The sequence below is a fragment of the Pezoporus flaviventris genome, unplaced genomic scaffold (genome assembly GCF_033815535.1).
Source record: "Pezoporus flaviventris isolate CSIRO_AGI_PZ_B2104156 unplaced genomic scaffold, CSIRO_AGI_Pfla_v1 ptg000002l, whole genome shotgun sequence".
Classification (NCBI taxonomy): Eukaryota; Metazoa; Chordata; class Aves; order Psittaciformes; family Psittacidae; genus Pezoporus; species Pezoporus flaviventris.
This window is the reverse complement of record NW_026892550.1, coordinates 81,979,334-83,011,135: the sequence shown is the minus strand read 5'-3', so window position 1 is coordinate 83,011,135 and position 1,031,802 is coordinate 81,979,334. Positions and strand designations below refer to the sequence as shown.

The following is a 1,031,802-nucleotide window of genomic DNA, read 5'->3' as shown; positions in this document are numbered from 1 at the left end:
ACTTTGTGACATACGATGAGCTGTGCCCCTTGCAACACTGGAGGAAACGGCTCTACCCAGCATGCAGTCTCCAGCCGCAGTTTGCGGACATGGGAAATTGCCTGTGTACTGTCACTATAAAAATCTCTTTTTTTCTGGTGATTTTGACTGTTCTGAAGAGAATAGCATTGCAACACTGGGTCTCACTGGTAGAACAATGTCCGTGTTAAACACACTCCACCAGATTCTCCGCAGCTATCCTGAAGCCCTGGCAGAGCAGACCTCCCCAAATTGGGAAATTTTCTAACCACTTTATGCCTCAAAGGCTCTCCGTTTCTTTCTCCTTTTGTCTTATCTGTGCAGCCAGTTTTTCTCTGGGCTTTTTTGCTGGCCTTGTCCCTTCTGCTTTCTGTAGATTTATCATTTCAAGAGCCTTCTAAGATCTCATTTCGCTGTTTCTGTACAAGTAACTTCATGTGTGACAGGAATGGGCATCCTGATCTTGGTGCGTGGACATTCCCCTCCCACTAATTTCAAATTTCAATCACTTGGGTTTTAATCAGGCATGTAAAGCAGTGTGTGGAAAAAGGATACATGGGGATTAAGGGTCTCGGGAGCTTTGAAAGGAAGAGTCCATCAGCCTTTTGGTTCCCTGTCTGTTTTATGTTTGCCTGAGTGTCTTTGGCTGAGAAGGGGATTTGTGATTCCCATCAGGCCAGGGTGTGCCTGGCTTTTGCAGCGGAGTCCAGATCAGCTGAATGAAACCACATGCCACATAAATTTAACCTACTCCTGTACAATGGGGTATCGATTGGTCTGAGTGGTACAAATGCCAGTTCTGAACAGCTTGTCCTTTTGAAAGAGGAGGATGAGCGAAAGGCGAGAGTCACAGCCATCACCAGCAGGAGAGCACATCTGCAGGGAGACCAGCACATCTGCAGGCAGAGCCAAGCTGAGCCATCGCAGCCCACACCGCTTCTGACTGCTTGGTGTGTTGCACTGCCATATCCTTGCAGGCTGACTCATATTTTGGATGGCCCGTAACAATAACACTGAGCTGCAAAGGGAAGATGCCAAATCCCTTTTGTGCATTATCAGGTTACATTTTATGCATTATGTGCAGTAAAACACAACAACGCATCTGAACAAAATTGTCTGTGTTGACTGTTGCTACTGTGACACAGAACAGGCAAGGCAGCAGTAGAGATGGCGAATGGTCAACCGCAGGATCAAACACACGAATTTAAAACCTTTTTCCTTTGCATATATTGCAAAGATAGGTTCATAGGGGTGTGCAAAGCTCATGTGTTACACAGACTCCTGATTAAACATAGGCCTTCTGCAGTATTCTAGCCAGAATGACTTTGTAAAACCTGCTTTTCTAAACTACACCGATCAGGGAAACTGATGAAACCACATCTGCGATCCACTGGGAAGAACAACGTACTTAGGATCTTCTGTTCCCAACAGGATCGGCTACACTTGTACTGCACAGAGCCTTCTGCTTCTGTGGATTGACGCTATAGGGATGCATCAGTTATACCATGTAGGATTACCCAAAACAGTAATTGCAAACTAATTGCCTGCACTGCTTAAATGACCTGCATATGACTAGTGACCTTTAGACTGGGACTTTGTGATACCAAATACCCACTATTCTCACTGGGCTTCAGGATGTTTAGATTTTGGGCAAATGGACCAAGTCCTCTTTTTTTTACTGTCTTTACAAACCCCCAAACTCAAAAAGGGATGTATGCCCTGGGAAACTAAATGTAGCCATATAAAACGAAATGCAAACAATTTTTTTGCTTATCAAGGAAACAGTCATGCACCTTGTGCTGGTAGGCATTATTTGTGAATATACTGAATGCCTATTATAAAACGTAAGTGGAACTGCTGGGAACAGCTTGGGTGTAGCCATGCAGTTATAGCAAGTGATTCTCCGAGTGTGGGTTTTGAATTTTACTGACTTTAAGTACGTGATCAGTAGCTTTTCCCAATGGTTGGAAACATTAAAACTGTTCTAGATGAATGCCTAAGAAGTTAGGCCCAGGTGTCACTTCCTTCAGCAGGAATTCAGCTCCAAGAATGCTTATGGATGCAAACTTTGTGACAAGGCAAGTTAAAAACCATTTGGTTTCTTTCTGTATCGGGAAAAAAAGGATTCTTTATGCATTTCTTTATGTATTGCTGCGGCTCAAAACCCCTCCTAGAAGGCTTTTTGTTCAGTTTGAGTAAACCCTTCATTTTCTGTAAGGGTTTTGCAGAACCACAAGTCTTGGAATGTATATGAATGCTCTTAAACTCTCTGCATTATATAGAATCATGATTCTATGATTCTATGTAGCACATACAAACTGTTTTTAAACAGTATATCATCTTGTAGCCCAATGTACTGAAATGCACGTGTGCATGTATCTTTGTGCATCTGTGCCCATCTGTGTGATAATATAAATATATACAGCTGCACACTGAAAACCACGCTTCAAGAATACAAAGCCTGCAATGCCAAAGGTCTGGAAGTTAAAAATTCTGTATGACTTCATGCCTAATAGGTCCATGATGCAATTTTCAGTGATGTATTTATGTAACTATTTTTTTGCTGGACCTTTCCTTCTTTGAGTGTGCAGGATGAACTGCTTTCTTCAAATCAGTAATTGCATAAACCCTAGCATTGCTGTTACCCTAGCATTGCTGTCACCCATGTATCTTCCAAAACCACCAGTTCTCTGTTGCAAGCCTCTCATTACTTTGATTCTGCAAATTGTCCTTCACATTAGTGACCATTTAGACATCAAGAGGGCTGCTCCCATAAAGAAGGAATTGCCTCAAAGTCTTTCCATATTTTTCAAGAGACACAAGTTTGTATCTGCTGTAATGTGACTTTAAAGTGAACCAGATCCTGACATTTGGGAAGACCCAGACTTCAAATTCCACAGCCCACAAGTGCCTGGAGCAGAGGATTTAGTCTAGCACAGCTTACATACACATCATCCACATGCAGAGCTAAATTTCATTCACACCCACACCAAACACAGACTGGCACCACAGTGACAGCTTGTGCTGTTGCTCTCTGGGCATGCTGCCACTTACTTCTAATGGGTTTGGTAATTGAAATTTTCATCTAGCAAAGAAGACTCGTGGTTCTTCAGACACACAGCTGGACGTTAACTCTGATCAGACGCTATATGCAGCAAGGACTACCTGAGGCTTGTTAGGGAGTCAATGACTTAGAGGGAGATACGGTTTGACATTAAAATGGAGGTAGTGATGTTCTTCCTCTTCCTTATTGTCTACAAAACACATTGACTTTGCCAGCCGGGTCATTTCTGCCAGCAGCGCAAGTCTCCCATAAAGAGAGACTGTATAAAATACTTGGTCCTGTATAAAATATTTGGGACTACCTGACCATCAGAGCAATGACATACCACAGAAGGGACACATGTTTGCAGACGGTTGTCAGCTGCAGTTGCTAAGAACTGCAAGATGCTATGTCAGATACTTAATAACTTGGAGGACATGTGCAATACATGCACATGGGATTTAAAGACTGAGTGCAAAGTGCAGAAGGAGGTTAAGTTTGATTACAGCATCTCATCTCTTTTTTTTTATCTCCATGTGACTTCAATCAGCAGTTCATGCCACTCTCCTACAAATTAATTGATAGATTTAGGATTAGTACTAATTAATACTCTGAGTATTTTGGTGGTGGTAAACATTAAAGTTTGAGAAAGCAAAGGGTATTTTAAACTACTGCCACTTCACTGCTGTAAAGTATCCTGTTTTGGCTTCAGGTGTGCCTTCCCAATCCAAGTGGTAACTGTGTAAGGCTGTTTTCAGAGGGAGCCAGGTCTCAGCAGCAGCCAAGGCAGAAACAGCTGGGGAACTCTGTAGGCTCACGGCACCCACCAAAGCCAAGGAGCCTCAGCTGTATGTAAGGAAGGCACTTCGTACATTACTTGCGGTGGGTAAGATCAAGCATTCAAGTACAAGAAAATCATCACTTCACCTGGTCCAGGGAGCTGGCAACCTGAGCTTGATAGTAAATGTTAAACTCTTTTGTAGACATTTTCAACCAAAAGAAAAAACACCACGATTTTTACCAGACTGAAAGATGCCCTTATTTCTCCTCCTAGGAGATGTGTCTTTGTGTTATATTACTGTGGGTGGGGATCTACACAAAGGTCTGCCCAAAGACTGCAGTTGGTGGCTGCCTTTGCCTGTGCTCTACCGAGCATACCCAGTGCAGGCTGGGCTTACTAAAGGGAGATGTTCAGTAGAAGACTGGAGTTAGATTGATTGGTTCTCCCTCTGCAGTACCAGGAATAGGTGTCTTCATTGCTGCTTTCTCACCTGCTCTGATGCAGAAGGAGAAAAAAACAAACCCAACAGTACTGTGTGGCTTTTTCCATATAATTTTGACTGTGCTGATGAGTTTATTTGGGGGATAAATCCCTTAATCATAAATCCAGCAGAGTGATGCTTGTACAGGATATCCTCTTTTCTCTTTTTGTTACAGTATTTTTTAGCAGAATTCAGCTGAAGTGGTAACAAAGATACTAATGGGTTCATGCAGAGCTTGGCTCAGATCCCAAGGTGTCCTCTTTACAGTGCCTGACGCAACTGGTGAATACTTCACTTACATTTTTACAGACTCTCAGGGCTCCAAAGATGTAAAATGAACCAGGATAAGTGGGAATTCATGCTGGTATCTTGATTGTCTGTGTAAGAGGAGGCCCTACAACAGGGGATTGTATGGAAAACTGAGTCTCCACTGAGGATGATATATGACCATGGCAAGGTCTTTCTACTGCTCAGCAAGGAAGAAGAGGACAATGGTAGCTGACAGCTACTGTTTCAGCTGACGTACTTGATTTTGCTTTGCATCACGCTAGGAACATGCATACTGCCAATTGCTACAGCTCAGCTAACTTGCAGTGATTTGTTAAGCTGTAGTAACTCCATCGCTTGCATTGTCTCTTCGGATGACAAACTAACACAAAGCTTTAAGGCAGTGGCGCCCAGTTTTTCAGAGCTGTCAGATTTCTGTGTGTCTCAGCAGCACCTTTTTTGTTATCGTTGTCAAGATTTCAAGGTATTTTAATTCAAAACTTTTAAACATAAGGGGTTTTCTGGTTACTTTGGACAGCCTGTAAAGTTACCCAATGGGCATGACAGATGGAGGAACCACAGCCCCAGAGCACATCGTGCTGCTGGTCCTTCAGATGGAGACAGTAGGAACCAAGTTGCTCAATCCACTGCCTTCTGCAAACTCCTTTGTGACCACTTCTAATACAATACTGTAAAGTTCCTTCTTTTACCTACCCCATTTGTGAAACACTGTCCTAGGAACACAGATAAAAGAAACTCTTTCCCCTGTGTGCTTTTAGGCCACTATTTAAAATCCTCCATCACTGCAATGGCATTGCACATCATGAATTGTGCTTCCCACCAGTGCCCTCAGAAGGATGCTCTCCTGTTAGCTTGAGAGCAACAGGACACCTTGAATCCAGAACAGATCCTGTGCTAGACCCAGGACAGGAGAGGTACAACATCTGGAGGAACCCCGAGGAAATTATGGGATTTATCAGCAAAATATAATGCAAGTTCATTGCTTCCATCAGAAGTCTGTTTCTCCACCCATCCCTGGGGTGGCAGGGGTGGATTAATGTCTTCAAACACCTACTGTCTGTAACCCATGGTCACTCATGGACCTAAGGAGGGGTTTGGCCACTCACACAGCCTATAAGCCCAGTGTGCTGGGAAGTGGTAGCAACTGCTGGCTTCACTGCAAGAACCAAGCTGCAGGAGCAAGCACTTTCCCAAACAGTGGATGCTGGAGGCGTAGTGCACCTAATGCAACATCTGTCCTTTCAATCTCCTCCCAGTAGCCCAAATTAGGCACAGTGACTCCAAGGTGACAGTGAAAGGCTGCTCCTCACCTTACGGTTGGAGGCTTTAATTTGATTCCTTTGTAAATGAAGTGATGACTCTTTTAAACACGAGTGGTAACACAATTATTTATGCTCATCTGTCAGAAGAATAGATCAAAGGTATCTATAGAGCTGCAGACAAATATCACCACGGATGACCCAGAGGCTTCCTTTGTGTGAAGAGACAGACTGGAGCATGAGTTCATTGGGAAACCAGTCTTAAATCCATACAGCAAAGTCACCCAGCCTAACGCTGACCCAGAGCTTTCCTCTGCGTTTGGTTAGAGCTGAGTAGTGACAGGAGTTAGAGACAATGACGCCAACTTTCCCTGTTTTTGTTTTTCTGCTAAGAGACCTTATTCAGCACAATGGTATCGCTTATGTTCATCATTATATGTGCAATCTTAAGATGATATCTCGGCAAGTTCAGACGCGACACAGGCCTTTGGGTTGTGTCTCTGTGGGGTGTGTTTCAGCCTGGCGCTGTGCAGCGAGGGTGTTGTGGATCATTTGGGAACCTCTGTGTGGATGTGTGAGGAGGCAGTGGCATAGCAATCACTTCATCCCCAGCTCAGAGCCAAACCTGACCAGATACATGCCATCTGGGTGTCTCAAAGAGCATCCTCACTGTAGTGCTGGCACCATGAACTACTAACGTCTTCTCAACGAGGAAGAGCCAAGGAAATGTAAGACAAGATAGCGAGTAAATCAACCAAAGACAATGTTGAAGGCCAGCTCCCCCCTTGCCTTCAGCAGAGCTCTGTCAGCACATACCAGCTGCAGTTCAGGCCTCTAAAAGGAGTACTGATGCCTAAAGGTTTAGCTGTCGTGCTTGGGAAGGTTCCCATAATTCACTGACAATATGGTCACCACTAAAGCCCAATTTTATAAACTCGCTAAGGATCAAGAGAGGCAGATCCCTCTGAACCACATAAAAGCTGGTTTGTTCTCCATAGATCTCTGTGCACATTATTCATGCTACTATAAAAGGGATTCCATACAAGCCATATCTTGATGGGTGTTGAACATGACATTACAATCTTCCATAATGTTTGGTTCTTTAAACACAGCCCTGAAACCCTGTGATGGAAAGAGGGTCCCCATGTGCGTTTATCTAAATAAATAAGTAAAAGAATTCCAGCTCCCATTGCTGAAGGGAAATGAAGAAAAATGTAACTTCAGTGAACATGAAAGGCTTGCAAACAGGAACCAAATCCTCCAAAAACAGCACCTTCATGTGAAAACTAAGATCTTATGCATGTGAACAAGTATGGTTTGGGACATGAATCCTGGTGTCTGCAGTTTTTGTGGAGTTTTGCTTTGGGTTTTTTTGCAGGTGTGTATAATTACAGACCCAGGATGTGCTGAAGCATTTAGGGATTTGGCTTAACTTCAGCTGCCACAAGTGGTGTTAGCAGGTAGGTGCTCTGTGTATCCTGGAAAATCAGTGTCTCAAGCTGAAAATTCAGAGTTGTGACTTAAGGATGTCAACCACAGAAAATACAGAACACATACACAACTACACTTAAATTATATGGGGGAACTCTGTCTTTAAGTTTACCTTTGTGAGAGCACATGACAGCAATCTGAACTAGAATTCACTGGTTTATACATCTTCAGTTTCTCGCATGTGTAAATACATACAGACACACACTCTTTTTTGTGAACAAGCCCTTGAAATGTGCCAAGGGCTGCTTGTGCTGTGGGAGCATCAATATCCATGTGCATCCCTTTGTCTGGTGGCCGAGCACTGAGACCATATGAAACACAACATCCAAGTGCCTTAGAAGAAAACGTCTATTGCCATGTGGTTTCATCCCTCTTCATATCTTGTGACTGCACTGGTGCTTCAGTTATTATAGTTTCCTTCCCTGCCTATACTGAGCTTCAATGCTGCTCTTTGTGTAAGCCCATATATTACCCGTGCTATATATGTATGTTTAGAAGCCACAGTGTCTAAGGATTGTATTTATGTTCTCTTCAGCTTGCACTGTGAAGGTGAGACTATTAAGCAAAGGCACTTGTCATCAAAGGACACTTGGGAGCCTATGAAACATGGTGGTTTTCATGCAGAGGCTTTATTGTCTTACTGCATTGGTTTGCAGAAGGACTTGAGCGGCACAGCCAGGAGCTGCAGAGCCCATCCTAAGCCTCACTGACTCCAGTTTGTCCCTGGGCTTTGTGGCACCCACAAATAAAGGCAGGAAATGCGCTGTGGTTTCACTAGCTGTAAATAGCGACCTTCCCCAGGCTGTGTGAGAATCCATCCCTGGGCAGTGTCTGCCTCCGGGCAGCAGCACCAGCAATCACATGCCTGTCAGACATACATTATATTGTATATATTATCCCTCTCTGCACTCTAAGCCTTCCTTTGCAGCCCTGCAGTCCTGGCGGCTCTGTCCCACTCTCTGCTCGGTGATGTTCCCAGCCCCATCCAGCCTCTGCCCACTGTCCTCGCTACCCGATGGACTGGGAGTCCATTTACTGGCAGCACTGGTGGCAGGGCAGCACCGGTGGCAAGGAGGCACTGCTGGCAGGGAGGCACTGGTCACACCCTCCTGGCTTGGTGTCTCAGCACATTTCATTCCCTTCCCTTGCCGCCTGCCAGCCTGCGGAGCGTGTGCCCCCCGCCCCAGAAGCCATCTGTGTCACCTGTGTGCGGCATTGGGCTGGCCCTGCAGCCAGGAGTGACACAGAGAGAGGCACCAGGCAAGCCCAGGGAGTGGCTCTCACCATGGATTTGGGGGATTCTGCCCCCATGCCCACCTACAGTGGTGCCAGGCAGGGGAGAGGGGGCTCAACCCTGTCAGTATACCCTCTGCCTCTCGCCACCTGTCTGCACAGTCTGGGGGAGAGCTGGATGTAACACAGGAACTGGGTTTGTTTCCTCCTTCAGGTGAAGTTGTTTTGTGGTATTAATCCCAGGAGAACCATCCCCTTTCACCTCATCAGTGACAGGTACAGCCAGAGGCCTGTCTTGCTTCCGAAGAACGAAATTACAGAAGAACGTTTGAGCAAGCGAAGAAAGTAATTACAAAGGGAGATGACCAGAAAGGGGGAGGACAAAGAGGAAGGAAGAGGAAGGAGAAAAGAAAAAGTCAAAAAGAAAGAAAGAGATTACATGGAGAAATTATGGAACATGTCGTGGAATAAGGTAAACCCTTAGCACCAACTGGGATTCCCCTGGTGCCATCCCGGGGAAGGGGCTCTGCTGCAGCACGCATTCCCTCCCATCCCACCTGCGGCCCCTGAGCAGCTGAGGACCACAGGAGAGGAGGATGTTGGGTCTTGTCCCTGACAGATCACAACCAGAGCCTTGCAGGCACTTTCCCCAGAACCACCCGCGGATCCTCATCTGTTTGGGGACATCTTGCCAGATTGCAAGATTGGGGCTTCAGCAGCATTCCCCTAAGCCAGAGGCTGGCAGAGCAATCACTCCCTTCTGACTGTGCAGGGCAGGAATTTGGGGTTTGTGGCTCTCTGACAGTCAGGCATTGGGTCACAGCATCCAGGGTGAGCAGCCCCAGCACAGTGGCCTCAGTGCTCCTGTGCCCCAGCCTGGCTGCACCCTGGGATTGATTCTGTCCTCGAAAGGAGATGCTTGCCCTGCCTGCAAGCAGTGTCACCCCCCGTGCACCCCTGCCTGCACACACATGTGTGCAGAGACAAACACATGCACACCCACGTGCTGCTGCTGCTGGTGAAGCCCATTGCATGGTTGCTATCACAGACCATGTTTAATTACGCTGTGGAGCTCATTACCACAGGAAGCAGCAGGAGCCAAGAATTAAGTAAGACTTTAGAAGGGGATCGGCCATTTGAGCAGACAATAAGAATATCCAGAGTTGTCATAATTCATGCCGATAAAAATTCTGGAAAGGATGTACAACTCTTCGCCTTGGGGTTTAAGCCAAGTAGAAGAGACCAGGAGACTTGGTCTGAGAGGAGGGGCGTTGGGGGACAGATTACCTCACTGTCTGGCTATGGCTGTGGCCCTGCACCTCCCTGAAGGGAGCCCTGGTCTTTATCAGTACCAGGGCACAGGGCTTGGTGCCCCGGGCTGGCCCCAGGGGCATCTCCTGGCCCCCTGCACCCAGCAGTGCCATGGGGACAGGTGATCTTATCTGCTTATGGGAGGGAGGGACGGAGGGAAGAAGCAAAGGGGAATCACCCCCCAACAACATGGGGCACATCCTAACAGGGTCCTGGTCCACCCCCATGGCCATCATGGGGATGCAGGGCAGGTACTCCCACGTCAGCCCGTGGTCAGGGCCAAGCCTGCATCCCTGCCTGAGCCAGCAGTGAGAGCTGGTGGGACTCGGGTGGGAGGCTGGTCTTGCCCTGGTCACGCAAACAGAGCTCCTCACTGGGGGCCACCGAGGAAGGCAGTTACAGTTTAACTCGCTCAGCCCACAGAGCCTGCTGTCGGGAGCGCCTAATGATTAAAGGAGGAGGCATGAACTCTGCCTGCTCTCCCCAGCCTTGCTACCGAGTTACATGGAGCCAGGCAAGTCAGGACTTCACCCCATCGCATCCACCAGGTCTGTCTCGTTGCTGCTACATCCTTCAAATCCTTGTGTCTTCACAAAGGTTTCTCATTATTTGCCTTCTTGGTATTCAAAACCTAATGAACGGCTCAGTTCACTCCTTTGTTGGGGACTTCAGAGGAAGAGGAAAGAGGAGAGAGGAGGAGGTCTGCAGCCATGTATCACAGCAGGAGAGCTGTACCCTGATCCACCCTCCATCCTGAGGAGCTCAAGATCCAGATATCCCCTGTGGGCACCTGACAGGCTTCCCAGGGCTGCACTTTGGAGGACCACGAGGGTAGGGGCAAACTGGACAGAGGATAACGTGTAACCATTGAATGTGAAGTGGTAGCCTGCCATGTAGCTCCATTTGACCTCTGGAGCAGCCCCCCCCCCCCCCCCCCCCCAAGCCAGTAGCACCATCCAGATGGGGGGCATCACTCACAGGAACCCTTTCAATGCATCATTGAGGTGAGGAAAGGCAAATGCACAACATAGAGTTGCTGCATTGCCCTTTGTGCCCCATGCCGACAGAGGGGAAAAGCATGTTTGCAGATGTCCATCTCCAAAGGCGACAGTTTCTGCCCATTCCATGGACCCCCTGTCTGGCTCCTGTCTCTTCTCAGCACGATGTCCCTGGGTCCAGGATGGATTTTACTTGGTGATGTCAGGCGTGATGAATCCTGGTTTAATTGACCGTGGGCGAAATCGTGCTTCGATGGTTAATGTTATACTCGGGGCTGGGAAAACTACTGCAAGATCATAGCAATTAGAGCTGGAAATGATTCAAGTCATCTAATTTATTTCCTCTCTCCCCCCTCCTTGTCTCTCCTGGGGAGGGGGGCAGTAAGGTTCCCAACAATACATCTCCCTGTGCGTTGTCCAGTCCTGTCTCCCTGACTCAAGGAGCAGAGCACCCACGTGTCCCTGGGGAGACGATTCCACCGCTTGAAAGACGTCAACATTAGGAAATGTTTCAGAAGTTTAGCCTATATTTCCTTTTGCGGAGTGCCACAAATTCCCAGGTCATGAGCTTTATGCCTCAAGGAAACTGGCTGCTTCCCACGAGGGCAGCGGCTGGGAAGAAGGTGGTGGTTTCCTTCAGTGTTTGCAGGGGCAGGTAGAGAACATGGGGATGGGTCAATGAAGGTTTTCACACCTGCAAGGCAGGTCAGATCAGGTAACGTGTCTGGAACGAGCTCTCCTTTGGCAGGAGCCCAAGATGGGGTTTGTTTTCCATTTCCAGCTTTTTATTCCGTGAATTCCACCTTGACTCATAAAAATCTCACTGCTGGAAACGTGTCCAGTTCCTCACAACAGATTCACTCCCTTTGACTTGCTCCTACTACTGCGACTAATCCTACCACAGGAGTGTGGGGTGAGTGGTAATGAAAGGACAAAAAAAAGGTCCATCTCAGTGAAAGAAGCATGGAAAGTATTCCTTGGAATATGTGGCAGAACAGGCACCATCTCAGCCTCGGCTCTGCCCTGCATGCAGGGAAGACACAGGACCATCTCACTAGGGGGAAGTTTATTGTGCAGGTGCAACAGGGAGGGCAGAAACTTCTCAAGAGATCAGAGTTTATGAGAACCACAGAAATGCTAGACTGGGCCTACATCTATGTTAAGAAAAGTTGGAGCCACATGAATGACTTTCTAGTGGTAAGGTTCTGAATATATTCTGCAGGGTCATGCCATTAACTAAGAGGGACGTACGTTCACTGTATCTTTTAAATCACTCTGCTCCTCCTCCACGTGAGCTGAGTATTTCCATATATCAGGCAATCTGAGCTTTTCCCCACCTTTTTCCTGCTCACCAGCAGCAGAGACTGTCCAGATGAGAGATACAGCTTCCATCACTGTAGTAGAAGACAAAGAGGAGTGTAAGGGCCACTGTAGCCATAGGAATGTTTCAGTGAGACGAAGAGAAGTAAAACAGCATGTGGCATCCAGGTGGCTGCATGGGCTTAAGCTACTTTTTACAACTCATCAGATACAGCATCTTCCGTGGTGTGCTGTGACTGTGTTTCCCACTAATATTAGTCACATCCAAGCCTCTGGTCATGGAGTAAAGTCCACATCCTGCCCAGTTCTAGCTGTGGACACTGCTTACTATTAGATCAGTAAGGCTTAATTATACTGGAGTATCTCCTAAAGAACATCTGGATGACATCTTCAGCAGCTGAGACTAGACAGGAGCCCCTCCTACTGGCAGCTGATACCCCCAATACCTAGTGAGGATCACCCCTGTCATGGCACAAGTGCCCTTTCCTCATCCATCATCTTCTGTAGATGAAGGAATAGCTTCAGTGGACAAAAATTATGATATGATATTCGTGGGGAGCTGTTTTGGTGGAGGATAAAGCAAACTTGCAGGGGAAACAAGGAGAAAAGAAGGCAGCCAACTTTTTTCCTTCCACTAGAAAAGCAATAAAGACATTTCAGCAAAGAGGACAAAGTGAGGTAGAGCAGTAAGTGGTCTCCTGTCCTCACCCACCCATGCAAGCACCATGATCAACTCATTCTGTGTTTTTTGACCTCAGTGCTGGCAAGGGTGCCAAGTCTTCCCCCTTGTGTGACCTGCACCCTCCCAGATGGGCCATGCACCTCATTACTGCTGGCTGAGGACCTCTTGCCTCTTCTCCAGCCCTTCAAGCGGCCAGCCAGGGGCCCGCTCCCAGCCAGCCTTTGAGATGTGCACCCCCAGCTGTCTGTCCTGCTCTTCCTGCCCTTCCAGCACCACCACAGGACTGACACACACCTAACGTGCCTCTTGACAGCTCTTCTTGTCCCACCAAAGCAGGAACGGAAACAGCCAGAAATGATTAAAGCTGCAGGAAGTCTCATCTTCTCCATGGACTATGCTAAGCCAGTGTGGTCTTTCGATAAACTGGTAACTTTTCTGAATAACCCATATATTTCATGGCTGGAGGTTTTAAGGAGCATGTGTGTCCACTCCTGCCCATCCATCTCTGCTGTTGGTCTACACTGGCTCTGCCCTCCCCTTCTGCCACCTCTAACCCTGATGTAAGGCACTACCTCTTGGGGTGAAGTCATGTCAGCCCCAGCAGGACTCCTGTGAGGACCCCTGGCCTGCTGACCCGCTATGGCCAGCTGTCCCTTGTAGCATCAGAAGTGGGTAAGTATGTTACTCAACAGGCCAAGCAATTTGTTACCGAGCCTCAGCCCTGGGATGCTCCCCTTCACACCTCCAGGTCTCCAGGAGGGGACCCTGCTGTTTGCTAGGTCCCCAAAGGACCTCCCTGGCCCTGCGCAATGTGCCTTAATGTGCAAGTTAGAAGTCTGCCAGACAAGCAGGGAACAACAGCCCATATGGTAAACCGGCTTTACCTCAGAGAGAAAAAGCTGGCACCTAAAATTTCCTGCAGCCAGCTGCAATTTCAAGACTGCCTTTGCCCTCTAATTAGCTGGTATTTGCTGTACCAACTATTATCTTTCTAGTTACATAGTGCTGAGGACAATGGTTCCTTATTTCCTACCACAAACACTGGGTTACTATTTACCTCCAGCTGTACCTCCTCTATCCCCTATTCCCATTAAAAGAAAGCATCATTAATGACTACACTGATGGGAAACACTGGAACAGTTGGTCATAAATTAAGACTCCCAGAGCCTTCAATTATTTGTACCATGTAGCCTGTATTCAAACATTTACCTGCACCTCTAAAAATGCTCACACGAGCATTTCCACTCTGAACCTGAGCAGATGCTCAGGGCTGTTTGAAACGAGCTGTTCATGCAGGGGTGTCATGGTTCAAGCTGAATCCAGGACATGGGGTGCATGCCTGTAGCTGCACTAAGTCCCAACCTGGTACAAATTTGAGTAATTCCAGGGGGACAAACGCCTCCCTGATGTAAGTCCCTTTAAATCTTCATATGCCTGAGGCTGTTCATGTGTAGGAGCAGCAAGGCACTCACTGCACTGTGTGTGAGGCTCTGCACTCCCGCCACATGGAGATTTTTGGATGCCTGATGCTGTGAGGCCCGGAGATGGGGATCCCGACACAACAAGTGTAAATTCTGGCTTCGCTGGCTACTGCAGAGCTGCCACCGGGCTCGAAGGCCAGCCATGTAAATCCCGCCTCCTCGTGCGCCGAGATGCCCAACGATCCCAAGGGCTAGGCACTGCTCTCAGTTACAGCACCATAAATTTGCAGTGATCCTGCTAATGCCTGTGCAGCTACTCCCTGCTTCTGCCAGGAAAAGTGAGAACAGGATCTGGCCGTGAATCTGTGAAGTTTTATGGGAAGAGAGGTGGGGGAGAGCCCCCGGTGTGATTCCTGGTGTTGTAGGCAAGGGATGGATGTGCCTGTTGCGAGCCAGCCCCATCAAGAGCTTCGCACAAGCTGTGTGCTGCCTTCGCTGCCAAGCTTTGCCAGCCTTTTTTAACAGCATCCCAGAACCAGGCTTTGCCTCATTCGCACCTTCCCTGCAACCCCCCCCCCCCCCCCCCAACACACACACTGCCTGCCCTGGGAGACAGACGCCAAAATTCCCCGGATGAAGCAGGGGGTCACCAGGTCGAAACCCCTGCTCTGGGAGCCCATGCCGGAGCGACTTTGGCTTCCAGCACGCTGCCCCGCAGGCCGGGTCCCACATGAGCAGGGTGCCCGTGAGCACACACAGCGAGAAGCTTACGCCAAAGTGCTGGAGGCTGCCCGGGGCGGTGGGCACTTACAGACGGAAGGGCCCAGCAACCAGGGCGAGAGCACCACGGAGTGCTGGAGCGACCCACGGGTGACTGAGGGTCCCTGCGGGCGCCGTGCTGCCGGGCACGGCGAAGACAGGGGGAAGGCAGGCACCGGGCGGCTGCCGGGACCGGAGGCAGGGAGCCAGCCCACTCCCCTCTACCTCATGGAGCAGCTGCTTTTCCCCCCTCTCGCCCTCCCGACCAGCCGGGACGGGTGCCCCCGACGGCAGAGGGCCCGCACCTCTCCCCGGGCCAGCCCTTGCCCGCCCCATCCCCGGGGCTGACCCGGTGGGGGAGGCCGCCGTGTCCCCTCCAGTGAGCCCCATCCCGGCGGCAGCGGAGGTGCCCGCGGCGGGGCGGGCGCAGGGCGCGGGGGGCGGGAGCGGGGCGGGGGGAGGCGTGGCGGAGGCGGCCGGAGCCCCCGGGATCCGCCGGCACCTCCCGGGCCCGGCACTCGCTGCCGCCGCCAACTTCGGCCGGGAGTCACCTCGGTGCCGCCCTTCCCGCAGCGCAGCCGCGGCGACGGGCAGGGCAGCGCGGGCAGCCACCCCCTCGTCCCCTCTCGCTGCCGGAGAGGGGCTCGGCCCGGCACGGCGACGGGGCCGCGGCCCCAGGGGCAGGTGCGTCCCCTCGCGGTCTCCGGCCGCCGCGACGCCGCGGAGAGGGGCGCGGAGCCCCGTGCCCGCCGCGGGAGCCCGCTCACCTGCCGCCGCCGGCCGGGGACGCGGCGCCCGGGAGATGCAGGTAGGAGGCGGCCCCCGCCCGCGGCGGCGGGAGAAGGCCTGGGGGCGGGAGGTGTTTTGCCGTGCCGGGTGGCACGGCTTTCCGGACTCGTCCCGTCCTGGGGCCGGACGCCTCCCCGGGCGGCCCCCGAAGGGGCGGGAGGCTGCGCGGGCAGTGCCGGGGGCTGCTGCTTTCTCCCAGCGCAGGAGGCGCGACCGCTTTCAGCCGCCGACCCCCGGCAGCGCGGCCCGGGGGCGCCTCCCGCCCGTTGCAGCCGCCGGTCGGGGCCGCGGGGATGGGGCGGTCCCGGCTGCAAGAAGCGCCCGCGGCTGGCGGCCCCGGCCAGGGAGCGGAGACGTCGGGGGCTGAGCCGCCGCCGCCGGGCCGAAGTCCCGGGTGAGCCCCTAGCGACACAGAGCAGCAGAGGGGCGATCGGAGGACGGGGCTGGGGTTGGTTGCGAGTTGGCCCCAAGGTGGCCTTGGCTGTGCTACTGCGGTAGGAGAGACTGACTGTGGCAGAAGAGATGATGCTAGGGTGCGAGGGATGTGCCTCTGGGGTGGCAGACCTTGTGCTGGTAACACAGATGTTCCCCGGACATGACAGACATGATTTTGGCAAAACAGATGTTACTTCTGTAAGATGGACGTGACTCCGAGCGGGGGATGTTACTCTCAGAGAGCCCTTTCCCTGTGTGTGTGAGAGAACCCAGGCCTTCAGCCTGTGTGCTCAAGGTGTGACAGCATATGCCATTACGGGCCGTGGCACGTAGCGTGGGAGAAAGTGCTTGTGCATGCAGAAACACAGACGAGTAGCAATGGAGTACTGGGTCTCATGGTACCAGGGCATGAGCATCCCAGTTATGTCTGTAACAAATGCGCTGTTTTATGAAACTTGGTTGTTGGGTTGTTTTTTTTTCCTGGGAATTAATGGTGCAATAATTCCCTTAGTGGTATGGGCAAGATAACTTCCCCAAACATGTTTTTGTGTGCTGTGACCACTTTGTTGCCCCGTGTTTTTCATGTATTTCGCTTGCCACCAGATGAGCATCCCTGTCACGCTCTCTATCCAACTTTTACCTGCCTCTTTCCTGCCTGCACTCCAGTGTGTGATCATCATCACCTTTGCTCTGCCACCTGCACACATGTCGTCATCCTGTTCATCTTTGGGGTTGTTTTGTTTTGTGACAAAGCTGTGTCTCACACGTGTACCAGCATTTTCGTTCTCTCTTCATTTTCTTCATGGCCAAACCTTTGGGTACATGCGTGTCACGTTCCTTGTGTTCACCTGCACATTTCTGATATAATCTGCTCTATCACACATCACCTGCATACACGGACTATGTTTTGCACTGATGCCTTCTCATCTGCCTCTACATGGAAGGCTCTTTCCTGTTGCCCTTTATTTGGGCTTTTGTGTCTGTACAGCCTTAGGCACACGCATTGGGCACACAAGGTATCTCCTTCCTTTGCAGTCATCTTTGTCTGTCCTTTCAGAGCCTGTCTGGTACATGTGTATTTCTAAGGTCTCCCCACCTTCCCCTGCAGGTGGGAGGTCTGCAGGGGGGCACCAGCACTCAGGCATGAGCCTGTTGTTGCCCTTCCTTCCCACATTTGCCACTGGGCATCGACACACAAGCTGAAGCAACCACTTTTTCTGCTGGTGGCCAATTTCACCTGTGAGTGCCTGTCTTCTGTCACATGCACAGATGCTGCTGTAAAGGCTGAACCAAGTTGGGTACATGTTCTTCCCAAAAGAGAAAGAAGTGGGCTTTCTTGAAACTGGCAGAAGAGACAGACTCCTCTTAAACCTGTGTCCTATGCATAGATACTTGGGCTTATCCAAGGTGAAGGTTGAACACTGCAGGAATTCAGGTGGAATTTTTTTGACCCAAGCATCCAGCATATGGGGTAAGTTGCCACACATGTCAATGAAGGTAGCCCAAGGACTTGGAGTTGGGTTTTTTCCCTCCATCTTTAAACAAATTAGCCAAGTATATCAAGAGAAAAGCATGAAATTGAACTTCCAGTATGGGGTAGGAAGCAGAGCTGGGGAGGTGAGCTGGCCCCATTCCAGCCATGAGTTTCCTCTGCTCCCAGGCTTTGTTGCTCACTCGTGTTTTTGTGCCCAGGAGTGTCTGTAAGAGATTCTTCCCTTTTGGAAATGAGTCCTCCCTAGCTCCTTCTGTGCCTTCAGTATGAGCACACCCCTCCTCTGGGTAGCTGTATGCAGCCACTTAGGGACTGTCCCCCAGGGACAGTCCTTTTCCCTATCTTTAGTGCATGTGCAATGAAAATGTCCTTCCATGTGTGACTAACCTCCGCTTAGGGAAAGCTGAAATTGTGGCTGCAGGCTCCCTGAGATGTCTTCTCTCTCGGCCCCTTCCTTCCCAATCTGCTGGAATTCCTTACGTCAGTTGGAAAACAAAAATGGAAGTTTTGAAAGAGCTGGGTCTAAAAAGTTGGGGGTTCTTTTTCAAGGTAATAAGGTATGTCCCAATTTTATTTTCTAGACTTATTTTGCAAAGACAAAACCACCCCTTTTTAAAGAAAAACTGAAATTCTTGTATAGCGAAGTCTGCAGGAGCTTCGACTTCTAGGAAGAGATCAAATATTGTGAAATTAAAGAAAAAGAATAAATCAGTAGAGTCACCTTTGATGCTGTTTGTTCCTTTCTCCAGCCCAGTAGGCCTCCCTGTTTCTGGACTGCTTCAGATCTCAAGTCTTTTGTCCTGAAGTTGTTGGGTTTGGGTTTCAAGGCGTGCAGGCAAACCAGCTCTTTTCTGAAACCTACATGATTGCTCATTTAAATGAATATAAATTGTTTCTGTTCATAAGATCTTTTTTTCCTAATGGCTGATCAAAGCTCGAGTGAAAACCATTTCATCATTTCCAAATTAATTGGACACACACACAATGAGTATTTCAGAGAGACTTTTAAACTCAGTCCTTTTAAAAGAAGCAGGATGCGGATAGCCACGGCATGTTGTCATGTAAGACAGGGCAGTTCGTGATTTGCTTTCATTTTTCACATAGAAAGGGACCTTCGCTTGCTGGAAAAAGGCACACAGACTTCATTAAAGCTGAAGGCAGTGCAGGGAAGAGTCATGGGAATTTCTCCCGGGCTGGAAAAAATCCTTTTCTAATGGGAGATTTAAGGAATGTGGACCTAAGTCATGTTTCAGAAGGAAAATCAAGAGGTAGCACGGGGTGATACCTGAGTACTTTCAGTGGCACTGGGAGTAGCTGGCATTGGAGGGCTTTCTAATTCAAGAGGAGAACTTAAAGCATGTGGCTGGGTGTTAAGCTCTACGCATTCACATTAGAAACAGGCAAGGTTTTTAACAGCAGGGTGATTAACCATTGGAACAAACAACCAAAGGCAACATTAGCTTCTCCAGCTCTTAAAATCTTCAAATAAAGACTGAATGTCTTTTTGGAAAAAACACTTTACTGGAGCATGAGTTCTCGGGCTCACTGCAGAGATATAACTGGCTGAGACCATATGGACAGAATTACCGACAAGAACAGACCCTGTGATCTACCATCCCCTTCCAAGCTTTGGCTTAGGCCTTGATAAAGCTTACGCAAGCCTTCCCCAGCTCTGTGTGAGGTGGAGCAACAGGGTCACTGCAAGCAGATTGTTGCTTTTCAACACAGCAGCTTCCACAAAGTAGGGATGCTCTCATGTATCTTGTAATTGCGGGGCCACTCTCCATAGAAGCCCACTGTAGATGGCAGGCTGTCCATATGTGGGGATCCCCCACTTGTCCTTGGGAGCTGTGAAATGGGCAATGATGTTTGATAGGTTGCATCAGGGCTGCAGGCACTGTGGGCAAACGAGTGCTGTGTGTCCCCTCCAGTCCTCAGGGTTTGGATGACTCAAGCTGGAGTTTGGCTGAGTTTGCAAGACTTTAACTCCTTGTTCTTGCATTAGGTGTTACGAGCAATCATCAAGCCTCTTTTTTTACCTCTTTTCCCTCAAAAAGGGAGCTCAGCAGGGCTCTGGCACCCAAATGGCATCACTGAGGTTGTGACCCACATATTTCTGGTTGGGTTTCACTGGTACCTTTCCTTTGCACGGTCCCTGTGCACCATGGGTACCCAGCACTGCAGGCTGTGTGTATCCAGGCTGCAGTGTCCTGGATGATTTGCTCAACAGCATTCCCACTTCCTGGGAACACAGCCTGGCAGGGAAGTCCTTGAAGCAAATGGTAGGGATGAAACATCCAGGCAGTTGGGCACTCCCTCACCTCCTCGCTCCTGATGGCTCTATTCTGGAGTGCCACAGCCACAGCCCCCAGCAGCTTTTTGAGGGGGTCCTCCCCAGGGCCTGGCAGCGGCAGATGGTGAGGGCTGTGTGAACCCCATCTCTTCCCTTTGCTATGTTTACCTGTCTAAATTTAACTCCCCAGCCGGCTTCATCCATCCTAAGCTGACCTGTTCTCTTGTGGCTGAGCTGTGGGTCTGGCTCCTGCTGCAGCGTTTCCTGGCTGCCTTGGGCTGGTGGTTTGCTGCTTGCTCCCTCTCTCCGGCAGACACTGGCTCTTCCGAGGTCCTGGGCAAGCCAGTTCTCCCCGCTTGTAGGTCTTATTTTTAAACATGGTTGTGCAGCCCTCAGGACTGGAGGGTCCCTTGTTCTCTCATCCCTGGTTTCTCTCAGTATTTACTCCACAGTGGGCTTCAGGAAGTCTCCCCTTATCCCACTGCAGCCCGCAGATGTTTTCCTTCTGGCTGTGGTTGCTCTCAAACAGAGACCAGGCATACTGAGGAGCTCTCTAGACATCTCTAAAGGGATGGTGCTTCTTTCTGTCCCTCTTGGGACCCCAGTGGTGGGGTCTGTAGGTGCTTCCCAATAGAGGCATCTTCCTCATTTCAGTTTGTTCAGAGCTGGGCTTCCCCAAGCTGGCTTTCATCCCAGTTTGGGAACAGAGTGATGTGCCCCTTGGCTTCAGAGTAGCTGGAGAAAGGAAGAAGCAGAGGAGATGGAGTGCTCCTGTTTCTGTCAGGCTGGACAGAATTCACGTTCTTTAGTTTCAAAGTTTGGGACAATAAATGTGGCCCAACCTGACAGCCCTCTTCATCTAAATAAAACCATCCGGATCAAACCAGTCGTGCCCTGCATAACCCTGCAAGAGACCCCTAATTGATCTCTGCTTTTCCAGGCATGCCTGCTTGTCGTGTAACTAATGCTGTGGTCTACCACATGAGAGAGATGGTTTGAATCCTGGCCTCCTCTGTCACTCTTTGAGCTAACCCGGTGGCCTTATGTTTAATACTCTCATATTCAGAGGAAAGGTAATGAAGGCCAGGGTTTTGAGCAATGACTAGTGATTTGGGGTATCCGGCTTGAAACACTGTCAAAGGTCCCAGTTTTTTGCTGAGGTTCAGCTATTTTTGACACTTGGGCAGGCTTAAGTAGTCTGGACTTGATTACTCCAAATGACTGCTCTGTTTTGCAGACCTTCACCTCGGGATCTGGAGCAGAATTAGACAAGACAAAATGAGATCAAATAATGCATGATGTAGGTCTCTAGCAGGGATACTCAAAGGGAGTGAGTCTTCCTAGAGTGGGAATCGGTTCATGGTCAGAGAGCTCATGGTACCGATGTGTGCAAGGATGTGCAAAAGAGTTCTTGGTTTAGTTTAATTTGTGGGTTTTGATAGCTCATGGGAAAGGTTCAAAGGGTTTGATAGTTTTTCTCTTAGGGAAAAGAAAAGGAAAACAACATTGTATCTTCGCATGTAGAGGTACAGAATTATATACACATTTGAAGTTCCATTCTTAGTTTATTTGAGGGATTTGTGGAAATTATGTTTTCTGTGAACTCTTCCATCTCAGTTGGAGATGAAGGAGACTGAAGTGGTTGGGTGAGGCACATGTTTTGGGTTGGTTTTTTTCATCATTAAGGGCAGGGGGTTAACAACAGTTATACCAATAGTAGTATTTCAGTGATCTCCCTAAATTTATCTTCCTTTTCCAGTTGTTCTCTGTTCGGCTTTTTGGCTGGTTTGGTATCATTGTTTCACTGAGCCCTGAAGCATTGTAGCACCTCTGTTATGGACAAGCTGGAGTTCTAAAGCAAATTAAATGAGAATCTCCCTTGTTTAGGTGTGAAAACATTCCCAAGTTTTGTTATGCATCGAAGAATGCTGAGAGAAACACATGAGCCCAAATATGTCTTCATTAATGCAACATTTTTCAGAAGAAATAATTTTGTGACTGTCAGGTTCATGACTCTCTGAGGTGTTTCTAAGTACTCCACAGTACTTACACATTCGATATTGTACAAAAGAAAATGAAATTCCTTTTTTTCTGCCTCTTTTTACAGGCAGAAATTCTAGAGGTTTCCTTCATTATATTCTGTGGCCCAGATTCGTTAATAATTGCTGTCAGTATTGGTCCTGGCAGAATGTCAGGGTTTTGTTTAGTAAATATTTTGCCATTATCATTTCTCTGTCACAACTGGGACGGTTTGAAGTAACCCGTGGCCATTCATCCCTGTCAATTCTGCTTGGCTTTGCATCTTTGAAAACTAACCGGAGCTTTACAGTCTTGTATGGTGATGATGCAGGTATTCAGGGGGTAGCCCCATTACTCTGCACCCAGTAGCAGAAGATTCTGATTTTCTTGCTGCAGTGCATGGTGTATACAAAGCAGATTTCTCACCAACATCTGCAGCCTCGCGGGTGGCTGCAGCTGTAATTCCACCTGCAGAGATTGTGCAGCCTGCCATGTAGGTAGAGTGGAGTGAGTGCTCCTGTGAATTACGACCAGTTACCTGTCCCAGTTTCTTCTCTGTTTTTATAGAAAAAGTTTCCACCTATTCTTAACAACCTGTTTGGGAGTTCTGCCAAAGTACAAAATGAACTTCCATTAATTTTTTATTAATGGCAAGAAGGTTTTCAGCTGGGTAAGCTTGGTAAGTGCAGCACTGCTTATGTTCAGTTTTTACTGTAGCTGCACATGCTCTTTCAGCATCTCTGCCATTTTCCAAGGAGTTTGCACAATCCTGAAAGGCTTGGGAGATGCTTGTCTTCTCCATAGCATGCTGAGAGGATCCAAGTGTGGGTCTGTATTTCTGCGCGATGACTGTTGCACTCCAGTGGCATGGAACCCCATTGCACCTAACAAAACTTTTTGTCCACAAGGCATGTAAAACTTCTGTATCATCTAAGAAAATGGTGCCATTTAGATCAGACTCACACACCAGGAACAATCTACTCCAATCAATCTGTCTGAATTTGACTGATTGTGTTAGGTTGTGACTATGGTAGAGCAGTGCCGGCACAGCTCAGTAGCGCCAGGCTTTTCTTCTTGCGTATCTGTGACACCTTTCCAAAGACCATGAATGAAGGCAGTAGCAGCAATGCCTGTGGATACAGAAACGGCTACATGGGCATCTATGTCATCACAACAGTGTTCACTGGGGTGTTGGGGAGGGTGTGTTTTTATTACGTTCTTTTCGATCCATGAGCTAACAAAGTTTTATGGGGTAAACTTCACAGTCTGGACCAGGCCCTACTTGAAGACATCAGGTAACGCTTCCAAGTCAAGCAGGAACCAAGCTACAAACAATATGAAAAGTAGTTACATTTAGACAGAGTTAGTCTGTGTTAATTAAGCTTACCTTTAGCTTATGGACAAGCTGAACTGGAAAATGTGTTTTAAATACATCAGAGAGAAGGCTCTATCAGTTTGCTGTCACGTTTGGTAATCCTGTGTGAGATCTGAATCGGTGAACCTCATGCTTCGTGAAATCGATCCCAAGCTGAGCAGGGGAGGATACGGACCTGTGGAAACTGTGGCTCATTCACAGGCATCAGAGGCTGCTCTGGGGTGGGCATAGCTTTCCAAAATCACCCTGGGATTGAAAGAGCTCAAAAACAACACCCATTCCCAAGTTATGGGCTGTCACCCAGAAGGTCTGTCAATCTAGCAGGTGCTGGTCTGATGTTGTACGTCACTGAGCTGCTTGAATACGATTCATGGGTCTCAGGCAGATGTTGCTGCTCTCCTCAGTCACAGCTGTGACTCCACCTAAATACATTTTACTTTTGCCTTCAGCTCCTCTGCCAGAATGGGCAGGAGCCTTTAATAGCAATGTCATCACATCAAATTAATCACTTGATTCTGTCACTCTTTCCTTCGTAGGGCTTGCTCTCAGCATACTTCAGTATCCTGCTGAGTGGATCTTCCAGACCATCTTGATGACTTGTAATCTGAGGTCCTGCATCTGTGACTGGTCACCATAAATTGACTTGCTGTGCTGTCTTGTGCTGCGCAGACTTGCATGTTCATAGCTGTTGTCCCGTGTGTCCAAACCAGCAGACGTTAGTGGTGTAGTTACCTTTTCAGTCAAAGTTTACATCCCTGCGTTTGGGACATATTGCTGCTTCCTTTCATTGTCCTCTCTGCCACAGAGAGGTTATTTCTGCACAGGACAGAGGTTGCTGGTAGTCATGCATCTGCCTAAAGATGTCTTCAGAAATCTTGTGGATTCTCGGAGTTGGAGTTAGGCTTTTGTTTGTGTTTTTCTGCAAAGAATTAATATTAAATAAGTAGCAAGAGATTAGAGGTAATTTTATGTTTCCACAGGCCCATTTGCCTTTTGCTTTCCAAGGTTTTTCAAGATTACAGACCTTTGGACAGAGGTCTGTAATCACATATGCTGCGAAAGAGATGCTGCTTTGGAGGGTATCTATATCTGGGAGTACTTCAGACCCCACTCTTCATCTCTGTGCAAAGTGGTGTTCTGTTTGTCCACTCCTGTTAAAATCTCTAATTGCTCTGTAATATTTCAGGTTTCTAAACAGGTCTGGGTGCAGATGTACCGAATTCTTGGACTTCTATAAGGAATCTCCAGTGTGTCCCCAGGCATCCCATTGCAGACGTCTATATGGCTGGAGCAAATACCCAATCCTTAAGCAGCAAAACAAGCAACTGTGGAGCTGGTAAATAAAAAGGCTTTCACAAGAAAACATGTTTTGGTCCAAATTGAAATTTTCAGAAGAAAAACATGTTTCTCCATAGTGATGTTTCAAAACCTAATGATTTCTGTTTCCAATTGACATTCAGACTTAAATGTCATTTTAAGTTTAAACCTGAAGCAAGAGTTCAAATTTGAGGTCAACATCCCAAATCTTTTGTTTTGGATCAAGATTTCATTTTTAGAGAATCATTGAATACCAGGTTGGAAGGACCCTCAAGGATAATCTGGTCCAGGCAGTCATCTGGTGCAAGACCTTACACTTGTCCTTGTAGAACTTCATGAGGTTCTTGTTAGCCCACTCTTCCAGCCTATCCACGTCTTTCTGCAGGGTAACCTCACCCTGCAGAGGTAGTATCCACTTCCCCACTCAGTTTGGTATCATCAGAGACCTTGGTCAGGGTGCACTTGATCCCATCTTCCAGATCACTCGTGAAGATCTTAAACAGTGCTGGGTCCAATATCGATCGCTGGGGGACCTCACTAGTTTGAAAAGTAGCTGTTCACCACCACCTTCTGGGTGCAGCCGGTCAGCCAGTTCCCAACCACTGCACAGACCTCTTGTCTGGGCCATAATGCGTGTTTTGCTAGGAGGAGGCTGTGGGAAACCATACGGAAAGCCTTGGAGAAATCCAGATAGATAGACAATGTCCTCTGCTTGCCCCACATCAGCTGTGCAACTGACTTTGTCATAGAAAGCAATCAGGTTTGTCAAGCACAGTTTGCCCTTGGTGAATCTGTGCTGGCTTTTCCCAGTCACATGCTTCATTTGACTTGTGATAGCCCCCAGGAAGAGTCATTCCATAACTCTCCTGGGGACTGAAGTAAAACTGATGGGCCTGTAATTTCCCGGATCCTCCTTTAAGCCCTGCTTGCAGATAGCAGTGATGTAGCCTTCTTCTAGTCATCTGGGACATCCCCTGTTCTCCACGACTTCTCAGAGATTATAGAGAGTGGTCTCACAAGGACGTCAGCCAGCTCTCCTAACACCCTCAGGTAGATAACGCCTTTGGATCTGGGACAAGCTCCTGTTACAGTTCACGTACCAACTTTTCCTTCACTGATGGTGGGTCTGTGTCTGCATCAACGTGGATGTTTTTTCCCCAAGGCCTGGGGCCCAACAGTGCTGGAAAAGACAGAGGAAATGCTGGTAAAACATTTTGAATGTTTTGTGTCTATCAGTAATATCTTGGGATTTTTTCCCTCTGCATTTTCAAATGAAAAGGACTTGGAATTGTTCATGGCATGAAATAGTGTTATATTTTGACCTTTTATCCTTATTTGAGATGCAGGCAAATGTTGAAATCCCAGCCCTTCTTGGGGAACAGAGATTCCATTCTCTGACCAGATCTACAAAAGTGTATTTCCACTGGTTTTCCTGGCTGGCTGCTTCAATACTTTGTGTGTGATGACTTGTAATTCACTGCAGATTGAATTCGTGGCGTGTCCACACTGCTGGTTTGGAGAGGCTGAGGGCAGTTAATCTTTCTTGCTCTGTGTTGTGCTTTCAAATTCATATCCAGATTTCTTTCCCAAGATAAATTTTCCTTTTGAACCAGTGTTTGGTAGTGCACCACGCAGTTGCCTGATACATATTCCATGCACAGATGAGGACTGTGGTGCTCTTTCAGTCCAGCTACGAGCTCTTGTATGAAATCAGGATGTCTTAAAATTTGAGACAGCTCCTTGGTCATCTATTGTTTGCAATTTCACTGCCATATATCTTTCTGCTCAGAAGTTACTTTTTCCCCTTCCCACCATTGTGGGGAACTTTTTCCTGCCAGGCTCTGTGCAGCGTGTCTCTGAAGCAGTTTTATGGCGTTCCCAGAAACATGCTTTTGTCAAGCTGTCTCAAAGCATAATCCAGAGGTCTCTGAAGCAAGAAACGTCCTTTTCTGTTTGGCTTTGAGGTGTTATCTCCCTCTTCCAAAATGCAATTGGCTCCATCTACGTCCCTAAGCTGTTTTGTTTGGAGCGAAGAGAGCTCAGAAAATCAAGGGAGGCCACACACAAAAACAACTGTGTGTGAAATCAATTAATCTAAACGAGCGGGAGACATATTCTTGAAGGAGAAAAGGCTGGTTCTCACAGAAACCTCCCTTGTGTGCAGCATTGGCGGGACTGTTGCAAACATTACATCACTGGGACAGTGATGAGCTAGGTGAATATTTTAAACCTTTCAGCTAATATTGGCCAATATTTAGTGGATGAGTGGTGTTTGATTGCGTTTGAAGAGCCTTCCCCACTCTTTGTGAGTACTTCAGCGCATGATTTTCACAATGGAAATGCTCACAGGTACAGCGTTAGCATGCTGAAGCAAATGCTGTCAAAGGGACCCTAATTTTGACATTAACTTCAAATATTTGCATCATAAATTTTGTTCCAGGAACTGCAGTCACCCAGTCACGAATAAGAAGCTATGCTTGTCATTCTTGTTTCTTCAGGTCACAGATATTGTCAGCAATACATACACAAGCAACCTATGGGACAGGAATTACTTGCAGGACTTTTGATGAACCATTTTTTATCTCATGTTAGAGAAAACTCTTATATTGCTTTTTTAAAAAATCTGATAAGAAAGGGGAGGTTTCCTCAAGCTGTATGTTATAGACTATTATTTGTCTCTGTGGTTGCAGGACTGAAACAGGACACCGATGTGCAGGGATTTCTAAACCTGGTTAGCTCTTGGATTGTGGTCACACATAACAGCAGTGCCCAACTTTCCCACAGGAGGAGGGTTATTCATGTCTCAGCACATTATGATCGTGTGCTTTTGGGTTCCCAAGGGTCAGTGATTATGATCACATCCCAGCTCCTCTCTGCACCTCTTTAAATGATAGTCTTCTCTCTTAGCTGGCTGGCCTGGGGCAGAGATAACGTGTGAAGGAGCAAAAAGCAGTGCTTGGCCTTTCTTGGCTGAGGGAAGGACAAGGAAAGGAGGCCTCGAGAGAGCGCTCTTTAGGGGAAAGGAGTGAAAGACTGGGAAATCTAGGAGACAGCTACTCCACTCAACCTCCTAAACTGTCACAGGAGAGGATGAAGCAGTGCAACTCTGGGAAATCAAGTGTCTTTGTGCTTACAGTGTTACTCAGACATTAAAGTCTTTTTACAGCCATGAACCTTCCTTGGCCCTACCCAACTTCCCATTTGGGGATGAGGAAAATAATAAGAGAAATTGCTTTGTTTTGCAGTGAGGTCTTCCTAATGAATCGTACTCTGCTTAGCCCAGCTCTGAACTGAAAGTTCATATGATGGAGCAAAAGATTCCCAAAGGCTTGAACTAAAACCAGACGTGGTAAGGAAAACTGCAGGCTAGTGGTCTTGATAGGATATTCCTGTTCACACAACCTCATCATTAGTTTTTTTCCTGGATTTCTGTTTCATTTCTACTATATAATGGATTATTTTCCTGATTTGAGAAGAAAAGAAAGCCCTTTACGACTAAGGCTCGGGTGTATAATTTCTTTAGGCCAGGAGATTATCCAGCATGGAAGCCAAGAAGATGCTCTGTGTTCCTGTGCTGCAGCTGGGAGCCCTTCCAGAGAAGGCAGAGAGCCCTCCTTGTAGCTTTGTGGGTGGAAGAGCATCATCACCACATACAACCTGCTAGTGCCAAAACACAACAGGTTGGCGGATGCTTCTGAGCAACCACTGCCTTTTATTGTTCTGATCACCATAATTTGTTTTATTTGATATCTGATCTGGTGGAGGCTGAGAAGGAGATCACTTCCCAAGGCCCTCAGGGCAAAACCTGGGCTTCCTAGTGCTAAGCTCTCCTTCTGACCCTCCAACAGCCCTGGGATGACCTCCAGAGGCATCTCTCCTTTGAGGTGTCTGCTGAAATACACCAAGTTGTTTACAAGCTAGCTGGCTATACACCACTGAAATTCATCTCCCTCAGGCACTTTTCTGGATCCCAAAAAAAGCAACCAGCGTGCTTCTTCAGGCATCTGAATATTGCTATTGAAGTGTCTTATTGTCCCGTATTTTCACATCCGTGAAAGGGGAGTCCCATCACGTTCATATACCTGTGATGCTTGTGTGGTGCTTACACCATTTTCTCTCACAACAAGCCTGAGGCAGAAGGGTAGATGCCATTCTCATCCCTACATTCTTGTCTGGCACTGGGGTGGAAATACAGCAAACATCCAACAACACAAATTAAACAGCTAATTTCCAGGACCTAATTACAGGTCTGACCCTTGTGAAGTTTCCTTGTTTTGGGTTGGGGTTTTTTTGTTTGTTTTGTTTTAAACAAAGCAAGTAAACACGAACCATGCTTAGTGAACTGGAGAGGATGGTTTGCCCAGCTCATTTTCCTATATTCCTCCCTAGGTTCTACTCGGCCAGTTGTGCCCCGCGCTGCACTTTGGGAGGGGTGAACCAGGCTAAATATATCTGCACTGCCTGTGAAATGCAGTATGGGGTGCTGTGTCATTTGGAGGAGTTTACTTGGAAACTAAGGTGGGAAGCCAGCTTTTATTTTCAGCCGTGGGTCAGATGCATTGGTCAGTCATCTCACCCAGAATTTTACTCTCTATCGGGGGCTTGTAAGACAGACATAAAACCTACTCTCTCTATAAAAAGCCAAGCTAACTGCAGCGACAACGTTGGGGCAACTATATTTTCCTTGTTCAGCACCCACATTTACAATCTGAGAGCTTTTTCAGATAGATCACCTTAAAAAGAGCAAAAAACATTGTAGCTCAGATATCACTCTTTAATGGGTAGAGGAGTTGGTGTGATGCTGTATGCTCTAAATATATCAGAAAGACCTCCAGTGCTGGCAGCACGCTGACAACTGGAATCCTTGGGCTTTTGCTTATGTTGGGACAGAAATGTATACCTCTGAGAAATGTGTGGGGAACAGATGCAACTTGGTGACTAAAGAGGGCTTAGATTTTGCCCTCTTTTGTCCTGTTTTTTCGCTTGTCTTTTCCTGCTGTTTCTGCTGGTGCAGTGGGAGTGATTTTGCGGAAAGGGAAGGTATTCCCATAGTGCATTCCCAAGGGGCAGATGCAGTGCAAGGAGGCCCGCCTGAGCTCCCTTTAATGTCTGCTGCACACGAGTAACAGCAGCAAGGCAAGCGTAGGTGCACTGGTGACACAAACCTGCCGGGGACTTTCAGGGACTTAAGCAAATGGGTGGTGGAAACCCTTCGTCTTTCTCCATGGGCTCACCAGGATCTCCTGTCTGAGCATCTAATGTACTGCGGTTGCACATCTGGCTGCTGAATACATTTTTCTCTGCTCTTCCTTATGTCACTGTAAATGAGAGGAGTGCCAATGTCGCTATATGGCTGTCTGACTGAAAAAGATGAGAAAACTCTTCAATATAAGGTTTTATATTTATCTAGGGGGATAACGATAATGCAAAGTCATTTATATCTTGTGTTTTATAGTGCCTAGCACACTGGGGATTCTTACTGTGGTGCAAGCCGCACATTGCAGATTAAAGCTGTACAGCTTTGCCAGCAGAGAGCTCCTGGTACACTGGGGTCCTGATTTGCACCAAGGGATCCCAGAGGTCTGGGATGTGCACTTCATGCTGATGGTAATTAAAATCTTCCATATTTTTCTCCAAGGATGCAGTTGTGAGGGTGAGGGCTGGGCACTGGGGTTTCTGGGGCTAACTCAAGCTCTGTGACTTCTGGTAAGCCTAAGTGCTTCCTTTCCTTCATGAACTTCACCTGGGAACTGATGGCTGTGAGGCATTTGAACCTGCCCAGGTGTAGTTTATCCTCTCTATAACACAGGAGTGTTGAGAGGGCAGGCGGGAATTGTTTTTCTTTAGCTTCCCTTGTGGGCTCTGCATCTAGTCCTGCTCTTTTGATTGTCCAGCCCTTCCTAAGAAGGTGGTAGGTAACTGGACAATCTTAGAAGATATTGTGGAAGAAGTCTGGTAGCTTTGTATCTCCTTTGCTTTCCTGTACTTTGTTCCTTGGTGCTTTTCATCTGCAAAGTGATCTGTTGCCTCCCTCTTCCCCTCCATCAGTACTTTTGCCTCAGCCCTGATGAGTTGGTACAGCTTCTGTAGCTGGGATTGCCTGGTTTCGTTGATGGGATGGCAGGGCTCAGGAAAGGTGTTTTTTTTTTTGGTGGGGATAGGTAGAATTTACAAACAGCTGTCCCACAGCTGTGTGCTCCAGCTGCTCTACCATATGCTGCTATGTAGACTTAATATTCATATTCAATCTCTTTTTCAACTGCTATGTAAAAAGTAAAGGCTGTTGGCACAATATGTGAGAAAAGATACTTCTATTAGGTGAGGATGGACTGAATGGAAGCATGTGTCTCTCTCTCTAGTCCACCTCAGATTATTAACTAAACCATAATAGCATATAATTAACCATTCAGAAATAAACGTTGCTCCTGTGGGAAGTTTGCTCCCTTCCTTCTTTCCCCTTAAGCTCTTCTCCCTATGCCTGTTATCATTATGGATCACCTCCTGGCCAGGCATTTAGCAATCTCCTATCGGTGGGTGAGTTGCAGCATTTTGAAGAGCATCTCCAGCCCTGCCTTGAATCCAGATGCAGGAGGTGAAATTGACTCAATCAGTCACTGTGTCTGCACAGAGGGCAGGTCGTGTGAAACTATGGAGTGATATACACTGCATTCATGAGGCCAGCAAGTGGTTTTGCCTTTCGGTAACACTGCTGATGTTCCAGCTGGAGTCTTGAGAATGTCTCAGGGCGTGCTGAGGGGGTTTGGTCTGTGTTTCAGTATGCTGATGTCCCCAGTTCCCATATCCTGGGACTCCAGGGCAAGAAACTACCTGCAAAGGGCAGTTGATCTTGAGATATTGAGTTCCTGAATTTGCAGGTTCCCAGTCCCCTCCACAGAGGGACGTGGGATAAGGCCAGAGGATGTAGTGGGCAGAAAAAATGCACTCCTATCCACCAGTTCTGCTCCCTATTGCAAGTGTGAACGTAAAGCAGTGGATAGATCCTGGCAGCCCCTACTCTTTGTTCTGCTTCTGCATGGGCGTCTCATTTTGGTGCCTTTGAGACAACAGCTGATGAGTTCAGGGCTGCAGTTTTGGGGAGCAGCCTGGCCTTACAGCAACAATTCATTCAGCTGGAGTGACCATGAGCTTCCCTGCCACTGATGGGCATTGACTGCCAGGGGATGAGGCGGGGGGGTAAGCAGGGAAAAGCAGCCTCAGGACTGGAAAAAGCAGGGACAGGAAAGGAAATGAAGGAGGAGAGAGCGTGTGGTAACCCAGCTGTGATACATAGGAGAAGGAGGGTACAGATTTGGCCATCCACCTCCAGAATTGACATTGCACTGGTGTGCTACGCTGATGACCCCAGCGCAAATGTAAGTGATGGGTAGTGGTGTGTGGGGAAGGAGGGCACATGGTAGCACAGAAGATTAACCCCACTGCTGTGAGCATTTCTGTGCTGGCATCAGTCTCTTGTTGTGTATTTTCTCACCCTTGCTTACATGAGGACTGTCATCTCCCCGGTAAAACCTGTATGTTGCTCATATTCTGTGTAGGGAATTCACAGAAAAAACCCATAGCTGCAGAAAGCAAAACAGGAGATAACTTTATTCTCAGTCATTGCTGAGTTTATGTTCTGGGAAAAAAAAAAGAAAGAAATAGGAGTCGTGTCATGGGAGAAACCGTCTTTCTCATGAGATAGAAAGCTTTGTGTCTGACCAGTGAACATCTCCTGGCACTGATGTTAATCCTGCCCGGGTTTTACTGTGCAGCATGTAATGTAAAACACGTGATAATGCTTTCTGAAGCTGCAGTAGAAATGTTTCATTTCCTAAATAAGCGTGCTGTGTTCCTTTGCCCTCTTAAGCTGCTGCTGTGTGCCGCTCCAGTAGCCCTACCTTAACAGCCCGGCTGGTTTGCTGGGTGGTTTGGAGCCTTTTGATGGAAGGCGCTATTTAATTATCAGCGGTGTTATGTTGCCGGGGCTCGCTACATGAAAGCAAAATACCGGCAGTCTGTAATTAATCTAAGCTAATCTTCCACTGTTTACACTCCATCTCCCAAACCAGACAGATGTAAGAAGACACCCAGCCTTCAATCTGGGATCCTCCCAGGTTATTTCTGAGCCGTCTTTGGAGAACTGCAGCGAGCGTATCTACCCACCCCACAAGTCCTTCAGAAATGCGTACCTTTAGCTTTTCTAAGGAATGAGTGGGAGACTTTGTTTCCTAGCAGGGAGCAGGGTTAATGCCTTTTCGTTTGCATTACCACAGCCGTTGGCTGGGATGGTACGGGAGCACATAACTCCTCCTGCAGTCAGGAATTCTGCAGTGTGAAAGAGGCCGATGTAATAAGCCCTGCTTCCTCCATTGCTCCCCTCCCTTTGGCTGCTGGCAATGGGGATGTGCTGGATTGCTTTGGTGGAAAGATGAGTGATTCTCTGGGACTTGAAAATAAAATATCATACCTTCATTTATGATCTCTCTGCTACAAATATTTAGCAGAAGAAGGTGATGAAAATGCTTAGAGGTGTGGAGAGACTAAAAAGATTACGCATCCTTAGTTAGAGTGAAGAGTAATAAAAAGCAACATGACAGAAGTATATAAACTTAGAAGTACAGAGAAGTAAACCAGGCATTCCTGTGTATACTTTTACGTAATACAAGGTTTTCAATGAAATTGAAATAAAACATCTGACATAGGTGAAACTTTTTTCTTACAGCACATAAATAATTGAGACCAAGAACATAGCAGAATGCAGAAAGGATTAGATGTTTATATGGATAAAAATCTTACACACAGTTTATGAATTTAGTTCTCGCTGGTTTAGAAGGTATCAGGCCTCCTGCTTGTGGATAGTTTTCCAGCTGCAGCTGGTTAAATGCTCTTCCTGGCCCCATAAACCTCTAATAGCTTCCTCTGAAACATCTGACAGTAGACCCTAGCTTAGAGGAGTCATAGCCTGAGCCTTGCATTCCCAAACATCTGCACTGAATAATTACTATAAGCCTGGCTGGGATCAGAGGTGACCACAACTTTCTAATCACCTGAAGGCTGAGATGTAGAATACAAGGATGTTGCCGTCCTCCTGAGCTATAGATTCAAGATGACAGTTATCCATCTTGTCAAACCACCAACTCAGATGTCTCAATCACCTCTTTGCTAGTCATCCACCCCAGTGTTGTGGTGGATAGATGACCTCTGCAGATCGGAGCTACAGTAGGAAATGTTACAACATCAGAGCCTGCATGACTGGCATTCAGCTTGGGGAGGGATGCATTTTAGGTGTTACCTCAGCATCTTTTTTCAGCAGTATGTTTTGTTCAGTCTGATGTTGAGTTGTAAGCAGCTTAGTCATTAGGAAAGGCTTTTGTTGGGTTAGATTTTTCCTTGTTATGAGTATGTCTTTGGTTTCTGGTTGTTTTTAATGAACACTGATTTATCCTGCTGTGGATGTGCAGAGTAGTCCCCTACCATGCCTTAGGCACATTGTACAGTGAGGCATCCTGGGGGTACCCAGGACAGGCTCCCTGCTTCCACACCCCAGGTTTTTTGCTGTTTTTTCAGAGGTAGCCTGCTAGCATCGCTGATCTGGAGGGAAGACAGAATGGCAGTATCCAGCAGAGGGTGCTCATAAACAGGTATCACAAGTAATCGGGTACTGCTGGTACCTCTGCACTCCAGTTACCAGGCATGTGAGCCCGTTTTTGGTGGCCATGGGATGTGTTAGCAGGCAGAGTGGCCCAGGAGGAGCGGGGCTGGAGGGTGAAACTGTTGGTGCTGAAGATCTGCCACCTGTGCAGTAGCACTTACGGGTGTGGGGTGTGTTATTTTGGACTAGTTCTCATCTGGCCCCACTGATGTGGAGGAGGTGAGTGAGTTATCCTCCTCAAGCATGGTCTCCTGTCAGTTTCATCCAGAGGGAATCCAGTTTGCGAGCTCTAAGGCTGCTCCAAGTTGCAAATCACTGCATGGGTAGTGGGATTGACAGAGGATTTGCTTCAGAAGTGAATCCTTTTTGAACTACAATGCAGCATTCTCATGGAGCTCTCGGTGTTGGTCGTGGTCAGGGCTGCTATCACATTCCTGTCACATGTGTTGAGCTCATCCTTTTTGCTGTGCAGGTGAGTGTAGATACTCCAGCCACTCTCCATTCAAGGCAGTTTCCAGCCTCTGAGTTCTGAACTGAGTTTCTGCCTAAAGTGAGCTCCAACTCTCCAAGTGTATCTTGATCAAAGCTTCCAAGTTTGATGATCTTTTTTTGGTTTTTCTTATCCAAGCCACAGGGTACAATGAAAAACTGTAACTTGGTCCCAGCTGTGCTTGGAAGGGTCACAAACCTTTCGGTGAACCTGGGCCGCGTTTGTGCCAAATCCCAGAACCAGGTGTATTTTTCATGTGTTTTTCCGAGTGTGTGTTGTAAATGTCACATGGCTCTGAAATGGAGTCCCCAGAGCAAATGTAGCATGTGATCAGAGCGCTGGGATTAGGGAAGAAGGGGAGGAATTTTTCTTCAGATAATTATAGGCAGCTGAGTTGCCTGTGGAAAAAAAAAATAATCCTGCTAATGCTCAGTGCCTTTAGAGCATTTACGGTAGAGTAGGCATCACTGAACTCCTCTGCATCAAAGGGGGAAGTACTTGTCTGGCCTGTAATCCAAGGCACTCTTGGATTAAAGAAAGATAGAAAGTCATGATTATATCAAATGCAGAAGGCTTCACTGATGTCTCTACGAATCTATTTTATTTTCCCTAATGCCTTTTCTACTGAAAAAATCCCAGAATGTTTAATCAGCATACCTGATTATTCGTCTTTTACAATCAATTACATCTTTTACACAATTCATCTTTTTAGTGCTCTGTTACGTGGGGTTTTCCACCGGTAGCTCTCACTGCATTTTGCAGAGGAGTTTCTTCTCATGATCCCCCTTTGGCACATGGGGAGAGAGGAAGGTAGAAGTGATATGCTTAAGTTATGTGGCCAACCAAAGGTGGGGTCAGCAATAAAATTCCAGGTTCTTGGTTTTGGGTTCTGCTGGAGCTGTTCCTCCAACCATCGAAGTGCATTTAGGGCCGGATGAAACAAAGCAGCATTGAAACAATTCAGGACAGAAAGTGGAGGAAGGCAGAAATGCGATTACGCACATAGGGAGCGGTCACGTAACCAAATGCCAGTGTTTGTGTAAAGCGACATGTTGTCTTTAATAACCTCAAGTGTGGTCAGGCACTCATTTATTTCCTCTGAAAGACAACGTGCTGCGCAGGTCAGCGCCCTCCGGCATGGTGCTGAAACACTGGGACAGTGTTGACTCAGAGGAAGAGGCTCCACTGCCTGAGTCACCCACATTGCTTCCTGAGGGACCCTGGTTTCCCCAGGAGCATCGGCGAGACATGGTGCTGCCATCCTGCTGAGATCAGATGAAATCATGACCTGAAGTGGTCTGGCTGCAGTTAAATATAAAGGGATACTGAAAAAAACACATCTTGCTCTAAGGACTAGAAGGGTGGTGGTTTTTTGTTTGTTTTTTTAATGATTTTTGTCCTGAATTACCGATTTCCCCCAAAAAGAGGGGGAGGAAAAAAAAAAAGAGAAGAAAAAAGCCTTCTTTAACTAACTTGGTAATAATAGTATGGTTTTAAAAGTACTTGTTTAGCCAATGCTGACTATATGCTTACACAGCTACCTCTGGCCTGGGAAAGATCGAAACCACAATGGCTAAGTATAGAGGCCTCTAAAATATCTTCATATATACAGTGCCTGAATACACAAACAGAACTGGTCTCTCTTCTGTCTACAGGAGCAATATTTTCCATAGGATTTGTATTGACAGAGGTTTTCCCCCTGGAGTTATGCATATTTATTAACATAAAAACCCTCCAGAAGTGCATCCATGTGCTGAACTCCATTCCATAACCGCCTTCAACATACGAAATACAATCTCTTCCTGAAGAAAAGTAAACACTTTTCACTCTGCGACATAGCAGGCTCCTGACTAGGGACTGGGGTTTTGGGTTGTTTTTTTTTGTTGTTGTTGTTTTTTTCTTGGGTTTTTTTGTTTGTTTGTTTTGTTTTTAGAACTATTGCCAGGATTTCAGCTTTAGGTCTTGAGAGCTGCTAGTGAATGAAGATGCATCACTGACATGTGGTAGGATCCAGGGGTTAAGCAACCAGATCCACACTAGGTGCTGGGTGTACTAAGGTGCATTTGCCTATGTAAAGAAAGCACATCTGTACACAGTATGAAGCTTGCTGCTGGGATGAAGTCCTCTTTGCATTTATTGCTTCGTAGCTGTTTTCTGGAGTGTGAATCTGTGTCTTTTCTGGAGCCTGACCTTTGGCTTTTCTGTGTGCCTCCCTTCGAGTCTGGCTTAAACTGCTGCAGTTGCTTTTGGGCAGTTGTGGGCAAAGCAGTTTTTCTGTTCCCTCTCTGTGAGTGTGATACCTCAGATATGTTCCTGCCAATTCCCAGCTGTGGCCTAGTTTTGTACTGACACAACATATTCTTGGGCAAATGACAGATTTCTGTGAACTGGGGTTGGCGCTACTCACTTTGCACGTAGCTGTAGGCAGTGCGTGACATTGTTCTGGTGGGAGCCAGGCGGTGGTAGGAGTGGCACACTGAATGCATGTCAAATTATGTGCTCCAGGGAGCAACACCTGGTTTATGAGACGTGCAGATGTTGCGTAGGTGGTCCTCAGGCGCTTGTAGATTTTCCTATCGTTTCTGCTGTGATTATCTCTCCTGGCTCTGGATTGTTTGCTGGCACACCAGAAACCCTGGAATCTCCCCAGCTTTCATAATAATAATAACTTGTCCTTCCTTTTTGGATAGAGCAGCTTCTTTAAATGTTTTAGCAATATGCAGCTGAGTATATAGACAGTTCTTTCAACACTTAGGCCCTGTCTGACACAATGTGTCTGCGCTCAAGCTGTATTTTGAAACCCTTCTGTCTACAAGGCCCATTCTTCAGGGCAGTGGTTTGGAGGGGGAAGAAGTGAACATGCACTGGGACCTTCTCAAGCACTGTTGGGAGGCTCTGACAAATTTCCTATATGGTACCCTGGGTACAGGAATGTCAGTGATCATGTCTGAGACTTCTGCAATGAATTCCATGCAGAGGTCTTGAGTATGGTTTTGAGCTTCCAAAGTAAGGTTTTCTGTTCTCGCAGGTATGTACTACTCTCAGTTTAAGCACAAAGCAGCTGAGGTGCAGAGGGGTGGCGGGACTTGTCTGCAGTTGTGTGGTGAGCCTGGAACAAAATCCACTCCATTGTTTTTCCTGAAAGGTACAAGTCACCAGAAGCTCCTGGGGTGCTTGGAGACATCTGAGTGCCTACGGTTTCACAAAATCAAGCCATAAGCCTCTTTGCTTGCCTCCAATCACCACGGATGCACATTATGTTGCATAGCTGCACATGATGGCAATACACTGTATAAGACACAGAGTTATTTTCTGGTATAGTAATGTTAATTCTGTACTGCATGTTGCTGGGCACTTCTGTTCTGCTGTGATATGCCTGGAGCTGAAATTGTGCATGAAAGTAGTAGTGATAGTGCAAGCAGGAAACAAGTGCCTACCTGTGCACCCTATGTTTCCTGAGTACAGTGACAGCACAGCTGCTCTGCTGGAAAAGGATTTTTTTTCACTCTGTTTATGATTGTTGGACATCCTAGACTGGTGACAGAATTTGTGAGAGCCCATGAAGTTCAAAGGTCTGTAGTGCTCATGCTAGGATAATTTTGGTGCAGTGCCAGCCTTGAACAGGAGTGGATCCAGTTGTCCTGGCTTGTCAGTCCCCTCTTTTCACTTGCATCGTAAAGCTATGCTAGAAAAATAAATAAGATCCTTTTACTTTGTGCAGCTGCATGTGAAACACTGGTTATCTTCATTCTAACTGAACTGAGCACATCCCTCATGTCTCCATCAGTCCCCCTCGGCAAGGGATTGTCTCTGTTGACTTCTGAGGGGGACACTGCTGTTGGATCAAGGGGTATGACAGAACATGCGTAAGGAGGATGAAGGAGCAGGGCAGGCAGATACCTATAAAATAAAGTAGTGGGAGTGCTGGGACAGAGGGCAGGTTGTATCTTTATAATATCTTTATGGTATGTATTATAATAATATTGTAAAATATAAGATCTTTATGACATCCTGGTGAGCAAATCACTTTACATTGTTGGGATTCTGGTTTCAGCTCTTGCAGGCCACAGACGTTTGTGAGGATCGTAATAGTTTGCAGACATGTTTATCATACATCTAGAAATCCACCTGTATAATGCAACATGATAATTGGGCTCTTCACAAGGCAGACCTTGCACAGAGGTGGAGTCGAAGCATGTTGCATCTAAGGTGGATCTGCAGGGAGCTGAGTGCAAGGACTAAGAGAATGGAGCTGTGGTTCAGTCCATAAGAAGTGGCCCTGTAAAGGAAAGTCCTCAACTCTTTTCTGTTGCTAGTTGTGGAGAACATTAAAAACATAGCTTAATCTGGAGGAAAAAATAGAATATTTAAGGTGGATAGGAAGCAAAACTATTAGAAGTAAACTGGAAGTGGTTGGGAAAGGGGGGTTGTAGGCTATGTCTTTAGGGAGTTATAGGAATGGGTAAGATAAACTCTTGTCAGGAATGATCCAAGTATACTTGATCCTGTCTCTGTGCAGAATTTGGATGGTGATCCCTGGAAGTCCCTGGTGTTCCAGTGATACTGTAAGTAGGGCTTTTCAAGGTTATCCGTGAACATCAGGCTGTGTATAAATGGAAAGACTCAGGACTCCAAGAGCAAGGCTCACTGACAGCACTTAGGAGCAGCAGAATGGCGGAAAGAGCTGCTTCATTTGAAGTAGTAAGGGATGGCTCTCCTGTAGTGATATGCCTGCACTCAATTTATCAGAAGATGGAGCTGGAGCTGACTCTTCACCTGACCTTACAGTTCTAGTGCTGCTAGTGAATAGCACAGGTCATATCCTACACTACTAGTTACTGGCAATTCTGCATCCCTTGTCTTTGGATGCTGAAGCTCTCAAGCTATTTTGGAGAGCACACTCATCTGTCTTCTAGAAGTTAGACATGTACAGAGAATCCTAAAGCAGATCAGCCTCAACGAGCAATTTTGAGCAAGCTAGGCCTACTCAAACATGACCCAGAATAGGTCTTTTTATCTTACTGTCTTAAAACGCTGCAAAAACAGTGTCCATGTGGATGGAGAGAATGAGGTAGAGAGGGGGCAAAAGACCTTATCCAAGCAAAAAAAGCCAACCCAAAACAAAGGACATATAGGCAGTATTCAAAATTGCAAAAATAAAAATCCCCAGTTTAGGCACCACCGAGCTCCTGGAGGCAACTTAATTCCATGAATGCCTCGTTTGCCTTTTGATCTGTGTTTGTCTGTTTTTTTAAATTATCCTTATTTTGAGACACCTCGGGTGCTGAGTGTTGTGCTTACATGCCTGCCCAAAACTGTTTGGGTCTGACCATGATCCAGAAAGCAAGCACGCTGGCCCTTTGGCCTCTCCAGGCAGTTTCAGAGCACACCTAGCACACACGGACATGGTAAGATTGAAAACCCAGTGGCAGCTGCCACTTTCTGTTGAAACACCTTATATAGCAGTCGAATGGTTGGAAGGCTCAGGAATCAAAACCTGATTCTCCATTTTATCCAACAGCTGCTTTATGCCACATGCTGAGAGCTTTCTGAAGGAGAGACTGACCCCAAGAGTAAACACTCTTGGTCTATAGCCATTTCTTCCTTTATGTACTCTGTTTCTTGGATCGAGTCTGGAATAATCACTCACACTGTAGTATGGCTTATATGGGAATAGTGAAGAGTGGTCCTTTCTCTTGGCCCTTGCCTGAGGGCGAGTAGCTGGTGTCTTCTCTGGAGGGGTAGGTTTGAAGTGCCACAAAGAGAGGTAGGAATTAAAGCAGGTGTCCCACTTCCTTAGGCTACTGTTTAAAAGCAGGGCATGCCACTGTTTGCTATGGGTATGGCTCACCTGCTTGTATGCAAGCAGGACAGTGGCAATTTGATGGTGGAGCATAGGGAGCTCCTGGTAGCCCTGAGCAAGGAATGGAGCTCCTCAGGCAGGAGAGCCAGCGGTGTTTCTCCTCTGGCTGGCCCATGCTAAGCGTGCTGACTGCAAGTGGCTCCATGCCCAGCAAGAAGCTGGTTTGGAACCTTGGTGATGTCTGACTCTTCTCAGGGGCCACAAAAGCACCAAGCACCCTAACCCTGCGATCCACCCTTGGCATAAGGCCCTTAAAAGCTGGGTGTTGCAGCGTGTGCATCTTTGATGCCAAGTCGTTTTGGAGCTTGCTGCAAGTAACTTGTGCAAGACTTCCTGCATAATGGCTTTGCAGAGCCAAAGCCCAGCCTGTCCATGGACCACGTCCCATAGGACAGAGAGGTGTGCTGCCCAGCTGAGCCCTGGTTTCGCTGGATCCAGCTGCGGTGGTTTAGGTTTCTGCCTGTCTGAAAGCGGCACAGTGCAACACACAAAGAGAGGGAGGGTCGTAAGTACCCCCATTTTCTCTTGATAATCCCTTAAAAAATAATTGCAGGCCTAAACCTCTGGCCTCCAGCAAATTTTCCACTCGATTAGAGGCTTTTGTGAAGCTGGGGAAAGGGACACACAGACTTGCACATTGTGCCGCTGCCTGAAACTTCCAGCTGGGATTTTTTCCATCAAAAGGGGATTTTAGTAAAACCATTATAAGGGGCTTAGTCACAGAAAAGCAGTTGAGCTGAGACAGGGGTAGATTAGCTTTAACATGCTTGTTTTTGGCACCAGGGACAGAGTGGAAGATACACCCAGCCGCTCACATGCAGCCGCCCCCTGACTCGCTGACTCCCTGGCAGGTGTGTGCAGGAGATGATATCCCCCCGTGTTGTCCCCATACTGATGTCCCCCCTTGAATTCACATCCCAAACCAATGGAGGTGAGGAGAAAAGAGAGGGCAGCCCAGGCACGAGTCCTCGTGCCACGTGGTCTGTGTCTGCAACCAAGTGACAGTGACTTCTGGTTTCATCTTTGGTGTGGTCCGAATTTTTGCTAATGGACAGGTGCCTCTCAGGAGGGAAAACCATGAGGGGCAATAGCATTTGCAGCTGTAAGAGCCATGTACTGCCCATGCCTTTGATCCACATGGGTGGTCTGGGAGCATTGCTGCAGGGACAGTCCTGGTGACAATTTAGATAGAGCAGCTGGGAGAGCTGCAACCCGAGCTGTACCTGTTGTTGTGACAGACATTGGCCTTCAGGGCTGCCAGGGCGCCGCTTTTTGTCAGCTCTTCATTTGTTTTGTGAGGCTCGCTCTTGCTTGAAATAAAAACTGTGAGAGCTGAAGAGTCAGAACAGATAGGGATGGCTTGTGGGAGCGGTTCCTGCTGCCAGGAGCTCGTCCACAGCCAGCACTCATCCACCAGCGCTTCTGGGACTCTGGGTGGCAGAGCCTGGTGTGGGAAGTGTAGGAAGATGTCCTCTGCGCTTAGTGTTTCTCTGTCCCGACCCTTCCTCTCCAGGGCTACCGTAGGCTGGAATACTCATTTCAGTTTTTGCTGCTCTGAGTGGCAGAAGCCAGCAAGACTGGAGATGGGAGAGGTGGACACCAGGTGCTGTTTGGCCACTCAGGGATTTGGGACATAACCTCAGTCAAGTTGCTTCCACCTCTTTTTCCCCATTAGAGATGGTAGTTCACTTTCTGATGTCTGTGTGTGTAATGAGCCATGCAGAAGCTAATTATTAATTCTAGTAAATTATCAGGTATAGCTGCTTCTGAAAAAGACACCATCGCTGTAACTGTGGCAGCAGTGTGACAAGTGGATAAAAAAAGCCCTGTTCAAATTTAGGCGCTAAAAAAGACCTGCATGTACAGTGCCAGGTAGCTTAATCTCTCCAGTGGTATCCCATGGATAACTGTGCCAACAACATAGCAAAGCACTGTATAACAAAACTGAAATAAAATAATCCAAGCACTGATTAAGTTTGATCCTCCTCCATTGCTATTCTCGCATTTGCATGCTTTAACAAAGCCGAAACAAAACTATTTCTTCGTGTCAAGCTATAGATGTCTAGAGATGTAGGCTTCAGGTAGTACTAAGTTTAAGATGAATGTTTTCCAGAAGGCAGCCAGTTCAGGATGGGGTGTGCTGGTCTTGCACAGTGATGGGGTGTGTTGACCACAAATGCAGCTATGCCAACTGTGGCTTCCTGTTTTGGTTTATGGTCCCTCAGGCCCCTTCACCACCATCTTGCACTAATGGTGGTGATGATGAGCAGCAACAGAGTTCATCATCTCTTTGTAACCTCGACCTAAGACATCCTGCACTAGCTCATGCCCACACAGCCGTCCAGGGTTGCTGATGAGGCCCTCTCTCCCATCCAGTTTCTCACTCAAAGCAACATACGTACCCTGCTGTGGACTTCCTGCAGGATAGCAACCCCCGTGAGACTTACTTTTAATTTATTAACGCGTGAAGTTTTAATTACTTAACGTGTGAGGCGTTGTGAGATGTCTTGGCCCGGGATGAGCCAACCCGTTGACCTTCCCCGGGGAACAGGGCTCCCGGAGGTCTCCCCGGGGAGGCGGCGGGTTGACCTGGTAGCCGGCGGGCGGCGGCACTCTGTGGGCAATGCTGCCGCCTAGCGGAGAGGTGCTGTACCTGCATGCGGAGCGCGGCCCGGGAGCGGCGGCGGCGGATGGGGTGAAGGGAGGGAAGAAAGGAAGGAGAGCGGGCAGGCAGGCAGGCAGGCGGGGCGGGAGCCAGCGGGTCCCCGAAGGTGCTGCGAGGTGGGGAGAGAAATCAGGGGCTGCCGGTGGCTGTGCGGCTCCGGATGGAGGATGCAGATGAAGATGCTTCAGCCAACCCGTGCCAATGCAGAAACCCTACCAGTATCACAGCCAGTGTTCACTTTTCTGCCTTACTGTGTTGTCGTCCGTTTTTACTGGGCTAGCAGCCTGAAGGATCTCGTTGTCTCCATCACCTTTGGACAACTTGCATAGGGGTTGGTGGTACATAAGGTACAACTTGCATAGGGGTTGGTTGGTTGCTTTGGCCAAGCAGCTGGATATTTGCCAGAGCAGAGGTGGGTGTTGTATCCCAAGCAGTTCCAGAAGCCTGGGATACAGAGGAAACCAGTTCACCTGCAGCACGAGCAGTCTTATGGGACTTCTCTCAGTCGTGCATCAAGTGGAGTTTATAGCGCTGTAGGATGCACCTGATTCAGGCTGAAGCTGGGGTACCGGGTGTGCAATTGGGGCTGTCACAAAAGCAGATGATGGCAGGGTTTTATTGCTGCTGGGAGCTTGGCATTTTAGCTCACTGAAAAAGGAGAGGGGCTGCTGGCTGCAAAGCTGGGATTGGTGTGCCCATGTGATGCTGTCTGTACAGCTTTGGTGTCAACCTATCAAGCCTGTTAAGCTGCTCAGGGGTTGTAAAGGTGGGACATTTTGGGAGAGAAAGACGGGAAGGAGAGGGAGGAGGAGGATGAACCTCAGATAAAATTTGTTGTGTTTTTTTTTTAAAGCTGGGAGGGGAAATTGCTTCATCTTGAAATCACTAAACTGTTGTGCTCTAGGACACAAGGCTCAAAGGAAGGAAAATAACTAGGAGGAACTGCCCATTTCCCAAGTTAGTTTCTGTAGCAGAATAGTTTGGTTTATGTCTCAGTAACCCTCTCATGGGGAAATACTCAGGGCATGTGTCCAGGCCCTGGTATTAAACTTTTGACACCCTTTCCAAAACACACCTCAGATTTTAGGAAATATTTTAGGAAAATCCCATTTCCGTTCATCTTTCTGTTGCAAGGACAGATGGGATTTGGATCTTCCAAAATCTCCATGGTGCTATTTCAGTTTGGGCTGCTATTGAGCTAATGCATTTGGTAAATTTAATTAAAGAAGGGGGAGAAGCACTAGCATTCCAGCCAAATGTGGCTGGAGTCTCAGTTCTGGCATAGGAGCCCGATGAACCCTCTCCAGCTCTTTCTTTCGTGCAGCTTGGGGCTGGGGAATTGAGCAGGACAGCCTTGCTGGCTGGCTGAGGTAGGGAGTGTCATGCAGCCCAGCCAGCAGCTCTGGCATAGGGCCTCGCCACTGTCCTGAGGGGTCCTCACATCCACCCCGCACCACCCAGCTGAGTTTATCCATTATCTTTTTCCTCCACAGAAGGCACTGTTAAAGAGCTGCTGGCTAAAAGAGTGGGATTTAAGGTAGAGGAGGGCGAGAGAGAGAGAGAGAAAACAAAAAGGGGTCAACTTTGCTAGAAGCATCCTGCGTATATACGTACGTGGTGAGGCTGCAGGATGTGAGGGACACCTACCCTTGAGCTGTTAATGGCAGCCTGTGCTAACCTCTAGCTTTGGTTCTAAAAACTTTTGGTGTCTTGGCCACCCAGGTCTCGTTTTAACTCTTCCCTGACTTCCAAAGGGCAGGTTCAGTAGTGAGCTCTGTAGTATCTAGCACAGAGATCACTTCTTGTCCTAGCACAGGCCCCAGGCGGTTTGCATGACAGCTGCCCCGTGACCCTGTTATTTATTATCGGGGAAACAAAGGACCCCAGAATCACCATGACAAACTGATTCAGTCAGACCCGCAGCATGGGGCGGCAAGGTATAAAATGTATAAATCTGCCATGCAGGGACCTCCTGTATGCTAGTCCCAGGGCGGTAGGACGCAGCTGGAGCCTTCTTTTCCTTCCCATTGCCCAGGGAGAGGAGCCAGACATCGGTTCTGGCCAGGGGAGCAGCTGCTGCAGCAGATCAGGGACCCGCACACACACAGAGGACTTTGCTGCAGCTTGTGAGCTGGTGTCCCCTGCCACTGCCCCTTGGTCTCCAGCCACCTCCTGTCCTGCCCAAGTCCCTTCATCCCCCCCTTTTGAATTGCTCCTGCTCTGCTCTGCTTTCTGCTGCCACCTCTTGAGCATGGCCCCTTTGCTCCCTAGAGCCACCCCTCTATAAAGCAGGTCCCTGGTTCATCCTCTGTGTCCTGGCTCATGTAGCTGTAGGCAGAGGACCGTACTGTCCCACCTGGCATGGCTGGAAATGCTGTTGCTGGGTGCAGCAGTGAAGGCTGGCGCCAATGCCACTGCTGGGGCACCACGGGCTTGTTGACACAGATGGGAGACTTCCAGCTCACTTCCAAATAGTAGTGGGTTTTGTTATGGTTTTCTACCCCAGTTGCCAACTGAGTCGTGTTCAAAAATTCAAGAGCGGCTGAAGAGTGAAAATGGAGTTTCCTTGTTACCCTGAGGAGTCACGTGGTAATTGGTCTATGGCTGTTGGCAATGGATTATTTAAAAAACCCTTCTCTTTACTAGTAGACATGTGTTTGCCCAGCCCTGGGCTTGCTGGACAGGGAGGCCTGTGTCTGTGCCGGAGGAGGTGCTGTCATGCTGGGGCATGAGAGGGAGGCATGAGGAGCACTTGCTCCGTCTGTGGGACCAGTCCAGGGTGTCTTAACACTGAGATTCTGAGAGGCCTTGGTTTCAGCAGCTTCCTTTGGCTTGGATTCCCCTTAAAGAGTATGCTGGGCCATGTGGGCAATGCTTTTGGCTTGTTTTTAAATGGAGAGTAATTTGGGCAATTTTTTAACAGGGAGTGGGGAGGAATCCTGTCCTATTTCTGATTACAGAACTTACGAGCACACACATTATATTTAGACATAGGTGTCCCACCATTATCCATGTGAACATGAGGCTTAATAAGAGATGCCATTATTGTTCAAATCCAGCAGAAACGAACCTACCTTATGAGAGGTTCATCATTCCCAAGCCCTGGCTGTAACTGTGGCCTACCCCAGGAACATTTACATTTTCAGCGGTAATGAGAACCTGATCTGGAATTCCTGTTGTTTATAACATTCATATATACATCCTCTTTTTAGGTCAAGAAGTTACTTTTTTCTTGACACGGTAAAGACAGACCCCACACCTCCCTCCAAGCAATGGAAGATGGATATAGCGTCAGGCTCAATTAGATCCAATTGCGGTGGCTTTCCCTATAGCAAACAATGCAGCTTTTGTGATGGACTCCCAGCAGAAAGCCTGGAAGTCTTGGAAAAAAGGGGAGGGGGAACCAACACACGCCCCGAAGTCCAAACCTTGAGATAGTCCAGGTCCTTGGGCTGTGAACGAGATAGCATTTCTTTTTAAGAGGGATGGAGTTGGGCACTGTTTTCCCCTTTCCAAATGCGGCACTGACATAGAAGGGGTGAGGTAGTTAGAGCTGGCAGCAAAGAAGTATGCCCAGTCCAGCCTCAACCCAAAATACCTGTGGAAGCAGAGGCTAAGCCCCCGGGACACAGAGGGGACCAGACCTCCGTTAGTAGGGCATCCGACCCACCTGGAGCAGCACCGCAGCGAGTGCTGCTGGAGCAAGGTAGCGCGGGGGGAACAGTCGCCTGCTCAGCGCTGGAAGTGCTTAAAATGCAAATATAGAGGAACTTCAGACCATCCCCCTCCCTCCTCCTCGGCGTGGAGGAAAGCAGCTTAAATACAGCCAGGCCTGGAGAGGAATGTTAAAAAGAGGGGAAGAATCGCCCTCCTCCTTTCCATAGGGACCCGGCCCGGCCAGATTGAGTATGCATGACTGAGCAAGCAAGCAAGGACAGCTCCTCTTTTAACTTTCCTGAACAATGGCTCCGGCTTCTTCCACCATTTCGCATTCCGCCTCCTTGGAGGCAGGAAGGGGGCAGCGGGCTGAAGGAGCCCTGCCGCCGGGCTGGGGGAGACAGGCTTTGTCGCTGCCCTATAAACACTGCTTAAGCTCCATCTCCAACAATAAGAACCCCACATCGTGCAAGGCTAAAAAGGAGCCCACTGGGTTAAAAGTCATACACTGAGGAGAAAGATTATGGTATAGGACAAAGGGCACCTTAATGATTCAAACTTTTTTTTTTTTTTTAAAAGATGTTCCCACTTCACTTCCTCTTTAATCTGTGCCTGGGCAGTGGAAACCGAAAACATTTCGGATTTCCCAGGTCCTCATGTGCTGGCAAGGGCAGAGTATTTGGTGGCTGTCACTCCTGGGAAATGTTTTTATTTGATGGGTCTTCCACCCAGGGTGGGCCTCAATTTAAATCTCAAAAAAACCCTTTGCTACCTACCTGGGGCTTTAAAAATACTGAGATACACAGCCTGTCTCCCCCTTCCCCAGCGTCTCCCTCTGCCACAGAGTACTTGATTCGGTTGCTAGCGAGCTTCAGGACTTGTGGTTTGTCTGACCTCAGACTGAGCTGATGCTTCACACCAATGGGCAGCTGAACTCTGCTTCTCCCCACAGATGCTCCGAGTGCCCTTGCAGACAAGTCTGGTCCTACCAAACCCCTTCCTTACAAACTCTTTGTGATGATGTTTCTCAGCATCTTGCACAGGAGGCACCAGGCTCTCTCCCTTCCTTTTCCTCCTCCATCACTCACTGGAAAGAGAGCAAGCAGCACCAAAGCCCAGGCTGCACAGCATACTTACCAGACCCAACAGATAGAGAGATAATAGGTACATGTCTTTAAAAAGCACAGACAACACAGATAAAGCTTTTTTTTTTTTTTCAAAAACATACTTCATATTTCCTCTTTTATTATATAAATATGTTTAACCTTTTACTGTAAGAATATAAAATGTTTTAAGAGGATCTTTGTTATTTCTTTATACAAATTCACAAACAGTACAATTAATCCATAGGGGTCTCTGGGTTTGCGTTAACTCCATGGTCTGGCCTATTACTGTGGAGGATTTGAGATTTTGAACACATGAGGGGAAAAAAAAAAAGCCGATAGTTTTCTTTAAAAAAAAAACAAAAACCAGAAAAACTGCACTTACTCTTCTGCTTTAAAATAATAATGGAAAAAAAAAAACAAACCCAGCTCCATTTTATTGACAGAACAGAGATAAGACAGATGAACTTCAGTCTCCTCCCCTTCACACTGCAGCCTCAGGGCCTGTAGGCCAGCTCTGTTCCTCTCCACCTACAGACAGGAAGCCTGGCATGGCGACCTTTTGTAGGTGATTTGGGAGGGGAAAGCATTTGCATATATTTCTATATATAATTATTAAAAAAAACCCCAAACAAACAAACTTGCATCTTACACATTTCTGTTAACAGAAGCCCAATCCTCAGCATGGGTTCTCACACGTTGTATGTCTGTCTAGAAGAGTAAAAATGCAGAAGCAGAGTTTGGGTCCCCAGTCCCCAGTGAAGAGGGAAGGAGAGGCACAACCAGAATGTGAAGGTAGGACAAAGTAAGGTGATCTTAAAACAAGAATTAAAAAGATAAAAAAAGGGGGGGCGGGGGTAAAATAGAAGAACAAACCCAAGGGGCATTATTCCAGTCTAGGCACAAAAATGTTTCAGTCTTAAAATCTCATTCCTGTAAGAATTCCAGGGCTTTTGAAGAGGGGGGGGGGGGAAAGTAACAAATTAAAACGAGGTAGCCAGACATCATATATATATTTATATATATAGAATATATTCAGCAGAAAAAAAAAGTACTTAAAAATCCACAAGAACAGCAACTTCATATGTCTTTAAAAATAAAACCATGTAAGAAAATGAATACTGTAAAGAGGAGAATGAGTGAGGAAAACTGGGATCAGTTACAGGACATAAGCAAGGGACAGATGGGAGAGTAAGAGGCTGTTTTTGTATCTGTAATTTTTTTTATGCATTTCAAAATAAAAACAGATCACAGTATCTCAAATGAAGCAGAAATGAAGCTGGAGATTCTTCCTAATGTCCCCTGGGTAGAGGGGGAGCTAGCCACCCCTTCTACCCACTCACCCCAACCCAAAGAGGAATGGATATGTAGTTGGATATGTCTATCCCTGTTGCCAAGAAAAAGGAGGGGAGAAAAAGAGAGGATGATGAAAGGTAAAATGAGCCTGGTGACTCTGTGTCTCCCAGTGCATGGGAAGGCTTAAGAAACTGGAGTCCATGTCCAGTCCCCACAGAGACAGGAGAAGGAGGATATGGTATCTTCATCTCCAGGAGAGATACGGGGAGAGAGAATGCAGTGCCTAGGCTTTTCCATTAACCATAGTGCAGGGTGACACAGAAACATACAGACAAAAGGAGAGGCTATAGCTATGCCTAATCTCAGTGCAGTGGAGAACTGGAATTGTGGAAGGTTGTATCCACCCACAGCAGAGAATAACATGGAACTGGAGATTGAAAACAGATTTTTGAAAAACAAAAAATAATAATCATTAAAAAAAAAAATTTCAATGTACCTAGGGAGCAGTATTTCTGTTACAATTCCCAGCTGACAGGGGAGGGGCAAGCGCAGAGGTGGAATGGTTATTTTACCAAAAGCTGTGTCTGTGCCCAGTGCAGGATGACTGGGTGGCTGAGTACATAAGTGTAGCTAGGAAGCCTTTCCTGCTGTTGTTGTTCCCATCTCCATTCCCACTCTCCTTTATATAAACCAAAAATAATCTATTCTGAATACACGGCAGAAAAAGGATCTTTCTTTATCCATCCTTAGTGCACGAGGGGATGGAATCAGGGAGTGGGGATAAAGAGGGGTGTCTCTAGCCCCAGTGCATTCTACCTCTTCTGCAGGGAAGGATGCTGTGGGGGAGGGGGGGAGCTCTGTCTCCCCAGTGTAGAGCTGGAGGCATGACCTGGAAAAAGGATAGGTGCTTTCTCTCTCTCCTCCTGCCCCCCCCCCCCCCCCCTTCCTCCTCCAGAGCAAGGGTAGGTAGGCAGCACAGAAGGGCTGAGGATATACTCTCTTTCTCTACGTTCCTCTGGTGCCAGGGTGCGTGGGTAGCATGGCTCTGTGCGTGCCCCTCTCTCTCTTTCTCTCCTCCATTGCAGCAGTCAGTCACTCAGTCAGTGAGTCCCTCCAGAAGAGATGGAGGTCTCGGGGCACCCCCCTGCTCTCACCTGACCTTCTCGCTCTCAGTCATTTCCCAAAGTCCCAGGTTGAGCACCTTGAGGCAGGGCAGCTGGGTGATGCGCTCCAAGCCCCGCTTGGTAATGCGGGTGCAGCCATAGAGATCAATGCCCGTGAGCTGGCTGAGGTGTTCGGCGATGAGCTCCAGGCCCTTGTCAGTGATGCGGACGCACTGGCCGATGTTGAGGGTGCGGAGCCCGTGCATCTGTCGCACCATGCGGTTGATGCCCTCATCGCTAATGTGGCAGGAGCAGAGGGAGAGAGAGCGCAGCCCATCCAGGCCCTGTGCGATGTAGGCTAGGCTCTGGTCCCCCACCTTGTCGCAGAAGGAGACGTCAAGGCCGGACAGCCGCAGGCTGCCCATGGCCAGATGCATGATGCCCGTGTCACTGATGTTGTCACAAGAGCGCAGGTTGAGGCTGCGCAGGCTGCTCATGTGCGACAGGTGCAGCAGCCCCGCGTCCGAGATGCCCCCACAGAAGCTGAGGTTGAGCTGGCGGAGGCGGCCCAGCCCGCGGGCCAGGTGCTTTAGCGAGAGGTCGCTGAGCTTTTGGCAGTCCTGCAGCGTGAGCTGCTCCAGGCCCAGACAGCCCTCTGCCGCGCTGCGCGTCATGCCCGCCAGGTGCCCGATGCCCACGTCGGAGAGGTGCCGGCAGGAGCGCAGGTTGAGGCTCTTGAGGCGCTGCAGGCCCCAGGCAATGAGGAGGAGCCCGGTGTTGGTGATGTTGCTGCAGCCCCCCAGCTCGAGCACCTCGAGGCCCTTGAGGTACTGGGCGATGCGTCCCAGGCTGCTGTCCGTGATCTGCTTGCAGAGGCTCAGGTTGAGCGAGCGCAGGGAGCTGATCTCCGCCACGAAGGCGTGGCCCAGCCCGTTGTCGGTGAGGTTGTAGCAGCCGCTGAGGTTGAGGCTCTCGATGTCCGCCATGCCCTGGATCACGTAGCTCAGGCTGCGCCGCAGCGACAGGATCTGCACCCGCCGGATGCCCCGCGCCGCCAGGCTGGGGAAGAGCGAGGGGTTGGCGCGGCGCAGGTGCAGCTTGGCCTCCACGCCCCGCCACACCGAGCGGTGGTAGGCGGCGTCCCGCCAGGCCGTGCACACCTGCGCCGCGCGGCCCTTGTCCCGCACCTCCAGGTACCCGAAGATCATGGCCAGCAGCTCGGGGAACAGGCACGAGATGTGCGTTTCCATCGCACGCCCGCGCCCGGCCGCCCCCGCCGGCGCCGCGCTCCTCCTCGCCGCCGGGCCCGGCCCGCTTCCGTTCGGGGCCCGCCCGCCTTCCGCTCTGCTCCGCGCCGTACCGCGCTCCTCCTCGCCGCCGCCGCCCCTCACATCGCCGGCGCGGTCCGGGCGGCGCGGCCCGGCCCGGCCCGCGGGAGACGCTGCTGCGCGACCGCCGGCCCGGCCCCAAGCCCTGCGGCCGCCGCTGCTTCTACCGCCGCGCCAGGCGGGCCGCCCCGCTGTTGCCGCCGCGCTGCTGCCGCCGCGCCGCCCCGTGCCGCATCGTGCCGCCTCCCGGCAGGCGGGCGGGTGCGCCCCGGCGGCGGTGGCGGTCCCTGCTCTCCGTCCCTGGTGCCGGCCGCCGAGCCCCACCGCCTCCCTTTGTCTCCGCGCTGCCGCTGCTCACAGCCCGCGGCCCCGGGCCGCCCACATCCCGCTGCGGCGAGAAGCCAGCGAGGGCAGGGAGTCGCGCCGGCCCGGCCCGGCCCGGCCCGCCCCGCCGCCGGTACCGACTCCTCCGCTCCAGGCCCGGCCGCCGCCGGCCGCCTGCTCCGCTCCGCCGCGCGCCGCTCGCTGCTGGGCCCCGGCGCCGCGCTCCGGCCGGGCGGGAGGGGGAGGAGGCGCGGCGAGGCGGGGGGGGAAGGAGGAGGGAGGGAGGGAGGGAGGGGGAGAGAGAGACGAGGCGGCGCGGGGCCGGGCCTGGCGGCGGCAGCGCCACTTCCCCCGTCGTTCCCCCTTGTCACCCCCCCCGCGCCGCTTGCGCAATGGTACGATCCGGAACACTCCGAGCCGTCGCCCTGGAAACAGCGCGGCCTATTCGCTGCGCTCCGCCGTTAACCGTTGCTGCGCCGCGGCGGCACGCCGCTGCCCGCCGGGGCTGCCTGCAGAGAGCAGGCCTCCGCCCAAGGCACCCACCGAGCGCCGCCGGAGCACGTAGCTAGCGCCCTTCCCGCCCTGTCGGTGTAGAGAAGCCGTGGTTGGGCGCCGCCTTGTCACCCTCGGACGCCTCGTCCCCTCCTGGGCGAGGGATGCCCCGCGTCAGCCAGCCCCGCACCACGGTCCAGCCGGGGCACCCCGCTTCACGCTTCCTGCCTCACCCACTCCCCAAGAACCCATGGTGGTGTTGGGGTTTGCGAAGGGCCGGCTGGTGAACAAACCCCGCAGCAGTCTGGGGAGCCCGGCGAGGAGGAACACTGGCTCATGATGCTGCACAGTAGGAGAGGCGGAAAGCAGGCTGTGGCCTTGCTTGTGCCCTTCAGAGTGCAGGCTGTTGTGATCTGTGGCTTGGCCTTTAGACCATGCGATGGCCCTGAGGACCAGTATTTGGGAACATCCTGTCTAGGCATCCCTGCCGGAGAGATAGAAGCATGGCTGTAGATAGCTTGCATATGTGGGTAACCATCAAGGTTGCTAGACCTCCGGGCGGACCATTTTAGGGACTCTGCAATGGAAAATGGAAAAAAATCTGAAAATGGCTTTCAGCTAATGGGCTCATTTAACTAGCTCTGAAAACAGCTGAAATACTCATGTAAACCAGGCAATTTCCATTGATTTCCAGCAATTTCAAGACAGAATGTTTGAGATTCCCATTTTCTATGTGTCTGTAGCCTTGTGTAATGGTAACTGTGCATGTTTCAACACTGGGAAGTGTTGCAGCAGTGTTAAAAATGGATTAAGTTCTACCAGAGATCAGGTAAGGCTTTTCTAAACAGTTTCAAAGAGCAGGACTGCCTTTCTGTGCCAAAATAATGTTCACATTTGTTCAACACAACAGTGTGCATTTTTAATACAGTTTGGATTACTAAAATTCTATCAAAATCATCGTCGTTACTGATGTGTTTTCTGTAGTGAGGTTTTCATTAACCTGAAGGAATAGGCTCTATTTTAATCATAATCTAAATTTATCTGCTACAGAAACATCCGTGGCGCCATCTTCATGTACAGATTCTGCATTTGTAGACTCTTGACTACTTAGAGGTTAAATGCTTAGATTTCGCTCTGCTTTTTTATTTCCCTTCTAACTGTAAGTGGGAGGCAAGGCAAGTTGAAGGGCTCTGAGGCCCTGGTCCTGCAATGAGATCCCTGTGCATATAAGCATCACTCTTGACATCAGGCTGTGGTTTGGCACCACAGGAAAGCAAGCAGTACAGTTCCTATTATTGGCTCAAAAATGGGGTGGCCGCGTGATGTGAAGCGCTGACCTGGTGGTATTCATTCACTCTGCCTGCTTGAGTTAATTCAAGGAGTTTTTGACAGGTTAACTTTTTACTAGCAGACTTTATGCTGGATCAGGTGTCACTGTACACAACTCCAGCCAGATCAGGTATCGTCTGCACCCTTGTGCCTGGCATACAGCCAGTGTAAGATTGGCGTTGGCTCCATATTGCGCGCTCTGGCTCATTCAGCAGAAGCATGATCATGTGCCTTGGCCTGATCCCGATCAAATCTGTACTCCTGGGTGATACAGCAATGTGTAGACCTGGTTTTAATGATTGTGGAGCTGTATCCACACAGATGCTGTATTGGGGTGCCACCCAGTATGAATTATCTTTATTTAGTTTTGTGCTGTCAGGGGGAGATGGTTAACCATTGGGTTCATAAGAAAAAGATTAGAGACAAAAGATTTTGCTAAGCAGCCACGCTGCAGATCTGCTATGCTCAGAGCAGTCATAGAGCATCACAACTGAAAAGGAGAATTTCCATGAAGTGAGGAGTGGGTGAAAGGTGTGACATCTCACAGGCTGCATTGACTTGCCTCGTGCTTTGCTGAAGACAGCAGGATTGCTTACAAGAAGCCCAAGTCCGGTAGACATCAGGCAGCGTGTGAAAGGAATGTGGTACAAAGGTGGTGTTGGTGTATCTCAGTGATTACTCATAACTGGCAAAGCTACAAGCAAGTTATACAAGTCATTCTGAGAGAGTGCTAATGAAGTCTTTTACCATATTATCCCAAATTCGACTTCAGAATCTTAGCCATGGAAATAATGTGGTATTTCCTCTCTCTAAGCCTTTCACCTTCAAACCATGCTTGAGGGGGAATGAGGAGAGGCGTGCTCTTTAAGGCATAAAAGCTTACCTGAAATACTTTATGTCTTAGCACGTTGTGTCTGTAATGCCTGTTATGTGTAATATGCAAAGGTTAGGAGCAGATGAAGCATTTTCTGGAGACCCTGAAGTCCGCTTTCTTATGTATTACATACTTTGCGTGTCTGTGCTGCCTTGTGAACAAGGAAGATATGCAGGTTAAATGGAACAGCCCTGGAATTTGGACTCAGAATTCTAATCTACCATGGGGCTGGTTTTTTTTGGTTTTTTTTTGGGGGGGGGGCACGTAAATTATTTTTTAGCAGATTTTTATCACTCGCTTTTTGTAAGTGACAGATGTTTGGAAATAGAGGTTTAGAAAGACAAAGTAGAAGCACATGAAAAGAGCCAATTTATCACATAGTTGCTCTGTTGACTTTGTGTTTCCAGCAGTAAGGAAACATGTGCCATGTTTTTCATGATCTCATATGGTATAAATAGGAGGTGGTAATCACCATGCGATAAACTGCATTTTATTAAAAATCCCCGCCTGCCTTCTATATGCTCTGATGGCTGCTCTGTCCCCTCTGGAACCATCTCCAGCCCCTTGAGCAGCTCCCAACAGCCCTTTTCCCTTTTTGAAAGCACTTGCCAGATAAATGTTTTGTTCTGTTTTTTTCCCCGCAATTACACTGGTGCTCAGCAGAGGCTGGGCAGTTTTGCTTGGCAGGGGTTCAGGAGGAGCCACGTAACTCATTTGTTTGTGGCTTCTGTGATTGGAAATAATTTGTGCTGATAAAGCTGCACCATCATCTGTCCTTTATCTTTCATTGCACAGCTAGGCACAACATCCATCCACCAGGTCTCCTCTCAGTCTGTCCCTATTTTTCTTCTCAAATTGCAGGGTAACTTTTGGCTCAAATTAATCATTTAAGAGATTACAAATACAGAGTCGTCCTCTAGTCAACCTTGTCTTCTGCCACTCTTCTCCTTGTGCTTTCTGCATTTTCACGCCTTCAGCCATGGAATGGAAATTTGCCCACAGGAATCTTCTTGGCCTTTGGCTTCTTCTTACCTTGCCTTCTCTTGTGCCCAGAATGGACAACCCCTCCCACTGCCTTACCTGGCTGCGCTGTCGCACGTCGCAGAGCCTGGGAGCAGACAAGCAGCTCAGGTTTATGTGCTCCACTCATGGTTAAGATGATCAAAGGGATACAGGGGAGGTAGGAGCCCAACGGGGTCCTCATACATGCAGGCAGCTTTGGAGATCTGAGCTTTCATTTTAAATGGTGGTGTTTTACTTCCCACCTTTGAAAAAAAGCAAAAGGCATAGGTGGCCTCAGCCTCCCTCATCTGTTGCAGCAGCTGCAGGCTGGTGCCTTTTGGGGTGCAACCTAACACAATCCGTTAGCTAATTTCCTGTGACTGGCTGATGTTGGGTTTCAGTCCCTTTGTCCAGCCCACCACTACATTACTTCTGAGTTTAAAGCATTTCCCCACAGTCAACGCTGTAGTGAGGAAATTTCTCCTCTCCAAAGAAATGGATCTGGTTTAATGAGTAGTTCAGCTTACACCGTTTTGGGACTGGTTCAAGTTCTGTCGGCCACACTCAAGGGGGCTTGAATTGGTCTTCACAAATTGGCTTCCAGACCCTCTTCATCAGATTGGAAGCATGTCCACAAAAAATCGGCTAACTCCAGTATAAACCATGGTCTTAAATGGGGTTTAAAGGTGGTTTAGTGGGACTTCTTTTAAAGTCAATTTGGGGAACATTTTTTGTGATGAATGAGACCCAAATGGTCCTTTTGTATTGCTGACACCTAAGCCACCATATATCTGACATGGCTCAGCAAAATAAGGATGCCAGCTTGTCATGGAGACAGTGCGGTGCTCACCAGTGTTTCATTTCACAGTGAGTTGACTTCTGACTCCTACTGTAGACCTTTTCTTAGCAAGGTGTCAGAGAACCTGTGCTGGGGTGTGTTAGAGGTTCCTTTCCTTTCTTGACTGTAAAGCAAAGAAGATCCCCTAGAACCCTTCTGTGAATTCAACAGCTAATTACATGACAAAGATCTCTGTTTAGATTTGTACAGAACAGATTTGTAGTATGCATATTTTAGATACATAAGCATATATACATATCTATGTACATGCATACACACATACATAAATCAGGATAGGGCTGTTAAGTGAATGGGTTCCCTTTGCAATTCATGTTGGTCATGATCTGTTTTTTTTTGATCAGAGATGATAAAATCTAACTAGTCAGCAGGTTATGTCAGTGTCTCACCACCCTAAGAATTCTTCACTATGAGGTAGTGAGGCATGGGAACAGGTTGCTCAGAGAAGCTGTGACTGCCCCATCCCTGGAAGTGTTCCAAGGCCAGGTTGGATGGGGCTTTGAGCAACCTGGTCTAGTGGAAGGTGTGATTGTAACATCAGGATCCTCTCTCGTGCAGAGCTTTGTTGTGGAGATTAGGTCCCTATGAAGCTTTCCTTAAAAATAAAAAAAACTTGTACTTTGCAGGTGTCATATCTCCAGTAGGTGCTACACAAGACTCCATTTTAGGATTACGTGGTTTATCCTGCACAAAGTAATTCTGATTTGCTATGTGTTTCCTGCTGTCAGGATTTCTTATTCAAATGCAGTGTTCTGTGAACATGTGGTTAGGCGCTGGTGCAAAATGCAGAGCTGATGTTGCAATGCAGACTCCAGCTCTATATTTAAGCCTTTGGGATTTGGACATTTTCTTCAGGTTTTGATTGTCAGTCTGTAGCTGAACAAGGATATAACTATGCTGATATGAGGTGGAATGGTTGGAGTATGGAAGGTCTGGATTATATTCCCAGTTTTGCCATTAAAGTGGTCAGTAACTTGCTGCTGTTACAGATTGAAGCAAGCATAAATAAAAGGATTGCTTGAAGAACCAAAATAATACATTATGGTCCAGGCAACTGCACTTGAATGCCATGTACCTATGATGTATGTCTCGTCTGCTCTTATGGGACAGGACTGTCTGGTGGTTAGAGCCACAACCTGGGCCCCTGGCTGCAGGCAATTCTCTGACTGACATGCATGTCACGCCCCTTGTAGCTTACATGAAGCTCAGTCCTCAATGGTTAAAAATCATCAAAGGGAAAGTGCTCTGAAAGGGCAGCATGTAAAATCTCAAACCTCAGCGCTTGCAGTTCATTGTATTGGGTGCTATTTTAAGTGTTGAGCTTTGTTATTTCTTTATTAGCAGCACCAAGGAAGATCAAGATGGCAGAAAATATCTGATGTAATCGTTATTATTAAAAGCAGTAGCACAGAAACAAAGGGACCTTTCAGGTAGTAATCGCTTTCATAAGCCATTCCTCGGGATTGAACTCTGAGACCTCTACAACTCAATCTAAAAGGGGCAGCCCCTGCAGTCCCAGCAGAAACGTGTGTCTGACACGCTGTGTGGTACCTGTTTTACAGCAGCAGGTTTGTGAAATCTTCCCCTGTAGCAGCTGTTTAGTCCAAAACCCAGCAGAGATGGCCAGACACTTGTGTATTGCTCTGTTGACAGCCAGCACATTCCGTCTGGAATGGAGGAGATGTTCTGGCCCTTGGCTGAGGTTGGAGAAGCATGGGTGCAGCCTCCCTTATGCCACAGGGTTCCATGCAGTCAGAGCAGATGTAGCAGTACTGGCCAGCTTGCAAGTAAGGGTTATTTGGCTATCAGGGAAGCTTCTTGCTTGTACCTCTCTATCAGAAGCTCCAAGGAAGAAAAGGCATGGATACCTGAGTTTGTCCCTCTCCAGTCAAGCTTTGCATGGGGCCACAGGAGCAAGCTCCAGGAGCAGGTAATTCATATATTCTTGTGAGAGGTAACCTCACAAGAAGGTAACTGCATTGTGGGCAGAGTACAAATGCAGCTGTGTGGTTCTTAAAACACACATTTTTGTACCCATGGATTACTGTGGCATTACTTTTAACTAGTAATTACTGCCTTTCTGGACTGTGGCCACCAGCACATTTTCAGGTAGTAAATAGCATTCTAAAATTGGCAGTTCACAAGAACTGGACAAAGTTATGTCACCTGCTCTGCGAGCATCAGCTTCAAAGTAAGTTCTTAGAGGAAAATGGAAAAATAGGGCAGTAATGTTTTGGAAACATGCTGTGAAATTCAGAGTCACAGTTAGAGCCCTTCACAAACTGTGGGTGAGAGTTACAAAATACAGTATTACATGAAAGGTGGGATAAAGATATGAAATACAATTCTATGCCTGATGGAGGATTTCCATTAGTTCTGGCCAAGGAAGGTTACTTTAACAATTTGTTCCTAAAAGTGTGCAGAAACTATTGGTGTTAAATTTCTGTGATTTTCTGAGAGGTATCTGCTGCAATTTCAGTGGATGCACAGAGAAGTGGGAGCGAAAGGATGTATCTCTCAGAAACTGCTTTGATTCTTGCTTCTGTTCTTGGGTATGTGTGGACACTCTAAAACCTCATTCAAACTGCGAAATTCACCAACACGTTATCTCCCTGTGCCTGACAAAAAGCTTGAAAAGCCTCTCTGAAAATGGGGGGGTAAAATTAAGGGCAGACACAGACAGGGTGGGAAGAAGGCCCAGAGTTCACGGTGTTGGAGGTGGAAGTATAAATAGGTAAAACAAGATCTGCGTTTTATGCTAATTCTTTCAACTTGTTTCTATACCATTCAGAAAAAACACAATAATCATTTACCTACGGTATAAGGTAAATGAAGCTCCTGTGTGACTAGGCCCTGTCATGTACAATGAGAACACAGCTTTCTGTAATCCAGATGGTTCCCACTTTTATAAGAAATGTGTGTGCACAGGGAAATGTAAGCTAGAAATACTGCTTTTCCTCCTTCCCCCCCCCCCCCAGCATACACGCTGATTAAATTATGTGGAAAAGCCGCTTTCTTTCCACTATTTCACTCCTGAGATCGAGTATTTTCCTAGCCTTGTCAGTGTTGTTGTTCCACACTTTTTGCCAGCAATCCTGGTCTGTATTCTTATGTTCTGTTTGGAACAGTGAATCCTTTTGTAAGATTATTCCTTGATGCCCTGGAGCAGGAAACAAACCCCAAAATCCTAAGATGTACTGAAACCTGTGAAACTATTTATAGAACAGGAATGGTTGCCAGGATGTGAGAAACAACAGGTAACTGAATAATACTCCTTTGCATATATGTAGCACCTCTCCTTTGGCAAAATGAGAGCTCTGTGTAATCATGTAATACTTGCAGCTTCTCAGCACTTTGGGTTGCTTTAGCCTTGTTGCATGTGTGGTGAAACCGAGCCCCAAAAGGTACCTTCTGTATGGATGGGAAGTTAGTACCCGTGGCTCAACTGTTTTTGAAACCCTGGCTGTTTGAGCTCGGGCGGTCTCACGCTAGGTGCCCAGAAGTATAGGCATGAAATCAGTTTTTGGAAACTTAGGGCTGAATGACTTTCCAGTGTCATATGCTGGGTTTGTTGCAGGGCCAGGAATACAGCCCAGACCTCCTGGCTCCCTACCCACTGCCGGAAAGGCAAGGCCAGTCCTCAGCTCCGTTTCAGGGGATCCTAGAAAACACTGGCATTTTAGCAAGTCAGCTGGCAACTTCACTATGTTTTGTTTAGAATGGTTCACATTCTTCCATCTAATTCCCACACTGAAAATTTTCAGCTTCCTATTTTCCCTGAGCTGTTCCAGCAAGACATACTGAATATGCAGATGTGATGGCACACATTCACACACGTGCTTTTCCTGAAGCAACCCCTTAAAGTTTGTTCTGGATGTTTGTTTTATTCTAGTTCTTCTAATCCCCAAAGTGACATTAAACAGATTTTTTTGTTCAACCTTTGCATGAAACAGTCTCTCTCCCTTTATTTGTAAGGATATGTGGGTTTAGTTACATTTTGTTTTATTCCTTTGTGCATGGAGGAGATACTGTGTAAATGAAAACATATTGTAATTATTACACACCACGCACATATGTCTTCTCAGACATCTCCTGTACATACATTCTCTGCAATGTATTTTTGAACATGCACATCACTATGTTTTCAAACCCATTTGTATAATAACTGCTTTCACTCTATGAGTGTTCAAACATAGGGGCTGTTCACTCAGAGTCTTGGAAATACATCTCAAAGGCAACTGAAATTGTGACCGAGAGCAGGAATAGGAGCTGGGAGGCTTGGTACCCATTTCCTAGTGATGAATCTGTCAGTACAACACAGGCACTGGGCTTGACCGATGAACTACACACTGTCAGCATGAGTGAAGTAAAGACAATGAAAAAGCTGGCTTCTGCTTCAAGTGAGGAAGTTGTTTTGCTGGAACAGCATAAATCCTTAATAGGATTTCTTGCTTTCCTTGCAATACAGAAAATTGAGTAATTCCTTCGTTTCCCCCTACACCTTGCCCACGGCAGGGACAGATGCATATATCCTCACACAGCACCTTTCTGTGGTGCTCACCTGCAAGCCAGCATGCAAGACAACACTCACATAACCATTCTGTGCAACGCAGCATGCTTCACTCACCTGCAACACAAGCAGTTGTTACCTTCTCTACAAATACACTATGTTTGCAGGACAAACATTTTTCACTGCAAGAACTTTGTCCAAAAAAGCCAAGATTGCATTCCTGATATACAGTTATTCCACCCTTATGTACAGCTGTTCCACCTACAGGAACTCCCTAGTTCTGTCTGGTCAACTGTATTGCCAGTTCTGTCAGTGCTGTATTGCCAGAAAGAGTAAGTATGATCCATGTAATGGGGGAAAATGTCTCTGGTGCTGTAGATGTCCTTTTGGATGGTACATAGAATAGATAATTTTAATTTTCTGTGTTTGAGTGGCAGTTAGAAGAACTCACTTTCTCCCATTGGGTACATGTTTTCCCTTTACTTCAAGGGAAGAATGAAAACATTTCTTTTCTTTGAAATAAAGCTGTCTCCTATAGACTGTTCTCTTGTGTTTGGTAAGTTCTGCCTGAGGTATTACTGTGAACATGGACTTAATAGCTGTATATGCATGTTTCCACTGAAGGATCTTTAAATGCATAGAGCCTGTAACGTATCACAGCATCTACAGGCAAGATCATAATATGGTCATGAAATATTTTAGCTCCCCTGGCAGATGAAGAAACTGAATTTCAAGGTCTCAGTTAAAACCCAAACGAGATGGCTAAGTAAGTCGGCAGTGCTGGGAAGACAAGGTCCTGACCTAAGCCCTTGCTGTAATCATCAGACACAGCACCCTGCCTAGATCAGCAGGGCTCCAGACGAAGTCACCGCAGCAGGGACTGTTTGCGCCAAATCGTCAGCTTTGTACGTGATCCTTGCTGGAAATGCCAGTGCTGTGCAATTTAACTGCCACATGTTACATGGCCAAAAAGTACCATTAGCATAAAGGTGTGATGCAGCCTCAGTGACTGGGGAGGGGAGGCAGGCTGTGCCTGAAGGGTGTCTGACCTAATGTCCACCCTGTGGTAAAGTGTGGCCACAGAAGAGGATTTTAGCTTCTGTCTTACAAGGTCTGGTTGTTCCTGAGGAGAATGCCCTTCCCTCTGACATGCTAGCTCATGATCTTATACATACCTGAATTTCCACCAGGAATGAGAATCATAGAATCACAAAATGGTTTGGATTGGAAGGGACCTTAAAGCTCATCCAGTACCAAACCCCCTACCATAGGCACAGACATCTTCCACTAGACCAGGTTGCTTCAATCCCCATCCAGCCTGGCCTTGACAGCTTCCAGGGATGGGGCAGCCACAATTTCTCTGGGCAACCTCTTCCACTGTCTCACCACCCTCATAGTGAAGAACTTCCTAATACCTAATCTGAGCCTCCTCTCTGTCAGTTTAAAGAGATTCCCCCTTGTCCTGTCATTACATGCCCTTGTAAAAATCCCCCCTCTAGCTTTCTTGTAGGCCCCCTTCAGGTATTGGAAGGCTGCTCTACAAAGGCTCTCCTCAGAGCCTTCTCCTATTCAGGCTGAACAAGCCCAGCTCTCTCTGCCTGTCTTCATAGGAGAGGTGCTTCAGCCCTCTGATCATCTTCATGGCGTCCTCTGGACTTGTTCCAACAGAAATCACTTGATAGTTACTTGTTTCCTTCTTCAAGTGTGATTCTGAGACCTGATGACAATCTGATGCTGTAGGTGTATGACCATTCAAAGATGACATCAACCCACATTGCATCAAAAGCAGCAGTTCTGCCCTCTCTCAGCTCTTGATAGCAAACTGGATTGAAAAACTGGTTGGCATGAGGAGTCAAAATATCCAGGTGCCTTTCTGAAGTTTGCAGGATCATAATGATCTGAATCGGGTACCCTTATCCAGCCCAGCTCCACCTGCTGCAGGAATGATGACTTCTAAATCCCTATTTGAAGGGCTGCAAAATGTGGCTACTACCAACTTTGATCTCAGGACAGCGTAGGGACAAATTCTCCAGTGTCCATCATTCATGGGCTTGTACAATACTCTCTGAGTAGATGAGGTGTTAGACAAGCACCTACATTTTTCAGATAATATAACCCCTTGGAGCTTTGCTTCTGGTGGCTACATTTTTCATGTCAAAAAGCAGGAAAGAAAATGTGAAGATTTCCTTGGGCACTTCTGAAATCTGATTCCTTGTTTGGAGGCCTAGGTGTGGGCTGAGCTCTTTGGAGGATAGTCCTCATTGGTGGAGTGCAGGATGTGCTCAGAAAGCCTCATGATGGGTGGAAAGCTGGTCTGGTTACAAATTGCAGTGGCTGTGTTGAGGGAAAGCAAGTTTTGACTTTCATTAGCCCCACTGGGCTAACAAAGAAGAGGAGAAGATGGATGCTATTCTAGTGTCTGTACCACCACCAAAATGTCACATTGCAGTTCATGTAGAGGAGAGAAGAAGGAAAAAAACATAGTTGGGGTTTGTTGGTTTTTTTTTAAGCTTTTGGATAGCTTTGGCAGTTCAAATAGCTGTATAATACTGTTTGAAAACAGGGACAAATTCAAAGTCACTGAAAAGGAATAAATTTAAGTAAAATGCACTGTAATTGTAGTTACTTTTCCAGTTGTTTTTTTCTTTCTGTTCAGGGAGGAATTTACAAAGCAGCAAATACCAGTTGCTACATTGGAAACCTCATCTGTTCCAAAGCAGGAAGTTTTACACAGAGGCACCTTTCAAATTAATGCTTGGTTACTATTTTTTTAACACTTATATTTAAATTGCTATTTTTCTTTTACTACCATGTTCTCGCACTTCAGGCCTTGTCCTGATAATGCAGGAGCCTTGGCAGAAATACAGGTTTAATAGCTGCTGTCCAAGAAGCTGATGTTCACCCTCTCCGCAGTTGCGTCCTCAGCGTGTGGCAGTGAGCTGTGAAATCAGGGAACAGATCCACAATCAAAAAAACAACCAGAAATACGACTTTTTTTGGAAGTGCCAGTGTGGCTCCATTCGAATTTAACTTAGGTAAAGGTGGTACTGCTGGGGCTCAGCCCCCTCCAGCCACATGTTCCTGCCCTGCTCCTTTGGGCTTCTGATTCCTACACGAACGAGTCTGGGCAGTTAAATAAATAAAACCTGGTCTTTTCTCTTTGCAAGTTTAATTTTGAATCTGTTTAACTCCTTATATTGTCATTTTAACTGCTTGTATCATTAAAGGGCTGCACCTCGAAAGAGCAGTGTCTTACAGTACTGGGGTGGGACAGAGGTCTTTATTACCCTGGTAATGCTGCTAGCAGAACCATATTGGCAGGCTCCAGCCTCAGTTTTGGAATCCTGAACTGTAAGGGCCAAGCTGGCATACAAACAAATGGGTGTGAGCTGACCATGAATAAATTTAGTCTGGAAATTAGCAAAAGTATTGCAGCTTTTTGCATGGTGAGATGCTCACTGAGTTTATAGATGGGATCATATGATGTGTCACTAAGAGGCACAACCCCCTGTTCCTAATATTAGGCCTTATCTACTTAAAAGGAAAAAGAAAAAAGCAGTGATTGAACTGAATAATCTATTTAAATCAGTACAGGTCTTAATTTTGAAGGCTTTACTTTTGGTTTAAAGGGTAACTAACCTACACAACACTGATACAGTGATATAACTCTTCTAGATTAGGTTTGCATGGGTGCACATTTTGCTGAAAATTTGTATTAGGAAACTCTTTATTTGAGCAGGTAGTAATGTTATAGTAGTATTTTACAAACAAGATCTAAAATAGGCTACTTTATTTTCTGCAGTTTGAATTGCACAGATGTGATTGGTGTTAGAATAAAGGTGAGAGATAAAATGATCTTTTTGGTACAAATGTAAATGCAGTCTATTCCCCAGACAGTTTGAACAGGTTTAGTTTAAATCTGTTGCATCCAGAATTAACAGGAGATTCCTTTACTGAAGTGTGACAGTATAGAAGATAAGTTCTGAAACTGGTTAAGTCAGTGTAATCTTCTGATATAGACAGGGCTATATTTATAGTGATTCAGCCTTTTATATATATTTATATTAATATTAAAATGTAATAAGCATACTTGGAAAATGGTTTTTCTCTGGTTTGGAAACTGCAGTAACTATGTAGATGATACAATTGATACACTGGAGCATTATTCATAATACTTTATTAGTTGCACTTCGAATGCACTGTATTTGATCAGGAAGAACATTTAATTGATGACAAAAGTTTTTGGTGGTTGAAAGAATGGAAAAACGAGTAGATTTTAATTTTAATTTTGATCCTGATTCAGCAAAGATGAGGAGGCATATGCTTACTTTCAAGCGCCTGGTTTAGTGCTTCGCTGAATGAAGGTAAATCTGCAGCACAGATTTACTGGTTTGAACCTGTTACTCAGCCCTTCCTGTGCCTCTTTCCCTTTCTGTAAGGTAAAAGAGTGGCTGTCAGAGTTGTTGGGTCTAATGAATGGGGTGTACGTGCTTGCTTTGCAATTCCAGAGTGAAGGAAGAGCTGATCATTAATACTATTTTCATTAGACTGGACTTCATAAGAACATCTTTGAAGACTCTAACAGGAAGGAGAGAAACTAAATTTAATTTCAGTTTATTCCACGGATTACCATTTCCTTCGGAAATGTATGTATCAGGCTTTACTGGCAATGATTTAACTGACAGGAGACTGTTGATCTGAGTCAGTCTGACAGTGGTCCCTGTGACTTACACTGAGGTGTTGAATGTCCAAGACAGAGCAGTAACCATGCATCTCCCTGTTTCCTATGGCCATTCCCTCTTGGAGAGCTAAGAACCACTACAACAGTGGAACTTAGGTTCTTCAAGTGCAAGCTTAACTTAACTTTAAATACTTGACTTTCTTTGCCAGTTGATGTAATTATTACAGAGTATGGAACAAACTAGAAGGAATATATACTCAGAGCAAGAATGAGGTCCAGGCCTGTGAGATGCAGAAATATAAATCTTGGCTTGGGATGGCTCCAGTGGGACTGGGGGAGCTAGACACCCTTTTAGGGAGGGCAAAGGGTGCTCCATGATTTGCAAGATCAGAGTAAGAAAGAAAACACTTAAAGCCATCCAGCTGTTTGCGTCCCCTGGCCTGTTCTGAAATCTCTGCAGAGAAGTTGCATTGACTTGGATTGCCTTTCGCTGCCTCCTTGCTCATGCTATTGGAGAACTTTGTCTTCAAGGAGGCCTGCCCTCCTCTCACTGCTTGAGGGGTACATGCTGCTGTCAGCTACGGCAGGTAACAAGCCAGCTCCCAGGGTTGGTCCCTGGAAAACAAATAAAGGAGGGATGTACTTCCTTCTTCTCTCTTTCCTCATGTCTTATTCTCCTCCTAGGATAGTTAATTCTCCATGTAAACTTAGCACTTGGGAAAGTTGTTGGCTAGAAGGAATTAAGGGTTAGAGTCTTTCATTCCTAGAAACCTACAGCGTTGGGGAGCAGCAGCGTGGGCTCTCAAACCCTGCCTGGTCTTGTGTTTCAACCTGACCTCCTGTGGCTTCTTTGAGGGGGTCTGGGGAACCATTCTGGAAGAAGAAGTTGTTAGTGCAAATTAAGGAGATGGGGTGCCTCTTTGACAAGTAAGCTGTGACACCATGGGCAAGTTTAGTAAGCCACTGAATGGTCAGCACGGTGATAATGCTTGGTGCTTTTTTCACACATAGTGGAGCTGATCTAACTTCTTATAGAGCCATTTCTTATAAAGCCATCTTGCCCGTATAAACAAAGGGTGCTAAGAAGGTTTCAGTTTGTGATTATGGCTCATCTGCTGCAGCCCCCAAAACCGTGGGTCTAGTTATGGGTCAGAAACCCTTGTTCTAGTCATGGGAACAAGAAGTGCAAAGTTTAGGCCAGACATGTCCCAGTTTGGGTTTCTGGCTCTTGACTGAGGTCACCAACATGCAAATAGAGCCCTATGGAAAAGGGAAACAGATGGCCTGGATCTGTCCCTGGGAATATTGTAAGCGTAGACAGTTTCCAGGCAGCTATCTACCTGCAGGGATGGGTCTATGTTGCTTCCTACTCGATATAGAAAAACTTAAATAGATTTTTCCATTTCAGAGGAGGGTCATGTCCTGGTTTATCCATGGAGTTTGCTCCTTTTTTTTTTGTGGTGGGTGAGATGGTCTTGCTCTAGTTGAGCTCATTGCCTGTCATGTGAAATATTGTGACAGAAATGACTGTTCATAAAACTTGACATATATCCTGTATCTTTCACTAATGAGAAGCTGGTTTATTCATAGAATCCCTATCCTTTATACCTGTTCTGGTTTTAAATGGTAAAATATTTAGTATCTGGCCTTTTTTGTTGTGTAATACATCTGCTTTTACTTGCAACCTTCCTCCATTCTTGTTCTCCTTGGTGAATCACTTCAGGGAGAGCTGTCAGTAGGTCTGCTGAGACTGGCAGGTATATCTTGGCATTTGCTGTACTACATGCACTGGTGACAGTGAGACTGGATGTCATTGGGCAGGGGAGTCATGGAAAAATAAAAGAGCAAGGTAGTGGTGAAAGGAAATCTGGATCTGTCAGCGGGGTGACAGGTGATGAGATGCAGAAAAAGGTAGCACATGAGCACATCAGGAGATAAAACGGAGTCTGTAAGTACCGAAAGGAACAAGCAGGACACAAGCAGGAGTAATCTGCCCTTTCAGCAGACACACGGTACATAACAATTCAACGAGGCGAGGCAATGTCAAGACAAAAGAGGAGGATACAAAGGGATAAATTCCTTACTGTGAGGGTGGTGAGACACTGGCACAGGTTGCCTAGACAAGTTGTGGCTGCCCCATCCCTGGAAGTGTTCAAGGCCAGGCTGGATGGGGCTTTGAGCTTTGAGCAACCTGGTCTAGTGGAAGGTGTCCCTACCCATGGCAGGGGGGGTGGAACTAGGTGATCTTTAAGGTCCCTTCCAACCCAAACCATTCTCTGATTCTATGACTAATGTGCTGGGATACTTTGAGAAGGTGTTATTACACAGTCTGTAACACCACAGCTGGATCTGAACCTGTAGCGGTGGTGTTGTTAAAGTAATAATCACAATACAAATAAAATAACACATTTGGATCTGGGAAGATTGACAGCAGTACAGCAACATGGTGGTACGGTGCTGTGCTGAGAAAGGGACAGGTTGGTATCAGGGGAGCAGCACAGGACCAAAAGAGTGGGGTCTGGTGGGATAACAGATGATTTAGGTTTCTGTGTGAGGGCTGCAGTTTAGCTTCAAGGTACCTTTTTTATTTTTATTATTTTAATCTACACTCCCTCTAAAACTGGTTCAGCTGAATGGGCAAGTATGTGACATTAATGAGATTCCTGAAATCTTAGTAAGAACTGTGGTTAAAACCGAGCCTGGCTGCCAGAAGCAGTTGTATAGCAGGACATTACGGTGTGTGTCTTGGTGCTATCAACCAGCAGGTCATGGTTATGAACTAGAGGGGTTCCCTTTCAAGCAACACATGTAAATTCTCCTTCCCAGGCAATGCATCTCTACTGGGCTCCATAGGTAGAGGAGACCTTATTTCAGTGAATATTTTTCCCATCTTGAGTAATTGTCTTATGTCAGAGAGAGAGCAATAAATGTTTCTGGATGCACTGGACATTAAAAACAAACATTGAACCACAGTCAAGATGCAAGAATAAACAGAAACTTGAAAGAAGCTCTTGATCATTATAAGCAAAATGTATGTCTAGTTCTCCTCAGCCTGGGAGGAACCAGACAAGTTGCAGAAATGAGGATTGTTGGAGTTAGGTGGAGAGAGACCTGCTTTTTCTGTCAACATTTCTTACAGCACTTGATAAAGATCTGTGCTGTACTTGAGGACATCCCAAAAGTTTGAAAAACAGTAAGGGTAGGACAAGGAGTTTGCATGAGTAACTCTCCTTCTCTCACTTATCAGGGCTGCCTTCCAGCCAGGGTTCAACGTTTTTCATGGTCTGCCAAATCTTTGCAAATGATCTCATGGACATGACCTCTCCTTCTTGGAGTCTTGCACTTCCCTCCAGCAAGCACTGCAGGGACGGCATTGGGAAGGCAGCGATAACTCTCTGGCTGCTCTGCCAGGGCTTTGGAAACTCAGTGTGTAAAGTTGTGCTTAGTGCACAGTTGTCCCTTCTGAAAAGCAAACAAAGGCAAACACAGGTAGTAATGTTAGGCAGCCAGCCAACACAGTAGACAGTTGCCTAGGGCAGCAGACTGTTGAATGCAGCAGAATGCCAAGGCTTTACAAAGATGCAGGCTTGCTGCTAAGAAGCCAGCGTTAGACCTTTCATCTGAGGGTTGAGATTAATGTCCCATTTTCAGATTACAGCTCCCTCTTTGTCCCAGGTGATCCTCAGCAATCTGGGTACAAGCATCAGACCTGCAGTGCTCGAGCCACAGAGTGGCTCTCTGAGTGAGCCAGGCCTGTTGAAAGGGGTGGAATGGGGCCTTCTTCAGCAGAAGCAAGGCAGACCCTGGTTTTGGAGTTCTTTCTATTGCCCCTTCTTCCCCTGCTCTATCAGGAGTGCTCTGATTTGGTGTGAGTGGGCTGCTGCAGGGGAGGGTTGGTTTGGGATGAAAGTGGGAGTCACTTGGGTGATGGTGAGTGAACAGGGATGATGTCCAAGAGAAGTGATCTGCCAGGCATGAGGTTGGGCTCTCCTGGATCTGAGACAGGGGTTACCAGGGGACAGAAAGGCAAGTGAGACCAGCTTTATCCAATGCCTTCTCAATACCTGTTAGTGTAGTGATCCTTTTCATGTCACTTGTGTGGAGCCATCCCAAAATCCTGCTCACTTCTAGCCTCCTTCCCCTGAAACCCTAAGCCCTCATGACCCTTCCAGCATCTCAGTCGTTCATCTGGGATTACCCACCAGCAGCTCCTTACCCCCCTCTCTTAAGTGATGCTTCACTGACTCCATTCATCCCAGCCCACCAGCAGCCCCGCTTCACCTCACCTCTCATCTGGACTTCTCCCACCCAGCCCAGCTTTGGCAAACAGCCTCACCAGAGCTGCTTGAACCAGCTCTGCAGTTGGGCTTAAAAAATAACCCAAGCTTTTTATTTACAACATGGAAAGCTCGCTTTCAAGATTTAGGTGGCAAGTAGAAACAGGCACAAGGAACAGTGATAGGCACTATTCTTCAGACCGCCAGCCAAGTGTTGTGCAGCTTTTGGTCTGGAAGTTGCTGGCTGAGCTAAATCCCTCCAACAGCACCTCACCTGCTATTACCACTTTATCTGAAGTCATAAACACAGGCAGTGAAGAAATTATTTCCAGCTCCTTAAAAAGGACTCACTTCCATGATTTGCATCTAACTCAATGGCAGTCACTCTCGCCAGCAGCAGAATTTAGGCCGAATTCAGAGCCTCAGACCTTTCCTGCCAAAGCATCTCCTTTCATTGTTGCCTGTGACAGGATATTAGGTTGGCTGGATAAGCGATCTTATCCCATAAGGCAATTTTTATGTCTCATGTTTCATACTAAGATCATTGCCTTGGTTGTGCCTGTTGGAAAGATTTTTGTTTCAGTCACATCCCAGTGCTGACATGGACCACCAGTCCACCAGTGGCATGTCCTCCTCACCCTGTGGAGTTGTGCACATGCGCTCTGAGAAGCTCACACGAACACGGACATTGACATCACCTGTATTTGTGGAAGTGTCTCATAGGCTGGTGCTGTCTCACATTCCTGGCTGGGAGAGGCACCAAGGGCGGCTCACCACACTTTACTCCCTTCTCAGAATCCATGAGGAGGCTCAGCGAGGGTGAAGCTTGGAGATACATCTCTCCCATCGTGTCATCTATTAAAATGACGCATGTGTGTGTGAGACAGTGAGAGCTTTTCTTTCCACCACCCTAGTTCTTCCTTCTGGCTGAGATGGAAAGGTAGGATGCTCTCATCTCTGCCAGTGAGAAGGTTTTCTGTATCTGGGGCTGGCTTGGAAATTCTTTAGGTGACATCACACCATGTCTGTGCAGACTCATTGTTTGTCATGGAAAAGCCATTCATCCATACACAACTTCCTTCCTCCCCAGACTCTGGGAGATAAACTTTCCATTCTGTCTATTCCCTACAGAAACAGACACAAAACATGTATGCGTGGCTACACACACACACACACCTCGCTGTCCCTCCATCACGCTCAGGGCTGTGGAAGGAGGAGAAGGGAGGATATAGATGTGAATAAAGTCACCCTATTTTCTTCAGACGTGGATCCTGCTGTGCCCAAGCAGTAAAACCCCCCTCCCACCGAGGTTCTGGGTCACACAAGGCTTTTTTGTCCTGAGGCTAATTCTGGCACTTGCAGCCCCACATCTGCCTGCCAGGTGAGATGGGCCACCAGCTGCAGGTACAGCACATCTGGATGGGGGTGGAAGCAAAGCGTGCTGCAAACAAACACAGCAAGTCCACCGTGGCGGGTGCGAGGAATTCCATAAAAAATATACTATACTTCAGTGGTTAGAGGTGCTGAGCCTGGTGATTCATGCCTTGGGTGCTCTTTGCTCCTGAGGCAGAGTGAAAGACTGGGTACTTGCGAGTCTTGGACCACATACACCGTGGCCACAACCTGGGGGGGACCCGCACATTCAGCCTGTGTTTGGGGAGCTGCCGCCACCACAGAGGCAGGGTTGGGGGGATGCCAGGCCCGGCGGGGAGGCTGTGTGGGAGAGAAGGTGTTGTCTGTGGTGAAGAGGTGGGGACTGTGGTGTGCAGAGGACAGAACAATGGAAAGCTGTGTTAGAGATGCAGGCAGCAGCAGTGGAGTCAAAGGTGCGATGAGGTGGCTATGAAGGAGGCAGGCTGCGAGGAGTGTTTGGTACAAGTACCCGCACAGGTCCGGGATGCCTGCGTTTGCCTTCTGCCGGTGTCTGGGGTGGGGGGGAAAGGACTGAGGAACTGCCAGATTGCCCCCGCCTTTGAGGATCCCGGTGGGTCGAGCGGGGAAAGGAGAGAGGGGTGTTTGGACAAGAGGAGCCTTCGAAGCTTTTACTCCTGTCCGCCTCCCCTGCCCATAAAACTATTAGTCTCTGGTGCCAGGCTATCTGCGCTCGCCGCCTGCAGCCCAGCCGCGCCTCGCAGACCCCCTGCCCGGGCCGCGGGGCCGGAACCATGCCGTGGGGCCCCTCTGGAGGCCGTTTTGGGGAGGGGGCAGCCCATTTCCGAGCCGGTCCTGCATTACAAAGGCGGGCAGCGGGGCCAGCGCGCCGCTTTGATGTGCCCTGCCGGCTCCCCGCACACCTGCGGCCGCGGGGCTCACGGCACGGTCCGGTTCGTGGGGACACCGGCGGACTGCGGGCGCGCTGCGCCTCCCCTGGCCCCGAAGCTCCCGGTGCCCCTGTCTCACACGGCTGTCTGCCCCGGGACGGGACGGGAAGGCTCCGTCAGTGGCGGCGCAGTCCCGGCAGCGAGGCCCCTACCCCGTGGCCGAGGGCGGGCGGGAGGCAGGGCCGGGGCCGGAGCCCCCGGGAGGCGGTGGCCGGGGGAGAGAGGGAGGGTCCTGCGGGGGGCGGGAGGGGGCGGCCGCCGGGCTGTGCTCGCCGCGTCCCGCCGCACGCAGGCCCCGCTCCAGGGCTTCTCTTCGGCGCTTCTCCACAGGGCGCCCCGTCCCGGCGGCCGGCTCTGCGGGGGCTGCCCACCATGACCGGGCCGAGGCTGGCCCTCGCCGCCGCGCTCCTCTGCAGCTGCACCTCGCCGGTGGCCGACGCCAACTCCTGGTGGTAAGTGAGGGCGCGGGGCAGACCTCAGCGCGTTTGTCCGCCGCTGCGGAACGAGGACTGCCCGGGGCCGGGCGGCGGAACGGGAGCGGGAGTTGCCGTGCGCTCCCCGCGGGAACTAGCTTCCCTGCCCGCAGGGCTTCTTTCGCAGCAGCTCACTTCTATCCAGGTTCCCCCCTCCCACTGTCCCTGCCCAGTTCCTGGGGACGCAGCCCTTCTCTTCCAGGCACTTCTGGGCTCCTTTTGTACGGGTTCGCTGAGATCCCGTCCGGGCTTCAGGATGTGGGGAATGCGTAAGGAGAGGGTGGGTAAGATTTCCTACCCGCTGCCAAAAGCCCCGGGAGCAGCCGCGGAGCCCCCTTCTGAAGAGCGGAAAATAGCCTAGCTGAAAGGCAGGCATCGCTGGCTGGCGGTCTGTGAAAAAGCAGCAGCTCACTTTCTTCTCCTGCAGAGAAAGTGCTGAGCTTTCTCTCTGCCCCCCTCCCCATCCCGGGTGTCCTCTGTGTTTAAACTCAGGTTACAAACGAGCTGTGTTTCTCCCGCTGGAGCTCTGGAAAAGCCTCGCATCTGGCAGAGCTGTAGCGGGAGGCAGCTGACATGAGAAATGCGCCGGGGCTTTGGGAGCGGAGCGGGGCTTGGCTGGCGGGGAAAGGTGCCGGGCGTTCCGCGGAGGGGGCCTCTCCCTCCAGACAGAGTCCCTTGGATGTTTTTCTCATCGCAGGTCTTTGGCCATGAACCCTATTCAGAGACCTGAGATGTACATCATCGGTGCGCAGCCGGTGTGCAGCCAGCTGCCGGGGCTCTCTCCTGGGCAGCGCAAGCTCTGCCAGCTCTACCAGGAGCACATGGTGTTCATCGGGGAGGGGGCCCGCAGCGCCATCAAAGAGTGCCAGTACCAGTTTCGGCAGCGGCGGTGGAACTGCAGCACGGTGGACAACACCTCCGTCTTCGGACGGGTCATGAAAATAGGTAGGAGCACCCGGTACGGGGCGCAGGACGGTTTGTCCCTCTATAGCGTTCTGCCTTTTTTCAAATACACATGCAGGAGTGATGAGCCCCGTTAACACCGCTCCTAAAGCTGCCTTTAAGGAGGTTCTACATTCCCTGGTGTGCTGGTGCTGCCTGCGCCTGGGCAGGTGGCAGCAGTGCACCTGAGCCCAGCAGGAGCTAGCTGGAGAAGCAGGGGACACACACACTTTCTTTGGGGGGGGGGGGGGGGGGGCATGGGGAGGTCAGGAAGAGGGAGGCTGCTTTTGTGTTGTGTGCTCGTTTAAAGGTAGGGAGGGAAGAAGCTGGAGCCAGGAACAATGGACCCATGTTATCATTTCCCAGCATCTGGAGTGCCCTCAGACAGGGAATGCAGCCCTGAGATGTGGGAAATACGGGCTCCTCTGGCGTGGGGTCTCCCCCCCTCTCCCCTGTCCTGCCACTGTCTGTGTAAACCCCAGAGATTTTTTATAATTCCTGCCCTGCTGGCCGAAAGAGGCGCATTGACAGGCCATTGCTGCACTTGAATTGAGGTGTGACCTAGCTGCATTGTCCCAGCTCCTTTTGAAATGCAATCATCTGATGGCAAGAAACTGAGAAATCCGGGCTTGGTTTGATGTGTCCGACAGGCAGGACAATAAAGAAAAGGTGTTAAAACAGCCACTCACACAAGCACACACACACACAAGCTTGCTCTCTCTTCAGGTCCTATGTGAAGAGTTTTTGTTTCCCACACGCAAAGCCAGTCATTTACACTGAAGAACAGGCACTATTTCTTGGTTGTGAGGTCGGGGAAAACACTTAGCAGCTCCTGCACCCTCAGCTGCCCCCAGCATTACTTGCACCTTTTTGGTTTCACTCTCAAAAAAACCCCAGGAGGTAACAGCTTTAATACCTCTGGGGCATCAAGGTGATAGGACACCAAGGTAACCACGTCCCATGATCCTTTCCATTTGATCCTGAAATTCCTATGTGTGATCCTAGAGTACTGTAAGGGATATTTCTGCATGTGTTACTTAACCTTTCAGAATTCCTAATTCAGCCCACTAGAGCCATTCTGATTCCTCCCTTTCTGTCCAGCCCATACCCCAACAAATCCCTGCTTCTCTGGGATACTCCCCTGGGAAATGCTGTTTCCTGACACATACGTTCAGCTCCTGATACAGATCCAAGGCAGCTGTGCATCCTTGATCCCTTTGTGATAGCAGGGGTGGTGGCCAGATGAGGCTGCTTGCAATCCCATACTGTTAAAACTTGTGCTTTGGGGTATGAAAATTACAATTTCGGCCACCTCCACCTTTTGCTTCTGGCATCCCTCTCTCACATGTAAGTTATGCCAAAGAATGGGATAAATTTCAGGTCTCCACAATGATCCTAGTGACTCCAGAATGAAATAGAAATATCCCGTTCTCCAGCAAACTTCATCCTCTTCTTCACAACCTTCCTGCAGCTCCAGGTTGGTCCGCGCCTGGACAAAAGAAATAAGCGTGAACTAAGAGAAAGCAAAGACCAGAGCTGAAGAATGAAAAGCCATCAGGAAGCATCAGAGGGTGTATGGGAAGAAGGATTAGAGTGAATAGTGGAAGAAGGAAGATTCTTCCTCTCTGAAGTTAATTTGATCCTGTTAGTTTAGATTGAGAGTTTAGATTTGGGTTTTGATGAGGAAGGAGCTGTTATGGGTACGTGATGGTACATCCAGCAGTCCTGCTGCTGCTGTTTTGTTTGTTCATGCATGCATTTTGTTCATTAGGAATAATAATACTGTTGTATCTCTGGTAGGAATCTGCTGATGGAAGTGTCTGTGAGGTGACTGCCTGTGGTTGCCTGCTGTTGAAAACATACTCTGACAAAGAGTTCTGAACCCATCTCCTTTAGATTCTCTGGTCAGTTAGAGCATGTTCAGATGCTGATACTCCAGTACAAGACAGAACAGAAGTAAGAAAAATATAACCAAACGTGGCCTAGGGTATTACGGGGACTATGATGATTCACCGCTGTTGTCCCCATCAGTGATAAGCTCTTGTGGAGGGGCATGCTGCCTCTTTCCTCTTTGTTCCACCTTCCGTTATTACTTTTTCCTACTTTGTAATGAGGCGTTGCTCATCATTTCAGGAGATTTCTTTTCCATGCTGGTAAAAGGACAAAGCCTTCCAGTCTCTCAGGTTGTGTCAGCTATAAAGTCATTCTTCCCTGGGTTCATACTGTGTGCCCGTCTCCTGTTTTCAACTTCTGAGCTCCAGTTCTGGACCACAGCCCTTTTTCTGTACTCTGTGCCAATGGCACGAGGAAGGTCTGGAGACCAGAATATCTACAAGAGTGCAGAGGCATGCCAGAGTGTTGTGGAGAGTGGGGGGGGAAAAGAGATAAGAAGGACCCAGAAGGTGTATAGTGTGCCAACAACCTTCGGCTGCCCACCCACCGAAGCAGGCATGGCATATATTACATGATTTCTTGAGCTGCTTTAGATTGTGAGAGGGAGGAGAACCTGTCCTGGCCAAGTCCAGAGCCTGGGAGATGCTCACAAGAGTGTGCACTCGGAAACCCTTTCCCCTTTGTAGAACTTAGCTCAGCTCGGAAAAATGGGAGGCCTATGGTCGGTCTGTGTTTAATCATTACACCTTCATTTTGTGCATTTCATAGAGGTGAGGCAGTCCAGTGACACAAAGCTTGTGCAGAGGCATCAGCAGCACTGAAGTAGGCTGCTTTTTAGCATTGGTCTTTCCTAGTGTTTGTGTGGTCATGAGAATTGCTCTTACCTTTTCAATGTGGTTTATTCACTGATGATATCTGGCAATGTACAAAAATTACCCTTCTGAAGTTGCTTCTTGTTCTGTCAATACAGATTTTAGACTGCATGTGTGTGTATATGTGTATCTGTGCATTATAAACAGACATATTCCTTACTGCTACATTTATGAGGGAGAGGATGGAGCACCCAAAAAGGTCGTGTTAGAATTTCCTCAGGGGAGGAGAAAATATACCTCCTTCAGCGCAACCCTAAATGCAAGGCTGGGGTTTCCAGGTTAGTCCAGTCATTTCTGCAGCCAGAGATTTTATCTCTTCTGCCTTTTCAAATGCAAAAAGGAAAAAAAAAAAGATGGAGTCATAAAAGAACAAAGAGGAATATTTGAATATTTTTTCTTTTTTATTTGAGATAGGCAAACCTTGGGGAATGATTTTTCTTTTTTTTTAAAAAAAAAAGAAATCAGTTGAAACTAAAAGTTTTTCATAAAAAAAAGTGACACATTTTTATCATCTTTGTGTCAGTCTCCCAGCTGGGGTCTGTTCTCGCATTTCCTTCTCAAGCAGCTCCAGAAAAGCAAGCTGCGGGGACCAGCATCTCGCCTGGGTATTGCTCACACTGGTACCCGCAATGGTGTCCCCCGAAGCTGCCACAGCCCCGCGCTCCCCCCTTGTGCTGCGGGCAGTGCTGGTGGCCGGCAGGCTGAGGAGGGCAGCAGAGCTCCGTGGAGCTCCACACCAGCAGGCAGAGCTGAGCCTCCCGCGGCCCCCAGCTTCGGGGTCACCCCAGCCTTTGGCTTGGGAGAGGTGTGGGAGAGGGCAGAAAGGGGGTTGTCCTTTGAGTTGACAGCGCAGAGGTGTGGAACTGGAGTGAACTTTGAGATGATGAGTGAAAACCCAAATACTTTTACAAAGCTGGCAGAAGAGCAGAGAAAACTGGGATGTGCAAGCCCACAGCTGCTAGCTACAAATTTGCTTTGTATTAAGCACAAGGTTTCATGCACGGTCGATCCTGCCCCCCAAACCAAGCTGCAGTTTTCCAAACCTACATCTGATGAGCGCTGTGGTTTGTTCTGCTTTGTGGGCAACAAGGGGAAAAAAAAAAAAAAAAAACAACAAAAAAACAACACTGAAACTTCTTTCAGCCTCTCCTATCACCATCCTCAGCAACTTAAAGAACTCGTGCAGATCCAGGGGCTGCATATTGAGTTGTTGTTTTGCTAAATCTGAAACGTGGAGATGGTTAAAACATGGACAGTAAAAGCGTAAACCAGTCTGTGCTTGCAGGGGTCTCAATTAAGCCGTAAGGATCCTAAGCACCTGGAGTCATGCAGGCTCTGTTGCACCAGCTGTAACACCGGGAGGTCCCCTCATTGGATGTATTTTAACCTGTACAGATGCAGAGAGTGCTGTGCTTAACAGGATGATTGGTGTGTCCATGGGGCTCTCACCATACAGCCACAGACTGGTAGGGGCAAAACCTGCCCATTGGACTGTTACCTTAAAATACCTATAGCATGCAGAACAAAACAGATGAGTAAAAGCTTTATTCTGGTTGCTGAAAAAAAGACCTTAACTCCCTTATGGGCCAGTCTCAGCTGAATTACCTTAACTAGGAGTCACTCTTTTTTACCTCCCGGACTAAGGAGGTTTGGAGGGCACACTCCTCTCCTAATGACCTACTAGTAAGGCCTTCCCTTCTGTATTATGTATAAAATCCTGTAGCATTTTATCAGCTTTGTGCTGTGCTCCATAGCAGAAGCCCTTCATTGAAGGGGGGGGGGGGGGGGAATCACAAGTTGTTCTGCAACGTGGATGCCATTCACAGCCTTGCCTTTGTCTTGGGTCATTACCACTAAGCTGGTGATAAGCTGCTATTAATTACAGATTGTCAGCACATGCAAATTGGAACAAGAGCATACCAAAAGCATCAGCTTAGTCCTGCTGAGGGAGCTGGCACTGAGAGACTCGTGGGCTGGTGACAAACTGTTCTTGGAGAATCTGCCCTCTGAAGTCATTCAGATTTGCTTGAGAGCATCTTACTAGGGCTTGTAAGTAGCTCTTCACAATCAGATTTGCTTATTCCAGTGAAGCTTTGTCGCCTGAAAGTTTGGTGATGCACGCAATGACTCTGAAGCTGTCAGTTTAGCTATCTGTTACACTGTGTGGTGATAATGCAGGTGTGGATTGCCTCCTTCTCCTCCTCACCCCCCTCTACTCACCCCATTCAGACCCACTGCACTCGCTGGTGCAGCACGCTTGGCCTCATGCAGTGCTGGCTGTGTTGGTGCCCCGGTCAAACTGGGGCTGAATCATGGCCAGGAATACATAGCTAGAGACCTGATCCAGCTGCTTGGCTTGCACTCTGAGCTGTATAGAGCATATGCTCCAAGCAGGGCAGTCTCTAGTAAACGTGCTAATGGAAAGTCTTTTCATTTATTATTGTCTACATGGGAAATTTTACTTGTTCCAGCACTGCAGCTCTGTAGGCGTTGGAAGAGCCTCTGCCTCAAAGCTTTAGTGTAAAAACGGGTTTCCTTCAGTTTGTCTTAAAACAGTTCTCAGCTGACCTCATGTAAACTAAAATAAGGTCGATGAGCTGAGCAGCCCATAAAGAGTGCTTGTTGCAGTTAAATGAAGATCATTCCCGAGTGATATCTGGCTTGACCAGAATGCTTATTTGCACAGACCCAACCTCATCAGTTGTTTGCAGTGGCTTAGGTAGCAGCTATATTTTCAGCAAGTGAATAACCCTCTTGCTTGAGAGTTTCCTCTACGTTAAAACGAGAAGATACTGAAGGGAAAAGAGACTGCACAGTTCCTGCCTATGGTGTTGGTGTTTCTGGAGTTTCCAGGGCTTTTAAACAGGCAAACATAGGTGTAATAAAAACAGCCCTTGAGGAATAGGACCTAAAAATTCATGAAGAACATGCTCTTCCCAAGAGCATTCCTCCAGGCAACAGGAGGACTCTCAGACCCTTCCCTGGTGTGTGTCAGAGAATCAGATTTGGGTTTGACTGTGGTTACATAGAAACTGCCAGTTCTGGGCAGTCAGTTGACTGGAACTGTTACTATGAAATGAAAACAAAAATGGGATGCAAGCATGTCTTAGGACCGTTCCCCCTCTGCCAGAACAGGGTGCTTGCTCCTTGCTGTGTATTGTTTGTTAAATGAGATCTGTCTCTTCTTAATTTGCTTCTCGTGTCTCTCTTGCAGGTAGCCGAGAGACTGCTTTCACGTATGCCGTCAGTGCTGCCGGTGTGGTGAACGCCATCAGCCGGGCTTGCCGTGAAGGAGAGCTCTCCAGCTGTGGCTGCAGCCGGACGGCCCGGCCCAAGGACTTGCCCCGAGACTGGCTGTGGGGTGGCTGCGGGGATAACGTGGAGTATGGATATCGTTTTGCCAAGGAGTTTGTGGATGCCAAGGAGAGGGAGAAGAACTACGTGAGAGGTTCAGAGGAACAGGCTCGCATGCTGATGAACTTGCAGAACAACGAAGCTGGTCGCAGGGTAAGACCAGTGCTGACACTTTCCTCTTCTCAGCGGCAGATTCAGAAGGCTTCAGATAGCTTGAAATTACTTTCAGGGTTGATGAAGATTGTCCAGTGATACCCCAGTAATGGTGTATGGTCACATTTGTTGCATTTCCGTGAATATTACAGGCAATATTGACGATACTAGATTCCCATTTTAGTGGCAGGCTTCTGTTGCCAGCTAAAGCCAAATGAGATGGTGTATGGCATGCAAATGCAGACATGTAAGCTGTTTCCAAATAAACTAGGTGCTGTCATGGCCCACTTTCAAGGTTTACATTTCAGAAACTGGCTTTCCAGACCTTCCAAAAGAACAGGCTGGTGTTGAAAAGGAGAATCTGTTGGCATGTGGAGTTCTCTTCTACTGCTATCATTCAGAGTTTTGGAATATAAGACCAGAAGCAAACATCGAATCAGACTGCCTGGTATAAGTATCTCTGAAACTTAACACCTTGCTCATTTACCTTGGTACTGGGCAAAATAAGTAATCTGATTCTAGGTGATATTTTCTGAGAAGATAACATAGTTTTGATCTGGAGACCCCTAGGAATGGAGAATCCATCACTTCCTTTGTAGTATGCTACCATCATTAATCACCCTGTTTCGACACTACCTCATTATCATTTGAATTTATCTGGCATCAGCTTCCAATCAGCTCTTTTTCTGACTTTCACAGCTAGATCCAAAAGCCTCTTAGTAATCAGAATGTCCTCTACATAGAAGTATTTATCTACTGTAATTTATTCACCACTTTTCTTGACAAACTAGATTGAGCACTGAAGACTCTCTCACTTTCAGAGATTCTCATCAGCCATCAAATCATTTTCACAATACTTTAGCATACCCTTACCAGTTTTCCCATATCCTTTAAGAAACTGGATACCAAAATGACATGCAGGGTTCTGGTATTCTACACTGATACTGTAAACTTAGGTGAAGTTGCCCCCTTTGTTTGTGTCCAGTGTATGCACATTTGTTTACATAATTACTCTGTTTGTGATTAATAGCCTAGAAGGTATAGCATCATTTGTCTGCGTTACAAGTATGTAGTCCTGCCTCTTTCCAAATGTAGAACAGGAATACTTACTTGAACAGTTGTGTCTTTTCACAGCGTGTTTAAGATTTTTATCAGTCTTCCCTGGTAGTGAGCTTCTCTGAGGTTAATTTCATTTCTAGTGCATGTTAAAAAATCTTATTAAGTGTACCTAGACTCACTCTTTTGCACATTCTTAACTAATATCCTCAGTTTCCTGAGGGTACTTCCCTTTCTTACTTCTAATTGTTACTGTCTTTCCCATGTGTGTCTGTGTTTTACACATGTAATTTTGGCTTCATTTTGCCACCAAGGAAGATTTGCTCTATTTTTTTGATTGTGGAATCAATGTGTCAGGTTGAAGCATTACAAATACTCTACGCTTCTTTTGTAAAATCAAGTGCAGTAAATTTGCAGTAGGTGGAAAACAGCGCAACTGAAAGCTGTAGAACTCAGTGGGTTTTGGTTTGAGGGTTTATTTATTTATTTTTTTTTTTGTCTTGGAAGGGCAGAGAGTCTGCATTTCCTTAGAAATGGGGGGACATTCCTCCATGGAGTAGTAGCCTGAAAGTGACATTCTTCTCTGCATTACATGCTTTGAACGTCTTATATGTCTGGAGTCCTGAACTTGGATTACTACAAATAAATACCCTGTCTAAAATAGGGAGTGAATATGTTATGGGATGTTTTACAGGCAGTCCTATTGCCTTGAGGGATCCAGAGACAGAATATGGCCAATAGTTCGAGGCGCCAGTTGAACTGTAGTAACATCTGTATTAAAAGATCAAGTCTGAAGATACTTGCTCCACAGCTTGGGTGAAACACTACCCTGTCTTGTTATTCTTGTTATGTGGGCAAGAATAAGAATATCACTAAGCCGTGATTTCGGATGATGACGCTGGTTTAGATGGAAGAAAGCTTTGCTCTGTTTAAGGTCAGAGCTAAACCCAGCTGTGTCCTGCCTTTACTACAGTGCAGGAAGTTGTTTAAATTGTGCTTGGAAGGGTACAGAGCCTGTGCTGCTTTGGACTCCATAGACAAGCTCTCAAGGCGATTTCTGTTTCCAGTGAATGCACAAACTGGACCTGGACAAAGGCTTTCCAAAGGCGCCAGCAAAAGACAATGTTATTTCAAGTTTGGTTTTCGTAGACTCTGTAGAACAGATGGCTGTAGAAAATAACCTTAGATTAAATGAACACAAGTCATTTTAGATTAAATTAAATGGAAGTATAAACCAGTGTGTAATTAAGCTTATGGATTTCAAAGAACAAACTCCGATAAACTAAGGGAGCTGGTTAGTAAACTCAGATGGGGAAATTGATGTGGAGGAAGTCTGGAACATTTTCAAGTCAAAGATGCTAAAGCCATTACAATTCTTCATGCCAAGCAAGAGGAAAAACCTTGTAGGAAGAATATCCAGACCTCACTGTGTGAATAACTACCACAGAGAAGCTGTTAGGAACAGACTGAAAGCCTACTAAAAATGGAAAAAAAAAAAGAAAAAGAACTGATAGCAAATAAATAATGAAAAAGCTTTTAGAGGTCAAGAAGTATAAAGATGAAGTGAGAACAGTAAAAAAATCACGCTGAGTCAGACCTTGCAAAAGGTAGTAAAATAAACAGGGAAAGTTTTTAAACTTTGCAAATTGGAAATTGGAAGAAGGGAGACTGCTAGTGAATGAGGATGGGGCAGACTCCAAGGACAAAGTAGTTTTGAGCCCCAAAATAAGTAAGTGCTTTACCTGCGGCTTCAAGTTGGAATAGGGGGCTTTGCTCGTGGGGAGGGGTACCATATGTCTGCTACACAATGGGGATGTCTTTTCTGTCCTCAGTACTTTTGCCTGGGTGAATAAGTGCTTGTAAGTGTAGATTTTTAAGTCCTCCACAGATTTCTTCTGGGGCAAGCCAGGCACGGTCTATCACAGGAGACAGTAGTAGTTAATGGTGCTGGCACCCTGTGGGAGTGAGGAAGGTAAGAGGAGGTAGCTGTCATGTTCAGACAGGTAGAGGAAGAGGAGCTGAGCAGCAAGTACAGAAGGTTGGGGCCTGCAGACCTGAGGTGGGTCAGATGGTGCAGGGGGCTGATGATGGAGGGGAGTTTGTGGTCGGGTCAAATGATTCAATTGGGAATCAGGTGGCAGCAAAGGGTTGGAAGAACAGAGCTCTGGAGTAAACGAGGCTGGGCTTTAGGGTGGACTGAGTGGATGAGGATTTGGGGGTAGTGAGGAATGGAGATGCTGGGAAAGGAGATGAACATGTAAGGATCTGGATAGGAGAATCCTGATGGCTCTGAGATGGCGTTGTTATGGGTTCCAGGGTTGTCTGGTCAGGATGGCATTTAGACAGTACAGGGTAGTCTTTCCTCTTGGCTCTTAGAAATGGAAATATAAATTATCACCACCTAGCTGGAAGCAAAACTCAGGTTGCATAAAGCTCTGAAGTGGGCACAGGGAGTGCCAGCTTTCTTGCATGTCACTCTGAAAGAGCTGGCACCTGGCAGCACAGGCAGAGTGACCTCAGCAGAACTTACAGGAGGACCTCGGGGAAAAGATATCTTGGAGGAAGAGGCAAAATGTGAAGTAATTTGTGAAGGATTCCTCAAAGATTGATCACACAATCACTTGCAACATAACTGATCTCCTAAAAACCAAACTAGATCTATTAGATCTCATTTATAAGCACTTCTGTGAGACATTTAATGTATTTCCATGTGGGAAACGCTTGGTTACATTGGGAAAGATAAGGAAAGATACAGCAGCTATGAGACAGACAAGAAACTGGTTCAAGGAAAGATGTCAGAAAGTTGTGTGAAAAGACGTACCTTGATTCTTAACAGAGCTTAATTAGCAAGTCTTCAAGGACTTACCTCAAGATCAACACTTGGTATTTTTATTTCACAGCCTCAACACAAGAATTGGAATGGGCTGAGGAAATTTCCTGATGATGCAAAAGTGCCAGATATTACAAATACAGAGAAAAATGCAAATTTTGTACAGCAGCTAATGACATCCAATAAAACAACATGAAGACCATCATTTGAGGTCTTGTATGTAAAACGTTTTTAGTCATTAGGAAATGAATTGAAAAGAATGGGTCGCAGCAGTCCACTGCAGATGACTGCAGATGTAATGTGGCTCAGAAGGTGGTAAATACCCTGTAATGTACTAGGGAAAGTATTTTTAGGAAACAATGGGGGAATACTAATGCCATTGTATTCAGCTCTTGTGAGGCCCCAAAATATTGTATGTTCTCATATTCCCGAGCAAAATGACCTCAGACTAGAAAAGGCTTATTATGATGGACTCAGGGGATACGAATCTTTTCTTAAGAAAGTGGGTTGGAATAGCTTGCCATGTTTAGCCTAGCAAAGTGAAAGTTGAGAGAGGATATGACTGATGTCTGTGTTGCGGGAGAAATAATAGGGAAGGAAAAGTACTTTTTAAGCAAAAGGCCAATTTGGCACAATAGCAAACGGGCATAAAGTGAATACGTTTAGGCTGGGAATTAGAAAAAGATACTTTATCATTGGAATAGTGATCAGAATGATGGTGGCTGAAAACCTAATTGCTTTTAAAAGGGCACTCCGTACATTTAAGGAAAATATTATTTGAAGCAGTGCCTACAACAGCAAGAGATCATACTTAAAAACCAAGGAAGTCCCGTCTGGTCCTGCATTCCTAAACTTCTGAGATTCTGGTTTTGGAAGTAGGAAGGTGCACTTGTAACTCCATACTCCCGCAAGTCAGTGCTGAAAGAAGGGAGTGCTGGAGACATGGCAGTGAGCACTGCTACATGACCACCAGGTGCCAACCCATGTACAGCCTTCCCTCACTTTCCCAGCTAGTGTTTCAGTTGATGTCTTCTGATTTTTAGGAAGACTTTTGGTGTGTCCCCTCACTCAGTTTCCTGTGGGTGAGAAAGTCCTCCTTGAACCCTGAGGAGCTCTGATGGCAAGAGAGAAGATTGTTCCTTCTCTCCATGGTTCTCAGAAGGAGCTGAGAGAGGAGCAGGAGGGGATCAGAGGTCTTTTATCTTTCAGGCAGTTCTGACCCCATCACCTCTTCACTCCGCGACGGAATCCTTGTTGTGGTGCCTCCTGGCTTTATTGCCTGTGTTTGTTTGTCTTTGGCTGTTATCTCAGTGCATCCTTTCCTTCCATCTGTCTTTTTCTTCCAATTGGTCTCCATTACACTCTCTTATTTCCCCCCATTCCTTATCTGTCACCCTGTCTGGCAGACTGTGGCGGTCAGTCGTTGTACGCTGTTTACCCAGTCAGCATATGGCAGGCCTCAGTCATCAGTCACTCAAGCCAGTGCCAGAAGAGCCTGGAAGGGGGTCTGGCTAATTGACCACATAGGAATTCCCCATTAATTCTCTTCCCATTCCCATTATTGAAAGAAAAGAATTGGAAAAGAACTTGGGCTTATGGGAAGGGCCTTTAAGCCTTTCCATTAGAGGCATTTTCAACCTGTTTAAGTGGCATGGCTATTGATCAGACCCTGCCCTCAGAATTGCATGTGAGGTCTGTTATTCTTTACCTTGACCTGCGCCCGGTCAGAGAGGAATTCTCCAGTCTCCTCTGCTTTCTCCCCATTTGGGCAGCAAAGGGGGAGAGTGGGAGAGCCATTTAGCAGCTGAAGCTATGGTTACCTCCACGGGACATTGATGGTGGGAGCTGCAGGGGGCTGAGTGGCGCCATGCTCACCTGCAATGACTGGTAGCGTTTGCATTCCCCAGCACTGCTACTACCCACATGGGCCAGATGTTTTGAGCATCAGTTGCTTAAAGCCAAGTCAGAGTGAACTCAGTCCCATGACATTAACTGAGGGGGATCAAGTTGCAGTGTTTTTCTAAAGGAACAAAGCCCAGGATTAGGAAGAATTGTAATACTTTATGAAAACACATGCAAGGGCAAGGGAGGCACGAGTGGCCTGGGATTTGACAGAACCGTAACCAAAAAGTGCTAACACAAACTTAAAACAAGCAGGCTGGCAGTGCAGTGAGGATATAGTAAGTGTCTGGGGCTTGGGAAATTCAGCTGTAGCTCTGTCTGGTTACAGTACAGCAGGAATCCTTAAGTAACAGTGTGGTTGGTCCTCTGCAGTTGTAGTTTGATCCAAGACAAGTGCTTAACTCCCAGCCTGTAGCTGTTACATTGCACTGTGAGGGATTGCCTCAGTAAATTGAGCTCCAAGGAGCAGAACTAAAGCTTCTCTGTTTTAAGGATTCACTCCATTGACTTTCTCAGGAGCTGGATTGGCCTCCATGTGATTTAGTCATTAAGCCAAATTGAATCTTCACTAGCTGTCAAAACCACTAGATGTTCATTAGGCACAGGAGTAACCAGTTGTTGTAGGAGAACTCTGACCTCTCGCTGCTGGTCCAGAACGTAGTCATAGGTAGAAGATTTCACTTGCAGTATGCTCAATTGCATTAATCACCTACTCCTTCGCACGTGAATGCAGAGAGCTGAGAAGCTTTCTTCTGAGTTGGTGCATGGGGAAGAAAAGAACCCTCAGTGTCTGGTTGCTTTCTTCAGCAGAAAACCTGGCTGGAGGGAATATCGCTGTCTCCCTCAGAGCATCCCAGTCTTCTCTCACGTTCCTTGATGTCACCCACCAGAAACAGCTGGCGGAAATTCCTCAGCTGATGCCAGATACCTCTGCTTGGCACATGGAGTCTGGCAGAGGCACTGCCCTGTGGATGTGCATGATAGTCAGGGGAGAGCGGAGGTGAGCCTGATGGCAAGGCTGGCACTTAAGCTGCTGTAGCTGTGATTGTGCAGGGACATCAACTCTTCACTTTGCAAACTCTTGTCAGCGTCCGTGGGTGCTGACAGTTTTTTTACCTGTCTCTGGAATGAATGGAAAGAGCAAACCGAGCCTCCATTTCGGTTTCTTTTCCTAGGGTCTGAGATTTGTAATTCTAGAATATATTTCAATATTTCTCTCTCCTCCCAGCTAGTGTGAGGAGGAGAGTAACCACCGTTTTCCTTTACATCGTGTGCTCGCTCTGCTGAGGGCTTAATGCTCGCTGCCAGCATTTCACGCCTATTTGCTGATTCGGATGCCGGATTTTCAGGGATATGATGCATCCACAGCCGCCTCAGACGCCCACAAACATAGCTGAAAGTACGTGGGGAAAGACCGCACCGAAATCTTGGCGTTTGCTGTTTGAGATGTCGGCCCTTGTGCGTGGCGGTAGTGCTGCTGGTGCAGGGAAGCCTGTGGACACAAGATGGCGCAGGTTCGCAACGTGTGCCTGCCCGCCAAGGTGGACGCCGTGAGCACCCCCTGGAGCTGAGGTGTGCGGCCTCTGCTCCAGGACAGAGGTGTTCGTCTTCCGCACCACCGCCCCTGCTTGCCGCTCTCGGCAAAGCAGCCTCTGGGACACTGCCCCAGAACGGGGTCCTCTCAGCAGAGATGAAGGGAAAGGGTGTGGGGACGTGCATTTATCATGGAAAGATGCAGATGTATCCCTTGGAGTATAGTGTTGGTTCCTGGTGCCGGTGGTTGGAAATGGGCTGCTTCCCAGGTGTTCCCCTTTCCCAGCTCTGAAGGGAAACCCCCAAATAAATGCCACAATAAACACCACTCTTACTCTATGAGAGTGGGAGAATTTCCAGAGTCCACGTGGAGATAAAGCTTTCTCTTCTTTTCTTCTCCTGACCCTGCTGTTAAGTCGGGGGAAAAAAGGTGCAGGAGTCATGTTGGGAAGCAGCGTGACCAGAAATAGGAATATTTAGGGAATAGGAGCGCAGCAGTTGCAGCAGGGGGAAGAGGAGACTTTTGTCTCCTCTGAAGGGCGAAACAACAGAAATTGGGGGATAATGACAGCAGCTATGGAAACGTGATGACTTCATTGTAATTCAGCCAGCTGCCAGTGCAGCAGGAATAGGCACAGCTTTGCCTGACTGCATTTCTTTTCCCACAGGCCGTGTACAAGCTGGCAGACGTGGCCTGCAAGTGCCATGGTGTATCAGGCTCCTGCAGCCTCAAGACCTGCTGGCTGCAGCTGGCTGACTTCCGCAAGGTGGGCGACTTGCTGAAGGAGAAGTACGACAGCGCCGCGGCCATGAGGATCAGCCGCAAGGGCAAGCTGGAGCTGGTGAACAACCGCTTCAACATGCCGACGCAAGAGGACCTGGTCTACGTTGACCCCAGCCCGGACTATTGCCTGCGCAATGAGACCACTGGTTCTCTGGGCACCCAGGGCCGACTGTGCAACAAGACCTCGGAGGGCATGGATGGGTGTGAGCTGATGTGCTGCGGACGGGGTTATGACCAGTTCAAGAGCGTCCAGGTGGAGCGTTGCCACTGCAAGTTCCATTGGTGCTGTTACGTCAAGTGTAAAAAGTGCACAGAGATCGTCGACCAGTATGTCTGTAAATGAAAGGAGCCACCAAAGCAACAAATCTATATTATATAAATCTATATAAATATATTTTATATTTGTATAAATAAACAGATGATGATAATAATTAAAGAAGCTTATTTAAGAGACATTTTGGTTTTGAAATTTCCCCCATCAGGCCAGCTGGTATGCCATTCCTTCAGTTCTGCTGGGGAGTTTGTCTGCAGGTGCATCTCCTCGTGGATGTTTCAGTCAGGGTGAAGAGGCTGAGGAGGTGCTGAGAAAATGAACTCCCCCCTACGCACAAGCGCACACACACTGCTTCATTGCAGAAACAAAGCCAGGAAGAAGGAGAAAGGTGGGTTCTTTCTGCTCCGATCAGTAAGTCTTAGCATTTTGCATAGTTACTGCACATCTGAAATTACTGCCAGATGTGGGTGAGTCCTAGTTACCTGAGTTTCAAACCCTGCCACTTCATTAAACCCACTGGAGAATTCAGAACCAGTTTTTGATCCCTCTGAGGGCTTTGTCACATGAGAGGGAAGGTTAGGCAAGGCCCCTTTCAAGACATAGAATACAGCTTAAAATCCTGTAAACCATTCTTGGATGCTTCACAGACCACACTGTGGTGGAGGAAGGTTTGCAACCTGCTGTTGTTAGGAGGGAAGGTGTGACCTGTGGCTGACCAGTATGAACCCAACATCTAGGTCTTCTGTACCGCCTGGGCCAAGGGCAAGCCAGTCCAGCTCAGACTACATGGCTATGTGCATGAGGGAGATTTTTAATTATTTTCCTTTTAATCCCATGTTGAAACTGAATTTGTCAATGTAGGGGAGAAGCTGCCAGTGCCCAGGAATGTTTGCAAAGGCAATATACTTTGTATTTTGTCAGCAGAAAGAGGCATTGAATGCACACACATGCACATGACTCCTCACATCACTGCCAGTTTTTTCACTCTTTGAAGTGGATGCAGGTGGTCACCTTGTTCAGCTCTATTAAATCCTCCTCGCCACCATCCCAGATGTATAGTTTCTCTTTAACATTAAACACCCCTCATTGACATTTCTTTCCCTCTGTTGCTTGTGTATATGTGTGCTTTTATTTCATTCTTTTGGTGAGGTGTCTTACTTTGCTGCTCTGTATTTCAGAGTCCAGGGGCCATGCTCTTCCCTGGCATAAGGTAACCACAGATAACGTTTGCTCCCAGAATGTGGGCGTATGTTCACCAATGGAAGTATTTTCTGTGTTTTTCCTTGGTAATAAAAGAGCATAATAAAATTGTACTAGGGCAGAAGGCATTACCAAAGTCTGCTAATCAGTCTTACCACGTTGGAATTTTAGTAGAATCTAATTCATAAAGCAGGGAACAAATGCTTTTTCTAGCACAAGACATTTCCTGTGCCTCTCAGCATCTGCAGAGTTCATTTGCAGTCAGAACAATCAAGAGAAGCCAGTTCCCAAAATATAAGGGTTTGCTAATATACATCCCCTTTGTTTCTGACATTCCAAGGGTGTTAGGGTTTTTTCTGTAGATTTTAAAATGCACAAAATATGCCAATAAGCAAAGAGCCAGTTGTGAAGATTATAATTTTTATATTAAACCTCTGTTTCTTATAAAGCATTGCAGTTCTACAGATTCCACCATTTCAACCACCAGAGAAGAATTTATATGTACCTTTCATACTTCAAATATTTGAGGACTCCAGAAAAGCACAAGGAAGAAAAATTATGTTTAATAATTAGGAGCTGTTGTTTTTTTAAACCAATGTGTCCAGTTTTTATTTTATTTTTTTAAATCCAACAGGCAATATATTTGCTGGCATCCCAGAATGCAGTTTCTTGGAATATAAACAGTGGCCTAGATTTATTTTATTATATAAAATCCAAAGCCAGTGGTATTGTAATTCAAAGTAACGGAAATAGTTTTCCATGCATGGAAAAAATGTGAGTGCAATGGCCTGATCCAACTCCCATTAAACTTCAGTGGGAGCTGGACTGAGCCCAAGATCGGATCAAATGTGTGAGCTGTTCACTCCTGGGATACTATATGTTTCTAGCCCAATAATAAAACTTGCTCTACCTTGGATACATCTAAAAAAGACCTTTCCTCCCAACCACCCTCACTTCATGTTCTTGTCCATCCTTATTGCGTCAGTGTTTAGAGGTGTCAGCTATTTGTATATGACACCCTTAGGCATTGTTAACGTGTCTAGTAATTCAAAATGATTTCATTTGGCCTTTCTGATAAAGACCACACATTTAAGGGAGTCACAACTCTCCCCACAGTTTGGCTCCATGATTAATTTTGTGGGTGTAAACAACTTTGGGAGCGGAAAAGTTGGCATTGTTAAGGCTACTACTCATCTGGGTGTCCCTGGATATGTTCTTCTTTTTCCACCTAAAATGTTGTCTAGATGGAAAAAAGATGATTTTTGGCCTTTTGTCCCAGCACTCCAGACCTCTGGCAGCCTGGTTGGAGCTAGCAGTTCCTATTGGACTGGGACCATACAGTGATAGGGAGAAGTGACCATTGGATTTCTCCTCCTCCCTCCTCTCCCTTCTTTTTTGTTTTTTTCTTTACAAGGCCTAGGTTTTAGTCTTCTTAACTTTCTGGGAGTTCTGTATCCTAACATTTGATCCCACTAAACTCTAGCTTAAAACTTAATTTCTGTGGCGCCCACACATAAAAGAACCTACTTAGGGTGGTAGTAAGTATAAAATAAGAACACAGCCAGATTGGTTTGATGCAAAGCCAAAGAAAGTTAAACAGAAAGCTGTAGCAGAACTACCTCTTTACTATGAAAGCTAAAATGTGGTGGATTTTGTGTTGTGCCTTGTTAGATGCACAAGTCATATAGGGACGTGGGGGTGGGGATCTAAGCTTGATTCTGAGCTCTGCTGTTTATCTGCTTTGTAATTTCAACAAGTTACTTAATTTCTCTGAATTTTAGCCTCCAGCCTCCTCCTGTATAAAATGAGGAGCAGAATACCTCCTTTTTATTGTGAAGCTAGCTCTTTGAGAAATATGTCTGAGGAAAACGTAATTGAAGGCCTACTCTCTACGCTCATTAACTCCGGCAGGCAGACAGCTGTATCCCCATTGTGCAGGGACACGCTTGATTCAGGACAAAGAGGCTCAGCGGCACCTCGGAGGGTCAGATGCTCAGAGGTGGTTGCTCAGGGGGCTCAGCAGGAGCCTCGGGGGGGCTGTTGTGGTGAAGCTGTACTCCAGGACAATGCTGGAGGCAAGACTGCTGTACAAAAGAGAGGTGAAGTCAGGGCTTGTTTATTTATAGGTACTGAATATCTTGCAGCAAGAGTAAGGTTTAGGGAGGTTGGCCTGGTTTCTGAATGAAATACCTGCCTGCTCAAATTCTGTTTGCAGTTTCATATGGATAAGATATTCACACAACACTCTATTATATAGTGTGCGCTGGTAACTGGCTGCCACATTCCAACCCTGAAGTCACTGCACTTCAAGGCTGATAGAAATGACCACCCATAAGTCATGTAAAACTAAAATATTTTGGAGTTAAAGGCACTATGCAAATACACGGTTATTGCAAGTCAGTGAACATCAGCTCCTAAACGGAGCAGAACAGGATGCAAATCTGTCATCATTTTCCAACTGGCTAGTACTACATAAGTTATAACGTGAATGAATGAGGCCTTAGTATGTTCTGCTGCAAGGTAAGCTGAGCAACAGCGATCACAGAACAAACAGAAACTTTCATTTGATATTAATTATGTTAAAAAGAGACTGGCAGGGTTGTGAGAAAATTTAAATGAACCTTTTAACACCACCAGACTGTAGGCCACTTTGCATTGTTTGCAGGCTCCTATTGTTTGTCCCAAAAAAAGATTGTGCCTACCCAGAGCTCAATGTAACAGAGACTGCTGCCTTTAGCAATTCAGGAAACAGCGAAGTTGAACCCAAACAAGCACTGTGAGTGTAACTTATACTTGCTACATGGACCCAAGTTTTGTAGCCTTGACAAAGCACAAACAAAGCAGATCTTGTTCCATCATGTAAAGTCAAACGTGCAAGGCTCTCCCTCTGCTCACTTGACCCCATCCAGGGAGAATCCTGGGAGGTTTAAATTACTCTGTGGGTGCAATTCTTCATCACCTGTGGCTACAGTATTTTCATGAGCTGACACATACACAGGACATCCCAAGGCGACCTTGGGAAATGCCTTCCAGCGACTAAAAGGCATTTTTCAAGTGTCTGTCACAAGGCTTTCCAGAACCAGCTGCCCATAAGGTCATTCATTTTCATTAAGTTTTTGCTTTACTACATTTAAGGTTACACAGTTTCTAGAAGATACTCTATGAAATCAAGTTCACTGAAGGGCACACTCTGAAGGAACTGTCATATGACAGCAGACATGAACATAATATTGGATCCCCTTCTCAAAGGCCAACTCTGGCTATGTCTAATCCATGAGACCCAGAGATGCATCCCATCTCCTTACAGAATCATAGAATAGTTAGGGTTGGAAAGGACCTTAAGATCATCTAGTTCCAACCCCCCTGCCATGGGCAGGGACACCTCACACTAAACCATATCACCCAAGGCCTCATCCAACCTGGTCTTGAACACTGCCAGGGATGGAGCATTCACAACCTCCCTGGGCAACCTATTCCAGTGCCTCACCACCCTAACAGGAAAGAATTTCCTCCTTATATCCAATCTAAACTTCTCCTGTTTAAGTTTTAACCCGTTACTCCTTGTCCTATCACTACAGTCCCTAATGAAGAGTCCCTCCCCAGCATCCCTATAGGCCCCCTTCAGATACTGGAAGGCTGCTATGAGGTCTCCATGCATCCTTGGCCCAGATGTGTATCCTGGCCATATCCTGACTCCCTTCCTGCCAGGGCAGTGTGGGCACCAATACCCTGTGTGCAAAGGCTGATGGATGCAGAGGTCATCAAGTGGGTAGCCTGCCCCAGCATCAGCTCTGGTGTAGACAGCTGGTACATTTGGGACTGGGCCACATTGTGAGCATACCAGCACCAAAGTCTAAATATAACCAGCCTCAAAGATAAGCAAAAACAGACTTCCATGGCCAACAGGACAGATATCAGAAAGGACAAAAAGAATCATGATCAGCTGTTGTAAATCCCCAAATAACAGTAATACACACCCCCCCCCCCCCACCCCCCCCAGTATAATACAATGATCACAGCATGCGCATGCCTGCCATCCATCAATCTTTTCCTGCAGGGCCTGAAGCTGTCACTTGTTTGTTAGCTCTGTTTAAATGACAGTTGAAGTATTTTTTTGCATTAGGATTCAAAAAGGGATGACCCACTCATAACACTTCCTCACAGAGTAAAAGGGGGAACAACAAACATTAGGGTTAGGAGCTCTCCTTGTAAGCAGGGATAAAATGCAGCAGCTGTAACACGGAGTACTAAATGTTGCCCTGTGACACCCAAGTTGTCTACCTGCCCTAAGTGTCACAGTTAGCTCTCCATCCTGCCCGCCCAGTGCAACCCTGGTCTGATGGCCTGTGGCACTGGCAACAGCTCTGTCTGTTTGGAGCATGGTGGCTGCAGCAAACACCAGCCTTTGGCAGTGTGATGGAGCAAGCCATGAGGGTCAGGCCCTCTGTGATTTAGGAGGGGAAGAAGGGTATGATAAGGAATACCAAGAAATGAGCAAGCACAGCTTCACTGGGAGGCAGGGAGATGATAATACCTCCCCCAGGCCCTTTTGCCATTAGCGCTGCCCCATGATGCTGTCACATGGTGGCAGGCATCCTAGGAAATTCAGAAGGGAGATCCTCAAGTATGTTTGTCAGTAGAGATGAGGCAGGTTAAAGGCTTGCAGCAATAAGGCATATCCTGGAAAAAAAAGAAAAAGGTCCAGGCTCTTCTCTGCCCTAGGGCAGCTTTATTCTGAATCATGATTTGTCTTTTGGCTCTTCCTAGAGTGCCATATAGCTGCGTCAGCCGTTTGAATGACTGCAGGAGCATGGTGATCACGTGGGATGGGCAGGATGAGGCATTGCTGCATAAGGACGTGTTACAATCCTGCCTTTTGGGGGGGGGGGGGAGTGGGGGAGAATTCAAAACACACTGGGATAGACCCAGTGTCACTTAATGACTGTCACAGTCATTGTGCTGGAGCTAATTGTAGCCCTGCCTTCTTCACAGCCCCAAGGAGGTGCACACGTCCTTAGCCATTACCTTTCTTGGGCTGAGAAAACATCTAGACCGGGTTTTTAGAGTGGCAGCCCTCTGCAATTCACTGTGATGATTCTAGCCAGTCTCAATTTCATTTACCACAGGCAAATTCGTTTTCTCTTGCTCAGGAGCAACAACAGAGTTAATGAATAACCTGCCAAATTTCACAAAGCATAGGGCTATGTATGTAGGACAAAAACATTCAGAGGTGGAATTAAGGCAATGCACATTTTGTATCAATCCTACTGTTTCTAGGAATTATCTACAAATGCCCAGACAGTACATAAGTAATTTTTAAAAACTGTCTTTCTGAATGAATGCTTTACCCCATATGGCAGAGGACAGCTTTCCTTTTTGATTTCCAGGCTCTTGAACCAGAATAAAACACCCTAACTCCTTTCATTTAATATTTAATGAAACAGCATTCCTATCTCAATTTCCCTCTTAATTGGCTGAGTACATTTTAAGTTACAGTGTCAGGAAATGACAGATGAAAATGACATGCAGTTTTCATATATATTTTTCATCAACGGAGCTCAAAATACTTTAAAATCATTAGCGCCATTCTGCAGATGAAATACTGGAAGACAGGGGCAGGAAATACTTCATCCGACAGGCACGGGGTGGAGCTGGAGCAGGCGCTGCAGCTGCTACTCTCCGTGCTGTTGCCCGATGGCTGTCAAAATACATTTTGATTGATGAGAGAAACTATAAATACATGTAACGGTCCAACTATGATGTTCAGTAACTACCCAGCTCCATTTGTAATAATAAAGACTTTAATGAATGCGTGAGGTGGGACACATCTTAAAGGAGACAGTAAGGAAACACAGTTTTATAAACATTTTAAGAAATGGGCAGGATATATTTAGTGTTGATGGGTACTAGGGATTGAAACATTTCATATATTAAATTATAAGGATAATTGTGCTTCTATTACTTATCTTGTTTGCAGCTACCAGTTTGGGCTAAAATTTCTCTGTGTGGGTACAAGTGTATGGATCAGAGCGTGGCTCAGCAAAGCACTGAAGTGCATAGAGCAACAAAAATTACAGACAGACAGATCCTCCTGGATCATCCAATTGTTCTCCTTGGCAGTTGTTAAGATTGCCTTCCAATAGGACACTGTTCTCTCAGTGTTTTGACTTGTCTCAATGTACAACTTGCAGGCACAGGGTTTCCACCATTTCCCCCCAGGATGCGATCTTGGAGGCTGGAATCTCCACCTCCCATGGTTTTTAATGCTACTCTGCTGACACTTCCATTACTCAAGAGAGTACTTTCTTGTTCTCCTTGGTGTTCCCTAGCCGTGCCTCTATACCAGACAGAGGTGTTTGGGCCCTGTCACACATAGCAGGCTTCCCAGATGCCTCCACCACCACCAGGACTGATGTCGTTTTCATTATCGTTGTGGTGTTGCGCTGGCTGTGGCTTCCCTACCTACCCCGTGCCATGCCGAGGAGCACACCGACAGGTCCCAAGCGTTAAACCTTCATCTAGGGGAGCCTCTTCCCGCCTTAGCAGGACCCACGGCTGCTGCGGTGCCCGCGGGGGACGCTTTTTCCCCTTCCCCAGTGAGTTTCACAGTGTCTCTCTCAGCCTGGACTACTCTGAACCGTCACCAGGGGTGCCCCTTTCCGTCACGGAAGGGCTGTGTGGACTGGGGTCTCCTGTGACACGACTGTTCTGTAGGAGCGGGTGACACTGCCGTCCACGGGAGCGCCCCCGCCGCCCGGAACCTGCCGCTGGGGGCAGGCGGCTCCGCCGTTCCCCGACTCCGCACCGCTTCCCCGTGGAGCAGAACGGACGCGAACACAATCCCTACCCTTCCGGAGGGGCCACCCGTGGCCCTGCCACCAATCACCCCTACGACGGCCCTCGCAAACGTCGTTCGCGCCCTCAACCAATCAGAGCCAGCTTCCGCCGCTCCCCGCCTCTCCGCAGCCAGTGCGGAGGCCTCCTCCTGCCCGTCTGACTACATTCCCCGGGATGCAGCCGCGCTCGCTGCGCCCCGTTCCGTTCCGGTCCGCTCCGCCGCGCCGTACGCATGTGCGGCAGGGCGGCTCGCATTGGCGGCGGCGGCCTCGTGCGATTATGACGCTGTAGAGCAAGGAGGAGGCGACCGGGCCGGGGTGGCGGCGGCAGCGGTGGCCGCAGGAGGGGGGCGGCGCGGGGCGGCTGGCAGCACCTCGCGGGCGCCGGGGCGGGCGCCGGCCGTTGCCAGGTGAGTGCCCGTGGGCGGTCCGTGCGCGGTCCGTGCGCCCTTGCTCCTCACCGGAGGGGCTGCGCGGCCTGATCGCTGCCTGCGGGGACGGGGGTCTCGGGCCAGGGCCGGGCGTCCGACCACTTGGCGGGGCGGCGAGGAGGAGCCTCCGTGGCGGGATGGAGGCGGCGGGCAGCCTCGTTCTCTTCCGCCGCTCCCCGGGAACGGCGGGGATCGGGGCCGCGGCCGAATTTGCTGGCACGGCGGGAAGCTGGCGCTGCGGGCGGTTGGCCGGGGGCAGGAGGGAGCCAGGCTTGCGGTCAGGGTGTTTGCTTAGGGGCACGAAGTAGCGCTTGGAAGTGCTCTGCTGGAGGAGGCTTTGGGCGGGCGAAGCACCCTAAGTGGGTCAAGAGCGCTGTAAGTGGGCCTTGTTCGTAGCCTTCTGTACACTTATTGCTTGTTAGAACAGGGAAGGCTGCTGCTACTCCTAAAAATCTCGTTACACAGATGCCATAAAAATAAGAACTTCTCTTGCCCAGTAAAGGAGCTTTACATTGCCCCTGCAGAGTGCTCCCTGTGCGTTTAGTGTTTATGGATACATACACAAACAGACAGTGTTATCAACAATGGGTAATATAAATATTCAGCACCAGTGTAACCATAAACTCGGATATTCCCAAGTGACAGTTAAATAAACTTTTAAAGAAGTTTATTTTTGTGTGTGTTGTTTTTAGTGGTGTTTTATTTGTTTGTTTTTTTTTTTTTTTTCACTGAGAGAGTCGGGTGTTAATCTCTCCTTTGCTTAGGATGAGCAACAAGGGTGTTGAAACATATGGTAATCGAGTAGAAGACAAAGAAGATATGACAGCTGTTCTTGCTGAGCTTTTCAGGCGGTGTTGGCTTCTTTTTGTCGTAGCCATACAAGTCAGTTGATTAAGTGGCTTTAGTAGATATGTGTGTGACATTTGTTTAAGAAAACCATTAATATTAAATTACAACTTTTTTGAAATACAGGCTTTGTCACTTTGTGTACATAAACTAGCGTGTGCACCTGTTACATAGCAGAAAAGCTTTTTGCTATTACTCCTTATTTAACGGTACATTTTGTTCTTAGTGCAGCACTGAAGTTCTTCAGTTGAATTGTCTGGTGTATCACAACTGTGTTGCGTATTTTTTTTAAATGGGCCAGGTCTTATAAAATTGGCCAGGTCCTCTGGGCAAACCCTTCTGGGCATAACCTGGTTTTCAAGAGTTGAGGTCTTCATGTGTAATATAAACTCTTGTTTTCGCTCCCTTATGTCAGGGAGTATTAAATTCCTGGTTCGTTCCCAGCTCTGGCCTTCATGGATCTATTGTGGAAGCCAGGGAAGAGCTGACAGTCCTCTCTCTCAGTATTCAGTCTCTTGGCTTTCAGAGGCCTTTCTGTAGTATTTCAGCTGCGAAGTGCTTGCTTTCTACAGAACTTTGACACTACTTCAGATTTGATGATTAGCTGCTGTAACAGCAGGAAATATCGTTATGATTGACACAAGTAGATGTTGTGTCATGGAATTATGGGCACAGCATGGTCATAAGACACAGCCTGTTTCCCTTGTTATCTTCAGCTATGAGCTAATATTGTTTATACAGAAAAGGAAGTGCTTGTGTTCTGGGTTTGTTTTCCTGTAGGGGTATTAGCTAGTTCCAGCTATGAAGATTTTATGCTGTGGCTCTTATGCAATAGGGATAACTTATTATGTGTAAGCTTCATCTGTACTGTGACACTTAATCCTAACACACACTCACAGTCTTCATATAGTAGGAAACCTGAAAGAAGTTCATTTGTTATGTTGGAAGTGTAAGATTAGTTGGTCAAATGTGGAAATGATTTGCTTGCCTAAACTGACAACTGAATATGGCTGAGCAGGCCTGTGGATAAGGTTGTTGGCAGCTTTGTGGTAAAAACCATGGAGAATAGTTGCTCATGTGAAGAACTGAATTGGAATTGGTGATGGTGGAGTTAAAAGCTGCATCCCAGTTCAATCCAGGTTTTCAAAATTATGCTTTCTGAGTATAAATCAGATACAAAAAACTAATCTGGTGTGAAGGACAGGAGTGCATTTCTGGCATACTTTAACAAAGCTTTTCATGGTGAAAATTCCTTCAACAGATTCTTATCTATTAGATGTATCTTCTCAAACATAAAAATGAAATGTGATGAATATAGGAGCTTAAATTGTATGAGGATTTCAGGAGAGCCAGACATAAACAAAGGGCTCTCCCTTACCTCTCTCCCACCCCAGTCTCTGCACAGATGGGATTGTATCAGTGCTGTTGAACTGGTGGCATTACTACTGGTTTGCTCAAGTAACTAGTGAGCGGTGGTTTGTCAGTGTGGGTGAGATTCGGACTTGAAGCCCAATTCCCAGATACAGGATTAAAAACCTGGAGTTTGCAAAGCTCTAGGTGAGAGTTTTCTGTTGATTTGTCATGAATGAGAATTAATGGGAATTGGCAGGGCATGTAATGCCAGTGACTTTAATGCTTGGGTCTCTGCTGTTATCTTATGTCTTCAGTTGCATGTTCAAGGAGCTGTGTCAAGCATTCATGTACAAAACATGCTCAAATATTAGGCTCTCAACATTTTGCAAGTGTTACGGGTTTCTGTTTGTGTAACCGTGCTGTCCAACACACTGTGCAAAGAAACAAGGCTTGCTTTCGTCAGTGGAGATGCTGTCTGTGCATGAGGAAAATCTTGATGAGGAAAATCTTGATAAGGAAGCTTCAGGAGGTCGTTGGATTATTATGCCATCAGCAATTCAAATGCTTAAGTGGAAGTAGTTCTGAAATGGAAATAGCAGTTTAGAGTATTTATGATTTGAAAGTGTCTATGTCTGAGTCATTCTGTGAATTTTCTGGCAGACGGTATTAGTGCATTTGAAAAGATGTTGCACAAGATTGAATATGAAAAAGTATTTGGGACAGTGTTTAAGGAGAAGACTAAATTTATCATTTTTTGACAAAACTTATTTGAAATGCCTTATCTTTTTTACAAGACACTGTATTTCAGTTGATTGTGCTTAACATGGTGACTGTCTGCCTCTGCTTTTTAAAGCAATTTCTTTGTCAAGACAAGTTCAATATCAAAAATTAAGAATATGGAGGCAAACAAGGTACTAATTAGGCTTCTTCAGATGACAGATTTTTGAAAACTTTTTTAACTTGTTTATTTGAATATGCTGCTACTACCGGAACATTTTATTTCTGAAATAGGGTGCTGCATATCAGTATGTAAACTAAGAAAAAGCACGAGGTGAATTGTTTTTACATAGCTCCTGTTGCAGTGCATTGAAAAGAATGTCCTGGTGCCTTCTTTTTGGCAGAGTGAGAGAGTCAGACTTTTATTATCAGGTAACTGTAAAACTGAGCTGGAGTTTAATTTGCCCAGTGATTACAAATGTTTTCTGGAAAGTCTGTCTCAATAGTTTGACATAAAAATAAAATCTTTGTCCAATGTGAAGATGAACCTCAAGGTTTCCTTTCAGGACACAGTAGCAATTTTTTATATACAGAAGACTGTTCACCATGTTACAATGTGGCAGCTGGTGTGGTGATAAGGAGCCAGCCTCTCTCAGGAAAGGAGGTGCTGCAGTTTATGCTGCGGCTTGATTTGAGAAGTAGCAAAGAACTTGAAGCAAGGAGGTGTCTGTAAAATTAAGGTGTTCAGAATTTTGAAGAGGAAACGTTGTATGCCTAATTCCAGTTTGCCTTCTGATTTAGCATAATTTTCAATTATAATTTCTTTGGAATTTTCAGAACCTCATGGAAATATCTTTATCCTTCACTGGTTTTTGTTAAGTGGCATCTGTTTGAATTATGATATGGCCAAGGTAGGAAGAAAATTACTGTTCAGGTTTCATTTGGGTTTTTTATTTGTAGGTTAATGGTCTCCTGAGCAGATGAAATATGTTGTAGGGCTGATGGGTATAAAATAAGATGGCAGTTGTATTTGTTGTTGTATGTAGCCATGATTACTCTTGTATTCTAGAGTTGCATATCTCTCTGCTGCTTTGTTAGTGGAGGAGAGAGACTTTTTTCTGGCCACGCAGCAACGTTCTTTAGCCTTCTATGTCTATGTGTCAGTGAATGTTCTGGGACTTCTCAGGCCTGCCCTGTGGTTAAATTGCTTGCAGAAAGGTGTCTTCAAAAGTATAGGTAAATAAAACGTTTACAGAACGTGTAATTGTCCGTGTAGAAAAATTTGCAGTGTGGTTCAGATGGATTTCAGTAGCTGTGAAAATGCAGTGGAGTCTGCTGGGATGTGCCAGCTGCTGCAGCTCTCTGTGAACAGGACTAATTAAGCCCTTGTGAGAACAGAAAATAGTCAGGCACTATTTACAGGAAGAAAGTGTTGGAACAGGCAGAGCTGTAATCATTGGCTCTAAGGTACCTTTAGACAGCAGTAAGCAGGAGAGTATGCCATTTACTTGCAGAAGGGGCTGAAAGTCAAGTCCGAATACTTAAAATGGGTATTGCAGTGTTCTGCCAGCAGATCAAAGTACATTGCACTCTTATGTTAAGACCTGCTGCAGGAAAGGCTTTTTCCATTTTTTTTTTTTTTTTTTATTTTTCCCCATTCTCTTATTCTCCTCTTTCTGGCTGTATTTTCTCTCAAAATGGTTAGCATTCATGTTTCTTCATCTAATGCTGAAAACCAAGCTTATACTAAATGTAGAAATCCTGTCATTAGAACATTGCTTACATTTGAATACATCATGTAAATGTATAGCTGTCTTTGCCAACATGAATTGTTGTTTTTCTAAATATAGCTATGGTTGTTTGCATACATTCAAGATAAGGTGTGGCTAAGGCTGACTTTGATAAGTGTGCTAAAGCCATTTTTCATATCCATTCAATTTTCCTTCTTCTCCTCTTAAGCAAATTAAATGCTCTTTTCCCCAACCTGTTTGGTTGCATCTTCTTAGAGGATTGCAGAGATTGACATTCCTTGCTTGAAGCCAAAGTCAGTTGTACTGATGTGTTTAGGCCTAGAGGATGACAATTTACATGCTACAGTTTTCATTAGGAGGTCACTGGGTGTGTTAAGCAGTTCTACACCTTTTAGGTAAGGGTCATTTTGTTGATAGGAACTCCTAGTGGGTTTTTATGTTTTAATGACAGCTGTCTGGTGAGGTTCCTGTTTTAACTCCTTACTGATGGATGTTTATTGCTTGACTGGTAAGATTTTCTCAAAATGTTGTCATAAATTTGTTTTTGTAAATAAGGTTTTTATGGATATCTGAACAAACAGGCACGTTTTCTTCATGTAATTCTGCACACTTTAATAAAGGCACTTGTGTTCTTTTCATTCCTTGTGCAAAATACTTGGTGGGTGATACTAGGTTTTGGAACCTGTTACCCTGAGGGGGACTTCAAGCCCACAAGCATCTGCATGTTTCTGAGTTTTTGTAAAATGCAGAACTTCTGATGAAAATGGGATAATTGAATTGAGCAGCAAAAGGTGCCTTCTGAGAGCAAATACTGCCTCTGGTTCCCTTAGCTAGTCTTTAACTCCTGCTTGTTCTAGATATATCTGTGTCTCCCAGTCTTGCAGTGGGAGCTGTTTTAAAAAGCCATGCAGTGCTGCAAAGGTAAGTATAGCTGAGACTATCTATATGGTCAGTTCTGAGAGTACTGGTAAGCCTTTACCTGCAGGGAAAGGGAGTTTAGCATTTGAAACAAGGAAGTGGATGGCTAGTAGGACTTGAGATGAAGAGCCGCTGAACATGCATTTCAGCTTCTCTCAGCTGACAGTTTAGGTATGCTTCTGTTATGGGGAATGCCGCACAGCATGTCCTAGCGGACTGCTTCTGAGATTTAGTGCTTGTCATTCCCTGGTGTAGACTGAAGGGTGTACTTTTTCTGTTTTCCTTCCTAATCTTTTATGTCTTGATCTCTATGGCTGGTGGAATTTGTGGGCTTGTATTACTTAGACAAATACTAGTGCTGTAGAGACAAGTTAGTGGTGGTGAAAACTGTTAGTCTAGCATTATGGGAGGATACAATCAATTTGCTTGTGAAGAACAGTGTGCTTAGCAAATTGCTTTAGTTCAAGCAGTTATTTGTGTCTCTGTATTCCCTAGAACAGCATATAGCATTACAAGGCTGATAACAGAAATGTTGTGCTGTTCTCAGTGTTAATCTTTTGGGCCAATAATATTTTGTTTTAACAGAACATGACTGTAGAAAGAAAAGGAAGAGCCTATTCATAATTTATTAAAGTAGTTACGTGACAAAGTGCCAACTGTTGGCTTTCTGCCTTCTATACCTTCAGTAGGGAACAAAATGGATTATTTTCTGAGGTGGGTGTCCTTAGAGTTGATAAAAGCAGGACAAAGTCAACAGAAGCTTTACTTACTGTTTTTCTGACCTTTGTATAGTCCAGACTAAGAGGGGGATACTGAAAAAAAGGCTTGTGTCCTGGTGATCATAACATGCATAGTTAAGTGTGACTGCTCTTTGACTTCCTATTTTGTGACTTTTTAATGAGTTTGGCAGCTATATGAATTCTGCAGCATTACAGAAATAGTTCAATAATGGATGTATTACAAAAATCCTTTTTACAAGCTTCATTAATGCAGTGAAGGAAGTTGCTAGGTAGCTGAGACTTGATTTTTAAGATATTTCTTAAGGGGCAATTTTCAAATGCGTTTTTGATATAGAAGAGGAGAAAAAAAATTCTGACCACCTGATAATTATGAATTATTAATTTCACATCTGTGAATGATATAAAGGAGTAGTTTTTGGTGGGCTTGTTTTCCTCCTTCTGGCTTTTTAGATCACCTTCCAGAAACACACTGTAATTTGTCAAAGCTTCCTGTTCTTCGTATTAGGATTTGTTCTGGTATTCTTATCTCAGCTAAGACTGTAGAGAAGGAAGATCAGTAATAAAACATTAAAACCTTCTGGATTACAAAAACCCAATGCTGGATTTAATAGGAGCTGACTTGATGCTAAAATAATTGAGAAGATGTATATTGGTTTTAGCTACTGTATCTGTAAAACACTTATAATTTGTCCTTGATCCTCTGAAGGCTAAAAGTAGGTTATTTCCTGTTTTCTTCTGTGAAGGCAATTTCAGAATTTCAGGTTAAGCTGGTCCTTGATAAGAGAGCGAGAGAAGCTGACCAAGTTTCACAGCACTTGCATAAATGTTTCTATCCAAAACGTCTAATTAGCACATGATGCTGTTGAAAATGCCAGTTATGTCAACTGATTCGGAAGGACTCCAGTGTATGGGTCAGTGTAGGGAAAGGGAGATACTGAAAAATCTCAAATACTCCAACAAGAAATCTGGAGAGGCACTTTTTACAAGGGCAGGTAGTAATAGCACAAGGTGGAATGACTTTAAACTGACAGAGGGCAAATTTAGATTAGACATTAGGAAAAAATTCTTCACTGTGAGGGTAGTGAGGCACTGGCACAGATTTCCCAGAGAAGCTGTGGCTGCCTCATTGCTGGCAGTGTTCAAGGCCAGGTTAGACGGGGCTTTGAGCAACCTGGTCTAGTGGAAGGTGTCCCTGCGCATGGCAGTGATTTGGATCTAAGGTTTTTAAGGTCTCTTCCAACTGAAACCATTCTATGACATAGCATTTCAGCTCTGCATGACTGCCAGTAACCTAGGTCCGCTTTGGGTTTTGAGCAGCAGAGCCTTAAAATGCTATTGAAAAAGTGATACTAGATCTTCTCAGAAGGACATTAGTTTTTAATTTTTCCATGTAAGCCCTTTCCAGCTGACTCTTTCTGTATCAGTCAGCCAGTTCAAATACCCCCTTGGTACACATCACAATAAAGTCATTGTGAAAAACAAAGCATGATCACAGAACCCATGACTGTTTTCCTCTGAAAACTCATGTTTTGGCTCTGTTTCAGGAGTTCATTATTTATGTTAGTGCCTGAGGGCTTATCTGCCTGCAAGACTTACGTGATTGTTTTGTGCAGTCTAAGGTCATCCTTGCAAAGGTATTGTTCCACATTTCTGTCGTTTTAGCTGTGTAATATATACAATAGTTCTTGTAGTACCACCTGAAATCTTACTACCTTTTGAGAGGCTTTGGAGCTTACAACTCCCTTAAAACTCGGTGCTCCCTTCCTGGAGATCCTGTTGTGAGGGAGCAGAATATTTGAACACTTTCTCGTTTCAAGCCAAAGGGACTCCTGAATTGGGTGATATTCTAAGTAATGTCTTTGTAATCAATGAACAGTCTGTAAGGATGTTGTTTGTTACAGCATTCAAAGTCACAGGTAACAGTGGTGGTATTTGGGGTTAACCAAAGCATAGCTGCATAATTCCTATTGTAGAGTGACATTTAGTCATGCTAATGATGGAGTATATGAGAATTACTGGCACTTAAAATTAATCACTAGGCAGACATAAAAAGGAAAGGTGTAGAATGTATGCATTACTGCTGCTTGCATTGGAGACTGCTGCTTCAGGGGATGTGACAGGTAATAGACCTGTATCAGCATATTGTGTTCAACGTGATCCAGTTGCTAACAAACTTGCAAGATGTATATGCCAAACTTGCTTCTCTTCAGTGATTGTCCAACTGTCCTTATTCATCTTTGAACTTCTGATTCTATTGTGCTGAAAATCTTGGGTCATTTGGTAAGTTGTCTAAAGAATTGGTTATATTAGGAGGCATGTGGTCTGTTTGTGAAAACCAGTTCTGCTTTCTGTTGAAAATACTGATTAAGAAAGATGTACAATTGGGAGGCTTTAAACTGTTTGGTATATGACTTTGTATAGAAATGTTACCAGCACTTATTGTATATAATCTAATACTTGTAATGTTGGAGCCTGTTTTTCAGTCTTGTGTACTACTTGCAGTATGGGTGAAGTCGGTTGTATAACTTTGCCAACCTTTCGCTCTCTGCAGGAGTACAGTGAATGTCAGTTTGAAGCTGGCATGTGAGTGCTCTATGCTTCACAACTCCAGTGACACAAGATACCAAGATAAACTCTGCCTTCATGTAGTGAAACTTTTAGGCTTTAACAACATGCCATGAAGTGAAGCAGAGAAAATGGAAATGGATTACAGGAAAAGGCTTCTGCATTCCTTGCTGTTTTCATGCTGTAATATTTATGTTGTAGAGGATCTCTCCCAGGCTCTGATTTCAAACTCCCAGGAGGACCAAAAGCAACATTGTATATGGTTTGACAAAAGTCCTTTCTGACTAACTTTAAGTGACCTGAGGCAGATTAACATGTGGATTAATGTATTTGGCAGTAATAAATCAGTTTTAAGAAGTACAGAAGCAGAGATTTGTTTGGCAGAGAGTTTGAATAAAATATGGTACCTGGAGTTACATTGAATATTTTATGGAGAATTATGTCGCTGAGATGGTTAAAAATTTCCCTGTTTTCCTTGGTTTTGTGCTGATGCATCTTTATACAACTTAGCTGTAACTATGTGGAGTTTTAGTTAAATTGTAGTTATCTTGGTGAGTGAGCCTAAAAAAAATCAAAGGATTCTAATTTAAATGGAATGCATGCATTTTGTCATCCACTTTAAATGTTTAATAGCTGCTGTATAGTACTCCAAGGATTCCTAACTCCCCACCCCTATCTGCATAAATTTATTACCTAGTTTTAAACTAACCTGGATGTTGATTTCACATCCTTGTATGAATGTTGGACTTCAACCTTCCCGTGCTTGAATACAAATATCAAAAGTCCATGACAAGCTTGATGTGGGAGATCTGTGCTTCCTCGTAGGTGGCACAGCTGTTTGTCAGAGAGCAGTAACGAATTGGAGACTAGCAATACTGGGTGTTTTGGGGAAATGTATTTTAGTGGTGAAGGTAAGTGCTGTGTGTTACTCCACAGGGAACATGCTAGATCTGTTTGGTTTGTTGTTTTAAGTTGTATTTCTCAGGACTGAGGCTAACAAGAAACTTGTATGTTTCTGAAATGAGGTGACAATGAAACAGGCTTGGTTTCCAGATTGGAATTGATAGTTCAGGTGAGTACAAACCTGCATGAGAGTACAAACCAGTCAGAGGCAGGACTTGAATTACTCTTTTCCGCTTCAGGAGGGAAACTGTGATAGTGTGTCTGGTAGGTTTGTTGTGTTTGTTTGGGAGGGGTGGCGTACGTTTTCTTTTTTTCTTAAGCCTTTTCTCTTGGTGTTCTGACTTTGGCTGTGGAAATCAATGACATCAGATTGCTGTGTGACAGTTTATTCGTGGAACAAAGCAAAATCGTGGTTAACAGATCTTACCTGATCTGTATGTAAGAATCAAAACTGGGACACACTGGGTGTTTTGATTTTTCTTGAGTCTCTGGAAACAGGCGAGTCATTCCATTGAAATTTGGAATTCCAGAATAGCTGTAACATAAACCAGGCTGGGTCAAACTAGAAATCTCTGGCTCAGGATCCTATATTTGTTGTGGAGCTGCTGCTTAAGCTTCTTCCCCGTGAGACTCTCTGACCACCCTCTTGCATGCAGTCCAAGTATGCTGAATAATATCCACCCAGAATGCCTCCAAGCTATGAAACATCTTTATGTTGTTGTGCTCCATTTGCTTAGTTTTCTTGCCCTTTGTTTCTCACCCATTTGCAAAGTGACAAGACCTCCTGCCTGAAGCAGAGGGACCAGGAAGCTCTGAGCTAGCTAGCGCTCAACAGGTTTTGTGTTTCACTGGGGATAAGTTGATGGGTAGTGTGAGAGTTGTGCTGCAACCTGGCACATTTGGCAGATACACATCAGGATCTCTATCATGTGGCTAATCATGCATGAAGTGAACTGCAACCCAAACCCATAGCACATCTTACTGAGGCTTTGAGTGTGCTTTGTCCCTAACTTTTCTATTTATACCCTTTGAGCCTGAAGCCTGGCCAAGTTGCAGGACCACCCACCGGTCCTAGCCAAGCTGGCTGTTCAGGGGAGAAGGAAGAAACCTGGCAAATGAGATTCTGGAAGTTGCAGAGTTTTTCTGTTCCTTTGTCGTTTTATGTGGATCGCTGGCCAGAGCATCTCTGAATAGTGTCTGCTGGCTTCTTGACTGCCTTTGGGGAGTTATTTGGGTTGTTAGAGTGCTTTGCCTGGTGTCTCTGGGAACTTTTATATTTCAGCCCTCATCCTTTCTTCTGTGGGGTTTTTAATTTTGTCTCATAGTCATTTGACTTCTTTCCTGTTTTGTTTTCATTCATTAGGCTTCTTGGTGTCCTTCCTCAGAGAGGACTAAGATTTTGGTAAGGATGCCCATCCCCTAAGGAAGAAGATAGCTTCTAAGCATAAGTATGCAAGCAATATATGACAGACATGCATTGGTATTTAGGAGCTTATAGAGCTAGAGGTGGCTTCGTGTTCTTAACACCCCTTGTTGGATTTATCCTGTGCATTTGTCCAGTTTCCGTGTGAATCCTCATCCTGTGGCAAGAAGTTCCAAGCTTTACCAGTTTCCTGTGTCACAACTTATTTTTGTGTTTGTATTTTGTGTTGCTATCTGCTGATTCCGTGGCCTTACCTTGGTTGACAGGCAGTGCTTGGTATTTTCACTTTTCCTGTTGTTTTGTATGGTGCTGCAGACGCAAAGATTGGGAAACCCTGTGCTCTGTTGAAATCTTATTGCAATCTTGAGTGGTCAGCTCTGGTTATAAATAAAACTTGTTTGTGCTATTGCAAAGCAAATAATTTCTCAATTTAGCAAATATGTATAATGTGATGTAAAACTTGTGAACTATTAACTAGCTGGTACTACTAACATGGTAAAAATAGATACCAGACTTTGTATTTCATAAATGCAAGGCATTTGTCACTTTGTACTCTTGTTTCTTCAGCTACAGCTGCTTGCTTGCCTACATAGGTCAGGGCTTGCCTGGTTATCTGGACAGGTCAGTTGTCCTTCAGGACTTCTCCTCTCCTTCACTTTTTTCTAACATAATAAATTTGCTACACTGATTATTAATTTGTTAGGACTTCCAAATCTGTCAGTGTCTGCTTTTTTCATGCATGTCACAACTGTGCTGCCAGTACTGGAAGAACCTTTCATAATAGTATACCTGGGGATATTACAAGTGGATAAGGCACTGTTTATGCTCTGTTTCTATCTGACCCTTGTATAGAGTTATCAGCTAGGTTTCCAAGTACATCTTTGGCATACAGATTAGTGGTTGAGCTCCTATATGTAGCACTCAGTCTCAACCAAGAAGCTTGGCCTGTGTTTTTTCAGTACTGATGATAGCTGTCAGACTGTGCACATGAGATGAATCTGAAGAGATGTTGCCTCTCAAGTCACAGTGACGGACATCCTAGTTAGTCTGTGCATCAAAATTACGCTAGCATATTTTTCTTACAGAGAAAAGACACAAGAAGGAGATCCCTTATTTGCTAACTCCATTGACAGTAGGTGTTGTTTCAGCATAAGGTATCTTTTCTTTTTTACAAAATAATTTATCTGAATAGTAAAAACTTGTATTCACAGCCCTTACAGATGCAGCTGGGCTAGGGTAAGGGTATTTGAGAACTAGAACAAATAGTTTGCTGACCCAGTTTTTGCTCTCAGCTAATGTTCCTCTGTCTGGGCCCTTGTTCAGGAAATCAAACCAAATTCCTACCCCCTACCCTTCTTATTCTTTAGAGTGTGGATACTTATCAACTTGCCCATATTTCCTTCCTGTTCTTAGGGTTCCTTAAAGAAATTGAGTGTCTTCTGTAATGTCTACAACTCCTTCCTGCAAACAGAACGTGCAGTGACTGCTTAGCTCACTGTTTCTCTGTGTTTACTTATTCATACATACACGTATGAAAGACCCTTTGATACGAAACATCATTGTCCAGGTCACCCTGGCATGAAGAATTCCCTCTGGAGAAGGAATGTGTTACAAGTTCAGACTGCCCACTTAGTTGCTTTCCCTGGAACTGTTTAAGATATTGCTATTATACTGTAATTTTCCTGTAATGTTTTAAAGACTAACATGACTAAATACAAAATGGGAGAAGGACTGAAGGACTCCATCCAAGTTGTCGCATTTTTGTTTATGGGCAAAGAGGAAGCTTCCCTTGCATGTTTCTGGGTGTTGCAAACCTCCTTATGATTCCAGGTTCCTGAGCAGAGCTGTGTAAAGGATCCTGGAGGCGTCCTCTCTTTTCTGCCATCTTGTGCCTTGTGGTGACCTGTATAGGTCTGAAGATAGCCAGCAGTGCTTTGTTGTCATATGTAGCCATTGTACTTAGTGCAAGTGCTTCACACAATAGTCTTGTGTTTTCTTTTATGAATTTTATAATTATGGTAAATACTGTATTCTGTCTATGATAAAGGTGACCTGGATGTCTAACTCCAACTTTTTCTGCTTTATGTGAGATTATGGTTTTATTCCTGTATTGTAAGTTCAGGTTAGATATAAGGAAGAAGTTCTTTACTGTGAGGGTGGTGAGGCACTGGAATGGGTTGCCCAAGGAAGTGGTAAATGCTCCATCTCTGGCAGTATTCAAGGCCAGGCTGGACAGAGCCTTGGGCAACATCGTCTAGTGTGAGGTGACCCTGCTCGTGGCAGGGGGGTTGGAACTGGATGGTCTTAAGGTCCTTTCCAACCCTAAGTGTTATTCTATGATTTTTATAAATATTGTAAATATTGTCTGTTTCCTTTGAAGACTTTTTTGCTTAGTCTGCTGTTGTCAATATCTCTTATGTTGTGAGTTATCCAAATAGTTTGACATAACAAAATAATCTTTGTTTTCCTTTAATGGTGTTGTTATTCATCCAGTGTTACAGCCAGTACCTCATCTAACCAAACAAGCAGTGTAGCTCTGGGTGGATTGGAATTACATGCTTCAAAGCAAGGACAGTATATTTTTCACTGAAAGTATGTAGATGTGAAGGACTTGTTATTGCCACAGCTTATTTACAGCATTTTTTTAGGGTTTGGGGTTGGAAGAGACAAAGATTCTTCCCTCCCTCACAGTGGCCATCTGAATAAGTCAATAAGTGATATTAAGTCATGGAAAATACCAAATATGTATATTCCCAAAATGCTTCCTGGTTACATGAAAATTAACTTGTAGCATGTTTATGGTCTTAAACTGTTTCAAACTTAAAATTTACACTAGCATAGCTACTGATTAGACTGCAGGCTGCAGCTATACTAGCAAAAACCTCCGCAGGGAACACAGTTATACTAGCAAAAAGTGTTATGCCAAGATGTTCAAACAAAAACCAGCAAAATATCTTTGCACATGTCTTGGTTTAGGTCCTGTATGTAGCTAATAAAGCCCTACTTAAAGGGCTTGCATGTAGATGGGTAATAAGTTTGGCTCTTCAGTAACATTAGAGTATCACAAGTAGGCCATGAGTGTTTTCCCATACCTCATTAGTTACAGTACAGTAGATGTAAAAGATAAACTCTGCATCAGTGATGTATTCTGATATGAGTGTTCTTGGTCTTTTCTCAGAATTTGAGATTATTTCAAACAATATTACCAGGAAAGAAATCTTTATCTGAAAGAGTAGCATTAAATGGTAGAGGAGACTAAAAGTTCACTTCAGCTTATTTCTTAACTGTCAATGATTATGCCTTGGAAAACAAATTATTCTCTGGCTATTGCGTTAAGGAAGTGAAGATATGTAGTTAATACGTAGCTTCACCTGGTCTTATCTAGAGCTTCAGCCATTTGACTAAATCTCTTTCTGGCTGACATAGGTTGGGTGCAGTCTAGTTACAGTAGATCTGCCTCTCCTGCTTAAGTTTTGGTTAAGAAAGAATCTGAAAAAGATGTTGCACTGCTTTTTGGATCTTAGACTGACATGATGCTGTGGGTGTCAATGTTATTCCTACAATGTTCTTATAATACTTTTGCTACAGAAAAATAGCAGATTTTTAGAGCTGTCTGACTTGCGGCAAAACAACATTATGGTTTGTGAGGAGAGGAATATATGCTGTTTTCAACTGAAGAAATGCTGTTGTTGAGCATAAGGAGTAAGTTTTCTTTGTCCTTATTTTTTACATATACAGGAATGCAAACATTTTATAGACCAAACCTTTCAGCCACAAAATAAAACACTGATGAGCAAGCTCACAGCCTCGTGAGTAAAGCTTATCAGCAAAACTAAAGAGCAGATACTTCCAAAAACTGGAAAGAGTGTGATGGTCAGCTTTCTGCAGTCAAGCTTCTGAGATCCCAACCGCTGTATTAAAATCGGTAATCTTGGTGAGGTTTTTGGTTTGCTATGCTAGGTAATAATCAGCCAGTCAACATGTCATAATAAAGGCCATGGTATGTGACAATTAAAGGCTTGAGCCAAGAAATAACTGTCAGTCCTTAATAGGTTAGGAAAATACTGCCCATAAAATACAGAGAGAATCAAAATTTTTAGGTGTGTGGTCATGCCCTTTCTGTCACGTTGTCTCTGATAGTGAATTGAGCCATGAGAAGTGGGACTGTTTGAAGCCCACCCAGGGACAAGTGGGGCTGCCCTGTCTTGGTGCCAACCAGCCCTTGAATCTGCGCAGTGATGGCGCCTAAATGAAGAGATGTCCAAGCAAGCCAATAAGAAGCACTGAAGGCAATTGTCTTAGTGCTTTCCTGCTTTAAGTTTGCAGCCTGAAATGTGCGTATTCCTCTTTGATTTTAAAAGCAGGGTGGTAGCATTGTTTTGTACTGCTGCTCCGGTCCTTGAAGCATTTTCTTGAGTTGTGAAAGATCTCAGTTCAGTTTCTAGGAAGGTTCAAACTTATGCTTCCTCAGAAGAGAGTGTTGCACCTGCCAGGGCAGAGGAATGTTTGCTTTCTTCATTGCTGCTGTTGATTTTGGTGCCATTTACGTTCTCATGCAATAATATCCTCTGTGTAGAGGAGTTAAATGGATACAACTTCAGTTTAGTAGTCTAGCTCTGGATTTTAGTGCCTGCTCCAGAGACTTTGGTTTCCTCATCTTTACCCAGCAGTTCTGTGAAGTGGATGTCCTTGAGGCAGTAGTTAAAAGGAGGTGTAAGTTTTCACTGAAGGGGAAAGTAACGTCTCACTTCAGTCTTTCAGTTTTAGACAGTCTGTGATCCGAAGTGTTACTAACAAAAAACAAGTGCATCTTTTTGTTGTTGGCAACCATGAAGTAAGTTGGTATGAGTTAGTAACATGCCATAGAAATAAAATCATAAATGGGCACAACGATGGAACGTTTCTCATTTGGAGAAACTAAGCCATTTAATGAAAATGAATCAAAAGCAAGCTTTCCAGGTCTGGGCTGTGGATTCTTATGGAATGTGGTGTGAAAAGAACTTGAACTTCTGTTCCTCTTTTTACTGCTTTTGAGACAATTCTCTTGGTTTTGTTTATTGAAGTGTAACACTGTTTTACAGCAGTCATCCAGTCTGTAACAACTGGGCGTTGTGTGCTGGGGGTGGGCCAACCTCTGATGTAAAACTTAACCCAGTTACAAAACTGGGGTCCAATTTGCAGTACAAATTGGACAAATGTTGTAACAATGCAATGGGATCCTCTGAAATGGAAGCATTACGTTAATGTAGGCAGGCTGCTGTCTTGTTCCCTTTCTTTGGATCCTGATGTATCAGAACGTGCTTGATTGTTTGACTCTGCAGCCTGCTGTGATATAGCTTAGGCTGAAGTGTTCAGTGACAGTTTACAAGTTGCAAAGACAGCTTTTTGGCCACTGACCCTCTGCGGGAGCCTAATCTTTGTTTTGTAGATGTCTCTTTATCTAGGGAAATTACATCTAAGAGAAGAGGCGCTGGATTGCTTCCTCATTGTTCCTCATTGTTAAAGATGACCTCCAAAGAATTTTTACAGCCCAATTCATACTTTTCCTTTAGGGTACTTTGAGAAAGCAAGGTTTTTAGTGATTTCCCCCCCCCCCCTTCATACATGCCCTTGTTTGCTTTGTTTTTGACACTGGTTTTGGAGAGTATTTGGAATATTGCTGTGGGTGTTTAACTCTTTAATTGAAAAAGACAGCTCAATTACTGAAGGACTCAGTGTGTGTGAGTATAAAAATTCCTTATTTAAAGTTACACTATCAGATCTTTCAATACTACTGTTAACTTTTTAGCTCTAGCTTTCTAATGTAGGGACAACTCTCACGCCTACTTAAATATAAAACCTACTTAAAATGTATGGATTTTTTATCTCTTCTGCTTTGCTCTATGCATAATGAAAAAAGCAGCCAAGCAGTGGGTACCCCATGTAGTTAATAAGTGACCCAGCTAGGCTACCTGTATGGGTTACATGCAACAGCAGTCTTAACTCATGTGACATAGTGTTTGCTGTCTGACTTCTTCCTCTTTTCCTTACCCAAACTGTATATGCCTGCCTTGAAACAGTGCCGGTGCTTGCCTGATTTCCTTGGTAAATGGACCAGCTGTCACATAGGCAGAAAGTCAAAGATGACTGCTCCCCCAAGCCCCAAAGCATGAAACCCAACACCTTGCCAACAGCTCACTGATGATGAACAAAATTGAGCAGCAGTACTGATGCTAGGGAGTAAGGGAACCAGATGGGTGATAGGATGATGCCAGTGTCACCTGAGAATAATTTAAGGTTTTGTGTGATGTTACTGAATACTGTTGGTGGGGGGGGACTATCTTTGACCCAACCTCCATACCAGGAGACAGAACTAGAAACACAATGTGCCAAGAAAGCTATGTTTTTGTTTAGCATACCTTATTTCAGATGAGATAGCCAGAATTAAGTATTTTATAGGCAAGAAGTTCTCTTCCGTCACCCCATGTAAGGTGTGTTCTTACCACAGTCTGGTCATGGGTAGCTCATGTTGCGCTTTGCCACTTGCACCTGTGCTAGCAGTTCTTGAAATGGAGTTTTGCCTGGTTTGTTACTAATGCCTAGTCTAAACAACTTTGGATTTGGTAAAGTTACTCAGCATAAGTAGTTTACTGCTCAGTTAGCTTTGATGTTCTGCTGGCATGGATATAGCTAACTAGCTAGTGATGCGGTTGTAGCTGTGATGATATATGGACACAAGGCAAGTTTATAGATTGAGATAGTATCTCTTACAATAATTTTCAAACAGTCAAACCCTTTGTTAAATATTAATGAATGTTCTGAGAAATGATGTAGCCTGAAATTGTCATGATGACTTTTTGTTCTTTTGATAACTAAGCTTTCTTAGGAGAATGAGCTATCTTATGAAAATTTGTCCAATGTATAGACATGGCTTGTGCTAGTTTAATGGGTGCTTTAAAGAGGATTAGAAAGGAAGGAGCATACAGTGGATGCCATTGCCTTAGTGACCAGGAAAGTTTCTATCAAAAAGGCTGTTGAGTAAGTGAGAGGGGAATGGAAGGGGATACAGTTTTCATTCTTCTTCCAAATACCAGCTACAGATAGAATACAGTACCTCTGAAGGGATCTTTCTTGTGCTGCTTAAAGGAGGAATATTCTGAGAAGAGTTGAATGCTGGAGAGATTGCTTTCCTTAAGGGTAGTGGGAGGTAGTTTGACTGTCCAGGACGCTGTTTTATCCTAAAAAGGGAACAAAAGATTTCTTAAATTTAACTGCAAACACCACCATTAGTGTGGTTTCTTTCTTTTGCTGCTGTGTGGCTTAGATGGAAAACTAGCCCTTGTGTCAGGTAAATTCTGGGAGGTTAGAAGGGTTGTATCACTTATCCTGGGGAATAACCAGGAAGATCATACAAGGAATAGTAGCATCATCTTGTGGTGCTTAACTTTGTGTGACTACTCTTTCCTTGTCATCTTGAGGAGTGAAGCAGTGTCCTAAATATGCTGTACTTGTAGATGCTGACTCTTCTGATGTTGCACAATTGCGGTGAAGTGCTGAAGTAGTACTGCCTTCTGATTCTCTTTTCAGAAAGGTTACAAGTGACTGTCTACAGCCTGAAACTGGTACTCACTCTCCTCACTGTGGGGTTGACTTCTGAACTGGGATGGAGTGAGCACCTGGGGGTGATAACTGCTTAGGCTGTTACAGGTTCTGTGGTGGCAACAGCCTATTAAGTCAACTAATGGAGTGCTACATTTTGTATTTATAGGCTATGTTTAGAACTATGATAGCATTAAATTGGCAACTCCTTTCTAAAAGCTGACTTAGCCTTTAGATGGTTTTTGTATTTAAAAAACAAACAAACCGAACTCTGTAGAAGCTTTTCCCAGCTGATTTAAAACATGGCAGGAACTTGCTGATTGATCTAGATGCTGATATTATGCTTAGTATATATGCAATCAGTAAGTAGATTTTCAGTTGTACATGCCAGCTTCCTCTTTAAATGAAATCTAGTCTTAATGAAAGCTTTTAGTGTGTTGCATGCTACAAAAAAAGTTAAATGACTTATATGTGACATTTATAATCTCAGCGAAACACAAAACAATGTCTTCCAAGACCTCAAGTGTCTGTAGCTTTCCATTTTCTAGTTTTTGTTTTCATAAGCTGCCTAGTCTTAGAGACAGAACACCTGTTTGCTGCATTTCAACCATTGTGGCTCCCTATTCTCTTAGGAAAAGGTCATCCTATAGCAGTTTTCTATTGGCAACTCCATGTTGCAGTCAGGCATGTGTCTTTGGCTTTTGTGGTACATTTTTACCTTTTTTTAAAAGGACTAAAATCCAGTAGTGAGGCTTCTGGACTATGTTTTGGCTTGCTTACCTTTACGTGCTCAGTAAGGGCAAGCATATTTAGGCCTAAAAGGATCCTTCATGAAGGACAACGTGAAAACATCTTAGTTCATTGAGCAATTCCACTATGATTTCAAGAAATGACAACTTCTATTTCTTCAGAGCTGTAGAGTTCAGCTACTGCTGAATGCACATCTATCTCACTCACTGGAGGTGAAATGCATCTTTTATGTTTAACCTTAGTGATTGCTTGGCAGTGAGTATGGTGAAATGAATCTTCAAGGCCTGATTTTAGTGCCTGTCTCTTGGCACTCTTGTATTAGAAGAGCTTTTCACAAGTATCTTGGCTAAATGTGGTTAAGCCTGTTGTGTTGGTTGTTACATTGGCTCCTGCTGTGTCATAGAGGTAATGTAAGGACATTCTGTTAGGCAATATAGCAGATAATGCAGCACACAATGGCAATTCTATTGCTTAAAGCTGGTAGAAAGAAAAACTAGTAAAACTTGCTGGTTAAATGTCTAATGCAAAATGAGCAATCTGTGAAACTAACTATTGCTGTTTCAACTAACTACCTGTTTGAAACGTTGTGTGGAATAGCAGATAGGGGTGTGTAACTTGTTTACAAACAGCTACTCTGATTACGTGCATCTTTTTATTTCAGCCATAGCTTCAGATTGGTACAATGTAGTGTATTGAAATTAGACTCTTAGAAGTTGCCTTTTAAATTAAACATTCAGCTCCATTTCAAACTGCAGTTCTTATTGCATAGTTTTCTTTCCTCCCTAGATCAGTTTTGCCAAATGGCACTGAGATGATGTCTTCGTGCTTCTCACATAAAAATAGAATTGGCTGCTTGAAATATGGCAAAAACAGTCAAGATTTCAGTTGTTCTATGGCTTTCTAAATATTTGTTCTTGGTCCTAAAATCTACTTGCTCAACTTCTTCATTTGGCTTCCTGTGTAATGTTGTTAAACCTTGGCTTGATTCTCATGGGGTGGTAGTCCTGTGGCACTTGTGTTTATCAAGTAAACAGCTGTGGCCATTTTAGATGTTACTTCCCAGATGGAGGTTACTGACCCTGTAGTGAAGTTAGCAGGAAGGTGTGCATACCATCTGTTTGGCTGTCATATTGTAAACTTACCTTCTTGGGTGATTAAAGCAGTGTGCCATACTGAACTCGGACAGCTGAGGCATCATTTGTTCTGCAAAGTCTGTTACCTGCTCATTAGCAGCTCTCTCCTATGGGGATTGCCAGGCAGTTGAGGGGATATAATCTTACAAACTGCTGCAGCAAAATTAAGTTTAGCACATTTGTCAGAGCTGAGAATCATCTCACAGTTATATGTAAATGAGATTAGTCCCTGAAAGGAACGTTATTTGTTGGCTTTTTTGAGGTGACATTTTATTACTAGACTGCCAATCTCAATCCCCCATCTTATATTTTTTTAATTTGCTTTCCTACATTATGACAAGGTTCAACATCTTTCATTGGGCACTAAAATTCCAATCTAATCATGCTCCCTGGCAAGTTAAAACTTGTTAGATGAGTTATCTTAATGTTACGTGTTAGTCACATCCAACTGCTTAGATGCTACAGTAATAAGACATGAAGTGATCAGGACAAAGTGAATAGGTTCTCATTCAGAGTGATTCCGAAGCCTCAGCTGAATGCTAATTCATTCTAATAGTTTCTGGCACTCTGACTGCAGAGTGCTCTGCCTGTTGTGCCTCCCAAGGCTACCAGTGTCAAACAGGTATCTCTCAGCTGATTAGCAAGGTGACCGCCCCATAGTGGTCTACAAAATGAGTAGGTAACCAATAATATTGTTGGATGAGGGCTCAGGTTAACAGGTAATAAGGTAATTTTCTGCAAATTTAATTAAACTTTAGAATCTTGAGTTAAATTTACCCCACATCCTTAATGTCATAAGCATAAAATAGTTTTCTGAGTAGAAAGCATAGGCTATGGTTTTTTATCATTTTCTGATTGCTGTGATGAAATGAATGGTGTTTAAATCTGTCTGGTCTAATTCCTTATCCAAGTAAGTGTAGACCCATTTCTACCAGCAATTTTGAACGTGTTCATTTAAGCAACAGAAACATAATCACTGTGTGTACTATTACTCTCATTGCAGTCTGTCTGAAGTTGGTTGTTGCTTGAGCTCTGCTTGCTTGCTATTATCTGAGCAGCTGTACTAGTACTTAGTGTTCTAGTTTTGTTGAAACTTAACCCACATGGTTGAGCTTGTATATGAGCTTCATACCCACAGGAAGTTTATAGTTATAACATGCCTGTTATAAGTAGTTAATTTTTACATGGTATCAGCAGCCAAGTGTTCACAAGCTTGTAAAAATAAAAATAATTTACAAAAACACTGTGCTTTTGTGATTTTATTTTTTTTTTTTACTGTTTTGTGGAGCTCACTTTCTGTTATCTAAGTTGTGTTTAACTTGTGTTAGCTTATGAAAGTATTATTGATCACAAGATAGGAATGTACTGTCCAGCAGTTTAGAAGTATGTATCACTGATTCCGTGCAAGTTTGTGCACATACAAAAGCAGATATCCTAGGTGTTCGGGAGTTTTTAAAAGCTTGCTTTTCTTTCAGCCAATTCTTACACTCTTCTTTTAAACTTCAGTTCAGTTATACAGACTGTTTGTCTTTCAGAGCCAGTACATAAACAGTCAAACTGAACCAAGAGGAAAGAGAATATTTGAGAAGGCTCCCAGCATCTCATGAATGAACTAACGGAACTCGATAATGCTGGTTCTCCAGAGCCAGGTCTACGGCTCAGAAAAGGACACATGTCTGGCACTGCAGCAGCAGAAGCAGCCTTTGAAGAGGACAGGTCCGAGCAGAGGCTGCTTTTAGAGGAGCCGCCACTGCCTTCTGACGAGGAAAATGTAAGTTATATGATTATCTGTTAGGCTTGCTAGGAAACATGAGTTTTGACATAAGTGCTTCAATGCTTGAAATAAGTTCCAGAAATGTCAACTGTGAGCCTACAAACTCTTTATGCCTGCTAAATAATTGTATTAAAACCAGGAAGATGCCAAAAATACTCGGTTAGATGTGTATGAACTTGGGTGAAAAGACTGGGCATAAATGCGAGTTTACGCTTTATATTAACCAGCTTTGTTTTTTTTTTTTATTCCTTCCTCAAAGGAAAGGGACTCACACTGGTTTGTTCTCTGCCGAGACATTGCTCGTATCAAGACATTTTTGTTCTGTAACCTTCAATTAATAAGAAGCGAAAGGAGAATGTAATCTGAACCTTGGCTATCATTTTGAAGATTAGGACAGAAACATCTGTTAGCAAGCATTCTTGTTGGAAGAATGGCCATTCTGGATTAGACCAAACAAACATCCAAAGTACATGATATCTTATCTCGGACAGTAGCCAGTAACGCTCATAAGGATGAGTACAGGGATGGGGAAGTATGTTGTGTTACTTCCCAAGGACACTCTCCCAGCCTGTAGTAACTGGTGGCTCACAGATATTCTGAGCTGGTGGCAGTGCGTTTGGATTTTTGGTGCATGAGCCTTTGTAAATTCTAACAGCCACAGCAACGCCCATGGTAAGGCGTTCCACAGTTTAATTAGGTGTTACACAAGGGTAGTGGCCAGGAATTGGACAAAAGTACCTTCTGGTTAGAGAGTTTCAGAACCGTGATTAATGCTTCTCCCAGGTTATATACAGGTGGTTATCAGCACAGTAAAGTGGAAGAGGCATTCATCCTAAACTCACTATTAAAATTTACCATGACTTAATGATTTTAGTGTATCAGCTTAGTTACAGAAACTGTATGGTTTTATCCAGCAGCAAAAACATGCTGATGCTTCTTAACGTAGCCTTCTATGCAAAAGAATTGGGTTGTTGCTTTAACTGCATTTGCCAGAGATTCTGGGCTTGTGCATGGACCACTGTCGTGGTTCAGCTGACACAACCTTTATTAGACTGTCTTAACTTGATGAGTTTGAGCCCTATGGAATTCACTTTCAAGTGTCCTTTTAATGGAATCAGAACAGGTATTTGTGGCTAATAAGCCAAGCCAGCGCACTCTGTATGCTGCTGTAACTTCTGTAGGACATTTCTCAATATCATGATAACAGGAAATACCCAGTATTCCTATTTGCACTGTGTGAAAGGTTGTAAAATATGTATATAAAGTGCGAAGTCTTAGCACACAGCAGAATTTGCTAAGGTTGGAAAGAAGAAAAGTTGAGTTTTACTAGCAGATATTTTGAACATATATGTTTATCTGACAATGTGTTTGGGATCATCTTTTTTGAAGGTTACTTTCATTCTTGTCTCTGACTTTCCTGATTGAATAATGAGAGTTACCTGTTGCCTGCAAGTGGAATAACCCAAAGTAAAAGCCCATAATGACTGATCTGTAAATTTCTCTATGCATTTGCTTAGCTAGATAGAAATTATGTGGATGAATCAGTGTGTTTAATTTTAGAAATGTGGAACTAAAATGGTTAAAGTACTCTCATTCTGTCTTCTTTTCAGGCATTCTTGGGATTTGTTAGCCTATTGGGGTTTCTTTGCTTTCATCCTTTCAACAAAAGTCTGCTTCTTTCGTTTTGGCTCACTACAAATATTTAGCTTTCCTGTACTTGTCTTCTCTCTTTCCCAGTTTGCTGTATGTTGCCACAGAATTTTATTTTTTTTTTTTTGCCATTTGGGCCTTGCTGTTCTGCCTTATATGGCCTTCTGCTTTTTTTACTTTCAGCATAAACTCCTATTCCTTCCTCTGTGGTTTCTTATTTTTAACGCTGTCATATCTTTAAATTTTTGTTTTCTTCTTAAGAGTTCGTTCCAAAACACTCTGCTGTTGAAAGTACCAAGATTAGCTTGCCAAATGGCCATTATTAGGTGAAATACTGCAGCATTCTAAATAATCTGTAAGAAACACTGCGCAATGTATCATCCTTTGTTTTGTATAAGCCTCAGTGCAGCTGTTACTCCAGTGCCAGCTAGAATTTACTTTTTTCTCTACTGTACATTCCGGCCAAGTGCAACTGCCTGAGTACACATAACTTATTATTAAAAAGCATGGTTTTCCTTTGGTTTTAAAGAGGCTCTTGTTTAGATCACAGTAATACAAAGTCATTGTTCTTCTGTGGATGGCAATAGTACTTGGGCATACAAGGACTTGAGTGGTGCCCATTGCATTAGTATTCCAGTGGCTAAATATAACCACTTTGAAGCTGATGATAGCAGTTGGGGGATTTCCATGCTGGAGAAGGAAAGGGGATGAGAGCTATATAGTGTCTTGGTGATAGAACAACCACGGTCATTTAATATGCTTTCAAATGCTTCTACTTAGGACAAGCTAAACATACTGACTTTCTTGAATATCATAATATAGATGTATTCTAATAGTTATTATACTTCCCCAAAATTTACTGGGCCTAATGCTGAGGTATTAGTGTGAAAATGTGTATATCCTGTGGTAATACAACATTGTTTACTTTTCCTTCTGCTTTCCTATTTATATCATTGCAGCTCCTTTATATAAAATCTGCTCCAAACTCTCCTATATAAGATTCCTTTCATTCTGCCTACTTGTATGTGCACTTTTTCGTTCACTCATAGGAGGAAGCAGTCTGAGCAATTAAGGGGTACTAGCTGCTTTTGATGAATTAATAGTCTTTTCTAAGGAGTTGTGTGCAAGCATGTCATTGTATTCAGAATAATTTTCCATCTTCCAACAGCTTGCACTGTATATTGTCCGTTTCTGATTTTGATGGGCCAAAATATTGGTCCTCTGTAGAAATAAAACATCTTAATGGAAAAAAAAAAGAGGTGGTATTAAGAAATCAAAATTAGTCCTAGAAGTGTGGTTTTGTTTAGATTTTGTTTTTCTGAGGGTTTAGTCTCTGGCACCAGTAAACTATTTGGGTGGTTGCATAGCTGTGATCTAAAAATTACATGAAAGATCCTACTCTCTGTAAATTGTGTTATTCACTAAATACATGTGGCAAAGGTTTATTAGCTGTATGGAGCATGGTTATCCATAATAATAATAAAATAGCTGCATCCTTCTGCCAGTGCTCTTGATCTGTCAGTTATATAATGATGCTTATGAGAAGATATGGATCATTTAAAATCAATACCCTTTTACCCCTGAACCTTAGTCTATATTTTGACCCATAACTGTGTTCTCTCCTGGAGTGTATGTTCATAGATTATCCCCTCTTCCAAGTATCTGTTCTAAAGCATAGACACACATCTTGCTATCTTGTTTGAACATGCAGTTAGCGTAGCAGCAAATGAGTGGTGTACTTCTGTGCGTTTGAGAATTAGTGGCCATTTATCTGAATGTTTCAGATTTGGTGGTGAGAAAAGAATCGGGCAAGCTGCGTAATTCATCTTGTTCTTCAGCAATTTAAACTGTTTTTTCTTGCTCTAGTTTACTTGTGCTGTGCATATGCTGATAAAGCATTTTTTCAGCAGGTGCTTCCCTTCTGTAGCATGCTGGATTGCATTGGTTTGCTTTGAGACAGCATCCTTTCTCCTGTCCTAGATTTTGTGTTTTAACTGCCTTTAATTCCAGCAGTGATGGTTCCTAGAGAAATCTCTGTTACTGTGGCTTTATTAAGCTTACACAATCAAATGCTTGTTACTTCTTATAACCTGGTGAATGGGCTCTTTATGCAGCCCTAAAATTTGTGCTTGACTTTTTCCTTTTATATTTTAACCTGTCAGTGACAGGAGGTAAACCAAAGAACCATTTTATTTGCCTTTACTCCAATCATCAGGGTTTTGTGTTCCTGAATGATGAGTTCTTTCATGCAGTCGAGCTGCCTTGTGTAGTTGTCCTGTGTAGCACCAAAATGTGCCATGAAGTGGAGACCTGTTGCTGTAAAGAGTTTGATAATCTACAGGAAGTGTTTGGGGAGGAGGTGTGCCTAGCTCTCAAGCTATCTGAGTAGGCAGAAGAAAATTGGGCACATATTAATCTGGATTGCTTCTCAGGAAGCATGGGTTTTGACTTCAAGTGGAATTTACTTGACCTCTGACAAATTTCATGATATACCTGCATGTAGCTACAAGAGCATAAATACTGAAGTCACTTGAAGGAGGGAGGTGGAAGGATGTTAACATTTTCAGTCCAAAAGAAAAGTTCTAGATTAATTGAAGGTGACCAAATAACTCTAGGCTTTTAGCTTGGCTCTTACTGAGAGCCTTTTCTGTCGCAGAAATGTGTATGTATTATCTAGAGAAAGAGGGTTTGGTACTGACAGAAAGGGTGCATGTAGAGTCTTAGCTATTCAAGAGGGGGAAGTGTTGGTACTCTGCTGAGTTTGCTGCCTGCCAGCTGGTTTTGTAACCGTTGCTTGCTGTGCTGCTTGTTGAAAACTAGGAGGGGGAGGGAGTGGTTTTGTTTATAATTCACTGGCACAACAGTTTCCCTGGACAAGGGTTAGATTCCACAATTTTTGCTTTTGTTCTCCTGGAGAATCGTATCTGTCTGATGTGGGCAGCAGTGGGGGACATGACGCCTTTCACAGTGATAGAAAATAGTGCTGTACTTGTGGGTTAACTTGCATCTTTCTCCAACTGTTTTATTTTATACCGATTGACTCTGTTCTTGTTAACTTCAGCAGCACACTTTCAGCCTCTCTCTGGTTAAGTTTTTAACAGAGCTTCTTTTTTTTTTTTAATACAAGCCCAGTGTGCTTGTTTTCTTTTACTGCTGTCAGGATCCAACAATGACAGAGGAGCATAAAATGGCACATGAGAATCTTCTGTAGTAGAAGCCATTTCTGCAGGGTTTCCCTTAAAGTGTACTGAGGAGCACATGTGAGCATTTGAGGTCTTTGGTCCTTGTCAAGTACCGGGCATTGACAGAAAATCGGTAGTTGCTACTGCTTAGAGATTCAACAAACCCTTTTCATCTGAAGCTATTTAATGAGGCAGCTAGTTCTAATAAGGATGTATTAGCAAGGTTGCTGAGGCCAAAAAATGACTTTGTCCCAGGACTATTTGCTAAACGAGTGTTAAATGTTAGTGCTTGTTTTTAATGAGTGCCAGCAAGCAATCACCCATGACCAGTTGTATAAAGCTGTTTCCAAGTGCTATATTAAATTGAGTGTAGCTTTTATAAGAAGGTGACCTACAAAGGAAAAATACCAAACTACAGGAACCCTCAAGTACTTAAGATTTTGGCCAATAAGCTGAAAGGGTCTTTGGCACAGTGCTAATGAAAGACTCTTTTTGGTACCGTGACAGCAAAAACAGCTTTGCACACCCTGCTTAGAGGGTGAATATAGTTAGCCTGTTGGAAACTGGTGAGTGTGTGTCTGTGTTTACAAGTCTGTCAGATTAAGAGAGAATGTAAACTCTAAATGACAAAGCTGTTATTTTAGAATAACTTGGTGTGTGCAGAGGTTGGGGGATGTCACGGGAAGTTTTCAGGTGCTGTGCTTTTCCAGTTTATTACTTACAATCCAAAGAACATAAGCTGATGAAATACCAAAAAATGTGCAATGGGATTTTAGGAGGAATGGCGTGGCAAGGCATTGCCTATTGCTGCTTTCCTGTTACGAAAGACCAGTTGATAAAAGGTCAATTGACAGAATGGGCACAAAGGAGTTGCTGAAAAAAAGCAATATGTCTAGCTGGAAGGGATGTTACAGGACTGCGCTAAGAAAAAAATAGCATTTTATAACATACTGTTGAACATAATCTTGTCCATTATGCTGAGTACTTTTCGAGTTACTGAATCTGGCATGCTCCCTCGAGAAACATTAAATGACTTGAATGCTGTGTTAAACACTATTAATCATTCATCTGATGAGGTCAAGGTAAACAACAGCAAAACCTCCAAAGTTAAGACTTTGTGACGTAAGTTACAAAGGGGGTTAGCAGTGGTATTGTAAATGCAGCAACATGTGTTTTATGACTTGTATTTTAAGAGAATTGTATATAAGTAGTAAGTCGTATAATATGCCATGACTCAGTGTTAATCAAGACATTTCCTTTTTCTGAACTATCCTGCCTGTGTTACAGTGATGTGTTCTTACCAAGGCAGAGTTCTATCAGGACACAGATCAAGAAGAGAGTGGGCGAACATCTATCAGCAGATGAAGGAAGCAGCAGGAACATTAGAACAGATTCAGACTGCATCGCGCTTTGGAAATCGCTGTGATGGTAGCTTAGGGACACCGGTGACGTCTTGATGGTGAATCGGCATCACAAACAGTTGAGCTTTGAGACATGGGACTTTAAGTCAGAATTTAATACTACATAGGTATGTGCATCGTCAGTTTAGCCCTCAAGTAACAGAGTGATGACTCTGTCCAAAAAGGAGCCCTAACACAGATGAGTTCTACTCTTTCTGGGGTTGAGCAGACTTGTATTGCAGCTACTAGTGTTACTGGTTAACATGCACTTCTGGTTCTGCATCAAATACCAGTTTCACTGCAACCAGTGAAACTTGTCAAATTTCTGGAGGTGTCATGCTGAAAGCTGCCGAAAGTTTTGAGAATGCAGCAGCCTATTGAAGCAATCACTAGTTTAACTTTTCTTAGTGCATGCCTAGCTCCATTCCTAGGTTCCTTTCTCAGGAACACTACAAAAACAAGGACTGGAGGTCATTTGGCATCCAACTGATATGTGTCGAAAAGAAACTTGGTCTTGCACATGATCTGCAGACAGTATTTTGTAGTGAGTATCAATAAAATGAGATCTGATGCTCCCTTTTCCCTGTTGCACTAGCCTGAGCTCCTTAAGTCCCTTATCTTAACCAACTTTATTATGTGTTGGAAAGGTTACCTAGCAAAAATGTGGGCAATTAGTGTCAGATTAGTATTGGATCAGCTAATCAACCTAAGGATCAGAGGGGTGCCAGAAGCAGTGCAAAGCAAGACGGGGTGAGGAAGAAAAGGACCACTTTTAACAGAGAAAGCTTCTTGGATGGCTTCATTCAAATCTGATTTATGCTTCAGTTTGCATACTCTAATGAGTACAGATTTTATAGCAAAATCGCAGTCTCAAGTGTTGAACGGAAGCTTGCAATGTCACATGTGCAAGTAGTAGGCATGTGCCTGCTCTCAAACTTTCTACAGACCTTAAGAAGTTACACTTCTACCACTTGAAGTCCAGAGAACACAACTCTCTAGAAACCCTTTTACCACTTTTGAGGATCTTTCTTCCACCATTATGACTTGACTTCTCACAGGCATTAATAAATGATGTGTCTGTCAACAGGTTTGAGAGTGATAGTATAAAAACTGTTAATCTATGTGAGAAGGATAAGCTGTAGACAGGAGAAGTATAAGAAGATAAGAAGACAAGAGACAAGATAACAGAACAAGATAAGAGAAGTACCACATTTACTAGAGCAGGTTTTACTGCAGCTTTCTCTAACAGTCTTTGGCGATGTGATCTGACTTTTTTTTGGACCACATTCAGGCAACAAATTCTTGTACTAAATGTAAACTTTTTTTTTTAAAACTTCTGTGACATTAAAAGGTGAGATTTTAATTTTAAAATAAACTTAATAATGTGCACTGTGCAGCTGAGCTCTCGTGTTTCTTGCTCTTGTTCACTTTGGTGCTCTAAGTCTTGGTTTTAGAATTAAACCTTTTCTGTCCCTACCAAAACACACTCTGAAATTCTTGTTTAGAAGATGATCTGTCCCTGGAAGCGTGTTGCCTGGAACTCTGTACAAAGTGGCATAATTAAGTCTGATTTCTACCTCTTTACCTTCTTGTCTGTTACTGTTATCACAAAATAATCTGGAAAGCTCCCAAAATAAAGTGAATATGGATAAAGCAGTAAGACTGTTTTTCTTTCAGCCATTGTAATTTGTCCTTCAGGTTTAGTTTACTTTGTGGTATCATTATTCAACTCGGGTTGCATTTATATCTCTGTTGTATAATGTCCATCTCACTAGGTATGTGGACTATGTTGGTAGCTTTAAAGTTCTATGAATTTGCACAGGATAGGATTAAAATTGGAAAGACTGTTTTGCATTTCCATAGAATTAAGTGTCCAGAACCTCTGGAATGTAAGTATACAGGAGGCCTGATTTCGGATTTGTATGAAAGACTGATTCTGTGCATTGTGGCATATGTGCAGCAGAGGAATGACAATTTATGATTGCAACAAGTTTGCTTATTGCAAGTGAATGGGGGCTTTTATTGAAAGATAATCCAAAAATGCTGAAGAATTCACAGAATTATTTAGTCAAAATTTAAAAGAGGTTGAGTAAATTAGATGATGTAAAAGAACATCTGAAACATTAGCAGAGTGAAAATCCTTTTGGCCGGTGATCTAGAAAGTACAATGGCAAAATTATTCTGGAAGCTCTGCATTCAGGATATACCATACCTCATTAAAAGTGGGAGTATCAGAGTTTTGTTCTGGGCTCTCATTTCTTGTACAGTCTTAGGCAAGTAAGATTATTTACCCAATGTGTTCTCCATTTTAAAATGTGTTTCTGTGGGCAGAACTTCAAAATAGTTGAAAACGGGCCTAAAGCATACATTTGCTTATGTTATGTTCTATAATTACTCTTGAATTTCTGATAAGATCAGCCAAAGAAGAGTGAAATGGGACTCCTAAAATACAAAGGAGCTTGTCACAGTGGAAATTTTACAACAGTGTGCCTCCTGAACAGGAAAGTGGTATTTTTCCCTTTAGTCAGTTTGAAGAATCGAAGGTCAGTAGACTCCTTCAGATTTCCACATGAAAACCAGCATTGGTGTTGCGTTTAGCTCCAGCTATAGATTTCCAGCTTTTAAAAAGCACAGTTTAGTGTTGTTCCTAAAGGGATGTTTCAGGAAGGAGTCGAGAGAGGACAGACATTCCAGAACCTCATTTTGCCTCCTTAGCAAGAAAAGGACTAAGAAGCTGAGCTTCAGGTTTTTTTTCCTTGAATGCTAATTTTGCAGCTTAATGGCAGGAAGGAGATAGTAAAATAAATGCCATTTTCTGGCAGTAATCTGGACTCAGTGTGTGATACAAATTCTTTTTATCACTAAAAGAAGCTTGGTAATGATTTGTTTGTAGGCACATTGCCAAAATGCAAAGACTTTCGGGCTAGTTCATAAATAGCTGTGCTCTTCGAGCTTTGCAGTCTGTTCAAATTTAAACCTTCCCATCATTCTAGAAATGGGAGTATGTGGAGAGGGGGAAATGAACATTTTTCTGGCTTTGAGTCACTGGGCAGACTGCAGTGAATACTGGCTTTGATTCTGTAAGGGACTTTTTTCCTTCAGTCCACCCAGTTTCATAAAGTGAGGATTACTAACTTGTTCACCACATTCCAGCTGGTCAGTGTGTGGTGCTGAGAGAAGGAATTCTCGGATAGCTAGAAGACATAGCAGTGCTTTTTGTTTTAGGTACATTGGAACTTAAACACTGACCTTGCTTTTCTGTAAGGTGAGTTCCTGGAACTTAGGATTTCTTTGGTTTGCAAGATTGCAGACTATCATGAGCATCTTATCCAGACCCCTATGGCAGGAGGCTTGGGCTATGTGATCTTTCAAGGTCCCTTCCAACCCAAACTGTTATATATTTCTGTGGCCTTTATTTAATTATTTATAATTTACTATTGAAAATGGAGACTCTTAACCAGGCAGATCCATTAGTACAAAAAAAAAAAAAACAAACAGTAAAATTGACAATGTGGAAAAATAATGGCAGTGAATGTTTTTTTTTGAGTCAGAGTGAAACCAAATTTGTTATTAATATGCTTTCTGGTCCAGCAGGACATTTGCCTATTTTAGAAGGATATTAAACCTATTTACATCTCAGTGTTGTCTGATGCTTTTTTTTTTGATGGAATTGATGGGATAATCTAGGCAATAAGAGTGCATTTAATACTTACATTGCTGTAAGATCTGGCTAGCACTGATCAATATTTGTATCAGTTGTCTGATATAAAATATGAAATCCTTTCCCAGACTTGCTCAGGGTGGGTGTTGATTGTAATAATAAATGGAGGCAAGTAGACAGATTGCCTGTCCCTCCCCTATGAGGTACAGATTATGTACAAAGATTCATTTAGTCAATCAGGTTGTCCTAGGGTGGACAAATGTGAGGTCATGACGTGTGAAGGATGTTTACTGTATACTAAATAGCAAAGATCTGCATTCTGGGTAAGCAGAGGGGTCCTCTTCAAAAGATGATGCTTTCAGTGGCTACTGCACAACTTGGGTACAAAAGCAAGTATTAGCATGTTGTTTGTCTCTCTCAAAACCCCAAACTATTGAAGCATCTAGATAGCTTACTGTAGGCTGGAAGAAGTTTTATTTATCAAAAAATTAAAGCTTTAAGCAGCTTGTTGAGTTAAATTGCTGATGAAAACAGATAATAAGGCCTTACTCTAAAGAGAGAGCTGTAACATTGGACAAATGCGCAGCCACATCTGGTCTCTGACTCAAAGTTCAGGGTACTTACCTGAACATTACTGATAGTATTTAATAGATGAAGTATGTGAGGTTATATACTGAATTCTCTGGCACCTGTGTTGGAGCAATCCCAGGCACAGCTACAGGTTGGGCAGAGAAAAGATTCAGAGCAGCCCTGCAGAGAAGGACTTGGGGGTGTTGGTTGATGAGAAAATGAGCATGAGCCGGCTTCAGTGTGCGCTTGCAGCCCAGAAAGCCAACCGTATCCTGGGCTGCATCAAAAGGAGTGTGACCAGCAGGTCGAAGGAGGTGATCCTGCCCCTCTACTCTGCTCTTGTGAGACCTCACCTGGAGTATTGTGTGCAGTTCTGGTGTCCTCAACATAAAAAGGACATGGAACTGTTGGAACAAGTCCAGAGGAGGGCCATGAGGATGATCAGGGGACTGGAGCACCTCCCATGTGAAGATAGGCTGAGGAAGTTGGGGCTGTTCAGCCTGGAGAAGAGAAGGCTGCGTGGAGACCTCATAGCAGCCTTCCAGTATCTGAAGGGGCCCCTACAGGGATGCTGGGGAGGGACTCTTCATTAGGGATTGTAGTGACAGGACAAGGGGTAACGAGTTAAAACAGAGGAAGTTTAGACTGGATATAAGGAGGAAATTCTTTCCTGTTAGGGTGGTGAGGCACTGGAATGGGTTGCCCAGGGAAGCTGTGAATGCTCCATCCCTGGCAGTGTTCAAGGCCAGGTTGGACATGGTTTAATATGAGGTGTCCCTGCCCATGGCAGGGGGGTTGGAACTAGATGATCCTTTCCAACCCTAATTATTCTATGATTCTCTGGTACTTCAGATGGCATTACTGGTAAATAATCTTGATTTTTAAAGTTGTAAACCTTTATGTGGGACTTGGAGGGTGAAAAATTGTGACATATAATATGGAGGAGCACAGTCTCTGACAGCATGCAGGGCTTTCTTGGCTTGGTCACAAGGTGCTGTGTGTAGCAGCTTTCTGCCTCAATCCCAGAGAGTACAAAAGGCTCATTCTCTCTTTTCTAGCTTTCTCAAACTTGTTTACCTTGGAAGCTGAAGGAGTCTCTGGTGGACCATAAGCATTGTAGTAAGCAAACATTTGTGTCTTGTCACACACACCAATATTTTTGATATTAATATGTAGATAATGTGGTAACTCAGCATAGGGTAGAAAACTACCAAACCTCATTCCTATAAAGTTATTAGTGATGTATACCAGCTGAATATTCAGGTTCAGCGGTGTTTTTTGTTTTCGTTTTCGTAATTCTTTTGGTACACCTTGGGGGTATGGATATTTCTCTTTATTTGAATTTTGTTTAAAACTGTGTAACTGCTTTTCTTTGATAACTTGCCTTTGTGTAACTGACCAAAGTTTCATACTAGATTCTGAAATAACTTAAGGTGAATAAATGTCTGAAGTGTCAGTTAAACACAATAGAGACCTTCAGATGTGAACTAGAAACCGAAATGAAGCATTTATAACTAAGTAAATAGATTCCTTTGCTTGGCCTTTATTGTTCTAAAATTCTGTGCATGTTATAGAGGCATTAAGGCAGACATAGTGACATTGAAACGGAAAATAGGAAGTAATTCTTCCCGAGAGGTAGGTAGGCTGCAAGCCTCAGACTCCATATCTGGGCTTTAATGAGGCATAACTTACAGAAGAACACTGCTTTCTTCCAAACATGGTGAAAACGTGTGTGAAATGGATTAGACATGTGAGTTGTTCTCAGATACCTAAGAATGTAATAATTTTTTTTTTGCTGGTTCTCTTGAATTCCTGCCTCAGTGCTGAACAGGGGAAAAAAAGGCTATTTGCCAAGACCTCAAATCATAGTTTTCTATGGAGAACGTCACCTTCCTCCATTCATCTTTCTGAAAGCTGTTTTCTCTATTTTTTTCTTTCCCCCAGTGTTCTGAAGATCACAAACACAACGATGAGTCACCTCAAGAAGATGAAGGGTTTATGGGTATGTCACCTCTTCTACAAGCCCACCATGCTATGGAGAGAATGGAAGAATTTGTGTGTAAGGTAAGGGCATGAGGAAACTGCTGAAGTAATTTCCGTTTTTAGGAAGCTCCAGTGGGCAACAGACTACACCTGCAGCAACTGGGCTAATAATGAGGGAGAGAGGGTACACACCACCCCGACTGGGCATCTCTTGCTATAAGTAGTAACACTAGAGCTTCTTGGGATCTCAGTCTGTCATAAATGAATAAACTGTAAGGCAGTAGGGATACAAATGAGACTCTAAAGCTGATTGTGCAGCTGAGGAGCTTCTTGAAACACCTGTGAGTGCAAAGCAGAATAAAACCCTTCTGGTTCAAGGCACTTTCATTCACAAGGTCGTTTCTTTTTTTTCCAGGTTTCTTCAAACTTGCAAATATTTTGCTTTTCCAGCACTATTTGCATCCATTGCAGAATAAGCTCTGTCTCTTACAAGCTATATTAAAACTATATCTAAGCAAATCCATTATAGATTTTGTAATTGCTGATCTTGGCTCAACTTTTTGCTACTTTTTAGATTCATAGGACTGTGTCTGGCCCTTCTTGCTTGGTGAAAGTAGTGCTGCCCCTTTATACACTGCTGGTTTTATGAACTATTCTTTGATGTGTGTACATGCATCTTTTCCCTTTCTAGATGTTGTGTAGGGTGGATTGTGTAAAATCAATTCCCTCCTGCTGTTCCTACTGCAATTCAAATTTTTGGTTCCTGAAGTAAACCAGTTATTTTCTTGTTTAATATATTGAATAACCTTGTCTTTAACTAGGTTGGTTATTCTGATTTGGTTTTGTTTTGCTTCCATGAAGGAGTGTAGAGAATTGATTTAAAAACTCTGTGCTCTGTTTGTTGAAACTGAAATAAGAATGTAGCTTTTTAAACTTAGTGTTTCAGGACTCATCAGGCTCACTCCTGTGTTACTAACCAGCCGACAAATCCAAGGAACACTGCAGAAACAACCCCGGTACATAAAGTAATTCCCTGATACCCCTCTGCTTGGCAGTGCTGCTTCTGAGACCAAACTGAAGACTGCATATATCTCATGTTATTGAAGCAGCTCTAAGAACACCCGTGCACACTTTTTTCATTTGGAACCAGCTGCAAGAATAACGTGTGCACTTATGTTCTCTCTCCCTTTAAAGAAGAAATCTGATGGAAATGGATCTGTTGCCTTAACTGATCTGTCACTGTTTGTTTTGGAAGTTTGGGAGTTTTTTTTTCTTTCCAGCCTGGATAAGGGATTGGATACGTCTCACTGGACTCTTGCTACTTCATGCTTTCTGGCCCATATTAGTGCTGATGGGCAGCCTTTTTGCTAGACTGCACCAAATGCTAACAGATACACAGATTAGCTTGTGGTTGGAAAAACAGGCTCTTACTTATTTCTTGGAGGGAACTAGGCATAAACTTCATATTAAATGGAAAGGATGATATATGAAAATAACAGAGTATGGAAATGAATTAAATGTTTTCCCTTCATTAGCAGTGAAAAAAGCCCAATAGCTTTCCTGCTCAATGAAATGCCGAAGTACTTCTTTCTCTAACTGGTGCAGATCAACTTCATAATGATACTGTTTAAATAGGGAGCTGTGACTTAAGCATTGTATTTATTTCAGGTGTAAAGCCTTTTCCCCAGAAATGTCCCATTCACTCTTTTCTGTTTAATGTATTCATGGACTAACACTTCTACTAATACAGGTTTTCTGACTTTTGCCATACATCAGTAGAACTCAGCTCCCTGCATTTAACTAAAATTCTCTAACTTCTAGGTATGGGAGGGCCGATGGAGAGTCATTCCCCATGATGTTCTGCCTGACTGGCTAAAGGACAACGACTACCTGTTGCATGGACACAGACCGCCCATGCCTTCCTTCCGGGCTTGTTTCAAGAGTATCTTCAGAATACATACAGAAACTGGTAACATCTGGACGCATCTTCTAGGTATTTTCAGATTGTTCTAATGCTAATTGGCTTCATTGCTCTCTTCCTTTGAAAGCAAGATAGAAAGGGTATTGGGGTAGTCAGCATTATCATTCCACTAGTAACCTGATAAATTAATAGGTTGATATGCCTCTCAATTTTGTCCCACCAGGGTTGGATGGGACTTCCTTAATTATGCATTCAGTATAAAAAAATTTCCTTATAGTTGATAAAATACTGGTAGATACTCTTTTCTCCCAAGTGCGTAAGCGTTAATTGAGATCACATTTCTTGCCACAGGAACACACTTAAGCTGCGGTTTGTGAGAGTGGTTTTCAACTTGCAAGGAGCCTTGAAGGAAAAGGGTTTCTTTGAACCATGCTCTCCTCATTTTAAGTTTTGCAACAGGTTATTTCATTGTTCTACAATATCCAACTAGTTGTCAGACACAAGTGAAAATACAGAGTCCATGCAAGTCTGTATTGCATCAGTCTGAGACAGAAATGTGGTTGGAATGCATAGGGCTGTACTCTGTTCTGCATGTGTGCCGCTGGTTGTCATCCAGCTCCTCTGTGTAGTGCTTCTGTACATTAAAGCCGTGCTTCTAGAAAGAAAAAGCTTTCAGTATGCATGAACTTGATGCCTTTCTGCCTCACTGTTTTTCAGGATGTGTGTTCTTCCTTTGTTTGGGAATTTTTTACATGTTCCGGCCAAACATGTCCTTTGTAGCACCCGTGCAGGAGAAGGTGGTTGTTGGATTGTTCTTTTTGGGAGCCATACTCTGCCTCTCCTTCTCATGGCTCTTCCACACAGTTTATTGCCACTCAGAAGGTGTTTCCCGGCTCTTCTCCAAGTAAGTGCCTAGAGGACAGGGTAGGCCAAATAAGAAACAGGTGGGAAAACAGGGTTGGGATTTATGCCTAGAGCCCCAGTGTAGGAGTTGTTCATTGCATGACTGCATGTACTTTGGAACGGAGTTGAGCAGAGATTCAGTGCAGCTTCTTCTAATTATTGTTTGTTTCAGCATGAGTTTTTGTGCTGTCATTTTAGTCTCAAAACTCCTTCATTTTCTGCTGTTTGGCAGGCGTGTGCACACATCTTGCTGCTGTAAGTAATATAGCTAGAACTTAGTTACAGGGCTTTGAATTTTAATACAACTTCGCTTCTTGTCATTTCACCTAGTCTGAGTAACTTTGAATCTTAAACTTATGTAAGACAGCTCCACAATGTGTAGCGAAATGTCTTGGTCTTTTGGTTTTATTACATCTTGGTTTTTTTGTCTGGCTGCTAAATAGCTCATATTTCCTAAGATTACTTAACCTAGGATTGTATAGTCTGCAAGACTACCCCTAAAGTAGCCCAGCAATTAAAATCTCCTGATGAAAAATTAACTCCATCTTCTGTAGGAGCATTTTGTCAGGTTGTGGTAAAAAGCAATAGCTGTAGGTACTCCTTTTCTTCACTGGCATATAGAAAAGCAATGTGGTTGAAAAACGGTGACATTTTTCCCCAGTGGTCACTTAAGCTGATGCTTGACTCGCTCATGCTTGTCAGGTACTGAAATGTTTGTGTTGGCTGTGCTCTCACAACATACTGTATGCCCTTTTTTGTATTTAGAGGACTCTTGTGCTGCTTTTTTCCTCATTTGAAGCTTAAATCTGAGTTTTCTTCAAACAGCTTTGGTCTGAAGGCTGCTGTAGGTATTGATGACCAAAAGTGGCCTTATTAGCTGTCTGTCAAAATAATCCATTACTGTAGGAGGGCATTGGTGGAAGAGTTGCCATCATGAAATAAGTTGCAATAGTGAGAATAACTTCATTTTGCAGTCAGAAGTAAGACAATAGGTTTACTAAAGAAGAGAGTGTTGGTATGAAGGCTTCCGAAGATTCACATCTCTTACAAAACTGATTTATGTTTCTTTCTAGGCTGGATTATTCTGGCATTGCACTTCTCATAATGGGCAGCTTTGTACCATGGCTGTACTACTCCTTCTATTGCAACCCTCAGCCTTGCTTCATCTACTTGATTGTGATTTGTGTCCTGGGCATCGCAGCCATAATTGTCTCACAATGGGACATGTTTGCAACCCCTGAATACCGGGGTGTAAGGGCAGGTAAGACTTAAAGTTAACCGTTTTGCTTCTTGACTGCCTTTCTTCCTTCCTACTTGGAAAAAAAATGTCTTGTGAAGACTGAAGAGCTTAATTTTATAGATATTCTTGGATTGGGAGCTTGATGGGTTTTCTTTCAGCATTTATTATAGCCATCTGGATGCACAGATAAGGGCTGGTGCAAGTCCTGGAAGTGCATTCCTGAAATGGACAGTAACACATGCAGTAGGACAGGTAATGCAAAGTATTTCTAGATACATCTAGCAACTTTGCTCTCTCCAAAAATGGCTGACTGCTTGGTGTGTGTATGTGTACTTCTACTATTTGTCTTGGTTTTGAAATACTAGGCAAATTGTTCTTTGAAATACAAGCAAATCACTGAATGGTTGAATTAATCTCAATGATTTGCCTAGATAAAGTAGGTATTTAAGAGAAAGAACCTACACATGATCAGAAGAACAAAATCAGATTTGGTTCCACTTTCTGAGGCAGGAAGAAAGAGAAAGCTTTAGGGGGCAGCTCTAGAATGTGCACACAGCTGTGTTGAATAGTATTATTTGTTACTTAACCTGCACATGATGCCTACAGTAAATCTAGATTTCCTGGACAAGCTGCGGGTATACTTCAGAGAGTTCAGCACTCCAAACTTAAAATCTGTGGATGGGACATGATTACTCCCATCTCCCCCCCCCCCCCGCCTTTCACTAGAATTCTGTATGTGCTGCTGAAATCTAAATGAATAAACCATGTTCTCATATTTGGCAGATCACATGAGCTGCAGATGCTGCTTTTCTGTTTCCTAGGACTAGTTGTACAGTATATGATAAATAATCTCTTTGTTGTGTCTCCTTGTTTTGCTCTTGAGAGATTATGGTAAAGTGAAACATAGTTCATGTAGTCTCGGTGCCCTCTACAGTCCAAGATCGGTAACTGGCTCAGTGTACCTCAAGCTGACAGATGCAATCAGTAAATGAAATGTTGCAGTAAGTGCTGGAACATACAAGTAGGTTCTGGTATATGGAGGAATTCTGTGCATTCTTTAAATTCCTTTCCAATAAAGTGCTTCTGGGGACCTCCAGCTTCAAGAGTTGTCACTTTGCTGCTGCTTTGGCAAATACTGAGTTTTCCTTCCATAGCTTTTGTGTTTGCATTGTCTCCCTTTACCTCCACTGTGTTCAAACCTGACTCTCCCACATTTTCTTTACCTCCCAGGAGTATTTCTAGGTCTGGGTCTTAGTGGGGTTATTCCCACCCTGCACTTTGTCATCTCTGAGGGGCTCCTGAAAGCAGCCACAATGGGGCAGATAGGCTGGCTGGCACTCATGGCATGCCTGTACATCACTGGTGCTGCACTATATGCTGCCCGCATCCCGGAGAGATTCTTCCCTGGCAAGTGTGACATCTGGGTGAGTCTACAGAATGACTGGATAAGGAGACCAACATGAAAGCTAGTTCCCCTTGAGGCTGGAGGATGTTGTGTCAGTGTTTTCTTATTGCAAGTATCAAACTGCTGCACCAGAAGCATTTGTCTTAACAGGCCATACTGTGGGCTTTCTAAGCCTGGTTTACCTCGTCCCTCTCTTGCTGACTTATCACAAACTGGCTGGTCTGAAGTAACTGCTGGTGTGCAAATTCACCCCTGCACATTTACTAGATAGCTTTAATAGATGGGTAAGCAACTTGTACACCTTTTTGTGTGTGTGTTGAGGATTCTGCAAGTACGCATCTTATCTTGCTTCTGTTTAGAATAGTGCCTGGTTATTTCTCTGTTGTTCAGTGTTTTGTCTGGGATCTTCATCATATTTGGCTCCCCATCTTGTGCAGCCAGTGAAAACACTGGATAGAGATGATAGACTTTGGAGGGATCTCTGGCCCAGGAGAAGGGGAAGTGGTGTGAGCAAGTGGGTGTGTGAAAGAAACTTGGTATGAGGGAAAGGATCATGAAGACTCTGGAGGGGAAATATGTGGGAAAGATGTAAAGAAAGAAATCGGGTGGAGCAGGAGTAGAGATGAGAGGGAGGTGGACCCTTGAAAGGCAACTGTACTTCCACTAGGACAGTTTAAGGCCCCTAAAGAAGATCAAAAGTGAGAATGAGGCCTGGGTTGTTTGAGTAGCTTTTGCAGAGCACCAGTTTGCTAGGTTTGTTTAAATAGCCAGATCAAGCCTTGTTATGATAATGAGCTAGGCTCCAAAAGCACTATTTTCCAAGCTTTCAGTGCAGCCTGCAAATACACATTTATAGATTGATTTATTTATTTCCCCCACAAGAGTATTATCCATATTGGTACGGCTTCCCTCAAACAAGGATGTGCTTTGTCATGTAGTTCCCTCATGGTTTTTATTCTGCTGTACTATAATCAATAGCATCCTGGGCATTCATTCAGAACATCTGGTTGTTCCTAGGTTTTAATATAATACCTCTTTTTTTCCTGTTCCATTTCTCTATGGCAGAGAAATAAAATAACATTCAAAATCCATGTGGTAAAACTTATGGCTGTGACCAGAGCAGAGTTTTACCTGTTAGCTGTATGAGAGAACCTTTTTTATCAATAAACCATATTGTGGAGGAACTAATTTTAAGTGTCTTGCTGAAGCCTTTTGCACAAAGCTCAGAAATTGTCTTTTCACAAAGATGCACTATAGCATTTATGTAGCATATTTGAGTGACGAGCTGCTTAAGATGCCTGTGAAGGAAAGGGGTGTGTATGTGTGTGTGTGGAGAATTTGATTAGTTTGCTGATGGTAGGAGTGGGATGGGCTTTTAATACACAACTTGGAGAACTTTGCAGCTTGTGGATCAAGGTACTGCTACGTGTTACTGTGTACTTCAGCCGAATGTGTGGCTTTTTTGGAGACAGGGTAGCAGTAGAGCCCAAAGTACCCCAGCTGAACAGAAGTGTTTTCTTTTCCGCAGTTCCACTCCCATCAACTGTTTCACGTCTTTGTAGTGGCTGGTGCTTTCGTGCACTTCCATGGGGTTTCCAATCTCCAGGAGTTCCGATTCACAGTCGGAGGAGGCTGCACAGAGGAAGATGGGATGCAGTAAAGCCAGCCTTCAGCCCAAGACCGTAACCAAAACAGTACCGCGAGCGCGGTTGAAGCATACAGGCTAGCAAAATGAATACCTAAGAAGAATCCAAGTTTCAGCTGATGGGGCATGGAGCTTCATGGGGATTCTGACTAACCAAGATAAATTCTATACCTCAAGCAATGGAATAAATCAATTTGAAGACCAGGAAATTCTGAAACCCTAATTTATTCTTGGGATCTACAGATTGAGCTACAGAGGACCCTTTCCAAATCGGCTTCTGTCAATGCCATATTTATTTGTAGAACTGGGGAGGGATAGCTTAGCAGTTTCCTTTTTCTTTTTTTTTTTTTTCCCTTCTTTTTTTCCCTTTTTTTTCTTTTTTTTTTTTTTTTAAGAAAAAAAACAAGGTTAAATTTATATCCTATTGGAGGGTTTGGGAGTTGATTTTAGATGCTCTTTGGGGAGAAAAACAAATTGTAAATAAGATTTCTAACTTTCTGTTTAAATAAAATTTATATAAATGTTTTAAACAATGGGTGGGGGGAAAAGGGTTTTTGTAAAGAATGCAACATGCAAGTACCACACACTGTTTCAATTTTGCACAAAACAAATGATTGCAGGAGGACCAGGTAAAATTCCCAGGAGTGAAGCATGCCCTGGGCCAGATGGGGTCCCGGCCAGCACATGGAGTAAGGTTCAGTATATGTACACAAGGGTTGTGAAAGTCACAGTGTTAGCAAGTTTATTTACTCAAGTAACTCAAGATACATCTGTGCCCTGCCTGAGCATGTGAGACATCTGCCTTCCAAGCTTGTGTGGCCTGTATAGTTTTGGATAGCGGATCTTAAAGTTGGTTGTTTTGGTTCTCATCATATGAATTGGAGCATGATGGGATAACTGCACGTGAAATAGCAAACAGTCTGACTCTATCAGTGCCTGCCTATACCCAAGGGCCCACATTAAGTAGGTGGTTGCCATTTGAGGGTGTGCTTTGCTTTGTCTGAACAAATAATGGTAATACACTTTTCAAAAGGTTGTTGAGCATGTGAGGGGAACCAGGGGTGGGGTTAAGATGGACTGGAAAGAGGAAACCGTGTGCTCCAGGACTTGGAGTTAACAGTTACTGCAGACTCAAGCACATTACCTTCTCATGTATCAGGCTCCATATGCCAAGGGAGTTTGCAGGTTTTTCTTTTTAAGGGGAAAAATCCACCATCAGCCTAATGCAGTTCTATATATACTTTTTTTTTCTTCCTTAGGTCTGCTTCCCATCTGTGCTTAAGCAATGGGACTGCTGGTATTTCTTAACCTAAAACTTAAGAGTTCAGTTGGATTGCTGTGGAGCTGACGCGCCTCCTATATAAGGGGAGGCATAGACCCTTCTCTTGTGTAATTGATGTAGCTTGATCTTTGGAGCCCAGTCAGAAGCCAGGCTGAAGGAGAATCTTTGGAGTCGCAAGATGAAACTTGAACGTTTTGTTTGTTATGGCACAGGTATTGCTTGGAGTGTTTAATTGGAAATTCAGAGCAATTACCTCTCACAGATGAGTTAAACAGCTCATAAAATGCTGTATTTCACAAGGAAGGTAAAGGGTGTTTTGGTTTTTTTTGTTGTGTGTTGGGTAGGGTTTTGTGTTTTTTGTTTTGTTTTTTTATCTTTTTAAGACTCCTGCAAGCTCGAATTTTCATCCTTCAAGAGAAAAATGTGGATTGCAAAGATCTTCCTATGCCTTGGATGGTGCAGAGAGTGTTTTGGGGAGTTTCTTTGCCTAATGGAGTCGCATAGAAGTAGAATGCCTTCCTAAAGTTGATGAGTGGTATTAAGGCTTCACCCCTTGAATATGAGCCTCTGAGAGCAAGGTCAGCTGCAGAAAGAGGTGCTGCAGCAGAGTCTGCGAGCTTAGAAAGACATGTTCTCAGTGGGATCACTACACTGGATGCCCGTAGGGCCAGAAGAAGTTTATCACAGGTCTGTGTGGTAGTAAAGTGAAGAGCAGTATTAACTTGGATGTAAGGGCTAATAGCAGTGGCATTCCGTACAAAGATGTAGAGTTGCCTGGAGGGAAGTATATTGGTGTCTGAGAAGAGCATGGTACATATCAGAATCAGAGTTGTCTGTAAGGCGCTTTAGGATACCTCTGTAACAGTACCAGCAGAAGTGGCAGTCTCCATCCTGGATCGTCCCACGTTCACTCCTTGAAGGGTGATTGTAACCTGGTCCTACACAGCACAGAACTATTACAGAAACACAGTACTCCACCTGCTATTCTTAACCCAGTCAGTCTCTCCATTCAAGAAGTTTGTGTGTTCCAATAAAAACAACCTAGCTGTGCACTTTTCTGTAGCTTTTGCTGAGAACTCTTCCCAGGTTGGCACCTGAATGCCTTACTCTCAGCAGTCAGAGGCTTGCTTGCTCTGTGTGCAGGTTATTGCCATAGAATAGTTAGGACCTACAGCTTCTTTCCTTCCCCATTAAATAGTGGCCTTGTTCAGTATATTTCTTTTTAAAAATTGCTTACTGTTGGAAGCAATGAAGCACATTCTGGGGTTTTGATGGTGGGGGACTCTGGTGATGGTTCCATGTACGATGGGATCTTATTACTTGCTGTATTCTTAACTTCTGCTAATAAAAGAACCAAATGGATTATTGTCTGCTTTGAGTCTTTCTGTGCTGTGTGTGAAGCTTGAAAGAGTCGCTCCCACTTCCTTCCTTCCCAGTGCTTACAGGCAGTGCCTTGTAGGTAGAGGAGTTTTGCTGATGCAGAAACCAAACTGATGCTTAAATTCTTGTTTATGTGTGACTGAACTGATGCTTGCTGTGTGCCTCCCCAAGCAAAAGCCAGTGGGGTGGGAGACAGACATCAGTACTACTGTGTGGCATCCTTTTGATGTCTGTAATTCACATCGAGTATGTGCCTGGTCTTGCTGTAAGATTTCAGTAGTGTCTAATGCATTTAAATATCACAGCAAAGGTGTCAGTGGGCTGTGCTGCCTCTTACACTGCTAATCTCCAAGGGAAATTTGTTTTTCCAACATTTAGACTTCGATACCCAACAGGGTTGCCAGTTGTAGTATGGGGCTGGCGGTGGTGTTAGGTTTGTCTGCTGCCAGTACTTCATGAAGTAGTGGGAACATGGTTTAGTGTGAGGTGTCCCTAGCCATGGCAGGGGGGTTGGAACTTTATGATCTTAAGGTCCTTTCCAACCCTAACTATTCTATGATTCTAAGCTGCCCATCATAGGAAGTTCCCTGACATACAGTTATTCTGAACTTGCAGAGAATGAAAGTCCTGGAACTACATACATCTTGTCCTATCTCAGCTTGGTTTTGACCTCTTGTCATACTTAAAAGCAACTTGAGAACAAATTGGGATAGGTGTTACTGTTAAATCTTGCCTTTTGTTTTGAGAAGCTTAGCTGAACCCATGTGGTGGAGTTGAGGGGTGGTCATGGGGCTGGGCAGCCTTTGTCAGGTTTCTCACCATCCCCCAGGCCTCCATCTGAACCTACTATTTCAGAGGTTATCTATTTCTGCATGTTTAGAGACACTAATTTTCAGTGGCTTGGTTTCCCGGTTCCTGGTCTTGCAGATTGTGGAGCAGACTGCATGTGTGCTGTCCCCTTCCTCTCTTCCTAGGCTGCCTCCTACTGCTGCAGGCTGGGTGCCAGGGGGTAATAGGCAGGCAGGGAAAAGGAGCAAACAGGCCAAGGAGTCAAACGGCGTGGAGCGTGGTGGAAGGAGCAGGTTTATGGACAGTGTTGGAAAGCCAAAGGTGAAGCATTGGTGGGTGAGAGCTTGCATGGAAAAAAGCAGGCAGGAGGGGCCAAGGGTGTGAAGAGCAAGAGCTGGGGGAGGAAGAGAGTGTGTGCTGAGACCTGCGTTGTTGTGGGTAAATTTTTTGGTGGGTTGAGACTGAGAAGAGATAGCCAGGAGGCCTGGACTTAAATTCCTGGTGTAGAGGAAGTGCCTCACAGCCTGTACCCCTGTAAGGGACTGATCTCCTCCTGGTATGCAGGCTTAAGGCTGGCAGGGGTGAGGAGGAGGAGTGGGCTTTGACAGGGCAGTGACTGGGGCTGGTGCTGACCAGAACAGCCGTGTGCCTGGAGTGGGGCCTTCTGCTCCTGCATCGCTGTTCCTTGACTGCCAGCAAGCACATGTGGACTACCTGGGCAGGATATGCCTAATCATCCTCTTGTGTTGGCTCACGCTGAGTCTGGGCATCTACAGCTGGGCTGTTTATCAGCTGCTTAACTCAAGACACGTGTTTTGCAGTGCCTCATACGAGATCCAGCTTCAGTAAATGACCTGTGACAGCTCGAGGTTCTAGTATGGAATCTTTTATTTAATGCAAAGCAAGTTCAAGGAGCATGGAGAAAGTCGTTGTCAGATTACGTGCGAATTACACTAAAAGAAGCTGCCATGTTTGAGCATGAATTGGGTTTATTCTGTTTTCAGAAAGCAAAGTGATGCTTAAAAGTTGTCTGTGAGGCTACACTTGCATGGCCTACCTCTGCATGTAGCTGTGGCCGTGCTTTGCCCTCTCCCAGGAATCACTTCTTCCATTCATTGCAAAGGGTGAACTTACCCTGAGTATGGACTGAAGCAAGTGTATGATTAGGATGGAGGAGCTGAGTTTGGTTTAGTTGAAGCTATTAGAGGCTTTCTGCAAATCTGAGTTCTTTTTTTCCTTTTTATTTATTTATTTTTGCCTTGTGTGGCATCATGCACTTTATCTGAACCAAGCTCTCCTGCTGGTCTCAGAGCTGCTGTATTTGTCTGGAATGCCCAAGCTGAAATTGTCTAGGCTGTCTTCCAGGAGTACTGAGCACTGATGCGCTTTAAATGGAGTTCCCTAAAAAGACCAGCTCCTTGGAGAGGATGTGCGTTATTTCCTAGGTCTGTATGTCCTTTATGAAAAAGGAATAGCAGCCTCAGGCTCATGGCAACATGGAACACGTCATACCTGATCATCTTCAGCTATGTTAACTATGAGCAACATAGGGGAAGCACAGGAGGAATCCTCTGCCCAGCATCACCTAGGCAGTGATGCAGTTCAGCTGTTGAGAAGAGGACCAGCTGTAACTGGTCCCTTGTTCACCACCCTGCTCACCATCAGGAAGGTAGGCTCTTTGGGGAGGGATGGCAGGATGTGAGCCTAACACTCCCGTGTGTGTGCAAGGGGGTGATTTGCCAGCTCGGTCGTATTTCAAGCATTCGCAGGAGCTTCTCCTTTGCTCTTCTCTCCTCTAGTATAGTTCATGTTTGAACAGCAGAGCTGTTGCTGTTTCTGAGCTGTGAGATGTTTGCACTGGAGATTCGCAGTGATTTCACTTATTAGCAGCTTCATGTCTACAGTGGTACAGCTGGGCACAGAGGCTCTTCACAGTTGGCAGAAAAAACAAACCAGTCTAGCTGTAAATGAGATGGGAAAATCATAGGCCTGGCTGGGCTCCCAGACCAGCGGCGTGCTTCCCTTTTGGAGGCAAATGGCACCCAAACCAGCTCCAGCAGCTAGCTTTTGTTCTCCTCTCCAGCCATGCCAAACCTGTGCATATGGTGTGAGGTTTGTGCTGGCTGGAGCTGAGTTCCCCTGGACTCAGGAAGTTGTTCAGTGCAGCCAATGCCAGGCTGCAAGGCCGGAGCAGGGACAGGCTGGGGTGGCTCCCCAGTGTTGGCAGCAGTGGGATGGGATGGGATGGGATTGGAAGCCATTCCTCCTGGGAGGGAGCAGCTGCTGCCACTACCTCCTGCCTGCTCCTGGCTCAACCCTGGCTCTGGCGCAGCTCCCCAGTTGTATTGCCTGCAGCAGCAGCCAGGCTGGCTGTGCTGCCTTTGCCAGGGAGCATCCTGCCAGTATGGAAAGCAATACTGTGTCCCTCAGAGCCGGGCGGGAGCAGGGTGACGGCAGGCTCCAGCTCCTGCTGTGCCAGGCAGCTGGCTGCACAGTGCTGAAGAAAGCCGTTGCTTTGGCTAGTGTGTGACTTCCAGCATCGCTGTGCTCCCTCCCTCTCGTTGCAAGGGCTTCCCCAGCAGCTCTCTGTCCCCTTCCCTGCCATTTGTGAGAGGCCAGCCCCTAGTGTGACAGTGGCCTCCAGAAAGGCTGGCAGTCTCCCACCATCCCCGCAGCCTTTCCTCAGGGAAGTCCAAGGAAGCGCCCATGCACATCCTCATAACCCTGGCTGGAAGAGCGGCGGTGGCTGCCTGACACAGGAGGAGCCAAATGGAGATGTAAAGACAAGGCTCAGTGCCCAGCCCTCTCCTGTTGCCAGCAGCGGGGTGCCAGGGCTCTCAGCATTTGAGCCGGCAGCAGGCAAAGCAGGAAGAGCTGATGAAATTGCCCACGAGGTATTTACTGAAGAAATGTGCTTGGTGGTGTTTAAGCGAGGCCATCACAGGTTGCGTCAGGTGCTGGTGACGGGCTGCATTGCTGTGGTTGATGTCATAGGAGGTAATGCTGGCTGAGTGAGTGACAGGCAGTGCCCAGGCTCCTCTCAGGTGCATGCAGAGGTGGTGTGAGGGAACCTGAAGCAGAGGCTTTGGTGAAGAGCCTGCACAAAGGGATGGAGGAGCTCCCCTGGTCCAGGGGGAACGGGAGCAGCAATCCCCTCCAGGGAGGGTCCAACTGGTGATGGAGCCATTCAGCACATGGGAGCTTGATGCTCTTTCTCCACTTGCTTTTGAAAAGCTGCTTCATGTATGCTGCATTTGGCTGCCCTCAGCCTCTCTCCCCTGCAAGCAGAGGTATGCAAGAGCCCAGGGTTTCTGCAATGAAAGTGCCATTGGACTTTATCAGCAGAAGCAGCATCTGGAAAATATTCTCAGGAGCTTGAGTCTGAGATGTGCACATGAAACCAAGCCAGACTGTGGTACTGGTCTTTTGCTGGGGTAGAGAAGGGCACCGTCCCCTCTTAACCCACTTGGAGCGTGTGGCTCCTCACTGTGACTGCTGCCACACCAGCGTGGGATGTGCCAGGCTCTTGCTAAGGATAAACCCACTCAGGTCAGTCTCCTGCCTTTGTGCCCACTCCCAACTGCGAATGGCTGCTGTACATCCAGGGCTGATTTTCCTACTGTTTTGTAGGGTGAAGACATCCCTGTCTGGCATACTGGAAGGTTTAGCCATCCACCTGCTCTGACCCAAGGCATGAGGCAAGGAAGGGTATGTGTATGTGCAAGATGCGTGTCCCTGCCCACAGCTCAAACATCCTCAATGCCCACCGCAGCATCCAGGGTTACCTCAGCCTGCAGTGGGGTGTTTCCAAAGCCTGTAAGGGGTGTAACAGAGATTTTGGGTCCCTTTCCACCTGGCTGGGAGGAAATGAGCTGCAGGTTTAGGGCTTGGGAAGCCCCTGATGTGTGTGGTAGCCAGATGTGGCTGGGTAGGGCTGATGGACATCCCTCACTGCAGAGCAACACCTGGACCCTTCTCCCATTGAGCCTTGCCTTATTGGAATAACCCCTGACGCCTACAGTGTGTGTGTTTGTGGGGGTGAGTGGGATCTTGCAGGAGGTACAGCTGTGATTTACAGTGCTGTATCAGGATGGCGGTGGGATGCTGCTCATCTGGAAGTGAGAGGTGGTTCCTCTCACAGCTGCTCCTCCGCTGGTCAGATGCTCTGGCCTCAGATCTGTTCGCGTTTGCTGACCTATTTTAATGTGCTATGCCCAGCACATGACTCAGGAAGTTGGGAGCAGCTGCTCTTCCTAGGGACTTTTCTCTTGCTGTAGGGCCATGAGCTGCTATCTCTGCCAGGCAAACAGAGCATGCAGTGGGATTTGCTTAACCCCATGCTGGAGACCAGGAATGGGTAGGTGTGCCTAGGGTCTGCTTTGATGGCAAAAAACGTAAGAAAGCCATTTGCCTTCTAAGGCTAAAACCATGCCTAAGTGCAGCTATCCCACTGTGGATCAGCAGCACTTGGGAAGAAAAGGGCTGTGTTTGCCTCCTAATAAATGGTGAAGACAAACCGCGTGTACAGAAGCAGGAGCTTCTGTAGCAGAAATGGTTGCTGAGGTGCGCATGTGCTTCCTCCCCTGGGGAGCAAGCACACCAGGCTTTTGAGTGCAGTGGGCCCAGTGCAGCTCCCTTCTTCCTCAATCTCTCCATCAAACCTTTACCCTTATTTTTTGGTTAAAAAAGTAATCCAGTTCTCACACCTATCCTATTCCCTTCAGTTACATCTGAGGCACAAACTTGCTATGTCAACTAAGCCAGGTATAGCTCATGTCTTTACTCTCTCAGTGCAGGTCTCTTTACAGGACCATGTTCATCGTGGGTTTAATGCACCTGAAATCAAACATGATTCATAGGCAGGAGGTCACCGTGTATTTCTGTATCTCTTTTTAGCCGAGTGGAGATGGGACTGCTAATCCTTTCTGACAGGGAGGTCACCCTTGAGAGTGCTGCCCTAGGAGGGCAGCACCAAGGGCATGTGCATGGAGCTGCGGGAGCTGTGCCAGCCAGTTGGGCATGCCCTGAGCCGGTGGCTCCTCCGTCTGCGAGCAGCTCTTGACTCCTCAGACTTGACAGCAGCCCCTTTTCCTTCCACGCTGTCTTCATCTTCTTTGGCTGCTTCTGGCTCTGATAAGGTCACTGCATCTGAAGCCTGGAAACCGTGTCCAGAATAGCTTCCAGTACTGCAGTTGCTCCTCTCTTCCTTGCCGTAACACTGCCTTCAGTGAAGCAAAACCCGCCACAGCGGGAGCTGTAACATCCTGGAAGGTTCCCACCAGGACCTGGTTGTGACTGGTCCCCTGAGTGTCGGGTGGCACTTGCCCCGAGGAGGCAGCAGCTCAGTTAGATGAGCTACACACCTCTCAGGAGGCCCAGAGGGGCGCAGGTGGTTTCCAAAGTGGCAGACCTGGCAGAGGAGGCCAAGGCAAGGCTCTGCTTTGCTGGCCTGATAGCCTGCTCCCTTTGAGCAAACACAGTGTGTACTCATTGGTGCTGGAGTGACTACAGATGGGGATGATGCAGAGCTCAGGGTGAGACCCTGTTTCCATCTGTAGCCATTGGCTGTGGCATCCCTACCACTGATGGTGGTGGTCCTCGATCATGTACATCCACATCACCCTGCCAGCACCAGGACTCCTACCCTGCCCCAGAGGTGACAGAGCTGTGGTCTGTGGGGTGCAGTTGACTAGTTCACAGTGTGCGCTCCATGGTCAGAGGTCCCAAAGTTCCAGTAAAAACAGTGGCACAGCAACCAGGAGCATTTCTTGGTATCCCCATGAGTTGCTGGCACATCCCTCCTAGCCAGGCCACCATTTCTGCAGTGTTTGCGTCCCTCCACCTGTACAATGTCCCCATGAGTTTGGTGAAGGGATATGGTGTAGGGCTGTGATTAGCACCAAACATGACACGCTGAAGCCTAAGTATCTATTTAGAATATGCCATATATTTGTTTTTAGTAAGATGGTATGGAGCAGTTCATACAAAAAGAGAAAAAATGGGTGCTCCCCATGTGTCTGTAAAGCTCTGTGACAGCACCAGCTGGGCAGGGGCTGCTTCTATGAGCAGGGCAGTGCTGCTGCAAGGGGAAAAGTGCCCATTTCTTAGCCGCTTCTGCAGTGAACTAACAGGCAGTGGTAAACATACCTCCACTTTTGGTGGGTCATCCATAACCCCTTCCCAGAGGTTAAGTCCACATCTGGGCAAGACTCTGGATGCTGTGCCAGCAGTGTCAGGAGGGATCTCCTCAGCAGAGCTGGCGTAGCTGAAGCTAACTAGCCAAGCTGTGCTACTTTCCTTCACCTAGTTACATGTTAAGTACTGCAGTTCAGGTTAGGTGCTATGTCCTCCCCTGTGGTCCTGGCTGAAGGCCACACCAAGCCCAGGAGATGCTGCCTCCCTCCTAGGACCACCAAAGGCCTTGTTCTGGGAGGGCTATGCCTGGGCTGCTCCAGACCAGGATGCTCCAAATCCTGGTGGTGCCCACTGTGGGACAGGCAGACAGTGTCCCCTGCCCCTCTTGCTCCTCTATGGCCAGATCTGCTCCACAGAGCCCTCTATACCCCAAAGTGGTTCTGTGGGAGGCAGGGTGATGGTGGCATGCCAGCCATGCTGACAACCCTGGCCATCCTGGCTGTGAGCTGGTGTCTGGGAGGAGCAGCTCAGGAGGTGGAGTGCTGGGAGCTGAGCCTGCTGGTCCTCACTCAGGACTGTTACCATGGGCTTTTGAGGATGCAGCAGCTTCCACCGCTGGCACCATGCTGGACCATGTGGTGAAGAACACAGGATGTGCTGCACTGCACTGTTAACACTTCAAGTCCCCAGTTTGTTGCAACGGGTATCACAGAACAGCCTGAGCCCCCATGTCCTCCCTTCCTGCCATTCCGGCCAGTGGCAGCCCCCTTTCCCCGGATCTCTGCTGTGTAAGGTGTGTGCAGGCAGCGTCACCGCAGGAGCAGCACCAGGGGCAGGAAGAGCAGCGTTGGTGAGACGGAGATCTCAGCAGTGCCACCGCAGTCTTGGGCGTTTTCCTGGGAGACAGGAGAGAAGGTGTCAGTGTGCTTACAGCCAGGGTGGCTGCTGGCAGAGGAAAGGGAGCATGCAGCTTGTCTTTGGAAGGGGAAGCAGTGCCTATATCTGAAAGGAAGGATCACTACGGGCAAAGGAAGGGACTGGTTTGATTCCTGTGGGCTAGGAAGACATTTGCTTCCTTGGCTTTCACCATGCTCTGCCCCACACCCTGAAACCCATCCTTCAGCCTCGGAGGCTGCAGCAGTATGTGCTCCCACATGTACGTCCCCCCTGCAGCTCCTTCCAGAGTCCCCTTCCTGCAAGCAGCTCCTTGTGCCTGCTCCTGGCTCCTGGCACTGTGCGAAGGTGCCTGGACCAAACTGCTGCCAGCCAGCAGGGAGGAGAGCTGCCTGCCTGCACCAAGCCCAGGCTGCAAGGGCTGGTTCCAGGAATCAGCGCTCTTCCAACAGGTGAAACCCCCAAAGAAACCCAGTAACCCTGTGGTGTCTGAGCTCGGGGCCTTCCCAGGTACCATTAGCCTGACTCAGGGGCTTGGAACCCCTTGAGGAGTCACAGGGCCGTGTCTGTGTCCAGTCAACAGGTGGGCACATGATACACACAGCGCAGGGGTGCAAGAGCAGACCACCATGCCCATGGTGAAGCCCAGCCAGGGCGTGCTGTCCCTCCCACGCTGCCCTGCAGTACCTCAGGATGGAATGCGTGGCACGTGTCCGGCCGCCGCCGCAGCTTCTGGGACCGCATCCGTTCACACTTCACTGAAGCGTTATGTGCGAGGCTGTTAAGGACACGCAGCGGCAGGCAGGGGAAGGGCGATGAGCACCGCACAGAGCCATGGGGCCCTGATGTAAGTCATCTCGGTCTAACTGCACAGTGGCCTGGGAGACAGAGCGCGGAGGACACGGGAAGGGCAGGTTGCCTCGCATGGGCTGGAGACATCGCCAAGCTCGAGAAGGTGGCAAGGAAGGACCCACAGCTGAAAGTGGTAACAAGCTGCACAGTGTCACTGCCCTTATGAAGAGCAAGGGATGAGGACCGGACAGGGATGAGTTATGGGAGCAGTGCTGGGGAGCTAGCCCAGCTGCACCCATCCCACCGTTGATCCTTTCCTCTGGCTTTTCCAACCCTCATCCTCACACAGTGTATCCGACAGCCTGGCCAGTGGAAGCTGGCTTCCCTTTGAGGGTATGGAAGGCAGAACCGATACCTCCTCTCCACTACACTGCAACCCTACCTGCTCCATATCTCTCCCCAGCTGCCCCACACCCGTGGTGACTGCCCTGGGAGCACATTTTCCACCCTACCAAACATGGAGATGAAGGGACCTGTGGAGCTCAGTGCCCCAGCTGCACACACATTGAAGGATATATTTGACCTCTTTCACATCCAGCAGGACGGGTGGGAAGATACTGCAGTCGCAAACAGCATCTGTGACAAGGAGCAGCAGGTTACTGCTGATGATCTGCTGCGCCACAAACATCCTGCAAGGAAAGAGCAGGTTGGAGAAGGTACATCCCTCCCACTGCAGTGCCAGAGCGGCATCACCTGGCCCACAGCAAAGAAACACAAAGAAAACAGGAAACGGGATGTCAGTAGAAAGTGGGAAAGACACAGCAAGCAGCTGTATACAGTAGTGTTAGTACACCTTTTTTTTTTGCCTCAGGAAGCTCCAAATTGTCTCAGATTTGCAGCTCCGTGCTAGGTACAAAAGCCAAAATTAAACCCAAACCCCAATCAAAAATACGAGGCAAAACCCAACACAAACCCTCCCCAAATGGGTCAACATTTAGCATTTAAATGATTCCTCATTAGCATTTAACTGCAGATAACACCAGAGAAGGCCTGGTTTCATCTGGAGATGTGCCAGTGTCCATTCAATGTATGTTTATGCATATACTTTTACAATGCAAAGATCTATGTACTAAGTGTTCCTGCAAGGAACAGAGTTTTGCTAAATTTCCTGTTACTGGGGTGAGAAATGGAGGATCCCAGTAGCATCACGTTATGTCTGTGTGATGGGACTGGTGCTTGTTCTTGCCTACTGTCACGAAAAGCATACATCTTCACTTTGCAGCCACGATTTCTCCTGCCTGTCAGACAAGCAGGCTATGGAACAGGGCTGGTGACAAGCACAGGCATGTGCCGGTGGGGATGTCTCTAGATCCCAGTGTTTTCCCAAGGATGTGCACGTGAGGGCTTGTGGCAGTGCTGCTGCCCTGCTCCTGCAGGCGTTGGAGGGCTCGTGTGGGCTGAGCAGGATGAGGTCAGGCACGTGTTCCAGCCGTGTGCTGACAGGGTTCTGTGCACGAGTGTGTGTGCACAGCTCAGCTGTGTCCCTGTGCTCACGTGGCTGCGTGTGACTGTGAGCTTGCACACGGGCACATGCACCTCTGCGTCACCCTGGGTGAGCACATGGAGTGGCAGAGGGGGTGCGTGTCCAAGCGTGCGCACGCGGGTGTCACCGCAAGGTGCTGTACGTGTCTGGGCAGCTCACCCACCACCTGGTGCCCTGCAGGCATTGCCTGCCCTCTGCCAGCACAAAGCCAGGCTCAGCTGCCCATGCTGTCATCCTCCACTGCGGGCCAGCAGGCTGTGCTGCCACTGGGCACAGGGAAGGCCAAGTGCATCAGGCTCGGTGTGCTTGTGCTGGTGGCACGGGTGATGCTGCAGCCAGAATGGGGCTCTGTGTGCTCACCGCCTCTCAGCCAAGAGGGAGGGCTTCTGGATGAGAAATACAGGTTTGTGAGGCTGTGCCTGCTGCACCAACAAACCTGGCTGTGCTGCAGATGGCCCTGCCTGCCTGGTCAGTCACCACTTAGCCTTGCTGCCCTCTAGCCTCCAGGGATTTCCTTACTCACATTTAGAGGTGTTGAATGTGACATGCTTCAACTATTTCATTAGTATTCCTGGCTGAAGACAGCCTTCACCCACACACACATTCAGTAACCAGGCTACAAGTGCCCCATGCACCAAGCTGATGTTTACCCAAGGTGGAGCACCCAGCTCCCCTGGGAACCACCTGGGATTGCCAAATATGAACAGGAAAACCTTCATGACCAAGCAGGCCACTGGTTAATGCTCCTCAGAACCTGTGTCAGGGTTTGTGTTGCTCCCAAACACCTGCACAAGAGATGTACCCAGCATCCAGATGCTGCAACTTTGCCTATAACTACAGAGGAGCCAAGCAGGACTCTGCTGCTGCTGCTGGCACAGTTGAGGTGCTGCCTCTAGCAAGTAGAGATCAGCCCCAGCCTGTGTTGGTGTTGCAGATCAGTGCAGCAGAAGCATAACACACAAACAGGTCAGTTTGGAGCACCCGGCTCCTCTGGATCTGCCCACAGCTTTTTGCACCTACTCGGTACCTTGTGGTCACCTCTTCTACAACAATGTTTGGCAAGGCCTGGTTTTCCATGGCTGTTTTCCTAACCTTTAAGTCTTTCCTGCAGTTAATCCAAGGCTGAAGTCAGACTAGGTGAGACTGTTGGCTTTTTTGTTAAGAGGGATTCCAGTCAGCTCTGTTTGGACATCTCATGTTAGGAAAAGCTGGACCAGTGGAAATTCATCCTTCTGCATGTGATTGCTGACAGCATCCGCTCAAAACCAGCCTCTTTTCACAATGACTTTTCTGTTAGTTTGGACTGTTCATTCTCTTAAAATGAAACCAGAAAATAAAAAGGTCTACCTGTGATTTAATTTCTTTTAGTTTAACACTTCCTTTAGCCCAATATTTTTTTCTCCTTTTTTTTTTTTGGTAGAAAAACAGGAAAGGGAGAGAATAAAGTAAAAGGAAAGCTGAAAGCACTGCAAAAAAGGAAAAATTTCTAAGGAGAAAACTGTTGCCAGAAATGTGAAAAAACAGACAAAGTTCCTTTCTGAAATCTGTGGAATGGAAAGACACATATATATGTATATATATATACATACTTAAATGCTTTCCCCCTCATTCTACAGCCACCTCTGCTTATTAACTGATGTTTTTAGCTTTTTCCTCTTTAACTGTGAACCAGTAACCTGATCACTTCACCCCCTCATTGTCCAGCGTGGCTGTTTAGCTCTGCTCTGTGGCCAGAGCTGTGGATGCAGTGGTGGCCATGCTATGGGCACAGCAAGCAGGTGACTCTCCTCATGTTGCTGTCGTCACCCGTGGGCTCTGCAACAAGGATCATGATCTGGGGAACCTCAAATGAAAGGGAAGCCACAGCTCTTACTTTTGGCAGTCTCCACACTCTATCAGCCCATTGGTCTCCTTGATGGCCGGCTCGTACACGAAAACGGGGTACTCAGTGTCACAGGGCTGCAAGATGTCGTGCTTCTTGTGCTTGTGAGCTGCGATGGTAAGGATACAAGGTGAGAAAGCAAGGGCAGAGGACTGTCCAGGAGCTGTCTGCACTGTGACAGAAGCATGTAAGACTGGTGATATAGGTTGGAATAGTCCTGAGTTTCCCCTCCCTGACAAGTGTCCAAGAGCAGGTGCCTTCCAGAGAAGGGGAAGGAGATGCTGCGGAACGCAGTCAGGCAGTGAGCCCTGCTCCCACTAGGTGGTGTGGGAAAACCGGCCTATGTAAGAAATGAGCCCAATATTCCCACTTACCTCCCCCAAGGAAGTCTGAGCCCTGCCCTGCTGAAGCCACAGCCATGGGACTGCAGAGGCCACAGCACCCCGGGAAGCCCTGTGACCAGTTAGGCAGGGGCATTTAGGCACTGGTAACCCTGTGTTCGAAGGAGGGGGTGTCTACCAAACCAGCGGTGAGACCCTCTTGCCTAACCCAGCCCTGGTTCATACACTTCTTTAAACATTCAAAGCTGCAACTGGGCGGTCCTCAGTGCCAGTGCTGAGAGAAGTGCCCTTGCAGGGACCCTGTAAGTCCGTGGTGGAGCTCTCCATCAACCACTGATCGTTCCTGAGCCCTCTGACATGATAGAGCGAGCCCACAGCTGGAATCTGAGGGTTGAATATGTGTCACATTAAAAAGAAAACACTGCCAGCAAACAGATCTGGCCTGAGCCCACAGGGAAAGAGGCAATGGCTCTCAAGGACCAGCAGAGACCCAGCTAATGCACAGTGCTGGCTCCTGGAGGGAGCCATCCACCGCAGAGGCAGGGAGCAGCTGCTCCATCACTCATCAGTCACACACACTTTGTGGGACTCCCAAACTAATTTGGGGATGAGGGGGAGCTGAACTGCCTTCCCGAGCCTCCCTTGAGAAGCAAGAGCATTCTTTCTAGGAGATCAGCAAAGTCTGCCTTGCCTCCAACTACTGCTCTGGGCCTTCCTGGCAATTATTTTCTGCAGTTTGAGCTAGCAAAGCCAGCTCCTGCCTCTGTAACACACAGGGGGATGCCACTGACGGAAATGTGAGGCTTTTTTTGCTAGAGCAGAGGTGGTTGCTGCTCAGGCAACAAGTATGAGAAGTGGTTTCTACATTAGCTTTGGGTCTGAGCACAAAAGACTCGCCCCATAGAGCTTCTGCAGGCAGCCCTGCCAGGGGACGGGCAGGACAGAGTCCTGATGTAGAGGGTGACCAGCTTAACCCTTGCAGGAGCGGTGCTAAAGATTTATGGAAAATGCAGCAGCATGGGTTTTAATCAGTGAATGTGAGGTGAGAAGGCAGCGAGAGGAGAACTGTGATTCTGATGGGTAATTTGCATCACTGTAAAACCCTCACTGAGAGCTATGGTCTCCTCTGTCCCTGCACTGCCAGAGCACACAGAAAGAGTCAGGCACTCCCTTGCAGAGCCTGCTGTCTAAACAATGGGATTACATGAGACAGAGAAAAGCTGGATGATTTTCTCTGATTTTTTCTCCCCACCATTGTGATCCAGCAACACGAGACATCCATTAAGAGGCAGGAGCTGCAGCCCAATCTCCTCTTTAATGACTTCCTAGGTGAATATGATGGAGACTGAAACACCTCCCTGCGGTACAGAGCCCCCAGTAGTTGTGCCTTGTGCTTTCTGAACTCCCCCAAAATGTTACCTTCAGGGCAGCCTCCTACTTAAGTCCTCCCAGACTGCAGGCCCCACCTTTTGGTATCACGGTTAGGTTCATTTTGCACAGATCCAAAAGCACACAGGGCTTGATTTCAGCATCATGCCTTGTTCTGTATTCACCCTGGATTCACGCTAAATTAATCAACTGAGCTCGTTGTTTCAGGGTCTGGCAGCCAGGAGCTGCCTGGCTGTGCTCTGCCACTACTCACTGTCCCTCTCTGCAAACCCACACTGCAGAAGCATGGAAAAGCCTCTCCCATTTTTGCTAATGGAGAAAACCTCTGTCTAGTACCTGTCATAGGGATGGACAGTCCTGAGGATATTCGGGATGAGCAGCAGAAGGCCTGTTACTGAGATGAATTTCAAAGGCTTAGACATTTCTGATGAAACATGCAGAATATCCATTTAGGCTGGAAGGAGAGAAGCCACAAATGCTTTCCATGTCAGACCAGCTCCAGGCTGGTCCCTGATGGACGAAAGAAGTGTGAGGAACTGAGTGGGAGCCCTTTCCTTCAGCCTTAATTCACTGTGCTAGTGGCTGGGAAAACAAACTCTGAAACAGGGGGCCAAGCTACTGTAGTCTGGGCCAGGGACCGACCTTCTTAGGGACATGCTTGTGGTAAGACCACACACTGGTCCCCCAGCCACAAACCATCAATGTCCCATTGTGTTACCCCTGGATTTGCAGCACTCCTTGCTGGCCTGACCCGCACACATGGGCAAGAGCTATGCCTCAGCTCTGGACACAGCTCTAGAGAGGCAACACTTGAGCAGTAATCCTGGACTGAGCCCTGCCATGGTGGCTCTCGCAGGAGCAGCCTGTGTGTCTAGAGGTAAGTAATGGGGAGTGGGTTAGTCCCTTCAGGGGCGCTTTTGCCACTGGCAGTATGGCCTAAGTCATGCACAGAAGTTGCATTTCTGTTTGAGTCTTTCATGACCATCTGCAATTTGTCTTGATCTGTGTTAACTCCATCATGTGCACCAAGTTATATTTTTAAACTCAGCTAAATTGGCACAAGTCCCCTGCATAGACTGTCTTCAATCAGTTTCTTGGCACAGGCTAAATGAAAAGAAGCCCCTTTAAAATCTTCTAACTTCTGCGCAGAGACAAGACCTATGACAGAGATTATGCTTAAGCCTCCTGCCACTTAATTTGCTTGGAAGCAATGCAGCTGCAGCAGTATTGAGAAGTTCAGAGAAGCCCAGTAGCACGTACATCATCAGCAAAACGCCTGGGCTGAGCCTCTGCATGCACATGCTGGACATCAAAACGTTATCAGTGCTCCAAGAGCCTGGTGGTCAGGGATTAGTAAACAGCCAGAGGAGCTGATAGCAAATTGCAAACTTTATAGCAAAGAGTGAGTTAATTCCAGGCTGTCGTTGCTATCATCTGCACTGCCAGAAAGACTTTGTAAGACGTTTGGCAACCAATCCTTCTGAGTAGCAAAGGCAGCTGCCACGCTGTGTTATGAACTATACAGCCCGGACCGTGAACTCTTTCCCACCAACATAAATCACAAACCCAAGCCAGTGGATTTACTCTGGGACACCAGAGAAAGTCTGCTACTTAGTTACAAATACAAACCAGAGAATTTAATCGATTAACTTGCAAAATATCCTTTGTGTATATTACTGTGCAGTCAAAAAAGAAACTTTAGTGAGCTACACAATTATAGAAATAGTCCTTTCTAGGCTGCATTCCTTGGTCGGAAGTGGTTTTGGCTTAATTAAAAGCTTTCAAACCTGTGCTGAATGTCCATAAAAGCAGAAGACCTTACAGACACAAAGAGGAATGAGATGCTGAGAGCAGTGAAAAATCCATGGCAGCAAACATGTCTTCTTACCACCTCTGAAAAGCCAATTTGCATGATGAGTGCAGTCTGAATACATCATGCCCGTATTCCAACAGCAAGGCCTGCCTTCCCAGAAAGCAAGAGAACTTGGGAAGCAGAAACAGGCTCAGCGCTGCAGAGCTAGAGGTGCACAGTCAGGCAAGGGTGAGCATTAGGTCCCTGGCCATTAATTCCTCTACCTATATCCCTGAATAAATGTGTGCTCAATTTCTCTCTCACAAAATGTCTCCTTCTCTTCATATTTTTTGCATACACCAGCCTTGGCATGCAGTCAAGGAAACGTTAACATCTCTGGCAAAAATCTACAGCCCCTTCTCAACAACATGTGCAATCCATTTCTTCCAGCCCCAGTAGTATTCTTCCACCCCGCTATTCCCTCCCCCACCCCCAGACACTCTTTTGCTTCCTCTTCTTCTTACAGTGAGACACATTCCAACTGTCTCTATTTCTCTATCTCTGTCTCACACATATGTCTTACTGGGCAGAGAGCAAATCGGCAAATACAAGCTAGATATGGAAGCAGGAAGATACAAACACAGCCACAGTCTGGACTGTGTCTTGGAGGGATTTCTAACTTGCCTGTAGGAGTGGATTTATGAGCTAGAGCATATACTTATCGAGCTGAACTGCCTGAAAGTAGTTGTGCATTATCCTGGGGCTGGGCTGGGGTTCATCAGAAGGAGCTAAGCCGTGGGGTGTGGAAAAGAAGACTTAAGTTGCCTCTTAATAACTGAAGTCTATGAGACCCATATAGTTTTTCCTGAAATAGGGCATGGATCGGTCTTTGGTTTGGTGTAGTAAGTGAAAAGAATGGGGCAGCTGGGAACCAAAGTGAAGGACATGCCATGGTACGTGGGCCATGTGCCCATCTACACCGTAGTGATGGTGTTGTCTGTACCCGCAGTCCCTGAGGAGGCTGGTGTGCCCCTTCCTTTACTGACTTCTCAGTGACAGACCTTCAATTGCCAGCTAAACAAGGAACAGAATCACTTGCTTCTTTTCAGTGCAGGGCAATAGAGCCCGGCACTGCCTTGTCTGTCACCTCTTTCTGCAAGGTCCCCATTGTCTAAAAGAAGCCTTTCCTAGCTGGGGTTTCTAGCTAAATCCTCCTCTTTTTGCTGTTAAGTAGTTTTACTTACAGTGATGGAAGACAGCTTTGGCTGGACAATTCGCGTGACATACATACAATGATGATGGAGCAACATGACAGTTTCATATGATGGCAGAGCAGTGAAGAGATGAATTTGCACACAGCAGCCATGGAGGTGATGCAGGAAAGAGATGAAGAAGGCACAAAAGGAACTGGTGATGAGCAGGACAGCAGTGAGAACCCCCTCCCTTTTCCCTCCCATCTCTTCAAGCAAAGACTAAACCAAACTATGCAGCCACTGAGCATCCACAGCAGCTCCCTGCAGGAACAGCAGGTTGGTCTGTCCTCCAAAAAGAGCAGTCGCTCTTGCACTGCCACAAGTACTGCACTTGCATCTGACTCTTCCTCACCAACTTCTGCACAGGGCCATTCCTGATGCATGTTAAGCAGCAGCCTACATAGAGGATAGCTGCAACTTCTACCACCATCTCTGGTGATCATCTTTGGAGGAGGTGAGTGGCACATACACAGTACCCAGACACTGGGCTGGTTATCTGACTGGAAGGGAATTCTGCTTTCTAAAAAATACTTTTTCCCCGTTATGCCACGAGAGTTCAGTGCAGAAGACAGCCTCACAGTTAGCAGGGAAGTTACCACTGTCCATTAAAACACCTTTAGTGCTGAACAGTGAGGGTGTAATAACGGCACCTGCATGGCATGCAGAGCACTCCTCTCCTTTCCCTTTGGGTCACCTCCTGCCTTTGCAGCTGATGGTCTCTCTTATCCTATGCAAGTAGGATGGGGGTCCTCAGAAAGAAGAGCCTCCCCCTGCCCCAGTTACCTTGAGGAAAGCCACACACACCTCACCCTCACTGCTCTGGTGCTGTGGCAGCCTGAAATGGGCATGGAAACAGGGGGAAACGGGGTGGTGGTGGGACCTGAAAGCTGGATTCCAGTGCCTGTGGAGGGAGAAGTGGCAGGGCAGATGGCTGGCTCCTCGCACGGGGCCAGGCTTCCCCATACAGCTTCTTCTGCCACCAGTGGCTGTAGCACTCATGTTCTATGGGGCTGCTGGACTCTTGTGTACTCACCATCTGCCAAGTTGTCTGAGTGCCAGAAGCTACTCATGCTAAACTCCAAAAGGAAGCTGTCAAAAGAGCAAAAACAGAGGATGCTTTTTCAGCAGCCTGGAAGGGTGCAGGTGTCAGGGAGATGGCCCCATTGCCCGATGAGTATCAGTTCTTAAATGTTTACTACAAATCTGTTGGCAGTGGAAGTCTGAGTTGGGTTTGTTTTTTTTTTAATTTATTCTTTTTTTTTTCCCTCTCCACATGATACTGTGTGGCTCTGTATCATGGGATGTGTACTGGGGAATATCTAAATGGGTTTTATCCTGGGAGGGGATTCAGCCACAGTGAGATCCATCTGAGGCACGGATGGCCATCAGGGAGCCCGTACTCTGGCTACTGGGAGGTAGCTGCACATCACATTAAATTATTCTGTACCGATATGCTCAAGCCCTCGGAGCTGGATTTTTTCCACACTTTTCCTTTTGCACACCCAGCAAGCTGAGAAGTGGTATTTTCATCCTAAATTGAGCTTGAACTCCAATTTTCCCCAGCAGTTTGGTGAGCTCGAATCCAGAGCTTCATTCAAGGTCTCCCCCCTCTCCTCCCTTGCCTGTCACTCAGACCTGAGCTCCCTGGCTTCCTTCCTTCAGACTTCGCCCCTGCGAAATGAAGGTGTGCATTCACTCATCACAGGCAAAGGAGACAGGCAAGAGGACTCAGCATCAAGGATCTGCATGAGGCCCCAGGAGACCTGAGTCCTATTTCTGACTCTGCCACTTTGTACTGAGTGACTTCAGGTAAATCCCAGACCTGCTACAGGCCTCTGCCTCTCAAAATGGGAATAGTAATAGCTTTCTGTCTCCCAGGAACAAGGCGCTGAGCTGAATGTCAGGAGAAGGCTGAGAGCAATGCCCTACGCAGGCACCTCTGCTTGCAGCTTTGTCAGCTCTTGCCCCCACTGGACTGAGCCTCCCAAACACCCCAGTCTTTTGGTACTCACATGAGGAAATCACTTATCAGCCATTTCACTGCAGCTAGAAAGGCATAAATTGGCTGGAGAACAAAAGAAGAAATGAGAAATACCGTAAGGACCTGGTCAGAGAGCTTAGAATTGTTATGCAGGACCCCATGTTTCAGACCAGTTCCCTCCACTGATCAGAGCTCTTGAAGACAGGCTGGAAATTCAAGGTCTGGGCACCACTGGAAAATGTCCAAAATACATCAAAAGCCAGCAGAGCTGCCTTGCTACTAATAATATCTTCTCACCCCCTCCCTGTCAGGGTCAGGGAGTTTATCACAAATGTATGAAGGACTTTGAAGATGTAATTGCTTGATGATTTCTCTCCAGTATGGATGACCTTGAAAGCTCAGAGCAGGAGAGAAACACAGCTAAATGGGACACCACCAGTTTAGGGTGCTTTTGTGTTCTGTTAGCAAGTGGTGTTTCTGGGACAAGTGACAGCATTGCCCAGGATTTAGTATCATCTGTCACTGATTGATTATGCTTAACTGTGCTTTCATCCAGCTTTTTCTCAAGATGGCATGACTTCTATCATCTTCTTGCTTTTCAGCTACAAATTGGAAATCCAGCATTGTCCCAGGGACAATTCATCTGCAGAGGATCCTGCTGCTTCTTTTCTTCATGGTAACCATGTCTAATTTTCATCTCTCCCTCTCATAATCATACCCTTATCCTCAAATCCAAAACACATGCAGCAGTCATAGGACATAAGATAATGTTCCATTACTGCTAACTGACTTATCTTCAGCCAGAGAAAGTCAACAAAGAGTAAAATGTACAGATGGTTGGGAATTTGGCTGAGTTTTTATGAATGTACATGAAAAATGGACTTTTCTTGCTTTCTTCCTTTTCAAGGGATTTCCTAAGAAGGGACAATGAGAGATGGAGGCAGAATGCTCTCCTTTTTATTCTCTTCCCAGTTCACCTCATTTTTGGCAGCTCATACTTTGTGACATTTCTTTCAGTAATCAAAATTGGAGGATAATAGCAATGACCAAGCAAATATTTTCACTACCCTCACAGTATTTTCATCTATCCAGCTGATGTACAGCCATTGCAAACCAGACACGTTGTTAAAATGTAGCATATTGTTAAAAAGTAAAATTTTGCTGAAAATTCTTTTACTAGAAATAAATTACAATGTCATGCTGTAAGAAGTATTTCCAGAACACCACATTTTAAAGTATCAAAACCCCAGTCATGACAGTAATAAATACAGCTTGTTTAGGATTGCTTCAACTAGTTTGAAGTAGCCTGAGTGTTCATTACTCAGTTCTGCCTGTTTGAGGACAGGTTAGCAAGGTAGAGTGGGATTAGATTATTAGTTTATATCATCTGAAAGAGAAGGTGCATTTGGGTACTGGCAAAACTATTCACTCTGATAGTTTGTCCCCTGGGCTATCAGCATTTCTCAGCTGCTTTAACCTGTCTCTGTTGCCCTAAGCCCACTCTGAAAAGCTTCCCTGAAAGGCTGACAGCTTTCTCTCAGATGCTCAGAGTGCAACTCCTCTTTCTGAACTGCTGAGTAAAACCATGTCCTGTAAAATCATTTCTGTTCATTTCAGCAGCAAGCTGGTTCCTTGGCTTTTAGGAGATGTCTGGCATAGTCTAGTTCCTGTCCTGTCCCTGGTGTTTCTGATTTTCAGTGAGATCCTATATGCCAAGAGAGCCAAATTGGAAACCACTGTCAGTGGCCATCACTGCCTTAGAAATATTCCTTATGATGAGTCTGGACATTCCCACCACTTGATAGCAAAAATCTGCTAAACTCTTTTGGGGAACGTGCTACATCAAGCTGTGGGAGATGTCTTAAGAAGAGAAAGCCTCCACAGCCAAGCCCATAGAAGGCTGCATGCAGACAGGTACGTACGCTGAGCAGAGGCTGGGCACCGCTGTGGTGGTGGTAGGGTACTTTGCACATTGCTTGGTAATCATACATGGTCACCCTGCAATCGAAACAAAACAAGCAAGCAGTTGAAAGCAAGCAATGCAACTGCCTAAAGGACACATACATCAGCTTTTTCTAAGAAGCCCTTGTATGGAAGAACTAAATCAGCGGCCTGCTTACACATACATGTCTTTGTTGTTTGGTCAGTGCTGGATCTTGCAAAGCAAGAAATACAGGCTCTGGGTTAATGTAACTGGGTCAGTAAAGGAAGAAATATGTCCCTAATTTCAGATGGTGAGTAAAGCAGGCAGCGAAGCAGGAAAATTATAACTGTGAACTACCTCAAGTCCCCCTACTTCCTGTTTTCAAGCCACTGAAACTCAGAACTCTCTTTTGAAATGGGCTGGGGGAGTGGAGTGAGAGAAACAGAGGTATTCTGAGGAGAGAGAGAGAAACGTGCTCAGCCAGCTGCAATGCTACATCTGGGGGACTCTCAAGACCACTGCTCACAGGCTTTCCAAGTGGCAGGAGGAACTGAAGCGCTTTATACCCAAAATGCCAAGAAGTGTTTCCCGTAGCATCTTGCTCTGGAAAACACAGAGGAGCAGCTGCTTTCTAGCCACATGCAGATCAGGAGTTACTGTCTCTCTCAGTGCTTTGCAGCAGGCAGAAGAGCAGAATGAGGAAGAACAGGGAGTGTGGTGATGATGGCTGAGCGAGTCAGGGGAGGAGGCAGGTAGCTGTAGGAGCTGTTTTATCAAAACGAGTCACATGCATCAGCATGTGCATTTTCCCCTGCTGCTCATGGGGACCAGTCTGCTCTGACCCACACACCAGCTAAAGAAAGAGAAGTACAGCATGGAGATCCCCCACTTACCGCCTGAACATGCCCATGTTTAGCAGCTGGGTCATTACTGAGCCATCCACTGCACCCAAGAATTTTCCAGTCTGCAAGCACAAGAAAGGAAAAAAAAACAGAATAAACTGACAACAGTAAAATTTCCAAATGCTCGATGGGACCAGCTGATCCAGTTTGTCTGGAGGCCTACCACACACATAATGGGTGTTTTATAACGAGGTAATGCCAAGCTTTGTCCTTTGGCTGGCTGGAAAGCTTGAGGGAGGACTTCCCCCATCACCAGCTGGGCACTCTGCGCCATTCCTACCACACTTGGAAATGATTTAGCCCACGTAAGTCATGCAGCTTGTGATAGAAAAAGGAGGACTCTCAAGCTGCAGAGACCCAGGCACACTGATTCACTGGAAGACTGGGCTCTCCTGTGGATTTTTGTGAATCCACATCCTCCAGGTCTGAGTGCCTGTGTCTTCTGCTTGAACCTCTCTGCTAGCTCACAGCTGCAGTGGCTTTGGAAACCTTTGCTCTCCAGCTGCACTACGTGAACTGACACACCACATGGGAGTGAACTGGACAGATTTATTTAGGTAGGAAATGCAAGTTTACAACTTGCTGTTGTGCAAGTTCCAAGCAGGCAGTAACCCCAACCACACAAACCCATGCATCTCTTTAGGTTACTATGCACTGGCACAGACAGAGCTATTGCAAAGGCTCCACCCTAACAAAAGTTGCACATGGGACGTAAAAACCCCCAAAACCCACTTGGGTGCCTGAGCTAAAAGCAGAGCTTGTGGCTGTCTGCTCCCATTTATGCTTTGGAGTTAATATAATACCTCAAATACAGTCCTAATCCCAAATCCTGGAACTGCTGCTTTAAAGACTTCTTCGAACAAACAACAGATCTGTCTTTCCTGATTATCAAACCATGACAAATCTATTGCAAAAATGCTTAAAATCTGTCAAGTCCACTGCTTTGTTTAGAAGCAAGTAAATAAAATACTCATAAATAATAAAAGTGCAGATACAAGCTATCCTCCATCAATTTTCCTAGCTCACGGGTCTTGACACAGTTAACACCTCCCATATGTTATGGCAGTGTTCACGCAGTCTGGGGGGGACATTTTCTTTTCCACTGATAGACTAGCAGTGATTTAGCAAGTATTTAGCAGATGACAGATGATTTCATTTATTTGAGTGGGGTATTTCCACTATAAAAACTAGACCCTTAGGCAGATTTACCTAAGATCATATGGTAATCATCTAACAGTAGCGTTACATGAGTATGAGCTTCTTCCCAACAGGCTTTAGAATGCATTTCACTGTATATATCGACACACAACATCAACTCCTCTTCGAGCACTTAGGCTGTAATCATCTCAGACATAGTCAAATGTGTCTGAGCAAGCGCTAACTTTTTTCACCTCCCTCGCTCTTTCAATCTGATTAGGGTGGTAAAAGGAGGCCAGCTGCTTCAATTTAATACCAGTCTGTAGCCCTAGCAGGAGCTAGAGCAATGGGATTTAAGGCAGTGCAAGCTGCAGCTGGTGTGGCAAGGGGAAGTGTCTCACCCTGTTCAGAGATGCTGATGTCTGAATTTCTCCAGGTAGGATGTCGTTCCTATAGGTACAAATATGAGGAGCTTTTAGTATAACTGAGAGAAAAGCTTAGGGTATGTGTTCAGGAAAGCATGAGCAAATTGGCCTTTAACACCAAACCAGACATTCAAACCTTGGTGCTGTTTCAAGTACTCTGTGCAGGTAGTAAGACAGGAAAGCAACACTTGGCAGAAACCTAAGCGGTCCTGCACTGAAGCGACATTTTGCCAGGCAGCTCTCATTACAGCCTGCTTCCTCAGTGACTGGCTGCTGCTCTCCCTGACATTCCCCTGCTGTGTTTCTCCTGATTCCCAGGCTGGGTATTAGGCTGGAAGCTGGGAATTAGGCTGGAGGCTGGAATTGCACAGGCTCTTGCAATTTCAAAGATTCAAAGCACAAAGCATTGCTCTGACATCCTGCGTGTCACATGCTGTATCAGATCCCTCTGCAGCTGAGAGCGTACAAGCGTTCATGCACGCTATGCACAGGAAAGAGATGTATCCTGAAGCACACACATGGCTTGCAAGGTACATCACTGCTTACAGACATACATGTTCCTGTGCTTTGCTGGCTCACTGAACAACCTGCACTTTTGGTACACACAAAAGCTGTAGACAAACAGGATCTGCCAAATGGGCCACGCTTTGGGCAAGCAGAGCAGGCAGCCTCCTTGCATGGCTCAAACAAAGCCTGCCCTTCCTTCTCCACAAGCTGTGCCCACCCCTGGTGGGATCTTGGCCTTTTAGCTACCACCCTGTCCTTGAAGTCCTGCCCAGGCAAAGCTTGCAGATGTCTCAGGGAGAAGGAAGCAGTCCTAGAAAAAAGACGTTTAGTGTGCAAGGGGACATCTAGATGCAGCAGGTGGAGGGAGCTCAAGACCTGTGATCCACAGATGTGCCTCTGGCTGGCAGCAAAAGGGGGCTAAAAACCCAGGGCCAGTCATGGGCCAGGGCTGAGAACACTGGCAGAAACATACTGTGGAGCAGCCCTCACTGCAGCACAGCCTGAGCATGCCACTGACTTTACCTTCCTCCACTGCCCTGGATCACCTGGTCCTTTCCCTTTCTCACTCCCTTCTCCTGGCTCTGGCTATTAACTTTTTGCTACCTCCACAATAAATCTGGATGGGGAGATTAGCCCAAATTAAGAGATTACCCATTCTCCCCAAGTAATCCTGTAGGAAGGTTTCAATGCATCACTCATTAAAATCCTGAGTCCCTCTTTATTCTGTGGTGACTTTTGGCTGCTGGTAAGCTTCCTGCTGCCTTCAGGCAGAGGTTACTAGAGCTGATCCCCCATCCTGATTGCCCATCCGAAGGACAGAGGGAAGCAGAGGCCAAGCCAGGCTGTCCTCTCCCCATTCCTTTGTGAGGCTGCTCTGGTCTCCAGTGTGGCCACCCAAAAAAGAGGTGCATGCAGGAGGCTGAGAACACCATAAAGCACCACAGCTTTATGTGTGCTTGCATCACAAGGGAGCAAGCAGAGAGATGGAGCAAAACATCTCAGAGCCCCCAGGGTGGGTCTCTGGCACTAGCAGCTTGCTCAGGAGCTGTAAGGATACAGGCACTGTTATTCTTAGCTTGCACCTTGCCCCAGGAAGTAGGCATTTTGGACATGAAAGCCCCTTGGCTGCCTTCCTCAGGGTAGTGGGGTTGTGCATGGGGCTCTGATTATGCTGGAGGTGCCACAGCCTGCGTGGTTTACTGGGGTAGATACTCACTCAGGTACCCTAGCTCCTTCAGCATCTGATAAGCCCATTCCCATCCTGACTGATGGGGCAGAACAGGCAGCATGCAGGCAGGCTGCCATTCTGCCTGTTGCTGGACTGAAATGCTGACCCATACAGCTGAGCCACTCTTGCTGGTGTGAGGCAGAGAGGGAGGAGAGTGAACTAGCCAACTTCTCCAGAAAGGCAAAATACACACAGAACCCAGGAATGGGATCTGGGGGGGCATTATGTTAAAAGATGCACTGAGGGGAAGATTGTGGGATGGGGCAAAGAAGACCACATAGCAACAAGTGTTCCCCTGCAGCAGCAGCATCCAAGTGGCAAGGCTATGAAACCCAGGGTACTGCTGCTGTATTGAATTCCCTGTAGTGTTTAACAGTGTGGACACTCCTGGTGCCTCCAGGAAATAAAAGCGGTAACTAGAACAAGATGATGGAATCAGAAGAAAAGTAGTGGTGAACTCTCCAAGGTCAGTGGAGGTAACACCTGGAAGAGGTAACAGCTCTGGTGCCTGCCAAAAGGCCTGATCTTGGAGGCATGCAGATAATGTTTATAATTTACCCAAATCCAGTACAATGCCATGTTTCTACTGGTCAGATCTTTCAGACAGGAGCTTTTGGAAAAACACATTTTCCATAAGATGCAGAAAATACATGGAGGCAGAACCCAGGGGGACAGTGCTGGCAACAAACAGCAGATGTGGTAGCTAAAGGGTGTAGTTGCCTTTATCTATGGACACATGCCATAGGATTCAGCAAAGCACCTTTGAAAATGCCATGCAGGGCAGAGGAGGAAGCTGCAAATCCTAAGATTACCAGCCCATCCTGACCATGCAGCAGGACCTGGTCTCCCAGAGTAAGGAGTCAATATAACTTTACAGCAATTTCCTCCCTTGTATTTTCAAGTTTTCTTTGCCTTTTTTTTTGGCATACCACGTTACTGAAGGGGCACTTTTTACTGGAATATTCAGTAGGTCACTTTCCCAACAGAAAAGAGGTTGGTTATTCCATGCAATATGCCCCCTCCTTGATATCTGTCTATATCGGCCCCCTGGTGCCAATGTGTTGCTGATTCATTTTGCTTTGTGAGCCTCAACAGTTCCCATTTTGGCCTCACTGAATTTACTGCACAGTGCCTGCAGAATTCACGATCTCACCTTTTCTTTTTGCCAGCCTATTTGTAATATGCTAACCAACACAAGTCCAGATGGGAAACCACGGGAATCGTATAACTTGACACTTTCCATCTAAATATCCATCTAAAAATTCCTCATCTTTCTTTTCTGTCCCAGCTACTTTGAGATCAATGCCACTACTTCACTCTTCAACCAGAACTTGTTCAACAGCCTCTTGTAAGGGACTCTCTTCAAGGCTTTTAATAAAACTGACAGGCAGTAGGTCATCCATCCTCCCTTACCTCCTGCTTTACCTACACTTTCAAAGAGCTATAGCTGGTAAGATAGGGTTTTATCCTTTATAGAAGTTCTGTTGCTTGTCCCAATCATATCCATACGGTGTTCTGTTACTTTACTTGCAATTTCTAGTTCAACCTGTTTGTCACATCTTGAAGCAAGCAATTTCTGGGATCAGTTCTACTGACTTTTGGAAATACACATACAGTGTTTGGTAACTCCAGTACTGTGGAAATTTTAATGCAACTGCACACTTCTGTTAGTAACAAAACAGCTTCATTCCCCACTCTTGCTATTGACTTATTGCCTTGTAGCTTATGAGATTGTTCCAACACATCACTTTCTGACATCCAAATCTATGGCCTTTTATTATTTTGAAACAAATAGCTCTGTGGTGAATTTACTGGAGAACAGAAACGTACAGCTAAGCCATGCAGTGGCTGGTAGTGTTGGGTTTACACAGGCTACAGAGAAATCACATCATAAACTGCACCCCTTTAGCTCCCTAGAAATGGTCATGGAGGTACTGGCAGCAAGAGGAAAGGAAGCAACTTCTGTTGTTATATTTTTATTACTATTCTGAGTCTTTTTCCTTGCTCCTTTCACCTCCGTGTGTCCAGCAAACCCTCCAGTTCTTTATATGTTCTCCTGTTTACAATTTGTTTAAACGATTTCATCTTTGTTTTTGCCTTTGGCGTTTTGTTCTTACCATCCTCTTGGTTTCCCTTCCTGAAGAATGCCTGCTTTGACTTCAGAGGCACTCAAAAGTGCTGCTCCCTTCCTTTCCCCCTTCCCTCTTTTCCTTTCCCTTTCCTTCCTTTCAGTTTCCTGAAGTCAGGGCACACCTGCCTTCTGGGATTGCCTCAGATCATCATTCAGTAGATTCTGTGCAGAGAGAAATGAGTCTGATTTCCTCACTCCTGATAAAAAGATATTTTGACTAGCTCCTTCCTTATGACTGCAAATTCCTTCCTCACCTAGGATGTGCTGTCACTCTGCTGGGAGGCTTCCCCCTCATCACACAGCTGAATTTAATTACACCACAGCCACCCTTATTACACAATTCAACTTCATTCGTTTTAACCAGCTCTGGTGGGTTATTTAGGAACACTCTCCTCCTCCTCCTCTTATGCTTTCTTACCTCTGCAGGTCTTTTGGAAACGAGTATAAAGCCGTTGTTATCAATAAGGAAGCAATTCAGAATCTGCAGAGATTAAAGAGAAGCAACATTAAAGACAGCTTTTTCCATGGTTGTGTGGCATGTGCTTCCATGTACTGCTCTGTGCACAATGGCGTGGTGTGGGCTGTGCTTATAGCAACAGCCTTGGCATTTCTATGCCTAGCCCCATGGCTAAGCTATGGGGTTTTACACAATTGACTTTTCCCTCTCTGCCTCTGTCTTGAGGTATTTAGTTTGTGAGCTGACTGTGACAGTGACTGTCTCTTGCCAGGGCTGTGAGCCACACTTAAGAAGACAAGTCACCCTGCAGGATATTTGGAGAGCACTTCTCTAATAAAATGGTATCTAATGCTTTCCATCTTCAGATTTCAGAGTTTTATAACCACTCATGAAATAACCCTCTCCTCACCACTGAGTATCAGTGATGGTCTTTGTTTTGATTTTGCAGAGCAGGAAATCAAGGCACAGAGTTTAGATGAAAACCTTTAGGTCTCACAGGGGAAAACAAGGATGCAGGGGAAATCGCACATTAACATAGAACAAAAATTCTCTGGTGTTCTCACTCTCCAGGACAGAGGAGCTCCTGTCCCAAATATGCCTGAGACCAAGGTTAAAGCAGTGGCCTAAATGCAAAGAGGGGTGTCCAGTGTGCCTGTCATGCTGACAGCCACTTTCTTTGGAAGACCTCGGATGACAGTGAGGCAGCCTTAGAGGAGATGGACTCTCCTTAGAGTCACTGGCTGGAATCTCCATATCTCTGCCTTGGCTCAACTGACATCTCACAGTAAAGGGGAAAACTTAAACAGCAGGTTTACCTCAACAGCTCAAGGTCCTGCTCCCAGCTCTGCAGCCTTTTGTGATGAGGTGACAAGCAATACCTTTTTGTTCAGTGTGTGTATAGGTGTGTGTGTGTGAGATCTCCACAGAAGAGGTATTCAATCACATCCATCACAGGTACAGGGAAGAAATCTGGGCAACTTACGTCATCCTGACAGCTTAGTGGACAGGCACCGTCCAAGGCACTGCACTGGAAAGGAAAAGCAGAGAATTAAGCATGGCACGACCTCATCTTACAGTCTCCCCTGTGGGACTGCTGAGCTAAAGGTCTCCACACTACTATCACATGAAGCTCTGCAATTTAGCTGGCATTTCCCCCAAGACAAGCTCTTGAGCATGCAGAGGTACCACCCCCTAAGTTGGCCACCCCGTGCCTCTGTGTGCTCCCCACCTCTCTGAGCAACATCTCCATTGCTGAAGGCTTTGATCCTGCACCTGCCTCCCTGATAGGGTCCCTGTGCACTTCAAGCAGAGGTGTCTTTTGTAAAGAAAGGGGACAGCATCAAGCTCTCTGGCTGCAAATGCAAAGGTTATTGTGCACTGGTGAGAAACCAGCATGCATTTCAGCATCTGCTGGTATCTGCACTAAGCACAGAGCATGGTATTTTAGACCAGGATTCTTCTCCAGCAGGGATTTTTTGTTGTTGTTGCTGTTGGTTTCTTTATTCTCCAGACAGCTAATGATAAAATAGGATGTGAATGGTGCTCATGTAGCCCAAGGCACCATCCATTTGTTTCATTTAGGATTTCTGTGTACCGCACTTGACATGTGTTTCACAACGCTGAACTTGGTGGGGACACGAGGGGTTAAGTGGTGAGTAACAAAGCCCTTCAGGTAGTTATTGATTTCATAATTGTTCCAAGTTTGCCAGGGCTGTGCCTGTCTGTCTCTTTGTGTTATTTTCGAATGCTATTTTCTCCAGCAGCAGAGGGAAGAAAGCTGGCAAGGTGTTGCCATTTCTGTACACGGGGTCCCTTTCCTGCCTGCCAGAGGTTTTCTGGGGTCAGGGAAGGACACTAAAGTGCTGTGTGGCCTGCCTTCTCTCAGCCTGCTGCCCTTTATTTCCTTACAACCCTTATGCATAAACCCCAGACCCCTTTCTGAATGATTCTCAATAACAAGAGGTGAATTTTCCGTTTCAAATCACAAGAAGACTGTTACTTTCGGTTAGAATTTGTTTCAGAGGAGGCTTGGAGATGTCTGGGTTTGTTTCAAGCCCTGTGGCTTTGCAATATTGCATGCTCATGCTCCAAATCCCACTGGCTTTTTGAGGCTTCGGGGATGATGGTTTAATAACGTTCCTTTACCCACACTTGCAAGCATCATCTCACCCCTTACGAAACAGCATCATGTTGTTTTGTTTCCCTGGACATATGCATAGAAGTGGCCGTGTACTTCATCCCAAGTGGGTTCTTTCCTTTGGTCATCAGAGAAGTACGGCTGCAAAGAACCACTATTATGGCCTTGGGGGATAAGAAATACAGAATCCAAAGCATGAAAATCAGAACAGAAACCCAGGTGAACCAGAGTGGTTTCCAACAAGAAAGGCCTATACCTCACAGCATCTTCCTCAGCAATGTGAGGACTGAGTCTTGCTGCCGCTGCCCTTCCAAATTGGAGAAGATCCAGCAGTGCCCAGTGCTGGACTAGCTATGCAACAGTAGGACTGTGGTGAGAAGCCTGGGCTGAGAGCACCAGCAGCTTGCAGGGAGCCCCTGAGGTGGGGGAAGAGCTGATCCTGATCTCCCTGATTGCTCTGAGACCATATCTACTATGTTACGGGCACAGGTCCTTCCTCAGAGACCAGCTTACTTCACAGTATCTTCCTGCTGTTGGTCAGATCTCTGAAATGCTGTGACCCAGAGCACTTTGAGCTTTGCCAAAGACACTTAATTACTGTGAAGACAAACACAGCCTACGACAGGATTGGACTGTCTCCAGTGACTACAGACAAGGGACAGTGCCTATAATATGCTGGCACACAAACAACACAATTATGAAGCCAAGAGCTGTGGAGAGGCCTGCTGGGATGCCTCCTCATCCCCAGCTTTTGTCTACTTACATCACTGTCATTGGGCTGGGAAACGGGAGGCACAGCATGGACATCCAGAGCGGCACAGCATGCGGTGAAGTGGGAGAGAGAAAACAAGATCTGTTAGTCATTCCTCTGTCAAATGGAGGTCACGTTCTCTGGAACCATATGCAGGCTCTTTTTCATACCAGCACCTAGCAGGGCCATGGGTTGCAGGCACTTGGCACACAGGCCTTTTTTCAGCTTCTTTAATAAGGCTTCCCGGTTTCACTTAACACCCATGTGGGCTTCTTTGTGTGAGAACTCCCTGGGTATGGCCCTAAGGAGATATTTAAAAATGAAGCTCTCTGCTGATGCACCAGGATATGCTCACGCACTTTGCAGAAGTATTTTTAGCTCAGGTTAGGTTTATGTGATATCCCACCTGTGAGGATGCTCCTGCCACCACAGCCAGCTCTGAGCTTCTCCATTCCCCACCTGTGCTCGCTCCCAGCAAGCAGCCTCCTGCCCTTCTATCTTGTCATCCCCATCTAACAACAGTTCCCTTTTCTGACAGCAGAGAGACACTTCTGCTGCATGCTGCTTTGGTCCCATCAGTCTCACCCCTCCAATATACCTTACCAAAAACAAAGCCAGGGGAAAGCCTCTGGGTGGTAAGGGAAAGGTGTTTCACTTTTCCTGACTCTCAGACCAGGGCAGCTGTTTTAATTATTCCATTTCTTTCAGTCCAGCAAGAATTTCCAAAATTAGGACACCACTGAAAGCTTATCCCTGGAGCAAGTGATTTTTATTTTTGCAAGCTGGTAGCATTTTGTTACCATTACCAAGATAAGAGAGCGCAGTACATTTTTTTTTTTAACATGTGCCCAAAATTGCAGATTTCCATGAGGTTTCTGAAAGGCTGAATGAGCACAAACATATTTCCACAATTAAATGTGTCATATGCAGCAGAGCTAATGCCAGGCCAGGATGCTGACACTGTCAACACAGCATTTGCGGAACAGATTCACGACTCACATGGCATTAGTGCCGTCAAAGGATTACAGAAATGTGTGACTTCAAACTAATCTACTTCATAAATCTTTTAATATGAATGTCACAAAAGCCTTCATCAAAATGCCATCATATGTGATATAACAGTATCGACCTAGCTGATGAACAGCATTAAATTGCCTCTCTACATGACTGCTGATACTCCTACCTGTTGCATGGCCATCCAAAACTTGCGTTGGAGCAAATCCAGCTTGATTTGCACACCCACCGCTATAGGAAACAAGAAAGGGGGAGGATGAAAAGAGGAAAGTACCAGAGACAGAAGGACAAATACAAATTAAGAAAGGAGGAGTAAATATTTGCCTGAAGTGATGGGACGGAAATCACAATTGCAATCTTCTTCCAAGTGTGAATGATAAGCATCAGGGGATCAGTGCTGAGTCAGACTGCCAAGTGAGAGTCAGTGGTTTAACAATGCAGAGGAAAAGGGGACAGTGTCTGTACTGAGGTACTGACACCTCCCACCCACTAAACACTATGGAGCTACAAAAAAAGTCCCACCAAAAAACCCAGGGCAGCAAGCATGTGAACTTTCATCTTTGTCTTTTGTAGATTTGCAGATGTTTCTGATCACCCCAGCCTCAACTGTTGCACAGCACAGCATCAGGCGGAAATAAAGTAGGCCAGTGTGAGGAAGGGACTCATTCAAAACCCCACCTGTCTCACGGGGAGACCACAGCAATTTAGATGGCTCCTAAGCCATTACAAAAGCACGGAAATATGAATGCCATTTGACAGAAAGGTGTTGATTAGAAGCAGTGCTTTGTTACCCGGTCCCAGCCGAGTGAACAGTGGGCTAAGCAGAAGTGTGTTTCTTAATGAAGTGTGTCCTAATTTCTTGGCTTAATTTCTCTTCTATTCCCAGCATCATGTTCCTGAAGTAAGGCATAGCTTCACAGGAGAAGAAATAGTGCAGGGTCTCCCTGACAGAATAACCTAGCTGTCCCTGGGTAGGTTGCTTGCAAACACACGTAATAACCAGTGCAGTTGTGTGCAGCCTGGCACAGTGACAGGAGCAGTGGTGCTGTGTGTCAACTAGTTGAATCCAAATGCTCTGCAGGAACTACAGCCTCAAGCAGGACCTTGAAATAGAATGTAAAATGCAAGTGAGGGAGAAAAAGAAGCACAGAGAGGGAAAGTTTGAGCCTTTTTTCGCAACCACCGATATCGGGTGGATGAAGTGCTGCTGTTTCTACAGATTTCCTCTGAATTACCAGGACCTTCAAAGGGGGAACAGATCCTTTAAATCTGAATCATGCTGTGTGGGTGCTTTTAAGTTAACAGTATGATCTGATGCTCTAATTCAGATGGGTATGAATTAAAACTGGAGTATGCAATGGTATATTTCCTTGCAACATGTACAGAGACCCTGGCACCCGGCATCAGTTCTGCCTTTTATATCAGTGTCCTTGTCACATTCCCACTGCTATTACATCTTACAAAATCCCGTGTATCGCAGGTGCATTTATTATCCAGCTCTCCGTGCTGTAGACTGAATCTGACTGACTGTACGTGAGGAAAAGAACGATTTTGTAGAGCTGCCTTGCCCTAAGCTGTGCAGAACACAAACCAGACAAGACAAAGAACGTAAACAAAGGAGAAAGGATGAGGCTGAGTCCAGCTTGAGTGAAGATTTATCAGCTTCAGAGGGGCTATTGCAGGCATGGTTTGGCTTGGTGCCCCTGCTGACAAACCGGCAGCCCATGACAGAAGGCAAGCGGTGCTGTTGCTGCTGAGTCCGATGAGGCCCACGCATCCGATTTGGTATGTAGCTTTAAATAAATTCATCGTTTTCCTTTAACACCATCTCAGGAAAAAGTTATTCCCCTTATTACAGCAGATCACATCAACAGAACTGAGCATTATTCAGTACATGGAGTTTTTATGAGACCTGAAGAGGAGTTGACACCTGCATAACTAACCTTGCAATGCAGAGGCTTACTCAGTGGCTCATGTTTTTGCCAGTGGGAACATCTAGCCTTAAACTGTTCTTCAAGGTGAGCTTAGCCTCTGATTGTGAATTCTTGCCTCTGCTCAGGAAGCATAAGTACCATGTACCAAACTTGGACAGAGTTGCCTACAACATGAGGAAGGATAGCTCCTGGAGGCTTGCGTTGGTGTCTGGTGTCAGGGACAGAAAGCAAAGTCTCCCAGCTCTCTTTTTCCTCTTTCCACATCCACTCACAGCAATGTCTAACCTGTCCCTGCCATCTGTCATCAATCCTTGTCCTTTGGATGCAATCTTTGCAGCCCTAACTTTTCTGTAGGGCTTGAGCTTACACATCTTCTCTGCATTAGCCCTTCCTTTCCTCCCCAGTGGTCCAGCACCCATTTCTAGCTATTCCTCATGGAGCCGTGGTGAGCACTACTCTCCTCCTCACATCATGGCACAGTCTGAAGAGGTCATTGAAAGCAAAGCTGGGAGCTATTCTGCCTTGCAGCCAGGTTTGTCTGTTTGGATGTACACATTACAGGGTACCACACTGGAGGGATTGCTCCATACTCCTGCCTGGCACCACCACTCCTTGCCGGTCAATAGGGATTGGCAGCTCATGGCAAGAGCTGTGAGAAAATTCCACACATTCAGGTGACCTGAGGAAAACACGAGAGCTGAGGGGAAACATGCCCCAATCACCCTCCCAGTGCTAGTAACAAATAGGTGCCTGGGTGCCTTCAGGCTATTGGCGAGGCTGGGGAGAAAGAAGGAAACTGGTAATTCAGCCTGAGGCAAGGATGATGCTACAGCTCATGTGAGAGGGAGAAAACTGGACTAAACCCTTCTCTGCTTGTTCCAAAGTACAACTGATCGTTAATGAGCCTTTTTGTTCTGGTGGCAAAGCATATACTGCAGCAGTGGGAAGATCTGAAGCCTGCGAAATGATGAGTGGCTCCAGTGTGCAGCACAGCAATAACCGTGGAGTCCTCAGAGAGATGGTAGGTTTATTCCTACCACTGTGCAAACACCCTGTGCAACTGTAGCGTCCTAGCAGGGAAATAAAACACGTGGACCAGCAATGCTGTGCACTTTGCTTAGTTAGTATCACTTAGTTAGTATCACTTCATGTTGATGAGGTACCCAGACCTGTGAATGACTTCCCATCAAACCCAAGCAATGCCCACTGGATGGCTGCTGCTGGTTTTCTCTGGGATCTTGAGCTGCGATTCACTGTGGAGACAAGAGCCTTCCCCTCCACCTGTTCATCCCTCTGTTGAGCATGTCTGCCTCATTAGCTCATCCTCTGCTTGTCTCTCTGTCTGCCTTCCCTGGCTTCTCTCATTGATTGTCCATATGCTGTTCTCATAAGGAGCTTTCCCCAAGATTTAACTCTTGGGCCTGATGCACAACAAAAAGGCATAACAATCACAAGGCCACATCCTGTAAAGTGCTAATCAAGATTTACCTTGTCATTAACAACCTGTTTACATGGCAGTTGGTCCAGTAGTTAAATAAAACCTGTGATTCAAATAGAAGAAGCACCACAGCAGCAGAGCAGCCCTGCCCATACTGTCCATTTGCATTCCCCATTCTCTATTTCTGAAATATTCCTATTTTCCCTCTCAAGCCAGCAGTGGAGCTGCCCCACTCAAAATTTTACTTGAAGCCCCCTAAAAAATTTACTTAAAAAATAACTTCCAGGCAACTTAAAATGAACAGAAAGCTCAAACCAAGGGCAGCCTGTTTACAGTACTGGACCTGACAGAAGAGGCAGTTCAGGTGGATCAGTGAAAGAGTAATTCTTGCACATACGAGCTACAGAGGTCTTCAGCAAGCTGGACGGAGGCAAGCAAGGGGTCTGATCTGTGGGATTGGGGTGGCTGCAGGAGCCCACAGGAGAGCACAGAGGGAAGCCTGAAAGAGGCAGTGGGTTGGATTTGATGGTACCAATAGGCTGTGTCAGGGAGGGCAGGGGATGCCTCTGTCACTGCGTGGATGTAACCACACCCCAAGCTGGACACATCTCCCTGCCACACACCAAATGCAGGGGAATGAACTGTGGGTGCAAACACTCCTCTCTTTCACCCATTCCCCTCATTCCAACTACTCCCTACAAGCACTCCTCAAGTTTTCCCTGATTCCTCAAGGACACAGACACAGGGTCATGCTGCATGCAAGGAGGGAAGCATTACGGCAGTTGCTGGGGATGCTGGCTGTGGCTGGGCATGATGTGACCAGCCCGCAGTGGCCACCTCTCTGTTAAGTCTCTCTGTCAGACACACTGCCTCCCCCCACTGTCTCTGGAGCACTGGTGGGAAGGGGGTGCCCTGCTCCCAGGCCCCCTGTGTTTTCCCCCACTGCTTCCCCTTCACTGCAGCTGCTCATCTCAGCCCTATACAAACCCCAGGGCTTGTCCCTTCTCCTTGTGCTTTTCTCTCTCCGTTTATTGTCATCAGCCATTTACCAGGAAGGGGAGAGATGGAGGGAGGGGAGGAGGCATTCAGCTCGGTGCCTCCTCTCATAACCTGAGCCTGACCAATCTGCCTCCCGAGGGGCTGTGGGGAGCTACCTCTCCTTACCCCTTCATGAGTCCCTTGGCTCCCGCAGACGGATGGAGGCAAGGGGAGGAGGGGGAGAGAGGGACTGACAGCAACTGCCCTTTCTTCAGGATGGGTTGAGAGATACGAGAATCTCCCGAGCTCCTTCCTGTGGGTATTGCGGAGCAGACCCTGCCTGCCTGGCGGGGTGACTCCTCTGCACTGTCTGTGCGCGCTCCTGTGCGTGTGCTGCTGCCATCACAGATGTACCCCCAGCTGTCACTTCGCTGCGCGCAGTCGCTCCCTCTCCCGTCTCTCTTTCCTTCTCCCCCTATTTATTATTTACGGAGGATTACAGTTCCTTTCCCACGCTGCCATCTCGCCGTGAGGTTCCTCTGCCCTCCGTGTGTGGCGAGCGGCTGGCTAGGAGGGGCTCCTGGCAGCTAGGGTCCGTCGAGAGCCCAGCCGGCAACGGAGGCACTTTCTGCTGAATTTGCTCTGGGATTGTACCGGGTTTGCTGACAGAGCTGTCGTACTCACAGGAGGGTCCAGCCCAGCCCCAGAGAGGTAAGTAAAGACGTCTCTTTTGTATTCCCCCCCCCACTCCCCACCTATGTGAGATCAGTGGAGCTGGCCCCAGGAACCGGCTTCCCTGGGGAGGAGAGCGGTGGTCAGGGGCAGCACTGCCTGCCAGGCGGCACAGTGCAGGAGTCCCGGTTGTGCGAGGCTGCCAGGCAGCGGTCTTGCCGATAAGGCAGAACGACAACCCTGCCGCAGAGGCTCCTGGTACTGGTTCCAGTCCGGTTTCAGTGCGGGCAGCTGGGAGCAACTTCTCCCAGCTGTGAATGGCACAAGCTCAGGTGCAGCTTTGAGGCTTGGTCCTGTGGCCACTGGGTAGCTTCCCTGAGCCTTGGCTTTTGTTCCCCCTCCTTACGTCTGTGAGAGGGGTGAGCATATGAGCTGCCGCTCAACTGACCCGTGGTGGCTTTGCTGGGCATCATTTCGGTCTCAGCTTAGTAAGAACAACCTAAAATGGAGAAGTGAAGACCAAAACTGAACAGGTCTCACACTCAGCACGCAGCTTTAGGACTGAGAGGGGGTCTTTATGTGTGTATGAGCATGTACAGTTTCACACACAAAGCTCACAGACACAACCACAGGATATGAAGTGAAGGATGCCATACCACAAGCAGAACCAAAAATAAGACCCAAATTGCTTCTGGCATCCCTGCAGGCTGACCCTGCGCTTTCTGAACTTTTGGGAGGAAAGCACAGCACTGAGGGTGAGGGTGAAAAAGCACAGAGAAACTTCACAGCCTTTTCCAGTCCTGCCTGGGAGGAAAGTGGGAGAATGAGGTTCTGAATGAGTTGATGTGAAGCCCCCTATGCATAAGGATATATATGTGTCAGTGTGTGTGTGCATATATACACGTGTGCCTATATACACATGCACAGACACGTGCACACATGCATCCCATACAGGGCATTCTGCCTGCCCCCCCCTTCTCCCTCTGCCTGCCCAGTTTATTACTGCCACTGCATCTCATGCTAATTGAGAGAGACACGTAAAAGCGGAGCTTTCCTGGTTTGGGGAGAGAGGATGTTTGGAGCTGTTACTCCAACCAGGTCATGGCTGAGCCGGGCCCCAGGCCCACTGTGTGGAATGTCAGGTAGCCTGAATGTGCCACATCCAGAGCATCCCTGGTGGCAACCGCAGGGTCCATCACTGCTCTGCTGCCAGTGCCTGATCTGCCACCCAAGGATGGGGGGAGAAATAAAGATCTCATCTGGGGAAGGGCTGGAGCAGCTGCTATTGCAGGGTTTAAAGAAGGAAACCCTTTAAAGACTGGGGAACCCTTAAAGGCACACAGGGACCTATCACAAAGCATGGGACATTTCTAGCGGGGTGTGTGTGTGTGTGTGTGTGCGTGTGCCTTTCCAGAATTGCAGATCATTTTTCTGCTGATCTTTATTGCTGAGGTCTGTTGGGTGTGGGGGGTGGATCTTCCTCTAACTGCTGTTGGCAAACAACATTTGCAAGGGAATTATTCCACATGAGCAGAAGGCTTGCGGGAGTTGTCTCCCCATCAGACATCAGTGCAGCCTCTGTTAGTGTATCTTGCCCAGCTGGAGGAATTATGGTAAATCCTGAGCAAAGGGGCTGTTTGCAAAGAGAAAGGGGGGAAGTCTTCTTATGTAATTTTTATGCCAGATCATAGCTTTACCCTTGCCTTCAGCAAAGTGAACGCCACATGCTAGCAAGGTGCTTGGATATCTTCATGAGCTACTCCAGCTTCCTGCCCTTCCTCTGGCTTTTCTAAGCCTGATGCAGAAAGGATTTTCTAGGCTTTTCAGCATCACAGAAGCCTGGTGAAGACAGACCTGTGACTTGATGCAGCAGGGAGGACCAGCAGCAGCACAGGGCCAGGAGGATACTTGGACAGGCATTCAGTAGAGGCTGGAGCAGGATAGTGACAGGCTCAAGCCTGTGGGAGGGCATTTCTGGGCAGTTCTTCAGTGACTCTTCAGAACTTGCCTGTTGCTGATTCAAAAGAGAGCCCAAGCAGTTTCCTTTACTTGCCATGTTTGGTTACAAGCAGCTGCTTACACCACTTGACATCTGTCCCAGCCTGGGTGGCTCAAACAGTAATTCAAATGACCATACTGGGATGCTCCTGATAATGCTCCAGAGTGCCACACCATTGACACACTGCAGTTCTTAGTGGGAAGGAGCTGAAGTCCTGGGCTTTTTCTGTGTCTACCGCATGGAAATACCTTGTAACACATACCTTACTCCTGGCTTTACCAAAATGCTGGCTCACAAAAATGCTTTGTGTGGCTGAGGGTATCCTAATAGCAAGAAGAAGTACTTCTTTCTATAAACCAGTTCAGTTCCAGGCTGGAGAGATGGAAGGTCAAGTTACTTCACCTGCAAGGGGTTGGTTTATGTGGAATACAGTTTTATTCACATCATGAAAACAACCAGTTGAAAGTCAGAAGATGTCAGGATTTGGGGCAGCATGCCATCTGCACTGGGTTGCAGCCCTGACTGGTAGGATCACAGGCTGTATTTCCATAAGCTGCTTCACTCAGGGCACCAGCTACACGCTGCTTGGGGAGTGAAGCAAAGGGCTGTTACTGAGTTTTTAGTACTGCAAAGCATGTGCCTGTTTTATTTGTTTACTGCCTGCCATCCAAGCCCTGCAGGCAATACATCATTATTCATTGTCTTGTGGTGTTCTGAAGATGCTCACTGCTACAGTCGCCTCATAGCTGATGATAGAGAATTTATGGTGCTGATAAGGCAGACAGAATAGTTGTTTTCCTTGCTTTTGAAGGGAAAAAAGACTTGCCCTTTAGCCAGACGGGGAAGGAGCAGCAGGTGCATGACTGGAGCTTGGGGTCTCTTGGCTCTTGGTGCCATTGAGTTCTCAAGACCATACCATTTTGCTGGCTAAGCTTCCAGGATTTTGGAAAGCATCTGTGAATGCTCAGCAGTTCTGCAAAATGGCCCCTAGGGTCTCATGCTGGGCACCGCAAAATTAGGAATGGACAGACCGTGGCCGTGTGCCAAAACTGTGGTTTAATATTTAATGCTGACCACATAAAAATGGCCTTATTTATTACAACGTCATTGTTAGATGGAGTATTGGTGTGCCCTTTGCACTGAGTATAGGACAGGGTCCTGTGGAAAAAAGAAATAGTGCTTTCAGGTAAGTAAAGGCTTTGTTGTAATGTGTACATGCAAGTGGCTGAATTAAGGTTGTGCAGGTATTAACTCACATTTAAGTGCTTGGCTTTGCAAGCCAAATGGCAGATTTTATCATATGGCAATTTGGTTTTAAAAATGAAAATGACATCTTCTTGATTCTTCTTTTATGAATGGGAAAACAACAGACTTCCTGTTATTTATACACTGCAACACCCCACACCTAACCATAGGAAGGACCGAGAAATGTACGGCTGATCCATACAAGTCTGAACTTCATGGCCGACTGCAGGCAAAGGCTGTTACTTTAAAGACAGGCCCTGCTATCACGCTCCTCCTCACTTCAAGGAGACTGGGAAGTTTCCTTCCCCATGGACCATGCTGTCACACAAGGAATAAAATAGTAGGACCACATACTGAGTCTGGAGATGTTAGAAGCAACTTGGGCTCTCTTTCCACTCCTGGTGAAGCTCTCTGCTGCTGGTGCTCCTCAAAGCAGGGCATGCTGCTGCTGTGATTTTGCTGCAAGGTACCTGTTGGTGGTAGAGGGGCTGCAGGTGGGCCTTGCTCCCCACACTACTTGCATTGATTTTGATGGGATGTGAATATTGCCTTCTCTTCTGTGGCTACAAACCTTCCAGTCAACTAAAGCTACATCAGTTTTGAAGACCTTCCCCAGCCTCACAAGCTCTGCAGCATGAGGCTATGATCTGTTTGCTAACCCAGATGCATGCAAGGATCTTGGCTGGAGGTCTGGGTTGTGAGAGTGTCACCACATCTTGTTGAGCTACGGGCAATGTTCCCAGCTTGTAAAGAGTATAAATATGTTCCAGACAGCCTCAGGCACCCCTGGAGCTTCAGGCCTGGACCTCATGAAGTTTGTGTGGACTTTGCAGGGAAGCCCCTCTTGGATACTCTGGGAAGGTGATAGTGGGGTGATGGGGAAGCAGAAGAGAACCGCAGCAGCAATCAAGCAGACCTATGCAACTCACTAAGGCAGAAAAAGGTCTCCTTCAGAGTCCGGTATAAATGCACCGTGTGTGAACAACAGTCAGCCTTTCCTTGGGAGGTTTGCCAGGAGCTGTGTGTGTGCTAGGTCACTGATCCCCTTATGACAAGAGCAGAGAGGATTTAATTCTAGCATGTTGTGCTCTTCCCACCCTGCTATGCATGCATGGATGATCCCTGCCCCTGTGTACACGCCCAGGGCACAGAACTGTGAGGTGAGATGGTAATGATGTTCTTCCTTTGACACACTGTTTGTTCTACCTCCTCTCTCTCCTCCTGCTCCAACTGCTAAAGTGGCAAGCCACTACCCTTGCAGCCAATGGTCTCATTCTGAGAGGCTGGCAGCCAGAGAAGCATAGCCAAAGTGCTGGGTGAGGAAGACGGGGAGGAACTCTCCTTCTCAGCAGCTTAGGTGGCAGCAGTTCTCCATCACGTCGGCTTCTCCACCAGAAGCAAAAGTAACAAGAGTCAAGCACTAGGAATGCTAGTGAGCTTGGAGTCCTGGTGTATTTCAGAATAGAGGCTATGAAAAAAGGCAAAGCCAGTTCTTTGGCTAATGCAGACATGAATGATGGCAAACAAGCAGGTGTGGGACATTTTCTGCGCATGGGAGCTTGCAGAAGCTCTCCTGATTCTAGGAATAAGGGAGCAAAAGGAGAAAGGCTTATGGCTGAAGTGCCTTGGCTCCCATAAGATGTGACAGGAGTTTCTTGGTATTGATCTGGAAGCCTCTTGATTTGGCAGTCTGGCTGTGCTGTCTGATAGATGTCTGGCCTAGCACTCTGGGGACAGAACTGTGAACTGAGAGCTATATTGATAAAAAGCCCTTATATTTTCCTATCTTGCTGCTAAACTGATGCACCTCCATCTACTACTCTGTCCATGTAAATGTATCTCAGACAGGCTGGCACCTTCCCTCTTATGGATCTGCTGCACCCTTTGCCCCTAATAAGAGACCCAGGGAAGGTACTGGGTCATGCCCAAATTTCTGAGCCCTCAGAGAGTCCTTCACAAATGTGGGCTTATACATACCCTTCTTCTTGAACAACACCCACTTATGAAAGAGATTACTTCGGGATTCAGAGCACCATCCAACTAACTGCGGAAAATACCTGTGTGTAGGCTGGGGAGGGGAATGAGAATCACAGAATTGGGATTCTCCTACTAAGCTGCCTGGCGCTCTCCCTGGGTTGTGCCACTCACCCACACCCCCAGGGCAGGCCTGTCAGGAGGGTAGGAGCAGCATGTTACATGACAGTGAAGGATGCTCGTGGGGTGTAAAGGAGGAACTGGGAGCAGAAGGGTTCCTCCCCCAGGCATGCTGTGTCAGGAGTGGCCACAGTCCTTCTGTCGAGAGGCTGCGTGCAAGGATTAAAGGCCTGAGCTACTACTGACCATGGGATTAACCCCTGTAGGAAATTAAAGTTGTAGAGAAGGCTCTTCACTCCACAGCTGAGAGAAAGACGAAAACTGGGATCTGGATTAGAATTGGCAGGGCTGGTGACAAGCCACCACCCACAGCCAACTGTTCCTGGCTGGATCAGAAAATGTTATCTCAGCCTTCATGTAGAACCCCCCTCCACATCTCACTCGGTTACCAATTTTTGCCAACAGTGTGAGAAGAACAAAAACATCACTCTGTGACAAGAAAAACAGAAGGAAACTGGGTAGCCAGCTCACGTGTCCCTCCTCTGAGCCCCTCTCCCACTCCCTCACCCGCTTCCCTTCTCAGCTGCCTCTGTTTTGCATGGAGGAAACACGCACGTGGTCTGTTGCATTCGATAATACTCGGAGAAGATGCTGGCACACACATGGCTGGATTTCTTCCTGTCAACTGCCCCCTCAGCTCTCCTCCTGCTGCTGCTCTGGGCCTCCTCCATATGCCACACTCTCACTGCACTGGGACTTTCCTGTCACTCCCGTGCTGGATATCCCAGTCTCCCCACCTGCTTCCACAGCTTCCCAAGGAATCCCACTTCTCCACAGCAATCTGGGTCTTTCCCATCAGTGATATCCACCCTGGCTCCCCTTCAGCAGCTCTGTGTTTTCTCAGAGGGTTTGATGATGCCTGATGCCCATGGTATTTCCAGCCCCTCCAACATCTCCCAGTCTCATTATCATGCATTGGTAAGGCTTGGGATGAAAATAATGGTAGAGGATGAAGAATCAAGAAACCTGGCTTCTCTCCTGATTTTGCCACAGGCCTGACAGGAAACTTTGGGAAAGCCTGGGCAAATCTCCTTTATTCTGTGTTACTTTGGAAAGCCCTACAAATCATCTCTGCTGGACAGGAGAGCATTTGGAAGCCCAAGTGATCCAGCCCAAGCACCACAGTTGATGGCTTCAAAAATCCTGAGTGAGGAACTAATGTGAGCTCTTGAAGAAGTATGAAAAGCTAGGCAGCTGAAATTTCAGCCAGCCAAACTCAGCAGCCATTTTTACCTCTATGACAGTTTACCCCTCCAAAAAATGGGAATAAAGCTGATCTTTCTTGAAGAGGGCTTGCGGATGGAACATCTTTTAACAACAATCACATTTGCATTTCAGAGGTGCCTACACATTGTTCTTCCAAAGATCAGAAGATATTTGACCTCTTCGCATCCCAGAAACAGGGTGAGGTTTTATTCACACCCAGTCAGGAATGTGGCAGAGTCCCTTACAATACAAAGTGGGTTTTGCACACTTTCTACTTTAAAGCTTTCTGCATGAGGTGCTTTGCTTAGCTGTGATTGATCACTGCAAGTCAGATGGCATCATTTCTCCTGCAGCTGAGCTTCTAGTATGAATTTAAAATGTGCTTTGCACTGATTGTGACAGCACAACACTAATGAATCTTGAATATGTGTTAATAAATCAGCAGCTGCTGGAAATGAAGCCCCCAGCTATTTAGCTTAGAAGCTCACTGGGACAGCGACACATGCTCCATGTTTCTACAGTTCTGCTGAGCTTGGCTGCCATCTCTGGGTGCTTCTGCAGTCCAATTAGACCACAAATGAGGAGCTGCCACTGAGACAATGTGACCTCTCATGGTCAACGATTTGCACAACTGACTTAGGTCTGCTGCGGGACCAAGAACAGGCCAAGATCATCTCCATGCCACCTAAGCCCATTTGGGGTACTGTCAGGAGCATGACTCCCCACTAGAACTCATCAGCCAGGTTACTTCAAGAATTTCCAATCGCTGTAATCAGACCACATGGCTGATGTGTCTCCGTGCCCCCTGTGACTCTTGTCCCCCAAAGGGCTCATGAAGAAACAGACACAGAACAACATGCTTTAGTCTCTGGGTGCAGCGGTACTACTATCCCCCTCCATTATGGGGTGATGGTAATAAAACAGGAATCCTAAAAGCAACAAGGAAATGGGAGGGGAGAAAGGTAATATCCTTGAAGTGTTCTCCATGCCCTCCATCACCCTGCTGCTTTTCTGGTACAGGCTAAAGTAATACAGCATTGGAAAGCAAAAAAGGACTTTGCCAACATTCTGCAAGGAGAGTGTGGGGGAGGGATGAATGTCTGCATGTACTTCCTGATAATTTATCACTGGCATCTGTTGCAGCCTCTGTTACCTACCCTTTTGTAGAATAGGTCACCCACATGCCCTGCCAATGCTCATAAGCCAGGCTGTTAACGGAGTCTGATCCCTGAGCCATGATCCAAGGGTTAGTGCCAAGTTCTCGGAGAGATAATCAGAGGCAGAGGTTGCTGGGCTCTGCTTTTGACCATGGCTCATCCTAGTGACACAGTCACCTGTCTCTCTAGCCTCAGTGTCCCTGCCTGGAAAATGGAATAGCTTTATCCACCAACCTAGACAGAGGCACTATAGGCTATGACCCCAGCCTTCCTTCTGGGGATCATTACATACAAAATAACACCACCTACAACTACAGTAAGAGCCATTTCTAGAGCAGATGGAAGGTGCCACAGAATTGGGAAGCGTTACGAAAGCAGTATGCGGATGCAGTAAACCAAACCCCTCCCCACCCTCATAGCATGATCCTTGGGACCCTATTTATGAAAGCTAAGGCTTTAGATTGTCGCTGCAAACGTTACTGGTGCCTGGACAGGGAGAATGGAAGCACAAGACAGGGATAGTGGCTGCTGTAGCTTTTATGCCCTGGCAAGTGCTGCAGAGTCATTACAATATCCTCTGCCTCCATCTCCCCTTACTCCCCAGCAGTAAAGTTTCCTGTTCAAGCTAATTAGGGGAATCCTCATTAGAGAGTCCTCTAGAGTCTGACAGCAGGCCAAATGTCCAAGTGGCACTTCAGTTCAGTGTATTTTTGGCCACTGGAGACCATGGGCCAGAAATGGATGATCTCATTCTGTTGCTTTGAGCTGAAACTATACAAGTTGTCTTCTACTGTCCTATATCAAACAGCAAAAAGAAAAGTCTACCACCAGCCCCACAGGCTACTCTGTTCCTTTCTCCAGAATCTGGAAAAGAGACTTAACTCCAAGCATGTGGAAGAAAGCTCTGGATACCATGTCCCCTGTGACACGGCATTCAGCTGATGTGTTGCTCCAGGGAGAAGGAACTATCTAGTATGCCCAGAAGAAAGACTAATGCCTGATTTGTGGAGCCCTTGAGTGACTTCAGAGTATTCAGAGCTGCAGCAATGCTGATCAGCCTTGAGCCCCCAAAACCCAGGCAATGACATGCTAGTTCAGTGCTTCTCCCCTTGGGCTGGGGGTGTATGGGGGGCACTCCCAGGTCTGGCAGAGTCCTCACTGCTGGAAAAGTCCCTGACTGACAGGCTAAAAGCAGCCAGACAGATTTGGTGGTGCTTGAAGAGCCTTGAGGTGTGGTCAGATGCTAGTTGCCCCAGGACTACTGGGTTCCCAGTGCTGCATTGGCAGTGAGCACAGCTGGCCTGGGCACCTCTTGGGCCACAGTAAACCAGCTAATTAAGTCAGAATTCAAGACAAATCAGAAAAAAAAACCCTCTAAAAAATAAACTCAGAAATCCTCTCCACCACCTTGCTCTCTCCTGGCTGCAGAATAGTAATTACTAAGGGTCTAATGTGATTATGGTCAATAGATGCGTAAGAGAAACTGGGGTGTTTTTGGATCCTGGGAATTAAAATTTCTCCATAAACATACTACGTCAAGGTGTAATGCAGAAGCTCATTGCCCCTTGTACTTTGGCAGCCAGGAGCCTCTACCTATTCCGAATCTACTGCGCTGCCACCTGAGCATGTGCTATGCATGGAGAAGCAGGCAGTTCTGTGCAAGACGTGGATGTTGATAAACACAAGGTTACAGAAGAGCCCTCAGCACATGTGCATGCCCAACTGTGCACACATTTGTAAACATAAGTTAGACTGGTGACTATATCTGCATACATACATGAAGATAGTTGTGTTTAAGTCTCAGAAACATGTATGAGTGCACAAAGTGTGGCTGCTATCTGTGTGGGGCAGGAGTGATGTATTTTTGTGACATGCTTTTAAAATTATCTTGGGTTTATCAAGGCGCCTCCATCTTTGTGCATGTTGCAGCGCAAGAGACAGCAGTAAAGCCTGAACAGGTGTTAATCACTATGCACTGTAATAAATTCTAAACATAGGGAAAGGGCTTATTTATACACGGCTGCTCCTCCCACCCTGCACTCTGTGCTTGAGCCTTGGCGCTGCCTCAGAGAAAGAGGCGCCCGTGAGGTGCCACAAATGACTGCAAGATCTGGACTTGCTCTGGCAGAGCAGGAGCTAGGGGTAGAAACCCTGACCCCATCCTCACACCTGGGTATGCCCATCCTGCTTTCAGCCCCAAACTGTTGCCTGGGGATGGCGTGGCTGGACCGCACAGAGCAGCGAGAGGGGTTGGGGAGACACCAGCACCTGGCATAAGCAGGGACCTGGGCTGAGGGGAGACCACGGATGGAAGCCGTGTCACAAAGCACCTAAGGAAGCAGTTTTTTTTCCTTTTAAAAGAAAAAAAAGCGTAGCCCCCCCTGATTGGAGCTGAGCCAGCTGATACAGATGGGGTGTTACAAAACAGAGCCAAAAGGCAAGAGCGCAAGGAACAGAGCTATCTATAACCCTGACAAAGTTAAATGGAGTGAAGGTGGGGAAGAGGGAAAGGCAGAGTGTGGCAGGCAGCCCCTGATGCTGACAGTGAGGACTCGATCGTTCGGCAATGGGATTTGGAGCTGATCGGCTCCCGCTATCCAGCAGGCAGATAAGGCTCTGTGGCTGTCAGCTTAAGTCTGCCGTTTATTCCTGTGCTGTAGGGAGTTAAATAGAGCACACGGAAAGCCTGCTGCCGGGAGTGAAAGTCAAGGAGGGAAGGGAAAGGAAAGGAAGAGGCAGTAACTGGGCAGTGCCTGGGGAGTCGGGTGGAAGTGGCTGTGGGCAGAGCCCCTTCAGGTAAGTGCTTGTGGCTTTTCATCCTTGTCGCTGCTGATGGGGACAGGAGACTTCAGGGGTGGCATTTAGGATGGAGACATTGATATGAGGGAGGCTGAAAGTCTCCTTCTCAGCCAGGGTGAATGCAAGCGGCGAATGGGGACAGCTATTTGCTGTGGCTTCTCCTTCAGTGGGGACTGCAGGGAAAGGGCTTAAGCTCAGTTTGGGGAATAGGGGGCTGCAGCGAGTGGTTTTGGTTCTGTAAGGGGTATTCATCTATTTGGTGCATTGGCATTTGGGTAAATGATCTAAATAGCTTTGCAGAACGTACTAGTCCAGGCACCGATCCTGCTCATCTTTCTCATCAAGATGCTAATTTAAATATTTCCTAGTGGTTTACTTTCCCATATAAAATAAATCATTCCTGGGAGCCTGGGGGAGGGGAAGCAGCTGGCACGTGTGTGGGGAGGGTGTCCCAGTGGGAGTGCTGCACCCAGCTAAAATAACGGCTGTGGATGTTGTCAGAGCCCCTCAGAGAGGGTGGAGGATTATGTATTTCTGTACCCTGGTTGAAACGTGTCCATCCAACTGCTGCTGTGACTGTGGGTGGCATATCTGAGAGCAAGCAGGGGGACAGGAGGGTCCGTGGTGTTTCCCTTTTTCCTGCTTGCCTGTATCCAAAAAGGAAGTGGGAGGGAAGTTGGAACTTGTTGTCAGTCAGATATTGTCAGGGGAGAGTTTATGGTCTTTGGGTTTCTAATTAGTCTGAGCATTTTTCCTTTTCCTAATTAAGATGCAATTCCTCTCTTTTCAACACTCCCACTCAGTCTCCCCTGCCCCAGGTCCTCCCTTCTCCTTTGAGGCTCCCTCACTTGCTCTTTAGCTCCTGCAGTTGCTAGTGTCGAAATCCTCAAGCTGAAGCTGCGCTCTGCTCAGCCCTGCTCCAGCCACCACATCCATTTTACCTTCAAACAGAAAGGAAGTGCTAGTAGGAAATACAGGGCAGCGGAGAAGTGGCTTGGCAGCCACTGGTACCCAGACCCCAGTGAGCCTGAGCTCTGCATCAGGGAGGGGATGGACAGGTTGTACCACCTGTGTGGAGGCAAGAGGGAGTGAGCTGGAGTCTGCTGCCCTGATAGGGTCAGCTCAGCAATTCAGCAGGTTAACCTTGAGTGTGTGGCTAATGCAGCTACCATAGCAGGCTACTCAAACACGGGCTTGTCTCTTCGGCACTAAGGTGAATCAGGCCGTATTTCTGCACTGTGAGGTTCAAAGTGAATTAACATTGTGTCTTTGCCAAGCTGTGCCTCCTGAAACATCCTCCATCTCTCCTCCAAAATGGAGCTGATTCCTTAGAGGCAAAACTCTAGCTGGGGTGGAGAAAGGACAAAACTCAGCCCAGCCCTGTGTCTTGTGCCCAGGCAACTTAGTCTCACCCACTCTTCTGCTCTGCCCCTCCAGGACCTGGCAGGCAGGATACAAGGTCATTCCTCCTCTCTTTGGGGCTGTGTGCCAGGCTGGCTGGTGGATGTGAAGACACGCTGGAGAAGACAACAATGCTGCCTACAACTGCTGGCCACAGGTGGAGGAGCAGGTTCCTCATGAGGTGGCAAGAGGCTTGTTGTAAGTAATGCCTACTCAGGTACTAAGTACAATGATCCTGTTTGTCAAAGGAGTGGAAAGAAAATAGGTCACATCAGGGTTAAGAATAGGGGAGAGGGACAGCTAAGAATGGAGATGTTTGAACTAATTCCTGATTCCTTTAGAGGCCAGGCTAGGTGGGAGGGAGAGCGAGACTCTAAAGCTGAAGATGGGCTTAAAGTGGGACAGCAAGTGATGATTGCTGAATTCCAGTGGGCCTGGCAGGTAAGAAACAGATACCACTGCACAAAGAGCCACCCCGAGCATTTCTCAGATTGGCATCCTGTGAGCTGCAGACCCCTCTCTATGGTAGGAATATGTGTATATATATATATATATAAATATATATATATAGGCTGCTGGGCAAGGCTCCCAGCAATTTACAGCAGAAGTCATGACAGATTTTAGAAGGAACACGGGATGCAAATGCAGAATTCTCCTACTGGGCACTGCCACATGCAGTGAAAATCAAAGAGTAAACAAAGAAGATCTTTTTTACATTAAACTGTAAAAGTTCAGCCTCGGCATCTTCCCAGTAGACTGGGGCATCTGCTACAGCATCCCTGAGTGCAGAGCAGAGATGCCTATGGTGATGTGAGGCTTCTAGGAGTGTACCTTCAGTTCCCAGAAGCATCTGTGGACCACAGCAGAGGAAAAGGAGCACTTAGAGTCCATCACTATTACATGCCTAAGTGCCAAGCAGGTCTCTGGTTTCTCTTGTTCCTGTCCCCCTGATCAAATTTGGGGCTGCCACTGTAGGAAGCTGGGGAAATGACTTCCTTCTCCAGAAAACAGTCATCTTTGTAATCCATCTTTACAGACTAGACTGCTGTATAAATTATTTAAAATTAATGCTACTGAGTCTTGACTTAATCTGATATACCTAGATCAGCTTTCTGTCACTTACTGGTCACCAAACACCCCACAAAGTAACTTCATCTTCCCCTAACACAAGAACACATGCTACTCATCCTTATGTAGGGCTGGGAGAGTGTCAAGTTCTGTCTATTGTTTCCCTGCCTTTCTTCCCCATAGAGATTCATCCTAACCAGTGTGATGAATTCCTTGGTCTCAACTCACATACTAGTGGATGCACCTCTTGCAGGGACTGAAAATGAAATCAGACCTTCTCCCCTCTATGATTTTAGTTAAATATTTCCAAGCACACAGAGCAATATATGGGCAACAACAAGACATTTTTGGCATATCCTACATGGCTGCAGAAACTTGGCATAAATCAGATTCTGAACATAACCGCAGCCAGCTGACTGAGACTTTGTTCCTACCAGCCGCTGCCAGCATCCATACTGGTGGAACCCCACACCCACCCAGTTGGGGCTGGTGGCGGGTAGGCATTTTCAGAGATAAGGCCTGAACAGAATGCCACCTGTATAGCATTACACACAGTCTGCTCTTGCCTTTCTTGGTGTACAAAGCAGCTAAGTGTTATCTCATCATCACAGCTGTCAATCTATTATTAATACTGTACTTTTGTTAAGCATCCAGGAAAAGAGAGGGTCACTTGAGTGACTCACGGCTCTCTCCCTTCCCCACTCTAGCTCCCATTCTTTTAATTCTCTCCTTACAAGAGCGCAATGTATTCTGAATGGAATTAAGTATCATCCAGCCAGCCAGTACCTGCACTGCACCAGTCCACAGGCTATGATCGGCTTTCATGGTAATCTTTGCTGTTGACCCCCACCTTTGCATGATAAGAAAGCACACAGGTGCTCAAGGTAAAGATTTCTTTTGTATTTCATCATAAGGATCCACAATTACCATTAAAACAGCACACAAATTGGCACAGCCTGGGCTGAAGTACACCTGAGATCTCAACTACAGGACAAAAAAATTCTTGAAGGAATTGTGAAAGATGGATGAAATACAAAAGAGCTGAGATTGTCTCTCTGAACACTTATCCCCTGGTCCTTAATGAAGTCATCACATAATCACAGAATACCATGTTGGAAGGGACCTCAAGGATCATCTGGTCCAGCCTTTTTAAGCAAAGCATGACCTAGATTCTATGTCCCAACACTCTGACCAGCCAAATCTTAAATGTGTCCAACGCTGGGAATTCACACCTTCCCTGGGGAGATTATTCCAATGGCTGACTGTTCTCATTGTGAAAAATATTCCTCTTGCCTCCAATTGGAATCTTCCCAGGAGTAGCTTGTGCCCATGACCCCTCAGCTTTTCCATGGGACTCCTTGTAAAAGAGGAGTCTCCACCTTCTTTGTAGCTGCCTTTTAAATCCTGGAACATGGTGATAAGGGCTCCCCTGAGCCTTCTCTTCTCTAGGCTGAACAAACCCAGTTCTTTCAGCCTTTCCCCACGTGGCACTCTTCCCAGTCCTTTGATCATCTTTCTGGTTCTGTGTTATATAGCTTAGGATCCAGACTATGTAGTTCTCCTTAGGCTACCAGTCCACAAATCTGCCGATTCTCACAAGGACCATTGGGAACATGAAAAGGCCCCATGCAGGATGACATGGTTTGAGTATGAAAGCAGCATTGCTGACAGATGCCAAGACAATATAAAAAAATGGGCTACGGGTTAGACTAGAGAGTGGTGTGATGGAAGAGAGGAAGAGCATGGCTGATCCAGGCACAGCTTCTTCAGAAGCTCTCCAGTGGCTCCCTCTCCTATGGCAGTCCTTTCACAATTCCTTTGGGGTTAAGAAACAAAACACCTGCTTGCTGGGTCTTTGGAAAAAGACTAGGACAGAAGAATCTGGTTTCCAGTCCAAGAAAGAATGGAGGGAAAATAAATGCATCCACTTCAGCTACCGTTCATCCCTAAAAAGACTCTACCAGCCCCAAGCAATTGCCTTCTCTGAAGGAAAGTGAGAAAGGGAGAGGACAGGGCATGACGTACAAACAAACCTGCTTCAGCTTTAGTCAAATGTTCAAACTTGTCACCTTGAAAAGCAGCAAGGGAGCTGAATTTGCTTCCCACATTGAGAAACTAATCTCAATTCCACAAAAGGAATTAAGATGAAGGATGCAAATGTTTTACATAGTCTGCTTAAACATAACTCCCACTCCTCCAATGACAGGAAGCACAAAGCTTGCTTCCCTGTTGCTGGTGCGTCTTTGCCACAGAAATGAGAGTTTTAGAAGCCACCGGCTCACAAAGAGGATTGGTAACTAGTGCCCTGACACCATCCATAGGATCTGGACCCGCATCTGGAATGCTGATCCACAACAGCTCTACAATATGCTGGTTTGTACGTTATCTGACCTTCCTTTTGGGACAGTGCAGGCAAAAGGGGGTGTGCTAACCTTTTTCCTAAAACCCCTTTCTTCAACTACCGACCTACACTTTTCTTCCTCATCTTCATTGCTATAGGAAATTTTGGTCAGAGGAGGCAGATGTGGGGGTATCGCTATGGGATTCAGAAACTGTTTTGAGAGCAATGTCAAGTACCAGGTGTCCAGTGGTTTAGGGTTTCCTTGTTACCTTTTAACAGCTTTATTCGTCATACCTTTGTAGCGTAATTTAATTCATAAAAAAGTCTTTTGCCACAAGGTCCACACAATACACTGTGGATATGGAAAGCAAATGATACCCTGATTTAGAGGTTAACTTAGACATGAGCCTGATCTATCACAAGGATTAGGATACAAAAAGCACAGGAGCACAACTGAAATGTAGGTTGTTTTGTTTTCATTTTTCTGAAAAGATTTTCATTAACATGTCTATTTCTGTAAAAATAGAGCTTCTTAAATATATACCAGTCCCTTCCCTCTCAACCCTGACTGTTTGGAAAGAGCTGTATTTTATCAGAGGTGAGGCTCCCACCACTCTCTACTCCATTCTCCTCTGACAGGTTCCAGTGCTCTAGTACATAGCAGCAAATTCTTTTGGTGTGCACCATTTTAACTTCCTCATGAGACTAGAAGGATATTTACTTCTTGCTCATGACAAAAAGACTAAGAAGAAAGTCATGATGACAGGCCTCCAGTAAAGGGATGTAGCTGTGAAGAAGCTCATTACACTGTAGGGCATTGCAGCAGAGTCACGCTGTGAGGGTTATATTATAACCATAGTTGTGGTCAAGGTGACAGTTGATGAGGATGGGAAAGCACTGTTCTAATACATGCACTCTCTCTCCCCTGCTTTTCGCCTACCAGTGCTTGGCTGTTGGCTGTCACTGTGTGCTGCCGAGTCCTTCTTTGCTTGTCCTTCCTCCTGCAAGTGTAACAGTGGCAACCTGGAAGTGGACTGTAGTGGCTTGGGCCTCTCCTCCATCCCTTCAGACATCCCCACAAACACCAGGACCTTCCTCTTTCTCAACAACAAACTCAGCATCCTGCCAGGAGCGGTGTTTTCCAACCTCTCTGCTCTACAGAGGCTGGATCTATCCAACAACTTCTTGGACCAGCTCCCTCAGAACATCTTCAGTGACCTGGGGAACCTCACGGAGCTTCAGCTGAGGAACAACAGCATCCGGGCCTTAGACAAGGACCTGCTACAACACACGGCCCTGCTGCGCCAGCTGGACCTCTCCATCAATGGCCTGGCCCAGATACCCTCAGGCATCTTTGACGACCTGCCTGCTCTCCGCTCCCTCTCTCTCAGGTCCAATCGCCTGCAGAGCCTGGACAGGGTGACCTTCGAACCGCTAACCAGCCTGCAGCATCTCCAAGTTGGGGATAACCCCTGGGAATGTGACTGCAACCTCCGAGACTTCAAGCACTGGATGGAGTGGTTCTCCTATCGAGGTAGGTGCTCACGCAGCGGGAGCCAAGCGCAGAAGTACGGGTCTTCCACGGAAAGGCAGACAAAGGCAGGCAGGGAAGAAACATGAGCAGATACATCTGGTAGGTCAGGCTGACCTGAATGTCAGATCTTAGCCAAGGAGCATGAGGACCATGCCACAATGCTGAGACAGTTCAGCACCACTGCACCTACATATAGCAGCACCGCCACACTGAGAAGCCCTCTGCAGCCCCAGATCTCCTATTTCCTTGTTTTGTTTCCATTCTGAAAGATTTCTTTTTTCTTTTCTTGGGAGAGAAATAACATAAAAATGTTAGGACTATGAGCTCCCCTCACCCTTTCTGCCTAAAGAGAAGAAACGCTTTTCACGCTTGAAAATAACCATCCTGTCCTCTTTCTTAAGCTAGAAGAACTAGAAGCTAGATTTGGCTGTAAAGAATCAGGTTTGCGTTCAACAAAAGACCCATAGGAAACAGTGCCACTTGGAAAAATACTGCAACTAATATTGGGAAACCCAAACTAAAGCTCTTAGTAACAAGCCAGGCCCCAAGTCAGACTGGCTATAAAATTATTTCAAACTAAGCAGCTCTTGACAAGTTTGTTTTTCCATTTTTTTTTTCTTGAGATATGGAAGGCTGGAAAGGTACATATCACTTAGCAGGAAAGCTGATGGGATGACAATTTTTCAGGAGCTGTGACTCAAAGAAAGATGGCACATTATACAGGAATGATGATCGAAGGCCTGACCTTCTGTCACTGGAGCCAGTGAGTAGGAAAGGGTCTCAAATCATGCGTATAGCTGTCACATCTCTGCTGATCACAGCCATGCTGCAAAGAGATTATCTATGCCTATGGCTACACTGCATTCTGAAATATGCATTTGTATGAGCAGAATCAAACCAGCGTACGAGTGCCACTTTCCTCTTAATTTTTCTTTTTGGTTCGTTTTGTTTCTTGACTCTCAAATCACAGAGTCAATGAAAAGCACATGGAGTTAATGTTGCTTTTATTTCCCCTTACAAAGGAATTACCCGAACTTGCTCAAGCATTTGTTTCAACATCTGTCATTACTTTCACTGAGAGGGGATGGATTAGTTGTTCGAAGATGGGTCTGCTGTTATTTGGAGAAGATACACCCTGGTCCTATCTTTTTGCTTTAATTTCTCCTCATCTAAAATGGTTCTACTGACACTTATATAACTCACTAAACAGTATGAGGCTTATTTAATAGATGGTTTCAGAGGGCTTTCATGTCTTGGCCTGAAAGATGTCTATAAAGATATCATGTACCATGAGCTCTCTACTGTCAAATCCAACCTAGGCAGAAACATATAAGCCAGCTGCCATGGTTAAAACTGTTCCAGCTGTGGAGGGCTAACCACTCAAACTTGAAAAGGGGAGATTTAGACTGGATATAAGGAAGAAATTCTTTACCATGAGGGTGGTAAGACACTGGAACAGGTTGCCCAAGGAAGCTGTGGATGCCCTATTCCTGGAAATGTCCAGGCTGGACAGGGCCTTGAGCAACCTAGTCAAGTAGAAGGTGTCCCTGCCCATGGCAAGGGATTGAAACTAGATATCTTAAGGTCCTTTCCAATCCAAACCATTCTACGCAAAATGTCTCCAAGTTAGGCAAAACAATCATTTTAAAGGATAATACATGTGCTCCTTCTGCCCAGTGCATGGAGGTGGAGCCATTCCTCCCTCCCTCCACCTTGGACAAGCACTGAGTATCTGACAGGCTCTCATGAATACTCTCTCTGCTCAGGAGTGCATTCACACATGAGGGACTGGATTTTATGGCCCCACTGCTATAACAAAGCAGTTCCCCACTTGTTAATCACAATGCTGACTTTTGCAGGGCAAATGCTTAGCAGATGTGAATAGAGCCATAGGAACTTAATCCACCAGAGGATCTAGCTCTGCTGTCACTGTATGGGGATGAAGCTGTGGTTTACTCCTATTATCTCTATTGGGACAGGTGGGAAAATCGACCAGCTGGCATGTACCCTGCCCAAGGAGCTGAAAGGGAAGGATATGCGAATGGTGCCCATGGAGATGTTTAACTACTGCTCCCAATTGGATGATGAGAACAGCTCTACAGTGCTGGACAATACTGGCCCACCCTGCACTAAAGGAAGCCCAACTCCTTCTAAATCTAAATCGGGCCCAGAAACAGAAGTGGAGCCCAGTGTGGGATGCCCTCAGAAACAGCGTTATAGGCCTGTGAGCGTGCGCCGGGCTATTGGCACTGTGATCATTGCAGGGGTGGTTTGTGGCATTGTGTGCATCATGATGGTGGTGGCAGCTGCTTATGGTTGCATCTATGCCTCCCTTATGGCCAAGTACCACCGGGAGCTGAAGAAGAGGCAGCCACTCATGGGTGACACAGAAGGTGAACATGAAGAGCAGAAACAAATCTCTTCTGTGGCATGAAACTCTTCTAGGAAGGAAGGGACAGCAATGAACAAAGGTACCTGAGAGCAGTCAAGCATGGGGTCCTCCCAAAATACATCTTCCCAGACAGACAGACAGACAGACTGTGCTATTGCTCCACTCACCCAAGTAGTGCAACATGGTTCTGGGGGGGCAGGGCACCTGGCTCAATTTCTGTTCCTCTGCCCCAGGCCCATTTTGTGCCCTTTCACCCTTGGGCTCTCCCAGACAAATAAAGTAGAGTCGGATCTTGAGTGCTTGCTGTGCCTCATGACCCTGCACAGACCTTCCCTCACATGCCTGCTGTGGCACCTTCTGGGAACCTGTGCATCCTCTCAGCTTCGGTCCCAAGTCATCCTGTATCCTGTCAAGAGCTCTCTGCAGAGAGCAGCTCTGTGAAAGCTTCTGTGAGTAGCAGGACACCAAAAGAGTCCATGCCTTGCTGTTAGGGTCACTGCTGTTGTGTGACAGTAAGCTGCTGCTCACCCTACAAGTCAGTACTGCTGAGAGGACACCAGAAAGGACAGAGGGTCCCTAGGGGATGACAACAGTCAGGAGGAGGTTTCCCTTCTCACTTTTAAAGGTGAAAAGATACCTGTATCACTCTAACACATTGCCTGGGAGCACAGTGGCCCTCTTTTTGCTCCTGGCCAGGTCCAAATCTCCAAGCTGACATACATACCATCTGCTATAGGTACACAGATATAGACCTGTCCTTCTGCACACACACACACACACACACACACTGACTCATTCTGATCCCAACACATACAAACAGTCGGCCCCAGCTCCAGCCATCCAGGTACCCCATCTGTACATGCAGAGCCACATGTGTTCATATTGATCTATCTATCCTCTGTGTGCAACCATGAATACATTCAGCCACTTTACTCTCACTGTAACAGTGCATAGCATCTTCTGCTTCAGACAAAATACATGCATCCTGCCACTGAGGAGCTAACAGAAACATCTCAGCCATAATGCAGAGCCAGTGGGAATGGGCAGGATAAGATGGAGAGAAACAGTTATTAAGGTTACAGCATGAGTCTGTGGAAACAAGTACACAGCATGAAAAAAAATTTGGTGTGTTCTTGTTATCTATGTTTTCTGTGATAAATGGAGAGCGTAAGGATATGAAGCCTCCATTTGGAAATGTCTGATTGGTAGAGCAGAAGTGGGCCATCAGGAAAGACTAAGGGAGGAGGTGGCTTACCAGCCTCGGTAGTGTAAACTATGTTGAGAAGTAGCGTGAGCCTAGGGGAAGGTGGCGGAAGAAGAAGGCGCACAATCCAAGAGAGGCAAGCATGGTGTATGGAGTAGGGTTATGCAGCTGGGGTGACTGAAGAGAGGGGCATAATTCTGGAGGGTCTTGAAGTGAAGGCTGAAACTTGGACCACAGTATGACACAGATGGGGGAGCCCAGGAAGGGTCCTGCATGGTCCACCACAGCCCATGTATGCTCCCCTCACCATCATGCCATCCACCGCTGCACATGAGTGTGCACACACACACAACTGCACACACTGCCACTGTCACGTAGGGTGACTTCCCCCAACCAGATTTTAAAGCCCTCAGATTGCAGTGCCTCCTGCTAGTCTTAGCTCTTTCCAACCTGACAGGAAAAAAATGAAAAAAAGTGAGAGGGGAAAAAAAAAACATGAAAGGAACTCAACATAAGGACTCATTTTGTATCACTGGAAGTGGGATAAAATGCTGTCTCCAGGGGAGAGCGCACATTGCCATGGTAACCTACTCTAACCCATCGCAGTGGGTATTCCTGAGCAAGGAAGATGACACCGGAGGTCATGCATCCGCAGTGCCTGTGAATGGTGTGATCCCTGCTGCCATCAGGAAACAAGCTGGCAGCCAGCCCAGCTTTGCAGGGTGTTTCTCTAGCAACCTGTGTTCAGAGCCCAGCACCACGCACTGCAGGTGGACTCTGCTAGGGCATCTCACCTCTTTTCTGCGCTCCAGCTGGATCCTGATGCCTTCGGACATCGCACAGCCCTCCTGCTCATGGCTGCTGGATCCCTGTGGAAGTGATGCACACTGGCTCCTCACTCCCTCCTGGTCCCAAACAGGTGTTTGTACTGATCCATGGGCACACAGTGCCAAGTCTTTAATCAAAGCCTGGAGTGGCAAAATCCCTCCTGGCCTACCCAGGGCCACCAAAGGCAAAACAATAGGATGCTCTGGACTGTTTTAGCGTGACTTCCCTTTGACACAGAAATGCATGGGACAGGGAAAAATGTTCTTCTGAAAGCAGAAGACCAGGCTGCCCTAAAAGAATGACTGGGAGAAACAGTCCACCCACAAGTGTGCGCACATATTCTACCCCCACTCCCAGCACACTGCTTTTGGGAAGAGGAGGAGGGGGGCTGGTAAGATGTGAGGAGGAAGGACTCTTCCCCCGTGCACTGTATAGCCACTCCAACCATCCCATCTGCTGCAACCATAGCCCGCTCTGAAGGGCAGAACTGGTGCACTGCAGACTCCATATGCGTGTTACTGCTGCTCCACATTCCCAGCAAGCCAGGACTAGACTCTGCCTGCTGGATCCAAACTTCTCCCCAGCCTCCCTCTCAGGGGAACTTCTCCCTTTACCATACTGGACTCCGCAATCATACTTGAAATGGGACTTGAGTCAGAGCGGTATATTTATAGATCTATATTTTACTTGCATCAAATAATGGTGAAATATTGCACAAAACAAATGGGACCTATGTATGTGTGTGTGTGTGTGTGTGTGAGTGTGAGTGAGCAAGATAGTGAAGGAGAGATAGTTTTTAAGGGGACAGACTAGAGGTAAAATTAATGGGAGTGAGGCAGAGGACAATGCAAGGGTTGGGGGGGGTGAAATCCTCTTTCCCTGCACCTTCCCTATGACCTCCTCCTGCCCTGACCAATTTTTCTTTGTTGCTAATTCTATTTTCTATATGCTGTGTTGTGGGGCTGATGGTGACCTTGCCCATCCTTTCCTTTTTTTAAATTCATTTATAAAGCGGAAAGTCTGGATTCATCTCAACCCTAGAAAAGGAAATGCTATATTTAGAAACCCACCCAGGAAAGGAGAAGACAGGATAGGGGAGAAAAGAGGGCTGCTGAGAAACATGAAGGCTGGCTGCTATGGGGACTCCCACTGGAAATCAAATACTGTACTTGACTTGAAAGAACAAGGACCTGTCCTCTTTCATGCACAGCAGGATAACAGGATTCACTGGGAAAAGTCCTCTTTATACCACTATTTGTAAACAGGCTCTTACTCTGCTCCCTAGCACACCTGGAAAACAGGCTGCCCTAATGTGACTGAGCTGCTGCACCTTCCAGAGGCACTCTAGGGAACATGGTACCCAGCGTGGTAAGAAATTCAGCTCTCCTGTGGGATGCTGGATACAGAGCAACACCCAGCACTCTCTGTAAGCTGAGACAATGAGTTCCTCTAATGTGTGGGGACCAGAGGTCCTGTGTTCTCTGCAGGTATGTCTAGGCATGGAGGAAATCCTCCTGAACACACTCTTTGCTGCAGGCTGGTGTATCAATGCCACATGCAGGTACCTGCCCTCAGGAAGTGGTCTTCTGGGGCTGGTAGGCTCAACACATGCCAGGGTGATGTAGGGGATGTCAGGGCCATCAGAAACACACTTTCTGCTCCCCCTGCTCCCCTTCCCCACACACCCACCTGTGGTACAAGCAGGCACATTTCTTGTAGGGAACAGATAGCACTTGTAATTCCTATTTCTTTTCGTTACTGTTTGAGGGAGAGCAACAAGATTTTCTAAAATGATTGAATGGAGGTTTCTTTGGCATGAGACAGAACATTTTTAAAGGTATATTATATTTCTGGCTTGTTGTTACAGAAGAATAATAAAGAATGTATTTTCCTATGCTCCTTCTTGTTTAAATGAGATCTCTGATGGTAACCTCCCCTCTTCCCTACCACCTGCAAAAGCAAACACTGCAGGGATACAGCCGGCCAAATGAAAAAGCCCCTGAATTCCCACATATGTGTATACATCGTTTGAACTTGGAATGAATGTGCACACATCTACACACATACATACACTCTATCAGGGTGAGTCCTAGGCAAGCACTTACTGGTAGCTGAGGTGGGGCTGCAGGACTAAATACATGCTCAAATCAAGGCGAGACCCTAGATCTAGAAACACACACACACACACAGAGAGTGCGCTAGGGACACAGCCAGACAAGGGTGATTGTGTAACAAGGATAAGATACTGTGGCAATCAGCTCATTACATAAAAGTAGAAAGGGCCAAATTAATCCCTAGGGTAAGAACGCAGAAGCCAATGGAGTTATATTCAGGTCAAATTGGATTCCAAAAGCATTTTTTTTTTATTTTTTTTTTTAATTAGAGCATAATGTTCAATCAAGCTTACAGTAACAAATGGTGAGCTATGGGTTCCTGCATCTCCAGATTCTTGACCCTGCTGAGCAAGGTTATTTTGAAATGAATGGAAATTGCTATCTAATCCTATTGCACCCACAACTACATAAGCTGTCACCCCTAGAGCTAAAAGAGTCTCTCCACCAGCTGTTCACTGGAGAGGTCTATCACACACAGCTAAGAAGTTTAAATTCCCCACTTCTTTAATTTCAGCACTAGGCATACACAATTCATCACATACTCTTCCTGTGACAAAAAGCTCATCCTGAGGCATGTGGAACCACAAAAGATGTTAAACCCTGCCACAAGCAAACCCTTGTGCCACTGTGCTCGCGCTGTAATACTCAGATACCCTGTCATGCTCAGACTGATCTTCAGAGAGAAACTGGGTGCAGAACTCAGTTACTCTTAATCCGATAACAGCTGAGGCGTCTGTTCTGCTGTAAAGGTATGTGCCACAAGAGAATCACTATTATTGTTTAACAGTATGGTGTCTATGGCACATAGTTTAATCTAATTTTGCCATGTAGGTAGATGAGCGCACACAGATACTACTAAGCAGTTCCTATAATATTGGAAATGTAGAGCAGAAAAAAACACACTGATCTGATGACTCTAGCTTTTTTTCAGTTCATGAATTATCTGGGACCAGACTGTGATCTTCTGCCTGGTTATTATATTGGTTAAATGAAATTAAAGTTGGTTATTATAATTTGATTATTTGATACTGGCAAATGTATCTGCCCTTCATACCTATCTAGTTACACACACACATTGCATTGCATATAGAAACATGTAATTATGTGTATGTATATATAATACATGTAAAATACATGGAATAGAATTCCTCCTCACTATCTTGTTCATCAGCAGCTTGCTGTGCCTGCTTGAATGATGTTTGCTGACACTGATTGGAAGCACAGGTCAGAAGGTCAGTTTCTATCCACTGGTTAGATGAGGGCAAGTCCTAGCATGGGATTTCTGGGGACCAAAAAGCCTTCCCTCTGAGAATGCTGTGCAATGCAGACAAAGGAATAAGCATTCCCTTATGAGTACAGTTGATGAATGGAGTGCAAGTAAATAAAGATTTCCTGTATCATCTGGGGAGCTCTCCCATCAGTAGCAGTCCTGGAAATCTGGGGACAAGGCAGTAGCCTCACAGCTTTTCTCCCTTTTAGAGGGTGGGGGAGAAGTAACTGATAGGGACTAGACCTCTCCTTCCCACAGTGGTACTGTGCTGCAGCAAGGCAGAGGTCGTGTGCAGGGCACCTGAAGCCAAGGAGAAAAGCGAAGTGTGATGCTAAGAATAACTCTGCCTTGCATGGAGCTTCTGGGCCAGGACAATAACGTGCTGCTCTTCACTCGGGGTACCAACTTGAGGTTTCGCCCTTCACATTTGCTTTTTCTGTGTCCTAACTTGGTAATAAACTTGTTTGTTAGAACAGCTGCAGAAAAACACCTCGCAAAGGGCATCGAATGAATGACAAATGCAGGTATTTCTTTTGAGGAAATATGCACAGATGATATTCAATCAGCTCTACATAAAGCTCAAGGGAAATATCCAAAGTAAGAATGCTTTGCATTTCTATAGTGCTTGCCTTTGGCAGCTCTCTGGGAGCTTGCAAACATTAATGAATTCACAGAGGCAGAGATTCAGAGAGTATGAAGGCCAGAAGGGACTTTAGATCATCCCGTCTGACCTTCTGTGTATTGCATGCTACTTGGAAATTGTGCAGAAAAGAACCACAAACATTATTTGAGGGTGGCAGAAACTGCCTTGATGTGAAAGGCTTAAACAGCTCAATCTGTTTAGCTTATGAAACAGAAAATAAAGAAGGTATGCCACAGAAAGTCCAACAGTGAGTGTGTACATGTAGCTAAGGTCAATCTTTCAGAAAGGCATCTACCTTTGATCTAAAAAACATTCAAGAGAGGAAACCTCTCATTTTCCCTTGGTACCTTACTACAATACCTATTCATACTATTAGCATTCATGTTTAATGTCTCATCTGAATGTGTTTGGTTTCCTGCCACAGGTTTTTGTTGTGTTTCTCTCTCCTAGATTAAAACCCCCAAAACATTCAGTAACCAGCACCTCTCCTATGAAGGTACTTTATACTCTAATAAAATAATTGCTCAGTCTTCTTTTTGGTAAGATAAGCAGATTGAGTTCATTAAGCCTTTACTTGTTAAGCATTTCCTCCTCTCTGCAACAACACTAGTCTTTTGCTACACTATTTCCAGTTTTTCTTCACCCCTTTTACAAGTATGCTCCTCATCCAACAAAATCTGTGTTCTGTATTGTAGATACTATTGCCACACAACAATAAATATCACCTTTCCTACTTCTCACCACCAATGTCTCAGAGCACACTCTCTAGGCTGTGTGAACACAGCTCCTACTTTAAAGATGAAGGGATATGGAAACACTAGGGCAAAACCCTAACAAGCAATTTTATCATCAAGATCATGGGAACTTGTTCTGATCCCACTTATAAGCCCCTCTATAGTAGTATAAATTCACAGGATTTTAAACCAGAGTCTCATGCATTTCTAGGCAAGAGAAAAATCTAGCGCTTTAACTAAATTGATGGTCCCCTTCTAGCAGTCTCCTCTTTCTCATCCACTCATGGTATCATATGATTATCTTTCACTTCTCTCCTACTGGACATAAAGGTTTTAGATTCCCCAATAATTCCTTCTCTCTCCCCCTCATTTTCATCCTCTTGTGACTGATCATCCCCTTTTCAGTGACTGCCTCTGACCAGCTGCTTTTCAGATTCTCCCTTCTCTGATCTCCTCAACTGTCACTTCTCAGCTGCCACAAACCACACCAACCCCCACATCCCCATCTGCTTTTTAAAGGCTTGTTAGCATAAGCAGGGGCTTCTCCACTTGCTCTTCTTTGCTTTGCAAAACCCAAATCAACCAAGAAAACCCACCATGCTGTCAAAGGGTGGGAGAGGAGTTTAGGTCAGTCCTAACTTCTGGCCTCCCAGGTCCTGTGCTGGGGCTTTCAGCTTCATTAGCACATGTAGTTTTATTCACTCCTAATTAAATCATGGAGTGTGTGAATTAGATGGTATAAAGGACCAGCCTTGTACCCAAAAGGAGTGCTGCAGTGAACAGGGACTGCCCTGAGTGACCGCCCCATGGCTTGCTTGCTTGCTGGTAATTGCACCATGGCATGGTGAGACAAGAAACTTCAGTTGTCTCCTGATGATGGAGAAGGGACTGCAGGCCAGCAAAGTCTCATCTCTTTCTATTCAAGGCACCACCACCTTCTTACAGACTTTTCAGACTCCAGCTTAAACCCATTTGTCTTTTTACCTCAGATTCTGGCTGAAGCTGCATTACCCTAACAGCTAGAAACTCTCTTCTAGTTTTCCACCCTAAACATTTTCATGGCCTATATATACTGCACTGTTTTAATGCAAGCCATGTGATTTAGTATAAATGTTTCCTCCAATATGCATTTACAGCATATATATTGCAGCAATCTTATCTGCTTCAGCCCTGGTTGCATGTGGTTAAGCAAGCTGGGTTCTCCCAGGCTCCTCTCATAAAGTCAGGCTTTCTTTTTCTCTCATCATCTTTTTGTTCTGTCTATACCTGTCTCAGCTTGTATTCCTTTGGCCAAAACTGTAACACAAACTAGAGGGGATGTATCACAGGGCTTTCTGTAGGAGCACCAATGCATCCCCATCCCCACTGGGAACACCTCTCCAGGTACATTCTAGGACAATATTTTCTTCAACCACAACTGCATCACACTATCACTTGCCATCATCCTACCATCACTTAATACAGAAGTTCTTAGCATTTTTCTTCTGAGCTTTCTCGGATATGTCTGCCACAGAGTCTACCTGTCTACCTTTTGGCAAAGGCCTCAGAACAGAACGTAGCAGATAACAACGGCTCCCTGAATTTCATATGGGCATCAGGGGAGGGGGCAATACAGCCTACACTGAGGATCACATTGAGACTTGGCAAAATGAGCCCAACAGTTCCCAGAAAACGACTGCCTTTAGTCGTGCTTGCTGTGCTCTCTGCCAGATCTCACAGGGTTACCAGCTTAGAGGAGATTTCTAATATTAGTTCTCAAGCATATGACCTTGTCTGTCGTACTACTGAAATTCATTCTGTTTCTGGTACTCCTGCCAAGGTCAATTAAGGCTTCCTCTACAATATCCTGCTCCTTCCCTGTACTAGCAATGCCTTCTAGTGTTGAATCATCAGGACACTTCCTCACTACCTGTTGCTATCTGAGTCAGAGTCTCAGGTTAATGTTAGCAAAGACTAATCCCACGGGTAACCATGGAGGAGTGCTACAAGTAACCTTTTGCTAGACTTTGATAAGTGATCTTGCTGCTTTCATCTTCCCAGACTGACTTTTACCTCCCTGCTCTTTGCAACTCCTCTGCCTTTCCCAATCTAGTCCAGTTTAACTGATAGTTCCATACGTGGAACTGTATCAAGTGCATTACTGAAATACACAGATAAGACCTCTGAAATTTTTTTTGCCTTCCAGGAAAAAAGTCGTCTGAAAGAAAGCTATTGGCTTAGTCTGGTAGGATCCAGCACTGATGAAGTCATACTGCCTGACTCCCTTTTCCCCTAACTGCTTGGTAATAATTATGCTTTCCTTCAAGATCTCCTCTAAAGTGCTACAAAGATTACAGAGGTTACGCTTAGAGGTCTGAGACTGATAGCTTGTTTCTCCCCCTTCCTTAATTTTAAACTGCTTAATTTTCACTTTTCCAGACTGCATAGAGTCACCACTGCGGGAAGAGTTGAAAAAAATCCATTGCTATAAGCCTGTGTTTCCACATGCCAGCTCTCCCAAGGCTGGAGAGCACCCAGGCCCAGCACCATGCACTAAGCAGCTTGAACTGCTTATTCCCAGTAGTCAGCTTGTTTCTTTCCCCAAGGACGATATTGCTGTCCTTATCGATAACTTGGGCACAGAGTCCTCTTGGGTTTTGGTTTAGACTACAGACTCCTTGATCTCAACCTCACTGCCCAGAAGTGGCCCCACTTCTCATTATCTTTTTTTCTTTTTTTTTTTCAGATAGCTGAAGAATCTTTTGCCGTTTGTTTTAATCTCCTTTGCAAGGTTTAACTCAGCTTGATTTGTAAGCAATCCTGACTTTATCCCTACATTTCCTGACCTCTAAGACGCAGCTTTCTTTCTTTGCTGTCTGTTCTTTTTCCATTCCACGTAGGCTCTCTGCAGAAAAAGCTTAAGCAGCCTAAGCAGTTGCTTGTGGTGGCAGACAGATGGAGGGCAACAGAATCAGGCACTGCCATTTACCGACTCCTCCCAGAAATGTGGGCTCCACAGTCTCTGAAAGTCAAACTTCTCTCTCCTCACACTCCAGACTTTGCACTGCTGCCTGTGCAAGCAGTTCCAAGAGCCAGCGGCAAACCACCCCTCCGCACACCCTGGGCAGCAATGTAGCCCACACCTTGCCTACCTCCTGCACCTACAACATCTCTTCTCCATCTTCCAACTGCCTAGGGAAAGCCTGGCACTTCCCAGGGCTTCCAGACAAGGACTCTCAGCCAAGCTCTCCTGCCAGCAGAAGCAGGACAACTACCTTCCACTGTCTCCTTTCCTCCCACATCCCCTCTGTGCCTCACCATCCAACACTGGGTCCATACCCACTGCAAACCACTCTGCATTCAGCACCTCCACAGCCCATGGCGAGCTGTGAAGATTTGCTGATAGCCCTCATACAGCACAAGGACAGAGAGAGAAAAAGAGAATGGCTATCAGTACAGCCTCTGCACAGTACAGGTGGTAAGAGCACAGTGTAAGAGCATCAGGGAGGAATAAGAAATAGTTCTGAGGCTATTAATATGATACAGCTCTAAGCAAACTGGTCTGGCCTCATAGCTGACCCTGCGTTGACTAAAGATCTCCTGAGACGCCTTTCAACCAGAATTATCCTATGGTCCTATGAGTGGGCCTTCTGTGTCCCAGTGAGGAAAAGCAAGAGAAGAAAAAGGAGGTCTTGTGAGGTGAAAGAGCTCACAGTAGCAGTCCCATTAAGCAGCCTTATAATGGGGAGATTTGTGCCTTTAGGTGGGTAAGTAGGGCAGGAAAAGAGGAACTCGGTAGGAAACAGGCTGAGTTTGGTGGTAAAAGGAATGTGTCCTAGAAGTAGACCGAAGTTGTCCTCAGATCTGCTAAGTTTCTGTGGTTCTCTTCCTGCAAAACTTGTCTGCTTGTGCCTTGGTTAATTTAATCCAGACCATCTCACAAGACATTTCCTATAGCCTTTTCTGCTGTAATATTTACTACCTTCATCCCTACCTCTACAGACTGCTTCTGTGATCACTTTCAGCATCTTCTCACATGACTTTGCTCCTCTACTGAACTACAGGTCTTAATGAAGCTCATGACATCATTTATACCTGCGCTAAGGCTATGGTTCTTGCATGGACAACACTGCTTTACTCCACGTACTTCAGATGCATAGATGTGGGCTGTTGCAGGGGAAGAGGTGTGAGCAAGGTAATGCGCTGGCCTTGCGTTCACACAGAGCTTTAAGTTTGCATCCTACTTGGTCAGAGGTGTTAATGCCACTTGCTTGGCAGTCTGTGGATCTTCACACAGCTCCAAATGGAAGGTCCTGGCCTGCTTCTCAGTGCCCATGAATACTCAGTGCATACTAATAGACCCTACACACTGGGTACACTTCCATGCCCACAGGGATTTCTCATGTACATACTGGCATGCACACACAGAAAACACGTGTAGGTGTGTAGCCCTACCACAGACATGAGTAGGTATAAATTACTCTGTGGGTAATTTGTGGGTAATTTGTGTGGGTAATTTGCACACATCTGTGCACACCTTTAGTTACACACATAGACAGGTATCACAGCCACACAACACAGAGAAACTGTGTATGCAAATATACACATGTATGCACAAATCCCCTCAGACACTGAGCATCTACACATACTCTGCAGCCCCCATGTGCTCCCATGGGCCCATGTGGCAGAGACACAGGTCCCTGATGATGCTGGCTAGGTAGGAGTTAATGCAAGAAAGGCTGGGAAAGAAATTAAAAGCAAATAAAAGAAGTTGAAAGCCCAGCACATGATTCTTCTCCTATCACATCTGTGAATCCTGGAGCGCAAGAGTAATTGTCTGCAATGAGTCAGACCAAAAGGCACAAGGAAATGGTTGCTATGGCAACCCGCACACTGCTCTAATTCGGCTCAGAATTAAAATGATATCAAATAATTTGCAAGCAAAGGGAACACGGCAAAGGCGCCGGGTGCCAATCTACAAAACCCAGCTATATGAAAGTGTCTCCTGAGCCAGAGTCAAGGGCTCGTTTCCCTTCAAGAGTGACAGCCATAGCAATCAGAGGAGCTACAGAGGCAGCACTGATGGATAACCTTAGGCTAGAAGATTTCTGTTACACACAGGCAAGAACAGGCTCCTGGGCTGGAGCTCTAGCCTGGAACAGGCTCCAGGACTGGAGATGTCCTGAGGGATGCCTCAGCAGACCCCACAAGAGAAATCCTATTGCTCACAAGTTGTTTTGGTGTCCCCATTGTAGAAATTCCCTGAAAGGGCTGGCAAGGGCAAGGCCTGGGCACAGGCACCCACCCACAATGGAGGCATTTGCTCTGTGCTGGGTGAAGCACTCCCCACATGGGCTGAAGGAAGGAGGGCTGATTCACTTGATGTTTTCTTCCCTGGTGAGTGATGCAATGTGTAAACTCTGGCACTCAGCTGACACTACAAGGAAATATTTATTCTACAGAATTGGCTATCTTCTTTGCTTTTCCCTCAGCCAAAGGCTTATCCCAAGGCAAGAGGCAATGTCCACACACACAGGGAGGAGACACAATCCTCATGCTGAAGATCTTACAGCTTATGCAGACAGCAGATACACCATGGAGGAAAAGGCAATTGCTGATGTCCAGTCAGGGTGGGCAAAATGCAATCGAAAATGTCTCACATACTTATTTTTAGCATTCTTTTGAGGATAAATTTATTTGACCCCATTGTCACTAGTTACTGTCCATGCTTGGAAACATCTATATGGAATTTTGCAGGCAGATGCCTGCTATTTCTGACTGTTCTGACTTGGCTGGAGGATAACCAACTCTGAACAGGGAACCATGTAGCCTCAGCATGGACAGCAAACACTGGCGAATGGCAGAGTTTGCAAGATCAGAGCCAGTGCCAAACAAGGCCACCACCTCACTTTTATCTGGTTCATATAACAGCTTGTTTCTGCCACAGAAACACCCCCAAAATCAGCCTTTATGATTACAGGTCTCTCCCCCAAGGCTTGGTATGCAAAGTAGAATGCAATGGATTGCAGGCAGGCAGATGGATGAATGAAGGATGCAAGAGACACCGATTTTGGCACACCAACAGCACTGTGTAATGTTGATACCGTGGCCCATGGAGTGTTGGCTCAACCTGTGGTACAGCCAAATGTGTGCTGACTGATAACAGCCTCCAGACAGACGTTCTGAGAGGTGGAGAGGTCATGGCTTGCTTTAGTACTAAAATCATCAGCATTTTTGGGTTGCCATACGGGAATGGCATTAGAACCACACATAGCATTTCTACCTGTGCTACCACTGGATGCTGGGGAGATCATCATTTCCATAAAGGCACCCAGTGATACCTCAAGAGCTAACTGGGTCAACACTGGCACAAACCTCTAGCACTGAAAGGACAGCACTCCTTCTGAATACTGCAGCACACATTCAAGAGATCAGCTGCTCTATGGTTTTGTATGGGTAACAATAAGCTGGTTTCTGACCCAGCCTAGTGAAATCATTTTAATTCTGCAGCTTGGATGCAGCTATTTCCATATAAAAGGTGCTTATGCTATTGTAGCTTATCTCCACGCATTTTAGCAGCTTCTACAGGTGCAACTGTCATTTTCTAGAGAGAAGGTTGAAATATTTTATCCACCCAAGCAACAAAACTTTAGGAATACAGAATTGCATGTAGATTAGTTTGAAAAGCTGCCACAGCAACAGAACTGTTGAAAAACCCAACTAACTGCACTTCCTCTCCCTGCTTACTGGTAAGAGACAGCAGGTAGCCAAAACTGGGGACCAAGGAAGAGGATGGAGAGATGTCAAGCTGGCCAGTAATCGCTTTTCAAATGAAGAGCTTCTGTTGGACTGATAGAGGCTGGATTTTAACCAGTATAATGGCAAAATTACTTCCCATTATCTATTTTTCAGAATGGTTGATTTTGAATACTTTTGACAAAAATCTAAGCTTTTTAAAAACTCTGCTCCTGCTGTGAATAAAGAGCTCTTCTGAAAATACTGGCCTTAATAACTCAGTGTCCCCAAACATCCTCTGTAAAACAGAGACAATATTTCTCTTCTCTCATCCTTGATTCAGCTTGCCGAGCACTCTTCCCAAATATATCTCTGTACGCAATTGGTGTCATGGGATAACAATTTCACCGTGGTCCAATCACTGCAGATAAGAACTAACAGTACCTTTCACTACAAACAGAGAAGAAAGGTACTGTATAAAATAAACCTGCATTTCCTAAGGGCCCACTTAGATTGGTTTTTATTGGGCATTACGGAGACTGTGCATGCCACACTGTTTGCTGGTATCAGCTGTTTCCCATCCCTAAGACATGACAGCCATGGCAAGAAACTTAATGGAAAGAAACCCCTACCTGCCCAGTTGGGACTGGCAGCCAGCTGACACCACATAAGTCAAACAGTGAGAAGGTCAGGCAATGAAAGAGATGTCATACACAGCCCAAAGTGACAGCTAAACTCCTGCGCAGATTCCAGCAGTTTCACTGGGGCTTTAAATCACTAAAAGCTTCTGTCAGCAACTACATGTAATTTCTGCCTCGCACCCTGAGGACCAGAAAGCCCCAGGCTACTGACTCACGGGAGGCAGCAGATGACAGTGCTATCTGGGGCAGGACTTGGCTTGGGGAGAGTGCCATCACAATTCCTTATTTTTCATTTCCAACAAAGTTAGTGTGCGTGAAACCTACTGGACTGACATCCCAGGAGAATAGCTGCCTTCTAATTAATTATAATTAATCATCCAGGCATTACTTAATGTTTGCATAGTGCTTTGACGTGCCAAAGCACAATATAGCAAGAGATATTATTAATTTAAAGAAACAGGTATAGCCAAGCCAGGGGTAGGTTTGCCTGTGTGGCTTCCAACCAAAGAGACCACACCAATTCAGCTCACACAAACGGACCTTGCCTTGGCTCCACCATGTCCTCCAAGAGACCTGCAGGTACCTTGAACCCTTTGCTCATCCCCCTTGTGCAGAGATATAGGGACGTGGCCCACAACGGAAGGAGAGGGATGGGTGAAAGAAGGAAAGGGTAGGGTAGGGCAGGGCAGAGGACACTGCTTTTGCCTCCTGAATTTGGCCGCCTCACCACCCATCCTTGTGTGGAGCAACATCTCTAACAGTGAGAGAAGCATCTCAGACTCCCCTCCAACCCATTCTGGGATTCCCTTTTGAGCTAAGCCAGACCAAAATGGGAGGGAAGAGGCTCTTGTACTCCCACCCTATTTCTGTTCTCAGCCCTCCAGTGTGGGTGCTTTCCAATCCAAGTTGACTGCTCCCTCACTCCCTGACAGCATCAGGCCTGTGTCATCTTCCTGGACATTTGATTTTAGCAGTTTGCCTTTCTCTGTCTAGGCTGGGGACTGCTATTCAACCGCCAGAAGTAAAGGGGCTCGATGCTTCCTGTCACTGGCATTCTTCCCATGGGGGCACTGGGGGTGCTCCCTCCCCATAGGCATGGCTGTAAATCCTAGAGCTGAGTTTTTCACTGCATGCATAGTGAACATTTCAGAATGCTCACCAATTCCCCCCCAAGCACTGTCAAGTCAAACAAGTGACAGTAACAATCAGTGGCAGAATGACAGGCCAGTTCATATCACTTGCACTTCTATAGGGGCACTTAAAAAGTCTCTGTTGTTCCCCTTTTACAGAACTGTGCCTGTATTTATCCAGAAACTACAAGCCTTCCAAGATATGTGGCTTTCTGGGAACCTGTGCTACCAAACTACCAACAGTATTCTAACTCTAAATGAACATGATATCAATCCCACTGAGGGCTGATGCCATCAGAATAACAATAACAACAATCTGCATCCCATTCTGCTCTGATTGCTTCTTGCTGTGTCTCCTCTCACTCCTCTTCCTTCACCTCTCTTCTGTACTCAGGATGGTATTGCAGCACTCCCCAGCATCATTTATGCTGCAGCCTCTGCTGTGAAGTACCCTAGAATCATGTCCTAGCCACTCAGGACTGATTATATTAGTGTGAGGGGAGATGAAGGCAGGCCTATACCCTTCTCTCAAAGCTGCTATCCTCAAGATCAAACAGTATTGTAACAGGTAGTGTGACCTATACTATCTACCTATAATTATTTCCTTTTTGTCTTCTTTTAAATGACTATTGGTATCAAAAATTCAGATGATTAACCTAGTTGCTACTGGAAGCAAAGAAAAGGCAATATATAGTAATTTTTTGCTCCCTAAAACACCCGAACCAAGGTGTAAACTTACACCCAAGTCAGCAGATGGGAAATACCTTGGCAAGCCCTTGTACTCCCACGAAGTGAATGGGGATACAGCTGTGGGCCCAAAGGACTTGGACCTTTTGGGAGAAGTTATTTCCCTCGGTGCTGTCATGCAGGCCATTCTTTGGATGAAATGTGGGTAGTTTTCATCAATGCATAAGAAATGGGGAATGAAGAACACTCAGCTATATGTACCATGTGTGAAAGTAAGCAAAGATGCTTACAGTCAGGATGCTTAATGTGCCTGCTACTGACAGGGACTGTGGCACCTTTAAGGAACAAAAGCAACTGAGAATTCATTTCTATGTCTCAACTTCTGTGGTTACCAGTGAGGAAAATAGTTTGTTCTGGATCATTTCTACAGATGACACAATTTTTGCCTTATTGTTTTAACATGATTTCTTTCCCTATCCTCTGCTCTTTCTCTGCCCTCCTCTTCCCTCTGCAGAGGATCCTGCCCCTTCACAGCATGTCCACACAGAAGAGTCAAATCAGTATTCAGCATAACCGAGTGGGTGGAAATCTCCACAGGGGTTGTGAAAAGCACTGCTGACAGAAGAGAAATGGCTCTGTCAGGGGCAGATCCTCCTGCCACTTGTTCTTGCTCCAGCTCTTCCAACTCAGAAGTTTCCTTCCTTATATTTATGCCGAGTGCCAGATGAACTGCTTGTGTGCCTCTGTTCTAACTCACAGGTCAGGGAACGGAATGAAAACAATAATGAAAAACAATCTTAAAAAAAAAACACCCAAAAACAAACCAAAAAAAAGCTTTTCATGCTTAGAAAAATGCTCCAAATGCTCCAGTGCTGCAGAAACTCTTGGTACTGTTTCACTGCTATTTAATTTTCTGCTGGGTATTCTTATAACAGCATCAGCCAGTATCAACTTTGAGAGCACTTTCTGTGACCCAAGCACCTATCAAACATGAGCTTTACTGAAACCATCTCTATTTCACAGGGACAGACTTCATAATGATTTTCTGGATTTGGGCTTGAAATGGTGGTTTATTAGTGAAAAGGGCTATTTCATAACACCCCTCCTTCAGCTTATAAGTATTTCCTCAATGCCCACATGATACTTTTAGATATAAGGAAGAAGTTCTTTACTGTGAGCATGGTGAGGCACTGGAATGGGTTGCCCAAGGAAGTTGTGAATGCTCCATCCCTGGTGGTGTTCAAGTCCAGGTTGGACAGAGCTTTGAGTGACATGATTTAGTGTGAGGTGTCCCTGCTCATGGCAGGCGGGTTGGAACTAGATGATCTTGAGGTCCTTTCCAGCCCTAACTATTCTATGATTCTATACTTTAAGAGTACCACTCCCAACTGGAACTTACTAAAAAACTAGAAGGTAAGGAATGTTTGCTTCATCAGAAAAACTGACATAGTTTTACTGTAGTACTAAAGACCAGTCGCTGTATCCTACCCAGCCTAGGGAAGAGCAATGGCTGACTCCCTCAAGATATCTGCTGTATGACCTTCTCTCTACTAGGTACTCGTATAACAATTATTTCACAAGTAACTTTGCTTCTTGGCAAGTGTTTAGTGATAATTACTCCATTACGTGTTCATCAACTTCTTCCCTTAATCAATGCTTCCACTTCTAAACCAAATTCCACTGAGATACATCTTCTCTTACCCAATACTCCTACACAGAGCATTTAAGTTGGATACGATGCCAGCATTATTGATTAAAAATGTTTCATTAAATGGCTGCTCTGTTTCACTTCTGAGTTTACTGTACTTCTGTAAAGGCAGAAGCAATTGCTGCAGAAAATGGTAAGGGTTCAAAAGCTTTGGAGTTCTGCTGGAAGTAACGTGGTTTATGAATTTTCCAAAAGTAGACACAGAATCTAGTGAAGGTCTGCCAAAAGGGGTTTAAAGCTCATCTACAAAAATAAATTGGCAATCTATATGTCTGAGCTGGAAGTCTAGCAACAAACCCATTCCACCAGCAAAAGTTATTTTTCAGCTGAGATAACGACGGAGATGCATGAACACGCTTTTCTTCCAAAACCAAAGTGTCTCCTGCAAACAGTTCAAAATCTGCATGGACTTCTCAGCCTATTCACATTTCAGAGAAACAGTCTCGATCCACAAATCCACCAGCATTGAAGATGGTAAGCTTCCATTCAGTCAATTTCCCTTCCAAAAGCCTATCAGCTATTCAGTACCTGTTTCAGTATTCTCTCTTTAGCCTAGTTTTCAACATCACAAACTATTGTGGCTCACATCATCTCCCTTGAGTGGCAAGCTAACAAACAGCTCCCAGCTCCCACTCTCAATAAAAGATGCAATCATTTCATTCAAGATAAAAAGAGAAACCAGAATGTCCTACCTGCAGCAATACCCATCTTCCCATCCACAGACACAGACACAGCCGTGCTCACTGTCACCACTTTTGGCAGGCCGCTTCCCTCTGTTAAGACACAAATACGGCAGGCTTGGTTAGCTTATCACCGCAGAGGAGAAAAACAAGCAGGTTCAGCTTGCTCACACATTTTCGCACCCAGGACAGTGTGCACAGATGCCTCAACCCTGAAACACCCAAGAAGCTAGAAGCCTGCATCTTTCAAGACACAAACAACCTAAGTGGCTATGAGTAGATCTTTTTCTTCTTGTAGATAAGGTCCCCTGATAAAAGTAGCACCCTCTCAGCATAAAAAGGGACTGGCCTCCTCAGTTTTGGGCACGTAGAGCTACTTTTAGGCCAGAAAACTGCTGTGCTTCATGCACTAGCTAAACCTTTTAGACAGAGGAGAAGTGGGATAGGCAATTCTGACATTGACTCTTGCATTCTGCTACCCAAGCCAGACCCGCACTACAAATTGGAGAGACAGGCACAGCACTTCCAGGTACTTTCCAGGGCGTGCTCCATTTTAGGAACGAAGTCTTCTGCCCAAACTCTGTTATGCCCCAGGCTCTCCTGATTATCCTTTAGCTGCTGCTTTAAGCATCCTGTAGGTCCTGTGTCACAGCTGCCAGCCCTGTGCAGATCTCTTGGCTTCCACAGGGCACTTAAAATAGCATGGCTGGATAGGTTTAAGCAACTGAACCTCATCTCCCTTCTCTTTGTCAGTGCAGTTGTTTCAGACTGCAATTGTCCATGTGACAGATTCAATTTCTGTGTTTTCTTAAAGTGATTAGATTAGCTTCAGCAGGGGCACCTCTTTTGGAACTGCCAGGGGACACTCTGAAGGTCAGCATGATCGATTTAGCCTGCAACTGATTCCTCACTTGTGTGTTGAATGGAAATCTCTTGCTCAGACAGATGGGTCAGGGATTCTTTCAATCCCAAGAGCTCCAGCATTTGTTTCTGCTTCCCGTTTCTGCCTTCATCATTCTAGGTGGCACCCAGTGTGTCCAAAGCACAATTCAGTGTCTGCCACATTTTAGCCTGGAGTCTCTCATTATTTTTTAGACTGAAGCCAGATTAACTTGCCCTGTGATGTCAGATATAGTAAAGCCCTTGTGAAACAAATACCCAGGCAACTGATGCTCACATGACTTGAGCCTGATTCAGCCTTTATGGTGAACCCCAAATGTCTTGCTCTTCCTAGGATGAGATAAAGAAGCAAAAGACACTTAGCATCTCTAGCAAAACAAACAAACAAACCAACCCAAAATAACAAAGCACCCAACACATGAGAGATATGGGCTGCGAGAACAGCTGACTTGCAGAGCTTTCTCTGCTGTATTCTTCCCTGTGGGACTTTTGAACACTAGAAGGAAGTGCCCTCAATAAATTATTCTGATGATCTGCAGTCATTCCCTGCTGGTTTCCTCCCCAATGGGGAGGTCTTCTGGCTCTTCCCTCTTATGTAATGAGAAGTGCATCTGTCCTGGAAACCCTTTGTCATGGGTGGAGGGCACATGTAGAAAGCATGAAAAGGGTATTTCAACATTTATTCATCAGGAACTTACTACGAAACTGGGTGGTCAAATGGTGGGACACCCCTGCTCCTTTGGATGTCAAGGGAGGGCCTGGACTCTGCTCTGATGGTGCAGCACTGTGTCTTAGAAGCACTGAATAGTATTTTCTGGCTCTTCCCAGGCATACTGTGTGGCCTCATGGATCACTGTCTCCTAAGCCTAGCTGTTCATCTCTAAAGAGCCTAATCTCCCTTACAGTTTAGAACACAAGGTCTTCAGGGTCAAATATTACTTCTTACAATGTGCCTGCAGGGTTTCCAGGTGAATGGGGTCCTGGACTTGATTGAAGTTTCTGACAAACAGCCACATAATACAAAAAACAGTGGCAGCTGCTTGTGTTTTGTCTTTATTAATGGAAAATTACCTATGACTTCTAAGAAAGCCACATCAAGCCACAACTCCAGTTTTTAGCCAGCAGTGATTACTGTGGCCTGGGTAATGGCTGTCCTAGGAAGCCCCAGATGATGTCACTGTCTGGTTTTCTAACCCACACTCTGTTCCAAAGAGCAAACGCTTTGGCATGCAGGAGAGTAAAAGGTCCTGCCACGCCTCCTCCTCTCTCCACAGTTGCCTTTTAAGTGAGATACAAGGGTGCTGGGCAGAGAGGCTTTCATGGAAGGTTTCAAGTATTCTCTTTCCATTCGCTCTCCCTTTACATCCTGGTTCATCGCTTGCCTCCAAGTCAGGTTTTCTCTTCTTTGCTACTTGCTTTCCCACCCACCAGCCTCCCACCATTGTGCCACAAAAAGCTTTAGCAGCTAAAGTGCTGAGCTCTGTGACAGAGATGGAGAACTAGGGGCCAGGAAGGAGCACAGAGGGGACTTCTGCCTTCTGTGTAGGAGCCTCACATGAGGCTTTGTTTTGACTGTTTCTTCCAGGTTCTTCTGCTCTCTTCCAGCCTTTGAAGAAGCCCTTCCTGAGAAGCTATGGAAGAGCCTTCTTCCCTTTTCCTCCACCATCTTCCAAAACAAACCCATCCCTTCCCATCATGGAAAGTGGTGACAGAAAAAATGCTGCCCTCTAAACTCAGACTTCTTGACAAGTGCTCGCTGATCCCTCATCAGTCCCAGCTGTTACTGTCATGCAGTATGCCTGATGTTCCCTCTGAGGCATGCCTGTATGTCCCAACCCCTTCTGTGATACCCTCTTCTCATGGTTCATGTGTTCCCCTGCTTCCCACCTGCCTAAATCCTTTGGTCTACCCCGTCCCTGCACTTCCACGTGTCCTTCATCTCCCCTGCAAACCTCATGTTGTGCAGCCCTGACTGCTTTCTGCGCAGCTTGTAGCTTTCTCTTTCTGCTGTGTCAGTATTTCGGCAATGCCCCCTCTGCCATGCCCTCCCTACTGGTGCAAAGGCAGGCCAAAAGGCAGGCCTCAGCGTTTCCCACTAGACAGGAGGCAGCAATAAAGGGATTGGGGCAAACATGGTGTGGGAAGCAGGATGTGAAAAGCCTTCTCTTTCCCTCTCCTCTGGTGTTCAGGCTGGGTTTACCTGAATCATCTTCTGAGACAATGCTGTAGATGAAGCTCCCGGGGGGATGCTCAGCTGCCCGCCGGTACCACAGAGGGAAGTGGTCCATGGTGAAGATACTTTCCTTGTCCTTCTGTGTCAGGAATTTCCTGCCGAGAGAAAACCCAGGGCGGCCGTTGTGCACAGTGGGAAGGAGCTGGGCAGCCCTGCTTGGGGCAATGCAGCGGGACCCCTGCGGCTGGGCACAGCACCTGCATCCCATCCCCTGGGGCTTCCCCTGCCGCGGTGGGACCCCCAGGGGACCGAAACACGCCACGTGGAGCACCCCTCGCCCCGGGGACACCGGAGCAGACAGCGAGGACTCCGGGGCTACTGAAACCAGTGCCTCACACCCCCCGCCAGGCGTCGGTCAGCGACCGACCCCCGGGACGGGCTCCTTCTGCAGCCCGGCCGGGCCCGCTGACAGCTACACCCGCGGCCATTGTCCGGCAGCGCACCGCTCCCCGCTGCCGCCGCGCCTCTGCCGGCCGCCCGCCAGGTGCCGCTGTTGCCCCGGCCGAGGCCCTCGGAGCCGCGGCCAGCGGCGGCCCCAAGGGCGGGAGAGGGGAGGCCGCGGGCCGGCAGCGTCCCGGCTGTGTGTGGGGTTCCGCGGCTTTCCTCGGCCTGTGGGTCTTAGTGCCCGGGAGGGAGAGCAGTCCGCCTGCCCCGCGGGAGGCCTGGCAGGTTACTCGATGAGGAGCAAGGGGCAGAGCCGGGAGGCGGACAGGCGACAGGCATGAGCCATAGTGATGGCGTATGGCCAGTTACTGCAGGCAAATGGGGAGCAGGTGAGGAAATTAGACAATATCCTAAAAAGAAAAAAAAAGCAATAACACAAGTTTTAAAGCCCCCAATAATATTAATTAAAAAAATAGGAAATCCTCTCCTATGAAGACAGTTTGGAAGAGTTGGGCTTGTTCAGCCTGGAGAAGGCTCTGAGGAGACCTTAGAGCAGCTTCCAGTGCCTAAAGGGGGCTATAAGAAACCTGGAGAGGGACTTTTTACAAGGGCAGGTAGTGACAGGACAAGGGAGAATGGTTTTAAACCAACAGGGGGTAGATTTAGATTAGATATTCTGAAGAAACGCTTTACTGTGAAGGTGGTGAGACACTGGAAGAGGTTGCCCAGAAAATCTGTGGCTGTCCCACCCTATCAGGCCAGGTTGGAGGGTGCTTTGAGCAACCTGCTCTAGTGGAAGGTGTTCCTGCCCAAGGCAGGGGGTTGAAACTGGGTGAGCTTTAAGGTCCCTTCCAACCCAAACCAGTCTGAGATTGTATGAAAAAAAAACAACCCAAACCGAAACCCACCCCAAACCAAAGGTCATGCTGCTGTGGCTAAATATGGAACTCCTAGGGGCGGATGAAGTATTTGAGGAAACGGGTGCTCTTGAAGGCAAGAGGATGAGTCCTGAAGGCATGGCAAGATAAGCAGTGGGTGCTCAGGAGAGGCCTCATGAAAATCAGGTCATTGCCTTCCCTGGAGGTCCCTACATCTTGCCTGACAAATCCCCTTTGTTTTCAGTCTCCTGTTTAGATATTTTGACATAGCGATAATTACTCATTTATACAGTTCCTCCCTTTCCGGGGATTCCAGAAGTGCCTCTTACGTGATGCGTGGGGGTCTGTCACTGCAGTGTCATGACTGCATCTGTTTAAAAGCATCAAATGATGTTCCTGATGCGCAGTGGGGGATAGGGAATCATCATATCTGCCTGCTGCAGCACACATAGATTTCTTCCTTGTTGCTGGAGCCTGACTACTCTGACTTATCCGGACTGCCTCAAAAACATGAAGAATGTCACCTTCCAGGCACAGCAGAGTTGTCTGCCTTGAACCTATGACTTGTGTTTGGGGAACTCAGAGACAGTGAAAGAGCTGCCAAGAAGCTAACGACCACCACCGACTCCGTCCCCTTCTGTTCCATCTGCTGGCGTGCCTCTGTGACCAATCCTTTCTTAAGCAGCATGCACCAGCCTGTGTATTCAAAACACAGCAAAAATGCAAGCTATATCCTTTCCGTGTCAGAATCCTCCACTGAACACACGCTTTTGCCTTCAGGGAGAACACAAGGGAATGAATCGTATATGGCAGATGTCAGTCACATCACTAAATGCCTCACTGGAACGCACTGGGGTACTGTGATGTAGGCAATGTAAGAGGTAGAACAGAATAAAACTGGAAGAGAAATTGAGACAGAAAGATCAAATCTAGCCAAGCTGGAATGTCACCAGGGCACTGAAGTGCAGAGCCTTTGCACTGCAAAATGGTCCTGGGGATATATAGTAACTGAGGACATTTTCTTTGTTAGCTGACTGAAGTCAGGGAATAATTGAAGGTTTTCATTGAATGGAATGCATGCTGGGAGAGCATTTTAAGAAAAACTCGAACCAGAAGAAGACAAAGGACCACTGCCCTAATTCTGTAAATAGGCACCAAGGCCATTGAGGTGTTGCTTCTTTCCTTTTTTTTCTGTCTTCCCAAATACATTTCTAAGGCTGGTGGTGGTTTCATGCTGCCCCTTCAGAGACACTGAGAGAAACCCTTTAGTGCAATTTAGGGACTTACCTGTTGGAAATTTTCTCAGAGCCCACGTATAGGGCATTCCTCATGAGCCCAGCCCGAGTGCCCAGAAATGCCATCTCAACACCTGTCTCAGTCTCCCTGTGGAACAGAAACACACAAGCAGAAGCAAACAGTTCCCACAAGAACAGACATCTCTCTGCCACAGGGTGAGGGCATTTCAAATAAGAAACCACACCTGGAGATATAGTCCCAAGTTCATCAGCAACGTAACCTATTCACACCAGGGGTGGCACTGGCTCCTCCCTGCTAATGGCAACAGGTTGTTACTGGCTAACAACTGGCAGGCTTAGACTTGTACCTAGATTCACACCTTTGAAATTTGCTTATTTTATTCTCTTCTAAGTATACCATAAGCTCCTCTCCTCCTGTTAGCCCTGCTCTAGGCTGCCCACATGAAGCTGAAATGAAGGAGAGGAACCGTAGAGAGAGTGGCAGGATCAGGTATGCAGAGAATGGGTAGGGTAGCAGAATGACTCTGAAGAGGGTGTCCTGGTGCAGCTGTTTAAAGACATGCTGTTAACTGGGTGTCCTAGCATGACTGCCACTGGTGGAGCATCTGGCAGTGGTAGGGATACTGGTAACTGAAAGAGGGACAGGAATCCCAAGGCCACACAGGTAAGTAGCATGTAGTCTGCTGAAAGAAGATCTGTTTGATACGAGGTACTACAAGCAATAGATGCCTTACTGGAAATAGACTAGGAAGTTGTTCACTGAAGCCAGCCCATCCACTCTGTGAAGCTCAGTCTGAAGGCATCACCAACAGAGACAAGATCAAACTCCCTTTTCTTTACTGCTGGTAAAGGAACAAATTACTTGCCACCTGGGATGGAACTTCTGCTACAGTCATAAGGGGAGTTGGGCCAAACCACATTGCTGCCATTTAAAGGGATAACTGATAAAGGGGGAAATAAATCATAACAACTTCAAAGTGAAATGCCCTGAGGTGTCCTAAGGTACCAAACTCTATCAACTAAAGGGGCAAATGCAAGGCATCCGAGTTAGGTGGTGCAAAGAATTGGTGCTGAACACCCCTTGCAGTGACACACCCAGATCACTGCTCTTCTCCAGTGATATTCAAGACATGGGTTGTGTTAATGATTTGTTACCAAAAAGCCCCTCACCAAACTAAAGGCTCTCCTGAGAAGGCCCAGCCTGTTGGAGTCCACTCCTCAGAGACACTTTTGGAGTTATTTTTAAAGGTATTGAGCTATTTCTGTCAGCTTTTGAGCTATTTCTAAAGTTTCTTATACACTCTACAATGGTCTGTGACTGTTTTGGGCACTGCATAAGCCCATAGCATCTGGAGATACATCCTCAATGATGTCTTACCCATATTTATTTCTTGTACACTTACATGGACATATTGAGGGCTAGGGTTGTCCAGTAGGCCTCCATGGGTGCAGTGACTACTGCATCAAACAGCACTTCCTGGACCAACTCCTCATCACCTAAGAAGAAGGGAGAAGAAGAATCAGGGAAGAAAAGCATGTTCCTCCCTAGATGTATTAGAGAGTCCTTTGTTAAGGAGCATCTGCCTTGCCAGGACAGTAGAACAACACAGCACAAAAAGAGGCCTCCTGTTGAGGTCTGAGAACATGACCTACCACCCCGGGATGGAGGAGAACACAAGAACAGATGTTACAGCTAAGATTATCAACTGTAAACTCAGTGGAAGGGTTTGGGTTTTAAAGTCTGGGCAAGTGAGAGGCTTTCAGATGAAGTTCTTCATCAGACCTTCACTCTGACCTTTTCCTTGATTGAATAGGCTGACCACAGTCATTGCCTCAGATCTTTGCCTTGACCTTTCTTCTGGATGCCCTGTACAGAGGACACCAGCCACCCCAATCCATTCAAGAAGCTTTCTTCAGGACCACTAGTGACTTCTTCATGGCCTCTACTCTGGCCTTGTACTCATTGGCTTCTCTGTTAGCCATCCTTCCTGTAAGTCCCATTAGACAATGTCCTGTCCTGGTTTCCACCAGAAGTTCTGGCCAGTCTAGGCTACCAGTCTAGTCTGCTCTGGACTGGAACTGAGAAATGTTTTGTAAGCTTCAAGGTATCATCATGTGCTAAATAACATACTCTAAAACCCCTGTCATAACCCCACTGGTTGTTGGGGTGCCAGGAGGAGTTGTGCTTCAGTACCAATCACTTCTGAAGCAGCTTGAACCCCATTATAGGCTGCCAGTATCTCTTTCTCAGTTGGGTTATAGCTGGCCTCATATCCTCTGTATCCCCAGCTCCAAAAGCTGAGGGGTGAACCTCCAGTCTCCCCTGGAGCTTTCTGCCAGAGGCTCCAGGTAGGACCATTCTCCCTGGTTGCAGTGTAGAGCACATTTTTCACATGTTGTCCTGTCTAGGCTGGCCCAAGGGCTACTGCGTGAACTCTCTCATTTAATTTGGCTGGGATGTGTCCAAATCATATTTGGTTTTCCTCCACAGCACTTCCAGGTCTGCCTGGCTCTCATAGTCAGCTCTCCTCAAACTTCCTTCCTCCTCCTCTCTGGCCTCTTCAATTCATACATCTCCTCTTTTCAACCTGCTCCAAAGGCAGCCAGGAGGGGTCTGCTCATACTATGCAAGAGAGGAAAAATTATTGGATTACATTTGATTTTAGTTTTAAGAGATTCCCATCCTTGTGCCAAAGGTTTGTGCCTCTCAGGTAGAGGCATTACATGCAAAAGCTTGTACTTGGCACACCTAAGGTGGCTAAAGGACATCCTGAAGCTAAATTGCACAGATATCCCACTCTATAGAGGTGCTTTATCAGATGCTTGTGTGGCTACATGTTGCCTGGAGAATGGGTGCAAGGGACGGCACTGGGAGTAGGAAAGATAATAATTCTGTCACATTTTTTTTCCTGAGTCAGTTACCAATTATGTTTGGAAAACAAGATGAATACTCCTCATTCTGAAAGAACCCATCTCTCTAGATGGCACTGAGCAGCCCATGGAGGATGCTGGCCAGAGACCTGGGGAGAAGAGTAGTTACAGCAGCTTTCCTAGCTCCTCCTGCCATCACCCCCTCTAGCCCAGCTGGTCAGTCTGTCTTAAACATGGTGTGCAGCCCTTGCCAAGCTCCATTCAAGCCTTTCACCTTTTGGTGTTTCCAGTGCTGAGACCTCCAATATGGCCAAGTTATGTGACAGCTTTGAAATGGAAAAAAATTCCTCTGACAGAGATGAGGAAGTGGATCCTCAGCTCATTTCCACTTGTGAATTAAGTTGGGCTTGAGTTCAGTCCTGCCTGTGCGGGCAGGTGTCACAGGAGCTTAGTTTGACACCAGTCAGTTTGTCACAGTCCTCTCTCCCCCATGGTCAGTACAGGAAAATCCCAACAGGGCCCATTCTGTGCTTGGGACTCACATTCCAGGTCAGGCTCCTCTCCAGTGAGGAATCGGATCACAGCTTCCAGCTGGTTGAGCTTCCGGTGGTCTGGATCAATGTCGGTGATGCAGTAAATCCTGGTGGGGAGGGAAGAAGCAAGAGGAAAGAAAACCCAGTCAGGCAAATGCTCCAGAAAATAATAGCTGCAAACAAAAATTCAGGAAGGGACCTTGTGCTGCAGAGATTTTGCTGCTGCTGCATGTTGTTCCTACTCAAAATCTAACAATGTGGCTATATGAGCAATAACAATCTGATGGAGAGACCTGAAAAGCAGAGGGTCGTGTGCAATGTGAGTAGACTGAGAGCAGAAAAAGCAAGAGGAAGAAACAAAATGTGAGATGAGAAATGATATTGCAGTATGATAGGATGGCAGTAAAAGCTGTCCCAAATGGACACAGCTGCAGGAGCCTCAGGACACATTTTGGGGAGAAGCAGTATTACAAATGCTCTGTATTATAAAAAATCCCATTCTTCTAATCCTGCTTTCAATTTTGACTGCTTCATTGTCAGAACAAGGGAGGGTAAGGGGTTATAAGAGAGAATTACAGCTCATAAAGGAGCTGAAAGGAGTGATTTATGAGGGAAGCCTAAGAGAAATGAATATGTAAAGTGTGGTAAGCTGACACCCCAAGTTAGGAGTAGAAGAAGGAGAAGTCACTGCTTATGTCTCAAATGTGCTGCCTGTGAAACTTGACAGTGTAATGAGAGGTGTGAAGGGCTGCAGGGTTTGTTGAATATAGTTATTTTGGCTTTGATACAGGCTGGGTTCATGTGCTTGAGTGTAACTGAATGTCGGGTTCATGAAAATCCCAAACCTCACAGCAATAAATGGAAAGTGCCATGCTTCACCCTATTTCGTATCCAAACCAAGCAAACCCATAAATTACGCTTGCTATTGAAACGGGGGTCATAAATCACCTCCATGTTCACTAGAAATTAGGTCTAGGCTCAGTTCAGAAGAACGCCAACCAAAAATAAGCTAGGATTTAAAAAAGCATTTCAATCTCTCACCAAGCTTGCAAAAAAAATTCCTGACAGATCTGACATACTGTAGGTTTTGTGGCACAATTCTGAGCAACACAAGGAGGAATAAAATAGGTCTGAGCACAGAAGACTGAGAATAAATCTCAGGAGATGTTTCTTAGCAGAGGGATGTGCCAGGCCTTGGTGGGATCTCCCGAAGGAAGAGATGGAACTGAATTGCCTGGAGACAATCAGGTCTTTGCAGGTACAGACCCTGAACAGCACTACTGTTTCCCTAGGCCACAGAGAGTGGTGAACTCAAACCAAATTCCTGGGAACTTTGCCAAAATCTCCTGACAAAGTCCTCTGTGACTGGCAGGATTTCCTCCACTTACCATTCATTCGCTAAAGACAAGTCTGGCTGGAGCAGGTCATGCAAACCTGAAACCAGATAATACATAGAGTATGCAGTTAGGTACCAGACAGACACATACAGGCTGTGAAGGAGAAGTAAAGCAGTGAAGTTCAGAGTAGCTACCTTATCCCTTAGGATAGCGTGGCTGTGTCAGATTAACCTACCTTCTTCCACTGAAGTGTTCCCCAGCAAAATGTACTCCCCATGTCCCCTGGATAGCACAACACCCAGGCTGCGGGCAGGAAGGAAAAAAGAGAGCTTGTCAGCAAGGAGAGGTGTAATCCCTGAACATGACACTGCATTCCCTGCAATTACAACCCCACAGCTATTAAAGAAAAGAACATGATCGAAAGATTAGGTGAGATCCAGTTTCAGCACGAGGCTAAGGAGCCTGTCTATAGAGCTATGAGGCATTTTGGTGACATTTGTTTTTTGACCAGTGCTGTAGGCTCAGGTCAACAATAACATTTCTCGAATTTGTGCTAATTTAAAACCATTTCAGCTGGGGAAAAAAAAAGCAAAAATATTTTTGCTTGATTTGTCATGAGATGTTTTATAATTTTCAGTTTATCACAATGTTTTGTTTAGAATCATACACCATAGCATAAAATATATTCAGTGGAACTGAAAACTGAAGAAGTCTCATTTCTCTGAAATGAAACGTTTCACCTGAGCTATATCTTTTAGACTTTGAACCTCAGATAAATCTAATATACCTTCTGAGTTGACCCCAGGGATATTTTAATGGCTAAAGGAACAAAGAAGTCAGTTATTCACAGTGCTGTACTCATGACTTGTAGCCAGTTTCATGAAGAAAAGAGACCGATTTGCTGTCCCTGATGGCAGACTTCTGACACCCTGGATTGGTGTCACATGAATCCTTGCTCACCTGAAGGGTGTTCCACTGATGTCCGTAAAGAAATAATCATTGGTGAGGAAAAGAACTCGTTTCTGGAATAAGAGCATGAATAAGAAAGTGAGAGACCATCTGACAGACCAAGAGCATAGTGATGATGGGGACCTGGGATGTACATCCCCAAAGCTAGGCAAAAGCAGTTGATCATTACCAACACTTCACTCTCTGCTAGGGCTGGCTGGAGGCAGGGTTGAATGCGCAGTATTCAGCATATTCAGCAATTTGTGACTTTCAGGATCCAGGCAGCCACTCTGTCTTTCCATGTAGGGCTTCAGTTAAACCATTCTTTGCTCTAGGGCTCCTGCACAGCCTGAAGGAAGGGGTGGGGGGAAACTGCCCTCCCTCTTGCACCCACTGAGGCAATGTGCTGGGGCCCTGCTGCTCTTTTGCTATACCGAGTAACCTTGATGGCTTTGCACATCATCATCATTATTATCCCCAGCAGGAGGGGGGCTCAGTGGGGCAGGTAGGAAGGAGAGGTGGGGTTAGAGGAGAGACAGCATGGCAAACCAACCCACAGTGTGGGTGGGCAGCCAAGGCCAAGTCTCCCCACTCCTGTGGGAAATGCTGACATTCCTGACATTTGCTTTTGTGCTAAACTGGGACAAAAGATTAGCGTATTTCAATTTTATTAGAAAACATCAGTAAAACCCCCAATTTACATTTTCAAATTGGAAAAAAGTGCTGATTCAAATCCAAGCTGGTTTGATTCACTTGAAAATATGTTTTTCAGACTGATATTTCAACTGAAGACATTTCAGATTATTGAAAGCTGCTTCAGAACTTCAGCTGTTTGCCAGACTGGCCTTTTCCTGTAGGAAAGTGTTGATTTCAGTGGAACTCTTTTCCAAGGGAGAAAAGTTTTTGGAAAGTTTCTATCCAACCCTTATGCCAGTATATGAACCCTAATATGCTTAAAATCCCAGCCCCGGTCTGAAAACGAGGTGAGAGGATGTGTGTGGGAGACAGGGAGTGAACACAGAAAACTCAGTGTTCCCCAGGGAAAGTCATGCCTGCTCCAGCTTGCTCAAGCCACGCAGCAGTGCAAGCCGAGCAAGGCACAAAGGGGGAGCCAGCAACAGCTCCACACTGTGCCCCAAGTTTGTGCATGCAGTGTATGGGCTGATGGGGATGGGGGTTATTGGTAGGTCAGGAAGTGGCAGATGGCTCAGCCACTTCTCTCCCCTTTCTTTCGTGGCAATTGTGTACTGCTGAGCAACAGGGGCTGAGTTTTTTGCTGAGCCTAAGATGTTATAAAAGTGCTGTGATACTACCAAGGACCATGGCATGGTGGTATTTTGGTGGCTATGGGGAAGGTACAAGAGGTGTTAAGTCTCCTTTTCCTTTCCAGTCTGATCTAATGGTGGAGGCAGGGAGGTATGTGGAAGGAGATCCAGGAGTGTGGGCCGGTCTCTGGGAGAAAGGGTGCAGTGGAAAATGGCCCATGGGCGCCACTACTCTGAGAACCTTTCCTTCAGCAGGGCTTTGTTCTGCTTATCCTTTGTTCCCCTGAGCTGCCCCTCTTCTGCACATGCAGCCACACAGCACTTGTACCTTCTGAGAAGGAGGGCAAACCTCTGTTTGGGTGGGAGGGAATGGGTGGCAAATCCTCCCCAAGAGAGCTGGATGTATCAGCACTTATCTATGGGAAGGAAGAGGAGCAGAGGCACCCTTGAGCTGAGCAGGGCTGAGGATGATCAGACAGGACTGATCATCCCTCCCACAACACAGTGCAAGGGAGAAGACAAGAATGTGGGTGTGCTGGCACAGGGATAGGATAGCTGACTCCCAGCACCTGCGGTCTGGGAAGACGTGTTTCCAGTTTTGGTATTGTCACCACTTATACTAGGTATCCAGTCCTGGCTAATGCGGTTTGCTACAGCTCTTACACATGTCCTTGCCCTTTTGCTTTCACAGTCACAACCCTATGGTACCCTAGTTGCAAGCAAAGGCATTTTTGCTGCTAGGTCTCTATAACAACCACTCCTTTTCTTTGGTCCGTATTTTCTCCTCTCTATCTCACTCTGCTCTCAGTGCCTCCCTGAGATCAACCTGGGGAGCTAGCATTTATGTGGCTGGCAGAATAATTCCTACTCCCTTCACTCAGCCCTTCTCTCTGCCTCATCGTCTTTGTTTCAAGGCTCTGTCAGCACTTTCTTTGTTTCAATGCTGCTCTGCTTCATCAGCTGGCAGAGTACAAGTGAGAATTGCTAAGTTTCACTTCTGGTCCCCACTCCACGTGTATTCTGATAATGGTGAAACTGTCACATACTCAGCTTCAGTTTCCTATTGTGCTTCATAAAGCTTACAGAGCTGCAGAATAAAATGGCTAATATCTCTCACAAAGGCTACTTTTTGTTATCTTTTTTTTTCCCCGAGTAGAGGAGCAGAAAGATGTCCCTAAAATACTGAACTTAAAGAGGTGTCTTTGGATGACTCAAAATAAATGCTATTGAGGGTACACAGAGACAGAGAAAGAGGTTAAGCTAGCAAAATAAGCAATCTAGACTTACAAAGAATAGATCGTGCTGGAAAACCATGATTGCTTCTCTGAAAAAATAACAAAGGTAATAGATGAATAGATGAAGTGAATAAAGGACATGCAATGTATCTGGGTTTATATAAAGCACTTGAAGCAGCTTCTCATTAAATTTCACTCTGAAGAATCTGTTAAAGTGGGCTTAAATAAGATGTGGAGTGAGAACCAGCTGCAGCACTGTAAACAAAAAGAAAGAGCAAACAACAGGGAAAAAGATCTAATGAGAGGAAGAGACTGTCTTAGGAGCCTTTATGTACAGTGATCTGTAAGACAAAGTAAAACAATACTTCTCTGTCTACTGAGAAAAAAATCTCAATGACCCTAAAAATTAGACAGATTAGAGAAAACAGAGGAGTGGGGTTCACTTGGAAAAATGGCAACTGGAAAAATAGCTAAGAAGCCTGGAAACCAAGGAAGATGTTCCCACGCAGCTGTAGAAGGGATAAAAATATTGAAGGGACAAAAGAAAGGAGAACTGAGGCTCACTGTTCAGAAATGCCTATTGCAGAGAATAGAGACTCTCTACAATAGCAACTAGGAGCAACAGGGAAACAGTACTCAAATAATTCAGCCCAGGTACCTGTGAACCAGAAATAGTACAAGTGACAAAGGGAACATTAATAATTGCTGAACAGCTTGGACTGAAAAGTGTGCAAGTATTTCAAATGCAGATGCTGGCAATGCCCAGGAGAGGAAGGGCAAAGTCATTGACAGGTACCTGATAGTTGCAACACTAGAAATAAAGAGAATTTAGTTACAAGCTGTAGCAGCACAACTGTTCAAAGGAAACAGGGTGGTGCCTTCATTAAGAAATGGCACCATTTCAGCAGTGGCTGTGAGCAGTTGGTTTAATTGGAATTGGTGTCGACTGTAGCTTAGCATGGGAGCAGTTCAGCCAGCCTGATTGCCAAAAAAAAAAATATTGTTCTCTAATAAGAGATGGAAAGTTTTCCTGAAATATGGAAGACTTCTGGGCAGTGTAACTTGCAGGACTCTGGAATACTTCCTAACAGGAAATGATGAAAGCCAAAATCTTTGGGAGAGTTAAATAAGCCTGAATGAAAAAGTACCAGTGAATGTAAATGTGCAAGATAATTTTGCACTGATTCCAAGGGAAGATGTATAACCCTACCTAAGAGCTGGTAGGGAACGCTCAGAAGTCTCCATTTTCACTAGGGCTTTTCATAAAACATCTGTAAATATTTGCATAGAAATGGAACCCTCGACCTGGATAGAGGAAATCACATTCTAATAGAGTGAGGGACAAAGTTTTCATGAGTGTTTTTGGGTAGGGAAAGGGACTTACAAAATAGCCTCCGAACCTCTGTCTGTCTAGATCAGCTCAGTATAGCCTTCCCCAATCTAAACTCTTGAAGAACCCAGATTCATTTCACAGCCCTATAAACAATTAACAGCATGCTTTTTGGCTTTGCCTGGACAAAGAAGAGATTTGGGAGGCATTTCCAATACCTTTGTATGAGCAGAATGTTGATAGGTATAAAAAGAACTTCTAACGATGCTCTATTTTATGTCTTCAGCACATGTGTTATGTATATGGTGAAACAATAAAATCTTCACACTCAGAAATGCTGAGCATTAAAACCACATCCTTTGTGGCACTTCAGCATCCATTTCCCATCCCCTCCCTCGTGTGACCTGAGCAGAAGTATAATGTCTTACCCCTTTATCCACAGGGACCTTCACATCCATAGAGAGGTAGCCTGTTTCCCCATTGATCATGGCAGTTCTCAGCTGCAGAGGTGAGCAAGCGTTAGTGTCTCCAAGCAGGACAAGAATTAATAGAGCTTGCTATTAACATACAGGGTCTGTCAGAAAAGAGTGACTGTACCCCCCGCTCCCCCCAGGTCTTTCTTGCTTCTTTTAAACTGAAAACCTGTTCTCGGTGGTCAGGATCCTTGTTCCGTCAGGCTGATAAGTGACACAGAATAATGATGGCTTATACTGAAAGCTTGTTGATACGTCTTTTCAGTGAAAAGAAAGGATCTGGATGCTATGAAATTGCCAGTCCAAGTTTCAGACTTCACAGTTTGGCAGCCAGAAAGTCATTAGCATGGTGCTTTGAAAGCCTGGAAGTGGAGGCAACTGAGAAACCCAGTAACTCCCCCAGACTGATTCCAAAGCTCTTTGACATTTTTAAAACTGATTTATAAATTGTAGGCTGTATTCAGCACCACTTCTGAAGTGCAGCAGCGCAGCTGTTTAAGACAGCAAACCAAGAGTGTATGATAGCAGGGTAGGCAGTGAGAAGACCACTTTATTCGATCCAGTTTCCAAGGGCAAAATCTAGTTTTCACAGTTACTTCCAGCCTCTTGCAAGAAAGAGCCAGGGAATTTTTCCACTAGTGCAGAGGCTTTAACTTCAGGTCTAGCCTGCCAGAGCATATCAACCTACTGCTTCAGCCTGGGTAGAAAAAAAGGTGGGAAGTAACTTATTCATTCACACAAATTGCTTCCTTACTTCCAGAGACAGGCCTCCATTCAGGTGCTAGCCAGTCTCAACTGCATTTGCTTTACAAGGCCACAGTTTTGTTTATTATGGCTGTTTGATGTGGGTTATTTACGGACCTAGAATATAAAGCTTGTGTTCCCCAAGGCCCATGTCTTGGAAATTAAAACACTGACTGGTACTATTACTCCTTTCTGGCTAAGAGTGTTTGACCTCCTGCCAGAGCCACAGCATACTCTCTGTTCAGGTCTGACAGCCTGCAGCATTTGCTATGGGTTTTGGGTTTAGTCCAGATATTGGTTTCATCCATATCTTCTTGAATATTAGGCATTTTTCCCCTGTAAGGCAGTGGGAGAGTAAATGAGTGGCTATCTGAGATCTCCCTGGATCTCCTCAGCTCCAGCTACTCTGCAGGCAGGCTCCTGGTCTTGTGAGCAGCCCCCAGATGACAGTAGCTGTAGATTGGTGCCACAGTCCAGGCTTGCTATGTCTTCCTCATCAGCTTTTCCAGGAGTGAGAAGTCAATTACAATCCTGATGTCTGTAAGCACCCATAATGCTCAGTCCTTTTCAGGTAGGACACTTCTGGCAGCAGCTGTACCCTACTTGGAAAAGTGTGTAGCAGAGTTTGGATGCAGAGGAGCTCTGGTGGATGCTGAAGCACTCATTCCTGACACTCCAAACAGCAAACTCTCCTGCTCCACGGCAATGAGTCTCTGCTGTGCCCATCACTGGTAATGAGTTCTTCAGACTCCTTTCCCCGGTCTGCTTGTGTGGCTTCAAACCAGCACAGACATACAGTTTAACTGAGAGGTTCTCACAATATCTATGTGTTTTGCCACTCGGTTTCAACATCTTTCCAAACTAACTTCTTCTTCAGTGGTTCTGTAAAAACTGAAGAAAAGCTGTTTGGGTGACAGCTTCTAGACTGCTGTGAGGATCTCTTGATTCTTCCCTTTCCCCCTCACACTGAGGGGAACACTGTGTTGTTATACAAGCAAGCCCAAACTAGAGCTGTTGTGCATCAATTGGTATTTTCCAGACAGTGCCATCTTCCCTCTCCTACATTTCTGTTTAGCAGCTGGTCTGTATTACACATCATTAGCACTTGTGCATATTTTTCCAGTCTGAATATGTTGCTTATCAGTGCTGCCGAGATTATACTGCAACTGATGTTGAGTCTGTCATTGATCTAATACCATAGCTGCAAATATGGGTGTTGAAATGTTGGCAGCTCTCTGCTGCAGTGGGTGTATCTTGAGAGTCTCTAGACTTGCTGAAGTCACACTGCAGATACCGTTTGCGTCACTGAATGTCTGTGTACCCTCAGAGACTGCACAACCTTTCTGCTGGAAAGGGTTAGGCAGTACAGGAACACAAAGTGGCTTTGTTTTTCATGCCTCTCGTGACTTTTTTTCCATTGGATAGTTTTACTCTGATTGCCTACAGACAAAAACCTGACACTTTGCATCATATTTGCATCAGGTATCAGTGTTACTTGGTCAGACAGGAACCTGATAGCCAAATGAATATGACAGCAAACTTCTCCAGTTCCCTGGATTATTATTTTCGTGTATGTGTAAAATAGCAAACTGTAAAGAAGTGCAGCTCCAGAAACTGCTCGAGTAAGAGAGATAACTACAGTGGGAGCAGAGCTTCGAAGATAACAGTGAAGCCACACAAACCCATTGACAACCTGCATCTTGGTGGTTCCACTGCACATGAAGCTTCTTATTTTTATCTTGCTTTCCATGTTTCACACCCAGTTCCACTCTTTCCTTTCTTAGTTTGCCACTCTCCCACTTCCCAAGTTCTGCTGCTGAGACCCTTCGTACTTGGCCTGCACTAGAGGCAGTAGCTACTTTGATCCTCTTGCAGGGCGGTTCATTTGTCCTAACTGTTTAAGTGGGTATCTATAGCATCAGATCCGTTTATCTTGGAAGTTTCCCCTGTAATCCAGAAGCATGTGACTCACAGCTAATTCTGTCTTACTCCAAATTCAGTTCTTATCTTAGCAACTTAATATCTATTCTCTCCTAATTCTTCTGAGTAAAAGAAAACCAGCCACAGAGGAACCGATCTACCTTCTCATTATATGTGGCAATGTGCAGCTGTTAAGGTGATTGCTGTTTCATGTTTATCCCTTTTAAACAATTTTGCTTAAAAGACAGTAAAAATGGTATTTTCTGATCTTTTCCCTCTGGTCAGCTACTGTTTTCAGTGCATCTACACCTGTGCAATAGAAACTGGTTCTCCTCAAGTGTCTTAAGTCCCTTATCCTCTTTGTCTATTGGTAGCAATGGCTACCAGCTTTAGTCTTTTTCTGAATGTCCTTTTTTCCTTGTTGCAGATCTCATTACTTGAGTGGCTTCCTCTATATCTCACATACTACATGTTGGGTAACATCATAGGACACTGCCATACTCCTAAATTACCTTGGCTTTACATGAAGGCAGCATTTGGGCCATATATAGACTGGCTCCTTGGAACAGTGTATGTATGCCCCTGCAAAGTGCTTCCTTCCTCCTGCCAGTGCTTTCCCTCCCTGATCCATGAGAAGGAAAGCTCATACTGGGAAGGAAGACAGGCACTTTGTAGAGGAACATCATCTGTGTCCCTTTGTAGCAGGAGCCAGTTAGGCACGGAAAAAAACATGAGTGCCTGCTGTTCCCCTGCTCCTTCCATACAGGCACCCAAAGTAACAGAAAGAAGGAGCTGCAAAAGCAGGCTAAATTCTCTTTCTGGTACTCACTATTTCATCACGGTCTTCCCATTCCACTTCTGAAAGATCTACGCTGTTGTAGTTTGGCTTAGGCTTCAGTTTCTTTCCTTCTTTATACTGGTGTTCATTAAAAAAAGAAAAAAAAAAACAACAAATCAAGTAAGAGTCTAGGTAAGTTTTTAAACTAACCTTTAAAGAATTGAGATGTAAATTGAAAAACAGAGGGGTTTCATTTGTTCTCTGACTAGGAAGGCAGCTTTTGGGTGCGAGTGCCTTCTTGGTCCCATGCCACGTACTTCTTTATGTGGGCGCTGGAGGGGTAGAAGAGTTGAAGTGGGAGAGGCTGATCCAGGAGCAAGGGGCAGTCAGGAACACAGGTAAACTTGGAGGTAAAGGCAGACCCTTTGTGAGAATATTCTTCTAAATAGATCAGCACAATACACTTTCCTCCAGGGAATATTTTTTTTCCCCGTACAACTTAGCGTGCAATCCCATTAACACTAATAATAACCAGCAGGAGATCTTTTCTGATGGGAATTAGGCTTTGACTCCACTGACACAAAGGTAGGCTTTTCACCTAGGGCTAACACATGCACGAGAGCTATTTCTCTGTAATCTAGGAGAAGGAAGAGATGTGAAGCAGACTAAGAGAGTCCAGTTTCACGTGGAGGATAAAGCAGTGCCCATGCCTTGCCCCATCCTGAAAACACTATGTGTCCCTTCAGATATTGAAGTAACTACTGGTGCCTGTGGTCTCCCTGCGCAAAGCTTCCTTTTTGAAGATAGCTACCATGAATCCGCCAAGCCAAGAGGAAGCTTATAGCTGCATGCAGGTGGATTTGCGGTGACAGGCATGTATATGAAATGTGAAATCATTGCATGCTTGGGTATCTGAGTAATGGGGGCAGCTGTGTACTTGCAGACAGATGTGCAGCCTGGAGCTCCAGGTGGCACCGCGAGGGAGAAATGCTGTCCTTGTGTCTGCTCTCTCAAGTCCCAAAGGGTCTTTGCAGCCTACTGGTCTCTCAATTGTATCTGACTTACCATGGCCCTAAGATCTGTGGACCCTGCTATCCTCAGATTCCCAGACTGTCCACACTACAGCTGTTGGGTAGCTATTACTAGGGTGCTACTTGTGCTAAATCTTCTTGTAGGAGATATGCCCAGCAGTGAAACCTTGTGTTGATGCAGATACATGTCCACTCACAGTGCAGCAAGCACACACAAATACAACTCTCACATTTAGGAGAACAGACAAGCAGGGTACTTTACACTTCATACACGTCTGTCCAAATACATATCTTTGTATGTGGAATTGATTTCTCTGGCCCTCATGCTCCTGGGTGCCTATATATCAGAGCCTGGTAGCCTCCACAGCTCAGTAAAATATGAGAAATCAGGAGCATCCCTAAAAGCTGCTGTTTCCAAGTAAGCAAAGGTTCTCAAATTCACAGCTATACATACCAAAGGACGGAGGTCTGGATGTGAAAGGATGTACCCGTTGTTGGTGTTCAGAAAGGCGTATCCATGGACACCCAGCTGGAGAAAGAGGCGTTAGAATAATTAGTGTTTTACCTATAAACACTGCTGTGTAACGGGTGCCACTGACACCCTGGCACCACAAGTATTCAGAAGTATTTCCCTTTTTTAAGGCATTGAGTGGCAGAAAACAGGGTCCATCCCAAACCATTTATCTCCAGGTCTCTGGCTGCTCTGTCTGAGCAGGCTGACTATGATGGGATGAAGAAAAGGATGGGCAGGTAGCTGATTTGCATACGCATTCAGAAAAAGATGCCCTCCTAGAGTATGATTGTGCTCATGGACAATTGCCATACAGGGGCAGAATAAGCTCTCCACAGCAGGCACAGCAGTGCTGCACATAAAATGGGCAAGGATGGGGAATGTTGTAAACAGTACAGAAACAGTGGTGACAGGTCTGTATGCCAGTCACTACCTATGCAGAGCAGTTAGTGATCAAGTGAGTATTAATCTCACAGATGGCTTCCCTGGAAACCCAGTCAGTCTTCAGAAGAGCTTTGTTTCAGTATTGGCAAGATCAGACCCGGCCCAGGCCAATTGTACAACCCTGTAGTTTTAAAATGCGTTTTAAGAAATAGCACAAACTAACAAGAGCAGGCACTGGTTTACCTGATCTGGAAGAGATTTTGAGAGAGCAATTACCCAGATCAAGCCCATATATAATACAAATTCCAGCTAAACCCCAGGTGGCTAAAATCCTGCTGATAGCCTGTGCTTGCCAAAACAAGAGGTGCCTCAAGGAAAACAAGAATGGCTAAGGTTTCTGTCTTAAAAAAAATGTTGCAAATTTATATTCCTATACAGATGATCCTGCAGGGATAAGAGTTGGGAAGTGGGGAGGCAAGTCATTTAAAATTCGTCTGTGCTCTTTTGGAGGGAAAGAATTCTGTGTTTCACACATCCCAGATCAAAACTTTGGACTCTACCTACTTGAAACGGTTTTTGCAGAGCACACGGAGCTCAGCTCAGCATGGCAGGAGTGAAACCAAGGCATTGAATCAGGACTACAGCAAACTTCCTTGTTGGCCTGTTAAAGCTGGAATTTCCCAGCCCAGTAAGCACCATCATAAATGCACAATCTCTCAAGGGCTGTAACTTTGGAGCTGGTCCTTTGTAATTCATATGCCAGGGGCTTAAGTTGAGGATCCTAGGTTTCCAAACTGGTCTGGAGTTGAAAGAGGTTCTGGGAAGTCGCTTCCTGCCTCTAATGTAAGGACATCTTTCAGATGATTTTCCCTCCTTCCTTGCCACTTCTTGGAGGAAAGAACAGTGTCCTTCCTAGTCCCAGAAGAAAGATTTTTGTGACATATAGCGTTTGAGTGACATGGTGGGAGCAGGTGGTTTTACAGAGAAAATAAACATCGATAAAAATTGAAACTCATAGATAAGGTTTCCTTAGACCCAAACCAGCTAGCTTTTGGTGCTGAATGTATGCACCACACCACTTAGTTCCTGGGTTGCCTGAAGGATTGTTTCCTATAGCTGCAAATGAATGGTCTGCCCTGCATCCATGTCTGCAAGCACCACACAGATTCATGGCCTCTGACAGCGTTTTCAGTTCTGTGAGTCTTCAGCAGTTATATTTTGGACAACTGCCTAACTGGTGGTAGTTGTCTGATAGGTACTAGAGAGAAACTGAAAACTGGAAATGACGGCTCAAATCACCTGATTTCATGGTGGTCCTCAGATGTGCTTTGCTGCCTCCTGGTGTGCAGACTGATTGAACAAAAGGTCACTGCACAGACATTACAGCAGAAACCAAACTAAACTGCATCTTGGGGTGTGTGCATGGGGGAGAAGGGCTCCTATGGATGAATGTACTATTTTTACCTATACTGAACATATTACTAATGGAAAGTTGTTGGACTAACAATTCTGGAGAGCAAATACTTTATTTAGGTACAGCACAAGTGAATGAGAGCCAACTTCCTGTGCACTCTCCTGCCAAGAAATCTTCACGCTGATCTGGAGAAAGGAACCTCTGGGCATGGCAGAAAATTTGGCTCTCTGCAGTCCATTCAGTCCTCAGTTTTTCTGCTAAGTGAAACTAGTTTAATTCTTGCCAGCTGGTGTTGCAGCTTTTGTGCACTGAGAACTGGATATAAAACTGATTCTTCTGAGGTAGGCTGTCAGATCTATATCAACTCCAAGGGATCTAGGTTAGTGACCATCAAGATGCAAACACCCCATGATGTGTTACCAATCTACTGGATCATCTGGGACTTGTGTTTCTGAAGCAGCACAAGAGCTTCTAATAGTGAATGATTTCCCATGTGCTATATAGAAATAACACATCACCACATCCAGCATCTCTTGCTTCACACTTATAGTTCTTCCTACAGGCAGAGGAATGATTTCTCAGTCATGCCCTTGGAAGAATGACTGGTGACTTTGCTGTGCAAAACAGTAAATCCTTTTATCTCAGTCTTACCTTATACCGTGGAGCAAGTTTTAACAACTCCCTCAGTGGTACATCGGAGCCCACCACACCAAGGAGAATGCCATGAGATCGCTTAAAAAACAAAGGAGAATCCGTTTTCAGAAGCAAGACCTGGGTAGTTTTCTACCTGAATACACATTATTGTGTTCCTATGAGTCTCTTCTGTATCCTCTTCAGGCCTGTGTGAATATGTTAATTGAAAACCAGCTAGCATACTTTAAAAAAGTCTAAAGAGCTTGCTCCAGTTTTTATGAAAAGGAGTATTTCTACCCAGCACTAGTCAGCATCTTTAACTATGGCTCAGAAGTAGCATAAAATCACTGAAAACAAGTTTTGAGGGAAACCCCCTCAGTTTCAGTATATGTAAATATACAGTAACGACAAGGCAGTCACGCAAAACAACATGGATTGGTTGATAGCTTGGGTTGATTAAACCAAATGCCAAATGTTAACCTAGGAAAAAGGAATGACCCCTAAATGGAGAACTGGTTGTTTAATAAGTGTTCAGAGAACACATTTCAGAGAAAATGACACACAGGATCTCTCACTGCAGCACTGTGCTGCTACAGGTTAAGGCCAGCCTCAGGTGGTGAAGGCGGGCAATTGTTTTTAGGGCCAGGAGAAGATACAGAAGGACACAGGCTTTTTAATCTGCTGAGAAAGTCATTATGGCAGGAAGGTGAGACCAGACAAATTGGAAGTGGAATTTAGACACCAGTTTTTATTGCAGAGTGAGAAACCACAATAAAGAGGTCAGGGCTGGATGCCTTTCTTCAATGATGCTTTTGCCAAACACAGGTTATTCGGCTCATGAAAAACCATCCATATGAAACGTAAAGGTCTGCAGTAAAAAGCACAGACTAGGCAAGGCAATGATCTCTTCCAGCCTGAAACCTTATAGGTTTGTGAACGAGGCTCAGTCTGAAAATGGAAGGGATAAAACAGGGGAAATATAATGTTCAAGGGGTATTTTGAAAAGACAGTATTCCAACTATCAATTTTGTCAGATAAATTGTCAGCTGCCCTTTCTGCCAGAGGTCTACCGCAGTCTGTAATGGCTGGCTGTTCTTTCAGAGACCCATTGGCTTTAAAACCTTACAAAGGTCTGCTGTACCCTTTTCACCTTTGCTGGCTGAAGGAGAGGGAAGCCTGTGTTGCACTCACCGTCTCGTTCTTTTTGCTGAAGACTGGCATAGCCACTGTTGTCATGAGCAACAGACTTTGAGCCTGAGATGCAAAGAGCTGCCACAGAAGAACGAGCCACGTGTTAGCAAATGCAGTACCACAGATAACCTGAACGAAAGGCACTGGAATTCCCAAAGACCCCTGATGCTGATTACAAGTAGCCATCTCCTTGCCTCCCACAGCCCTCTAAAAACAGATGACAGCACTTCTCAATACTCTGTATCCAAGAGGATCGTGAGATGGATGCTTGCTCATGAGGGGTAATAATGATGGGATGAATGCCAATGAAGTGTGTTGAAGCAAGAAAAATTAAAGAGCTGCTACAAAAACCTGCAGAAGTGGTGGCACAATTTATACCCACCACACATTGGGAGTGTAGACATGAGCACTTATACAACAAGTGTGAAAACCACCAAAACAAGGAGTACAAGATAGAAAAAAGCAACACAAATATGAGCAAAATCACAAACAAGATGTCATCTATATTGCAGACACATAAATACCACAAATGAGAAACACCAAAGGCAAATATTTAAAGGGCACAAATACACACAGGGCCTGCTTATATATACTTGTTACTTAACCATCTAAGCTTAGGAAAAACAGAGACAAATCATGATTCAAACAGATCATGGTGAGCTATCTCTACAGGGAATACAGGACATGGACATGTAATGGGGAACAGATACTCTCAGTTCTGCAGAAGACAGATTCTCTAAAAGCACACATGAAAGGAGGAAAAAGGGCAAGACACATGTGAAGAAATCTCCCAAACATGCCTAGCTATCAAAAGAACTTAATTGCTCAAAGCCAGTAGCACCTCCCTTTCATCTCTTACTTGGTCAGGTAAGTAGTAAGGCAAGAAATTACTTTCTGTCTCCATTATTATACATGCTAGGAACCATAACAGAGTGAGTCAATAATCTATAAAGTCACGTGAAGGAGACTTGAGCTTGGTATCTTGAATTACTGGTCTAGATTATTCTTTGTGAAAACTTTCCATTCACAGCAACACTCGCACTAACACACAGCAAGTAAACTTCTCCAGCACTTAGTGGATATATGGAGAAAGAGATACATTGAACTAAGCTACTGCACAACACGGACACCCCTACCTACTCTGAACCAACAGCGCAAGCACAGCTCTCCAGTACATCCATCATTTCCTCTCCTCTTCTTGTGAGTGTAAGAGGACTCCTCCAGTGCTGCAGCCCCCACCCCCCTCCAGATGTACAGGCCAGCTGTGGCTGTGAGCACTGGCACTGACACACCAACTGGCACGAGGGAAACGGCACGCTCACAAAACACAGGGGTGCAGTTACCTCCTCAGACTGTGGCAGCTAGTGAGAGACACGGACGAACAGATGAATGAATACATGAATGTAGGGGTGAACCAAGGATGGGAGAGGCTGGGGCAGAGGAATAAAATAGCAAAACAAGCAGCAAGAGAAGAGATGCAGCAAGAAAAGAAACACAACAAACAAGTCCCTGTGGCTCCCTTGGGAAGTGTGACACCACACACTGGTGCCAGGGGTGGCATGCCTGCTGATAAAATAAACTTGCTGGGTTTAGCAGCATTTCTGGAGGTTTTGCTTTGCACACTCAAGAACCATGTCCTCAGCTCTCACTTGGCACAGCTTCTGCAGCAGGAGACATTCCCATGTCATCCTCACTGAGCTAATGGGCCATGGCTGCAGCCTCAGTGGTCAGCCACAGCACAGAGGTGGGGGATGCACAGCCACAAAATAAGAATTATAACTTTGGCAATGTAAAAAGGCATGGAGACAGAGGTTGAGGAACATCTTCTATCTGGGGAAGTGCAGGGGAAGGCTCCTTCAGTGAAGGTTTACTCTTTTGTCCTTCCCTTCACTCCTTTAAATTTTCAAGCTGCCTTGGCAACACAACACTATAATAGCACTTGCTCATGGTCCAAATGTCTTCACATATGGAGGCCTGAGACAAAGCAATGGGTATTGGGAGTGCTGACTGTCTGGTCCTTTGCCACGCGTCCTTTACCCACAGGGCTGAGTATAGGGCCACTGCAGTGATATTAGGACCTGCTAGCTCAAGGAAGTGAAGAGTGAGCCTGCTTCCCAAACTAAGATCTGTACCTTTTAGTGGCAACCAGTATACATTTAGCTACTGGGCTGGAGGAAATAAGTCTCTGTGACCCATATCCTGAGCTGTAAATCTTTCCTGTGAATAATCCCTTAGAAGGCAACCTGCTTACACGCAAACACTACTTAAATCATGCTGTACCTGTGATTAGTCCTGGGCTCCCTGGTATCTGCAGACTCAGATCTGAGTCTGCATACACATCTCAACTCCAGCACTGAGCAGAAAAGAAATACTGTCTCAGCAGTGCCAGAGCCCAGTAATTTCTACCAATCAACCAACTTCTGGTTTTACATAAATTTCAGGACTTATTTAGATTCTGATACACGTAAGATATTTAGATGGGAATCTGGGACAAGTTATATGCTTAACGTACTAGCTGGGTGTCTTATGCCTTTGCCAGTTTGGCCCATAGGCCCTACTGTTTGTTGACTTAAAGACTTGTGCTGCAAGTCCTTACCGCGCTGTCCATGTAGGCTTCAGTCCAAATAATGTCATGGTCGTGGTTGATGACCATGGGGCGGCTGAGGACATGCAGGTATTCCATCACGTTCTCCTGGACATCTGCCAGCGTGGAGATCTGAGTGTAGTAGCCTTCATGGAGAAACAGAGGTGTGAGTCACGCTGCTCACATGTCTTCAGTATTTTAAGTGAGAGTCTGTGCAAAGCTAGAAAACTAGATGTCAAAGACTATATACCCAGATGGCTATTATCTGCTCTTTACAGAAAGTGCCTTGACATGCCTCGTATCCACAAGCTTCTATGGACACATGTTTCTGTGGAAATCTAGAGTTTCAAAGGATTGGCTCTGTTCTTCTCAAAATACCAGACCAATGCACAAGACCGGAGTCTGGATATCATGCCAAATAGATGTAAAATGTTGCTTTGGGTCTTAGGAAAATCCTAAGTAAAAAAAAAACCAACCACCAGTAATCAGGCTGCCTTTGTTCCTGAAGGCCAGACATATGCAAACAAAGTATTCCACCAGGCTACCCACTTACCCTGCCCAATTTTTATACTAAGCCCAAACTCCCAACTTACCTTCCAGACGTTTTCCAGCACACTACTCTTCAGTCTGCCTAGCTTTACATCCAAGGATAGTGACTACTTGCATCTACCCATTGGAAGCAGAACCTAAAAGTGCAAGTTACCTATTTTCCTCTGCCCCTGCAGATGGACCCATGCCAGTCTACAGCAAGGAGTACAGGGGAGGAAGGTTTTCAAGTTATCAAAAGGTGCTTAAAACTATCTATCTGCTTAACGGGTTAGAAATGTTAACACAGTGTAATGTCACGATTCTTGCTTCTCACCACGTGGAATGGATTGGTTGTGCTTGGCATGGGACAGAGTATGTCTGATAGATGGAAAACACTACCATGTGAAAAGGCTCATGATCTGATAAGCTTTGTGATGTGGGAACAGATTTAGTGTGCTTGAAAACAAGGACTACAAGAGCTATACAATGTACTGAAAGAGAAGAACCAAAATCAGTGAGCCTTGTGCAGAGCTCAAGTCTGGTGAGAATTCAAGTGCAAAGAGCACATTTTTGTTTTCTGGTTATTCAGGAGAATACATTCTCACATTTTATGGTGAACCAACAGCGCAGTGAATTCCCTGTCACTAATCCTAGGTCTGATCATGCAAACTGAAATCTAGGTTTTTGTTGCATATATCAAAAACTAAGAGTGTTACATGTGATTCAGAGCGCTAATAGACAAACATTTGAGCCTTGGATGTCTCCAGCTCACAGACATTCTGCAGGTTAGCAACTCTTGTCTGTCGATTATTTTCAGTAGCAAATGCACCCATGCATTTCATAGTCTGCTGGAACCACTGCTCAGACAGGAAAAGAGTCAATATACCTAGCTAGTCAGCCCCCAGCTTCAATCTTCCCTTCCTTTCCCTGTTTAAGCAGGATACTGGTGTAGCAAGCATTTCTGACTGTCTCCATGCAGGCTGAGGCCAAGTCATGCCCAAACAGCTTTTCTTTTTCCCCCGTCTCTTCTTTTACCCTTGCAGAGCCTGTTAAGGCTAACTGGACTTTTTAACTGGCCCCAAATGTATAGAGGTGACTCACTTACTCTGAATGGATTTTCCCATTCATGCCGTATTCAGAATATTGGGTTTGTGGTGGGATTAACAAGCTATTCTGGTACCTCAGTGAAACCACCGGCACACAAAAAATTTGGCCAGTATATAGGGGTTAACCTGCAGACCTCATGAAAAATGCTGTTAAATCTTTAAAGAAGAGATATTAGTTTTGTATCTCAGCCAAAAGATGTCACAGGCTTTCTGACAGAGTTTTAGACAGATTGTCAAAAGCCAGCAAGTGGGACACAATAAGCACAGGGACTTAGATGGACTACAGCCAGCATGAATCTTGGTCATAGTGTCCCCTGGCACCGTAACAGGAAAATGTGGTGGCTCAGCACGGAGGGCTTGTGTTAGTTGGACACAGTCACTCTGAACATGGACTAGCAGGGTTGTTTTTTCCTTAGGTTGCTTTCCAGCCAAGGGTTCCTGGGCCCCAGGCTGTAGTGGCTGAACTGTATAGGAGTCCAGGGCGCTGTGGCTGCAGTCCATACATGGTACATGTGATGGGGACAGGGAACTGTTCCCATACAGCACCTTTGTTGTTGCAGGCGATCCATTTCACGTTGGGGGCAAAAGTGACCTCCCGTCCAATGAGGTAAGTGAAAACCCGGACCTGGGAACAAGAATGCAAAGATAGAAGAATTAGGCTGCAATGTGCTAACAAACCCAAATGGCTGAGGTTTAGCATCCTGCTATGCACTAGTGTGAATGCTTGTTTGTGGTGCATAGCAATAGCTCTGCCTTCACACAGAGACAGGAGCCTCTTGCTCTATTTGCTTTGCATTTTGTGGGCTGGAACTTGATTTCCATTTACAATAAGCCCAGAAAGCCAAGTAGCACCCAAGGTCATTTGAATAACAAGGCAGAAGTGCGAATTCTGTTTGATTTTATGATAGCAGCTCTGCCAGGCACTCAGCAACCACATGCAGAGAGGTTTATAGCTCACAGGAATCCTTTACACAGGGGAACAGCTGGCTGCATGAATCATTTAGAGAAAGCTTCACCATTTCTCCTGTGTTTGACCAGCAACAAAAGAGCCAATCCTGAAATAAACTGCTTTAACAGCCGCGCGCTCTGGTCTCTCACTGGGCTGCTTCTCTCCCTTTGCGCATTGCTGCTGTCTGGGATGAGGTAAGCAAATAAATCATGAGGGTTTAGGAGGAACCCTGCTTTATTCTTCTTTCACAGTCTGCTTTGCTAGTACAAGCCTGTAATCATAGGCCCCAAAGTAAATAGGGCTGGAAGACATGTAGAGATTTTGCCTGGGCCATTCTTTTGCATATCGTAAGAACTGGTAATAGCTAAACCTTTCCCAAACAGCATCAATTATAAACAGTCTTGGATGGGATTAAAATACCTTTTCTTCTTTCCAAATTATTTTGAAGTACTCAGCTTAGTCTTTACCATTTTATCAGGAGAATGTTTTGATTGTCACACCTTTAGAAATCAAAGTGTATGAAAATATAATAAATCTTCACTGACCTACAGCTACCCATTTGTGATCCTACCACCTCTAAAACCGCCGCAGCAGGCTCCTGCCTGGCTGCTTTGCTTTGTGTTTACAGCTGGATGCATGTGGGTATCAAAGGATGTGAATGCTCAGCCCTGCCTGACATCCTGGCTCACGCTCTTCCATTCCCACCGTAGCAGGATAGCACCTTTCCTTGCCCTTTCCATTTAGCACTTCCCAGACAAACCTTCCGATCTGGCCAGTTGTACTTTTCAAACACAGCTTCATAATCCTCCACTGCTCCGTCTGTAATCAGCATGATAGCTTGGTTACACAAGCCTCCTTGACCAGCCTCTCTGAACTGCAAACAGAGAGGAAGAGCATTAGTTACCTCAGCATGGGCTGTTTATGTGTAACTGCAGCGTATTTGTTCATGGTGAGCCAGATCCTGACCTTCCCTTGTAAACCTAACGCTGTGCTTAAATAAAGACCGTGTTTGTATGCTGCATATAATTGTTTTATTTATACAGCCCTACCTAGCACAAGAAGACAGAGGAGACTCTACAGAAGTAAAATAATGAGGAAGTAAGTCCTGTGGCGGAAGGGTGCGATTCCCTGCTGCCTCACATCTTACAGTCACATTCGTTTATGCAAACAACTATAGGCTGACCATAAACACTGCAATTCTGATTTGACAGCAATAACTGTCACTTTTTATGGCAGAAAGCATGACAGGAGGAGGAAATCAGACTCATTATTTCAGGGCAAATCCATCAATCTGCCAAAAAACAGCAGAGAAAGGCAGGAGCATGTGAAAAAAAAAGAGCATTACTGCCATCAGGGCTGAAATAGGTTATTAATGTGCCAGATAAAAAGGCCATACACTCTAATGACAGATGACCTGTTATCTGTGCATAAGTGATATTTAAGGTAGAGTGGAGGTATTCTGGGACTTTGGTATAAACGTTCATGCGCTCCCAAGAACACATTAAGAGGTGTTGAATGGGCACTGAAAAAGCCAGACCCTGCCTGTTTAGCCAGGAAAAGCAGCCTTCAAGTGCTGCTTATCTCCTGCGCCTGCCTGAAGAGCCATTTGCCTCTTGGTTCTCTAGAGCCGGTGTACCTAAGAGCACAAGTGCCTTACGCAGCACCAGCACAGGTACTGAATTAGAAGTCACCAGAGGAGGTAGCAGAGGCCATGAAAGCACAAAAACACACAGCCACTTTGCTGCGGCTCTTAGCTCAGTGTCAGCCTGCGCTTCTCCCTGCAGAGCATCTCACTGCTTCTGAGCATGGAAAAGTCTAATCGGCAAAGGATACAAAAACTGATGCAGAGTAAAAAAAATATGGAAAGAGCAAGATACAACAGCTCTGCACACAAGATTAATGAGAGGCAATGGCATGAGATAGAGAGCATATGGAAGACTAACTGAAGGGTGACTAATGTTATATCAAACACAGCAGCAATTTTAAACTGGAGAGGGTAGTTATATCTTATAAATGAGGAGAAAGGTATCCAAGTGGCGAGACTAATTACATAAAATGAAAGCAAGCACTGAGTAGGAGGACAGGAGCACAGGATGCAAACTGAGACTTTATAGATGTTTTAAGGTTCAATTAACAAGTCCCTTCTGGTGTGGTAATACTTTGTTAGGACAGAAAGCAAATGTCTTTACTAACACAGATGGTACTGTGGTTCCGCTGTAGATTAACATCATGACCATGGATACCTGGTGCTAATATTACCATAATGTCTCCTTTCACCGCTATTTATGTTATCAGTCTTGCCTCCTTCAACATTACTCTTAACATCACTGAAGTACCTGTTACTCTACTGCAGTACGTATGGATTCAACAGCTTCTGAATGACCACATGTGTGAACCCATTTCTCCCTGTTTCATGTATCACTGACCAGAATAGGTACAAGTGATCATGAAAGAGAAAGGTGGTGTAATAAGGTCATTCCTAACTAGCTGCTCTCAAGCAAAACATCTGTGTGAATTCCTGAATCAGGATGAGGTAGTTGGACATGCTCTGCATCTTTTGTGACACCACAGCAGCACACTGAGAGGGGAAACAGAGTGTACCTCTGTTGCTGTGGTCATGCCAACCCAACAGTAGGGATCTCCCATATCTTTCCTTACAGAGTCCCTAAGATCTGACATTTCCAGTCATCCAAAAAGCTTCTACACCTTGTTCTATAAAAAAAGCCTGTCACTGCCAGCTAGAGGGTAACTGAAGCTCCCGAGTGAGTCAGAACATGTGTCTCCCCCCTTCAGCAAGGAGACTCAAGGCAAAGGCTGAGGATGAACAACAGGAACAAACATAGGATGTGCTTAGGTGGAAACAAAAGGGGAAAAGCAGTTGATAGCTGCATAGGATTCTGCTGCAGATCATCAGGTAGGAAAAAGACAAGGAGTCTCAAGTGAGTTGTTTCTAGGACAGAAATCCATTACGTGCAGATTACCAGAGAACGGGGCTAGTGTGAGCACCCGTTAAGGAGGCATAGGGTTATGATGGTGCAGGAGATGCTGTCAGAATGAGGTTTAGATCACAGATCTGTGAACCTTGTAGTTACAAAAGCAGCTTATTCCAGTCTGTTGCAATCTACAATGTATATTATTTAGACAATTGTTAAATTAACACTTAATTAAGGTCATCCGCCATTTCAAACTACTTAAGATCTCTCTTCATGTAGCTTACTTCAGACCTCATAATACTCAGATACTGAGAAATTAGATGCTGTATCAGAACCAGCAATCTCCTAATTACAGGAGTAGATGGTATTTTCAACAGGGAAAATGAGATCATCAGTGTCATAGAAATACAGATTAAAAAGACAGATTTAGAAAACAAATGAACAAGAGGTAATCCCTGGCTTTTAGGTCCTTTTGTGGCTGGCTGCAGCTGTAGCAAATGATCTGACAGCATTCACATCAGGCTCTGAGCATAATTTCCTACTCTGACTGAAATCTCAGGAGCATGAAGGAAGGGGAGAATGGGAACAAGATGTCTGCAGAACAGGTGCCTGAATAGGTGTGGGCTAGAGCTGCAGTCGGCAAATAAGAGCTGAAGCTCTGTATTCTCCCATATAACTTTGGTTGTACTACCAGGAGTAGCAGGCATGATCTCATTAATTCACAGTCAGAGTCTCTTATACTCCCTTGTTTGCTCACTGTCATTTACTTTGCAGTTATAGCCAGGCACAAAAGTTACTAGTGAAGCAATAAGAACATCAGCATAGCTCAGTGATGCACAGGCATGCATGCGGATTATACACATCAGACCGGATGACGGAGCAGCCCCTCTTCGTCTCCTTCTGCCCCATTCTTACACAGACCTGCCTCCAGAGAGGCCTCTGGAATTACTGAAAATTCAGGCTTAGTGGAAAGTGTTTCATGGGTAGAAAATTAGCTGAAGAGAAGAAAACAGAAAGCTAGTGAAGAACAAATGAGAGATGGCATTAAGCAAAGTGGCATAAACTGGTAAACAGGAAATCCTGAGCTTTGCATGTCCTGAAAACTATGCTGCAGAATCCGAGTCTGTAAAAATGCAAGTGGAATCAAGAAAAGATTTACAAATGCTCAGAGAAGAAACAAGAAAGGGAGTAAAAGGAGTATGTTGCCAGATGATAAACAACAGAGGGAAATGGTCAGGCAGAGATGCTTTATAGCTGTCATACTTCATCATCAAAAGGACAATATTGTAATGGCTGTGCACACACTGAAGTGATAAGAAACAAAGAAAAGAATTAATGAATTACAGGCAGGGTCACAAAGTGGTAGGGTTAAAGCAAAAGTTAATTGAAAGCATTTGAATAATCTCTGCTCAGCAGGAAGGGAAAGAATTGCAGAAGGTGTTGCTGAACTACTTGCCTTGTGAGCCGAGACCTGACCGGGACTGACATCCCAAAGGACAAAGTGGGAATGAATAGAAAACTTGTGTTACAAGAAGGGGATAAACTAGGTGGGTAAATTGTCCTTAAACATTTAGCACATTGCTAGAAAGGTTAGTAGCATGGTCCTCTTGTGAGCATGCAAATGAAATGCTTCCCCACACAGGTAGGGGCTAAGAGGCCACAAACTCCTTCGCTTACTCCCATCAGCAGATGGGCTCATTCTTTTCATGACACCAGTTTGCTCAAGTTACATAATACATCTCACTGAAGTCCAGTTTTTTACCAGTTTTACCACTTGTTTTTTTTTCACCTATAGCCTTTTTTGAGTGACCTACTCATAAACAACTTCAAAATCTATGTTATTTCTGAGTTCAACTGCCACTCAAGGTACAAATTAAACCAGCTTGGAATTAAGAGGAGGCACCATTCCAAGGTGACCTCAGAGAGCAAAACTTGGGGTTTCTTTTCCTCCACTGGGTCAGAAACCATCAGCTTTCAAAACACCTACTTAGTCTGAGAATTACCCTGAGAAAGGAGGAGCCATAAGAGTCACAGATTTCGTATAATCTAATCCTAATTCTATTCTTATATAACAAATATATGAATATATTTATATCACTCTCTGACATAGGGCTGTGTTTGCATATGTATATATGTACGCACATCTTTGGCATGCCTATAAAAATATATAAGTATCTTTTCAATTGATGTACATTGGAAAGGATAGTCAGAGGCTCGAATACAGAACAGGAGGCTGAATACTGGCTGAAGAGGAATACCGCAGAGGCGGATCAGCCGTATAGGAATTAACAATGTGACAGTGTCTGAAGAAACATAGCTGTTGTCTTACATTGTGTTAAGAGGACTGTGGTGTGTAAAACAAGGAAGGTGATTATTCTGCTCTGCTTAGCACTTGATAGCTCTCAGCTGCAGCACTTACATACTGGTGGGAGGATGGTGTTTCAGGGAAGGCAGCCTAGAAGCAGCCATGAGGAGAGCAGCGGCCAGAACAAAGGGGTATAAATCCTACAAGAAAAGGGTGAGAGGACAAGACGTGCCAAGTGTGTTGAGAGGAGAAGACAGTGGTGAGAGAGACTAAAACTTGATAAACAAGGAAGGAGCTCACTTGACAGAACTTTGAACCACTTTATGAACGTATGCTTAAGACCACAGTATCCCTGGCACGCAGATTTTATTGAAACCACTTGGTGTGTGGCTAGATTGAAATAGAGAGTTTAAGTGGTTTATTGAGCATGGCTGAGAGGGGCAGAGGAGGCTCTGGCTAACCATTCTCCTGAAGCTATTCTGCAGATTGCGTCACAGATTAAAATATATCCTGTCTACCCCAGAACAGAACAGAGGAAAACAAAGACAGTGAGAGATTGTGCTCTTCTGCAACCCCTCTGTTACTCATACCTCACTGAGTGGGTCTCTACTGGGCTATTAATTCTACAAGCAATTGGACTGAGGAAAATTACCAGGGAAATTTTGTAATCACTTTCATTACAGATATTATTACTGGTTGTCTGTTGTAATCAGCAAAACCTGTTTCATCAGTGTGATGTAGCAATTTTCATTTTCATTCCCTTGCGTATGCTCCTGTGGACAATAACAGGACAGTCTGTGAGTAACAGCTATGACTACAAGCTTAGAATGTGAATGTTGTCTGACGGGAGGGGGGTGGCCAATTCCGCCAAAATTCCCCTTTCTCCTGTCTGCGTGAATGCAGCAGCACAGATATGTTTCAGGGCACACTGATGGAAACCATTTTCCTTTCCTATTACTGATACAGAACTAAGAATCTCTAAGATTTCAGAGAGTCCATGAAGTATAAGAGCACTTGGCAGGTGATACCCTTTTGACTCAAGTTGTGATGCTTGCTGAGCCTCGAGTCCTCCAGCTGGTGGTATCAAGACACTCTCTAGGTGAGTCCCTAAATAGGGAAGCTGATGTTTGGGGAAGGCTGTTCTAGGACAGCAGACATGGTTCTGTACTTGCATGCCTATGTATGTGCATGATGCTGCTTGTGCACTGAGACATCACCTCTGTCTCTTCTGAATGTCATCAGGCAGACGGAAATCCTGGGATGAAGTTGCAAAGTGCTACGTTAGATATTAAGAAATCATTCTTTCCTCTGTTGGAAAAATTGTTTAAATATTGTGATTTATATCTATACAGGCTCTGGATCTTTGTTTTTAAAGTTCAAGTTAATTTTGTCATAAAGTTCAAAGCCACACGTAGATAAATCTAGCAGGCCTCTAGTCCATACAGTTGTTCTAGGTTTATATCATTACTGCCTCTTTGGTCATCTCAAGTATCTTCCTCCAAAGATGTTGAAGCATTACTACTAGGAGTGCTGCCAGCCTATGACTGCAATGCCAAAGTTACACCACAGTCTTCTCAAGTTGCCATTAATTCCATTATGCTTCTGTAACCACTGGCAAATCAGCATCACCCACCACCATCCCTGGGTTCAACTCTGATCATGCTTGCACTGGCATAAATCAGGAACAGAATTACCATACCCAACAACAAACTTAAACCTTCAATTTGTAAAATAAGTAAGACTGGAGAATCCTTTCCAGGGTGTCAATACCTCTAGCACATTACATTTAACATCAATATCATCGTTATGGCCACTAGCATCATAGCGTGTACGTATTTTCCTCAGCCCCAAAGGCACTGGCATCTTTAGGCCAACCACACTATACACAGGGCTACAAGGAGGTGGGGTGCTCAGCTGGTTCTTTGTCCTTTTTTGCTAACCTTCCTTAAGAAACAGAGTTAAATTTTATGTTTATCTCCAGACTACTGAAGTCACAATAGTTCACATAAGGCAATGAATCATTTACAATTCTTATCACAGGACATGATCAGACTGACTGATTAATTCTTCTGTACCAGTGATTTCTTCCCCAAGCACTGACACTCAAAGTGACACTGAAATAAACCTGAAGCCTGAGAATAACGTTTCACATCTTCATCATCATCTACTTATCAAGGCTCACATTGTAATAACATTACTTATGACTAGAACTGTCACCCTCAGCTGATCAGTTGTATTTTATTGCCACCATCTATAACCAAGGTGCCTGAGCAATGCCCAGTTGTGTGGCTCATTAAGGAAGCACTCAGGAGGCTACAGCCTTGAAGAGATCGGCAGCCTCAAGGCACCACGCACAAACTGGCACCTCCAAATTACGGGGTCACCCCTGCACACTGCCCATCACGAAGTTAGGGACTGTGAGATCAGCTTATGCCAGCGGCCCCCCTGCCTCACCGTGAAGGATGTGCTAAGTCATGAGATGCAGAGGAGAAAGTAGGGGTGGGCAGGGACACTTGTGCCCAATGCATGCAGCAGCACTGACTCTTACCTCCCTCAGTATTTTGAAGGACTCTGTCAAAGCCTTGTTCACAGTGCCAACTCCTTTTGCCTGCAGTTCATCCACCAGCTGCTTGAAGTGCTGGCAAGAAGAGAGTGAAAAAGGCAGCAATGAGTTTCAGGCAGGGTGTTTCCTTCAGCAGAGGGAGGAAAGGGTAACGTGGAAAAACCTGTGCTTTGGGCTCCTGATCCTTCACCACTGCTGGATGTGCAGTGCACTACTGTGATGGGTGGAGGTGGGAAAGTCAAGTGACGGTTCCACTGGCAGTGCCATCATGTTGCACCATTGCCCAAGCAGCCAGAGCAGGACTGCATTTCACAGTCTATGTGCTGCAGACTATGGGCGGTCAATAAAACATCATGCAAGGGACAAAACTGCTAGAAATCAGACTTTCCTTTGCCTATCCCTTCAGGAAAACAAACAAACAAAGCAAAACATTCCTGTGCATGCAAGAGCGACAGGACTGGGGAAAAAGAAAAAAGAAAAAATAAATCAGTGCTCATCCACTACTTAAGAGGCATTGATCTGGCTGTAAATGAAACCCTCAGAGAGTGCTGTCTGCAACATAGCATCCAAAATGCTTGGGGATCCTTTGGGAAATGCTGCAGGAAACATCACCCTCTGGAGTCATACTCAGACTCAGGAGTAAGCTGGGAAAGAAATCTGGAGAGAAATCAGGTTGTTGAAGACATGGAAGGATGTGATATATCTGAGGTATTAGTATAAAGATAAGGGAATTGAAGAAAACCAAACGGTAAGAAATGCTGAAGATACAAGTCAGCCCAGAGGGCGATGGAGCAGCTGGGTACAGGCTGAGGCCTCCTGGATAAGAGCAACAAACCCCCCCCATCAGAGAAAGCTTGCTGGCAGTCCAGCCTGGCAAAGGATCAGGCCAGGTTGAGAACACATTCACCAGAAAAGGGCTGATTTTTCTCTTTTGAGGGCTGAGGATGTGGGGTTTCAAAGGTGGAGACACTTTTCCCTCTGCAAGCTGTTCTTCCACAGCAGTCTGGGCTGGGTCCAGCCAAGCTCTGGCAGTAGTGGTGGTGCATCCCTTGTGACACAGGGAAGCTGGTTGCTGCTGGTTAGCTAGCCAGCTGACCCCATGTTACAGTGGCTTTGTGTAAGCAAAGGTGAACCACAGAGCCAGCACACACCACTGAACTGGTGCTTGTTTCTGAAATGCAACCCCACATGTTTCTGGGAAATGGTTGTTTCCCCCCTGGAGATTCATGTCACAGCATCTTAACCTCTTGTACTTCTTACATTAAGGGAGCTACGTGAATAACACAGATAGGAGCCTGGTACTCACCTCTCTGTTATCTCTGTCTGCTTGGACCAGGATACCCTTAAAACAGGGTTCAATAAAATGAACATAATCATTATACTGCAAAGAGAAAGTGAAAAGAAAGGGGTTGTAATTGGAGAAAACTGGGTTCATGTCCTGGGTGGATGTTCAGAAAACAGTATGGAACATTATGCCATTTTATACACATTTCCCTTAAGAATCATTTGCAGTGATTATGCAAAATGTAATTTTGACAAATCTCAATCTGTTTGAATAATGCATTAATTATGGTGCTTTGCTGAGTTCTATCTGGACATATCTCCACATACAAAATCGCTTTTTTTCCACTCACACTGTAGACATTTCTTCCACGCTCTATTAGCTTATGCCTTTGGCCTTGCTTCTAGCACTATTTGCACATATTTTTGACTTCTGGAGACTTTGCGAGTCCCCTGTCAAACTTTGCAGGTCAGTTTGTATCCTAATGTCTGATGCCTCTCGTGCATAGCTGAATAACAACATATCAAATTACCACATATCCACCAAATTGTGATAATTAGTGGGGTGTATTCTTCTAGCCTGATACATATGTGAGGTAAAACATGCCAGTATAAACCTTTCACTGCAAGGTTCAGAAGAGCATCATTCCTAAAAGCATGGCTAAGAGGCTGCTAATGCTCAAGCTTAGGAGCTTAGGTCAAGCTATAATGTGTCTGAGCCGGTAGGTTCTTGGTGTGGGTACAGTAAAGGAATATATATTATATGCTCTTTCTGGGATTGTTTTGATGAACAGATGATATTTCAAACTCTAATGGCTTGCCTCCATTTTTCTGCCAACACTGTTCACTCTTCCAACTATCCAGCCATATAAAGACAGATCTTTACTGGAGTTTCTAAGTAACTTGCACAATAACAAGCTATTGACAAAAACTAGACTTTATATCTCAGTGACTGTGCCCTGGCAAGCTTTTATAGAAAGGAGCCCAGGGAAAGAGGTGGTTGAATTAGCTTTTAAAATTAGGAGACAGGCAGCTGCTTGGCTTTAACGTGGCACCAAACCTCCTGTTCTTGGCCTGGATCATGGAAAAGCTTTGCTTTCTGTGATAGTAGTGCTGGTTCTCTATGGGTAACCAGCATATCCTCAACCTGTCCAGGGCTTAAAAAGGGAGATAGTAACACTGAAGCAACCTGACCAGACTCCATGCAGACCTGCGCAGGTTGAACTAGATTGCCGCCTTGCAGGATTCTGACACATGAAAAGGCATATGCTGGTAATTTTCTAGCCTGGAAAGATTCTCCTGAGGCTGGAGCCCAACACAGTATTACGCTGTGCTATGCTAGGTGAATTTATTAGCTCTAGTGTCATTCTACACCACTTTACCTGTTGCACTCACATCCCTAAGTAAGCAAAACTATGCAGCTGACATCCTCCGGGGTGGGGCAGGGGGATGATGATTTAGCAGCCACCCTGCTGACCACATGAAGCCAGCTTCCCAAAGGTAATTGGTTTTAATCCACCATCCAACATAGGTACTAAGTGTTGTAGTTACACCACTGTAATGCCTATAGTTGCTAAGGGGACTGAAAAAGCTGGTATAAGGCACAAGGAAGACAACTTAATGAAAATGGGACATACTTACTGCAATGATGTTGACAAAGTCATTTTCTCCCAGAGTATCTAATATGGTGGTAATGGTGTGTTTGGCAATGGTCATCCGCAGGCCCTTCATGCTCCCACTGACGTCCACAATGATGACGATGTCCTTGGGAGAGGTGGCCGCTTGGATGTACCTTTTATAAAAGAAGAATACAAGGAAGCAGGGTGAGTGTACAAAGAGGAGGAATGCTGAGCGTGCTGCTGTTGCGTGATGCTAGAGGCAGCAAAACGAGTGTCACGAACACAGCTATTCAGCAGGGTCAGGCTGGGTATCCAATGGGTCCCTTCCTACCAACATGCCTCTCCACCAGCCCCAGCATCTCACTTCCCACATTGGCAAGTGCTGGGCCTGCTGCAGATGTACGTCCACAAACAGCTAACAGTGACAATTGCTAAAGCCTCCTTTAGCCATGCTGAACAGACTGAGTAAACACTTCACATCTCTGGAGTCTGAACAGCCCCATCCCTCCAGTCACAGAATTATAAGAAGGATGGGACAGAGGAAGGACAAACCAGTGGCAATATTCATGTGGCACATGTTAGATGCCATAAGGCAAGCTGGAACTGACAGGTGGTAAAGCTTCCTAACCTGCCACTGCCTTCATTTATGTAGCCCTCATTTCTTGCAGAAGCCGCACGGGGCAGTAGCTGGTGATCAGGAACTCACCAAGGTGTCACTTTGGAAAAGAGGGGGAGAGGAAGACTGAAAGGTGCTTTGACTAAGTCTCTCCAAAACTCTTACCAGCCACGATTCCTGCAGTCAAAGGAGATGACTCCATTCTCATCTGGTAACCACTTTATTCCTGAGGGGAGCAACAAAAGGAGCAATAAACACACACAGACAGGCAGGCATCTGCTCCCCACTCCCCAGGGAACTTCCACTGTTCACTGCTGAGACACAGCTACCTCATGGGCATACAAGTCTGGCCAGCAATAGCAGTGGCCATTCTGTAGAAAAACAAGCAGAGCTACATAGATACCTATTTAAAAATGTACCTAGATACAGTTTTTTTTCATTATGGGGAGCAGCTGCATTTAGTTTGAGCTTTTTGCCACTTTGATGTAGTTTTCAACATCTTTTTCTCCCCAACAGTGGTTGAGAGCATATAAACACAGGAGCAGTAACAGGGACATGTCCCCTGTTTCCTGCTCTGCTCACAGTCATCCCTACTTTTCCCTTCCACAACACGTGACAGGTCACAGAACAAGGGCATGCAGCCATCTGATGAAGGGGACAGCAGGCCAGGCTACAGCTGTGGAGGATCCTGTGGGCTCCTTCAAGCACAGACCTTCCCCTCTTGCTCCATGACCTTATATGCAGCTCTCTGCTCATGTGTGGATAACAAGTCAGACTGGCAGCAGCATCTGCCACGTGGATGGAGAGGGGTTGTGGCTGCTATTAAAAACCACAGGGAAGCATGAAGCAGGGAACCCTCCTGCAGCATCCGCACCCCACCTGAGAGATGGGTGCTGCCATGGTGTTTTGTGAGGTTTTTTGGAGCACCTGTAAGCAGCCTTCTCCAGGATTTCAAGGACATCATGCTTAGGGGGCTGGTCCATGTAGGAAAAAGGGGGTCATGCCTACCATGGACACTATTCCTTCCTCCTAAGTGTCAGCAGCCCATGCACTCAGTATTTTTCTCACTGCACCCTGCCCATCATGGGGTCATGCTGCCCTCAACCTTCCCAGATTGAGCTCTTCCATGGCACAGACCTTGTCCTGCAAGACTATTGCATTGCACTGAAAAAGCAAAGCTGATCTCTGCTCTTTTACCTGGGTAGAGCCTAAAGAATCCAGTGGAGCTGCCAAAGTACTGCCAGGTCAGCGTGGGATCCCTTTCAAAGTTGTCCACGAAAATAGGATTCAGGGCTTCTGACATGTAAACACCATTCAGGATGTCCGGGTCTGTGATGAAAGAATAGAAAATAGGGAAAAAAGTGCAAAAGAGGATAGGTGACCCACCACCTCCAATGGAGGAGAGAGATGAGAACAAAAGCAACCCCAGGAGCTGTGCAGCCTTGTCCAAAACTTTGACAATGGGAAGGGAACTGGATACATCATCCAGTAAATCCTGGAGGCCAGGTCACCACTGGCTGCTACAAGTGATCTTGGTCATATATTATTATCCCTGTTTCTGGTTCCATCCTTCTCTGCCCTTGGGCATTACACCTGGTTGGAAGAGGGCTCTGAGAAGCCCAGAAAACCAGCACTGCACTGAGCACAACGGGCCACACCACACAGGCAGGGCTCAGGAGTGTTTATGTTAGTTGTAACTGCCTAAGACAGAGGAGCTCTAGGATTTCATGACATTTCTCTCTCCTCTTTTTGCCAACAATCCTTTTGTCTCCTCCTCTTTCTTTTACAAAGCCTGAGCTGTCCTCTCTTGCCCCTGATCTCATCAGAATCAATAGCAAGTTGCAGGCTTGCAAGAATTCGTAAGAGACAATGTATATTTGGTGTCTGTGTTGACTCATTGCCTCAGGAGACCAAACAGAGCAGCAGCAATAGAAACAGGGAATTATGAGACTAATTATTGTAGGATTAGATGTATTAATGTTGAAAGGGAAGGGGCTTTGGCCTACCACTTCCTGTTAGTCACTTTACTAATGGCAGTTTTGGTCAAAATAGGGTAAAATTGAACTGTGACTCCTCCAGGGATGAGGCCAGAGGAACTCATACATGTAGGGAGCCAGAAGAGCTGTGGAGAGCCAGGCTTGCTGCAATTTGCAAAAGAGGGAGTGAGTACTGCCAAGCACTGGTCCCGGCATGAGCCACGGGTATCAAATGGCTCCATCTCCTTCTCCTCTATCTCCTCCTCCTCCATCTCCTGCTCATTATCCAGCCATAGCAGTTGGATGGTTTGTGTCAAGCTTTAGAGGCAAGAAATCAGCTAGCTGAGCAGCGCCTCTCTCCTGTCTCTGACAGCATCCATTTGGCCACCTTTTCCTGTGTGCTGCTCTAGGCAGCAGCCTACTTTATGTAGCTGCCCACAGCCAACTCTGCTGGTGGCTCTATTGTGAGCAAGATTTTAGTGTCTGGTGCTGTCAGACCAGATGGAACTAATTGAAAATCATGGGAGAAATAGAACTCCCTCTATTGTCCCTCTAAATAATGTAACAGTTGTGAGCACAGTCACCAGCACCTACCCTGTCTGGTCCTGAAGATTGTAAATGAGAGAAGTAATGGCAGCTTTTTTTCTTGCTAAAATGTACGCAAGGGGAAGAGCTGATGGGGAGGCAGGGAAGGAGCCAGTTCAGGCAGCTTCAAGTGGTGGCCAAAAGGAGCAGTAAACTCAGAACGATCACAACTGGTGCCTCATCCCGCAGATTTGGCAGTGTGCTGACCAGCCTGGAGATGGAGTGGTTTCTGGTGCGTAGCCAGAGTGGAAGATGTGCAGGAGGAGAGGACACACTCTGGGCACAGACGAGGCCGTATAAGCCTCAGTGCCTTCCTGGCCTTCTGCAGCTGCTAAAGTGCCAAAGGCTCACTGAGAAAAATAACCCAGAATAGTCATGTCCTTCTAACAGTTGTTCATTATCCTGCCCATGGCAGGGGGGTTAGAACTAAAGGATCTTTAAGGTCCCTTCCAACCCAAACCATTTTGTGACTCTATGATTCTACCTTCAGTCCCTATGGATATGCTCATTAGGAGTTAAAAGTGTCCCTGTGAGCTGTTAGTGCCCCATAATACAAAGGTACTTGGGATCTAAAATCTCATTTAAAATCAGTGAGATCCTCAACACCTGAAGACCTTGATAGATCTGATCCTTTGTATGGAGTGACGATTGCCAGTAAATTCACATCACTGTGTTTCATAGCATCTTTGCGTGGATAGATGAACCCTAGGAGACTATACTGCCTGCCTCTGATTATGGAGAACTGTCCATAATCAGAGGTCTTTCAAGAGCAGATTATACCTAAGCCCTGTCACAGTGACAAGCTACAGCACAGGCATAGACATGCCTTGGGACAATATCTTTCCAGCCCTGTTTTCTTTTCTGTCAGTTGTGTTTTTTTTTTTTAATATTCCCATCTTTTCTTTCAGTATTATTACTGGTTGTTTCCACAGTAACCTACTAGTAGTGAGAAAGTAGAGGCCATTACCTTTGTTGTAGACGTTGGTGGGGAGCTGGATATCACTGTACGTTGTGTTCACCAGCAGATTATTGAAATGCTCATTTGGCTCTAAAATGAATTCATCTCCAAGCTCTACATAATTGTCATTTTCATCCTTATCATTAATCAGGAGAGAGTTGTAGTAATCAAACTGTTGATGATGACAATGGAAGAGAGAAAGGCAACAAGAGAGAATAAGACAGACTATCACCAGGTACTGCCTGAAAAAAAACTCAAAACCTCTTTAAAAGGTGAAGTGACACCTGAAGAATTTGGGCTTCAAATAGGATCATGATGCGCAGCAACCAACAGCCATTACCAACCGAAAATTGTCAAGCTGCACAAATGATGGTTTCTGACCAGTTTCTCACTGTCAGGTGCCCATATGACTGAAAGCATGGTCATAACCAGCAGAAAAAGAGCCACCTGAGAGGAAAGGGACAGAGTGGTGGACTCCTGTGGTCCCTCACAGGTATTTAAGTGACTAGCCAGAGAGATGGAGTGTCTCACTGGGTCTGCCTCCCAGGTTTGCTACAGGGCATGCCAATCCAGACCTTACTTGTCCTGTCTCTGCAGCTGTCATTTACTAGAGCGAGCTGTTGATGTTCATCTATCCAGGATTATCCCCTCACTCTATCACTCTAAGCAGCAGGCACACATAAATAGTGAAGGATAGAGTGAAGGTGATCAAAGATAATGGAGTTTTCCCCCTGTGAAGCCACTGGTGATTTAGCACCTACAGCCATTTTAGTATCCTCAGGACACTCTTCACCCTTGATAATAGATGTTTTGAAGATGTTTTTGTCGACTTTATCCAAGGGCAGAGGTTATTTAAGGCTTTATGTTCAAGCTAACAGTACTCAGGCAGTGTGAATGATGTGTGGGAATACAGTCAAGTACTTCAACTCACCCATGACCCTTACTGTGAATGCAGCTAACCCAACTAGCATGACTGTAATGGGATTCTTAAATAAAGAGGTGAAGACGGCAGCTAGCTTGATTTCAAGAACCATTTTCACTCCCACCTTTTCCCAGCATGGAGACGTGTACTTGCAGCGATAGCCTGTACTTCTACTAAGCACTCTGTGCTTGCACTGAGGACAGCGGACATTCTTTAGCAGAGTTTTCACTCCAGTTCCCTTCAACAACAATAATCCCATAGCTTGGCTACAACAGCTGTTAACAGAAAGCCAATTAACCAAACGGCTTGGACAACACCAAGCTTTCACTTAAGGGGAGTCCTATCAAGTGGGTGTCTGCAGGGTAGAGAAAAGATGATGGGAGCTGTTGAGAAAGATAGTGAGAAACTCAGCTCATTGGGATTAGCAGTTTGCTGTGGGTATTTGTAACAGCATCCACCTCATCACTCATACACACTCAATTTTTAGTTCGTTTTCCAGTCAAGTAACTGACAAAGCTCCAGCTAATTTGCAACAACGCATCATATAGTGACAACGTTGGTGTGCAGAAATGTAATGCCAATAACATCACACAACCCAACGTCTTCACAGATCCTTCCCCTCCCAGCACCGAAGGGACTAATCTCCTTGGTGTTACTAGGTTTGGGATCTGCCAAGGGAGTCTCTTACACTACCTTCTAGACAACCCGAGTGCCCTGAAGACAAGGAAACTCCTAACCTGTTCAGGAACCTGAGGTGGCTGATGCGTGTCATATTTTGTCACTGACTAGGATAAACTTACCTCCAGTGAGGAGTTGTACTCGTGGTTCAGATCTGCATCTTCTGCTGCTTCCACCAACCTCTAATGCAAGCACATGGAAAGAAAGATGAGGGAGTGCAGTAAAAAACCCTCCATAAGCTCTTCCAGCTGTATCAGCCATTCAGACAGGTAGTGAAAAGACACGCAACTGCCCCCTTTACCACAACACAGAGTCACAGGGCTATAAACTTCCCTCCTACCCTCCTTTTCTGCTGACCTGTCATTCTGTGCTGCAACTTTACATCTTGGAAGGTATATTCACAGCTATTTACTGCCAAGTGTATTCACACCTACTTACTCCAGAGTCCCCACTAAACCCCTGAGCAGTCTTAGATATCACAGGACATATACAAACAGGAACATGTTGATTCAGAGAATGAACAGCCAGAGATTTAATTTCATTTTCCATGAACCCTTCCAAAAAGCCATGGGAAAGGCACGGTAGACCCAGCCTGATGTCAGTATCTTGTCAGAAGAAAAGGCCTTGTGGGAGTCTCAATATTGGTATATTATTACTGAGACAAAGACCATGACTTGATTTCATAAAGGACTCAGTGATGGTGTGGCCATTTATAAGCTCTTACCATTTATGGAAGACAAAATAATCAACTAGCATTCTCCACTGTGATGCTTCAGGGCACTAATTCTCAATTGGTGCAGACTGGGAAGGAATCCAGCTACACATGCACATGTTTTCAGAGCTGCACAATCAGCGATAGTCTCAGCAAAACTACTTTTTGCTCCTTCACAAAGGATAAGGAAATCCAAACACTGGAAAAGTCTGGATATGAATTTAATGTTATGGGCCAAAGCTCTGGGTCTAAATATGCCCACATTTCACTTTGGGATTCAAATGATGTGTTTCTGGATGACTTTTCCACATTAGATGCCTTTAACAGTCAAGGCTCTGTGACTACAGAAATATGCTTTTCATAGTGGGTAAATATAAGGGAATATGATAGATCCTTAGATGCAAGAGGTAAGAGGGGCCATAATGATTACTCGCTCTGATCTCCAACACAGCAACAGCTAAAGACCTCTTGCCACCTCCTCCACACTTCCCCATGTACACAGCTGGAAAACCAAGCACTTTCCTTGCAGCTTCTGTTCAGGGGCTGCAGAAATTTCCCTTGAGCCACACACACAGCTGAAACAAGCTACCAGTCTTCAATGGCCAGACTGCATTATGCAAGGATGGCTTTTCTCTTGCGAGAGGTGTTTTTTTTCTCTATAAACAGCTTTTTTTTCTCCTGGAAGAGTATTCATTCCCTCATATTTATTCCTAGACTTTGTTTGTATCTCATTTCCTACTTTGGGCTGAGGGAGAAGCCAGCATTCCCTTGTCTGAACGCCCACATCCTCCCACCAGTGTCTACTTAAAGCTCAGAGAGAGCAGCCAGCTGCATCAGCAGGCATTTTGTTAGGCAAGGAAGTCCTCATGCAACCTCTGTGCCCACACACTCCTGGTACAAGCAGGAAGCTTTGTGTCTACTGCTCTGGGGCTGACAGGAGAGGATTTCCTTTCTTTAGCCCTGGTGGTCTTACCTCAACGGCTTCGACCTTCCTGCGGAGCATGCTTTCCATCTGCTCTGAGAACTTCTTCACCAGCTCCAAGCCATCCACCTCTTTGATCTTCAGCGTTGGCTCCACATCTTTGTACTTCTACCCAAGGGAAAGCAGAAAACCCTGCTGAGCAGGAGGCTCATAAGGAGAGGGGTGAATCTGTTATTGTTAGCTAGGTATTATTATTTTTGGTGAAGAAAGATGTGTTGAAAGAACCAGTCTGATTTATCACACCCCACACCCCCCTTTGTATTTCCCCCCTTTTCAGGGTGTGTGCAGATCACTGGCCGTAACACAAAGCATTTTGACTAAGTAAAGGCAACTGATCCAATTGTGAGCTTGTAACTGTTGAAAACAGCAATGTACCCGAAGCTATTAGTGACTACAAAGGAGAGAGAAGCAGAAGAGGCTTTTGAAAACCAAAAATACACATTGTGCTTACATCCATAATAACATTATGTACATCACATACCTGAAATTTACTTAAGGCAGAGAGAAGGGCAAGGAACTGTATACTGTCATTATATTGCCTCCTACACCATATGTGCTCTGGGTCACTAGTGGGAGAGATGTCATGCTAGTGTAATAACTTGTCCTCCCACAGTGCCATCCTATCTGTAGGGTAACTTATCAGGTCTGCAGCAAGAAGGGTCTGCTCAGGCTTAGGTGGGAAACTGCTAAGGAAAGGTCAGTGAGACAGTTATGATACTTATTCAGCATGCACAACACACTTTGAGCCAAGAGTACCGCAGAGGTGATTCCTTGAAACTAGGAATTACAAGTGTAACTATGTACTGTTGCCTCCACTGCGAGAGATGCCGTAATAAGAAGGATCTGGGTCTGACAGCCTTAGAGATAACCAGTTTCTTCTGACCATGTTTTGTAGAATCTAGGCATTAAAAACCTGACAGTACTCCCAAACTGGATAACTGTAATCTGCCTCCCTGAATCTCCCCTTTCAAGACTGGATACAGTGGCCCTTATTTCCCTTTAAAAAAGAAAAATAAATCCCAAACCTAACAAAGATAGGCAGAAATGAAGAGTAAAACAACCTGCAAAAGGACACAATATGGTTAACTTATTTCACAAAAGCCAGAGCCTTTTCCCCCAGCAATGTGGAAGCATGAAGGCAACAGAGACTGAATTTCCCCCATCCCTCATCATCATTTCTCTCTGCAGTGTATACACATTCCCATCATCTACATGTTGTATTAACACCACAGCATCAATCTCACCCAGGGCTGGACTTCTTGTGCTGGTAAAAAATGAGGTGGTGAAAGGGTAAGGGGATGGCAGGACTTTTGAGGCACTTTGGAGTTAGAAGAAAGGGGATGGTGACAACTTCGGATGTCTTTAGGGTGGGTAGTAGAGCTCCTTTTGTTCAAGAAGCTCATTGACCATCTGGGAGGGAGGGCAGCTGAGCCCAGGCAGGGTAAGAAATGCCTTGAGGATGGGGCAGGCTGAGGACATCAAACAGAAATAGCAGCATCCAGCCTGCAGCAGGCATGGCAGAGAGGCTGCTTGCTCTGTCTGGCGTGATTAACAGCAAGGGTTTTACCGGATTAAATACGCCAGTCCTTGCATCCCCTCTGCTGTGGCTGAGTAGGCAGGACCGGCAGGGGAGGAGGTAGGGTTGAACACGAAGGTTAGCGTAACCATGATGCTGAAAGAGGGACGTGCAACAACAACCCCCCTGACCGAGGTCCCTGACTGCTGACAAGAGCACAGGACGCATCCCAGCTGGTGCCTGTCCCATTTAGCTCTGTGTCATGGTTTCATTGTAAGGGAAGGGATCTTTGCCAGGCTAGGCTTTAATCAGGCCCTCCTCGGGGGGAGGAGGGTAATCTCTCCTGGGAAAGCTAGTGAAGGGGGGGGACCACACCAGCACGGGCAAGCATGCACTTTACAAAGTGACCTGCCATCGGTTACTTTGGGTCATATCTTGAATGAAAAAGAACAGGGCTTTTCACCTCTCAATTATTGTTTAATGTGCTTTTGACACATTGACAAGTAGATGTTGACAAGGTAAAAGTAATCATGAGCAATCATGAGCAGTCTGATAATACTGTACACACGTCTCAGCCCTGGGAACTAGCCAGGAATGAGAAGACAGGAAAACAACCACCAAAAAGTTTTCTGCAAAGTTTCAGTTGGCTGCAAGGAATACACCTGGTTTGAACTTTTTTTCCTCCTACAGTCTAACAAACAACTTTCTATCTGAATCACTGCCACTAAATTCTCCTGCTATTAATGAACATTCACTCCAAGACTTCCTAAAGGTGAGCAATGAAGTAGCGCCTGTGACTTCAATATTGTTAGCAGACACCATATTTGAAAGTATGCATATGTCAATACAGGTGCTTGTAGCTGACCAAGATTAGCCTGCACAGAATAAGTTTAGGGTTCAAGTTATCAGATCATTATAATTTCCAGAACAGGAATTGTCTGTAGACTTAGGGAGAATTGGCTGAAAGGATCTGATGTTGAAAAGGGGCCAAAAAGTTCTGATCTAACAGAAAATCTTTTCATATTCATCTAGTAATTAGTATTCCCTTAAAATAGAAGGAGCAATTAATTAAGATTCTCCTTCTGCAGTGATGGGGGTGGTGACTTAAAACTGGAATATCCAGGACCCAGTATTCTAAGTTTTATCTGTGAACAGAGATATATCACCAAATATATTTTCTTGTTGCCACCTCCATGAAATTGAGCCCATTGGTGTACACGGTGTTGCATTACTCACTGCTAGTGAAACTATATTAAGAGTGTGAAAGACATCCCTTTCATCTTCACCCAGGAAAATGTCTTGACTGAACTTCTTTAACTTCTATTCTTCACCATGCAGTTATTTGTCGTGCTTTCTAGTAATTACATAGCTGGAGCAAACAGCCAAGTCGTGCTGTCCTTTCTCAGCCCTATCCAATGGGGTAGGCAATCATCACCTCAGGTCCATAAGGAGGCAGGAGGCAATTCTCAGGAAACACTTATAATGCATCATTTACACAGTAGAAGAAAAAGTGAAGATTTGGGTCTGCTGAAGCTGATGGCGTTCCTGCCACTTGGAGGCAAGAACCTCCGTATCATCTTCTTGGCATGGCTGCCACTTTGATTGCAGCAGCAGGACTATCAGCAAACAGACCTCATAAGCCACAAGTTGCAGCTTTCTGTTCCTTGGCTCTGGGAGATGCTACTCTCTTCCCCCTACTCAGCCTTTCACATTACCTCTCTATTCCAGCTGTATTGCTCTCAGCTGTTCTAGACTCTGGTCAACATTCTAACACAGATCCATCATCTTAGAGCCAGGTTTAGTTATGCAAGCTTATCACAGAATCATAGAATGGTTTGGGCTGGAAGGGACCTTAAAGATCATCTGTTCCAACCTCTCTGTCATGGGCAGGGGCACCTTCCACTAGACCGGGTTGCTCAAAGGCCTGTCCAGCCTGGCCTTGAACACTTCCAGGAAATGGAAGCATGTTCATAATGAAGAATTTCTCCCTAATATCTAATCTAAATCTCCCCTCTGTCAGTTTAAAGCCATTCTCCCTTGTCTTCTCACTACTTGCCCTTGTAAAAAGTTCCACTTCAACTTACCTTAACTTCTGCTGCATAATCATAGAATAGTTAGGGTTGGAAAGGACCTTAAGATCATCTAGTTACAACCACCCTGAATACTTCAGCCATCAAACCAAAAATCACTCTTTGGCTTCTGCTACCTTGATGAGGTTTAATTTGAGGATATCCTTACTGCTTGGGATAGAGAAACACCTGGGGGGCTTTCTAAAAGCCTTCTGATCCAGGATGAAATCCTGCCTTTGCGGATTCAAGAGATGTCTACTGATTCACCAGGTCTCTTGAAACAATAAAGCCTGGCAAGAAATTGACTGTTTGGATTTGCAATGAGATATTAGAGTTCTTCTGGGAAAACAAACAAAAAACCCTAAAGAAAACCAAGCAAACTCAAAGCCACAAAAGGAAGTTTATGCTAAATATTAAGGAGAAGGTCTACATACAAAACATTTAGTAACTGAATAATTATGGCTCTCAAAGCAACAATAAGTTAGTTACTTTGAACCTATTAGGCACAAGGGAGCATGAAACAAAATATGAAAGGTGCTGTTTTCTCTCAGTTTGTATTTCCACAAAGGCAAAATGCCTATCAACTTAAGCAGAAAAGGTCTCTACACTGTGCCCCTCATTCCTCTGCTGGTCTGTGCATGCTCACACACACAGAGAAATAGTTAATGTGAAAGAGAGGCAATGGCCCAAAAAGAGGAAGGTGCCTGGAAAGCACGTTTGGTTTTCCAAACTTCAGGGCATTTGGCTCCCCTGTGCAGGCCTGCAGTCTGCACTACTCTAACGATCCACATAAAGTTACTTGTGGTCTGCCAAGGTGCATCTCATGGGGCATGAAAACATTGCTATTAGTAAAAGATCTGTATATGCCCTCCTGAAGCCATCCTTCTGTAGCAGTGTAGGTGTCATGATCCAGGATCATCTGTTTTGAGATGCTGATTTGTGAGTAAGTGTCTAACCCAGGGCTTGCTAAGGAAACAGAGGCTGAAAGAAGGACTGAAGTTGTGTGTGCTCCCTGGTCCTCCCCTATTTCCCCAGTCCCAGGAAAATAAGGGAATATCCCTGGACCGTTTTTCTAGGCCCAGGGAAATAAGGGAAAATGAAAGAGCTCAAGAAGAGTGACTTCAAGCTTGAAAGGCAATCCTGAGCTGTTTAAACTGCTGAGGTTAGGGCAGTCCTGAGCTGTTTAAACTGCTGAGGTTAGGGCAGGTGACCTGGTTTCAGCTGGGATAGTTAATTTTCTTCCTAGTTGCTGGTACAGCGCTTTATTCTGGATTTAGTCTGAAAATAACACTGATAACACACTGATGTTTTAATTGTTGCTATGTAGTGCTTACCCTGATTGAGGACTTTCCAGTCTCTCATGCTCTGCCAGTGAGAAGAGGCATGGGAAGCCTGGGGGAAGCAGACAGGACACCTGACCCAAACTAGCCAAAGGGGTACTCCATACCACAGCACATCATGCCCAGTATGTAAACCGGGGTGAGTTGTCTGATCACTGTTTGGGGATTGGCTGAGTATCAGTCAGCAGGTAGTGACCAATTATATTGTGCATCACTTGTGTTTATTAAGTTTTGATTTTTTCTGTTTTATGTCTTTCTTATTATTATAACCCTTTTTATTAATATTATATTGCACTTTATTTTAATTATTCTTATCTCAACCCATAGATTCTACATTCTCTTCATTTGCCTCCCCATGCCACCCTGGCTGGGGAAGGGAAGGAGTGAGGGAGTGGTACGGTACTTAATTGCTGGCTGGGTCTAAACCACAACAGCAGGACAGGATGTGCATTTGGGAGATGGCTCTTCACTGGAGTGTTAACAGAGCAAGTCCGGATCGAGCTCATCTGTATCCCAGTGCTGGAAGTGGTGACAGTGGCTCACTGAAGGACACTTTCCCTCTGAATCATGGGTGACAGCGTTCCATGCAGAGCATCCACAGAGGTTGTGCAAAGCACAATCTGTCTGTGCTACATCCAAGCCCCAACACTTGCAAGAGCAAATGAGACACCTTCCCCTCTCCCAGAACAAAGCCATGTGGACAAGGACTGGGACAGGCAAGTCCAATTGTTTTATAAGGCTGTCAGACCACCAGGGAAATACAGCTCTGCCTCCCGGCCCTTGACATGAATGCAAGATTGGATTTTGTAACATTCAGGTTTCTTTTTCATCAAAAATCAGTTTTCTTTGCTTCCAGTGAATTACACCAAAAGCTGATAAAGTTGAGAACTTTTGTTCAAGATCTGGTTGCCATGACTGTCATTTTCAGTGGTACTATACTAGAATCTACAGGTCTCATATAACCCATACCTCCAAAAGATCAAGATCCCAAGAGACAAGACAGTATGGACAGAGGGGGGTGAAACAATCGAGTGCAACATTCCTAAAGGGTCAACAGCACAGCTGTCTTAACACCTACCCTAGTATCACATTTGCCATTGTTAACTTTCACAACACTGCTATTTTCAAGCTAAACCCTGTTTTTCTTGGTCCCACTGACTTTTGGACCTTAAGGAACATCAACTCCCTTAATCTCTTGGTAGAAATAGCCACACAAGCAGTGCAAGTTGGCTATGTTTAAGCATACCTATATAGCATCAGATGCAGATGCCTGACTATCAAATAATCCCAGTCTGAATCTTACACCCAGTGGAGTTCTGGCACCCACCAGAAATACCTGAGCATGTCACTTTGCCTCTGACAATTATCTCTTGGAGACCCCATGGAATAATGGGCAATGCAGACATCATCCAAACTGCTAAAAGCCAAACTTTTACCTGCATCTATACCCACCACAGCTGCCTCATGACTAGTGCATGAAGTACCTCTATTCGTGCTGACAGATTTTTAATGCACAGTGGCACATTCCTCCTAAAAAGGTCTGATGATCAGATCAGTATGGATCTTTTTGGTGGATGCTGAAGGCCGTCCATGGCCAAGCCTACCAAGGGTGATACTCCTTTACTCCAGATAGAAAGCAGCACTGTGGACACAGGGAAAGAAGGGCTCAGAAGCAAGGCAAGGCAAATGACATCCAGATCCTTCCTTTTGCACTGAGATATGGGTGTTATTACTAATACGAGGACAGAAATCAGGCACCTAGAAGGCCTAAGAGACAATGCAGGGTTTGTATTGAAGAGAAGGGTCAGAGGAAGAGTAAAGAAAAGGAACTGGACAGTCCCATGGGGTGGAGAGGGGACTGCATCACTTCAGATGCACCCAGCAGCCACCAGGCCCCCTGCACAGCACTTGAGACCTGTTGATCCATGCAGCCCTGCTCCCGCAGTGCAGAGCTCACCAAGCCTGGAAGAGGAGCAGCCATTCACCTCTGACTTCAGGAGTCAAAGTAACAGGACAGCTTCTCTACATCTGCAAATGGGACCTTTATTAAAGCCTCTGGGGCTACACCCTTTAATGCTGGTTTCAGGTACTGACACTGTTGTTTCCGTGCAATGGTGCCTGGTGTTTGGTGACCAGGCCAAGCAGAGCTCTGCACCTCTGGAAGATCGTGGCTTCGAGGGCAGCTGCCTCAGGGACCTTGTCCAAAGCAGAGTTTCAAGGGCAGAATTCAAAGAATTAAGTGACTGGTGGAAGACAGATGAAGAAAGCAGAAAGAAACAAGAGTGCCAGCTGGAGAGCTGCAGGAGGGGACAATGGGATGACCATGAACATGGGAGTGATGGGCAGGATAGGAACTGATAGGCAATTAGGAAAGGAGGAGCGAAGGGTCAGTACAAAAGGGCATAAAATGATTATCAGAGGGGAAACAAAATTAGTACTGTTAAAAAGTATTTCTTTTTTTAAAACAGGACTATTTAAGTGCCATTCAGCCATGGCTAATGAAAACAGGAAGGGCATTAGATAGATGGACACCCTTCTCCACTTCACGGAGAATGGCCACAGGGCATCACTCTCTGCTTATGGATATGAAGCTACATGGGTTTTGAGAGTTAACTGGAGACCTGTGTGGCTTGCTTTCTTCCATCCCAGAGGAAAGCTTGGAGGGCTACATGGGGAGACAGTCCAAAGCAACTGAACCCTCACAGCTTTTGCCTACCTTCTGCAACAGGAGAGAGCCTGAATACTTAGTCACAATGGAGTACAGCTCCCCACCAAAGGCATCTGCCCAAGCCTTCACCCTAAAAAAATGAAAAAAGGATAAATCAGTGTTAATAAAAATCAGCAGAACTGTTTACTTCTTCAGACGGGGAAAGCTCAATTTTCCTGAGTATGAATCCTCCCCTTTTTTCTCTAAGCCACTACTGTGACAGCAACAAAGCTTTCTCCCCATACTGCTAGCCAGACAAGGAGTAAGGCAGGCAGCAAGCATTGCTCTTGGACGTTCTGTCTGGGACATTGGTCAGTGAGGAGAGACACTGAGTTCTGCCTGTCTCAGTCACTATTTTAACTAATCACCAAGTTTTGACTTAGTGAATTTGTCTCACATAACTTTAGAAGTACAAAACTTCTACATTTGGTCTTCAGCATCAGCTGTTTTCCTCTGTTGTTAGCAAAGTGATATGAATAGCTCTCTGCAGACACCTATTTGTCTTCACTGGTTGCAGACAGAGCCCGGGGTGAAGGGCTAGACACCTAATGTCAAGACTGCTGAAGAGAAATAAGTGCCAGACCTGAAAGAAGTTGTCAAGATTCACCCCTTGGATTCAGTTCCTAGAGCTTTGTGGAGCAGAGACCAACAAGCCAGACTAATTCACTGCTGTCAGTGGAGATACTACAGCTTGATAATGCCAGAGTAGATTATACACCTTGTCACTGTAAAACAGTACTTACATTTGTGCCATCCTGTAAATAACTGACAATAGCAATACCACATGGAGTATATAAGGATGTTGAAGACCAACCTGAACATCAAGCCATCCAAATCAAAATAGATGGCTCTCATTATTGACGAGCACTTCATCAAAAATCTGTTACATGATTCACATTAAGCAGATCCACCTACATACAGTTCCTTCAACAAGGACTCACTTAGGAGAGATTTATTCAATGGGATAAATAGCCTCCTCCACTTACCAGAATACACTACTTATTTATGGGGTGCAGAGTCTTAGCTACGGCTTCCAGTAGATTTCTTCCAGTCCTAAGCAGGCTTTATCATCAGGGTCTAATTTCTCAGTGCATCACACCATTTTCATAGCACAATAAAACACCAACAGAGATGAGCTCTGGAGCAAAGCCAGCGCAACAATGGTGGAATAATCACAACAGCTAACTTCAGCCTGGGAAAGACTGTTTAGACTCTCCTCTTGCAAAAAGGGTAGTAGGCAGCTATAGGAATGATTTGAAACATACTTAAGGCTTCTATACTAAACTGCACCTCTTTCCACTGCCTATAAAAGCAGTATAAGAGGGTGGGTGTCTTTTTTAATCACTCCTCAATTAGCAATGAGGCATTAATTTCTAACCACTGAGTGTGCTCTAGCACCAGCTGAAGTCAATAAGAACAAGGCTTACCCATTCGTGTCATGTCGTCGTCATCCCCCCCCCCCCCCTTCTTTTTAGCATTGTACTCTGCATCTTATTTTGACAGCCAGAGCTTTTGCCTCTTCATTTCATTCTTAAATGCAAAAGAGTATGGGTATTTGATAGGACAGCAGGATTTATTGCCCCGTATCAGAATTATTCTAGCAAGCCTATAATAAAAGAGGAAACCATAACAGGCACCTTATGGGATGCTTTCCTGCTTGTTGTAGTAACTAACAGATTCCCTGAGGTATAAGGAGCTCTGAATCAACATTTAACTCGATGCCCATCTGCTGCTGATGGTTTTATAGCTTTTATGTATGAGATGTTTTGTGCTGATATTGACTAATATTCTTCAGTCTCCTCACCTTTTGCTGCAGAAGAAGAGAACCTGGACATGAAGTCTGGGATAGTAATTTTAGCAATGAAGTTTATCTTTACCCCATTTGCCTCCCCCAGAAATGAGGTGCATATGATCCTGGCCTTTCCGTTTTGTGTTGTGTTTGTGGCAGTGCGTGTGCCCCTGTTCCCCCCAGCCCTCATCATTTGTCAACCCATTAGGGTGGAAGAGTCTGTGATATATGTATATAAAATAGCAGAAAGATGCTATTACTGAAGTAAGAGGCCCACAATAAATACAAGCTTAGCAACAGTCAGTCACTAGAGAAGCCAGCCACACACACATTTTCATGGAAGATCCCTGCCTTACTGCTCGTGGATCTGCTCATTGTGCAGTCTTTAAGTCCATCATGACTTGGGATTCTCTGCTTTCCTAAAAACGGGACAAGAGAATGTTGGTTTTTAGCCTTTGAGAGCACTTTTAGCAGACAGAGGGCCAGAGACGAGCAGCTTTGGAGAGCTGGTTGGAAAGTTAGGTGTCACAGAGGAATGGGAGGGCACAAAGGTCCCAAAGCCCCATGTGACAGGGTTGAGGAGTGGGTAATTAAAAATATAGAGTGGCATTTTACAGAAGTTGAAAAGGAGGCAAATGGAGAGGTGGAAATATACTGGCATTTACATATTTAAAAGACAATTATTTGCCAGGGAAGGGAGTAACCTCAGAGTACTGGGAAATCAAGGGCAGCCTGCTGAATTCAAATAGGCTTCCTTATTTTTTTATAAACAAGTTAGAGAAAAAGTCAGTCTAAAATTCATCAGGTTGCAGAGAAATTTCATCTAAGGCTGCTAGCTCCATGAACTCAGGGAGAGATACGTACAGGTGGTAGGGGCAGTCTAAAGAGGCCATACCAGGTTGACATTCACCTCTCCCACCAGCATGTCCTTATGTTTATTGGTGTCCTAAGCAGCAAAGGATGAGCAGCCAGATCCACATCCTCACCATCCTCACTATCCTCACAGCTACAAGAACTCCTGACCGTGCCATGGCCAGCTGATGAGCAGAGCAGTGGCCAGGAGTAAAGAGGAGGTGGTTTCTGTGCTGACCTTGAACCCCAGAAGCATTGCTAGTAATCGACTGAGTAGAGCTTTGCACGCTGGAGTTAAAGCCAAGTGAGCTTCGAAAAGATGTGAATAAACTGGCAATGAACTGAACATGGTGCAACAAAGCCAGACGCGACTTGGGGAGCAGCACAGGCTGATTTAGCCTTATGTCACTTAACTGTGATTGAACCCAGCTGTGTTTCAAAGTCTTTGGTTTTGTGTCCCCAGAATGTCCCTGCATAACCTATGAAGCAAGTCCATTTTCCACTGATTTACTTCCTTCGGTCCTCTGGCCAATGTGCTCTTCTACTGAAGTTTCATTGAAAGAGAGCAACTTTAATATTTTAGTTAAATTCAGGAGTGGATTTCAACCACCAGGGATTAATTCAGCTGTGGGTCTGATTTCAGTGCTAGGGGAGAAAAGCTTTTTTCTATTGTTTACTCTTCATTCTTGTGCATGAATACGTTCCAAATTGTGCAAAGTGACGTAACTCTTTTCTCCGTGGTAAAGGACTATCACATTATAACCAAACACATCAGAAAAGGATTTGGTCAGAGATTGCCTGCCTGTAATCCCTGCACTTGTATTCAGTAGCAAAACCAGCATAAAGGCTGTCCAGGTTATTAATGCTGCAGATTTCAAGGCCAAAAGGTATTTCCATGCAGTATTTACCCAGGGAATGGAAAGCTGAATTTTATTTTGCATGGTTTAAAATTATCAGAAGTTGGATTTTATTCTCTGTAACCTCTGTGTCCTTTTTGTGAGATGCAAATCAGAAGCACTTTGATGAGGAAGGGCTTGAAAGTGCAGCCAAGAATAAAATTGGTGGCAAAGTTTCCTGAGACCCTCCCCAGATAACGTCATTGCAGCTCCTGGTAATTGCCTGGGCTGTATAGGTGAGCACATCTGCAAAGGGTCTTATAGGCAATGACTGAATATAAAACATTTTCTCAGTCTCAGGAAAGGGATTGAGCTGCCTTTGGTTGGTTTATCAGACATGTCTGCCCCAGAAAGTGGATGGCAGTGTTGTCTCCTCTCCAGACCAACTGGCTGTCCTGTGTGGACAGACTGATCCCAGCTCCAGAGAAGCTGCCCCCCAACAACTTTTACCAACTGTGGTGCTGACATTTTTAATCCTTAAAGGATTTAACTTGCCTAAATCAGCTTACAAGGTGAAGTTTTCATACACTGGGTTTGCTGAGAGCCCTTAGCCTCCTGGGGTGCTGTCAGGGCAGGCTGGTGGGGAGTTTTCCAGCAGTGACCGTGCTGGAGGAGCCGCTTATGCACACCAACACACACGTGCAGGAATGGGTGCCCTGCAAAACCACATCCAAAAAGGTGCATGAAGATGCCCTGCATGTGCACTAGTACCTGGACACAAATGCAGTGTGTGCCCCATCTCTGGAAATGTTCAAGGCCAGGCTGGATGGGGCTTTGAGCAACCTGGTCTAGTGGAAGGTGTCCTTGCCCATGGCAGGGGGTTTTGGAAATAGATGATCATAGAATCATAGAATCATACAGTCATAGATGATCTATAAAGTACCTTCCAACCCAAACCATGCTGTGCTTCTGTGCACAAAACATGTTTGTTTATGCTTTCTATTGCAGCCCATCCTTTTATTCCTATGCTCCAAAGCTCTGGGAAGGGCTATTACACGTTTTGTAATAGGGTGTAGCAGGAGTAAGGAAGAAAAGGTGCTATGGCCTCTTTCCTATGTGTAGCCTCCATGACCCTAACATCCCGTGACATCTGCCCACGTGAATAAACACATGTGTGTATTATCCAGGCTGCGTATGTGCACACAAAGGCTTTTTTTCGGCCATCAGTGTACCAGACCAACACAAGGGGTCAGAGCTGCAAAGCTTGTACTGCACGAACCATATCTAGTGTGTATCAGAGAGATGCATCTTCACTCTAACACCCCATGCGTATGCCTCCTGCAGCCAGGTCCTCACCACTGCTATACATCCCCGGGGTGTCCCTGTCACTGTCTGCTGGAATGGCTCTGCTAAACTGGGGAGCTGCTAAACTGGGGCTGCTTGCATCTGCCTCCATGGCTGAATCTCTCCAAATTGCACCCGTGGCGGGGTTTTATGAATATGTCTTTAAACTGGTTTTGCCTTCTGCCACCCAGTGCATTAAGCAATGCATTAATAAATGACAAATTGCTTAACTAAAGCAGATGAGTATCATTGCTCTGCTTGACGAATGGAAAAACAAGGCATTGCATCCATGCTAGAGGTGTGAACGGAATCTGTGGCTCCCATTCCCATGTTCTTTCCCAGAAGCCATCGCCACCATTGGAAGGAAACACAACTTCTCCTGAAGTGATGTGCTCCTTTGGAGGAGCCTGCACCTGCGGCGCTTGCACTCCCATCCTCCTGCCCATGCCCACAGCATTGCCCACTCCACACCAGAAACACTGCACAACAGAGAGAAGGAAACACTTACGTCTCCAGCGGGATCTTCGTCTGGGCCCTGGCAGAGGGCAGGAGGCAGAAGAGCCAGAGTGTCATCCACAGGATGGCCCAGGGCCCCATCCTCCATGTGCTAACCATCAGCAAGAGGACTGGACAGCGGGATGTGGGGGTTCCCTGTCCTTCCTGCTGCCCCGGGGGGGATCCCACGCAGCCCCTGCCATGCTGTCACACTGGGTATCCTCAAGCTGTGGGGCCAAGCCCCTGGGTGACCCTGGCTGCCTCCGCCCTGGAAATGCCACTCCTGCTACCGGGTGCTGTCACGGTGTCTCTGATGCAGGGCAGGCGGCTATAAACCTGCAGGGACCCTCGTTGGTGGGCACCCGTGGGTGCGGTGCATCTCTGCGTCCTGAGGAGCGGCCGTGTCGGGAGGGAGAATCCGTGCCGCGAGCTGCAGTAGCTACGTAATCCCCCACCAGCCCCTTAATCCCCTCACCAAGCAGCAGCAGCCACAGATTTAGAGAAGTGGAGTGGGATAAAATCACACGGGATTACTCTGATTCCTGAAGATGGGTTTGGCTTCTCCAGCCAGAGGTCAGGCTGTGCCTGCTTTAAAAGGGGCACATCCACTCCCTCCCCCCCACAAATAAACCCTGACCTCTGATCTGTGTCCAGCAAGGCCTCTTTGTCACACTGCAGGATGCTGACATGTTGCTCCAGCAGGTCACCCCAGCACCATCTCCTCCCCACTGGGGACCTGGGGTTGGGACCAGGAATGTGGGCTACAAGGCAGACACCAGTCTGTTCATGCTGTGCTTCTGCTCGGTGCTGAGGCTTGCACAGGACCAGCTTGCACAAGAGAAAGGAGGAGAGGAGAAAGGAAAGAGGAGAGGAGAGATGAGAGAAAAGGAGGGAAAATGGGCAGCAGGAAGCAAAAACAGCATGGAAAATGCCGTTTTTAACTGATTGTCTCCTTATGTTAGTAAGTCTTTACTAATAGTTGAACCTCTCAGTTCGGGCAACATTCAACTGAGATTGCCACCCCCTCATTTGTCTGGAGACCAATGAATCAAAGGAGCCCGATGGCTGAGCTTGATGAAAAGCAGCAAGCAGCAAACTGCACACTCGGATGAGGAGCATGCTGTATAAGCTCATCACAGTCACGAGAAGTATGGATTATAAATAACTATAGATACAGCAGCTGAAAGATTATAAATTGCCTGTTGAACACCTTGACTCTATGGCTATGAATTAACCTGGTTATTAAAGTATCTTCCAATCATCTTCTGCACCTTTACAAACGGTGTATTTAATACAAAACGCAAAGCCATGCTCGATCATTAGCTTTCTCATAAGAATGTGGAGGGAGAAACCAGCTGTCAAAGCACTAAAATAAACAAAGGCATGTATTATAGATGTGCTACTGAGTGCAGCATTGGTGCTGCACATTAAATGGGATAATAGAAGTGGCAGAGGAAATACAGAGAAGGGAATAAAACTGTGAAATGTGTAATACAGGTTAAATTGTATGATGAAGAGGCTGAACGCCTGGGGTGAGCAATTAGGTAATTACAGGAATAATTCACCTTGGAATTGGATGGTTTAGGCATTTATTACAATCTTTAACTCCAGATTGAGTATCTTTTTGAAAGTTAGGATCTTTTTCAAGCAGATGTTTTGAGCCTGAAGGGCACACATTTCCAAGTTATGTACTTAGGTCTGCGCAAAGGGTTACATGAGGAGGTTGAAATGGTTCTTTCTCACCTTAAAATCTGTGAAAAGTCAATTTCCACACACACAAATGCTGTAGAGACAGTGCCTTCAGGGTAACACAGGGCTGTATGGCAAATGCCATAGTCAGGAAACGAAGGCAACAGGCAGAGCAGATCTGGATCTTAGTAATGCTTTTCTCAAATGGTAAAAATGTGCCATGGGAGATCGTGTCCCGGAAAGGGACACATACAGACCCAAACGGCCCCAGTGGGGATCCAGATGTGAGGACAGTGCAGAGAAATGTCTTCCCCCCAGATATGCTCATAGCAGATGAGGGGTGCAATGTGCTGACCGTAGGAATGGAAGCAGCTGTTTGCCCTTTCCCTGATGCTGGCTTCACACTACTGAGACCAGGCTGCTGCCTCCCCCTTCCTCTGCAGCCTGAAGAGAATAGATTGCTCTTAGATGAGATGGGAAGAATGACCCTCAAGGTCTTATTTCTCTGTGTTTATCTGGATTAAAAGTGTGGGGTAGCATCCAAGGTGGCAGGCTTCCCTGTCTGGATGCTTCAAGGAAGAGATGATAAAAATTCATGTTCTGAAACAATCTGAAATGAGATCTGAAGGCAGGAGAATCAACGTTTTAGATGGCATTTTCTCTCCACTTTGCAAGGAGCCATATCAAAGAGCTGCTGTGAGTTGATTTTTTGCAGGATCTTTTCACTAACCCTTCCAGCCACTGTGTCCTATTTGCAGCTGGGACTCAGTTTAATCCAGATGGGTTCTGGAAAGAGCGCCTGTCTGGTTGCATTTGGAGAACCCTGAAACACTGATAGGCAAGGCAGTAACAACATGCTGAACTGGGAGATCCAAATCCCTTTATTTGGATTTATCCCATTTACTGGATATATCTCATTTAACCCCTTAATGATCTAAAGTGGCAAGGGAGTAAGATTTGAAGGTGAAATGAAAATTGCACAGAAAACTGAAAAAGCCCAGGTGACTAGAGGACCCTTAACGGGATTAGTGTGCATCCAGTTACTTATGTAGAGCTCAGCCACCACAGAGTGTGAGCACAGCTGGAGCAAGGGGAGGAGATAAACGGCAGCAGGGTCTGGGTTGGGAAAAAGAGAATTAATCCTGTGAGAAAGAATGAAAGCAAACACATAACAGGGAGTGAGAATTCAAGGCTGCAAGAGATATGGGGTGAATGATTACAGCAAATTAGAGCTAAATTTGCAAAACCATAGGGCAATAAGAAAATGCCAGCATGATTTTGTGTTGTACTCACAGGCAGAGGGAAGATTTACCAGCTCTTTTCATTTCTGGTTTGACTAGAACCTGAATTCAGTTTGGATTATCTTGTTATGAGAAGACACTGGCAAATGTCAAGACCAGCTAAAGAATGAATATCATCAAACCACTGGTATAAGCAATGTATGAGGAGAGTTTATTAAACAGTAGAAATCCTCATTTGTTTAATGTATTCATATGGTGACCTTTACCTGGAAATGCCTCAGCTGGCTAACATGTAGTCTTACAGCAGCATAAATATAAGGAGAATGGGGCAAAATGAAGAAAGGGGAATGCTAAACTGAGCATCAGAGAAAGCTGGTGAGAAAGATGTGCAGGGCATGGCACAGCCTCTTGTGGCAGTCTCTCTCCATGCAATACTGGTCAATCAGGCATTCTGCAGCAGCCAAGCATCTCTTTGTTAGAAGTTGGCTGGAACAGGGGCTACAGTGACAACCTTGAACGCAGCAAGAGTATGCAGCTTTGTGGAGGTGAAGAGCAGATGCGACAGTGTCTCAGCCTCCTCAGGCATCAGGCTCATCATAATGCTACTCCTTTTGCCAGGAGGTTGATCTGGCTGAAGCTGGTCATAGAGGCACTTCCCCATAGTAATGATTTCCCAGTTAGCTCATTTAGTGATGCAGGGGTGCTCCTCTTATTTTCTGGGTATTCTGGTGCAGTGTCTCAGGGCCTACATGGAGCAAGCCTCAGGGTCCTTTTTTGCGCTGTAGATATCAGGATATTTCAAGGATATCAGGACTGGGGAAGAGGTTGCAAAATACGAGCACTAACTTGTTTTTCATCCTGGAGATGCTGGGATCTTGCTGTGTGCCTGCCACCACCACCACATATAACAAAGCAAGTTTTTGCTCCATCATGATCCTGAACTTAAAACATCTGGGATGTCATCACTTAAAAAGGATAATTTGCCTTGATTTTGAATATCTTAAAATAAGGCATGATGGGAGTAAACGGTCTTTTTCACAGAAGATACATTTATCTGAGATCATAATCTTGTGCCTCTCAACATCTCTCGGTAGGACTCCTTAGATGAGTATCTGGGTTTGAAAGCTCCTTTCTACCCTGGTCAAACATCCTGCTTGTGAAACCCCTCTCTCGACAGTGTTTGAGCTTGTGTCCTGCTCAGGAGATATGAGGACAATGTCTGTGGCCTTCTGAGTAGATTTAACTGCTCCTCAGGGTGGTTTGGAAAGCAGTCATGCAGTGTTTTGCCAATACTAGAGAATGCCATCTCCCTGTCTCAGCAGCTGCCAGGATGAGGGAGCCCTTGCCAGAAGAGGCAATGGAAAAGCACTTTTAGTCATGGTTTTACTGACTGGTTGTGCAAATCTCTTCTGATCAGGTTTCAGTGCTGTGGGGTTAGCAGTCACAAGCTGAGTTTGCAGAGGTGTGGATACCCCCTCACTCCCAGGAGTGTTTTGGGTTAAACTGGCTGCTTTTAATACCAGCTGGGTGCAAGGCAAATGGTTGATACATCTGGGTGCATGCAAGAGTTCTTCTGCCATCGGGGAAGAGGCTGATGAGTGCCAGTGGCCACGAGGAGACCCTGATATGACTCCAACAAGAGGCACACAAAAGCATGTTTACCATGGGAATGCAGCTGAATACCTGATGCCTCACTAGGATCTCTGTAGAGTAGGACAGATTTACCCCAAGTGTAACACTGGGTGAGATATACGTGGGAATATCGAGGTACCCTCAACTGACATGAAGGCAGGCATTATACCGCTTTCTTCATTTCAGGTTGCCTCAGAGCCAGTGAATAATGAATGTCACCATCAGACATCAGCAGGATGTCTCGAATTGAACGTGTTCACCTAGATCCCACATTTGACCAGGCTGCTCTGTAAATATCTGCCTGCAGACCCATTCACCTGCAAGCCGCATGTTCTCCCCCTTGTTTATAGAAGCAGCCACATAGGTGTCATATTAGTTAATGCCTTTGGCTGGTTACTTTGCCTTTTTTCCCTTTCATTTTTTTTTTTTTCCACAGCTCTTCTCTAAATTTAGACTTGTTTAAATACTCCAAGATGAAATGAGCATTTATTTATTTATTTATTTTTGCTAGCAGCATTTCAAACCCTCATCAGGCACAGTGTTATGAGCAGTGGGAAATGTAGGTCATGGAAGGGAGACACCAAGGGAGAACCGAATGCACAGGAAGAAAAGAACATTGGAGCATCTTCCCACCATCTCTTAAGGCAAGACAAGCAAAGGAAGAAAGAATGAAAAGAAAAAAAAAGGAAAAATAAGTGAAAGCACGTGCTTGTTTTGGAAGAACTGTGAGCAAATGTGGTTTTCCTGGGGGCTGTCACAAAAGCAACCAGTGTGACAGTCAGCTTTATTCTTCTCTCTCTACTACCAAAGGGTTAAACTTAATCTTTTCTATTTCAAGCCCACCTGAAAGAACTTGATTAGGAGGAAGGGAAACCCCGTTTAAAAGAGATTAAAGCCTTTAGTGATAAAGTGGCTGCTTGTTTGAGAGAGGAGGCTTTGTTTCATGGGGAACCCCAGGAACTGAGGTGCATCAAGTGACTAAATAAATGATACCACTTATCCTGCTAATCTCCACAGCCATAAAGACACTTGATTCAGTGCACATCTAGCTACATCATTTATGTTGCCAAATTCTATGTATTAAATGCATGATGCAATGACCTTAATCAGAGTACATGCTATAAATATCTCCTTCTTTCTGCTCCGTGTGTTAATAAGGATTCAGGATTTTGCAAGGTTACCAGGACAGAGGTATTTGGGCCAAATCAGGGTTGCTCCAGTTTGGCTGGGCTAGAAAGAAGGAGGGTTCCTCTTCCTATGTGTTCCCCTGTCAGGGTCAGCAGGGTACAGAAATTAGTTTCTTGCCTTCATGGTCTGACATTACTGCCTCACCTATTTGCTGAAATGCTGGTAAAGATTTATTGGGTAATGGCTGCAGGGTGCTTGGGTAATACAAGATGCTCTTTAATTCTCTGCACACTTGCAAAGGGAAACAGCATAGCCTGCAGGGCTGAGGACCACCTTCTTGCTTGACAAGTGATCTACAGGGGCAAAGCAGCAAACGACCCCACTTCCTTCCCCTCCCCTGGTTGATTTGGATCACAGTGTCAGTGGTTCAAGGGCTGGACTGAGCCCACAGGGCTGTTTAATCCATTCCCTGGCAATAGGGGTGGGCTGCAGCACTTTGCAGAACTGTCTGCAGTGATCCAGGCATTAAACATCTGCCTGCCAGGAAAAATGGCATCAATACAGATGAGCTGACTATCCCTAGTGGAGCATTCGTGGACCATGGGCTCTGTGGCTGTGGGTTTGCACAATACACATAGCAGTTATGCCTGGTCCCTGGGGAAGCTCCTGCATGCTACCATAGCATAAATAAAGGGCAATCTTGAGGCAGTAAGAAATTTTTATCATTTTAAAATACATTTTTCAGAGTTTTCCTGTCATTTGTTCTGCTGCTGATACTAAATGTCCAGGAAGAGCTGTTGCAGAAATGCGTACCAGAATTTCTGGAATATTCAGAACTCAATTAAAAATCTTAGAAGTTTGATTATTTTTCTCCTTCATTTTGACTCCACAGAAGGCAGCGGCTTTGCCAAAATTCTATGTCACAAATTATAGCATTTCATGCTTTTCTCCTTTGAAAACAGGAGTATTTTTTTCCCCACAAAAATCAGAGGCGATCAGTTTCAGTGTGATTAGAGATAAAAGCCGGGCTTCGGATGAGTTGTACCACACATTGATGTAGGTGTAGATAAAAACAGTCCATTCTTTCATGAATATTAATGAAAACATGTTTTGTGATTTTAGGCAACCGTCAATTGTTATCAAAACACCAAGACAGTTTTGAAGAAGAGAAAGGGGTGGGGGAAGCGTCCATGAGGCTTTCCACATCCAATTAACACCATTTTGCAGCAGCTTATGTTTTGCTCCAAAATTGCTCTGTAATGAGGGTGAAAGGTGTTTCCCTGACCCAGGGCTGCTCAATGGGCTGACAGGGAATGGTCTTAAGCCCATCTGAGCATGGAAGCGCTGGCACCATCTCCTTTTAAACTCTTTTAACCTCTGGTTACAATTCAAGTCACTTCCCGTCACCCTAAATTGCCTCTGAGTCTGTAATTAGCTCAGTCACCTGCCAACTTTCATAACACACGTTCACACTTCCTCCCTTCAATATCTGACAGCATCTCACTCAGCGAGCGGCCTTCAAAGAGATTTCCCCTCCACCCCAGGGGTTTTCATGCTGCGAGCCTGCCCCCAAAGGATGGAGATACAAATCATGTTGTGCCCAGAAGGATCATTAAACGCTGCCTTTGATTTCCTTCAAGGAGCACAAATTAGCTGTGGAAGCAAAATAGCACATTTCTTGCTATCAGATTTTGTTGGTGATTTTAAAACCCATCGGCACAGCATGATAGAGGCAGTAGCTCCATGCAATAGCTGAGGTCTCTCCAGGTTCCAGCCATCTCCTTCTAACATAGGTGCTGGCCAAGGACAGCACCAATCCCTCAGTAAAGGGTGGCTCAGAAGGATTTAGCCTGGTCAAGACACACATGAGAATAAATAATCTCTCTCTTACTGGTGGAAGGTGTAACAGTGTGAAAAGTATCTGTCCAAAAAAATCCGTTTCTAGCAGCCTCACTTATTCTGCTTCCTCCTGCTGCTGTCAGCATTTGGGCAGTACGTGGGACAGTCAGTGGAGAGATAGGGACAGCTCGGCAAACCATTTGCTTGGGTTGGGGACAGTGCAGTCTGAAGCATGCTTGAAATGAAACTAAGAACTGCATTCACTGTCCATGGCGAGAAGTGGAATTTAAGATTACCAGAGCTATGGATAAATAAACAATGCATACGTATATTGCAAGAAAGAAAATTCAAATGCCAAGTTGTGATGTCTGTCTAAAATGATCTGCCGTTTGCGAAAGAAGCACTCCAACTGCCTGCCTTCTTGTTAGTGCAGCATCAAGGGTGAGGTTAACATCATTCCGAGCCAGAGGCTCCTGAAGTTTCAGACAGAAGCCAGAGAGTTGTGCCCCAAGGGATTCCTTCACGGGAAATCTGATGTGCGTAAAGGAGGCAGAGTGGCACCAAAATCCCATTAGCAGTGGTTGCTTGCTGCGGCTCTGGCCTTAGCTTAATTCATTCAAGTGATGCTGGAGCTAATTGGCATTCTCCGTTTGGAGTGATTCCCTTTTCTTGCTGAATTTTAAACCTAGGTCTAGTCTGCTATAAATCTCCTAGAAAGAAATAACATTAGCTAGCTCTTCTTGTACCCTGAAGTACAGCCGCACACTCTTACAGCCACTAAGCCAATTCATGGCTGTGTAGGGGCCAAAATGTCACAGCAGGCAGCAGTGAGTTGGGTCTTGCAGCTTGCATGCTGGCAATTCTGGTAGAACACTTCTGCTCTGAACACTTCCAACAGTCATTAGACCACGGTGAAGCTCCAGCTCTTCAGAAGGTGAGTTGCTGAGACTGACTGTGGCTGGCTGTGGGTGCTGGGGCAGTACACCAGCACTCCTCTTCCCATCCTGGAAATGTGGACAGTACCTAGCACTCCACAAATCCTTTACTGGGGCACCTCCAAATTGCGCTGCGGCTATTGTTAAAGTCCTCAATTACTGGTCAGCTTTGTCTCATCTCTAAAGTGCTCAAGCTCCTACTTGTCTTCTAGAGGTTTTCCAGAGCTCTGCTGATAGTGTGCTAATGTCTGGCTTCACATCTGCCAACAGTTGCTTTCTCCTCATCTACCAGGGAACAAACAGAAACTGCAAATGTTATTCACTTCCAAAGCCTTCTCTCCAAGGATGGTCTCCAGCAGCAAAGGACAAGCTGTTGTTCTTCATCATCTCACTGACATGAACATCTGTTGAGGATGATCAGGAGAGAAAGGAGCTCGCTGCTTTCACAGTCTTCCCAAAATGCTCGGGGGAGGTCAGCAAGCTTCCAAACACTGCATGCTGCTGGTCAGACCCAGGCTAAAAGCTAAAAATGCCCTAACCTAGTATGGAATAAGATGGAAGCAGAGAAGGTTGATGTGACTAAAATTCCTTAGAATTGACTGCTTAGGAGGCTATGAAAGCTGACAGGCTAGAATAGCCATGGAACCTCTTTCCTGCTTTTTGAGAGAGAGGACACCTATTAGACGGATTTAGTGTGGTGCTGCACATATTAACCAAGTAGAAAATTGTTATTAGCACTAGAAAATTGTGAGCTGTGCATATGGTAGCTCAGGACCAGAAAGGTGCAGAAAAAGATAAGGGGCTTGAGAGCACACAGTGAACTCAATCTCCGTACAGAGGCTCTGTGTAGATGAGGTGAAAAGTTGCTGCGTCAGGAGTCAGAACATGTTTTGTCATCCACAGTGGGTTTTAGTGTTGCTGTGCAGTACTATTCTGGGCCGTGGGCTTTCTCTGGAGCATGAAGACTAGGGGCAAAGGACAGGGGCAGAAACAGAACTTGATAGCTTGATAGTCCAACCTATTCAGGCAAACTTGTGTTTGTGAGAATCTCACAGGAGGTTTTTTCCTTTTCCCCTCCCACCGAAAATGGACTTTTGGTTAATTCTGGTCTTTTCTAAAATGCCTATTGCAATTGCTTACCTCTGGACAGACCACCAAAAAAGCCGTTAAGACTCCCATTAAGCTGCTGCAGTCATCTGGCAGAAGAAAAACATTCCTAAGGAGGGAGTGCAACAGAAGCTTTGTCAGCAGCACATCACAAATCACATCAGAGGCTTGGAGCAAAGAGCTGAGGGAAGAGCAGACACTAATGGGACAGGATGGGAAGGATAATGGGAACTTGCACTGACTGGCCTCTTTAGTGTCATCTGTATTACACAGCTGGAGAGGGCACATTTTGCAGCAACAGTAGTTTATTTTCTGATCAGTACAGCAGTTACATATGAAAATACTGTTGCTGTTCCACTCATTCCCACTGGCTTTGTTCATTTGTCTGGCCTAGGATAGGCACAGGGTGTACCAGGCTGCCACATACCATACTGCAAGATGCTGCAGAGGGAAGGAGGGAGGACAAGATTCCTGCTGGTCATACAGCACCTGCAAAGGGGAAAAAACATAACAACTGAAATCCCGCATTTGTCAGGACTCATTCTTGGTTGCTAGGCTGCTGCTGTTGTCTCTGTCTGTTCCTTGCTTCTTCCAGTTTTCACCGCCTACACAACATGCTGATCTCTTATGAAGTGCTGCATCTGGGAAACAGGGCAGTTTGGGCTGGGCTGAGGGATTTTTCTGTTTGCTGCAAACAAAAGTGAAGTGATGGACAAAGGAGCAAAGCCCCAGCGAGACGTGACTGCGCATCAGTCTCTGCCTTTGTCTCTTTCTTCTGTGTCCTCCATAAATCCATTATGGAACCACTCTTCATATGCACTTTAAATGGAGATAATATTTCCTTCTGTCTCCTCTGCTAGGGTAATTTGTATACAAAGCACTTCCAGATACTTTGTATCTAACGGGCTATTAATGTAAAAGCACCTTTAGAGCAATGTTGAAGACATTGAAAATATACGCAAGAAATAGACATCTTTTAAAATCACCACTTCCAAAACAAGAGCAGATCACTTTGGGTTAAATATTGACCAGAGTGTTTGTGTCTTCCAATTCTGTATCGCAACCTGCCCATTGCCCCCACCCTCTGTACGTTCAGACCTGCCTCTTCAGCACCAATATGTGTTGCTAGGGTGTGACCAGAAGAGCCCCCAACTTTTCTCTTTCTATCACCTTCTAAACTGGCATTTTAACTCTGAAATCTTCCCATTTCGTGAGTTGGTTTCTTCAATGTATGCACAGCAGCACTTGCAGAGTGTCTGCTTTGCAAAGCCAGGTCTGCTTTGACTGCCTGCCAATATCTCAGAAATGAGTGCTCGCTGTCTTCATCTTTGGCCATCTGGCTGGTTCAATGCACTTGACACTGGAGAACATTTGTCTGCTGGATTTGGCAGCCCCCCACAGTGTGGGATTAGTTCAGTGTTTCTTCTGAACTTTAATACTCTCTGAATTTCTGCTTTTACAAGTGAAAGTTTAACTGAACAAAATCATTTTCTTCTGCGCATTTCCATCTCCCTGCTTCCTCTTCCAGTTTACACAACTTCACTTCTGTCCCCACAGGTGAGTTGAAGATTCACTGCTTTCACTTCTGCTTAGAACTATTCACTGTCCTTTCAAAGACCTTACTGGATTTTCTTACTGAGCCAGCATTTCTTCATACCTCTCAGTCAAAGGAGTTAACTGGAGACTCTTCATCTTCTTTATGTCTACTCATTCCTTCTACCCTTCCCTTGATGAAGCTTGTGTTTCACGATGATCCCCTTCAGGGACTTTTCTCAAAGACAGCAAAGCTTTTATTTGTTACAGCATTCATCATCTTCATCTTTGGTCTTGCTGATACTGTCCAGACATTCCTAACTTGTGGCATATGTTTGGTGGGGTGCAATCCACCTGAAAGTAGCATGTGGTGATGGCCTGTGCTTGCTCACATGGCAAACAAGGGCAAACATCTCCCTGTGAGCAGCTGCTTTGGAGGAATGAGAGGTGGGGATGAGAGGATTGAGGCAGTGGTAGGAAAGAGGATACAGAATGTCTGGAAGCACTAGGTTTTGGTCTTCAGGTGTAGAAACAAGGGAAGTGAAATTAGTATCACAAGAGGATGAGACAGCAGGGACAAGTGGCTAATCCTGCTTGCAAACATATCTTTAAGAGAGATGGAAACTATGTCTGTTGCCAAACTGCAAGCTTTAAGTATGGGATCCCTGGATTATGTCATGATACTACAGCCTGATGGCTCCTCTAGATCAAACCCCTGGCCACAGCTCACCGCATCCATGGGAAAAGCCAGGAGAGGCAGGTTTTCCTTGATAAGAACTTGAGAGGGGAGCCTCAGGCATAAACCCCCCAAAACCTCTTGTATGAATGCGAAATGCAGGCACTTTTTCTAAGTGGTAGGTCTGGGGCTCCTGCTGTAAGTGGAAAGAAGGCAGCTGTTAGTGAGCCAGGCTGCTAAGCAGCAGTAAAACTGAAGGAAAACAGAGCTTTTGTTCCCAGCCTGAGTAGCCCTATGCTGGGAGTGCTGCCAAGAGCCTGCATGCTCCTTTCCTGTCTCCCTCTAAATGTTGCATTTACAGGCAAGTGCTTGAAGAAAAAACACACAGGTGGGTAAGCGACAATAATAATAATCACACCATTTTAGTATGTTTCAGAAGCAAATTTAAGGTATCGCGGACAGAAACATGGTACCAGTGGCTGTACCCACAGCGACGTGGTGTAACAGAGATGTGCAGCAGCATGGTTCAACGCCATGAGTAAGCAGCTCTGCATTGAGCACATGACCTTATGGAGCAGGGTGGCAGCACTTGGGCAAGAAAAGTGGCAATGTTGATGGAGAATCTAACGACAGGATTCGCATCCCTCTATGTACATGGCAGCAGCAGCTGTAGGACTTGGCCATTGTTTTGCATAGGTCCCTTATGGCATGAAAGCAAGCTACTCTCTGGTAGTCAGATGTCATCCTTTCTATTTCTTGGCTTTCATTTAGGCACCATACGCCAGAGGGTTTTCTCTTCTGCCTTTATTGACTGGTGGTGTTTGCGCAGACACATTGCTCTGAATGCAGAGCTTACTTTGCTTCTTGTGGAATTTGTGCCCAAATATAGTAAAAAGGGCTTTTAATTAATGTATGCCCCAAATGGTTTCAAAACGTTTTTTTTTTATTCTGTGTATGACTGAAGGTGCTGCTCTCACAAAAAATGAGCAGTGACTTCCTATTGTGTACACCAGATGTTAATTCTACATTTGTTCTTTGGAAGTTTTTATCATGTTGCTCACCTTCTAGAAAGAAGAACCATGGAGATTACTTAAAACTCGAATTCTTTCTACAACAGCTATAAAGTAAAGCTGTTCAAATACTGGACACACTTCCCCCAAAAGCTATTCTTAAAATGACCTAAAAAATACCTTTTTTTTTGCCTCTCCCTTTTATCTTTCCAGTGCTTACTTTCTGCTCGTTCCAGTGGTTTTTCAGCTACACAGACAAAAGCAATCTGGTCCCTGCATTTCACATTCGCTTCCATGCTGGGCAGATTTTTATCTGAACAGTCTGCTCAGGTTTGATGGTACAATCTCCATTAAATTTAAAAGAAAAAAAAATAGGAAGGGAAAATTCACCCCTATGTGGTGAGGAAAGGTAGGGGCTGATTCCAATGTCAGTACTGGTTCAGTACAAGATGGTGGTGCTAAGAAAGGTGTTTGCGAAGGCTAACATTAGCCCAGCCAATCTAATCTCCCAAGCTAAATTAGATTTGTACTGAGTATCTCAAGAGGATCCTGTCTTTCCACTGGCTCTGCAGACAGCCTGGAGAGATTAACCTCATGGACAGCAGTTACCCTTTGTGGAGGTATCTGCAAACACTCTCATGGATTTCCACACAGAGCCAAGGTAGGGGATAACAACAAAGTCACATTTCAATGTTTGTGGCATCTTCTGAGGCTGAATTTCAGTGAAGAGGCAAAGGCCTTTAGATCACAAAAGCTTCCAGTCAATTTAAGGCAGTACTGCAACTCAAGCCTCCTGCCTCACCTTCCTCTCCCCATACCCCACTCATCCTCATGGCTGCACGCCCCTGTCTGTATATTGACACTGCTGCCGGGGCTGCTGCCCACTGAACTTGTCTGGGTTAAAACCAGCTTTGGCATGCAGGGATTCTTAACCTGGAGTAATTCTGCTGCAACATATTTTATCATGTCTTAATCAAACTAAAAGAGGAGAGAAAGGAAGGGCAAAGGAAGGAAAGAGTGGTGTGGGAGCAGGGATGAGCAGCTAGGAGTGGGTGGCTGGGACAGACTGCCTCTTCAGCAGCAGAGCCAGCTTAAAGTGTTTATAAAGCTAAAGCCTTTGTTTCTGTGGTGTCTTGCAGAACCACATTTTCCTCCTCCCCCCAACAGGTTCTAGATCATCAACAGCTACCTGCCCCCCCCCCCCCCCCCCCCCGACAGGTTCTAAACCATGCTCCCTCCTCTATTCCCAACTCAGCTGCAGAGATTTACATCTAGAGGCCAGAACAAGCTTGTTAGAGATATCCGTAGCAGTACGTAAGAGTCTCTTAAAAGCCCTTAGGATTAGCAGTAAAGTTTACTGTAGGCTGACAGAGGATTAATTTTTTAGTGCATTATTCATCTTCAGGACTAGGATTTTGCCTTTTTCTAGGTTTCAGAGATCCCTCTGGGTAAAGCTGCCATCTCGTAACATCTTTCACATTACAGCCTCAAACGCTAACTGAAAAAAATATCTTCTAATTTTGTCTTTTCCTCAGCAAAGATTTCTAAGTTTGCTAAAATATTAAACAATGATTTTAATAATCTAAAGGGACAAAGACATCTCAAATGCCCACCACTTTTATGCCTGAAATTCAAAGCTCAACATGTTTTAAATAGGCTGTCAGAGGAGACAAAGCATCCTGCCTATTCAGCTGCATCCTGCTCCTGGAAAATGTGATTGTGCTGTACAATTTTAATTACCCTATTTGCAGCTACAACAAGGAGTAAACAAAGGAGCAACAGAGAGCTAATGAATAAAAATCAAATTAAGGATTTGAAGTTTCTGTGAGAAAAGATTTGGATGCCTTCACTGAATATTACAGATTTCAATGATAAACACTGAGAGAGATTATACTGAAGTATTTCACTGATTTTCTACTCCTTGTTTTCTCATTCTTGCTTATTAGGTGTGGAATTTCCTAAGGAACTGGTCATTGGTTAAGTGGAACTATACTGAAAGCTAATATCAATTCAAGGCTGAGACTAGGATTAATGTATAAAGCATTGCTCCAACTTCTGGAATTCTTGCTAAACCCCAATTTATGAGATATTTATTCTACTAGAACCAGAAGGAGCCCAACCCCAAACAGCAGTATATTATACAGACAATTAAAAACTATTACACACGCGTACTGTGGCAGCATCTAAAGCAGAGTTAATGTGATCCTTACACACCTTCTGACTTTCTGCTTCCTACCTTTTTTCCTTTTCCAGGTTAAAAAAAAAATAGGCCTAAAGAAAAGCAATCTGAACTGCCGTGGCCTTTGCATCTCCAAAGGCCTCGCTAGCTCAAGGACTCCCTACTTCTAACAGTGTCTTAAAAATAACATAATAAAATAGAGAACCCAAGTGTTTGGAGGTGACCTCCAAGCTTTTTGGTATCATGCACAGATGTGGCTGCATAACAAGCCAGCCTGAGCTGATAAAGAAGCTTAAACAAAACACAATACCAAAAGGCAGAGATCAATTTTTCAGTATTAGGTAAGAATCCTCCAGGTTTTCTGCAGTACTGGAAGGCTCCGACTATATTCCTGGAAAATGCCTTTTTCTGAGACACATACTTCAGCTTGTAGTAGAAAGAAGAGAGAAAGGGGCATGGCACAGTTTTACGCTCCAGTATGGACTCCAAGCTCACCTCTCCAATTCCTAAACATCTCTGAAGAAGCAGATCCTGCCATCTGAAAGGGAAGCCTACACGAGAAGTTTGGCTTCATTTCTCAACAGAATTCTCTCACTACTTTTGCTCTTTGGTTAATTGTCATAATATTCAGATTTTATTTCTGAGCTTTTTCTACTTTCTTACCTTGTACTAGGTAAGCATGCAAGCCAGCTAAAATAACACTTCTCTTCTTTAGCAACTACTCTTCTTTTCTTCACTCCATAAAGGACAAGTTTATGCCTCCTAAACAATCCCAGAAATCCCTTACAGCATAATACAATGACAAGTCCAACTCCGTCAGTGTTACTTGGTGTGGATGTAACCAGAGGAGAGGGCAGTGAGAGGAAACCCTGAATTAGCTCTATCCTTGTCTGCTTTAAGATAAGCCTCAGCATGTCAAGCACAGTGCCAATACTACTGTTGTCATAAACACCAAGAGTTAATGGATGTTTTAAAAAATATGCCTTTAATTTTTGTAAAGGCTACATTACTCTGAAAAGCAGTAAATAAGGATGGTTTTAAAATTCCTACTTGCCTTTTGTAAATAAAAGCTTCCCTCATGACTAAAAAACATATCAAAAACACAGCTTGAGATGCTTGAGGATTATTTTTAGCCACCAATTACAGAAGTTCTGTTTCAAATGAGGTCTTAACTATGTGTCCCCATCATCATTAAATTGCACTCTCAGGTACCCCAGCGTCACAGACACCAATTATGCATGTATGTAGTTTCATACAAACTCTCTTGTGTAGATTCCAATTTCTTCCACACAGTATATTCAGAAATAATACCAATTAACTCGGTAGAATCCCATAAACTTGAATGGCTACATAAATTATTATGGCTACAAGATTAGAATTAGGACTTGCTATCTTTAAATCTGCCCTTCCTGGTATTTGCTCAACATGTTCTTTTCACCGAATCTAAAAGAATCATAAGCAGTTTGGTAACAAAACAGAACTAGAACACAACTTGCTCTCTACAAGCTACCTAGTGTGGGAAAAGTCCAGCAGTTCTGTAGGCATGAGTCTCTTGGGGTTATTCACTTGTCTATAAAGAAAGTAGCTCTCAACTTTTCTTTTTAATATTGATTTAGAACCTTTCTCAAAGAACGTGAGCACTAGAGAAACACCAGATGTAGGTTGAGTGGGAGCAAGTGCTTAAATCGTTACAACTATACTAACTGAAACCTGCATCCAAATTTACACTGAAAAACCTTTACCACTGAAACTACTGAGCTGTGCCTACACCAGTGCCCATAGTAAAGAAGAATGTGTACTCACTTATGGAGTACAGATTGGGTTCTCTGCACCAACAAAAGAAATGCCTCCTCAGCAACATCTCTGGGTTCTAACCTGTAGTAAACTGGCACTTCAGTGGCAGATACTAATAAAAATTATACATAAGATTTATTTCAGTCATTTATTCTAACTGATTTAAAAAATTGTGAGCTTTCTGCCAAGTGTAAAATCATTTTAAAGTCACGCAAATGTAAACACATAGTCCATGGTACAATAAAATGAAATCAGCACATAGGAGGGAATAGCCATTTTATTTTCTTTAGAAACAGATCAATGAAATCACTGTGCTCCAGGACACACTAAAAAAAATTAATAGGAGTTTTACACCAGGTAGCATCCCCCTTAACAAAGTTGTACATTGCTTAGCCAATGTGCAGATTGCATCTGGAATGATAGAAACATGAATCCAGTGCCATCCCAGAGCTATGCTGATAGCAAGTACATTCACAAACCAACCCTCCCCCCCAAACACCCGCAGAGTCCCGTTTCTACAGCTAGCTAAAAATATTCTTCTTAAAATAGAAAAAGATTTTTCTACAAAAATTTGGGGGGAAGTCATGACATGTCATCTAAACGGCTTTGCAGTCAGCTAAGCGCGATGATAGCTCAGCCTTCCCGAGACTTTCCCTACCGAGGTGCCACTCGGGTTTTCAGGTTCCTAAAAGCAGTCCAACATTGCCACCATGTGTTCAGAGATGGGCACGTTCAGACGTTTCGGGGAAAATCCACCTCAAACCCCTAGTCAATGAATAACCAACCACACTCCCAAGTAAAAAAGGAAGCCGAATTCTGAGAACTGAGCCCTTACGCAGTGAAACCAATTCCAAGTATGGACCAATGAAAGAAAAATAATTTAAGATATTTTGTTATTAAGTCTTCAGTATCGTGACGCTCTGCTTCGTGAAGGCACAATCTGTTTTTTGCTCACTTCTGTCTCAGTACAGCATGTACTTGCCAACCAGCAAAATCTACATGTATGCAAAATGCTTAAGACCATTCATTTCTTAAAACATAGATGTACTTGAAAATTTGGAAACCTTTTTCCTAGAGTTCAGGGAGAAATTGAATTTAAAAATGATCTTTCACACAGACTTTTTCATGGCTGCCTTTCTCACACTGAAGAGATATGCTTCATAAATAATATTTAAGAAGTTGTCATCATTCTGAAAAACAAAACAGGTAATTGTTAGTGCATGATAGGCGTTCTGAGTAAAGAGATTAGAAGGTTTCTCCATTTTATGGACCAGTTACATTTCATTCTTACTCTATTTTTAAAAGTGAGCAACAGAAAGGCTGTTTCCTTTACAAAAATATGGATTATTTCCAAGCCTTGCTAGTAGCCTTAAGAAGAACTTAACATGAATATAAACTTCACTGCAGCAAACATGACTGTATCTCTATAAGAAGTAATGAGTATACAGACAGCAGATTTTCCAGACTCGCAGTGGATTTAACTTCAGTCCACTGTTCTTACATGATAACATGGAGGCGATACAACTCCGTAATTTCTTCCCTTCTAGGGATTTCCTAAAGTAGTTTCCTCTATTTAGTAGTTTCCTCCAGCAGCTTCCAGTGATAATTCCAAACATGCCTGCAAGAACAGTGAAACACCCTGGGGTTTGATCCTAAACTAAATCCTACCTGGGCAAATCCTTGCATCTTGTTTAGCTCTTTTAGACTTAATGCTCCTAACTGATGCTGTGTCCTTTGCTCTGATGATTGCTTAACCTTTTCCTTCAGATCGATTTGCAAGAATGGGTCAGCCCACATTAAGAAAGAATGTCATAAGTAGCTTATATAAACATATGAGGATAATTAAAATCAAGATACTATTTGAGGGAAAACAGGAGCATCCAAGATTGTAGTTTTATATAATGAAAAGTAACAGGTAAGAAACTGGCAGCAATATATTTCCAGGTAATTTAGTTATTCCCAACTACCACCAAGAACAGTAGGGTCAAATGCACATTTTGCAAGTAAGTTTAAGAGGGTAAAATCCAATTTTCTTTGAGCAGCTTCCTTTTGAGCTTCACATATGGTTTTACTACTATCCAGATACCTGAAGTGTGTAAAGATGATAATTTTATCTTTTAATCCCAAACTAAAAATTCAGGGGAAAAATAAGAAAAGCCTTTAATTTCTTAAAGATACTGCTTTCTTTCCTGCTCAGAATCTAGAACTTAAACTGCATTTTAAGTAACTTCAACATTCCAATAATGACTTTTATTTTTATTCGAAAGCCATACAAGCACACAGTTTTGGCCTACAAATTAAATCTGTGTTTCTATTCCTTGTCCTTCGTGGGCAGGTCTTTAGTTATACAATCTCTCCCCAGCTTCTGCTCTTCAGATATTCATCACGTGGCAAGTTAAGGAAAATAACATTCATAATCACCCATATCATCCCAGAGCAGTAAACAATCATCTCATACATAACACTGTCAATGATTTGTCACATTCGAATCTGGAAAATTACAGCAAAAGGAATTTTATCATTTGAACTACAGAACTGCATTGAATTAACTGAACTAGTATAGTTTTAGGTTATCTAACCTATATTTAAAGTTGCTCACAGTCATCCTGCAATTTTCATTTCCCATCTGAATTCTTCTTACTGCTAACATGCATCTCTGTAATATTTGGCAGCTAGGATAATCACCCATTATTTATTCTTAGCTAAAAATAGAATAGATCTCTCTCTGGCTCATAGATTCACCTTACAAAGTTTTCAGTCATCTTTGTTCTTTTCCATCAATTTTTTTCTTTCCTGAGCCCAAAATCAGATGCATTAATCAAAATGCAGTTAAGACAGCAGGGTGCAAGGGCAGGCTATCACACCCTCAGTCTATGTCATAGTGCTCTGCTCACATGCAGCCATAAGCATACATTTTAATTATTCATTTAATCTCTAGACAGACAGATGCAACCGATCACACAGGGTGCTTATATCAAAATGGGTACTGGGATTTTAAGCAAAGGAGAATTCTTGGCACTTTACCTGGATCAGGTGTAGAAGTGTTTCCTGCAGCTGCATCTTTGTCATTGAGCTGCTGCTGGCCACAGAAGGCTCTGTGCTTTGCAGTGGCAAAAGAAGGCTAGCTGAACTAGCAGCAGGTTCTTGGTTTGCTGCTGCTAATCGCCCACTTTCATTTGCTTTTGGTGGAGCAGATGTGGACTGAGTGAACACCATTGGGGACATCAACAACGTAGGAGTCACAGTGGCAGGAATGCGTTGAGGTGAGATTACCTGTTCATATAAAAACACAGTCATCAATTAAACCTATCATCTACTTCATTCTATGGGAATAAAGATGGTCAAAACCGCAGACTGATTTGCAACAGGTAGAGAGACTGCTGGATATCAATGCAGTTACATGAAACTCTAGCTCAGGACCACCTACATGAACTATTTACAGATTAAAACACCTTCCATTCAATTTGAGATTGAAGCAATAGATTCAAGTGTGATTAAGCCTATCTGTCAAACAAATGACCTTACGACAAGAGCATTTTATTACAAAAATCAGACTACTATTAAATATCAGCACTCCCAGAGAATGCAGCTGTAAAGTCTTCTACATAGGGACAGTAAGTCATTATGTTTAATCTTTGTGTATATACTTAACGTGCAAATATCACTACTAAAGACAAACCTCTGTAGCTAATATTAGAAAATGCTTTCCAATTATAACTTTCAAATTACTTTATAATTATATACATAAGTATATATATTTTTTTTTCTTATTATTTTACTTAAGGAAAGGGGAAGGAAAACAAAGATTAAGTGATTTATCTAAAAAGCCACAGTGAGCTAGTGGCACTGTCAGAAACAGAACTGACTCCTAACCAACACACAGCTGACAAGACCAAAAAAGGCCCTCAAGGAGAAGGAAAACCTTGATGCTGCAGCAGTTCTGCAAGTTCCCTCAGTATCATAACCATGCCAACCTGCAAAGATATGTGTCAAAGAATTTTTACTTTTAAATTTTGCAAAACATCCTGGAACTGTAAACCATGCAGGACTAGGAAATACTATCAGATGTAATATACAACATAATAAGAAGTTTATTCACTCAGTTTGCAGACATTAGAGCTCTCTCCAGGTAATTATAGTAATAAATCTTAATCCTAATCAGCAATTTTCTCTCTATTCAAGTACCCGATATTTTTTTTCACAGAACAGAACATACAAAGCAACTGATAGGAGTTCACCAAAGCTCCTCTCTTTTGGACTGGAGGATGATTTATTGCAACTGTATGAAGGTGAAAGGCTACTGAATCACTTTACTCTGTGTCCTGAGCTACATTTCAGTTTTGATGAAAAATTAAGAAAATAAAACTGAGGTTTATGTCCCAGATATGCAAAACAATGTAGTTTAATACTAAAAAACTTTCATATTTTGCTAGCTTGACTTACGCCTAGATTGTTCTACTCAAGACATTTCTGAACAATGTTAGCTAGACTACAATACAAATAAAAATAGAATGAAATGAAGAGAACTGGGATCTCATGCTGTTTTATGCAAAATTTAAGGAAGCAGAAACACTAGGGGTAAGGGAAGACCCATGGGTATCAGGAAGCACACAATATTGCACCGAATACAAAACTATCCCAGTTCACATTTTAAACCACAACAACATTTTATGTAAATATTGCTTCTCAAATAAAGAGTTCTACTTAAAAACAAAACTCTTGACCTACAGCTTTTTCCTACCCCAGGGCATGTAATCATAACAGCAACCATCAGGTCTATCTTAAAAGCTCTTGAATGAGTTAACATATTCCTAACTCGCTCTAGGTTTGCTTCAAACAGGAAGGTGGTGCATATGTTTGTGCTCCTATGCTTGAAAAACAACATTCTTTTTAGAAGAAAATCAATCCAAGTCCAAAGTGACATCCCTCTGTGGAGTGAGACCTTCAGACTGCGCACAGATGTTCGCCTGTAAGAAGATTGCTCTCCTACAGTGGAAGACTGACTGCCTCCAGACACTTACCACAATGCTTCTGCTCTACTCAGAAGTAACTTCTCTATAATTTACCTCAAGCAAAATTGGCAGGGTTTGCTTATACCAAATGATTCTCCCTAATGTCATTTAAAGAATGTATATACAAACTTCTCTCCAAGGGCAGGAACCTCCAAGCAAAGGGATGGTGGTGAGCAGCTGGAGGAGACAAAACTGTCCCACTAAGATAGCTGAATCCACACAGACTGTGTCAAAACCTAGATGACATGTCCTTCAGACCCCAAAGACATTCCTCTCCAGAGTCAAAGGCAAATAAACAAAACCTGAGGCAAACTGTGCACTTAATAATATACAGCTACTACTTTCAAACATGTACACGTGGTTTAAAAGATATAAAAAATTACTTATCTTCTCTGCTTTTTGGTAGCACTTGCCAAGCATATGGAAACTATATGGAATAAGCAATATTGCCATCTACTGGTGACATAGCTAATATCTTCAGGTTACTGCAAAACTTAAAATATTTGTATCAAATGAACAGAAAATAAGTATCATTTTTCAGTGCACAGCATTTGTTTCTGTATGCAAACACTGCAATGCAATTTTTGCTAACACTTCATGCTCAAGGCTTCTGCCATTTAACAAATTTACATGAACAACAGGCTTTTTAAGAAACTTACAGGCATATTTTCATTTTAGACTTGGTTCAGATCACCTTCAGTCACTGGGAAAGATGACACCCAGCAGAAATGGGATGCTGATCTTGGCATTACTAGTTCTATATATACTAGTTCTATATAGTTCCTATAACACTACGCTTTTGGTGAAAGCACTGAAAATGCTCTGTAGAGACTTTAATAGCCCTTGGGCCAATCTTTTAGCTTTAAGCAATTTCTCACAAGACATAACAGCTCTTCCAAAATGCTGTTCATCAATTTCTTCCCCACAGAATCTAACTTGAGTTACTTGTTCATCCAGTCTCTACTGAATTACCTCCAGATCTATCAGGTCAACACTTAAATCTCTGAGTCACTATATAGAGTAGGAGTCTACCATCAGTTGTGCAGCAATAAAGAAAGAACAATAAAATAACACGCAAAATAATCACTGCAGCATATAAAATTCCTTCTCAGAAGCATAAACGCTCACTAAGATACCTATTTGGTATTCTGCGTGGCTGCTGGCAGCAAGATGACACGATAGCTGGCAAATTCACATAACACCATGAACTGAGGAAAGCATTGGATCTCCTGTAATGAAAACTGGCAGCCTCTGTTGCTTCCTACGCACGCAGAATTCCACGTGCATCAAGTGCTCCTCTGGAACATGAGCACCTGGGTGGGTGCTGTGGGCCTCTAACTGTTTTTTAGTGGTATTACTTAAAACTGAGAACATTTAATGTAAGAATGGTTCAGGAACTTTAAAGACAATTCCCACTAAAATAAAGCTGGCTACAATGCTAACATTGCTTTGTCTTTCAAATTCAGATTTTTTAAACTGATGTGTAAGAACAGAATCTTAAACTACTTTTCAAAACAAGTTGTAAGTATCTATTTGCATTCCTCCTCTGCATGTCTACAATCTCGTGCTGAAACTGCAGTCAGGACAATTGAAAGGTAATGATGTGATGCTCACACCAGAGGTATTAGGTACCATGCAAACATTCAGGAGATGTAACACTGTACCAAATACATTCTTGATGGAAAATGCTCCAAATGAGAAAAATGGGCTGCGAGATAAATGGCCTGCTGAAGAAAAGATAAATTTGTGTCAAGGTTATTGTAAGCAGTTCTAAACCCATAATTCTGATTAACATAAACACTTCAGCATGCATGTATCTATAATCAGGATAACTCATGCCTAACACTATGCATATGCTTAAAAGACCACAGCAGATTAATGCCTTTTTATTGCATCTTAAGGACAAGCTACTCACTGTCCACATAAGGAATACTTCACAGAACAGGGCTGGCAACAGACCTGACTGAATGCTTCCGAGTATTATTCTTCAGCTTTTGCTTTTATTCTTTCTTTCTCTATTTTTTTTTTTTTTTTTTTTTGGTAACCGGTCTCTTCCTTTCCATGTGGGAAATCACAGTTCTTACACCATATGGAGAGGCAGAGAAGCCAATTTAAACTTGGACTTGTAATGTGTCAATTGTGGAAAAGACTTGCTTTCATTTTCTTAGTGCTGTTTTAGATGGATTTAGGGTGTTCCTTTAATAATGATTCCAACAACAGACACTGTCCAGATACCTCTCCATTCCTGTCAGACTTTCCAGAATTTGCTTTTCCTGTATAATTAATTGTAGTAGAGCAGGCAATACCAAAAGATAAATAATTACAGAGAACAAACCTTTTGCTGCATTTGTTGTCAGAATCTGCTTTGATCAATTTTGCATGAGCATGTGCAGATATACTTGTGCCAATTCAATTTCACTTGAATGTCTGTCTGCAGGCATGGTAGCACTTAAAGCCTCTGCTTTACAGCAAGGATTATATTATGAAAAGAATAATGTTGGTTATAAAAGTTATTTCAAATTTTTATCTTCCAATTTTATTTTATTTTATTTTTTTTCAGAAACAGGCATATTTTATGTGGCTAAATCATGGCATTCTACAGGAACACAGACTCACACCTTCATTTTTAGCTTCCTCCCCTTTTTTCATTCTTGGCAATCTGCTGCATGTGAAAGAGGCCATTCCTTCCAGGTTGCAGAGCTTTAGGTGTCCGAAACAATAATTACTCATACTTTCATTATAATTTTCAGTCTATGCATTAAATCTGCTGCTAAATGTGTGAGAAGAACTGCATCTAATACTGTTTTGGTAGTAGCTGTTGGTCTGTGAAGCCACTCATAGGCAGTCTCAATCTACTTGGTCTGCTCACAGCCATGCAAAGTGAGACTGAGTCTCCTCAGCTGCTTTTTTTTTTAAGGCAAACTTGCAGCAATAATCACAGTGAATGAGACTTGTAGCAGTGAAGATTTCACTCTTCTCACAAGCTACTGTTCTAGTACTTAGACAGTAAAATCATTGACATTGCATTACATCAGACCTCAATAATTCCCCTTCTGTATTGCAACTAATGCTGGCATTGCAGTCTTTAGCAATATCAACATGTATATGGATTTTTCATTTGAAAATATATCAGCATATTTTCCATTTTTCATTTATGCATAGTGATTTACACAGCCTGGCACTTGCCTCATTTTACCTTCAAAGAAGGAATGTCTCCATGCTATCCGTACATGTACCAGTTAGACAATTTCTTTCATTTATAGCAGGCAAGACCCATTCCCAGTGAAAACAGAAGTAAATTTTTGTGACTCTGGATACTCTTTTAATTCATTAGCACTCCACTAGAAAGTCAGAATACCATCTGTAAGCAACTGCTCCTGAATAATTTCAGTGACTAATCCCCCCAAAACTCTTTCACACAGATTATTCAAAGTCATGCTGCTTTAATTAAAAGAATAAAAATAATGAGAGCTATTTGCTATCGCAAATTAATCTTCCTCTGACCTCTCATGGAATTAGAAATCTTGACATGTCACAGTGTTAGTGACAGATGTGGCCCTTAATTGTTAAATGACTGTTTCAGCTTCTTCATGTGTAGGATAACTCTCTAGAATCAGGAGGATTCTTGGAACATGCTGAAGTATTCTGTGGTCTTTCATTTGGGTTTTCAAGAAGTTGCAATAGAAATAACAGCTTTTGAATTTTACACTGAAAAGGTGAATGGTTTTTCATTCGGGTAACTTCTACACTCCAATACAAGTCAGGCTCCAGCACAACACAAATCTTGTGAACAGTCTGTCCACAATAAGGTAAGTTAAAAGGCACTGAGAGTCATCCTTGAACAGCGAAGACATTCAAGTGAGAAAGATCCTACAGAAAATGAAGTTGTTAACAAAGACAGCAGCTATCCAGGATGAGACATTTAATAATTGTACACGATGCTTTCCTTAAAAACAGAAAAATGTAGTCATGAGACACACATTCTCTTGACATCTCCTGAATTTTTTGCAACACCATTCTGACTTTTAGGGTCACAATCACGAGAATTAAAGGTTTGGGTTTTTTTTTGACGGCATTCAGGAACAAGGCCTTTTTTTTTTTTTTTAAAAAAAAAGACATTACATCACAAAAATATAGCTAATGAATACTTGCAGTAGTGCTTACGGTACAAGGTTGCTACTTCATCAATACAAAAAAGATTCAGAAAACTGCTCTTAGAAAGCAACTGACCTTTAAAGCACTTTTAGCAACAGGCATACAAAGGAATGCATATCTGCACAGAGAAGCCATGACTAATTTTGTAAGAAAAGTTATTAAACCCAAAATATTACATTTAGTCACCACATGAGAAACCTCAAAATAAGTACAACTGAAAACCAGGTGACTTTTCAAAGTGCCTCTGGAAAAACCCAAGACTGCAGTGTTTTTGGTCATTATTGATGTGCAAGAGGTGCAGCCATCAGTATTTACAGTATCACAGCTTAGTAAATCAGAACTTATTTGCTGTTGTTAAATCATCCCCTGCGAAATGAACTATGTACAGCAACATGCGGTAAGAATAGCAACAAGAATACACTGGTCAAAATGAAACAAAGACTAACCTTGCAAAACACCAAGTTCAAAAGATTGCTAGATTTTTTTTATTATTTTTTTAAATGTTGATGTTTCACATTTACCTGAAAGAGAGCGCTCTGTTTTTCTGTACCCGGTGCCTTTTCTATCCAAGAATCCAGTGGTTTCAACGTATTGGTATTCTGAGTAACGACAGGAAATTTAGCTGCCAAGGTTGGTCTGCTGGATACATGCAACTGTTGCTCTTGTTGCACTATTTGGAGTTTTTTCAGTAACTCTTGAGGTGAAATCACCCCAGAACTGGCTGGTTGATTGCCCGAGAGAGGAAGTGGCTGTCTAGGAAGTTTGGATTGTTCTTTACCAAGTGTCTGAGACTCTAAAGCCTGGCCTGGTAGGGAACCATTGAAATACACCAAAGGTGGCTGGCTCATGTTGTTTACTGGTGCTGCTGGTGCTCCAACAGGAGCAGGAGTCCTGATGAACACAGAAGCTGTCGAGTTCACAGATCCTGTTGCACTGGTGTCCTTTTTAGGCACTGTCCCTGACTGACTTTGCAATTTCTGCAGTAAGCTCTGAGTGCCAGCAGTATCCTGAACTACATGAGATGCTGCAATACCATGAGAAGTCACAGGCTGGAAGAGTCCTGTGAAAGTTTCACCCACAGGATGGGTACTGCCATTTTCACAAAGTCGGTTCTCAGGAAACTCAGAAAGCGGATGAAGGTCTGTCCCACGAACCATAAGCTTCTGAATGGCGGGGCAAAGCTGTTTCTCTGCAGAGGGTGAATGCCTGCTAGGTTCTTCATAGGACAGTGAACGTACTACACCCTGCCTAATAGGAAGATTCTCTTGGTTCTGTTTATTAAGTGGTTCTGAAACATCCGTCTTTTCTTGTTTTCCAAACAGTGCTGTCAAAGACAAGTGCTGTGGTTCAGGATCCACATTCTGTGAGGGGACAAAGGAAAAAAGTAAACATAGTTCCCTCATGCATAAGTTACATTAAGTGGTGACATTTAGCCAGCAGTATTCAAGGAAAAGCTGAGAAAACCAATATGCTCTTTTCTTCCAGGAGGATTTTTAATAGTTTTGTCACATAGGAAGGGCAAGACAACAGTTGCCAACCTGCTAATGTGGGAGAATAGCAGTGAATCTGAGAGATAGAAGTGGCTTCACTTCAAACACCATGAAAGAGCATATTCCCTTTCAGCCATCAGTACAATATTAGTAAGAAAGAGAGGTCTTCCCATGTATGAAGTAGGGCCACTTCTTGTGCATCTCCATGTCACAGCTGAATTCAGCTCTTAGGATGCTGCAGCATGATTGAACTTGAAGATATCAAGATACTTTTCTTTATTTAAAGAACTAACCTAAAAAAAAAAAAAAAAAAAAAAGGAAAAACAAAAAAGAAAACCACAAAAACTTGTGGCCCTGCAATTGATTAGACCAGTTTGTAATCAATCAAAGTAGCATCTGAAATTTGAAAGACTGGTATTTCTTTGCTGCCTCAGGATAGTATGCCTGTGACTTACATGCTTCTACATCATGCAGTGGGGGTTGCGGAGCTTTTTATAAAACGGATTAGTTTTGCATTAAAATAATTCCTTACAGTCATTCCACCTCAAATTCTTGCACTGACCTTCCAACTCCAATATATATCCCTACATGGTTACTTGATTACAGCAGCACTGGTCAGAAAACACACAAAACATTTTACCTTGCTTTGCTGCTCATTGCTTGTTTTGCTTGCTCGTTGCTGCTGATTTTCACTAGGCTTCACTGGAATTGGTTTGATTAGGTTGGGGTTGTTATAGATTGCAGAGGAACTGGTTATTTGTTTTGGCTCTGAGCAGGTCTTACACTGCAACAGAAAAGAAGTGGTTTTTAGTAAGTGTGACAGTATCTATTCCTTTATTTCTCCACTATAGTAAAATACAGACATACCCAGATATTCAGTAACCAAAAATACTAGTTGCAGCACTGATTATGAAATATCATGCTATTGAAAGAACTACAACTGCAACCTAATTTTCTAAACCCACAAATCACATGTAAAAATAAAGACTTGATTCCAAGACTTCCCGAGCATGAGGTTTCCTTCTCATTTAAATCTCAGTTCTTTTTCTTACCTTCTGCTTTTCCCACACTTAAGAAAGCATAAAATAATTTTTAGAAAGCACCTCAGAAACCAAGCAACAGACATGCTTTTCCTGCATTAGCAGACAGCTAGTAGTACTTCAAATAGATGAAGGATTAATATGGCCACAAAGAACATTTCCAATGCTTTTTGTTAAAAATTGGAATTATAACTCAGAATCTTTTACATAAATATTCCACATTGTGGGAACCTGGAGGATGCATATACCCGCAAAGAAAAGTAATTAAAGGTTTAATCAATTTTTAGAACCAGTGTGTTTTCTTACTAAATATGACAGGATTAATAAAAATATTTATAAAAACACAAGCAGAGACAGATGACTAAAAGTGATCAGGGACATGGAAAGACATGATTTAATTCAGAAGAAATGCACAGAAAATGCTGCCTGAAAGAGAAATAATAAATGGAATAGGAAAAGGAGAACAAGATGGTCCTAGTTTCATTGTACAAAAAATAAGAACATAATCAATGGAACTAAAAAAAGCATTAGGTAGACAAGGAATGCTATTGTCAGTAGAAAACAATATATTGGAAGTCACTATCACCTGATACAACTGAATCCAAGAACCCGGAAAGATTTCTTAAAGAATTACCTAACAAAATTAATCCTAACAAGAATATTCACCGTTAATTACCTGAATTTGATGGGATTTAAATTTATGCTGCAGATCTAATGGTTGGGTAAGGAATGATCAGGTTTGGTTTCTCATGCTTTCCTCCAAAGACCCCAGTCTTGTTTTTTACACTACTTGGGACAGAACTGTGGACTGGACAGGCTGCCACATGGACACACTCAAAAGCCATTTCTGTGCAATTATGAAAATGTCAGTGTCCTTTCCAGAACTTTCAGAAACAAACTCCTTAGGATGCAAATGTGTTAGGTGAGAAAACAACCCCTCCTCTCAGATATACAAAACTAATCATTTAATCCATTTCCGACACCTACTGCAATAGTGAACAGGACACTCTGGTTCCAGGGCTGCTTTGTAAAACAGAACTTGATTTCTCAAGGGAGCTTGAGGGGCTCCAAGGACCTACACAGTGCCTGATTTGCAACATTTGTCCTCAGGAACCCCAGCCCCTGAGATTGGTGGGAAGGTCTGAAGTGATGAAGACTTTCTCTTGGTAGAGGAGGATAGGGTTAAGTAGCATGTGGGATGCACTCACAAGAGCTGAGAGACCTGCCTCTGTCATTGTGAAACCACTCTATTTTTGAAAGGTAATAGCAACTGGGGGAGTGAGGCAGGGCAAGGACCAGAAGAAAACAAACATCAGTACTACCTTCAAGAAGGGCAAGAAAGAGGATTTGGGGAACTTCAGGGCGGTTTGCCTCACCTCAATCCCTGGGAAGGCAATGAAACAAATGGTTTCCTACTGGAAGCCATTTCTAAACATGTCGAGGACAAGAAAGTGAGTTGGAGTAGCAAGCATGGATTTACACAGGGAAGATCATACTTGAGCAACCCAGTAGCCTTTTGCAGTGAGATGACTGGCTCAGTGGATGATGGGAGAGCAGTGGATATTGACTTTTGCAAAGGTTTTGACAGTGTCTCTCATAACATACTCAAAGACAAACCATTGATACGCAAACTAGGTAAGTGGACAGTGAGATGGACAGAAAACTATCTGATCTGCTGGACTCGAAATATTGTTGGTATGAAGTCCAACTGGAGGCCAGTCACTCGCTAGTGGTGTACCACAGGGTTTGACATTGGGGTCAATACTGCTTAACATCTTCATTAATGACCTGAATAATGGGGCAGAGCAAGCTTTCAGACTATAAAATAGGGCTGTGTAGTTAATAGACCAGATGGTTGTTCTGCCACTCAGAGGGACCTTAACAGGCTGAAGAAATTGACTGACAGCAACATGAAGTTCAATAAAGGGAAACTGAAGAAGAATAACCCCATGTAGTACAGGTTACTACATGGCGCTGTACTAACTGAAAAGCAACTTTGCAGAAATGGACCTGGGTGTTAAAGAAATTTAAGATGAACTGGCAACATGCCCTTGGGGCAAAAGGCGGCCAACAGCATCCTGGGTTGCATTAAGCAGAGCACTGCCATCAAGGGAGGTGATGCTTCAACACTGCTCAACACAGACCACTGGCTAGACCCTTCTACTGAGCAGTGCAGTGCTACGTCTAGTTCTGGGATTACCCACATACACACACGTGACTGGGTTCACTGAAAGTCTATGAAGTTGATTTAAGCACCTGTCAAGCAAGGAGAGGCTTAGTCTCCAGAAGATAAGGCTCAGGATATAATATCAATGTCAATAAATACCTGATGGGAAGAAGTAAAGATGACCGAGACAAACTCTTTTCAGTGGCGCCCAGTGAAGACAAGAGTCATAAGGGAAAAATCAGAATATACAAAGTCTTGTTTAAATCTAGGAAAAAACTTGCTTACTTTAAGGATGCTTGAATACTGGAACATGTAGCCCAGAGAGGATGTGGTGTCTCTGTCCATGGAGATATTTAAAACCTGACTTAACACAGTCCTGAGCAACCCACTATAGCTGATACTCCTGTAAATGGGGAGGCTGGACTTGACTGCCTCCTTAGATCCCCTCCAGTGTCAATGATTTTGTGAGTCTCTCCTGAAAAATCATCTTGTGATGTTTGGACAGTCAAGAGCTTCTGCAGTGCATTTCTGATTGTGAAGTATAAACATAGTTCCTGCCATGTACCTGGCTTTCTCCTATTGTATGACAATTTTTGGCTCAAATGATGCTCTTAGAAATAACTTTAAAGCACGTACACTCATGCCACAGGGTGGTTAGCTATTCAGTTTCAAGAAAGAACAAGCACCTGTCTCTTCTTTCCTGGTATACCCCTGCTGCATAAAGCAAGAAACTGCCTCAAGCACTAGATTGGAAAAAAACATGAAGAACAACATACTGACTTTGCCAGTAATGCAGAGCTTCAAAGCAAAACTGAATTTCAGATACATATGAAATCATGTAGCAAGTACCCCATGGCTAATTTCAGTAGGCCACATTCAATATATGAATATATTTAAACTCAGATACACTTTTTGTCCTCCATGGGAAAAATCAAAGAAATAATTTTACTAGAATGTGGTATCTCATTCACCCAGAGCCTTGCTACCCATCTCACAGCGCAGAGCAAGTCTGATGACCAAAGATGTCCCAAAATTTAAACAAAGAGTTAAGTCCAAAGACTATACATGATAAGCAAAACCGTTTACTTTTAAAGCTAGTCCATGCTTAATTCCTTTATCTATGATTCTGGATATTTATGATTCTGGATATCTATGATTCTGGCTATCTATGATTCTGGATGATTCTGATTCCTCTATCTATGATACTGGAAGCACTTGAAAGAAACCTACACTTTTCAGTTTTGCTAAGCAGTTAATATTTAAAATGTTTATGAATGGACTGTTATGAACAATCATAACAGAAAGAATCTATGAAGAAACAGTGCAGAAAACGAGCCTACAACACTAACATAACTATTAAAGCTTTTACACTAAGGAAAAGTTTCCTTTCCATTTATTAGCTCTGAGTTAAATTTATCAATGTACTGCTCAAACAAATTGTTTTCTTAGGTTCTTCTTAGCTTACACATTGTTATCCTTGAACTTAGTAACTTTTTTGCTGTTCTTGTTTTTTCCTACAAACTTTATTTTCTCATAATTTCCAGGCAGTTCATATGGGCTCTCAACAATGTCCTAGTATGGAGCCTTCTGCAACTTCACCATTTCTTTTTAAAAATTAAATACACTTGGACAAATGACTGAATTATTCTTAAACCACTTTCTCACCCAGTTTCTGACTGGTGACATATGTTGTGTCTCATTCACTTAATGACAGTTAAGCCTCTTACCTAATATATTACCAGATGAAAGTTTTCTTCATAGTCCAAATAAGTGCTTCCTGTGGCCCTATTTGATCTATACTAAAACAAGTTCAGATAGTTTTCTGGTTTAGACTGCACAGATCCCACATAGAAAAAAAATATACTTCAGTAACATGAAATAGCTTTTCTTCTCCCAGACTGTTCTCTTTGTAACAACGCTGCCTTTTCTTCAATATACCCTCTTCTTACTGATATTTTTCAGCATAACGTTTGGGGCTGAAATCATAGAAGCATGTATTTAAACTTTATCATGATGAATAACATACTCTTGTGTATCTCACAATGAGTTCTCCAGAATTTAAATAATACCCTTATTTCCCCAGGGTATTTTAATAGGCTGAATTCTTCAGAAACTGTGAGTACCTTAGCTTCTACTGTCATACTCTGCATGAGCACAGGACTAAGCATGTAAAAATGAGGTGAGGAACAGTGGAGTTTCTCACTATGTGAGCATTTTTCAGACCAAATTCCTCAGCAAAATGAATGGCAATATATACAAAGGCCTACAGAGAATGAGACTGAACTATCATCTGGTACCATTCCCATGATTTGATAAAACGGCTAGGGAGAAGTATGCTGAAGAGAAAAAAAAAACAACCTGTGATGATTTCAGAGGCTCAGAATATAGTCATTTTGGCAGATAGAGAGCATGGCCTTGCTGATGAGTAAGTTCAGAGCAACAACATGACATTTTAAGCAACTGTCAAGTGGACAGGTAAAGAAGATATCATATGCCATAATCAAGAGCAAAAACAGCATGAAAGAAATGTCACCATGCTCTTTAGTGATAGAACCAGAAGAGTACTCATCGTCTACTACACTTGACAATTATTCCAGCTTGGTTCACTGGTCTGTCCTTTAGTCACGTGTCTTGTTCAAAGCTATGTTCCTACAAAAGATGCATAAGAAATGAAAAGGTTTGAAGATTGAGCCAAAGAAAGGCTAAGAAACATTTGAAAAAAGCAGAATATATGGTAAATCTCAATCAAAAAGAACAAGACCATCACTGAGGATATTTTAGGTAAGTTTGGTATGGTCAGAGACACAGGAGTCAAACAACTGCTCTATGTTGTGAGATTTCAAAATCTACATGTACAATATGAAGCTCAAGCTGACCAGGACATTTTCGAAGTAAACAGACAATGGGCAAGCATGGTACTTCAGTACGCATTTCTCCTGAAGCAAATACCACGTCACATCCCAATCTCATGGTCTGTAGCAAAAACCTGACTTTGAGACATGTAACTGCAAAGACCTGTCAAGTACAAGGAGGAGGTTCTAGAAGGTCTGATACAAGGAAAGAAGGTCAGCCAAGACCTGATGGAACTTAGAAGAGTTTCTGTACTTAGATGTCTATGCTGAAAGGGATGAAGAGGACTTTGAAGTTGTCAGAGCTTGAGTGCAAAGCTATAAAGCCCTGGAAACTGCAGATTTCTTCCTAAAGCAGCCACAAGATGACATTAATGAACATGATATGAAGGTGTACAAGGTGTTTAGCAGAAGAGAGGAACTAAGGAGGACAAAGATGCTGTCAAAGAGCGGTAGTAAAGATTTCCAGTCAGAGCCCTGCTTAAGTGAGACAGAGAGAACCAATTCAGACTGTTTAAGAATAGTAGTGCAGTCTCTGCATCATCAAGGCTGAGTATGGCACAGTGCCCTCAGGAAAGCTAGGCCTTCTGGATCCTGCTATCAAGTCTTTCACACAGTTAACGAATCAAAAGCTAAGGCACCCGAAAACTTAGAAAGTATATTCCTCTTCTGGCAATGCATTACCACTGGAATGTTTTGTTAAAAGACAAAAAGTGAAAGAAACAATCAAAAACAGAAACAGAAGTCCAGAGGCTGTGCTTGCTCGCTACCAGAAATGATGTTCTTATCAAATCATTGTGTGTCCTTAGTAATGAAGAAGAACGCTTCAGTTATTTTTGCCACATCAACCTGACAAAGGATGCCTGCCTAATCTGACCCTTAGATCAAAGCTGGTGTAGTAAATAGGTAGTTGCTGTAGAAAAAGTGCATAGCACAGAGCTAAAACCAGAGCTTGTCTTGTAGGACAAGAAAAGGCACAATGGTTAAAGAGAAACACATTTTGTCATGCTTCATTCTGTATCCTAGCAGCTCTTCAGCTCTTTATCTCCCCAGCTATCAATCATTATGAGGCCAGCTAATACCACTTCTTCTTACCAGAGATCAAAAGAAGGCAAGTGTAAGACATTTTTTTAAAAAATATTTTAGTGGTTTAAGAACTGAAAGTTCCATTAATAAAAAAGGAGGTGGGAGGCTATGTGTTTTATTTTACATGTAAGCTTTAAATGTGTAACTTAATTTAGGAATAAGATATACCCCTCAAAGTTAGCTACACTCTTAAAAAAAATCCACAACACTATATTAAATCCTTATTACAGAAAATACAAAGGTCCTAAGCTTCAAGAGAACCTATTCTACAATAAAAAGGGCTACATTTCAACATAACTGAAATAGTTTACTATTGTCTTTCTGAGGATCTTATTAGTAGCTGCATTTCAGAAAAAAAACTTTTCCTCTCTTCAAATTGCTATGTTTAAGATATACTTCTAGATTCAATAACACTTATGAGTTTTATTATTGAATGACAAAACATGAAATACAGGAAACGGCAGTAGGAACCTGCAGGCTCTGTAACAATTTGCAGCATATATATGAATAGTTAAAATTCCTAATGTTTATTCCCCAAAGTAAAACGTTTTTGATTGCTCAATAATAGAGAATATTATTAGTCCATTAGTTACTTCTTTATTTAGAAGCCTCAGAAGACCAAAGCAGCACATGGGCTGAAATTACACTACATTTCAACCTTTTAACTGCCTTCTATTAGTATTTGAAAGTAGCTAACAACCACAATTAAAAGCAGTAACTTCACTGTTAAAAGGCCTTCTCTGAAGGAAGCTATTTGTACAAACTACAGAAGCTACTAGCAGGTTTGAATACTTCACCCACAAGAAGGACAAAACTTCCAGGTGCTATTCAATAAGCAATAAGCACAGGAGCTCCAAGGGTGAAAATAAAAGCTGATTTACACTTCATATTACCCCCCAGCATTCAACAAATAAGCAACCATATATGTGTTCTCCTTTCAGAGGATTTTATTGACAGCATTCTTTTCTTTTGAATCTTTAGAAAATTCTGACAAAACTTTTCTATCAGCCACTTTTACACAAAATGAGAGAGTACACTGTCGAAATCAGTTTCACATTGAGTAAAACTATTTAAACAAAACCAAACCCAATCCTTTTAGGTTTTAAATTGTAATGTGAGTAAGCTGGCATCACCGTATTGCCAAAAAGAAATGTCCTCTTTTGTAGACAGCAAGCCTCACCTTCGTATACTCATCTTTGGCCTTGGTAAGCATTCGTAAGATATCCACTTCTTTGTTATTAGCAGAATTCACGATCATTGGGGACGCTCCTGTTCCCATGCCCTGCTTTGCTTTGAATTGTTCCTGTTGAGTTAAGCTGAAAGTTGGAGGTGAGAGGAGAATATACAAGACAAAAACCAGATAAAATATAAAGAGTTTAACCACAACTACTTTATTGATGAAAACTATTTTTACCCCATCTATATTTAAATGTATAAGAAATCTCTATTAAAAGATCTATATTAAAACACAGTTTGGCCAGGCATGAGATTCTTTTTCTCCAATCTTGAATACAGTAGGCCATAGACTAAAATTTCCATAACTCAGTCTTAATTTCTATACCCAGAAAGAGCGGGGAATTTAGAGTGTTATTCAGTTCTGCTGGTGGTGGAGGATTGCAAACACACACAAATCAGTCATTAAGTACTAGCAAATAACCAATTTCCTGCCCCAGCTGTTTTATTATTATTGTAGAATGCTGAGAATTAAAACACACAGCCAATTGGCTAAGCGACAGGGTATTTTTTATCTATATGAAACACTGCTATTATAAACGACTACACATGGTTTACAATTGCAGGAATCCTCTGAAAACTAGTTTTTATTGTAGTAAATTACCAGTTTGAGAGTACCTAATCACCACCAACTGAAACTTGAGCTAGTTAACTAAAATGAGCTGTCAAAAAACGGGTTTCTTAAGGTTCATTGCTTATTTTCATGAATTCATCCCCATCAATTATTTCCTGGGTCAAAACTGACACATTTTATTGCTGTAGGATATTCAGCAAAAGCAACAAAACCCCCTAAACAACCTCCCGTCATTGTCACAGTCTGTGTTTCACGAAGTTTTGTCACTGCAAAATTAAAAGCAGCAGGTATTATTTTAAAAAGAGATATGGAGGAAACATGACTATCTTCCCATACAGTATTTTATAACAAATCCTCTCCGGAACACAGTGGTAGAAGAGTTAAAGCACTTTGCTATGGATTGAGATGTGTGAGGATGAACCTTGTTTGGACTTGTATTGCAGGGTACGTAAATGGGCTTTTGGGCACTTGGTAACTTTATCAATCAAAGTTGATGTCACTTCCTCAGCATGCTTTTGTCTAGAGAAGCTGTTAGACTGGGACAGATAGATAACTTGAAAAGGACAGATTCACAGGTCTGACAGTGACTTTACACTGCACTCTTGTTAGTACCCAATGCTGTCAGTTTGACTGCATCTACCTCCTATGGCTTTTCTTGGGATGACAAAAACCTGACTTTACGTCATCCCTCCTCCTGTCACTTAAAAGAACTGTGAGACGATGATATGTCCAACCCTATATAATGCAGGCAACCAGTATATCCAATCTCTGCCTGTTGGGCCCCTTTACTATATCCTCTATATTATAGCTCTAAAAAAATTAGATTGCATATATGGATAAAATCTGTAAGAAGACTTCAGTTCCTTCCTCCTCCAAACACAAGAAACTGCAGAATATAGTAATAAAAAAAAAAGGATCATTGCAAACAAGCCCATCATTAGGCCAACCAGAGGGCAGAGCAGAAGAATGAGCCCATTCTGTCCCAGACACATGAAGAAAGCAGTGAGAGTGAAAAAAATATCCATGATCTTGTTAGATTAAAATACATCTGAGAATACAGTTCTGTTTGAAATTTTAATCTCTGACTTGACTGCAAAATTAGATATTATATAACATGTAGAAAATAATGTTAGGTACATAAAAGTAATGAATTCAAAGCCAATTAAAGTCTTGCTTTATATTAAAAAAAAAAAAAGTGAATTTTGTACATATTCCTACAAAATAAGGAATCCAATCATGATGTGTAAACAGGATAAACCCCACAGAACTGTATTATTACTTCACACCTTCATGGTAGCCCACATTTACACTGATATACCAAAAAAAAAAAAAGATAACAGCAACATTAAAAAGAAAACCTCCCCAAACACAAAAAATACATCAAACCCCCAAAGAATACAGTTCTTCAAAACATATCTCTGAGTCATCAGGAAATAAATCAGATGAACTGTTACACTCTGATATAGCTGGAAAGCAGCACAGCAAACGATGAAATAGTATTGTAATATACCAACTTATTTCTGTTTATACAAAATGCAGGTGTGACAACATTATTTGCAACAAATTCTATACATACAACTTTAAAATAGAAAAGTCTGACCATCCTAGCAATATAATGTGCATGTATGTACAGAAATACATACATAAAAAAAGCACAAGAAGTCTTGTTTACCCATCACTTACTTTTTCATGAGCTCTGCAATTCTTTGGCATTCTTCCTTATCATAAAACCAAATCCCATATATGGACACTGTAAATGCACATCAAACACAAACTATGAGCATTTTCTCAAACAGCAATTCTACCTGGTAGACATTTAAAAGTGACCTGTAAAGGAATTTTTAAATTTATTTATGCTTTCCCCATCTATAAACATGACACCTCAGATCCTCCAAATTCAAAAACAGATCAAGGGCATATCTCTAAGGATGCAAATTACAGGCTGTTGAACCTTCAGTTAAGGCAGAGGTATTTCTTTAGAACACTAAACTTGAGGGTTTTTTCCTTTGAATCCTTTTGTTCTCTCTTTTTTTTTCAGTTGTCATATCTTTTAGATTTCAGTGGCTAGTATAGCGCAGGTAGTGTTGCACCACATGTAAGCAAGCAAGATCTGATTTAGTTTTCAACAATGTTCAGATCTATCTTATATACCATCCAAGTTATTATAGTATGAACTCCCTGTAAATTTCCTGTAATGTTGCTCATTATTTTCACCACCAAAGAAGTAATTATCTGTAGCCAAGCCCAGTATAGAAATTCTGTATCTTAAGTTCAGACCTCCACTAAAGTAAGCCCCTGCAGCTTTGCCCAGCCATGACAGATTTAAATTTACTAGTAGTTCAAGATTCTCAGATGTACACACTGCTAACGAAACCATCATTATGGTAACAGCCATGATGGAACTGCAGTTAGTGCAGGTTCCGCAATCATCATAAAGAGGGAGCTTTTTTCCGCTCTCAACCACGTTACATAGCTCTGGTAAGATAGCCTGGGAATAAATCTACAACACAATCTCAAAACAACTTGTCCACATTTGTCAGGGTAACCGCCCTAGTTTTAACCTCAGGCACAAATCTGCTTTGTGAAGAGGAAGGGAGAAGCACTTAAAAGGTTAACATGGATTTTCCCCTCTTTATCACCTTGTGTAACATTCATGTTCCCTTTACATGACATGGTAGCTAACACAGAGCTGCCACATTTCTTTCCCCTTTCCCTTCCTATCACACTGCAGGCAACAGTTTTACCTTCACCTGACTCAGAAACGTCAATTGCTAGTATGTCTTAAAATCCAGCCCCTACTATGTTTGATGTTAAAGGGCCATAAGCACCTGCTTAAAAACAATTGCAGCACTGATCCTGATCATGTAGTATTTCCTTATATTAGCAGAATCGAAAAGCAATCGCTTCTTCAATTCCACAGAACCAAAACCATGGCATATGAAGTATAAGTTTGCTTTGTTGATGTTTGGAAAGAAAACAAATGTACAGCTGTTTGTAAGATACAAATGTAATACTTATCGCCATTCCCTCTCAAGTTCTCAGCTGTCTGTTATCTTCTATACAGCTAAAAATGCTTCAGCTATTTAATACAGCATACTGGTGAAAAGCCTAAAAAATCCACAAACCAAAGGCTAACCTGCAGACATATAAAAAAAAAACCTTCTAAAATATGTACAGTCCTTTTATGATTAACTTTTGAAAAGTGTGATGATTTCTATTATTGACCTAAAAGAAGTTGAGCAACATAATATGCAACAGTGAGTCTATAAATGCGCAACGTAAAGAGCTGATCTGAACTGCAGAGTATCAGTTTCGTAACAGAGACAGATTAAAACATGCATTTATATTAGACATTAATATTCTAGCACATTCCAGTAAGCATCCAATAATAAACTGCAAACCTGCACAGAAGTATATGAATGATTCACAAGGTTCCAAAGCACCAACCTATTACGCAAAACTACACATCTTTGTGACGGAACATATTTGAAAACCGTAACTCTGTATTCTTCAATGCAACAACACAGCAAGCAGACCAAAAAGCCCAGGCAAGTCAAATTTGTTTTAGTCAAGGTTCTTCTTTGTTATAAAAGAATCTCCAGTGCAGAAAAATACTGATGAAACTCTGGCCATCTGCTCCATCTTCTCTTTCTTTTTTTAATGTGTGCCACAGCTGGTGGCACCACCAATATGCAAGATGGGTTGAACAGCTTCACCTTTTGGCCAATTGATCAAACATGTCATAGACTATTTATGAATACCTAATAAATTTGAAAACTGACAGTCCTATGAAAATAACTGCAGTGCTTCTGGCTATTAGAAGCTGAAAGACGAATCAACAGCAGGAGCAAGCTAGTTCACCTCAACTCAGTGACAAACACAACTGTCTGATTAACATTGTAAAACATCATTTCAGCTTTTACAGCACTACAGCTAATATTCTGAAATACAATTCAAACAAATGCACACCCATTTCAGATCATGGAACAAGGACACTAATTACTGCTTGTCCCACCAGAACATCACTCAACAATACACCACAATACACCAAAGCTTCTTATCTAAAGCTTTAAGTTATGGTACTACAGATCCAGAGACCTTTAGCCTAGATGTTAACTGAGCTTCAAACCATCTACCCACTCTTGCTTTCTCACCTCAGTTAAACTGTACTTTCAACCAGCCTAGGAAGCACAGCTAAAAGCAAGCTAAGACCAAAACCCAATATCCTCTGCACTTACAGCTCACCCATTCAGTAATGAAATCTGTCAGAAGTGGACAGTCCTCCTCTTCTTCCTTCCACACTTCTCCCATCTGTCCAGAACAGATGAATGCTTCCAAATACACTGAGAAATAATCACAATGTACCCCAAGCTCCTTCATGCATTGGAGAACAAGGTACCACTGAGAAGGCAGTAACGTGATGGAAATCTGAAATAACCACATATCCAAAGTACACTAGCATATGTTTTCATGTTGGATGTTTATCACCTCAAGAACTACGGCATAAATTCACACTGCAGTAGTATAGTCTGCTATAATCTACATTTAAGAAACAAAATTGTAAATAGCAGTAGTAAAATGGGGTAGTAAAGTAGTAGTAGCAAAAATGGGTATTAATAGCCATAGTCTTGATTAATGATGAACACAAAATGGCAAATAAAAAAAAAAATTATGTGTATGACAATACATAAGACCCCAGGACCAGCAAAAGAACTTCAGATGACTATAAACTGTAACTGGCAAGCTAGGAACCTGGCATGCTCTCCACTAATAAAAACTACACAGACATACAGTACAGATTTCACTACAAGATTTCACCAGCATGAAAACACTGCATGTCTTATCACAATCAAATCTAAACAGATCACTTTTATCAGCCTTCCATCTCTATCAGACTGTTTGACAAAAAGGAAATCCTGATCTAAGTATCATCTGTAGGGTGGTAATTTCACTAAAATGTTCACATGTTAAAAATGAATCATGATTCAGCGGAGGCACAACTGAATCACTATACAGCAGATGCACAAAGCAAGTACTTCTGCTGCTGCACAAAAGAGGAAATATTAACTCACTTTTAGGCCCAGCTTTAGCTATACAGTTATTCAAGAAGAGATTATTGTAAGAAAAAACAGAAGGAAAAACAAATCAAAGTCAAGTATCTTCTGCTAACCAAGTGAACCAGTTACATAAAAAGCAGCTAACAAAAGCCCAATAAGGAAAGCTACATTTATACTGAGAAGATGGTACACAGCTATTCATACACTTTCAATAGCTCCAAAGTCATTCACTAAACGAAATGAGATTTAGTAATGAATCAATCACATTAAAGGAAAAAAAAAAAGGGGGGCACCAAAGTTATGATGTTAACAAGATTACACAAAACTAGACAGATATAATGCAGCTAACAAATCAACATGATACAATTAATATTGAAGGGGAATAAGCTAAATAAATTACTTAAGTAACCTAACATTAAGGGATATCAGTCTTTAGAACGTTTAGAATTTGAAAAAAGGTCTGTTACTAATAAATAAAAAATGAAAATTTAACAAAATCTGTGAAGCTCTTTTACTATAGCTCAGTGACTGAATTTAAGGAAGTACACTAAGTTTTAAATCATTACTTCAGAGCCAATTCGACAGCTTCTGCCTTACAATTTTCATTTTTTTGGCTACAGATTTCTCCTGTCCTCACAAACACTAGAGCACTCGATACTATTTATAAGCAGAAGCTGACAGCTGCTATCTACCAGAATTATGACAATTTCTAACCTCTCAAAATCTGAAACTTTTATTTATTATGATGATGAAGAATTCATCAACTTTCATAATTCACATTAAGTATCCTATTAAAAGGGAAGGCCTTTCTCTAGGATTATTTATTTTACTCTTCATTTGTCTAGCTTCAACTTCCAGCTATTAGATTTTTGTCTTTTGGATAGACATTTCCATTATCAAAGTCTTTCCATTACCAAATTACCTGTAGCACATTATTTTAAAGCTATTGCTCCACAGACTGCCTACAGTATTTAACCACAGTAAAAATAAATGCAACAATATCATAACTACTGACTAGAGACTCTCTGTACCTAGATACTCTTTTACACTCACTGGTACTAAAAATAAACAAATAAATAAAATTATTCTTTAATTTTAATGTTTTATTCTTGATATCAAGCTTCTTAAGGAACTAAGAAGCCTAGACTCCTGCTCCTGAATATGTATATCCACACTTGGCTATATTAAACAGCAGTTTCTCTACACACATCTTATGAGGTAGCCAGAAACCTTTACGTTGGTCATCTTTTCTCTCTGCTGTAATTTTTGACTATTCAGCAAACTATCAATGCTTTCATTTCTTTTCCTAGCACTTTTAGAATATTGCAACTTCCATTTTGCAGGACCTACTGAAAAAAGAACCCAAGTAGGTTATATTCACAATGATAATTTTTCATCTACAAGTTCTTAACTTAAAACATGAATCCAAGCATGCCACGTTGATTCTGTGTTCTTCTGCTCCAGCGCACATGCAATCCCTTTGTCCCTGATACCATCTTTACAATTACGATACAGGCACATGATGTTCCTTCCTCTTTGCTCAGCTCCAGTAGTAAAGGAGACTTGCCTGTGGATGGTTTACGTCCTACTCTACTGTGTAAAGCAAGAGAGGAGTACAACAAAGGAAAGACGATATAAAAATCCTGCAGCAAAGGCAGCTGCACACTATCTTGGCAAGCTGAATTCCATCTCTGACACTGCCTCAGAGATATTATACAATGATAACATAAGTTGTGAAATGTCATATTAAGTGACTGCCACTGACTGCATATGCTATATTTCCCAGTGTTAGATTTGAGGCCCTGAACCTCAGTCTAAGATTTGAATGCATAACCTGCAAAAACACCAGCTACTTAAAATCACAACTGAAGTCCATATGAAGTGGGTTTGAACATATGAATGATGTTGGAAAGAGTAATTAATGTCATCCTACATTTAATTGATCTCTGCAATTGTAACTACTCTGCCCTAGAATCCCAATTTGTAAAATGGGAAGAATAATACTTCTACACTGAGCAAGGTACAACAGTTCAGCTTATTCATTATTTATTAGTTATTATACTGATTAGTATCACAGAAAACAACAAGAAAAAAAGCAATTAACAGTTCTGTCCCTAGCACAGAACTTCAGTGTCATATAACAAAGCAACAGTGCCACATATCACTAGTGATGAAAAAACAGACACGCTGAGTGGCTGCTCTTTACATGAATGCCATTCAGACTATTTGATAACTGAAGCAAAGCCCTTATTACAAAAGACAATGATAACATAATTTAAAATTTCATAAGCAAAAAAGAGAGATTGCACAAGCAGCCTTAATTTTGGATTTTGCTAGTTAGGAGTCTTAAAGTTATTTTAGTTCTTTACAGCCTCAAACTTCTTTCAAACACAACATTTTGCTTAGCTATTAAGATATTTAAAAACAAACCACTAGAAGAATACTAAATTTCCTATTATACCACCATATTGATAGTGATGTGGCTCATCAACAGTACTGGAACTTTTAGGTCTCTTGCTTCTCTACATTGTGTAAAGCAGTACAATACAAATTACATATAAAACTCATTTGTTTTTAAATAATGGAAATTCAGCTTAGATGTATCTTGTTATTTCTGGAAGTTCTCAAAGAGGAACCAATTTTTTATGATGTCTCAGGCACACCACAATAAAATGTAAAGAAAATGAAGCAAGGCAAGAGTTTTTAGAGCAACAAAAAGCTGTATTTTGATATAATCTTAACTTAAATTCCTAAAAAGCTGCCCAACAATTTAAATAATCAAACATTTAGTTCTTTCATTTAAAAATTGACAAGGCTCCTGACCTACTTACTTAGGGAACTTTTAATATAGACAGGGAAAAGGATAACTTTGTATTTCCATTATTTCAAATGTTTAAAACATTACATATGACAAACCATTCTATGATTCTATGATCAATCAGGAAAAAAAGCCAGCTATTAAAGGGAAAAGAATCCTTTGCATCTTAATGCAAACTGATGATCATACATGGAGAGTGAAAAAAGCTGGTTTTCAGCTTGACCAGTCAAATCTAAGTGAGGAGGGAACTATATAAGCAGCTTTCTTAAAAAACAACAACAACAACAACAAAAAAAACCAAACAAACAAGAAAATGTACAACAACAAAACCCCCAATAAAATGCTAAAGCCCCTCAAAACCCTTTTCCCCAAAAGCATATGTTTTGACAGTGTGCAATGATTGGCAACACTTCCGAAAGTCAAGAGAAAGTTCCCCACCATCATCTGTTTAATTGTGCCTGGAACTATGCCTTAAAAATCACCACAAGAAACATTTTTTTTTGTTGCTAGGATGGACCCTGAAATATCCCTGCAATCTTCTACCAGTCATGACAGTTGTGTTACAGACTTCCAGATAGACTCAGCAAATACTTGATTTCATGAGGCAAAAAAGGGACAACTCGGAGATGGTGGATTGTTTATTAAATCATGTCTGTGGCTCTACTGTGATAGCCTGACTTCAGGCAGATTTTTAATCAAAATTTATCAGAAATTCTTTATGAAAAAAAGTCAATTCTGTAGCAGACATAAACAAGATTGCCTCACTGGAATGCCCCTTAAAGAGCCTCAAAGCCAACATATACTGTAGGGAAGTTTAAAGCCCATTGATCCATTTATTTCCATAAAGCTCAGCAGATGTAAGAGTCCATCAGCAGGTTCTTTAGTTTTTGGAAAAGAGCCCAAAGGCAAACTGAATTTTACAGATTTCCTTTAAAATTGCATTCTGTTGATGCTACAAGAAATTTTTAGTCACGACACAGGAATAGCATCTATGTTATGATCCATCTGGCTTTTAGTGCATTTATTTTCCCCCCGCCCACCACTGGTTTTCCAGTCACATCGCCTGACGTTGCATCATCAGTTCCAAATAATTTTTAAACCATGATGATGCATAACACTGAAATTAAGGCAGGAAGTCTGTAGATGCTAGACTATTGATTTCTAAAATAACAAGTTGTTCTTAATAAATCCTTTAATGTTATTATTTCTAAGTTGTTCTTAAATAACAAGTGGTTCTCATCACTATTTCACAATAGACTTCTGAAATGTCCACGTCAGACTGGAGTTCCGCTGCCTTTTATAACAGAAATGATTAAACAGTCTCACTCAAGGAGCGTAAAAGCCAAGAGAAGAGGTATTAAAAAAAACAAATGCTGGGTGAAAGAAAAATATATTAAAAAATGATAGACAATGACATTAGAAAGGTAAGTGAAGAAGTCTGCAGTAAGGCTACAAATCAAATCCAAATATCCTGAGTCAACAGTAGCACTCTTCCTATGAAAGAAATTGCATCTGAGAATAGCTCAGTGGAAAAGACACACAACTCTCCAGCATCTGAAACTATCACCTGTGTTACCTTACTCTATATTCTTTGCTAACTTTCTACAGCAACCCATAAAACATATATTCAATGCACTGAAATGAAGCCAGGCCCTGATTTACAGGAATCATCAAACATATTACAAAAATGCCATTACACAAATCTGGCTCAATATATATTCGTAACTTCTGTTAGCAGAAAAGCTTACATTAGCTTAACACTATCAACAGTGGAAGAGGTTAAACCAGAAACCACACTCTGCTTGATTCTGCACATCACATTGTACCAACTAGCTAAAATCAATGAGAACTCCCCTCAGTCAAGAAGGGGACAACACTGCCTTGAAAGAATAGGAAGGAGAGCTGCCTTCACCTTCTCAATTTCCAGCCCCTTTATTTCCATCCTGCCTTCCACTAGGTTAAGAAAAGCAGCAGCTTCTGTTATGTTTCTTGCGACTTCTGTTACAGCTTTTGATGAGTATCTGGGTTTTTACACCTGTAAGAATAAAATCTGTTCTACTGTAGGTGACACACATGGTTAGTAAAGGACTCATCAGATTTGAACATCATGGTTTTTATTTATAATTTAGTCAAATCTAAGAATATCTTCCCAATGATTTTTAAAACGCATCTCTGAGATACCCAGCAAAGGCCCAAGTACATCTCTTAATTCCAGAGCTGTAATCAAGTTCAAATTATTTTCCAAACTCTACTGATTTTTCAGTAAAATGGATGTCCTGACTTCAGCTGGGATATTTAATTTTCTTCCTAGCAGCTGGTACAGTGCTGTGTTTTGGCTTTAGTCTGAGAATAATACTGATAAGACACCAATGTTTTAGTTGTTGCTAAGTAGTGCTTGCCCTAAGTCAAGGACTTCCAGACTTCCCGTGTTCTGCCAGTGAGGAGGGGCACAAGAACCTGGGGTGGGACAGCATAGCCAGAGCAGCTGACCTGAACTAGCCAAAGGGATATTCCATACCACATCACGTCATCATGCCCAGTATATAGATTGCAAGGAGTTGGCTGGGAGGGACCAATCACTGCCTGGGGAGGGCTGGGCCATGGGTCATGAGCAATTGCACTGTAGTAGTATTAGTATTACATTGTACTTTAATAATTAAACTGTTCTTGTCTCAAGGTATCTACAGGTATCTACATTTTTCCCAATTCTCCTTCCTATTCCACTGGGGAGTAGGTAGGAGAGTGAATGAGTGGCTGCTTGGTACTTAGTTGACAGCTGGGGTTAAACCATGACAATAGAATAGAAGGAAAAAAAGAAGGAAGAATATCTAAACCTCAAATAGGTATTTAATAGAATGATATTTATTCCTGAAACACAATTTTTTTTACTATAATCACTCTGAAGACCTGTCATCCCAAATGGTTTAATTCCCTCAAAATTATGAATGACTTCAAAGAGGGCTTCAAAAAGGAAAATAAGCAACTTTATAGATGATGTTTCTAATTCTGACTGTTGTGATCTCATCTTTTATTTCTTCACTGCATACCTTCAGATCCTAAGTAATGGAAATATATTTGCAGATCTGGACTGAGTTCTTGAAAGTCTAAGCCGTTTGTATATATATACTTGTTCTTGTAACAAGTAATAGCTAAGTAATTCCGTAAGATTAACAGAATTTTAAAAAATCAACTTTGTATTTTTCCATTTGTAAGCTCTGTACACACCATCATTTGAGAGGCAGGCAATTTCTTAATTTTCTCTAAAACATCTCTATGTCTGAAATTGCCAGAAAAAGAATAAAAATATCCACATAGAAATAGGCAAAGTCAACTACTCCTCCTGAAATTTCAAATGTTTAATTTCATATTTACAGCATATCTTATGTTTTGCTTTTACTGATTTGCCACAGCCTGTCAACATGTCAAAGACAACACATTAAAAAGTTCTTCTCTACTACTCTGTAGCTTTTCCTTCTCTTATAGTCAGCTGTTACATTGCCTTCAACACCACCTGCTTATCTGTAGAGCTGCCTTTTGAAATTCTGATGTACAATTTTTAATGATACAATACAAATTCACATTTACAGAGGTGACCTCCACTGTTCCCGCATAATTACAGGCAAACAGTAATAGGTTTACTCCAGTTGTGGGTAGGTTCATGCTGCGCTCACAAGCTAAATCTCAGTAGCTGGCTACACTTGGACCCTTTATCATTCACATATGGCCACTGCATTTTCACATGCTTGAAAACTGAATGGTAATTACATTTAGTCTTAAAACATATTTTATACATTTTTATTAATACTTTATGACCCTTGTTTTTCTTGCCAAAGTTGCAACTTTGTAATTTCTTTCATGAAGATACAAATACAACCTCTTTGAGCTACCTTAATGCTTTTTTCTTTTGATTGCTGTAATTATTTTTTAACATGTTGGTATATATCTTAAAATTTTAACTACTGGAGTTAGTCTTCAGATTACTATAAAAATCAGCAGCTTACTGACTTTTTTGCCTTCTTGTAAACCAGACATTCCATGAGAGTATACGTATAGAGGGAAAAAAAGAAAGTATACCTGAGATCAAGTCTGTCACCAAGAAAATGCTATTTAAGCGGCAAGCATTTCCTTGTTTTAAACCTGTAATCCAACAGAAAAAAATCCCAACATTTACCAAACTCATTTTATATTAGCTGCTAGATATTTCATAATAGCAGCACTGGGAGATACCCCACAGTTCTGAATCCCTGAATACAGAACAGAGATACATGTAAATTAAATAAAAATTTGAAATTTTGCATTGGGTCATTTTCATTACAATAATTGTATTATTTTAATACAAAAAGTAAAAGTGCATATTTCATTTTGCTTCAGAAGTCAGCAGTACTTTACTAGTTCATGCAAAATCCTTTAGGAATAAAACATATCAGTAATCATCTTCTGTTTCTTCAGTCTGTCCCCTCCTTCAGCGTTTAACTCTCTCAGGGCAAATCTTAACCTCTGTTTTCTGTTTGAGACAAAGGATGTACAAAATATTCACGTGACAGAAACCAGAACAAAACTGGAAGAGAGATGACAACACCAAAAAAAAAAACAAAAAACCAGTAAAGAACTGCAGGAAGGCACATGATACCTTATATAAATATCCAATGTTATTTCTCTCCTTTTCTAATTACTATGAGATTTCATTAACCTTTTCATTGAGAGATGCTACACATCCCTGTGTAGAAGATTTAATACTTGATGTTGCAAAGCAGATAATATTGAAATTTTACAGGAAGGCAGTTTGCTTGACAAAGACAATAGAATTGGTGGAGCTCATCAAACTGAAAGTCCATATCCTGTGTAAGACAATGACCAGCACCAGATGATTCACAGGAAGAATCTTCCTAGTCCCTTTACTGTTGACTTCTGACCTGAAGTATGTGTCTTACATCACTTACTTTTTTTTTTTTTCCCCCTGGCTACAGGATCTCTGGCTGGTTTTATTCATATAAATAATACCTCTGCTATGCAAAAGGATTACTGAAACAGGCTGCAACAGACCTAGCAGTATTTAAGTCTAAAATAGTGAAGTTAGAAGGTAAAACCCACTTTTTCTAAGACTGACTTTAAGCAATACACTATGATATGAAGACTTCACATTTCATTAAAATTTATTAAAGCAAGCTCAGCATTGCAAAACCAACAACTGGGCTTCAGCTGCAACCATTAGAGCAGAGCAGACAGCAAATATTAAGCCCAATACTGTTACAAGTTTGTATGCCAGTTACGACAAAAAAAACCAACACTGCATTTGCAGTCTTAGTGGAATTCCACTGGAGCACTTGCACCGTGTTTCTGTATAGAACACATTCCTTGTCCTTTAAAGGGTATGCTATCTTATACTTGAGAAGGGTTTCTTTCTTTTTAACTCCTGTAATTGAAAAGTATTGTTTACTGCTGATTTAAGGCTTGTTTTGACGAAGAGAGAGCTGATGAGGCTCTCAAGAGCTTGTATTAAATCAATACTAGACAGAAGTGAGCAGCTTGTATATGCGCTGTGGGATACACTTGATCACATATTTATCTTTCATGTTTTGAGAGAAGGTTACAAATATTTTTATATATACGCACATATAAAAGAGTGTGAGTGAGCAAGCTCACATTCCATGAGAAGTTTTCTGGCTATGTCAGGAGTGAAGTCCACCCCCTACTAGACAAACCTATTTTTTTCAAACACAAGAGGATATTATCAGAGAAGTCTGTGCTGATATACAGAAACCAGAGATCGTCATGGCTCGGTGAGGTGATGAGCTGACGGGTGGATGGCGCCCATTATCTTCACTTCTCAATCCAAGTTTTCCTGAAAAACCACAGGGGGAGGAGAAGGCTCCAACTGAGCATAAGGCACAGAGGACAAGAAAAAGATTAGGAGCAAAGAGCAAGGAAAGGAAGAATAATGCAAAAGATACTGCAGAGGTTTCAGAGAGCTAGAAAATAGACTCTAGATTAAAAGACCAAGTTATCAGTACTTTAAAGAAACCGTCAGGTTTTAACTTCTGAACAAGGCAATTTTATAAAGTAACTCTGAAGTAAGAAACAACTGACCAAAAGGAATTTATCTTTACTACATACAGAATATACACTCAGGTTCAGCTCTTTCAGCTCTCCTTGGAATTTTAAAATGTTTCAAGCCTTTGTTCGACAAGCGTACCACCCGCTACCCAGCCACCAGCCAGGGGAACCTGAAACGAAGTATAAGGGGAAGCTGGTGCATGAAACTCAGCTTAACTGCTTCTACATCAAGCCTGGAGGTAAGACAACATTACCCAGTTGTGTGCACACAAACTGTATTGGTATGTACCTGCTGGGATAACTATTATGTTACTGTTTAAATACAACAGTCTGTATAATATATGAAACTACACTAATAACTTATAGTAACAATCGTGGATAATGTACTGTTAAGTGCTGTGTGTGTGATTCCACTACCACAGGATTTAGATAAGTCTCAAACCTGTGGAGTTAAGTAGATTGATGGCTTCTCTTGGTAATATATTCTTTTGAGAATCCAATGAACATCACTTTCCCACTTCACTTTGATACAAGAGGGGAAAAGAAAAAAAAAGGTATGTAGATATAAGGAACAAGAAAGAAAAAGAGGTTTTTTTTGTAGAGAAAAAGCCTGAGAAGTTTAAAACACACAAAAGCTCAAAATATTAAATGCATCTCTGTGTGTGAACGGATTAATCTGAAAAGGGAGTTACACAAGAGATTGCTGAAAAACAACTAGCTCTGTAACATTTTCATTTGCAGGAGAAACATGCTGGCATATTTACACTGACCTGGAAACATCCACCGTTTTATGCTATATAAGGAGGTGTGTATGAATTAGAGGGTATACAGGTAGTCACATGAAGATAACCTCTTTTAAAAAAAAAATTATCTGTTCCAACTTGAACTCTAGAGCTTTACTGCATCATATGCCTATCTTATCTTGAAAAGATGTCTGGAATTCCCAGCACTGGCAGTACACTCCCAGCAGTAAACGTCCAAGCAAGCTAATATGTTGCTTATATGCTAACATCCATAAATGGGAAACAAAGAACTGTGTTTAGCAGATATATGCAGTATTCTACTCCTATTCTATACAGAAACTCATCTACAACTGCAGGAGGCTTGAGACACGCTTTTAATTCTATTCCATATACTTTCCCTACCCATCTGTCTGCTCAGGCAGGGACAGAGTTCCTCCATACACAAAATAATTACCAGCCATCAAAAAAACCTACATAGCTTTCTTATCGTAGCTCCTTAGCTTGTTTCTTCTCACATGACATACAGTTTCTCTGACATACAGATTGGACTCCATCATTCCACAAAACTGAAAACGCATGTTAGGATTACTACACTTTTTTTATCACCTTCATCACACAGCAGAAATACCATTAGGGCAAAAAGATGGCTGCACTCATCATAGTTACAGTTGTAAAAAGCTACTTTATAAATGCAAAGCATTCTAAATTATTTTCTTTGCTCAGTCAAAGACTTCTGCAACTACCAAATCCTCAGGGTAGGAACCATGAGGAAAAACCAACAAAAATGTCCTTTGAGGAAAGTCTGAATAGAGGTATCTGTGCTGAACTGGGTCGAGTAGCAAGGGACATGGGTATTATCTATCAAAATTTGTATCTTAATCTTAAGGCCTTCACAACTGGAATGTACAACTTCCACTGAAAAACATACATCATATTTAAAGGAAAATATAAATAATAAAGTAACCTGGAAAAAATAAATTTAGAAATACTTATTAGTCCAGACAATTTTGCCTTACAAACAAAAACCAAAAAAGGGTTATTCCAATTTCTCCTCTGTTTTATGTTTGGTGTTTTTTTTCATTTGACCCCTAAAAACCTACATCACAGAACTACATTTACTGTCCACAATAAACACACACACAAAAAAATCCCAAATGACCTAACAGAATTAACCAATACCGGCTAATTCTAGAATAACATTAATAATTTAGTTAATTGGCTGGGGCCTCTCATTTATTCCAGCCTTCTCCTCAAAATAGGGATAGCTTCAGGAAGATAGAGAGTTAGGAGAAGAAGAAATTACGATCAACTACAATGTACCACAGAAAACTATATTGTATGGCACTTTTTCAGTCAATCTATTTTTTAAGCAATTTGCAATTCCTTTACAACAAATTCTCCTATCTGTTCCACCATACTAAAAATCCACTCCTGCTTCCACAGACTTTAGTTACAGATTTCAAAACCAGGCATAAACTCTAGAACAGGTAGCTCGCTAACCGAGACAGCAAGATCATGATCCCCAGTCTTAAGATTCACCTGTTTTGAGTCAGCACCACTGCATGTCCATCAACACCCAACTGCAAAACACCATTTTGTTATGCCATCAAGTTATAATAATATTTTTATATTTCAACAGGCAAGCACTGAAGATTTTTAGGCACCCTTGAAAATTAAAATGAGATTAAGCACAAAAATCTAAATCTATAAATATACCTATTTTATCTATTTCTAAAAATGCAAATTAGTATCTATACCATTTCAAAGGGGAAATTCTTTTATTTTTTCCACATTCCAAAGCAATTTTGACCATCTTCTTAGCACATTAAAATCACTGGCAGATTGAAGTACAGCCCACAAAGAGAGGAAACGATATGGGAAATGTAATAAGAAATAAGTAATGCTTTTATATATGTTTTTATAAACTGGTTTAGGAACAGATAATTTCTGACTGTAGATGCAGGGAAGTCAGTAAACTGAGTGCTAGACAGCATCTCACATGAAAAAAATATTACTGTCACTATGCATCTGATAGGCAAGTTTCTTCCTACTCCTATTTATTTGGTTCTCAAGAAAATTTGCACATGACCAACTATGAAATAGTGAAGTTGGAGACAAACTATAAAAAAGGTTTCTAAAGTAAATAAACGCATGCCACAGGACAAAACTCATGCTGCAATCTTCATTTTCTGGGTTTAGAATCAACTTTTACTGCAACTTTAATGTATTTTCAATATGCATATTTTCCTTTTAAATTTAAAAAAGGAAAACAATATCTGTGCTTAAGAGTGTCAGCATTCCAATGCTCTCAGCAAAACTGAGGTTTCACTTTGAGGTCAGTAACACCCAGGGAAGATAACTGTGACCTCTGCTGCTACTCTGTCTTGCTGGATGCCTGATGAATTTTTATAATGCTAATTAGAGGAGAGAGAGTGGAATGGGAAGAAGGAGGAACTATTTGTTTATTTATCCAAGATAAAAACGTCTCCAAGGACAGAACCTCAGGTAAATCACAAACATTCGTATTCTGAACAAATGGCAGTAGGCAGTCCAGGCAGGCCTTTAAAAAAAAGCTTTAGCCAAATCTGTTTAGCAAACAACAGGCTAAGAAGAATGTAACTCTAACAAGGGCAAGGTCCTTCTGCCAAAATGACTTTGAATTTCTATAGTTTGAGCTTTCACTTTTCAAACACTTTTGTTCCAAGTGGACAAACATTTTTCTGAGTTTTAAACTACAGAAGCATTTTTCTTCAACAAAACCTGCAGGTTCTAGCAGGCCAGAATAATTATACTGCAATCAAACTTAATCTCAGAACAACTGTTTTTAAGTTATTCAGCTGTGACAAAAACATTGTGTTTAGCTTAATGAAGCAGCAACAGAAAGCCATGGAGCATTTACGAACCAGCAGACCACTAAATTTAAAGAAAAATAATATGAATTGAATGAAGTTAAAATCATTTAAAGATACCAGTTTCAAAATTCAAGAAGACCAGTGAACATTTGGGGAATAACTGATTAAATACACATTTCAATTTACTGCATTTATCCTGTTGGATTTTTTTGTTGTTGTTGTTATTGGACTAGATACTGTGTGTTGGCAGGTATGAGGCTAACAAATAAGGCTCTACATTTTAAACTGACCTTTCTACCAGCACCAGAAACTAAACAGAAACTCTATTGCACCATAAAAATAAAGCCTGGGATATCTATTTTGCCTGTCTCAACAGAAACAATTGAGGAAGTAGTTGCTTACTGGTCAACATGAGAATCTAAATTTATATGCAAATTTAACCACCAAAGGGCTGGTTTCATTCTCAAACAAAAACACATTTTACAGGAAAGAAGATATTTAAAATACTGAATTACAGAATATATAATGTAGTATAGACTGCAAACATTTCAGGGTAAAGAAGATATAATATCCAAAAGAAGATTGTTTCTCACGACATATTCATTTTTACATATCACTCAAATTCTATTACTGTTGTTTCCTGCTTTCCTTAGGAAGTAAACTTCTAATAGTCTTTAAACTTTACAAGAGGAACACTACTTGCAGGGTCAATGGGTCTCCAGAAATGCCCAGAGAAGTGGGGCACATGTTGCCCATTTAGTTTTTATCAGTATGTATTTGTTTAGAAGGGTGAACTGAAATGAGCCACAATCAAGTCTCCAAGAAGATAAGTTGTTCTATTTGAGAGGGCTCTAGGATACTGTAATATAGAATTTAAGAACGAAAAATAATAGTCTGAGAAATTTTCATGCATAAGTAATTCTGACCTACAGGGGAAAAAAAAAAAACCCACAACCACCTACAAACCCAGGTAGGGTGTGTTTGCTCTGCATCAGCCCCAAAAATGTCATGCTATTTCTTCAGACAGGTGGCAAACTTCCCTCTCCATACCATCTCATCTACCGAATGTTTTTGCAGTGTGGGAATACAGGAAAACAATACTAAATTTTCAGGGTTCTTATAGACAGAAAATGAATTTAGTTTAACCAGTAATTTACAGTTAAGCCTTTCTTCTGAACTATGTCACATTAATTGCATCAAGTCTTAAGCAACAGGTTCTAAACATTGGTTTCCACAGTAAATATCACCAAAAATAAAGGAAAAAAATAGTCATTATGTAGTTAAGGTTACTCAAATATAAAACTCAGGAAATTTTTTAAACACTTAAAATCATTGGATGATGTAAACAGAAACAGAAATACTGTCCTGCTTTCAGAAAGAAAGCATCTAAAATTGCAGATAACAAGTTTAAAAGTCACACTGAAAATACCATTGACCATAAACCTTTTGTTTGTTGATGGTCAAGGATTTCTGCTGGGATTCAAAACTGTAATTTGAGCTTCCCTCCTGGCTTTAAAACGAATAACCCTAGTTCTAGCCTAACAGATTTCCCAAACTAAACTTTTCCATGAAATAGTGGATTAGTACAAACATTAACTGCAATGGATCCCAAATCCAGCCTGAAAAGTCCTGGGATTAGACTGTATGTTTCTGCAACACGGTGTTTAGACAGTATTTCAAATTTAGATGACCCAGATCATATGGAACAATAAAAGAAATACAAGAAACAATATAGCAAAAAGTAGGGGAAAAGAAATAATTTTAAGTATTCATAAAACTTATATTTATTGTGTACAATTTTGGAAAGCATTTTCCATTGTCATCATATATTGGATGCAAAGCAGTCTTTACAAAATAATAGCTATAACATGACAAAATGTTGGCAGACTTGTCATACACAAGTACCACCTTTTCCTGCCAAGAGCAAAAGCATTTATTTTTGACTGTATGATACAGCCAGCCACAGATATTCAGCTGTACTGAAATTAAGTTGGTTTCAACAAACATCCAGAATATTAAAAGAAACAAAACACCAGGCAGGACTTCTTTATTGTTCCAAATGCTTGCTTTTGTATTTTTCTGGAATTTACACTGTCACAAACACCAAACGTAAGTCCTGTTATATGGGAAAGCAATTATTCCAATTAGATACAGAGGAAACAGCTAGTTTTGTTGTATCTAATAAGATTTGTATGAAAAATAGAGTGAGAAGTAACCAAGTAAAACAAAAGACAACTTGTTTCCAGATCCTGTTAAGTATTACTGCCAAACTGTCCACCATTTTGTCAAGTAAACAGCTATCACTGAGTACTCCTCATTAGTATCTGGAAGAAAGAGATAAAAATAATATTATAAGATTAGGGTGTAAAAAAACTCCAGTTTTGGATGAAAACTCCATTTAATAACAAAGAAGCCTGAAGCCTTAGTTTTGCAAAAATTATAAAAACAAGTTGTATTATAAAGCAAAACACAAAGAAAGCATCCATATAGCAAATTCAGGACTGATACTCAGAATTGTGTTTAGGTGAGACCTGAGTGAAAACATATACTTAATGTTGAAGAGGTTCCTTTATTTTAGGTAGCAAAGGCTTTGAAATACACAGTAAGGAAGAAAGGGTCAGAGGTATCTGCATCACAACAGAGAAATCACCACGTGAACTATCTGTAGGGACCTAAAGAAGGTCAAATGAGTTGGTAAATCACTTTTCTTCTATGGATCTGTAATGCCAGTTTGCTCTAGAAACCTAGGTATTCCTATGAAAATCTGAGAAAATGACAGTTTTTCCTTTTGAAGTATCAAGACCTTCAGATTTCTTGAAGAACTAATGATTAAGCTTTTGTAAGGGTATTTAGAAGATAAGTAACTAGGGGTAACATACTGCTGGAACACATACCTGGAACACACCTGATACTAACTGAAATCCTAAACCAGTGGATTTTTTTTTTAGTAAAGCAAACATGCATCTTCTCTCAGACAACAAAATTTACCCATGGTTAGATCCAACGGCTAAAAATCAGACCCACACATCCAGGCTGAAGATAACTTTATTAAAGTACGGACTGGAGAGCCTGTTGTTTCTTTTTTCATGATTGCACTCAAAGGAATGATACAGTAAACAGTACCACGATGTCAAGAAGCCGTCAGATCTTGTGGCTGAGAGATCCCAAATTGAAAGAAAGGTGTTACTTTCACATTGCCACTGGCAAAATGTAGGTATTGTAGGCTCACCCCAGCCAGCAGCACAGGTCCACACAGCCACTCTCTCCCTTCCCCTCAACGGGATGGGGAGAGAATCAGAAGGGCAAAAGTAAGAAAACTCATGGGTTTAAGACTAAAGGCAGTTTAACAGGTAAAGTAAAGCTGTGCACACAAGCAAAGCAAAATAATTCATTCACTACTTTCCATCTGCAGACAGATGTTAACCCATTTCCAGGAAAACAGGGCTTCCTCATGTGTAACGGTCACCTGGGAAGACAAATACTGTATATCCAAACATCTCTCTTCCTCCTTTCCCCCCTGGTTTTATTGCCAATCACAATATCATATGGTCTGGGGTTTCCCTGGGGTCAGTTGGGGTCAGCTGTCCCTGCTGTTTCCCCTCCCAAGTTCTTATGTACCCCCAGCCTACTCACTGGCAGGGCAATGTGAGAAACAGAGAAGGCCCTGATGCAGAGCAAACACAGTTCAGCAGTCAACTAATCTAAAAGAACCGCTGCCTAGACAGACAAACTAATAAAAGAAGCCGTCTCCATTTGCTGTTGCACAACTAGCCAAGAAACCCTGGACACAGGCCCACTGCTCAGAGGTATATGTTAGTACTTACATTCGAGACCCTGAAAATCTAAAATTCTGACATCTCTCTGAGAACAAATAGTGTACACCCCTCAAAGCCCCCAGTTTTAATCCTAACTACAAACCAATCACAGTTTACATGTAGTAATCAGACTAAAGACCATCTTCCTTCATGTCAGCAGAGTTATGACAACTTCTAATTACTCTTTATACCGTCTCACAAAAATGAAAAATTAATAGATCAGATTTCAGAAGGTAGATTAGTTATACATACATAAACTCCTAATGGAATTTCAAAAGGAGATGAAAAAATATTACATGCACATAGGAAAGACTTCAAAATCAGATGGGATAAACAGGTCTCATGGTACTTAAATTCCTTATGTCTCGTCTAGTCTATGTTAGCCTGGAGATGTCTGCATCACTTTCCAGTTTCTTTGGGAATTTCTATTTTTTGTCAGCGTATCAAATACTTGCAAAATTATAAGTTCATTTTGGTTATTTAAAATGTCATTTCTCTATTGTTTCTACCACACAGTGTGCGTGAACAACAGGATTCCCTCTTGATATACCTTTCAACTCCCAATTAGTTTATGTAGTAAAAAGGTCTAGCAGATTATCAAACTGGGCTGCTTTGTATGCCACAAATTTCCTCTGCTTTTACTTCATCCAGAGGGAACACTTCTGCATCACAGTTTACATAAAACATTTTTTGCAGTCTGCTTTTGTGCATCAAGCACAAAGCATAGATTGTACTGCAGCTCTGCTTCCAAGTACAGATATAAACTGTGTATTTATAACTGCTCATTCTCATGTAATTGCACATTGTAACAGTCTGCATGTATATCTGCATGCAAAAGAACAGTTTTCTCATGTCTGCCACGTATTTCTGAGTTTGTCTGACACTCGCTAATTCCTGTATAAAGATAATCATGCAAGATAAACACAGAGCCCAAAGTAATAGCTTTGTCTTTCATCAGGATTTGAATTACACTCAACACTTACGCTGTCAAGAATTAGCCCTAATAGTCAAGAAGTAATCTGCCTCCCAGCTTGCTACAAGGACAGTATTTTGGAGCTACAGCAAAAGACAGGGTTTGAATTTGCTGCATTTGTCTATTTTTATGCAGAAAAAAAAAAAAGGCTACAACTATTACTCCAACCCTTAGCAGATCTGCTTTACAGCAATACTTCCTAGTACTTACTAGGATATATTCAGAACACACAAAATATCTCTGTGAGTCTCTAAGCCCACCGCATATACACAACCATAAAAGTCTTCTATTTGTCAGTTAAATGAAGAGATTACTGTTACGCACATTCTAATACTTTCTTTAGAGTGGCATTTTAGGAAGCACTGAACACAAGCTTCTCTTTCAGCAGCTCAAAAAGCAAAATGCACTCCTTCAATTGTAACTGTTAACCAGCTAGTTTTCTGCCCTTGAAAGCTGCAGTCTAACCATTTGGACTGCGGTAGCCAAGAACAGACTCTGAAGAGGTGCTAACTCCTTTAGTATTTAACCCTACATATCACGTACTTACATCTGGCATTTCTGTACAGTAGGAATGGGTCCTGCAGCTGGAAATCGAGGTCTTTAGTAATTGGTTCTGTTCGATTTTCCATGCTCAGTCTGTTCATAATTGTGAAACCATGCCTTGGAGAAGCTGATCTGAAAATTATCAAGTAGAAATCACATTAAGTCAAGGAAAAAAAGAAACTACTAGAATTTGTTGTATAGTTCTCCAAAATTGTCCAGGGCTTTTTTTATTATTTCTAAAGAGATAGTTTTGTTGCCAAGGAAGTAACAACAGACTCTTGCAGTGTTTCGTGCAACCTTTTTAATTATGTCAAAACCCTAAATTATGCATCAGAAATAACAGAAGGACCCCTGGTCTCACAATACCTACGGAGATTATGCCACACCTTCGGTACTACCATTTGACACCAACTGGTTTAGTCACAGCATTATAATATCTCCATGTCCAGTTTTCACTTCAAGTTATAATGCCTACAACTTCTGAACAGGCAAGATGTTACGAAAAGCCCCTTTGTCCTAGACCATCAGGGTCACATTACCCAACCACCACCTACCCTGTAGTTTCTTACTGGAGCAGAAAACAGCAAGCAGAATGATTCAGTCATGGGCCAGAGCAAGTGTATTTTTTAATGCTCAGGTTAACAATTACAGATTACAGTCATTCCAGACAGGATTTTCCATACCATCTAAAGCACAAGAAAAAAAAACGAGGGTGGTTAGGAACTGGAACAGGTTGCCCAGAGAAGCTGTGGATGTTCCATCCATGGAAGTGTTCAAGGACAGGCTGGATGGGACTTTGAGCAACCTAGTGCTAGTCTAACGGAAGATGTACCTGCTCATGGCAGGCAGGTTGGAAATGGATGATCTTTAAAGGCCCCTCCAAGGCAAACCATTCTATGATTATATGACTCTAAATAATTCATAGGGATTACACTTCAGGTCACTTACATAATTTTCACTGCTGTCAGCTGTTAAACCTATCACGATCCTGACAGGAGACATTACTTTCAAACCAAATATGACAATAAAGGAAAAGATGATAGCTAAACGTTTGGAAAAAATGCCATCTCTGGTAATTGCTGGTGTTTACATCTCTCTATGCTATATAAAGCACAGGAACCTACATTACAGGACTGGAATCAATGGAAAATTAAACCAAAGTGAAACCCTTATCAAGCATCCTTGCTTGCAACAGTCAGCAGTTTGCCTAAAACAAAAAACTAGTCCACTTCCACTGGTGTTAACCCAGTTAGAAATCCGATTTTTTGACCACTCTTCAGAATTCGCAAAGATGAGACAGGTGATAAAAAGGTCAGCTCAAGTAAAATGGTCACATTACTTTACATTGTTACAACAGCAATGAAAAGCAACAAAGGCAACAGCAGTGGTCTCCAAACTATGGTCTGTTGGCAATGTCTTTTCCAAAAGACTTCATGACCTTGTTCAAAGCCACAGAAAACGAAAGTTAAAACTGAAGGGGAGGGCAACATGTGACGTTCCTCACAGCTCACAACCTTTTTCATACTGCTGCCTATAGGGCAGCCAGGGTAGCAATCTGTGCTGTAAATGGAAACTTCCTCAGGCAACAAAAGAACAGTGAAAGATCACAGATGCTAGAAGTGCCAGGTTACATGCTGTCAGCTCTGGAGTTTTAAAACCATCATACCAGAGAAATACTACTTCTGTTTAGCTACCTCCGTCTACTGCTGGCACAACTAAGGGCCAGTTCTTTCCTCATGTGGTGGTAATTACAACAGCATCTTGTCTCCACTTACCTGAAAGCAGCTTAGAAAAATTACTGGTGATGATTTTCACTGCTGGTACAAAAGAGCTCAAAAGATTAAAACCAGCATTCTCACTTCACACAAAGCTTATGGTCTCTTGAACTCTGTCACTTCACACATACATCTCTCACCTTCTCAAAACAATCTCTTGCTTTCTCGGTTCTCCTACCAGCTCCTCATCAACATAAATGTTGAAGAAAATTTCTGTTTTGGTGTCCTATCCCAGCAGCTACTGCAAGATCTGATTAATGTATTATTTTCTGATTTTAACAACAGTCACAGGCAAATGCTGGGGCACTAACTTGAAAACTCAAACACAGAGTAGGCTTCACAACAAATCTAACATACATGCTAGAATAAATAGCATAACCAGTGCCTTGAAAAGCCACAACTAGAGCTGCTACTAAAAGGAAACATTAAAATAATCCAGAATGTTTAATTAAATATGCATGAAAAATGAATGATCAATAATACAAGCTGTATTAAAGTTCCCTAAGTAGGAAACACAATACTTCCATTAGTTCCACAATTCTCTCACTTTAAGGAATATCATTATTTATTTCACTAATTAAAACAATGTAACAGATTCCTATGGCTTACCCATATTGAGATTTAAATCACACTTGTGAGTCTTATCCAAATACAGGGTGATGTCTCCTTCCCAGTGTTTTCTTCCCCACATTCACTTCTGCCAATTTCAGTTTCTTTTCACCCCTGACAAGGAGGAGTATTTCACTCATGCAACCATGGTCCATCCTACCTAGCTTTTCTATACCCACAGGTTTCATCTGCAGACATGAACCAGTAAATCCTCACCTTGTGTAAACAAACAGTGTTCCCTCCACATCAGTCTTCTCCTGAAGAAAAGGAAAGAGAATTGAAATCAAGGAAGCTTTTTGCTAGACATCAGTGAGCCCTCCTTCCCCACTCTTTTACCAATACCATCAGTTACATCTCTCTCACCTAAGCCACGAAGAAATAACTAAACCCAACTCCACTGGCTGGTGGTGAGAGGATAGATGCTAGAGATAGCACAGGTCACTGTGCAGCTGACCCAAGCTTTGACATGATATGAACAGGCTAAAGGCTCGACATCATGAGACTAAACACTGTGCTAGATTAACTCTCTGCTACTCCCAAGGGTGATGCACAGGTCAGGGAAGGGACTTTCCAAACAGTGCCTACCCTCAAGGGCAATGCTTGGGATGGGTAAGGGGAAACCACATGAAAGGGGCATTGTGCAGGTTCTTCAAATACAGGTCCTAAGCCCCACCATTAGAACAATCAAAGAACCACCTGCAAATAGCCAGAATCATAGAATGGTTTGGGTTGGAAGAGACCTTAAAGATCATTCAGTTCCAACCCCCCTGCCACAAGCAGGGACACTTTCCACTAGACTAGGATACTCAAAGCCCCATCCAACCTGCCCTTGAACACTGTCAGGGATGGGGCAGCCACAGGTTCCCTGGGCAACCTCTACCAGAGCCTCACCACCATCACAGGGAAGTGTTTCTTCCTAATACCTAATCTAAATCGACCCTCTGTCAATTGAAAGCCATGATTCCTCATCCTGTCACTACATGCCCTTGTAAAAATCCCTCTCCAGACTTCTTGGCACGCCCCCTTTAGGCACTGGAAGCTGCTCTAAGGTCTCCCCTGAGCCTTCTCTTCTCCAGGCTGAACAATCCCAACTCTCAGCCTGTCTTTATAGGAGAGGTGCTCCAGACTTCAGAGCACCTTCATGGCTTCCTCTGAACTCGCTCAAGCAGGTCCACATCCTTCTTGTGTCGTGGACCGCAGAGCTGGACAGAGTTCCCCAAGTTAATTACTTGTTTTCATTCTTAAACAGTCTTTTTAGCATTTGTAACACCAACACTCTTGTATGCACTTTGATTTGGCTACAGAGAGGCCCACACCGTGGTTTACACCCCAGTCTCTTGCAGCCCTGCCCTGCCAGCCTCTCAAACCTCATTTCCAAGGCACTACAGGGCTCAACACTACCCAGAGGCTGAGGCACAACCTCTCACCAGCTTGATGAGCACCCCCAAACCGACCCTCCCACCTCCACCATGGCAACACCCACCCCTCTCTTTCCCCCCCTCCTTCCTTCCCCCGCCCTCCGCACACGCCAGGGGGCGGAGCCTCCTCTCCACCCGCCCCACGCCTCGACGCCACGCCCCTCTTCCCCGCTGTGGGCGTGGCCTCTTCTCGCCCCGCCCCGCCACCGCGGCGGAGGGTGCGGGGAGGGCGGTGCGTGCTCACGTACCCACTCGTTGGCGCGGTGCCCAAAGGTGTACAGCGCCACCTGGCTGGCCACGTCCACGATGCTGCTGATGTAGGGGTCCTGCTGCTGCAGCGCCGCCAGGCTGATGTCCAGCCCCTTGCCCAGCAGGGCGGCCCCGGCCACCGCCGCCGCCGCCGCCATTTTGCCTCCGACAACAACACACGGTTCCTAATAGGCGCAACTAATCCATCACCGAGAAGAAGGGGCGGTGGTGGCGGCGGTTCCCACTCCCTCCCACCCAGTCGTATTGAGAGCGGGCGAGGAAGTCGGAGCCCAGGCGTCAAAATCGAGCGCCGAGCGCCGCCCGCTCAGGATTGTTGCCGTTGGCGACGGGGCAAGCTGAAGGGCGGCCTGACCAGAGGAGACCGTGAGAGTTGACCGGCTTCGCAGCGCCTCTCCCGGCAGCGGCCAGTCTCTGCCGGCCCGTTTTCTCGCGGCACCCTTCGTTTTCTGGCCTCTTCCTGCCGCTGGGGAGGCCACAGTGGCTTCATTTCCAGAGGGGTAGCTGCGTGGCCGAGGAACGACACGGCTGCGGGCTGCGAGCAAACGAGGCGCGAAGTGCCGCCGGCGTTCGCTGTGCCGAGCAGGGGGTCCTGCACCCACTGTGTGCCCATTAGCCTAAAGGGAGAAGGTGTGATGTGTGCCACAAGTTGTCTCACTTCGATGAATATCCAGTCTGTATCTGCTAGCATACACTAGCACAGACTTCTGCATCGAACTTAAGGGAAAAAGAACGTGAGTGCAAACTAAGCCATCATACAACCCTTGTGTGTATATATATATTATACATATATATATTATATATACACATGCATACATGTGACAAGCAGCTGAAACATAAGCATACGATGATATGGAGATACACAAACAGCAGAGGAACAGATGGACAAGACCATGAATTTATTTACCATATTTTCCTGTTAGACATATTTATTATTAATCTATTGATATTGACAGTTTACAGCAAATACACGAGCTTTATGTGGCATGCACATAAACTCAGTATGTACTTACATTTAAAAGATTTGCTTAACAGCCTGAACTGCCTGCAAGAGCAAATTTTTTTTACTCCATCACCTCAGACTGACATAGCAATTCTGAAAAGAGTTACCACATTCTGTGTGTGGAAGCAGTAGGGTGATATATTTCCTTCCAGAGAATGGGATATCCTGAAAGAACTAAAGCCAAAGGTAGTGGATGCTGTCTTGTTTGTTTGCAATATCCCTGACAAAACATTTTTAGGAGTGCAGTAGCTGGATATAGGGGGATGAAGACTGCCATTTCATTTTCTTCCCCAGATAGAGTGAGCCGTAGCATCTGCTCTGAGAGCAAATGGGCAAGCCCAGGTGAAAAAGTGAAATGGGGATAAGAAAGAACTGAGAGGCAGCAAGCTGGAAATTCATAGTATTAAATGTAGGGACTGTCATTCTCTTGAGTTGAGTTAGGAATGGGCATGCTTTCAGGAAGGCCAGAAAGTGAGATTGTTCTTTGGGCCTCAGGAGAGAATATGTATGTTTTGTTATAGCTCAAAAGGCCACTAAAAATTGCATTCCTGAGGACCTACAGCTTGCTCAGCAAGTGGGAGAGGAAACCTTAATACATGCTGTTATTATAATCTGTCTCACTCTTTGTCTAAAGGCACCTTGTTTCAGTTGGGGCTATAATGAAACACAGCTTTAGAGTTTAGAAGTTTTTAAGTGGTTTTGGTATACTCATGGTAGGAAAATAGCTCTAAGCAGTTCCATTGCAAAGCACTGGCTGATTTACAGATCCTGTAATGGCAAGGAAGATATATGGGCTCGTAGTGGACAAGGAAAACTGCTGTCCTTGGTCTTGGGCTGACCAAAGTAGAATGGCAAAAAAAAAAAAAAAAGAAAGAAATAGTAAGTAAGAAAGATAAGTCATGTTTCTGAAATAGTGAACAGATGCACAATCCTTTCTTTTTGCTGATTGGATAGTCCTCGGTTCCCAGTTTCCAGGCACCGCGAACCACATTCCTCCTTATGTGCTGGAGTTTCTCATTACCATCTCATCTCCAGTTCTTTGGCATTTCTGCTTACAAAAAGTCCCAACTTGTCACCAAGGCGTAGAAGTGTCAAACTCTTGGAGTTTCTTTTCCCAGATGCCTTTGCCCCCTCCAACAATAATTCTTACTGAAAAAGGTGCCCTTTTTTTTTAATTATTTTTGGTGCTGTTGGGGAGGAGTTATTGCAAAGTCCCATAGGAAGAACATGTTATAGAAACTGTATTTCAAAGGCTATTTATTTAACTAAAAGTAGTCACTCATAGCTATTATTGAGCAGGAGAAAGCAGAATACAACATTTAGATGTACTGCAGCCTTGTTACAACTGGAAAAAAAAAAATGAAGCAAATAATGTGTGTTTCAGCTTTTACAATTTACCTTGTTGTTGCCCCTTTTGTCAAGCCAAGTAGTAACCAATACTTGAAGCCTTGGATGTTTTTTATGCTAGAGAGACAGACTGATGGGCTCAAGTGTGTCTCCTGTGCCCTTCTCTTGACATAGGAAGATTATAGAATGTCCTCTTCCCTTGAGCTCCATGGAAGAAAACCCAGCTGTGAGGTTAAAGATCTTGAAGTAGGCCTGCCAAAAATTTTGCCTGTCTGTTTTCATTGCCCTGTTTGAGGATGCTTCTTTAGCACTATCTTCCTCCTGGATTACTGTGACCCTTTCTACAATTGCTGGACATACAGTCCATAGTCCTGTGTTTTGGGTCAGTGAAGCTGTCAAGCTTCTGATCACGCCTCTTTATATTTTCTGTTGCATGGTGAAGTAGTTTCTGCTGGTTGCAGCTGTTTTGCAGTATAAGTGGGTTGTAATTGCTCCTTCCATTTAGCCTGAAGTAAAGCTACTTAATAAAGCCATTAGTTCTGCCCTGCTTTATGGGATCACATAGTAGACTAAAATTTTTCCAATGAAACAAGATCTTGTTAAGAGAAGCACTGTGAATTCTCACTGCACCTAAGAAGTTAAGGACATTTTAGCAAAAATGTCACAGCTTAAAAAGGATGATTCTTTAAACTGCAGTTACTTGCTTACAGTCAGTAATCCAGTAGTCCATAATAACTATCAAATCGAGTTAGAATGATGTTGCTGTAATTTGTTTATGAAACAAAGTAATTTTCTAGCTTTCAAAATGTCATAGTTTCATGAAGTATATGATTAGAATGTCACATTTTTGTCTTCCACCCACCTGGATACTATGCTGTTAAAAAAAAACACACCTATGCTTTTGATGTGGTATGAAACGCATTTTGTGTAGGTAATATCCAGACCGATTTAAAGCAAAATCCACACAGCATGACATTCTTAAGGTCTCTATTAATAACAAACTTTAAGATGGTTAGGCCAAACTTTTTCACAAACAAAAATTGTGCCTTCTACAGCAAATTATCAACACTGATGATACAATTTTATGTGAATGTATTTGGTGGCACTGCTGGGTGTACACAGCCCCTGTCCCAGGTCCCAGCCATTCAGTCCTGCCATTTTGGTGTCTTAGGACTGTACTGGCATGGGTGCATATGTGGCTACAGTGTGAATCAAACTAGGGAAATGAACTGATTGAAAACCAGGTGTTCATACTGAGATCACTGCCTTGTCTGACTACTTTCCTACCTGTTCACATTCAGTTCCTTCTCTGCACAGCAATTTTTTTTTTAATAAACAGCAGGAATCACATGATGAAATGTAGAACTGAGCACCTCATTTGCTTCTCTTCCTCATCTTCAGCCTCTTTGGAGTTGTTACTGCATGGTAGTTGTCTTTTCCTTTTTATTCCTTTCCCAGTGCTGCCATAATTTTCTTCTGACTCTGGTGGCACTACTGCTGACCCTGCTAGTGGAAAAGGTGCTGAGACAGAATTAATAAGTTCCCCACACTCCATCCAGGGCCACTTGAGTATCTTTGCATGGTGATTTCCAGCATGCCAGCTTCCAGGGGAGCAGTAGGTTGCTCTTACAGAGCCAGGATGATCCCACAGGGCTTCGTTCCCATATTTCTGGGGATATGCTTGCAACTTCGCAGCATGGTAGTTCTCACCACCTGGGAACCAGTGCCCCATGTCCTGGAGGCCATCTATATCCCTTCGCAGACACTGATGAAATGTATGGACTTTTCAGCCCACATTGATTACAGGCTCTCAGTAGATAGCATTAGAGTGCTTTCCTTATGCTCAGAAGTTGAAGTTGTTGGTTGTACTGTTAGACCACTACCTAACTCCTAATGGTTAAAGCAGTTTTAGTCTTTCTGTTAGTAATTTATTACTTGCTAAAGGTTCCTTAATGAGTATAGGGTCAGATTATATAATTTTATCTGATGCAGTTACTAAAAAAATAATATTTCTTTGCTCTAGAATTAAATCTGGTTACTTTCATTCGAATTCAAAACAACTCTCTCCCCTGTCACCAAATAATCTCCATTACATTAAGTTATTAGCATGCCCATGTGTCTGCAGTGTTGCTTCCTGGTGAAGCTTATGAGACCGTTTTGAGATTTTCTGCAAGTGCTAGTCCACACAAGAATGGAACAGTATTCTGTCATTGTTGGTTTTGAAATTCTGATATTATACATACTGTGTATGAAATAATTAACAATAAGCCTGTTTTTTTGCAAAAAGTTTGTTCTGTCTTTGACTTGAATTTTGTTAAATGGTTCTGATAGTAAGTAACTCTACACTTTTTCCTCTTTCCGGACATGTATTTGCAAGATACTGAGCTCTCTCTTCTTTACAGGCCCAGCTTCTGCCAGTGGCCTAGCTGGAGGAGAGCAAAAGGAAAGTTCCCTACTGAACTACTGCTTTTTGTTTCTAACTTCCTATGTAGATATTCTTCTGGGGTGAAGAATTCTTTTTGATTGAGCTTTAATCACTTTTCAGAGGGCATAACCTGAGCTGAAAAAAAAAAAAACAACAAAAAAAACAGGAAAAGACTATTTCAGGAGGAAAGGAGAGGCTGTACCAATATAATTGCATTGAATTATAGTGTTATACAGGAAAAAAGTCTTTCTTGTGTATGTTTAATCAGTAAAAATTCTGATTTGTATCAGTGGTAGATTTTTAATGTTTAAGTGACTATATGATTTCAGTGTCTTACTTTCAGTAGAGCAGAAACGAGAAAATTATAAACCTAAAAAAAAGGGTTTTGCATATGGAATATGTTTACCTGGTTATACTAGTTGATACAATAAAAGGTGTTACCTTTATCTGCAGAATTTGCCTGACTTCTGTAACTGTACAATTGTGAGTACAATTCTGTCAGATTTCATAAGATACGAGATTACATCCTCCAGTCTCTCCCTACAGTTCATTTTCCTGTTATAATGAATTAAAAATACCATCAAAACTTGTTGGCTTTTTTTCACCTTCTTTATTTAATGTAGTAAAAATACTGACTTCCTTCAGTAATATTTCTCATAAGGCTTAACTTCACAGGTTGCTTTTCTTTCACCCCCATCCTACTTTAATTATGGTAAAAATAAACTCCAAACACTGGATTTTATTATGAGAAGGTAACCATTTTGGGTTAGTAATTGAGTTCCTCAGTAATTTTTTCACCACAACTGTATGTGCTTATAATCAATAAAATATTGTTGGTAGCCATTACCTTATTGCTTTACTTATAAACTGCCCTAAACTGTTCCGATACATCTGCATCATTCTTTGCACAGTTGATCAGCTAGGCAAAGCACCAAAATACTGATGAGACAGAACATTCCTGCTATTTTCCATACGTTAATAAGATGTAATAGTAATTATAGCTTACTGAGGATAATACCTTTCCAACCACATCTTTCTGGTAATCACCATTTAATTGGCAGAATCAAACACCTGTAGCTCTAAAAGAGCTGTTTCCCAACTAGTTACAGAGAAGATGGACTCATTTAATTAATTCATAATATGAAGTGTTCCATTAGATAATTATATTGAGTCATGACCTCATTTATACACCTCACCTGGCATAGGAGGTGTATTAAGGAAATACTAAGGAAAAAATCATAACAAAGATATACCACTGTTGCTGCAAAGAAGCAGCTAGTAGCAAGGCTGGAGGAGCACTTGGGCTGAGTCTGATCAGTGGCTGGGGTGCACAGGGATTTGGGCCTTTGGTGCTAAAGAATCTCTTTAGGAAAATGAGTTCTGTATGTTCAAATCAGCTTGTTTTTTTTGAGTTAAATGATGAAGTCAGGAGAAGCGCCAAACTTAAGAATGCTTCACTTATTACTTGTGTTGATCTAGAGTTTGTGGGTATGGGAAGAAAGGCCTGGGTAGAAAAGGAGCTCAGTTCTGTGTATCAGAAGATAAAACTTGATAACATTTTAAGTGTTGCCCTTGGAAACAATGAATGTAGTTTATCCCTGGTTTTTAAGAGGGATGCATTTGGGCAAAGGCATCTTCCAGCAGGCAACTGATAGAAGATTTAAGCACTTTCAATGAGATTTTGAAGTGGAAACTAAAAGTATTAACACCACAAGCCTCCAGTGGGTATCTGAGTCTGGGTTTATTACACTTGTGTGAATTTGTTTCTCCCAGTGAATTCTGAGAGCTGTGAAGGCATTTGGCAGTCCCTCTCCTACAATCTGATTTTGTCACTTTCTGGTGATGCTGTGTTATGTCTTCTGTCAGATTAAATTTACAGGCATATTACCTTGCGTGACAGAAACATGAGCTACATGGTTTTTTAAAGAAAAACTTCCTTAGACAGCAACAGGCCAAGGTCTCTTTCTTCCTCTTATTTTTCCTGCTGTTTTACCCAAATCTGTTAATTGCGGTGTCATTTAAGCACTAGTGAAACTTATAAAACCATGTAAAACTAAAACATGTTTAGGACATTTTAGTTAGGTAATCTGTTATTTACTCCTGACTTACTACTCAAGGAAAGATCTTTTTTAAATAGTTTTACATGGCCTCTGAGGATTTCAGTTATTAACAGATGAGATAAACATATTTCATGGTATTCTCAGAATCAGGGAATGGTTGAGGTTGGAAGGGACCTCTGGAGGTCACATTGTCCAACACCCTGAAGCAGGGCCACCAAGTTTCCGAGGACTTCCAATACTCCAATAAGGGAGACACAGCAACCTCCCTTGGCAGCCTGTGCCCAGACCCTTAATTATCTTTGTGGTCCTTTGCTGGATTTCCTCCAGTATGTCCATATCTCTCTTGTACTGAGGAGTCCAGAACTGGACCCAGTACTTAGGTGTGGCCCCATCAGGGCTGAACAGAATAGGAGGATCACCCCTCTTGACTTCCTGGCAATGCTTTCCCTAATGCAGGCCAGGATACCATTCTCCGCCTTTGCAGTGAAGACACATGTCTGGCTCATATTAGTCCACTAGGACCCCCAGTTACTTTTCTGCCAAGCCGCTTTCCAGCTCAGTGACCCCAGCGTATGTTGGTGTATGGGGCTGTTACTTTCCAGGTGCAGGACTTTACACTTTCCTTGTTGAACTTCATGACGTTCCGTTGGCCCATTTCTCCAGCCTCTTGAGGTTGCTCTGGATGGCAGCATGATTCTGTTGTATCAGTCTCACCTCCTAGTTTGTGTCATTTGCAAACTTGCTGAGAATGCATTCTGTTAGATGGAGTTTAACATCTTAAACAATTCCTTTAGTCCTTATTTTAATCAATGTGATATTTTTTCCATTTCTGGTGCAAAAGCCAGCATATTTGGTTTCATCTCTGAATCAAAAAGAAGGGGGTGGGAGTGTAGAAAATGTATGAGACAACTTAGATGGATTGTGTTATAAAGGAGAGATAAAGATTGGAAGAGAATTAGAGATCGTATTGTGTTATTATTCAAATGATACAGGAGCATACAGACTGGGGAAGCAGGATGCATGTGGATTCCCATTGGCGAGATAAAGAGACAGAAGAACCAGCAAGAATGGGATGTAGTACAGGAGGCAGAGCAACTGGAATAATGCTTGACATATTGCACTGGAGGGCAGGATTAACATGGGGGCAAAATTAAAGGAGGCTTGCAGCCAGAATGAGATACCTGCTAGGAAAGGACAAAGTTATGTAGATCTTGGGGCAGAAAAATTCAGATTGGTTTTCTAACTAGAAGTAGAGTAAAAAACTGTTCTTTAGGTTTTGATGGAATTAAATGCTGAGCACAAGGATGGGTAAACAGTTGTGCTGCCATCACTGGATACTGCCTTTCTGCCATGACCATTTTTTTAGGTCACTTTAATCACTGCTTGTGACATGACCTAGTTGGAATTGGTTGCTGCTACAGAACAGAATGTATGGAGAGTCTCCTCATGCAGCACTGAGCAATTAGGAACCAGATAGAGCATCCCATATATTTTCTGTCTCTCTGTCTGCAAGTGATTTCTGAGGGATGCAGAACACATTTTCTCCACCTGCTTGAGGAAGAAAGGGACATAGACTTAAGAGTTGTAGGAGAAGTTGCTGACCATCAAGAGAGATGTAGTGGTAGAGGAAGCATTTATGAAAGCATAAAGCCTGCTAGAAAGCGTCTCTGTTTTCTTTACTACTTGGCAACAGTTGCCACAAGATGTAAAAGCCACTTGTACAGTTCCAAGAGAGATGATATAGTCCAATATTTTTAAATGTCTTGGTATCATTAATTCCAACTGATAAATAGCAGTTACATTTTCTCCTAAAAGTAACTGTATGTCAATAGAGACTGCTGTTTGAAATGTGGATTTGGATATAGAGGGAGGAAAAGCTGTAGGGTACTATTTTTAACATTCTATCTTGGATATTGCTGTTTGCAAAAATTATATAAACCAAGCTGTTTAGTCTGAGCTTTGGATAGTACATGTATGTGTGTTTTGCATATGAAAAAATAAAAAAAAAAAACAAAACAAAATCCCAAGCAGAGAACAGGCTTAAAAGGGGAGCGGGCTCATTTTACTTGTCACTAAAGATTTAGTGTAATGAAGTAATGAAATGATGGAAAGCTTCTCTGAAGTCTGATTTCCTCTAGCATTTGGTTATCCGCATTAACTCCATCAATGATGGCTCCATTTTTATTCAGTGTGAGTAAGACGGCTTAGCTTATGGGATTTTACTTTCACATGGCTAATGCATCTTGTTATGCTAGAATTATAAATCTGTTAAGTTTGTAGCTTCATTGATTCTCAGGTGTCCTACAGTATCGAGGAATATGATCTTTGTTCTGTGAATGAGAATACGATACTTAAACTGCTATAGTAACAGGAAGTGATTCTGAACGTATCTTTAATTTAAAGCTAAAGTAGTAGCAACAGGAATGGAGATTCCACAGTGTTTCTGGGCAACCTGTTCCAGTGTTTTACCACCCTCATAATGAAAATTACTTTCCTTACGTCTAATTGGAATTTCTTCCTTTATGACTTGTCTGCTGCCTCTTGTCCTTTCACTATGTACCTTTGACAAGAAGTTGGCATCAACTTCTCTATATACTCCCCCTGAACACCTGAACACGGCAACAAGGTCTACCTTATTTCTTCAGGCTTAATAAGCCCAGTTACCTCAGCCTGTCCTCATATGTTATCCTTCAGCCCCCTAATTTTCTGGACCTTGTCCTCTATGTCAGTACTGGGTAGCCCCAAACTAGATGGGATACTCCAGTTGTGGTCTCACAGAATGACTTCCCTATGACCTTCTGGCAAAATTCTTGCTAATTAGGTGCAGGGTGTGGTTAGCCTTCTTCACAACTAGGGCATGCTACTTACTCATGTTCAGTTTATTGTCTACCAGGACACCTGGTCCTTTTCTGGAAAACTGCTTCCCAGACTCTGCTGGTGCATGGGATTATTCCATTCCAGGTGCAGGATTTTGCATTTGTCATTGTTAAACTCCATGTGGATCCTGTCAGTCCATTCCTCTAGCCTCCTGAAGTCCTGGAGAGAAGCTCTACCTTCCAGCATATGACTTCTCCCTCAATTTGGTATCATCCATTAGCTAGTTGAAAGTGCACTCTCTTTGGTAGTCATGATTATTAATAAAGGTATTACACAGTTTTGGCTCCAATTTCAGTACCTGAGGTAGTACTACACTACCACTAGTAGTTGGCCACCAGTAAGAGTTTACACTACTGATCACAACCCTTTGAATGTGCCAGTACAGGGAAATTTTAATCCTTCTTATTTATTCAATCCACAGCTCCACAATTTGGCTACAGAATATTATGAGAAACTTTCAAAGACCTCACTAAAGTCAAGGGAAGTGACACCCATTACTCTCCCCTTGTCCACAGAGTCAGTCATCTCACCATAGAAAGTTATGTTGGTCTGGCATGGTTTGCTGTTGTAAGTTCAGTCTGGCTGTTCCTTTTTGTCCCTCCTGTGCCTGGTTATGGTTTCTGGAATTACTTACTCCATAATCCTCCCAGGAATTGAAGTTGACTGCCCTACAGTCAACCTTCCTGAGCCCTCCTTCTTGGAGATGGATGTGATGTTTGTCTCTGTCCAGTCATCAAAAACCTCCCCTGATAGCCATAACCTTTAAAAAATGAGTGACATTGTCTGCCTCTCTTATTCACCTTCTGATACCACTTATGTCATTCCCAGGATCTGTGTATGTCCAACTGTCTTAAATGCTCCACTCCTACAGACTGCCAGAGGGCTCAGTGACCTAGAAGGCCTAAAGACAAACCTTACTAGGAAGGAAAAAACCCAAACAAAACTGTAAGGCAAAACAGGCATTGTGTATCTGAGCCTTATCCATGTCTTTTGTCACTAGTTTCCCTGTCAGACTGAACTGTGAGTCCACGTTCTTCTCAGCCTTCCCTCTGCTGCCAGTGTGCTTACAGAAGCCCGTCTTGCCTTTCATATATCTATTTCTAATTCCCTCTGAGTTTTGGCTTTTCTAATTCCATCCCTGCATTCCTGGGCCATGTCCATATATTCCTCTTGGGTATCCTGTTGCTGCTTCCATCCTCTGCAGTGCAGTATTCTGTGTGATTGATCCCATATAGCACATTCCTAAACAAGCTGAAATATATTCTGAATTCCAGAGCCATGATTCCAGTATTTCCCTTGCTCACTTCTTTCAGGATGTTGAACTGTAGAGTATCAAGTTTGCAGAAGCTTAGGCTGCGCTTGACCTTCACATTACCCAGCTCTTCATTCTTTTTCATGAGTAAAAGGTTGAATGCCTCTCCCAGTCATCTTGTTGATAATCTCTATCCAGAAATTGTCATCAACATCTTAACATGATTATTCATAAGAAGGATTTGATTTCATGAAATGTCTAATTCAAAATTATAAACTAAAAAGTTTGAATAAGTTCCCAAAACTGCTGGGTAATTATCCAGACAGAGCTGATTAAAGCTCTCCTACTCCCTGTATTAATAGGAGCCACAATATTCCCATGCTGACTATGAGGGGAAAAATCAATATCAGCAAACGTACATTCATATTGATTTATCTTCCCTTTTGGTTTTCTAATTTAGTAAAGGCTACTAATGCAACATTACATAAAGATTCTCAGGAGAATAAAAAGGCTAATAAGATCAGGTACCAGTGTTTGTTCTGTGGAAGTGAACTGACTTCACTGTACCCAGTCAACTGTTGAGTTGCCGAGATGAGGAAGGCCAGCACATACTTTTGAGCCATGTATCAGAGGGCATTATTCCAGGGATGTGACTAAAAGGAGTCATCGAGATGACTTTTGGAATGCAGACCCAGCATGCTGTTAGGATGTGTATTAGGGAGGAGTGGTCCAAGAAACCAAATATTAAGGTTTTATTTTTCCACATAGTATTCCAGGAAACATTGTACATGTATTTGAATGTCCTGTTATACGCATCTGCTCAGAGCAGTTAGTAACATTTGTCAAACTAGGTTAGAAAAGGGTTTTCTGCTTATGTGCAAATTCTTATACAGATATTTGATTTTTAAGATATTATTCCATGTGTTGTATGAGGAGAAAAGAATGCATTATGAAAGCTATCTGTTTGCTTCATTTACTCATTCTAAACAAAGTGAAGGGAAGTAAATGAGGTGGGGGGGGGGGGAAATCACAGAATTGTTAGGGTTAGAAGGAACCTCTGGAGATAATCTAGTCCTGAAATTTATTACTGTCCAGAATACCAGCAAGTTGTCTTGTAGGAAATAAGTCAACCTACATGTTATATACTTAGAGTTGAAATTAGGACGTGATATAGACTCATAGACAATTTTTGGTTGGAAGGGACTTCAAAGGTCATCTAGTCCAACCCTCCTGCAATGAGCAGGGACATCTTCAACTAGATCAGGTTGCTCAGAACCACATCCAGCCTGGCCTTGAATGTCTCTAGGGATGGTGCATCCAACACCTCTCTGGGCAACCTGTGCCAGTATTTTACCACCCTCGTTGTAAAACATTTCTTCCTCATGTCCTGCCTGAACCTCCCCTCTTTTAGTTTAAAACCATTACCTCTAGTTCTAGTGCAAGTTATTGAAAGTTCGAAAAAAAAAGCTTCAGCAACAAAAATGTGCTAATTTCCCAAACAGTGTACATTTAACACAACCATATCAATATCATAACACTATTTCTTGCACTGAATAATAAATCTCAAGATATTCACCCTTAAAATATATACTCCTTGTCAAGTTACAAACATGAAATCACATTGTTATAAATATAAATGGGAACAGCATTATCTGTATTCTTACTGTTCATCTTATATATGCAGAGATTCATGATTGGAAGTATTTCCTGCATTCCATATAGTTGTTTTTCTCCTTTCCCCCTTATTGAGGAGAGGACACTCATGAGGGCACTGTCAAAAAGTAGGACATTTCCTTATCCTATCAAAGGACAAGGAAAGCAGCAGATTACTGAAAAATAAGACTGAATAATTAGGTTATTGAAGGCCCAGCCTCATACAGGTATTCAGTGTCCCAGAAGAACTGCTGATAATCTGCAGCTGAAAAATCACATTTTCAGGATGATTGTAAAAGTTGATTCCTGTCTCCCAAGTCCCGAATTCCTGGTTTTTTAAACTTTGAATGATTTTGGCCATCAAACAATTGTACTAGAGATATAAATGCAAGAATAGTCTTTGTCCTACTATAATTGCTGGAAAATTAATTTTCATTAGTCACTTTCATTGGGCCATCAACAAATTCTTGCTTATGAAGAAGGAGGATTACATTTTAATTTGGAGTACCAAATGGTAAGGTTGTAATCTCCAAATAGCCGTGACCTCATAGTTTAAAGCCAGTTGTGTTCAGACTGATTTTTCTCAGTTGTCCATCAGCAAAGACTGTGACTTCTGCCTGTAATGCTACAGTAATACTAGTTTGGTGCAGTGCCTTTTTCCTAGGGGCAGTGATTTTACTGTAAATACAACCTCTTTACTCAGTCCTTTGGTTCCAAAGGTAGAGAAGATAAATCAGTATCATGGAAGTAAGCCATTCGAGTGGTCCCATCAGAAAGTGTTACTTAAACATATCTTAAATATTCTAAGGCATAACTCCATGGAAACAGCATTACAAGGTTTCTCAGCCAGGCTTAACTCCTGTTTCTTTCATATAGTCTTTTGGATATAATTTTCCTGTTATGCATCTCCTGAAACATTTGCACCCACCCCCAAATTTAAATAGAATAGAATGTTATTACAGCAGAGTTTATTAAAACAGCTGAAACATTTCTATTATTAGCCCTTATTTTTTCACTTGGAAAACAGGAGTAACTGTTAACAAGTGTAGGTGATCATACTGTTATGTGTTATGTCAGCCCTGGGGAGAAAACGAAGGCTACACCTTCAGAAGGTGTGGAAGCTACTCTTTCTGAGCAAAAGGGAGCCAGGCATGGAATTCCAGTCTAGCTTCTGAGGTCAGTGATTCTTGTGGTCTGGAATGTTTCTGGCCCTATAGCTTGTTCTTTTTCCATACTGAGCATATGGAAGCCACAATTCTTTTATGGAACTTTAATTTGACAAGATTCAAGTCATGTACATGACAGAAGGCCTTGAAATCTGGGCAGTTTTGCCTGTCAGATTGCAAGCCTTGAAGCATTTATTACCCATTTCCCTGAGAAATTTGAATCCAAACAGTTAAAACTTTGTTATCAAAACCTGAAGAGAATGCCTTTTAGAAGTGTTGCCTTGTACTTAGTTTGTGTAAGAGGGCTATTTTAAAATGAAAATCAAATTACAGGTTATCATTTAGTAATACCATAGTTCATGTGCACTAAAATGGATTTTCAGTTCTTACTTTATAAGATCTCAAATAACTTCACAAATAGTATCTCAGTGAGATGTATAAATACCATATTCATCTTATTTTTAATAGGGGGGAAATTGGTCAAAATGAGTGAAGAGGCAAGATATATCTGAGGTTAGAGATGGGATAATTTATCAAGTCATTTCTGTTAACCTTTGAAATTGCAGCTCTTCTTTCTGAAAGGATCTTTAGGATCTTTGTTTAGGACAGCTGCATTATTCACTGAACTCTTTGACTTTAGTAAGTTTTGAATTAATTCTCTTATTGTTGCTTGCACAGTCACAAAATCTTGCTTTAGTGACAATAATCTATCCCCCATGTTCCTTTGTAGGTAATGCTCTGCATGTCCTGCCCAGGTGCCTGGTTAGTGAATCAACAAGTATTTTTGATATTTACTTCCATCATTTTGGCCTGGTTACAGCAAAACCATGAACACCTGTGACATGAAAAATGCTTGTCAACACCCAGACTAACTTGGAAATAATTCTGAATAGTTCCTAGTAGAGGACTCTCTTGGTACTCTCTCTTTGAATTCTGTTGACTATAAGTTAAATGGACACTATCAAGCAAAACTTTGTATGGGGGGAATTATCGATGTATTTTAGCCATAGGCATTCATCGTTTAGAAATAACTTTAAAAAGTCAACACTGATACTTCTTATCTTTACCTTTTCATTGCTATTATAATGATCAGTGTCATGCTTAATTTGCAGTAATTTCCACCTTTTATTTCTAAGGCATAGTAGAATAAAAGTTGGGAGTTGTAGTCTGTAGTTCTTTATCTCATGTAGCTTGGTAAAGTTATCAACCTCTTAACACCCAAGGTTTTGCCCATATTAATGAAATACGTCTGAAGATCCATAATGTATCATCTCTCTGGACAGTTTTTTGCTGGTGATAAAATAATGATAATTTTTTTCAATAATATTTCCAGTATTCAGAAGTGAGAAGGATGGATGGATGGATGGATGGATGGATGGATGGATGGATGGATGGATGGATGGGAAAAGTAATACAAAGAAATAGTGGTGCATGCTGCATCCTTTCATGAGGAAATCTGCCTGAAGATTAAAACTGTTTGCAGCTTTATGTTCTCCTGCATCTTTCATTACTTCCAAAAATCTACAAAAGTTTTACTGAAAACCAAATTTTCTCCACTTGAGGTTAGCAGGAAGACTGCATATCCTCATATGAAATTTAGGCTTAGTCATAGCCATGTTCACGCCACAACTGGGTTTAATTCTTGTAACTGTGTCTCCTTGGTGCTCTCTTTACGTCTGAAATATGGAGACCAGAATCCTTGGGAAGAGGAACACAGAGTATAGAGGAGAGAGATTTGGTTTGTGATGTTACAAGAGACTAAAAATCTTGGGGATATACCCAGGCAGAGATATGACTAGAAGTTATCAAGATGTCAAGTGTTTATTTCCATTTCTGCAAGTTTCAATAATAAATTACCCTGCATTTACAAATCTACTCCTCCCACCCCCAGCTGGGAAGACACTAGCTTACACAGTGCCTCACAGATGGAGGGGGAAGACGAGAAGATGTCAGTACAAACATCCTTACTAACACTATGTGGTGGCTAGGAAGTAAAGGGTGGAGGACATGACAGTTTGGCTAAGTCAATACATATCTTGAAACAGATATTAAGGAAGAAATTGTCTTTCTCTCTTTACGGTACCTTAAACGTGATATGAACAGAGAAAGCTAAGTAGGGATAAGAATGAAAAACTAAGAAGAAAGTATGAAGAAGATGCAATATATTATGATACTTTAAATAGTGCCAAGTACTGAAGAAACAAAAATAAAATATGTTGCATGTTCTTTTTTCTTCGGTTTTGGTTTAGTTCTTTTTTTTGGGGGGGAGGGGGAAGGAAAAGGGGGACAGTTGGTATTTTAAGATATACTCTAGCTTATCATTTGGAACTTGAACAGTTTTCATGTGTCTGGTAAGCTACTGAATAAAAAGAAAGGTCTTGAGTAATTCAGGGGTCATTGATCTTTCCCTGATTATTCTTATTCAGGGGCACCTTCATTATGTACCACTTATAGTAACTTTCATACGTTGGCCCTTCATAGGCTGTCATTTTACTCTGAGTTCATGGGTAACTTGGTAGTTTCTCCACACCTTATAACTCATAGCTCAGTTCACTTGGTGGGTGTTTTTTTCCTTTCAGAGCTGAAGATAGTTTACTTAGAGAGGGGAGTGCAGAGTGCTTTTTGCTTTGTCACATATTCTGTGTCATGTATCTGTGACACAGATAGATGCAGGTAAGTGGCACACTCAGTCTCTTCTGGAATAATTTCTTACATTCAGAAGAAATAAGGTGGTGAAAAAGATCTTTGTTCCCACCCTGCTGCATGATTGTTTTCTGGTGGGATATGATAATTCATTCTGTGATGCATTCGTGATGTGCATTGTAGTTTTTTAGGTCCAGTTTTGCCAGATGTGCAGACCATAACAATCCAACTAGTCTTTTACTTTTGTCTACAAAGAGCTGAATTTGGCTCTAGCATTAGTTCTAATTGTTTAAAGTTACAAAACAACTTTTTTTCCCTTTCTTTTAATACTATACAAAGAAGGGGCTGCTAGTCTTGCAAAATAATTGAGTCAGAGCCTGTTGCAATCAAAAGATGATTAGTTTCTTGTGTTTATGTGTGTTCTGATGTGAACCAATCTATTATGTCTATTTTGTGTTCCTAGGGATGCATTATTTTTATGTAGAACTTGCAAAAGCAGACACAGTTGGCTGATGTTTATTAATGACCTTATCTTGTCCTCTGAATTGTGGACAGTCTGCTTTGAACTGGGGAAATGCTACTAGCAGTCATTATGTGGATGTTTGGCTTTTTTGTAGTTGCTTAACCTCTCCAAGGCCCTGCCACAGTTCTAGATGTAAAAAAAAAAAAAAAAAGAGAGAAACTGAATTATGGGTGTTTGAAATATTTATAGAAGCAGTTTTTATTTAAAAATAGCATTTGTGCCTGAGAAGATCAGATGTACCACTTCAGTATGAAAAACAAAACCAGATTTTAGTTGATATTATTAACAGAAATTGCATGAAATTTGATAATGTAATTTAGCTGAAAATATTTTCTTCCAGTCCAGGCTTTAGAGTGTTTTTTTGTGTTACTAAATGCTATAAAGATTTTTTTTATATCATTACCTATTTTTTATAGAGGTTACAGATAGGTGAATTATTGTTTATTAAAGAAGAGACTATACACCATAGAAATTAGATCTTTCAAATTAAAACATAGACAAGTGATATTAGAAAACCAGTTTCGCTTACTATGAGAAGATGGGATTCCCATCTATAACCAACAAAGTGCTAAACTAAGATCATAGAATCATAGAATAGTTTGGATTGGAATGAAAACATATTCTATAAATAGATTCAAATTAAAAACTGGATTATTTAGGAGCAAAAATTTCCTTAATTGTCTGTGAAGGAAGCTTACACGGACTTTCAAAATCCATCCTTATTAAAAATGAAAAGCAACAGTACATAGAATCCTGAAGTCATCATTGACTTGAAGTCACTATTTAAGTTGATTAACATTTTACCAGAATGACTATGAAGTACTGTAGGGTGTGGCCCAATTGATTTTCAGGTGGTGGCAATCATTAGTGAATACAGAATGACAGAACATGGTTTAGAAGGGACCTCAAGGATCATCTGGTCCACCCTTTCTAGGCAAAGTGTGACCTACACTAGATGTCCTAGCACCCTGACCAGTCGAATCTTAAAAAGTGTCCAGTGATGGGGAATCCAAGCCTTCCCTGGGGAAATTATTCCAGTGGCTGATTGTTCTCATTGTGTAAAATTTTCCTCTTGTATCCAGTCTGAATCTCCTCAGGAGTAACTCATACCTATTAATTCTGGCCTTTTCCATGGGACTCCTTGTGAAACTGGACTCTCCTCCTTCTTTGTAGCCATGCTTTAAGTACTGGAACATGGTGATAAGGTCTCCCTTGAGCCTTCTTTTCTCTAGGCTGAACACAGTTCTCTCAGCCTTTCCTCACATGGCAGGCTTCCCAGTCCTTTCATCATCTTTATATCCCTTCTTTTGACCCTCTCCAGCCTGTCCACATCTTTTTTGTATAGTGGGGACTGAAACTGAACACAGGATTCCAGGTGTGGCCTGACAAGCCAACAGTGGGGTAATGACTTCTTTATCTTTGCTGCTGATGCTTTTGTTGATGTAACCCCACATCCTGTTGGCTTTCTTTGCTGCAGCAGCACACTATTCACTCACCCTGAGCTTGCTTCCACCAGGACCCCTAGGTCCCTTTCCACAGAGCTTCTCCCCAGCCGGGTAGATCCCAGCCTGTCCTGCACTCCTGGATTGTGTTTACCCAGGTGGAAATTTGGGTAATTTGGAAATGCTTCCTGATTTGAGTATCATATACTGATGGGATTGAAAGAGTAAAAAATTATCCTGTTTCTTTTTTAAGGCTCAGGTAAAGAATGAAACATAGTGTGATTATCTTTCCACTCAACTCTTCCATGTTCTTTGTAAAATGCCAAATTGGAGAGGGAGTAAAATAAATGCCTGTTGTGAGTTACTGCTTTGACTTTTCAAATACTATCTTAGAATGCACTTGGAGGAGAAGAGTAGTGCCCTCAGAGCTATGATCCACAATTCCAAATCAAAACCATAAATTGAATGCATTTTGAAAAGGGGTTTTGCTTCACTTTCTTCAATATTTGAAATTATTTCCAGTACTGTGACAACTGTCTTAAATAAAAAGTTACAGAAAAAAGTCTGCCTGCAACTTTGCAAACCAATTATAGAAACCAAAGCCAGTCTGAACAAAGAGAAATTCCTGCCTCATATTTCCTTAGAATGACAGATCTCCTTGTCTTTGCAGCCTTCTCCCCAAAACCAGCATGAAGCAGGGCTCTTCATTAGTCAAGAGAAGGCAGCATGCAACCATTAATATTAACTGTATCGCATCACACCATCTGGCTCAACCAGCTTGGAAATGATGGTCTGTATTATTTAGTCACAGCTGACAGGAAACAGCAAATTCATTCTAAGTACAATTGTCATTTACTCTTTACCCCTTGCTCTTGACTCTGTATGGTCTAACATTCATTTTGCTTTTGAAAGACCTCATACTTCTAACTGTATTGGTTGATCTATTAACTATATTGGTTGATCTAATTAAATCTATTTTGTATAGATCTAACAATATAGATCTATTCTTGATCTATACAAAAGAATATTTGTTGTATACTGAGCACCAAGTATTAAAAAAAAAACAACAAAGTAGGTGTAGAACTTAAGTTTTCTTTTTAAAAACACTCAAACTTTTTCTTTTTTTCCAACTACAGAGTTGAAGGAATATACTTGTCTGTGAAGGTCCACTTAATATTTATTCTCAGAGGTATTTATGGACAGAGAGGAATGTTAATATGGAATACCTCTAGGCAGCCATCTACTCACCTTTTTATTTCCTAACATGAAATTGACCAGATACCTTTGCTTGATTTCAAAATACATTTGATCTTGCCTCCATACGTATGGTTTTGCAACAAGTAAAGTTTCCAAGATCCCTGCAAATCCCCTGGTTGAATCTGAGCATATAGAACAAGATCTTATTCACTGTCTTCATAGGTGCTCTAAAAATTAATTAGCCCATGATTTGCAACACTGTAAAGAGTTAAAAATTCTATCTAAGTGTTATAATTTGGTTCTTCACTCTAGTGTAGTCCAGCTTTTAATTGCTCTGCTTGCCATATTACCAGGAATTGAACTCTTGCAAAATAAGCAAAATCAGTCTATTAATCAAAGGAAACTTCAAGTAGAATTCAGGGTAACACCAGATGCAGTAAAGCTGGGGGGCAGATAGCATTCTTTTCCTGGAATAAATACATAGCAAACAAAACTATAGGCTTTGGGTTTCACTGTGATGCCTGATGTGCTACCTTTCTGTAATTGTAACATACATCTGATAGCCCAACAATTTATTGTCATTATAGATCTCACTGAACCTTTGTAAAGTTGAGAGAACCAAGTTAATTTCCTGTTCTTATATTCTGATCAATTTCTTACAATAGCTAAATAATTTCACACAGCATTTTTCAATTCCAGTCTCAAAGTACGGTGTGGTGTTAACTCAAAATGAAGCTTTAACTCAAATGTCAATTCTATCTTTGTGACTAGTAAAATTATTTTTAAACCATTTTTGTGTGCTCTGAAGTTTTTTGGATGTAAGGCACTCTGAATATCGTCAGTGACTGTATTTGATGCTGCTGCTGACTATGGGAGCTTCATCTCAAGGACTGAGAAACTTAGAACATGGGGAGTCACGAGTGTTCTTAACTAGTGCCAGAACACCAACTCAAGCTGATTGCTCCTTTGTGTCACTCTTAGGGCAAGAGTGTGATTCATCACTTCCATTTTGCTGAACACTAAAGTGCAGATGCATCTTTATGGGTTAGGTTTTACTCTCATTGAAGACTAAATGGCATCCTGATCTCATTTGTAATAATATAAGTTGGGAGTAATTTGATAAAACTGATTGACTACATCAGTATAATTCTTGTGTGAGATCTTTTCGGATCCAACAGCTTCACTGGAAATAGGTTTGGTTTTAGCAAATAGATATATTTAGTTTCTTTGAAAAGCATGTGGATTTCCCAGGCGCTGGGGATTCTGATTGTTATTCACTAGTAGAATATTTGTAAAATACATTCAGTGAACATGTTTAAGCCATGTGCTCTTCCTGTGTGAAATTTCAGGCATGATGTAGCTTTCAATGAATGATTAGTCTTGACCACCAGCTCGCTTCCATTTTGACAATAATACCATCTGCCATTCTTTCATAGTGTGCTTGTTCCTTTATCTTTGTAACTCTCTTGATGACTACATTGTTTGGATATGCTAGGCCAGTTAAGCTGCAAAAATCTGGTTTAAAAATAGCTGTATGATTTTAAAATGATTTTTAAAAACTGGAGGAGCACAGAAGGAAAAAAATGTTTATATATGGTTATAGATCTATTTCTGTAGTTCTATTTCTGGTAAACTGAAGCTATCTAATACACTACAGAAGCACAAAAAGAAAGATTTATATAAGTACAGATACAGAGTCATTTCAGGTTATGGTCAGGATGGTCTTACTGGCTTATCTTTGGGTCACTGGGACATGCAGGGTTTGTTTCGGCTTTTTGTTTGTTTTCTTCTCTGTAGCATTCTTCTTCTATGAACCTGATATATATTTGGGAACAGAATTTCCTTTCTAGTATCTTCTTCAATTAATTGTCGTCACTTCTAGACATCAGTTAGGTGGCAAAATATCAGTAATGTACAGCTAAATGGAGATATTCAGAATGTGAAATCTGTCAGTCCATCCCCTGGGTACAACTCTATGCCTGTTCATGTTAGAACAACAGTCACATGTCTTATTAAGTCAGGTACTCTTTGTGCAGCCTGTGTACTGCAGATTTACTCTGCTATATACCACAGAAGCTCCACTGTTGTGCTTGTGCCGATAAGAGTTCCTTCCTGAAGTGAAAATCAGCAGCCCCTGTTGTGCATATGAGCAATTGCCATAAACACTACAGACCTCAATGGAAATGAAATGGAATCAGAGAGATGTAATAGTCCCATATTATTTAAATATTTATTTTCTACATTCTTATACTTGACCAACCTGGAGCTTGCAAACTACCCTTTTCCTTTGGGATTGACAGGCAGCACTAACCAGTAGAACGCTCAGAATGTCAATACCTCCATTTTCCTGTCTTCCTTCAAAGTTCAAACTGTGTTTCTTCAGGAGATGATAGCAGCAGATGATACAGTAATTGTAAAAGTCAAAGACTCTCCTACAAGACTGAAGATGGAAAAAAAAACCCAAATCCTTATTTCTGGCCAACAGTTATGCAGTTAAAAGGCTAGATCATTATGTTATTTGCATTATGATGATGGAACTGAGTAAGATTTTGAGCCTCTTGTGTTCCTTTGACGCAAGAGAAGTATACTTTAGATTAAAGGAAGATAGTACAGTTGAAAGTGAATTTGTCAGTTGACTTTGAAATCCTTCAAGAGATGCCCTTCTGAGAAACTTGGTCAGTGCCTGACAGCTCTTAGGGTGAAAAAAAGTTTCCTGTATGTCAAGCTGGACCAGGAACTGGAGAGAGACTTCTTCAAGGATTTAATCGATAAGGAGCTGGGTCTGGTCTTAATCGATAAGGAGCTGGTCATCTAGCTTTCACTCACCCAGTCTTCTTCTAAAGTCAGAAGACTCAAACTGACTCATGGAAACACAAGTAAATGAGACATAAAGGACATCTCCTTGAAAGGCAATTAGAGAACAAAGTGGGTAGTGTGTGCTTTTCTGTTCTCTTTACCGCTTGTTGCTTGTGCGACATTGGGTCAAGCACTTATTCACTTTTTCCCAATCTGTAAGATTACTTATGATAAGTAGTATTATATTTTATCAGTTTAATGTCCAAAAATTCTGATCAGGATCAAGGCCTGAGTTCTTTACAACTCCTGTTTGGTTTTTTTTTCTGATTTAAGAAAGTGATGCAGACAGGTCAGGACAGGAAGGAGGGATAATGTCAAGGAATGAAATGTTGCAATTACTTATGCTTCCTATACGTGTAATTGGCATGAGCTTTCCGTTCTCTTTTGATTTTGTATTTGCTTATTAAAAAATTATCAGGTTTTCTTCCCCTGGTGTATAAGGGGAAATTTAAATACAGACTGAAAAATTCTATGGTGCTCTGAAAAATGGTGAGTTATGAATAACATCTCAAGCAGCCTTAGCCGGTGACGTAGCCTATTCTGAAACCTACACATTTTGTTACTTAGCAGAATAATGTAGTCTAGATGGGTTGTTGAGGAGGCAACAAGTTTTCCCCTTGATGTGAAACTTTCTACTATTTTCAAGTCCAGCAAAAGGTGGTCTTCCTCTAGTTCTCATTCTCACCCTATATCAAAGAGGGTATTAAACCTGATCTGGAAGCTTTCTTCCTATGATGTATTTCTTTTAGATAAAACTGCTGCCTTTTTCATTTTTTTCATTTTTTCTCTTCTTTGTGTATGTGTGTGCTTGGAGCTTAGCTTGGTTATTCTTCGTCTTACAGAGTTCTCGAGAGGCAGCTCTTTTAAACTATTGTACACATTGATGGCATTATAAAATAACTCTCACTATTTATGTTAAGGAAATGCAAATATTTCCTTCAGAACATGTGGAACTAGTGACTAAAGATTTTAGAGTTGTTTATTTGTTTCATTTTGCTTGTTTGCATGTTTAAAGAAAGATGGAAATACATGAAAGGGGAGATGTAAATAAACTGCATGCTGGAGGGGTAGTTTAAATAACAGTGTAACGTTTTTTTCACGACACTGCAAACACAATGAACATTCATCACACTATGTTGATTCAAAACCTACTTTACTATATTGTCCCCCAAATCACATAATGCTCTCAACTTTGCTATCTGTAACTTCATCTGTTTTCCTGCTTCTGTTCCATCAAGGTTCCACTGCAGCAAATAAAGCTTTGGAGGACACATATTCAGGAAACCACCTATTGCATATATAATGCTACAAGTATTTGGAATATTCTGCAGCAGTTGTGGTGTTCACCAGCAGTGACAGCCATACAACCATTTTTAAATTTAAGCTACTTGAGTAACTTGTGTACAAGCCCAAATCCATGCAGTTGGAGCAGATTTAATTTATGCAGTGTCCAGGAACCTTTCCAAGAAGCCTTTAATATCTCTCCAGCAAAATACACTTTGAAACACTTTGTTTCACACTTCCAGAACTTCTGTAACACTTTATTAAAGTTTCACTAAATGAGCTTTTGGATGTCCTAGGAGAACAATTAGTCAAGATGGAACCATAATGAAATATACAGTTGATGATATAACCAATTCAATTAGGGTCTGCATAGCATTTGCTTGTGGTGTTTTGATGATGATTTTTATGGAAATAGAGAACTATTCTGAGTAATCTATTGGAACTAATTTTGTTTTAAAGGGTGGTTTGCAAAGAAGAGCTTTAGATCACTTGAATGCAGGTTTAGGTGGTACTGAGGTAACCCTGGACTGACTATAGTCTGTAACAATACAATTCTGGAAAAAAAGGATTGAAGTTGAATATTGCTATGTGTGCAAGTTGTCTTTAACTTAATGCCCATTTGAATTGACCACAAAATCATTATTCAGTAAACACAATTACAAGTAATTTCAACCGGAGGCAGTGAGAGAACTGCAAGTTGTAGAACAGATTTTAAGATTAAAGGAAATAAAGGTGCTGCAGTTGAAAATGAAGCTGATTGCTGGGTGAGTGGTGATTTTCTCCATCTTGGAAAGAAATTATTGTGAAAAAAAGCCAGAAGAAGCCACAAAGATTACATTATAAGCAGATACACTTACAAAGTGAGTTGAAATGTTGACATTGTGTGTAACTGACTATACCAATAAATTAATCATCTTTCTTGCAGCTGATGCGTAAGACCATGTATTTTTAGACCATTTTATCTTAATAGTGATTACTGTAAATCCTCCAAAATCTGTCATAATCCCAAATTGTTGGCTTCCTTGAGTTTGTCAATAATTTTCTATGTTGACGAAGCAGATTTAGAGGTTTGGAGACTTTAAATGCCAGAAGAGAAAGAAGGAACTTGGTCTTATAACTCACCCCTGTATTTAATTTGTTTTTCTTTTTCAAGCTCAGTTTATGACTTTTATGCTTGGAATTGGTTGTACAGGCTAAATATATTTTCTGCATTGCCTTCTTATTTTGACATTGTTTAGTTTTCATTGTTTAATAATTAGACCCACTGAGGTTTCCAAATGCCAGCATCCTGTAACCCTTCTAGTCACTGCAAATTCTTCCTCAACAGCTTGCAAAAAATTACGCTTTGAAGAAGCTATTTCTTCCATCTGTAGTTGCCCTAAATCTTAGTTATGAACAAGGTACAAAGTATATATTCCTGAGTAGAACTGTTAGATGATCATAATTATAATAATTTCTTAATTTTTGTTTTGTATGCAGTGCCAAGTATCTAAGATCCCCTCAACAGTTTGCGTGATGATTTTTTCTTTTTTTTTTTTTTTTTGCTAAAGTGTAGGCTGATCATATAAAAAATTCATTTTTCATTGTAGATCTCCTTGTATACTTCATTAGACATGTCTTTTGTTTGACTGATGATTTTATACTATTATTTTGCTTTTTTGCTCTGTTTTGTTTTGAATTAGCAGTAGCTAATGACGAACTGCTGAGCTGAAGTCTCTTTATATCAGTACATATCCATTCCAGTTAAGCCCAATTATTTCTTACCTAAATAGAAACAGTGCAACACTTTTTATTACGTTCATGTCTTGCCCTTAAGATTTTGTGGCAGAGTCAACAACTGGCCTTTTCCCTTCTTGAGGAACAGAGAATAATTCCATTCTGAAATTCTGCAAAGGTGTTAGACCTTAGTGTACTAATAGCTGGTGCCAGTGATCGTGATGGTATAGCAAAAACTGCCACAGGTTCCCTCAAGTCTGAGAAGCACATCTGTGCTTATTTTACTTGGGATAATTGTCTATTGTGTTGTTTCAGTGTGTTCAAGCATTTGTTTGCTGATACACTTCAAATTTGTGCATGAATTCATACAATGCTACATGGTAATCATTAAACGCTTATCACCTATTTACAAGGATAAATAGCGAGTTCTTTCATTTCTGCATCCGGACTTAAAAAAACCCCATCATGGCGACCACCCATTGACATCACAGATCACAGCTGAAAACCATGATAGTTAAACCATTATAGATTTGAATAAAATCAGACTTTCAGATATACAGGTTACTTTCTAGAAGCTTCTGCAGTCTAGAAAATCAAAGCTTACTTAAAAGCCACAAATTTCATCTACTTCCTTTTCTTCTCCATCTAATGACAGTTTATTTTGATTAGCAACTACTTTCCTACCTATTCTTTGTTTCCCCCCCCTTATATCTAATGTTTTCTATTGTTTACCAATACTAGACCTTAATATGCTTTAGTAGACCATACAAATATCTTGATAACTCTTACCATTTCCCCTCTAAATTTTTGTAGTTGCTTGTTGACATTTGAATGTAAATATGAAAGCTGATAACTGAAATTTCAAAGCCAAGTAACCACTTCTGTTAATTTCAACGTGAAAAATAGGGCTAAGTTTTCCAAGCTGACTTTGAAAATCAATCTTCTGACTGTATAAAACTAAAAAAATTCCTAAGCATTTGGCACTGTTTCAGATTTTAAGAAATGAAATCACCTAGAGATCCTGATCATCAGCCTTCCCAGAATCCTTTTTTCTGCAGAAATTCTCGTGTTCTAGCTAGTTGATAATTTTGAAAGGTCTGCTGTATCCTGGCCACGTGTTGAAAAGCTTTAGATAGCACTGTCAATTGCTTTCATTCCAATTAAAATCAAGCAACCAAAAAAAAAAAAAAAATCAAATACATGACATTTTTATAAATCCATACTCATTGATGTGATTTTTTCCACTAACAAATAGGAAGTTGAAATGGAGAGGATGATACTCACATTTTTGGATGATACGTAGTTCAGGAGAATCAAAAATAACTGACAACAGTTCGAAACAGAGCAGTCCTGAAATATGAGAAAAAATCGCTATCATCAGTAATTGATTAAAAAAAACAATACATTGTAGTAATGCAATGCCAGCAAATACCCAACATTTCCATTATACTGTGTATGGACCAACAATGCAGTATGGTCAGAAATAGAACCAGAATAATTAGGGTTGGAAAGGACCTTAAGATTATCTACTTCCAATCCCTCTTCCATGGGCAGGGACACCACACAGTAAACCATGACACCCAGAAGTTGTTAAGAATATTATGTTATTTATGCACAGTGATTCTTTTCATGTAGCCAGGACTGATCAGGTTATTTCTTTAGGTCTGACTGTTCTGAAAGAAAGACACTAAACAGAAACCAGAATTAGTGACATGTTAGCCTTTGAAAAAAGGGAGGCCAAAGTCTTTGTGCAAAGATTGCACTGTGTTTAAATCCCATTTATTTAAATCAGTGACAAAAAAAAAACACAACAAAAAAAAAAAAAAAACAAACAACAACCCGTAGTTTTCAGTGCAAGAAAGTGCTGATTCTGATGGGAAGCCTTCTCTGCTGGCGGAGGTGCAAAACCTTAAATCTGTGGGGAAAAAAATACCTTTCAGCAAAGTAATAAAGAGTTCTGGCACTGTTTCTCTGCGCTGGCCCTGGAAAGAATCACATTTGTATTGTGAGTTTTAATACTATTTCTGGGGATAAATACATTTCTTTTCTACTTTTGAATAATTTACCTTCTTATAGTAAAAGGCATTACTGCCAAATAGTGTGAACAGAATCTACTGCAATTAGATAGCTAGATAACTTCTGCAGTAGGCCCAATGAAAACCCTAGATCATTTTGAAAGTACTGAGACTGCTTAAAAAAGCCTTTCAAATAATTTTATAAGGCATAAAAATAGTTCAGTGCAGAGTTATTGTATGTTCTTGCCTGTGTTCATCCCATTGCTTTCTGGCACCATCTTTAAAAACAGCATTGCAGTAACTTGCTTTCTGAGTCAAGGAGACTATTTGGGTGATTTCTGTTCAGAAGGTGGACATAAGTTCTGATACTGGATTTTGAAGAAGCTGTTCTGCCCAGTATACTCTATATATGGCTGGGTAAGAGGGAAGGAGTATACAGAACATTGTACAAAGAACAAAAAATTCCTGACATGCAGTATGGACTGTTACATGTCACATTATGCACCCTACAAATCATCTTTGACACTTTGTAACTTTAAATAGCTGTTTTTCAGAAATCTCTTGGTGCTTTATATGGCCCTCCTTACTATTGTTCTCAGAGCAACTGGAGAACAATTTTTTGCCTTGTAGCATCCCTGTGGGGTAGAAAACTATATCTCCACTTTAGACCTGGCTTAAAGCTGAACATACATTGGATTATTTGTCCAATCTGTATTCATCTGCTTAAAGGAAATCTTCAAGCACGAATTCAGCCTGACGTGAGATACCCTTGTACCTGATCATTACACTGGCCTTCTTAGAATCACAGAATCATAGATTGCTTTGGTTGGAAGGGACCTTAAAGATCATCTAGCTCCAACCCCCCTGCCATGGGCAAGGGCATGTTCTGCTAGACCAGGTTGCTCAAAGCCCTGTCCAGCCTGGCCTTGAACACTGCCAGGGATGGAACAGTCACAGCTTCTCTGGGCAACTTGCGCCAGGGCCTCACCACCCTCACAGCAAAGAGTTTCTTTCTAATATCTAATCTAAGTCCTCCCTTTGTCCATTTAAAGTCATCCTTACTTGCTTTCCAGTAGGTCCCCTTTAGGTTCTGGAAGGCTGCTCTAAGGTCTCCCCTGAGCCTTCTCTTCTCCAGGCTGAACAACTCCAACTCTCTCAGCCTGTCGAATCTTGCCTTTAAATCTGCTGGCTGCCATACCATGCAAGGACAAAGAACTTTCTAATTGTTTGGGGACTTTTTTTATTTTTTTTTTTAATTGAAGGAATAATTCTGTAATAATTTTTTAAAGAGATTTCTCTTACTTGTATACTCATCTTTGGGTCATGTGTGAGGGGATCTAAGTCTGCAGAAGGCTAAGCATGCTCTTCTTTTCAAAGCACCAATCATTCAAAAATAATAGAAAACCTTCTAATTAGCTTAGGCCATACGCTTTGCCTTTTGAGTACTGGGCCAGAACATACCCAATTAGGCAGCTCAGGATTCAGAGCCCAGGCAGGGAAGGGTTGTTGCCCTCCCTGAAGTCTCTAACATGCTGCCCTGGAGTCCCTAGTAGAATCCCTTCTGCACTACCAGTATGAAAAATGGAAAGAAACTGTAAATAATATAAAGAAACAAATTTTAAGTCAGTTGAATCTCCCTAGTTTCTGTCGAGGGTAACACCTCAGGTTCTTTCCTGAATTATTCTTAAATGTGAATTTCAGTTATCGCATTATTAAGAAAACAAAAAAATCTTACCAGCACCTTTACTTCAAATTCCACATCTTTACCAAAGCTTTTTTTTCATGGAATACATCTTCTGAGTGTCCTTTGACAGTACAAATTCTGTAGGGGAAGGTGATGTTCACTGTTATGCCACCTGATTATCCTTCATTAGCAGGATCTTTCCATCTTAATCCTACAATCAGTTTCTTTCCACTTCTCTGCATAGAAAAATATTTGCATCAGAATTGATGAGTAAGGAAGCCTCAAGTCATAGTAGAATTTTATTTATGCTGAAGAAATTAATGCCAGCTAATATTCTTGTTTCTTGCTATTTTTCTTCTGTATTTAATTTCTGGTAATTGGCCCAACTTGTGTCCCACTGTGGGAGCTTGGCAGTGAGAGAGGGATAAAGAACAGAGAAAGATTTGTAGGTTGCAGGGACAGCTTGTATATGTGGCTGCGTAAGTATGTGAGCTGGCATAAAGCAAGGCTCTGTGGATGTTAACTGTTTAACTAATACTGGATATAAATCCTTAGCTAGATGAGAATGTGACCTGACAAGGTAGGAAGAAATATTTACAGGTGCCCCACTGGTGTTTGGTTTCTTGCAAGAGCGATCAGAATGCACTTAATTACATCCCCAGATATTATGACCATGCAAGGGTGAATCATGCAACTCTTGGTTGATGCATGGCTGGAAAAATGGAGTTAGCACAATCCAAAATGGCAAGGATTTGTGGTCACAAGGAGAAAAAGGAAATGCATACTTACACAATACATGTAGCCAGTGAAGGATTTCATTTTCAGTCCTTCTTAGAATGGTGAAGGAAGGACTTTTTTTTTTTTTTTAAGAAAAAGGCAAGTTGAGTTGAAAATGAAACCTAACATATTGCCATTCCACCTTTAGCAGTGACTTTGCTTGGTCTAAGCAATACCTAGGTTAAACCTAAGCTAAACAGGGTGAGTGCATGTGACATTCGTAGAGAAAAACTAAGCAATAGAGAACAGAGTATTTTAATTGCTCAGAGGAACTCTTTCTCCCGAGTCAGAAATAAAGCTGTGTCTCTACATGCTGTTAATGGCATTATGTTGTTGGTGGATTACCCTTTGAATAGCATCTAAGGCAGAAGTTGTGATGATCAGCGGTTATTAGAAACCAAAATGACCTTTCTTTAGCACAAGTGCTTTGGCTGCATCCAGTTCTTGATAAGTGCTTTTATGTCTCTATTCCAGTTTTTCTTGTAGTTCCAAGTGGATGTGTTTTCTTGTTTCTTTGCCTGAATCTGTTGGGTAGTAGTGTTTTCTACTATATTTTGAGTTCCATCTGAGAGGCAGCTCATTCAAAGTGGTGGGAGGAACACCTCAGAAAGAGACAAGTATCTGATCACCCCACTGAGATCCACTTGTAGGGAAGGCATTAAATTAGTTTGATTCTTTTATAGGGGTATTACCAACTTGAAATACTCTTTTTCTAGTTCGAACGGAAAACCACTTGAAAGGAAAGAACCACTGTGTTTTAAGTTCCACAAACACTATCACATGATGTTAAATGGATCCTCTGTCATCATGAGAATTTACACCCGGGGTTTGCAGGCAGGACATGGCATTCTGGACACTCACCTCCACGTACACCAGAGCGGTTTAGTTGCTCAGGTTTTGGCAGTTCCTGCAGTTCCTGAGAGGTGGTTTTGAATTCTGCATCTCTTGTTTAACATGGCAGCTCGAAGAGTCCAGCTACGTTTAACATGTACTGAATTCAGTTCACATTTCATTTGGAAGGAGTCATTTTTGCTCTCTGCGGAGGTTTCAATTATAGAGGACCAAATGACAGGCGTAATTAAGGGAAGTGGTGGGATACCAGCAGAGCACTTTGGTGTTTCCACCAAGGATTTTGCAAATCCAAGCTTGATTAATCTGTTTAAACATCTGTGCATCCTCTCGTCTGTGTAACTTATCCCCGGGTATCTCTTTCCCTTCCACCGCCTGCCTGCCTGCCGTGCTCCTAACGGGCCGGACCTAGCCGCAGCCCTCTCCACCGCTTCGCACACGATGTCCCCCCGGTAGCGCTTCAGCCAACGACACCGCCCGCCTCAAAACACCGCTCGCACTCGCATTCCGCGGCGGAACCGCAGGGCAGAGCCCACAGTACCGAGAAACCGGATCGAAGAAGGGCTGGGGAGCGGCGGCGGCGCCTGCCGCCGCGGGGTGCTCGGCGCGGGCGGGCGCGGGGCTCGGCCACTGTGCCACCGAGCCGCCCTGCCACTGTGCCACCGTGCCGCTGCCCCTCAGCCATGCCGTGCCGTGCCGCGCCGTGCCGTGGGTCCCTTGGTCTGTCCCCCCACTTGTGGAGGCCGTCGGCTCCAGCCCGGCTCCTTGACGTCATGTCTGTGGCGCGGCCCCGGCAGGCGCAGTGAAGGCGGGCGGGCACCGCGTTAAACTTTCAGATCAAGTCCGGCGGCGGTTCCGAACGCCGCGCGCGGGGGGCTGCGTGCAGCCGCCGCTGCCGCAGCTGGAACATCTGGAAGCGTTCAGTGTGTCTGTCTGCCGGCGAGAGGGAGAGAGCGGGGAGCGAGCGCGCTGAGGGAGGGGAGGGAGTAAGGGGCTGGGACTGTGCTCTCTTCCTCTGCAGAAACAGCTCCCTGCCAACACAACGCGCTCGGAATGGCTTTGAAGAGGAGGAGCAGCAGCGTTTGAACATCTCTCTTTTTCCCCCCCTTTTTTTCCTCCTTTTCTGACTCTTGTAGTTGGTGGATTTTAAAAAGACATTTAATCCTCAGAGGTTTGCCCTGGATGCTTTTGCTTTTTCCTTTTTTTTTTTTTTCTTTCTCCCCCTCTCTCTCGTTTCCCCCCTTCCTGTTCTTTTTTATGGTTTAACAGCCAGAGGTGCTGTGCTAAATTCTTGGAAGGGGCCCGGATGTACTGAGGATGCATTGCAATTTCACTAAAGGAGGCAGTAGTGGAAAGGATCAGTTTTTGGTGTTTGATGCAATAATGGGAATCAGGTAATAATAAAAGGGAAAATTCTGCAGCTCCATTCTTCCGTGTATTTTACCAAGCCGATTTTCGGAGGGATTAATCTGGACTCGTTTTAAATGGTCAATGAAAACAAGAGGATGTACATCCCCGAAGAAAACCATCAAGGTAAGCCTGAGATTCACCTCCGAAGATCTCGCAACCATTCTCTCCCCTACCCTTTGTCCGTAATCTCTCGGCTCGGTTCAACCGCTGCCCCAGCCAGCTGCAGCCGTGGGGCCGGGGCGGAGGACAGCCCTTGCCACCGCTTCCCATTCGGGGGACACAGCTCCCTTCAGCCGACTGTGCTGCAGGAAGACCCCCGCAGCCCCTCAGGTAACCGGGGGTTCATAGAAAACCCCGTTCAAAGTAAAGTTCCTTTGAGTCGCCGTCGTTGCCTTCCAGGGCGGAGGGGCTGCGCGGAGCCGCCCGTGCCTCCGTGTCAGGGACAGATTAATTGGTAGCGCGGCCAGGATTATGGGATCTTTCCCAATTAATGCCCTCCCGGTCCTCCTAACCCCCATCTGGGTACGGCTTCCTAAAGACACCGGGAGAGGAGCCCTTCCCTTCTCTTACGCTATTTCTAATCTCTCACACGAGAAGGGAAAGGAAGGGGGAATTAGCTGTTTACACACACATACACCACACACGCACACGTAACCGGGAGGATGAGGGACACCGGGAGGGCCTGCATTAAAATCAAAGTTGGGTTTTACATGGGGCAGTGATTTCTCTCCCAGCTCCTCTCAGGATCGCCCGCATTATGGATACCAACCCGTGCTGCTGCTGCTGCCTCTAGGCATTAGCAAACGTCCCCCGCTATTCCCTGTAGTAAAACTTTGTCCAAACTCCAGAAGCCTCTCCCCCCACACCCCCGGCTCAACCCCGATCTGCTGCCCCTGAAGTTATTTTTACCCTGTTACCTGCATGTTGTCCCCCCTCCCTCCCCAGCAGCCCTGCTGCACACACACATCGGTGTTGCACAGCAGACAGAGCCATTTCCTCCCCTCGGCAAGAGAGGAGCAGCGCTCCGGCGGGAACCGACTGCCCCCCTCTTCTCCGCAGAACCCTCCAGCCGAGGGCAACTTCTTCCTTATTCCCCCATCCTGCCCCCGGCCCTGCCCTCCATGGCACCTCCCTCCCTTGTCCGGGGCCCCTGCCCGCTGTGACCGGGCACCTGCACTGGGTGCGTGTGGGGTCCCAGCTTCGGGCAGCTCCCCTGGTGCCCCCTGCCCTCAGCCCGTGGCAGGGGCAGCCGAGGGCGCAGCTGGGGAGGTGCGTTAGCGCTGTGGCAGCCCGTAATGGTGGAGAGGCAGTGGAGATAACACCATCCTCCTTCCGATTTAATACAGATTAAAAAGAGAAAAACCCCGACACCCCAGCACCCCCCTCCCCTAGGCACTCTATCGAAATGAGGTGGGAGGGGAAAGGAAGCAGCCCCTGATGCAGAGTGCTCCTTCCATGTGGGAGCGAGCCCGCAACACATGTATTCAGCAGGCGTAATTGGGCTGCTCTTCCTGGACCAGAGCTGATAAAGTGGATGAAGAGCTCAGCCTCCATAGCAATATGCCAACACTATGGCAACCTAAATCCAGCTCCCTCCTTATCAGCTGCAGTGATTATATAATTGAAGGAACAGTTTTGCATCTGTCTCTTGATGCGGGTTGTCATTACCCCCAGGTGAAAGAGCAACTTCTAAAGCAAACAGAAAATCAGTCAGGTGGAAGAGTTCTGTTCCCTGATAGTGCTTGGGCTGCCATTTATTTACAATCTATTTTGATTTTGTGCAAACAGCGCCTGAAAGGTTAAACTGATCAGCAATCGAGAAAACCTGGTGACAAGGAGGTGGGAGCAAACCAATCACAATGTGGAATGGAGTCGTTAAAGCAACCACAAATTCTCAGTTGCAAGGTAGAGATAAAGAGTAGAAGGTAAAGCAAGGTGTGTGACCCTGGCCTGCTCCTTGTTTGTAAGAGGGAAGGTTGACTGGAATAAGTCCTTGTTCTTGCATCCTTCTCAGTTGCTGGCAGCAAGGTGAGCGTTCCAGGTACTGCTGATACAAGGCAATTTTTTTTTGTCTGTTCTTGAAATGTGACTGACAGGGCCAGGCCTCTGCTAGCAGTTGCTTTCTGCACATGTCCACTCCAGTGAGCCTCTCAATAGCTCACCTGTACAGCATTTAGTACTATAGCCTGGGAGGCAGGGGAGCCGCTTGCTTAAAATAAAGAAATAGAGCGTGCTAGAGGCCATTTGTTAGGTTGTGAGAACTGTGAGGAAGAGAAATTGTATTTGAAAATGCTTTGTTGACTTCTCAACTGCTAATTTGGGTAGGTTTGTAATACACGTGTTTGTAATATGTTCTTTTGAGTGTGACTTTGTCCACTGAAAGGCTTCCACCCTAAAGTAAGAATTTCTGATAATTTTTGAATGTTAAAATATAAGTCTACTGTGTTTTCATTGCAGTCTCCTGCTGCACAAAGAAAGAGGAGCTGATGATATTATTTGTTGATGCTGAGATGCTTCTCAGCATTTATTTTTGCTAAACAAAAGAGCATATTTTTATAGCAATTAATTATTCATTATTACCATAGCGCATGTGTTTATCTAGAAAAACTAAAAAACCCACCTGCCAAGCACCAGAAAAAAGCTTTCAAAACTACCTCCATCATTCTTAATGCACATGTGGGACTGGGTGGGATCCTAGATGGGCATCTTTAATGCGTTTCCCTCATAATATTTTGAAAACTCACTCTCTCATAATAGAAAATGGAAAATCAGTTTGCAAACCCACGTTTCACAGCCCTCTCAAGGGAGGGACCAGTGTGAGTCAACCCAGCCTGTGGTGCTGCGAGTTCGAATCTCAAGCATAGCGTAACCATCTAGTTGAATGTGAATGCTCCCCATCCTGGTGATTGGAGGGGTCTCGGGGTGATTTGGTGACCAGCCAGGAAATGTAACGAACCCAGTAGTTCTGCCGTGTTTTTTCAGTCCCGGGGGCTTCGGGGGACCGGGAGGGTAGGTCCCGGTACTGCCTCTCCCGGGAGGTGGCACTGCGGGGCCGCTGAGCCCGGAGCCGTGCAGACGCTTCTCGGTCTGCCTCATCCGTCCCCTGCTCCTCAGGAGGACCGGCCAGATGTAGCACCAGTAGATACGGATCTACCCCAGAATAAAATTCATTAGGATTGAAGAGCCCCTGGTAGGTCACTTATTTCATATAGTAATGGTCCTCTGAGTGAAAAGCCCTTTCTGATGCTGTGTCTGAACTACCCTTCCTTCAATTTCAGAGAATGCCTTTGGGCTTTGTCCTTATTGCATATTTTGAACAGATTTCTACCTGCTGCTTGTAGAGAAGAACCCCCTTGTGTATTTGTCAACCATAATTAGGTCTTCCTTCAACCTCCTTTCCTAACCTGCACATATTCTGTTCTTGAAATCTTCCCTGTAAGACACTTTTTTCATAGTCCTTGTAATCTTTTGTATCTGTTAAATCAGGAGCTAATTAGTATATCCTTTATTTCTCAGAAGCCTATTGATAGTGAGAGGGTCAAGTCACAAGCATGGTCCCTAATGCATTTTCTGACCTGAAATGAGGATCAAACCCCCAAATACTCCCCTTAACTCTGCAGGTATAAATAGAGATGATTGTGTACACTTTACAGCTGATTTCAGTTGAAGGCTTGAAATCTGTCTCGTGCTGTGCTACAAGACAAAAACATTGGAGATGTGGACTAGAATTTGCTGGATGTTTGCTTTAATTTTCTGCTCTATTTTCAGAATGCCACTTTTATTTCCTATAATTTTCTGGGGCAATGCTTCAACATATAGGAGAAACTGTGTTCTTTTTGTGGTGACTAAGTGATCAGACCAAGTCTTCATTTTTGAGCATTTGTTTTTGTGCTCTCATTTTGCTATACATGTTTGTCAGGCATTAGTTGTGGGGCATAAAGAATACCTCTAATTGGATTGACACTTATCTTCAGTTTTTTTTTTTTTTGGGAAAAAAAAATACCTGAATCGCTGTTTTAAAAACACAGCACTAAAATTCCAACCCTCACAGATTTAACAATAAATGCTTGTATTTATAAAGTATTATTTTCTTCCTCTAAGTACTTGGGACATTCAGTAGGTGCTAAGTGCTTAATTCAATGTAATATGCAATAACAGTGTAATATAAAAATAGTTAATAGAATGTTAAATAACTACTTAAACATTCTAAGTAATATAGTGCACTGCATTTACTTGTAGAGAAGACTAGTAGAGTCTTCAGAAGAAGTGCTTATGCGCATTCAACCTTTTCGTATCCTTAAAAGAAGTATTTTAAGTATCCTGCTAAAGACATGGGATTTAAAGTATATACTCTTGAAAGATTTTCTTTGAAATCCTCTTCAGTCATAGAGACCAGTTTGGGTTAGGTCATCATTGGTGTTCCTGCTTACTGGTTCTTCCTGAAGTCTGAGCTTCTGCCCTTATGAACACTTGCTTCTGAAGAACCAAGCTTGTGCCCTCTCTGCAACCAAGGCACCCTTACAAACCCACTCATAGTTGCATCTCTGCTCCTGAATGTATTTTTGGGGTTACATCTGTGTAATTCACTGCAGCAGGTATGACACATTCTTGCCATGTGGAATTAATTAGAATCATAGAATAGAACTATAGAATCAGGTAGGTTGGGAAAGGCCTTTAAGATCAAGCCCAACTGTTAAATTAATTTATCCTACTAAGATACTTACTTTTAATTATTTGTCTTCATCTTTTTTTTTCCTCAAAACGTTTTGAGTTTAAAGAAAATGTCATATACCTGCAATATTACCATGTATGCTTAGGTTTGGCTTAGTTTCTTTCCATTTTGTGGAAAATGGGTTTACGTCAAATAGGATCAATCTGAATGGCAGTCATTCTTAAATTTACTTTTTTTGCATGTCTGTGTACATGTGTGTGAATTGTCATTGTGGCCATCTGACTTGTTAGAAACTGTCTTGTTTAACCCTTTCTGGGAGTTAATTCAAGGAACAGAGTCACTGAAGTTCAGGAACAGCAAATATAAGATCTTTTTTGAGCAAATGTGTTGTATAAATTTATTGTCTGTCAAACAACAGATGTGACCATGTACATTAAGTCTCTTGAATTACTGAAAACAACAATAGGATCAACACTGAAGAAAGCTTTTTCCAATGGCAGAGATATGCTTTACAAAACATATTATTAAATTGTTCAATTGCCCATTTTTCTTAAGACTGTAGAAAAACCCAGTATTTTTTGGGTTTGAGTCAATTTTTTATCTGAAAAACTGTTTCTTATTTAGCTAATGGTGATGAGATGAATTTGAGAGAAAGTGTACTAATTAAAATGCTTATTGCTGGATTTTGGCATCACCAATTTTAAGAAAAGACAACAATATTAAGCATTCAGACACACTGGTTGCCACCAAATACTTTTCGTTTTGACATAGTTCATCTCTTACCTAATATAAAATTGGCATGTTTTGCGTATAATTTTACTAATGGAAGCTAAAAAATATATAAAATTAATATTTACCATGCTTTTAATCATTTTTACTTTGCTGGAGTAAAAGCATTTAAGCTACTTGAGAATTTTTTTCCTCATCCTGCCCTTTTTATGCAAGAGGAAGTCAGTCAGTCTTCTGAGCAGAGAGCACGGTGATGGGCTTATGGTGCTTCTGCCAGAAAGCAGGTCTAGTTTTAAGTGGTAGAGTGGTCATGCTGGGAGCTCTGAAATACAGTGATGAAGTTGTATGATTGCAAGGGCACCTGTTATTACTGCAAGGTTGTCATGGTATAAATCAGGGTGCAGTCAATATGACATGTAAATCTTCGCATGAAAGAGTCCTTTAAAGAGTTTCTGTCAGTTCCCATGGATGGGACATAATGATGAAAGTGATATAAAGAGCAAGCCCTGTTGAAAAGCAGGTCTTACTCAGAGCCACTTCCAGTCAAATCTTTAATGTCTCTGAGGACAGGGCTTCCTCTGAGCAGCCTGGTACTGTATTTAACTGCCCTTATGGTAAAAAGAAAAAACAAACCCCAAACAAAAAAATCAACACATTTTTCCTAGTATCTGCTCTGTATGTTGAAATCTGTATACTTAAAGATGGAGAGCTAATTTACATATGTCAGCTGGTAGCTAAGCTGCAACCATGTTTCTGTGTTTAATCGGACACCGTGCTGTTTGTTGAAACTTTGAGGTGGAAGACTTGAGGAGCTTTTGCCTCTGTGCAGCACACCTTTTTGAGTAGTTTTCTTGGTTTTATTATAGTTTGTATTGTAGGTGAGGTGAGGTAAGCCTGGAGTCTCAATTGCGCTTATAGATACACTGAGTTCATAAGTGGGTTGTTTTCCTGCGCTGTGCTGGAACAGCTTTCTATTCTGTTCTGTGGCTAGGGTCAGAGACTGGCACATGTAATGATGAGGTAGTAGAAATCTATGAGTAGTTCAATGTTTAATGTTCCAATACATGTTAATATACCAGGTCAATAGATGAATCCTGCTATAATTTATAAACATTTAACTGAATCTGATTACTTACTGTTGGGATATATATATATCTGCACATAAAATCATCATGGGAGTGATGACTGTAGGGCTTGAATCCAAACAAGATTAGGGTCTTCTATTTAGATTCTTTTTTCTCCCCATGGACTAAAGAAAATTGAGGTAACTGTTAATGGATGTCCTCTGGGATGTCAGAAGCTTATGTAGAAATGCTAAGACTGTATTTGTAGAGGACTTTCTCTTTTTTCTCTGTGTGTGTGTGAGAGAGAGGGTTTTGTTTCTTTTTAGCCCCAGTTATTAAATTCTAAATCTCAGTTGCTGTCTCAGTGGGCAAAACATTTAGAATCCATGAAAAGAGACCAGCAAGTTGAATGTCCTTCAGCAGCTGGGAGGAGTTATCATGGTTCCAGTTAAAGCCTTGCCTGTGGGAATAAACAAAAAAAAAAGGTTATTTAACCTGGCACCTGTAAGGAAATAAAAGAAATCCAGAAGATTCATCAGTCTCCTGAGCTGGGCACTGACAAATTTAGCACAGTTAAGAGGGAGAGAAAATTTGCTGCTTTGATAAAAGACAGAAGATTAAAATAAAGTAAATCTTAAAGGTGATTGGAGGCTTAATGGTTTTCAAACCAGACTGAGAAATGAGACCAAGAAATCTGGCTATCTTTCCACCATGTGTATTAATCTTATGAGCCAGTTTTTTTAAGGAAAACATTGTCTGAGATCCATCCGACTTTAAACGATGCTTTATCATATGTTTAAAATGTGCTTCTCTAAATGGAACTGTTATTTGTCTTACATTTTTCAGGTTTTCAGCCTATGATGTGGATGGTTGCCTTTGGGTATTTTGGAAAAAACAATTAAATATGACTGAACATGACATTGTAATTACAAAGTAAATATGCTCTAATTGAGTAATTAACTCAACATTTCTTCCTAAAGGCATTGTAGGAACAAATTTATGTTACTGATCAGATGTCAGATTTTTTATTCCAAAGGAGGAGAAAAAAAGATTTCCGTTCTTCAATGTGCCTGGCTAGATGTAAGACTTCTTAAGAATCTTCAGGTTTTGAAATTTAATATGTGGTTTTGATACATCAGATGTTCCTCTAATGCTTTTTGTCAGATGAAATAGTCTTTAAATATACAAAAAGAGTGCCTGCGTCTCTTTGCTTGTAAGTCAGTCCAACTCTGTTAGGTAACATCTATATCCTGCTTCATGCTTTACTGACAAAAGGAATAATTCTGAAATTGAAACTTGCATGATATAGCTGTTAGTAGTAAAATTCATGAATTTTAGATATAGAAAAGCCACAGTGGACTGTGTGGGAAGCAAGGGAATTGCGTGAGTTCAGGAATTAAAATTGTTTGTTGAAGATAGAAGAAAAATGTGTCATTGCATTTAAATACATCACGTAGCGTATTGATGTTGAACTTTACGGTTAAATCTGATACAGATTGACAAATATCAGGAAGCTGAAAGTTAAGACTTAGATGCCATGCCAAACTTTGCTGTGTTTCGCTGTTCACAGAATAACTTTTTCCATGCAGACCCTGTATGTAAACCTTGGAAACTTGGATTTAGTTAAGTACAAAGGGGTCTGATTCTCTTGGGGTAAATTTAGCACATTGACAGCAAAGTTAGCAAATTAAGTCACATAAGCCCAAGTGACTTTAAGAAAAAGGAAGAAATCTATGATATTCATTACTTTCTTGAGTTGTAAACAAATATATGTAGGGAGGAAAGCTTCACCTATGTACCGAAATTCCCATGATACTTAAATTACTTATTGCTGATTTATGAATTATATAAATGCAGAGTGTTTTCAGGTGTAATTTAAATTTGAATTGGTATCTTTAGAGAGAAATAAAATATAGAATGAAAGTAGAAAGTGATCAGGTTAAATTGTGGTTTAAATGGAACCTTTATGTGACTGGAGCAACAGGTAGGAGTGAGTTACAGGAAATTTTTATATCACTTTCACCTAAATGAAAAATGTAAGTGGAAAAATCTGATTTGCAGGCATCAGTCAGGTTTGGGGCAGGCAGTGTCAAAATTGAGTTCTTCAGTTAGTGGATGGCTTGAATGATATAACTCTAATATCTTTTGCCTGTCAGTTTTTCACTGGCTTTGGCTTAATTGCATAAATCCTGTGAGTGCAAAATGCCTGTTAGCAGGTGTTTGGTGGTGGTAGTCCTGTACACAGCAGTATACTCTGGTGAGCTGAAACACATTTCTCTACAATTTGTGATTTGAAGGCAAATATAATGACATAGTGGTGGCTGGAATAAAGAGGCTATCACTTGTCAATTTGGCCATTGGAACAAAAGTCAGAAATAATAGCAGTGTGTGAAATACTAAGATCAACATGGCTTGAAGACTTTTATCTGCTTAAAGGCAAAGGGTGTCAACAAAGATCATAAGAGATGAAAACTCATGTCCTAATTCACATGCAGTGATAAAAGCTGTTATGCATGCCATGAAGTCAGTCAGAAAATAACTAGCCGTACTTGCTTCAGACAGTTCCTAAAAAAGTCAGGTATCAAGCTTCAGGAGATTTGAGCATGGAGCTCTACAGATGCTTGGCAGAATCTTTTGGAAGGTATCTTAGCACACAGTCAAACCTAAAGTGCTTTATAAAGGATCATGTCTTAAAATAAAAATAATTCAACAAAACATAGCAAGAAATTTTTAATGCTGATAATGCAATTTCTGTTACTTCCTATGACACATCATGCTTAGGCATCATCTGAGTGCTTTTAATTTGCAGTGTGAGTAACGCAGTATAGAGCATTACTGTCAATAGGTATGTATTTGAGTAAATGTACATCCTGCTGCCTTAATGCAAAGCTTTTACTGAAATAAGTTTTCATTCAGATTTTACAGTACATGTGGGTCAGCAGTTTTCTATCTGTTTTCTTAGCACTTAGCATTCATATTGAGAACCTTGCTGTTGTCTTGCTATCCCTTGATTGCATTCTTATTTCACCAGAACAATGTTGGAATATTTATTTTTGAGATTTTTCTGTTGTGCTTTAAGGTGGTTTCTTCTGCATAGAATGCACAGCTAGGTTTAACTGAATGTTGCTAAAGATTTTGCCATGCATGCTGTAGGGCCAAAGGATGTCTCATTTATGAGACATGGATGGAGAAACCCTATGTGGAGTCAATTCTACAAATATCAAAGGGCAGGAAATGTATTCTTACTGCATGTATCAGTGGTGTTTTGATACTTCAAAAGGAATGTGGTGTAAGCTCATCCAGGTGGCTTAATATATTGGTGAGTGTCAATATTGAAATACTATTTTAAAATATCATTTAAAAATAGAATTACCGTAGAAGATAGAAAGCCCCACTTGTCATCTTAGGATTTAAACCTCTAGTTCATGTAGCTAGTTATTTTAATAACAGCAGTAGAAAGTATCTAAACCAGATTCTGCTGCTACAAAACACTGGACAAAGATTTGACAGATTGTCAGGTGCTATTTGAGAGATTAATGTAAAGACTAGAGTACAGACATTAGAGGATCAGACTGTATTTTAATTTATTTCTGTGGTAGGATATAGGCTTCCAGAATGTCTGCCAAACCTCCACAAAGGTTGTATTTCTTTCCTTTTGGAAGGCTGGCAAATAAGTGTTTTCTCTGAGGTTGCATACCTATTTTCTTACATACTTACATGGTCATGGTATCTGTAGTATGAACAACTCCCTGTGTGAAAAACTCTATTGCTCTTCCCAAAGTGCCAGGTCAATAGGATTGAAAAATTAATTTTTTTATTAACTATGTTCTGTGTGCTTATGTGAAGATACTACTCTCAGAGGTGCAGGCAACGAAATTAATAAGACGTTTAATTTTAGTGAGATGCATGTTATGAAATGGTATGTAGCTACTGATGCCATCAAGCCTGTAACAGATGTGGATATAGCAATACTGGGATGATTGATCCATCTGTCTGGATGCCAACCAGAGAAAACAGCTGCTGCCTTAGTCCTCCTGGCTGCATAAGCAGGTTTGAAACCTGTGTTGCGGTCAGAGCAACAGGTTAGTTTGTTGTAGAGGTCCAGCTGTGGTGTTTAAGGGCAGGACTCTTGATGGGTACCTCCATACAACTGTTGTCCCATGACTTGCATTATTCCTTGTCAATTCTGATGGCTCTCCTTTTCTCTGCCTTTGTGCCTCCCCCCTCTGACCAGTCTTCTCCAGAATAAACGACCCACCCTTGGTTACCTTTTTTCCCCACTAGTCCCAGCTTTTCTACATCCATAACCAAATTTGGTGTTTCTGACATTGGTATTTTGTAATCCTGGCCTCATTTGGCATTCCTGACACAGTTAACTGGACACTGTTGGCCTTGCAATACTCCCCAACAGGACTCCAGTACTTCCCTTCAACTAGCTGTGAAGTTTGGTCATCTCTGACTCAACTCTTAACTGTGTGTGAAATCTGGCTATTCCTTACAGTGCTACCTGTAACCTGTGTCAGCATCTGACTCTGTTGTCACATCTGGTAATTTCTCATGTCGCATCCAGTAGTTTTCCATGTCTTGTTCACTTATTCAGGCCAGGACTGAGTCATCTGCCTGCAGCCTTAATAAGTACTCTGAGTAGTTCTAACTACTAAGTCTTAACTCACCATGTGGGTGCTGTATATTAAGGGGTAAAGGGGATTCTCTTCCTTGGAAGAGAAGGCGGCACTTTGGAAGAAAAGCCTGTGCTGGAAGATTGGGCTAACAAGAACCTTATCAAGTTCAAGGACAAGTCTAAAGTCTGGTATGTGAGTAAACACAATCCAGGAGTGCAGGACAGGCTGAGATCCTTCCTGGCTGGGGATCAGCTCTCTAGAAAGGGACCTAAGGGTCCTGATGGGAACAACCTCCATGTGAGTGAATAGTGTGCTGCTGCAGCAAAGAAAGCCAACAGGATGTGGGGTTACATCAACAAGAGCATCACCAGCAGAGATAAAGAAGTCATTACCCCCCTCTACTCAGTTTCTGTTGGGCCACACCTGGAATCCTGTGTTCAGTTTCAGTCCCCACTGTATAAAAAAATGTGGGCAGGCTGGAGAGGGTCCAGAGAAGAGCCACAAAGATGATGAAAGGACTGGGAAGCCTGCCATGTGAGGAAAGGCTGAGAGAACTGGGTTTGTTCAGCCTAGAGAAAAGAAGGCCCAGGGGAGACTTTATCACCATGTTCCAGTGTTTAAAAGATGATTACCTCCGTTTTTGCAAGGAATCACATGTAAAAGACATGGGGTCATGAGTATAAGTTACTCCTGGTGAGATTCAGACTGGACACAATAGGAAATTTTTTCACAATGAGAACAATCAGCCATTGGAATAATCTCCCCAGGGAAGAGTGGGCTACCCAACATCAGACACTTTTAACATTCAGCTGGTTAGGGTGCTGGGACATCTAGTCTAGGTCATGCCTTGCCAAGAAAGGTTGGACCAGAGGATCCTTGGGGTCCTTTCCAGCCTTGTATTCTATGATTCTTTGCACTTATATTTTTTTTCCCTGGCAATCAGCAGTTTTATAGTTGGGAGAAGCAATGGCCGTGGTAGGAGACCAACATTACAGGTAACTGAAAATAAATGATCAGGCAGGTTTGGTCAGAAATCTACAGGTTCATGAGGAGTCAGTGCAGAGATCTTGGTGTAAATTTTGAATCGGATACTTTATTGTCATGGTTGTGTGTTTTCACTCGGGTATAAATTGCAGAGATAGGGTGCTCTTCTCTTGAATGTTACTATGATCAAATGTGAATCTAATAGAAAAGGGACTTCTGTCTGGTCTTTCTCTGGGACTGTACATGGGAGTATGTGATGTGTACACAAGTGTACTTGGTGCTAATGGATAAGGGGAATTATGCCTCTCTTCCAATTCTGTGCATACTTATCAGTAGGCACTTCCGGGCTTGAATAGCAACCTAGATATACAGGGACTTCTGATTTTTGTCTGCCATCTTTAAAGTATGTGTATCAAGGGTATCTTAAATTTTGTTTTCAAATAGTAAGAAAAAAATTATCTATGCTCTGGAACCATTAGAATGTCTCCGAGATGTCTGCAGTTGCACTGTGTCTACACAGTTGTGTATACATATATATATATATATGTAGAAGTATAATTTGCTTAGTGGACCAGAATGAATAAGAGTGTGGTTGGAAGGATCTATCTGTGTTTAAAGAAGATTTGGAAAGAAATAGAATAGTATGAAATGAAATAGTCTGTTTTCAGATTGTCATTCTCCATATAGCAAAAATAATCATTTGTCATGGATGTCATTTTACCTCGCTGTCGTTGTTCAAATTGTCTAGTTGGAGCTAATCATCTACAGTTCATGTGTAGTCAGTGGAGAGAAAGGCAGCCATGGCTGCAGGACATTATAGATAACTGAAAGAAGTGAGGTGGGCTGCTTTTTTGGAGGAACTTCACTGTGCCTTAACTGTATGGATAAAGAATTGATGACTAAGTTAGACTACATGTTAGATTTTACATTGCTGGAACTCGGAAGTGAACTCTACTTTCTGCACGTGTGTTAATTTCTAATTTTTGTTAACAACAGAAGTGTAGTGTGGAGAAAGGAGTTATGTGTGCCTATATCAGGTTTTAGTAAGTCACCTATCTCCCAGGTGACCTACGTGAATGAAAAAGCAGTAAATGTATGCTTCCTGCCTGAATGTATGCCATTAAATAAAATGTTAAAGAAAAGCATGACAATAAAAACAATACTTCAGGAAAAATCCCTGTTGGAAATTCACGGAAGCTGCTTCTTGAAGAATATCCCTGTTTCTATCTGGGGTGAGAACAATTAATTTTTCCCCAAATTATGTTTAGAGTGGAGAATATTGTGAATGTGAAATAGGTAGCTTCAGGAAGGAAATGGGGCTTTCCAGGCAGTGTCGAAAAGGTGGTAAGCATGCCAGAAGACACAGCATCAGAGAAACCATGCTCTAATCAGTTCAATCTGCATCTCCTAACTAGTGTGCATAGTTAGCTGTGCTGGCTGGAATGTACAAAATGTACAAGGAAAGATTAATAGTTAGGTAATAGCGATGTAGGGAGAGTTCTCTGCAGTAACTCTTCGGTTTGTGTGTTTTGTGCTTTTTTTTTGTGAACAAATACAGCATGCCTAATTTTGAAAGTGCAATTTTGAATCATTGCAAACTTATACAGTAACAGGGTCCCAAAGAGAAGATAAATTGAGGTGCAGAATTCATTTGGTTTTGTTAATTTGGTAACTTTGTTCAACCGTGTATTATTGGCAAATAAGCTGCGGCCTGCTAGAGCTGGGATTACCAGGCAAAGTGTGCTGGGTCCATGATTTCAACCAGAGGGAGAGCCATTGTCCCTCCAGGGTCCAGACAGAGGAGGAATAGAAAGGTATTTCATTCTGGTAACATCAAGAGAAAAGGTTAACCCATCTCAGCAGGGCAAGTTTTTATCATTGTATATAAAGGGTGTCGCACACACTTTCTTTATATCTTTACAATCTCAAAGAACATGCATCTTTTCAAAATTTCTTCCTGTCATTCCACAAGCAGGGACATGAACTCTTTGTGTATCATCCCGTTATCTCCTCAGAGCCTCTTTTCCCAGAATTTATAGCCTTGACTCTATCATGCTGCCCTTTGCATAAGCTATATAGTGACCAAACCCTGCCATGCCCTGGAAGAAGGGCTGTGCTGCAGCAGCTACAATATGTGGAGCAACTATCATAGCTTCCTGAAGAGCACCAGCAAGAAATTCTCTCACAGAAATTGTCATCTGTGATGGGGTAGATGAGTTCAAAGCGATACTTGACTTTCATATGAGGTGCTGATAAAATAATTGAACTTTTTGAACTCAAATTTGAAAACTGAAGTTTGAAAATAAGAAACAACGGGATTGTTTTTTTTTTTCATGAATGTGACTTTTAAAAATATAGTATTTTCCATCAGTGGCTTCCAGTTTAAACTTTCTATGTAAACTACAAACATATGTTATGATGCCTCTATGGAAAGCTCTTCTGTAATTTTGCATGGGGTTGTCTATGATGCTTTCTGTCATCATTTCACCATTTGCTGTTGAATGCTCTTTTACTGCCTGTGCCTGGTAATGATACAATGAGTCAAAACTTGAAACAAGAGAATGTTTCAGGAAAAGTATAGATTTAAGTGGGAGTAATTTACTTAAAATAACATAACTGGTTATGTAGCACTACTTTTCTGATTGAACCATTGTGCTGCAAATAACTTGAAAAAAGACAACAATGGGCATTCCTCTAAAAATCTTGTATTTATTACATCGCAGACTTCAGTATGTTGTAAAAGATACCATTTTATAGAGGAATTTCTGATTGATGTTTTTTTAAGTATCATCATAATTGCTTCATGTTTCCTACTGTCCTTGGGCTGTCTGTGGATAACAGAAGCCAAGTTGAAGGATCTCTCCCAGCAGTTTCTGAATCCTGCTGTTTGAGTATCATAAGGGACATTAGAAAAAATACCCAGGCCTGAGCTGGGGAGGCAAAGTGAAGGTGACCCCTGACATTTCACATTTAAGTTTTCCACTGATTCGGCCTCCCCATTGTTAGCAGTGTGTAACTTAGACATCTGAGTTTGCTTAGGTACAGCTACCAAATATGTCACTTCATAAGGGTTATTCTAGTTAGCTGAAAGGGTCGTGGGGTGTCAAAAATCTTTTGCATGCTCATGCTGATAAATTCTGATGGTTTTTTTTTTTGCTGTCTCTATATAAGACTAAATGATTCAGGTATCTTTAGTGTCTCAATGTAATATATTATCCCATTCTACATTTTCTTGTACTTTTTCTTAGTTCTTTAAACTGTTCTTCTTTTTGAGGTGTGGAGTCTAGAACTGGGGCCTGTGATGTTGTGTTCTGTAGCAATGCTCTGTACAGCCATGTTGCATGAACTTTGAGGCTCGCACATAGGTTAAAACTCATTGAGGTCTATGTTGTCTGTGTGTTGGTTCACTCTGACCATCAGTTAAAGCCAGACAACTGGCTCTCAGGATGAAGCAGCTCAGTCATGAAAGAGGAGTTAACTTGCTTGTATGCCCTGCCTCCAGAACAGGGAGGGCACAGTTTCATGGCAAGCTCCAGAAGTACTGAGAGATGCTTACTCCTTGTAAATAGGCTGGATGTTTTGGGGTTTTAAAGCGTTGGTTGGTTGTGGTTTGGTGGTGGTGGTGGGTTTGGGGTTTGTGGTTTTTTTTTTTTTTTTACTCCTAGCAAGCAGAAGAAACAAAGAGTCTCTTGACCAGTGTTCAAATGCTATCGGAGTAGATGGTTTGTAGGAAATCTGGGCTTTTTTTGTGATGTGCATCCTATGAAGTCCAGAGAGCCCCAAAAAAGGAACACACAAGCCTCAGCTTTCACTGTGTTTGGTGTGATGTGATAACTGTCAGAAAGGTGGGTCTGGAGCAGTGGCTAGAGCACTGATGCAGTGCTAAGTGCTAAAATACTGCCTACTGAGATCTAAGCAAGTGCTCCACAAACCTGGTGTGCATCTGCTCTTGCCACCTTTGCTCTGGTGTGTGTCAAATCAGTAATGATCAATTAATCTGCTTTTATATAAGCAGGATTCTTTATTTTTAGAAAGAATCTATAAAGACTATCTCAAACACTTGCCTGCATCCACTGCAGAAAAGGTCACAGAGAAGCTGGTTAACAACGTTTGGATAGACAACCAGTGACATAAGGACTATTTCAGGGTTATGTGTTACAATGTTCAACCTAAGATATAAGCCAGATGCTGTTTATTCTCATACAGATGCTTACAAAGACTGTCTCTTGCTAATTTTTCCCACCTTTTATTATCCCCTCCTTTTTTGCTACAGTTGCATTCTTCTGATTTAGTGCCTTATTTAGTTTGGAAATGCTCTTCACTGGCAGAGCAAGTCAAGAGTGCTTGTTTTTGCATCTGGATATTACACATTCTTAATATTCAAACTTGGAACATTCCCCAGGAGGATACCAGTAAATAAAAAAGAATGTCAGAGAAAAGTCTGCATGCTAGAGATGGAACATAGTGCTTTAGATACCAAGCAACTCAGTAAAATTATTTTCTTCTATGCAAGGTGACTTTAAAAACATGACTCTAAATCTGTTATTGCTGCAGTGCCTTTAGATCACAAATGTCTGGTATGAGGAAAAGTGTTTATTTTTTTTAAATTGCCTTTTAATATCACCCTGAAGTTGAAACAAGCGCTGTTTTCCTTTGTTGTATAGCATGGTTTGTTTTCATGTGGTTAGTAATTTTCTGTGGGTTTGCTTTAATGGAGGTTTGCAAGGGCTTCCTCCTTGTCTTGCAGAGCACGTTGTATATCGAGCATCCTCTTGAGATTCTGTAGATGAAAGGAAACAGAAGGATAAGACTGAGGCAGCATTTTTTTTGTCTTCTCTCAATTTAAAATTTGCCTTTTTTTTTGCATGATCTCTTTCTAGCACCTGGCTGGTGCTGAGTTACAAAGAGCCCTCCCATTTGAATACTTTAATTTTGCCCAAAAATTATTCAGAGATAAGATAACATTAATTAGATGAATGAAATTAGGAGAAACCCTGACCTTATTTATCTGTCATTGTCTTAATTCTTAGGATTTGGCAAAACATTTTTATAGTCTGTTTTAAAACTTTCCTCTCCAGTTGCTTTTTCTGATCTTCTGTTGGTTTTACTCCAAGCAGCAGGGGGAAAAAAAAAGTAATCGCATTTTAAAAATGGGGAAAATTATGGTTTTTAGAACCCTGAGATTAATAGGTGAATTCAAAGTCAGTTTTGACACTTGAAGCATCTTTTAATATCTTTTCCTTTGAAACTGCCTGCATTTCAAGAAGTGAGTGCATCTTTAATTTATTAGGATATTGCATGCCTAATCTAATATTGGGTAACTGCAGTTTAAAATAAATTCTAAGCTTTGCCTTTGTGAAAAGCAATAAATAGTTTTTAGGTGATTGTTTTGTGTGAGTGCTAATGATATAATTTATAGATGTCTGGCTTTCACAAAGTATTATGTAGTAAGTACCTTTTTAAAATTAGGTATATACTACTCTCTTAAGGTGTATGCCCAATACATGGATGAACCTTGGATTTGCATGCCTGCTGCGGTCAGTTCTTGCAATGCTACCCACAGACTCGAGACAGCAGTAGTGGTGCAAGCCATGGTGCTGGAAAGCCAAAGGGGTTGTTGAAATTTGACTACTTTGGATAAGTGGGCTAAAAAGGAGGAGGGGTGTGGACCAGATGGCCTTCAGAGGTCCCTTTTAACCTAAGACATTGTATGATAATGTGGATTAACAACTTCTTGATGTGGGTATCATCAATAAGAGGGAGGGCTGGCAGGGAGTACTTATGGCTTGCTTAGGAAGGTTAGATATCCACTCCTTTTATACACTTCCAAAGAACATTCCAACAAGCTCTGTCTGCTGTCTGGATTTGTGCAGCTGAACACTGACTCCACAAGCAGCAAGAAGCAGCAAAAAAACATCATCCTCTAAGAATCTGCATTCTGTATTGTTTGTCAGGGTTGGTCTCCATTTAGAGCTGGATGCTGAAGGGTTTGTTTTGGTTTGGTTTGTGCGTGTATGTGTCTATTTTTATTGAAATTCATATTGTCTGTAACTCAGATACAAACCTATATAGAGATTCCTTTGTGCTTTTTAGTCATCATCTGATGTACCTGGGAACAGACTGCTATTTCTGGCCTGAGAATACTATGAGTTGTAGAAGAATTATGATTGATTTTTCTAGGATGAAGTATCATTGAAATTGCAAGCTTTGAATTATTTAGATATCATACAGTTGTACATATTTTCCAAATTTTGTCATATTTTGGGCCAAAAGCAGCTACAGAGTTGTTCTGTACCTTGTGCAGAAACACATGTGCATGTATATACTCCCCACACATAAGTGGGAGTCATTTAATCTCATTTAATCCCCTTAAATTTGATGTACAATTGAATTTATGTTTTAGATTACTTCTGCACAATCTGAAGAGAGATTGGCACTTCTAACAGCTGGTTTCACTTGTATTTCAAACATCTGTCTTAAGAATGGAAGAAATGGTCTTCTGAACAGACCACAGGGGGAGCTTTGACACGATCCCTTTTTAAAAATGATTTGGGTAGGGTGAGGCAAATCACATCAACAGCTTTGTGTATTTGGTTTCATCCCATTCTGCGTTCTCAGCTAAAGAATCTGGAGACCATCTAATACAGCATCTGATACATTTTAAACCTGTAAGAGTTTTATTTCTGTAAAGAAGTTATATTTAGATTACTCACAAAGTGAAGAGTAATCATTCACCAACAAGAAAATGATGAGTAGTTAAGTTGACAAGTTTGTCAGAAGGATCCAATCTATTGAGTTATGGTTAATCTCCAGAGGAATTTTGCTGAAGTTAAGGAAATTTTACTGAATAGTACTTGATCCCAGCATCCTTAATGATGTAACATTAAATTAGATGAACTGTGCAAAAAATAACATGTTTGAACAAGAAAGCTTTCTCTTGGTGCCTCCATTTGAGGATCTGTGCCCGGAGTTTGTCCAAGAAAGACATTGTTCTTCCAAGAAACTCACTGACATGTATGCATATTACTACAAAGGTTTTGTACCGATAGGTACCCTAAAATACTTTTAAGAGATGTATTAATGCAGTATACCGTGATATGTGCATCTGTTGTTGCCACAGGTGAGGAACCTTGGTTTTTAATTTGCATGCTATTTGGTATTAGAAAGGGCTTTGTGTTTTGTGTTCTGTGGGATATTGCATTATCACAGCAGAACTACTGTTTTATGTGAAAGCTCTTGCTAGCCACTCCTTCAAATACATGGCTAACTGGGTTCTCTCAGGATTATTTGAGATGAATGCAAATACTGGTGTTAGTAAAAAGGATCTTTATCTCACTAGTCCTCTATTGCTATTTTTGAGTTTTATGAATGTTTCAGTGAGCTATTGTTGAAGGGAAGTGTTGCTTGGCTTGATTTCCAAGAGCTTAACTTAGGTGCCACCAGAAATCAAGAAGGAGTCTTTGTGGTTTTCTTTGTGTTTTCTGTTAGCTTGAAAGCCACAAGAAAATGCAAGTGTTTCAAAGGAAATTGGCCTCTTAGCACCCCTCCTCCCCCAATCTAACAGATTTATCTCCTAATAGAATTTGTAGTCCAGCTGAGTTGCATTAGAGACTTCTCTGTCTCTCCTAGTATCTGTGTCAATTATCAGTCCTTTAATATTGGATGCTTGCCTTGGGGCTTAACATTTACTAGGCTCCATGCTTTCTTCTTCCTCCTCTCTAAAAAAGACCTTACCTCTCAGACTAGTTCTCTTCAATCTATAGTTACAGGAGAGAAAATCAGAAACTAGATGGACTTTTGTGACTAAGGATTTTCAAGCTTGTGGCTCTTCTGAGCAAGATTTGACAAGATGCCTCTGTGGCGAAGGAGGTATAACAGGCTGTTGCTTTACTTTGTTTTGTTTTGGAATGTAAAAATAGAATGGAAGTTGTCCTCCTTTTACCTCTCGAGATGAAATCTTCATAACTTGTTATCACCTACTAATTAGAAGGGGAAGGATTCCATCATTTGTGTTATTGTAGACTGAACTGTAAAACCCCCAAATTGTCAGTAAATAAAAACGTTATTTGCTTTTATTACAAGTATAGGATTGTGCCTTTTATTAAAAAAACTCCAATGCCACCTACCCCCACCCAAAAAAATCCAAACAACACCAACAAAAAATACCCACCCAAACAAAAAACCCAACCAAAACAAAACCCTACCCAAACCCCTGAATTGTGTTTATTGAAAACCAGGGCATTTTCAAGCAGAAAAATAAGGGAAATATTAGACATTTGTATCTCAGTGCTTAAATATTTTGCATGTGTAAGCACATAGGGAGGAAAGATCGGGAAGCAATGGGTTTACATCACGCTTTGAAACAAAGTATTTTTGCATGGAGAGAACTGTACATGTGATAATTTTAAAGGAAAAGTTATGATTTATTCCACTGTTGGTAGGGAATTATTACTATTTGTATTCTTGTTGTGCCTTATTCATGAGCCAGGAATCTGTTGTGATGGATGCTCTACTAATATAGAATAAAAGTCTGTCCTTAGAAAATTCAAAATCCAAATAGTGTTGGCAAAGTTATGACAATTTACCATGCAATGTCCATGGGTAATTTTCAAGTGTAAATATTTAACTTGGAGGAATTCAATACTTGAAAATTCAATACTTGAAATGAGATTGTGCGCTTGCTCTCTTCACTGAAACTGACTTTTTTTTTCACAAAACTAGTAGCTTATTGTGTCTTCTCGAGTTAATGGAATGCAGCAAAAAGGCCCTCTGTTGGAGGGGGAGATAAAGGAAAACAAGGATCTAATAGCAAATGAAGCATGGCTCTTGAATAAGTTTGAGGTTTTTTTGTTTAGGTTTTAAAGAAATGTTTAGTCTTAACTATTGCAAACGAACTGTCTTAAATCATGTATCTCTTACGTGTGTGTTCTGAAACCCCAGAGCGATTTACAGGGAAAATTCCTTAACTCTTTTGTCTGTGGCTAACAACTACACAGTGCGTTTTAGTCTGACATGATGTTTAAAAGTGTATGTGTGTATTATAAATTTTGTGATGGAAAAAGCCATAGCGCGGGTTGCAATCCAGCTTTCATTATAGCTCTTATCTCTACTTACAAATTACCTACAGAAAACTCTTCTTTTTGAAAAAAAATAAAAAATAGTGTCACTTTAGCAGGTAGCTGTTAGAATTAATGTTTTGTCAACTTAAAAAAAAAAAAATGAAAAAATGCAGTCAAAGACCAGGGAAATAAGGAAAACCATCCTCTAAAGGAAACATGCTCTAAAGAAAGTGAATGCTATATGCATGCAGCACTGCAGTCACTAGGGAAAATTTCCAGGGATGTCAACTAAAAAGTTAATAAAGATTTCTGGAAAAGAGTTTTCTCCAGGACACCTGGTCTGAAAGACTTAAAGTGCAGGAGATACTGCACCAGTCCAGGAATTCAGTAGATGTGCTTCACTGTCTCTATGATTAGGAAGTGTTTTCAAAAGCATATAATGAAGTTTTCTTACTGTAAAAACATTTCTTCTGCTTATTCACTGTGAGTGTGGTGATAAATATTCCTTTTCTGTTCTTTGAAATAAAAAACATGCTTAGAAACATATTAAAAACATAAATATATATGTGTATATATATAAGTATATATACACACACTTGTGAGTGTAAAGAGCCTTCATCTTTAGGAGCAACAATCTAATTTCTGGCATTCCCATTTCTGTCACTTTGCCTCATAGCTCATGTTTTCTAGGCCTTTGGTTGGTCTCCTTGCTCTCCTCTGGGCAGGCTCAACTAAGCCATATCTTTCTTGAAGTGTGGAACCAGAAACTGCCCACTGTATTTCAGCAGAAGCCCAGCCAATGCTGAGCTGAAGAGAAGGATTACTTGCAGTGTTGCACAGATTTTGTCCCTATTTATATACTACATTGCGATGATTGCATTTTGTGGGAAGAAGGCAATATGACAGTATCAGCTTCTGTTCTGTTGGGGATCCAGTATAACCCCTAAGGCTTTTCTGGAAATAATTTAGGTGGATGATTCATTTTGCTTAAACACTTTGCATTTGTCCTTGCTGAACTCCATTCTATTTTTAAGACTTTTTCTCCAATTCATGAAGTTCATTTTGAATTCAAATCCTGTCTTTCAGTGTATTTGCTTTACCTCCCAAATTCACAGTTACCTGCTTGTTTAATAACGCCATTCACCATTTCACCATCCAGGTCATTAATGAAAACGTGGAACAGAATTGGATCTGGGGCTGGCACTTGGGTATCTCCATGTGTCATCATCCTCCAATTTAGAATGTGTACCAATGATAACTGCTCTCAGGCATCCACTGGTTTTATACTCATGTTACAGCAATATTTTTCTTGCTCATATGTCCCTATCATCCTTGTGAAACTGTCATACAAGTCATAATGAAGAGACATGGCACCTAGTGCTTCCATCTTGCATGTGAATTCTGTTACCCTGTTCTGGAAGGAATTAGTTTTCTTTGACACAGTGTATTCATGACAGATCCATGTCTGCTGTCCTCCAAGTACTTGCAGACACTTGTTTATTTTACTTACTTTAGATCCTTTCCTAGAGACTGAAGTTCAACTGGATTTAAATTTCTCCCTTTCCCACCTTTCTATGTGGGGAATCCATTCACACTTCCTTAGTCCTCTGAGGTCTCTCCTATCTTCCATGAATTCAAACAGCAGCTAACAGCTTTGAGATCACTTCAGGAAGCTCTGTAAATATTCTAGGGCATTCTGTGGAATGGTACCGAAGTAGCTGAAACCATGGACATTATCTAAGTACTTCCTAGCTTATTTACCATCCACAGTTGGGGATTAATTGTGCTATTCACCTGTTCTTGATGGATTTTCCTTTAGTAAAACTTGATGCAAAAAGGTCATGTAATACTTAAGCCTTTTTACAATCATCTGTCAAATGCTCTTTAATCTTTAAGGTCCCAAACCAAACCATTCTATGAGTCTATGAAATTTGTTCATATACGTGGACTTTTCTGTTTAATTACTATTCAGATGCTTAAACTCATGAACCGTAGCGCTAGAAGTCCTAGAGAGAAAAGAGTTTTGTGCACCAGCTGGACAGAGTCAACAGTAAAAATTCTCGCTAAAGCGTGGTAAGGATTAGTAGGGTGATAATGCTGTGGATCACAGCGCTTAGTGAGTTGCTGCGTTTGAGTGGGGGATGACTCTCCATTTCCCAGTTCTGGTCCACTTCCAGCTTAATAACAGTATGAACAAATACGATTAAAGTGATTTAGGTATCCTGAAACTTTATTTCTATTAGGGAAATGGAGTGAAGTATTTTAACTGCTACATTGCAGAATGAAAATAGCAAATCCAGTAACTGCAGCTCTCTGGTTACAGCAAAGTTTTGTGGTGTGGGAGAAACAAATGCCACAGGTGGAATTTAGCATGGTGCCTTGCAAGTTCAGTATGAACTGTGTTCTCCTTGCTTCCTAGGAATTAACACTAAACATTTAGATCGCAGGGCAGAATTTCATTCGCCCTGAAACTTTGGCTATGCTGTCTTTGAAAATATTTCACTCAGTTTTTGAATGTACTTTCTGTGAAGCTGTGAGTTTCACTCTGTAATTTAAGCTATAAAACTGCCTGTAGATCAAGTAATTTGTCACTGCCATTAGCTGTTTAGTACAGATAGAGTCTGCAGACTCTGAGCTTCATAAACCAGACAGATCCTTATCAGTAATCAATATTTGTAATATTTGTTAATATAAATCTGTCACTACTGACTCATCTTTTGAAATTAATCTGGGACAAAGCACTTTACCATGAGCACCAGTCCCATAATAGAAGCAAAAGCAACAAAACCACTGTAAGTTGTGTCCCTAAGTTTGCTGGCACATCAAGTCACAATGCACAGACTTGAATCCTCATATGAAACCTAGCTAATAAGCAGTAATAATGAAGGAGCTTGACACATTCCCAAATTGCATAAAAGTCTTCATTAAGATGCAGCAGCTGTTTATTTCCAGGACCACATGGTCTAGTCAGCATGATAAGAACACAAGTGGTGATGGATCAGCAAGTTTGCTTTTACTGGAAAACACACACATCTTTCTTATCCATTCTAATGGGTCAGTATTAAAGAAGAGCTGGAGTTGGAGAATAATTAGAGTAATTTTCCATTTATTTATCTTTCCAGAATGCCTCAGGCTAGGGAGGTCAAGTAGATGCTAAAGAGGAAAAACTGCATCTGAAACCGGTCTGAAAATAAATATGCATCCCATGAGTAGTGCTGTGTACAATTTGCTTAGCTTCAGAAAACTAAGTTTGTCTGCCAGCTGATTGCCTGCTTCATTGAGGAAATCTGCTTAGCCTGAGCAATTCCGAAAGCTCTTTTTCTTCAGTTTCAAATTCTGAGGGGTGTGAATTAACTATTTCCCAATTTCTTGTTTCTTTCAGTTTTCCCTTTCATGTATCAGTCATATTACTCACCAGCTTCCTTTGGCTGGTTTGCAACTAGGAGGTTTTTCAGTGAGCAGAGACAAGCTCTAGGTTTTCCTGCTCTGCAAAGAAACTCTGTCAGCCTGGCAATCTTATGGCAATGCCTGACATAAAATAACATCTGACTGTCATGTCCTTCCTTGTGATTGAGATGAATTTAAAAATCTTGTATGCTTTCTAGGTAGAAGCATATCCTGTTGCATTCTGTGTCAATGGAATTGTATTTATTCTACCTGCTTTAATTCATTTTAGTACAGTTATTGGTCATTGCTGTGATATCTTGGCACTGCGCATACAGCTGTGAAATATTCATCTTGGGTAATTATTTCTGCTCAAGAGCAGTTTGCCAATTCCCCAGTTTTGAATGTCTTTCATCTGACATTTTAAGGAAAATAGTGCTGTGTGGTCTTCTGTTGGCTTTGCCTAGTAGTCTGTAGGGTTCCATCTGATCTCTTTAGTAGAATCATATTTCTATACTAATCTAAAGTGGAACACCATCAATAGTAGACTTTGAGCTTGCTTTGAAATATAAGGTGATCAAGCAAAGTACTGAGTTTATGCTGTTTGCATGTACATTTTTTTTCTGAAGCATAGTCTCTGCTGATCAGAAAACACAATCTTTTGAGTGTGCAGTGTTTTGAAATTGAATTCTGTGAAGGAATAAGGTCTGTAAGTAGTCTGGGCTTCCTTTTATCTGTATCTCAATGTATGGGCCACAGGCAAGTCCACAAAAGAAGTTCAGTAATCTCTGAAATCTTACATGGCATATCTAAACAGGAAGTTCATTCTAATTAAAGTTTGCTGTTGTGACTTTGCATAGATTTTATGTTGCACTTGTCTAACATGGCTTACATTTTCTTCATACTATGAAGTGTTTGCGGCAAAATTCAGTTAGCCTTTCACAAGTTCTAATGTATTTCAATTGAGGCATACTCCAAGGAGGAAGGGAATCTGAAGTTTCAAAATTCAGTTGTCTTGAAGTGATGGAAATTTTAACTTGCATTGCTAAAAAAGCCTCATTGAAGAGACACAGGTGACTTCACTGTCTTTACTGAAGCAATCGAACAATTGTGCTAGCTTGAAAGGGTGATTTTCATTTTCTGTACTGCTAAGACCTAAATATCAGCCACATGTCACCTGACATATATATCCTATTACTGTGTGTGGACAAAAGCGTATACTCCCTTAGTTTTGGGTAAAAGATGCACAAAGCTTGAGACTTCTAGGTCTTAGCATTCTTGTTAATACATGCCTTTTAGATGTGACTCCATTGATTTCAATAGTTCGGCTATCTCAAAATCAGCTTATAAGGAGTTAGTTCCAGTTTCTAGATATATTAGTTGGTTTAAACTGCTTGCACAACATCCTATAGAACACAAAAGCCACAAGCCCTTCCTTTGTGTTCCAGTTTCTGCTTCAGTGTACCTTCTAGTCAGGCTGTTCTTAGGCTGACTACAACAGCCTGCAAACAACATGTACTGTTTGCAGAGAGAATTGCTGTCATTGTTAAAATTTCACTTTACCTTCAGGTGTTATTGAAAACCTAAGGATTTTCATGACAGGACTTGAGAACTTCGTTTGGATTCTTTGCCAAATAATAGTATAGTGCTTCATGTCTGTGTAATAAAGCGATGAGATCTAGCCTCCCCTTTTGAGCTTTCAAGCAATCCAAATTTCAAAATTGATGAGTAAAAAAGGAAAAGAGGACAGTTTCTTTTCTGTGAATCCCTGCAGGCTGCGGTGATTGGAGGTGCTTCTTAATAGCTCAGTGTCTACTGGGTCTTGTTGGGAGACTTGCAAAACAAATGATTATCCTGAACCCTAGTTCTTGATTTTACTGATACTTAAGATACTAATACTTGTGTTTTTAAAAAACATTTATTTTTTCTGCTGTTAAAAAGTGTCTGTACAAATTTCTATTTTTTTTATCTTTTCCTTTCATAGGTTCCAACTATGGGAGTCCCCGTCCAGCTCATGCCAACATGAATGCCAATGCAGCTGCAGGGCTTGCCCCAGAGCATATCCCTACTCCAGGGGCAGCTCTGTCCTGGCAAGCTGCGATTGATGCTGCCAGGCAAGCCAAACTGATGGGTAGTGCTGGCAATGCAACAATATCCACAGCTAGCTCCACGCAGAGAAAACGGCAGCAGTATGGAAAACAGAAAAAACAGGGTACCACCACAGCTACACGTCCTCCCCGGGCACTGCTGTGTTTAACACTGAAAAATCCCATCCGGAGGGCATGCATCAACATCGTCGAATGGAAATATCCTTTTTGATGTTCTCATTTGGAAAACAGCAATTTATTTGTGCACATCAGGCGCTATTCATAAGTGTGAAGAAATCAATACATTAAGTTGAAAGGCACCACTGGGAACATAAAGTACATGAATAGTTTTTGATGTCTTAACTAAGATCATTTATGCTGGGGGAAAAAAAAAAGTTTTGAGTTTAGGACTGAAGCCTTAACTGTACCCTGGTGTAAGAAACGGCTGGAAGTGTAAATGATAAAGGTTAGGGGTTGAAACTTGCTTTTTTAAAACCACATGGCCAAGGCTGAAATCGATGGGAAATATGCAAGGTGTCTGAGGCCAGAACTGAAGTGACTTGATGGGATTGATAGCAGCTGCTGGCTTTCCTTACCTTTTTTTTGCAGGCACTTAGAGGTGTCACCAGTTAAACAGCTGTGGTGTTTTGAATCATATGCATTTTTTGTTAAACACGTGGCATCACGCTTTCTACAGTATGAAAAAAAGAATGGGACAAAAGGAGGAGGAAAAAACCCCAAACATGTAATAAGACCATGAAACAGGGCTAAAGTCTGTTCATTATTTTGGAACTCCACTTTAACTAATAAGGCTCACTAATGTATGGTAACAGATACTAGTTATCTCTTACTGGTTATCTAGAAGCAGGGTAAAAGAAAGACAGTTAAAGTAATCCTGCAACATGTATGAATGCAGTATAGGGCCAGATCTAGTAGTCTGAACAAGAGACAGCCTGTCAGAGATGATAGATGATCACCACTGACACAGAACTGCAGAATGTAAGGGTCAGTGCTGCTTCCCTGGAAAGTCAGTGGGAGTTTGGCCATTGGTTTAATTGTGTGAGAGAAGAAAATCGCCCAAGTCTGATGAGCACCAGCTAGAATTTAAGAATTTGGTGTGAAACACAAGCTAAAATAAAGTACACCTGCCTCACATCCCCAAAGGGAAACCGAGCCTTACCCTGAACAGTAATTGTCAGTAAATCGGAAGCTAATGGGCTTCTTCAGAAAATACAAAAGAGAAAACATGTTGTTAGGGATAGATAAGCATGTCAAGGGAAGGCAGTACAGAACTTGGCAGTAGTTAATATGATAAAAAAAAATGAATGATGGCATTTAAGACAATGTGATAATATTGTTCCTTTGGGGGTCTGCTGGGACATTAGAAAGATGAAAACAGAATATGATTATTATGTCTTGCTGACATGGACATATTTTCCAGATTAAGAATGTGTTAAAATGTTCCTGTCAATTCTTAGATGTCCTTAAACTACCTGCCTGCCTATTTCTTTCTTCAGATGCTAATTTTTAATCCCTCTGATTAAGTTTGCGACTCTTTATCCCTTTGGACATAGCTCTGGTATTTTAAGTGTAAGAAGATGAGTGATGACTAACAGGATGAAGCTGAATATTGGTTCACTTGCTAGCACCCCAGTAACCACATGTCTTTAGAAAAAAGCACAGAGTGACATTCGATAAATGAATAAGATCAGCAATGAATGATGGGAATGATGTGCTGTAAAACAGGATACAGCAGTGCTGGGATCAAGAGAGGACCAAACAATGCATTTAAAGCAATCCAAAGATGCTGATGATTGCGTTTTATGGTTTTGTTTGCTTTTAGGTGAGTTGATGGAAGTATTTTTGTTTTCCATCAGAACCGCTCATTGGATATCTAGTGTTTATAAATGTGAAACACATCAATCACAAGTAACAATATTAAAGGGTTTTGATGAAATTTATTTTTATCTGTATTCATCCTAATTGCTAAAAACTACTGAGAAAAGCTTAGCTTAATTTGCTGAACCACTCAAGTCTAAGCACAGTAGATATTAAATATCAAATGGTACTTCTGCAGTGTTTCTGAGCATTAAGAGGCTGAAGGTGCAAGTGCACCTAAGAAAAAGTGAAATGAAGCAATTGCCTTATTTTGCAAAGATTTAGCTGTCTGTTTAATTTTCTGCTCTGTGTGCAGGGTATTTGTAGAGTTTACACCATTTTATTTTTACAGTGCAAAAAGAAGTTGAAGAAAATATGCATAAACAGTGGTAAGTTAAAAGATAACAATCCTGTCAAAACCAAGAAGTCTAGGAAGAAAGTTATTAAGAAAAGGAGAGCCTGTGGAAATTCAGGTGTTTATACAGTAAACACTATATATACAGCCTGAACTTTTTGAGAAGTCCCATGGATAGCACCCTTATCTGCTTTTCTTCCTCAGTATGGTCATATATCTCCTATTATTCATAGGTTTAAGCAGGGTAGTCTGGCAAGTTTGGAATACTTTGACTATTCCATATGTGAAATGTAGAAAGTGTCTGAGCGTAAGCAGTGGCCAGGTGCCTGGACTTTGTGTATCTCTTGCAGTTCCTGCTGCTGCACATCCCGATCTCCAGTTCTTTCCTGCTAAAACCTGCTGAGAACAGTAGTCTGCTGACCAGAAACATACATGCTGTGTTGACATTTGGCAATGCTGCAAAGCCAGTCCCATGGTATATAAATTCATGCTCAAATGCACTCTGTGGCGCAGGTTATGCTTGGCATTCTCCCTGTCCTGTCCTGCTTTTAATTCCCCTCCAGAGTACTGGTGAGTTTTCCCAGAGCTAGCTTCCAGGATATTCTTGCAGGCAAGTAAACGTAGACAGGCTGTAAATCTGGTCTCTAGTCTGCGTTTGGAGTCACTTCACAGCATTTAAGAAGTCCACAGAAGTAGATGAAATACAGTGCCAGCAAATTGGTCAGTAGCAAAATGTCTTTTGATCCCAATGGACAGTCAGTGGGGCATCAAGGCTGTGCAGGATTTGCTTGTTGAACATCCAGTATGATTGTGGTGTTTTATCTAACGAAGTTGATGCTGGTCTGAAATGCCCTGGAATTGGTGCTACTTCATTATAAGAACTCTTAGCTTCCTTTTGCACCTAATACGCTGTGTAAGCGCACTTGTTTTCCCTATGAATACTAAAGGAAATCCAAATTAAAAAGAAATACTGCCTAAAACAATTCTTAAGCAAAACAAGCATACATGGCAATGTGCAGTATAAACACATTTTGGGCAAAACTTTTTTCTTTTGCCTTAACAAATCTTATCGTCATGTAAATGTCTTCTAGCTGAATGTATGCCTGTATTTCTTGGGCCCTTGCATTTAACTTTGAGATATCAGACTGGGAAAGGCAAAGGGGGGTGGGGGGGGAGGAGTGAAATACAACGCCAAAAAAAAACACCCAAAACTTTGGCTAAAATTGTTTCAGGGTTTGTAAATGCAGATGGAAAAGACTGAGGGAAGCTAATTGTAAGACAAAAGATGACAGTCCTTCTAGAGCAGGCTTCTGCTATTAAAAATAGTGCAACCACACTTGAAGGAAAATGGGGAAAATGCAATCTAAATAAATAAAGGAAGAAAAAACTTTTAAGAAATCTGTGTTTACTCTGGCACGCGACTGGCCTACACTGCTTTTGACATATTAGGAAGATTCTTGGCTGGGAGCTCCTAAAAGCACTTAAAAAGGCATATGTTTCTTTTCAGAATATAAGGGGCTTGGAATGTTTTCTTTAAACAGAATTCTTATAAATCTTTTTTTTTTTATTTGTGTGTGCACATTTTGGAACAATTTCCTTAACTCCATTCCTCAGACCATTTGAAATAATTATTTTACTGACTATTTTTGCCAATTGTGTGGCCTTAGCTATCTATATCCCCTTTCCAGAAGATGATTCCAATGCCACCAATTCCAATCTGGTAAGTCCTTAATGGTGTTTAGTTTTACTATTTTGAAAGTCCTTTTTAGAAGTGACCAGAGAGACTGTTGAAGGTAGGGAACATAAATGTACCTACCAAAGATAAGAATGTAATAGAGTAAAAATTGGATTGGAGTGCTGTGTCTCCTCTTCTATGTTAGCATCTGTTTCAACTGAGCTGCCTTTAGAAAAGAATGTCCCAAAAATTGCGTGGGTGCTGTATGTGTTGTGATTTTGGTTAACAAATTTCTGCATGCTGCAAAAGTGCTCGGTAAGTTTTAAACTGGAGGTATTTGCGGAAGAGGTCTTTTAATCATGGATTATATGATGGGTTTTGTTTTAAAGTGCCATTGTGAAATTGGTCGTGTCCTTGTCTCAGGTGATACTTGAGAGTGCAGCTTGATGTCTAATTTGTAAGGAAATACATTAATTCTTGCATTTCAGAGATGTGTGTGGCTGGACACTGTTTGTGGGTTTGTTTATTTTTTCTTTATTTGGGATTTTTTTTTTCTTCCCTGTTGAGGAAAATAGCTTTTCCTCCATCACCACTGATGCGTATGTTGGTACTTTGGGATAGAACTGTCTATATAGAAAGGCAAGAGTGTTTACTTTTGGCTTAACATGAAGTCATAGCAAAAAATTCTGTTCGGTACAGACACAGCATAAACCAATTCTGGAACACAATTCATTGAATTAGCAGAAAACATTTTTCTTTCTCTCAAATATGTGAACAAATCTCCCACTTGTCTGGTTGGATCAGGATGAAAACTTGCTCCCAGAGTTTAAGAGTTGGGATGCTCCTTCCTGATTAAAATTTACTGAGACAAAAGAAATTTAAGAGCAACAGAGGAGGAAAACAAAAGCCATACTTCCAAAGTAGGGATAATTGGGGTGGCCGACAGATGTTGTGATTAAAATGATCCGTGCTCTTCTTGGAAGTCAGTCACTTGATTAAATATCTCTTGGAGTTACACAAAACAAATTGCAAACTTCAGGACTTTGCTGGAACTGTACTTCTGTGTTAAAAAAAGGGAATAAAACATTTAATGCTTTTCCTCTGTAACTCCTTAAAGAAGTTTAAAAATAGGAGCAGGAGGAGATACGTGATTGTTAACTTTTAACTATTCTTTATATTGACAGGGTATGTGATCTTGTCTTATTTTCTCTTGCTGCTATCTTTTTGTTAGCTTGACTTGGTGATTTCCAGTGATGAATTGTGGTGTGTATATGCAAGATAATTCAGTATGGCACCTTTCAAAATGAGTATCTTTTAAAAAACACATTCAATTCAGTTGATTCTCTGGTGATAAAAGACAGTATATTTAATGCACGTTCTGACTTCCAAGGCTGAGATATGAAAACAGCAGAGTTGAAGTTTAGCGAACTCTTTAATTTGTCTTGAGTTTTATTTTGTGGGGGTATTTGTCTTACTTCAGTGAGGAGGCTGTTGGCTTATACTGGGTTGGGAGTATATTCTTAATTGAATGAGGTTTATTAAAACTGTTCTTCTATCAGAAAATATATGCACTTCTGTGAGCTGAATTGCTATTCTGCATCTGTTTTCCAAGGCATCTTTTGCATCATTTGGTCAGTCTACCAAAACACTTGTGTTATTTGTGAGTAGGAGTTTAAAAAGCCGAGCCAAGCAAAAATCATCATCTGAGGAAAGTTTAGAAATGTTATCGCAATGAAGGTGAGGAGGCATTGTTAATTTATCTAAACAGCAGTTTTAGAGGAAGAGGGGGGAGAAGAAAGTAAATGGGGAGACTGCTTGACTACACATTGTTCTTTGGGTCTTAATGGAAAAAGTAATTAAAAATGGAAAATGAGATACTTAGTATTCCATGAGGGGTTTGCGCTAGTGGAATTAAGACTCTATACTGTAGAGGAAACCCTGGACCGCCAACTGCCCAGTAGCCTTTGGTCCTGTGGTATCGCTAGTCCCTTGTTGTGGTTTTGTGGGATTTGTGGTTTTGTTTGTTTGCTTTCTCAGGGTGATATACATAGATTTTGGCATGTATATACCGCTGTTTGGAAACACAGTTTTTTGCGTGTGTCAGATGCTGCATTCTGAAGCTTTTCATAGAATTGTGAAGAGTTGTGTATTGTGGTGAGTGCATAAAGTACTGAGCAATGGGGGGGGTGGGGGGGTGGAGGCAAATGGGTGAAATAAGGGTGAAAAAATGTTTTAGTTGTGTTTTGGAATAGGATGAAAGCTTAGATGAAGCGCAGAATTAAAGGGAAGTTATTCCAGATGGTAGGAACTGCAGAAGAGTTGTTGTACTAGCTTCTTGTTGTACTCACTTGTTTTTCACTTTTATTTTTTTCCTACCTGTGAGCATGTATTTTGCAATCAGATTTACTTTGCAGCCATGATCCCTAAACCTTTAAAAGCTGAAAGAGGAAAGGAGGGTATGTCTTCAGTGCGTGCACGCAGGTTAATAGCATGCACAGTGTGAGAGTCTAACAAAATGCATACGGAATCTTCCTATGTGACCAGAAGAAGTTTTCACTTGTGTAACTCTTGATTCATTCCCATTTTGCAGTTTAGCCCCTTTTAGGGGTAAAGCTATGACAGAACCTCCCACATCCTATGTTTCTAGAGCCGTCCTTAACATGAAAGAACTATCTACAGAAAACATGATGGATAGTATCTGTTTTACAAGGTCTGAAAGTGACACAACAGTTTTCCAATAAGCTGCCACTTTTCCCTTAGGGTCTGAGTGTTTCTTCTCTAAGGTTTTATCATAACTTTTCAAACAATGTTTTCTTTGCAGGCTGAGGTAAAAATTCAGTCGCTTGTTTTTAACAGGATGATGGAGTAGAGGGTAGTGAGAGAAGAGAAAGGAGTTCTGAATTGTGGGAGTTGCTTCTTTCCTTCTCTCTAAAAGCAGAAAATGATAGCTGAATAATGTTTTGGTAAATAGTTTAATTTCACAGATGTGATCAGCCACTGGTCAAATAGGGCTTATGTATTGCTTTATGCCTTCTACAGAAGTCTTGAAGAGACACATGTCTCATTTGCCTGTACAAAACCAGGAACCTGTAGTCATATCTCCATTTTAACCAGCCTTGTCTTTAGGTGTAAGACCTATTTGATATGATGCCACAGTCATTAGTGTAAGTATTGGAAATAAATACAGAAAAGTCCAATAAATTCCTTCATTTTTTTTGTTAGCAAGGAATTGTGATTAGCTATCATGTACTACAAGTTTAGACCAAATAGCACGCACATGTTCTGTATGGTTCACTGCAATTTGGTTTCCTGTAATAATAATAATACTTCCTGTAAATCCTTAAGCCATTTTTATCAAGGCTAGGGATAGTAACTTGGACTGTGAAGAACTTTAATTTTTCAAATGCATGTTTATACTAACCCCCAGATCTCATATTTTTATGCTCACTGCAATGTCTTTGACACTGGCTGGAAGAAAAATGTCAGAACAATATAATATAGTCATAACATGCTTGAAATTGCTTCAGCAGTTTCTGTGTTTTACTTGTGCAATGTGTTCACTGGAAAACTGCTGAGCTCTCACAAGTGGATGAGTTGTAGTAGGTGCAAAAATGTTTTTATAAGAGTGAACTCTGCTGAAACTTTGCTTAAATTTACTAGTAAAGCTCATTCAAAGAACAGTAATGTATTCTCTTGATGCAGTCAGGAAAACGGGAGCTAGTTTGAAGGGAATTAAAGTTAGCCTGCATGAGAGGCTGTAACTGATACAGAGGCTTTCTGCTTGTTATCCCTGCAATTATGCATTAGAACAGAGATAATGTACATTTAGGAATAAAACTATGGACCGCCCAAGATAGGAAGCTGAAAGGAAAATGCTTCTGTCACTTTACTGGCAATTGCAAATGGCAGAAGCCTGGTCAATGTCACAGCATGGCGATAACATAATGAGGTTAAGACCAAGGTTTACAGCACGTTCCGTGGAAGGCAACTCGATTGTTTATGCTTTAGCTAAATAGCAGGAGAAGATTCTGTGTTGTTTTGATAGCTCTCCTGTCCCTCCCTTGTCCTTATTGCAGGAAGGAAATCCTGTTTTATACTAGCTAAACTTAAAAAAGATCCCTTGTGTTACCTTGTGTTACCTTCAGACTAATTTGTTAAATCTCAAATAGGACCCAGTGAAAGGAAAAGTGGGATTTCTGCTTGCTTGTCTGTGCTTGTGCCAGACAGTGTTTGTGGAAATGCCTGTCTACAGAAAGGGGGCTTGCCTTTCAGGAAGGTATGACTGCTTTAGTAACTGGTGGTTATGGTAGCATCCAGTTGAGCAGGTGATTTATGTGCAAAAAAGAATAAAGTGTGTTTAATCTTTCTGCATTTGCAGCAGACTGACACAATAGGTGTGAATATGGCTTCATCTATTATCTTTCTAGATACTGGCATAAAGAACTTCAGCATTTTTTTTATGTCAGAGAATTCTGGAGCCAGCATATTGAACAGTCTCTCATTTTTAATTGTGCAAAGTCAGAAAAGTGTTAGAGAGCAGAGTGGTGATGAGGAGATCAGGAAAAACAGGGATGGTTTTTCTGGACAAGGATAAGGAAGAATACTGCACAAAAGCTTTTGGTTCGCTTGTGTCATTGCTGTCATCTTATGTGACAGTTCTCAACTAGTAAGTGAATACAGTAATGGGATGTCAATGTCAGAGGTGAGGTGCAGGGCAGGGTAGAGGAGATACCAAGCTAATAAGCTCTGATAGGCTTATTAGCTTGGGCTTCATGCCAGCACTGCCACAGCTGGGGGAGGTTATGGAATTTGAAAAGTGGGGAGTAAGGGACAGAAGATGGAAGAGAGGAGCTGAAGAGGCTGGAAAGACACTGGGATCAGGATGAGGAGAAGAAAGGAGGTTGTTCCAAAAAATCCTTAAGGACTTCCTCCAGAAAGATTGTGAATCTCTGACTTCTGTAATGCTAAGGAAATGGAAAATGATGGAATTTAGGCTCAACATATCCCAGAGTCCCCGGAAGCCCTGCCTCTGGCATGGAGAGGCTGATACTCAGCATCTTTGGCAATAGTGAAGCACAGTGTGGAAGAATAAGCTTTATATTTGAGAAGACAATATTCAGGTTATCTGCTGGTTCTGCTGCTGACAAACAGTGTGGCCTTGGGTAAATTGCTGTCTCAGTTTTCCAGTCTGTAAAGTGGGATGGTTACTGCTGTCATGGTGAGATGTCCTAGTCAAATGGCAGCTTTCTGCTTCTCTTTATACCAGTGGTCCCTATGTCCTCACCCAGTCTGTGCTTGTTGTTGTTGATCATCTCTTGATCTCCTCTGAGATCTCTTATGTCTGTGTCCTCATTTTTGTTGCTTTATAAAATTTATTATCTTTGCTTTGCCAGGTAATTTTTCTCTTTCCAATCCCGTTTCTATAAGACCTCTTGCTTTTAGTTTCCCTATTCTCTTCTCCATAGTGGTTTCATATGTTATTCGCCTGTTTTGTCTGTTGATATCAGTGCTATCCTTACTCAGGTTTGGCTCCCTGACCACTTCTATTGTTAACTCTGGTCTTAAATTCCTTTCCACTCCTAGACCTGGTCTCTGTAACCAAGTAACCCTCAAAATCTCCATACTCTTTCCAGCTGCTTCTTTGTTATTTTCCAGCTCCATTCTCAATACATAGGTCTCCCAGTCTGAGCCTGTCCCTGTTTTTTTTTTTATCCCTTTTGGTTTTGAAATTAGTAGTGTCCTTTCCAATGTCTGTATAACAGTGGCAGAAATACTGAGAGAGCAGCCCAGCTGAAAATTCATTTGCTTTATTCCAGCTTGATTCAGACCAGCTGAGAACAGCTATTACATAGGTCCTTGAAAGCTTTTGTAGCCCTTGCTAGCCTCTGTGGATGTGACACATGCATTTTGTTTTGCAGAAGCTGTAAGACGCCTGATTAGTATTTGTAATGACAGTTTGGGCGTTAAGTCTTAGCAAGTCTCTGTGGAGCCTGTGCAGATGGAGGTTTTAAAAAGCCAATCTGGCTAAACTTAAATGGGTAGACAAGGCAAAAGATGTAGCCCTGACACAAAGGCCATTAATTTGGCAGATATATGGCCTTGTTGCAAATAGTATGATCACTAAAGAAAATAGTTGAGATATATTTTTTAAACTAGGATAAATCAATGGGTGGTGTTAAACTGTTTTGTCTGAAATAGTTCACAAATACTCAGCCTGAAACAGAAACTAGCCTGGGAAACTGTAGGATTAACAAGTAAAGTCACAATTAAAAAGAGCTGAAAACAGTATCTTAATGGAAAATACTGGGTAGCTGTAACAGAAATAGTGCTAGAGATTCACCTGCATTAATATCTTCCATATTAAAATGTGTCATAGTGCTTCACAATCAGTGAGATACTGCAAAATGGCATAATAGGCTTTTAGAATTAAAGAATAAATTATAAATAATGCTGTAATGTTGTCAAGTACATTTATGTTATGCAGTCTGTAATGTAATAAAGAGGATAACGAGAAGAAGTAGGTTTCAGGTAGGATGTGAAAGTGAACAATGTGCCTTTGAGGCAAAATTCAACTATTTGAAAAGGGCTGTCCTGATTTAGAGGAGTTGCAGAGAAAGGACCTGTCTCTGTAGACAAACAGCTACAAGATTGGTAGCAGAAGTGGATATCCCTATTTGCTTACAGTAGGCCTAAGTTTTGTGTAAGTAGGACTGTAAGTAAAAAAAATCAGTTATACAAACTAATCCAAATCCATGGAAATAGCAACTTGAAATTTGCAGGTTGTATGTTTTTGTGTAAGTGATTTTTGAAATTTTAACTATATGTTTTGGTTCTGATTGACAGCTCGTTTATTGACTTAGTCCAAACATGAAGCCATTTATCCCATTTCTTTAGACAGCTCTGATTACCATTTTCCCTTTCTTTATGTGTAAGCTTTCTAAGTCAGTTATTAAGTGTGTGTTAGCTTTTTTTTTTCCAGGTGGCAATTATTCTTGTTTATCAAACCTCATGTTCACTTCCCCTCTTGATCAGAAAAGATAGGAAAGCTTTGGAAGCAGGACAAATAAGAGATTTTAAGTACTGTGTTAGCTGTAGTCTAATTTCCAAAATGACAGGCACGTTTCCTGGGTCTTTTTGGTACAAGTATCCTTATCCCTCTGCAAATCTTTAGGATGTTAGACTTCTGTTCATGAGTTTAATGATGTTGGGAAATATGAATCTCTATAAATTCAGTAGATGGTTTTACTTCCCATTGACTTCACTGGCTTTTACTTGATTTTCACTCAAATGCATCCTCTAATTTAGTGCATGCTATTGACAATCACTGGAACATTGGACTTCGCTGACATCTACAAAATCATTGACTCTAAAGGCAATACTCCTCGTACTTTTGAAAACTAGAAAAATTCCCCACAACTTTTCATAATTCCCTTGGAAATAAAAGAATGGATGTGCTGCTTGCCAAGGGGCAGAATTGCTCAAAGGGAAGAATGTTTTGTATGTTTGTCAAAATTTTGACTAGCTATTCCTCTGGGGAACAATTCTGATTTTCCCCCCACGTTTTTTATCTCCTAAAACATGTCATAGCAGCTCTTCTGTCCTCCTGGCTGAATGACAGACAGCCTGTACTTCAAAGCAAGCAATGACCATCCTCGAATTTCACTTTTGGGAAATGCTAGACAATTTATAAAGGAGTTTGTCTACAACCCTATGACCAAAATCTCTTTTCTTGTACAATAACTGTGAAGAGCCTAAACCTGTCAATGATATTTCTCTATTAAGAATATGATGTTGGAAGTTCACCAGTTAGGGGAAGAGTTCTGGTAAGCAGCAGGAAAAATTCATTCACATCTCCACAGTATGCTGCAGTTCTGCAGATGTTGGAAAGTTGGCACAGCAGGTTATCTGCTTAAGACATTCTTAGCGAGTTCTCTTTTACCTAAGCCTAGGCAAGAGAGCTGGACCACTTCTGGGCTGCAGAGGTTTTCTAACATTTTGCTACAACCTTAGTAATGTGATGGTCTGTGGGACACTAAGAAATGCAGATTTTGCTTTGTTTAGACACTTCAATGATGTATACCTGTAAAGTTTTATACATGCATGATGCAAATTGATGTCTTGATACTCATAGTGACTTTATCCATGCAGACCTTGGGCTCTAATGCCCAAAAACATCTGGCCAAAGGAGCATACCTGCTCTTTGAAAACTGTTACCATCCTGTGGTTGCTGGCAGTACAGTTTCTTGAAAGTCTCTCAAACAGTGGTGTCAACACCTTTAGCTCCATGGGCTATATTTGGCTAGCTGTGCTGGCAAGTGTGCAACTGTTTTTCAGGCTGTCCTGATAAACTTGCAGTGATGGAGAGTTTGGGGTGTTGGAATTCTTCCTCTTCTGCTGGCTTGCTATTGTCTATTTCTTGTAAAACTTATGTTTAGGTAGCTCATATTAGGAACTGAAGCAGTCATCTTTTGCATATGATTATCTTCATCTGGTATGTTGAAATGTTTTTCTAGTTAGCAATAAATGTGCTTAATCTCTGTATTACTCTTTGATCTAAAGCATAGTGAATGCTTTTCATGTGGACATTTTGAAATGTTTTAGTTCTATTACATACCCTCAAATATAAAACATCACACAAAAGCAGAACTTGCATGTTATTTTATTGTAATTGTTATCTTTATCCATTGAAAACCACTCAATGCTGTTATCCTTGTGTGGCTTTGTTGTTTGAGTCGCTTTAAAACAAGAATCACTGTTTAAATGAGATTATGCAGCCAAACATGTGGTCACAAAAGATTTTTAAAGATCTAGTTGCATAATTGTTTACCAGTCTAAACTTGTATTTAAAAAAACAACCAAACAAACGGAAAGCCTCTCCTCATCATTGGTCACCAAGATAATGTCTGAATCTGAACAAGAGGCGCATCAATGCCCTTCAGGAGTAGTGGGCTGAGATGAAAGACTGCAAGATGAAATAACATTAAAGAGAATGAACAGCTCCTGTTCACCTCTAGCTGTTAAGCTAAATCACAACAATGACAAACAAAGATTTCAAACACACATTAGATTTGTATCACTGTAGTGACAGCTTTTTGGGGTATTTAACTATTAAGGTTTGTTTCTGTAGAAGGAAGAAACTGGATACCTCTGCTTTTTAAAGCCACTTCTGTCCTTGCAACAAAGGGAAGGAAATAGAGGATTCCAGCTTCCCAGTGCTGTTAAATGCCTTGGGTGCCTCCTGAATCCAAGAAGCTAACTAAGCATTTGTTTGTGCAAATACCAAATAATCATGTGCAACTGTTGTAATGGAGAGGTACTATGTTTTCATCTGGAGTTTTCTATGAAATCAGTGCTGTATGTCAAAGTAGGGAGAACTGTAGATGAAAGTTGGCATCTGCATATATATAGGTCAGCTGGATGTGCAGCTGTGGTGTGTGCAACTTGTATCCTAACTTTTATAAGTCATTAATCAGTATTTATTCTTCCCTTATTCAACCTGAACAAAGTTTTAGCTAAGAGTCAAGTCACTGACTCCTTTTTAGCTCTTGTCTTATTTAACATTTTCACTGTATCGTAATTCTCGTTTGACGATTCTGATTTTTATCCATCTCAGGGGTGTGACCTTATAAGTGTCTATAAATATATAAAGGGGGAGTGTCACGAGGACGGAGCCAGGCTCTACTCAGTGGCAAACAATGATAGGACAAGGGGTAATGGGTACAAACTGGAACACAAGAGGTTCCACTTAAACTTGAGAAGAAACTTCTTCTCAGTGAGGGTGACGGAACACTGGAACAGGCTGCCCAGGGAGGTTGTGGAGTCTCCTTCCCTGGAGACATTCAAAACCTGCCTGGACGTATTCCTGTGTAACATTATCTAGGTGTTCCTGCTCTGGCAGGGGGATTGGACTAGATGATCTTTCGAGGTCCCTTCCAATCTCTAACATACTGTGATACTGTGATACTGTGATGTTTTCATCCCGACGTAAATAACTTCTTGATGATAACTATTCAAGTTCCAGCATTACCTTTTACTTCAATTAAATGTTTAACCCACTTGATAACACTGAAAAATGACATTTGTTTCAGCTTCTTTTTTTTATATTTGATATAAATATTAATGTCCAAATCTAATTTGTTTCCAGTTTTCATTGTCCTTATGATAAAACCAGCGCTGCTGCTACTTTGTCTTTCTTTTGAAGCATCAGGCTGCTGCATGCAAATACTTGACAGTTCATAGGGGAAAAAGGAAGAAGCAGATGAAGCAAAGTTGAATGCTTTTAGCCTTTCAGAGGCCATGAAATACGAGAATGTGTTTGAGTCTTTTAGATGATTTTTTTTTTGTACTGAAATCTCATGGAGTGAAAGAAGAAAGGAGAAAAAATATGACAAAATATGTTTGCAAGTCTCAGAAGGTCTAAGTCTGCTCAGTTTTGAGCATCTACATAGCATTCACCTTACAGAGGATATGGCTATATGAGGGACATAGCATTTTAAAGGTTTAAAGGACAGGAGCTAGTCTAGATAAAGTGCAATGCAGTATTTGAGAGAAGTGCTGATACAACTTTGGAAATTTTTCTGATTATCTCTTGAAATAAATTCAGTCCTGGATGACAGCTCCATTTGGGAATGTTTACCTTCACTTTCACATTTCAGTACTGCATTGAAAAAGGATACTACAGAGGTATTGATTCCCCCTTTCAGAGGAAGAGAGATCACAGCTTGTATACAAGCTGCTGCTCATGTGCTTCTCTGTGCTGTTAATCTTGGTTACTCAAGTCATTTTCCATGGTAGGCAGGTAACATTGTTGGGCTCTAGTATGAATCTGAAGGTGTGTGTTAAAAGCAGTCTGTTCTTTGTGGTTCATTCTCCCCATCACCCACCATCAAGACCTAAACTAACATGGTTCCCAGTCTGTGTGCATGCCAATGCTCTTCAGTGAAATAAAAGAAAGGTTTTATTGCATGGTAACTTATTTAATTTACAGGCTTTTTTAATTTTCTCAATAATTAGTTTTCAAAGAAGGATTTTTTGAATCGCTGGTTATTCAGTATGTCTTGGTTTTATTGTTTTATTTTATTTTTTAAAGCCTCTGTTGAACTAATACACTGAAGCAGAACTTAAGAGTGTGGTTCCACCTATGCCTAGGATCCATTTCTGAGACCTTTTTGGGGACCACAGTTATGGATGTTTCTGTGTGGCGCTCATAGCGGATGTGTAATTGTCAGAGGTAGGCTTTGGCCCTGTCATTCCCCACCTTCCACACAAGTACACACTCACACTGACACAGACATTCAGGGTAACAGGCACCAGTCTGGAGGCTTCTCCCTTGTCTCTGTGTGCAGACACAGCAGCAGCTGTGTGTGTAGGAGGAGTGCCTCTTCCTTTTCCTTGCACCCTCCCTCCTGTCTGACTGGGAGGGGTAGCGGGTCCATTTCATAGTCTGTGCAGGAAAGCAGGCTGCTCTGCTTTTGAAACAGTGGTAGAGCAGGTAAGGCCTTTCACTGTTCTCTCATGGGTGACTTCTAAGCTTTGATCAGGAGAGTATAGAAAATTGCTTCTAATCGATGCATCTGCACATGTGGACAGAGGGCTGAAAGCAGCTAAATACAGTGATAACCACGTTGCTCTACGTGCCTCTGGCTACGGAAACTGATGTGCCTTTACTGTTCCAGCCCATAAGACAAACTGGGTTCAGCAGAGTCTTTGACCTTTTGAAAGCATGAAAATCCATAGGGACCTGAAAATGATTCCTTTTTTTTTTTATTTTGTTTGGTTGAGCTGCTTAAAATAAAGCGGCCTATGACCTTTTGAAAGTGTGTCTGACCCTGTGGGACTAGGGAGAGACCAAATGAAGTAGACTATAACAGGACCCAGAGGTGAGCACAAACTTAAAGTTGTAGGCAAGCTCTATGCATCAGATGATATTGTAAGGTGGTAGGTGATAATTTTAAGTGTCTGGTCTTGTTTTCCACTGGTCATATAAATTCATGAAGTAATTCCTCCCTCAAGAAGAGGAAAGATGTGATTAGCATATGTGTAAGAACAACCTTAATTCTAATTTAAAGCTGCTTAAGAGTAATGCAACCTGAAAATAGGATATTTGGGTTGTTTTTTTTGGTGGTTTTTTTTTGTTTGTTTGTTTGGGTTTTTGGTGTTTTTGTTTTTTCCCGTTCCTCCATGCATTCTTCCACTACTATACAAATTTACAACAAGAATGAAAATGTCTTTCCTGTCTCCACGCAAATTCTGACAGATTATGCTTGAGTCATGGCTTAATTGTCCCTATTACGAGGACCACAACTTTTTCTCCATTTTCACTATTTCCTGATAACAATTCTTATGATTTTTCTCTTCTCCAGAAAGTGCTCATCAGCAACATCTTTGAAGGATGGACATTGGAGGTAGATAAAGTTTTCAATAATATTGTCACTAGTACAGCACAGAAAGCAATTCTTCTCTGGTTCAGTTTTTCTCCTTGGGCATCCTAGAATCTTATTAGCTGTCTTATCCAAAGCTTTGCCCTGATGCTTGTGTTTTGTTGACCTTGGAAGTGATCTGGAAGCCACCTTAATGAACTGTTGCTTCTCAATATATGTATAATGACAGTTCAGTCAGTTTAGCCAGTTTAGCCTACATTACTTCATTCCAGGCATATGCCTTTTTTTTTCTGGCTATCTTGCTAAGCTGAAACATTTTGTTCAATAGTTCCCAATTCTCTGATAAGTCCTCTTCACCTTGCACTGATTTAGCACAATTGGAAGCATTCAGATTGATCTCGGTAAGCGAGTCTCACTTGCACAGCTTGCAAACAACATGTTTCTTCTACTGTTAGTGCTGTTGTGCCTCTGAATCTTCTCTCAGTTTTACCTGATGGAGCCCCGCATTGTATACAAAGTAATTATGTAATTATTCCATCCTGCTATCAGTAAATTGTTTTTAATTGGACTAGAGAGCAAGAGAAACTGACTGTGGGCTTTGAGTATGTTGCTTTTACTTGCCATGTTAAAACCTGTTACTTTAGATCCCTTGGTCTGAATCAGAAAAGCAAGAACGGAAAGCTTGTAAACAAATCCACATCTTGCTTCTGAAGACACAGATGAGAATATATTCTCCCTCATCATGTGTAAGTGAGAAAAGTGGTGATGACTGTAAAGCAAACACTGAGGGGGAAATGGCTCATAGAATAGCATACAGAAAAAAAAGAACCAAATGAATTTTAAAAAGCCCTCATGCTATACATGGCCGACAAGGATTGTGCAACAATTTGTTGAGAAATTTAACGTCAGAAAAAGAAATTGCTTCTGCTTCAGGATATTGCCATTTTCTTCACAATAGTGCAGTACTGTATAGAACCCTGAATGTTTTGGAATCCAATCTCATCATGTCCATCAAATGACCATGCTCGAGGTATTTATTGATAAGGTTGGATAAATCCTAGCTGAAGAGAACACCACTTGTCATGGAGTGAGTAAAATCCTGGGCATGATGCCAAGTTCTCTGGGCCAATCATGCCTTGATGGTGTATAGTGATTTATGCTTGTCTTTGCTTCCAACGCTGAGTGCTAGAGCAGGGAGAATGGAGGAAGGAGGAAAGCAAAGCACGTTTTCTCACAGGGATGTTATTTACTTAAAAATTAAAATCTCATTATTCACCATTCTCTGGGGGGGGGGGAAATAGCCTACTGTCCTGGGTTCTGCTGCAGCTGAGTTACTGGCTGTGCTTAAACCACAGCACCTCCTGACTTTATTTGAAATGATATAGTCTGTGCGTGAACTGGATATGATGGTTGTGATGAGACTCAACCTAAACACGTTCTTTTAAATGCTGAAATTCTCAATTCTGTGACAATAGAAGCTACTTTATGTTAAATAATCTTAGACTGGACCTCTGATAAAGTTCTTGGTAGAATTTTTCTTGCTACTCAGTGATGTTTTGTTTCAGTGAGCAACAGTTCATTTTGCAGTTGTTTTTCAGTGAATTGTAGAGAAGCCTATATACTTTAAACATGGAAGATGACCAACATGTAGAAGCCTTTTATGACTTTCAGTAAGGCCTTTTGTTTTGCTGGCTTATTAAAATTAATTGTTGCACATGGGAGCTGATTGACTTGTGCCAGGAGCAGTGATTTCCACTTATTCCATGTAGCCTCACAGCATTCCTGGACAAAAGTTGAGTCATGAGAGAGAAATGACTCATTCTTTGCACCATTCCCCTCTGACATTACTTCATGAAAAATCAAGAGGTTTAGTCTGAAGTATTGCTGTTGTGTAAGAAAACAGAAAGATTACTTTAGGGGAGGATGGAACAAGGTGAAAAAGAGGTCCATTGAGAGTTAATAAATAGACAAACTGTGTCAGGCTGAGGAAATCCCTTGAGCTAAAAATAATTGAAGGCTGGGAGGCTATGTGGGAGAGGTACACGTATGTGCTGTTGTTGATATTCCTTTGGCTTTTGATTATGGTCACTCTTGGAGGCTCAGTACTGAGTTAGATGAGCCCATTTTTTGTGGGGTGGGGGAACCTGAAAACTAGAGCTTTGGGATTCAAAATCCGGAAAGGGTCCAAGACTTAATGGTTGTGCAGTCAACCTTCTACTGGCATGGAAGGGAAGGAAAGAAAAGGAACCTATGTATTTTAAATATCTGAGACTTCTAGAATAGTTAGGGTTGGAAAGCACCTTAAGATCATCTAGTTCCAACCCCTCTGCCATGGGCAGGGACACCTCACCCTAGGCCATGTTGCTTAAGGCTCTGTCCAGCCTGGCCTTGAACACTGCCAGGGATGAAGCATTTACCGCTTCTTTGGGCAACCTGTTCCAGTGCCTCACCACTGTCACAGTAAAGAGCTACTTCCTTATACCTAACCTGAACTTCCCCTGTTTTCATTTGAAGCTATTCCCCCTTGTTCTGTTGCTACAGTCCCTGATGAAGAATTCCTCTCTGAAATCCTTGTAGGCCTCCTTCAGGTACTGGAAGGCTGCAGAAACTGTCTTGTAAAGTCAGTAGTCTGTGGCTTTTCAGAGGACCATAGAATGGTTTGGGTTGGAAGAGACCTTAAAGATTGTCTAGTTCCAACTGCCTGCCATACCTTTCACTAAATCAGGTTGCCCAAAGCCCCATCCTGCCGTAGAAAAATTATGGACTCAGAGATCGGTGTGATCAGACAAAAGCCATTTATTATGGAGTATCAATCCTTTTTGTACTGTTTCTCTGCCTTGGCTTACAGCAGCTTGCTGTATTATAATCAGATACATTTTCTTGTAATACACCGCAACTACAGTTACATTTACAATAGCTTGCTCTATAATATTTGTATACATCATCAATAGCTTGCTGTAGTATAATTAGATACATGTTCAATAGCTTGTTGTATGATGATTGAATACATACATATACAATAGCTCAGTATACTATGCTTTGATACATATTCCTGCGGCACACAGCAACTACTAAGAATAAACGTATGAGAACTTAACCTTTAAAATTTGCTAACAGTCCACTGTTTTGTATCTTAGCACAGTCCAGTCTGTTCTTATCTTGCTTGCACTGCTACTTTTGCTTCTTCACCCATATCCTCCTTCATCCTCGGTTCATGTCGAGCTCCATGTAGGCACTTGCTGCCTTGGGAGTGTGGCCATTCTTTGCTAAAAATCCATCCACATCATCCAACCTGGCCTTTTAGTGAATTCGGTTTAACAGAGCTTTACTGTAAGTGAAGCTGAAGATTTGTGCCTCGTTATTGTAATTTAATCTGAGAAAAGAGGAAGGTTCAAGATAGTCAGCTGAGAAGATTATCCTGAGACAGTAAAGTAGGAGCCACCAAACTTGGTTAGACATGTGAAAGTGCACTTTAGCCTCAAACTGCTAATTTGTTGGCAATAAGATGTGGCTTCGTATATATTGTGGACATAAAGCCAAATGAATTTGGGAAATGAAATCTGAATGTGACCAGTAAAACTATTTAGGGAATTTCTTCTTTCACATCCATTCACATGGGAGAACTCTTCCCAAGAGCATCGCTTTAATTCCCTGTTACTAGTTTCTTAATTAGGCTGGTCATCAAAGCTATGGCTTGTAAACCCAAAGCTCCAGTCATTCCTTTCGTGAGATAATACTGTCCAGGCATTGCTAACAGCAAAACTAAGTTCTGTGCTTTCCTGAATCTTTCAGATGCTGTCACGGATTGTCTGAAGATAAAAGCTGTCTCCCTGTTATATCAAGTCTTCAGTTTGGGAGTTTAATAGTTGTGAAAGCATATTCAGCAAAAATTCTTCATCTTGGGATGGTACAGAGAGCTAGAGTGGTATTGAGATTGCCATCTTGGCTAGAAATTGAGGGGAGTGAGGCAGATAATATCACAATATTGGCTTGTTCATTGTGATATAGCCCTCTATTCAAAACATCTTTCAAAATCTAATTCTGTTTTCACATTGCAGTTAAGCAAGAGAAATTGGAAATCTGTGAAGTGACACCACTAGTCCTGTGTTAGTCTTGACAATGTAGGGTCACAAAGAAGCTGGCAGCTCACCATCAGAACTGTAACACCTTTTCTATTCATGATGTCCTTCAGTAGCTTTATTTCAAGGAGTTTTCAGTGGAAGGTCACATACAAGGACTATAAAGGAGATGGCAGGACCCAAGACATTTCAGTCTCTCTCCAAGGAAAACAGACCTAGCGGCATGGTCTAGATACTGACCCTATTTTCATCAATTCCCTAGCAAATTTGAGTCCAGATATAAGTGTCCCAGATATCAGAAAAATGGATCTCTGTAAGCCCTCAGAAGCCTTGCCTGAACAAAATCCTCTGTCTTTCCAATAAAGTTCCTGACTAGGGAACTTTCTTAGAAGACCACTTACAGGGACAGGCTGATAGTTGTGCACAGTATCAACAGGTGCTAGCTCTAATCACATAGGGGTATCCTACCCATTTTTAACAAGGTGTTTGCTTCCCTTTTAGTCCTCTCACTTTCTAGGTAGAGGAAGCACAGCATCAATTTGACATTTTTTCCCAAGGTGACTTAACCAACCAGTTTAGCAACTATGCAGAGGTGACACTGTAAGCCGTTCAAAACTGGCTACACATGAACTTTGAGGCATCTACGTTCGCCCTATATTAGTAATGAAAGGTGATTCCTCTGGACTGAGGAACTAGCCTGGGATGAGCTCTGTGGCATCTAGGTCAGTCTTTAGTGCTGTCTGAATTGAAAGTCTGAATGCTGACTCTTTATGTTGAAAAATATCCTGCTGGTTTTGCATTTGTTTTTGGCATTTCTCAGATTCTCTAGAAAGACAGTTCAGCAAAATTATTCTGAAAGCCAATAAAAAGAAGCTGAAAATGTTGCTTTGTAGTTTTTTTTAGCATATTAATATATCACCAGGATGCCATTAGAATCCCGACATTGCTGCATTTCCAAATCAAGAGCCTTTTCTTTGTACACATGATTCTCTTAAAATTTGCTGTTAAATTTGTCTTTTGATGATAAGGTTTCTTTTACGGACCACTGGTAGTTGCTACTGATCTCCTGAGGATCTTAAAAGTAATCTAGTGAATCTTGGAATTGCAGTTCTGAATTTCTGAAGGTGGGCAAAGCAAAAATGAGGTGTTACATAAGCTGTGTTGGATCTACTTGACTTCTAATTGGCCATTGTTCTCTGTGTCAGCAGATGTGGAGGCTGATTAGCATGAACCACTTCCTGGTTCAGTGAACTTTCAGGAAGCTCAGATTCAAAACAGGACAGAAACATAGGAACACACCACATAGGATCAGGAGGGTAATGTAGTGACTGTTCAGGTCGCTAGACACTCTTCCTGCATCTACCCTAGATTCAATTGCTATGTGAAAATATTGATGAAGCTGCTTTTTATATGGCGTAGAAATCTGACCAGAACCTTTCTTGTTATTTCATTCCCATTTTCACAACTGTTCAATGTATAGAACTGTCATGCAAAAATAATCATCCAGTCACAACTAATAAGGAGATGAGAGGTACGCTAATTGTTTTACCACATTTGCTTTCCCTTCCAGTATTTGAGTTGGGTACCTGGATTCAGGACAGGCATCAGATTCTGTTTGACACTCCTTCAAAAGAAGCATTTTAATAATGTCAAGGGAAGGTTACAGAGCTCACAGAAGTATCACCTTTGAGGTGTTACAGTATTTTCCGCTTGTAGATACAAGTGTATGTATCATGACAATGTCTTTGTCATTTTAAATTATAGTTAATCTAGTGATTCAAAGAAAAGCAGTTCGGTTCTGTTAGGAACACTAATTGCACACTTTTGAAAAGACTCTGATGGTACACAGGACGAAAGAGTTAAAAAATGGTTATAAAAATCCTTGAGTTAAAACTTTCTGGTAAGTGCTTCAAACTGATAGTTCTAATTCAAACAGCACAAATAAATCCAGTAAAAATATATATGACCTAAATACCATTTATTGTAGGCTCTGAGAAGGTTCTAACACTGATAATCACTTTTTAAAAGGCTAATACCAAACTGCAAACCAAATAGTTATTATTTTTCTCTCCAAATTAAACTATGCCATAAGCAGAAAAATACTCACTAGCAATATATATATGTATTTGTGTTTTGAAAGAACTTTATTGGAAAATATAAGGAAACTATATTTACTAATAGCAATCTGTTTTTTTTTTTAAGCAATGTGGAACTATAACAAATAAGACAGGATAAAACGTGAATACTGATTTTTGAATTGTTGCCAACTGTGAGTTGGTTTGTTGTTTTTAAGTGATACTGATGCTTTCTGAAGTGCTGCGTCCCTTCCGTTACTGATACAAACATTTGTGGTGTGGTTGGTGAGATGTTAGTTGTGAAAACGTATCAGTGCTTGCTGTTTAGGCCAGCATGTCTATGTGCGTTTGGGAGGGTGGAAGAAGGTTTCTTGTCATCACTGTTCAGATGCTTCTGACAAGAGTCAGATCGGAGGAGTAGATTTAATTTCATAGAATCATAGAATACAGAATAGTTAGGGTTGGAAAGGACCTTAAGATCATCTAGTTCCTATCCCCCTGCCATGGGCAGGGACACCTCACACTAAACCATGTCACCCAAGGCTCTGTCCAACCTGGACTTGAACCCCGCCAGGGATGGAGCATTCACAACTTCCGTGGGCAACCTATTCCAGTGCCTCACCACCCTTACATTAAAGAACTTCTTCCTTATCTCCAATCTAAACTTCCCCTGTTTAAGTTTTAACCCATTACCCCTTGTCCTGTCACTACAGTCCCTAATGAAGAGTACCTCCCCAGCATTCTTTTAGCCCCCTTCAGATACTGGAACGTTGCTAGGTCTCCACGCAGCCTTCTCTTCTCCAGGCTCAATAGCCCCAACTTTCTCAGCCTGTCTTCATACATAATTTCAACAGGCTGGCGATGATTTTAGATGCATTTTGTGTATCCTTATGAAAGTATCTTCAATACAGATTTAGGTGTGACTTTCTCAGGTTTGCCGTCTCGAGTGAGTGCAGCCACATAGTGAAACAACACTTTACTACCACAAAGCATTCTCATGAGTAGCATAGACTCATGCGTAGACTATCTGTGCCATCTATGCCATTAGACTGCAGTAAAATTATTTAAAGAATCATAGGAGTATTAGTGGTAGGCCAGATCCCATTGTGCTAGGCATTATAGAGAATAAAAGATGATCCCTGCCCTAAATCTTTCAGTGTAGTGCTTCAAAGAAGAAATCTGGTGTAACTCAAAGAGTTTTATCAGTGCTAGGTTCTTTTTCCTGAATCTGAACAGAGGATGGTATATATCAATACAAGCTGATATCTGAGTGAGTTTGAGTATCAAGAGCTGTCTCAAGGCAAGAGGCATATCATAGCAAGCGGCATATATCATAGTGAATTAATGCTTTCATGCCTTTTTTAAGAATGTGTAAGTTTACGTAATGCTTTCAGTTTCTTAAGCTGTGAGAAGTTATGAAAACAGGAGGAGGGAGGTTAGGACTACTCTGTCATAGCACTAAATTTGTCAGTATAATATTGACTGGTTTTCAAGTTATGTTTTCTTAAATGGCACAATGGGAAGAAGAGGGGTCTGGGTCTTACATGTCTGGAAGCAAAGTTAAGTACCATTGTCTTGCAAGTGCATTACTTTTGAAAGAAGTGTTGTCTTGAGCATGTAAGAATGTCACTGGATTTTATTTTTTTGTGCTTTATAAAATTAGTTCTGAATTTTGATAGCTATATTTTCATGAAGGTAAGACAAAATGTATGGGGAAGAAAGTTATAATAGAAAATATGCAACATTATTCCAATGATCTTACAGTAGTCTCAATAGAATAGCTTGTAGGCCATGTTTGTTTTTGTGAAGAGAAAAATGGTGCTAGTATTATATTCAGGCCACATTGCATGTTACTTTCCTTCTGTATCCTGTTTCCCTACCAGAAGATGAATTCTGCAGTATCTGATACCCCACAGTAAAGTTTTGTGCCACCTTTACTGCATGTCACATTTAAATTTAAGGCAGCAGACTGAGATTCGACAGATGGTGTTGCGTCCATGCACTGTTAAGCTTGTTGCTCCTGAGGTTCCAGCCAGTGGCATGTGCAGGTGTTGCTTTCTGTCTTGCTGTGAATAAAGCTAGTTAGGGCTCTGAAACTGCTGATACATACTTGTGGTACCCTTATCTCCCGTGTTCTCTCTGTAATGTTTAGTATCCCAATTATCAACCATTCTGAAAGCTACCATATTACACGTGACCACTGGCTTGAAGTGAGTTTTGACAGAAATGGCCATGTTTTCGTTTTAGAACTTGCTTGTAATACTCTATATGATGGCTTGACTTCACAAACAAAGATTTGGGAAGGGCTTTACCCATGCTTGCACGTGTGGGTAAACCCTTTGGGCCTGCACAGTGAATTTTTTAGGTGAGGCACAGCATGCATGGAACTAGCCCTACCCTTTACACCTGAGGTTTATCTGCCACAGCCTAGCTAGCTAGGATGGTGACAGCGAAGTCCTCAGGTTGTAGGTTTGGTTAGAGTATCCTTCTCTTAGATGAATGGCCTTACAAGGCTAAACAAGCTCCATCTGCCTGGGTTTGAAGTTAGAGTTGTTCTTCTCCTAGGATGGTTGCCTGAAGGCTAGTGAGCCCATCCTGCCCATGGACACCCTTTGTCTGACCCTTCAGTTGAGACCTGTCTGGCATGGGAGATCCTACCGGAGGCATATGCCACCACCAGCATAGTTCCCAACCTCAAAAGAGCATGCAAGTTCTTTCCCTATGACAAGGGGGTGTCCGTGGAAGAGAATATTCTATATACCTATTCAGCATGTGTATGGGTAGGGCAACATGCTAAGACTATGAAGGAAAAAATGTCATTTACTTTGCAGAAAAGGATGAAGTAAACTTAAAACAAACTAAACCAATAAAAAGCCCCCACAAAACCATAAGATGGGATTTTGTCCCGGCTTTACTAACCCTTTCCCTTTGCCTGGAATAAAAATCATGAGACTCCACTATGTTATGTGGCTGGCAAATATTTGGAACCTGTGTATCTAGCCCCATATCAGCTCAACGAAGAGGAGAGCATTCCCACTATAATTACCCAGTCCACTTCCTACAAGTTTTCTGCTTAGATTTTGTATTCAGGTTCTCCTTGTGCCCAAACCTCCTTGATTTTTGTGATTTGCTATTTGATCACTATCGCAACTCAAGCTGATTAAGCACCAGGAATCATGGATGTATCCGCAGTATTTTGAAATGAATTCATGAATGTTTGGATGAGACTTTGTCCAAAGGGTTATGCTTTTTAATTTACCAAAAACTTCCCATCTTATGGTGCTGGATTTAAAAATAATTCAGGAAAGTGGTCTAGGTGGAGAGAAGGAACAATAGGCATGAGAGCAATGGTGCCTTCTTGTCTTTGGATACTTTACCAGTGTCGTGGTTTAAACCCAGTCAGGTAACTCGTTCACTCACCCCCCCCTTCTTTCCCTCCCCCTACTCCCGGAGGGACGGAGAGGAGAATCGAAAAGAATGCAACTCCCACGGGTTGAGATAAGAACAGTTTAGTAACTAAGGTATAACACAAATCACTACTGCTACCACCAATGATAATAATGATAAAGGAAATAACAAGGGAAGAGAATACAACACCTCACCACCAACCGACCGATCACTCATCCCCCAAGCCCGACCAAGCTCTGACCGATACCTCCTCCAACCCTGCAGTCTCCCAGCCCTTTCGGCTAACTCCCAGTTACATCCTGGGCATGACGTGCTGTGGTATGGAATACCTCTTTGGTCAGTTTGGGTCAGGTGTCCTGTCTCTGCTTCCTCCCGGCTTCCCCTCCTCCCTGGCAGAGCATGAGGCTCACAAAGTCCTTGGCCAAACCAAAACATCTCTATCAGCTCTGTTCCCGAGCCGAAAGTCAAAACACTGCACTGCACCAGCTACCAAGGAGGAGAAACATGACTGCTACTGCTGAACCCAGGACAACCAGTGAATAAGATAAGCTGCATCCTTATTTTGTGGCCTTTCCAGGTCTGCGTTCTCCTCCCTTCCTCAACATCTTACAGCCAATAGGATATATATGCTTTAAATTCCACATCCTATTCCCAAAGTCTAAAACTTTGGGGGATATTTGTTATTGCCCACTTACATGGTATAAAACATGGATGTAGGACCAGGACAGAGAGTGAGAGCTTTCTGCTAAATGCAGTGATTCAAATCAAATAAAGTATAATAATTCAGCTTTAGTCACTGTACTGAGTCACTGTCCTGAAGAGTTTATGTTCTGACACAGTAGTGGATTAAGGGAAACTCTTCCATCTTTTGGAAGACAAAGTCACTTGCACAACAAGTCATTTGGAAGAACTGTGCCGCTGGCAGAGAAGACGTGTGAGTATGTCTATCTCCTTGACACGCCTGACATTCTTCCAGCTACATTAGGTAAAATTAGCTGATTGACTAGGCGCAATTTCTACTTTGTGCCAGGATAAGGAAGAACACCTTGAGTATCATTACCTTAGTTTTGTTTTCCATAGACTATAGTACTTAATTTTGTTAAGGGTAAGCATACTTGTTAGCAGCACAGGTATTTTTGTTTTCTTAACACCTAATTGTGTTCATAAAATTGTGAAATGCTTATGAAGATGTTAAATTGTAGGATTTACTGATAAAACAACGCGGTAGCTGAGCTTTAATGCAACAATGTAGTGATTGTCAGTTTAATTGTACCACACACTTTGAGAGGTTTGCCTATGGAAATCAGTGAAGTTCCTTGCATCTCTGGACTTTCCACGTATTTACAACTTTCTAATCTCACTAAAGGGTATGATGGAGATTTTGTGCTTTCCTGTGAAAATTCAGAAACTGGCTACTACCCAACATATTTTATCAGAATAGAATCATGATTTGACTGTATTGGATATTACATGGCTCTTTAGGATAAGTTATTTTATTTTCTTCTCTGACTTCCTATGTGTTGGGTGGTGGAGCTTTTTTCCTGTGGTTGTTATTGAAATTCTGTAGTCTGAATATTGTTGTCTGATCTGGAACTTCAAAATTTGTATTCTTACTAATTTATTGGCTGTACATTGATATTAAGACCAATAAAGAAGACTATCTATTTTTGTGTCCATACACGGTACAATCTAAGAGGGATTTTTTGAGCTTCAGAATGGGAACATGGGACTTGAAAAATGAGCACGGAGAAGTGAGTGCTATTTCATGAGGACATTGCAATTGCCACGTTACATCGCTTGTTCACTGTCCTTCCTTTGGTAGAGGACTGTAATGCTGTCTGAATAGAAGAGTGGAAGAGGAAAAGCCATTATGATGTGCAAGCTTATCTGAGAAGGAAAATCTTTTTCCTCATACTGGTTGGTTTAGGCTCTAAAAGATGTCATATTCGTGTGCATTCCTTTTAAAACCTGACTGAAGTTCTGATCTCCTGCATTTCTTGTGGCAATGAATTCCAGTATTGATATAAAAGCTTTTACTTAGACAGGCTTTTCTGCTTCACCTATCAAATTTTCTAGCTGTATCATGAAAAATAGAAGCAAAACTTGTCAAACTTTGGAAAACAAACTTTCTTTAAAAAAAAATAATACATCATTATTTATGCATCCTGGAAGTTAAAGTAGGAGCTGTGTGCTCAGCACTTTTGAAATTAAGCTACTGGTTTAGATGCCTAAGTATAGGCATAGAATGCTAACTTCAAGCACTCACTTATCAAATTCTTGGCTTTGGTTACAAATGTCAGTGAATGCAGGTAATAGCAGAAGTATACCACGTCATGCCAGAATCTAAATAGTGAAAAGATCTGTATGATAATAGATTAAAACCTATTATGAAAGCATGAAAGAATTATAAGTCTGTTAAGTGACTGAATAACACATGAGGACATATTTTAAAGAAATACTGTCTTCCAGTTGCTCCAGTCCATGCAGGTCCCAAAGGATGCCTCCCCATCTGCTGCTTTCAGCTGCCCATTACCTCTTTCTTTTCCCTGTGCTGATACCACTGCTGTCAGGATTACAACTTAATTTGAAGAACTGGTTTAAGAGATGGGGATAGTAGGGTGATAACTATTTCTTATAATGATGGTAGTTTTTACCACCTTATAATGGCAAAGATTCATAGACCAGCCCACTGGAGAGAGGGTTAGGAGTAATCTACCTATTAAGTGAGAGAACTCTAATTATCACAGGTGTTTTGATAGCAATTTATCAATGGTTTTGTTATTGTAAGGCTTGAAGGAATATAGTTAAAATCTGGTTGAAAGTTAGGTGGAAAAGAAAGAAAAAACTTAAACTAGAAAATCATCCTGGAGAAGGCTACTTAAATACATTTTGCTACCAAAGTAAATTGAATAACAAAATAAAGATACCAAGTTTGACACAATAAATTAATGAAGAGAACTAATTCATTAGAACCTTAAACTTTAAAAAAATGGAAATTCTATCCAAATGCCATTAGCAGATTGGAGCACAAGTTATGAAATAACTTCAAAATAGTATTTATTAAAAGAAAGGAAAATAAATACAAACAATAAAGTGCTCTGAAGATCTGACGTAAGGTAATTGAGTATGTATACAGAGGCTTCTGCCCTAGTAGCAGATGACCTAGAGAATCCTCTGTATTGCAGAAAATATTGAGGACATTGCTCATTTAAAAGTGTTTTTAAATAGAGAAATTTAATGTGGCCTCAACTGAAGATAAAAACGTTGGAATAGGGTTCATGTCTCTTTATATATTTGGAGTTTGATCTGCTCCTTGACAGGCTCAGGGTTGTTTGGATTTTTTTTTTGGATTGGGGTGATGGCAGCTTGCTGATTTTTAATTATCTTTTCTTTAAGTACCTGTAGGGATAATCAGAATATAGGGGGAAAAGAAAGCACCAGAATCAAATTATGTTCACAGAAGCATTTTGAACAGATGGACAACAACAGAGAAGTTTAGATCTATATTCCAAAATCTTGGGATGATTTAGGACATTATTTCCAGTCAGTCTCTAGATCTAAAGCATGAAAAGAAATAGCAGATCTGGGTGAGGAAACGTCATGGATCCACAAAAACAACTGTGATCAAAGACTTGAACTTGAAAAAAAAATTAAAAATCCCCAAACTTTTCAGACCCTGAATATTTAAGGACAGAATTGTTTAGAGACCTGGTCTGCTTTGAGCCTGTCTTTGAGTGGGAGGTTGGGTTGGATGACCTCCACAAGTCCCCTCCAACATACAATAGGTTTATAATTCTTTGATTCCTTCTGGTCTATTTTACAGTAGGCACAGAGAGGTACATTTTAGCCTGGACTTGTGCCAGATGAACTGAAAGGCATTGCAGCTTCCCTGAAAATGCCTCTTTGTATGGTACAACTTGCCGCATGTCAGTGTCCATCTTGGGGAACGTGCTGACTGGCATGTATGTCAGCAGTAGGCCTCATCCGCCCTCAGCAAGGCAGGAAAAGGTTGGTAGGGTCACAAGATGGTTGGATGTACAGCCAAGAGCTGCAAAGATGCAAATGCGTCCAGGAATGGAGTAAGGACGGATGGGTTAGGATTTGGATTCCCCTCCTACAGCAGATGCTTTGCAAGTGAACCACTGAGCACAAGCTCAGTAGGGATCCTGAATGCTATTTAATCTTCCTTTATTTGGGAATTAAGCATGAGGAATTGTGTGTCTGTAGCTGTCAGTGTGTTCATCTATATGGGTATTGAATCTGTTTTTGAAGAGTAGGCCAAGATGAAGTAATTCTCTTTTTTGAATAGTTGAGGAAAAATTGTTTAAACTAGCCCTGGGTTTTTAATGACACTCTATGTTCATCAGGACAATATCTAAATCTGCTTGAAACTTGGCTTGTTGTAGTCCTCTCTGCAATGCTCGGTGCCTAGCAACCGTCATCAGGGCCAGTATTTTCATCCACTTTCCCTTTAAAGTGTTTTCCAGTTTCTTCTAGCTAGGGTATGAAATAAAAACAGCCTGAGAGACACTTACCTCTGTTTGTAATGGCAATAGCTGATTTTATGTACTTCAGGGCAAGCTTACCGTGGTAGGAAGCTCTCCAAATCATTCTTTATTATTCTAATATTGTGATTTTGAATCCTTGAATTCCATCTCCTGGAAAGCCTTCCTGTGCATGCAGTAGGAAGATGCAAAAATTTGTGTACTCTATGTCACTTAAAAAAAAATCACAGGTCATCTGGAAGGAAGAAGAGAAATAAAAAAATAGTGTAAAAGGGTTAACTTTTTCCGAAGTTGTTCTTCAAATGTGTTATCAAGAAAAACAGTCTCGAATGCTTTCTAAATAAGTAGACAGCTTGCAGATGCAGTTTTTCATCTTCATGCTGTGCAGACAATAATCCTATTTTCTCAGTATTAATAACTGCAGGGGCTTTAGGGGAAACCCTAGTCTTGTAGCAGATGTTAAATGAAAACTGCATAGCCTAGACCTTATGTGCAAACTACTTGCTTTCTTTGCCAGGTTTCAGTTGAAAGGTATGTTTTTCAAGTATCATCCTTTTCCTTCCTCTATTAGGAAGGTATTGTGCCTGCATTACTTGAACAGTATCTTGTATATGTATTTGTAAGTGCCATTTGTCTGTTGCATAAGGCTGCTTTCCTGGGTAATGGCTTAGCATGATTATTTCTCTTGGCAATAAAGTAAAAGAAGGAAATAACAACTATATTTGTTGTTTTCTTTTAAATCAAGTAGCTTTAAAATTGACCATCCTCATTACTAGTTGTAGCATTTAATTTCTTTACAGTATAATAACTCAGCTGTGGTATGCTAGAGCTTATAGTTCACATAGGTTCTGCAGAGGCAGCTCAGGCCACGATGCAGAACTCACAGTTCACTTGGACAAGAGCAGTGCTTGCTTTAATGAAATCACAATTAAAACCAGGCAGGAGCCCCTGGACTCCTACTATAAGTTATTTAATTACAGTTTATGGAAAGCTAGTGATATGAGATCATTTCTGCCTGTATGAGACTCTTATGGTGATGAGGTATTTGTGAAGATGAAATGGCTTACAATAAAAAATTAAAAAAACCACCATTGTTGGAGCTAGATGCTCAGAGGATGTAAACTGGTGTAACCCCACAGATTTCAGTGGGACTAGGTTACAACTAGTTTGAAACCATGGCTGTCACGTTAAAAACAAACTAAACTGTAGAGAGAGTAGGGAACAACCTACCTATAAGCTTCTCTTCCCTTGGCCTTTCCTTAGTTTCCTACTTTCCTGCAGTCTTCCCACTGATGTAGTCTTTTTTTCTTTAACAGCCATACCAAGGAACAAAATCTATTTGTGCAGTTACAATACATTTCAGGACACTGTACTCAAAGACTGGTTGACATAGCACAAATGTAAACTAAGGGTGTATTGTCTGAGTCATATGAAGTGCACTGTCTGAGTGAGAAAAGATCTTCTGCAAGTATTCTTTCAGATGGTGAGTGACCTCTGCCTGTGTAGTTTGTGTGGAGTTGGGGTTTCTTATCCAATTACCTCGCTTTCCTGAAATGTTGTACTCCAAAGTGGGGTTCAGGATTTCTTAAGCAAATTTAATTCTTACAGCTGTAAAATTAAATGTTATGGATTAAAGTCTCTCTGTCTTATGCAACGAGAAATACGTGTATGTTATCTCTCACTGAGCCAATGCTTGCTCTGTCTTGTATGCACAGACACTGTACTTGCCAGTATGTATTTGTAATTCATTTGGTACTTACTGCTGCTCAGTGACATCCCAGGTAAAATTTTAAAATATTTAGCTTGGATATATGTCAGTAAAAGTTCATCTGGGACATCTGTTATGTTTATTTCCTTTGAAGTACCAGTTCAGTTTCAGAAGCACCTTCAAATGTTAAAAGACATTGATAAATTTATAGCAAATTATATAAAATAAGTGATGATATTCCTTGATTTGCTTGCAAACTTTAGTTTTGGAATGGACTACTGTTCCAGTTTTGGCTGTAGGAGAAAAAGAATTTACTGCTAGAGGGATAGGAGATCATTCTTTTTGCCAGTTCCATAGTCTGTGTGTTCCTCAGTGCATGAGGAGCAAGGAGGTGAGCAACATGATCATTGGAGTGTGCTTGTTAAAATGATGTGTGGAAGGAAAGTGGTTAACAGCAAATATGATCATATTTGCTGTTATATTTCTCTTCATCTGCCAGCTTTTTAATTGGGACATCTAGATTGTTATAGTAGCCTGTTTGTACAGAGATGGAGGAACAAAGGTGGCAGGTGAGAATTTTTTTGATAGACGCCTCATTTTTAAGACAGAGAACAACCCTCAAGTGTGTCCTCTAACTCAGATCCAGCCTGGAGAAAGATGAGTTTCCAATACGTAGGTGGTATAAATGTCAGACTGGATTTTTCTGATTAACGCATGTGTCACCATGTGCACTTTTTATAGCAGTGTACACTACCAGTTTCTGCAGGAAGAGCTTCTAGGTTCAGAGTGGAATTTATAGATAAGATGAGAAAACACACAACCTGAAACAGCCACTGAGAACTCCAGGGCACTCACTTGATGGGGGTGATTCAGATTCAAGTCTTCAAACAGCTCAGCAACTTAAATGGTGTCTCCTCTGCCCAGCAAATGTCTAATCTTCCAGGTTACATGATCATTCTTGGCTTTTTACCTGTCAGAGAGATTCTTGGTGAACACAGTTAAATACAGTGGGGAAAAAGTAAAGGGGACTGAATCCATGTCCATGGTAAGAACAACCACTAGAGAGATGCAAAAGAATTTCAAGCCTGGTCTGTGGTGAGTCAATCGCTTATACATAATGAGGTATCTGCAACAGGAAACCTTGGGAGATAATAATTCTTTTATCTAGTTGCTAAGACATTCTTAAATAAATGAAGATTCACATCTTTAGATAAGCAAAGTAAAGATCTGTATTGGGATTTCCCAAACCAAGATGAATATTGTAATCAGCTGCAGAAGCTACTCATTATGCAGTGGGTAAGGATACTCTATTTTTTCTTCTAGAGCACCATCATCTCTAAGAAGAATTTGTTTCATTTAATTTCAAACTCTTGATTAGGAAACTAGGGACCTATTTCATTCTTAGATTCAGTTCTTTGGGTCTAGATGGAGCATTACATAGTGCCTCAGTGTTAAAGATAATAGGTGGCTCCACTCCCTTTATGTGTATGTTCTTCTATTGTTGCTGTTATGATCCTCTGTAGACAAAGGATGTGCAGCTCTGTACCAGTCTACTTGTAGCTGGCTTCTTTTTGCAGTTCCCTTTATAAATGATCAGAAAGAATGATGAAAGCCAGTAATAACTGCAATACTGTTCACCTTACTAAACTACCTTCATTGTTTTGAAATGCCTCAAGTGTATAGCAACAGGAAAAAATTTAGGAAAAGGCCCGTATATGTTTCACTGGGATGTTTCAATTTCTCTAACCCTTATTTAATGAACTACACTAAACCAAGTGCTTAAAAGCCTTATAAATTGTCACAAAGATTGTAAGTAGCCTTTTTGAACCCAAAGCAAACTAATGAGAAACACTGATTTAAAAGAACCAAATAACTTTGACTCAAATTAGTAATGAGACAAGAGAACATTTTACTGCTTCAATAGCTTGTGTGAAATGAATTGGTGGCCCCAGTCCAGTTTCTAGTAAATGTTTCGCTGCTACAGTAATAGTCTCTCTATAAATCATCAGTAGTGCCCACATCAGAAAAGTCACCGCTAGTATTTGACCATAATTGGCTGAGTGAATATGTTCATGCAGGATTGTCCTTAATGCCTTTCAAAGGAGTTTCTCTTTGCTAATGTTAAAGTGTTGGCAAGGAATCTGGGGGAGGAAGGAGAGGGTTTGTTGAGTGCTGCAGATATTCTTTGGGTTAAACTCCTTGATTTCTAATTCTGTAGAAGTTTGCTTTTTGTCCAAACTAAAATCCAATGAAAATGAAGAAAGGCATTGGGCTGCGTAGTCCTGACTTTCTCCTGTTGTAATGGATGATGTTTCAATTATTCTTATGCTGCTGCCTTTTCATTAGATGGACAATAGTAACAGTGCTAATTCTATTTCTGGGTGTTCACAGAGGATGTACTCTGCAATTCCTTACTTCTAACACACACTGGTGCTTTCTTTGCTCTTAACCTGTTGTGTACTCTAAGAGCTGTTCCAAGTTGGCTGCTATTTTAAGTTTTTCTTATGAGACATGCTGTCTTGCCTGTTGTCCTTTGCTTGCCCTAGGACATCTCCATAGCATGTTCTCCTTAATGGAAGCTAGTAAGATCTGCTTGGTCAAGCTGCTAGTTTGTCAGCGAAGAAACCTCTTCAGTGTCTTAAAAATCTGACATCTGTGTAACAGTGCAGGTATAAGAGCCACAGGACTGTGTTATTAGAGCACGTAGGACAGCCATTACAAATAGGTGAATCAGTCCAGATAAAATTAGAACTGACTGTTCTTTACCAAGTCCTTGAACCAAACCTAGATCAGATTGCTTTTGAAATAAGTATCAAATCTCTCACAGATTTTTAATTTTAATCACTCATTCAGGACTCTGATATTTCTATTTTGTTGAGCCCTTAAAGTTAATCCATTTCTGTTCATTTTTATGCACCCTGCATATTCTTCCCTGTTCTAGTGATGGCCCTTTGTGCAAAACCTGCATCATGGAAGGGTAGCTATTTCAGCCAGACCGCAACTGGGAGGGACCAGAAAATTTCTCATGGAAAAATAAAATCAAACCAACCAAACACGATAAATCCAGAAACATTTTTTCACCTTTCCTCTTGAAAGAATTTCTTTTCTGTTAAAGGATGAGAGCTTTGGTAAAGGTTTGGGTAATCAACCGTTTGGTGTACTTAACAGAACCTCAAGCCTCCAGTGGTTTGACTGTCACTGTTCAGAGTTTAAAAAGGCTTTTCTTGCTTGAGTGTACTATGCATATGTAGCAGTCACTCTCTTTTTTAGTGTGCTTCAGACACAGTAGCATGCTATTAGCATTAGCAGACAGTTCTCTTAAAGGTCAGATGAAGTCAGAGCAGCATATTCCTCAGTGATAAAATAAAGCCAGAGCTGACACTTCAACAGTGCCAAGGAAAATGCAGTCTCTCTTTGTGTGCAAGCATGCACATGCATCTCAATCAGAAAGCCAGTCTCTACATTCTTCTAGAACACTATAGTAACTTCATAAAAAGTAGAGTCCGCACAGAAACATATTTACTCTTGAAATGAGAATTATTATTTTTTTTTCTTGAAAAGCTAATTAATATCAGTGATCTGTGTGATGCAGCTAGGAAACTGTTTGCATTTGAATAATCTTTTTGCTTATGACAGATTAAAATAATAAAATCACTGAAGATAATTCATTAGGAAGGAGTTGAATAAAATCATAGTACTTTTTGTTTTGCCTCATGTTACTTTATTTTTATATGCTATTCAATATAATTAGTGAGTAAGACTTCAGAGTGGCATAACAGACAATACTAGGAATGGTACTTGGACTAGGTTATTTCATCATTTACTCTACAGACATATTTAATCTAATGGGGCAGTCAGGTAAATGTCAGAACAAGCAGGAAAAAAGAATAGCCTAAAAGCACTCTTTTCACAGAAAATATTTAAAAGTTGGTTTTTGGAAGGCTGTCCTCTCGCTCAACACTACTGATCATGAAGTCCTAACTAGAGTAAACCACAGCAGTCTAACTCAGTCAAGTCTGCTGGGTTACACTATACCCCGTTATCTGGTTATGAGTTAAAAACTATAGGAGTCTCCTGCATTGTAGAAGAATGAAGCCTAGGAAGTGCACAGAACTGGACATGAATTGCTTACCACCTATACAGAAACATCAGTGGGGCATCAGAAGTAACCATGTGGTGGTTCTCACACTGGAGGTAGGTTAGCATTGGTGTGCCCATTGACTGTTTAAACAAAAATTATTTACTTTATTCTAAAGTTTGCTCACATTCCCTGGAGCAGTAGTTAATATTATTTGCATTATCATGTCATACAATCATAGAATCATTTAGGTTGGAAATGACCTTTAAGATCATAGAGTCCAGCTGTTAACCTAGCACTGCCAAATCCATCATTAAACCATATTCCTAAGTGCCACATCTACACATATTTTAAATATCTCAAGGGATGGTGACTCAACCACTTCCCTGGGCAGCCTGTTCCAATGCTTGACAACCCTTTCAGTGAAGAAAATTTTCCTGATATCTAATCAAAACCTCCCCTGGTGCAACCTGAGGCCATTTTCTTTTGTCCTATTGCTTTTGTCCTGTTACTTGGGAGAAGAGTTTGACACCCATCTCTCTCCATCGTCCTTTCAGGTAGTTGTAGAGAGCAATAAGGTCCCCCCTGAGCCTTCTCTTCTCCAGACTAAACACCCCCAGTTCCCTCAGCCATTCCCCATCATACTTGTGCTACAGACCTTTCACCAGCTCCATTGCCCTTCTCTGGCCCTGCTCCAGCTCCTCAATGTCTCTCTTGTCGTGAGGGGCCCAGAGCTAAACACAGGGTTCCAGGTGTGGCCTCACCAGTGCTGAGTACAAGGGGAACAATAATTTCCCTATTTCTGCTAGGCCACACTATTTCTGATACAAGCCAGGATGCTGTTGGTCTTCTTGGTCACCTGGGCACATGCTGCTGGCTGGTATTCAGCCAGCTGTTGACCAGCAGCCCCAAGTCCTTTTCCTCCAGGCAGCTTTCCAGCCACTGTTCCCCAAGCTTATAGCATTGCATGGGGTGGTTGTGAAAACAGTGCAGGACCTGTCACTGGGCTCTGTTGGATGTGTGTTCTTCCTTTCACTCCCATCTAATATATTGGCAGATATTTCTCTTCAGAAATTAAAGCTGCTTCCTAATGAGGCTAATCTTTGGAAACTAATGGAATTTGTAGTACATTGATCTGTAGGAAGGTAACTGTCACATCATATCAACTGGCCATTTTCAAAGAATAAACTGTCTTACGTATAACAAGACCTTCAATACTAAAAATGTAAAGATTCTAGCAAAGCTGGAGACAGCATTGGTGTAAGAACTTTGAATGTGTATCTTTCCTACCTCTTGTTGCTGATGCCTCTTATCTCACATGATTGTGACTTCCTCAGATAGCTTCAAACTTGTGATCTTCAGACCTCTGCAGCTATGTATGACCCATTTGAATCACAACACAGAGATGTTTGTTCTGCTCCCAGTTCTGGTGCAGGTGCGATTGACTGAATGGGACAGAAGCACAGAAGCTGCCCCAACCCCTCCACCCCCCCCTTCAGGCAAAATTCCACCAGGGTCCTTCCTCTTCCAGGGCTCTAAGGTGTGTGAGATGATAGACACTCAAAAAGTTAGAGGGGTTGGAAATATGTGCATGCCTGGATGATGACTGGCAAACTGTAGTTATAGAAGTAGAGGAAATATTTCCATTCTAAATAATCTTTAGGCACATTATGAGAGAAGGCAAACGAGGTGTCTGAACTTTTAGGAACTAGACAGCTTTTTCTTTCATTCTTAGTCTTCAGAATCTATGTGTTTCTTTGGGGCACCAAAATGAAAAGTATTATTTCTTGGCTTCTTTTCATTAGGATGAGGTTTTTCATGAACATATAAGCTCATGTGATCCTAAAATTGCACTAGAAAGATGAACAAAATCCAAAACAATTAGATGTAATATTTTTTGTGCTAATATATGCTTGTGAAAATCATGCTGTTCTCTGCAGCAGCAAAGCCTTTGTATAGAGGAAATCATTATCTAAGTATCTTTTCAATGTGTCAGGAATTAAATATCTGTATGTTTAACTCCATTATGTAGGCAGTGAAGGACTAGAAATCAACTTTTCAATTTTTATTTCAGATTATTCCTATTTAATGGTTTTTATACGAAAGGTTTTAGGGGAATGTGTCATTTTCAGTTGCAATCACATATAGATAACAAATGCTAGAAACATTTCATTTTTTTGTCCTTTGGATGGCTTCTAGCAACGTTTCATGGTGTTTGCCATTTTCTGTGCGGTAAATATATTTACATATCTCTTTATATATATATATATATATATATATATTTGTGTGGTTTTGCTTTCTTGAGTGAGACTCTTCTAGCCAAGCAGCTTTCCTTCCTATGTAGGCATCTTTTGCACCAGCTCCTTGATTTGACCTTGGTTCACCTGTACTGCTGCTTCATCTGGCTAAATTTTGCTAGAATGTATTTGCTCACTTTGCCCTTTCTTTAGGGAATGAAGCATTCACTTCATATTAGGTTTATTTCAGTTCATAGTCATCTTTGGTTTTGGATGGTGCCCATGTTCAGCACACACTGGATGACTCCTTTCTGTAAACATTCCAAGTAACAATAGTTTTCCTTCTCCCCCCGTTCCCCCTCAAAATGTAACTGATGTGAGCTGCTTGTTATTTGAATGATACTGGAAGGGAGAGTATGATGAAGCTAAATGTTATATCTTTAGGAATGAAGATGCAACAAATAATGTGAAATAGATTATCTGAGATGCTGATGTTCTTGTCATGTGCGAAAAGCCATTTCATAGAAACTGTCTCATAATCTTCAGAAAAAATATGTTCACAGCTGGAATATTCCTAGACTTTCCATCATCTCTGTCACCTCCTTAAAACTCAGGAAATGGATTTCTTTCATTCAGGGCTCTTCCAGATGTGCCCTGAAAATGCAGACAGCATGTGCGTGTCATCTAAATTTGATGAAACAGCAAGTATAATTAGAATGCTTAACATGCTCGGGGTTGCCAGTACATCATTAATCTAAGATGTAGTAGTGTGTGACCATTTGATTTGGATGTAAGTGACCCAACAAAGTCTTTTAGTGGTTTTGTCATTGTGGATTCTTTTTTGGAGTAGGCAATGAAGAAGACATACAGAGATCTCAAAATCTGATCTGGGAATCTAAATTTTATCTTCCTTTGGTGTCTGAAATTTGGTTAAAGAGAAGTTCTATTTCCATGGCAAAAAACCTCCAAAACAGGAAATCATTTCCAAGATGGGTGTATCAATTAATCCTTTCTTCCTGTCATATTTGAACATAATTGATCGGTTTGTAAACTTCTACTGGCTGTAGAGATCTGTTTCACCCTGGAAATTGCTCATTATATCCATAGTTCTTTTTACAGTATGTATTTTTCAAATTGCGTGGTCACTGATGGAAATACCTCTTGCCTTAATGTGGAATCTGTAGCTCTCTTATAATTTTATATTTAAACGTATTTTTGTTTGGAGACTGGCAGGGATACTGTTTTCTTTACACTTGATGGTGCAGAACATACCCTGGCTTGTATACAGTGATTGGCACCAACCGATGTGAGGCAGGAGTTAGTATCTGTCTTGCAGGACTGTGCCTAGGAGATATGTGGCAGGTCCAGCAAGCTCATGTCACGCAAATGGAAACTTAAGGAATGCTGTTGCTACATTAAGAGGTAAAGCAACAAGCTTTTATTTTCAGGATAATTATGATAAGCAAACATTTCTTGCTAGATGTACATACAGATATTGATACAGAGCTAGTCAGAGCCCTAGATTTCTATAACAAATTTTTATTAAAATGTGAAAGTACCAAGAAGAAAACCACTTTGTTTAAAGGATAATTTAACAGATTGTAACATTTCTGGTAAAATAGTTTATCACACTGTTAAGCCTTTTTTAAAATTAGTATATGATTTTATATAGAAAAAGTAGGCATTTTTTTCATTCCTCATTACTACCCAAACAAGCACCACTTATTCTGAAGCAGAGAAGATAATAACTGAGAAATGAATAGCAGTGTCTTCTACATAGAACTGTGAGATTTGTAATGATTGTCAATATTAGAGACCTTCAGCTGTAAAATGATGCCTATGTTAACAGCAGCACAGCACCCTCTAAGAGCTTGTCAGATCAGTCATTCAGTTATTGGTTTATCAATACTGGCTACTGTAAGAGAAAGCTGTGTGCTGAATCATGGCTGAGGCTTTCTGCAAAGATCCTGTAGAGATTCTGCTGTGTGCTTCCTGCTATCTCTCTTAAATAGTCAGTATAACCCCAGACAAACTCAGGAATGCCGTTGTCCTCAGACAGATGGTTTGTTATGCCATTGTGCAAGGTCCTTGCTACAAGCCCTGATACTAGGAGGATGATGGAGGCTGACCTGAGCAGAGGGTGAGCACCTTGGGGAAGTAAAAGTTGCTCAGGTCTGTGAGTGCTGAGGAATGTTCTGCTGTTACGTACAAATGGTGACAAATTTACATCATTTTCACAGCTTATCCTAGTTAAACTGATGTCTATGTTTATCTTTAGAGCAGCAGAAATATAAATAGTATAACATCATACACTTGGAGTGTCCCATTCAAATAGCGTGGACAGCCCAACTTATTTGGTTTTATATCCAAATAGAGTCCAAAACCCATTACATTTGCAACTGTGACTTGAAGTAAAGTTTGCTGGTTTCTCAGGGGTTGGAGTAAATCTAATATTGGTCACAACTGAAGTGAGCTCATCTAACAGATGTTGTGACCTATAGGTTTCCACCAAACTAGTTTGAATATGTTCCCCAGCACCCCCTTCCTTGTGAGCAATAATGGTGCTAATATCTCAAGGTCACTTCCAAATTTTATTAGGCTTTTCTGGTCCTCTCATTTTTTTTGTCAACAAATATAAACATTCTTACAGGAGCACCAAAGGAAATCTAAACTTAGCAAAATGCTGATAAATGCTTGGTTTTTGGACTCTTTCTTTCTCACAAGGGTCAGCAAATCCCTTAAAATGATTGCATAGCAACTGGCAATAGGACTGGTCATGACATTTTTTCAGCTAAATGTTTCCATCCAAAAATAAGAGTTTACTGAAAAGAAAGCTTGTGTAGTATCCTATCACTTTTGACAAAACTTAAGGGGTTCTGAAATCTTGGATGGGATTCCTGGCTGAAAGCACTTCTAATATAGCCAGTGTTCTGGTGGATAAAGTACTGATTTGGGACACAGGAAAAATGGGTTGACGTTTTGTGCTCTTTCCTACCGGGAGTCTGGGGCTGGATTTCAGTTGGAATGGTTCAACTGCTGGAAAAGTGCAACTCTGTCCATTGTAGCAAGCAGGTGAAACTGAGTTTTCCTCATCCCACAAGAGACTCTTAAACACTAGGAACTATATTTTTCTGTCGCTGTTATTACTTATTCATACAAAATAGGACTATTACAACAGGAGACACTAGAAAGGAACAGCTGTTCCTAAGTCTTCAGCTGAGTTTAGACTATCTAGGATTAAAATCTTTATTACCCTGGATGTCTGTAGGGGTTTTAGCTCTCACTTTCTACATTTCAGAGGCATTCTTTGCCCAGTACCTACATGTATCTTACTGTATTCTGATTCTTTTTAAATAATGATAAAAAAAACCTGAAATATTTTCCTTTTTAAACAGTTTCTAAATCTTAAAATTCATGACATTTTATAACATTTCTGTCATTCTTTACAGCTGAATTGTTGCTTCATGAAGGAAGAATATTTTACTCGAGTCAGAAAATACTCTTTATATAGTCCGTAGGGACCATTAGTGGACTATGGGTTATAGTTTTCAAGTTACTGATTTCAGGTCTCATCATTGTAGACCTCTTATTGGTGCTGCAGCTGGAGAATCAACAAGATGAGAGCAGAACTAGCCAGAAAACAGTTAGGTACCTGAAATAACAGAAATGAAAGCATGTAACACTGAAACAAGTACTGTTAAAATAACACTTTTTTTTTTTTTTTCAGAAACCATATAGCTGTTTAAAATGAGGCATTTGCCACACAAAATACATTTCTGATATAATGGAATTAGGAGGGTATTTTCAACTGTGCAGTTCCTCTCTTTTGAATTTGATGTATATAAACCAGAAATTTAAGAAGGAAGTTGTGGACTGTTTTGCAAGGAAGGTCTTAAGACCTTCTTTTGTGGCTTCCTTCAAGACTCTGAGGTGCAATATATTCAATGAGAAGAGGCTGCGTGGCATGTTCAATCTGTTGAAAAAAGAGTCAGCTATTTGGAAGAGAGAGCTTTGTATTTATTTTTAACATATTGAAGAAAGTTTTGGTAGAAAACTAACAGCATTCTTAATTGTATATTTATTTATTTTATACTGAATTATTAATCAAAGTGTTTAAAGGTAACAATAGAAACAAAATCCTTAATCACACTTAGGATGGAAAAATCCCATCAAAGGAGCTGCAGCAGCATTTCAGTAATTTTAAAAGCTTTCATGCCCTCCACCTTTTTATGAACTGCATTAATCACAGAATCGCAGAATGCTTTGGCTTGAAAAGGACCTTAAAGCTAATCCAGTTCCAGCCCCCTGCCATAGGCAGGGACACCTTCTGCTAGACCAGGTTGCTCAAAGCCCTGTCCAACCTGGCCTTGACACTTCCAGGAATGGGGCATCCACACTTCTCTGGGAAACCTGTTCCAGTTTCCTACCACACTCATAGTGAATAAAATATCTTTCAGCCAAGTTTGTCCCATTTTTTTTCTACATGTTATTATTTACCTTTGTTCTATAAAGAAGGTGAAATTTACATCCTCTTTGAAGGACCAATGCAGGGCCATAGCTTGTTGAGAAGAAAAAGGTAAATAGCATGTTTTTGGTATAGAAGGGAAAGAGAAAAGGGGAAGAAAGATTGAATAAGGAAACAGAAACCAAAATAATGGAATTATAGAATTGTTTATGTTGGAAAAGACCTTTAAGATCAATTCCAACTGTTAATCCAGGGCTGCCAAGGCCACCAGTAAACCATGTGCCACGTTTGCATGTCTTTTAAATACCTTCTGCGTGGTAACTTAACCACTTCCCTGGCAGCCTGTTCAAATGCTTGACAACTTTTGGTGAAGAAATTTTTCCTAATATGCAATCTAAACCTTCCATGGCACAACTTTATGCTGATTCCTCTTGTACTATTGCTCCTTACTTGGGAGAAAAAAATTACACCCGCCTCACTACAACCTCCTTTAAGGTAGTGTTATGGTCTCCCCTGAGCCTCCTTTTTTTCCTGGCTAAACGACACAGAGTGTGTGTGACAACACCCACTTCTGTGAGTGGTGTATTGTATGACCTTGTGCAAAACACCTTTCAATTTCTGGTAACTGTATATGAAGCTCTAGCTGATTTCGTCAAGGAAAAAAAAATTATAATAAGAAAAGTTATACTGAATTTGAGATGAGTTTTGTGGTGAAAGAGTAACACTATGAATGACAGCTCTTTGAACTGTGTTTTTTGCATGGGTTCTTCAAGAAAAACTCAGAAGTGATAGCACTTTCTGTCAGTCTTCTTTTAATAAATTTTGAGTTTGTTGGCAAATTTTAATGAAAATTTGCATGTAGACAGAGATCTCAAAGGTGTTAAGTTCCTAAAACAATTATCAAAAGGGTGGCTGACTAAAGGAGAGAAACCCTGTTAATGGCTCCACTGAGAGACTGACAGAAACTCTCCCGTTACCATCAAGTTTGGCAACAGCCAGTTGGGCAGTCAGCACCCAATGAGTTCTGACAAGTCAGGCAACCAGCACATGAACAGTGCATCAGCAACGAGCATGTGTGGCTCCAGGCAAAGTAATGCATTGCCTTGCCCAAACAAGGAAGGTCAATGAGGTTCAGAGCAAATGAGGAATATTGCTACTGGGAGATGGGGTAAAGGATCATTGAGAATAGAATGGAGAAATAATGTGAATTTGGGGAGGAAGGAAAGGTTGTTTGTGGGTAGCTCGTGTTGCAGATACCTGGGGAAATGTGGAATATCTAATGTAAGTACAACAGAAGACATGGGTTGAGTTGAGCTTTTCCATGGAAGTGGAGGAGGCAGGAGACATCGGGTGAAGATCTGTTGGAACCCTGATTTTATCAGTTCTCCTGCCTCAGGAGCCATTCGTTCCCTTTTATTGTGAGGGGGGCATGTATGTGTGCACTGTTCCTCCTTTTAGGTAGAACTGAATATGGTAGAGGTTTTATGCTTGCATCTTTGCGTAAGAGTCCTCATCCCAAAGATAGATTTAAATTGTACAAGTTTTATTTAAAATATTGTGCGTATTTGCAGACTCCATTATTGAGGAAGAAGATTATTTTCAGGTTTAATTTGACTCTATTTTGCTTGTCATATTCGTATTTTCTTTGAGTATTATAAGTTAGAGATCTGTGCTGTGTCAGAAACCTTTCAAAAGAATCAGAAATATCCATATTCAAGAACCTCATGTTCTTTGGATGCTGATCAACATCTGTTTTTTTCTTTTGTGTCTCTTATTAGTTGAAGTAAAAGGATGTGTCATACTACCTTTATTTTCCTTTTTTTTTTAATCTTTGGGCTGCACTTGGAAGTCAGTGTTTAATTTATCATTTCATGTTGGTTTATTCCTCACTTAAAGTCATAATTAAAGCTGATTATATCTTTTATTTTCTCCCCAAAAACTAAGATGTTTCAGTTTAGATGACATATACATAAAACCTTGTCTAGAATTTCAGCAAAACAGGTATGGATTAGTGTAAATTAGTGCATACACAAAGTGTGGGAGAGATGTGAGCAAGTCCTTCATCTGCTGATCAAAAAAACCCAAAAGAAATAAAAACTTCAAACACTTCTAATATGTAAATTTGTTGTTTCCTGCCAGCCTTACTAATACTCCGTATGGATAACAGTTTGTAGTTTGAAGGTGAGAAGCCTGTTTCAGTGCGATCATCTAGGATAATAAAAAATAATAAACAGTAGAAAATAGAGATCTCTGTGATCTTGTGATCTTTGCCTTTCAAATGGTGTATCTAGTTTTCAAGATGCATTCATTCCTATGTAATAGCACCCTGAATAATTTTGAGGAAAAAACCCTGAATGGTGGACCACTGTGAGTGCTGCAGAGAAACTAGGTTGAAGCAGTAGAGTGGAGAGGCAGGAATGAGGCTGGCGGGTTTCCCGGCCTCTCATACGAAGTAATTCTCAGAAGGGAAATGGTGCAGGACTGCTGCAGCAGATCAACAGGCTGATTTCTAGCCCTTTTTTGAGAGCTTCCCAAGAGGTGGTGATCACTCTTGAAGGACAAAGTTCTGTTCAGTTCTGTATATCTCTGAGGGAAAGCCATCCTTGCAAAGGGCATATGAGATGACTGACATGAAATTAAAGATACCTGCTGGAGCTTTGCATGTTCATTATGCCCACTTTCTGGTTTCATAACTGACTTAGACCTGAAAACTTGAAAGACTCCTTAAATTGCAGTTCTTCTCAGAAATGTGACTTTGTTTAAAAAGAAAAAAGATGTGATAGGTTGTCATGTTTCTCTCTATATGACTTCAGATCAAATATATTTAGATTACAGATATTTTTGCTGTCAGCATTGCAGACTTAGCAAAGAAAGACAGGCCTGATTCTTTCCTACTTGTGCATCATCACCAGTAATATTCTGCAGCATAGATTTGACTCTCAATGAAACTTATACAAGCCCATTGTTTCAGTTTAGTTTTACTGGTTCCAAAACTTCCAGATCTGGCACTTCAATGGAAACTTACAGATTGATACAAAACCCAAGAATGAACGCGTCTGATCAACACATTTCTTCCTCATTGATAGAAAAAAGAAATCTAAAGAAGAACATAAGGCAGTTAGCTGTAACAATGTTGTACAGCGAGTATTCATTTTGATAGAATTACTTTTATGGGCTGCTTTGTGGAGGAGAAACCATAAAAAAATTTGTGCATCTTTCAGGTATATTTGAGTCAATTACAAGTTTTTAGTGGAAATTAGATGCTATTCAATGATTCTAAGGAGGATTTTACCCTAATTTTAGATTTAAGTAGAGTTTAACTGGCAAAAAGCTTGTTCACACCAAAATGTGTGCATGCTTTTTTGAAAAATATTTTAGATATGTACTTTTGGGTCAGAAGTTCTGCAAGGGGCAAGAGTAGAGTATCCTGTAACTTACTGAATTAGTCACAACTGAGCAAAAGCATAAAAGAGTCTAGTGAAGGAAAAGGATAAATGTGTCCTCATGGGAAGATATTCTAGAATACCTATTTTATTTTAAATTGATATTCTGCTGCTATACTCCATATAACTCCTGTACATACATAAATGCTGATATTTTAAAGAGATTTGGTCTAATGGCTAAGTAATCCTTTCTTCCTTAGAGTGTAAGGGATGGTCATGTTACTTAATTATTCAAACCAGAGAAAGTGATGCAGCAGGTAATTCGAACACATTTAGAAGAAAAAATACTTCCTCCAATGATATAACACTTTTACAGTGCATTTAAGGTGAAGTTTTCTCAAACTGAACAATGCTCCAGCATAATTTGAGAGACGAGATCAGTGCATCCTCGTTCTAGTGCTGCATAAGAATGAGATCTGTGTTCTGATTTGGCTACAGGTGTCATTAGCACTCCTTCCTCCAGTATGAAATCTCTACATTTTGGATTAACAGAGATATTTGTTGTGGTTTGCATGCTGCTTGGTGTGGGACTCCAACTAGATGCTTTCCCCCATTCCTGTCATTCATTATCTGAAAAGAAAGCTTTTATTTCTATTTTGCAGTGAAATACATTCATGTAATGGCAGATTTTTTTTTTGTTTTCTTTCCTGGGATAGCTATTGTTTTAACTGTAATATCTAATGTAGATACAATAAAATAGTAAAAAAGGAAAAAATAGTAAGTATTATAATAGTATATTATAAAATAGTATAGCCTTCTTGAGGCTAGAAGGATATATACAGAATTGTTTGAAGTTGAATGTTAGTTTAATGTCAGTATTCTGGAGGTAAATTAATAATCACTTTTTCTTGAGTGTATTCAGTTTAGCTAATGCTCCTGGGCTGCAATTGTATTCCCCAGAAGATACTTGTGAATGTGTGACAGTCATTTGTGTCTAAAACACCAGGTTTTCTCTTCCATGGGAAATCCCAACATTTGAGTAGGAAATAATTTCAAGTTGAAAGAGACATCCAATATTTTTTGAATGAAGACTCAAGCTACAGCAATCACTTCAGTGGTATCAAAACATTTTGATTGATTTCCACTTTTATATTGCACTGTCTCGCTAAATATAATATATATTTTTGCATATACAATTACAATTAAGAGTTGAATATAAGAAGATTAATTGCTATGTTCAGTATCTGAAGTGAAAACCTTTGACAATTTTATGTAAAAAATGTAATTGGTATCAACATGTCTGCAAAACATTGCAATTTTCATAAAATTATTTTTACGCAAAAGAGAAATTTTCTGCTTTTTTTTTTTGTTGTTTGGTTTGTTTTTTTGGTTTGTTTGTTTTGTTTTGTTTTTTGTTGTTGTTGTTGCTGTGGTTTTTTTAAGCTTTAAAAGATACCAGAAGAAAAACTTACATAGAGTACAGAAGTGCTGCAGAAATAAAATAAGAAAGACATGAGACCACTTGATGGTGACTGTTCTCTTATTTTCCTTTAGCACTGTACATGTTAAAACTAGAAATAAGAGCTCACCTCTCCTTTCTGCTTCCTTCCACTGCCTCCCTTCCCTCCCAACTGCCTTTGTGATACCAAATGAGGAAATCATGCTACAGCTTAACAAGTAGCCAGCCATTGCTGCGCTTTTCTCTGTGTACCTAAGGCAGTGTGCAGGCCCCCTGTTTGGGTGTTGTTGAGGGATTTGCCGTGGAAGACTCATTGAGGAAGCACTTCCCCCTAACTAGTTAAGCTCTGTGGAGACAAATGGAGTCTCGTGTGTGGCACAGGGAACAGAATGTCTTTATAAAGTCATGCCACTTCATGTTCCTCTTCAGGGGAGCTGCTAACTGGCACCTCCATATATGCAAGGGTTTGGCTTAGGCTCTAATTATATTTTAGAAACAACACTAAGAAACTCAGAGAGTTCAAAATAACTCCTCTGAACTTCAGAAAACATTGTATCTCTGGAAACCATCCCTGGATGGGTATTTGTATTTCCCAAGAGGATGCAACAGGATAGGAAAATCAAGTCAGATTTTTTTAGTATTTGAGTTTGTGGCTTCCTTAAAGGTTATCACCATATTCACAATTGCTTTGTGTTTTTATGGGACCTGAAGCCCATCCGGAGAAAAATCAATTTTTAGGTTGAAATCAGTATCGTTAAGACATGGTTATATTAAATGTTCTGTGTCTCTGGCTATGCTTGTATAAACTAATCTTATCTGATACTCAGCAAGTCAGACTGTATAAAATTCAGTGATGGGTGGCAGAACAAAGGGAGCAGAATAAGAATTATTCTTCTAACTAGAAGGGATATTTTAATTTCAAGTCCTTTTGAAAACAAACACCGGTCACTGGTAAGAAATCCAGCTCTCATTGTTTTGGCTTTCTTTGTATTGTTCTTGTTCATTTTTGGAAGTAATTTTCCACTCAGATTTGGCCTGGTTTTATTTAGTGCCTTTGTAGGGTGGCTGAAAATATGTTTTTAGAATATTCTCTGTAAAGTCAGTGCTTCTTTATGTCACTATTTCAAAGGTCCCTACGCACAAGGATGTTATTGCTGTTTCTCAAATGCACCATGCAACTATTAAGTGTTTATTGTGACATTTTCTACTTACCATTCATTCCTAATATAGATTGAAGGAGAAATATTATTTATTGAAACATGGGGAATAAAAAGGAAAAATGAGAGAATAATTTTCATAGTACAGCTGATGGGCTGTATATTACTGAACACTAGGTCATATACAGCATAGAATTTAGGTGGAAATATTGTCTCAGTTGGGTGCTTGAGATAGAAGAAGACTGAATATTTTGATCAGATTTTCCTGCTACTGAAACATACAGATTTTGCAACTTCAAGATGATTTAGAAATTCCTTTTTTGTTGCCAAGTTATTCATTTGAAGCAACAATGTTCAAAACCTACCAAATGTTTCATTTTAGCATTTTAAGCGTTGAAAGTTTACATTATTTTAATCTGAAATTATTTTCCATTTCATAATTCCTTTTTGGTTTATGTCATTATGTTTTGTTTTCAGTTCACAAAAACAGAAGGAAAAAAAATATCTTTCCTGGTAGAAAGAAATAATGTTTCTTCAGATTTTCCTTACTTGAAAAAAAAAAAAAAACAACCAAAGAAACAACCTGAAAATTCCTTTTTTAGTTAACCCAAAGGAACTGTTTATTTTGTACATTGAAATCGGCTCAGACTCAGTATTTCATTTTTTGTCTAGCTTTTCCTCTGAAAGGAGACAGCTGGACAAGCAGTTTGTCCCAGTCCTGCTATATTTCTGCCATGGGCTTATCTCTTGAAACCTGAAGGGAATGGTTCCCTGGAGTACAGTAGCACTAACCCATGCAGATCTTGGAGTCAATAACTGTAAAAGTACTACTGGTTATGATCAGACTTGATTTTGATATTTTCGTTTACAGGGTCTCATACAGCTTCTCTCCTCTAAAATACTTGTTCCTGGGAAGAAAGGTGCTGCAGATCCCTTTCCGTGTGACCTGTGGTTAGGTTTTGGATTGTTCTGCTCATGTGTCCCTGTAGTGGCCAGGAAGAAGCAGTGAAGAACACATTTTATTTTCTTAGTTGCGACTTTTATTAACTTCTGTTGAAGAATTTTTCACTTTAACAGCCTTTCTTTCCTTGGTGATGAGTCTTTGCAACATCAGCTTTCATCAACCCTGTTGCAATTAGATGTGGCATATCTTGTATTCCCATCATGTCTTCAATCTGAGAATACCAAAGCCTAGTTGCACAATATTCTAAGTTGCATTTTCTCTTATTTTGTAGGGTCTATATGCCTAGGGAATGTCTACAGATGAAATGAAATCAGTTTTTTTTTCTCATCCATTAACTATAGGACAGTTCCTGCACAGATCATTTAAACCAGCAGAACTGCTGTGTCTTCTGACTCTGCTGATTTAGAAATTTTAAGGGGTTTTAGCCTTTTATCTGTCATTTGCTTTGAATATTCAGAACGGTTTATCTCCTTTCCTGCTTTTTAGTCTCATGTTGACATTGATTTGGAAAATCTTCCCACTGTCATGTTTTGGTTGGTTTTGTTGCTTATCAAAATGTGCTAATTTTAAAAGGTGATCAAAGCCTACAGAATATAAACACCCCGTAACTGCCGAGATCTTGAAGGAGTTTTATTATTATTTTGCCTGTTACACATGAACATCTAGGAAAAAACCCCAACACCTTTATTTTTAGGCCTCACTAATTCTCAGGCTTCTCTTAGTTGCAGGCTACCTGGCAACAGCTGATTGCCATGGCAACAGCGTGCTGATGAGCGAGGCTTAGCCTGTCTCTTCCGTCTCTGTCCTTCTGATAGATGGAGAGCTGCAGTAGCTTTATGGCCACTGAAGGGCATAGACTGACAGGCTGCTCGCTCACTTGAGACTCTGCAGTGTTGCCAGGGACCTCCTGTGTGCTGTATAGGTGTAAGAAGAGGGAAGGAAGGAAGGAAGGAGCTCATGACCTGGGGTTCAGATTTTTGTTGGAAAACAGAAAGCTATTCCTGTTGAATTCATTTCTTCTTTTGAGTTATTACCCAGACTCTCAACGTGCTTATCTTTGTTCAGCTCACAAATGCAGTCGCGCTGGCAGCTGTTTGTGTTCCTTATCTGCTTGCTGAAAATGCTTTGACTTTGCTCTGATTTTTTCCTCTCAGTCAGAGGCACCCAGCCCAATGGTAGAACATGTCCTGATTACGTTCAGATTGTCCATGCCGTCTTGTACCTTCTTGTACAATGCCTTGCATTGTAGCTTCTGCAAGTCATCGGTGGCAGTTTTAGTGCTGAAGTTGTAAGCCAGAGCAGAATTTTGACCATTTAATGTAATGAGGTTAAACTAGCACAACAGAAAAGAGCTATTCATCCTTTTGTAAATTAAGGTAATAATGATAGTTCAGAGGTTAGATTTCTTATTATTGTTTGTGTTGATAGCACTGAACCCTCAAAACATGAAATACATGGTTTTCTGATTTCTGGGACTTTGGCATGAAAGTCTGCTGGTGAAAGCTGTTAGGCTATTCTCTCTCCCTTGGATGTTAGGACGCATGGCTAGCTTTAATCCCAGCTTTCAATTGCTCCAGCTTCCATGTATTGGTTTTAACTCAGTGGAATATGACTCAGGCCGAACTGCTTTTCTTTGCAAGGTTGATGCAAATTAGAAGTGATTGTCACCTTTGCATTGAAAAATGTTTTTATTGAACTTCTTCTCAATGCAGCTTGAGGAGGAGTGGGTGGTTCCTGCAGGTGAACAACTGGTTGTGCAGCTGGTTTCAACAACAGAGATTCTGCTTTTATGACCATGGGATCTTCAAGTAGCAAGGACTGCTAGGGAGAGATGAGATCCACCTTGCCTAGTAGGTCAAAAGCATCTTTGCCAACAGGCTGGCTAACTGGGTGAGAACTTTAGGATCAATAGGGTAAAGGAATCAATACACAATCAAGTGAGGAAGAGGTGGACTGAGTTTGTAAGCAAAGGGTGCATGGTTTTGCAGACAATAAAGAGCTCTTAATCCATAATAAGGTCGTTTCCAACCCTAACTATTCTATGATTCTATAATGCTGAAGGGGGACCTCATGAAGCCTGTGCAAGCAATAAGGAAGTGCCTACAGGTCATTATTACAGGGATAGCTTTCATACATTTTCTGGGAAATCAGCGTGTCCAAATACATATCTGAAGAGTATGTCTGCTAATGCACACAGTGCATGTAGAACAGTCATCAGGAGTTAGGGGTCCGTGTGCAGTTTCATGGCTATGATCTCATCTGTATTGCAGACATAGTGGGATAGTTTACACAAGAGCAGCGCTGTAACAGATGTGTACAAGCTCTTTAAGAAGGATGGGTCAGGAGAGTATGAGGGAAGTTACCTTTTGTGTGAGGGAGCAGTGGGAGTGCACGGAGCTCTGCCTGGGAGCTATGCCTGACAGCTGACAGCTTATAAATTAGGGCTATAGGGAAAGCCACAGGTGGGCCACTTTGCAGTAGGGGTCTGCAGCAGACCCTCTTATCAAGACTAAGAGGTTGTTTTGGTGGTCATCAGATAATTTAAGTAAGCCTCATGTTCAAAGGCACTGGTCTTCATGCAGGACTTAAACCACCCCAAAATCTTTTGGAAGGGTAAAACAGGAGGCCACAAGCAATCCAGGGATTTTCTGGAGTGTGTTGGTGGTACCTTACTGCCAGAAGTGATGGAGGAGCTGATCAGAGGAGGACACTGATGCACCTCATACTTGCAAAACAGGAAGAACTAGTCAGGGATATTAAAGTTGTAGGCCACTTTGGCTGCAACAGTCTTGAGTTGGTAGGAGTTCAGGATTCTGAGAGGGAGCAAGACAAATAGCAGGATCACAACCCTGGATTTCAGGAAAGCAGACTTTTTTCTCATGAGGAGTTTGCTTTGAAGAATCTTATGAGAGACAGTCCTGGGGAGCAAAGGCATCCAGGAGAGCTGGTAGGTTTTTTCCCTAAGAATTGCCTCTTCTAATCTCAAGAATAGTTGATCTCTCCACACACAGGAAATAGTAGGTGACTGGAGGCTTGCACAGGTGAACACAGAGCTCCTGACAAAACTCAGAGTTTAAAAAGGAAGCATCCAATAGTAGAAACAGGGTCAAGGGACCCAGGAAGACTATAGGGGCACTGTCCAAGCATGAAGTGATGGTTAGGCATTTGGTTAGGCAAACCAAAGTCCAGCTAGAGTTGAATCCAGAAACAGATGTGAAAAGCAGCAAGAAGTGCTGCTTCTATACAGTTACATTACCTGTAAAAGGAAGAGGAGGATAAATGTGGACCTGCAGCTCAGTATGGCTGGTTACAAAGGACAGGAAAAGACAAAGGTACTTGATGCTTTTTTTGCCTCAGTCTTTACTGGTAAGACCACGCTTCAGGAATCCCAGGCCCCTGAGACTGGTGGGAAAGTCTGGAGTGAAGTGGAAGAAGTAGGGAAGGATCAATTTAGGGAGCGTGTAAACAAAGTAGACGCACACAAGTGTACGGGACCTGATGGGATGAACTCACAAGAGCTGAGGGAGCTGCCTGTGTCATTGTGAGGTGCCTTTTGATTGTTTTTGAAAGGTAATCTCAATAGGGGGTTTCCTGAGGACTGGAATATGCTGTGGTTTTTCTCCTCTGTAGTGAGGAAATGGTTGGATATGCTAATAAGAACAGAAGAAAAAGTAAATTTAAGAATGCCCTGAAATTGGTAACCAGAAGCTGATTTTTCTCTTGATTTTAAAAAAGTCAGAACCTACTAAACAGTGTACATCAAATTACCTACAGAAAAGCAGACTTCTTGTCTCGGAGAACTTGCTGGCTTCGAAATTTGATTTTCCTCACAGAAACTTCTGTGGGAACTGAAAGGCTACTGTCACCAGGCCTCATTTAAATACAATTTTTGGTTTGCTGGTTTGCTATTCCTTTTGGGCTGATGTCAGTGTAACCAAGTTGATTAATAAGCAATGAATCATGAAATTCTTTGAGGCAGTTCACTGCCTTTTTGAATGTGTAAGGGAGCTATGAACAGATTTCTTTAGAGCAAAGGCTCTAAAGCTTATGGCATGTGTGCTAATGGTCAAACACAGCAGGTACTAAGTTGCAGAGAGCAAGAGCCAGCACAAAGGCAGATCTAGGACACCAGGCACCCTCCAAAAACATGTGTGAGGGAGAATGCCTCCCAGGGCCTGCTATCAGAACTCAGTGGGAAGCTTTGCCTGGTACTCATGAAGTGAGTGATAGCAATGTCTCTTGGGTCCTGCTGAGTCTTCACCAGTGTATTCAAGCATTCAACATCTTACCTAGGGAAGACACACTATTCTTGGTAGGCTGATGTTTGCCTTGAAATTTCTTATCTTGAAACCAGATTCGTAGTTTGGGGATTTTTTCTTTTTTATTTTTTTATTTGCATTTTAATTTTTTAGATTTTCTAAATGCTACTATTTCTTAGCCACTTTGAAGGATTTGATAGTGTAGAAGTGAAATGTTTTTCATTTTTACCAAACAATACCCAAATAGATGGTATTAAAACCCAGATATACTTCCTGGCATGTCACTTTGATGGCCTGTAGTTGCCCGTAAAAGCAGTGATTGATATGCTCACTTCCCTTATCTGTCAGTGGAATAGGATACTCTGTGGCTGGTCTGGTATTTTAGTAACTGTCACCTTGTACCTCTGCTAGCAGTAGTAAAATACCAAGTGCTAATGCTCAGTTCTGTACTTGAACTTAACTGAATTTCCTGGGTTGGTACAAACTAGGGAAGTGATGAATTTATAGAATATATATCTTGACTTAGAAAATATTGGGTTTCTCTCATTTTGACATTCTTTTGGGGGGAATTTGAGCGTTCATGTACATACAAGAAATGATGCGGTCTAACATTTTTATCATTTATTTTGCTTTCTACAAAATTCATAATTCATGGGTGAAATTCTGTATTATGTTATGTGTGAAATATGTTGGTGATTTTATGCATCTTAGAAGCAGCTGCACTTACTAATTTGGACTGAGTTTAAAAAAAAAGACTTGTTATAAAGCTACAGACAAAATTCTGATTCTCACTGATTGAGAGTATTATGTTTAGCATCAGTGGGAGTAAAACCAGTTCCTTGGTCTTAGTGGTCTCTGCATTTTTGAACCCTCTGAATTGAATTATTTCCTAAATCAAGATGGTGACCTACTTATGGGAAATTACTTTTTAAATAAAACCTGTAAAAGCAGGGAGTTATAGTAAATTCCTTAGCTATGTGATACAGCAATCGTTACAGTCTCATTCCATCAGTAACTGATCTTTACGCTGAGCCTAGGTTTCATTGGCAGATTGCTGAGGTTCTCCTGTAAGGATCTGTGGAATACTAAATGGAAATTTTAAAAGAATTTATTTATCACAAAAGAATTAAAAAGGTTCAATCAAATATTTGTAAAAACATTCATTTTTTATCAAAATATTACTGTACAGTTTTGAGCTACTGGATGCCTTTGCAATCTTCCTTAATAGTTTTACAGTTTGTTGATCCTATTCAAGCCACTGGAAATGTTAAGGTTATCTTATGTTAAAAACATATTTTACTCATTAGCTACTTCCAGGAGTCTTATAATTTTAACACTTAAAAGCCGAGGTTCTGATTTTTGTTGCCTCTACTTCAGTTTCTACTCCAGAAGTCAGCCTAAGCCCATTACACAAGGCTCAATAACAGGGGTCTTTCTGGTAGCTGTAGACCTGTTACTGGAAGCCTCAGCCAAACTTTGTAGCGGCAAAAATATGTCTCCTAATAATGAGGGGGAGGGAGCTATTGGAAAGAATACATAAATCAAAGAGAAAAGAGAAACCTCTAATCATTCAAATGCTTTTCCAGGATAAGAAGTTGGCAGCACTGGGCTGCATTGTGTTCATACTGATAAGATAGAAGATGACTGACACTTTTGGAAGATAGGGAGGAAAGGATAGGCTGCTGTGAGCTTTGCTACAGAAACTTCTTTTAAAGTTGAGATTATTCATACAGGCAGCCATCATTATTTTTAGTACAAACTCAGTTTTGGGGAGAGACTTTATGAATGTTCATGTGGGTTTTTTTCCAGATATAATTACTCTGCTGACATAGTAAACACTTTATTCTCTCAATAACATAATCTGTCCAACAAGCTGTTGGCAGAATGGAAGATGCTTTAGAATACATCCAAGCTACAACTCTTCTTGCAATTGCAGCATTGTTGCAGGTGGCTGCTTGTAGTTCTTCATTCCTTTGGGAATAAAAGCCTTACAGATTTACAGAAATATACAGCCATTACGAATAGGAGCATGTTGCTGAGAGGAATAGGTAGGCTCTTAGAAATGTATTCAGAACTGTAATTGTGGCTGAGCCACAATTTTTTTCTCTCTTGACACCCCATGTCTTGAAACTGAATGCTTAAATAGTAAGAAATGCTGCTTCTCTCTCATTCCTGTAGGCCTGGCAGTACCTTTCTGTTACGAGTTTCCCCTACCAGCTACATGGAGTTTACTACCAGTTCCGTCTGAATTCTGCTCTGTCCTGCTCTGTGTCTTATCTTGAAGTCTCTCACCATAGCTGGATATAAATGCAGCTTGCAGATACATAGCACTTCAAAACTGGGGGGAGCACTTAGGAGAGGGGAAGGGTATGGGAAAGTTTTGGGCAGAATCAGAACCAGGAGTGCATTCCAACAGTAGCTTTGATAGTTTTCTTTAACTTCCTCATCAGTTGCCTCTAAGCCACAAAAGCATAAAACAAGCGGGTGATCTTTCTTATTCCTGATCCATTAAAGTCACTGGGAGTATAACTTGCCTAAAGAGAGAGCCGGTGGGTCTTTATGATTCACAGTGCTAAAACAAAGAATAAATACTGAAATTCTTTAGGAGAATGCATCTGTGTAACTCTTCATTGTAAATTGCAATTATGGAGGAGAGCCTGAATCATTTTATTTTTAACTGTGAAGGGCTGACAGTGTGTTACATAACCTCAAAATATTGCCCTCACGCTTTCCTTGAACATCTTACTTAAAATCCAAGAACAAAAGCATAAGGAAACAAAGTGATTTGCTGTGTTGTATCCAATGTACTGTGTGCTCTCTAAGCATCATCTGGCTGGACTGAATATGCAATGCTGTATACTGTTGTTGTCACAAATGCGTTTTTGCAATCAAAAACTTCCCCTTTCACAGGATGAAAAGATACTTTCTTAATGTTCATTACAGCGTATTAAGACATTAGTGCTCATACCCTTTCAGTGCATTAGACAGAACATTGTCATTCTTTTTTTTCATCAGATGAAATAATCAGTTATCTGAAATTGCATTACCTTCAGATAAAAGAAGAATATGGGCTCAAGCTTTGACAATCAAGGCTTACTTTAGATAATGCAGTTAACCACTTGAAATAGCAGTGAGACTTCTGAGCCATTCTCATGTAGCAAACCAGCAGAAGACGGTGATGCTTTTTACTTTTTCTACACTACATGTCTATATTAAGACAAAATCTAAGGCAAAGGTCAATCTACTTGTGATAAACTTTAAAGTTGACTTTGCATTAATAAGTGAGACAGAGATGAGAAGCTGTTAAGAGAATTAAGAACATTGTATTTTCATTAATTTTTAGATTTTACGCAGGGCCACAGATGTTTGTGGCACTCTACAGGCAAATAAAACAACAGGTGCTGATACTGAGGAATTAAGACCACAGTGAAATTTTATCCAGTAAGGGATGACAGTATTCACAGGGAGATTAGAAGAAAATGTTTTCACAGGAGTGAATTATCTTGAAATGTGTTTTTAACACGCATTTTGAAGTCTGTCTAATAAAATGTCAAAGCAAAGCTATACTTAATACTGTAAGATTGTAACTGGTGTCCCAGAATGAGGGTTAAGCTGAAGGTCATTGATGGAAAGATGCCTGAGAAATTTAGAGCTACCAGGTGTCTGAAGATGGGAAGATGAAAGACAGGATTTGGAATAAAGCTGCAAACAATGAGGAGGGCATGGTAGGAAAAAAAAAAAAATTGTATTCTGGTAATTGCCAGAGGGTAAGACTCAGACTAACTGTATGTCTCTGAAATTTACTAACTGTATGTCTCTGAAATTTTAGTTCTGGTTCCCACCCTAGGCTAAGGAAATGGATCTGTGTCTTAGTGCATGGTCCAAGGCTATTCAAAACCCCCATTCACTTCCACTGTCCTATGAAATAAGTGTCTCTTTTCTCTCCCACTTCCTTGCAAGTGGAGAGACAGATAGTCCATCATAAGGTGGTGGAAGTGACAAAGCAGTCAATGGTGGGAAGTAAAGAGCAGGAGACAGCAATGATTTGCTTTCAAGAAGTGGATCTTTTAAACCGTTCAGGCTCTATGGAAATAAGCAAATTAAGCAAAGTGGGAGAATTTTCTAGTAACAGCTTACTCAGTTGTGGATTTTTCCAAATGCATTTTGAACCAATACTCAAACTTCAGAAAGCACTAGTGGGGAAAAATATCTGCTTTCCTTCAAGCAACTTGTAATGTTATGGAGGTAAACATGCAGAATTTGGTTGGAGATGTTCAGTTTTGCCTTCCGTGAATTTCGTGACTAAACTGAACTTGCTACCTTTCCTTATGAAACAGAAGGATAGAGAATGTTTTCCAAGAAAGTTTGCGTTTTGCCTATTGCCCAGGAACAGAAATAGGCTGTGTTCATAGAAAAGAAAAATGTCTTCAGAGATCTGCTGTTTCTTAAGAAATACTGCTTCCCGTTTGATAACTGCAGTGCTGAATGTCTTTAAAGAGACTTCATGGTGATGTGTAGTTTGCTTATTCTTGCAAATCCAAATGCATGAAAATCAAAGATTGAATTGATGGCATATCTGCATGACTTGTAGGGTATTTGAACTTGGACAAGAAAGAGTGGTATTATCAATTTGCAGAATTTTATGTACCACAGAATTGTTAGTGTTCGTCATCTGCTTAGCAGTAGCTCTATGTTGAAGTGAGGATGGGGAATGGAGTCATGAATGTATATTACAGATAAAATTATGAATTTAAGTGGATTTGAAAAGCATTGAAGACTGGCTATCAGATGTAGTTTAGTCAAAATAAATTCATTCATCCGCTTTAGGGAGCTGTAGTTAAGAGGTGATTTTTCAGACACTGGTGCTGAACTGAAAAAAAAAACAACAACATTGTCATGATTATTTTAATGTATTTTGAACCCAAGAATCTTTAATTTTTTATATTATTTTATTGTTTTTAATCAAGCTGTGTAGAGATGCTCCTAAAGGTTAGGCTTTAAAATAGCTAAAATTAGCTCAGAAAATTAAGCTTATCAAAGAGACAAAACACATTGTTTCATTCCTATCTAAATACATTAGGCATGTAAAATGACAGCTGGAATGCGTATTTTTTGCTGCTGAGAGGTGTATTTAACTAAGAATAATCAAAGTCTGCCAAATCCATTTTATTGCATGATAACAAAGATAATCTCTAAGGAAGGTAATTCTCTTTCTCCTCCACGTGCACAGGAAAACTCTACTTTCCTGGCTCAATCTTGATTTCCTTAATTAGTTTTGACTTGGTCATTATTTAAACAGAAATTTACTAACTTTGCATTGGCTGAAGAAGGAATGAATAAAAATATGGGAGGCTTCTCCATGGTAAATTAATATAATATATGTCTTGAGATTAAGAGAGAAATCCATTGGAAGAGATGATGTGGTTTTGAAGTAAAGAAAGTAGAGTTAGCTGTCACAGAGCATTCTGCACAACAATTTGCATAATAATAAATAGTTTACACATCTATAGGTCCTTTAGTCAAGAATCATAAAGTTCTTTATGAAAAAGTCCACATATTATTATCCACACTTTGCAGATAAGAAACTGAATTAAATAGTATTTGAAGTGCACGTTGAAGGTCTCAAATACAGCAGGCATATCCAAGTTCACAAACAAACTTCCTTTTTAAACTGTGAGACCATCCTGCCAATCCTTAAGACACTTCTTTTTAGCATGTAAACTTTAGCAGATTGCAGTGAGATTCTTCTGAACTGACAACCATTTGGGCTTTATGGTGGCTGTTCTTAATTATGCAAATTTACAGTCATTGCACAAACTGAGATTTAGGACTAGTTGGCAATTGTATATTTTCAAAGTGCTGCCGGGCAGTCATCAATGCTTTTGGATGACTGAACGAATTCACACTTGGGTGATTGGTTGACCTCTATATGTGAGCTACTGGGGTTTTTTTCTTTTCCCTCTTTACTGCCCTGGTAGCTTTACTCACGAGTTTTTCAGTGCATGTTTTATGAGTTTGGTATCTTTATGTACAATTTAATTTAGCTAAATATTTCAGTCACTAATTTCCACACAGAAAAATTGCATATATTATACTTTACCTAAAAATGCCTGAAGCTGAATCTGTCACAAAAAAGTTAAATTCTTGCGGCACACTTTCACTGTCCTTCTGAGCAATTTCACAGCACTGTATTTGAATGTACATTTTCAGATTTAAGTTCATGGTTCAGTATTAAAGACAGGAGATCTAACTTCCCAAACCAGCAAAAAACAGGAGCCATAATTTAAGCGTAAGCTTCCTGACATACCTTATTTGAAGTCAGTGGGAACGCATGAGAGCAGATTAGCTGTTCCTTCCCACCATTAGCATCCTTCAGCTCTACTCCTTTCAGCTGAAAGCGTATTATATCTTTGGTTTACGTTCTCCCAGTTCTCTTTTGATTGGTGGTTACTTACTGTAACTGCTTTATTGCCCTCAGTTCTCTTGCATTTGTCTTCCTTGTCCATTTAACATCATAATATCTTTAAGACAGGGACTGTCTCAGATGAGATAGTCAACGAGACACTGAACATAAGCCGGCAGCATGCGCTTGCAGCCCAGAAAGCCAACCGTATCCTGGGCTGCATCAAAAGGAGCGTGACCAGCAGGTCGAAGGAGGTGATCCTGCCCCTCTACTTTGCTCTTGTGAGACCTCACCTGGAGTATTGTGTGCAGTTCTGGTGTCCTCAACATAAAAAGGACATGGAACTGTTGGAACAAGTCCAGAGGAGGGCCACGAGGATGATCAGGGGACTGGAGCACCTCCCGTATGAAGACAGGCTGAGAAAGTTGGGGCTGTTGAGCCTGGAGAAGAGAAGGCTGCGTGGAGACCTCATAGCAGCCTTCCAGTATCTGAAGGGGGCTACAAGAATGCTGGGGAGGAACTCTTTATCTGGGACTGTGGTGACAGGACAAGGGGTAATGGGTTCAACCTTAAACAGGGGAAGTTCAGGTTCAATATCAGGAAGAAGTTCTTTACTGTGAGGGTGATGAAGCACTGGAATGGGTTGCCCAAAGAAGCTGTGAATGCTCCATTCCTGGCAGTGTTCAAGGCCAGGTTGGGCAGAGCCTTGAGCAACATGGTCTCATGTGAGGTATAGCTTGCCATGGCAGAGGGGTGGAAACTAGCTTGTCTTAAGGTGCATTCCAACCCACATTTTATGATTCTCTGATGTAGAAATCGGATCTCTGAAGTGAAGGAAATTGAACTTCCTTAAGCACTCTAAGTAGTAAAAAGATAAAGCTTTAGGAAAAGTAGTATTTTCTGTATCTTAGCTGATGTGGAAAAGTATTATGCAGACTAGAACTGCAAAACCTACTCAAGAAAGTACTTAAGCCCTTGCTTCAGTCTCTTTGTCAGACTGCTGCACAGGCCTAAAGTTAATAATATTCTTAAACACTCTTCTGTATCCAGAGCCTGAATTATATTCTATTTCTGTGTCATTATTTTTTTTTAAATGAAAACCTGCATTGAAATTCAAGTTTTCTTTACTATTATCCTTTGTTATTTGGTGAATTACATAGAGAAGTCACTGGAGAAATAAAAGCCAAAAGGACAGGTAAAGTGACATAATTGACAAACACCAAGAAAACCCCACTGAGGCTAAATCTCATTAACATTGTTGTAGAACTGAACTCGGTAATCTCTTTCCTGATTTCCATTTTGCATAGGGAGATAGCTGTCATGTACATTAGTAGAAGAGAAGAATCCCAGCCATGCAGTTTAAGTGTATTTTCTTTTTAACCTTTAGAAGGTCTATTTATGCCCTGCATTGTTCACTTGTACCCAGCAAAGTCACAATGAGGAAATCACTTCTTAAAACAACAAACTTCAAACAAGAATCCCTCCACATCACTGGGGAGATTTCTGAAGCTGGGAAAAAACTTTGTTCTGAAGCCAAACTGAACTGCTTTTGACCTATGCATCTGTAATGGCGCTTTGCTATTACCTTTGCTCTTAGTCTGTTCACTTTTTGAACTTCAAAAATAAATTTGATTTGCTATAGGCAGGCTGCAGGATCCAACATTTTGATATGGCCATGGTTAGCTAATCTGGATTAGCTAATCTGATGGATGATTTAATTTACAATGATACGATAGTGATTTGTTAGATGCTTCTCTGTCCAGCTGAATCGTGCTGTGCAAACAAGGTCCCAGTGGTTTGAAATGTTAAAATAGGTCAGTATGTAAAATACCAATGACACATCTGAATATCATCTGAATATACAGTTTATCACATAGATTTCAGTTTTCTATATGCATGAATGTAAAATATAACATATGCATGAAATATTCCCCAGACTTGTAAACACAAATCACTTTGTAATTACATGAGCATTAGCAGTCTGCATTCAATTCAGAGAGCAACCTGATCTTACATAAGATTAGGTTATTCTTAGTGAGTTGATGGCATCTGGGATTAGGCATTCTTTTTCATTCGTGGAAAACTGAAAAGAAACACTCATTCATCATCAGAGAGAATGGCTTCTGTGGAGCTGTATTATTATATAAACCTACCAGAAATTAATTCACAAAGAATGCCTGCAGAATACTGCAACAGGAAATGAGGACCAATGAGACCTTCTGCATAGTTCTGTTGAATTAGGGGTGCCAGGAATCAAAACAACACACGTGTCTCCTTGTTTTCATGGGTAGAAATAGAGAATTTGCTAAACAGACCCTTAGGTTTTAATCTGAACTCCCCCATCCTTTATTTATCTGTTGCTATCTAGTTTACAGGTAGTGTGTTGAATTTGCTGCTATGGTAACTTAGGATCTGAAGCCAGCAGAAGTTTTTCTATTTTGGAGATTTCCTTTTGCCATTACCATTCTCTCCATACTTCCTACCAGACTCGTATTCTGGAATTATATGAACAAATAAGTAAAAATAATCTAAAATTGTGTGTTTTTTTTCAAGTGAGAATTAACTAGGCCAAGAAAAAGCTGGCTAGATTAGTCCAGACTGAGGAAGCTGAAGTACAGAAATATGTGTTGTGTGTCTCCAGTGATGTGTTGTTGTGACATTATTGGAAAACAATTCAAGCAGGGTCCTTTCAAAGGTCTGCAGGGAAAAGATGACACTAAGAATTATATTTGCAAATCACAAGTTGTCAGTAGAGATTATATGGCACATGTCCCAAACGGCCAGGCTTACAGGATTGATTTGAACTGACCTTTATTAATACAATAACCTTAAAAGCAAATTTGTTAGCACCTCCTTGTTTGGTTCCCTTTCCTAGAAAAATAAGTAAGCATCGTTCACAGAGTCATTTGCAAAATCTTATCCATTTCAATTTAAAAAAAAAAAGAACAAACTTTTTTAGGAGATAGAAGAAGGTCTGGCTCTTTTTCCCAACCTAATTCATTCACAAGTAAAACCAGTTCCTTAAAAAGACCCTATATATATTTATACAGTGACTCTCTGGAAGGTTGATAAATATGAAGGATGAAACAAAACTGCAGCAAAACCATACAAAAATGTACTAAAACACATCCCTAAACAATTTTAGGGGAGAACTGATCAAGAAGAGCAATCTTAACAATGTATTTAGTACTTGATAATTTAGAAATAGGTGCTGATAAATTTAAAACTGTGATTTCCAGCACTGTATGCTCACATTAGCATGAAATTGAATCAGTCTTTTTCCTGCCTCTATTCTGTCAGTATTCTCTACGACTAGATTCTCTTAGTCAGAAATAATCCCTGTCTCATAATGCTTTCCTTGCTGTTACACAAATCCTATCCCTCTTTGCAGTGAGGTAAAATTTGCTCTAATTCTCATCTGGTGCTGGAATGTCTGCTGGAGGAAATAACCCAATTTTATTTTGGTTTCCTTTTTTTAATAAACTCCCTAAGTTATATGTATAAGTTTCACATCAAGACAACTGATACCCAATCATGACAGCTTCATTTATCTTTCTGAAAATCATTATGGATATTATTTGATCTGGACTTCAGAAGCAATTAGGAGAAATGGGCAGAAAAGGCTGTCTCCTCTCCTGTAAGATGTTGCAGCATTTAAAATATTAACTCATCCTGTACATGGAGAGGTCTTTCAAAGCAAAGAAAGATGCTGCTTCTAGAGCAGTGGGACAGGTGTCATTTTCCATGTTAATATCTATGCTTGCTTGAAGAAAAGTTTAAACTTCCCTCTTCCATTAGAATAGAATGAGTTGTTTTCTACTTATCTAGGTTTCTCTTACTGCCAAATTGACCTTGGTTGAGCCATTCTCCTTTTCTGAGTTGGAGAATCCATCTTTGTTGCTGCATGCATAGATGTTAATTTGAAGATTTTACTTCAGTTTATCAACATCTTTCTGGAAAAAAAATACTTAATTCTAAAATATTTAGCCAGCTTTTGGAGATACTATGGTTGAAATGCCTCCTCTCTGGTGACTGGAGTCAGACCTACTTTTAGAAGGTGATGTTTTTCCTGTGTAATGGAGATCATAACACCTGCCTGCCTCTTGTAGAAATTACGAGGGTGAACAAATTTATGTTCATGCCTTGCTAGGTGTTCTTCCTAAAGCTAAATGCTGCCTGAGAATGAGAGTCCTGACCTTGAAATTGGATGTAATACTGTTATAGGCAAAACCTACCACAGAGCAAATGTGCCAACCCCCTATTTATCACTTACCCAGCTGTTTTGCTAAATTGCAGTTCCTTTAAAATTACACTCTAATTCATCAATAATTCAGCAATGAAATCTTACGAAGAAATCACTAGATGCCATTTTGAATAACTTCGCTATCAAATGGTAAGCTATTCAGAGGAGAGAGTGGGAATACTGCTGAGGTACTGTGTCTCTGTTACCAAGGGAAATTCAGTTAACGTTAGAGAAAGCTACAACACAACAGGGCTCGGGAGATTGTTTTACAACAGACCTTTGGTAGACACATAACAATATGACGGAAAGGGAGAGGGAAGCCTGTGGGGTAAATATATCGATGTGATCTTCTTGCAGCTTTGTAGGCTTATCTGGGTATTTAAAACCCACACAAGAAAAGCAGATCAATGCCTAAACCAGCATATTGCGCATGAGCGCAGGGTCTGGCATCCCTCCACACTCTGCCAACGCTGCAATTAGTCAGTGTGTGCTAAACAGATGTTTGTGTGGTATCCCTTCAGATCAATGCGAGGCTTAACTCTTTCGGGATGTTTGGCACAGCACAGGATCTAAGCAAGGGCCCTGGTTCTCTGTGATTATGTCCTGGTCTGTCCTATCTACCAAGTGCATCCACTCGTAGTGCAACATGCTGTAGGAGGGTGGTTGCAGCAATGTGTTTATTTTTCAGTTTTGCCATGGCAGGGTAATTTCAGTAGGATTTATGCTGTCTTGGAAGTCTGTCTTCTCTCCTACTCCCTTTTTTATCCGCATGTGTTACTGTGTGACGAAACATTTCTAATTATGTATCTGGATACAGGCTTGCTTATGATATATGTCTGCATTAATGCTATAGTAACACTTAATGGGTGAGACAGTGCATCTTAAATCATATCTAGACCAACTGGATTAAATCATTGCAAATTATTTACTTTCTTAGGTAGTTCACCTACCTTCCTTTTTTGGCTTGCACTGAAGTTCTGACAGGCTTTTAAGCATAAGCATACTTTTGAAAAACATCCTAAAGTACTGTAAATTTTCTTCTAATGAAAACATATTTGTGAGACTATCAGAGGATTTTGGTAAAAAAATACTGAATGTTTGTAGCTCCAGCCTTTTATATTACAGAAGATGGAGGAGTTCTTTACTGGGAGGGTGGTGAGACACTGGCACAGGTTGCCCAGAGAAGCTGTGGCTGCCCCATCCCTGGCAGTGTTCAAGGCCAGGTTGGATGGGGCTTTGACCAGTCTGGTCTAGTGTAAGGTGTCCCTGCCCATGGCAGGGGGGTTGGAACAGATGATCTTAAGGTCCCTTCCGACCCAAACCATTCTGTGATTCTATGAAACCTTCTCACAAAACAGTTTTCAGGAAATAGCTGAACCATGGAACCCACTCACAATTCCCTGCAACACTGCAAGTCTGCCCCAAGGTGAGAGCTGCACTGCCCGTGGCCTGTATAGGCCTGGGCATTCCCATTTGAAATTTAAGGTCTTACAGAAAATGAAGTCATCTTTTTCAGTTTTGCTTGTGCTTCTTGTCCATTGATCCTAGTGACACTGGTCTGTTGTCAGGAATATTTCCCTCTATGCTCTCCTCTTAAGTCACTCATTTTTTAAAAACTTATCTACCTCTTTTTCCCTTATTTTTCCCAGGGGATTTGCTTCTTGTTCTGTACTTTAAAGAGAATAACCTTAGTGACCCTGGCCTGGGTAACAGCTGCATTTTTGATTTACAGACCACCGAGTAGGTGCTATTTAGCTCTTGATGGGAAACACTTGCCTCAGTCTTGGGGCTGCTACCAATGTTAACTGTGGTTACTTGTATATGGTAATGCCTAAGAACAGGAGCCCCATCCTAGACTATCATTTTCATGCCAGCAGAATTAGAATAGTGATCTTATTTATAAAGCACTCTCAATTTCTTGTTTTATTCTGTTTGTTGAAACAAGAAATTATTCATTTAAACATACAAAATCAGTAATACTAAATAAATAAGATAGTATTAAAATGCAAACAGATTAAAACCAAAGGCAGCATCCTACTATCTCTCTCTCTCTCCTGCACATTCATAGGCTCAGAAGGGAGGCCTGGAAAGATGTAACATTAATAAACATAAGGCCAGCAGCAATCATTAAATAAATATCATTAAAAAAATCCCCTTGATATTTAAAAAATGCTGAAGGCTTTTGTTTAATAAAAAAATGGGTAGGAATATAAAACAAAATGGGTACTGTAGTGTAGTGAATTTCACTATCAAGAAATTGGCTATGATAAAGTACAGAGACCAACTGCTTCAACAGGTAGCTGTGGAATCCCTAGAACAAGGATGATGTCAAGTCAGTACAGAGGTTTCTATGTTATATATGGTCTTTCCAGCTGGGCTTTTAAAACTTAGTGAGATCACCTTCAAGTCAAAATACCACTCTGAGCAACCCACAGGAAGCACTCAGGGCAGGCGAAATCTGACAGCTTTTTGCTGAACAGAATTGCAGATGGGCTAATCCATTCTGAACAAGCTGAAAGCTTTGGAGCTGCTCTGCAAATGCAGAATTACAGCACCTTCAGCCATGTGGTGACCAAGGCACGTGTTGCTGATGTGAGGTTGACATGGCATAAGTAAGGCCACAGCATCTGCAAACTGTGCAACAGGAAAAACATTTTCCATCATGTATTCACATTTCTTTCCACAGAGAGTGAAAACTGATGTCGGGATGCAGCTCATTTGCTTTCAGCTCTGTGAAACATTGGAGGACCACAAAAGAGGGAGCCAGGAAGGGAAGTGGTAAATTGTCTAGTTACAAACTACTACTGGCCTGATATTTTCGAGTCTCCAGCAACTTTAAAAAGAAGTATACCTGTTTCTAGACATTCTGAGGCTTGTAGAGTGGGAGATACTTTCCAGATAACACACCATGTGAAGACTCTTGGGAGTTACAAGACTCGGAAGAAGCTTCTCATTTAATCTAAATAGCTGATAGATTTCAGAACAGCAGCTTGTGAAAAAGTAGCAGAGCTAGGTTTAAAACTGAATAGGTTGGCTAGCAATATCTATTTAGTCATAGCAGCACAGAGTTCAACTTAAGATAACTGCCCAAGTATTTTCTGAGCTTATCAGGAAAGCTTTGCAGCTTGTTTGGCGTTCTGGGATTCCACAGCTGTGTTTGTAGCAGAACATCTGTAAGCTATGTGCAGGCATAACTGAACATGACTGTGTGAATATCTGAATACATGGAAACTAGTGTCGAGATATAAATTGTACCTACTTCTGAAAATATAGTTCCTAGATATAGCACCACTTAGGAGTGGGATCTCCATATACACATTCATTCTCTGCTGGAAAACTAAAGTAGTTTATATTATTCATTTCTCCACATGTGAAAGATAAGTTGGAATGTTTTACGGCTACTATGAGCTCATATATAGTGGAAACTCAAAGGTCTTCCAAATAAATATGTTGGTGCTATTCCTGGCATCATATAGGCAATACTTGATAATGAGGAGCATTTTTGCTCATAGGTGGTGTGAATCCAGACAGCTCATTTATTATAGATCTTTTGCATATAATTGACTTCTATTGTACGTACGAAATGGAAATGCATTAAAGAGCATCTCCATTTTGCTTATAAGACCAATAGCCAATTTTCTGTTCTGTCTTTTGAGAATTCATAATTGTCTTCCATTATTAGATATTGGGAATGTAAACAATTACATGAGATTATAAAAGGGCTTTTTTTTAATGCAAGGTATAGTGTAAACATCTAGGCGATCGGTTGCTGCAGCAGTTTCCTATTTTTCCTTTTGCATTGAAGTTTGCTTTTGTAATTCCCATTTCTTGTTCAGTTCTGAATAATTTCTTAAAAATTATATTATTAGAAATGTAATAATTTCTAAATTTACAAATTATGTCGTCCTCACAGTTTTTAATGAATCAGTAGGATATCAAGACCCTCCAAAGGAGGGAATCACAGTTTTTAATGTAGAATAGTTACTGTTCTGTAGCATCTGGAGACATCACAACCCGTAGTTTTCCTGGTTTTTGTCTTTTTGGCTTCCCCCACAAAAATTCCACTGACAAGATTGTACTGCTATGCTTTGCAAAGACCTCACTTAGCTGAACTATTCTACAAGTTGAGAAACATATCACCCTCCAGACCAAAACCAGGTAAAAGCGGAACTTTCCCAAGATATTTTTACTGAAATGGAGATTTCATACTATTCAGTCTATTCGGGTGCATGCAACATTTCACTTCCATAGAGGTTTGCCTTGAGTATTTCATTTGGAATGACAGTGGCTTTCATTTCTGTCTGAGACTCATTACACAACTGGAGGTAATAATCATACTATATCTAACCTCACACTTATTCCTTAGATATATATTGTCAACCAGAAGGCTTGGATATAAGTCTTATGTTAAGACTCATTCATCTCTGCTGGTTTTGAGGGACTAGTGATCTGGGACTAGTCCATCCTGTCTCTCCCAGTGAACGGATCATCCAAGCTTTGGAGGTTTAGTAAAGTTACTCAAGTAGAAGATCAGATAATGTTTGGACAGCCACATGGTATCACTTTGCTCTGAAGGACTCAGCTGTAGGAAGGAACAAATTAGTTCAAATAAGCCTTAAATTGCACTTGATGGGCCATAGAAACAGATCTTTGTCCCAAGGTACTTCACATTGTTGCTGTTGCTTTATAACACATGCTGAAGCATGCATTTTTGTCAGACTTCCCCCTCTTTCCCCTGTGCGTAGCAGCTGATTTTCATAGCAGTTATTAGGGCATGAGCAGGGAAGACTTTGTGCCCCATGATGGATGGGCCCACGCAGTATGCAAAGCACATGCTGCATATCACACTTCCTCTCTTCTACTTTTCCTTGCTGCTGTAGCAGTTTGGCCATATTTCATTACAGTTAATAACATGCTTTAAGTACAGCAGGCCCTGCTTGCATCAATAATAAGACCTCCTTTTTTTGAAAGGGTGGTTTTAATGCTAGCAAGTGGCTGCTCCTGTGATGTTTTCAATATGTTGCTAATCTGTAAGTACCTGCTCCTGTCAGTGGTTGAGGACCTCCTGTGTCCTGGGTAGTGTGCTTGGCTTCCATTGATTTCAGAAGAAGCTGAGGATAATCAGTGCCCTGCAGGACAGGCCATAAGTGAATGCTCCAGGCAGTGGGATCACAGAAGGGTAATCACAGTGCTAATGAAAGCAATAGGTGGCTGTCTGTGAAATATAGGTTTTTGCATTGAGTTTGTGTTGAGAGATTAAGAGAAGTTTTGCTTGAATTAAGCGTGTGTAAAAAGAAAAATAAAAGAAAAAAAAAGATAGAGGAGAGATTATTCATGTTTCAAGTTTCTGTTCTCAAGCTGCCATGCTAGGGCTGCTCAAAGGAAAAGTCACTGGAGTTCTTAGACACAGAGGAAAGAATATTTTCCCACTGGCTAATAGCACAATTATTTTGGCTGAAATAAAAAAAAATCCTCCAAATGCTGCTTGAAGCAGGATGAAAAATTTCTAGCAAGACAGGTGCATGTTATTAATGAACAACAGGAAAGAGTACTTTGTAATATGAATCATTTAAGAGCCTCAAACTAGGTGTTGCTGGCCAGAGTATTGCCACTTCTGATAGCTTGTTTGTCCAATAGTAGAGAGCAAGTGGGGAAACAGTAGAGTAATGTCAATCTAACACTGAAGAGAACATTTTTAGGATGGAACTAAAGGGTTAAATAGAGATAATGGCAGGAAATTATAACAGGGTAATTTTAGACCTGAGTGGAATAGATTGTGGAACAGGGAAATGTTGGGAGCTCTATTGTTGACACATTTAAATATAGGCTGGACAAAATGTTAATAAATGTACAATAGGGAAAAATTTGACATTGTGCTCAAGGAGATGGAAAGGGTGTAGTAATGACTTTTAAAAAGGACTATCAGATTTTGTAATATACTTTATTGTGAACTTTATCTCATTTTAAACATTTATATTTAACATAAACACAACAAAATTTGTCCTCTTTATCAAAAGAAATGTTACTTTTTGAGGTTCAATGCAGTGTCCTTGATTGTCCTGTAGGGCATAGGGAGCTCTGCTGATTTGTACCTTGTGAGTGCACAGACAATGGTAATGTATCTTTTTGTATCTTAAAGGCACTAATCTGTTCAGTCTTAATAAATTACTCAACAAGTAGCTCCACAGAATAGAATGTCATTCAAATATGGCCCTCTGAATCCGAAAACCCACTGAAACTGTGGAAGGGACAAACGTTCATGTGGAAGCAGTCAGCAGGATCTGTTAGATACTGGTCTTGATATTTTCTGAACCTCCTGTCAGTATCCCACAGTCACAAATCACCAATACCAAACTGCTAGAAAACAATCAACACTATCGAAAAGGTCATTTGTAGTTTGCAGGCAAGACAGTATAAGAGTGCTGGAGCTGCCATCTAAGGAGAAGATACTTTTTTTTATAGGATTGAGTTGTGCTAATTTAATTTATCCTTTTAAACTCAAGCAAATCTTCAGAAAATTGTGTTTTTTTTTAGTATAACATGTTGAAAGATAATGGTCCTTGACATTGAAGTTGTAGGTCAAGTGTAAGAACTTAGAGTAAATCAAGGGAAAAGTACCTTTCCAATGACATATAAAAATAATTTGTATTTGTTAAAATTTTTTTTATCCTGGAGAAGGTCCAGATATTTTGCAGCTGCCATGGATGTGGTAAGGTCTTCACTTCTCACTAATAGGAGTTTATTGTTTGCAAATTGTTGGTATACAGGATGTCCTCGATGTTCCATAGATACAGGAGAAGTCAGTCATCATCAGAGAGCTTATAGGTTAGTAATAAACATGGTGCAGGAAGGCACGTTAAAATGAGGTTGACTAGTCTTCAGGTTGTAACATAGCCGAGTAAAAGTATTTGATGTAAAAATCTTGTTAGAAAATATTTCTCTCTACTATATTTGCCTCAGCTTACTAAAATGATTTTAACATTTAACAGGATATCCTTGTTACTTATTGTCACTACTCTGACACTGAACTTCTCAGCACATTCTTCCTGCTACTCTCCTCCCTTCTGCTTGCCACTGAGCTGGCCTCTTGTTTTGGGGCTCTTCCACAGGCCTTGTTGAGTGAGGAACATTACAGATCGTAAGTTAAAACCGAAAGTGAGGAGTTCAAAACAGATTAGAAGTTATCCTCACTATTTTAATGACCGCAAGGATTCTGCTGCCTTTGTGAAAAATTATGGCTTGGCTTTACAGTTGTATGAGTTCACAAGAGGGCTAGTAAATGAATTGATGACATTTGAGAGCTTTAGGGCAAATCTAATGGAATTACCTTTCTGTGATACTGTATGGTTTGAGATTCATAAACACAGTACTGAGGAGAAAAACGTGTTCTCCTGTTCATATATAACTTTTATTATCTCTAAATTATATATAGCAAAATTTATTTCATGCATTTCCTTCCCTTTCTTAAAAGATTTTACTAGATTACATGGTGGAAAACAGAATCATAGAATTGTTCAAACCCCCTTGAAGTTCTGTATTTATCAGCAAGAGAAGACAGAGTAAATTCTATCAGAGGTGTAATAGCACAATTTTAACTCAAGAAGCAAAATAAAGAAACCAAGCACTGACATAGTTCAATATTATAGTTCCACTAACGGACAATCCTCTGAAGCAAGCTTGTGGAAAACTAACAGTCTGTCTCTAATGTTTTCTCCTTACTTTTCTTATGGTCATACCTTTTAATGAGAAACTACAAGATGAGATCCTATGCTTAAAAATAATGGTACGGAAGAGTTTTTCCTTCTATTAAACTGAGTTGAGCACTAAGACATGAGTTGCTCATGCTAAATGGAAAACAGTGAATATTCAGCTTTTCTCAGCTCTCAAGAAGTGAGCATCCCATGCCTCAATTCGGAAGCAGAAAGAACATTTTTTGTGTTGAAAGGCCTTTGGATCTATGAACATTTAATCTATGGTCTCTTAAGCAGTCAAGGTCCCAGCTGCTGTCTGTTTGAGATAATGGCTCTTCTAGGTATGTTTTCACCTGGCACATTTCAGTAGTGAGGGTTGAAGTAGGGTCTGCCTCACCAATGTCATGCCTACATGGTATGATTGATGGAGCCTATAAAGGCTTTTTTTGTGAGGTTTGTGGGGATTTCTGCCTTGGTAAGCATGGAGAGAGAGCGTATAGGGAAGGCAGTTTAACCTGCTCTTAAGCAAGTCTGATGGAGCTGAAAGTGAGTCTGAGAGCATGTACTTCAGTGCTTTCGATTCTTTCGTAGGTTCACAGAAAGAGAAGGAGAAAGGTTTGAGGATGCCTGTAAGCTCAGGAGCCATGACTGTCAAGTATGAAAGATATGCATGTGGGAGAAAACTGAGCAGTGAAGAGCAGTTCTGATCTCTGGAGGCATTACATAGGAAGAGGGAAGATGTTTGGAATTGGGTGAGAGCTGGTAGCTGTAGTTATGGAATGGCAGGAAATTAGGGACATCCTGAGTTCATAGGATACTGTATCAGACGGGGCAAGACTGAATGAAAAGCTGTCTATTGCTAAATAGTGATTTCTGTAGCAGGGACAGAAGCAGGTTGAGGGAAGAGTAGACAAGATTTAAAGTTGATTGTGCTCTGTACTTCACGTTAATTCTAAAAATGTGTGAAAGCAGCTGTGTAGCAGCCAATTCTTTGTGCCACCTCCTGCTCACCTGCCCTAGAAATGTTTTTATTAAATGACCTAGATATATTAATAATATCACTTAAAAGTAAAGGGGGTTGGGGGGGTGGGTAATGGAACATAACTATGTGTGAATTCCTTAGCTGAGAGGAGGAGGGGAACAAACAAACCGACAATGGATACTCAGTTTTGGTTTTCTTTTTGATAGCATAATTGCCATTGGTACAATCTTATTTGAAAGAACTGCTGCTCTTGAGTACCTTGTGATAATAGGCTTTTTGTGGCACAGTGGTTAGACACAGCTTTGTTGCATTCATATTTGCACACTGGTTGACACTCAGTTGAAGGAGACAACCTCAGCCTGTCAGAGCAAAACCACCATCTTGCTCTCATTTGCATTCTACATGCCATGTTTCAATTTTTCATCATTAAATAATAATTTGTAGCTATGTAGAATCTTTTATTAGGGATCTCGGAAAGCTTTATACATATTGCATGAACAAATGGAGCCTCGCAACATGCCTGTGAAGTATGGCTAGGTGAGAGTCATTAGCTCTGTTTTATGCAGGAGCTAGATAGGACATTAAAGCATAGGCAAATTAAGGCTCTGAAATTTGCCCCCAGATTCTGAAAGCACTTTCATAGCAAAGCAGTCAGCTCTTGAACATGTATATTTGCAAAAGGCTTATATATGTACAACAGGTAACTTGAGTGCAGTTTCAAATAAAAACCTTTTTTTCTTCAAGGTCATGTAATGAGTTTAATCAGAGCGAGGAAGAGACCTGATGTTTTAAGTCTCCCTGTACTGTATTTTAAATATAGAGCGATTCATCCTCCTTGAAAGACTGAAATTACGAGGGAAGCTTATATATCCCAGTGAGGATTAATCCTACTCAGAGCTTCACGTAGGCTTCTCTGATTTGTTTTTTGTGTTTACTAAATGTTTTTTCTCACATTGTCTTTTCAGTTGGATTACTCCCCGCTGAGTTAAAAATAAATGTCAAGTAATATGACTTAAATAAAAAAAAAAAATCTGTGTGTTCCAGAACGGTCTGGCTTCCCCAGGAAACACTAGACAATTAATAAAGCAGAATGAGGTTTTGCCTAGGGAGCCATCATGAAATAAGAAGTGTGTATAAATACATGCACAAAGAAACACATACAAACCCATTAAAAGAGCATTTCATTTGGACAGGATCTACTTATCAATGTGGAAATTTATGAGGCACTGTAGAGCATGGACAAAAACAAATCATGGGGAGGATGCTATTTTGAAAGGTTGATGAAGTTTTCCATGTAGTTTTTTTCTGCTGCAGCAGGAAGCATCACGAAGACCGTGAAGCTGTTATTGGTTAAGTCTGTGCAGCAGAAGTTCTGAAGCAGTTGTTTCCCCAAAAACATTTAGGAGGATGTTATAATTAATTTATATACTACCATTTCCATACTCGAAGAAATTTCTTCATGTCATACAACTTGAGTGTCTCTCTCTGAAAACCTTCAGTACCAGTTTTACCTTTTTCTGTGGAATTCTGCTCTAATATCTGATTAAGCTTAATATTAAGGTATTTCCTTATTAGCTAATGAGATTTCTGGCTGAGAGTCAAAAACAGATTTTATGTATTGACTGTACAAGTTGCCTGTGTTGTTTCTGTGTGATTGGTGTATATTATATGCCATGCACATTCATCTTCAGATTAGCCATCCTTCTCTTAATCTTCTCCACCTGAAGGCTGGTAAGTATCCTAAAATGGATTTATCACAGCCATACCAGGTGGGAATAGGTTTCTTAAAAGAAAGACTCACCATTACAAATGCCAGACTTAAAAGGAATATTTCACTTCCTGAAATCTTAGGGATTACTAGTGGAAGAGGCAGTAAAAATCTTCTTTAAAGCAATTTGTGAATTATTAAATAAATTTCTTTCAAACTGCTTTATTACTCATAGGAATTGTATCAATCAGCAGTGAGAGCTAAATTACTAGATCAGTCAGAAAATATTGTTGCAGCTGAAGAATCAATGCTAATTGAATCATTAAGGCATTATTACATGAAACACAAATAGCTCAGGATGATAACTCTTTGCTCTGCTTGATCTATAGTCTGCAAAAAAGACATAATACCAACAATTGTAATTCTTAATTGTTCTTCTTAGCATCATATTTTCTCAATACAGTATTTTTCTCTATTGGGGCAATTTTGCTCGTAAATCTCTTACTAGTGAAATTTTAAGAAACCAACCCCCTCGACTTTAGATTAATGTAGTAAACATTTTCTCTGTAGTTTGAAGGTCAAACTTTCTGCAGACCTCCAATCCCTGATTTCAGTGAAGTTCAGAGCTGGGGGCACTTTTTGCTTGAACTGTTTTTGTGCTTTTGAGGAGCTTTTCCAGCATTGCCTTTACTATGTTGGCTGAAGCAAGGCTGGATCTGATGGAAACTTCTGACAGTCTGTAGTAAGACTGATATCAATTAAGGGAACTCAGTGACTCTATGTTTGTGATTTGTCTTGGTTCACTCTTCACCAATAGTCAGAAAAGTTTGCTCTTAATGCAGAAGATGAAGGATGTGAGTGCTGTCCGTATCTTTGAATTTATCAGACTCTTGTCACACAGGATGAACGTTGATGGTGTGGTATCTTCTGCTTGCTGCCCAAGCCCTCTAACACGTAAAGAACTGCAGCCAATTTGCTACATTTAACTCTCTTGCTGTGAAACTCAATGAATGTTTGTCTGTCTTTTAGCTGTTGTAATATTTTATCATAGATAAAGCATAGTGACAGTAAGACCAACAGCCCACAGATTACATATATGTATGTGGGTGACGGATAAAGTGATTGTGAGTGATGATGCATATGTGCTAGTGTAGCAGTGGTGAGGATAGTAGTTAGGTGGAGGCTTGCTGTGGTAGATGGGAAGAAGAGCATCTATGTGAGAAAGAATGTGTGTGAATATGTAGGTTAGAGTAGGTTTGAGATGGTGTTTTTGTTTTGATCTTCCTACTCCTTCTCTTTTTCCATGAAGAAAACAACTTTAGGTTTAACATATGTGCTTGCAGTCACAGCAGGGTTTTGATTTATGGGGTATGCTTTTTTCCCCATCTTGTCCCAACAGTAAAACCTGCATCTTGTGTGCCAAAGAAACCTAGAGTACTTCCAGCATCTTGATTTCTAATTATTCTGGATCCGGAACATCATTTTAGCATATAAAATATGTTCTTATGCAAATTAACGCCTTCCACACTCATCAAAGGTTTAGAGTAGTGTAAGTGCATATGTATGTGTGTATATAGTGATCAGCTAAAGAACTATATGGAGCTGGAAAAAAATAAGTCAAAGAATCACAGAACCCATGGCATTCTGTAGTTCTGAAGTTTATTAGTTGCATTGGGAAGATTAATGAATGAAAGAGCTTGGTGCCAGCAAAAGGCCCAGAGTGCAGCTTTTGAATCTCTGTTAATGTATTTTAATGGATAGAACAACAAGGTTGTGTCATTTCTCTTTTCTGTCATTGGTTTTTTGATTTGGGGTTGTTTGGTTTTTTTTGTTTCTTCTTCTTCTTTTCTCTTTTAAAATAATAATTCTGGTTTGTACTCATTTGATGGCCCTGCCACATCCTATCCAGTCAGTTTGCTTGCCAGTCCAATGTATCAGCTGGGAAAGTTATTAAGTGCTTTTAGTTTCTCTGCCCTTTCCATATTTCTCCTCCTCATCAGTGCCTCAAGTGTGCGGTCACCAAGTTCTGTAATTACAGGACTGCAGATGCTCATCATCCTAGGCTGGTATAATATGGTGTAAGATGCAGTGGGGAGGCAACAAAACATCATGCAATCATTTTCATTCAAGTCAAAGGATATCCAAAGTTTTCCTTTTCTTTTCTTTTTTCCTCTCCTCTCCTCTCCTCTCCTCTCCTCTCCTCTCCTCTCCTCTCCTCTCCTCTCCTCTCCTCTCCTCTCCTCTCCTCTCCTCTCCTCTCCTCTCCTCTCCTCTCCTCTCCTCTCCTCTCCTCTCCTCTCCTCTCCTCTCCTCTCCTCTCCTCTCCTCTCCTCTCCTCTCCTCTCCTCTCCTCTCCTCTCCTCTCCTCTCCTCTCCTCTCCTCTCCTCTCCTCTCCTCTCCTCTCCTCTCCTCTCCTCTCCTCTCCCCTCCCCTCCCCTCCCCTCCCCTCCCCTCCCCTCCCCTCCCCTCCCCTCCCCTCCCCTCCCCTCCCCTCCCCTCCCCTCCCCTCCCCTCCCCTCCCCTCCCCTCCCCTCCCCCTCCCCTCCCCTCCCCCTCCCCTCCCTCCCCCTCCCCTCCCCTCCCCTTCTCCTCCCCTCCCCTCCCCTTCTCCTCCCCTCTCCCCCCCTTCTCCTCCCCTCTCCCCTCCCCTTCTCCTCCCCTCCCCTCCCCTTCTCCTCCCCTCCCCTTCTCCTCCCCTCCCCTTCTCCTCCCCTCCCCTCCCCTTCTCCTCTCCTCCCCTCCCCTCCCCTCCCCTCCCCTCCCCTTCTCCTCCCCTCCCCTCCCCTTCTCCTCCCCTCCCCTCCCCTTCTCCTCCCCTCCCCTCCCCTTCTCCTCCCCTCCCCTCCCCTTCTCCTCCCCTCCCCTCCCCTTCTCCTCCTCCTCCCCTTCTCCTCTCCCTTCTCCTCCTCCCCCCCCCCCCTCTTTTTTTCCTTATTTCACTTCCCTCACCCCAGTTCCCAGGCCTGTGTAATCCAAGATGATACAGTGTGTTAGGTGTATGTTCATATTTCATCCAAGATTAGTTCTTATCTTAACCACTCTTTGCAAAAGTTGGGTTTGTCTGTTTGGCAAACGAACATCTCTGTGTGAAGTCACCTCCATAATGAAATAGAGCAATACTTTTAAAGCACCCACAGTTACAGAATAATTTTAGGGGAGACATTTCTGGGCATATCAGATAGTTAAGAAATAATTCCCTAGGCTGAAATGCAACTGGAGTACCAGGCCAACAAACACACTCTGTGAATATATGGGGCTTCTTAGGAGAAACAGAGATTTGATACCAAGCCTCCTGCTTCAAGTGTAGCCAAGTTCTAGTACTAATTCACAAGCAATTCTTGCAGTGAATTTTTTCTTTGGATAATGTCCATTTTTTTCTTTGGATAATATCCATTCATAAGTGAGCTATTCCCACCTTATTCAGCTAGAGGTACTACTACCTAATACAGTGAAAATTATAGACTGAATTGAAAGATTCTCAGCCATCTGGGGCTAGTCCATCTGTCTTGTGCATTTTATTTTTTCTTGGCTTTCTAGTAAGGACCTGTCAGAGTTTCTTTAGAACCCTGAAATTTATTTCATGGGGTCTGTGTAATCCTACTGAGGTTTATTCCATGTTTTTAGCAGGGAGAGGATTTGACCTGTAAAGAGCGGAAACAAATTTTAAAGGAAAAGAAAGTATCCTGAGATCTCTTTCAGGTTAGTTACAGGTGAAAAGCTCTAACGTACAGAAAAGTGAGGCCAAGGATAAAATGGAAAGAAGGTCCTGCTCCTCGATACTGAAGAGTCTAAAAATATGATAAATAACATCTAAAGATGCAGGAATCAACAAAGTATTTTCTGTCACTGGTGATTGTGACGCATCACAAAGCTAAAGTTCCTTTTACAAGTATGATTCAAGACCTTTCTTGCTCTAAAGCTTTTCTCTCATGAAAATAAGTATATTCCCCAGTTGATTTTGAGAGGTTTTGTTCCCTCCTGCTGTGCTCCATGTTTGGATAGCAGGGTTCAGAAATATTTTGCCTGTTTCTACATGAAAAGGGAAAAACAACTAAGAGGAGTGAGATGTGTTTTTGAAGAACAATGAAAATAAGTACCTGTTTTGGAGGTACACCTTCACTCTATGCTCATATTCCACATCTTACACTTAGGCCATTCTTAATATACATGTGAGAGCTGCTGTGAGGATTCAAGCCATATGCTCAGATAAAGCTAGAGATGGTTTTGCCTCCTAAAGAAGTGTAACTTTGTAAACTTACTACTCCTCCATTCTTCTTGCTACCTAACCTCTCCTCAAAAGATGCATTACCTGCTGGTTCCTGCTTCAAGAGAGATGTAGTCTATGCAAATTGGTTTGACACATATCTGGAGGATGGCTAGCAGAGGACATACAAATCTAAGAAATGTTCAGAACATAAAAAGGCCGCATATTTTTCTATTCCTGTTTTCACTCTGCTTTCCTGATTTTTCATTCTGTCCCTTGGTTCTCCTCCAAAAATAAATCTGGACATTTCTTCAATTTCAGAAATGTTTTGATTTTAAAGGCTTCTTCCAACAAGTAGAGTTAACTCCCTATAGTAAATCCTGAAGAAATTCTCAAAGAAAACAGGTGATTGAATTTGTTAGTATCAGATTCTCAGAATCTTGTGGACTACAAACAGACCATCTAGGCCATACAAACCAAATCTCACCTGAATTTCAAACCTAGTTTCTAGGTAGTTTGAAAATAGCTGTTGAATTTGCCCACCATTTTTATTTTGGTTCAATGTCACCTTTACACAGAGATAATAGGACGCACTGACTCTCCATTTGTTTCCCATGACTGTCCCATTCTGTGTCTTGTAACCTGTGAGTGATCTGTTCAGCTTTGTCTTGTCTCCTCTTAGTTGCAGCTGTATTATAGCTGTGGAAGATGAGAGTTTGGTTGCTCTCTGTTCTGCATCCTACTTCCTTCCCAGGCTATGGAAGTCAAAGGAAGACAGCAACACCTACATCTTGGGGCAGTGGTGCCTCTGCCACGATGAAGACCCTCTTCTCCTCTACAGGCACCTGCAGCAGCTCAGGATAGAGGATAAAAGGAGAACAGACTGATGACGTGAGATCTTGGAAGCAGCTGAGTTTGGTTTAGTCACACCAACAGATGAAAATGCAACCGGTCTGCAAACTGTATCCTGAGTACCTTACCTTCTGCTGCTGCTTGCCCCGATCCACAGAGATCTGCCCAAGCACTCAAGTTAGTAGGGAGCTCCTTTCTTTCCTCGTACCTTGGGCCCAGCCCTCTGTGTGTATTTGTCTTTGTGGGCTCTCTCTCTCTGCCCCTACTTCCTACATCCTTTTCCCAAGCTGAATATAGTGTGATATACTCTCTATGTTCCTGAATCTTGTTGGCAATCTTGGTATAGAGTATAGCAGCTCTCAGGCTGCTCTCACATGAGCCTGTTAACTTTGATTTTTAAGGACTTGCACACTATATGGCATACAGCATGGTACAATTATTCTCTTCCCTTACGCTTCCTCCAGCTCAGCCCCCTGGTTGGCTGGATGCTGGCCGGGTCAATTCTTTGCCTGCTGGTGGCTTCCTCATTTAAATACTGTTGTCAACAGAAGAGCTGTTTGGTGGTAGAGAAATAGTCCCAAAGTATTTACTGTGAGCTTTCCAAATCCGTTCTTTTGATGCTCACTGTGAATTGATGAGCTGCTTTTTTTACAGGATGGTACGACAGTGCATCATTTTGATATTGGGACATTGAGATGCTTCATTATGCAGAGCTGCATTTGCTGTCTTTCTTGCTGAGTGAATATGTTGTTGGATATTGGTCATAATCCTCAAACTCTCTAATAGTTTTTGCTTTGCCTGGAAATGGATCCTGTGACAGTACTAATTAAAACTTACAGGTTTCAATAATTTAGGTACAGATTCTGCCTTCAGCTATATGTGTGCTTTTCACAAACAAGTAAGAGCTCTGTTTATTTTAGATCCATCTGTCCTCATCTTCCTTTGATTTTTCAGAAAGGCAACTGCCACTGAAATTCAGTGCAAAAAATACAGAAAAGAAAAATATAGAAACCTTCTTTCAAATTCAGCTCTGGATAAGGTCCTGAGTTTTACCCTTCCGATTCTACCAGGGCATGCCTTACTCACGAAGCTCAGCCCCTACACTCCTGTCTCAGGAAAGATTCACATTTAGACTTTAACACTCCTGAGCTATTTTGAAATTCAAAAGCACCTAAAATGGCTCAGGCGGAGTCTCCATTTCAGGATAATCATCCACGCATTTTGCATTCCTCCTCAGATTGTTTATGCTGAACATTCTCTTGATCTTGCTCGCTGCAGTGCCATCTTCTTCATAAGAAGTAATAAATCAAGCTTGTGGTGTTCTCTCCTTTGCCCCCCACCTTCAGTCCAAGGCCTGTGCAAGAGTGAGCAGATCCAGCTGTGGTGATGGTGCAGGAATGCCTGGAATCTCTCTGATCTGTTTCCAAGGAACAGTTCCCCATGTCATGGCCAGTAAGCAAGAAAACTTTCCTTTCCTTTGTAACAAAGCTGAAGCCCTTCCTTCATGCGTGTTTTTCAATATTTAGCTTCTAGCTGCAAGCAAGGAGTTGGGTCCTTTGTACTGTAGAAACTGACAGGTGATATGCATCTCTAGTTGGCATCCTATGTAGGAAACAGATCATAATGAAAGGTGGTGGCATTACCTCATGAATGAGAGTTGTTTTCTTTTGCTGCCACAAATTCTGTTATCCACATGCATGCTTTACTCTATTTAATAGGAATTACCAGTGATGCTCAGGCAGTGCTGTTGATGTCTGAGCATTCATGAAGGGGGAGTGTGAGGTGAGGAGTAATGGCAGATGATACTCCTTATCCACTGTATTGAAGTGAGAAGGTAATGCTGTGTTATGCTTAAGGAGGGGAAAAGGACTGATTTTTGAATGTTCATCTGTACTTCTACTTGAAGTAAAATATTTGAGATACTCAGATGATGGAAGATTCAACTGATATAATCAGAAGAAAATATAGGTCCAGGCCCTAAGTAAAGTTTAAAGATGTGATGAAAATTAGTCTTCTACATCTTTCATCGTCCCAGATGGGGAGCTACTGAAACCAGTGTTTTTTAAAACCACACTGTCTTTCTAAATATATGAGTTAGAAGCTTTTCAGAAACCTGGTTATTGAAACATGTAGCACAGTGACACAAACATTTTTCTTAGTCCTCCTTTCAGTAACGATGGCACTCCTTTCCAGTTCTTCAAATTATCTGTGATGTCCAGCAATTTGACTTCAAAACAAACTTCCTCAAGTACTTCACTCTCTTTAATACATAAAGCTGGATCACAAGCTTGTTAGGCTAACATTATTACTTCTGTTTTAAGAATAAGGAACAGAGTGATTAAGATGATTGGCCAAAGCTGCTAAGAAAGTCTGTGGCAATGCTTCAAACAAGAAGAAATCTAGACTATCAGTTTTAGTTTTCTTAAGTCTCTGATTGTCTCTGGCTTTAAAAGACTCTAAATGGTAAAATTTGAAAAAAAAATAAAATTTGTTTTATTTGAAAGAACTGCCAGTGAAATGATGTTACTCCTTTGTTTCAAACTGAAATTTTAATTGCATCTACAATTATAAAACCCCAGGACTATTTCAGGGCTTTCTCTTTTTCCTTGGTAGCTACTGAGCAGTCTTTTTGACTAAGAAACAGAGGAAATGAGGAAAGGGAAAACTAAGGTTAGGAGTTTGGTAGCAGGGATGGGTAATTCCCCATACTTGCTTAGTGGGAAAAATCTAGGGGAAAAGTTTAAAGCTTAGGAAATTAAATATTTTTTCTTATTCAATTTTAATTCTTCTGATAATGAAAGAAAGTCTGAAAGTTTCTTTTGGTGTTTTCCTTTGCTTATTTATTTGTTTTTTATTTTAATATTAAACTTTATTTTCCTCAAAGGAAAGTTAATTCATAAAAAGCAGTAAAAAGGCAGTTAAATTCCCTCTTTCCAAAATGAACAAAAAAAATTTATAAATATAATTTTAAGGAAAATATTTTCTAAAAATAATAGCACTGAATAATATTAGATTTTCAGGAAAAATAATGTTTTTTTTTAATCAAACTTTTTTCTTTTAGCTGAAGTCTGAGGCATCTGTCAAAATTAAGTCAAGAAATTTGATTTTAAAGTTATCACTTTTGTTTCAGATAATTAAAATTTTCACTAAGCATTGCTATCAGTATTTATGCAATATTAGGTAGATATATTGTTGGGGTTTAGCTTTGGTGAATAAATGCTCAAACAATGAAAGAATGGTATATTAAAAAGTTTAATTAAAAAGCTTTCATTTAGCTGCATTAAAAGTATCATATCAATGAATTTATTTTTGTAATGGATCTTTGAAATCAAGCAGTTTTTAGGGGAGTGGGGGACCAGAGATTTCTATGTAGGGAATTAGTCGCAAGTCTTTACACTGCATCCACAAACGTACCTGCTACATTTGTGAGCCATAGTGGGTTTTTCATACCTAAGCTCACCAGAGGAAACAGTAAATTAAATAAATTATTCACATTTGGGGCAGTATTGGCCACAAACTATCTAGATTGAACATAGTGAAATAATATACTTGTATTTGTGCTGAATTTTGTAAATCAGTGCAATCTTAAGAAATGCAAAATAATTAAAGTAAAAATATTTTATTCTTTTCAAAACAGATTGTTATGTATTTTGAAATATAAAATTATAGGAAATATTTCATCCATGTTGAAATAATTTTTCAGCTTTTAATTTTGCTGGAGGGAAAAGGAAAAAAGGTTGTTTCTCATCAACCTGAAAAAAAAAATGTTTTCACCTAATGCCTAAGCAAAAAGAAAATAACCCACAACCAAACCACAACAGTAGCCATTTGTTTAGCTCTAAGAAGTCTGTTTCCCATATATTGGAAAAAATCCTAATTAGGATACAAGATATACAATATAACCTCACTGTCCCCTGATACCAGTCTTGTTGAGATTTCCATGTATACCCATCCGTGCTTTCTGCTTCCCTATGTAACTCTACATAGTTATACCTGTATGTGCAGGGCAGCCTATGGTAGGGGACCTAATGGCATTTAAACAAGTTTTTCTCCATGTCACATCCTCACTGTCTTCATTTGTTGCCTGTTGCGGCTAGTCAGAATTTTGTGGTAATGGCTGAGAACATCTTGCAGTAAAATTGATAGGCTGTTCAACAGCACAAACCACATGAGTTGGATGACACAGTGTCTCATATTGATGGAAGTGGAAGGGCTATTGCACACCCATAAAAAAATTGGGTTCCATTTGAGAGAAAGCAATGGTGGAACATACACATTAAGAGGCAGTTAAAGACAGTGTCATTATAAACATTCTTCTTGTTGGATAGCTGACACAGCTCTACGACTGTGACTTCAGGGGATACCCTGAAGTTATGTTGAAAACCTGATTTTTCTGCTGGCAAAGGATAAAATGCCCTGGAATTTAGTCCATTGTATCTTATGTTTCAAGTGCCAGCACTTGGCTGCCACCTCTTTTGTGATATTTGGAGTTCTGTGAATATGGACTGTTTCAGATTCAAAAGCACGCCCCTCTCAGTGAGTGATAAAATAGTTCCCTGGGCTAGGTAATCTAAGTACTTTTCTAGCTTTAAGGGTTTCATTTTACACACATGTAAAAATAATGTTAAATAAGAATTAATTAAAATGAGCTCACAGTCATTTCCTGGAATCGGTGTGATCATGCCACTGAAGTAGTGGAACACACAGCTTTGTATCTGGTCATGCCTTTACATAGCTATCGGAGCCCACCTTCTCTCAGTTTGCTGAAAACAAAACTTGAGATGGGTAATGTAGAAGCCATATGTTCCCTTGTCATAAATTTTGATTTAATTTTGTCCATCTTAATTTACATCTTTATTGGAAAACCTATCTGCGAGATTGCTTGTGTGAAGCTTCCAGACAGTAGCAGAAAACCAGATTCAGGTTCAGTCTCTGACTGCTAAGGACTATGTACCTAAACCTGGGTCTCTCGTGCAAATGTGACGGCTTATGATCACAAGAATTACTGCTAATTTCAAATACACTTTTTAGTTCAGTAAGGAAGTTCTACTGTTTCTGCTAGGAGAAAGGCAAATGTTTCATCAGGAAACAAAAAAAAAGGGAAGGGTATGGAATAACAGCCCTTTCAAGAGTCCAAAACCAAACATTTCTGTTCACTCTGCTCTCAATAGGCATGTGCTCACACAAACTAGCACTCCTCTGGAGAGTTTAGCAAATGAGGACATTTTTGTGGCAAGTTTATATTTTTTGGCCTGGCTTCCGCTTTGGCACCTGCTTGACCAGGCAATTTAAGCTCCTGTTTGAAAACCAGGGTTTGTCTGTTAACTATATTGGAAACTGGAATCTCTCCAGGAAGTCATGATCCCAGCCACTTTTAAACAGCCTTTGTCCTTCCAAGTATGTCCTCTTGCCCTCTATAGAATTGAAGATGTACAGAAGCATCCTAAGCAATGACTTGTGCCATTTCACTGACTTCTATCACCACAAGTAATAATAAAAGCAGTGAAATGAAAGCTGTAAAAAGCTGCTGCTTTGGCATAATAGCTTGGAAGTACTTTACCCATAGTTAGTATGCACCTGGGGCACTCTCAGATAAACACCCCAAAGAGGGACCAGAATAAAAATATTACCAAATACATACCCAAAATCACCACTAAAGTATCTTTTATATTTATAGGATCGTGGCTACACTATATGTGTGTTCCCCATGTCTGGAATATGTTGAATGTTGGTTGTATTGCTATGATTTTCATCTTTCTGAGGGATTTAAAAAAAAAAAAACAACCAAGAAAAACCGCAAAAAAACCTGGGTAAGGTAATGAAGAGGAGGGATAATTTTTTATAGATGAACAGATAATGACTGAAATCAGTGCCTAGGATCTGGATCTCATATTTCCTTTACGTTTTACTTTTCAGTTGCTTTGTAAGAATTAGGAGTGATTTCTGAAGAACTCCGGGAGAGCGTGGTTTGATTTGCTACTCTGAATCAAGTCGTGTTGGTTCCTCACATCTAAAACTTTTACCTGGAAGTGGCCATCATTTGAGGTGTCAGAGGAACATAAAAAAAACCAAACTCAAAACTCAAGCCCAACATTCAGAGAATATCTTTCTGGGTTGAAGAATAAGACTCCCATTCCCACAGAAGTGCATTTTGGGCACTGATAATAGCTTGCATTGTTCCAGTTATTCATAAAGTTATCCAAATCTACTGCATATCTTTTGGCCTCCTCTTGTGATGAATTTACTCCTCAAGTTTAGTATCGAAGGAATAAAAGAAAATCCTTGAAAGTTTCCTTTAAATTTACTGAATTTTAATTTTAAAATGATGTTAGGAGTTGTATAATTCTTTCTGATTTTTCTCATGTCTGCAGAAGGTACTACCTATCTTTGCATGCTCTACTTCAAAATACAGTAAGTTGAATTATAGATCTGGATCTGTTTGGGTCAGAGCTATGGATTTGGGTTAATAGGCTTACTTCCTTGTAGACTTTAATACTTTGTTTCATACTTCTGTTTTCAGTGCCCTTTCTGACTGCACTTTGAACTGGTTTGTCTACCTGGAATTATTTTTAAATCACTGTATTTCATTTTATAGTTCTAATTGAGATGCCAAATAGGTTATTTAATGTCCAGAGACATTTAAGCTCTTACAGATCTTTATTAGCATTTGGTGTAAGACAGACAAGTTAGAATAAACTTTAGCTGGAACCAAGGTGTAGCATAGTTTTTCGCAGTTTGGTAGTCTCTTGTTTCACCTTTCTTTTTTCCTTCCTGGAAGGTCATGTTACTGTGTTAAGTGCAAATTTCAATATAGTGTTTTTGTAATAATGGTTTTCAAGCTGTTATATTTTCCATATTGCACTTTGCTTAGTGATTTGCTTGTGCCCTGTAATCAGTCAGAATGACTCAAATGTTGTATTGAGTATAGACTTGACTATGGCAAAACTGTTACTCTGAGAAGTTCAGTCCTTTTCCAGAAGTATATTTTCAAGCTTCTGCAAGTTATTTAATGAACCAAGCAGAAGTGACTACCTGACTTACAGAATCTCCTCAGCGAGCATTCAAAGCCAACCTAAGGTCTACGTATCCCACCCACCCCACGTAAAAAAGTTCACATGAGAGCTGGAAGTACAAGGGCTCAAGCTTTATGCTAGGCTTCTACACAAGGAATTCATCTCTCTTTCCCACTCAAAAGAAAACTTGTGTTAGCACTTCCAGTAGCCTGTTTAATGACATTACTCCATATGAGTTTATTTTAAAAAATGTTTGTCTAAGGAGAGATGTGTTAAACACTGTATTATGTGAATTACATTTTCCCCATCCTGCAAAATCACCAGCAGTCTTTTGAGAATATAAGAATATAATTTACATAAGCTTTTGTCCATTCATAAAATCTGATAATGGAAGTCTTAACTAAAGTTTTGATATACAAATAAAGGGCTAAATTGACCTCATTCTTTTAACCAAAACCAAAAAATACATGTTCACTTTCTTGCTGTAATTATTTCTAGACCAAAACAATTTAATAGCTCTAAGGATAAAAAGACTTTTTCAAATAAGAATATTTTTGTTAGATACCTTTTTTTTTCTTTTTTCCTTTTTTTCACAGACATCTCTCTCAAAATGTTTTGGCTTTTAGTAATTCCCAGGACCGCAAATCACTTCCAAAACTCAGCCAAATAATTTAGCGCTTACATACCGCAATGTCTTAGCACATCAGGGTTGAATGCCCTTAGCAAATATTACAGCTTTGTTGTGCTGAAAAAAATTGGGAAGCTGGAAAACCAACAGGGTTGAAAACCGCTGGATCCCAGACTGAGGAAAATAATATTCTGATTAGCATTTTCAGGGACCATAACGGGTAGAATTTCAGGTCATAGAAGTATCTTTTTGGTGACCATAAAATGAAGTAGGACATATATTTGTAAGATTTTGTATGCATCTCCTCAGATAGTACTTTTCTGCTAAAAAAATGGGACAAAAATAAAGTCCGAGTTCACTGTCTACACTGTGACATACAAAATAATTGAACCATACCTTACAATTAAGTGATGAGCCCCAGGTTTCCCATGTGATAGGAATAAGCCCATGCAGGTATCGGAGTGCTCAGGCATAAGTCCCTCTTTTCATAGCTCTGCACCTTTTCACATTCCATATCCAATCCAGACTTTTTTTTTTTTCAGTGCTATTTGTTTATTTTTAGTTATCCATGACAGCCAAAATGAAGGTGGTTCTATGCTATCATTTTGATAGAAACAGTGCAGTCTTGAAATGAGTTCTCTGATTGTCCCCCCTTACCTCATCTTGGCACATTTCTCTTTTGTGCTGTTGCTCCATGTTAAATAAGTTTTTCTCAGAAGAACTTCAACCAAAAGCTCTGATCTGGGTATATATCCAGAGGGGTTAAAATCCTAAAGGGAGAATGGGGATCTGAACCAAGGATCAATCTGTAGAGCGCTTTATACCACATACATACTGGGGATGTTTTGATCCAGGAGAACAGATTAAATTTAATCTGAAGTAATAGTGGAACTTTATACAGTGGAGATGTAGGGGCCTGAGTACCAACTGCTCTGACCTACTGATCCTCTTCTGTTGTGTTACGAAACATCCTCGTGTAGGCGTAGTCAAAGAAAGCAGTGTTTGAACCAGTGGGGTTTCAGTTTTGTTGTAAAACCATCACCTGCCATTCTCTTTTTAATTCTTCTTTCTGCCTCAACCTGATGGGATATTGTACTGCATTCCAGAGCCACACTTAATAGCTGAAAATAGGGTATGCCACAGCAGATCAAAATGGGAAATACTGTCACAGAACAATAGTATTTTATGCTTTCAGCTCTGCAGGCAAAGAACAGATACTAGCTGCCACTATGAAATAAAATTAAATGACATATAAAATGCTAACCTGTCTTCCTAGTGGGAGTGCTCATTGGTAACAGGTAATTGCTAGTACTCCTGCTCTGGAAGGTCATTCAGGATTGAAACACAGATGCTCCCATCTTGTCCTTGGTATAAGTACAGTTACAGCATGAAGAAAAGGCAGCCTCGTTTAATGGGAGCCTGCTGCGACTGAAGACCCACTAAAGGAAATTCAGGATAATATGTTTCTGAGTGTTCTGCTACTATGAAAAGAAGATTAAAGGATAAGTGGCTTATACTGTTACATTGACTAGAGCCTACAAAACAAAGTGGCAGATTTTTTTTCTGTGGCAGTTTTGATACGCTGTTTATCAGTAGAGTGTGGCTTCTATTTGAGAATTATAGTATTAAAGAATAGATGGGAAAATGTATTTTCCCTGTAGGGAGGAATGTATTCCAGTGCAAGAAGTGGCAGAAATGTAGAAATCAGTATTCTAACTAACTTGCTCTATGACTTCAGGTAAGTCATACTTTCCAGATTTTTCAAACAAAAGAGCCTGAAATTAGGTAGTTGCAATACTGAAGCTTGCATAACTAAATGAGAGAAATGGGGAAGGGTCAGAGCTCTGCTCATAGACAGAACATTCCTTCAGCTCTGGTGAATCTACACCACTGAGGAGAACTTGTTGCATTCAGAAAAAGAAAAGAAACTGTGGGTTTATGCTGTTGTCTGCTGAGGGACGCCTTTTGAATCAGCTGTTTGAAAATCCTATTATAAAAATGCAGCAAGTTTCCTATCTAAGAGAGATGTGAAGAAATGCTAGCTTCCTAAATCACATAAGGAAAACTCTAATCCAGTTCTGTCCCCTAAAAATAGTAGGGCTTTTATCAACCAGAGAGTTAAGGCACACCTAGTTACCCCAAATCACTGATTATTTACTACATAAGTAAGGGGCAGCATGCACAACTGACCTGTGAATGATATTGCTAAAAAGCAATTTTTGATGCGCAACATCAGACTTCCTCTCGCTAGGATACAGGCATATGATTTCTGTTTCTGTCTGCCTAGTTCTGCTCTGCTGGTATCCACTTATAAATCCCTCAATGTTTTCCTTCTGGGCCAAGGTAGATGCTTTCTGCTAAAACCCGTACATGGACTCTTGAGGTCTCTTTCTTTGAGATCCAAACACGTTTTTATTCCCCTCCCAAATATCTGAGAATACTCTTCCTGTCACCCTTTCTGTCACCAGGAATATAAACATAGACCTAATTCTTAAAAGGCACATGAACTCTTTTCTTTTCCCTTTCGTTATGGATAAACTCAATGCTAAGTGTAGTCTGGGGAGAAGAGACCTAAAGCTTCAAGCAAAATTCATATGGAAGCTACAGTTTTGTGTCTCTGTGGACAGCAGGGCTCTGACAAAATGGAAAGCAGCCTTTCCAGACTGTGTTCATGTAATACAGTGAACTAGAACATTCTTTCTACCTGGAGTTTTTGACCCACTTTTTTCTTGCTGTTCTGATGAGTCCTTAAGTCATCTTAAATTTCTGACTGGGCCGATGTGCTGCAGGCTAATCAGAAGTTTAATCTCTAGGTTAAGGACAGCATATAATTAAATGTTCATGCAATGTCAAAATACTGACAGTTACAAAATGCTCCAGCCAGTAGCTTGTTGGAGAGCAAGCAATGAGCAAAATTACTTCAATATGTAGAAGAAATTTAGATGCCCTGAGGGAATGCTAATTCAGAGAGGTAGTAATAGGGATTACTACTTGATTTATAATGTGGCTTGAAAGGAATCAACAAGACCAGACCTGCTGCCTGTGTGTGCACTTAGCCATACAGTCACAATTCAGAAAGGAAGACATTAACTGTCTATCTTGCCTTAATGCTACCTTCTCCTCCTCTGACCTCTTCAGAAGCTCAAAGTCTAGTTGGATTTTTTTCTGTCTCTAATCAAACAACTCATCTGTGACTTCATCTGTCCCTCCTGTTTCTACCTTGTACTTTATTTTGCCTTACCTGAGAACTTAGTTAATAATTTGGAGCTGTTGCTCTGGGTGCTACAATCTCCTTTCTGTGATAACACTATACCTCACTTCAGTCTGTCTTCTTCCTTTTCTGTTCTGTAGAAACTGCACACGTTAAGGTCTGGAAAACTTTCTTTGTAGGCAAATCTCCTGTCCTCTTTGCCACCCTGAAATCTTTTGCTTGGATGTATCACTCATACATAAGTTTTTCTCTAGTTTCCTTTCCCTTGGCATCTTTCAGGCCCACTTAACCTCCAGTTTGGAAAAAGAAATAGTGTTTTGGCATGTCAGCCTGGAAATACTGCTGACCCCTCATTTAATTTCAGCTGTCTGAAATTTCATGCTCTGTGCTCAGCTCTCTGGTTTGTTTTTTTGTTGTTTGGGGTTTTTTTTGTTGTTTTTTTGTTTTGTTTTTTTTTTCTTTGCAGTGTTTCTTCTGCCACATTTTATGGAAAAGAGTCAGAAGATAGAAGGATAATCTGTGAGTCATTTGTGCAATGATGACTTGCAGATTTTCTTCTTTCCTTCCTAATTTTTTTTTCATCCCTTCAATCTTTCAGTTTCTTCTTTAAAAGGGGGAGAATTCATTTATAAAGTACATTGAATGCCACAGCTCTTATTGCAGAGCATTTTAAAAATATTATCAATACTTAGAGCAGGATTTCTCAGCTTTCATCTGCAGGGCATATATAAAGGATTTTTTCTTTTTGTCAGAAAACATAATCTTATCATGGAGATTTTAGAGCCCTATTCATGACAGCTCAGACAGGGAGATTATATACCCTTTGAGCTCTGGTTCTCTTATTTAGAAACCAAGTGGAACTTTTTTGCTTGTGTGATTCTGCTTTCTGTTCTCCCACGCATAAACCCCTTGTTTATACTACGTTGGACCATGGAAATACTGTAACCTGATGATTTAGGATATTGAAAAATATTAGATTTGTTATTTGGGACCTGGGATGTTTTGTTGTGTGAGTGGGTGGATAAGTGGAGACGTATAATTTAGTATAGCTCTGGATACCCTTCTACTGAAATGACTAAGTATTCTGGAAGTCATCTTAAGTTTCTGACTGGGCTACACAGTTGCCTGGCTCTGTGTGACTGTCTCGGTGGAGAACAGAAACTCACAAAAGAGAAATGGGAGAAAATATGATATAGTTTTGTTTTAATATATTTGCTTATAGTTTTTATTTGATAATATCTTTTGTTTTGAATTATTTTGATCTGCCCATGAATTAGTTAGTGCCATACATTCTAATAAGTAGAATTTGTGTTGCTGTTCAACAGTCATCATTTGACTACAAGGCTTAACATTTTCAATTTTTCCTCTTTGACATTTTTAGGGTAAATATATTCTTGCAATGACTTGGATTATTATGTAGTCAAAGCTGATGTCAGAATGAGCTACCCAGGCAGCTTATCCATGGCCCACAACCCAGCTCTGTGACTGTGTCACGTTCTGATTTCAACCATTTCTGTTGTTACAGATATATGCAGTACCTCTACCATGTGTGATCTGCAAAAGCCTTTTCTGTTCCTTTTGGAGTTTCTCACATAGTCTGCCTAATGCGTTTCACTTCTGACCTGTGTAATAGCTTTGCTATTTGAATCACAAGCCTTACTTGAAGAGATGTTGTCACTGCTGTCAACTCCTGCCAAACCCGATAATAGTTCACAGTCATAAAGAGTGCATCCCAAACCACACTTTCCTAGCAGAGCAATTCCCATCATGAATTCCCAACATGGATTTGAGGCCATCTCTAAAACACTGAGTTTGTTAATAAATGGAGACTAAGATCGGACCATCCCAGTCTCTTTCCCTTTCAGAAAACTATCTCTTTTGGTCTTGTGATATTTAAGCAGAACAACAAATAGAAATACTTTCTGTCCTGATTAGTGTTTTTAAACATTGAGAAGGATTTATAATCTTAGTCTAGTTTCCTGCATATAATGGTTTCATGCTACACAAATTCTGAGTCTTCTTAAGGAATGCAGGAACAAATCTATGAACCCACAAATAATTGAAAATGGTAATTAAAAAAAAAGTCAAGAAATTAATATAGTTATTAAAATAACAGGGATTATTTGCAGATAATCTCGGAATTTAATATGTGAAGGATCCTGGGTGCAATAAGGTAAAAAATTGAAAGATCTTAAAAACATGGATTGGGAGTTAAACACTGTTAGATGATTGATCGACTGACATTTTATCATTCTTCTAGAGACTACTGGAGCTTTCACAGCTCATAGAGCATAAATCTGAAAGGCTGCATGAGTCTTTAATATTTCTTTAAGAAAGCAAGCTATGAATAATAAAGGACACATTCAACCTCCTATTTTGATTCATTTCTGAAATGTAATATATTTTATTAAATTCCATAATACATGTTGCTGTTGGAGTGAGTTACTTTTTTATTTTATTATTTTTTAACAGGCTAGGAGTATTAGTCACTATCATAAAAATGAAATGTGTAACTTCTAACTAAAGAAGCTTAGCGTGTTTATGTAGCTAGCAACACGTGTTTGCATGGAAAAAGTTGCTGAAAGCTGACCCCATACTGGGAAAATTGCTAATCTCCAAACAGAGTCCTAAACAACTTAAAATAAACATTATACTGCATGCATTTTTAAGGTCATCTCACACTTTCTGAGACAGTATTTCATTCCACATTGGCAATGTGAATGGTCTTGTGCCTCCAAATGTTGTTTTCTTTCTTTTTTTTCCCCAAGAAATCTTCTTATTCCCTAAACCATGCCACATTTACCCCGTTTAGTAATTTCTCAAATGGAACGCATCAACTCCAGCCTTGCTTTTTAGGTTTATTTGATGACTTTTTTAATTGATTATTCAACAAAGACATCTTGTCAGATGTCATTGACTTGTTTTTAGCGCAGTGTCAGAAGGATTCCCTCATTTAGCATTTCTATATTACCATAATCAAGTTATAACTATATCATTATAATATACACTTAAGTGGGTTATATGAATGTATATAGAGGCATACACTTTCAGAAGTAGTCAGTTACACCTCATATCTCTTTTGTGTCAGAGCTACTAGTATGATCTGCAGCCCCACAACTTTGTTAGAAAATATTCCCATATGATTGTTAGAAAATATGCCCATTATTGCTGCAATAGCCAATTTGGGAATATCTCTCCACTTCAGTCACTTGGGTGCAGACAAATAAACAGAGCAAGATGAGGGCCATATTTGATACAGGTAGGTGCCCCTCAAGCAGGAAACAGACTCCAGTGAGACATTTCCTACGGAGAGAAGAGAATCGAAACCCAAGTGTCAGCAAGCCAGCAGCAGTAAGAAACCTCTAGCTTAGAAACAAAACAAAGCACTTGTTTGTTGGCTTTGGTGATATGATTATCCCAAAGTCATGCTGATGTGCAAGTCATCATTATGTCTTTGGGAAAAATGTTTTTCAGTTCATCTGCAAGGATAATCTGATTATCGTAAAAGTTTCTTCTAGCCTCACAGTACTGAGTGGAATCCTGGTTTTGATTGAAACTGGTGACAGAACTACTGAGTTCAACACAGCCATGGCTTCTTCATCTGAATGTACTGTCTTTATATACAGTAACTATTCTAAAACCAGTAATGATTCCTTATGTTTCAAGGGTGGGATAGCTCAATTTATCATCTTTAAATATTTGAACAGTTTCAGATGAAGGGTACTTTGTACATGTGGAATATTATTCTTAATATTTAAGTGCACATTTTAAAAACACGTCTCATTTCCTTTTGTATTTGCCTAAATGAATATGATGATAATGTTTCCTTACAGCTGTAGTGAGCCTTCACTTATCACATCTTCCCATAACATTCTGCTGCAGAAATTGGCTGTTCATGGCTTGGACAGGTATACTCTTGGCTGGGTAGAAAATTAGCTATATGGCCAGGCCAAAAGAGTTGTGGTGAATGAAGTTAAAATCCAGTTGGTGGCTGGCCACAAGTGGTGTTTCCCAGGGCTCTGTATTGGACCAGTTCAGTTTAATATCTTTAGCAATGATTTGGATGAGGGGATTGAATGTACCCTCAGGAATTTAGCAAGTGTTGCCAAGCTGGCTGGGAGTGTTGATCTGCTGGAGAATAGGAAAGCTCTGCAGTGGGATCTGTATAGGCTGGATCAATGGGCTGAGGCCACTTGTATGATGTTCAACAAGGCAAAGTGTCGGGTCCTGCGCTTGAGTCACAACAACCCCCTGCAACGTTCCAGTGGCTGGGAGCCTGCCCAGCAGAAAAGGACCTGGGGGTGCTGATTGATGGCCACTGAACATGAGCCAACTTGTGCCCAGGTGGCCAAGAGGCCAGCAGTGTCCTGGCTTGTATCAGAAATAGCGTAGCCAGCAGGGCCAGGGCAGTGATTTTCCCCCTGTACTTGGCACTGGTGAGGCTGCGCTTTGAACACTACATTCAGTTTTGGGCCCCTCACTGCAAAAAAGGCATTGAGGTGCTGGAATGTGTCTAAAGAAGGGCCATGAAGCTGGTGAAGGGTCTAGAGAACAGGTCTTATGAGAAGCAGCTGAGGGAACTGGGGTTGTTTAGCCTGAGAAAAGGAGGCTCAGGAGGAACCTTATCACTCTCTACAATTACATGAAAGAAGCTTATAGTGAGGTGGGTGTTAGTCTCTTCTCCCAAGTAACAAGCAATAGGACGAGAAGAAATAACCTCAAGATGCACCAGGGAAGGTTTAGATTGGATATTAGGATACATTTCTTCACTGAAACAGTTGTCAAGTATCGGAGCAAGCTGCCCAGGGAAGTGGTTGAGTCATCAACCCTGAGGGTATTCTAAAGATGTGTGTAGATGTGGCACTTAAAACATGGTTTAGTGGTGGATTTGGCAGAGCCAGGTTAAGAGTTGAACTCAATGATCTTGAAGGTCTTTTTCAACCTAAGTGATTCCGTGATTCCCCTCCACTTGTTTTCATATTTTTGTGAACTGCATCTTTTTTTGAAGAGACTGTGTTCTGTGGTGTGTTGGGAAGTGTCTTGTGAAGTTATGAATCCAGGTGAAACCTCTGGATGTTACTGCGCTATAATTGGCAAAACTGTTTTAACAAATGTTTATTTGGTCCCATATTAACAAGGTTAATACTCGTGTTACATTTCTGACACAATATTTCTAGAAGGTAGAAAATGTTTTTAGCTCTACAGCATAAATAAAGAAATTGAGTCAGAAAAATAAAAATGTGACTGGTAAAGGGGTAGTACTTGGTGATGGAGCTGCATTATCAAATCCTGCTCCTGCTTCCAGGTTTATGCTGATTTCCCTGGGCAGGCTGCAATAGGAGCTGTACTACTAGGGTTTTCCTTATAAATGGGATGCACTCAGTTGATAATAATACTCTACTGGCTTGATGGTCTGTATCTGGATATTAAGCTAATTAAATTTGCCTGTCCAGCATTCAGGTTACAGTGGGTCTGGAGTTTGCTCCATGGCTTATCGCCTCTCTTTAATGTTATCACATTAAGACTGTCTTTAGATTTCTCACACTTCAATTGTATTCAAAGGGAGCTGTTTATATGAAGCCCCAAAATGGATTTGTTTCCAGTGCTTCTCCTGTGTTGCATATTAACATTTAATTAGCAAAAAGATTCTATTACCCCAGCACTGAAGATGAGAGTAGCTAAGGGACCTGCAAAATATAAAATTAGATGCACAGTCAACCTTTAATCTGGTCATAATGCTGTTACCTAAATAAATATTATAGCTCCTATGATAAGCTATGATTTGATTGATTTTGAAATGTTTATACCCAGGGTGTCTGGCACAACTTGTTTTTGTGAGAACGCTAAAGTCAGAATGTCTGAACTAAAGAGACAGCTGCTCCTAACAAGCTTTATTTGGGGTTTTCTTCAGTTCAGAAGTGGTTGGTCTGTAATGTCCTCTCTTTAGAATGGGAACTGAGCTGGAATCCAAGTTAAACTTAAACCAAGAAAAACAATTCTCTAAGCATACTTTAGTCACGTAAATGTTCTCATGGCTCTGGGGGCCATCTTTCAGCAGAATCTGTTTTTGAAGGAATAGCAGGCTTTTCCCCTGTGGTACTGGGAACTGTCGGTACATAACTAAAAGGCACATGCAACACAGAAACATATAGGAAAATATATTCTTTTGTTTAGTTTTTGTTTTGGGGTTAGAGGTGTGAAGCCAAAGATCAGATGGAAGTTTTGACAATGGGATACATAAGGAATGGCAAATGAAAGGGCTCCTGGTATGCCTGTCCTTCTGTGGCTTAAAGGAGAGCTTTGCTATTTATTACAACTATTACCACAACAGTTAAAAAGGCTTTTGGTAACATGCCCTCTGCAAAATGTCTCAACTATGTTTTCCACTTAGTTTTTGTTGCTAAGTTCTGTTTCTATACGACATCTTTGTGTTTTGTTTTGTGTTATGATGTCTCAGCAGCAATATTTCATCATGGACAGTTATTTTGATACGCATATTTATATTGCAATAGGCATTTCACACAACCCTCTATTTTAAATTTGGGCCTGCTATTAAAAATCGTGATTCAAGAACACATAGGAAGGTTGCTGGGATGTTATGTGATAAGGCAAATATCTGAAATTTCCTGACAACATATAGAATGTTTGATCCAGCTTAGAAAAGAGTGAAAATTGAGATATTAACTAAAATTTCTATTATACTTGCCCGTACAGCTTCCAATTTAGAAACTATCTTTGTTATTCTGGTTTGAACTTGGAAGCTAAAATAGTTTGAAAATCACACAAATGATTTGTAGTTTAAGAACAGAGTATCTCTTGTGAGGATTAGGTTTTATGGCAGTTTCAAGAGCAGTTAATAAATGAAAGAGAATGTCTTTGGTTTGTATTAATATTTATTACAATTTATACAAACATTAACAAAAAAAATGTCTTCTGAAAAACTTACATTTTCCTTCAGAAAAATTTTACCAGTCTACCTTTTTTCTTGGATGAAAAAGCAAAGAAAGTATTTAATTTCAAGTCTGTATAATCTGAAACAAAGGATTTCATTGTGTTGAACTGAATAGGATCATCTTCCCTTTCAGTTTACTTGCTGTTAATTCCCTGAGCTGGTTCAGTGAGTGCCTCACAAGAGAGGTAGTTGAGGTACCTGCTGCTTCCCTCCTCCTGTAGGGACTAGCCATGTTCTGCAGCACACAGCCTGTTCTTGGGTTGTACACTGAGTGTCCATCATGGGAGATGCAGTCCTTAGAGCATGGCCTGTCATGTGTGGCTGACGGGAAACAGCAGAACACATATAAGAAGCAATATGACAGGTGGTTGCAAGAGTTCACATTGAACTTGAAGAAAGAGTTCTCTTTTCAATAGATGGCATAAAACAAACAGTTTTACAATTCCAAACATTTTTTAACATCTTCTAATCCATTTGGAATAATTGCTGGCAATATTTATTTATTAAAGCCTTATCCTTCAGCATGTTTTACATACTAATGTGCCCTGAGAGGTGGTTCTTGGTTGTCATTTTGGGTGGAGAAGTGTAAAAAAATAAATGCAGAAGAACCACATTTACTGGTATGAAATCTTGTAACACAGTCCGGAACACCTATTAGAAGACTATAAATATAATTCAGATTCCTTTGACCACCATGCCTTGGCGGGTAGGCTGCTTCTGAAGCACACAAGTGCTGTTAGTGTATTGATTTTTGCAGTTAGTTCAATGACTAGCTATTCTTGGGACTTTTCTCTTTCCTTGGATATTTGCCAACATTATTTTTATTGTGTATTAATTAAGTTTTCCCATTTATTCAGCTCTGTTTCTGGAACAGATCTAAAGCTCTTCCACTAGGCAACAAAAAGAAAGCTGATCCCCTGAAAATACTTTTTTCCTCCACATTTTAAAAGTTATTAGTTCTTGCCCAAAGTTAAGACCGCTGACCAAATACCAGAAATGCGTTCAAGATTTGCTTAGGGGAGAAACCACTAGATATTCAAGTCGGAAAACACTTTGCATGGCTCGCCATACATTTGCCTGCTGTGTGCATTAACAACTATGAAAAGCTCACCGTTCATGACTCGAGTAACTCCATGTTTTCCATCTGTCATGCCATAGCGCCACTGGTATTAGTCATAGAAGATGTCCTGTGGTCCTCTTTAAAAAGGCCAAACTCGCCTGCTGCACGGACAGATGGGATTAGCAGGTCGCCTTATTTGGACACAGGGAGACAGATTTACAGAGAATATTTGACAGTTTCCAGCTGATCCCAACACCAGCCAGTTCAGGTACAGCTATGCATAGCCTTCATGGTAAAACATCAGTGGAGACAAATAGAATGGTTCCTTTTCTACAGTATATGAACAGCTTAAACCCCTTCTGCCTACTGTAGTATTCTTTGGTTATATATTTGTCAAATTTCCTTATCTTCAGTGTTGTATGCTTTTCACTGCTGTATTTGAATGTGTGCTGCCTGGGTTAGCTATCCTGATACCTCCTAGAACAAAGTATGTTCTGTACATTTGCCTTTTTTATTCTTTTTTTCCCGGTTCAGTGCAGTGTCAACAGCGATTCTGTGCATATCATTTTAAATTTCCAGTTCTTCTCTTGCATGAGCTGTTGTTGAACAGTTTACATCATCATGGTGACCTGATTTCACCCTCAGTGGACTAAACTTATTTGCAAAACTAGAATCTGGGGACTGTATTCCTTTCCAAATAGGTAACTTGGAAAACAATAACTTTTCTGCTCCCTAAGTATTTAGGAAAAGGGGAACCAAGTGAGAAACTCCATAATCCACAGTCGAAAAGAAATTCTTTTGGTTCTTGCATATGTTATGTAAAGATCAGATTTAATTTAGGTGTTTGGTATGAGATCATCCTTCAGTGTAGTTTAGAAACAATGTCTTCTTCGATGTTACAGCTCTCCAAATGTTCAAGTTGAGCAGAGACACCTGAAAGTGGACCCCAGCTTTTCACTTTTCAGTCACTAACTGAGCAAAAGAAGTTGAGTTATTAGGCCTCCTTCTGAGTGAAGCAATTTAAATGCCTGCTAAAATAAATGAAGTAGACAGCAAGGTGGAGATATTCAAAGCGAAGAGATTTGGAGTCCCAGAGTAGGTGGCTTTGAAAGCCCTATCCTAAAAGTTGTCAAAACCAACCAAACAAAACCAAAGAACAAAACAACAGAGGGGAAGGAAAATAGTTGTGGAACCTAGGAAGACCTCGTCCTTCAGGCTTCACATTTATATTCCCAGCTTTCTTAACAGATTTTTTTTCCATTCAGATCAGTGCTTGTCGTGGTTTAAACCCAGTCAGGTAATTCGTTCGCTCACTTCCCCCCCTTTTCTTGCCCTCCCCCTGCTCTCGGAGGGATGGAGAGGAGAATCAAAAAGAATGCAACTCCCACGGGTTGAGATAAGAACAGTTTAGTAACTAAGGTATAACACAAATCACTACTGCTACCACCAATGATAATAATGATAAAGGAAATAACAAGGGAAGAGAATACAACACCTCAGCACCAGCTGACCGATAACTCGGCCCCCAAGCCCGACCAAGCTCCAACCGATACCTCCTCCAACCCTGCAGTCTCCTCAGCCCTTCCGGCTAACTCCCAGTTACATCCTCGGCATGACGTGCTGTGGTATGGAATACCTCTTTGGTCAGTTTGGGTCAGGTGTCCTGTCTCTGCTTCCTCCTGGCTTCCCCTCCCCCCTGGCAGAGCATGAGGCTCACAAAGTCCTTGGCCAAACCAAAACATCGCTATCAGCTCTGTTCCCAGGCTGAAAGTCAAAACACTGCACTGCACCAGCTACCAAGAAGGGGAAAAAATGACTGCTACTGCTGAACCCAGGACAGTGCTGCAGGAGGACAGTTGGTGTTGGAGGTGAAGCAGGATCCAGCGAGTCTCTTTCTGTCCCTTCCTCCTTTGGGGCCTCTTCGGGCTCATTCTCTCCCCCTCGCTGTGTTTCCTAGCTGAGACCTGAGCTGTTGCATCGCAGGAGCTCCCTCACTTTTCTATTACTAATTTGTATGCGGAGTCCTAATTACAATTTACCAAAATGTTTTTCCATTTTCTATCTATCATGTTCTAAGTCTATAAAAGAGTGGGTGAGAAGACTTGTCAGTAAGTCACACCTCTTCCATTTCTTAAGCTATATTTTTAGTTGACTGACTCAGATGGACTTTTGCTGTCAGAACTTCATAAAAGCCTTACCCAGTTTGTGTATCTCTTTCCATGATCAGTCATTTTGAATTCAGGATTTGAGTTCATGAGGGGATGTATCTGTATCCTCAGCTTACTGATTAATTTCAACTTACGTGTTGTTTCAGTCTCCTGAAGACTGAGGGTAGATTTCATGAAGCTGTGACTATGACATATTGCAACTTCACCAGTTGCTTCTTCCAACAGTTTCAGTAGTAAGAATTTACAGTATGTGGCCTGATTGCTTCTGATACGTAACCTAAAATTTAGCTCTAATTATATTGCATGTACTGATAAGTCTGTTGTCCCTACAATGACAGTGAACTTCATCAATCAGATGATTTTATCTAGGAAGCTAAAAAGCTGAATATGTGATAGGATATGGAGAAGAGATCAGTTGCAGCTCTTGTTTGATTGCTTTCATCATTTCTTCATGTCTAGCACTTTTTAACAATGCTTCTGGGTTTTCATTTTTAGTATTATGTGGCATTCTTCGATAATGCTCTCTGTTACTGACAAACATCTGTAAATTATTTTCTTCAGTAATTATACTAAAAATGCTTGCCTGCTTTCATATACCCACAGCCACCCACGCATTTACACCCACCTGCGTACAGCATACACACCTGTGAAAGCATGCACAGAATTCTTTTTGTGGGAAATTAAAGTGCTAGAAAGTTTTCCTTATCTTTATATGCCAATCATTCTGCATAATGGTGTGCCATCTTTTTCTAAGATGTATTCTGAAGAGCTACTTCAAGTTGAAAGCCCACCTCTGAACACCCTGAAGGTGGGGAAAAACTCAGTTTCTGATCTGAAACTTTGCAGCTAATATAGTCTTCAACACAAAGACTCAGGGTGGGGCTCTCGTGTGAGGAATTGCTGCTTCCCGGTGTATGTCAGTCTCAATTTAAGTCACTTCCATTATGGTCAGAGTGCCTTAAATGTAAACATCCCTAACAGGAAACATTTCATTCCTCATTGATCTTTCCTGGCAGCTTGCTTCCTCCCTCCAGTGAAGAAGTGCACCTTTGGTTTGCTTGCCATATAGCTGACTATTTCAAAAACAGTATTGACATTACTGAAGCCTTATGGAGCCTATCCACCAAGGGGAGTTAAGGCCTGATTATTTCATGTCTCCTCAGCCCTTGTCACAAAGAGGAACAAAATGCTGATAGAGTGATTGCAAGGACCGACCTGATCCCAGCTGTCCTAAGAGATGGTAAAAAGAACTTTGTAATATCACCATACTGGCTTTGTTTCTTTGATCTAGTCTTTTCACAATCTCTCACAGAAGCCAGTGAAATTTCCCTTTTTTCTCTTGTTCTGACTTTGGTACCAAAGCTGTAGTAAATTTCTGCCTAAATCTATATTCTCTCTCCTGTGTATACTTTTTTTTTGTGTTAAGAGCTGCCTATTACTAGACTCTTTGTGGTCATCTTCATAAGTTTTCTACAAGCACATCACTAGCTTTGATGTCCAGTAGAATATAAAAGTGCAAGTCCACTTGCCACCCTCCATTGCACAGTATGTAAAGTAGGAAAAGAGCTGATGAAGATCAGGGAGAAGAGATTTCTGTCTTAATTTCTCTGATTCTTGGAATCACAGAAGGTCACTGGGGTGACCTTTGAAGGGGTGTGTTCCTTGCAAAACTTGACTCATTTCTAAGTTGAGATGAGCACAGGAGGTTTTGCTGATTTGGCCAACACAGTTTGCTCTTGTAAGAGCAAATTGCCTCTGAGAATGAGCTCACAGGCTCTATCCAGGCTGGCGCAGGTGAAACTCATGCTGTTTAGCTGAGGATCAGAGGGCCGCCCAGGTGTTCTCCATTGACATTAGATGTGTGAAAGAGCCAACCCTGCCTAGAGCAGTGTGGGATGTAACGGTGGGCCTTTTTCTATGTAGAAATGAGGGTTTTTTTTCCTCCTAAGACAGACATTTGGTAAGCACTAACTCCCAGCCCTCCCTGACCCCTCTACAGAAGCATTCATGTTAGTACAGCATTTGACTAGTAACCTCTGAGCTAGGGTGTTTTCGGTAGCCTGTATTCTTACTATTGGGACTGCTGATGCTTTGACTGTTAGCAGCCTTTGGTTGTTGTCTGTTTCTGGTGTATATTTAGTTAATGGAAAGTTTATATTTTTCCTCTGTTATGTTCCATTTACAAGCATTCCTTTGTACAGGCTGCACAGTGAATGTTAACAACACAGCCATTTGTGTATGCAATAAATGGGTGGAGGAGAGGATACCATACATACTAATAAAAATGCTGCCTGATTTGCTGCTATCTAGTGGCTCTCACAGCCTTTGTTGAGTAACGTTTAGTATACTTGGTTGGAAGAACTGTGACTGTCCAAAAGTAGTGCTAATAGGTACATCTGACTCAAAAATTACACTAGGAACTGCAGGGCGATGTATGTAGTATAGGCATTTTTAATTAAACTGTGTTCAAAAGCTGTGTAGCTCATTAAAATGAGGGGATGCAAGTTGTCCACTTGCCAGTCAATCTAAAAGGGTTCCCATCTAACAAAGTGGACCCATTTGAAAAATATGGTTTGTTGAAATTCAGCGCCTTTGAATAATTACGCACTAAAAAGCATCTGCCCTGTGAAGCAACACCACAAAGGATGGAGCTGTGCCTGGCAGACTGAAGTTTCCCGAGTGATAAAGAGACTGTGAGACAAGTACAGTTTGTGCATTAGGACTCTTTGAGGGCAAAAGGCAAAGGGGGTGATAACACAGCAGCCTGAAGGTGCAGGACCACCCTTACGCGGACCTCCACTGATCTAAAGTCTGTTCACCCTGTGAACTTTGTGATTTCTCATTGACATCAGGGACTTTGTGCAGACATGAATGGGCCATTCATGATCATGACTACTGAATGTTGTAGTTGTGTTTCTTGCTAAGTCATTTATATGAGTATGATATTCACAATTCTGACCAATTTGATATATTTTATCTTAACGACACAACTCCAAGGAAGAGTAATACTGTCTACTCTGATAATCTCAAGAGGAAGGGGCACTGAAAAAATGTTGATACCAATAACTTGGAAGCAAAATAAAAGAGCAAAATGCCTGTTGTGCAATGGTAACAACTTTTGCTCTCAGTGTTTCATGTGAAGGATATCCTCAGGTTTGCATTATCATACTGTTCATTTTAGAGACAGCAGAGAAAATGAGCAGAGTTGCACAGAGAGGCTCTGGTGTAGTAGACAAATGTGTCTTTGGCATCCTTGATTTCTGACTGGCACTACTGCTGCTGGACCTTCCTTCTTCTGCAACAATAAAAATACCAGCCCATTTTTAAAGCTTTGGTCTGAAAATGCCTCTGGGACAGTTTCAGGCTATTGGGAACATCTGAAAGAAGTCAGCCCACTCAGCATAAGCTAGCTAGAGCCATTACAGCTGTGCAAAGAATGAAATATGGAACAAAACAGGAGCAGTATACATTGAACTTTTCTTGGATCTGTTGTCCTCCTACCTGTGTCAAGTAGGGATGAGGTTTTTTGTGGGTTTTTTTTCCTATTAAAAAAAAATACTGCAGGTATTTTTCAAATCCTGAAGGAAATTATTTGGAACACTTAAGGAAGCTGTTTCAGTCTGCTAACTTTTCAGCATTTCCACCAGCGTACAACTTCATTGTGTAATATTGTTGGATCAGACTTCCTGTATTTACAATTAAATCAGATCCTTGTATGAATTATAATTCATGGCTGTAAGGAAGGTAGTTCTTCTGCTTTCCATGGTGTTGGAGAATTGTTATTATCTCCCAGAAGTGGCTGCATAGGTACACAACAGCTGGGGAGTGTAGCAGAGATTAGAACTGTGGTGTTAGTGTCACAGTATGTTCCAAACTTGAAGAAACACTGAATGCGTATGGGGGAAGGGGGGGGTGGGGTTGGGAATTGGGATTGGGGGGGTATGGAGAGGTTGAATATTGCAGGGCTTTTGCTTTGTTTGAGGATAACAGACAAATGAAAGCAAAACTGTGGTTCAAGGATAATTTGTCAGCCTCACTGAAGAGGTACAGCTGCCATTTCTTGCCTCTGACTGCATTTCTGCCACATCACTTGGGCCAGCGCTTACTGTTTTGGCAGCTCTGTGGTGAGTCAGATCAGGGTGATAGCTGAACTTGTAGGAGAGCCATGACTGGTTTTCAGCAGAGGTGATCCCTGCTAGGGTGAACAGGTAAGATCTGGGGATATGGGGCTGCAGATGAGGAGCTAACTGGGCAGGACTCCCTCTTTGGATACCAGCATGTGCTTAGGTATTGGCATTAAGCTTCATGAATAGTAGCTTGAAAGCTACAGCATTCAACCTGTTTGTGACCATGAAATGTAGTTCTTGTTAAGATTTTGGATGATAACCACTCTAACTTTAGAAAATGCGTTCTTTTTTTCTGAATCACTCTTTTGGCTGGATACATTGTCACATATTATCTCTTAGTGTTTTTACAAATGCTCTCTTTTCACCGAATTCAGGTGGCAGAGGCTTCAGAAATGGGTGAATAATGCGGTTTTGTTGTTTTGTTGGTTTTTTTTTAATCTCTTCCCTACTTGGGAGGTTTTGTGATGCTAATGATTCAAGGATACTCAGAAACCCTTGAACCTAAAGCAGTGTAGGAAGATAAGAGTGCCCTTAGAAGATGCAAGGAACCTCACTAATGCACCTTCTGCTAATTTGCCCCCAGGAAAGCAATGGTTTCCCTGTGACTTTAAAAAAAATTGTAATAGCAGAATGCTGCAGTGAGGTCTTTTATTACTTAAGACTTCATTGCTTTTAAAAATACGCCAAAGGACATTTACTATTACATTATGAAATATGATCATAAATAACTAACGCTATAAATGACATTGGAAAGTAAATTATCAAAGTACTTTGTGTGATGCATTGTGCTTGCCTTTGTGTTGGTGTTATTCGTTTACTTAGTACCTAAGAAAATTCAGGAATTTTCCACCTGTTTCATAATGAAAGTCTGAGAAATGACAATTTTGTGTGCAGAGACTGAAGGCTATAGTTTAGTCACAAAAATACTGCCACTGACTTCTGTGATGTTGTACTTGGGCACCAAACTGAATCCTGAAAAAAATATGAACATTAGCAAAAACATGAAGAATGGAGTTTTATGTATGTTTCATAATGACTAGGTGAATAATATCCAATATCAAAGCTTCAATAAGCAATATCAAAACTTCTTTAATTCTAAAATATTGTATTATATGTATTGTAGGCTTGATTTTCTTTTTTCTTGGATGAAATACATTTTAATGACAAACTGAAATATTCTATTCTGAAAATAAGTATTTTGAGATCCTTTTTTATTCTTTCAACCATCAAGGTGTTATGGTTTGGGGTTTTTGTTTGTTTTTAATCCAGTCATTTGCAGAGTATTTTACCACAAGTTGGTTTTACCTCTAACTTGTGTCATCTCTGTTTTACCCCTCTTTCTCATTTCATGCAAACCGGAGTTGTATTTTTCACGCATGGTACACAGCTTACATGAAGATGTACCTTACTCTTTCCTTTATACCTAAATAATACATACTTTTCATTTCTTGGAGGAAATATGAACAGAATGAGAGGACATCTGAAAGTAAGTGAATTGGATACTAGTTTTCTCTTGTTTGTGCGTTCCTCAAGAAGGCAGTTCCCATTTCAATAATGTTGCAATTGGAAGATTAAAAGAAAATTTAATGTCTTGAAAAAAGAGAGCATATAGTATCATTTTAGTAGGCTAGAGTTCAAATTTTGTAGTAATATCAAATTCCCTTTCACTTTCAAGAAGGATGGGCATTTGAAATAGCAGCAGAAACTTGAAAGCAGAATAGCTGTTCAGTGGTATACATGCATGCAGCCACATAGAAGCTGATGCTGTCAGACACATTTTTGCTGAAAACATTGGAGAATTTTTTAAATTAAAAACTTGATCATTTCAAAACAAAGCAACAATTCAAAGATATTTAATGCAAGTGTAGTTTAAAAACCTGGTAGTGACAGGATATTGGGTTTGATTCTGCTTAGTGGATTTTCTTTTTTTTTTTTCTTTTCTATCTTTTCTTTTTAGAAATACTTCTGTCAGGTATTTAGATAACTGGGAACTTGCTAGCACCACCTATTGGATGAGAAATCCTTCTTAGATCAAAATCATTGCTGTTAATGTCTGCAAAAAAAAAAAAAGAAAAAAAAGCATGTGTTCATTTGAAGCTGAAATATCTCTAAACAGCTTTCAACAGGCCATTTCATTGAGTCTGTGTTTTAAATAAATGTGTAGTAATTTAACAATTAGTTACCATAACTGAGAAATACTAGGGTTTCATTGCTGCAGTGTGAAGGCTTTCTTATGCTGGGAGTGTACCTAAAGCTGCTGATTGTTTAGAAAATCCTCAGGCTGAGCACACTAATACTATAGCTGTCACTTTGTGAGGACATGAGGAAGTACTTGGAGCTTGGTGCATCCATTATTTTTGCCAAAAATTGCTTGTTGTTAAACTGTACTCATCTTCTGATAAAGAAAAGGTATTCAGAGAAAAAGGACAAAGCCACAAACCAGCCTGCTGGCCTGATCTGATTCCTTTGGAAAACCTTTATGCTGAGCTAAAGCTTTAGCTTTCAGTAACTATATTTAAAATAGCGCTCTGCTTTTCACTTCTTTTTTTAAATAGATTATTTATCCTTCCATATACACGAACACAGCTGATATGAAAGGCATAAAGAACATTTATTTCTTTCCAGTCCTACTCTCTTGTTTCTTCCCTATTAACATTATCTCCTTGGTAACACAACCCGTGAATTGTGTCTATGATATGCCAGTTACTGCAGTTTGTTTGCTACTTATGTGTATTTTAATTTCATCTGTGGGGTCCCACCCTAAATGGTGAGCTACTTAATTTATTTTCTTTCTCTGCTATCTTTCATGAGAATATTTTTTGTCTTGATTCCATGTTTAACATGACCCCTGCCTCTGAAATGAATGACATTAAACTTAAGTGAACCAGAATTTCTGAAAAGATTTTTCTTTTAATCCTATTTCAGTATCTAAAAAAAATGTTCAGGTGCACCTTTTCAGTATATGAATACCTCATCCAAATGTATGTTTATGAATAAGCTTAACAAAAAAAGACTTCTTTTTTTCCCCTGCACTATTCTTTTGAAAGAGGCTACTGACTTTTGTTTTGAATATTTGATGATGTGTATTCAGAATCCATCTGAGTCCGAAGTGTTACCACTGTTAATACCAATTATAGCTAATGAGGTTTTCTCTTTTTCAGCAGGCTGATGTTTTTATGTAATTTTTTGAGAACTATGGAGATCTGCTTTATTTCTGCACTGTATACATTCTGTATAGGGTCCTGACGACTAAATAAAAACTAGTTAGTCATTTGGAATGGGATAATATTAAACTCTGAACTCCTGCACTGACTTTGATACAGGCTATTTGAACTTGTTGCAGCTCCAAAAAGAGAGCCCCTTTAACTTCCTGGTCAGAATAAAATTAAACATCCTGAAGATCTTTCTGTTTCGTCTATTAATAAGTTATGAAATGGCTTCCCAAAGAAATACAAGGACATAGAAATTGCATACAGACACTAAAACACCCTCCATTTGGAACCAGCTCTGTTCTATGAAATACTTTGGTTTCATTGGTTCAGAATTTTCTAGTAATAAAAAACACTATATTGGTTAGTTGAAAATCAGCTTGGCTCTGCTAAATATCTTAGTAGCTTCTTTCCTTTTATAGTAATGAACATAGGCAGAGAGGCAAAGCTACTTTATTCCTGGTTCTGTGAGGCAGGAATTCTGGCTCCTGTGGCAGACACCTCCTTCCATGTGCCCTGTCCAGCTGTGCAAAGCAGAGATCTCGGGGTGGCTTTGGATACCTCTGCAGTACAGTCTCAATGAGCTCACAGAATTACTGCTCACTAGCAGCAGTGCTGTCTTTAATATATGTTTTATAATAGAAAAAGGAGGTAATAATGGAAGTAATCTTTATTAAATACATAAACGTTAATATTCACAAAATGAAACTCTAGCCAGGGCAGACTTTAGAAAGGCAAAGTGTTAAAAATACATGGTAGTGAGCTGGAGATGTTGCAGAAGACAGTTTCTGTAATTTAATGTGGAGATAATCCTGGTGAGATAAGTGAGTATTGGCTGTGTTAGGGGAAAGAAATCTTGGCATGAATAACCTGCTAATAGGACTTATGTGTCTCGGGTGCTAAGGCAGCTAACAACCTGCAACTCTGCATGTGTGGCTGTGCCTCTGCATGGGTACATACACAAATGTGTGCGTCCTGCTGACAGCTCAGGCATTGCAAATACAAGTGAATAGTCAAACTCCTTTTTTTTTGTCATCAAGATTTGGTTATGTTGAGCTACTCTAGTTTTTTGTTGTTGTTGTTGTTGTTGTTTTTTGTTTGTTTGTTTGTTTTCCCTGACTTACTCATTGGTGGTAAAACTGGTATTTGTCTGTATGTGAAGCATCAAAAAAATGCCAATAGTTTCTGGGCAAATAGGTGAAGAAATCACTCCAACCCCAATGTTAAAAGGTTGGGAATAGTGTTGTGAGTCTCAGCTGTCTGAGAGGTTAGGTACTCATCCATGTAGAAGTAAATATATTGTAATTAAGGGTACAGTTTTGACAAGTTAGAGGCTTATGCATTTATTTGCTTTGTCATTGTCAATACTCTCTATGCCAGGTTGTGATGAGATTCTTCCAGTAACTCATATGATTAACTCTATGGACACTTCATTAAGAAATCCTTATTTCCCTAGTGAAATCAGGTTTAGTAAAATAGGCGGTTGCTTTGATTTAGTAAAACACTTGCTCAAAATATGGGTGCTTCAGTATGCAAACATAATATTGAATTATCTTTATCCCTTGTGTTGGTCTAAGTGCATGGATAGTAGAGAAAATGGAAAAAGCAGGATTGCTAAATAGAAGAAATAATATTTAGGCTTTTTAATCATTGTTCTGCCACACAGCTTAGAGAAGATTTAATAAACCAGACTGAGGGACAGGTATTTAAGTAAGCTAACATCCCCTGGATCTGCATTTCTAAATAGCTAGGGAGCCCAACATTTTTGCTACAGCAAAGCTGGGAAAAGGAATGTCAGATTCTTTTCTTCTCATAAAATCTTGTATAAAGTCTGCTCATGCAACTTGGTGACTCGGAATTTACAAGAGCCAGAGTCTTTAATGCTTTGAGTAGGGTGCCCTAAATCTGTGCCAATACTTCTCAGGAACGACTTGTGAATGGCATGGTGCTCTCGCAAATAGGAAAGGAATGGGAGTGGCAAGAACCATGTTAGCTGGGGGAAAAAAAGCAGTTGATAATGTAACGTAGTGAAGTTGATTTTTGGATTGTATTTGCAAATTTTCTGAACTTGCTTATTTCCTCTTGGTTGACATGTCTAAATTCTTAATGTCAATTGCCCACGATGAGGAAGAAGAGAAGGTGAAATTACCCTAGCTGTCAGCACAGTGTTCTGCTATTGACAAGGAGCATTTACCAGACGTATTTAAAGGTTGTTTGCTTTATCAGCCACACTGCCTGTGTTAAAAAAGAGATACGATAATCTTTCACACAAGCTAAAACTGACAAACATAAAGCCTTTGACGGAAACAGACACTGTTATTAGGTTACACATTAATAGCAGGATTTTCTTATTATGATATCACCTATTTCAAGCGCATAAAGACTGCCCAGACGGCAGGCTTAGATTACAGGCTTTACTCCACTCTCCCTGCCAGGGCAGGAAGGTGCTGTGCAGAACACAGCCTGAGGAGCTGGGGTTTGGCTAAGGAGGAGTGCTGATGTAATGTACTACTTTAGTACACCTTCTGGGTATGAGAGAAATCTGACCTCGCATCTCTGTAGGAGCCCTTATCATGGTCTCTCTCTCTCTCTTTTTTTTTTTTTGCCTCTTTTTTAATTTCTCCTAAGAAATAATTGTCCTCAAATTTCAGGAGACCCTTTTGGTACCAAACAATTTTGCTTTTTATGATTATTTGCAAGGGAGGTTATGAATCTGGTCTTCTGACTTCAAGCATGCAAAAGACTTGCACTATACTGAGCTGTGATACTTTCAGAAGTCACCAGACTTGGTCTGTTTTATGCTGGGCTTAATTTCAAACCTCAGTGCAACCATTCAAGTTGAACTCTTAGGTATTATTGTTGAGGTCCTGAATTTGACCTCTCATAATTTTGACTAAATCCAATAGGAAATGACCCATGGACTTCAGTATCATGACTCAGGCAAACAGCATTATGTCTATATTTGAAGGATTTAACCTGCAAGCACATTTAACTTTGGCAAGCTGTGTGTAATCATGTGTGTGTTATCCATGTAGATTTTGCGTATGTGGTTTTTTTTATATTACTCTGGAGGTGTTCAGATGAGTGAAAAAGACTTATCAAGGAGCCTGAGAGGATGAGCTTACAGGGATACCATAAGATTATAGTTTGTGTGAGTGGCAAGTGAAAGGGCTCATCCAGGTGTCAGGGAGGATTTAAAGAGCATTAATGGGAATGAAGGAATTGGGTCAGACAATCTGCAGCCCAGGCAACAAGGGCAAGACATTTTGCTGCCTTCCAGCTTCAGAAACTATTCTAAAGGTAGTGCTTTTAAAACCAGAGACTTAATCCAGGCAATATAGTTACTGGCTTCCATCAGGAATCCCATCAGTATGAACATGCAAACATGTTTTCTTGGCAGAAATTGCACTGATGCTAGGTAAGAAAATACCTAATGAAGGGCGACAACAGGAGCTTCGCAGGAACCTGTATACAAGACTGCATATAGGGGATAATTTGGATAAAGTCCAAAGTTGCATTTAAAAAAAAAGTTTAAAAAAATTCAAAATTTTTTCTTTTTTTCTTTTTTAGTTTTAAGATATTTCTAGCCATGTTCATTAAAGCAGTCCAAACTCCTGTTCAATCCTCTGTTTAGAGGAATTCCCTTGTTACACAGCCATGGTTGAACAGAATAAGTTACCCAAGTTTACACCCTTAGTGGACTGAAATAATTCCTTTTTTTAAATGTTTTAAATACAACCAGACAGTACCCTTTGGCTTACAAATATCCTCAGATTAACATCAGGTCATCTCAAATAAATGCTCAAAATGTTTGGAAATTGTCATGAATATTTTAAGGTAGGCAAAGCCAGAAGCATGTTGGCCTGTGTATTGCAGGGAATGCAGGCAGGCCATCAGTTCTCTTGAGCAAAATAAGAAGCTATATAAGAACTTCCAAATTTTTCACTAGGCATAGCAAAATAAAATATTAACACTGTTCACCTCTGCATTGACTGCTGCTGTGTCAATGACAACTTTCTTGTTAGCATTGAGTTAATACCAAATTAATGTGTGTCTTCCGTTTGGATATCCTGAGTTACTGGAGACCTGTGTGTACAGATGAATTTCTGGCCCTCAGTGATACCTCAGAACTGTTCACAAGCATAGGGGCTTTGCACATATATATGCCAATCACATTCTAATTCAGGAAAGTAAATTTCCCTGCTTGGTTTTATTTGCTTTTTGGGGGGTGAAGTTAACGCTGCATACTGTAATGACTTCTAGTCTTAAGATGCTATGCAGCATTTGTTTCTTCTGGTGGTTTTGTCAGTCAAGATCTCTCTTGTGAGTGTGTACCCTTTCTGGGAAGGTCCCCCTACCTGTACCTCTTTTAGTAGAGAACCTTGCAGTTCTCCTCTGCCTGGATTTGGCACAATACAGCTTCTGTTGCTCCATTTTTTGCATTTACCACCCTTCTATTCCCACTGTTCATAATATGTTTCTAAAATGAAGACTTTTATGAAGAAAAATTAATTATAATGTAAGAGGAATATGTAAGTATAATGTAAGAGGTATAAATTAAGCTGTTCATACACATTGAGCTTTCCTAAGTTTCCTAAAGCTTCTTTACCCTTAGGAAGGGCATGTTTTTCAAGAACCCTCGTGAAATGTCGGGGGACATTAGCCTGTTCCCTTGAATGTGTCCTGGAAATTGCTCTCTGCCAAGATCAAGTACCTTGCATGTAAACCTTACCACAGCTTTTGTTACCTCTTCCCATATATTTTGATAGCTGAGTAGTATATGGGTTAGCTCCATAGATGGTTAAACCATGACCACAGCCATTGCATCTCAGGTACTTTTGGAGGTTATGATAATGAGGTTATCAACCTCCTTCCTTCCAGTGTGCAGCTCAGTTTGACTTGAACCAACTCCTCATGTATGTAGAGTTAAGCCCTTCGCTCTACCCACTTTGCACCCCAGAGGTAATATATTTCAAGGAAGAAGGTAGTGATTTCTGGAAGTATGCTTTGTAAAATAATTGAAAATCTTTTGAAATAGAAACTGCTGTTTACTCTGCAGCATGTGTTACTACTAACATAAGGTATTAGAAAACAGTCTTCTCTTTCAAAACCCACTGGCAACTCTTCTGTCTGGGCATTACATCACACCAGTTTTTATCCAATACGATTGCAGTTTTCTAGGGCAATGTGAATCCCTCATATTATGTTTTTTTTTCACTTTTGGCTACGCTGCAAATCAATTCTGTATGAACAGTACTTTCTGAAAGTATGCAAGATCTTCTGAGAATATCTATAAATCCTCCTCTTCCCAGCATTATTAGTGGGGCTTGAAATAGAAACTGGGATGGTGAGGAGTGTGGTCTACTAATGTCTTTCTCACTTTGAAAGCAGCCTGCTTTGATGAACTCTAGGTGAAGCTACATCATAAAACTCTTTGGATATTGCAGTGATTTGCAGGCAGGTAGGGCTTTTGTTATTTCTTTAATGAACATATTAGCCCTGTCCTCTTCAATCCAAACTCTTGCTGGTTTTCAGATAAATTTGTGCGCATTTTTTTTGTGAAACCTTCTCTAGTTTGGATCTACTGTTTAAGAAACTTACTCTTTTTAATATAACATTTTTGTGTTCTAGGGGAATAACAAAAAAGGGGAGGGAACAAGTAAGTAAAGTATTTAAAGTATTTTGTCTGGCCAGACTTTCTTAGGTTTCTTATTCTTCTGTGTGCAAAGTAAAAAACTACTTTTACCCTCCACAACTGGTGAGATGCAGGTCTATCACAGATATTCAGAACTCAGAATTCAGAATTGTATCGAGGGGGTGTTAGTTCATTATATTTACAGATGAAAGATTAAGATTGATTGAGAACACTGACCTCTGGAATTACATGGGCTGCAGAATTTTGCTAAGTGATTTCCTCTATCAAGTCAGGCTTAAACTAGAACATACCTTCTAGAAAGGAGTCCATGCTTGATGTATGACATCAAGGGGCAGAGAATCAATTCTGCCTCAGTAGTTTGTTTCAGTATTTTAGGTGGTTTTCCTCTCCCTTGGTTACTTAAGCTGTGGCAGAGGGATTTGTAAAAGTCTAGAAAGGCTTTCCAGTGCAGTGGTTGGATCCTCTGTTGAAATTTATACCAATCCAAAGCAATCGTTTGTTCTTCCAGTTTCTGATCATTGTTCAGTTTTTCATCTAAAGGAGATACATTCGTGCCTGTAAGAATATTTGTAATATGACTTGTTTTCTTGACTAACAACAATGTAACTAGAAACAATAGCTCCAAACTACACCCAAAATTTTACATTGTGTCATTTGTCTGGATTTTGACAGCTTTTTTTTTTTTACTTCTTATCTTGCTGCTTTTTTGACTGTTGATAACATGTGTTTCCTTGGGCATGAAACATCCTTGCATGTCCAGTAGCATCCTCTTAATCTAGCTTGCTGCATATGGATAGCCATTAATTTGCTCAAGAAATACATGATCTTCTACTTAATCTCTCATTAATGTATACCTATTTCTCCTAGTGCAAAATGTGTCCTGGGAGGGCTTATTTAACTTCATTGTGGTATGTTTTAGTAGGGTGTTTTCCCCATTATTTTGGGGTGACACCTCAGGCATTGAGGTATAGATCTCTACCTAGTATTCTGTTTAAATCCTTAGAAATACTGGTGTTTTCCAGACTGTTAGAAGGAAGTGAATAAAAACTTCAGGAAGTAGGCAAAACATATAAAGTCTTTAATGGGTTAAAGAATAGAGCTCCAAGAAATACTGTGAATTTGCTCACCAAAGTTTTTCAGACCTATTTTTAGTTGTTTGAACATGTTGACTCTTACATAAGATTCATTCAGAATATATAAACTATTCAGTAAATATTCCCAAACGTGAAAGAATCATATTTTCACCCATTTTGTTTCTGTCTTTCACATTCTAAAATAGACTATGGGAGCATTTCAGATATATTTCTGTAATAGCTGCATGAAGTTCTAGCACTGATTCACAAGCATACATCACACATTAATAACGTTGCAGGGAAGTAGGGAAGTCAGGAGTTGGGCAAAGAGAGAGAGATGCTATTTGATATGTGTGCGTATATTTAAGTAAGTTCTGTATCTTGATAATCGAGTGTGGTGCTCTTTTATACCTGCTACACTGCAAAGCTATGGTTGTGCTGATGAAATTACAATACAAATACTTGATCACCAGCTTACTCTATGACGTATTTAACCACAGATACATTTGTATGGGTTGCTGTAGCTGTTCTGGAGTTCAGGTTTGGCTACACAGAGCAAAGTTGACTTTTATCCAGCTATCCAGAGAGGCAGGGGTTTCACTGGAACCCAACCTTATGATCCCAAGTTTCTGTGCTATTGAGGAAAAAGAGAATCTGATTAAAATCTATTGAGGAACTCTGATCTCAAGTGCAAGACTGAGCTTTATCTGTCTATGGCTACAAGATGTTGAGGGTGCATTAATGGTACTTGACTTTACACAAGTGTAGCCCGCTTTCCTTATGTGGGCAAAGCTACAGCTTCTGAAAAAGGAACTTGTTTTTTCCCTGACTGTTGAAAACTGTTGAACACTTAAAAGGATATGTTATGTTTTATTCAGTTTGCTGCTTCTTATCTCCTACTAGTTTTAGGTGTAACTGCAGTATGATTATTCATACTATTGCAGACCAATACTACAAGACAACCAGGTGGTTTGGTCTGAGGAGGTACAATGTTGGGGCCACAGATTTCACTCTATACTTCAATGGCATTTTATGTCTGAAAGAGTGCAGTGTAATTAGGATTAGCCTTGTCAAGAAATTAAAGAAGTTTCTTTTGTTACACTTTATTACTCATATGTAGCACTTCAAAGTGAATAGAAAAATATATTGAATTTTCTTTCTTTTTTTTTTTTTACAAAAAAATTCCTCAGCAACATTTTGGTGACAACCCTGAAAAAGGATGAAATAAAGACTTTGACAGCTATACCTTCAATTTGACAACTATCTTCCCTAAATTCCACTGATCTGGAGCACTATGTGAGAGTCACTTCTATCTCTAGAAAGAAAAAAGAGAGGCGATCTCAGATCCTGTACTACTTGTCTCATGTGCTGCTTCCTCCAGGCAGAATCAAGAGCTGGCCTAAGTATTTCCCAGTATACACAGAATAAATAATAGGGAAAGGGAAGTGTTGGAGAGATTTAAAATACAACAAAAAAAAAAGCTTTTCAACCTTGCCAAGCTAAATAATTTTAAAGTTTTCCTTTCAAGAAAGAGAGTTCAAGAACAGCATTGCAAATGAGCAAATGTCTCTTGAATATTAATTCCTGTTCCTAGTAGTCTATTTGTGAAGGGGGCTATTACTTCTGCTGCTGCTCCCCCTGCCCACCCACTCGAATTACTCAAGGCATAAATCCTGCTCTTGGAATTCTGCCTGTTTGCTGACCTGGTTCTGCAGGACATTGTGGAATATGGAAGAGGCCAGAATTTAATTCCACTTTCCTAAGGGAAATTGCTTTACCTAATAGGAAGTGTCCTTGGCTAGGTTCACAGTATCTCCCAGATGTTGCAAGTGGTGGTCAGTAGGACTGTATTCCTCCCAGACTTTCCCATACAATAAATATACTTCACATGCCAAACTCGGAATCATAGAACAGTTAGGGTTGGAAAGGACCTTAAGGTCATCCAGTTCCACCCCCCCTGCCATGGACAAGGACACCTCACACGAAACGATGTCACCCAAGGCTCTGTTCAACCTGGCCTTGAACAGTGCCAGGGATGGAGCATTCACAACTTCCTTGGGCACATACAGGATTTAATTAGTGCCTGTAGGCCTGCAATTAGATGTTGACATTAATAACAAGCACAGTAAATCAACTGTTATAAGATGAAACACAGCTCAGTGACTACTCCTTTACCTGCAAGGAGGAGGGAAATCACTGATCGTCTGCTATTGTGGGATTTAACAAAAATAATCTTCTTGTTTCCTTGTTACCACTATGATTTTGACTTAGATATAGGGGATGAAGTGCTTCATGAAGAAAGCTGAAGTGCCAAGATATTTCATTTTGATTATGAAATCATGACGTGTTCAGTCTGTGGGCTGACATGATCAGAGATTACTTAAGGGGGTCACGACTGGGCAAAACCCATTAAAGCGTATTATTCTAGTTCAACATCAGGGAGAGGGCTCACAACCTATTATACATCCTGGAGATGAACAGACATAGCTAGGGACCCACACAATCCTAACAAGTAGTGTGTATTGCACAGAAGCAGCAAAATAAAGGGTTTCCACGGAAAAGGAACGCAGCAAATATTCCTGGGGGAAAAAAAAAAAAGAGGTTAAAAATCTTAAGATGCGGAATAAAATAGCATCTAGTAAAGCAATGGAAAACAAATGCTGACAAAAACCAGGGCCTAGCACTAATTAACAAACATCAGCCTGCTTCTGAAAATCTACATGAGGAAACATAAGCTGCTGCGTGACTCACAGTATGCATCAGATGAAGCAAGTTCCAAACCCTTTTTGCTGGTGCCTGGAGATAAACTATTTCAGATTCTGGCAACAGCAATTTTAGAGTCACACCCTGCATAAAAGAGGTACTCCAGACAGCAGTCACCTTTTAGGGAAGATGCTGTTCCTTGAGCTGGCAGCATCTGCAGTTTGGGTTAAGGCTGAACAGTGATGCTTTTTCTTTGCTGTATGGTGAGCTGTTGGGTGCATCCATGGGCAGGGTAATAAGAATAGAGGAAGCAACAGCGCCTTCAATATCTCTGCCAGCCCTGCTTGACCCTTCTGTGCCACCTGCTTCCAATGCAATCAGGAAACTATTCTTCGTAGATCTGGGGGGGAATTATAGACAGTGTAGGGAGATTATATTATAAGATGCATATTAAATATGCAAATATATATCTATACACAAATTTCTTGTCCTGAAGTGTTAGCAATTTTTTACTAACATGTTTTCTCTTGGGGAAGGGGGGAAACTACAATTTTCTCATACCCCTTAATTTTTCTTTTTGGAATTCAAAATGATGTTTTGCCTTATAGTTTTAAGTTACTGGACCTATGTGCTTAAGATCAATTTGATGTTAATCTTCATTCACCTGAATTGGTGTGATTGCTTCTGAGTGTTTCTGTTCAAATTGTGCGTGTCCCTGTTCTCTTCCTCTGTTAGTCTTTTCCTTGGAGCTCTCACTGTTGTAATACCCTTTGACCATTGCAGTGTATTGTGAGACTTGTATATTCCATGCAAACCAAAATTCTTTTATTCAAAGTATAGCTTTGAGTTTCAACTTGACATTAATGTCTAAATGAAAAATACTGGCATTTCTAGTAGAAATTTTCTGGTACTTCATGTTCTACAAAATATGCATGATGTTTTGGCTTCTTGACTGAGTTTTGGCACACTTCAATAAAAAACAGTGCTGAAATATCAAATGACAGTACTGAACTTCCCATTTTTTACTAGTTCTAGCCTTTGTTTACACTATTCCAGCCTGAGTGTACTCAGCTCTGCAGCATTACAGAAACCCATTTTTCATACTAATCAACTCCATCAAGACTTCAGTATGTCAATAATAATTTATATATACTCCCACCCATCCTACTGAAACAGAAGGAAACATGCATTGTCCAGCTAGTAGCAAGCAGATATTAGCAGATAACAAGTGCTTGATACTAATGGCAGGATAGCATCCTTAGTTCAATGTTATACCAGTAGCACATGCATGTGAGCAATTTATGCCACATGTGATCTTTTCAATCAGCACATTTCATAAACGTATCTGTTCAAATAGCTTTATCCACTTCACCCATCATAACTCTCAAAACCAAACTGCTGTTGCTTTACCTCCCCCCCTTCCCCTTTGGTAGGAACAGCGTCAGATTTTCTATGTCTGTGTGCTTGCGAACAAAAGGTGCAGAGGTAAGCCTTCTATGCTGGAGTCATACATTTTCTTGAATATATTTTCCTGAATATTTGCATGTTGCCAAATATTTCAGCCAAGGTCACCAATCTCTTCTTTAATTGCCAGCACTGGTTTTGGGAAATAAGTGTTCTGCCCAGATGGTGCTATTTGTGACTAGTACATTTTCTACCTTCCTAATTAGACTTGTAGTAGCAAAATGACATTCAGCTTCTAGGTCCCATGCAAAATATCCACAAGATGCAGCTGGAATTGCAGTAAAATATGAGAAATACGTGTTGCATTCTCAGTTTCTATTGCATCTCTTTATATACTGTCAGTTTGACTGCAGCACAGTTGTAAAACTGAGATCCTCTCCTGTCATCTTTGTGCCATTTTATGAGTTTTAATTAAAACATAACTTTTCTGCAAACTGTCTTTTGATGCTAGTTCACAATTCAGTTGACCTAGCTGTAATATAGTAAGAGAGCAATTTGAAATAAACAAAACCCAAGGTAATATCTTCAAAAGGTTTTATTACTTATATTCCATAAAATCAGCCTTACACAGAACAGTTGTCCAATAAGCTAAAACACAAAAATTCAGCTGTTCCACTGATCCACTTAAGGATTTTTCTGAATGATTGCTGAAATCTCAGTCTTTTAGTAGCCTTATCGAAACCAACTGCAGAGCTAAACACGAATGCCTCCGTAACCCACTGTACCCATCCGTACTTCCTTAGCTTGTGTAGGGTAGGATTCAGCAGTCCATATCTAAAATGAGATGAATCTACTTGGCAGTAGATGTCTCAAATATCTAGTTGAATTTTGACTTGGAAATGTTTCTTACTTGCAACCAACTAGCTTGCAGGCAGACCTATAGTAAAGATGGATCTTTACCAAAAAGTTGGGAATTTCACGCAGCATTTCATATAATCTCTCATGAGAAAATGAAAGAATACTTTCTTCTGGAATAAAATAGGTATGATCATGTATGCCAGCAGGCCTGATTGCTGTTTTAAAGCACTTCCATTCAACTTACTAAATTTTAATCAACAGAAACAGGGAATAGCCATTTGAGCAGAATACGTTATCCAAGCACTTCAATACCTCTCAATGTGTCCAAGTAGTGTGCTGTCTGCTACCGCTGTTGCCGTTTTTATGCAACTTGGAGAGAGACTAAGAAAGAGGGCAGATGCCACTTAGGGAAATAGCACATCATGATATCAGCAAGCATTCTTGGTGTCTCCAGTACTGGCAGAAATGGTAGAGTTCTGCAGTGTTGTAGGAAGATTTATGTTTGGCAGCTGACTGTGCTTTGTACACACAGGAATAGGATTGGGAAGGGGGGATTAGGTGTCATGGGGAGTGATTGTGGGTGTGGCAGGGGTGAGGAGGGGAAAAGGAAGGGTCCTTAGATCTGCCCTCATGTGGCTGAAGGACCCTGCTGTACGCTGCAAATGACAGTCACATAGTGGTCATTGCCTGGCCACCTTTTCCGTGTGAAAGAAACACTGTACTTCTAGAGAAAAGAGGTGGCTGGATGATTGCAAGTAGGTCAAGTATAAGCTTATCTCTCCAATAAATGAAATACAGAAAGTACTGACAGTTTCCTACAGTTGCTTCTTCCTGTTTCTGTGCTGTGGCAGGTCTGTGTTTAGAAAGGTAGGGCTGCTTCCATTCAAATGACTTTTGACTAGTGACTCAGGTTGCAGCCCTATGGATTGCTATAACAACCAGACCACTTGATGAAATTATCCCCTTTGGCTTCTGTTAAAAGGGTGGACAGAAGCTTTCTCCCCCATTTGTTTTCCTTAAGCTGGTCATGGATCTCTGACTCGTTCAGCAGTTTGCACTGTAGTTTCTTAAAGCACACTGGTAATTTTTTTTAGTTTGTAGGGGAGTTTAGAAACAGTTCAGGGGTATCATTCAGCTGCAGGAGAATACGAAAACATAAAAGGTTTTTGTGGGTGTTGTAACAACAGACAATGTAATTGCGGGTATGTAGCCATAAACAGTGTTTTGACTATGTGCCAAGACTGAAAAACAGCCAACACAGCAAAGAATAAAAGAAGAATTTTCAAGAAAATAAAATATTTTTCTTATGCTACCTATTTGTGCAGCTACTTTTATAGGCATTTTGCCTTTTGTTTCAAGATAGAGATTATATTTATGACGGAAACATTATTTTACCTTCAACATCATCTCTTTTTAAGAGCTCTCTTCTCCAAGAGAACTTCTTTAAGTACAGGCACAATTGTAGCAGAACTGGGCCATATGGACCTAGTCTTGAATGATGATTGTCTCTTGAAAGAAAATGATGACTGAGCTCTTGAATGTTAGCAGCCTAATTCCACTTGGACTGAAGTGAGTTAGTGTTTTTTCCATCGAATTTTGTGCAAGAGGAACCAGGCTCCAGGTGAATGACAATCTGGGGATGAAGATGGAAGAGGGAGTGTTTCAATTTGCTGAGGGTTTTCTTTGCTTATCTTAATGGGGGGGGGGGGGGGTAACAGAACTAAATTCTGCCTGCTGCTTAAGTGTCACATGTGTTTTTAAAAGTATCTTATGTCATTTAATGCCAGTGTTACAGGATAAGCCTTTAGTATATGTCAGGTTTAGTGTGGTTTTATTTCCAAGTCCAGGTTAGTTTTTCTGAAGGGCTTAAACAGTAGACAGGATGATAGACCTAACAGCATAGCTTTGAAATTCATTTTTTGATTACAAGTGATGGTTATTTCTGGAGACTGGATAAAACTTGAGGTTTTAATGTAGGAAAATGATTATTTTATTTTTTTAAAGTGGTTAGAAGATTAAGTATTTGGAAGTTAAATTAGTGTTTAGTTTTTAAGTGTTATCCATATAATTAGCATATACTGTACCATTTATAGGTAATATATCACTGTCATGCTAATTTCAAGCAGTAGAGCTACTAATTCTTTCAGTGCCTTCTCTTTGCTTTCTGCAAGTGATAGAAATTCAGTTTGTACTTGTAATCGAAAAGTTTGGGAACTGAAAGGTGCTTTGGATTAGCAAGTCGGAATACTGGCACAAGTTGCCTGGAGAGCTGGTGGATGTGCCATCCCTGTAGACATTCAAGGCCAGTCTGGATGTGGTTCTGGGCAACCTGATCTAGTTGAAGATGTCTCTGCTCATTGCAGTTGAGTTGCACTAGATGACTAATTGGACTAGTTGGCCCCTACCAACCCAAACTATTCCATGATCCTATGGTTGTTAAAAAGTGTATATGCCCTTTGTAGTCAGTAAATACTGAAACATGTAACCATACCTTCTTATGCTAGAAATAGGATATAAGGAAGCTGCTTGTGTATTATTTAACTGTAGCCAGCTGTCTGGGGTGCAAAGGAAGATCAATATGAAAGCTCTACAACAGCACCAAGCAATGTTACCAAAGAGTTTGGGATGAGAAGGTAGGGCTCAATACCATTTACAGCTGAAACTGCAGTAAGGATTTCAAAAGGCACCCTCTGATCACCTGAGTGGAACTGTGCTGCCATATACAAAAAATATTGTCACCTCCTAAATCACAATTGCTAGCTATGCTCTTTGGAGGACTTCCATTGAGCAGGTGGCCTGATATAAAGCTTTCTGCAGCTCCTGAGACCTGGTTATATAGCAGTGTCAGGTGGGGTGGCTGTAGGCTGTCAGTGGTACACTGAGGTACTAGAGTCCCTATAGCAGGGGAGGTGCGTATCAACTTTGCAATAAAAATCCTTTGCAATAGGATGTTGTAGGAGAGGTGGCAGTTGCCAGGCCCCATGCACGTCATGGTGGGCAATAGATAAGGAGCACTCAGTCAGTAAACGGTGCACACATTTCCACTGAGTCTGTTCTGCTTGTAGCCTTCATAATTTGGTATTGTTAGTTTTGCAGTTCGTACCCACATAATCAAAAGTAGTTTCTTTAACGCTGTAGAACATAATTATAGGCCTGACAGGCTCTGACAAGTTGGTGGAGACGTTTATTCTTGCAGCCGGCAGATGCTTAAATGATTTTGTATTGGAAAATGCTGCCTGTGAAATGTTCTGTCTTAGTCTCTGTTACTAAACCCAGATTCATAATGAAGTCTAGCATCAAATATTTATGTAAAATTACTTTAATCTGTAAATAGTTTTATCTATAAAAGATAAAAGCAGCTGAGAAAATTAGTCGGGGAGGGGGGTGGTGTCAGAAGTTTGTGTTACAAAACAGTGATGTGTTTCTTTTCTGGTCTCTTAAAATTGTTACCCAGCTGGCACTTTACAGAGAGAGAAGTTCACAATATCCATTGCTACATGAAGGATGTTCATGTTCTGATGTATTAATAGCACTGTAACCTATCCCTCTTGGGGTCACTATTATTAAAATCCTCTCACAAGACTCATTTGGAAAAGCAGTATGCTTTATGTAATAACTATGAATCAGTCATAAATGAAACATTTTCCCACAGTGTTGTCCTAAAACCAGATTGGTTCTCATCAGGAAAATCCAAAATTGTTTACACTGACTTGTACCTGCATAGTCCTCTCTACCCCCTAATTTAAGCTGTGTTATCTTTGAAAACAAAACCAAGCAAGCAAGCCCTCATTTGCTGTGAATCAACTTCAAGTACTTGGGAAGCCACAAGGAAGAGAGGGATAACTTCAGCTATTTGAGCTATTACTTGCACGTTTTGACTGAGTTTCTTTTAATGAGTTGAGTCATTATTTGGCAACTTCAGTAGCTGGTGGTTCATCCATTGTATGGTTGAGTCTGAAAGTGACTGCAGCCTGATCCTATAGAACTGCAAATTCCCTAATTATTTTGATAACAAATCTCCATGGCTCTACTTTTTCTTTCTCACACCCTTCTCTGATGAAGGGCACTACAGAGGCTCTGGTTATCCCTACTATGAGGGATATATAAATCTCAACCACTGACTCTACTTACAACTTTGTTTTTCATAAGGTTTCCAAAAGTAATCCCTTCCTAGCCACTAATCTGACCCAGTTACTATAACCTGATTTCTCTAGGATGAAAGGGCCTGTCTTCCTTCTGGGACTACTGCAGTGGGACTCACACAGCTTACTTAATGGGTTTTATACTCTCAATGTGACTGCGTAATTTGGAGTCTATCCACTGAAGTGTTTGTACAGCCTATGTAACTGTGATATCTGTATATCTCAAAAATATTTAAATAATGGTCTCAGTCAATTCCCGTCCAGTTTGGAGAAAGGAAATGCTTGTTTCAATCACAGGAATTTGTTGTTGTTTGCTCATTTATTTGTGCTTGTGGGGGGGTAGAAATTTATCAAGGGAAAGCTGAACAGAAAAAAAAGTAATTTGGTTTTGAAACTAATGAGAGTGTGATCAGTTTGATCAGTTTTCTCTCTTGCAAGTGTAATCTTACAAGGTAGGCTTAGCTGGTTTGAAACTTGTGACATGATTAGTTAGTGTTTAATTGTGTCAATGAAAAGTAGGCGTTGTAGGAAGGCTTGGGCAAGGGAAAGGAGTAGTTCTGCATTGGCCAAGAATAACCCTAAGAAGATTTGTTTTTCTGAACAGGAACCTTCAGCTCTGCATTCAGCAGTCCATTGGAATAAGAAGGAGAGTGTTGCAGGAAAGTGCCTGTGATTTGTGTTTCCAACTACATAAACCTCCAAGATAAGCATGGCAGTGCCTATAGATATTTAGGCAATATTCTCTCTGATCCTGTTTCTTTCTACGCATGCACACAAATGGGCTTTCTTGCTACAGTGGCCATTTGGGTGATATCTTAAGGAATCCAGATGAAGCTAAATAAACCCTAGTTAGAAAATCTGAGGACAAACGTCTTTGAGAGGAGAGGAAAAAAAAAGCTTTTTCTTACCAGTGTTACTCAGTCTTGTGTAGGTTGTTCAGCTGTAGGTAGATACCATGCCTCCACATGCTGTTTTCATAGAGGCACTGAGAAAGCTGAGGGATGGTGCTGTTTACATGTGATAAAAAGGAGACTTAGGCTGTGGGTTGGCTCACAGTCTGCCAGCATGATAGTGTTTGTTATCTCAGTGGCTCTCCCAGCAGCTTCATACAGACAGCGGGTAATGTGGAGGAAAGATTTGATTCTTGAGGACCCCTTCGATGAGTACTCTGGAAATGAAAGGGCAGCTCCTCAGACCTCTTCTGCTCAAGAGAAGCAGAAAATAATATTGCTGTTCACTGTTCTTCGTTCTCTTCAGAAAAGGTTGTGAAGTAAACATAGAATCATAGAATCGTTAGGGTTGTAAAGGACCTTAAGATCATCTAGCTTCAAACCCCCTGCCATGGGCAGGGACACCTTATGCTAAACCATATCACCCAAGGTCTCGTCCAGCCTGGTCTTGAACACTGCCAGGGATGGAGCATTCACAACCTCCCTGGGCAACCTATTCCAGTGCCTCACCACCCTAACAGGAAAGAATTTCCTCCTTATATCCAATCTAAACTTCCTCTGTTTAAGTTTGAACCCGTTACCCCTTGTCCTCCACATGAGACATAGTGATTTCTTTATTGAAGTATTGGAAGGATTAATGCCATCAGGCTCTCTGCTACTGATCAGTGCATTATAAAGAAGCCTAAACCTTTCTCCAGAACAGTAATTGGTTTGATTCTGGGGTCCTCCATATAGCACTCTTATTCATATAGGTCTCATAAAGCTTTTAGTAGAAAATAAATTTAGCCCTAAGCTCAGTCAGTGGAATTAATCCTAGCATTTTCCTGCATGCTGCAAGTTACTGGTAAAGAGGAAATAGTTCCTTGGACTGTATAGGAAAAAGAGGCTTTCTTGTTTTTCAGAAATAAAAAAATAATGGAGACTTTAAAGGAGAATTACAGAATATCACTTCTTGCAGACAGTAATAAAGTGTGTAACTGCCAGATTTAGTCTAGATTACATGCACATTATAGAAAGATGTTTCTTTATGCTTTATGGCTATATCTATTGGATATCTTGGAGTTCTTATATCTCTGTGGGCACCTGTGAATTAGCTTGTAATCCCCACCATTGCTTGCAAATATGCAGGTGAGCATGTACTATACACTAACCTCCCATAAGAATGCTTACTTACCATGCAAGTCCTTATTTCCTTTCACAAACTAAAAAATAATGATGTGGTCATTTCACTGAGTGCATGCTGTATGAAAATCCTTCTAGAGTCTGACAGCAGTCATCCCAAAGGCTTTCTCAGGACTATCAAAATATTTCTATTTCTGATGGGAGCTAAACCTCTTAATGTGATAAGAGGCATTAAGAATATGAAAAGGTTCCAGCAGGTATTTAAAGCATTGAAAGGTTTGATTTTATAGCCTGTACTCCCATATTTACAGTACTTCATTACTCTAAATTAAAGGTGTGGTAAGCAAAGCAACAGCCACTTTCAATAGAAGTGGAGAAAGGGCTGCCTGCCTTGGCTGAGCAAGGGACTATATTGTTCAGAACAAGCTAGAAAAGACCTGTTTGTTCCACCTTCTGGGGAAAAAATAAAGGGAAAGAATTAGGGAAAAGAGAAAAGGAGGGCAGGCAGCAAGGAAGGGAAAAGGAGGAAGATAATATGTATTATCTTGCCAAAGCTCCTGTTAAGATTCCACAATTGAATACAGCAGGTGAGGAAATGTAGAAGTTAAGTTCTCTATTACAACATCAAGCTCCCTGCTCTGCACAGGCTGTATACTAACTTGCATCTTTCACTTTATTGCCAGTTATCCAAAGCAAGACATATAGTTAAGGTCAAATTACCTTAATATGGTTAATGTCTGTATTTCCTAGCAAAGGAATGTTTAATATTGAAAGCAAGATTATAGCATCCTAGACTTTTGTATTTAATTTTTCAAAAGCAAATTTGAAAGAATTAAGTGCAGAAAAGTTAACTGAGAAGTTATGCAATCATTTTGTCAACTCTGTAGTCTGTATGTGTATGTCCACTATAGATAAAAGAATACAACCAACCCAGAGATGCATGACTTACAATTTTGTTTGCCTTTCAGCTAGAGAAATGCATTAGGGATTAATATACCTGGAAATCTGTTCATGCTTTTTGCTGTGGATGGTGGCTACCCACTCAGGATTAGGTCCTCCACTGCACTTGCTTAGGGCTCTTGGACATAACTACATTGCGCTCTAGTTGCTAGTGTAAAAAGCTCCCAGCAGGACTAAATTATATCCCTGGTGGCTGGGGAACCAAATAGCTGTTCTGGCATTCAGAACTTGTTGAGGCGAAGACAAGATGCATCTTTGATAGGAGAAGCAAAGAAGCTGATAATAGGAAATTGGCATGGAGCTATATGGCCCATCATGTTATTGCAAAGACAGTAGTTGCAATCTTGGAATGCACTAGCAGAAGAACAGGCTGCAGAAGAAATGATAGAAGCCTTTAATCATACTGAGTATTGGTAAGACTTTAGATGAAACACTGAGGCTAGTCCTGGGTAGTACATATTAAGGTATGCATCAACTGTAGAGCGTAGAGGAAGAATGATCAAAGCATGACTTGCAGTTTAGGAATGTTTAGTCTAGGGAGAGGAAATGCAGACTAGATATTAGGAAAGAAATTTTGACAATAAGGATGGTGAAGCTTTGAAATACGTTGCCAAAGAAGGCTGTGGAGCCTCATTCATTGGAAGTTTTCCAAGAAACTAAGGAAACATCTGTTAAAAATGATGTAAGTATATTTTATTCTCCTTTGGAACGTAGAGAAGGAGTAAATTTTGCTTGAAGGGATGAAATAAACTAGCGATTTCCAAACTCTGGATCTTGCTATGCTTAAATTCAAAGGATTCTTAAAATGTTAGCAGTGGCTACATCTAATAGCATTTGACCTTGAAGTTTCTGGCCCCTATTCACGTAATTGTGGTGAGAAGATGTATAACCCAAAAGGGAATTGCACTTTTCAGAAGATGAAAAACATTGTAATAAATAACTTCTGAAGTTTCCACCTGGGCTTCTGACTCTGTGATCCCACAGAGCTGCTGCCAGAGCAATGCAAAGCAAAGTGGGCTGAGAATGTCTGAAATTCAGATTTCAGTTTAGGTTGATCTCTTCCACAAATTTTTAATGGATAAAAATATATAATGGTCTTGCTGTCAAAATTAAGCTAAAAGGGCATTAGTATTTAATGTTGTAGGGTTGTTTTTTTGTTTTGGTTTTGTTTTGTTTTGTTTTTTTTAATAGCTACTCAAAATGTTTTTGCAGAAGGACATGCAAAAACATTGTAGTTTTCTCCTTGTGTAATTTATAAAATGGCCAGAAACATTAGGTCACCCCAGTGGACAAAGAATAATTATAAAATGTTCTACCCTACAGACACTTCTTTAAAGTGTAAGAAGAGCATGGCAAAACACAGTAAGTGTTGAAAGTCTACCATGAATAAATCTCCCTTTTACTCTCAGTAATAGAGGAAGGCTGCTAGTTCTGAAACTCAGACATAGCTGAAAATGTCTGTAGAGCACAAGAGTGAACCATGAGTTCATTTAGTGAAACAATACCTGAGAGAGAGCCACTTCTACCTTAGGAAATGGCCATGTATTTACATCATTAAACCTGGGGTTTACAGTAATGGGTGCTTCTAGCTTTTAATGTATGCACAGCAGAAGAAATATGGCTTTCTGAGTTAAAAACATTAAAAAAAACCTAAAAAATTATGCAGTATGGCAAAATAATAGAATAATTTCAATTGAAAAGTTCTTCCCTAGGTCATCTTGCCCAACCATGTGCTCAAAGCAGTGCTGCCTGCAAAGCTCGGAGGCTTCTTTCATTTAGGGTTTGGTTCTATCCAAAGGTATAATCCAAATCCCACTGCCTCTCCAAATGCTTGATACAGTGCTTGCTCACCCTCATTGTTTAAAAAAAAATAAAATTAAAAAAAATATATATTAGACCTTTTCTCACTGTAAGTTGCCTCCATTTGGTGGAGAGCCTGATGTAGCCTTACATATGCTGAATAGGGAGAAATGGCCACTTCCCTCTAATTCTTATGCATCATTTCTCCAAATGTGACATCCAGATCACTGTGGTGTTAGTGAGGTGATTCATACTGCTAATTAAACACCTGCCATGACTGTTTGTGTGTCCAGGTGATGAGTGGAAGGCAGCTCCTAATTCCGTACTGCTCTCAAGGTAATTGAGCAGTGTTCAGGGCTCCTTGTAAAGAGTTTCCTGTTTTTAAAGCCAGACATTAATGTCTAGTTGTCTCATTTTACCACAGGAAAAACAAAACCATGATGCTGAGAATCTGCTTACGTTCTTATCTCATGTTTAATCATGTACAGCTCCTCATGTTTTACATAAAGTGCATGGATGCAGCTTCTGGTGTAGTCAGAGACTTGGAATTTAAGTTAGTTTTAACCCCCAGCATTGCAGGACTTGTTCTCTGAAGTTAAGTTCATTGGTATTAGGGCTTATTAACCCTTAGTGCCTTTCATCTGGCTACTAGGATCTAGAAGACTATACAGGTCTAAGTACAAAGATCAGATTCATGATTTTTTCAGGACTTGAAGTGTTTGGGTACACCATTATTATTTAGGCCAGTATATTATATTTTCAAGTGAGATTTTAAAATCATATTTTGCCTTTTCCCATCCCTTCTTTACTCTGATTAAGAAGTCTCTTGATTCCCCTCATGCTCCCCTTTTTCTTCTAAGCTTATTCTTTCTTTCCACAAAAAAAAAAAAATTGCTGTGGCCTATATCTTAGCCATATTGGTTGAACATTGCTGTAGTCATTAAAAAGAATCATGGCTTGCTTTATATATATTGATACACAAAATATGACTGAGAATTCAGTAGAGATTTTGTATAGAGCTACAGATAAAATTTTCCTCTCTAGAGGAAAAAATACTCTGCAAAAAGCTGACATGGATAAAACTGATTAATGAGTTCTTTTTTCATTTTAGCCTTTTTCTGTGTACCTATCATAAAGTATTTTTGCTTAGCACCTGTGTAAGATATTTATGTAAGCTCAGACCCTTGTAGTGCCTATTTCAAACTTATCCTACGCAAGAAGGAAAAACATGTAGTTCTAATTGAATCAAAATTTAAAAAATACCCTCTGTTTTATTGCAGGATACTTTTATATCTATTCATAAGGCAGGACAAAGCTTTTTTTCAGAACAATTATATATACCTCTAAGTTTTTTGTCACTGTTCTATTGCACCATTAACAGGAACATAGAACAAGTGAAGCATTATCGCGTAGCATGGCTAGGCTTGCTCTCTTTGTGTACTCACATGTGCATGTACGCTGGCAAATTCAATAATTAATTGCCTCTGGGACTTTGCGCAAGATAATGATGGGTAAAAGTTTCTAGTAGATGTGCTGAAAAGGAGTTGGAGCAGGTGCAGAACTACAGAGGGCTTGTCCCAGGTGGAAGTACTTTTTGAAGTATGACACATTGCTGGTGACCAGATCAGTGCTGCCTTAAATGGAAGATTCATGTTTTTTATCTCTGAAAAAGAAAAAAAAACATAATGAAGTGAGATGGCAAAAAAAAAAAAAATTATCACTTCAGTGCTATAAAACCATGATCCCAAAGAAGATAGCAGAAACTATTTTAAGTGTCTTGGGACACGGGAAAGTCTTAGCTATTGAATGTGGAAGTTCTGGTGTGTGGACTATAAATTGACTGCATTTTATATAGAACCTAGTTTATAGCTATCAAAACATAAACATTTTTAGATGCATTTGATTCTTGTCAAGAAGAGGTTCATTATTTCATAGATATACGTTTTAATCTTTATTATGAAGGGTGTGCTTGACATAATTATGTCTGGTTTGGTTTTTTTGTAAAGAGGTTTTCTGGAAAATCAAAGCTGCAAAACAGTCTGATTCCGTCATTATTTGGATTTGTACTCTAATACAGGGATAAATACAGCAAAGACTTCATTCTAGAGTAATTTGGGGGGGGGGGGCTTTTTGGTTGTTTTTTTTTTAACTACAATTCCTTAAATATTAAAATATATTAAATATATTTGAAAACTGTGTTCTGAAGTATGCTTAGTACTCATCATCAACATGAGTTTTTCACACAGAACATAGGCTTTCGATAAGATGAAGGGCCCAGGGCAAGTATACAATAACACAAACTGCCTCGTCATAAATTACAAAGAAAGTATCATTACTGGCCTAGCAAGCCCTCATTAAGATTGCCAGGAAGTAAGCCATTTGGTGATAATGGTGACTGATACATGGTTAACAGTATGGTAGGAACTGAAGTGAGACCAAGAATTCAACTTATTTCTTCATAGTAATACCTCTTTAGGGAAATGCTTCCTAAGAAGTTAGATATCTTTGATACATGGCCCAGACATAGACGATGATAGGAAGTAGCTCAAGTTTCTTCTTCCAAGTACAGTGTAAGTCATGTTGGCAGAATGATGGTGCTTCTTGCTGTTTCCAGCCGCCCATTCGTTTTCTGTGAATGGCTAAATAAGGTATTTCTGTGTACCTCTGCACCTGTTTCTTTTGTATCATCCTATCACTTCATTTGACCAATGTCAAATTGAAAAATTTGATACTACTTGGCAATACCTAGAAGTGCCTCCTCTTGTTTTCTTTGTTGTAGTTTCAGAATCTTCTGAGAAAATGTCAGATGGAGGGAGAGAAGGGGAAAAGAAGAATAATAAAGGAAAATAAAACCCTGAAATAGCACAGTCTTTTGGATACTAGCCCCCCTGGAAGTTCCAAAACCCGGCAGCATGCTCTCAATTGTTAACAGGGGTGAAGCCAGAATGAGCAGGCTTTAATTCCTTTTTTAATTTCTTGACTCTCTGATAAAATTGTGGGTTAATTCAGAGGGATTATAGTTTCAATCTAAATTCCATCTAAAGATGATGGAAACCTGATGTTCTAATCAACTGTGAATGCTCTTTACAAACGTGTCATTATTGTCTAGTGTAGACCAACATTTTAAGAAAAAGCACCTTGGTTTTGTTATTTGTGACATAAATACAACTACTTTTGTTCTTGCCAAAGGTTCTATGTCCAAAAAGCTGTCCACTTACATCTCTCAAGAGCCAGTTCAATGGTGCATTGAATAGAAGCAATTTCAGTCTGTTAGTCGATCTTTGATAATTTTTGGCAGCCACATGGAGTTTTCGGCACTCTTCTACAAAGCATTGTTGCCTATACTTGACAGAAGTTAAGAAAGCAGTCAATGACTGGACTATTTGTGTTGCAGAACTTTCTTCTGGCATTGAATTGCCTTAATCTCTGCTAATCTTGTTTCATTTTTCAGATTTCTATGGATTTCCCCCCCCCCCCCCTTTTCTTTAATACCTGTTTTACAGCTTGCCAGTTGTGCATAATCCCGTTCTTTCTCTCAAGCCTAGCCTCCTTGAAAATGCTACTCTAGGGACCAGCAAAAACTGATTGTCGGATACAGCATTATCTCTAGTTACAGCCCAAAAAATTCTCCTCAAAACAACATTAATAACTATTTTGAAAAGAAGGCTGCCCAACTGAGGTAGTTGAGCACAAGTGCAAGTATTTAGATAGGATATGAACAAGTTTAAATGTGCTTGGAGAATGTTTTTCTGCTCTATAGGCTTTTGGGTTCTGTTGTTTGGGGAGTTTATTTTTTGATTGAGGATTTTATTTGGGTTTTCTTTAAGATTATTTCTTAAAATACAGAATCTGAATAAAGCACTACTTCATGTTGAATTCTGACAGTTTTTTAAAATCCCTTTTTCAAGCCTAAAAATTTGGTTCCTGAGACAGTCATTTTGATAGAGTTCTTTAGAAGTTACTTAAATTTTTATACTTAATTTTTCTTTGAAGATAGCAATTCTCTAACATTCCTGTCCATTAAATTGAGCACTTGGATACTGTTTGGCATTGATAATAGTAGTTTCCAAGTAATCCATGTGGGACATTTTCCAAGATAGGAGCATGCAGCTAGTGTCAGGGATATTGATGTTGCTATGCAAGAAAATGTGCTGATGCAGATCGTCAGAAGTTTAAGCTTTAGGAGTTCCTGCTGATCACATCCCCAATTCTAAATTTGAACAGAATCCTTTCATCAGTTCAGAAGACAGTTGCACTTTCAATTCTGAGGAATTCTGTCATATAGGCAGGCCACTTTTTTGTGAATGTAATTGAAATACTAACACAAATTCATCATGCTGATGGACAAGTTAACAGTCAGTCTCAGCATCGGTACCAGATTTAGGATAAAAGGCAATATGAGTAGTCTTTGTGTTTTTCATGATGATTTTTTGTGGAAATTTTACAGGGTTGCGTTCGAGGTTATGATGTTTAATTTGCTTTTATACCTTCTATCACAATAATCATACCGCTTTTAAAATGTTAGGAGCAAGATATGCAAATTTTATAGACAGATAATGGGTTTTGGTGCATTTCTGAAACCTGTCCTTCTGATGAATTCAAGAATGGCTAACTTAACACAAAACAAAGCCAAAAAAGTAAAGGCAAGCAATGGTATTTCTAATATGTTTAAGCTTTGGAATGTGTATTCTGAGACCTGTAAAAAACACTCAAGTTTAGGTGGCAAGATAAGGTATTACTCCGTTATAGTTCAGGCAGTCCTTCTTAAACATAATCAGGTTACTTCCAAGTATATAGGTGAGAAAGATGCATGGTCATTGTTTCTTCTACTCCAGAAGCATCCAACCAGCTACTGTTTTGAAACAATTGTAGAGGCAATATGAGATCTAGTTTTGAACAAAAGTAATGAAATCCAAGTGAAGAAGCATAAGGCAAACACCTATGTTCATGTTTCACTGATTGCACATATTCAGAGGAAATGCGTTTATTTCTGCCTGCGTTCAGTTCCCAGGGTCTACATTTCCTATTTTTAGCAGGCATGCACTATTGTTAATCTGAGATTTTTGACTATCCAATGAGTCAGAAGGTCTGACTGCCCAGAGATACGTGAGTCAGACAGGCAGGAATAGTCTGTTCTTCAGGACACCAGGAGACATATATTTAAAAAGGAGGTTTCATACTTAGTGAACAATACAATGGAAACAGTATATAAATAGAAAACCTTTTACCCTTCACATTGGATTTTTTTCCCCAGGAAACTCTTGTCCCCAAATTGTTACTTACTACACTATCCATTTTGTATATGAAAAGGGAGAGTTTGCCACCCTTTTTCTTTTCATAGCCACTGTCTATTGCTTAGCTAATGTATTTTGAGGACACACAATTCTCTCACTGTGACATAGCTATTCCCACAGTAAAAGAATATGTAAGAAGCCTAGAGAAGGCATGTGGGTCAGGGAGGAGAATTTCATAATCATTTAAATTTATCTTTTGAGATTTTCTCTCTGGGAGGGGCAAGTTCTGTTAAACCTCAAGACACAGTCATCTTGCAATGTATTTCTGTTTTTATTTTCAAATGCTAATAGGTGAACTTTCTGACTCTCTTCATGACAGTGGAAAACTGTTAACCACAGGGCTACATTATAACTTGTGATCTAAGTATGTAATAGTAGTTTGTAAAAGGATTAATACATGATGTGCAGCTCCAACCTCTGTAGAGTTTTTCTGAGGAAGGTGGAAGCATCCAACCAGCTATAAAATTTTGGTGGATCCTAGGTGGGGTTCAGTTTTAATAGGTAAATGCAAGATACAAATCCACACTGGAATGTTTAGTAATGGAATAACAGCTCTTTGGCAGCTCAGCAGTTCAGGAATGAAACAAGAATACTATTACATAAAGGTCATTGGTTTAAAAGCTATCTAAATCACAAGAGACTAAAAGACATGGTGGTATTTAAGGTAGCGGACATTGATGGTCTTGAGCCTAATTAGACCAGATGGGAATACAAACAGCATCAGCTGGCTGTCTTTTGGTCAATTTAGGAGAAAGCCATAGGATAAAGATTCAAGCTGCCTACTGTTTGAGTGAAGAAAGTACATGAATTTCTAAAAATCCAGAAATTGTTTTCCACAATGAGTTAGTGATACAAAGAAAATGCATTTTCTAATATCTCTGTATTTAGAGAGGACTTCTGGAGACCTCTATGGGCTTCAAAGTTGAGTGAGAGCTTAGTGTGTTCTGAGTCTCCTTCAGATTTGGTTCAAGACAAACGAGTTCCATGAAGGGACTTGGACAGCTAAACATAAAGTTATTTAGAGAAATAGTGGCCTGTAAATGAAGCAGAACTTAATTAGATGAGTAGTAAAATAGTTCCAATTATTGGGGGGGGGGAGGGAGGGAAGGCAACTGGACTTTTATTTAACCTTTAGTTTGATGTCTGTGATATTTGTTTCAGTCATTAAGCTCTCCTAGAACTTGCAGTGGTGCATGGTTTCTTTTCAGCCAGGTATCTTCCACTTGACCAGAAGATTAGAGCAGAATAAAATAGTTCAGTTGGAAGAGACCTACAGTAATCATCTAGTCCAACTGCCTGACCACTTCAAGGCTGGCTAAAAGTTAAAGCTTATTGCTAGCAAGAATGAACTACCTTCATTCCTGGAGCTGTCTGTTCTTAATGTGTCTTGAAGAGCCACTTCTTTTTCTGCCCCATAGTCACTTTTGTGCTTTTTCCAACAGCATGGTTAGCTCTGCAATTGACAATGCAGAAACATCCAAACTGAAAGGCTGACTGAATAAGGACATTTTCTTGTAAACAGTAATGAGTACCTCAGTTTTTCATTGCTGGAGGCATCAAGATTTATGACAAAATTCATCCAAGTTTAGTATTTTCCAACATAACAATAGGGAATACACATCCAGACTTCACTGGATAAGGCTCATGTGAATTTCAGTTGTCTCTTCCCCCTCAACAAATGTTCTAGAAAGCATTGCCTTTGTCAAGAAGACTAATCAGAGCCAGCATTTTCACAAATATATTGCTGAGTGTGCTAAGTCAAACAGAAGAGTCTGTATAACAGTTACTGGTGGATGTCTGTATTGCTCCCCAAAAATGGAACATTTATGCGCTGTCATACATGCAGGTATTGGCACATACTTGTTTAACGAATAGTGCCTCCAAAGATGGTATTCATTTCAGTACCCTGAGCCAAGGGATGCCAATTAAATAAAAATAAATTAGCTTTGCATAATTGAATGGTTATTTCTTCAAGTTAGTGGTCAACCCATCTATCATCTCACCACAAATGAGTTCACATTCCATTGAAATGAGATTGATGAAAGGAATATATAGAAAGCAAGTAGTGATAAAACAAACTAAGGTTTTAAACTTAAGGTGGGTAGATTTAGATTAGATATTAAGAAGCTCTTTCTTGTGAGGGTGGTGAGGCACTGGAACAGGTTGTCCAGAGCAACTGTGGCTGCCCCATTCCCAGAAGTGTTCAAGGTCAGGTTGGACAGGGCTTTGAGCAACCTGGCATAGGTGGTGATGTCCCTGCCCTGTCCCCCTGCAAGGGAATTGGGACTAGATGATCTTTAAGGTCCCTTCCAACCCAAACCATCCAGTACAAGGTCCTACAGCTGGGTCAGGGCAATCCCAAGCATGGCTACAGGTTGGGCAGAGAAGTGATTCAGAGCAGCTCTGTGCAGAAGGACTTGGGGGTGTTGGTCGATGAGAAACTGAACATGAGCCATCTTCAGTGTGTGCTTACAGCGTGGAATCAACTGTGTCTTGGGCTGCATCAAAAGCAGCCCATCAAAGCTATTTAAATCACAAAAATTCCAAAGTCAAGTTTAAGCAAAAACAGTCATTAAAGCCAGGAAAACAATAAGAAATATTATTTGAAATTCATTTTCTTGATTCTCTATTTAAAGTTGATGGAATCATATTTACCCCTAAACTTCATAAATTCGTTAAATAAAACTAATAACTCTGCTAATAGTGAAATTTTGTTGATGAGAACATTTGAAAAAAAATAATTTGGATCCAAATTACTTTCAAATGTGATAATTTCAGGTAGAAGCAGAAATAATAAATTAACCTGCCATTGCGTATATGGTTATAATTTTAATCCAGGTGATCTGGAAATAGAAGCAACTGAAGTTATTTTTATATTAGATGCCAGGAATTTTGAATTGAATTATCATGCAGATCAGCAAAAATAGTTAACCAGCAACCCTCAGATTTGTAATACACTAAACTGTTAAGGAAAGTGTAAATATTGTGATCTGTGTGGGGTACAATTTATAACAACTGCTCAATTTGTTGAATAAAATGTCTGTAATAATTCTCCATACCACTGTAGATTTGGAAAAGCCATCAAACTGGTATCACTGTATTTTTCAATACATCACGGGTGATTCCAAGCTATGTTTCCTTACATAAAGGGACAATAATAATTTTGTTCGTAGTTAAACAGAGAAACTTTTAGCACCTCTTCCAAAGAGCTGTATGCTTCCGTCAGCAAAGCAGTAATGAACAAGGTCTGAGGAAGTAGGAATGGTGAGTTCAGAAGTGTAGTACTTTGGAAGAACTCTGTGAGAGCAGGAGGTTGGAGATGCAAAGGTTCAGGTTTATATCCCTGGACAAATGTTAACGCTCATGATATGGCACAGCAGAAAACATTAGAGGAACACCATCTAGAAGGCCAGAAGATCTTGCATGTTGTGATTAGACTGTTTAGAGATAAATGTTTATGGGAATGAGCCACCACTAGCCTGCACTACACCCAGGTCAAGGCAACAGCATGGCCCCTTTGTTTCTGTGGGGGGAAGAATCCCTCTAATCCAGACAAGCTGAAAACGAACCAAAACTGGGCAAAGAGACCATACAAAAGGGAATGACCATGTTCAGACCAGGTCTGGAGAAATGAAAAATAAGGACATGGACTCCAACTCAGGAAACCACGGAAGGACATTTGGTTAGGGCTTTTACTCTTCTTCCTTTGGGACCACATCAGTTGGGTCCTTTGGTCTGTCTGGTCTAGTGGACATGTTCAGTTCTAGTGGACTCCTTCAGTAGCAAAGAGCCTGAATCCATTCCAACACCCACAGATTCCTTGGACAAAACTGTAAAAGTAGGAACCAATATATCTGCTGAAGAAAAGATGACCTAATAAATTATTTCCAAATGTTAAAGTAGAGGATTCCTTGCTATTAAATATTATTACTTGCATCTCTTATGTCCATCAAGTATTACTTTGTGGCAATCTGCAACTTGGAGATAATTCTTAAGTTTTATTCAAATTACATTACTAACCCTGTAACTCATACTGTGTGTAATCTTAGCTATCTAAAATGATTTTGTGTGAGGGATGGTTTTCAATTTAAGCCACATTTTTTTTTCCTTCCCCCCCTTTCCCCTCCATTGTACAACAGTTAGCATCAAGTCCTAACAGACATATCAATGATTTGAGATAATAAGAAAAAATCTTGTACTTTTCCTCTTGAATATCCTGTGCTAGTGCTCTTTAGAAATTTTTAATTAACCTGATCTGGCAAAAGCATCTTCTGGAAGTTTCATTATCATTTGATCGATGACAATTTAGTCTTTAACTACAAAAGCTTCTGCTTTCCATAGTTTCAACATGATGTGTAATTTCTTTTCCATGCTAAAGGAGATGAAAGATTTTAGAATTTACAGTTATGACCATTAATACTATTTTCTTTTACTGGAGCTGCAGTCTGTTACATGAGCAAAAGAGACTGTTGCTAAATTTCTCTCACTATCTGCTTGCCAAAAAGTTATAGTCTTCAGCTGGAGTTACTCGAGATTTTCACTAATATGGATAGAATTAGAGTGAATTGCAAATGTTTCAAGATGGAAAAGTATCTTCAGTTTTCCAACTTGAAATATAAGGTTCTGATTTTTATCTTTAATGATGAAGATTAGAAACACCCCTAGTAAAACTAGCAGAATTAACACTAGTGAAAAGTCAGTACAAATTGGATTAGAATCAGGTGGAATAGAAATGATCCTTTCCTGTCATATCCAAAATCTGGTTCAGGCTTAATTTATGCCTGGGCTAGAACCCAAGAAGATCTTTCTCATGAGTATACATGCACAGGTTAAGGAAAGTAGAAGGTTTGTTGTTGACTGTTTGGCAGCAGCTACCTTGATCATAAGAAGTTGTTGTCAGTTTATTTTGTCCAAATAGGGCAATTTATATTGTGAAGGATAATGTGTAGCAATCTGAAATGATTATTTAGTTGTTAGGAGAGTAAGATGGAAGCTGCAGGCAATAAGGAGAGATGTGAAAGAAGCATGTTCATATTCAGTCCCCACAGAGAGGGAGTAAATAGAATCAACAAATATATGTCTGTTGAAAGCAGTAGGATGAAAGCCTTTGGTTTTCAAAGCTGGATTGACTCGTTACTGAGGCTGGCTCTATCACTGATGATGTAAAAATCAGAGTGAGATTTTATCCTATGTTTTCTTCCATTCCCACTGCACAAGGGTAAATTGTAGCATTGTTTTAAAAGGGAAAATTTGTTGTAAACCCTCATAAATACTAGCATGAAACCATTTCTAGAACATTAAAATAATTTCATAGCAGAACAATTTAGGATAATTTCATAAGGTGCTCTGACTCCAGAAGAGTAACAGTCTTCTCCGCATTGATTCTTCTCAAAGCTTGAATTAACATTTCAGAAAAAGAGGAAGCCTGAGGAAGAATTCACACACGATCTACTTATCTACCATGTTTTATTTCAGCATCCACTTCAGTGATCTGAAAGTTTGCACACGTTGTTCATAAATCCTGATAGCCACATGGTCTACATTTGTAGAAAGTTTGGTACCATATGGAAAAGATTTAATAGTGTGTGCTAAATGAATAATCTCATATGATATTTCATAACAAAAAAACTTTTCCTAGTAGGGAAAGAAAAGCATTAGCCAAAGGTCTCTTAGAATATCACTGCTTTTACTCCTGTCAGCAGTTGTGTGCAACTTTTATCAAAGTCATTTATTTGGGAAAATACTGGTAAGAACTCTAAGATTCTACTTAGTTTTCCTCCTTCTTTTGCTTATCAATAAGAATAATTTTATCAAATATCTAATTTTAATTCATATATTGACTTCCATATCTGAAATTTGGGACGTATTTATTATAGGCTTTTGAAATTAATGTGATGTCTAAGAAGTTTCTGATTGGAGTTAGGGCAAAGATGATTAAAGGAGCTTCTAAAGAGATAAATAACCTTTTTCTTTTTCTTTTTTCCAACAAATGAGCTAGATAGATCTCTTAAAATCAACACACTTTAGTTGTTTAAATTTGATTTAAGGATGTAAATTTAAAGTTGCACTACAAGCAGAAAAGCCTGCTTGCCAGTTATATTATTAATCCACTAGATCATGCTGCCACTTAGCTCTGCTATTAAGAAACGTGTGTCTGTGAAGCCTCTCTGAAACGGGGCCACCTGATGAGATAATGTATTAGGGAACAATGATGAGTTGTTACATAATGAAACCAAACTCCCTATAATCTATAGCTGTGCTGGTTAAACAGGGGAAAAAAAAAAATCTGTTTAATCTATTATTTTGCGAGGTATTATTCTGTGCTTAGTCCCCCCTTTAAAAAGCATTCCAGGCTCCCTGTTCCAAGGTCAAAGCCTACTGCATCTTGTGAAAGCCTAAATGTAAGAAAGAATAGGCAACAAGTACATAAAAGGTCGAATTGTCAGAGAAAAGAGACCACAGTTTCAAAACATGCAGGTGTCTGAAGATGCAGATACGTGCCTAATGAGATTTTCTAAAGTACCTAAGCAGGTTAGGGACTGGAGATGTATGCTTGACTTGGTTAGCTGTGTCTGAAAATCTCACTTGGCTCTATTAGCCCTTCCAGTGCTCTCAATAGCTGTAAAAAATAAGGGAGTTGAAAATCTGTTTTCTCTGTTCTAGAAACCTGGGAAGTCCCCTATGCCCTGGGTGGTAGAAATCACTGGAACTTCCCTAATGAACAGATGTAGTTATCCATCCTCCTGGCTTATAGGCATGTGCTCCAGACAGTGCAGGCCATTACAACAGCCTCAGGAAGAATTCTTCCCTCTTTTGTGGTTTTATAGTATCTGCTCAATGTGGTAAACTGCTTTGTGAGGTACATATGCTGCCATATGAACCAATAAGCATAAAACCCCAAAATATGCTATTGGTTCAGAAACACTCAGTAAGTGTGGTACATACATGTGTTTGCTTTCGCTTGATCTGCCCTCAGCAATTCACAGGGAGTCTAAAACCTGGACCTTTCCAAGCTGTTCTTGCCTTGGCTCCCACTCAGTCTGGGGAGAAGGGGCAATTGTAATCCTCCCTTTGGCTTCTCTGGTTCTGAGGTTGCTACCTGTTATAAATTAGGCTTTTTCCCTATATGGATTCAATTCTGTGTTCCATTCTTAGCACAGACTTTTAATTGTCACTATCTCCTTGTAACTGAAGGAGACCATCTGATTTATTTTTTTCTTTATTCATTAATAAGGCTAGGTACTGCCTGCTCCTGGTCCAGGAGAACTGGTCAGGGATATCCTTTTATAAAAGGGAATTACATGGATGACATGAGTGCTTAATCATTAAAAATAAAAAGCCACTAAATAGGGAATGAAACCTTGAAGATAAAATAGAATCACTTTTTCTTGGCCTTTCCAGGAGTTTGCAAGTCAGCAAAATTAACGTTGGAACTGCAGAAGGCCTAGCGATAAGACAAGCTTCAAACCTCCCTCGCTGTTTCATTGTGCTACGTTTCTCTAATGCTGAATGTATGCTTTCTCATACAAATGTAACTGATCAAAGGAGACAGAGGGGGAAAAGACAGAAAATAATCCAAAGCTGACCCTGCTTTATATAGGATTTTCTAGCTGATGTGGTTTGTAGTAAAGAGGACTAGAGAGAGAAAAAGAAACCATTTAGTAGCAGTCATTTTTAATACGTTATTTTAAGGTGGGGTGGAGACTACTGAGGTAATAACTCTACAAAAAAAGGAAGGAAAAAAACCACCAACCTAACCCAGAACAAAAACCCCACCACCAAACACAGAAAAAGGCACTTGATTTGTGAGGGTTGAATGTAATTATAAAAATTCTGATCAATTCTGGTCCTGAGATGGTAATCCTATTACCATAGATACAGAGGCCTGAAGCAAGAAGGTAACAAGAAGAATATATCTGTTCTTTTACCCTATTTTTTTTAAAATCAAAACATGTGGCTTAAATGGGTCTTTGGTTGTTTATAATTAAATTTTCCTGAACAATGCAGGAGTTGGCCATTTCTCAACTGTCTGGGGCATCTGTTTTCACATACTTCAAATACAATAAAGATTTTTGTTCTGTGGGTTTTTTTTCTGCTTAGACTTCCTGTACAATAAAAGTAGGAATGAATGTGAATTTGTAATTGGATGTACCTTTTGGGTACAGACAGCTGGAATCAAAACTGCATGAACCAAATTTTGCCATTAGTTATTCTTAGATATATGGAACTTAAATTCTACAAGTATAGAGAACAGACAAAACTGTTCTTAATAATTCTATGTAGAGCAGCTGTGTCTTCTAAGGTTTACCAATCCTTAGTCAAAATAACCTGAGCTAAGTATTTTCTTCCAGTGTCTTGCAGTCAAGCTTTCTCTCTGCTGTTTGTCATAAGGTTGGTGTCAAAATATATGATTTGCTTCGGTTTTGGGTTGGTTCTTGGTTATTTGTTTGGATTTTTTTTCATTCCTCTTCTGGAACTTGAATTTTTTCAACTTTTCAATAAAACTGCAAGTTGCTTTGGTAGCGTGGAAAAGACCCATGAAGTTGGGACACTAGACCGTCAGCTATTCAAGGAGCTAAAAGCTCTTAAAATTTTGTTACACATAAACTCATACTGGCTTGGTGTCACAGACTCTTTGGAGTGTTTTTCCCTGCTGTTTTTCATAAGCTTCTCCTAGTGCCTGGAAACAAAGGCTGGTCATTTTTTTCTCAGTAAAGGCATTTAGTATCAAGATGTTTATCTTCATTTTGTCAGTGAAATAGAGCTACATTTGTTGTCCATTTTGCAATAACTTTATTTGAGTTTCTCATGTTAAATCAATGTGAGGAAAAACTGTACCGTTATATGTAAAGCATTGCATCAGTACTGCAGGCTGCTTTTTCTCTTTCTGCTTCTGTAGAAGGCTGTAGTGAGTACAGTCTTTTTATTTATCATGTGATTCAGAAAAGATGTGCTCTGAATGAAGCGACATAGCGACTGTTTGAGAAAAATGGCCAATAGCAGCAGAATGCTACCACATAGCTATTTGGGGGTTTGTGTTCGTTATTTTGCGTTGGGTTTTCTACATATTGGAAAAGGTAGTATTTATTACTGGATTGAAAGCAGCACTGAGGAAAAGGACTCGGGTGCGTTAGCTGGCAAAAGAGTCAGTATGAGCCAGCAGTGTGTGCTTGCAGCCCAGAAAGCCAAATGTATCCTGGGTTGCATCAAAAGAAGCGTGACCAGCAGATCGAGGAAGGTTATCCTGCGCCTCTTGTCCGCTCTCATGAGACACCCTGCTCCAGTGCTGTGTAAGTACCAGAGGAGGCCACGAAGATGCTCAGAGGGCTATGAAGACAGGCTGAGAGAGTTGGGGTTGTTCAGGCTGGAGAAAGGAAGGCTCAGGGGATACCTTAGGGCAGCTTCTGGTACCTAAAGGGGGGCCTACAGGAAAGCTGCAGAGGGACTTTTTACAAAGGCATGTAGTGACGGGTCAAGGGGGAATGGTTTTAAACTGAGAGAGGATAGATTTTGATTAGATATAAGGAAGAAATTCTTCAGTATGAGGGGTGCTAGACACTGGCACTGGTTGCCCAGAGAAGCTGTGGCTGCTCCATCCCTGGCAGTGTTCAAGGCCAGGATGGATGGGACTTGGAGCAACCTGATCTAGTGGGAGGTGTCCCTGCCCATATCAGGGGGGTTGGAACTGGATGATCTTTAAGATCCCTACCAACACAAACCATTGTATGAATCTATGATTATTATGGTAAAGGCAAATCATGTCTTCAAAGGCAATTTTAAGTTTTAAAGTACTTGGTTTTGTGTTTTTCTGGAATTTCTCTCTTTTTAAATTTACACCATTATTTGGACTATTGCTTCCAGAAGTAAATTTCAGACTCTAAAGAGATTTTATTTTTTTTTTTAAATTTGTTCCATCATAGTGATAAACTGCGAGGATTTGGGATGTGCCTGTAGCACTTCTCTCTCTGCAGCCCAACTTGCCAGTAGAACTACATAGCATTTTTCATTGTCTGTATTTCAGATATTTTATTTTTCTTCACTCTTCTGACTTTTCCATGTGAAATTCTGTAACTTTAGGCAGTCTCTAGATGAAAAAAAAAGTCATTTAGAGCCTTTTGGGACTTGGAGTTTTGTTTTGTGCTCTTTTGGGGGTTTGTTTTTTAAAACAGCAGGAAGCTGCTTTTCAAAGACAGATTATTTTCAGATAAACAGATCTTTTACAAGGGGAAAAAAAAAAACGGAGTGTGCAGAGAAGATACCCAACTAGATGGGCAAGTATACTTAGTACTGGGCTAATGCAAGTAGTTAAATATTGCTTGTATGAACTTTTTGGGGATCCATGTATAATTAGTTGCTCTTTCAGTGTGAGTTCACAGAAGGGATTTTCTTTAGAAACACAGCAATAGAATCGCTTCTTGTTTTCAGCAAAACTGTGCTTTCCGTTGTTTGGGACAAAACATAGATCACAGAAAGTTTTTTTATATGAGAAACTTTCTTTGGAGAAGGTAATTGGGCCAGGTATGACAGCTTTCTTCTCTCTTTTTTGCTTCAATTCTCTATTCCTTTTATTCCCCTTTTAATAGACATCATTGCACCACCTCTGATTTGAAATTCCTCTTCATAATATGGAATTCCCCTAGGAACATAAACATCTCTGTCTAGGAGACTAATCTATCAGGGTTAGATTATTTTTTTTTTTATCACTTAAGTGTTTTTCTGAACTGATGATTATCCCCCTCATATTTTGCGTAATTTTTAGTTCATTTCTCAGATTCATGAGCACTTCCACAGTTTTGAATAGCCATGGAAAAATATGCCCATGTTGTATGTTTCTATGAAGCTTATTTTGCTTGCGTAATGTTTGACTATAGTCCAGTGTGTGAAATTTAGTATGTGAATGGCATATTAAGAATGATTACTGTTATATTCACTTTCATGTCTCTGTGCATGAGTCTTTCTGGCTATTTCTTTTCTCGTGCAATCAGTTGTTGTACTGCATTCCTTTGTTCACTGCTGTAAGACTTATTATTTCATTATACTTCTATTCCTAAACTAAACAAAACAAAAAAAAAGAGCTAATGACTGATCCCGATCATTTGTCCTATCATTTTCCCAAATCAGTGAAAATCTCCCTGCCAGCATAAAATTATACATTGTTTGGTTTTTATATTAAATAATGGTACTTCAGAGCTTTGAGAAATCAGGTGAGAATCTGTTTAAGGTAGTGTACGTCGCTTAAAGGATTATAAGAGTTCCAAATAGTCCTGTCATGAAAGCAGTTTAGGATATATAAGCTAGTTTAGACAAGAGCTAACTGCAGTCCTCCCAGAAAACTCAGATGGAGGTCTTTTTGTAATTCAAAAATGTCCAGCCATATTTTTTTTGCCTTAATTTTTCATATTTCTGCACTTTGTGCAGAAGCATCAAGAAACTGCAATAAAGACTGTTCTGCAGACTCAAGGGATTATGATAAGTATCAGACATTCTGAATGCCCGTCTGAACCTTCAAGGTATTTGCAGTTTGCCCATGACTAATTTCCTGGTGGCTCTGGAGGTAGCAGCTCAGGATGACAATTTTTCTATAGCAATGTATCTGGAGGTACTGTTTTTTTTTCCATCAAAGAGGCCTTTGAGAAAGCTTTCTTCCTCTTTCTGGGACATCAGTTTGTGAAGCATTCCTTTGATTTTTCTGCCACAAGATGAAGGGAGGAAAAAGAAACCAGCCAACAGCTCTGTCATTTCTTTTCTTTAGCTGATGCTACTCATTTGCTTGCTTAAAATGATGGTAGGGATTACGAATGCATAATACAGGGTCTGCCAGTTGCCCTTTCACTGTTGATACAGCTCTTAACGTGCATTTAGTGTAAACAGGTAAAATGTCAGGGTAGCTGAAAAGAAAAGAGCAGTAAAGTTGGTTAATTTGATGAAACACTACAGGGGAAATTCTGCCCTTAGTCATACCTGACCGAGCTCCTGGATGCGAGTGGGAATTTGGGTGTAAATGGTGGCAGACCATACCTGGATGTATTTTGCTGCTGAATGGTAATAGCATCCTCTCAGAAGAGACTATAGTTACAGGCTGCTATGCTTGAAATCTCAAGGGAACACATTTCCGTATAATAACTTGAGAAATTGCCTCTTTCTGAGGAGGCAAGAGTGTTTTGACAGTAGCTTTTTTCCGTGTTATTTTGAGGATTAGAATTGAAATGTAGAAACTTGTAAGTAGCATAAATGTGGGGCTCCTGACTGGTCAAAAAATGGTGAAGTTTTGAGATTTGCTTTAAATGAGAACAAAAGTGCAGGTAGTTTCTTTTTGGTTATCATTTGCCTATGCCAAAATGACAGCTGTTTAAAACAAAAATTTTGTGTCTTCAAAGTAAGTAATATTTTCATCCAGCAGTTCCTGACCATCAATTATCATTGTATTTAGTTAGGAGAGGAAGATGTTAATTTTTCTTAATTGTTGTTAATCTCCTTGTTGATCATTTCTCTTGCATCTGGAAAGCTGCCACTTCTAGAACATTCATAGTACACAAAGAACTCTCAGGCAATTCCCCACATAGCTATGGCAATTCAGGACGCAGGATATTTTCAGAAGCGTATGTTTGACTTTACAAGATGATAAAGAAGAATGGGTAGCTATTTTCAGGGACAGGCATACTTCATCTATCTCCGTCTGTTATTCAATTCCAAATCTCAAGAAATATAATCTATGGTACAAAATAAGACTTTGTTTCTGTAGGTTCATTAGTGAAGCACAGATCCATCCTCCCAGCCAATACTTCAATCTGTACTTCAGTCTGACATGTGCTTAAATCTCTCATTAATCATTTGACTTAAAACAAACTTAACTAGCATCCTAGACAGATAAAGGGAAAGCCACCCAGAATGAGAAATTACTTCTTTTTATATAGAATTGGGGATGTAGTTACTCATAACAGAGGATAAGCACTATCCCTGGAGTAACAGCGTACAAATCATTGAAATAAGACTATGTTCAACCGTATTTAGGTCTTGTGGTTAAACTCTGTTTAGACCGCTTGTCTCTCCAATGTAGAACCTCTTTGAAGAATCTGTTCAAACACCAAATGCCTGTTCCATAATTTTACTTTCAGTGAAGTGTTTAGAAAAACTTTTATAAATAAATTGTGGAGCAAATATAAAGCAGAACAGAGTATCAGCTGGAGATGCGAATGCACTCCTGGCTTGTTTTTTCTGCTGGCTTCTCCTTTATAAGTCACCCCTGAAACATGTTGGGATTTTTTCTCTTTTGTTCTTGTTTCTCCTCGACAAGCTAGCTGGTTTGGCATCTTATACTCATGAGTATTTTTAGCATCTCTTGAAAAACTCTGAGATGGATTCCTGCTGCTCATCATCCAGTGCTGTGTTCTCCAGTAGTTGCCATCAGAATATCTTCTACCTGCTTCCTTGACACTCTTTACTCACCTGTTTTTTTCTATTCAATGTCCGTAATATTTATCTCTTAGCAATTGTTCCCTCTTGGGGGAAGGAGACCTCTGAATTCCAGCTTGTACTCTGGATGTCTTTTGCCCAGACTCTTTACTTGCTCTTTAAATACCTGTCAAAAACTTTTAGCAGTGTATTTCCTTGATGATTGCAACATGTTTACTGTATATATAAAGTATTCACCTTGTATTTTTCTTATGTAAGAGGTCCTTTTCTCTGTTTTTTTGTGCTACTGCAGGAATGTGCTTTACATTAATTCTTGTAAAATATCCTTAATATCCTTTCTACATATTTAATGCAATGGGATTCTTTTTTTTTTAATGTTTTTTAATTGCAGAATAGCTAAAAGAGGAATTGTCTTCTGAACAAAGACAGACCGTAAGGGTGTGTTGGTTTTTTGTTTTTTTTTAGACCTACTCAGTACATCTTCTCCTGATGCAATTGCTGCCTTATATAGAAACCTGTGTCTGCTCACTTTAACTCAGAGAAAATGTTCTTAGTTATTACAGGCTGTTTATTAGAAATGGCAGTTTTCATATAAAAACTTGCAGAATTGGTATCTTTTTGCCTGGGCTCTATCGTGACACTTGCTGGAAGCCTAAAGTGGCTGTGCAGTATTTACTGCTGTGTTCCAGGAACATTTATCGCTGAAGCTTTTGCTAAGGTAAAAATGAGTTTGAAGTACAGACAAACAAGTAAAATACAAACCTCAAAGCGAGTCAAGAGTGAGTTCACTTCTCTAGTTACCTGGAGTGCTGTGTAACTGCTGCTCCACCTGCCCACTTTTCAGTCCACAAATGACCAGATACCCGTTTACAACCGGGTCAAATGAGGACAGCGTTCTACACAATTTCAGTAGGAGAGCTCTGCCACCTACATCCCTAAAATGAACAACATGTTCTTTATTTCTTCATGACATTTCTCACTTTCAAGGGCCAGACCCCCAAAATACATGAATTGGATTCAAACCAGATTTCTGAATTAGCAGACTTTTCTGGGAAGCATTCTAGGAAGCATGGGAACATGGCTGTTGATGTGAGCCCTCTTCACCTCAGCGTATGGAGACAGCATTGCAAACAGTGCATGTGGCACAGGCAGGTATTACCCAGGTGTTTCTTAGCCTTTTGAGCATTAACCTAAAGAGTGTATTATTGTAGATTCACTACTTCTCCTGTGCCTGTCCACTTTCACTATTTCTTAGTCATGTGGGAAAGATTAAGCCATGTTATATTCCTTGCTCACTAACCTGAAGAGCAGCACCTACACACTGCACATTTGTCATCAGAGGATGGAGTAGCATCTTGGAAACTCCTGGTTAAATCAGTAGTAGCCTCATGTCAGTAAGCTCTGGATATCAAGTTTCACTGTAAGGAGCATGTTTGTGATGCAGTGCTCAAAACAAGGTGGGGGGGGGGGGGTGGAGGGGCAGGAAGGGAAGAATTTAAATGCCTACTGATGATATCTGGACGTTTTCAGTCCACTGGTATCACAGAATACTGTAAGGGGAGGGAAGAATCACTGCTCACTGAAGTGGGGAAACAGAGGCACAGAGAAGTCAAAGGGCTGACTGAGAATTTCCATTCTCACTGACCAGGGTATGCATGCAGTTGATGCTTGCTGCATCATGTCCAGCTGCCGGCATCACTTTATGATGTTTGCCTTAAATGTTTTCCTGAAGCCTTATTTATTCTCTTCTAGAAGCTTATTTCTTGTCCATTCCAAACTTCCAGTGATGTCAGAGTACAGGAGTACAGCACTGTGCCCTGAAGGAAGCTTAAGTTTAGAGCTGCTCAAACCCTTTCCTTCTAATTCGGTATAAATATATAAAAATTGAATTTCTTATGTGAATAGATAAGGCTTTTGATTTTCAAAACCTATCAAATGTACCTTGGTAATATCCCTCAGGTTTTATTTTCTTCTGTTTTGCTAAGAAAAAAAAGATACCAACTAATGTATCTTACATTTTAACAGTCCCTTTCTTTAAACAGAAACTAATTTAACTGAACTCAGTTAATTGGTTTAAAAATATGAAGAAGCTCAACTAGGGTGTGCAGTCAGCTTTTCATAGCACATCCTGGAGTTAGTTACCATGGCACTGCGAAGGATTTTGGTCTCCATGGCAACCTCAGGTCGGCTTGTCCCACCTTTTATCTTATGCAGACTGAAAGCAGCAGCTTGTGATATCTGGAGTTAATATGTCAAGGAGGAGGCCGATACGTCACCCAAGAGGTGTTGGGTTGGTTTTTCTCCTCCCCCCTCTTAAACTCAATCAGTCTCTTAATTATCGCTAATCAGGGTATGTATGGCTGTCTCTTCTGGCCATCAGTCCCCCCTCTTGCTGGCAGCTTCAACTCTTGCCCTGTCTGTGATACAACACTGGCAGGGCATTTTCCCACTGCCTGGAGCAGGTCAGCCCAGCTTGTGGAGCGTTGGGGGTAGCCTTAATGCATGAAGCAGGGGAGGACAGAGTAAGCACAAACTGGGGCGTTGCAAAATGGTTCTTAGGTGAAGGATCTAGAGCACATGTCTTCTGAGGGATGGCTGAGGGAACTGGGGGTGTGTAGTGTGGATCAGTGAAGGCTCAGGGGGGTCCTTACCTGTCTCTACAACTACCTGGAAGGAGGCTGTAGTGAGGTGAGGGTCGGTCTCTTCTCCTAAGTAACAAGTGATAGGAGAAGAGGAAATGGTCTCAAGTTGCACCAGGGGATGTTTAAATTGGATATTAGGAAAAATTTCTTCACCAAAAGGGTGACTGCAAGTTTCCTAGGGCAGTGGTGGAATCACCATCCCTGAAAATGTTCAAAAGATGTGTGGATGAGGCCTTCAGTGACATGGTTTAGTGGTGGACTTGGCAGTCCTGGGCTAGAAGTTGTACTTGATGACCTTAAAGGTCTTTTCCAACTTAGCTGATTCTATGATTAGTTACTGTTGGCTCTCTGTAGTTGTGAAATCTAGGGCTGGATGGAGAAACTGCCTCCTTGCTCTTTGGGCCCAAGAACTGCCTGGGAAAGCAGATTTCAGGAACATGCAGTCTCAGCACTCCCCATCTCTGTTGCTCTCCCTGCCTTCACACAGACTTCACAAGCATCGCTGTGTCGCTCTGGTAGCTTGCTGTGTTCAGGAGGCTGTTCTTAGAGAAGAGAGAGTGATGTAGGAGGCCTCTGTAAAGACCACCTGTGTTCGTTCCTTGGGCCTGTCTTGCAAAATCATGCTGGTGGTGTTCAGACCAGGTTTCTGGAAAGCACAACAGAATTCCTGGAGCTGCAAATAGGAAGCCTAGTGTCTTCAATTGTGTGTCTTCAATTGTGTGTCTTCAATTGTGTGTCTTCAATTGTGTGTCTTCAATTGTGTGTCTTCAATTGTGTGTCTTCAATTGTGTGTCTTCAATTGTGTGTCTTCAATTGTGTGTCTTCAATTGTGTGTCTTCAATTGTGTGTCTTCAATTGTGTGTCTTCAATTGTGTCTTCAATTGTGTGTTTTCAATTGTGTGTCTTCAATTGTGTGTCTTCAATTGGGCTTTCATAAACTCACTACTACTTTACCTTGAAATTGTAATGGGTGAGAGAGCAGGCTGGTGAGAAAGACTGGCAATGGAGGCAGGAATTAAGGCAATATTCTTCTATCCCAGAACAGGCTGAAAACTCTTTATGTTGATCTGTTCGTGAATTTTTTCATGCCCTCAGGGCGGAGCAGCAAATGCAATCAGAAGATAGTTGTTTCACAGTGAGTATATGGGGTGTGAGGTGAAGCCTCTTTAGTCACAGGAAACAGCCAGTACTTAACCCATGTTAATAGTGATTTCTGAATGTTTTGTCTACCAGGAACTTCCTTCCTAATAGTCTGCATGGAGCTTTCCAACTGCCTGCTTTGAAAGCAGAACATACTACAGACAGCAGAAGGAAGTAAGTTTTGCTTTCAATGATGAGTAGACTGTCTTCATGCAAAACTGGCAGCCCTGGAAGTCTTTAAGTAGCTGGTAGACAAATGAGCATTACGATACACTTAAAACGCCCTACATTTTTCACACATATTATCTTGGGTTCATACAGCTGTTGGCACTGGGTTTGTGTGGCAAGGTTTTGTAGGTGAACTACAGGGGTGGCTTCTGTGAGCTGCTAGAGGCTTCCCCTGTGTCTGACAGACCCAGTGCCAGCCGACTCCAAGACAGACCCACTGCTGGCCAAGGCTGAGCTCATCAGCAATGCTGGTAGAACCTCTGGGATAACGTATTTAAGAATGGGGGGGGGGGGGGAATGCACAACTGTAGCTGAAGAGAGGAGTGAGAACATGTGAGATACGGCTCTGCAGGCACCAAGGTCAGTGCAGAAGGAGGGGAGGAGGTGCTCCAGGCATCAGAGCAGAGATTCCCCTGCAGCCTGTGGTGCAGACCATGGTGAGGCAGCTGTGCCCCTGCAGTCCATGTTGGTCCACGGTGGAGCAGATCTCCACCTGCAGACACCAGAGCAGGGGGATGCCCAAAGAAGGCTGTGGCCCCATGGGAAGCCCACGCTGGAGCAGGCTTCCAACAGGACCCATGTCTCTGTGGAGAAAGGAGCCCACACTGGGGCAGGTTTGCTGTGGGACTTGTGACCCCGGTGGGACCCACACTGGAGCTGTCTATTCCTGAAGGACTGCACCCATGGCAGGGACCCGTGCTGGAGCAGTTCGTGAAGAACTGCAGCCCATGGGAAGGACTCACATTGGAGAAGTTCATGGAGGACTGTTCCCCTGTGGAAGAGACCCATGCTGGATCAGGGGAAAAGTGTGAGGAGTCCTCCTCCTAAGGAGGAAGGATTGGCAGAGACAGTGCGTGTTGAATTGACCACAACTCCTATTCCCCATCTCCCTGCACCACTGGATTTGGGAGGGTGTAGAGAACTTCTGGAGTAAAGTTAAGCTGGGAAGAAGCAGGGCAGTGAGGATGAAGGTGTCTTTAAGATTGGTTTTATTTCTCATTATCCTATTCTGGTAACAAATTAAACTAATTTCCTCAAGTCGGGTCTGGTTTGCCTGTCACTGTAATTGAATCATCTTGTCTTGTCCTTATCTTGACCCATGAGACTTTTGTTATGTTTTGTCTTCCCTGTCTGAGCAGGTGATGAAAAAACCTCAGGAGGCCCATAGATTTATGCAGGAGGCTTTTGTTAAACCTCATTTGGGCTATAGAGTTTTCTGCTCCTTTAATATGGAAAGGAAAAACTTTCCCCCCAAATCAAATCTTTTCTCCATTTTGCTTCTAGTTCAAGACCAGTGGAATGAATATCAGAGTATATGGAATATTTTTGGGCCTTGAAATAGATTTATATTTCATATGGACACAGACTTTGGTTGGGTCTTATTTTATCATTTGTTCTTAACCTAATGATGAGGCCAAGGAGCAAAGTTTAGATCCAGTTTTGGAGGAGGAAAGTATGTGTTGCCTTGAAGACTGTATTTGTGATGGTGTTGAGCTTTCTGGCTAAATTTAGAAAGTCTGTTTTAAGATTCAGAAATGACATTTTTGTATAAAGCGTTGATACATAAATCCATATGCTTTTAAATACATGGATTTCATTTAGAAATTTGACAGCCAGAATTGAAAACACTCAGCTGTAACAGAGTATTACTGCATTAAGTGTTGGGGAGAAAGGAATTAGCAAAGATGGCAACCAGATGCAGGAGCATGTGTTAGATTGATCCCAGCATCAGAAAGGAGTGCTTCCTTTCTCACCTGTGCACTGGCTGTTGTCCACTGGAGTCGAGCAGCTCGCCTGCAGCCCTCCCAGCAGGCAGCTGCTGACAGCATCCCAGTCCAGTTGCCTTGAGAAGGCAGAGCAGTAAGGACAAAGTTCTTGTTTACATTTCAGGTGTTGCTCTGTCCAGTACATTGAAAGACAGAAATATATCCACTTGTGAAAATCCAACAGCTTTTCAGATTGACCCTAACACTGGAAGTTTCCTTGTTTATTTTCCCATAGTATTAGTGTTTGAGAGAAACCTGCGACTGCTGTAAGAGGCAATTACTTGCTCTGACTGCAGTGGTTTTCATTGCTTAAAACAATGCTTAACAAGTGCATAACATCCCCCTACAGTGTTTTCGGGAATTGCTCTGTAGCAACAGAGGGAAAGAACAAGCTAAGGCAGAGCATGCTCTGCCTTCTGCCTGACTTGAGATAAATGACAGTAATCACATAGACAGTAATCTGGCCTTTTCTGCTCTGCCCACCTGCTGCTGCTGTTGTCATGCTCTGCACTCTGCTGCCATCCTCCGTGGCCGTGGTGCCTCCAGCTTGGCACTGCTGGGAATAATTAGGGGTGGCACAACTCTGCAGCTGCTACGGTGGTAAAGGGGGGGTGCAGGCAGAGAGGCGGTAAAGAGCTGGGCTGGAGCCAGCATAGCAAGAAATTAGCTGAGCTGTCATCCTTGCAAACATTGAGCTTTTAGCTTTAGGATTAGCTGAGGGCATGAAAGGCAAGTTTTTTCTATCTGTAAGTCTGACTCTGTTACCAGGGGGAGCAGGGGACATCATGAGAATGCCAGCCATGGCCAAAATTGTACACCGTGATAATGTAGCTCAGAGGGCAGGCCTTGGTATCTTTAAATATAGCTGTGATCCTTTAAAGTTCCTCCTGCCCTTCACAGGGCAGCTCAGGGCTTCAGTGGAATTGTCCAGGGCAGAAATCCTCTTGTGGACAACAGGCTGTATGAAAGGGCAGGCACTGTCTAGCTTTCAACACAGAAAAAGCACTTCTTAAAATGCTCCAACACATCCCAGCTGTAATTAATGAGAAAACAAGTTTTTCAAGAGTGTAGTATTTTTTAAATAACTGCTAATGGTGAATTTAACAATTCAAACCCTACTGGGTGTAGCTAATTGAAAAGACTATAGGGATATGGAGACTAGTTAATGAGCTAGCTGGTAAAGAGAGTACACACTAGCAAGTTGTAGGACGTTGAGGTCTCCTCTAGCTCTGAGTTCACAAGCTGAATGTTGATGTGATGTTAGGGTGAAGAAGTGGCTTTTAGCCATGCAGGGGTCAGGGGATGAGGCAGAACCTGTTTCTAGAATCTCTCAAGTGCTCCTATTTATGGAATTTAGCAGCACTCATACTAGGCTGCAGCATGTGAGGTCATTACTTTATCTGGACTAGCTCTTTTAGGCTGATCCTCTATAGTTAAGCATAAATAAGAATAGTTCTAAGAAATAAAAATAACTAGGCTTGTTCTGAGGATGTATTAACCTACATTGGTTTGTGTGTATGCATGCATATATTTATGTCTTTATATATACATTGATTGATGGCTTGGCTTCACGAACGAAGATTTGGGAAGGGCTTTAACCACGCTTACTACAAGCACGATGACCAAGGGCATGTGGGATGTGCAAATCTGGGTGGAAAAAAGGGTGCTTAGGCAATCGGGAAGTGTCCAACCAGGACTGTCATCTCCTGAGTAATTTCAGGCTACCCATGAGCTGGTCAGCCTGCATGCAAGGTTCGATCTGCGGCTTCCCATGCACCTTGTCACCTACTGTTTCAACCCTCGCCTGTCCATACAGACAGGCTAGAGTAAGCCCTTCCAGCCTGTGCAGTGGATTTTTTAGGTGAGGCGCAGCGTGCGCAGAACTGGCCCTACCCTTTACACCTGAGATTTAACTGCCACGGCCTAGCTAGCTAGGACGGTGACAGTGAAGTCCACAGGTCGTAGATTCTGTAAGAGTGTCCTTCTCTTTGGTGGAAGCCCTTACAAGGCTAGATGAGCTCATCTGCCTGGGTTTGAAGATAGGAGTTTTCCTGTGAGGAAGGCCTGTCTTCGCTAACGAAGACCTTCACCCACACATTTTGAACAAGACTGTCTTCTCCAGGGTCAATCACAAGCGACCAATGACGCAATAGCACAACAAGCGTCTAGGCGGGTTCTTAGAGGCGTTCAGTCATAAGCCCGCAGATGGTAGCCTCGCACCAGTGGCTCCTCAGCCAAGCGCACACACCAGGGGTCTGAACCTGCGGTTCCTCTTGTACTGAGCAGGATTACTATTGCTACAACACATCATCAGTAGGGTAAAACTAACATGTCTCACGACAGTCTAACCCCAGCTCACGTTCCCTATTAGTGGGTGAACAATCCAGCGCTTGGTGAGGTACATACATAGTGTAAAATTGTACACTACCATGACAGTCTGATCATTTTGGGCTGATTACTGAAACACATGTAACAAAAAATTCCACTGTAGATGAGCTAGAATTGATCTTAAACTGCAAAATAAATAGAGAAAAGAAGTAACTATCTCTGTCTTTAATGAAAGGATGAACTTGTTTCTGTTTGAAGACTTCTGTCACAGAAGATGCTTAGGATCTGTCATAGGTGCCAGTGCCTTTGGTAGGCCTCTGTGGATGGTGTTTTTGAGTCCTCCCATAGTTTCCATTGCTTCCTTTTGGACTTTCTTTAATCAGTCCCTATGTGGTATCCTGAAATGGGCACCTGCACCTGAAGTCTCCAGCTCTTCAGTAGAATGGAGGAATAATTTTGCATGTTAACTTTTCTCACACATATCAATATTTAACTGTCAGTGACAGACATTGTTTGTATATTGGAAAGTAATCTCAAAATAGGTTTCTTACTTGTTTGCACCTATTTTCATCTTAGTCTAGATTGCTACATTTACAGAACTTGAAGAGCACATTACATGCATTACTTAAGTCAAGTTGTGCGACATCTACTGTCTTTCCTCTCTCTCCATAAGGCCTTTTACCAGATCCTAAAAAGAGATTAGATTGGTGTGACATGATTTTTCTCACAACCAATCACTCCTGGATGTTTGTAACTACCTTCCATGTAGTTACAAATGTTTCATAATTTGTTCCAGAAGCTGAAGCTAAACTGTTTCTAATTCCCTTCTCCTTTCATGTCTTAAAAACCAAAAAAAAAAAACCTACCCCAAAACTAGAGAAAGGTAAATGTAATGTCTAATATTCTAATACCCAGAATAACTGCTAAAAGCTCTAGGTTATATCACCCAAACCTTTAGGCTTAAGCAGAGGACAAAGCTCATTAGGTCTGGGCAATTTGAAAACAATTGTGTTTTAACAAATACTTGTTAGTCTGTGGAGGTTTTTTTTTCTATTCAAAGACTTAGATCTTGCTCTTTTGTGACTGGAATTAGATATGATAGCCATCTGATGAAAGCTTAGCTTTTGTGATGAGCAACACACAGAAAAGCACTAAACAACTTGACCTTTTTGACATCATACATCAAGAACTTTCACTCTGTTTCATGGCAGACTACTCTTGAGCCTACCTTTATGTCTTTGTTGAATGATTTCTCAATGTTTCTTGCTGGTTATATCCAACTTTGTATCCTGAACACTCTCAGTGAATAGCACTCTGTAATGTAATGTAATTTTGCTGGGCTTTTGTACTTTTGCTGGGTAATCTGACTTGTTTTTCACTGCTGTTCTTCTCATGATTCAGTTCAATGAAGATCTCACAGTCTAGTCAGGGTAACTATGTGACTTGTCTTTTCTCCACAGTGAAGCAGTTGGCATATAAGGCCATAAGAATTATTTCATTAAAGAGAATCCATCTCTCCGTAATGCCTTTTTCTTTAGACCATCCCCTGGAGGTCTTTCCTGACAAATCTCTAGGATGACTGAACCGTGCTCCCTTGAGGTCCATTCCTTTGACTTTCCTGTTGTGCTGCCTTCCTGTTCTAAATTTTTTAAGAGTGCAAAATTTAAGATCTCTGAATACTTTTAGATTTTCCCTTTAAGCAATGCCACCGGAATTTTTTCGCTCTTTGTGTTTTTGTTTGTACAAGCCCCTTCAGTTGTCCCAGATTTAATACAAAAGAGAGTATTTTTTCACACTGCTGCCTTACTTAAGTGCCCAGCTCACAGGTTAGTGTTTGTTTGCTCTTAGAATAGTTGATGGAAAGAGGTGGGGTGCATACACATGTGTGTGAGTTAGTGTGATTCGTAGGCCACTTCAACTCATGCTCTGAGTTACCATCTAGCAGGGCTCCTCTCCTTTCTAGGGGATGTAAAGGGAGATAAAATATCTAACTTAGGCTTTATGCTTGGTGCTCAAAAGTAGGTACTTTTCCATAAGATGCCTTTCTTTGCTTTCCCTCCCAAACTCTGTTTTAGCCTTATGCTGTATCACAATGTCTCTTTAAGAGAGAAATGGAGGACCTGCAAGGAAGAAATGTGATCTGGGAAGTCACCATGCACTGTGCAATTTTCTGTGCTCTGACTGATAAATTATTGTGTCTTCAGTGTGTTCTGGCATGCAGTGCAATTTGTCCATGTAGCAGTGATGATAGGTTGTCCTGAGCTAATAATCAAGACCCCTTTGTTTAGATTCCTCAGCCTTTTAGGGAAGTCTTAAAAAACAGTCCTTATCTCTTTGTCAGTTTTTATTCACATTTTATCATAAATGGAGAAATCTTTTAGCCTTGAGAGCTCTACTGTGATCATGTTAAGAGGCAATCTAAGAAAAGAAAAATAATCGGCACTGTTTGCAGTGACAGATTGTGCATCGCAAGAGAATACAGTTAATTGAATGTTGCAAAACGCTTAGAAAAAGAATGCTGCCTTTCTTGTTGTGTATCTGAGATCTTTGTACCACCAGAAAGCAACAGTCTGGCATTGTCCTGGAGTTCTCTCAGCCTTTCAGCATCAGTATATGATTTCACACTCTGTGTTTGTACCCTGTACCTAGACATCTTCCTTCCACTTTGCAATCAGGGTGTCAATATTCCAGCATGTGCTGTACAGCCTGGTATCCCATCTTCAGCTCTCCATCTTCTGTGACACTTTCTGACCACACAGCTTGAAATATTTCTTTCAAATTAAAAACTGGGTGGTGGGGACAGTGTAATTAACTTGTAGAAAAAAATTTAAAGAGAATTAACTTAGCTGTAAAGCTTTAAGCCTGCATTATTAGCTACTTAAATTTGATTATTTGCACTAGACCTATTAATGGGTAGTCTCTCATTCTGGAGGGACAAGTATTGTTTTTTCATGGCAGAGGGGCTATTGATGGAGCAGGCTTGTTCCATGACTATCCAAAGGCAAAATTAAAGAAGGTTGAAGGTGTCTCCTCTGAAGTGTTTGTGACAATAGAATACTTTCCCTTTCTTGGCATGATGTGCAGCTCAGCTGTGTCATCTTGCATTTCAAAATGTAATTCAATTTAAGAATGCTCTTTTTTTTTTTCCTTTTTTTAACTTAATGATAGAGGTATTTAAGCTTAAAAAATCTCATGTTCTTTGGGGATTTGCTTCATCATGTTAGTCCAACTGCATAGATATTCTTCAAGATCAATTTTAAGTAACCAGATTATTATAGAATCAATCCAATGTCTCACCTACTTAGTAACGTTAAAGAGGTTTTGCAACTGATTTCAATGAAACTGGCCTTTCAGTTTATTAGGAGAAGCCAATTTAGCAAAAATATTTTTATTTTCCTGTATCTTAATCCTTTATTTTTTTGTCAACAAAGCATAGCCCAATGAGACTGATGACTCTGACTCTATGAGGCATTACAGCATGTACTGTACTACTAGTCCCACCATGGAACTAGTCATTAATATTTCCATGAAAACAATATTTTTCAGAGCAAGTGGATTCATCAAAACTGAACCAGTTCATGTCACAAGTTAGTTTTGGTCAATTTTTCAAGACAAATATTTGGGGTAGCGGAATTTTTCAAATTTGCAATACATCCATTTTGGCATTTTTTAGATATAAAAATAGTACTTTTCTTCAAAATGACCTTTCCTTTACAAAGCTAAGCTAATTATCATTAAAAACTTTATGAAACTAGAAAGTTTAGAGTTAAAGCTTTTAAACAACCTGAATGGATTTTCTTTTAAAATCTTTCTAGTCCTTCTGGGACAGGAAATTACATTTCTATGTAGCCACAGATGATGCCTGCCTGCCGCTGACCAGCATGGTAGATAGAAGCCTGCATTGAAGCAAAATATACATTTTTTTGGTTGGAGTTTTGTAGGAAGAAGCTTGTACTCTTTTTCTAGTCAATTACATGGTTTTGATAAAAAGATCCAGTCAGTACACAACAAGATAAGTACTGTAGTCTTTTTACAGTGGTAGATCAGTCACCTGTTTAACACAGCTAGCAATATCTTCAGAAACAATCCTGACCCTTAACTTGAGAGTTATGCTTACCATAACTGCAGCACACACACTCAAGAACCATTTTATTCCTCATCCCGACTCTTCAATGATATTTTATGTGTGCTTTATGAGTGCTTATCAAGCTGTGGACTGAGGTAGTGTACTATTATATTAATATTTTGAAATATTCCTATGGGAGATCCAAATGAAGTGCTCATAGTCTGGAGTTAAATAGGTATCAGAAATATGTGCAAACCTTTCCTGCAGAAAGATCTTTTCTAAATGAACTAGGCTATCTTGCAGTAAACCCCACAGCTGTTTTTGTTTATGCTTTCCAAAATCATGTACTTCTCAGGTAACATCTGCCAGAGTGAAGACTGACTTGAGTTTTCCAAAGCACTATATCTAGAAGATATAAGACATAGTATTTATCCCATCAAACCATGGTTATTCAGCCTTGTATTTTCCTGCCAGGGTATGATATCCACAGTTTGTGTAAGGCACTTGTTACAGCTTCCTCATCTCAATGCTTACCAGCCTTCTGTGTTTTTATCCTCCCACCTAAAGCCTACTTGTTTATGTGCTCTTATTTTTCCTGATATAGAGCTAACTGAACTTATGTGCTTACTGTGTAGAAGTTCGCTGTCTACTGGTCCTCCTTGTAGCATGCAGCTCATTTGTCTTCTCTCTTCCAGATCAGTGCTGACCACTTATTCCCTTCCTTCAACCCAGGTACTTTATGCCTTGTGCTTATTTATGCCCTTTCTGTAGATTCACTTCTGATGTATCTGGAAGTTCATAAGGGGCTTTTTTAGTAGCCTATGATAACTGAAGCAGAGATTCTCACAATATGTATGGAGAATGTCTCTTTCTGCCCTAACTAGCCAAACTCCTCCTTTCTCAGTATGTTTCTTAGCTCCAGAAGACCTCTGAGCAATGAAGTCAGATCCCAGCCTGCTCAAGAGTCTTTGTGTTTCTATTTGCTTCTTGCATATCACTCAGACTCCTTGACATTTAAGATAAAGGCCCAATTTCTGACCTTTTTCTCTTGTTTGTATGCTCACTGCTGTTCACATCCCAGCATTTTGGAGGAAGCTTTTTTCAGCCATCTTATCAAGAGGTGCATCAAGGTTTAATGAATGCCCGTTTTCCTGGGCCTGGGAGATACACAACAGCTTAGATGCCTCTGTGTTCCAATGCGTCCCATGGATTACAAATTACAGAATTAATAAATTATACTGGATGGATTCCTTAATTGTCCATGAGGTCTTAAGCCTGTAGGAGCTGAGACTGCTAATTATGTAGATAAAGGTCTAAATTTGTGTTCTGGAGCAATCACTGGGATTCTGAAAGTAGGCTGAAGAGATGGGGGTGCTAAGGAGTAACAATAAAGATCAGAACTGTGAAGCAAAAACAAAGAGGGGAGGAAGAAGAGAAAACAACTACTGTGAAGTTCTCTTTCAGCACAGTTGGAAGTCATGGGTATAGTTTCTAGCTTCTTGCTCCCTCACTCATGCCAGAAAAGTTTGGTTTATAAAGTTTAGTCTGCATTTCCTTATCAGCTGTAGTACAATTGCACTAACCTTATGAAATTAAGACAAAATTGCAGCATCAATGACAGGTAACAAAAGGATGCGCTAAGTTCCTAAGCCAATGTTTTCTGTATTGCATATTTTGTGTGTAGTATGGTATTGAGCTTCCTACTGACCCACCAACTACTCTTCATTGCCACAGCACAGTGCCTTCAGTGATAACCTTGACATACTGTCACTATTATGTAAGAAAACTGAAATAATGTATGCTATCTTTCTACTTTCTAATCCTTGCCAGTTGTTCCGTTCAGTTGTCCTGTTCTTCATGCAGCTTCATACAAGATGCTATGGACATTGAGAATCATTGTGATATGGGCAGGGACAGCAGCAGATAAGGCTTTAAACCTTCATTAAGGGAACTGTGGAACTGGTTGGGGAAGGAATAGGTGAAGTTGGAGTAAGGGGAAACCCAAGGGGAGACACGTTTAAAGCAGGGACATAGAATAATTCAGTAGAAGTAGATTTTATTTTATTGGGGAAGATATTCATTCTGAAATCATGTGGCAGACAGGAAAATAGGCAGAGGATTGCTGCAGTTATATACTTTAATGCAAAATAGCATGTGTGTCAACAGTGCTACTTGTAAGAGATTCCTGCATTACTGACGGGACCACACAGCTTAGCATGTCCAAAAATGATTTGGTCACAGCACTCTTGTTTCCAAGAGACATAAGACTAATTTAGAGGTAAGAGTCTGATACTGAAAAAAAATCAAGTCCCAGGTTTGCAGCTGGTTGGCTGTGTCTTCTAGGATAAGACTTGTAACTTCCCAGAGCCTATGTTTAACCAGCCATAAATGAGAACAATCCTTACCTATTTTCCAGGCTGCTGAAATGTTTAATTAGCGTTTCAAAATTGTTCTGGACTGTGAAGATACGAGGCACAGTAAAGTGGTGCTATTATTTCTTAACAGTACATACATACCTTCTGTATTTTTGTATCTGTAAAAAAGCCTTTCTGCTGCAAGCATGGCGTTTTAGTCTATCATCCTATACTAACCTTCCAGCCAGAAAAAAGAACTGAGCCAGACACTGAAACGTTTGCAGACACTTTTTGGTAATAGCTGCACTTAATAGAAACTCCAGTTGCTTTAAGAGAAGTCTCAGTTTATGGCTGTGTTCGAATTTAACGTGCCATGAAACCATTCTGATGTGCACAGAGCCTGAAGCTTTTTGCTGTTCAAACCTTCCTCCATAAAGCTGAGAATCCTAATGAGAAATGAAGGCCTCAAGCTAAGGATCTCACAACAGGCTGTTGCTGTAAACAGAGCAGAAAATGCACCCCAAGGTGAGAAATCCTCTTTAAAAGATTACTCTGCTGTGGAGGTGTAGGAATGCCAGAGCTTCCTTTAATGACCAAATAGTTTGGAGCCAGGTAGGTGTTTGGCAGCTGCTATTTGATGAAGAAGGAAAACCCCACAGCATTTGGAATATTTCTGCAGCAATGCTCTGTGGCTGCTGCAGGAGCACTAACAAAAAGCCCCTCCACTATCAGAGCTTCTCATTCCTGGCAGTTTATTTAATCCTCCAACTCAGCAACCCTTTTTTTCACTTAGACCAAAGGTGGTTGGATATACTAGTTAATAACATTTTGCAGAAGTAAGCCAGATTAGTGTTAACTGTGGCATACTTCTGATATCAAGGAACATTTGAGATTAAGGTCTGAACTCCGTTTCAGAAGGCATGTTGTGAGAGCCAACTCAAATGAAGAGCAACATGGGCAGCAGCACAGTGGTGTCCTTACTCTGTCTTATAAGCAAAGTTTCTTCTGGTGTTTGGGTTATCTTGAGAGCAATGCAGCAAATTTAGCCTAAATTCTTTGTTTATTAAGTTCCTTCACAAAGCTGGCCCTGGTGTATGCTAACTCATTTTTTAGAGGGATGGCTGCTGCCAACCAGGTGTGCTGGTACGGTCATGAGCTACCTATCTCAGCAATACTCACTCCGTGTTTTCCAGTGTGAGGCTTGCAGACAGATTGAGGGTGAGAGAGTTAGATGTAAAAGGCTTGTTTATAATAACCTCTATTACCCTGCACAATATAGTCTTGAAACAGAGCTATATATATGTGATTTTATAAATTCCATAATATTGCTAGTTATGAACATACTGTTTCTCAACGTGGTAGCAAAAAATGTGGACTGTGTACAGATCTAGTTAGTGCCAATATATGGAGGGTGCAAAACTGCAAACTTAGCTGAGGTGATTGCTGCTTTACATCAGAAACCTTGGGAATCTTTGCTAAATAAAAAAGTTTAACAAATTGGAATGTGTATAAAAATATGCATAATTATGCATAAATGTCTAAATTGATATGTACTAAATATCTATAAAAGATCTGGAGAGAATTATTTCATATTTGTGTTGATGTTGTTGCCAAAACTGAATGAACACAACAAATTTAACAATGTTCTCTGATCATTGTTGTAATCAAATTGAATGTAAGTATTTTGGCAGAGACTCTGATTTCTGTCAAAAATTATTAGGCAAAAATATATTTGCTTTTTGAATGAAAAACAGTTTCCATGTATGTCACCAAATTTAGCTACTTCAGGGCATATTTTCAGAGTTAGGTGTATTTGTGCATTATGTCAGCTGCAGAACACTCAGTTCTCTTTAGTAAATAAATGTGAATTATTTAACAGTTACTTGAATCTTTGTACCTGTGCTCTATGTGCAAATTGCCTGCTCATTCTGTAATCTTCATTTCTTGCCACGTAATAGTAGATCTGGGAGAAGAGAGTGCCATATATACTTGTGTCTGGAAAAGGATTTGCAGTCTATTTTGATCACTTAATTTAGGGCTTATTTGTCCCATATACTCATGTGTTGTTTACTTTGAATGCAGATATCGTAAGTAACAAAAAATGCTTACTGACTTTTTGGCTGGTAAAAATTAAAATTATTAATGGTCATCTGCAGCAAGACGGTATCCCTATACCCTGGGCCTTGGTCTCCCATTTTACCACACTGCCAGTTCCAAAGCTGCTTCTCTACACTCTGCACTGAGAATTTCCTCAGTCTGGCCTTATGAATGTTTTCAGTATTCAGATGATTTAATTCAGCTGACCCACAACATGTTATCTTTTCTTACATCCTTCCCTGGGTGTCTCTGTTGCTTGGCAGAGCAAGAAAACTCATCAAAGACATTTGAATTCTTGTTGTCTGGTATAGCAAGCTTACTGCAAACAGAAAACAACATTTTCTCAAAGTTTGCAGATGTTTTTGACAAACATGTTCTCAAAAAAGAACGCGTTGCAAAAGTAAATTCAAATCCCTTTACTTCTGTAAGCTACTTCTTGTCCACAAAGTTTACAGTTACACTGTTGGTATTACCAGAGGCTGTGGAGTCAGTAGTAGCACCTTTGTCTTTCTGAGGAAAGAGGAGTAAATTCAGCAAATCGGATTTTCTGTTAGTTGGGTGGAAGATCAGGTTTAGAAACTGTTTTGGGTTTTTTTCAGCCTTTCTTTCATAAAGGGAGATTGGGGTTTGGGAGCTGGTAGCTTTGAATGCCTAAGTGTCATGAATCACCTCATCATTGCTCCTGAACAGGGTGGTCCAGGCTGTTCAGGCATGTAGCTTGGCTATCAGAAATCATCTTCTCTTGTCAAGTCTGATCTGGTAGCAGGGCTTTCTTCTGAGTTTAGTGATAGAGTGACAACTTGCTGGAAATCCCCTGTGATCTAGAGGATCCTTTTAGGTTGGTTACAAGAGATAATAGAAGTTGTAGGAATTCCTTAGGAGGATCTTTGAGTTCATATGGACAAAGCTTCAGAGACTTGGCAAGGAGGATGGTCTGTTGAGAAACTTTAAAGTGAGTAACGATGACCAAAAGGGAATGAAAATTTCCTTTTTCTGCTCAGCAGTATACATTTCTTAACAGCCATGGCAGAGCAGCACTGTAATTGAAGCTGGAAAATTGAAGCATTTCTTTTTTTGCCAGTTTTTGTAATGCGAACAAGCACTTCCCTGTAGATGTGGAATGGATGTTGTAAACAATATTGCTGAATCACTAGGTAGGACGTTTCCAAGAGAAAATGAAGCAAACAATTTGATTATCCATCACTTAACGAGGGCAACGGAAAACTGTTGTTAATTTGGAATACGGTATGGAGAAATCGCTGAGCTCTAGTAGCCCATTGGCTTTGTTAGCAACAAACACATAGCAGATGCCATGTTGTTTGTTATTGTTGACACCTTTAGAAAGCAGAGAATAGCAAACAGATTTTTCTCTGTACTAGTGGGATACAAAATCAGTCCTTTGCAAGGTTTATGATAGCAAAGTGTGTATTTGGCACATATGAGAAGAAAAAGGAATGTTCTTTATGTGTTATCACTGCTACCTCATTGAGAAACGCTGACAGGCATAGGGTGGAGTCTGCAGTGTAAGCAGAAACAGAGGCGAGCATGTGAGCCTGGGTTGCGTGGAGGTGGTAGTTGAATGACTCTTAGGCAACTGCAGGAAAAGGGGCTTCTGGTTTTAAGCTTCAACAAGATGAGGCAGAAGTGGATGAACAGGTAGGGGAAATAAAATGCTGGGCTGAAAAATGTGCAGGGGAAAAGAGGAAAAGTTGGGGCATCCTTAATTATTTGTATGACTGTAGACTTCATTAGTAATTTTGCTTATTATTATATTTCTTGGAGAGAGGTTAAGATACGTCATTGTTTAAAACCATGAAGTGCTGGATTAATCATGCAATCACCAGGCTCAGAAACATGTTACACAGAGTTGACCTACCTCTGCCAGCGTTCTCTTTCTTTCTCAGAAATTGTGCCATCATCTGTGCGAGACTTATTTTCCAGAGTATCCTGAAAGGGGTGAGCAGTGAGGGTTTTGTTTCTTGTTTGATTAAGGTTACCCCTTTCTCTGGGCCCTTAAACACAGGCTGGCTCTCCATGGCATGTGGCATTACACGACAGCATCACCACTGCTGAATTAAAAAATACTTGCTTTGATGTCAGACTGCTTGAGCGGGGATGTCTGTCCTTAGATGAAAGGAAGAAAATTTAACTTACCAAAGCAAGATACTTTTATGTGCAACATGCAACTTGACCTGTGTTACAAATGGGCAAAGAGGTTACTAAGAGAAGATTGGACTCGTATTTGAATAAAAATAGTGATTAATCTGGTTTGGATAAGATTACAAGCATGTCAGCTCCCTGTGTTTTAAAGACCTTTCAGCTGGTGCCAGAAAGAAATCACGCATGTATGCAGCTGGTTTACAGTACCAAGATATTCAAGGCTTTGTGGAGGTCAAGTACTTAGATTTGGATTTTCTATAGCTCTTTTATTGCATTCAGCATGTGGAGTGCTGACCTTGTTGTTGGACATTTTCTGTCTGTATCAATTCAGTTGTTATCCTTGGGAAAGAAAGACTGAAAGTTTAAGAACGTCACAGGTCTCCCTGACCACTGAGACTCCTAGTGCTGCAGGCAAACCACAAAATTATCCATTTCACAAACTAGTCAGGCCCCATCTTACAACAGTTTTCTCTTAATTGAGAGGCTGTCACAGAACCTCACTTTTTTTCTGTTTAGAAATCTTCTTCTAATTCTTGCTTGAAGCATAGGCATGCAGTATTTCTTGAGCCACTGTGTCCTTTTGGTTAAGTAGGTCTTCTCTCTCCCTAGCATTTACTGTGATTTGTGTATAGACACCGGTTATATTCCCCCAGTATAATGTAATTATTGGCTAGCCTCAGGTGAAGAGATTACATACCAAGCTTGCCCCAGCATTAGTGGAAATGCATTCCTTTACAAGAGAAAATAGTGTAGCCCTACAATTTGGAACTGCGTGTGAAAGAATTTGAAGTGGTAAAACTTTCAGTGTTGATAAAGCCCATGTTTATTTCATTCCTCTAATCAGAAGTGATGAGTCATTCTTCTGTGCAAACCCAGTCCTGTGGCCTGTCAGCAGCTTCTAGGAGAGAATAATTTCTGAAGAAATATTGTCACTTCTGTAGTGCTGTTCATCTTGGCGAATCCAAAAGCAGTTTGCAAAAGGATGTTTAAACTAGATAGGAAAATTATTTGCCCACTCCTGAAGCCAAGCCTTGTCTCTGTGGTGGGATGCAGTGGTTTCTTAGCAGAGTGTTTTATTACCACCATGAGAACAAATGAGGTAATGATCAAGTTTATGTAAAACTGCTTAGGTCCAGAACTTACATGTTGTGGAGGTGATGCTGGGATGGCCAACGTACCTGGCTCTTCACTGGGGCCTGGGAGGTTTCTTCCTTTTTGTCATTGTTTTTGTCTGTTAACTTTGCAGCTTGCTCAGTCATGTCTGTCACCCCTATTGAAGCAGGAAAAAGCCTTAATGGTAGCTCTGGGTCTGCTTTCCTTTCCTTTTGATAAATTTAGGCTTTTTGATGAAGTGACAGGTTTCATCACTTTTAGCAGTACCTTTTTGACAAGGTAATTTATAGATGCATTGACATTATGTGATTAGGACAAGCACAGTAAATAACAAATGAGAATGATTTATTTTGAAATTTAAACATCCTCCTCCAAAATTCAATGTTCATGCTGTTTTCATACACAGAAATACATCTTATTTGTTTGCTGAGCAATCTAATAGTCGGTGCACCTTTCAAGGATAACTGCTGCCATGTAATGATGAACACAAAAGACAAGATATTTAACATTACTGGGAAATTTGATCTGTTTTTCTGCAAAACCTGAGTAACTAGATATAAGAAGGAAAAGTTAGAGTTCAAAAACTCTTTGGGTGTTTCCATCTTGTACCAAATCAGCTGATAATTAAATGTCGTGCTCTAGTTAATCAATCATCATCCAGCTAGTGATGTAACTATCTTAGATTCATGGCTTACAGCCTCTCACTGGGTGTCTTGTCTGCCTCTGCACAGTTGGGTTAAGTACTAATAATTGACACAGCTGCTGGAATTGGTTAGACATTTTCTGGAAGTATTTCACTTCTCAAAAACTAATTTCAGCAAACTTCAAATGCGTGAAAGATGTGTGCTAACTTAGACAAAATAAACAAAATATGGAAAGAATAGAAGCAAAACATTCTAACATTTCATTTTCAGGATTTTAGAGCAGAATATTTTGATTTTTCATTCTGAAATGTTTATTTTGTTTCCAACAACTACACTGATGTTACACAATATAAAACAAAAAAAAGAAATTGGATCAAAAGGTTTTAATTGCACTGAAAATTTTTACAGGTTTTTGTGGGAAGATTCAAAATTTTGGGGGTTCCTTGCTTCTGTTGAGGATGTGTTAAGTACTGCAGACTAGGATGTCTCTGGGAGCTGCAGGTGACACGAGTGCTAGCTGCTGTGTAGTTGTGTACAGTCCCATGAGGACAGGATGGAGAATTACCAAGCTGAGCAAGGAAGTTTCTGGAGTTATGTGATGCTACGGCCACTTACATAATCATATTTGGATGTGATACCTCCTCTGGAGAAGCAGTAATACGAAGCGTACAGGTCCCAAAGTGGTACGTTTTGACAGGTATGTTTTCAACCAGATGTTGAGAAAAGAGGACAGAAGAGCCACTTCAGTAGTAGATGTAGGTTGGTTTAACAAGCACAATCAGTAAATTGTCATGTACTGGTGCCTGATAATGGAGTAGTTGCAGCTCTTGATACTCTTAACAGCTGCTGCTCCAGCTCGCATGGCTACCAGCCCAGGGCAAATAGTAAGATTTAGATGCCCATGAAGTTATAAAAAGACTGAAGCCAAAACACACTTACCTATCTTATTGCCTTGTCTGGGAATATTCAGAGCAGATCCTGTCCAACTGAAGTGACTCTATGAAGTATGTGATTTCTTTTCACTCTGATACTCATTTTGATTTTTCAGAGGTGAATGTTAGAGCAGTGTGCAGTTCCTGTTTTGTAGTTGATTATAAGAACAAAACTTGGGTCTTCTAATGCTTCACGAGATACTCCTGGAGGGCTTTCATTTCTGTTCTCACTTTCATTTTAAGTGTCCTCTAATTGCCTTAATTTTGAAAAAGGCTGTCTGGTCTGTAAAGTCTTCTGTGTTGGTTTCTCAGGCCTTTAAGCCTAAGGTAAACAAGCAGGTTTGATTATTTAATTTGATAAATGAGTGTGAATTTGAATAGGGCCTTGAATAGCAACAAAAGATTAATGGAAGACTACTACCAATAAATATAAGAGGCTTTCTGGTTTGTTTAAAAGTATGGTACTAGAACACTGAAATATCACGAAGAGACTGGCTAAGATGTCACGCCCAGGTGGCTGTACATGTTTGTCTGCAGGCATCTACCAAGGTCACCCAGACTTCTGTGCATGGATCCAGGGTCCTACAATTCCAGTGCATTTATGCTGATTCATGAATTAGATTAATTTCTTTGTGAAATTTCTTGAGATCCCTGCTAATGATCAGTTCTTCTTAAAATCATTGACTCCTAGATAGCTCCAGCTGGTACAAGACTCTCTCTCAAAGTAACATTATGTCTTAGACCCTGTTCAGAGTACCTTTAGGCCTCTCCTTTTCAATCTTATTAATGCCCTCTATTTGCAGCCACAGAAGTGAGCAGCAGAATTCATCTTTTTGTTACAGGAAAGTGCATGGTGCAGCCAGGAATGACTTTAATGAATACATGTAACTTCTGTTGCTTGTGAAATAGTACTTTCTATTACTGGAGTATGAAGTTGTGGTATGGAAGATTGAAGTTCACCATGAGATTTAACTCTGATTCGCTGAAGGTGAAGGGAGGAACAAAACTTTGCAAATTAAAAAGTCCCCTGTTAGAAAAGAGGTGGGATTGATGGATAAATAGCTTAAACCACAGATGTCAGGCTTCAATAATGCTGTTAAAGGAGAAGTACCAATGAACGTTAGCTGGCTTTCCCAGAGTTTGAATGCAAAGGATAGTGTTGATACTTGTCCCTTTCTTGTGACTTGATATTTTGCATCATAAACCATAAATTCCTGCCAAAAGCTCCCTGCGAGACTTGGTGATTTCCGGGGGAGATCTGTGTAGAGCCCTCCTTATGGATGCAGAGATGGGATGAGCCCACCTGCTGTCAGTAGTCAGCCAGCATGCCCTGCAGTGTTCTCGCAGCTTCTGACTCAACAGCTCAGCCAGATAATCCTTCCTCCCTGCTGATGTGAGGCTGTACTTAGCCTCATTGCTCTGGCTGTGGCTGGAGTTCAGCTAGGCTATGTGTCTTCGGGAATGCTTTTTTTCTCTAGCACACGCTTCACTGAACAACCCTTGTGTGCTCCAAGACACTTTGCAGACTCAGTATGTATATATATATATATATATATATAGAGAGAGAGAGAGAGAGAGAGAGGGAGAGCCACAGGATAGACACGATGGCCAAAAGCCCTCCAGTTCTAATCCATGGGCTGCAGCCCTTCCTCAGAGCTGGCATAGCCCTCCTGCTTGGAAATGTTAACCCCTCTAGGTTAAGCATATGTTTATTCAAATTCTCAGGAAGCTGTGAGTTGAAGAATGCATTTCTGCCCTGTATTCTGTCTGCCTGTCTTCAGATTTTTGCCTCTATGCTGCTGCTGTTGCTGTATGTGTTGGTTAGAGGCACTTAGGCACTGGGACATCCGTGCTTGAGAGGAAAGTGGGTGTATTGACAAAAGTACCAGGAGGTACTATGCATGCTAAATCCCGAGAGACTGGAATTAAATCAAAATTGCCACATGAGAGCAAATGAGTTGAAATGGGCATGCTTTCCAGAAGGGTGTGCTACTTACAGAGCATGCATAAGGATTTCATTTTAACTCTCTTCACGTCTCATTCCAACATGCCTTTTTGCTTTGTGAAAAGGCAATTAGTTGCAATTGTAAATATCAAGTTTATAGTAGGCATAAATCATAAATTAATGAGTTTAAATTCTCTATAGTTGTGGAGTTCTGGTTCTATTGTTAGCAGTTGATTGTTTTCCCTTTAATATATAACCATCCCCCAGATTTAAACAAAGTTAAGAAATAAAATAAGGACATATGTAAATCTGGACCTTTTGATCCAAGTTCATTTTTGCTTTTGGCACTGACTTTAAAAAGTCAGATTTGCAGGTAGTTGCCAAAATGTGAAGAACGTCAGTGGATGAACATGTTTGCAGAGCAATGCATTCAAGCGCATATTTGCACATGAAGATGCTATAACTGTCTCTGCAGATATTAGGTAGGTGTAAACAAGTGACAGTTTCTGCACACATGAACAGAGCATTTACAGGTAGTGGAAAAAATGGTTTTTCTGGAGGCTGTTAGGAAATGTGATCTAGGATATCTCCTTAAGACAGCATCATCTCTAAGTTAAGTTTACATCTTCTGTCTCTATGAAAACTTAGTAAGAATTGACTTACTCCAGGTTTCTGGATCTTTTTGCTTCTGCTTTAGGAGTCTGTATTGAATACTTTTTTGTTTTCTCTGTTATCATCTGTATTAAGTCCCATTGAGTGCTGCTGTGTCAGCCACAGCAAGAGGGCTCTAACCTCCCCAGCTCTTGAGGAGAATGAAGTCACAGAGCAGAGCACAGGCAAAATTTTTGTTGGTTGCTAGATGAGAAGGCCAAACCCAATTCTTTCTCTTGGTTTCAACTCTTTCATCCCTAATTAATAATCCCATGCATCTCATTTTCCCTACCACTGACTAGTTTTAAAATATGCTGTCATTTAAGAAGAGAGCCTGGATTCTTGGGAGCAGCTTTCCAAATCTAGCTCTGCTGCAAAATTCCTAGGACGGGTTGCAGTTGAAATCCTGATGGAGAAACTGAAGGTATTCAAGTTATGTTTTGAGTTTACCATTGCTGCTGCCCTCTGGCACAGTTTTTGTACACTGGCTTGGGCCCAGTACATGTCAGCAGCAATTTCTCCAAAGTCATGAGGAATTACTGGTTCCCAGTAACTAACATTCGGTCCCCGTTCCGTAGATGCCTTGTACTGTATTTTGAAGAGGGAACAGGATTGGGTAGTATTTGCATACAAAGTGAAAAGGACTAGAAGTTGCATTGTGTGTGTTCTATGCTGTCCCTACTCAAGATAGATCTTCTGATTTATAAGTGGAGAAACGTGTTTCTGACGTAACAGCCAGTTCTGAAAATATTATCTGAGAGCCAAGCTGGGCTCTTCTTGATTCAAGTAGAATGTATTGTTCTGAGACACAATTAGATCTTGATTAACAGTTTTATTGCCGGTGCTTAGGATACAGAGGAATGCAGTTTCTCTTCAGAATGCAAATGTCCTTCTCTGTTGTATTTTACCAAAAATACTTCATTTGGACTCCTCCAATGTTTTTTTTACTAACATTATTTTTACTGCATTTCACTTTCAGGCAGCTGATTTTCAAGGTACTTTGCTAGTCCAGCTAGTCTGAGGTATAAAGTGAGCCTCTGCAAACAACTGCTGTTACTGAAGACCTGATCACCAACAGCTTTGTTAATGTCAAATGAGATTTATAAGTGCTTAGGGACCTTGTAATCAGGTCTATTTTCTACCTGAGGTGGTAAAAAGCTTGACTTGAGCAAGCTTTCTCTGTTGTGGTCCTTAATTAGGCAGATTTCCTACTGTGGCTACAAGTGGTCCTACCACCAAAGCCTTGGGACCTGGGGTTTAGTTTTAGGACGTAGCTGCAGGTTGCAGCTTCCTTCCCTGTATAAGGAGCTGCTTGTCTTCTTCCTTCACATAGCAACTTTCTCACAAGAGAAAATGCTTTTCTCAGTTTCTGGGCCTGCTCATGTTTGTATTGCCTGTCTTTACATATTGGTGCAAAAAGAGGTAATCTGTAATTTGAGTAGCCAGCTGCATTCCGTTCACAGCTGAACTGTGGTTTTTAGAGTTATGCTGCATAAGCTGCTGTGAGATTTCATAGATTCTTCATGCAACTAGCTGAGATTTTTAGCTGGTTGGTTATTTTGAAATACTTCTAGGTAAGTTTGGCTTTGTTTGTTGGCACTCTCAAACACAACACGTAGCAGTTTATCACCCATCAGGAAACGAACAGGTGCCACTGAGGTTGATGCACATATCTAGGGAGGCCTCTTAAATGGTTTACTACCAAAATAATGGTCAAAGCCAATATAAGTTGGGCTGTCGCAATATACAGGAATAAAAATTGCCCAAGAGAGCTGTGTAGGAACACTGTCTTTAGAATGGGGAGAATCATTTTCATTCTTACTCGTCTTAGGGAGAAACACCAAGCTATAGTCACATGTCATGTGTTGAAGGTTCATTTTTCTTCCTATCCCAGCTATTTCAAGCAAGGAATATTTTGAGCAAGCAGACATAAGTGCAAGTGGGGCATACAGGTCTCTAATGATAATGTCTGTGAAAACTGAGCATGCTATTTTAGCCCCAACAAAACAAGTTCAAATGTGAGTAGTTGTGGGTAAAGTATTTCAGTGGTTAAAGTATATCTTCAAATAAACTTTATCACTCATATCTTCAATAAATATGTTGGGTATTTCTTATTGCTTTATACAAGGACAGCAGGTTTATAGAAAGCCAATAAGCCGCATCTTACCACAACCATGTTTCTCAGCTTCTGTGCAGCCAAAAGATAAACTTTATGCCCACATAGATTTTTTAAACTGTTACATGCATATGTAATGATTTTAAAAGGTTTCCCATGAGTGTTTGATGTTTGTTTGGGTTTTGTTTATGTTGCCAGTAGTAGCTGACTAAAGCTATGTAAGTGTCTTCTGAGGAGGCTTGTCTTTTATGCACATATGTATTTGTGCATGCATAGCAATATACTTTTGTCTTATTTTACAACTCATAGGCTATTGATGTTGCTCCATGTTCACATCCAACCTTGGTCTAGAAGCATTAAAAAATTAGATTATACTATAATTCTCCAGACTTTGCATGTAGAAGCATTGAATATTTCTGATGGATGTTTTTAAAGTGATTTAAAAATTGTGGATTGCTTTTCTTAGTAGTGCAAAAAATGCAATCAGCTTTCCCAATCCCAAGAAAATCCAGATTCAGTTACCAGATCAGTAGCTGTAACTTCAGTTTTAGTATGCTGCATGCAGTTTGTCTCAGTAAGAGATTGTTTTGCAGATGGAAATGATTAACAATAAAATGTATTGTAATATGGGAGTGTGCTAAGGTTACATAAGTTCAAAAATGCACAGTAAAACCAGACTGTCATTTGCCCTCTCGTGGAGCTAACCCAATAAAACATGCCTGCCGTGGTGTGTCACATGAGCACCCATCCTCTCAGTTCTCTCCACTTCTCTCTTTTTCTTCAGTCTCTTTCCACTTCCACTCTTTTTCCTCTCATCCCTTGATCTATCCGTTCTTCCAAACTAATGTTTGCATTTCCTATCTTAGCCTCTGCTCTTTTATTTCCACAGAAAATAGTATATTCCTTCTCTGGGGTTCTCTGAGAAGGGATGTGCAGGAAAAACAAACGCCTAGTATGGTTCATCCCAAAGTTCAATCTATACCAACTAGGGGAGCAGTGCTGCTGTATGGAGCTCAGAATATATATATATATTGATGCGATGACAGGCATGAAGGTTGCCCTTTGTGTTTCCTCTAGGAAATGTCCAGATAGAAGATGGATCAGTGCAGATGGCAGGCTTAGTTATTGATAAATTACACTTTTTCCTTCCTACTGAAGTCATAAGAAAAAAACTTTTCTCGGCATAGGAAAAAGGTAGGCATGAAGACTGGAGCTAAGGAAGATCTCCTTTGCCTGTGCTAGTAGCAGCTGTTCCCTTATCCTTTGTTCAGGGTAGCTGCTGAGAACAAGAGTATATGTGTACCACATACAGTGTATTGCATTATAGTAAGCCTGAAAAAGCCTTTTTGAGTTGGTTGCATTAGTGAAGGACATAAAAGTCTGTATGAAGCTGCTCAATGAAATTTGTAGTTAACAGAAAGGATCAGTCCACTGAGGAGGTGGAAGGTACAAGAACTACATCTAGATTGCCTTCTCCCAGCTTGCTTCATCAAGAGTGACTATCTGACTACCCTCTGTCTTGTTAACGATGTACAGTAACAACTGTACAGAATAAAAAGTTAAGCTAGATTTCTCATTCAGGGAAGCATGAGTAGTATAAACACCACAGCTTCTCCATGGAATTGTTGTGCTTTGTTTCTAAAATTACAACTGTCAGCAGGTGGGCATGTAGGGAAATAACTTTCCGCCATTGTTTCCTATGCACGAAGTGAGGAAGACAAAGGATTATGTAAAACTAGAAAGTGGTAGGGCAGGTTGAAAGCAGTCAGAAGTCCTGGGGTTCATCTGTGGAGCTCATTCATGCAGTGTGTTGAGGAGATCAAGAGTACACAGGGGTTCAAGAAGAGAACTGGCTCATTCACAGAGCAGAAAGCTGCTAAAGGCCATTAGGAGCAAAGGTAGTATTTGTGGCTCAGAAGGTCCCTTAGCTAAGACTGTAGTGCTGCAAGAAGTGCTCTGCAGAAGTACCACAGGAGACTTGCCTTCATTCTGGACTCTTAGCTGTGCAGCTGCTCCTTGGCCGCCATGAGAGCCAGTATAAAGGGCTAGACAGATCTTCCATTGAACTGCAGGCTAATATGTTTGCTGTATTTTATGCTGTCTTTTTTTTTTCTAAACTCAGTGTAGTGCTCTCAAGTATTACTCCTATTATAAGCAATATGAACCTACATTAAAAATGTGAGGGCTGCTTTTGATTTGAGCTGACATTTTGATGGGTTGTCAACCTTCATATGGCAGTGGCTACCAATTTCCACACAGTTCAGGCTGCTTTATTTCACAAGGGTGTTAGAGAATTAGAAGATCTGACTCTGTCACTCTTCCACATCATCCTGGTTCTCTCCTTTTCTCATTGGGTGCCTGGCTGTGCCTGTGGTCTTCGATGTTCAGAGTGCAATTCGGCTGCTTAAGCTTGGGCATGTTGTGCCATTTCAGGTACCCATGGTATCCTGCCTGGCCTCCAGGAGAGTATGGCTCCCCTTTACGTTCTGTGTCAGATATGTCATCCCAACATGGGTGCCTCAGATAATTTAAGTTTTGCAGAATTGTCTGTTCAGAAAACTGAAACCCATCATTAAAACGTGTGCTTTTCTTGAGCGGTTTTTAGTACATCTGCGTTGCCTGTGTGCTTTGAATTTTTTATTTCCTTCCTTCCTTAATTCCCTTTATTATTCATACCTCCTTCCTTTTATATCTTGCCCTCCCTTACTAGTTTTTCCTTCATGTTGTTCTTTTCCTAAATTTCTTTTATTTCCACTTCCTATCAATGTCACCTTCTCTTCATGCCCTCCATTTTCCCCAACTTTATTAATGCGGTTCTCTTCCCTTTTCCATTCATGCTGTCCTCATTCCATCAGGAAGGCATTTTGGCATACAGGAGGCACCTTCAGTTTGTGTGCTGAGATAAGTATGTGAATTGTTTAGGGAGCTCTATGTGCATGTGTGAGACTGACACCTCCCAAGGAGCTGAATTACAGAGCAAAACAAAATCACTTCAGCTTTAACTGACTACTTTGGGCTTCTCTCATGCCCACTAGCTAAACTGCAATTGGGATAATTCATTAATGAAATCATCTTCCAATAATAGCTGTTTGTATTGAATCGACTGCATCTCTGTACCTCTTCCTTCTGTCTGCCTTTTGTTTAGAGATTACTCAAATGCTGCAGCTCTGGGGCTCTCTCTTCTGACTACCTAGCCAAGCACGTAGGTTCTTACATGGTGAAGGCTTCATGAGGCGGCTGTGTCAAATGTGCCCTCTCTTCAGCCGCGCCACAGGTGATATCAGTGCAGCCTGGTCCTCGAGCAGTCAGGAACTCAACGCTTCCTATGAGGCAGCTGCCCCTTCCTCGCTAGCTTCCCTCCCCTGCCTCTTTGACCCTGGGAACCACAATAGCAAAGCAGTTTCAAATCCACATCCCCAAGGAACAGGTTAAAATGTTGTTGAACTGTAAGAGTGAGTGAGTGTGTGCGCGTAATCTCTCTTCAGCCACCCACTTCCCGAGCCCCAAAGGCAAAGTCTTAGATCTCCTTATATGGGGATCTTCTTTTCAGAAGAAAGTGGTCAGAAACAGAGCGGTGCCTGTGTTCAGTCTGTGTGTGTGCACAATACTGTCACCGACTGCATTACGGCTTTGCGGAGCTCAGTACAGACTTACTCCCAGGTGCAGAAGGGGGGTCAGGCGGCTAAAATACTACTGCTTTTAGTAGTACATCACAGTTACAAAGAAACCTGGTGTGCATCATCTTTACTTTAGCAGATTTTTGTCAGGACCAGTAGATGATTTCCCTGTTTAAATATATTATTATGGATTTGCTGCTCTAGCACTACTGCACAAAATGATTGTTATATGCTTCTCTGATCCCCCCCCCCCCCCCCCCCCCCTTCTATTACTATCCAGGAATGGGCACACGTGTGTGTGTTATTTGGAATACCCACACTACACTGAGCCCAGTAAAGCTGCCCTGCTCATTAGCTCAAGGATATCTGAGCATGCAGGGGGCTTGGGATGATTATTTAAATTTCCTTATATGGGGATCTTTGTAAGTGTAGCTTTATGGTGATTCATGTTTTGGCCAAGGCTTGGCCTTGAGCCTTTTTCAGCTTTTTCATTAAAAAGACTGTTGTATTTAGCTGGTACAACTGTCTAATGATATCTATCAAAGTCATACTTCACCTTTTTCCCCTCCTGCCTGCCTTGACCTGTGCACTGGTGGAGAGGAGAGGAGGAAAAAGCAAGCTAGGACATAGGGGTGGCTGGTAGGTGCAATTCAGACTGTGGGCCATACCTGCCCAGTCATTTTCTAGCATCCTTCCACAGAGAGACAATGACAACTGGCTTCTATCTTCCCTGCCTGTCAGTCAAACCCTGAACCTTCTTGTTTAATTTCAGTGCTGTACCCAACAGGAGAGGGGCTGTGATCCATGCACCAGCTCATCCTAGAGCCATGGTCACCCTCGGCCCTCTCTCCTATGACCCTGCTCCCTGTCCTGCTGCCTGGGGTGGCCCTAGGGTGCATCCTGGCAGGCAGCCACAAGCTGAGCTGGAGTTTAGCTGTCCCAGTCAGGTCTGCACTGGAGGGAGGCTCCTGTGGCTGCCCATTTGCAGCGTGTTCCTTTGGCTATGCATTTTCAGAGCGTTCATCTTGGAGTAGCTGCAGGTAATAAAAGCAGTGATAGAGCCTGTCCTACAGGCTCAGCATAGCCCCTGCCTGGCCCCATAACGTTGTGAAGAATAGATATGAATGCATGAGCTGTGGAGGGAAAACCAAGAATGAGCAAGATAGGAATGAATCAAAAAGGAGCTGGTAAGCTGTGTGGCACACTCATTGCTTGCCCTGGGCTCTGGTGTGTTAATGACTCCAACAGCTCAGATGCTTCTTTTTCTGTTTGTTTTACGCAGTAGGTGTAAACAATGCTGCTTTCTCCACCCCTCATCCTTTCAGCTTCCCAGTCAAAAGTGCCAAATTGAAGGAGAAGGGAGGTTTTGCAGGGATCAGAAAACCTTTAAGCTCAAGGTCTGAGCTCCTTTCCCTGGGAGACTTCACTTCTCAAAGCAGAGAGAGCACTATGAGGATGCGCTCTGCACAAAATGCAGAGGCAGCATGGTTCAGGCAACAAGAGGGCTAGGGAGCCATGCCTGCCTGTGAGACAGCAGGGCATTCCTGCCTCTCAGGTGTGAAGGAGAGAACTACCACCACACTGGTGTTTTGACAGAAGCAGACACCACAGAGAGCCTTGTCTTCTGGAAATGCATATGCCACAATGTGAGCTGGCAGCTGTAGAGTCACTGTGTCAGGTACCCACCAGCAATACGAGCACAGCACCACTTTGCCAATAGAGATACAGTCACTAGATTTTATTTCCTATGTGAGGTTACAGTTGGATCCTGCCTACTCTGTACTCCCTTTCCTTAGGATCCTGCATTAATTTTCCACTGCCTTAAGCTGCCGGTATTTCAGTAGTGTCCAGCAGTGGTACTTGCACAGCATCATATTTACCCTGGAGACTTAAACCCTGCATGAGAGCTGCAGGTGACTGCAGTGATCCAATGGGATCCAGCTGATGCTTTCCATTTCCATTGGTGATGCAATTGCTTCATCCCTTTAGAAGGACTTGTATTAACTTCTGAGGGATTGGAATCTTCTCATCAGCCTGTGACCTCTGACAGTACTAATACTGCAAAACCAGACTTGATTAATCATTAGGTTTTTAAAGAAGATTTCCAAGTCTAGCTGCCTGGATTTTCTGCAGCTGTTGCGAATGCTGGCAAGAGCCTTTGGCAGAATGGGACATGATTGACATTTAGCCATACATGCAAGCATGGTATCTCTTTAAGAATAAGTTTGGGGAAGTGCTTTTTGGCTGCACTATGTCTGTTTTCAGCAGTACCAAGCAGAAGTGTCATCATTTAAGGTCAGAAAGGTCTCAGTTTTCTAGCAAGTATAAAAATCACCCAAATATTTCTAACACCTGAATCAGAACATGCTTCATGCATTCATGCTTGGTCATGCATGACAGGTACAATTGTTCTACTTATACACCCTTCAGGCTGTAAAGTTCCTGTTCATTTCAAAGATGCTGCTATTACTTTTAATATAGAAATGTTTGTAATTCAGTTGTTACATCAGTACAGCTAAATCTCCATTCCAAAGGTGCTCTTATTACTTTTAATATAAAAATGTTTGTAATTAAGTTGTCACATTGCATCAATACAGTTGAATGTCCATTTCACCATGTGACTGGTTTAGAGCTGGACATCTCTTTCATTTTCTGTGATTGCTAGCATGCTTCTTGGTATCTCTTATAGTTTAGATTTACCTAAAGTGTATTTCTTTTAGAGAGAATCAAATGGGATCTGTTCTTGCCTTCACCATTGTCTAGTTCTGGACTCTGAGGAAATAATTTAAGCTGCCATTGCTTGAGTGTGTTTTTGTCTCCGATTCCTTGTGGTTTATATCCTTCAAATGCAAAACAGATATACCTATTGAGTTCTCTCTCCATTGTCTCTGTGCCAAGGTCTGCATATTTAGCTTTTTCTTAGTCTTTCCTTTTAATTCAGCTACAGTGAGTTTAGATGAAGTAATGTCAAACAGTATCCAGTCAACAATGTATAATACTTTCATAACTTGTAGGACCTCTAGCAAGAGAAGACAAATTAACTTTCACCATCTTTGTGAGCTAGAAAATCTCATTTGAATGTTTTGTTTCACAATATCTAGTCAGAAGAGTCACAGTAAGAAAAAAAATCACTAAATCATGCAACTTCTCTGGCTCTCAGTATGCAGTATTTTTCCTATAGAGCACTTTCAATTATTTGTCCTAAATCCTCCTAAATACCCAAAGCAATGGATCTTTTGAACTTTCTGTTGGAAGACTGCTTGATATCATACTAAAACTACTTGTAAAGACAAATTGATGCTTCAATGCAAGTTTATCTTTTCTTAATTTAATGTCATTACTCATAGGTTTACTACTTCTTGCACAACCCAAAATTCCTCTCCTTTCTTGGTGTTCATACCCTTCAAGTATTTGTCATTTCTTGTTATATTCTTTTTCTTCTTTGCCTCTGAGCCAAGGTCTGTGTATTTCATTTTCTGAGTGTCTCCTTTTAAATCAGCCCCCGGATGTTCTTGTTTCTCCTCTGCTTCTGCTTTAGCTACATTATGTTTTAGTTAATGAGATGTCTCAAAGTGAATGAAATATCCCTGAGTGTTCTAGAAATAAGAACTTGAGTCTCCCTGTTCTTTGATGGGCTGGCCCTAAATGCAAAGCCATTTTAATGCATTGGGTTGTGAGAAGGTCAAAAGATCCCTGAACCAATATGGGAATTCCCAGATACATAAAATATCTTGTGTAATGTAATAAGGGACTCAACATAATTTTTCCTCTATTTCTGGGGAAGCCAGAACTTGCAGCTTGCAAAGGCTGCTAATGAATCTGTAGAAATAAATTTTGCATGTAGAGCAAGTCTGATGTGTTGAATTTAGTGTGGGGGCTTGTTTGAACTCTGTGTCATGCTGTGGGAACATAGACTTGCTGTCTACCCGTGTCTGTCTGGAGTTGTAGAGGTGTTTAATCATAGTTGTGTCATGGGCCACCAAAATCCTTAAGACCTTATCCTCAGTGAGACTGTGGTTACTTTACACACCTTCAGCTCTGAAGGTATTTTCAAGGTTATTAGAGGGACAATGACATTCTTGCAAAGTATGTGAAAGAGAACCTGACAGTGACATTTTTTGTATTGCAGTCCACAGTACCAGATGTGATCCTTGCAGCCAGTGACAGTGGTTAATGCCTCTGTATAGAGCTCATTTCAGTCTCATGTTTTCCAGTTGTGGTTACAGCTTTCAAAGCTACCTTTCTTCTCTCTTTCTGATTTCTGATCTGAGTCATACTTTTAACCACTTTTCGGTTTATAACCATGTCATTCTTTATTAATGGGCACTTTATTTTTTCTGGAACAATGATGATGATGTTAGGCAAACAGTGGACTAGCGTATCTCTCTGTAATATTCCAGTAAGCTAGGTGTGCAAACTTGATGTAGTGCCAAAACCTGGACTTTGTTTACTGCTGTACAGTCTGGTTTTGCTTTGGTTGATTTTGTTCCCATCAAGTTGAAGTGAATTAATTCTGTGAGTAATATTTCCTGAGATGCTCTGTCAAATGCTCGTAATTCAGATACATCATGTATACTACATTCACTACAGCCACTAATTCTACAGTTCTGTAAAAGGCACTCAGGTTTTTCTGGTGGTCTTTATTATTTAGAAACTAGAACAGCTGAAAAAAAAAAAAAGTGTTCAATTACTCTGTAGATTTAGAGCTGAGTGACTGTGGTCTGCAAACCCTAGTTTTGTGTTTCATGTGGTCTGCAAAGAATTGTCTGGTCTCAAAGTGCAGTCTCTTCCCCTAGACACTAAATTTCGTTACAGAGAGCTAGGAGTACATTAAACACAGTTCTTAATCCTAGCTATGTATATATAAGCTGTTCTATTTGCTACAGGACTGTGATCACCAATAAAAGGGAAAGTAATCTCTATAATAGCAAGAGGCAAGGGTGTTGTGTCTTAATTAGTTTGCATTAAACTGATGACCTCCCTCCAGAACAGAATATACGCTCTGATAAGAAAGCTCAGCATCTCTTTGGTCTTTGAAGGTGTACACAGGGAGCTACAAAGGACTTTTCCACATCTTTTATACCCTGTTTTTGTTGCAAGTCATTGCATTTCCAGTCCTCTTATGCACAGAGGAACTTCTCTGTGTTGACAGGCTTACGTATTCTTCTTGGGGGACTAAGAGAGTAGAGAAAACTGTAACACAGACTGCTGTAGTGGCCTCCTGCTAGCTGTTCTAGAGATACCTCTCTCCTTGAGTTCTCCTTGCTGCATGTCTCCTGTTGTTCCCTGGTGAGATGTGGCCCTTGTCCCTGTGATTGTTGTTTCCTCTTTTATTTTAGACTTCCTGTTCTGATCTGTTCCAGTCTGTTGCCATACAGAAGAAAACAGAGTAATCATCAGTGCAGTTACACAGCTTGTGGTTTACATGTGTGTAAGTGCATTGCACACTGAAAGGGTTTCTTGCATTCGTGTATTTTCCTGCCTTGCTGAGCAACCTGTGTTACATACCCATCTCTCCAGTTACGTGACTTCATTCCCTTCTTGCCACGGGCTCCATGCATCTTTCCGCATCCTTTCTTTTCTTATGTCTGCAGTTTTGTATCCCTGGTTTCTCTCAGAGGTTGTTCCTTTACTGTCTCCTTGCCCGGGACTCCAAGCTTTCCTTCTTTCTGTACAGGGGCACACAGCTTGTTTCTTCTTGCGTCCTCCATTCCTCAGCACGGAGAGAATCTTTTATGCTCTCAAATACTTCCTTGCTTCATACCATCTTCCTTTTTCCCCTTGATCCCTTTTTGTCATGGAGACAAGAGTGAAGACTTGCAGAGAGTCAGTGTCATGATCCCTCGATTGATCACCTCAGATATTGAAAGTTTTGCTTTCTTATACCTTTCTGCATGCTCTGGAAATTTTTGACTGTGGGGTTGTTGGTTTGTTGTTTTTTTTTTTTTTGTCATTTTGACAGAAAGTTGCCCTTTAAATTCTCACATTGCAGAACATAAATATACTTTCTTTTCTCCACACCCTCTAATATTCACACGTACAGTAAATACTCCATTTCACCCAAGTGGAACAGGTTTGGGGTTTTTTTGCAAGGACTATCTCCTGCAGATGAATAAGGTAAGATTTGTCTTACTTTGTAATACTTAATTTTCTTCACTAAATATCCTTGCAAGAAGAGTCAGCAAAACTCACTGTTAAAGTTAGTTCTTTAAATCTCTGTTTAGGACATATATCAATAAATTACTGACCTAGGAAAACTGTTGTAAAAATGAATTAGATGAGCAAAAAAAACCCAAACTTATACCATGATGGTAAATGATGGGTCATGAAGAAAATTATTTCTTGGCATATCCTTGTCCTCCATTAATACCAATAATGCACAAATTCTTCCACGGGTGAAGGCAGATAAGATAGCCACATGAAGAATATCTTTATATGGCTCTGACCCAGTTAGCTGTCCTCAGCTAGGAGCCAGAATGACTTTGTCTTATTTTTTGCTGGCCTGTGTTTTTGAGTAAATTTTTTACCTGCTGATATCTCTAATTTTATATTATTGCTCCTGTTACTGCAATCCTAAGAGATTTATCTAGTGCACATTAATGTCCTCTCCTGTTGAAGTTCTAACCCCCGCTAAGTTTTGTCTGATGGAAAGAGCCATACCTCCCCGGTTTGCATTTGGTTAGCACTGCCCATTTGCTTAAGCTCCGTGGTTCAAGGGAGCTGTCTTCTGCTTTTGCACCAGCAAGCCAGTTTCTTTATTTTTTTTTTTTTAGATATACACCGTCTTCTCCACTCTCCCCAACTTCCACTTTTTTTATGAACATATTTCACTGAGCTGTGACTTGCTAAGGAGCCGGTGAAGTAAGATACTGGACAGCTCTTCCAGCTGCCTGAAGCTGCAGAGAAAGATATTGTAATGATAGAGATGTGATATTATGGGAAGGACAGTAAGGAGGCCTTTTGTGAGACAAAGGGGAGGAAAAAAACAAATCAATAACTTGTTCTCAAAGCTGTAGTTAAAAAAGGACCTTGATTTTGCTTTGTGATATTGCAGAAGATACTTGTGCCACTGTACCAGGGGGTTTCCCATCATGCCACTGAGGATTTGGGAAGGTATGAATAACTGATGCTTTCCAAAGTGCATGTAACTCTGGTCAAACAACTGCCTGGCCTCTACTATCTAAATGATCATCTGAAAGCTTCCAGCATCTGACATGGCCAAGTTGTCTCAGATTAATTGCGAAGGAGAAGGTCACACACTGGCTTTGGATCAGTCAAGGGGGAGTTAAACAACTCAGCTCATGAAGTGTCCTAGATCTGTTTGCACAGTCTGAGAAAATTCCCTCAGTTACAAGACTGACTGCATTCACTCAGCCACCTTGGGACAGCAAAAGAGAACACCGTGCCAGCATGTTCTGCCAAGCACAGCTGTTGGGGTCTGGTATCTCTTGTTGTGAGACCTGACTTGGAGCCTTCCCAGGATTAAATTGCTGGCACTTGCTGCATTAGCAGTGAGCCAAAGGAAAGTCCAGGTTGTCTCTGCTTTGCACTGCTTCACCTGAGCTCCCTCCCTCCAAGCTGCTCCTTTTTGGTTTAAAGTTTAGAGACTCTGCATATTGCATTTTGCTGTCCTTGTACTTGGTTATTCTGCCCTTCCTCCTGCTGACGTAGCTGAAGGTCACAGATGGACATGCTATTCTCCATGTTGGTCACTTTCTGTCAGGAGGAGTTGTGATGATAAGCCAAGTTATTAGAAATAATCTTCCTGCCTGTTGGCTGCCTATTACAAAAATGTTGGTGTGTGTGCATGTTTGCAATTGTAAAGAGAACAGACATGTACCTGTAGACAGGCCACTGCAGGGAGCGAACTCATCCACTGTGATGGCCCCAGAGAGTCGGTCCAGAGGAGTCAGACCGCCAACACAATTTTTGCCACCTACTGAAGTTGGTAAGATAGTGTGGATGCCTGCTGGTATAGAAGGTATTTCAGAAAATGTGACCACAGAATGGGAGACCAGCAGTTTCCAGCCTCCTGCTGGAAAGTCCTTAGGTTAAGTGAGACCTTACCTGTGGGGCTCCACAGTCCCTTCTTTTAACCTTGAAAACCCACGAGCAGTGTTTCAGCTGAAAACAAAGTAAACTTTAACCCCAAGACAAAACTCGCTTTCAGAGTTTTGTACAAGATGCCTCAGCTTGTTGTGGGAAACTGTACTCCTTTGACAAATGCACCGAATTTCTTGTCACTGCAAGTACTCCCCCTTCAGTGTGCAAACGACAGAACAATCTTCTCTGGTTCATTTTTACCCCATCTGAAGCCATGATAACTTTAAATCCAGCTTCTTGCTTCCTTTGATGACTGAGTGTCCAGAATAGTCTATTTTGGAAAGACAAACCAAATAACCAAGCCCTGCCCCTTTTTAATCTTCTCCGAATACAGTAATAGCAGTCCCCAAAGTCACTGTGGCTAGCTGAATGGCTTTCTCCAACCCTGTAATCTTCTAGTCCCAAATTAAATGGATTTATTATCAATTTATGACAGACTGCTGCATAAAAAAGACTTCTATGGGCTGTGTCTTCTGTCCTTTTTTGTACGAGCTGTGAAGTGGGTGTACCTGTGACTGATTAAAATTTTGAAGTACTTCTATTGCCCACCTCAGAGAATGCCATTTGTCTCCTCCAGGCTCAGGCTGTTGTAATCTTTGAAGAGGAGAGACTGGCTTCAGAAGGGAAAGATTGATGCACTTACCTATAAACTACTGTTTTCATCTCCACATCAAAAAAAATCCTTGTACATAGCAGGCTTCATCTGTGGCTTCATGTATTTTCCAACTTGGGAATAACCAAAAATAACAAGTTCTTAACAAGCTTAATGCAAAAGTACAGAGAAATACTTTCTAGCATAACTGTCACAAAAAGCCTTGATTCAAAGGACTCTTGTTCTTTGGGGAATTGGAGGGAGAGAGGAAGCGCACTGGGCAGAATCCCAGTCCTCAGGGCATTGCTCAATGCACATCCATCCTTGTGTTCCCTCCAGCAATAAACAAACAGTGAGGTCCAAGTGTGCTTCACACTGTTTTGGTCTAAATGGGTTTCCTGGCTGTTTCCAACCCCTATGATTTGATTCATGCGATCTTTTCCTGGGAGCGAAATCCAGGCTCAGGGTCTGAGACAGCGCTTGTGGCATGCTCTGATGTGGACAATAGGGGACCAGAAGTCTAAGGCATATTGCATAGTGCACTGCGATTTTGTTATAGCCCAGTGATCAAGCCTTATGTTCTGGATCTAGGCTGCTCTTCCATCCTGTCTTGATTGCACCCCGTGGTTTTGGAGGGTGCTTGGCTTCCTCCAGCTGCAGCAGCTAAACCACTTGTGTTTGGGTCTTGCTTATCCTGTTGCTGATTTCACCCTTAACAGCTGACGAACCTTGAAGCCAAGATATAATCCTGCAGTCCTGCTGCTTGGGCAGAACTGAGGTCTTCTCTTGACATGACATTCTCTCCTCTCACTAAGAGGAGGACTGTCTGTGAGCAGCCTGGGATCAGCTGTACTGTTTGCTGGCCCACGTAGTTGCTAATGCTCCATGGGCTGCAGCTCGCCTGTATGCGCGTGAGTTTGGGGATGTTAGTACATCCAGTATAATACACCATTTCTGCTTATAGGCTTATTTTGCAGGGAAACATGCTATCTTAGTAAGTGAACAGTAACTTCTGATTAGACATCACAGGGTCCCATGTCTAATGCTACTGCAGTGTGTGATTGTGTAATTTGAATCAAGGTGACTTTATTTGAGCCTAATTCACTTTTCAATCTCATTTCTATTTTGCATACTCTGGAGATGCATCTGTCCTCCCTTTCCTGCCCCAATTTAAAAAAACCTATCATCCTATTTTGGATTTCTTTTTGCTACTAAGCACTGAATAGAAAAAAGAAAGGAAAAGAAAAAGGTTGATTTCTTAGTGCAAAAAAAAAAAATGCCACACTTTTGAAACATTTGATTAGTGTTTTCCCAAAAGACTAAGAAGAGAACTCCTTGGGTTTGGAAGATTATTTGGAGGAAGGAAATAGAGTAAAAACATGGAGAATTTGACGAAATGATGACTGAAGCATTAGGAAACATTCTAATTGTGAGGCTGCCTGGCTTGTAGAAGAGGCTTAGAAAAGAAATAGTCAATGCTCCATCTGTATAATATAAGCATAATAAAAGTAGGCTGGACATTGCAGGGGAGAATATGCTGTAGAGCTCAGTCTTATTTCTTCATCCCAACTGTTGAAATTTTTCTGGTTTTGCTTTCCATGCTATTAGTAGCTTTGCTTCTGCCAAGATAAGATGTGTGTGTCTGTGTGTGGTGTTAACCATCAAATGAGGAAAATTGGGGTTCCTTCATGGCTAGGGGTGAAAAAATTGGTAAGATTTCTTTCTTTTCTCTGTTCATCTCTGAAGGCATTCCACCTCCCCTTGGTCCCTCATTCTCCCCTACTCTTGTCAACAATAGGAACAGAAATGTAAGTTTTATATATAGCATTTGTGGGGCCTCTGTGCTCAGCAAGGCATTCTCTTGAGGTTTTGAGGCTGGAAAACAATTGTTAAATAGGGGAACTGTGGAAGTTTCTCTGTCCTCGGCTGCCAGTGTTAATATCCTTAAGAAATATTTGAGAGAAATCTAGAAATCTCAGGTCATAATGACTGTAATACCTGTGCTGGAACATGAGGGACATTGTGGTTATATTGATTAGAGTAAGATGTTGATTACACAGAGTAAGAAACTTTCCTAATGAAGGTGAAGCTTTTAAAAGTTTGCATCATGTAACATGAGGTTTTTCCTGACTCTTGATTGCATGCATATGCTGTAGAGGGCGAATCCACAACATTGTTTCTCGTGCTCCAAAGTGATTTTTTTCAAACATACAAATAGTGTTACTGAACTAAGTTGAAAAAGCCTGCAGACACCAAGGGCTCTACACAAGGCAAGGGTCATTATTTGATTCCAAGGAATCTTAAATTTTTTGGGGGGTTGTGCCAACTCTGAACAAAACTCCCAACTGTAAGCTTGCAGCAATCTTTTGTGGCTCTGCAATCTGGCCAACCCTTCAGTGAACATACCTCCAAATTATTGGCTGTATGCGTGTGTAATTCACATACTTTAGCCGCTGTTGCAGTGCTGTAGATCTTGATGATATATGACCTCAAGATGTTTGATGAAGTATTAGCCTTTAATATTCATTAGTCAGTTCGGATGTTCATATGACTGAGGGAAGACCAATTATCGATAATTAGATTCTGAAAATGTACATTGTACATAAACTTTATTTTTAAAGTGTTTAAGCAATAAAATGTTGTTCATATGGCCAAGATATTAATTAACCATGAGATGCTGGAATGGACTCTGCTCTCAATTTGTAACTCCAAGTGCAAAAAACCCAAAAAGTCATACTTGTGAGAAAGCAGAGAAAGGACATGGAGGCTTGAGGCTCATACATCTAAGTTCACTGCACATGTCATTAATAAACTGTGAAGCTGTGAATGCAGTGATATGAATACCTGAAAGCAACTTTCTTCTCACATGATAGCAAGGTACTTGAAATTCACTGGAATGCTTTGATGATAGCCTCAAGGTTAAGGAAGGATGAAACTGATGGCAGGTTATATTTAGCCCAGGTCCTTGACTCCATGTCTTGCTCCCCTGCTGTTGCATCTGGACCCATCTCTGACCTTCAGTTCACATTGCAAGATGGATTTAGGTTTTGGGACCTTTGGAAATAGGAATTGCCTATGGATGAGTCCTGGTGGGCTGCAATGGATGTTGGTTGCATGCTTAACCTAATTTGCACATCTCACTAAATCTCACAATTTTACCTTGAGCTTCACAGCAGTTGACTGTTTTGTGATAGCCCAGTGTTCTGCAGTTAAGTTGCTCTCAGCTTTGGTCTGAAGGATGGTAAAATTCTAGCCTGCATAGTTTTTGTAGTGAAGTTTGAAAATGTGCAATAGAACCTCAGAAACTATAAATCAAAGATTATAAACACAGTACAGCTCTTCTTAATAGGTCCTTACAAGGCAAAATCTGAATTTGCATATTTATATGCTGTTAGTTATAAGTACTAGTTTGAAATACACGTAGGGTTCATAGAAAAACATACATTTGAAGAGTACAAAGTGGAGCATGAAAGATCTGATTTATAATCTCCCCTAATATTTGCTTGAAAAGGAACAAAATAGGGGACACATTACAAGACAGTTTTGTTTGTTTGTTTTAAAAATAAATTATCCTTCTTATCCATTAATGAAGCTGGAAGCAGTGCTACTGGAAACTGCAGGAACTGTGCTGGTTTTCTCACCATTGGAAATAGAAGTAAGACTTTGGGGGGGAGCTGAGTTGTAAATATTCTGCAGGCATCTCTTCTTTCTAGGTGCTCTTGGATAAAATATGCTGGCAGGAGCAGGAACATGTTGTTTCTCTTACCCTGAGTCAATGCACTAAATGTTTTACTCCTCATTTTACATTATCACAGACTTAAAGCTTCTGTTGCTGTTTTCTAATTGCTTTTATGGCGTGAGCTATGGGATATGGGTGATGAAAGGGGCTCCACCTGTGACAGAAGCCTTGCTCTGCTGACCCTGCAACTCACGAATGGAGGTCTTAAAACCATGCTCAGTTAAGCTAGAGTTTCTCAAATGGAGTTGTTGAGAAATGGAATAAAAGTCTGGGGAGGCCAAAGTCTTCATGCTGTATTGTTTCTGCACCATTCTTCTCATTCCACGCTGCTCCCTGTTAGGAAGGAAGGGAGGAGTGCCACATGTAGGACCTTGTCGTGGTTTAAAACCAGTCAGACAACTTGTTCACTCACTTCCCCCCCTTCTTGCCCTCCCCCTACTCCCAGAGGGACAGTGAGGAGAATCAAAAAGAATGCAACTCCCACGGGTTAAGAACAGTTTAGTAACTAAGGTATAACACAGATCACTACTGCTACCACCAATAATAATAATGATAAAGGAAATAGCAGGGGAAGAGAATACAACACCTCAGCACCAGCCGACCGATAACTTGCACCCCCCAGCCCAACCAAGCACCAACCAATATCTTCTCCAACCCTGCAGTCTCAGCCCTTCCGGCTAACTCCCAGTTACATCCTGGCCATGACGTGCTGTGGTACGGAATACCTCTTTGGCTAGCTTGGGTCAGGTGTCCTGTCTCTGCTTCCTCCCGGCTTCCCCTCCTCCCTGGCAGAGCATGAGGCTTACAAAGTTTTGGCCAAACCAAAACATCCTTGTTACCAGCTCTGTTCCCAGGCCGAAAGTCAAAACACAGCACTGCACCAGCTACCAAGAAGGACAAAAATGACTGCTACTGCTGAACCCAGGACAGACCTGATCCTGAGCCATTAATAGCAATATTCAGAGGTACATCATGACCAGGTTCATGTGGTTTTTATTCCTGCTTCATAGCCTGTGCATTTAAAAAAAAAGTGTCTTACTGGGATTGCTGAAATCTGATCACTTGCTGTTCATGGCAGAGCAGAACCGTAGCAGATATACTACTGCTGCCCTCTCTCAGGATCATGCTGAAAGGTAAGAGTTCAGTGACAGTGTCTATGCCTCTACTGCTCTTGCCAATTTCTTCCACTCAGGCCTGCTGCTATTTTCTGGCAACCTGTTTTGTTTGTTAGTGTCAAGAGAATCAAGTAGAGCCTTCCTGTACATAAAGCTTCTCTTGGGCTCACAAGATGAATGTTGACTTCCAAGTACAGCTGCTGCATACAGATCACGGAGACCATAGATGACCTATTTAGATGCTTGCTTTTGCTTATACCCTTGAAGGGGAAGGAAGGGGTTGGAAGCTGTTTTCATTGGCTTTGGTGGCAGGCAGGTCAATTGAGTATTCTGCAAAACCTTCAAAATGCAGTGAGGCTTTCCATTTGTAAGTACTGTCCCTTTCTCGACTGCTCTTTCTACATTCTAATAAGTGTACCCAGATCAGTTATACTAATGATAAACCACCAAAAGCCTGAAGCCTACAGTAAGGGAAATTTACTTCCCCTTTCAGTGTGCCAAGATATAAGGAAATAATTATGTTTTTAATATTTGGTACCGTCACCCATAAAAATAATACTCATAAATTTCCTGACACCAAAATCAAATTCAACCCACTTAATTACTAGCAAGTAAACAATGATTTTTCCTCCTTAAAATACCCAAACACGTTCATAAGTACCTAATTAAGCCACCATATACATGATTATTCAATATAAAACAGTGATCGAGAGGCGGGCAGAGGAGGAAAAGCAGTGAAATCGTTACCGCAGACACACTTCTCTCTCCAAGGAAGCTAGTGAAATGTTACAGGAGAGATGATGGGTGGAAAATAATACGAACAGCAACAATAATTAACTTGGCAGCAATAATTAACTTGACAGTATCTGCAGTTTGAAGCCAGTATGTTTGTTTTGCTGAGAGAAGACCACATGTGAGAAGATGTTTACCTCTTTCTCAGCAGTTTTGCAGTGTACATTGCAGATGATGTTGGCAGAACAGGGGACTGAGAGGGGAGTTCTGGATTGTGCCTTCTGATACCCTCAGGTCACAGTGTACAACTTAGGTAAAATACATATGTCAGTGTTTTTGCTGTTTAATGCCCAATTTTAAGCAACAGTTCCACATTTCTGAAGAGCTTTTGAGTGGGCCTGAAAATCTACAGAAGAGCTACTCACAAATCCAGCCTCGCAGTGCTATTTTCTGCTCTAGACAAAGTAGTTGACCTCATTCAGTGTTGCTGTGGGCTGAGTGGCCCATGTAAAACATCACTGTGCCTGATGAGCCTTTGCTCATCTGTAGGCTAGGACAGAAGAAATCCTCAGCTTCTCCCCTGTCTTTAATATAACTTGAGTAATCCTTGAGATTATGAAAGATTTTAACATTTTGATTAAAGTGGCTATTAGAGTGGAACTACAATTTGATCTCTCTTCTGCAAATTGGTAAGAACTGGTTAAAAAAAATGGACGTCTCAGCCTGGTGACTGGGTGTCAATGTTGAGCTTTTAATGACATCGCTTCTACTACCTGGGCAAACCACCAAACTCCTACTGAATGTAATTTCAGATAGACACATTTGGTCATTCAGGTACCTTGATACACCTAAAGAACAAGTGGGTTTTTGTAAGGAGCTTCAAAATGTTCTGTAAGTTTAATTTTTGTTTCCAAAGACATACGAAAGAGAAGTGTCATTCTTATATTTCTGCATCTTTTCTGTGTTTCCACTGCCCTTGCCACTCTTGTACCTGAATATTGCCTTTTAGCTTCAAGACAGTAGTGTTTCTCTCCTCTTTCCCCGCAGGAATCAGGCTGAGGGGATTTCAGTGTCTTCCCTCTATCATCTGCTCCATGTAGCTAATATCCTACATAGATGTTCCGATTATTTCATGTTTCTTTTTTTTTAGTTAAATAGCAGTTAAAAAGCACCAAGACTAAAAGGGCTATTTGTTAACAGTGCAAAGCAAAAGTTGGAAATGCTGTTCAACAGAATGAAAAATGTAGGTGCCTACTGCGTTATGGAGACAAATGTCCTTTAGTAATTGTATGAGTCAGATTAATTCTTTTCCAATGTTGTAAACCAGTCTGCATTATTCTTTTTCCTTTTGCAGATTGGTGGAGGGCATAGATCTATTGGTTGTCTTTGCTCCCTTAAATCTAATCAATTTTTATAAGGCTCCTCTGTATTTTTGTATTGAAGATGCTGCTGATTTTATGATCGCGTGTGATGTACTAAAGCGATAACATTTCTAGACAAGCATTGCAGACATGAGGTACGAGTTTTGTGCCCTTCAGGTTTCGTTTTCCAAGAGAACTGTCTGGAGCTTGTGGGCCTTGATAATTTGAATTGGGCAATAAATTGAAATGATATCTTCATTGCTGTGTGTTTTTGCTTTTCTGCCATGTCACTGAGATGTTTGTAATGTTGGGAAATGTGCATTTTGTTTAGCAACTACTTAATAAAAAACCTACTTCATTGAGAAGGAAAAAAGCAGGGAAAAAATGGAAATGAAGCCTCAGGATGGGCAGTAGACTTGAGGGATGCCAGCAGAATTGATCAGTCTTTCCCAGTGCACCCAGCAAGCAGTAGCTTTTGGGCAGCCAGGTGAATAACTGCCTTGAAGACCAAGTGGTTTAGTTTGGGACTGTTGCTGGAAATTACACGAGGGGTAATTGAAAAGAAGATCCATATCTGTCACAAGTACAATAATTATAAAACTTGGTGCACAAAGTACAAAACTTCCTTGCTTGGAAAACACAACCCTGTTCATTTTCCTGCTGAGAACAGTGAGAGCTACTGAACAGCTCAGGAAATGTTAGTAGGTGCTTTGGTGCAGACAGAAGTCAGAATTTGAACAGGTGGCTTTTCAAATATTGGCTCTGGTCTACTGTTGTGGCCATTGCAGCACTGATAACAACATTGGGAAATGTGGCTGTGGGATTTTTGATTCTTCTCTGTTATGGGAATTGCCAGGGAGTCATTTTGTCCATAACACAGGTTGGAAATTGAGCAGCTCTTGCCTCCAAAGGTCAGGACCAGCTGCTGAGAATACTTTGCTCTCCATATACCCTCTGTTCAAAAGCCTTGGTGAAAGGTTCTGCAAATCAGAACTTGGACTGTGGGGCTAGTACTAGTGGTCTCTGTATGCTATTGAAGAAGAACCAGAGCACCAATGATCTTCAGACCACTCGTTTTTCCGTACACTGAACCTGGCTTTCTAGCTTATGCTTTCCTGATGCTGTCTTGTTCGGGCTTTTCATGCCTTCTTATCAGCTTGTTATAACTTTTAAGGAATGTACTTTTCTTGTAGGTTTCCATTAAAAAAATTAGTTTAGGGGTTACAAATGGCCTTACCATAGGGTGTTTGCAGTGTTTTATCAGCGACTTGGGAACTCTAAAGAGTGTGACTGAAGTAAAAAATCCAAACCAAACAAACCCTTCCCCCTACTGCCAAAAAATAAAATATAAACAAAAAAAAACCAAACAAAATAAGCAAAAACCAAACCAACAAACGAAAACCAAACAAGTATTCAAACAGTGTTGATAAAGTAGGATGAAAATGGGAGAAGTCACAGGAAAGAGGACAAGAGGAAAGAGCCATCAAGTGTGAGTGGAAAAAAAAAAACCAAAGAACTGAAGTAGCAAGCAATTAATTTGTAAAACAGTTTCCAAGTTAAGCTCTGTTATGACTGCTCTTGCTGCAGTCCTCTATATTGCCTTGTATTCACGTCAAGGGTCTCTGGAGGCAGAAAACCATCTCCTCAAAATAGGCATCTGTCCTGTGTTGCAGAATGCCATCATCCTCTCTCATGCAAAGCTGTCTTGACTCAGTCCCTGTGGTAAACTGCCTTCAGGCCTTTCAAAACCACATTCAGCTGTCAAGTGCTTCCAGGAGAAGTTAGCCAAAAGTGCTTTTTTTTTTTTGATTTCACGTATTCCTTACCCTTCCTTTAAGTATCCTGAGTTCAAATATCCTTGCTTATATTAAGCATGTCTTATTTCTGTTTATTTCTTCCATCTTGCCTATGTAGCTTTGTCATTCATGGATAAATTTCACAGCCAAGTAATCTTATTTAGATTTTTATTGGTTTTACTCATGAAAAAAGTAGTGTTTTTCAGAGCAGAGCCCTAAGGCAAAATTGTTTTCATCAGTGTTTGTGCCCCACGACTGAATACAGTGCTGCGATCATCTGCTTCACCTTGAGACAGCTTGATTTCCTTGTGTGTGCTCTTTCGAAAGCTGTCTGCTATGTTGACTAGAAGTGCTGTAGTGAGAGAAGGAAAGGAGAAAAAGTTATGTATTTTCATATAGGATGTCCCTTTCCTTTCCTTATGCAATTGGAGGCAGATGTCAACACTTCTCAAACAGGCAGCAAAAGTGATGATTTGGTGTACAGATAATCCTCGCATACTGAAGGAGTTTGAGATGTATGGGAGCTAGGTATTTTTGATAAAAAAATAAAATCTGAGGTATAGGAAGATGGCTACTTTAGTGTGAAATTATATACTCACCATGAGAAGGAAGTTACCCTGAGCTTAAAGTGATATAACTGAGAGGAGACCTACAAGTGCCTGAACTGAATAATCTGAATGTGAATTCTTCCTTCCTATCCCCTGGGAATCTGTTTTCTCATTGTGCTTTGGTTTAGTTTTTCTTTCTTCCACCTCATTTGCCTGTATAATTTCTGTTTATCATTTTCTGGCCCTTCTAAGCATTAACATCCCAAATTAATATAGTACAATGTAAATATCAAGCACAACTCTATTACCTAATAAACAAGTGTACATGTTAAATATTAGAACACGATTAAGCAACTTTGAACACATCCTGTGTCCTAGATCCTGCTTGACTCATATGTCATGGCAGTTAATAATCAATCGGCTATAACTGAGTAAAGCACGAAAAAAAGATAATACCAGAAAGGAGGGGGCTTGTTTGTTTGGGTTTTTTTTTTAATACTACAGGGATTCTTTTCTGTTAATAAAAGAAAATAGATTTTTGCATTGCCTCCATTTAAAGATCTGGGAATGCTCTGCATTCCTTGCAGGCAGATTGAGAGTATACAGAGGGATTAAGCAACTCTCCACAGGAATGCAGGCATGCTGGGCAGAGATACAGCTTTTAAACGAGGCAAAGCCACTTGATAGCTCGGGATACAAAGTAAAGAAAGTCTCACGAGTCAAGCAAATGCAGAACACAGGAATTTCTCTAATCGAGGTAGGCTATGTTTATTTGCCAGAAAATAGTCAAAACAGACAGAGTGGCACTTGTAACTCAGAAGGGAAAAGCTGTTGGGATGTTAATATCACATCTTATTAAATTGTTCTGGAAGAAAAGTTTCCTAAGGCAATGGGGTTTCAGGTTACGGAGCAATACAGGTGACATGGTACATTTTTAGGTCTTGCTCAGAGGTTGAAAAACTCAGAGGATAGATATAAGAGAAAGATGTATCCATTAAAGTATATTGGTGTTCATAGGCTTGTATGTGTGATAGCACATAATTTTTTTCCTTCCGAAACAGGCTGAATTTCAAAGAGTGGAAATCAGAAAATGATAGTACCTGGTACTCTTGGCTTCTTTTGTCCTAAAAAAACAGCATATTCTTAAACAGTTGAGAATAACTGCTAAAAATGCAGTGTTACTCTCAGAAATTACTGCCTGGTAAAACACAGCCCCATAAAGATTATTTTAGAAGGCTGTAAACCCCCCCTTGGATAAATGCAAAGAAGGAGCCCTGGTGAGGGAAGGGCATTGTGGACGCAGGTGAGGCTGGAACAGTACCACATCTTTCTGGAGACCCATCAGTCTTCCTGGTGCACCTACCACCTGTTATTAAAGACCCTGACTTCACACTTTTTGAAGGTTTTTCTTGCTCACACTGCAATGCCCCAGAGCACCAGCCTTACCAAAAGCTTACCAGTACAGATTTGTAAGGAATGTGGTGAGCTTATGTTAGGGAAGAATGCTTACTGTCAAAAGAAAGCCAATGTTATTTCCTTTTATTTATGACCTACTCAGAATTTTATCTCCGATTTCCATTTTCATCAGTCTACCCGCAGTATGAATTCTTCTGATTGCTTTTAAGGAGGAGAGCCATGGCCTGAGCAGTTATACTGTGTCTGTTTTATGGGAGAGACCTAGAGACATACATGTTGTTGTGCACTCAGTAGGTGTAATGTCTTTTTATATAATTGGGTTTTGGTCTGCGTTTTAAACAGAAGAGGCCTACTGTATTTGTTGCTGTCCTGGAGAGTACATCCTGTCAGACACTGTTCTAGTTGAGCTGAGTCACAATTTTTCAAGGGATATTTTGTTTCCACAGAGGAAAAGAAACACGACAACAGGTAGGAGGAGCAGCAGATTGATGCACAGGATATAACTCAACTTCATTAGGACCCTGGCAATTGGTCCAAGTCAGGGTTTATAAGTGGATTAGCAGAAATCTATTGTGCAGAAAAGTATTACAGCTCCCTCTCTGTTGAGTGTAAATGCAGCCTCTCTCTACCGTTCAAGAGGCACTGCAGCCTTCTGCTTGCCAGCTGTGGATTAAACAGCAATGTGGTTTTAGCAAATGAAACTATATACCAGCTACAATACAATAAGTTCATTATGCTATGATATATTGTATCATATTCTCCCTGCTCTTAACCAATGCATCAACAAAAGGCTGCTAGACTGGTTTTGATAGTTTTTTGATGAAACACAATTTGCTGGTTGAGAGTGAATTTTGGTGCTTCTTGTCCCCATCAGCACTGCTGTTGCATTTGTGATGTCTTGGTATCATTTTGATGTCACAATACAAATGTTACCAAAAATACATATGTTGCTACAGCACTATATATCAGAATAGCTCACAGAATTGACCCCAAAACTACCCTTCTCAGATAATGAAGTTTCTTTAGCACCTCACTAACGTTGCTTGGCATATGCACCTTATCTATGGCATGGAATAGCAAAATAGCCCCCCCTGATTCCACTATCCCAGTCTTGATTTTGTTGTAAGGTGGTAATCAGGAAGGTCCAATTTCCTAACTTGTCCCTCAGTTTTGAACAGCTTGTGCTTTGGAGATGGAAACCCAGACACTTTCAGTTTCAGCTCAACCTCTGGAAATCCTTGAATACAAGGAGAAGAAAAGTGTAGTGCACACAAAGCAACAAAAAAGAGACAAAAGCAAAGAAAGATGGCAGAAACAGGATGCAGGAGGTGGAGTGGAAGCAATGGAGTGGGACAAAGAGGGACAGGGACAGCAACATCTCAGTTTTCATCCACCAGGAACTAATCAAAGATTTCTAAACATTTAGACAAGGTCTTTTGATGCTTGTCAGAGGTTCGTCTTCTCTAAATTGCTATTAGCTCGTTAGCTGGTTAAGTCAGCCAAGTCAGTGTGCCAAGCTCCTATCCCTAGAGGCTTCATCACTCCAATTAGTCAACAAACCACTTGGTGTCTGTGAAAATATAAAATCAAATCAGGTTGTCATTGTCCTAAAATGAGTACTTAGAAACTGGGAGATCTAGAATCTTCAAATACCTTTATCCTACGTATTTCTCTGTTTTCCCAGTTGTGAAATGGAGGCAGTTTCTCTTTTCCTCCTGTGGTGTGATTTATATTTTATTTCATTCATTACTGTCTGTGAAGTCTATTGCAAGCCTTGGATGGCGACTGTGTTTCTTCAGGCTAGTAGTACAGCTGCTTTGAAGACTTCTCTGACCTATGGAAACCAGTATGTTCAGTGGCCTAAGCCAAATTTTCAGCAAATGCCAACTCTTTCTCTGGTGCTTGTAACAAGCAAACTTCAGCATTGCTCCAGAGACATAAGGAGTTCAGCTGTCCACTAATCCCCACATTTCTCTAAGTCCAGGATTAATTACAAATATGCTCAGCAAAGCTAGTAGGTTTCTGCTACAGGGGCTCTGTGGACCGAAAGAAAAAGAGATCAAAAGAAGACTAACATTCACAAGGTCATGTTTCCAAATGCCCTTCAGAGGCAGATGGTACTGAGGAAGACAGACTTCTCCCACAAATATCGCCATCCCAGATGAGAATTGGTCAGAATTATAATACTTGAGAGTCTTCTCAGAGAGGGGAAATTCCTTCTGCTGAATTTGGCCTCTAAAATGTGGTCTTAGAAAATCATGAAACTGCACCATAAGAACAGAAATACTTTCTCCATTCCAGTGCAATCACAATGATGTTTCTAAACTGATCAGCCCTGATTCAGGAAAAGCCCGAATTCTGTTTTCCCTAAGAGAGCTATTGTGCTCCTTTTTCAAATTATGACATACGGAGGCATTCCTGAAAATCCTAAACAACTAACAGATTTATTGCTTTGATCTGCATTAACTGCGCGGTGTCAAAGACATTTTGTAAGGCTTTTCACTCATGAATACAGAAAGACAGTCCCCTGTCCCAGTCTTTCTGTCCAAGTCCAATAGCCAACTGCCTTCTTAATGAGATAAACCTGCTGGATCTTGCAGCCAACAGACATCTGTTAGAGCCTCAGGAATACAAAAGCTAGGGCTGGAAGATACCCTGAGAGACCATTTAGTTATTCTGCCCTACAGGAGGATTTATTCTCTCATGTTTTAAGGTCTGCAACTTCCCAGGCAGCATACATTAGCACACTGCTATGATCAATACTGGCATCCCAAGGAAAGTTTTCCTTAATGTCTCTCATAAACCTTCTTTGTGCCAGTATAAAGCCATTGCTTCCTGCCATATCCAAAGTGAATGCAGGCAAAGAGGTTATTCAGCACCTCTCTGCAGCAGTCTATAGGCTTGTCTTGCCTTTCCTATGCTGAACAGCCTTACAACAGTCTTTCCTCTCAGGTCGTTCTTCAGAAGATCCTCTTTGCTCTCTCCAGCCCCACTCTAGTCCCTCCATGTATTCCTTCATTCACAGAATTTCCACAGAACTTTCACCCCTGCTGTGTATAGCAGAAGGATTCTTTTCTTGCGTCTTGTGGTTTGCACATTTGTTTACACGTCCCAGCATGGTTGCTTTTTTTTGTTTTGCAATAGCATGACATTGAGTCATATTCAGTCTGTGATGGACTGTAACCCCAGGAACCTTTTCTAGAGATCTAAAGCACTAAGGTGGTGAGACAAACTTATCCCTGGCAATCTTGTCTTTTCAGTCAGCACTAGATGACTTGTGGGATAATTTAGCCCTGCTAGTTTCACATCTGGCAAGTTATGCGAGAGATTTCAATGTCAGTTCCTTTTGCTTAAACCACGACACTATGTAACAGCTCAACTAAACATAATACAGTACAGTAAATCTAATAGCATCAGTTCTTGGTAATTGGGCTTTTCATAAAGGGAATGATGGCAGAAAGGAAGCTAAGTAAAATTAAAATCTCCCTTAATTACTTAATTTTATGGTCTTTGCCATAGGCCAGTGGACTCATAGTCCTCCTTGCTTATTTTTCTCATCTTCTTGTGAAGTCAAATTGAGTTTGAAACAAAGCAGAGTGAGACAGCATAGGAGAGTGAAACAGAGGACATGCAAGTGACAGACGTGACTGGAAGATAACTTGTAGAAAATGGCTTGTGGAGTCACGCTCAGGGGCTTGAGACAAATCCTTGTGATGTGCTATCTTACTAATATTATTCTCCATCCTTGTGAGTCCTGATGGATCGTATAAGGATGGAATGATTTGCTCTTTTTTTCTTTTTTTTCTTTTTTCTTCTCTTAAAAACTTTGGAAAATTTCGGTTCAGACTGATTGATTAAAATGGGAAGATTTCAGCAAAAGTTTGCAAAGATTAAATCATGAGATCCTTTTCCATCTGTAAAATATTCTATAAAAAAAAAATCTAGGTTGCTGTGTTTGCTCTTGCAGTCTTTCAAGGGACCAGAACAAACTGGACTAAGCAGTGCTTATTACCTGCAAAATTTGTTCTCCTTCCATCTATTTGTTACTAACGCTACCAAAGACAGTCGAACAATGAAAGAGTAATATCAAAATTATTTTTCACTATTTTTGTTCCTTTTTACACCCTGTTTGCTTTTCTGTAAATAATAGCAGCTTATTCCATTTAATTGTAGTTTTTAATCACTTCCACCACTGAGCTCCAACATTAGCACAACAGTGCCTTAGCACAGTTTGTAGACAATTAAAAGAAAACAGTAAAATCCCCCAGATCTACGCAATTTGACTTAGTGTTACTATAGGAGACTATATCTGGTATTAGTGAGCCAAAGCCTATTGTACTTACTCAAGTTTTACTCAGTTCTTTCTCATGCAGACTTTCTAGAAGTTGGTGGAAATTATGACCAAATAGGGACTTCATTTGAAATCTAAAATCAGATCCATAAGAGTTACCTTGAGTGTTTGCAAAATCTGTATTTTTACCCTCATTTTAAGTGTGTCTAAGATTATTATACAATGTATTTTTAAAACTTTACCTGCAATACCATACTGTTCATTTAATTTATTACTTTTTGCAATGTCAAATACTTAGGTTGATGTGACGTTTCTGAATTTAATGTGATAGACTTCAGTTAAACACAGTAACCATTGTATGTTTGACTGGGAGATAACAATAGGATAGGCAAATAATTATCTTAAAATGGCATCCAGGAGTTCATCCATCTCCTGCTACTTCTGCGTTGGCAGCAATAATACTAGGCATGACCTAAAATGTACAGAAAAGAGAGTGGTTGGAATGGAGAGGTAAAAAGCCAGAAAATGTCATGGGATGACACTGAGCAGAGTCTGTGAGGCTATGAGGAGTATGTACTGAGCACAAGAAAACACTTATTCCCCACCAAAGTTCAAGTACAGACATCAGCTGTCTTTTATTTTTGTGGTGTGAGCAGGGACTTGGCCAGCAGCAAGGCAGAAGTGATGGGTTTAGTGTGTTACAGATCAGTCAGAACAACTAGTCAGGATGAAGAACTTGGAACATATCCAGTGCAGCAGCCTATAACATTAATAGCATTAAAAATAATTTTCAGGCAGATCAATATGAATCCTGTATGTTTAGAGCCTGAGGGTGATGGAAGAAAGAGTAAGGGAACAGAGTAAGTGAAAACACAAAGTGTGTAACATCTTATTTTCATCAAGTGAACACAAAATCTTTGAAATCCAAGTCCATTTGGCACAGTGCTTGCCAGCCCCGAGCGGTAGACTGTCTGACGTAGGGGAAATCTGGCTGAGTTCTTAGAGATCGTTTCACCGGGAGTGACCTCCTGAGCAACGGGCATCATAAGGATTTGACTGTAACTGATGAAAGGGAATTGTGGTTGTGGGTGGGATTTAGATATTTATTTTTTATTTCAGGCAGGCCAGCTGAAACCTCATTTTCCCTTTAGATGGAGATCCTGCAGCCTGCACTACTTGCAGGAGATAAAGCCGCCCCTGAAGCCTGGGATTGTAGGAGGAGTATGCCTTTTTGCAAACTAGCTAGAACCTAATCAAGCTGAGTTAAACTAAAGAACATTATAGGATCTTAATAAAATTTCTGACCTTTTGCTGCCCAGAGTCTAGTATTTTTCTTTGTTTTTATTTTAAGTTCATCTACATGAGAATAAATTCCATGTGAAGGGTTTGTTGTAGTAAGACAAAACATAGTAGACATTGGCTGCGTAGCTCACTATAACTTTTTACAGATTTTTCACTTGCAAAAAGTGGCATGGATGCAATTTTCATTCCTTATTAATGCCTGAATTTCATTAGAAACCATTTTCCTTGGTTTTAATGAATTAAATGCATTAGCATGCATTAACTCAATTCAGAGCTGTTTCTCTCCTTTCCACTTTCCCTCCTGCTGGTTTGCCAGTCAGGCTGGTGGAAATTCAGGTGATGTCTGGGAAATTCCAATATTTTGAAACTTGGTTTTGTTTAATATTAGAATAAAAAGTTTGAAGCATTCTGCATGTAAGATTCCCCCTCTCCATTGTCCCGGAAGGAAAATTCTCTGAGAATTTCAGTGCAGAAATAACAGAGCATTATGTTTAAGCATTTTTATTGAGCAGAAATGTTTAACATTCCGAGATCCATGTGTTTCGCTTGCTTGAAGCAAATCCAAACATTTTGTTATGATGTGACCTTGCATTATTCTGCACCCTCCCAAGTGCTGCTGTGAGTTTGTGAGGGTAATATAGCATCCTGCAGGGTGAGGTTACACCAACTTGACACCTAACTGAATGGAAGGTGCTGGCATTGGCTAGATTCTTAGTTTGCTCCTTTATCCCTGCCATACACACACAGAGGAGGATGAAATGCATGCTTGTCTTACAAGAAATGAGAATACATGCCCCAGTTTGATGGGGGTGGAGGCGAGAGTCCAAATTCTATTTTCCAGCTTCTTGTCTCTGGGTCTACTTCAACATATTTCAGTAGCCACTGCAGTGGTGATTGGCAAAATGGGTGGTGGGAGTCAATCAAGGAACAGAAGAACTGGCAAAGAATATCAGTAATTTGGGGTTTTTGGTTAGCCTAAATTGGCAAAACCTTCTAAAAACTAAAGCACTTCTTTTGCTTCTCCTTGCTCAGAAGAAATCTTGCTACTCTGCAGAGCTGCAGCCTTGTGAGCTTTATCTGTTTAAAATGAAGTCCATTTCTATTCTCTGGGTACTGCCCAGGTCACAGTCATGTTTTTAATTACCGATTAGACTTCCACTAAGGAAATAAAATGAGTTTTATGTGCTAGTTGCCAAAGGTCCTTACAGCTGCCTCATTGCATATGCCCTGTCCATTCAAGCAGCAAGCAAGCAAACAGAAACTTACTTAGGGATGGTAAACAAAAACTGAAAACCTTTGCCCCACAAAAAATAAAGATAGAGGCTGAGATGGAGAAGCTGCAAGGACTTTTCATTTTTTATTCCCTTCAGTTGTGTTTTTCCTGTCTGCCATGAGCAGTGTGAACAGAATGTTAAATATGCCCTCAAGTTACTCATGGAAAGAAAAGGTCACACACACGTACACACTCCATCTCTTTCTCTCGTATGCACATGTGTATATACTGTGTTTGTATGAATGTCCATAGAGGGACCCCAACCCTAGAACATTGAACTGTGGGACCCATTTATTTGCTTAGCAATTTCAAGAGGAAGAGGTTATAAATAGTAATAAATTCAATTTATTTATAAAGCATTCCCTGTCAGGCATCACTGCGCTGCACAAACAATTATGAAAGAATTGTAGTAGATTAAAAACATAAATTGGAGCATCATAAAATGTGCAAGAGTGATTGGATTAAAATACATTTGACAGAAATGTTTTAAAAATGGGATTTTGATGAGCTCTTCTGTGTGGTCAGAGTAAAAGTCAGTGCTCAGTGGCCTATTAAAACAAAGATTCAGGGCCAGATTTCTTCAGAGGGTCTCTTCTGGCTCTCTAGTTCTTATCTCAGAAGTTGAGAGTAATTCACATAGGGTCTAAATAGTGCTGGATGTGGTTATGGTTTCTTGAAGAGCCCGTGTTTGCTGACATCTGATCCCATGGTAGCTGCCCAAATATTTCTTTCTTTGGCTGCTCTCATCTTTCCTGCTAGCCCTGCTCTCTTCTGTAAGATATGGCCTATGTTGGGAGCTTGCATGAGAGAGACAGTGCCTCTCAGCTCAGTATGTGGTGGTGCCTCCTTCAAATTGGTGTTCCCCCTGCAAGGCAGTTTAGGGAAGGTTTCTAATTCTGAGAAGTTATAAAGAGGATGAAGAGAAATGGGGGAATTCAGTCTGCAGGCAATTGCTGACTTACACAGTAAGCGGATAATACTTTCTATGTTAAAATTAGTAGGAAAATTCTCCCTGAATTAACTATATGTTCGTCTAACCTGGCATGTACTAGAATTACTCCAAACTTTGTAGCATCAGATAATTTTTTTTTAAATATTATCTAAAAATAAAAAGCTTTCTGAGAGAAAAGATGCTTCATTAAATTAAGGGTATGGAATGCAACTCCTCCACACCCCTTATCCATGAGGGGATTGTAAAAGCCTTTGGCACACAGAAAGTCTTGTTATGAGTGTATTTCCAAAGGATCTCACTATCCACATTTTAAGTTCTGTTGGAAATTCAGTCCTTCATTTTGGCAGCAGTCAGACACTTGGGATTCACCTTTGTTAAGCTTTTCTACCACTGGTTTTAAAACAATGTACTGAAAGCTCTGGTTGTGTAACAAGGATCAGATTGAAACAATACAATGAGAAGAACTCCAGACTTATGAGTCGAGGAACCAGCTTGACAATAAAATAATTAGAACAGTTATTGCTGAGGTCGTGTAGCTTTTTTTCCAAAAGCAAGCATGCTTGTCTATCCTGCTATAGATGATGCACTGTAAAGACCTTTTAGAAACTGCCCTAATGAGTCAATATTTAATTAAATAGTTTCTTTAGAAGTCTTCGTGCTAAAGTATGATAGATATTTACTGTTGTGCCTGGCAACAAAATGCTTAATGTTTATCACACTAGCATGGTCTTGAGCACAGAAAGGTTAGGTTATGCTAGAGGAGATTGGTTTTTAATATTAATAAAAATGAAAAGTATTAATAAAATGGAACACTGAAGTGTTTTATAGCTGGTAGAGTATGAATATGATCAAGTCCAAACACCTGAGCATAGTCAGTAGCCAATTTCAAACTCATTTGTGTAATTCTGGGAGTTGGATGAGACACGATATGACTTGTGATGATCTGTTACATATAGCTGTCATACTGGGGCTGCTCTGATTTAAATGGATACTTTTGGTACTCAGTCCTTAATCACAGGTTGGTAGACGGACAGTTAACTGTGGTGTTTCAAATGGCTGTGTTAATCTTGGAGGAAGATGGTAGACTGCCTCACTATCTCTGAAACGACATAAAAGAGGCAAGTAAAAGTTTTCTCCTGGTGTGAATTTAATTCCTAAGCATGGTAACAACACCTAGCCAGCTTTTAATTTCTATCCAGAGATCCTAAATGAGGTTGTCTTAGTCATAAAGTTTATGTTGTCTTCCCTAATGTTGCTTCCTCTTAGAAGGGTAGTCTCTTGTTGGTCTGATCAGAATGTGAAGTGACAGTTCATTTCAATTTAATCGGAGTAGTGGACCAAAACAAAAGAAAATAGGGTACAAAATTCTCTGCCTCTTCAGAGCCGTTCAGTCCGCAACATTTGTACATGGCTGTTTGGATGGTTTCAGTTCTTGGTCACACCAAAGACAAACCAAGTCCATAAGGAACCTCTTCTTTGTATTAATTCATATATAGGCAAGATCTTACTGTTCTGTTCAGTCCAAAAAAAAAAAAAAAAGGAAAAGAAATCTTGAGCAACAGCACCCAAGAGATGTCTGCTACTTCTAGCCGAAGACCATAAAGAAAAAAATTAACCATAAAGAAAAAAAATTAAATAGGTTAGACATTACCTAATCGGTATCAAGAGTCCAAATTCTGAGTCCAAATGGATGCATAATCCTTCATATGAATCCAGAAAGGTGCATACTTGACCATCTCTATTGTGGATAATAAGGCATCCCACTGGAAAGCATTGTGTGGAAAGGAAAAAGCAAATTTGTTAGATTATTCTGAGGACTGGAGTTGTATGTAGAATGATAAAATATGAATATTGTCTCAAAAAAAATATAGGTTGAAAGGGACTTCTGTGGATTGTCTAGTCCAAGCTCTAACTCAAAACATGGCTGTGTTCAAAAATGAATCAAATTGCTCAGAATCTTCTCTAATATAAGGGTTTCAAAGTAATGCTTCTCTCACAGTATGGTCCAAATGATAATGGCATGTCAACCCCTTCTGAAATGCAGGATTCCCAATAGTTGCATTATTCTGCATAGCTGGAGCCTGTTTCTTTACCTGATATTAGTAAAATAAATGTAGTAGAATGATGGTAAATCAGAACAGCGATGCCATTCATCATCTTTATTTTGGTTTGAGTGGATAAGGAACATATGGTTTACTGAAAGGGAAAATGGATTTGTACAAGGTACCTAGCACAGGGGATGGAGCTCATTGTTTCTTGGCTTTGTATTATAATTGAACTCTGTCTGACACAAAACCTAATTCCACTGAACTCAAATAAATTCAACTTGATCCTTGCCAAAGTGAAAAAAAAATAAGGAGCTTACACTAGATCCTGAAAAAGATCTATGCATGAAGTATTCATTGATTTGCTAAGGAACTCTTGAATGTAAGTCATGTATTAGGTCTGTAATCATTCAAAACTGTTAAAGTCCTCTCTTCTGTTCATTTCAGTGGAAGTTCTTTAAATGCATCATAGGCATGTTATGACCTATCATAAAGTACTGAAGGCTGGCTTGCACTATATTCCTCTTTTATAATTGCTTATTTCAGATTAGCAAGACTTCTGTCTTTGGTTTAGTCTTTTAGCCTTGGGCACCTTTAAAGTAGCTGCATATGAGAGCATCTGTCAGTTACAGGTGTTAGTTAAAAGGTGGTATTTCTGCAGTGCTTGGTGTGAATTTAACTCTGCTCATTGTAATGCCTGATATTATACAGACACTGCCTTTGGTTGGAGTGGAGAGAAGGTAATGCTGATGGTATTTGGAAATCTACCCCTTTGGAAGCTGTTTGGACTGCTGTTTACCAACACAGTGGGTTATGTTTAGTTAAATGCTATTCACCCACTTCCTTCTTTGGCTTGTTTTACCCTTTCCAGGTAAAAGCAGTTGTGTTATTTTGCTCAATTTTGGGGAATATTCTTTTGGGGCAATAGGTAGAAGAAGAGATCCTGTCTTTTTAGAACCAGCAGTAACAGCAAAAGGAGTTATGTTTAGCAGTATGCTATCTTATCATCCCTTTCTATCCATCAAATAAATAGATATGGCTGCTTGCTTGTTCAATGGCAGTAATTTTAAGGAGAAAGAAAGAAAGAAAAAAAAAAATCCAGGAATGTTCTCTCCTTTAAGTTTTGTTCCCTAATGTGTTTGTGTACTATTTTCACACATACTTAGCTGAAAATGTCTCTTGAGTAACTGAGTACATTCAGAAGGAACCTACTATCAACAAACTGTCTTAAAATCTGCTTTATTGAATTGATCCCTTAAGTGCATACATGTGGCTCCTCCTCACTGAAGTTCAAAGTTATTAATGCTAGCAGGAACCTCCAAGTCAGCAAATTCACACAGTGAGGATATCCATATCTCTGATGTGATGATAACTTGTAATCAAAAAATCATGGAACCTTTTTTCATAATGTCTCTAGGCCATCTTTCCCAGCACTGTAGTTTAGTCTCCTTGGTGCCCATCAGAAAAGATAATTTTCCCTACTAGGAAAAAGTCTGAGTACCTCCACTCTGACTTGTATCTTTCAGAGCCTATTTTATTTATGCAGCTAATGCCAAAACATCCTATGTGACAGAAACTCTTGAAATACTGATGTTTTCCTTGGACTACTGAGTATTTGCATTACTGAATAAATGTATTCTATTATGTTTAAGGAAGCACTAGGGAATAATAATGCAGACACTGACATAACATTGACGAAGGTCAAACAGGCAGATTTGCAGTGATTCCAGCTGCGCAGGGCTTGTAGCACATTACTTCAAACGTATAAGCTCTAGTTTTTGTGTTACAGGTTGAGCAGAGTTCAAGCAAAGACAGCAAAGTCTGATTTGTAGATTGTAAACTCTTAATGCTGGGGTGTATGAAATACTAGAGCATGAGATTTGTCATTTGATCCTTGAGTAACTCTTACAAAGTAAATGTTGCAACCAAGCAGTGTTGCTGGGTGGATGGCATTTGAAGAGCTAGGATCAAGGTACAGTGAATCATCCTGAGGACCATTTCTCAGAAACAGCACTGGCCTACTCCTCCACTGACAGAAGAAAAGCCTCATGGCACCCTATAGTAATTTCCTTGGATTTACTGTTTTCAGACTCCTTTTATGAAGCTAAGATGTCATTAGGTAGTTTAAAAATTATAAACAAAAACAAACTGATGACATATTTGGAAGGCACATGGGATTAGAGGGGTTTTGTACCTAATACAGTAATCCTCTTTTGGAAGTATATGTTAGAGCCTTAGCAGTAAGTTAATGTTTGTTTCTTTGTTAAGAGTAAGATGATCTACAGTTTGTTTCTTGGCAATGTCAGTGCTGGCTAATCTGTTAGCTAGGGTAAGTGATGCTTATGTCCTATATCGATGAGAAATGAAACAAGCTCAGAAAAACAATGGTAGAGCAAGTCCCAGAACATCTGTGTATGCTCCAGAGACTGGCCAGTTTTTTAAGACTTTTGTCCTTCTTCATCTTCCGCTCATATCTTTGTTGCTTGAGGTTTTTTGTCTGATTTTTTTCTTTTTTTAAACATTTCAGCACTATTGCCCAAGCAGGAAGCTTCTGCTTTGTAATTCCACAGTCTTCACTGTGCTTCGTGTGTGTCAGCCCCATCAGCATGGTTCCCATTTCTGAGACACACATTAAAAAATACTGTTTCCTCTTTCTTACAGCTCCATAACAAGTTCCCTTTCTTTTGATGCTGTGGTTTGGATTTGTCTTTCAAGGGGCGATGCTGTTGCTATCTCTCTTCCCTCCCACAGAGGTAGTGGGCAGCTCTCTGTCAGCAGGGAGCTCTCTCAGGCAAAAATGCCAATATTTTTCTAGCTTGGTTTCCTTTAAAATGGCACTAAAGTGGCTTCTTAGAGGAGTAGCGTTACAGATACTTTGCAGTGCTATGTCATAGAATCAAAGAATAGTTAGGGTTGGAAAAGACCTTAAGATCATCTAGTTCCAACCCCCCTGACATGGGCAGGGACACCTCACACTAAACCATGCCACCCAAGACTCTGTCCAACCCAGCCTTGAACACCGCCAGGGATGGAGCATTCGCAACTTCCCTGGACAACCCATTACAGTGCCTCACCACCCTTACAGTAAAGAACTTCCTCCTTATATCCAGTCTAAACTTCACAGAATCACAGAATAGTTAGGGTTGGAAAAGGACCTTAAGATCATCTAGTTCCATCTATGTCCTTTGGGAGCTTGAAACATTGGGGCCCAGTCTGCCTAAACTGTGAAAATAAAGCTTCAGATTAGCAGCCAGAGCTGCAGGTGCCCATTTAACAGAGGAAAAGTAATAATTGTCTGATGAGGGCAACAGGTCCTCCTCTTATTTCTAACCTGAGGTAGGGGGTGGTTGAGTCATTTCTGTGAGTTCATCTGGCAAGGGTGACATCAGAACTGGGACTTTAATCCAGGTTTTATCCAGAACCTAGTTATGCTATGTTATGCTGTGTTCATAAAAGCCCTTGAGTTTTATAGTATAAGGAGAAAAGGGAGCAGAATTAATTAGTAGGCTTTTCAAATTCTTCTTGAGTCTAAGCCGGAGTAGCTTTCTGAAATGGCCTGGGAGTAGCTACACTGTTTAATCTCGGCAGCATTTTTCCTTCAGTTTTAGATCCTGAAATCATTAATTTAAGTGCAGAAGATCATAAAATCTCTCTCCCGGGCTCAGCATTCTGTATCTTATGTTCATTTCAGAGGCTTTTATAGAGTTTTACTTTTTATGGATCTTTCCACTTTAACCAGAGCATTTAAGGAATTTATTCAAACGGCTTGTAGTTGTGTATGTAGACATGTATGTCTTTGTATAGATGTGTATATATATATGCATGTGTGTGTAATATTTTGGCATATTATTCCCTCAATAGCATGGTTCAACAAACAGCTTTATTACAATAACAAAACAGGAGTCTGTAGTCCCATAGGCGTCTTTAGAAGCAAAAAGTTATGAGGCTCCTAAACCCAACCAAATGGAACCTGTTATTGTTTGAAATACTGGCTGTTCTGTGCAGTAATAAATATTAAAAAAAAAAAAAAAAGTTGTTCCAGAATTTTCTCAAGTATTTACTTTCTTGGACCCTTGATAATGTTAGCATAGGTATTTTGACAAAATTCATGCAGTGGAAAGCTCTTCTGGCCAGGTAGGCCTGCACAGCACTGCAACCCCGGAAGAAGCACAGAGCCAGACAGAGCTGGCAGCAGTATTTATTCAAGGGTGCCCAGAGGTCAAGGACAATGTCTGCTGTTAAATCACTAGGCACAGGATCAGTTTTAGGGCTTCCTCTTCAATTGCTCTGCAAATCTGCTTCAGGTTGGACCTGGAGTTATTAAATGAGGGGGTGGTCTCCTCAACATCCCCATGCTATCAGTGTCTGCTGTGACTGCAGGAAAGGTTTTTAAGGGAAGGCTGGTTTTCAGTGCCTACAGCATTTTTACCATGAGCCGATGTCTGTGTTTACAGAGTGGAATGCCAGGTGAATTGAGTGCACAGGGCAGCCTCAGCAGCAGTCTGAATGAGAGAGTGGTCTCAGACCTACTGTTGCACTTTTGCAGGAGGGAAAGAAGGCTTGCCCACAGTTGTGGAAAGCCCTTGGTTGAAATAGGGAATGGGACCCATTAATGGGCTGGGTTGCAGCAAGAGAAATCTTTGTTTCCATCCTAAAAGTTGTTCATTCATCCCTAGGGACGCCATGCCCATCCCAGGCACAATACTCCCTACTCACATCCTCAACTCAGGGCACGTTCTTCCTTCACAGAGCCTATTTTCACCTTCCTCATTCTCTAAACAGGCTTTACCTTGTCTTTTCAGAAGTACGGCACTGCCTCCCAGGCAGAACTACCGTAGGCTATCTGTATGGAATAGGATCTGGCCTTGCACTATGCTGATAGAGGCATGTGCAGCACAAAGGTGCAGGGCAATCAGAATGACACCGAATAGACTTCCCATCACACAGTCATTCTGTGGTTTGTTTTGGGTCTTTTTTTAAGAGGTTTCATGGCAGCTTGTCTTACTTTGCAAATGTATGCATAGATCTTGATTGTTTGGGTCGGCTTGACTACAATTTGTACATCAATTAGTACCCATTCAGCTGTCAGCAGCCGTTGAATGAGAAGGGCAGCAGGTTCCTCCATTCTAGGAGTGTGCAGGGCACTGTGGAGCTCTTTTTTGTGGCCAAGACCATGGCTGGACTTCTGGTTGTTAGCACTTAAGGTGCCAATTCCTGTGCTAAGTAAAATAATGCACTCGCTATTTGTAAAGCTAGGGAAATAGGAGTTGCTAGTATTGTATGTTGCTGTTTTCTTCTCTGAGCTCAAAGGGACGGAAATCTTAGTGTGCTGACCTATCTCCATCTGGGACACTGATGGACAAATTCTGTGATGTGAGCACATTCTAAAGGTTTATGACAAATAGATAACTACAGAATTATACTTTTTATTTTTTAGGTATTCCCTGCACTAAGTACTGGGGAATGTTGCAGTTATTGTGAAAGCATTGTCTGAGGGGAGCACAGCAACATTTTAAAGCACAAACATGTGCCTACTACTGTCAGATGGAATTTTTCAGTCACGTAAAATAGCCTGTTAGTGTAAACATGTAGATGAACTAGAAATTGCCTTTTTTGATCAGTGGTTTGCTAGTGAGTTGTTAATTACCTGGAGCTGAAAGGAAGATGTTCAAAAGGGCAGCTGTGAAATGATGGAATGGTTGTTTTGTAATCCTGCGTATTGTGTATTGCTGTACAGTATGAAAGTGTCATACATTCATTCAACTGGACAGAAGGAAAGGGCAATTGCAGTTTGGCGTTGAAAAGAAAAATATAGTAGTAACCTGCCTGATTGTCTTTCTGTGTAAGCTGTAAGATATGTCCAGAAACGCCTAGGATGTTTTCATTTGTATTTAACTCAGATTTTTATCTCTTTAATGTGAACTTTTATTCACTTTATAGTTTAACCTTGTAGGGACCTTGTATCCTTTTGCTGTCATCTAGTTTTCATGTACTTGTTTCCCACTCAGCTTGCCACGCAGCACTTTGGTAACGATTGCCTTATACTGCAGTTTTCCTCCTACTTAGGTGGAGGTCCCTACCGTTTCTGCATCACTGCTATTCTTATTCCACAGTTGGGAGTAAGAGAAACCCCAGAAATTAGAGATGGTGAGCCTGTGTACTGACTCCAAAAACCTGCTTGCTTGTCCTGAATCAGACTGTACTGTCACTGGAAGTAATTCTGTTTGGATATGCTTAATTTCAGCCTGCATTTCACAGGGACATGCACATTTCTCATGAAATGAATAAAAGCCCCTAACATTAGTCATCCTGATCTGTAAATCATTTGCCACTAATATTCAGCCTACCTATTCCCTAGCAACAGAAAAGGGAATCCCAAAGAAGGCACAGTATGACACATGCATCAGTCTCAGGTGGGCTCCTGTCTTTATTTCTATCCATCTCTCTCAACAGTATTACATCCAGCTATGTTTCCTCTTCAGAGGTAGAAAAGGACTGGATGCAGTTCATTCTGATAGCTGGTCATATTTGGCAACATACCGTGTACAGAGCTGAGTGCTAGAATATGCCTGTTGACTTTCTCCCCATCTAGTTTACACAGGTCTGTGCAGTGGTCAGTCCCTGCCAAGGTGAGGGCACCAAATTTCAGAGCCTAACCAAGGTTTACTGCCACTGTCTTGTCAGACTAGCTGCAGGCAATTAAATTGTAGGGAGAAAAGCCCTCTGGCAAGCCATGCATGTTAGGTGTACCCAAGTGGTAAGTCAGTGAGTTGGAGGTTGCATGGGTGGACTGTGACAGAAGAAAATGTCCTTATCGGTGGTTTGTCACTCACACTAACCATTGTCTCTCTGTTCTCTTATCTTCCACAGGAACGAGTGGAGTATCTCTTTCTCATAATTTTTACAGTGGAAGCATTTTTAAAAGTAATAGCATACGGACTTCTCTTTCACCCCAACGCTTACCTCCGCAATGGCTGGAATTTACTAGATTTTATAATTGTGGTAGTAGGGTGAGTACCGACATTTTTGTCACTGAATGCACTGACACATGCGGATACTGTCAACCTTTGGGAGCATGAGGGCAGGTGAATGTTTGGCACGCTATGTATGGGTTGGAGGTTGCTGCTGTACATTATGTTCCTCCTATCACTGCCATTTTAATGGTTTGCAAGACATGGAAATTAAATTGCTTTTTGGGAACAGGGATAAAAAGAGGAAGCAGTGCAAGGCTGTCCAACTGGAAGAAACTCCCTCTGTCTGTAAACCTGTATGAGTATTTAAAAATAACATCTAGGTTGGATTCTTTAAGGTTAGAGTTGGATACCAAAGGAATTCTGCCATCATGTCAACTTTTACTGATGTTTCTTGTTCTCTTACAAACAAAAATAAGTTCTTCAGCTCAAATCACTGTTCTGCTGGTGATTTCAACACTTTGATTTTGACCCTTTTAATGTTTTAACGTTTTAAAAGTCTAATTTTACTAACTGCCACTTTGAGCTGCAACTCTTCCAATCCCCTTATATTTCTCTACATGTTTGTCAAGCTTGGCATTTAATTTATTTGAATAAAAGCAAAGTAAAACACCTTCTTTTTCTACCTAAAGGTAGGAGATAAGCAAGGGATTTGAATTGTGGCTGTTGAAGGGAAGAGGTGAAGGATAAACTACCCCTGAAGACAAAGAGAACGAGTATATCTTTGCCTGAGTAATTTGTCCCATCCTCCCACCACTCCATTGTTAAAGAATTTCATCGCCCACAAAACCTTGAATTTTTTTCACCTCTTTACCAAGGAAACCCTGCATCAGCTCCTAGGGAAAACGTCAAAAGGGACACTTTCAGTCATCAAAGCCCCCTCGTAATTCCTGCCCTGGACCAAAGTCCATCTAGCTTCTTAACCAATTTTGTGGTGAACCCCCAAAATTACGTCAGCAAACTGATGTGCACTACCCAATCCCTCCCACTTTCTATCATTACAGGGAAAAGTGGGTGGAAAGAGAATTCCCAGTGAGGGGGAGGGAGACAAGCTGGAACCTATTCTTAGTCTCAAGACCTCTCTGCCTCCACATGGGCATAACGCTTCTCCTTAGGGCAGGGCTCCTTTGTTCCTATCCGCAGCCAGAGGATCCCACAGCAAATTAGTAATTGGAAATTGGAAGATCCCCTGCCATTGATGTCCAATTCCATAGCTGATTCTGCCTTTGAATGCCCTCAGATATATCACCTGCTTGGGAATTGCTGCTTACATTTAAGAAAGATTGGAGAACAAAAGTCCTGTGAATGTGATTATTCTCTTTTAATTTTTATGAGAGACTTTTTAAAGAGAGGACACATTACCTCTTCTTCCATTGGAATGTAAAAGGGTAGGGCTCCAGAAATCATAGGGCAGCATTATATCTAGTTTAAGTATAGTCCTTTTCAATTTTCCTACCAGGCAGTTAATCAGCCAGATGATATTCAGACTGAAATTAATTCCCTTGCCAATGACAGAAGCTGCAGCTCTCAGCTCTTCTATCTGCTCTTGCCTCCAGCAGCTCTCAGTCACTAGATGGGGAACAAAAAATGTAACTCGGGAGGGATTACACGAGTATAATAAACATGGCCAAGACCCCAAGGTCTCTGTTAAATAGTAACAGTCTCAAGTGACAGATTCCACTTGAAGGCCAGATGGGTTCCTTTGATGTTTATCTGTTTAAACTCACTTGTACAGTACCACAGCCTAGGCTGGTGTGCTGCTTTTTCTCTCCACAACCCCTCTGCAAAATCTATGTGGTGATACCATCTGTTCCTGTTCTGCCCTGTCTTCTTTTCCATGGGGCTGTCTGAAATCCCCTAATGACATTATGTTTAAATTTCAATGTATTTGAATATTTTTCCAGAGAGGAAGTCCCATAGAAAAGGTTTAAAATAAATTTTAAAGAGAGAGAAAGGGAGGAGCAACAAAGCAAGTGCTAGTAATATTTCTATGTGGTGTCTTTTTCTGCCCATTGATGGAGCTGTTTGAGAAAGCTGAGTAATTTAGACACTGCTGTAGCACTGGGTAGAGGGGTTTCTTTGGTATGTGGGGCAAAGGATGGTGTGGGACTCATACTGGAAGCCTCAAGTCTCGAAACAGCCATGGTAATTGCCATTTGTGCTTGTTCTGCCTTAGGAATCATCTTCATTTTCAATGATTGTCCTTGCTACAGAAAAATTGGAAAGGCAAGGTGGGAAGTAATTCTTCAAGTTGGAAGTTAAAGGAGCAATAAAAGACATGTCCTTTGTTTGTCCTAGATCCTTTGTTTATCTCTAAACCAATCTAGTACACACTGATTACCAGACATATCGTGAAGAGATAATACATCACAGCTGGCTTCCTTTATGTTAAAGTACGCAAGTCAATAGTGTAAGAGGATAACGGACATGTGTAAGACCAAGCATAAATTCTAGAGGGAAGTCTTGGTTTCCATAAAAAATTTTTATGACAGCGTGCCTCTATACTTACTTTCCCCTGCCTTCTGAAGATAGGTTTCTTGGTATCCAAAGGGATTTTATCATCAATGGTTCTAGCAAAGCCTCAGGAATACACAGCAGCAGCAGAGGGAAGCACTGAACACAACTGCTACGTCTTCTGGAGAAAGGATGCCCTTTAGACTTGTAAGCTTGTAACAGCTTATCATTCTTGCAGTGTGGGAGATCTGCTTATTCATCAGCGAAGTTGTGTAAAGCTTGATTCTAGCTTATCTTTAAATAGCCTATGACACTGCTATAGCAGCACCATTAAACGTTGCTTTGAAGAAAAATGTCTGTGTGAGGGTATCAATCAGAGGCTTTGTGGATAAGAACATTATTAGTTAGGAGCAGAGATCACACCCCTAAGCTGCCTAATGAGGCACAACCCACAAACACTAATGGTTAGTCAAATTGTTTCCTGCTTCCTCCAGTTTTACCGTTCCTCTTTTGGAAATCATTAGAACTTTCAGATATAACAGTGATGTCCTTGAGTATTAGGCTGTGTGATGGAATTTCTCTTGAGAGAAGCCTAACCTGACAATGTTGTGCTAGAAGAATATCTGTCTTTCCTGGCACTACTGTGGTTTGTCTGCCAAGCACAATCATTCTGCAAGGACCCTCCAAGCTTCTGCCAGAAAAACAGGCATCGAAATTTGAAAGGAAGTCTTAAAGAGGGATGATAAGCAGTGAAGGTATTTGGAAAAGATCTGAAATTCAGAACAGACTGGAAGATGTGGTCATGGTATATGTCTTTCTATGAGGAGTTTCTAAAGGGCAAACCTAAACATTTTCACACTCAAATTGCAGGTGAACTGTAAATACTGTGAGGGGAAGAAACACCCACCTTTTTTATTAGTATTTCATTATACCCATGAGGATTCTTTCAGCTGTGTTTTTCTGCTGGTTTTTTTTTGTCTTAGAAATACGAGTCCCTCTGTTTTCTTTCTGTATTCTGGAGGCCCTTGACAAGTTCTTTTATGTTATAAAAATCAGTGTGCCCTGCCCACAGATGAAGAGATGAAGAGGAGCTTACAGCCTTATCATGCTGCTGCTGGGGTCACCTAGCAAAGCAAAAACTTTCAAATGTCAAAAGAGAAACAGAAAAATAGCAGCAAGAAAAACAGTGAAACTTGCTTTATACTTCACAAGTAAATGAGAAAGGAAAAAAAAAGGGTGGAGTGTGTCCATACATGCACATGTGTGAAAGAAATTTAATTTTTTCTTTATGGTTCATGTCTGGCAGATTAATTTAATTTAGGAGTAGTCATGTCACAAGTGAAGTTCAGAAATCAAGACACTGTTAATTGTGCTTCACCCCTGGAAAGTCCTATGTCAAATGAAAATAGGGCATGAATTTAGGCTGGCAGAAAGTAGTTAAGTGGAAGGAAATAAGATTGATTTCTGTATTCCTTTTTTTTTTTTAATAACAGCGAGATTTCCAGTGGCCACAAGAAATTACCTCTCTTGCATTTTTATATTGTCCAAACTTTGGTTTGTCTGTCAGCACAGTGTTCTCTCACACTGTGCTTGGAACATGCATTTCGGCTAACTCACCTACTGAGCAGAAAATGAAAGAACCACACCTCACTCCACCATGCCTACTGAAACCTTTTCCCAGAGGTTTTCATCAAGGAGCAGGTTTTACCATGTAAATATAGGGTTGAAAGACTGTGAACTCATGTTTTATATTAGTAGATTAATATCCCTTCAGCTCTTTTAGGTTTGGAAAAAAGTTTGATGAAAAACTTGAGTCTATAAAGCTCATAGAAATAACAAATTGTACATGGGTTGTGGAGTTTTTTCCTAATAGAAGATAATGGAAGGGGGGACCATCAGAAGCTTTACCTTTATTCTGTGTGTTATCATTGGTGCTATTTCTGAACAAGTTTTAACTCATCCCCTGGATCATTATGAGTTACAGCAAAAAAGTATGTGATAGCTGTAGCCTGTGAGTCATTGATGTCAGCCCATGGTCTAACTCAGGAGGTGGTAGGAACAATGAAGTAGGATTGGCAAGGTGTACTATAAATTTGAGGAGTGGAGTAGTGATTCAGTAGGACAGACTGAGAACAGTGTAGACCCCAGTACAAAAGGGAGAGAGAGTAAAATAAGTTAGAGAAATAAAAAGTTATATTGCATTAGTGAAAAGCAGGATTAGTACAAGCCTGGAGTAAATGCATTAAAGGCGGATTAGCCGCAGTAATACAATTCATGTTTAAATGTAGGTTTTTAAATGAGAAGCAGCGGGAATTACTGTGAATTATTCCTGAAGTACAGTAGTCAAATGACTGTGGGTACCTCAAGACAGCACATGTAGCATACAGTCAGTGCTGGAGGACACAAACAGGGCCAGCTGGCCTGCAGGGGAGCTGCATTAATCTGGGAAGGCAGGTTCCAGCTCCAGTGGACTGAGCTGTCCTACTGGTTGTATTTCTGCTTCTGAAATAATTTAGGACATGTATAGCTTTTCTTAGGATGTAGAATTCTAGGGCAGCCCATGGTTTGCTCATTGAATGAGTGACAGGGGAAATGCCCTTGGTGCCAGCTGTCAAGAGCCAGTGTTTGGCCAGACATGGGGCCAGTGATAATGGAGACCAGGATAATGAACCCTCAGACTTGCACAACTGCTGACTCAGAGCTCCTTGAGATTTCTTGTCTTCAGCATTGCAACAGAGCTGAAAAACAGCATAAGAAAGCTTTTGCAGTGAATTCTTTTGCCTCCAGAGGATCCCAGGAGACTAGGACTGTTGTATAGGTATGTCACTCATCATCTAGCATGGGAATTCTGTTGACTAGAAAGATATAAATGTTTGAATAAGAAATAGAGCACATTTCTAGAGCTTAATCACTAGCTTTCTGAAAATACATTAGGCCAAATTTGACCTACAGTGTTTCTATTATGAAGACCAGCAGAAAATTGCAACTGTGTAATTTGTGTACACAGCTCAAGAAATACATACATTCAAATAATTTATGTTCTTTTCATCAGCCCTTGTTTATCTCTAGCTGTGATATCTGTAGTCAACGCAGTATTTCTCATAGGCTCTGTTTTTGTCTTCTCTGCATCCTGCTTCTCAGTCTGCAACACCTACAAGCTCAGCATCCAACCTCCCCACACACAGTTTTTCCCACGCTTGTTACCTAGTTGTTAAATCTTTCTGCAGTGCTTGAAGTTGAGGCTTTGAATAGATCCAGTTAGGAGTTCCTCAGTCACAGCTGACAAGTTTTATAAGACTCTTTGTATGAAATTAAAAAAAAAAAAAACACCAACTCCTTAAGAAACTGATTTTGCATTTGCACTGCCCTAATCCACATTTTTGTGTGGATTTAGTGCTGGGGAAAAGTGTTGGCTTAGATGCTTCCGTAGAGGAATCCTCCTTTTTCTATCCATGGCAATCTCCCTATGTTTGTGTCCAGCCCTACTGGTAACTTTTAACTGGAGACAGAAGGCACACTGGAGCTCCTTGCGAAGCAATCAGGTGGCTCAGCCCCTGCTTGCAGTCTGGGGGCTCCATCTGCTATATGCCAGTCAGGGTTTACAGCCGAGATCCTGACAGAGGCACTGCAGACTGCAAAGTCTGAGGGAGAAATCAGCCAGGGCTGAATCGAGGCCACCCTACCCAGGCTGTTTCTGACATCCTAGACAGCTTCTTTCAGGTTACCTGTGGTATCTCCATGGCACGCTATGGGCAAAGGGGCCTCTGCCACTCCCAAGCAGAGTGAAAAAAGCATTTTTTACTGGAACAGCTTTTAACCTCTACTGAATTTGGCTGCATTCATGTTGATTACTTCAAGGCTGAAAGCAATGTCATTAGCAAATTCATGAGGAATCCCTCCTCCCCCAAAGGTACTAATGTTTTACCAGAAAAATGGAAACTGCTTCCTGAAAGCTAATCTATTATATCAAATCCTTATTAACATACAGGGTGAGCTTCAGCTCTTTAACAGAAGAACATACTCTTTTCTGCTTTGCACTGCCTTTTCAAATGTGCTCTGAGTGAGACATCTTCTCCTTAAAGCAGCTACTCCTACTAGCCGAGATTAAACATTGAGTGGTGTAATAAAATATTCTAATAATAAGACTCCTACAGTTTGGCACTTTCTCTAGCCAGTGCATCAAGGGATTTACAAATGGATACACAAGCACATAATATGAGCATACTCATTTATTTGCACTTTGAAGGATCCCTGAGATTTACACAATGTTCTACCTGCAGTGACCTTGGTGAATCTTAAATCCTCGTGAAATGAGTGACAGGCAACTAACGATTGGATTAAATATGGAGATTTTTTTTTTCCTCAGAGGGGATTGTTGGTTAATAAAGTTGTACTTTCTTACCTATCTGCTCAACTCCCACTGATTATGTCCAGACCGATAAGGACAGCATGGAGCTTGCCTTCAAAATCTGACTCCTGTGCCCTGCTTTTGGTGACCCTTTAAATTCAGCACAAGGCATTGCCAGAGTGGTCATTTTGAAGTACCCGACATGCCCCAGCACCCAGGGTAGGGAGTGCACCTCCATGTGCCACCAGGCAGGCTGATTGCTGTGGTAGTCTATAGCTGGCTGCGAGGATCCATTAGGCTGAAGGAGGTTCACGTCATGTTTACGTCTGCTCCAGAAACAAGTGTTTTGTAAGTGGTATAGACTTTACCATTAGGCTACTGCAGATGGGAAGAGTCTGTCTCTTCTCCACCATATGTGAATGTCGACTGAGATGCGTGACACTCTTCACAGGTCTGTGCAATAGTTTGGGTGATATGATGATGATGATCTCTGTTCCTGTTTAGCCCAAGCCTTGCTGTCTGCCTACAGATTGTTTCCTCTTTCTTTTTGCAGGCTTTTTAGTGCAATTTTAGAACAAGCAACCAAAGCAGATGGGGGGAATTCAATAGGAGGAAAAGGTGCCGGATTCGATGTTAAAGCACTGCGGGCTTTCCGAGTATTACGTCCGTTACGGCTGGTGTCTGGAGTTCCTAGTGAGTAACATCATTAGTTTTCTTTTATGTACGTGTGTGTTGTGGCATGGGGCAGGAGTAGTTTGTGTAACAGTTTTGAAGGTGGAGCTTGCTGCAGATTATTTTTTGGTGTGTGTGGAGACCTTTTTTCAAATTAATGTGCTCATAATAAATGTGATATTAATCCAATGACCAAACAAGAGCTGAATGGGAATGGAAATTTCATGGTATGTCAATCTGATTGTGCAACTTTCTTAAACAATGAAAGTGGGAGATCCAAGATTTTCATGATTACAAGCAAAGATCCTTTAAATAACTGTGAAGTCACAGTACATTTTTGGCATTATAAATACTTGACCTAGATGGAAATGCTGTATGGCCATTTGTTTTGGGTTTGGAGGGAGAAGAGCTTTTTCATTAAAATTGCATTTTCTTCTTTGCATGTGATGTTCTGATGAGGAGCACTGGGAACAATTTAGAACCAACAGGACATAGGGCAATGGCACAGTCATGTTCTCTGTTAGTCTCATTTGCTTAAATTATTTGTAATGGCTCTGAGAAAGTCCTCAAGCAGCTTTTTATAGTCCAACATCCATTTTCTTATTTATAATGAAGATAAGAGTAACTGGAAGTCTGGTAATTCTGTTGTGGAGGTGGAACATGAACTTCATAATGTGATAGGATTTTATCATTTTGCTTGAGAGTTTGTTATAGATGGGACCCACTGGCCTTTTGAAGAGAGGGTTAGTTGAAAGCTGTCATTGATTTCCATGTTTATAGCAATGAGAGATGTGGTTAGCAGGAAAGGAGTTAATCTTTTCCAGAATAGCTGTGGAGAGAGCTTTGTTTATTTGAGGAGTTTGCTTGTTTGATATCTTCAAGTACCTCTAACCTTAGTCATTTGAAAACCTTGAGTCAAGTTACCGTAAACTCTGTGAGATCAGTTTAAAAATCATGATTTATTTATTAGGTAAAAGAAGTGGGAGGTTCTTTTTCTTTTGCTTGTTTTCTGACCCACTAGGTTATATTACAGCCATGTTTGCAGGCTTTTCTCTACACCCATAAAGGGTCGAAACTTTTTAAGTGAAAGGTGAGAATCTCTGCAGGAGGAGGTGAAGCACTGATAGAAGCAAAGAATACTGAGGCAATTGACATCATTATTATTTGGTCTCACGAAGCGCCATGCTTGGTAACTGGTCTGCAAGGCCTCAGCTTGTGCCCAACTTGGGGTTACTTTGGACATCAGTGAGTGAGTAGAAAATATTGAACAGTAAATGCTGTCTGTTAAGCAGCTGAGGACATTTCCCTCTGATACAGAGCTAACATCCAGTATTCATGCCACCTCTGTTAGGTGTTACTGCAGTGGGTTGTTTCATGTAGATAATTACATGTGTATCATGTAATACCTTCAATCTATGCAGGAGGTAGCTCTGCTTTTGGCCAGAATTGTCTCACGACAATTTTGGCTTTCTTCGTATTTTATCTATGGTCTTCAGCCTACAGTGGCATCCACTTAAGGTTTTGTTGCTCATTCCTAGTCCTTCTCTAAGTCTTTTGACACTTCATAGTTACATGCCCACTCTATGGTAAGGGAATGGTACTCAAATTTAAACATCTATGAGCTTGAGGGTCTGTGAGATGCTGCCTATGCTGGGACATGCTCTTGGAGTTGTTCTGACATAGGCTGAGCTTAACTGTGCTTATAGTTCTTGCTGTTTTGGAGAACATGTGTTGCCTAAGTGAAATGAGGTTTGTTAATACTGTTCAAGTCTCTTGACTAGTGCTCTTAGAGGACTAGAGGAGGCTGAGGAAGCCAAATCTGACACGGTTCATAATTTTATATGCATACATGATTTTGATCCCAGCATTGACTATCTAATAGTACACTTGTGGGGGGTTTTCATCAAGAGAAGTATTTAATTTGAACCAGAACAGATCCAGGGAGTCTGGTACATGCTAAAAAATATTCAGTCTAGACAATGAAATGCCAGTCCAGTGCAAAGTAGGTGAACCATCAACTTTATCTGACAGACACCCTCTATTAGTCTTTATGGCTCTGACTAGGGACATATTTATTCAACCAGGTTTCTTTGGGGCTCATATGGCTTTTAGAAAGCCTGCTGAGGTCTGGAACTAATACAGCCTCAATCTTCACTGGGCATTTATTAATTGTACAAATGCCTGTTGATTAGCCTAGATAGATATTATCACATCCATATGTATTAGAGTGTAACTTTTCTCATGAGGCCTTTTAGATAAGATTGCCTAAGCTAACCATAAAAGTACATTACAGGATTACGTTATTACATAATAATAAGTTTAGAGGTTTGGAAGTCAGATCTCTGGGTCTCATTAAAGTTCTGTCTCTCAGACATCATAAACACCAGTGGGTGAGTTACCAATAATGAACTTGCAGTGTTTTGCTATCCATGAAGAAATGCCTTTTGTTTCCTTTCCCTTCCAAAATATAGTAGACTTTTCTACTGAGAGGAGACAAACTCCATAGATTTGTCTTAAAATTATGTGAATGTAACATGCACTGCAATTTGTCTTCAGACTCTAGATTTATGCAAGTGTATGCAAGTAATATCTCATTAGTAAGAGGGGACCCTCTGGGGCCATTGGCAGCCACCTTCTGCATGGAAATCCCAGCATCTGCTGCTTGACTTGGGGTCCAGATCTAACTACCACTATTTGGGGGAAAAAGGTGCAAAACATAATGATTGTTATGAACTAAATTTATGAAGCACGTGGTGAATTTTTGCATTAAAATATTAAACTCATCAGTATTGGGAAATAGGTTGTCTGAGGTGGATAGATTGGCTTGCAGCATGGAATCATTTTTTCTGAGTAATTTTTTTTCTCTCTGGCTCAATCTTAGGAAATAATCCAATTTAAGAGGGACATCTCTTTGTATTCAGGTTCAGCGTTTAAAGACCTGTTTCAGAATCCAAACAGTTTTGACGTACATATGATTAGAAGTAGGGGAAAAACATATGAATTGTCCTCTAAAGTAAATTACTAGTGTCTGCACTTTGCAGATGGGGAGACTGAAGCAAAAGTTCAAGGTTTAACACTTTCAAAAGTGGCTTCTAATTCTATGTCTCTCGTTGGCTACCAGTGCTAGAGACCTGGGTATGTGAAAGCTTTAGATAGATGGGTAGCTTTAGATGAAGGTTAGCCTCGGATCTGAGAATGCTTTTTCTCCAAATCCATGCTTAGTTCCTTGGACTTGACTGTCTTTTGTCAGAAATCATCTCGGTGAAGAATTCAGGGACTGTGCAGCACAGTAACAGGTTCATCTGCAGGCAAAGTTGGTTCACCCACAGGCAGATGAGCAGAGGTACCTTTGACAATCTTTGTAATGACTGAACTGTCCTAGGCCTCAAATTACTTTAGTCAAAATCAAAAGGGTTTGAGGTCATGAATTCAGCAAAGTCTGAAGACCACATCTGGATGACTGTCATGGGCAGATAAATATTTCATAATCTTCAAGAGAACAGATGATACTTTTATTCATTGTGGTTATATGGACATTCACAAGACCACTTGTCATGAAGAAGGAAATAGACGTTTCGTTTAAAAGATGACATGTCTTATCTTGTACCTGTGTCTCAAAAACAATTGTAGCATCATGAAAGAAGCCTTCAAAGGCACTGAATTTAAGGTCTTTGTGTTCCCATTACACCTTCAAAAGCTGGTGTTAAATATTTACACATTTCCAAGGAGCGCAATAGGGATTGATTTGTTTTGATATGATTTTTGTAATTTGAGTTTCTTTCTTGTAAACTTTTTTTGGAGTGAAAAGTACAGGCTCTGTTGTGACTATGTGAGGTGCATGGCAGAGCAGTAGATTAGATACATCCCACAGCTCTCATCCCAGTGATGACAGTTGCTTTGTGAACAAAATAAAATTTAAAACAGATAATTAAGCAATTCTTTTTTGCTGGGTTTTTTCTTGTTTGTTTTTTTTTGTTGTTCTCCTAACTCTTTTTAAATTCTTACTGCTTCTGGAAAAACGATCCACTCCCAGCCTCTTTAGCCTGGCATTAACTTGTAAATTAATGGTGAATATTTTCAAAAGCACATTTAAGTTTTGCAGTGGTAAGTCACTTTTAGAAATTAGGTGTAAGCACTGTATATCATTGATATACAGGCCAGGCTTTACTGTTCAACTATTCTGTTATTGTCATACTAATGTAATTCTTGTAGTGCATACTTTTATTTTAGTTGCTGAAATAACTTTACTGCTGCTGTACTGATGCAATCTCCTTGTAAAAGAAACTTCACATGTGCATCAGAGCACCTATCTCAGTGTGACATTAGGATCAATATGTTGGTTTGAGAAAGGAGAGAGAAGGAAAACAGTTCTCTAGATGGACATAAGCAGACAAGTGCAAAATCAGCATGTACACCAAAACTTAATCACTTTAGCGACTGGTAACTGTTACCTGGTATCCTTTGGCAGGAATGTAAAGTATTGCAAAGCTTGGTAGGGACAGGATCAAGTGAGCCCTTTTGTATTAAGAGGTTTCTATTGATCTCTCTTCTATCACCATTTTACATTATTACATATTTTTGAACTTGCTTTAAGCATTTTGTGCTTGAGGAGGGCAAAAAGAAACATACATTCAGCAATGAAGAAGCATGATCCAATAAAAAAGAAAAATCAATTGCTTAAAAAGGGGCAATCAGTTACTCCCACTCATGCTAACTCACGCCTATTTAACTTATTAAATTCCATCTCTACCACCTTTATGCATGCAGCTCAATTATACCGCCTCATACATTCTGTTCATCCTCTTTATGTTGTACTTTGTCTTCATGTAACTATATTGTTGCCAGTAGTTATTGCCTATCTGATATTTGACAAACGCAATTTATACACTCTCCCAGGTATCTTGAAAGCCATATAATTTGAGTAGATTATGTGCTCTATACTTGCATTTTCAATGAGATCCCCTGCTGACCAGCCAGATGGACATGGGCAGAAGATTGTTATATCCTTACAAAAGCTAGAGAGGAAACTTGAGTGTTCCACCAGAACAAAAACTTGCCATCTTTTTTCTTTTCTTCCCTTTTTTTTTTAAAAAAAAAAAAAGAACCACAAAAAACTAAGCCTGTGATGTGTTCAAGCTTCACTTGAGTCTCATGGCAGGAGAGATTTCTTAAAATAAGTCACTAGCCCAGTACTTACATGGTCTACTTGAGATGCAACGATTGCGTAACTGGGAAATAGAGGGTATGAGAAAGATAACCTAAGCCCTTCTCATGACAGCGCAATGTCTTTCTGTCAGTGAAACAACAACGTGTAACTGACTGAGTCTATTTTTTTTTGTTGTTAAAATGAAGACCAGAATTTTCATGCATGAATGCCTAGAGATTATTACCTTTACATATATTTAAGTCAGCTAACTAAAGCAACAATTTTTTTATAACAGTGCTTTTGCAGAAGTCCATGATTGCTCTGAGTTCATGTGAAAATTGAATATCTTCAGACAACATAAATAAAAAATTTAAACATTTTTAGATTTTGTTCCACCTGATTACAATTAGTCCACAGTTGCCCTGAAATGCTCTTCTCTATTAAAATTTACAATGATTCCTCAGTCTTGGCAATGTTCTCTACCTTGTATTCATTTCAGTGTTTTCTCATTACCACAGTCATCTTCCATCTTTATACCAAACTTTCTGGCGGAATGTGTAGGAAAGCATCCTGTCTTTACTTGCAATATCCTGATAGATCTGAGCCACTCAGGTCTATCTATATGATTCCATATTCACCACATAGAGTGGTGAAGATGAGAAATAAAAAAGCCCCCGAGGGCTCTATGGGAAGAGTAATGCATGAGGAAAGTTTTGCCTGTTTGAGAGATGCTGGACTGGCGAAGCCATCCAGCTGGGTTTGTTGTTAATTTGTGGTATTGTTGTAGGTGAAGAAAGGAAATCCCAGGGGTGATAGGACCAGATTTTTTTCTGTCTAGGTTTTGTTTGTGTGGAACACTGCCAAGTACATTGTGCATCAGTGTTTTGGAAGAAGTAAGAGAAAAAGGCTCTCAAATACTTACAAGGTGTTTAGGCTGTAGTCTGTATATTCCAGTGAAGATTGTTCTTAACTCTGACTGGTAATATTCCTTTTGTTTTCCTTCCCTTTTTTAAGGAATATGATCTAATTTAATAATTTCAAACCATAGGGGAATTTTGTTTGTACAGTCTCATAATTCAGAGACACCCCCCACTGAAAGAAAAATGTGGGAGGAGTTCTGTATCAAAATAGTGACTTACAGAGTTTGAGACAGTAGGGATATGTCAGACTCACCATCCTCATAACGTAAGACTAAGCAAATCCTCTATCTCATGTTTGATTTGAGGACTCTGAATTCATTGTTGAGTGATTTATAAAAAAATGAGGCATTGATGCTTGTTGCCTATCAGAAGACCTCTTAGTAGTGTGAGCTAGAAACTAGTACTATACTGATGACATGGTCTTCAACTGCACCTGGTTCAGATCAGTTTAGGTGCACCTAACCAGGGGGTAACAGACATAATTTTTTCTCTCCTGTATAGTCCTTGCAAAGCTCAATTTGTCTAGAGGACAAATTGAACTCGGGTGTAATCAAAGCATCCTTGGAGCCACTCTACCTGGTGTGTGGAGAAGGCTAGGCCAGTAAATATGCATCCAGCACCATGCAGAGAGCCTAGTTCTTGCTGCAGGCACACTGCTCCTGAAACCTTAGGTTCTGCCTGTACTGGGAAAAGCAGGGAGAATGAAATGGTGATTTGTTTTAACTACCCTCAAATGTCCTCTCCCAGGGGAAATCTGCTGTTCTCATTTGTAGTATCATGTCAGCTTGGCTGTGCCAAACACTTTACTGGAGGGTGAGAATGAGACCTATAGCAACTTTACATGCTGTTAGTTACTTCTGTATCTCAGCATATATCAGTAACATTTGCCTTACTCCATCCTCAGCAGCTGACTGGCCTTTCTTTTTCTTCCTCGGGTGGTCAACCTATGAAGGAGACATTCCCTTACTTTCCCAGTTCCCCTACCAGACTATTTACAGCATCATTTGAGAGTTCTGAAGGTTTTGAATGGCCTTTGGGTACCCATGAGACCTGCCTGCTGATTGTGATGGGGATCACCATGTTGGCACAAATACAGAGTGTGTTTTACCCAAATGGAAGCAGAGCGACTGGCAACGCAGAGGGAAACCCATCTGGGCTGCTGCACTGTGGCAAGATATCGCTGCCTGGGTGCAGAACCTGGCGGTGAAGGTACGCCATGTAGATGCTCATGTACCTGACAGTCTGAAAGCCTTGGAAAAGGAATTTGAACCACTCTGAAACTGGATGAAGGACAAAGCTCTAAAAAGCAAAATGTAAAATGCTGCCATGGGAATTGGATTAGGGGAGCTTCAGAGCAGAACTTCTGAAAGCTCCTGTGGTTGCTCTCCTGCTTGGGCTTGCCAGCTACTGAGACAACATAGCTCAAGCTATTGTGTTGATTCAATTTTTCAGCCACTGAAATGAGCACACCCAATGCAGTTATTTAGCTTGCATTTGGGATTTATTTGTATTTAGTGCACAATCAAAATTTTCAACTGTAATTTCTCATTGTTTTCTGCACAGCCCAAGAAAATTATCACCACTTTATATAGCTGAGGAAATTATGTAATTGAGGTAATAAACACAGAAAATTCAAGAAATCCAAAATGGCATCTCTTTTGAGAAGCATGCGTGTTTGGAATATGGCAAAGATATATGAGCTGTTGCCTGCTTGAATAGGTTGAATAGCACATAGTAAATCTGAAGTTTTAAGCAAATGCTAACTGGAAGTCAGTAAGACACTTTATTTTTTTTAAATGTGTATGCTTCTGATAAAGTATAGTTGACAGTCATATGTTCTGCACATGATTTGTGTTTATACACTGGTGGAGCTCGGGGTTTAAATTTACCCTCCTGATGCATGTGAAGTTATGGTATGAACAGCATACCAGTGGAGAAGTCTGGCTTGCCTTCAGTGTGAGGAGATAGGAGAAGTGGCCTAATCAAAGCTTCCAAAGTGTGAAAGGTCTGTGTGCAGGTACAAAAGATTATAGTAAGATGGAGGAGACAATATATACTTGGTATTCTATTGTCACCAAATCTATAAAATAAAGATCATTGCCAACAGAGGGACTGCAAATACATTTGGGCAAAATTTGGCTTCCAAATCTTATTTTTGCCTTAAACTTTGTTGTTGTTGCATTTAATAACATCAGCTTTTGCCAAGTCCAGTTCCTTTCTTTTCTCTTGAGCTCTAAAAGCTGTAGGAAACGTGCTCTCAAGCAGATTTCTTATGCTCTCCTTCATTCTTGAACAAGACTTCTCAACCATCTGTACCATCGCTCCAGCACATACAGCACCGTGTGAGGACAAGTTGCACCACCTTTCCCATGTCATTGCCTAGCTGTTTTTAATCTCAAGAGGCAAATTTGTATTGCTTTCATTAAAATGGGAAGGGAGTGGAGAAAAAAGAGAGAGAACAGTCTGAACCAAATGTCCTCATTAAGCTTATTTCTTCATAGTTAACTTAAAACTCTACACATGCTTGCAAGTCCTTTTTTTACTTAGGTCACTGTTACTCAAGGGAGTCATTTTATTCCAGTGTAGCATCTCCCATAGGTAAAAATCATTCCCATGAGTAGGGCTTACACAATCGGGACCTAAAGCATGTTTCTTTGAGTGGTACAACTTGAAGAATGATGTAATTTATGGCAGAAGAGGTTAACTCGGCATAGCAAAAAGGGATTTGTCTCAGTAAAGAAGATTACTCACAGAGCCACAGACTTCTTGTTGTAATAAAGATTTCTCTCATATTTAAGGAACGTCAATGAAAACAGAGAAATATTTATTATTTGATCTTGGCTACATAGCTCTTTTAAAAATAGCATTAACTACAAATGTACCCAATAACTGTGTCAGCCTTTATCCTACCAATTACCATGCTTGCTGGCACGATTATTGAACATGTCTTCACAACAGAACAAAAATCCCAAAACCGTAATGTGGGACCACATCAGAGTGTAGGCAGTCCTTCCAAATGAAGAAAACAAAGCCCATGCTGACATCAAAGAGCAGACACGAAGATAGTAAAACAAATCTTAGCTTGGTTTAGTAAGAGGTTTTCAGAAGTGCTCTGGATGGATCAGACTTCCTTTATAGCACCTGTTTTTTTTGTTCTTCAAGTAATGCTCAGAGTTCCCATTCAGAATGGACATAGGGCAAAGCTTAGGGTGAGACCATGTCCTTAAGATGCTTGTCCTAAAGCATCCGAAAAATCTAAGAATGCCATCTGCTGTCTCCTAAGAACAGGTAGCATTGTTGTTTAGATATGCTTTTGTCTGGACCATGAAGGAGCAGAAGTATGTCTGCAGATTGTAGCTAATTGGTATCAGCGGGAGTGTGTTTGGTTCGCAGTTGCTCACTTGTAATTGTTGGCTGTTGCTGTCTCCGTGATGGGTGGGTGAGCTAAGATATTGCTGTTACTGATCAAAATAATAAGAATATGATCTATTCTGGTTTCTTCTTACTTTCTCTCCAAGATGACATCTCTGCTACATCTAATGTCATCCCAAGCTTACATCAAACGTCGTTTCATACTTTGATTCCAATTGGCTAAACTTTGCATTGCTTATTAATTAAGATCTTGTTCATTTTCTCTGAAGTGAATGCATGTCTATTAATTTGTTACTAAACTGCTGGGACTTTTTAACATGCCTGAATCTTTCTTATCCTGTCTAACACATGCTGGGTAACATTTGTCTCAGAAGTGGGACACAAGAAAGTTAGTGGAAGAGTGTTTTGCTCAGGACACAAGGCAGTACATGGATGTACCATTACTGGCATCATTCGAATTAATTTTGTTTGTCCTGGCCTTCCAAAAGCAGTGTTAGCTGCCTGTGGTCATCATTGTGACTTTTTCGCAAAGCATTATCAAAATACCAGCAAAGCAAAGAGCAGCAGACCAGTCAGATTGTTCTCTCAACCAGTGAATACATTTGAAGTCTCCTGTTTAGTCTCCAAATAATTATTTTTTTTACAATTATGATCTGAATTTTTAATAATATTACATCTGTGCAAGCACTATAGGAGAAAAAGACCTCCTCTCTGAACTGAGAGGAGGCAAATATGAGGAAATGTATTTAAAAATTCCAGTGGCTACACAAATCTGTTTGAGACCTTCCTTCTTCTCTTTAATCTAGCTTCTCCAAAGTCAGCCTTCTAAGCAAAAGCAGCTTTCTAAGTTATGTCTGCTTGATATTACTGTGCTAGTTGAGAACACAGGAATATTGGCTGGGATGAACAACTAATAAACTTTTCAATGCTTAAAATGTTCACCGATGGAACAAATAATTTGTTGTTCTGATCATGGGGAAATATTGACCAAAGGTAAATTATATCCCACCTAACCTGCCCAGTCTCTTAACATTTTATCAGTTTTCTTTCTGCCAGGAAAAAAGGAAGGAGATCAGACATTTTCTTAATTTCCTTTTTTCCCAGAAGCAAATCCAATTCCTGTTTAACACATGTAACAATAACCTATCCCATATGTGTTTTTGTTGCAACTATTTTTTTCTGACTTGTCTGAATAACTATGCCTCTTATTTTTTTCAGTTTTAGATTATCTTCTCCTGGTTTGCCCTGCCACATCAATCACAATTCAGAAAACATCTGCTAGCCCTCTGCAAAGAATCTTTTTTTCAACTTCAGTAATGCTAAAGCAGCTCAACATTTCCACATCAGGAGCATTTTTGACTTGAAATAGCATGTGGAATAAAAGAAATAAAAGAAATTTTTAAAAATTTATTTTTGTCCCTTTTTTTCATAAGGCTTACTAAATTTTATTTTCTTTAGTAGTGGATCTATAGAAATTAACTTTCATTATTAGATTACAAAAACTTTCTAAATTTTCTTCAAGTGTCTCATCTTCTAATCTGATACCATTCTTGCAGAGGGCTCCCCTTTTTGAAGGCAGTAGTATGCACCTGGTGTGAGGACTGGGACTTATCAAATGCTATGTATCTTAGAAGTATAATCTGCTGGGGTTTTTTCCTTTACATTAGTGTTACCACATTAAACTAACAGCCTGGATGACATTTCTGTCTTCTTTTGCATTGGCTGTTGGGTTTAGTGATTTTTAATTTTGTTTTCTGCAATAACTGTTGTTCCTTCTTGTTCAGCACGTTCCTGCAATTGATTCTCATAAATTGTTGCTGTGTGTTGGTTTTTAGTATGTATTGGAAGTTACCAAAAGATAAGTTCCTTTTAATCAGGTTTCATGTCTTGGTCGGAAATCAAACCAATATGTCCGTGTATCTATACATGCTTTAACTGCATACGAGATTTCCAAAGGCCTGTTTTAAATCCAACAGTTCGGTTGTTTATTATAAATAGCACCCGAGAGAATTTAGGGTTGAGTATCACCCTTGCCCCTCACAATATAGGTGAAAATTTAACTTGAACTTTAGCCCATCTTTTGCTTTTCACATTTCAGTGCTGAGATTGTTATTCACTTAAGGTCATTACTTTGGAGGGGGCCAAGTTCCGCTCAGATTTATATTAGTAGATTTCTGTTTCTGTAAAGAATTTAATTTAGCTGTTCAGTTTGCAGCAGGATGGCCTTATGATTCTCTCTTGACAGCTTATTATATGTAAAAAGAAATTAAAAATAAATAAATGCTTAGTTCCAATGCATTCCAGCAATACATACACAGTCTGTACAAAAGTCTTCCAAATTGTGCTAGTCATAAAGTTACAAAGAAAGTAAATATCAGTAAAGTACCATTCTTTAGTCTAACAAATACATCTTTTGAAAACTGCAACCATTAATTTTTCTGTCCAAACATAGTGGAGCTCCCTAGAGAGCTAAAGGAGGTTTTGCTTATTATATCAGAATGTATTTTTTCCCCTAAAACTACTTTATTGTCTGCAAGCAGAGTTTTAAGTATAATCAGGTTTATAAAACTCAAAAGCAACAGTCTTGCTAGTGTGGAAAAGAAAAAAGCTGGAGCTTCAGGTATTTGAGATTGGACTGATTAACCACTGAATAAATCAGTTCCTAAATTCAAACTCTTCTCTTAAAATTAAGAGTCAAAGTGATTCATGTTTGTCTGGCCATGTCTTTTCAAGGATTTTGGTGTTGTACCATGCATTTTCATTAACAGCATTTTTATTTGTTTAAAAAGAGAAATCAAGACACTATTGTTGATTGTATTGATACAGTTGTTTGTATCAAGACAGTAACACAGCAGTAATCACTCATTGTGTAATTCACATTAAATCTTTCATTACCTGATTAGGTAATGAAAGATTTCTATTTCTAAGTTCTCAAAAAACTCCTGAAAATTTTATCAGTTATTTTGAAAATGTCATACTGTGTCTTGCCGGGTCTTAGTCCCAACTATGCCTATTAAATACTATTCAAAGTTAAGAGGTGAAGTGAGTTTTCTTCTCCAGAGTTATATGGCCTGTGTTTGTCATATACAATGCTGCACTTCCACATAGATAGCCATCTAAAGAGAAGGTTTTAGGGTTTATCAAGTATTTTGTTGTACTTTTTCTATCATGAGAAGGTAAAACAGTGTAGCTCATGAGTATGCCAGTTGATGGGCTTGGAGTATTTAACCGCACCAAGAAGAGCAATTTCTGTCATCAATATATTTTTCTCCGAGTACAACAATACTGTAATATTACCACCCCTGGATGCACTTTAACATTGCATGATCCCTGTTAACGTTTGTTACCTTGCTAGCTATTACTTTTTCTAAACCCCTTCACAAATAATAAGCTAGAGAGTCAGGAGAAATAGCTCCGACAACTGAAAGACTTTGTAAGAGAGAAAGGACTATTTAGCAATGAACAAAAGGGGCTAATTTCCACTTACCTGAGGAGCTATGAGGATAAACAGTAAAAAATAATGCTGTTATGACCCTGAGATTTGGGCAACTTTACAAAGGTATTTGTAACCCAAAAAGTCATTAGTCCTCCAGATAAATGCTGGTACACTCACAATTGAGACCTAGGTGCTTTGAGCCCATTTCTGTTACTGTGGTGCTTTAGCACTTCCAGGTGCCTTAGTTCCTTGTTTCAAAAACTGCATCCTTAGGACACAGTAATGTGTGTAGTTATTCCTCAGAGCTGTATGCAAACAGCACTTGTCATTCTGAAACAAAGTTCTTTCATCATTGTCTCATTTCAGAGGTTACTTAACTATTGGTCTGGGGGGTGTTCATGTTCACTTGACCAGACTAAGGACACTGCAGCATTTTGACATGTTCCTATACAAGTGTTCTGACTGAATGCAGTGGCACAAGACTAGACCAAAATTTGTGCCTGTACTGGAGCTTGAAAGACTGTTCTCTTTCACAGCTGTGCTTAAGCATGGAGAAATTAAAAAAAGTAGAAGTGCGATGGATCGTTTCACTGAGAACTGGTGCAGTCTTCTGGCCAGGCTGCATAGCTCTGTAGGGAGATGAGCAAATAAAAGTTCTTCCTGTTTGTGATCCTTCACAGTAATTAAGTATAGATAAAACCTTTACAATGAGTCCAACAAGAGTTTTCTCTCAGAGTCCATGATCATCCTGTCAGCAGAAAAATCAAAGTTATTTCCTGGTAAAGGGTGACAGCTGATCCTTGCTGGCCCAGGAACTTCCGGGGCTCTTCTTGCATGCCGTTTACCTGCCTTACTTTCAGCCCATCTTAGGAATCTCTCTCTGGCAGTGAATACTTCAATTCATTCTTCCCCCTCTCAGCATAAGACTACTTTATAGCACACTGTGGTCTTTGTTTGCAGCAACCTCAAATTTAACTTACTGAACTTCATTTGTGGTTTTGCTCAAAATGGTCTTTTTCTCTGTCATGTGCAGTTTTCAGCAGGCAGCTAGTTGCAGCTTTTCTCTCCACGGTCCTTCTCTATCAGCAAGTCCCTACATGGGAGGGACACTACACCTTTGTGGTTTTATATTAAAAAATCTGTAGATCTTTCCCGATCATTCACCAGCTAAGCTAAGCTAAGCTGAGCTAGTGAATGGCTGGAGAAAAAAGCTGAGCTTGTAGGAGCTACCTAACGTATTGTGAATGGAAAGATGAGCAAGGTCCTCTAATCAGCAAGCAACTTTTTAAGAAAGTGAATGTTTATGTACTTTGGAAAAAAAGCCATTAAAAAAGGTAAAGCCCCCCAGGAGGGGAAAGGGATGCTTGTATGAGTGGTAGTAGAGGTTTCTTTCAGTAGAGAGGTAAAAAGCCTAAGTCAGTGCATGCATTTATCCAGCCATTCTCCTTAGGCATGCAAGAGATGGGCTGTGCGGCCACCGTGCTGAGGGGCAAGCTGTATTGTTTAGCTAAGTTAGGTCACTCTGACAGGCAGAGGATACTGAAGATGAATTTCTTTCCAAGAGAAAAAAATCCAGAATAAAGGGCTTGGGTTTGTTGTGGTTTTTGGTTATTTTTTGTTCTGCTGTTCTTTTCTTGCCTCAAAGGATGAGGGCAAGGGTGGTATTGAAAGACTTCACAAATATAAAACAATTGTATTCACATACACATGTTCATTTGTATGAGTCTCCTTTTGTGTGTGTGTGTGTATTTCAGTTTGAGAAGTCAATGAAAACATGATTTGAAAATGGAGGAATGAGAACAGTGGGAGCAGATGCCAGAACTTTCTTTTTTCTACTCATTCGAGCACATGCTTTTGAATTGTATGTTTGTATATGTTGAAATAGCATTACCTACTCCAAAATAGTAACTGTTCAGCTTGAAAAGTGTCCTCCCTAGTTTTTCTTTCACTTCAGCTAGATTCCTGTTCTGTGTCGTGCCTTTCCTTCCTATTCTAAGACCTTTTCTATTATTCTTGAAATAGAAATGACATCTGCAGCCCCAGAACATTGCACTACACCCACAGAACTTGCTTTATCTAGCAATCTGCCACTAATATTTTGAGACTCCAGCAAGACAGTAAGGACTACCTCTCCAAATTTTTACTGTACAGCTGTCCTTAACTGAATTGTGCCATATGAGTTCCCTTTGCAATACCGGTGAAGAAAGTCCTCAATGTTTTCCCTCGCAAATCATTGCAGATGTACTTAGCCAAGATATCGTACCATGACTGTGGACCATTTTATGGTAGAAATGTTTGTTGTTTTCCAGGCTTCCTTTAAAATTGGAAAATTTCATATTTATGAATATTTTTTTTTCATTTTTCTTAGCTAATGCCTATGTTTATTAAATGATAAATGTGCACTTTGGGGAATATTACTAGTTATATTGCTTGTGCTTTGGAAATAGAGATAACTGTAGTGACAGTCCCTTAGTATAGCATCAGAAATAAATGTGATCTGTCGGTAGGCCTAGCTGATGGCTGGGCATCGTGCATAAACTCTACTGCTTGAGTGGTTCCCAAAAGTGATCTGACTCAGGCACTGTGCTGAGTCACAAATCCTCCCCTGCTTCCTCCTTGCTTACAGAAAGTAGTAGTTTTCTTCTGAACTATATTAACAGAAAAATAATTACCTCCCACATCCTTGGCAGTGGCTTAAGTATGAAAATCTGTGTGTGTTTGTGTGTGTATCAGGAGGTGGAGGAGGGATGGATGGAGTTGAAAGTCCATCCCTTTTCCTTTTAGTCCTGCTCATTCCCAGAAGGTCATTTGTATGAGACTGTGCCTGTTTATAACTCCTGGTTCAGGCAATGCCATGATGTAGGCAGCTATAGCGCTGCAAAACCAATGAAGGAGTAGACTTGGGGTACGCTTTCTCTGAAGATCTGGGTTACTAATATCATGAGAAAAGGAAACCACCGTGTCCAGCAAACCAAGTTTCATCCAAACTTGAAAGCACATGAAAACGTAAGATAGGGCTGTGCTTGGAAAGTCCCAATATTTTTTTCTGAGACCAACCTAGCATTACTTTCCTTGGATATGTTCCACAGCACAACAACGCCAAGTGCATTTTAGCAGCTGGGTCTAGTGCACTTTTTTTTTTTTTTTTTTTTTTTTATGACATCTTTGCTGAGCATTGGTTGGAATCCAAAAAAGCTTGTAAGTACACAGTGGGGTATGTAGGTAATCCCATTGCTTTAGGTGCAGACACTTACATGCACGGAGATAAACATGTTCTTCAATAACTGCCTGAATTGATGAGGCAGCAACCAGCTCTTCTCATGATTGCCTTTCTGAGAGGAAAATGCAGCATCATATAATACCTCTAAAACACCTGCAGTATCCCTAACAGTATATTTCCCATAGCTTTGAAAAAGATCAATGTTGCTTGTTGTAATCTCTTTTTCCTCTTTCTTCCATATTCCCTGTGCTTCCCAGTTGCACCCTAAACCTTTGGGTTGATGCAGTCCTCTAGAGACTGAAAAGGGCTTGACCTAGTAAAAAAGCAATGTTGTTCTCATGTAGTAAATATTTAAAACACTTTATCAGTGTAAATAAACACTAAATTCTGTGAGCCCAGGGAGTGGCATTAATGTGTTTTCTTACTGAAACATTTATGGAGCCAGTGTCAGCCAACAAAATGCAGCCAAGAAGTTTTTTTTTTAAAGGTAAGCTGAAGAGCTTTCAAAATAAATATTAAGAGCTGTTTAAGATCTTCAGTTATTAACAAAAGAAAAGTGTAGGCTGTAAAACTGCAAATAATCCCTTTTGTGGCACTCTCCCTAACCTCTGTGCGGTTATCTTTTTGTCCAGCCTGGAGTGAGCCCCTCAAGGCAGATGCTGTGCCTTCACAGATATTTGGAGTGTCTAGCACATGGAGAGAGCTTCCACAAATTACTAAGTAATTTTAGAATACCGAATATTTGAAAACCATTTATTTTTATATTTACTGCCAGGGTGTAATTCAGGACTCTGTGTTTATGGTTGGCCACCGATGGTATTGCCAACCCCTGTAAAGCAGTGTAAAAACGCAGTTCTTCGCTCTGCTGTGGGAAGGCAGTTACTGGCATCACCTTCTTGGAACCCAGGGGCCAGCTTTGCAGTCTGATAAGGTCACTGGGCATTCTGATTTAATTATGATTATAAGCTGCAAAGCTCATTGCTTGGAGTGCAAGCCTTACCTCCACAAGGGATAAAATGCCAAAGGTGTACAGTGTGCAATGGTGTATTGCAAAGGGCATCAGGCAAGTGGAACTGTAGTGCCCTTGTATTGTGAACACCCGTGTTGGATTATATCTGCTTGTCACAGTGTGCAAAGATTAAGAGCATGAATGAGTTGGGACAGAGGAGTTTAGTTTTTGGGGTTTTAGCCGGTGGCGGGGTAGGTGGTGTAAGTTCAACTGGCTTTTTTACCTCTGCAGAGGGAAAAACATGTAAAAATGTGTAGAAGGCCTCACCATTGATTAGAAAAAGTTTTGTGACTGCATGTAAGGGGATGGTTTGTCTTCATTTACCCTGATTAGAAGTGCATCTAATCATCCACAGACACTGCACCACTCAGATTTCAGAACACAGATTTTGAAGCATCCCTGTTTGTTCCACCTACCCATGGTTCTCCCCGAGTCCTTTAATCCTTACTTTATCTGTTCTCCCTATTCTCCGCCCTTGCTACTACACCAACTTTTCTGATTGTCCAGGCCTGGTTCCTCATGCCGTTCCTTGCAACAGCTGTTCATGTTGCAAGTGGCTGCCTGAGCTGCGAATAATTTACTGTCTGCAACTATATTGAAGCAATAAGCTTGACAACAATGTGGGGAGCATGTGATGTGCATATAATCCTGTGCACTTCTACTAGTAGCACTTGTCACCTTCTGAGAGGACATTTCTAAAGTTGATGCATAGTTAGTGGTTTTAAACTTTTAGAAACTCTCTGAATACTTCAATGGTAATATATGTAAGCTTGTTAATTAATGGAGTCATCTGGATTCAAAACCAGGCTGCTCTAACAGGGTACTGCACAGCACACACACATGTTGATTCATGCTAGAAGTATGCAGTAGCTCATCTCTTCTTCAAAGTTTTGGTTTATTAGCCTCTAGAAGCTTTTTCTCTAATTAAGCTAGCTGAAGCTCCTGTAAATCTTCTGGTGGTACATGTTCCCTTGACTGTCTAATCACCTTGTCATCTTATGTTTATGGTGCATGCCTTTGATTTCACGAGCACTGCTTTGTTAATACAAAGGGCATTGGTTTGTCCAGACACTATCTTCTCTGGACATCTGTAGTTCACTGAAGCACTTTCATGGCATGGGTAGTAATGAAGCTACCTTTAAAAACCTTGTTCATCGTTGTGCTTGTCTTCAGTACCCTCTCAAGAGCACTGGGTAGATCCTATAATGAAAATTAAACCAGTTAAGAATAACAGTAATTAAGGGTAAAATGCATAGCACCTTGACTATAATTTGGATTAACAGGGCTCCTAAAGTCACTAAAAATGGAAGCCTTTACTTGCCTTTGTGTAGATTTATTTGAAGCTACAAATAGTTCAGTCTGCAGAGTTTGATTTTTTTTAGCTTCAGAACCATCTCTAGTCTTTTAACTTTCTTGTGTTACACATTGGTTGGGAAAAGGTGGGACATTGTTGTAATTTTCTGCTGAATGTAACATTCTTGACTGCTGTGAAGTATTGGGTGATGTTCATGTGGAAAGCAGTTCATTTTCTGTATGTATTTTGAATTAGTAGACTGAATAAGGTGAGCATCTAGGGGAAAAGAATGACTGCCTCATGTAATCACAGCAGTATTTTTACCCCAGAGATATGCTTATCCAGAGTAAGTACTTAGAGGTAATTGAGTGAGCAGAACAGCTCACTCTTTTCTAGGATGAGTTTTGATCCTGTCAGTATTTTCCTTCATATAAGGAAATTCCTTGTGAAAGCCAGAATGTTTCATGCTGACTATCACTCCTGTTGGATAGTAACATGAACCATTAAGAGATAACTGAACTGACTGCAGACACCTGAAAAAACACTGTGACCAGAGGGGTGCTGGTAGCCAGTTTTGGATTACTGGCAGTGGCATCTTGCTGGCCTGGCAGCTGATGCCACCTTTGATTGTTTCTGCTGTGTTCCATGTGGCTGGGGAGCAATGCAAAGTGTCAGCCTTAGCTGTGAATTGACAGGAGGATTGCCTACAAGTGAAAGTGTTTGTCAAGAGATGTGTCATCCTTATTAGAAGGTATTTAAATTAGTTAGGAAAAAGTAAAAAAAAATGAAAATCCAAGATCTTAGGTGATAGATTTTAAAAGTTAATAGTTATCACAAACTCTCTTGGCAGATCTGTAGCAGTCATTTACAACTCATGAATCACATTTTTTCAAAAATCACAGCTAATATCAACTTCTCTAAGGAGATGACAGCATTTGCAGGAGACATTAATGGTTTCTGGCTCTCAGTCATTGCAAAATCATGAACTTGTAATTGTTCTGATATGGCTATTTGTAGACTATAGAGTTCTAGAGGTCTCTCAATATTTCCAGCATTAATAGCTTGCCAGTGACAGTGGTTGCCATCACTGCCACCAGTCATAATAACTTAAGACCTTTGTAAATGCAAATCCTTGCTAAAGGCTGGCTTTGTTATTCTGGCTTTACAAATAAGGAGAAAGAGATGAGAGGCCCATGAAATCTGCAGTTTGAGTCAACTGCATCTGAGGGTACACTGCTTAGTGCTTGAGCAAACTCAGCTACAAGTCACCTTCCCTCACCCATTATGAAATATTTGGTTCACTCATGATTAGGATTTATACCAGTCTCATGCCTTAACAGCAGCCATGTAATAATATTTTGTTCATATCCCTTTCTAGGGACCTGGACAGCCTCTATTATAGAATGATCCCTAAATCTTGTGGCAAAACCAGCACTGCTAGTTCTGATTCTCCCTCTGTTCAGACTGAAGTGAGGTAGATCTGGAGTGCGGGAAGATCCCAAGAGGGCTGGGAGCTCTCCGTCAGTATAGGTTTGGCGGTCCTTCAGGTTCTTCAGCAGCTCAGGCTGTGGGTGAGATGGCTTGACCCCTGGAAGAACACAGAATCAGATCAGGGCATGACTTCAGTTTACCATCTTTCCCCATGCTCTGGGATGCAGCTCTATGGTGTCCCAGCACTTGCCCTCTTGCATGTCTCGGTGCTCTTGTCCTGCTTCAGTTCTGGTTGTTTTTCATTTTTCCCGTGCTTTAACTCTCCTCAGTACTCTCCTGGGAACAACTTGTGTCTGGTTTTCAAGAACAGGCAAAATAGCTAATGTATTTCCTCCCCAGTGTGGTGGTATTTCAGTGACAGGTAGGGTAATACCTGCTTTACTTTAGTCTGTGATCCATGATGCGATGGTAAATTTGTGAAATATTGGGTATTTTCTGGAGGGGCGTGATCTGTAAATGTAAATCTTTATGTCATCAAGACAATGAGTTCAGGTGAGGGGGGGTGAAATAAAAATGACATTATTGTGCAATTTATAGCCTCTCTATTTTGTTCTCTTGCTGATAAATGTTTCCTTCTGCTCTCTCTGCAGGTCTCCAGGTAGTTTTAAATTCAATTATCAAGGCCATGGTCCCTTTGTTGCATATTGCCCTGCTGGTGCTGTTTGTCATTATTATCTATGCCATCATTGGACTGGAGCTATTCATGGGAAAGATGCATAAGACCTGCTATCATGTGCAAGGGGGACTGATAGGTAAGGAGAAAACTATATCATACACACAAAGTTTTTCTGAGGAAGGCATTCCCCATATATCTCAGAGCACTTGTGCTGTCTGTAAAGGCTACATGCAACCTGTCAATTCATGCTGAACACAGTAGTGAACTTACTAATGTGGACCTTTGGCGCTGCAAGCAGCCAAGGTTCTTTAACAAGATTCTTTAACAAGGATCTTTGAGACTTTAACAAGGCTCAAGCAACACTAAAGTAGTGATGATTTCACCACTAAGCAGACTGAGCTATAAATGAGGTGGCATCACAAACACATCTCCATTTTAAAGTAGTATTATTGTGAAAGATTACTGTATATTGTAAAGGAATTGAGGCCCATTACCTTTTATTTTTAATCACAGGCTGTGACCACGGCTAGAAGCGCAGCTAGTATGAAAGCAAGATTATATTAATGGGAAGAAACTTTTTGCACCAAATCTATCAGGAAAGAATTTTCAAATTTAGATAGAGAAATAAATACTCAAATTTCAAAATAATTCGATTGTGTTATCACTCACTCATCTAACCATCTGCTCTTTTTCATTTGATTTACTGAACTTGAACAGCAGTAATTTCCCATGTGGTGGTGGGTGCCAGTGTCTAGGACCCGCTTCAGCTTATAACCAAGAAAATATTGTACGGCAGGAAATTGTTTCAGAAGTTCTATATTTTCTGCTTTTATAACACTGGCAGATCTCATTTTCTGGAAATGATGCTAGAACTATAATGAATTCTCAGTCTGATTTACAACTTTCAAGTGTATATATCTTTCTCCATAGTGTGGAATTATTTATGTTACAGCATCAAAGTCTATTATTGCTGTTTCTGGCATGCTTTAATGATGAGAATGTGATAATAAATTTTGGAAAATTGCATTTTTTTGCCATATAGGATGAGAAACAAACATAGTTATCTGCTCCCTGCTCCCACACACATACATGCCTGCATCTGTTATAAATGTAGCACTAAGGTCTGAAATCCATATATTAAAAAAAAAATTAAAACTTTTATTGCATGAATTTTTGTGATTATAAAATGGGGGGGGGGGGTTGCATTTTTCATATACCAAAGCATTTAGGCAGGCTTGTTGTATGGGTTCTCTGATTTTTGGAAGCACCTGTATGGAATAAGGGCTATATAATCAAGCTGCAGTCTTACAGAGCTCATCAGTGACACTGGGCTACTGCTGAAATGCCACACAGCTTTTAAACTCCAAAAGAATGGAGCTCCAGACACTCTCTGCTGTGATTTAGCAGTGGCCCAGCACCGTATCAACCTATCTCCAGAGCACTGAAGCCTGTCTGCTGCAGAAGTTCAGCTTTCTTCATTGGAGTACCAGTCAGTGCTGCAGTTTCCTTCCAAGGTTAACCCAGATGCCAAGTGACTGCAGTATGAAAACACTGGTCATATCATGCAGCCTAGAGAAATGTAATAGACTTGATCTAATGTTCTCTTTCATGTTGAAAAGCATGATTTCTTCCTCATAGGACAGTATGCTTGTCTTATCTCAGTTTTGACTGTAAAATTTGAAAGCTTATCCATTATTTTTACAAACAGAAAGTGAAGCATAACAAAGCATTCCTCTGCCCATTAAAATGAATACAGTTGCTTGTGTATTTATATAGAAATCTGTTAAATTTGCTGCAAAATGTATTTCTTCAAATAGCCTTCACTCACTCATGGCAATTAGTTCTCTTCATCTCCTTTTTCTCCCTCCTCTCCTTTAAGATACACCTGCAGAAGATGATCCATCTCCCTGCGCTCCCCAGTCTGCGCATGGGCGGCAATGTCAGAATGGCACGGAGTGTAAGGCAGGCTGGGAGGGGCCTAAGCACGGCATTACCAACTTTGACAACTTTGCTTTTGCCATGCTGACAGTGTTTCAGTGCATCACAATGGAGGGCTGGACAGACGTACTGTACTGGGTACGTATCCGAAAATGATAAGATGAAAGCCCTGCTCATGTGCTATGGCTATGGTGAAGCTTCACAGCTTTGGAGCTTTCTTTCTTGTTTCTATATAGTGAAGGCATGGTTGAAGGCATGGAGCTTTAATTAGTTCAGTATATTAGTGGGTAAAATGGGAGGTTTTATCTGGTGCAGTTAAATGAAATGTAAATGTTGAGCTTCCAGTGATATTCTAATGTTGAAAGATGGCATGTGGTTTAACGGTTTGAAGATAATCAATGTACCTTTGTTGAGCTGAATGTCATGTAAAGACCTTCTCTGCAGGAGTGAAATATCTTGTACATCTCCAAATTACCAGTGTAGAAGTATTTATGACAGAAACTGGGTGCTCTACCAATGGCATTAGTGTTACAAAGGTATTACGCTGATCACTCGTAGTTTTTATAAGAAAGGCCTCACAAATCCCTTTTCATGCCAGCACTGCTTCTGATTATGATTTTTATCACAATAGTATTATAATAAATTCTCGAAAATTTTAAATTGTTATCAATCATGGTTGCATGTTTAGCTGAAACATGGTACTATCTTTAAGCTAAATTCAGTCTCATCTTGCCCTTTATCCTAATTCTGGAGGTTCAATAGCTTTAGTTTCTACCTTGTAATTCCTGATGTGTTGGGAAATTCAGTGGCAATACGATTATATTATAGGAGTTCAAATCAGATTTAGCCTTCACCTGTAAACCAGATATAAACATGTTTCTTGATTCAGCTCTTGCCATCAACTTTTGCAGCAATTCACACACAGCTCGGTCAGTCCCGTTTGTGTAAGGCTAACCCAGACTCTGACTAACTTTGAAGACTGGCGTATTATGGCACTTGATTCTTCAGGATGGTAGGATGTGCTGCAATGCATGATGGAATTTAACTCAAGAAGACCCAAAGTACACAATAGGATAATCTGGACTGAGGCAGCTTGCGCTGTTAATCAACATCAGCTGTCTTCTACCCACCAGTGAGTTACAGTTTACAAGATTTCCCTTTGAAGATTTAGCTTATCTGCAATAGATAGTCTCTATGTTGAACAGCTAGAAGTTGTCTCTTTATCCTCATAAATTTAGATTAGAATTGTGACTCAAGCTTCTTTTTAATGCCTGAGATAAAGGGCAGAGATCAAACCGCAAGGGGAGTCTGGGTCTCAGAGCACAAAAATTGCCTTTACTTGAAAAGAGGGTATAGACTGATAATAAGGAAGAGCAGAAGTTAAGTCAGAAACATAACTGAGCAAAACTACTCCACAGCTCAACTATAACTATATATGATATGCCTGTCTTTTTATCACATTTAACTCACATTCCTTCGATCTTCATGTGATTGAGAGGATTTAGAGGTAGTTCAGGGGAGACAGAAGAGACTAAAAGCAGAAACAAACATGAAAAGAGTTTTGGCAGTGTACACTGTTTAGTATCATGAAACCTAACTAAAAGTTGTCACTGTTTTCTCCAAAAGCACATGTAATGAAAACCCCTGCCAATCCCCACACTTTTGGATCCAGGCATCATTTGCATGATGGGATGTGACTCGTTCAGAACTCGGTTATCAGTTACCTAATACCAGAAGCCAAAACCTTATATTCAATGTTAAATGATTTTCTAACATGACTGCTGCAGGTGGTCTGAGTTTTTTACGGCATCCCTGCAGCAACCTGGATTTTAGCTGTGGGCCTTTGTTGGGTATTCAGCCAGCTTTTTTCACGAATTTCCTGATCTGTTCTTCTACCTTTAGAGACAGTATGGTGAACTAAGACCTGAAATTAATACTGATTGATGGTCATTATTTTTAGGGGCATCTATATAATTAGCTTTTTATATTATGGCTTTGATAAAATCATAAAATCATAGAATAGTTAAGGTTGGAAAAGACCTTAAGATCATCTAGTCCCAACCCCCCTGCCATGGGCAGCGACACCTCTCACTAGACCATGTTGCCCAATGCTCTGTCCAACCTGGCCTTGAACACTGCCGGGAATGGAGCTTTTACCACTTCCCTGGGCAACAGTGTATCACTGCCCTCACAGTAAAGAACTTCTTCCTCATATCTAATCTGAACTTCCTCTGGTTTAATTTGAACCTGTTACCCTTTGTCCTATTGCTACTGTCCTTTGCTTTGGAAATAAGAGAAATATTTCTTATCATTGGTTTCCAATTATTACAAGACAAGACTACAAAAGAGTTAGCATTGCAGACAAAATTTCAGTAATTGAGGAGAAGGAAATTTAGTTTGTAAAGAAAAAAACGTATCACCTATGTTTAAAGGCCATGAAACACAAAATTAAATACCTGAACGACTGAGCTGACAGGCATGCTCAGTTAAGCTGCTGTAAACAATTCTTAGAGTATTGTTGTTCCATAAGACCTTTTGCCTCTGTTTCATGTTGACAAAGTGGATAGAAGTCAACTGTGATCAGTGCTTGGCATATGGTAAAGAAGGTATTTGAGATGCAATGTGTATTTCCTTCTGCAGAGAAGTCTGTGCCACTTTGGGGGCAGATGTTGTTTTGGCAGTTACTATAGGGCACACTTAAGAGAAGCATTGTGGCTTTAATATTTATATGTAGAAACAGTCTCTGAATATTGACACTGTATTTTCATATGTGGATGTTTCAAACCTGATCAATTGTGGTTTATACTATAAGTTTTATAGTCTATGAAAAAGGCATTCTAACTTAAGCTAGCTAGATCAAAAGTAAGATTATTTCTGGATAGTAAATAGAAAAAATGCAACATTTCAATCTCTGAGAGTGAAGGACAAATTTTAGTAAGTGGAATAGGATAGAAATAATCTATTTTAAACTTAGTGTGAGCCATTGTTTCTTTAGTGAAGCCTGACTCATTTATAACTCTACTCCCTGGCCTTTACCTCTTAAGCCAAGAAAAGTGGCCTTGTCATAGACAACCCACTGGGGTCTGCATCTCCATAAGAGTGTAGAGATAGGAGACTATTTTCTTCTCAAGTAGATAACACTTTGAGAGAACTCCTGGATCCACATTGAGGTCCTGGAAATTAACACTTGCGTTGTTAGGAAATAAATCTGCAGAGTTTATTAAATTGGAAATGCAGGTCCTCACTCTCCAACTACACCCTGAGATAGAAAGTTGGTTGTCCATTCTACACTGAAAGGAAAGCACAGATTAAAGAACAGTGCAAGAAAACATTATCTGCAAATCAGACTGTTTTGCAGCTGAAAATTTTAGGAGATGACTTTCAGAGGTCATTCCTTAAACTTAAAGATGTAAAGTAATTAATATTAAAAGTGCTGAGCATTCAAAGCTCAAGCACACTGTCAGGTTCTCAGCTCCTCTGCAATTCAGAGTAGATACCAAAGTATGTAGGGAGTTTTCTTTGCTTCCTCCTTAAACCTGAAAAGAGCGTAAAGCTCAGCAGAACCACAGCTAAAGCTCTCTGCCGAATTACTTGGCTGGAAATGTTTAGACAATGGAGCAGTTCCCTTGGTCTGAGCTTTTCTACAGGTGCTTTTCAATTATATCTTCCTATTTTCTGAAAGATAGCTTTTGAAAGGTACCTAGATCTCTGCATTCCTCTCAGTGGGAATGGAGGGAGCTTAGCACATTTCAGCATGTTGCCCTGAAAAATATGCTAGCAATCTTATGAAACCTATGTCTGTCTTGTGCCATACTTTGCAAGGTTAAACCTGCATGTTTAAAAGTTAGAAATCTGTATGACATTCCACAAGCCTTGGACTCCTAATCCACTTAGTAGCTCTTCAAATTCTATCTTCAGTTTCCTGCTTCCTTCTTCATGCTTCTCTGCATGCCTCCTTCAGCTTTTTGCCTCTTTAGTGAAGCCTGTCTCCTCTCTCATGGAGTACTATTTCCCAGCCTGTGGTCCGCAACTTCACAATAAGATAATGAGAAACAGGAAAGCAATAAACTTTTATTCCTTAGAAAGATTTTACATCAATAAGATCAATATACTTTCCAATCTCCTCTCGCTCAGTAGATAAGACTTGTGAGGTAGATTGGTATCTTTTGAAATGTGAAAGAAAAATGTTAAGGAAAGCAGTTTGACACTGCTCTAGTGGCAGGTAAGATATTACTTACAAGGAGCCAAAATTTTAATGTGAAATAACTATATCGGACAGGATGAGAATCCATGCAAAACAACCTTGTTGACTCTTTGCTGAAAAATTGATCTTTGTTGAAGGGAGAGTTAAGAGTTTATAGAAGCACATCTCCTACACTGCCTCAATCTTACAAGGTTTGCTTTGTCCCAGTAAAACTGCCAGGTGGCTTTATCTTATATGCATTCAGTTTACAGAATTATTTGAGTAGATAGGCACCTCTTATGATATGTCACATCATAGGTTTTCCTATGCATGGTTGAAAGATCAAGCTTATTATTCTCAAAACTCTCCTTAATGTGTGATCATCTGGCATTAGCAGCTCGCTCGCTTGTGCAGGCACCAAGGCCCATTTCTGAAGACCTCTCAGTCTTGGAAACTTCAGCAGCAGATGCAAATCTAAATGTTACAAATGGAGTTATTTTGTATTTTGTAATCAGTCTCTGCTGCAGTCTGTGACTTCTTATTGTCTTGTTGACTAAGGAGGAAAATTAATCCCTGTGCATTTTGTAACATCCTGTTTAAGTATTTGTAGACATTTGTTGCCTTCCCTTAATCTTTTTCTAATCTGAGTAGATTCAGTTCTTTCAACCTTCCCTAATTGGGCTTCTTTTTAATTATTTTTAAACAGTTTGTTTCTGTCCTTCAGGGGACGCTTTGCTTCTGAATTAGATACAGTTTGGACAGTGCCCTGTCTCTAGAAAGGCTTTCATCTTCATGTGAAATGTGCTTTCTGTAGCTGAAGCCTTATGACACTGCATGCAAATCTGCCCACTGCAGCCTCAGTTTTATGTACCTGGTCTCTCCACTCCCCTACATCTAAGCTATTATATAAATAAAAGAAAAAAGCAAGTGCAAAACACATCCATACATTGTTGTATTGGGCTGTTCACGTTGCTGGGTAGTGGAGAACCTGGTCCTGAGTTGTTCTGCATATGGTTTGGCCACTGCAGCTTGAATTCGAGGACTGAGTAATTCTACATGATTTATGTGCTTGATGTTTATTAATAATAAGCAGCCATAAGCCTGACATAATTTGTGGAGTATTGGCTTTGTCCCATGTGATTTGGACCATGCTTCAGAATACTTGGTTGAGTCTCTGAAAATAACATGCAGCGCCTCCAGGGACAGTTTACCTCAAGGCTTTAACTGTAAACTGAAGAGTGTGGTATTATTATAGATGGACTAAAGCCAGGTCTGAATGAGATCCAGGGCACTAATCTGCCCCTGGAAGAGACGCCTGACCTGGCACGTGATAAGTTGACTCCCTCAAATTTAACCAAACAATCCTCGGTGGGCTTCTCAGCCCCTAGGCAAGAAGGTGTTTTGGTAGTCTAAAACAGTGTGGCAGAGCCACCACAGTGAAGGTAGAGTCACAATGTAGCGAGATTGAATCAGTGAAACATTCAGAAGCATCACATCCCCAAGGGCAGCAGAGAGTAACATATATAGATGAAGTGAGTTAAACAGGCTGCTCAGGAAGATCCTTCCATCTCTGAATGAGAGATCATACTTCCAAGAGTCACTAAATGAGCTTCAGACGGGAGTTTACAGTAACCCTTACAATTCCCATCATGAAATCAAAACAGTACAAACTGGACAACAGATATAATTAATTTTGCTGACAGCATTGACATATCTTGTGGGCTTTTCTTATCTCCCCACAGTCTGTTGCAGCCAAAGAGGAAGATGATGTGAGGCATACAGAGATATTGCCACAAAGTGGAAGACATTAAACACAAAGCTGCAACCCCCAATTTTTTGCCAGCTGTGTTTTTCCTTCTAACCCTTTATTCTTGCAGCACTTAGGCTTGAATTAGTAAGGCTTTCCACACAAGAGAATGATCTGATTCTAAGAATATATCTGTCTACATGTTTCCATGGTGTTTATTCCCATCCGCCCCCACCCCTCCAAGAAAATGTTGGGCTTGTATTGTTGTGGGGTTGAGGTTTTTTAATCATCTTTTTGGCAGGGCTTTGTATGGATGTGAAAAATTTACAAAGAATATGCATGCAAGTATGAGCAACCCGTCTCTGTAATTGCAGAGGCTATTTCTTCTCCATCTGTAACAGCGGTGGGTAAGGGGAGAGGGCCCATAGTTCAGAGCACTGAAGGGCCACAGCATTAATGCGCTGAAAAAACAGTGTCCACCCTTAATTTGCATAAATGCTGACCTAAATCTGTTTTCTTTTTTCTCATGAACAACTGCATTTCAACTGTTGTGGTTGCTTGTACTGCTACCTTGAAAATGAGTAACAGCAGCGACTTGCTGGTTGCCACCTGCCACGAAAACCTGCTGCTGAACATTTGTTCAATGCAAAATCAGCACTTATTGTGTGAAATGAAGTTTCCATGAGCCCTTCAGACCTCAGCTTTGGACCTCTCAGTCCTCTTCCTTTACATGGAAAGAAACTCTCCATTAAAAATAAGCTGCTTTGGGTTGGTTATGGGGAGGTGTTAATGGAGACCATCTGCCCAGTGCTCCTGCGTGGGAAGGACCTCTTTAATAGCCCTGTCTTTCTGTTGCCCTTTCTCTATTGTTTCTTCCGTTCTTTCTTAGACTGTTTCCTAATTGCTACTGTCTAATCACCAGAGACCTTTCTTGTCTTTAATCTTCTATCCCAGAGCTATAAAATTAAGAGATTAACTACTGAGCTAAATCAACCTATATGACTTGGGATTTTGAGTGCCTCTGTGAATGCACTGCTTTGGGCCCTACTACCAGTTTTTCAAGAACTGAAGATCTTTGCCTTCTGAAACAATTGTCTTCAGAGTTGTTAAGTTCGGACCCATATGCTCCAGACAAATTCACAAATAACAGACTTTGGTTCATTATCTAGACCCTGGAAAGAAAAAGACAGGGGCATACGACCAAGGTCAGAATGCAAGTGGTGGCTTTAGAACTTTTGTAAAACTCATGTTTATTTTAAGTTTAATTTTTTTCAGCATCTTGTTTTCTAGACAAAGAGCAATGCCACTAAACCCTTACCAATCTTACTGTGAATAAAAGTCTTTCCTGCCTTCAGTGAGAATCGGTCCACTAATGTTGGCTTTATTCATTGATTTGAGTGGAATTTCTGCGTGAGTGGGACTTAAGGACTCGGTATGATGGGTGGTCATACATCATAAGTGTATAATTTAGCTGCACCCATGGCCTCCTCTAGAACTGTTTCATTCTAACTCCAATCCTCTGAGCTGCATCTAAATTGGAGGCCTAAAAGCAACATTGGGCACATCTCCCTAAAGAGACCAGAAGTAGAAAATTAAGAGTAGGACTCAGTCAGGGGAAAATTTACCGCAGAACATCCGTACTGTGGATTTTTAAAACATACCTAGATTAAATCAGTTCTGGACATCATGCTGATCTCACCTACTAGATGTTGCTGATAAAACTCATAAGGAAAAGAGAAGGGGAATCTTGTCTGCCTATAGTGCAGTTGTACCTCCTTCAGAATCTTTGAAAGTAATTTCTCCAATGAACTTCTAATGCTCATACAATATCTGTGAGTGGCTAATGTGCGTATCAGATTAAAGTGTAGTTCTAGATGCCGTACATTTTGAGAATTTTGAGAGTGATTTCACAAATGAAAGTTGGATTCATAATCTAAAATGGAACTGATTTCTAGAAATATCATAGATCAAGAACTGGCTACAAAGGAAACTGGGTTAAATAGTGACCAAGTGTAAAACAAGAATTGACAGTCATGCCTCCACTTAATAAAGAAGGTAGTGATTATCTACAGCTTACAGTACTGTTTTTCATGATCTTTATTTTTAAGAACTTAATTGACTATGTAAATCAATGAACAGTGTGTGCTTGCATATTCTTGTGCATGAAGCAATCAGTGCTGTTCTAATAGACTTGTGGTAGAATTTGCTATCAGTCTGCACTGAGATAAATAGAAGCAGTTATAAAACGGCAGGACAGTAAAACGGGCAGAAAATCCTTTCTGGATAATCAGCTGTGCAAATGTAAATACAAAATAAGCAGAGCCAGGAAGGGATAGCCCAGAATTCTAAGATGAAATTAAATCTTTAGATTTGGAGACCCACCATCCTAGGGGATATTTTCATGCTTGAAATCAGCACTTTATTCTTTTGGAGTTGAATTTCCAAAGCCTTTAAAAGATGAAAAGGTTTTTAAATAACTGAGCAGCAGTAAGAGATGGAACTGCTGCAATAGCTATAATGGAAGAACTATCAGCCCTGTGGCTCAATAGCCTTTGGGCTTTTGGATGACTTTCAAAGTCTTTTTAAAAGGGGAAAAAAACTATACGCACTTACATGGGAACCAGGCAACTCACGTAAAGCTCTCTGACTTTTGACTCTGGAGGCCTGAATTCAAATCCTGATTTGGACACAAGTCCAAATAATTTTTGGAGGTCACTACATTCCATTTCTGCAAATTGCAAATTCACCCAACAGGCTAATTCACTTATGTACTTATGTACTCAGTCACATGAGAGAATGGAACACCTTTATGGGTGCTGTTACCTGTATAGGGACCTGACTTTGGCAGAACTCTGCAGATGGATCAATGACATGAATATCCTATAACTAGAGGCAAAAGTAGTGTCACTGTTGATGTTAGATGTTGAGGAGGGAAGAGGTAGGGAAAATGGTCTGTCAGCCACTTGTATCAACAAGCAGAATGGATCAAGAGCAAGGGCCTGGCATACTAGCCTACAAGCTGTGTTTATGGAAAGCCTTGAAGATCTGTTCAGTCTGGGCCTAGTGTCTTTAGGAGTGACCTAGGAAATAACCCCAACCAAACAACAACAACAAACTTTTAAGGGAATATTTTAAAGAGAATTACTTACATCCTCAAAGTGTAGCAGTTCCAGCACACTCTAGAATGTGAGTTTCTGAATCACTTAGCAATACATGAATTTCAGTATTTCACTTTTGGGTAACTTGTTCTATGTTAACCTGAATCGAAATATATTGAATTACTTTTTTTTTTCTTTTACATATTAAGCCTGGGAAAAGAGAGTGAGGTGGCAATGCAGGAGGCTTATTTGAGCTCAGAATTTGTCTTTGATGTAAGGAATTCTTGCTGTGTAATTAATGTTTTCAGTAGGAGTTCAGAATCCCTTTATTGCCAAACATGTTGCAGATGTACATAGCCCCCTCTAGCTTTCACAGAAAAATAGGTAAGTCCCACAAGAAAGCACAAAGAGTACAGGTGGGATGGGAAGAAGTGTAAATGATGGCTTCCTGATCATTTCTGTTTTCCCGCCCCAGTAAAGTTGACTGTAGGAATTTCCCCAAGGTACTTGCACAAACAAAATTTAGCATGCTGAGATTTTGTCAGCTAAATCCACTTTTCAGATAGTTGATTTGCCATGGTAATCCACATCCCTTTGGAACATTCCTAGTGCTAATAAAAGTTGCAGCTTTGTGAAAACAAAACCCCGTACCACTGCTGTTCTCTTTAAGTAAAGGGAGAGGTTGAATTTTTTTCCTCTATTTTGAAATGAAATGCTACTAGCCTCTGCCATTAGTTGAAGTTGTACAGTAAACTTGTGTGATGGTCATTTAAAATTACATATTTAATTAAGACAGTAGTAAACACACCCAAGTCAATACTGACCTCCTGTCCCTCCAGCAAGCACAAGCTGCAGTGCTGTAGAAGTCTGGGATCAGTAAGCATTTTCAACAGAAATAGCTTGCAGTGGAAAAACTGTTCAGCTCAATCATTGTGTGCCACAGACATTTTGACCTGCTGGTATTTGGATGCAAGTTTTAATTCTATTCCCATTCTCAGACAAAGACCTTATATTCCCCATAATAGCTCAATCTGTTAAAGAACAGCTGACTACAAAGAACAATGTGCACTCAACCTGAAAACAACTGAAATGTGAATATGAAACTTTACTAAAGAATGAAATAATGTTGTGGACTCCAGTGATTATGTACAGGGGGCTAAAGAACACAGTGGAAGGATTCAGTGCCCTCATACAGTACCAGTAATCTGGGGCTGAAAGGTGGTTAAAATTTTTTTGGGTTTTTTTCTATGCCTCAGACTTCATACAGTCTTTCCCAGATGCGAAAATGTGCATATCCTTGAAAAGGTGGGGCCAGTATTTGAGTGATGAAAATATGACTCAATGCTGTTAAAAGAAATATGTTTGGCAAATTCTACTGGTAACAGTACACTTCCCGCATACTATATGCAACAAAAAGCAAATATGGTTTGCTTCGTATCTTTCGTGTTCTTCATTTAAAGGAGTTCATATAATAGCACAATGGCATTCCACTGTGACTGCATAATTTCAGAGAAGATCAAAGATCAAGCAGCTATTTTATATGTTTGCATTTTGCTATCAAGCACCTGACATGGTTGTAAGGCAGTGCTTCTGCATCTCCACTCTCACCTTGTTCTTGCACAGGTTGCAGCACTGTGGTAGGGCTCTTCTGCAGGGCTTCTGCTTTTACGCAGTCTCCCCAAGAAGTCCAAGCCAGTCAAGGTGTATCTTCTGCAGGACTGTGTGCTCTTACACCTCTGAGGCTGAGGCCAGCACTGCTTTCACTTGTCTTCTCTATTGTGCTGTGCTGGAAGCTTGGTCAGTTGTGAAGACTTCACCTTCTTGTCAGAGAGATCAAGCAGCATAGCAATGAGCTATAGCTATACTCAAAGGTTTTCTAGAATAAACAATTCTCCTGGATCAGAGCAGGCGTACTTGGGTGAGAACATCTACAGCAGATTTAACATAGTCTTTGTCAGAAGAGCTGAAGAAGAAACCTCTGCAGATTCCCATTTTTCTCAAATCTGTCTGCCCCTTTTCTCTCTTCTGGACACACACTGCTGCAGTTTCTTTGATTCTTTCCAAGGATTCTCTGTCATAAATTAATCTCTTCCCTTGATGGCTTCTGTTGTCCTCATCAAGGCAGTCCTTTCTCAGATAATGGCTCCATTTAGCTCCTGCAGAGAGTTCTGTACAAATTGCCAATATTTCTAGCTCAGAGTGGAATTTTAATTTGCTCTTTCCATCATTACAGAGCATACAGAACAATTGAGGAACTAAGGTACACATAGGAATTTTATTATTCTTCCCACTGCCTACGTAGGATGAATCTTGCCTACACTATTTGCTTTGATCCTACAGTAACTGTACAGCAGAATAACGTGTCTAGAGCATCCTCTGCCCTGGTTCATGATGCCCTGTGCACTTCATCCAGCTCTGTCTTGCCTTTCTCCTGAGGAAATTCTGAAAAAAAAAAGAAAAGAAGAAAGGTTATAGATGTCTGTATATCCATATAGAATGCACATACGGAATTTATAAAATTCCATAACTGAGGTAGCACAGTAAGAAGATACCTAAAAATAAGTGCTTGGAGAGAGCAATCTTAAAATTTTCCTTCTCCTTCAAAACAAAAGAAATGTAATTGTCAAACAGTTTTTAACAGGAGCAACTGATCAAGTGCTGCTCCTTTCTTTGAATGTCATCAGTTCAGACTGAAGCTGGGATGAACTCTCCAGTCTTTCCTTTTCATCCATCTGATGGTGCCAGCTACAAAACGTAGAGTATTGCAGAACAGTAATGAGGAGCAACTGTGTCTTGGAGTCAAATTTAACACTATTAGGATATTGATGCTTAGAAAGGAATTCTACCCAGAATAGCAAAGGCATCTGGAGTCCTTTGCTTATGTTTTAAGCCATTCAGAAGCAATTTTATCCCATTGTTCTTAAGTCCGTAAAAGTAAGTTTATTTTATTTTAGGTTTTCTATTTTTGATTATTACAAGGTTTGCAGTTTTGTATTTTTTTATCCCATCTCTGTTCTTTCACCTTGAGTCAGCTCTGAGACCTTAAATTCCCACTCCTTATCACCTGTGTTAAAGACTCAGGAAGGCTGAGAGAGTATTTCAGGTTGCTAAGAGAAATGATGATACTTCTGATGATGCAATAGGATGTCTAGACTGAAATGCTTAAATCTTTTTTTAATTTTTTAGTCACCATGTACATTAAACTTGTGATTTTTTTTCCCAAGGAATTTCATAAAATGAGCTCCTTATCATATATTTCTCCCAGTCCTGTGCCCCATCCCATTCAAGTAAAGCACTTACGCATATCACTTCATTTCTGCTGGTAACAATAATGACAATTGACTTCAATGGAATTATTGACCATTAACTTCAATGAAGTTATTCATATGCCTTAAATTTTGCACATACATGAGTACTGGATTAAAAACCAACCAAGCAAAGACAGCTAATTAGATTTTAAATATTGAAGGATCTGCAAAGTGGAATCTTCATCCTTAGGGTAATAATGCACTAAGTCTAAATCCAGCTTTTTAAGGATATACAATGGGTAATAAGAAACAGAATTCTTTTATTTCTCCTTCTATGAATGAAGTCAGATGGATACATGCTGTGTATAGACTTACTTGAGGTGTATGTGGAAACCAGACAGGAATTTCTCAAGTGAAAATGTGCCTTTTTCATGTCTTTATTGACATGAGATGCAGCATCCTCACACTGTTCAGGCTCCAAACAAATCAGCAGATTCAGGATGTGCAGGATTTCGGTGCTAAAGAAGAAATCCCATAGTTTGCCCTACGGTTGGAAAAAGTGCTTATGGAGCCTAACATACATAGAAAGTCTATTTTAGTACTGTATCCCTTCTTGCTGTAGCTTTAGTTCTGTTACACCTCACTGAAATCTTTCTGGGCTTCTTTTAAGCATTTGTAGTTCTGTGAATAAACTAGAAATTGTGAATAACAATGAGTAATTTCCTTGTTAAAACCAATATTAAGAACAGTGAGGCTTACAATAAGTTGCAAAAAACATAATTAATATATTTATCGCAAGTATTACATTAAAAAGAAACCAGTATAACATAAGAAGTGTACTGTTTAGAGATCAGAGAAAAAAAAACAATTTGCAGGATTTGTTTGGCTAACCAACAATACTAAATTTTTTGCATATTTAGGGGTTGGTTTGTGTCACAGTACTAATAGTCCAATTACCTACCTATGGGTTATTTAAGAGCATAACTGTTAAAAAGGCAGTCTCAGATGTCTTATATCTCTATGGAGAAGAAGTTGAGAGAAAGCAAGGAGTCAAACCTTCACATCACAAATCCTCTGCCTGCTCTGGCTACTAGCAAAAGCTTTCAAGGCAAAGACTGCAAGTACTGCAAAGCCAAGGTGTTCTTAAACCCAAATCAGCTGTGCAGTTGAGAAGTTGACCAGAGGAGAATGTTTGATTGAACAAATAGTTTATTTTTTGTTTGTAGGTTAGCCTCAAATATCATGCTATTGCCAGTTACAGTTGTTAATTGGATGTTCTTGGGAACTGCCAGCAATATCCTTTTTCTCATTCGGGATGAATGTTTTGTTCATCAGCTGTTTCTGCTGTTGTAATATATCTAGCATGAGGAAAGGTAGAAAAAGAAATCTTTCAAATCTTTTCACTGGACAAATTTATCCAGGCACCTTCTGGGAAATTCACCCCATCTTAGTTACTCCTGAAGTGTTACGCTGATTTTATGAGATCTGTTTTGTTCACTGACTTGTATGAATGCAAAGCATTTTAGTCAATCTGTAAAGTTTCAGAAACAAAGAGTTTATCATGAAAGCATCATAAAGATATAATGGAAATGAAAGAAACAGTAGAAGGGTTGCTTTCCAACCCTAACTAGTCTATGATTTTATGATTCTATGATCCTCTGTTTATTTCAGTTGGTTTTGTACCCGAGTTCTGACTAAAAAGTTGTGAGGAAAACATTTTTCCCTCACAATGCAAAACAGTCTCCCATTCTATAAAAAATGCTTCTAGTGTTAAGCTGAGTTTAACATAGTAGTTCCATGAGCATATGTGTGAATGAAATGCATTCACCCAGATATTCATGGGAAGAGAAGGAACGAGGGAATGGAAAAGGAAAATTTATGTTTTAATCCAAACCTCTTTACTTTGTAATTGAGCAGTGATAAATATCTAAATCTCACATTAGTATATGCATGGCCCTTTATGTATCCATGGAGCCATTCCTGCGAGGCTACCATTAAATCTTTGATCTAAGCTGAGGAAATCACTTCTACACATCCTTAAAGTTATGAAGGTACTTTTCCTGAAAAAGATGATTTTCAAAATGAAGGCTTCAAGCAGGAAGATATATTCAGTGGCAATTTTTACGTTTTCTTTCTAATATCTCCCGCTCCCGATATTCTCCAATTTTATATTGTTACAAGAAAGATTTCATTTAAACTAGAGATCTTGCTATTGGCCATAGCTGTTACATTTGGCTGGATCATTTCCTGAGGCTGCAAATTCCTCGGATAGGCTGCATAAAATAGCATTTCTACACAAGATTTCCAAATTTACTGTCCTTTAATTTTATTGAGTACTCTCCTCTCAATTATTGTTACTCTGTGAAAGGTTATATACTTCATTATAGAATACTTGAAGCACTTGACCTACATTTGAAAAACACTATCATGACATTCTATATTCATTACAAATCAATTAGCAATTTATACATGAAATAAGACTGTAGCCCTGGTGTCCTAGCTAACTTAGTTGCCATGATGCTGCAGCTCTCCAGTAATGTGCACTAAACAAGACAAACTTTTCAGTTTGCTGGTTTCCAGTGACAGCTGCTCTTTTGTGGTGCATTAAACTTTTCCTGTAACTTTCAGTTATTTATGAAAAACATTTGGTAAAAAGTGTCAGGGTGTGGGTGTGTGAACTGTAAAGTCCACAGAATTTAGTGAATTGTGTCTATCCCTCCCATTAAGTGACTGAAAGACCTCCACTACATGCTGGGTGATGCTCAGCCATGATTTTAATAGATGATATGCCTCTGATATTTGATCTGAAGTATGATGCCTGTGTAGTGAATGCGATACTTACAAAATGTGCCAGACTACTATTCCTGGGGGAAAACAAAACCCAAACTTGTAAACAAGTAAAGCATGCATGTCTCCTGTGGCTTTATCAATATGACTTTCACCTGCGTCTTCTGAAGAACCAGAAGGGGTAGGCACAAAAGTCTATTTATAAACAGACTCATTCCTTGGCCCCTACTGAAACTACTGGTTCTAATTGTGATCAGCCAACTTCATAATTAAAAATCCTGGTGTTATTTCTAGGAGATTATTTGTATCATTGAGAGATAAGCCTTCTACTGGATGTTGAAATGCCATAGTCATGGTAGCAGTTAAGGATTATTGGCAAAGGTAAAGCTCTTCCCCAGTACACAAGGTCCATCGGACCTTAAATACGCTGAAATACCCTCTTTTAGTCATGATGATGAGTGGTTTCTTTGACCTAGTGAAGCAAGGTTGTATCCCACTTAGCAGATTGGAAAGGTGAAGCATGGTGAGTCAAAATGATGTCCCTATGGTGGCAGGGAGGGTATGTAGCAAATCATGAGAAAGGAACTGAAATCATTATCTCTGAGTTTTCTGACGGACAATGCTTTAATGTTTAGAAATGTACCAATTTTCTCACTCTTGAGAGTAGTGAGGTGTGAGTGTTAAGATGTGAACTGTGTAAGGTCAGGCAGTTTGACTCAGCAGAATTATTTCTTTAAATGGCAATTTGCAGATTCCCACCAATGCTGTGCTTCCAGCTGACCTAAGAATTGTACTATATGTGCTTAATCAGGCTGCAATCACCTTGACTGCTGTAGCTAGAATATTATAATTTAGACCTACGCTGGCTGACAGTCTTTGTTCAAAATTATAAATTTAGAAGATAATCCACCTTGTCTGTAGAGGTTCATATGGTTAATAGTAAACAGGGAGAAGAAATGCACTCAGTGACCAGGGAGATGAACTGTGTGTCCTGAGTTGTACTGTCCTTCCTAGAGAGGTAGCCTATAACCAAACCATTTTCTGTTCACTGTAGACAACAGTGCAAAAAACATTCTGCAGACCTTATTTTCTGCAGTCAGTAGTGTACAAATGGTAAAACTCCTTCTGATCTTGTCATAACCTTCTGCAGTTTCTCCACTTCAGCAGCATAAATAGATAAAAACAGCTCTGCCACCAAAGTTACACTTGACAAGAAAGCCTCCAGCTGCAGTCAACAAGACGTGTATTCATACACACATGATTAATAGCTACATATTAGCAGAATTATGAGAAGTTTCCAGGATGCAGTTTCATTTGAACACAGGTGCAAGGTTTTTACTGATAACTGCATGGGAGCATTGGGCTGTTGAGAACAGTCCTTCCTGGGCTTCTAGGATACGTTCATTCTGGAGGAAACATTTCCAGGTATTTGGAAGGATACAGCTCAGACAAGAATTCTATGTTTCTTAAATGTTGATATGTTGCTGTTACTGTTCTGAGTAAGTCTGTCTCTTCCCCTCAACCCCAAACTTCTGCCAAGCAGCCTGTATTTCTGCATTTCTCCTGCAGATGTTTTTCAAGAGCAAATAGTAAGCTCAAAGAGTATAATTTCTTTACCAAAGGGGGGGGGTAGATATTGTTTACTAAATACCTTATGTTATATCAACATACACATTTCTGTCATCTGTGGCTCAGTCCCACAATGTATAGAATAATCTCAACTTCTACTAAAGAAAATGAGACATGAGAGCACCAAACGTAGGGAGTACAGCAACAGAGAGACAGAGTGCCACATACTGATGGTTTCTCCACGCTTGAGAAGCTATCACTGTCTCTGCTTCTCAGCTCTACTGTTACATATACAACTGGGCAATAAAAAGGAGATGAAAAGCCAACCTCCTAAATGTTCAGTCTGAGAAGTCCCAAATACTCTGCTGTACCAGAATGAAGGTCTATTTTTCAGGATTCATTTGTGCTAATACTGGCTGGTGCAATTGTTATGCAATTGTGCAGGCATTGGGAATAACCAGAGTACACTATATGCTGATTCTATACTTTACCAGGCCACAATGGAAGCTTCTTGCCATCTGGAAACTTCTTCATGCCAGAGTAGCACAAAAGGCACCCTGACATGCACCTGAATTCTGTACCCAGCACCCTGGTGTTTGCTATTTAGGATTCATTTGTACCACAGCTTTATGTTTTATTTTTCCAGCTAACTTTCCCAGCTGACAAAAAGAAAAAAACTGCCTAAAGATAAATGCCAGATAGATGAGGCTTTTTTATCACCATCTATCATAATTAGAGGGAAGTGGAGTCATCATCGTGCCTGCATTGGTAAATTCTTATGGCAGTTTTTCAGAATCATCCATACTCATTGTTTGTATGGATTGCTTTATATAGATAGTCATGTTCTTTGTAGAAGAGAGAGAATATTAAGTCTCATTTCTTTACTTAATTCCAGCTTTGGCAGTTACATTTTGCCTGCCTGATTTTTCCACTGTGATTTCAGGTGAATGTTTGCTTCCATCTTTATATGCCACAATGTTTTGTTCTCTCTAAAGCGCTGATGTGTTTCACACCAGAGGTATCTACTTTTTGGTCATGTGGGATGAAGTGTGGTTTGCAAACATAAAGAATATTTAGTATTATTTGTAAACTAACTGAACAAAAGTGTTAAAAGGGAAGCTAGTTAATATGCTTAGGGAACGTTAGATGCTCAGGTACTTTCTTCTGACCACCAATCATATTAATCCTGTGAGGAAAGACCTGATGAACTGTTTTCACACAGTCAGATTTTTAGTTTATTTTTTAATGACTCTACTTCAGTTGCAGCTGAAGGAGCCCTGAGATAGAGTTCTGGATCAGCCCACTGACTGTGGACTCTTGCCAGACAAGGACTTTAGTGAGTGTACTTTGAAACAAAAATGGATAATGGGCTTTCATCCACAAAGAACTCCTTATATTAGTGTTATTCTCCTGCCTTGTCTTATTGAAGGTCTGAAATTACTTTCCTGACTTGTTACTCATCTTGAGTCAGATCACTTCCCCTGAAGTGTGTCTCAGTGCCCTTGTATGGAAGAATATTTCTTCTGTGATCACAGCAAATGCTTAGGTTGCAGAGGAGAGGACAACATACGATAAAATTTTCAAAAGCATGGAAGACAAAGCAACTAGGATGCTTTATGCATTTAGGTACTTGCAAGTCTGCAATTTATGTTTATCAATCATTTTAGTGCTCCTGAAAATGTTAACCACCATCTGTTTCTTTAATGATGCTATGTCTGGCTCAGGAGATGAGTGTTTATGAAAAGTAGGGAAGAAAGGACTGATATTTTGATATCATCACGAAAGTGAGAGTCTATTAAGGTATCTAGCAATTTTCCAAAATGTTGAACTTTGAAGAAGACTTCAAGTTAAATTGTGTTTATGTGCAGATACTTTTAGAATATATGCAGTATCTTATTATGTGATAGAGTTGCTCTACACATAGTACAGATTCAGGCACTAAAGCAGTAATCTGCCCGATTCGTTTGCAGGTGCTTGTAGTACTGTAAAAGCCAGACCTACGCTCTTGTGATTCAGTTTACAGTCTCAATTTCTTTGAGTATTTCAGTTGTGTAGGAATCAAATTTTGAAGGAAAGATTCATCCTTTAAGATGAAAACGAAAGGTTGTGAGAAGGCTTTAGAATGTGAGAAGGCTTTAGAAAACGCTTGACCAGGTTAGAATACAGTGAGCCTTGAAAGATGCTTCCTCAAAAGCATACAACTACTGCCCTCAGTGGTAAACTGTGAAGATTAGCAATTGGGAAATTTGCCCACAGTTACCACATGCTCTCTCTGAGGTACATGGGGAGTAAACATGATCTGACAACATGCTGTGGCCATGCTTACCAAAACCTAGCAGTAGTTTCACTGGCAGCAAATAGCGTATGAATGTGCAGTGGTTAGAAGTTTAGGAATCATCAGATGGACCCTTGCGGTGTTGTAAGAAAACTCCAGAAAGTGACAGTCTATACATCTAAAAAAGTGCCAGTATGGCACGTGGTTATATCTCAGCCTTTATTAATCACTGCCTGTAAGGAAACAGCTAGAGGAAAAATGCAATCAAAGGAGGCCTCACATCAGAGAGAACATACAGAAACTCGTTCTATGATTATGTGTAAACCAACCACAGGCTCTGTTTACAAACCTTTCCCTCTGTTCCTTTGCCTAATCATTTCTGCTTTCCCTCTCTGTCTTCTAACTTTCCTTCATCTTTCCAGATGCAGGACGCTATGGGCTATGAGTTACCATGGGTGTATTTTGTCAGTCTGGTCATCTTTGGATCCTTTTTCGTTCTAAATCTGGTTCTTGGTGTGTTGAGCGGGTAAGCTGACAGTTTTGGTGTCCTTTTTCCAATGCTACAGGGCAAGACTCCATAATAAGGGCTCTTCCCTGTCACCAGGATTCTTTCAGGGGGATTAAAAATCTGAATCCAAGGAAGCTTCACATCAGCTCTCAAGTACTTTGACAAAATGTTCAAACATTACAAATAACAATACAGGTAAAAAAAGAGGTGTTATTCTCTGGCAAAGAAATTCAATCTCAGGGCATTCAAAATCACTTTAATGTCAACCTGTCATAAACTTCCAGAAAACTGGCTATTGAAAATCTTAACTGCTGGTGACTTGGGATCTCTTTGGCTGGAGCCTTGCAGTGCTCAGAATCTGAGCTTGTCTCACTAATTATCATTCCACTCTTCCAGGTCAATGATGCCATAGGAAGGGACTGGCCCTGGATCTATTTTGTTACACTAATCATCATAGGGTCATTTTTTGTACTTAACTTGGTTCTCGGTGTACTTAGCGGGTAAGCAGTACGAGGAAAACATTTTATTATTGTTTATTTTTTTAAATTTGTATTTCTATTCCAACTCTCTGATTACCAGAACAAGGGGCAGTGGCGGGTCGATCTCAGGAACCTTAATAGAAAGCCTAGGGTACTGCTGCACCAGTAGCAAAATACAGCATTCCTACTGGCATGGAAGGAGTCTTTTGACTAAATTGAAGGGATACAAGACAACTCTTTGCCTGTAACATGCTCCTCTACCTGTACTTTGTGGGAAGAGGACAAATCTATGCTCCCCTGCAGGTGAAGCACAGCATTCACCAAAGAAGGGGATTATAGTAAAATTTCTGGAAGGTCAGTGGGACTGAAGAAGGAATGAGAGCATGAGACAAATCCCTTTGCATTTGTGGGATGAGATTCCTGCCAAATTATATCTTCTCACATGAGGAATGTTCACATTGCTTAGTGCTTAAAGCACAGCCTAATGGGAGACTGTTTTCTCTGGAGTGTGTCTTTGACACACTTCTTCAATTAAGCACATCTTCTCCATTGTGCAGTTACAAGCCTATCGTGATGCAGGGAGAAAAGATCATTTCCCTCTGACCTGTTCTAAGGATGAACAGAGAAGCAGGAGAAGGCCTTCTAGTGCTTAAGCATTCCTAAGACATCTAGTCACTTAGCTGTATTTCAATTCTGCAGTATAACCCTCACTGCAAAACAACATTTTAGTAGTTTTGATTAAAAACAATTGATATTTTCCCCAGTAATTACAAACTTTACCACCCCTGGGGAGCCACATAAATGAGAGGAATCAAGCCAGAAAACATCCCTCACAAGATTTTTATAAAAATATCTCCTAGAATTAGGCATCTAATTCCATATTTGGGTATGACTGGGTGTCTACAGGCATTCCATGTACATAGATAAATATGGTATGAGGGCTTTTATGCATCCTCTTCTTCTTTGTTTCCAACATCCTGCCTCCTTTAATGAGTTCTGAATGAATTTGGTCAGAGCCTGTACCTGCTGCCTGAGTGGGCAGCCCATAAATCCCTTGTCTTTTGATCATAAGAGAGGGAAAATGATGTCTGAGCAAGAGAGGACTTGATGCCTCACAAAAATTATATCCTCAGTACTTGGGCCAACAGCATAAGAAGGGCAGTAGTGGGACTGGAGAAGATGATCCACTATTGGCCATCCTCCAAAGAGACAGGTAATAGCAGATCTACAAGAGGTATTACTACTATCTTCATTGCTAAGACAGCTGCTGCGAAGAGAAGGGTTTCCAAGCAGTAATGGGAGTGGGGAAAAAAACCAACCCAGTAATGAAGTGTCAGGCAATAGTCTGGTTTTGGATAGTCTGGAGAGTGATACTCTGGGTACAATTTTAAAGCATTTCTCCCAGTGGATTCTCTGATCAGCAGGTAAGGATGCCAGCAGAAGTGGAGGATGATAACCAGCTGACAGAGGGAAAATGATCTGTTGTATCAGAGGTGCACTCAAAAACCATATAAGACAGTGGTTGAAGATTATATAGTATCTGATTGGATAAACAGTGCCTGTGAGCCCAGCCCTGAGGAGTGCATGCTGTTGGAGCACTACTAATTCAATTTACCTACCCTTGGATTTGTCTCTGTACGTAATTGAAAACTGAATTTTCTCTCTCTTGTTTTTCAACTCAAGAAAGTGTTTTGGGGCCTGGATCTTCCACCTCCTGACATACTGCAGGTAGACCACCGCAGTTAGTGGTAAAAGATGGAAACAATCTGTAGAGAGAACTGAAATCAAAGATGAAATTCACCTTGTTTAAGATGTGAGTCACTCTTTTCTGGCTGTGTTCACAGTGTTATGACAGCTGCACTGTTTCTGTAAAATTTTTTCCCAACTGGAGAAAAAGTAAAAAGAGTTTGCATCCATGAAAAAAAAAACCACAGAAATTATGGGAGAAATGTTCTAAATTTTCTTTGGGCTAAATAAGCAGTTCTTAAACAATTAATTTTCTAAAGCAGTTCTAAATTCTGCTGAGTTGTGAAGTGTGTTCACTTTGCAGGTTCAGCTTTTTTTTAAACTCGCTATTGCTGTTAGTCTGACCCAGTAGATCAGATTGCTATTAGCTGATCCACCTGTCCTATGTTAGATAGAAAGCAGTATTCTCGGGCATCTTTTTTTTATCTATTCTGGGCATCTCTGATTTCTTCCTATTTATCTATTTCAGGAACCTCACCAAGCATGTCATGTAGACTTCGTCAATGACAGATTAGCTTAGTTTTTGTAATCACGTCTGAATACGTAAGTGTAATTAATTGTACTCACAAAGACACCTTGATTGAACCTGAGAAATCACATGCTGAGTTCTGCTCTGCTTAAAGAACTCATTTGAACTCATTTGTAATTTGTTTTTCCTCAGGTATGTCATCCGTTCATGGTCCTTCTGATAAATTTACCAGTCACACATGCTAAGCTAAATAGTATGACAAAGTATTCATGTATGGAGCTCTTCCTCTCTTGACTGAGCATAATATAAAATGCATGTGTTCCAAAGGAAATATCCAGTCAGCAAATCACACAGTAGACCTCCCCAAGCTCAGGCAAAAGGATTCCACATCATTGCTATGAGCAGTGAAGCCCTTCTTAGAGGTCTCTTGATCACGTGTGTTGTCTGTTTCAGTCAATTACGGAGGAAAAATAATGGCTGCACACCTAAGCGTATAGATTCACATTTCTTCTATATTTTGTCTAGCAGTGATCCAAATCCCAGGACACAGGCCAAATAAGCAGTTGCCTAAGGCAAATGAAGGGCTGGAGAACAGCCTTTTATTCTGCTTTGAGAGGATCCTGGAAAACCCAGTTGGCTGCTTTTGATGCTCTTAGTGCCAAGGAAGAGGTCAGAGTGAATGGGAGGCTGGATATGGTTTTAGCTCCTTCTGGAGCATTATTTTTTTTTTTTTTTTTTGGTAACATTTCAGGACTTTTCCCTAGTCTTCTGTCCTCTCTTCCAACCCTTCCCATGCCTTGGTGTACTTCTCAGGGTGGATGAGGCTTTAGGTCTTGTACTACACCTTTATTAGTAAGCAAGAGTTTTGAACTGCTAGAATTCTGCTGGTTTGCTCACTTTCTTTCATTCCTCTAAATGTGAGACATCATACTGAGATCAGATATAGACAAGAGTTACTTACATTCAATCATTAGGATGGGCAAGAGAAATTGTCTTCTGGAACAGAACAGTATAAAGAGCTGGGTGTTTAGATTTATGATATTGACCCACTCTAACCTCACACAGAGAAAACATGTCTCCAGAATGCTCTGCTTTTTGGTATTCTCTCTGGCAGATGTATGTTATTATTTCTGGGAGAAATGAAGCAAACTGAATTCTGGTAAAAACAACCAGATTCACTGACACTTAAACTGATGTTCTCTTGTTCACTGAAAAAAAGACAGATTGCTCAGTATTTCTACAAGCCTTTTGTCAACGTAATCCTGACATCATAGTGCAATCTTTTTTGAGAATGTCACCTCCAGACTCAAGATGGCACTTCCATCAGAAAGCTTACTTGGTCCTTGGCCTCCCTGCTGAAACTGCAAACAATGATCATTTATTGCCAACTGTGATGGTGGCAAAGGAAATGTGCACACCTGCCTGCAGTAGGAACTGGACTGAGGTCACCAGCTCATTTCACATGGGATGGTAAATTACTACTGATAGTAATTCTTGATCATGAACAGCATTTGTCAGAGTACAGGCTGGCATTCCACATGGGAAGTGGTTTGAATTGCATTAGCGATTTCCCGAGACAGTTGTTCTCAATGATTTAATGTTAGTAAAGCATAGAAATTAAAGTAATTTAAATAAGTTTTCTTTGGAGGGTCATCCATGGAGTATCATACATTGTACAAAGGAAAGAAACTTGCAATTGCAGATTGTTTAGACTAGGCAATCACAGTATCACAATATGTTCAGTTGTGCCATTAAAAAGCTGTGTAACAAATTCACTCTTATGCAGATGGTCAATGTAAAGACATCATGTTAAAATCTCCAATTGGTTTAGTCAGCTCTCTCCCCAGCCTGAGTCCCATTTGAGAGAGACAGTAAGTGGGGACTGAAAAGACCCAGACAGGCGTGCAGCTTAGGTGCATCTGACAAACGATCCACTTCAGTGTGCAGTAGAAATTTCAGTTTCTGTAACTTGGGCTGTTCCATGATGTTTTCCACTTTTGTTTCTACAACAGCCCATTCCGAGTTATAACCATGCAAATATAAATGGTTCTCACTTGTAGCTGAAAGCTCAGCCCCTTTCAAAATTGGATTCATTTTTCTTAGGCTGTGAAATACCAGTTTAGGAGTCAACAACTGAAATATTGGGATTTGATTTATCAGATAAGCTTAGTAATATAAACTTTTTTCCAGTCCTTTTTTTAGAGTTAATTCATTAATTTGGATATGGCACTGTGTCAGACCCAGAGGAAAGATGTTACTGAAGCAGAAAATATAACTGCTGTTGATTGAATTTTTCTAAAATTCTTTATACAGTTTTTATTATTATTTCTAAAAGCTTAGGATCACAGAATGGTTTGGGTTGGAAGGGACATGAAAGATATCCAGTTCCAACCCCTGCCATGGGCAGGGACACCTTTACCTAGACCAGGTTGCTCACAATCCCTTCCAACCTGGTCTTATTTTTAAGGGGTTGTTTGGTCTAGATTTTAAGTAGTAAAATATCACTCCCAGCATGAGAGAATTTGATTATTTTTTTTCATCCTTGCCATGCTTGCAATAACTGAGTCTGCCTTGTGGCTAAGTTTGGTCCCAGGGTTGACTGTGATCCAACAATTCTCCTCCTCATTTCCACCTTCATTATTGCAGTCCCATGGGGATGGGCTGACCTCTCAGCAGTGTGACAGAGGTGAAGGTCACATAGGTATAATATAGGTATATTTGTCACATAGGTATAATATAGGTATATTTGTCACATTCTTTGGCTTGCAGTGAAGGAATCATTCTACTTTTGTTCTGCTGCACTGCTGGTTTTGTGCACAACTCATAATGTTGAAAGCATGATCCAAAGCCTGTGACGTCAATGGAAATCTTTCAGTGGGTTTTAGACCAGACAGGAGGGAAGTACTTCGCCATCACTGTTAGAAAATCATGTCTATCTCAGTTGCTTGAGGACACTTCACATGGCACTCATTAACATTTTGGGTAAGATTTTCATCATCCTAATATTATTCCACCAAAGTAATTGTTACATTTTCTATTTGTTTTTCCAGGAGCAAACCTAAGAAAAATATAGGTGAACATTTTTGGTTTTTTATTCATTTGTTGCTGACAGTCATCAGCAATTGGAATGGATAATGCATTGGAAAAAATGTCTTTATCTCTCATTTCTAGAAACAGCGGGCCATGTTATCTGCTGTGTGTGCCTTATGTAGTGATCTGCTTCAGCAGATACAAGACTTAAGGCTTAAGTACTTTTGGTCCAGCACTTTTCACAATCATTGAGCTTACTTTTTAAAATACAAGCGTGAAAACCTGGTTTAGAACCACAGGAGAGTCTCTAAAGAGAGGTAGGTCAGCATTTCTAGAAAAAAAAATAATGCAGTATGGGTGTCTCTGAAACAGAAGAAGAAACAGCACCACAGCCAAAAAGAAGACAAAGCAAGCAGCCAGGTTCATAACTAAGCAATATGAAATTCTTGTTCTTATACTCTGTGTATTAAACTATATTCCCAGTAGTGGTCTTTCATAAAACTATCAAAGTCTACCCTTGTTCACTTTCTGGTAGAATCTATTAGTTTTGTCTACCCATAAGTTACCACATTTGCCTACCCAGGTTGATATTTGAAAAATACTTTTCATGTCAGATAGCAGCCCTGAATACTGAAAGTCTGCAATAAAACATTGAGGTCTGAGTTCTTAAACGTATTATTCAGGACTGTGGTTAAAATTGCATGTAATTAAATGTGTACAGAATTGTGAGTACTGTTAATTACATTTACAATTAGCCCAATTTAGTTGTGATTACATATAAAAGTGAAAGACAGATTGAAACCTGGCTAAAAATTTGAGCCACCGTATCACTCTCCAGATGTCAGATTATTGTCAGGCAGTTCATCATTGAATTAAATTAACCATTATTCATATATAAATTTATGGATAACTGTTGGAGAATATGAAGTGGTGAAGAATATTAGAAAGTATATGGTTTCGTACATAAATGCTACATACGTGTTTTGTTTGAATTGTCAATCAGATGTTGAGAATCAAAGGATTAAAACCAGGTATACCTTTTTCCTTAATCATTGATTAAAATGTGGACACTCGATTTTATATGTGTATCTAGCAAGGATACTCCCTTCATGTGTCTGTCTTTAAAGAATAGAGAAAGCTGGGTGTGCTATACGGGATGTGGAGACTTTTTAGTGGAAATCAATCTAACACACAGTTTTTCAATTTCTTCCTTCCCTCTGCCTATGTCCTGCCCCTTCCTCCCTATTGCTAGGGAGTTTTCCAAAGAAAGAGAGAAGGCTAAAGCTCGAGGTGATTTCCAGAAGTTACGGGAAAAACAACAGCTAGAAGAGGATTTGAAGGGATACTTAGACTGGATAACTCAAGCAGAAGATATTGACCCAGAAAACGAAGATGAAGGCATGGATGAGGAGAAGCCTCGAAACAGTAAGCAATTTTCTTCTGTCTGTCTCTCCCTTTCTGTGCTTTTAGCAAGAGAGCCTGTTCCCACCTGCTGTAGTGCTGAGACGGCTTATAAGTAAGAACAAGTTCTTCCTGAGACTCTCACTAGGTTTATACAGGATTCCAGTTTAATGCCTGTTGGAAACTGTGAAAGGGAGAAATACGTGTACAATAATTGCTATTGGTCTGCAGATCCTGTTTCTTGTCTGTGATACTAACGTAAGTTCCTGGTATTTGACAGAAAAGAAGGTCAATACTTGCTGTTAAAGTCCACTATTGAGATAAGTTTTAAAATTTAAATCTGTCTCCATTTATTTGATTGCAGTTCAGTGTTGCAGGCGGTTTACACATGGTTAATTACTTTGAAAGCAACGGTTTCTAGGCAAAGCAGTACTACTGTATGGGAGAAGGGCCAAATCAACCCTGCTCTACAGTAAGCGGGCCATCTGTAACTTCATTGAAATCAGTGAAATTGTGTTTGGTTTTGCCAGGCAGGAATTAAGCTTTCAAACATTTCTTATAAGGGAATTATCTCTTATTCTTATGTTCTGGAGTTGAGAAGGTTGTTTGTGCACAGTGAGAATTCACCATCCCTCTCGTCTTATTAGAAATCCTGAAGATGGAAAGGCTTGAAGAAAGCAGTGATTCTCTACATTTCATTACCTTCATTGAATATTCCTCTTCCTTCTTCTCTTTGACCAGTACAGCCTGTGTAATACGTCAGAAATACCTATCAGAAACATTTATCATTGCAGGTTGTGCACTTTGGAAATGTCAGACTTGGAACCTGTAGACAGTTACACAGTTCATGGGCACTGCCTGTACTTTTAGTTTTCGTTACAGAAATGGGCATTTTCCTAGTTTGATTTTGGAAGAGAAGACAGGAAACATTTCCCCAGAGATCACCCTTCGTACGAAACAAGCAAAATCCATGAGATGATCAGAACAGTAACATATATTTTAGTAAGAAGGTTGGACATGGGAAACTTGTGCCTACAGAGTAAAGCAAGATATGTATCAGATGCTCATGATCTTTTGGGGAGTAAGCACTATTCCCTGTTGTCGCCAGGACATTGAAGAAAAAAAAGTACAACCTTATTTACGTAAAGTTATACCCATGATACTGAGGCATCCGGGCTTGAAGGAGTCACGAAGGTGACCTGCTCAGAGTTTTCCCAAATCAGGTTATTTTGATTTTTATGCTGGTGTCTTCATAACTTTCATTACCTCTTCATTACCTCAGTAATCATTCAGAAATGAATTTATTCTTCTTGGCCAAAATTTGACGCTCTGAGGCATATAATACATGGAATAAATGGAAGGTGATGTCTGATGATCTAAATTAATTTGTAAACAGAATACCTTATATTTCAAAAAAAAAAAAAAAAAACAAAACGAAAAAACCCACTACCGTAGCAGGCTCTGGTTAGTATACTTATGTGACCTATGAGTGTGGAGGCGAAGAAATGGGTTGCACACAACTCCATTGAAGTCACCAGGAGAGTTTCCCTTGACTTCAGTGGATTGGGTCAAGTTTGTCACATTTCCTCTTTAGAGACTTGCCTGCTAAAGAAATGTGTAGCCGTAGTGGAGGTGATGAGAACTTGCCTTGCTCACTAGCAGATTTGAAGTTTATTTTTAAATGAACACAAAAATAATGCTGCTTTTGTAAAAGAGTTGTGGAATGTGCAAGGTGTAGATTCATTGCACATGCTGTGGGGTGGGGTCAATCCACATTTGAGCTGACAAGCTCCTTTATTGGGTGGTGATATTAAGAACTAAAATATAATGTATCTTCAGCTTGCTTTCAGTTCTTCCTGTTTAGTTTAATAATGTGAGTTTTGTAAGACACAGTTTATAGAAATTAGTCCTCTTATATCCAACAATTTGTCTACAGTTTCTTACAATTGGCTATTAATGACAGAATTGCATACTGTTAGTAAACTAACTTGCTACTAATTTCTTTTCCAAACTATTAGTGAATAGAGAGTCTTCAATGCCATTGGTTCTAAGTGTCAGGTCTAAGGGCAGTGGCTGCTGACCAGTCCCTTGTACACAACATGTTTTCTGTGACATTATGGCTTTGGGTCACATTATCCATTTCTGTTACATGACAGACCAGGTTGGGGAACAGATGTTTGCAGTGCAGTGTGCTAAACGGTAGAATTACGCCTCTGTTGAGAGGAATTGCTCAGGATGTAAAGGAAGGCTGTGGACTGATTTTGACCATGTACTGGGGACAGTAGTAATGTGAACAAAAGTCTCTGCATAAGAGAATAGCATAGACCAAGCAAACAGGTCACTCCATGAAGTTTTTTGCCTTTCTTCTGACATATGTGCTCCATCTAGTGCAGGCTATTGATACTAGTATTCTTCTTGGCACTTGTGGCCTGCATCTGTGAATGCCAAATTAATACTTCTAGCTTTGGTGTATTATCCAGTGTCTCCTCACCACAGGCTTTTCCAACTATGGAAGTAAAGGGTCTCTGTGCTGACATCCTCTAGTGAGGAAGCACATAGCCTCTGAGTACAGAAGGTAAAGAGCAACGCTCCTCATTCCACCCTGAAGCCAGTTGGATACTTTCACTGAGCAGTTGAGGAGCTTGCACTCTGCCCTTCTGTATTTCTTAAATCACATTCATATTTTCCTGTAGGCTGTTGTATGTACTTTCACACAATTGCAATTTATTGCTTAAACTCTGTTGTATTTTTTGATATTTCTGAATTTTAATCTTTACTCACACAACAGGTGGGAATGTATTTGCAAAGCCAAATAGCTTGTAAACATCCTCTAGTAAGATGTCAAACTCACTTAATTGGTTGATATGCTTATCTGTCATGTATGTCACATGGGAAACTCCCGGTAACCTTACTGTGCCTACCCATGTGATTCCACATCTTGCTTATCTTACTGCCTGTGAATACACCTTCTGAAGAACCATCTCAACTCAGTCAGGTAGTGTACACTAGTTTATTAACCAGCTCTGACAAGGCCTGCCAATTCTCCTGAAGCTGAGTCATATTGCAGTTGTACTGCTCTTGGGTCTTGAGAAATCTGCTACAAAATGGGTTGAATGAACACTGAGTAACAAAATCAAACCGAGAAGTAGAACTCCTTTCCTTAATGGCTTCAGGTTGAGATAATACCATAGAAAAGGTACCACGAGTTAAGTGACAGAGTGTTTTGGTTGGTTTTCATTGGGGCTTTTTGATGTGTTATCTACTGTGTTGAACGTTTGGGCATTCATGCCAGCAGTCAATCACCAGTAGAGTTAAACTGAGGAAAAAAGATGGTATTAATTCTCTTCCAAAATAAGCTCCAAGTATAACGGACAGATGGCACAGTTGTAAATTCCTCAGGAATCCCTTTGGCATGAGTGCCCCCAAGACATTTGAATCTCACCTACTAGCAGTGCTGAGCTTGCATTGCCAAGGCTCCAATGTGTTCCTTGTCTTCTTGTGTTTAGCTCTTGCCTCATATGCACCTTCAGTGTGTTTTTCTCTCAAATACTCTTCAAAGCTTACTGCCTCCTGTCTCCAGTACACCTCCTGAAGTGTTACTCCACAGAAGTGTTGCTACCCTGTCCAACACACTTTTTTCAGTGTTTAATTAATAAATAATGTTGATATTTAAGGTATCAGCACTGTGCCTTTCAGATAACACTCACTGAAGTGCATGGGGCAGTTCAGACCTCCTTAAGTTGCTGGTTTAGCTGAGTAAACTTCAGGGGTTGCCTTTGCATCAGCTATGTTGTACTGATGCTCAGGAGACGTGAACTGCTGCCTGAACTCTGACAGTAACTCACACCTTTACTTTAAAGAAGTCACATCAGTTTTTGCTTCCTCAGTTTTCCCTTGGAGGTTGTTTGGAGTTTTTGGTTTCTTTTGGTTTTTTTTAGAAAAAATATCAGAAAAGTTTATTAAACTAGAGTCTCATGTAACATAAATTTGGAGATTCAGCAGCTTACATCATCTGGGCTCTGACCTAAACTGAATCATCCCAAACACAGAGAACATGTCTCTAGTCTCTTCTCTGTCCTTAGCTGCAGAGGGAGGTTTTACTGTCATCTTGGTCTGTAGAGAGGGCTGCCTGCCTGTCAGCATGGGAATTGCCTCCTGTAAAACAGAGAACACAAAGTGGAAGGGAAGCAAAATTCACTTGCATTCTAATTTGGTTTGACTGCCTGTGCCAGTCCTTAGGGCATCATCAGTCATATTTTGTATATGCCACTGCTTTCCTGAGGCTGTCAAACTTTGTCCTAAGTCTCATTCGGTGTTTACAGCCTTTAATGAAATGGTCAACAAGTCCAGGGACTAGAACACCAAGGATGTTAGTGGAGGAAAGGGTAAGAAAGGAAGATAAATGTAGCCAGAGTCGGTCAATCTGTGCAGCCTTTAGCTGATGCTCTCCATAGCAGAGGTCTTGGCATTCTGAGGCAGTTTATTACCAGTCATCTCTCACATGTGTTGAGGGGCTTTCACAGAGCAGGCTGAATTCATTCTCTGTTTTAGGAAGTACATGTTTAAGGCAGTTTTTCCTTGTTTGCAAACATCATTTTGCCATTATGACAGATGTGAGGTGGGAAATGTGGAAAGGCTTCTGAGGGCTGTTTGTGTTGATGATTTTCTTCTATGCTCTTTCCCTGATGGGCCTTCTACATGGGAAGAAAACATTAATTTGACAGAGAAGAGAAACACATGTCATGGCACAAAACAGCTACTGAATTTCAAAATCACATGATAACAAAGGGAACCATCCCTCCTGTTGCCACAGTAACTGGGAATTTGCCCTTTTTTAATTCCTGAGTGTGGTCTGGAATGCATCTGTGTGGCTGTGGGCAGAAGCAGGGAACCTCAATCCAACCCAGATTCTCCTCCTATTGAAATTAATTGGCAAAATTCCCATTGACTGCACTAGGGTCAGGAAAAAGCTGTGAATGGGCAGGGAGAAGTAATTTGATGTTACTGACTGCTCAGATTTTTGTCCTCCCTCTGTTTCTTTCTTTTTCGGTTCTATTTGGTGCTGGCATCTGCAGTGTGAGTAGGACCACATTAATTAACAGCGTCCCTAAGAGTAGCAGAGCCCACTGCTTAGCTGCTGGGATCTGATAACAAAGACATTCTGTGATTCAAGACAAGTCATTCTTCTAGTTAAGTCATATCCAAGATAGTGCTGTAAAGTCAAGATCTGATTTGCAGGTAGCTTTACAAAAATTTAGTCTAATCAAACTCCAGCCTCTATTCTAATGGGACTGATGGCTGTAGATAATCAAGTTTTCATGTAACACATGAAAAAGCAGTACAAACCAATGTGTTGCCTATCAAAAACATATGGCAATACTTCAGATAGTATATTAAACAATGAAAGGTGTGGGAGGGGAGTTGACTGTATGTGCAGATTTATGCCTCAGTTAAAGTGGCGATAGAAAGTGCCCAGCTGAAGACAAGAAGTACAGAAATACAGTCAGCTTCCAAAATACATAAAAAACAAAATTGTTTAAAAAGAAATAGCCTGGAATCTCACCTTCGGAGCAATTATTGCAGTGCCTTGGTGACCTCTGGAAGTGTTTGTTGACATCTGAGTTCACTGCCACTAAGGAATCAACTGCAGCCAAACTTTCTGGTGAGCTACAGATTTTGTCTCACTCCTACAAACAGTGTTACTTGTGAAAAACACTAGTTATGATGAGGAAGTAAAAATGCATTTAATTACAGGATAATGAGAGGGAGGAAGTTTTCAGCTGCAAAAGTGAAAGTTTTAGAAGAAATTGGGTCCTCTTGGACCATTGCAACTTTCAGAAAAACTATTTTTCATGGCAACCCTTTGTGCTTCTGAACATCAGGCCAGAATTGAGAACAGGAGAGCTGGTGGTTCAAACATGAGAGGAGAAGAATTTGATAACTCTAGAAATAGAAGCCTGAGTAATTTCAACCCAAACAGGGCTTTATTCCCAAGAGCTCCAATAGCAGTTTGACTCTATTACGTAACAGGGATAAAAGTGTGACCACCTTTCTCTGAAAGTTCAGGCTTTTTAGGACTTAGCTATCCAATTTCTCTCAACTTCCTTTTGCACAGGCAACTTATACACCACAAGGAGACTCTACTGATTGCAGAGAGGCTATGTACCAAATACTTTCCATTTAATTTAATGAATGTTGTCACTAAATCCTTTGCAACCCTTTGGGAAAGTTAGCAGTTTGAAGCTGTTGGCTAGAGAGAGTTTTGTGTACAGATCTAATCAGGATGCCAAGATAAAAGAACACCAACTTGCTCAATTTTTACATTTAGAAATTTCACATGTCAGCATGCTCTGTGGCCTCCAAATCAAGTGCTTAGTGTACTGACAAGGCAGTAGCTTATTACTTTCAGCCTAAAAAATAGTGTGGTGCTGTGGGATAATGTCTAAGGTAGAAAGCACATAACAGGATTTTCAAAGACTTGGTTATAGGCTAAAATTTCAGGGTGGCCTAAAAAAAATCTCTTGGTTCATTTTCTATGATGAAATTTATTGGGGAAGAGCACAGCTAGGGAAATAACATAGATGAGGAGGGGAAAACGAAAGTATATTTGCGAGATGTCTATCTTAAATTCAGTCTTTAGCATCATTGCCTTAAAATTCAGGTCTTCTTATTCTCTGAGCAAAAGGATGGTGTATTGAGTTAATTTTGTCTCCTGTTGTACAGAATACACTTGAAACACTCTTGAACTTGTTAACAGCAAGTCAGTTCCCTCAGATTTATTCTGTTTTCATCCTCAGAATTTGTCCCAAGGTATTTCACACACACATTAAAGGACATGGGCAGTCACCCCTTGACAGACATGCACAGCTTGGTATTTTAGAGGATTTTTGCCTATTGTCAAAAAGCAATTGAAAAAAAAAAAAAACCAGCAAAACAACTAAAAAAATCCCAAACCATAGGGTACTTGTGTGGGATTTAAAATAATCTAAGCAAAAGCTGTAAAAGGCACAGGCTGAAAAATGAAACTTTTATCAGTTTAGTTCCTCCAATACCAGTTGGTGATTTGAGGATACTAACATACAACCTGGTTGCATTTTGTTTTCCATGTATAAATACAAAGAAATAAAAGCCAGTGTTGTAAAATGATTTATTACCTGTCAAAACCTCATCTAAAGATAAAGAAAGCACAATGTCATCTACTTTTATCATTGTCCACTGATGTGGAAAATAATCATCTGGCAACTAAGAAAAGATTTGCTGCAGTGCCAACAATTGTAGGCATTTCACAAGGACACTTGATAGGTGTTTCACAAGGAGTTTAGTAGCTGTGATAGATTTATTCTCTTTTACCTGGAGACACAGGGACAAAAGAAGTAAAGAAGCTGGTTTTGGTGTTCTCTGCTCCACCAGTCTCCTCTAGGGAAGAAAAACTCCATGTACTGTGTGGCAGAGGTTCCAAAACATGGTTTATTCAGACAAGGGTAACAGCAACTCCCAGCTGTGTGCTGTACCTCGTGCATGCTCTTTAGAAAACAGTCCCAGTGGCATTTTTCTACCTTGCATCTCTTGAAGTAGCTCATACACATGTCTTAATAGCAATACTGTAGTTTGAGGAATACTTCCCAAAAGGCCTTTGTAAATGATAAGTCAGCTTTGTTTTTGTTGTGTGGTTGTTTTCTTCACAGAGAAGCTCAGATTGCAAAATGCTGCATGGGTTTGTGCTACAGATGTCAAGCTTGAGTCTATAATTAGCATGCTGCCTAGAAAAAGCTTCTGGGAGATTAGTTCTCTCATTGGGCTGAACTACTTCTGCAGTCCTTAGGCAAAAATCCTACTGAAGTTGCTGGGGATTTTGCCTGGGTAAGGACTTGGGTCCCAATCTGTTTCATCTGAGGTCAGTAACAAAACATGCCAGTGTCAGCACTTGAAAATGTTGCCCAGTGTGAGGTCTTGATGAACCAGAGGCTTCTGTGCTCACACATGACTTCAATATTGTGTAACAGTCATCCACCAAATGGAGAGCATGAGATATTCGGGATCTGAAGTTACTTACAGTACTGAATAGTCCAGATAGTACTGTTTGCCCAGTGCATAATTCCACTGGCTAAAATGCAGTTGTATCTGGCATCAATTTGACTCACTGTCATTGCAGGCATCTGGCTTCCATAACTGTGCTTCAGGAAATGTGGGATCAGACCCAGATAAACCTTTATATCCTAAAAAGGAAAAAAAGCATAGATTGGAAAGGTATGAGAAGGCATTTGTGAGGCTTCATAGTGACCTTGTAGGTAGCTGCGGTAGCAGAGCATTGAGGGCAATGATATTCAAGTAATATCAGTGATACTCAAGTAAAGCTGCTATATAAAAGTTTCATTTTCATTGTTTAACTTTCTGCTTCCATTTTTGTCCTATATTCCATCAATGTCAACAAAACTGATGCCAACATTTGACTTTTTCCTACTGGAATCAGACCAAAGCCAAGAGGAGACTTCCTTCCTGACTCTCTTCACATGTTGCTTTCTTCTTTTTTTTGTGAGTGAAAAAGCAAGGAAGCAGTAGGGCCTTATCCTTGGTTGTTTGTCTTTCCCCCCATTTCCAAGAGGAGGAAAGAGGAAATAGCAAAAAAGTAATTCTCTCAACAAAATGAAATTAAAAACTTTGGGGTTTAAGTTATGCTTAGAAATGCTTCATATACAACATTGGTTCTTTAAAATATGTATGCAGGTTAACATTTGGAGAGGGGAGTAATGTTGTTCTCGGCTCTTTTGTCTAATCTAAAGGAAAAGGCACAGGAAAGGTAAATGATGTTCTGAAGGTCACCCACTCCCTCAGTGCCAGAGTCTCTCGTATCATTCTCTGCCCTCTAGATGAAAATTTTGACCTTAGATTGTATCATGTAAAGCATTTACAGGTTTGATCCGGGTAGTTTTGAACTATTTTCCTTCATTGGGAATTCACCATAGTCATCTCAATCACTTTGATACAATTTTCTTGTTCCCCAGAATGTATGGGTGGTTCACCCTGTACATTAATCCACAGGTTTTATTTTATTAGAAACATCATTTAACAACCAGCTGTTATAAAAAAGCAGCATTTAGCTTCATTGTTCTGTGGATTTCACAACTTCCCATTTTCTTTCTTTCTGGATGAAAAAAAGCCTTGATCATAAAACAAAAAGCAAGCAACCACTTGAAATCCTTCTTCCCATTCCTTCTCTGCTGATCATTACTGCTGAGGGTAGGTAAGCCATATCTAACTAAATGAGATGTAGAAGCAGTTTAGCTCAAGGCTGTGTTTAATGTCAAAGCACAGTATGGAGAAAACCAATTGTTTCCTATATCTGAATGAAGAGCTAAAGAAGAAAAAGCTGCTGGTATTCAGGAAGCCTCAGGACAAAGCTGTGACCAATGTTACAATATACTATTCTGCAGTGATCTGTTCTAACATAATATCAGAAGGCCTGATATTGTTTGGTGAAGTGAGAAAAACATTTCTAGAAAGTAGAGCAGAGTAACTCTTCACTTTGGGGAAGGTGGGCCAAATTCAGGCATGTGTCTGGCTCCAGCTGCCAGTTTCTTGAGTGAGTGCTGGTGAACAGTGACAGCTCTGAGATAACTAACTGACTCCGAAAGGGTCACTGCAATGAACATCTACCAAATCTCCATGCCAATGCTGCCACTTGTGTATGGAAGAAGGGAGGGCAGCATGAGAGCAAACTCCAAAACTGTGTTAGTTTCTGCCTTCAGGCTCAATTTTAATTCTTGCTCCCTCATGGACATCAAAAGCTGCATAAGTTAGGTAAGTTCCCAGGCTGCTGTAGTTCACGTCTGGGGAAAAAGCCTCTTCGTATAAGATTGTCTGTGAGTGAAAAGTTTTGTGATGATCTACAAAGCTCTTACTCTCTTGCAGCTGAGGATCTGGCTTGTATTGTTCAGCTTACAGTTTTTCCCAGCTTCTCCCTTCCCTCACTCTTGTAATGTGGAGCGCAAACCTTACACTGAGAACCGCTAGAGCAGTGATGTGTGACCAGATACAGCATACAGAGGCTGACATTAATGTTGATAGGGCATTAAGTTTATCTACTATAAAAGCTATTTCCCTAGCAAAGGCTGTCTGGTGAGATAACACTTCTGTTTTGCCTGCTGCAAGAGAGACTTACGTTGACGTAGAAATCCTCTTATAGTACTATCATGTTAGAGAGAAATATCTTTGCGGGTAAGGCTTTAGAAGGAATCCATTGTTTACATAGCTGGGGAAGACACCTTTGTACAAATAAATTGATCTCCATCTGCCCTGTTGGGAAGTACTTCTTGAAGCTGTCAGGATTTATCAACTGACACCGTGATTCTGCTTCTCAAGGAAGGACATTAGAGGGAACAGTCTGTGAGAAAATTGCCATTGCCACACCTTCTGACAGATTGAACATGCTTTATTTCCCGTGATTAGGGAGGCATAGAAGCCATTTGGTACCAGGATCTCCACAGAAAATTTTAGGAAGAAATGCAACAAACCCCCAGGATACAGCAAGGCCACTATTTTTTTTTAAGTAGATGCCAAGAGTGTGCTCTTAAATCTTTAAAAGAGCACTTAAAGTGCTTTTAAAAACTGTGGAGTATTCAGCAGTTCCAGTGAAGTCAATGAGAATGACCTGTGATCAATATTTGAAAACCAGTTATAATTGCAGATGTAGTCTTAAAAGCCTCTTCATTGAGAAGAAAGTATTGGTGAGCAGGACTGATGGCAGCTGAAACTCTGAGGATATTTTAATCTAGCGTACAAAGCTGTCAGGAGAGTGGCTGTGGTGTTCGGTAATAGTAGCTGAGGGACATGGAGCATGTGTTTGGAGTTAGAAATAACCGTTGGGGGTGAAAATTACTTGTATTACAGTAATGCCAATGGAGATCAAAGCCACAGTGTGTCTGGCACTGTATATACTCAAATTAAAAGTATATGTATGTACTTCCTTTCTACAGGAAACCAAAGCTAGTATAGATGGGTTCAGCTGCCAAAACATATTCAACTAATGCCAATTTAGATACTTCATGGTACTAAGACCTTCATTGTAGACTAACAGATCAAACATAGCACTCTTGTGGTGTGGTAGTTGGAAGGGCATATCCCAGGTGGGATGTCAAAAATGCCATCCGGTGCATCAGAAGAGGCAACTGAGTGTGGTTATCCCAAAGACATGTTGAAAAAGTTCAGTACAACTAGAACCTTCAATATGTATCTTGTAAGCTGAATGTCTTAAAAGTGTTCTTGGTAGATAGAAGAATGCAATAGGACCAATTGTAGCAGAAATGGTTCCAGTATGAGCTTTTTTCCCCCTCAGGCTAAGTGTGTACTCATCATGACCTGTCTACCTACCTCTTTTTCTTCCCTTAGGTATTTTATATTATAACTTGAAGATTCATGAGCAGGAATATAAATATTGGGGCCTAGACCCTGTATTCCTTGGTCCAGACCAAGAGTTCTGTGTGGGAAGGGGTCAAGCTGAGAAGCCTCTAAGGGACCAGGACAGGCTGAGGGAGGCAGGAATAGTATTAGCATCGCTCTCCCAATGAAACTCTCATATCTTCCACTTTCCCTGCTCCTGACTGCAAGGTAGCCTGAGTAGTCCATTGCTTTCTTAGATTGAGTCACAAGCAAGTACACAAGAATACAAAGATAATATTATTCTGTTTTAAATACAAGTGGGGTTAGGAAGCTGCTCATCCTGTTGTAAAGGTAGTGAAATGGAGGTAGTGGCCATCCTGTTGTGAAGGAGCAGCACAATGTGCCTGTAGCTGACAGGAGGTCTGCAGCACAGTGATATTCCTGTGGCAGAGCTTGGTGACAAGGAGTCTGAGTGATGTTACACAGCTGAACTAGTATTTATATTACCAAACTGATAGCCCGTGATGGCGTACCTGAGAAAAACCAACAGTTGTGAATGGCAGCCAGCCCTTTTCAGCACTTTGATGGGAAGCCTGGGAAGCTTGCAGTCCAGCACAAACTGCTAATAAGATAAAAATCTCTTGTTGTATTCGCTCCTGGGAAAAAAAGCAGGTCTCTCCATCCCAGTAATCTCATAAACGGCATCAAGCCTGGAGAGGTGTCGGAGGAAGTAAAATCTTTCCAACTGGGGAACTGAACTGAAAATAGCTGTGGCAGAGTCTGCCTGCTGATTACAGCAGCTCTTCAGTTAGCAGGATTGTAGAGATAAGTCAACAGATAAGAGAACTGGCCTTTCAGATTTCGAGGCTTAAATTCAAATTCAGCTTTAGGGCCCATGGGTGTTCATGGTGCTGCTCACATCCTCATTTCCATTTGCAGAGTTCACAGATGACAGCATGATGCATCTCACTTCTCTTTGTCCACCTGAGGAAGGACTGCAATCAGATGTGTCCCTCTAAGTGCAAACTGTAGAGGTCTTGTAGTGGGCCCAAGGATAGGTAACGCGGGTCACTGGAGGTTAGAATGAGAACGTTACCTAATGAGAATTTTAACTATATTAAAATGCACAGGCTGAAGTAGCAGAAGGGTTAAGCATCAGAACAAGGATGCAGTGGCAGAGCTGCATGGATCCTCACAGATGTGTGGATCAAAATGTAAGTGTATTATCTAGCAGTTTGAAGAACCAGAAGCAGAATAACAGGGCTATGCCAGGTCACGAATTACTTGTTTTAACACAGCTGTGTGAGGGAAGCTTGCATAACACCTGCCCACACTAAGCTTAGCTCAAGCTGTTGTTATCGGTCCCTCAGTCTCCAGCATGCACATGCTAGAAGTATTTGCAAACTAGGAATCTATTATTTCAAGGTCATTATAAAATGCTTGTTTCTTTGGCTCAGCAAAATTGACCTATTCTCAATGCCTTACTCAAGAGGTATAAAAGCTTTAATTACAGGTTTGACAAGCTGACTTTAAGGGCAAAACTTTTAACTTCAATTCTTCGCTTTTCTGCACAGTAACACACTGCCTGCCCAGCTAGCATGTCTCATGCTTCTGACTCATATGATATTGTGATAATAGTGTCTAGTATCAGACTAGTCATTATGTTAGCAAAAGTGTCTGAAAGAACTCCACATGCAGTAGCAGCACACAAAATCACAAGCATTTTATTTACTAGGCACAGAAGAAATGTAGCAGACTAGGTTTTAAAAACATAATTTTATGCATATTTCAGAAAAGCAGAGGTGAGATCCATTTCGGCTCATGAAGCTGAATAGAATCTGTTCAATGTGATACATGAATGCAACGACAAGGGTTTAGTGCTTTCACAAAGCCCTGGCTCCAGAGTGACCTAGATCTTGTGTGTGTTGCTATACCTGTTAATCAGTGAACTGAATTGCTGATTCAAACAATCCAGAATTACCATCAAGGAAGGCATCATCCAGAAGCCTTCTCACACATCCCACATGACTACTGCTGTTAGAAAATGTCTGCACTTGCTGAGAACTGATCTTTGTCAGGCAGTGCCTGTGCAATGGGACAGCTCAGATGGACTGGGCCTCTTTGCTCTCTCTTCTTCATAATATTAATGCTTAAATATTTTAAGTAAGTCACTCCTAAATTAAGTCTTCCCAGGCGCAGGAAACGTACACTACTCTTCCAGCTTGCAGATTGGTTTTTCAAATGAAAGCATTCAGTCACTTGCTCTTTCCCACAGTCCCTTCACCTGTGGCCCAGCCTCTGCCCAGTTGCCCTGCCTGTCCTTTGAAATAATAAAGTCCAATTTCCCTCCCCCACATTCACTTTTCCTTTTTTTTTCTGATGTTCTGCCAGCAAGGGCCAGGCTCCAGGAGAACAGTTTCCTTCTTCTATACTAGATACAGTCCTCAGAGAGATGTACCTTCTCAGTGGCACAATTTCTGCCTAAGTTCCCTGGCTGCAGGGTTGTGCGAGCTCCTTCTGGGAAAGATGTCCGCTGCAAGCCACCAGACTGATTTCTCACCCACTGCACTGTCCAAACAGTCGCTGCTGTCTTGACATATCCTCTTATGTGCTCTAGCTCGCAAACTGTAGGCTACTTGCTAGGTTTTCAGGCATCACCCACCTTGAAATGGTTTGCAACAATCAGGAATGTCATAAAATAACTGCATCCCAGTCACTTTGAAGCTTTGCAGTCTAGGTGGTGAGCATCACTCCCTGGAGAGCTTCTGATGACCTAAGCAGATCAAGTTGGAACTAGCTTCTCTAATTTTCTTTTGCTTCTCCTGGGCTCTGCAGGGAAGATGGATTCACAGGGCTGTGAACTCAAAGAGCAAAGATGCTTTTGCTGAAGCAGAGATCCTCATCAAAGTCACTGGTTCACCACCCAGGTGTATATTTGTATGGGTGGGCAGATGCAGAAGTTCTCCCATGCGTAGGAATTTGAGGAAAGAAACACGTGGCCTACTTTATTATCACATTTGTGCTTGGAACTTATGTTCTGGTTATTTTCATTTATAACAATGCTGGTGAGCAAAACATGAATAGCATTGTGATTATTAGAGGGACAAAGACAATCGAAGCAGGAGGGATTCTTTCTTTTAGTTGTTGATTTTACTGTCTTGAAGGCACTTTCTTTGTGGTTAGTAATTTTGTTCATGATCGACGTTTGTATCGCTTCCCAACACATTATCCACAGTGTTTGTATCTCTCGTGCCCCCATTTCTATGGCGCCTGCCAGACCAGCCTGCAATAATAGAATCCTGCTGATTTTTAAGCGAGATGCTTCTGCTTGTGTCTGTGTATCATTTTGCACAGTAGATTCATATGGATTTGATAACACTGCTGCTTGTCCTACCTTCTTCCACTAAAAATCATAAAGAATGAGAAAGAAATCTCTCAGAACCATTTAGAATGTGCTGCTGTGATTTGTTCACCATCACAAAATACTGCTGAAAGAGTCATAGATCCTCAAATGTTTCAATTGTTTCACTTTTTTTTTTTTTTTTAATTGAATTGCTTCAATTCAATTGTTCTGGGGAACCAGAGGGGTTGCTAAAAGCTATTAGAGTGACACCAGAAACCTAGCTATAAACTATGTCCTGTCAAGTATAAATGCCTTGCACTTTGGCACATCAGTTCTTGCTCCTTACAATGCAAACACGACTCATTTATCAGACAAGAAAACTAGTTTAGGATGTGATAGGAGGATCCAGATTCAGGAGAGAGACATCTTTACATCTGTTCTGGTATCAGTTTTGTCACCCTGTGACCCAACCCATCTGTCCTCCTTCAGCCATAGGGATTAAGAGTTACTTCCATTGCACTTGCAGTCAGATACTCTGCAGTGAATAGACTCCTGTTGCAGACTTAGGTGTTTGCTCAGCAGTACAACCAGTTATCCAGGGAGACTGTTTTCTTGCCTTTTTTACAAGAGACTTAGACTCGTTCTGTAAAGGCTGCTTTTGGGTGAGTCCTACATTCTGTGCTTACGACACATTTGGGATACCACAGGTTATGCAAAGAATACCTTTGCCCTTCAGGCAGGGAAATGTGAAAAGGATTTTAAGTTCTTCCTTTCAAACACAGACTACAACATGTTTGAGGCTTGCAAAGGCTGTCTCTTGGCAAGCCAGGAGCTTGACTGTGCCCATTACATTGTTCTCTGTGCTATGTGCTTTCCACTCAGGGGCTGAAATGAACAAGTATTTGTGGAACGGGGCACATTACTGTCAATATTGCTATAAAAAGAAGAAAAATGGCAGCTGTATAAAGTAGCTGAGGAGTTTGTTATACTAAAATAAGTCCCAGGAAGATTAATTAGTAGCAAGGTAATGCATTCATAGGTGTGCAGTAATCTGCATATGGTAATGACAGATCTGTTAATCACATGCCTGTGCATTTGATACACGCTGCTCGCTCTTCTGTTCCTCTTTGGGTATGGTATACATTTACTTAGCCTATGGCTATATCCTCTCAACATCACAGGATGTATATGTGCCTATTGTGACACTCCGGAAGGGGAGAAGGACATGTAAGAACTAGTCTTTTTATATAAATATATACATTGCAATTTATGTTGTAAGATGTATAATTTATTTGAGTGAGATGTTTGAGGATACAGTACTCTATCTCAATATTGGCAACATTCTTCCTTTCTGTAAAGGAAGTAAGGTCTACTTCATTCAGTAAAACAGTGCTAAACTGCATCAGCCTTCTCTGACGCAGTCCATAGCCCAGCCTGGTTTTACTGTTTTGACAGGTCTTGTTAGTACATACCAGCTGCAGCACCTTCGCTGCTGGTTCACTGGTGCAAAGATCTTTTTATCAAAAGCCTTTTTCTGTTTGACTGAAGTGGATACAACTGGCAATCGCTTTATGGCTCTTTATTACTATCTTAGATTCCGTGGCTGACCTTGAAGGATAGTTTGAATCAAGCTCTCTCTTTGCAATTGCAGTCATTTGTACATAGCACAAAATTAGGTTACGTCAAACTGTATATATTACTGAAATATTGTGTGTGTAATACTGTCTGTATATACACTGTCCATATATGAGCATTGGTCTCTGAGCCCTTGGTAAACATTTTCCAAGTATTTTCCCAATATTTCTGATTTTTTTTTTTTTTTACTGTGCTGGATTCATTCATGCATTCTGTCTGAGAGGTATGGAACCACCAAGATCCTACATATAGTTCAAGTTCCCTTTCCTCTTCTCCTGTAGAAGCTTTCCTATTCCAGAGCTCCGTTTCAAAATAGAAAATGCAAGAGTCCCCCAGTTGTATCTAGTATATTTTCCTAACAAAAATCAGGACATCTAGAGAAAACTAATAATTTACCTCTGCACAGTTTACTTTCTGCACGCTGCTTGCATTTAGGAACACACTCACTGATTGTTCCCAAGACACTGTATGCATGTAGCAGAATGAAAGCTGTATCCTATTTAAATTAATGAATAAAATAAATGAGTGCAGCATTTCCAAACCAAGCAATGAGAAGAGGAAAGCTAGGCAATATTCATGTATTAATTAAAATGAGAGCTCTTCACCAAAGAAAATATGAGGTGATTAATATTCTGACAGCTGCCATAGACTCATTCATGAAATGATGGGCAAGAGAGGCACCATGGGAAGCAGGGTTTGTACTGGAAACAAAGTCATTCACTCAATGCACGTTCTGTTAAAGGAAGCAGCCTGGATAGTGCGATTTATTCTTGTTGTGGAAAAAGAAATCTTAAATCTCAGCTGGAGAATTCACAGGACTTCTTTGCTCTTTAGATTTGCTTTATAGGTCTGCAGATTCCCAATTGGGAGACATCAGCATCAGTAATAGCTATAGTACTTAGCTCTTATTGTAATATATTTCATCAGCAGATCTCAGAGAGATTTGCAAGGTGAGTGCAGAATTATAATCCTCCTTTTAGAGAAACAGAATGGATACATAGAAAGGCTTGGTTGTCTGACCAAGGTGACAAAATAAAGTGGTGGAGTGATTTCAAGTCCTTCTGACCTCAAATGCCATCACAAGCAAAAGGTGGATTTAGACCCATGTTTTGCAAAGCAATTCAATACTAGTAGAAATTGGAGTGTTGAAGAAATTGGAGTCCCATTGAGCATATTAGAAAACACAATCAAGTGTATTGCTGCTTTTCTTTGTTTGAAAACCACTACAGGTCTTTATCAATATGAATGAACTGTTGGATAGTCACATTGTTTCAAGCCAGTTACCTAACCACCAGCATAAGGTAAATGCCCATCCTGTCCATACCATTGAGGGAGATATCAGTATAGCCCTCAAAACCCGTGGTAGGAAACTATCTGCCTGTGTAGTCTAACTCAGAGAGCAAATTCAGAGACATGAAGTCAGGCAGTGTGAATAGTCTCTAACATACCCAGTTCTAGAACTGATACCCAGATCTGCAAAGTCATGTAGTAACTTACCCATTAAAATCTTTGAGAAGTTTGTGCTTTGTCTATGTTTGTGGGACTGAGCACCCTTTGCCCAGGCACAGTCTTCTCTTAAGAGAAGACAATCTTAAATTGTCACAGTATTAAAGTGAGATTCAGCAACAATTATGGCAACATTATGTAATCCACGGAGATGAATCTGAATAGATTTTTTTCCACTGTCAAGATGACAGAAGTGTCAGAAATGCAAGATGCAACAGTGGTAATGATATTTCTGGACTGGGAGCAAATATTGCTCTCCAAGCGTGTAAAGGAAGAAATTATTTCAAAGCTACACAGAAACGTATTTGCTTGTGGCAGCTTTCTGTTTCAGTGGCTGACTGTCTTTTGGCAACCTGCCATCTAATAATTCATTGCATGTCCATGGGGCATTTCAGTAGAGAAGGGACATATGTTAGTGCAAGAGTAGGGCTGGTATCAACGCTTGATGCCAGTGACATGAAACAAAGGCTCTCAAAGGGTCTCGCACATCTGTCTGTCTAGCCAGTCACAGACTGCAGACTCTTTGTCCTTATTTCTGTCTGTTGGATCTAAGAGCTAGAATTGACATAACATGAAGCATTTTTCTGATTTATTTTTAAGGAAGCTGCTACATAGCTTTTATTGTTGCTTTAGCTGCTGCTAAAATGTGAAATTTGAGTTTAGGTAGTCCAGGATAAAATGTCTACATTGAGAGATGAGCCACACTGTGCCAATATGTAAAGGTTTCAGAAGCTTTTGGAGAAAGAGTATATAATCTTCTGGTCCTTATGGTTTGCACTCTGTTGAAACTATGAGATACTTGAATGACTTTTAAAAGTTGTTTCTCTTCCCTTTAAAATAATACTATGCTACACTACCTAGAGAATCTGTGACTAACTGGAGATTTCATCAACCAGAGTCTATCATGGGTGCAGTGCTAAATCCAAAATTCAGAAATGCCTTCTTACCTCTTTAACAACCTGATGTCACTTAGGATGGACAAGTGTGGGGACAGAGTTGTTCTTTACTGTCAAGAAGTCACCTATATATGCCTGTATACAACATCATTTGGCAGTTGAGTAGTATTCACAGGGATTGATCACTGCCTTGCCCATGCTGCAGTTTGGACTCTGAAGCACCTTCAATGCAAAGTATGTGGAGATGGAAGATTTAATGGTCTGGTTGAAGGCCAGGAAGCAGGGAGGTGGGCTTCCTCTACATCTGACAGAACCAAGCCCTGTGGTTCTGAGTTACAAGCAGTGGACCTTTTGAAGCTGACAGGGAAACACTCCTGTAACAGTGCATAAGCCCCTGAACACATGTGACACACAACGCAAGGCACCAGGATTTCCACTGCTAAGTCTCTTTTTACTGAGGTGGGAGGAAATATGCATTTGCCTCTTTCTTGCCTTTGTCTCAGCTCCTGTAATTACAGGAAGGAAGTGGCCATTGAGAAGGCTTAGTCTGTAAAGCATGGTCTTAAACATAACTCTGGTCTGGACTAGAGCCCACCATTTAGAAAAAAAAAATCTCTTCCTGATTAAAACATTCCTGTGGTGGATTTACCACCATCATCATTCTTGGTACATGGTTCCAGTAATTAATTATCCGGACTGCAAAAATGACTGCCTTGTTTCTATGCTGGAGCCAGAGTGTGGGCACAAGGTCTGCATCTCTGAGAACTGAGTCAGATAAGAAAGCCATCTGGGCAGTATTTGGTCTACTTCCTCTCATATTCAGCCCTAATTTATACACAACCCTTCTGCAGCATCTTCTATTTTCAGGATTTGTTAACTGACCTCAATGAACCTCACAGCATCTGCACACCCTGATATTGAAGGTGATGCGAGGTGCCAGGTAAAGTAAGTAGTTGTTCTGCTGAGGCATTAGGGAATACAGTCCTAATCCCCTGTCTGTCCTGACCTTTAAGTTCTGGACATCATTCCTCTAATATTTGATACCATCTTAATACTTTTTATTGTCCTTAACATTTTCTATCAGTGCCATGTGATAAATGCCTGTGAGCTAGTGCCATAAAGCTAGCCAGAACCACAGCAGTCTCTTCAGCCCATGTGCCACAGCACCTGCGTCTCCCACCTTGCTTAAATTTGGCTTTCAGCAGCAGTAAGATTAGGGAAGCGCAAAGTACCTTCTAGGACATCTCTGTGCATGCACCTCTGATCTGTGTGGGCCAAAGACCTCTGTGCATAACAGCAGAGGATCAACATTAATGCTGTGAAAAGCCACGCACCAGGAGGACATCAGAGGGTGAATGCTGAATCTAAACTCAAAGAGAAATTATGAGGCATAGTCTAGGGGTATCTTAGTTTGAGTAAGGCAACATACATCTGGGTGCTTGGTGAAAGTTGTTAATCTCTAGAGATGGGGAAATACAGAGAAATGTGATTACCCCAACAACTTTCTGTCAGCAGCTCTGGTAGTTTGGAAAATTCCTACATATTGGAGCAGTTTTGGAAGAAAGCAGATGAACCTCATTCAAAAATAGGCTAGTCCAGATTCTGACCATAAGGTTCAGGGAATAACCTGAGGACAAATTGTAATTGCCTAGGTCTCATCAACTTCAATATGTTAAACAGTCAAACGAGGAATTTTGCCATTGACATCACTAGAAAAAGGAGTTGACGCGTAAACCCAAATTCAGCGACTTCATGTTCTCAGAAGCCAGATACAAAAAGAGCAGAAAGCCGGGAATAGTTGTCCTCTGATGATCTGCTATGATGTTTCATACTTCTGTATACCTTTGGCTTTCATTTTGCACTTTTAATTCACATGATGAAGTTTCCAGACAGAAGTGGACGTCGTGTAAGCTGAGTTCCTTGTTTTTTTCTTTTGCCTGTCACTGGCTGCATGTTCTCTGTTGATGTCTTGTTCCTGGTACTTGACACTGACCATCTTGTCTGTGAAAGGAAGCACTCCAGCTGGCTTGCCTGATGAGAAGAAAGGAAAGTTTGCTTGGTTTAGTCACTCCACAGAAACTCATGGTAATGTTCCACTGCACTCTGTGTCCACACTGCATATATCTGTGTTTGTGTGTCTGTATATCATACAAACCGACATATATAGCTTTGTATACTTCTGCATGTGCCTGCCTTGCTTTCTGTATTGCTTGTTCAGTGTCCTCTTCATGCACTCAAGATAATAAGCTGCTCTGCAAATCAATCTCTTGCTAATGTCTTCAAAATTGTTTTCCATTTGCAAATAATCTCGATTATGTCTTGAAAGTGCTTTACCTCATCTTCAAAGATGACTTGTGAAATATTAGCATTTTGGGTTTGGGTATTTTTTGCTGAAGGACTCAGTCTGGACTGCAAATTTGAATTATGAATGTTGGTTTTTCTTACAGCTTGACTGCTTCATGTGCATCAAAATATGAATTCAGTTGATTCTTTAATTTGCCTTCCCAAATAAACAAGATTATTAAAACATATAGTCCTTGTAAAGGAACAGGCACCATTAGAGTATGATATTTAATAGTTATGCCAAGAGTGCTAGAGTCCATTATTTCATATGGTCCAAAGAACACAGCACAAGACCTTTAGATTTCCTAAGATATATGCTGTAGGCTTGTGAATTGTTGGGATAGGATGAAGGAAACATAGTTCACTTTGAGTGACATTTCTACCATCATGCTTTCAAAACAGGAATCCAGGACCTCTTTGGATAAACCTGCTGATAACTTTCAAGCCTCTGAAATAAGATGTGGCCCCATGATCCATTAAGCATATAGAATCATAGAATAGAATCATAGAATAGTTAGGGTTGGAAAGGACCTTAAGATCATCTAGTTCCAACCCCCCTGCCATGGGCAGGGACACCTCACACTAAACCATACCACCCAAGGCCTCGTCCAGCCTGGTCTTGAACACTGCCAGGGATGGAGCATTCACAGCCTCCCTGGGCAACCTATTCCAGTGCCTCACTACCCTAACAGGAAAGAATTTCCTCCTTATATCCAATCTGAACTTCCCCTGTTTAAGTTTTAACCCATTACCCCTTGTCCTATCACTACAGTCGCTAATGAAGAGTCCATATGCCCAATTGAGATGCAGAAGCTATTTGTTCTACATTGCTTCCTTTTGCGCCAAGAACCCACAAACAGATATGTTCTTAGCTCTGAGTAATGTATTCTTACAGGCTATTAGAAGCCTTCCAACAGCGAAATAGTGCATACTCTCAAGTCTCATCTCTTAGATATCCAACTGTTAATACAGGTCATGTTCTGAAGTTTTACCAGTCATCTAAAAAATCTGTTTAACTCCTCCATCATTCAGTTTTAAGTATTATTTTTTCATTTGGTTTGTGTATTTGAAAAGGAGGGAGGAACAAAGAGGACACATATTGGATCCTCTCCATTGTCCTAACTTCTGTTGATGATTATATATTTAGGACTTATTAGCTCATACAGGAGCCAAGAGCAGCTGGTGGACTAGAAATGGTGATTTTTGTGTGTGTGTGTGAACTGTAGAGCAATTAAAATAGTGAGGCTTGATAACAGATAGAAAACATGACAGGTCGTTGAATCCAAATGAGATAAGTTGATGCCTAAGGTTGTTTCACTTCTGTAAAACCCTAAGAAACTGTGTCCAGATATTAGTTGGTGAGTGTCAATATAAAATCTCTATCATCATCCGTATTCATTAGCTCCTTTGAATGGATCAAAGAGTCTGAATTCCCCTCTTAGCCTTGTAGGTCCAGTTTGTAAGTGCAATGTTGAAACACATTAATGGTTGGTATATGACGTATGAACCACTGGTATTCTTTATGTGGTACTTGCTATCAGGCTAACAGAAAACACTTGTCTGAACACATGTCAATCTGGTACATTTTATTTGTATTCTAATCATTGCACAAAAGAGGTGGCTGGGCTGGTGCAAGTAAAGGGGAATTCTTTTTTAAGTGTTCCATTGAATCAAATAAAAGCTTCTTGTCTTTGCCAAGTTCTCTAGTTTTCAATGGTTCTCATTCATAAAAGTTCCAGGAACTGACTCTGAAAGTAAAAGGGCAGCTGCTTCATCTCTTTTCTTTAGCATTTGGATGACCTGTGTATATTTCTGAAGTCTACCTACCCAACCTGGCCTGTACATGGAGGCACTAGACTTGCTTAGCAAACTGCTTAATCCTCAGGAGCAGCAGCTTTTTATTAAGCTTTATTAAGTCTTTTTATTAAGCTAGTTCCTTCCCTCATATGACTCATTAATAGATATGCCAGGTTCTAATGATCAACCCTCTCTTTTTCTTCCTTTTGACTCTTACAGTGAGCATGCCCACCAGTGAGACCGAGTCAGTGAACACAGACAACGTCCCTGGAGCAGATATTGAAGGCGAAAACTGCGGTGCTAGGCTAGCGTGAGTACATCTACACAGATATATGTGTGTAGGGATTGGATTGAGCTTAGTGGGTTAAAGCCAGGGCAAATGTCAGCCTTTTTAAGGGGAAAAAAAAATCTCAAGTGGGTGAAAGGAGACGGTGCCGAATATCTGTTGATCCTAGTTCTTATCTTAATTGCAATGTAGACTTCCTCTGGACATTAATGGAGAGACTCCGGGTTTACATCTATGTAAATAAAGCACAGAATGCCCAGGATAAGCAGCTCTGGATTTTCATAGTAGCTAAAAGAATAACTTTGTTCTTTTTTAAATCTCCTTTTTGGTGACAGATCATTAAACCCAGAATATATAGACCAAAGAGTGGAAATGACTGGTCTATTTACATTTCTTTAATGATTCTTGTACACTTTACGGTGTCTTGTGATAGAAATACATGGCTGATACCTCCCATCCTGCAGCGTGAATGACACCCTTCAAATGCTGAAAGCAATACTGTAGTGACAAGGAAATACATCAGATAGGAGGGAGTAATGCCTCCTTGAAATTGTACCATTGTAGTTACTGGAGACGCCTAAGAATGTGTAAGATAATACTTTTGCAATGACATATGTTAGGGTATACATTTTAGCATCACAGAGAGCAAGAATAGGCAAGAGGAGTAATTTCTTCCTTTTTGCATGACTTGTATAAGAATGCACTTTATGCTGGGGAGAATATGTTAATCCCTCAAAATTTCCTTAAATATGGGCTAAGCCTATCCGTGCTATAGCTTGCGCCATGATGGTGTATTTTGAGGTTCTGTACTGTCCTTAGGGATACCTTGAGCCCTTCAGTGTTTGTCAAATGCTCATCATAGGTACATAAGTAATTTTGTCAGACCTGTGGTCCAGCTGACCAAGTGTTCAGGTCCTGAGAGTGGCAGGAGGGCAAATGCACAAGCCTTGCCATTTCATGCTTTCCAGTCCCCTTTGACTGCTCCCAGATTTATGCTTACTACATTAGAGATGTTAGAGGGTACACTTCTGCTTTTTGCCTTTAGTGGCTATTTATAGACCTGTAATCCATGGATTTATCTGAACCCTTTAAGGCCTTTGCCCTCACAATCTCCTGTGACAACAAGTTCCAGAAGTTCACTACCTGCTGCGTAGACAAGTACTTTCTCGTCTGTGTTTTAAGCTGATTTACTACTACTTTTAGTCAATGTCCTCTCCTAATATTGTGAAATTTGGTGATCAACAGTTCCACATTCAACTTATCTATCACTTTCATGACTTCCTAAACCTTGATTGCATCTCCCACACATACTCTTGGCCTTCTCCTCTACAAACTGAAGAGGAGGAGATCTTATCTGTATTACAAGATATGATATGTGGAATATGTTGTAAATTCAATCTGCTTTCCTGTTAGTGTCAGCCAGTGATTTACAAACCCCAGGAGAAATTGTGATAGCTTTCCTTCACCTGCCTGCTGATGCCTACCTGCTAAATCGTTTAGTTTGGATTATGGCCTCTTTTCTGAAGGAATCAGGCTAAGCCTATTCATGGTGCTCAGGCATTTGTAGCCCTTCCTTTTAGCACCCCACCAAGTTGCTTGTGCTCATCACATTACAGGAAGCAGCAGCTGGATATGTGACTACTTCTTCCAGCTGGATCCAATTTGGAGAACCATCTTTATTCTGCAGTTACGGTTCCCAACACAATGGGTCCCCTGCTGCTACACAGTCCCAAAAACAATGGCAAATGTTACTGTAAATTTCATATATTTTTAATATTACAGCTTGCATTCATTTAATGTCCTTAGCCCCAAAGGATCCTAAAGCACTTTATGAACTGTAAATGCAGGGTTTGTTTTCACATCATTAGAGTTCAGCCACTTTCAGGGTAAAATGGGACAGGTGTTTAAAAACAAAGGATACAAGTGTATAAGGACATGTATGAAGGATAGCTTGTTTTGCCCTGAAGCTGCATGGGGAATTTTGGCAAGCAGAACATAATTATCTTGGCTGGAATGTGGCCAGGAGAGCTGAAGTTAAACCCAGCTCTAAGCATAATCATGACTTAGAATGGAGTTTACTTAAAATAGCCCAACATGCCCGCAGGAAAATAGCAGTACTGTGGTCTGGCATCGTGATCACTATGCTCCTGGCATTAGGAGAAGGAATAGCTACATCCAACATATTTCATGGAAGAAGATATAGGAGATTTACAAGAAAATAGAGCTTCGTTACTTTTTCCCATTTTGGAAATGTTAAAACAGGGCCCCAAGTTTCACCAGAGCAGGACATGTAAGATTCGGGGAGATAAAGAGTTTCCATGCACCTTTCAACTTAATTTGAAAATGGGTGATGTATAGTAGGGGAATTGAGGTTTGTTATTGAGAAGGGGTTTTTCACCCTTTACCCGAGGACAGTTAAAATCCTCAAGGCCTCAGTCAGATTGCTTTTCATCTCTAAGAGATGGATAGGCTCTTTCATCCAGGAAAATGAATGGCTACATCATTGTATTTGAAATTCTGAGTGAGATACAAATTTTGCCAAGGCTTTCAACTTTTGTAAAGTGCTTGTTTCAAACTTGTGTAGCTGCAAATCCCTTAGTTATGGGTAAATTCAGATTTGCCTTTGATTCTGAGGCTTGAAGTTCTTTCTGGTTTGTTTTGTTACTGCATCACACAGGCAGAGAGAGAAACCAACTTTCCTGGTTTCAAGAACTATTAAGTTATCTTCTCACTGAGCCCTCATTTAAACCCCCCATAGACCAATATTTCTGCTGGAACATATAAAATGTAAGGAAGAATTTATTTGAATGAGTCTTTTCTTTTATTGGAATCTGACTAAGAGAATTGGAATTTGGCCCAGTGTTAGAGATACAAATAATTCATGTGGGAAGTCAGTTAATCTTTTCAAGTAAGTTCCTCATCTGGTACTAGTGACTTTGAGTAAGCACTAATAATTACGGTCATGCCCCTGATTTACTATAGTTGAAGATGAGGCCTGGACTTTTGAGCAGTCATCTGCCCTCTGGATTCTGAGGTTTTTGCTTGATCGTTGAGTTTCATCTGTTGCACATGAGACTTCATTTTTACCAGCCTGCTAAAATCATCTAGCAGGCATGAATCCCCATTGCCTTGCTATAAACACATTTTTTCCCAGAGGGCAGAGACTGCACTGGGCAAGCTGCAACCTGGCATGACTGAAGCAACAGGGAGATTTCAAGTGAAAGGTAATATATTTATTTTATAGTGGCATCGGGCTTCTAGGGCATTTAACCATCCCAGCACTACCACCATAATTACAGGCTGAGCTTGCCACCAAATTGAACTCACTATCAAAGGAAAAAATTACCCAGGAGACTGAAGGAAAAACCATTTTCACTGAAGATAATTCAGAATTACTGGCTGTTCTTTTTGTTCTTATAAAAAGCTGTAGAGCTTTGAAAGGCTGGGTCTGTGAATGACAGAAAGATCTGCATGAGAAGCCAGGCTCAAGCGTGCCTTTTGGAAAAGGAGATCTTCCCTGACAGCCTTTCTCAGCTCCACAGAGACATATGCTATGTGAGATCAGGAGAGTACCTTTCAAACACAAGCTATCTCCTACTGATGAATTGTCTCAAAGAAGCTTTTATTTCTATAGTATCCATACTATAGAGACTGCCTTCATCAGCTGTGCTGTCTGGAGCAATGCCAGTCTTCAAACCAGCAGGAGTTTCAGGAGGGATCTAACATCTAATCTCTCCTTGTTTATTGTGTAAATCCAGTTTCTTAGAACTAAAACAAAACAAACCAAAACAAGTTCAAGGCCAGGTTGGACAAAGCCTTGGGTGACATGATCTAGGTGAGGCATCCCTGCACATGGCAGGGGGATTGGAACTAGATGATCTTGAAGTCCTTTCCAACCCTAACTACTCTATGATTCTAACTCATTCATAATCATTCCTGGTGTAATTCTGCTGCCATCAGGAGAGCTCTGGCTGAGAGTAGTTCCTTTCCAAAGATGGGTGTTAGCTTTACCAGGCATCTGAATTTGAAAAAGGTTTTCTAGGGTTCCACAGGACGTTGAAAAGCATCCCACAACTTCCACAGTATATCAACCCTGTCATGGTGTTGCCTTGTGCTACACTGACATCTGCCCTGCAGTAGAAACACAACAGCTTTTAACCTCAAGGACAACATTTGGAAGTGGAACTGATCTTACTTGTGATGTGAATAACCTGTTGCCTTTGGGTACAAAGAAACATGTTTCCTCTGCAGCACACATCTGTGGGATAAACCCAGAACTAGGAGCAGTGGGTTTCTATTTACAGGATATCCTTATACTCAGGACTTATCAGTAGTGAGCGATTTCCCTGAGCCTCTATGGTTACTGCTGTGCAGGACTTAGATTCCCAAGGACAGGCTATTGCTCATAATCAGTAGTAATATGTTCTGTGAGGGATGTCAGCATATATAATCTTCCAATATAACCAGAATGTTAATTTTCTAATACAGTCATACAGATCTGGGGTGCCATAATAGAGCTTGCTTTTATACATATGTATTAGCTAAAAAAAAGACCTTTGTGGAAACTAATGTTCCATAGAGCCTCAACAGAAAAGTGAAACACTTGAGCTCAAAGGGAAAGAGAAAATTAGCTGCTTTCATTGAAACAATAAGCCACTTGGCGTTTTTACCTTGGCCAGGATTTCCATACATACGGAGTACAGTTCAATAGCTTTTCCACCAAAGAGGGTTAAAACAATAAAACAGGATAAAACAAAGTGAATAACCTACCCTGGCTTTCCAACTGAAAACAGTGTGTCCTGAAAATATTATGAACAATGGAAGCTTTCACTGGCAGCTGCACCATCAGTGATTTTCCCTTGGTGCTTTTCTGGCTTGGAGAATAATTCTTATGCAGTTCTTGTAATAATCAGCGTAGGAGCCAGTGGTAAAGGCGAAAGAGTCTGTTTAGTTTGCTTGTAGGTTCACTATAGTTGCTGCTGGTTTTCACCTAGCGAGATGATAACCTCCTTCTGTGGGGACCAAAGTCCCCATCACATCAAGAACAGTGGTAAAAGTCTGCCAAAAACTCTGAAACCACTGCTGACTTCAGCAAGAAAATACGTAAGATTGAACCTTATGTATCAGCCTCAGCTACTGCTCTCCGATTTATTATGAGCAAGGTGCTTTTTATATTCACAGTCAGCTCTAGATACGTGTCTAAAGGACAATAGCATGCCCTTGTGGACTACGAATTATCTTCCTACTATGGATTCTGTGACAGGCCTTGCCTGTGACTTGTCACAGGGAGAGCAAGATTATTCACAAAGTGCTGAAGTGCTGTCCTATTTTCCTAGACTGTAATAAAGCCTGTTGAGCAGCAAACCAGCTCAATTTTAAGCTAGACAGATTCAGTTTTCTTAAAGTTATCCTCTAGATTCTCACTGCTTCTGGCCAGCGTACACCTCTCTCATAAAACCAGCATCACCATCAGGTTGGCATGCTCCCCAGTGCTTCTGCAAGAAAAGCAAGAATGAAAAACAGAAAGAAAGAAGGGGCATCACTGTGTGGACTCTGCTGAAATTCAGTGGTTACGTCAGCAGGAGGATCTCAGTCCACATCAGAATGCAAATTCTCCAGGGCCAGTCAGTTATCTGTTCTGTTTTGCTGAAATATTTTAATTAATTAAATGAAATGGGAAATGGTCATTGCATCCCTGTACAACTCCCCAGTGTTAATTGTGCTGTATAGAGGATAGCAAGAAGGAGAGTGGAGGCCTATTGCTTCAGTGTGAATCACAGAGGCACAGCTGAGGATAGAACTTAGCCCTAAGTCTTTATTAGCCTGAGAGATTATCAGGTATGTAGCATACGTTCCTGAGAATGTCATGATACTATATGCTTTTATCCCAATAATATGTGGAAAAAAGACCCTGTGGTGGGCATCTTCAGGGATGCCGGCATCCTGACCAGAAACAATAAAATGTCATCATCAGGAACAGAGAGAAGGAAAAAACTTGCGCTGCACGGCTAGTAACTGCATGAATGCACCATATTGCACCAAAGCAATATCAATATTACACCAGGGGTATGTTCTCACCGTTCTAAAATCTGTAGGATATGCATAGTGCAGCTCTTTGGATGTTCCCCAAAGTTGCATATAACCTAGAGGCATAGTAAGTAAATTTTTGTGTTACTGCTTTTCTGAGAGCTTTTATTCGTATTCAAGGGCTTTTGTAAATCCTCATGAAGACAGTCGCCTCTAGGCAGGATCATACAGTGTAGAAGTAGTTGTGACCATCATGCCAGATAATTTCATCGTCATGTTTGTAATTGCTACTCCCAGAAAACAACTGTAACATGACCTTTGTGTCATGCTTGGCTACCTACATGATTTTTTCCAAATTTGTTTGTTGTGTGCGCAATTACACAAAGTCCTCAATCCCTATTATACAGGAGTGTCACATTCTTCACAAGCACATCGTTTCTCTTCTCTGGTGTCCACCATGAATAGAGAAATGAAGACTGTATCTCTCAGAATGTGGGAAATCTCACTAAATTCAATTTATGCTGCTTATCCTGAGTTTCTGTTGACAAAATCTTTACATTTCCCTGTTGTATCTGTATGTGCTGCATAACTATGAAAGGTTACAAGAGTTTTAGGGAATTTAAAAGATAGCTGGTCAAACAGTAGAGGTCTGATCTTTGTCTTTCTAAAATGTAATCAGAGTTACATGGTTCCTACGATAAAAATACTCAGTAGTGATCTGAAATGGGTTTTCATATAAGCTCCTATGCCATGACTTTAAACAATAATTTCGCAAGACTTTCCAGAGCTGGACACAAATGGGGACATGCATTCTCCCAATGACATAAACCCCCCAGGATACGAGGGATGCAAGAGATCCACATTTAGACTCAGTAGAGAATCTTGTCCACCCTGAACCCCTGGCAGCTTCCAGTTTGGAGTATCAAAAAAAGGCCATAGCAGGGGCTCAAATCCAGACTATTCAACAGACTCTAATGATGCCATAAAAGGATTTTTATACTACATAATTAATCCTGGTTCTGAAAGACAAAAGATTCTTGATCACAAGGGTCATTTGAAAACGAGTTTCAGATTTAGGCATGATGTTTTCAGAATTGCTTATTGTACAGTTTGCGTTTCCAAAATTCCATTTCAGTCTTGGATTCTGCCTCTAAATATAAATCTCTTCCTCCTTCCTTGTCCTGTTCTATATATATAGCACACCCACATGTGATAAAGCCTTCTGCCATAGCAGTAAGGCAAGGTGCGGGAAGGCTGTAGCTAACCTGTGGGAGCGCTGAATGCGCTTGGCTGCTGTTCATAATGCTCCAAGGATATAATTATCACATGTGTGATGAGTACTACACCTGCCACATCTCTTTTGCTTGAATAAATAAAAAAATTCCTTAAATGCCACACAACTCCCTTACCAGCAAACCATTAGCCATGGAGGTCAACAGAGAACTTCACAGTCCCTGTCCTTCACCTTCCACCAGGAAGGTTCCCTGTGACATCTTTCTCGCTCTTTTCCTCTCCTCCCCTCAGCCTTTTTCTATGAAAGTCCTTGCCATCTCCTTTTCAGTGCTCAGCTTTCTCCTTCATTGTGATTTTTATTTCTTTCCCCATCTTTGAACCTTCTCTTCTGTTGTCTGTAAACCTGATCCATTACAATTTGTAGGTAGTGCATATGAAGCAAGAATTCTCTGTCAGAAGTTGGAATAGCTTTAACATTAAGGATGTGCTTTGTAGGTGCTTCACCCATCATGCTTGTTAAAGTGCACTTTCTTGCTGCAGCATAATTTAGCATTCTATTCAGCCAGTGTATTATTTCTTTTTATCAAGAGTTCTTGTGTGTGTCTGTAACCACACCGTGTCCTAAACAAGCTGCCTGTGACACAGCAGGAATGATGTATTCAGTGCAAAGGCTTTTTTTATTCTTTTTTGTCTTGGACCATCTGCTATTGAAATGTTCTTATCGCTGCAATCTCTTCCACATAAGGAAACTGACCTGATGCTGATTACTTGTCTGTGACTGATGTCCTCAGAAAGGGACATGACCATTTTTAAGACCACTACAGTATTGTTACATGCTTTTAGAATTACTTTTGTCCAGTGTCTATTAACACAGTGAATCCATTTTTAAGCCAGTACAGTAAGACCTTTGCCAACTGTTGTCAACAATGAATCACTTTCCTATCGTAGAGGGAACCTTAAGAAATGCTTCAACCCAGCAGAAATTTCTTGTTCGTAGTCACTCCCCAGATTCTCATTTCTTCTGTTCCTGGTTGTAGATTTTGCAGCTTCCTAAATCACCTTTGACTCATGTCGTTGCTTCCACATACCTTTATTTCTATCTGTCCACCATTATTTAAGTACCAGAAAACAGACAAAGAGTTCAAAGGCCTTGTAGGGCATGTGTCGATAGCCAAAGAGTTCAAAGGCCTTGTAGAACATGTGTCAAGCAGAACAAGGTAGTGGTTAGAGAATGGGGGTCTATCTCTAACTTCGTTTGGGAGTTTGCATAAAAGGCTGAGATTACTTAAGTGAATACACGCAAGTGCATAGAATTAGATATTTAAACACATATACAGTGGGAACATGGCCAAATTTTCATGAATGTTTAATTCCCCAAATTTTATTGACAGCAACAGAATCTGTTATTGTTCAGGACCTTTTGAATTCATCCAATTTATGTAGATTTTAACAGAGACAAAAAAAATGTTAGTATCTAAGTTTCAAAATATCCACTGTTTTTCTTTCAGTTGCTGGGAAAAAAAGAAATGAACAGCAGGCATTATTTTCCCCATGGTTTCATAATGAACTTACATTTCCTGAAGGGACAGGTGATGTGTGAAAGCAGCAAGTCTGTCTGTATAAAGTCAAATGTATTTTAATATAAGAAAAAAAGAAAAGAAACCCTAGTGACTAATAGAAAGAAGAATAATGCTTGAAAAATAAGTTGGGTAACAGATGGATAGTGCCCCTAGCACTGGGCCAGCGTTTTACCCAAGAGAAAAGCTAGTTCACTCATGTCTGTAGGTGGTAGAATCCCATCATGGCACGACTATCTCCAAAACCCCCAAGATTTGTGTATCAGGGAATTCTAGCCATTCCCAGTGCCTACACTGACTTGAAGGGGATTCAAGAGGAAAAAATCGTTAAGAAATTAATTGAGCTTAATTTTGTTTCTTTCTGTTGCTATTTTTTCTGTTGCTATTGATAGATGGGACAGCTTCAGAGGCTTTAATGGCAATTCTTATCTTTCAGGCATCGGATTTCAAAATCAAAGTTTAGGTAAGTAAAACTGACTTATGCTTTTCCTCCTTTCCACCAGTTTTGTTCCTTGCTTTGTGAAGTGGTTTACTCCTGCATCTGTGGGACGCAGTGTTGATTCTAGGAGATACTGACAAACTTGTCAGATTTTAGTCCGTCATCTACCAAAAATCAAGATTTTTTTCTTAGTTTCATACTGAAATAAGGCACAGGGACTACTGACAGTATTTCACTCAGCAGTTCATATCTGATTGCTACATACATATCTCAAGCTATAACATATAAAACCAGAAGTTGTTCAACTGAATCATTATACTACATCCATCAACATCAGCCCTGTCAGCTCAAGGTTCTCTTTCCTACATTTTTTTGCACTACTCTGCTTTGCTTGATTGTAAATCTTTCAACTGGTGAGATTTGCATTTAATTGTGAAATTCTCAGTTTCACCATTGGACATGTGGAGTTCTTCTGGTGATGATTGTTCTGTTGATTTAAAGCTTTTGAAAATGTGAAGCAATCCCCAGGTGGGTTTCCTGTGGGTTTCCATTGGAAAGGCTGACTGAGCTCATAGAACTTAGCTGTTGGGGTCCCAGTCCGTTTCTGCCTCTTCAGTAGAAGCCCAGCTTCCTCCATAACTCCTCCATAACAGTCAGCTTTATAAAAACCTAAATTAATTTTCAGAATATCTGGGAAAAGTGGGCAACTGTATCCTTCAGCTTACAGAAATAATGAACAGTAATGTAAATTCAAGAACGACCTGACGCGTACATGCTGCCTATATGCATCCCCATGCAGAGTTGCATACATAATCACATTCCTGCAATCCATGGTTTTATTTGTATGTAAGTGTAAGCACAAAAAAAAACACTTGTATCATCACGTGCTCATGTGCACACACAATTTTACACAAGTAGACACAGAAGCGTGGGGGATTAATAATGATTTAATGACAACATCAATGTCTAAGTGTCTTGCCCATTTTAAAAATTGAGATGATTTCTTGTCCCAAATCCACTGCAGAACATGCAACCCTTATTAAATCTTTGTGCTAGTTTAACTGGGTGCCTTTATAAATTGCATAGCTGTAACAGCCTGGATTTGATTACCTGTTAAAATGTTGCAAAATTCTTGGCCAGTGTGCAATGTTCACATCACCTGGCTTTAGTTCATATAGATGCTGAACCCTGACCTCAAGAATGGACATAGTTCATCACTGGAAATAATGCATAAGAGAAGACCTAGCCAAGAAAATACCTTTCTTCCTGTAATGTATGTGTCTCTTTAGAGGCACACACATGCACGCACGCACACATATGTATATAATATCTATATAAAACTATTAGATTTATTATACAGTGCAAGTGTTGCCTGGAAACTGGTTGCTATGCAAGTTAAATTCTGAAGAGTGGGAGGTGTGTAATTAGCTTTAAATATCTTCTGTAGTTAGTAATTACCCTCAGAAATCAGTGACATAAGGGGATGTGTTCATGGAAGGCAAACTTTAAAAGGTCTGTTGATTAGCAAATGGTACCCTTAGTTACAGGCATGAAGGTGAGATGCTGAGGTCCCCTAAGTTGCTTTTTGTCTGTTTGATGTGGTTTTTTTGTTTCTGTTCAGAGTTAGCCCCTGTATTGGGCTTACTCCTGAACATTGCTGAATGTCGGAAACATTCCATGGTTTTTATTTGACCTCACTTCTCCAAGGACTTAATCCAAAGGTCTGTAGTACATAGTGGGATAGCTTTTCATTGACTATCCTGAGCCTGGCCAAGGTCCCTTTGCAGGCCACAAGCATTAAATACAAGAATAAATATTTTTATTGGAACTGGGCTAAAAAACCTCTTGGGGTAGCTGTAATGGATATCTTAATCAGATTAAGGTATTGCTTGAAGAAATTTATTCATCTCTAAATGTTGCGAATTGTCTTAGGGCTAGTTTTATTTCTATGGCTAAAGGAAGGATGATCATAGCTGTTGACTCAGATGAAAATGAAAGGACATTTCTCAGAGTGAACTTTAAAGTTATTCTCTACCCTTCTTGAAAAATAAATCAAGACTAGAGTCTCTCTTGACAGAGAAGATTTGCAATAGCCTAAGGATCCCTATCTGAAAAGAACTTTTCCTTTTCCAATTTTTCAAGTCGCTACTGGCGCCGGTGGAATAGATTCTGCAGAAGAAAGTGCCGTGCTGCTGTCAAGTCCAATGTTTTCTACTGGTTGGTGATATTCCTTGTGTTTCTCAACACCCTTACCATTGCCTCTGAACACTACAACCAGCCAGACTGGCTCACGGAGGTCCAAGGTGAGGAGAGGATTATGGTTCTGTTCATCATGCTCAGTGTCAAAAAAGGGGCTGAAGGTGGAGCTGATGCATTAGACCTCACAATGGTAGAAGGAGCATACACAGCTCCTAATAGTGTCTGTGAACGATCTTAAATAATACAACAAAATATGTGCCACAATGGCATAAGTTTCAGGGAAAATGTTAGTTACTCATTTCCACCAAAACCAGTGTTCCACTGGGTATAGGTGAAATCCAGAGCTTATACTAAATATATATTCACAGCAACTGGATTTCCAATTTATGGATAGCTACTGGGAGCCACAGGTTGTCCAGGGTTTTCCTGAAATGGCATTTATGATAAATTCTAGTTACAAAGGAGGTGAGGAAGAGCAATTTGTAAAGTTCTTCTGTCTGCAGAACAGTTGAATCCTCACTGGAGGTGAGAGCAGCTGAAAGGCTTAATTAAGCAACAGTAGGTAGCACAGCAGCTCTTCTGTTCCCACTCTCATCTGCAGATGACAACTGTGATGGGAGGTTGTGCACAGGAAGGCATGTCCCTGCCTTGGAGGTTGCGTGGTTGTGTAATACATCACACCTGTATGTGCAATACATAAGAATTACTGCACACATCTTTGTAAAACATTTCTGTGAATGAGATGCCCATGCTTTTGAAGTCCATTCTTTGACCCAAGCTTACATGAAGTTAATCTTTCAGACTGATCTCAGAAGGCATTTCTTGTAGGCAAAAGCCAATGGTTAGCTATGATAATCTTTTGACTAAGTTTTCTTAATCTGTTTCTGTTTTTCATGAGACACTGCCAACAAGGTGCTGCTGGCTCTTTTCACGGCAGAGATGCTGCTGAAGATGTACAGCCTTGGTCTCCAGGCCTATTTTGTGTCCCTTTTCAATCGCTTTGACTGTTTCATTGTGTGTGGAGGAATCCTGGAAACGATTCTGGTTGAGACGAAGATCATGTCACCACTGGGCATTTCGGTGTTGAGATGTGTTCGACTCCTAAGAATATTTAAAATCACAAGGTACTAGTGTGTTTCTTTGGAGGTGAAAGAGGGTTACTTCTCAATGCACAGCATACATAGGTACAAGTCACTCACATCCCTGTTTTCCACTTTTTCTAGCATTAATTGGGTAGTGAAAATGTTAGGTTGATAGTCCTCATCTTCTGAAGTCCGTGGAGGGCTGTACAAAGTGGGTATCTCTGATGAGAGTGGTACAGATTGGTGAGGAGTCTGGCGTAGAGGGCTGGAGGCACTTGATACCATGCAGATTGTTAAACTGAAACCTGTCACGGTAATGCGAGCTGAGCTTGGGGTCTTATGGTTCCCTGCAAAAGACAAAGTGAAAATAAAATAGCAGATAGCCTTGTGACCTTTTCTTTTTCATTATGGTGACAGAAAGGAGCCTGAAAGGCTGCTTTGAGGCAAAATAGCATTTGACTGAGGAGCCATGCCAACTCCAGTAGACTCAACAGTGGCCTGAATGGGAGAAAGTGTCAACACCAGCAGCTATAAGCAAAGGATGTCGCCAGCCCTTCTCCTTCAGAAAAGTCCAGCATGAAGCAGCAGCTTTATGAAGAAACCAGTCTTTTCTAGGTTCCAGTCTCCCCTCTTTTTCCTTCTCATTTTTTCTCCTCTGTCTGGATAAAGGCAGAGTGGTGTCTGTTAAACATTTGCTCCTTCCTGTAGTAAGGCATCTCCAAAACACCAGCTTGTTTGGCAGGCATCTTTCAGCTTAAGGGGAAGTTGTGGGACAGTTCAGCTCCCAACTTACCCAGATGGGAGATCTATTCAAGTGCTCACCCAAAGCTGCACAGTGTCTGCCTTTTCCCATGTGGCACCAGTCAGCACCTTATAAAAAGCTTGACTGGGGTGGTGAAAGAATGTGTTTTATGCAAGCTCAGCTATGAAAATGTCCCTAGAATTGCTATGAACTCCCCCAAAGGAAATTTCTGACAAATTTGAGATAAAAAACACAGCTCATGAGAAAAACAAGACCAGAACTGGAAGACAGTCAAGATGGCAGAGCTGAAAGGCAGAAAAAATCACAGACTTGGACCTGTGCATTGTACATGATTTACCCTTAAAGCTTCTGACCCTCAATTCTCTGGCAGGGTGGATGGTTTTCAGGGTCAGATGGCAGAGACAAAATCAGTTTACAGCCTCAGATAGAGAGGCCAAATCAAGCCTATAGCTATTAAAAAAAAAGATAAATAAAAGGTGGTGTGTTTAGATTTGTGATCATAGAAGAGGGAAAAACATTCCTGCTAACAAGAGTTTCCAGCAAGAAAGGCATCTTTGCCCTTTGAAAAATACTGGGGATCTCTGGTCTGGTGACTGTTTTTCCTGGATCTTTGGGTCTGAGAGCTATCATCACTGAGTCCCAGGCTTGGTTTCTGAGGAAAGCAGTAGCTGTTTCAGGCATTGGGTAATCAGATACACCCAGGGCAACTTACCAATAGGTATAAAAGCTTAAGCTTCAACGTAGCATCCTGAAGAGGTCACTGTTTTTTCAAGGCATTTCTCCCCTCCCACACAAATATATAGTCTAGTGAAGAGAATTCTATAATAGAAAGGCAAACTCTGAGAGAATATCATTAATACTTCAGGAAGCTTGAGCTATTGGAGTACTTAAATATTCTTAAAACTTCTGGCAGAGATGTAATTCTGGAACCAGCTAGCAGTAGGACTAGTGATACTCATTCTGCAGCAGAACTAAAATGCAATTTTACATGGAAGCAAATGTTACCTGGAATACATCTCCTGCAGTTTGTGCATGGGTCTACGCATAAAGCACAGAGCTGAGGAATAACTTATACTGAATAATGTATTAATCATTTTTTGCCTTCTTTCCTGTTCCTAAAATGTGGGCAAGTAGGTTGCAGTAGTCTCACATTTATCTGTGTTTTTTAATTATTCATGATTTTCTTCATGAGTTTTCCCCTCTGTGGGTGCAGTTCACCCTCATGTGGAAAGCCCTAGCACAAGCCTCCAAAGCAGTATTTTAGGCCTACTCACGTCTTGCTGCAGGAGTGAATATTCTGGCTATAAGCAAAACTTTTACCTCTGATATTCTCCAGTAAAATACAAATTTTTCCCTTATTCACTCAGCTCTAATAAATACAATGAGGATTTATTGACATTACAAACACTGGTGGAATACACCACCCAAGTGCAGTCATAACATAGAAAGATACAATCCTAGAAAGCTGGGAAGGGTAAGAGGGATAATAGCATAACAGTTTATGCCAAATACATATGCATAAGCAGTGACATGGGGATGTACAGTGTAGATGGAAATAGTGACAATCGGCCAGTAAAAAGGCACAAAGCAGGAAGATTGCTCTGGTGAGAGTATATCAGTACTTAGCTTAATCTTTCTATCTTTTTATGGATTTTCCATGGTAAACACCAAGCACAAGCAAATTCTGGGTGTGTCAAGATGATACACTTCTAGGAAAAACACAAATACGACTTCCTAACATAATAGAAATAAAGACATTATCAGAGGAACAATGCGTCATTTTAGAATGTCACATTTAGAATGCCAAAAGCAAACGTTTCTTCCAAAATTATAAATACTCTTCAGAATCATTTAGTCTTGTACATTAGACAAGCAAACAGAATCATCTGTTTGTTTTATTCTGACTAATTTTTACAGGGCTGTGCAGAGCATCTCCCATTGCTATGAGAAGATAAGTTATTGTCTCTTTATAATAGTCCTTTAATGCTTTGTAAGTCCCTATATCTAGTCCTTTATACTTAAAAAATAAATCAATTTATTTGCAACAGCATAATTAAATCTTAATCAACATACTTAAAATTAGGTATTTTATACCTAATTCTGCCACTGTGACAGACAGGTATGTCACTGTTAAATGTAGGGAGGAGAGACAAGGCACCTTTTTTTGTACCTGCTTTCAAAGTGGTTTTATATTGGATGAGCAGTGTGGGCAGGTTTCCTACAATGAGACTGCCAGCTGTTGCTACTGTTTTAAGCTCTGCATCTGTGATTGCCAGTATCATAAAGACATAGCGGAAAGCAATGGAGAGGAGAGGGAAGAGAATAAAAGAACATTAACTTCTAATCCAGTTCTGCAATTGATTTCTGTGTGAGATGTTGAACAGCCCATTTAACTTCTCTGCCTCATTCCTCCATTTCTAAACAGGGTTCATAATCACATCCTACTCGCTGGGGTTTTGCAGTGCCTCATTCACTGGCATCCTCAGTGGTCTGAGATCTGCAAGTGGGAGATGTTAAAAGGCACATTCATTTCCCTATAAGTCTGAGGCAGCAACAACACTTTCCTTTGTACTTCCCATTATATGCTACCTGGTTCAAAACTTCTGATTCTATCCATCAGTGCCATGAGATTTATTGTAACTGGCTTTTTCCTTGTCGTGTACTAACCAAAGAGGGCAAAGTAGTGAGAGACTGTTTCTTTGTCTGGGCTTCAACCACTCCTGACTTAAAAGCCTTGTGTTTTACTTGAGGGGGTGTTCATGTTAGTTTTGCAACCACCTAATGTGACAGATGGTAACCTTAGGTCAGGCTTGTAGGACAGTAAGATAAGGCAATTGCTATTTTCACATCCTAGTCTAAGTCAAGACTTCCTTATCTTCTCCTTTTCCTTTTTCTCTTTTTTTCTCCTGATTGGTTTGTTTGCTTTTCTAATGGTGCTATATTTCTCACTAGCACTCAGTACACAGATAAAACAACACTAATCTTATCACCGGGTCATCTCAGTTAATTCCTTTGAGTCTGATAGTTACATAAGAATCTGAACTCAGGTACTGAGCCATTTGTAAGAAATGCAGAGCTGATAGAAGTCTTGCAATTGGGCTCTGAGATAGCAAGGCATTTAAGTTTAAAGTGAGTCACTGAGACGATTCAGATGTGTAACAGCTTTACTGTATGCCTCTTAAGGGCACTGCTAGAAAGACCTAGAAAATGTGTGTCCTGGCTGGCTTTGGAGGACTTGGAAAGATATTCTGGCACCCATGAATTTCTGATTTAAGGATGCTGAAATCAGTTGACTTTCATCAGAAATTAATTCCCTTTTCCTGTGCTGCTTTCCCTTCTTCCCAAAGTGTGAAAGTATGTGAATGTAAGCATAAACACAGAGAGCTGTTACATTGCACATTCAGGGCAGATATTTGTTGGCACTGAGCCCACAGTTTCTATGCCCTTACCTTTGCTCTGTAGTTTTTCATTGCTCATCTCGTTAATTTCAGTTAAACTTTAAAGCATTCTGATTTTCTCTGAAGTGCTGAAGCTGGTCTGGAGGGAAAACACAGTTCTCTTTGAAGCTCAGCCCTTGGAGATGGACCAGTTGCTGATCTTCAGAGGACATGGTGGTGTCCCTCTGCAGATCAGATTGCTAACCTTCATGACATGATTGGGCTGCTCAAGCATTCCTGTCTTCCACGGGACAAGAAAATTCTTCTTTTTTGCACTTTAAAAAATATTAAAAAAAAAAAATCCCATAATTTAAAAAATACGAAATTCACATTTGAAAAATATAAATTTCATTGGGATTTTAAGAACTCTCTGTAATGACTGCACTACCTTCGGAGAAAAATTATATGTTGAAGGATCAGCTTCCTCAGAGGAGTGAGAGCACTAGATGGGTCTGCCATCCTTCTCAAGTGGAACTTCTGCTCCAAGGAAAATATGGCTAGAAATTCAGTCTTATGAGGAAAGAAAGGTTCAGTGTTATGGGCTTCGGGAGAAGGGAGTGGAGGACGTTGGCCATGGTGGGATCTCAAAGCATGGTGGTAAGCCACAAGACACGGTGCTAGAAAGAAGACTTATTGATCACAGGCAGACATTACTGCCTTGCTGACCTGTGAAAGCTGTTGGAGCTTGCTAGTAATGTGCATTCAAAATGAGGTGACCAGAAGCTGACATCTAACCTTCAGCCCAGTCAGAAAGATCTGTCAGACTGAAAACTGTATAAAAGAGAAGTGGCTGTGACCAGCTAAGCAGTAGATTAGGACTGATTGAGCAGATGCTATAGCAAAGTGGGAGCTGCTTCATGGGTGATGTGAATTCTACAGCAGTTTTGTCTAAAGCCTTTTTTGCAACACATGGCTACTCTGCAGGCTGGCAGAGAATGCAAGCAAACTGGCATGCAGCAGAGCATGCTGCTGTCATCTCTTTGAACTCTGATGTGGGAAGACAAGGGCAAGATCTTTTCTCTGCATCGTATATCACTCTATCTGGGCACAATCTTGAATACACTGGAAGAACAAGTCTTAGCCACCCTTTCTCTTGAATGAAGTATAGATGGTTTGATGCCCAAAAACACCAGCAATGGTATGTATGCTCTTCCAAGAGCAAAGGAAACTCTGGACTTCATGTATAGAGACCTGGAGTCTATTTTAGGGCCTATATGAAAGGACCTTTAATACCTTTCTCATTTCTCTCAGTACCAGAAAGCTTAGCAACCTCTATTTGCGAGTGAGCCCAAGCACACACACCAGATTTTGGACAAGTTTGTATTTGCATCCAAACTGTTTCCCCATCTGCTCTTGTTAGTTATTACAGGCCATTCTCTGGAGTGAGGTACGCTGTCTGCCAAACATCTGTGAGTGTTGTAATGAGGTTGGTTAGAATGTAACTCACTGAAGCAGCAAGAACTAATCACCATATATTGATATAAGATTTGCAGAGTCTTAGATGGAGAGTGCTGCAGTAATCTTCTGGGTGTACGTATGGAGTGGGGGCAATTGTGTATGTACACGTGTGATAGTAAAATTACTCATTAGCTGCAGTAGGTCTCATTATCTTAGGGAAGCACATCAATGATTCACTGCTTAACAGGATATTTGGAAGTGCCTGCTTATATGCAGAAGGCAGCCTGAACCAAAATCCTGTGCAGTCCATGAGCACCTGTCTTGGATTAAAGGAATTTTAACTGCCTCTATTTTCTCTCCCAGATACTGGAACTCCCTAAGTAACCTTGTGGCTTCACTCCTGAATTCAGTCCGTTCTATTGCCTCCCTGTTGCTGCTTCTCTTCCTCTTCATTATCATCTTCTCACTCCTGGGGATGCAGCTCTTTGGGGGCAAGTTTAACTTTGATGAGATGCAGACCAGGAGGAGTACTTTTGACAACTTCCCCCAGTCCCTCCTCACTGTGTTTCAGGTAAGGGCAAGAATGGTCCAACGGAGCCAACACATCGTGTTTATGTGGGGCAAGATAGATAACAGATCCTTCACCCTTCCCCTGCAGCCTGACAGTCCCCAAGACTGGACATCAAGCTAACAGCTCCAGGTGCCATGCCATGCTGCCAGCACAGGGGTATTCCCTCCCAAAGTGGAAAATCAAAGCTAAAGCCCCTGTGTGTAGCAAGGCCAACAGGTCTTGGCAGGATAGGACAAGAGAAGAGCCATTGCCTTGTCCCAGAGCAGGATCTGCATGCCAAAAGCCCAACCCTGCAGCTTTTCTCCCCCTTTCCACGGTCTTGGGGAACAAATCACAGCAACAGAAAAGTAATCAAATGGTGTTTAAGCCAACTGCAGTTTTGTGAGTGATCGGCCAAAAGCACCAGGATCATTTGACGTGCAAGGTTAAGGGGAGTGGCAGGGAAGGCTGTGCTCAGGGCTGTCTTCAGTGTGGTAGATTGTGCAGCCTGTCTGAAACAACCAACACATGGGAGGGAAATGCATGGGAGAGATGAGGGGGCTTGAGCAGAGTTGTCTGGGAGAACTGTTGGTCTTCAACCATCATCTTCAAGGGGATGGACGGGGGGGTTTTACACTTTGAGCACAAGTGCTCTTTGCATTCTACTTGTTCTGGGAGATGTTTTATATTTCCAGATGGACGCAGACAGTCTCCAACCATCCTGGGGGAGGGCTTGTTCTCTAGGATAGTAGATATCTTTGTGTTAATGGGGTTTTCAAATTCTCTGTGTGGTCTAACACTGTATCCCTTATTGGTGGGAATGTGTCATTTAGATCCTGACTGGGGAGGACTGGAATTCGGTGATGTATGATGGGATCATGGCTTATGGCGGCCCCTCTTTTCCAGGAATGTTGGTCTGTATTTACTTCATCATCCTCTTCATCTGTGGAAACTGTATCCTTTGATGCTACTCTCTTCTCCAAGTGGGGCTGAATTTGAACCCACCTTTTATTACTTTGTTATGTCAGAAAATAGTTGATTTCGTACCTTACATTTTTACCTTTTCCCTAGGTCTGAATTTTGGCTTTGCACTACCAAAAGTTAAACAAGTTTGTTTAATTTTAGCAAGTGCTAAGGCATATAAACAGTTGTAAGAGCCAGCTATGTGCCAGTTCTGCATGCTAGCTTTTATTTAGTATCTTTATATGTTTAGTGGTTTTTTCCTTCTCCTTAATTCTCTCGTAGAGTTTTCTTTCCTGCTTTCTCCAGAAACTAATCTCTGTGTGTACCCACTGCACTTACTGCATATTTTGGTTTAATTGCCTTTTCAGTAATATATTTCATGCACTTTCATCCGAGACTTATGTGGAATAGAAATTTGTGTAATCTACAATATGCTATATACAAATGCTTTAATAGGAGTAACATATGCTTGACATAATTGACTTCTGTAAGATCATATATTAATTCATGTATAAGCTAACAGGAGCCGTGTTACATTGCAGTTACTGCAATCTGTGTGTTCTTCAAAGAGAAAATCATGTGCTCTGTTATCTTAGCCTGTGCTGGTGTTAAGTAACTTCAGTTCTGTCAGGCTTCAAGGTGAAGTGAGGGCACTGTACATATCCTAGGAGATACACAGCACATACATGTTAAGGCTGTGGGTGTCTTTTCACAGGAATTTGCATATAACATAGAGATATGGTTCTGCTCTGTATCTCAGTTTGCTCCACATTTGTTCATGTTTGGGTTCTGCTTCCCTAATAAATGGCCCTCCTGTGTCAGAGGTGACATTTCTTTTTATACCAATTCTCCTATAAAGCTTTTTGTACCAATTCTCCTGTAAAGCCTTGTAGTCTCAGCCGAGCTCTTCTGGCCTTTCCTCATAATTCAGATCTCTCAAACCCCTTATTTGACATTTCAGTTGACCTGCGTGCCCTCTCTTCAAAGTGAGATGGTGCAATTCTACTTATCTGAAGGTCGAGGTAGGCAGTCTGCCTGGCAGCTTAAAAAAAGCTACAATTTGGATCTCCTTGTGAACTGCAGAGGAAAAATGCGAGCCAGCTCTACAAGCTGGCTGACTCTGGGGCCATGAGACCTTGGAGCCCAGGGAGGGAGGGATGGTTGTATTTCCAGTCTAAGCCTTGAACGGCAGTTTTCATAAAAGTTACCATGTGTAGTAAGACCCATTCTCAATAAATTTATAAAAGAAGCTGATGTTCAGATTTCTGACATGAGATCTGAACACTGACTGGCAAGATGAGAAAATAGTTGTGATTCCTTGCCCTCCAGCTACATAGACATGACTGGCCATGCATGGACTCTCTGCTAGGAGGTGGCAGAGTTGTCAGCTCAGCCCTTCCATGACCAGACTAAATGAGTTGCCTGAGAAATGCTAGTGAGAGTGCTATGCTTGCTGTCCATAAAGTCCACTCGTGTCTGTGGGAATACCTATAATATGGTTATTCACCTCATGTGCATAGGCCAAAACTGGAAAGCCCAGGTGTCTTATAGTAGGAGATTCACAAACGTAAGAATGCTTTAATAAAAGTGACCTAAGCCGTCAAAGATGCAAAGCATTCAGCACTCCCTTTGTCTTCTGTGGAATTTATTACACAAAGTGAGACTATTCTGGGAAACTGGAAACTCAAATGTAAGTCGGGATTTACATGTTTTATATCAGTCATTCTGTTGTGAAATTTTGGAAACCCTACACAGTGTGGTAGCTATTTGGATGGAAGGTGTAGATCTGTGTGTGCTGGATATGCATGTCCTGAACATTTGTGTGAAATGGGAGTTAGGAATATCCAAGAGATCTGATGACAGGTTGCTAAAATCTTTCAATTAAGAAACCTTTGGTATAATGTTGTTTTGCAGTTTTCAAAGCCCATTTTCTTTAAGTAGCACACAAACAGATATCCTGCTGAATGTATTTTTGGCCATTGCTGTGGACAACCTTGCTGATGCTGAGAGCTTAACATCTGCACAGAAAGAGGAGGAAGAGGAAAAAGAAAGGAAAAAGCTGGCTAGGTAAATCCGTTTGCAAACACCTATCTACACTCATCTGCATGCTTTCCTGTGAGTAACATTGCACACATTATGCACATATATGTATATTCAAGTAAGTATGTGTGCATGTGGAGCATGTATGTATAACTTCTCTGTGGGTATGTATATATTTTATATTTGTGATTAAAGTAATTACATGTGGAATTATGTATATATATTTTTTTATGTAAAGGAATTTAAACTAAAGGACAGGAACGTGTCATGAGCTGTGAGTCTCCACATTTGCAATGATGTGAGCACAGTAAAGAAAGTCTGGGTGTCTGATGAGCTTTCAAAGGCACCAGAAGAGAATGGGTGTGAAATGATGTCAATCTTACAAAACCATTTGAATCTCCCTATTACCTTCTGAGTGCTTTGGACCACGAGGTGTATTTTCAGACTGTTGTTCCCATGACAAGATTCAGCAGCTTCCTTCTTTTTTGATGCCACATGCTGTTCTTCTCTTGCCAGTTCTTTTAGTGTTTCTGCAGACTCTTAGGAGGCATGAGCTGGATGCAGAGCTTCTCTAACATTCCCAGCTGCCAACAGCAGGGAAGACTCTCCTTACTGCTTATTTCTATTCACTGTCTTCCGGGCCACTTGGAGGGGAACTCTCGTGCAGACCTTCTTGGTTCATCCTGTGTGCTAGTCAGCAGATTTCCCTGTCTTTTAGAGTGCAGTGAGGGCAAAACTTTGTAGGCAACCTAGTGTAAGTGCCCAAGAATATGGGTTGAAACTGATTCATGCCTTTGTCACTGGGTGAATAAAGAGATCACTACTGACAGACCTAGGATGCACATGTGTGCACACAGGCAAATACTTCCCCACATGTGCATGCATACACCCACAGACACATGCCATTGAGAAAGCTATAAAATAGAAGGATGCTACACAGAATTAGAGTAGTCTCTGCCTTTGCCTGCAGATCAGGACAAGGTGGAGCCACTGGTATGTAAACTGGACTCAGAAGGGAGGTGTCAGCCAGGTGATTGTTGTCATGGTGTGTGCTGTAGTATATAAAGTTCCTGAAAGTGAAACAGCTTTTCACCTTTGTAACTCTTTGCTTTTTATCTTGTAAAATTGTTAGAACTGCTAGTCCTGAAAAGAAACAGGAGATAGAGAAAACAGCTGTGGAGGAGGAGACAAAGGAGGAGAAAATTGAGTTGAAATCGATCACTGCTGATGGAGAATCCCCACCTGCTACCAAGGTAAGGTCTGGGGCCAGCCAGCACTCTTTGTGCAGCGATGGCATGAATGGCTTGGGTTTCTCATGGAATGAAAACCTTCTGCCTTGTCTGATAAAGTCTTTGCTGCTTCTCCTTCCATTTCTGTTAGATCAACGTTGATGATTATCAGCCCAATGAAAATGAAGAAAAGAGTCCATATCCTACAACAGAAGCGACAGGTATATGTCTTCTTTCTCTTATCCCTGTTTCAAAGAAGAGAAGCTCCAGTTGCTAATGCATAAAGCCAAATTGGTAACAGTTAAGCTGAAATTGTAGTGCTTTCATGATGGGACAGGATGATGTGCTTGCCTGTGTTTGCACAAGTGTGGACCGGCTCCTTTGTAGTTCCTATACTGACTAATCATATTTGATTTGGTTCTCCAAATACAGAGTTTTACAGAGAACCAAATCAAATAATATACAAATCTCTGTATATACATATGACTTTGTTTTCAGTCTATTTTCTCAGTGGTCAGTGGTGAGAGGAGACTCACAGCAGATACTCATAAAAGACAAAGTGCTGAAAAGTGCTGAATGCCTTTTTGTACTTTTGCTAATCAAAACACACAGTGTGACTTATTAATATAATTCTAACGGCGTAAGATCTCAGCCTAGAATTGGAAAAATTCAAGCTAGAGCATTAATTAGGCTAGTTTTTGAGTCAGTTGGACCTAATTAACTTCGTCTTCAGATACTTAAAAGATTGGTTGAAGAAATCTCAGAACTTGGAGCAGTTTTTCAAGAGATTCTGAATGGGGGTAGGGCTGGAGCAGAGGAATTGTAAGCTAGGCAGTTCAACTTCCATTCTTGGAAAAGTGCTGGAACAAATGATTACACAAACTATATGACTGCAAGATAAGGAGATGACTAGCAGCCAGCATAATTTGCCAAGAACAATTCACATGAAACCACCCGTATTTTCTTCTAAAAGGGGCTGACAAGACTTGTAGACAGGAAAAAAATAAAAAGTCGATGTCAAATTCTTTGGCTTTGCTAAGGCAAACGATTGTTTCATACATTGGCTGGAAAGGCATGATTTAGATGACTGACGAGAAATTGCTGAGACCCTTTACATGGAGAGTAGTGATGGCCCAAGTGAGGTTCTACAAGCCAAGGGCTTGTCCCAAGATCAGTTTGTTATTAATGACGTGAATAATGGAAGAGGAAATATGTTTATTACATTTGCAGATGGCATGAAGCGTGCTAGGGGACAGCTTTAGAATTCAGAGAGCTCTTGAGGAACTGGATAAATGGTCTAAATAAAATTGAAAGTGCCAGGCTCTACACGTGGGCAGGAATAAACAGCTCACAAATACAGGATCTCAGACAACCTAGAGTTAGGTAATAGTCCTTGAGAAAAGAATCTGAATCCTGTTACCACGGGCTCAACAGGTGCCAAAAGCATTTTGCTGACTTTCAAAAACCAAGCAAGTAGTGAGATTTATAACCAATGGAAACATGACCCTTTAGTCCACTTATGGGTTTCTTCTAACTGCCCAATGAAAGCTAACCAGAGCAAAGCAAATGTTTTATCCTGTTCACCATTGATAAGATCTCAGCTGCAATATTGTATCTCATGTTTGGGTGCTCTGCTTAAGAGAAGTGGGGCTGAATTGGAAGGAGTTTAGGAAAGCATGGTGAAAACACTACTAGCAGGAAGCAAGAGCTAAGGTTGAAAGAATTGTGGTTGTTTGAGCTAGGAAAGGCAGGAGAAACATCTTCAAATGCATAAAAGCCTGTTAAAGGTAAGAGGGGAATTATCTCCAGAAGTAACAGATTTAAGATTTCACTCTAGGGGAGAATTCTTTAAAGGTGAGGCTAGAAAAGATCATGGAGGTGGTTATGGAAGCCCAGCATCACTGAATGTTGTTAAAAGCAGGTCAGAAAAATATCTGCCAGAAAAAGCTTAGATATAATAATTAGTTGATCCTGGCTTAGCAGAGGCATGAACCAGAGAGCCTTTTGTGATCCTTTCCTCCTCCTCTCTTCTACATTTCTACCATTACATAATAGGCTGTAATAGGTAATAAAACACATTCTCCTCTATTCTGTGATTCCTAGTAAATAAATGTCTGATAATAGGTTGATGTGATAGGGTAAAAAAGATGCAATACCTCATTTTAAATAGATAGGCATGGATTTCGGAACAGCAAAAAGGAAAACTGTTCATTGCATTTGATTTTCAGTATAAAGAAATCCGTGGTTTTGCTATACTTACATTCTTCCATATTTATAACCCATTTATCAGAAATAGAATGTGGTTCCAACACCATACAGTACTGTTTTAGCGTTGCCTCAGGCAAATCACTCTGGCTTTAATCTTCCCAGCACCTCCATAGGCACAGGCAGTTACTGGACACACATGCCCAGTTGTTAAGAGGCTTGTGGGAGACTTTAGTCAGAAGCATAAATTAAAACAGCTTGATACAGTTTTGTTTCTGTGTCTCACCTGGCTTGGATTTGCAGAACATTGCATTTTTTTTTCAAGTGAAGGTACTGTTACCTGTATATCAAATTTAAGCCTACTGATAATAGAATTGTGTTTTAGTTACCTCCTGTGGATAGCTTAGAAATAGTCTGTCATTTGAATTATATGACAAAAACTACATCTACAGCCTGTGCCATAGACATTTTATCTGTGGCCATGCATGGGATTAGAGTGCATAAAACTAAGTAAAAACACTTAATTCTTGCCTTGGGCTGCCAATCCCTGGCTTACCATATTTTTGAACAGAACCTAAAATTTGAACGGATAGTAAGGTTTTCTCCTGTCTCCTATTAGAAAGTCAAAAGGACAGCATCTTGGTTATCTGCTATTGATTGATGCCATGTCTAAACAGGCCTGTTCCCTGAACTGTTTATCAGTTCTTTGTGAGGAGTGAAGTTGATCTCTAACAGCTCACAAAATTACCTGACTTTTTTTTCAGAGTTCATGGAAGTCAACCATAAGGCTTAGATGCAGCAAAGTTTTGTAAAACCGCTGTTAATCAGATTTGCCATAGTTGTCTATTCTATTCTGCTGTAAAAAGTTCAGAAACACCAAGGCTGATGCGGCATGTCACATCTGCCTTGTGTAGCAGGGCTTTCCCCAGAATTAGCATGCAATTCTCACACGTACCCCTGTCCAATTCCCTTGCGGCCAGTCCCGAACTCTTCTGCCAATTGCTGATCGGTCCAGCTGTGGTACTGGTGATGGTGGATGCTGTGCAGCCATATATGTCCCGTCTGGGAATTCACCTCTTCTTGCCCGCTTGCATGTGTATCCATTTCAACGGTGCTTTGAGTAAAGCATCCTGTTGCTTCTTAGATGCAGTCAACTGGTTCTACTGTTTTCTGTTTAGGATTTAAACTGTTAATGCCTGTGACCATTCCATGGCTGTGTACCATTCCATCCTCTGAAAACATCCTTCACCCTGATACAGTGTTCAGAAACAATTTGAAATGGCCACCTCACTTGTTTTCGCTTTATTCTTTCAACTTACCTCACTCAGTCTCCTATTTGTTTCTGCTGCCTCAGCCAGTTTTCTGAGTAACCTCTTCTGACTCTGTTTGCTACACAGTGTTGCTCTTAGCCCCCAGGGTACTTTGTGTACTTGCAGAACATCAGATCTTTGAAAGGAGAGAACTAGCTACTCCAGAGATTTGTGTACTCTAGAAGGATTATTATGATGATATGTTTATTATAGGAAGACATGGAGCTGGTCTTGTAGCCTAGTACAGAAACAGACAAAGAATTCAAAATGTCAGATGGAAGGTAATAGCTTGGAGTGATGCATGTGAGCTTGATGGAAAGCAGTGTCCTTACACAAGAGTTCTGGTCTTTGTACAGTAAAAGAAAAAACCCTCATTGAAATTCTCACTGGTGCTGCACTGTAGCCTGTGTGTGCTTTTGGCTTCACAACCAAAGGATATCGCCATTCCAATGAAGCATAATTCAAGATGACAGTCCCAGATTTGAATTTCCTTGAACTTTAGGAGAGTTCAAACCTAGATCTGAACTTAGCAGCTCTGAGTCATGTTTCTTTATGATTTCACAGCAAGGTTGACTAGAAGGGTCACTTTTTAAACAGAAATATATTTGAGGTATAGAAAACAGTCAAAGAACAAGTGGGTAGTGACCTGAGCTGAGACTGTAATCGAGTTATTCTTTGTGTATTTGGGCCTCAGTGTTTCCTTTCTTCTGTGCCCTAGACCCTACTTTAAATGAAAAATATTTAAAACATTATTCTTTATTTATGACTGAGGAACTGGATGCATTTTCCAGTCTGAAGGTATGTGGTTGCCAGAATCATTATGATGCTTCTTGCTCTATGGCAGAAACAAGAAAAAGATAAGAGAAACAATATTCTTTATGGTCTTCATGGGGCTGCTCCTTCTGCTAAGAGTCCATTTGCCTTAGGCGTTGTACCATACCCATTTAAAAGTGTTTTTTTTAAGCATTCCTCAAGTAAAAGAAAAAGAAGATCTAATAGTGAAGGCACAGAGCAGGGACTTGGAACACTAGTCTTTTTAACTGAGTCTCAAATATCCAACATGATCATTCTAGACTGTTGAAGAAGAAAAAGAACTTGCCTACCTTGCTCACTGTCAGTGCACTCTGAAATCTGTAGATAAAAGGTACAAGTGCAAAGTATTTTAATATTATATAAATATAAGTATTAACACCAATTTTACAAGTACAAAAGTACTTCTGAAATAATGTTTCTTTAACTATTAAGGCCTGTAGAAGGAGTATTATGAATTACGTTACAACAAAAAATGGAGCTGTTAAAAAAATAGTCTGGCTTTAAAAGTACAAACTCTTAAGTACCAGTTCAAACATTTATGCAAAAATCTATCAAGCAAATCTGAGCTGAACTGTTGCTACTGAAAGTGTAAAGAAGGATTCCTATTTACATGTAATAACGGCATGCATTGAAAAGGCCACTTTTCTCCTGGCTCTGACATCTAGATAAGATCTGTGCTGATACATCTGTTCTTTCTCATGTGTCCATTACCAGATCAAGTACAGTACCTGACCCTAGAGGACAGGCTCTTCCTGGAATTTAGCTCACTCTGTGGACTCAAGATTAACCTTTTAACTATAGTTTCTCCTGATTCGGCTGCATCTAACCTGTCAAGCTCCTCTCTTAAACAATTTTTTCCTGTCTTGCTAATTAAGAGGACTGGAATCTTTAAAATAGCAAAATCCTATTATGCCATTTACAAAACAGCATCTGACTCCAGGTAGAGGAAATCCTCAAAAGTGGAAGGTTCTCTTCCACATACTGCTTAGCCCCCACCTCTGCTTGAGAGTGCTCACTGATCTGCACAGTGCCTGGAGATCTGCTCCATAGGCATCAGATTCAAGAGTCTCAGCCTTGCTTCCACCTTTTCTGTCTTCCCCTACACTGCATTATGAAAGGGGACAACTTAAAGAATTTCTGATTGTTGTAAGTCAAAGTGCCTGTGCTCCATGTTTGCTCTGGGGCGCATACCTGCGTGCGCTCATCCAGACACCATCCCAGATGTGGCAGTGGCTCCATGGAGAGCCTTACAAAGAGGAGAAAAACAGTTTTGATAAACTGGTGGAATGGTCTGAATAAAATAAGATGCAGTTCAATAAGGATGAAGTCAAAGTGCCACTCTTGGGAATAGTCAGCAGCACAAACGCAGAAAGGGGAGTGCCAGGCTAGGTAGCCATTCTGTGGTAAATAATCTGTGCTTTGTGCAAATCAGGAACTGATGGCAAATTAATACTGAAGTATAATGAAAAGAAGTGCCCATAAAGGATATATAAACAGGAATATAGTATTGCAATAAGTAATCCAGCTCTCCTCTGCACCAACAAAACCTCAACTGCAAGTGAATCCTTCAGCTAATCCAGAGGAGAGTAGCAAGAATGGTCAGAGACCTAAGGAACACAGCGCTTCAGGAAAGATTGCTATTGTTTTGCTCTGGGAACCAGAAATCCTTATAGAGGCATAATGATGGTCCTCAAGTATGTAAAAGCCTTCTGCAAAAGGAAGGGAATTCTCTATTATCTGTGTCCATGGAAAATAAGAAAATACATAATGGATTTAGACCACTGCGAATGGTTCAAGTCAGTCATTTGAAGTTTTTTGGTTTTTTCAGAAGGGACAGTGAAGAATCTGAAGAGACTGTAGTGAGGATATTGTGGGTTTACCAGCATTAATGGTTTCACAAAGAGTCTAGAGCAATGTGTGCCAGGGCGAGCACTGGGCAGCGGATGCTGCCTTGGAGAAAGGAGATGGGCAAGGAACCTCAGGCTTTCATCATCCTATTTCAACAGTTCTTAGTTTTTAGCTGTAGTTATGACAGAGACACATCCCCCAGCAATCCAGAAGGTGATTGTATTTTGTATTAAAAGACAAAAATGCTTCTTGCAGCAGAGGAAGATGAGGAAGAACCGGAGATGCCTGTTGGCCCTCGGCCTCGCCCGATGTCTGAGCTGCACCTCAAGGAAAAGGCTGTGCCCATGCCTGATGCCAGTGCTTTTTTCATCTTCAGTCCTAACAACAGGTATTTAAGAGACTGCTTAGCTGGAACAAGGAGGCGGAGAGCAGGTATCGCTTTCATGCTAGGCCCCAAAGGTTATGCAGTGCAGAGCTCCCTTCCAGCAATTCATACCAGAGACATCCTTGGACCAGTCTCTGTTTTAAAGGCCTTGGCATGAAATCTTCATGAAAGTGTAACTGTAGGGAACCCCCTGACAATATTCAGTGGGAGTTCATGGCACCTGCAAGGCTGATTGAAGACACAAATCATAAAACCTTCAGAAATAAGGGTCTTGGAGGCAAGTCAGTAGATGGAATTCCCCAATATATTCGGGTCCAAATTGCAAGCAAGCCATCATGCAATCAGTCAAGCATGAGTTAGGAGCTTCCTGTTCTAATGGCTGCTCAAAATCCACTCCCAGTAGGGAGTTCATGTGTTTCTGCTCATTTCTGCATGTCAAGAATGAGCACGGAAGAAAAGGGAGGAGGAAGAGAGTCCATAGCTCTGAGGGGAGACTGAGAATAATAATTTTCTTGCTTCCCTTGGGTTCCCTCAATGTGGATTCACATTTCCCCAACTGTCTATCCAACGCAGATGTGCAAGACCAGTTCTGTGAGTGAAGGGCTGAGAAATGACACAGAGGGATGTTATCTTCCCAAGGGTGCAGAAATTAACTCATTGTCCCATAGTCTGTGCAGTACCGTGTATCCCAACATATCCCTTGGGCACTTGGCCTCCAATCACAGCCCCAAAGTAAAGCAGGTCTGTAAAAGCACAGCTGAATTTACATCCAGTCTTTCCACAGTGGGGTTTGTGCCACTCCTCCTTGGGTATGTGCAGCAGGGAGGGACTGATGATGACTGGGACTCATGGACTCTAATGTCAGCTTTGCCACCCACCCACTGTCGCTTTTTGAAGAGAAGTAAATTAACCTCTGCAATCATCTGTGAAATTGCTTTAATAGGGGCTTGGAGGCTTAACACCCAAAAGTAGAGCTAAATGGATTAATGAAGTGTCTCTAGAATTATGCATAGAAGTGTTATGAGGTTTAACTCCTCCTGCCCTCATACCAATATACGGAAAGTGCTACAGTGGTCTCCAGTAAGGATGCTGCTGTTTGCTGGGAGACTGCTACTTCTTTACCTGCTAGTTTCCTACCAAGAGTGCCAAGCACTCTGTATTTGGCTGATGTTCAACAGACACCCTGCATGGCATGTCTTCTCAGAACCCCTTTGCAGCCTTATATCTATTTGGCCAGGTCTATGCCCTGTAACCAAGGTAGATGCCCCACAATGAACAGTAGAATGAATGGGGAATGGTTCTGTGAATGAAAGCAAAGGATATAATTTGGGGTTGGAACGTTTCAGACCACATTTAAATCACAAAGGACTCTGTCAGGAGGGAACTGTTCTTCATTCAAATGCACTGAGCATGAGTCCCACAGGCAGCCAATCACTCTGCGTGCATCACTGCATGACATGGAGAGTCAAGGCTGCCCAGCACCCGTCACAGCTGCTGGGTCCATCATTCTCCCTGCTTCTGGGGCAGAGGGAAGGTGCTCTGTGGAGCAATCCTCCAGGGCCAGTCCTGCTGGCAAAAGGGGAGGGGGGAATGTTTCTCATGTCTTGCTATTCTCTGAGAGATGAAGTTGTGCCTCTCCTCTGTCTTTCAGGTTTCGTGTCCACTGCCATCGAATCGTTAACGATAATATTTTCACCAACCTGATCCTATTTTTCATCTTGCTCAGCAGCATCTCCCTGGCCGCTGAGGACCCCGTCCGACACCTCTCCTTTAGGAACCAAGTATGCTTCCCATCCTCCTTCCCTCACTGTTTATTAAAAGTGTGGTATAAGCAGATCATGATTTGAAGCAAGGAAATGCAGAAAAAGCTGCATCAGAGGCTTTAGGGGTAACTCCCTATCCTTTTTTAGGCTGTGTGTGAGAGAACATGAATCAGTGCATAATCTGGCCTCTAGTTCATTTCAGAAGCGTGTAGGGCAAGGAAGGGCAGGAGGCTGGAATTAAGGCATTAGAAATGGGCTGTAGAAACATTGATTGGGATACAGATAATTATAACATGGGGGTTTTGCATGTTCCCTTTGGAACATGCCACATGATTTCTATTGAACTAAAAAGTCCAGGGCCTGATTTTGATTTTGTTCACACTGGTGAAAATCAGGAGTAACGCTCTTGAGTTTGATACAGTCACTCTGGAGGAAAATGGTGCTATCAAGATTGGAATCAGACTGTTTGAACACAAGTTGCAAAGCTATCATTAAATTTGAGGTAATCCTCAGAAAATATGCTGTGCTTCTCTCCTCAACGTTCTGGTGGAAGGAGAGGAAGGCATTCAACACAGAGATACATTCTCACCTTCTTTCCTGCCCATTCTTATTAGCCTTTCGGAACATTCAGTGCTCCCTTAACTTTGCCAGTTAACCCAATCTGGGATCACTGCAGAAATCAAGCAAGTCAGCAGTCATATGTGAGATTTCTAATTTCTGCTTGTCTGCAGTGGAATTTTGGTGTCTTTATGCCTGAAGAACTTGCTAGGCTTAAAGAGTGGGACAATTTTCTTTGTTGTTTAATAATAAAACCCTAATTGAACACTCAGTGTTCTACCTCTGTGAAATATCCTGGCCTCAGCACGTATTTAAAGACACATGTGCATGCAGAGAAGGTGTTAATGGAGATTTCTTCCTGAGCTTATCTCAGAGCTGCTTTGCATTTTGTCCTGAAAAAAGGTGCTAAATAATACAGTCAAATTTGTATCACCGATGACCCGTTTGTGCAGTTAAGTGTGCCCACAGTGTAGGGATAAATGTATGTCAGTATGTATTAGCGCTGCAGCATGATGTCAGCTGGCATATGGGCTTCTGACATACCGCAGAAGTTGCAGCAGAGAGATTTAAATGAGGAAAAAAAGTAGTCAAAGCTGATTGTCCTGGATAAAAGAGCTGAAGGTTTGGGACAAAGTGTTGTCTTGTGTATTTGAAGCCACTGATGTTGCATGAAAACTTGTGTTTAATTTTTGCAGGTACAGATGTTTAAAATGTATCATACAAGGGGACACTGACAAGATGTTTGGGTTGCAAATGTGGTCTGCCTTTACACTTTGACAGTAGAACAGTAAGAATATGTCTTGCCCTGTGGCCACACAGAGGCCTGAGAGGGAACGAAAGCAAGCTGAAAGCAAACTAACTGCTTCTAACTTCACACTGGGTCAACATAACCAGTCATTAGCATGTGCCCAAGAGCTACTACTGTGCAGACTACTGCTGCTGTTGATAAAAAGTGTCCTAGGGTAGGAAGACAGGAACAGATATCCCAGGAATGGCGAGCAAAGAGGCTTGGATACTGCTTCTGTCCTAGGCGGGCTAGTGGCTATGTCTTTCTTGTGTCACACAGGGCTCAGGCAGCAGGTGTTTGGAAGTGCCTCCCCAGTCTGATCAAACAGCCTTTAAAGCCCAAACAGGTCCTAAGACTGTGTGCTCACAGTATTCTCTTGTTTGCACCTTGACAAGGTGCTTGTTCATTATAATATATTCTAAAGTAAATTCATATTTAGATAATAATAAATATGCCTGCTGATAAGTGTGCTTCCTGCACAGGTGGAGCAGTGATCTTTCTCATTAGGACAGGCTGTTCAGCCTGGAGAAGAGAAGGCTGCGTGGAGACCTCATAGCAGCCTTCCAGTATCTGAAGGGGACCTATAGGGATGCTGGGGAGGGACTCTTCATTAGGGACTGCAGTGACAGGACAAGGGGTAATGGGTTAAAACTTAAACAGGGGAAGTTTAGATTGGATATAAGAAGGAAATTCTTTCCTGTTAGGGTGGTGAGGCACTGGAATGGGTTGCCCAGGGAGGTTGTGAATGCTCCATCCCTGGCAGTGTTCAAGACCAGGTTGGACGAGGCCTTAGGTGATACGATTTAGCGTAAAGTGTCCCTGCCCACGGCAGGGGGGTTGGAACTAGATGATCTTAAGGTCCTTTCCAACCCTAACTATTCTATGATTCTATGATCTCCTCTATAAAGGACATCTTTACTAGCTGCAGCTTTGGGGCCACCTTCACTGGTATGCTGTAGCTGCTTTGCAATGCTCTAGTGATGTAAAGCAGCTGCAGGTACAGTTTGATTAGCCACTTTAATCAAGTTTATGACTGCTTTATGTTGGTGGAGTCATGCAAAGCAGCCTGAGAGTACCCATGAATTTGGCCCATTGATTATAAAATTATTCCTCTCATATAATAACCAAATGTCAGGGCCTACATGCAAGGGGGCATTTCCAGCCATAATATGTGTAAATTAATATAGGATGAAATTGAGATCTGTCCATCCTTGAAGTGGCTCTTTTTTTAATTCTCTAAGTTGCAAAAATTGATGGAGCACAAGACAGCCTTGAAGAAGTGAGAACAACTTGGGGTCAAAGACTGAGCGGTGACCTGAAAAATGTTAAGTTACACAGTAGCAGTAAGTGATACATCCCCCCCACTTGACGTTTAGTGTCTGCAAACTAGTTCAGATTCCGATCATGTTTAAATAGTGCCATCTAAAATAACCCTGTAATTTGCAGTAGCTACCCTACTGCCTGTGGCATTCCAAGCTGTGGAATTTATCCATTTATAAATCTGAGTTACGGTACATGCGCTGAAATACAAAAAAACAGCTGTGGGATGGGAGAGGGAGCTTTACTGCTGTATGTTTATTAGTATTTTAGCAGTAAAGGTTTAAATCTGACAAATGATCAGTTTTCTACAACTTCCATACATTGGCCTGCTCATGGGCAAACAACAGTAAAATAACAGCAATCCTAGGGCATGATACTTTTGATTTTCACCACTTATAGATAACACTAAAATGGCTTGGGATATTGGAATACATTTGAAACAAAAATATTTCAATTCTGGTCCCATTAGTCAACGAGGAAGTTCCCGCTTTTCATTTTGTGGAAGGTCCATTGATCAGCAACAAAAGATATTCCTGATACTTTGAAAATCACTTTACACTTCCAGACTTGCTGTTGCCTGTTGTGACACTCTAGGACCACTTTCTGTGGTCTGCTATGCATGCCACCAGGACCCCCATCACCAGGTCTAAGTTGATGGGAATGATGAGTGCCTTTCAGCTTGCCTGTTATCCAGGATGCCTATGGAAAGATGCAAGATCTAAGTTAGGCACCTTTAGCACATGACGATATTATGGTTGCAATACAAGAGCTGGGATTCTGTTCAATTGGCAGTCTCTGTTTTTGAGCCTAATCCAGGGCAAATCAGGATAGACAAAAAAAAAATAGCAAGAGCATGAATCTGAGGTTTGCTTTTCTTCCTTTGCGAGAAGTACAGAACGAGAATGGAAATTAATAAGAAGGAATGTCATGTTTTCCACTGGGAGACCGGGCTCCTTGTATTCTCAGTTTGGATATGTATTTGGGAAAATCCTGGAATCGTCTGTTCTCTATCAGATTAAAAAAAGAAAAAATCCTACAACAGCAACCAAAAACTTATTTTGCCTCTAGAGTCGTCATGGGATTGTAACTCAGAAAAGATTTCATGAAATGTGCTGCTTGTCCTCTGTGCCAGGACCTTCACTGCATTCAACAGCACTTCGTTACAAAACCATTTCCTATATAATCCTTGTCCCCTTGTTAAAAGGCTTATGTATTTGATTTTGAACTGTGATTTCCCATGCAAGTGATCAGTCACTGATCTGCCCTCCCCAATCCTATTCCCTTTTGTTTTTACAGATTCTCTTTTATTTTGATATAGTTTTTACTGTCATTTTCACCATTGAAATTGCTCTGAAGGTAAAGTGCCCATCTTCTCTACCATTACTTGTTCACAAGCTTACTAGTTTTCTGACACTGTCTGTTGCTAACGCACACGCCTGTTTGTTCCTGGGTCACGCTCAGTACCACTAACCCAATTGTGCTTATTTTTCAGATCCTAGGCAATGCAGACTATGTCTTCACTAGTATCTTTACATTAGAAATTATTCTTAAGGTAACCAATCTGAGCAATACACTCGTTTTCCTCTTTCTCTCTTTTTTTCTCTCTTTTTTTCTCTCTTTCTCTCTTTTTTTCTCTCTCTCTTTCTTTCTTTCTTAGTTTCACTCTCTTTTTCTGTTTGTTTGTTTGTTTTTTTTAAACCCCATTATTATCTCTACACAAAGGGTTATTTATCTTTTGATTTTAATGCTTTGGTAGTTGCTTAAAAAGTCTTCTGTGAAATTTTGATATTCAAACATCATTCAGGGCCTATTAAAAAAAAAAAAAGAAATAATACAAAGCTTTTTATGGGAATCACAATGAAAGGATGATCCTGTTGGGAAAAGTAAGAGGATGCCAAGGAGGCAGCCATCACCCCATAAATGACTCTCTACTCTGGCCAGTATTCTGAAAACCGTATTTGTTCCCTGTGCAAGGAACCCTGAGAGCACACACCTCCTACACATGCTACAACTCATTCTGCACAACTCCAGAGGCTGGGCCAGAGAGTGGCCTATATAAGTGGGTGATCGATAACCCTGTAAGGTTACAGGGTGAGCAGTCAAGTAGGAGACAGGGAGCTCAGCGCGGTAGCTCACTTTTTAGATGTGAAGAGGTAACCAAAAGTACAAGTCATTGAAACACCAAGGACTGTAGCTGCAAATGAAAAACTGCTGCATTGCCTGTTTGAAACCTGCCTTCCCGATTCCCAGGAACATATTCTATACCAAGGAAAATGTGCAGAATAGTAGTTTAGCCTGGAAGAAAATAAAAATAGGCTGCCTTGTTCTTAACACTAATTTTCCCAAATTGGTAGGCTAATAATTTAAATAACAGTAATTGAGCAGAGTTCTGGCTTTCTAAATGCTAGGTTCATTTGGCAGCTTGTTTTTTGCCTCAGCAAGCTAGTTCTAATTGCTGGCAGGCAGTACCTTAGCGTTGCTCAAGTTCAAGACCCTAATAACAGTATCCATACTGAAGGCTGGCAAGCAGGGTGGCCCCTGAACATTTTTGTAGAGAAACGTGCTTTTTTGATATGACTTAAAATCACCAAAGCCATAATGTTCTCCAAAGAGATGTGCATGTTATGCCTCTGTGCAGTGTGCATCTCTGCCTACACAATAAATCTGAAAAAGCACATACCAAATGGCTGATCAAAAAGGCCTGTCAAAAAAGAAAAACATCTCAACAGAAACACTTAAAAATAAAGCCATAGCTCAAGACACCTGTTTGAACTTAGAATTACTAATTCTGCTTCCACTGGAGCAAATAATAACACTCCTAATTAGTTCAGTGGAAGCAGAACCTAAGCAAACCCACTGGTATCGCTCTGTTTTTATCAGGAGAGTGCATCAGAGGGGCCCTTCTTATGTCCTCCCATTAATTTCAGTGGGTTCATGTCACCACTCCAGGATATTCTCTGAGTTCAAATTGGAGAAAAGGGCAAGGACTACAATTGTTTAAGAAATTCTGTTCTTGTCCTGTCAGTTCCTGCTTCACAAGTTGCATTGGTTTTTCCATGCATGTTTCTCTGCTGCTTTGAATTGAGCACAGTGCTTTCCACAACAGAAAAGTTAGCCTAAATAGTGAAAAAAAACAAAAGAATCAAGGCTGTAGAGAAACAAGCTTCCTCTGACCTCATGTTACTGATGACACCTGCAAGCTTCACACTGTTGTGGTGGAGTCTGGTGAATGTTAGCAAGGTGACCACCGAAGTTTTTTTAATTGTCATCCTAAAACCTAGTTCAGTGCCCTAGATGGGAGCAGACACAGATTATAGACTCTTCGAGAGTCTCTTCTGATATAACAGCATCTCTCACAGGCTTGAGAGAACCACAGTTTGCATTGAACTTAAACTCAGCAGGGCTTCTCCTCCTGATTTCAATGGTCTTCTCCTCCTGATTTCAATGGTGTCTCCTTTCTTTCAAGATTGCCATACAAAATCTATCCAGGCATCTTTACCACCTTTGTTATGGCAAGAACCCCTCCCCTCTTCCCCAATTGAATGTGTCTATAAGTATAAATTCTAAGCCAAGACCAGAGTTTATACTTCCTCCCCTTCTAAGTTCTGTCTGATTGATAGGCAGTTTGGTGAAAAAAATGTGATATACCATGTTCCCTTCCACCCCTCCTCCGAATAAAGCTGTTCCAGGCAGGTATGGCTGGAAACCACTAGCATGTATGCCATCCTGAGCCATTAGCAGGAGCCAGAAAACTCGATTTTTCATTCATTCTTCTCTGCTGGGAGTCTGGCTAGAGCTCATCATTGAGGAACAGTCTCAAGGTGTCTGCTTCAAGTTACTTTAGACATCTAACTTAGATGGGATTCAGAGGACCAAATTTAGCAGCCGATGTAACCCAGGTAATGGAGGGACATTAGCTGTTGTGGGGATGGGGTTTCTTCAAAGCAGCTCCTTAGGTTGCTCACTGAGTCTAAGGTAGGTGGTACAAATACCCCCATCAACTCACCCTCTTTAACCATGCCAGACTCATTTAGTCACATTCTGTAGCTGAGCTCAGTCTGAAATTCTAATTCTGACCTCAGAGGTGTTTAGGTCTGACATTGCAGGTGAGACCCGTTTCTGTTTATTGTTTACACAGTCACTTAAACCAGTTCTGGAGCTGTGACATCCTCCTTAAAGCCAGGAGGTATTAAATACCCCTTCATACCCAGATGGGGCAGAGTGCCTTTGTAAAACATGTAAGATCTTTTCCCTCCTCTGCTGGGTGATGTTCATGATTACCTCCCCTAAGAAACCACTCTGTCTCAAAGAATCTTACCTTAGGCTTTGTGAGGAAAACCAAGGGGAAAGTGCAACTCCTTCCAGAATAAAAGTGGGAAAACCTGAATAGGGATAGGAAAAGGAATACAGGATTGAGCTGAACAGAAGCAGCAAACTGAAGAGAGCTGAAATTCCTCCTGTTAGTTCAGCTCCAAAACATAGAATTCCTGAGGGATTCTGTTTTTTCTTCACAGAGGGAAGGGAACTCAGCTGTCCACTGCAGCTGGTCTGAGCACTGAAAAACATTACAAAAGAGCCCTTTTTTTTTTTTATTCAATTTAGCTCAAGAGGCCTTTATATAATACAAGCATCATACCCACTAGTGTCCTCTGCCATTGAAGAAAAAGGAAAAAGCATATGATTGCAAAGAGTAGTTTTTGCAAACAGTCATTCTGCTGTTTTGCTGATTCTAAACATTATGTATTCTATGCACTCACAGTGCGTATTTTCCTCACTGAACCTAGTATTTGTTTTCCCTAGTAAGGTCTTTTATAGTTGTCTTAATGTCTTTTTCACTCTCTTCTTTCAATGGGGACTCAGCTTCTCCTTTGAGGTCTGGGGGTAAATTGTCTGCTATGTTAGAAATTCTGCCCCTCCCCAGTTATATACTCTGAGCACAACCAGATGTGTTTGGTTTCTGAACAGTTGCTAATGGCAAAGTATGTCTGTGTCTTCATGTGCCTTCCTGCAGATGACCGCATATGGGGCTTTCCTCCATAAAGGCTCCTTCTGCAGAAACTATTTCAACATCTTAGACCTGCTGGTGGTCAGCGTTTCTCTCATCTCCTTTGGGATCCAGTAAGTGAGCTATTTTCAACTGGCTGTTGTTTGGGGATTGCAGGGCTGGGTTGGGAAGTAACATCTGAGGATCATTGTCTTACCTGGGTAAGACTTTTTTCTCATAAGCCTGGAGGTATTTCCCTCAGATGATTCAAGACCATTAAAATTCATTCTCAAGAGGGGAGGTAATAATTGGGAAATTCTACTCTAATGACATGGAGGGGGTAACTTCCAGAAAGAGCAAATGACAACTAGAAATGGTCCATGGGGAATAATGGTTCTTAGCTTTGTTCCAAGATGTCTTGATTCACTGTATCAGTTCAGGACAGTTGAGTGACTTACTCTTCCCTCCTAGAGTTCTCATAACCTCTTTGGAAAATGGGCTGATAGTGTTTTGCTACTTCCTAAGATGTTGTGGGTCTTGGTCAATCAAAAACCATCAAGAGTTTGAAAAGCTGTGTGAAAATCTGCAGAGTACTGGCGGCGGTGACTGTTGATCCTGCTTCTGTTGCATCATGCTGTGTTGGTTGATGGGTTAATTTGCTTAATAAGTTTATAGATTTACTTGACTATATGGAACTTCATGTGTTGGTTAGGGCGTTTTCTAAGTAGTATCCCACCTGATAAGAAATGAGCTCCCAGTTGTCATCATTACAGGTTAGCAGCTGACATATGTTATGTTCCAGAACTAAGTCAAATAGTCAAACAGAAGGATTTATCAGGTCTGTTAGGCTTTCAGTCAAGGTTTTAAGAATGGCACAGTGCTCATTTTGACCTGCTGTTTCTTTCTTACAAACCTAACTAGATTCTTAGTAAAAGAAACTGTTCCCAAAATCAGTAAGGAGGGCCTGATGTCATACAGCATGGAAAAGCTTCTCAGTCAGGATTTCAGTCTGGGAAGATGAGGAGAGTACTGTTGTAGGAGATAATTATGTTCAGTACTTAAATGTAAGTACATAAGTTATCCTAGCTGATTCAGTGGGAGTTCCACATCTTTAAATTTATGTACACAATCAATTGATTTGCGGGATCAGAGGTCAAACACATTGCAGGATCAAACTCCAGGTGGATGGTATACCTTTAGTGCTGGATTCACCTGGAGTTTCCACTCTTCTACGAATATTTCAGTGGAGTGCTTCTTTGAACCTTATCTGAAAATATCTTGTATGACTACATCTTGGCTCAATTTCTGTATCATAGATATCTACAGAGTGTTTGGCAGCTTGCCCTGCTTTAAAAAAAAAACAATATACACTGCCTATGTTCAGTTCCCTTCATTAAACAGCAAAGACGGTGAAAGCCAGGAGTATGTATACTGAGCCTGCCTAGATGAGGAAGCAAGACCTACGAAGATAACACCAGAGAGTAGTTTCATTAGCCGTGAAGTGCCATAGCAAAGAGTTGGCACTCTAACTATCCTGAGCAGTCTAAGGGTATGTAGGATTTCAAACAAGAAAGAGTAGGTAAAATCCATCTGTCTTTGCAGCACACCCCCTATATTGCTGTATCTCTCAAACCTTCCAATACTTGCTTCCAGGTCCAGTGCTATCAATGTGGTGAAGATCCTGCGTGTTCTGCGAGTCCTTAGACCACTGAGGGCCATTAACAGAGCCAAAGGACTAAAGGTTAGAAAAGTCCCAATGTATTCTCTAAACTATAAATTCAAGTTATTTCAAGCTACAAGGACTTTTGCAGTGGTTCAGGTAGTGTTTCAGCAGAATCACAGAATGGTTGATGTTGGGAGGGACCTCCGGAGGTTGTCTTGTCCAACAACCCTTCTCAAGCGGGCCACCAAGAGTGGGTTGCCTGGGACCATGCCCAGATAGCTTTTGAATACCCCAAGGAGGGAGACTCCATGACTCTCTGAGTGACGTGTTCCAATGCTCAGTCATTTCACAATAAAAAAGTGCTTCCCAATGTTCAGTTGAATTTCCTGTATTTCCTGTGTTTCGGTTTGTGCCCATTGCCTCTTGTTCCATCAGTGGGCACCACTGAAAATTGCCTGGCTCTGCTTTTTCTGTACCCTCCCTTCAGGTACTTATGTACATTGACAAGACTCTCTCTGAGCTTTCTCTTCTCCAGGCTGAATGGTCCCAGCTCTCTCAGCCTTACCTCATGGAAGAGATGCTCCAGTCCCTTAATCATCTTTGTGACCATTTGCTGGACTCCCTCCAGTACATTCATATCTCTCTTGTACTGAGGAGGCTAACTGGGCACAGTACTCCAGGTGTGGTGGCCTCAGCACTCCAGAGCAGATGGGAAGGATCACCTCCTTCAGTCTGCTCAAAGTGTTCTGTCTGTTACAGCCCAGGATACCACTCGTCTTTGCAGCTGGCGCTCATGTTCAACTTGGTATTCACCAGGACGCTAAAGTCTTTTTCTGCCAAGCTGCTTTCCAGCCGGGTGTCCCACCCATCACCGCTGAGCTTAAATGATGTAGTTTACTTGGATTACAGATGCACTCACAAGTCTATTTTAACATAGCCTTACTGTATTAGATAAATTCCTTCCTGTGGGTTGGTGGTTGCCCAACTGTCCGAGTCAGTGCTGCTGAAAGTTTCAGAGAGCTGAGCTCTGGTATTTTTCTGTCCCTCTCTGCCACTTCCTAAGAGTACAGTGAGGAATGTAACAAGTTGGTATTCTCTCCTCTTTCATGAGACATTACTTAATGGGCAATTGTTAGTTGTAAATCTCTTAATTGTATATTTAGTCTTGGGATTCCCCGTTAGCCAGAGGTGCCAGAACAATCCTGCAAGTTACTTTTGTCCCTATCTTCCATTTGCAGCATGTGGTCCAGTGTGTGTTTGTCGCCATCCGAACCATCGGAAACATTGTGATTGTCACCACTTTGCTGCAGTTCATGTTTGCCTGCATTGGAGTTCAGCTGTTTAAGGTAAAACCATTGGGCCCATTCATTCATTCATTATGCTGAGCTGTATTATGTGATGGGAAGAAAACTACCACCAAGAAGCCTGGGAAGGGGAGATGGAGTCGTGTGTGTGAAAAGCAAAACATTTGTGACAGTGTCAGTGTTACTTGGGCTCCTGCTACCAGCAGTTCCCCAAAACTGGACCAGGCATATTCAGAACTCCTGCCCTTCATCTGTAATGATAAGAAATCATCAGTAACATCAGTAACCTTCTTCCCTAAATAGCTTGTGGCATGACTTAGTGCCAGGGAGGTGAAAGGGGTACTTGCAGGCTGTCTACCTCCCATCTCATGGAGAGAGGCATGCCAGATAATCACAGGAGGTTATTCATTCATTTCCTTACGTCTGCTTTTATTTCTTTGCCCTTCACCACCCTTCTGTCAACAAGTGTTCTGCAGTACTCAGTAGTCATACACCTTAGGACATACGCATAAAAGTACTGTAAAAGCAGATGAAAGCCTGTGCTCTGAACTACATAGATGCAGGCAACTCCCAATCCAGTTTGCTCACATCTACCTGCAAAAGAGCATGTAAACATACTCATAGTTGGTTTAGCGAGTAGAAAACACAGTCTCTTTGCTACATCATCTGCCCTAACCCTTGTGCTGTCAAGAAAATAAGCTTCATTCCTCTTTCTTCCTATTCAAGGGCAAGCTGTACAGCTGCACTGATAGCTCCAAGCAGACAGAAGCAGAATGCAGGTGGGTCTGACCTTTCCCAGTTAGCCCCCTTCACTGGTCACCCACTCTCAGGGCCTTGTTCTGGAAGTGCAGTTCTGTAATGTTCTCTGTCTGTTCTCCATCCACAGAGGGTACTACATTACGTACAAGGATGGTGAGGTCAACCAGCCAATGATACAACCCCGGAGCTGGGAGAACAGCAAGTTCGACTTTGACAACGTCTTGACTGCCATGATGGCCCTCTTCACTGTCTCAACCTTTGAGGGCTGGCCAGAGTGAGTGCTTCTCGGACCAGTGCAACAGTAGCAATATCCTCATTCATTTCAAAAGAGAAATTCAAATGCAGAGCATAGTCTTTCCCATTTTAAGTATTTAAATAGGTCTAAAGCATTAAACATAGCAGTAGTAGCAGCAGTCATTGTAGTATTATGTAAATTCCTCAGGGCCCAAAGGAATTGCTGTTTCTGTACTTGTAAACAGTGCACAGCACTGTCTGTAGCTCTTAAAAAAATGATTGCTAGTAGTAACAGTGATAGCAATCTTTGTTACAATCATTATGTATATAAATGGATATAAAATGCCTGTCAGGCACTTACCAGTATTGCTAGGTGTTACAAGTTTCCTGATAGAGCCAGCAGGGCCATATGAAACACAGCAGTGCTATCTCTGCGATATGGGCAGAGGTGGGATGTCTTGCCAGCCTGTGCTGGCTGTGCCACAGGTGAAGGACTCCCACAGCTTCACTCTGTCAGAGTGACATGGGCATGCAGGGTACCAGGTGGGCTGACCCTGACCTGTGTCACAGGGTGATGCCAGCAGTGATGTTAACAAATGTTAAAAGTGCTGTGATCTCCTTTTCTCACAAAACTGAGCTGCCAACAACACAGACTCTCCTGTCTTCTGTTAACTTAAGGGCATGCTTCTGTTTTAAATTGTAATTATTCAGCTACAAAAAGATTTCACCCCTGAACAGGTTCAAATGTGTAAAGTTAGCAAGAGCCATTTCTTCTCTTTTGCAAGAGTTTACACTCTGCACTCTGTGAGTGAATTAATTTTGATGCAAGTAGAGGAAAGTCACGAAGTTAAACTTTGTAATATCACCTATAAGGCCTCAAGGCAGTTGCAGATTTTCTCTGCATTGGGCTCCTGTTTGCTTTCAGGTTGCTGTATAGGTCCATTGATTCCCACATGGAGGATGTGGGACCCATCTATAATCACAGGGTTGAGATCTCCATCTTCTTTATTATCTACATCATCATCATTGCTTTCTTCATGATGAACATCTTCGTTGGTTTCGTCATCGTCACATTTCAGGAACAAGGAGAACAAGAGTACAAGAACTGTGAGCTGGACAAAAACCAGGTAATTTACAACAATTTATCGCCACCAAAGATAGAAAATACACTGAGAATAAGCATCTAAGAGATAAATACATGCAGAGAGGAACATGTGAAGACTGCCAACAAGATAAAACTATAAGCTGGCTTCACTGTCATCTTTCAGGAGTGAGATAAAAGAAAAAGCCTTGCTGTAAGATTTGCTCAAGGGATAACATTTACTTAACTATATGTGCTGTACTATTTGGTTCACTGACATTAGATGAGCATGACTAATTGACATTGTCTGGCCAAAGTAAATGCATATGTAACTGTTCAATGGGTAGAATATGCACATTTGGATTGCAACCTGAAAGAAATGCTTATGCCAAGCATTTTCATTTCAGTAAGACACTTAAAACATATTGTATTTTTATTATGCTTGGAGGTAGTTGACCAACCCTGTGTTGTTTTTTTTATTTTTAAACCTACCCTGCCTCTTTCACAGCGCCAGTGTGTAGAATATGCCCTGAAAGCCCGGCCCCTGCGGAGATACATCCCTAAAAACCAGTACCAGTACAAAGTTTGGTATGTGGTCAACTCCACCTATTTTGAATACCTGATGTTCGTTCTGATCCTGCTGAACACCATCTGCCTGGCCATGCAAGTAAGTAAGCAGTCATAAAACCCTACAGGTAATTAATTATAAGACTTTGTCAGGGAAAACGTTGAAATGGCCATGGTTGAGACCCACTTTCACCTTTATCCAATGTATTGAGGGAAAGGGGCAGGGACATGATAAAAAACTTTGTACCATGTTCTTTCCTGATGACACTTAGTTAAAATGAGGAATCTGCCTCTCATCCTCTTCCTGCTAATATCTGACTCTTCAAGCAATTCTGTTTTAACTCCTTAAAAACAAATGAGAAAAAGAACCTAACAGTTACATTATACACCAATGGCCACTATAATAACAAGCAACTTCTCAATTCTGACTTGTCTTCTATAAAATGCAGCAACAAGCCTGGAATTGCCACTCACCTGAGAGCTGAATTTTAAATCTGGGTCTTTTCTGCATTAAAAAGCAAATATTTTGACAAACAAAACAATCAAGGAAACTGGGGCTAGAGGGCAGGAAGACCCCAGTATTTCCTTTAGTCTCTGTTAAGAACCATAAAAACTATCTACAAAGAACCTCTAGAGGCCCTATAGTCCATCCCATCACCTTAAGGCAGTATCAGCTGCACCTAAGCATTTTTTGGTAGGTGTTTGCCTACCTTGCTTCACTACTGTTGCTGCTGATTGCCTTACTGTCCACTGTGCTGTGCATTCATTTTCCTTACTGCGCAAAGGTTTTCCAAAGATCTAATGTGAATCCACGAAAGAAACATTTACAAGAATAGCAAATAGAGGTAATGGATTACCATGTGCAGGTGGAATGTTTGCACATTTTTCCAAGTCTGTACTTACCTGGTTTGTTCCTTCCAGTCTGTCTCTGCACAAGGCATTTCTCACCTCCCTTTCATTTCTAGTCAGTCCCAGGCTCCACCTGCTAAGCCTATCACTGTGCTCCCAGTTTCCTTGGACATTTGAGCTCCCTTCTCTTCTACACTTTGCTTGAGAGCTAGTCTGCCTGTCACTTTCCTCCCTAAACCCCATACTTTCTCCTCACCCTATCAGTCTATGAACTCTCTTCCCTGGTGTGTGGCCCAGATAGTCCAGATCCGCACTCCTCGAGCAGTCATCCTCTTCTCCTCACTATATAGACTCAGTTTTAGTTACCCGTCCATGGATCTCCTTTTCAGTCTCTCTCTCCCCTGTCATAGATTTATAGTATGACTTGGATTGGAAGGGACCTTAAAGATCATCTTTCCATTTGGTTGTCTGTTACACTTTGTTCCCTTCTCTAGTTTGTACCTCTCCATGCACTCCCACACCAACTTCCCTTTTGATCTTAGCATCCCACTACTGCATTTTCCACTGGATCAATCCCAGTCTGCCTCACTCCCAGCCTCCTCTCAAAACTAGCGTCAGTTTCCTATCACTCACTGTCTAAATCTACATTCATAGTCAATTTTCACCTTATTTTCTCTTACTGTCTCCAGTCCAATCTCACCAGATTTCTTGACCTCCCTTACTTTTTCTTCATCTGGTCTAGTTCTTACCCGTCCCCAGTGAAAAGGCTTCCTCTGCTGTCTTGCCTAAGGTACCAAAAAAGGAGTGAGGCAGCATAAGCACAAGAAAGTGCTCTTCTCTCAGCTAAACTATCTACTGCCCTGCTGTCATGAAGCAATAGGGAGAGATTGTAATGTTTACTCTGAAGCATGCTCAGTTGCTGTGACAATGGTGCACACACAGGGCAGGTGGAGCTAGAAGCTGTGAGATGTTTGTGAAGTGCTGAGGAAGGCCAGCATCTCTGGAGATTCTAGGACATCTATAGCCATCTTGAGAAAAGTACGTTTTTCCAAAGTCTTATACTGTGGCCAGATTTGGGTCAAACTTTGTAACAGACAGCAAACACAAAAGCCACATTACAGTGAAATTCCAAGTTTCTAAGTAAAGTCCAGCAAGTACTAAAGTGTTTCAAGGAGAATGTAACAAAAAACTTTAAAAGCATCTCAATGATACATTTTTCCCTGGACTGCTTTCAGCTGCAGATGAATTATTTTAACTGAAAATCCTGTAAATAAATCACTCTGAGCCAATGTAGAATATGAAAGTTCATCCCAGCTGTTTATAAAAGTTAAGCTATAAAGTTTTTCAAAGTTAAGCAATTACCAGTAGAGCCTTATGAGATGGACTGGAAGATGACCTTAGAATAAGGCAGTGCAATCAGTCACAAGTATAATGATCTGGAAATAGGGAAATGAAGAGTGAGGTGGCAACTTTTGCTGAAGACACTACTTGAATTAATCAATAGCAGATGGAGAGTAACTTCGTAAGACCTTAATAAAGTTAAGGGAATGGGCAGCATGATTGCAAATTTAATTCAGAGTTGACAAATGCAAGATAATGCATATTGGAAAGATATGATTTGAACTGCTTGTGTGCTTTGCAGAATCTTGAATTAAGTGTAATTACTTGGGGAATGGCTTGGTATCATTATGAACAGCTCAGTGAAACCCCTGTTTGCTGTGCAGTAGCAATCGAACAAGAAAGCAGTCCGTGTTAGGGAGTGGTGAGATAACAAACACAATTGGAAACTGTCTTGTACCATTATGCAAATTTATAATGAGACCTCAACTGGAGTTATGAGTGTGATTTTGGTAGCCACCACTCGAAAAGATTTTTGTATAAAGATAGGAGATCCAGAGGCAGATAGCAAAAATGGCTAGAGATACGGAAATGTGTATGTGGAAAGGGAGATGGGAATTCTACATTAAAAAGATGGAACATGTTGTGGGTTTCTTTAGAGAGCCTCAACACAAAGGGAGATCAGGAGGGCCCTGTGGATTCCTAATTAACTAAACAAATTGATATGTCTGTTCCTCACGTTGGTGCCGGGATACTATTTTTCAGCACTACGGTCAGAGCTGCATGTTCAAGGAAGCCATGAATATTCTCAACATGCTCTTCACTGGCCTCTTCACTGTTGAGATGGTCCTGAAATTAATCGCCTTCAAACCCAAGGTAGGTGCTATAGGGGTAGAGTTTCCTGGCCTCTGTGTGTGTGTGCATGTGTGTGGGGCAGCTGTGAGGAGAAGGAGGAGGTGAAACTTTCTGATCTATTACCCCACCAATAACTGAGCTGGACAGTTGCTGTCTGGATTGGAGTCTCACATATATTTAATGAGTTTTTCATTGGAGAGGAGACACACTAAAACAAATAAAAATAATTAAAAGCCACACCTGCTAAGAGAGGAGGTTCCTAGTTCTCTGTTTTCATTAAGTTATAGCAGTGACACTACGTTAAGGCCATAACATGTTTTTCATTCTCAATGTCATTCTAATGCTCTCTTTGACTTTCCTTAAATAAATTATAAATAGCATCCCATGATTAGTCTTCTGGCCCAAGTGAAGTTAATCAAGCATGACTCATTTTGAGTTATGAGCTTTGGAAAAAAATGTTGCTTCTGGGAGGGCTACATCTCAGTGATGGTTTGAATTGCTTTAGTTTCGGATGTAAGATTTCACTGATAATATTCAGTACCCCAGCATTTTCTGTCTGAAAGTATTGTCCTGGCCAATGGGTTGTGGTATTTTGCTAGTATACCTGCACCATGGGGTATGATTATAACCTACAGCCTCTTCCAACTAATTTGGCACAGCTGCTGCAGGACAAGGACAAATATTCTGACCTCACATAATTTAAGATTACACAGTCCTTCTTCTTTAAGGTTTAAGCTCAGGGTTGGGTCATAAGGAGCAGAATCCAGATACTTAAGTACCAGTATCTCATGCCATTTCATATCTTCAATGATACCTTGACACATGGGGTTGTATGTTGAAGGATACCTTGATACACTGGGGTTGACAAATACTGTCTGAAGTATCAATTGTGACAGTTAAGATGAGAGCAATCATGTCTCTGACACTCATGCTTGTCCTTCATGTTAAACATTTAGGGGATCAATGAAGTTAAGCACTCCTCCCAGCTCTAACCTAATGTCTTCCTCATCCTCAGCTCAGAAACTTTACTGTCCAATTCTACTGAATTTGGTCTTACTTTTTCTTGTGATCTCTGTGTTGACTTTACTCCTACCCAACCTACTCCACTTTCTAGCACCACTTCTTAGAAGAGTCGCAATTTTTTCTTCCTGAGACCAATATCGCTATCCCATCTCAGATGTAGTTCTCTTGAAAGTTAAGAGCATCTTATGTGGTCTTGGTGAAGGGCTGATTTATTTATTTATTTATTATTTATTGAGGTGTGTGTGAAATCTCAAACACAGTCTTCGTAAATTTAGAAATATCATCATCTGTTTCAGAGGGGATTGTAATTTTCTGGAGGGACCCTTTCATTTCTGAGATGTCGCTTTGTCTATTAACGAGCAAATTTTCTGGCACTGTTGCAAAAGTATTACCTGCACACTGTGTACCCAGAAATGTATCTCACAGGCTTTGTAATGTTCTTCTGATTTTATAGTTCTACTTCTCAGGAGATTCTTAACTTTGAGAAAGATGAGGTTCTCAGCAGAATTTGTTCTGAGCATTTAGGGAAAAAGTTCTGCCAGTTCGAATATTGAGCTCTGTACATATCAAGGAACACTTTACTTGACATGGTTGCATCCATCAAGTAAAGAATTGTCATTGATGATACTTCCTCTGTCTTACTTTCCTGTGTCTAATCTCCGTTTAAAGTTTTGCTGCACAACCAAGTACGAAACAAAATCAACAGGGGTAAACATGTATCCTCTGGATAGCAAAACATTGGAACAGGTTGCCCAAAGTTATTGTGGAATTTATATAATTTGAGGGTTTAAGATTAAGTTAGGGGATCCTCTCGTTAGAAACACCAGAGGAATGTGTGATCTACCTTTGGACGGTGGAATGGACTAGACAAGACATGATGTCCCTCTCAGCCCAGTTTTCCATGATCCTGTAATTTCCAAATAAAACCCCAGCTACTACACTATAGTAAAATTGAGAATATAAAAGAAGCTTTCATGGTGACCAGGGTAGTAGAGTCTTAACAAAGTCTTCTGAACTAAGGATCAGACAACAACCTCCGGCTGGGTCCTCCCCATCCTGAAAGAATAACCAGTGAAAAGAATAAATCTGTTTCAAATTGTAGTCTGGCACATATGCCAAAAATAGTACTAACTCTCAAGCTGCTATTTTACTTCAATACCTTCAAGAAAATAGACAAAATTTTTAAAAAATGAAACCACAAGATTTACAAGGAATTAAAACAAGAATGAATTTATGAAAACAACTAATACAGCAACAAGACTTGCCTCCAGCTGCATTTGCAATGGATTATGTTGAGTACCAGTTCAGCAGCTCAAGTTTGAAAATCAAAATTCTGTGTGTAACTTGCCACTGTGTGCTCAACTCATGGATTTGACCAGCAGCCTTCATTCCCTGTTCCATATTGACTCAACCTGCTCTCCAAAGAAGGAAGCCCCCTATCCCAGATAGCCACTTGGACAGATGTGGGGCAATGCTGGGTGGCACAGGCTGCCTCTCTTTAGGTTGCACATGGGGACTGAAGCTGAACTTGCCTAGAGTATGTTCTGATGTGGGAGTCTCACAGCATGCAGTAAGTTGTTACCTCAGCCCTCGTTTGGCCAGACCTTGTGTCTTCCTGTCAGTCAAGGTATAAAAGGAAACTACATTTGCAGATGAAGGTTGTTCCCAGGAATACTAGCTGGAAAAGTCCAAAAGGGTTTAATTGTCACTTGAGTGAACATTACTACAGCACAGCCATCATCCTCTCCCCTCTAAGCAGCGAAGTCCCCCAGACAAAGAAATGAGATCCTAAGCAATATTAGTGTTTCCCAGGTATGAAATGGCAAGATTAAATGCTCATGAGATCTCTGCCAAAGACAAGATTTGTCTGCCATTTCCTGAGCAATAAACCACAAACCAGCCTTCATTTAAGCTGATTTGTCTCACTTTTCATTTGCCCAAACATCACTCTTTGCCATCTGAAGAGTACCCTCAAATGAGGGAGCTGTAGGATTTATAACTGACAAGAAGAAAGCAGGAAACTTGGTTAGCTGAAGGTGGTGTGTCCTCACCTTAGTGACAAGCCCCAGGAGAATGTGGCAGAAAAGAACTGAGCATGGAACTGAAGCTGGCAAAGTTCTCTGTTTTCTCCAACTTTGTGGTGCTTAACCCAAGAGTGGGTTCTGCAGCTAACCTGCAACTACAGCAGGCAATGCAGTAACTGACTTGTAACTCTGGAGCAGCTGCCGCAGAGCTCTCCCTTGTGCAGGCACTTCTTAAAGGCACCTTGGAATGAATGATCTGCAGCAGCAACAGAGGATCATGGTTTTCTCCATCTGTGCAAGGTAGAACAAGTTGCTGTTTATTCATACCTTTACCAGAGAGAATTGCTGAGGTAACTGGGACAGATCCCTGAGGTACTCAGAGCTATCACTCAAGCTTCTTACAGAAGTCACCGCGGGGATGTGCCCATGCAGAACAGCTTTGGGGGAGCCTCATATACTGAGTTCCTGCTGCAGGCAGTGGTATGGCAATTGCTATTATATGCAGTAATATAACACACTACAGTGCTACCATTGTGTATTACATGCACAACAACAAAAAGGTGTGGCAGTCTCTGACTGAAAAGATTTTTTTCCTTTATCAGGTTTTTGCTCCCATTCTGTGAGTAGACACATCCTTCTTCCTTGCTACTCTTAATAGTAAAGGTGAAAAAAAAAACACATGGTCAGTTGCACAGACATGAAGTAGGTTCATGTATGTGCCTGACTGCAAAGAATCATCATGGATAATCCAGCCCTGTATCTAGTGTTAAGAGCAAGGATTTACCTATTGAAAGGCCAGCTGCAGGAATAAGGAGCCAAGTCTCAGTCAGGGCACTTCTCCTAGCACTATAGAAAGTATGTGAAGGAGGTAGAAAGGCAAGGGCTTTCCTAACTAAACATACTGTTACTGTTGAGGTTGGTTGCTCTAGTCAGTGAGTCACTTTGATACCTGTCCCTTTTACTGGCCATTCTTCATGAGCAGAGTTTTGGTTGTTTAGTCTGCAGGAGGGCTAAGAGAGAGGAGAGGTGCTTTAGCTGGAGCAGCTGCTGCTGGTATGAATAAAGAATTCCAGGCAGGGGCCAGGCCAGCCTCTAAGATCCCTTGTGTTTCTGTGTGGTACATTTTTTGGAGGAGAGGATCAGTTATCCCAGTTTTTTTGCAGGATAAATTTTGCAGGATCTAAGCACTGTGTAAGACAGCTCATCTGTGCCTGATGCAATCTCGACAGGAGTGTGTGCTAACAATAAGCAAGAGAGATTTGGGATGATTAGTGCTGCTGATAAAGAAAACCTCCACTACATGCTCTGCATCTGCTTACAGGGTATTAATGTGCTGCTCTGAAGCAAAACTCCCAAATGGACCCGAGTGTTTGTCTTGGCTGATGCTCATAAACTGATTCAAGACTAGCTACTTCAAAGAGACAGTCTAAAAGTAATGCTGTTGAGCCAAGGACTTTTGCTGCTTTGTTTTTATAATTTTATAAGCTCTCCAGACAGTCTGGAGAGCTGCTTTTTGGTTCCTGCATGGAGCAAGCTGCTGCTGCTTCATGCTTTTTCCGGAGAAAGCTACTAAAGGAGGTGCTGTGCTGTCTGGGGTGCTCTCAGCTACCACTGTCTGAGCTTCTTAAAGAAGAAATCTCCACAAGCATCGGTTCATGAAGGTCCAGCTGCTGTCTAAAACCTGCCTCAGGTTTATGTTTTCAATTCAAAGACAGCAACTTAAAATTCCCATTCATATGAAGCTGTGCCATCTGTCAATGTACATGCTAACATGGCGATAGATATTCTTCCAGGGATTTCAGATCTTTCCAGCTCTATGGAATGGGCTGTTTTACTGATGGACTGTATCTACTTCTTCTTTCAGGAAACATTTAATCTATCCCCTTGCTAGCTTGGGTAGGACTAGTAATCATAGAACTACAAATTTTCTACCACAGTCCCTGTCATCTCAAACTAGGGAAGACATATCAGTAGAACTACTCCCATGCATAAAGTAAAACACATGTTCATGTATTTTGTCAAATTCAGGTCTGCATGCGGAAAGGGAATCTTGGGGATTTCCTCTGCAGAATTATGGTTGTCACAGAGACTACAGATCACAAGTTTATTCCATTTACCAGACACTGTCAGCACCTTTCTTCCCTGGGTGTTTATGGATGCTACTTGTAAAGCAGCCTGTAATGCCATCTGTCCTGCCTCAGATAGTTAGTTCAGTCCCTCATTTATCACTGCTACTTTACTCTGAATTCATGTCATTCTTTAATGTCATTTCCATGTAGCAGAGTTCAGACTTCTGTGCACTGTTTCAAATAAGCTGAGAAATTCAGCAAAAGGCAAATAATCCCATGTGATCCCAGGAAGAGATACTACCCTCTGAGTAGTAGAAATCGTGAGTGTCACCCATAGTTATCTCTTAGTCTCCATTTACTGATGGATCTACATGTCCTCGGTGTTTCTTTCTCCCGTGGTGTCTCTGCCCTTCCTTACTCCTCTTTAAGCTTCACTCGGTCAGCATTTATCATGTATTTGATACACTGGTATCTCTTCTCAAACATGAAAAATTACTCATCTGTTTTTGTTTCCTTTTTACTACTCTATTTCTCTTATGTTTATGCCCCTAAACAGATCTTTGTGCAGTCACACTGGCTGCTTCATGCTACTTGCATTCTTCTTCACCATTACCGAAATCTGTCATTCCTTGGTCAGGCTAGAGGCTTCAGCATTTTCACAAACAGATGAAATGTATATGAGATCTATTCCCTTGCACCACAGAAACAATGTTGGTTAATTTTGAAGATCTAATGCTTTTGTACTTGTTCATTCTAGTACCTTTAGAAATACCTGTATAGCCTAGGATGCTGCCCTAGCATCATTCATCGCTGTGTTTTATTTCTCCAGTTTACGCAGAGAAAGCAAAGTGAAGACTTTTGCACTCATACAAAAATGTCAGAAAACTGGTTACAATTGAACTGGTTTTGTTCGGAGTGGAAAAACTCTTCAGATCCATCCAACAGGCATAGGAATCACATTTAGTTAGAAGTTCGGATGAAGTACGGTGATAAAAATTAGTATAGTTTGTGTAAATGTGTAAGTGAGCCCGTAGTGCAGGCAGCTCTCTTCCTTTCTTGGAGTTTGACCTCACAATTCTGGTTGTCAAATTGCTCTTACTTTGCAGATTTCTCTGCTTTGAAGGTTTTTAACCTAAGTGATCATCTAATCGTTTCCTCTCCTTGGCTTCAGTATTACACTTTTGGTTTTGGAGGGGCAGCTGAGCCACCTACCCAGTGCAATAGGAAGGGCAGTCTTCCACCCTGCCTCTGGTTGGTACAAGTGCTTTAAAAAGCAAAAGAAGGGGTGAGAGAGCAAATATGTTTCAGAGTCTGTGGGTGGGAAAAAAATATACCTCATTCAGCAAAGAGGGAGCTATGCTTGATATTGGGTAAAAAATAGTGAGCTTGGAGAGAAGTAGGAATAGTCAGGTAAGGGAGTGTGTGAACTGAAGGAAGTGAGAGACCTAAACAAACAGGAAGGACTATGTCCTGGGAGGCAGGAAGAGAGCAAAATAAAACCTGGAGGGGAGGAAATAATGGAGAATGCGCATGGACAGAATATCCTTAAAGGCAAGAGGAATAAATAAATAAATAAATAAATAAATAAATAAATGGAAGAAAAAAAGAATTAAGACCCTGAAAGAGAAAAATATTAATAAATTAGAGAAAGAAATTATTACACAAAAAAAAATAATGTTGCAAGGAGAGAAGTAAAACAGAACCAGGGCTAAAAAGAAAAGCAAACAAGGAAAAGGATTTTTATGGAATTGAAAACTGAATTATAACCCATAGCTTTTAAGCTAATGGATATCTTTTTGTGCTTCTGCCTTCTATTGAAGTTCTCTGGCAGACATCCCAAGTCACCATGTTCAAACACATCAGTATCTCAGGCACAGAGCCTCCCTGTGTACTGTCTCATCAGAATAATTTGCAAGTTGTGTGCGGTGTATTTTCCTACTTCTGTGGATGAAACTCAGCCTCATTGCAAAATGCATCAGCACGTTACACTGGAAATTCTTTCCTTTTTCACCCCAATTTCCTTTTCTGGGTGAAGTCTGGATATATTATATGTTTCTGTGTGTCTTCTGTACAGCAAGTAGCCCAGCCAGAATTAATTTCAGCTGCTCCAACAAGCCCACCTGCCATATGACCAGAAATCTCTGACATCTCTGTAGTGCACCACCAGACACTGCGTTTTATGTGTGCAGTCAGTCTGAGGCTCTCAAGCAACTGCTGAATCAGGCTCAAGGATTTTGGAAATACAATAGAAAAGGGAAGACATCTTAAGCCCTCATTAATCACTCTTCTGCTGTCTTTACTGTGATTATGTATCTGCCAGAAGTTTCATGCATTTTGCATAGCATACATATCATGTGGAGATTTGACCATGTCCACAGGCTGGGGAGGAAGAATGAGCCCCTTTTCTAGGCCCTTTCTGCAAAATATGGTGTGTCAGAGCATCATATTTAGGTGACTTTGATGTGAAGAAATCCTTGGGATAATTATTCTAGACATGAATGGTCAAGTCATCCCAGTCCTTTATACTAACCAGTGGGTTGGAACAGAGAGTCATCAGATAGACTTGCTCTTGGATGCTGCTTGCCTGACAGAATTTCTGTCTGCCCCGTATGTCCAGGAGAAAGAAGAGAAAAGAGAGGCTAAGAAAGTAATAGAGGCTCTTGCAGCACAGCATGGGCCATAGCACTCTCACAGCAGCTCGGCATTAAAACTTTCTCACAGAACATGGAAGGGCATCCAACTAGCCAAGGACTAAACCAGCCGCTTTTGTTATTCCACACCTTAAATTGAAGCTGCTCAGGAGTCTGTGCTGCCAACATGTTACAAGGCAGTGATATTAGAAGAAAGAGGAACCACATCCTGGCCCATCAAGTTAAACAGTACACATGATGTAACTGTAGAGCCTTGAACAACAAATTTTCCAGCTAATACAAAAAAAAAGAGAATTTGCAACAGAATGCTCAGGAGTGAGGTTGATTTAGCACAGTTTCCATAAATGAGGAGTTAGCAAGCAAGTAACTGCCTTCTCTGTCATGTGGAAGTACAGGGAATCCTCTTTGATACTTCTAGATTTCACCAAGTTCCTCACCAGGGAGGTGTGTGGGAGGAGAAGTCTGGCTATTCCCGACACTTTGAAGGAGAAGAAAGTAGTGCCAGACTAAAGTTTTTCTATTGTGCATATGCTTATATTCTGAGATGGCATAGGCGTGACTCCACCTAAACAAGTCATGCAGTGTGAAAAACATTTGGTAGGTGAATGTAGCAGAAGCAACTAGGCAGATGATGAGAAATGGAATTTCACAGCAAATCCTAGCTCATACCTCTAATTGAATCTGGGTCAGGAAACATCAAAGTCTTCCTTCTGAGCACTGGTTGACATCCTGTATGAAGTATACTGGTCCCATTTCCTCATGGAAAATGTGTGTTGCAGAAAGGCAGGAGCAGATCTCGGTTGGTTTCTTCATTGGTGCCCCCAGAGAAGAGGCCAAGAGTGAAATAAGTATACAGAACAAACTTCCCTCTTCATGCAGAAATAAATGTCCTTTCATGTTGTGGTTGAAGCAATTGGTGAGGGACAAAAAGGCTGTTTGATCTGCTGCTTCCCGTGTTACATTTGTTGTTTAAATGCAGGATGTTCTCCTCCCTGGAGGACAAGGCCAGCAATTTTCTGCACACAAATAGATCCTCTAATTATTATATAGAAAGTGTGAAATTCCTAACACTGATCAGCCAGAGCTATGCAATCCTCCAGCTTTCTGAAGGATCAGTGGAGAATTCAGTAGGCAGAAAAAGCTGTTAAAGAGGCTGTGTAAGAGCTTCAATGAGAGAGGACCTTCTCCTTCACAGCAAGTGTACCCAGAGAATTTGCATATTGCTGCAACATTGTGACAGATTTATTTTCAGTCTGGCACTTGGGGGTTTTAATGTCATTATAAATGATCAAAAATAATGATACGACTGCACAATGCAACAGTGTGGGAAGTACTGTATTAGCTATAGCACTTAATTATTTAATACAGAGAATTATTCACACACTGTTAAAAGCCCAGTGGGATGGTGAACAGGGGTCTCATTCACAACAGCATCGACAGCATCAGCAGCAGCATGTACAGGGCACAGTTCCAGGGAAAAGTGACTTGCTCTGACTCTCAAAAGGAAATTCCCAACTATCTATCACTTCATGTGAGGTTGTTTTACAGGGTCAAGAACTCTCACAGATGCGAGTCTTCTCTTCATGTAAGAATGATACCAGGTAGCAGACTGTGATACAGCCCCTGTTAAGAACTGTTCCTCACGTTAGGAAGTTACATTTCCTCTGCCAGATGGTTACCTGGCTGAGGTCTAAGAGAGTTTGTTTCTCCTCTGTCATGAATCTGACTTTTGTAGGACCTTGGAAACTTTAGGTTTCTACGTTTCTGTTTTCACACATGTAAAATGAGAGTAACCATTCTCTTTTGGAAAGTTGTGGTTGATGGATTACATGAAAGTAGGCATTATTTTATTAACTATTCTAATCCGCGTAAAATCAAGCCTTTCCTGAAAATGGAGATAACCTAGAAAAAACAAATTAAGAAACCTATTGCTCAAACCTACCAGCCTGTTTCTAGAAGACTGTGCCTTTCTTTCCTGTGAGTATCCATTATTCGTGCAGCAGCCATGTTTTACCATGGTGCAGAGAAAGGGAAGCTATTCCAAGTCCAGCCCCATATTCAGAATGCTTCCTCAACTGTTAGGAGCCGTTGCTACTGGCTCATCTTCCCACAACAGTAAATGACTCTTCATTCTGAAAGATGTGTCACTTCTGTTGAGTTTACTTCTTTTGCATCATTCTTCCCTGGGCTGGGATGTCAGTCCAACTTCAGAAGACGACTATTTTAAACAGCTAAGCCCATCGTTTTGCTGTTTTCATAGGACTGTTTCATGTTGCTGGTTTGGTTTATTTCCTTCAAGAGTTATCTGTTGATTCTCATGAAGACCTGCTTTTTCTAGACCTTGCAAAGTCTTTGAGCATTTACAGCTTCTTCCTAATGGAATTTGACAGCAACATTCTCGCGGAATGCATTTTGTGATAAATGATCTGTTCAGACATAGCAAGCCATCACGTTCACTTTTCAGTCTTTCTGGTAAAACTGGTGTTGATTTTGTTCCTCTTTGCTGAGAACAAGTTTGGTTTCTGACTGCAGGGCAGTAATTGTTAAATGACTGCAATGTAACTACTGTTCATGAAGAAAAGGGTCCAACTCCTCACTGTGCCATAGCATACCTGTAGGAAAGTCAGGAACGTTTATCTTACTTTTCTAGGTCAACAACAGAACTTAAAGACAGCTTTCTGTTACTCTGATTCTTTTTCAAGCATTTATATCAAGGAGGCCTTAGGAATTCTGAGGAATTACCCTCCTTTCAGAGGCAGCTAAGAGCAGTCCAGTCAAAAAATGACATCAGAGTCAGCTACTTGAATCATCCAGTTTCAGCATGTTTTACTGTTACCATTTCCTCAGACCTTCTCAACATGTTGCCTTGAAATACAGTCTTTGCAACCTCTAAGAGATGCTTCCAGGATAAATGCTTCCATACTGTCTTTGTCATGCGTCTTTCCCAGTCTTTGGAAAATCTGGGACCATAACATTGCACTTCAAGCCTTCCACATGGCTGAGTACTTGTGTGCTACTAGCCACTTTACAGTAAATGAAATATGGAGAGATGTAAGGTAACTGTGCCACCATGTAGGTGGGCATGGAATAGCTCACAGGACCATCTAGAAATTACAATTCTGGTGGAATGGAAGGAGTTTCAGTGAACTTCCAGTTCACAGAACAGATATGACAAAGACTTTTCTAGGCGTGACATTCCTGACATTATCAATTGTCAGTAGTTATGGAGAGCATAAAGAAAAGGGTCTGTTGTGATACAAGAGATTATATCATTTCAGCCTCCGTAAATGTTTAAGTTTGTCAAATGGTGGCTTGGGGACCTTGGTTCAGGCAATGGAGTTTTCTCCTTTTTTATTGTGATTAGAGATATTTGTCCACTAGAAGCACAGGTGAGACCCATAGTTTGCTTTCAGACCTACATGCTCTGAAAAAGTAATCAGAAGGTGGTCACTTTTAGCCAGTGACCATGTACTCCAGCTTTATACCAGTAGCCTAGAAATAAGCATTCCAAGTCACAGCACCATTCAAGATCTCCAACTCCTTTGTTTGTGTCAAGCAGTGTCCACTGTTTCCTGGCAGGTCCTCAGACCCCAAGGGGTACCTGTCTGCTTTCACTGACATCCTTTTGTGAGAGAGAGTGAGAAAGGGTAAAGGAAAACATCAAAGTTATTGGTGTTATAGGAAGTTATAACACCTGTCTTGATCTACAGCTTGATCTTGTCTTCTTATGGAATAAGCAGATTGTGGCAGAAGCCTTTCAGAGCTGACCAGACCTTTGGAACAGTCTGGGGAGCTGAAAAGCTCCTCTCCTCATTCCCTGTCTATGGAAAGATTTGATGGAACACAGGGGGCTTGTGCAATTCTCTGCCACAATGACTCATTACAGTGACTGGTAGGTGAACTGCAGGGATTCTGTCTCAGAATTAATCCATCAATGGATGGGAGCTGATAGATAATGTGCAAATAGATGCTGTTTTCCTGCAGCCTGTCAGGAGCTCCAAGCAGCTGCATCCTCCACTTTATTCCTTCTCTGCTAGGTTCTGCTAATTTCCCTGATTGCTGTTATGGCTAAATAGTATCTTGGCATAACAGAATCTGCATCTGACACAAATCTCCGTTTGGTGTCAGGAGCTATTGTAGCTTTCTTTGTGAGATTGTTCAGGATACATGTAAATCACTCAAATCGGCTGTGAGAAGGTATGCCAAGAGTCACAGCGCCATGTAAATGTCATTTGATTCAATACCATTTTCCAATGAAACTGTCCCTTTTGCAAAATTACTTTCAGGGAAAGCCTCTTTTAAGAAGTCCAAGAGCTGACTCTCACAGCTCCAAATAGCCTGCAACATTTTCAGAAACAAATTCTCATACCAAGCAACCTTCATCTAAACTAGCAATTCATCTCATTTTGTGAATTTCTAGCAAAGTCTGCTTTGGTGCCCTTTACAATCAGCAGGAATATTTTTTGCTAAGAAATCACGGAGTATCAGGGTATAAGCTCCTTTCTCTCCTTTCCATATATGCTTTTCAGCTGATTAAGATTGAATCTTCTTTTTGTTGTTTTAGGATACAGCTTTATTTAAGATAAGTGATAGAAAGGTTCGCGCTTTTTTTAGGCTGTGTAGTTACCTATATGTCTTAGTTTCTTCTTGACGCTTCATTTCCCTATTCATACATGCATGCATGCATGTCTTTCCCTTTCTTCCTATGACACTGCAGCATCTTCTTCACTGGGGACCATCTGACCTACATTCAGATCCCACCCAGAATAGCCTTGACCCTTGCTGTGCTCTTCGTCTTTACAGACTTTTCTTTCAGAGGCATTTGTTAAATTTTGCCAGCCAGCTTGTAAGAGATGGGAATAAAAACCTGGGACTAAGCACGTAAATGACTGCACATCAATTAACACACAAGCAGGCCTGCAGCTCCCACAGGGCTGGATGCTCAAAACCCAGCTGCTGCCATAGTTGCTACTCAACAGCACCTTTCCCCTGAGGATTTCTGTTTCAGTGTAGATACATTGCTCGCCAGATACCACATGTTTTTATTATGGGCCTCAGGTGACTTTGAGCTCAGACCTTCAGGCAGACTCCAGTGGACAATTTTCTCTGCTGTTAATGAGGCTTCTTAGATACTGCATTAGGATCTCATATTCACAAAAAGTAACGGAACTTCTGAACCCATTTCAAATCAATCCAGAGATTTCAATGGGTCAATAAGAACCAAACCAAACCCCAGCTTCTCTGACAGCTAATCTCAGCAACTAGGAAACCTAAAAATGATTGTCATGCTCATTCTGATATGCTACCATGTCTTCTCCCCTCGCACAAATGAGATTCCATTCCAGTCAGCTACTGCATATTTATGCTCAACCTTTCATTAACTTATTGATCATGTGGTGATACACTATCCTTTGCTACCTTTGGAGAAATAAAAAAGTGGGGAAAAAATATGCTCTAATGGTGGGGCTGTTTCATGCTTTCTGAATATTCAGTCCAATCCTCCTGGTCTCTTTCTGTCCTCCTTTCTCCCCAAAAGCTTCATGGATCTCCAAAGACATCCCACAAGAGAGGGTGACTACCATTCCCCAGTAAGCCCCTGAGGCTGCCATTATGTGGCATGCAATTGTGCAGCTAAATCAAGGTCAAGCGTCTCCCTTTAAGGGTAAAATATGGTATTACACTCCTAATTCCTGTACTGCAAAAACAAACAGTGCCATCAATTCATTTCCAGTCAGACCTCCACCCCCTTGGGAAAAATAAACAGAACTTTCTGGTGGGAAAAACAGTTTGGAAATACAACCTCTTTATTAGAGTGAAAGCTCTTCCTTCATTCAGCTTGTCTTTCATTAGCCACCCTGGTACACTCCAGTGAAGAATGTGGCTCGAAGAGATACTTTGAGGTTGCAAGAGGCAAGTCCCAAAGGGGTTTAGTTCACTTTCGATATGTACTCGTAACTCCTGACAAGGTTCTGAGGTCTGATCCCAAGCTAAGTGGCCACATAGCCATTTGCTGGTATAAATATCTCCAAGGAGGGTGGCTTTTCAAGGAAAGATTCCATTACCTTCCACGCAAATGAAGCGTCTATCTTCTCTGTTTTCTTTGAGCTCTCTTCCTGTGAATAATATCTTCCTATTTTTCACCCTTCTGTTTGAAACACAGAAGGAACAGGTGAGGAGGAAAGGAAAGTTTTAAATTTCATGTGTTTTCTTAATTCAACACTGCCATATTGGATGTGGGGTTGAGTAAAACTGCATTCGTATCCATGGTTCCTCTCTGTCACTCATCTAAGAGGAACAGGAGGAAGAGCTCTCTTAAGTCCACCTTAAAGCTACGCAGTAACAGACCATGGTAATGCTCTTTCTGTGATCCCAGAGCAGACCAGCTCATGACTTTCAAGCAAGGAGCTGGCTGATGAGACTCAGGAGAGCACCCCATGAGAAAGAGCTGCACCACCAAAGTTAGCAGAGTGACTTCAAGTGTGCTGTGGTGTCACAAAGGTCCAAAGCAGCTATTGGTAATGGCAATAAAAAAGGGACCTTTTCTTCCTGGGCCTGAATCTCTCTTAAGATGTGCCAGTGTTGTCAGTGCAGTGTCATTGCTTCCAGTTGAAGCTGCATTACCTCAAATGGGAGCAAAATTTACTTCACTGGCTTCAGTGGTCATCTGAGGACAGGACTTGATGCTACTTGTCACCTGCATTTTGTACCAAAAGCAAATGCTATTCCACCAGAAGCAGTGGCTTTAGGGGTCTTTGTAAAGAAGTTGCTCAGTGAAAAGAAACTGTGAATTTGTTTGCATCAAAAACATTCTTTGACGTATGATGCCAATCATAGTAAAAATAATCACCTATCCATCACCACATATTTAAAACTAGATAGTCATCATTTTCATAGGCAAAAGCTAAGCAACATGTTTTGGATCTTCACCCTTGCAGCTGCTCAAAAGCAAACTCTGTTTTTATGGAGTTGTTTGGGTTCCTGCTGAAATCCTTAGTAATTCCTAAACTATTCAATTTGAGAAGAAAGTGGAAGATAGCCATGCTATCGGATGGATGCATTCATTTGGCATGTGAGCAGTGCCACTGCCTTCACCAGCACTGTGCATATGAACAGGGGCAGGAGGATTGGGTCTGTTGTCTTCTACTCTGTTCTCTTTGATCCTGCAAGCGTGTTGTCTGCCAAGGTCGCATCAGGCTGCAAAGGCACTTTTTGCAACTCTGTATGATCTGTGTCTGTCCTTTATTTAGTCAAAATGTGTTTGCCTCTACAATTTAATCTGCTGTTCTCTCCCTCCCCTTCTTCTTGGTGAAGTCTAATTACAGTTTTATTCCAGGTCCATCTGGTTGCTAACGATGCTGGACACCACTGCTGAATTCATTCTAATATTTGTTGTGTATTTTCTAGGCTGGACGCTGAATAATAATATTCTCTGAATTTGCTTTTGCTCCTGTTTCCTTCTTTCCTGTTGTAGCTAATTGCATAGTAATGTGTAGCCATGGGATAACTACTTCTCCTGGTGTAGATCTGCTAAGAGTTGCCTATTTCAGGCTGCAGAGTAAAGGGGTTTTTTTGCTGGTTTGGAGAAGATTTCAAAGTCCACTCCACCAGTTCCCTTCACTGGGGTAGAACCAGCTGAGCAGTGGCTTTCTCTGCTTCACAGATTTTCTTTTTTTTCCCTTGTCACAAGCATAATGCAGCTTATAAATGTGAGTCTCCAAGCATCCTGGAGGCAGTGTTTCAGTTCAGAAATACACTTTTTACCAGTGCCTGCTCCATCTGATGGTTGAACCCACAGTAATTTCAGGTCCCAAGCCTGGCTTGTGCAGTACCAGTGCTGGGATTTTGGGGTGGGTTTTTTTTTTTTTCCTTTCTTTTTTTTTCTTTTTCTTTTTTTCTTTTTGCTTTCTGCAGCACTGCCTGGGAACACAGACTCACACTTTACCCATGACCTGACTCTCTGGCTAAGAATAGCAGTCGCAGTGCAACTTGGGTTCAATCTCACTGGAGACATGCTGCAGCTGGGAAACAGGGAGGTCAGCTTAGCCCATGCTCACAAAACCAAACACACAAAAGGAGTATGGAGCATTTTGTATGTTCGCCTCCTTTTAAGACTGCAGAACAAAGGGAAGAAGTTGGCACAGGCGTTCAGTGGGCTAACATTTTCTTCGCTCATGATACTGTGTTGTACAGGAAGTTTATATGCAGAAGCTCATGTGCTGGGCTGAACAGAACGTTTTCCAAACAGGTCCTGTATCCTTATAGCCTTCCCAGCCAAAAATCATGCAGGATGGGGACACTAAGCAGTGCTGATTAGCTTCTCCTGAGCTCTGCTTAGGACAGTGAGATACTTGAAATAGCCCCAAAATGATTCTGCACAGCAAAGCAAAAGTATGAGTTTAACACTTGCTAGCGGATCTGCCATAGTTTGTCTAGACAGCCAATGTTGCAGTGGTTCTGTGGCACTATCTTTAGCACGAGTTAGCACATGCTAAAGCCAGTTTTGCTCTTGTTCTTACCCCTTCGTGGTGGGGTACATCAGGACAAGCTACAGTCACACCTTCATTTTGTGGTGAGATGTGCTTTGAGAGTACCAGAAACGGCAGTGCTGCCCTGTAGTTTAAGCATTAGTAATAGAAATGTTAAGGTAATGGCTGTCATAATACTCAATATGGCTGGGTGAAGAGAAAGGTGACAAGCAGTGAGGTTTAGGTAGCACATCCTCAGCCCTTCTGTGCCCTCTGCTCCAACATGACGGGGTACAATGCACTGCAGCGGGGCAGCCAGCCATTCACTCCTAAAGCCAGCACACAGCATTGTATCTGGAGCATGGACTGGTGGATTAATACTCACACTGGCAGAAGGGGACCCATTTTTTGAGAGAACCATATGACTCCATTCCTATACTGTTCCCACAGCCAAATCTAAGCCAGATGAGGAAGGGTGCTGTGTTGTGAGGAATCAAAGTGTCTGAAGGAGCTGGTCCTGCAAGCCCTACTCCTATGAGCAGATATGCTCAAAGTGATCTGTGTGGCTTCCTTTTGCCCCCTCTCCCAAAGTCGGAGAGAAGGGATAGCTGCTCTGGAATCACGTTAACTGGATAGGGGCTGCTCACACACGTCAGGGATCCCAGGACTGGGCTGCAGCTTGAGAGGCAACAAGCAGACTTAAGAGGAAAGCCCCTTCACGTATCAGGGGAGTAATTCTAATGGTAATTTTGAACTGTTTTTGTCTGTCTAACATTCCTTTTTAATCCCCATCCTGCCTGCCCCTTCCTTATGTAGGGTTACTTTAGTGATCCTTGGAATGTTTTTGACTTCCTCATCGTAATTGGCAGCATTATAGACGTCATTCTCAGTGAAACTAATGTGAGTATTACTCTACCCTCCCCAGGATACCACCACCTCCTCCTCCTCTGCTGTTCCTTCTCTCTTTCTCTCTTTTTTTCTCTTTCTTTGTTTGTTTTTTTTTCTGTTTTTTTTTTCCTCTAGTCATGCTTTTATTGAACTTGCCGTCGTCCTTCTCCTTCTCCCAGGGAAAAAAAAAGGAGGGGGGGAAATGCCTCCTTCTTTTTCACTTGTCATAGCTCGCCCCACAGCTGTGACTGGTGAAAGCGCACAGAGTTTGGGGTGTGTGTGCTTTTTTTCCCTCCAAAAGGTAGACATGCTTGAGTGTAACTTTCTGACTAACCAGGCTTTTGTTGATACCCTCCACCATGTGAAACGTTACAGAGGTTTGAGCAACCAATACTGTAGAGTGGTAAGAGACTATTTAATATGCCCACGTAACCTCTTTCTTTTCTTATTTTTTTTTTCCTCTTCTCTCCCTCTTTCATGCTTTTGTTTTGTTTTTTGATTTATTTTACTTTTTACTTTTTTCCCATCTTTTCTCCCTTTCCCTCTCTCTTTCCCTTCTTTCTCCCTCTCTCTCTCTCATTCTTTCTTTTTCTTCCTTTCTCTCTCTCTTTCTCTTTCTCTCCTTGGCTTCTCTGCCACATGCAGCACTATTTCTGTGATGCATGGAATACATTTGACGCCTTGATTGTTGTGGGTAGCATTGTTGATATAGCAATCACCGAGGTGAACGTAAGTAGCTGGCGTCTGTCCATGATCGTGCCTGCTCTAACATTCACTCATCTTTCCCGGGTTCTTTTTTTTTTTCCCCTTCCCCTTTCCTCCTTTCTTTTGATTTTATTTTCAAAGCTTTTTTTTTTAGTTTTGAAGCTCTCTTTTTTGTTGTTTTTTTTTCTTTTTTTTATGTTTTAATTTTTGGAACGACTTAAAGGACTTTTTGACTGTTGCATCATTTTCTTCCCTTCATAATCCGCCTGGCATGAATTAAACTGTATAGCAGGAAAAGTGATGGGAAATGTGGAGTGTAAGTGAAAAAGCTATTTGTGCCATGGGAAGCTACTAGAATAGTCCCAGGCCAGCACTTTGGTCTACCCAGTGTTATGCTTTTCTTCCCATGGCAGTTCAATACTCTCCACCCCACAGAGAGCTAAAGGTCAGTTCTTTCGAGGTGGAACTGCGGGAACCAAACCAGGAATCCTCCTTGTGCCTCCTCAAACAGGCTGCCTCCAAAAGAAATAAAGACCAAACCATCTGTGATTCCATGATCTCTGTTCAGAGGAACCTGCTCCTAATGTTCAGTTTCTAATTTGAAAGAAAAGGTAAAATAAAAACAAAGCAGGAAGCTCAAAGAAAAACAAAGTGCCAGGGTTTCAATCCAGGTTTTGGGTTTACAACCCAGTTTGCTTCATCTCACAAATTCCACCAGCACAATTAACACTGGTTGGTGCCCATCTCAGCAGACAGGTGAAGTATTGAATGAGCCATGGAGACTGAAATGAGCAGCTGGTGTTCAAGGAATAAAACACTTCAGGCAAACTTCTTCCTCTGTGTTTTTGGAGGTGGATGGCTATAGCATTACAGGATAGATAGATAAAGGGCAGGCAGGAAATGCACAGATTCCCACAAGAAAGACAACAAAGGACCACTAGGTTTACGAGCATGGACAAAAATTGCACTGCAAAATCAAGCTTAGAAAGGCCAGGAAAAAAAAAAATTGAAAGAAAATTGCTGCAAATATGTTAATGAAGGCAAATCAATCATGTATTTTCAAAATCATGTAGCTGTTGAGTAAACATTCCAGCTTGGAATTGTGTACTGTAGAGGCAATCCATCACAAGCAGAAAAGTGACAGCAGAGTTTTCACTCAATACTGACTGTGTTTAGGGGAAAATGTAGGCAACACTTTGGAAAAAATAAAAATGCCTTACTTGGAACTTTCCAAACAAAATATCTAGGTTCTAGTTTAATTCCTGGTCAACACTTTCTTTTTCTTCCTTTGTTTTTTTCTGAAACAGGGACATTTATCCAAGTTGGAATATTTTGATTTAGAATAAATGAAATCTTTTAGTTAGTCTATTTTCTGTTCAGCTAGTCTATTTTCCTTGTCTTTGAAGAGACATTAACTTTTATTTTGCATCTGTTAAATGTGCTACTTTCTGGGCATACACCAAAAAAAATCTCCCAGAATGTTGTAAACCATTTTGGTTACCCTTTTACTAAAGAGATATTAGGAATGGACTGACTGTAGGCGGAAGTCACAATGATCAGGAAGCTGAAGTTGTTCATTTTGAGGAATAAAATTAAAGTCTTTTTTATGTCAGACTTCTCACAACAAACCTAAATGGGGATCCTGGCAATAGCCTTCAGATTGTGGAAAAGTTCAATTCTCATCCACAAAGGAAGAACTGTACATTGTGACAGAGGATGTAAGTACGTCCTCTGGAGATGAATTATGCTAAGCATCAACAAGACTTTCCTGACTGATGTATTTGGATCTGTACAGAAGTCTTCCAAGGAGAAAGGCAGGAAATTCTTGTGTTTCCATAAATAAATGGAGGTCTATCATAGTCAGAAGCCCTGTACTGGGGGGGAAATCTAGTGGATCCTTTTGAAGAAATTTACAGTAATGTCCTATAAATTAAAGAACTTTTTACATCAAGGGTTAAAACGCTTGATATACATCTCATTAAACTTTAGTCATCTGAGAGGAAGACGAATAGTCACCCAGGCCTCTTCTCACTGTTAGTGGAGTGAAACGCACACCTCCCCAAGCCAGCTGGTGCCTCCCTGTATGTGTCTATGACGGGAAAAATTAATTGCTCTTTGGATCTGCCCATCCAGTGACTAATGAGTGTCTAGGTTTGTTAGGTTTGTCTAGACACCCAGTTCTCAGACACTAAATTTAAGCGGGATAAATAACATTCATTCTCAGCATGTTGTCAAGCAGGTCACACTGCTGCTAATTGTGCTATGTTCTGATCTTCAGTCTCCAGGGCTATCCATACTGGGGTGCTTAACTACCATTGACAAGGCTCCCTCTCTTTTCCATTCCCTGGCTAAATTCGAGTTCATGTCAGCCAAGGACCAGAATCCCGTTTTTGGTTATAGAAGTCTATGAAAAATGAGGGTGTGCCTCTGTCCAAGCAACCATCACCTGTCTTAGTTGAGGAGGCAGCAGGAGTGGCCCTGACCCTTATAGTAAGGGTTATGAAGAGTATTGCACAATGGTCCCTCTGTTTCCTCTAAAGAATCCTTTCCTTCTATACAGTTTTTACAGACCTCTGCACACATCTTTTTGTTACCCGGCATGTTTAAATCTTCTCTTTTTATCTAGGCAAGTCCTTTGCTACTAGTTTCAAATGTTTGTTACTAAAAACTTGCACAGTCTTTTGATGCACTGATAAATGAGCAGCAGCTATGGATGAAATTTATTCTGAAATGTTCTGAAATCCCTTTGCACTTATAACCTGTATTGAATAAGAGAATGTTTTGTATGTTGGTTTGTCCTGTCGGATTCCCTTCCTGCTAGCAGCACTTGGTATGTTACATCTGTAGAAAATGGGCTTTGGAAGTAGCAGCCCATCTTGGACGGACAGTTGTCATCTTCCCAAGCAGTGTGAGGCAGTTTATCAGATATTCTTCCCCCCTTCTCCTCAGGAGCTTGTTGCTTTCTTGCTGTTTGTGGGTTTGAGCAAACCCTGCCTTGTGTTTCTGTACAATGTCTTGTCTTGTTCCAAGAGACCTGGAATCTGAAAAAGGAAAAATAAACACTAAAATTCCAATAAACTCCACTAATTGGAGATGTTTAGCCTGGTCAGGTGCAGGTAAGATGTTTCTACCCAGCTCCCTAGAAGCTGAAGGACGTTTGTGGTAGGATCTTGGAACATGCTGCTCTTGGAGCTTACGGATAGTTTTCATTGTGGTCAGTTAGGGAAGATGTCGACACCTGGCACGGGTTAGTTTGATATGTGGCCATGGACAGATAAACCTGAAATCTCTGAGGTTCACCAGATGTTTGCATTCAGGGAAGCGTATCCAGCAGGTGCTGAGCTTCAATAGCTGTAGTTGTGGTGGGAACCCTGACTGGCAGGTTCCACAGTGTGTGTGTAGGTATGTGATTGCATCTGTGCAGCTCCCTGTGCTCTGGGTTGTTTTTTTTTTCCTTTTGACAATTAGTTTTGTTTTCTGAAAAGGAATTTCACAGACCAAAACCTTCGTTATGATATACGTGAGTGTGCATGGGTGGGTCTTTGTGTGTGCACTCCACTAGGTGTAGTATATATTCCTGAACGTGTTTGGATGCCTGCGTATGGGCTTCGAATCCATGGGAGAGTGTACAGACATGAATCTGTGTATGAGAGAAAAAGAGTGTGTATGCAAGCATACAAATTTCATACACATTAGTGTTGTTGAACTGTTGTTGCTGGAGACATATGGGTTGTTGTGTACGTAACTGAGCCTATGAATAAGTTTTCTGAGCCCATGTGGCTACCTAACTATGCAATTTGTCTGCTTATGGATGGGTGTTTCTATCTGAGACTTTCCTGTATGCAGGCATGTTCATCTGCATGCCTGTGTGTGAGTGTATACTTGCATGGCAAGCTCAGCATATTTTTGTTAGCATGCCTGTGCATTCAAAAACAGTGAGAAGGCATGTACTCGTGAGGTAGGCTCCCAGATCACTTTCAGCATTTCTGAGTCCTTTAGGAAACCACCACTTAAAACATCTCCATGGTGTGGAGGTACATCAAGTGGTAAGTCAAATTGCATTGCATTAGGCCCACTTGCTTGCTGCAACTTGGGAACATCTCCCAGGTGAGCCCCAGCAGCTCCACAGACACATGGAAAAGCAGCTCACACAACTGAGTGTAAAGGGCATGAGGAAGGTTAAAATCTGGTGGGTTTGGAAGCTTCAGAGAGAGGCACAGTTTCTGCTAAATTCACTTCAAAATTGCCTTACATTTAAGCTGCATTTTCAGAGTTTTGCTTCTCAGTAAGTGAGAAAATAACTCCAAAAAACTTCTGAGAAAAAATGAAGATTCTCTCAAAATTTCTGGAAATAGTCAATGATTCTATGTTGGGCCCCTCTTAAGCCACTTTGTAATTATAGGGATTTAATCTGCTATTAAAAAAAGAGGGAGGCAGAGATCACATATAGAATCATAGAATACTTAGGGTTGGGAAGATCATCAAGTTCCACCCCCCCTGCCATGTGCACGGACACCTCACACTAAGCTGTGTCACCCAAGGCTCTGTCCAACCTGGCCTTGAACATATGCCATGTGTCAACTCTATTTAAGTGCTAATACCAAGAATTACTGTTGAGGAATAAGATGAAAGTGATGTAATATATGGTGACTAAGAGGTGGGGCCTATGGGTTGTATTCCTTGGACTTTGACTAGATACCTCCTTCTCCCCATCAGTAAATCGGAGATTGTTGTTATTCCCTATGTTAAGAAAGCACTGCCATCAGTGTTTACAAAACACTTTTAAGTGCCTCAGAAGAAACCATTAAGATGGTAAAGTTTACTACTATCTATTATAATAATAGGAAATTAAATGTTACAGGAGTTGAATAAAGCCCAGCAAATTTGGAATAGATCATCCCAGAAGTAGCTCCAATCACAGGCTTGCATTTGCTTCCTTTACACAGAGCACAGCCTGGAGCTGGCTGCCTGCTATCCCCTCCTCCAGGCAAAGAAAGTTGCTCATTACTATTTCTTGTGTTTTATCAAAGGGGGAAATTAAGTTATATTTGTGCTCTGTGCTATGGTGTCACTGGGAAAGATGCTAACGTAACTTCCTTCTTCTTGGAAGAGAAGTTGGAGAGAAAAGCTGACACCTGTCTGGTCCATAGGGTCCTTTTTTCTCCACCCTTTTCCCTGCCAGTGTCAGACCAAAGATGCGCTGTGGCTGAGTCTTCATTTGCCACCAAAGCGATACTTATAGCAATGCCCACTGCGCTGGATGAGTCCCTGGGGCTAGCTGAGAGGCTGGCCCATCCAACTGCAGTGGGCATTTCTTGGCGTGCAGATGTGTGAGTGTTACAGAGGCACGGTCAAGCGGCAGCATATGTGTCTCCAGAGGCAGAGGTACCAGTGACAGTGGGGTTTGATTTTGTCTGTCTTGAAAGGATGTTGGGGAGGGAGGGTTTATGCCTACTTGTGAGCCTATCAGCAAGGGCTTCTGACAGTGCCTCTGAGTGTGTCTGCATGCATGAGTACCTCTTCGTTCATCAGCTATGTTTGGGAGTGATGAGGATGGCTGAGCAAAACCATCTGGACTGGTATCTATCTCGCCTGTTCTGCTCAGTGACCGTACTTGAGTGTGTGTCTGAGTGTGTCTGTGAACATTGCAGGAGATACAGAGGAGGAGGACGAGGTACCTGTGACAGGTATGCATTGTGATACAGCAGATGTGACAAGCTGGGGGAGTGTGCATGGATAAGAGGTGAGAACTGTCAGAGACAGGGAATTAGTGACTTGCAGGCTTTTGTGAAATAATGGAGTATTTCCCTGTGTAAGTTGCCCTCCTGTTGCAGCAGTACAGGTTTTCCCAAGAGTGAGCATTGCGACTGGCTTAAGGATTAATGGAAACGGTGTGGTTTTTAATGGGAGAGATGACAGTAGGAGAAGAAAAGGGAAAATCCAGTGTTGTGCCTGGTCTGATCCATGGTGGCATCTGGGAGACACAGGACCCAGGTGCTTCAGGAAGTAGCACCACTATGAAGAAGGTTAGAGAAGCCCAAAGCCCATCTTACTGCATTACTGCCCCTAGGAAATGTTGGTCGGGTCTGTTGTGCACAGGACTTCTGCGTAGTGGTTTGGTGTTCGTTAATCAGACATTCAGGAGAGCTGAGTACTTTGTATCTTGCCCTTCTGAAAGGTTTCCAAATTCTGGTACGAAGTCAGCAGGGGTTTGCATCTTGGTTGATTCCCGAGTACTGACGCAGTAAGGTCAGAGAGATACCAAAACATTCAGCTCCCAAGAATACTTGGAGACCTGTACACTGGGTTCTCATTTAGTCTTCCTTTTGTTTCTGAAGTAAAGCAGCTCAGGCTTAAACCAGGCGCATGAGGCCTTTCCTTACAGTCATCTTGCTTTTGGTGTCAAGAGGCTTCATATGATTTGTCATGGGCTCCTGCTCCCATCCTTTGGAATATCTGACAGCCTATACTCAAGTCTCCCTCTCACCTTCTCCTGCACTTCCCCCTATTAACCCACCTCCTGCCTATCTTCCTTTTCTCCCTTGCTTTCCTCTCCCTCGTCTCCAGCCACACTAAACCTCACAAGTTCATTTTCACCCTCAATCAATGTGTCTGAAGGCAGAGAACCAGTGGCTTAAATCCTGCAGCCCTTTAGGCAGAACTGCCCTAGGGCACTTCACCTGCCCAAGGACTGGAGCGCTCAGCCCCTGAGACAGTCCTATACACACACCCCCCCCACAGTGGGAGCAAGGATCAGTGGAAGGACGACATACATCTAGCCTGCACCTCAGTTGGGACTGGCATTCATCTCTGTCGCTGTGTCTGTCTCTGTGTCTCTGCCTGTCTGGTTCTCTCCGCTTCCATGCCCTTTGCTGCTCAGATTTTGGCCATCAGCTGCCACTGGACACAAATCTTTGCAATTCCTAGAACTTGCGAGTTCATTTACTCAAGCCTTCCGGAAGAGGCAGAAAACATCTCCCTCCGTCTCTCCTTCTCTCTCTTTCTTTCTCAAGTGCCGTCTGGGTAGCAGAGGCCTCCAAATTATGTAGCAAAGGGCTGGAGAAGCACAGTGGCTTCTTTTGACATCTTGTGTCGTCATACCCTTACTGCTGCCATCCTAGAAGTTGTGTGTAGTCCTGAGCTATCCCTTGTGTGCGTGTATATATCTGTATATATGACTTGGTTTCTTTTTGGAAAAAATAATGATAAAACTGATGGGGGGAGGGGTGGATTTCATTTCCTTTTTCTAGTATCTGGTGGTGTTTTTATCGCAAGAATAATAATCCAGGTAACGCACCACGGTGGCCCCAGCTTCTGTATGTGGGAAGCCACGTTGAAGCATGGTTGTGAGCTATAGCAGTGGAAAATGCTAGTGCTTTATTTTGCCTTTGGTGAACATCAGGAGAGCTGCCCTGAACTGTTCCCAAATTAGGCTTAGACCAATTTGAATTTGATCACTTCCCGTGCTTAATCAACAATTCTAGTGCATGTTTTTTACCTTCTGTTGTGAGAAAGAAGTATGGTAAGTCTATCTGACCACAACCATGTTTGAACAGGGTTATTTTGGTTTTATTTATGTATATTTTTGTCATGAAGATGGGGCCTCTTCTTTTTTTCTCTTTTGGCTTAAAAATGTTGGTATTCTGAGTGCGTTTCCAGAGTTCACAATGTGATTTGCTCATTCAAATAGGTGATTTTGGTAACTGCACAATTTTTTTTCTGTAAGGAAATCTATATGAAATATGGGAAAACAGAAAAAAGTGTATATTTATGCAGAAAAGGGGATAGTAAATGCAAATTACTCCTTCCTCATCTTACCTATTTGAGCTGTAACTGATGACTAGCAATATTAGCACAAGAAAGAAGAAAGCATGTAGCTCCCGCTTTGAAAGACTGTCCATACTCCCTAGTTTTGAGGAAATACCTCAAGACTGTGATTTCCACAGAACTACTTGTTATACTTGGCTTCCAACATTATTCAAGGTGCATAAAATAATCAGAATGTTTTACTGCAGGGGAGATTTAAGAGTAGCCTAAAAGTAATTTTGCCTTACTGGATAAATTTAACCATGCACATTCTAGTTGATTAAAATACAAGAAATTGAAGATAAAGAATACAGAACAAATTCATAAAAGCTAATTGTAAAAGCAGCAAAAAGAAAGTTAGATAGCCCTATAGCTATAAGACTTGATGCACAAACCTGTCTGGAGTCCTTCTGAGTGAAAATGTTTAGAGCTGTCTCTAAAATGGTGGGGCACAGCATCTCACTGATTTTACTGAGGAGTGGATAGTGTTTAAAATTACTGCAGGCTTTTACATACCCAAAACTTTGGTAGGTTTTAAGGCTTTTAGAGAAGAGTCCTGTTTTCTTATTTGACCATAAACTATTGTTACAATAACAATAATAGCTAATAGTAGGAATACAAACTACTACAGGCCTTGTCCTGTGTTGGTTCATGGGTAAAATAAGTGTGTGATGTAAATTTCAGTATAAAGAGCTCTTTAGAAAGCCTACAACCAGATATTTTTGACCAGTATTTTATTTTTCTTGTCATTTTTCTATCACGTAACTCTCAAAGACAAAAAAAAACCCAGCCACTACATTATTCTGGCATCAACATTTGTGCTATAATATACTTCTATTTCATTTTCCTTATAATGTCAATGTTTTTTCACAAACCTAGTTAAAACGCTCAAAAGAAAAAATAATAAAAAGTGTTAGAACTACCCCAAGCTGGTTATATTTTCCATTGGCTTGCTAGCCAGGATAAATCATTCCTTTTGCCTAGCAAAAGCTTCTTTTCACTTTCCCTGAACTCTAATAGAGATTGTATCTTTATATGAATCCATAGAAAAATCCCTCGCTGACTCCTTAGATCATCTCAGAACATACTAATGTTAATTAATGATAGCTTTCTAAGCACAGTAAGTTAGATGGTCAAAAAAAAGTGCTCGAGTGAGTTCAAATCCAGCTAGTTCTGTCATTTAAGGCAATTCCTTGAAGCACTGAACGATGTTCTCTGGCATTTAATTCTCCTTTTTCTAAGACCTACTTTGCTGAGAATACCCAAGGAATTTTCCAATGTCGCTGTTCTCCGCCCACAGATTGCAGTAATAAAGGGTGCACAATCCCCTGTATTTCACTCATTCAGTTTTGCTTCTGTTCCTCATCCAAATTACAAGAGCTTTTAACACTGACCCTCCAAGACCTCATTGCGTGCACCATCTCATACTATTATGCATATTTAGAGTCTGCTAACTGGTTCCAGATTGCACTGTCAGTTGCAATGAAAGTAATGAAGGTGATGGAAGAAGGCAAGACATACACAAGTATTTTACTTGTTTTCCTTTTTAACTTTCTCTGTTCCCCCATCTTCTTATCCCCAATGACTTTCTCCAAGTTTTGCTGAAATCTTGGATAGTAGAGATCATGTTTCCCATTCTCAGGATCACTAGAAGTAGTTTTCAGTAAGGCAGTTATTAGTTCCCCTCTACCTCATGTATGGGTGATCTTTCCTGTTTGTCTCCAGCCAAGATGCCATCAGTCCAGGGAAAAGGCTGCTTCCCTTTGAGAAGGTTTTTGTGCCAAGCATTTGGCAACAGTTCAGCATGGTGATGGGTACCATTCTGCAAACCCAAATGCACAGACTATCAGAATTTTTGAGGTTCCCACTCAATAAAGACCTGTCTGGGGGGGGTTTTGCTGGTAGGCAAGGAATGTGGCCTTCCAACCAGATTTCTGCTTGAAGGTAAACACATACAAACTAATTTTACCCTTTCGAATACAGTCAGTGTAGCACCTTCATTTAGCTTCTCTCCTGCTCCCTCTGCCCTCATATGTACCAGCCAGGGAAACATAAGGGGTTTTTCTATTTCTCACTAGACAACTGTTTTTAAAATGGCTGTGCTCTTACCTTCTCTCACTGGTCTGTTCTTTGTGGAGGCTCTCTGGCACAACATGCCAACAAAATGACTTCTGCTTCATATACCTTCATAGGCATCTGCTAAATGGGACCCATTCCCTGCTGCATCCGGATGACCTTGCTGTAGAGACTGGATTGCTGCTTATGGTTAGCTGATTTATGGCCAAAAATGTCCTGGCTCTAATTGCTAGTAAAACTGTTGGAGAGTAATGGGACATTGCAACTGGTCACGTCCCAGTTATTCTCTCAAAATCCACTTTTGAACAGAGATACCAGTCAGTGGTGCTGTCTGCTGAGCCTTATCTGACTCACTGGAGAATATCTATCTCACCCAAATCAAGTGACAGCTTTTCCTAAGCTGAACAGACACTAAGGCAAAGATGCCTCAGCAGTAAAGAAATACTTGTTAATAGAAAGGATCTAAAACAAATTAATATTTAGGGCTAGGGGATTTGAGGCTCAGCTGTTTGCACAGAGGTGAACATAGTAAATCACACACAGCGAGCAGTAAATGTCACCCAAACTGTCCCTACTATTTTGTTTTAACCAAAGAATTCATCAGCTCAATAAGAATTTATTTTTGGGAAGAGGTATAGACCAAAAAAAACCCTGTTTCTCAATAGCTTTCTAACAGGTATCTGTAGTTACATATGACCACCTCTAACTTGCTGTGATAATGCTGTGATTGGCATTCCAATCCCAGAATAGCTCATAGGCTTTATTGTATCTCATATTAACATACAGAAATCTAGTATGACTTTGTAGGCTGCACTCTTCTTGGAAACCTTCTGCATCAACATTAAATAACCTTCTATTTTAAAAGGCAATGAAAAGACACAGCCTGGGAATTAAATAATAACTGCTACAGATCTCAAATTAAATGATCCATAACAAACTCTCTTTTTGGGCTTCTGGTATCTCTGGCTACCCTCCCTTCAGGAAATATTCATTACCCCAAATTAACAGGGCCTGCTAGTTCACCTGAACCTACTTTCTCCTGCAACCCACAGTCCTGTTGCATTTGAACAAAGGTGAATTGGGTTTTCGCCTGTTTCCAATGGCATTTGCAGTTTCTTTCAGCACCTTCATCAAAGCATAAGATGGCTCCTTCATCTTCACTCTGTCCCAAACCCTTTGGTCTTGCCAAGGGAAGGATCCTGGCACCTGCATGCAGTCTTTGAGCTGGTGGATTGCCTGCCTTCCTCCCTGGAAAAACCTGCTCATGATCTAATCTCCATCTGGCTGCATTAGTTCCCAGAAGAGAGGTTCTTTTGCTGCAGACCATAAGCCTGCTTCTGACCTTAACACCACCAGCGTGATTCCCCATCAGTTATACAGGAGTTGCAAAAATGCTGCTGAAGCTTCCTTCTGGATTCATGTGCTCCTGCCAACCACATCACAGTAAATCCTTCATACTGAGCTCCCAGCAGACCTCTTCATCGATGAGTCCAAAGGTCTCCAGCCTCCTTTCTGCCCTATGCAGGTGAGACTGTCCAGAGAAGCCCCAGTAACACTAATACACAGAGGATACCAAGTTTCAGTCTGTTCTTCATTTTATCTTCTTCCTTATCCTTTTCCTACACCATGGAATCCTATTAGCTAATTAATAAGCAATTAACATAGCTGTAGAAGCACTCAAATGCTCAGTGCACTGAAGACAAGCACAGCCATGACAGAAGAAGGAGATGCTTCTAGGAGTTTACATAATTCCTCAAATCATCAGCCCCCAGGGAAGACAAAGTCAGTAGGTGTTACTCACCCTCTCAGTACTAATGGGGTGTTGCAAGGTGTTGGAGATAAGGAAAGCCTCTGCCTACCTATGGCTCAGGAAATTCATCTTAGAGAAAAACTCTGCTGCCATTATAATTTCCAAGATAGGCTGTGGGATGTTACAAGAAATGGAAAAATCAATACCTTATACAACAAACATCGTGTTTTTAAAGTAACCAAGACTGGTATGAATGCTTTAAGCAGTCCCTTTCTTCTTTTTCGTTTCAAGACCAAAATCAACGGTATGGTCTTAACACACAAGAACCTTAGCAGGCCAGCCTGTGTCAGAGACCATCTCCCTATTTGCAGCCTTCCAGAGCAGCTGTGCTTTCACAACACTGCTACAGATAGGAAGCCAAGATGGTTGATTCATTTGGGTTTTTGGGGTGGGAGAGCCTGGATATGAAAAGAACTGCCATTTGGAGTGAGTTAAAATCAGATATAGGCTGTGTTTTTTCTGGAAAACCAGACTCCCTCTGTCCCTCCCAGCCAATGAAAAGAAAAAAAAGAATAATAAGGATCAATGTAAGAGAGAACATAAATCTTCCTAAAGAGGTGGAGGAAAATGAGACTGCGCTTTCCAGCACAGTGACAATTACACTGCTGGGTTTAGTGTTTAAAAGCCATATTAACTTCATCATAGGAAAGGCAGTGAGGCACACTGGACTACTTAGAGACAGTAATGAAGAAAGCATTGGAACGGATGATAATAGAGCTGAGCTGGAGAACTGGGAACTCTAAACTTCCGCTCTTGTGCTCTCTCTGTGTTGCTCAGTGGTCTGGTCTGTTACCAGGGTCATCCTTCTTAGTCTGCTTTTGGCTGGGACAGCCTGATTACCTCCTCTGGGATCCCTTGCTCTGTTGATCAAGAATTGGTCAAGTGAAAATGCAAGTTGAATGAAGGAAGTCCACATACAGCTTCTGGCAGAGTTGTCCAAATCAGAAAAAAAACTCTCATCCACTGATACTCAAGCAAGAAAATCCCTAAAATCACTCCACCTGTGAAACAAAAGTTCCTGCACACAAGTAGCCTTTCAGTGTTAATTTTCATGGCTTGGTTTATCTTCATAGCCTTCCTATAAGGATGTTCTAGGGCTTTTTTTGGCTACATGCCCTACAAAACACAATAAAACACAGGCAAGCTGCCCCTGCCTCCCATGGTCAGACAAGTATTTGTACCTGAAGATAGTGTTTAATATGTATTTGCTTTTTAGGAGCCCCCTAGGCTTGATTACTGTAAGACTTGAACTTATCATTTACCCAGAGTTAATGAGAAGGATTATTAAAACATCCTGAAAATTACAAATAATTTGCATAGAAATACTCTACCAATTCTTCTGCTTTTCTGAAAAGTCAGGGAAAAAAATAGAGCTTTCCGCCGTGTAAAAACTGACTCTTTCATTAATTGTCCAGTAACTGTCAAGCTAGGGTGATCTGCATAACCAAATTAAAGCAATTGGCTTGCCTTATATTTACCTTAAGCACTTAGAACTGTAAGATAACTGTCTGACAATTTCATGGATAGAGATATATATATGTATGAAATTAATTAATAAGCTATTCAAATTTGTGTGATTTGCATATTTGAAGCTAATTAGAAAAGCAAACTCTAGAATTTCACAATCTTAGAATATACGAAATGAAGGCAAAAAACGATAGCTGCAGGACTCATTTGCTTTAAAAGTTACCTTGATCTTATTAAATGCATTTGAAATAGGCTTTTTTGCATACAGTTATGCTAATATTTCCTCCAAGATCTGAGATCATGTGGAATCTATGTGAAGTATAAATGCCTATGTATTGCATTTGTATGAGCTGACACTTGATGTGTGTTGATCCACATGAGTTAGTGCAGGCAGAAATGTAATGGCAAACTCCATTGCAGCTGTCACATTTTTTATAATTCCCTGTATTACAACAAATAAACTTTTAATTCCATAGTCCAAGAGGTTTCAGCCTCATAGAGTCATAGAATAGTTAGGGTTGGAAAGGACCTTAAGGTTATCTAGTTCCATCTTCTGCAGATCTGTCTGAGGATTAACATATTACACTGCAGTGAAACAACTCGGGACTTTTTCCAGGAAAATCAGCAAGGTGTTCACCATTTATCCCAGTAAAAGCAGTATCATACACCATGATTCCCATGGCACCCGTTCCTAATAGGCATTAAAACCAAACTCCAATTTATGAAAATAGTCAAAAAAGCCTCTGGTGCTTCACCCAGATCAGAGCTATAGGAAGGCTTGATTTTTTGTTTCAGAAAAGCCCCTGGTACCTTTTTTTTTGTGGTTTAAGGTACAATAAATTTTTTAAATTGAAAAAAATTCAGTAAGATTTCATTCCAACAGAAATAATTTAGGAAAAGCAAGGCATTTGCTTAAGTAACGTAAAACCAGTTTAATCTGGGATTTATTTTTTTATAGTTATATAATGTTTCTAATGGAGCTGAAAACTCAAGTTGAAATGTGCGAGGAAAAAATGTGAGATTTCTATCTCAGATTTCAGAAATGCTTTTTTCAAAATTGACATGTCCCCACAGAACATTTCACTTTCAGCATCAGCATTTTTCTAACAGAAAACATTTTTGTAGGGAAAAAAATAAATAAAATCTGGCTAGTTTTGCTCAAAATATTCCCAGCATTTCTCAAAGAACTGTACGCTTAATGAAAGAATGCAGAGTTTGAGCAACTTCTCTGGCTATTATTACTATTGTTATTGTTATCCTGCTAATAGTTTGATTTCACCATAAGGTTAGGGGAATTTGAATTGTGCTATCTGCAATCCAGCAGTATTCCCCGTCAGAGAAACAGCAGATACATTTCTGCCTGCTTTTACAATAACTTCACAGACTTTGGTGGCAGGTGGATGATCTCTAGAGTTCTTCTGATTAAAACCACACACAGCAGTGGCAGACGGATGAGTCTGGAAGGGGTTGTGGTAACTCCCCAGTGTAACAGCAGACTATTACCTGCCAGCAGCCAGGTTGATTTGAAACCCTGACTTTTTCCAGCTCTCCACAAAGCCTTGTGTTACTCAGCTAGCCTCTTGAGGTCACTTTAGACTTTCGACAGGGGAGAGGCATGTCTTCTCTTTTATCATGTCTCTATGGCACTGATAAATTCTAAATCTCTTTTTCTCTTATACAGTGGTAAATTCTTGTTCTTGAAGCTCGGGTCCTTACAGATCCCATCCTAGTATGATCCACATGTGTGAAAGAAAAATCTCCAGAACAGTAATGTTGTGGGCTTGCTGCTGCCCTATTCGTGCGCTCTACATCCAGCAGTGGCCAAGCAGCTGAAACAGCCCTTCAGTTCTTTCTCACTCCCTGTAGCAACAAAACCAAATCACTGTTGCTCATCAGGTATCACTCAATGGAACTGCTTTTAATCTCCCTCAAAATCTTATCTGTGTTTGTACAATGAGTTCATTTTCACTGAGTGGTTCTTTTCACCCTTCATTTTGTGTCCGAGAAGGTCACAGATGCAGCATGGTTAACGTAGGCAGGACTCTTGGATGACCTCTAGATACAAAGAACTTGAGCTAGAAAAGACTGATATTCTAGAACTGAAAAGGAGCTACACAGCCCTGCAGCCTGCTCTGCTCAGGTGGACTCCACAGTGCAGATTCTCAGAAGCATCCTTCCAGCAATGAGTAGAAAAAGGCAAGAAGGCAACACCTGTCACCCCTTTCCTCATGGAATAAGGCTAACAGACTAATGGACAAGTTTCCAGCAGATAAGGAATACTCATAGGTAGCTTCATTCTCCAAATGTCAACAGCTATCAAGGAAATAGCAGACATCCATCACCAACAACCAACTACTGCAAGTGGTCTCCAAAGATCTTCATCCACAAGCCATATTTTCCTTAGTGGAGATATGCCATTATGGATTGTTTGTCACAAAAGGCAACACAAGCATCTGATAATTTGTTTTCTTGAGAAATATGAAGATACTCTGTCATATCATGGTGCCAAAGTCTCAGAGATTTCCTTATATCTTTTCAAACCTAGGGCTAACAGGCAAAATTAGAAGGCTGCCATTGTACCACTGCATTGGCTAAGACAAGCCTGACTTACAAAGCAATAACAACACTGAGCATTTGGCTGCTTAAATGTTGCCCAGATCAAGCCAGGCCAAAGTTCGTCACAACATAAAGGTTGAATTCTGTCTTGCAAAAGGAGATTCCTCCCATTGGATGGAAGAAACCTTGTTGGAAGGTAAAAAAGTTATCAGCAAGGAAGTTTTACTCCTCAAACATCAGACAAAAATCCATTTGGACTTCCTAGCAAAGACTGGATCCACTGAAGGAGCCGAACTCATCATCTTCAGTGTGTCCTGTGGTGTAAAAAAAAAATTACTACCATCACAGTGCTGGTAATGGGAATGCCACCTGCCCATACCATCATTTCAGTATCTCATTTAAGTATCTCTCTAATGAACAAACCTGTCTTCTTTCCCAGAGACTTCCTTACCTGGGATCCTGAATTCATGATGGGTATAAACCGTGCCTTTCACTTTTGTGCCTGTAGGGACTTCAAGGACGCACACAGATTAAAGCAATGTGTCTGTTTAAAATGTTGGTGCTCTGGTACACATTTAACATAGTTAAATGAGAAAATACGCAGGCAACAATATTCCAGGGAGCTTTTCAGACGTGCTTCAGGGTTCCCTCAGTCTTTATCCTACTGAATCTTTACTTTGGCTTCTAGAATTGGCTTTTCTGTTTCTTGACCTCTTCTGCTCCTTAGTGTCTCTATTACCTTTTTAAATATGGTGACATCAAGAGAAAATACATAAACAAATTGCCCAAGCACTTTCACTGCCTTCATTCCCATTTAGTGTCTTTGCACAGAAGCATCCTGCCTCAGGTATTTCTCTTCCCACTTTGAGCAGGCTTCATTCTACATCACTCTTAATATATCCCTGGACTTGTTTGCGATTTATGCTTCAGGTCCATCTTGTATGATGGAAATTGCACAGAGCAGCATCTCCTGACTGATCTCACTGTTACTGTTGTTTCCCTTTCTTATTCAGTTATATGCATGCTACTTGTGCCCCAAACGACAAGAGCAGGGTAGGATACTTGAAGTTTCTTTGCAGGTTATAACACATGCAGAAGAGATGGCTGCAATAAAACAGGGTACAGAGAAGGCCACCTTCTGTTAAGAGGCATAGCTTCTCCAAACAGTCTTTCAAAGACATCAAACAGATGAGGATTTGCTTTTACACATTGTTCTGAGGTTTGTAGAAATTAAATCCTGACACTGGCTTTAATTATCATAGAATCATAGAATCGTTAGGGTTGGAAAGGACCTTAAGATCATCTAGTTCCCACCCCCCTACCCATCACTATGCCTCCATCCTTGTGAACTGATGCGACTTCTACCTTCTCAGGTGCTGAGTGCCTGTCCTTGTCCTAAAATTGGCATACTCACATCACTTGCAAGGTTGAAGATTCTTAGAAAATCTAGAAATAACTCTCTCTGCTCTATAGTTAGGAATGGCCACACTTCAAAGTCACAGTAACAGGTTCTCAGGTATCTGTGCTCAGGTCCATATGGTGACCTTTAAGCACAAGTGGAAAATGGTGGGATTTGGCTCCTCTATGAAACCTTTCTGGACATCAGAAAATGTATTCAGCAACCCACACCTGGGGGTTGATTTCCCCCTCATATACTCATGCACAAACTACAGTATGCACAAGCATATCAGGAACCTCAGCCCACAGTGCTACAGTTCAAACAATTGCCACTTGCCAGCATTAACAGAAACTTTCCTGTGCTGCTTTTTAGCCTTTACTGTAAGTAGTGATATAATGTGCTATTTGACCCCATCTTAAAACACAAGCCAGGTAGCTCAGGGAATGAGAGAGGAGTAAATCAACCTCTACTTCACTTTCTTAGAAGTGCCAAAGATGCTCAGAACATTTGGTTTCTAGTTTTTCAAGGTGATGCCAAGTCCTTCAAGTTGAGCATCCCATATTGACAGTGGCTTATATAGTCATATCTTTTTATACAGATTTTTATACTCTGTTACGTTACTGATATCCGCACTTTCTGATTAAATACTAACAATATCAAAATGACAATTAAGGTATAATGTTCCACAGTAACTTACATGGCCTCTTCAGCCAGTCAGCCACAGATACACCTGCACTGTCAGCCAGGAAGGATGGAGAATCATGAAAGGTGCTGAAAGTTTTTGGGCTTCCTTCAGTGAGTTTGAAGGGGCTTTGTACCCTCTATCAGGAACACAGCAACTAGCAGAATAAAGGTCCTTCTATCGCTAGAAAAGATGATTTGCAAAACTAGAAAGAGGAAGGGGGATGGGACAGAGAAACTGCTGGAAAGGAGATGTTTGCCCAGCAACACAAAATCAAAATCTATGCCTGGTCTGTAAGAAATGTCTCTGTGGGCACCGCTCCTTTATTTGGTATTCAAGTCAAGTTTTGCCTGTATGTGATCTGAAAACACAAGAGCAAACACATGAAAGAGGAGGATAAAAGCAATGAAATCTGACACTACCAAACCAATGTGTTAACCCAAAAGACTGTTACACGATTAGGTGTACCTTGGGTTTTCAATTGTTCTCATTTGCCTGTATCACCAAATAGGCTGTGCATCCAAACTAGGTTTTATTTAGGTAATACAATACCCATTTTGGTTACTGCACTGTCCTTGGAGAGCAGGAGCACACTGCAGGAGCCCTCTGTGGCACTAGAGCTAAATTCTGCCATTGCAGAACAAATACGTCAGTTTCAGCTTTGCTAATGTGATCACAGGAAGTAATAACAGACAGGTTTGTCATATGGTAGAGGTTAGGCTGAACGATTATTTTGCTATTGAAATGAAGGACTCCTGATAAAGCTGGTTTTATTTAATTTTCAATTCTGCTTCTTACACCTAAGGGTATTTGCAGCCTTGGTGATTTTAGAATTGTTCTCAGTACTGGATATGGCCCCAGAAGTTAATCAAGGAACATCAGGTTGAGTGTTTGCAGCAACTAGACTCTTCCAGGCATGACCAGGGCTCAGCTCAGCTTGGCTTCCCGGGAAACATCCACTGGGTCCCTGGAGCTTTGCTGTGAGGCGGGTGAAGGTACAGAAAGATAACCAGCATTACCAACCCACTTTCCACAGCTGGTGGTGGGTGTTGTAGGGTTGCCAATTGTCGATTAGACTGTCCCAACCCAGAATTACATGTAAAGGAATGGGGATATATAAATAGCATTGCTTTAGCACTGGGGTATTATGGGCTTATAAATCAGACTGATGCACTAGAAGCTGGCTGGTCCCTGTGCAGACATGGCCTGGATCTGAGCTGGGGAGCTAAATCAGCCCTTGTATTGAACTTGACGGTAGTGACACAAGAAACATTTTAACAATATCCGTGCCTCCACTGCCTGGATACCAGGATGTCTAGCACGCAAGAGATACTAGGTGCGATCCACATGTGGTGGTAGTAGATACAGCTTCCATCAAATCCAGTGGGAGTTGGAGCCACTTCTTCCATGGCCAGCTTTGATCCTAGGGAATTAGCCCAGCCTCTTGTGCATTTCTTTCAAACTCCCATTTGCCCTCTTCTACCATTTTGTTGCTCCTGTGTTAGCCAAGACCTAGTTTACTAGGGCTCTTGATTGGAGATTTATTACAGCTTATTTCTGTCTGCCTTTCTTTAAAGCCAGCTGAACATACCCAATGCTCTTCCTCTATGGTAAGACCGAAAATACAGACCACCCTCCCAGCTTCTGTGACACTCTTTCTAACACACTCCTTTATTCTCTTCTCCGTGATCACGAGTTCTCTCTCCAAGCCCAGCCTAGTTATTTGTGCATGAAGCTGCCATGTCATGTATTGGTGTGAGTCTGGTGTTCACATGAGCTGTGAATATGCTGCACATGTGTATTTCTTGTGCATCCTGAGCTTTCCTTTGGTCAAGTTAACTGTCGTTCTGCCTTCTAATGAACCACCAAGAGAGAACTAGACCTGGTAAGATTTCTTGTTAGCAAGAACCTATGTCACTATCAATGTGATGCTGAATGAGTTTGCAATGTGACTTCATGTCCAGGCCTCCAAACTAGAAAGGATTGGGACTCTGAAGTTCCTCTGCAGGGAGATGACTCACTGTAACACTGGAGTTCGTACTTTGCATAAAAGAAGTCGTGCAGTGGTGCTCACAAACTCAGCTGCCTTGGTGTACAAGACAGTTCCCATAGCACCCCAGCAGAGCTGCAGTAACTCCAGCCTCTTGATTGATTGTCATTTTGCAGAACCTCCCTCCTCTGGCAAAGCTAAGTCTTCAGAAAGCTGGATGAAAATCAGGAGAAAGCAAGCAGGGCTACTCAAGCACCAGCTAATCTGTAGCCACCTAGTCTTAAAATGACTGTAATCTCCTGAGGCATCACTGAATGGTTTTGGCTGAGTGGTTTGATGCCAGTAAACTGCAGATGTGCGTCAGGGAGGAATTTGTTCTATTTTATCTGCTCTTTGGCCTTTGCCTACTCCATGACACTAGATAGACAGGGATAATTTTCTGCCTACAGTAGCTGCCTCTTCTCAGCAAGCAAAGTTGAAGGAATGCTGAAACCTCTGTCCAGACCCACATCCCAGAGTGCTGCCATCCAAAGGGCCAAGCTGACAAGAGCAGCAGCATGTAGAATAAGAAAATACTTTTTGGGGGGGTCTTAGGTCACAACCACAGCAGTACAGCTTGTCCACCCAACTTCTAAATTTGGATCTCAACTCTTTTTTATGTGGCATTGGAATTTACCTTCTTAGAGAAAGTGGAAGGGAGGCCATAGGACTTATGTAGGACTGGGAGAGTTGTGTGACCTTATAATTAGCCCTCTGGGACTGCAGTGTTGAGAGAATTGAATGCTATGACTTTTGGTTTCTTGGAGGCCACATTCCCTCCTTCACCTCAAAATAATTTCCTCCAATTCACTGAAGCCCCCAGCCTGTTGTCCAAGTCAGAAAATGAGAGTGATGTGAGAGGTAGGGAGCAGTCGGGCTTCTCCTTGACACAGCCTGTTCCCCTAACCTTTTTCACCTGGTTACTGCATGGGCAGCAAACAGGCAGTGAGCCTTTGCTGCAGACTGGAGGAGGCTACCCAAAACATCCACCAGTGATCCACACCACAGGTAGACAGACAAACTGCAGCTGGGGTGTAATTGTGAACTCCTGCACATAGTGCAAGCAGAGTTCACAAACACTAGCAAGCAGCTACTGACCCTGTGTACCCCCATGGCTGCCGGGGCCGACAGAGCTGAGCACTAATCTGCCCATCCTGGGTTGGAAACAGGAGCACGTACAGCGCAAAGGTACACATCCTCATCTGGTCATTTAATCCCATCTGGGCAACTCTATGCTTGGGGTTTTATCAGGAGTGGACAGGCAAGCAGCTGCTGTTTTCACTGCCTGATGACAGGAAATCCCAAGGGTCTGTTCTCTCTTGGTTTACACAGTGGTGAGTAGTTAACAGCGGGGTGATCTGCACTGTTTCTTCCTCCTAAATGTTGCTCTTTCAGTGGCATTTAGACTCAAAACTGTGGCCTTTGCAGCCTGGGTGGAGACAGAGAGGGGGTTTCTGCGCACTTTGCTCCATGGCAGGTCAAGTGGCAGGGTGACACTATTATCTCCCCCTGTGACATGAGGTCACATTCCCACAGTGCTGCTACTGGAAACCACTGGCTCCACAGGCTTCACACAGTATTTTAGGGGGTTAATGAACTGGTAAACACAGCATTTTCTGTGCCTCACTCCACTCGAGCTGGGAAGCCTCTTCACTGAGGCCCAGGTGAGCCTGCTGCCATGGCAGCACTCAGATGTTGCCTTCACACACATGGAGGCTGAGGAATGTCAGAGCTGGTCGCAAGCCCAAGGGAAAATGCGTAGGGACAAAGCAGATGCTGGGAATAAAAAACAGGCCAGAGGAAAGACTATTTTAAAATGCTGCTCCTTGAACAGTAGCAGTGAAGCCAAAATAAAATGTCTTTAGAAAAACAAAAGTCAGTGCGCAGACTGTGGGAAATACAAAGGGGTCATGAGAAATGCAAAAGGCCCGAACGCACAGCAGCAGAACAAGCAGCCATGGTCCAGCCAGCCCCCTGAAGCATGGCCACAGCAGCAGCACAGCGATAGTGAAGCTGCCAGCGGTGCCAACAGCTGAGCAGGGGACAGCTCATGCTGTGCCCCCACGGGGTTTTGCACCCCAGAGCAGACCTGGGACCTGCTACTGTTTCCCCTAGAGCAAGCAGCACATGGCTGATGCCCAGCATCAGATTCTCCAGAACTGATGGCTGGTGTGTTTGCTGGGTAAAACATCTGAGACAGATCAAAAGAGAAAGTATCTTTCTCCTCCAGTACAATGACAAAGGAGAATTGCATCTTTCCAATGTGAGGAGGAAATGTAATAGGGAGTTTTATAGCATAACATATCCTTAATCCCCAAAAGTCCAGGCAATATAAAGGGAGAGGCTGATGGCCTCAAAAGCCCCCACAGAGTAGCTCACCGCCCTGGGAGAGAGGGCAGGCTTGACCAGCCTCAGCCCATCTCTGGGGTGCCGGGGCAGTGCAAGCCCAGGGAGCGGTATCAGGACAAGGAACAGTGCAGTGAGCTCTTGGCGTAGCATCCTCTGTGGCCCAGGGCCCCCATTCCTCCTGTGCTGTTGTAACTCCTGCCTCTGTGCCAATGGCTTCCAGAACGCAGAGGAAAACTCTCGCATCTCAATCACCTTCTTCCGACTCTTCCGCGTGATGCGTCTTGTGAAGCTCCTGAGCCGAGGGGAGGGCATCCGGACGCTGCTTTGGACCTTCATCAAATCCTTCCAGGTATTCTTTCACTTATCTCTAAGTAAGACCTAATTCCTTTTTATTTCCCCTTGGTGACCTCTCGGAGAGGGATTTCACCCAAGTCCCTAAGCTCAAAGGCTGCTGGTCAGAGCTGTGTGCACCAGTGACAGGTTGCACGAATGACAGTCAAGTAAACGGGGCTTGCAGAGAATGACTGCCCGGTATGAATTCAATCTTTAAAGAATGAGTAATTACTTGAGACCTTCCTGAACAGCCTTGATAGTTCAGTTCAACTCAGTCACCACCTGCCTGCAACCCTTCAATCTCCTCTTTCTTTCTTTTTTTCTGTTTTAGCTGTATTTTATATTTGTTGTTTTAAGTGAAATGCACAGCTATGGGGAAGGCCTGGGTCTCCATTAGGTTTTATTTAAGCATTGTTCTGATGATTTCCAGTGAGTATTAGAGGTGTGTGGCCCCCATGCTTTCATCCAGAACAATTTCACCTTTTTGGCCCTGGAAAAGATGCAAAGTTATTAAACTGGTGATTTTTCCCTGGAGGCAGGTTTCATTTCAGTGATACATAAAGTGTGAGAATAGATAGGGGAAGACAAAGGAGACCAGACTGGATACGAATCATCACCTCTGGGGTAAAAGAAACACCAAGAGATAGCCATTTGCTAGAAAAACTGCTTCCATACCAGCCCCTAACCTAGCCATGTATAGAAAAATAGTAGTTACAGGTTAAACATAGCATATTCTTTCATTTTACAAGTACTTGACCTGGATTGACTGGGCCAGCACAACCTGGATGTTAGCTGGGGCAGGTCCGAAGGAAGCATCGGGGAAAGATAGCATAGGAATGCAAATGGTGGTCAAAATACGAGAAAAGATGCAGGACACACCACTGGATAAAATCACGAAAGAGTAACGTGCAACATATAAGTCTTGAAAAAGCGACCATATATCCCTCAGACTGAGCCTTTAAATGGTTGATAGCATTTGTATTGACTCAAATGGGAAAGTAGCTGATCCACATTTTAAAACTTAAACCTAACCAAATGCAACACAAGCTGGGACCAAAGCATGCAGTGCTGTGGATCAGCACAAATTCTGTCTCTGTCAGCAGAAGTTGTACGTGTACACCAGGGATCAATCTGGACCTTTTCCACTGCATCTCTCAGGTGGTCTTGGTAGCCAGACCACGAGGCTCATGCAGAGGACTCTCATTTTGCACACTCCTTGACTGCCAGAGGATCTAATATGGCACAGCACTTTTCTGACATATCCATACTACAAATGACTTTTTCCATTGCTTACACAGTTGCTAACTTCCAGGTTGTTATTTGAGCAGCTCCAGTGGGAACCGTTTTGTCTGCATGCATAGAAATGATATTCCCTTGGCATAGTTCAACCATCCCTCATGCAGGGGACAGAGTCACACTTTCCAGTTCCTGCTTCTCCCCCCCTTCGCCCTTGCCCCTCCAACCTCTTTAGCAATAGCTCACTCTTATTCTGAGCTCAGCTTGCCACAGCCCTTGGCTGCTGAGGATGAGATGGATGGGAAAGGGAGTTCCTGGTACTTCCCTCCAGTGACCTCCAGACCTCTTTGATTGGAGAGTTGCTTTTAGGCAGGGTTGTAGGGCGATGGGAGAAAGTATCAAGGGAGGCATCTTCCACAGCAGGGAGGGGGGAAGACTAAGCACTGCAAGCAAGTGCCTTTTCCATTGGAAGCTTTTAGCCATTTATAACATGGTAGTCTCTGCCCAGAGCTCCTCCTCTTGCAACTACTGGGAGGCTTCTTTGGTAGCTATGAATAGCCACTGTGCAGAGCTCTTTACTCAGCCACTCCCACTGTCAAAATCTGGGATCCCTGCAGACTCTGTCTGGCACAAGCTCTTCTCTGTGTCCTCACATGCTTCCAGGAAGCGTCTGCTCACACAGGGCAGCCGAATAAGCAATGAACTGCTGCTAGAGTTCACATCCCATTGCAACTACCACGTGGCCCATGAATGGCGCACAGTGCTTACAAGTTGGGGCACCGGTCAGAGGAGCGGGTGGTGGGAAAATGCTCAGCGGGGTTTCCTCCTGCAGAGATAGCGACAGGGCTCACGCAGGCGGGTGGGAGGAGTAGGAAGTAAGAGGGGTGCTGAGGGCAAGGCAAGGCCGTGGGAATCACAAGGACAAAGTGGTAGCCAAGGAAGGATGGAGGCAGAGGAGGACAGAGCAAGGAGAGTGGAATATGGGAGGTGCGGAGCTGAAGGAGCTGTGGGGAGTAAGGGGTAGAGATGAGTAGGAAGGTGCACCAGTGGAGAGGAATAGGCAGAGCAGAACACAGAAAGAAAGTGGAGGCCTAGAGGGCCAGGAGAGGACACTTTTCCCATCCCCATTTGAAAGACAGGCTAACTGGTAAGGTTATGCACCTCCTGTCCTATCTGGACCACAGAATGTTTGGAGCCCAGTTCGGAGCTCGTGTATCTCCACTGCATTGTGGGGTAACCATACAGATTTGTCAGACCCCATAAAACACAGAAGAATCTCCTCTTGAGCCTCAATGTGACATTCTTTCAAGAGCTGAATTTTTGCCATTTTAATATTCAGCCCTCTTTGAGATTATTTAGAATCATAGAATAGTTAGGGTTGGAAAGGACTTTAAGATCATGTAGTTCTAACCCCCCTGCCATAGGCAGGGACACCTCACGCTAAATCATATCACCCAAGGCCTTTGTCCAACCTGATCTTAAACACTGCCAGGGATGGAGCATTCACAACCTCCCTGGGCAACCCATTCCAGTGCCTCACCACCCTAACAGGAAAGAATTTCCTCCTTATATCCAGTCTAAACTTCCCCTGTTTAAGTTTTAACCCGTTACCCCTTGTCCTATCAATTTCTGCAGATTTTAGTCAAATCTCCATAGTGGACAGTGACAATTTTGCCTTGATTCTTCCTATAGGATTTAGCTCTCTTGAATTTAGGCATAAACTTAAAGTGTGTGAATAATCTTATATTTTAAAAATAATAATGTTGTAGGCTTTTTATACTTTGTGAAATGGGGTGTTGAAAATCCTGATCAGGGACTTTCCTCACATTTGAAGGATGAATGTGTCTGCCCATTGCCTCTGAAGTCTGGAAATCTCTGGTCTGAGCACTATATATTTCAAAGGCAACAGAGTAGAAAATTCCTCCTCAAAAGCCTGAGCCTGTGAGGTCCCAAGCTGTGCCCTTGATTCCTGCTAGTGGCAGACAGAGGAAACAGACAGCACTCAACACTTTGCTAGTTGTGCCGGCCACTTCCTTATGAGGCAGCTGTGCATATCAGGGCTCTGCATTTCCTCTTCAGCACCTGATCACAGACACTTAAGTGAATTGCAGACAGCATCAGAGACACCTAACACTGAACAGGGAACAAAGCTGTTGCTGCTTTACATCCTTCGGATGGTACCAGCCATTGTAGTGGAAGCCTTGAATTCGAATCTTGGCAGCTGTTGTGTTGTTTCACCAGACTAGATCCATTAAAAAACACATTGCCATTAGTGCCAGAATAATACATGTTGTGATAGTTTTCTCCTATTGGTAAGCAGCTGTAGACACTGGTTTTTCCTCTCTTTCCTTACTCCGTCAAGGGCAGGACTGACTTGAAAGCAGCAGAGCTGCATTATGACGAAGGGGAGCAGAGTCAAAGCCTGTTTGAGAGAAGGACAAGCAAATGTGGGCTTGGGGAGGCATCTAGTGGCCACTTGGCCAAATTACAGCTTCTGCTCAGTTTCCCAAAGCCAGGAGCATGGGCCAGGCTCCAGTGTGCTGGGCTCGGTGGAGACACAGTGTTCTCCCTCTTTTTCTTTTTCTTTCTTTTTTTTTTTTCATTTCTAGGCCCTCCCCTATGTGGCTCTTTTAATAGTGATGTTGTTCTTCATCTACGCCGTGATCGGGATGCAGGTAAGTGATGCTAAAGAGCTAAATTGTGTCTATCATCTCCAGTTAAAAGAGTTTTGTGAACTGACTTATAAAGTAACTAGGTCAATGTGTGGTTGTAGGGGCTTGCAAGGATGTTTTCACCCAATAAGGTAAGATGGCAGTTAACCTTGCTTGGAAAACATTGCCTGCCTCTGTACTTCCAACAGGAGCAGAACACACTCCATTTTTTGGAATAAAAAGAAGACCCATTTAATGGTAGAATGCAATATGCAAACAGTAAAAGGGCCATGACTGCCCTCCACAGTTTCAAAGGACTACACAGCAGTGGTGGCAAAGGAGATTTACTGCTCATTGGTTCAAAATAGTTGTTTCAGTGGGCTTATGGCCATGCTGCACTGAACAAACCCAAATTTTCTCTCGCATCATTTTCTCACTGACATAACGTCCACTGAGTTGTAAAGAGCAGCTTTCAATTTACACCCATGAAGGTAAACAGAGGATGAGACCAAACAAACTGACACTATGTGTTTGTGCCAGTTCTTCAGGAAGCTGCATCAATACAATACCTTATTCACTTCGCAAAAAGAACATGGGCAAAAAGAACTGGGCTGAGCATTCACCTGTGCAAGGAACTGTGGCTGCATACAGACCATTGAAGAAAGCGTGTGATACAGGCACAGTCTGTGACAGTGCCAGCCTCATTTGCTGTGCTGCTTTTCAAACTAAGCTTCACTTTCCACTCCAGTGTTAATCAAAGATCTCAGACAAGTCAGCCATCCAGGACCAGAGACCAAAGCACAGAAAGGCATGGCATAATCGCTTCCAGAGGTCTTCAGACATGACAGGCTTCTTGGTTTCACAGTGCCTACAGAATTTGTAACAGAACTCATCTGCCCTCTGTAACCTTGCTTTAATTTGTTTCCTGTTGTTATAATTACGTATTTTCATAGACTCCATTACCTTGACCCAGTTTGAAAAATAAAAGTAGTCTTTTGTTGAATTATCCCAGGTTACCTCAATTGCCCCTAGTCGTTACAGGTGTCATATAGTCTACTAGGCTCATACTGCAAACTTGCCAGTTTTACCTTCAATACCTACCTAACTCAAATGGCCAAGATCATATAGGATTACCTGTGCTATACAGGAAATCATCTGAGAGTATCGCACTAGTGTTATGCAGCTGCGCAAAGCATTAAAAATAGATTCCAAGCACCCATGCAGATAGGGTCTACAATGATGAGGGCACTGCCAGGGCTAGACACTTTATTCTGTAATTCTATTCCCTTTTCTGTCTGCTAGTTCTGAGTTGGCTATTTAATGCCTGGCTTACGTTCAAGCCTCTGTTTAAATCATCTCAGCAGCCTAGGATAGTACATCTGTCTTTCACATTGATCTAGATTACTAGATCGCTTCCTGCCCTCCTGTCTTCCAGTGAGAAAACCACTTTTCTCATCTCCCCTCTTTGCTTAGAGCCCACAGACCTGTTATCACCACTTGTTTGTCCAAATGGCATCTCAGATGTTCTGTGTGCTGTTCTCTTGAACCTGCTGACACAGAGAGTTTCCTCACATACAGGGACACGTAGGAAGGAAAATCCTTCCTCACTCCATTAAGCAGCTACCTGGGAAGACTAGATGTACAAGCTCTGATGAAAATATAAGGATTTCCCACATAAAGGAGACCTATCACTTTATCTCAGCTGCTGCCCTTACTTGAAGCATTAACAATTTTCAAGCTTTGCTACCTAATGTGCTCAAATGGAAAAACCCAAATTGATGCTGATGGATGAAGCCACTCATATCATGGCCCAGGATGCACAGACTGGAGAGGCCATGGGAGAGGAACTTCTACCTACAGCTTCTCATAGGTGCCTAATGCAAAGTGCTTGTAGCAGCTGCCACCAGTGCCTTGTGTATGGGGGGAGCTGCAGGTTCAAAAGGAAAATCGGACTTCCAGCATGGGAAATTCCCTTGCCTACACTTGCCTGAAATGAAAAATATGGGCTGCCTCAGCTCAAACAGCCTCTGAGCGTTCAAACTGTCCTCCTGCTCCTCCTCATTGCAGCTGGGGCAGGGGAAGGCCCACACATCCATAAGGAACCCCTGCAGAAAACATGTGATATGCGAACCCTCCTTCCCATCTGCCGAGGCCTCCCCACCGTTGTCCCTGCTTCTCTCCATGTCGTCGTTCCTCTTGGGGTGTTAATTATCAGTTACATTTGCTGGAAAAGGAGCTCCGTGTTCTCTCAGAGCTGCTCTGTTCTCGCTGCTTGTTTCGGCTTCAAGATTACAGCTCTCAGTCCTTGAGATCTCTGTCACGTTGCTATTGATGGGGAATAAACAGTCCTGACTGACTATGCTATGCAGAGACCTTTCCGCCAAGCAGGGCTTGTTAAGCCCTCAGTCCTGGTGCCCAAAAGTATCAAAGCTATGTAAGACTTTTCCAAAGAAGCCTGAAACTGCCCTGCACTGGGAACTTCACACCGGAGGGCAGGCTCCTAAAAAGGTTTGCTCGTGGCTGCAGACTTCATGCTGCGGCTGGATCAGATAGTTGGTGCAGTTGGTGCAGGTTGGTTGGGCATGGAAGGAAGCTGTAATCCATCCTTTCCTGGGCAAATCTAGGTACCATCTTCACACTGCTGCATTTTGGGGAAGAGGGGGTGATGTGAAACAAAGGAGGCTACTAGACAGGCAGGCAGGATGATCTCCAGATCCAAGGCAATGTTTACACTGTTTTGGGGAGATCCAGGGCACCCCACAGAGCTGCTCATCTTTTGCTACCATTTCCTCCTGGTGAAGACATAAACTTTTTCTTCTTTGTTACTGATTTCTTTCATCTGGACCCTCTCCACATATGAGTACCTGTTAAAACAAGGCCCCATATCACGTATTTGTAGTGTATGAAATGAAGAAGTCTTGTTTTAACAGAATATGCCTCTTGTTACAAAATGAGTGCTTTTCCAGCAATAAAGCGCAAGCAAGGGGAGCAGCAGCAAATACGAAAGACCTGTGGAAATGTTTTTTCTAAGAGAAGAGCAGGTTCTGTTAACTGTCAGGGCCAGGGTGGGGCCAAGAGCTGCAGGTGACAAGAGGTTTGGGTGGTTTTGCAGGACTAATCTGTAAAGACCTCTGCTTTCTGCCAGGTGTTTGGTAAAATTGCGCTGAACGATACCACAGAAATCAACCGCAACAACAACTTCCAGACCTTCCCCCAGGCAGTGCTGCTCCTTTTCAGGTGGGTGTCTGACAGCTCTGGGTTGTGTCAGCATGGGAGCATGATTGCTCTGCTCTTGGGCACAGCTTATCTCCTTCTACCGTGTCATGCTCATGAGGTGAGTAGCAACATGTTGTCCCTCAGCAGAGGAGCCTAGGAGCTGTGTCTGATGACAGGACCAGCCCCTTAAGCCCTGTACACTGGCCTGCACTCAGTGCTGGGAGGGCGGCAAGTCCTCCTGCTTGAGAAGTAGCCAGTTTTCAGTGCTATCAAATGTTGGTATGCATCACAAACTCCTCCTTTCATTCAAATCCAGCCAGTATGACTTCCAGCTTATTTTAGCAGGGAAACGGGCATGAACTCCCACTCATGCTTTGGCATGGGCATGTCCTGCTCAGCTTAGCACATTATCCTGCTCCACCTGTGGCCAGGTGTGCCAGGGTCAGGGAAGGGTGCTGACAGGGCGGGGAGATGGCACAAATTCATCACCATCTCCTTGTTTTCAGGGGTATTTTTCATGCAATCCATAGACATGTCACACACATCTCAATGACTCTGGCTGGTTGAAGCACAACAGCCCCATACCCAGACTGGCCAAAGCCATTTAGAAACAACACACAGATGATGGCAACAAAGCCAAAAAGAGGGTATGCCAGTGTATGTCAAAGCCCAGCCATCAGCCCAACTTGTTCTTGATTGACCTCAGTGGCAAAATTTCCATAAATATTCATGGGAGCAGAAGCAGGTTGCTTAATGTGCCAGTCCCTCTCACATTGAAGGTCACTGCTGTCTTCTCTTGCCCTTTGCTGTGCCCAGGTGTGCCACCGGAGAGGCCTGGCAGGAAATCATGCTGGCATGTCTCCCGGATAAGAAGTGTGACCCAGAGTCAGAGCCAGCCAACTCCACTGAAGCCGATCACTCCTGTGGCAGCAGCTTTGCCGTCTTCTATTTCATAAGCTTCTACATGCTCTGTGCCTTCCTGGTGAGTCTGCTCCAGCAACTGAAACCTGTCCTCTCTCAGACTGTGCACAGTAGAAGAATGATCTCAAGGAGGGAAAATCTCCCTGTGGGGTCTTTCCCACCCTTTAAGTGACAACACCCCCCTTGGTCTCTGCCATTTCTGCCTCCCTCCCGCTCTGTGGGATGCTCTGCTTCCAAACCAAATCCTTTGTGCGCGGCAAAGGATCTTCCCCCCTCCTCCTCAATGAGAAAACCAAATTAGCGTGATGTGGGCTGTGCTGAGGCTAGCAACGCCTCAGCCACACTTCCCACCTTCCCTCCTACCTTCCTTCTGGCTGCTGAGCAGGTTTCTTTCCTCCCCTGCCAGCAGCAATGACTGTGAGAATACACATATCCCACTTGCATCTGCTCCATGTTGGCAATGCAGCATTGCTCAGAGCAACAGCACATGCTCTGCAGCTGGCATCAGTGCGCAAAACTCTCCCAGTGAACAGCAGCACCATTTGAAAAGTTCTGGTCTTGGGCCAGAAGAAAGGGCTTTTATCTCAGCCCCACTGCCTTTAGAGGGTAAATCCCAGGTTCTCACACCACTACCCCGTTCTGCTGGGCAAAGACACAGGTAAACAAAAAGCCATCACACCATGTCCAAGCATTCAGCAAATTTGGGCCTCATGCATTTAGTAGGGAAGAGAAAAATGTGACCAGCTGAGGATATCCCACATCTGGGGTCTTCCCATTTAAACTGAGGGGCTGGCATATGGGGGAACAGAGAACCCACCCACAATGGCTTCCTAGTTTCATGAGTCCAAACACAGCCCTTAAACAGAGAACACAGTAAAGTCTACGGTTTGCTACCTGTTTCATCCATCAAGTCATCTCTGTCCTTGTTTGCAGATCATCAATCTTTTTGTAGCTGTTATAATGGATAACTTTGATTACCTGACACGGGACTGGTCCATTTTAGGACCACACCACTTGGATGAGTTTAAAAGGATCTGGGCAGAGTATGACCCTGAAGCCAAGTAAGTAACCCAGCCTGGATATCAGAACTCCTCAGGAGAACAGGCCCATTATTTTCTGTTCTCTAGACCCAGTGCAGTAAGTGCCATGTTCCTCCTGCAGGAACAGTTCTTTTTCTGAAAAGAATCCTAAAACAGGTACCTCCTTAGGATATTGCTGGCAACTCCATGAACAAGCTGCGCAAGGATACACACAGAAATCTCAGTGTTATGTGGCAGGACATTGCTTCACTTTCAGTCAGGGGGAGATATAGAGGGAAGGAGGGCATATAGAGGGATGGGACAGCAGGAGACTGAGCAGAGGAGATTAGAGAGTGGGGTTATTATTGCATATGTTTGGGATATTGAGCTGTGACTCTTCTATTTGACTTCCTACCCACAGTAGAGCTGCTGTGCTTAAATCTCCGTTTTGTCATATAGGCCCATCACAACCTGTATCTTCACATGGCTGCGGTACATTGTCTGCGGGGTTATTCACATCAGCAAACTTGCAGGGATTTAAAGTTACACAAGAACAACTCACACGAGGGCTTAACTGACATTCGGTATTATATGCTCTGTTTAACACATGCTTAGGCTTAAAGTGCATTTAGATCCCTGTGGCATTACAGTACAGTTGACAACTGTAATTGCAAAGCCCCTTTCATTATGTAAAAACTGTGAAAGAGATCCTGGCATGAACTAAAAGCAGATCTCTTTAGGAACATAGTGTCAAGATAAATTTGGGCTCAGGTTCTGCAATATGTGAGGCCATGTCACATTATCAGGGTGATACATAAATTGAAACCCTTCTTCCCATCCATGGTGACTTCCCAGAGAGACTTTTAATATGGATAGGGGATAAGCACAGAATTCTAATAAATATACTGTTTGCTAACAAAACAGATGCTGCTATTTGTGCTTGTTTGAAGGCAAAACTGCAGGGACTGAAGCCATATAATAGATAGCCGCTCAGTCCAGATGACATCATGTTCCTTCACATCTATAAATGGGAAGCTCTTTTTTCCCTCTTTCCCATCCATGTCCCAGGCTTGGAGCCCCACCTTTGGCCCTGGTTGCTCTCCTCCCTCCATGGGAGAATTCTTCTTTTGAGATGCCATTTACAGAACTTAAAAGAAACTCAACTGCTGCTGTGGAGGAAGTTTAGCACTTTGTTTTGCACTATCTCCAGTGACAGCCCAAAGCATAAACGAGTATCAAAAGAGAGCAGCTTGGAGCTATTTATATGGGAGGTAAAGCACCAGAAAAAAAGAGATCCTGTGCTCCTCTGTGCCTGCTATATCCCTAAGACCAACATGTAAATAAACAGCCATAGATTTTGATCAGGTCAGTGGTGGCAGGACAACCCCAAATTGTCTGTTCATGCACTAAGAAACTGCAGCATTCAAAACACTGAAGTCCATTCTTGCAAGTACCGATTCATGTATGACTGACAGCTGGGTTTTCTGTACTAGTAGGAGTTATACAAGTGCTGGGCAATTCCTAAGGAATGCACACTGCAAGAAGCCAGACATAATACTTTAAGCTATGCCCAAGCTAAAGGAGTGGCAGTGTGGAGCTGAAAAGATCTAGTGATACTTCTAGCTTCTTCCACACTCTGCAGGCGGATCAGCAGCTCACCCTGTGGTAAGGATGAGACCCTCACTGTGCTTTCTTCTTTAGGGGACGGATCAAACATTTGGATGTGGTGACGCTGCTTCGACGGATTCAGCCACCCCTGGGCTTTGGGAAGCTCTGCCCTCACCGAGTGGCTTGCAAAGTAAGGCACGCAGCAGCTTGGGGAAGGCTGGGAGGGACAGCAGCTAAATAGCCGGTGGCGGCATTTTTATAGCTAACCCTGCTGCTCAGCCTGGGTGCCTCCCAGTCTACTGCCCATCTGGGCTGGAGGGTCACCAGCAGGCAGGTTTTCTGCTAATCAGAGACATCAGCACACTGCCAACCCTCTCTAGCTAAGAAAGAGCATTCATGCTAACCACAGCTCTCAAATATCAAGCACTGAATCAACCACACATGTTTGTGGTATCAAACACACATCCCAAGACAGATCAGGGCAGACAGAAATAACAGGGCAAGTAAAAATATCTCTGAGATTTTCCTTTTGACTAAGCAGTGCACCAAAAACCTAGTGCTGTATCTCATTCTTGCTTAAATAACTGAGATATTAAACAGCACAGTGAGCATGGTATTAAAATGCATGAGGGTAAGGACAGATTTTCGGTGAAAATCACGTGTTTCTTTAGTTGCAAGACTCCATCTCTGAAAAAGGACTCTCTCCAGTGAATAATGACATGTTTATAACCTTTACTTGAAGATCTTTGCTCATCTCCTTGCAAGTCCCAGAGTTCATATGTGACACTTGCAATTGCTCTTTATTTTAGTGCCAGAGCAAAACACAAAGCCTGGGGCCTGTACACAGAAATATGTGACTTCTGTGGTCTGTTTCCAATCCCTTTCAATCTGCTGTCAAGCAGCTGTTTGTTGTCTCGATCTGGTTTAAACCCCCGTGACTGTGATTGCAGTGGTAGTGATGGGGAATGACACTCTTTCCTCCAGTTTGGTATTGAACCAGGCCTGTTGCATGAAAGTGGCAGAAGAAACAGCTCAAACAAAATCAACCCCTGAAAGCATACATTCAAACCAAGTCCCTGATGTCTCTTACCTCCTGAGAGATGGAAGATCTGGTGACTCTGCTACATCTGCCTCAGACATATGTTGTCAGTCTCACTAAAATTCACCCTGCAGCTGCAACAGTACTCAGCACTCTCTGTCCTACATGGCTTTACAGAATTATTCCAGGGCAGCCACAGCCTTATTTTAGAGGGAGACAGGGAATAGTTGGATAAAGCAGAACAGCTTTCAGGTTTGGCTAATTCCCTTTCTTTCAAGCCTGTCACCTGAAAGAAAGATTCTTCCTCTCTGTTTATATACATTTGAACCAGGCACAGCTTTAGTGCAGGCAGCTTTGCAAGTGCATTATGAGGTATGAAGAAATCAATTTGCTCCTCATAAGAAAACAAGGTGTCATTTAAAAGCCAAATAGTTTGGCGACTAGAACAAATCTCTCTGTAATACACTGTGGGCAAATGCCCACTGGCTAGCAGGGAAAAGGAAGGCTAGAAAGTGATAGCCACGCTGAAGAAAATGGAATATCTAGCAATGAGAGAGGGACTCCAGGACAAAAACTCCATGGTTGGGACCATTGGTGGATGTGACAAATACTTTTGTAATTGTGTAATTAAATCCACAGGCCATGGATGCTCACATAAGAAGGGTGGTGCGTCTGGAGGGCATCATGAGGGCATAAGGAAGAGCGTTCTTCAGTCTGTCTGTTGGCAGTGTGATTGTTCTCTTTCTCCTTACTCCACAGCGCCTTGTTTCCATGAATATGCCACTGAACAGTGATGGGACTGTCATGTTCAATGCCACTCTCTTTGCATTGGTCAGAACAGCACTGAGGATCAAGACAGAAGGTAAGAATCTTGCTGACTGCAAAGGTACGAAGGTAGCCGAGTGGTGTTCACATAAAAGTGTGCTGAGCTGGAATGCAACAATAAGAACATCTTGTGTAAAATGATCCCAGTTACTCACATGCAGCACACAGTACAAAAAACAATGTAAAGATGTTTGGAGGAATATCTTCTAGGGAGAAAACAGTGTTCACCATTCCCTAGAAAGCTGGTGCTTCCCATGTTACCGTCTCGGATTATTGATCATGTTTTTTTACAGCGGTCTCAAAGTTAAGTTTTAGATCCATGTCTGCTCAAGCAGCAAACCACAGGAAGGAAAAAGGGCAAAGAAGTCTCCCCTTGTATAAATTAGCTGCAGACCTGGGCCACTTTTTGACTGCTGTTGCCACTGATCTTCCAATCCAAGGGAGGCAAAAGAGGTTGGACTCAAGGGTCTCACCTCCCTAAAACTCCTCATGTGCTTCCATTAGCATGAGTTAACATCACACTGTAGTGACAGTGATGTTGTAGGCCTAAAGACAGATGAGAAGCAAAGGGGCTGTTAATAGCTTTGCATAGACCAGCAGGTGTAGTTTAGGAAAGCAGACAAGATTTTGGGCTCAGCTTGTTCCCTTTGTCGCACTCTGTCACCTGCTGTAATGAAAGATATTGGTCCTGAGTCAAAACCTGGCTTCATGTATTAATGAGACACTCTAAAAGAGTGTCTAGGTCTGTGATTCACAGCTGAGCACTTCTGTCTCAGGAGTGGGTACATTTCAGGCATGGGAAGGTAGAGACCAGCAGAACCCCAGCTTACTGTGCCAGGATTATACTGACAGCTGAGCAAAAAAACCCGTGATAAAATAAAAAAAAACATATTAAGATCATGAATATCGTGCTAAACAAAGTTTGCCTGTAGCCAAAGAGGCTCTCCTGAAGAAAAAGCCAACCACAATCCCTGTAGGGCATCTTGTGGTTTATGAAACAAAGACCCAAAAAGGACTCAATTTTCTTGTCCGTCTTTGCCTCAGACTCTCAGAGTCATTGCCATTGAACTCCTGGGAAACCACCTAAAGCCTCAAAATGCTTGCTTTCTTGCCTTAGCAAGATCTTCTAAGTGATTAGTTAGGGCAGGAGTTTGGAATCAGCCATCCTGAGTCAGACTTCTGCCTTTGATGCTGTCCTCCTGTGTCATCCTCAGCAAGCTCCTCAGTGTCCCTGTCTTCATTGCATCCTATTAAGAGCTACTGCCACACAGAGCCCTGTGCAGTACACCGAGCCTTAATGCTGAGGAGCAATAAGAAAAGCTGCAGGAACAGCACCTTTAGGAGGACATGATTGTGGTTCCATACTACCTAGAGAGAGAAGAGAGCTTCGATTATAAGGGGTTTGAATGTACATAAATTAAGAAATAAAATTGAAGGTGAATCACCTGGGAGGAAATGGCTACCTAGAAGGAAAGAATATAAATCGAACCTGCTTCACTCACTCTCAGAGGGGTAGTGTGGCTTGATTAATGTCTCATTTAGCTGAGAACCCCTTGGAGGAACATGTAAAGTCTAAGTTCAGACAGTTACATAAAAGGCTTCTTATAGCCTTTGCTGTTCTTCAGAGAATAAACACAAATTTCCTGGGACAGTCCTCTGAGTTGAATAGTGAAAACCTTGCACATGCCTGAAGTGCCTTGTCAGAGCACTGTGCAGACTCTCCAAGGCAGACTATCTGCGCCATGTGAAGAACTTGGTATCTGCCGGGAGGCAGGGATTGCAACAGGTAATCCTTGATAAGTGCTGCAATCAGGCACAGGCCTTCAGATTTTTAGGTGCATCTTTACTGGCAATTATTTGTATTCCCCAAGCTGTAGTTTCTCATCAACTGACCTCTCATCATATTCAACCTTCACTAGATCTCAATTAAAAATTTAAGTGTTAGATGAGACTGAAATGAAGTAGCGCTATGGTTCTGCTTTTTCTGGCTTTTGCACACTATCACAGGCAGTAACACTGTCACCTTCCTACCTCAAGATGACTATACATATTTAGGAAGAAGACCTCTTGCTGTGAGGGGGCTTTAGCAATGGTGAAAGCATCTCTTAGCCCAAAACTTTCCACTACTGAAAAAGCTGTGGTGTTTACTTCCCAAAGTTGCCATGCCAGACATGAAATTGCTCCTCTGCAGGGTCTGCTGAATCCCTGTCTCTGATGATTTTCACCCTGCAGGTAACCTGGAGCAAGCCAACGAAGAGCTGAGAGCAATAATTAAGAAAATCTGGAAGCGCACCAGTATGAAGCTGCTGGACCAGGTGGTGCCCCCCGCAGGTGGTGAGTGCAGAATCTTGTCCCAGTCTGAATCTCTGTCTCTCCCCACCTGATAATGTCCTACTGCACCTCATGATCATGAAGTGGAATGTGGGGGGCAAGCTTTCTTCTACAAGCTGTCACCTGCATTTTATCAGGCTGAGATCTGTTTCTGCCTGTACTAACACGAATTTGATGTTCTCACTACTAAGAAATGAGGCTTCTAACTGCATAAATAGGAGTTAGAAACCTTTATTCCTAGATCTTGCTCCAGTTTGATCATAAGCAGTTGTCCTCCTGGACATTATGTGGTGCAAAGGAAGCAGGCAGAACAAAGTAGCTCCAAGAACAATTGTGTGTACTTTATGTGGCTGCATTACACTCAAGAATGCACCCGCACCTCATAAATCCTTCATATTTAGCAAAGCTGCCTTTACTATGGATATAACTCTTTTTACCCACATAACTGCTTTCTACTAGGATACCTGTCAAAGACTAGTAGTGTACCTAGGGACATTCCTCAGCCAGCCTGAACTGGTGTAGCAGATTGCTGTGGGTTTCTAAGCAGCATCCCTGGTAGGCTGTAATTTGCAGGCTTCTAGGCAACTCCTTCGCTGGGCTTCTTGGGACCCCAGGTGCGTGGGCATCCAGCGTGGCTTTTGCTGACTTTTCCAGGTAGCTGCAGGGGCTATAGCACAAAACAGCATTTGGTAGTTAGTTAACAGCTGCAGCCAGATCCTGCATCTTGCTCAGCCTACTCTGAAGTCAGCAGACCATGTCTTACAACATTTCCAGTGGGTTTGGAGAAGGGGGGAGAGTTACCTGTATAAAAACTTGGCGCGTATTTTGTCTGACTGACAGTTTGTATTGAGGATACAGCAGTGGCTGCATTTCTGGGGATAGGTGATCATTTTGGTTCATTCGCGTCCATGCTAGGCACAACCAAACAGAATTTCAACGTGGAGAATGTCAGATCATGTCTGGAATGGATGGTCAGTCAAATGCTGTTGGTGAGCCCAGACTCTGAGTATGTATTAGCCTAGGTTGTCACAAGACAGAGCAGCATGCATTGACTCAGATGGGAGGCTGCTGCTACAGCAAGATCTTACATGCTAAACCAGTACCAGACGCTGCGAAGGTTAGAGGCACTTCAGCATAAACAGCATACATCCAGACGTACATGGCTACAGGGGTTCTCTGCCAGCAGAGCAAGTCTATCCAAATAGTGCATGCACCTCTCTTCCTGACTACTTACAGCAAGCTCTGGCTGTGGAGCAATCCCTTCCTTCAGCCCCGCATCTTGATGCCATCAAAAGCAAAGCTGTACTGCGGTGCCTAGCGTTTCTGCTGTGAATTGCAAGGCTCACATTAGCAATTATACTGTATTAAAGCAGTTGCTTATTTATTTATCTTTTTTAATACCCCTTTGCAGATGATGAGGTGACCGTTGGGAAGTTCTATGCCACTTTCCTGATTCAGGAATATTTCCGGAAGTTCAAGAAACGTAAAGAACAGGGACTGGTGGGCAAGCCCTCCCAGCGCAACGCGCTCTCCTTACAGGTGACAAGCGGGCACAGAATGGACAGGGGTGGTACAGTAGAGGCATTAGACCCCACTTCCCTCTCAACCATGCTGGGGGGTGGAATGGGCTATCCCCAATGGAAAGGAGCTTGTAGACCCTTTGAATTACAGCATCACTCCTTTTGGATAAATATGCAGGTACCACGTGCCACATCCCTTAGCTCTGGAGGTGGAAAGCACAAGTGAGGTATATCCACAGTTTATCAATCTGCTGGTAATATCTGAAATGTGGGTTCCTTTTAGAGAACTGGTATGAAGTGTCCAGCAGACATATACCTATTACCACATTCATTCTACCCTTTCTGAAGGGAGTTTCTATAGCAGGGTCAGGGAGAGCGTGTTGCCAGGGGGCAAAATGAGTTAAAAAGCAAAAAAGCATACCTGGATGCCAGTGCCATCCAACAAATGGGGCATCAGGCTCTAAGACCTGGGATCTTTTCAGCACTGTGCTACATGTTCACTGGGTGGACTACCAGGCTGTGTGAAAGAATGAGAAAGCCTCGCTGAATGTATATGCAGCCCCATTTACGTCCCTCAAGGGTACTGTAAGGAAAAAGGGTGACTGGAGTTCCAGTAAGCTAAAAAGTGCTGTGGCGCAGGCTCAAATACAGATTGAGGTCTTGGCATACTCACAGCTTACCTTCCTGGATGGACTCCCTGGAATAGATTCCAGTCTGTGAGGTGTTTCAAAACTGTCTAGGTCCAGATGCCAGAAGGTTAGATATTAAATCCATATTTAAACTGCTGATTTAAAAGAAGACATTTTCAGAAACTCAGAGTCCATGGTTCAGCTGGAACTGTGGCTGCTCCAGGGTTTCTGGTTGTGGACCTGAGAACCCAAAGTTGAAAAAGCGTGTAGACTTGCTTAGTCAAGCCTGTGTGTGGATTTATGACTATGTCCTGTTGTGATGAAGCCAGGGGACTAGCAATAAACATTTCTGGGTTGGATTCCTATGAGTTTCACCCTCTCTAAGCTGGAGATGAAAGAATAGAATTTGTTGGTGTTTTTCTGGGGGCTAAGGATGCTATATTAAGTAAAAGGGCTTTGCAGTGCTTAGGAAGAAATAGAATTGCTTTTACCCCTCATAAAACCACTCGGAGATATGAAGCTCTATAGTTTGCTGTTTTGCAGGCTGGTCTGCGAACACTTCACGACATTGGGCCAGAGATCAGACGAGCAATCTCTGGAGACCTGACAGCTGAAGAAGAGCTAGACAAGGCCATGAAAGAAGCTGTGTCTGCTGCTTCTGAAGATGATATCTTCCGGGTAGGTACTCAGCAAGTTTGCAAGCTGAGGCTAGACCAGTAGCTGAGCTCAGAGCATTCTCTTTTATGCACTCTGGTTTTCAGCTCGGCCATCTGTCTTGTTTTCTAAACCCTACCAGAAAACAGAGTGGGGGACTCAGGGTGCCAGATCCTGAGATCTTTGCATGGGTTTTATCCCATTTTCTTCTCAATGGAAGTTTCCTTCCTAAAACCTAAGTAAAACCAGAATAAGAATGGCTAAAGAGTCTGAAGAATACACCAGTTCATCCATCTTACACTCCACAGAGCAGCAGCAAGGCACACTTCAGTTTTCTGTTCACTTCTCCTTTCAGTGGTACAAGTATCATCTTTCAAAAAAAGGACAAGTTATTTAAATCTTCCCTTTCTTATTTCATTCCTATTTCTTGTAATTATCTCCTCTGGTGATATTTTCTTTTCCTTTCCTTGCCTACGCTCCTGGCCAGTCCTCTGAAATATCTTGGAAAGCCAAAGCTTTCACGGCTTGCATGTACCTTGTCTCTCTAGAAAAGAGAGCACCAGTGCACGCACACTTTAGCCCTCATGGGTTTTTTTCCCTCAACAGCAGTCTAAACAGGAAACACTAGGGCCCTTGCACATCTTCTCACTCACAAAGGGAAAATCCTTCCTTCTTTTCTGACAGAGAGCTGGAGGCTTGTTTGGAAACCATGTCAGCTATTACCAAAGTGATGGCAGGAGTGCGTTCCCTCAGACATTCACCACCCAGCGACCTTTGCACATCAATAAGTCTGGCAACAACCAGGGAGATACCGAGTCTCCATCTCATGAGAAGCTGGTGGACTCCACCTTCACTCCCAGCAGCTACTCATCTTCAGGCTCCAATGCCAACATCAACAATGCCAACAACACAGCCCTGTGCCGCTTCCCCAGCCCACCCAGCTACCCCAGCACTGTCAGCACAGTGGAAGGCCATGGGACGCCCTTGTCACCCACCATACGTGTACAGGAGGCTCCTTGGAAACTGCCTTCCAAAAGGTAAGCTTCACAGCAGTGAGTGATTCAAGGGACCACGTATAGAAACATGCATGCAGACACCAGAGCACTGCTGCCCAGCTGAAGTCACCCACCAGACATTGCCCAGCCTGCAGCCTGGATTGAGCCTGTGGTTCTCCATTTGTGCGAAAGCCCACCATACAACAGATATGCATTGGCTGACCACTGCAAAGACCACTGCACTCTTACTGCCCAACACACTTGATTTTGTTGTGAATTATCATGAAAAAAAACTTTGTAAGAACCAAAAGGAGCTTTATTTATCCCTCCTTCACCACAGGGAGGTGGTAACCAAGAAACTGGTAACCAAGAAACAGCAGTTCACCTCTTAAGCACCCCATAAGGAGCTCTGTGGAAGTCAGTGGTTTTTCATTCAGTGGGTCACATCCCTCCAGAGGTCACCAAATGCATCCTGGGAGGAGGAAGGCGAGGTTTTCAGAAATGCAATGCTGTGCAAGGCAAATAAAACCCCCTTCTCTGGACAGCTTTCAGGATGTTTACACACAGATGACAAGTATGAAAGGGGTATCATCTTTATCAGTGGGGGATATTTTTAGCCCTTTCAGCAACAGAGGAAGGAGCTGGACAATTTTTCTCAGTGCATAGAGTGGGCAATGTGAAAAGGTGGTGAAATGCTGCCCCAGCAAAGGACAGAATAAGAAAGTAAGAGGAAACTCAGTGGGTGCAAAATAGAGGATGATCAGGGGGCTGGAGCACCTCCTATATGAAGACAGGTTAAGAAAGCTAGGGCTGTTTAGCCTGGAGAAGAGAAGGCTCTGTGGAGACCTCATAGCAGCCTTCCAGTATCTGAAGGGGGTTTTATAAGGGTGCTGGGGAGAGACTGATCATTACAGACTGTAGTGATAGGACAAGGGGTGATGGGCTTAAACTTAAATAGGGGAAGTTAGGTTAAATATAAGGAAGAAGTTCTTTACTGTAAGGGTGGTGAGGCACTGGAATGGGTTGCCCAGAGCAGATGTGGATGTTCCATCCCTAGAAATGTTCAAGGCCAGGTTAGACAAAACCTTGAGCAACCTGGTCTAGCGGAAAGTGTCCCAGCCCATGGAAGGGAGTTGGAACTGATGATCTTAAGGTTGCTTCCAACCCAAATCATTCTATGATTCTATGAATTGCTCAAGTAAAGAGTCCAGTATTTTTATTACTTTGTGCCTTCCTGAGGGAGGCCCCAGGAGTTGCACAATATGTTTTACCATCTGCCCTTCCCCTTGCTGACTTGTGCTGATGTAACATTGCTAATATGGTGTTTTTTTCTCTCCCTGCTTCCTTGGGCACCTTCCTTGAATTAGGACTCATTACTACGAAACACTGGGATGGTACGTGTTCTCCCTTGTTCACTAATGCACTCTGGGTGTAAGATCCATTGTTCATCCATTGAAAGTCCAAACATCCATGAATATGACCTCTTATTTTTGTTGTCAGTAGGGCTGAAAAAGAGTTAATGATCACCATGATATTTCCAGAAAATACTCCCAACTCAGGGGTTTTCTGCCCACAGGCAGATAGTGATGCATAGTCTGTTTCTAGCTGGTTCCTAGATTTTGGGGGGTATTAAGAGTTTCTAGCTGGGGTTACACATCTAGGCACTCTCTGATGACAGCACAGTGACATATACCCTGGCATGTCAGTACAAAAAATTCTGTATGGTTTTGAATAAACAGACTGTTGAATAGGGGGAGCTGCCTTACTTTCTCCTCTCTGCGCTTTAGGCAGTTTTACTTGCTTCCCATCCCAGCAGGAAGATCACTCTTGTCCTACAGGATGCTTTATACCATGTGTATGCACATTTCTCCTAATGCTTTTTGCTTAAAGCATATGATAATGTTTCTTATCTAGTCCCTGAAATACAAGAAAACCCCTGCCATACTGCTGTTTCCTGCAAATGCTAGTAACAGACTGACATTGGCTCCAATACCTCCATGTCAGTGTCTCAAAGATTCACACTACCTTCAGATTTCACTTTGCTCCTCAGAAAACACAAACTCAAAAGGAAGTGAAACATGAGGGCCAAGACCTAAAACAGAGGGACAAAGAGAAGACAAACAGGGAATTAAGGCCTTTCACACTTAAGGGTTTAAACGGATCCTACCGAATTCAGTAGAAGTACTCTGCAGTTAGTGATGAGGAAAAGGGCCCAAAAAATGGAAAAGACAGCAAGAAACAAGAGGGTGAACAGAAAGCAGAGGGCAGAGATGTGCACACAAAGGGATTTGGGAGGCAGAGAATAAACCACAGAGCTGAGAGGGTTACTGTTAGCGTCTAGGAGGCCTCTCTGAAATTTGTAGCCAAGGCTTTTGCAACAAGGGAAAAAGCTGTACTTCCAAGGGCCCATCTCAGGTTTTACCTCAAGTTCAGTGAGGTGTATCTTTGGAAATATAGTCAGTGTGGTGTTGCACATCTATAGAGTACATGTAGTCATAAATGACAGTAATATTTGTCCAGCACTGACTTAAGAAGCTCTTCTTCTGAAAGAGGATAGAGCCAAAGGTTGTTTTGTGTTTGTGAACTCTGCAGCTCTGTTCAGTCATTGATTTTTCTATGATAGCTCTTCAACATTATAATAAACTGAGACAGATGGAGCCTGTCATTCTTGTCTTTATAACAGGTTGTCTTTACCATCTCCGTATCTTGACTTGTCTTTTTTGCTCATTAGCTCCAGTTCCAGAGACAGCCAGCTGGCAATTGTTTGCCAAGAGGAAGTGTCTCAGGATGAGACGTATGACGAAAATTTGAATGAAGACATTGAGTACTGTAGTGAACCAAGTCTGCTCTCTACCGAAATGTGAGCTTTGCAGCTTTAGTCAAGGTGTTTGGGTGGTTCTTTGATTAAAGGGGAGAGGTGGGAAGAGGTTCTGGTTTTCTTCAAGTAACATTGAAAAGGACATCTTTGACCCAGGACTTTCCTTCTCCTTTGAATGAAACATCTGGATCTACAGGGCCTTCTTCCATATTCACATCTACTATCTAACATTCCCAAATCTCACATTTAGAGCATTCTCTGTCACATGGTCTCTTGTTACTGCTTCTGGACCAGTTACAGCTCAAAGCTAACTTACTATTGCATCCATTTGATAGCATGATTTTCCTGGCTCCCCTGCTGGAAAAGGAGTTATTCTGTCCAATATCAGCTGCTTTTCTAGATTCCCTCTGTTCTCCTTTCCAGGCTTGCATACCAAGATGATGAAAACAGACAGCTTACTCCACCAGAAAACAACAAAGGAGAAGACAGCCGGCACTCTCCAAAGAAAGGATTTCTGTGCTCCTCAGCATTAGGTAACCCCCCAGCATGACACACGGGCTGTGCTCTCCTCTGCCTCGACTGAGTTCTCACATTTTGCTGGAGGAATCCCAGTATGTGTGGGCACAGGTGTTGCTGTTTGCTGCATTTAGCTTATAAGACCAGGAATCCCACAGCGTGCATATGATCCTGATCATGCACATGATTCTACTGACACTATGCTCAGTCAGTAGATGAACCTGTGGCTGTTTGGATAGTCCATGAGATCTGTTTGATTAAGCCTATCTGTGAATTAGGGGAGTTTATTAGAGCACTGTAGACTCTCCAGTCACCAAGGAGTCACCGAATAGGCTAGCCTTGAGTATACGGTGCTCTGTTCTGTGTGCATTCAGCAGGGAGAAAGGGGAGGCTGTCTCTTTTGTCTGCTACAATGAATAGAGTCAATTTCAGATTAAGTTAATACAATACAAATTTACTTTCTGCTCTGATTGTACCTGGAGATTTTCAAGTGCTTGGGTGCGCAAGCTACACTCAGGTGAAATCCATGAGTCACAGGATTTTATAGAAGTATCAGAACATATGAGAGAGTCTTGAAAAAAAATGACTCTTTGATGTAGAATATTTTTCAGCCTTTTTCCTGAATCCTGGTGTGAAGAAAAAGAACATTTGGGGAAGAAACTAAAAAGAATCCCATATATAAAATATATTCTTACAAAATAACAATGACAGGCTAGGTAGCATAATGTTTAAAGTGAGGCTACTCTGTGCTCACTCAAATCCTTCAGGTTGCTTATACAATGGAGTATTTGAAAAGCATTTACTTTATTTCAAAGCTTAAAATATTAGGCTGTGATAGTTCCTATATCTATCTGTATGGCCAGATTTGCAGTCAGTTCTTGATACAGTGCTTCATTAACTACATTCCAGTGAATATTCATACAGTGGTGTCATACTCATTTTACTAGTTGTTTGGGGATTTTTTTCTATTGACAGAGGAAATACTTTTTATCCGTATTGTAGTATTCATTCTCTGGGTTCTAACACATTTCCCTCAACCCTTAGAGGGCCTTTTCTCTACAAATCAGTATCACAGACATTTACTTTTTTCAGAATTCTAATTTTCTTTCTTGCTTTCGAAAAATGTCAACAGGATCAAGAAGACCACAAAATATTTCAGTACAGCATGCAGCTTAATCTTTAATACTGGATTTATTTGCCATTCTTCAGAAGCAAAGCCTGTGCACTTGTTCACAAACATACTTTATAGTACTTTTAAATTCCCACATAGGGAGTACCTTTCTCATACTTACAGAAGTAAAGATCAGTTTTATAGCAAGTAAACAATGTCGCTGTTTCTACAGTTCCCCCTAAAAATCTCTATTTTTTTTTCCCTAAGAGAAAAAAGCTTTTTTCTCCTCCCTTCTTCCCAAATTTTGAAACTGCTTAGTGTCCATATAAGCAGCCTCCCATTCACCAGTGAACTCAACCACTGATTAACTCACTCCACTTGACCTTGCTATAGACACAGCCTCATAAGTTGTGGTATGTCTGGCAGCTAAGGGACACAGATCACATGAAAGCAGGAGGTCGATTGTCACCTGAGCAGCCTGACGTCCGCTCCGGCATGTTATGTGGAGCCAGGTACAGCACCAGAGCCTCAGCTACCATTCTCAGTCCTGCTGAGGGCTTTACCTGAATCAGGGTTATGAGAACACTTCCCCTGCTTAGAAGGGCAATCAGCTGCATTGTATCTGTTAGGACAGTGTTTCAGGAGAGGAAAAATACAAATCATCATCCAGAATTTTATCTTGCAGTTTGCCTGGGAGGTGGTGCTGGCTGGTCCATGATGCCTGACTGCTTTTTGTAAATACAAATGCTTTGGAAGGGGCAAATTACTGAGGGAAAGTGGACACAGAATAAAATGTACATGACTTTGCCCTGTCTCCAATGGGACTGCTCTAAAAGAAGTTGAAACCAATTTCCTGTAGTGTATTATGAGTGATGAACACAGTTGTGTGTGATTTCTGTTACAGGTCGAAGAGCATCTTTTCACTTAGAGTGTCTGAAAAGACAGAAAAACCAGGGTGTAGACGTCTCGCAGAAGACAGTTCTGCCTTTGCATCTGGTACATCATCAGGTAAGCATTAATAACCACAGAGGGCCCAACAATTCAACTGGTACCTTACCATCTGCAGCCTCCTTGAATTCCAACCAACTTTTCAAAAACCATTGGGATAATTTCTCACCCATATCAAATGTCCAATTTTTAGAAAACTTATTTGCCATCACGCTCATTCCTGCTTTCAGGATTTTTATCATTCCCAAATGAATGCTACAGGAACGTGTCCTTTGGAGTCAGAAGACTTACCATTTTCTGATGTCCATGAATGAGTAAAATAAAAAACTAACTAAAAGATAAAACTACCTACCCAAACTGCACGCTGGAGTGCAATTACACTGCTTTTGATGATAGTATGCATATGAATAAAACATACAGGTTCTACTTTAAAAGCAACCAGTAACTGTAATTAATCATTTTAAAACATAAACTGATTGCATCACATCTTAAGCCCTTTGTAAGTGCATTCAGCAGCCTAGCAAATGTATGCTAGATGTCACAGTCCAGAGTAGATTTGTGTCTTTTGGTTTAATGATGACACTTTTTGTCACCATAAAAGAAACAAGTAGAGATGGTAGTGCCAGCCTTGCAAGTGTGGTGTCCTGCTCTGTGTAGTTCCTGGCACAGAGCAGAACAGCCTTGCCACTTCCTTAGGCTGCCTCAGGGGCAGAAAATGCCAGACAGCAGGGGCAGAAGGAGAGAGAAATCAGAGCAGAGGAGTGAGAGATGAGCGTGCTTGAGGCTTTCTGGCTTTTCTTACCCCTGCTCCCAGCCAGTTATCCTTTAAGGATCAAGCTCCAGAAAGCAGTGCTCTGCAAAGAGTTACAGCTCTGGCAGAGACAAGCAGCAAATGCATTGGGGCAGGGAGATGAGGGCAGGAAACAGCTTCCTATGTTTCCCCACAGCAGCCAACAGCCCTCCTGAGAATTCCTGCCCTCCCATGGCAGGCTAGGCAGAGGGGACACAAGCCTCCCACCCTCTCAGCCCACCCAGCTGGCAGAATCACCTCCCTTTAGCCTGTATAAAGAGGATGGAGCTATTTCACCCTTCCTCATCCCACCATGCAGCTCCAAACCGAGAGGGATGGGGCTTTATCCACCCCAGTGTCACTCAGCCATATTGAAGGGTTCCCCTGAAATAATCATCTGGCCTCCAGCTTACAAGACTCAGCAGTGTTCATATAGTTACAAAAATGTTAGCCTCCAACAGTGCTTAAAATAAGAACATAAAGTGGAAAGGTTGCCTCTGCTAAGCACAATGGATTTGGTTGCTGTGAATGTTTGAAGAGGCATTCTCACAAAATACTCATTATAATATGTAAATATATGTAACTGAAGGTCAAAGCAGTCCCTAAGAGCTTCCCTCAACTTCCTCAGAACCTTACATTTTAGCCAAAATGCCTTGTATATGTTTCAGCCAATAAGCTGAAAAACCAGTTTAGTTGTCCTGCCTGACAGATCTATGGCTCTCCTTGAAGCCCTGGCAGCTTAAGGGATGTGCTGAGGCCATCATAGCCTGCTGAGCATGACTTTTACAGCATAGTTTTTAAAGGCTTTCTTCCTCACTGAAATCTGATAGATGTCTGACATTTAATTCCTGAGAAATTCAGTGAACCTTGTAGGTGACAATTCTTTTGTTCATCTGTCACTGAAACCATCAGCATAGCACAGTTATCGGTTCCCAATTATTTCAGTGGCAGATGGACTCAGCCTTACTTAACTTCAGCTATGTTCAATTTAGCTCTCTAATTTAAACTGGTCAGTTCAGTCCCACTATGCTTAGCAGAGGGAAAGAGCATCCCCAAAGGGCAGGTCTTGTCTAAGTCTCATCCTCCACATAGCATTTTCAGGCAGGTGTCAAAAAGAAGCAGGAGGCTTGTTTGTGTCTCTCTAAACAGTTAACTTAGGCTAAACATACAGCCTTCAGATAGCTGCAGCTGGGTAAGCCAAACAAGGATCCCCTGCAACATAATCCACATGCTTTTGTATTGCCTATGCATTGGTTCATTTGCTTATACTAGGCATCAGTGAGCTTTGTGAGATGACCTTATGATTCTGATTGTATTCCTTCTGGAACAAGGCAGCAGTCACATGAATAAAGCATCAGATCAGCCCTGTGCAACAGCAGGCTTCTTGAGAAATTTGTTATAAAAGGAGTCTGGATGACTCAGAGGTTGTGTATATGATTACAGGAAGGACTGGATGACTCGAAGTATAATCATCAGGTATTGATCCTCCCACCAACAGCAGATGCCTTAAAATCCAGTGGTGGATTTTTCAGTTATTGCCAACTGCAGACATATCTAAAATTCGCATCTGGTACTGTTCAGGTTCCACAGTAGACACTTAACAGAAAACACAGCAATTGGCAGTAATAGCTAGCAGTATGGGTGGTGGCAATGGTGGGAAAACAAATTGCTGTTTCACCCGCTGGAGAAGAGGTGGTGTTTCTGGCAAGGCTGCAGGGAGCAGGGCTGCATCCCTCCTGTCAGTGCAGTGGTTCTGAGGCTGAAGAACTGCAGTCATGAAAGTTTTCAATCTGGTGCTCGGCACTAGCACAAGATACACCGTTTAAAGGAAAGCTTGCAAAATGAGTTCACAGCAAATACCCAAACCATTCCAGGAACTGGCAGCTCTTTTCATGAGCCTTGAGGCCATCCAGGCCTTTCTCAGGTAGTTTCTGCAGAGCCTTCAGAATGAGGGTTCCAGCCCTACTGCTAGGAGCAAGCTCACACTTGTCTTGTTCCTCCTCTGTCCACAGGCGTTAGCAGTGGCCGGACTGAGTCCCCTGCTCCAGCGAAGCCATTCCCCCACCATGTTCTCTCGGCTGTGTGCAACGCCTCCCGCTACACCCTGCAACCGTGGCTGGCCACAACAGACCATCCCAACTCTGCGCCTGGACAGAGCAGAGTCCAGCGAGAAGCTCAACAGCAGCTTCCCATCAGTACACTGCAGCTCTCAGTATCCTGACAACACTGGCTGTAGCAGCCCGAGGAGAGCCAGGCCGGTCTCCCTCACCGTCCCCAGCCAGACCGGAGGGAGCAGCAGGCAGTTTCATGGCAGCGCTGGCAGCCTGGTTGAAGCGGTAAGACTGCAGAGTTGAAAAGGACATAAGCAGTGTCAAGGCCTATTAGAAACACAGCCCTGAGAAGAGCAGGGCAACAGATACATTGCTGCCCACAATGCCAAGCATAGGAGGGCACATCTCCAAGCAGGGGTTGGCAGAGTGAATGGGAAGAGAGGGACTACTAGGTAAAATAGTGGTAAAGGGGTTGTGTTAGAGGTGGATGATGCAGGATACTAACTTCTGTCTTTGTCTCTGATTCCCTACCTGCTTTTGAAGGTCTTGATTTCGGAAGGACTGATGCAGTTTGCTCAAGATCCAAAGTTCATTGAGGTCACAACCCAGGAGCTCGCAGACGCCTGTGACATGACGATAGAAGAGATGGAAAATGCAGCAGACAACATTCTCAATGGTAACAGCAAGCAGAGCCCCAATGGCAACCTCTTGCCTTTTGTTAACTGCAGGGACCCAGGGCAGGACAGTGCAGGAGAGGAAGAGGAAGAGGTGCAGAACCCGGATTGTAGAATAAGTCAGGAAGAGCTCAAGGACAGCAGGATTTATATCAGCAGCCTGTAGTTGCCAGGGCTGGAAGCGATGCTGGTTTTTTATTTGTTTCAATGTTCCTAATGGGTTTGTTTCAGAAGTGCCTCACTGTTCTCGTGACCTGGAGTAACCGGAACAGCGTTCTTCATTCATTTCTGTTGGGACGAGTCACAGAGTTGGGTGGTGTAAGAAAGCTTTTCAGGAGCGGATATAACCCCAGCATGTGTCCATGAAGGAAGAGTGAGGAGGAGGAGGAAGAGCAGGAGAGCCAGCTCCCTCTTTTTTTCAGTCCCTGCACAAGGAACGGCTGCCTCCCAAGCGCATAGGGGAACCTCAGCTTCCTGTGGATGGCCCTAGCCAAAAGGACCCTGCGTCAAACGGGTGTCTTTCAACTTTGCTTGTAAAAATCATTTTGCACATATTCTGTATGAGCCTCACCGTCTCCATAAAGCCAAGGCCCTTTGATTCGGAAGGAGAGGAAGACTTCTTCTGCTGTGGATTCCCATACCGTGAAGTGGAGGAGGAAGCAGAAGAAGCCTGAGGGGCAGGTGGCAGCGCTGCCCGACCCTGCTAAGACTCCCAGGCAGCAGAATCTGCCAACCAATCCAAGCTCAGGCAGTCTCCTGCCAACCAATCAGAGCTCGAGCAGTCACTTGCCAGCCAATCCGAGCTCAGGCAGTCTCCTGCCGACCAATCAGAGCTCTAACAGCCAGCCGTGCAAGCCAGTGGGAGAGCGGGGAGCAGGCTCTGCGGCGGAGCTGAGCCGACCTGCCCCGCACTTGCTGAGGTGGTGGTGGTGGTGGGGTTGTGTAGATCTCTCTTTGTTTTGCAGTTTGATATTTCCTTGAAAGCATGTTGCAGTTTTTATTTTGACTATTATTTTAAATTTTTTTGGAGGGAGAAGGGAGTGTTTACAAGGTTTTGTAATCACCTACCTTTTTGTTTTGGTTTCTTTTCACTTTTGCAAATGTTAAATTGGTTTGATTATGTTGTATTATTTAAACCGGGTTTTCTTTCTCCATTGAAATTTGGTAGAAGTATAATGATAGACAAGTTTTACCAACCATTATGTACACCAAGAATTCGTAATTTTATTTGCTAGCAATTGAAACCTCCTTTTTTTGTTGTTGTTTTATAATTTAAAGATAGTAGGCAATGCACTTGATATAGTCTTGCACATTTGAGTGACTGATTTGGGTTCTTCTTAGTGCTAAGTATATCTGTGCGTGTGGGAGCAATACAGAGTGACTGTGCGTGCGCGCGCGCGTGTGTGTGTGTAAGTGCATGCAGTTCTCCACATCCTGGTTTGAACTGCAGGAGATCTGTATCTGGGGCCATTTGAATGCAAAAACAAACCACTGTCTCTGCTTTTGAAAGGGGAATCAGTAACTTTGCATTTTCTGTTCCACAAGATATGCAAAAACAATGCAATAATATTAATTTTAAAATACAATTGTAAGTTGTGTTGGCATTAAAACTGTATAGAAAACAAAAATTGGGGGGGGGAGGGTGGGGAACAAACAAAAATACAAACCAGAAGGCGTTACGCTTCAATATATTCCGTGTGATGTTTTATTGCATTGATAATGTTTCTGTTGAAGAAACCGCTATACTTGAATTCAGGTCAGTTTCAGTATTTTTCAAATATTTTTTTAAAAATGAATTGCAGTTGTGCCAAGCAAAGACAATGAATTGAAATTAAGTTTGTTTAAGAAAAAAAAAAAAAGAACCACTTCTTGTATATTTTGCTGCATGTCAAGTGAATCATTTCGTATTTGGAATGTGCCAAGCTTTACCTTTGGACTTTTAAGTGCTTTTCTACGTGTGGTTGGGGAAAGGGGTACTATTTTTTTTCCTTTTTTAATTTGTACAATGAACAAAGTGTACCTGGTGTAAGTAACTATTCTGCAATCCACTGACAGGTTGAACGTTACTGATTTTGCATATCTTGTGTTCATTTTCCTTCTTCCTCACCCCCTTTAAACATGCACGCTGACTTTATTGGTAGAGAATCTTTCTTCCCGAGACCGGGACATTTTCTTCAGGCTTTGTTCTCTTTCCTTTTGCTCAGTTTCTCTAAAGGTCTCGTCCCACTCGAGGGTGGCAAGAGCCCCAAGCCCATTTGGTAGATCCATCCTATGTACTCAGCTGGCACCAGCAATTCAAGGAGTGGAGGAAAAAGTCAGCTTTTCAATTTATTAAATAGCTAACCCTGATTGATTATAGCAGGATCCTGGGAAAATCAAATCTGCAAGAGGCAGAATCGTTAGCAAAGTAAAGTTATCTAACTCTGGTCTGGGCTGAAAGCAGAGGCTAAGTGAGGGAGAGAGCACTGGATCATTGCTTAGGAGAATTGCTGCAGTCTGGCCAAGATGCAGATATGAAGTAGGGGTTTTTTTGTGTGTTCCTGTGCACTGTTCCATCCCTATTCCCAGACTCCAGTGGATAGATCAGATTCTAAGTCACAAAACATCCGAAGGCACAGCATGTCCCAGCCATATTTCCCTACTAAGTGAGTGTGGACGTCTCTTGACCCTAACCCATGAAAGAGGCTCAAAAACCAGGCAGGTACCGTTAGATTTTATACAACTGGTTTTCATTTAGACTGATGCTGTTTTTATTCCCTTCTTGAGATGGTTCACAAACTTGCAGATCAGTGCTGAGCTAGGAGGTGTAATCTGAGTCAGAGCTAAACTTTCATTCAAATCCTGAGCTTCTGCAGATGTCTGAGAGCATCATTCATTGTGTACGTTGGTTACATTATTTTTGTAACGCCCTTTCTTTTGTTCTTGATTCTCTGGGCATAAAACAGAAATAGCAAAGGGTATTTTTGACAATGTACTTTTTTCAGTGTCATTTTGAACTGGCCAGTAGCAGCTCAAGGTACCCTGGAAAAAAAAAAATACCAAATCCTTTTAAAGTAGAGAAATATGCATCCATTTGTACAACCATCTGGCATCAAAGTCCTAATGCAAGCCTTCCCTGGAGAAAGCAACCAGCTGATGTCAGTTAATCTCATCCTTTCCATCCCTCGTGCCTGTATCGAGATGGGTACAGAAGCGTGTCTCCCTTGAAGAGTTTGCTGTTGCTAGTGCCAGTGTTCTCCAAAGCTATTCGAAAGGAACTAATGCTGTGCCTGGCTGTTTCTGAAAATGAAATCAGGGTAAGGGCTCCCTATCTCACTTTTCTCCACTAGAAAGTCCATCTGACCCTCTCAGTGGGAGACAGAAGTGATCTCTGCTCCTGAGAAACAAAGTACTAATCTAAATTAGTGGTGGCAGTTGGCTTGTTTGGATGCTTGACAGCCCCATCAGCTTTTAGGCTTTTTCTTGACAGGAAGGAAAATGGTGGAAAGGATTATGCCCCACACATTCCCAGTGAAAGCTGTGACTGCCTCAGGGGTCAGAGCCTGCCATGACGAGGGAAAACCCCGCTCTGTGCTGGAAGACCCCTTAGGTCCTGCAGAGTGGAAAACATGTGGCTAGCAGAGACTGTTGCGGTTTAAGGAGTAGGTGTTGAATTTAGTAATTGCTGGTGCCGGCTGTACAAATTCCTCTTTCTGGGGAGGGCAGCATTTTTTATTTATTTTTTCATTTGAGGTACTTCCAGTGTGCACATTGTGACAGGCCTGAGTACAGACCTACTGCCTCCTTCAGGTGAGGCAGATGATGGAAAGGCAGGGGCAGGTTTAGTTCCTGGAATGTCCTTCTTTCCCTGTGTATGGGAGTGGATGGTGGGTATGATCACTGTGCTGTGGATGGAAGCTTTGAAGGAACTGATGGCTGAGGAGTGGCATGGAAGGAAAGAATGGGGAAAACGATCTGCTGTTTGCCACTAAGCATCTCTGACTTGCAAGAGTACGCTGCAGACTAAAGACGTTTCTTATAAAACAACAAACCTCCTCCTTGTATCACTCCTGCTCATGATTCCTGGCAGTACTGGGCCAGCCACACCGGGTGCATTTGGTTTTTTCCTCCTTATTTCTGTGTGGCTGACATGCAGGGGAAGAAAGTGAAACTTGTGATCCAGAGCTGGAGTTTCATTATCCACAGACCTTTTCTGCATCACCTGCCTCTTCAGCTGGACATGTGAACGATGATGGTGCAGATGCTGCTGCTACTGCAGGGGTCCCACCTGTTTTATTACCCTGCTCACCACACCCCAGCACGGAGGGACAGCCAGAGAGGCGCCATGTACAGAATCGCATCTATTTCTGCTTTGTTTTCTGACTCAGAACCCTGCCCCTGATGACTATGACAACAACAACAAAAAAAGGGCAAATGCATTTTTTACATTTCTTGATAATTTCCAAAGCAATGTATCATTGCTTTCTTTAGACTGACGCCAATATAACAGTTGTATGGGTCTCAGCCAGGCTCCTGTGTCTTTTCTGCCTGATAGTTTCAGATTGCTGTACGAAATGTATGCGTGTTTGCACACAGACACAATCATACAAGGTGACGGCACCACAAGCCCATGGGGTTGTCACCTATTTCACAGATGAATTTGGAAGCCTTGCTTCATATGCATGGATGAGAACCCCAAACTGCTGGTCCAGTGAGCTGAACTGAAGCAGCCCAACTGAGACAGCACTGAGTATCCTAAGATACATGCACGGTCCTGTTGTGACTGTCCCCATGGCAAGGGTGGGGTGGGGGACAGGAACACTGAATGATGAATTTGGAGCACGATAAAGTTGATAAAATAAGTAGAATCCAGTCGGGGTCTGCTGGTAGTGGTGAGGTTTTATCTGTTCCCATAATTAAAACTATAGTGCATATAAAGAAAATATTCCAGGCTGTCATAAGCCCCAGTTCCCATCTTGCTAACACAAGGCTGGAGAGCATGAGGATGCAACAAAGGTGGAAAACAGAGCTGAGTCCAGAAAAGTTTTATGACATCGTTTCTCCATTTATTTTCTTCCCCAAAGAAGCCTAAGAAATATAAATTCCAACCCGCATAGGGTTTCTTTTTTTCTTCTTTTTAAATGTTGCAAAGTTCTCAAAGTTTTATCCCGGGTTAGCAAGCCCAGAGATCCAGGTTTCCAATGGGATCTCAGTGTTGCTGCTTTGTTTCTGGACAGCTGAATCCACTATGACCTTGCTGCGAAGCACCCTGAAATGGTGCGGGCAAGGGCAGAAGCACAGCCGAGAAAGAGATGTCCTGTACTGCAGACAGACTGGGCTCCAACTGCTTTCAGAGAAGTCAGTAGCATCACACTGGAATGAAAAAAAAGCCCACCTCTTCTGATATAAACTTTAGTGTTCTAGTTAAACCCTCCATTCTTCCCCTGCCCCTTACAAGGGGCTTGACTTAACTGTTAACACTTGAGCATAAAAAACAGGCCTTCTTTAGGGGCATAGGACTCGACTCAGTTGCCTAAATGTGGGCATCTACTGCCACTTGAGATCCCCTACAGTACTCTGCCTGGCTGGCAGCAGCTGGTCCAGAAAGGCACAACTCTTCCCCAGGGCTGGTGCTACAGCTGCTGGCCCCATCTGGATGGCAGAGATCTCAGGTGGCAGGAGACAATTAAGCAACTTAATCAAGTCCCTTTCTAAAGGGCTACTGGAGAGGAGCAGCACCAATGACTGATGTAATAAGGGAATCTTCATTAGCATTACCAAGGGCTTAGTTAGGCATGACTGGGAGCTGGTCTCCACACTCCCATGCGGTTGCTTTCCTACCCCACCTCATGCAGACAGCCTCCACTCCTACAGCCTGAAGTTCACAGCGCTCTGCCCAGCCTTTATGTCAGGCCAGGGTTAGCAGCTGCATCCCAGGCCCAGCAGAGCGGGGCAAGCCCAGGCAAGAGCAGGCAACACTCCACCCAACAACAGGTTTTTTTTCTGCCAGCCTTCAAACAACCCCTTTCCAAAGCATTTTTCTATTCAAGACAGACCCACAAACTCAGACACTATTCAGCAGACTCATCATTTGGATGATTAAATACATGTGTTTTTCTGTTGCATTTTGCCCAGCCAGGCAAAATGCAAGTTCCTTCCCAAACAGGCTGCAATGCTTTTAGTATTTTAAGCATCTGAAGCCAGTCTGCTCCCATTGCAAGCACCTAGGTAGATTGGCAGCCAATACTATCTAAACATCATCAACTTTATGATTGCTCATAGAAGTGATTGTTTCAGGCTTATTCAGCCTTGACAGTTTGAATGTGGGAAGGTTTCAGAGGAGGAACGAGATTGTAAATATCTCTTTGACAAACATTGCTGCATCACACACAAAAAATAAAAGGGGGAGATACTTTTAAAACTGCCTTAAAAATCAATTCTGAATGATGAAATCTCCCTCCAAACAATTGCCGCTTGGTAGAGCAGGGCATAAGTTGCTTTGGGTGAATTCTGGCAAGAAGTGGTTGGCATCTAGACCAGTTTCAGCAGTAAAAGGTTTTAGGAGCTGATCTCACACCCAGTCTGAACTCACATCAGCGCCAGTGACCGAGCACTGCAGGATCAAAACTACATAAGATCTGTGGGGTACCTTTATCTGGCCTGCAGCTGCATGGTTTGGGCCTGGCCTGGCAAGGTACTGCATACCTGTGTTTCCCGGTGGCTTCAGGGAAGATGGGGCTCCTCAGCACCTCTTACATTCAGGCCCTGGAGCACCATTTCCTGCTCTGATCATCAGCTATAAATGTTGATAAATATAAGTGTTTTGCCTTCATTCGAATTGCCCAGAGCTGTAAAATGACCTCTCTCAAGTATAAATCAGTCCAGACATAAACCTCCTCTCTCACTTTTCCCTGCCCACCCTCCCTTGCACCTCCACCCAAGCCCTTTCCAACCTCAGTTCTTTACCTCCTTCCACAATTTTATATCTAGTTTTCATGAACCCACAGAAATGCTTTTGTAAATAATGCTGTACAGTTTGTAATCGTCATGTAAGCCTGTCATCAGTGCCAGAGTCCGTCTTGCCCTCTCGCACGTTTTAAAGTCAACAGAGGAAAGTTAGAGTGAATGGCCCGCCAGTGAGCTATAGGGTCATCTCCGTGTGGGACAAATGTATATTCCTGTAAGATTGCATTTTTATCTAAGGAATGATGTTATTTTAAAATTGCTAATAAATTTCTAAACAATGTCCAGATTTGTTTAATAGCGTAAATGTTATCACAACCCCTTTGACATTGCTCCCTTACCTCAGCAGCGGCTGAAAAATAAGGCAGCTTCCTACAGCCCCTTACTTCAAACTAGCAGTCCCGCTGCCATTGGTGGGGGTTTAAGGGGCTTGACCATCTTGGACAGTCACAGCCTGCCCTGTCAAACAGTAACTTAGGAAATCCAGCCACTCTCTGTACTGTTGTCACTACAGCAATTCTGCTGTGTCATGACAGCCAAAGTGTGACTCATGCATAACCACACACTTCACATTTTCTCCACAGGATTCTTTTTTACCAAGCATATGCAACAAAAAAAATGAATGCCTGCAGCCTAAATACAGCATAATCAGTACATACATAGGCCATGAAGCTAATGGGACAATAATAAGTAGCATACTATACATTTAGTTCTCAATGGAACAAATTGTTCTACCATGGTTATCAAGTAATTATGCTGCAATGCCAGCTGAGCAGTGTATTTCCTGTCGCAGCACTATAAATCATAATGCACTCAGTCCAAGTATGTTGGTGTAAGATTGGGTAAAATAACACCTCAAGAAAACAGTGGTTTTCTTCAATTATGTGTATATATACACATGTATTTTCCCTGACTTGCATGCAAAAGTCAGAACCGCAGGCATTGCTGCTGCTATTAACGGTGCCACAAGATGGTAAAACCCAGGAGGCGGTTAAACCCTGTGGATGTCATCGGCATGAGGCTTCGGAATGGCAGAGCAAGCCACCAGAAACCTCGTTATCTCCAGGCTCAGACCAGCCCTCAGTTAGACAGCTGCCACCACAAAACCACACAAAACCGCTGTGTGTCAGTTAAAGCCCGGTAAACGGTTCAGCTTTGCTGAAGAGCTCACTGAGCTGGAAACCCAGCCAAGCTCCCTGTGGCCAGGCTACAGCTTTGTGTGAAAACCATAGCCAGTAACGGGTGAAAGCCGGCTGTGGGTGTGCTGTGGTGTGAAGAATGGTGCGAAACCCTGAGTGAAACCTATGAGGCAGCTGAAACGCCGTGATGATCAGGGATAAGTAAAAGGTTTGCACAGCCCTCGGTGAACTGGATGCATTTAGAATAGCCCCACAACAGGAAAGATACAATATACACATATAATGCTTGTTACTGGGTAGTTGCAGACACTGCTGATGTTGGTTTACCATGCTTAACGCTATTTACCCGAAGCTAGAGGTGTGCACTGGGGAGGATGAGCACTCAGACCTCTCAAACCCCTCCGTTTACTCGTGAAAACGAAGAACTAAGACAAACCCCGGGTAAAACCCGGTTCGGCTCCTTTGCCCCGACCTCTGCCCTCAGGGCCCTCTCCAACGAGACTGCAACTCCCGTCAGGAGACACCCGGGGCTCAGAGTCAACCGGAAAAAGAGCTGAAAGCAGGCCGCTGCCGGGACCCAACCGAGGCGAGCCGAGCCGAGCCCAGCCCAGCCCAGCCCAGCCCAACCCCGCTCCCCTCCCCTCCCAGACGCAATCACCAGACCGAATCGTCGCCGCGGTGGGCGGGCTCTGGGGGTGTTGCCGCCCTGCCCGTCGCTCCGCCCCGCGGCGGCCCCTCCTCAGGTGAGGGCTGGCACCGCTTCGCGCCCAGGTCGGAGCCCGGAAGCCTCGAGGCCGTGGCGGCAGCGGACGGGCGATGGAAGGCTCGGAGCTGCGGTGGTGGCTGCCCCTGCTGCTCCTCTTCGTCTTCAGCATCCCGCCCAACGCCGTGGCCCTGCGGCTGCTGCTGAGTGCCGCGCCGCCTTTCACCTGCTCCCAGCCGGTAAGCGTGGCGGAGTCGGGAGCGCCGGGAGCTCGGGGGTGCAGGCTGGCCGGCAAGTGGCGGGTCCGGGCACGGCGCTGGCGGCTTCCCCGTGGTGCTCGCAGAGGGCGGGACTCGGCCGCAAGGCTGGCGAGGCGGCGGATTTCCCCGCGCCGCCGTGTCCCGCGCCGCCAGCGGTCGCTACCCGCCGGTGTGCCGGGGGGCGGGCACCGCGCGGCCCGGACGGGGAAGAAGAGCCGGCTGGGAAGTCGGGATGAGGGAGCGGCTGTCCCGCTGTAGGGGTGCGGGACACAGCGGGGTCTCCTTCTCCCGGGACATGGATTGTAGGGCGGGGAGCCCGGGCCCGTTCGGTTCCCTCCCGGGCGGGTAGCAGCAAGGGCTGTGGGGCAGGCGACCCGGAGCCGCCTCACTCCCGGCCTTGGCCCTGCGTTCGCAGGCAGAGCCTTGGGCGGGTGAGCTCTGACTCCTTCCCTCCCTCCTCCGTCCGTCCATCGCGGAGCTGGCGGTGAGCGCCGGTCCGAAGCGGTGCCTGGAGGCGGGGGGGGGGAGCTGCCTGGGAAGGAGGTGCCCGCGGACGGGACTCCTCTGAGCTCTCGGCCCGAGGTCGGTGACTCTTTGGTCCTGCTGCTGACCTCATCCGAACACTGTGCTGCCCGGGTAACCCCGGGTTCTTGGCTTTGTACGGTTTGGGGTGTTGATTGTGGTTGATGTGGGCTGTATGTATCAAAGCAACTGTATGTAGCGCACAGCTGTGTTAACTTCATGTTAAACCCTAGTTCTAAATACTGCAGAATTAGCCTGGCCGTGTTGATGACTGCCAGGAAGCGCCAGTCACTAACATCTGTGAGGGACCGCGGCTGGAGCTGGGCTCGCTAAAACTGCCTGAAGTTACTGCACAGGATGTGAGTCTTTGCTAATAGCTGAGGTTGCCTAATATCCTCAATGTTTTAACCTGTTCCTTGCAGCTGAGGTTTTTTAGGAGGAAGCAGGGAATCTCTGCTGAAGGAGCAGGTAAACAAACATTACATGTACTTGAAATCTTGTAGACAGGTTGCTGGTTGTCTTTTCTTCCTGGAAAACCAGCCAGAGAGGATATAGATTGAGAGGTGCAGATGTAGTGTCTGTAAAAATTGAACTAAGCAACCTGAGCTAACTTTGGCACCCCAAAGTATTAACAACTAGCTGGTCTCTCTTCTTCTGAGGGGGTTGTTTTGGTTTTGTTTGGGGTATTTTGTTTGTTTAGTGGGGGCTCTTTTGTTGTCTAAGGCACAGGTAAAGAGTATATAGAAGGGGGAAGACATCTGGCTTTGCTTTTTGTTTCTGTTAGCAGCAGTGGTGTATGTATAAACAAGATAGTGGGCAGCTGTCTTCTAAGCTAGGCGGTTTTATATGTCATAATGCACTCTCAGCAGTCTAGCAAAGCAGCCAGTCAGATGGGGCTGTAGACATACATTAGCCTAAATGTGTCCTTTGGGATGAAAACTTCTATAATCTTTTCCTGAACACATTTCCTAGCCTTTGTCTATGCTGCCTCCTTTCCTAATGTTTGATCATACGCTTACCCCTGTTTCACCTGACCTCTGCCCTGCTGCCTTCATTCCTATTTAAAAAGACCCAAGAAAAAGGACCACTTCTGCTGTTTTACTTTAGGCTGGGCATTGTGGAGTTACAAAATGCAGAATCTTAGCAAAGGGGAAAGAGAACATTACAATATTGCTTAGGCATTTAACAAAACCATGGGTAGCCCAAACATTTAGTCACACAGAGCTTGAGAGTAATACATTGTAGAGTTTGAGTCCTTGGATGCTTGGGCTTTGATTGACTTTGTCTTCTGGGCTCTACCTCTGGCTTTTTAAGGAACTTGAACCATGATAACATGGTGAGGGGTTCACCAGTAGACAATTGACTTTGACCGAGGAAGTGTGTTGCTCACACTCTGGGTGTGTTTGTAGATCAGTGAATGTTTAAGCCTGCACTTTGGCTTTTTCTGTCAATGAGCCATTTTCTCAAATGCAAACAGTATTATGAAAAATGAGCTGGCTTAAACCCACAAGCAGCCTCTTCAGCAGCAGTTGTGAAGATGCTGACTCAAACAGGAAAAAGTACTATCAACTGAAGTTAGGACAGTTGAAAACAATATCCTCTTCCCTTTCTGTCAGTTGCACTGTTTTTGGAGGATGATTCAGTAACCCTTCCAGTGAGTGACAGCAGCGTGGTTCAAAAAGGAAGCTGTTGCTGAGCACGGTTGGTGAGACCCACTTCCTTTTTTTAGCCCACCACACTCATGCTGCTGTTGCTGAGCTTCAGAGTAGGTCAGGGCAAGCAACAGTGGGTTTTTTTTCAGCAAGCCTTTCATGTGGTGGAGGCTGTTCTGAAGATGGAGTGGTGGAGGGAAAGTGTCATACTGATATCGGTAGACACCTGTAAATTGTGAAAGTAAAACTAAAGGCTCGTTAATAGCTTATCCTGTTAAAATACCAACAAATGCACTTAGTGGGCCTTATTCACCACCACTCCATCCAGTCTGCTCAGCTGTAAGGCTCAGTAGCACAGCTACAAATATGGTTCCTTTTAGTAACTATTATTTGAATATGTCATCTGCAGGGAGGTAGGCTTTGTGTTTTGTTGTTTTGGGGTTGTTTTTCTGCATACAGGGTAGAACAATCCCACAGCTTAAATATCCATCTGGTTGCTCACCATTAAGTCTTTAATCACTGTGTGCAGTCACTGGGCCATAACTGTTTCACTACATGGCGTGCTTCGGTGTCCTGGAGGAATGCACTGTTTATAACCCTGCCGTCTTTAAGGAGCTGGATAGGTGTACATAGTTTGGCTTTGAAATCTGTCTTGCTAGCTTGATGGATATTCACTAAAAGTCTCTGGTGAAGAATCGATAAAACAACTTCCATGAAGATGAGCAGTGGTGGTGCACATGAGGAGGACTTTTCCTGGGCCACCTTTACTAATGTGCTTGTATTGCCTTGTTATTGACTGATTTCTCTCATGCTTCTCTGTGGCATCTTTTTGCCATGGAGGATGTTGCCATAAACCAGAGTCACACTTAGTGCTGCTAGAATGTTTCTGGACTTCTTGGCACAAAAAGGGTTAGTGATTGTAACTACCAAACTTCAGCATAAAGAGGGTTAGGAATCAAAGCTATGAAAATATGATTTAAAAACCCTTTTAAATGAATTTTTGTTATGAGTCTTCAACTTCTGAGTTTGGCTTTGATTTTGTTGAGAATGTATGTGAGAGCAAGAGAAAGAGAGCGACTATAGAGAAAAAGCTTAAATCAAAACAGTATTGTAAAAAAATAGCTGTTTCCTATCAGCCTTAAACAAATAATCTTTCAGCAATTATTCCTGTAACATGTTCATGTCCTGTTGATCTCTGCTTCTTTTAACTAAGGAATCAGGAAAGGGAAACTGCAGTAAAGTTAAAATTGGTCAAGCCTCAGAAGATACATAGAATGGCTCACAGGTGAGAGGTAGATTTTGGAAAGCTGGAGCCCTTTCTGTTCAGCAGCTGCTCTTTCATTTGAGTGCTGAGGAAAACTGGATGCTTGCCCAGCTCACAGCCATTTCTTGCAAGTTACCACAGCATCCTACTGAAGAATCTTGACCTCCTGTTAATTTAATTGAATTATTATGACTGGTGCTGCTAATCAGTTTCCCATTTTATTTCAGCTTCATATGATTCTCCACAGCATATGGTCTGTTCTTTCATGTCAAAAGCAAAAAAAACTCTTGAGGAAGAAAAGAAAAGGAGTGAAGGAAACAGTTGCTTAGCTTTCTGTGAAAATATGGCAAGTAAACATGAAGAGTTGACTGTGCCTGTCCTGCTAATACTAGTTTTGGGCATCACCTCACAATCATCTTGTTCTCATTTGTGCCTCCCATGTCCGTACCTTTGCTTGTTGGGCTTGAAACGCAATAGGAAGCTGGTGAGAGGAGAATATCTCAGTTTAAGCTCCTTCTGTAATAATGTGCAGAGCAGTTGCCTGGCTGTGGGCTCCATCTTCTGCTTTCTGCAGAGTTCTCTTTCTTGTCCCATTTGCCTGCTTGTCTATTGTGTGCAGACTGACATGTCTTGATTCTGTCAATGCTTCTTACATGCTTCTAGCTCTGTGTGGGTGAGCAGAAACAACCATTGCTCTAATTGTCTCATCTAAATTTGTGCTTGCTTAAGTAGGGAAAGTAGGTTAAGTACTTCTGCTGACCACAGCTTTGTTAATGCACTCCGAATGAGCCAATGCATCAGATAAGGCTTTGGGCTGGTTAGACCATTAGAAGGGAAAACCTGCAAGTATTACCCCTGGTGCTGAGGAAGTAGCCAGTGCAAATCTGGAAATAGTTGCCTTATTGTACTGCAAAACCAACTTCTTTGTGTTGGTTGGGTTTTGGGGATTTTTGAATATTTTTCCTGGCTTTTGGGTGTCATTCTCTGGAGTTACACTGTCTTAGTAAAGCGAGTTATACTGTCTTAGTTAAGCGTGCCCTCAGCTGCAGCCCAGTGAGTTCACCTGGGCAGTATCCAAAAAGGAAATTAGGGTTTTCATGGCGACTGCTTTCTAGGTTTCCTTTGAGGTTGTTACATCTCAAGCCTGCCTTGTTGCTTTACCTTATCCTTCTGTTACCTTTGCTTCCTTATGCCAATAGCGATGCTTTCCCAGGTGGGTGACTGTTTTTCTGGGCATTTTTTGCTGTTAGGTTGTCCCTGTAGTGCTTTGGGGACTGAGAAGGGAATAGACCAACAATTGAGTTGCTGCAGACTCCTCTGTGGTGGGAGGTTCCCTCCCTCCCTTCTGTGGTAAGCCTGCTAAATTCTTGACTAAATGGTGGCAGCTTAAAACACTCAAACACAGTCTGCTACACACAGAAAAAGTTACTATCTACATTTGTAGATAGCCCCTTGAAAATCCTGAGTCAGGTTGGGGACCGGTGACACACAAACTATTGTTGTTTGTCCCCATAGAAACCCCGTGTTGAAAGGTAAGATACCTTAATTGTCAAGTTTTAGTTCTGAGTCCTACTTAAGCTAACTGATAGCTCCTGATTAAGCTCTTGGCTTTTTAACGAATGTCAGGGCACAGTCTCATGGATGCTGGGAACATCATTGTGAACACTTTACCTGAGGGAATAGATCTGGAGGAAGAGAGAATCCATTTATGCACTTTGTTGGTTCAATACTAATATTGATCATAAAACAAAAGAGGGGGAAATGCAGCACTTCCTCATTTAATTGTGTCTTATCTGCTAATAAATTGAAACACCAGCACTCAAATGAAAGCATCTGTTGCTGCTCTTCAGGCAAATAATGCTGTATAATTTATATAAGGGGTTTATCATTATGCAGTTTACAGTAATAACTGATAACTGCAACAGAACAAGGACAAAAAGACTCAGTAGTAAGTGATAGGTTTTAACAGAAATCATTAAATTGCAAACAAAAAACATGGTTAGTAGTCAGTTATTTTTGTTGCCTGTTGTGGGTTCACCCAGCCAGCAGCTCAGCCCTGCATAGTCACTCACTGCCTCAGAGGGATGGGGTGAGAATTGGAAGGGAAAAAGTAAGAGAATTTGTGGATTGAGATAAGGACAGTTTAATAGGTAAAACAAAAGCTGTGCATGCAAGCAAAGCAAAATAAGTAATTCATTCACTACTTTCCATCAGCAGGCAGATGTTGAGCTGTCACTAGGAGAGCAGGGATTCTTCATGTGCATCACTTACTTGGGAAGACAAATGCCATAACACTGAATGTCACCTCCTTCCTCCTCCTTTCCCCTGAGAGATCAGCATCGTATGGTCTGGGATATCCCTGTGATCAGTTGGGGTCAGCTGTCCTTGCTGTGCCCCCTCCCAGATTCTTGTGTCCCCCAACCTATCTGCTTGAGGAGACTAGTACAAGAAATGTAAAAAGCCTTGATACTGTGTGAGCACTGTTCAGTAATAACTAAAGCATCCCTGTGTTATCAATGCTCTTGTGGTCACAGATCCAGAATACAGCATCATGCCAGCTGCTGCAAAGAAAATTAACTTCCTCCTAGACAAAACTACTGCACCTGTTTGTGCAAGGGGCATTGTCAGGCTAAGTAATTTACCTAAGAAAGACTGATTAAACATTTAAGTTACATTAGGAGTAAGGTTTTGGGTTGTTTGTTTTTTTTATGATCTTAATTTGCTTTTACATACTTTAGTTACAGTGGGACGTGACCTGATTTGGGAGGTAGAAAGTTTCATAACACTTCTATTAATTATACTTGTAGACAATTCTTCTTAAGTCTGATGGGGTCTAAAATACTCAATGGAAGATTTGTCTGCAGATTTAACTGCAATAATTAGGTGCAGTATTGTGAAATTGCAGTTCAGTTTAAATTGGTTTTTGTATTCAAATTGATCCAGTTGATTGGCCTATTTGTGGCTGGTTTGAGCTTTTGAGCATAACAAAGATGAACATGAAAAGTACTTCTTATATGTCCTTACATATTGACATTAGTTCGTAGATTTATTTTGCTGTTTGTTATGTTAGAGCTCCTCTGCCCCAGGCAGAGCAGTGCTACACAGCTTTTGGGGTTGCCTCTCCCAAAACTCGTCATCTAGCAAGACCCTGTTTGGGTATTTCCCAAACAACCAACAAGTTGTAAGTGCCACAGCCTAGCAGTGAGGCTGGGGATCCAACAGTGAGTTGGAAACTTTGAGATCCACTGCAAGAATAAGGAGGAAGACAAATGATTCCTGCAGGTGACCTAATCCCTGGAAGTCAGGGGAGAAAGGAACAGAGTGGGAGAAGGGCAAGGAAAGGTTAAGTGTGATGCTGTTCATCCCACTTCCCTCCTTATATATAAAAAACCTGTTTAACAGTGAAGAGTAATCAGAATATTTGTTCTGACTATGGGATATTGCCTTAGTCCTAACTTAGTGCACCAAAGATTGTTTCATTTTGAAAAACATAACGTTGCTAGCTGGCTAATCAGAAAACAATTCTTCTCTAAAGTTCAGTTCTTAGGCAAAGTATTATATAGATTTGTGTGTACTTAGAAGTTAAGGGTGGCCAATAAGGCAGATTCCTCCCTTTGATGTAAATATTTCCTAAATGATAATGAAGTTGGTCAGTATTACACGAATTGGGTGTCGCACTGAATCTTCTTTTTAATACACCTATATCTTGAGTACATTTGTAGTACTGCTTATTGGAGTATGGGTGCCTGTAGACCAGAGTTATACCTGTGTATTGTTTTGACTCGTGTAATGAAAGCCTGCAAGAGACTTTCAGGTTTTATGATTTTGTATGAGCATGTGGAGCTTTGTGGGTAGATAGGGCCTGGCAGCCGGAAGATATCACGCTGTACGGAAAGATAGGGCCCCCTGTTTGATAGCCAGTAGTATGTAGCTTGTGATGTAAGCAGACGGAAGTGACGCTGTAAACCCAGAATATATAATGCTGTGTTGCGCACTAATAAACGCCATTTGCCATCCACCACACTGGTGTCTGTGAGCTAATGGCCTGAGCGGCCTGGGGCTGGTCGCCGTGCCGTTCCTGAACCAGGTCGCCATGCCTTGCGAAGGCAACAAGTGGTGCCAAAACCTGGGAATCTCGCCTGGACGGGTGAACGGCGGCCGGAGCGGCAGGACCAGCCCGGCGGGGAGGACGCTCCTGGACCAACAAGGAGGATGGAGGCCCTTGTGAAGGTCGTATCACAATTACATAAACAGTGGGGTATTGATTGTAAGGCCAAAGATTTTTCTCTCGCTGTTGCGAGACTTTTGCAAATTGGGGTCATTGACCAGCCGGTGGATATACTCCACCCTGAAGTGTGGGACAAATGTACTAAAGCACTAGCTGAGGAGACGAAGTCCTCGGGTTGTGGGAAAAACCTTAAGTCATGGGGAAAAGTCGAACGGGCCCTGCAGAAGGCAATACAAGAGCAGGAGACCTGGAAGGCGGCAAAGAACTGTTTATTGGCCACCCCCAAATTGGGAGTCGGGGCAGCCACACAGACTTTGCACTTCCCAGACGTCGATGATTCTGCTGAGCCTAAAGATCTGCAAGAGGGTGGCATGCCTCCTCAGCCCCCGAACCCCGACTCGCTTGTGGAGGCACAAGAACGAGCTAAATCTTTCTGGGGTGGGTTAGTTGAGGAGGCCAGAGGCGTCGAGTTAAAACTGGAGTCTGGAAAACCTTGGGTTAGACCACCACCCTATGCGCCCAAGATGGCGCCGAGCGGAAAAAGGGAAGGGCGGGCCGAAGGTGTTTATGGCGGGAATAGTGAAGAAACGTTAACGATAACAAGTGCACACGAATGGAGGGGGGAGGAGAACGAGAAGAAGGAAAAAGGAGGGGACGGCCGAAAAGAGAAAGGAAACGCGAGTGGAAGGCCCTCCACCATCTGAAAAAATGCCCTTGTAGGGCAAACACCCCGCCGAGTAGTGGGCGGGGTGGGCGGGGCGAGCAAGATAGGAGGGACAAACGATACCATTCTTTTCGATACCATTACATGAGGAAGACAGAGAGCGATTTGCCTTTTCGGTAGTTTTTCCAAATAGTTCACATCCCAACCTACGCTTCCAGTGGAAAGTACTGTCTCAAGGAATGATTAATTCCCCTACTATTTGCCAAATTGTAGTGGATCGGGCGTTAGCACCGGTTCGGCGCGATAATTCGACTGCAACTATCATTCAGTACATGGATGACATTTTAATTGCCGTGCCGTCAGAAAACCAGGTGGACCACCTAGTGACAGCAGTCTCAACAACTTTAAAAACGAATGGATTTGAAATTGCAGATGCAAAAGTCAAAAGAGGACCGTGTGTGACCTTTCTGGGGATGGGGATCACAGGCTCTTACGTACCCCCCCCCCAAAATAAAGATCCGTCGGAACATCGAAACGCTCCATGACATGCAGCAATTAGTGGGATCCCTGCAATGGCTCCGTAATGTTGTCCTGATCCCTCCTGAAATTATGACCCCCCCTCTACAATCTTCTCAAAGGAAAAAAACCCTGGGAACAAAAAACTTCGACGCCAGAAGCGATGAACTCTCTTGATTTTATTGAACAACAAGCACCATCGAGCACGCTCGCCAGATGGAACCCGGGTGTCCCGCTTGATCTATATGTGCATTTTACAGAAGGAGGGGGAGTAGGGGCACTTGCCCAGGGGACCCCTGAAAAAGCCCAGCCAATACAATGGATAGTCCTAGGAAAACCATCATGCGCATTCTCTCCAGGACTCAAGTGCCTTGGCGATCTCATCATAAGAGGTAGAAAGCTCGCCCTAAGGCATCTAGGCATCGAGCCCACCAGAATATACCTGCCTTTCCGCAAGCAACTCCCAAGTCACTCGGTGGCGACTTCAGAGTATTTAGCCATAGCTCTCGTTGGATTTGGCGGAGAAATCCGGTATGCTGCAAAACCCCCCTGGACTCAAATGCTGGCCGTTGTCAACATCGGCCTCCCTCAGAAAATCATAGACCGCCCTCAACAAGGACCAACAGTATTTACAGACGCATCCTCCATAACCTCAACCGCAGCAGCGGTATGGCAGTCTGGAGAAAGGTGGCATTGCGTCAAAATGACCGACCTCACGCTTTCGGTACAACAGCTGGAAGCACTAGCCATAGTCCTGGCGTGCGGACTGTTTCCAGAAGAGCATCTCAACATAGTGACTGACTTGATGTTCGTAGCCAAGCTTTGCTTGGCCATGTCAGGCCCAGGTGCATCAACGTCCACAATAGCTTTAACGCTGGAAGAAGCACTCCTTTCTCGCAAAGGTACCATATCGGTCATTCATGTCAACAGCCACGACCTGATTAAAGGGTTTTTTCAAACTGGCAATGACAAAGCCGATGCTGCAGCGAAAGGATTGTGGACGTTAAAAGATGCTCGTCAGCTGCACAAGTCTCTCCACATCAGAGCTAAAGCGCTGGCGAAGAAATGTGAAATCTCGATCACTGATGCAAAACACGTAGTAGCCACATGTCCCCACTGTCAGAAATTACCGCTATGGTCCAGCGGAATCAATCCCAGAGGTCTTAAAGCCTCCGAAGTGTGGCAGACAGATTTTACCCTTTGTCAATTATTAAAACCCTGAGCATGGCTAGCGGTAACGGTAGACACATACAGCGGAGTGATTGTGGCCTCACAACATCTCAGAACCAACTCCAAAGCAACAATGCAACATTGGTTAACGGTTATGGCATGGCTTGGTATTCCCAAGCAAATCAAAACGGACAACGGTCCGAACTTTGTCTCTGCGACAGTCCGGGCATTCGCACAAAAATGGGGTATTACCCTAATACACGGTATTCCATATAATAGCACAGGACAAGCCATAGTCAAACGAGCGAATCAAACTTTGAAATCTAAAATAGAGATGCTGGCAAAAACAGAAGGCTTTTCCAGCGCCATTCCCCCAGGAGATCAAGCGCGCTTGCTAGCAACTGCCCTGTTAGCACTAAATCAGTTTCCCAGGGGGGAAGAGGTAAATAGCCCCACTCAAAAACATTGGGCCACTCGAGCGATGGATGAAGGCCCGTTAATCATAGTCAGAAATGAGCTAGGAGAGTGGGAACAAGGGTGGAAACTAGTTCTTACTGGGAGAGGGTATGCCGCGGTCAAAAAGATGGAATCGTCAAGTGGTGCCCACTTAAAACCAGACCTCCAGAAAGGTGCCCACATCAAACCAGACCTTCAGAAACAAAACTAACAAAACTTTGAGTTTCTCTCCACAGGATCGAATCATCGGACGTCCTCGCAACTCATACGCGTTGATACCGAGAGAAGATGACAAATCCGCAGGCATCCTGCCCATACCCGATAGTCCTGCGCGGATGGAATCCGGGCATCGGCGACAGAACCCCCACAAACAGGGATGGCGACATCTTTGTGTGCTCCTCATCTTACAACTCGTCGCCATGGGACAAGCAGTATCAAAACCCCACCCCCATCAGCCTTTTAAGTGGGCCCTGTCTAGGTGGGAAGACCAGCAAATAGTCCAAAGTGTAATTACAGTGGGAGGCCCCATATTCACTGTTACCCTCTGTCAGCTAGTACCTATTGGCTCGTGCGGAAATCCTAATAATAACTACTATCGTCCCAATCTTAATAACTACTATTTCTGCCCAAGTTCGAACCCAGGGAAAAGATATTGTGATTACCCCGGGGAATACTTTTGCGCCTACTGGGGATGCGAAACAATAGCTTCAGCTTGGGACCCTCCAACTCCAGACAGGGTTTTTGACAGTACAGCAGGGACCCCTTGGATGTTCCTTCCTTAAAGGAGCCTGTTTGTATCTTATAATTAATGTAACGGACCCTTTTGACCGTGGGTGGATATCAGGAAAATCTTGGGGAGTACGATACCACTTACCAGGTAAAGATAGAGGGGGCCACATTTTAATAAGAAAGGAGCCAATCCCGCAAAATCCCAAGCCCGTAGGACCTAATTCGATTCTTCGCCCAAAACTCCCAGTCCCGTCGAAACCTAGTCTAACAACACCCCCACCATATAGCTTTACCGCAGCCACTGCAGGCACACTTAATCTTTTTGACCGAAATCCTCTTTGGAAAATGATGCAAGCTACTTACCAACTGCTGAACAAGACTAACCCAGAGCTCACGGAGCATTGTTGGCTATGCTACGGCATAACACCACCCTATTATGAAGCTATTGGAATAAGCGACACACCCTTACGAGTAAACGGTACAAATCCTGCCCAGTGTACTTGGGACACAGAAAAACAAGGGATTACATTAGCACACGTGACGTGAAGTGGTATATGTATAGGTAAAGTCCCTAAACATAACAGACAACTATGTGCTAATGCGCTACAGATAAAAACCCCTGCACAGTGGCTAGTACCAGCCAGTAATGCCAAATGGGTTTGCTCTGTTATGGGAGTTACACCCTGTCTGTCGTTAGACAATTTTGATGAATCCTCAGAATATTGTGTCCAAGTAACTATAGTTCCTAAAATCTTCTACCATTCTGAACAATTTTTCTATGAGTCGCAAATCACTCTGGAACACCACCAGTCGAAACAAGAACCCCTTACAGCATTTACAATAGCTGCTCTCCTGATCATGGGAGGTGCAGGAGTAGGTACAGGAGTAGCATCCTTAGTGCACCAGAACAAAGAATTTAGCGCCCTAAGAATGGCAGTGGATGAAGACCTAGCTAGAGTAGAACAATCCATCAGTGCATTAGAAAGTTCGCTTAGATCGTTATCTGAGGTCGTGCTACAGAATCGAAGAGGGTTAGACCTAATGTTCTTACAACAAGGGGGGGTATGCAGAGCTCTGAAGGAAGAATGTTGTCTGTATGCCGACCACGTTGGCATAGTAAGAGACACCATGGCCAAACTACGGGAAGGACTAGAAAAATGAAAAAGGGAACAGGAGGCGCAACAGAATTGGCTATCATCCTGGTTCACCCATTCACCGTGGCTTACCACTCTACTATCTACCCTGATAGGGCCAATTATAACAATCGTGATAGCATTAATTTTTGGACCCTGTATACTGAATAAGCTGGTGTCATTTGTCAAAAGCCGTTTGGGAAAGGTTAACATCATGCTAATGGAACGCCAGCAGTTGCTTTAGGAGCGCTCTTGTTCAGAATTCTTGTTTATCCCCAGTTGTACCCTGTTATTCTCTGTTATACCCTAGTTATCACTTGTTTAACGCACCTTGTCTGATGTGCTCTGCATTCCAATTTCAAGCATATATTGTGTTAGCAAAAACTGTTCTAAATGTTGTGTGAAAACATAAAGCATATAACATTGTTATACCTACTTAGTTTTATTAAGCATAGGGAGGGGGGAAAATGTGGGTAGATAGGGCCTGGCGGCCGGAAGATATCGCGCTGTACGGAAAGATAGGGCCCCCTGTTTGATAGCCAATAGTATGTAGCTTGTGATGTAAGCAGACGGAAGTGATGATGTAAACCCAGAATATATAATGCTGTGTTGCGCACTAATAAACGCCATTTGCCATCCACCACACTGGTGTCTGTGAGCTGATGGCCCGAGCGGCCTGGGGTTGGTTGCCGTGCCGTTCCTGAACCAGGTTGCCACGCCTTGCGAAGGCAACAGAGCTTAATGCCAAATCTGCCTGCTTTTGCTCAAGGCTTATAGGAACGTGGGTGCATTAGCTGAAATATGAGCATTAATGTCCAAGGCATTTTTTTCATAGCCAATAGAACTCTGCTCACATGTGAAATCAGTTGCTTGGGACAACTTGTATGACACCAGACTTCACTGATTGCTTATACTTTGTATTTCTTTCAAATAATAGAAAGCTTATTGATTGATGAGGTGTTTTGCCTTCACTAGGACTTCTTTAAAGGTAGGATGCAGTTCTGCCCTGCTACAAGCAGACAAAAGCCAGCTCAGCTGCTCAGCTGTGAAAGAGCAGTGCCCACTTTCCTCCTCAGGCCTGGTGGTACATCCCAGCCTCTCCCATATAAAAAGGAGCAGAGGTGCAGAAAGGGAGGAGCTCTGGTTCACAGCTGACCCTCCTTCCCCTCCTTGAGTCAATTTCAGGCTGTAGCCAGGTTCCTGGTGTGGTCACAGACATGCTTGTGCCAGCACAGGGCAGGCTGCAGTGCTGGGGTGTCAGTGAAGGGAAGTTTACGCTGTGCCTGTAACAGTGATGCTGTCTAATACTATGCTCAGCTTTCTGTGCCACGCTGCAGGCCATGTTCACTACCGGAAAGGTACAGTTGGCTTTTTCTAGCACCCATCCCTGAAAATGTAAATACAAACTTGCATAGCCACAGCTACACCATTAATAAGCCCCAGATATGCTTGGAGTTGACCTTAAGTTGCAGAGAGTTTAAAAGGCCTGCTGCCTTGCCTCCTCCACTGGAATGAATTCTTTTGTGGCAACAGTGTGACAGTATCCATCTTTCTATGTCAAGGCATAGGAAATGAGTGGGAGAAAACCTGCCCGTTCTCTTAATTTACAAAGTCAGTGAAAACTTCAGTGCTTTTGTATCATATTAACCAAGCAAACTTACATGCTTTTTTCTGATGACTGTGGGGTCTTCCTCTATAAATGAAATATACCTGGGGAAACCAGGCAGAGCCCACGTAACTTCTTATTGCTTCATGTTCAAGGCATCTTTGTTCTGAGAAAGTTTAACACTGATTTAATTATTTTTCCCCTCATGGATTGCTTCTCAAATTTGTTATTAATTGATGTGATGTTTTTCCTTCATTAGGACTTGGGGGGGGAGGAACAGTTTATTTGCTAGAAAATGAAATCACCATATCCTACCTTCAAGCCTGGCTTTTACCTAGTGTTGTCTTTTCTCTGCTTCTTATGTGGCATCAGGAAAAAGACCAGTCGTTAGCCATAACTGTTGCAGCCTTTCTGTTCAGGGATGCTCTGCAGCAGGCAGTGTGAAACCCAGTACTTCAGTGTCAAACCTAGCTGCACAGAGCTTGTGCTTCCGGTCAGATGGGCTTAGACCTTGCAGACATTGCCAGCATGATCGCTGCTGGGTAGCAGTAACTTAAAGCAAAGGTGTATAAACACTTCAGGCTATCTTTCATGTCACACTGGTTTGTGTTTTCACAGTCCTGCATTTTTGCTTCTCCTCAGTGTCTTTCCATTATTGCAATTATTACTGTCACATATGCAGTTCAGGTGTGCACAGGCTTGATAACCCCGTGTCCTTTGGTTTTCTGATTAACAACTTTGTGCAATGCTTGCTGGTGGTTGATTCTTCCAGTTTGTATGCGTTGTTGTTCACTGAATTGTTTTCTTCCTGCTACCAAGCAGAAGCAAATTGCTGTCAATCCAGTTTCTATTCTGAGAATAATATTCTTGTTTCTTTCCCCCACAGGATTTAAACTGCCTTGTACGAAACAGTAAGTAATATTTTCCTTCATTGTGGTTTTCTCGTTAATCATACAGCAAGTTCTTCCATCTAGAACTGGAGAGATAGGAAGTGAAGCACTGCTATCATGCTTTGCTTTGGAAGTTTTCGGTTTGATCTGCAGTCAGCTCTAGCTAAAAGAGGAATGGGAATTTAAGTCTTATCTTAAGATAGACTTGTGGGGTGGGTGGAGCACAACCCAACTGGTTAAGTTTCTATTTAAAGCTGGTAAATTTTTAAAGAAATGTGAATTTTAGGACAAGTTTGTCAGTAACGTTCATTACAGGCTATTGTATCTATGATAGGACTTGTTGAAAAATTAACATATGAACTAGAAGTAAAAGAGAGATATGAAGCTGAAAGCAATTAATATAAAGTACTGGGCATATAGTCTATTGAATTAACTTAATCTTTAAGGACTTTTCTAACCTAAATGATCCTATGAATTGGAAAAGGACTCTAGAGTTACTTTACGTCCCTCTGAGGAAATATATTGGATGCATCAGGTGTACGGGGTCAAGTCTTAGCAATTACATGCACAGGAAACACTTTAGTATAATTATGGGTAATGTTCTCCATATGTCCATTTGGTACATATAGGTGTCTGGATCTTGCTGCAGAACATCTTGGTCTTCCTTTGCAGTCGTTGTTATAAGCAGGCTCATGTCTGCCTCAATGCCCAGCCCTGTATTGTACTGGTACAAGTGTTTTTGTAGTCATGCTTGCCAGATCAGGGAGATGACTATGCTGAAAATAACCAGATTTTAAACTTTTTTGGCAGGAGAGTGATTGGGTAGGATTAGATTGGATCATATTTCAAACTGGAAGGTTGCCATTGCTGTGAAAACACAGCTAAGCCAAACTACAGCTCCATCATTAAAATGCCACCTTATTTGAATATTTGATTTAAATTCTGCCTAATTATTATTTTTCTGCTGTAGGGGAAAGGTGTTTTTTTTTTTTAGTGCATAGTACACTCTTTTCTGAAGAGTACTTTAATCTTGCCAGATTTTCTATAGCTGTTTTCTGGTAAATGAGCATTTGAGGATTGTCTGTTTACTTTTTAAACCTAAAACCATGCTGTTACAAGAAGGAATAGTGCCCATTTTCCACTGTTCCCATCACTGACCCAGCAAAAAAAAGACTAAAAGTGTATTTGGACAGAGCGGACTGACCATTCTGGTTTTAGTATGCTCTGATAAGTCAAATGTCTTACAAAGGTCTAAGTAAATCATTTAGAAGAGGCATAACAAGCAGTTGTGGGAACCTGAACTCAGATGTATATTCAAATTAGAAGTGATTTTTTTTTATTTTTTTTTAAAACAAAGTAACTATTGGAACAATTTCCCTGGGTATCTGACAGACTTCTTACCATTGGAAGGCTGAAAATTAGTACTAGTCCTCTAACATAGGTCTGTTTCAACAGCAAGGTATGGCTTGCTGCAAGAGATACTGAGTAAACTTACTTGACCTGTTTAGCCTGACTATGTTGACTGTGATAATTGCTAATAGATTTTAAGGAAAAGAGGAAGTGTAACTAACTGGAATGAGTTTAGAATATTACAGGCAATTTAGAAACTACTTATGTGCTGAAAACTGCCTTAACTGTGAAGCAGTCTGTCACTCAGTTTTGCTCTCTGAGTAACCCTGACCCAAAGGGCAGACCATAATTGCAACTAAGCAGAGCTTCCTCAGCCCCATTCTAAAAGGTGTTTTTTATTTCTGGACAGGTACCTGCATGGAGGTGAGCTGGCTGCAGGTTCGCACATGGACTCCTTCTGCTCCAAGCAGTCTTCATGTCTCTTCTGACATTTTCCGTCAGATGGATGGAAAACTGCTGCCTGTGCTTCGGATAGAATGGAAGGTGGCCACTGATGGTAAATGGTGGTTTAATGTGAATATGGAGCAGAGGATTTAGTTGTGATCTAGTAAGGATAGGGAGAACAACTATGGCTTGAAGTCTCTTACTGATCTAGTTATGAAAGCAGACCTCTGAATTTGGGAGTTTGGCTGCTTCATTTTGTTTGCTTTGGGAGATGCTGTTTTGATTTTTCTTGATGACTGAATTGGGGCTTTAGGCATGCTGGGTATTCAAGAGTTCGGAATGCTCCCACTAGTATGGGGTAATGACATTTAAAATGGGAAAAGCAGATAAAAGTGGAATCAGGTGGCCCACAACATTACCACAGCACTGAGGGAAGAATGGAGGTTTGCACTGCAAGCATTGCCTTTTCAAGGCATAGTGATGAATGCAGCAGGGGAATTACATCTTCAGACTGAACAAATGAGAATTAATATGAGAGTGTGCAAATAAATTATGTACTGTTAACCTAGTGCAAGTTCCTCCCATTTCAGCTAATCTGATCCTTGTAACTTAGGTTTCCTATACATACATGTCTTGATAAAGGAATAATTACCTCATTGCTAGAGCCTAAATGAGTAACAATAAAACAGGTTTTCTCACTCTCCAGATATAGAATCATAGAATCGTTAGGGTTGGAAAGGACCTTAAGATCATCTAGTTCCAACCCCCGTGCTGTGGGCAGGGACACCTTAGGCTAAATCATATCACCCAAGGCCTCGTCTAACCTGGCCTTGAACACTGCCAGGGATGGAGCATTCACAACCTTCCTGGGCAACCTATTCCAGTGCCTCACCACCCTAACAGGAAAGAATTTCCTTCTTATATCCAACCTAAACTTCCCCTGTTTAAGTTTTAACCCGTTACCCCTTGTCCTGTCACTACAGTCTCTAATGAAGAGTCCCTCTCCAGCATCCCTATAGGCCCCCTTCAGATACTGGAAGGCTGCTATGAGGTTTTTGAATATTTCTTAGTGTATGATGTTTCCATTCCATGCTCTTGTCCATGGCTTTGCACTGATTCAAGACAGAATTAAATGTTTGTTTCTTCCTTCTGCAGGGCCTTGTCTGAGAGCTGTTTATCTCAGTATAGCTATTGTAGTGTAGAGGCAGGTGTGACTTGGGGTAACCTAGTAATTTTGTGTAGGTATAGTTATAAACTTTCTCACTGGGGCTGTCAGTACCAAAATAAAAGCATGTTTGCTTTGGTGCCCAAACTGCATGAAGCAGCCTTAAGAGGCAGAGCTAGATACAATACTAAACTTGTGGAACTGCCAGGGTGCCTGAGTGAATGAAGTTGCCATCTACTCTGCTCTTTCATTTGCACAGATGGAGCTCTTGCCATGCAGGACAACCTTTTAGCTGAAAGTGCTGTTAATCAACCTTGCATGCTCACTTCTCATGGCCAGTTATCTTTGTTAGGACCCCCAGTGCTTCAAAGAAGTAAGACTGTGACAAGACTAGGCACAGTGGTAATCCCTGTGGGGGTTGCAACCTCTGCACATGCAGATGACAGAAAAACAAAGATATGTTTTTCTGTCCCTGTGCCTGCAGCTAGCATCCAGTATCTCCAAGGGGCAGAGCTGGCTGTGATGCAAGTGAACAGCAATCGACAGATCTGTGCCCAGTTTGACTTTCAGAACAACTTGACACTTCAGGTCCGTCCGGATGGAGGCCGGGTGAGTGCAAAGGGCTCTAGCCTGCTTTTTTTTAGCCCACGCATTTGTTGCTGCTTTCATACAGCAAGGTTATCAATTAAAAAATACAGACTCTTAGAGTTGATGAAAACAATCAAGATATTGGGCTTGAGACATGCTGTCATCTCCAGTTTGTTTTACACTTGTGTGTAACTGTGTATGAGCTGCTTACTTGGTGTCTCTTCCGCTTTTTCCATTCTTCAGGTTTTAAGAATTGTTGCTTTCAGTGCCTAGCACTTGTCATCGTTCTGGATATTGCTTAAAGTAAATAATGGTAGGAGGTTTTGCATTCTGTTTGGCAGCTGTGCCACTTCTAGCCTTTTTAACTCAACATTTACTTCCGCTTCTTTCTTGGACTCTCTTGATATGGAGGAAAGCACCAATCTTGGAGGTGGTCCTTCAACTTACACTAAGTCTAGGAAACTCATCAGAAAAATGCTGAGCATCCACAACTCCCTGTATGAACAGTCTGAGCTGCATATTTTAGCCTAATCTCCTTTCAGTTTAGAATGTAATTTAGTCAAAACTCCACAGAGTTGTTTGCCATAAGACTGTTAGATCAGATCAAAGATCCAAAGAAATAACTGTATATTCCTCATTTCAGACAGAAGGTTTTGGGGCAAACCAAGCACTAATACAGTTAATATACTTGAGTTCCATTTTATTAATAGTCAAGCTTCAGAAAAAGTGTCATGGGTTGAGGGAACATAGTGGAACAAGTCAGCCAAGTTAGCTGTTACTTGCAATGTCTTAATAGAAAAACCTTCTTGTTTAAGTCCTTGTGAATGTGTTTTGTTTTCAGTGGAATTTCACTTTTGACCGTTTTGAAGTGGAACCTGGCCAGACTTACCAAGTTACTGTCTACCACCTCCCCAAACTGGGGGTAGTTGGAGACTACAATTACAAGTCCACGTCTCTCACAGTGCCTGGTAAGAGATGTCTAGTTTACTCTAGGTCTTGAGCTTAAGACTGTTCTGTGTGTATGTGAAAATCTTCCTATAACTAAAAAGAATTTTTGTTGTTTTCCCCAAAGATGTTGGGCATCTGCAGTGCCCTCTGGCTGCACTAACCGGTTTGTGAATGTTTGGCATTCAATACAAAGCTTAAACTGTTCCATAATTTTCTTTTTAACTTGTTTATAGTTGTCAACATGATTTTATAAAATGGCAAAGTGTGTGGTGTGTCAGTCAATGTGAGCTGGAAAAGGAGAGGGAGCACTTGGGATTCAGCCCTCTTACCCTTTCTTACACTTAGAGAACTTCCCAGCTTTTATCCTCCACTGTTCTTCAGAAACCTAATGCATTGTGTCAAGCTCAGCAGTTGCAGGAAGCTTTGCTGATTAGAGCTTACAGGTGAATTACAGGGGCACTGTAAATATTCCATCATTGAAAGTGAGACATTTAAGATATGCAGTGGGTTTTTTCAACTATTTAAGCAGGGACTTGTGCCTTTTCCTTTGTCCAGACCTGGGAGGAGAGACATAGTTTAAGCTGAGACTTGTAAATCCCACACTGCTAAATGTTAAATATTGAACTCTGTGTTGGACTGATGAAGGTCCCAAACACCAGAGCCAATCTGCTAAATGAAGCAAAGAGAATTATAAACTTGGAAAAGTATTTTAGGATCAAGAAAAATTCCATCCTCATAGTTTTCCTGGGGCAGAGTGTTTTGGAGGAATCTATTGCTGTGGCATGATCACAAGGCCCAGAGATGAATATGAAGTCTTAATTCTACTATGACCCTCTCTGCACAAGTCTTACATTAGCAAGGATTGTCAAATATTCCTGTTATAAGATTGTATGTTTTCAGTCTTATCAATTATCTTTGTTCTGGAAAAAAAGAAGGCACCATAACATCACAGGGAGTCTAGTTTACACATTGGAAACCACTACTATTCTGCAGCAATATTTTGCTCCTGCATTGACAAAAGGTCTCCATCAAGGAGGGTTTGGTTAGGTGATGTCTGACTTCTGATAAGACAATGGGCTTTTTTTTCCTAAATGGAAATACAGTGTTTCTGACTAGTCACTGGTGGTCTTTCTTGCAGATTGCAAGGACTCTCTGATGAAAAGAACCATCCCATGTATAAACACAGGTAAAAATTTCTGAGCTAGATGTAATGAATAAAGTTCCACAGCCTTACAGAATGGTTTGGGTTGGAAGGGATCTTAAAGACCATCCAGTTCCAACCTCCCTGCCATGGGCAGGGACACCTTCCACTAGACCAGGTTGCTCAAAGCCTTGTCCAGCCTGGCCTTGAACTCTGCCAGGGATGGGGCATCCACAGCTTCTTTGGGCAACCTGTTCCAGTGTCTCGCCACCCTCAGAATGAAAAACTTCTTCCTAATGTCTAGTCTAAATCTCTCTTCTGTCAGCTTAAAGTCATTTGCCCTTCTCCTGTCACTACATACGCTTGTAAAAAAACCCTCTCCAAATTTCTTGCAGCCCCCTTTAGGTACTGGAAGATGGTTATAAGGTCTTCCCAGAGCCTTTTCTTCAAGTTGAACAAGCCCAATGCTCTCAGCTTGTTTAGTTTGAATTCTTTTAACTGAGTTGTTTTTGACTGGGTGGTTTTGCTTAGCATGAGAAGCTGAAGTTTCTGGAGCTTTGGGCCACAAGCAGCTAACTCTCACCTAGGTAAAGCTGAACTTAATTTACAACCTGTGCTTAGTTATGTACATGAAGGCCTTGAGACCAGTGCAAATTAGAAGATAAAGGAATTGCATCTGTTAGCAAGGAGCAACAACCAGAGAGATAAAAAAAACAAATTTTGGCCCCCCTCGACAACAGATGAACTCGGTGATGGATGAGGAGAACCAAAACTATTGGCCCGGGAGGCATGTGAACCATAAGTGATGGTCAGGTGTATAAAAACCCAGGACTTTCTTTGTCCCTCCCCAGAGGCACCCAGTTGAGCTGTTCCTATTCCTGTACCACTCAGCTATTATTTTTCTAAGAATCAGATGGCTGAGAGACAGCTCAGAATGGAGAATTTTCTTTACTGTAGATATGGGTGCTCTATTGAAATATTTCTGACAATTGAGAAACTTTGGCATATCTGCACTATTTCCAGGCAGCTTGTGGGAGCCCAGGATCCAAGGTAAAAGTCTAGATGATACAACTCTGCTTGTGAGCTTTAACCCATGGATGGAGTCAGCCCGATACCAAATTCATGTGGCCAGTTTCCTGGATGAGAAGAAGTGTAAAATGATCACACGTGATTTCACTGAGGTAATTACCTTCCTAAATGATACCTTGTGTGGTATTTTAGAGGAATGTTTCTTTAATGGTTGCTAACCACAGACTTGCAGCCATAGAATCATAGAATGGTTTGGGTTGGAAAGGGCCTTAAGATCATCTAGTTCCAACCCCCCTGCCATGGGCAGGGACACCTCACACTAGACCATGTTGCCCAAGGCTCTGTCCAACCTGGCCTTGAACACTGCCAGGGATAGGGCATCATGATGTAGAAGGTGTAACAAATGCACTTGAACAGCAATTTGCAAGGAAGTACTTTCACAGATTTTTAATTGCCTTTGGAAAGAGGAACTCTGTTTCAGAAATTTGGTGGATAAAAGATAAAAAAGAGATTTTTATAATGCATGAAGCAATCTGTAAACATCTGCAGTGAAACCTGCAATTTGATAGGCGACTCTCTGGGCTCTGTTACCTTTGTCAAGCCAATGCCAGTGGGTTAAGACTAAATAAATCAACCAAAATGGAGGTGCAAAATTTCAATAAATCATTTAAGTAGTTTATCAAATGTGATGGCAGCAGGGGAGGGTAATGAATTATTTTTTGTTTAGATCAAGAATGAGTGGGTTTATAACAGATGTTTCAGCCAAACTGAGAATAAATTCCTCTAGATCTTACAGCCTGTGTTGTTGAGAAGCTCAAAATAGATCCAGAGTTATCTTCTGACATAAGAAATGTTCCCCTTCAGGCGTCCGAGGGAGGAAAAATGCTGACTATTTGGTACCAGTCCCCACCTTTCCTTGTGGGAGGGCAGATATATTGGCATCCAGTTTGTTTCACCTTTCCATTCCTTTCACACTTAAAACCCTTCATATTGCATCCACTGACACAGCTGATGTGCATATTTCCCTGGTAGAGGGGAATATATGTCATTTTGGAGTATGTATTGGCTAGTCATTGTAAAGAATATTTTTAGATTGTGTACAGCAGGTAACAAGGGCAGCTTATTTGCCTGTTCTCGTGTCAGAAGTAGCAGTGTTGACAGCAGTTTTAATTAGAGGAAGCTTGTTAATGCTTACACATTAAATAACTGAAGGCATTTACGTTATTAAGAAAGTGTAAGTTTAAGTTAACATGTTTGCAGTTATATAGTGTGGATCCTTAATTGTTTCCTATTACCTATGCAACTTTAGCCTGCTGTCTTAATAGGTCTGTCATGCCAGACACCTGCAGTGATGGTGACCTGACCATTTATCTGTTTTCTGGGCTTCTTGTTCCTCTCCTAAACAAAGAAGCAATTTCTGCTGCTTTGGACCACTCTATATTCTCATGTTGACTCTTTTTTTCCTGCTTTCAGTTAATTTTCTTCCTTCCCCTGTAACTTACACCTGATTTCTGCAGGGTGGACTACAACAGCAAGTGAATGTCACTATCAAAATAGAGAAAAACATAAGAGCTTGCTGCAACTACAAAATACAGGTAGGATCTCACTCTTTTCCCTGTGTCTTTCCTTCACCTGCAATGCAGTGAGCAGCTTAGGAATGTTCTGGGGGTTTTGCAGAGTGTTTTGTTCTGAGATTCGCTAATTATTGTGGCTGAGAGGACAATATTTTTTATATAGGTATTCTCTGTAGACAGTGGTTTTTCCTTAGTATAGGGTTGCCAAATCATGGACTGTGGAGAGAGAATGGCAAGTGTTCAACCTCAGGAGCTTGCTGCCTTCTTAATGTAGTGTAGAAATCTTGATTGATGTTGTTTGCTGAAGGGAAATGTGAATTATGGGTCCTTGTGCAAAAATATGGGGAATATTGGGGTAGGGGAAAGATAAAGTGGAGTACAAAATTGCTTTTAACAATAGCTTCTGTTTTCTGAATTTATTTCAACTGCAGATTCAGCCGTTTTTTGCAAACTGTGGCACAGACTGCCTGAGACACTCTGCTTTCATCCCATGTTCACCAGCTCCAAGTGAGAACTCCTTTCCTGTAAATTAGATTCCCATTGTCTTACAGATGAGAGCTGATCTTTTAATGTAACTCTTGTCTTTTGCAGGTACAGACCCATCAGGTAAGAAGCTCTTCCAATACCCTGCAACTCCTTTGCTGCTGCTCTTTTCCTGTCATATAGAATAACTAATGATCCTCCCTGGGAATGACCCAATGGGCAGGAAATGTCTCCTTGTAACACTGAGCTCAGAATGAATTGTGTTAAAAGTTTCATTATTTCACCATGATTTCACAAGGCAAGTATTTGTATGCAGTGTGAACCTTAAAGAGCAATTTTTTAGGCATACTTCACTTGCACAAAATTCTTTGAGAACCAGTTTTGACAAGAAGAGGCTTAATATAAAATACTTTCTGTCACTTTGCTCAGTGTTAAAAAAATTTGCATAATATAAAACAGCTTTGGAGATAATAGCTTGCATATATTCATTTTTATGAATATCAAGATAAATCATGTGCATAGTGATTTGACATCTTTTTTTGGCTGCAACAACACCTGTAAGGAGTTAGTTTGCCCAAGATTTAAACACCTGTAGATTGAAAAAAAAAAAAAAAATACATTATCCAAAATGGTGGGGGGTTTGTTGTTGGTTTTTTGGTTTTTGTTCTTTTTTTTTTAGGTTAAAGATGGATTACATGAACAGGCAGGGCATGGGAGGCATGCCTGTCAAAGCTGGGTAAAAATTGCTATTTAGAGGAAGGTTATTGATCTGTGTTTTCAGTGTGCTGCACATATGGTTCTTTGTGGGACAAGTTTATGGTGTAGAGCATCATCATGAAAGCAGAAATTTGGTGTGAGAAGTGACTGTGTTGTGTTGTAAGGGGGAAGTGCTGGACTGTCTGTGGTTTTAGGCAGAGCCAGGATCCTTCTCCCTTGGCCCCTGCTGCTCAAGAAACTTCTGTTCTTTCATGAAGCTCTGTTTGTTTATAGCAATGTCTGAGCACTATTTTTGTACTGCAGGCGATATGATTATATGGCTCTACTGGTGTATCACTGGGATCTGTGTGTTACTGGTGGGATCAGTCATAGCAGGTGTAATGTGTATGACCAAAAAACGAGCAGGTAAGACTCATACCAGCTAGGAAGAAAAAAATCAATGCTAAAACTATTTTGTTCTACTTCTGTACCTATTTTTATTCCTATTTTCTTCCTTGCTGTTCTGATGTCTTGCCACTGAGGTAGCGACTTGTAAACACTTTCTTCTGTTTTACATCCCAGGACTTGTAACATCCTAATACCATCCACGTAGTTAAGCAAAGTCTTCTGTGGGTTATGCGCTGATACTCTATTTTCATAGGACTTCAGTTTATGAGCCAAAAAAGGAACTTCATAGTTCAGTCCTTTGTTTCCTGCAGATTGCTACAGATATCTTTTCCATTTATTTTTTTTCCTGTACTGCGTAAGAGTTCTGCAGGGCAGAAGCTTTCTATTTGTCCAGACTGTAATTTTTCCCCTGTCTCTCAAAATCTGTACAAAATTTATTTTTATGCTATTTTGAGTTTAAATAATGTTTTTCAATTAAAATGTAAGAAGGGAGACAGGGCACATAGGTTGACATTGAGTGGGTTGGAAAATTGGGTACTTAAAGACTAATTCCTAGTCTTTTGTGCTGCAACCGTGAAGCAGTTATCACATTGGAACTGTGCAACTTGCTGGTTGGTAAAAATATAGTGAAGTACTATACAGCAAAATCTGCTGTAGAAAAGTCTTTTTTTTTTTTTTTCTTTTTTATTAGGCTTCTCTCTCTCCATGGTTTTATCCCTGCATAGTTAAAGATTATGTTTTTTTTTTAACTGACTGTTTGGAAGGTGTTGTCCTTTTAAGGATATGATCTTATTTCATGTTTTCAGAACTGACAGTGACTTTCTCTTCCAGGACACTGGCGAGGGAAATGCAACCACAATAATTTGCAAACTGGTAAGACATCCTGCCTGTGTTTAATCAAGCACATGTAATACATTCTGGTAGTCTCACAGTTGTCCAGAAGGAGTTCTCATAGGCTCTACTACTCTATAGTAGCCTTAGGATCTTCCTGTTGAGCTAAAACAGACTTTTTATATGGAATTTGGAATGCCATGTTTGCCTAATGGGAGATGGTTCCTTTGTAAAGTGGTAAGGCCTTTGATGCAGTTGATGCTGTACTGGCAAAAGAAACTCTATTAATCATCTAAGCCATAGCAATATCAGATTGTTTTGGGATGGGTGCATTCGGCACTCCAGCAGGGAATATAGCTACATTTGCAAGCCTCTTGAATCTGGTGTGTTGTTTTTGTGTGGTGAAATTCCATGAACTATTCGGGCATTATTGTAAATCACAGCTTCACTGTCCAGATTTTTATGTTAAATTTGCACAGTGAGATGTTGCCTGCATATGTTGCCACAATAGCTTCAGAACTGGTAGTTCCTATAATCTGTTGTTAATATTGTCCTATGTTAGTTGCTGCTGACTTGTACCATTACAATTTTGGGAATGTGGCTGAAATTAACATGTTTTTGTCTTTCAGCAGCACCATATACTGACCTTCCTCTGCCACCACTGAAGCCCCGAAAGGTTTGGATTGTGTACTCTGCTGATCACCTGCTGTATGTGGATGTGGTGCTGAAGTTTGCTGAGTTTCTGATGACAGTCTGTGGTACCGCTGTAGCCTTAGATCTGCTGGAAGATCATCAGATCTCAGAGTTAGGGCCATTACCCTGGCTTACTCGACAGAAGAAGGAAATGGAAGATCTATCTTCGAAGATCATCATCTTATGCTCACGAGGCACCCAAGCCAAATGGCAGGCCATGCTTGGGAGTGAGCCTGTGTGTCTCAAGCAAGATCAGCAAAAGCCAATGGGAGACCTGTTCACCCCAGCCTTGAATCTGATCCTCCCAGATTTCAAGAAGCCAGCTTGTTTTGGAATGTATATCGTCTGCTATTTTGAGGGGATAAGTAGTGAGAAAGATATACCTGATCTGTTCAATGTCACATCCAGGTACCAACTGATGAACAAGTTTGAGGATATTTATTTTCGGATTCAGGATCTGGAGAAGTTTGAACCTGGGCGCATCCATCGAATCCAGGAAATCACAGCTGATAACTACATTGATACCCCTAGTGGGAGGAAGTTGAAAGAGGCAGTACAAAAGTTCAAGAATTGGCAAACTGAGCACCCAGACTGGTTTGAGAGCGAAGCCATCTGCTTGGATAATGATGAAGAGTCTCTGTCCCTAAACAGAGAGAGCCAGGTGGATTCCTTGCTAAATGAACCAGGTGGAATTGTGAAACACCAGCTGCACCTACGGGAGCCTGACCCTAACTGCTCCTATGTCATCAACCTCCACATGCATGAAGGTGAAAGTGGAGGCTGTAAGCTGCAACCTCAGCTTAATCCATGTGGGGATATGACTTCTCAGACTGTCGTCCTTCCTATGGATGAGGCTCCTCTAGTTCAGGTAATGGAGCCGCTCTCTTCCATGGAAGATAGAAATATACTTGGCCAGCAAGTGCTGAGTAATGAGGACTGTATGGAAGGAGTTCCCCTTCTGGAGACAAGCATTCCAATGAGGAATAATGTCATCCTCCATGATGACTCTGAAGTTTCAGCAATAGATGACCAGAGTCCTGCAAACCTCTCTGGTAACTTGAGACACCATCTGAATGGACTTATGTACTCTCTCTATCAGCAGAGTGTCATTCCTTCAGAGCCATTTCTCTGCCAAGAGGAGGCTGACAAACAACACCAGTTGGTCTTTGATGACCAATGCAAAGACCAAAGACAGTCAGTGCAGTCAGACCAGGGCTACATCTCTAGATGTTCTCCTTTGCCTCCTGATGACCTTGTGGAGGAGGAGGAAGAAGAAGAGGAAGAGGAGGATCAGGAAAACCAGGCGGTCTTCCATGAACTCTCTGCAGAGGTCTTGAACAGTCTGAAGAGCCTCCAGCAGCAGCTGTTTTTCCAGGACATTCAACGGAGCTCTGACTGGGAGTGTCCAGCTGAGGTGATTGACATTAGCCAGTCTTTGGAGGACTGTTAGGCTCTGTCTGGAACCTGCTCCATTTGAAGTACCAGAATGGAATGTGGTACCATGCATAGTGTTGAAACTGCATTTCCAACACCATCTTTGTTCTCATAAATGACTTACTGGTAGGCTCTTCGTGTCTGCTGCTAGGAGACAGGATTGCCCAGCAGACTGGTAATGCTGCTTCCAGTAGCTGGAGAGAAGCAACAAATATTAGCCACCTCTGTGAAAGAACAGGCAGTAGTTCTGTTCCTTGGGGAAATGTATTACATTGAATCCTCACTGGTGGATGGCAGTGGCTCATCTACTTGTGCCTTCAAAATGCCCTACAGCTGTGCTGGTTCTATTGCACTGGATAAAAGTCATGGCCAGAGTTTGGAAAATAGCTTTAGATAACATGGCAACATTTACATTGCCATTTTAATACACATCTTAAATAGTTTGTTGTAAATACTGTGTTAAAGATGTATGCCTTAAACTTTAGCTAGGTGTCCTGGGTTCAGCAGTAGCAGTCATGTTTCTCCTTCTTGGTAGCTGGTGCAGTGCTGTGTTTTGACTTCCAGCCTGGGAGCAGTGCTGGTGATACCGATGTTTTCGGTTGTTGCTAAGTGATGTTTACCCTGACCAAGGACTTTGTGAGGCTCATGCTCTCCCAGGGACGAGGAGAAGCCGGGAGGAAGCAGAGACGGGATGCCTGACCCAGGCTAGCCAAAGAGGTATTCCGTACCACGGCACATCATGCCCGGTGTGGGGGGTAACTGGGAGTTACCCGGAAGGACACGGGCTTCCGGGTGGGAGTCGTTTCTTGGCCGGTGGTATTGTATTCTCTTCCCTTGTTATTTTCTCTTATCATTGTCGTCGTTGGTGGTAGAGGTGGTGATTTGTGTTGTACATTGGTTGCTGGACTGTTCTTGTCTCAACCCGTGGGAGTTGCACTCTTTCGATCTCCTCCCCATCCCTCTGGGAGCGGGGAAGGGGAGAGCCCCGGGGGGGGGGGGCTTGATTGCTGTCAGCCCAGCACCACTCATTGGGAGTGAGTGAACAAGCTGTCTGGCTGGGTTTAAACCACGACACTAGGTTAGGGCTGTCTCTACCTGGTTGATACATATATATGGAGATTTTTAGTTTTGCCACTTGTTCATTTGCAACTGCGTTTCCATAGCCATTCAGAAATCCAATGCGGTAACTGAGCAGTAAGCAGGATAAACTTTTAAATTAGGAGTCTTCATAACTCTTCCTACCTCCCTACTGGGAGGAATGTGCCTGAAAACCAGCAATAGGAGGAAGGGGAGAAAGAGGGGATAATGGACCAAAAATTGGGATTTGGGCTTCTTATGCAGTTATATAAGATACACAGAAGAATTGGGCTGAATAGAGTTACTGAATCAGGAGAATCTGATGTGTTCTCTAACGCACTGATGCAGTGCTGTTTGCCTTTGGATATCTTAGCACCAGGAAGGCTCGAACTGAAGATGTGGGTAGTGACACACAATTACGGAAATGAAAGACTATTCTGGAGGAGAAAAAAGTGTAGCTTCAGCAGATGGTTTTGATGGTTTGGAGATTATAACCGAGTTAGGGGAGGCTGAGCTAAAATGAGTGTAAAATGTATTTATATGGGTATAAATTCAAGTGCAGGTAGTTTAGGTTAACCATTGTGAAATACTTTATAGATGAAGGGTTCATCTTCCAGGAGCAGTGATGGTAACTGTATCAACTCCAGTGGTTTTTAAAAATTGGGCTCAATACACCAGTAAAGCTTGTTACCTGTGAGTTACTGTATGTTGGCCTTTGTATGCTGGCTGGGTGGCGGACTAGTTGAGGCTGGTGTTTACCCTGTTTGTTATCACGGTGTCTGCAGTTCAGCCCACTGGGTAGCAGCCTGTGAGACGTAAATAGATCGAGGCCTTTCTCCTTTCAGACAAGCTTGTCATCATCCTGTCCTTACCAGTTTACTTGTCAAAAAATCTTAAGACTCTTTTATTTCAGCTTTTTAAAAATCTGGTATCTCAGAAGATAATCTGTATTATGTTTATTTTATATTTTTATTTGTTTATAACTTGTGGTTTATTGCTTAAATTAAAAAACAAGAATACTTTTTGGATATATTTACTCGAACACTTTTATGTGCTCAATTCCACCTAACTCCTGTTAGTATTCCTTGCAGAAATATGAAGCAAAACTGGGAGCCAGAACTGAACTGGCTGACAAGTGCCAAAGCATTCCTGCAAAGGGTTGTGGCTGTATCCGATTGAGTTGAACACAGATGAGGGCCCTCATGTGAGGAAGTGCATGCTCCTTCAAAATGGGTGTTAAAGAAGGGAAATGTCTGTCATTTCTGTGCAGGGCTGGCCTGTGAGGCAGGACTGTTCAGTCAGCTTGCTGTCTCTGTAGCCAGATGCCTGGAAAGACTTAACAAAGGGATGGTCCCTGCATAGATTCAAACTGAAAACTGGGTGCCACTTTTATTTGCTGTCTGTACAGAAGCTAACACCCCAGGGGCTAACCCGGGGCAGCTGTGATCTCAATGTGTCTCCAGCGAGAACCCCGTTCTCAGAATAACTGTCATCTTGATGATCCCACTTCTTACAGTTTCTTTTCTCTTGCAGCAATTAACATGTAAATCTGATGGTTTTTCTCCCATGAGCCTTTTCAAGTGGTATGAATTCCTATACATCATTTAAATAGGAAGCTCAGAAGCGTCATCTGGATTTTCTTGCCTTAGTCATTCCCTTCCCAAATAACTCCTGTGGTGGTACAGCTTTTAGAATTCGCTTTCACTTGCAAGAAGTTCAAGGGAAAAATCCAGATGCTATTTTGGTGATCCAAAGTGAGGAAATCAAGTAACTTGAATGCATCTGTTGGTCCGTGAATGCAAAATTGAATACCCCAGCAAGACTCAAAGGAGGGAAATAAAGAGCAGAATCACTCACAAGTTTCTAGTTTTATTTTAACAATCTTGCTTTTTAAAAAATACAAGTTCTGATTAATGCTAGGGGGATGCCAAGTGTCCACTGGCCACAGGCCTTCTCTCACTTCAGTTTCTCCTCCTGGGAGTAGTCATCTCTTTTGTCAGTATAGCAAACGGAGAGCAATAACATGCTAAATGGCTGAGTTGTGTTAAAAGGCTTGTAATGGGATCCCAAGGGGTGTTATGGCACAACATCATTTGGCAAAGTGTTACTGACCTGGAGCAATAATTTCAGTGCTGGCAGGATAAATGGTTGGTGTGCAAGGTGCATCAGGTGAGGTATTGTTTGCACTTTAATGGTACCACTGTTACTCTCTTCTGCAAACGGATCTATTTATGAGGCAAAGGGTTTAAATAGAAGCGAGAGCTCAATTACCAAAGGGAACAGTATTCAAAAGGAGGAGCAGGCTTATAACCAAGACATTGAAGAGCTTTAAATATTTCTCTGTAGTAAGTAATTGGCAGCAGAGCTGCCCTTTTCCTTGCAAGGAGGCTTCTGTACTGCCAGCTACTACAAGAGCTTTACACTCTCCAAACAGCACATTCGCTAATAACCTAGAGACCATGGCACTACGACGATCTGCTTTTTCTACAAAAGAACTCTATGCAACTGAAGCATCATTTTGCAAGGCCATCTGTCCCAGGCAACCTTTGCATCTACGGACAAATCTGAACTGTGATGTCCCTGTCAATTGTTTTTATATGCCATGGCTAGATAAACTTCAAATATGCCATTTTCTCAATAATGTCCTAACTGGAAAAAGGCACTCACTGTTGAAACAGCAACTTTGTGAAGCACTATGAAAGGGTACTGAAGTAAGACCCAATAATTCTGCTGTGATCCTTGTAGTGTCTCAACTATACTTACACTTCAGTGTATTAGGGATTATCAATTTTGTGCTATTATGACCTCAGCCATAGGAGCAGCAAAACATAGTTGAGGGTAAATAGCTTTTTTTCCCCTTCACCTTGTTTGTGGCAAAGGTGTTTGGCTGTTTTTTTGGTTTTGGGGGGTTTTCTTCAGCTGTTTGACTGAAGCGTGGAGTACTCCTAGGTACAAGTATCATCTCATTCTCTCCTGAACAACACTGTAGTTCTTGCTGAGCTTTTACTGTCTGAACAGTGAAAAAGGAAGGTGCAAGGAAACGTATCTGTACAAGCAAAATCTACCTGTAAGTACACCTCCTTCGGTCAGGAACTTAGCATCCCCTCGACACATCTCACATCACATAGGAAAAGTTCACAGTACCAAGTTTTACAATCACAGTCACTCACAGCACCAAGATTGTCCAGACAAAAAGAAGTTACTGAAGAGAAAGGCCACTGGCCAAAATTCACATAATTGCCCACGTAAGGGCTCAGGTTAAAAATAAAGCACTGGTGGGAATGTTAAGCCTGGCCTTTGCCAACTCTCCATTTGGCAAGGGGAGAGGAGTGAGTCACCTGTCCTATAGCTGCAGCTCTGAACAGAACAAGCACTATTGCCCCAGCTTTCCACGGGGCTTTTCTAGCTCCTCCAAACTCATCAGCTGCCAGGAGCCGGGGGAGAAGAGGCCCATGGCACCCCCACTTCTGCCTGTGGGAGCTGGAAGTCACCAGACTGTAAACATTTTGTCGGAGCAGTCCACTGGAGCAGGCAGTTCATCTGACCCTGTGAAATGGGAAGTGGGATAGAGGCTCGGTCCCACTGAAGCCCAAGCCCTGAAGGAAAGAATGGATGTGTGTGGAGGAGAGGTCTGGGCTGTTCCTGCAGTCCTGCTGTTAGCTCTGGGTAGCAGTTGGTTGTGCTTTACTTTCCCTTCCTGTCAGGACAGCTCGAAAAAAGGCTCAGGATGTGAAATTGTCATTTTCCCAATGGATGCAGCCTTGCCCAGATAACAAAATATAAACCTGGGAGGGGCAAAGTCCTTCCTCCAAATGTGGCCTCTGTGCTCCTGCTTCCGTTGGGCTGGTTTCAGGAGCAGCTGTAGCCAGACAGAAGAGCAGGCCTTAACCCCCACCGAACGTTCATGGAGCTTAAAAAACAAAGATAACTGTATTTTTATGAGAGATTACTAACAATTAACTTTCTCCCCACCTACCCTTACCCACATGCACATGGAGGACAGGATGCTGGTACACGGGCTGTCACCAAAGCTTGGGTGTCCTTGCTTTCTGCACTGATATGCAAGGCTCGCCAAGCCCGGTGCCCACCCCAAGCAGCACCAACATCCTCTGCTCTGCTGTTTGGGATGGGGCAGTTTGCAGGCTGAGCCCTGTCTCTGTGCTCTCATGCAGACATGGAAGGGGGCCAGAGGAAATCTTTCCAGCCTTCCTGGCTGATGGAAAGGGAGACAGTACACTCGGCATAAAAGAAAACCAATGCTGATCCCATAAACATGCATATTCACAGAAATGAGAGCCCCAGCACCTGGGTGCTGCTGGCTGAAGCGAGCAATAGGCTGCTGTAAACCCTGTTCTCACCAGAAGTAAACGTCTCGGTGGTAGTGAAATGGAGCCTAAGCCCCTGCATTATGTCCATGCTGGATTTGCCTGTTTCTTTAGCATGTGAAGTTAACATAAGATGCAAAAGGTTGAAGCACAGAGGTAGACGGTATTGGCTTGGAGAAAGTGGCTCCTAGGCTTGAAATGACCAGCTAGCTGGCATGCTCCCAGAGGTCCTCCAGCTGGAACAACTCTATGCTGCTAGGAAACGGAGGCAGAAGCTTTGCAAGACCTAGTGAAACCAAAGCGCGCTTCCTTTGGCCCTGCCCGCACCCCAAAGGCACGTCCCTGCTGGCCAGGGCCCTCTCGCATCTTCTTGTGGTCAGCAGGAGTTACTAATGGAGGGGACAAAATCCACCATTTGGTCCCTGTTTGTTGTGTAGGAGGGAAAGGAAAACCTAAACTTTTATGGTCACAAAGCAGCGAGATGTCCTGGCGGGGAGCGGGAGGGGAAGAGCGGGATCCCCCGAACAGCACGGAGGGGCAGGACTCGACGTGAAGGGCAGGTGTGTTTTCCAGGGACAAGCGCCAGCCGTAGGCCCGTGCAGGCAGTCGGGTTTGCGCTGAGCTTCCGCTGCTGGATGTGTCCGCGGGACAGGGAGGAGAGCGAGAGCCCTTCTCCCGCTCGGCCGCGGCGGCGGGAACCTGAGCAGGACCGCAGCGACGCTGCGGGGAGCCCCTCGGGGGGCGGCGGCCCGGGGGAGGCTCAGCCCTGCGCGGTGACCGCCAAGGCGTTCACGTACCCGTGGGGCCCCACGTCGGCGTCCGAGAGCCCGTGGGCCAGCGGGGCGGCGGCGGCGGGAGCGGCAGCGCCGGGGCCGTACTTGACGGGCGGCGGGGCGGCGGCGGGGCGGAGGAGGCAGCAGGTCTCCAGCGCCTCCAGGCCGCGGCAGGCCAGGAAGAAGAGGTTCTTCAACATGAAAAGGGAGAGCGGCTGCTGGTAGCGCAGGAGCAGGAGGCAGCGCAGCGCCAGGAGCGGGGCGTCCAGCAGCCCGGCGGGCAGCAGGAGGTGGAGGGCGAGGCGAGCGGCGCCGGGGGGGCGGGCGGCGCTGAGCTCGTACAGCCACAGCACCGGCGAGGCCAGGCAGAGGAAGTAGACTGCGATGAGGAGGTAGCGCAGCGGGGCGGGCAGCGGCGCCGGCCGCCCGGGCTGCAGCACCAGCTCCAGCAGGGAGAAGCTGTCGAGGAGGTCGAGGCAGGTGGCGAGGAAAGCGGCGGCGGCGCGGTGCTGCGGCGGCGGCTGCGGCGGCAGGAGCAGCTGCCCGGCGCCCTCGGTGCCGATGGCCCGCAGCAGGCAGTACAGCAGCGGGGCGGAGAGCGCCAGCGTGATGCGGAAGCCGGTGGTGCCCAGCGGCAGGCGCAGCTCGATCAGCTCCAGGATGGAGGTGCCCAGGATCAGCGCCGCCTTGGGCGTGAAGGCGATGGAGTAGATGAGCCAAGCGAGGTGAGCGTAGGCAAAGTCGCCGCCGCGGGGGGGAACCCCGCCCCCCCGGCCCCCGGCCCCGCGCCCGCCGGGGGGGCCGTGCAGCAGCAGCGGGTGCGGCGGAGGCGGCCCGGGGGGCGGCGGGGGCCGCTCTCGGCGGCGCGCCCGGCTGTTGCGGCAGAAGAAGATGCCCCAGCCGGCCGCCAGCACCAGGTCGGTGGCGATCCAGCTGCACCAGTACAGGTCGGTGACTGCGATCAGGTACAGGTCCAGCAGCGCGCCCTGCCCCAGCAGCAGCACCAGGGACAGCGCCTGGAAGCCCCAGCGCCTCCCGCCCGCCGCCCCGCCGGGCCCTAGCAGCGCCGCCGCCGCCGCCCCGCCGCCCACCGTCCCGCCGCCCGCCGCCGCCCCGTACAGCTCCGCCGCCGTCATGCTGCGGCCCGGGCTCCCGCCGCTGCTGCTGCTGCTGCCGCCGCTGCTAGGGAGCGGCGAGGCGGCGGCTGGCGGCGGGGCGGCGGGCGGCGGCACCAGAGGCTTGCTGATGCTGATGCTGTCCTCCTCCTCTTCTTCTTCTTCCTCCTCCTCCTCCTCCTCCTCGGTGCTGCTGCGGGGGCTGCGGGTGCGGCGGGCCCGCGCCGAGCCCGAGCTCGACCCCGAGCCCCGCCGGCTGCCGCCGCTGTTGGAGCCCCCCGGGAAGAGGGGCTGCCGGTCGGCGGCGTGCGGCAGCGGCGGCGGCGGCGGCGGCGGCGGCGGCTGGAAGGAGCCCGAGGAGGAGGAGACCGAGCGCTGGTTGGAGGCAGCGCGGTGCATGGTCCTCCCCGGCCCCCGAGCCGGCGCGCCGGGCCCGACGGCCGCGCCGCGGCCCCCGGCCCGCCCCCAGCCCGCCCCCCGCGCCGCCGCACCGGCAGCGGCAGCGGTGCGGAGACCCCGAGCGGCGGGAGCCGGCAGGCGCTGCGGGGGGGCCGGGGGCGGCGCTGAGCCGGATCCGCGGCAGCTGCCGGGGCCGGGGCGGGAATCTCCGCTGGCGGCGGTGGGTGGGCTGGGGGGAGCGAGGGGGAGAGGCGCCCCCCGTCCTATCCCCGGGGCTGCGACAGAGCCAGCTCGGGGGGGGCAAGGCCCGGCTGCGTCCTGACCCCCAAGCCCCCGTGAATGAAGCCAACCAGGCTTGGGCGATGCACCCATGGACATGCCACAGCCCCCCAGCACCCACTGCAGAACATCAGAAGTACTTCAGGCTCCCCCGATGTCTCCAGGCTGACCAAGACAATGGCCAGTGGCCTGGCGCAGAGCCCTCCGTTGTGGCTCCTCATCTGTGGTGCTGGGCATTCAGCTGCCCGTACTTGTGGTAACTAATTGTACATCAAAGGAAGTGGCTTTTACCCCATCGATTTCCTGAGTCGAGCCAAGACACACACTGAGGACTCTGCCCAGCTTGCCACAGAATGGTTAGGGTTGGTGGGGCCTTAAAGATCATCTGAATACTACCACCTACCATGGGAAAGGACACCTTCCACTAGACCAGTTTGCTCAACACCCCGTCCAACCTGGCATCGAGCACTACCAGGTGTGGGACAACCTGTTCCAGTGCCTCAGCACCCTCACAGGGAAGAATTTCTTCCTAATATCTAATCTAAATGTACCTTCTGTCAGTTTAAAGCCATTCTCCCTCGTCCTGTCACTACCTGCCCTTTTAAAAAGTTCTTCTCCAGATTTGTTGTAGGCTCTCTTTAAGCACTGGAAGCTGCTCTAAGGTCTCCCCAGAGCTTTCTCTTCTCCAGGCTGAACAAGCCCAACTCTTCCAAACTGTCTTCATAGGAGAGGTGCTTCAGCCTTCTGATCGTCTCCGAGGCCTCCTCTGGACTTGCTTGTGCAGGTCCATGTAACGGAAGAGTGGCTTTAAATTGACGTGAATAGCCCTAAAGTTCCTACTTCTACTGAAAGCACCAGTCAGGGCCTTTACTGACCTGCTAATAATGGCCTTGAATTGCACTTGGCTGCCTGGATCCGTCACAGCACCAGTACTAATGACTTCTTAGCACATCTCAAAGTGGTTTGGTGCTCAGCATCACCAGTCCCTCATGCCTAGCTGTGCCTACTGGTGATAAGCCAGGTGCTGCTTGTCAATGACACGAAGCATACTTAATGAGCTGTACCCACAAATGCCTGCATTAACTATCCTCCATGGTAAAGATCCAAAATAACTTGACTTTTGAGAATGCTGCTCATCAGCACATGGGATTAAGTGAAACCCAGATGCTCCGTACTGGGAAAGGACATCAGGAAAGCAGTGACAACTGTCTAATAAGTGTTGGTGCAGGCTCCCTGAGGAGCCGTATTCCAATAAATGTCACTGGCTGCTCTTGACAACAGGAGAAATCCATCTGGGGCACCAGGAGAGTTCATGCTTAGGCCCAAAGCAAAGAAATATTTGAGGAGGAGAAGGGGAGAACTTGAGGTGGGTTGACACAAAGATTTCTTTAGACACATAGCATTGATCAAGGAGAAAAGCAGAGGAAGAAGAAGAATCACAGCAAAAGCATTACTGTCAATGGAGACTGCAGTGAGGAAACACAGACAAATCAGGTTTCTAAAAGCATGGTCAAAACAGAGGGGGAAAAAAGATAACGAGGCTGTGAAAGCTTTAATGTCATTACTTGGACAGCACAGTACTGAAGTGGTGCAACCTCTAAAGTGGAATAGCGATATGCAGGCGTTCCCGTGGTCTTCCATGCTGATTGATATTCTGCTTTAAAGTCCATGCTGCTGCACCTCTACTGCCAGAACGTGCATGGCTGCAGTCCGGGTCGCAGCTAGGATGGGGAGCATGTAATTTCTGCTACACTCACATTGTGTTTTCAATGGTAGGACACGCTTGCCAAGACTCATCCTTGCATCAGTGCTATTTGTGTTCATTGCCTTCTCTAACTCACTTTGTCATAGTACATAGCATCAGATGAGACTGAACAGACACGTGCTCTTTTGCAGCCTAAGGGCCCTTTCTCCCTGATTCTACATTTCAATTAGCAAATAGAAATCCTTCATTTTAAGAAGGTCATCAATAATAACATATCATAAGAAATATGAGTGCTCAGAAGAACAGTCTGGCCTTGAGGGTGGTGAATGGGCTGGTGTATCCTAGCCTGGTGCCAGGATGGAGGACACAAAACTTCACCCCAGGCACAACAGGCAGGACACCTGTGCAGGTACTCACAGAGGGACCCGGCTGCAGCAGACAGCACCACTACCCTTGTCACTGTGACAACCACTGGGATTCAGAAGTTTAAGATCAGGTGAGTCCAAAGAGGGCTGTTGCCATTTGTTTTCCTGCAAGTGACTGCATGGCAGTCTGAGGATCTCTCACATCAGGCTCCCGACAGCCCTGGACAGTGCTGCCTGCATTTAATCCAGGGCACTTGGCCCAGGTATCACAGCTCTGGCATCCCCTGGACCACATGGAGCCCCTCCCCACAGCCCACATCCCATGTCAGTGCCTCAGAGGCAATACATTCTTCCCTCTGCATTGCTTGGTGCAGTGCCAGCCCACAGCCACCCAGCACTGGAAAACAGCGAGCTTTTGTGTGACAGCAGCAATGCAGCACCACTCTCAGTGGAGCAGTTTAGTTTGAGGTTGTTCAAGATGCAAGAAGACAAGTGAGCAGTGAGCTGCCTCTCCTTTCCTTGCCAGATATACACTTCCATCATGTTTGCTTTGCTCTCCAGCCTCTCAAAGCATGTGGGCTTTGTCAGAGCCAAAAGTGCTCTGCCAATGAACACTGAATGTTTTGCAGGCAAGTCTTTGGGACACTTGCCTGTGAAAGGAAAAAAACAATTGCTTTGACTACAATTTTTGTACAACTCCACCAGCACCTTGCTTAGGGCTCTGTTGGGTGACCTTTGTTACATTGGAATGTGAGGCCTGAGGCCATGGACAAGGAGGATGTTTGCTGCCTGTGTTGCTCTTTCAGGTTTGAGCAGGGCCCAGTGCTACCTCCCTTTGACTGGTGTCAGGAGTCATCCAGCTAAGGATGGCCCAGGGTGGCAGCAAGGGTTTGGAATAACTGCTCATTTGGTTTCCATGGGTTAAATGGCAGTGTAATTGTGTGGGATCAAGAGTGAATCCATATTCTTACTTATAGGATCCTGGCCTTTATCTAAGGTGAGTACATTCACCTGACCCCTGTCAGGGTAAGACAACGCTTGTGTCACTGGCATGATTAATTTAGCTAGTCCCAAGGTTTAGCTAAACCAGTCTTACTCCTACCACATTCACCTATTCCACTGCAAGGAAATTTTTCCACTCCTACAAGAGGACATGGAGAAAAACGCAAGCATCCATCTGGGCTGCCCAGGGCAACAGCCCTCACACAGAGAGGGTTGGTCCTGCCCTGCCTGGGCTGCAGATGGTGATGGCTTTGCCTCGTTGGCTCCTGTGCTCCAGGTTTCCTGGGCAATGCACTTTCCTGGGCACCGCAAGCTAGACGTGCTCACTCAGCTGCCCTGCCTGTCTGCCCACAGGCATTCCTGTGTTCTCTGCTTTCAGTCCAAAGGCTCATTTCACAAAGGTTTGGATGTGTTTCTTGCCAGACTGATGTGGTGGGATGTCTGCCCCACCTGCTGGGGTAAGTGCAATCGGATGGGGTTCCCTGGGCTTTGGGAGGAGGGCGCTATGAGATCATCCCATTTGCCCATCCCATTTCCACCTAGGGAAATGGGCTCTGACGTACCACCCAGGTGATGTGGTGAGCTTAACCCAGGGGAAGGGGAGAAGTAAGGCACCTGTGTGTTAAGTGGGCCTGCCTGGGTTAGCATGTACTTGGTGAAAGGGCTTGTACCTCTTGTACCCTGGGGAATACAGGCCTGTTGGGATGTTGGCTGTGTGAGTAGGGGAAGAAGAACCTTATGGAAATGGTTCTCCAGAGACCAAAGGATCCTTGCTGAGGCTGGGAAGGTCCCTGCATCCAAGGTAGGCAGGTGGGAATAGGGACCTGTGGCTACAGGGCAAGGGGGGGGCTATAAGCAGGGATGGGGGAGTACTGGGAAGGAAGGTGGGAGCTGAAGGGCCTTCCTTGGGTTAGGCATGGGTTCCAGCAGGGCAAATGCTACCCAAACAAACAGGTGAGAATAAGGAAAGAGCTTCTTTGTGGGGAAGGAAGCAGAATTGTGCCTGTACCTTAAAATGGGAGTGAGGGGAGAAATGTCTTCTACTTGAGAAAGCACTGAAGAGCTTTTTGTAGCACACTGTAGGATGCAATATGACAAGTCGATGCTTCCCAAGTGATACAGTTATTTAATGCAATGTGCGGTCCTTGAAAGTGTTAGTGCTTAACCATTACTGTTAAAACATTAAAAGGCTCAACTATAAATAGCTTCTACTCTTCAGCAGCTCCCATATGTTTTTGGCTTCTGTATGTATTTATGTGCATACACATATTTAAAGACAAACAGCAGACAATAGGTTTGTGAAATAGTCACACTGAATATCTAAAATGCTACCACTCTAGTTTACAATACTATTGGAAATAAGTGGTTTGCCATCAAAAATGCCCCTCTTGGGGGAAAGGCAACACTTTCTTAAGAGTAGAGCTCAAAAGGAGACATAATAATGACTCAATTTCTTGGGGAAAGGGGGGGAAAAAAGAGGCAAATAGATGCCTGGAAGACTAGAAACTAAATCCCTAATTATACCCTGCAGTAAGCTGTCAGAAACTGGCAGCAGTGGGAGGGAAGGAGGCAAAGCTGATCTCAGTGAGTTAGAGCATAATCTGCTCCAACCGTACTTAAAATGCCTTTTGTGTGGGAACAGGAAGGCTCTGGGATTCTCTGACACATGCTTTGTACTGCCCTTATCTAACCCATTCAAACAGGGAGGGTTGAAGTTACAGGCAGGCACACAAGAGTTTCACCTGGCCAGCACCAAAATTGAAAGAGGCCTGTTTGTGTGCACCTCTGAATACAATCTTTGTAACTGAACTGCTGATCCAGTATTACAGTGGGGGGAATGCAGATACTCTTCAAAAGGGTATGAAAGTAACAATCTATTGCTTGTAATTAGATTTCAGCTGAAAGAGATTTCAAGACCAGCATAAAATGCAAAGAGATTGTTTCTTTTTGTGCTTGTATCAGGGTAAGGGCTTGGAGAGTGGAGATGATTCGGGGTTTGCTCTTAGCATTTTGCACTTGCTCAGTATTAGCACACAGTGTGTATGGGAACTGACCTTGAAGAGAAAGTTCTTAGTAGCTGAACTGACTGAAAGGGAGAAGCAAGTTTATTACAATGAATGAGAAAAAAAGTGCTTTCTTGATGGAACAGTTTGGTTCCTTGAGAAGATGCAGCTGTCTTGTTGGTGTGAGATTTTAAACTGTTTGAGACTGAATCTACAAAGGCCTTTAACTCCATAATTTTCATCAAATTGACTGTGTGGCAGCAAAAATCCATAAGACTTGTGTGTTTAAAATTGAGGTTAGGTAAATTTGGTAAAAGAAAGGTTTGGGCACACCTCTGAAGGGCCAAGCCCTGTAGCAGGGTGAGTAGCTAACTGCTTAGCTTTTGTTCTAGGCCCACCAGAACCTACAGATTAGGCAATTCTTGGGGCTTACTCTGGTAGGCAGCTCTCATGCCATCCCCCTGGAAGCAAACTCCAACCTGAAGAGGGTTCTCGGTCCCTCTTTTTCAAGTCATTCCTTCTTCAGCGTTCCATGATGCCAATGTTTAACTCTGCTCCTTATGTTGGTTAAGGATTTGTGTGTGACTCTAGCTTCCAGCTAAGGCTGTCACCTACAAGGGACACCTTAACCCTAGGCTGCCCTTTTGCTTTGACAATAGCGTAGTGATTAAAAGCATGCATCTGAGAGGTTCAGGTTTTGATCTTTCTGCCTAACTAAACCTTGATAAGCCCTATCTTAAGACGAGTGCTCCAGCTAGTGGAGTACTGGATACAAGGAGAAGGCTGGTTAATAATGCCTGTTATTTACTAGAGGTCAGGGACATAGGTCACTTCTTCATGATGTAGAATACAATTCAATTCCTCTCTCTGCTGAGAATGGGAATTCTTGTCCAGTCCGTGCAAAACTGCTTTTACTGCTTTATCGTTACATTCAACATGAAGTTTTCAGGACTCTGAATTACACTTGTTTTCCTGTCTAATGTGTCTCCTGTGAGCTGTGAGCTCTGTAGATGGAAAACCTTCTAAAGGAATATAAGAACAATGCAAATGAATTGTTTCTAGATCATTAAAGCCAATGGTTTTCACCTAGTAGGATCTTTCATTTTCCATTTGCTGAAACTGGTGGAAACTTTTGGTTCTAATCTGAAAGTTTGCCTGTTAGTGTTTCTCTCCCTAATTCCACTCACCTTTAGAAGGTACCAGGGCATGGGTCTTGTCAAATAAGTTGTTTCTTTTCTAATCACAAAGGGCTTATTTAACATAGAGCCAAACAAGCTTCTAGTAGTACAGATAGCTTTCCATATGCCCTTAGGCTCGTTCTTCATCTGCAATAGCAGATTAAGGTGATGGCATCTAGCTTGTGGCTTGCTTAGGTCAGGTCACAAGTAAATGCCTACCCTGAAAGCATCTCATACACAGGTAGCATCCCAAAACTAGTCTTTACTGTAAACAGTCAATCAGGGCATTGTAGCATGTGATGTGTCCTCCTGCCTTTCCACCCCCAGCCCCACGCCACAGAGTAGGAATGGTCAGAGTTGCACTCATCTCACCTAACTATGGCAGATGCAGAGTTTACAAGGAATTACAGTTTGGCTCAGTCAAAAGAACTGCTGTAAGGGTATCTTTCAGGGTGGTTCCCTCAAAAATTGCTTGATGAACAGAATGAAAGACAGAATTTGTCCTGATAATCTTTTAGGGCAAGGATGTGGAAAAGACCAGGATAAATACTCATAAAATGTTCACACAGCAAGTTAAAATTTATTTCAAAGAAAGCATCTTTTATTATTATATATATATATATATATATACTAGATCAAAAGAGCAACCCTGGAACTAGGTTAAAATTAATATGACATCTAAAATAATCACAGCTTGCGATTTCTCTGTATGATATGTAATCACTCTGCTACAGTGTGTGTGATATAATCCAAAACATTACCCATTTATTAGAGGGAAAAAGACACACCATCAGTAAGACTGGAAGAAAGGGGACAGTAGTGTTATATGACTCCCTGAATGCCAGACTAGTAGTTGCATGTGTCCTCTGGAATAAAGGAATTGACCTCTCTGGCCACCATGATACTGCATGACATAAAAGCTCCCCGCTTCAGATCCAAAACAAGGTCTATCCCTCCTCTGGTTCTTTCCTGCTATTCTCAGTTGCCTTACCTCACTGCATATTCCCTTTAGGCTTGACTAACATATCCATCCATGGAAGATAGGGTTGTTAGGATCAGGTCTTCACCACGTTTGTTGTATAGGGCAGTGAACCATATGAATACTAAGATATTGGGTCAGCAAGTGAAGACCCTTCTCCTGCTTGGTCCCATAATCTGCACATAAGTGTGCTTGCTTCAAATGAGGGAAATACAGCTTCAGAAACACCACTTCTGTGCAACACATGAGACAAAGGAAATGTTATGTTGCAGCCACACTTGAAGCTAATTCCAGAAAGCTGCAATCCCAGGAAAAAGGACTTCACTGAAATCTAGCAACTACAGATGTCCATAAATGAACCACAAGTAACCTAGAAGCCTGCACAGCACTCTAGCACAAAACTTGCAGAACAGAGGAGACCTGGCAAGCACTTTGTTTATAGAATTCTTCCACAATCCAGTCAGTACCAACAGCAGCCAGAGAACCAATTTCCTACTCCATTCACAGTGTCCAAGCAATTCCTAGGCAGTGACTTGGAAGAAATGCACTGCTCCAAGGAGCTGAGCAGGAGGAGAGGGGAAAGGTCTCAATGTTGCTCAGACCAAGGGCAGCCCATCTGATTTAGTAGTGCATAGATGAACAGCAGAGCCTTTTATGCAACCTTACTTGGTAAGAACTGGGGGAAGGGTACATGATTCTTCTAGATTTCTCCTCCTCCTCCCTTCTGTCCAATTTCAACTTACAAGCAAAGCGTTTCTTAAATTCTGTATCACTGAAGTTCCTCCTACACATTTTTAAGACTCCCAGAGCACTGTTTCCACACTAACATGGTGAAAAAAATCTGGAGCTAAAAGCAGATTTGGAATCTGAAGCATATTCACATCATCAGTCAGTTCACCTCCACTGCCATTCCAAAGACAGAGATGCCTGGCTCACTCTCTGTGCAAATGCAAACCTCTTCCTTTTTTGAAGGAGGTACTATCTCCTTCTTTTTGCAACCTACCTCATTTCTGGCTGAGATGTGGTGCGTATGCTGATATGAAATTACAAACTCCTTGTGATTTCTCACAATTCTTCTGCATGTTCCTTCTACAAAGCTACTGCCATCACTGAAGAAGCAGCTAGTGCACCTCACTCCATTTGGGATAGCTGATTTGGCAGCACTACGCCCCTCAAGAAACACTGGTTCAGCAGCACCCTGTTTTTCAGTAACTGGCACCAGAGTCTCAATAAGTAAAAAGAAGGAGCTCTGCATACACAGATGGACAGGTATTAGTATTTTTGCAGGTAAGTACCTCCTAAATTGAAGGTGTGGCTAGCAGCTACTGCCAGCAACCAGCTCTCTGAGGTCTACGTAATCATGGCCTAGAAGACCATTTCCATGGTCTAGACCATTCATTAATCCCACGAAAGTTAGCAAATACTGCAAGGAAGGTGAACGTTCCTCTTTCTGTGCTGGATGGCACCACTGAAAAGTAAGGCTGAGGGGCACTGGACATAGTTTATGAATAAATGGGGGTTTGATTTCCAGTTTAGGGTCTTGCACACTGGGTCCACAGCACAATTTTGACTGTGATATGCTGAAAGCTAAAGGATTTCCCCTATGTTATAAGTAAAATCCTTCCCTATACTTACTCTTCTGGAAACTGGAGATAAGCCCTTGTCTTGTGCAAGCAGATGAAATGGTAATTTCTTTTTCTTTCCAGAGAAAGGCAGAGGATTCAAAACTAAGATTGTGTTCCTCACATTACAGCTGTTTTTAGAAGCAGCCAAGCAATTTGTATCCTGATAAGACCAACAAGAACCCAGCCAGTACTAAGAGAGAAAGAGACTGCTTCCTACAATAGATTTCACAGGAGGGAAACTCACCCAGAGAGGTTTTTTTCTGCTCCTATTCAGAAAATAAGGTATAGAGAAAAAAGCCACTGAGAAGGACCTCTTTACCTGGGTCACTGACAGAACATTCAGTTCCCTCCATATGCAAAGCCTGGCATAACGTAAGAACAGATCCCCTGCAGTGTGAGCTTCCTAGGGAGGCACATCAGTATCAAGGGGACAGAGAGCTACTGAAACAAAATGTCAGTGTGCATGGATGCTGAGATCTGAATTAAGAACAGCTCAAACATCTTGTTTGTACCATGTGTCTGGAGGTGCCTGGTAAAGCAGGAAGGAGGGAAGAGGAGGCAAAGACTTATTTCTGATCTCTGTGTGGTGTGAGGAGAGTATAACCAGGAACACCACCTCAGTTGTGTTGCCTCCAAAGGCTTTCCATCATATACACAGACTGATTTATGCTTCTAAAATCACAATGCTCCTCTGGAATTAAGACACTCCTTGCTGAGCAATATTGCTGAGCCAACTCCAAAACGTGGAGTTTTTTCAAGCAATCCTTGCTTAGTTTCTTTGGACTGTCTAAGGACACACAGGTCTTGATCTTTCTCTGCATAGCCTGAACTAGAAGAACAGAAGCAGCAGACAGTGCATGATATGAAAATGCTCCTAGGCAGGCAAGTCCCAGCTGCTAATTTATGTTAGGGGGACTCTACCTGCATGTTAAAGGAAGAGGAGGAAACAGGGATCAGACTGTATGGGGTATCCCTGAGCTGCAAACCACATGAGAGAAGAGAGGAAGAAAGGAAATGAAGGACGGAGACATTTATTCTTAAAGATGAAGACTGGGAATTCAGAGCTTAGGTACCATCCTGGTATGATGATCTCTTCCTCAATCCTTGTGTGTAAGAATGGAGCAAAGGTGGGCTGTGACTCTTCATGGTTGGCCCTTGTTCCAAATAGGAGCCCCTCTTTGGGTGCTGTGCCAGCTGGAGAAGGGGGATGTTCCTTGCAAAGTTTGGGTCAGGATGGGTGCTGAAACAGCCTCTTGCTGCAGCACTGAGTTCTGGGCAAAGATACTTCTGGAAATTCAGACTCCGTGGTGGTTTCCTCTTCTATTGAGAGCAGGCTGCTGGCTCCCTAGTGGGATGTGAAAAGGCAGAAGTGTTCACAGAATGCTAAATAGGGGGGAAGGAACAATGTAACTTTTCCCTCAGCACTGCAGCAAGTTGCTCTGGCTACTGCAGCTTCCTTTGAGGGGCTGTGCCTCTCCCTATCTGCCAGTGGACTGCAAAATGGGACTTTGTTTCCGACTGACAGTGATGCAGTGGCAAATCCCCAAGTAAACAGAATTTGTTAAAGTCCACAGGCACTTATTCTTCACAAGGAGAATAGTAAGACTTAAAGCCTTCTCTTGGCACAGTGCCAAAACACAGCTTCTGGTGTGCTCACATCACAAACTAGACGAATAGTACATTGTACGAAGGGTGCATTGGCCGGTGGTGGCTCCTCGCACAGGGAAAAGCTTCATCCTCAAACACATTGTGAGGAGGGTGGGCTTGCCTGATCTTCATGCACAAAGGGTGGTAAAGAAAGAACTCTGATGGCTGAACAAAACTGGGATTACTGGGACAAGCCACCTTCTTATACCCTGTTTCCATTATGGCTCAATTACTGATGGCAGCAATGTATGTTCACAGTTGAAAGCCTGCTGGCACCTGGCAGGATTGCAGATAAGTTATCAATAAAAGCAAGGGGCTTCTAGTGCTGAGGCAGGGAGTTTTCTTTCATATTGCCTAGATTAGAAGATCACCCCAGGTCTCTCCCCATTCCTCCCTTCTTCCCTTTTCAGTACATAAAATCCCTGACACCAGATCTTCAGTCACACCTGTCTTAACCCTAGCTCCAGTTCTCTTTCTTGAAAGCAAGCTGCACAGCATCATTCACATCCTGCACTATGTGAGATGCCTCCACCAGGCTAGGGTCAAAGCAGAAGTCCCGATGGCCATGGAACACTGACTCCATCGTGCACTCTTTCGTTTTAGTAGGGACATCGGCGCTGTGGCGGTAGACCCCAGTGCAGACCAGAATCGACTCACAACTCTCCACTGAATTGTTGCAGTCCTTCCTCAGCCTGAGGTGATCCTCAGTTTGGGGACTGGCTATCTGCAGGCTCCTCTTCACTCCAGCTTGGACCAGGTTCTGGTGAGCTGACTTGAGGTAGTTGTTGTAGAGGTTTGCCCCATAGACATCAGACATAGGATTATCCCTGGATAAGGTCACAGTGTGAAACAGAAATGAGAAACTAGCCCATGCATCAGTTTCAGGCTCTGGCAGACTAGGATTAAGGCAGCGCCAAAGGAGGAAGGGTCGCAAGATATTTGGTAACGTCAAGAGAATCACCCAGACTGGGCTAGGGAGTCCACCTACTGGTGTGGCCTTTCCAGCTGTGGTGAAGGCCACCTGCTTCGTAAACATCTTTCAAAGGGGAAAAGACATGTCCAAAGCACCCATAGCAGTTTCAGCCATTACTGTAATATATTTCCTATGATCCCGAAGTGTTTGGTTTAACTATGGCTAAAGATTCTGCATCTGGTCTCTTAACTTTTTCTGAAATCCAGTCATGCCACATGCACTCTGCACCCTATAGTAAACAGCTCTGCTAGGCTGACAGGGCTCTTCAAGTTATTAAAAGTGTAGAGTACAAAAATCTATCAAGCCTCTGTTCCAGGATGTGACTCTCCAGAGGCACCGTAGGCATTTTGGTATAAAAAACATTTGAGGGGTCAGTAAGCACCTCCCTAAGGAAAACAGCAGGGAAAACAGTCTCTTACCCAACTGCATAGAGGCGTCGGATGGGAACCTTCCAGCCCTGCTTCTCTGCCTGCTCTTGTATCAAGTATGCAGCATAGCGGTAGGTGACTGTGCTGGGCTTGCCAATCAAGGCCTCATACTTCAGTTCCCGGCCTGTCACTTTCTTGTAGATGTTCTCTAAGCAGAGAAGGAAAGTGCCATGTCCAATCCTGCTCCAGAAAGGAGGTCATCAGTATCTCCAGTCACACCACTGGAGTAGCGAACAGTCCTCAGTAAGGAGGACCAGCTGCTGTAGCCAGGCTACTGCCTAAGCTGGTCATGTTATCTACACACACACACCTCCACATGCAGTGGCCTGGATTTTGCTTCTTGAAAGCTTAACTCTTTCTCATGCAGTTTTCATATCTCTGCTGCTAATAATGCCATACAGTCAAACTCTAAACCAGTCAAATGCTAAAAAATGTAGTAAGATCATCTGCAGGAGAGATGTATGAAATAGGCAAAAACAAATGCTTTTCACCTGGGCATCTTGGCTTCAGCCATCCACAAGAGGTCCATGTTGCAGGCAAGGACAGGCAGATGGGGGTATGGTATATCTTGAAGCTCTGAATCAGGGTTGCCATTGCTCAGGAGTACATCAGTAATAAGTTGCAGGCTTGTCTCCCACCTCACTGGCTCACCAAACAGAATCACCCCTAGAAGATTTCAAGAGATGCTTGAAAACTCACAGCACCCATGTATAGGACCCGCTACCAAAGCCACCTGCTAGCAAAACCACTCCTTTGCTGGGATGCCCTGGCTAATACAGCTACCACTGGAACATGTCTGGTGCTAGAGCTCCAGTCTGTATGTTACTGCACCATATGCACCACTGGTCCCAGATACTGGAGCGTGGCACAGGGAAAAGCTGGTTTTGCTCTTATCAAGCTTGTGCTTCATGCTGCACAAGGGCAGTGATGCTGCCTCCTGACTCTATCCTCTGAATAAGCTGCCTGTGGATACATATGAACTGACAGCACATCGTCAGCTCCCATCCCAGCTGGCTTTGCCTTGCTATTATTTCTGCTTGCTGTTCATATGTAAACAAAGGCTATTGCTTACCTTCTATAGTGGGGAAGCCAGTGGTTGGAGGAGGCTGCCAGGAAAAAAAAGAACAAGGGTAGGTTAGTAATGCAAAACCTAATGCCATCTCCAAAACAAACTATAAATGCTTCCTTTGAACCTGCCAAGGCAGCCACATAAAGAGGAAGGACAAGGCCACCTGGAATCCCAAAGAAAGACTTTCACCACCCCCCCACCAGATTGGATTTCACAGATTTTGCATTCCTGTCCTAGAGCTGGAGATGCCAACCAAACCAAACTTGCTGCAAGGAATAGGAATGAAAGACAAGTATGGCATAAGAAAGGAGAGGGGAAAGTCACTGCCCTTCCTGCAGGAGCCAATGCTTGAAAGAGCAGAGAGATGCTGGCTGCTCAGCATTAAGTCTTAGCCTCTTGCTTAAGTAAGTCACTAGCAACCAGTCACTCTGAGCCTTTGCAGCTTCTCCACCCCATGCTATACACTGTGAGCACCGCCACAGCAGACCACCGTCTCTATTGATGCGCCAAGAAATTACCAGCTCTTTTGGCCTCCGGCTCTGATCCACCATGTCTAACAGGGGATATGCCTTCCTGAGTGCCTCTATGGTGACCACATGCTTGAACCCCAGCCTATTTCAGACCATTAAGGAAAGTTGTGGAGAGTGGTTTTGGGGTTTTGTTGAGGTTTTGGGTTCTTCTTAAGTGACTGAGATTTTTAAGTTAATGGCAAAAGCATTTACAGGATTAAGGAATACAAGTCCTAGTAATAGAGGAGTTATTTAACCTGGTAAAGCATAACCTTGTGGCCTTCAGTCAAACTGTATGCTGTGCGTCAACCTACAGGTGGCCCTAAAGGTTACAAAAACACCCAGACTGGGGTGATTTAGTTTGTGATCAGCCATCCCTGAAATTAGACAAAGAGCAGAGGTGGATGTGTTTTGGGAGCTTTTTAAGGCCAGGGTTCTCATATTGGTGCGGTGCAGGGGACCGGTCAGGCTTCTTGGCTAGAAGCAGAATCTCTGAAGCTCTGGTCAGCTCAGCTGGGGAAAAGAAAATGGTCTATGCTGATGAAACTACACAAGTGAGAGATGCGTTCCATTTACTTGCAGAACTCCTCACCCTCAGCTCACCCTATTGTCCTTGGGAAACTGAGACAGGCCAAGGTTTTGCACCAAAGGAAGTTAAATGTTAAGGACAGGGTGTGACTCTGTGTGCACAGGCTGAGATATCACAAACCATACAGGCAGTTCTGACCTCCTCGAAGATACAAGGTTAGTCAGAGTTGCTGTGCCCTAGCCTCAGCCAGGCAGTATGCATCTGGGATTGACACACTGATTGTAAAGATATTTGAGTTCCTTCAAGTACTTGCCAGATTCCTGGGGGAAAGCCGTAGCTGTGGGAGAGTTGGGAGCCATCTCTAATGCACTTCGCTATGAACGAATGGGAGGAGCACAATTTTATCTCAAAAGTCAGCGAGACCCAAAGCTGATAAAGTCCTTACAGTGACACCCCACCAACAGGAACAGCAATCAGGACAGGTCATCAGTGTGAGAAGCAAAACACTGACCAAGGACACGTAGGAGGTGACCAAGATGGAGATCAACAGTTACTGCCTGCATTCAGGCCTCTCCTTGAGGGTGCCTCCCATAAGACTGTGACTCCTCTGTCTCCCTGTGCTTCTAAAAGCTGATGGAGCAAGTACCAGGGCCAGGATGGAAGCAGCAGCAGGACACACAGGGCACCCTAAGGCATGAACAGCAAAGGATACTCCTGGGCGTTCTCCTCCACGGGCCCCTGTCCAGCCACCAGCATGCACTTGTGGTGGAACTGGCTGAAAAGGCGCAGAGGGCTATGGGACAGGATCACCTGCTCCGGGGACACCTGCAGGAGGGAGGAGAGGGTGATGGAGGATCTGCTGGAAAGATTTCCTCCCTTTTACTGCGGTCGGGTCGCTTCCCCTCCCCGTGCTGCTACCGGCCTCCCTCCACCCCTCGGACCAAGACAGGCTGGTCGCTCGGTGGTGCCGCCACTCCTAACCCTTCATCCCTCCTGGGGAACTCCCTCCTCCTCCCGGTGCTCCCCTCCAAGGCCGGGACAGTCGAACGGGGGAGCGATGAAGAAGCCGCTTCCCAGCGCCGTGAGGTCCCTTTGACCTGCAGGAGGAGCCCCCTCGCCCCCCGGCCCGCTGTCGTTACCTGCAGCCCCAGCGCATGGGACAGCTCTTGGGCCCTGGCCGATCTCAGGCAGTTGCCGGCGTTGGTCAGGAAGACGACGGGTACCCGGAGCCGCCCGCTGCTGTCCGCCAGCCTCTGGAAGGCCAGACGGGCGGCGGGCACCACCTGGCTGCCCCGCACCAGCACCCCGTCCACGTCGAACAGGAACCCAAAGGCCGGCGGCTGCAAGGCGAGCGGAGGGGACGGTCACCTAACGCAGGTAGTCCTCCTCTCCTCTCCCCTCCCCTCCCCTCCCCTCTCTCTCCTCTCCTCTCCTCTCCTCTCCTCTCCTCTCCCCCTCCCTGCACCCGGCCCCAGCCCGCGGCGCCCTTCCTGGCCCACAACAAGGACGCGGCCGTCGGGCCCGGCCTACCGCTCCCGGCGCCGCGGCTCACCCGGCCCCCGGCGCAGCGCCCGCGAGCGGGCGGACCCCGAGGACCCGCAGCGCGCAGCAGCCCCAGCCCCAGCCCCAGCCCCAGCCCCAGCCCCAGCCCGAGCCCGGCCCGCAGGCAGCCGCGCAGCGCCATCCTGCGCCGCTCCACCCGGCGCCGGGGCCGGTGGCGGGGCACGCCGGGGCTCGTAGTTCCCGGACTACAGCTCCCAGCGAGGCGCGGGGAGCGGCGGGGCGGTACTGGGGCGGGCGGAGCTTGGCGGGGGGCCGCGGCAGAGGACAGAGCGCGGCAGAGGAAAGGGCAGGTGCACGCCGTGACGTCCGCAGTTCGGGTTGGAGGCTTGGGGAGAGCTGTGAGAGGAGCTGTAGATGGCGCGTGTGGCAGAATTAGTGTTGGAAACGGGGCTAAGGCGGTGGGGCTTGACATGGCAGAGGAAAGAGGAGAAAGGGGGGCGAGCAGCCCCGCGGTGAGAGAGGTGTGAAGAGACACTGATGAGGAGGGATCTGGGCAGGAGCGACCGAAAGGCTTAGGCGCTCCACAAAGCAATTTCACCGGGTTTATCTAACTTATTCACAAAACCGAAGTTTGAGGGCTTGGTTTTGTGAGGGCAACTGTGTGGTGCAGGCCTCAGGGATACAAAGGTGTCCCAGAATGTAGCCTGGTCTCAATTTCAGATGGTTAAAACTTACTCTGCCCACAGTGCCCATATGAAGCCTCTTCATTGCAACTTTTTACCCCTGCCAGCTGCTGCCCTGCCTTTGCACAGTCTTTTCTATGCAAATCCAAGCCTTGTGGTGTTTTTTCATAGAATCATAGAATGGTTTGTGTTGGAAGGGACCTTAAAAATCATCCAGTTCCAACCCCCTGCCATGGGCAGGAACACCTTCCACTAGACCAGGTTGCTCAAAGGCCTGTCCAACTTGGCCTCGAGCACTGCCAGGAACGGAGGGTAACCTGTGCCAGTGTCTCACTACTCTTATGGCAAAGAATTCCTAATGTCTAATCTAAATCTGCCATCTTTCAGTTTAAAAACATTCCCCTTGTCCTGTCACTACATGTGCTTGTAAAAAGCCTCTCTGCAACTTTCCTGTAGTCCCCCTTTAGGTAGTGGAAGGCTGCTCCAAGGTCTTTCCTGAGACTTCTCTTCTCCAGTCCGAACAAGGCTGATCTTTTCCCACAGATTGTAAAGTTTTCTAGAAATCTGGTCCTTTTTCTTGCTGCCTGATGGGCTGTGTTCCAGGGGCTCCCTCTTTTCCTGTGGCATGGGACAGAAATCTTGACACTGAATTCATCTGAGGCCCTTCCAGACCTGTGTAAAGCAAAAGATTCATTTCACCTCCATGGAAATGAAAGTGTTTGTTTGCTTTCTGGCTAGGCTTAAGATCTCCTGGCTCCCATGATACAGCAGGTTTAACACGTATGACTTTAGACACCGATTACACAAACAGTGTAATTTGATTTATGCTTGCGTTGCCATGAACGCCAACCTTAATTCATTTCTAACGCACTTTAACTCACAGAGCCCTTTCTGCAGAGCTGTAAAAGCTCTGGTATTGCAGGGTTGTGCATTTGTACAGATGGTTATTCCTCCTTAAGTGCCTTTGCCTTAACTGAATTATCTACTGTTTGTTTTACATAATTTCCTCAACTTGCCAGGACCTCTTTAATTTCTCAAAAGTGTTTGCAGCTCCTCCTGCTCTGGCAAAATTCATGCTGGCATTGGAGACATTACTGAAAGTATTTAATTCCTTGCAGAGCGGGGCTTCAAACCTGCTTCTGCTAGCACAAGGGAGTGAGTTACAGCTGCTTTGAAGTACACCTTTGCACTAGTTGTTCTTCCACTTACAGCTTGAGGACCTCCAACCCTCATGTTCCTTGGCTGCCGGTGAAAAATACAGTCAGAGAGAGAGGCAAAGACTTTCTAAAGTGAATGACAAAGGCAAGAACCTGGTCTTGAGCATTTTTCAGTGATCCACCAAGGTGGTTGCTCCTGGCACAGAAAATCATTGACTGATTTACTGTGATATCTGTCTGGACACTGGGCTAATGTACATTTGTAGCCTTTTAACAATACAGCCACTTACCAGCTGTTTGGGTTGTATCCTGGAGTGCACTGGGAGGAGTGTGTCCTGCAAACTGAGGGAGGTGATCCTTCCCCTCTTCTGGACCCTGGTGAGGTCACGTCTGGAGTTACTGTGTCCATTTCTGGGTTCCTCAGTACAAGACAGACAAGGAGCTATTGGAGAGGGCCCAGCGGAGGGCCACAAGGATGATCAGGGGTCTGGAGCATCTCTCTTACGAGGAGAGATTGCGAGAGCTGGGCCTGTTTAGTCTGGAGAAGAAAAGACCGAGAGGGGATCTCATTAGTGAATATAAATATCTCAAAGGCAGGTGACAGCAGAATGGTGCCAGACTCTTTTCAGTGGTGCCCAGCAACAGGGCAAGGAGCAATGTCCATAGACTAAAACACAGGAAGTTTCACCTCAACATGAAGACGAACCTTTACGTTGAGAGTGGGCAGAGCACGGGAATGGCGTGTTTTCCCCACGCCGTATCCAAACCTGCAACCCGCCATTCTTCCTTCTCACCCCCCGCACCCGGTAACGGTTGGATTTGACGCTCTTAAAGGTCTTTTCCAACCTAATTCCATGGTGTGGTTGGTGTCAGCGGAGTCCAGCAGGGGGCACCTCCGCATCACGGCACGGGCGAGCGGGGCGAGGGGCGGGGCGAGGCGAGGGGGCGCGGCCTCCGCCGCTCACCTGAGGGAGGAGGAGGAGGAGGAGATGATGATGGACCCGCTAACCCCTTTCTCATGCTTTGCAGCGTTCTCCTGCCGCTGGTCAGAAAGCGTTGGGGTGGTTTGGGCTGCCACGGAGATGTGGCAGCTAGCGAGGGTTGGTGTTGCCGGCTGGGGTGTACCCAGCCCTGAAGAGGTGCTCCCAAAGCGCATGGAGGGCCCCAGCTAGCGTTCCCAGCGGGCTGGTGGAGCTGCCGTGTTTATTTTTGCGAGGAGGGCTTGTCCAACAGGCTGAGGCGCTTATATTTACACCAGCGGGGAGGGAGTTTGCCAGCAGCCTGGTTGCCGAACCCCAGCACCAGCAGGCAGGCTTTATCCCGACATGCTGAATGCCCAGTAGCATAATTTTCCCTTCAAGAGCTGATACTTTCTCTGTTACTGTACTAGGAGCTTCCCATTTTACGTGTTACACATGGCTGGACCTTACGATTTCTTCTGCAGGCACATCTGGCAACAGCCACATCCCGCAATGCCCCAGAGATGGTCTGTCTGCCCTTCTCACACCAGCCCGCAGGAGACTCCCTCTTCTTCCCCTTTCTGCGCTGTGCTTGGATGTTTCCCCCACCCCCTTTCAGAGCTGCCTTTAAAGACAAGCAAAACAGGCAGTTGCCCACAGCCTTCTCCCGTGGGTTCCTATGTAAACTTTGCAGCTCTGTTTTCCCTGGACTCGTAGCCCTGTCATCACCCCCCTCTTCCTGACCTTCTAACATCCCTCTCTAAAGCAGCCGTACCTTCTGTCTCTTTTCTTACTGCAGAGGCTCTAATGGCCTGAACCAGCCCTTCCCCCTCCGTTTATCTCTTTCTCTGCTGCAGCCTGCTCATGGAATGACGGACAAGCTAAAGGTTGAGAAAATACAGTAAAATGCCTTTCTTATCCTGTAATGACCAAGGGGGCAGGACATGGCCTGATAAAAATGACAAGCCAGATGAATTGAGAACCAGACCCTTCACCTGCCTATCCCTCAGCGGACAGAAAACACTCGATAGACCTGCCATGACTGCAATGCTGCAAGCCTGGAAAGAAAGGAATACTGAGCCAATTAGAGCTACACGTTTCCGACCAAAGAAATGTCCTTCTACTACCTATGAAGAGACTAATTCAGCAACTTACAGAAGAAAAAAACTGAAGCAGGCTGAGTGTCAGGAGCTGGTGGAAAACACATCTGTATCCCTCTATTTTATGGCCAGAGGGCATCTGGCATCTGCGTAGTCCCACTGCAGTGATGGAGGCTCACATGATGTATAGATCCAGCTGCTCGCTTGGGCCTATCTCTATTTTCAACCATCTACCTCACTCCTGTTTTTATTGGCAAGATTTTTGACAGCAACCACTAGTGCTGGATCAGCCATTTCCTGCCAGTGAGTGACCAAGAGGCAAACATTTCATTCGCTAAATTGCCCCAAAGGTATCTGAACTGCTCCACAACAAAACACAGGCTAGACCTGTGTGCTGCAAACAAAGCTCCATCCACCTCTCATTTAAACAAATTGAGCCTGAAGAGGCCACAGGGAGACAGATGGGGGAGATAACAGGCATTAGGTTTGGCATATTCCTATGGCTGCCTGAACTAACGTCACAGAAACTTCCATAGATTTCCTTCTCTCCTTCCTTGCTCCAGAGTCCAGATGGAGACTGAAGTGGGGCCCTTTCTGTCCCTGCTCAGGCTTCCACCACACCTCTGGCTGCTTCCAGCCCTGCTCGTCCAAATACCTCCTTCATCTCAGGTTTTCAAGTTCTTTGGCTGGCCCTTTCTTCCCATGCCCATCACCAGTACTTTCGGCAAAGAGCCTTGAGTTGTGCCTCGAGGCAGTGAGTTGATGCTTCACTAAGCACTTGCCAGCTTTGAAAAGAATGGGCTGGTCATGTAGTGTTTACTGTTCTCCTTGTTTCCTTCTGTTAAAATCATGCTAAAAGCAGCTAAAATGACCTTCAGTAGTTTCTTTTACTTTCTTATGCTGCCACCACCATAGAGATGGTACAAAACTTTAACAGGAGAAGAGGTAGCACAAGCAAATCGTTTCTGTTGAGTGGTCTCTGAAAACGGCCCTGAGCTGGGTGCCGCTACTGTGTGGTCTGGGGAAAGGGGAGGACCTGTGTTGTGCCTCTGCCAGGTGGCTCAGGCTGACTCCACAGTGTGTTAGCCCCATGGATCAAACTATCCTTTGCAGCATGCTGTGAAGACACTTCAGACTCCTTGATAACTAAATGGACTCCAGACTGAGGGACGTGAAATGTCTCCCTCCAATTCACATTCCAGATTAAAACCTCACATCAGATACAGGTATCCCCAGTTCTTCCTAACAGGACAAAAAAAGGTGAAATAAACCCCACAAAACCCATTTAAAAATGTGAATATATACCATGTTCTGAAAGAGACAGGCAGTAAAGCCTGATTATATGTGATGTATTTGCCAACAAATGTGAGCAGGGGCCAAGGTACTGAGAATACGGAAAAGGGTATCTGGATGGATTGATTTGCACAGCTAGAGTTGGAGACATGAAGATGCCGTCTGGGTTTCCCAGTTTGCATCTTTCTCCTAACTAAGGCCCACTCTATGGATAAGTTAATCCCTAGCAGTTAAGCAGGCTGGCCCTCCATCTGTCAGACTCACTAAGGCTCCAAAAATTGTTAAAGCCCATCTACTGCCAGAGGACTCTTGGGAAGGCCCAGTCACTTCACATGGCAAGGAAGGATCCAAGGAAAGATACATGACTGGAGTCAGGCTTCTCCATGCAGTTCAGGCTCACATTTAAACCTATGTGATCAGGATGGAAAAAATTTTGCTCTCTGGCCAACCCTAAGATGGATACCTTCAGCAGAAGCTGAGTCACAAATTCAAACAGTCCCATAGAGCCAAGTTTCACCTTTCTGAGGGCTTCCTCTGGAGATCACCTCAGACCTGTACAATTTTAACTCCCCCATGATTTCTGTGCTGTAATCCCTTGTTGGTGGCTCCATGGGACACATCACATCATGGTTCCAAATGCAAAGTAGGTAAATGGCAAGTACACAGCATGCTTCTCCAAGGAAGGCAGGAACAAACTGGACACAACACGTAAACTTGTACCAGCAAGTGTCGCAAACAGAAGATCTAGCCCTGTTGCTAATACGGATAAATGAGGAGGGAGGACTAGAGGTAACCAAAAGGCCACCAGTGGCTCAAGCCCTCAAGAGATTATGTGCAGGAAGTACTGAAATCTTTCCACTGTAGCAGAAAAGGAAAGAACATGGGTCAACCTGTGTTAAGGAAGTCAGCTCCTCCCACACTGGCTCTGTAATTATTAGCTTCACCTTGGCAGCAGAGAGGCTCACTTAAGGAAGAATCAACTCATGGCAAATAAAAGATCCTCATCGATTCACATATAACAAAGCTGAAGGACTGGAGAGCTCAGAGGGACATTGCTGTGGGTCACTGGTTAGCAGCCATTCCACCAGTTAGCAATAGTTTTTCTCAGCACTACAAATAAGGGATTTGTAGCAGTAGTTTTTCTCAGCACTACATGTAAGGGATTTCCCAAGTCAGCATTTATAGTATGACCATGATCAAAGCCTACCCTGGGGACCCTAGACTGAGCTGTGTACACTACACCCATGGAGGAGGAGGCAAGGTGCCTCTACTCTGGCTCCTCCTCCAGTATAAAGCTGGTCCCAGGACCAAATCTTCATCAAGGCCCAAAAAAGGCCAGCCTGCAAAGAGCAGTTGCTGTCGTTAGAGGAGGGTGTTGGCAGAGAGGGTTGGAGTAGAGGCAGCTGTGGCTGAAAAAGCCTTAGGGTGTGAGACACTCAACCCCCTTGGTCAGTGAGGTGTGTGACTGGGTTCTCACTTTCTGCTTCCTGTGGTTTGTGATGCTGGCTTCTGCAATGTAGAAGCCTTTGGTTTGCTGTGGGTTTATTTGTTTTTTTTTTTTTGTTACAGGGTTTGTAGTGTGGTTGCTGTTTTTTTTTTTCCCTGGGATAACTAGAGATGAGCTTGCAGCCTGTGAAGTGTGGTCTGTAGTAAGTATACTTGCCTCCTCCTTAAGGTGTTTTAGCCAAGGTCAGTGGAAATAAACACTATGGCCAGGCAGCTTGAGACAATTAGCAGCAAACATGAAGAGAGCAAATTTGCCCAAGCTGGTCTGATCAGGAAACAACAGTCCTCACAAGCCTGCAGATCAGATGAGGGAGAGTGTCTTCCTGCAGAAACTTTTGTAATTTCTCCCTTGGCTGATGCAAACCAGCATAATTGTACTGAAGTCAGGGAGAGCTGCTGGCTGATCCTGGCTGTGTGCTTGCGCTATGTGTGCCAAAGGATTTTGCTGAATTTATCATCCTTGATTAAGATTTCTTTCTCCCCACAACTAGTTCTTCTCCTGACATTTTTGATGATATTAAGAAAGGGAATCTGCTTTTCAGACACTATTTATTGTGTAGTTTCTGCAATACCTTTAGCTAAAGAGCTGAAAACTACAAAGGTCCAAGAGAACACTGTAGTTATCCAGTGTGAGGGTAGTTCTCCACCAAGATGAAAATATGTCTGACAGGCTGAATAAAGGCGCATTTGCACTCTGAGTAAGGTGGAAAAAGCTGGTAGATGAATAACCTGAAATTAAATGGTGTCTCCTATAAATGCAGAGGTCTGTATTAACATGGCTCAGTGCAGGGGACAGTTTTAATTAAGTTGTATCTGGGAAGCCAGGGTGTTTTTTCTCAGCTGAAAAGTGGTTTGGTTTCCTTGTGACCAGAAGACAGGAAAAGATTTTGCAGTAAAAAAAAAACTGTCAGCAGCTGAGGCACCTCTTTTGAGCTTTGTGATCACTGTACAACCAGGCTTAAATGTTCTGGGAGCAAGTCCCATCAGCTCGTTTCCAGCCATGGTAGGTCCTGAAATAGCAGACATCAGACCTGTGACTGGTTCTTCGACCTAGCAGTGCTATTTTGGCAGCAGGCCCAGGGTTAAACATAACAAGAGCCATTTTCAGTCCTTGCTCTCCTGAAGATCAGTGGCCCAAATGGTTGGATGTTTGTCTTAGCTGTTTCCGGACAAGGTCTGCATTTTGTAACAATAAGGCGAAATTCAGAGATCCTCATGTTAGCAATCTCCTGCTAATGTTAATTAGAAAGCATGTTTTTCCTGAATAAGGATGTCAGGATTTGGTCATTGGCAATTTTTAACTGTTTTGACTATTTTGAGCAGGGTGTTCTTTCACTGTTGCTATAACTGCTCCCTTTTACCTCCAGTCCATGACTTTTACAGGATAGTGCAGCTCATTCTTAGTATTAAGCCCATGAAGCCCATTGCCAGGTCAGACTTTGAGGTTCATTCATCCCTCTTAGCAATAAGTCTGGCTGGCTCTGATGTGCCAAATGCCTTCTGAGATGTGTCTCCTGCTCTCTAAAGCTCCTTTGAAAAGCTATCAGAGAGGTCAGCCACAAACTGGTCCCATTTTTTCTGCCAGACCTCTTTGGCCTTGGCTTTCTCATCTGGTAGCATGGCACTGTATCTGTGAGGAGAAGAAAAGTCAGTATCAGATAGGAGACAATGGGACAGCCATTTCAAGATCAGTGACCAAAATGAAAAGGCAGGAAGCAGTAACAGATTAACTCTTGCAGGACATGCCTACACGACACAGAGTAATGCAGTGTAAAGAGCCTTGAGCTCCTGCCAGCTGGGCTTATGCTGGGACAAGGCTGTATCAACAGCTACCAAGTCATAGAATCATAGAACAGCTTGGATTGGAAGGGACCTTCAAAGGTCATCTAGTCTAATGCCACTGCAATGAGCAGGGACATCCTGAACTAGATCAGGTTGCCCAGAATCTAGCTTGGCCTTGAATCCAGCTTGGCCTTGAATCCAGGGATGGCACATCCACCACCTCTCTGGGCAGCCTGTGCCGCTATTTTACCACTCTCATTGTAAAGAATTTCTTCCTCACGTCCAGCCTTAATCTCCCTTCTCTTAGTTTAAAACCATTGCCCCATTACACCATAAGCACAAACAGCTCAGTCTGCATAAGCTGGACACACTGGGTAGCACCCAGTGACTAATACAGAAGAGACAATACTGCTTTCAGATGTGGCTGGGCTTGGTCCAGATGGGTAGGAAACGAGTATTTGTCATCTTCCCTGGCCTTGCAGGGACTTGGGAGTGATATGAGGATTGGCACAGGATTTGGCAAACAGACAAGAATGTGCAGAAAGACCCTGGGCACCATATCCAAACTATTTTGAGACATTCAGAGCTGTCCAGATAAACAGAAAATGTGGTTAAACACACTCAAGCTACATGCTGGTAGACTGTTTTCCTGTGTTTCACCAGTAAGCCATGGCAAACACTGCAGCAAGTCAAATTTTTGGCAGAAATAGACAAGTGATACAAAGGCCTAAGACTTCACCCCTACCCAGAGCAATGTGCTGAAGGCAAGTTCACAAAGGATGTAAAAGGGGGAATAAACTGAGGTGCTGAGTTAGAGAAAGGCAATCGAGGGCACAGGCAGAGGAGCCTCTGGGGTCCCTTTGTCACACCCCTGGAGGAGACAGAGGAGACCGGATTAATGGAAGCCCAGTTCATGTGGCAGGGGAGACTCTGGGGGAAAACCCCAAATACAGTGGATATCCAGGGAGCAAGCTGATAGCCCCCTTAGCATTACTGTGGCTGGATGAGAGAGGTGAGGAACTTACTTTATGGAGTTGAGTGCAAGTTGTTTTAAGGTCCTCAGGTCAGCATTCATCCCTCCGATGGCCATGAACACCTCGTAGAAGTCATAGGAGACTCCTTTTGCCCCAAAAATAGGGGGATCATCGGGGCTGATCACAATGGGGTGCCCTTCAGCCATGAGGTCAGCTGCAGGGTGGCTCCGCAGATCAGCTACCAGCAGCAGGACCTAGGAATGGAAGGGTGGGAGGTAACACCACATCAGGTTATTGCTGTAGCTGTGCTTGTATTGTGGCACTTATCAAACTGCTCTAGCTGCCTGTGTCAGCAGGTAGTCATCAGGGAGGACAGCCTCCAGTGGGCTGTTCAGAGCATGCTGGGCGTTCTCCTTCAAACTCCTGCAGGAGAAGCCTATTTGTCTCCTCTGAATACACAAAGAGATCGGTTTCTTAAATTGATCACTTAAACCAAGGCCAGTGGGATAAGTAACTTCTGCTTATTCGTAACAATTTGACTGTGAGGGCATCTGGGAGCTGGTATCAGGGTTCCTCCCTCAAGGCTCACACTAGTACATCTCTGCCCCAGAGCATCCTTTCTGCTGCACCTAGGGGACAATGGGTACCATGCTAATGTGTTGCAAAAGTGTTCCCCCTGGTTATGAATTCTACAAAACCAGAAGACTTCCAGTTACAATCCCAGCTTCTGAGCCTCTGGCCCTCCTGGCTTTGAAATGTTTTCCATTGTATCACTTTAGGCACCTCCCTGGCTCTGGGCTTCATCTCCACTAGTGAGGACTGCTTTCCCAGGTTCCTCTGGGTAGGAATTTAAATGATTGTGAGCTGACTGGCACTACCAGCCTTCTTATATGCACAGCATGTATCTACATAGCAGACTGCAGTGTAATGTGGTGCAAAAAAAAACCGTAGACAGCCTGGGTGCAACAAAATGTTTAGCTGCTCCCCAGCTCCCTGCTACCATGGTAAATCCCATTCCACTGTCCCAGCCCAAGACCAACATACCTGGTTGGAGATGGGACAGACTTCTACAGGAATATCCTTCTTCAGAGACAAACTTTTGGCTACTGGATGTTTAATGAGGGCAAGTCCATGGCCAATCCGACTGGTATTCAGTAGCAGTGCATCCAGCACATTATTGTCTACAGAGGTGCCCTGCCAGTCTGAGCAAAGACAGATAAGAATTACTGCAGTGTTGTGAGGAAATAAATCATCTCAGATAAGAAGTCTTCTCATAAAACTGCTAGATGATTTTGTTAATAAATATCACAGTTGTAAGGTGGGAGGGTTGCTTATGCTCTGAGTTCCCACTTTGCATTTTCAGTGAAACAGGGATCCAGATCTGCCCAGGACATTCCCCAGCACAGAGCTACCCACTCATCTCATCTGGCTTTAGATGTCCACAGTATTGCTCTTACAGCTAAGCTAATCATGCTGGTCTGCACTGGTAGCCAATGGAGAGAAGTAGTAATTTCTGGGGAATAGCCTGTGCATTAGCATGAGATATACTATGCCTTAGATGTGTTTGTTACTGTCCGTGTCTGTAAAGGGAACCTAAGGTAACCAGTTCAGGTGTAGCCATCTTCTCTGTATATGTCAACATGCAGTAAGCATAACACACAAGTTAGGCACAACTGTCATGCCTGGTTAAGATAAACCCCACCCATATGGACTGAACAATATATTGACAGTAGGCATATGTTGCCCTAGGAATGAAATGTAATGATCAGTTACTTTGATGAGTGTATTCAGATAAGGCTTGAGGCCAGTTCAGACATTCCTTCACCTTAAAATGTAAAATAATGGTTGAGGAATTCTGCTGCTTTGAATAGGATGTGAGCAGTGCTCCGAGTAGCAAATGGCTACCAGAATAACTCTTGCAGCATGACCCTGTGTCACATACAGGTCAGAGATGCTGAGCCACATGATGCCTACAGTCAAGAGCAGGGAGCAGGTATGGGAGGTGCCATGTAGGAATGCTACATCCAGCAAGCTGATATGGGGAGAAACATAGGGGAAACTATTATATACACGTGTGAGATATATATATATATATATATATATATATACACACACTTTAGATACAGCCAGGTTTGCTGTTTCTGTGTTTTGCAAGACTTCACCTCTTGCATCTGCAAACAATAACAAGCCTTGAGTCCTCATGCTTACCAGTCTCTCCAGCATGGAAAAAGTATGGCAAGTTGACCCCCAGGGAATATGGGATTGTCAGAGCATCCTTCAGGTCCCATAAGGAATGACCTTCATCTTCATTGCCAACCTGGAGGAAAGAGGAGAGGTATTTTTGAACATGCTTTGGAAGATTGTGGGACTTACAGCTATGTCACTGAGATGCCAACTGAACCGACATTACAATGGTGTGGAGTAGGGAGATGATTCTTTCAAGGGATGTTGTCAAGTACTCTCAACAAAACCCTTATCTGGAAGACTTATGATTCATTTACACTGATCTCAGTACAGCAGCAGAGGATCTGGCTCTGGTATAAAACATATGCCATATTATATATATATTGCACCTCTAAGGGTTAACTTGAAGCTGCAGAAGAAATACAGTTACCAGGTCGAAGCCTGCCAGGGTGTCTGGGAAGCGGTCTTTGAGTGCCATGGCAGTGACAATGGCTTCTTCAATCTGGGAAACATTCAGCATCCTAAAGAGCAAGAGAGAGAAAGCAGTGCAGAGACTCACTCCCACGGGCCTGCATTCTCTGGCTTTGAGTTGTGAAATGGGGCCCCCAGGGATATTTCCAAAATGCAAGTTGCTCCTGAATCTGACAACCAACTTCAAGTGCTGAGAGTAACAGCCGCAGAAAATGGATATTATGAAAGGAAACCCCTGAATGACCAGGAAATGCCTGGCTAGACCCTGCTGTCACTAGAGTTGAGGCATGTTTGTCTGACTCACTAGCTTTCCCATCTACCAAGCAGGGAATATAACAGCATGGAGAGAAAATGTTTAATTACTTTTTTCTTCTCCACTGTTTTGCTGGGAGGTGGGACAGCAGCTGCATTTCAGGAGAGTTTTAAGTTTAAATTTCTTCCAGCCTTGTCAGATTTAAACATCATAGTGCATTTTGCAGACAGACTCCATCTATACCCAAGCTGGCCAGAGGCAAGCCAGCTCTGAACTGGAAACAGCATTCTGCCAAGCTGGAGTGAGTAAGTGCTGATGAGAGGTCTGTTATATTTGCTCAGAATCACCTCACATGACTTCATGGCATCTGGCTGACTTGGAGAACAGCCTTGTGCCTGCCTGTGAACAGCAGCACGAACATACCGTACAAAGGCTGCCGGGAGAACAGCTTTTGCAGGGTTCCGTGAGGACCTCTGTAATACCAAGTGCCCATACTCGGGCACTGCTGTCACTGCTTCAGTTTCCACAGAGAGAGGGAGTACATCCAGGCTCAGAAGACAGCACGCATGGCTTGGGCAAGCACACATGCAAGGAACCCTCCCCTTGCTCATTCCCACACCCAGGGCTCACAGATGCTTGTCTCTCCAGCGCACACCATGAGCTAACCCAGCTCACGTTGCACGTACACAGACTTATATAGATGAATTCTCATCCTCAGCCTTTTGCAGGTGCCAGGGAATGCTTCGGGAGTCAACACCACAGGTCTGACGACACAGACAAGCATTGCTAACCAACTGTGGCACTTCAGCCCAGACCTCAGCCTCACTTCTCCTGGCTTGGACCCATCTGTCCCTGCTACCACCTTTGGCGTAGCACAGGCAGCCATGCACAGCCCCATTTTAGCTCTGCTCAGCCTTTACCTGTGTGCTGTAAATATAATCTTGGCTCCAATAAAGTCAGGGTGCTCCTTTACAAACTGCTTGGTCACTTCCCGATAGGTTGCCACAGACCATGACTTATCATGCAGGGTGCCATCCAGTTCATACACCTGCAGAACAAGAAGTACATGGCAAGCAGAAGTTGGAAGAGGTGTTTTATTGGAGGGTGGGAGAAGTGAACTGAAGAAAAGCTCAGGAGAACTAATGTGCTGCAGTCTATCAACAAGGCAGAAAAAGCCAGTTAAATCTGTGCGGAACATTTTCTTCTTGATGCCTTTACCAGATGGCAAGAACCAAGGAGTGGTATTCCTCCTTCCTGTGTGATGCAAGAAAAAAGTTTCTACATGTTCAGACATGGCAAGCAAGTGCCCTTGAATACCCAGGGGAGACCATGACCTCTTACTCATGTCTATACCAAATGCTGGAGTGCCTTGTACAGCTGTCTGGCGGCTCACACACTCTCTGTGCCTTGTGGCAGCAGTCTATCAGCCAAGGCAGCTCCAAGGCATGCAAGAGCTGAGCTCCATAAGCTACCAGCTGGGCTGCACTGCTGCTCCACTCTGCCAGAGGTTTACTCTGTGACCTTGAGTCAGTTGTTCAGTCTTGCCATGCTTTCCTAGTTCTCTGGCTGCAACTAGGAAAACCAATCCTTTTGGCATGCTGTGTCTCATCAGCCTTGTGAGTTCCTCACTACCAGGATGTATGCAGGGCTTTTGACCTGTATAGACCCTGTATATCCTGATTGATACTAACCCACAAAGGCCCTGCCTGGAGTTCTCTAAAAACAGTGGCTAAAATAATTCTATTCTCTTATCTTTCTTGCCTTTCTTTTCTCTTTCACCCTTCTTCTCCACCCTCCAAATGGTCCACTCCACATTCTTTCTTCCCTCCGGTGCTGCCTCTTTCAGTGATGCCCCTTGCTAAGCCCCTGAGCCCCTGTGGCATCCCCTTGCAGGCACCAGCAGCCATGGTGCAGACACAGACAGAGGGAATTTTCCCCTGCAGCAGCCCATGGGAATATGAGACTTTACACAGCTGAATTTGCAAACACAGCTGGGTTTGGGTGGCTTTTCCACAGTGTTTGCTGTTACGCACTAAATCCTGACTTTCATTTACTTTACCTCAGGGGCCACTTCTGGCAGGCTTTGCTGCAAGGCAAGCTTTTGCAGAGTTAGTCAGCGCTGTTGTCCAAGCCTTGTGGAGGATCTCCAGCCACACAAGCATTTTGCTATTCCCATCACACCCTGCTCACCTCAAAGCGTCTCACTTCCCTCTCATCCCTGCCCCAGCCTAGCTGGCACTGCCCTTGTGCACCAGCAACCCAGCATGCTCGCAGCTCCTTGCAGCCCTCACAATGTGGTTGTACCTACAGGCTGCCTGTACCTCGCAGCACGTTAAGCTGCTGGGTGCGAGCAAGCCCAAGGGCTCTGAAGGCTCCCACACCTGGAGCCAGCATCAGGGGCTAGACAGGAAAGAAATCTTCCTTGCCAAGCCTCTCTTCAAAAGGCATTACAACCATGTCTAAGCACTGCCAGTAAAGGCAGGGTATTTTCCAGTCAGGCTCATGCACTTGTATCTTTGCAGATACTCTTGGTCCAGAAACCTATGTGACACTGGGGGGATGTCAGCTCTTGTACTGTCTCGTGGCACAGGAATTTTGACACTACTGTTATTTTCTCTTTCCAGGTCTCTTTCCACCCCAAAGACAAGAGTGGCTGAGTTCAGAGCAGCTGGCTCATGACCAACACCAAGCAAAGTAAGATACTTATAAGCTTTTTGTTCTTCTCCCTCTCCTATTTTTTTTTCTTTTCAGTACACCCTTCTCACCTCAGGCACAATAGAGTGCCAGTCTGCAGCTCTTACATTGAACCTTCTTTTGCTATGGGGCCAGCCCAAGCCCCAACAGGGCAGGGTTAGCAGCCCCACTCCCCAGCTGTTGGGATCAGCCTCCAGATTTGTCACAGCATCTGCCTGTCTGCTGATGGGGTGGCTGTGGAGGCACAGACATCCACATGCAGCTGGCTGGAGCTCGCCAGCCGTTGCATGCAAGGGCAGTGATTTAAGGAAGTTGGTGTCAGGCATGCTTGGGAATCAGGTCACTAGCAGGACACCAGCATGGCTGCTTCATCCGCTGGACACTGTGGTGACAGCAGCAAGCTGCTACCTGTGTTCCCATACACAACCCACCACCACTAGCTGGTCCATCAGGTGCTGCCAGGTCGACCTCGCACAGCAGCCTCATTCCAATGGGCTTTTAAGAACATGGAGTAGATGGTGTAGTGAGGAGCAGCAGCATCCCTGATGTTTGTTTTGGTAAGATATCTGCCTGTCTGAGAGAGCTCTCCCCCCCATGCAGCCCCACTTGGAGCTGGGCAGGAGAACAGGTGTGCCTGCAGCGTCTAAATTGGCGCTGGGAATGTGTGAACCCTTATAGTCAAAGATTGGTGGTGGGGTCTGCTGGTGCTTTGGAAGGCATGGGGGCAGCATGGGGTTGTAGGACAACCTGACCAGCTCCAGGTGACATGCAGGGAGAAAGGCCTGAACTATTACTGACAAATTTTAGTGGAAATGAAAGGAGCAGTTTATACACAGCCAAAATTCTAAGTTGTCAGCAAACTGTGGAAGACTGTGCTTTGCCTATTGGTTTACTAGCCTATTCAGAGAAATCATTCTTAAATAAGCTGTGGATTTAAAGTAACAGAATTATTCCACAATAAGTGTCTAGTCAAAACAGGAAATTATTCCAGAAGAGCTGCCACAGAACAGGTGATTCTGGTGCAGACAAACTTGAGATACATCTTCCCAACCAGCCAGATTTTGACACAACTCCCAGTCAGACTGTGCAATGGAGTTCAGTGCTGTTGCCACAGCAGGTGTCTTCCTTAGCATCTCCCACTTTCAAGCCCTTGCCTATGCAAATCTCCAACAAAGACCTTTGAATATGATCAAGGTTTTCCGACATCCTTAGAAGGGCAGGTATGCAAACATCCAAGAACTAAATCCAAGATAGGGCTTGAGAATAGTTATGGAGAAATAAGGGTTTAAAAGAATACTAGAGAAGCCAAAACATACATACCGGAGGCAGGATAGCTCTTATCTCAACATACTGTACATTATCTTCATAGAGCTCCAGCAGCCCCTGGTAGAAATAGGCCTTGAACACAGGTGCATAGCAGATAAGTCCAGAGGCAATGAGAAAGACTTCTTCAAATCTTTTCCAAATTAAAGTCTGAGAAGGATAGGTGAGCTCAGGGACATCTGTCACCAGGGTCAAGTTTCTCAGCAAGCTGTAGAAAAGGGTATAGAGAAGAGGAAGAATGAGAAGAACAAACAAGACAGTTGGCTTTCAGCATGTAAAAAGCCACTGGCTGGCAGTTAGGTGTTTGGTACAGGAGGAAATAGATTTCCTCCAAGAGATGTATTATTGTCAGAGACCAAGCTTTGCAGACGTGACACTCTCCCACCTGCATGCTCTGTGGTGTAGCAGGGCAGTGTCTGTGCTGAAGTAGCCATGTGTTGTATGGGCAGGACCAGGAAAAGGTGCAAAGCCATTCCTGCCACAACAGTGGACCATTATTAACTCAGGGCCTGTTGGCACTGCTGTACAATGGGAATAACAATGACTGGTGCAACTAGGAAGCATTCAGGTAATTTTTCTGCCACTTACGTTTATTCCTCTAATGGCTGGTACAGATAATAGCTGACAGGTAAAGAGTCATACGCTATTGAGTTACAAGCAAGGTAAGACTAGATGTTCAAAACCTGTCTTTACAAAAGAGTTACAAAAGCAAGTATGGTGGTTCTATATCGTAAGAATTGCACTCTGCTACCTAGGGGTATCCTTAATCCAGAAGCAGACTAGCACATTACTCCTGGAGACAACATATTCTCCCAAACCTCTTCAGTGCATGTAAAAAAGTTATGACACACAACTTTCTGTTTACCACCTAAAAGCAGACTGAGTCTCCAGGAGAAACCATGTACTGGGTGACCATCAACCCGTTTACTAAGCCTAGAACTTGCGCTGGTACCTTTTTTTGGTCAAAATACACCACCTAAAATACAAGCAGGGGGAAAATGTTTGTGAATCAGAAATCCTTTTTCCCTGCCAGTGGAACACACCTGATACCCTGCCTACCTTGCTGCTGACTGTGTCAGATTGTCTGCTGGGAAATGCCTGATAAGAATCACAGATCCTGGCTTTTCCTTAGTGGGAAGGAAGCATATATATTTCCTCCATAGAGCTGATGTAGAAGCCTTTTTCAGAAATCCGAAGAGGCAGCTGGTAGTTTTATCAAGCAGAGTTTAAAGGAGCCCATAATTTCAAGATTATCTAGTTGTGGGTGACAGCCTGCATTTTGGACAGAGTAAGGATCTGTGCCACAATGCTGTCCTCTGGCAAGCGGATTGTCTTCATCCCACCTGAAGCCTTGCCTCTGGCACCAGCTCCCATCCCTCTGCTGGTGGCCACCTGAAGAAGAGTTCATAATAAATTTCTCAGGCTGGTGGCAAAGTCTAAATGGCAATATGGGGGTGATTAACTTCATTTCTGGGTGGACAAACTGAAGCCATTGCAGCAAGCTACAGAGCCAGTTGCTTGCAGGCACATGGGTTTGCTAGCCTGGCCAGGCCTGATGCTTATCTAGTGGTAGGGGCTAAGCAGGTTCAGATAGAAATACCTTCAACCATGTTTCATCTTTCATTGGAGCATATTGTTTCCACTCAGTGACAGCTACTGATCTTTAATGACGTTTCTTGTTTGATGTCTTGGCCCCCATCCTTGTGTAGTGTTCTGCTCTGTTATATGGGTGGTGTGGGTTTGATTTGTGCTCTTACTATCTTCTTCCAGGAGGCTTCTGTGGATGGAATTAAAAGCCTTCCTCCTACAGATGTAAAATGTGATCTGGTCCAAACTCATAAACTGACACTTCCCAGGCAGAAACATCCGTTTTGAGTCCCTCCATCCTGGCCACAAAACAGAGCCCGGTTCCCCAGCATTAGCCTGCTCTTTCACTAAGGACGCTTTTTCAGTGGGTGCAATTCCATTTCTTCTTCACTCTGTTAATTTGAGACACTTGTGCTACGTTAAGGATGAGATTTTTAAATGCTTAACAGTCAGGGAAATTCAGACCTAAGGTTTCCACAGCAACTTCAGCTCTGCCCTCCTGCGCATTACAATAGGGGCTTTGGTGCCATTATTATCCCAGGACACTGGGCAACCCCAGCTACTGTTCAGTAATCCATGCAACCAAAGGCGACCGAGCTGGACCATGGCAGGGGCGGACAGTGGGGAGCACGCAGCAGTGGGAGAAACCACAGCATCACCCTAGAAACCAGGAATGCAGAAGCCAGGGGCATCCTGAAGGCTTGGATCCAGCCGCCGGAGCTGTGGTGGAGGCCGGCTGCCAGCGGAAAGGGTGTGCTGCAACTTGGTGGGAGGGGAGAGGAGGTTTTGTGTGGGAAGAGCTGGGGAAAAGAGACTTTTCCACTCCCCTCCTGGCCGAAGGGCAGCTCCTCACCAGCCCTGCGCACCGACAGAGAGCACCTGCCCAAAGCCAAGAGCCCAGTGGGGCTGTTCCCACCATCCCTTCAAGCACCGAGGGAAAAACCTCCCCGTGGATCAAAAAGACCGTGCAAGCCTGTTCTCGCCATCCTGCACAGCTTCGTTTCAGATAAGGATGGGCGGTTAGTCGGGCTCCCACTGCTTTCTCCCCTTGTCCTGTGAGAACTCAGCTCCTCTAGCAATCAGCGTGCACAGGGCTCCGCTCCCTGACTTTAAATCTAGTTGTACAAACTTGTGGCCGTTTACTTAGCCTGTGCTCCTGAGCTAGAAGCAGCAATAAATTCCCACACCACCCTGCTCCTAAAAGCACATAAATCAAATTGTGCTTTTTTTCATAATCCCCTTCCTTTTGAGACTGATTATTGATCCCTATAACTGTTGAAGATTTATTGCATAATAGTGATCCATCCTTGATAACTGGATAATCTCCTAAGGGTTCAGGGGCTTTTGCCAGCAGCAGCTCATGCAGATGAAGCAAAGCTTCATAAATGCATTTTTTGCTTCTTTTCTGGAATGGGCCAGTGATCAGGTGCAGACTACAAATAGCTTTCCATGTCATGTCATATATGCACTGAACAATGCTATTGCAATGCATATGCCCAAAGGGGCACAGCTAAAATGACCAGCTAAGGATTATTTATTTTCAACTGTGGTTTTGCTTTCTCTTTTCCTGTTTTTTTTCCCCATAACTGTCTTGCTTCCTTGGGCTGTATGATACAGAAGCAAGCAGGTTTTTTGCCTTGTCTTTAAAGGGATTATTTTTCCTGCTTCTTTTTCTGTTCTAGATGGGCAATTATAGCCCTCTCATCACCGTAGTATCTGAATGTCTTCCAGTGGTGCATTAAATAGTGTGACTAACATCTGTCACATGTGGTTCATTCGTTTTCTCTCTCTTTCTCATCCCCCTCTTGTTCTCCCGAAGGGGAGACTTGTAGAGGGAGCAGAGTGCTTTGTTTCTGTGGTGGATTTTCAGTCTCTTTTTTCCTCTGTAGTGCACACACTGCCCTATTTTTCTGTGACATAAGGCAGTCGGAGGACACAGAGGGGAAGGTGATGGCAGCCCGGGCAGCCGTGAGTGCCCAGGGGAGTTGTCTGCACAGCCTCGGCCATGGTGTCATCTCCCTCACAGATGACTTCATCCTGGTGATAGAGAGCTCCGCTGGGCCACTGGGGATGTGCTGCCGGGCACGGCCTTAATCCTGGGGCTGCTGGTCAGGAAGGGGTCTGCAGTGGTATTTTACAAATATCTGGAATGTCAGTGCTGTTTCCCTAATATCTAGGGGCATGCTCTTGCTTTAGAGACAGTGGCCATTACATTGCATCTTGAGGAAATACTGGTATTCTCTATATTGTAATGTGGAGTAAATAAGTTAGGATTATTCTTTTCTTTTGAGTCTAAAAGCAGCATTCCCTTTGTTTCTCTGCCTCCTGGCCTCTCCTGATTCTCATAGTAGCATCCTTTTGGCATCAGTAACAGAATACTCCAGGGTCTTGGCCCATAGGAGGTGTGTTTTGAATAGGAATGATTAAGCCTTCTTTTGAGGGAAACAGACAAAAAGACTTCCTTCCAAAACACATATGCACATATGTATATGTATGCATATGTACCTAAAAATGCAAACAGCAAAATGTAATGCAGACACCTCTCTCCCTCACCCCTTCCTGGTCAATATTGCAATAATGTGAAAGAGTGCAGCCTCTCAGAAACATTTCCATTGTTCCCTTCATGTTTGCTGATCCACCCTGTCTTGCATGAGAGCCCTTCCCTGCTGCCATATTCCCTTGATACTCCCTTGAAATCACCCAACTATCCATCCGTTCCTTCTTCTGACATCTGCTTTCTCTCAGCTTGTCAGTGCTCAAGGGCAAAGAGGAGTGCAGGAAAGAGGTAGCCTGGGATGCACATGTTCAAGAGACTGGGAGAGTTTCCAGAATCTGAGAAGCAGAACAGATTGGGGCCTATTCCTGGCTAGAGACCTATTTCCAGACGGCCGAAAAACATTCCTAACCCCTAGAACTAGCACCCAGGGATTAGATGAAAATAGGAGGGGAAGCTCCTCAATGTGGTCGTTGTTTGTGGTTTTGCACATTATGTGCAATGACTCCTCTGCGATTTTGTGGTGATGAGCACAGAAGGGCAAGAAATGAAGGACAACATGCTCAAATGAGTAAGTCTAAGCACCCAGGATGCGAGAGATCCAAGTTTGTACTTGGCCTGGGCACACGTTTGCTGAGGAATTCACTAAATCGCTTAATTGGTCTCTGCCTCAGTTTCCCCTCTGCTTTTGGGGATACTTTTGTAGCAGGGTCTGTCTTGTGCCCCTGTGTAGTGCCTGCCACTCTGAATTCCTGTTCTGACTTGTGGCTACTAGACATTGTCAGGCAACTGATACAAACAGAGAGGAATGTGATAACACTGCCTCTGAAAGGAAATCATGTTTCCAAACAGGAACATAGGATACCAAATAATGCACAGCTCCACCCTTGTAGGCATGTAGGGTGCTGTGGCCTCTAGCCTCAGCCAGAAAAGGATGTCACACTATGGAAATACAACTGAAAACAAATACAACAAAGGGTTGCTTCTGAGCCAGTTTTGAAATGCTGTTGATCGGGCTTCAGGGAAATGAAGCTGTTTCAAAATCCAGTCTCTTGCACATTCTTTATGGGTCTTCAGGTGGGGTTGAAAAAAGCTGGTGCTGTGGTCTTTCCCTATTTATCACTCCCAGTAGAAGTATAAAGGAGATAATGGGAAACCAGTTTTCTCTTTCAAAGACATACGTAAGCGACTTCTCACTGGATCTGATTTCTTCCATCACATGTCAGGGCAGCAGAGCCTCAGGATATGCAAGATCAAAAGCCCAGGGTCTGACACTACTTTCTCCTTTTCTGGACCTCCCATAGGAGACAAGTGCTGGGGGCCCTGGAGAGTTGGCTCCCTCTGCCCTGCCTCTTGCTGTTGTTGGGAAGGGAAAGCAATACCATGCCAAAGATCTGGCAGCTCCTCAGCTTCCCAACCTGACCTTCTTCCCAGATCTGTAGGGCACAGAACCCAAGCAGCTTCCATGTGGAGGGGATACGAGCTCCCTAAGAGTTCAAAGGTCTCTATTTAAGAGCACACACCCTCACTGAAGGGCACTACAGTAAAATCCATCAAGTTTCACTTAGGAAATGCTATAATTAGGGTCACCCATGTCACCTTTATCCGGCCCTCTCCTCGTGTGTCAGCATGGTGATACTGTCTTTAATTACATGACACCCCATGCTACTTTTCCCATGGGACCTCAACCCCCAGAGCACTGTGGACAGTGGTGCCCTCTGAATGGTCCACTACTCAATATTTTCCCCTGTCCTCATCACTCAGTGTCTGACTCCATGCATTATTTAGCATGCTCTTCCAGCCCCCTACGTGCCACACAGAACTACATGCTTCCTCCTAGCTTCTTCGGCAGGGCTTTGTCCCAGCATCAGTGGCTCTTGGATGGGGAGGTAGAGCTCTCTCTTCCTGCCAGCACTGACTGGAAGGGGGGATCCAGGCTTTTCCCACCCACCTGTGAGTGATTAAATGGTAGGGGGCTGCTGAGCAGTCAACTAACACCTGGTCCTGATAAAAGGCAGCCAGCACTTACAATAGGAGCTGCCTCTAGGGAGGGGAATTCCTGCTAGTGAGTGAGTGAGTGAGTGAGTGAGTGAGTGAGTGAGTGAGTGAGTGATGCTTGGGGAGCCATCTAATGGGTGAGCTCCTGGACAGCTATAGGAGGCCTCTCCTGTAAGAGAAGCAGCACTGCTACCAGGAGGGTGCTGGGTGGGGAAGAGACATACCAGGCATAGGATCTGTGTGTGGGGTTCACTGGCTCAACCCATGCCCAGGCTGAGACCAAACCCCTTTTCTGAGGGCAAATCACAGTTCCTGGTGCCTGAGGGTCCTGTTGGGAATGAGTGCCTCATGCTTTAGCATGGTAGCTACTAGTGAAGTTTCAAGGACAGTCCTCAGAAAATAAGCGTGATATTTGGATGGGGAGGTTGGGTTGAGTTTTCTTTTGGGTTATTTGGGGGTTTACATGCTAGCACAGTTACTAACATGTAGTTTGCCCAACTACTTCTTCTGTATCAAGATAATAGTTTTACAAAAGATTTCTCTGATGTTGGGGTTCTCAGCTACCTGGCTTACTTATCTTCTTATCTCAGTGGTTGAGATAGGGTCTTTCAGCGTGCATCCCTACCCCATGCTGGGAGTACATCCAGCAGGGGTGCTGAGGAGAGATAGGGGCAGCTCGCATGAATCTACTGAAACTGTTGTCTTTAGCATGTCTGTGCAAAGGACCAGAGTGAGGGTGCACAGGAAACTTCAATTTTGATGGTGTCTGACTCCGGTGTACTTAATGCTGTAACATTCAGTATCTTGTGTTGCTGTTTGTTGCATGCATGCAGCCCTACATGGAGTTCCCTGCTTCCAGAGCAGCAAGAAAACAAGGAAGTTGGATGATCAGAATGATCCTGCTGGCTACACAGCCCCTCTTCACTCACCTGCTATTAAACTCTGTCACGTTGCGCAGCTGTTTACGGTAAGTCTCCAGCAAAACCCACTGGGAGCACTGGGCTGGCACTCGGTGCGGAGGGTGAGGCTTGGAAAAGCGGAACCGAATGGTGCCCGTGTGGGTGAAGCAGATGTAGCAGTCAGGGAGGTAGGTGGCATTGTACACAAGCCAGTCCACGCTCAGGATGGCATGGTCATGAAGGTGTAAGACAGCACCTGGTGGGATGAAAAAATATTCTAATGAGACAAAGCAGCTGAGAAGAAGGAACCAAGGTTTAGTGTGGTAGTAGTTTGAGTCTGCCCATTCAAGGGCATCTGGAAATGCTTCTAGATGTCTGTGAGTGACCTCTCCCAGCAGAGACTGTGCGGCTGCGCTGCCTCTCCCTTGCTGGAGGATGTGGCCCCCTCCACATCAAACAGAGGGCAGGCAGAGTGTGACAGCTCCCTGGGAGTGGAGGGAGGGCAGAAATCAATAGGGAGCTCTGCTGCTCCGCTGGGATGGAAAATGCTCTGAGTTATTAAAGGTCTTTCAGACAGACTTTGCTGTGAGCTGGCTCAGGCCCCACTGATTTAAAGAGGAACTCACACAGTAGGCAGCAGTTTACAAGGCATGCTAGCTGACTTGCAGACCTGAAACAAGCCTCTGTGTCTAAGCTGTTTGAATCCCTGCCTCAACTTTTGCATCTAGTCTGTGTCTCTTCTTTAATCTCTTTGAAACTCTGGCATACACCAAAATCCCAGACCATGACACACCAGGGAATTGCACTCAGAGGCAGAGTACCATCTACTTTTATGCCTTATCAAAAGCATGCTCGCTTACAATGTACATCTGCTGCTGGCCAGCATAAAAGGCCTCTGGGACGCTCTGTTATTGTGCAGTATGTTGGCAACTGCCAGTCTTCCTGACGCCCTCTGCATGCTCACCTTCCTCAGCCCATCCTTTCATTTAGCTAAAATCTCTTTTGCAGAGACTTCTTACATTTCTGGTGCTTGAACTAAACTTCACCTTTGTAAAGGGAAGATACTATGAGAGCTGAAGTCTTACAGATAGGTATTTTATTAGTCTAGGGGAGGGCTCATAGTCAAAATTGCTTTGATGCCCTTAGGGGTAAAGGGAAAACATGAGTAGCAAGAACAAGGCAAAAGACTGGTGTGTATGTGACATTAGACAAACTTCAAGACTATAACTTGCAGTAGACTGATCTGATATAGCCTGTATAGCCTAGAATCCCTCACTACAAAGGGTCTGACTGTTAAGATGCTGTGGTTTGCTGCTCTCAATGGAGCTAGTGTGACAGAATGGGCATGCCACAGCTGCTTAGATCTGACCCTTCTATCGCTGGCAATGCCATCCTCTTGCCTATGTGTGCAGCAACAGATATTACAAGAGTGTTTGAAACAGCAGTAATTCCCAGGGCCTCTGACCAAGGCTGAGGCCTCTAAGACTAGGTCCTTCTCAATCTTGTCTCTAAAAACTTCTGGCTCTTGCAAAAATTCCAGTAACCCATTTTAACATCTCCTGGATTGAAAAGTGTTAATTTTTTTGTTTGATTTTCTCGTTGGTATCAAAGATGCCCTATTGGAGGTGAAGGGGGGAGTACTTTTCAATTCCTTACTGTTCAATTCAGTAATGATATCTGAATCATTTGTGGTAACAGATCAGGATGCTGCAAACCAGGGATCCTCATCCCACACCAGAGGCTGGGAGGGAGAAGATGAAAAGTGAGAAACATGGCTCTTATCCATGTTCCCTTGCAAGTGAAAAATGCTCCTGTGGAGAAACTGATTCCCAGATCTTCCAAAGCAGGTCACCAACCTGTTTCCAGGCAGCCATGTGGGCAAGGCCATGGGGCTCTGGGTCAAAAAGGGGCCACCTGGAAGGGTGGAAGGGTGGGCATACTGTACAGAGTTACAGTAGTATTGACAGTGTTCACTGCAACTGTCTCGTATCTTTAGTTAAAGAAGGCACCTTGTTTGGATTCTTCCTTACTGAACTAGAGATGCAGAGGGAGAAGCTAGAACCTGGGCTTTCCTCCTGTGATCACCTCAACCCCCTATCTCTCTGCTGAACTGTCAGCAGCTCAGGCACAAGGAGACATTAGGCTTCCTGCTACCCAGCCTAGCTGTTTTCTATTTCACCATGGCTAAAAATACACCACCCCCCCGCCCCCCCCCCCCCCCCCCCCCTTTTCCACTGCAACTGGGACTACTGGGCTTTCAGATACTGCTGTGTTACAGCTGCTTGTTGGAGGATGCACAGGATGGTGCAGTGAAGTTACTGGACAATGTCATAACCTCTAGCTAACCTAAAATGGTCCAAATGCCTTTAAAACCGTGTGATGCAGAGTACAGAAGCTCTCTTGGTATAGGACATGACAGCCCATCAGCACGCAGCTTGCTGCACAACAAGGGAGAAATGACCTAGGGGTGGTGCAGACCCTGCTGTTTCCTGTGTGGTCAACCCATTTTGAGGAAGCCAAAAGACATTTCTAAAGACAAAAGGAAAAACGCTTGCCCTTGTGAGCAGAGATCTCCTGTAAGTGCACAGACCAGAGCCTGATTAAGAAAGATACAGTGAGAGGATATAGTAGTTTTTATATCATAATAAATACAGGCTTTCACTTGCATTTAAATGTAAAGAAACTTGCAGTATTGGAGGTAGAACCTTCCTCCTCTAATGCCCCAGACTTTCCAGTAGGCTTCCAGAACCAGCTGCAGAAAGACTTACTGGGGGTACAGCATTTTTGGCTAAGACAAGCTTGATAGCATGTCTGTATTATGTGTATGTGAAAAAAGAAAAGGCCCTGGCTGGAGCATGCTGAGCAAATATGGATGTTTGCGATGTCTTGTTGTCTTTGCTTCCTCTGCCCTTTCTCCACGCTTCAAAGGCTGGAGGATCCATATTGTAAGTCATACCAAATGGTACAATTGCTGGAAATGTGTATTCATCTAATCCATCCCCCTCTTCCTCTCTCCCTGTGCCCTGTCCCCAAGCTCAGATGCAGGACTCTTCCTGGAATGGAGTGAGTGCAATTTACAGCTCTCACAGGCTCGCCTGCCACATCTCATGCTTTGTCCCAGCTCTGCTGTAGGAAGCAAAAGGCAAGAGGAGGATGAGTAAGACGAGCAAACCTTAGGCCAAGCCTACCTTTTGGCATGTGCTTTAAGATGCTGAACACCGTGCTCTGCTCAATGAGGCCTTTTGCCCGAAAGAAGTGCATGCTTGGAGGAAACTGTCCTGTAGCTATTGCTGTTGCAATCTCCTTCTTCTTGAGGTTTACAAGCTTTGTACTGAGCTGCTGTTCCTGCCTACTCAGCAACAAATTGCCACCTGTCTGATGTGCTTTCTCCTCCTGCATTAGGGAGTCCCGGTCCTTCCAGAGTGGGATGGGAAGGCAAAGGGAAGCCAGATTCAGGAGAAGGTACACCAGCCTTATGGCTTGAGCAGGCAGATGCTTCATCCTGGAGCTGTGCCTAGGCAGGGGGAGAAGATGGAGCATTAGTGGAGGTCCAAATGTGACACCTTAGCAATGATCCACAGGTCCATCCTGCAGAAATAGTGGGTAATTGGATGCTCAGTGCTGGGGGGAGAATCAGGTACCGATGTCCTCTGTATTTAGGAGAATGCATTAGCATACTCCCCATGATACTAATTGCACACAGCAAGAGTGTGGGCAGATTGGATATGAGATAATGCTCCTTGGATCAGACTGGCATCATGTCATGCAGACTTGCAGTATGGTGAAAGTCTAGCCCTGGTGTGGAGGATTGGTGCGGTCAGGTCTATGACTTTCAAGCTGGGATGGAGTCCCCTCAGAATAAGAGGTGCTGGTGACACAGTACTGGCTGTGCTGCTAGCATCCCAGGGAGGGAAGCAAGGGTTCATAGCACTTGAGGTGCTTCTAGCTTTTACTTAGGCTAATTGGATCCTGATCCACTACAGTCAAGAAAAGACCTTATTGCACCTTTATGGTATATTTCAGCTATCACGGGGGCTAATTTACTGGCAGAATACCCCACAGTTTCCTCTGCAGTGACAGAGGTGCATCCTTTCCTTGCAACCCCAGAAGAAAGAGGACAGAAGGGAGACCATGGGAGTAGTAAGAGATTGCAAGGAGGCAGGCACATGTGAACTCTGCCCTTCCCAAAAAAAGCACAGCTGCAATATAATCCTTTAACACCAGGCTTTAGTGACCCTCCACACCAATGTCTCCAGACTGAAGCAGGCTGGGGAAAGGTTCAACGTTTTGAAACGGTCCCCTGTGAATTACACAGTAAGTCCCTGCTTGCGCATGTGTCTTCTGCTTCCAGCCTCTCCTCCACCTCCGGGTCCACCAGATTGTCCTCAGCCCCATCAGGGGGTCCCAGGAGACAAGGCACACTGCCAGAGCAATCTGCTGGGAGCACAGCAGGGCAGATGCAGCCCCGTGTCAGGCCTGGCTCTGAACTTAAGGAAACATCCTAGAAGGTGCTGTCTTATCCCTGGTGAGACTGACTCACTTACTTTTAACTTTCCTCCTTCTCCTTGCATGCAGAGCTCATCCAGCTGCCACCCCAGAGAGCAGGGAACAGTTATCTCTCTTGCAAGCCGGCTCTGTCCCAGCAAAGATAAAGAGGCAGGATCCGTCCCAGCGGTGCGGAGCGAGGCACCCGCCAGAGCAAGCAGTTCCTCTTCCTGTGCTGCTGCTCGGGCTTGCTCAGCTTTTATTTATCCTGTCCCTACTGCTTCATGAATATATAAATAGGAGGAGGAGGCAGGGGAGGTTATGAGAAAGCAGGACATAGACACGCACGCAGGCAGCTGCCGGGAGCTGGGCTGGGAGCTGGGGAGCCAAAGCAATGCGGTCACCTGTGGGAACCCCTCCAGCTCCACATAGAATAGAGGTGCACTCTAATCCGTCATTGACTGCCAGTGAGGCGAGCAGGGGCTTGTCTGCACAGCCTTCTCGTGTACTCTGATATGCAGATGCAGCTTTTCAACATCTTGGAAGAAACGCTTAGGGACATGTTTCCAGTATGGAGAAACTCTTAAGCCCTGCTCAGGCTGTCCCAGGGATACACATGAGCTTGGGTGTCTAATCTGATCCATGCTTTTAATGCCAACAACACTGCAAGCTCTACTTGCTAATGTGTTTTCATCTGAGACAACAGGAATTTGTCAGAGCAGTTTTAAATGACTTTGCCCAGTCTTTGCCAGCTGTGCAAACCAGACAGATGTCAATTTAACCCACTGCATTGGGCACGCAGGGTTAAGCTTCTATCTGGAGAGTAAATCGGGTGGAAAGGGGTACAAACTGATTTATTTTTTTAAAATCATAACAAATATTGCAATTTCGCTGCTTTATTTTGCACAGTTGAATGGGCTGAGTTTTAAAGTCATTTAAAACAGATGTTCCGTAAACAGCTTCCAGTGGAGAACAAAGTCCATTTGGTTTAATCAAAATTTTAATGATTTTAATTTTTTCAATAAAAAAAGAAAGATCTCGTAAGCCAAGAGCTATTTAAAACAAGTCACAGCAGTCACAAAGATTGGTTTTGAGGCAGAGAAAGTAGAATTTGGTCAATAATAAGATAAATTTCATTAGCCAGCACCACCGCAGCGGATTTAAAGTGGATTGGGCAGGCCCCCTGAATATCCCAGCTGGACACCTGCCAGCTTTTCCTGCTTTCCTGGTCTCTGTCACCAAGATCAGTCCCAGTATCCATGCAGGGATCAGTCAGGGTTTCCCCAAAGCGTTCCAAGCCTCAGTCAGGGCAGTGTGTCTGGTGAGTGGCTGTGGCCCCTTGCCAGCTCCTCAGCAGGATGGGTGTTTTCTTCAGTCTCAAGATGATGCTGCTCCCAAAGGGAGCTCAGAGGAGTGGAATGATTCACCCAGCTATGCTCTGCAGCAACTATTAGTTGGTGAAAACAATCTGAGGATGGGAAGTGCAAGGAGAGATTGCATAGGGAAGAGCATGGAGTGGAAAAGGGATGGTTCAGTAGGGACACGTGTTCCACCAGCAAGTATCTTCAAGAGAACAATGTAAGTGAGAGAAGGGAATTGCTCTAATTATCTCAGACTAGTAAAGCCTTTCATTAGGACCATAAAACCAAATTCAGGCTGGGCAGTTAGAAAACCATCCCTGCAGTGAGCAACTGGGTGCTAGAGACAAGTTCCAAGGGAGGAGCATTAAGAGGGGGCAAAATGCTGGGTGGAGGACTTCAAATAGCAGCTCACAGCCAGGCAGGGTTCTTGGAAATGCCTACCAGAGGGCCTCAGCACTGGTTCAGCCTGTCAAATTGAGTTTGAAAAACAAAAGCAAAGTCCAGTGCAAAAACACATCTGTAATGGGACTTCTTCATGTAAGCAATCACAGCCATTGCCAGGAGGGCACTGTACAGATGCTACAAGGATTGTGCTAGGAAATAAGGTGTTTGAGATGGTTTGCTCACTATTAAAATGTGGTCCAAGCTCTGAAAACAAAAATCATGAGGGGCCAGCACTGGTGAAATAAGACCACAGCTGCTTTTAGGCCAGATCTGTCTGGACATGGAGGGTGAAAGGAGGGAGAACAGGGCAACCCAAGCCAGGGTATGGTTGCCACCAGCCAGGAGCCCCATCTGTGGGAGGACATGGGTTCCTAGTGCCTACAGGCATTCACAGCTCAGGTTTCTGAGCTCACTGGGAACTAGAGCATTCTATAGGAAGACTTGCTTTATATAAAGGACCAGCAAGGAATGTTGTAGAAGTTATTTCCACGCTGATGCATCTCCCAGCTAGTTTGAATTCTTGCTGAGAAGTGGGTAGCCTGCCTGGAGGTTGTGTAATAGCTCCATGTGTCTATCCACAAAACAGTCATTGCAGTTCCTGTCTGGTCTTGACTGGCTCCTGAAATAATCTTAAACTCCCTGGCTCCAATTCCACTTGCTGTTTAGTCAGGGCTGATAGGGGCACCTATCATGCCCTATTCTATCAAATACCCCAGCTATTCCCTGGTTTCTTGTGTGGTTTCTAGCCCATGCTGACCTCTGGGCTGCCGCCCTGTACCCAGCAGCATTTAAAAGCCCTGTTTTAAAGCTATCATGGTTATGTCTATAGAACCTGAATGCACACCCTTCCCTTATGCTCAGCTGCACATCAGATGCATGTGGAGCTTTAAATAGCTGCTGACCACTGTGTAGTTCTCTCAGTGAATTCCCCTTGGTTCAGTTTCAGTTCTGTATGTGAACCAGTTGTTTTCAAACTTTTCAAGCTTCTTGGAGGCAACAGCTACCATCACCTCTAGCACATTTCCCCACCTCTCCCTCCTGCATTTTCCCTGCTGCTGCCATTGGGTGTTTCCTCCCACCATTCAATCCCTTGCAGCAGCAGTGCAAAAAGGAGCATGGGCACAGTCCCCAGGAGTAAGGGTGCAGGAGGGAGGAAGGACTGCAGAGGCAGCAGCAGCAGGCTTGTGGGCACATGGTTTTCACTTCATCTTTCAGCTTGGCATCTCACACAGTGCTTTCGAGTGTCCTGCAAAGTCCATCTTTCTGCTGCAGCCTCTGCATGGAGGATCAGCTTGCTGTGTGCCACCCAGTCCCAGATTAAAACACTGCAGCATGTGTGGGTGATAGCAAAAGCTACAGTAATGACAAATCCAGCAGAGGATAGACCTAGGGGTGGTGCAGACCCCTCTGTCTTTCTTATGTGGTCAACTCATTTTGAGTAAGCCAAATCCAAACCAAGGAACACTGCTTATAATACGGAAGATTGGGGTGGTTTTTAGCTTCTTAGCCTCTCTGAACAAGCTGAAGTCTAAGTCATGCTCTGGAAATACCACTGTAAGACCAGGAAGAGGAGGTGAGGGCTGGGAAATGGATTCCCAGCATCACCAGTTAGCTATACTTTCTATGCCAGCTGCCTCATTTGTGAAATGGGATCAATTTCCTGCCTAGCTGCCTTGCTTGACAGTGGTGATTATTTACTGTACCTGCTGGTGAAATAGCCAAGCTCCCTGGGCCAGCGGCTAGATGGCTGCAGTTTTAAAGCAAGTCTGTGTAACAGACATACTCTAGTTTTGAGAGGAGAACTGTGAGGTGGGACAAGGGGCTGGAAGAGAGCCACAGCAGTGAATGAGGGCAAGCTATGGAAAGCTTGCTCCTTGAACCTCTGTGCTAGGCCTGGGGGAGACCACAGTGCCAGTCCCTGCTCCAAAGTGTCCTAGCCCCCCAGTTAATGCCTATGAAATGCCTAGAAGGTGTAAAAGTGCTATGTGCTGTAAATTATAGTTAAGAGTAGACTGCCCCAAGATGTTTGGGATGATTAAAAACTCCCCACTGGCCTGCTAAATAACCTTTGCTTCACTCTGACTGGGCACAGGTTAGTATTTCACACACACACACACACACACACACACATTTTGTGCCCAGCCAGGCAAAATATATGTGCCATTTACCAGCTGAGCTGGGAGGTCAGTGGGAGCCCTGAAGCAGAGAGAGTGCTGGTCTGCCATGGGTCATGCTGGCAGCATTGCTCCCCAGCCTGTAGCCAAGCTCTGCTCACCCTCAAGGTGCTCCATTCCCCTTCAGAAACCCTCCCTTGCCTTAGCTGCCCAACCGTGCCTCCCTGCATCTATCCTTCCACTCCTCCTCAGCTACACCCATGGCAACCTGATGATTTAAAGTGAATAAAACACTTCAGATGCTACAAGACCTGGAGCTGGTGACGGAAAGAGACACAGAAAGAGCAAAATTCCCGGGTTAATGATGAATCACTCTAGGAGCAGAGTCATTGATTTGTAATCATTGCCTGGCTCTCAGATATAATAGCCGTGAATTCCTCTGACCAGAGACCGAGATGAGGTGCTTTGGGCTATTCCCAGCACACCTACAAAAATTCAAATCTGTCTTGCTCACAAGAGCAGGGTTCATAGCTCCGAGAGCCCAGCAGCTTCATCAGCTCTCACCCTCTAACTACAGTGGAACTGGAGGTGCACACAGCCCATCGCTGTGCTACTGCTGAGATGAGCTTGCAAATAAATCATAGAATACAACAGTTAGGGTGGAAAAGAACCTTAGGATCATCTAGTTCCAACACCCAAAATAAATAAGTCAAACTGTATCATTTCCTTCAAAATCCTCCCCCCACCAGGGTTGTTCTCTATTGCTGTCACCCCATAGAGGAGGGCTGAGAAGAAGGACAAAACAAAGCAAGATGATGTGTATTAGCACCCTGTTGCTCTGGGAGCAAACAGCAGGCTGCCAAGGGCTCCCAGAGCAGGAGCTGAGAACCCTGGGTACTTGGGAAAGAGACTTGGTGCCATCCAGAGCAAGTCTCAAGCTGCCTCCGAGGTTTCTGTACAAAGGCTCCCAGAGAATATTAGCAAAGCCTCCAGCCTATTGTTTGTATTCTTGTGTTCTTTCCCTCTCCTACCTACTAGGGGTAAAAATGAGAGCAATCTAGGCAACTGAAACATCGTGGATTAGCAAGTGTATCTGACTCTCTCTAGAGAATGACTTGAGGGACAGAAGAAGCCCAGTGCCACACTGGAAAGAGTTTTCTTGCTTTCTGCTAGTTGCACCAGGTTTCCTGCCTGATCTGTTGTGTCCATCCACCACCAGGCTGCAATGGCTCCCATGGATCAGCATAGTTTTGAGGGGGTTGGTTCTGCTACAAGCAAAGCAAAATTCCTGTTCCTAAAAGCTGTATTGCATCTAAACATCCCCACACACTCCCAGCCTTCTACTCCACCCACCTGTCTTCCCCAACTAGAACCTAAAGCAAACCAAATCTCTTCCATAATCCCTCCACCTCTACCCTGGGAGTCCACCACACCTTGATACAGAGGATCTGAGCTCATCCCTGGTCATTCTGCAGCTTTGATTATCCTCATGATCTCTGTCAAGACACCCTGTGCCTCCACATCAGCCATCTCAGCTAACTGGCTCTCCATTTCTCTGTATCTACGTCACCCGAGTTGCTCCACTTGAAGCCTGATCAGTAAGAAGTATGAGGCCTTGCAGTGACACAGTACCATGGTTTCTCTTTCTCTCTCCCTAGAGTCTCATAGAAGTCCCACAAAAAGACACATATACTACACTGCATCCCAAAACTATGGCTCTATCTTATACCTTTAGGTCCCAGAAATGTTTTGGAAGAGAGGATAGCAAAGGCTGGGAAGCACACCAGCAGCTACACCCAACCTTCAGCTGCTCAGAAGTCACCCCCTGTGTAGACTTTCATTTCCTCCTGTGCATGAGGCAAGCAAGCCGGTACTTAGAGCAGGTTTATACTACAAAATTAATGTTAGAGAGGAGCATTTGAGTTAAAAGTGTCTGTCTTCTAGCCAAGCTTCATCCTGCTTAGGCAAACCTCCAAACTTCATTAAAGCCTTGAGATGTCAAAACAAGGCTTCTGCCTCTCTCCCTTTACAGGTACCTCCATATACCATCGCTGCAAATGCAGACACTGGCTTCAAGCCAGCTAGCACTAGCAGCACTGCCAGCAAAACATAACTCCCCCCAAGCACTACCCAGTTTCTTTGGTAGGGCTGTGCTCTGTGGGGATTTATACTATCAAATCTAGCAGCACCTGAGCAATAGAGCTTAGAGCAAGGTGAAGGGTGCTCATCACAACGACAGCCACCTCCCTGGGCACACAGTCAACAGCAGAGCCCAGCCACTTGGAATCATTACAGAAAAAGCTCTGGGCATTTCTGACATGCCTAGACTTGTTCATCCTGTTCTTCAGAGGCATTTCAGCCCAGCCCATAATACTTTGCCTCTTGTCCCCTGACACCTCCCAGCCTGTCCTGCAGGTAGTGATAGGTGCAATCTTACCTTCATCTACATCACTACACTGCTCCAAGAGGTGCTCTTTCACTAAAGCACCAGAGCACTACAGCAAGCAGAGAAGTCATCAATTCCCACTCCACCTGGGTAACAAGAAAGGCATGAAGCACACAGTGTCATTTTTACAAGTCTTTCAGCAACAAGCTGCAGTATAATCACTGACCTCACAAACTGAGGCACATACAAGAGGCTTCAAGGATATGGCCTTGTAGGGTCTTCAAACCAAGCATGTCTTTTGGAAGTAGTGGGAATACAGTCACTTTCCAGCCTATCCTAGGAACAGGTAGCTCAAGCCTACCTTGTTCACTTTCAATTACAGTGAACAAGGTTTGGCTCTTGAACTTCACAGTCAGCTCTGAGAATGGCTCCTGTGTGAATAATACACTGTAAAACACAGAGTGGAGAATGTGCCGCCAGATCTGTGGCATAACCTGAATCATCAGCTATGGGAGGAAGCAAGGCTGCAAGGATCCCACTCTGCACCTAGCATAGCCCCCTCCAGAGTGATATGTTAGGATCCCTGGGGAGCCATTATAACCATCTGCCTAAAATTTCTCATTCCCATGGCCTTTTCACTTTGAGAGACAGCCCTCACTGCTCTAGCACACATCAAGTGTGCACATACGTGCAGGACCGCTGCCCATCACTGCTTTGCATTATAATACGTGAGAGCTGCTTCCTTTATATTCTGCCTGATCGATACGTCCTCTGCAGACAGACAACTCTATTTCCCACTGTGTTTTCACTCTCTTGGTGACAGTTAGGGCAAAATCACAAGCAACATCAGGGATACAGGCATCAATCAACATGTCAGCTGCGAGGAAGCAGCAAGAGCTGGCTTCTCCATGGGAAAAGGTGAGCCTGGAGCTCAGGGCGACAGCAAGGCAGGCACAGGGCAGTGGCCAAACCAGCAAAGGCACAGTCTCCTAATACCCAAGCAAGAAGAGCAGAGCAGGTCTGGTGATGGTAAGCAGGTTCAGCCAAGAGGCTGGGCAAGTCCATCATGAGGGGACAGATCCAAGGTCAGGTGAGGGACTGAAGTCCACATAAACAGAGTATATGGCACAGGTATGGCAGCAGCACAGCTGGGGACCAAGTGCAAGAGCCTCAGCTTACAAGTGAGCAAGACAGGTTCTCACAGAGGCTCTTTAACAGAGCTTTCTCAGAGAGCTCTCTTAAACATAAGACACCTGCGTGATTACCTAAGCCAGCCCTGAGCCCAGGAGCCAAACCCCTAGGGAACATGCTCAGGGCCCTGACACTAGCTACCATGCTGTGTAAGCCTTCTCAAGGCAGGATTTAGATGCCAAGGACGAGTATAATCTGCTGCCAATCTCCAGACACAAGCACCACACCTTCACAAATGCCCAAGGTAACAGCAGCAAGCATTTTAAAGTAAAAGATTCTTACCAGAAACCCCTCATCTGTGTTCCAGACTCTCTACCTGGTTGGGACAAGCCTTTGTTATAATTGGTGTTTGTACAGCAGTCAGTTCTGCTTCCCTGAACACCACCAAACCCTGCCACCTGAGGCAAATCATGCAGTAGTACCTGTGTACTGTGGTTTCACTGAGTCTTGCCTCTGACTTTTTTACCCTCTTGCTTTTGGTCTGACAGCAAATGCTGCTTAAGGCTGGCTGCCATTTCTTTTCCACCATGGGGAGTTCTCTACCACTGTGAGCTCTAGTTTCACTGCCCATCTGTGTAAGACACCCTTTGCAGACATAAAGGCTGGGTATCACTTATGCCACTTCCCCGGCTTTTTGGGAAGGCCCAAGGCAGTAGAAGAAGGATGGTTTGTAGCGTTATAACCAAAGAGTGGTTTGTCAGCCCTTCTGCAGCAGTGCATCCCTTCTGCAGGAAATGATCAGTGTGGCAAGTTGGTGTAATAAAAGGAAGCAAATAGAGAAAATGCCAACCATGAGAAAGTAACTGTATTTTAGCAAAGATTTGGAACAGTGCTGGAGACAGAAAGCAGTGCAGCGCCACATGCATGAACAAACCTTCTTATGCTACAACAGTATTTGCAATTTCACTCTGGTGAGGGAGAACTATAAGCCAAGCTGAACTCCTAACTGACTCCAGTGATTCTGATAGTTTCTGTTTATTCACCCCATTGTGAGTTGGGCCTGAACCAGATCCAATCTGCATCTGTCTCAGGTGTTCAAAACCTGCCTCTGGGAGACAACAGGAAAGGTGAAACACTCGGCATTCATGCCAACCTCACCAGTCCTTGAGCAGAAGAGGGGGCTAGCAGCCACCAGTGCCCTTTCTGGACCAACATGGAGATGTATCAGTACAGCAGTGTGCTAGCTTCAAAGATTTTGCTCTAGGCTTTGCATCCAGCTCCTGCCCCAGCAAGGTCCTACTGCAATACAAGAAATCAGGCTTCATAAGACAGAGATGGCTGTGCCACAGGCACCGAGTCACAGCCAGACTGCAGCTCGCTGGAAGGGACCATCTCCATGAGTGTGAAGAAGGAAGATCCAATAACCACATTTAGTCTGTGTACGTATTACTGTCTCTGAAACCACTGGCCCACCTCCTCCCTCCAACATCCCAGCCCAGATTGCATTGCCAGTGCCGTGCTGATGTAAAGCTGTGATTGCCAGCACGGGGTCTGGTGCCAAGGGGAATTTGCTGAGGCAGTCCGGCTCTCCGGCAGGCTGTCAGCTCCTGGGTCTGCAATGGCAATCAATCACTGAAGCTCAAGGAAACACACCTTAAAAAGCTCACCACTGGCTGTGCTGAGGAGGCAAGGTGTGTCCAGCCTGTTGAAATGACGCTATGATTAAAAGTTAATAAAAATGCGTTTATCAGTAAGTTGTATTTACCTTGTCTAAAGCCATGTGAACAAATTGAAACTCTTCTCAGTCTTTCCCTGCCACATTAAAAACAGCAAGGCATGAAACAGATCAGTAACACTAGCCACATTGGCTCTTTGTTTGGGGCAGAAGAAAGCTTTGCTGTTGGAAAGCTTCAGCTGGCATGGCTTCAGCCAGGGAGATGCTGCCTCCTGGCCTCTGCCAGGGCCCCTGCTGGCGAGCCCCAAAAGAGATTGCCAGGGTACTCACATGGGCACATAAAGAATGCTCCCAAAAACACTGCCGGGGACCAGCTGTCCCACTCCAGGGGACACTTCCAGGTTATTTGCATGAGCAACTATAAATGTATGCCCCAGAGATTGCTGCCAAGGCCCCTGCTGGCATGAAGTAGGGGCTGTGCCAGGGTACTCACCCAGGCACAAAGCAGCATGAGCCTCTGGGTGAGGCTGTCACAGACCCAGTGCATGCTCATCGCACCCCTCTGAGGGTGCTTCATGGCACAGCCCCCAGCAGGATCATAAGCACCCAGGGCCCTGCATCCCAGCTGGATTCTGCTTCTGTGCTGGCTCCAGACCTGTAAAGCAGAAAGACTGCCAGACCTTGAGCTCTTTCCTTCCCTCACCCAGCTGCGTCCTTCTCTCTCCAGCCACACAACAGCTGAGCAGCTCAGCACTGTGCCACCTGCTACCCACCTCCAATATCCCCTTCCAAATCCTCTGTGCAGCCACCCCAGGGACACTCAGAGCTTTGCCCCTTCAGCTGCACACCCCTCCCACAGGGCTCTGGTCCCCCTTCAGCAGTGGGGCTCATCAAGTACCATGCAGCAGCAGGGAAATGAGTGGGCACCCTGAGAGGAAACTAAATATGCCCAGCTGAGACAGGGTGGGCAAGTCAGCCCCATGTGTGCCTCCTCCCCACACAGCCAGGCAGGGTAGACAGCAACAGGCAGGAGGAAGGCACGGGGACAAACAGAATGCCTCAGTCTTTGTATGCTTTTGCGGATGCTCATGTGCTCTGGCTGCCAGCAGCCCTTCAGTGACTGCAGTTGGTAACACACACTGCTGGCATGGCGTGGGCACCCTTCAGGGATACTTAAAACAGGTAAAGCACTTTTAGAGAGAAAACATTTAGAAACTTTCTCTTTGGAAACACCAGTGCTGCAGCACAGCCAAACCAGCCCATGGGAGAAGTTGGTTTCCCTGAAAGGAAAAAGAAAGTTTGCTTGTTTACATCCCACCTGAGCAGGTGGTAGAGAAAGAAAACTGACAAAAAGAAAGTTTTCTTGTATAGAGGTAGTTAAGCTGGGGAACTCACTGCCCCATGACATTTGTTTAAGGCAAAGGATTTTTTGTAGCTTTTTACAAGTCCTTCCTGGAGGCATTACCCCTCAGCATCCCTCTAACCTTGGGATGCACTCTGGACTGGTCAGGATTACAGTGGGCATATTCAGTGCCTGGCAGTCTAAGTAGAAATAGAGGAACTGGTTTGTGTTGGACCACACTAACTTCTCTCTTCTAGCACTCTGGTTTTGCCAGGGGTCAGCATCATGGGAAGGAACACAAAAACCTCCAGTAGGAAGGAGCAGGAGGACATCCTGACTGATGAAACCCTTCCCAGACTCCACAGGCGAAGGCTGAATTCAGCTTTGGTAAGCAAGGCTTACAGCAGTAGAAGCTTTTGTTACTTTAATTCTAGCTTTTAGTATTGTCTGGAAAACTGTTTGAGATCTGCTGAACCTTTCTCTGAATCCTGCTAGGACCCCTGGGCTCCAGCCACACAGCAGAAGCAAATTCCACAGGTAAGATGTGAGCAGCATGAAAAGATATTGCCTTTAGCTGTCCCTGATATTGTTTCCAATGCAATTGAATATCTCTGTATTTCACACAATGAAACAGGGAGATAAGCTCTCAGTGAATCTTTTCAAGCTGCTCATTCTTTTATGGAGTTTTATCAAGCTGCAACCACAAAGGAGGAGGAAGAAAAAGACTTTGACTCAACCCTGACTGGGGAGGAAAATGCCTTTGTTTTTACTATGGGGTTCTGCTTCCCATTTGCATTCAGAATTAAAAGTACTCCGTCTAGCGACAAAACTAATGTTTTTTCCCTTCCTGTGACTTGGTTTTGTCTGGTCTCCTTGCAAAAGCAATATCAGCATAGAAGATTAATAGAAAGGGTTAGTGAGCAAAATCTGCCATGTTGATAAAGGCATATGAAGAGCAAACTCCACTAAAGCCTCAGGACTCCCCTTTAGTTTACAGGGTTGCAAAACATAAAAAATTCCTTGTTTAGTAAATTGGGCCAACATGGTCCAGGGCAACTGAGAGACAGATGTGGAACCCCACGATGCCAGTGCTACAGACCCGCTTTTCAAGCTAGAACAATGCTTTAAAATGAAAAATTCATTACCCGGATCTGTGAAAAGCAAATAAAGCTCAGCCTTTCCTAACCTTGACATTTTCCAGACTGCTGGCCAAATCCACGGGTAGGACACACGCACGCGCAGCCGCCCCCAGCCTTCAAAGGGCAAGCTGGTCCACCAGAGAATGCCTTTCAGATGTGACTTATCTCCTCTGAATGAGCTGTGACACCACTGAGCCCCAGCGTACAAGGCGCCATGCATCTATACTTCTAATTACTACAACCGGCGGTGGTAAAGGCTTTACGGCTCTGAATGTGCACTGTTCTGGTGTCATCCCCAAAGGCACAAACCACAGAAAGAGTGGGTGAAAGCAAAGTGCAACAATTAGTAAGTTCATTCACCAGAAGACCATTTGCATGTGCTATTGCCAATTGCTGCTCCACTTAACCATCGCGAGCTATTTTGGCAACCAGAGTCTGCTCTCTGACATGAGGCTATCCTAACACCATCCTCCTTGCTGTGTTTTGTCCCTCTCCTCCCCCGGTTCTGTCTGTAATGTGACAGTTTCTGCCAAACAATGTTAGTGCATTAGCCACTTTTCAAACGATCGTTTCCCCACTGGGCAGGCTCTCTTCAGAGCGAGAGGATGGAGACCACAAGCCTCTCAGCTCCAAAGAGATTTTCCCTTCTCCGGTTAGTGGTATTCCCTGAGCCCTGCTGATGAAAGACACAGATGTGTCTGCAGAGGAGCAGCTCTCAGTGCCTGCCTCATTCCCCAGAGCCCTCTTCAGCCAGTTTGATGTCTAAGTGGAAGGGAAGAAAATAAGCTGACAGTGGGGTTACCACCCAGATGATTTTCTGAATTGATTAGCTGCTTTTTCATAGGTCTCACAGCCATACAAACAGCAACCTCGCTGGATCTTGCAAGCGAAGTAATGACCTCAGCTAGGAGAGCTCTAGAGAAAGACCAGCCATAATGATGTGCTGCTCTCTAGGAAAGAAACAAAGGAAAAGCCAGGGGAAAACAACATGAAGGGAACTAAACAACAGCTAGAAAGAGGCAACAAAAATGCAGCTTGCAAGAGCAAGAGGAAAAATACGCATCTTTTAGCAGCAGCTGTTTTTTCATTCCAATTTGTATGTAGAGAGCTGGGCAGGCAAGGAAAAGAGAGTTCAGAATACAACTTTTTGAGATTTAGCCTGTGAGCATGGGACAGGCTCATCAGCAGCTAAGGGCCTTCTTTGGGTGTGCTATGGTAGAGGTGATGTAATAAAATCCAGACCCCTTTGAGCTGTCATGTGCTGGTCAGCCCATTGCCACATATGGGATGGCCAGGAGCAGCACTCGGCCGCTCTGGCTGTGACCCCCCTGCCAAGCAAAATTGAGCTGCATGGGGCAAGCCTTGTCCCTTAACATGGGGTCCTGCACCCCAAACCTTCCTGGTCGCGAGGTTTTCAGCTCAAGTGGGCACCATCAGTGCTCAGACATCCTGACAGTGGTTTTCTCCCTGGCCCTGGCTCTCTGCCCCAGTACTGCCAGGGCCGGGCAAGTGGCAGCCTCAGCCCTGCAGAGCCTGGCCTCAGTCCCCAGTGGGGTTGCAGGGCTGCCACGCAATGCAGGGGTGGGAATGGCAGGCAGCAGCCATGGCTTTCAGTGCACTCTGTCTGCCTGTCCATCCAGGGTCTCGCACTCCAGTGACAAAACCTGCGAGGGGCCAGGGCAGGGCTGCTGAGCCCAGTAGCCATACTGGGGCTTCCTCAGTTTCTCCCACCATTTCTGAGAGGAGGGACTTCTTCAGCATCCTTGGGCAACCCCACTGGTGTGGATGCTGCATCACAGGCAAACGGAGTGGGTGAAGCCCTCTCTGACCAGGCTGCAGAGTACTCAGGGTCTATAAGTGTTCCATGCAAAGTGTGAGCTTTGTGTGCCTCTGGGTAGAGACAGGTTTCAGCAAAGGCCACCACTGGCCAGGCCACGGGTGCCACCAGGACACGCTCTGCTTGACCCTGCAGAGATAAGTGATGTAAGAGGAATGAGCTGTGAAAGTAGAGAAACTTGTGCGGGACTCCAAAGGACTACACTAGTTCAGATCAGATACTGAAAATCTGTCTTCGAAGGGAAACAAATGGTCCAGCCTCCCTAATCTTGAGCTCCTGACTCCTCCTCAAACCCCAGAATAGTACAAATTAGAAAAGGGAGGGCAAAGAAGGGTGCTATGAAGCCTCATCTCATTGCTATTTCCCATCTGTGCTGTGCTAGTCCTGCCAGAGGTTTTTATCTCACAAAAAAAAAAAAAAGAAAAGAGCTGGAAATCAACCCCACACATACTATATTCCCTCTGCAAGCACCGCATGCCTAGAACTAGCGTCTGCTGCTCTCAGTAGCTCTAATTAGCTAAGCAAGGCAAGCACTCATTAGCCCCACCTGGGTCACTCCGCAGCTGGGAAAGAGGAGCATTAACCCCCACATGGCTCCAGGATAAAGAGGTGAGAGGCAGATTCATTCCATGTGGCTGCCTGTCCTGGCTGCAGGACTTCAGGTAGCCTGGCCATGAAGAAGAATGGCTTTGGGTAGTGGCTGGATGGCAGTGTGAGGAGGCTGTGCTCGCAGTGCTGCTCCACAGAGCCTGATCTCCCTGTAACGTGCTATTAGCTTCAGAGGGGAACTTTTGGGAGGGGAAAAGATTTGTTATAGCACCACAAAGCACTGAGCTGCAATTTTAGCTGTTCTTATGCCGTAAGTGCTTAGCTGGTAGCATCTCTGAGTATATTTAAGTGGGAATAGAGGGGGCTCTGGCACAATGGATACAACTGCAGTGACAGAGTTTGGCTTGGCACTGATATGATGTTTCATAGCCATAACTTCAGAGTGCTAGGCAAAGCCAGCTGCCAGCTTAATGATAATAATAACTTAAGAAGTCTTGGATGTGCTTTTGTTAAGGTTAGGGCCCAAGGGGTGAGTTCCAAGATATTCCCTGTGCTATCATACAAGTGTTTTTCTCCTTCTATGTTAAAGCTTCTCTTGCGTCAGATATTTTTCTTCAGGTGTGGTAGTGCATCAGGCCCCAGTCTAGAGCACAGGGTGCTCGGTACAGCACATACACGTGGGACAAATCAATTGCTGCCTCAGGCTGTTTGTTGCCTTTAGGTAAAGGTACTTATACACTGGATTCGTCCGAAATGGGCAGGCAGAGTAAGTTGGAGAATAGGAAAAAGTGTGTGCTTCCTTGTTCAGTTAAGTCCTTTATTTTTAGGAAATTGGTGCTAAACCATAGAAGGCATCTGTCTGAGCAAGGACAAGAAAGGAACAGGAGCAACTGCTCTGCCTGCAGACAGGAGAGGATGAAGGAGACTGAGCAGTTAAGTGCTGAAAAGAGAATCTGCCTCTGTCCTTCTCTTTCTGTTACAAAGAAACAGCATGGGGCATAGCAGCTGTGGCAGCAGCAGCAGGAAAAGGATGGAGAGCGCTTAAAATACTTCATGGCTCTGACCGCTCCTTGGGGCTGCAGAGAAGTTCTGCCTTACCCTGGATCCCCACGCCGCAGGTGGCAGGAAATTTGGGGCAGAGAAAGCCAGTGGTGGAGCCTGGCATGAAAGACACCCTTTCCAGGACTGGGAATTCTGCTGGATATACTGAAAATAGCCTATCCTGCCTCTCATTCATCCTTTGCAATCAGGGCAGGACAGTCAGGAAGACCACCCTCAGTTCCCCAACACAAATGATAGGATGACAACGAACCACTAAATCGGCAAGTGGGCAGTGCCTTCAAGTCACCCCGCAGCTACTGCTTGCAGACTGGTTTTGCCTGAGGATCATTCCTCACCAGGCACTGGTCACCAACATGGAGATATCGGGAACAGATGTAACAGGCTGACAACCATCAACCCAAGCTATCTAGCAGCCTTCTTGCCAGCAAGGAAACATTCCTCTCAAACCCTGCTCTTTCTCATGCTGATTCAGATGAAGGGCCAGACAGTTGGCCTGAGCTGCTAGATTGGTCCTCACTCACCAGCTTAGAGAATTCCATGTGATTTCCTAAGCAGAAATGTCCATATAATCTACATGTGTACATTCACAGATATGTGCTCGTGCACACACAGGCCTCCTCACATTAATAGCACTGCAGGGATTTCTTGCCTATCCTAAGAATGCAGGCTATTAACAAAGACAATAAAGCCAAAGCATGGCTATTAGCAGTATGGAGTCTGCAATACACAGTTAAGCAGATCTTGCAGCAAACAGTAGTTGGCAGTTCATTACAGCACTTGTTGCCTCCCTCTATAGTTTTCCACTCATAGCATCTGGGGGCATTTAACAAGTAAGCTTTTAATAAATTGCATATAGCCACCGTGTTAGCTACAAAGTATAGCTCTATGTTACCAGCTTCATTTCACAGGTAACAATCTTGAGGTGCAGTGGTCACACTAGCAACAGTTTGGAATGCTAAAACTGAGAGGGTTAAAAAAATGTTACTATTTATGCTAGTTCTTTCCCTTCTGAATTTTCTTCTCTGCTGGATCAAATGAATTAGTTTGGCTGGGTTCTCTTTTATCTCGAATCATCTTTACTTTTCTTTCTTCCCCAGCATGGTCTTCAAAGTCGGGGTTGGGAAGGCTGCAGGGGAATTTTGGCTGTCAGTTTGGTTTATATTTAATAGCACTGTTGGTTTACAAATGTTTTGCTAAAGGTTTTTTTTTTTTCCTGGTTTTGCTTTCAACTTGATTCCTATGATGCTACTTCAGAACAATACCCCTCTCTCACTGGAAAGATAAATCGGTTGAGACGAGCACTTGCTTTGGAAAGGTGAGGGTAGAGTTGTGATGGGTATTTAGAGACTCTATTTACATCAGAAAGAGAGGGGAGGGAAAGAAAAGCTAAAGTAGTGAAGTTTTGCCTCTCTAAGCAAAAAGACTCCCCAGGAAACAGTGGCCTTATGCGGTCCCCTTTCTGAGGCCTCAGAAAGCTGGGTGCACAGAACGAGAAATCTTTTAGCTGGTCTCCGCAGCCTAGAGCTCATTGGCAACGGGTACTTGTGGTCACAGAGCCAGTGGGAGAGCACAAGCTAAAGTTGAATGTTATATGCTGATGGATCTGGGAGGAAATGAGCTGGAAAACGGCTCACCACTGCAAGATGCAGTGGCTGCTTAGGAGCTTGAATTAGAGAATGCCCAAAAGATTGTATATTGACATCCCAACCAAAAAGATTGTTGAATAGGTAGCACAAAAAAAAATCAGCTCTTCAGGTGTCTGCAGTGAACAATGCTTTATCCCCCGTGGCATCATTCCCACTTCCAACAAAGGTAGGGAAGCACAGTTAGAGTGAAACAGGACGTTACTGCTTGTGCCCTTGGGCCAGCCAAGAGTGGAGACCGCTGCCATGAGGCGCCTACACAGTCAAATGAGAGTGACTCTGGCCAGCACAGGCACACCTACACAAGCTGCCAGCTCACCAGCTGAGGAGGAGTAATAACAGTAGTGAGGATACTTGTCACTGATAAACCAAACATACTCTAGTAGGCTGGTCCACGTTGTGCTGAAGCCTACGCTGCTGCCTCTTCACCACTGCTCTACATGTGCTGGCTTGGAGACATGCTCCCCCATCCCATTTCACTCCAAACACATGCAGGTGTTTGGTGGGAGGTGCCTGAGTGGTGTATGCCTCAATATGTGCACCCAAAAATTGCCAGCCCAGCTTCTGCCTCTTCACAACGCTCAGATCAAAGAACAGTGGACTTGAACATGAAGTATGGCTAGCAGCTAAGCAATGCTTCTTGACAGATGACACTCTCAAAAAGAAGGGTAGCTTTTGTTTCTCTGTTTGTTTGTTTTGTTTTTTTTTTTGTAGAGTCTAAACCAGAGGAGCAGCAGGATTGGCATGATCTTGTGGTGCATGAACTACGTGTCATAAATGTCCCAGCTGAGGTGGGCAAGAGGGCAATTCTCTGACATGTCTCCCTTGTGCTGGGGAGGGTTTTCTCCTATCAAATTACTTCACAGAGGGCACATGCCCAAGCAGCGTGTTTGGGGAAGAGCAGCAATTGGAAGCCAGGTGGGCCAAGATGAGGTGATCTGCCCCATGTACACATCCTGGGACATCAGAGCTGTTTGCTGTCACTTTCCTGAATGGAGGTTGCAGGATCTGGAGAATTGTCTCTGGAGACTTTCCCCTGTCCGCTCTGACTGCTGAACAGAAGTACAAAACATGTTCCATCCAGAAGCATCTCCACAGTGAGTACTAACAAGCCATTTCTCCTTCTCCCAGCAGTACAGCTGCCTCTAACATAGACCTTGCACAACAGGGCACATTTCGCCAGGGAAGGGGAAGATTAATTTTTCCTCCAGCTGAAGCTATCTGGAATTGCTTTGAGACAAGCAAAATGCAATTGCATAGGTTGCAATGTGCCTAGCGTACATGTGCGCAAACACTGCCAGGGCATTTTTAACTACCAGGACTGGCTAGGACCTATGTGCAATGCTACATCTTAAAATACAGGATTTCTGGAAACTCCATCCCCTTTCCTTTCCCAAATGCACATCTGCCCCCCAACACTGTGCCGCACTTGGTTCAGTGGTGGCACAGAGGGAAGACTGCTGACTCTGCTCCTGCTTTCCACGCTCTCCTGGCTCCCCCTTGGAGGATTCCTGTCCCATTCAGAGCCAGCCCACTTTACAAGAACTTACATGAAGCGAACTTTATCATCATGGAGTCCGTGTGAGGCAGCACACTTCATGTCACTGATGGGGACAGCCCTAACTAGGTGTTCAGGGTGACAGGAGGCAGTGGGAGGACCTGCTATTTGCCTGATGTGCTGGCTGCCTGATTAAAGTTCCTCAACCCTCTCTGGCTCAACTGTGACTCATTGTGGGTATTTGATCACATTTTCAGAGCAGGATTAATTACTGTTTATTGCTTGTTCACATAATGGACCAGTGTCACACACAGGATCAGTTAGGTTGGAAAAGATCCTTTAAGATCATTGAATTCAATCATAAACCTGGCACAGCCTAGTCCACCACTAAACCATGTCCCTAAGTGGCACATTTGCATGTCTTTTAAATACCTCCAGGGATGGTGACTCAACCACTTCCCTGGGCAGCCTGTTCCAATGCTTGACAAATGATTAGGTGAAGTATTTTTTTCCTAATATCCCACCTAAACCTCCCCTGCTGCAACTTGAGGACATTTTCTCTCATTCTATCACTTTTTACTTGGAAGAAAAGACCAACACCCACCTTCTTCCATCCCTTTCATGTAGGTGTAGAGAGTGATAAGGTCTCCCCTCTGCCTCTTCTTTTCTAGGCTAAAGGACCCCCAGTTCCCTCAGCCACTCCTAAGGCCCATTCTTTGTTGGAGGAGGAAGGAGGCATGCCCCATAATTTAGTGACCATTGCATCTAAATGAGAAGGTTAATAGCTTGCCCACTTCATATTTTAACCCCCAAGCCTTTTTTCCTCTCTAATTGTAAAGCATAATGGTTTTTATTTCCATACAGCAGTTCCCTGGAGTGCTTTGTCCAAACATATAAATCAAAGCCTTGCTGCCACATTTTGGAGTGCAGGGGCAGATTCTGCCCTCACCCAAGACATAAAGTGGGATCAACCCTACTGCTTCCCGTAAAGTTACCTCATTTTGTCTGCATATCAGACAGGTGAAGGAAAGATGGCCACTCAGATAACTGGCGGGGAGGCTGGGTGCTGGGTACTTCTGCAAATCAGATTCTTTGTTTAGGTGATTATCTACCACATTAACTTCAAGCAGTGGAGTTTTTTGATGCCATGGTCTAGCAGGGCAGACATATAGCTGCTGGCATACATCCCCCTCTTCCCAGCCGTAAAATGAGGCTTAGACACAAGGATGAACCAGGAAGGCTGGGTGTGGGAAACCCAAAACTTGAAAGCTATTGAGTGCAGAAGAAAGAATAAATCAGCTGGCCCTTCTCCCTGCCAATGCAGGTCTTTTTCCATTACATATCTACTTGTATTTTCATCAAGTCACAGTTTAGAACAATTCAAGTGCTTCTGCAGGAGTAACCATTCCACCACAGCCAGGCATTTTGCAGCAGGATCCTCATCTTGGATTGAGAGGAAAGTGGAGGTGCATTAGCAGAGTTGTTTTGGGAGCTGGAAATTGAAGCCTAGAGCTTCCTCTGGCACAGACTGGGACCTATTTATCAGATCTCTGTTCAGAAGCCTACAGCATCCCTCCTGCTTAATGCCTGAATGTAAGGAATGCTAGCAGCTTGTATTGACATCCTATTGGCATGGGAAACCCTTGAGCTGAGCCTCAAGTATTTGATGAGAGGTAGTAAATGAAAACCAGCTGGAGAAGTCAATGGTTGACAGTGTTACTAATGGTGCAAGCAGGTCTTTTCTTTCCACTTCTGCACTGCTGATGCAAACAGGACTAGTGACCAAGAGAGGTGATCAGCTGCTGTATTGTGTGGCCTGTCCTAAATACATTACATAGCTTAAGTCCACACCTCTGCCTGCCTCTTCCAAGCTAGCTGTCATCCCTCGGCCAGCCAGGCACCCTCACTTCAGCAGGCACAGCTACTGTAGAGGTTGGGGTGAGAAGGGGTGAAGACATCTTCTCGGCCCCACTGCCAGTATCTCAGGTCTGTTCTCATGTACATTTGGCACTAACAGAAATAGCCCTAAGGTCAAGGCTGTACCCCTGTGAAGAACAAGGCTTTCCCTTAACTGGTCAGCAGAAAAAGCTGAGTATCTTAAAACTCCCTAGTTGCAGGCAGGACTGTTCTGGGAAAAGTCTGGAGATGACTAATGGGATTAGTCACTAGCTCTCTCCCTTTGAGGCTGGGCACTTAAAATCCCTTCGCTTCTCAAATCTGCCAGCCATCCCTCACTTCAAACTGCCTACAGCCACTTTTCTCTGAGTGCCTTGACATGCAAACAGGTTTTGAAAGTCTTTCATGGGCCTTGTTCTCATTGAGACCTGCCTGGATTATTTTTGCCAGAGGAAGTGATCCTAGCTCTTTGCCTTGCACTGGAACCAATGAGTCTGAACCAGCTTAAACTGTGTTTATGCTGAGTGACTTTAATTACACATGCTGAATTCAGCAAACCAGTAGAAGTGCAGCTTAAACTGGCTCAAGAATAGCTACATTAGGGATCTGGAAATAAATACATTTTGTAGTATGTTAGGAAAACTTTCCTGCAAGTAGGCCAGCCCTCATACCCAAACCATTACTGGGAATGTCAACTGCCTGCCTTTGGTATTTACAGAGAAACTGGATTAAGTCTGTCCACCTCACCTAGAATAATAATGTTTAACTTGTGAGTAGCATTTTACAATTTCAAAGCAATGAACACTGAGATACCATGGTAATGAGAACTGACAAGGCACTAGCATTAACTAATTAAGCCTTACAACTTCCCGGAGGTATCTAAATATGACCATTCCTGGGTTATGGATGAGGAAAATATAGATGAATTGATTTATTCAGAGGCACAGAGCAATTCAATGGAAGAGCTGGAACCACAACTCAGTCCTGCTAATGTTTGGACTGCTGCTCAGCTCTTCATGAGGCTCTGCCTTATTTCTAGATCTGTGCATCAGTGTAACCTAGTATCCCATTCTTAGCAGGATTTAGAAATTAATTACTCTTAATTTCTGTTGACTGTTATGAAAGGAATGGGATTTTAATATCTCCCTACTCAAACGCAGCAGTGATAAGCAGAGTACCGGTGAGGTTGAAAATGGATGCTGGTGAAGTCTCAACTAAGAATTGCACAGGAGTAACAGAAGCAGGAAAAGCAGCTAACAGGTGGGTGTCAAATGAAGTGTTGGAAAGGACTGCATTAGCTTAAACCATTCTGGGTCTTGCCTTTTCAACTCCTGCCATGGCTGCAGTAACTGGTATGCACACAACCGTACCATTTTTTAATCTGTATGGACTTAGTGGTTTACCTCCACGCTGAATCTGGCATAGAAACCTCCACGGAGAGAACAGATTTGGCACCAGTGCTGAACAGAAGCCCTCTTGCTCTACACAGGTAGGCACTCAGCAACACCTCTCATAGCTGTATGAGGTCATCAGAGAATGATGATTCACATTCTGAATGATAATTCTGAATCACAGAACGGTTTGGGTTGGAAGCGACCTTAAAGCTCATCCAGTCTCATCTAGTTCCAACCTCCCTGCCACAGGCAGGGACACCTTCCTCTAGGCCAGGTTGCTCAAGGCCCTGTCCAACCTGGCCTTGAACACTGCCAGTGATAAGGCAGCCACAGCTGTAGACAAGAAATCACATTTTCCCTTATATCGTGTCTGTAAGTCCAGACTAACTATGGAAGACTGGTTACAACAAAGAAAATTTCAGCTGCTCTGTCAGGGTTGTTTTGATGCCTCTAATCCCCATCTAAGAAGATGTTGAACAGAGAACTGCATCATTATGGGTTGTAGGCAAAATGGTCTTTTAATTCCCCTCAAGGAACATAGTTCTTCTCTCCTGCAGTGACTGATGGGGAGCTCTTCTGGCTATGGAGCACCTCCCTGCTGTGAAGCATCATCTGCATTTCATCTGGAGCTGTTCTGTTTGCCTGTGAGTGCCTGGCCTCCACAGCGCACTGCACCTGAGCCAAACCAGCTCAGGCTGTGGCGGTGAATCCCAATGAGCCTCTCACTGGGTGTTCAGAAGCAGTCTATAGGAACCAGTGCTGGAGTGCACAGCATGTGTATCAGCACCATTGCTAACCGCTGGTCTGGAAGCAATTAAAATATCTCGTTGTTTATGCCGTAGCACTGATGCCTCTGGAATAGCTGTGGATGGCAAGAGTAGAGACAACAGACCTGGAGAGACATGAAAGCGTTTGGGTTTGCCTATGTCTCTGCTCAGTTTCCCAATGAGGACTCCAGGGCAGATTGCTAGCTCTTCATCTCGCTTTGTGGCTATGCAAGCTAGCCTGTGTCTGACTTGTCTCTGCCAGATGTATGGACCAGCCCTTGACAGCAGCGGTGAGCATGGCTGACCGCAAACAAACACGAGTGTGGTGTGCCCGTCTCAGGGCTACTCTTTGGGGAAGATTTGGAAAGATCCAGATTACCTGGCTTTAAATCCATAGCCACAAATTATCGTTCGCCTGTTGATTGCTCTCTAGGGGACAAAACATCAAGTTACAACCTGTGGTTTTCAGCCTCAATGGATTAAGAGCAGAAAATCTGTTGAGACCTAAAGCTTAGATCTGTTGGTTTGATATGTAGTTCAGTAAAGCACACAGGAGAGAAGCCATGATAGGGGATGCTTTGCCACATTGGTGCTAGCCAAATTCCCAGCAGATAAGCGCTTTTTGACTAAAGGAGCTGATGCAAGCTAGAAATGGCACAATAATGCTAATTTTCTGCCTAAATCAAGGATGAATGTGTGTGACTGCTGTTATACTTCAAGGAGAGAGCGGCTGCACTTCAGTAACATGAAGTTACTTCTACTTTCCAGTGGTTTGCTATGCTGAAAACAGTGCTGTGGAATAAATACCTGGAATATTTCAAAGAGCATCCATCAGTTTTTCAGATACTAGGTCAGGTTTGCAGGAGTGATTACTTTCGCATTAGCTTGTACACTGAACAACTCAAATGTGTACATCCAGGAGTCAAGCTAAACAGCGCACTGCACTTTGGCAGTTGCTACCTCCACAGCCTCTCTCAGCATGTGAGAAGTTGGAGGATATGTTCTGACCAAGCAACAGGTTCTTGAGCAGATGAACGTCAGATCCATGTTGCCCATGGTACAGGCTGAAGTATCATGGCAAGCCTCCTGGTTACTCCAAGGTAGAGGGAAACGTCTGTGTCCCAGATAATTCTACAGCCCTGTTTATGTTAGCTAAAATTTAAACATTGCTGTATAGATACCATATACCCAGCTCCAGCAACAGACCTTGTGCAAGCTGGTTCATTGCAGCACAGTGCCAAAAAGGGAGAATGACTTTTTTTTTCTTGAAATACTCCTGTTTCCATCTCCTGTCTCTCACACTTTCCAGCACTGTCCAGGCAGACCCTGTTCTCTCTCATGCCTCCACTCAGCAGCTGTTATCTGTGCCCACCCATCTCTTCCCCATTCATTCTCAGGCCCTCCTTTCTACTGACTCCCTCATCTTTTCTCTTGATAACTTAAATTTTCACATTGTTAGGTTGCTCAGACCTCACATTTTGTACCTTCCTCATCTCACCTTCTTATTCAATCCTTCAGCCTCCCACTCACCAGCAGAGACTCCTGTTTGCCCTTGCCTTCACCATGCATTTGTTCCTTTTTCTCTGTTCTGGATTTACCATCTCTTTCAGCCTCTCCCTGCTCTTTCCCTTTCTTTTTCACAGCATTCCTGCTCCTTTCACTCCACAAGTGTTTGTGACTACAGACTTTTCCATACTCCTTCCTAATTAGGAAGATGTATAAATTCCTCCACTTCCCACCTCTCACAGTATTTGCCAGTTTCTCTCATCCCTTGTCTGTCTCATCCTACACAGTCTCTTGACTGCACTGATGTCCTCTATTCCAAATCTATTTTCCTCTCTTTCAGCACTTTCTGGTCAAAGAAACAGGATTCTTCCTGCCGTTCCACTCCTGTTGGTTTTCATGCATCTTATTTCAGCCCTTTGTGCACCACTGCTGTCTCTACTTATAAAATCACAACTAGCAGCTCAAAATAAGTAATTATTAAAATGCAGCATGTCTTTCTTCTCTCAACTCTCCTGGTTCAGTTACAGGAAGCAAAGTTTTTCATCTGCTTTCACATCTCTTCTGTGATCCCTCCAGCTGCATCCATGCCGCTAGCCACACCACTACCAAGAAAAAACTGTTCCATAATTTCCACTACATGTTCCTCAGTTTCCTTGACTTCTTGTCTGAGTCAGAGAGGCAGATCAATGGATTAGAAACGGACCCCTCAGTGCTAAGTACTCCACTTCAGTTTTTGCTCTGTTCAGGAAGGCTTTTCAATTGTGCTATGTAAACCACAAAATCTCTTCACTCAGGAGGCCTTGAAAAGGGAACAAGAAACTTGAAGATGGATCAAAATACAAAGAGTCCTAGCAGGTAGAAGTGGCTTGGGATGAAAGTAGGAGGATAAATCACAACTGCCTTCTGCTTCACCACTCAGAGAACAAAAAGAAGCAAAGGCAGTGAGATTTGCTGGTGCTTGACTATTGAGGCAGGTCAACACATACAAGGGAGCAATAAAATTCAGACATGCTAGAAAAGGGAGTTGAAGCAATTCACACAACGAAATGCAAAAGTTCTGTTTTGAAGACATAGGGGGTTTAATTTATTCTTCCTCTGAATTAGGAAAACATGAACCTCCCAAAGCCCCATGCTTCTGAGAATGTGCTGCCAGTGAGAACAGAGCTTGAGGTTTGGCTAGTCCTTCTGCAAATGTTTTTGTGTCCTTACAAGGGAAGCCTGCAGGTCTGCCTGTACCTAGCTTACAGAAACCCAGTCAGTTGGGCTTTGGCTTGAAGCCATGAAGTGGAAATGCAAGGAACTTAAGAGGTTTTTCTTGAAGATATCCTTGTTCATGATAATATCACTTCAGCTGCTGAGGATCTGACCTTTAACTGTCAATAATCCATTCCTTTGCAGGGGCAAGCTATAGGAGATCTACCTGTCATCAACCTAATATTACATTTCAGTTTTGTCAAATCGGGCACATATTTCAGGTCTTTCTGGAGAAAGTAGAAAGCATTCCTCCCTTTTTCTTGTTTCCAGGTGAAACAATTTGTCATACAGGAATGGGACTTTCAAGCTCTGCATCTCCTACAACCTTTTTATTTTCTTTTGGCACTTTGAACTTGGCTTTTCTCAATGAAATAAGATCAAAAATCCAGAGATGACCTCAAACAACAAAACCATGAGTCCATGATTTGATCCATCAGCCTCAGTTCTTTCTCAGTGTGGCTGTACATGGTATAAGCACTCAACTTACAGCCAGTATGGAAAGAAAGGAAAAGAAACCACACATAAGCTAGTGGAGGAGTCTAAGTATGGAGGGCAATGAAAAGTCAGGATTGGATATTGAGTTGAAAAATCAATAGGTACCTGAAGTCTTACCAATAGCCTAGGGGGGGGAAAGATGATTGAGAGGAAGAATACAGCATACCGGGAAAGGGCACTGGTCAGAGCAGGCTTTGCTTGTGTTAGTTAAATAGGAAACTCATAACTGAAGTGGCTTGGAAGCAGAGAAGCACACAGGTTTGTGAACAGAGATATTTGTCAAAGATAAATAGAAGAGGAAGTGCTGTGTTGTATTCACCAAGTGCCACTGAACAGCAGTGGGAGAGCAGAGATTTTTATTCTTCGTTAATAAATCTAAAGAAGTGATTTAAGAACAGTGTAAGAATCTAGCAAAGTGAAGCAACCTCAGGTGATCATGGGCAGCCCCTGGCATCCTTGCATAAAAGGAACAGTAGAAAACAGTCCAACAGAAATAATGGGGACGATAGAGGGAGCCAAATTAATTCACAAAAACGTTAAGCAAAATTGGGAGCATAGCTCTTCTAACGGAGAGGTTAGGAGTTCTCATTAAAGCTCACAGAATTCTTAGTGGGATAGAGTGCGGGGATACTACAAAGCTATTTGACCTAGTGTCAAGAACAAGCAAAGATGCAGCAGTAAGATAAGCTATGGCTGGACATTACAGGAATTCAGGGAGGAATGTCGGGATAGTGCAAGACAGAAATGCAACTCCCCTTACATGGCCAGGGAACAGAAAGTTTGCTGCATGGAAGCATCAGGCATTAAGTAACACTGCAGAGTTCTGTAACTAGCTCAAAGAAAAATGTGTCTGAGGATTTGTCACCCCAAGATTTCTCACGCAGAGCTATTGGTGGTTTATAGTGATCCCGTATGCTGACAAAATACTATCAGTTAGCCTGCACTCTTCTCCTCAGCAGTTACCCTATTGTAGCTGGAGCTACTGGTTTCATCCAGTGCAGGCAGATAGTACATGAGAGATCAGACATTGCCTCGCTCAAGATCAGGTCTTGGAGCTGTCATGCCTTGAAATAGATTCAGGGTTTCAGTATAACATACTGGTCTCCTGAGAACAATACAGTCAAAAGAGTTTTGGGGAAAACAGATGTAAATACCGATGCTTAGAAAGACAACCAATAAACCAATTTAACAGTGCACATTTTGGCAAAAATCTTGGTGGGGAAGGCCTAGGAAATCTATGCTGTGGGTTGAAATGTACAGCAAAGGGAATTTGCTGTGAATTCCTGTGCATAATGAATGATATAAGATGCTACCTCTAGCATCTTATCCTCTTTGCTGCTTCGTTTCTCAAGTGACCCTCACAGCCCCCCAAAGAGCAGAGCAGTTGTCATACCCAATCAACCCAGTGGCCTTCCTAATCCAGTCTCCTCACTTCAACAGTTTCTGCTCTTTAATGCATCAAAGAAAGGTGTGAGAAACCCCGTAGTGGACAATTATAAAATAACCTGCCCACGAGGGAAGTTTCTCCCTAATCCTTTGCCATCAGTTAGTGGAGATGTTGTGCCTTGAAGCCTGATGGTTTATATCCCTTCTAAAATTTATTTATACCCTGTCTAATGTGACCATGAATGTTTTCAGTATCTGTATAAATGTCTAATCCTTTTCTGAACCCTGCTAATCTCCCGGCCGCAATGAAGCCTCATGGTAACAAATGCCATGTGTTAATTACAGATGGTACAAATATTTCCTTGCACCATTTTAAATTTGCTTCCTTCCAGTTTCGCTGTGTATCCCTTGATCCTGCAATATGAAAAAGGGCGGTGAAATTAGAGCTCACTCATTCCTGCCAAACAGCACTGCTGTCTCTTGATTTGTTTCTTCTCTAAAGTAGCTGTTCCTACCCTCGGCCAAAGTTTTCCTGGGTCAGACTGTTTGGCAGCGGCCTAGGGCATGGCACAGAGCTTATGCTTTCACCTATTCTCTGTTGATGAGTTCATTTGGAAGGGCAGTAGGGAGAGGAAACTCTGAGAGTCTCAAAAGTACATGCTTGAGGTTGCAGACTCTGAAATATCAGACTGCTCTGCGTCAGCTGGTATTAGCTCAGCAGCAATATGATGACACTGACTGATGCCACTGGCCTTTCCCTCTTTGTTGCCTCGAAGTTGGAGACAGAGCAGGTGGTTTCCTCTGCAGTGTCGTTTCCCCTCAGCCGGATCCAGCCGATGTTCAGGCTGTTTCTGAAAGGGAAGGTCTCGCTCCTCCTCCCATCCCACCTCAGGCATTTCTCCGCTTCCTTGCATCTGTTCTGGTGGTCACCCAGCTGTGCCATTAGTCCCATCAGTTCTGGACTAATTGTCTGAGCAATGCGCATCTCTGTTCTGCTGTTCTGTGCTGACCCTGTGAATGCACAAACAACAGCCCATCACCCTCAGACATGTGGAGATGGCACTGGAAATAGCAACGGAATGTAAGGTGTGAAGGGGGGAGGCTAAAACTTAAGAAGTTAGCCAAATACAGGAAAGGAAAGGCTAGGAAAAGTGGGACAGGTATAAAAATGCCCTCAGCCAGATGAAGGTAGGAAGGAATTCCTAAACCGCGGTTAAACTCCACATTTATAATGGTTTCACTGGAGGTAAGACCCTAAGCTGCTACAGCTGTGCACCATTACAGTCAACTAGGTTGGAAAAGACCTTCAAGATCATCAAGTGCACCCATTACCCCAGGATGGCCAAGTACACCACTAAACCATGTCACTGAGGGCTTCGTCTACACATCTGTTGAACGCTTCCAGGGACAGCGATTCCCTCAGGAGCCAGCCGCAGCATCTCCACACCACACCATAAAGCTCGGGGAGCGGCCCAGCACCGTGGCTGAGGCAGCGTCCTGGCATCCGACAACCAGCCCTAGCGCCCTGGGGACCGGAGCAGGAGATCCGCCGTGGCGGGGTGAAGGGCTGAGACGGGTGACCCCTGAGGCGAGGAGCATGCCGCAGGCGGGGGGCGGCGGTTCCCCGGTCGGTAGGGACGTTCTCTAAGACCTCCCCGAGGAGCTCAGCCCGGCCCCCCCCCTTCCCGCCGCCTCGCACCGCCCAGGCGAGGCCGCGGTGCTGTTCAACCCGGCGCAGGGACCGAGACACGGCCCGGCCCCGCCCCGTCCCTCTGCCGGTGTCCCGCCCCGGTAGGCGTGCCAGGGCGGGCGCGGAGGGCCTGTTGTTGTGATGGGCGCCGGCTCCGCCCCCTCCTCGTGCACGGCCGCGCAGCCCCCACCCCGCCCTCACGCCTTTTGTCCACTCCCTGCGCCCCGCCCCTCCGGGTGTCCCGTTCTCTGGTCCCCCCCTTTCCCCCCCCCCGCCTCGCCCCATTCCGCCCCGGGCCCATCTGTTCCCGGCGGCGCGGCGGTTCCCCTGCAGGGCGCGGGCAGGCGGCGGAGGATGGGCCCTCGCAGCAGCGGCGGCGGTCGGCGGCAGCAGCGCCCCCGCCGGCCCTAGCGCCCCCGCGCCGGCGCCGAGCAGCCCCATGCGCGGTCGGCAGCGAGGGGGCAGCGCGGGGCCGCCGGGGGGCGGCCGCTGAGCGGCGTGGCGCCGGGGGGCGGGCGGAGCCGCAGCGCCGAGCGGCGGCGGCACGCAGCCGCCCGCGGAGTGAGGCAGCGAGTGAGTGAGCGGGCGGGCAGGCAGGCAGGCAGCCGGCCGGCGGCCGCAGGAGATGTGCCCGGAGGAGGACGGCGGCTGCGGCGGCGGCGGCGTGGCCGGCACCGGCGGCCCCGAGGCGGCGGTGGCTCTGGACGAGCTCCGCTCCTGGTGGGAAGTCCCGGCCATCGCGCACTTCTGCTCCCTCTTCCGTACCGCCTTTCGCCTGCCCGACTTCGAGATCGAGGTGAGAGCCCCGCGGACGCCGTTCCCGTGCAGGGTGCACGCCCCGGTGGGCAGCCGACGGGCGATCGCTTCGCGCGCCAGCCCTCGGGCTGTTACCGTGCCGCGGCTCCGTCCCCGCTGCGCTCCCGCTGCGCGGCGGCTCCCGCGCTCCGCTCCCCGGCCCCCCAGCCCCACTTTGCCCCGGTGAGCCGCTGGATCCCGGCGCGATGCAGCGCGGGTGCTCCCTTCCGCCCGCGGCAGATGCACCAACTTCCCCGTGTCCCTCCCGCGCGCGCTCGCAAACTTTCGGCGCGCCCGTCCCGGTGCGGTGGCGGCGGCGGCGGCGGTGGTGGGCAGAGTTGCCCCCAAGTCCCGGCTCCGGAGCCGGCCGGGCAGCCGCAGGCGGAGCGGGGCCGGCCGCCGCCGGGCCGCATTGTTCCTCCGGGCCGGTGTCCGCGCACAAAGGTGGCGGGAGGGGACGGGCTCGGCAGGGAGCCGGCGGCGGGTCCCCCGTGCCCAAAATGGTGGCGGCGAGAGGCGGGCCCGGCCCGGTGACCCCCACTATCCTCGGGGGTCCCCGCGGCTGTTCCTGAGGGTAGGGGGGGGTTCCCCAGCCCACACAGCCTGCGCTCAAGTTGGTCCCTTTTGTTGAAGCGGGGGTGTCGGTCCCCACCTGGCTGGTGCCGGTGCTGGTGGATGGGATGTGTGTGTATGGAGGGTCGCCGCCGAGGCGGGCGGCGGGAGGTGCAGTCATCCCGGCGTGCTGGGCTCCTCCGCGGGGCACCGCGCTGCGCGTTGTGCGGCTCCTCGGAGGCTCCGCTTGCAACTACGGTGCCTTCCTCACCGACCGATCGACCGCCTGTGCTCCCCGCGTAGGGCAAACTCTCGGCTTCCTCACTTTCGTGCCCATTTTTCCCGTGTGGGTTTTGGATTTTTTGGGGGGAAAGGGTGTAATTTTTTTCATTATTATTAATTCTTAGTTTCGTGCGCGTGGCTAATGCTCCGTAAATATTTTGTGCTCCGGCTACAAACATTACAAACGAAGTGTGTCCTGGTAAGAAATCTTTTGTGCTTGCTGTGAAAAGCCATTCTTGCCAGCGCGTTGGCAATAAACCCGGGTGAATAACGTGGCGGCGTGTGTTTGTATTTATTTTTTTTCTCTCTTTAAAGGCAGTAATTGCCCCGTGAACGCGAATTCCAAAGATGCTTAAAAGTTCAATGGGATGCGCGAAGCCCTAAAGAGCAAAACTCCTCGAGCAGGATGTGAATTTCTGAAGAGGGGGAATCCCTTCTGCGGTGCGAAATCTTGAGAGGGGATAAGGTCTCGCAATGATGCAACTTCTTGCGAAAGGGAACTCCCCTCCCCCTCCTATTGATGCCAAACCAGTAAAGGGGGAGGCTCCCCGGGCCCGGCAGCGCAGTCTTGAAGGAACCTGAATTTACAATGATAAAAGAGCCAAGGCACTAGCCTTTCACCTTTGGAGGCAATTAGCATCTGGCTTGCTTCACAAATGAAGTAAATGTGGGCTCCCCTTTGCTTCCCGGAGCACACTTAGGGTGGAGGTGGGAGTTAACATCACTCGGAACAAATGAAGTTGCTTTTTTGGGGAGGGGGGAAGGGATGCCCGGGGTGAGGAGGAGTGCATGCGGGTTGGTGCTGGGGGTGTTGCAGAGCACAGAAGCAGCACATAGAAAACGTTGCCCTCAAAACCACCTTGGTGCACATGGATGGCTTGGCAGGAACAGGCTTGGAAGGATGGTGTTGGTCAGAGGGACAGTGGGAATCAAGGTTAAAAGTGGGATGCTCCGAGGGGACAGATGTGCCTGTCAGATCTCAGTGTCTTCAGGCACATGGAGTACATCTCCATCCTTGGCACAGTGTGAAGGAGCCTGGTGCAGGTGGTTTCAAAACTCGCTGTTCCTTGAAGCTCACCATCTTGTTACCCATTGCATGGCTTAGTTGTTTCCATTTCACCGCTTGTTTTGGAGATATCTGGGAACGATTCTGTGCACAAAGAGCTTGCGCAAAACAGTTCATGGGGTGAAACCGGTGGCCAGTGATGGATCTTACTCCTTTTTTTCTAAGAGTACTGCTCTGTGGTTTGTACTTTATTTGGCTGCATAGGGAAGGTTCCTTCCTTCATGTTGTACCTAATAGTGCCAGTTCCCATTCTGGCTACATACAGGATGGGCTTTAAGTTTCAGGGGTGTCTGAATAAAATGGAGGTGGCTTTTCTAGGGGCTTATGGGAAGCTCTGGGACTCAAGACAAATAATGGGAGGAAATGAACCCCTTGCCAGCCATCAAAAATTGAAACTGTGCTCATGTACAAATGACATTTTCTTGCTTTAGCTTTGGTTATCATGGGGATGGGTGCTTGTGGCAAAGTGCAAGCTGTTTAAGAAGTTACTGCCCCTCATGGGTAACTTGGGGTGAGTAGCTGGGTCCATTTGGTGGCAGAGTAAAACAGGTGGTTTGAGTGAACCTGCTTCTCATGTGTGGAAGCAGAAATGGAGCCCTCAAATTCAGAGGGTGTCTGCGGGAGGATGGTCATGCCCAGGCTCCTGGAGCTTCACAGCAAGTGTCTGTCTGACTGCCCAGTATTGCTAAGGGATGGCCTTACTCTGGCTGCAGTTGGCTTTTGGAGGGTATCTTCTTTCTAGGAGGGCTGAGCGCCTCTCAAGTTAAATCCTAGTTTGGTGGCTTTTTCTTTCTTTCCTTTTTCTGATACTAATGCATCTCCAGTGGGGAGCCTGGTGCTAAACTCTTACAACATTGTTACAAGTGAAAGTTTTAAACAAACCTTAATTCTGCTTGTAATAAATATCCCCTTCTTGCTCTCTCCCTCCTTCCCTCCAGTTTAGCAGGCAGTGTGGTTAAGGTTTCACTGCCACAGTCTCTGTAGTTCCCAAACCAGAGAAAACCCGATCTTCCAGTATGTTTTAGTGTATTGTTGTGTTTTCTTTTTAAAGCTGTAGTTATTTACTTTTCTAAACCCCTTTCTCCCCCCCCCCCCCCCCGATATATTTTTCTTCTGGTGGGTCTGCCCATAGCTAGCAGGGAGGCTCTGCAGTGATAGGCCATCTGGACCCATCCTTCTTGCGCTGAGCAGATTCGCTAGTGGTATTTGAGAAGTTTTGGGCTTTAGTACAGAGAAGCAGCATGGAGCTCTCATTTTTTTCTTTTCAAATGCAAACCTTTCTCCCCCTACTTTTTGGCCCAAAAGAGAGTGAAGCTTCCAGATGCAGGGCTGCCATCAGCAGCTGGATGTCAGAAACCTGGGCAGCAGATGTTTTGTTTTTCTCATTGCTGGACCAGTGTGTAGCCAGAGACTGTGGGGAAGGGGTGTCCGAAACTGAAAGAAAGAAGCGTATCCATCACGCCGGACCCTGGGCATTGTTCGGGGAGGGGGTGGGCGCAGCCAGCCCCCATGCTGGCTCCAGCAGATGCAGGCGCCTGACAAGGCACAGGGCTCCTCTTTTCAAACCTCTGCCGCAGCATCACCCGGCGATGGGCTCAGGAGGGGTTCAGCTACCGCCAGCGGGTCAAAAGTTCAGTGGGCCAGGAGCGGGTGCTCTGGGACATGTTCGGCTTCACGCTGTGATCTCACGTGCATCTGTGAGGATGGCAGAGAGCGCTTCTGCCTTCTGGGGTAGGTCTTGTCTTTTTTTATCCTCCTCCCCTTTTAAATGGCTGCCTTGTTGGCCATCTGCTGTATAAAACTTCCACGCCACTTCAAAAGTGGGCTTTTAGTTGTGTTGGCTCGGATGTTGTGGCTTCTTTCTTGATGGTCTGTAAAATCTGCATCGAGTGGGTTTGTCCTTCCCTGCTCTAACAGTACTCCAGCAGGAGGAGGTCTGGCTGTACGGGACACATGCATCATTTTTTTGGAGGCATTGCCTTGATGGACAGAAAGGATGCTTTCCATAGTCAAGTTAGTGCAGGTGATGATAGGGAGTGATTTGTTTCCCTCTTCGAGTCTCGACTGTAATACGGGACACCTCTCGTGACAAAGTGTCTCCTGGCCGTGTGCCCTCCCCTTTGCAACTGAAATATCTTCTTGGCAGCTGTAGGGATTGTTTGCATCGAAAATATTAGGGGAATATTTAACATTTTCAACCGTATTTCAGCGCAACTTGAAAACACTGGACAGAAGCCAGCGTGGCGCGGCCACCCAGCTCTTTGGCATGTGCTCCCAGGAGCTGTGGGCTAAAACATTTAGGAACTTCTGCCTGGGTAGGTCGAGGGGAGGTGACTTTCCAGAGCGCGCTTGAAAATAATCAAAACGTTGTTAACTTAGTTTATTTGGAAAAGGGGGCAAAGCCACATTACACAGGGAAAACATAAATCTTTTCCTGTGGTTTTTAAAAGCGCCTTTGGGCAAATTGCCTCTGCTGTTAACTTCACTATGGCTTTAAGATGCTTTTCCTTGCCTCTTGCCCCTTCCTAGCACTTCGAGCTCTGGCTCTACCTTTAGGTACATTCCTCTGGCTCCCAGGCAGGGCACCGCTGCTCCTGCGCACCTTTTTCCTCCTATAGTGTGGTATCTATCCTGCTGGTTCTTGAACAGGCTCTTTCTGTCAGGATTATGATGTGGCTGTTACAAAATCAGCAACTGCTACTGCTCCTGTGGGTCTCCCAGGAGGAGGAAGAGTGTGGAGGGAGGGAGAGCTGTGCTGTGGCCATCTGAAGGAGAGAGCAAAGAACAGGGTTTCTTCTATCTGTGCAAACCAGATACAGTTTTAAAAGCAAAAGTAGAGTTTTTTAACATGCTAAACTCTAAATATGTTAGAATTTTTCCTAGTGTGGACGGATGGCTGAGCACGCTTTGACCTCCCCTGTCCTGTCATGTCTGTTCCTGCTGAAATTACTCTGGAGCCCCTTGCTGTGTGCCATCCAGGTTCATCCCTTGTGATCCATGACACCAAACCAGCCCAACCTTCCTGTTCTGTCAGTGGTTTGTACAGGGTTAATTGCACAGCACTAAGCCTTCACCCCTCTATAGCTATTCTGGTCTGGTGCTGCATTATTATCTGTATTACAGGAACGTGTACAGCGTCTACATGTTGTTTGATAGCTGAGATGGCCAGATAGTTTCTGATCAGAAGAATTTAGAATCTAATAGAGATCAATGCAACAAGTAGGTGCTGCAAGCTGACAAAAATATCAGTGAATTCACGTAGCTCAGCTCTACTCCTAAGAGGGGAAGTCTGAGTTGGTTTAAATGGTTTTTCAGTAGAATGGCATAGGATGTTCATCCCTCTTGCCCTTTGCCTGTTGGTGGTGGCAATGTTAAAGTGGAAGGGGACATTAGCTGCCTGAAATGAGCAAAACAAGAGATCTGCTCACTAAAACTTCACTTGTACAAAGGACCTGGCTTTAGAAAGAGCTCATTGTCTGAGGAAAGGTATAGTAATTGCCAGTGCATGGAGAGGTGCTGTATGTCGAGTAAGCAGTGATGGAAAAATGATGGACTCTGGACATACTGAAAAGACAAAGTGTCCACCCCATTGTGTGGAGAGACCTGTTTCTATACCTTTGTGTGAATTTGGGTTATACACCACAGTCATTCTGGTGGTTCTGCTTCCCACAGGCAACATCGGCTTCACCAGAGAAGAGGGCATGAGCTGGGTGTTTGTTGTTTGAAAATTGTTTGAAAATCAAGTTTAAAAAACAAATGAAATGGAGGGTTAGTACTGGTTTTACTGTTTTTTCTACCTGTCCCATCCACTGTTTGGTATAGGTGCTTCAGCAGTACCCCATCCCTCTCCCCATGTCTGTTTCAGCCACAGTTCTTACTTTGCTGGTCTTCAACTTTTGCTGCCTTAGTTATTCTGTTCATAATAGAATCGTTAACACTCTACATGTCAGTATTGGGCTCTAGAGTTCATTGAGATTAATGGAGGGGGAGGCAGAGAGATACTTCTCAGAGCTGTTGTTTCAAGTGGTCTGCAAATTGGAAAGCATTATATCAGTTTCCATTTCAAATGCAAGTCACATCTTTGCCAACTGTAGATCTTAAACTTTTTAACAAGTGTTTACATTTTATATAATGAGAGTCTAGTGTAATTGGATACAAAAAGAAGGAATAGGTAGTTTAGGAGGCTGATATGTGGGTTAAAACATTATCTTAAGCCTATGAAAAGAAACAAGAAGTGACTGCACGAAGCCAAAAGGCATCTGAACAATGGATAAGGAAGGTTATTTTGACAGGAACATTTTGAAAGGATCCGAGTTAGGTGACAGGGGAGTTGCGGAATGACTGTAGCAGTCGAAGGCAGAAGAAAGAGGAACACGATAAGAGTTTTGGAGATTTGGAAGGGGTACATGGGGGTTGGAGGCCGTTACTTCTTCCGCTAGTACAGCTGACTCTGAAAATCATGTCCGGTGTTAGCTGAAGTGTTTGTGCACCCACAAGTTTAATGGTTTAAGCTGAATTTACTTAAAAACCAACTTAAAATAATCTGCAAATCTTCCCCTGCTTGGAGGAAAAAAATGTTTTGTGTAGTAACTTGAATATGACTTTGCAGTCTGCTTTGTTTACGGAGACTCGAGTACCACAAACCTGTACCGATTCAATGGAGCTGATGTAAACTACTGCATAGTGCATCTAAATTAGGCCTCAAAAAGTTCTTTCCTTTTGGAATTTGCTCTGACCAAACCAGCTAAAAGTAACACCTTTAAAGTGTTGCAGCTTTATATGTAGACCTGCTTAACTGCGGTCTTTCTCTCCCGGGGAATAATGCCGGCAGAGCTGTGCCATTCTGCCCCTGGCATCTGTTAAGTGCCTGCATGAAGGGTGAAGAATTAACTTTTGTAATGGCAATGGATGCTTTCATAGACTTCTTTCAGGCAAAAATCTCCTCAAGAAAAGGGCTATAGTCAGAAATGACAACAGCCAGGGAGTTAAAAGTTCCCGAATTAAAAGTTTATCCGGTAAACCTCAGTGTAGGTAGATACAATTTTTTTTTTTTCTTCTTATTTTTTTCCCCCCTCCTCGTTACCAGAAGCAACAGCATCTGCTGTGGTGGTGGGAACAATGCAGCCTAGTGATTCCTCCTTCCTTACAGTAGAGAATCCTGTTAAACACACAAGGCTGTGCCTCAGAGTGTATCCTTTCAGCAGGCTTGTTCCTTTTAATGGGTGCCCATTCCTGGGGTCTCCATTGTTTCACCAACAATAGCACTAGGGGCAGCTGATTTGGTTGACAGAAAATGCGTTAATTTAACAGATCTATTCCCTTTAGCCGGGCTCCTTCCTATTGTGCCCCAGTTCTCCCCCAGTTCCTGGGGAGGAGGGCCCAGAGAGCAGGGTCTGTTAGGTGGAGGGCTCCTGCAATTAGGAGGGGTTTGCAGCCTTTTGTGTGAGGAACAGAAAACAGCTGATGGGGGGGGGAAGTGGTGTTCCTGAGCTTTGCTTGCTGCAAGAGCACATATTTCCCTGCTTTTCTGGGGGGCTTTTAAATCCACCTTTACTGGGGATGGGGGAATAACTTGACGCTATGGGCTGAAGGCAGTCAGGGTCTTTGCTTTGCTTGGGGGTGGCCTCACAGCCCAACATGACAATTCCTTTCAGAGCTGGCTCAACTTCTTGATAAACTCTTTATATCTCTTTTATATATAAATGCTTAGCTAAAACGTCGGCTTTCCAGTGAAAAAGTAAAGCTGCTGTTATCATCCAGGCTAGGACTGCTGAGGGCTGGCTGGAGAAGGCAGTACGTAAAGTTAATAATACTAAACAATGTGAAACGTAAGGGGCATTATGGTCCTTGGGCCACCTCTGCCTCAGGTCAGACCACCAGTTTAATGTAGTTTTGGTACTGATCTGATTTAGGCAGTGCAAGCTGTCCACCTTAGATGTACTTACACTGGTTCAGCTCTTCCCTTTATTACTGTAGCTCAGTTCAGTGACAGGGCAGTAGTGCTGGGAGTCTGTTGGTTTTCACATCAGTGTGCTCAAGCTAGCATGTTCAGCCTGGTGGGAGGGAGGGTACATGCTTTGCCAAGGGAGCAGTAACCAAGACCATGTTCCCTTTCAGGCCCTTCTTCAGGCTTCTGACTCTGTTATCTGCTTGCTGGGTCCTGTTATGGCTTTTGGGGGGTTTTAGTCCTGTGGCAGGAGCAGGACCTCGTGCTTTTGGTGGCCCGAAGCTGCTGGGTCAATCCGCTGTGTCTCCTGAAACTCTAGCCTTAGCTTAGTTCTGGTTGCTGGGGCTGGTGATGTAAAAGGAGCTCTGGAGAGTCTTTTTCCTCCTTGTTGGAAAACTGTCACTTCTCTGGCTCTTGCTCTCCAGCTAAGCCTGCCCAAAAGGGGCTGGAGCTTTGCACAACCAAAGGGTTTGGAAGGTAGAGCTAGCTTTCTCATTTCTGGTGAGCACTGTACACAGGGAGTTGTGTGGAGGCAAAAATATTTATACACCTATAACACAAGGCAAAGAGGGTTGTGGGGTTTGGTTTTTTTCCTTGCATGGGTGCTTTGTTTGTTTTAGGAGGCAAAGGGTGAGAGTTCACTTAAAGAGCTTGCCTCTTAATAGAGCTTGTCATTGTTGCTAATATAAAACAAATGAGCATGGGAGAGGAGCCAAAGGCTCCCTCTTCTGGTGTGCTGGGAAGGTTCAAATGCTGAAACATAAGGAAAAAAATTAACACACCCAGCCCACAAACAAACAAACAACAAAAAAAAAACAGAAAGCAAGAAGACCCCTTCTGTGCATTCCTCTGGTATTTTAAGATCTCACATAGGCCTTATTGGTCCAACACATAAGTTGCTTCATGGCTCCTGAGTAAGTAACATTAAATGCAAACTACATTTTACTTGCAAGTAAAAGTGAGTCCTGGTTTCAGAAGGATTCCCAGTCTGAACATGAAGAATGGCAGTCCTTCATGTCCCCACATCCCACTTTTCTCAGTGTTTCTCTTTACTTCCCTTTTCTGCATCCCTCTCTTGCAAAGATCACGTCTTGTCCCATGCAGCTTCCAGGCCGCATGTGTGCATTGGCATGTAAACATGTTTAGGATGGTTGCAGGAGCCAAGTATTGTGAGCACTGTCTATAGAAACTGCGTGTCCAAGACTCCAGCGCTCCTATTGCTTTTGCTTGAGTCAGCCAAGAATTCAAAACTTATTAATGGGTGATTGATGGAGAAATGTGTGCAAGGAGTAGTGCTTGGTTGGGATTTTTAGATGCATTTTCTAAAACTCCCTGTACAAAGTGTGTGTGCCTCCAAAACGAATAGGATTTCAGGGCATCAAGAGAAGTAACTTTTTTCCCCCATGCCTTTTTGTATTCTCCACTGGAGAATTTGGCATCACATGGCCGTTTTCCTTGTGATGTTAGTGTGGACTCACAAGCAGTGTCTGGTGCAACCAACACGAGGACATCAATTCTCAAGCCACCCTCCCACGGCAGCTCTTGCCACCCGTCACGGATGGCAGTAAAACTGCTCACCCAGATTAAAAACCGCAACTCTTTCTTCCTTCAAGTGAGCCATGTCTAACCAGGAGCGGTTGGCTCCCCCAGCCGGCTCCCTCCGCAGCCCCACAAAAGGGTTGTACCAGCATGACTGAAGCAGTGACACGGGAATGGAAACAGGCAGTGGGGAGGGGAAGGGAAGGGCTTTTTATAGCTGACGCTTCTGCTGAAAAAAATGCTTCTCGCACGGCAGCCCTGGGTAGCAGGTGGAGTGAGACTGCGCAGGTAGCAAGAGGTCATGCAGCGAGGGGGGCACCTGGGGAAAGACCCTCATCGACCTCTGTAAGAGGTGGTTAGGGTTCCTTTTTGGTGCTATATCAAGGCTTGCTTGTTTCTTGTTTATGTTCTGGATAGGAAAAGGTTCACACTGGAGTTGGTGGGTGACCCTTTAAATGGTTTTCCAAGTCAGACCTGAACACGCAGTTGAAATCAGTTAAACTTCACTGTAGCTGGCAGTCTTGCATAAAACCAGAAGAGTACAACATTTTATCTCCTTTCTTAGATTCAGGCTTTTCCTTTTTAAAAAAGCCCAAATCATTTCCACACAAAAGTTTCCCTTAGGCTCTGGTCACCCAGCAATGCAGGTGTCTATCCGTCTATGCTTGCCTGTGCTGAAGAGGCTGGAGCAGCTTGCCTGGTTGGACAGGGCAGCCATGTAGAATAAACAGGGAATAGCAGTCTCGATTTCCTTTCTTTCAGCCTGATACAAGGTGCTGAGGCACAGAAGACTATTTTGCCCTTAAGATAATTGTGTGTTGGAGAGGATCAAAGGGCTTGAGTTTTTGTTTTTTTTTTTTTTTTTTTTGTTGAAAGGGGATTTTCTCCATGGACAGCTGCAGTAGTGCATTAGTAGTGCAATGGATTATCTTTCCATGATCTGTAGGATCTCAACCAGCTATTGAGGGGCCCCGCTGAAGGCTGCTGCTTGGGGGAGGCAGAGTGAAAGTCTCCTGTAACAGGGAGACCTGTAATGCCTGTGGGCTCGGACCACTTGACTCCCCCTGCCCCAGCAGGGTGGGTGGTGCTGGATATTCTTAGACTGCAGATAGTGCCATGAGCATGAGGAAAGGGAGCCCAGCTCTCGGTTATGATTAACTGCAGCTGATGCCCTGCATCCACCCTGCTCTCCGATGGAAGTGCTTATTAAGGAATGTGAGAAGGGAGCTGATTCCAGCTGCTGCGGCATCCCGTAAAGGGCAATGTGTAATTTGGGAGGGTGTTACGAGTCCCTTGGCTAAACAAACTACTCGCTGTAGTAAGCGCCTGACCTGCCAAATGCCTGGGCTTTCTCATTTTGGGAAGTTTTGGATGATGGCTGATCCGCAAATAGCCGTGGCATTGAGCGGGAGTCCCTTCGCATGCGTGGGTGGGTATCTGTATCCTTGCTCTGTGGCGTCTTGGCACGGAGGGGTGAGGTGTTGCATGTGGCCTGATTGTGACAAGGGTGGGATGGGACAGGGCTTGCTGCTATCAGAGGTGGAGATCAGGTCATGCTGTGCCTCCCTGACCTGGTTTCGGGGCTGGGGGATAAGGGGACTGGAATGTGCAGGGCTGTCAAGGAATGTGGGTCCCCAGGTGGCCGCTTCAGTTGCTTGAGCTTAAGTCGGGCTCGAATTGCATCTGTGTGCTGGTTAGTAAGTGTTGGGGCAGCTCTGCTGTGGCAGGTTGTCCTCTGTGAGCTTCCCCTGGCAGTAAGATGCCAGAAACATAGAGGTGACAATATATCTTTTTAGGCAATAAACTCGCCCCTTGGGCAGTTCGAGAGTTTCCTGCTGACTTTAACAACACAAGTTTTATCACTTTTTGGGTGTTTTTGTGACTGGTGAGACACACAATGGGATGAACCCGGCCTTGGATTTCAGGGCTGAGGTTTCTGGGACAGGCCGTTAGAAAGACTTGACTTTTTTTGTAAGTGGGACTGGCTTCAGAATTGGAGGTTGAACACAGACCGCCATATGATGTTGTGTTGTTTCTCCTTGGAGGAGTAATTACAATTTATAATCATTGCCTAGTCCGTAGCCAGTTGGCAGGAAGGCTGCTGTGAATGGATTGATTATTAGTGGATGCTTCATTGTGCTGTCCAAGCCTGAATTTCTTGATCTAACCGGTTTCCTTCACTTGGAATGGCTGTAGTCAGCAGAGGGAAGGGAGGGAGATAACGCCTTCCCTCTCAGCAGTGCTGTTTCTTGTTCATGGGATATGATCAGGGAAGAAAAGGGTCAACAAAAAACATCAAGACTTAAACGTTCTCATAGAGAGGCAGCTGGCTGCCTGGGGGTTGCTTGCAATTTTCCTGCTTCCTCTTGGGATCCTCTCTGTATTTGTTTTCAGCTTGGTGGCTGGAACAGAACTAGTGCTGCTTGGTGTGAGTGTCCTGGGGGCTTTTCCTGAGAAATGTGCTGGGAGAGTGGAAGCATCACCCACCGGGAAGGTGATCTAGTGCTTCGAAATGCAAAGGCATGCTGTCAGCTGCGGCTGTTGGAGCTGAGTTAGCATTTACACCGGCAGTAGAGGACGCACAGAAGTACGGATGCAGCAGCGCAGGCTTGAGGAGCTTGGACAGCAACATCTGCCGGGCTCCTCGGATAAACGCTGGGATGGTTTGGTTGTGCTGAACCACATCCTGCTGCAGCTCCTCTGATAAACCTGGGCTAACTAATTTAATGTTAGCAGCTATGCAAAGGTGGAGTAGCTGGCACTGCTCTTTGGGAAAGGGAGTTTCTGAGGAAGGAGCTGATGGAGGAGGTCGTGTGGCAGGCTTGGGCTGGGCTGTCTCACTGGGCTTAGGCTGAGTGGTAGCAGTTGGAAGAGGACAGCTGAGCTATAACTTAAAAAGCAGAGGGGTGGGAGACTCCACGCCAGGTCTTGGAAGTATGATCCTAAGCCTCTGTTTGCCTTCCTCCTTTCCTCCCCCACTCCCAAAGCCCCTCTCTCCCTGTGTGGAAGTGTCCCAGTTCTTGCAGCTGTGTTAATTGTAATGGGTCATTTAGTCCTGAAATCCCTGTTTAAAAGGGGCAAGTCCTTGCCTCGTGTGACAGCTGCCGCCTTGCACTTTTCCCCAGGCTGGAAATAACTGCATATGACACAGGAGCAGAGCATGGCGTGGGGGAGGGAGGAGGGTTTCTGGCTTCCTCTTAGTGCTATAATGGCTTTGCTGTGTGACTCTTCTCCCATGTGGACCATAGCACAGTCATGCCCCACATATTTAGCAGATCTCTCAGTTGGCAGTGCCTAGGCGATATGCTAACAGCCTGGCTCTCCCTGGGCTCTGGTCGCCTGGAGTCTTCCTGGGCATCTGGGAGCATGGGAGAAGGGACATGAGGTGGTGGTGACACAGGACACTTGCCTGGAGCATCAGGGACCGTCTTTGGAATCAATGTGCTTGCCTGTCTGGAAGGAGGATCTGTCCTCTTCTGTGCAGAGGCAGAGACAACAAGAGGGAAGGCAGAATGGTTTCCACTCCTTGCTCCCATCTTCTCTCCAAAATCCAAGGCTTGAGCCCATGGAAACCTGGCCAGCTTTTCCTTCTAGCTGAAGGGCTGTCTCCTGATTGGAATGACAGCTTTGAACTGGAAGACATTATTTCATTAGTGTGCTAATCAGATACAGAGATTACCTGATTGGCTACTTAATAATTAAATGAAGTTGCCTGTAATTCTTTGAGCACACACAGAACTAATTAAATTAACCCTTCACTGCCCTGCGTGCCTAGAGTGCACTTGTGTGAAATAGAGAGGGCAGCTTCCCCAGTGTGGGGGACCGTGAGCAGAAGGAGGTGATGGTCAGGAGGTAACCAGTGCTGGACTGCCAAGGTGATCTTTTCTCACCAGGAACCTGAAGAGGAGAAGATGGCATGCTATTACACCTTCCAGTTCAGTTGGCATTCAGTGTGCCTGGTGAGGGATCAGTATGTCTGGCAGTGCTCTACCAAAACATTTTGTCCCCACATAGCCTAGGGAATGTATCAGGCTTATGGAAGTTGGTGCCCAGGCACCAGCTGGTGGCTTTGTATCACCTAATGAAGAGCAAAGTATTAGTGAAGAAAGATGCACTTTCGGTTCTTAAGGAGACGCAGTGAAGCAGAGATCAGATGTTCTCGTGTACCTTTGAAGCATTCTTTTCCCCTGTCCCCAGTGGCACACAGCCCCAAATAAGCCAGGTTGTTTTCATGTGTTTGACAGCATTCCACTACTTAAACTTGTTGACCACCTCTTTCTCCCTACTGCTTCAGTGGCAGCTTGAGGAACTGCATTTTGCACGTGCTCACAGGATTAAGTGTATTTCCTATAGATGGAGAAGGGCACAGGAGTCGTATCAGTGCCAGTACTTTCCTTTGTTGTAGATTTAAAACCAAAAATGTGAAAAGGGTAACAAACAGAAAGTTTCTTTGTGTTTTCCGGCCGCGATGCTGTGCCCAAGCTTTCAGCTTCTGTAATGCTGGAGGTGTGGCACAGAGTTTGACTTTATAGTGAAAGTCTAGTTTTTATAACATGTGAGAGTATTGTTATGGTGTTGAAGACACTGTTCAGTTATTTCATTGCTAGGGTGAAGAGTCAGCATCTGTAATTTTTTGAACATTTTTTAGTACTGAGCGCTTGGGTTGAGGCAACAGGAAACCTTATAATAATCCAATCCTGTTCTCTTGTTGCTGCCACTGTCTCCTTCTAGACTTTGCCCATACATGTTAAAATGAAACTGTCAAATTAAGCACATTTCACTGTCATCCAAAACTAAACTTGGCAGAGAAAAGCCCTTGGACCTTCTGGCCTGAGTTAACCATGGCTGGCTTCAGCTACCCCAGTGAGGAACTGCAGAACAGCTTTCCCCTCCCCTGCAGTCCATGTTGCTGGATCTGTCCTCCCCTCAAGATCAATGGTAGCAGCAGTGCCCTTGGAGTCAGCTGATTCTCAGCAGAGGGATAAATATGTGAGCCACTGCTTTGTCTTTAAAAGCTGGCTTCCACATCATGGGCAGTCTGAAATGCCTGCAAAACCGGGCCAGGAGACGGAAGAAAGCTGTGAGGATGGGAAACAAAAGAGCAGCTTTGGGGTAATTGTATGGTTGTGGTGCTCCCTCTGGTAGGGGAGCATTTGCTGGTGAGAAATGATTCCCAGTGTTGACTCTACAAATGCAGGTATGCAGACAGGATTAGAAAGGAGTGCAGAGTAAGCCAAGAGGAGGGGCCGCGATCCTTGGGATCACTAGTGCCTACTGATCCCAGAGATTTGTCATCATCATAGAATCATAGAATAGTTAGGGTTGGAAAGGACCTTAAGATCATCCAGTTCCAACCCCCCCCGCCATGGGCAGGGACACCTCACCCTAAACCATGTCACCCAAGGCTCTGTCCAACCTGGACTTGAACACTGCCAGGGAGGGAGCATTCACAGCTTCCCTGGGCAAGGGAAGTTCCTTCCAAGGGAAGCCGTTGGACCTGTTCTCCCCACAAGCTAACCCCTGCTGTCCTTCCTACACGGCCCACACTATTCTGTGGCAGGCCCAGAGCTGTGGTACCCACATCTGACTCTTAGCTGGGGTCTCTGGGAAGGAGCTACCTCCATTTTGTGAGCCAGTGGGCAGGCATAGGTCTTAATAGTGTGGGTCTTGGGGAGGCAGGGAAGATGCCTTCAGCACATGCAGGGTCAAGCTTGAGCCCAGCTGCAGAAGCCAGTTAGGTTTTAGTATTATTAATATTTGATGGTGTCCTATTGTAAAAAGGCAATAAGTAAGGCTGGCGAGTCTGTGCCTGGCCTGTTGTTGCAGTAAAAAGCTGCTTTCTGAGGAGATTCCTGAAACAAAGGGTATTCTAGTGAGTGGTTGGAAGTGGCCATTTAAATGCATCTGACCATAAAGATGCTGCCTGCGAGCAATTTTGATGTGGGAGCTTGTGGGACCCACTCCTGTGGGTAAAATCATGCTCCCGAGGACAGAGCCTGAATGCCGGAGATTCGGCTTGGGGGTGGAGTTCAGGGAGGCTTTTTACCTCTTGTGTCCTCTTCTTTGTTTTTGTTTATGGGTTTACAAAGTCGGATTAGCATTTCAATGTTGGAGGCAAAGGCCCTTGGGCTGTGGTGGAAGGCAGCCCGGCTTAGCCGGTTTGGGATTACTGCTCCTTTCCCAGCAGCCGTCCTTCCCGGGCTCTGGTGAGGAGCAAAGCCTGAGGCTTCTCCCTGTTGGGAATGCGCGCAAGCTGCATCTTGAGGTAGATGGGCAGTGTCACCGTGAGGGGTAATTAGCCTTCTTTTACTGCAGGGATAATTTTTTTTATTGTATTAAATGGTAGCACAAGTTCTGGAAGGGATTAAAAAAACCCAACAGCCCCACTCCCCCCCCCCCCCGCCCCGGACCAGCTCTGAATCCAGAAGCTTTTGCTTTTTTCAGTTGTGTCTGCTGATCTAATAGATGTTGCTGGCCCACAAATGTAGCTTTGCTTTAATCCTTGGAATCTCACATCCACAGTCCTATTACTGTAATAAAGCAGTGGACTGAATAAAACAGAAGCTTTTGCCCCTTTCCTCTCCGTGTCTGTATTCAGTCACAATTCGGAGCAAGTCCAGTGGGTTCAAGTCGATGTAATCCGGATTTACACTGCACTCACTGAAATCAGTGTCCCACCTGAAACCGAAGTTTTTGTTTTGGGATGTTCCCTGTTTGTTGACTAGAGCTGACTGCAGCTCTGCGTGGTACCTAATCCATACACTGAATACGGAGTGCCTTCGGAACAGTCTTAGGTTCTCCTGTAGTGCAAGACTAACGCACGTGGTTAAGTTTGCGAACCTACATTTACACAAGAAGCTTAAAGAAGTAACTTAAGCACAGAGCTTATTTTTCTTTATTACTTATTTATTCTGAAGAAAATGTGAAGGTTTTTTTTTTTAACCTTCCCCCAGTTTAATTTGTTCCTATGGCTTTTCTTCATACAGAAGTACTGTATTCTTTGGTGAAAGGTCAGTCTAAAATATTTTCTTAGCTTGTAGCTGGGAAACTGCACACACAAAAGTGTTTTGAGACCAAGTAAAAAATATTTCTCCAGACTGGTTTCACCTTCTTGACTGTCTCAAGTCCTAACTTCTTATTCTAATATAAGATTTTATAACTGCTAGTACTCTGTGCTGTCTCTTATCATGCTAGGGCACTGTACACACCTTCATTCTTTGCTCCCCTCCGTATTACCACTGTTTGTCTGCTGTCTGGGAGAGAAGTCATTCAGGGTGTCAATATGTTAAGCTGTTGAGAGAATGGGGAGAGCTGGGATGAAGGTATTGTTATACTGGAAGGTGTTAATTGGTGCTATCAACCACTTGTTTGATTTCTAGACAATTACAGCAGCGCTTGAAGTTGTGTCTGAGCTAAACAAATGGCAAGGGCTCCACAAGTCCCCCATCTTCTCTTTTTTTGAGTGCTTGTTTCCCCACTGCCACCCCCAAAAAAAATTATCAAGGCTATACACACTTGAGCCAAAAGGATATGTCTGGACATTGAAGAGTTAGCAGAGTGTACTGCACAAAAGCCTGCCGCATTGTGTGTGAGCCCTGCCCTAGCCTGGTGGCTTGGAGGAGCAGGGGATACACAGGGGATGCTGAATGGCATGTGGGTGTTTCTGGGTTCTTTAGGAGCAGAAGAACAAATGTACTTTTGGTGACGTTTTCTTATGTGATATTTCCTGGTTAATAGGCAGATGCTTGACATTATCTAGGGCAGAGCCCTCTTGCAGGATAAATATGCAGCTGCTGAATAGAACATCTTATTTGTAGTCTGGGATTCCTGCCCAGACAGAGGGCAAGTGAGAGGCTCTGTTCCTCCCCCTGTAGGAGAAGTATATAAGGTCTACCCTGTGGCACCAGGAAAGTGTCTTGCTCCTAAGCAGCTGAAGAAGAGGAATCCCCTCCTCTGCTGCCCTTTCTCTATAACTGGGAAGTAAGGAACCATCCTGATTTATTTTTCTACTTTTTCCCAGATGCAATAAGAAGCAGGATGGGGAGTGGCACCTGCTGCAGCTTGGAGATATGTTCATTTTAGCCTGAGTACATTAATGCCACATCCCCTCACCAAAAAGTCCAAGGTGTGTTGAATGTTATTCAAGCCTACGTTTGTGTGGACCTCTTAGCATTCATATTGTCTCATGAATCCAGCCCTAAATGCTTGTTCACCACATTCCTTTGGTCGTGGTGGCTGCCCTGGTGTCCTACTCTGGATAGATTTTGCTTGTTGCTTTTCCTGGTTGTTCATGGTGTGCATCTGGCTTTGTGTGATGTCATCCGTGGAAAACAGTGAAAGAAGGCATCTGACCAGAGAGAGGTGATGCTAAATGAAGGCTGAAACCTTAAAGGTGTAAGTGACCTGTGAAGACTGTTATGAAAGGAAGGCCAAACAAGACTTGTTTTCAGGAGAGACTCATAAGGAAACCACAGCATAGAATCACAAAACCACATAGTCAGAAGAAACATCTGGAAGTCTCTAGTCCAACCTCTTGCTTGGATTGAGGCTGTCGTCTGCAGTAGGTTACGTTAACTATGGTCTGAAGAATGCATAATGCTTTCCTCAGTTGTTTTCTCTTTTCCTACCCCCCCCAAAAAAAAAAGCAGAATTGCTGCAAGAGCTGTTTTAAGGGCACATTTAGGAATGCATGGTCTAAACCTGCTGAAATTCAGCTTGGGCAGAAGGATTGCTGGGAAGAAAAGGTGTTCAGTTGAGATTCAGGGATACGTGCGCCTTTTGCTGGTGGTTCTGGGGTATTGCTTTTGAAGCTCTACTTGAACTGTGATGAGTAATAAGACAGGGTTGAAACTGCTGGTTCCTTTTCTCATTCTGTAGGGAATAGTTTGCCTTTGAGGGATGGTTGTTGCCTGTGCACTGATACCTTACTTTAGGAGTCATTATGCAAGCACTCCAAATGGGACCTGTGGGTAAGGAACACACAAAATAGCAGCTGTTGGCTTGTCAGAAATGCCTTCGACCAGACAGGAAGATATTTTTATTGTTATTATTATTGAGAACAGATAGCCCGAGAGTTCTGGCCTTGGGGGTCTTTTTTAAGACCTCGCTCATTTCATCTACTCCTACTTGCCCAAAAGCTAGGTAGCTATCTACTCTTTGCATCCCTACTGACTCTTTCTTAGGTGTGCCAGCACAAGTCTTCATGGGGCCACACTGAAAGAGGTCAGTGAGCTGATCTGGCCAGTGGATAAAAAAAAACAGAACACCTCAACTCCCCTTCCTTCCAGCTATTTTTCGTCTGGATTAATTTTATGAGCTGGATCATAGAGTGGCCTGGCAAACGCTAGTGCCAGCCATGGTGTAGGAGCTGGAATAACTGGTGGGGATGAGAAAAGGGGCAAGAATAATTTAGTGTCCAAAGTAGACTGTTATGTCAGACTAATCATGCAGGGGTTCATCACTGTCAGTGGAAAGAAATTGAGAGGAGAGTAGTCTATTTTAGACTGACACGAATCACTCTGAAGGTGTTTCTCTCTTTCCCCATGGGTGATGGAAAAGAAGCTGATTGCACCAGCTCAGACAAGGCATCAAACTTAAACCTCATTTTTTGACCCTCATATTTTAGTAATGAAGATATCAGCATGCCTAATTAATGTTCATAGTGCTTTACCTTCAGTGCTGCTATAAACATAGAAAATGACAACCAGCTTAGCAGAATCCCAAACTTCTTAATAGGGCAATTATGAGCAATAGTGATATCATGAAAATCCAACTGCTAACAGTAATATAACTGGTTGAAGAGCTAACTATCAGCTCTGGGGTGAAAAGCCCACTTTTAACTGCTTGCCTTTGGGTAGGCTGCCCATAAAATGGGGCTGTTCCTGCATGCTTTTTGGTGTTTCTGTCCTGCAGCAAAGGCTCCAAAGACCAATATTGTCTGCTTGCCTGCTAATGTAATTTCTACTTGAGCTCAAGTGGTAGCAGTGATATAGAATGTGGCTGCTTCAAACCACTGCCGTGACATGACAGCGAGGGTTTGATTGTACGTTATTGTTTTCTGTGTTGAAACTGATGCAAAATAATTACAAATTCAATTACTTGGCAGGAAACGATAGATTTGCAGTTGTCTGTGTATCCTTTAATCCATCACCTTGTACCTGCAGAGGAGGATTGTTTTTAATTACAGTGTCGTATTCTTTTTCTGCAGGAGAATGGCAGTGCTCACTCTAGGGCAGATAGTGTTGGGAGTATAAACCAAGGCTAAGCACTGGACAAAGCTGTTTGCTATGTGGCTCTTGCTTTGTTTGCTGAAGAGGTTTGAAGATGGGCAGAACATGAGAAACAGGGCTGCTATAGGAAAAGAAAGTATGTCTTTTGGTGAAGTGAGTGTATAGTCTATCTAGCCAGTGGCAAGGCATGTATGAGGTCCTTGTCTCACCCCTCTTTTATTACAGCCTCTTTTCATCCATCAGTTGAATTTTGTGGGACCATGCTTATGGTGGGCTGGGGGGCAATCCAGGCTTCAGAAGCTAAATTTTGGAATTTTTTTGTACCTGAAATTATTTTGGTTGTCTGTCCTCAAATGGATGGAAAAGGCATAAGAGTCGAGGAATAAGGATGGGTTCTGCCAATAGACATACTGATGTAAAGTTGTGTGTTCAGTCTCCGTACTCATCTTTGTTGCAGAGATCCAGACTGACTTATGACTCAGGGTGAGTTGCTTATGTCCCGTTTTCAAACAAGAAACCTTCATTTAGCTGACTTGGTGGCAGTGCTTGCCTTGGAAGCAGTTCGGGACATGTGCCTCTCCTCATGTGTGGTAACACAACTGTGAGCTATTGCAGGAACTGGGAAGGAGCATAGGTGAAGCCAAGTGAGACTGGCATGAGGTCCCAGATCACATCACAGACAGGCCCTACAAGCTCTTGTGTCAGCTGAAGCACAGAGGGCAAAGCCTCCTTCATGCCCTTTTTGTGCTCCAGAGCTGCAGGGCCCTGGTTCCTTCCCTGCATCTCCATCCCTGGCTGCTGGTCATCCAGATGATCCAAATAAGGGTTTGTTTTTCAGTTAGCCAAATTAGCCAGCAGAGGAATAGCCATGGGTGCCAGCCAGTGCAGAGCTAAACTGGGGAGATGTGTTGGAAATGGCTGTGTTGAGCTCATGCTCGGTAGTGCTCTGTGGCATTTCAGGTTTGGTGCTGAACCACCTGAAGCCATCTTAACTGTATTGCCAAACTTCAGCTTTAGAAAGTGCTGGGAGCTTGGGGCTGGAGTTAAAATTGGTAATGGTGCTGCAGGGAAGAACTGGCCAGAAGTTCTCTGAGTAGTTTTGGTCAAGGCACCTTTATCTCCCTTGCTTTCCCTGCTTCTGCAGTGTACCACTACCTATGCACCTTCTTGCATCCTGGGAAAAATAACAGTTAAACTCTTCAGTGTTTTAAATTATGCCAAAAAAATCCTAAGCATGGGGCTTGTGGGATTCTTTTGGGGGTGAGGGGAAAATTCTCAACTGGAGGTGCAGCCAGTGAGTGCTTAAATAGAGTGGTTAGTTTTGCTAGCATGGGTCATTTTTTTCCCCCTCAATTTCTCATTTGTCAAATCAGATTAAAAATCATTAACTTGTAAATAGGGTGAGAAAAGAATTAATGCTTATTGGATTGAGATGCTATGTGGAGGCCACCATAGAAAAAGGTCTGTGAAGCGATTAATAGCTTATTTGGTGGCGGGGCTTGGAAGCTATGTAGCAAATTAGGCATAGGGATACATAAAGATAAGAAGGATAAAAATCAATATTGAACAGCTGTCTTTACTTCCTAGTCTCACACTCCCCTGCACTGAATGAAGTGTGATGGAGATGTATGTGATAACTCATTTAATAACTATTATAAAGGGTTTGAATAATGGGACAGACCTCAGGTTGTTTTTACAGTCAAAGTAGCGTTTCTTCTTTACACACTGTCACCTGAACTGTTGCGGAGAGTCAGCAGTCTGCATAGGAGATATGAAGGAAGTAGTAGTAAGTGAGGCTGTGCAGCAGTGTAAAATCCAAAATACTCCATTTAGCAGTTAGCAAAGAGTGAAATAAAGCTTTGGGTATCCTCGTTGGGGGTATGGACAGGAGAAAAAGCAGGGGGAAGTGAACATTAAAGGTAATGAAATTGGTAGAAAATAAGAATAGAGGGAATTGTCTGGATTAGTGATATGCAGAGGGCCATACTGTGTAGCTTTGAACTGTCCTGGTATTAGATGGATTTCTGACCGTGTGATTACCAACACACTCGAAATTGTAGGATATATACAACTGTGACTCAGAAGACATAGATGACTTTTCAGATGGGCATCTGTAAGACCTAACTTTTTCTTTTCAATAACCTAGCTGTTGTAGTCTCCACAGATCTGTGGCTTGCAAACATGCAGATTTCTGTATGTCTGATGAAGTAGGCTCTGTATGTAGTGGATGTTGTCAACAAGCTGGCTGGTGCTGCTCTGTCTCTTCAGGGATAATAGAATCTGGGAACAATTAAGAGGCAGAGTAATCAGTTCCTGGGGGCAGGAGCATACCCTCTTGCTTTTCAGCATTCCCTTGGCTGACTCATGAACTCTGTTGATTGACTTGGGAAGCAAATGAATCCAGCTCTTCTCCACAAGGAAGAGTTATGGAGGCAAGGTGGTGAGAGGAATACATCAGATCTCAGGCAGCTCCTGCCCTCTCAGCTGTGAAATGTGTGGAATTTACAATGGCTACTTAACTGCTAAGCAAGTAGGACTTTTTTATTTGGCCTTCATGCTCTGTCCATCCTTTAAAGACTACAAGCTGTAGCTGAGAAATGCTCACACATAAGCACAGAGGACAGACTTGGCAGCTTGCTAGAAAACAAACTGTAACTAACTATAGTTGTCCAAAAATAAATGCAGCCATAAGATTTGCAGCACTTCATACGCGCTTCGGTAAATGAAGCAAATGGTGTGTTGGGATTCACAGCTCCTTGGGCTACCCTGTCCTTATTCAGCCATTCCCAAGCGCGTAACTAAAAACTTTGCTTTGGGGTGCAGGTAGACATCCCTGCTTTAATGCTCTCTGTATTTCCATGTTTCCTTCCACCCAGGAATCCAAAGGGAATGTTAGTGGCTGGTTAATCAGTGCAGGCAGGCAGGATCGCCAGAGGCTGGGCAGTGAGGCACCACGATGTGCAGAGGGTTTAGGTGACCTGCCACAAGCACAGCCTTCTTGCGTGAGTGCGGGCAATCTGCAATACAAACCAGATCGTCTGTCTTCCAGCCCTACATGTGGAAAACACAAGAGCGCTTAAAGCACCAGAGTGCTCGAAACGGTTCTTTTTCTTTAGCATTACTTAGTTCTTTTGCCAAAAAGTGTCACCTTTTTTTCCTCTTTTCCTCTTTAAATACTGTGTTCTGATGGTGGTACGCTCTAGGTAGTTACTCGTCTCCCAAGCACACAGAGCGAGGGGGGTAAAGGCTTTCAATATGCCGAAGTGCGTGCAAGGAAGAGATGTGCTGCACAAGCAGGACTTGCCTGTATGCAAATTTGGTTTATGATATCTTACATTCAAGGATGAGAAAAAAGCCAGTGGTAAGAAAAAAAACCCACCATTTCCCAGAGGCTGAGTGGGCTGGTGACAGGAGAAGCTGCTGAGGGAGGGAGAAGAGACAGGCACATGGAAAATAAGCTCCTGCTCCCTCAAAAACATGCATGCAGAATGATAGTGGGGTGGGTGTGGGGGTGTGTAAGCAAGTAACATCCCAGAAGCTGGAAGAATAAAATGAAAAGGCAGCAGGATCAGCCCGCAGATGAAAGGCAGCCCCTTTAACATTTGCTCCCGGACTCCGGCAACTCTCAGCAGTTGGCTGGAGACTAAGCTGGACGGTCCTGTGGAGCTCCAACAAAGGGACGAAACAAACCCCCGTCCCCTGGGGCCCCCCTCCCCGACAACGCGTGAAACAACTTGATAAATGATTGCTCTGTCAGGGGACCACGGGATGGAGACGTCTGGGAGCGCAGGGGGAATGTATCTAATTCAGGCACAAGGGAGCTTGGGGTGGGAGAGGGGAGCAGGCAGAGGGGCGGTGGGATGGGGGTATGGTGGTCCCCTGCCTCAGCAGCAAAATTAATAAGGATGGAGAAGCAGGAAGGGGCGGGCAGCTCTCCAGAGGGGTTTCTCGGGAACAGGCTGGTGGGCTTCCATGAGGGCTCGGGGAGGTTCCCCCTGGCTGTGCCCTGCCTCCAGCCCCACGCTTGCATTACCTCATTTAATGGGGATGGCAGGAAATACAAACCTCCCCCCACTGCTCCCAGTCCAGCAAGGGTTGCTGATAGCATTGAAAGATGCAGAAACAGGAGCCCATGCCCTGGCTCTATTCAAGAGAACATTAATTACCCTAAAACAAAAACAAGAGGAGTTCACAGCTGGGGCCCAACACTTCAGATTCCCCCTCCCTCCCTCCTTCTCCTGCTGCTCCTCCGGAGTATGTACACGACAGCTATTTATACAGTCTCCCCTCTCAAATGACTGATACTGGGCTCAAAGCACCCTTGGTGCCCATCCCTCTGCCACTGGGATTTATAGGGACAGTGTTGTGCAGGTATCTTGGAGGCAGAGATGGTCCAAAGGCTGGATCTGTGCTGCAAGAGAAGCTGTGTGCCACTGCCATCAACCAAAAAAGGGCTGTGTAATTTGTGAAAAGCCACGGCAGTTGTAGTTGCCAGTGGTCCTCCATAGTCCGGAGGGCTGCTGATGGAACCCCAGGTTTAGGTGTCTTAGCTCAGCAAGGATAGGAGAAAGCAGTGGGGCAACTTCAGTGATTCCTGCTGGAAGAAATTAGGGATTTGATGGCAGCCTCTTTTTCTCCCTCCCCCTCTGTGGAACAGAGCAGAGAACTTAATTTAGAGCCCTCCTGAGCTGCTGGTTAATAAAACTCTTGATCCAGGAGGCAGCTGCTGCCACCATTTACAAGGTGACCCAGAGCCCTGTTCCAGCATGTCCCAGGCCACTCTGTCATGAGCACCAGTTGCCAGGAATAGAGAGAGCGGCAACGTGTATAAATAAATAAAATGGGGTTTGAGCGCACTTCTGTGACCAGCTGGTAAAGGGGAAGGGCCTGGCTTTAGGAGAGCTCGATGCTGAGTTTTGTTGTTTTGACGGCTTCAAAGAGAAGCTGGTCCCAGACCTTGCTCTTGGGGCAGATTGGCAATAAATATTAACAAAAATAGGTAAAATGTGGATGCTGCCTGTGAGGAGGAGTGCTCTGGAACATGTGGAAGGCAGTGTTTGACAGCTGTCAGCTCCAAGCATGTCTTCACCAGGGGATTTGGTCTCCCCATGGCATTGCCCTTCCCCTTCTCCTCTGTGCCCCTGCCCCAAGGTCTGCAGTGAGCTTAGCAAGTGCTTTGGCATAGGTAAGGTGGTTCGTCTATGCTGGAAGTGTTGCAATCATTTAGGCTGCTAACCCTATGACTGTGCAGTAAAGGTAGAGGCTCATACACCTGAGTGCTCAAAGCCCCCTAGCACCTCCCTGAATTCATCTTGTGTCTCCAGAAAATTAACAAATTCCCCCACATTTTATAGGAAAATCATTTTGGAACAGCTACACATATGATGTGAGAGCTATGAGAGATGCCATTGCAAGAATCCAGTAACTAACTGCAGGGTAGCCACTTGCACTCATTTTGGGTTAAGTGAAATGATGTTCAGCTGGGTTAAGAGGGCCTATTCATAATGTAGAGTAGAGTTGCCTGGTTCAAGCACTATTGCAGATTAGGAGGACAGGAGACATGGAGTTAGTCAACCCTTTTAATTTTCTACCTAGCAGTAAGGAGGAACTGCTGATGGCCATGTCTGCTCTCCTCTTGGACCATCAGCACTTCAGTTTGTTACAGAGATTGCTGTCAGCCCTGATAGCTCCACTGGACTTCAGTTTTGGATAGAGGGTACAGTTTGCCAAAGTTGCCCTGTATTAGAAAAACCCAACATATAGAAAGACTCTTGTGCTATTTGGTTTGGAATACTGAGAAAGGGGGCGACTAGAAAGAGGTTTCATATAATATTATCTCTACATTCTTTCTTTACACTTAAATTTATTTATTGTGAACCTGTGGGAATAAATAACCACTAAACCCCCAAAACCCAATAATAACACAAGCAAGGCAAAGAAAGAGTGATGTTCTTTGTGATCATTTACACTGGGTTGCAGCACCTAAGTTATCAAAGCATAACTTGGAAAATGTTTTAGAAAGCAGACCTTTTCTTGTGGTCTAGCAAGGAACAAATCTTGTCTTGTAACGATGGACTTTTGCAAGTGCATACAACAGTCAGGAAGGTAGGCACCCCATTTGTTTTTCATTTACTGCAAGTTCCCAACTCATATAGGACCATCATCCACCACCATCATGTAGCCCTTCACCTTTTTCACCAGCGGCCTTGTCTAGTGCTCCAGGCAGTAACCTTCTGCAGAAGGCCAGAAAGGACAGCTGAATACAGTGATTTCTTTTAAAGCCACTGTAATGCTCTACCAGATCTTGTAGTTTTACTTAGAGGTAGTTGTTGGTTGGTGTTTGTTGGTTTTGTTTGTTTTTGGTTTTTTCAAAGGAAGTAATTTCCTACACAAAAGGGAAGTGTTTTTTCATGCAAGACGTAATTAAACTGAAATTCATTGCCACAGGATGTTATGGATGCCAGAAGTTGAGATAGGTTCAAAAAGCAATTAAACAAATTCATGGAAGAGAAGTTCATCGAGGGCAATTAAGCACAAAGATACAATCTCTGGCACAGGAAGTCTTAAGCCACAGCTTGCTGGGAGCTGGTAGGGGGGAAGCCTTATGGTGTTCTTGCACCGTTCTTACACACCCACCAAGTATTTGTTGGTACTTGGTGTCTTGGGTAGGATATTGGGCTCCATGAGCCTTTGGGCTGACCCAGTCTGATGGTTATATTCATCTGTTGTGCTTTAGACAAAACATGTGCTGCCTCAGTTTTGCTAAGAGAATGATAACAGCATGTAGAGATGTGTGTGACCCTTTGGATTCCCTTTTCTATGTCCCTTCTTTTGCAAGCAGAAAGCAGAATCAAGACTAGATCTTGGTGGCAGAGAGCAGAGCTGGGCTCACAAGGAAGGGAGGGAGCAGTGGGGAAGGAAAGGAAACCAGGCTGCTCAACCACTGTCCTGCTGGCACATGTTGCGGTCTGCAGAGCATGCGGCGTGGTGTTCATGGGCGAGCTCCAGACACTTCATGTGCTTCCAGAAAATTTGTGTCTGTGTGAGCCCTGTCTTCCAGTAACCTGCTCTCATTTGCCAACTGCTTTCACTGGTACAGCCAAAGCACAGCACCTTTTAGAAGGGACTTAAAATGAGACTTCGTGCTGATTAATAGCATGTAGATACAGAAAGTAATTCCTCAGATGGACAATTACTTGACTTCTAGCCTCTTGCTTGGTTTTATGCTTCCTGCAGTTTCCCTTGGTTCAGAAACTGAAGTGAAGCACTGTTAAAATGACATTATATTATGTGCTGTCATTCAAGGTAGATAATGCATAGTTATAACTTTGTAATTGGAAAACATTAGGTCCATCTCAATAATGTTGCTTAATATATATTGAGAACTTTAAAAGCAATAACCAAAAAACCTCAGGTCCACCCTCCCTGCCCTGGGCAAGCCTGTAACTGTAAACTGCTGTGAGAGGATATGTATGAGGCTGCCACAGGGATCAGAAGTAGTTTCTGTCTCAAATTCACTGATGATTTAGAGAAGGAAATAGTGTGCTGATTAAATTCATGAACATTAAAAATGCTAAAGGAGTACTATTCAAACATGCAAGAATCTAGAAAGAGATTAGAAGGACAGATAAAGAACTTCCAGTTGGAAACCATATGCTGTCATATCTGGACATAAATAAACTAAACCAGAGGTAACTGGTGGGAACATTTGCAATGTGAGAACGAGTGTGCTATGTCTTGTGACTTCTGGCTAAAATCAGTATTTCATATTTTACTTCAGTTCTTGAAGATACTTTGAAAACATGATCCAAGTATATGCCCAGTTGAGAGAACCAAATTGAGCCCAGAGTTTATTATAATTTAAAAACATTGTGAATCCAGTGGGTCATGTTTGTTGTGATCCTGACACCTTGTTCTAAATATTTTTGAGTAAGGCAGACCTCTAGTTCAAGAGAGGCTATAAGAGCATAACATTGTGCGGTGATTTCTTCTTAAAGATGTGGTAATACAAAGGAAAGCTACTGACGGCATATGAAGGGATGTTATACCGTACAGCGTAGGAAGACTGGCAGTAGTCCCTACCCTTTTGTGTAGCCTTGTTTCTGAACACCTTAGTGCCAGAAAGATTTAAGAATTGTGTGAAAGTCAGAGAGTATCAACCAGAATAACAGCAGGAGAATGATCCTATTGTAAAGACAGATTGAAAGGCCTGAATATGTTGGACGCTTACCTGTATCTAAAGGACACAGACACCAAGGGAGCCAAGGAAATTGGATGACAGAAATAGCAGGAGAAAGGAGGATGAGATGAGAAATGATTCTGAGCACAAGGAAGGGATCCTAAACAGGAATAGTAAGCTCTCTTATTGAAATACTTATACTAGACAAATAGATTGGAGGGCAGTAGATAATATCCGTCAAATAGCTCAGGGTTAGAAATAGGATCTTGTATGCCTTTTGTCCTCAATAAAGAGAATAGGAAAGCAGGGGATGGTTGATATCATAAGTAAATAGCGGGTTCATCTCAGTAACCAATATGAGGATTATTTGATGAAGTAGGAGAGTGGGGACATGCATTCCTTTGGCAGACTTGGCCTAAGTACTAAACAAGTGACTCAGGATTTACTGGAAGGTATAAGAAGGAATCAGGTGGCAAATATAAAATGATCTTGCTATGCGAGTCAGTGCTCTGGAGGCTAGCTGACTGTGCTCAGTGGTCAATTTTTGATGGAGATATTTCACCTCCCTGATAGAAGAAAAGATTGGCATCTCCTCAGATACTATTTGGTTTGGATGGAAGAGTCAGTGATAGCAACTGTAGAGTTAATACTGTGCTTCCTATTACTTCAGAAAGGGCTGAATGTTTCGGACATGAAAAACTCTGTTTCTCAGCATTTTTTTTCAGCTATTCTTGTGGCGAATTAAACCATCTTTTCCTTGAATGCAATTCACACAATGAAGTTAAAATCATGTCTTCCCTGTTTCCTTCCTCTTCCATTTTGAGCTACTTTCATGTCCAGAGTTTGCCCTCCACTCATTGAACTTCTGATCAGGTTCTGGATGAGGCCACTAGCCCAGCTTGTTCTCATTTGTTGTCCTTACTCATATCTAGTATTAGATACCTTGGAAGAAAGAGTAAAATCCTGCAAAGACAAGTGGGAAAGCTGCAGAAATCTCTTGACTCCAGTTGCTGACATTGTTGATGTTTCGTGGTTTTTAATCTTATTAGGGTTATTGCTTCAATAAATACCTTGCCGAGTTGAGTTTTGTGGGTTAGTTCTGTCTGTATGGGTGCAGCAGTATTTTCTTTCATCACTTCTAAATCTGTTGGACAACTCCTTGCTCCTGTCTTATTGGGAGAAAAAGAGGGTGGGAATGGAGAATAAGTGCATCCAGATGGCTTTCTCTGCCTGCTTTATGTATCATACGCTTGGATTGTTTCACCTCTTACTTATTGCCCCTTAAATGCAGCCCAGAAACTTGAAAATCGTTAGAGTTCTTATTCAGAAGAGTTTTTAATGGACTGTAGTCTATCCAAAGTCCAGCTAACTAGGGTTCAGTGAGTCTGAGTTCTGTAATGTGTGTATTTTGTAATTGAGTTCTTAGATGAGCATCTTTTTGGAGCTCCAATTTATGTCACTCTTCTAGGCTTCTTATACTTTGTTTTGTTGCAAGGACAAAGGGGTTGAATGCAATGTTTGAGACTGAAGTTGTGTTTTCCATATTATTCTTTATCTCTAATACAAAGCTTCACGTCTGGTTTGTGGTTTTGACAATGACTGGAAATTAAGCAGATGTTTTCCCTGTGCTGTCCATGAGAGCACTTAGATCTTTCTCTGAATGGTTACAATTAATGTGGAACCCATCCATGTCCACAATTGCTTCAAACTCTCCTTGCCAGTTTGCATAACGTTGCATTTGTGTGTACTAACATTTATTTGCTGTAACTTGGGTTGATCCTGCAGATTTAGTTTTTTAGTTCTCTCTAAGTTTTAAGTAACTTATAAAGCGGTATTGTCAACAATTTATTTTTTCTCCTATTGCTCATTGTATATGCCCCTTTCCAGATCATTTAATATATTAAATGTTGATCATAGTATCCGCCCCTGGGACTTCCCCCATTAACCTTGAAAACCGGCCATTTATTCATGCTGCTCATTTTTTCTAAATTAGCTTTAATCTATTGACAGATGTTTACCTCTCACCCCATGACTAGTTTCCCTAATAGGCTGCAGTGATTAATATTACCAAAGGCTGTTTGAAAATTCAAATTAATTATATCTACCAGTTTTTCCTTAACCGCTGTCTTGATTCTCCTTACAGAAAAGATGGAGGTGCCCATTTTTCTTATGGAAATACCATGTTAATCTGTGCCTCCTGTATGGCATTAATCTAACATCCATAACTACTGAGTCGAGCCATTTTACCAGGTACTAAAGTGAGGTTTACAAGTGTCTGTAATTCCCAGGCTCACCTTTGCTTTTAATACACGAATGCACAGTATCGCCTGCCCTGCAGCTTTGCCACTTCCTATTTAATTTTAATGATCAAGCTGCCAGCAAAATACGTAATACGCCGCTTAGCCCTTAACATTGTTAGTAACTTGGGCGAGTGCTACCCAGGCCAGTTTGTTTCCAATTTAAATTAATTTTATGTGACTCCAGGCATCAGTGGCAGGCTGCCCTGTGTTTTGCAGCACCTGCTTTTGAACTGCTTTTTACCAGCACCCATCAAGGGCTCCTGCCTCCCGCTCTTGGAGATACAGTTTGAAAAGGTCTTCCGAGTATCTCGACAAATCCCTACCCTAAAACTTTGGGAAAGGTTAAACACATTTATTAAAATCTGAGGGTTTAACTTTTTTATTCAAACAAGCAAGCAGTAAATTGTCATTTAAATATGATGTTCCTATTTTTTGCCTTTTGTGTTAGTAAAAGTTTGATTATCTCCAAATCTTGCTACAATACGGAGATTTGCAGCCAAATTCAGTCTTTACATTCAATTCAGAGTTTTCTTCTGTACATGTTTAAGCAATTTATGGCTTCAATGTATGTTTAATTGGGTTAATTTTAATGTTTTAAGTTATAAAATCATAACTGTTTCCTCCTGTTTACAGAATAAACTATTTGCTTATGACCTTTACTGAAGTGCTTTTGGTTAAAAAATTAATTTAAAAAATGCACTAAAACAGATTAAGTGGGTTTGATGATGAAGTTTAGTATTAATTTGTGTTAAATGAGAAGCTTTGCACCATGTAGATGAGGCCCTTAGTGGCAAGGTTTAATGGTGGACCTGGCGTTACGGTTGGACCTGATGGTCTTAAAGGTCTTTTCCAACATAGTTGGTTCTATGGTTTTATGATTCTAAAACTGATTTACTGCGGTTAGCTATCTGACCAGGTTGGTTTCTGACCCTCAGGTCCTCCTGAGCTCTATGAAGCCAACACCTCAGCATCTTGCATAAAGGCTTTTATTCAGAAATTGGAAGAAGAAAGTGAGTTTTTGGCTTGCAGCTCATGCCTCCCACATGCACTAAGGGCAGTGCTTAGGTTGTAGGAAGGTGCTTGACAGCAACCACATCCTCCCGTGTGCTGTGCTGCATTGGCATGAGTGACTGCGAGGTGGCAGTGACAGAAGGCTGATCCACCTGTAAAATAACATGGGAAAGAAAACTCAGCTGTCTAATAGTGGGTTTAGAATTTTTAATCCTAAAACCTCCCTGTGCCTGGTCATCAGTGATGCCCAGGAGCTGCTGCAACGCTGAGAGTGAGCAGAGGGAGAGATGCAGGTAGGGAAGCTGGGCACCAGCCTGGCAGTGATGCTGTAAAGTTACCCATGAAATTTCATCCAGGTTGAAAGGAATAAACAGAAACAAAGCCCATACTCTTCGTCACCCGCAGATGGGCTCCACACATGTCAAGGCTCAATTTATCCTATCAGCAAGGTCTGTTCTGGGCTCCTCTGTGTTTTCTGCCAGCTCAGTCTGGGAGTCGTTTTACACCTCTTGGCAAATATTTGGTTTGGATGTTAAGTATAATTTAAATGATTGATTAAAAGTCAGAGGAAGCTTCAGCTTCTATTGGTTACAGTAATTCCAAATTTATCTTTAGCAAAGTTTTAAAGGTATTAGTGTATCTTAAGTATTTGAGTGTGAAGTTCCAGTGGATCCTAACAGCCCAAATTGCTGTCCTGGCAGATTTTTGCACTGGGGTTGGTATCCCCAGTCAGAGCCAATTTGTATCTTCTTTAGTGATACAGTTAATATTTAAATGATTCAATGTTTATATTCCTGTTTGAGGGGGTAGGAAATCTGTAGAAAGCATTGAAAATGTTAGACTGAGCATTGTTTCTTTATTTCTAAGTATTCAAGTGCATCTTGGACGTAGACTCAGATGCTGCAGTACGTAGCACATTATTATACCAAATCATGTTGTTTATCTCCCACCCTTGTAGTGTTATGATGATTCCTTCTTATAGCTTTCTGTGTTGTTCTTCAGATGCATTTAAAACTTCTGGTCTCCTTAAAAATGCTTTGCACATCTTGCATTTTGACTGGCTTCAAAAACTCTTCCCCTCACACCTTATAGAGCCTCATTTCCCTGAGCTGATTTCCTGTGATGGAATTATTTCTCCTCTCCCTGCCACAGTGGTTACATTCTGCGCTGTGTCTGCTCCTAGCAGCCCGTGAAATGTGGTCCTTTGCATGTGAGTGCCTGGCATTTGCCATCCTAATTGTGCTTCGCCAGACACCGCGGTGCGTCTCAGATGTTTAAGGAATTCAGCCTCACAGCTTTCCTGTGCATTAAGAAAGTATTTTCTCAGTTTTATGGAACCACAAAGTGAAATGCCCAACTTCTTGGAGGAAGTCTGTGTCACAGCTGGGAGATGAACTCTGATATCCCCATGTCTGTCCAGAACATTAATGACATGATCATCTCCACTGCCTCATCTCAGATTCGGCTCTTGAAGTTGAACGAGCATGTCAAACTGCATTTTTCATCTATTTTCTCTTGACTCTGCTTATAGCTTGAGGCACTGGGGGAGAGTGGAGTTTTTACATGTTGGGAGTCTTCTTCAATACCAGTCTTTCATCCCCTCTTTTTCTGCCTTCATACATCCCAAGTTCTGTGAAATCAAGTCTATTCCTTTCTATGTCTGAAATGCAGTTTTCTGTATTCATGCACATACTTGCTGTCAGAACTTTTATCTTTGTCCTCTGTTTTAATGCTGCAACAGGATTTTATGTTTTTTTCAGGACCCTCACATTTTCTCTCCTCTATGACATTCAGCTCTAGGCAGCCAGTGTTTTCTGAATTTGACATCTAAATCATGTTCTTTCCCATTCAAATTTTACTCTCTGCAGCCTGATTCAGCATGGAATACAAACAGTTTTCTGCCTTGTATACAAAAATGCATATACAGGGTTAGATCAAAGGTCCGCCTAGCCCAGCATCCTGTCTCTTGTTGTAAAGCAGATACCCAGGGAAGAGTGTCAGAATGGGGCAGTCAAGCAGTGATGCTTCACTAGACTGTGTCCACTAGCCTCTGGCTCATATTTGCAGCTCTGAAACTTCCTTTTGTATTTAAGAGCCCATGATAGGTTTTTATCTCTTCACAAACACACACACACACACGTTAACTTGCTTGTTCCTTCTGTGAACCCATGTACACTTCTAGCATCCATGATATTCCATGGCAAAGAGACAGGCAGATGAATTATTGCTTGTGCAAGGAAATGTCTTCTTTTTTTGTCTTTATCCTGAGACTTTCATTTGATGTCTGTCCATTCTCTTTTCAGAAGGGGTTACAAGCACTCATTCTCTGTGCTAGCCTTTTATTGTTTTGCATAGTTGTTTCTCCTGTAGAAGCTGTTTCATGCACTTGGTCACTGTTGTTGCCTTGCTCCAGCTTTTCAGTTCTTCTGTCTTTTACTTTTTTTCTAAATATGTGGACGAGAACTGCACGTAAGTTCAAGGTGCAGTTTCACTCTGCATTTATAAGAGGTGCAATGATGTTTTACATTCCTTTCCTAGGCATGCCTACTATTATTAATTAATTTTTGACAGCCTCCACTATATTGCTTGTACTTTCAGGGTTCTACAAGCTGCTGCCCAAGCTGCATCTCTGCACTTTTGCTTATGATCTGGACCCTGACAGTTACTTTTGATTCACCAAAATTTTCTTTTTTCTCTTGCATCTCCTTTTTTATGCTTCCACCATATCTGAAAGAACTTCCTTCCTCCAGTGCTCCTACTCACCTTGATCTCTAAATTCCTGCTTGAAGACTCATACTACAAAGCTCTTCAAAAGCATCTGCTCTTTTTTCCCCTTATCTAGTGTACCAGCACTGTCAGGCAACTTTCTATTATGCTGGAAATAAAAAATGCCTCTAAGACGTGTGCCAAGCTCACAGAATGTAAATCCACATATGTATATCCAATTCACTCTTCTTTTTTCTCCTTTCCTCTTCACCATCTGTCTTCTCATCTGGTTTCTGTGTGCATTAAGGTATAATTTTACACCAGTCCAGTTAATTCCAAGCTTAGTTTTAGTTTGCTCTGTTTAAAAGTGTCTTATGTTAATAGAGCTTTATCTGGTCACACTGTGTACAGCATCTCACGGAAAGCAGCCCTGCAACATTTTAAGAAGCAGTTCAGGGAAGTCTGGAGCCTCCTCTATTCCTGTCTGGGAGCTTTTGGATAGAAATCACTCAGATGATCTGTTGTAACTTCTGCCTAATAAGACTGATGTTCCTTCTTTGTGATGGACCCGCCACATCACTGATGTGCAGATGTGCAGCCTGTTTGCCTCCCAGATGTGGTAGATTGTACACAGATGGACTCTGTGAGCAGTGAACAAGCACGCGTGAGGTTGGAGACGTACCAAGCGTGCAGTGTTTGCAGCTTATGCTGTATGCTGGGTCAGCACGTAAGCATTTGTCCAGAATTGTCCTGGATGCGTTGTCCTGACTGCATCTGTAAGAGAGCAATCTGCCATTGGATGCCTTCCTGTGCAAGTCCTAGTATTGGTGTGTGCTTTAACCACAACCAAGTTAATATGGGGGAACTGTTGTTCTTTTAACAGCATAATCTTTAGTTGCTGTATCACCATTGCAGATTATTAAATTACTCTGATTCCCCCTCTCTCCCTTAAAAGTATACAGTCCCTTACAGTTTAGACAAAAAGGGGTTGTTTTAGACTCAGCATTCAAAAAACTGGGCATTGTGTTCAGTCGCTCCCATATGGACTTTGAGCCTTGGTCTGAGCTGGGGATATACATCATTCTGCAGATGCAGTGAGATAGGATTAGTGTCCTTCTTGCCCTGTCTTCCACAACCACAGCATTTAGCTGCAGTGTGGTTTTGAAGGTCAGCCGCATTTCAGGTCCCCCGGCTGCAGAGGTGCTGAGGATGACTCTGTCCTTAAGGTTGCATCATTGCATTTACATGTAGAGATGTGATTCACAGAAAAGTCTGAATCTCTTCCTCTAACGTATAGCTCCACACCACATAACAGTGTCTTGGAATAAATCTGTTAACTGAGTGTTAAGTTCAATTAAACTAAATTAGAAATGGATTAATGCTGCAACGGTCAGAGGTCTAGTCTGAGAGTTGTTATGTTTGGTTTTAGTGCTCTGCATTTGGCTTCCTGTGTGATCTTGGGCAAGTCACTTAGCTTATCTGTGAGAAGCCTGCATGGTTGTTGTGAAGTTAAATGCCATAAAGATGCATGAAGTCCTCTTGTGTGTATGCTACTGGCTTTATAAAAAGACTGAAGATTAAGTTAACAAAACCAGTCTCTCTTTGTCAGCCCTTTCTGTGTCCCAAATGATCTCTATGGTTGGAAAAGCCTCCACACTTAAAAAGTTCCCTTATAACCAAATCTTGCAAACATACTTGCATAGGCTGTACCTAAATAAATGAAGTTACACTTAAATGAATTAGCTGTTGAATCTAATGTTTATGATTATATTGGCAGTGTGATCTGCTGCTGCAGTGAGTGTGGCTCGGAGCCATTCTGATGTTAAAAAAGGAACAGAAACAATCAGTAACCCTGCTGCCAGGCAAAGGAAGGATGAGGGCTGGGGCAGACAAAAGCTTAATCTTTCTCTCTCTCTCTGTTTTTCTAAGAGTTTGAGCTAATCACTGATAACCAACACTAAAACATCTGAATCATAAATCTATTCAGCTACTGTGTGATTCCCAACAAACAGAATACAAAGTGTTTGTGCCTTAGCTCTTCCGTTCCCTGCTGAGCCATGCCTCGCATTTCTCTCACATATAAACCTTTCTTGTAGTCTTTGCAGGTTTAAAACTAAATTCCCATAATGCTATTTACATTTAAGTCACTGGGGCACCCTTTCTGTGGTAGCTCCCTTTTAAGATAACTTTAGGCAGAAGATGAAATCACAAGTAAGTCCAAAGATCAGGGATGCAGCCTTACATGCTCGTCCTTCTCCCCCACCCACCTCCCTCACAGCCAGGACTCCTGCTTCCCGCTATTGTGAGGATTAATCCTTTAGTGCTCCTCGCTGCTTTACCTTCCATGTAGCCAATAAGCACAGAGTGACTGAGAGACTGGATGTGTGTTTGAAGGAATGAATAGCAGTGGATCAAACTGGTGTAGCTCCTTCTCAAGTGCTATTAGGAAAATATAATCATTTGCCTTTTATTTTAAAACTTACTATGATGCCTTAGCTTATCTGAAAGTGACTCCAGGCAATTTTGAATTGTTTTTTCTTCCTTCTAAGATCAGTGGACAGATGGGGGGGTGGTGGTGGTACGGGACAAATTCCTATCTTTGCACCCCAGCTAGAAGTGAATAGAGAGGTAGTACTGAATTCTGTTCCTTGATTGCTGGCTATGGATGTGCTCCAGCACTGACCGAGGCTGCCGATAGTAAACGTGTAGGTGGAATATTTTTCAACACCAACATTTATTTGGGAGGAACAGGAAGCGACATTACATCTCTTCTGTGTGAGAAAGCTTGGAATGAGTGAATTTGTAGTCTGCAGAATAGGATGTGATTTTTCTTTGTTTACTTTTTCTTCTTCTGTTTCAACTGGACGGAAATGACGTGGAGGTTGTTGAGTTAAAATGACTTCCTGAAATTTTTGTGTGCTAGAAGGGAAGGAGTTGGGAAACAGTCTTTGGAGCTCCTCTTGCTGAAGTTTATTAGCGAGTCATGGGGAATGTTACCACCCATCAACACAGTGGGATTGAGTCCTCTGGGAGGGACCAGGTCAGAGTCACCTGTGCTTATGGGCAAGTGTTTCAAGCAGCAGCAGCATGTAAATACATCAGTCAAAATGTTGGGGGGTGCAGAGAAGAGGTGTCCTCAGTCTTTGAAGATGTGAGTCTGAGATGTTGTGCATAGCACGTGTAAGGCTCTGCGTGCCCTCTCTTAAGGAGGGCTGGAAATCATGGGATTGTTTTATACCCAAATGTTTTATTTTCATTTTATTTATTTAAAAGTTTGAAGGAAACAAATATATGGAAACTAAAAGATGAAGAGTAGGTAATTACAACAGTTTGGGAGGAATGGTAGGGACTTTCTGAAACGAGACTCTAAGTAAGTATTGGTTTTCCCAGTGCAGATGTCTGGGGTGAATTTGTTATGGAAAGAAGAGTAGTGATTCTTGTTCCCAGCCCTGAATGTTCTGGGTCTTCTCACACTTTTTGATGTTTTCTGTATTTTACCTTTGAAATGCTTGATTTTTTTTTTTTTAATTGAATTTATTTTGTTCTCTTTAAATGGTTTTTAACATTCGTGCAGTGAAATCAGATCCTCCAGAGGAAAGCTGTTCTTTGAGAGTTGTCTAGCTAGCATAGCTTTCCCTAAACTTGATTTTTCCTTAGTTCCTCTGTTTTGCTTCTTTGGATACAAATGCCAGACAGGATGAGACATTCCCTTCACTGCTGAAAAAGGAAGTGTAATTGGCAATGTTGTAATTTATGCCTGTATGAAGTGCCAGGTGCAGGTGTCCTTTCTCCTATCTGTGGGACTTAATGTTTGGAGAGGCTTGAGCAAGCCTGTGTATAAAAGGGCCTGCCGTCCTCTTCTGCTTTGAGGGATCTGTGAATAGTTAAGCTGGTTCTCGTTGTCTTACAAATATTAAGTCTCGTGGGAGATCTAGGTATTTGTCCCTATTTTGTGCGTATCGAAAAAGAGGAATAGTCAAGTGGGTTGCCTGAAGTCACCCAGCCTACAGAGCTGGGAATAGGTTTCCTGGCTCCCAATACTGTACTTTAAACCACAAGATTAGTCTTTTTTGAAAAGGATAATCTGTATGTTCAAAGAAGGCTTTATAAAGCTCCCATTAACCCCGGTGCTGTACCTAGTGAGGAAACTAATTTATGTTCTGGCAAATGAAAAGCGGTTTTGAAGACCCTGCTGCAGGTCACTGTCAGACCTTCAAGGTCTGTTGCCACCAGTTTAATTTTTCTCCTGTTTAAGTTTGCCTCTGTCATTCCTAAGAAAGGAGGAGCAAAACTGTACTTCTGAGGAAAGGTTTCCAGAGGCATCCAGTTGTGGATAACTGAGAACAAGGTCCACGTGTGGTTTTTTGCTATGCTTAGTTAATGTACAGAATGGCTAATGTTCCCATTCTTCCGTGAAAGAAAGAGATACTTCCTGGCAAAGCTCTTTCTTATTGAATTGATCACTTAGTCAAGATCTGAAGAGCTGAATTCCAGTAGCTGATGACTGGAAATGTCCTTTCAAACTAAAATGTTGAACTTCAGAGTTTACCCCTCAGTCCTCAAGCTACCTTATCTGAACAGCAGAGGAATTTTCTTTCCAGTTTTCTTCTGTTATCAAGGTAGAACACAGCATCTGGATGTTAGAGAAGTAGCAGTACATTAACCCAGCCTTGCCTGTACTCATAGGTTGCAAGTGTTTTACAGGGTTGGCTAAAGATTATCTAACTTTTGGCTGGGGGAGGAGAGAGAAACAGGCAGAGATTTAGCTCTCATCACTGAATGCATGAAGTGAGAATCAAAGCCAGGGCTTTCCTGATCCCATGCTCCACTAATAACACTTTTACAAGCTGGTTATATAATTATCTGTTACCATGGGTTTTTTCTCCACTTCAGGCAGATCAGCTATTTCATCCCGCCAAAGCATTTTGTGCAGATCTTTGGATAATCCAGTGTCATCACTTCTGTGCTGAGTTGCAGAAACAGAGCTGGCTACTGTGGCTTACAAGATGTAACAGACCCTTGGGTTTTGGTTGGTTTTGGGTTTGTATTTTTAATGTAATGAAACAAGTCTGGTTTTATTTTTCTTTTTTCTTATTCTAGGTGGCAGGAAAGAATTTATGAGCAAAAGATACTCCAACTAATGCCTGTAGAATAAGTGTTAAAGCAGTAGACCTGGTTTCCTCTGTGTCTGGGCAAGTAGTTTACTGCCCTTCTCTCAAATTACAGTGCTGTTTATAATATGTGTTTTAAGAGTGCAGTTAGCATTAACATTTATGAACATAATAATTAACATTAATAATAATTTGCCGTTTCTAGCAGGTGTAATTATTATTGCATAAATAGCCCAGTGTTTATAGCAACCTCAAAATTTATTGCCAGTAAAGATAACATTAAATTAAGCTAAAGAAGAATCTCTGTATGGCATATGCGTTGAAGAAGATACTAATCCTTTGTTCTGGAAGGAGAGCTCCAAGCACTCCATCACCTTTTTTATGGAGCAGCATTGCCAGATGTGGAAGAAAACACAGAGCATCCACCTCCTAAGCACATGAAGGGCTCTGTATCATTTCCCTTGGCAAACACACATGTAAACTGAGCTCTTTCCAGTGGAGATGGTTCATGGCCACTTCTGGCTTTGCCAGGACAGTTGCACTGGTGGCACTTGTGTGAATGGCAAGTCACAGTGTGTCACAAGAAGCAGCTCCTGAGATTTTACACTTGCCCTAAAATCCCTGGGACTGCCAGCTTTATGCTTTGTTTTTCTGAGCAGATCATTCTCTCTTCTGCCTTCCCCCAGCTGCGGGGAAGGGAACAGGAATTCCCACGGGCTTCCTGGCTCATTTTCTGGCTGCTCCCAGCTCTGAATCATAGGATCAACTAGGTTGGAAAAGATCTTTAAGATCACCAAGTCTGACTGTTACCCCCGCACTGCCAAGTCCACCACTAAACCATGTAACTGAGGGCCTCATCTACACGCGTTCTGAACACTTCCAGGGATGGTGATTGCACCACTTCCTTGGGCAGCCTGTTCCAATGCCTGAGCACCCTCTCCATGAAGAAATGTTTCCTAATATCCAATCTAAACCTCCTCCTGTGCAGCTTGAGGCCATTACCTCTTATCCTGTCACTTGGTACTTGGGAGAAGAGATCAGCCACCTCCTGTCTCCATCCTCCTTTGAGTTAGCTGTGGAGAGTAATAAGGTCCCCCCTGAGCCTTCTCTTCTCCAGACTAAACACCCCAGTTCTCTCAGCTGCTCCTCATCACACTTGTGCTCCAGACCCTTCTCCAGCTTTGCCCTTCTCTGGACCTGTTCCATTACCTCAATGTCTCTCTTGTAGTGAGGGGCCCAGAGCTGAACACAGGATCTGAGGTGCAGCCTCACCAGTGCCCATTACAAGGGGATGATCACTGCCCTGGCCCTGCTGGCTATGCTATTGCTGATACAAGCCAGGATGCTGTTGGCCTTCTTGGCTGCCTGGGCTTAAGCTGGCTCATGTTCAGCATCTGTCAATCAGCACCCCTAGGTTCTTTTCCATGAGCAGCTTTCCAGCTACTCTTTCCCACTCTGAGAGCAGTCACCTCCATCACCAAGAAACCCTGTTGAGTCCTGTTTAGGTTTTTACTAGCATCCTACGGAAGATGATGTCTCAGCAGAGCAGGGCAGGTCGCATGTTCCACAGGACAGCTGAGGAAGCACAGAGGCTGGCTGAGGGGAAGGTGAGCTGGGTAGCAGTCACTGGGAGTGGAGGCTTCAAGCCCCAACCAGGCTTTAAAAGCTCGAGGTGGCTTTTCCACATATCTAATGAAAATACAGATTTTTTTTTTGGTGGAGGCTGAAGGCAGAGTGTGAGCACTGGAAGAGGTAACTTCCTGTGTTTGTTTTGACATTGGATCCTGCAGTGACATGTGTTATGAAGCCAAGGCTGTGTATGGAGCTGTGACTCACATTACAATATTTGGCAGGCTTAAAACACTATTTCCTATGACAAGCCTGTACCTTAGTGCATATATCTCACATTAGGGTGGTAGCACCTGTGTTTCTTATAATAAGGAAAGGAAAATGTATAAAAGCCATTAATTTTTCTATTGAAGTATGTCTGGGCTATATGAGCTTGGAATAAGCTTGGGTAGTCCGATAGATAAGCCAGTTGATGCTTTTGGCTATCCAGAGTAGTGCAGACAGTTATCTAAGAGTATGAAAGAGACCTATTAGTTATGGTTCCACAAACTGTTATGCCAAGGGATAGATGTGTGTTTTTAAAACTCATTCTTAGGCTTGAGACTAAGCCTGTTGCAAACAGGCAGTTCACACATCTGAGTAGCTGGCTGGCTGCGTCATCAGGGTTGGTACAGGTCAGCAGCTACTTCATACATTTTCAGTTCTTCTTTGCTAACCTAATAGAAAAAACACTGGAACTGGGATTTCCCTATAGCACTGTGGTGGAATTCACCCCCCATTCATTTTGGCCATGTGTGGTGGTAGAAACCTGTGTGGTACCTGTGCGTGGCTGCAGGCTCTTTCTCGATGGCTTTTTAGTTTTGTCTGACCCCGAGTGAGGAGGAAGAGTTTTTAGTGCCGACAGCTCTTTAAGGCCAATGTCCCTGCTGAGCCTCCAGCCTGGGTTTGTTTGTGGTGGGTACGCTGTGGGCTGCGCTCCATGCATCGGAAGGGGAGGCAGAAGAATGGCTGGTTGTGGAGATCAGATTAAAGGGAAAAAGCAAGGCTTTACATAAAGCCTGTTTTCATCTTAATGTATTTTACTGTTTCATCCTGCTTTTCCAGGCAAGGTTGAGCATGGGACCTGTCTTTCCCCATTCAAAAGCCAGGTTGTCTTTTTTGTTTGAGAGGCAGAAGGGATGTAACGGAATCACCTGAACCTGCTTTTCCAGGCAAGGTTGAGCATGGGACCTGTCTTTCCCCATTCAAAAGCCAGGTTGTCTTTTTTGTTTGAGGGGCAGAAGGGATGTAACGGAATCACCTGAACCCCTAAGGGGCGATCTGGGCTTTCTATTTATTTCAATGATAACAATAGTTTTTTCATGGATTGCTTATCAACTGGCAGCTAACAACATCCTGGAGGGGGAAGCAATGTAAATGCTGGAGCACCACTTGTTTCTGTTGTGGGAGTTTTGAGGTGAGAGTGCAAGCCAGCTGCATAGCTTGAATGCCATGGTGCCTTAGTGGTGCTTGATGGCAGGGAGTAAATACCCCAGGAGTTTAGGCCAGTGCACAAACCAGAAATGTGGAGGTTGGTTTAAATGGGACAGTCTGGCTGTATCAAGAGCAGTGAAAATCCCCGTAAAAAAATTGTTTTCCCAATAAGTCTTGAAATCTTTGCAGAAACATCAGTCAAGCAATCCATTCCAGATTTTGGCACTCATCCTTTCCCTTCCCCATGCTCATGCTGAGCAGATGAGTGCAATGGCCAGACCTAAAATGAAGAGCATCTACAGTCTGATCTCATCTTCCCTTGCTGCCTTTGGCTGGAAAGGAGGAGGGGCTTTGAAATCGGATTATTACTTCGAGCCTCTTGGCTTTGGAGCTACAGACTGTTCCCCACGTTGCCAATGGGCTTAAAAGCTTAGCAGAACTCCCACTAGGTACCCAGGAAGCCTCTTACCGCAGGAGATGGTGACATGGCAGGATCAGCTGTTCTTTATTTATCAAGCAACCAAATCATCTGGGGAGGGACCATAGCAAACCCAGTGATGTTGTTTCCGGAAACATCATCAAGAACAGGTAGAGCTGTGCTCACCCAGGGTGCTGCATAAAAGGGTTGATAATATTTGTATTCTTTAGCAGCTGGTAGTACTTAGCCCATTAATGGGAATGTTAAATCCAGCAGTTGTGGAGAAGAGTGAGTTAGGGGTTGTTCTGGTTTGGTTTTACCAGCAACTCAGTACTGTCATGGGACTGTGAGAGTTTTACCGGCAACTCAGTACTATCATGGGACTGTGAGAGTTTAACAATATATAATCTATATGGTATTACGAGTTAGCTTCAGAATGGTCATGATCTGCTTACCACTTTCCTCAGCCTATCTTCCCAGAACAAAAAAACCCTGAAAGCCTAAACCAGCACGATGTACAAGTAGTATAACAATCTGAACACGTGATACTCCATACAAGCGCACATACTGGGAGAGATCCTTTCTAGGTGATAATAAATGATATCCTTCTGAGGGCGAGGCAAACAGGATGTAATTCAATCAGGCTGTGTTTCCTCTCATACTGCTGTGTTTGGAGGTTATTTTCAGCTAGGGGAGCTGAACTCGTGGCTTGGGCAATAGTGGTCAGACACTTTGTGGGGGGGTGTTTTGGTCTGGGTTTTCTCAGGGCACGACCCCAGTGGTTTTGCTGTAAAGGCATGGACCTCTGAATAGAAATTTCAGCAGGCTCATGTTAAGGTTGCTTTTCTTAATTGCCCTTCACAGGCCTGTTGGAAGTCTTCCACAGGGGCTGCAAACCGTAGGCTGGAGACCATCAGTTCTGCTGAGCCTGAAATTCCTGTCTCTCTCCCATATAAAGCCAGCACAGTGCCCAGTGCGATGCTTGCCTCTCAGTCAGCATAACTGGCTTATAGTAAATGGTGTAGATGATCTGCTCTGAAGGAAGAGGGGATTATTTTGAAAGGGAGAAATGATCCTTCAGAGGGAAATAGCATGATCTTCAAATGCTTTGGCTGCTAGTAAAACTGCTGGGGAAAAAAGATGATTGCAGTGGAACAAGTGTCAAACCTTATGGCTTCTCTCTTAACCCCGGCACTGAGTGAAGCATGTCCCTGGTAAGGATGCTGGGGATTGTGGTGATTTTTTCATCTGTAAAATTGTTCTGCATGTGGGTGTGTGCCTCCCCTTCCTACACAGGTGCTACAGGGCTTTACTGAATGTTCTTTAAATGCTTTGATGCTCTGGGATGAAAGCTGCTCTAGAGGCATAAAGTCCTAATGGCTAACTGTTAAACAGAAACTAATAGCTTATTACTTCAGAGCTTCACATGTCCATCTGAAAAGGTACTTTGCAAGGGGGGGAGAAACAGAATGAGTAGAAGCTGTACATCTTTTAAGTGCTGACAATGCGTAAGAATCATAATGATTGTAGTTCCTGTCCCAAATCGCTTGTACTGCAGGCAGGATGAGCTAGGAGGAGAGGAAAGCTTTACTAGTAGTGGTACACTGCTATGGGGCATGGGGGAGACTAGATTGGTCAGTCTGAAACCTCTTTTCAGTACAGTTTAGCCACCCAGCATGAGCTGCTCGTATTTGTTTGTGTTATGCAGCAGTGAAAAATATCAGTTGGGAGGCAAGCGGCTGCATGCTGTGCAAACAGGGGAGGGTCCCTGTCCCAAAGGAGAGATCAAGCAGCAGGTTAACATGGATGGAGAACAAGAAGCCACAACTGCCCTGGTGAGTGCGATAGGTGGCTGAGAGATAGCACAGTGGTCTCAAACTTTCGAACATGCTGATAGTGAGGCTAAAGAAGACAAAACCAGAGTGTGCCTGTAAACCAAGCCTGAAGAATTCTATCAAAAATCATCCATCGGCATTGGAAACAGTTCGCATTTTCAAACCTACTTGGTCTGAACCGAGCAGAGTTCAATCTTTGTGCATCCCCTTCCCAGCTGAAGAGAGCTGCCGGAGGAGAGGGTGACTGACATTACCCGTTGCACTGCTGGCACTGTTGGGGAGCATGTGGGATTTGTTCTTTGCAAACAGCCCTAATGTGGAGGCAATACGACAAATTGTCCCCAGCTTTCTGTTTATAACTGTCTCCCTCATACAAAGCTGTCATCTCACACCTCTGCTTAGCCTTGGAGTAACATTATGCTCCTATTTACAACATGCTGGAAATAGCCTTCAAAGTCTGCTCGCAGAAAGTCAGGGAAGGTAGAGATCTCAGAAAGCACTGGCAGACATAAAGGGGGGACCTAAAATAACAGGAGAAGGCAATACTCTTGCTACTCTTTCTTTATCCCCCTCCTCAAATGATAGTCCCCTTTTGACAGGGTAGCTTTCTTCTCCCCAGGGTATTTATTTGCTCTTCATCCCTTGCTCTTGCACATACCAGTCTGGTGGCTCAGAGAAAAGCCAGGACCACTGCGGTGCTGAGTTTCACTAAACCTCTTTTGCTCATGCCCCCAAAGATATCATAGAAGGCCAGCTTGGCATGCCCTGAGCTCGTGGTCCCCAGGGAGTGAGGTGAAGATGATGTGTCCTTAATGAGAGCTTCTGACTTGGTCCCTGCTGCCAGGAGTGCAGGAGGGCATTCAGCACCCCCTCTTCTTGTGGTGGAAAGGTGGAGTGGAGAAGCTGGGGGCTCCTTTGGCTCAGGAAGCCATAAAGCCCTGGAGCATCTCATAGAGGACAGTGTACAGGCTCCTGCAGGACTGTGGGGAAGCTGGGAGAGATGCATCCAGCTGCAGACTTGGATAGTGGGTGGTGTCTCCAAATAGCTGCTTAAAATTAAGATAATGTGGTTGGGAGAATCCACCAGGGTCAGGACCTGTAACTTCTGTCTGACTTTATGGCAGCCATCTGAACCCGCTGCTGTTTGTGCTTGCAGGGTATCCTGGTGCTAGGAATACCCCTGACTTGCCACAGTGCCCTCCTGCCTTGGCATGCAGAGCAGGGCACTCAGTAGGTTTCATTATTTTAAGTACTATTTCCATATGATGGCAGCAATCACAAGCAGGGAGAGCATAGCACCAGGCTGCAGAAAGCCTCTGAGTGCTGTCTTTGGGCGCGATTTTTCAGATGTGCTGAGTACTTCCTAGGGGCTGAGTGCCCCAACAGATCTGAGTTGTGGATGTCGGCTTGTGGCATAACTGGATCCTGTCACCCCAGTTCCATGACCATGTCCCACTGATCATTGCATTAGCCTTCTGCTGCTGATTTGGGTGTACCCTCTAGCCAAAAGGAGGGTGCTGCACTTTCCTCTCGGGGATGCGCTGGGGGGAGCAGTGCTCTCTCCCCAAGTCCCTGCAGCCTCCTTGGACATGTGGCCCTTTGGTCAGGACAGCAGGAGCTCCCAGCCAGAGATGTGAAGTCCACACACCAGCTTCACACAACACGGCGATAAATGGTGTTTGTTGTGAGCATTTCAGGCCTGCAGCTGACTTTCCATTTTCCTGACCAATCCCAATAGCTCCCAGTTACCCCAGTGTGATTTTGCCAGGCTCTTGCCCAGGTACCCATTGTCATTAATTAGCTGTGAAGGGAAAAAGAACATCCTGACTCGATTCATCGATGGTGTTGAAATTTCAGTGCATGGATTGGGGCTGGCTCGGTGCAGCCCACTGGTAGCTTTCAGTGATCTCTTAAAGCCTCTGCAAAAGCCTGTTGAGTCACTTGGGAGTATTGCAATGGAAAGCTGATAACAGCAGCAGCATGGAAACAGAGCTGAACGGATTGGGGTTTTTAAACTGATGGCTAACTTGGACAAGGCTTATCTGTGCTTAGTCTGGTTATGTCCATCAGATTCGGTTATAGATGATTCAGCTCCAGCATGGAGGAAGCCTTTAAACTGTAGTCCTGAACCTCAGCACCCAGTCTGCTCACACTGGGCTCTTGCACGTACTGGCTTCCCTGTGGTTTTGGAGGGAGTCTTCTGAAACAAGGGCCCCAAACTTTGCAATACCGTCTTCCATGCAGACAGCTTGCCAGGAGCTGGAATCTGACCAGCTGCTTTACAGAGCTCAAAAATCCACTGCGTGTGCTGGTATTGATGGCAGTGGTGTCACTGCTGTCACAGCTTTGGACTCGTTTCTTTACTTTTACCCAGGAAGCCAACTGCCTTTCCTCTCAAATCTTTGCAGATATCAAGAAGCAATATATTTTGGGCATCATGGGGCTTGGGTCACTTGCATGGTGTCAAGAGCAGACCAAAGTTATCAACCGCAACAAAACACAAGTGACGTTGGAGTTTAATACATTTGGGGGAGCAGCATTTGTTTCAGCCTCAGCCCTTGGCCAGCAGCACTCTGGTGTGGGGTTAACCATACCTGCCTGGCACGGGGCAGCGTTCCCTTCTCTGCCAGCACACCGAGGAGCAGGGAGGGATTGGGTTAGCACTGCCCTCCCGCCTGCTGCTGGCCAGTGCTCCTTCAGGGAGAGGTGGTCACCCTTGCTCCTGCGGCCGCCTCTTCCCGACAGCCCTTGCCTGACTCAGGGGGGATTTAGTCCCGGGCTGGGGGGAGGGAAAGACGTTAAACAGGCTTTTCCCTAATGAGGTGTGACGCCAGCTGGAGAGGGGGAGAATCCTGCTTTTCTGCTGTCTGTTGCTCTCTACAGCTACAGGAGGAGGAGATGTGGTCGTCATCCCCCCCCTCTCCTCTGCTGATTTGCTGCCTCTTCTCTTTCCTTTCTGTGCCGTCCCCAAAGCGTTTTGGCAAGGTTCAGATTTCTGTGCTCACAGCTCAGTGCTCAAAGAGAAAAGGGGAAAAACAAAAGGGTTGGAGGCGTGGGGAGGATGGTGGCTGGGAGGATGGTGGCTGGGAGGGAGCCCAGCCGCTCGCTGTTTGCCCTGGCGAGGCTGTGGGGACGGGTGCCCAGGGCAGGGTTTGCCCTGAGGTCCAGGGGGGGTTTAATGGTTTCTTTCTCTTGGGAGTCCCTGGCATTACTTCAGCTCAGATGTGCCACCCAAGCACTGTGACACTTTGCTGGCTGGCCTTTGTTGGAGGGGAGGGCTGGAAAAACAAGGTTTATTTCTCCTGGGACATGTGGGCTGAAGCCTTAGGTGAAAACCCAAAGGGATCCTAACATTTTGTTTACAGTCCTAAGATGTTAAGATTTGCATCGCATCCTCCTGGTTCCCTGCATTCCCACAGCATCCTGGGTGTGTGGAAAAAGTCCAGGATTTAGGTGGTTCGGGGGAGGAAGCTGGAAAATCCGGTGGGATAGTATTCAGTTAAACAGGGCCAATGGATCTAGTTCTCGGAAATTAAAGCACCCCTCACTGATCTTGCCCTATCACAAGCAGCAACAGAAAACAGTAGACAAAAACTTTACAGGACAATGTCAGTACCTTTTTTTTTTTTTTTTCCAGTGGTCATGGTAATACTTGGACTGTGCCTTTACCATAATGGACTGGTACCCAGTGTGCTATCAGTAGAAATCAGAGTGGGCTCCAGACAGCACCCATGGCATTGGGGAGCACAGCAAGCACCTTTCTGCAGAGGTGCCTTTCAGCCTCAGGCCTGCTAAAGATGCTTCATTAGCCTAGCGATGTGTCTCTGTGGATTAATCCTGACTTGTGCAAGCATCCCCTTAACCTGACTCTGCACCCAGCCCCGCACTGGTCTGTGTGCCCGGTGCCCCTGTTAGCCAGTGGCTGCAAGATCCACCAGGTTGGGTACGCAAATCAGTGCTACACATGCTGAATGCAAGGACAAGGAGCACCCACCTGGGAGACAAAAGGCAGCAAGTGAGGGGCAGGGGGGGGAAAATACACATCCAGGTGTTTTGGAGAAGGCTGGTGGTCCCTGCCCAGGAAACAGCACCTTTCCTGGTGCCCGAGGAATGTCCCCCAGGATGACCCAGTGGCTCCAAAAATGTAAAGGTCACTCCTGGGCCTGGAAAACAATGGCTGCAGATAGGGGCTATCTGAGCTGGTTGTGGCCGCTGCTTAAGGAGTGTTAAGTCAAACAGCTGGCTGAAAAGGCTCACGGGAAGCAATTTAAATATTTCTTCATACAAAAGGCTGTCCCATCCTAGCAAAGACAGGCTGCTGACTGACAGCTTTAGTGCACAAGTGTATGTGGATAAGGCTGAAGGGGGGGGGGAGAGCGGGAGCATCCTGGAGCCTTACTTTCCCCCACCCTTTACTTTGGGTCTTAACGTGTCATTTTTCACAAGCTGTGAGTTTACTGTGGTAACACATCTGGGATGTTTTAGCACATTGCATACTTTGGGTTTTGGTTCCCCCCTCCTCAGGTGTATTTTGTTAAAAGGCAGATGCCCACTAAAGTAATTTCCAAATAAAATAAGTCAACACCTCTAAAATACTCAGTGCTGAGTGAATTTACTCAGTAATTGCTAGTTATAAAGTATGATTAATATTTATACAACAATAATATGACTCTATCCAAGGAATGGCTAGCAGCAACAGCAGTTTTTGTGTTAGTCGTTAAGCAGGGTAGTCATCTAAAGGCCAGGACAGAGATTTCATAGAATCATAGAATCATAGAATAGTTAGGGTTGTAAAGGACCTTAAGATCATCTAGTTCCAACCCCCCTGCCGTGGGCAGGGACACCTTACGCTAAATCATATCACCCAGGGTCTCGTCCAACCTGGTCTTGAACACTGCCAAGGATGGAGCATTCACAACCTCCCTGGGCAATCCGTTCCAGTACCTCACCACCCTAACAGGAAAGAACTTCTTCCTTATATCCAACCTAAACTTCCCCTGTTTAAGTTTCAACCCATTACCCCTTGTCCTATCACTCCAGTCTCTAATGAAGAGTCCCTCTCCAGCATCCCTATAGGCCCCCTTCAGATACTGGAAGGCTGCTATGAGGTCTCCACACAGCCTTCTCTTCTCCAGGCTGAACAGCCCCAACTTCCTCAGCCTGTCGTCATAAGGGAGATGTTCCAGTCCCTTGATCATCCTCGTGGCCCTCCTCTGGACTTGTTCCAACAGTTCCATGTCCTTTTTATGTTGAGGACACCAGAACTGGACACAATACTCCAGGTGAGGTCTCAGGAGAGCAGAGTAAAGGGGCAGGATCACCTCCTTCGACCTGCTGGCCATGCTCCTTTTGATGCAGCCCAGGATACGGTTGGCTTTCTGGGCTGCAAGAGCACACTGAAGCCGGCTCATGTTCATTTTCTCATCGACCAACACCCCCAAGTCCTTCTCTGCAGGGCTGCTCTGAATCTTTTCTCTGCCCAACCTGTAGCTGTGCCTGGGGTTGCTCTGACCCAGGTGTAGGACCTTGCACTTGTCATGGTTAAACTTCATGAGGTTGGCATCAGCCCACCTCACAAGCGTGTTGAGGTCCCTCTGGATGGCATTCCTTCCCTCCAGGGTATCAACTGACCCACACAGCTTGGTGTCATCGGCAAACTTGCTGAGGGCGCACTCAATCCCTCTGTCCATGTCAGTGACGAAGATGTTGAACGAGACTAATCCCAACACAGATCCCTGAGGGACACCACTCGTTACTGGTCTCCAGCTGGACATTGGGCCATTGACCGCAACTCTTTGTGTGCAGCCATCCAGCCAGTTCTTTATCCACCGAGTGGTCCATCCATCAAATTGATGTCTCTCCAATTTAGAGACAAGGATGTCGTGTGGGACAGTGTCGAACGCTTTACACAAGTCCAGGTAGATGACATCAACTGCTCTACCCCTGTCCATCAGTTCCATAGCCCCATCATAGAAGGCCACCAAATTGGTCAGGCAGGATTTCCCCTTAGTGAAGCCATGCTGGCTGTCACCAAGCACCTTGTTGATTTTCATGTGCCTTAGCATGCCTTCCAGGAGAATCTGCTACCAGATTTTGCCAGGCACAGAGGTGAGACTGACTGGTCTGTAATTCCCTGGGTCATCCATTTTCCCCTTCTTGAAAATGGGGGTTATATTTCCCTTTTTCCAGTCATTGGGAACTTCACCTGACCGCCATGATTTCTCAAATATGATGGCCAGGGGCTTCGCAACTTCATTTGCCATCTCCTTCAGGACCCGCGGATGGATCTCATCAGGACCCATGGACTTGTGCACGTTCAGATTTTTAACATGGTCTCAAACCAGTTCCTGTCCTACAGTGGGCGCAGGGTCTTCATTCTCACAGCCCCTGCATCTGCCTTCCAAGACTTGGGTGGTTTGGTCAGAGCCTTTACCAGTGAAGACCGAGGCAAAGAAGTCATTCAGAACCTCAGCCTTCTCCAAATCCTGTGTAGCCAGTTCTCCTGAGAGCTTCCTGAGGGGGCCTACATTCTCCCTAGTCTGTTTTTTATTTTCTGTGTACTTGTAGAATTCCTTCCTGTTATCTTTAATACCTCTAGCTAAGTTTAATTCTAACTGGTCCTTAGCTTTCCTAACCTGGTCCCTAGCTTCCCGGACAACATCCCTGTACTCTTCCCAGGCCGCCTGTCCTTGCTTCCGCTTATTATAAGCCTCTTTTTTCATTTGAATTTTCCTCAGGAGCTCATTATCCATCCAAGGAGGTCTCCTGGCCCTCCTGCTGCACTTCATTCTGGTTGGGATGCAACACTCCTGAGCTTGTAGCAGGTGATCCTTGAATATCAACCAAGAGTCTTGGGCCCCTCTGCCCTCTAGGGCTGTATCCCATGGAACCTTCCTAAGCAGGTTCCTGAAGAGGCCAAAGTCTGCTCTCCTGAAGTCCAGGGCAGTGAGCTTGCTGCACGCTCTTCTCACTGTCCTGAGGATCTCAAATTCGAGCATCTCATGATCGGTGTATCCAAGGCTGCCCTGGAGAGTCACATTTCCAACCAGCCCTTCCCTGTTGGTGAACACGAGGTCAAGCTCGGCACCTCTCCTTGTCGGCTCCTCTGTTACTTGCAGAAGGAAGTTGTCTTCCACACAATCGAGGAACCTCCTGGATTGCTTGTGCCGGGCCGTACCGTCCTTCCAACAGAGGTCAGGGTGGTTGAAGTCACCCATGAGAAAAAGGGCCTGCGAGCGTGAGGCTTTTCTTATCTGTCTATGGAGTGCTTCATCTGCAGGTTCTCCTTTTTGTGGTGTTAGCTCCGCAGCAGGAGTGCTGTTAGGCTTTGGCTGCCCATTGCCCTTTCCTTGCCTTGAGTTTCCACGTGTATATATACACGTTGACCTGGTTCTTGCTATGTTATATATATGTAGTTTTATATATATATGTGTGTGTGTATATATACACACACACACACACATATATATATAAGGTACTTCACAGTGCAGGTGTCAAGCTTCTACTTGTGAAGCACTTTGGATGCTGCACAGGAGGTAAGTAACAGCAGTGTTGATAATGAAAATATGCCATTAATATATTTCCAATAAATAACTACAAGCGGCATTTAATCTGCAATCTGTTATCAATAATTTTATTACTGCAGTTACTGTGGTCTAATAAAGAAGCACTTTCTCTTCTTTACTGGGTATGTGCCAAGACGTTTATCCTTTATTCTCTGGCCATTAACCTTTATTCTGTAGCCATTAGTGTAGCCATTTGTGTAACAGTCTGTTGAGTAACATTCAGGCAGGAATTTGTATTCAATCCATTATTTACTCTGCAAGCTAAAAAGAATAGCTTCTTAGGCTTATGCTGTTTAGCCATATTAAATCTTGTTAAGTGCTGTTTACTACTCATAATAAGCGTTATAGGAAGTGGATTTTTCTTACTGTGAATGATTTTCTGGCATATATATAGAACCGTAATTTAGCCTAGTAATATTTTGAAAGCAGCTTGACATTGCTAGCTGAAAAACAGTTATTGCTCAGAACATGTGAAATTTGTAATAACTACATTTCAAAAGTTTATCCTTTTCGTGGATCAGTTCCTGCATCACACATTGATGTGAACTGCATTGTGCTGAAGTAAGCTGTGATACTTCCCACCCCTTCATCAAGGGTTGAGGTGTTGGGTCATAAGATCTGATAACCCTGCTATCCCTTTCTTTCTCTCTTAGTAGAGGAAAACCAAACCAAAACGAAGAAAAATAAGTGAAATAATCAAAATGCCTGGTTTATTTTGAGGCTTTTTCTTGCTGGCTTTTAGCCATTTCTGGCTACCCATCTGAAACTGCTACTTCTCTGCGTAAGTGGCTTTTAGGGCCACGCTTTCTGAGCACATCTTTTAAATGAACTCACCGGCCTTAGCAAATGGAAAGCAAAGCCGGAGAATGAAACTGTTGATTCCTGCCCATCAACTGAACATAGGAGAAATCATGGCTTTCTTATTAGGCTATAGTATCTCAACCTCACTGAACCCTATTTTAGAGTGTCCAGACAAAAGCATTAGTCTTATGGCTGGAGAGTGACATTCAGTAAAAGCCTTTCAAGGTCTTCTCATAAACTCTTGCAATGGAGAGGTAGTAGTAGCAGTATTTTTAATGATGGGTAAGGTTGGCTTACCTAGGATATGCTCTGCTGCTGTACATGTACTTGGGGCTGCTTGGGTCTTTTTGGTCCTGATCAGCTAGCAGTAAATTTTAAGGAATTAGTTTGATGGTTGGAATTGTTTTTTTTCTCTCTTTTCTGCACATTAGGAACTGGAAGCTGCTCTTCACAGGGATGATGTGGAGTTTATCAGCGACCTGATCGCCTGCCTGCTTCAAGGTTGCTATCAGCGCAGAGACATCACGTGAGTAGCCTCGCTCTGTGGCTTAAGCTCTTTGCAAGGGGAGCTAATTAACACTGTTGCAGGGATGTTTCACGGCTTCAGAGTGATGACATGGCAGTGATCGGCAGCCACCAGCAATCAGGCCAGATGCTTCACCAAGTGGAAGGGAATTCCAGCTCTTCTTGGGTCGAGGTTTTAATTTTACAGACCGGTTGTCAAGCAAACTTCTTTGTCCAGATCTGGTGCAAACGTGTTTGATGCTGTGCTGTAGGACTGGTGCACACAGTGAACGTTCACATCTGCTGTTATGTTCTGCACTCTTTTTGGTCAAGTCAGTGATATCACACTTAAGTCTGTAAATAATCACAAGTTTTCAACATTTTACATATATTGCATAGAATAAGACTTGCTGCTCTGCAGACACCTCATTTGCATGAAAGATCCTGCTCCTTTGCAGAGGGACAATTGCAATTATTTTCTTAGAAATAAGAGGAGTATTGGAATCAGTTCAGTTGCAGGATGTTGGAAAGTGGTTTGACACCTTCTCTGGATGTTTCAGCATCCAGAGACACTTTGTTACTGTCCACCAAAATACACTCCCAAACTAAGATATCTGTAGAACATCATTCTTCAGAGAATTGCCACTCATGCAGTGCAATATGCTCCCAGTGATAAAAGGCTTGTTGCAGTATGTTTTATTTGTTCTCCTGTGAACCATGTTAATAGCAAAGCATATTTGTGGAGATGAAGACAGCTTGGCAACAGTTGCAGTAGCTTAAAAGAGGTGTTTAGCAGTCCTGATCGCTAAGATTCCCTTGTTGTGCAGAGTCTTCGGCTGATGCATAGGCATAACCATAGATGCTTATATGTTTTATTCACCATAACCAGCTCAAACTTGTAGAAGCAGTGGAAGGTTTGTCTTTGATAGATTTCATTAATTCCACATTCTGAACTTCTCCTAAACTTCAGCAGAGAGTTTAATTGCTTATCCTGAAGGAATATATCAGGAAAACTGCCTGGAGCCATTGGGTTATGTTAGGGATGTGGGCTCTGAAGCTTTGCAGAGGAAGCAATGGGGGGAGGCTACCTGGAAACAGAGGGAAAGATGCTGTATGCAGAAGGATGTCATAAAGGAAGAAGCACTAAGATGTAGTCTAAATACAAAAATCTGAAGATAAATGAGAATGAAAGTGATGGCTTGGATACACTTCTCAGTGTATCTGCTTACAGACCAGCTACAAAATATTTATCCAAAATGAATGTGTGTTTTCAAAGCCTGAAATTCTCCTTGTTCCTTTCATGTTTATTTCCAACATCTTTGTTCCCTCTAACCTGAGCCCAAGACACATAGTCAGTCCTTAGCAGATGCACAGCTTCCTTACTGTATGTAGTTTGTCTTCTGTTAGTGTTAAGGAGTTGAGCCCATAATTACTTTTATGAGTGCTCAGCAAAGACATGCAAATATAAATGTAAGAGGCAGAATTTGCGTGGAGTTTAGATTTGGCTTTTCACAATGAGCCAGGACTCCATATTTTTCTGTTGCAGAGAGATAGCAGGTATCTGTCTCGGGTTGGAGGAGTCAGCAGTGTCACAGATCATCACAGCAGCATTACAGCAGTGATTTCTCCAGTTATTTTGCCCCACTTTCTCATGCAAAGGCTGTGAGCTGTTAATCTTTAGGCTGTAAACTTTGCTCCCTGTTGCATCTCAGAGGGGAAGGTAGGAGCTTGTTCTCTCATCCTTGTTCTTGGAGAGCTACAGCTCAAGCACAAGATGCTTCATGTAACTTCATATAAAACATAGCTTACCTCTCCAAGGGGTTTTAAGGTTTAATTAGTTTTGTATTGTGTCTTACCTCTTTGATGGCCAAAATGTTATCTGCCTATGCTTTCTCACAGTCTGTCTGGGAGCAGCTTGTAGCTCTTGTCACATCTGTTTTGACGGCATGCAGAACTTGTGGCGGAGCTGGGCTGCCTGGCTTTAATCATGCATCATAGAGGGGTATAAAACTGTCACATACCTTTGCTAATTATAATGTGCTCTCAAGTAATTTTAGAAGTGGAACCTAGATGAGAGCCCTTCTAAAGCACAATTTATCATACTCTAGTTTGATTTCCTTTTTATTCCTTTTTTTTTTTTTAAAAAGAGATTAATACTTTTCTAGAGTTCTGTGGTATTTGGTGTTGAAATAGAGCAACTTTGCCTTGTTTTCAATATCCTTTATGACAGACACTTTTAAGAATCCTGTACATGAGAGAGAGATTGTTTTTTACCCTGCTTGATGGTTAGAGGGTGTTGAGTGTCTGGTAACTTGAAGACTTTCTTTGAGCTATGGATATCTGTGTTTAACTGCAGAGACTACTTAATGGGATGCCACACGATCTTCTCCAAACTCTTATTTGTCATAACCTATCATAGTTGTTAGGAACACTCTTTGTTGACCTGGTTCTTGCTATGTTAAGCACTGTAGAAGTACAGAACAGAAAAGACAGTAGTTTGTATTTCTGGCTTCTAACATGTGTAGTGATGACCCTGTAGTTGTCTCTGCCTGGCACTGGGTGGTTTGAGCCCTTGTCCAGGACAGTTTCCCTGTTGCTCTCCTCTTTCTGCTCTGACCCAAAATACTTTTGTGCCATGATCTGCAGCTTTTGTTGTTTTATAAATACCCCTCATAGTATTTACACAACAACTATACTATCTAACTGTTAATGATGTAGTAACTGATGTCCTTGACACTTTTTGTTTGATCTCTCAGTTTTATGTTATAGGCAGGGAGCATTTGATTTGATGCCAGTGAGTTTACCCATACTTTTTCCCTGCTTCTAGCTTTTGTGCACAGGCCTTGATGTCTATGTTTTCTTTTAATTGTTTCAAAACACAAATGCCTGGAAAGTGGGGAGGGGAAAACTCTTAATAGAATATGGGGGTTATAAAAATAAATTTAAAAAAAAATAAAACGTTTGGAAAAAAGACTGCTGCTTGCTTCAGATCCTCTCTGATATAAATTGGGCAGCTGCATAGTCCCTAGGGGCTGCCACTTTAATTCCAGCAGGAAATGCAACTTGATGACTTGTATCAAGACAGGAAGATCAGAGCTTCAGCTAACGGCAGCAGCCGCAGCAGGAGCCTTCTGCAGCTGTTTTTAAGTAAGAAGTGATGGTGTGACATGGATGTGTACACTCAACTAAAATAATCCAGAAAAGCTCCTGTTGTTCAGCATTTCTCTGGGTGAAACTCATTCTTCACTGCTCTGTTACTGCACTGTGATGTGATCACATGTAATGTGATGGCATAAAATGTTTCAATGACTGTATCGTATTTCTCATTGGGAGGCATTTCATACAAGGTTATTGTCTCTTGGAAAACATTATAATTACTTTTTTCTTGTAACATGTTTTAACTTTTAGTTTTTCAACATGAACAAAGGTGCCAGAAAGTGAGGAACAAACACAACACTTCTGCTTCTGCCTGTGCCCCATGAGATTCTTTCTCTTTTTAAACCCCAAGAGGCTGGTCCTTCACTGTAGCTGAAAACTATCTAATTGACTTCTGTGGCACCATAGACAGCGTTTGCTTCCTTAGGAACCTCAATTATTTTTTTCCGTGTTATTTCTTCCCTTAATGCATTGGAATTTTTTTCCCGGGTGGATCATCTGTTTTGCACCCATCTTAAGCTCTCTCTGGATCTGTAAACTAATCTTGGAGTCTTTGGCTTGTAATTTGTGCCTGTTTGTTCTAATGTGGATAATAAGAGGATATTCCTTAACTCCTCTTCCCTCCCCTGCAATTGTTTTAATTATTCCTTTCATAGCCTTAGTGGTGGCATTGAGAAATACTCCCAGTGCGGCATCTGAAGAGCTATATTCCCTGCTTCTTGAATTGCCAATCAAGAATACTGCCTCTATTCTGCTGATTTTCTAATGCTTGTTCTGTAATCACTTATTTGAGCTTTCATCAGAAAGAGATAAGGGATAGTCTGAAATCTTCTAACCCATTGCACAAAATGCCCATTTCTGAGAACGTATTTAATAGCTCTGGGTATTTCTCTTCTTCCTTCTGCTTTGTCACTTCTGTCCACCCTTGTCCTATATTCTGTGCAGATTGTATCTTTACAGGTTACTGTGGGGTGTTACCCTAGGTCTCATGTTCTGTTAAAAGTGGCCTCTGTTAAAAGACTAAACATCCTAAAATTGCCTTTCTGCTGTCAACATGTGAGTTGTGTCCTTTAAGAACTGTTGTATGTTGGCTTGGTCTAAGGGATGAAACGGCAGGTCAACTGGGATAGTTGGCAAACCTGTGCCAGCCTTTCAGTCTCAAGGATACTGTGGTGAACCGGGCTGTGGGAATAGCTAAGCCAAGGTACTAAGACAACCTGAATGAATTCAATGCTTCAGTCCGTGCCACAACATCTGGGGCAGCCAGCCTAAGCTCAGTCACAGCAGACCTGAGGACCACCACTTTTCAGAAAAGGCTTTAACCAGCTGAATCTGGCAGTTGTGCTGGTGACCTTGATTATAACAACTGTTTCAATGGCCCAGCCACAAAGCACTTCACTAACTCAGAATCATATTCATGAATGCCAAGTGAATATCAACAAGATCAGCATTATTTACAGTCTGACTTTTAACAAGTGCTGCCTTGCATACATCATGGAGATTGGTGGATGGCCTCTGGAATCGACCCAGTATCATCAGCACAGGAGATACCGTGAGGGGGCAAGGGAGATGAAGTGGCTGCATTTCTCATCTTGAATCTAATATTAATATTTATTATAATAATAGCCAAGCCATACAAGGTGAGCCTTTTAAAGGGTAAAAAGTGAAAATGAGGCAGCTGGCAGGTGTTGGGAAAGGAAGGATGAGATTACAGCAGTAAAATAACACGGTCATTCAGAGATTAATGAGAAGCACAGTGGAATAAAATTATAGAGTTCAACTATAAATAAAGCTAAGTAAATGTCTTTGATTCTCAGATGGATAAAATGAATCTTTAAAGAAGAATCCAAAGAAAAGTTGGTCGCACATTCTGGAAGTGCTATTCCATAAATGTGGTGGAGAATAAGAACTGAAAATGGTGGAAGAGAGACTGAAAGTTGTACTGTTATTGTTAGGGCAGATGGATGAAAGACAAATAGATGGAATATCTGGGGAGAGGGAGTTATGCAAAACATTGACAGGGAGGAAGAGATGGCTAAACTTAAAAGGATGAATAGAGAGGTCAGTCTTGGAGACTGCAATGATGTCATCATGCCAGTGTCAGAGTTTGAAATATGAAATGGACAGCTGTATTTTTAAGTCCTTGATGTTGCAAACCAAGTGCTCCGGAGAGGAGGAAGAAAGCAAAGATGAAGAAAGAAATTGAGAAGGGAAGCTAAAACATCTTCTCCTTTGAAGGAAGAAGACAAAAGAATGATGGAGAGAGTGGGGCAGGGTTGAAGTTCTCTCCATGTGAAACCTTTGCCCTCACTTTCGGGGCTTGCATTCCAAACCATCAGTGCAGGATTTCTGTTCCAGCACAGTTGGTCTTGCAGGCCGTCTCCTAACACATCTGCCATGTTCAGAAGCCAATCTTTAGTCCAAGGGAGAATACTGGAGAAGTTCTCAAAGTATTTTCTTGGAGCCTTTTAGCCCCAGAGAGCTGGGGCACTCCTGGCCAGCTGCTAAATCTCTACGATAATCTGGTGTGTCATCTCAGCCTCTGCTCTCAGTCACCTGTATTTTGAATTTTTCTCTCATTTTACCTTCCATCCTTCCTCGGTTTCCTTCTGCCTCAACCAGTGTAGTAGTTTTTTAGAGAAAAGGAGAGGGAAGACCTTTTCCAAATGAATCCCAAAGGGATTTTTTTAGGACCCATCTGTTAAAACTTCGGGTTACCCATTGTCCCCAGAAACTTGTAATGTGTGGGACTTGATTTAAGTAATGAATTTTCAAAGCTTGTTTGCTTCAAGGCAACCCCATGCTAGGTATTTTTTGCCTCAGAAGGGACTCCCTTCTCTCACACTAAGCATATTTTTCAATGAGCAGCAAGGCGCATAAAGGCTTTTTTTCATATGGATTTGTGCCATAATAGAGGCATGTGTCCTATTTCCCCATCATCAGCAGGACAATAACTCCAGCTTCTTCCCCACAGTGCTCGTCATCACTGTAATACCCTAAGGTCCTCTCTATAGCCCCATAACAATCGGAAGAGCTTATGGCCACAGCAATACTGTTGTGTTTCCTTATGGCTACGAATTAGAGCATGCTTTCTGTTGATGGGCACTAGGAATGAACAATGCAGCATTAAGCTGGCTTCACTTGTTCTTCAAGGATCCAGAAATGAATAGTAAGTAATGATCCTCTTCCAGTCTGCATGTGGAGAACAGTAAGTCTCATTCCTTTTTACTCTTTCAGAATACAGAAGATGTATTTGGGTCTTTCATAAGTTAATTGTCTCCAGCTCCCAAGGGTTGATCTGCTTCTCTTCAGAAAGAGCCTCACCATCAAATAGAAGTTGTAGAAAGAAAGAAGTGTGTGGATGACAGCTGACAAACACATATTGAAGCATGGTTAGATGCAAGTGAAGATAATTGATGGGAGAAATGTGATGCCATCACAGGCCAATCAAAGCCCTTGCTGTCTTACCAAGTTAGTTCACTAGGTGAAAGTTGGGCTCTAGGTATGTTCTGGACCATCCAGCAGGCTGTGTTCACCCCTCCTGAGACAAAAACTGCTATGGCTTGATCTTCATTTTGTCACATCCGAAGTGGCTTGTTGTTGGGCATGCACTGCAGTTGGCTGTTAAGGTCACACAGAATAAAACACAAAACAAAGAGAAAAAAACAAGCCTTAAGAGTCAAAGTGCACATGGAGGCAGCATATGGCAAGAGCAGAGAGTGCAGCAGTGGTTCTCACACTTCATTTCATCTGTGTGGCCATCAACATCCCTCCCTGCACGTTCTTTCCAGGTCAGATCAGTATTCACTGGCTATGCACCCAGCATTCATGAACCAAAATCTCCCTTAGCAGAACACTTCAAAGCAATAGCCAGCAGCCTGCATCTTGCCAGGCCTCTCACCCCACACCAACATTACCCAACCCACCCCTTCCACTGATTGACTGAGTTGGCTTCCCCCAAGGTATTTGTTTCCCACTTGAGCACCCATCTTTCTTCCTTTTTATTATATCTAACAACCTGTAACTAGTTACTGAGTTAGTTAATAAATAGTTCTAACACTGGTTCTTTTTGTTTTCCTTTTTGATCTTTCCAGAGATTGCCTTTTGTTATTCAAAGCTGAAGGTACTTAACACAGAAGCAGTGCAGAAGCCCTCAGGCTTCAAACTCTGCTCTGGCTGTGGGATCGTTATGCCTATAAGTGATTCCTCTCCCCAGTGTCTGATAAGCCTTGGGGAAGAACTGGGCAGAGAAGAATGCAGCACTCTGAATTCCTGTGGGGTTCTGAGAGGCATCCATCCATGTGAGCACTGAAGGAGTTTCACCTGCTGATCAGAACCTTTGAGGATCAGCATTTCACCCTGCCTTGGGACCCTCCTGCCTTTGTCTGACTTCCTTTACAAGGCAGACAAAAATCTGTCCTTCTTGTCTGTTGGGAAGAGAGAGGCACCTCCTTTTGTTAAGTTGTGATCAGAAATGTCCAGGTCAGAGGGCTCTCTTTTGAGGCCAAGGAGTTACTCTGTGAGCTCTAAAACTGACCCTGGGAACTGCTGTGTCTCGGATTTATTGCCTCATGAGCATATGCTCTGAGGAGAACCAAGGTTCTTTGGTTTTTCATTGCAAAAATCCAAGGAGTGATATAATTTACTGATCCCATTAAGTCTGTCAATGCCTGCTGCCTGCTGGTGTGCTTGTAAAATCTCCAGTTTGGCATCATTATTGCTTGATCTTCACTTGATGATCATATGCTTCACCAAGGGACCCTAGAGGTCAGTGCATTCCTCCTTCAGCTGGCTCTCTTACTCTGCACCTCTGTCCTATGCACCAGTACCACCAGCTTCAGTACTGATTGTCCTGACATCTTGTCACCGTTATCTTCCCGTCCTTTGGTACCAACTGTCCCTTCAGTACACACCACAGCGCTGCCTCTGAGACTCAGGAATTCTGCCTCCTGCCATTCTGCCTTTGCCAGTGGCGGCTGTCACTCATTCTGATTGTGAGCCTGACAGAAAACTCTGCACTTCAGTGTCTCAGGGGATTCTTACCACTTGATCTGAGCACAATGCCAGGGAAAAAAAAATCATGTTTCCAGTCTAGCTGCAGTGATATATCTCATTGCACAGAGAAGCACTGGGCTCTGATTCTCTTCAGCTCTCCAACCCTATTCACTAGCATGCCAGGGAATTCATTGTTTAATAAAAGCCATTTTCCCTGGCCCTTCCCCAGCCAAGATCAATGTCATCACATGGCAAGAGACATCTTCCTTCTGCAGTATCACATGCCAGCTTGACACCAAAATTTCTTTAGGCGTATGGAGAGATATTTTCAGTTCTATCATTAATTTATCATAGGCGCTTAGGGTGAGATAACTTCTTTTCTTGGTCCTTTCCACCTCAGACATAATGTGTGATGGCATCAGCACTGTACCACCCTGTTCTAGTACCAGCTCTGCCTCCCTTTCTGGGTAAAGCTTCAGTAACTGATATTGCCTCTTTCTTGGGCTCCCTCAGCTGAACAGATTGATTCCTCAAGGCAGGAAAAGAGCAGCTGGCATTGCTCAGGCTATGCATCTTGTCTCCTTCAGGACTGATGGACTGTCCGGTGCAACACCCCAAAAGCAGCAGAAACCACTTATTGCTTGACAGGTACTCAAGTCTTCTTCCCCATTCAGACAGGCAGGTTAATCTGGCAGACCAACTTACCAGGAGTTTTGTGGAGGTTCCTGTATATCTCCAAATGCACATTATTTTACAGTTTCAGCCATATCTCAAAGAACTTCCCTGGTTTTAGGCAAGAAGAGAAAAAGTAGTCGCAACATCTTCTGCTTTCCTCCGTGTTGGAGCTGTGATGCATATATTGACATGACGGTAGGTAGGAAAATGCATGTTAGTGGCTGATTACAGAGCTAGTTTCCTCTAGCTCTTCCCTTGTTGCTCTCATAGGTTGGTTGTACATCACGCTGAAAGCTACTGTTACTGCACCTTTTGACTGATGGTTTATGGGTAGTATCTTAAAGGAAAAATTGAATAAGTGGTGAAGTACAGCATATCTATGGAGATAGCATGTTGGCAAAGCTGGGCGTGTTTAAATACACCTCTAGTATAAACTTGATCATCGTTGGGTCAAACCCAACAATGCCCATAGAAAATAGCACAATCACACTTAATAGTATTTATGCAGTTACAAGTAAGGAAAAAGGCAATTTTAAAAACTGCTTCAGATTGTCTTTTCTTTGTACTCATTCAAGGTAAATAATCCTTTCTGTTCATCTGTTGCTAACTTAATTCCCGTTTTCACAAGTACATACAGCAATACAGTTTGCTCACCACAGCGATGTTTCAGCATCTTTTAGCGGCATTATTTTCCCCTCTTTTTAATCCGATTATCCAACCTATTGATTTGCCGTTACCGGTTTTCACTCAAATTGCAGTAGCAGTAGTGGGGGGAATTCCTGTTCCTCTGTCCATACCGTTATCCCAAAACCCTGCATACAAGGAGAGCACAAATCTTCCCTTCATGGAGACTGTGCAGAGACTGGGCTTGAAGGAGAAGGTTTGAGCTAGCACTCAAAAACAGGTAGACATCATATTTTATTTTAGTCCCATTAATATTCTCTTTATCCATCTGGGCAGTGTACGTGTCCTCCTGCTCATCCCCATTGCCTGTAGGACTTTGTCTTCCTTTGTTACCATACGTGATGTTTCTAGTTGCTCTGACTTTATTGTTACTCCTATCCATCCTATGATTCTATCCCTATTTCTTCCTTTCCTCAATCAAACAACAAAAACACACAAGCAGCCCTAGTTCCTACCTAAAAATCAAATTCAGGCCCCCGCACCTAGTGTGCATCTAGTTAACCATATGTGTCTTCCTCATCCTCCAAGTACTGCATAATCCATTGGGCTTGGCAAATCCAACCTGTCTTTCCTCCAATGGCTTCACATCTTCACACCAATTGCTTTCTTTCTCTGGCTTACTTGGCCAGATAGGCTGCTGGTCTCTTGAGACAGGGAGATGGATGCTGAGCATCTGCTAGCTTGTTCCTGGTATTGTGGTGGGGAGGAAGAGGGGGATCAACAGAGAGGCAGACAAGGGGAGTGAGGAGCAGCTGGGCATAGGTGGAGGAGGGCCATCAGCACCTTCAGACTGTGTTTCCTGCACCAAAAATCACTTTCACCCTTCTTATGCGGAAGGAGAATCAACAGCATCCCTGTTCTTGGGGGTGTCAAAGGTAGGACAACGATGGGTAACACCTGTGGCCCCTCCTGCTGATCCTGGGGGTGGTGACAGAAATAGAGCAGCCCTGGCTCACAGAAGGGTGCTTGGAGCTCCTGCAAGCAGGGAGACAGAAAATGACAGGACAGTTCAAAGTAACAGGTATGTGTGATTTCTCCTGCCGGTGCTGCCTTTCTCTCACACAGCCCAATTAACAGGGGTCACAGAGCACTGATTAGCTGCCTTGGCGGTTTGTGAACATAAAGCAGTGAAAAGCCAGGGTAAATGGGGGAAGAGAAGATCAAATAGACACTTATCTCAGCACTCCTGCTTGTCCCCGGCATTTGCCAGCCGAAGGGGAGAGCCTTTTCAGAAAAGGCCAGTGTGGGACAGTGCTGTATCTGTGCCGGTATCTCTGTTGATTTTCTGCCTTCTCTCAGCACAATAACAAACGAGTCACTCCCACTGGCAGTGTCATGCAGTGTCATGCATAGGGTGGTTGCTAGATAAAAGACAAATCACAGAAGCAGCATGGACCATAGGAAGCTGGGGAAGATCAGAACATGCCTTTTGCCATGCTGGCATGTGAGATGAGTTCAGTTCCTACAGCTGGCGTCTCCTTTTGGAGGGGTGGACTTGCTGCCTCTTGTCCCTCATGTGAGATAAAAGCAGTAGAAGGTCGCACGTATCAGCTCACAGCAGATAAAAGGACATCTCCATCTCATTCAAGAGTTGGAGCCTGGTAGTGCTAAGGAGCCCAGGCTAGAAACTTCCTTGGCTACTTAGTTTTTCTGCTGTTGGCTGGGGGGAAACATTTGTATGAGCAGACTTGGAATGTCCCTGAAGAGTGGGCAGCTGTGGTGACCTCATGGCTTCCCTTCCTCCTTCGTGCTCCCCTTTTTTGGTGGTAGCAAAGCAAGGCTCCTGCTTCAGCTGTCGTACCTAGGTTAAGTGGCTGCACTTGCTTCTGTCAAGCCAGCACATGCTCCTGTGGTGTGATCCCTTATTAGACCAGACAGCCTACATCAGCTCTCCATTCTCTCTGCCTCCCTGGAGACACTGCCTCGCTCCATAGCTGTTCCTATTCTGCTTCTCTGTGGGATACAACCTATCTGCCAGCTCCCCTTCCAGCTTCCCCAGTTTTTATTGTATGGAAGATTGCTCGAGGTAAGATGGAGGAAGACAAGAAGTGGGACTGGAGTATTCTTAAGCTGCTGACGGCCTTGGAATTTCTTAGCTGATTCTTCCTTACTCCTAAACATGAACGCTTCAGGCGTTCAGCTGGGAAGGCAGTGGATTCCCTGGTATCCAACCATGTAAATTAGATTTCCTTAGCAAGATCTAGCAGCCCTTCTGCTGGAGAACCTCCTGTCCTAACTTTGTTTTATCATGTTAGAGGGTCCAGAACACTGATGTCTTCTCCAAGCATCTCTTCAGCTTACTCTTGGGCTTGGTCTCAGTGCCACATTTGAGCTCTGGAAGAAACTTAGGGGGTGAACACGTGAGGGGCAGAGATCAGGGTGCTGAAATCATTCTGCTATCCTTTGCTTTTCTGGAAAACTTGCTTTTCTCTTTCATGGATGTGGAAACCTCTGGTCATTCATGTTTCAGACTGCCAAATCCAGGAGTTAGACCAGACTAGGGAAGAGCTACTACTGCTTAATAATTGCTAACCGGTTATATTTTTTGACCTTTGAAACAAAACCATGGTTGTAACATAGAAAGAATGTCTTCTGGTGTTCACAAAGAAGACAAAGGTCACTGGGTGTAGAGTTCAGTGCAGTCCACATGCTTGAGTCGCCAGGTGTCTTTCTTCCCCCCTTCACTGCTAGTGCTCCTGATGGCCACACAGGTAAGCCACAGAATAATTTGAGGTTTGAGCCATATATGCGTGCAGGAAACTGGTTCTAACTAGCAGTGAAGGACAAGAGGCAGGACTGTACATGCCTTGTGAAGGTCTTGTGCTCCAGCAATCTCTCCTATCTCTCTGATTCTGGGAGGAGAAACTTCACTCTGGAGCTCTGGTGAGTTCAGTTGGATTCTCCTCCATCTCATTCTGTGGTCTCATTCAGGGTCTGTTAACAGCAGCTGTCTTCCTTTTCTCCACAGCGACTTATAGGCCACCTGGTTTTCTCCAGGCATGAATCAAAACAGGGCACGGAAAACCAGGATGAGCTTGAGTATTTGTTTCCTCTGTCAGAAGGGCTTTACTCTAGGGTAGGACCTTGCTTAGGTCTGTCACTAGTGTGGTGTGAATAGGAGTTACTGCTTGCCTCCGGACTCCATGGCTAGAATCTGTGAATCTGTCCCCACCAGTGGTGCAGGACGGTGCTGCAGCAGTGGCACTGCTAGTTGAATTGGAAATGAAATGTGGATGTTAAAGTTTAAGATCATGATTCCTGTACCTCCATCTTAGTTATTTTGATCTGCTGCAGTGAAGTGTTTTGAGGAGAGACCCTTCAAGATGCTTGTTGCCCTTGAGCCTTTGCCAGTCTGATCGTCCTCATGACAAGCCCGCCCATGGTCTGAGGACGATATGCTTTCTTTTGGCTTGCACACCTTCTGAGCGAGCTGCACGCAGAGGGCTTGGAAGGAAATATACCTATCCAACCCTTTTCTCACACAAAAGGATGAGGTAGTATCTTTTCCCTCCCTGCGTCATGCCTGACTTGGTTTCTCAGTGGGGTAAATTGTTCGAAGGTGAAGTACAAGCTGGTCCATAAAGCTTCCTCCCCCACCTCAGATAAGAAAGCTCATTAATACAGTAGGAAAAAAAAAGTCTCCATTGTTACATGAGAGCTCAAGGTCAGGCTGGTAGTAGTAACTCATATTGCTTCTAAGGTCAGCCTATGCTTTCTCTTTCTGACAAGCCACGATAGATTGGTCATGGGGGCCCTTACATTATTTTTTTTCCTCTGAAACAGGCTTTGCTTCTCCTGACCCTGTTAATGATGTTTGACTGAGGTCATCCCAGCAAACCCTGAATCCTTCCCATTACCTTCCAGAGGGCTTGCCTTTGTGCCAAAGCATTGTGTGCTTGTTAAGGATGAAGATTTCCTGATCTCTGCTGTAGCAAAGAAGCTGCCTTCATTGGAAAGGGGAGACATATCTTGAATGCCATCTGCCAGTTAATGCTCTCATTAACACCTGAGTGACTCCCAACACCAGGCTGGTGCCTTTTTGCCAATTCAGAACTTAAAAAGGTGCCAGCCCATAAGGTGAAATATCTTCAGTCCACAAAATTAATTCCACGATAAAACGTCTGTTCTTTGATAAGACCTCGGTCGCTGCTGCTGTTGTTTCTTTTAACTGCGGACATCATCGAGACAAGACCAGTTCTCTTGTGTGCTGTGAACTAGATGCCCAATGAGTCTTTTTTCATTTATATATATTTATGTTGACAACCTTGTAAAAGCAATGCTTGTGCTGGGTGGCTGACGGAACCCAAGTCTTTTTCAGCTTTTAAAGCTTTTGCCAGACAGAATTATCACTTCTATTACTTTTCTTTCAGGCCAGCTCTGTAAAATGAACTGTGAGAGTAATCCTATTCATGTTTAAACAGTCTTTGAGGGAAGGGCTGAGCTCTCACAGTCTTGTTTTCCATGTTCCTCCCACATGCTGCTGTTGGGCAGGAGGTGGAGGAGGTCTGCTGTTATTCCTGCTCTCTGCCATCCTCTGGTTTTGTCAGGGTTCTTGGTTTTAATCTCAAATACAGAACAATATACTGTCTGGGATTAGACATAGGTCAGGCTTGCCATTTTCCCAGCGGCTTTAGCTCCAGAGCGTTCCAGTATTTACTCTTCCATTGCATTTTGTAAATTAAATGAAACAAGAGACTTAAAACACTGTCAACATGATAGATACTCCAGCTAGTGGGTCCAGGCAATTATTTGGCATCTGAACTTTGAGAAGGCTTATTTGTATGTGCCAGCAGTATCTGAGCATTGTTGAGAGATTTTTATCTCCGGTATTTCCAGCTCCTTACCCTAATGTTTCTTTTAATCCAATATTTACTCCCAAGGGCTGGGGGGTTTATGGTTGGGTTTTTTTTAGTTGATTTGGAGAGGGTGTGTTTCATTGTTTTGAGGGGATTGGGGGCGGGAGGGCTTGTAACAAAATTGGCAGCAATAGACCAGATAGGGAAGTGTGCTGTGACAGTAATTCCACAGTCGGGCCATGGCACACTGCCTGCGGGAAGTGCAGATTGACACAGGGACTCTCTCACTGAATCAGTGTTTGGTTTTGCTTTTGTTTGTTTGGCTTGATTTTGTTTACAGCTTCCCAGCCAAGATTTGATTTACTTTGGAGACTTTAAAACTAAAAGCACAAGTGGCTCTGCTTCCTCTGGGCATAAGGATAAAAAAATACGTGTGTGTGTGTGTGTGTGTACACATAATTCCAGCCCCAATGCTGCTGGGTTCACTCAGAAGGAATTTCACTTTGAGTCTGCCCTACAGGGTGCCTGTGGGGCTGGGGTCTGCGGGTGCAGCTGTTCCTTGCTTCGTATGCACCAGGAGCTCTGACTGAATTCGTCCTATAGCCTGTCAACCCTGTGAAGTTTTCACCATTTCTCCCAGAGGTCTCCCATGGAGCCCCTCTGGGAAACTGGGCACAGTGATGCGCACACTGGCCACGCTCCTTTTCCAGCAGTAGACCATGACCCCAAACGCTAAAAGCCCGGGTGATGGGCAGGGTGCCTCTTCTGCGAGCAGGGGAAGCTATGGGGAAGGTAGGCAGCCGAACTGGGATCACCAGGCAGGGGGAGGAGTCTTCGGCTCCCCTCTCCTGGAGCACAGAGAAACCTCCCTCTTTGGGAAGCAGCCGGGTGGCAGATGGCCGGGCTGCAGCGCTGAGCTCTCAGGGGGTGTATCATTTCTCTGGCTTGTTCTGGACGCTGATACCCATGTTGGAGAGGAGCCCCTCCTTCAGCTTGTTCCCGTCGTCTTTATGCCCTGATTCTTGTGCAGCTGCTACTAAAGATCACAGGCAACTTGAGCTGCAACCTCACTGGGACTCTTGTGGCTTGCCTGCTGCTATTCCTCCCCTTTGACACCGAGGTGCTAGGTCACATCCTTCCCTGTGCCCCAGGTTTTCTTTTATATGCGTAGGGGTCTCCAACGTATGATTTAATCTTTCAGCCACATGTACAGTTCAGCTTTGACCTCCTTTCTAATCATCGCAAAAGAAGGTAGGGACCTCTGACAGTGACCATGTGGTTTCAGAGCACAGCCAGGGACAAGACTAAGAATTGCATTGGGCTCATGAGAAATCGCCTGCACCCATGTGGAATGTATCCCATAGATACACATGTGCTATTCCACCACTTCCCCACTACAGCTATCCAAACTGCTTTGCGCATTGGGTGGCAGCTGCAAAGTAAGGGATGTTGTGACAAGTGAGTCACTTTGTCTCAGCTTTCTGAAATATTAATGGTGCTAGTGAAATTGGGATGGGAAGAAAGACAGTGGGAAGGGTGAAGTTTTACAGTTACATAGTACTCTAGCTTTTCTGACCTCTTGTAGGTGATTTCTGCAATAGTTGTCCTTGGTTAATGAGCTGTATGGAAGATGGCTTGTGCTGTATGGCAGGGAGAGGTAGAAGACTGAGATACGGTGACAGTTGTGGTCCACAATCTCAAATTTTTCATAGCTATTCTTAGAACCACCAATTTACTTTCAGGAGGGAGTTGATTTTCCTTTGGATATGTATCCTGAGACAGAATGCGTCTGTGTACCAGTTCATCCTCCTTGGGAATACTACCAGTTTGTAGAGAAAGGATATTGCTGACCTAACATTGCCTCCATTGGCTGAGAGTTTTTACATCAGTGATGCTGCAAACCTCAGGAGAAGCGATACATCTGCCTCCTTAGCTCAGTGATCTCCTTTCTGCCTTCTTCCCGCCTGCAAAAGGGTTTTCAGAGGTTCTCAACTGTAGCAGAGACTCTGTAGGACTTGCCACACCTGCAGGTGTATCACTGTTACATTAATGAGCGGTCAAAGAGTATTTGACAGACTGCATCCAGGCAATTCCTGTCTGTCTGACTTTTTAATCTTATGGATATGAAGTTTTTTATTTTTTATAGATAATGCTAAACATTCCTGAGCATTTCTGCTTTGTGTGAGGAAGGACCCCAAGGGCAGGGTTCTCATAGACTGCTGTACTACTTGCACATTTTCTTCTCCAAACCAAGGGGGCTGTTTCAGAAACCATTTATAAATGGAATGTAATAGAGCCAGGCTAAGTGAGAGTAAACGTAGGTGCAGCAGACAGGTTGAAGACGAGCACCCCGCATTTGTCTGGACGAAAGAGGCCGGTCCCCATTAAGAGGGAAAATATAAATTGGGTAAGACTGAGAGTGATTGAGAATGCCTTGAGACATCTGGTTCCCATCTCTGGTTCTCATTTCTATCCTTATTCAAAGCGACAAATGCACAGTAGCTGTCTTTGAAAATGGATGGGAGTAGGAACTCAAAAGTACTTTTGAGAACAGAGCTTGTAATGTATCGAACACTGGGTGGATGGAGGAAATTTCTAGTGTTAGCCACTTCTGTGAAAGTCAAACTCAAACCAAATTGGTTAAGTCAACAGAGCCAGTCCCCAGGGGGAATCAGAGTTACATAGGCAAAGACTTCAGATGATCTTCTGGAACTGAAGGGCTTTCTGGATCACTTTTCTCTGAGAGGAGTCAAAATGCTAGAGCAAGGTAGGTGTACTTGTGCAAGCAGTAAAAGTATCTGTCTGATCCATGGCTCTCCCTTTTTCCTTTTTTTTTTTTTTTCTTTTCCCCCCCTAGGGTAAAAAAGAAAGGGGGGTGGGGATGGCCAGAAAAATAAGAGCAGATAAAACCCTGTTGCTTTTGTTGCTTCTTCCTGGCATACCATGTCTCCCACTAGTTTTTCAGGGTCCTAGGGAAACTGTTTTTTCAGTCAGTTGTTTTGGAAATAGCCAGAGCCTCTATATCAGATCTGATAAAATAATCTTCTGTCTTGAGCTCTGATAGGGTTGAACAATTGAAGTTGGGGGCTGAAACTCAGATGTCTTCTGAGAGTTTACAGTCTTTTTCCTTCTGTGCATCAATAAGGTGTTGCTTTCCCAGCATCAATACAGGTGCTACTTTCCTGCTTTCCGGAAAGGATGTTCTCATCACTATTTCTCTTCTGAAAGCTAGTCAAATCTGTCTATTTTTGTTTTAATCAATGGCTTCAGTAAATGTCTAACATTTAAGCTGTGTATGATCAAACAGCATTCTTAAAGGTAAAAAGTTTATAAAGAGAATCTAGTATCACACTTTCTGCCAAGCTGAAGTCCTTGCTGGAAGTTGATTTGGGTTCTTGAGGTATATGAAGAAGGCACCCTGGGAATGCACACAGCTACTTCAGGTAGGTGTACTGTGCACTGAATATTTCATTTAAAAGAGGTTAGTTTTTATCCTAAAATTAGTACTTGAGGCAGCTCAGAAATCATTTCATAAAACAGTCAGTCCTCCTTTGCTGGCTGAACTTTGTCAATGCAGGGGACCGTTTCAAGTTGCATTTGTTTCATTGCTGATATTAGTGGGGCAAAGCAATGATTCTTGGAAATGCTAATGCTTTGTTTATATCACATAGAAAATAGCAAACTCCAGACTGCAGAAGGCACTAGATCCAGGTACATCCAAGCAACTGTTGTTAAATACAACCAGAGGAATGGTAATGCTCCTCCGGTGAGAGGAGGTATCTGTGGGAGGTCAGCTTGCATTTGACGTCAGGAAGAAGCAGGCTAGTGAGGACTGATCTGCAGGGTGGTAGCATCAACTTCTCGTCACTTGAGGAGGAAGAGGAATGCTGCCAGATGGACATAGCTTGAGGAATTATGTGGTATCTGTTCCTTCATTCTTGCAGTCACTGTCTGGTCATGGTCCTTGCAAAGACACCCAGTCTTTACCAAACTCATGAAGCCTGCTTTCTTAATAGCTAACTTCTGGTTGGCTTTTAACAACCTTTCTCCAGTTGGATCGTGCTTCTCCATCTCTTTGTTAAAAAATAATAGCTTTTGTAGTAGTTAGCAATTTCTCAGGCAAACACAGTTCTGTAGCACTGGCATGGTTCCATTAATCATATAGAGTAATCCGTTTGTGCCAAAAACCTATCAAGTTGAGCTGCCTTTTTGAGAGCTGGTGGGAATGTGTACCCAGTGGTGTTCTTGCTGGCATATGGACTTCCTGTGTGTGCAAGAATGACTGGGGCATGGGGGGGTCCCCCTTAGCTGTGCTCAGGGTACACAAGCAGGCTGAGAGAGCCTGGCAAGTCTCAGGACTCAAAGTGATATGAACAGATCTTTGGGAAGTTTTATATTTAGGGACACATGGCCTCAGCAGCCATTTTTTATTCCCTCCCCTGAAATTTTCAGCAGTCAGAATAAGGGCCTCAAGTCTCATTAATATAGACAGGAGTTCTTTTAGCCTTAAGCTCCGTCAGCAGTCTAATGTGTGTCAGATGGGGACATTTACCCTGAATGCCAGATGAGGGCAAGAAATGCGTGTTTCCTTTGGTTATATGGTGAACTTCTGGGAGCGGAAGGGAGACTTAATGTGGCCCAGCTAGAAGATTAGAAAGATCATTCTAATAGCAATGTGTATGAAAAACTCAAGTGTTCAACTTGATCATCTTGGAGACTAGGGAGACTTCAGTCCTCTGGGCTGAGCCCTGCTTGAGAAGTACACTCATGTTGCATGAATGAGCCTTGTTGCATGGCAGAATCCAAGCTGTGTGTGTTAACTGGGCTGTGCAGATGTCCTGCCAGAGCCGCTGATGGAGGAACAGGCAGAAAGTGGCAGCATCTTTAGGGACAGAGGGGAAAATAGGGGTAACAACAGGAATATAGGAAGCATACAGCAAAGCGAGTAGGACTCAAGCAGCTATGGAAAGTGGCAAGGCATTGAACCAGGGCATAGAAATCTATGTAAGAGGCAGAAAGAGGAGCAGGGCTTAGCTACCTGCAAATGTGAGGAGCAAATGGAAAGCTGAAGAAGAGGGTTTCCGCATGAATTGGGCAGAGGCAGAAGGGGATCAGGCTTGTTGGCTTCGTTGCATCCTATTTTAGTAAAAGATTGATGTTGGTGCTAGCAAAAGGCACAGCCCATGGGGCTGAGCTAGCATATTTAGCTTGTTATTTCAAGTTGGAAAGAAATAACAGTAATGCAGAGTCCTGTAAGTTCTATGTGTATAATGTGAAATCCCATGGTGCTGCAATGAGATTGCTGTGTTTTGGGAACTCTGTAGAGATGCACCTAACCATAGCTGTTGCGGGGCATGGTTCTCCTTCAGGTGTCAGCTGTGTCTGTGTTGTGTACGTTCAAGTTGTTAGTTCCACCAGGTGTTTGTGGCAAACTACAGTGAGTGTGTGGGACTTTGTTTCCTTGGTTAGATCCCAAACGTTTCACAGCTACCTGGAGGACATCATCAACTACCGCTGGGAGCTGGAGGAAGGGAAACCCAACCCCTTGAGGGAGTCCACCTTCCAGGAGCTGCCTCTACGCACCCGGGTGGAAATCTTGCACCGCCTCTGTGACTACCGCCTCGATGCAGATGATGTCTTCGACCTTCTCAAGGTGCTTTGGGCAGCAGGGAAGGGGGAAATGGGGCAGCAGGGCCAGATCAGTGAATCTGCCTGGGAACAGAAGGGTTGATGCTGTTAAATGCATTTTAACACCAGGTAACTGGTACCGGTGCAGTGGGTCAGCAGTTCTCCATCTCCTCTCTTGCCTTGCAGAGGACCCAAGGCAAGCACTCAGGACTGCTCTTGGGGCCCTCATCCTGAGTGGATGTATTCGTAGCATGGGAGTCACTAAGTAAATTGGCTTTATTGGCTACTCTTCCTGAGAAGAGTGAATTTGGAGATGCTCCAATGGTAATGGCAGGGCTGCGAGAGCTGAGACTGCCTTGCTGAGGGATGGTGTGAGATGAAAGGATGGGGGTGAAGTGTAGTGGGGGAGCTGGGGGAAGGGTGATGGCGGGCAGGGGGGAGGGAGCTTCTCAGGGCTGTGTGTGACTGTCGCCAGCTCTAATTAGCCCTTCCCTGTCAGGAGCACCAGAGATGAAATGTTAAAATGAGAGAGGCCATTCAAATTAGAGATGCCAATCTCAATCTCTCCCTGCACAGAGAGCGAACATCGCCTTCCCCCTGGAGTAACATTTTCCCAGCTCTGGCCTGGAGGAGCAGCTGTACTGCTGCTGTGGCATGGTGGGAGGGGAGAAGGGAGGTGTTTGCGGAGGGTGTCATCATGTTTTGTGTGACAATGTGGCCGCTTTTCAACTTGTCACCGTCTGGTGGGGGGCTTCCCGATGGGCACAGGGCTTGGATGCCGACAGCCTCCGCGTGGAGCCACTGGGCGAGGACAGCAGTGGTGCCCTGTACTGGTACTTCTATGGCACGCGGATGTACAAGGAGGATCCTGTGCAGGCGAAAACCAATGGAGAGCTGGCTCCAGACAGGTAACAGTCCCCACAGCATTCCCCTGTGTCTGGGTGCAGGGGGCAAGGGGGGCACGGCACAGCCAGCCTGGCTGTAGGGGACTCCGCCTGACTGCTGTTGTGTCAGGGGGCTGCAGGGGGGAGCCTGGGAGAGGGCTGGGGCAATGTGGGCGAGATTGGAGTTGCCAAGCAGACTGCGAGCTGCCCCACCGTCGTTCATTGTGTCAGAGCCAGCCTGCAGCCTTTGTGGCACCAGGAGAGCCTGCTGTGGGAACGATGCTGCCTGCCCCACTGCATTCCTCCCCGTCTGCCCCGCACCGTGCCGGCGGCTCCCAGATCAGGCTTCCAGCCAGTGGGAATCCCTTCTCTCCTCCCCTCCCTGTCCTGTTGCTGCTCTGATTTAATCCCTTCCTTTAGCGGGGTTCCCAGCAGCTGTTCTGACTTCCCTGCCCTTCTTCCATCCTGCCAGCCACAGGATGATGAGCCCTTGCTCAGCAGATATTTCATGGTGGGTTTGCTGTTTCGCAGGGGATGCGGGGGGCAGACTAACACCCCAAACGTTCCTGGGAAAACGGGCAAGAGACGAGGGCGACCCCCAAAGCGGAAAAAACTTCTGGAGGAAAACCTGCTGAGGTACAGAAAGGGTGTTCCTGCAATAGATGTAAAATGCATATATATGTATAGGGAAGTATAATGTACTTCTGGGGTTCCCCCGATAAGTATGTGTATACCAAGCAGCCATAATTTCATTGCTTCTCTGAAGTGAAGCAAGCTCAGACTTGGTGGGTACTTTGATCACTCTCCAAAGACAATTCTGAGTGAGCTGGATACCAAGTGTGGTGGAACAGTGGGTATCACTTTCCAGCCACCTCACTTCGGATGCAGTTCCTCTGAGCAGTGCTAGGGGATATGCTCTTAATAAAGAATACTTCAATGGTGTAATGCTTGAATCCAAAAATCCTGGCCTCTTGAGCCAGTATAGATTTTGGGCTGCTTCCCATGAGAATTGAAATACTGTTCTTGCCAAACTCCAGCCTTGACTTCTTAAAATTTTATGAAGCTATGAATAAATATATATGTGAAAATACATATTGGACATGTGTGTGTTCTGCATGGTGGTGTTTATCATGGTTTTGCTGTGCATTGAATAGTTGCTCCCCATTCTTCTCCTCAGAATTGGTTATGAATTGATCAATGATGTGAAGTAATGTATTTATTGTGTCACTCCTCTTTCTTTTTGTTTTTTTTTTGGCAGGGAGAAGGCAGAAGAGAACTTGCTAATCCGTGAGACTCAGATAAGAAATGGTAAAGAGATTTTACCTGGTCAGGGTTGATACAATCAGCTAACATGACTCTTGAATCATCAAAGCCTAGAGAGATGCCTTTCTCAGGAGCAGGAAGGTCTCTGCTCGTGTCTGGGGCTGAGTTTGGAAGGAGGGGTTGGCATCACAGGCTGCCCTGCAGCTGGGAGCCTGGGCACCTGCGGGCTTCCTACTTTATCGTGGATTAGTTTGGGATGAAGAAACCTACCCTATTGGGTTACACTAGGCCTCGGGGGCTGACCTACACAAGTGAAGTTGATGGAAACTGGCTGTGAATAGCACAAGCCCCTGTTTGTAGCCAGTGAGGTTTTTTGGACTGGAAAGAGAGTGGGGTCAACAATGCCAAGATAAGGAAGGAAAAAGCTTTTCATTTCTCCTCCCCTCTCCTTCCTTGTGCCATTGGGTGTCTGAACTGTGTAAATAATCCCTTGGGGATACCCACCTAAGGGTTAACGAAGCAAGCAGAAAAAGTTAAGTTGGCAATGTAATGAGAATGTTGAGTTTGAGGGGGCTGGGACTCATTTGTCATACATGTGCACCCAGTGGCTTCTACATAACCCAGGAGCTCAGCCTGCTCATCTCCCCACAGTAAAAGGCAAGGGTGGCATTGTCTTTGCCATGCCTCCTTCCCTTTGCCCTTTGTCTTCAGATTTCCTGGCGGCTGCTTGGGAGTGATGCACGTGAGGCTCTGAGGGTTTTATCAGATCATTGTCTTCCAGCAAATTGTGCCACTTCAGCTGCAGAGTAATCTCCTGGCACAAAGCAGTGCTGTAGTCCTGCTTGCTATTGAAAGGAGCTGGCCATAGGCAGCTGGCAAGGGAGGGGAAATAAGGATGCAGTGTGCAGGTAAACTCCCCACTGCAGTGGGCAGGGGATGGCTTCATATAACCAGGGAGACAGAAACCAGCACACGTTTGGTCCTTTGCCATCTCGATTACCAGTCCCCAGTGCATTAACTGGAGCCGAAGCCAATGGTGGGTTAAGCTATAGGCTGGCCTGTTACTTGGAGCTAGCACACCCACTATGGTATGGAGGTTTCTAACTGAGAGCAGGTGGCTGGAGGGGACGGTACAGCTTTCCTGTCTTCCTGGGGCAATCTGATAGCTTGTGTGACAGAGCCACTGGTGGCTGAGATCCACAAAGGGCCCAGAGTCAGGTTCAGAGAGAAAAGGCTCTGTTTTTTTCTTCCCTGTATTTTTCATAGTTAATTTGCTTGAAAATGAGGTGAGAAGCTGCAGGACATCTGCCACTGTGGGGATAGTGACCATGGATTTCTTTCCAGTAGCCAGTGGTTAGCTCTAGAAAAGTCTAGAGGGAGCCAAGAACCCCTCAGCCTGAAGGAGTTTGAACCAACATCTTCCCCCTCCCCCAAAATGGGCCACAGCCCTTTTTGCTTAGAGAGTGTCCTGGGGCAAAAGCATGCAAGTTGTAACCCATGAGGTTCTTCTGCTCTGTAAACATTTGCAGAGCAGGAACCACACTTCCCCTCTCCAGGTGGGTGTTCCAACCACCACGCGAGACAGCCTTTCCTTTACAATTAATATTCAAATGTTTCACACAAGGCAGAACAGCTCTGAGTGTCTTGGTAGTTGGGACATGCTTCAGAGCAGCGGGTGATCTGCTTCAGACCCCACTCTGGGTTGAGCAGGGATGGGATGTGAACTTTTGGAACTTCCCCCTCATCTGGCAGCCCGATGAACCCCATCCTTTACTTCCTTTTCTGTTCCTCTTCTGTTCTTTCAAGTGTCTGCGAACAAAATGTTTCATTTGGGGAGAATGGGAGGTTTTGTTCACCGCAGCCAAGGTTTGCAGTGCTAAAAGAAAAAGGTTATTTCAAATAACATTCATTTTTGATGTTTTTATTCTGCTGCCAGACTGTCAGACATTTGCATTACCCTATGTTCTGCCCTAGCTGACAGACTCCATTACAAACCCTTTTTTCTCATCTGTCATAACTGGAATGGAGGTTTGCTACAGGGATGCCATACTACCCATGTGTTGCAAAGTGGCACCATTATTTCCTCACCTGTGTGCTTCCTCTGTGTCCTGGCATCACTTTCTAGTGCTGCTAGGGGATGTAGCAGTGCTTCTGGTGGACGAAGAGAGCTTTGAGTCTATAGCAAAGAGCATGTTTCCCATAACAGTGGCCATTGGCAGTACCCTTTGCCCTTCCTGAGGCCTGAGTAGAGAAGAGAAGGGATAAAGAAAAGCTGTTACTCATAACTGCTGTGGAGATAACATCCTTTCATGTCGTTGAAGGGTCCCAAGGGCCTGGCCGTGGGACATGGTGGCTGCTGTGTCAGACGGAAGAGGAGTGGAGGCAGGTCACAGAGAGCTTCAGAGAGAGAACTTCCCTTAGAGAGCGGCAGCTCTACAAACTCTTGAGTGAAGACTTCCTGCCGGAGATCTGCAACATGATTGCACAGAAGGTGAGGAGACATGACATCCTGTTTACCTCCCTTTGACCGCTTCCAAGAGCATGGACGTTTGCTGATTGAAGGAGAGCTAAATTCAAGCAGCCTGTCACCCTGTCCTGCTTCCTGCCGCCTCCAGCCTGCAAGTGTTGTGGATGCAGGAGCCATTCAGCTTGTGTATGGGGAGAAAGGCTCTCCCCAGTGGAGTGGCAGGGCTAGAGTGGATACTTATGGATCTGGTTCATGATTGCATGGCAGTATAGGTAGGATGACTGAAGAGGTTACTGTCTTCAGCCATGTTCTTTGTCCCTTTTCTCCTAGCAGGGTATCTATCTGCTTTTGAACTGCTTTGATTTTGATTTGAACAGCCTAGCTTTTCTATGCAAACTGCTGTGATTCTACTTTTGCTGCTGTTTCTCTCAGCTGGCTCTGCTGAAGGGGGCAGTGGCTGCTCGAGCTGCTATGTCAGAGCCACGAAACCCTGAAGGGTACTCTTCATCAACGGAATGTTTTCAGGTGGGACAGATTTGGCACAGGATCCTTCGGCTAGATGGCTTTGTAAAATGTGCTCTGCAGTCAGCGTGATGTTCTTGGATTGAGTTCAGTTTGCTTGTTTTCTACCCTTGTAAAGCTAATAGGGATTTCATGGTCGCTTCTAGCCCCCAGAGTTTCTCCTGCCAGTATCACCAATGTGCCCTAATTTCCTTCACTCTCTCTTTCCTTCCCTCACTTCTCAACCCTGTTTCAGGAGAAGCGTCTGCAGCGGACAGAATTTTCTCCCAGGTGGATGTCTGACCATCAGCCCATCAAACCAATCAAGCAGGAGGTGAGGGGGGGTGCGAGGGGGAGGACTACGGAGGGAGGCGAGAGCAGATGCCTCCTGGGGGAAAAAATAAACCGCAGCATCACTATTCAGTGGGAAGGAGTCGTTTGAAAGTGCTTGCGCTGAAAGAGAGATGGGTGGTAATGCCCGTCAAAGGCAGGCTGACACTCGGGGTTTCTATGGCGAGCAGGGAGGTGCTGCCCTCTGGATCGCAGAGGTAGCCGGCCTTGCCACAGACTCCTGTGCAGCTGCATATGGAAATCTGCACTCAGTCTGGGGAATTCCACTTCAATGAAAGTGCTGGCACATTCGAGGCAGTTCAAAGAAAAGTTGAAGAAGGATGAGAGGGCTAGAAGAACCGGCTTACAAAGGGAAATGACAGAAATTCAGCCAAGGGGAAAACGTGAGGCTGCAAACACATGAGGGTGTAGATAGCACGGAGGGAAAGAAGAATGACTGGTGCAGGACAGAGCTGAGAGAGGAGGGGGTCAGCTGGAAATGGAAGTCAGATTTCGGCTGCTTAAAGAAATGCTTATCAAACTGCAGCCTTGTCGTCTGAAACGCCTCTTTCCCTGCCTCTTCACCCTCATCTCCTCTCCACCGCATCAGTGTAACAGCGCTGGTGCTTGCGGGGCTGTGCAGTGAACCAGACCCAGGAAAATGGCTGAAGTTAAATATAACCTTTTTCTTTGGGCAGGGTTATTTTTAACATAGATCAGCTTCCCGATCCAGTTCACCACACAGCCCCCAACAGTCACGCTGGCACAGCCAGGGGCATGGTACAGTGGAGATGGGGGGTCTTTGAACTGGCAACTACTACCTAAAGTAATCGGTGAGGCAACACGGGATTAGCTTTGCAGGAAAAAATTGGCTTGATTCTATCGGGCCATGGCATAATCTCTTGCTGTAGATTAATGAGAAATGGTGTTTTGTCAAACCCTGGGAAATTAAACTGCAGGGAATATTCCACGTGAGCCAGGGTCAGGGGTTCCCGCAAAACAAAGGAGAAAGTACAGCGCTCCACAATAAATATAATTACTTAGAATAGGTAAATAAGAGGAAGGAAGAGCCTCTCATCATGCTGTAGATAAAAGCCTGCCGAGACGAAAATACAACCCCAGCGATGGTCAGTTTGGGGCCAGAATTGCTCTCTGCAAGGCCCACCATGCAGGAAGCCCAGGGACACGTGTTTGTTCACAGGCAGCAGAAATCCCAGAGGAGGAGGGGAGTGGGAAACACATGGAGCCTGAATGATGCTAATCAGTACCGCAGGTGCTCCAGGTCTGCTGCGGCAGAGGGCTGTTAATTGCTGCCTGTGGGCCAGTGAAACGTTTCCAGCGAGCGGGGGGCCCTCTTGGCACCCGCTGCGCCGGGGTGCAGGGAACCAGCCAGCGCAAGGATGGTGATGCTCACGCCAGCTCCCCAGCAGGATGTGGCAGTCGTCCCTGCGCGGGGAAGGTGCCAGCATGTCTGATGGCTTGTTTGCTGAGTGAAGGGTGGGCAGCAGGCGAGTCTGGGGGAGAAAACCTCAGCCTGGCGCAGGGGTGACGCCTTCTTCCCGATTCTGTGAGCTGGATGCTGCTTTGGTCTGAGATATAACTGCTCCGTAGGCTCCTAATCCTGCGGGGGATTTCTCAACAGGTGGTTCAGATTAGCTCCTCATTAAAGAGCCGCCTGAGCAGCACCCTCATTAGGGTAGTGCTGCGGAAACTGGAGCAGGGAAGGTTTGGAGGATGAGGGGCCAGGACGTGTGGCTGGAGGGGGCCAGGGCACCCGAGCCTCCTGGCCTTCTGCCCCTGAAGCCTGATATCCACTGTCTGGAGAGCAAAGCAAAAGGCATAAGTTTGGCCCTTTCGGGGTCCCTGGGGTGAAGGCAGAGATATTGTGTCCTGGAGTGCTCTCTGGCGGAGGGAAGGAGATGGTGGTGCTGCAGTCACACGAGAGGGTTAGGTTTTATCCTCGGAGTGGGGAGGAAGCTGGAGAGCGTCCCTTTGGCACCTCTTTGGTCAGGAAGGAAGTTTAACTTGTGTTGGATTCTTGTTTTTATCATTCCAATAGGCTTCTGCTTCCACCGCATCTGATAGGAGTTTGCTTGTTTGTATTGACTTACGCTTTTTAACCCTGAGTTAAGCACACTCATCCCTAATGGGTTTAAGTGGGACACCAGGCAGAAGGTACCTCTGAAAATCAGGTTGTTTATGTGTCTGAATCATCTCAAAGAGCCCGTGCCAGCATTGCTGATGTCCTGCAAGCACTGCAGGGAGCGAGCGCAGTCGTGGATGTTTGTTGCAGTTCTTGGTGCTCACTATACTGCGTTTGCGGTTTCTGGTTTTCCCTTTCTTCTTTTCCTAATTCAGCTGACATCCTCTCCTTTGGTTCAAATTGTCCTGTTGCTTTGTTAATGCTATATTTTTGGTGGGTTGATCTGGAATGTGCTATGCATTCTGTGTTGTGTCACTATAGGGTGCTGAATGCACTCTGCAGGCTTGAAGAGGTCCTGGTGTGAGCACTGCAGCTTGGATGTTGTGTTCATGTGTCCATAGGACAAGAATGGTGGAAGCTGTATGAATTCAGGGAAAAGGAAGGTCTGAGCTGTGCGCCAGCAATTGAAGAAATCAGTGTGGCACGCCAGGATGGCTTAGATCTAGTGGATGGAGAATCTAAAGGCTGATGGTCACATCCTCAGTAAAATATCTTGGTGTACCAATTTCTGGTGGCTGGTTCATGCTCACCTCTTTCTCTTCTAATTGCTGTAGAATCTCACTTTTTTGGTACCTTTCTTTTGATCAAGAAAGTTCGGAGGAAACTGCTTGATGGTGGTCAGGATCAGACCTGAAAGGAAGTTGTTTGCAATACAGGAGTAGAAAATCAGATGGTAGAGCAACTGAGAAAGGGATATGAAAACAATCAGAAGTGGAAATGTAGAACTCAGTTCTGCAGGTTTTTGACCTCTTGTACTTGGCACAGCAGTTTCATTCCTGGGCACCCTGGTGTTTGGATATTGATCTGTTGGAGGAAAGGTCTGAGAGAGACAACTGAAATGATTAGGGAGCTGGATGGATTGCTTTATAAGGAAACATTATCCTAATTGCAGAAACGTGGGAGTTTTGTGTAAGTGTCTGAGGAAGCCCATAAAGGCTTGAGTGTGGCGGAAGAAGAGGAGAATTTATGTTCACCCAGAAGAGCGTAACCAGGAATAATTGGATGGAGTGAAGGGATGAGAAATTAACTTTTGACTGAATGTGAGGAGAAGCTGGCTAATCTAAAAGCATGTGAAGTCACAGAATGGTTTTCTTTGGGAAGGGGTGGAAGCATGAAGTTCTAATAGTTGACAAAGATATAAAAAGGAAAAGAAGATAAGCAGAGTTCCCTTGTGGTGAGATCATGTTGTGCGTTCCACCCAAAAAGATCAGCACAGAATAGGTGTTTTTGCTGTCCAGTCTGTCTCTAAATGTCCTGATGTTGACAAGGGTCCCATCACCCTGTCTTGGACACTTCTCTGTGGCCATTCGTGGTTGAAGCAAAATTCTCTGAATATGTATTGTTGCTGCTGGAAAAAGGGATATAATACACAGTGCTCATTCATGGAGAGCTGCAAAGGGAGATTATAGGGCAGTGCTGTGTAGGGAAGGGAAGGCAGGGGGGAATGAATGTACTGTGAAACCGGACAACATTTTATCAAAACATCCTGAGGTTTCACTTCTGGGCAATGAAACAAGGACAAAATAGTAATTATGGTGCCAGATTTTTTTTCAGGGGATTAATAATGGGCCTGTAGAAGTTGATGGTCTGAGCTGCAGCCAAGGGACTCCAACTGACTGCTAATCCTCAGGAAATGCCTTCTGCCTTAAGTGGTGGTTGCTGGTTATTCCCTGAAAATGAAGGTGTAGAAAGCTGTATGCCCGTTGTTCTTTTCCAGTTTATATTCCCTGCTGATAAGGCACGCATATCCTGGTCTTGCAGAAGTCAATGAGGTGGGAGTGGCTGGTGGATGAACAATTCATTTGCCTTATAGTTAAATTCAGCTAATAAAGGTAATTCCCTACTGCCATATACGTACTTTGCACTTTACTGGAGAAATAGGAGCAGATGACCCTGGTTTGGGAAGCTTACGGTCTCAGTGGGATCAAGCACAGCCTTGCAGCCTTCTGGCAGTGGAGAGGTGAGGAAGTGGAGCAATAAAGAGTTCAGGCATCCTTGACTGAGAAAACTGGTTGGGGGACCCAGCAGGAAAACTGGCCAAACAAATGAAGCTAGTTCAAGGGATATTAGTGTGCATAAATATGGCTGGTCTTGTTTTGAAAGGAAAGCACTCCAAACAATACTTTGTACCAGTTTCTTTTCCTATCCAAAGTACTCTGTGGTTTATAGCAGGGCCAGGTTCAACAGAATACTCCTTTTTGCTCATGCTTGCAACGTGGGGATCCGCTCGCTGGAAGGGGTAGTGGTGTTGTGTTAGGGTGTCAACAGCCCTTTTGCCCAGAAGGGAAATACACACGATCCATCCCTGGCTTGTCTAACCCATCGCTTCTCTTTCCTTTGTCCCTGTGTCAGTAGGATTTCATTGCTTGACAAATAACTTTCCTCTACATGTTGCTTTTCATCAGAGAATTCATATGTACACATCCTTTCTTTTTACCCCTTTTTTCCTCCCAGCCATTCATTGTAGGTATGCTCTAATGCTTGCTCAGGGTAAACCTGCCTCTGCTCAGACTTCAATAAGCCTATGCATTACAGTGTTTGTTGCACCATTTTGTCACAGGTAAACCCAAATGTGCTGAGTTCAATGGAGAAGCAGAGGCGCAGAGAGGAAGAGGAGGAACGCCAAATCCTCATAGCAGTGCAGAAGAGGGAGCAAGAACAGCTGCTAAAGGAGGAGAGGAAGAGAGAGATGGAGGAGAAAGTCAAAGCAGTGGAAGGTACGTGCATGCGGCCAGTGTGAAGCAGGAGGGGAAGCTTTCAAAGCCGAGATTGAGATCTTGATCTGCCATTTGCATCCCTCCCCTGCCAGACCTGCTAACAGGAATATCTTTTCTGGCGCTTACCTTGGATAAGTTGGTCTGACGGCAACTTCTTTTGCTTTGTCTATCTCCCTTACTATTGGTGGCTGCTCTCTAGTGCATTCTTCAGCTGCGTTATCTTCAAACCATGCTTATTTTTCCCCTTGTCCCAGCTGGGGGTAGCAAGAGTAGTATTTTTATATTGCTATTGGCCTTACTATTTGGAGAACTAAAGATGAGGGGACCAAGCTAAATAGAGCGCCAGAGGTGCCAGCTTCAGGTGTTGGTCTTGTTTTTTCATGGTTTTGAATTAAATGCTGATTTAAGCTGTTCTGCAAGAAGCAGCTGTGTTGTGTTTAATATGATCAAGCCACAGACAGCAGGCATTCAGCCAGTACATGTAGGCACTGGTGTCTAAGAGCAGGCTCATTTCTGACCACCTTCTCTCTGCCAGTCTCCCTTATGGGGATTCCTTTATCTGCTGCTTTTGCTGCAGCGGCTGGCTGGGCTTTTGCCGTTCGTCTTCAAAAAGCTGTGGTGGTAATGTGTGGTGGTATCAGAATTGTGGATATTTAAATGGATAAAGAGTCCAAAAAGGAAAAAGGATTAAGTTCATGCAAACCTTGTAAACTTTCCAAGATGAAACCGTCTGCTACCAGATGTTTGCTAGCAGACCAGATGTTATCTAAGAATAGCTTCTTTTACCTGCTTACCTTTTTAACCTTTAGAAAATCCAATTACTTGCTTGGCCTCCATATAGTCCTGGTTGCCAGTCCTAGCTAATCCAGTGCTTTAAACTGAGAATCATCTAGCCTTCAATATCAGCCACATATATCTCTCTCACCTTGGCAAATTGCCTAGCCTCTGTGCTTTAACTCTCCATCTGTATAGACAATATTAATCTCAAAGTTCCAGAAGAGCCGCGAAGATAAATGTACCTGTAAAAAAATTCTTATTCTACTATAAGCCATGTCCTTTTCTGGGTAAATTCAGTCACTACATCATCTGGGTACAGTATTGTTTAACTTGCTCACCAATTACTTGGATGAAGGGATAGAATGCCTCCTCAAGTTTGCTGCAATACAAAACTGGTAGGAGTGGCTGATAGCCCAGAGTGCTGTGCTGTCATTCAGAAGGATCTAGACAGGCTGGACAGATGGGCAGAGAAATTCAACAAAGGCAAGTGCAGGGTCCTGCACCTCGTGATGAATAACTCCATGCACTATTACAGGCTGAGCCCTGACCTGCTGGAAAGGAGCTCTATGGTGAGGAACCTGGGGGTCCTTGTGGATGAGTTGTCCATGAGCCAGCCGTGTGCCTCTGTTTCCCACAAGGGCAATGGTATCCTGTGTCCATTAGGAAGAGCACTGCCAGCAGGTTGAGGGAGGTGATCCTCCCTCTCTACTCAGCCCTGGGGAGGCCTCTCTTGGAGTGCTGTGTCCAGTCGTGGCCTCCCCAGTACAAGAGACACAGAGCTCCTGGAGCAAGTCCAGCAAAGGGCTACTAGCGTGGTTAAGGGTCTGGAACATCTCTTGTATGAGGAAGAGCTGGGAAAGTTGGGTCTGTTCAGCCTGGAGGAGGCTCAGGGGCATCTAATAAATGTATACAAGTATCTGAAGGGCGGATGTTAAGAAGATGTATCCAAACTCTTCTTGGTGGTGCCAGGAGGTAGGACAAGAGGCAACAGGTATAAACTAAAACACAGGAAGTTTCACCTGAACATGAGATCAAACTCCTTTACTGTGAAGGTGGCTGAGCATTGGAATAGGGTTCCCAGAGAGGTTATGCGGTCTCCTTCCCTGGAGGTATTCAGGAGCTGTCAGGACACAATACTGAGCAATGTGCTGCAGGTGACCACGCTTGAGCGGGGAGGTAGGGCTGAATGACATCTGGTGGTCCCTTCCAACCTCAACCTTCTGTGATTCTGTGGTGATGCAAAGCCACCAGAGAGCCACTCAAAGAAACTGGCATGGGATTGGGCAATAAACTGTTTTAAGCTAATTTAGCTACATTCATGCTTTTCTTGGCAGACATGCTTTTATTTTGGTTTGTGCAATTCCAGTTTAGTTAAAATTTGTCCCTAGTCAGTTTAGGCTATGTCAGGAGAGTCCATTTCAAGCTGGTGCAAAAGCTGTTTGGAAAGGTTATATAAATAGCTGACTTGTTCAGTTAAGTCACTGCAGTATTTTTTTTTTCATCCCTAGATGAAACGGCAGCTCTCCAGGTAAAACTGGCCTCGTAGCCATCTTTCCTTATTGCCAAATACATCTGCCATTAACAGTTACTTCCCTGACAGTTCTTATGATGGACAGAAAGTGGTTAGGAAATGAAGTCATTATCTTGCTTGCATCAGACTTGTTAAAATTGGACATCCATTGACAGAGGTTTTAGGGTAGCAAAGATTTTCTGTATTTTGCAGTCTGTTTGGGATTTAACATTAATATTGTAAGGTGTTCTGCAGAGGGGAGATATAAAACACAAGGTGAAATATCTGCTCTCTGATGTACTTCATCAGCGCTTCACCTGCTTCCCTCTTTTGGACCGTGTGCTGTTTTTAGATCATGTTCCTGCTTCCACTCTGGGATTTCACTTCCCGCCAATGCACACCCCAAGTAGCAAACCTCCTGTGGGGCCCATCTATTTGTTCCTGAATTTATGAGTTAAGGCAGCTTTATAGATTCCTTCCACAACAGTGGGTTAGAGTTTCCCAGTTCTCTTCCCAGATGCTGCTCCAGCATTATCTCTTGCACATATGACTTTCTATCTGTTTTTAGGACAATGCTGAGATTTTGAAAGCTGCTGGGTAGGATTCAACCTAGGCCAACAGCATGGCAACAAGCTCTGCCAGTGATGTTTAACATGGTGTGTTAATCACCTGTTGTGTAGGGGGACCTGCCATTAATCCTGACTGAGCTCCAGTCTGGTACCAGGGTAGTGCTCCCTGATTCATGGCAGTTTATCAGACCAAATCCTTGGCAGGCCTTGATTATTTCTGAAATGTGCATCACCTTACCCTGTGGCTTCTGTTCCCATGAGATTTTCCTTTTGCTGCCCAAGTCATGCCCTCATGTCTTTCTCAGCTTTTTTACTTAAGCATCCATTACAGTGTCATCTAAGTGATGCTAATTTTACAAAAGAAGCATGAAATACTGAACTGTGCCTGGACAGATGCAGATGATCTCTTAACTGCAATTTAATCATAGAATAGTTTGGGTTGGAAAGGACCTTAAGATCATCCAGTTTCAACCCCCTGCCACGGGCAAGGTGCCATGGGCACACCTTACACAAGACCATGTCGTCCAAGGCTCTGTCCAGCCTGGCCTGGAACACTGCCAGGGATGGAGCATTTACCTTTTCTTTGAGCAGCCTGTTCCAGTGCCTCACCACCCTCACAGCAAAGAACTTCTTACTCATATCTAACCTGAACTTCTGTAGATGCAAGTCATGTCCTTCCAACTTCAATGGTACCCAGAGACTTCCAGTGGGAAATTTGGACTTTAATTTATTGATCTTTGACATATCTGGTCATGGACCTCCCTGGAAATATCCACCTTGTAGCTATTCCTAGTTTTCTTGTGCTCTCAACCCCCATCCCAAGTTTGGTTTTGACTGACAGAGTAAGACAGTAAATTAATACTCTTCCACCAGAGCTGGAGCTTGGGTCTTTTCCGTATTCCGAAGATGGAGCCTCTGCTAGAGGGTATTAGCCAAGTCTCCCCCATCTTTCTTTCACTCTTGAGTGTTCCCCAGCGTGGCCTTTTTTTCTGGGGTCTTACACCTATGACATCTCTCCTCGAGCATTATTTTCACAGAATTCTGCTCCTGCAGAAAGTTGGTACAACCACAGGTGTTTAGCAAGTCAAATGAATTCAGATTTCCTATAAGAGAAAGGAAATGAGGTTCATACGGGCCCATAAACGTTCTATTATGAAGCAATCTGTTAGCCAGCTGTCTGGTTGCAAACCACAGGTTATATTACCAGCATTGCTTCTTCCTGTCTCTCACCTCTTAAAAGCTGTCCCAGTGGCCCTCCTGTGTGGCAGCTTGCTCACGCTGGTTGCTGGCCATGAAGGCCTACCTGAGCAATCTGCCCAAAGCTAGCCACCATGGTGGAGGATATTAATGTTCCCAGTTTCTCATTGCCTCCCAGCTGGGAGAACTTCACCCTTCCCTCAGTACTGTTCTTCATCCACCTCAGTGTAAACCAGCTGCCTTGAGTTCACCTGCCTGAGGTGAAGCTTCTGAAGGATGATAACTTAGCAAGCCAGCTCTTTCCATAGCCCTGATCTATGCCTAGTTCTGTGCATTGAACACCTTTCTTTGTATCTCACCACAGTTGGGAATTTGTCTGGAAGATGCCATGGGAAGCATCTGTATCACAATAATGCTTCAGAATCAGTGATTTTAAAGTCAAGGGAAAATGAAGAGGCATGTTGATGGTGTGCTGTATTCTCACCTCCTCTGCTCCTGTGCTGTTGCTGCTTTTGCAGAAAGAGCAAGGACGTTTTACTGGCGTTCTTGAGAACTGCAGGATCTGCCTTTATTTTCCCTGCAAGATGACGTTGACAAGGAGTGATGAATGGTTTTGCACCTCTCCTCTTTCCCCACTGCAGAACGGGCCAGGAGGAGGAAGCTTCGTGAAGAGCGGGCCTGGCTGCTGGCGCAAGGGAAGGAGCTCCCCCCTGAGCTTTCTCACTTGGATCCCAGTTCCCCTACCAGGGAAGAGCGAAGGACCAAGGATCTGTGAGTATACAGCTGGGCATTGCAGCATGTGAATGTATTGAAGTAGTAAGTCTGTGAAGCAGAGGAGTCATTCACAGGAGTGAGGAGGAAGAAATGAGGTTGGAGATCAGCAAGGAGTACACTGAGAAACATCTGGGTTTGGTCCACGGTAGAGGAGTGTTTGTGATAAGGTCTATTTGTCAACTGGCATGCAACCCCGTGCACTGGCAGTGTGCACGGGGTGAAAATGAAGTACAAGAGCATGTCTCGTATTCACTTCAGTCTGCATATTCACTGTTGTTCTTCCCATTACAGCTTTGAACTTGATGATGAGTTCACAGCCATGTACAAAGGTTAGTCCTGCCCCAGCTTTCCCCTTTGCATGACTTGCTCAAACTGAAATGCTGCCCTGGGGGTGTGTGCATAATCTTTCACCTTTCTTTTGCCTACTGGCAGTTCTAGATGTGGTAAAGGCTCACAAGGACTCTTGGCCCTTCTTGGAACCTGTTGATGAATCGTATGCTCCCAACTACTACCAGATCATTAAGGTATGGAAGGTGGTCCAGCCATCTTGACTAATGCACTTTGTTGACTGGGATGCTGCCTTTTCTAAGTGTCAAGAAGTTTTGTGGGCTATGTTACCCTCGGAAGTCAAACTACATGCATGATGCCAGTAGTCCCTTCTAAACCTTACAAATCAAGGAAACCAAAGATGAGAGGCTACCTCTTTCAAGAGAGCAGACTCCACTCTCCTTTCCCCTTACATGAGGAAGCTAGCTATGCAACTTTGTAAGCCCCACTGCGCTTGCTGTAACTGAAGGGAGGTTTTGTTGCATTTCAGGCCCCCATGGACATCTCTAGCATGGAGAAGAAGTTGAATGGAGGTCAGTACTGTACCAAGGAAGAATTTGTGGGCGATATGAAGACCATGTTCAGGAACTGTCTTAAGTACAATGGTGAAGGCAGTGGTAAGAGCAGTAAGATGCTAAGTTTGTCTATTTGCAGTGCTCAGTTAAAGCAAGTAAGCAGTGATCTTTTCCTACTCACCAGCACTTGATTTGTGCTCATTCACTTTCAGGGTATTTTTGGAAGGCTGAACAAAAGAGTTGGAGCCCCTGAGTAAAAAGGCCTGGGGTTTTAGTGAGGTTTTTAGCACAATTTGGTCATGCCAAACTGGGTCATGGCACACTAAGGGGCTCCATATTGGTAGAGGGTGAAGACAGAATATACAAAGAGAAGATAGTCTGTTTCTTTCTGAGCTCATTCCTTCATGTGCCTGTGTGTATACATGTGCCTTTCTTTCTCATAATACCTAACACAGACTTTGAAAAGCATTGGAGTCTGGAGTGTGGCTAGCTCCCAGGTTTTGTTGAGTACCACAGAAAAGTGAGGAATGAACCACAGTTGTAGTCCTTGGGATGGAAAAATGTAGGTTTTGGATTCCTTTACTACTGAGTGAATAAAATGAGTCTGCAAATGGGAAGCCCTGGGTTTAACTGCTATGCCAATTAAAATTCTATGTGTCGCTTAGGTAAAAAGTCAGTTCCCATATGGTGGGTCATCACTGCAGACTGTGTCTCACTAGCACCGCCTTGAAAGGGAAAATACGTAGAGCTACCCAGCTTGTTGCTGTGGGCCCCAGGTAAAAGCATTCCTGCACTGCCACTGGGAGAGCTCTGTTTCCCGAGGAACTCCAGGGTTAGTTTGGTGGAAATAACTGGAAAGTCATTTGCCTCAAGCCCTTGTCATTAATACCTCTCACATCTCTATTCCTTCCTGTCCATTCCGATGAAAAGTAAGAGCCCCTCTGAGCAGAACTGTCCTTGTAAATGATGCAACAGGGACACTGGTATTGGCAACAGTTTTTGTGTCGGGGTCAGCAAGTGCTTTAGAAACTGTACATAGATAAATATATTTGCTCATTTTTCTCTGTCCTGTAGCATACATCAGAGATTTGAACAAGTCCAAGAAAAGCCTCTGAATGTAATCAAAGTGCATTGCTGGAAATTCACATTTCTTCTCTCAGCACTCTGTTGGCTAACTGTGCAGGTCACACATCTCTGCAAGCAGAGGTGGTGCTTCTCATAATGTAATTCTTGGCACTATGCTGGAACACTGAGTTAATGCTGACTCTGCAGGCTGTGCTGCTAATGGTACTTTGTCATGCCTGTGTGCCTGTCCTCTGGTGGGGTTACTGAACAAATCTGGTGCTGTGTTGCTTATCAAGTTTGAGAACATAAACCAAAGTTGACTAGCTAGAAACAAAAGTCTTCCTCGAAGAAACTTGGTGGAGGGGAGGTGATTTATCTGATGGGGAAAGTCAGATTCTACTTAATTGCTTTTCTCTGTAAGCCTCTGTCCCTGATGTTGTTGGGGTTTTTTGACTGCAGAATATACCAAGATGGCTTACAACTTAGAGAGGTGTTTCCACCGAGCAATGATGAAGCACTTCCCTGGGGAAGATGGAGACACAGATGAGGAGTTTTGGATCAGAGAAGATGGGAGACGAGAGAAGAGGAGCAGGCGGACTGGCCGCTCCAGCACAGGCAATGTTTGGACTCGGTCTCGAGACCCAGATGGAGCAGGGAAAAGGCAGCAACGCCTGGAAAATGGAGGAAAACCTCCACCATATCGAGCTGCTTCCAGGGCTCCTGCTTCTTCCTCCTCTTCCTCTTCATCCTCCTTCTCCTCGTCCTCTGCAGACGATCAGAGTGGCAACCCACTGCAGCCTCCTCGAGAAGTGGGTCCTTCCAATGGGAGAGGTTTCCCTCGCTCTCTGCAGTATGGCGGCATGCCCAGCCCTGTACCACATCCCGGACAGATGGTAAGGAGCAGGCTCTGCTGTTCTTTACCCATCAAGCCTGTGGAGGGGGGGAAATAAAGGGGAATGGAACTCTTGACTGTGAAATCCCTCCTGTGTCACAATAACCTTTCCCCAGAGATTAAGGGTCAGGGCTATGGTTTCTAGCCCCTAGATTTAAACTGGTACAGCTTCAGTTTTTGCCACAGGAGCTAGGGACAATCTTATGATGCTTCTCAAAACCAGCAAGTCCCTATGTGGGCTTGCGCCGGCCCTGGCTCCCCCAGTTCTCTCCTTGGAGAGTTACCCCATTGTGCATGGAAAGCAGTTGTATTTCCTTTCTTAACCTCCAGTTTTATGATGCTCAACAAGCCAGTCTTCTTTTGTCTCAGTTGCTTACAGATGCCTGATAGCTTTGTGCCATCTGTGTGTATTTCGTGCCTTGAGTATTTATAAAAGCAGTAAATGAAACCAAACACAAGGCCACCCTGGACAGCAGCAGTGACCTCCTTTTAACCCATTTCTTCTCTGAATGCCACCTGTTCTGCCTCCCCTTTGGGCTGTTCCTCGCCCATCTTTCACTGCCTTTTCCACTGCAACTAGCAATGTCCTGTGGGTGCGGTGTATCATCTGCTTCTCTGAGATCCAGGCTACCCTTCATCCTTTTAGAGCAATTCTTATGATGCAGACAGTGGGAGGCAGTAGGAGAGCTGGAAGCAACAAGCATTGTGAAGGAAATCCAGCACGTTCATTTACCCCATTGACCTGCTTGCTTACTCTTGTACGGTCCTCAGAGTGAACCACTGCCCCCTCCAGTCTTCTTGCTTGCTCCTAAGTAGTTGGGTGACAAGTGTGTGTACTGCAACCTTGAGCTCAGGAATATATGGATGGGGAGTGAGAGAGTGACTTTGGCAGGAGGGCTGTGTGTCACCTTGTAGAAAAGAGACCACAGGTTTTTCATGTATACCTCCAAAAAGCTCATCTGCTCCTGTGGTTACTCCAGCCTTGGCTTCCCCCTGCCTGCAGCAGCTCTGCAGTTTTTCTGTGGTCCACAAACCGTTTCATTGCTCCCTCCTGCACCTCTCCTTGTCCCCCAGAGACCAGCTGTGCCAGGAACGTTTGGTCCCCTGCATGGATCGGATCCCACCAAACTGTACGGCTCACCGCGAGTGCCTGAGCCCCATCCTGGAGACCCAGTCCAGCAGCACCAGCACTTCTCCATGCAGGTAAGAACCACTACAGCCAAGGGATCCAGTACCCCAGGCCCTGCTGGATGGCTCTCACTGAGAACCCCTCATCTCTTTCTCCCTCCTCCCCAGCCGGCCGTGGGACTGAGCGAGCACCGCGGGCACAGGCTGGCAGCCCCAGAGAAGCAGGCATGCGCAGGACCGACCCACGTCTCTGGCCTCAGCCCCCGGCCAGGCGCCCTGCAGCTGGGGCGCATGAGCGGCCCCCCGCCAGACGCTGTGTACCCACCAGCCCAGTTCCAGCAGGGCTTCCTTCCCCCGAGGCATAACGGGCCCCCCATGAGGCCGCCGGAGGGCTCGGAGGTCCCCCCAGGGCACATGTACCGGCCCTACAAGTACCTGAACCGCTCACACCCAGCCCTATGGAACGGCAGCCACGGCCCCACCGCCCAGGGCACTGTGGGGCCAGAGGAGAAGGCGCCCATGGGGCCGGGGCCCTCTCTCCAGCCCCGCACCCTGGGTCATATGATGGACCCGCGGTCCATGAGGCCACCACTGCCTCCCAGCCAGTGGACTGAGCAATCCAATTTCCTACCTCACGGGGTGCCTCCCTCAGGATATATCAGACCGCCCGGGAAAGCCGCAGGGCAGAGGATGCCACAGCCACCAGCTGCTCTGTTTGGGGGACCGCCCCAGGTTCAGAGGGGGAGCCAGGGCGGGGAGTCCATGATGGACAGCCCAGAGATGATCGCCATGCAGCAGCTGTCCTCCCGCGTGTGCCCGCCGGGTGTGCCTTACCACCCTCGCCAGCCGCCGCCGCCGCACCTCCCCGGGCCCTTCCCGCAGCTGGCTCACGCTGCCTCCGCCGCCAGCGTGCAGCCCCCAAAGCCTGCCGTGGGCAATGGGGGCTCACAGGATCCCACCGCACAGAGCATGGAGATGGACAGCAACCAAGGTAACCTCTCCAGTGACCTTCCGGCCTGTATCTGTTGCCCCGCTCACTGACACGCATTCCTCCCACCTGCTGGACAGTGCAACCATTTCCCATTCCGTGCTGGTGTGCGGTTGTGGGGAGCAGGCAGGAGCACCCTCAGACTGGATTTGTTGCTCTTGGGCTCCAAATTTCTAGGGATCCAAACCTTGACTGTCATACAGATGTGCTGTGCTGCAAATGTGGCTTTATTTGGACTTGTGCTCCTAGAGAAGTGGAGAATATGCCCTGATCTTCAGGCTTGCCAGAGTCAGTTTTAAGCAGTGGCTGAAGCTCAGCAACAAAAGCAGGGTTTTCTTTTCTAGAAAATAATTAAAATGTTGATTAAATAAAATCCCAGAATCACAGACTGTTTTGGGTTGGAAGGAACCTTAAAGATCACCCAGTTCCAACGCCCCTGCCGTGCGCAGGGACACCTTCCGCTAGACCAGGTTGTTCAAAGCCCTGTCCAACCTGGCCTTGAGCATCACTAGGGATGGAGCATTCAGTTTTTACATGTGTGTATTTCTTTAATCTGAATTGGAATATATTTCCTACTCCAGCCATCGCTTAGACTTTCTAAGATTGTTTTGTTTCACTGTAGCTTGCCAGGGGTCCCCTCTGTCCCAGCTGTACCTGCAAGCTATCAGTTTGCCTTGGGGTGCAAATGCAAAGCATAGGCTGTGGTGCTTCTAGAGCTCACTTGGAATTAATATAAAAATGGGATCTACAGAGAGTTAGGTAAGAAAAGAAGATATTATGTGAATAAATGGTTTAAATATACTTCTTTGAGTATGGCTTCTCCACAGCAGCTGTGTCGGTTCAGGTGGGACGGCAGTGTGTCACGTGCACCATCACAAGTTTCTCTCTAGTTGAATTTCATTCTAGCTGGTAAACTAGAGATCAAAAAAAGCCCAACTTAAAAATAAACCAAACCTAAAGCAGAGATCAAAAAACCCCAGAGATCAAAAAAAAATTTTCTTTTCATTAATTCTAGCTGGTAAACTAGAGATCAAAACCCTTGCATCTTTTATGGATCCCTCGTGTGCCTTGCGCTAGGAGCAAACTCTTTCCTTGTGTGGCATTGCTTAAAAGTCATCATCATTTAACTGTGCTGGATATAGAACAGAGACTGGGGGAGGACGTTGAGTGATTGCAGGGCAGAGCAGTCGCATCTCCAAATCACAGTTGGTTAAAATATGGCTGCAATTGGCTTTGCAGCATCTTGGTTGTGGTAGTGCTTCTGCCACGCTGTGGGCAAGTGGGGTTTGTGGACCAGAAGGGGCAACACAGCCTGAAATCAAGCTGCTGTTACTCCAGATTCTTATCTTGCTGTTATGTGGACCCCACAGCGGTATTTCCCAATTCTGCCTCTCTGTTAGGCAGCCTCTGCACGCCCCTGTGTCAGACTAAATCCACGTGTGCAGTGTTACTCCAATGGACGCGTGACTTACTTGCAAACTACGGCATGCCTGTATCTTGAGAGTTCAGTCCACATGTGCTATCTTCTTCCAAGAGAGGTGCAGCCTCACAAGTAGTTTTTAAAAGAGTTCTTTGAAATGGAACAGCTGCTAAAGGTCACCTACCTCTGCGAAAATGCACTTCAGAATTGCTAAAGGTCTCTGAAGGGAAGGTGGGTGTGGGAGGGAGGCCCTGCAGAAGAGCAGCTGTCCTGATGCCATGCTCCAGCAGTCCTGTAGAGAGGCAGAGTAGAAGGTGGAACTTTATAGGCTTTTGAGTGCGTACAGTGTAAGGACCTTCATGGCTTTAGAAGGTCGCCCGTTTTTCTCATGCATTTGCAATGAAGTGTTAGGGACACCTTGGACAGAGCTGCCCAGCAGCTTGGGTTAGCAACAGCAGAGGATGCTGAGAGGCTATTTTAGTACACCTGGTTAAGCTGGCAGGAATTAATCTTTGGCGTGTGTGCTTTGGGGGAGTGTGAGTAGGTGTGTGCATGTGCTGGGCTGGGAGGGCCATTTTCTGAAGTTAGACCAATGTGTGACTTTTTCTTCCTCCCTTCCAGTAGAGCCACCAGCAGGCATGGACGAGAAGGCTCAGTGCATTGGCATTCCCGACGGAGCCTACGCCAAACTCCTACCTCATCCCAAGCCCCCACTGCCCATGGAGTGCACCAGGCACGCCTTGCCCCCAGATGGGGAGGGAGATGGTTCCAGTGTGAAGGGCGACCTGAAGGCCGGACAGGGCAAGGGCTCGTGGCCGGCGGAGAGCAGCTATGCCAGTGGCCCAGGCTGTGTGAGGGACCTGGTGCACACCTCTGAGAGAGGCGGTACGCTCCCTGAGAATGGGGCAGCGGGCGAGGGGCCAGCATCTGATGCCGAGGGGAAGGGGCTCGCTGCCAACCTGCTGGAGAAGCCCCTCTGTGGTGGGGGGAAGGCTCTGCCTGAAGCAGCTGTACCTTGCATGGGACAGGGCACTGGCCTCCCTGGCATGGATGCCAGCTCCATGGGAGCTTCCCCCAACCAGTTCCACCCTCTCTACATGCCTGGTCTGGAATACCCAAATTCAGCTGGGCGTTACCACATCAACCCAGGCTTGCAGGGGTTCGGTCCCATGATGGGGGGGAAGCCTCCTCCTCCTGCCTCCCACCCTCAGCATTTTCCTCCACGGGGTTTCCAGCCAAGCAGTGCCCACCCTGGCATCTTCCCCCGGTATCGGCCCCCCCAGGGCATGCCCTACCCCTACCAGCCACAGCCTCAACCTTCCTACCACCACTACCAGCGACCGCCCTACTATGCCTGTCCGCAGGGCTACTCGGACTGGCAGAGGCCTCTCCATCCCCAGGCCAGCCCCAGCGGGCATCCCACTGCCCATCCATCCCTGGCCAGACCCCTTTTCCCGGACCGGGGGTCCACCAGTGGCTTGCAGGGCTGCGAGGCGCTGAGCGCTGCCCTGGCCTCTCCCAACCGCATGGACATAGCGAGTGCCAAAGAGGTTTCTCCAAGCGATGGGCAGGATCTGGGGCCTGAAGATGAGAAGTCCGAGGAGTCCCAGGAAAGACCAGAGAGTCCCAAAGAGTTTCTTGATTTGGACAACCACAATGCAGCCACAAAGAGGCAGAGCTCGGTGGCAGCAGGGGAGTTCCTCTACGGAGCCCCACCACCACACCTGGGCTCAGGGATGGGATTCGGCCCATCAGCTTTCCCTCCCCATGGGGTGATGCTACAGACTGGCTCTCCTTATGCATCCCGGCATCCCGCCAGTCATTTCCAGCCCAGGACATATGGATCGCCCATGAATGCTCACCTATCTCATCATCCGGTCTCTAGCCAGACTAACGGCCTCTCTCAGGAGGGACCCCTGTACCGCTGCCGAGAGGAGAACGTAGGTCACTTTCAGGCCTTGCTGATGGAGCAGAGAGGCAGTGGAAGTGGCATGGGGGGGCCACCCCAGGACTTGTATAGACCCTCGGGGTAAGATCGTGTTTTCTGCGAGAAGGCAAGGTGGGAGGGGGGTGAAGCCCTGTGATGATAAGTGTTGGATATCCTTGAAAGGATAATGCTTGAAGTCAGGGGAGATGGCAAGCAAAGTTGAAAGGCTAACTGGTGACTGTTAGACCTTTGGAGTGCGAGGTCTCTTAAGCTGGAGAGAGTCTCGTACAACTCCTTAAAAACAAGTGGCAATTGCTAACATGGAGACCAGTTAACCTGTCCCATCCATCCCCACACCAGTGCTTTGTTTTATCTGTCAGTGTTTGTTAATGCATTATTCAGGGTTGTGCATCTCCTAATCAAATGGACTCTTGCCTTTATCTTTGCGAGTATTTTATCACATCTTTCTCATAGTGGGGCAGAGTAGCTAACTAAAGTAGAAGTTAGCCTCTTGTTATGAATCCCTTTACTTAAGTAATGTTGCTCCCTTTTTCTCCCCTCCTCTTGCTTTGTCCTTCCTCTCTGTCTCAAATTTCCCTGACAGATAATTACTTCTCACTGAGACTGTGCGTATCACATTTTATTCCTACGTGGAAAACTGCGCTACTCCAAAAATTCCCTGTTCAGATTTTATAAATATGATTCCACTGTTAAAGCTTTGTCAAAGTCCTGGCATGACAGTCCTCCATCTAGTATTCAGGGAGCTTGGCTTGCAACTAAGCCACTGGGAGGGTGGCATGGATTAAAGGTTGTGTTTTGGGGGAAGCCAGAAAGAAGTTTACACAAGGTGCATGCTTGTATGTGAATGTTTTATGTATGCTTTCAATGAAGTAATGGGATTTGCTCTTGAGTTCATGTGCTAAAACTCTCTCTATTCAACCTGGCTCCAGAATGCAAATGCATCAGGCTCAAGTTCCCTTCCCAAAGATGCCTACAGCAACCATGTCCCGGGAAGATTTGACATCACAAAAACCATCAGCATTGCCTCTGGATCAAGTAAGGGCTGCTAGAGAGAGTAGAGTTCACATACAAGTCTTTCCCTTCCCACTGGTTAAAAGAGAAGTGTTTGATGAAGTGGGAAGCACTGGGGGAAGCTGGGAAGTGAACTAGTGCTATGTAGAGGAGTTGGGGATGTCTCTATGGTCTCAGCTGGTTGTAAAATGTAATCTAGGTGTTCCAATAGTGCTAGCTTTGAACTGGTTGCATGCAGTCATGAGGTTATTCCTTTCTAAAGCTGCCAGTTAAAGCCTCCAACTCTTGTTCTTCCTCTTCCAGAGCTAGTCCGAGGAAGGAAGGACCTCATGAAGACGAAAGCCACGCACGATTTGGACAAGGGGGAGGAGGGGCAGGCCTTCCTCCCACCTCCCCTGACCCGAGCAGCATGTAGCTTCCTGGATGCATGGAACACAGTGCTGCGATGGCTTTTGTGTTGGGAACCTGGAGCGGTGCTGGGCCCCAGCCAGCCGAGCAGCTGGCTCGCCACCACAGGGCGAGCATCACACTCTGGTGGCTTTCCGTGACCGGAGACTGCGTCTCATTCAGGGTTTGAGGGATTTTTGGGGTGGGGGGAGGGCAGGGGTGGGGGCAGAAATGTTCATTGACTGCTAAACTCAGGTATATTTTTCAGGGTGGAAGAGGACGATGATGGAATTTTACTTGTAGTATTAACATGTGTGTTTTGGAGCTGGATCCAGTTTACAGAATTTAACCTGTTGCCTTTTTAAATAAATTTCTGTTGTTGGTGAATGTATTGTACATAATGGGGGAGGGGGTGGGCCCAGCTTGTAGTGGGCTTAGCACTGGAGGAATCCTTAACTGTTTACAATCATATCACACTGAAATCTTTCAGGATACAGTGAGGGTCTGGGGGGAGAGGGGAGGGAATGAATGATGGATGACTTGCTGTCCTCCTTCCTGTCCTCTGCAACCGAGATATGACCCAATGGTTGGTTGACTTAGTAGCAGGAATTGCTCAGGAGCATAATGTGTCCTCCTCTTTCTCTTGTCTTCTTCCTCCTTCTCTTCTCACCCCCACCTCTGCCCCTCTGGATCCAGGGCCTGAGTGCACTTCCAGCTCCTGTCAGCATGGGGGAACAAGGAAACCAGGACCAGGAATTGAAACCAGAATGGGACGCTCAGGGCATCGTCCCTTCTGCTAGTATAGTACCCTTTCTGCCTTTCTGATAGGAGAAATTTGTGCTCTGGAAAACAGAAAGTGGTCATCTTAGCCTATTTTTGGTGAAACCAATGCAGCTGCTGGTGGAGTGGCACCTGTCCAGTAGAACAAACTGTGCAAATCTGTAGTGCCCTGCTGCCCAAGGGCAGGAGCCAAGTTCTTTCTCTGACCCTTGGCTATATTCACTTCTTAGCAGCTGCAAAGCAGGCAGTACCCCAGTGTTCCTGACCACTCTCAGTTCCTGTGGAGGAAGAGCATGAGGCTGCTTTAGTGGAATGGAATTGTTGGTTTAATGCAATGTGAGCCATTTGTTGGCCTGTGGAGTTGGATTTGGCATTTGCAAGTTGCAGGTGAATCAGAAAACACTGATTCCAAATCAGATGTTGAGGTTGCATGTCTCAGAGGTTGAGGGATGAGAGGGCAGTATGCTAGAGTTGAGTTGGTTTAACTTTGTCATCACTGATAGGTAGCAGCAGGTCCTACAGGGCTAGTGGCAGCTTCACTTGGCTGCATGTATTCTGTAGGGGCTTTCCTCTTGTACTGGTTGCAGTACTTTGTCAGCCACTGGTGTTCAAAGGCAGGTTTAGCAAATAAATTCAGTAGGAATCTCATCTGCATTTATTCACACCTTAAAGCTAACAGGCAAACAGATTTGATAACTCTTGGGGGAGCTGGGGTAAAACAGGGGAGTCTCTACATTACAAGGCAGGGCAGCAAGATCTGCTGGGACCATAGCCCTAGTGGGCAGGCTGCTGGTTGCACTGAGGGGTACAGGGGTATGGTTAAAGGGAGGATGTACTGATGTGTTGGACAAATCATGCCAGCAAGAGCACTAGAAGTGAGGACAGAGCAATGTGCCCTTTAGTCTGTGCTACCAGCTAGGAGAGGGTCTTTGGAAGTTTCTGGAGAATTTTTCTGGCTGCTTTGTTGTCTTGGATGGTGCTATCACCTCTATCTTCAGCTGGATTGCACTGGCATGCATGACTGTACTGCCTTTGTCCTGCTGTATAGATCTACCATGTGCTGGCAAAGCTGCTTGAGCAAATGTCAGGTAGCATCTCACTGAGCCATTATCCTTCTGTCCTAAGCTCTTATAAGCACAAAAATCCTAAAAGATGAGAACATTTCTCTCTTAAAATAATTAGAACAGGGAAGGGCCGCCACATTAATGCCCTCTTACCAATAACTTCCACTGCTCTGTTGCTACAGTACTTTTGCCTCTGAGGTGTGCAGGGCCAAGGCATTTTCCAAGCCTAACAGGAGTTAAACTTCTTCATGCTATTCCCTCAAGTGTGATTATAAATGCAGTTCTTGTTACTCACTGCTGCTGCTAGCCTGTGAGCTATAGCTGCTGTCTGCTTAGAACCTCCAGTTGCCTGGGACAGCTGGTCCCTCAACAAAGGAAGACTTCAATATAATGTGAATCACTTACAATGCCTATCTATAGATGCCATTACAAAAGGGAGATTTTTTGGGGGGTGTATTTCTTTTTTCCTTTTCATTTGTGCTGATCTGTCAAGAAGCAATTGTCACTGATGGATTGGTGTAAACTGGAATAGATGATCCTGAAGGTTGTCCATTGACTGAGAACCAGGTAGCTGCTCTCCCTAGCCAAGAACATTGTGCTATGGCTCATCTGAAATAGTCCTAGATCTGAGGGTCTGCTGCTGGCTCATCAGCTGGCAGTGGGTTTTCAGAGGTGCCCAAGCTGCTCTGAAATGCAGGCCTAGATCTCCTACTGAAGGGAGATACTGAAGCAGTTGCAGGTATATATGAAAAACACCAAGTGTAGCAGCTCTTCAAGACAATAAACCTGAGACAAAGGAAAACACAGTTGCTTCTCCTTGTAAAGCAATCTTTAGTTCATTGTAGGTATAAAAAGGATTGGAAATAGCACACTTAAAAATAGAGGAACTGTAAAATGTAACTTGTAGCAAAGTATTTGAAATTCTGGAAATGTGAATGTAGATTCTTCCATCCACCCCTGCTGTACTTCAGCCTGTGTCTTCTGTCTCATTACCCAAATATTTGAAGTGCCTTTCATTCAGCTTGTTGTGAACTTTGTGAAACAGGAGGTTTTTAGAAGCTACAAAAAAAAAAAACAACTAAGCAAGCTGAAGCACTGTTGGCCTTCAGCTGGAACTGGCACTGAAATCATGGTTCCTAGCGGGCATGGTATCTGGATGAGTACCAAGCCCAGATCAAAACAGGGAACAAATAAGAACAATAATTACTTGTGGTCTGCTTGGAGAGCATAGTGGAGTGTTGGACAGTGACAGATACCCTGAGGATCTTATGTGGAGTGTGTGACATGAAGATATTATCCCTTACCTGATATAATGCAAATCTGGGAGAAGGGTTTAACTTGTGGATGGTAGACAAAACGGATTAGTGACTGACTCCTTTTGGGAGGGTTTCTAGGTAAATGGCTTTTGATGTAGTCAGTAATTCTTATTAAAGTGACTAACAAGCTGCTGTTGTAAGGACACATGGTTTATATTAGAAAAGTACTAATATAGCCTAGGGGAACTATGGCTGGGCTACAGGGATAAGGGCTATCCTGGGGACAGGACACAGTAAGGTAGAGAGCTGCCTGTGGAATCTTAGCTCAGAGTTTCCAGACTTGCAAATGCTTTGTTCATAAGTGTTTGGGATTTTCTTCTTTTGTGGTGATATTTAGGGATCCCCCTAAAATCAGAGCTCTATCTCACTAGGTACATACAATCTGAGTAAATCAGAGAAAATTGGCCCCCCCTCAGAGGGCACAGAGCAGATTGCCGGTGTGGAAACACGTGTGGAGCAGCAGAAAACATCAGTTTTATAGTTTATGGTTTCCCATCCCATGCTGCACAGGCCTGCTTTGTGGATATTGTGAAAGACACTGGTTTAAAGAGGGATCTATAAGAGAGCAAAATGGCAGTTCTTTATATGCCAAGGGTTGGCATGCAGCGCAGGAGAAATGTATCTGCATTTTAAAACATCCTAGGTTTTGAATGCCATACTAGTGTCCCTATCTTACATAATATTTTAACACAATTAGGAACTTCCAGACTCTGGTTGGAAGCCCTCTTTCTCATCCCCCAGCATTGCTGTAGTATGATATATACCAGTCGATCCTTTTTCAGAAGGCATCCTGAGCTAGCAACTTTGCAGAGTTTCCTGTAGCTATTACTTTTCCCGTACAGAGGATGTGTTTTGCTATAATTACAGATTTCATCTTAAACTTAAGACTATACCGTGCATACAACAATGATGCTGACCATGCTTGAGCATGACAAAGATTTCCAGTATTCTCAAAAAAGCTTTGTATGCTACTCTGGATTTTTAGCCTCTTGTTCTCCCCACCACCTCCTCCTTCACAAGTGGTGTGTGGTGTTCCCAAGCTCCTGAGATGCTCAATTGCCGCTTGTAAATGTCACTGTATAAACTCCCTCTGGGACTCTGGAAGCTTTGGGCATCTGAAGGACTGCAGGCCCTGCAATTCAGCTAAGCCTTTTAAGAAGGCCAGTCACTTGAGGCTTTGCAGTGATTTTTAGCTGTGTCTAGCAGAAGTTTGCAGTCTATAAATTCCATGGTGTGACCCACCAAACCACTTGGTAGCAATCCAAGGCACCAGCCTGCAATGAGGACGACAAAAGAGGAAAGTAAATTTGAAGCTTCAAGGCCCAACTGGTTTGATTTGCGACTTTAAAGTACATGGAGACACTTTTCTTGGAAGAGCTTCTGATTCTTTCTCATCCGCCAAATGCCTTTCCCATGCAGACTTTCTGAAACTAATCTCCTGTGTATATTTTTGTAAGTGTGGTTTCTCGGGGTCTTGGAGAGCTATCAGCTTCTTGATGTCTTATCTGAAAGCTAGTCACAGAGGCTGTCTTTCATTCTGCTGACTGAGGCAGTTCTCCTGCAGCTTCTCACCCCAACGCTTCTCCATTTAAAATGAAAGTATAATGAGAAAACAACCTTCCTTTATTCCCTCTACTGATCTCTGACAGTCTTCTGTGCATCTCTGTGTTCAGCCAGGGCAGTTGCTTTGCTCTTGATGGCTTTGTTCTGTTTTCCCTTTCCAAGGGGATAGTGCTGCAATATGCATTGTGGAATTCCTCAGAAGGTGCCAAACTGAGTGACAGGGAAGTACCATCCCAAGGGGTGGCTCAGAGAAGACAAACAGGGGGATTTGTGATGGTATGGTTGCTCCCGGTTCCATGCAACTACATCTGTGCTTAATCAGGGCAACCCCTCAAAAAGTTGTCACTGCAGTTCAATGGTGGTAAAGGAGTTTGCTCTTGCAGAATTCCTGCTGTAAGTCCATGCTGGTGGTTGAAGGGCAGGTGTGTGAGTGCCGTATCCTTTCTGTAAGGCTGAGATGGAGACAGCAGGCTGGAAAAGTAGTGCAGCTGCAGGCCATGTGACAAGCATCAAGGGCGGGTGCTCATTGTAACTGAGAAAGCATCTCAAACATTGACCTTCCAGCCTTTCCCCATCTGTACCTGTTTAACATACAGATGGGGGTAAAGGACATTTGGGCTTGGCAGGACCCCTGCCGCCCATGCGGAAGTAAAAAGCTTTTAGCCAGCACATAATGAACTACGCATCCTGGTTTTCACTCCCTGCTGCCCACCTCCCTCTGAAAAAGATCTGGGGAGGGACCAGTTTCCAGCTGTCTCCAAAGAGGAGCTGCTGGGATGACAAGAGCAAGGCTTGCTCCACCCCTAGGAGATTCAGGACAAGGTTTCATGTGTTTGAAACTAGATAGCAACGTACAAGTGTACCTTCGAAGTGCAGGTGTAGTGAGCTGCATGGTGCTGTTCTGGTTTTGGTTACTGTCCTATCCTAGCTCACATGCAGTGTGTGAGAGACCATGAAGCGTTTTGTAGTTTTAACACTGCTGGCCTGGCATCAGTTGAGGGTTTTTTTCCCTTTATTTGCAGCAGTGCCCTAAATTTGTTTCGGCAACAGTCTTCCTGTGTTTGAAATGTGGATGTCAAAGTGGACAGTGTGTCCAGGAGAGAGCAAGAGTTACATCCACCAGTGGAAGAGGGGAGGAAGGATTCATTAGGGTTAGGGATTAATTGGGATTTCACCAACTCTAGTGAGTCCCTCTGTCCTTTGCCCCTTCCATTTGGAAACACTTGGCTCGCTAGCAGAAGGGCAGTAAGTGGTATATCTTCTAAATAAAAGTAGAACTGACTCCCTGTGGGCAAAATTTCCTTGCTGTGGATAAAGGTAGACCAAACACCCAATAGGGACTCATTTGGCCTTCAAGTCAGTAAGAGGAAAGCAGACACCTATTGCACTCAAACACTGTGGAGCACATCAGAGGAGCAACCTCCCTTTCTGAAGCCAACCAGGCAGCTACAAGAGCTCAGTGCTCAACTCTTAGTCTGGAAAATCCTCTGATCCCCTTTTGTGTCACATGCCAGCACTTCCTCTCTCCTCCCTTTCCTAGCTTTCAAGTTTCTTTCTCTCTGCTCACTTTGCTACAGTTGGTTACTGTCAGAGATGAAAGCTCACTGCCCATGTGAGTAGAAGGGCAGGAGGTTGAACTTGGCAGCTGTCTCCATAAGGCAGGCAGGTGGGGAGTACGCGTTTTCTCTCCTCATGGAATTAAGGTGTCCCCAGTGGCTCACTGTTGTTCTCTCGCATGCCCCTGCGGTTTGCCATCCTGGCGTGGTGGTGCCTGTCCTTCTGCCAGCATGAGGGTTTGCTTCTGGCCTCTGTGCAGGGCTCCTGCGTGTGATCCTGGTCTGTCTACCTCTAGCGGGGCTTAGGTTTAAAACACATACTGTGTACAACCATGAAAGCTGTTGCCTCTCCTCCTGGATAGATCAACGAACACAGCTGCATGATGTTTTTCTGAGCAGTAATAATGTGCAGCAGTGTAACTTGACTTTCCAATATTGTTTCAGGGAGCAAACGGCTGTGAAACACACTGGGGGGCTTTACTCTTTGAGTGGGAAACAAGGTGCTCTTGGTGGCCCTGCATCTTATCTACACCACATTCCTGCTTTCCCAGCAGCTGTTGGGTTTATTTAGGTGGCCGGGAGAGAGCTGGTTGCTGCTTCTGTGTTTGGGAAGGTAGAAAGGGAAATCGAAAGTTGAAGTTCATCCTCGTCCACAAAGCCAAGCGCATGGAAGAAGGGTGTCTGCTGCTGCCACAGAGGGAAGGGTGGGTAGACTGCTGACTTAATGCCTCTGGGGCAGGAGAGTGACCCGTTGCTGCTTCATTTGGCACTGATGGGGCAGGTAGCAGGAGAGCCTATACCACTACGTTCATTTTTATTGAAGTTGGGTGATGTTGGGGTTTTTTTGTATTATTGTAAGTTTGTAAAGAATGTAATCTGTCTGTTGGGGGCACAAGGAGAAAACGGGGGCCTTTCTCTTGTCGGGTGAGGCTGTTCTTATGTTGCTGTGTTTTTTGGTTTGGGGCGGGGAGGGGGTTCGCAGCTATTTGGGCAAAAGCCTGCAAAAGCATTGTCAAATGCTTGCCACTGTCCCAGGACAGCCAGAGGGTGAGCTAATGCTGTGGCATTAGCTGTGAAAATGCCCCCTGCCTGCAACCCTCAGTGGGGGGAATCTGACCTGCAAGGGGCTCTGCACTGGGGTGTTTGGTGGGGTGGTGGGATGTAACACTCATGGTCCTGCTCATCTGAATACAGAGCTGTATGGCTGCCCATGCTGTTTAGGAAGGGTTGGGTTTGATAGCCTGAGTTTCTCAGTGCAAGAAGGAGTTTGTGCTGGAGTTGCTCTCCCCAGCAGGGGCTGAGGTGCTGCACCTCTCCATCCATCGCCTGCTGCCCGGCAGCCCTGCCCCTGCCTCCCTCCCCATCCCGTAGAGCACAGTGTCAGGGATCCTCTTCTCTCTCCTGCTGCTGCAAAGTTGTGTGAACTTTCCTGGTCGATACTGGAAAGGGGAATGCTATTTATTTTTATATTGTGTATATTTTGTCTTGGTCTGCTGATTACCTTTGTTCCCCAAGAGCGACAGTTACCTCAATAGTTAGTTTAATACTGTGTGTTGGGTAATTTTTTTAAAGAACTTTTTTAAAAGCTTGATCCTTGGAGGTCTGTAGATTTTATTTCCATATGAATTGGTTATTTTGTATAAAGTAAGTTCTTAAAATAGCAATCACCCTCGCTGTATGTGTGTTTTCTTGTCTCCTGCATGGTCTCCCTCTGCCCTTGTAAGGGGGGGGGTGTGGTTGGGGGGAACACAGAGAGCTTTCTTCAGAGAGACAGAGCCCTGGATTGCAGTCAGACATGGTTGTACCACCTGAAATCTATTTACAAAAGAGCACCTGGAAAGCTAATTGGGATCATTTCCCTTTCTGAAGCACAGCTGTCTGCCTATGAACAACCCCACTGTGGAAATGAGATGGTGTCGCTGCTTTCCCCGCCCTGAGTCCCTGGTGTGCTTGGAAAGCCTGCTTCCTCCCCCAAAACACCACACAGTCTAGGGGCACAGGTAGCCTGTTCCCCCAAAACCTCTCTGCTTTAAAAAGGGTGATTGCCCTTAAACCCCACAGAGTGATGTTGCTATGAAGGAGCCACTGATGTAGCCTATGCAGTTCCCCTTTGTGCTTTTTTAATGCTAAGCAGCATAGAGTGTGATGCCCCTCAGGGGCTGTTGGAGGAATGAGAAGCCTTTCCAGCTCATGTGAGGTGGTCCTAATCCGTATTAGATGTCAAAGCAGCACTTGCTGTTCACTGTTTATTAAATCTCTCATGTGAGATGGGGAGTGGCTGCAGCCCTGGCAGCACAGAGGTGTTTAAAGACAACAGAGCTCTTCCTTGTGGGGGTTTTGGCATCAAATCTGGGAAATGGCCCTACCGTGTTGTGTGGGAAGGTGCCTGCTGTAGGTGTATGGAGGCAGCTTGCGCTTGGCCCTTGCTCAGCTGGTCCCCAAGTAAACAACTTGCTCGGTTCCACTGACTCAGCAGCTTTGCATCAGGACAAAATCAAGGTGATTTCCCTTGAATGCTGGTGCCAGCAAAGGAGGGCACATAGGATGACTGGCAGAAGGCTGGAGGCATGATAGCTCCCACGTGCATGCTGCGGGCCCTTTCCCTTTTCTGCCCAGCTTTAGCTGGTAAAAGCTCCCTCTGCCTCCTCCAGGACCGGTAACAGATGCTCTTGCTCACATCTCCTGCCAAAACAGCTTTGCAGCATAGCCTGCTTGTGCCTCAAGCTCCATCTGCCCCTCCTGCCGGAGCCGTGCCTGGGGCTGGGGCTGTTCCTGAGCCCAGTGTGCTCCGCTGGCTCTC

At 43.0% G+C, this 1,031,802-nt stretch overlaps 12 protein-coding genes and 2 long non-coding RNA genes across 32 annotated transcripts; 7 read left to right on the top strand and 7 right to left on the bottom strand.

Annotated features, from left to right (window-relative positions):
• Positions 1 to 15,872: 15,872 nt before the first annotated feature.
• On the top strand, positions 15,873 to 89,786 carry WNT5B (Wnt family member 5B). 4 transcript variants are annotated; one of them, XM_061444767.1, is made up of 5 exons: positions 15,873 to 15,893; positions 72,956 to 73,077; positions 73,796 to 74,043; positions 80,020 to 80,312; positions 88,302 to 89,786. In XM_061444767.1, the coding sequence occupies exons 1-5, from the start codon at positions 15,888 to 15,890 to the stop codon at positions 88,758 to 88,760; spliced, it is 1,128 nt and encodes a 375-aa protein (XP_061300751.1). In that variant the 5' UTR covers positions 15,873 to 15,887; the 3' UTR covers positions 88,761 to 89,786. The 4 variants fall into 4 exon arrangements, with proteins under 4 accessions (XP_061300751.1, XP_061300752.1, XP_061300749.1 ...); XM_061444768.1 differs by lacking the exon at positions 15,873 to 15,893 and adding an exon at positions 30,625 to 30,720; XM_061444765.1 differs by lacking the exon at positions 15,873 to 15,893 and adding an exon at positions 53,150 to 53,604.
• On the bottom strand, positions 49,227 to 52,029 carry FBXL14 (F-box and leucine rich repeat protein 14). Its single transcript, XM_061444763.1, has one exon. The coding sequence runs from the start codon at positions 51,879 to 51,881 to the stop codon at positions 50,679 to 50,681; it is 1,203 nt and encodes a 400-aa protein (XP_061300747.1). The 5' UTR covers positions 51,882 to 52,029; the 3' UTR covers positions 49,227 to 50,678.
• Positions 89,787 to 97,002: 7,216 nt separating the features above from the next.
• On the top strand, positions 97,003 to 141,813 carry ADIPOR2 (adiponectin receptor 2). Of its 5 annotated transcripts, none has more exons than XM_061444751.1 (8): positions 97,003 to 97,137; positions 119,371 to 119,606; positions 132,017 to 132,136; positions 133,877 to 134,048; positions 134,694 to 134,880; positions 135,953 to 136,140; positions 137,350 to 137,543; positions 139,053 to 141,813. In XM_061444751.1, exons 2-8 carry the CDS (start codon positions 119,439 to 119,441, stop codon positions 139,182 to 139,184), a joined length of 1,161 nt encoding a protein of 386 aa, XP_061300735.1. In that variant the 5' UTR covers positions 97,003 to 97,137; positions 119,371 to 119,438; the 3' UTR covers positions 139,185 to 141,813. The 5 variants fall into 5 exon arrangements, with proteins under 5 accessions (XP_061300735.1, XP_061300740.1, XP_061300737.1 ...); XM_061444753.1 differs by lacking the exon at positions 97,003 to 97,137 and adding an exon at positions 102,769 to 102,792; XM_061444752.1 differs by lacking the exon at positions 97,003 to 97,137 and adding an exon at positions 102,799 to 102,914.
• A 6,288-nt stretch (positions 141,814 to 148,101) lies between these two features.
• Positions 148,102 to 276,788, bottom strand: CACNA2D4 (calcium voltage-gated channel auxiliary subunit alpha2delta 4). Its single transcript, XM_061444683.1, has 38 exons — positions 276,414 to 276,788; positions 271,094 to 271,175; positions 263,444 to 263,560; positions 261,881 to 261,940; positions 260,168 to 260,330; positions 257,837 to 257,968; positions 256,805 to 256,865; positions 256,046 to 256,196; positions 254,430 to 254,504; positions 253,109 to 253,198; positions 246,083 to 246,196; positions 244,920 to 244,998; positions 242,752 to 242,885; positions 240,156 to 240,233; positions 238,983 to 239,063; positions 236,477 to 236,551; positions 235,043 to 235,129; positions 231,505 to 231,576; positions 227,259 to 227,320; positions 226,534 to 226,601; positions 226,350 to 226,395; positions 224,971 to 225,068; positions 222,961 to 223,054; positions 221,589 to 221,684; positions 219,007 to 219,134; positions 215,919 to 215,999; positions 173,405 to 173,466; positions 172,234 to 172,248; positions 170,316 to 170,360; positions 169,295 to 169,357; positions 163,440 to 163,510; positions 162,545 to 162,620; positions 160,654 to 160,706; positions 159,675 to 159,730; positions 153,858 to 153,975; positions 151,018 to 151,130; positions 150,337 to 150,419; positions 148,102 to 149,651 (listed from the first exon to the last, which is right to left on the bottom strand). Exons 1-38 carry the CDS (start codon positions 276,518 to 276,520, stop codon positions 149,565 to 149,567), a joined length of 3,273 nt encoding a protein of 1,090 aa, XP_061300667.1. The 5' UTR covers positions 276,521 to 276,788; the 3' UTR covers positions 148,102 to 149,564.
• Positions 177,546 to 201,481, top strand: LRTM2 (leucine rich repeats and transmembrane domains 2). 2 transcript variants are annotated; one of them, XM_061444681.1, is made up of 5 exons: positions 177,546 to 178,296; positions 188,679 to 188,814; positions 190,255 to 190,416; positions 194,571 to 195,161; positions 197,141 to 201,481. In XM_061444681.1, exons 3-5 carry the CDS (start codon positions 190,350 to 190,352, stop codon positions 197,593 to 197,595), a joined length of 1,113 nt encoding a protein of 370 aa, XP_061300665.1. In that variant the 5' UTR covers positions 177,546 to 178,296; positions 188,679 to 188,814; positions 190,255 to 190,349; the 3' UTR covers positions 197,596 to 201,481. The 2 variants fall into 2 exon arrangements, with proteins under 2 accessions (XP_061300665.1, XP_061300666.1); XM_061444682.1 differs by lacking the exon at positions 188,679 to 188,814.
• A 16,511-nt stretch (positions 276,789 to 293,299) lies between the features above and the next one.
• DCP1B (decapping mRNA 1B) lies at positions 293,300 to 340,080 on the bottom strand. 2 transcript variants are annotated; one of them, XM_061444739.1, is made up of 9 exons: positions 339,675 to 340,080; positions 338,225 to 338,265; positions 335,629 to 335,756; positions 314,453 to 314,519; positions 312,143 to 312,278; positions 304,461 to 304,604; positions 302,852 to 303,691; positions 296,188 to 296,436; positions 293,300 to 294,353 (listed from the first exon to the last, which is right to left on the bottom strand). In XM_061444739.1, the coding sequence occupies exons 1-9, from the start codon at positions 339,831 to 339,833 to the stop codon at positions 294,273 to 294,275; spliced, it is 1,845 nt and encodes a 614-aa protein (XP_061300723.1). In that variant the 5' UTR covers positions 339,834 to 340,080; the 3' UTR covers positions 293,300 to 294,272. The 2 variants fall into 2 exon arrangements, with proteins under 2 accessions (XP_061300723.1, XP_061300725.1); XM_061444741.1 differs by lacking the exons at positions 338,225 to 338,265; positions 339,675 to 340,080 and adding an exon at positions 336,179 to 336,330.
• Positions 326,729 to 809,125, top strand: CACNA1C (calcium voltage-gated channel subunit alpha1 C). Of its 5 annotated transcripts, XM_061444716.1 has the most exons (50): positions 326,729 to 326,937; positions 398,371 to 398,693; positions 402,322 to 402,426; positions 612,300 to 612,439; positions 619,756 to 619,895; positions 640,353 to 640,514; positions 642,258 to 642,454; positions 662,128 to 662,231; positions 668,708 to 668,880; positions 691,972 to 692,062; positions 701,312 to 701,338; positions 703,457 to 703,617; positions 704,412 to 704,637; positions 710,557 to 710,764; positions 711,577 to 711,697; positions 713,659 to 713,773; positions 714,879 to 714,999; positions 715,127 to 715,196; positions 721,407 to 721,539; positions 723,188 to 723,317; positions 727,261 to 727,320; positions 727,457 to 727,516; positions 730,976 to 731,082; positions 732,602 to 732,689; positions 733,850 to 733,957; positions 734,642 to 734,694; positions 734,802 to 734,948; positions 735,834 to 736,035; positions 736,498 to 736,656; positions 739,509 to 739,619; positions 756,647 to 756,730; positions 757,364 to 757,447; positions 776,797 to 776,829; positions 779,818 to 779,946; positions 783,776 to 783,841; positions 786,963 to 787,054; positions 787,850 to 788,015; positions 788,888 to 789,015; positions 790,675 to 790,771; positions 792,380 to 792,482; positions 794,678 to 794,779; positions 796,188 to 796,315; positions 797,469 to 797,603; positions 798,264 to 798,616; positions 799,942 to 799,968; positions 801,306 to 801,434; positions 801,816 to 801,925; positions 803,924 to 804,027; positions 806,770 to 807,093; positions 807,352 to 809,125. In XM_061444716.1, exons 1-50 carry the CDS (start codon positions 326,808 to 326,810, stop codon positions 807,646 to 807,648), a joined length of 6,663 nt encoding a protein of 2,220 aa, XP_061300700.1. In that variant the 5' UTR covers positions 326,729 to 326,807; the 3' UTR covers positions 807,649 to 809,125. The 5 variants fall into 5 exon arrangements, with proteins under 5 accessions (XP_061300700.1, XP_061300697.1, XP_061300698.1 ...); XM_061444712.1 differs by lacking the exons at positions 326,729 to 326,937; positions 662,128 to 662,231; positions 727,261 to 727,320; positions 756,647 to 756,730 and adding exons at positions 371,261 to 371,995; positions 661,646 to 661,749; positions 689,623 to 689,697 and having other exon boundaries at positions 797,454 to 797,603; XM_061444715.1 differs by lacking the exons at positions 326,729 to 326,937; positions 662,128 to 662,231; positions 727,261 to 727,320; positions 756,647 to 756,730 and adding exons at positions 373,789 to 373,900; positions 661,646 to 661,749; positions 689,623 to 689,697 and having other exon boundaries at positions 797,454 to 797,603.
• On the bottom strand, positions 798,820 to 807,447 carry LOC133264797 (uncharacterized). The gene is made up of 2 exons (XR_009741771.1): positions 807,340 to 807,447; positions 798,820 to 799,046 (listed from the first exon to the last, which is right to left on the bottom strand). It is a non-coding gene; the product is annotated as an uncharacterized LOC133264797 (long non-coding RNA).
• Positions 809,126 to 816,303: 7,178 nt separating the features above from the next.
• On the top strand, positions 816,304 to 845,491 carry IL17RA (interleukin 17 receptor A). 3 transcript variants are annotated; one of them, XM_061444722.1, is made up of 14 exons: positions 816,304 to 816,505; positions 831,353 to 831,377; positions 833,116 to 833,262; positions 834,800 to 834,924; positions 835,745 to 835,871; positions 836,990 to 837,037; positions 838,016 to 838,173; positions 839,539 to 839,616; positions 840,027 to 840,102; positions 840,187 to 840,201; positions 841,099 to 841,200; positions 842,014 to 842,055; positions 842,646 to 844,629; positions 845,219 to 845,491. In XM_061444722.1, the coding sequence occupies exons 1-13, from the start codon at positions 816,380 to 816,382 to the stop codon at positions 844,154 to 844,156; spliced, it is 2,580 nt and encodes an 859-aa protein (XP_061300706.1). In that variant the 5' UTR covers positions 816,304 to 816,379; the 3' UTR covers positions 844,157 to 844,629; positions 845,219 to 845,491. The 3 variants fall into 3 exon arrangements, with proteins under 3 accessions (XP_061300706.1, XP_061300705.1, XP_061300707.1); XM_061444721.1 differs by having other exon boundaries at positions 816,305 to 816,505; positions 842,643 to 844,629; XM_061444723.1 differs by lacking the exon at positions 841,099 to 841,200 and having other exon boundaries at positions 816,305 to 816,505; positions 842,643 to 844,629.
• Positions 845,492 to 850,200: 4,709 nt separating this feature from the next.
• Positions 850,201 to 852,736, bottom strand: TMEM121B (transmembrane protein 121B). Its single transcript, XM_061444738.1, is given in 1 exon segment — positions 850,201 to 852,736. A coding segment is annotated over 1 exon segment (2,043 nt). The 5' UTR covers positions 852,346 to 852,736; the 3' UTR covers positions 850,201 to 850,302.
• Positions 852,737 to 858,919: 6,183 nt separating this feature from the next.
• On the bottom strand, positions 858,920 to 867,804 carry HDHD5 (haloacid dehalogenase like hydrolase domain containing 5). Its single transcript, XM_061445182.1, has 8 exons — positions 867,673 to 867,804; positions 867,260 to 867,460; positions 866,833 to 866,945; positions 865,601 to 865,694; positions 865,086 to 865,119; positions 864,505 to 864,679; positions 864,005 to 864,193; positions 858,920 to 863,439 (listed from the first exon to the last, which is right to left on the bottom strand). The coding sequence occupies exons 1-8, from the start codon at positions 867,802 to 867,804 to the stop codon at positions 863,070 to 863,072; spliced, it is 1,308 nt and encodes a 435-aa protein (XP_061301166.1). The 3' UTR covers positions 858,920 to 863,069.
• A 1,356-nt stretch (positions 867,805 to 869,160) lies between these two features.
• LOC133264775 (uncharacterized) lies at positions 869,161 to 871,744 on the top strand. Its single transcript, XR_009741766.1, has 2 exons — positions 869,161 to 870,508; positions 871,280 to 871,744. It is a non-coding gene; the product is annotated as an uncharacterized LOC133264775 (long non-coding RNA).
• A 3,114-nt stretch (positions 871,745 to 874,858) lies between these two features.
• Positions 874,859 to 895,704, bottom strand: ADA2 (adenosine deaminase 2). The gene is made up of 10 exons (XM_061444679.1): positions 895,525 to 895,704; positions 894,169 to 894,494; positions 891,011 to 891,236; positions 884,000 to 884,210; positions 880,906 to 881,033; positions 879,692 to 879,782; positions 879,286 to 879,394; positions 878,122 to 878,279; positions 877,129 to 877,331; positions 874,859 to 875,951 (listed from the first exon to the last, which is right to left on the bottom strand). The coding sequence occupies exons 2-10, from the start codon at positions 894,479 to 894,481 to the stop codon at positions 875,843 to 875,845; spliced, it is 1,548 nt and encodes a 515-aa protein (XP_061300663.1). The 5' UTR covers positions 894,482 to 894,494; positions 895,525 to 895,704; the 3' UTR covers positions 874,859 to 875,842.
• A 28,911-nt stretch (positions 895,705 to 924,615) lies between these two features.
• On the top strand, positions 924,616 to 1,030,666 carry LOC133264780 (chromatin remodeling regulator CECR2). 4 transcript variants are annotated; one of them, XM_061444720.1, is made up of 19 exons: positions 924,616 to 924,830; positions 977,844 to 977,938; positions 997,692 to 997,875; positions 998,619 to 998,758; positions 999,266 to 999,370; positions 999,993 to 1,000,042; positions 1,002,319 to 1,002,488; positions 1,003,222 to 1,003,299; positions 1,008,059 to 1,008,215; positions 1,012,910 to 1,013,039; positions 1,013,334 to 1,013,371; positions 1,013,475 to 1,013,566; positions 1,013,860 to 1,013,986; positions 1,015,409 to 1,015,842; positions 1,016,916 to 1,017,044; positions 1,017,138 to 1,017,960; positions 1,019,999 to 1,021,406; positions 1,022,255 to 1,022,360; positions 1,022,640 to 1,030,666. In XM_061444720.1, exons 1-19 carry the CDS (start codon positions 924,660 to 924,662, stop codon positions 1,022,643 to 1,022,645), a joined length of 4,443 nt encoding a protein of 1,480 aa, XP_061300704.1. In that variant the 5' UTR covers positions 924,616 to 924,659; the 3' UTR covers positions 1,022,646 to 1,030,666. The 4 variants fall into 4 exon arrangements, with proteins under 4 accessions (XP_061300704.1, XP_061300701.1, XP_061300702.1 ...); XM_061444717.1 differs by having other exon boundaries at positions 1,022,255 to 1,030,666; XM_061444719.1 differs by lacking the exon at positions 924,616 to 924,830 and adding an exon at positions 971,908 to 972,031 and having other exon boundaries at positions 1,022,255 to 1,030,666.
• The last annotated feature ends 1,136 nt before the right edge of the window (positions 1,030,667 to 1,031,802 follow it).

Coding starts and splice junctions, on each gene's coding strand:
- HDHD5 (XM_061445182.1), bottom strand. CDS start 867,804: ATGGCGCTGCGCGGCTGCCTGCGGGCCGGGCTCGGGCTGGGGCTGGGG. Junction 865,695..866,832: donor GTGGAGGAGAACGCCCAGGA/GTATCCTTTGCT, acceptor GGTCTGAAATAG/GCTGGGGTTCAAGCATGTGG. Junction 864,194..864,504: donor GCTGAAGCCAAGATGCCCAG/GTGAAAAGCATT, acceptor TTTCTGGAGCAG/GATTGGACATGGCACTTTCC.
- LOC133264780 (XM_061444717.1), top strand. CDS start 924,660: ATGTGCCCGGAGGAGGACGGCGGCTGCGGCGGCGGCGGCGTGGCCGGC. Junction 1,017,045..1,017,137: donor ACCAGCACTTCTCCATGCAG/GTAAGAACCACT, acceptor CCTCCTCCCCAG/CCGGCCGTGGGACTGAGCGA. Junction 1,021,407..1,022,254: donor GACTTGTATAGACCCTCGGG/GTAAGATCGTGT, acceptor ACCTGGCTCCAG/AATGCAAATGCATCAGGCTC.
- ADA2 (XM_061444679.1), bottom strand. CDS start 894,481: ATGAAGCATCTGCCTGCTCAAGCCATAAGGCTGGTGTACCTTCTCCTG. Junction 891,237..894,168: donor CTTAAAGCACATGCCAAAAG/GTAGGCTTGGCC, acceptor TCATCCCACCAG/GTGCTGTCTTACACCTTCAT. Junction 875,952..877,128: donor CTTGCACTCAACTCCATAAA/GTAAGTTCCTCA, acceptor TTCTCCTCACAG/ATACAGTGCCATGCTACCAG.
- FBXL14 (XM_061444763.1), bottom strand. CDS start 51,881: ATGGAAACGCACATCTCGTGCCTGTTCCCCGAGCTGCTGGCCATGATC.
- WNT5B (XM_061444764.1), top strand. CDS start 72,470: ATGCCGTGGGGCCCCTCTGGAGGCCGTTTTGGGGAGGGGGCAGCCCAT. Junction 74,044..80,019: donor CGGACGGGTCATGAAAATAG/GTAGGAGCACCC, acceptor TCTCTCTTGCAG/GTAGCCGAGAGACTGCTTTC. Junction 80,313..88,301: donor ACAACGAAGCTGGTCGCAGG/GTAAGACCAGTG, acceptor CTTTTCCCACAG/GCCGTGTACAAGCTGGCAGA.
- DCP1B (XM_061444739.1), bottom strand. CDS start 339,833: ATGGCGGCGGCGGCGGCGGTGGCCGGGGCCGCCCTGCTGGGCAAGGGG. Junction 303,692..304,460: donor GCAATGAGCAGCAAAGCAAG/GTAAAATGTTTT, acceptor GTCCCCTCACAG/AATGTGGATCCTGAACCACA. Junction 296,437..302,851: donor AACAGAGCGCTCTCTTTCAG/GTAAATGTGAAA, acceptor TTATATGAACAG/GTAATCTCACCTCAACGCAT.
- CACNA1C (XM_061444716.1), top strand. CDS start 326,808: ATGTTTCAAGCCTTTGTTCGACAAGCGTACCACCCGCTACCCAGCCAC. Junction 723,318..727,260: donor ACCTCTCCTTTAGGAACCAA/GTATGCTTCCCA, acceptor TTGTTTTTACAG/ATTCTCTTTTATTTTGATAT. Junction 733,958..734,641: donor TTGGAGTTCAGCTGTTTAAG/GTAAAACCATTG, acceptor TTCCTATTCAAG/GGCAAGCTGTACAGCTGCAC.
- CACNA2D4 (XM_061444683.1), bottom strand. CDS start 276,520: ATGGTTAGCACATGGAGGATGGGGCCCTGGGCCATCCTGTGGATGACA. Junction 253,199..254,429: donor CAGACAGAGATAACAGAGAG/GTGAGTACCAGG, acceptor TCTTCTTGCCAG/CACTTCAAGCAGCTGGTGGA. Junction 219,135..221,588: donor TCTGAGAAAATTTCCAACAG/GTAAGTCCCTAA, acceptor TTCTCTCGGCAG/GAAATTCCTGACACAGAAGG.
- LRTM2 (XM_061444682.1), top strand. CDS start 190,350: ATGCTGCCTACAACTGCTGGCCACAGGTGGAGGAGCAGGTTCCTCATG. Junction 190,417..194,570: donor GAGGTGGCAAGAGGCTTGTT/GTAAGTAATGCC, acceptor TTCGCCTACCAG/TGCTTGGCTGTTGGCTGTCA. Junction 195,162..197,140: donor GGAGTGGTTCTCCTATCGAG/GTAGGTGCTCAC, acceptor CTATTGGGACAG/GTGGGAAAATCGACCAGCTG.
- ADIPOR2 (XM_061444751.1), top strand. CDS start 119,439: ATGAATGAACTAACGGAACTCGATAATGCTGGTTCTCCAGAGCCAGGT. Junction 134,049..134,693: donor CATCTGGACGCATCTTCTAG/GTATTTTCAGAT, acceptor ACTGTTTTTCAG/GATGTGTGTTCTTCCTTTGT. Junction 137,544..139,052: donor CTGGCAAGTGTGACATCTGG/GTGAGTCTACAG, acceptor TCTTTTCCGCAG/TTCCACTCCCATCAACTGTT.
- IL17RA (XM_061444721.1), top strand. CDS start 816,380: ATGGAAGGCTCGGAGCTGCGGTGGTGGCTGCCCCTGCTGCTCCTCTTC. Junction 833,263..834,799: donor ATGGAAGGTGGCCACTGATG/GTAAATGGTGGT, acceptor CTGTGCCTGCAG/CTAGCATCCAGTATCTCCAA. Junction 834,925..835,744: donor TCCGTCCGGATGGAGGCCGG/GTGAGTGCAAAG, acceptor TTTTGTTTTCAG/TGGAATTTCACTTTTGACCG.